We start from the raw sequence: 1,153,433 nt of genomic DNA, 5'->3' as shown, positions 1-1,153,433 counted from the left end.
TTAAACTAAGAATAGCAAGAGTTTGGTCACTTACAACTTGGAGCAAAATTTTCTCCCTTCACAAACTTCAATTTCTTGGCTTTTCTTGGCAGCCAATGACCTTTCCAAGTTGTATAGATAAATTTTGTTGAAGTGGACTTAGGGTTTCAAGTGAGATTTGGTGAGTTAGAAAGCTTTTATAAGCTTTAATGGTGGTTTTGGGCTGGGAGAGGAAACGGCTAAAAATGGGGAAGGAAAAGAATCTGATTGCTTTTGTTTATTTTTGTCTCAATTATCCCTTTTTAATAGGTTAGCTTAATTGTGATTGGTGGGGAAAGGGTTGATGACATCATGTGATGTCAAAATTGTTATTTAATCTCATTTTCTTTCATTTTCTTCTCTGCTCATTTTCAATTTAATTTTTAGCAATATTTATTCACATTTTGTGTCATAATAATTATTTACTTAACTAGAAAAGTCGGCCAAAAATCACCTTTGAAGGCAAAATGACCAAAATGCCCTTCGTTTGGCTTAACAGACCAAAATTATCTGTACCAATTGAAAATTTTTTCTAAGCATTTTCTTGGCATGCTAATACCATAGGAACCTCAATGACCCTTCTCTGGAGTTTCGAAAATTATTTTATGAAATTTTCCCCTAGTCTAGGGCTTCTAGTTGCGAGAATCGCAACTTCCCACTAGGTTACCCATTGCTAGGGCACTTGCTCATTTAACTTAGTTGTATTTTATTTCTAAAATTTTTCCTAAATTTTTCTTATTAATATTTGAGTTAATTATGGTTCCTTACTTTAGTTTAAATGTTTTTCCAGACGTTCTAGCTGTCCAAACTGACACCGGTCACCGGAATAGTAGAATGTATGGAATTGCTGCAGTGAGGGTGTTACAACTCTTCCCTTCTAATTTAAATTTTGTCCTCAAAATTTACCTGATGCAAACAGTTGAGGGAACTGTTGCCTCATCATCTCTTCACTTTCCCAAGTTGCCTCCTCGGTGTTGTGGTGCCTCAAAAGCACTTTCACTAGTGGAATCTACTTATTCCTCAACTCTTTCACTTCCCAAGCCAGGATCCGTATGGGGTCTTCTTCATATGTCAAATCCGGTTCTACTTCAATTTCTTCCATAGAGATGACATGTGAAGGATCTGAGCGATATCTTTTCAGCATAGATACGTGGAACACATTATGGATCTTGTCCAGCTCTAGTGGTAAAGCTAGACTTTAGGCCACTGGACCCACACGTTCTATAACTTCATATGGGCCAATGAACCTAGGGCTTAACTTACCTTTTCTTTCAAATCTCAGTACCTTCTTCCACGGTGACACCTTGAGGAACACTTTATCGTCAACCGCATATTCTATTTCTTTCCTCTTCAGGTCGGCATAGGATTTCTGTCTATCTGAGGCAACCTTCAGATTGGCTTTGATTAGTTTTACCTTCTCCTTAGTCTGTTTCACTAGGTCTAGGCCTACCATTTTGTCTTCGCCCAATTTAGTCCGGCACACTGGAGTTCAACATTTCCTCCCATATAGTGCTTCATACGGGGCCATTTGGATGCTAGCTTGGTAGCTATTGTTGTATGCAAATTTTGCTAGTGGGAGGTATCTATCCCAACTTCCCTCAAACTCATTAACACAACTCCTCAGCACATCTTCAAGGACCTGACATATATTTCATGTTATTATTATCATTTCAGTTCAATATTTGTATTAATTCAATTGGTTTCAATTGTTTACCTGGATTACTCTTTTTGATTGCCCATCCGTCTAAGGATGGAAAGCTATGCTGAAGTGGAGTTGTGTACCCAAGGATTCATGCAACTTCTTCCAGAATCTCGAAGTAAATCTTGGGTCTCGATCAGATATGATGGAAAGTGGAATTCCATGCAGTCTAACTATGTCACTGATATACAATTCTGCTAACTTCTCCAGTGAGTAGTCAGTCCTAACTGGCAGAAAGTGTGCTGACTTCGTCAATCTATCTACTATCACCCATACTGCATCATGCTTCTTTTGGGTGAGAGGTAGCCCACTTACAAAATCCATGATGACCCGATCCCACTTCCATTCAGGTATGTGTATAGGCTGTAGCAAACCCGATGGAACTTGAAGTTCTACCTTGACTTGTTGACATGTCAAGCATTTAGTCATATAATCAACTATGTCCTTCTTCATACTAAGCCACCAATATTGAAACTTTAGATCATGATACATTTTTGTACTTCCTGGGTGTATAGCATAAACACTGGTGTGTGCCTCTTTCAGAATACTGGCTTTCAATTCCCCATCATCTGGTACACATACTCTTCCTTTGTAATACAACACCCATCTATTTTCATCTCATAGTCAGTTGCTTTCCCTTCTAGGATTTTGCTCATAATAGCCTTTAGCTTCTCATCTACCTTTTGCCCATCTAAAATATGTTGTAGCAGGTTTGGCCTCACTTGCAACTCAGCCAAAATAGCTCCATCTCGAGCCAAAGATAGACGGGCATTCAATGATCTCAAAGCTGTGATAGATTTTCTGCTTAAAGCATCAGTAACTACATTTGCCTTCCCAAAATGGTAATCAATCACACAATCATAGTCCTTCAAGAACTCAATCCATCGCCTCTGTCTAAGGTTGAGCTCCTTCTGGGTTGGCAAATATTTCAGACTTTTATGGTCTATGTAAATATAACACTTTTCACCATACAAGTAGTGCCTCCATATCTTCAGTGCGAAGATAATTGCTACAAGTTCTAGATCATGGGTAGGGTAATTCTGTTAATGTGGCCTTAGCTGCTTGGAAGCATAAGCGACCACCTTCCCCTTTTGCATCAATACAAACCCTAACCCATTATGAGAGGCATCACTGTAGACCACAAAGTCTTTTCCTGACGCTGGCTGTGTTAACACTGGTGTCTCTGTCAACATAGCCTTTAACTTCTCAAAACTGGTCTGACACTTATCATTCTAGTCAAATCTGACATTCTTGTATAACAACTTGGTCATTGGAGTAGCTATTAAAGAAAATCCCTTCACAAATCTTCTGTAATACCCAGCTAGCCCCAAGAAACTTCTGACCTCAGTTATATTTCTGGGAGGCTTCCATTCCATCACTGCTTCTATTTTCTTGGGATCCACCCTAATCCCATCAGCTGACACTATATGTCCAAGGAATGCAATTTCATTCAATCAGAAGTCACACTTGGACAACTTAGCATGCAACTTCTTTTCTCTCAGGGTTTGCAGGATAATTCTCAAATGCTCATCATATTCTTTACTGGTCTTGGAATACACCAAAATATCATCAATAAAGACCACTATGAACCGATCTAGGAATGGATGGAAGATACGGTTCGTAAGGTCCATGAATGCTGCTGGTGCATTTGTTAGGCCAGAGGGCATCACTAGGAACTCATAATGCCCATACCAGGTCCTAAATGTAGCCTTTGGTACATCTGCATCCTTCACCCTCAACTGATGATATCCTGATCTGAGATCAATTTTGGAAAATACTCCTGCTCCCTTCAACTGATCAAACATATCATCAATTCTAGGCAACGGATATTTGTTCTTCACTGTCACTTTATTCAATTGCCGGTAATCGATGCACAACCTCAAAGTCCCATCCTTCTTTTTTCATAAACAGCACTGGACCTCCCCATGGTGACACACTGGGTCGTATGAACCCCTTATCTAGCAACTCCTGTAACTAGATTTTCAGTTTCTTTAATTCTGTGGGTGCCATCCTATAAGGAGCAATAGAGATTGGTGCTATACCTGGCAGTATTTCAATAGCAAATTCAACTTCCCTTTCTGGTGGCAAACCAGGCAATTCTTCAGGGAACACATCTAGGAAGTCTTTTACTGTGGGTATGTCACACAGATCTAGCTTAGCCTGCTTAGTATCCACCACATGTGCTAGGTAGGCTTCACAACCTTTTCTCATCAGTTTTCTTGCAACTGTGGCTAAGATGACATTGGACAAGAAATTTATCCTTTTCCCCACAATTGTGATCTCATTTCCCTCAGGAGTTTTCAAAGAAATCCTCTTCAGTTTACAATCAACCATTGCTTGATGACGTGACAACCAGTCCATTCCCAAAATCACTTCAAACTCATGGCAAGGCAACTCAATCTGGTCAGCCAAGAATTCATACCCCTGAATCCTTAACAGGCAACCCTTGTACACTTTGTTCACCACTACACTGTGGCCTAATGGATTAGTGACCAGAATGTCTTGGTCACTCTCCCCTACTAGTATCCCCCTTTCTACGGGTAGGTTGATGCAGATGTATGAATGAGTGGATCCTGGATCCACCAATGCATGCACAGATGTATTGTAAAGGGAGAATGTACCCCTGATGATTTCTTGGGCATCTTGCTCCTCTTGAGCTCTCATGGCATAGGCTCTGGCAGGTGCTCTGCCCTCAGGCCTCTCTGCTGGTTCAGATGTAGGCCTCTGTGATGGTCCCACTGCCTCAGATTTTCTAGATCTCCTACCCCTTTGTGGTGCAAGAGCAGGCCTGTCTACTTATGTTAGAGCAGCTGTAGCAGTTCTGTGTGGACAGTTCCTCAACTGATGCTCTATCGACCCACACCTTAAGTAGGCACCAGTCACTCTCCGACACTCCCCCTTATGCTATTTCAAGCAATGCAGACATGCAGAAGATGCTAGGGTTGGTCCCCTGAACCCCGCCCCTGGAGAGCTGCCCACTGATGGTGTGGACTGAACTCTCCTAGGGGTGAACTGTGGCCTGGGCCCCTAGGACTGACCCTGACCTTGTGGTTGACCTGAACTCTGTGCAGGTGGACGTTTAAACTTCTTCTCAGGTGCAGGAGATGAACTAGACTGACCCGAGCCCCTCTTCTGCTGTCTCTCTCTTCTGGTCTGCTCACTTATTCTAACCTTTTCAACTTTTATTACAGCTTCCACTAACTTGGTGAAGTCTGTGATTCCCAAGGCAGTGATCATGATCTTTATGTTATCATTTAATCCCTCTTTAAATCTTTTACACCTCTTAGCTTCATTAGGGACTATCTCCCTTCCATAGCGGCTCAGTCTGACAAATTCCTTTTCATACTCTGTCACTGTCAGCTGTCTCTATCTCAGATTAATGAACTCTCTTCTTCTCTCTTCCAGGTATACACTACCCACATATTTTTTCTTGAATTCTGAGAGGAAGAAGTCCCAAGTTATTAATTCTGACTACACTTCACTAGACACTGTATCCTACCATTGGTAGGCATCATCTTGCAATAGAGATACAGCAGCTTTTAGATTTTCCTCTAGAGTGTAGTGGAGTTGTTTTAAAACTTTGCATGTTCTGTTCAACCAGTTTTCGGCTGCAACAGAATCATCTTCTCTCTTACCAAAGAAATCCACTGCTCCAAATTTTCTTAATCTTTCCAGATGTGACTTATGCTGTGGAGGTGATGGTGGTGGTGGCATTACCCTAGCCATTTGTTTGAAAAAACTCGGCCATTTGCTGGAACATGGCCTCTGGAGGCTGAGCAGGCTCTGCTGGAACTGGTGGAGTAGGTTCTCCCCTACCCCCAGTCTCAGCTGCTGTAGGTGGAGTATGACTCTCCACTTCTTCCTCAACTGCCCTCTGAGATGTGGGGTCCATATCCTATTCAAAATGACAAAGACAAATAGATCTGCCTTAGTGTTACCTCGACTCTTACAAATGCAATGCATGGTATGGACTCAATCTAGGCCCAGAAACGCCTAAACCGTGCTCTAATACCATTAAATGTGACATCCCTTACCCGTCTACAGTATAGCTGAGTAAGATATGTCACACAGTGTATCAAAACACCCTATTTTATTTCAATCATTTTTATCCTTCCTTATTTATTTTTATCATAGTTATGAAGTACAATTTGGTGAAGCATAATTTATTTAAGTCATTTATGGAAAACATCAATTTATTTGAGGTTCCGCAAATTTTATCAAAAATCCGGTAGAGTACAGGCTAAAAATAGAGAAAACAGTTCTTTAGAACCTGTGAAAAACACTTCCAAAATTTTAAATCAATCCCAAACTCCATTTCATCATCAAAATCTCAATATTTTTCAATAACATTTCCATTTCTCAATCATTTATCTCATATGATATTCATGTAAAAGTCATAAATAAATATTCACTTTTTCATTCATAAACACAATTTTTACTATTTACATTAATACCAAAATACATTATATAAGTTTCAATTACATATGAGAAAATAAAAGTTAATTAAAAAATACCCAAAATGAAACCTAGTGTCCTACCAATGCACTGACGTCAGTGAGGTGACACAGACACTATGCAGAGCTGCAGATGATCTCACCTAGTCTGTGGTCTATTGGGCTCTCTATCGGTCTCTCCCGAACCTACGCGTGGCAAAAAACAACACGCTCAGCAATTGTAACACCCCTATGTTCGGTAGTGCATTCTACTGTTCCGATGACAGTGTCTGTTCGAACAGCTAGGATGCTTGGAATTATATTTAAATATTAGTGTGGAGATATAAGGTAGTGAAATACAATAGAGGAAAATACAAAAAAAAGGAAAAATAAAAGAGAGAAAATGGAACAAAGCTAAATGAATAAAACTGTACCAATGGGTGACCATACTGGGAAGTTGCGGCGTGGACCATGGACTAGCCTTGGACCGCGGGGAACCCTAGAAAATATTTTTAGGAATTAAATAAATATCTATTGAAAAATAAATGATATTAGAAATGTCAAAGAAAAATTAAATAATTAGTACAAAGAAAAACGAAAAATCGAGAAACCGACAAAAATCGGTGTTATCGAAAAAGCCAAAAAGCAACCCGAATAGGGACATTGTGGTCAATTGACACCCCGAGCTGCCTTTTGACCTAAATGTACATTAAAAAAATTGATATTGAACTTTGGAAATACCATGAAAATTAAAATGGTGGTCCATAATATAAATAAGAAAAATTATGGGTGTAATGTTGGATAAATTAAAGTTTAACATTTGATTATATTTTTTAATCACTTAGTGCTCCACTAAAATGAGATAAGTGACACATATCCAAGCTTTGGATAGCCACCTCCACTAAACAGCCATCTTCTTCCTCAAACTCTCTCCATTGCTGAAACCAAGCTCTCTCCAAGTCTTCCATGGCCGTCTACAATGCAAAGGATAATCCACTATCATCAAGCCATTAGTTCTTCTAGGTTTCTTCACTAAAGTTGTTCTATTTAGCTTGGGCAACATTTTGGGAGCAAGAAAGGAAAGTTTTGGTGGAGTTTTGAAGAAGTCCAAAAGAGGTAAATGTGTATTTTTCAACCTTGCTTCATTAAACTTTGAGTGGATGTTGTAGAGAGTTATTTTGTGGAAGAAATTTTGAAGTTTAATGGAGTAATGGTGGTACACCATTTCGGCAGCCATAGAAACTTACTATTTATTGTTTGTTTTCACTTGTAAATGATTGTTTAAGATGTTGGTATAGGTTTTTATGTGTATAGAAATAATTTAGACAATGTATACTACGTGTATGTGTGATAGTGCACTTGGTTTTGGAAGCTTGGAAGCTATTTGGAAGAGATGTGTAATTCGACAACTTTTAAAGTGTAGTTGCAATGTGTTGTTTCATGGTTTGGTTTATTGAATTATGTTGGTTATGGTGGCAGCATGTATATGTGTATAATAGTTTGGAATTGGATATGTAAATGGGGTATGTTCATGTGGTTAAATTGTGTAAATGGACTTTGGAAAAATTCTGTGTTATAGTGTGTCTATTGAGAATGGTTACAAGCTATCCAAAATGACCAAAATGTGTTATTAAGTATGTTAATGGTATGGTACAAACCAGAATTGGCATGAAAAGGTTAGCTTGGTAAGTATAGATTGTGTAGTTGGTATGTGATAAAGAATGTGTAGCAGGGCAGTGTATGTTTTAGCTTAGAACCTTAAGTGTGTGACTCCAATTGGTATGAGACCAATTGGAGGTGAAACTAAGCACAAAAGGTGTCAACTTTCATGAAGAAAGCTTACCTAAATTCTGTCCACAAAGTGACATGAGAATTGACCAAATCTGGAATAGGTAAGTGCAGGCCAGAATTTTTGACTATATGAACAGTAGTTATTAGCATGACCATAACTCACTCAAAACAGGTCCAAGTGACCTGAAATTTTTATCATGAATAGTTTAGACATAGATCTACAATTCCTATGAAGACACCAAAGCCCAGAAATGGCAAGAACCAAGCCAAATGGCTTGCACAAGTTCAGGTACCAAAACTAGCCGAATCAAAAGTGACCTAAAAATGACCTAAGCCTACCATTTTAGTGCATTCTATCCATCATTGGTAAATTGACCATATCTTGGTCTACACAACTCAGAATGACCTAAAATTGTCCCACGTGCAATAAGACATAGACCTACAAGTATGTAGTTTTGACCGGAACCCGAAAACCAAGGGAACTAGGTCGTCCGGCTAGGTCAAAATAGTATACTGAAATCCGGTAAATTGCAATAAAATGCAATACACTTGGAAATGAAATTGGTAACATATACCAATACTAAAGGGCTACAAAATGTGACATATTGGTAACATTAAAATTGACTCACTTAGAGTGCATCAAGGGTCAACATTATAAGTTGACTAATGAAATAAATTGAAGGAAATAGTACCAAGAAAATTTAGATATTGGATTTTATTATTAGAAATAATTTAACTGAGTACTGAAACACTTTAAATTGTGTGTTTCAGTTGAAAAGGATATTGGGAAGCATAAGGAACATTGAGTCAAGGCCTAGGAATGACTCAAATCAAGTTTGTGCACAACTAGTTTTTAACTAATTTTGTTCTGAATATTTCATATGATTAAATGACATATTTTTCTTATGTATTATCTTTAACAAGCATTGGATTTAATTCAATGATTATTGAAATTGTTATAGTATGTATGAATTTAGCTTTGTGAAATGGTATTTCCACAAGTATTAACTATTGTTGTGGATTGAATAAATTATGTTTTGGAAAATTGTGATAGAACATGTTTTGAATTGTGATGGGCAATTTGCATGGAAAAATGAAAATTTATGATTTGAATTGTGATGAGCATAAAAATTATTGGATAATGGAATTGACTTTGAATCGAATTGTATTGTGATTTATGCTCACAAAAAGGATTGTGATATTATTTTATATCTTACTATAGATGCTTGACTAGGTTATTACCCGTCTCTCTCATTTGTTGAGAAGACAATGAAGTTAGTTGTGTTTTGATTACCATGGTACGTGCACAGGCTTAAATTCTCCTCTTATTAGAGGTTAGATCTAAGTTCTTATTTATTATGGCCCTTTCGGAAGATTCATTATTGTGATGTGTACTGTGCATGATGATTTGACTTCCCTGACCATTGGGAGTTAGAATCCGATTCGACCTCCCGGACTATAAGGAGTTAGAATCACCCCGAAGATGGCCCTTTCGGATTAGTCTTGCATAGTTAGTGAGATAAAGAATGCTTATTGAATAATAAAGAATTGTGATTTCAATTATGATTTATGTATAATTGATTTTATTGGAATTAATCTTTATTTCCAATAAATTATTTGAATTACCTTAAATGGTTAGTTATGATTTGATAAATTGAATTTCGTGATCAAAGTCATTTTATACAAATGATTTATATTATTGGCAATGAATATTTTAAGTTTTGGAATTTGATGAGTATCCAGATTTTCAAATTATTTGCTATAATTTTTGTTAAGGTATATTATACTATGTTTTAAATTATAGTTTGCACTACTGAGCTCACCACTCAGCGATAGCTTTGTATGCTGTTGCAGGTGAAAAGAGCATAGAGCAATTGAGTAAGCTTCTTTGAAGAGACATTCAAATCAGCTCCAGGTATACCCATGTACACAGTTTTTGATGTATACATGTAATAATATGTGTATAAATTATTTGAGCAGTTGTATAAAAACTCTTGTAAAATATTTTGGTATGTAATTAAATGTAAATTATTGTGATATAAATGTTGAGTCTTGTAATTAATGAAATGTTCTTTATGATGAGATTGGTTTGAAAATGAATTGATTTGATTATTGAGATTTGAATTATGAGTTGAAATGAAATTATTGGAGTTGTATTTGAGAAAACATATTGGGATTGTTTCCCTTTTTAGGTTTGAAGAACTAATTTCTCAAAGCACAACCGGCACTTTGCCAAAATTTTGAAAAAAAAATTATAATGCCAGATTTTAATTGATTATTTAAATTTCACGAAAATTATTTTAAAATCCCTTGTAGTATATCTAATGGGTTATCGATAGGTGAAGTACGGTAATTCATTAGGTGTACTACGGGATCATGTTACATCTTACGGGGGAGTAGGGTGTGACAGCAATAATGCTTAGTGGTGCCAATAATACAATAAAAAGAAATAACAGAAAATAAATATACAGTGTATGTTCTGATGTCTTATGCAGACCATTTTTCAATCATTATTGGTAATCTTGTTTATTATATATTTGTTATATTCATAATTTCATTAAATTCATTTTTGGTTACCCAAGTAACCTATGCTAGATGACTGGACTGGATAAATGGGTAAACTGGCACTGGATATCAAGTACCTCGAGCCGTCACACCATCAGTCACATATGTATCTCCCGGTGTGCAACATAATAGCTAATAAGCTGTAATAACATTGGGCACAAGGCCAAGTCTCAACATAATGTCAGAATGGCTAAAAGCCATAAAATCATAGAATGGCATAGTGCCATGTGCAGTACTGCTAACTGAACCCTATTGGCATGCCAACCTATCCAAACCAATCTTGCTAGGTGTACTAGGGCATGTTACACTTTTAAACTTTACAATTCTTGAAATTTAGGTTCAGGTGTTACTATTTATTTTCATAGTCAACTAAAATATTGACTTTTGTATAGACAATAGGTACATTGGTTCTAATACTCCCAACATACCACATTTTGCATTCTAAAATTATTGGTATTAGTTGCCAACACCATTTCTAAGCTTAGTGCTAGTTGTTCAGAATTTTCAGATTTCATGCCTTGTGCTTACTGTTCCATTGGTCATTTTTATAATAGGAATTTGGCAAAGTTGTCAACATGAAAGTTGTTCCTTATTTTGTGTAGTTATATTTTCCTTTTTGAATCACTCCATTTGGAGTTTTGTAGCTTAAGTTATGGCCTAAAAACCATAATTGGCTGGATTGGACAGAATCCAAAATTCTGGGACAAACTGGTTCTACCAGATTTGGTAACCTAATTTTGGTTGGCAATTTGACTAAGTTATGATCAGAATTTGGATTTGCGTTACCAATAAAAGTTGTAGGTCTATGTCTCAGCTTTCTTCTGGTAAAATTCCAGGTCAATTGGACCTTTCTACACTGAGTTATGACGAAATGAATAGACACTGTTCATTTGGTCATTCTGCCCAGGCAGAATGCAAGTCACCCGGATTAGGGCAATTTTTAGGCCAACTTGGTTTGGTTTTCTGGGCAGGGTTTCTTCAACAAAGTGGTGCCATTATGTGTCTAGTTTCATGTTCAATTGGCCTTGTACCAATTAAACCTCTACAACTCCATTTATAGCTGCCCAAACCTACTGGACTCATGCTTAGTCCTATAGGTCAGCCAAGGCAGCTCACCAATACAAAAATGCCAAGGCTCAACTCACTTCATTTCCTCATCATACACATTCAAATGGTCACTAATTGACCATTACAAGGTTAATGAACTATCATATGAGCAAACCCTAATGTTGTTAAGTGTCCATATTTTTCCATGTTCATACATGCCTAATCTTTGCATTTCACCTACACAACTAAGTTCAATCATGGATTTAGCACTAAAGGTTGCTCATCAACACTTTGCTATTGAGAAAGATCACCAACCCTAACTAACCCTAGCTGCCTAAACTTGTAGGGTACACACACACACTTGTTGGTTTCATTTTCTTACATTTCCTACACATATCATGCCATTAAACATGAATTAAACTAAGAATAGCAAGAGTTTGGTCACTTACAACTGGGAGCAAAATTTTCTCCCTTCGCAAACTTCAATTTCTTGGCTTTTCTTAGCAGCCAATCACCTTGCCAAGTTGTATAGACAAATTTTGTTGAAGTGGACTTAGGGTTTCAAGTGAGATTTGGTGAGTTAGAAAGCTTATATAAGCTTTAATGGTGGTTTTGGGCTTGGAGAGGAAACGACTGGAAATAGGGAAGGAGAAGAATCTAATTGCTTTTGTTTATTTTTGTCTCAATTATCCCTTTTTAATAGGTTAGCTTAATTGTGGTTGGTGGGGAAAGGGTTGATGACATCATGTGATGTCAAAATTGTTATTTATTCTCATTTTCTTTCCTTTTCTTCTCTACTCATTTTCAATTTAATTTTTAGCAATATTTATTCACATTTTGTGTCATAATAATTATTTACTTAACTGGACAAGTCGGCCAAAAATCAACTCTGAAGGCGAAATGACCAAAATACCCTCCATTTGGCTTAATAGACCAAAATTGTCTGTACCGATTGAAAAAAAATTTTAAGCATTTTCATGGCATTCTAATGCCATAAGAATCTCAATGACCCTTCTCTGGAGTCCTAAAAATTATTTTATGAATTTTTCCCCTGGTTTAGGGCTCCTAGTTGCGAGAATTGCAACTTCCCACTGGGTTACCCATCGCTAGGGCACCGACTCATTTAACTTGGTTGTATTTTATTTCTAAGATTTTTCCTAAGTTTTTCTTATTAATATTTGAGTTAATTATGACTCCTCACTTTAGTTTAAATATTTTTCCGGATGTTCTAGTTGTCCGGACCGACACTGATCACCGGAATAGTAGAATGTACTGAATTGCTACAGTGAGGGTTTTATAGGAAATGGTATTATGGAAGGTAATTATATCATGGGCCCTCCATTGAGGCAATTATTTTAAGAAATTTTAAACACTTGAATATGATGCAATTAATTTAAGAGATTTTCTTAAGAATAATTATTAAGCATGAGATGTTATAAATATGTAAATGGTTTGGTGGCCAATAATGGATGTACCTGAGGACAATAAAATTATTTGCATGTTTACTGGTTCAATGGGATCAACTTAACTAATGCAAGATAGGTCAATAATGGATGTGCCTAAGATTTTGAGCATTAGGGGCTAGGTAAAGGATTGAACCTCACATGAGATGTGATGGGCAAGGAGTTGCTCACTTACAGTTTATTGTAAGTCTAATAATGGATGTGCCCGAGGATGATCAATAAAACTATAAGAATTTAATCACCCACTAGAAATCCATCCAACTAGGATTTCTATTTTCTACTTTGGAAGTGTAGGATTCGCTAAGTTAGTGGGAGGACCAATTTGATTAAAAGACCATAATCATTTTAGTTAAATACATGATATATTTACTAATTAATCAGGTTATTTTCTGTAGTTAATTTTCTGATAATAATGAGCACACCACAACCACCACCATCCAATATCCTTGCTAGCATACTTGATCACAATAGGTTGACAAGACCTAATCTTTCTGATTGGCTAAGAAATTTGAAACTTGTCCTGAATCTTAAACATATAGGATATGTTCTAGACTCACAGGTTCCTGGTCCCTTACCTCCAGAAACCACTCAAGAGGAACATGAAACTTTGGACAAGTGGAAGGAGCATGATATGAGAGCCAAGTGTTACATGCTTGCTTCTATGAGTAATGAGTTACAAAAGCAACATGAGAACATGCAATATGCAAGTGAGATCCTCCTTCACCTACAAGAGTTGTATTGTGAACATAGCAGGAATGCCAGGTATGAGATATCTAGGTAGCTATTTCACATGAGGATATCTGAGGGACAGAATGTTGGGGATCATGTCCATAAGATGATTCAGCTGATTGAGCAGCTGGAACATCTTTACTTTCACATGGACTTTCAATTACAGACGGATTTGATCCTTCAGTCCCTTCTTGAGTCATTTGGAAATTTTGTGACAAATTTTCATATGACTAAGCAGGAATACACCTTGGCTGGTTTACTTAACATGCTTGTTATTGCCCAAAAGAATATGTCGGGTAATAAAGGAAAAGAGGTAGCTCTGATTGCATTTTCTTCTGCTAGAAAGTCCAACAAGAAGAAGGGCAATAAGAAAAAGAAACCTCAAATTCCTAGTCCTTCCAAGAAGATAGCTAAACAGAAAGGGAAGGCCAAAGTTGATGGAGGCAAAGGAAAGTGTTTCCACTGTCAGCAGGATGGGCACTGGAAAAGGAACTGCCTAGGATATCTTGCTTCTCTGAAGGACAAGAAGGATACACCTTCGGAAGGTATGTCCATATCTTGTTCTTTAGATTCTGATGACACTCATAGTTCATCTATAGCTTGGGTTTCAGATACTGGTGCCAATTCTCACATTTCTTATGATATGCAGGAACTAGAAAACAGTAGCAGCTTGCGTTCTTGAGGTGTTAGACTCCGAATTGGTGATGGCACAACTGTTGATGCTTTAGCTATAGGATCTAAATCTTTTTACATGTTTGGACATTTTTGTGTTTGAATAATATCTTATATGTAGGTGATGCTTTTAAGAACATCATTTATATATTTAGTTTGACTAAAAATGGCTATGAATTTCAGTTCACAGATGATGTCTGCAATATTTATTTTGAAAATAAATATGTTGGCTCGGGTTATATGCATGACGGTCTTTATTATTTGGATAATAATGATAAACACAAAATGAATGCAAGCAATGTGACATCCCTTACTAGTCTACAGTGTAGTCGAGCAAGATATGCCACTTAGTGTGCCGGAGCACCAATTCATGTTTCAATTACAATTTATCCCTTTTAATTCATTTATTTAGAATTTTTGATAGATCTAATTTTTTTTGCAATTTTTATAGAAAATTTGGCAGAGTGCCGGCTATAAATTGAAAAAATAATTCTTCTGAACCTGTTTAAAAACACTTCCAATATAATTTCTAAATCCAAACTCCATTATACACATTTCAAATCAATCTCAAAATCTCAATACTATTTTCAGAAGTTTTCTGTTCACTTCATCACTTGAAGCTCATTCATAAATATTTCTCAACATTTCATTTATCAACATACATTATATAGAAAATTTCAATAACATGAAATTTCATATATTTACATTATTACATAATTACAAGAGTTTATAGTTACAATCCAAAACTAATACGAAATGCAAAATACAAAATGCTACCCCAAAGTCCTAATGTTCTACCATGTGCACTGCAGATATGAGGTGACTCTGGACTCCGGATGCAGATTTTAAGGCTTACCTGATCTGATGTCTGCGAGGCTCCCTAGCTAAGTCTCCAGTACTTGCACGTAGCAAAAGCAATGCGCTAAACAATTCTGCTTAGTGGTGAAAATATAAAATAAAATAAAATAAAATAAAAATAAGTATGCAGAATGTATGTTTACATTTTTGGGTAGACTTAATTTATGATATTATTTGCAGTATTATTCGATTAAAATTTTGTAAGGTTTATTATCATTGCCCGAGTAACCCATACTAGTTGACTGGACTGGATAAACGGGTAGACTGGAACTGGGTACTAAGTACCTCAGACCATCACACCATCGGTCACATTGTGTCTCCTGGTGTGCAACAGAACAGCTAATAAGCTGTTATAACATTAGGCATAAGGCCACATCTCAACACAATGTCAGAATGGCTAAAAGCCATGAAATCACAGTTCTGCTAACCGAACCCTGTTGGCATGCCAACCTATCAAAACTAATCTTGCTAGGTGTACTAGGGCATGTTACACTTTTAAACTTTACAATTCTTGAAATTTAAGTTTTGGTGTTATTATTCCATTCATTAGTAAAAAAAAATGTTGACTTTTGCATAGGCAATAGGTACATTGATTCTAGTATTCCCAACGTACCACATTTTGCATTCTAAATTTGTTAGTATTGGTTGCCAATACCATTTTCTAAGCTTAATGTTAATTATACAAAATTTTCAGTTTTTAAGCTTTGTGTTTACTATTCCATTAGTCATTTTTGCAGTAGGAATTTGGCAAAATAATCAACATGAACGTTGTTCCTTATTTTGTGTTGTTGCATTTCTTTTTTTGAATCACTCCATTTGGAGTTTTGTAGCTCAAGTTATGGCCCAAAAACCACAACTGGCCGGATTGAAAGTTTTCCAGAATTTCTGGACTGACCAAATCTATAGTATTAGGAGCAGTGAATTCAGGTCACTTTTTCAATATGTTATGGTCATAATTTGGGTTAGGTTTCTTCATGAAAGTTGTTGGTCTATATCTCAGCTTGTTACTGATAAAATTTCAGGTCAATTGGACCTTTCTACACTGAGTTATGACCGAATGACTAAACACTATTCATTTGGTCATTTTGACCAGGCAGAATGCAGGTCACCTGGATTAGGGAAATCTTTTGGTCAACTTGGTTTAGTTTTCTGGGCATAGTTTCTTCACCAAAGTTGTGCCATTATGTGTCTAGTTTCATGTAAAATTGGCCTTGCACCAATTGAACCCCTACAATTACAGTTATTTCTGCCCAAACCTGCTAGACTCATGCCCAGTCTTGCAGGTCACCAAGGGCAGCCACACCAAACTCCATTCCCACTACATAATTCACTTCATTTTTTATTTAAACAAAACCAAATGGTCACTAATTGACCATTAAAACCTACTTTCATCATCACATAATCAAAGTCTCATTTTTCACTCTAAACCCTAACTCAAACATTACAAATCATGCATTATCATTGCATTTCATCAATCCACTTAAGAAATACATATTGAGGGCAGCCACACTACCCTTTTAGCTCCACAAAATCATCACCATCTTACCCTAACCAAGGCTGCTGAAATTATGGGTTGGCATACAAATGGTATTTAACAAATTTTCTATGTAAATTGCACTCATTCTTAGTCCTTCATATGAATTTAAAGTGAAAACTATGGTTAGGTCACAAACCTCTAATGAAGTGAGATCTCCCACTTGCTAGAGTTCTTCTTTTTCCTTTCTTTTTGCTCCCAAAAGACTCTCCAAGGTGTAAGAACACTTTTTTGTGTTGGGAGTATAGGGTTTAGTGGGACAAAAGCTAGGGAAATCAAGCTTTGAAAAGCTTGCTCAAGGTTGGCAATGGTGGGTGGTTGACGGCAAGAAGAAGATGGGAGAGAAGGTTCTGATTTTTTTTTTAATTTTTCAGCCCATTTAGTCTCTTTTAAATAAGTTTATGCCATGTGTCAATATTGGATTGGTTGGGAGAATTTTAATGACATCATTATGATGCCATAATTCCATTTTCTTTCATTTTCTCTCCTTTTCTTGTCTATTTAATTTCAATTAAATTTTTAACAATATTTATTCATATTTTATTTCATATAAATTATTTATTTAACTAGACAAGTTGGCCAAAAATAATCTCTGAAGATGAAATGACCAAAATGCCCTCCGTTTAGCTTAATGAGCCAAAATTGTGTGTACCGATAGAAAAAATTTTCTAAGCATTTCCTTGGCATTCTAATGCCATAAGAACCTCAATGACCCTTCTCTGGAGTCCCAATAATTATTTTATAATTTTTTCCCTGGGTTTAGGGTCGCTAACGGCCTTCACCATCACTTCCCCTTTGGGTTACTCATCCCTGGGGTTTCGGTTGGTTTAACCTTAGCGTATTTGGTTTCTAAAATTTTTCCTTGATTTTTATGAGCATTGCTTAGTTTCTTTATAACTCCTCACTCTAGTCTATTTATAATTTCAAACATTCTAGCTGTCCGGACCAATATTGGACACTGGAACAGTAGACTTTATGGACTAGCTAAAGTGAGGATGTTACAAGTAATCTAAAAGAATGCAATGCCATGGTGAAAATCAACTCAAGTTCAAAATATATTTGGCACTTAAGATTAGGTCATGTTGCAGAAGATAGGATTATAAAACTGGACAAAATGGGGATTTTATCCTCATTGGGTTTTGAACTTCAACTTGTGAATCCTGCCTTCAGGGCAAAATGACTAGATCACCCTTTGTTGGACAAGGGCTAAGAGCTGAAAATATTTTGGAGCTAATATATAGTGATGTATGTGGTCCATTTAAAGAAATGGCTAGAGGCAGTTTTCATTACTTTATTATCTTTACTGATGATAAATCAAAGTTTGGGTATTTGTATTTGATGAAATACAAACATGAATTCTTTGAAAAGTTCAAAGAATTTAAATATGAAATATAAAATCAAACAGGAAAAAAAGCTCTTTGATCAGATTGTGGAGGTGAATACTTGAGTACTGAATTTGATAAATACTTGAAAGAGCATAGCATTGTTTCTCAGCTGACTCCTCCAAGGACACCACAGCTGAATGGTGTATCTGAAAGGAAAAATCGTACCCTATTGGATATGGTACGTAGTATGATGAGCTATACTGATATGCCAATCTCCTTTTGGGGATTTGCATTAGAATCAGCTTTGCATATTCTGAATAGGATTCCATCAAAATCAGTATCTTCCACACCTTATGAGATAGGGCATGGAAGAAAACCAAGTCTTAAGCATGTTAAGATTTGGGGTTCTCTAGCTTATATCAAATAGCTGAACACTGATAAATTGGAAACCAGATCAGAAAAGGGTCGATTTGTTGGATATCCAAAAGAGAGTTTTGGATATTATTTTTATTTACCTACATCACAAAAGGTTGTGGTAAATAGAGATGCCACATTTCTTGAACAACAATTTGTTCAGGAATGAGGCAAAGGAAGGCAAATAGAGTTAGAATTGGATAATTCTGACCAACCAACAGATCAGATGGACATAGATCCATCTAGTCAACCTACTCCTATTGATGAAAACATCTATAGCTATTCCTCGCAGATTAACCAGGATATCTCACCCACCAGTGAGATATGGTTTTCTTCATGAAGAAGAACAAGAGTTGTCTACTCATGAAGAAGTGGTCAAATACATTATCCATGAAAGACTTAGGGGAGGCAACCTATATTCTTAGGATTTGCATCTATAGAGATAGAGCGAAAAGAATAATTGGTTTATCCCAAAGGCTATACTTGGAAAAGGTGCTAAAGAGGTTTAACATGCTTGATTCCAAGAGAGGATTTTTACTAGTGAGACATGGTATCTACCTTTCTAAAGAGATGTCTCCAAAGACACTTGAAGAAAGAGATAAAATGGCCAGGATTCCATATGCTTCGGCTATTGGAAGTTTGATGTATGCAATGTTGTGTTCTAGGCCAGACATAGCATATGCTGTTAGTTTGACTAGCAGGTATCAAATGTAACACCCCGAACCTCCGAGTTATGAATTGTATCATTTTTGGTCCGTGGCTAGTACTATTTAAAGACACCTTGAGGACCAAAAATAAATAGAAAATTAATTGAGATAGACACAATAAAAATTCAAGTGACCCAAAAATATAAGGATCCACCGGGTATATTGAAAAAGAGGGATTATGAACCGATGAGGGGTATTTTGGTCAATTAACCTCAAGAGTTGACTTTTGACCAAAATGTTGATTAATTTAAGTGAAATTAATGAATTAAATTATGGAATAATTTTTTTTAGGAAAAGAATTCAAGTATAAAGTGAAAGGAAAATAAAAGAAATAAAAATCTAGAATTTTAGGTCCATTTTGAATCAATTAAAATTTTAGGACCAATGGGCTTTGGACAACTCAATAAAAAAAATTAATAAATAAATAATTGGGATAAGTATAAAAGGAAGCCATCTTCCTCCCTCCCTCTTTTAGTGGCCCCCCCCCCCCCCCCCCCCCCACACACACACACACCTCCTCTCCCTCTCTTTTCTTTCTTCTCTTTTCATTCTTCCACTTACAACCTCTCTCAACCCTTGATTTTCCCCATTTTTTCTCCATGGGTTTTGAAATACCCCTATTTGTATAGCCTGGTATATTTCACTATTCCGGTGACCGGTGTCAGTCTAGAAAATTAAGGGGATTAGGACCACACTTAAGACAACTAGATGAGCTATAAACATAAATAATTAGTAATTGCCAATTAGTTAAGTATAAATAAGAAAAACAGAAGATAAGAAGTTAAACGAGCTGAGAGTCACAGTGATGGGTGACCTTCTCGGGAACAACTGCGAAGTCGATTTATACTCAAATTTCGAACCATAAAATGTGACGCTGCATCCTTAGGACTATTACGAACACAATGGAAAATAGAAAATCACGAAAAAGAATTGTTAAGTCAGTCAAATAATTAGGTAAGGGAGCCGGAAGAAATATTGAATTATTTGCAAACCAGGTTGAACCAGTGAGGGGAAAATTGGTCAATTGACCCTGAGACCTGACTCCTGACCTAACTGTCAAATAAAATCGGAGAAAAGAAAATTTCAGAGTCGGGAATTAAATTAAAGAACTAACAAAAAAATAGAAAAAAAAAGAAGAAAATGAAAAAGTGAAGGGAGATGACATCATGCATGATGCCGTAAATATAATAATTAATAAATTTAAGTAAATGGATTTATGGTCTTCCTAAGACATAAAAAAAAAAAAGAAAAGAAAAAAAAAGTAAAAGTCTTCTTCCTCATCCAAAATGCTGCCTTCACTCTCCCTCACATCTCCATTTTTAAACTTCCATTAAAGCTTGAACTCAAGCTTAAATCCCCTCACTTAACCTTAAGATTTTCCATAAACACCTCATTAGAGCTTGTTATCTCAACCTAAGAAGAAGATTGAAAGAGGAAAGTAGAAAAAAAGATAGAGATTTGAAGGATTTGAAGTTCTAAGAAAGGTTAGTAAGCAAACTTGATAATCTTAGTTTGATTTCTACATTTTTAACTTAATTAACTTAGAAATAAACTTAAAATTAAATGAAATTAATTGTTGGAGGACCAAACCTAAATTTCGGTCAACTAGGGTTTGATGTGTGTATGTATGAGTTTGATAGATTTAAAAGTATATGTGATCTTGTTTAAGATGAAGAAACTTGTATATAGGCATTGAATCAATCAAATGCAAAGAATTAGTAAACTAGGGTTTGGACACTTAGGGTTTAGAGACAAAAATGTGAGAAATTGGTAAATAATATATTTGACCTAGTTTGAAGTGGGAAATGGTCAATGGTGACCAAATGAAGTGTGTTGGAAGTGTTGGAGTTGAGATCAAATTCGGATTGAGTGTGGTCATGCTGCTGGCAGCATGACCAAGGTCCCTTTGAGGGACCAAAAATGAAAATTTACAAGTCCAATTGGTATGAGACTAATTGGGAATGAAAATAGACACTAAATGACACAATTTTCATTTAGGAAGCATTCCTAAAAAGTGATCAAAACCTAGTGAACAAATTGACCAAACTTGGAAAATCTCAGTCTGCCCTGTACAAACTAGCCAAATGAACAGACTGTTCATTTGGCCATAACTTGAGCTAGGCAGGTCTAAATGACCTGAAATTTTACTAGTGGATAGACGAGATATAGACCAAGTCATTTGGCCACCCAAATTTGGTGACTTAAAACTGCCAGAACCAAAATTTGCCCAGAAATCTGGGTTGAGTCCAATCCAGCAGCCATGGTTCAAATGGCTATAACTTGAGCTACAAAACTCCAATTGGAGTGATTCAAAAATGAGAATAAACTTAAGACAATAAGGAACATTTTCTATGAAGAAAGTTTTGCCAAATTCTAAAAGTAAAGTGACCAATGGAACAGTGAAACTTAGGACACCAAAACTGAAAATTTGCAAATTTGCCTAAAAGACTTAGAATTTGAGAAAACAACCAAAACCAACAAATTTAGTGACCAAAATGTGGTATGTGGGTAAAGTTGGAATTCCCATACCTATTAAGCCTTAAAAAGTCAACAAATTGACTTGAATAGTATAGTGAATAGTAACCCCAAAACACAAATTTTGAAGAACGCCAAGTCTAGCATGTTAAAGCTAGGTATAAGAGAATTTGAATTTATTTTTGGATTTACAATGAGTTATGATACTGAAACACTATGAAACTGTAACACCCCTAAGTTCGGTAGTGCGTTCTACTGTTCCGGTGACCAGTGCTGTCCGGACAGCTAGGATGCCTAGAACTACACTTCAATATGAGTGAGGAGACATAAAATAATGAAATACAAGAAAAGAAAATACAAGAAAAACAAAGGAAAAATAATAGCAAAGAAGAGTAACCAAGTTAAGCGAGCCGAGAACCCTAGCGATGGTGACGCCTTAGGGAAGTCACGGCGTGGACCGTTGACTAGCCATACTGATCATGCAACCCCGAAAGTATTTTTAGGACTTAAATAGACCCTTATTGAAGAATAAATATCATTAGAAAGATCAAAGAAAAATTAAATAAGTAGTACAAAGAAAAGTGAGAAATCGAAAAATAGACAAAAACTGGTGTTACTGAAAAATCGGGAATGCAACATGAACAGGGGCATTATGGTCATTTGACATCCCGAATTGTCTTTTGACCTAAATGTCCATTAAAAATAAATAATATTACACTTAGAAAATAAAATGAAAAATTAAATTGAGGGTACCTAATACAAATAGCCAAAATGGAGTGAAAAATGTGTAAATAAAACATGTAAGCTTATTATATAGTTAAAATTGAGTGAGTGGGCCACTAAAGGAATATAATAGACACATAATGGGGCAGCTGTAACTCCATTATCCAAACAGAAAAGTTCATCTTCTCCAAAACACCAAAGTTGCCGAATTGAAGGATGAGAAGAAACCTCTATGGGCATTTTTGCATGAGCTTCATCCTCTCCCTCATTTCAACTTCATTCACTTAGGTTCCTTCATGAAAAATGGTCTACACATCACAAGGAAGAGTTTGATACCAAATTTGAGAAGTTTAATCAAGGTTTAACAAGTTCCAACTATAAGGTAAGTTAGCATTTTTGAAGATAGCTTTGTTAAACTTTGTGTATATGTGTTCATGAAGATATGGGCAGAATTGTGGCATTAAGGATAGATGGATATGTATATGAAATTGTTGTGTAAAGTGTATGTAAAAACTAGTAATGTTTATGTGTATGTGTAATTGTATTTGGACTTTGGAAATTAGAATTATATTTGGTGTGTTGAGGATAATTGTAATATGCCCAAAGTGATGTTAATGTAAAGTGAAATATGTTTTTGGTAATGTACCAAAACAGATTTGGCAGGGAAGTAAACATATCGCAAGGTAAGTGTGTGATTGATGTGTGTTTAAGCAAGGTAACTAAGGGCGGTGTACATTTTAGCCAATAAGTTTAAATGTGTAACCTCAATTGGTATGAGACCAATTGGAGGTGAAACTAGGCACAAAATGTGCCAACTTTCATTCAGAAAACATACCAAAATTCTGCTTGCAAGGTGACCTAAGAAAATGATCAATTCGGATTAGGTGCAATTAGGACCTGAAAAATGACCAACTGGGCAGCAGTGAGTGTTTTGGCCATAACTCACTCAAAACAGGTTCAATTGACCTGAAATTTTAACCATGAATAGTTAAGACCCATACGTATAAGTCTTATGAAGACACCAAAGCCCAGAAATGACCATAAGCAAGTCAAACAACTTGCACAAGTTCGGGTCCAAAAACTGGCCGAACCAGAGTTGACCAAATTGACCTAGAATTGACCTAATTTGATACGATTTAACCAGCAATAGTATAATGACCATAACTCGGTCTACTTAACTCGGAATGACCTGAAATTTTGCACCGCGGTCCATAAGACATAGATCTACAAGTTTGTAGTTTTGACAGAAACCTGAGAACCGAGGGAACTAGGCCGTCCGACTAGGTCAAACTAGTATCCCGGAATTCAGCAAGTTGCATAAAATGCAAGGAAACGCAGTATACATAGAAATGAGTTTGGTAAAACGTACCAACCCTAAAACCCTATCGAATATGATATATTAATGACACTAAAACATAATTTACCTAAAACGCATCGAGGGTCGGTATATTAGGTGATTAAGCAAATAAAGGTATTCAGTGAATAATAGCTTTCAGTGAATTAATTACCAAACATTATCGATAGAGACAATATAATTTAGTACTGAAACACTTCAAATTGTGTTTCTCAGTTACTAAAGACTCAGGGAAAGGGAAGGAAACACTGAGTCCAGACTAGGGAGACAGTCATCAGAGGTTTGTGCACAACAACTATTTCTCTTGAATTATTTTCAATTGAAATAAATATTGACTATTTGTATATTATTGTTTTAAATTGTGGAAATGTATTTGAATGGATATTTATTGCTTGAAAAGCATTGTAAATGATTTGAAACTGTGAGAAATTGTTTGAATGATATTGATGGATACTTATCGCTTAAAAAGCATTGTAAATGGTTTGAAATTGTGGAAAAATTGGTTTAGTGGGATTTGTGAAAATCGAAGTTAATTATGAATTGTGTTGCCATTTTGTGAATGAAATTATGACTTTAGAAATTTATTGGATTCTCACGAATCATTTGAATAAAATGTTTGGAATTGATTTTGTGTTCACACTTAGCATGACAGTATCGTATCATTCCTTCTCCATTTATGGAGTCGTGATCGTTTATTTTTCTCCCTCTCTGGTTTACCAGTTGAGGTGATCGGATGAGTACTCATTATATAGCTAGCTCCCTTCCTCATTGATTTCGATTAGTGGGGTTGTGATTGCTTTGTCGTGGTGTACAACGCGGCATTGATCGGAAATTTGTGTCATGGCTTAAGTTGTGAATGAATTGGCAACACTATATTCTTAACTTATTCGACTAAATTGTGTTGTTATGCGATTTGATAATTTGTGAAATGAAGTTAAATTCTTATTGACATTTACTGTCTTTCGAATTTAACTCTGTTCTGATTATTGAGATTTATTGTGAGATTGTGAAATGAATTTAAACTCTTATGGACATATACTGTCTTTTGAATTCAACCATGATCTGACTTACTGAAATTTATTTTGATATTGAGAAATGGAGTTTAATTCTGGTTGACAATTATTGTCTTGAAATTAACTATGGTTTTAAGTATCCACTATTTATTTGAATTATGAATTGTGATTTAAAATTCGTATTTGGTTAATGTTGTGCACCACTGAGACATTGTCTCAGCGATAGCTTTTTATTGCTGTCGCAGGTAGACAGATAGACAGGGCAGCAGACTAGGCTGCTAGTACCTCTAGCGAGAGACTACCGAGTATAATGAGTATACCAATATTTTGTATTTTGTAATGTAATGTATGTTCACCGTATGTACATATTGTTGTTGGTTTTGAGCAGTTGTAAATTAAAATTGTACATTGAAGTTGTAAAGAAAATTATGAGTTATTTTGACTTGTAAAAATTGTATTATATTTCTTTTATCTCAGCCTTTGAAAAATCACTGTGGATTTGAGTTGAGAAATGTGTTGTGTTGAGAAAAATGTTGGAGTTGAGATTTGGAAATCTATTGAAGTGTTTTTTTTTACAGGTTTTCTGAAGAACTATTTTATCCAAAATACAGATGGCACTCTGCCAAAATTTTTACAGAAACTCCAAATCATTCAAATGTGTTAGTTCTATCACTTCAGTTCACAAAAGTTTTTAACACCTGTAAATAGTGCTCACCACTGTAAAAGAAGTAAGAAAAGTTTTTAAAATCCCTTGTAGTGTATTTAATGGATTATCAGTAGACGGAGTTGGTAATTCATTAGGTATACTACGGGATCATGTTATGCCTTACAGAGGGGTAGGGTGTGACATGTTTTAGTGGTATCAGAGCAAAGTTTTTAAATTCTGTTTTCACATGTTACTTGAATATTCTTTCTTCATAGTACAACTGCTCAATATCATTGTTTGATACATACAGTACATTACATTATAAATATGCACTAACGGGAGGAAATCTCTTTGTGTTATTGGTTCAGGAGATCTAAAATCCTCGCATTGAATATGGAAGAGGGTGATCGTTCAGTCGATCAATCTATTGAGGCTGAGGTGCAAGGGGATGCCCCAGGCCTACAAAATGTTAGTAGTTCAGCAGCACCAGCCCCTACAGCACCGCAGTTTCCTGCTCAGTTCGCTCAGCAGATGGCTGCAATGTTTCAACAAATGGCTGGTAATGTGCCTACTCAAGTCCCAATACAGACACCAGTGGTACAACCACAATCTCCTACGAGGAAGTATGACAAATTGATGAAATATGGGGCTACAGAGTTCAAGGGGACAATAGATCCTCTAGAGGATGAATAGTGGTTAGAGAGGATGGATAGGGTATTCAAGAAACTTCATTGTACAGAGGAGCTCAGACTTGAATACTCAGTATCTTTGTTACAGGGGGATGCTTATGACTGGTGGAAAACCATTCCCCACAGTCTGGTAGAACCTGCAGTGCTAACATGGAATGACTTTCTCAGGGAATTCAGACAAAAATATGTCCCTGATGCTTATGTAGACCAGAAGCTGCAAGAGTTCCTAAGTCTGAAACAGGGGGACAGATCAGTGGCTGAGTATGAAAGAGAATTTTCCCGCCTGAGCCATTATGCAGTGAATCTACTCTCTACCAGCAGGGAGAGATGCAAGAGGTTTGAAACTGGCTTGAAGCCCAGTATCAGATTACAAGTAGTCGGCTTCAAACACACTAACTTCTCTGAACTTATTTCTCAAGCTTTAGAGTTAGAAAGAATTGAGTTTGAAGCTGCTCCTGAGGAAAATAGATCAGAGAAAACAGAGAAAGAGGGAAAATCAGTAGAACAGAGTTCTAGTGGTCCCACTGGAAAGAGGAAGAACTATGAGGGACACAGCAGAGGTGGCAAGAAGTCTGGTAGAGGAAAACATTTAGGACATAAACCTCCTCTATCTGGTCAGCAGAGTACCGGAGGTTCCTACCATTCCCGCCAATGTGAAAATTGTGGAAAATATCATGGTGGGATATGCTATAAGGCTATTGGAGCCTGTTATAACTGTGGAGGCAACGGACATTTTGCCAAGGACTGCACCAGTAGTCGTAGAGTTGGACCACCTCCTACTACTGCAGAAGGGTCAGTTCAGAGCCCTGTCACCAGAAGCTCACAACCACCTAACAGAGGTAGAGGCAGGGGTAGAGGTAACCCAGCAGGCAGCCAAGGCACGGTAAAACATTCAGAGCAAGACAGTGCTCCGGTCAGAATCTATGCAATGAGACAGAGGGAAGAGGCCGAGACATCTGATGTTGTGGCTGGTACCTTCTCAACTTTTAACCAAGATGTGTTTGTGTTATTTGATCCGGGTTCTACCCATTCTTATGTGTGTGCTAGCATCATTGATTGCATTGCTGTTCCATGTACAAAAATGGACTTTGAGGTGCTAGTAACAAGTCCGCTAGGACAGGAGGTCAGGGAAATAAATTTTGATGCATTAGTGATTAGTCCTTTAGGATAAGGATTGTGATAATAAGTGAAATTAGTTTTGGAAGAGTTTATTAGCGAAAAGTATTTCCTGACACACTATAAATTATAAAGCTAATTGGCGAGCCTATTTAATGTAAAGCAAGAGGACGTAAAAGTAAGTTACAGTAATAGAATTGCTCTAGATGAAGGCAGAGATATTACTGTTAGTAATTGTTAATGGATATTGTAATCAGAATAAGTTCGGATATCAGTGAATTCGAAAAGGATAAAGGATAGGATAGTTTGATCTATTGGGATGTATTGTAATAACTATGCAATATTCTTGATTGTTTATACTATAAACTGCGGATTGTGTAGAGCTACGTACTACCTGATAGTACACCTAGATGAAGATAGTTGCCAACGGCATCTGTTTTTGTATAGTTATGCCAGGACCGAATTTAATTGTTAGAAATAAGTTTGAAAATCCTACTTAGGGATCTAAAACTCAAAAGTTAGAATATCGAAAGGTTATAGTTCAGTACAAAAGGAAGTAAGTTATAGAATATTGACAGATAAAAAGAGTTATGGAAGTAGAGATTTGAACAGTTGATTCATATATAACAAAGAAATATTACGAATGTGAAGAAGACTATGGATTAGAATGGTCAGAGGACCAATGACTGATGAATGATTGTAACACGACCTCAAGGGTCATTCAAGAAGCAACGTGAACCGAAATATTAGACAACATAATAGTAAGAGGAGATTGGTGTTATCCAAACAAATTAAACATTGTATTAGATTATTAAAAGTCTTATTCAAATTTGAGAAAAAAAAATTTATACGATCATATAGAAAGGAGAAAATAAACGTATGACTATTGTAAGATGGCTACTGGGTAAAATTTCGTGGACGAAATTTATTTAAGGGGGGGAGAATTGTAACACCCCTAAGCTCGGTAGTGCGTTCTACTGTTCCGGTGACTAGTGCTGTCCGGACAGCTAGGATGCCTAGAACTACACTACAATATGAGTGAGGAGACATAAAATAATGAAATACAAGAAAAGAAAATACAAGAAAAACAAAGGAAAAATAATAGCAAAGAAGAGTAACCAAGTTAAGCGAGCCGAGAACCCTAGCGATGGGTGACCGCACCGGGAAGTCACGGCGTGGACCGTTGACTAGCCCTGGACTACGGGGAACCCTGGAAAATATTTTTAAGACTTAAATAGACCCTTATTGAAGAATAAATATCATTAGAAAGATCAAAGAAAAATTAAATAATTAATACAAAGAAAAGTGAGAAATCGAAAAACAGACAAAAACCGGTGTTACCGAAAAATTGGGAATGCAACCCGAACAGGGGCATTATGGTCATTTGACATCCCGAATTGTCTTTTGACCTAAATGTCCATTAAAAATAAATAATATTACACTTAGAAAATAAAATGAAAAATTAAATTGAGGGTACCTAATACAAATAGCCAAAATGGAGTGAAAAATGTGTAAATAAAACATGTAAGCTTATTATATAGTTAAAATTGAGTGAGTGCGCCACTAAAGGAATATAATAGACACATAATGGAGCAACTGTAACTCCATTATCCAAACAGAAAAGTTCATCTTCCCCAAAACACCAAAGTTGCCGAATTGAAGGATGAGAAGAAACCTCCATGGGCGTTTTTGCATGAGCTTCATCCTCTCCCTCATTTCAACTCCATTCACTTAGGTTCCTTCATGAAAAATGGTCTACACATCACAAGGAAGAGTTTGATACCAAATTTGAGAAGTTTAATCAAGGTTTAACAAGTTCCAACTATAAGGTAAGTTAGCATTTTTGAAGATAGCTTTGTTAAACTTTGTGTATATGTGTTCATGAAGATATGGGCAGAATTGTGGGATTAAGGATAGATGGATATGTATATGAAATTGTTGTGTAAAGTGTATGTAAAAACTAGTAATGTTTATGTGTATGTGTAATTGTATTTGGACTTTGGAAATTAGAATTATATTTGGTGTGTTGAGGATAATTGTAATCTGCCCAAAGTGATGTTAATGTAAAGTGAAATATGTTTTTGGTAATGTACCAAAATAGATTTGGTAGGGAAGTAAACATATTGCAAGGTAAGTGTGTGATTGATATGTGTTTAAGCAAGGTAACTAAGGGCAGTGTACATTTTAGCCAATAAGTTTAAATGTGTAACCTCAATTGGTATGAGACCAATTGGAGGTGAAACTAGGCACAAAATGTGCCAACTTTCATTGAGAAAACATACCAAAATTCTGCTTGCAAGGTGACCTAAGAAAATGATCAATTCGGATTAGGTGCAATTAGGACCTGAAAAATGACCAACTGGGCAGAAGTGAGTGTTTAGGCCATAACTCACTCAAAACAGGTCCAATTGACCAGAAATTTTAACCATGAATCGTTAAGACCCATACCTACAAGTCTTATGAACACCAAAGCACAGAAATGACCATAAGCAAGTCAAACAACTTGCACAAGTTCGGGTCCAAAAACTGGCCGAACCAGAGTTGACCAAATTGACCTAGAATTGACCTAATTTGATACCATTTGACCAGCAATAGTATAATGACCATAACTCGGTCTACTTAACTCGGAATGACCTGAAATTTTGCACCGCGGTCCATAAGACATAGATCTACAAGTTTTTAGTTTTGATCGAAACCTGAAAACTGAGGGAACTAGGCCGTCCGGCTAGGTCAAACTAGTATCCCGGAATTCAGCAAGTTGCATAAAATGCAAGGAAACGCAGTATACATAGAAATGAGTTTGGTAAAACATACCAACCCTAAAACCCTATCGAATGTGATATATTAATGACACTAAAACCTAATTTACCTAAAACGCATCGAGGGTCGGTATATTAGGTGATTAAGCAAATAAAGGTATTCAGTGAATAATAGCTTTCAGTGAATTAATTACCAAACATTATCGATAGAGACAATATAATTTAGTACTGAAACACTTCAAATTGTGTTTCTCAATTACTAAAGACTCAGGGAAAGGGAAGGAAATACTGAGTCCAGACCAGGGAGACAGTCATTTGAGGTTTGTGCACAACAACTATTTCTCTTAAATTATTTTCAATTGAAATAAATATTGACTATTTGTATATTATTGTTTTAAATTGTGGAAATGTATTTGAATGGATATTTATTGCTTGAAAAGCATTGTAAATGATTTGAAACTGTGAGAAATTGTTTGAATGATATTGATGGATACTTATCGCTTAAAAAGCATTGTAAATGGTTTGAAATTGTGGAAAAATTGGTTTAGTGGGATTTGTGAAAATCGAAGTTAATTATGAATTGTGTTGCCATTTTGTGAATGAAATTATGACTTTGGAAATTTATTTGATTCTCACGAATCATTTGAATAAAATGTTTGGAATTGATTTTGTGTTCACACTTAGCATGACAGTATCGTATCATTCCTTCTCCATTTATGGAGTCGTGATCGTTTATTTTTCTCCCTCTCTGGTTTACCAGTTGAGGTGATCGGATGAGTACTCATTATATAGCTAGCTCCCTTCCTCATTGATTTCGATTAGTGGGGTTGTGATTGCTTTGTCGTGGTGTACAACGCGGCATTGATCGGAAATTTGTGTTATGGCTTAAGTTGTGAATGAATTGGCAACACAGTATTCTTAACTTATTCGACTAAATTGTGTTGTTATGCGATTTGATAATTTGTGAAATGAAGTTAAATTCTTATTGACATTTACTGTCTTTCGAATTTAACTCTATTCTGATTATTGAGATTTATTGTGAGATTGTGAAATGAATTTAAACTCTTATGGACATATACTGTCTTTTGAATTCAACCATGATCTAACTTACTGAAATTTATTGTGATATTGAGAAATGAAGTTTAAATTCTGGTTGACAATTATTGTCTTGAAATTAACTATGGTTTTAAGTATCCACTATTTATTTGAATTATGAATTGTGATTTAAAATTTGTATTTGGTTAATGTTGTGCACCACTGAGACATTGTCTCAGCGATAGCTTTATTCTTTGTCGCAGTAGACAGATAAACAGGCGAGACTAGGCTGCTAGTACCTCCAGCGAGAGACTACCGGGTATAATGAGTATACCAATATTTTGTATTTTGTAATGTAATGTATGTTCACCGTATGTACATATTGTTGTTGGTTTTGAGCAGTTGTAAATTAAAATTGTACATTGGAGTTGTAAAGAAAATTATGAGTTATTTTGACTTGTAAAAATTGTATTATATTTCTTTTATCTCAGTCTTTGAAAAATCGCTGTGGATTTGAGTTGAAAAATGTGTTGTGTTGAGAAAAATGTTGGAGTTGAGATTTGGAAATCTATTGAAGTGTTTTTTTTTACAGGTTTTCTGAAGAACTGTTTTATCCAAAATACAGATGGCACTCTGCCAAAATTTTTACAGAAACTCCAAATCATTCAAATGTGTTAGTTCTATCACTTCAGTTCACAAAAGTTTTTAACACCTGTAAATAGTGCTCACCACTGTAAAAGAAGTAAGAAAAGTTTTTAAAATCCCTTGTAGTGTATTTAATAGATTATCAGTAGACGGAGTTGGTAATTCATTAGGTATACTACGGGATCATATTATGCCTTACAGAGGGGTAGGGTGTGACAGAAACTGTGTGTTTCAGCTGAAAAGAACACCTGGAAAGAACCCGAGACATCGAGTCAAGGCCGTGAGGCGACTCGTATAAGGCTTGTGCACAACTAACTATTTTGTTACTTTTCATTTCTAAATTGACTTGAACAAGTTATTTTATGATTTATAATTTTGTTGTATTGAGAATTTTAATGGTTGAATGAATTTGTACAAATTAAATGTAAATTTTCTTATGCATTTAAGGATTTATTGCATGGTTTTGAGTATTGTAAATTTTAAGTTTGATGTGTTGCCAACCTTGAGCATGAATTTATGATGATTAAATATGTGGATTTGTAAACACTTTTGTGATTAGAAATTGTTTTGAATATGATTTGAAACCACAGTTGACATGGCAAAATTTATTGTGAATTCTCATTAGCTTGTCTAGTGAGAAATCTCCTCTACTTGATGGGGCGAGTTCCTTCCTCTCTGGCTTGCCAGTTGGGGAAGAATTTGAATGAGTACTCATATATACTAGCTACTCTTTGTTTCTCCCTTTTAGCCTCGATTATTGGGAGACTATGAAATGTCGTGGTGTACAACACGGCATCTATTTGAATTTTGGGTCATGGGATCAACTGTGTGAATTATTGGCAACGCCCTTTAAATTATGCATAATTTGATAAATTGTGATTGAAATAAATAATTTGTTAGTGATTCAAAATATTTTTGTATAGTTTCGGAATTTAAAAGAAATATAAATAAATAGTTATTAATTGATCAAAATGTTATTCAAATGAATAATTTGCATGAATGAAAATAATGATTTTTATATGTCATGGATTTTGAAGAATTTAGAAATTTTAAATTTTTATTCATTATGAATTGTTAAGAATAATTTGTATTAAGTTTTAAATTATTAGTTTGTACACCACTGAGTTCACCACTCAGTGATAGCTTTGTATGCTATCACATATATAGAGACTAGAGGAGCAGCAGATTAAGCTGCTGAGGACAGGGGAGCTACCTGCTTAGAGTTATAGGATATAATTTATACCCTGACTGTAAATATTCATTTTGATATATGTATTGCACGTAATTGTATGGACATGTAAAATCGGTTTTGAGCAGCTTGTACAAAGTTTGTATAAAGTTGTAATAAATTTTAGTTTGGATTTTCTTAATGTAAATTTCTAGTATGATGTATATATAAATTATTTTGTTATTAATGAAATATGATTGGTAGTATTTTATTTTAAATTAAATGAAATTCATTAATGGTATTTTAATAATTGTTGGATATTGGAAATGGTGAATTTAAATTTTGGAAGTGGATAAATGTGTTAAAATTGATTGAGATGATTGTGACTTTTGAAGAAGTTATTGAGAAAAATTATTGGAAGTGCTTTTTACAGGAATTTGAAGAACTGTTTTCTCAAAATACAAATGGCACTCTGCCGAAATTTTTATAAAATTTGTGGAAAAATAAAATAGGTCAAAAATTTTAACTTGTTTCAACTTCGAATAAATGATTTTAATACCTATTACAAAATGCTCACCACTTATCAATAGTAAGAAAATTATTTCAAAATCCCTTGTAGTATAGTTAATGGATTACCGGTAGACGAAGTACAGTAATTCATTAGGTATACTACGGGAGCATGTTACATCTTACGAGGAGTAGGGTGCAACATGTTTTCTATCTAATTAGTAGAAAACATCAAATTCATCTTTCATTGAGAGATTAGAAGCTAAGAGAACAAAAAAGTTAAAAGAAATTGAAGATTATAAGTGGTCACTTGAGGTAAGTTTCTTTTCATGTTAGATTAGTTGTATAAGCTTTGAATGAAGTTAATTTATGATGAAATTTCATGAGAAATTGAAGAGAAACATGCATGGAACCTAAACTAGGGTTTTGGCTAATTTGGGAAAATTAGCTTTTTGATGTATTTTAGTTAAATCGATAATAAATATAAGTTAAATTGAGGTAGTATGCGTGATTGGGAGTAGTAAGATTTCATGGGATTGCATAAATTAAATTATGAAAGATTAGGGTTCATGAAAAAATTGGGTTTTGGTGCTAGAGAGTGAAATTGGCGTGTGTAGTGTTAAATTATAGTCATTTGAGGTTTATTTAGTTTGAATTGACATTGGGTTGATGAATGGAGATAATGAAATGGTAGGATTAGGGAAATTGCAAACTTTGATATTTGAAAATTGTAGGTTTTGTGCTAGGAAGTGCCATTAATGTGTTAATGCTAAATTATAGTCATTTTGGATGAATTAAATGTGAATTGAGATTGGTTAGTGGAAGTAATTGAAGAAATGAAAATTTTAACTTAGGGCAGAATTTTACACACTGAATTCAGTGTGTTTGGAAGCCCATAACTTTAGCTACACAACTCCAATTGGTGTGAAACTAATTGAAAACGAAACTTAAGACATAGGGCTAGAATTTTCATGAAGATACCCTGCCTCGAAAATGACCTTAAGCTATCCGAAATGAGCTTTGAACTTGGAGACAGAAATCTGAAACCTACAGAATTTGACCATATGAACAGTAAATTTTGCATGCCCATAACTCTCTCTAGAAAACTCCGATTTAGGCGATTCTTTAACTGATAGAAACCTAAGACATAGTAAAACATTTCATATGAAGAACTTGAGGCCAAATTATGTACTTAACCCAATTAAATTGCTGAGCAAAGTTGAATCACTGAATTTGCAGAACTGCAGATTTATCATATGAACAGTATATTTTGCATGGCCATAAATTTATCTAGAAAACTCCGATTTAGCCGATTCTTGAACCGATGGAAACCTAAGACATAGTAGAACATTTCTTATGAAGAACATTAGACCAAATTATGGACTTAAATTGACCAAATTGCTGAGCGAAATTGGATCAATAAATCTGCCAGAACTGAATCTGCAGCATGAACAGTGACATGAACAGTAACTATATTTTGGTCATAACTTGCGCTACACAGCTCCAAATTAGGCGATTAAAAATGGAAAATAAAGTTAAGACCTAAATGAACAATTTTTATGCAGAACACCTCACCAAATTATAATGGAAACTAGGTAAAAATTGGGTTCAAAGATTAGGGCACCTGTCCCAAAACCAAAATATTCTAAAATTTTTAAAGCTAACTTGGGATGCAATAGACATACATGTAATGAGTTCTTGGCAACAATTGAGATTGGTATTGAGGTATTCTATTTGTGTATTTTCATTAGAAAAAGAAGTTGGAACGGACAAGGAGAAATAGGTAACAAGGAAGAAGAATTATTGAAGGTTTATGCACAACTAACCTTTTCTTCGTTTTTAAACTTGTAAATTGCTTGGAATGTGTTAAATTGAATGAGTTTGCTTTGAACAAGTTTACTTTGACTGAAATATGGTTTTTCTCTTGCATTTAAGAAATTTGGGTGTTGCCACCTTTATATGGATATTATGATGAATTTAAATATTTTTATTAGTTTATAAATGTGATTGTTGAGTGGAAAATTTTTAGAAACTATTTTGAAACCACAGTTAGCATGACAGTCCCTTTCGGAACTCCCCAGTAGTAACGACTACTTGGGGCTGATAATTAATATTGATTATGTCTCCCATTAATAACGGTTAGTGGGGTAAGACTACATGAATACTCATTAGCTAGCTAGCCCTTCCCTCATTAATAAAGGTTAGTGAGGTTGAGATTGCTTTGTCGTGGTGTACAACACGGCACTGATCATGAAATTTTGTGTCATGGCCTAAACTGTGTGTTGATGTTGGCAACACTAATGCTTTGTGAATTGTGATTTATGAAGTGTGATTTCTTTCTTGAAATGTTATTCCAATAAATGGCTCTTATGGACTTAGAACTTTTTTGAAGTTTTCATGCTTAAGAAAAATGTGATTTATTATGCTTTGACAAATTATGTTTTACCTTAAGTTTTAAAGTTATTAGTTGTGCACCACTGAGTGATATACTCAGCGATAGCTTCTTTATGCTGTCGCAGGTAAGGGAAAGGAGAAGGCTGCTGAGTGAGAGACTTAGAAGTAGCATTTTGATATTGTTTGTGGGTATTTACGTTAGGTATACCCTTGTGATTCCTTTAGATGTATTTTGTACCTATATGTATGGATGTACGGACATTGAGCAGTTTGTATTTAAAAGCATTGCATTGCTATCACATTTTAAGTTTGTAACTATTTTGTATTTTACTTTGAGACTTATGAAAACGTAACTTTTGCAATATTTAGTCTATCATTATTTCCAATGAATGTTTATATGGAATTTTAACTATTCTCATGCAGTTTTCTGCAAAAAAATTGATAAGATAAAAAGCTATGGTTTGTTTTAAAATCCTTTGTAGCATAACTAATGGGTTATCGGTAGGTAGAGTTTGGTAATTCATTAGGTATGTTATGGGAACATGTCGTGCCTTACAAGGGATAAGGTGTGACATCAAACCAATCCAGGTTTGGAACACTAGATAACTGTAAAGAATATCCTTAAGTACTTAAGAAGAACTAAGGATTTATTCTTGATATATGGAGGTGGTGACTTGTAATTGGATGGTTATACTGATTCTGATTTCCAATCAGATATCGATGATAGAAAGTATACCTCTGAGTATGTGTTCATTTGTAATGGAGGTGCAGTCAGTTAGAAGAGTTCCAAACAGAGTAAGACTATAGATTTCACTATCGAGGCTGAGTATATTGCTGCATCAGATGCTGCAAAGGAAGCTGTTTGGATAAAGAAGTTCGTGATAGAACTTGCAGTAGTTCCTTCTATTGAGTCAACAGTTCCACTCCACTGTGACAACAATGGAGTAGTCATCTAGGCTAAGGAACCCCGGTCTCAACAGAAATCTAAATACATAGAAAGGCGCTACCACATTATCAGAGAGATAGTTGGGCGAGGCAATGTAACCATACAGAAAATAGCATCAGTTGAAAATCCAGCTGATCCATTCACTAAGCCTATGTCACAAGCTCAGTTAGACTGACATCTTGAGAAGATGGGTCTAAGATATTGTAATGAATGGCTCTAGTGCTAGTGGGAGATTGTTAGTAGTATGCCGTAGAGCATATCGTTTAGTATGTATCTTGTACATGTTTTATTAATAAAAAGGCATTTTCACTTTTTCGTTTACATAATATATTTATGTGTAATAGAAAAGGTCCATTGATATCTTGTTAGAAATTCTATTCTTAAGTTGTTAAGAATATGAGTGACAGTATTTCTAGCACAAAGTATCATAAATTGGTTCACAATCAAGGATACTTCACAATAAGGACATGATTTATCTAGAAAGATTATAATCGTGTTTGTTCCCAAGTTATTTATATGAGATGTAAATAAGATGGAATGGTGAGTCTCATGCCATATAACAAACATGATAGGCACTTATGCATGATAAGTAAGTCGAACCAGTGACACTTATGACAAACACGTGGAGTTTACTCTTGTCATTGCATTATCATAAATCATATTAGTGCATATAATCTTTAGACTTGAGATAACACAGTTATCTTGTATATAGGTGGTTTGAGTTTGATACTGCTTTCATACTTGTACTGTGTATGGGTATATAGGCATGTGTTGGCTCCTACCAGTTATATATGGAGATAGGTGTTGATCAAGATGAAATCTATTACTCTAAGTAAATAGGGATAAAATCTTATGTTCATTTAATTATTCTTGATGTCAAGTTCTTAGCTAGGACAGACAGATTTAATCAGAAAAGAGTTTCTAATGAGAAAATCTTTTTAATGAAGAATTGGAATTAAAAGAGAACATAATATTTATAGCAAATGGGGTTTGACATAAACCATGACTCCAGCTCAAATTGGGATTTTGTAACAGAGAGATTCTAGTGCATGGTAACATATGATTAAAGGTTCATTTGAGGTTTTCCTTATTACTGATTAGGTGGCCATGATATGCTATGCTAGGTGTTAACCATGGTCTATGAGATCCCTAAAATGACTTAGAGAAATGATTTATGGTAAGAAAGAGTTTTAATGATATTAAGAGTTAATTTCATATCTCATTGCCAATTAGTGATGAGCCTAGTGAGTCACGCACATACAGAAGTAATCACCAAGTTAAATGTGATTTAATTAATTAGTTAAAGAGTTTAATTGATTAATTAAATAGGTTTGGTTTGTAATTAGATTGCAAAGTCCCTAATATAGCTTGAAATCAAATCTAGGTTATTGGATGTATAGTATAAGTTAAATTTATATTTAAAGTGTTTAAATATGAATTTAATTATGAGAAATTAATTAATAGAGATTAATTAATTAATTTATATTTGATATAAATTGATTATAAGAGAAAAAATAATTATTTTGGGTTGAGAACTCAAAATTGAAACACAAGAGTATTTTGGTCATTTCACAGGGTGACATATGGCACCATGAGATGGTGACACATGGCACCATATAAGCTTGCCATTTGTCTTCCAATCATATAAGATGATCAAAGTCAAGATTAAATCTAGCTTTGACACTTGGCATAATGTGATTGGGTCAATTAAACTAAGATGAAATCAGAAGATGACATGTGGCAAGGGTTTTAAGTGGTGACCTAATTATAAAAGGGAAAGGATGAAAGAATAAAATATATTCTAATTTTTATCAAGGTGCTGCAAACTTTGAAGCCTTCTTCGTCTCTTTTTCTTCTTCTCTTATCAATTCAAAGAGAATTGCTCATATTCTCTTGAATTAAAATTGCTAGAAATTGTTTCTAGTGTCCTATATACATCTATAATCTCCCTAAAGGCAAATCCCTATTTTCTAATTAGTTGGCAAGGCTTGAGAAGCTATTCAAGGGGCTGCCATTGGTGATCTTGGTGTGGACAAGCTAGAGGGACAACATTTGGGGTCCTAAGTGCTTCATAAAAGTACTAAACACATCTACAGTGCATCAAAAGGTTAGTGCACATGTTCTTGAATTAATCTAAGGTTCTAATGAATTAATTTGTTAATTCTAAAATCTTAAATGGCAAATGTAGATCCAAATACATATTAAAAAGGTTTTAATATGCAATTGAACATTGAAATCAATTAGGTACATAATTAATCTTGCATGATGCATGAGACCCTAAAAGAAAATTGTTGAATTCAATGTTCTAATCTAACAATTTTCATGCTTCCACTTCTTCACTAACTTGGCGAATCCTACACTTCCGAAGTAGGAAACGAAAATCCTAGTTGGATGGATTTCTAGTGGGTGATTGAGTTCTTATAGTCTTATTGATCATCCTCAGGCACATCTATTATTGGAATTACAATAAACTATAAGTGAGCAAATCCTTGCCCATCACATCTCATGTGAGGTTTAATTATTTATCTAGCCCCTAATCCTCAAAATCTTAAGCATATCCATTATTGATTCATCTTGCATTAGTTAAGTTGATCTCATTAAGCCAGTAAACACGTAAATAATTTTAATGTCCTCTAGCACATCCATTATTGGCCATCAACTTATTTACATATTTACAACATCTCATGCTTAATAATTATTCTTAAGAAAATCTCTTAAATTAAATGCATGTAATGCAAGTATTTAAAATTTCTTAAAATAATTGCCTCAATGGAGGGCCTATGATATAATTACTTTAATTATACTATTTCCAACTTAATCATTTGTTTGGAAGATTTAGTGGTCGGCTTAATTACTATTATGGTCTCACTTTGCACATTATCCAATTAGCATGCATATATCATATACTTGCATACATTCTTATACGTCTCATGCATACATGGACAAACAATAAATATGGTATGATCATGGATTTTTTAAGGGATTCAATTTTGAGCCACCAAGAATTGAATCAGGGCATTCCTAGGTGCATTTCATTCATTTATTTTACAAGAGTTGCTGAAGGAGTTCATAATCAACACTTGATTTTGAATTTCTCCCACTAGTCCCACCAATGCTCTTGACCTCCTTGATCTTCTTGCAATCCAATTACATTATAATCCTTGGCATACCAAGGTGAATTTATAAGAATATGGACTTTAAATTCCTTAAATAAATGAAATTACAACCCAAAGTATTACAACACTTATAATACATGCCACCAAAAATAAAATTAATAATTTTACAACCCAAAGAAAAAATAAAATAAATAAATCCAATCACATTGGTCGTTTATTTTCCATGATCATCCATCATGCATATTACCATTTAACAATCAAATAAAACATACATACTAAAATTAAATTGAATATCTCATATTCAACTAAAAAATTCATATTTGAATCTCATTCAAATAAATTTAAAAATTCATATTTGAATCTTATTCAAACAATTGAATCAAAATTTAATTTTGTGATTAAAATTATTAATTAAACAATTTAATTAAGTATGGGCCTAATTATGGGCCTTAGATCATACAACAATTGCACAATGAAACCCATAACCATGCGCACACTTGGAAGGGCCCAAGCCATGCACACTCATGGAGCATACAAACATGCCACCACCTATGGTGATCCAAACAGCCTTGAATCAATCAAATTTTGATTAAATCACATAATTAAATCTCATATTAAATCTTTAATGGCAAATATAGTGGCTCTAATATCAATTGAAGGAGCAGAAGCATGTTGATTAGTTCATTAGAGCATTGAATTTCAAAAATTTTCTTCTAGGGTTACATGAATCATACCACATCTCTTGTGTGCCTAATTAATTTCAATGCTCAGTTGCATATTAAAACACTTTTAATATGTATTAGGATTTATGTTTGCCATTTAAGATTGTGAATTAACAAATTAATTCATTTAAACCCTAGTTTAAAAGAGGAGTTAGAGCACTAACCTCTTTGATGCACTATGGATGTGATTGGCACCCTTAAGAAGCACCTAGGACCCCAAGTGTTGTCCCTCTAGCTTGTCCACACCAAGATCACCAATGGCAGCCCCCAATTTGCTTCTTAAGCCTTTGCCAACCAATTATAAATTGGGTTTTTGCCTTTAGAGAGGTTGTATGTGTGTATAGGACACTAGAAACAATTTCTAGCAATTTTAATTCAAAGGGAATGGAGTGATTCTCTTTGAATTGATGAGAAAAGATGAAGAGAGGAGAGGGAGAAAGAGGTGCCACCACCTTGAGGATCATTAAGTCACTTAAACCCTATGCCACATGTCACCACCACATTGCATCTTATTTTTAATTGACCTAATCACATTAAGCCAAGTGTCAAAGCTAGACTTAATCTTGACTTTGATCACCTTGCATGATAGGAAGACGAATGGCAAACGTGTCACCATCTCATGGTGCCACATGTCACCATATAAAATGACCAACTTACCCTTATGTTGTAATTTTGAGTTCTCAATCCAAAATCATTATTTCTCCTGTTCAAATCAATTCATATCAAATATAAATTAATTAATTAATCTCTATTAATTAATTTCTCACAATTAAATTCATATTTAAACACTTTAAATATATATTTAACTTATACTATACATCCAATAACCTAGATTTGGTTTCAAGTTATGCTAGGGACTTTGCAATCTTATTCCAAACCAAACCTATTTAATTAATTAATTAAACTCTTTAATTAATCAATTAAATCACATTTTACTTGGTGATTATCTTGTGTATGTGTGTGACTTACTACGCTCATCACTAATTGATAATGAGATATGATATCAACTCTTAATATCATTAGAACTCTTTCTTACCATGAATGATTTCTCTAAATTATTTTAGGCATCTCATAGACCATGGTTGACACCTAGCATAGCGTGTCATGGCCACCCAATCAGTAACAAGGAATATCTTAAATGAACCTTTAATCATATATTAACATGCACTAGAATCTCTCTATTACAAAATCCCAATTTGAGCTGGAGTCATGGTTTATGTCAAACCCCATTTGCTATGATCCTTATGTTCTCTTTTAATTCTCGTTCTTGATTAATTAGATTTTCCTATCAGAAACTCTTTTTTGACTAAATCTGTCTGTCTTCGCTAGGAACTGGAAACATTAAGAATAATTAAATGAACATAGGATTTTATCCCTATTTACTTAGGGTAACAGATTCCATCTTGATCAACACCTATCTCCATATATAACTAGTAAAAGCTAACACATACCCATATACCCATACACAGTACAAATATGAAAGCAGCATCGAACTCAAACCACCTATATACAAGATAACTGTGTTATCTCAGGTCTAAAGATTATATGCACTGATAAGATATATGACAATACATTGATAAGGGTAAACTCCATATGTTTGTCATATGCGTCATTGGTTCGGCCTACTTATCATGTATAAGTGCCTATTATGTTTGTTATATGGCATGAGACTCACCATTCCATCTTATTTATATCTCATATAAATACCTTGGGAATAAACATGAATACAATCTTTCTGGATAAGTCATGTCCTGTGTGAAGTATCCTCGATTGTGAACCAATTTATGATATTTTGTGCCAGAAATACTGTCACTCATATTCTTAACAACTTAAGAATAGAATTTCTAACAAAATATCAATGGACATTTTCTATCACACATAAATACATTATATAAACAGAAAAGTGAAATTGCCTTTATTTATAAATACATACAAAATGATATGCTCTAGGGCATGCTACTAACACCCACAGCCTCATTAAAGCCGACCCCATGATTAACATAGGATTCTTACATAAAACAATATAATGAAAGCCGACATAACGGCTAGATATTCAATATAATCACATGCAGATAAGATAAGCTTTGTAATCAAAAGTTGGCTTTTTTGGTCACTTGCAACATATATAAATAAATGAAGCCAAAACATGGCTCATCATTCACAGTATAGCTATCCGTATCAATGATATCATAAAAATATATATAAATGTAAGATAGGTGAAATCAGTGCACTGGTTATAAAAACTAGGAATCAAATGTCAGAGTCTACAATAAAAATGAAAAAGAATCACAAAGAGCTACCTAGCAGTTTCGGCAAGAAGCTAAGAAATCTGAACAAGACTGGTGCTCTTGGATCATAGTCTCTGTAGGTGCAATCAGCTCTCTCAAGTCGTTACCCTCTGGCAAGATCACACCTCTATCAATCATGTGATCAAGCAGCAAGTCCTCCTCTGTTTTTAACTCTATAATCTGTGCATCCAACGAGTTATCTGCTCTTCTAGACTGGCTACCTTATCCCAAATGGCCTTTACCTTGTCTTCCCTCTCTCTAGCCTAGGCCACCTAAGATTGAGCTTTTTAAACAAGCTCCCTGAACTTAGCATGTTGAATGGTAAAGGCAGTAATAGAAGCAGAGAGTGATGTAGAAAACCAACTCTTCTCTACATAAGTAAGAAGGATCTCCGCAACCTATGCCTGAGTATCCTGGAGTTATGCACCTATTGCAATCAGAGTAGATAGTGCCACAAGCAGTGAAAACTTCTGCTCCTTTGTGTGAGAACCAACCTTTATGGATAGAAATTAGCATAGTTGGTTCTTAGCCACTGTGACTATAGTCTTAGAAGGCCTAGCTGTAAGATGTGACTTAGAGGAGCTACTAAAGAACTTAGCCAGAAAGAATAAGTCAAGATCCTGAAAAGGATCAACCACATCAGCCAAAGTGGCAACTCTCTATCTCATGATAATGGAGAAGCTAGTTGTAACACTCCTCACCCGTCTACAGAATAGCCGAGCAAGGCATGTTACACAGCGTGCCGGAACACCTAGTCTGTGATTATTTCATTTACTGAACTCAGTTTGATTTTAAGAAGTCTTTTATGTAATATTCATATCATGCTGATACTATTTTCATACTGATAAAATCAGTGTTTCAAGATTGATAATAATAATTTGGCAAGGTGTCGTCTGTATTTCGGACAAACTGTCCTTCCAAACCTATTGAAAACAGATCAATATGATAATATCAAAATCTCAAATATTTCACAGTCTCTATTTCTCAGTAAAGTCAATAGACTTTTACAGTCATTAAACAGTTCCATAATACAGTCCATAATAATTTAAATATATCTAGAAAATCTGTAACACCCCCGTTTGCATAGCCTGGTAGATTTCACTGTTCCGGTGACCGGTGTCGGTCTGGACAATTAAGGGGATTAGAACCATAGTTAAGACAACTAGAGAAACCATAAACACAAATAATTAGTGATTGCCAATTAGTTAAGTATAAATAAGAAAAACAGAACATAAAAAGTTAAACGAGCCGAGAGTCACAGCGATGGGTGACCTCTTCGGGAACGACTGCGAAGTCATTTTAAACTCAAATTTCGAACCGTAAAATGTGACGCTGCGGTCCTTAGGACCCTTATTAACACAGTGGAAAAGAGAAAATCACGAAAAAGAACTGTTAAACCAGTCAAATAATTAGGTTAGGGAGCCGGAAGAAATATTGGATTATTTGTAAATCGGGATGAACCAGTGAGGGGCAATTTGGTCAATTAACCCCGAGAGCTGACTCCTGACCTAACTGTCAAATAAAATCGGAGAAAAGAAAATTTTGGAATCGAGAATTAAATTAAAGAACTAATAGAAAAATAGAAAAAAAAAGAGAAAAATGAAAAAGTAAAAAGGTGATGACATCATGCATGACCTCATGCATGATGTCATAAAATAAATTAATTAAGTTAATTATTAATTTAGATTTTTGTGGTCTTCCATAAACCAAAATAAATAAAAGAAAAGAAAAAAAAATTTAATTACTTCTCCATTCCCGTCACCCATTTCTCTTTCATTTCTCTCATTTCATTTCCACCATTAACACCCATCTCAAGCTTTCAAAAGCTTGATTTTATTTTATAAACTCCCTAACTCCTTTAAGTAAATCTTGTTCTTGGACTTTAACAAGCATTTTAACAACAAAAAGAAGAGGAAAGAAAGAAGATTTGAAGAGGGAGAAATTCAACAAAAGAGGTTAGTGGTTAGTTTCTAATATTATGTTTAAATTCATAATTAAGTAGTTGAATTACACTAGAAATTGTGGAAAAATGAAATGAAATAAATTGTTGAAGGACCAAACCTAAATTTTAGCCAACTAGGGTTTGAGGATGTGTATGCATGGACTTGGTGAATTTAAAGGTGTATGTGAGCTTATTGGTGTTGAATGATCATGATTAAATGTTTTGAATTAGTTAAATGCAACAATTTAGTGTGATTAGGGTTTGGAGGCCTAGGGTTTTGAGGCAAAAATTTGGAGAAATGAGTAAATGATGTGTTTGACCTATTGTGAAGTGAAAAATGGTCAATTATGACCAAATGTGTTGTGTTTGAATTGTTGGAATGGAAGCCAAATTCGGAGGTTGTATGGTCATGCTGCTGGCAGCATGACCAAGTCAACTTTGAAGGACCAAAACTGAAATTTTACAAGTCCAATTGATATGGTACCAATTGGGAATGAAAATAGACATAAAATGACACAATTTTCATTTAGGAACTATGCCCAAAAAGTGACCAAAACCTAGTGAACAAATTGACCAAAGTTGAATAAGAGCAGTCTGCCACTGTCGAGTTATGGCCAAATGAACAGTATCTGTTCATTTGGTCATAACTCGAGCTAGGCAGGTCAAAATGACCTGAACTTTTACCAGTGATTAGATGAGATATAGACCTAAAACTTTCATGAAGAACACAAGTCCAAATTCTGCCAGCAACCAAGCCATTTGGCCACCCCAAGTTGGTGACCCAAAACTGCCAGCACCAAACTTTGCCCAGAAAATCTGGGTTATTTTTCATCCGGCAGCCCTGATTCAAAGGGCCATAACGTGAGCTACAAAACTCCAATTGGGGTGATTCAAAAAGGAGAATAAACTTAAGACATTAAGGAACATTTTCTATGAAGGAAGTTTTGCCAAATTCTAACAGTAGATTGACCAATGGAACAGTGCAACTTGGAGCACCAAAACTGAAAATTTGACAATTTAGCCAAAAGGATTTAAGCTTTGAGAAAATGACCAAAACCAATAAATTTAATGACCAAAATGTGGTATGTGGGTGAAGTTGGAGTTCCCATACCTATTAAGCCTTAAAAAGTCAACAATTTGACTTGAATAGTGTAGTGAATAGTAACCTGAAACACAAAAACTTCGAGAACGTCGAAATTAGTATATTAAAGCTAGGTAAAAATGAAGTGAAATTTATTTTTGGATTTATGCTATATTATGGTACTGAAACACTGTGAAATTGTGTGTTTCAGCTGAAAAAGACTTGGAAACTCGAAGAGACTGAGTCAAGGCCTAAAGGTGACTCATGTCAGGTTTGTGCACAATAATAATTGTTTAAATATTTTAATCTCAAAAATTTGACTTCTTTGATTAATTATGTACTGTGTTGCCATTTTATAATCGTAAATGTGACTTTGGAAATTGATCAGATTTCTCATAAATTGTTTGAATAAATTGTTTTGAATTGATTTTATGTTCACACTTAGCATGACAGTATCACATTATTCCTCCTCCATTTATGGGGTTGAGATCGTTTATTTTCCTCCCTCTCTGGCTTGCCAGTTGAGGTTGAGATCGGATGAGTACTCATTAGCTAGCTAGCCACCTCCCTCATTGATTTTCGATTAATGGGCTTGAGATTGCTTTGTCGTAGTGTACAACACGGCATTGATCGAAAATTTTGTATCATGGCTTAAGTTGTGTATGATTTTGGCAACACTGTGTTTAATGAATTATTTGACTAAATGGTGTTATTATGAGCTTTGATATTTGTGAAATGTGATTAAGAAGTATTCAAATTGTGTTTCATCAATGAATGATTTATGTATTGCATTTTAAATTTTTATTGTGCACCACTGAGTATTTTATACTCAGCGATAGCTTATTTTGCTGTCTCAGATAAGAGCAAGGAGAAAGCAGCAGAGTAAGCTACTATTAAATCGAGGACTACTCTGATCATTTTGTACATGTATTATTTTATACCCTTGTAGATAATTTTGATGTAAATATAGAAATGTTGTATGTACCAATGTAGTTGAGCAGTTGTAAAAAAATTGTAATAATATTATTTTGGATTTTCTTCTGTAAATTTAATATTGTACATGTGAATTTCATGCTTTATGCCTTGTGAATGAAATATTAAATATTTGAGATAATGAATTTTAATTTGGATTGTGGAATTACTTTGAAGTGTTTTGAATTGAATTGATTTGAGGTTTATTGGAGGTTGGGAGTTGTGAAAAATTTTTGGAAGTGTTTTTTTTCAGGTATTTGAAGAACTGTTTTCTCCAACTACAAACGGAACTCTGTCAAAATTTTTATAAAATTTGCGGCAAAATTTAAATGGACAAAAATTTTTACTAGTATTTAAACTTTGAATAAATGGTTTTTAATTTCTACGAAAATGCTCACCACTTCTAAAATGTAAGTAAATTGTTTTAAAATCCCTTGTAGGGTACTTAATGAGTTATCGGTAGGTGAAGTTTGGTAGTTCATTAAGTATTCTATGGGATCATGTTATGCCTTACAATGGGGTAAGGTGTGACATATTTTAGTGGTATCAGAGCATGGTTTTCCAATAAATTTTGACTATGTGTACGAATATTTTATTGATAACTACAACTGCTCAAGTGTTTTTAATTGATACATATGATATATTTACATCATGAATATGCACTAATGGAGGTCAACCTCCTTGTGTTTGATCTCAGGAAGTAGAAATTTTGGGAAAACGGAATGGAAGGAGGAGATCATTCCGAAGAACAATCTATTGAGGCTGAGGTTCAAGGGGAAGCCCCAGCACTCCAGAACGTGAGTGGGTCAGCCACTCCAGCTCCTGCTCCAGCACCGCAGTTTCCTACTCAATTTGTACAGCAAATGGCGGGTAATGTGCCACCCCAAGCTCAAATGCCAATACCTGTAGCACAACCACAGCCCTCAGCTCGACAATATGAAAAATTGATGAAATTTGGGGCCACTAAGTTTAAAGGCACTGTGGATCCACTGGAGGCAGAACAGTGGTTAGAAAGAATGGAACGAGTTTATAGAAAACTGCAATGTACGGAAGAGATGAAGTTCGAGTATTTTGTTTCCTTGTTATAAGGGGATGCATATGAATGGTGGAAGACCATCCCCCACAGCCTGGTTGAGCCACCTGTGCTGACATGGACAGACTTCCTGAGGGAATTCAGGCAGAAATGGGTTCCTGATGCATATGTAGATAAGAAATTGCAAGAATTCCTAAGTTTGAAATAAGGGGACCGAACCATAGAAGAGTATGAGAGAGACTTCTCAAGGCTAAGCCACTATGCTGGAAGCTTAGTCTCCAACCCCAGAGATAGACGCAAGAGGTTTGAGTCCGGGTTAAGGCCGAATCTAAGAATGCAAGTCGTGGGTTTTCGACATCAGAATTTTGCTGAATTGATCTCACAGGCCCTGGAACTGGAAAGAATAGAATCTGAAGGGGCAGTGAAGAAAGGTACACAAGAAAAAGATAAGACTGAAAAGATTACTGGACAAGCATCTGAAAGTGGTTCTGGCAAGAGGAAACAGTTTGGGGGATCCAGCTCTCGTAGATCTGACAGAGGCAGATTTTCTGGCCAAAGACCACCCCGGTCTGGTCAGCCGACCCAACAAGCTTCTCGAGGAGTTCTATCAGTCCGGCAGTGTGAAACTTGTGGGAAAACTCATGGCGGTGTTTGTTTCAAAGCTACTGGCGCATGTTTTAACTGTGGAGGGAGTGGACATTTCGCGAAGGATTGCACTAGTCCGCGCCGGCCTGGATCTTTTGCTACATCGGAAGGATCAGCCCAAGTCTCTGCACCTAGAGGATCACCATCAGCTACTAGAGGTAGAGGCAGAGGTAGGGGTCCTGGTAGCACTCTTGGAAGTCAAAGCATTGTTAATCAGCCAGTACCCAGTGGCGCACCAGTCTGAGTATATACCATGCATCAGAGGGAAGAAGCTGAAACATCAGATGTTGTAGCTGGTAATTTCTCCATCCTTGACCAAGATGTGCATATGTTATTTGATCCTGGCTCCACACATTCGTATGTTAGTGCTAGTGTGATGTCTTCTACTGCTATTCCGTGTGTATCAATGGACTATGATGTGCTAGTAACTAGTCTATTAGGCCAGGAGGTCAGGGCAAATAGGCTATATAGGGACTGTCCTTTGGTGATCCAAGGACATACTTTTCTATCTGATTTAATTGAAATGCCCTTCAGAGATTATGACATTATCTTGGGCATGGATTGGTTAGCCAGGCATCATGGGATGATTGACTGTAGACTGAAGACAGTCACTTTTGGTCTTCCTCAGTATGGTTATGTAGTAATACATGGGGAGAGACAGTTATTGCCTTCAAACATCATTTCAGCTGCACTTGCCAGAAAAATGATTAGGAAAGGGTGTGAGGCGTACTTGGCACATGTGATAGACACCCAAGTGGGGAGTCCAGCATTGAGGGACATTCCTACTGTATGTGACTTTCCGGATGTATTTCCTGAAGAATTGCCAGGATTACCTCTAGAAAGAGAAATGCAATTTGAAATTGATGTTATGCCTGGTGTGGACCCAATCTCCATAACACCATACAAAATGGCACCTGCAGAACTAAAAGAATTGAAAGTGCAGTTGCAAGAGCTGTTTGATAAGGGCTTTTATCTACCCTAGTGTGTCACCTTGGGGAGCGCCAGTTGTGACACCCCTTACCCAGCTACAGTGTATCCGAGTAAGCTATGTCACACGGTGTACCGGAACACCCTATCTTATTTCACTCATTTTTTATTCTTTTTAATTCATTTTCATCATAGTTTTGAATATAATTTGTGAAATATAGTTCATTTAAGGCATTTATTGAAATTATAAATTAGTTGAGGTTCCGAAAAATTTTAAAGAAAATCCGGCAGAGTACCGGCTAAAAATGGAGAAAACAGTTCTTCGGAACCTGTGAAAAACACTTCCAATAAACAAATTCATTCATTCTCAACTCCAATATCATCACAAAACTCAATATCAAGATCTCAACATTTCAATTTCAATTTCAGTCATCCATCACATGTGATGATCACATATATATCAAAAATAAACATTTACTTTTCCATTTACAAATACAATTTTCATAATTTACATGAACATCAATATACATTATACAAGTTTAATTACATATAAGAAAATCAAAATTAATTACAGAATGCCAAAATGACACCTAGTGTCCTACCAATGCACTGCAGAAGTTGAGGTGACACGGACACTGAGCAAAACTGCAGGATAGACTCACCCAGTCTGTGGTCTACTGGGCTCACGATCTATATCTCCAGTACCTACGCGTGGCAAAAGCAACGCGCTAAGCAATAATGCTTAGAGGTGCAATAATAAAATAAAAGAAAATAGCAAGAAAACAAATATGTAGGGAATGTGTATGATTCATTTGTTTAGTATGGGTATATATATTAATTCATTAACTTTGTTCACTTTCATTCATTTGGTTGCCCAAGTAACCTACACTAGACAATCGGATCGATAACGGTAACCGCATTGGGTACCTAGTACCTCGCCACACACCATCGGTCACATATGCATCTCCGGCAGGCAAATGTAACAGCTAATAAGCTGTGATAACATCAGGCACAAGGCCAAGTCTCAATACAAAGTCAGAATGGCTAAAAGCCATAAAATCACCGAATGGCATATTGCCATGTGCAGTACTGCTAACTGAACCCTATTGGTATGCCAAACTATCCAAATCAATCTTGTTAGGTATACTAGGGCATTCGATACTTTAAAATTCTTCAATCTTTGGATTTCAAGTTTCGGTGTTACTATTCACCTCTATGGTCAACTAAAATGTTGACTTTTAGGTAGAAATTAGGTACATTGGTTTTGGCACTCTCAACATACCACATTTTGCTTTTAAAACTTGTTGGAATTGGTCACCATTACCATTTCTAACTTAAAACCAAGAGGGCAGAAAATTTCAGTTTTTGAAGCATATGTTTACTGTTCCATTAAGCACTGTTGCGGTGAGAATTTGAAGAAATGACAAACATGAAAGTTGTTCCTTATTTTGTCTAGTTGAATTTCTTTTTTTGAATCACTCCATTTGGAGTTTTGTAGCTAAAGATATGGCCCAAAGACCACAGCTGGGCGGATTTCCATTCTGCAGAAATTACCACATCTACAGTAACATGAACAGTGACTGTGATTGCATTTTTGAATTGGTTCTGGTCAAAATATGGGGTAGGTTCCTCCATGAAAGTTGTTTTTCTATCTCTTACTTGTTGCTGTAAAAATTTCAGGTCAATTGACCAAATCTACAGTGAATTATGGCCAAATGAGCGATTCTTGTTCATTTGGTCATTCTACAAATCTTTGTGCGGGGTATCCGGATTGGGGCCAACTTTTGGTCCTCTTGCTTTGGTCTTTTGGGCATGGTTTCTTCAGAAAAAATGTGTCATTATAAGCCTAGTTTCATGTCCAATTGGCCAAACACCAATTGGACCAACACAGCCAAAGTTATGGCTGTGTAATTGGACTGAAATCTCAGTCACCATTTTGCTGTCTTTAGGCAGCCTACCATTCCACTTTGCCATGCCATTTTTCAGTCCAATTTATGGTCAACATACCTCAAATGGTCACTAATTGACCATTAGAGTGTTCTTTAATAGTTTCATAAGCCAAATCAATTTTTACTTCTTAAAACCCTAATGTCTAATTCAATTTACCCATAAACCTCAATTAGCACACTAGTTCAACATCCATGCATATTCATACCTTAAACATCATTTCTAGCCACTCTAAATTCATTAAAATAATCAAACTCATCCTTCCTTAGGGCTGCCGAAAATTGAAGATACTCTAACATATATGATTTACTTCAAATTCTTACAATTTCTTAACTTAAAATGATGCTCTAGCAAGGATTAAAGGAGTGAGAGTGAAAGTATAGCACTAACCTCACTTAGGAGCTTTTCAAAAGCTCAAATTCTTCACTTTCTTCTCTTCTTCTTGGCTGCCAAAAGGTTTTGCAAGGTGTAAGAACAAATTTTAGTGAAAGGTCTCTAGGGTTTTAGGGTGAAATGAAGGAGGAAAATGAGCTTTGGTTGAAGGATTAATGGAGGTTTAGGGAAATCAAAGGTTTCGGCTGCACTTGAGGAAAGAGGGATGGCTGCTGGTTTTTGGTCTTCCTTAGTCTTTATTTATCTCTTTAATTAGTTAGTCAAATGGTTGCTTAATTGTGATTGGTTGGTAATTTTAAATGACATCACAATGATGGCATAAATTGCATATATTGTATTTTTCTTTTCTTTCCTCCACTACTCATTTTCAATTTAATTTCTAGTAATGTTTATTCATATTTTATGTCATAATAATTATTTACTCGACTGGACAAGTCGGTCAAAAATCACCTCTGAAGGCGAAATGACCAAAATGCCCTCCGTTTGGCTTAACGGGTCAAAATTGTGCATCTGATTGAAAAATTTTTCTAGGTATTTTCTTGGCATTCTAATGCCATGGGAACCTCAATAACCCTTCTTTGGAGTCCCAAAATTATTTTATGAATTTTTTCCTGTCTAGGGCTCCTCGTTGCGAACCGCAACTTCCTCTGGTTACCCATCGCTAGGGCACCTACTGCTTAACTTGTTTGTATTTTATTTCTAAAATTTTTACTAAATTTTTCTTATCAATATTTGAGTTAATTATGGTTCCTCACTTTAGTTTAAATATTTTTTCGGACGTTCTAGCTGTCCGGACTGACACTGGTCACCGGAACAGTAGAATGTACGGAATTGCTATCGGGAGGGTGTTACACCAGTATTGTTTGTTAAGAAGAAGGATGGTACTCTCCGGTTATGTATTGACTATCGGAAGTTGAATAAGGTGACGATAAAGAACATATATCCATTACCCCGTATTGATGACTTGTTTGATCAGTTGAGGGGTGCAGCTGTGTTCTCCAAAATTGACCTGAGATCAGGTTATTATCAGCTTAAAGTACAAGAGCAGAGTATTCCTAAATCGCTTGTAACCCGCCATGGCCATTATGAGTTCTTGGTCATGCCATTCGGGTTAACTAATGCTCCGGCTACTTTTATGGATCTGATGAACACTATCTTCAGACCATACCTCGACCAGTTTGTTGTGGTATTTATCGATGATATATTGGTCTATTCGAGGAATGCAGAAGAGCATGATAGACATCTGCGGATTGTACTACAAACTTTGAGGGAGAAACAGCTATACGCCAAATTATCGAAATGTGAATTTTGGCTGAAGGAGATATCCTTTTTGGGGCACATAGTATCAGCAGAGGGTATTAAGGTAGATCCTAGCATGATTGAAGCTGTCCTTAATTGGAAGCCACTCAGAAATGTCATAGAGATTCGCAGTTTTCTGGGGTTAGCTGGATACTACCGTCGATTTGTGAAGGGATTCTCCATGTTGGCATCTCCATTGACCAAGCTACTTAGAAAGGATGTGAAATTTCAGTGGACGGACAAATGCCAGCAAAGTTTTGATAAATTGAAGAGATGTTTGACAGAGGCTCCAGTCTAGACTTTACCTACACCGGGTAAAGAATATACAGTTTACAGCGATGCTTCTCACAATGGGTTAGGCTGTGTATTGATGCAAGATCGAAATGTCATTGCCTATGCATCACGCCAGCTAAAACCGCATGAAAGGAATTATCCGACACATGACTTGGAACTTGCAGCTATTGTGTTTGCTCTTAAGATCTGGAGGCATTATTTGTTTGGGGAGAAGTGTTACATCTACACAAATCATAAGAGTCTGAAGTATTTGGGCACCCAAAAAGAGTTGAATTTGAGACAGAGGAGATGGTTAGAGTTGATAAAATACTATGATTGTCTGATAGACTATCAGCCAGGGAAAGCTAATGTTGTGGCTGACGCCCTAAGTCGCAAGACTATGGCAAGTCTACAGGTTACTCCTTTGTCTTTGGTACATGAGTTGAGATCATTACATGCCAGTTTAGAGATTAATGATGAGGGGCAGACAGCAGTTGCATGGCATGTACAGCCTGTGTTAATTGATTAGATCAGAATGGCTACTCAGAATGATGAAAAGTATCAGAAGTTGTTGGAGGAAGTTCAGCAGGGCAAGAAACCAGAGTTCTCAATCAGAAATGATGGTCTACTGCTACACCAGGGTAGAATATGTGTTTCTAATAATGTTGATTTGAGGCAGATCATTTTGAAGGAAGCACATGAGTCTCCTTTTGCAATGCACCCTGGTGGTATAAAAATGTATAGAGGGCTAAAGGAGCATTACTGGTGGATGAGTTTAAAAAGAGATGTGGCAGAGTTTGTATCCAAATGCCTAACTTATCAGCAAGTAAAGGCAGAGCATCAAGTACCAACTGGGTTGTTACATCCACTGTCAGTGCCAGAATGGAAATGGGAAAGAATAACTATGGATTTTGTAATGGGACTTCCGAGGACACAGAAGAGTCATGATGCAGTATGGGTCATTGTCGACAGACTAACTAAGTCTGCTCATTTTCTGCCAGTCCGAATGGACTACAGTCCGAATAGACAGATTGGCCAGGTTGTACATTGATGAGATTGTGAGGCTTCATGGAGTGCCAGTATCCATCATATCAGACAGAGATCCTAGGTTCACTTCTAGATTCTGGGGTAGTCTTCAGAGAGCCCTAGGAACTAGATTGAACTTTAGTACTGCATTCCACCCACAGACAGATGGCCAGTCTGAAAGAGTAATTCAGATCTTGGAGGACATGCTATGGGCTTGTGTGATTGAGTTTGAGGGTAGTTGGGATACACACTTGCCTTTGATTGAGTTTACTTACAATAACAGCTACCAATCAAGCATTGGGATGCCTCCATATGAAGCTTTGTATGGCAGAAAATGTAGAACCCCATTGTGTTGGGATGACGTGGGTGAAAGAAAAATGATTGGACCCAAAATAGTTCAACAGACTGAAGAGAAGATCAAGGTAATCAGAGATCGACTTAAAGCTGTATCAGACCGTCAGAAGTCCTATATTGATTTGAAAAGAAGGGATATTCAGTATGCAGTGGGTGAGAAAGTTTTCCTCAAAGTTTCTCTTTGGAAGAGGACTATGAGATTCGGCAGGAAGGGGAAACTAAGTCCTCGTTATATCGGGCCATATGAGGTATTGGAAAGAGTGGGTCCTTTGGCTTATCGTTTGGCACTACCTCCAGAGTTAGAGAAGATACATAACGTCTTCCATGTGTCGATGTTGAGGAGATATCGATCAGACCCATCTCATGTACTACCAGGAGAAGAAATTGAAGTAAATCCAGACCTCACATATGAAGAAGAACCCATAAAGATTCTGGCTTATGAGGTGAAGCAGCTACGGAACAAGCAGATACCATTAGTAAAAGTGCTGTGGAACCATCATTCAGGCCAAGAAGCTACTTGGGAATGAGAGGAGGACATGAGGAGACAACACCCACAGTTGTTCAGAGATTGATACTAGGTAAATTTCGAGACGAAATTTATATTAAGGGTGTAACACCCCTATGTTCGGTAATGCATTCTACTGTTTCGGTGACCAGTGTTGCCCGGACAGCTAGGATGCCTAAAACTATACTTCAATATGAGTGAGGAGGCATAAAATAATGAAATACAAGAAAAGAAAATACAAGAAAAAAAAATAAAAAATAATAGCAAAGAAATGTAACCAAGTTAAGAGAGCCGAAAACCCTAGCGATGGGTGACCGCATCAGGAAGTCACGGCGTGGACCGTTGACTAGCCCTGGACCGCGGGGAACCCTGGAAAATATTTTTAGGAATTAAATAGACCCCTATTGAAGTATAAATATCACTAGAAATATTAAATAAAAATTAAATAATTAGTACAAAGAAAAGTGGGAAATCGAAAAACGGACAAAACCCGGTGTTACCGAAAAATCAGGAATGCAACCCGAACAGGGGCATTGTGGTCATTTGACATCCCGAGTTATCTTTTGACCTAAATTTCCATTAAAAATAAATAATATTACACTTGGAAAATATAATGAAAAATTAATTTAGGGGTACCTAATGTAAATAGCAAAAATGGGAAGCTTAATGTGGGAAAATGAAATTTTAGATTAAACTAATAATTTATTTTGACATAGTGCTCCATTAATTCATGAAAGTGGACCACTACCACTTCATTTGGACAGCAGATCATCTTCTTCCTCACTTCTCCAAGAACCAGCCAAATTTCTCCCAAGAAAATCCACCATTGACGTCCATTTGAAAGCTTCATGCAAGCTTGATTTAAGCTTCCTTCTTTGCACCTTCCTTCATTAAAGTTAATCCTCACACCATGGGCAGTAGATAGGCAGCAAGAAGACCAAATTTTGGAGAGATTTTGAAGAATTTCCAAAGTGGTAAGTTTGTATTTTTGGGTTATTGCTTCATTAAAGTTAGTAGGAATGTTATGGGTGTTTGATTTATGAAGAAATTTTTGAGTTTTGATGTTGAATGGGAATGTGCACTTTTGGCAGCCATGGAAGCACCTTGAAGGCAGTTTATTTGTGCTTGTAAATGGTGAATTAAATGATTGATTAAATGTATATTGTGTAGGAAATTGTTTGGGTGATGTATACTTAGTATATGTAAATGTAAAATGAGATTTAAAGCTTGGAAAGTAATGGAATGTAAGTGTACCATTGTGGCAGTTTGTTAGCTCTTGAAGAAAGCTGAAATTCATGCTTGGTTTATGGAATAATGATGTTAAAATGTGTTGGTTGTTATGGCAGTTTGAGTGTGTGTAAGGTGGTGTGAAGTGGGACATGTAAATGAGCATAAAAAGGTGATTGAATTGTTGTAAATTGGATTGAAAAATTCTGCACATGTTGGTGTATGTTGAATGTAATTGTATGCTACCAAAATGACCTATAATGTGTTTTGAATTATGTTTAGGTTGTGGTACAACCAGAATTGGTTTGAATGTTAAGTTTGGTGAGTGTTAAAAGTGATGCTTGATGTGTATGAAAGAAATGCAATAAGGCAGTTTGAGTTTTAGGCCTATAACTTTAAGTGTGTGGCTCCAATTGGTATGAGACCAATTGGAGGTGAAACTAGGCACAAAATGTGCCAACTTTCATGAAGAAAGCTTGCCAAAATTCTGCTTGCAAGGTAGCTTGAAAAATAACCAAATCCGGATTAAGTTCAAATGAGGCTTGAAAATTGACCATTTGGGCAGCTGTTAGTATTTAGGCCATAACTCACTCAAAACAGGTCTAATTGACCTGAAATTTTAACCATGAATAGTTAAGACCCATATCTACAAGTCTTATGAAGACACAAAAGCCCATAAATGACCATAAGCAATTCAAACAGCTTGCACAAGTTCGGGTCCAAAAACTGGCTGAACCTAAAATGACCTAAAATGACCTAAAGTGATCAATTTTAGTGTAATTTAACCAGCAATAGTAAAATGACCATAACTTGGTTTACATAACTCAGAATGACCTGAAATTTTGCCCCGCATTCCATAAAACATAGATCTACAAGTTTGTAGTTTTGACCGAAACCCGAAAATCGAGGAAACTAGGTCGTCCGGCTAGGTCAAACTAGTATCCCAGAATCCAGCAAATTGCAAGAACATGCAGTATACACAGAAATGAACTTGGTAACATGTACCAACCCTAAAAGACTATTGAATGTGACATGTTGGTAACATTAAAACCTAATTTACCTAGAACGCATCGAGGATCAACATATTAGGTTGACTAAGGAAATAATAGAATTCGATAAATTAATTATTGAACCTTTTTCTTAGAGACAGTTTAAATGTGTACTGAAACACTTCAAATTGTGTTTCTCAGTTAGCAAAGACTCAGGGAAGGGGAAGGAAACACTGAGTCAGAGCCAAGAGACAGTTATCAGAGGTTTGTGCACAACTAGTTTTTAACTGATTTTGTTTTGAATATTTCATATGATTAAATGACATTTTTTTTTATGTATTATGTTCAGCAAGCATTGGATTTAATTCAATGATTATTGAAACTGTTATAATATGTATGAATTTAACTTTGTGAAATGGTATTTCCATAAGTATTAAGCATTGTTATGGATTGAATAAATTATGTTCTGGAAAATTGTGATAGAACATGTTTTGAATTGTGATGGTAATTTTCATGGAAAATGCAAATTTATGATTTAAATTGTGATGAGCATAAAAATTATTGGATATTGGAATTGAATTTGAATCGAATTATATTGTGATTTATGCTCACTAAAAGGATTGTGATATTGTTTTATATCTCACTATAGATGCTTGACTAGGTTATTACCCGTCTCTCTCATTTGTTGAGAAGACAATGGAGTTAGTTTTGTTTTGATTACCATGGTACATGCACAGGCTTAGATTTTCCTCTGATTTGATGTTAGATCTAAGTTTTTTATCGTTATGGCCCTTGCGGAAGATTCATTATTGTGACGGTCCTGTGCACGATGATTCGACCTCCCCGACCATAGGGAGTTATAATCTGATTCGACCTCCCCGACCATAGGGAGTTAGAATCTGATTCGACCTCCTCGACTATAGGGAGTTAGAATCTGATTCGACCTCCCCGACCATAGGGAGTTAGAGTCACATCGAATATGGCCCTTTCGGATTAGTCTTGCATAGTTAGTGAGATAAAGATTGATTTTTGAGATACAACATGGTTTTTGAGATACAACATGGCTTTTGAGACACAGAATGTTTTTGAACAGTAAAGAATTGTGATTTTAGTTATGATTTATGTATAATTGATTTTGTTGGAACTACCTTAAATGGTTAGTCATGATTTGATAAATTGAATTTCGTGATCAAAGTCATTTTATACAAATGATTTACATTAATGGCAATGAATATTTTGAGTTTTGGAATTTGATGAGTATTAAGATTTCCAAATTATTTACTGTAAATTTTGTCAATGTATATTGTACTATGTTTTAAATTATAGTTGTGCACCACTGAGTTCACCACTCATCGATAGCTTTGTATGCTGTCGCAGGTAAGAAGAGCATAGAGCAGTGAGTAAGTTTTTTGAAGACACTTTCAGATCAGCTCCAGGTAAATCATAGGTATACCCATGTCCATAGGTTTTGATGTATGCATGTAATAATATGTATGTAAATTATTTGAGCAGTTGTATAAAAACTCTTGTAAAACATTTTGGTATGTAATTAAATGTAAATTATTGTAAATATAAATTTGAGATTTCATTTACTTGAATAGTTTTGTAATATAAATTTTGAGTCTTATAATCAATGAAATATTTCTTCATGATGAGATTGGTTTGAAAATGAATTGATTGTTTATTGAGAATTGAATTGTGAATTGAAATAAAGTTTATTGGAGTTATATTTGAGAAAACATATTGAGAGCATTTTCTTTTGCAGGATTGAAGAACTGTTTTCTCAAAATACAGCCGGCACTTTGCCGAAATTTAAAAAAAAAAAATTTATAACACCAGATTTTAATCTATGACTTAAATTTCCCGAAAATTGTTTTAAAATCCCTTGTAGTATATTTAATGGATTATCGGTAGGAGAAGTACGGTAATTCATTAGGTATACTACGGGATCATGTTACATCTTATAGAGGAGTAGGGTGTGACATGTTTTGTGGTATCAGAGCAATGGTTTTAAAGTGAATTTCGAACTATGAATTTGAAATCTTTTTGTCGGTAACTACAACTGCTCAATTGTTTGATACATATAGTACATCTACATCATAAATATGAACTAATGGAGAGGAATCTCCTTATGTTGGTTGTACAGGAATAGAAAATCTTGTGAAAAGATATGGAAGAGAAGAATGAGACAATAGAACAGTCTGTGATGGCAGAAGAACAAGTTGAGGCCCCAACTCCACAAAATATCGAAGGCCTGACTGTACTAGTTTTACCGGTACAAATTACTGCACAAATGGCCCAGCAAATGGCCACTTTCTTTCAAAAAATGGCTGATAATCTATCAACCCAAGCCCAAGTATAGACCCAACCCCCACAAGGACAACATGAAATAGAGAAGAGGGAGAAACCTATGGGTCAGAGCTCAAGCAGTAATTTGAGAAAGAGAAAAGAAATTGAGGAGCCCCGAGCTCAGGGATATAACAGAGGTGGATCATCAAGGCAGAGACCACCAAGGTCCAGTCGTCGAACAACTAGAAGTTCCTACCCTTCTCGTCAATGTGAAGCTTGTGGAAGATATCATGGTGGGATATGCTATAAGGCTATTGGAGCCTGTTATAACTGTGGAGGCATAGGACAGTTTGCCAAGGACTGCACCAGTAGGCGCAGAGTTGGACCACCTCCTACTACTATAGAAGGGTCAGTTCAGAGCCCTGTCACCAGAAGTTCACAACCACCTAGCAGAAGTAGAGGCAGGGGTAGAGGTAGCCTAGCAGGCAGCCAAGGCACAGTGAAACATTCAGAGCAAGACAGTGCTCCAGTCAGAATCTATGCAATGAGACAGAGAGAAGAGGCCGAGACATTTGATGTTGTGGCTGGTACCTTCTCAACTTTTAATCAAGATGTGTTTGTGTTATTTGATCCGGGTTCTACCCATTCTTATGTGAGTGCTAGCATCATTGATTGCATTGCTGTTCCATGTACACAAATGGACTTTGAGGTGCTAGTAACAAGTCCGCTAGGACAGAAGGTCAGGGTTAATAAAATATATAGGGATTGTCCTTTGGTGATCCAAGGACACACTTTTCTGTCTGATTTCATTGAAATGCCCTTCAGAGATTATGATATCATCTTGGGCATGGATTGGTTAGCTAGGCATCATGCCAAGATTGATTGTAGGCTGAAGACAGTCACTTTTGTTCTCCCTTAGTACAGTGATGTGGTAATACATGGGGAGAGGCAATTATTGCCATCAAACATCATTTCGGCTGTACTAGTCACAAAAATGATCAGAAAGGGGTGTGAAGCCTACTTGGCACATGTGGTAGACACCCAAGTGGGGAGTCCAGCATTGAAGGACATCCCTACAGTATATGACTTTCCAGATGTGTTTCCTGATGAATTGCCAAGATTACCTCTGGAAAGAGAGGTGCAGTTTGAAATTAATGTTATGCTTGGTGTGGATCCAATGTCCATAACACCATATAGAATGGCACCAATAGAGTTGAAGGTACAGTTGCAAGAACTACTTGAAAAAGCCTTCATCCGCCCTAGTGTATCACCTTGGGGAGCGCCAGTATTGTTTGTTAAGAAGAAGAATGACACTCTTCGTTTATGTATTGTTTGACCTGGAGTCTGAATACTTTTATGTTAGTGTTAGAATTATATGTTCTGTTGTTATTCCTTTACAGGGGAATAAATTTTGATGCATTAGTGATTAGTCCTTAAGATAAGGATTGTGATAATAAGTGAAATTAGTTTTGGAAGAGTTTATCGGCGAAAAGTATTTTCTAACACACTATAAATTATAAAGCTAAATGGGAAGCCTACTTAATGTAAGGCAAGAGGATGTAAAAGTAAGATGTAGTAATAGAATTGTTCTAGATGAAGGCAGAGATGTTACAGTTGTTAATTGTTAATGGATATTGTAATCAGAATAAGTTTCAGGTATCGGTGAATTCGAAAAGGATAAAAGATAGAAAAGTTTGATCTATTGGGATGTATCGTAGTAACTATGCAATGTTCTTGATGTTTATACTGTAAGCTGTAGATTACAGTACTAATATGAGATTATTGTGTAGAGCTACGTACTACCCGATAGTATACCTAGATAAGAATAGTTACCAACGGCATCTGTTTTTTTATAATTATGCCAGGACATAATTTAATTGTTAGAAATAAGTTTGAAAATCCTACTTAGGGATCTAAAACTCAAAGGTTAGAATATCGAAAGGTTATAGTTCAGTACAAAAGGAAGTAAGTTATAGAATATTGACAGATAAATAGAGTTATGAAAGTAAAAAAAAAAAAATCGAACAATTGGTTCCAATATAACAAAGAAATGTTACGAATGAGAGGAAGACTATGGACTAGAATGGTCAGAGGACCAATGACTAGATAAATGATTCTAACATGATCTCAAGGGTTATTCAAGAACGAACATGAATCGAAATATTAGATAGGACAATAATAAGAGAAGATTGGTGATATACAAACAAATTAAATGTTATATTAGATTGTTAAAAGTCTTATACAAATTTGAGGAAAAGAAGATTATACGATAGTATAAAAAGGAAAAAAATAAACGTATGACTATTGTAAGATGACTATTGGATAAAATTTCATGGACGGAATTTATTTTAAGGGGGGGAGAATTGTAACACCCCTATGTTCGGTAATGCGTTCTACTGTTCCGGTGACCAGTGTTGCCCGGACAGCTAGGATGCCTAGAACTATACTTCAATATGAGTGAGAAGGCATAAAATAATGAAATACAAGAAAAGAAAATACAAGAAAAACAAATGAAAAATAATAGCAAAGAAATGTAACCAAGTTAAGAGAGCCGAAAACCCTAGCGATGGGTGACCGCATCGGGAAGTCACGGCGTGGACAGTTGACTAGCCCTGGACCGCGGGGAACCCTGGAAAATATTTTTAGGAATTAAATAGGCCCCTATTAAAGTATAAATATCATTAGAAATATTAAATAAAAATTAAATAATTAGTACAAAGAAAAGTGGGAAATCAAAAAACGGACAAAACCCGGTGTTACCGAAAAATCAGGAATGCAACCCGAACAGGGGCATTGTGGTCATTTGACATCCCGAGTTATCTTTTGACCTAAATGTCTATTAAAAATAAATAATATTACACTTGGAAAATATAATGAAAAATTAATTTAGGGGTACCTAATATAAATAGCAAAAATGGGAAGCTTAATGTGGGAAAATGAAATTTTAGATTAAACTAATAATTTATTTTGACATAGTGCTCCACTAATTCATGAAAGTGGACCACTACCACTTCATTTGGACAGCAGATCATCTTCTTCCTCACTTCTCCAAGAACCAGCCAAATTTCTCCCAAGAAAATCCACCATTGACGTCCATTTGAAAGCTTCATGCAAGCTTGATTTAAGCTTCCTTCTTTGCACCTTCCTTCATTAAAGTTAATCCTCACACCATGGGCAGTAGATAGGCAGCAAGAAGACTAAGTTTTGGAGAGATTTTGAAGAATTTCCAAAGTGGTAAGTTTGTATTTTTGGGTTATTGCTTCATTAAAGTTAGTAGGAATGTTATGGGTGTTTGATTTATGAAGAAATTTTTGAGTTTTGATGTTGAATGGGAATGTGCACTTTTGGTAGCCATGGAAGCACCTTGAAGGCAGTTTATTTGTGCTTGTAAATGGTGAATTAAATGATTGATTAAATGTATATTGTGTAGGAAATTGTTTGGGTGATGTATACTTAGTATATGTAAATGTAAAATGAGATTTAAAGCTTGGAAAGTAATGGAATGTAAGTGTACCATTGTGGCAGTTTGTTAGCTCTTGAAGAAAGCTGAAATTCATGCTTGGTTTATGGAATAATGATGTTAAAATGTGTTGGTTGTTATGGCAGTTTGAGTGTGTGTAAGGTGGTGTGAAGTGGGACATGTAAATGAGCATAAAAAGGTGATTGAATTGTTGTAAATTGGATTGAAAAATTCTGCACTTGTTGGTGTATGTTGAATGTAATTGTATGCTACCAAAATGACCTATAATGTGTTTTGAATTATGTTTAGGTTGTGGTACAACCAGAATTGGTTTGAATGTTAAGTTTGGTGAGTGTTAAAAGTGATGCTTGATGTGTATGCAAGAAATGCAATAAGGCAGTTTGAGTTTTAGGCCTATAACTTTAAGTGTGTGGCTCCAATTGGTATGAGACCAATTGGAGGTGAAACTAGGCACAAAATGTGCCAACTTTCATGAAGAAAGCTTGCCAAAATTCTGCTTGCAAGGTAGCTTGAAAAATGACCAAATCCGGATTAAGTGCAAATGAGGCTTGAAAATTGACCATTTGGGCAGCAGTTAGTGTTTAGGCCATAACTCACTCAAAACAGGTCCAATTGACCTGAAAGTTTAACTATGAATAGTTAAGACCCATATCTACAAGTCTTATGAAGACACCAAAGCCCATAAATGACCATAAGTAAGTCAAACAGCTTGCACAAGGCCGAACCTAAAATGACCTAAAGTGATCAATTTTAGTGTAATTTGACCAGCAATAGTAAAATGACCATAACTTGGTTTACATAACTCAGAATGACCTGAAATTTTGCCCCGCATTCCATAAAACATAGATCTACAAGTTTGTAGTTTTGACCGAAACTCGAAATTCGAGAAAAATAGGTCGTCCGGCTAGGTCAAACTAGTATCCCAGAATCCAGCAAATTGCAAGAACATGCAGTATACACAGAAATGAACTTGGTAACATGTACCAACCCTAAAAGACTATTGAATGTGACATGTTAGTAACATTAAAACCTAATTTACCCAGAACGCATCGAGGGTCAATATATTAGGTTGACTAAGGAAATAATAGAATTCGATAAATTAATTATTGAACCTTTTTCTTAGAGACAGTTTAAATGAGTACTGAAACACTTCAAATTGTGTTTCTCAGTTAGCAAAGACTTCGAGGAAGGGAAGGAAACACTGAGTCGAGCCAAGAGACGATTATCGAGAGGTTTGTGCACAACTAGTTTTTAACTGATTTTGTTTTGAATATTTCATATGATTAAATGACATATTTTTTTTATGTATTATGTTCAGCAAGCATTGGATTTAATTCAATGATTATTGAAATTGTTATAATATGTATGAATTTAGCTTTGTGAAATGGTATTTCCGTAAGTATTAAGCATTGTTATGGATTGAATAAATTATGTTCTGGAAAATTGTGATAGAACATGTTTTGAATTGTGATGGTAATTTTCATGGAAAATGCAAATTTATGATTTAAATTGTGATGAGCATAAAAATTATTGGAGATTGGAATTGAATTTGAATCGAATTATATTGTGATTTATGCTCACTAAAAGGATTGTGATATTGTTTTATATCTCACTATAGATGCTTGACTAGGTTATTACCCGTCTCTCTCATTTGTTGAGAAGACAATGGAGTTAGTTGTGTTTTGATTACCATGGTACATGCACAGGCTTAGATTTTCCTCTGATTTGAGGTTAGATCTAATTTTTTTATCGTTATGGCCCTTGCGGAAGATTCATTACTGTGATGGAACTGTGCACGATGATTTGACCTCCCCGACCATAGGGAGTTATAATCTGATTCGACCTCCCCGACCATAGGGAGTTAGAGTCACATCGAATATGGCCCTTTCGGATTAGTCTTGCATAGTTAGTGAGATAAAGATTGATTTTTGACATACAACATGGTTTTTGAGATACAACATGGCTTTTGAGACACAGAATGTTTTTGAACAGTAAAGAATTATGATTTCGGTTATGATTTATGTATAATTGATTTTGTTGGAACTACCTTAAATGGTTAGTCATGATTTGATAAATTGAATTTCGTGATCAAAGTCATTTTATACAAATGATTTACATTAATGGCAATGAATATTTTGAGTTTTGGAATTTGATGAGTATTCAGATTTCCAAATTATTTACTGTAAATTTTGTCAATGTATATTGTACTATGTTTTAAATTATAGTTTTACACCACTGAGTTCACCACTCAGCGATAGCTTTGTATGCTGTCGCACGTAAGAAGAGCATAGAGCAGTGAGTAAGTTTTTTGAAGGCACTTTCAGATCAGCTCCAGGTATATCATAGGTATACCCATGTACATAGATTTTGATGTATGCATGTAATAATATGTATGTAAATTATTTGAGCAGTTGTATAAAAACTCTTGTAAAACATTTTGGTATGTAATTAAATGTAAATTATTGTAAATATAAATTTGAGATTTCATTTACTTTAATAGTTTTGTAATATAAATTTTGAGTCTTATAATTAATGAAATATTTCTTCATGATGAGATTGGTTTGAAAATGAATTGATTGTTTATTGAGAATTGAATTGTGAATTGAAATAAAGTTTATTGGAATTGTATTTGAGAAAACATATTGAGAGCATTTTCTTTTGCAGGATTGAAGAACTGTTTTCTCAAAATACAGCCGGCACTTTGCCGAAATTTAAAAAAAAAAAAAATTTATAACACCAGATTTTAATCTATGACTTAAATTTCCCGAAAATTGTTTTAAAATCCCTTGTAGTATATTTAATGGATTATCGATAGGAGAAGTACGATAATTCATTAGGTATACTACGGGATCATGTTACATCTTATAGAGGAGTAGGGTGTGACAAAGGGGGGGAGAATTGTAACACCCCCGTTTGCATAGCCTGGTAGATTTCACTGTTCCGGTGACCGGTGTCGGTCCGGACAATTAAGGGGATTAGAACCATACTTAAGACACCTAGAGAAACCATAAATACAAATAATTAGTGATTGCCAATTAGTTAAGTATAAATAAGAAAAACAGAACATAAAAAGTTAAACGAGCCAAGAGTCACAGCGATGGGTGACCTCTTCGGGAACGACTGCGAAGTCATTTTAAACTCAAATTTCGAACCGTAAAATGTGACGCTGCGGTCCTTAGGAACCTTATGAACACAGTGAAAAAGACAAAATCACGAAAAAGAACTGTTAAGCCAGTCAAATAATTAGGTCAGGGAGCCGGAAGAAATATTGGATTATTTGTAAACCGGGATGAACCGCTGAGGGGCAATTTGGTCAATTGACCCCGAGACCTGACTCCTGACCTAACTGTCAAATAAAATCGGAGAAAAGAAAATTTTGGAAATGAGAATTAAATTAAAGAACTAATAGAAAAAGAGAAAAATGAAAAAGTAAAAAGGTGATGACATCATGCATGACCTCATGCATGATGTCATAAAATAAATTAATTAAGTTAATTATTAATTTAGATTTTTGTGGTCTTCCATAAACCAAAATAAATAAAAGAAAAGAAAAAAAAATTTAATTACTTCTCCATTCCCGTCACCCATTTCTCTCTCATTTCTCTCATTTCATTTCCACCATTAACACCCATCTCAAGCTTTCAAAAGCTTGATTTTATTTTATAAACTCCCTAACTCCTTTAAGTAAATCTTGTTCTTGGACTTTAACAAGCATCTTAACAACAAAAAGAAGAGGAAAGAAAGAAGATTTGAAGAGGGAGAAATTCAACAAAAGAGATTAGTGGTTAGTTTTTAATATTATGTTTAAATTCATAATTAAGTTGTTGAATTACACTCGAAATTGTGGAAAAATGAAATGAAATAAATTGTTGAAGGACCAAACCTAAATTTTAGCCAACTAGGGTTTGAGGATGTGTATGCATGAACTTGGTGAATTTAAAGGTGTGTGTGAGCTTATTGGTGTTGAATGATCATGATTAAATATTTTGAATTAGTTAAATGCAACAATTTAGTGTGATTAGGGTTTGGAGGCCTAGGGTTTTGAGGCAAAAATTTGGAGAAATGAGTAAATGATGTGTTTGACCTATTGTGAAGTGAAAAATGGTCAATTATGACCAAATGAGTTGTGTTTGAATTGTTGGAATGGAAGCCAAATTCGGAGGTTGTATGGTCATGCTGCTGGCAGCATGACCAAGTCAACTTTGAAGGACCAAAACTGAAATTTTGCAATTCCAATTGATATGGTACCAATTCGGGACAAAAATAGACATAAAATGACACAATTTTTATTAAGGAACCATGCCAAAAAAGTGACCAAAACCTAGTGAACAAATTGACCAAAGTTGAATAAGAGCAGTCTGCCACTGTCGAGTTATGGCCAAATGAACAGTGTTTGTTCATTTGGTCATAACTCGAGCTAGGCAGGTCAAAATGACCTGAAATTTTACCAGTAATTAGATGAGATATGGACCTAAAACTTTCATGAAGAACACAAGTCCAAATTCTGCCAGCAACCAAGCCATTTGGCCACCCCAAGTTGCTGACCCAAAACTGCCAGCACCAAACTTTGCCCAAAAAATCTGGGTTATTTTTCATCCGGCAGCCCTGATTCAAAGAGCCATAACTTGAGCTACAAAACTCCAATTGAGGTGATTCAAAAAGGAGAATAAACTTAAGACATTAAGGAAAATTTTCTATGAAGGAAGTTTTGCCAAATTCCAACAGTAGATTGACCAATGGAACAGTGCAACTTGGAGCACCAAAACTGAAAATTTGACAATTTAGCCAAAAGGATTTAAGCTTTGAGAAAATGACCAAAACCAACAAATTTAATGACCAAAATGTGGTATGTGGGTGAAGTTGGAGTTCCCATACCTATTAAGCCTTAAAAAGTCAACAATTTGACTTGAATAGTATAGTGAATAGTAACCCGAAACACAAAAACTTTGAGAACGTCGAAATTAGTACATTAAAGCTAGGTAAAAATGAAGTGAAATTTATTTTTAGATTTATGCTAAGTTATGGTACTGAAACACTGTGAAATTGTGTGTTTAAGCTGAAAAATACTTGGAAACTCGAAGAGACTGAGTCAAGGCCTAAAGGCGACTCATGTCAGGTTTGTGCACAATAATAATTGTTTAAATATTTTAATCTCAAAAATTTGACTTCTTTGATTAATTATGTACTGTGTTGCCATTTTATAATCGTAAATGTGACTTTGGAAATTGATCAGATTTCTCATAAATTGTTTGAATAAATTGTTTTGAATTGATTTTATGTTCACACTTAGCATGACAGTATCACATTATTCCTCCTCCATTTATGGGGTTGAGATCGTTTATTTTCCTCCCTCTCTGGCTTGCCAGTTGAGGTTGAGATCGGATGAGTACTCATTAGCTAGCTAGCCACCTCCCTCATTGATTTTCGATTAATGGGGTTGAGATTGCTTTGTCGTGGTGTACAACACGGCATTGATCGGAAATTTTGTGTCATGGCTTAAGTTGTGTATGATTTTGGCAACACTGTGTTTAATGAATTATTTGACTAAATGGTGTTATTATAAGCTTTGATATTTGTGAAATGTGATTAAGAAGTATTCAAATTGTGTTTCATCAATGAATGATTTATGTATTGCATTTTAAATTTTTATTGTGCACCACTGAGTATTTTATACTCAGCGATAGCTTATTTTGCTGTCGCAGATAAGAGCAAGGAGAAAGCAGCAGAGTAAGCTGCTATTAAATCGAGGACTACTCTGATCATTTTGTACGAGTATTATTTTATACCCTTGTAGATAATTTTGATGTAAATATAGAAATATTGTATGTATCAATGTAGTTGAGCAGTTGTAAATAAATTGTAATAATATTATTTTGGATTTTTTTCTGTAAATTTAATATTGTACATGTGAATTTCATGCTTTATACCTTGTGAATGAAATATTAAATATTTGAGATAATGAATTTTGATTTGGATTGTGGAATTACTTTGAAGTGTTTTGAATTAAATTGATTTGAGGTTTATTGGAGGTTGGAGTTGTGAAAAATTTTTGGAAGTGTTTTTTTTCAGGTATTTGAAGAACTGTTTTCTCCAATTAGAAATGGAACTCTGTCAAAATTTTTATAAAATTTACGGCAAAATTTAAATGGACAAAAATTTTTACTAGTATTTAAACTTTGAATAAATGGTTTTTAATTTCTACCAAAATGCTCACCACTTCCAAAATGTAAGTAAATTGTTTTAAAATCCCTTGTAGGGTACTTAATGAGTTATCGGTAGGTGAAGTTCGGTAGTTCATTAAGTATTCTACGGGATCATGTTATGCCTTACAGTGGGGTAAGGTGTGACAAAATCTCCATGTTATTTAATATATACAAGATATTACAAACTTTAGGGCTTTCATAATATTACAAAATACAAGGCCGAATTTCAAAAATACAATAAAAGATATCCTAAGTCCTACCATGTATACAATGCAGTGCAGATGACTCTGGACTCCTGTGCAAATCTGATGTCTCACCCTGTCAGAGGTCCGCTGGCTCCCACCGTGTCTCTAATACCTACGCGTTACAAAAGCAACGCGCTAAGCAATTTTTCTTAGTGGTGCCAAATATAAAGAAATATACACTAAAATAAAGTAAATAAAGTGTTTACGAATTTTTGGTGGTGCTGTATGTCAGTCGACTGGATTTAGCTATTTGAATTTAATAGTACTTGAATTACTGCCCATGTAGCCTATATACTGACCAAACTGGATAAACGAATATACTGGCACTAGGTACCTAGTACCTCGGACCGTCACACCATCGGTCACAAAGTATCTCCCGGTGTGCAAATGAAGCCATATAGTCAATCTGGCAATAAGCCAAGAATAAATACACAATATGTATAGCCGTAGCCTATTAAAGTCACAGTGCGGCTTAATAAGCCACAGAAACACAGTATGGCATAAAGCCATTTATAGAACAATTGTCAGAATTCTATTGGTATGCCAACCTGTCCATACTAGTCAACTAGGAAAATTAGGGCACATTATAAATTAATTGTTTAATTCTTCAATTTTTTTGAGTTTACTAACTATTATATAATTCACATGTCAATGCATATGTTGACCTTTTTAGGTAATATGGATAAGTTGTTTCTAACATCAATATGTCACAATTTATATCTCAATATGCTGCCAATATAGTGCAACTTACCATTTTTACAAGTTGGCATTCATTGCCAAAATGCTTCAAGCATCATTATATGTAAAATGTCAAATTCTTAATTTTTGTGTGCTAGATTGGTCTAGCTTAAAGTCCTATTTCTCTTGGTTTTTATGTCACACCTTACCCCTCTGTAAGGCATAACATGATCTCCTAGAATACTTAATGAACTACCGAACTTCACCTACCGATAACTCATTAAGTACCTTACAAGGGATTTTAAAACAATTTTCTTACATTTTGGAAGTGGTGAGTATTTTGGTAGGAATTAAAAACTATTTATTCAAAGTTTAAATACTAGTAAAAATTTTTGTCCATAAAAATTTTGACAGAGTTCCGTTTGTAATTGGAGAAAACAGTTCTTCAAATACCTGAGAAAAACACTTCCAAAAATTTTTCACAACTCCCAACCTCCAATAAATCTCAATCATCTCAATTCAAATCACTTCAAAGTAATTCCACAATACAAATCAAAATTCATTATCTCAAAATATTTAATACTTCATTCACAAGGCATAAAACATGAAATTCACATATACAAATATTAAATTTACAGAAGAAAATCCAAAAATAATATTATTACAATTTATTTACAGCTGCTCAACTTTCATTGATACATACGACATTTCTATATTTATAACAAAATTATCTACAAGGGTATAAAATAATACCCGTACAAAATGATCGATGTGGTCCACAATTCGATAGCAGCTCACTCTGCTGCTTTCTCCTTGCTCTTATCTGCGATGGCAAAATAAGCTATCGCTGAGTATAAAAATACTTAGTGGTGCACAATAAAAATTTACAATGCAATACATAAATCATTCATTGGTGAAACACAATTTAAATATTTCTCAAATTATCAAAGCTCATAATAACACAATTTAGTCAAACAATTTCATAAACACAGTGTTGCCAAAGTCATACACAACTTAAGCCATGACACAAAATTTCCGATCAATACCGTGTTGTACACCACGACAAAGCAATCTACAACCCCATTAATCGAAATCAATGAGGGAGGTGGCTAGCTAGCTAATGAGTACTCATCCGATCTCAACCTCAACTGGCAAATCAGAGAGGGAGGAAAATAAACGATCTCAACCCCATAAATGGAGGAGGAATAATGTGATACTGTCATGCTAAGTGTGAACACAAAATCAATTCAAAACAATTTATTCAAATAATTTATGAAAAATCTAATCAATTTCCAAAGTCATATTTGCGATTATAAAATGGCAACACAGTACATAATTAAACACAGAAGTCAAATTTTTGAGAATAAAATATTTAAACAAGAATTATTGTGCACAAACCTGACGTGAATCGCCTCTAGGCCTTGACTCAGCCTCTCCAAGTTTCCAAGTCTTGTTCAGCTGAAACACACAATTTCACAGTGTTTCAGTACCATAACTTAGCATAAATCCAAAAATAAATTTCACTTTATTTTTACCTAGCTTTAATGTGCTAATTTCGACATTCTCGAAGTTTTTGTGTCTCGGGTTATTATTCACTACACTATTCAAGTCAAATTGTTGACTTTTTAAGGCTTAATAGGTATGGGAACTCCAACTTCACCCACATACCACATTTTGGTCATTAAATTTGTTGGTTTTGGTCATTTTCTCAAAGCTTAAGTCATTTTGGCAAAATTGTCAAATTTTCAGTTTTGGTGTCCCTAATTGCACTGTTCCATTGGTCAATCTACTGTTGGAATCTGACAAAACTTCCTTCATAGAAAATGTTTCTTATTGTCTTAAGTTTATTCTCATTCTTGGATCACCCCAATTGGAGTTTTGTAGCTCATGTTATGGCCATTTGAACTAGGGCTGCCAGGTTAGACACAACCCAGATTTTCTGGGCAAAGTTTGGTGCTGGCAGTTTTGGGTCACCAACTTGGGGTGGCCAAATGGCTTGGTTGCTGGAAGAATTTGGACTTTTGTTCTTCATGAAAGTTTTATTTCTATATCTCATCTAAGCACTGGTAAAATTTCAGGTCATTTGGACCTGCCTAGCTCGAGTTATGACCAAATGAATAAACATTGTTTATTTGGTCAGTTTGTAAAGTGGCAGACTGCACTTATCCAACTTTGGTCAATTTGTTCACTAGGTTTTGGTCACTTTTTGGGCATGGTTCCTGAATAAAAATTGTGTCATTTTATGTCTATATTCATCCCCAATTGGTACCATATCAATTGGACTTGTAAAATTTCATTTTTGGTCCTTCAAAGTTGACTTGGTCATGCTGCCAGCAGCATGACCATACAACCTCCGAATTTAACTTGATTTCCAACCATTCCCACACAACTCATTTGGTCATAATTGACCATTTTTCACTTCACAATAGGTCAAAGATATCATTTACTCAGTTCTCACATTTTTGGTTCACAAACCCTAATATTCAAAACCCTAACTCATCCATCTCATGCATTTAATCACAATTAGTGCTCTTAATCCTAACCATTCAACTAAATAAGGATTTTAAACTCATTCAAATCCATCAAACCATACAAAATCATACTCCCCTTCAACAGGCCAAAATTTTAGCTTGGTCCTTCCCCCATATTTTTATTTCATTTTAAGTTTATTTACAAGCTCTTGATGCCATACAAACACTAATTAAAAAAAAAAAAATTGAAGTTTATATTACTAACCTTGAGCAGAATTTTCTTCCTCCTTTTCTTCAAATTTTTCTTCTTTCTTTTCCTTAAATCCTCTTTCCTAGTTGCCCAAACAAATTCTAGTTATGGTAGAAAAATTTTCTATGGTTGCATTTTGGGTTCTTCAAGCTCAAAAATGAGCTTTCATGGTGGTTTGTGAGAGAGCTTGGGAGAGGGAAGGGAGGCGGCAAAAGGGAAGAAGAAGAAGAAGAGGTTTTTATTTTATTTTTTTTCTTTTCTTTTCTTTTATCTCTTTTGGCTTATGGAAGACCATAAAAATCTAATTTAATAATTCAATTAATTAATTTTTTTATGGCATCATGCATGAGGTCATGCATGATGTCATCATCTTTTTACTTTTCATTTTCCTCTTTTTTTTTTCTTTTTTTTTCTATTAGTTCTTTAATTTAATTCTCGATTCTGAAATTTTCTTTTCTCCGATTTTATTTGACAGTTAGGTCAGGAGTCAGCTCTAGGGGTCAATTGACCAAATTGCCCCTCGTCGGTTCATCCCGGTTTGCAAATAATTCCATATTTCTTCTGGCTCCCTGACCTAATTATTTGACTGGCTTAACAGTTATTTTTCGTGATTTTCTCTTTTCCACTGTGTTCATAAGGGTCCTAAGGACCGCAGCGTCACATTTTACGGTTCGAAATTTGAGTTTAAAATGACTTCGCAGTCGTTCCCGAGGAGGTCACCCATCGCTGTGGCTCTCGGCTCGTTTAACTTCTTATGTTCTGTTTTTCTTATTTATACTTAACTAATTCAATATTACTAATTATTTGTTTTTATGGTTTCTCTAGTTGTCTTAAGTATGGTTATAATCCCCTTAATTGTCCGGATCGACACCGGTCATCGGAACAGTAAAATATACCAGGTTATACAAATAGGGGTGTTACAATTCTCCCCCCCTTAAATAAATTTCGTCTCGAAATTTTACCTGTTATCAATCTCTGAACAGCTGTGGGTGTTGTCTCCTCATGTCCTCCTCTCGTTCCCAAGTAGCCTCCTGGCCCGAATGATGGTTCCATAGCACTTTTACCAATGGTATCTGCTTGTTCCGTAGCTGCTTCACCTCATAAGCCAGAATCTTTATGGGTTCTTCTTCATATGTGAGGTTTGGATCCACTTCAATTTCTTCTACTGGTAATACATGAGATGGGTCTGATCGATACCTCCTCAACATAGACACATGGAAGACGTTATGTATCTTCTCCAACTCTGGAGGTAGTGCCAAACGATAAGCCAATGGACCCACTCTTTCCAATACCTCATATAGCCCGATAAAACGAGGACTTAGTTTCCCCTTCCTGCCGAATCTCATAATCCTCTTCCAAGGAGAAACCTTGAGGAAAACTTTTTCACCCACTGCATACTCAATATCCCTTCTCTTTAGATCAATGTAGGACTTCTGACGGTCTGATGCAGTCTTAAGTCGATCTCTGATCACTCTGATTTTCTCTTCAGTCTGCTGAATAATTTCGGGTCTAATCATCTTTCTTTCACCCACGTCATCCCAACACAACGGGGTTCTACATTTTCTACCATACTAAGCTTCATATGGAGGCATCCCAATGCTTGATTGGTAGCTGTTGTTGTAAGCAAACTCAATCAAAGGCAAGTGTGTATCCCAACTACCCTCAAACTCAATCACACAAGCCTGTAGCATGTCCTCCGAGATCTGAATTACCCTCTCAGACTAGCCATCTGTCTGTGGGTGGAATGCAGTACTGAAGTTCAATCTAGTTCCTAGGGCTCTCTGAAGACTACCCCAGAATCTAGAAGTGAACTTAGGATCTCTATCTGATATAATGGATACTGGAACTCCATGAAGTCTCACAATCTCATCAATGTACAACCTGGCCAATCTGTCTAAACTATAGTCCATTCGGACTGGTAGAAAATGAGCAGACTTAGTCAGTCTATCGACAATGACCCACACTGCATCATGACTCTTCTGTGTCTTTGGAAGTCCCATTACAAAATCCATCGTTATTCTTTCCCATTTCCATTCTGGCACTGGCACTGGATGTAACAACCCAGTTGGTACTTAATGCTTTGCCTTTACTTGCTGACAAGTCAGGCATTTGGATACAAATTCTGCCACATCTCTCTTCATACCCATCCACCAGTAATGTTCCTTTAGCCCTCTATACATTTTTGTACCACCAGGGTGCATAGCAAAAGGAGACTCATGTGCTTCCTTCAAAATGATCTGCCTCAAATCAACATCATTAAGAACACATATTCTACCCTGGTGTAGCAGTAGACCATCATTTCTGATTGAGAATTCTGGTTTCTTGCCCTTCCGGACTCCTTCCAACAGCTTATGATACCTTTCATCATTCTGAGCAGCCATTCTGATCTGATCAATCAACACTGGCTGTACATGCCATGCAACTGTTGTCTGCCCCTCATCATTAATCTCTAAACTGGCATGTAATGATCTCAACTCATGTACCAAAGACAAAGGAGTAACCTGTAGACTTACCACAATCTTGCGACTTAGGGCGTCAGCCACAACATTAGCTTTCCCTGGCTGATAGTCTATTAGACAATCATAGTTTTTTATCAACTCTAACCATCTCCTCTGTCTCAAATTCAACTCTTTATGGGTGCCCAAATACTTCAAACTCTTATGATCTGTGTAGATGTAGCACTTCTCCCCATACAAATAATGTCTCCAGATCTTAAGAGCAAACACAATAGCTGCAAGCTCCAAGTCATGTCTCGGATAATTCCTCTCATGCGGTTTTAGCTAGCGTGATGCATAGGCAATGACATTTCGATCTTGCATCAATACACAGCCTAACCCATTGTGAGAAGCATCACTATAAACTGTATATTCTTTACCCGATGTAGGTAAAGTCAGGACTGGAGCCTCAATCAAACATCTCTTCAATTCATCAAAACTTTACTGGCATTTGTCCGTCCACTGAAATTTCACATCCTTTCTAAGTAGCTTGGTCAATGGAGATGCAAACATGGAGAATCCCTTCACAAATCGACGGTAGTATCTAACTAACCCCAGAAAAACTGCGAATCTCTATGACATTTCTGGGTGGCTTCCAATTAAGGAAGGCTTCAATCTTGCTAGGATCTACCTTAATACCCTCTGCTGATACTATGTGCCCCAAAAAGGATATCTCCTTCAACCAAAATTCACATTTCGATAATTTGGCGTATAGCTGTTTCTCCCTCAAAGTCTGCAGTACAATCCGCAGATGTCTATCATGCTCTTATGCATTCCTCGAATAGACCAATATATCATCGATAAATACCACAACAAACTGGTCGAGGTATGGTCTGAAGATAGTGTTCATCAGATCCATAAAAGCAGCCAGAGCATTAGTTAACCCGAAAGGCATGACCAAGAACTCATAATGGCCATAGCGGGTTCTGAAGGTAGTTTTAGGTATACTCTGCTCTTGTACTTTCAACTGATAATAACCTGATCTCATGTCAATTTAGGAGAACACAGCTGCACCTCTCAACTGATCAAATAAGTTATCAATACGGGGTAATGGATATCTGTTCTTTGTTATCACCTTATTCAGCTGCCGATAGTCAATGCATAACCGGAGAGTGCCATCCTTCTTCTTTACAAATAACACCGGCGCTCCCCAAGGTGACACACTAGGGCGGATAAAGCCCTTGTCAAGCAACTCTTGCAACTGTACTTTCAATTCCTTTAGTTCTGCTGGTGCCATTCTGTATGGCATTATGGAACTTGGGTCCACACCAGGCATAACATCAATTTCAAACTGCACTTCTCTTTCTGGAGGTAATCCTGGCAATTCATCAAGAAACACATCCGGAAAGTCACATACAGTAGGAATGTCCCTCAGTGCTGGACTCCCCACTTGGGTGTCTATCACATGTGCCAAGTGTGCCTCACACCCTTTCCTAATCATTTTTCTGGCCAGTGCAGCTAAAATGATGTTTGAAGGCAATAACTGCCTCTCCCCGTGTATTACTACATCACCATACTGAGGAAGACCAAAAGTGATCTTGATTACTGACCAATCATCGCATGATGCCTGGCTAACCAATCCATGCCCAAGATAATGTCATAATCTCTGAAGGGCATTTCAATTAAATCAGATAGAAAAGTGTGTCCTTGGATCACCAAAGGACAATCCCTATATAGCCTATTTACCCTGACCTCCTAGCCTAATGAACTAGTTACTAGCACATCATAGTCCATTGGTACACATTGAATAGCAGTAGAACACATCACACTAGCACTAACATACGAATGTGTGGAGCCAGGATCAAATAACACATGTACATCTTGGTCAATGATGGAAAAATTACCAGCTACAACATCTGATGTTTCAGCCTCCTCCCTCTGACGCATGGTATACACTCTAACTGGTGCGCCACTGGGTACTGGCTGGTTAACAGTGCTTTGACTTTCAAGAGTGTTACCAGGACCCCTACCTCTGCCTCAACCTCTAGCAGCTGACTGTGACCCTCTAGGTACAGAGACTTGGGTTGATCCCTCAGATGTAGTAAAAGATACAGATCGGCGCAGACTAGTGTAATCTTTAGCGAAATGTCCGCTCCCTCTACAGTTAAAACATGCACCGGTGGCCTTGAAACAAACCCCACCATGAGTTCTACCACAAGTTTCACACTGCCGGACTTATAGAGCTCCTCGGAGTGTCTGCTGGGTCTGCTAACCATACCGGGGTTGTCGTTGGCCAGAAAATCTACGTCTGCCAGATCTACGGGAGCTGGATCCCCCAAACTGTTTTCTCTTTCTAGAACCACTCTCAGATGCTTGTCCCGTAGTCTTTTCAGTCTTCTCTTTTTCTTGTCTACCCTTCTTCACTACCCCTTCTAATTCTATCCTTTCCAGTTCCAGGGCCTGTGAGATCAATTTAGCAAAATTCTGATGTCGAAAACCCACGACTTGCATTCTCAAATTTGGCCTTAATCCGGACTCAAACCTCTTACATCTGTCTCTGGGGGTGGAGACTAAGCTTCCAGCCTTGAGAAGTCTCTCTCATTTTCTGCTATGGTTCTGTCCCCTTGTTTCAAACTCAAAAATTCTTGCAACTTCATATCCACATATGCATCGGGAACCCATTTCTGCCTGAATTCCCTCAGGAAGTCTGTCCATGTCAGCACAGGTGGCTCAACCAGGCTGTGGGGGATGGTCTTCCACCATTCATATGCATCCCCTTGCAATAAGGAAACATAATACTCGAACTTCATCTCTTCCGTGCACTGCAGTTTTCTGAAAACTCGTTCCATTCTTTCCAACCACTGTTCTGTGTCCAGTGGATCCACAGTGCCTTTAAACTCGGTGGCCCCAAATTTCATCAATTTTTCATATTGCCGAGCTGAGGGCTGTGGTTGTGCTATAGGTACTGGCATTTGAGCTTGGGGTGGCACATTACCCGCCATTTGCTGGAAAAATGTAGCCATCTACTATACAAATTGAGCAGGGAACTGCGGTGCTGGAGCAGGAGCTGGAGTGGCTGACCAACTCACGTTCTGGAGTGCTAGGGCTTCCCCTTGAACCTCAGCCTCAACAGATTGTTCTTCAGAATGATTTCCTCCTTCCATTCCGTTTTCCCAAATTTTCTACTTCCTGAGATCAAACACAAGGAGGTTGACCTCTGTTAGTGCATATTCATGATGTAAATATGTCATATGTATCAATTAAAGACACTTGAGCAGTTGTACTTATCAATAAAATGTTCATACACATAGTCAAAATTTATTGAAAAACCATGCTCTGATACCACTAAAACATGTCACACCTTACCTCTCTGTAAGGCATAACATGATCTCGTAGAATACTTAATGAACTACCGAACTTCACCTACCGATAACTCATTAAGTACCCTACAAGGGATTTTAAAACAATTTTCTTACATTTTGGAAGTGGTGAGTATTTTAGTAGGAATTAAAAACCATTTATTCAAAGTTTAAATGCTAGTAAAAATTTTTGTCCATTTTAATTTTGCCGCAAATTTTATAAAAATTTTGACAGAGTTCCGTTTGTAATTGGAGAAAACAGTTCTTCAAATACCTGAGAAAAACACTTCCAAAAATTTTTCACAACTCCCAATCTCCAATAAATCTCAATCATCTCAATTCAAATCACTTTAAAGTAATTCCACAATACAAATCAAAATTCATCATCTCAAAATATTTAATACTTCATTCACAAGGCATAAAACATGAAATTCACATGTACAAATATTAAATTTACAGAAGGAAATCCAAAAATAATATTATTACAATTTATTTACAACTGCTCAACTTTCATTGATACATACAACATTTCTATATTTACATCAAAATAATCTACAAGGGTATAAAATAATACCCGTACAAAATGATCGATGTGGTCTACAATTCGATAGACTCACTCTCGCTTTCTCCTTGCTCTTATCTGCGACAGCAAAATAAGCTATTGCTGAGTATAAAAATACTCAGTGGTGCACAATAAAAATTTAAAATGCAATACATAAATCATTCATTGGTGAAACACAATTTAAATATTTCTCAAATTATCAAAGCTCATAATAACACAATTTAGTCAAACAATTTCATAAACACAGTGTTGCCAAAGTCATACACAACTTAAGCCATGACACAAAATTTCTGATCAATGCTGTATTGTACACCACGACAAAGCAATCTACAACCCCATTAATTGAAATCAAGGAGGGAGGTGGCTAGCTAGCTAATGAGTACTCATCCGATCTCAACCTCAACTGGCAAATCAGAGAGGGAGGAAAATAAACGATCTCAACCCCATAAATGGAGGAGGAATAATGTGATACTGTTATGCTAAGTGTAAACACAAAATCAATTCAAAACAATTTAGTCAAATAATTTATGAAAAATCTAATCAATTTCCAAAGTCATATTTGCGATTATAAAATGGCAACACAGTACATAATTAATCACAGAAGTCAAATTTTTGAGAATAAAATATTTAAACAAGAATTATTGTGCACAGACCTGACGTGAGTCGCCACTAGGCCTTGACTCAGTCTCTCCGAGTTTCCAAGTCTTGTTCAACTGAAATACACAATTTCACAGTGTTTCAGTACCATAACTTAGCATAAATCCAAAAATAAATTTCACTTCATTTTTACCTAGCTTTAATGTGCTAATTTCGACGTTCTCGAAGTTTTTGTGTCTTGAGTTACTATTCATTACACTATTCAAGTCAAATTGTTGACTTTTTAAGGCTTAATAGGTATGGAAACTCCAACTTCACCCACATACCACATTTTGGTCATTAAATTTGTTGGTTTTGGTCATTTTCTCAAAGCTTAAATCCTTTTGGCAAAATTGTCAAATTTTCAGTTTTTGTGTCCCTAATTGCACTGTTCCATTGGTGAATCTACTGTTGGACTTTGACAAAAATTCCTTCATAGAAAATGTTCCTTATTGTCTTAAGTTTATTCTCATTTTTGGATCACCCCAATTAGAGTTTTGTAGTTCAAGTTATGGCCATTTGAACCAGGGCTGCCAGGTTAGACATAACCCAGATTTTCTGGGCAAAGTTTGGTGCTGGCAGTTTTGGGTCACCAACTTGGGATGGTCAAATGGCTTGGTTTCTGGCAGAATTTGGACTTGTGTTCTTCATGAAAGTTTTAGTTCTATATCTCATCTAACTACTTGTAAAATTTCAGGTCATTTGGACTTGCCTAGCTCGAGTTATGACCAAATGAACAAATACTGTTCATTTGGTCAGTTTGTACAGTGGCAGACTGCACTTATCCAACTTTGGTCAATTTGTTCACTAGGTTTTGGTCACTTTTTGGGCATGGTTCCTAAATGAAAATTGTGTCATTCTATGTCTATTTTCATCCCCACTTGGTACCATATCAATTGGACTTGTAAAATTTCAGTTTTGGTCCTTCAAATTTGACTTGGTCATGCTGTCATACAACCTCTGAATTTAACTTGATTTCCAACCATTCCCACACAACTCATTTGGTCATAATTGACCATTTTTCACTTCACAATAGGTCAAAGATATCATTTACTCATTTCTCACATTTTTGGTTCACAAACCCTAATATTCAAAACCCTAACTCATCCATCTCATATATTTAATCACAATTAGTGCTCTTGCTCCTAACCATTCAACTAAATAAGGTTTTTAAACTCATTCAAATCCATCAAACCATACAAAATCATACTCCCCTTCAACAGGCTGAAATTTTAGTTTGGTCCTTTCCCCATATTTTTATTTCATTTTAAGTTTATTTACAAGCTCTTGATGCCATACAAACACTAATTAAACAAAAAAAAAAAAAAATTGAAGTTTATATTACTAACCTTGAGCAGAATTTTCTTCCTCCTTTTCTTCAAATTTTTCTTCTTTCTTTTCCTTAAATCCTCTTTCCTAGTTGCCCAAACAAATTCTAGTTATGGTAGGAAAATTTTCTATGGTTGCATTTTGGGTTCTTCAAGCTCAAAAATGAGCTTTCATGGTGGTTTGTGAGAGAGCTTGGGAGAGGGAAGGGAGGCGGCATAAGGGAAGAAGAAGAAGAAGAGGTTTTTATTTTATTTTTTTTTCTTTTCTTTTCTTTTATCTCTTTTGGCTTATGGAAGACCATAAAAATCTAATTTAATAATTCAATTAATTAATTTTTTTATGGCATCATGCATGAGGTCATGCATATGTCATCAACTTTTTACTTTTTCATTTTCCTCTTTTTTTTTTCTATTAGTTCTTTAATTTATTTCTCGATTCCAAAATTTTCTTTTCTCCGATTTTATTTGACAGTTAGGTCAGGAGTCAGCTCTAGGGGTCAATTGACCAAAATTGCCCCTCGCCGGTTCATCTCGGTTTGCAAATAATTCCATATTTCTTCCGGTTCCCTAACGTAATTATTTGACTGGCTTAACAGTTCTTTTTCGTGATTTTTTCTTTTCCACTGTGTTCATAAGGGTCCTAAGGACCGCAGCATCACATTTTACGGTTCGAAATTTGAGTTTAAAACGACTTCGCAGTCGTTCCCGAGGAGGTCACCCATCGCTATGACTCTCGGCTCGTTTAACTTCTTATGTTTTGTTTTTCTTATTTATACTTAACTAATTCAACATTACTAATTATTTGTTTTTATGGTTTCTCTAGTTGTCTTAAGTATGGTTCTAATCCCCTTAATTATCCGAACCGACACCGGTCACCAGAACAGTGAAATATACCAGGCTATACAAATAAGGGTGTTACATTTTAGCTTCTGGTCAAAGAAGCAAAATTGTAGCTCTATGTCTTATTATACGTGGGGCAAAATTTCAAGTCATTCTGAGTTGTATAGACCAAGTTATGGTCAATTTACTAAAGTTGGACAGATTGCACCTTTAGTGCAAAATTTGGTCCATTTTAGGTCACTTTTGGTTCGGCAGTTTTTGTACCCGAACTTATTCAAGCCATTTGACTTGGTTCTGGCCATTTCTGGGCTTAGGTGTCTTCACAAGAATTGTAGATCTATGTCTAAGCTAACCATGGTAAAAATTTCAGGTCAATTGGACCTATTTTGAGTGAGTTATTGTCATCCCAAGGACTACTGTTCATATGGTAAAAAATCTGGGTTGCAAGGTTGCTAATCCGGATTTGGTCATTTTTAAGGTCAGTTTCTAGGCAGAATTTTGGCAACATTTCTGAATGAAAGTTGGCCTATTTGGTGTCTAGTTTCACCCCCCCATTGGCCTCATACCAATTGGGTTCATAGTTTGGCACTTATGGCCTAATTTAGGTACTGCCTTTAATACACAACCTGCACAAAGCACATACACTTCCATTTTGATATTCCTTCTCCTCCTCATTACTTCAATATTCAATCAATAACACTTCCATATATATATATATATATATATATATATATATATTGTACACAATTCCAGCAACAATTTTGGGCAGAATATTCAAGTGCTCAATGCACACAATTCACCATTAAGTTCAACATTCACTTCCACCAAAATTTAACATATCTCAATGTCAATATTACACATACACTTCAACATAATCATACTTAATATCACTTATACTTGCTACCTAGAATTTAACATTAGCATATTTCATTAATAACTACATGTTCACATACAAATTCATGGTTTAATAGGCTGCCAAACATGGCAGTTTGCCCAAAGCATTAAGGTTCCATTACACACCCTTAATTCAAGCACTACATGTACATACTTAGATTTTAACTTACTACTTCCTCCATTTAAGTTATTCAACCTTAGTTTCCATCCATTAAAGGTAAGAAAAATTCAACTATAACATATTTTCATGGCTGCAGAAAATGGACCATTTCATTTCTCAAGATTTTCTTCATTTCTCTTAACCAAAATACTCACCTCAACCTAAACACAAAGTTTACTAAAGTAAGGGAGAGGTTTTGGACCCCTACCATTTTTTATGCTTATCAAAACTTCACCAAATCTTGTTTTTCTTGTTGCCAATATCTTCCCCAAGGTAAGTAGGCAAGCTTTAATGAAGGAATCAAGAGGAAAAGATGGCTTGATCAATGGTGCATGGTGATGGAGGGAGTTATAGACTTCCATGGAGGTTTTGGGAGGATCAATTCGGCTGGTCATTTGTAAGGAAGAAGATGGACTGAATTTCTATCCAAAATGACTTAATTAAGTGTCCGAAGACTTGAGTTAGTGGAGCACTCACTTTAACTTAATGTTTAATTATTCCAATTTTCCTAATTTGCACATTTATCTCATTTCCTTCACTATTTACATAATGTACCACCATTTAATTTTTCATGACATTTCTAAAGTGTAATATCATTTATTTTTAATGGAAATTGAAGTCAAAAGACAACTCTAGGTGTCAAATAACCAAAATAGCCCACTTCGGGTTATATTCCCGATTTTTGTCTGTTTCTCGATTTTTTGTTTTTCTTTGTACTAATTTATTAATTTTTCTTTGATATTTCTAGTGTCAATTACATTTCAATAAACCTTTATTTATGCCTCAAAATTAAATTCTGAGGGTTCTCCACGATCCTGGGGTTAGCAACGGCCTTCCTAGTGCAGTCACCCATTGCTGCGGTGTTGGCTCATTTAACTTAGCTTTCATTTTTCTTTGATTTTTATTGTATTTTCTTTTTATTTATTTCATCATTATATGTCTGTTCACTATCACCGAAGTGTAGTTCCAGACATCCTGACTTACCTGGACTATTATTTGACCACTAGAGCAACAGAACGTACAGAACACGTATAGGGAGGATGTTACAACTCTTCCCTTCTTAATAAAAATTTCGTCCTTGAAATTTACTCGGTGTAAATAATCGAGGAACAACTATCTCTTTGTCTTTTCGCATTTTTTTGTATCATAATACTTTACTTCCTCTTTAATCTATCTCACTAGTCTTAGTTTTATAATTTTATCCTTATTTTGATTTACTATCGGAAATACGTAGCTCTATACAATAGTCCCAAGTCGGTACTATAATCTGCAGCTTACAGGACAAACATCGAGAATATTGCATAGTTACCACGGTATATCCCAATAGATCAAATTTTCTAACATCTTACCTTTCTTGACTTCACTTTTTAGAATTGAGTTGCCTTTTAAATTTTTACTATTCCACTCAACTTAATATTTGTAAGTGATTTTCATTCTACTATGGTTACTATCGTCTTAAAATCCACTATAATTTCATCTAATAATAGCAATACCTCCCATCTCGGGTCAATTTTTCAGAAATCAAATCCTATTTCCCATCATACTGTAGTTTAATGGTTAATAACTAGAATATCTTGTTCAAATTTATCCATTTAAATTTGAATTTCTTTCTTTATAGATAATATAGTATATTTACCTGATGTGTCTGTTATTTCCTTGCTTTTTCATTTCCTTATGTTGTTTTATCAATGTCTAGGTCTGGCTCCTCTGTAGCTTCTATGGCATACACTTTTGGTGTCACCCTGACTTTCGGTTTTTTGACCATCTCAGAAATAGCCTTTTATGAAATTTCAGCCATCTCTACTTTACTAGATCTTCTACCCTTTTGCATTGTGGGGGAAGGTCCATCAGCTTGTACTGGAGTTGTTATGTCACTCCTCTGGGGGCAATCTCTTATAAAATGATCCATAGCCCCATACTTGAAACACTCTCCCTTTAATAGTCGACATTCTCCTCTGTGTCTCTTACCACAGTGCATACATTCTAGCACTAGGGTCGATCCCTTGTTACTGTATTCGGGGAGCTAGCTACAGATATTCAAAACTGACTTCTCTGACTCTGTGTCTAGTCCTGTGAACCTTTAAACTTCTTATTATCAGTTGATCTACTGGACTGCCCTGGTCCAACTTCCCTCTTATGCTGCCTATCTTTCTTGCTCTGTTCACTTATTCTGACTCTCTCTACTTTCAGTGTAGCTTCAACTAACTTGGCAAAGTCAATAATCCCTAATGCTGTAATCATTATTTTAATATTGTCATTGAGTCCTTTCTCAAATCTCTTGCATTTCTCTGCCTCATTAGGAACTATTTCCTGCCCATAGCGGCTCATTCTGACAAATTCTCTTTCATATTCAACCACTGTCAGTTATCTCTAACGTAGGGTAATAAATTCCCTTCTCTTCTCCTCCAGGTATACACTACCCACATACTTCTTTCTGAACTCATTGAGAAAGAAATCCCAAGTTATTTGTTCTAGCGGCACTTCACTAGTCACTGTATCCCACCATTGGTATGCATCATCTTGCAATAGTGATACAGCAACTTCCAAATTCTGTTCTGGAGTACAATGAAGTTGTTTCAAGACTCTTCCAGTTCTGTCCAACTAGTTTTCAGCTGTGACAGAATCATCTTCCCTTTTGCCTAGAAAATCCACCGCTCCAAACTTCCTGAGTTTCTGCAAATGAGATATTTGATGTGAAGGTGGTGGTGGTGGCATAACTCCTACCATCTGTCTAAAGAATTCAGCCATTTGCTGAAATGTGGCTGGTGGAGGCTATACTGGGGCCTCAGGTATGGATGGAGCAGGTTCCCTCCTGTCTCCAGGCTCAATCATAGATAGAACATGACTTTCCACCTCCTCATCGACTGCTCTCTGTGATGTGGAGTCTATATTCTAATCAAAATAACAAATCAAAAGATCTACATTAGAGTCATCTTAACACTTACAATGCAATGCATGATATGCAAACTATCTACGTCCAGAAATGCCTAAACCGTGCTCTGATACCACTAAATGTAACACCCCTCACCTGTAACACCCCTATGTTCGGTAGTGCGTTCTACTGTTCCTGTGACCAGTGTTGTCCGGACAGCTAGGATGCCTAGAACTATACTTAGATATTGATGAGGAGACATAAAATAATGTAATACAAGAAAAGAAAATACAAGAAAAACTAAGGAAAAATAATAGCAACCAAATGTAACCAAGTTAAATGAGCCAAGAACCCTAGCGATGGGTGACCGCACCGGGAAGTCGCAGCGTGGACCATTGACTAGCCCTGGACCACAAGGAACCCTGAAAAATATTTTTAGGACTTAAATAAATGTCTATTGAAGTATAAATACTATTAGAAATATCAAAGAAAAATTAATTAATTAGTACAAAGAAAAGTGAGAAATCGAAAAATGGATAAAACCCGGTGTTACCGAAAAATCGAGAATGTAACCTGAACAGGGGCATTGTGGTCATTTGACACCCCGAGTTGTCTTTTGACCTAAATGTCCATTAAAAATATATGATACTACACTTGGAAAATGTCATGAAAAATTAAATTAGTAGTACCTATTGTAAATAGCAAAAATGGGAATCTTAATGTGGGAAAATGAAACCTTAGATTAAACTAATATTTAATTTTAACTTAGTGCTCCACTCACCCATCAAAGTGGACCACTAACTCATCATCTTGGGCAGAATACTCATCATCTTCTTCAACCTTAGAACCAGCCAAAATTGCTCCCAAGAAACTCCATTGCCACATGGTTTGAAGCTCCATGCAAGTGTGATCCAAGCTTGTTTCTTGGCACTTTCCTTCATTAAAAGTTGTCCATACACCTTGGGCAGTAGATAGGCAACAAGAAGACCAAGTTTTAGAGAGGTTTTGAAGAGTTTCCAAAGTGGTAAGTTTGTGTTTTTTATTATTGCTTCATTAAAGTTTTTGAGGATGTTATGGGCACTTGAATTGTGGAGAGATTTTTGAGGTTTGATGTTTAAAGGGAGATGTGTATTTTTGGCAGCCATGAAAACTCCTTAAGGGCAGTTTATTCTTGCTTGTAAATGGTAGATTAAAGGGTTGATTAAGTTTTTATGTGTGTAGGAATTAATTTGGGTGATGTATACTAAGTATATGTGAATGTGTACTTGAATTTGGAAGCTTGGAAATTAATGGTGTAACATCCCCGTTTGCATAGCCTGGTATATTTCACTGTTCCAGTGGCCGGTGTCGGTCCGGACAATTAAGGGGATTAGAACCACACTTGAGACAACTAGAGAAGCTATAAACAAAAATAATTAGTAATGTCCAATTAGTTAAGTATAAACAAGAAAAATAGAACATAAGAAGTTAAACGAGCCGAGAGTCACAGTGATGGGTGACCTTCTTGGGAACGACTGCGAAGTCATTTTAAACTCAAATTTCGAACCGTAAAAAGTGATGCTACGGTCCTTAGGACCCTTATAAACACAGTGGAAAAGAGAAAATCCCGAAAAAAAAAACTGTTAAGCAAGTCAAATAATTAGGTCAGGGAGCTAGAAGAAATATGGAATTAATTGCAAACCGAGATGAACCGACGAGGGGCAATTTGGTCAATTGACCCCGAGAGCTAACTCCTGACCTAACTGTCAAATAAAATCGGAGAAAAGAAAATTTCGTAATCGAGAATTAAATTAAAGAACTAATAAAAAAAAAAAAGAGAAAATAAAAACGGTGTAGGGAGATGACATCATGTATGAAATCATGCATGATGCCATAAAGAATATAATTAATAAATTTACTTAAATTGATTTTTGGTCTTCTTAAGACATAAAAGAAAAGAAAAAAAAAATAAAACACAAAAGTCTTCTTAAAAAACGTGTAACACCCCTATGTTCGATAGTGCGTTCTACTGTTCCGGTGACCAGTGTTGTCCGGACAGCTAGGATGCCTAGAACTACATTTTTATATGAGGGAGGAGACATAAAATAATGAAATACAAGAAAAGAAAATACAAGAAATACAAGAAAAGAAAATACAAGAAAAACAAAGGAAAAATAATAGCAAAGAAAGGTAACCAAGTTAAGCGAGCCGAGAACCCTAGCGATGGGTGATCGCACCGGGAAGTCACGGCGTGGACCGTTGACTGGCCCTGGACTGCGGGGAACCCTGAAAAATATTTTTAGGACATAAAGAGACCCCTATTGAAGTATAAATATCATTAGAAATATCAAAAAAAAAATTAAATAATTAGTACAAGGAAAAGTGAGAAATCGAAAAACTGACAAAACCCGGTGTTACCGAAAAATCGGAAATGCAACACGAACAGGGGCATTGTGGTTATTTGACATCCCTAATTGTCTTTTGACCTAAATTTCCATTAAAAATAAATAATATTACACTTAGAAAATATAATGAAAAATTAAATTGGTGGTATATAAAGTAAATAGCAAAAATTATGGGTTTAATGTGGAATAAATGAGAATTAAACATATAAAATGAATTAATTTGTGTGAGTGGACCACTATGGAATAAATTAAGAGCTAAATGGGCAGGTGTACACCCATTATACAATCTGCATCTTCATCTCCCTCACTTGGTTCATCCATGCCGAAATGAAGAATTGAAAACCTCCATTGCTGTTTTGCATAAAGCTTCATCAACCTCCTTCAATTCACCTCCAAACACCTAGGTTGTTTCATTAAAGATTACCTCCACATCACAAGGAAGAGTTTGATAGCAAAATCAAGGAAGTTTAGTGAAGGTTTAACAAGTCCTAACAATAGGTAAGTTTGTATTTTTGAATATTGCTTTGTTAAAGTTTGAAAACATGATATGGGTGTTTGCTTTGTGAAGAAATTTTAAAGTTTTGAGGAGTTCTTGATATATCCAATTTTGGACAGCCATGGAGTTCTATATTTAATGAAGTATTCTTACATATATTTGATGTGAATTTATGTTGAGTAGGGTGAATTAATGTCCTAGTAAGTTATTTCCATGTATATGTGGTGATTGTGCATTTGGAATTGAAGTGGAAGAAACTATGGGGAATTTTGGCAATGTGAAGCATTCGGTAGCCTTGGGACTTCTTGATGAATGTTTACATTCATGAAGATATTGGGTGAATTGTGACATTGAGGATTGATGAATATGTATATAAATTGTTTGTGGAAATTGTATGTAACAATTAGGAGTGTTTAAGTGTACGTATTGTTGTATTTGGACTTTGTGAATTAGTGTTTCATTTGGTGTATTGAGGATATTGTATTCTGCCCAAAGTGACTTTATTGTGAAGTGATAAATGGTTTTGGTAATGTACCAAATCAGAATTGGTAAGAGAGATGGACTTATAGCAAGGTAATGTGTAATTGCTAGATGTTTAAGTAATGTATTTAAGGACAGTGTACATTTCAGCCTATAACTTTAGGTGTGTGGCTCCAATTGTATGAGACCATTTGGAGGTGAAACTAGGCACAAAATGTGCCAACTTTTATGAAGGAAACATACCAAAATTCTGCTTGCAAGGTAGCTTGAAAAATGACAAAATCCGGATTAAATGCAAGTGAGGCATGAAATCTGACCATTTGGGCAGCAGTTAGTGTTTAGGCCATAACTCACTCAAAACAGATCCAATTGACCTCAAATTTTAACCATGAATAGTTAAGACCCATATCTACAAGTCTTATGAAGACACCAAAGCCCAGAAATGACCATAAGCAAGTCAAACAGCTTGCAAAAGTTCGGGTCCAAAAACTGGTCGAACCAAAGTTGACCAAAATTGACCTAAAATGACCAAATTTGATGCCATTTTACCAGCAATAGTAAAATGACCATAACTTGGTCTACAAAACTCAGAATGACCTAAAATTTTTCCTCGCGTTCCATAAGGCATAGATCTACAAGTTTGTAGTTTTGACCGAAACCCAAAAATCGACGAAACTAGGTCGTCCGGCTAGGTCAAACTAGTATCCCGGAATCCAACAAGTTGCAATAAAATGCACTAAAAATGGAAATGAAATTGGTAACGTGTACCAACCCTAAAACACTATCGAATGTGACATATTAGTAACACTAAAACCTAATTTACCTAGAACGCATCGAGGGTCGATATATTAGGTTGATTAAGCAAATAATAGCTTTTAGTGAATTATTTATCAAACATTATCGATAGAGACAGTTTAATTTAGTACTGAAACACTTCAAATTGTGTGTCTTAGTTAGTAAAGACTCAGGGAAAGGGAAGGAAACACTGAGTCCAGACCAGGAGACAATTATCAGAGGTTTGTGCACAACAACTATTTCTCTTGAATTTTTCAATTGAAATGAATTATGACTAATTGTACATTATTGTTTTAAATTGTGGAAATGTGTTTGAATGGATATTTATTGCTTGAAACTGTGTAAAATTGTTTGAATGATATTGATGGATACTTATTGATTGAAAAGCATTGGAAATGGTTTGAAACCATAGCTATCATGTATACTGATTGTATTCCTCACTAGCTTGTCTAGTGGGATGAATTGAATTCCCTCTCTGGCTGAAGTGTTGAGGTGTGTGCCTGTTGAGGACGGATTGGATGAGTACTCATATTTTTGCTAGCTAGCTATGTTATTCCTCATTAGTCATCGACTTTTGGGATGAATTGAATACCTCATTAGCCATCGGCTTTTGGGACGAATTGAACTTTGGAACATGATTAAGCTGTGTGTGATTTATTGATTTGTATTATGAGATTGTGAAATGGAGTTAAATCCTTATTGACATTTACTGTCTTTTGAAGTTAACTTTGTTTTGATCTCTGAGATTTATTGTGATATTGTGTTAAATTCCTTTTGACACTCACTGTCTTGAATTTAACTATGATTTTACATATCCATCATTTAAATGATTTATGAATTGTGATTTAAGTTGTATTTGGTTAATGTTGTGCACCACTGAGACATTGTCCCAGCGATAGCTTTTCATTGCTGTCGCAGGTAGACAGACAGACAGGGCAGCAGACTAGGCTGCTAGTACCTCCAGCGAGAGATTTTTGGGTATAACGAGTATACCACCTTTTGCATTTTGTACTGTAATGTATGTTCACTGTATGTACATATTGTTTTTGATTTTGAGCAGTTGTAAATTCAAATTGTACCTTGAAGTTGTAAAATAATTATGAGTTATTTTGGCTTGTAAAAATTGTATTATATTTCTTGTATCTCAGTCTTTGAAAAATCACTGTGGATTTGAGTTGAGAAATATGTTGTGTTGAGAAAAATATTGGAGTTGAGATTTGGAAATATATTGAAGTGCTTTTTACAGGTTTTCTGAAGAACTGTTTTATCCAAAATACAGATGGCACTCTGCCAAAATTTTTATAGAAATTCCAAATAATTCAAATGTGTTAGTTCTATCACTTCAATTCAAAAAGGTTTTTAACACCTGTAAATAGTGCTCACCACTGTAAAAGAACTAAGAAAAGTTTTTAAAATCCCTTGTAGTGTATTTAATGGGTTATCAGTAGACGGAGTTGGTAATTCATTAGGTATACTACGGGATCATGTTATGCCTTACAGAGGGGTAGGGTGTGACATGTTTTAGTGGTATCAGAGCAAAGTTTTTAAATTTTGTTTTCACATGTTACTTGAATATTCTTTCTTCATAGTACAACTGCTCAACAACATTGTTTGATACATATAGTACATTACATTATAAATATGCACTAACGGGAGGAAATCTCCTTGTGTTATTTGTTCAGGAGATCTAAAATCCTCGCATTGACTATGGAAGAGGGTGATCGTTCAGTCGATCAATCTATTGAGGCTGAGGTGCAAGGGAATGCCCTGTGCCTACATAATGTCGGTGGTTCAGAACACCACCTCAAGTACCGCAGCTCGCCTCGCCACTCAAGAGATGGCTGCAATGTTCCAACAAATGGCTGGTAATGTGCCTACTCAAGTCCCAATACAGGCACCAGTGGTACAACCACATTCTCCTACTAGGCAGTATGACAAATTGATAAAGTATGGGGCTACAGAGTTCAAGGGGACAGTAGATCCTCTAGAGGCTGAACAGTGGTTAGAGAGGATGGATAGGGTATTCAAGAAACTGCATTGCTGCAGGAGCTCGATTTGAATACTCGAGATCTTTGCTACAAGGGGATGCTTATGGTGGTGAAACCATTTCCCCACAGATGCAGTAGAACCTCTGATGCTAACATGGAATGACTTTCTCGAGAATTCAGACAAAAATATGTCCCGATGCTTATGTGGACCAGAAATTACAAGAGTTCCTAAGTGCAAGCAGGGAAGCGGTCGGTGGTGAGTATGAAAGAGAATTTTCCACTTTGAGCCATTACGCAAGAAGTTTACTTTCTACCAGCAGGGAGAGATGAAAGAGGTATGAAACCGGCTTGAAGCACAGAATCAGATTACAAGTAGTTGGCTTCAAACACACTAACATCTCTGAACTTATTTCTCAAGCTCTAGAGATAGAAAGAATTGAGTCCAAGTCGCTCTGAGAAAAAGAGATCGGAGAAGACAGAGAAAGAGGAAAATCAGAGAATAGAGTTCCAAGTGGTCCAACCGGAAGAGGAAGAACTATGGGGACATGGCGGAGGTGGCAAGAAATGCGGTAGGGAAGATATTCGGAGAAGCCTCCCCTATCTGGTCAGCAGAGTACCAGAGGTTCCTACCCTCCCCGCCAATGTGAGACATGTGGAAAAAATCATGGTGGGATCTGCTACAAGGCTATTGGAGCCTGTTATAACTGTGGAGGCACAGGACACTTTGCCAAGGACTGCACCAGTAGTCGCAGAGTTGGACCACCTCCTACTACTGCAGAAGGGTCAGTTAAGAGCCCTGTCACTAGAAGTTCACAACCACCCAGCAGAGGTAGAGGCAGGGGTAGAGGTAGCCAGTGACGGCCAAGGCACGATGAAACAATCGAGCAAGACAAGGCTCCGATCGTAATGTATGCAATGAGACAGAGGGAAGAGGCCGATACATCTGATGTTGTGGCTGGTACCTTCTCAACTTTTAATCAGAATGTGTTTGTGTTATTTGACCCGGGTTCTACCCATTCTTATGTGAGTGCTAGCATCATTGATTGCATTGCTGTTCCATGTACAAAAATGGACTTTGAGGTGCTAGTAACAAGTCCATTAGGACAGGAGGTCAGGGTTAATAGAATGTATAGAGATTGTCCTTTGGTCATCCAAGGACACACTTTTCTGCTTGATTTCATTGAAATGCCCTTCAGAGATTATGATATCATCTTGGGCATAGATTGGTTAGCTAGGCATCATGCCATGATTGACTGTAGGCTGAAGACAGTCACTTTTGGCCTTCCTCAGTACAGTGATGTGGTAATACATGGGGAAAGGCAGTTATTGCCATCAAACATCATTTCGGCTGCACTAGCTAGAAAAATGATCAAAAAAGGGTGTGAAGCTTACTTGGCACATGTGGTAGACACCTAAGTGGGGAGTCCAGCATTGAAGGACATCCCTACAGTATATGACTTTCCATATGTGTTTCCTGATGAATTGCCAGGATTACCTCCGGAAAGAGAAGTGCAGTTTGAAATTAATGTTATGCCTGGTGTGGAACCAATTTCCATAACGCCATACAGAATGGCACCAGTAGAGTTGAAGGAGTTGAAGATACAATTGCAAGAACTACTTGAAAAGGGCTTCATCCGCCCTAGTGTGTCACCTTGGGGAGCACCAGTGTTGTTTGTTAAGAAGAAGGATGGTACTCTCTGCTTATGCATTGACTACCGACAGTTGAATAAGGTGACAATAAAGAACAGATATCCATTGCCTCGCATTGATGATCTGTTTGATCAGTTGAAGGGTGCAGCTGTATTCTCCAAAATTGATCTGCGATCAAGTTATTATCAGTTGAAGGTACAAGAGCAGAGTATTCCAAAAACTGCTTTCAGAACTCGGTATGGCCACTATGAGTTTCTAGTAATGCCATTCGGGTTAACAAATGCTCCAGCTGCTTTTATGGATCTGATGAACACTATTTTCAGACCATATCTTGATCAATTTGTGGTGGTGTTTATTGATGACATTTTGATATATTCAAGGAATGCAGAGGAGCATGACAGACATCTGCGGATTGTACTGCAGACCTTAAGGGAGAAACGGCTATACGCCAAATTGTCAAAATGTGAATTTTGGCTGAAAGAAATTTCCTTTTTGGGACATGTTGTGTCAGCTGAAGGGATCAAGGTAGATTCCAGCAAGGTAGAAGTTATCCTTAATTGGAAGCCGCCTAGGAACATCACAGAAATTCGCAGTTTTCTGGGTCTAGCCGGATGTTACCGTCGGTTTGTAAAGGGGTTTTCTATGTTATCTTCTCCACTGACCAAACTGCTTCGGAAAGATGTAAAATTTTAGTGGACTGATAAATGCCAGCAAAGTTTTGATGAGTTGAAGAGGTATATGACTGAAGCTCCAGTTCTCACTTTACCTACTCCGGGTAAAGAATACACAGTTTATAGTAATGCTTCTCACAATGGGTTAGGCTGTGTACTGATGCAAGATCGGAATGTCATTGCTTATGCATCACGCCAGCTGAAACCGCATGAGAGGAACTAACCAACACATGATCTAGAGCTAGCAGCTATTGTTTTTGCTCTGAAGATCTGGAGACACTATTTGTATGGGGAGAAATGCTACATTTACACAGACCACAAGAGCTTGAAGTACTTAGGCACCCAGAAGGAATTGAATTTGAGGCAAAGGAGATGGTTAGAACTCATTAAAGACTATGATTGCTTAATAGACTATCAGCAAGGGAAAGCAAATGTGGTGGCTGACGCCTTAAGTCGCAAGACTATGGCAAGTCTCAGAGTTTCTCCTTTGTCCATGGTATATGAATTGAAAGCACAGCATGCCAGTTTAGAGATTGATGATGAGGGACAGACAGTAGTTGCATGGCATGTACAGCCAGTGTTGATTGTTCAGATCAGAATGGCTGCTCAGAGTGATGAAAAATATCAGAAGCTACTGAAAGAAGTCCAGCAGGGCAAGAAACCTGAATTCTCTGTGAGAGATGATGGTTTATTACTACATCAGGGCAGAATGTGCATTCGTAATGATGCTAAATTGAGACAGATCATTATGAAGGAAGCACGTGAGTCTCCATTTGCTATGCACCCTGGTGGAACTAAAATGTACAGAGGGCTGAAAGAGCATTATTGGTGGATGGGCATGAAGAGGGATATAGCTGAGTTAGTTTCCAAATGCCTAACTTGTCAGCAAGCAAAGGCAGAACATCAAGTTCCAGCTGGTTTATTACATCCTTTGTCAGTACTAGAGTGGAAATGGGAACGAATAACTATGGATTTTGTTACAGGACTTCCAAGGACACAGAGTAGTCATGATGCAGTATGGGTTATAATTGACAGATTGACCAAGTCTGCTCACTTTTTGCCAGTGCGGATAGACTATAGCCTGGAAAGATTGGCCAGATTGTACATATATGAGATTGTAAAATTGCATAGAGTGCCAGTATCAATTGTATCTGACAGAGATCCTAGGTTCACTTCTAGATTCCGGGGTAGTCTTCAGAGAGCCCTAGGAACTAGATTGAACTTCAGCACAGCATTCCACCCACAGACAGATGGCCAGTCTGAGAGGGTTATTCAGATATTGGAGGATATGCTACGGGCTTGTGTGATTGAATTTGAAGGTAGTTGGGATACACACTTGCCTTTGATTGAGTTTGCTTATAACAACAACTACCAATCAAGCATTGGGATGCCTCCATATGAAGCTTTGTAGGGCAGAAAGTGCAGAACCCCCTTATGTTGGGATGAAGTAGGTGAAACGAAGATGATTGGACCAGAAATTGTTCAGCAGACAGAGGAAAATATTAGATTGATCAGAGATAGACTCAAGGCTACATCAGACCATCAGAAGTCCTATGTTGATCTAAAGAGGAGACATTGAATATGCAGTGGGTGATAAGGTATTCCTCAAAGTTTCTCCTTGGAAGAGGATTATGAGATTTGGCAGAAAGGGGAAACTGAGTCCTCATTTCATCGGACCATATGAGGTTCTGGAAAGAGTGGGTCCTTTGGCATATCGGTTGGCATTACCTCCAGAGTTAGCAAGGATACACAGTGTCTTCCATGTGTCCATGTTAAGGAGGTACAGATCTGACCCATCTCATGTACTATCAGTTGAAGAGATTGAAGTAAATCCAGACCTCTCATATGAGGAAGAACCCATAAAAATTCTGGCATATGAGGTGAAGCGGTGAGAATAAGCAGATACACAGTTAAAGTCTTTGTGGAACCATCATTCAGGCCAGGAAGCTACTTGGGAACGTGAGGAGGATATGAGGAGATAGCACCCACAGCTGTTCAGAGACTAATGTCAGGTAAAAATTTCGAGACAAAACTTATTTTAAGGGGGGGAGAATTGTAACACCCCTATGTTCGGTAGTGCCTTCTACTGTTTCGGTGACCAGTGTTGTCTTGACAGCTAGGATGCCTAGAACTACATTTTTATATGAGGGAGGAGACATAAAATAATGAAATACAAGAAAAGAAAATACAAGAAATACAAGAAAAGAAAATACAAAAAAAACGAAGGAAAAATAATAGCAAAGAAAGGTAACCAAGTTAAGCGAGCCGAGAACCCTAGCGATGGGTGACCACACCGGGAAGTCACGGCGTGGACCGTTGACTGGCCCTGGACTGCAGGGAACCCTGGAAAATATTTTTAGGACTTAAAAAGACCCCTATTGAAGTATAAATATCATTAGAAATATCAAAAAAAAAATTAAATAATTAGTACAAGGAAAAGTGAGAAATCGAAAAACAGACAAAACCCAGTGTTACCGAAAAATCGGGAATGCAACTTGAACAGGGGCATTGTGGTCATTTGACATCCCTAATTGTCTTTTGACCTAAATTTCCATTAAAAATAAATAATATTACACTTAGAAAATATAATGAATAATTAAATTGGTGGTATATAAAGTAAATAGCAAAAATTATGGGTTTAATGTGGAATAAATGAGAATTAAACATATAAAATGAATTAATTTGTGTGAGTGGACCACTATGGAATAAATTAAGAGCTAAATGGGCAGGTGTACACCCATTATACAATCTGCATCTTCATCTCCCTCACTTGGTTCATCCATGCCGAAATGAAGAATTGAAAACCTCCATTGCCGTTTTGCATAAAGCTTCATCAACCTCCTTCAATTCACCTCCAAACACCTAGGTTGTTTCATTAAAGATTACCTCCACATCACAAGGAAGAGTTTAATAGCAAAATCAAGGAAGTTTAGTGAAGGTTTAACAAGTCCTAACAATAGGTAAGTTTGTATTTTTGAATATTGCTTTGTTAAAGTTTGAAAACATGATATGGCTGTTTGCTTTGTGAAGAAATTTTAAAGTTTTGAGGAGTTCTTGATATATCCAATTTTTGACAGCCATGGAGTTCTATATTTAATGAAGTATTCTTACATATATTTTGATGTGAATTTATGTTGAGTAGGGTGAATTAATGTCCTAGTAAGTTATTTCCATGTATATGTGGTGATTGTGCATTTGGAATTGAAGTGGAAGAAACTATGGGGAATTTTAGCAATGTGAAGCATTCGGCAGCCTTGGGACTTCTTGATGAATGTTTAAATTCATGAAGATATTGGGTGAATTGTGACATTGAGGATTGATGAATATGTATATAAATTGGTTGTGGAAATTGTATGTAATAATTAGGAGTGTTTAAGTGTACATATTGTTGTATTTGGACTTTGTGAATTAGTGTTTCATTTGGAGTATTGAGGATATTGTATTCTGCCCAAAGTGACTTTATTGCGAAGTGATAAATGGTTTTGGTAATGTACCAAATCAGAATTCGTAAGAGAGATGGACTTATAGCAAGGTAATGTGTAATTGCTAGATGTTTAAGTAATGTATTTAAGGACAGTGTGCATTTCATCCTATAACTTTAAGTGTGTGGCTCCAATTGGTATGAGAGCAATTGGAGGTGAAACTAGGCACAAAATGTGCCAACTTTCATGAAGGAAACATACCAAAATTTAGCTTGCAAGATAGCTTGAAGAATGACCAAATCCGGATTAAGTGCAAGTGAGGCCTGAAAACTGACCATTTGGGCAGCAGTTAGTGTTTAGGCCATAACTCACTCAAAACAGGTCCAATTGACCTGAAATTTTAACCATGAATATTTAAGACCCATATCTACAAGTATTATGAAGACACCAAAGCCCAGAAATGACCATAAGCAAGTCAAACAGCTTGCACAAGTTCGGGTCCAAAAACTGGCCGAACCAAAGTTGACCAAAATTGACTTAAAATGACCAAATTTGATACCATTTGACCAGCAATAGTAAAATGATCACAACTTGGTCTACATAACTCAGAATGACCTAAAATTTTGCCCCGTGTTCCATAAGACATAGATCTACAAGTTTGTAGTTTTGACCGAAACCCAAAAATCGAGGGAACTAGGTCGTCCGGCTAGGTCAAACTAGTATCCCGGAATCCAACAAGTTGCAATAAAATGCACTAAACAAGGAAATGAAATTGGTAATGTGTACCAACCCTAAAACACTATCGAATGTGACATATTAGTAACACTAAAACCTAATTTACCTAGAACGCATCGAGGGTCGATATATTAGGTTGATTAAGCAAATAATAGCTTTTAGTGAATTATTTATCAAACATTATCGATAGAGACAGTTTAATTTAGTACTGAAATACTTCAAATTGTGTTTCTCAGTTAGTAAAGACTCAGGGAAAGGGAAGGAAACACTGAGTCCAGACCAGGAGACAATTATCAGAGGTTTGTGCACAACAACTATTTCTCTTGAATTTTTCAATTGAAATGAATTATGACTAATTGTACATTATTGTTTTAAATTGTGGAAATGTTTTTGAATGGATATTTATTGCTTGAAACTGTTTAAAATTGTTTGAATGATATTGATGGATACTTATTAATTGAAAAGCATTGGAAATGGTTTGAAACAAAAGCTATCATGCATACTGATTGTATTCCTCACTAGCTTGTCTAGTGGGACGAATTGAATTCCCTCTCTGGCTGAAGTGTTGAGGTGTGTGCCTGTTGAGGACGGATTGGATGAGTACTCATATTTTTGCTAGCTAGCTATGTTATTCCTCATTAGTCATCGACTTTTGGGACGAATTGAATACCTCATTAGCCATCGGCTTTTGGGACGAATTGAACTTTGGAACATGATTAAGCTGTGTGTGATTTATTGATTTGTATTATGAGATTGTGAAATGGTGTTAAATCCTTATTGACATTTACTGTCTTTTGAAGTTAACTCTGTTTTGATCTCTGAGATTTATTGTGATATTGTGTTAAATTCCTTCTGACACTCACTGTCTTGAATTTAACTATGATTTTACATATCCATCATTTAAATGATTTATGAATTGTGATTTAAGTTGTATTTGGTTAATGTTGTGCACCACTGAGACATTGTCTCAGCGATAGCTTTCATTCTTTGTCGCAGTAGATGCAGACAGAGGCGATGACTAGGCTGCTAGTACCTCCAGCGAGAGATTTTTGGGTATAACGAGTATACCACCTTTTGCATTTTGTACTGTAATGTATGTTCACTGTATGTACATATTGTTTTTGATTTTGAGCAGTTGTAAATTCAAATTGTACCTTGAAGTTGTAAAATAATTATGAGTTATTTTGGCTTGTAAAAATTGTATTATATTTCTTGTATCTCAGTCTTTGAAAAATCACTGTGGATTTGAGTTGAGAAATATGTTGTGTTGAGAAAAATATTGGAGTTGAGATTTGGAAATATATTGAAGTGCTTTTTACAGGTTTTCTGAAAGAACTGTTTTATTCAAAATACAGATGGCACTCTGCCAAAATTTTTACAGAAATTCTAAATAATTCAAATGTGTTACTTCTATCACTTCAGTTCAAAAAGGTTTTTAACACCTGTAAATAGTGCTCACCACTGTAAAAAAAGTAAGAAAAGTTTTAAAAATCCCTTGTAGTGTATTTAGTGGGTTATTAGTAGACGGAGTTGGTAATTCATTAGGTATACTATGGGATCATGTTATGCCTTACAGAGGGGTAGGGTGTGACAAAACGTCACTCTCCCTCTCCCACACCAAAACCTCCATTAAAGCTCAATTTTGAGCTTGCATATTGTAAGATTTCACCATAGAAAAGTAAGCCACCATAGTTAAAGCTTGTCTAGGCAACTGGAGAAGAAGATTGGTCATCAAAGAAAGAAGAAAAGAAGAAAGAAAATTGGAGAAAAAGGGAGTTAGAAGTTGCTACACAAAGGTTAGTTATTTAAGTTGCAAATGAGTTTATTACTTGTGTTTATAACTTAGTTAACTTAGAAAAATGCTTAAAATGAAATAAAAATTTGTTGAGGGACCATGAATGATTTTTAGCCAGCATGTATATGGGAGTATATTTGCATGGTTTGATGGATTTAATTGGGTATATAAACCTTAGTTAGTTGATTGACTATGGTTAGAGGCATGGTATCAAGTAAATGCATGAGGTTAGTGAATTAGGGTTTGGACATTAGGGTTTAGAGACCAAAAATGTGAAAAACTTGTAAATGGTGTTTTTGACCTAATGTGAAGTGAAAAATGGTCATTTGTGGCCAAATGAGGTGTGTTAGAAGTGTTGGAATTAAAAGCCAATTCGGATTGGATAAGGTCATGTGCTGGCAGCATGACCAAAATTTCCTTTGAGAGACCAAAAATCAAATTTTACAAGGCCAATGGATATGAGACCAATTGAGGATGAAAATAGGCACTAAATGACACAATTTTCATTTAGGAAGCCTGCCCAAAAAGTGACTAAAACCTAGTTAACAAAGTGACCGAAGTTGAGAAATCGCAGGCTGCCCTATACAACTTGACTAAATGAACAGTGTTTATTCATTTGGTCATAACTCGAGCTAGGCAGGTCAAAATGACCTGAACGTTTACCAGTAGTTAGATGAGATATAGATCTAAAACTTTTATGAAGAACACCAACCCAAATTATGCCATTAACCCAATCAAATTACTGAGCCAAGTTGGGTCACTGAATCTGCAGACTGCAGATTTGCCATTTGAACAGTAAAGTTTCAATGGCTATATCTCTCTCTAGAAAACTCTGATTTAGGTGATTCTTGAACCGATGGAAACCTAAGGCATAGTAGAACATTTCATAAGAAGAAAGTTAGACCAAATTATGGACCTAACTTGATCAAATTGCTGAACGAAGTTGGAATTAATAATCTGCCAGAACAAAATTCTGCAGCATGAACAGTAAACGTAATTTGCTTATAACTTGAGCTACAAAACTCCAATTGGACTGATTCAAAGAGGAGAATAAACTTAAGACAATAAGTAACTTTTTCTATGTAGAAAGTTTTGCCAAATTCCAACAGTAAACTGACCAATGAAATAGTAAAATTAGAGACACTAAAATTGAAATTTTGGCAATTTTGCCTAAAAGACCTAAGTTTTGAGAAAATGACCAAAACCAACAAGTTTAGTGACCAAAATGTGGTATGTGGGCAAAGTTCGAATTCCTATACCTATTAAGCTTTAGAAAGTCAATAATTTGGCTTGAATAGTGCAGTGAATAGTAACCCGAAACACAAAATTTCAAGAACGTCGAATTTAGCACGTTAGAGCTAGGTAAAAGTGAAGTTAAATTTATTATTGGATTTATGCTAAGTTATGGTACTGAAACACTGTGAAATTGTGTGTTTCAGTGGAAAAGAATCTGACAGAGAACTTAGGAGTCGAGTCAGTCAAGGCCAACAGGCGACTCGTTTGAGGTTTGTGCACAACGTATACTTTTTATAATCATCTTTTGCATACTGTTTTGAATAACGTGAAATATTGAATTATGGCATTCTTATGATGTTTTGATTTAAATTGTTGAAAGTTATTATGTACATTGAAATGACAATGTTTAGCAAATTGTTAAGATAAGTTTTGAAACCACAGTGTCATAACCATATATTTGAACACCTCACTAGCATGACTAGTGGGGGTAATTAGTTTCGAATTTTGATTCCTTCTCTGGAGAAGTGTTGAGGTGTGCCAGTAGAAAAGGATGTGAATGGATATCCATATATTTGAGCTAGCTAGCCTTGTGATGTGATTTCTCTTTAGCCTCTGGCTATTGAGATTCTATTTGTTTCGAATGGCATGATCTAACTGTGGGTTTTATGAAATGTGATTTGATACTTGAAAATGAATTTGTTTGGGATTAAAATCTCATAATGCATGATTTGTACTTAATTCTCATGTTCAGCCAAATTTTTGAATAAATGTGATTTAAGTTTTGCATAAAGATTATTTTAGTATGTTGTGCACCACTGAGTCCTAGTACTCAGCGATAGCTTCTATTGCTATTGCAGATATAGAGACTAGAGGAGCTACAGAATGAGCTGCTAAGGATTAAAGATCATTCAGCTTGAAGTTATCGAGTATAATTTATACCCTAATTGTAAATATTTGTTTTGATGTATGTATTGCATATAAAAGTATGGACATGTAAATGGGTCTTGAGCAGCTTGTACAAAAATTTGTATGAAGTTTGTAATAAAGTTTAGTTTGTATTTCTTTTGATGTAAATTTTGTATGAATGTATATAAATTGTTTTGTCTCTAATGAAATATGAGTGGAACTATTTTATTTAATTTAAATCAAATGTATTGCTAGTATTTTGAGGATTATTAAATTTTGAACTTGAGAAATTGATTGAAATGATTGTGGAGTTGTTGAAATGGATTGAGTGTGATTGTCAAATTGAAGTAGTTGTTGGGGAAAAATTTTTAGAAGTGCTTTTTACAGGTATTTGAAGAACTATTTTCTCAAAATACAGAGGGAACTCTGTCAAAATTTTTATAAAATTTACGGAAAAATAAAATGGACCAAAAATATTAACTAGTTTTAATTTTAACTAAATGTTTTAAATACTTGTTAGAAAATGCTCACCACTTATCAAAAATAAGAAAATTGTTTTAAAATCCCTTTTAGGGTACTTAATGAGTTATCGGTAGGTGAAGTTTGGTAGTTCATTAGGTATTCTACGGGATCATGTTATGCCTTACAGAGGGGTAAGGTGTGACATGTTTTAGTGGTATCAGAGCAAAATTTTGAAGTATTTTTTAACTTGTGAATTTGTGTTTTTCTTTGTTAAGTACAACTGCTCAATGTCCATAATTGTTACATACAGTGCATTACATCATGAATATGAACTAACGGGGGGAAATCTCTATGTGTTACTTATTCAGGAGGTACCCTATCTTCAAACTGAAATGGAAGAAGGGGATCGCTCAGTCGAGCAATCTGTTGAAGCTGAGGCATAAGAGGAAGCCCGACTTTACGAATGTCGATCGATCGAGCACCGATCCATAAATGCATGATTCCTGCCGATGCACTTGAGATGGCGGCAATGTTTCAACAAATGGCTGGGGGTATGCCTATTCAAGCTCTACCCCAACCACCTGTGGCACAACCACTGCCTTCAGCCAGACAGTATGATAAATTATTGAAGTATGGGGCTGCAGAATTTAATGGTACAGTGGACCCTTTAGAGGCAGAGCAATGGCTTAAAAGAATGGACAGAGTATTTAAGAAGCTGTACTGCCAAGTTGAACTAAAGTTTGAGTATTCTGTGTCGCTACTGCAAGGGGATGCATATGATTGGTGGAAGACCATCCCCCACAGCTTGGCTGAACCACCAGTGCTGACCTGGGATGACTTTATCAGAGAGTTCAGACAGAAATACATCCCATACGCATATGTTGATCAGAAACTGCAAGAATTTTTGAGTTTGAAATAAGGAAATCGATTAGTGGTAGAGTATGAGAGGGAGTTCTCCCGCTTAAGTCATTATGCTAGAAGTCTCCTTACTACCAGCAAGGCAAGATGCAAGAGATTTGAGACGGGTTTGAAGCCCAGTATAAGGATGCAAGTTGTGGGATTTCGACACAGCAACTTCTCAGAGCTTATGTCTCAAGCACTTGAACTGGAGAGAATTGAATCAGAAGCAACCCCAGTGAAAGAAAAATCAGAAAAAGTTGAGAAATCAGAAAAAGACAAGGGGGAAAAATCAGTTGAACAGAGTTCTGGTGCTACCTCTGGAAAGAAAAAGAAATTTAGTGGACTCAGCAGGGGTCGAGGTGGAAGACTTGGTAGGGGCAGATTTTCTGGACAGAGACCCCCTAGGTCTTGTCAGCAGTTAAGTAGGGGTTCACATTCTGCCCGCCCCTGTGAGACTTATGGCAAGATTCATGGGGGGGAATGTTATTGGGCCATGGAGCCTACTTTAATTGCGGAGGCAAGGGTCATTTAGCAAGAGACTGCACTAGTGCTCCATCTCCGAGATATGGTCCAGCTCCTATTACTACCGAGGGATCTATTTAGCGTCCTGCTCCCAGAGGCTCACAATCTATTGGCAGAGGAAGAGGCAGAGGTAGAGGCACCTTTGCCGAGCGATCGAGTACAGATTGGTCGATCGGCACAAGGGAGTGCTTCAGTCAGGGTTTATTCAATGAGACAGCGATAAGAGGCTGAGACTTTTGATGTTGTAGCCACTACATTCTCTATTTCTGATCAAGAAGTATTTGTATTGTTTGATCCGGGTTCAACCCATTCATATGTTAGTGCTAGCATAGTCAGTTCACTTGCTGTTCCATGTGTGCAAATGGATTTTGAAGTGCTAGTAACTAGTCTGTTAGGACAAGAGGTCCGGGTCAACAGAATTTATAGAGACTGTCCTTTGGTGATCCAAGGACATGTCTTCCTGTCAGACTTGATTGAAATGCCCTTCAGAGAGTATGATATCATCTTGGGCATGGATTGGTTAGCCAGGCATCACGCCATAGACTGAAGACAGTCACTTTTGGTCTCCCTTTGTACGGTGATGTGGTAATACATGGGGAGAGGCATTTACTGCCATCAAACATCATTTCGGCTGCACTAGCCAGAAGGATGATCAGAAAGGGGTGTGAAGCATACTTAGCACATGTGATAGACACCCAAGTGGGGAGTCCAACACTAAGAGACATCCCTACTGTATGTGATTTTCTGGATGTATTTCCTGATGAATTACCAGGATTACCTCTAGAAAGAGAGGTGCAGTTTGAAATTGATGTTATGCCTGGTGTTGACCCAATCTCCATAACACCATATAGAATGGCACTAGCAGAATTGAAAGAGTTGAAAGTGCAATTGCAAGAATTGCTTGACAAGGGCTTTATCCGCCCTAGTGCGTCACCTTGGGGAGTGCCAGTGTTGTTTGTTAAGAAGAAGGATGACACTCTCCACTTGTGTATTGATTATCGACAGTTGAATAAGGTGACTATAAGGAACAGATATCCGATGCCCCGCTTTGATCACTTATTTGATCAGTTGAGGGGTGCAGCTGTGTTCTCCAAAATTGACCTGAGATCAGGTTATTATCAGCTGAAAGTACAAGAGCAGAGTATTCCTAAAACTGCCTTCAGAACCCGCTATGGCCATTATGAGTTCTTAGTCATTCCATTCGGTTTAACTAATGCTCCGGCTGCTTTTATGGATCTGATGAACACTATCTTCAGACCATACCTCGACCAATTTGTTGTGGTATTCATAGATGATATATTGGTCTATTCGAGGAATGCAGAAGAGCATGATAGACATCTGCAGATTATACTGCAGACTTTAAGAGAGAAACAGTTATATGCCAAATTATCGAAGTGTGAATTTTAGCCGAAGGAAATATCTTTCTTGGGGCATGTAGTATCAGAATTTGGCAATTTTGCCTAAAAGACCTAGGTTTTGAGAAAATGACCAAAACCAACAAGTTTGATGACCAAAATGTGGTTTGTGGGTAAATTTGGAATTCCCATACCTATTAAGCCTTAGAAAGTCAATAATTTGACTTGAATAGTGCAGTGAATAGTAATCCGAAACACAAAATTTCAAGAACGTCGAATTTAGCACGTTAGAGCTAGGTAAAAGTGAAGTTAAATTTATTATTGGATTTATGCTTGTCACACCTTACCCCTCTGTAAGGCATAACATGATCCCGTAGAATACCTAATGAACTATCGAACTTCACCTACCGATAACTCATTAAGTACCCTACAAGGGATTTTAAAACAATTTTCTTATCTTTGACAAGTGGTGAGCATTTCTAATAAGTATTTAAAACATTTAGTTGAAATTAAAACTAATTAGTATTTTTGGCCATTTTAGTTTTCCGCAAATCTTATAAAAATTTTGACAGAGTTTCCTCTGTATTTTGAGAAAACCGTTCTTCAAATACTTGAAACAAAAGCACTTCCAATAATTATCTAACCACTGCTTCAAATTCATACTCAATCTCAACCAATTTCTCAAAATTCACAAGTTAAAAAACTCTCAAAATACTGTCCATCAATATCATTTATTCATATTCCATTCAAGATAAACAATTTATATATTCATCATACTAAAATTTACATTCAAAAAGTCCAAATTAAAATTTATTACAACTTTTATACAAACTTTGTACAAGCTGCTCAAGACCCATGTACATGTCCATACATTTATGTGCAATATATGCATCAAAAGAAATATTTACAGTTAGGGTATAAATTATACCCGAAAACTTTAGGCTGGTAGCTTCTCACACCTCAACAGCTCAGTCTGCTGCTCCTCTAGTCTCTGTATCTGCGACAGCAATAAAAGCTATCGCTGAGTACTAGGACTCAGTGGTGCACAATATACTAAAATAATCTTTATGCAAAACTTAAAGCACATTCATTCAAAAATTTGGCTAAACATGGAAATTAAATACAATTATGCATTGTAAGATTTTACATGTAAACCAAGTTCATTTCAAAGTATCAAAACACATTTCATAAAACCCACAGTTAGATCACGCTATTCGAAACAAATAGAATCTCAATAGCCAGAGGCTAAAGAGAAATCACATGAATCTCAATAGCCAGAGGCTAAAGAGAAATCATATCACAAGGCTAGCTAGTTCAAATATATGGATATCCATTCACATCCTCTTCTACTGGCACACCTCAACACTTCTCTAGAGAAGGAATCAAAATTCGAAACTAATTACCCCCACTAGTCGTGCTAGTGAGGTGTTCAAATATATGGTCATGACACTGTGGTTTCAAAACTTATCTTAGCAATTTTCTAAACATTGTCATTTCAAATATACACAATAACTTTCACAATTTAAATCAAACATCATAAAAATACTATAATCCAATATTTCACATTATTCAAAACATTATGCAAAAGATGATTATAAAAGTATATGTTGTGCACAAACCTCAAACGAGTCGCCTGTTGGCCTTGACTCGACTCCTCGGGTTTTGTCCCGGTATTCTTTTTCACTGAAACACGAAATTTTCCAATGTTTCAGTACTAAAACTTAAAATAAATCCAAAATAAAATTAACTTCACATTTACCTAGCTCTAACGTGTTAAATTTGACGTTCTCGAAATTTTTGTGTTTCGGGTTACTATTCACTGCACTATTCAAGTCAAATTATTGACTTTCTAAGGCTTAATAGGTATGAGAACTCCAACTTCACCCACATACCACATTTTGGTCACCAAACTTGTTGGTTTTGGTCATTTGTTTAAAGCTTAGGTCATTTTGGCAAAATTGCCAATTTTTGATTTTGGTTCTCTGAAGTTGCACTGTTTCATTGGTCGGTCTACTGTTGGAATTTGACAAAACTTCCTTCATAGAAAATGTTTCTTATTGTCTTAAGTGTATTCTCATTTTTGGATCACCTCAATCGGAGTTTTGTAGCTCAAGTTATGGCCAAAATAAGTTTACTGTTCACGTGCACTGTTCATACTGAGATTTTGGTGCTGGCAGATTTTTGGTCCAACTTTGGTTAATAATTTGATCAAGTTAAGTTCATAATTTGGTCTCACTTTCTTCATATGAAATGTTGTACTATGTCTTAGGTTTCCATCGGTTCAAGAATCGTCTAAATCCGAGTTTTGTAGAGAGAGTAATAACCATCCAAACATTGCTGCTCAATGAAAATTCTGCAGAATCTCAGTACAGTAAATTTAACTTTGCTCAATGATTTGAATGAGTTAATGGCCTAATTTGGGTTGGTGTTCTTCATGAAAGTTTTAGGTCTATATCATATATAATTGCTGGTAAAATTTCAGGTCAATTTGACCTACCTAGCTCGAGTTATGACAAAATGAACAGTTACTGTTCATTTGGTCAGTTTAGTGCAGTGGCAGCCTGCTATCAACTCACTTTGGTCAATTGTTTCACCAAGTTTTGGTCAGTTTTTGGCTATGGTTCCTTAATGAAAATTGTGCTCTTTTATGTCTATTTTCATCTCCAATTGGTGGCATATCAATTGGACTTGTAAAATTTGACTTTTGGTCCTTCAAAGTGGGTTTGGTCATGCTGCCAGCAGCATGACCATTGACCTACGAATTTAACTTAGTTTCCTATCATTCCCACACAAGTTATTTGGTCATAATTGACCATTATTTCACTTCACAATAGGTTAAACATGCCATTTATGTATTTCTCCAAATTTTGGTTCATAAACCCTAGCATTGAAAACCCTAACTCATCATTTTCATGCCTTTAACTAGTTCTAATGGTTTAAATGTTAATCATTTAACTATGTAAAGTTTCTAAACTCATTCAATTGCATCATATTCATGCAAACCATACTCCTCCCAACCAGGCCAAATTTTAGCAATGGTCATTCTCCCATGTTTGTTTCATTTAATCAAGTTCTAAGCTCACTTTCAACCATCACATGTGCATTTGAATGGATAAATGAAGAGTTTAGCATACTAACCTTTGTGTAGCAATTTTCTTCCTCCTTTCCTTCAAATTTTCCTTCTTTCTTTCTTGCTCAATCCTCTTCTCAAGTTGCCTAGATAAGATTTAACTATGGTGGCTAATTTTTCTATGGTGAAATCTTATGATTTTCAAGCTCAAAATTGAGCTTTAATGGAGGTTTTGGGTGAGGGAGAGGGTGAGGGAGAGAGAGTCACGTTTTTGATGAAGAAGATGACTTTATTATATATTTTTTTTTTCTTTTCTTTTCTTTTATGTCTTAGGAAGACCAAAATTCCCAAATTAATAAAATAAATCAATTAAGCCTTTATGACATCATGCATGATGTCATCACTTTGACTTTTCCATCTTCTTTTTTTTTTTTTTTTCTATTAGTTCTTTAATTTAATTCTCGATTCCGAAATTTTCTTTTCTCCGATTTTATTTGTGATTAGGTCGAGTCACTCTCGGGTCAATTGACCAAATTGCCCTCGCCGTTCATCCGTTTGTAAATAATCCAATATTTCTTCCGCTCCCGACCTAATTATTTGGTAGCTTAACAGTTTTTTCGTGATTTTCTCTTTTCCAGTGTGTTCATAAGGGTCCTAAGGACCGCAGCGTCACTTTTTACGGTTCGAAATTTGAGTTTAAAATGACTTCACAGTCGTTCCCGAGGAGGTCACTCATCGCTGTGACTCTCAGCTCGTTTAACCTCTTATGTTCTGTTTTTCTTATTTGTAGTTAACTCATTAAACATTACTAATTATTTAAGTTTATGGCTTCTCAAATTGTCTTAAGTGTGGCCCTAATCCCATTAATTGTCCGGACCGACATCGGTCACCAATAAATGAAATATACCAGCTATACAACGGGGTGTTACAATTCTCCCTTAAATAAATTTCGTCTCAAATTTTTACAGTATCAATCTCTGAACAGCTGTGGGTGTTGTCTCCTCATGTCCTCCTCTCGTTCCCAAGTAGCTTCTTGGCCCGAATGATGGTTCCACAGCACTTTTACCAACGGTATCTGCTTATTCCGCAGCTGCTTCACCTCATAAGCCAGAATCTTTATGGGTTCTTCTTCATATGTGAGGTCTGGATTTACTTCTATTTCTTCTACTGGTAGTACATGAGATGGGTCTGATCGGTACCTCCTCAACATAGACACATGGAAGACATTATGTATCTTTTCTAACTCTGGAGGTAGTGCCAACCGATATGCCAAAGGACCCACTCTTTCCAGAACCTCATATGGCCCGATAAAACGAGGACTTAGTTTCCCCTTTCTGCCGAATCTCATAATCCTCTTCCAAGGAGAAACCTTGAGGAAAACTTTCTCACCCACTGCATGCTCAATATCCCTTCTCTTCAAATCAATGTAGGACTTCTGACGATCTGATGCAGCTTTAAGTCGATCTCTGATCACCCGGATTTTCTCTTCAGTCTGTTGAACAATTTCGGGTCTAATCATCTTTCTTTCACCTACGTCATCCCAACACAATGGGGTTCTACATTTTCTGCCATACAAAGCTTCATATGGAGGCATCCCAATGCTTGATTGATAGCTGTTGTTATAAGCAAACTCAATCAAAGGCAATTGTGTATCCCAACTACCCTCAAACTCAATCACACAAGCCCGTAGCATGTCCTCCAAGATCTGAATTACCCTCTCAGACTGGCCATCTGTCTGTGGGTGGAATGCAGTACTGAAGTTCAATCTAGTTCCTAGGGCTCTCTGAAGACTACCCCAGAATCTAGAAGTGAACCTAGGATCTCTGTCTAACACGATGGATACTGGCACTCCATGCAATCTCACAATCTCATCGATGTATAACTTGGCCAATCTTTCTAAACCGTAGTCCATCCGGACTGGCAGAAAATGAGCAAATTTAGTCAGTCTGTCAATAATGACCCAAACTGCATCATGACTCTTCTGTGTCCTTGGAAGTCCCATCACAAAATCCATCGTTATTCTCTCCCATTTCCACTCTGGTATTGGTAGTGGATGTAAGAACCCAGTGGGTACTTGATGCTCTGCCTTTACTTGCTGACAAGTTAGGCATTTGGATACAAACTCTGCCACATCTCTTTTCATACCCATCCACCAGTAATGCTCCTTTAGCCCTCTATACATTTTTGTGCCACTAGGGTGCATGGCAAAAGGAGACTCATGTGCTTCCTTCAAAATGATCTGCCTCAAATCAACATCATTAGGAACACATATTCTGCCCTGGTGTAGCAGTAGACCATCATCTCTGATTGAGAATTCTGGTTTCTTGCCCTGTCGGACTTCTTCCATCAACTTCTGATACTTCTGATCATTCTGAGCAGCTATTCTAATCTGATCAATCAACACTGGCTGTACATGCCATGCAACTGCTGTCTGCCCCTCATCATTAATCTCTAAGCTGGCATGTAATGACCTCAACTCATGTACCATAGACACAGGAGTAACCCGTAGACTTGCCATAGTCTTGCGACTTAAGGCGTCAGCCACAACATTAGCTTTCCCTGGCTGATAGTCTATCAGACAATCATAGTCTTTTCCATCTCCTCTGTCTCAAATTCAGCTCTTTCTGGGTGCCCAAATACTTCAAACTCTTATGATCTGTGTAGATGTAACACTTTTCCCCATACAAATAGTGTCTCCAGATCTTAAGAGCAAACACAATAGCTGCAAGCTCCAAATCATGTGTTGGATAATTCCTCTCATGCGGTTTCAGCTGGCGTGATGCATAGGCAATGACATTTCGATCTTGCATCAACACACAACCTAACTCGTTGTGAGAAGCATCGCTGTAAACTATATATTCTTTACCCGGTGTGGGTAAAGTTAGGACTGGAGCTTCAGTCAAACATCTCTTCAATTCATCAAAACTCTGCTGGCATTTATCCGTCCACTGAAATTTTACATCTTTTCTAAGCAGATTGGTCAATGGAGATGCCAACATGGAGAATCCCTTCACAAATCTACAGTAGTATCCAGCTAAACCCAGAAAACTGCGAATCTCTGTGACATTTCTCGGTGGCCTCCAATTAAGGACAGCTTCAATCTTACTTGGATCTACCTTGATGCCCTCTTCTGATACTACATGCCCCAAGAAAGGTATTTCCTTCAGCCAAAATTCACACTTCGACAATTTGGCATATAGTTGTTTCTCCCTCAAAGTCTGCAGTACAATTCGCAAATGTCTATCATGCTCTTCTGCATTCCTCGAGTAGACCAATATATCATCAATGAATACCACAACAAACTGGTCGAGGTATGGTCTGAAGATAGTGTTCATCAGATCCATAAAAGAAGCCGGAGCATTAGTTAACCCAAATGGCATAACTAGGATCTCATAATGGCCATAGCGGGTTCTGAAGGCAGTTTTAGGAATACTTTGCTCTTGTACCTTCAGCTGATAATAACCTGATCTCAGGTCAATTTTGGAGAACATACCGCACCTCAACCGATCAAACAAGTCATCAATGCGGGTAATGGATATCTATTCTTTATTGTCACCTTATTCAACCGCCGATAATCAATACACAAGCGAGAGTTCCATCTTTCTTCTTTACAAACAACACTCGCCTCCCCAAGGTGACACACTAGGCGGATGAAGCCCTTGTCAAGCGATTCTTGCAATCGCACTTTCAACTCTTTCAGTTCGCAGTGCCATTCTATATGGCGTTATGGAGATTGGGTCCACACTGCATTACATCAATCTCAAACTGCACCTCTCTTTCTGGAGGTAATCCTGGCAATTCATCAGGAAATACATCCGGAAAGTCACATACCGTAGGGATGTCCCTTAGTGCTGGACTCCCCACCTGGGTGTCTATCACATGTGCCAAGTATGCTTCACACCCCTTTCTGATCATTCTTCTGGCTAGTGCAGCCGAAATGATGTTTGATGGCAGTAAATGCCTCTCCCCGTGTATTACCACATCACCGTATAGAGGGAGACCAAAAGTGACTGTCTTCAGTCTACAGTCAATCATAGCATGATGCCTGGCTAACCAATCCATGCCCAAGATAATATCATACTCTCTGAAGGGCATTTCAATCAAGTCTGACAGGAAAACATGTCCTTGGATCACCAAAGGACAGTCTCTATAAATTCTGTTGACCCGGACTTCTTGTCCTAAAGGACTAGTTACTAGCACTTCAAAACCCATTTGCACACATGAAACAGCAAGTGAACTAACTATGCTAGCACTAACATATGAATGGGTTGAACCCGGATCAAACAATACAAATACTTCTTGATCAGAGATAGAGAATGTACCAGCTACCACATCAGAAGTATCAGCCTCTTCACGCTGTCTCATTGCGTAGATTCTGGTTGAAGCACTTCCTTGTTCTGACTGACCAATTGTGCCCTGACTGCCTAAAGCAGTGCCTCTACCTCTGCCTCTTCCTCTACCAACAGACTGTGAACCTCTGGGAGCAGGACTCTGAATGGATCCCTCGGCAGTAGTAGGAGTTGGACCATATCTCGGAGCACTAGTACAGTCTCTTGCTAAATGACCCTTGCTTCCGCAGTTAAAACAGGCTCCAGTGGCCCAATAACACTCCCCCCCATGAATCTTGCCACAAGTCTCACAGGCGGGCGTAATGTGAACCCTGCTGATCCGACTGCACCTAGGGGTCTCGACTGCAAAATCTACCTCTACCAAACCTTCCACCTCGACCCCTGCTGGGTCCACTAAACTTCTTTTTCTTTCCAAAGGTAGCACCAGAACTCTGTTCAACTGATTTTTCCCCCTTGTCTTTTTCTAATTTCTCGACTTTTTCCTTCACTGGGTTTGCTTCTGCTTCAACTCTCTCCAGTTCAAGTGCTTGAGACATAAGTTCTGAGAAGTTGCTGTGTCGAAATCCCACAACTTGCATCCTTATGCTGGGCTTCAAACCCGTCTCAAATCTCTTACATCTTGCTTTGCTGGTAGTAAGGAGACTCTCCGCATAGTGACTCAGGCGGGAGAACTCCCTCTCATGCTCTGCCACCGATCGATTTCCTTGTTTCAAACTCAAAAATTCTTGCAATTTCTGATCAACATATGCGTCTGGGATGTATTTTTGTCTGAACTCTCTGATGAAGTCATCCTAGGTTAGCATTGGTGGTTCTGCCAAGCTGTGGGGGATGGTCTTCCACCAATCATATGTATCCCCTTGCAGTAGCGACACAGAATATTCGAACTTCAACTCATCTGGGCTGTGCAATTTCTTAAACACTCTGTCCATTCTTTCAAGCCATTGCTCTGCCTCTAAAGGGTCCACTATACCCTTAAATTCTGCAGCCCCATACTTCAATAATTTATCATACTGTCTGGCTGGAGGCAGTGGTTGTGTCACAGGTGGTTGGGGTGGAGCTTGAGCAGGCATACCCCCAGCCATTTGCTGAAACATCGCAGCCATCTGGCCAGGCGACCATTGTGCAGAAATCGCGGCATTTATGGCCGGTGTCACGACCACTGACATTCTGCAAAGCTGGGGCTTCTCCTTGTGCCTCAGCTTCAACAGACTGCTCGACTGAGCGATCCCCTTCTTCCATTTCAAGCCGAAGTTAGGGTATCTCCTGAACAAGTAACACATGGAGATTTCCCCCCCGTTAGTTCATATTCATGATGTAATGCACTGTATGTAACAATTATGGACATTGAGCAGTTGTACTTAACAAAGAAAAGACACAAATTTTTATGTTAAAACATACTTCAAAAATTTGCTCTGATACCACTAAAACATGTCACACCTTACCCCTCTGTAAGGCATAACATGATCCCGTAGAATACCTAATGAACTACCGAACTTCACCTACCGATAACTCATTAAGTACCCTACAAGGGATTTTAAAACAATTTTCTTATCTTTGACAAGTGGTGAGCATTTCTAATAAATATTTAAAACATTTAGTTGAAATTAAAACTAATTAATATTTTTGGCCATTTTAGTTTTCCGCAAATCTTATAAAAATTTTGACAGAGTTTCCTCTGTATTTTGAGAAAACCGTTCTTCAAATACCTGAAACAAAAGCACTTCCAATAATTATCTAACCACTGCTTCAAATTCATACTCAATCTCAACCAATTTCTCAAAATTCACAAGTTCAAAAATTCTCAAAATATCATCCATCAATATCATTTATTCATATTCCATTCAAGATAAACAATTTATATATTCATCATACTAAAATTTACATTCAAAAAGTCCAAATTAAAATTTATTACAACTTTTATACAAACTTTGTACAAGCTGCTCAAGACCCATGTACATGTCCATACATTTATGTGCAATATATGCATCAAAAGAAATATTTACAGTTAGGGTATAAATTATACCCAAAACTTTAGGTCTGGTAGCTTCTCACACCTCAAGTGACTTCATCACGCTGCTCCTCTAGTCTCTATATCTGCAACAGCAATAAAAGCTATCGCTGAGTACTAGGACTCAGTGGTGCACAATATACTAAAATAATCTTTATGCAAAACTTAAAGCACATTCATTCAAAAATTTGGCTAAACATGGAAATTAAATACAATTATGCATTGTAAGATTTTACATGTAAACCAAGTTCATTTCAAAGTATCAAAACACATTTCATAAAACCCACAGTTAGATCACGCTATTCGAAACAAATAGAATCTCAATAGCCAGAGGCTAAAGAGAAATCACATGAATCTCAATAGCCAGAGGCTAAAGAGAAATCATATCACAAGGCTAGCTAGTTCAAATATATGGATATCCATTCACATCCTCTTCTACTGGCATACCTCAACACTTCTCTAGAGAAGGAATCAAAATTCGAAACTAATTACCCCCACTAGTCGTGTTAGTGAGGTGTTCAAATATATGGTCATGACACTGTGGTTTCAAAACTTATCTTAGCAATTTGCTAAACATTATCATTTCAAATATACACAATAACTTTCACAATTTAAATCAAACATCATAAAAATACTATAATCCAATATTTCACATTATTAAAAACATTATGCAAAAGATGATTATAAAAGTATATGTTGTGCACAAACCTCAAACGAGTCGCCTGTTGGCCTTGACTCGACTCCTCGGGTTCTGTCCCGGTATTCTTTTTCACTGAAACACGAAATTTTCCAATGTTTCAGTACTAAAACTTAAAATAAATCTAAAATAAACTAAACTTCACATTTACCTAGCTCTAACGTGTTAAATTCGACGTTCTCAAAATTTTTGTGTTTTGGGTTACTATTCACTGCACTATTCAAGTCAAATTATTGACTTTCTAAGGCTTAATAGGTATGGGAACTCCAACTTCACCCACATACCACATTTGGTCACCAAACTTGTTGGTTTTGGTCATTTGTTTAAAGCTTAGGTCATTTTGGCAAAATTGCCAATTTTCGGTTTTGATTCTCCGAAGTTGCACTGTTTCATTGGTCAGTCTACTGTTGGAATTTGACAAAACGTCCTTCATAGAAAATGTTTCTTATTGTCTTAAGTGTATTCTCATTTTTGGATCACCTCAATCGAAGTTTTGTAGCTCAAGTTATGGCCAAAATAAGTTTACTGTTCACGCAATCGCTCATACTGAGATTTTGGTGCTGGCAGATTTTTGGTCCAACTTTGGTTAATAATTTGATCAAGTTAAGTTCATAATTTGGTCTCAATTTCTTCATATGAAATGTTGTACTATGTCTTAGGTTTCCATCGGTTCAAGAATCGCCTAAATCCGAGTTTTGTAGAGAGAGTTATAACCATCCAAACATTGCTGCTCAATGAAAATTCTGCAGAATCTCAGTACAGTAAATTTAACTTTGCTCAATGATTTGAATGAGTTAATGGCCTAATTTGGGTTGGTGTTCTTCATGAAAGTTTTAGGTCTATATCATATCTAATTGCTGGTAAAATTTCAGGTCAATTTGACCTACCTAGCTCGAGTTATGACAAAATGAAAAGTTACTGTTCATTTGGTCAGTTTAGTGCAGTGGCAGCCTGCTATCAACTCACTTTGGTCAATTGTTTCACCAAGTTTTGGTCAGTTTTTGGCTATGGTTCCTTAATGAAAATTGTGCTCTTTTATGTCTATTTTCATCTCCAATTGGTGGCATATCAATTGGACTTGTAAAATTTGACTTTTGGTCCTTCAAAGTGGGTTTGGTCATGCCACAGAAGATGACCATTGACCTACGAATTTAACTTAGTTTCCTATCATTCCCACACAAGTTATTTGGTCATAATTGACCATTATTTCACTTCACAATAGGTTAAACATGCCATTTATGTATTTCTCCAAATTTTGGTTCATAAACCCTAGCATTGAAAACCCTAACTCATCATTTTCATGCCTTTAACTAGTTCTAATGGTTTAAATGTTAATCATTTAACTATGTAAAGTTTCTAAACTCATTCAATTGCATCATATTCATGCAAAACATACTCCTCCCAACCAGGCCAATTTTCAGCAATGGTCATTCTCCCATGTTTGTTTCATTTAATCAAGTTCTAAGCTCACTTTCAACCATCACATGTGCATTTGAATGGATAAATGAAGAGTTTAGCATACTAACCTTTGTGTAGCAATTTTCTTCCTCCTTTCCTTCAAATTTTCCTTCTTTCTTTCTTGCTCAATCCTCTTCTCAAGTTGCCTAGATAAGCTTTAACTATGGTGGCTAATTTTTCTATGGTGAAATCTTATGATTTTCAAGCTCAAAATTGAGCTTTAATAGAGGCTTTGGGTGAGGGAGAGGGTGAGGGAGAGGGAGTCACGTTTTTTATGAAGAAGATGACTTTATTATATTTTTTTTTCTTTTCGTTTCTTTTCTTTTATGTCTTAGGAAGACCCAAATTCCCAAATTAATAAAATAAATCAATTAAGCCTTTATGACATCATGCATGATGTCATCACTTTGACTTTTCCATCTTCTTTCTTTTTTTTTTTTCTATTAGTTCTTTAATTTAATTCTTGATTCTGAAATTTTCTTTTCTCCGATTTTATTTGTGATTAGGTCGAGTCACTCTGGGTCAATTGACCAAATTGCCCCTCGCCGGTTCATCCCGGTTTGTAAATAATCCAATATTTCTTCTGTCTCCCTGACCTAATTATTTAACTGGCTTAACAGTTCTTTTTCGTGATTTTCTCTTTTCCACTATGTTCATAAGGGTCCTAAGGACCGCAGCGTCACTTTTTACGGTTCGAAATTTGAGTTTAAAATGACTTCACAGTCGTTCCCGAGGAGGTCACTCATCGCTGTGACTCTCGGCTTGTTTAACCTCTTATGTTCTGTTTTTCTTATTTGTAGTTAACTAATTAAACATTACTAATTATTTATGTTAATGGCTTCTCAAATTGTCTTAAGTGTGGCCCTAATCCCATTAATTGTCCGGACCGACACCGATCACCGGAACAGTGAAATATACCAGGCTATACAACGGGGGTGTTACAATTCTAAGTTATGATACTGAAACACTGTGAAATTGTGTGTTTCAGTGGAAAAGAATACCGAGACAGACCCCGACGAGTCGAGTCAAGGCCAACAGGCGACTCGTTTGAGGTTTGTGCACAACGTATACTTTTTATAATAATCTTTTGCATACTGTTTTGAATAACGTGAAATATTGAATTATGACATTCTTATGATGTTTTGATTTAAATTGTTGAAAGTTATTATGTATATTGAAATGACAATGTTTAGCAAATTGTTAAGATAAGTTTTGAAACCACAGTGTCATGACCATATATTTGAACACCTCACTAGCATGACTAGTGGGGCTAATTAGTTTCGAATTTTGATTCCTTCTCTAGAGAAGTGTTGAGGTGTGCCAGTAGAAGAGGATGTGAATGGATATCCATATATTTGAGCTAGCTAGCCTTGTGATGTGATTTCTCTTTAGCCTCTGGCTATTGAGATTCTATTTATTTCGAATGGCATGATCTAACTGTGGGTTTTATGAAATGTGATTTGATACTTCAAAATGAAATTGTTTGGGATTAAAATCTCATAATGCATGATTTGTACTTAATTCTCATGTTCAGCCAAATTTTTGAATAAATGTGATTTAAGTTTTGCATAAAAATTATTTTAGTATGTTGTGCACCACTGAGTCCTAGTACTCAGCGATAGCTTCTATTGCTGTCGCAGATACAGAGACTAGAGGAGAAACAGACTGAGCTGCTAAGGATTAAAGATCATTCAGCTTGAAGTTATCGGGTATAATTTATACCCTAATTGTAAATATTTGTTTTGATGTATGTATTGCTTATAAAAGTATGGACATGTAAATGGGTCTTGAGCAGCTTGTACAAAAATTTGTATGAAGTTTGTAATAAAGTTTAGTTTGTATTTCTTTTGATGTAAATTTTGTATGAATGTATATAAATTGTTTTGTCTCTAATGAAATATGAGTGGAACTATTTAATTTAATTTAAATCAAATGTATTGCTAGTATTTTGAGGATTATTAAATTTTGAACTTGAGAAATTGATTGAAATGATTGTGGAGTTGTTGAAATGGATTGAGTGTGATTGTGAAATTGAAGTAGTTATTGGGGAAAAATTTTTAGAAGTGCTTTTTACAGGTATTTGAAGAACTGTTTTCTCAAAATACAGAGGGAACTCTGTCAAAATTTTTATAAAATTTGCGAAAAAATAAAATAGACCAAAAATATTAACTAGTTTTAATTTTAACTAAATGTTTTAAATACTTATTAGAAAATGCTCACCACTTATCACAAATAAGAAAATTGTTTTAAAATCCCTTGTAGGGTACTTAATGAGTTATCGGTAGGTGAAGTTCGGTAGTTCATTAGGTATTCTATGGGATCATGTTATGCCTTACGGAGGGGTAAGGTGTGACAAATGGAGAGTGATGTATGAATCAGCAGCTTGAATGCTGAACCATAAAAATGTTATTTCATGGTTTGGTTTATGGAATATTAATGTTGAATTGTGGTACTTGCTATGGCAGCTTGTGTATATGTATGATGGTGTGAGGTTGGACATATAAATGAGCTAGGTTAGGTGATTGAATTGTTTGTAATTTGAACTTGAAAAATTCTGTACTATAAGGTGCATATTGAGTGTGATTATAGGCTGCCAAAGTGACAAAAAATATGTTGTAAAATGTGTTTAGGTTATGGTACAAACCAGAATTGGCATGAATGTGTAGTTTGGTAAGTGTTAAATGTATCCTTTAATGAGTAATGAACAAAATGCAATAGGGCAGTTTATGTTTTGGGCCTAGAACCTTAAGTGCTTGGCTCTAATTGGTATGAGGTGAAACTAGGCACAAAAAGTTCCAACTTTCATGAAGGAAGCTTACCAAAATTCTTCTTGTAAGGTAACTTGAAAAATGACCAAATTCGGATTAGTTTATTTAAGGCCTGAAAATTGACCATTTGGGCAGCAGTTAGTGTTTTGGCCATAACTCACTCAAAACAGGTCCAATTGACCTGAAATTTTACCATGAATAGTTGAGACATATATCTACAAGTCTTATGAAGACACCAAAGCCCAGAAATGACCATAACCAAGTCAAATAGCTTGCACAAGTTCAGGTCCAAAAACTGGCCGAACCAAAAGTGACCTAAAATGACCTAAAGTGACCAATTTTGATGCATTTTGACCAGCAATAGTAAAATGACCATAACTTGGTCTACATAGGTCAGAATGACCTGAAACTTTGCCCCGCATGCAATAAGACATAGATCTACAAGTTTGTAGTTTTGACCGAAACCCAAAAATCGAGGGAACTAGGTCATCCGGCTAGGTCAAATTAGTATACCGGGATCCGGCAAATTGTAATAAAACGCAATATACAGGGAAATGAATTGGGTAACATGTACTAACCCTAAAAGGCTACAAATGTGGCATATTGGTAACATTAAAACCTAATTCACCTAGAATGCATCAAGGGTTGACATCTTAGGTTGAGTAAGGAAATAATATAACTCAATGAATTAATTATTAAGCCATATTGTTAGAGACGGTTTAAATGAGTACTGAAACACTTCAAATTGTGTTTTTCAGTTAGCAAAGACTCAGGGAAGGGGAAGAAAATACTAAGTCAAAGCCAAGAGGCATATATCAGAGGTTTGGGCACAATAGTTATTTCTTTTGAATTTTTCAATTGAAATAAATTATGAGTATTTGTATGTTATTGTTTTGAATTGTGTTTGTGCACAATAATTTTGATTTCTCATTTTCTACTTAAAATTTTAATTGAACATTATAGTTTTAAATTGTGTCTGTGCATAATACTTTTATATTCACTGCTTTTACTAGCAAATTTATTTGGAGAAATGAGTTATGAATAATTTTTTATTGCTTTGGTTTTGGGAATATTATTTGGAGATTATTGTGTTGCCAACTTTGCAAATGGAAATTTTGAGATAAAATGTGATTTATGGTTTGTATGAAATATTGTGATTTGGAATTATTTTGATTGACACTTGGCATGACACCGTTGCTATGTTCCTCTTTCATTTATGGGGTGAGTGTGTGATTATATTCCTCCCTCTTCGACTTATCAGTCTAGGGTGAGTGTGATTATTTTCCTCCCTCTCTGGTTTACCAGTTGAGGTTATAGATCGGATGAGTACTCATTAGCTAGCTTGCCTCCTCCCTCATTGATTTCGATTAGTGGGGTTGTAGATTGCTTTGTCGTGGTGTACAACACGACATTGATCGGAAATTTTGTGTCATGGCTTAAGTTGTGTATGAATTGGCAACACTGTGTTTATTAAATTATTTGACCCAAAATTTTTCTATAATGAGCTTTGATAATTTGTGAAATGTAATTGTGCAGCATTTAAATTGTGTTATTGATTTGCAAAACGGTATTATTCAGTTATTTGATCAAATTGTGTTATTGATTGGCAAAACTGTATTATTCAGTTATTTGATCAAATGGTATTACTGATTGGCAAAACTATGTTATTCAGTTATTTGATCAAATTTGTGTTATATGAACTTTATAAATTGTGAAATGGAATTGTGAACTATTTGATTTGTGAATTGTTAATAAAAGATTTATGTATCGCATTTCAAATTGTTATTGTGCACCACTGAGTAAATTTTACTCAGCCATAGCTTTTCATTGCTGTCGTAGATAGGCAGACTGACAGGGCAGTAGACTAGGCTGCTAGCGCTTCAGTGAGAGATCATTGGGTATATTGAGTACACCATATTTTGCATTTTGTATTGTAATGTATGTTCACTGTATGTATATAATGTTCTTGGTTTTGAGTAGTTGTACATTGAAGTTATAAAATAAATTGTAAATTATTTTGGTTTGTAAATATTGTGATATATTTCTTTTATTTCAGCCTTTGAAAATACTGAAAATTTTTTGTAGATTTGAGTTGAGAAACACATTGTGTTAATTAAATGTTGGAGTTTGAAATTAAGAAATATAATTAAAGTGCTTTTTTACAGGTTTTTGAAGAACTGCTTTATTCAAAATACAAATGGCACTCTGCCAAAATTTTTACAGAAATTATTATTTCTTCAAATGTGTTAGCTGTTTCAATTTAGTTCAAAAAATAATAAATAAAAATAAAAAAAATTTTAACACCTGTAAATAGCGTTCACCACTGTAAAAAGAAGTAAGAAAAGTTTTAAAATCCCTTGTAGTATATTTAATGTGTTATTAGTAGACGAAGTTGGTAATTCATTAGGTATACTATGGGATCATATTATGCCTTACAGAGGGGTAGAGTGTGACATGTTTTAGAGGTATCAGAGCTAGTTTTTAAATTCTATTTTCACCTATAATTTGAATATTCTTTCTTCATAGTACAACTGCTCAATGTCATTGTTTGATACATACAGTACATTACATTATAAATATGCACTAACGGGAGAAATCTCCTTGTGTTAATTGTTCAGGAGGTCTAAGATCCTCGAATTGACTATGGAATAGGGTGATCGTTCAGTCAATCAATCGATAGAGGCTGAGGTACAAGTTGAGGCCCCAGCTCCATAAAGTGTCAAAGGCCTGACTGTACCAGTTTTACCGGTACAAATTACTGCACAAATGGCCAATTTCTTTCAACAAATGGCTAATAATCTGTCAGCCCAAGCCCAAGTACAGACCCAATCCCCACAAGGGCAACATGAAATAGAGAAGAGGGAGAAACCTATGGGTCAGAGCTCAAGCAGTAATTTGAGAACGAGAAAAGAATTTGAGGAGCCCCGAGCTCAGGGATATAATAGAGGTGGATCATCAAGGCAGAGACCACCAAGGTCCAGTCATCAAACAACTAGAAGTTCCTACCCTCCCTGCCAATGTGAAACTTGTGGTAGAAATCATGGTGGGGTATGCTACAAGGCCATAGGAGCCTGTTATAACTGTGGAGGCATAGAACACTTTGCCAAGGACTACACCAGTGCCTGTAGAGTTAGACCACCTTCGACTACTGCTAAAGGGTTAGTTCAGAGCCCTGTCACCAGAGGTTCACAACCACCCAACAGAGGTAGAAGCAGGGGTAGAGGTAACCCAGCAGGCAGCCAAGGCACAGTGAAACAATCAGAGCAAGATAGTGCTCCGATCAGAGTCTACGCAATGAGACAGAGAGAAGAGGCCGAGACATCTAATGTTGTGGCTGGTACCTTCTCAACTTTTAATCAAGATATGTTTGTATTATTTGATCCGGGTTTTACCCATTCTTATGTGAGTGCTAGTATCATTGATTGCATTACTGTTCCATGTACAAAAATGGACTTTGAGGTACTAGTAACAAGTCCGTTAGGACAAGAGTTCAGGGTTAATAGAATGTATAGGGATTGTCCTTTGGTGATCCAAGGACACACTTTTCTGTTTGATCTCATTGAAATGCCCTTCAAAGATTATGATATCTTTTTGGGCATGGATTGATTAGCCAGGCATCACGCCATGATTGATCAGATCAAGATACCACTTTTGGTCTCCTCGATGCTGAAGTGGTAATATACGGGGAGAGGCAGCTATTACTATCAAACATCATTTCGACTGCACTAGCCAGAAAAATGATCAGAAAGGGGTGTGAAGCATACTTGGCACATGTGGTAGACACCCAAGTGGGGAGTCCAGCATTGAAGGACATCCCTACAGTATATGACTTTCCATATGTATTTCCTGGTGAATTGCCAAGATTACCTCCAGAAAGAGAGGTGCAGTTTAAAATTAATGTTATGCTTGGTGTGGATCCAATCTCCATAACACCATACAGAATGGCACTAGAAGAGTTGAAGGAGTTGAAGGTACAGTTGTAAGAACTACTTGAAAAGGGCTTCATCTGCCCTAGTATGTCACCATGGGGAGACCCAGTATTGTTTGTTAAGAAGAAGGATAGCACTCTTCGTTTATGCATTGTTTGACTGGGGGTCTTCATACTTTTATGTTAGTGTTAGAACTATATGTTCTGTTGTTATTCCTTTATAGGGAAATAAATTTTGATGCATTAGTGATTAGTCCTTTAAGATAAGGATTGTGATAATAAGTGAAATTAGTTTTGAAAGAGTTTATCGGCGAAAAGTATTTTCTAACACACCATAAATTATAAAGCTAAGCGGCAAGCTTACTTAATGTAAGGCAAAAGGACATAAAAGTAAGTTACAGTAATAGAATTGCTCTAGATGAGGGCAAGGATGTTACTGTTAGTAATTGTTAATGGATATCATAATCAGAATAAAATTCAAATATCAGTAAATTTGAAAAGGATAAAATATAGGAAAATTTGATCTATTGGGATGTATCGTAGTAACTATGCAATAGTCTTGATGTTTATACTGTAAGCTGCAGATTACAGTACTGACTTGAGATTATTGTGTAGAGCTACGTTGTAACACCCATAAGTTCGGTAGTGCGTTCTGCTGTTCCGGTGACCAGTGTTGTCCGGACAGCTAGGATGCCTAGAACTACACTTCAATAATGAGTGAGGAGACATAAAATAATGAAATACAAGAAAAGAAAATACAAGAAAAACAAAGGAAAAATAATAGCAAAGAAATGTAGCCAAGTTAAGCGAGCCGGGAATCCTAGCGATGGTGATCAGACCGGAAGTCACGGCGTGGACCGTTGACTAACCCTGGATCATGGAACCCTGGAAAACATTTTTAGGACTCAAATAGACCCTTATTGAAGAATAAATATCATTAGTAAGATCAAAGAAAAATTAAATAATTAGTACAAAGAAAAGTGAGAAATCGAAAAACAGACAAAACTCGGTGTTACCGAAAAATCGGGAATGCAACCCGAACAGGGGCATTATGGTCATTTGACATCCGAAATTGTCTTTTGACCTAATTTTCTACTAAAAATAAATAATATTACACTTAGAAAATAAAAATGAAAAATTAAATTGAGGGTACCTAATACAAATAGCCAAAATGGAGTGAAAAATGTGTAAATAACACATGTAAGCTTATTATATAGTTAAATTAGTGTGAGTGGGCCACTAATGATTTAATTAAACAATAAAATGTGCTGATGTAAGTCCACTATACCCAGCAGAAACTTCATCTTCCCCATTTTCCCAACCTAGCCGAATTGAAGAGAAAGAAAATCTCCATGGGCGTTTTGCATGAGCTCTCTTAACTCCTCCATTTCAACTCCAATCACTTAGGGTTCTTCATGAAAGTTTGTCTACACATCATAAGGAAGAGCTTGATACCAAATTTAAGAAGTTTAATCAAGGTTTGGCAAGTTCCAACCATAAGGTAAGTTAGCATGTTTGAAGATAGCTTTGTTAAACTTTGTGTTCATGTTATGGGTGTTGGTTTTGTGAAGAAAATTTTTAGGTTTGAAGAGTTATTGAGATGTTCATTTTGGACAGCCATGGAGTTATGTATTTGATGAAATATTTGTACATATATTTGATGAGAAATGATGTTGGTTAGGGTGATTTAATATCCTAGTAAGTTATTCCATATGTATATGGTGATTTTTGCACTTGGATGGAAATTGATAAATTGTAGGATATTTTGGTGTTGAGGAAGTTTTCGGCAGCCTTGAGATTCTTGGATAAATGTATATGTTCATGAAAGTATTGGCAGAATATTGACCTTGAGAATTGATGGATATGTGTATAGATTGATTGTGTAAGTGTATGTAAAAATTTGTAATGTTTAGGGTATATGTGATTGTACTTAGAACTTGTAAAGGTGAGTTTAATTGGTGTATTGAGGATAATTGCAATCTGCCCAAAGTGACATTTAAGTGAAGTGGAATATGGTTTTTGGTAATGTACCAAAACAGAAATTGTAAGGGGAGTGGACATATAGCAATTAAATGTGTAATGGATACATGTATAAGCAAAGTAATTAAAGGCAGTATGCAATTTAGTCAATAACTTTAAATGTGTAACCTCAATTGGTATGAGACCAATTGGAGGTGGAACTAGGCACAAAACGTGCCAACTTTCATTGAGAAAGCATACCAAAATTCTGCTTGCAAGGTGATATGAAAAATGACCAATTCGGATTGAGTACATTTGAGGGCCTGAAATTTGACCAATTGGGCAGCAGTTAGTGTTTAGGCCATAACTCACTCAAAACAGGTCCAATTGACCTGAAATTTTAACCATGAATAGTTAAGACCCATACCTACAAGTCTTATGAAGAGACCAAAGACCAGAAATCACCAGAAGTAAGTCAAAAAGCTTGCACAAGTTCGGGTCCAAAAACTGGCCGAACCAAAGTTGACCAAATTGACCTAAAATTGACCTAATTTGATGCCATTTGACCAGCAATAGTATAATGACTATAACTTGGTCTACTTAACTCGGATTGACCTAAAATTTTTCCCCGCGTTCCATAAGACATAGATCTACAAGTTTGTAGTTTTGACCGAAACCCGAAAACTGAGGGAACTAGGTTGTCCGGCTAGGTCAAACTAGTATCCCGAAATCCAGCAATTTGCAATGAAATGCAAGAAAACGCAATATACATAGAATTGAGTTTGGTAACACGTACCAATCCTAAAACATTATCAAATGTGACATATTAATGACACTACACCCTAATTTACCTAAAACGCATCGAGGGTTGGTATATTAGGTGATTAAGCAAATAAAGGTATTCAGTGAATAATTGAGTTCAGTGAATTACTTATCGAACATTATCATTAGAGACAGTTTAATTTAGTACTGAAACACTTCAAATTGTGTTTCTCAGTTACCAAAGACTCAGGAAAAGGGAAGGAAATACTGAGTCCAGAACCGGAGACAGTTATCAGAGGTTTGTGCACAACAACTATTTCTTTTGAATTTTTCAATTGAAATGAATTATGACTATTTGTACATTATTGTTTTAAATTGTGGAAATGTGTTTGAGTGGATATTTAATTCTTGAAAAGCATTGTAAATGATTTGAAATTGTGAGAAATTGTTTGAATGATATTGATGGATACTTATTGATTGAAAAGCACTGTAATTGGTTTGAAACCACAGCTATCATGTACATTGATTGTATTCCTCGCTAGCTTGTCTAGTGGGATGAATTGAATTCCCTCTCTGGTTGAAGTGTTGAGGTGTGTGCCTGTTGAGGACGAATATAATGAGTACTCATATTTTTGCTAGCTAGCTATGTTATTCCTCATTAGTCATCGACTTTTGGGACGAATTGAATACCTCATTAGCCATCGGCTTTTGGGATGAATTGAACTTGGGAACATAATTAAAGCTGTGTGTGATTTATTGATATGTATTGTGAGATTGTGAAATGAATTTAAACTCTTATTGACATATACTATCTTTTGAATTCAACCATGATCTGACTTATTGAAATTATTGTGATATTGAGAAATGGAGTTTAAATTCTGTTTGACAATTATTGTCTTGAAATTAACTATGGTTTTAAGTATCCACTATTTACATGACTTATGAATTGTGATTTAAATTGTAGTTGGTTATTGTTGTGCACCACTGAGACATTGTCTCAGCGATAGCTTTTTATTGCTGTCGAAGGTAGACAGACAGATAGGGCAGCAGACTAGGCTGCTAGAACCTCCAGCGAGAGACTACCGGGGTATAATGAGTATACCAGTATTTTGTATTTTGTAATGTAATATATGTTCACTGTATGTACATATTGTTTTTGGTTTTGAGCAGTTGTAAATAAAAATTGTACATTGAAGTTGTAAAGTAAATTATGAGATATTTTGACTTGTAAAAATTGTATTATATCTCTTTATCTCAGTCCTTGAAAAATTACTGTGAATTTGACTTGAGAACTGTGTTGGGTTGAGAAAAATGTTGAAGTTGAGATTTGGAAATTTATTGAAGTGTTTTTCACAGGTTTTCTGAAGAACTATTTTATCCAAAATATAGATGGCACTCTGCCAAAATTTTTACAAAAATTCCAAATAATTCAAATGTGTTAGTTCTATCACTACAAATTAAAAAGGTTTTTAATACCTGTAAATAGTGCTCACCACGGTAAAAGAAGTAAGAAAAGTTTTTAAAATCCCTTGTAGTGTACTTAATGGATTATCAGTAGACGGAGTTGGTAATTCATTAGGTATACTACGGGATCATGTTATGCCTTACAGAGGGGTAGGGTGTGACATGTTTTAGTGGTATCAGAGCAAAGTTTTTAAATTCTGTTTTCACATGTTATTTGATTATTCTTTCTTCATAGTACAAATGCTCAATATCATTGTTTGATACATACAGTACATTACATTATAAATATGCACTAACGGGAGGAAATCTCCTTGTGTTATTTATTCAGGAGATCTAAAATCCTCGCATTGAATATGGAAGAGGGTGATCGTTCAGTCGATCAATCTATTGAGGCTGAGGTTGTAACACCCTCTCGGTAGCAACTCCGTACATTCTACTGTTTCGGTGACCGGTGTCGGTCCGGACAGCTAGAACGTCCGGAAAAATATTTAAACTAAAGTCAGGAACCATAATTAACTCAAATATTAATAAGAAAAATTTAGTAAAAATTTTAGAAATAAAATACAACCAAGTTAAATGAGCCGGTGCCCAAGCGAAGGGTAATCAGAGGGAAGTTGCGGTTCTCGCAACGAGGAGCCTTAGACCCGGGGGAAAAGTTATAAAATAATTTTTGGGACTCCAGAAAAGGGTTATTGAGGTTCCCATGGCATTAGAATGCCAAGAAAATACCAAGAAAAATTTTTCAATCGGTATAGCCAATTTTGACCCGTTAAGCCAAACAGAGGGCATTTTGGTCATTTCGCCTTCGGAGGTGATTTTTGACCGACTTGTCCAGTTAAGTAAATAATTATTATGAACTAAAATATGAATTAATATTGATGAAAAATGAATTGAAAGTTAGTAGTGATGAAAAGAAAAGAAAAATACAATATATGCAAATTAAGACATCAATGTGATGTCATTTAAAATTGGCCACCAATCACATTTAAACTATCATTTATCTAACTAATAAAAGAGGTAAATAAAGACCAAAGGAAAAGAAAAAAATGTGGGCAGCCATCTCCTTCTCCATTTCAGCCACACCATAGCCAAGAAGCAAACCTCCATTTTTCTTCCTCACTCAAGCTTGGAGACCTCTCAAGCCTCACCCCAAAACCCTAAGTTATCTTCACAAAAATTAATCTACACACCCTAAGCAAGCTCTAGGCAGCCACAAAGAAGAGGAATTCTAGAGTTTTCACAAGCTCAATAAGTTGAGCCAAGAGGTTAGTGCTATACTTTCACTCTCACTCCTTTAATCCTTGTTAGAGCATCATTTTAAGTTAAGAAATTGTAAGAAAATGAAGTAAATTATATATGTTAGGGCATCTTCAAATTTTCGGCAGCCCTAAGGAAGGATGAGTTTGATTGTTTAAATAAATTTAGAGTGGATAGAAATGATGTTTAAGGTATGAATATGCATGGATGTTGAACTAGTGTGCTAATTGAGGTTTATGGGTAAATTGAATTGGACATTAGGGTTTTGAGAAGTAAAAATTGAATTGGCTTATCAAACTGTTAAAGAACACTCTAATGGTCAATAAGTGACCATTTGAGGTATGTTGACCATAAATTGGACTGAAAAATAGTATGGCAAAGTGAAGGTGTATTACGCCTAGGACAGCGAGAATGGACTAAAATTTCAGTCCAATTACACAGCCATAACTTTGGCTGTGTTAGTCCAATTGGTTTTTGGCCAATTGGACATGAAACTAGGCTTACAATGGCACATTTTTGCTGAAGAAACCATGCCCAAAAGACCAAAGAAAGAGGACCAAAACTTGGCCCCAATCCGGATACCCTGCAACTGATTCTGCAGAATTGACCAAATGAACAGTAACTGTTCATTTGGTCATAACTCACTGTAGATATGGTCAATTGACCTGCAATTTTTATAGCAATAAGTTAAGACATAGAAAAACAACTTTCATGAAGGAACCTCCCCCAAATTATGGCCAGAACCTAACCCAAATGGCAGTGGCAGTCACTGTTCATGTTACTGTAGATATGGTAATTTCTGCAGAACGGAAATCCGGCAAGCTGTGGTTTTTGGACCATATCTGGAGCTAAAAAACTCCAAATGGAGTGATTCAAAAAAGGAAATTCAACTAGACAAAATAAGGAACAACTTTCATGTTTTCCATTTCTTCAAATTTCCATTGTAACAGTGTTTAATGGAATAGTGAACTTAGACTCAAAAACTGAAATTTTCTGCCCTCTTGGTTTTAAGTTAGAAATGGTAATGGTGACCAATTCTAACAAGTTTTAAATGTAAAATGTGGTATGTTGAGAGTGCCAAAGTCAATGTACACATTTTCTATCTAAAAGTCAACATTTTTGTTGACCAATGAGGTGAATAGTGACACCAAAACTTGAAATGCACAAATTGAAGAATTTAAAAGTTTCAAATGCCCTAGTATACCTAACATGATTGGTTTGGATAGTTTGGCATGCCAATAGGGTTCGATTAGCAAGATCGCACATGGCAATATGCCATTCAGTGATTTCATGGCTTTTAGCCATTCGACTTTGCATTGAGAATTGGCCTTGTGCACGAGATTATTCTGACTTGGTAGCTATTCATTTGCACCGGGAGATGCATATGTGACCGATGGTGTGACGGCGAGGTACTAGATACCCGGTGCGGTTACCGTTATCGATCTAGTCGCCTAGTGTAGGTTACTTGGGGCAACCAAATGAATAAAAGTGAACAAAGTAAATGATATACAAATACCAAACAAATAAAACGTACACATTCACTACACATTTAATTTCTTACTATTTTCTTTTATTATATTATTGCACCACTAAGCATTATTGCTTAGCGCGTTGCTTTAGCCACGCGTAGGTAATGGAGATACAGATCGTGAGCCCAGTAGACCACAGGCTGGGTGAGTCCATCCTGACTCCGCACGATGTCCGTGTCACCTCAACCTGCGATTGCATTGGTAGGACACTAGGTGTCATTTTGACATTTTGTAACTTAATTTTGATTTTCTCATATGTAATTAAACTTGTGTAATGTATATTGAGGTTTATGTAAATTATGAAAATTGTATTTGTGAATGGAAAAGTAAATGGTTATTTATGAATTATATGTGATCATCACATGTGATGGATGGTTGAGAATTGAAATTGAAATGTGAGATCTTGATATTGAGTTTTGTGATGATATTGGAGTTGAGAATGAATGAATTTGTTTATTGGAAGTGTTTTTCACAGGTTCCGAAGAACTGTTTTCTCCATCTTTAGCCGGTACTCTGCAGGATTTTCTTTAAACTTTACGGAACCTCAAATAAATTATGATTTCAATAAATGACTTAAATTAGGATTTTCTCCATCTTTAGCCGGTACCCTTCATCTCAGAGAGCCGTTGAGGAGGGAGTGGAGAGTCATGCTCCAACTGCAGCAGCTGAGACTGGGGGCATGAGAGAATCTGCTCCGCCAGCTCAAGCAGAGCCTGCTCAGCCTCCACAGGCCATGTTTCAGCAAATGGCCGACTTCTTTAGACAAATGGCTGGGGTAATGCCAGCACCACCACCACCACCACCACCAGCTCCACAGCAGAAATCACACCTGGAAAGACTAAGAAAGTTTGGAGCTGTGGATTTCTATGGCAAGAGAGAAGATGACTGCATTGCGGTAGAATTGGTTGAGCAGCAGCAGAGTCCTAAAACAACTCCACCGCACTCGAGCAAAACTTGGAAGTGCCATATCTTTCTTGCAAGATGATGCTTATGAGTGGTGGGACACGGTGTCGATGAAGTGCAGCGGAAGTCAGAATTTGGGATTTCTTCCTCTCTGAATTCAAGAAGAAATATGTGGGTCTTGTATACGGAAGAGAGAAGAAGAGAGTTTATTAACTGAGGCAGACGACTTTCGGTGGCGAATATGAGAAGGAATTCGTAAGATTGAGCCGCTATGGAAGGGAGATAGTCCCTAATGAAGCTGAAAGGTGCAAGAGATTTGAAGAGGGACTAAATGACAACATCAAGATCCAGCTCACTGCCTTGGGAATCACAGAATTTACCAAGTTAGTGGAAGCTGCAATAAAGGTGGAAAAAGTAAGAATCAGTGAGCGGACTGTAAGGGATGAAGCGAGAAGAGGGGCCCGGGTCAGTCTAGTTCAACTCCTGCGTTTGGGAAGAAGTTCAAGGGTCCTCCTGCACAGAGTTTAGCTCAGCCACAGGGTCAGGGTCAGTCTTAGGGGCCCAGGCCATAGTTCACCCCTATGAGAGGTCAGTCCACACCATCAGTGGGCAGCTCTCCAGGGATGGGGTTCAGGGGACCAGCCCCAACATCTTCTGCATGTCCACACTATCTGAAATGGCATAAGGGGGAGTGTTGGAGAGTAACTGGTGCCTGCTTGAGGTGTGGGTCGACAGAACATCACCGAGGAACCGCCCAGCAGAACTACTACTGTTGCTCTAACACAAGCGCAGACACTGCTCCGCACCACGTAGAGGTAGAAAATCTGTAAGTCGACACGGTGGGACTATCACGAGGCTCTGCATCTGAGCCGAGAGAGGCGGATAATGTACCACCTGCGAAATTATGCTATTAGAGCTCGGGAGGAGCAAGATGCCGGGCGTCATCGAGTGCGTTCTTCCTCTACACTACACCTGTGCATGCATTGGTGGATCCAGGATCCACTCATTCCTATATTTGCATCAACTTACCCGTAGAAAGGGGGATACTAGTAAGGGAGAGTGACCAAGACATTCTGGTCACTAATCCATTTGGTCACAGTGTGGTAGTAAACAAAGTATATAAGGGTTGCCCGTTAAGGATTCAGGGGTATGAATTCTTGGCAGACTTGATTGAGTTGCCTTTCCACGAGTTTGACGTGATTTTGGGAATGGACTAGTTGTCACGTCATCAGGCAATAGTTGATTGCAAATTGAAGAGGATTTCTCTGAAAACTTCTGAGGGTAATGAGATCACTGTTGTGGGGGAAAGGACAGATTTTTGTCCAATGTTATCTCACGATTGCAAGAAGAATGATGAGAAAAGGCTCTGAAGCCTACCTAGCACATATGGTGGATACTAGGCAGGCTAAGCCAAACCTGAGTGACATACCCACGATGAGGACTTCCCAGGTATTTCTGAAGAATTGCAGTTTGCCACGAAGGGAAGTCAAATTTGCTATTGAGACACTACAAGTCTGACACCCATTTCCATTGCTCCTTATAGGATGGCACCCAGAATTAAGGAGTTGAAGACTCGATTGCAAGAGTTGCTTGATAAGGGGTTCATACGCCCAGATGTGTCACCATGGGGAGCTCCAAGGTCTGTTTGTGAAAAAGAAGGATGGGATTTTGAGGCTTTGCATTGATTACCGGATTGAATAAAGTGGCTGAAGAACAAATATCCGTTGCCTAGAATTGATGATCTGTTTGATCGGTTGAAGGGAGCAGGAGTATTTTCTAAGATTGATCTCGCATCGAGTATCATCGATTGAGGGTGAAGGATGCGAGATGTGCCAAAAGCGCATTCAGGACCCGGTATGGGCATTATGAGTTTCTGGTGATGCCCTTTGGCCTAACTAATGCACCAGCGGCATTCATGGACCTTATGAACCGTATCTTCCATCCATACCTAAATCGGTTCATAGTGGTCTTTATTGATGATATTTTGGTGTATTCCAAGACCAAGGAAGAACATGATGAGCATTTGAGGATTGTTCTACAAACCCTGAGAGAAAAGAAGCTGTATGCTAAGTTGTCCAAGTGTGACTTTTGGTTGAATGAGATTGCATTCCTTGGACACATAGTGTCAGTTGATGGGATTAGGGTGGATCCTAAGAAAATAGAAGCAGTGATGGAATGGAAGCCTCCCAGAAACACAACTGAGGTCAGAAGCTTCTTGGGGCTAGCTGGGTATTACAGAAGATTTGTGAAGGGATTTTCCTTAATAGCTGCTCCAATGACCAAGTTGTTACACAAGAATGTCCGATTTGACTGGAATGACAAGTGTCAGACCAGTTTGAGAAGTTAAAGGCTATGTTGTGAGGCACCGGTGTGCTCACGGCCGATGTCGAGAAAGGACTTCGTGGTCTACAGTGATGCCTCTCATAATGGGTTAGGGTGTGTATTGATGCAAGAGGGGAAGGTGGTCGCCTATGCTTCCAGGCAGCTAAGGCCACATGAATAGAATTACCCTACCCATGATTTAGAGCTTGCAGTAATTATCTTCACACTGAAGATATGGAGGCATTACTTGTATGGTGAAAAGTGTTATATTTACACAGACCACAAAAGCTTGAAATACTTGCCAACCCAGAAGGAGCTCAACCTTAAACAGAGGCGATGGATTGAGTTCTTGTAGGACTATGATTGTGTAATTGACTACCATCCTGGGAAGGCAAATGTAGTTGCTGATGCTTTGAGCAGAAAATCCATGACAGCCTTCAGATCATTGAATGCCCGTCTAACTTTGATTCGAGATGGAGCTATTTTGGCTGAGTTGCAAGTGAGGCCAAACCTGCTACAGCAGATTTTAGATGGGCAAAAGGCAGATGAGAAGCTAATGGCTATTATGAGCAAAATCTCGGAGGAAAAGCAAGCGATTATGAGGTGAAAGCGGATGGGTGTCTGTATTACAAAGGAAGGCGTGTGTACCGGATGATGGGGAATTGAAGGCCAGATTCTAAAAGAGGCACACACGGTGTATATGCTATGCACCGGGAAGTACAAAGATGTTTCATGATCCAAGCTTGATTGGTGGCCTGGTATGAAGAGGGACATAGCTGACTATGTGACTAAATGCTTGACATGTCAGCAAGTCAAGGCAGAACATCAAGTTCCATCAGGTTTGTTACAGCCTATACGCATACCTGAATCGAAATGGGATCGGGTCACCATGGATTTTGTAAGTGGTCTGCCTCTCACCCGGAAGAAACATGATGCAGTATGGGTGATAGTTGATAGATTGACAAAGTCAACACACTTTACGCCGATTAGGGTGACTACTCCTTTGGATAAGTTAGCGATTGTATATCGGTGAGATAGTTAGATCGCATGGAATTCCACTTTCCATCATATCTGATCGAGACCCAAGGTTTACATCAAGATTTTGGAAGAAGTTGCATGAGTCCTTGGGTACACAACTCCATTTCAGCACAGCTTTCCATCCTCAGACGAATGGGTAATCAGAAAGAGTAATCCAGGTAAACAATTGAAACCAATGAAATTGATACAAATATTGAATAGAAATGATAACAATAACATGAAATATATGTCGAGTCCTTGAGGATATCTTTGAGTAGTTGTGTCATTGAGTTTGAGGAAGTTGGGATAGATACCTCCCAGCGGCGAGTTTGCATACAACAATAGCTACCAAGCTAGCATTCAAATGGCCCCATATGAAGCCTTGTATGGGAGAAAATGTAGAACTCAGCAGTGTCTTTGGACTGAATTGGGCGAAGACAACTGGTGCGGCGGACACAGTGAAACAGATCGAGGAGAAAGTGAAACAAATCAAAGCAAATCTGAAGGTTGCCTCGAATGCATGTAAATCTTATGCCGACCTGAAGAGAAAAGAAATAGAATATGTGGTTGGCGACAAAGTGTTCCTCAAGGTGTCACCGTGGAAGAAGGTATTGAGGTTTGGAAGAAAAGGTAAGTTGAGCCCTAGGTTCATTGGCCCATATGAAGTCATTGAGCGTGTGGGTCCGAGTGGCCTATAGGCTAGCTTTGCCACGGTGGATAAGATCCATAATGTGTTCCACGTGTCCATGCTCAGAAGATACCGCTCAGATCCTTCACATGTCATCTCCAGGGAAGAGATTGAAATACAACCGGATTTGACATATGAAGAAGAACCTCTACGGATCCTAGCTCGGGAAGTAAAAGAATTGAGGAACAAGCAAATTCCACTGGTGAAAGTGCTTTGGAGGCACCACAACACCGAGGAGGCAACTTGGGAAAGTGAAGAGACGATGAGGCAACAGTTCCCTCAACTGTTTGCATCAGGTAAATTTCGAGGACGAAATTTAAATTAGAGGGGAAGAGTTGTAACACCCTCCCGGTAGCAACTCCGTACATTCTCTTATTCGGTGACCGGTGTCGGTCCGGACAGCTAGAACGTTCGGAAAAATATTTAAACTAAAGTCAGGAACCATAATTAACTCAAATATTAATAAGAAAAATTTAGTAAAAATTTTAGAAATAAAATACAACCAAGTTAAATGAGCCGGTGCCCAAGCGAAGGGTAATCAGAGGGAAGTTGCGGTTCTCGTAACAAGGAGCCTTAGACCCGGGGGGAAAATTATAAAATAATTTTTGGGACTCCAGAAACGGGTTATTGAGGTTCCCATGGCATTAGAATGCCAAGAAAATACATAGAAAAATTTTTCAATCGGTACAGCCAATTTTGACCCATTAAGCCAAACGGAGGGCATTTTGGTCATTTCGCCTTCGGAGGTGATTTTTGACCGACTTGTCCAGTTAAGTAAATAATTATTATGAACTAAAATATGAATTAATATTGATGAAAAATGAATTGAAAGTTAGTAGTGATGAAAAGAAAAGAAAAATACAATATATGCAAATTATGACATCAATGTGATGTCATTTAAAATTGGCCACCAATCACATTTAAACTATCATTTATCTAACTAATAAAAGAGGTAAATAAAGACCAAAGGAAAAGAAAAAAATGTGGGCAGCCATCTCCTTCTCCATTTCAGCCACACCATAGCCAAGAAGCAAACCTCCATTTTTCTTCCTCACTCAAGCTTGAAGATCTCTCAAGCCTCACCCCAAAACCCTAAGTTATCTTCACAAAAATTAATCTACACACCCTAAGCAAGCTCTAGGCAGCCACAAAGAAGAGGAATTCTAGAGTTTTCACAAGCTCAATAAGTTGAGCCAAGAGGTTAGTGCTATACTTTCACTCTCACTCCTTTAATCCTTGTTAGAGCATCATTTTAAGTTAAGAAATTGTAAGAAAATGAAGTAAATTATATATGTTAGGGCATCTTCAAATTTTCGGCAGCCCTAAGGAAGGATGAGTTTGATTGTTTAAATGAATTTAGAGTGGATAGAAATGATGTTTAAGGTATGAATATGCATGGATGTTGAACTAGTGTGCTAATTGAGGTTTATGGGTAAATTGAATTGGACATTAGGGTTTTGAGAAGTAAAAATTGAATTGGCTTATCAAACTGTTAAAGAACACTCTAATGGTCAATAAGTGACCATTTGAGGTATGTTGACCATAAATTGGACTGAAAAATAGTATGGCAAAGTAAAGGTGTAATCTGCCCTAGGACAGCAGCAATGGACTGAAATTTTAGTCCAATTACACAGCCATAACTTTGGCTGTGTTAGTCCAATTGGTGTTTGGCCAATTGGACATGAAACTAGGCTTACAATGGCACATTTTTGCTGAAGAAACCATGCCCAAAAGACCAAAGAAAGAGGACCAAAACTTGGCCCCAATCCGGATACCCTGCAACTGATTCTGCAGAATTAACCAAATGAATAGTAACTGTTCATTTGGCCATAACTCACTGTAGATATGGTCAATTGACCTGAAATTTTTACAGAAACAAGTTAAGACATAGAAAAACAACTTTCATGAAGGAACCTCCCCCAAATTATGGCCAGAACCTAGCCCAAATGGCAGTGGCAGTCACTGTTCATGTTACTGTAGATATGGTAATTTCTGCAGAACGGAAATCCGGCCAGCTGTGGTTTTTGGACCATATCTGGAGCTAAAAAACTCCAAATGGAGTGATTCAAAAAAGGAAATTCAACTAGACAAAATAAGGAACAACTTTCATGTTTTCCATTTCTTCAAATTTCCACTGTAACAGTGTTTAATGGAACAGTGAACTTAGACTCAAAAACTGAAATTTTCTGCCCTCTTGGTTTTAAGTTAGAAATGGTAATGGTGACCAATTCTAACAAGTTTTAAATGTAAAATGTGGTATGTTGGGAGTGCCAAAGTCAATGTACACATTTTCTATCCAAAAGTCAACATTTTTGTTGACCAATGAGGTAAATAGTGACACCAAAACTTAAAATGCACAAATTGAAGAATTTAAAAGTTTCAAATGCCCTAGTATACCTAACATGATTGGTTTGGATAGTTTGGCATGCCAATAGGGTTCAGTTAGCAGTACTGCACATGGCAATATGCCATTCTGTGATTTCATGGCTTTTAGCCATTCTGACTTTTCATTGAGAATTGGCCTTGTGCCTGAGATTATTCTGACTTGGTAGCCTGTTACATGCACCGGGAGATGCATATGTGACCGATGGTGTGACGGCCGAGGTACTAGATACCCAGTGCGGTTTACCCGTTATCGATCCGATGCGTCTAGTGTAGGTTACTTGGGGCAACCAAATGAATAAAAGTGAACAAAGTAAATGATATACAAATACCAAACAAATAAAACGTACACATTCACTACACATTTAATTTCTTGCTATTTTCTTTTATTATATTATTGCACCACTAAGCATTATTGCTTAGCGCGTTGCTTTTGCCACGCGTAGGTACTGGAGATACAGATCGTGAGCTCAGTAGACCATAGACTGGGTGAGTCCATCCTGCAGCTCTGCATAGTGTCCGTGTCACCTCAACTTCTGCAGTGCATTGGTAGGACACTAGGTGTCATTTTGACATTTTGTAACTTAATTTTGATTTTCTCATATGTAATTAAACTTGTGTAATGTATATTGAGGTTTATGTAAATTATGAAAATTGTATTTGTGAATGGAAAAGTAAATGGTTATTTATGAATTATATGTGATCATCACATGTGATGGATGGTTAAGAATTGAAATTGAAATGTGAGATCTTGATATTGAGTTTTGTGATGATATTGGAGTTGAGAATGAATGAATTTGTTTATTGGAAGTGTTTTTCACAGGTTCCGAAGAACTGTTTTCTCCATTTTTAGCCGGTACTCTGCCGGATTTTCTTTAAACTTTACGGAACCTCAAATAAATTATGATTTCAATAAATGACTTAAATGAGTTATATTTTACAAGTTATATTCAAAATTATAATGAAAATTAATTAGGTTATATTATAGTGTGCCGGTACACCGTGTGACATTACTTACTCGGGTATACTGTACACGGGTACGGGGTGTCACAGAGGTGCAAGGGGATGCCCCAGGCCTACAAAATATTAGTGGTTCAGCAGCACCAGCCCCTGTAGTACCGCAGTTTCCTGCTCAGTTCGCTCAGCAGATGGCTGCAATGTTCCAACAAATGGCTGGCAATGTACCTACTCAAGTCCCAATACAGACACCAGTGGTACAACCACAGTCTCCTACCAGGCAGTATGATAAATTGATGAAATATGGAGCTACAGAGTTTAAGGGGACAGTAGATCCTCTAGAAGCCGAACAGTGGTTAGAGAGGATGGATAGGGTATTCAAAAAACTGCATTGCACAGAGGAGCTCAGATTTGAATACTCGGTGTCGTTGTTCCAGGGGGATGCTTGTGATTGGTGGAAAACCATTCCCTACAGTCTGGTAGAACCTGCAGTGATGACCTGGAATGACTTTCTCAGGGAATTCAGACAGAAATATGTCCCTGATGCTTATGTAGACCAGAAGCTGCAAGAGTTCCTAAGTCTGAAATAGGGGGGCAGATCAGTGGCTGAGTATGAAAGGGAATTTTCCCGCCTTAGCCATTATGCAGTGAGTCTACTCTCTACCAGCAGGAAGAGATGCATGAGGTTTGAAACTGGCTTGAAGCCCAGTATCAGAGTACAAGTAATCGGCTTCAAACACACTAACTTCTCTGAACTTATTTCTCAAGCCTTAGAGTTGGAAAGAATTGAGATTGAGACTGCTCCTGAGAGAAAGAAATCAGAGAAGACAGAGAAAGAGGGAAAATCAGTAGAACAGAGTTCCAGTGGTCATACTGGGAAGAGGAAGAACTATGGGGGACATGGCAGAGGTGGCAAGAAATCTGGTAGGGGAAGATATTCAGGACAGAGACCTCCCCTATCTGGTCAGCAGAGTACCAAAAGTTCCTACCCTCCCCGCCAATGTGAAACTTGTGGAAAAAATCATGGTGGGATATGCTATAAGGCTATTGGAGCCTGTTATAACTGTGGAGGCACAGGACACTTTGCCAAGGACTGCACCAGTAGTCGCAGAGTTGGACCACCTCCTACTACTACAGAAGGGTCAGTTCAGAGCCCTGTCACCAGAAGCTCACAACCACCTAACAGAGGTAGAGGAAGGGGTAGAGGTAGCCCAGCAGGCAGCCAAGGCACGGTAAAACATTCAGAGCAAGACAGTGCTCCGGTCAGAGTCTATGCAATGAGACAAAGGGAAGAGGCCGAGACATCTGATGTTGTGCCTGGTACCTTCTCAACTTTTAACCAAAATGTGTTTGTGTTATTTGATCCGGGCTCTACCCATTATTATGTGAGTGCTAGCATCATTGATTGCATTGCTGTTCCATGTACAAAAATGGACTTTGAGGTGCTAGTAACAAGTCCACTAGGACAGGAAGTCAGGGTTAATAGGATGTATAGAGATTGTCCTTTGGTGATCCAAGGACACACTTTTCTATCCGATTTCATTGAAATGCCCTTCAGAGATTATGATATCATCTTGGGCATGGATTGGTTAGCTAGGCATCATGCCATGATTGACTGTAGGCTGAAGATAGTCACTTTTGGCCTTCCTCGATGCTGATGATGTGGTAATACATGGGGAAAGGTAGTTATTGCCATCAAACATCATTTCGGCTGCACTAGCCAGAAAAATGATCAGAAAGGGGTGTGAAGCATACTTAGCACATGTGGTAGACACCCAAGTGGGGAGTCCAGCATTGAAGGACATCCCTACAGTACATGACTTTCCAGATGTGTTTCCTGATGAATTGCCAGGATTACCTCCGGAAAGAGAAGTGCAGTTTGAAATTAATGTTATGCCTGGTGTGGATCCAATCTCCATAACGCCATACAGAATGGCACCAGCAGAGTTGAAGGAGTTAAAGATACAGTTGCAAGAACTACTCGAAAAGGGCTTCATCCGCCCTAGTGTGTCACCTTGGGGAGCACCAGTGTTGTTTGTTAAGAAGAAGGATGGTACTCTCCGCTTGTGCATTGACTACCGGCAGTTGAATAAGGTGACAATAAATAACAGATATCCATTGCCTCGCATTGATGATCTGTTTGATCAATTGAAGGGTGCAGCTGTATTCTCCAAAATTGATCTGCGATCTGGTTATTATCAGTTGAAGGTGCAAGAGCAGAGTATTCCAAAAACTGCTTTTAGAACTCGGTATGGCCACTATGAGTTTCTAGTAATGCCATTCGGGTTAACAAATGCTCCAGTTGCTTTTATGGATCTGATGAACACTATCTTCAGACCATATCTTGATCAATTTGTGGTGGTGTTTATTGATGACATTTTGATATATTCAAGGAATGCAGAAGAGCATGATAGACATCTGCGGATTGTACTACAGACTTTAAGGGAGAAACAGCTATACGCCAAATTGTCGAAGCGTGAATTTTGGCTGAAAGAAATCTCCTTTTTGGGACATGTTGTGTCAGCTGAAGGGATCAAGGTAGATTCCAGCAGGGTAGAAGTTATCCTTAATTGGAAGCCGCCCAGGAACATCACAGAAATTCACAGTTTTCTAGGTCTAGCTGGATATTACCGTCGGTTTGTGAAGGGATTTTCTATGTTATCTTCTCCCCTGACCAAACTGCTGCGGAAAGATGTAAAATTTCGATGGGTGATAAATGCCAGTAAAGTTTTGATGAGTTGAAGAGGTGTTTAACTGAAGCTCCAGTTCTCACTTTACCTACTCCGGGTAAAGAATACACAGTTTATAGTGATGCTTCTCACAATGGGTTAGGCTGTGTATTGATGCAAGATCGGAATGTCATTGCTTATGCATCACGCCAGCTGAAACCGCATGAGAGAAATTACCCAACACATGATCTGAAGCTAGCAGCTATTGTTTTTTGTCTGAAGATCTGGAGACACTATTTGTATGGGGAGAAATGCTACATTTACACAGATCACAAGAGCTTAAAGTACTTAGGCACCCAGAAAGAATTGAATTTGAGGCAGAGGAGATGGTTAGAACTCATTAAAGACAATGATTGCTTAATAGACTATCAGTCAGGGAAAGCAAATGTAGTGGCTGACTCCTTAAGTCGCAAGACTATGGCAAGTCTCAGAGTTTCTCCTTTGTCCATGGTATATGAATTGAAAGCACAACATGCCAGTGAAGAGATTGAAGTAAATCCAGACCTCTCATATGAGGAAGAACCCATAGAAATTCTGGCTTATGAGGTGAAGCAGCTGAGAAATAGACAGATACACCTGGTTAAAGTGCTGTGGAACCATCATTCAGGCTAGGAAGCTACTTGGGAACGTGAAGAGGATATGAGGAGACAGCACCCACAGCTGTTCAGAGACTAATGCCAGGTAAAATTTCGAGACGAAATTTATTTAAGGGGGGGAGAATTATAACACCCCTAAGTTCAGTAGTGCGTTCTGCTGTTCCGGTGACCAGTGTTGTCCGGACAGCTAGGATGCCTAGAACTACACTTCAATAATGAGTGAGGAGACATAAAATAATGAAATACAAGAAAAGAAAATACAAGAAAAACAAAGGAAAAATAATAGCAAAGAAACGTAGCCAAGTTAAGCGAGCCGGGAATCCTAGCGATGGGTGACCGCATTGGAAGTCACGGCGTGGACCGTTGACTAACCCTGGACTGCGGGGAACCCTGGAAAACATTTTTAGGACTTAAATAGACCCTTATTGAAGAATAAATATCATTAATAAGATCAAAGAAAAATTAAATAATTAGTACAAAGAAAAGTGAGAAATCGAAAAACAGACAAAACCTGTTTAGAAAAAATCGGGAATGCAACCCGAACAGGGGCATTATGGTCATTTGACATCCGGAATTGTCTTTTGACCTAAATGTCTACTAAAAATAAATAATATTACGCTTAGAAAATAAAATGAAAAATTAAATTGAGGGTACCTAATACAAATAGCCAAAATGGAGTGAAAAATGTGTAAATAACACATGTAAGCTTATTATATAGTTAAATTAGTGTGAGTGGGCCACTAATGATTTAATTAAACAATAAAATGTGCTGATGTAAGTCCACTATACCCAGCAGAAACTTCATCTTCCCCATTTTCCCAACCTAGCCGAATTGAAGAGAAAGAAAATCTCCATGGGCGTTTTGCATGAGCTCTCTTAACTCCTCCATTTCAACTCCAATCACTTAGGGTTCTTCATGAAAGTTTGTCTACACATCATAAGGAAGAGCTTGATACCAAATTTAAGAAGTTTAATCAAGGATTGGCAAGTTCCAACCATAAGGTAAGTTAGCATTTTTGAAGATAGCTTTGTTAAACTTTGTATTCATGTTATGGGTGTTGGTTTTGTGAAGAAAATTTTTAGGTTTGAAGAGTTATTGAGATGTTCATTTTGGACAGCCATGGAGTTATGTATTTGATGAAATATTTGTACATATATTTGATGAGAAATGATGTTGGTTAGGGTGATTTAATATCCTAGTAAGTTATTCCATATGTATATGGTGATTTTTGCACTTGGATGGAAATTGATAAATTGTAGGATATTTTGGTGTTGAGGAAGTTTTCGGCAGCCTTGAGATTCTTGGATAAATGTATATGTTCATGAAAGTATTGGCAGAATATTGACCTTGAGAATTGATGGATATGTGTATAGATTGATTGTGTAAGTGTATGTAAAAATTTGTAATGTTTAGGGTATATGTGATTGTACTTAGAACTTGTAAAGGTGAGTTTAATTGGTGTATTGAGGATAATTGCAATCTGCCCAAAGTGACATTTAAGTGAAGTGGAATATGGTTTTTGGTAATGTACCAAAACAGAAATTGTAAGGGGAGTGGACATATAGCAATTAAATGTGTAATGGATACATGTATAAGCAAAGTAATTAAAGGCAGTATGCAATTTAGTCAATAACCTTAAATGTGTAACCTCAATTGGTATGAGACCAATTGGAGGTGGAACCAGGCACAAAATGTGTCAACTTTCATTGAGAAAGCATACCAAAATTCTGCTTGCAAGGTGATATGAAAAATGACCAATTCGGATTGAGTACATTTGAGGCCTGAAATTTGACCAATTGGGCAGCAGTTAGTGTTTAGGCCATAACTCACTCAAAACAGGTCCAATTGACCTGAAATTTTAACCATGAATAGTTAAGACCCATACCTACAAGTCTTATGAAGACACCAAAGCCCAGAAATGACCAGAAGTAAGTAAAAAAGCTTGCACAAGTTCGGGTCCAAAAACTGGCCGAACCAAAGTTGACCAAACTGACCTAAAATTGACCTAATTTGATGCCATTTGACCAGCAATAGTATAATGACTATAACTTGGTCTACTTAACTCGGATTGACCTAAAATTTTTCCCCGCGTTCCATAAGACATAGATCTACAAGTTTGTAGTTTTGACCGAAACCCGAAAACCGAGAGAACTAGGTTTTCCGGCTAGGTCAAACTAGTATCCCGAAATCCAGCAATTTGCAATGAAATGCAAGAAAACGCAATATACATAGAATTGAGGTTGGTAACACGTACTAATCCTAAAACATTATCGAATGTGACATATTAATGACACTACACCCTAATTTACCTAAAACGCATCGAGGGTTGGTATATTAGGTGATTAAGCAAATAAAGGTATTCAGTGAATAATTGAGTTCAGTGAATTACTTATCGAACATTATCATTAGAGACAGTTTAATTTAGTACTGAAACACTTCAAATTGTGTTTCTCAGTTACCAAAGACTCAGGAAAAGGGAAGGAAATACTGAGTCCAGAACCGGAGACAGTTATCAAAGGTTTGTGCACAACAACTATTTCTTTTGAATTTTTCAATTGAAATGAATTATGACTATTTGTACATTATTGTTTTAAATTGTGGAAATGTGTTTGAGTGGATATTTAATTCTTGAAAAGCATTGTAAATGATTTGAAATTGTGAGAAATTATTTGAATGATATTGATGGATACTTATTGATTGAAAAGCACAATAATTGGTTTGAAACCACAGCTATCATGTACATTGATTGTATTCCTCGCTAGCTTGTCTAGTGGGATGAATTGAATTCCCTCTCTGGCTGAAGTGTTGAGGTGTGTGCCTATTGAGGACGAATAGAATGAGTACTCATATTTTTGCTAGCTAGCTATGTTATTCCTCATTAGTCATCGACTTTTGGGACGAATTGAATACCTCATTAGCCATCGGCTTTTGGGATGAATTGAACTTGGGAACATGATTAAAGCTGTGTGTGATTTATTGATATGTATTGTGAGATTGTGAAATGAATTTAAACTCTTATTGACATATACTGTCTTTTGAATTTAACCATGATCTGACTTATTGAAATTATTGTGATATTGAGAAATGGAGTTTAAATTCTGTTTGACAATTATTGTCTTGAAATTAACTATGGTTTTAAGTATCCACTATTTACATGACTTATGAATTATGATTTAAATTGTAGTTGGTTATTGTTGTGCACCACTGAGACTTTGTCTCAGCGATAGCTTTTTATTGCTGTCGCAGGTAGACAGACAGACAGGGCAGCAGACTAGGCTGCTAGTACCTCCAGCGAGAGACTACTAGGTATAATGAGTATACTAATATTTTATATTTTGTAATGTAATATATGTTCACTGTATGTACATATTGTTTTTGGTTTTGAGCAGCTGTAAATAAAAATTGTACATTGAAGTTATAAAGTAAATTATGAGATATTTTGACTTGTAAAAATTGTATTATATTTCTTTGTCTCAGTCCTTGAAAAATTACTGTGAATTTGACTTGAGAACTGTGTTGGGTTGAGAAAAATGTTGAAGTTGAGATTTGGAAATTTATTGAAGTGTTTTTCACAGGTTTTCTGAAGAACTGTTTTATCCAAAATATAGATGGCACTCTGCCAAAATTTTTACAGAAATTCCAAATAATTCAAATGTGTTAGTTCTATCACTACAAATTAAAAAGGTTTTTAATACCTGTAAATAGTGCTCACCATGGTAAAAGAAGTAAGAAAAGTTTTTAAAATCCCTTGTAGTGTACTTAATGGATTATCAGTAGACGGAGTTGGTAATTCATTAGGTATACTACGGGATCATGTTATGCCTTACAGAGGGGTAGGGTGTGACATACGTACTACTCGATAGTACACCAAGATGAGAATAGTTGCCAATGGCATCTGTTTTGGTATAGTTATGCCAAGACAGAATTTAATTGTTAGAAATAAGTTTGAAAATCCTACATAGGGATTTAAAACTCAAAAGTTAGAAAATCAAAAGGTTATAGTTTAGTGCAAAAGGAAGTAAGTTATAGAATATTAATAGATAAAAAGAGTTGTGGAAGTAGAAATTTGAATAGTTGGTTCAGATATAAAAAAGAAATGTTACGAATGTGAGGAAAACTATTGACTAGCATGGTCAGAGGACCAATGACTAGATAAATCATTCTAACATGACCTCAAGGGTCATTCAAGAAGGAACATGAACCGAAATATTAGACAGCACAATAGTAAGAGAAGATTGGTGTTATACAAACAAATTAAATGTTGTATTAGATTGTTAAAAGTCTTATACAAATTCGAGGGAAAGAAGATTATAAGATAATATAGAAAGGAGAAAATAAATGTATGACTGTTGTGAGATGGCTATTGGGTAAAATTTCACGGATGAAATTTATTTTAAGGGAGGGAGAATTGTAACACCTCTATGTTCGGTAGTGCGTTCTACTGTTCCTGTGACTAGTGTTGTCCGAATAGCTAGGATGCCTAGAACTACACTTAGATATTGATGAGGAGACATAAAATAATGTAATACAAGAAAAGAAAATACAAGAAAAACAAAGGAAAAATAATAGCAATGAAATGTAACCAAGTTAAACAAGCCGAGAACCCTAGCAATAGGTGACCACACTGGGAAGTCGCGGCGTGGACCATTGACTAGCCCTGGACCATAGGGAACCCTGGAAAATATTTTTAGGACTTAAATAAATGTCTATTGAAGTATAAATACCATTAGAAATATCAAAGAAAAATTAATTAATTAGTACAAAGAAAAGTGAGAAATAAAAAAATAGACAAAACCCGGTTTTGTCGAAAAATTGGGAATGTAACCCGAACAAGGGCATTGTGGTCATTTGACACCTCGAGTTGTCTTTTGACCTAAATGTCCATTAAAAATATATGATATTACACTTGGAAAATATCATGAAAAATTAAATTAGTGGTACCTAATGTAAATAGCAAAAAATGGGAGGCTTAATGTGGGAAAATGAAACCATAGATTAAACTAATATTTAATTTTAACTATGACACCCCTTACCCGACTACAGTGTAGCCGAGCAAGTTATGCCACTCAGTGTGCCGGAGCACTCTATTTTATCTGATTTCATTACAGTCCTTGATTTATTTATTCAAAAACTTTATTGAAGATTTAGGTTATTTTTACTTTTATCAAAATCTAACTAAGTTGGAAATTTCAAAAATTTTAACGATAATCCGACAAAGTGTCGGCTGTAATTTGGACTAACAGTTCTTCTGAACCTGCCAAAGACAATTTCAATATATACTCAATTTCTCAAACTTAATAGTCTCAAAAATTTTCAAATATAATGTATCTCAATACAGTATCCAGATTTCTCAGAAATCTCATTAGATTTTCAATATCTCAATATTCACAAGTATAATCTCATTATAACTCAAATTCAATTCACATACTAAAATACTTACTTTGAATAGCTTCCATAATTCATAGGTTAATTACATGAGTTTATTTTGTACAAGATATACAAATAATTTACAATGTGCTAGGAATGAACAATATACATAACATGTATAAAATGAGCCCTATCTACATGCATTGCTGAGGAGGTGACAATCTTGAACTCTTCTGACTCTTCTGCAGATCTGGACTCCAAAATCTCAATCGACAGTCTACTGGTTTTACCTTCAGTACCTGCGCGAGGAAGCAATTCCATCGCGCTAAGCATTTCTACTTGGTGGTGCAATAATATAACCAGAAATAATATATACAAGTAAAGAAAGAAAGAAATGATAATTCAGATACTCAAGAATCAATTTAATTTGGTATGGTATTTCTAGTATCAACGATCTTATATACTAGTTTGTTCCTCTTTGGAAGTGCTTAGTTCATAACTTTTCAGTAATACTAGCAGGTATATAATTTATTCTAACTGTATTGTATTACAAGTCCAGATGCAGTCCGCAATTTATATTTTTGTTATGTTTCTTTTGCTAATCTCTTTTGCTTATTCATTCAATACTTAATTTAATTGTAATCGATTTTCATTATATTTAACTTAACTTAGCGCTGAATTGAATAATACTTTAATTGATCGCCCAAGTAACCTATACTAGACGATCGATCGATAACGGGTCGTTGGCACTGGACACCGTGGTGCCTCGGGCCGTCATACCATGGGATGCAGAACGTCTACCATGTATGCAGTCAGTATGGCTAAAAAGCCATGATATCACATAATCGGGCATAAAAGCCATGAAATCGGGCATAAAAGCCATGAATACAGGCATAAAAGCCTTGAATATGGGCATAAAGCCATGAATACAGGCATAAAGCCTTTCGCAGTACTGCTAAAACAATACCCTATTGGCATGCCAAACTATCCAAACCAATCTTGTTAGGTATACTAGGGCATTTAATATTTTAAAATATTAATATATTGTGCTTTATGACTTCATTATTTCATGATAAATTTCAATCATAATTCATACATTCATTTGATCATTTATATGATCACAATTCACATCAATTATCCTTTTATACCATTGTAGTCAAAATACTTCTCCTCTTTACAATAATGAGAACTAATGTCTCATTCATACATTAATACGGTTTATTTGTCCATTCATTATGTTATTCATATTGATCACAATTCTAAACAATGGTTCACATGTACCATTGTATTCAAAACATTTTTCCTTTCTCATTTATACATTCAAGAATCTACTTATGTAATTACAAATTTTATATTTCAAGTTGAGTTTCTAATATTTTATGAATTCCATTTATGATGAGCATATGTGCCCTAACTATCTATTCACATCAATTAGGTGACTTATTTTTCATGTTTCAAGTAATCCATGAATATTTCATGGATTTCAAATTTATGGCCTAAATTTCTTTTTAACAATTTTGACTAGGATCATAGTCCATATTTGTCATACAATTCTAAGCATTTAAGCTTAGAATTGGTTCTAGGTCTTCATCTTAATTTACTAATCATTTTGATTACTATTCACCTTACTAGTCAACCAAAATGTTGACTTTTTCATACTTAGTGGATATATTAATTCTAATTACACCAAGATCCCACATTTTGAGTTTTACATTTACTAGTATTAATTGCCAATTGCAATTTAAAGTCCCCTAGATGCATTTCTAATTTCAAATTTTGAATTTCAAGTTTTGGTGTTACTATTCATTTCATTAGTCAACTAAAATATTGACTTTTGCATAAACAATAGGTACATTGGTTTTAATACTCCCAACATACCACATTTTGTATTCAAAACTTGTTGGTTTTGGTCACTTTCTCAAAGCTTAGGTCATTTTGGCAAAATTGCCAATTTTTGGTTTTGGTGACACTATTCACCTCATTGGTCAACAAAAATGTTGACTTTTGCATAGAATATATGTACATTGACTTTGGCACTTCAAACATACTACATTTTTCATTTAAAACTTGTTGGCATTAAGCATTAATACCATTTCTAAGCTTAAACCAAGAGAAGCAAAATTTTCAATTTTGCTAACTCAACTTTACTATTCCATTGGGCACTATTGCAGTAGGAATTTGAGGAAATGTTAAACATGAAAGTTGTTCCTTATTTTGTCTAGTTGAATTTCCTTTTTTGAATCACTCCATTTCGAGTTTTTGTAGCTCAAGTTATGGCCAAAATAAGTTTCCTGTTCACGTGCACTGTTCCTGCTGAGATTTTGGGTTTTGGCAGATTTTGGTCCAATTTTGGTCAGTAATTTGACCAAGTTAAGTTCATAATTTTGTCTAACTTTCTTCATATGAAATGTTCTACTATGCCTTAGGTTTTCATCGGTTCAAGAATCGCCTAAATCCGATTTTTCTAGAGAGAGTTATAGCCATCCAAACATTGCTGCTCAAATGAAAATCTGCAGAGTTGCAGGTTTGAACAGTAACTGTGACTGCCATTTGGGTTAGGTTCTGGTCATAATTTGGGGTAGGTTTCTTCATTAAAGTTGTTTGTCTATGTCTTAACTTATTGCTGTAAAAATTTCAGATCAATTGACCAAATCTACAGTGAGTTATGGCCAAATGAACAGTTACTGTTCATTTTGTCATTTCTGCAGGGGCTGTTGCAGGGTGTCCGGATTGGGGCCAAGTTTTGGTCCACTTGCTTTGGTCTTTTGGGCATGGTTTCTTCAGCAAAAATGTGTCATTATAAGCCTAGTTTCATGTCCAATTGGCCAAACACCAATTGGACCTACACAGCCAAAGTTATGGCAGTGCAAGTGGACTGAATTTTCAGTCCCTCTGCTGCACTAACAAGGCAGCCTACACATTCACTTGGCTATACTATTTTTCAGTCCAATTCATGGTCAACATACCTAAAATGGTCACTAATTGACCCTTATAATGTTATTTCACAATTCCATAAGCTAAATCCAAGTTTCACTTCTCAAAACCCTAATGTCCAATTTAAATTATCCACAAACCTCAATTAGCACACTAATTCAACATCCATGCATATTCATACCTTAAACATCATTTCTATCCATTCTAAATTCATTAAAACAATCAACCTCATCCTTCCTTAGGGCTGCCAAAAATTAAAGATGCCCTAACACATATAACTTACTTCAAACTCTTACAATTTCTTAACTTAAAATGATGCTTTAACAAGGATTAAAGGAGTGAGAGTGAAAGGATAGCACTAACCTCACTTTAACCTCTTGTAGGGCAGATTTCTTCAAGCTAAAACTTCACTTTCCTTCCTTTTCTAGGCTGCCAAAAGCTTTGTCTAGGTGTGGGATTAATTTTTGATGAAGAGACTTATGGGTTTTAGTGAGTGGATGAAGAGAAAATCAAGTTCAAAGCTTGATAAAATGGTGGAGGGAGAGGGAGAGATTCACGTCCAAATGAAGAAGAAGAACCAGAAATTTTGTGTCTTCATTTGTCATTTTTTTCTCTTTTTAATTTGGCTTATTAGGTTGTGATTGGTGGAAGCCCTCCAAATGACATCATGTGATGTCATATTTAGGTTTTTCTTTCATTTTCTTTTCTTCTTTTCTCTACTCATTTTCACATTAATTTTTAGTAATATTTATTCATATTTTATGTCATATTAATTATTTACTCAACTGGACAAGTCGGCCAAAAATCACCTCGGAAGGCGAAATGACCAAAATGCCCTCCGTTTGGCTTAACGGGTCAAAATTGTCTGTACCAATAGAAAAATTTTTCTAAATATTTTCTTGGCATTCTAATGCCATAGTAACCTCAATGACCCTTCTCTGGAGTCCCAAAAATTATTTTATAATTTTTCCCTCGGGTCTAGGGCTCCTCGTTGCGAGAACCGCAACTTCCCTCTGGGTTACCCATCGCTTGGGCACCGGCTCATTTGACTTAGTTGTATTTCATTTCTAAAATTTTTACTAAATTTTTCTTATTAGTATTTGAGTTAATTATGGTTCTTCACTTTAGTTTAAATATTTTTTCGGACGTTCTAGCTGTCCGGACCGACAGTCATCGAGCGATGGAAGCGCGAGTACTCTGATGAGGTTGTTACAATTCTTCCCCTCTCATTTAAATTTCGTCCTCGAAATTTACCCAATGTAAATAGCCAAGGAGCTACTACCTCTTTATTTCTTCACCTTTCCGTATTATCCTACTTCACTTTCTCCTTAGTCTCAATCCTATCCTCAAACAGTTATGTACTCATCCTTTTTCATCTTAAATACAGTCTCCTTCTTATTTCCATTTGCTATCTCATTGTCTCTTTACTCTCTTATTCCATACCCTAACCTAAAATAAACAGGAAATACAGATCTGCAATAGTGTCACCTCGACTCTTATGAATGCAATGCATGATATGCAATCTATCTAGGTCCAGAAACGCCTAAACCGTGCTCTGATACCACTAAATGTGACACCCCTTACCCGACTACAGTGTAGCCGAGCAAGTTATGCCACTCAGTGTGCCGGAGCACTCTATTTTATCTGATTTCATTACAGTCCTTGATTTATTTATTCAAAAACTTTATTGAAGATTTAGGTTATTTTTACTTTTATCAAAATCTAACTAAGTTGGAAATTTCAAAAATTTTAACGATAATCCGACAAAGTGTCATTTGTAATTTGGACTAATGATTCTTACGAACTGCCAAAGACAATTTCAATATATACTCAATTTCTCAAACTTAATAGTCTCAAAAATTTTCAAACATAATGTATCTCAATACAGTATCCAGATTTCTCAGAAATCTCATTAGATTTTCAATATCTCAATATTCACAAGTATAATCTCATTATAACTCAAATTCAATTCACATACTAAAATACTTACTTTGAATAGCTTCCATAATTCATAGGTTAATTACATGAGTTTATTTTGTACAAGATATACAAATAATTTACAATGTGCTAGGAATGAACAATATACATAACATGTATAAAATGAGCCCTATCTACATGCATTGCTGAGGAGTTGACAATCTTGAACTCTTCTGACTCTTCTGCAGATCTGGACTCCAAAAATCTCAGTCGACAGTCTACTGGTTTTACCTTCAGTACCTGCGTGAGGAAGCAATTCCATCGCGCTAAGCATTTCTACTTAGTGGTGCAATAATATAACCAGAAATAATATATACAAGTAAAGAAAGAAAGAAATGATAATTCAGATACTCAAGAATCAATTTAATTTGGTATGGTATTTCTAGTATCAACGATCTTATATACTAGTTTGTTCCTCTTTGGAAGTGCTTAGTTCATAACTTTTCAGTAATACTAGCAGGTATATAATTTATTCTATCTGTATTGTATTTCAAGTCTGTACGGTCCTGCAATTTATATTTTTGTTATGTTTCTTTTGCTAATCTCTTTTGCTTATTCATTCAATACTTAATTTAATTGTACTGGATTTTCATTATACTTAACTTAACTTAGCTGCCTGAATTGAATAATACTTTAATTGACTGCCCAAGTAACCTATGGATAACGGGTCGTTGGCACTGGACACCGCGGTGCCTCGGGCCGTCATACCATGGGACGCAGAACGTCTACCATGTATGCAGTCAGTATGGCTAAAAAGCCATGATATCACATAATCGGGCATAAAAGCCATGAAATCGGGCATAAAAGCCATGAATACAGGCATAAAAGCCTTGAATACGGGCATAAAGCCATGAATACAGGCATAAAGCCTTTCGCAGTACTGCTAAAACAATACTCTATTAACATGCCAAACTATCCAAACCAATCTTGTTAGGTATACTAGGGCATTTAATATTTTAAAATATTAATATATTGTGCTTTATGACTTCATTATTTCATGATAAATTTCAATCATAATTCATACATTCATTTGATCATTTATATGATTACAATTCACATCAATTATCCTTTTATACCATTGTAGTCAAAATACTTCTCCTCTTTACAATAATGAGAACTAATGTCTCATTCATACATTAATACGGTTTATTTGTCCATTCATTATGTTATTCATATTGATCACAATTCTAAACAATGGTTCACATGTACCATTGTATTCAAAACATTTTTCCTTTCTCATTTATACATTCAAGAATCTACTTATGTAATTACAAATTTTATATTTCAAGTTGAGTTTCTAATATTTTATGAATTCCATTTATGATGAGCATATGTGCCCTAACTATCTATTCACATCAATTAGGTGACTTATTTTTCATGTTTCAAGTAATCCATGAATATTTCATGGATTTCAAATTTATGGCCTAAATTTCTTTTTAACAATTTTGACTAGGATGCATAGTCCATATTTTTCATACAATTCTAAGCATTTAAGCTTAGAATTGGTTCTAGGTCTTCATCTTAATTTACTAATCATTTTGATTACTATTCACCTTACTAGTCAACCAAAATGTTGACTTTTTCATACTTAGTGGATATATTAATTCTAATTACACCAAGATCCCACATTTTGAGTTTTACATTTACTAGTATTAATTGCCAATTGCAATTTAAAGTCCCCTAGATGCATTTCTAAATTCAAATTTTGAATTTCAAGTTTTAGTGTTACTATTCATTTCATTAGTCAACTAAAATATTGACTTTTGCATAAACAATAGGTACATTGGTTTTAATACTCCCAACATACCACATTTTGTATTCAAAACTTGTTGGTTTTGGTCACTTTCTCAAAGCTTAGGTCATTTTGGCAAAATTGCCAATTTTTTGTTTTGGTGACACTATTCACCTCATTGGTCAACAAAAATGTTGACTTTTGCATAGAAAATATGTACATTGACTTTGGCACTTCAAACATACTACATTTTTCATTTAAAACTTGTTGGCATTAAGCATTAATACCATTTCTAAGCTTAAACCAAGAGAAGCAAAATTTTCAATTTTGCTAACTCAACTTTACTATTCCATTGGGCACTATTGCAGTAGGAATTTTAGGAAATGGTAAACATGAAAGTTGTTCCTTATTTTGTCTAGTTGAATTTCCTTTTTTGAATCACTCCATTTGGAGTTTTGTAGCTCAAGTTATGGCCAAAATAAGTTTACTGTTCACGTGCACTGTTCCTGCTGAGATTTTGGGTTTTGGCAGATTTTGGTCCAACTTTGGTCAGAAATTTGACCAAGTTAAGTTCATAATTTGGTCTAACTTTCTTCATATGAAATGTTCTACTATGCCTTAGGTTTTCATCGGTTCAAGAATCGCCTAAATCCGAGTTTTCTAGAGAGAGTTATAGCCATCCAAACATTGCTGCTCAAATGAAAATCTGCAGAGTTGCAGGTTTGAATAGTAATTGTGACTGCCATTTGGGTTAGGTTCTGGTCATAATTTGGGGTAGGTTTCTTCATTAAAGTTGTTTGTCTATGTCTTAACTTATTGCTGTAAAAATTTCAGATCAATTGACCAAATCTACAGTGAGTTATGGCCAAATGAACAGTTACTGTTCATTTTGTCATTTCTGCAGGGGCTGTTGCAGGGTGTCCGGATTGGGGCCAAGTTTTGGTCCACTTGCTTTGGTCTTTTGGGCATGGTTTCTTCAGAAAAAATGTGTCATTATAAGCCTAGTTTCATGTCCAATTGGCCAAACACCAATTGGACCTACACAGCCAAAGTTATGGCAGTGCAAGTGGACTGAATTTTCAGTCCCTCTGCTGCACTAACAAGGCAGCCTACACATTCACTTGGCTATGCTATTTTTCAGTCTAATTCATGGTCAACATACCTAAAATGGTCACTAATTGACCCTTATAATGTTCTTTCACAATTCCATAAGCTAAATCCAAGTTTCACTTCTCAAAACCCTAATGTCCAATTTAAATTATCCACAAACCTCAATTAGCACACTAATTCAACATCCATGCATATTCATACCTTAAACATCATTTCTATCCATTCTAAATTCATTAAAACAATCAACCTCATCCTTCCTTAGGGCTTCCAAAAATTAAAGATGCCCTAACACATATAACTTACTTCAAACTCTTACAATTTCTTAACTTAAAATGATGCTTTAACAAGGATTAAAGGAGTGAGAGTGAAAGGATAGCACTAACCTCACTTTAACCTCTTGTAGGGCAGATTTCTTCAAGCTAAAACTTCACTTTCCTTCCTTTTCTAGGCTGCCAAAAGCTTTGTCTAGGTGTGGGATTAATTTTTGATGAAGAGACTTATGGGTTTTAGTGAGTGGATGAAGAGAAAATCAAGTTCAAAGCTTGATAAAATGGTGGAGGGAGAGGGAGAGATTCACGTCCAAATGAAGAAGAAGAACCAGAAATTTTGTGTCTTCATTTGTCATTTTTTTCTCTTTTTAATTTGGCTTATTAGGTTGTGATTGGTGGAAGCCCTCCAAATGACATCATGTGATGTCATATTTAGGTTTTTCTTTCATTTTCTTTTCTTCTTTTCTCTACTCATTTTCACATTAATTTTTAGTAATATTTATTCATATTTTATTTCATATTAATTATTTACTCAACTGGACAAGTAGGCCAAAAATCACCTCGGAAGGCGAAATGACCAAAATGCCCTCCGTTTGGCTTAACGGGTCAAAATTGTCTGTACCGATTGAAAAATTTTTCTAAATATTTTCTTGGCATTCTAATGCCATAGTAACCTCAATGACCCTTCTCTGGAGTCCCAAAAATTATTTTATAATTTTTCCCCCTGGTCTAGGGCTCCTCGTTGCGAGAACCGCAACTTCCCTCTGGGTTACCCATCGCTTGGGCACCGGCTCATTTGACTTAATTGTATTTCATTTCTAAAATTTTTACTAAATTTTTCTTATTAGTATTTGAGTTAATTATGGTTCTTCACTTTAGTTTAAATATTTTTTTGGACGTTCTAGCTGTCCGGACCGACACTGGTCACTGGAACAGTAGACTGTGCGGAATTGCTACAGTGAGGGTGTTACATTAACTTAGTGCTCCACTCACCCATCAAAGTGGACTACTAACTCATCATCTTGGGCAGAATACTCATCATCTTCTTCAACCTTTGAACCAGCTAAAATTGCTCCCAAGAAACTCCATTGCCGCATGGTTTGAAGCTCCATGAAAGTGTGATCCAAGCTTGTTTCTTGGCACTTTCCTTCATTAAAAGTTGTCCATACACCTTGGGCAGTAGATAGGCAACAAGAAGACTAAGTTTTGGAGAGGTTTTGAAGAGTTTCCAAAGTAGTAAGTTTGTGTTTTTTATTATTGCTTCATTAAAGTTTGTGAGGATATTATGGGTACTTGAATTGTGGACAGATTTTTGAGGTTTGATGTTTAAAGGGAGATGTCTATTTTTGGCAGCCTTGGAAACTCCTTAAGGGCAGTTTATTCTTGCTTGTAAATGGTAGATTAAAGGGTTGATTAAGTTTTTATGCGTGTAGGAATTAATTTGGGTGATGTATACTAAGTATATGTGAATGTGTACTTGAATTTGGAAGCTTGGAAATTAATGGAGAGTGATGTATGAATCAGCAGCTTGAATGGTGAACCATAAAAATGTTATTTCATGGCTTGGTTTATGGAATATTAATGTTGAATTGTGGTACTTGCTATGACAGCTTGTGTATATGTATGATGGTGTCAGGTTAGACATGTAAATGAGCTAGGTTAGGTGATTAAATTATTTGTAATTTGAACTTGAAAAATTCTGCACTATAAGGTGCATATTGAGTGTGATTATAAGCTACCAAAGTGACCAAAAATATGTTGTAAAATGTGCTTAGGTTATGGTACAAACTAGAATTGGCATGAATATGTAGTTTGGTATGTGTTAAATGTATCCTTTAATAGTAATGAACAAAATACAATAGGGCAGTTTATGTTTTGGGCCTAGAACCTTAAGTGTGCGGCTCCAATTGGTATGAGACCAATTGGAGGTAAAACTAGGCACAAAAAGTGCCAACTTTTATGAAGGAAGCTTACCAAAATTCTGCTTGTAAGGTAACTTGAAAAAATGACCAAATCCGGATTAGTGCATTTAAGGCCTGAAAATTGACCATTTGAGCAGCAGTTAGTGTTTTGGCAATAACTCACTCAAAATCGGTCCAATTAACCTGAAATTTTTACCATGAAAAATTGAGACATATATCTACAAGTCTTATGAAGACACCAAATCCCAAAAATGACCATAAGCAAGCCAAATAGCTTGCACAAGTTCGGGTCAAAAACTGGCTGAACCAAAAGTGACCTAAAATGACCTAAAGTGACCAATTTTGATGCATTTTAACCAGCAATAGTAAAATGATCATAACTTGGTCTACAAAACTAAGAATGACCTGAAATTTTTCTCCGCATGCAACAAGACATAGATCTACAAGTTTTTAGTTTTCACCGAAACCCAAAAACCGAGGGAACTAGGTCATACGGCTCAGTCAAATTAGCATACCGAGATCCGGCAAATTGCAATAAAACGCAATATACATGGAAATGAATTGGGTAACATGTACCAACACTAAAAGGCTACAAATGTGATATATTGGTAACATTAAAACCTAATTCACCTATAATGCATCGAGGGTTGACATCTTAGGTTAACTAAGGAAATAATAGAACTCAATGAATTAATTATTAAGCCTTATTGTTAGAGACAGTTTAAATGAGTACTGAAACACTTCAAATTGTGTTTCTCAGTTAGGAAAGACTCAGGGAAGGGGAAGGAAATACTAAGTCAGAGCCAAGAGGCATATATCAGTGGTTTGTGCACAATAGTTATTTCTTTTGAATTTTTCAATTGAAATAAATTATGATTATTTGTATGTTATTGTTTTAAATTATATTTGTGCACAATAATTTTGATTTCTCATTTTCTACTTAAAATTTTAATTGAACATTATAGTTTTAAATTGTGTCCATGCACAATACTTTTATATTCACTGCTTTCACTAGCAAATTTATTTGGAGAAATGAGTTATGAATAATTTTTTATTGCTTTGGTTTTGGGAATATTATTTGGAAATTATTGTGTTGCCAACTTTGCAAATGGAAATTTTGAGATAAAATGTGATTTATGGTTTGTATGAAATATTGTGATTTGGAATTGTTTTAATTCACACTTGGCATGACACTGTTACTATGTTCCTCCTCCATTTATGGGGTGAGTGTGATTATATTCCTCCCTCTTTGACTTATCAGTCTGGGGTGAGTGTGATTATTTTCCTCCCTCTCTGGTTTACCAGTTGAGGTTGCAGATCGGATGAGTACTCATTAGCTAGCTAGCCACCTCCCTCATTGATTTCGATTAGTGGGGTTGTAGATTGCTTTGTCGTGGTGTACAACACGGCATTGATCAGAAATTTTATGTCATGGCTTAAGTTGTGTATGAATTGGCAACATTGTGTTTATTAAATTATTTGACCCAAAATTTTTCTATAATGAGCTTTGATAATTTGTGAAATGTAATTGTGCAGCATTTAAATTGTGTTATTGATTTACAAAATGGTATTATTTAGTTATTTGATCAAATTGTGTTATTGATTGGCAAAACTGTATTATTCAGTTATTTGATCAAATGGTATTATTGATTGGCAAAACTGTATTATTCAGTTATTTGATCAAATTTGTGTTATATGAACTTTGTAAATTGTGAAATGGAATTGTGAACTATTTGATTTGTGAATTATTAATAAAAGATATATGTATCGCATTTCAAATTGTTATTGTGTACCATTGAGTAAATTTTACTCAGCGATAGCTTTTCATTGCTGTCACAGGTAGGCAGACTGACAGGGCAGTAGACTAGGCTGCTAGTGCTTCAGTGAGAGATCATCGGGTATATTGAGTATACCATATTTTGCATTTTGTATTGTAATGTATGTTCACTGTATGTATATAATGTTCTTAGTTTTGAGCAGTTATAAATTAAAATTGTACATTGAAGTTATAAAATAAATTGTAAATTATTTTGGTTTGTAAATATTGTGATATATTTTTTTTATCTCAGCCTTTGAAAATACTAAAAATTTTTTGTGGATTTGTGTTGAGAAACACATTGTGTTAATTAAATGTTGGAGTTTGAGATTGAGAAATATAATTGAAGTGCTTTTTTACATGTTTTTGAAGAACTGCTTTATCCAAAATACAAATGGCACACTGCCAAAATTTTTACAGAAATTATTATTTCTTCAAATGCGTTAGCTGTTTCAATTCAGTTCAAAAAAAAAAAAAATTTAACACCTGTAAATAGGGCTCACCACTGTAAAAAGAAGTAAGAAAAGTTTTAAAATCCCTTATAGTATATTTAATGGGTTATTAGTAGACGAAGTTGGTAATTCATTAGGTATACTGTGGAATCATGTTATGCCTTAAAGAGGGGTAGGGTGTGACATCACCCGTCTACAGAATAGCCGAGAAAGGCGTGCTACACGGCGTGCTGAAACACCTAGTCTGTGATTATTTCATTTACTGAACTCAGTTTGATTTTAAGAAGTCTTTTTACATAATAATCATATCATGCTGATACTATTTTCATACTTTGATAAAATCAGTGTTTCAAGATTGATAATAAAAATTTGGCAAGGTGCCGTCTGTATTTCGGACAAACTGTCCTTCCAAACCTGTTGAAAACAGTTCAATATGATAATATCAAAATCTCAAATATTTCACAGTCTCTATTTCTCAGTAAAGTCAATAGACTTTTACAGTCATTAAAAAGTTCCATAATGCAGTCCATAATAATTTAAATATATCCAGAAAATCTCTTTGTTATTTAATATGTACAAGATATTACAAACATTGGGGCTTTCATAATATTACAAAATACAAGGCCAAATTTTAAAAATACAATAAAAGTACAAAATACAAGATATCTTAAGTCCTACCATGTATGCAATACAGTGCAGATGAATTTAGACTCTTGTGTAGATCTGATGTCTCACCCGGTCGTAGGTCTGCTAGGCTCCCCAGTTGTGTCTCCAATACCTACGCGTTACAAAATTAACGCGCTAAGCAATTTTGCTTAGTGGTGCCAAATATAAAGAAATATACACTAAAATAAAGTAAATAAAGTGTTTACGAATTTTTGGTGGTGCTGTATGTCAGTAGACTGGATTTAGCTATTTGAATTTAATAGTATTTGAATTATGACCCATGTAGCCTATATACTAACCAGACTGAATAAATGGATATACTGGCACTAGGTACCTAGTACCTTAGGCTGTCACACCATCAGTCACAAAGTGTCTCTCGGTGTGCAAATAGTGTGGCTAAGAAGCCATATAGTCAATCTGGCGATAAGCCAAGAATAAATACACAATATGTATAGCCGTAGGCTATTAAAGTCACAGTACAGCATAATAAGCCGTAAAAACACAGTATGGCATGAAGCCATTTACAGAATAGCTGTCAGAATCCTATTGCCATGCCAACCTATCCATACTAGTCAACTAGGCAAATTAGGGCACATTATATATTAATTATTTAATTCTTCAATTTTTTGGAGTTTACTAACTATTATATAATTCACAAGTCAATGCATATGTTGACCTTTTTAGGTAATATGGATAATTTGTTTCTAGCATCAATATGTCACAATTTATATCTCAATATGCTGTCAATATAGTGCAATTTACCATTTTTACAAGTTGGCATTCATTGCCAAAATGCTTCAAGCATCATTGTATATAAAATGTCAAATTCTAAATTTTTGTGTGCTAGATTGGTCTAGCTTAAAGTCCTATTTCTCTTGGTTTTTAGCTTCTTGTTAAAGAAGAAAAATTGTAGCTCTATGTCTTATTGCACGTGGGGCAAAATTTCAGGTCATTTCGAGTTGTATAGAACAAGTTATGGTCAATTTACTAAAGCTGGACAGATTGCACTTTTAGTGCAAAATTTGGTCAATTTTAGGTCACTTTTGGTTTGGCTGTTTTGGTACCCGAAATTTTGCAAGCCATTTGACTTGGTTTTGGCCATTTCTGGGCTTAGGTGTCTGCATAAGAATTATAGATCTATGTCTAAAATAACCATGGCAAAAATTTCAAGTCATTTGGACCTATTTTGAGTGAGTTATGGTCATCCCAATGACTACTGTTCATATGGTCAAAAATATGGGTTGCAAGGTTGCTAATTCGGATTTGGTCATTTTTAAGGTCAGTTTCTAGGCAGAATTTTGACAACATTTCTAAATGAAAGTTGGCCTATTTGGTGTCTACTTTCACCCTTCATTGGCCTCATACCAATTGGGTTCATAGTTTGGCACTTATGGCCTAATTTAGGTACTGCCTTCAATACACAACCTGCACAAAGCACATACACTTCCAATTTGATATTCCTTCTCCTCCTCTTGACTTCAATATTCAATCAATAACACTTCCATATATATATATATATATATATATATATATATATATATATATATATATATATATATATATATTGTACATAATTCCAGCAAAAATTTTGGGCAGAATATTCAAGTGCTCAATGCACACAATTCACCATTAAGTTCAATATTCACTTCCACCACAATTTAACATATCTCAATGTCAATATTACACATACACTTCAACATAATCATACTTCAATATCACTTATACTTACTGCCCATAATTTAACATTACCATATTTCATTAATAACTACATGTTCACACATAAATTCATGGTTTAATAGGCTGCCAAACATGGCAGTTTGCCCAAAGCATTAAGGTTCCATTACACACCCTTAATTCAAGCACTACATGCACATACCTTTAACTTACTACTTCCTACATTTAAGTTATTCAACCTTAGTTTCTATCCATTAGAGGTAAGAAAAATTCAACTACAACATATTTTCATGGCTGCCAAAAATGGACCATTTCATTTCTCAAGATTTTCTTCATTTCTCTTAACCAAAATACTCACCTCAACCTAAACACAAGGTTTATTAAAGCAAGGGAGAGGTTTTGGACACTTACCACTTTTGAAGCTTATCAAAACTTCACCAAATCTTGTTTTTCTTATTTCCAATATCTTCCCCAAGGTAAGTAGGCAAGCTTTAATGAAGGAATCAAGAGGAAAGGATGGCTTGATCAATGGTGCATGGTGATGGAGGGAGTTTGGCCATGGTGGACTTCCATGGAGGTTTTGGGAGGATCAATTCAGCTAGTCATTTAGGAGGAAGAAGATGGACTGAATTTCTATCCAAAATGACTTAATTAAGTGTCCCAAGACTTGAGTTAGTGGAGCACTCACTTTAACTTAATGTTTAATTATTCCAATTTTCCTAATTTGCACATTTATCTCAGTTCCTTCACTATTTACATAATGTACCGCCATTTAATTTTTCATGACATTTCTAAAGTTTAATATTATTTATTTTTAATGTACATTGAGGTCAAAAGACAACTCTAGATGTCAAATGACCAAAATACCCCACTTCGGGTTATATTCCTTATTTTTCGGTAACACCGATTTTTGTCTGTTTCTCGATTTTTCATTTTTCTTTATACTAATTTATTAATTTTTCTTTAATATTTTTAGTGTCAATTACATTTCAATAAACCTTTATTTATGCCTCAAAATTAAATTTTGAGGGTTCTCCGCAGTCCTGGGGTTGGCAACAGCCTTCCTAGTGTGGTCACTCATCGCTGCAGTGCCGGCTCGTTTAACTTAGCTTCATTTTCTCTCTTTCATTTTTCTTTGATTTTTATTGTATTTTCTTTTTATTTATTTCATCATTATATGTCTATTCACTATCGCCGAAGTGTAGTTTCAGACATCCTGACTTGCCTATACTGTTATTTGACCACTGGAGCAACAGAACGTACAGAACACGTACAGGGAGGATGTTACACTAGTGGTAGAGAAAGTCACTGGAGCTAGAGTAGAAGAAGTAGGAACCTATAAGAAATAAGGTAAGTACCAACTTAAGTCACATAAACATAATCCAACTAATAGAACAACATATACCTCAGGGGAAGTAAAAGAAAGGATATCCCTAAGAGGATCATCATCTCCAACATCAGCTATCTCTTGAGTAGCATGGCCATTCTGAGTGCCAGTTGTGCCATGTTTCTCTTCATAAGTCCTAAAACGCTACTCATAAGAATTATCTCTTATGGAAATGGTATCAGCATTAGAAGAAGTCTTTGGATCAAAACTACTAGTATCTGAGACCTCCATTGGTACAACAAGAGAGGCTTAAGGCCTTTTGACCTTAGGCACATGCTAGCTTGAACACCTAGTAGAAGGGAGAGAAGAACTCTTTTTATGCTTCTTCTGAGGTGGAGGAGACTTTGTACTTCTTAGCTAGCCACTTCATCTTCTTTATTGGAGGAGACTTTGGTTGAGATGGAGCAACCTTCTGCTTTTTGAAAAGAGGCAAGGGCCTAGGAAAGGTTGCCTTCTATGTTGTGGCAGGGAGAGATGTCATACCCTACTCCTCCGTAAGATGTAACATGATTCCGTAGTACACACTTCACCTACTGGTAACCCATTAAATATACTACAAGAGATTTTAAAACAATTTTCATGAAATTAAATAGTGGTGGGAACGTTGAATATTTCTTAAAAAGCCTTTAAGTGAAATTTTGGTCATGGATCAAATCATCGATTAAATTTTGGTGTTACAAAAATTTTTCAAAATTTCGATAGAGTGCAGGCTGCATTTTGAGAAAACAGTTCTTCAAACCTGAAAAGGAAAACACTCCCAATATGTTTTCTCAAATACAACTCCAATAAACTTCATTTCATCTCACAATTCAATCTTAATAATCAAATCAATTCATTTTCAAACCAATCTCATCATAAAAGAAATATTTCATTGATTACAATACTAAAAAATTAATATTACAAAACTATACAGGTAAATGAAATCTCAAATTTACATTACAATAATTTTCATTTAATTACATACCAAAATATTTTACAAGAGTTTTTATACAACTGCTCAAATAATTTACATACATATTATTACATGCATACATCAAAACCTATGTACATGGGTATACCTATGATATACCTGGAGCTGATCTGAATGTGTCTTCACAGTGTAGCTGTAGGAATTCTCACTCAATTGCTCTATCCTTACTTTCACCTGCGATAGCATACAAATCTATCACTGAGTGGTGAACTTGGTGGTGCACAACTATAACTTAAAATATAGTACAATATACCTTAACAAAATTACAGCAAATAATTTGGAAATCTGGATATTCATCAAATTCCAAAAATCAAAATATTCGTTGCCAATAATATAAATTATTTGTTAAAATGACTTTAAGCAAGAAATTTAATTTATCAAATCACAACTGGAAATTTAAAGTAATTCGAGCAATTATGGAAATAAAGATTAATTTCAATAAAATCAAGGATGCATAAATCCCATTTCAAATCAAAATTCTTTACTATTCAAAAATCATTCTTTATCTCACTAACTATGCAAGACTAATCCAAAAGGGCCATCTCCGAGGTGATTCTAACTCCCTATGGTTGAGGAGGTCGAATCGGGATTCTAACTCCCTATGATCGGGGAGGTCAAATCATCATACACAGTATACACCACAATAATGAAACTTCCAAAAGGGCCATGAAAAACTTAGATCTAACCTCTAATAAGAGGAGAATTTAAGCCTGTGCACGTACCATGGTAATCAAAACAAAGCTAACTCCATTATCTTCTTAACAAATGAGAGAGAAGGGTAATAACCTAGTCAAGCATCTATAGTGAGATACAAAACAATATCATAAATCTCTTTGTCTTTTTTGTGAGCATAAATCACAGCACAATTCAATTCAATGTCAATTCCAATATCCAATAATTTTTATACTCATCATAATTCACAACATATTTTATCACAATTTTTTCAAAACTAATTTATCACAATGCTCAATAATTGTTGAAAAACCATTTCACAAAGCTAAATTCATACATACTATAATAATTTCAATAATTACTGAATTAAATCCAATACTTGATAAACATAATACATAAGGAAAATAACGTCATTTAATCATATGAAATATTCGTACCAAAATCAATTAAAAACTAGTTGTGCACAAACTTATGATGAGTCGCCTCTTGGCCTTGACTCAGTGGGTCTTTTCTCTTCCCAATGTCTTTTCTAACTGAAACACACAATTTAAGGTGTTTCAGTACTCCGTTAAATTGTTTCTAATAATAAAATCCAATAATTAAATTTTATTGGTACCATTCAATTCAATTCATTTCATTAGTCAACCTATAATATTGACCTTTAATACACACTAGGTGAATTAATTTTAATGTTACCAATGTCACATTTTATAGCCCTCAAGTGTTGGTATATGTTACCAATTTCATTTTAAAGCTTATTGTATTTTATTGCAATTTTTTAGATTTGGTGCACTACTTTGACCTAGCTAATTGACTTATTTCCCTTTGTTTCTGGGTCCTAGTCAAAAGAGCAATATTATAAGTTTATGTCTTTTTGGCACTGATTTCATGTCATTTGGGGTTTTCTGGACCAAGTTATGGTCATTTTACTAATGCTGGTCATGTTGCACTTATTTGACAAATTCTGGGTCACTTTTAGGTAAATTTAAAGTCTAGCAGTTTTTGTAACCCAACTTTGGGAAATCAATTTGACTTAGTAAATGGCATTTCTGGGTTCTATGATCTTCAAAAAAGATGTAGCCCTATGTCTAAGGTTTCCATTGATATAAATTTCAGGTTATTTGGACCTATTTTGAGTGAGTTATGGCTAAAATACTGACTACTGTTCATATGGTCAAAATTATGGGTTTTCATGTCATGCAATTCCAGATTTAGGCAATCTTTTAGGTCACTTCTAGGCAGAATTTAAGCATGACTTACGCATGAAAATTGGTCTACTATAAGTCACATTTCACCTCCAATTGGCCTCATTCCAATTGGGGTCACACATTTCCATTTAAACCCTAAAATGCATACTGGCCTGCTTAACCTTGCTTGCATTGCCAATTTTTACATTTCTATTGAATACCATTCACATTGTGCATATTGTACTTTGGTCAATTGTCAATTATCAATCTAATATAACCAATATCTAGTCACAAAATATGTGATCCAGTATCCAATAATTCAATCAATGTCCAAATACAATTTAACTCAAGCAATTATCCATCAATTCAAGCAAATCAATTAATTGTCCCATAAACAATTCAATTGTTCAAACCTAATCAATATCAATATTATACAATCCATTGCTCTTAATTTACCATCAAATACACATGAAATCAAAGTCTTCCTAAGCACATTAAGACTGCCCAAATTGCTGACATACATCAAGCTTCCCAATTTCAATACATAATCTCACTTTACATTCACAATTCACACATATAAATAGAAATCAAGCTCTTATACATTTAATCACTCTAATTAACCTCATTACCCATCAAATTCAAGTGAAAACATATCAAGTTTCTTCAACAATCATGGCTACTAAAAATAATACCTTGTCCATGCTCATCAAATCCCTCAATTTCCTTTATTTTCCTACTCACCATAACCTCAATTACAACTTTAATGAAGCAAGGGATGAAAAACTAGTACTAACCTTTTTTTGGAGCTTGCTAAACCTTATGATTTTCTCTCCTTTTTACTTCCTATGTGTTGCCCATGGTGTATAGATCAACTTTAATGAAGACACTTGCAAAAATTTATGGCTGGATCTTAGAGAACTTGAGCTCCTTGCATGGTGCGATCGTGGAGAATTTTGGGGAAGCATCTTCAGCCATGGATGGTTTGTTGAAAAAATGGGATAATTTTAGTTGAAAAATCTATCCACATGCAACCTTAAATATCTCCACTAAATTAAGTTTAATTATTATTATAATCTAAGTCTCCATAACTGTAATAATGCCCTCACATTTCTTCAAATTACATTTCATATTTAATTTCTTATTTTCATGAAATTTCAATATTTAATACTACTCATTTTTAATGGACATTTAGGTCAAAAGTCAACTCTAGGTGTCAAATGACAAAAATGCCCCTCTTCGGGTTATATTTCCACTTTTGCGATACTATCGATTAATTCCTTGAGCTGCCCATTTCTTTAATTTTTGTTTTCGTTTGTACTGACTTTTTAATTTTTCTTTGACATTTCTAATGTCAATATACCTTTATAGGCCTTTAATTATTTCCCAAAAATTATTTCCGAGGGTTCCCCGTGGTCCTGGGGTCAGCAATTGCCTTAGCCGTAACTTCCCAATGCGGTCACCCATCGCTACAGTGCTGCCTCATTTAACCTAGTTTCATTTCCTCTCTTTTATTTTTTTCTTAATTTTTCTTATATTTTCTTATTATTTATTTCATCATTTTATGCCTTCTCACTATCACTGTAGTGTAGTCCCAGACATCCTGACTTATCCGAATAGACATTAGGTCACCAGAGCAGCATAATGTATGGACTACATAAAATGAGGATGTTACAAGAGAAGAGCATGCCAAAAAGCCAAAAAGGAAAAGCAAAAGTGGGGAAGAATACAAATATGACATGGTATGAAAGGTAAAAACAATAGGTACCTATAGCCACTAGTCTAATGATAGCTTTATGGAACCTAGAAGACCACCAACTTTGGAAGAAGGGACTGAGAGGATTAACAGATTCCAGAAAAGTCATTTAGCAGACATCCTGTAGATGCTCAAGCTTAAAATAGTAGCAAGCCACATTCGTTGGAGAACATAAAGTAATCCTCATACCAGTGATCAGGTTGGCACGAATGAAAATATTAGAAGGAATAATCTAGACAAAACAAAATTGACACTAGAGTGAAGGTATATACAGCTCGAGTCTAGGCTTAACTATGCTTAGACTTGTGCCAAAAGTGATACTAGTATGCAGGTGCCTGATAGCTATAATAAAAGTCTAATGGCTAATAGGATTATCAAAAAGAGAGGCCTTAGACCAGATGAGCTAGGGAGGGAGGCTAGGAAACTCAGGGGCCTCTACATCATCAAAGAGTGTGAAGCTAGTGAAGCCATAGGCAAGTAACTGAACTAGAAACTTAAACACCCAACCTCATCCCAAGTACACATAAAAGAAACAACTCTCCTGCCAAGAACACTATTGATAAAAAGTGTTAGAGTGTTTGACAATTATGAAAAATAGGAGAACAACCACAGTTGCACTATCAAGAAAGCACCATTCACCTTGTTCAATAGTGCATTAGATGCCATGATAGAAAAAGATCAAAAAATAAAATCCAGCAGCATGGTACCAAGAGCACAAAACTAGCCAGAAGCAATAGAATAAGCTGAAGGTAGGTACTCACTAAAAAAACATTTAAAGGAAGGGGAAAAGATATACTTGTGGATTAAGCACTAGATAGATAGGGTGTGGTCGAACTGGCTAGTACCTGTGCTGGAATCAATCAGAGAACTATAGGAGGAAAATTTTTCTAGCTTTTTGAATGTTAAAGGCAACTCTGTGAAGGACCTAGGCACCTTTTTGCTAACAATAGGAAGGTTTGTGAGAACATTAATATCCTTAAGAGTGACTGACAAAGTCCTATTGGCAGGATAGTGGAGTAGCAGGATCTGAACCAGAGCCTTAAAGAGCTAACCATTAACCTAGGACAAAAAGGTAGTGCACATCTGATAAAGTCATAAATGCATAGAAACTTTCAGGTAGTAGAGAAGTGAGGCTAAAGTCTATCAATTCGTGCCTCCTAACTAGAAAATTGTCTAGGTTAGGATTTTATGTCACTGAGGCAAGGGGGAGACTACAAATCACATTTGATTATTAGTTCCTAGTACTTTTTAGAGGAAAAAGAGGTAGTGGAATGGCACGAAGAAGGGCTAAGGGACTAATAGTGGCAACCTTTGCCGTTAGACCCTGCAAGAAAAGAAATCATGGGAGTTAGGTACATAGGTAAGTATCTGCAAGATTAGATAAAAGCAGTGATAGTGCATAATACATACTAAGAGTGGACTTAAAGGTGGAACAACCTTAGACCTCTTGGAGCTGCTACTTATAGGCTCCAAGGTACTAGTACTTTCAAAAGTAACGACAGGTACTTGGTGAGATGAAAATTGAATAGAGTTTCCTTTATAAATTGGACATCCAGAAAATTGGTTCCTCAATTATGAACTAATTTTCACAACCAATGATCAAACACAACCTACATAAGCTCACACATACAATAGTAATGTCCATAAAATTACCTCCAGTAGTGTGAGAAAACAAGTTGGTACTGGGCATAGGGAAAACTGGTAGGGTATAGATATGTAAGGCAATAGTGAAAGGAGTAGCACTCAGTCTAAGGACATCACTGCAGATAGGTGAGATGTGTGGTACTGTTAAAGATAACTGTGGAGCTACAGGTGCTTGTGAAGTGGTAGGTACATATGAGGTGGTAGGTTCCTGGGGACCAATAGGTTCCCAGGAACTGGCAGGTACCTGTAAACTAGAAAGAGAGATTGATGCCATCTCTATCAACACAAATAATAAGGGACATGTCAAATATGCATTCCTAACAATAATCAAGTAAGAAACTCAGGTACCAATATATAGTTCAATAAATAGATGCTTAATATTATACTATAATAAGTGCAAGTACCTGAGCATCAAACAGGTACTTGTGAGTTTCTCAAATCCAACAAAAATTAATAAGACCCATTCAAAGATTTTGTTATTCCATGGCAAGAATAGCATTAACAAGGAAATAGATGACGTTGCTATTACCTAAGATCAAGTTGAATGAAATGCATAAATGACAAAGGAGTGCCATGTGAAGGGAGAATGTCAGATCTTGGTTAAAGCTAATGATGAGACCAAAGCTAGTGTTGAAGCAATACCAACGATAAGAACTAAATAGGTGAAGTTGCAGTTGCTTGATTAGCTAGCAATGTGAAATGAGGAAAGAAAGTCGACAGGTGAATGGAGACCAAAGTATGAATTCATGCAATAAAAACTCGAGGGGAAAGATCAATATCCACGAATGGAGGCCGGGCAAGAGGTGCACTGTGGCCAGTCAAATGGCAAGGATGATCGCATGGTGATGGGGGGCACACTGAATGAGAAAGGAAAGAAAGAGAGAGGAAAGGCGAGAGTGAAATTGCTTTTAATTTAATAATTAAGGAAGAATAGAGAAAGTAAAGAGGTAAAGTAATGTGAGATTGGTTTTAAGAGTCATTAATGCCATGGGAAAAAATGATTTGATATGTGCAGAATTCTATTGAAATATGGAGACGTAGAGATAGAATTAACTTAAATTTCAAAATCCCAAAAAAAAGGATAGGAGATATTGTAGAATCTATTACAAATTTGGAGCAGCAGATAAGCCAAATCCAATATTTTAATTATCCACCTGAAATGACTTAGTCAACAAGTCTAGGCTTAGGGGACAATTGTTTACACCAAAATAATTAATATATTTATTAATTATTTTTAGGCTTAAGAATTAATTAAATTAATTTTTTGTAAAATTAATTTAATTAATTTTATTTTATTAATTTGATTAATTATTGGCCTGAGATAATTATTAGACAAATATCTGGGAGTTATTTAGTGGCTAGCTAAGATAAGGAGGTTATCAGCAGTTTCAAATGGTTACAAGAGAGTGGGTTGGTAACTGCAGAATATGAAGATGTGTCTTCTAGAATCTTCTAGGTACTTGCAAGAAGAATTACAAAATTCAGATGACCAGAAATGAGAAAGGGCCCCAACAACTAGAGTAACTCAAATCAAACAATAACTTAGACTCCAACAGTTTTTTATTTTTATCTATCTTTTATTTTACAAACTTTCGCATTTAATTTCAAGACCTTTTTTTTTTTAATCAATCAATCAAAGAATTCAAATCTAGCTCACTTAATTCGAATTACTTATGAAATTAACGAAGTTGCGTATAATAGAGCCAGTTCCCACAGTCATTTGGTTTAGAAGTCAAAGTGTAAATTAGGAGATATTCTCAGTATTTGGCACACCTGCGCAAACCGTAAGCTATGAGACAGCCAAGATTGTTTTCCACATGAAATTGGTTCTAGTTGCTTTCAATTTCTAATTAATTTTGGTCCTATTTTGATTTAGTTCAAATCTATTTGTGGAAACCATATTTTGGTTAATCTTCAAATTCATAGTTCGAATAATTGCAATTATGTCGATCCCCCTAATAGGTGTTTGACCGTTCTCAACTAGTTATCCGACCCCAGGTCATTTTCTTTGAGCTAGTAACCTCCCAGATAAATAATAAACTTCAAAGTGCACTCAAACCAAGTGTTTTCCGATCTCCCCAACCTGTTTTGATTAATTTTCAGACCATCTGATTTTGTATTTTGTTTTCCAATCTCCTCACGTTCAAGATTTCAAATTCGAGGACGTCTTGTGATCAGTTACCTCGCTCAAATTGTTCAAGTGTTTAACCAAGTTAATGTTTTAACCGTTCTTTAATAAGCAATCCTGAACTCATCAAATTCAGACAAAGACCTGTTCTCAAATCATTTTTATATATGCGTCCAAGTTTTAATCGGTTCTCGGCCACAAGGCTTTCCAACCTTGCACAAGCTTCTTTTCTAGCCGAGATGCCTTCTTTTCGTCACACTTCATTTGTTCTTCCAGCTTAACGATCTGGGCATTCGTGGTAGAGAGTTGGTTCTACATTGACACCATGTATTGAGACATCCTTGATATCTCCTTCTTCATAAGATAAACCTTCTCTCTGACTGCGTGCTGGGTTGCCATTGCTTCCAAGCTTATGCTCATTGAAAGGTTGAGAAGATCATCAATATTTTCAAGACCCATTCATGTCTGATCTTTAGGGAAACAGATCGTGGCGCTCACTACTTTTTCCAAATCAAGATTGCCCCACACCAATTTATTCTTCTCCAATGATTGGAGTAGTATTCTAGCGGTTTGTGAAAGTGGTCGTCCAGATGAAGCTCCCTGCCCTGAGGATCTGCCGTCTGAAGCTGAAGTGATCGAAGGCTGGGGAGGAGTTTTAGATTGAGCGGGAGGCTCCATGGTTAGGATGAACTTCTAAACTTGTCTCTTCAGTTCAAGCTCTCTTCTGAGCTTCAGATTGCTTCATTTCTAATACCTTCCTACTGAGCTCTTTATTTTGCATTCGAACTTCCTTCACTGCCTCATTTCCAGCCATACCTGCATAGAAAAATGAGATTAGTGAGATCACCAGGGACTAAGAGATTAAAGCTTTGGATTTTACCAGTCTCGGGACCTAGATCAGAGAGTTGAAGCTCGTAGTCCTCACGGGAGATTAATCGCATCATCCACCATTTCAGCTCGGCCATAACCACATATGAACATGAGTATTTATGAACGGTCGCCTGATTCCTCAATTCCTCCACCATGGCATCCTCTTCTTTGTTTAAATTGAGCTTTTTTGGCACTTTGGGGACCAGATAATTCCAGTTATGTGAAACGCCCTCGAAACCATTCGGATGCTTATTCCTAAGTGTGAAGAACTGATCTTTCCAGTTCTTCAGCAAGGAAGGGAGATTGATGAAGAGCCAGCAGTTCGGTTTGGCTCATGTAATTCAGTAAAAAACTAGTATTCGTCATTCTTTTATCTAGTAAGCTCATGTAATTCAGTAAAAACCTTCACCGTAGGATCAACTCCCTTAGCTCAACAAAGACCTCTGAAGGCCACCATAGTTCGCCAAGAGTTTGGATTCACTTGGGCTATATAGATATGGTGAAACTTTAGAACAGCTTTGTAAAATTCATCCAGGGAAAAGTGGAGCCTGGCTTTTAATTATTCTTCATACACCATGACCCGGTCAGTCTCATCAAAGAAGTGATTAGCTCGCAGACTTGCATGGCATTTTATCAACTTGTAAGAGTCGACACGAAGGTTGTATTCTTGGCTAATCGATTGGAGATCAGCTTCCTCCAAAATCGATGGTAGCTCGTCCACAAGTAAATTTTCTTTTCTTGGGGCCAAAGTCTAAGCCTATTTTGATTTAGCCGGTTGACCAGAGATCAGAATAATGGTTGTGGTGAGTATGGGCAGCCCACTTAGCCTGGCCGCATCGCCTTCATTTGATTTCCATGAAACGTGGAAGGAAGGAGGGCTTGCAACCCTCTGACCTTTGGCACTGCTCATTTTCAAACAATAAAGATAAATCTGATCAAAAAAAGATCAAAACCCTTACCAAAGTATAAGCTATCGCCAAAAAATATAAGAACTGAGAGAGAGCATTGATGTTGTTTAGAGAATCAAAAAATAATAAAAGTATGTAAATGGTTAACCCCCCCCCCCCCCCATCATATTTATACTCGTCCGATCATTAAATGCTCATGACGCCCTAGGTGATGCAACGGTTAGGGGAATCTAATCATTTCAATGATGTAACAAAGTAAAATTCTAGAAGCATGTGTTTTGCTATTTTATAACCCCGCAAGTGCACGGATCGCTAATAAGTAATAAAGTGATGAGTAGATTATTATTCCCACGAGGATTTTGTTTAGCAAGTACCAATCTACATAATAATTTTGACTGTTTAGGCTATCGAATGTTTAGGGAATTAAATTTGTTAACTTTAAACACTAGAATGGTAATCTTAAAATGAAATGATTTATTTTGAAATAATTCTAGAATTAAGATTTCACACTTGAATCATACTGGGGATATTATCTAGTTTATTTACTGAATTGAGGATTGTTTTCCTTGATGGAAATCAGTCTTAAGTTATCCTAAATCCTCTCTCAAGGCACCTAGTGTATATTCTAATTAACTCAAACCTTAATTTCTTGGTTATTAAATTAATTACAATCCTTTAAGATTTTTGACCAATTTTGAAGTTCCATAAAGTTATCAGCCTATGTCTAGGTCAGAATTCCTATGTTCAAGATCTTGATTTTCTAATGTTAATATTCACCTTTCAGTCCTTCAATTAACATCTACAATCATGGCTAAGTGCGTACCAGCACATAGCATGCATTAAAATCACAAGAAATTAAATCAAGAAATGAATCTCAAATTCAATAAATAAAACTTAGTGTTCATCCATAATAATAATTACAAGCGCTACTCTTCCAAATCCAGAATAAGAAAACTACTCACTCATAGTGAATTCAGCAAACATCATGATAAAAGGTAAAAACAATAAAAAGTAAATCATGTAGAAGAAATAAAAATAATAAAAAATTTGTCTAGAGAGATGAAACGAAGGAACTGAAGAGAGTTTGCAGCTTTGATCTTGTGGAACTTCAGCTGGAATACTTCTTTTGGTACTAATGTTTCTCTCCTTGAGACGGCTGTATTTCTCTCCTTCAAACTCCTCAAAAGTGCTGTCAAAAGATAAAAGAGAGAGCGAGCTGGCTGAACCCTTTTCTTCTCATGTTTTCTCTTCTATTTATAATGGTTGCTCTAGGGTTAGGTCATTTTTTAGTCCAAAAGGCTTTAGGAGTCTCATTTGAATTAGAAAACAGGAGGGTAATTCGAGTTATAAAACTGGCTACCGCATAGTACACAGCCTATGTGTCACTACACGGGTCCCGGTATGTAGGGCCATGTAACTTGCTGGAGGAGAATTACGGAGTTTGCATTGGCACAGAGAGTTACACAGGTCTGCACCAACTACATGGACCTGGTTACATGGGCCATATACTATTATTCCCATATGGTTTTTTAAGCTTGTGTCCGGCAGAGACTTACATGATTCCTTGCAGATTACACGGGTCTAATTGCACGACCCTTTTACTTGTGTTTTTCCATTTATTCTCTTGGCTTTCTCCTGGTAGAGAGTCACACAGGTCTGAGGCTTGGTTTACACGACCTGTGTACTTTGTATCAGCAGCAATTCTCTGTCTCTTGACTTCTCCAAGCTTTCCTTTGCACTGCTATACTCTGGGGCTTTACCCAAACACCTGAAATGATGCAGAAAACACGAAATTAAGGGCTTGACAATAGAAATTATAAAAACTAATGAAATAAACTACTATGCATGAAAATACTTGCCTAAATGCTATGAGATAGTATACAAAAGTGTTTAAAAACATCTATACAATTCAAGTGTATCAAATACCCCCAAACTCAAACTTTTACTTGTCCTCAAACAAAGCAAAACTTTGTTTTAAAACACATTTCAGGGGATACTTAGGAATATAACCAGCAATTTAATAAGCATAGAATTGAACTCCTCCAACCTTCATACCAATTTCCCTCTTTCAAGGAATAAGGGTTCTAATAGTTGCCTATTTAGAACTTCACCTCTTTTCATGGTGTTTCGACTAATTATTTCTCTTTGCACGGCCATTAATAAGTTACAAATAACCTATTTTATCGAGATAGATTTGAGAAACACTAACTCTCCCAAACTTACCTCTTTGTGAGTAATTGTGATGAAGTAATTCAATTCCAGCCCCATAGGCAAATCTTAATTTTCTATCTCCACTAATATAGCATGCACTCTTCAAAAGATTAAAAGGTTTTTAACAAAGGTTGTAATGGGGCTAAGGGAATAATGACTTGGTTGCCAATGAAAGGTTTTTAGGGAATGCAAATATGAGGATATCATGTATGCATAAAATACTAAGTAAACTAAGTTCGTTCTACTGATTTTGTATGAAGAGGAAGGGCTTTTGGCTTTTTACAGTGCCAAGCATGCTTCCATGATACTTATCTTGGGACTTCTTTTCTTTTCTCTTTTTTTTTTTTTTTGTCCCTTTTGTCCTCTCCCCCAAACCCATTGCTTTTGTTGGTTTGGAAAGGCAAGTTTTTCTTTGATTTCAATTGCACACTTGCACTCTTTCTTGAGTTTTACATCCTCTCTTCATTTTCCTTATGCATATTGCTTCCTTAAAAGGGTATGTTTGGTGTTTAGGCTAGGGGCTAGGTAAATAACATGGGTAATCAATAAATTCTAAGGGATAAACATAGGCTTCAAGTTGGCTACAAGGGATATACATTTTAATTAGGGATGGCTAAGGCTTAGTAAGGCTTTATCAAAGAACGCCTTAATCATTTCTTCATCAAGCATATGTTAGGATTTTGCCTTGATAGGTCCAAGAGGCATGTTCTAGAGCTAGTGAGGCATTTTTAGGTTTGCTTGTATTTAAAAAAATGTTCTCCTAATTTTACAAGTTCAATGTGATAAATTAATAGTTATGAAGAGGTTTAACTAGTCTAGTTCCATTAAAGAGATTAGTTTCTTCACAAACAGCATGTTAGAATCCCTTTTGCCTATCTAGATACATTCATTACTCTATCCTGTGGAGTCCAATTATTAGCTTACTAGAATTTGGTTAGAGTGCTAAGTTTCACAATTTAAAGTCCAAAATTTTTCAAAAATTTTCAAAAAAATTTTGATACATAAGAATAATGTAGCTGAATTTAAACAATGTGATGATATGCATGTAATGATATGCAATGCACTGGTATTCCCCCCCCCTCCCCCCCCCCCCCCCCTCCAAACTCAAACCAGACATTGTCCTCAATGTTAAAATAATATGCAAAATTAGAGAAAATGTACAAAGATTATATGGAAGCATATTATTTATTAAGCATGGAAAAGCTTGGACATAAAGCGAATAAAAGAGACTTATGATTGCAACTTAGGACTAAGGCATGTAAGATATTACAATAAAGATCCTATCCTATAGTCCTATCTCTAAAAGGTCTCTGATGATAATGATGGTGATACTGGCTCCTCCTCTTCTTCATCTAGCTTCTCCATTAGCATGTCCAACTTGTTGTGGGCTTCCTGGAGGCTATTCTCGATTGCTCGCATCCTGTTGTTTATTATGGTCTCCATGCACTATAGGTATGCGAGTACCGGGTCTGTAGGTGGTGGTGTGTATGGGGGCATTCGAGCGGGGGACTCTTGAAACATTGGCTCTTGGCCTTCTTCTTGAGGCTGCGAAGTCTCGCCAGGTCCATCTTATGCTTCGTCTCTTCGAGGGATGGCGTTTCCTTCGGTATCCAGTAGGTAGCATGCGTTGCCCACCTTCTTACATATCCCCATGGATATGCAAATAGTTTGATCTATTCTTGACATTCTAGTGACAAAGTGCAGTCTATGATGTTCTAGAATGAAGCTGAAGTGGAGGGCAATGGTTGTGACAAGGCCACCAAGCACGATGTGCCCGCTAAACTGATGACAGAGGCATCGGAGATGGTTACATAAAAGGAAGCTAGTGCTGTAGCACTATCCGGTTACCATACAGCATAAGAAAAATAGTTCGCTGGCGTTTACAATGCTAAGGCTGTCGCCATGGCCCATGATGGTGTGGGTGGCAAATCGTTGCATATAGCGCAGGGCTGGACTAGTGATGCCCATGGATTTAGATTTGCTGGAGTTATATGGCTTCGTGTTCGGGGCAATGGAACTCTAAAAGTTGATGTTGTTATAAAGCATGCGGTTCCTAGGGATCTCTTGGTGGCCGGCACTGTCAAAGCCAAAGATGGCATTGAACTCATCTATATTCATCACCCGGTCGACACTAAGGAGGTGAAATTCAATCCTGCCTCTATCCTCCCTATCGATAGGCTACAAGGTGGCCTTAAAGCTGCCCAAAAATTCTAGTGTGGTGTCCTCGTATGCTAAAAATTGGTGTTGGACGAACCTTATCCACCCGATGCTATCCAGTAGCTCATTGATTTCATCCTGTAGCCCGATTTGCTCCAACAGCTTAAAATCCATTTATTTGGTGGAGCTTATTTTCCGAGCATGAAGCTGGGTGCACATTGCCTTGTGGGCATCATCACGAAATCCACAAGGAGTGGAGATTTCGGATTGTGGAGTGGGTTGTGACTATGGTTACAGTAGAGGATGGGCTTGTTGAGATGGTTAGGGACTGGCTACCTTTGTTCTTAGGCATTGGGGTGGACGTTGAGGTGGAGAAGATGAAGATTCCCCTCTTTGCCTTAAGGAAGAGCCGATTCTTCTTGCAAATCTCTTTACAGGAGCCATGGATTAGTTTTTGGGAAGGAGAAGAGTAGGATTTAGTGAAGGGAGATGAGATTTGAGAGGTTTTTATAGGCTAGGAGGGGAGGAGATTAAGGGTTTTATATTTATGAATGGTTTTAATGCTAGGGGTGCATTTAAAGAGCCATTAGGACTCTTCGTTTAGCATGTTTCGTGCCCTAGGAGTTGCGTATGCGATAAAGTACATGGGTTGTGCATCACTACATGTGTCCCAACATGTAGGGCTATGTAAATTTCTGCCCGAAAATTTCAAATACTGTCATAGTACACAGCCCGTGTAAATGAGCTCGTGTAACTTTCTGTCTCTCAAGTTTCTTTACTGGATATGTTACACGGCCTGTGTAACTTTCTAGCTTTAAGTTATTCTACTAGAGATATTACATGGTCTGTGTAAATTGGGCTATGGACTCATGTAACTTTCTATCTTCCTTAGAGTTAAAAATGCAAGAAATTTATGAACTTCCAGAAAGTTACACGGGGCGTGTAAAACCAGTACACGACCCGTGTAATTTTTTGATTTTTCAAATTTTCATCAAATGAAAAATTATCATCACAACACTTGAAATGGATGTAAAGTTTAGAAATAGAGCTACTTCCTTGGTTTTCTCCAATTTTCCCTTATGTGGTTTTGACTTTGTGATTCCTTCCCTCTTTTGATCTTTACTCCCCTCTCCAAAAATCCTAAAAAATGAAATGCTAATAAGTATGAAACAAAAATCAATATGAAAAAGAAGAAAAAAGAAAAGTTCAGAAAAATAAATTTTTTTGAGTTGCCTCCCAAAAAGCGCTTGTTTATAGTTTTTAGCTGGACTTTGCTTGTTTATGGTCTATCAGTAGGATGGTCGAGGGTGCAATTGACTCCCATTTCTATGGATTCTCCCTGAAAGTAAGGCTTCAGCCTCTATCCATTGACCTTAAATGCACCTGAGGTTTGGCTCCACACTTCCACTGCTCCGTGTGGGAAGACTTGGGTGACCTTGAAAGGTCTGGACCATCTTGATTTAAGCTTCCCTGAAAAGAGTTTCAATCTAAAGTTGAATAAGAGGACGAGATCTCCTTATTTTATTTCTTTCCTTGCTATACGCCTGTCATGCCATCTTTTTGTTTTATCCTTGAAAAATTTTGGCGTTTTCGTACGCATCCTATCGGATTTCTTCCAACTCATTCAGTTGTAGGAGTCTTTTCTCACTAGTAGCTTTGAGATCAAAGTTTAGGATCTGAATTACCCAATAAGCTTTATGCTCAAGTTCAACAGGGAGATGGCATGATTTTCCATAAACTAGTCAGAAGGGTGTTGTGCCAATCGGGGTTTTATATGCAGTGCGGTATGCCCATAGTGCATCACATAACTTCATGCACCAGTCCTTCCTGGATCTGTTTACAGTTTTCTTAAGAATTTGCTTTAGTTCCCTGTTTGAGATTTTTACTTGACCGCTGGTTTGAGGATGATAAGGTGTGGCCACCTTGTGAGTCACTCCATACTTTTTCAGTAGTGTTTTGAATTGTTGTTTGCAGAAGTGACTTCCTCCATCACTGATTATCACTCGCAGTGTGCCAAATCTTGTGAAGATGCTCTTCTTAAGGAAACTTGTGACTACTCTCGCATCGTTGGTTGGTGTCGCAATTACTTCTACCCATTTTGACACATAATCAACTCCAAATAGAATATACTTGTTTCCACGGGAAGAGGAAAATGGGCCCATGAAGTCTATTCCCCATACATCAAACAATTCTATCTCAAGTATACCATGCAGTGGCATTTCATTCCTTCTTGAACTATTACCTGTTCTTTGGCATTGATCACAACCTAGCACAAAGGATGTTACATCCTTAAACAAATGTGGCCAGTAAAACCCTGCTTACAAAATCTTAGCTGTGGTTTTTGAGGTGCCAAAGTGATGAATGGCAATGATAAATGATACTTTCCATAACTTCCTCTGGTATGCATCTTCTTATCAGCCCATCATTACATCTCTTGTACAGTAGAGGTTCCTCCCATATGTAATTTCTCACATAATGTAGGAATTTCTTCCTTTGCTGATAACTCATGTTTGGAGGCAGTACCCTGCATACAAGAAAATTAACAAAGTCAGCATACCATGGAGCTTTGGAGAATATAAGTAATTGCTTATCAGGAAGTGAATCATTAATTGGCAAATCTTTGAAGTCCTCTGTATACTCCAATTTTAGTATGGAAAGATGGTTAGCTACTACATTTTTGGATCTTTTTTTGTCCTTGATTTCAAGGTCAAATTCTTATAGGAGTAGAATCCATCGATCAGCCATGGTTTTGCTTCCTTCTTGTTCATAAGGTACCAGATTGCAGCATGATCTGCGAATACAATGACTATGTCCCAATGAGGAAAGATCTGAACTTGTCCATTGCAAACACCACTGCTAGGAATTCCTTCTCTGTGGTGGCATAATTGATCTGTGCATCATCTAATGTCTTGCTAGCATAATAAATAGCATGGAGCTTTTTATCTTTTCTTTGCCCGAGCACCACTCCAACTGCAAAGTCACTAGCGTTGCACATCACCTCGAATGGTAGCTCCCAATTCGGTGGCTGCATTATTGGTGCTGATATCAGGGCTTCTTTGATTCTTTTAAAGGAGACAAGGCAATTTTCATCAAAATCAAAGGGAACATCTGGACTTAACAAATTGGTAAGTGGCTTAGCTATTTTGGAAAAGTCCTTGATAAATCTTCTGTAGAATCCTGCATGTCGTAAAAAGCTTCGCACTCCCTTGACTGATGTTGGGGTGGTATGTTTTTAATGATCTCAATTTTTGCCTTATCAACTTTAATTCATCTTTCTGATGTCAAATGTCCCAGAACTATGTCTTCCCTTACCATGAAGTGGCATTTTTCCCAATTTAGGACCAAGTTAATTCTTCACATCTTTGCAACACCTTAGATAAATTAGCTAGGCAATCATCAAAAGTAGTTCCATAGATAGAAAAATCATCCATAAAAACTTCCATGATATCTTCAATATAATTAGAAAAGATAGCCATCATGCATCTTTGAAAGGTAGTAGGGGCATTATAAAGAACAAAAGGCATTCTCGTATATGCAAATGTTTCATAGGGACAAGTGAATGTTGCCTTTTCTTGGTCTTCTAGGTGAATAGGAATTTGAAAGAATCCCGAATACCCATCTAGATAACAAAAATAAGAGTGTTTCGCTAACCTTTCTAACATTTGATCGATGAAGGGGAGAGGGAAATGGTCTTTTCTGGTAGCACTATTCAATTTCCTATAATCTATGCACATTCGCCAACGAGTGAATACTCTAGTAGGGATTAGTTCTGTGACACCCCTTACACGTCTACAATGTAGTCGAGCAAGATATGCCACCCAGTGTGTCGGAGCACCCTATCTTATTTCATAACAATTTACCCTCCTTAATTTATTTTTTTGTTATTCACTAAATGCAAAAATTTACCAATTATATCCTTTATTTACAATTTGATTAATCTGAATTTTTCATAAATTTTTATAGAAAATCCGACAGAGTGCCGGCTATAAATTGGAAAATAGTTATTCTCAACCTATTTAAAAGACACTTCCAATATAGTTTTCGAATCCAGAACTCCAATATACACACATATCAACTCAATCTCCAAATCTCAACACCATTTTCAAAATTTTTGTTCACAACACAATTCGAATCACATTCATGAATATTTCCCAACATTTTATTTTTCAACATAATATACAGAAAATTTCAATAACATGAAATTTCATATATTTACATTATCACATGATTTCAAGAGTTTGTAATTACAATCAAAACTATTACAAAATGCAAAATACAAATTACAACCCAAGGTCCTAATGTCCTATCAAGTGCATTGCAGATATGAGGTGACTCTGGACTATGTGCAGATCTCACAATTCACCCAGTCTGAGGTGTGCTGGACTCCCTAGCTATGTCTTCAGTTTTGCCATGCACTAAGCAATTCTTCTTAGTGGTGCCAATATAAAATAAAATAACTAAAATAAAATAGATATGCAGAATGTATGCTGGCATTTTTATAGACTTAATTTCTGGCACTTATTACAGTATTATTAGATTAAAATTTGGTAAGATTTATTTGATTGCCCAACTAACCTATACTAGTTGGCTAGACTGGATAAACTGGTAAACTGGCACAGGATACTAAGTACCTCGGGCCATCACACCATTGGTCACATTGTGTCTCCCAGTGTGAAACAAAACAGCTAATAAGCTGTAAAAAACATTGGGCACAAGGCTAAGTATCATACTGATATCAGAGTGGCTAAAAGCCATAAAATCACAGAATGGCATAATACCATGTGCAGTACTGCTAACTTAACCCTATTGGCATGCCAACCTATCCAAACCAATCTTACTAGGTGTACTAGGGCATGTTACACTTTTAAATTTCACAATTCTTGAAATTGAAGTTTCATTGTTACTATTCATTTCATTAGTCAACTAAGATGCTGACTTTTTCATTAACAATAGGTATATTGGTTCTAATATCCCCAACATACCACATTTTGCATTCTAAAGTTGTTGGTATTGGTTGCCAATACCATTTCAAAGCTTAGTGTTGGTTATTCACAATTTTCAGATTTCAAACACTAATTTTACTGTTCCATTGGCCATTTGTACAGTAGAAATTTGGCAAAATTGTCTGCATGAAAGTTGTTCCTTATTGTATTTAGTTACATTTCATTTTTTAAATCACTGCATTTAGAGTTTTATAGCTCAAGTTATGGCCTAAATTGTCACACCCTATCCCTTTGTAAGGCATAACATGATCTCGTAGTATACCTAATGAATTACCAAATTCGTCTATTAATAACCCATTAAATACACTACAAGGGATTTTAAACCTTTTCTTACTTCTTTTTACAGTGGTGAGCACTATCTACAGGTGTAAAAAAAGTTTTAACTAAAATGAAATCAGATAACACATTTGAAGTATTAATAATTTCTGTAAAAATTTTGGTAGAGTGCCATATGTATTTTGAATAAAATAGTTCTTCAAAAACCTATAAAAAGCACTTCCAATATTTTTCTCAATCCCAAACTCCAATATCCAATCAACACAATAAGTTTCTCAACATTTGCCAACTCAAATCCACAATAATTTTCTAGTGTTTTCAAAAGCTGAGATAAAAGAAATATAGCCCAATATTTACAATCCAAAATAATTTATAAATTTAGTTTACAACTTTAATGTACAATTTTAATTTACTACTGCTCAAAACCAAGAACAATATATACATACAGTGAACATACACTACAATACAAAATGTAAAATATGATATACTCAATATACCCAATGAACTCTCAATGTAGCACTAACAGCCTAGTCTGCTGCCCTATCAATCTGTCTACCTGTGACAGCAATGAAAAGCTATCGCTGAGCCAATGTCTCAGTGGTGCACAACATTAACAAAATGCAACTTTAAATCATAAATCATAAGTCGTATAAATAGTGGATACTTAAAATCATAGTTAAATTCAAAAGACAGTGAATGTCATAAAGAATTTAAACTCCATTTCACAATATCACAATAAATATCAATAAATCACACACACAGCTTAATCATGTTCCAAAGTCCAATTCGTCTCAAAAGCCGATGGCTAGTGAGGAATAACATAGCTAGCTAGCAATAATATGAGTTCTCATTCTATTCGTCCTCAACAGGCATACACCTCAACACTTCAGCCAGAGAGGGAATTCAAAGTCAATTCGTCCTACTAGACAAGCTAGCGAGGAATTCAATCAAATATACACGATAGCTGCGGTTTCAAACCAATTGCAATATTTTCAAATAATAAGTATCCATCAAATTTCCATTCAAATAATTTTTCACAATTCAAAACAATAACATACAAAATTCTCACAATTTATTTCAATTGAAAAGTCAAAAGAAATAACTGTTGTGCACAAACCTCTGATAAATGCCTCTTGGATCTGACTCAATGTTTTCTTCCCCTTCCTTAAGTCTTTGCTAACTGAAACAAACAATTTGAAGTGTTTCAGTACTCATTTAAACCGTCTCTAACACTAAGGCTTAATAATTAATTTATTGAATCCTATTATTTTTCTTAGTAAACCTAAAATGTTGACCCTCAATGCACTCTAGGTGAATTAGGTTTAATGTTACAAATATGTCACATTTTATAGCCCTTTAGTGTTGGTATAGGTTGCCAATTTCATTTCCAAGTGTATTGCATTTTATTGCAATTTGCTGGATTTCGGTATAGTTTCCTCGGTTTTCGAGTTTCAGTCCTAACTACAAACTTGTAGGTCTATGTCTTATTGCACGTGGGCCAAAATTTCAGGTCATTCTGAGTTGTGTAGACCAAGTTATGGTCAATTTACCAATGCTGGACAGAATGCACTAAAATGGTAGGCTTAGGTCATTTTTAGGTCACTTTTGTTTCGGCCAGTTTTGGTACCTAAACTTGGGGAAGCTATTTGACTTGGTTCTGGCCATTTCTGGGCTTTGGTGTCTTCATAAGAATTGTATATCTATGTCTAAACTATTCATGGTAAATATTTCAGGTCAATTGGACCTGTTTTGAGTGAGTTATAGCCAAAAAACTAACTACTGCCCAAATAGTCAATTTTCAAGCTTTCAAGTCTCTAATCCGGATTTGGTCATTTTTCAAGTCACCTTCTAGGTAGAATTTAGCTAAGCTTCCTCAATGAAAGTTGGCACTTTTTGTGCCTAGTTTCACTTCCAATTGGTCTCATACCAATTGGAGTCACACAATTAGGGTTCTAAGCCAAAACATACACTGTCCTACTACATACTCCTCATCACTTACCAATTACATATTCAACACTTATCAAATTACTTCCTTCATGCCAATTCTAGTTTGTATCATACCATTAACACATTTAACAACACATTTTGGTCATTTTGGACAGCTTGTAACCATTCTCAAAATGTACACTAGAACACAGAATTTTCCAAAGTCCATTTACACCATTTAACCACATGAACATACCCCATTTACATACCCAATTCCAAACCATTATACACATATACATGCTGCCATCAATAACCACATAATTCAATAAACCAAACCATGAAACAACACATTTTAAACTACACTTTAAAGTTGCCGATTTGCACATCTCCCTCAAATAGCTTCCAAGCTTCCAAAACCAAGTATACTATCACACATACACTTGGTATACATTGTCTAAATCATTCCTATACACATAAACATTTACATCAACATCTTAAACAACCATTTACAAGTGAAAACAAGCTAAATATACTGAATTTTCATGGCTGCCAAAATGGTGTATCACCATTCAATCATCAAACATAAAAAATTCTTCCATAAATCAACTACCCACAACCTTGGTTACACTTTTAATGAAACAAGAATTGAAAACACTCACTTACCACTTTTGAAGCTTGATCAAAATCTCACTAAACTTCTTAAAATTGCTATCAAACTCTTCCTTGCAAGGTGAGGAGCAAAGTTAATGAAGAAACCTAGTAGAAAAAGTGGCTAGAACATGCTTGCATGGAGCTCTCACCATGGACGGCTATGGAGGTTTTCTCCCAAGGTGTTTCGGCTGGATTTTCCCAAGGTTGAAGATGATAGAATCTTCTGCCATATGCTGATTAAAGGTCCACTTTAAAGATTTTAGTGGAGCACTAAAATCAATTATAAGGCTTGTTTTTCCAAAGTTTCCAATTTCTCACATTTTCCTCCTATCTTTTGCTATTTAGATTATGTACCACCATTTTAATTTTTTATGACCTTTCCAAAGTGTAATACCATGTATTTTTAATGGACATTTAGGTGTCAAATGACCATAATGCCCCTATTCGGGTTGCATTCCTGATTTTTCGGTAACATCAAGTTTTGTTGTTTTCTCGATTTCTCGTTTTTCTTTGTATTAATTAATTAATTTTTCTTTGATATTTCTAATGACATTTATACTTCAATAGATATTTATTTAAGTCTTAAAAATATTTTTCAGGGTTCTCCGTGGTCCAGGGCTAGTCAACGGTCCATGCCACAACTTCCTGGTGCGGTCACCCATCGTTATGTTCGGCTCGTTTAACTTGGTTACATTTCATTGCTATTATTTTTTCTTTGTTTTTCTTATATTTTCTTTTCTTGTATTTCATTATTTTATGTCTCCTCACCCATATCTAAGTGTAGTTCTAGTCATCCTAGCTATCCGGACAACACTGGTCACTGGAACAGTAGAACACACTACCGAACATAGGGGTGTTACATAAATACCATAACTGGCCGGATTGTAAATTTTCCAGATTTTCTGGATAGAACCAAATCTATAGTGTTTTGTACATTGATTGCAGGTCAATTTTTGAACTTGTTATGAGCAAAATTTAGATTTTGTTTCTTCATGAAAGTTGTAGGTCTATGTCTTAACTATCTACTGGTAAAATTTCAGATCGATTGGACCTTTCTACATTAAGGTATGACCAAATGAATAAACACTATTCATTTAGTCATTTTGCCCAGGCAGAATGCAAGTCATCCATATTAGGGCAATTTTTAGGTCAACTTGGTTTGGTTTTTTGGGCAGGATTTCTTCACTAAAGTTGTGCCATTATGTGTCTAGTTTCATGTCCAATTAGCCTTACACCAATTGAACCTACATATCTCCAGTTATAGCTGCCCAAACCTGCTAGACTCACACCCAGTCCTGCAGGACACCAAGGGAAGTATACCTAGCTTCTATTCTCATGACACAAACTACTTCATTTCTTAATCACACATAACCAAATGGTCACTAATTGACCATTAAAACTTACTTCCACTAGTACATGAACAAAGTCTCAAGTTTGTGTCCAAACCCTAACTTCTCCATTTCAAATTCAGCATTTGTTTACATTTCATTATCCTACTCAAGAGACTAATGCTAAGGGCAGCCATACTACCATTTTAGTTCCAAGAAATCTTCAAAACCCTATAAAATCTAAGGCTATCGAAATTTTAAGAAGGGCATACACATGACATTTATTCCATTTTCTTGTAAATTTGCATTTAATTCCACTCCTTCAACATGAATTGAAAGGAAAAGAGTAAGTTTGGTCACTAACCTCTAATGGAGTCACTTCCAAGCTTGTAAGAACTCTTCCTTTTTACTTCTTTTTGTAACATCCCTATTTGTATAGCCTGGTATATTTCACTGTTCCGATGACCAGAGTCGGTCCGGACAATTAAGAGAATTAGAACCACACTTAAGACAACTAGATAAGCCATAAACACAAATAATTAGTAATTGATAATTAGTTAAGTATAAATAAAAAAAAATAGAATATAAGAACTTAAACGAGCCGAGAGTCACAGCGATGGGTGACCTTCTCAGAAAGGAATGCGAAGTCGATTTAAACTTAAATTTCAAACCGTAAAATGTGACGTTGCAATCCTTAAGACTATTACAAACACAGTGAAAAAGAGAAAATCATGAAAAAAAAGGTTGTTAAGCCAATCAAATAATTATATCAGGGAGCCAGAAGACATATTGAATTATTTGCAAACTGGGTCAAACCGGCGAGGGGCAATTTGGTCAATTAACCCCTGGAGCTGACTCCTGACCTGGCTGTCAAATAAAATCGGAGAAAAGAAAATTTTGGGATCAAGAATTAAATCAAAAGAACCAAGGCAAAATAAATAGAAAAAAAAAAGAAAAAGGAAAAGTAAAAATTGGTGACATCATGCATGGTGTCATAAACACTAATTAAAAAAAAAAATTTGGATAATTTTGGTCTTCCAAGTGGATAAAACTTGATAAAAATTAAAAGAAAAGAAAAGAAAAGAAAAGAAAAAAAAAGAAGAGTGGCCTTCATTCTTACGTCTCCCATCTCTCTCTCTTTCCCTCACCCTCACTTTCCTCCATAAAAGCTCCCTTTGAGCTTTTATAATCTTAAAACACCCCACAAATCCCTTAAAAAAATAGTAAAAGTCCACAAATTAAACTTCAAGGAAGAGATTGGGAGAAGTGAAATCAAAGAAAAATTGGAGGATTGGAAGATTGAAATACAAAGAAAAGGTTAGTGCTCGTTCTTTTCAAATTCTATTTAAATTTTTATTTAGCTAGTAGAATATTAATTTAGAATTGATGAAAGAATGAAACAAACCAAGTGTGTGGATTATATGTAAAAATTCGGCCAACAAAGTATGGAATTGTTTTTGAATGAATTGAAATAGTGAACTAGCTTGATTGAAGTTGTTAAGGTGAATTGTATGTTTAGATTGCATGAATTGTGATGATTGGACAAGTTAGGGTTTTGGGCAACTAAGGTTTAGGAGGCAAAAATGTGAGAATTGGTCAAATTATGTGTTTGACCTTGTTTGAGATGAAAAATGGTCAATTGTGACCAATTGAGATGTGTTGGAAATGTTAGAAGTGAGTTTAAATTCGGATTGAAAGTGGTTAAGCTGCAGGCAGCAGGACCAAGGTCCCTTTGAGGGACCAAAATTGAAAATTTACAAGTCCAATTGGTATGAGACCAATTGGGAATAAAAATAGACACCAAATGACACAATTTTCATTCAAGAATCATGCCCAAAAAGTGACCAAAACCTAGTGAATAAATTGACCAAATTTGGAAATTCTCAGTCTGACCTGTACAAACTGACTAAATGAACAGCATTTGTTCATTTGGCCATAACTTGAGCTAGGCAGGTCTAAATGACCTAAAATTTTACCAATGGACAGATGAGATATAGACCTAAAACTTTCATGAAGAACACAAATCGAAATTATGCCATTAACCAAGTCATTTGGCCACCCAAAGTTGGTGACCTAAAACTGCTAGAACTAGAATTTGCCCAGAAATCTGGGTTAAGTCCAATCCGGCAGCCATGGTTCAAATGGCTATAACTTGAGCTACAAAACTCCAATTGGAGTGACTCAAAAAGGAGAATAAACTTAAGAAAATAGGGAACATTTTCTATGAAGAAAGTTTTGTCAAATTCTAACAGTAAAATGACCAATGGAACAGTGCAACTTAAGACACCAAAACTGAAAATTTGCAAATTTGCCTAAAAGACTTAGATTTTGAGTAAACAACCAAAGCCAACAAATTTAGTGACCAAAATGTGGTATGTGGGTGAAGTTGGAGTTCCCATACCTATTAAGCCTTAGAAAGTCAACAAATTGACTTGAATAGTATAGTGAATAGTAACTCCGAAACACAAAATTTAAAGAACGTCAAGTTTAGCATATTAGAGCTAGGTAAAAGTGAATTTAAATTTATTTTTGGAATTATGCTAAGTTATGATACTGAAACACTGTGAAACTGTGTATTTCAGTGGAAAAGAACACTGGGAAAGAACCTGAGGAATCGAGTCAAGGCCAAGAGGCGACTCGCTTAAGGTTTGTGCACAATAAGCTTAAAATTCTTTGTTTCTACTTGACAATTCTTGAAATAATGTTGTGAATAATTTTGATTGTTATGGCTTTGAAAATATTATTTGAAAAATAGTGTGTTGCCTACTTTGTAAATGTAAAGTTTAGAATGAAATATGATTTGTGAATTGTATAAAATATTTGAATAACTTGATTTAAATTTTTTTTTAATTCACACTTGGCATGACAATATTAATATGTTCCTCCTCCACTTCTGGGGTGAGTTTGATATTTGATCACTTTCCTCCCTCTCTGGCTTTTCAGTCTGAGGGGTGAGTTTAGATGAGTACTCATTAGCTAGCTAGCAACCTCCCTCATTGATTTCGATTAGTGGGGTGTGTGACACCCCTTACCCGTCTACAGTGTAGCCGAGCAAGTTATGCCACTCAGTGTGTCGGAATACCAATTCATGTTTTAATTTCAATTAATCCCTTTTAATTCATTTATTTATAATTTCTGATAAAACTAAATTTTATCGCAAATTTTATAAAAAATCCGACAGAGTGCCGGCTATAAATTGGAAAAACAGTTCTTCTGAACCTGTTAAAAAACTCCTAATAATATCATCACATTATTCTCAATCAACCTCCAATATATACTCAACAATTTCTCAATTCACTTCAGTATCTCAAAATTCAATTTAATTCAAAACACAGTCAACTCAATGAAAAATGCTAAATTTATTACTGAACATATTTCATAGATACTTACATCAAAAGCTTGATTACATGAATTTATAATATACATTACAGAAGGTTACAAAATACAAAATATCAAAATATCAAAAGTGGCCTAATGTCCTACCAAATGCAGTGCAATGTGAGGTGACTCTGAACTCTGAGTGCAGATATGAAGGCTCACCTCAGATGAGGCCTCTTTGGACTCCCCAGCTATGTCTCCAGTACCTGTGCGTGGCAAAAGCGACGCGCTAAGCAATTCTGCTTAGTGGTGACAATATAAAATAAAATAAAATAAAATAAAATAAAAACATGTGTACAGAATGTATGTTTACATTTTTGGGTGAACTAAGTCTCAAATGTTTATTGCAATATTATTCAATTGAAGTTTGGTAAGATTTATTAATACTGCCTGAGTAACCTATACTAGTTAACTGGACTAGATAAATGGGTAAACTGGTACTGGGTACTAAGTACCTCGGACCATCACACCATCGGTCACATTGTGTCTCCCGGTGTGCAACATAACAGCTAATAAGCTGAAATAATTATCGGGGATTAAACCCGCGTATAACAACTCGATATCACAGCCAAAGGCTATTATATCACAGAATGGCATGGGAAGTCATAAAATACAGAATGGCATGAAGCCATATTGTCACACCTTACCCCTCTGTAAGGCATAACATGATCCCGTAGAATACCTAATGAACTACCGAACTTCACCTACCGATAACTAATTAAGTACCCTACAAGGGATTTTAAAACAATTTTCTTATCTTTGACAAGTGGTGAGCATTTCTAATAAGTATTTAAAATATTTAGTTGAAATTAAAACTAATTAATATTTTTGGCCATTTTAGTTTTCCGCAAATCTTATAAAAATTTTGACAGAGTTTCCTCTGTATTTTGAGAAAACCGTTCTTCAAATACCTGAAATAAAAGCACTTCCAATAATTATCTAACCACTGCTTCAAATTCATACTCAATCTCAACCACTTTCTCAAAATTCACAAGTTCAAAAATTCTCAAAATACTGTCCATCAATATCATTTATTCATATTCCATTCAAGATAAACAATTTATATATTCATCATACTAAAATTTACATTCAAAAAGTCCAAATTAAAATTTATTACAACTTTTATACAAACTTTGTACAAGCTGCTCAAGACCCATATACATGTCCATACATTTATGTGCAATATATACATCAAAAGAAATATTTACAGTTAGGGTATAAATTATACCAGAAAACTTTAGGCTGGTAGCTTCTCACACCTCAGCAGCTCAGTCTGCTGCTCCTCTAGTCTCTGTATCTGCGACAGCAATAAAAGCTATCGCTGAGTACTAAGACTCAGTGGTGCACAATATACTAAAATAATCTTTATGCAAAACTTAAAGCACATTCATTCAAAAATTTGGCTAAACATGAAAATTGAATACAATTATGCATTGTAAGATTTTACATGTAAACCAAGTTCATTTCAAAGTATCAAAACACATTTCATAAAACCCACAGTTAGATCATGCCATTCAAAACAAATAGAATCTCAATAGCCAAAGGCTAAAGAGAAATCACATGAATCTCAATAGCCAGAGGCTAAAGAGAAATCAAATCACAAGGCTAGCTAGCTCAAATATATGGATATCCATTCACATCCTCTTCTACTGGCACACCTCAACACTTCTCTAGAGAAGGAATCAAAATTCGAAACTAATTACCCCCACTAGTCGTGCTAGTGAGGTGTTCAAATATGTGGTCATGACACTGTGGTTTCAAAACTTATCTTAACAATTTGCTAAACATTGTCTTTTCAAATATACATAATAACTTTCAACAATTTAGATCAAACATCATAAAAATGCCATAATCCAATATTTCATATTGTCCAAAACGATATGCAAAAGATGATTATAAAAGTATATGTTGTGCACAAACCTCAAACGAGTCGCCTGTTGGCCTTGACTCTACTCCTCGGGTTCTGTCCTGGTATTCTTTTCCACTGAAACACGCAATTTTACAATGTTTCAGTACTAGAACTTAAAAAAAATCCAAAATAAACTTAGCTCTAACGTTTTAAATTCGACGTTCTCGAAATTTTATGTTTCGGGTTACTATTCACTGCACTATTCTAGTCAAATAGTTGACTTTTTAAGGCTTACTAGGTATGGGAACTCTAACTTCACCCACATACTACATTTTGGTCATTAAACTTGTTAGTTTTGGTCATTTTCTCAAAGCTTAGGTCATTTTGGCAAAATTGCCAATTTTCGGTTTTGGTTCTCCGAAGTTGCACTGTTCCATTGGTCGATCTACTGTTGGAATTTGACAAAACTTCCTTCATAGAAAATGTTCCTTATTGTCTTAAGTGTATTCTCATTTTTGGATCACCTCAATCGGAGTTTTTTAGCTCAAGTTATGGCCAAAATAATTTTACTGTTCACGTGTACTGTTTATACTGAGATTTTGGTGCTGGCAGATTTTTGGTCCAACTTTGGTTAATAATTTGATCAAGTTAAGTTCATAACTTGGTCTCACTTTCTTCATATGAAATGTTGTACTATATCTTAGGTTTCCATCGGTTCAAGAATCGCCTAAATCCGAGTTTTCTAGAGAGAGTTATAACCATCCAAACATTGCTGCTCAATGAAAATTCTGCAGAATCTCAGTACAGTAAATTTAACTTTGCTCAATGATTTGAATGAGTTAATGGCCTAATTTGGGTTGGTTTTCTTCATGAAAGTTTTAGGTCTACATCATATCTAATTGCTGGTAAAATTTCAGGTCAATTTGACCTACCTAGCTCGAGTTATGACCAAATGAACAGTTACTGTTCATTTGGTCAGTTTAGTGCAGTGGCAGCCTGCTATCAACTCACTTTGGTCAATTGTTTCACCAGGTTTTGGTCAGTTTTTGGCTATGGTTCCTTAATGAAAATTGTGCTCTTCTATGTCTATTTTCATCTCCAATTGGTGGCATATCAATTGGACTTGTAAAATTTGAGTTTTGGTCCTTCAGTGGTTTGGTCATGCTGCCAAAGCAGATGACCATTGACCTACGAATTTAACTTAGTTTCCTATCATTCCCACACAAGTTATTTGGTCATAACTGACCATTATTTCACTTCACAATAGGTTAAACATGCCATTTATGTATTTCTCCAAATTTTGGTTCATAAACCCTAGCATTGAAAACCCTAACTCATCATTTTCATGCCTTTAACTAGTTCTAATGGTTTAAATGTTAATCATTTAACTATGTAAAGTTTCTAAACTCATTCAATTGCATCATATTCATGCAAACCATACTCCTCCCAACCAGGCCAAATTTCAGCAATGGTCATTCTCCCATGTTTGTTTCATTTAATCAAGTTCAAAGCTCACTTTCAACCATCACATGTGCATTTGAATGGATAAATGAAGAGTTTAGCATACTAACCTTTGTGTAGCAATTTTCTTCCTCCTTTCCTTCAAATTTTCCTTCTTTCTTTCTTGCTCAATCCTCTTCTCAAGTTGCCTAGATAAGCTTTAACTATGGTGGCTAATTTTTCTATGGTGAAATCTTATGATTTTCAAGCTCAAAATTGAGTTTTAATGGAGGTTTTGGGTGAGGGAGAGGGTGAGGGAGAGAGAGTCACGTTTTTGATGAAGAAGATGACTTTATTATATTTTTTTTTCTTTTCTTTTCTTTTCTTTTATGTCTTAGGAAGACCAAAATTCCCAATTTAATAAAATAAATCAATTAAGCCTTTATGACATCATGCATGATGTCATCACTTTGACTTTTCCATCTTCTTTCTTTTTTTTTTTTTTCCTATTAGTTCTTTAATTTAATTCTCGATTTTGAAATTTTCTTTTCTTCGATTTTATTCGACAGTTAGGTCAGGAGTCAGCTCTCGGGGTCAATTGACCAAATTGCCCCTCGCCGGTTCATCCCGGTTTGTAAATAATCCAATATTTCTTCCGGCTCCCTGACCTAATTATTTGACTGGCTTAACAGTTCTTTTTCGTGATTTTCTCTTTTCCACTGTGTTCATAAGGGTCCTAAGGACCGCAGCGTCACTTTTTACGGTTCGAAATTTGAGTTTAAAATGACTTCACAGTCGTTCCCGAGGAGGTCACTCATCGCTGTGACTCTCGTCTCGTTTAACCTCTTATGTTCTGTTTTTCTTATTTGTAGTTAACTAATTAAACATTACTAATTATTTATGTTTATGGCTTCTCAAATTGTCTTAAGTGTGGCCCTAATCCCATTAATTGTCCGGACCGACACCGGTCACTGGAACAGTGAAATATACCAGGCTATACAACTGGGGTGTTACACATATGCAGTACTGCTAACAGAGCCCTATTGGCATGCCGAGCTATCCAAACCAATCTTGTTAGGTATACTAGGGCATTTCACACTTTTAAGTTTCACAATTTTTGGAATTTAAGTTTTTTTGTTACTATTCCATTCATTGGTCAACAAAAATGTTGACTTTTGCATAGGCAATAGATACATTGGTTTCAATATCATCAGCATACCACATTTTGCATTCAAAATTTGTTGGTATTGGTTGCCAATACCATTTATAAGCTTAATGTTAGTTGGGCAGAATTTTCAATTTTTATACCTTGTGTTTACTGTTCCATTGGTCAATTTTGCAGTGGGAATTTGGCAAAATGGTCAATATGAAAGTTGTTCCTTATTTTGTCTAGTTGAATTTCCTTTTTTGAATCACTCCATTTTGAGTTTTGTAGCTCAAGTTATGGTCCAAAAACCACAACTGGCCGTATTGAAAATTTTCTGGACTGACCATATCTACAGTGCAGTGAACAATGACTACAACTCACTTGTTGGATAGGTTCTGGTCATAATTTGGGTTAGGTTTCTTCATGAAAGTTGTTGTTCTATATCTCAGCTTGTTGTGGGTAAAATTTCAGGTCAATTGGGCCATTCTAGACTGAGTTATGGCCAAATGACCAAATACTGTTCATTTGGTCATTCTAAAGAAATAGACTGCAGGTTACCCAGATTGGAGCAAGGTTTTGGTCTACTTGGTTTGGTCTTATGGGCATAGTTTCTTCACCAAAGTTGTGCCATTTTGTGTCTAGTTTCATAGCCAATTGGCCAAACACCAATTGAACCTCTACAATTCAAGTTATGGCTGTCCAAACAGGCTGGACTCACATCCAAACCTGCAGGTCACACAAGGCAGCCACTCCAACCTCAAATCCCACAACCCAATTCACTTCATTTTTTATTCAAACTAAACCAAATGGTCACTAATTGACCATTAAAACCTACTCCCACCATCACAAGATCAAAGTCTCATTCTTCAACCCAAACCCTAACTCAACATTTCAAAACCATGTATTATCATTGCATTTATCAATTCACTTATAAGATACACATTAAGGGCAGCCACAATAGCATGTTAACTCCCCAAAAATCATCACCATATTACCCTAACCATGGCTGCCAAAATTTAGGGTTAGCATACCAATGGTGTTTCATCAAATTTCTTTGTCATTTACACATATTCATAGTTCTTAAACATGAAATTAAAGTGAAATTCAAGGTTTAGGTCACTAACCTCTTATGGAGTGAATTTCCCACTTGATCAAATTTCTTGTTTTCCACTTTTTTTTTTTCTCCCAAAAGCTTCACTAGGATGTAAGAACAAATTCTTATGTTGCTAGGTTAGGGTTTTGTTGGGTAGAAGTTTGTAAAATCAAGCTTTGAAAAAGCTTGAAAATATTGGTTATGGAGAAGGTTCACGCAAGGAAGAAGAAGGGAGTGAAAGGTCTGATTTTTTTGTTTACTTTCAGCTCATTTTGTCTTTTTAAACACATTTATGCCATGTTTCAACACTTGAGTGGGTGAAGGCACACTAATGACATCATGTGATGTCATAAATTCCCATTTAATTCTTTTTTTTTTCTTTTCTTTTCTACTCATTTTCAATTCAATTTTTAGTAATATTTATTCACATTTTATTTCATAATAATTATTTACTTAACTGGACAAGTCGGCCAAAAATCACCTCTGAAGGCGAAATGACCAAAATGCCCTCCGTTTGGCTTAACGGGCCAAAATTGTCTGTATAGATTAAAAAAATTTTCTAAGTATTTTCTTGGCATTCTAATGCCATAAGAACCTCAATAACCCTTCTCTGGAGTCCCAAAAATTATTATATAATTTTTCCCCTGGGTCTAGGGCTCCTAGTTGCGAGAACCGCAACTTCTCACTAGGTTACCCATCGTTAGGGCACTGGCACATTTAACTTGGTTATATTTTATTTCTAAAATTTTTCCTAAATTTTTCTTATTAATATTTGAGTTAATTATAGTTCCTCACTTTAGTTTAAATATTTTTCCAGACATTCTAGCTATCCAGACCGACACCAATCACCGGAACAGTAGAATGTACAAAATTGTTACAGGGAGGGTGTTACAGGGTGAGTATGCCTTGTCGTGATGTACACACGACATGTTTGGAAATTTTGTGTCATGTCCTAAGTTGTGTTATTGTTTGGCAACACTATGTTAATTAAATTGTTTGATCAAGTTGTGCTATATTAAGCTTCGAAAATTATGATTTGTTATAAATGTGATTTGAGAAAAAAAAATTGTGAAATGCGATTATGAGATTTTTGAATGATGATTTGTTCATAAATATTTTTTTTTATGCATTTTATGCTTTATTGTGCACCACTGAGTATTTATATACTCAGTGATAGCTTTAACCTACTATCGCAGATAGAGAAAAGGACATAGCAGCAGAGCGAGCTGCTACAGTTAGATATTAATTCTTGATTTGAAATTTGGATTTTGAATTGAAGTGTTGCTATTGCTGTTGATTTGAAGTTTGGTGGTTGCAAATGGAGTTGTGATTGAGAAATATATTAGGAGGTTTCTATTTTCAGGTTTTGAAGAACTGTTTTCTCAAAATACATATGGCACTCTACCGAAATTTTTGTAAAAATTACGGAGATTTTAAATATCTAAGAATTTAATTTATGCTTGGACTTTAAATAAATGTTTTTAAAATTTGAAAAAATTTTACCCACCAATTCCAAAATGAACAAAAATTGTTTTAAAATCCCTTGCAGTATATTTAATGGGTTACCGGTAGGTAAAGTACAGTAATTCATTAGGTGTACTACGGGAACATGTTAAATCTTACAAGGAGTAGGGTGTGACATGTTTAGTGGTATCAGAGCAAGGTTTTAAAATAAATTTTGAACTGTGAATTTGAAATATTTTGTCGGTAAATACAAATGCTCAAATGTTTGATATATATGACATATTTACATCATGAATATGCACTAACGGAGGTCAACCTCCTTGTGTTTGTTATTAGAGAGTAGAAAATTTTTGGAAAATGGAATGGAAGAGGGAGATCATTCCATAGAGCAATCTGTCGAGGCTGAGGCCCAAGGAGAAGCCTCAGCACTCCAGAATGTGAGTGGATCAGCCACTCCAGCTCCTCCTCAAGCACCACAGTTCCCTGCTTAGTTTGCACAGTAGATGTCTGCGTTCTTTCATCAAATGGCGGGAAATGTGCCACTGCAAGTACAGACACAAGCACCTGTAGCACAACTACAGCCTCCAGCTCGGCAATATGAGAAATTAATGAAATTTGCGGCTACAAAATTCAAAGGAACAGTGGATCCACTGGAAGCAGAACAGTGGTTAGAGAGGATGGAACGGGTTTTCAGAAAACTATAGTGTGCTGAAGAGTTAAAGTTCAAATATTCAGTATCACTTTTGCAAGGGGATGCATATGAGTGGTGGAAGACCATCCCCTACAGTTTGGTGGAGCCACCAGTCCTCACATGGGCAGACTTTTTAAGGGAATTTCGACAAAAGTGGGTCCGTGATACTTATGTAGACATGAAGCTACAAGAGTTTTTAAGTTTGAAGTAAGGGTATAGAACTGTAGCAGAGTATGAGCGGGACTTTTCAAGGCTAAGCCATTATGCTAAAAGCTTAGTCTCCACCCCCAGAGACCGGTGTAAAAGGTTTGAGGCTGGGTTGAGGCCTAGCTTGAGAATGCAAGTGGTAGGGTTCCGACACCAGAATTTTTCTGAATTGATTTCACGAGCCCTGGAACTGGAAAGGATAGAATCAGAATGGGCAGTGAAAAGAGTACACAAGAGAAAGAGAAAACTGAAAAGGTTACTTGTCAAGCTATTGAGAGTGGCTCTGGGAAAAGAAAACATTTTAGAGGATCTAGCTCGCACGAATCGGGAGGAGGTATATCTTCTAGACAGAAAACATCCCAATCTAATCAGTAAACTCAACAGACATGTAGAAATACGCTCTAGGATAGACTTTGTGAGACTTGTGGTAAACCACATAGTGGAGTATGCTATAGAGCTATAGGAGCATGTTTAAATTGTGGAGGGACTGGTCATTTTGCTAAGGATTGCATAAGTGCACACCGTTATGGATCATTAACCACGGCAAAAGGATCAGCCCAAGTTTTTACCCCGAAGAGTTTACCAACAGTTAGTAGAGGTAGGGGTAGTACACCTGGAAGTCAGAGTACTATGAATCAACCAGGACAAGGTGATGCTCCAATGAGAGTATATACTATGCGACAGAGGGACGAGGATGAGACTTCTGGTATGGTTGCTGGTATTTTCTCAATTCTTAACTGAGATATGTATAGGTGTAAAACAAAAAAAAAATCAATTTTGATATGTTAGTGACTAATCTTTTTAAAATTAATTTTGGAAGAGTTTGTCAGTGAAAAGTATTTGCTAGCACACAAGAATTTGTAAAGTTAATTAGTAAGCCTAATTATGTAAGGAAAGAGAACCCAAAAGTAAGTTATAGTAATATAGCTACCTTAGATGCAGGTAAAGGTATTACTGCTGATAGATGTCAGTGGGTACCATAATCAAAATAAGTTCAAGATATTAGTGAATTAAAAAGAAATAAGATATAGGGAAGTTTGTTCTATTGGGATGTATCGTAGTAACTATGCAATATTCTTGATGTTTTTGCTGTAAGCTGCAGATTACAGTACTAACTTGGGATTTATTGTGTAGAGCTACGTACTACCCAATAGTACACAAGAATAAGAATAGTTGCAAACGACATCTGTTTTGGTACAGTTATGATAAGATAAAGTTTTCTTATTGGAAAGGAGTTTGAAAATCCTAACCTGGGATTTAAAACTCTAAAGTTAGAATATTGAAAGGTTATAGTTCAGTACAAAACAAAGTAATGACTACACATCAGTGCAAAATATGCTATCGAATATCGATAGATAAAAATAAATAGAACAGTAAGAAATGAGAAAAATACTAGATGAGGAATTGCCACCAAGGCAAGCAATTTACTTAAGATGTGTAACGATATTCCGAACTATTTTATCAAGAAAGAAATAAGTCAAACCAAAGCAAACAAGATAGTGCAAAATGGCACATAGGCCTTGGTCATAAATGGAGATAATAAGATAGTGGTTATAGACCTAAGGCCAAGAAAGAAAAGACTACAAAAGAAAATAATTGCTAAAACAACATGAATGACTATTTGAGGACAGATAGTGGACACAATTTCGAGGACGAAATTATATTAAAGGGGGGGAGAATTGTAACATCCCTATTTGCATAGCCTGATATATTTCACTATTCCGGTGACCGTAGTCGGTCCGAACAATTAAGAGAATTAGAACCACACTTAAGACAACTAGATAAGCCATAAACACAAATAATTAGTGATTGATAATTAGTTAAGTATAAATAAGAAAAGCAGAACATAAGAAGTTAAACGAGCCCAGAGTCACAGCGATAGGTGACCTTCTCGGGAAGGATTGCGAAGTCGATTTAAACATAAATTTCGAACCGTAAAATGTGACGTTGCAGTCCTTAAGACTATTACAAACACAGTGGAAAAGAGAAAATCACGAAAAAAGGTTGTTAAGCCAGTCAAATAATTAGGTCAGGGAGCCGAAAGAAATATTGAATTATTTGCAAACCGGGTCAAACCGGCTAGGGGCAATTTGGTCAATTAACCCCTGGAGCTGACTCCTGACCTAACTGTCAAATAAAATAGGAGAAAAGAAAATTTCAAGATCAAGAAATAAATTAAAAGAACCAAAGAAAAATAAATAGAAAAAAAAATAAAAAAAGGAAAAGTAGAAATTGGTGACATCATGCATGATGTCATAAACACTAATTAAAAAAAATAAATAAATTTGGATAATTTTGGTCTTCCAAGTGGATAAAACTTGATAAAAAGTAAAACAAAAGAAAAGAAAAAAAAAAAAGAAGAGTGGCCTTCATTCTTACGTCTCCCATCTCTCTCTCTTTCCCTCACCCTCACTTTCCTCCATAAAAGCTCCCTTTGAGCTTTTATAATCTTAACACACCCCATAAATCCCTTAGAAAAATAGTAAAAGTCCTCAAATTAAACTTCAAGGAAGAGTTTGGGAGAAGTGAAATCAAAGAAAAATTAGAGGATTGGAAGATTGAAATACAAAGAATAGGTTAGTGCTTGTTCTCTTCAAATTCTATTTAAATTTTGTTTAGCTAGTAGAATATAAATTTAGAATTGATGAAAGAATGAAACAAACCAAGTGTGTGGATTATATGTAAAAATTTGGCCAGCAAAGTATGGAATTGTTTTTGAATGAATTGAAATAGTGAACTTGTTAGTAGTATGCCCTAGAGCATATCATTTAGTATGTATCTTGTACATATTTTATTAATAAATGGCATTTCCACTTTTCTGTTTATATAATATATTTATGTGTAATAGAAAAGGTCCATTGATATTTTTTTAGAAATATTATTCTTAAGTTGTTAAGAATATGAGTGACAATATTTCTAGCATAAAGTATCATAAATAGGTTCACAATCGAGGATACTTCATAATAAGGACATGACTTATCCAGAAAGATTGTATTCATGTTTGTTCCCAAGTTATTTATATGAGATATAAATAAGATGGAATGGTGAGTCTCCTGCCATATAACAAACATGATAAGCACTTATAAATGATAAGTAGGCCGAACCAGTGACACTTATGACAAGCACATGGAGTTTACTCTTGTCAATGTTTTGTCATAAATCATATCAGTGCATATAATCTTTAGACCTGAGATAGCACAGCTATCTTGTATATAGGTAGTTTGAGTTTGATACTGCTTTCATACTTGTACTGTGTATGCGTATATGGGCATGTATTGGCTCCTACTAGTTATATATGGAGGTAGGTGTTGATCAAGATGGAATCTGTTCCTCTAAGTAAATAGAGATAAAATCCTATGTTCATTTAATTGTTCTTGATGTTTCAAGTTCCTGGCCAGGACAGATAGATTTATTCAGAAAAGAGTTTCTGATGAGAAAATCTTTTTAATCAAGAACTGGAATTAAAAGAGAACATAATATTCATAGCAAATGGAGTTTGACATAAACCATGACTCCAGCATGAGTTGGGATTTTGTAACAGAGAGATTCTAGTGCATGGTAACATATGATTATAGGTTCATTTAAGGTAAACCTTATTACTAATTGGGTGGCCATGGCATGCTATGCTAGGTGTTAACCATGGTCTATGAGGTGCATAAAATGATTTAGAGAAATCATTTATGGTAAGAAAGAGTTCTGATGATATTAAGAGTTGATATCATGTCTCATTGCCAATTAGTGATGAGCCTAGTAAGTCACACATATACACAAGTTATCACCTAATTAAATATGATTTAATTAATTAATTAAAGAGTTTAATTGATTAATTAAATAGGTTTAGTTTGCAATTAGATTGCAAAGTCCCTAGCATGACTTGAAACCAAATCTAGATTATTGGATGTATAATATAAGTTAAATTTATATTTAAAGTGTTTAAATATGAGTTTAATTAATGAGAAATTAATTAATAGAGATTAATTAATTAATTTATATTTGATATAAATTAATTAGAAGAAGAAAATAATTATTTTGGGTTAAGAACTCAAAATTAAGACACAGGGGCATTTTGGTCATTTTGCAGTGTGACACGTGGCACCATGAGATGGTGACACATGGCATAACACATAAGCTTGCCAAATGTTTTTTTTAATCATGTAAGATGATTAAAATCAAGATTAAATATAGGTTTGACACTTGGCACAATGTGATTGGGTCACTTAAACCTAGAGCTAATCAAAGGGTGACATGTGGCAAGGGTTTAATGTGTTAACCTAGCTATTTAAGTGTTGTTATGAGAAAATAAAATACAACCAGCAGCCACACTCCTTTGTCACGCCACTTTGAGGTTTTTTATCTCTTCTTCTTCATCTCTTATCAATTCAAAGAGATTAGCCATCAATCTCTTGAATTAAGAACACTAGAAATTGTTTCTAGTGTCCTGTTTACATCTTTAATCTCTTAAAAGGTAGAACTTGATTTTCTAATTAATAGAAAAAGCTTTAGAACCTATTCAAGGGCTGCCATAGGTGTTCGTGGTGTGGACAAGCTAGAGGGACAACATCTGGTATCCTGAAGACGAATCTCAAAGGCGCAGACACGCTGCAGTCCATCAAGAGGTTAGTGTAATCGTTCTTGATTTAATCTAGGGTTCTAAAATTAATCTGATTAATTTTAAAATCTTAAATGGCAAATACAGATCCAAAAACATATTAAAAGAGTTTTAATATGTTGTTTATCATTGAAATCAAATAGATAAAAATAAATCTTGTATGATGCATGTGACCCTAGGTGAAAATTTTTGAATTCAAAGGTATAAACTTGTGTTTTTCACGCTTCCGTTCCTTCAGAACTAGCTTGATTGAAGTTGTTAAGGTGATTTATATGTTTAGATTGCATGAATTGTGATGATTGGACAAGTTAGGGTTTTGGGCACCTAGGGTTTAGGAGGCAAAAATGTGAGAATCAGTCAAATATTGTGTTTGACCTTGTTTGAGATGAAAAATGATCAATTGTGACTAATTGAGATGTGTTGGAAATGTTAGAAGTGAGTTTAAATTCGAATTGAAAGTGGTCAAGCTGCAGGCAGCAGGACTAAGGTCCCTTTGAGGGACCAAAACTGAAAATTTACAAGTCCAATTGGTATGAGACTAATTGGGAATGAAAATAGACACCAAATGACACAATTTTCATTTAGGAATCATGCCCAAAAAGTGACCAAAACCTAGTGAATAAATTGACCAAATTCAGAAATTCTCAGTCTGACCTGTACAAACTGACCAAATAAACAGTATTTGTTCATTTGGCCATAACTTGAGCTAGACAAGTCTAAATGACCTGAAATTTTACCAGTGGATAGATGAGATATAAACCTAAAACTTTTATGAAGAACACAAACCCAAATTATGCAATTAACTAAGTCATTTGGCCATCCAAATTTGGTGACCTAAAACTATTAGAACCAGAATTTGCCCAGAAATCTGGGTTAAGTCTGATCTGGCAGCCATGGTTCAAATGGCTATAACTTGAGCTACAAAACTCCAATTGGAGTGATTCAAAAAGGAGAATAAACTTAAGACAATAGGGAACATTTTATATGAAGAAATTTTTGCCAAATTCTAACAGTAAAATGGCCAATGGAATAGTGCAACTTAAGATACCAAAACTGAAAATTTGCCTTAAAAAGTGACCAAAATATGGTATGTGGGTGAAGTTGGAGTTCCCATACCTATTAAGCCTTAAAAAGGTCAACAAATTGACTTGAATAGTGTAGTGAATAGTGACCCCGAAACACAAAATTTAAAGAACGTCGAGTTTAGCAAGGTAAAAGTGAATTTAAATTTATTTTTGGAGTTATGCTAAGTTATGATACTGAAACACTGTGAAACTATGTGTTTCAGTGGAAAAGAACACCGGGAAAGAACCCGAGGAATCGAGTTAAGGCCAAGAGGCGACTCACTCAAGGTTTGTGCACAATAAACTTAACATTCTTTGTTTCTACTTGACAATTCTTGAAATAATGTTGTGAATAATTTTGATTGTTATGGCTTTGAAAGTATTATTTGAAAAATAGTGTGCTGCTTACTTTGTAAATGAAAATTTTAGAATGAAATATGATTTGTGAATTGTATAAAATATTTGAATAACTTAATTTAAATTGTTTTTAATTCACACTTGGCATGATAATATTGATATGTTCCTCCTCCACTTGTGGGGTGAGTTTGATATTTGATCACTTTCCTCCCTCTTTGGCTTTCCAGTCTGAGGGGTGAGTTTAGATGAGTACTCATTAGCTAGCTAGCCACCTCCCTCATTGATTTTGATTAGTGGGGTGAGTATGCCTTATCATGATGTACACACGACATGTTCGAAAATTTTGTGTCATGTCCTAAGTTGTGTTATTGTTTGGCAACACTATGTTTATTAAATTATTTGATCAAGTTGTGCTATATTAAGCTTTGAAAATTAAGATTTGTTATAAATGTGATTTGAGAAAAAAAAATTGTGAAATGCATTATGAGATTTTTGAATGATGATTTGTTCATAAATGTTTTATATTATGCATTTTATGCTTTATTGTGCACCACTGAGTATTTATATACTCAGCGATAGCTTTAACCTACTGTCGTAGATAGAGAAAAGGACATAGCAGCAGAGCGAGCTGCTACAGTTAGAGAGGAGTATAATTGAAGAATTTTTGTATGGGTATTTGTCTATACCCTGGTAGTTTAGTTTGATGTAAATATGATAGTATGCATATGTATCTCTGTAATTTGAGCAGTTATACAAATAAAATTGTAATAATATTATTTTTGAGATTTTACATCTGTAAATTAACTTATGATTGCAAATTAATGATTTAAAATGCAATGTGCATGAGTTATGAAATGTTTTGAGATATTAATTTTTAATTTGAAATTTGGATTTTGAATTGAAGTGTTGCTATTACTGTTGATTTGAAGTTTGGTGGTTGCAAATGGATTTGTGATTGAGAAATATATTAGAGTGTTTATATTTTCAGGTTTTAAAGAACTATTTTCTCAAAATACAGACGGCACTGCCGAAATTTTTGTAAAAATTACGGAGATTTTAAATATCTAAGAATTTAATTTATGTTTGGACTTTAAATAAAGGTTTTTAAAATTTGAAAAAATTTTACCCACCAATTCCAAAATGAACGAAAATTGTTTTAAAATCCATTGTAGTATATTTCATGGGTTATCGGTAGGTAAAGTACGGTAATTCATTAGGTGTAATACGAGAACATGTTGCATCTTATAAGAAGTAGGGTGTGACACTTTTTGCTCCCAAAAGCTTCACTAAGATAAAAGTGTAAGATTTTGTGTTGGGAACTAAGGCTTTAATTGGTGAAAAACCAAGAAACTCAAGGTTTGGTAAGCTTAGCAATGGAGGAGCTATGGTGCGGCTTGGAGAAGAGAGGGATTATTGCTGGTTTATTCTAGATTTCTGACTTCTTTCTTTTCTTTTTAATGTATTTTGAATGTATTTATTAATTTTGATTGGCCAAAAATTGTTATTACCTCATGCTTACATAAGCATTATGTAATAAATCCAATTTACTTTTATTTTCTTTTCTTTCAATTTCTATTCATTTTTAATAAATTTTTCATCACTATTTGTTCATATTTTATGTCATATAATTCACTTACGTAAATGGACAAGTTGGTCAAAAATTATCTCTGAAGACGAATGACCAAAATGCCCTCCATTTGGCTTAACGAGCTAAAATTGGGTGTACCGATTGATTAAATTTTTCCTTGTGTTTTCTTAACATTTATTGTCATTGGAACCCCAATAATCCTTCCCTGAGGTCCCAAAAATTATTTCATGAAGTTTTCCCCGGGTCCAGGGTTACTGACAGCCTTCACCATTACTTCCCCTTTGGGTTGCTCATCACTGGGGTTACGGCTCATTTAACCTTAATGCATTTCATTCCTAAAAATTTTCCTTGATTTTTCTGATCATTATTTGGTTTATTTATAACTCCTCACTCTAGTCTAATTATAATTTCAAACATTCTAGCTGCCTGGACCGACATTGGTCACCAGAACAGTAGACTGTACGGACTAGCTAAAGTGAGGATGTTATAGTTCTTCCCCTCTAATAAAAATTTCGTCCTCGAAATTTACCTGATGCAACCAGTTGAGGGAACTATTGCCTCATCGTTTCTTCACTTTCCCAAGTTGCCTCCTTAGTATTATGGTGCCTCATAAGTACTTTCACCAGTGGAATTTGTTTATTTCTCAGTTCCTTCACTTCCCATGCCAAAATTCGTATGGGTTCTGCTGCATATGTCAAGTTCTATTGGATTTCAATTTCTTCCATAAAGATAACATGTGAAGGGTCTGTGGAATACATTATGGATCTTATCCAGTTCTGGTGGTAAAGCTAATCGATAGGCCACTGGTCCCACATGTTCAATGACTTCATATGGGCCAATGAACCTAGGGCTTAACTTACCCTTTCTTCTAAACCTCAATACTTTCTTCTACGGTGAGACTTTGAGAAACATTTTGTCGCCTACTGCATACTCTATCTCTTTTCTCTTCAAATCGACATAAGATTTCTATCTATCTAAGGCAACCTTCAAATTAGCTTTGATTATTTTTACTTTCTCCTCAGTCTATTTCACCAGGTCTGGTCCTACCAGCTTATCTTCGCCTAATTTAGTCCAACATACTGGGGTTCTACACTTCCTCCCATACAATGCTTTATACGGGGCTATTTGAATGCTAGCTTGATAGCTATTGTTATATGCAAATTCTGCCAGTGGGAGATATCTATCCCAACTCCCCTCAAACTCAATGACACAACTCCTCAGCATATCCTCAAGGATTTATCACATAATTCACATTGTTACTATCATTTCAATTTATTAGTTGTAAAAATTCAATTAGTTTTTAGGTTTACTTGGATTACTCGCTCCGACTATCCATCCATCTGAGGATGAAAAACCGTGCTAAAGTAGAGTTGTGTGCCCAAGGCTTCTTGTAACTTTTTTCAAAATCTCGATATAAACCTTGAGTCTTAATCAGATATGATGGAAAGTGGGATTCCATGCAGTCTAACTATCTCACTGATATATAATTCTGCTAGCTTCTCCAGTGAGTAGTCAGTCCTAACTGGCAAAAAATGTGTTGACTCTGTCAATCTATCCACTATCACCCACACTACATCATGCTTCTTCTGGGTGAAAGGTAGACCACTGACAAAATCCATTGTGGCCTGGTCTCATTTCCATTCATTTATGCTTATAAGCTGTAGTAATCCTGATGGAACTTGATGTTCTGCTTTAATTTGCTGACATGTTAAGCACTTAGTAACATAGTCAGCTATATCCTTCTTCATACCAGGCCACCAATAATGAGGCTTCAAATCATTATACATTTTTGTGCTTCCTGGGTGCATAGCATAAACACTAGTGTGTGCTTCTTTCAAAATACTAGTCTTCAATTCCCTATCATCTGGTACACACACTCTTCCTTTGTAGTACAGACACCCATCTGTTTTCACCTCATAATCAGTTTCCTTCCCCTTTGGAATTTTACCCACAATAGCCATTAATTTTTCATTTGCCTTCTGCCCATCTTGTATCTGCTGTAGTAGTTTTGGCCTCACTTGTAACTTAGCCAAAATAGCTCCATCTTAAGCTAAGGACAGACGAGCATTTAATGATCTTAAAGCTATGACAGACTTTCTGCTCAAGGCATTAGCAACTACATTTACCTTCCCAAGATGGTAATCTATCACACAATCATAGTCCTTTAGGAACTTAATCCTTCGCCTCTTTCTAAGATTGAGCTCCTTCTGGGTTGGCAAATATTTTAGACTTTAGTGGTCTGTATAGATGTAGCATTTTTCACCATACAAATAATGCCTCTATATCTTCAATGCGAGGATAATTGCTGCTAACTCCAGGTAATGAGTAGGGTAATTCTGTTCATGTGGCCTTAACTGCCTGGAAGCACAGGCAATCACTTTCCCCTCTTATATCAATACACACCCTAACCCATTATGCGAGGCATCACTGTAGACCACAAAGTCCTTTCCCGACACTGGCTGTGTTAACACTGGTGCTTCTGTCAACATAGCTTTCAGCCTCTCAAAACTGGCTTGGCACTTGTCGTTCCAACCAAATTTCACATTTTTGTGTAGCAACTTGGTTATTGGAGCAGCTATGAGAGAAAACCCCTTCACAAATCTTCTGTAATACCCAGCTAGCCTCAAGAAACTTCTAACCTCAGTTGTATTTCTGGGAGGCTTCCATTCCATCACTGCTTCTATCTTCTTAGGATCCATTCTAATCCCTTCAGTTGATACTATGTGTCCAAGGAAGAAGATCTCACTCATCCAGAAGTCACACTGAAGGAGCAGAAGCATGAAAAACACAAGTTTATACCATTGAATTCAAAAATTTTTCACCTAGGGTCACCTGCATCATGTAAGATTTATTTTTATCTATTTGATTTCAATGATAAACAACATATTAAAACTCTTTTAATATGTCTTTGGATGTGTATTTGCTATTTACGATTTTAGAATTAATCAGATTAATTTTAGAACCCTAGATTAGATCAAGAATAAATACACTAACCTCTTGATGCACTGCAGTGTATTTGTACCTTTGGTATGCATCTTTAGGACACCATATGTTGTCCCTCTAGCTTGTCCACACTAAGTTCACCTATGTCAACCCTTGAACAGCTTCTAAAGCTTTTTCTATTAATTAGAAAATCAAGTTTTTCCTTTTAAGAGATTAAAGATGTAAATAGGACACTAGAAACAATTTCTAGTATTTTTAATTCAAGAGATTGTTTGCTAATCTCTTGGAATTGATGAGAGATGAAGAAGAAGAGAGAATAGGAGCTTCAAAGGTGGTGGCACAAAGGAGGTAGCAACTGATTGTTATTTTTTCTTTTCATAACAACACTTATATAGCTAGGTCACCACTTAAAACCCTTGCCACATGTCACCTTTTGATTGGTTTTAGGTTTAATTGACCCAATCACATTGTGCCAAGTTTCAAACCTATATTTAATCTTAATTTTAATCATCTTACATGATTAAAAGACATTTGGCAAGCTTATGTGTAGTGCCATTTATCACCATCTCATGGTGCCACATGTCACCCTGTGAAATGACCAAAATGCCCCCGTGTCTTAATTATGAGTTTTCAATCCAAAATAATTATTTCTCTTCTTCTAATCAATTTATATCAAATATATATCAATTAATTAATTTCTCATTAATTAAATTTATATTTAAACACACTAAATATAAATTTAACTTATACTATACATCCAATAATCTAGATTTGGTTTCAAGTCATGCTAGGTACTTTGCAATCTAATTGCAAACCAAACCTATTTAATTAATCAATTAAACTCTTTAATTAATTAATTAAATCATATTTAATTTGGTGATTACTTGTGTATGTGTGTGACTTACTAGGCTCATCACTAATTGGCAATGAGACATGATATCAACTCTTAATATCATCAGAACTCTTTCTTACCATAAATGATTTCTCTAAATCATTTTATGCACCTCACAGACCATGGTTAACACCTAGCATAGCATGCTATGGCCACCCAATTAGTAATAAGGTTTACCTTAAATGAACCTATAATCATATGTTACCATGCACTAGAATCTCTCTGTTACAAAATCTCAATTCAAGCTGGAGTCATGGTTTATGCTAAACCCCATTTGCTATTAATATTATGTTCTCTTTTAATTCCAGTTCTTGATTAAAAAATTTTCTAAATAAATCTATCTGTCCTGGCCAGGAACATGAAACATCAAGAATAATTAAATGAACATAGGATTTTATCTCTATTTACTTAAAGGAACATATTCCATCTTGATCAACACCTACCTCCATATATAACTAGTATGAGCCAATACATGCCCATATACCCAAACATAGTATAAGTATGAAAGCAGTATCAAACTCAAACCACCTATATACAAGATAACTATGCTATCTTAGGTGTAACATCCTCATTTTCGTAGTCCGTACATTCTACTATTCCGACAGCTAATGTCTATCCCGGAAAGTCAGAATGTCTGGAACTACACTTCGGTGATAATGGACAGACATATAATGATGAAATAAATAAGAAGAAAATGAAAAAAAAATCAAAGACAAATGAAAGAGAAAATGAAGCTAAGTTAAACGAGCTGGCACCGCAGCGATGGGTGACCGCACTGGGAAGGCCGTTGCCGACCCCATGACTGTGGGGAACTCTCAAAATTTAATTTCGGGACGTAAGTAAAGGTCTATTGAAATATAATTTACACTAGAATTATTAAAGAAAAATTAATAAATTCGTACAAAGAAAAATGAAAAATTGAGAAACAGACAAAAATTGGTGTTACCGAAAAATCGGGAATATAACCCGAAGTTGGGTATTTTGGTCAATTGACACCTAGAGTTTACTTTTGACTTAAATTTCCATGAAAAATAAGTGGTATCATATTTTGAAAATTTAATGAAAAATGAAATTCAAGATAACATGTAATTTAAGGGAATTGGAGGGCATAATTGCAATTAAAGGAAATCTTGAATTAATCTAATTTTTAATTGTGATTAGTGGGGCATTAGTGGAGTATATAAGGACCACTAGGACAGATTTTTCCACTATTCATCTTCTTCTTCATTCTTCTTTGCCGAATTGAAATTTCTCCAAGCTTCATCCATGGCCGCCCCATATACAAGCCTTCATCTACCCATCTTCAAGCCTTGATTTTCATAAGTTCCTTCATTGAACTTAGTCTATACATCATGGGCAGTATAATGGAAGCAAAAAGAAGAGGATTTGATGAAATTTTGGTCAAGCTCAAAAGAGGTTAGTGCTAGTTTTTCATCCCTTGTTTCATTAAAGTTTGTATTAAGGTTGAGATGAGTTGGATGGTGAAGAAATTTGAAGGATTTGATGAGTTATTGATATATTCAATTTTGGACAACCATGAAAGTTTATTGTAGTTGAGATTTTCTTACCTCAAATGGATGGAAACTAAGGTTGAATAACTTAAATGGAGGAAGTAGCAAGTTAAAATCTAAGTATGTGCATGTAGTGCTTGAATTAAGGGTGTGTAATGGAACCTTAATGCTTTGGGCAAACTGCCATGTTTGGCAGCCTATTAAACCATGAATTTGTGTGTGAACATGTAGTTATTAATGAAATATGCTAATTTTAAATTGTGGGCAGCAAGTGTAAGTAATATTGAAGTATGATTATGTTGAAGTGTATGTGTAATATTGACATTGAGATATGTTGAATTTTGGTGGAAGTGAATGTTGAACTTAATGGTGAATTGTGTGCATTGAGCACTCGAATATTCTGCCCAAAAGTGTTGCTGGAATTGTGTACAATATATATATGGAAGTGTTATTGATTGAATATTGAAGTAATGAGGAGGAGAAGGAATATCAAATTGGAAGTGTATGTGCTTTGTGCAGGTTGTGTATTGAAGGCAGTATCTAAATTAGGCCATAAGTGCCAAACTATGAACCCAATTAATATGAGGCTAATGGGGGGTGAAACTAGACACCAAATAGGCGAACTTTCGTGTAGAAATATTGCCAAAATTCTGCCTAGAGACTGACCTTAAAAATGACCAAATCCGGATTAGCAACCTTGCAACCCAGATTTTTGACCATATGAACAGTAGTCCTTGGAATGACCATAACTCACTCAAAACCGGTCCAATTGACCTGAAATTTTTACCATGGTTAGTTTAGACATAGATCTAAAATTCTTATGAAGACACCAAAACCCAGAAATGGCGAGAACCAAGTCAAATGGCTTGCACAAGTTCAGGTACCAAAACTGCCAGAACTAAAACTGACCAAATTTTGCATTAAAGGTGCAATCTGTCCAGCTTTAGTGAATTGACCATATCTTGGTCTATACAACTTAGAATGACCTGAAATTTTGGCCCGAGTACAATAAGACATAGAGCTACAATTCTTATGAAGACACCAAAACCCAGAAATGGCCAGAACCAAGCCAAATAGCTTGCACAAGTTCAGGTACCAAAACTGCCAGAACTAAAACTGACCAAATTTTGCACTAAAGGTGCAATCTGTCCAGCTTTAGTAAATTGACCATATATTGGTCTATACAACTTAGAATGACCTGAAATTTTGCCCCGAGTGCAATAAGACATAGAGCTACAATTCTTATGAAGACACCAAAACCCAGAAATGGCCAGAACCAAGTCAAATGGCTTGCACAAGTTCAGGTGCCAAAACTGCCAGAACTAAAACTGACAAAATTTTGCACTAAAGGTGCAATCTGTCCAGCTTTAGTGAATTGACCATATCTTGGTCTATACAACTTAGAATGACCTGAAATTTTTCCCCGAGTGCAATAAGACATAGAGCTACAATTCTTATGAAGACACCAAAACTCATAAATGGCCAGAACCAAGTCAAATGGCTTGCATAAGTTCAGGTACCAAAACTGCCAAAACTAAAACTGACCAAATTTTGCACTAAAGGTGCAATCTGTCCAGCTTTAGTAAATTGTCCATATCTTGGTCTATACAACTTAGGGACCTGAAATTTTGCCCCAAGAGCAATAAGACATAGAGCTACAATTCTTATGAAGACACCAAAACCCAGAAATGGCCAGAACCAAGTCAAATGGCTTGCACAAATTCGAGTACAAAAACTGTCAAACCAAAAGTGACAAAAAATTGACCAAATTTTGAAGTAAAGGTGCAATCTGTCCAGCATTGGTAAATTGACCATATCTTGGTCTACACAACTCAGAATGACCTGAAATTTTGCCCCACGTGCAATAAGACATAGACCTACAAGTTTGCAGTTTGGACCGAAACCCAAAAATAGAGGGAACTAGGTCGTCCGGCTAGGTCAAAATAGTACACTGAAATCTGGTAAATTGCAATAAAATGCAATACACTTAGAAATGAATTTGGTAACATATGCCAACACTAAAGGGCTATAAAATGTGACATATTGGTAACATTAGAATTGACTCACGTAGAGTGCATCAAGGGTCAACATTATAGGTTGACTAAGGAAATGAATTGAAGGGAATAGTACCAAGAGAAATAGGACTTTAAGCCAGACAAATCTAGCACACGAAAATTGAGAAATTGACCGAATTTTGAAGTAAAGGTGCAATCTGTCCAGCTTTAGTAAATTGACCATAACTTGGTTTATACAACTCGAAATGACCTGAAATTTTGCCCCGCATGCAATAAGACATAGAGCTACAATTTTGCTTCTTTGACCAGAAGCTAAAAACCAAGGAAAATAGGACTTTAAGCTAGACCAATCTAGCATACTAAAATTGAAAATTGGTAATTACATAAAATGATGCTTGAAGTGATTTGGCAATGAATGCCAACTTGTGAAAAGGGTGAATTGCATTATATTGACAACATATTGAATTGTAAATTGTGACATGTTGATGCTAGAATCAACCTAGCCATGATGCATAAAAAGGTCAACAATTTTATTGACTAGTGAAAGGCATAAAGATGTATAAACCCTATGAATAAAGAATTAAATATGTAACATTGTAATATGCCCTAATTTTCCTAGTTGACTAGTTTGGATAGGTTGGCATGCCCATAGGATTCTGACAGCTGTTCTATAAATGACTTTACGTCATGCTGTGTTTTATGGCTTATTATGCCATAATATGATTTTAATAGCCTATGGCTATACAGATTGTGTTATTATACTCGGCTTAATGCCTGATTGATTATATGGCTTTTTAGCCACACTATTTACACACTGGGAGATACTTTGTGACCGATGGTGTGACGGCCCGAGGTACTAGGTACCCAGTGCTAGTGTATCCGTTTATCCAGTCTGGTCAGTGTATAGGCTATATGGGCAGTCATTTAAAACATTATTCAATTCAGGAAGCTAAGTTAAGTTAAGTATAATGAAATTTCAGTACAATTAAATTACGTATTGAATGAATGAGTAAAAGAGATTAGCAAAAGAAACATAACAAAAATATAAATTGCAGAACCGTAGAGACTTGAAATACAATATAGTTAGAATAATTTGTATACTTGGTAGTATTACTGAAAAGTTATAAACTAAGCACTTCCAAAGAGGAACAAACTAGTATATAAGATTGTTGATACTAGAAATACCATACCAAATTAAATTGATTCTTGAGTATCTGAACTATGATTTATTTCTTTCTTTAATTGTATATATTATTTCTTGTTATACTATTACACCACTAAGCAGAAATGCTTAGCGCGATGGAATTGCTTCCTCGTGCAGGTACTGAAGGTAAAACCAGTAGACTGTCGACTGAGATTTTTGGAGTCTAGATCTACAGAAGTGTCAGAAGAATTGAAGGTTGTCGCCTCCTCAGCAATGCATGTAGATAGGGCTCATATTTACACATGTTATGTATTTTGTTCATTCTAAGTATAATGTAAATTATTTGTACATCCTGTACTTGACAAATTTATGTAATTAGTTGGCAAATTATGCAAAATATTAAAATGTAAGAATTTTGATATATGAGTTAAGTATCTGATCATAATGATTCTGATTGAGATTGAGTATGAAAAATTTTGAGACTGATTTTGAGTTGTGAATTTGAGTATATATTGAAATTGTTTTTGGCAGGTTCAGAAGAACTGTTAGTCCAAATTACTGCCGGCACTCTGCTGGATTATCATTAAAATTTTTGAATTTTCCAAATTAGTTAGATTTTAATAAAAGTAAAAATAGCCTAAACCTTAAATAAAGTTTTTGAATAAATAAATCAAGAACTGTAATGAAATCAGATAAGATCAGGTGCTCCGGCACTCTGTGTAACACACTTTGCTTGGCTACACTGTAGACGGGTGAGGGGTGTTACATCGGGTCTAAAGATTATATGCACTGATATGATTTATAACAATACATTGACAAGAGTAAACTCCATGTGCTTGTCATAAGTGTCACTGGTTCGGCCTACTCATCATGTATAAGTACCTATCATGTTTGTCATATGGCATGACTCACCATTCCATCTTGTTTATATCTCATATAAATAACTTGGGAACAAACATGAATACAATCTTTCTGGATAAGTCATGTCCTTATTGTGAAGTATCCTCGATTGTGAACCTATTTATGATACTTTGTACTAGAAACACTATCACTCATATTCTTAACAACTTAAGAATAGAATTTCTAACAAAATATCAATGGACCTTTTCTATTACACATAAATATATTATTTAAATGGAAAAGTGAAAATGACTTTTATTAATAAAAACATGTACAAGATACATACTAAATGATATGCTCTAGGGCATGCTACTAACAATCTCCCACTAGCACTAGAGCCATTCATTACAGTATCTTAGACCCATCTTCTCAAGATATCGGTCCAGCTGAGTCTGTGACATAGGCTTAGTGAATGGATCAGCTAGATTTTCAACTGATGCTATTTTCTGCATGGCTATATCGCCTCGTCCAACTATTTCTTTCATAATGTGGTAGAGCCTTTCTATGTGTTTGGATTTCTGGTGAGACCTGGGTTCCTTAGCCTGTATGACTGCTCCATTGTTCTCACAGTGAAGTGAAACTGCTGACTCAATGGAAGGAACTACTGTAAGTTATGTCACGAACTTCTTTATCGAAACAACTTCCTTTGCAGCATCTGATGCAGCAATATACTCAGCCTCGGTAGTGGAATCTGCAGTCGTGCTCTGTTTGGAACTCTTCTAACTAACTGCATCTCTATCACAAATGAACACATATCCTAAGGCAGACTTTCTATGATCGATATCTGATTGAAAATCAGAATCAGTATAACCATCCAATTGCAAGTCTCCACCTCCATAGATCAAGAATAAATCCTTAGTTCTTCTCAAGTACTTAAGGATATTCTTGACAGCTATCCAGTGTTCCAAACCTGGATTGGATTGATACTTGCTAGTCAAACTAACAGCATATGCGATATACGGCCTAGTACACAACATTGAATACATTAAACTTCCAATAGCCGAAGCATATGGAATCTTGGCCATTTTATCTCTTTCTTCAGGTGTCTTTGGAGACATCTCTTTAGAAAGATGGATACCATGTCTCACTGGTAACAATCCTCTCTTGGAATCAAGCATGTTAAACCTCTTTACAACCTTTTCCAAGTATAGACTTTGGTATAAACCAATTATTCATTTTGCTCTATCTCTATATATGTGAGTCCCAAGAATATAGGTTGCCTCCCCTAAGTCTTTCATGGAGAATGTATTTGACAACCATACCTTTACAGTTGTCAACATACCTGTGTCATTACCCATCAACAGTATGTCATCCACATATAAAACAAGAAAATTGATAGCACTGTCACTAACCTTCTTATATACACATGGCTTATCCTCATTTTTGATAAAACCAAATGATTTAATGGCTTCATGAAAATAGATGTTCCAACTCCTCGAAGCTTGTTTCAACCCATAAATGAATCGCTTTAGCTTGCATACCTTGGAACCATCTTGGGATTCAAAACTCCTAGGTTGTTCCATGAAAATGTTTTCTTCAATGTATCCATTAAGAAAAGTGGTTTTGACATCCATCTACTAAATCTCATAATTATAGTATGCAGCTATTGCTAATAGAATCTTAATTGATTTAAGCATGGCAACAGGCGAGAAAGTCTCCTCATAGTCGATTCCTTGCCTTTGGCAAAACCCTTTCGCTACTAGCCTTGACTTAAAGGTCTCTTCCTTTCCATCAGAACCAATTTTCTTCTTGAAAACCCATTTGTTCCCTATAGGTACGATACCTTCAAGTGGGTCAACAAGATCCCAAACTTGATTCTTATACATGAAATCAATCTCAGATTTCATAGCATCAATCTATTTTGAAGAGTCTATATCTGATATAGCTTCTTCATAGGTAAGTGGATCATCTCCATGATCTACTTCTTCATGAGTAGACAACTCTTGTTCTTCTTCATGAAGGAAGCCATATCTCATTGGTGGGTGAGATACCCTAGTTGTTCTACGAGGAATAGTTGTAAATGTTTCATCAATGGGTGTAGGTTGACTAGATGGATCTATATCCATCTGATTTGTTGGTTGGTCAGAATTCTCTAATTCTAACTCTATTTTCCTTCCTTTGCTTTCTTCTTGAACAAACTGTTGTTCAAGAAATGTGGCATCTCTCTTTACCACAACCTTTTGTGAAATAGGCAAATAAAAATAATATCCAAAACTATCTTTTGGATATCTAACAAATCGACCCATTTCTAATCTGGTTTCCAATTTATCAGTGTTCAGCTTTTTGATATAAGCTGGACAACCCCAAATCTTAACATGCTTAAGACTTGGTTTTCTTCCATGCCATATCTCATAAGGTGTGGAAGAAACTGATTTTGATGAAATCCTATTCAGAATATACAAAGTTGATTCTAATGCAAATCCCCAAAAAGAGATTGGCATATCTGTATAGCTCATCATACTACATACCATATCCAATAGGGTACAATTTCTTCTTTCAGATACAACATTTAGCTGTGGTGTTCCTGGAGGAGTCAGATGGAAACAATGCCGTTCTCTCTCAAGTATTCATTAAATTCAGTACTCAAATATTCCCCTCCACGATCTGATCGAAGAGTTTTAATACTTTTTCTTGTTTGATTTTCTACTTTAGATTTAAATTCTTTGAACTTTTCAAAGGATTCATGTTTGTATTTCATCAAATACAAATATCCAAACCTTGATTTATCATCAGTAAAGGTAATAAAATAATGAAAACCGCCTCTAGCCATTTCCTTAAATGGACAACATACATCACTATGTATTAGCTCCAAAATATTTTCAGCCTTTAGCCCTTGTCCAACAAAGGGTAATCTAGTCATTTTGCCCTGAAGGCGAGATTCACAAGTTGGAGTAGGCTCAGAGCCTAATGAGGATAGAATCCCCATTTTCTCTAGTTTTGCAATCCTATCTTCTACAACATGACATAACCTTAAATGCCAAATATATTTTGAACTTGAGTTGGTTTTCACCATGGCATTACATTCATTTAGATCACTTGCATTCATTTTGTGTTTGTCATTATTATCTAAATAATAAAGACCATCATTCATATAACCCGAACCAACATATTTATTTCCAAAATAAATATTGCAAACATTATCTGTGAACTGAAATTCATAGCCATTTCTAGTCAAACTAGATATAGAAATGATGATCTTAAAAGCATCAGTGCATATAAAAATATTATCCAAACACAAAACATGTCCAAATATGTAAAAAGATTTAGATCGTATGGCTAAAGCTTTAACAGTTGAGCTATTGCCAATCTAGACTCTAACATCTTGAGAACGCAAGCTACTACGATTTGCTAGTTCCTGCATATCATGAGAAATGTGAGAACTGGCACCAGTATCTAAAACCCAAGCTGTAGATGAACTATGAGTATTATCAGAATCTAAATAACAAGATATGGGCATACCTTCTGAAGGTCTATCCTTCTTGTCCTTCAGAGAAGCAAGATACTCTGGGCAGTTCGTTTTCCAGTGCCCATCCTTCTGGCAGTGGAAACACTTTCCTTTGCCTCCATTAGCTTTAGTCTTCCCTTTTTGTTTATTTATTTTCTTGGAAGGACCAAGAATCTAAGATTTCTTTTTCTTATTGCCCTTCTTCTTGTTAGACTTTCCAGTAGAAGAAGATGCAATCAAAGCTACCTCTTTTCCTTTATTACCCAGCATATTCTTTTGAGCAATAACCAGCATGTTGAGTAAACCAACCAAGCTGCATTCCTGTTTAGTCATATAGAAATTTGTCACAGAATTCCCAAAAGACTCAGGAAGGGACTGAAGGATCAAATCCGTCTGCAGTTGGAAATCCATGTTGAAGTCAAGATGTTCCAGCTGCTCAATTAGCCGAATCATCTAGTGGACATGATTCCCAACATTCTGTCCCTCAGACATCCTCATGCGAAATAGCTGTCTAGATATCTCATACCTAGCATTCTTGTTGTGCTCACCATACAACTCTTGTAGGTGAAGGAGGATCTCACTCGCACTCTGCATGTTCTCATGCTGCTTCTGTAACTCATTACTCATGGAAGCAACTCATTACTCATGGAAGCAGGCATGTAACACTTAGCTCTTATATCATGCTCCTTCCACTTGTCCAAAGTTTCATGTTCCTCTTAGGTGGCCTCTGGAGGTAAGGGACTAGGAACATTTGAGTCTAGAACATATCCTATATGTTCAAGGTTCAGGAAAAGTTTCAAATTTCTTAGCCAATCAGATATATTAGGTCCTGTCAACCTATTGCGATCAAGTATGCTTGCAAGGATATTGGATGGTGGTGGTTGTTCTATGCTCATTATGATCAGAAAATTAACTTTATAAAATAACCAGATTGATTAGTAAATGTATCATGTAATTAACCAAAATGATTATGGTCTTTTAATCAAATTGGTCCTCCCGCTAACTTAGCGAATCCTGCACTTCCAATGTAGAAAACGGAAATCTTAGTTAGATGGATTTCTAGTGGGTGATTGAATTCTTATAATTCTATTGATCATCCTCAGGTACATCCATTATTGGAATTACAATAAACTATAAGTGAGCAACTCCTTGCCCATCACATCTCATGTGAGGTTCAATCCTTTACCTAGCTCTTAATGCTCAAAATCTCAGGTACATCCATTGTTGACTTATCTTACATTAGTTAAGTTGATCCCATTCAGCCAGTAATTATACAAATAATTTTAATGTCCTCAAGTACATCCAATATTGGCCACCAAACTATTTACATATTTACAACATCTCATGCTTAACAATTATTCTTAAGAAAATCTGTTAAATTAATTACATCTTATGCAAGTATTTAAAATTTCTTAAAATAATTACCTCAATGGAGGGCCCATGTTATAATTACTTTAATTATCGCATTTTCAACTTAATCATTTGTGTCACACCCTACTCCCCCTTAAGATGTAACATGATCCCGTAGTACACCTAATGAATTACCGTACTTCACCGACCGATAACCCATTAGATATACTATAAGGGATTTTAAAACAATTTTTGTGAAATTTAAATCATCGACTAAAATTTGGTGTTATAAATTTTTTTTCAAAATTTCAGCAAAGTGCCGGCTATGTTTTGAGAAAACATTTCTTCAAACCTAAAAAGGAAAACACTCCCAATATGTTTTCTCAAATACAACTCCAAGAAACTTCATTTCATCTCACAATTCAATCTCAATAATCAATCATTTCATTTTCAAACCAACCTCATCATAAAAGAAACATTTCATTGATTACAAGACTCAAAAATTAATATTACAAAACTATTCAGGTAAATGAAACCTCAAATTTATATTTATAATAATTTACATTTAATTACATACCAAAATATTTTACAAGAGTTTTTATACAACTGCTCAAATAATTTACATACATATTATTACATGCATACATCAAAACATGTGTACATGGGTATACCTGGAGCTGATCTGAATGTATTTTCAAAGAAGCTTACTCAATTGCTCTATGCTCTTTTCACCTGCGATAGCATACAAAACTATCATTGAGTGGTGAACTCAGTGGTGCACAACTATAATTTAAAATATAGTACAATATACCTTAACAAAAATTACAGTAATTAATTTGGAAATTTGGATACTTATCAAATTCTAAAACTCAAAATATTCATTGCCAATATTATAAATCATTTGTATAAAATGACTTTGATCACGAAATTCAATTTATCAAATCATAACTAACCATTTAAGGTAATTCCAACAAAATTAATTATACATAAATCATAATTGAAATCACAATTCTTTACTATTCAAAAACATTCTTTATCTCGAAAATCGTTCTTTATCTCAAAAACCATTCTTTATCTCACTAACTATGCAAGACTAATCCGAAAAGGGCCATCTTCGGGGTGATTCTAACTCCCTATGGTCGGGGAGGTCGAATCATCGTGCACAGTACACATCACACTAACGAAACTTCCGAAAGGGCCATAACATAAAAACTTATATCTAACCTCTAATAAGAGGAGAATCTAAGCCTGTGCACATACCATGGTAATCAAAACACAACTAACTCCATTATCTTCTCAACAAATGAGAGAGTCGGGTAATAAACTAGTTAAGCATTAATAGTCAGATATAAAACAATATCACAATCCTTTTAGTAAGCATAAATCATAATACAATTCGATTCAAAGTCAATTCCAATATCCAATAATTTTTATGCTCATCACAATTCAAATCATAAATTTGCATTTTTCCATGCAAATTGCCCATCACAACTCAAAACATGTTCTATCACAATTTTCCAAAACATAATTTATTCAATTCACAACAATGCTTAATGCTTGTGGAAATACCATTTCACAAAGCTAAATTCATACATACTATAACAATTTCAATAATCATTGAATTAAATCCAATGCTTGTTAAACATAATACATTAGAAAAATATGTCGTTTAATTATATGAAATATTCAAAACAAAATCAGTTAAAAAAAATAGTTGTGCACAAACCTGATTTGAGTCGCTCCTAGGCCTTGACTCAATGTTCTTTATGCTTCTCAATATCTTTATCAACTGAAACACACAATTTAAAGTGTTTAAGCACTCAATTAAATTTTTTCTAACTATAAAATCTAATATCTAAATTTTCTTAATACTATTCCCTTCAATTCATTTCATTAGTCAACCTATAATGTTGACTTTTAATGCACTCTAGGTGAATTAATTTTAATGTTCCCAATATGTCACATTTTAGAGCCCTTTAGTGTTGTTATATGTTACCAATTTCATTTTCAAGTGTATTGCATTTTATTGCAATTTACCGGATTTCGGTGCACTATTTTGACCTAGTCGGACAACCTGGTTCCCTCAGTTTTCGGGTTTTGGTCCAAACTACAAACTTGTAGGTCTATGTCTTATTGCATGCAGGGCAAAATTTCAGGTCATTCTAAGTTGTGTAGACCAAGTTATAGTCAATTTACCAATGCTGGACAGAATGCATCAAAATGGTAACTTTAGGTCATTTTTATGTCACTTTTGGTTCGGCCAGTTTTGGTACCTGAACTTGTGCAAGCTATTTGGCTTGGTTATGGCCCTTTCTAGGCTTTGGTGTCTTCATAAGAATTGTAGATCTATGTCTAAACTATTCAGGATAAAAATTTCAGGACATTTGGACCTGTTTTGAGTGAGTTATGGTAAAAATACTAACTACTGCCCAAATATTCAATTTTCAGGCTTTCAAGTCACTAATCCGGATTTGGTCATTTTTCAAATCACCTTCTAGGCAGAATTTAGGTAGGCTTCCTCCATGAAAGTTGGCACATTTTGTGCCTAGTTTTACCTTCAATTGGTCCCATACCAATTGGAGTCACACACTTAAGGTTCTATGCCAAAACATACACTGCCCTACTACACACTTCTCATCACTTCCCAATTACATATTCAACACTTACCAAATTACTTCCTTCATGCCAATTATGGTTTGTACCTTACCATTAACACCTTTAGCAACACATTTGTGGTCATTTTGGACAGCTTGTAACCATTCTCAATATGCACACTATAATACATAATTTTCCAAAGTCCATTTACATTATTTAACCACATGAACATACCCCATTTACATACCCAATTCCAAACCATTATACACATATCCATGTTGCCATCAATAACAACATCTTAAACAACCATAAAAAAGTAAATATAAGCTGCATATACTGAATTTCCATGGCTGCCAAAATGTACATCTCTATTAAAACATCAAACTTCAAAAATTCTTCCATAAATCAACTACCCACAATCTTGGTTACACTTTTAATGAAACAAGAATTGAAAACACTCACTTACCACTTTTGAAGTTCTTCAAAACCTCACCTAAACTTCTTCTTTTTGCTGCCAATGTTTTCCCCAAGCTGATTATGCAAGGTTTAATGAAGGATTTATGGTGAAAGGAAGCTTGAATCATGGATGCATGGGTGTGGATGTGAGTTTGGCCATGGAGTCTCCCATGGAGTTCATTTCGGCCACTCTTCCAAAGGTTGAAGATGACAGAATTTTTTGTCCAAAGGTTGATTTAAGGTCCACTTACATGATGTTAGTGGAGCACTAATTGATTAAAAATCTATTTTAATGTTAAACTTTCCAATTTTTGTATTTTGGCCACCACACTTTCACTATTTACATAATGTATCTCATTTTAATTTTTCATGGTATTTTCAAAGTTTAATATCATTTATTTTTAATGGACATTTAGGTCAAAAGACAAATCGGGTGTCAAATGACCACAATGCCCCTATTCGGGTTGCATTCCCGATTTTTCGGTAATACCTAGTTTTGTCGTTTTTTCGATTTCTCATTTTTTTTGTACTAATTAATTAATTTTTCTTTGATATTTCTAATGACATTTATACTTTAATAGATGTTTATTTAAGTCTTAAAAATATTTTCCAGCGTTTCCCGCGATCCAGGGCTAGTCAACGGTCCACGCCGTAACTTCCCAGTGCGGTCACCCATCGCTATGGTTTTTGGCTCATTTAACTTGGTTACATTTCATTGCTTTTATTTTTCCTTTGTTTTTCTTGTATTTTCTTTTCTTGTATTTCATTATTTTATGTCTCGTCACCCATATCTATGTGTAGTTCTGGGCATTCTAGCTGCCCGGACAGACACTAGTCACCGGAATAGTAGAATGCACTATCGAACATAGGGGTGTTACAATTTGTTTAGAAGATTTTATAGTCATCCTAATTATTATTAAGGTCTCACTTTGCACATTATCCATTTAGCATGCATATATCACATACTTGCATACATTCCCATACATCTCATGCATTCATGGATAAACAGTAAATATGGTATGATCATGGAATTTCTAAGGGATTCAATTCTGAGCCGCCAAGAATTGAATCAGGGCATTCCTAGGTGCATTTCATTCATTCATTTTATAAGAGTTGCTGAAGAAGTACATAATCAACACTTGATCTTGAATTCCTCCCACTAGTTCCACCAATGCTCTTGACCTCCTTGATGTTCTTGTAATCCAATTACATAGTAATCCTTGGCATACCAAGGCGAATTTACAAGAACTTAAATAAATGAAATTACAATCCAAAATTATTACAACCTTAATAATACATGCCCAAAATAAATTAAAATAAATTAATTAATTTACAATCCCAAAGAAACATAAAAGAAATAAATCCAATCACATTGGTCTTTTATAGTCCATGATCATCCATCATGCATATCTCTATTTAACAATTAAATAAAACATACATCCTTAAATTAAATTGAATATCTCATATTCAACATAAAAATCCAGATTTGAATATGATTCAAACAAATTTAAAAATTCAGATTTGAATCACATTCAAACAAATTTAAAAATTTAGATTTGAATCACATTCAAACAATTTTTAAAAATTCAGATTTGAATCACATTCAAACAATTTTTAAAAATAAGATTTGAATCACATTCAAATAATTTTTTAAAAATTCATATTTGAATATTATTCAAACAACTTTAGAAATTCAGATTTTAATATGATTCAAACAATTTTAAAAATTCATATTTGAAGCACATTCAAACAACTTTTAAAATTCAGATTTGAATCACATTCAAACAATTTTTAAAATTCTGATTTGAATCAAAATTTAATTGTGTGAGTAAAACTCCTAATTAAACATTTTAATTAGTTATATGATTAACCTTTGATCATGCAACAATTGCATAATTTAATAACAACCACGCGCACCATGATCTTCCCAAACCATGCGTACCATGTTGGAGTTCATCAAGCATGCCGCCACACATCCATTGCAACTAGCAATGGATAAATCATCTCATGATCAAAACACACAATTAAATCATATAAACAACAATCTAAATGGCAAATATAGTGGCTCTGATACTAATTGAAGGAAAGGAAGCATGAAAAACACAAGTTTATACCATTGAATTCAAAAATTTTTCACTTAGGGTCACATGCATCATGCAAGATTTATTTTTATCTATTTGATTTCAATAATAAAAAACATATTAAAACACTTTTAATATGTCTTTAGATCTTTATTTTCCATTTAAGATTTTAGAATTAATCAGATTAATTTTAGAACCCTAGATTAGATCAAGAACAAATACACTAATCTCTTGATGCACTGCAGCGTATTTGTACCTTTGGGATGCATCTTTAGGACACCAGATGTTGTCCCTCTAGCTTGTCCACACCAAGTTCACCTATGGCAGCCCTTGAATAGCTTTTAAAGCTTTTTCTATTAAATAGAAAAATCAAGTTTTGCCTTTTAAGAGATTAAAGATGTAAACAGGACACTAGAAACAATTTCTAGTATTTTTAATTCAAGAGATTGTTTGCTAATCTCTTGGAATTGATGAGAGATGAAGAAGAAGAGAGAATGGGAGCTTTAAAGGTGGTGGCACAAAGGAGGCAGCAGCTGATTGTTATTTTTTCTTTTCATAACAACACTTATATAGCTAGGTCACCACTTAAAACCCTTGCCACATGTCACCTTCTGATTGGTTCTAGGTTTAATTGACCCAATCATATTGTGCCAAGTGTCAAACCTATATTTAATCTTAATTTTAATCATCTTACATGATTAAAAGACATTTGGCAAGCTTATGTGTAGCACCATGTGTCACCATCTCATGATGCCACATGTCACCCTGTGAAATGACCAAAATGACCCTGTGTCTTAATTTTGAGTTCTCAACCCAAAATAATTATTTCTCTTCTTCTAATCAATTTATATGAAATATAAATCAATTAATTAATCTTTATCAATTAATTTCTCATTAATTAAATTCATATTTAAACACTTTAAATATAAATTTAACCTATACTATACATCCAATAATCTAGATTCGGTTTCAAGTCATGCTATAGACTTTGCAATCTAATTACAAACCAAACCTATTTAATTAATCAATTAAACTCTTTAATTAATTAATTAAATCATATTTAATTTGGTGATTACTTTTATATGTGTGTGACTTACTAGGCTCATCACTAATTGGCAATGAGACATAATATGAACTCTTAATATCATCAGAACTCTTTCTTACCATAAATGATTTCTCTAAATCATTTTATGCATCTTATAGACTATGGTTAACACCTAGCATAGCATGCCATGGCCACCCAATCAGTAATAAGGTTTACCTTCAAGCTGGAGTCATGGTTTATGTCAAACCCCATTTGCTATGAATATTATGTTCTCTTTTAATTCTATTTCTTGATTAGAAGATTTTCTCATCAGAAACTCTTTTCTGAATAAATCTATCTGTCCTGTCCAAGAACTTGAAACATCAAGAACAATTAAATGAATATAGGATTTTATCTCTACTTACTTAGAGGAACAGATTTCATCTTGATCAATACCTACCTCCATATATAACTAGTAGGAGCCAACACATGCCCATATACCCATACATAGTACATATATGAAAGCAGTATCAAACTCAAACCACCTATATACAAGATAACTGTGCTATTTCAGGTCTAAAGATTATATGCACTGATATGATTTATGACAATATATTGACAAGAGTAAACTCCATGTGCTTGTCGCAAGTGTTACTGGTTCGGCTTACTCATTATGTATAAGTTCCTATCATGTTTGTCATATGGCATGAGACTCACCATTCCATCTTATTTATATCTCATATAAATAACTTAGGAACAAAAATGAATACAATCTTTCTGGATAAGTCATGTTCTTATTGTGAAGTACCCTCAATTGTAAACCTATTTATGATACTTTATACTAGAAATACTGTCACTCATATTCTTAAGAACTTAAGAATAGAATTTCTAACAAAACATCAATGGACTTTTCTATTGCACACAATATATTATGTAAACGAAAAAGTGGAAATGCCTTTTATTAATAAAAATATGTACAAGATACATACTAAATGATATGCTCTAGGGCATACTACTAGGACACACTTGGACATCTTAGCATACAGCTTCTTTTCTCGCAGGGTTTATAGAACAATCCTCAAATGTTCATCATGTTCTACTCTGGTCATGGAATACACTAGAATATCATGATAAAGACCACTACAAATTGATCTAAATATGGATGGAAGATACGGTTCATAAGGTCCATAAATGCTGCTGGTGCATTTGTTAACCCAAACAGCATCACTAGAAATTCATAATGCCCATACCGGATTCTGAATGCAGTTTTTGATACATCTACATCCTTTAGCCTTAACTGATGATACCCTGATCTGAGATCAATTTTTGAAAATACACTGGCTCCCTTCAACTAATCAAACAGATCATCAATTCTGGGCAACGGATATTTATTCTTCACAGTTACTTTGTTCAACTGCCGGTAATCAATGCATAATCTTAAGGTTCCATCCTTTTTCTTCACAAACAGCCCCAGAGCTCCCCATGGTGACACATTGGGGCGTATGAACCCCTTATCGAGTAACTCCTATAACTAAATTTTCAACTCCCTCAATTTAGTGGGTGCCATCCTATAAGGAGCAATAGAAATTGATGTTGTATCTTGCATTACCTTAATAGTAAATTCGACTTCCCTTTCTGGTGGTAAACCAAGCAATTCTTCAGGAAACACATTTGGGAAGTCTCTTACTGTGGGTATGTCACACAAGTTTAGCTTAGCCTGGCTAGTATCAACAACGTGTGCTAGGCAGGCTTCACAGCCTTTTCTCATCAATCTTCTTGCAACTGTGACTGAGATGACATTGGATAAGAAATTTGTCCTTTCACCCAGAACTGAAATCTCAATACCCTTAGGAGTTTTCAGAGAAATCCTCTTCAGTTTACAATCAACTATTGCATGATGATGTGATAACCAGTCCATTCCCTAAATCACGTCAAATTCATGGAAGGGTAATTCAATTAGGTCTGCCGAGAATTCATACCCTTGAATCCTCAACAGGTAACCTTTATACACCTTATTCACTACCACATTGTGGCCTAGTGGATTTGTGACCAGAATGTCTTAATCACTCTCCTCTACTGAAACTCCCCTCTCTACTGGTAGCTTGATGCAGATATATGAATGGGTAGATCCTGGATCCACTAATGCATGCACAGGTAAGGTGTAGAGGAAGATGTACCCCTAATAACATCTAGGGGCATCTTGCTCCTCCTAGGCTCTCATGGCATAGGCTGTGGCAGGTACTCTGGCCTCTGGCCTCTCAGCTAACTCAGATGCAGGCCTCAGTGATGGATCAGCTGCCTCAGATTTACCGAACTTCCCACCCCTTTGAGGTGCAGGGGCAGGCCTATCTGCATGTGTTGGGTCAACCGTAGTAGTCCTCTTCGAGTAATTTTTGATCTGATGTTCTGTAGACCCGCACCGTAAGCATGCACCAGTCACTCGCTAATACTCCCCCTTATGCCACTTCTGGCAGTATGGATAGGCAGAAGATGCTGGGGCTGGTCCCCTGAACACCGTCCCTGGAGAGCTGGCCACTGATGGTGTGACACCCCTTACCCATCTACAGTGTAGCCGAGCAAGATATGCGACGCAGTGTACCAGAACACCCTATTTTAATTCAATCATTTTTTTATTCTTCCTAATTTATTTTTTTCATAGTTATGAAGTACAATTTATGAAATATAATTCATTTAAGTTATTATTTGAAATTATAATTTATTTGAGATTCCGCAAATTTTATAGAAAATTTGACAGAGTACCGGCTAAAAATGGAGAAAACAGTTCTTCGGAACCTGTGAAAAACACTTCCAATGATCATTTCCAATCATTCTCAAACTCCAATAACCATCAACATGGTCTCAACATTAGCAATCATTTCAAGTTCTCAACATTAATCCACATTTTCATTCAAATTCAAAATCAACTAAAATTCCATGAAGATATTCTCAAATTATATTAATTAACAAAATTATTCAAAATATGTACATCAACAAATGATTACATAAATTTACTATTTACATGAGTTCATAATTTACAAATCAAAAACTACTACCTATTACAAAATGCAAAAACATAATTTCAAAAGGGACCTAAAGGTCCTACCACTGATGCACTGTAGATGTGAGGTGACTCTGACGCTAGGCAGATCTGTGACCTCACCCAGTCTGTGGTCTGCTGGGCTCTCTGTCTGTCTCTTCAGAACCTACGCGTGGCAAAAAGTGATGCGCTAAGCAATAATGCTTAGTGGTGCCAATAATAAAATAAAAAAAACTAATAAAAAAAAATATGCAGTGAGTGTATTGATGTCTCATGCAGACAAATTTTTGATAATTATTGGTAATCTTATTTATTTGGTACTTGTTATATTCATTATTTCATTAAATTTATCAACTTTCGTTTTTGGTTGCCCAAGTAACCTATACTGGATGATTAGACTAGATAAACGGGTAAACTGGCACTGGGTATCAAGTACCTCGGGCCGTCACACCATCGGTCACATATGTGTCTCTCGGTGTGCAATAGAACAGCTAATAAGCTGTAATAACATTAGGCACAAGGCTACATCTCAACACAATGTCAGAATGGCTAAAAGCCATGAAAACATAGAATGGCATAATGCCATGTGAAGTACTGTCAACTGAACCCTATTGGCATGCCAACCTATCCAAACTAATCTTGCTAGGTGTACTAGGGCATGTTGCACTTTTAAACTTTACAATTCTTGAAATTTAAGTTTAGGATTTACTATTCATTTCATTGGTCAACTAAAATATTGACTTTTGCATAGACAATAGGTACAGTGGTTCTAATACTCCCAACATACCACATTTTGCATTCTAAAATTGTTGTTATTGGTTGCCAATACCATTTCTAAGCTTAGTGCTAGTTGTTCAAAATTTGCAGATTTTAAGCCTTGTGTTTACTATTCTATTGGTCATTTTTACAGTAGGAATTTGGCAAAATTGTCTTCATAAAAGTTGTTCCTTATTTTGTCTAGTTACATTTTGTTTTTTGAATCACTTCATTTGGAGTTTTGTAACTCAAGTTATGGCCTAAAAACCATAACTGGCCGGATTGGACAGAATCCAAAATTCTGGGCAAAACTGGTTCTACTAGATTTGGTAACCTAAGTTTGGTTGGCAATTTGACTAGGTTATGATCAGAATTTGGATTTGTGTTCTTAATGAAAGTTGTAGGCCTATGTCTCAGCTTTCTGCTGGTAAAATTTCAGGTCAATTGTACCTTTCTACACTGAGTTATGACCAAATGAATAAACACTATTCATTTAGTCATTTTGCTCAGGCAGAATACAGGTCACCCGAATTAGGTTAATTTTTAGGCCAACTTGGTTTGGTTTTCTGGGCAGGGTTTCTTCACCAAAGTTGTGACATTATGTGTCTAGTTTCATGTTCAATTGGTCTTGCACCAATTGAATCTCTACAACTCCATTTATAACTGTCCAAACCTACAGGACTCATACTCAGTCCTGCAGGTCAGCCAAGGCAGCTCACCCATACACAAATGCCAAGTCTCAACTCACTTCATTTCCTCATAATACACATTCAAATGGTCATTAATTGACCATTAAAACTTATTTTCAAACTTACATGAACAAAGTCTCAAGTTTGTGTCCAAACCCTAACCCCAACAACTAAAATTTTCATAAACATACAATCCATGGTTTACAACACAAAAATCATGTTCAATGGCAGCCATACACAAAATTTTTAAAAGAAATTGGCACTAACCTTGACTTAGGCACTTTCCAAAGCTTGAGAACTTCTCTTTTCCTCCTTCTTTTTGTTGCCCAATACTTGCTCTAAGTGTAAGGAAAATTTTTAATGAAAGGAGCAAGGGATTTTATGGTGTAAAATGGTGGGAAAGGAAGCTTGGTTGGGATGGCAATGGTGGATTGCTTGGAGCTGGTTCGTTGCAGCTGAAGAAGATGAAAGAAACTGATTTGTTTTTTTTCATTTTCTACCCATTTAGTCATTTTAAATGAGTTATTTCCATGTGTCATAATGTGATTGGGTGGAAGGATTGTAATTGCATAAGCATGATGTCAAAAGTCCCATTTTTCTTCATTTTTTTTCTTTCTATTCATTTTTAATTAAATTTTTAGGAATATTTATTCACATTTTGTGTCATGATAATTATTTACTTAACTGGAAAAGTTGGCCAAAAATCATCTCTGAAGACAAAATGACCAAAATGCCTCCATTTGGCTTATTAAGCCAAAATCGTCTGTATCGATTGAAATTTTTTTCTAAGCATTTTTTTGGCATTCTAATGCCATAGGAACCTCAATGACCCTTCTCTGGAGTCCCAAAATTTATTTTATGAATTTTTTCCTCTGGTCTAGGGCTCCTAGTTGCGAGAATCACAACTTCCCACTAGGTTACCCATCGCTAGGGCACTGGCTCATTTAACTTGATTGTATTTTATTTCTAAATTTTTTCCTAAATTTTTCTTATTAATATTTGAGTTAATTATGGTTCCTCACTTTAGTTTAAATATTTCTCCGGACATTCTAGCTATCCGGACCGACATCGGTCACCAGAATAGTAGAATGTACGAAATTGCTACAGGGAGGGTGTTACAGATGGTGTGGACTGGCCTCTCCTAGGTATGAACTATGGTCTAGGCCCCTGGGACTGACCCTGACCTTGTGGTTGTCCCGAACTTTGAGCAGGAGAACCCTTAGACTTCTTACTGGGAGCAGAGAATGAACTGGACTAACCTGGACCCCTCTTTTACTATCTTTCCCTTGTAGTTTGCTCATTTATTCAGACTATTTCTACTTTCAATGCAGCATCCACTAATTTAGCAAAATCCGTAATCTCTAATGCTGTTATCATGACTTTGATATTGTCATTTTGCCCTTCTTCGAACCTTCTGCACCTCTCTGCCTCTGTAAGGACTATCTCCCTCCCATACTGGCTCAGTTTGGCGAATTCATGCTCATACTCTACCACTGATAATTGCCTCTGTCTCAGACTGATAAATTCTCTTCTTCTCTCTTCTAAACGTACTTTACTCACATACTTCTTCCTGAACTCTGTGAGGAAGAAATCCCAGGTGATCTGATCCGGTTGCACCTCACTGGATACTGTGTCCCACCACTAGTATGCATCATCTTGAAGTAGGGACACATCACCCTCCAGGTTCTGGTTAGGGGTGCAATGAAGCTATTTCAATACTCTTACAATTCTATCCAACTAGTTTTCAGCTGTCATGGGGTCATCCTCCTTCTTCCTAAAGAAATCCACAGCCCCATGTTTTCATAAATTTTCCAGATGGGACTTCTGTGGTGCTAGTGAAGGTTGTGGCTGTGGTTGTGGTGGTGGAATTGCCCCCATCATTTATCGGTAAAATTTGGTCATTTGCTGAAATAACGCAAACTGAGGTTGGGTAGGTGCCTCAATTGCTAGTGGAGCAAATTCTCCCGTGCATCCTGATTCAGCCCTTGGTGGAGCACGACTCTCCACCTCTTCATCAATTGCTCTTTGAGAAGTAGGATCCATATCCTAATCAAATAAGAAAACAAACAGATCTACATCAGTGTCACCTCAACACTTACAAATGCAATGCAATGATATGCACTCTATGTAGGCCCAGAAACGCCTAAACCAATGCTCTGATACCACTGAATGTGACACCCCTTACTCGTCTACAGTGTAACCAAGCAAAATATACCACCCAGTGTGCTGGAGCACCCTATCTTATTTCATAACAATTTACCCCCCTTAATTTATTTATTTGTTATTCACTAAGTGCAAAAATTTACCAATTATATCCTTTATTTACAATTTGATTAATCTGAATTTTCCATAAATTTTTATAGAAAATTTGACAGAGTGTCGACTGTAAATTGGAAAATAATTCTTCCGAACCTGTTTAAAAGACACTTCTAATATAGTTTTCAAATCCAGAACTCCGATATATACACATATCAACTCAATCTCCAAATCTCAACACCATTTTCAAAATTTTTGTTCACAACACAATTCGAATCACATTCATGAATATTTCCTAATATTTTATTTTTCAAAATAATATACAGAAAATTTCAATAACAAGAAATTTCATATATTTACATTATCACATGATTTCAAGAGTTTGTAATTACAATAAAAACTATTACAAAATGCAAAATACAAATTACAACCTAAGGTCTTAATGTCCTACCAAGTGCACTACAGATATGAGGTGGCTCTGGACTCTGTGCAGATCTGACAATTCACCTGGTCTGAGGTATGTTGGACTCCCCAGCTATGTCTCTAGTACCTGCACATGGCAAAAGTGACGCACTAAGCAATTCTGCTTAGTGGTGCTAATATAAAATAAAATAACTAAAATAAAATAGATATGCAGAATGTATGCTGGCATTTTTGTAGACTTAATTTCTGCCACTTATTACAGTATTATTAGATTAAAATTTGGTAAGATTTATTTGATTGCCCAACTAACCTATACTAGTTGACTAGACTGGATAAACGGGTAAACTGTCACTGGATACCAAGTACCTTGGACCATCACAGCATTCGTCACATTGTGTCTCCTGATGTGCAACAGAATAGCTAATAAGCTGTAATAAACATTGGGCATAAGGCCAAGTATCATACTGATATCAGAATAGCTAAAAGCCATAAAATTATAAAATGGCATGAGAAGTCTCTCTCATACTCTTCTATGGTTCTGTCTCCTTGTTTCAAACTCAAGAATTCTTGTAATTTCATATCTACATACGCATCAGGAACCCATTTCTGCCTGAATTCCCTCAGGAAGTCTGTCCATGTCAGCACATGTAACACCCCTCACCCGTCTACAGTGTAGCCAAGCAAAGTGTGTTACACAGAGTGTCGGAGCACCTGATCTTATCTGATTTCATTACAGTTCTTGATTTATTTATTCAAAAACTTTATTTAAGGTTTAGGCTATTTTTACTTTTATCAAAATCTAACTAATTTGGAAAATTCAAAAATTTTAATGATAATCCAGCAGAGTGCCGGCAGTAATTTGGACTAACAGTTCTTCTGAACCTGCCAAAAACAATTTCAATATATACTCAAATTCACAACTCAGAATCAGTCTCAAAATTTTTCATACTCAATCTCAATCAGAATCATCATGATCAGATACTTAACTCATATATCAAAATTCTTACATTTTATTATTTTGCATAATTTGCCAACTAATTACATAAATTTGTCAAGTACAGGATGTACAAATAATTTACATTATACTTAGAATGAACAAAATACATAACATGTGTAAATATGAGCCCTATCTACATGCATTGCTGAGGAGGTGACAACCTTCAATTCTTCTGACACTTCTGCAGATCTGGACTCCAAAAATCTCAGTCGACAGTCTACTGGTTTTACCTTCAGTACCTGCGCGAGGAAGCAATTCCATCGCGCTAAGCATTTCTGCTTAGTGGTGCAATAGTATAACAAGAAATAATATATACAATTAAAGAAAGAAATAAATCATAATTCAGATACTTAAGAATCAATTTAATTTGGTATGGTATTTCTAGTATCAACAATCTTATATACTAGTTTGTTCCTATTTGGAAGTGCTTAGTTTATAACTTTCAGTAATACTACCCAGTATACAAATTATTCTAACTGTATTGTATTTCAAGTCTCTACGGTTCTGTAATTTATATTTTTGTTATGTTTCTTTTGCTAATCTCTTTTACTCATTCATTCAATACGTAATTTAATTGTACTAAAATTTCATTAAACTTAACTTAACTTAGCTTCCTGAATTGAATAATGTTTTAAATGACTGCCCATATAGCCTATACACTGACCAAACTGGATAAACGGATACACTAGCACTGGGTACCTAGTACCTCGGGCCGTCACACCATCGGTCATAAAGTATCTCCCGGTGTGCAAACAGTGTGGCTAAAAAGCCATATAATCAATCAGGTATTAAGCCGAGTATAATAACACAATCTATATAGCCATAGGCTATTAAAATCATAGTATGGCATAATAAGCCATAAAACACAGTATGACGTAAAGTCATTTACAGAACAGCTGTTAGAATCCTATTGGCATGCCAACCTATCCAAACTATTCAACTAGGCAAATTAGGGCATATTACAATGTTACATATTTAATTCTTTATTCATAGGGTTTATACATCTTTATGCCTTTCATTGGTCAATAAAAATATTGACCTTTTTATGCATCATGGATAGGTTGATTCTAGCATCAACATGTCACAATTTACAATTCAATATGTTATCAATATAATGCAATTTACCCTTTTCACAAGTTGGCATTCATTGCCAAATCACTTCAAGCATCATTTTATGTGATTACCAATTTTCAATTTTAGTGTGCTAGATTGGTCTAGCTTAAAGTCCTATTTCCCTTGGTTTTTAGCTTCTGGTCAAAGAAGCAAAATTGTAGCTTAATGTCTTATTGCACTCGGGGCAAAATTTCAGGTCATTATGAGTTGTATAGACCAAGATATGTTCAATTTACTAAAGCTGGACAGATTGCACCTTTGGTGCAAAATTTGGTCAATTTCTCAATTTTTGTGTGCTAGATTTGCCTAGATTAAAGTCCTATTTCTCTTGGTACTATTCCCTTCAATTCATTTTATTAGTCAACCTATAATGTTGACCCTTAATGCACTCTACGTGAGTCAATTCTAATGTTACCAATATGTCACATTTAATAGCCCTTTAGTGTTGGTATATGTTACCAATTTCATTTCCAAGTGTATTGCATTTTATTGCAATTTACCGGATTTCGGTATACTATTTTGACCTAGCCGGACGACCTAGTTCCCTCGGTTTTTGGGTTTCGGTCCAAACTACAAACTTGCAGGTCTATGTGTTATTGCACGCGGGGAAAAATTTTAGGTCATTCCAAGTTATATAGACCAAGTTATGGTCAATTTACAAAAGCTGGACAAATTGCACCTTTAGTGCAAAATTTGGTCAGTTTTAGTTCTGGCAACTTTGGTACCTGAACTTGTGCAAGCTATTTGACTTAGTTCTGGCCATTTCTGTGTCACACCCTACCCCCCTGTAAGGCATAACATGATCCCATAGTATACCTAATGAATTACCAACTTCGTCTACTGATAACCCATTAAATACACTACAAGGGATTTTAAAACTTTTCTTACTTCTTTTTATAGTGGTGAGCACTATTTACAGGTGTTAAAAAGATTTTTTTTTAACTGAAGTGAAATAGCTAACACATTTGGACTATTAATAATTTCTGTAAAAATTTTGGCAGAGTGTCATCTGTATTTTGGACAAAACAATTCTTCAAAAACCTGTAAAAAACAGTTCAATATGTTTCTCAATCTCAACTCCAAAATTTAATCAACACAATATATTTTTTCAACTCAAATCCACAATAAATTTTCATAGACTGAGATAAAAGAAATATAATACAATTTTTTTTACAAGTCAAAATACTCATAATTTACTTTACAACTTCAATGTACAATTTTAATTTACAACTGCTCAAGACCAAAAACAATATATACATACAGTGAACATACATTACAGTACAAAATGCAAAATGTGGTATACTCAATATACCCGACGATCTCTCGCTGAATCCACTAGCAACTAGTCTTTGCCTTGTCGATCTGTCTACTGCGGCAAGAATGAAAAGCTATCGCTGAGTAAAATTTACTCAGTGGTGCACAATAACAATTTGAAATGCGATACATAAATCTTTTATTGACAATTCACAAATCAAATAGTTCACAATTCCATTTCACAATTTACAAAGTTCATATAACATAAATTTGATCAAATAACTGAGTAACACAGTTTTGCCAATCAATAACACAATTTGATCAAATAACTGACTAACACGGTTTTGCCAATCCATAACACAATTTGATCAAATTACTGAATAACACGGTTTTGTCAATCCATAACACAATTTAATCAAATAACTGAATAATACAGTGTTGCCAATCAATAACACATTTTAGGCCATGACACAGTTTTTCCACACATGCCGTGTTGTACACCATGATAAGACACACTCACCCCAATAATCGAAATCAATGAGGGAGGAAGCTAGCTGAATAATGAGTACTCATCCACACTCACCTCAGACTGACAAGTCAAAGAGGGAGGAATATAGTGTACTTATCAAAGCACTTGCAGGCGTTATGTATCGCCATCCCTGCAAGCTCCTGGGTTCACTCGTGAGAGTTCTCAAGAATCGTAGGCGTTACGTATCGCCGTCCCTACTTTGCTCTGATAACACAAAACACATTTTATCTCAAAATTTTAACTTACAAAGTAGGCAACACAATAATATTCAAATAGAATTCCCAACACCAAAAAAATCAAATATTATTCATAACTCATTTCTCCAAATAAATTTTCTAGTAAAAGCAGTGAATATAAAAAGTATTGTGCACAGACACAATTTAAAACTATAATGTTCAAATAAATTTTTAAGTAGAAAATACGAAATCAAAATTATTGTGCACAAACACAATTTAAAACAAATAACATACAAATAATCATAATTTATTTCAATTGAAAAATTTAAAAGAAATAACTATTGTGCACAAACACAATTTAAAACAATAACACACAAATAATCATAATTTATTTCAATTGAAAATTTCAAAAGGAATAGCTATTGTGCACAAACACAATTTAAAACAATAACACACAAATAATCATAATTTATTTCAATTGAAAAATTAAAAAGAAATACCTATTGTGCACAAACACAATTTAAAACAATAACACACAAATGATCATAATTTATTTCAATTGAAAATTTCAAAAGGAATAGCTATTGTGCACAAACTCAATTTAAAACAATAACATACAAATAATCATAATTTATTTCAATTGAAAAATTTAAAAGAAATAACTATTGCGCACAAACCTCTGATAACTATCTCCTGGCCTTGACTCAGTGTTTCGTTCCCCTTCCCTGAGTCTTTGCTAACTGAGAAACATAATTTGAAGTGTTTAGTACTCATTTAAACTGTCTCTAACGATAATACTTGATAAGTAATTCACTGAATTCTATTATTTACTTAGTCAACCTAATATGTCGACCCTCGGTGCATTCTAGGTAATTTAGGTTTTAATGTTACTAATATGTCACATTCGATAGTCTTTTAGGGTTGGTACATGTTACCAAACTCATTTTCATATATATTGCATTTTCTTGCAATTTGCTGGATTCCGGGATACTAGTTTGACCTAGCCGGACGACCTAGTTCCCTCAGTTTTCGGGTTTCGGTCAAAACTACAAACTTATAGATCTATGTCTTATTGCATGCGGGGAAAATTTTTAGGTCATTCTGAATTATGTAGATCAAGTTATGGTCATTTTACTATTGCTGATCAAAATGCATCAAAATTGGTCACTTTTGGTCATTTTAGGTCAATTTTGGTTCGGCCAGTTTTTGGACCCGAACTTGTGCAAGCTGTTTGACTTGTTTATGGTCAATTCTGGGCTTTGTTGTCTTCATAAACTTGTGGATATGGGTCTTAACTATTCGTGGTCAAAATTTCAGGTCAATTGGACCTGTTTTGAGTGAGTTTTCAGGCCTTATTTGCACTTAATCCGGATTTGGTCATTTTTCAAGCTACCTTGCAAGCAGAATTTTGGTAAGCTTCCTTCATGAAAGTTGGCACATTTTGTGCCTAGCTTCACTTGAAATTGGTCTCATACCAATTCGAGTAACAAATTTACATTTATAACCTAATTTATACACTGCATTCATCAATCACACAACCTGCACACATTTTGCACTTCCAATGTTTAATCCTCGTTCTCCCAAACTGCAATACCATATTGATAACACTTCTAATCTCATTCATCAATTCTCAAGTTCGTAAATTCCCAACAGTTTACTCAAGTCATTAATCAATACAGAACCCTAATTTACAAAGTCAAGGTCAACAATATATACTTGCAAACAATTAGTTAATACTTGAAATTTTCACTAATAACTTACAATATACTCTCACTAATCTATCAATACCATAACTCGACAATAAAATTCATGAATTACCAATCCTTTAAGTACCTCAAGGCTGCTACATTTAAGCTCAATTGTCCAAAGTCTCTAACACTTATTCAAACCCCTAATTCAATTATCATTTCAAACATATACATGCCCATAAGCTCTAATTCATTTATTTACTTAAATCAACATGTCTAACCATCAATTACAAGTAGAATTAACCAACTTGCCATGGACTTCCTTGGCTACTAAATTTAAATCCCCACAAATACTCATCCAATTCTTTCAATTTCTCCACAATTTAACTCACCACAACATCAACTCAAAGTTTAATTAAGCAAGGGAGGAAAAATAAGCACTAACCTTTTTTTGAGCTTGACTAAAACCTCACCAAACTTCCTTCTTTTTGCTCCCAATATTCTGCCCAAGATGTGTACACCACTTTTAATGAAGACACTTGTAGGAATCATGGCTTGATCATGGAGGAGAGGAAGTTTGCATGTGGGATGGCCATGGAGGACAATGGGAGAATTTAGGAGAATTGGAATTCGGCTAAGATGAAAAAATGAAGAAGAAGATGTTAGTGCTGCCCTCTTTGTCCACTAATAGCCTTAAATCAGTCCACTAATTGTCCACTAATGCTCCACTTAACTTAAATAAATAATATTATAATTAAAATTTTAATTATTCCCATATTTTTCCACTTAATTTCTCTTAATTATTCTACACATGGAATTTCATTTTTCATGGCATTTTCAAAATTTAATACCACTTATTTTTAATGGACATTGAGTTCAAAAGTCAACTTGGGGTGTCAAATGACCACAATGCCCCTTTTCGGGTTGCATTGCCGACTTTTCGGTAATAACGAGTTTTGTCCGTTTTCCGATTTGTCATTTTTCTTTGTACTAATTAATTAATTTTTCTTTGATATTTCTAATGGCATTTATACTTCAATAGACATTTATTTAAGTCCTAAAAATATTTTCCAGGGTTCCCCGCAGTCCAGGGCTAGTCAACGGTCCACGCCGTGACTTCCCGGTGCGGTCACTCATCGCTAGGGTTCTCGGCTCGCTTAACCTGGTTACATTTCTTTGCTATTATTTTTCCTTTATTTTTCTTGTATTTTCTTTTCTTGTATTTCATTATTTTACGTCTCCCCACTCATATCGAAGTGTAGTTCTAGGCATCCTAGCTGTCCGGACAACACTGGTCACCGGAACAGTAAAACACACTACTGAACATAGGGGTGTTACAATTCTGGGCTTTGGTGTCTTCATAAGAATTGTAGCTCTATGTCTTATTGTACTCGGGGAAAAATTTCAGGTCATTCTAAGTTGTATAGACCAAGATATGGTCAATTTACTAAAGCTGGACAGATTGCACCTTTAGGGCAAAATTTGGTCAATTTTAGGTCACGTTTGGTTCGGCAGTTTTTGTATCCGACTTATGCAAGCCATTTGACTTGGTTCTGGCCATTTCTGGGTTTTGGTGCCTTCATAAGAATTGTATCTCTATGTCTTATTGCACTGGGGGCAAATTTTCAGGTCATTCTAAGTTGTATAGACTAAGATATGGTCAATTTACTAAAGCTGGACAGATTGCACCTTTATTGCAAAATTTGGTCAATCTTAGTTCTGGCAGTTTTGGTACCTGAACTTTTGCAAGTTATTTGACTTAGTTCTGGCCATTTCTGGGCTTTGGTGTCTTCATAAGAATTGTAGCTCTATGTCTTATTGTACTCGGGGCAAAATTTCAGGTCATTCTAAGTTGTATAGACCAAGATATGGTCAATTTACTAAAGCTGGACAGATTGCACCTTTAGTGCAAAATTTGGTCAATTTTAGGTCACGTTTGGATCGGCAGTTTTTGTACCCGACTTATGCAAGCCATTTGACTTGGTTCTGGCCATTTCTGGGTTTTGGTGCCTTCATAAGAATTGTATCTCTATGTCTTATTACACTGGGGGCAAATTTTCAGGTCATTCTAAGTTGTATAGACTAAGATATGGTTAATTTACTAAAGCTGGACAGATTGCACCTTTATTGCAAAATTTGGTCAATCTTAGTTCTGGCAGTTTTGGTACCTGAACTTTTGCAAGTTATTTGACTTAGTTCTGGCCATTTCTGGGTTTTGGTGTCTTCAAAAGAATTGTAGCTCTATGTCTTATTGTACTCGGGGTAAAATTTCAGGTCATTCTAAGTTGTATAGACCAAGATATGGTCAATTTACTAAAGCTGGACAGATTGCACCTTTAGTGCAAAATTTGGTCAATTTTAGGTCACGTTTGGTTCGGCAGTTTTTGTACCCGACTTGTGCAAGCCATTTGACTTGGTTCTGGCCATTTTTGGGTTTTGGTGTCTTCATAAGAATTGTAGCTCTATGTCTTATTGCACTCGGGGCAAAATTTCAGGTCATTCTAAGTTGTATAGACTAAGATATGGTCAATTTACTAAAGCTGGACAGATTGCACCTTTATTGCAAAATTTGGTCAATCTTAGTTCTGGCAGTTTTGGTACCTGAACTTGTGCAAGTTATTTGACTTAGTTCTGGCCATTTCTGGGCTTTTTTGTCTTCATAAGAATTGTAGATCTATGTCTAAACTAACCATGGTAAAAATTTCAGGTCAATTGGACCTGCTTTGAGTGATTTATGGTCATCCCAAGGACTACTGTTCATATGGTCAAAAATCTGGGTTGCAAGGTTGCTAATCCGGATTTGGTCATTTTTAAGGTCAGTTTCTAGGCAGAATTTTGGCAACATTTCTACATGAAAGTTGGCCTATTTGGTGTCTAGTTTCACCCCCCATTGGCCTCATATCAATTGGGTTCATAGTTTGGCACTTGTGGCCTAATTTAGTTACTGCCTTCAATACACAACCTGCACAAAGCACATACACTTCCAATTTGATATTCCTTCTGCTCCTCATTACTTCAATATTCAATCAATAACACTTCTGTATATATATTGTACACAATTCTAGCAACAATTTTGGGCAGAATATTCAAGTGCTCAATGAACACAATTCACCATTAAGTTCAACATTCACTTCCACCAAAATTCAACATATCTCAATGTCAATATTACACATACACTTCAACATAATCATACTTCAATATCACTTACACTTGCTGCCCACAATTTAACATTAGCATATTTCATTAATAACTACATGTTCACACACAAATTCATGGTTTAATAGGCTGCCAAACATGGCAGTTTGCCCAAAGCCTTAAGGTTCCATTACACACCCTTAATTCAAGCACTACATGCACATACTTAGATTTTAACTTACTGCTTCCTCCATTTAAGTTATTCAACCTTAATTTTCATCCATTATAGGTAAGAAAAACTCAACTACAATAAACTTTCATGGCTGTCCAAAATTGAATATATCAATAACTCATCGAATCCTTCAAATTTCTTCACCATCCAACTCATCTCAACCTTAATACAAGCTTTAATGAAGCAAGGGATGAAAAACTAGCACTAACCTTTTTTGAGCTTCACCAAAACTCCATCAAATCCTCTTCCTTTTGCTTCCAACATACTGTCCAAGGTGTGTGTGCAAGCTTTGATGAAGAAACTATGGTGAAATGAGGGCTTGAACATGGTTGCATGGTGATGGAGGGAGTTTGGCCATGGTGGATTTCCATGAAGGTTTTGGCTGGTTATTTCTCAAGGAGGAAGATGATGGTTCTACTGTCCCAAAGGAATATTTAAGTTTCCCAAATTAAGAGTTAGTGGAGCACTAACTTGGATTTTAATGTTTAATTAGTTAAAGTTTCCTTATTTGCTCATTTGGCTCCATTCTTTTACTATTTACATATTGTATCACAATTTAATTTTTCATGACATTTCTAAAGTGTAATATCATTTATTTTTAATGGACATTGAGGGCAAAAGGCAACTCTAGGTGTCAAATGACCAAAATACCCCACTTCGGGTTATATTCCCGATTTTTCGGTAACACCGATTTTTGTCTGTTTCTCGATTTTTCGTTTTTTTTTATACTAATTTATTAATTTTTCTTTGATATTTCTAGTGTTAATTATATTTCAATAAAACCTTTATCTATGTCTCAAAATTAAATTCCAAGGGTTCCTCGTGGTCCTGGGGTTGGCAACGGCCTTCCCTGTGCGGTCACCCATCGCTGTGGTGCCGGCTCGTTTAACTTAGCTTCATTTTCTCTCTTTCATTTATCTTTGATTTTTCTTGCATTTTCTTCTTATTTATTTCATCATTATATGTCTATTCATTATCACCGAAGTGTAGTTCCAGACATTCCGACTTTCAGGAGCAGACATTAGCTGTCGGAACAGTAGAATGTACGGACTACGAAAATGAGGATGTTACAACTCTTCCCCTCTAAAAAGGAATTTTGTCCTCGAAATTCATCTGATTCAAACAACCGAGCTTATCATTGCCGCATAATTTTATTTACTTTTCCATCATTATTTTCCTTTGCCTTTAGTATTCCTACTCATGAAATTCTATTATTCATTAGTTTCTTGACCTCTCATACTAGGATTCTTTACCAGTCCTTCTGTCTCTTTTACCAATTCCAACTCTATTAAATTACCCTTTGTCTAGGTATTCTGCATTTATCTCATACAAGACCTTATACCTTGGTATCTTCATGCTTATTTAATAAATATCACTATACACAAACTCCATCAATGGAAGGTATCTATTCTTGCTTTCGGAGAGAGCATCAATACGATTTCTAAATGTATTCTCAAATACCTACATTATTCCTTTCTGTCAAAAATATTAAATTACTGATACGACTCCATATCTATGTCTAAATATCCTCATCCTCAAGGTGTTCTTTCTAATTTATAGCCATACTGAATTCTCAAAGCTTATAGCAATTTTTGTGGTAATGGTCGTCCACATTAGTGTAACCGAGTCACTGACTCTAGCTACCTTAGAAGTGTAGTGTTTCGATAGGCTAGTTCTGAAGTTTTAAATTTCTAACTAGAATTTTCACATTTATTTCCCGTAATAGTACTCTATTCGAGCGTAACTGTATCAAATTATAGATTACTTACAAATATTCTTATTTTATTCAACCACGAGGAAGCACGTAGCTCTACACAATAATCTCATGTCGGTGCTGTAATCTGCAGCTTACAATACAAAAATCGAGAACATTATGTAGTTATTATGTTATAACCTCATGAACTAGGTTTTCTACTTCTTTTCTAATGCCCTCTGCAGTTCTAAGTCCACATCTTAACTTTGAATAATCAAAAGTAAACAGATCTGCATTAGTGTCACCTCGACTCTTATGAATGCAATGTATGTATGCACACTATCTTTCCGCTTATCTTTGCCTACGAACACCTAAACCGTGCTCTGATACCACTAAATGTAACACCTCTCACTCGTCTACAGTGTAGCCAAGCAAAGTGTGTTACACAGAGTGCCGGAGCACCTGATCTTATCTGATTTCATTACAGTTCTTGATTTATTTATTCAAAAACTTTATTTAAGGTTTAGGCTATTTTTACTTTTATCAAAATCTAACTAATTTGGAAAATTAAAAAATTTTAATGATAATCCAGCAGAGCGCAGACAGTAATTTGGACTAACAGTTCTTCTGAACCTGCCAAAAACAATTTCAATATATACTCAAATTCACAACTCAGAATCAGTCTCAAAATTTTTCATACTCAATCTCAATCAGAATCATCATGATCAGATACTTAACTCATATATCAAAATTCTTACATTTTATTATTTTGCATAATTTGCCAACTAATTACATAAATTTGTCAAGTACAGGATGTGCAAATAATTTAAATTATACTTAGAATGAATAAAATACATAACATGTGTAAATATGAGCCCTATCTACATGCATTGCTGAGGAGGTGACAACCTTCAATTCTTCGGACACTTCTGCAGATCTGGACTCCAAAATCTCAATCGATACCATCTGGTTTTACCTTCAGTACCTGCGCGAGGAAGCAATTCCATCGCGCTAAGGATTTCTGCTTAGTGGTGCAATAGTATAACAAGAAATAATATATACAATTAAAGAAAGAAATAAATCATAATTCAGATACTTAAGAATCAATTTAATTTGGTATGGTATTTCTAGTATCAACAATCTTCTATACTAGTTTGTTCCTATTTGGAAGTGCTTAGTTTATAACTTTTCAGTAAAACTACCCAGTAAACAAATTATTCTAACTGTATTGTATTTCAAGTCTCTACGGTTCTGCAATTTATATTTTTGTTATGTTTCTTTTGCTAATCTCTTTTACTCATTCATTCAATACGTAATTTAATTGTACTGAAATTTCATTATACTTAACTTAACTTAACTTCCTGAATTGAATAATGTTTTAAATGACTGCCCATATAGCCTATACATCGACTGCATCGATAAACGGATACACTAGGACTGGGTACCTAGTACCTCGGGCCGTCACACCATCGGCCACAAAGTATCTCCCGGTGTGCAAACAGTGTGGCTAAAAAGCCATATAATCAATCAAGCATTAAGCCGAGTATAATAACACAATCTATATAGCCATAGGCTATTAAAATCATAGTATGGCATAATAAGCCATAAAACACAGTATGACGTAAAGTCATTTACAGAACAGCTGTTAGAATCCTATTGGCATGCCAACCTATCCAAACTAGTCAACTAGGCAAATTAGGGCATATTACAATGTTACATATTTAATTCTTTATTCATAGGGTTTATACATCTTTATGCCTTTCACTGGTCAATAAAAATATTGACCTTTTTATGCATCATGGATAGGTTGATTCTAGCATCAACATGTCACAATTTACAATTCAATATGTTATCAATATAATGCAATTTACCCTTTTCACAAGTTGGCATTCATTGCCAAATCACTTCAAGCATCACTTTATTTGATTACCAATTTTCAATTTTAGTGTGCTAGATTGGTCTATTTTAAAGTCTTATTTTCCTTGGTTTTTAGCTTCTGGTCAAAGAAGCAAAATTGTAGATCAATGTCTTATTGTACTCGGGGCAAAATTTCAGGTCATTATGAGTTGTATAGACCAAGATATGGTCAATTTACTAAAGCTGGACAGATTGCACCTTTGGTGCAAAATTTGGTCAATTTCTCAATTTTTGTGTGCTAGATTTGTCTAGCTTAAAGTCCTATTTCTCTTGGTACTATTCCCTTCAATTCATTTTATTAGTCAACCTATAATGTTGACCCTTGATGCACTCTATGTGAGTCAATTCTAATGTTACCAATATGTCACTTTTAATAGCCCTTTAGTGTTGGTATATGTTACCAATTTCATTTCCAAGTGTATTGCATTTTATTGCAATTTACCGGATTTCGGTATACTATTTTGACCTAGCCGAACGACCTAGTTCCCTCAGTTTTTGGGTTTCAGTCCAAACTACAAACTTGTAGGTCTATGTCGTATTGCACGCAGGGAAACATTTTAGGTCATTCCAAGTTGTATAGACCAAGTTATAGTCAATTTACTAAAGCTGGACAGATTGCACCTTTTGTGCAAAATTTGGTCAGTTTTAGTTCTGGCAGTTTTGGTACCTGAACTTGTGCAAGCTATTTGACTTATTTCTGGCCATTTCTGGGCTTTGGTGTCTTCATAAGAATTGTAGCTCTATGTCTTATTGTACTCGGGGCAAAATTTCAGGTCATTCTAAGTTGTATAGACCAAGATATGGTCAATTTACTAAAGCTGGACAGATTGCACCTTTAGTGCAAAATTTGGTCAATTTTAGGTCACGTTTGGTTCGGCAGTTTTTGCACCCGACTTGTGCAAGCCATTTGACTTGGTTCTGGCCATTTCTAGGTTTTGGTGTCTTCATAAGAATTGTATCTCTATGTCTTATTGCACTCGGGGCAAAATTTCAGGTCATTCTAAGTTGTATAGACTAAGATATGGTCAATTTACTAAAGCTGGACAGATTGCACCTTTATTGCAAAATTTGGTCAATCTTAGTTCTGGCAATTTTGGTACCTGAACTTGTGCAAGTTATTTGACTTAGCTCTGGCCATTTCTGGGCTTTGGTGGCTTCATAAGAATTGTAGCTCTATGTCTTATTGTACTCGGGGCAAAATTTCAGGTCATTCTAAGTTGTATAGACAAAGATATGGTCAATTTACTAAAGCTGGACAGATTGCACCTTTAGTGAAAAATTTGGTCAATTTTAGGTCACGTTTGGTTCGGCAGTTTTTGTACCCGACTCATGCAAGCCATTTGACTTGGTTCTGGCCATTTATGGGTTTTGGTGTCTTCATAAGAATTGTAGCTCTATGTCTAAGCTAACCATGGTAAAAAGTTTAGGTCAATTGGACCTGTTTTGAGTGATTTATGGTCATCCCAAGGACTACTGTTCATATGGTCAAAAATCTGGGTTGCAAGGTTGCTAATCCGGATTTGGTCATTTTTAAGGTCAGTTTCTAGGCAGAATTTTGGCAACATTTCTGCATGAAAGTTGGCCTATTTGGTGTCTAGTTTCACCCCCCATTGGCCTCATATTAATTGGGTTCATAGTTTGCACTTGTGGCCTAATTTAGATACTGCCTTCAATACACAACCTGCACAAAGCACATACACTTCCAATTTGATATTCCTTCTCCTCCTCATTACTTCAATATTCAATCAATAACACTTCCATATATATATTGTACACAATTCCAGCAACAATTTTGGGTGGAATATTCAAGTGCTCAATGCACACAATTCACCATTAAGTTCAACATTCACTTCCACCAAAATTCAACATATCTCAATGTCAATATTACACATACACTTCAACATAATCATACTTCATTATCACTTACACTTTCTGCCCACAATTTAACATTAGCATATTTCATTAATAACTACATGTTCACACACAAATTCATGGTTTAATAGGCTGCCAAACATGGCAGTTTGCCCAAAGCCTTAAGGTTCCATTACACACCCTTAATTCAAGCACTACATGCACATACTTAGATTTTAACTTACTACTTCCTCCATTTAAGTTATTCAACCTTAATTTTCATCCATTATAGGTAAGAAAAACTCAACTACAATAAACTTTCATGGCTTTCCAAAATTGAATATATCAATAACTCATCGAATCCTTCAAATTTCTTCACCATCCAACTCATCTCAACCTTAATACAAGCTTTAATGAAACAAGGGATGAAAAACTAGCACTAACCTTTTTTGAGCTTCACCAAAACTTCATAAAATCTCTTCCTTTTGCTTCCAACATACTGCCCAAGGTGTGTGCAAGCTTTGATGAAGAAACTATGGTTAAATGAGGGCTTGAACATGGTTGCATGGTGATGGAGGGAGTTTGGCCATGGTGGATTTCCATGGAGGTTTTGGCTGGTTATTTCTCAAGGAGGAAGATGATGGTTCTGCTGTCCCAAAGGAATATTTAAGTTTCCCAAATTAAGAGTTAGTGGAGCACTAACTTGGATTTTATTGTTTAATTAGTTAAAGTTTCCTTATTTGCTCATTTGGCTCCATTCTTTTACTATTTACATATTGTATCACAATTTAATTTTTCATGACATTTCTAAAGTGTAATATCATTTACTTTTAATGAACATTGAGGTCAAAAGGCAACTCTAGGTGTCAAATGACCAAAATACCCCACTTCGGGTTATATTCTCGATTTTTCGGTAACACCAATTTTTTTTTGTTTCTCGATTTTTCGTTTTTTTTTGTACTAATTTATTAATTTTTCTTTGATATTTCTAGTGTTAATTACATTTCAATAAACCTTTATCTATGTCTCAAAATTAAATTCCGAGGTTCCTCGCGGTCCTGGGGTCGGCAACGGCCTTCCCTGTGCGGTCACCCATCGCTGTGGTGCCGGCTCGTTTAACTTAGCTTCATTTTCTCTCTTTCATTTGTCTTTGATTTTTCTTGCATTTTCTTCTTATTTATTTCATCATTATATGTCTATTCATTATCACCGAAGTGTAGTTCCAGACATTCCGACTTTCCAGGGCAGACATTAGCTGTCGAACAGTAGAATGTACAGACTACGAAAATGAGGATGTTAAAGCACAGGTGGCTTAACCAGGCTGTGGGGGATGGTCTTCCACCATTCATACGCATCCCCTTGGAGAAGAGATATTGAATACTCAAATTTTAATTCTTTAGTACACAGCAGCTTTCTGAAAACCCATTCCATTCTTTCCAACCACTGTTCTGCCTCTAGTGGATCCACAGTGCCTTTAAACTCGATGGCCCCAAATTTCATCAATTTTTCATACTGCTGAGCTGAGGGCTGTGGTTGTGTTACAGGTGCTTGCATCTGAGCTTGGGGTGGAACATTACCCGCCATTTGCTCGAAAAATGCAGCCATCTACTGTACAAACTGAGCAGGGAACTGCATTGCTAGAGTAGGACTGAAGTAGCTGACCCACTCACGTTCTGGAGTGCTGGGGCTTCCCCTTGAACCTCAGCCTCAACAGATTGTTCTTAAGAATGATCTCCTCCTTCCATTCCTTTTTCCCAAATTTTCTATTTCCTGAGATCAAACACAAGGAGGTTGACCTCCGTTAGTGCATATTCATGATGTAAATACGTCATATGTATCAATTAATGACACTTGAGCAGTTGTACTTATTAAAGAAATATTCATACACATAGTCAAAATTTATTGAAAAAAACCATGCTCTGATACCATTAAAACATGTCACACCTTACCCCTATGTAAGGCATAACATGATCCCATAGAATACTTAATGAACTACCAAACTTCACCTACCGATAACTCATTAAGTACCCTACAAGGGATTTTAAAACAATTTTCTTACATTTTGGAAGTGGTGAGCATTTTGGTAGGAATTAAAAACCATTTATTCAAAGTTTAAATACTAGTAAAATTTTTTTTCCATTATAAATTTTGCCGCAAATTTTATAAAAATTTTGACAGAGTTCTGTTTATATTTGGAGAAAATAGTTCTTCAAATACCTAAAAAAAAACACTTCTAATAATTTTCTCAACTCTCAACCTCTAATAAATCTCAAATCAACTCATTTCAATTCACTTCAAAATATTTCCACAATCCAAATCAAAATTTATCATCTCAAAATATTTAATAACATCATTCACAAGGCATAAAGTATGAAATTCACATGTACAAATATTAATTTACAGAAGGAAATCTAAAAATAATATTATTACAATTTATTTTACAACTGCTCAACTTTACATTGATACATACAACATTTCTATATTTACATCAAAATTAACTATGAGGGTATAAAATAATACCCGTACAAAAAGATCAGTGTAGGTCCTCAACTCAATAGCAGCTCACTCTGCTGCTTTTTCCTTGCTCTTATCTGCGACAGCAAAATAAGCTATCGCTGAGTATAAAAATACTCAGTGGTGCACAATAAAAATTTAAAATACAATACATAAATCATTCATTGCCAAAACACAATTTAAATATTTCTCAGTCACATTTCACAATTATCAAAACTCAGAATAACACAATTTAGTAAATAATTTAATAAACACAGTGTTGCAAAAATCATACACAACTTAAGCCATGACACAAAATTTTCGATCAATGCCGTGTTGTACACCACGACAAAGCAATCTACAACCTCACTAATCGAAATCAGTGAGGGAGGTGGCTAGCTAGCTAATGAATACTCATCCGATCTCAACCTCAATTGGCAAGCCAGAGAGGGAGGAAAATAAACGATCTCAACCCCATAAATGGAGGAGGAATAATGTGATATTGTCAGGCTAAGTGTGAACACAAAATCAATTCAAAACAATTTATTTAAATAATTTATGAGAAATCTAATCAATTTCCAAAGTCATATTTGCGATTATAAAATGGCAACACAGTACAAAATTAATCACAGAAGTCAAATTTTTGAGAATAAAATATTTAAACTAGAATTATTATGCACAGACCTAACGTGAGTCGCCTCTAGGCCTTGACTCAATCTCTTCGAGTTTCCAAGTCTTTTTCAGCTGAAACACACAGTTTCATAGTGTTTCAGTACCATAACTTAGCATAAATCCAAAAATAAATTTAACTTCACTTTTACCTAGGTTTAATGTGTTAAATTCGACGTTCTCAAAATTTTTGTGTTTTGGGTTACTATTCACTATACTATTCAAGTCAAATTGTTGACTTTCTAAGGCTTAATAGGTATGGGAACTCCAACTTCACCCACATAACACATTTTGGTCATTAAATTTGTTGGTTTTGGTCACTTTTTCGGCATGGTTCCTAAATGAAAATTGTGTCATTTTATGTCTATTTTCATCCCCAATTGGTCCCATATCATTTGGACTTGTAAAATTTCATTTTTGGTCCTTCAAAGCTGACTTGGTCATCTTTAAGAAGATGACCACACTCCCTCCGAATTTAGCTTTAATTCCAACCATTCTAACACAACTCATTTAGTCACAAATGACCATTTTTCACTTCAAAATAGGTCAAATACATCATTTACTCATTTCTCACATTTTTGGTTCACAAACCCTAATGTTCAAAACCCTAATTCACCATCCTCATACATTTAATCACATTTAGTGCTTTAATCCTAATCATTCAACTACATAAAGTTTCTAAACTCATTTAAATCCATCAAACCATGCAAATTATATCCCCTCTTCAAATTAGCCGAAGTTTCAATTTGGTCCTCACCACATTTTTTTTATTTATTTTAAGTTTATTTACAAGTTCTTGATGCCATACATACACTAATTAAACTAAAAATTTAAAGTTTGCATTACTAACCTTGCTTGGAGGGTTTTTAGGCTTCCCTTTCTTCAAGTCTTTCTTCTTCTTTTTACTCTCTATTGCTTCCTCAACATGTAAAGAGAACTTTTTATGTTGGGACTTTGTGAATCTATGGAAGAGAGTAGGGAAATTTAAGCTTTCTTTCCCTTAACAATGGTGGAATATGGTGAAGGAATGGTGAGAGAGAGATGGGGCGGCAATGGGATAAGGAAGATGACTAAATGATTTTTTTTTTCTTTTTATTTCTTTATTTATTTTGTCTTATGGAAGACCCCAAAATTTCATTTAATTTAATTTATTAATTATTACTTTTATGGCATCATGCATGATGTCATCTCCCTATACTTTTTCTTTTTCTCTTTTTTATTTATTTATTTTTCTATTAGTTCTTTAATTTAATTCCTGACTCTGAAATTTTCTTTTCTCCGATTTTATTTGACAGTTAGGTTAGGAGTCAACTCTCAGGGTCAATTGACTAAATTGGCCCTCGCCAGTTCATCCCAGTTTGTAAATAATTCAATATTTCTTAGGCTCACGCCTAATTATTTAATTATTTAACAGTCCTTTTTCGTGATTTTCTCTTTTCTACTGTGTTCATAAGGGTCCTAAGGACCGCAGCGTCACATTTTACGGTTCGAAATTTGAGTTTAAAATGACTTCGCAATCGTTCCCGAGAAGGTCACCCATCGCTGTGACTCTCGGCTCGTTTAACCTCTTATGTTCTGTTTTTCTCATTTATACTTAACTAATTGAACATTACTAATTATTTGTGTTTATGGCTTCTCTAATTGATTTAAGTGTGGTTCTAATCTCCTTAATTATCCGAACCGACTCTGATCACCGGAACAGTGAAATATACCAGGCTATACCAATAGGGGTGTTACATTTTTGCTCCCAAAAGCTTCACCAAGATGAAAGAGTAAGATTTTGTGTTGGGAACTTAGGCTTCAGTTGGTGAAAAACCAAGAAACTCAAGCTTTGGTAAGCTTAGCAATGGAGGGGCTATGGTGCGGCTTAGAGAAGAGAGGGATGGCTACTGGTTTATTCTAGATTTTTTACTTCTTTCTTTTCTTTTTAATGTATTTTGAATGGATTTATTAATTTTGATTGGCCAAAAATTGTTATTACCTCATGCTTATATAAGCATTATGTAATAAATCCAATTTACTTTCATTTTCTTTTCATTCCATTTCTATTCATTTTTAATAAATTTTTCATCTCTATTTGTTCATATTTTATGTCATATAATTCACTTACTTAAATGGACAAGTTGGTCAAAAATCATCTCTGAAGATGAAATGACCAAAATGCCCTCCGTTTGGCTTAACGAGTTAAAATTGGGTGTACTGATTATTAAATTTTTCCTTGTGTTTTCTTAACATTTTATTGTCATTGAAACCCCAATAATCCTTCCCTGAGGTCCCAAAAATTATTTCATAAAGTTTTCCCCGAGTCTAGGGTTTCTAATAGCCTTCACCGTTACTTCCCCTTCGGGTTACTCATCACTAGGGTTATGGCTCATTTAACCTTAGTGCATTTCATTCCTAAAAATTTTCCTTGATTTTTTTGATCATTATTTGGTTTATTTATAACTCCTCACTCTAGTCTAATTATAATTTCAAATATTCTAGCTGCCCGGCCCGACATTAGTCACTGGAATAGTAGACTGTACAGACTAGCCAAAGTGAGGATATTACAAGTTCATTGTTTGCATTTTGGATAACAGTTGCCTCACCTTTCTTAGGAACTACATGGACTGGACTAACCCATTTACTATTAGAAATTGGTTATATGATACCTATATCTAATAGTTTTAAAATTTCTTTCTTGACTACTTCTTTCATGTTTGGGTTAAGTCTTCTTTGGTGTTCGATCGTGGGTTTACTATTTTCTTCCATAGGTATCCTATGCATGCAAATTGAAGGGTTGATTCCCTTCAGGCCTTCTATTTTATACACTATGGCTTTGCTATGGATCCTAAGTTCTCTTAACAATTTTTCCTCTTCTAACTTAGACAGGCTAGCATTGATTATAATAGGATATTTAGAATTTGAGTCTAGAAATGCGTACCTTAGTGAGGAGGGAGAGGTTTAAGCTCTACCTATTTAGCGTTTTCCTGGAGCTTACCTTTGGTTTGTTTCTCCTTCAACTTCTCCATCTCAGATGCCTTAGCTAAGGGTAGGGGTGGATGAGCTGCTAACTGTTGTGCACAGGCTGCTATTTTTGTATTTTCATCATCCACTGTGTGGCTGTGCACAATACATGCTTTAAGAGGATCTTTAGGATATGTCTTATGAAATTCCTTCTCAACTTGTTTATCAATTATGTCAACCTTGAAGCATTCATCAGGTTCAAATTTGTGTTTCATTGTGTCGAACAAGTTGAACTCCACTTCTTCTTCTCCTACCTTGAGAGTTAATCACCCATTTTTTACGTCTATGATGGCTCCGGAAGTTGCCAAGAATGGTCTTCCCAAGATGATAGGAATTTGAACATCTTCTTCCATCTCAAGGACAATAAAGTTCACTGGAATGAAGAATTTGCCCACTTTGATAGGAATGTTCTCAAGTATTCCCATAGGATATTTAATAAATCGATCAGCTAATTGCAATGAGATTGTTGTGGGCTTCAATTCTCCGATCTTCAGCTTTTTGCATATTGATAGAGGCATTAAACTGACGCTTGCCCCAAGATTGCAAAGGGCCTTGTCTATTTTCTTGTTACCAATGAGGCCGAATATGGAGAAGCTTCCTAGATTCTTCAACTTTGGAGGTAGTTTGTTTTGTAGTATGGCACTGCATTCCTCTGTTAGAGCTACTGTTCCATAGTCTTCTAGCTTTCTTTTCTTTGACAGAATTTCCTTAAGAATTTTAGCATAGGATGGCATTTGAGAAAGTGCTTCAGTGAAGGGGATGTTTATGTAAATTTTCTGTAAAACCTCCAAAAACTTTCCAAACTGCATGTCCAATTTGGCTTTCTAAAATCTCTAAGGAAAAGGTAGGGGAGGCTGGTATGGCTCTTGTAATTTCTTTGTCTTCCTTACTTCCTCTTCCTGATCTTTCTTAGCTTCTTCCTCCCTTTTCTTTGCCTGGCATTCAGATTTTTCTATGGTTTCCTCTGTCGGTTCTACTTCTGATTGTACTAGAGTTCTCCCACTTCTCAGTGTAACTGCCTTACAATGCTCCCTTGACTTCATTTCTGGTTGGCTAGGCAGTTTGCCAGTAGCCTTACTTGAAGAACTTGCTTGTTGAGCAATTGATTCTCTAGCATCTTGTTATGAGTAGCATGTTGGTCCATTTTGAAAGTCAGCTATTTAATCAATTCATTTTGTTGTTGTTGAGCTGCTAAGAATCCTTCCATCATGGTTTCCATGGTTATTTTCGGTTTAGGTTGTTGAGGTTGGAGAGTTAGTGATGACTGTGCAAAGTTTTGACCTCTGTTCTGAAATTCAGGGGATGCTAGTAGTTTGTACCCTTGTTGCTTGTTTATTGGCTGGTTCTACTAATTGGACCATGAGAAATTTGGGTGGTTCCTCCATTCATGGTTGTAAGTATTTGAATATTGATTGTTGGGCTGCCTCTAGTTGAAGTTTCCTCCATTACTAACATAGTTTGTAACACCCTCCCTGTAGCAACTTCGTACATTCTACTGTTTCGGTGACCATTGTCGGTTCGGATAGCTAGAACTCCTAAAAAAATATTTAAACTAAAGTGAGTAACCATAATTAACTCAAATATTAACAAAAAAAATTTAGGAAAAATTTTAGAAATAAAATACAACTAAGTTAAATGAGTCGGTGCCCTAGCAATGGGTAACCTAGTGGGAAGTTGCAGTTCTCGCAACTAGGAGCCCTAGACCTAGAGTAAAATTCATAAAATAATTTTTGGGACTCCAGAGAAGGGTCATTGAGGTTCTTATAACATTAGAATGCCAAGAAAATGCTTAGAAAAATTTTTCAATCGGTACAAACAATTTTGGTCTGTTAAGCTAAATGGAGGGCATTTTGGTCATTTCGCCTTCAGAGGTGATTTTTGGCCGACTTGTCCAGTTAAGTAAATAATTATTATGACATAAAATGTGAATAAATATTACTAAAAATTGAATTAAAAATTAGTAGAAAAGAAAAAAGAAAGAAAATGGAATAAATGGGAATTTTGACATCATTATGATGTCATTAAAACCCCAATGACCAATCACATGGTAACACATGTCCTTAACCCACTTAAAATGAATAAAATGGGCAGAAAATGAAAGAAAAAAAAAATAGATTTCTTCTTCTTCCCTTTTCCACCCGAACCTATCTCTCTCTTTCCCTCCATGGATGCTTTTCTTCTCACTAGATTCTCCTTGTAAATACACCATAAACCTTCTACTATCCTTCATTAAAACTTGATATTACATCTTGAGCAAGTGTTTAGCGGCCAAGAAAGCTAAAGAAAGTGAAGGAATTTTGAGTGGAAAAATTCTGCTCACAAGGTTAGTGACCAATCTCTCTTCCTTTCTTTCAATATAAGTTTAAGGACTTGATTGAGCTTAGAAATTGCAAGGAATTGGAAAGAAAACTATAAGTATGCACTCTTTAAAATTTTGGCAGCCATAGAGTATGTTAGGATTTCATTGATTAGATTAATTTATAGTGGTCCATGGCTGCCACTGAATATGAATTAGATGTCTCAATTCATTGATTGCATGTATAAGAAGAATTGAAGTTGATGGAGTTAGGGTTTGGGAAAAACCTAGGGTTTTACTTATGTGTTAGTGAATGAAAGTTTAAATGGTCAAGTAGCGACCATTTGGCTGTGTATGATGAGAAAATGAAGTGAGTTGAGGCTTGGCAATTGAGTGTGGGTGAGCTACCTTGGCTGACCTGCAGGACTGAGCATGAGTCCAGTAGATTTGGGCAGCAATAACTGGAGTTCTAGAGGTTCAGTTGGTGCAAGGCCAATTGAACATAAAACTAGACACATAATGGCACAACTTTGGTGAAGAAACCATGCTTAGAAAACCAAACCAAGTTGACTTAAAGATTGCCCTAATCCGGGTGACCTGCATTCTGCCTGGGCAAAATGACCAAATGAGCAGTGTTTATTCATTTGGTCATAACTTAGTGTAGAAAGGTCAAATTGACCTGAAAGTTTACCAGCAAATAGCTGAGATATAGACTACAACTTTCATGAAGAAACCTAACCCAAAGTTTAACCATAACATGTTCAAAAGGTGACCTGCAATCACTGCACAAAACACTGTAGATTTGGTCAGTCCAGAAAATCTGGGAAGTTGGCAATCTTGCTAGTCATGGTGTTTAGGCTATAACTTGAGCTACAAAACTCCAAATGCAGTGATTCAAAAAAGGAAATGCAACTAGACACAATAAGGAACAACATTTATGTTGACAACTTTACCAAATTCCTACTTTAAAAATGACCAATGGAACAGTAAACACAAGGATTGAAATCTGAAAATTTTGAACAACTAACACTAAGCTTAGAAATGGTATTGGCAACCAATACCAACAATTTTAGAATGCAAAATGTGGTATGTTGAGAGTATTAAAACCAATGTACCCATTGTCTATGCAAAAGTCAATATTTTTGTTGACTAATGAAATAAATAGTAACACCTAAACTTAAATTTCAAGAATTGTACAATTTAAAAGTGTAACATGCCCTATTACACCTAGCAATATTGGTTTGGATAGGTTGGCAAGCTAATAGGGTTCTGTTAGCTGTACTGCATATGGCTTTATATCATTCTGTGTTTTATGGCCTCACGTGCCATTATGTGTTATAATAGCCTTTGGCTATATTGATTGAGTTGTTATACTTGGGTTTTATCCCTGATAATTATTACAGCTTATCAGCTATTCTGTTGCACATCGGGAGACACAATGTGACCAATGGTGTGATGGTCCAAGGTACTTGGTACCTAGTGCCAGTTTACCCATTTATCCAGTCCAGTCGACTAGTATGGGTTACTCGGGCAATGAAAATAAATCTTATCAAATTTTAATTGAATAATACTGCAATAAATGCCAGAAGTCTACCTAAAATGTAAACATACATTCTGCATATTTATGTTATTTTAGTTATTTTATTTTATATTGTCACCGCTAAGCAGAATTGCTTAGCGCGTCACTTTTGCCATGCGCAGGTACTGGAGATATAGCTAGGGAGTCCAACAGACCTCAGACCGGGTGAACTTTCAGATCTGCACACAGAGTCCAGAGTCACCTCACATTTGCAGTGCATTGGTGGGACATTAGGTTCCTTTTGGTATTTTGTATTTTGTAAACTTTTGTAATGTATATTATAAACTCATGTAATTATGCTTTTGATGTATTTATCTATGAACCATGTTCAGTAACAAATTTGAGCATTTCTTATTGAGTTGAGTATGACATGAAATGAATTGAATTTTGAAATATTGAAGTCATTTGAGAAATTGTGGAAATATGTTGGTGGTTGACTGAGATTGATAATATGATTATATTAAAAGTGTTTTTAACAGATTCAGAAGAACTGTTTTTCCAATTTATAGCCAGACCTCTGCCGAATTTTCTATAAAATTTGTGAAAAATTCATATTAATCAAAATTATAAATAAATGAATTAAAAAGGGTAAATTATAATGGAAATATGATTTGGTGCTCCGGCACACTGTGTGGCACATTCTGCTCGGCTACACTGTAGACGGGTAAGGGCTGTCACATTTAGTGGTATCAGAGCATCGGTTTAGGCATTTCTGGGCCTAGATAGAGGCATACCATTGCATTGCATTTGTAAGTGTTGAGGTGACACTGATGCATATCTATTTGTTTTATTATTTTGATTAGGATATGGATCCTGCTTCTCAAAGAGTAGTTGATGAGAAGGTGGAGAGTCGTGCTCCACCAATAGTTGAATCCAGAGGCAAGGGAGAATCTGCTTCATCAGTAGCTGAGGCACTTGCCCAACCTCAGTTTGCATTATTCCCGAAAATGACCAAATTTTATCGGCAAATGATGGGGGCAATCCCACCACCACAACCACAACCACAACCTCTGCCAGCACCACAAAGGTCCCATTTAGAGAAATTGTGAAAGTATGGGGCTGTGGATTTCTTTGGGAAGAAGGAGGATGACCTTATGACAGCAGAAAACTGGTTGGATAGAACAGTTAGAGTGTTGAAACAGCTTCATTGCACCCCCGAGCAGAACCTGGAGGGTGATGTGTCCCTACTTCAAGATGATGCATACCAGTGGTGGGACACAGTGACCAGTGAGGTGCAACTGGATCAAATCACCTGGGATTTCTTCCTCATAGAGTTCAGGAAGAAGTATGTCAGTAAGGTGTATTTAGAAGAGAGAAGAAGAGAATTTATCAGTCTGAGATAACTGTCAGTGGTAGAGTATGAGTGTGAATTCATCAGATTGAGCCGGTATGGGAGGGAGATAGTCCCTACAGAGGCAAAGAGGTGCAGAAGGTTTGAAGAAGGGCTCAATGATAATATCAAAGTCATGATAACAGCATTGGAGATCAGGTATTTTGCCAAATTAGTAGATGCTGCATCAAAAGTAGAAAGAGTCCGAATAAATGAGCAAAATAGAAGGGAAAGACAGTAGAAGAGGGTTCCAGGTCAGTCTAGTTCATTTTCTGCTCCCAGTAAGAAGAATAAGGGTCCTCCTGCTCAGGGTTTGGGACAACCACAAGGTCAGGGTCAGTCCCAAGGGCCCATACCACAGTTTACACCTAGGAGAGGCTAGTCCACACCATTAGTGGGTAGTTCTCCAGAGGCAATGTTCAGGGGACCAGCCCCAGCATCTTCTGCCTGTCTATACTACCAGAAGTGGCATAAGGGTGACTATTGGCGAGTGACTGGTGCATGCTTACAGTGTGGATCTGCATAACATTAGATCAAAAATTGTTCGAAGAGGACTACTACAGTTGCCACAACACAAGCTGATAGGCCTGTCCCTGCACCTCAAAGGGGTAGGAAGCCTGGTAAATATGAGGCAGCTGGTCCATCACTGAGGCCTGTATTTGAGTCAGCTGAGAGGCCAGAGGTCAGAGTACCTGCCAGAGCCTATGCTATAAGAGCTCAGGAGGAGCAAGATGCCCCGGACGTCATTAGGGGTACGTTCTCCCTTTACAACACATCTGTGCGTGCATTGGTGGATTCAGGATCCACTCATTCATATATCTGCATCAAACTACCCATAGTGATTTATTTTCAGTAAAGGAGAGTGATCAAGACATTTTGGTCACAAATCCACTAGGCCACAGTGTGGTAGTGAATAAGGTGTATAAAGGTTGCCCATTGAGGATTCAAGGGTATGAATTCTTGGTAGACCTAATTGAATTGCCCTTCGACAAGTTTGACGTGATTTTGGGAATGGACTAGTTGTCACATCATCAGGCAATAGTTGATTGCAAATTGAAGAGGATTTCTCTGAAAACTTCTGAGGGTAATGAGATTACTGTTGTGGGTGAAAAGGACAGATTTCCTGTCCAATGTTATTTCAGCCACAGTTGCAAGAAGATTGATAAAAAAAGACTGTGAAGCTTACCTAGCACACGTGGTTGATACAAGGCAGGCTAAGCCGAATCTGTGTGTTATACCCATAGTAAAAGACTTCCCAGATGTATTTCGTGAAGAATTGTCTGGTCTACCACCAGAAAGGGAAATCGAATTTTCTATTGAAGTAATGCCAGGTACAACACCAATTTCTATTACTCCTTATAGGATGGCACCCACTGAATTGAGGGAGTTGAAAATTTAGTTACAGGAGTTACTCGATAAGTGGTTCATACGCCCCAGTGTGTCACCATAAGGAGCTCCGGTGCTGTTTGTGAAGAAGAAGGATGTAACTTTAAGATTGTGTATTGATTACCGGCAGTTGAACAAAGTAACTGTGAAGAATAAATATCCATTGGCCAGAATTGATGATCTGTTTGATCAGTTAAAGGGAGTTAGTGTATTTTCAAAAATTAATCTCAGATCAGGGTATCATCAATTAAGGGTAAAGAATGCAGATGTGTCAAAAACTGCATTAAGAACCCTGTATGGACATTATGAATTCCTAGTAATGTCGTTTGGGTTAACTAATGCACCAGCAGCATTTATGGACCTTATGAACTGTATCTTCCATCCATATTTAGATCAGTTTGTAGTGGTCTTTATTGATGATATTCTGGTGTATTCCAAGACCAGGGAAGAACATGATAAACATTTGAGGATTGTTCTGCAAACCCTACGAGAAAAGAAGCTGTATGCTAAGCTATCTAACTGTGACTTCTGGATGAGTGAAATCTCTTTCCTTGGATGCATAGTATCAGCTGAGGGGATTAGAGTGGATCCAAAGGACTTAAATAGACCCCTATTGAAGTATAAATTCCATTAGAAATATCAAAGAAAAAATTAATTAATTAGTACAAAGAAAAATGAGAAATCGAAAAACGGACAAAACCCGGTGTTACCGAAAAATTGGGAATGCAACCCGAACAGGGGCATTGTGGTCATTTGACACCCCGAGTTATCTTTTGACCTAAATGTCCATTAAAAATAAATAATATTACACTTGGAAAATATAATGAAAAATTAAATTAGGAGTACCTAATGTAAATAACAAAAATGGGATTCAAATTGGGTAATTAACACATTTAAACATATAATATAATTGATTTTAGGTGAGTGGAGCACTATGGGATTGAATAACCATTAAGTGGGTAGGTTACTTCAACTCACACTTCATCTTCAACCTTTCAAAACCACCATTGCCGAAATGAAACCCACCCAAACCTCCATAGCCGAAACTTGAGTGAAGCTTCATCATCTCCTCCATTCCACCTCCAAACACCAAAGTTGCTTCATTAATTTTGATCCCCACCTCACAAGGAAGAAGTAGATACCAAAATCAAGAGAGTTTAGTGAAGATTTAACAAGTCCCAACAATAGGTAAGTTTGTGTTTTTGATTGTTGCTTTGTTAAAGTTTGTAAGGATGTTATGGGTGTTTGATTTATGGAGAAATTTTTGAGGTTTGATGTTGAATGGGGATGTGTACTTTTGGCAGCCATGGAAACACCTTGAAGACAGTTTATTTTTGCTTGTAAATGGTGGATTAAAGCATTGATTAAATGTTTATGTGTGTAGGAAATCATTTGGGTGATGTATACTTACTATATGTGAATGTGTATTGAAATTTGATGCTTGGAAATTATGGGAATGTAATGCATGAAATGGCAGCCTGGTTTGGTGAACCATAAGGATGTTATTTCATGTTTGGATTATGGAACATTAATGTTGAATTGTGTTGGTTGTTATGGCAGTTTGGGTATGTGTGTGATGGTGTGAAGTTGGACATGTAAAAGTGTTATGGTTAGGTGATTGAATTATTGTAATTGAGTTTGACAAATTCTGCACTTTATGGTGTATGTTGAATGTAATTGTAAGCTGCCAAAATGACCTATAATATGTTGTGAACTATGTTTAGGTTATGGTACAAACCAGAATTGGCTTGAATGTTGAGTTTGGTAAGTGTTAAAAGTGGTCTTTGATGTGTATAAAGGAAATGCAATAAGACAGTTTGAGTTTTAGGCCTAGAACTTTAAGTGTGTGGCTCCAATTGGTATGATACCAATTCGAGGTGAGACTAAACACAAAATGTGCCAACTTTTGTGACGAAAGCTTGCCAAAATTCTGCTTGCAAGATAGCTTGAAAAATGACCAAATTCGAATTAAGTGGAATAAAGGCCTGAAAATTTACCAATTGGGCAGCAGTTAGTGTTTAGGCCATAACTCACTCAAAACAGGTCCAATTGACCTGAAACTTTGATCATGAATAATTAAGACCCATATCTACAAGTCTTATGAAGATACCAAAACCCAGAAATGACCATAAGCAAGTCAAACAGCTTGCACAAGTTCGGGTCCAAAAACTGGTCGAACCTAAAATGACCTAAAGTGACCAATTTTGATGTAATTTGACTAGCAATAGTAAAATGACCATAACTTGGTATACATAACTCAGAATGACCTGAAATTTTGCCCCGCGTGCAATAAGACATAGGTCTACAAGTTTGTATGACCGAAACCTGAAAACCGAGGGAACTAGGTTGTCCGGCTAGGTCAAACTAGTATCCCGGAATCCAGCAAATTGCAAGAAAATGCAACATACATGGAAATGAATTTGGTAACATGTACCAACCCTAAAAGACTATTGAATGTGACATATTAGTAACAATAAAACCTAATTTACCTAGAATGCATCGAGGGTCGACATATTAGGTTGACTAAGGAAATAATAGAATTCAACAAATTAATTATTGAACCTTATTCTTAGAGACAGTTTAAATGAGTACTGAAACACTTCAAATTGTGTTTCTCAGTTAGCAAAGACTCAGGGAAGGGAAAGAAAACATTTAGTCAGAGTCAAGAGACAGTTATCAGAGGTTTGTGCAGAACTAGTTTTTAACTGATTTTGTTTTGAATATTTCATATGATTAAATGACATATTTTTCTTATGTATTATGTTTAACAAGCATTGGATTTAATTCAATGATTATTGAAAATTGTTATAGTATGTATGAATTTAGCTTTGTGAAATGGTATTTCCATAAGTATTAAGCATTATTATGGATTGAATAAATTATGTTTTGGAAAATTGTGATAGAACATGTTTTGAATTGTGATGGTAATTTTCATGGAAAAAAGCAAATTTATGATTTGAATTATGATGAGCATAAAAATTATTGGATATTGGAATTGAATTTGAATCGAATTATATTGTGATTTATGCTCACTAAAAGGATTGTGATATTGTTTTATATGTCACTATAGATGCTTGACTAGGTTATTACCCATCTCTCTCATTTATTGAGAAGACAATAGAGTTAGTTGTGTTTTGATTACCATGGTACGTGCACAGGCTTAGATTTTCCTCTGATTTGAGGTTAGATCTAAGTTTTTTTTTATCATTATGGCTCTTGCGGAAGATTCATTATTGTGATGGTACTGTGCACGATGATTCGACCTCCCCGACCATAGGGAGTTAGAATCTAATTCGACCTCCCCGACCATAGGGAGTTAGATTCACATCGAATATGGCCCTTTCGGATTAGTCTTGCATAGTTAGTGAGATACATCATGATTTTTGAGATACAGCATGATTTTTGAGATAAGAATGATTTTTGAGATACAACATGGATTTTGAGACACAGAATGTTTTTGAATGGTAAAGAATTGTGATTTCAATTATGATTTATATATAATTGATTTTGTTGGAATTACCTAAATGGTTAGTTATGATTTGATAAATTGAATTTCGTGATCAAAGTCATTTTATACAAATGATTCACATTATTGGCAATGAATATTTTGAGTTTTAGAATTTGATGAGTATTTAGATTTCCAAATTATTTACTGTAAATTTTGTCAATGTATATGTACTATGTTTTAAATTATAGTTGTGCACCACTGAGTTCACCACTCAGCGATAGCTTTGTATGCTATCGCAGGTAAGAAGAGCATAGAGCAGTGAGTAAATTTCTTTGAAGACACTTTCAGATCAGCTCCAGGTATATTATAGGTATACCCATGTACATAGGTTTTGATGTATGCATGTAATAATATGTATGTAAATTATTTGAGCAGTTGTATAAAAACTCTTGTAAAATATTTTGGTATGTAATTAAATGTAAATTATTGTAAATGTAAATTTGAGATTTCATTTACTTGAATAGTTTTGTAATATAAATTTTGAGTCTTATAATCAATGAAATATTTTTTCATGATGAGATTAGTTTGAAAATGAATTGATTGTTTATTGAGAATTGAATTGTGAATTGAAATAAATTTTATTGGAGTTGTATTTGAGAAAACATATTGGGAACATTTTATTTTGCAAGATTGAAGAACTGTTTTCTCAAAATACAGCCGGCACTTTGCCGAAATTTTGAAAAAAAAAATTTGTAACACCAAATTTTAATCTATGACTTAAATTTCCTGAAAATTGTTTTAAAATCCCTTGGAGTATATTTAATGGATTATCGGTAGGAAAAGTACGGTAATTCATTAGGTATACTACGGGATCATGTTACATCTTATAGGGGAGTAGGGTGTGACATGTTTTGTGGTATCAGAGCAATGGTTTTAAAGTAAATTTTGAACTGTGAATTTGAAATCTTTTTGTCGGTAACTACAATTGCTCAAATGTTTGATACATATAGTACATTTACATCATAAATATGAACTAATGGAGAGGAATCTCCTTGTGTTGGTTGTACAGGAATAGAAAATCCTGTGAAAAGATATGGAAGAGAAGAATGAGACAATAGAACAGTCCGTAATGGCAGAAGTACAAGTTGAGGCCCCAACTCCGCAAAGTGTCAAAGGCCCGATTGTACCAGTTTTACCAGTACAAATTACTGCACAAATGGCCCAGTAAATGGCCACTTTCTTCCAACAAATGGCTGATAATCTGTCAGCCCAAGCCCAAGTACAGACCCAACCCCCACAAGGGCAGTGTGAAATAGAGAAGAGGGAGAAATCTATGGGTCAGAGCTCGAGCAAAAATTTGAGGAAGAGAAAAGAATTTGAGGAATCCCGAGCTCAGAGATATGACAAAGGTGGATCATTAGGGCAGAGAACACCAAGATCTAGTTGTGGAACAACCAGAAGTTCCTATTCTGCCCGTTTCTGCCATGTTTGTTGTAAGCTACACGGAGGTATTTGTCGTAAGGCCTCTGGAGCTTACTACAATTGTGGAAAACTTGGACACTTTGCTAAAGATTGTACTAGAGCACCTCGATCTGCTCTCCAGAGTCCACAGACCGTCAGTCAGAGTCGAGATAGAAATAGGGTTGGTACTCCTCACCACTATAACACAGTGAATCAACCCGAATATAGTAGCGCACCAGTCAGAGCGTCCACTATGCACCAAGGAGAAAGAGCAGAAACTTCAGATGCAGCTGCTGGTAAGTTCATAATTTTTGAAAGAAACAATAAGTTATTATTTGATCCCAGCACTACTTATTTATATGTTAGTGTTAGAATTCTATGTTTTGTTGCTATTTCTTTACAGGAGAATAAATTTTGATTCGTCAGTGACTAGTCTTTTAGGATCAAAACTACAATAACAAGTATTATTGACATTAATTTTGGAAGAATTGTTAGCTAAAAGTATTTTCTAACATACCATAAATTATAAAGCTAATTGGCGAGCCTACTTAATGTAAGGTAAGAGGACCTAAAAGTAAGTTACAGTAATAGAATTGCTCTAGATGAGGGCAAAGATGTTACTGTTAGTAATTATTAATGGATATTGTAATCAGAATTGGGTTTGGATATTAGTGGATTCGGGAAAGATAAGATGTTAGAAAACCTAGTCCATGAGGTTATAACATAGTAACTATATAATGTTCTCGATGTTTGTATTATAAGCTGCAGATTATAGTACCGACACGGGATTATTGTGTAGAGCTACGTGCTTCCTCGTGGTATAATAAATTAAGAATATTTGTAAGTAATCTATAAATTGATACAGTTACACCCGAATAGAGTACTATTACTGGAAATAAATGTGAAAATTTTAGTCAGAAATTTAAAACTTCAGAACTAGCTTATCAAACGACTACACTTGTAAGGTAACTAGAGTCAGTGACTCAGTTATATTAATGTGAATTACTTGTACCACAGTAATTGCTATAAGCTTAGAGATATCAGTACGACTTATCATCCTCAGACGGATGGACAGTCGAAACAAGTGATTCAGGTAAATTTTGAAACTCGTTGAGTTCCTGTAAATAATGAAATGAAATGATAATAATAACCTGTAAAATGTAATAAACCCTCGAGAATATACTGAGAACTTCTGTCCTTGAATCCCAGGGGAGATGGGACTGATACATCCCACTAACAGAATTTGTATACATTAATAAGTGTCAAGCTAGCATACAAGTGGCACCCTATGAAACATTGTAAGGGAACAGATAACTATGGATTTTGTGATGAGATTTTCGAGGGCACAGAATAGTCATGATGCAATATGGGTTATAGTTGATAGACTAACCAAGTCTGCTCACTTTTTGCCAGTTCGGATGGACTATAGCCTGGAAAGATTGGCCAGATTGTACATAAATGAAATTGTAAAATTGCATGGAGTGCCAGTATCGATTGTATTTGACAGAGATCCTAGGTTCACTTCTAGATTCTAGGGTAGTCTTCAGAGAGCCCTAAGAACTAGATTGAACTTCAGCACAGCATTCCACCCACAGACAGATGGCCAACCTGAAAGGGTTATTCAGATATTGGAGGATATGCTACGGGCTTGTGTGATTAAGTTTGAAGGTAGTTGGGATACACACTTGCCTTTGATTGAGTTTGCTTATAACAACAGCTACCAATCAAGCATTGGGATGTCTCCATATGAAGCTTTCTATGGCAGAAAGTGCAGAACTCCCCTATGTTGGGATAAAGTTGGTGAAAGAAAGATGATTGGGCTAGAAATTATTCAGCAGACATAGGAAAAGATCAAATTGATCAGAGATAGACTCAAGGCTACGTCAGACCGTCAAAAGTCTTATGTTGATCTGAAGAGAAAAGATATTAAATATGCAGTGGGTGATAAAGTATTCCTCAAAGTTTCTCCTTAGAAGAGGATTATGAGATTTGGCATAAAGTGGAAATTGAGTCCTCGTTTCATCAGACCATATGAGGTTCTGGAAAGAGTGGGTCCTTTGGCATATCGGTTGGCATTACCTCCGGAGTTAGCAAGGATACACAGTGTCTTCCATGTGTCCAGGTTAAGGAGGTACAGATCAGACCCATCTCATGTACAATCAGTTGAATAGATTGAGGTAAAATCTAGACCTCTCATATGAGGAAGAACCCATAGAAATTCTGGCTTATGAGGTGAAGCAGCTGAGGAATAAACAAATACACCTGGTTAAAGTGCTGTGGAACCATCGTTCAGGCTACGAAGCTACTTGGGAACATGAAGAGGATATGAGGAGACAACACCCACAGCTGTTCAGAGACTAATGCCAGGTAAAATTTCAAGACGAAATTTATTTTAGGGGGGAGAATTATAACACCCCTATGTTCGGCAGTGCGTTCTACTGTTCCAGTGACCAGTGTTGTCCGGACAGCTAGGATGCCTAGAACTACACTTCGATATGAGTGAGAAGACATAAAATAATGAAATACAAGAAAAGAAAATACAAGAAAAACAAAGGAAAAATAATAGCAAAGAAATGTAACCAAGTTAAGCGAGTCGAGAACCCTAGCGATGGGTGACCGCACCGAGAAGTCGCGGCATGGACCGTTGATTAGCCCTGGACCGTGAGGAACCCTAAAAAATATTTTTAGGACTTAAATAGACCCCTATTGAAGTACAAATTCCATTAGAAATATCAAAGAAAAAATTAATTAATTAGTACAAAGAAAAGTGAGAAATCAAAAAACGGACAAAACCCGGTGTTATCGAAAAATCGGGAATGCAACCCGAACAGGGGCATTGTGGTCATTTGACACCCCGAGTTGTCTTTTGACCTAAATGTCCATTAAAAATAAATAATATTACACTTGGAAAATATAATGAAAAATTAAATTAGGGGTACCTAATGTAAATAACAAAAATGGGATTCAAATTGGGTAATTAACACATTTAAACATATAATATAATTGATTTTAGGTGAGTGGAGCACTATGGGATTGAATAACCATTAAGTGGGCAGGTTAGTTCCACTCACACTTCATCTTCAACCTTTCAAAACCACCATTGCCGAAATGAAACCCACCCAAACCTCCATAGCCGAAACTTGAGTGAAGCTTCATCATCTCCTCCATTCCACCTCCAAACACCAAAGTTGCTTCATTAATTTTGATCCCCACCTCACAAGGAAGAAGTAGATACCAAAATCAAGAGAGTTTAGTGAAGATTTAACAAGTCCCAATAATAGGTAAGTTTGTGTTTTTGATTGTTGCTTTGTTAAAGTTTGTAAGGATGTTATGGGTGTTTGATTTATGGAGAAATTTTTGAGGTTTGATGTTGAATGGGGATGTGTACTTTTGGCAGCCATGGAAACACCTTGAAGACAGTTTATTTTTTCTTGTAAATGGTGGATTAAAGCATTGATTAAATGTTTATGTGTGTAGGAAATCATTTGGGTGATGTATACTTACTATATGTGAATGTGTATTGAAATTTGATGCTTGGAAATTATGGGAATGTAATGCATGAAATGGCAGCCTGGTTTGGTGAACCATAAGGATGTTATTTCATGTTTGGATTATGGAATATTAATGTTGAATTGTGTTAGTTGTTATGGCAGTTTGGGTATGTGTGTGATGGTGTGAAGTTGGACATGTAAAAGTGTTATGGTTAGGTGATTGAATTGTTGTAAATGAGTTTGACAAATTCTGCACTTTATGGTGTATGTTGAATGTAATTGTAAGTTGCCAAAATGACCTATAATATGTTGTGAACTATGTTTAGGTTATGGTACAAACCAGAATTGGCTTGAATGTTGAGTTTGGTAAGTGTTAAAAGTGGTCTTTGATGTGTATAAAAGAAATGCAATAAGGCAGTTTGAGTTTTAGGCCTAGAACTTTTAGTGTGTGGCTCCAATTGGTATGAGACCAATTGGAGGTTAGACTAGACACAAAATGTGCCAACTTTTGTGAAGAAAGCTTGCCAAAATTCTGCTTGCAAGATAGCTTGAAAAATGACCAAATCCGGATTAAGTGGAATAAAGGCCTGAAAATTTACCAATTGGGCAACAGTTAGTGTTTAGGCCATACCTCACTCAAAACAGGTCCAATTGACCTGAAACTTTGATCATGAATAGTTAAGACCCATATCTACAAGTCTTATGAAGACACTAAAATCCAGAAATGACCATATGCAAGTCAAACAGCTTGCACAAGTTCGGGTCCAAAAACTGGCCGAACCTAAAATGACCTAAAGTAACCAATTTCGATGCAATTTGACCAGCAATAGTAAAATGACCATAACTTGGTATACATAACTCAGAATGACCTGAAATTTTGCCCTGCGTGTAATAAGACATAGATCTACAAGTTTGTATGACCAAAACCCGAAAACCGAGGGAACTAGGTCGTCCGGCTAGGTCAAACTAGTATCCCGGAATCCAGCAAATTGCAAGAAAATGCAAGATACATGGAAATGAATTTGGTAACATGTACCAACCCTAAAAGACTATTGAATGTGACATATTAGTAACATTAAAACCTAATTTACCTAGAATGCATCGAGGGTCGACATATTAGGTTGACTAAGGAAATAATAGAATTCGACAAATTAATTATTGAACCTTATTCTTAGAGACAGTTTAAATGAGTACTGAAACACTTCAAATTGTGTTTCTCAGTTAGCAAAGACTCAGGGAAGGGAAAGAAAACACTGAGTCAGAGTCAAGAGACAGTTATCAGAGGTTTGTGCACAACTAGTTTTTAACTGATTTTGTTTTGAATATTTCATATGATTAAATGACATATTTTTCGTATGTATTATGTTTAACAAGCATTGGATTTAATTCAATGATCATTGAGAATTGTTATAGTATGTATGAATTTAGCTTTGTGAAATAGTATTTCCATAGGTTTTAAGCATTGTTATGGATTGAATAAATTATGTTTTGGAAAATTGTGATAGAACATGTTTTGAATTGTGATGGTAATTTTCATGGAAAAAAGCAAATTTATGATTTGAATTATGATGAGCATAAAAATTATTAGATATTGGAATTGAATTTTAATCGAATTATATTGTGACTTATGCTCACTAAAAGGATTGTGATATTGTTTTATATCTCACTATAGATGCTTGACTAGGTTATTACCCGTCTCTCTCATTTGTTGAGAAGACAATGGAGTTAGTTGTGTTTTGATTACTATGGTACGTGCACAGGCTTAGATTTTCCTCTGACTTGAGGTTAGATCTAATTTTTTTTTTTTTTATCGTTATGGCCCTTGTAGAAGATTCATTATTGTGATGGTACTGTGCACGATGATTCGACCTCCCCGACCATAGGGAGTTAGAATCTGATTCGACCTCCCTGACCATAGGGAGTTAGAATCACATCGAATATGGCCCTTTCGGATTAGTCTTGCATAGTTAGTGAGATACAGCATGATTTTTGAGATACAGCATGATTTTTGAGATAAGAATGTGTAACACCCCCATTTGCATAGCCTGGTAGATTTCGCTGTTGCGATGACCGGTGTCGGTCCGGACAATTAAGGGGATTAGAACCACACTTACGACAACTAGAGAAACCATAAACACAAATAATTAGTAATGTTCAATTAGTTAAGTATAAATAAGAAAAAAAGAACATAAGAAGTTAAACGAGCCGAGAGTCACAGCGATGGGTAACCTTCTCGGGAATGACTGCGAAGTCATTTTAAACTCAAATTTCGAATCGTAAAATGTGACGATGCAGTCCTTAGGACCCTTATGAACACAATGGAAAAGAGAAAATCACGAAAAAGAACTGTTAAGCCAGTCAAATAATTAGGTCAGGGAGCCGGAAGAAATATTGAATTATTTGCAAACCGGGATGAACTGTCGAGGGGCAATTTGGTCAATTCCCCCCGAGAGCTGACTCTTGACCTAACTGTCAAATGAAATCAGAGAAAAGAAAATTTCAGAATCGAGAATTAAATTAAAGAACTAATAAAAAATAAATAGAAAAAAAAAGAGGAAAATGAAAAAGCAAAAAGGTGATGACATTATGCATGAACTCATGCATGATGTCATAAAAGAATTAATTAAATTTTTTATTAAATTAAATTTTTATGGTCTTCCATAGCAAAATAAATAAAAGAAAACAAAAGAAAAAAAAACTAAAATCACTTCTTCTTCCATAAACTTGCCGCCTCACTCCCTCTCTCAATTCTCCCTCTCCACAAACTCCCTCAATTTTGAGCTTGTATATCATAAGATTTCACCATAGAAAAGTAAGCCACCATAGTTAAAGCTTATCTAGGCAACTTGAGAAGAGGATTGAGCAAGAAAGAAAGGAGGAAAATTTGAAGAAAAGGAGGAAGAAAATTCTGCTCAAGGTTGGTAATACAAACCTCAATTTTTCTTTTGTTTAATTAGTGTTTATATGGCATTAAGAGCTTGTAAATAACCTTAAAATGAAATAAAAATATGTGAAGAGGACTAAACTGAAATTTCGTCCAGCTTGGAGGGAGTATGATTTTGTATGGTTTGAGGGTTTTGAATGAGTGTAGAAACCTTAATTAGTTGAATGATTAGCATTTAAACCATTAAATGTAGTTAAATACAATGATTTAGTGAGATTAGGGTTTGAATGTTAGGGTTTGTGAACCAAAATTTGGAGAAATGCATAAATGATGACTTTGACCTATTGTGAGCTGAAAAATGGTCAATAATAACCAAAAGAGATGTGTGGGAATTATTGGAATGGAGGTCAAATTCGTAGGGTAAATGGTCATGCTGCTAGCAGCATGACCAAGCCAACTTTGAAGGACCAAAATGGAAATTTTACAAGTCCAATTGATATGTCATCAATTGGAGATGAAAATAGACATAAAATGCCACAATTTTCATTCAGGAACCATGGCCAAAAATTGACTAAAACTTAGTGAACCAATTGACCAAAGTGAAATGAGAGCAGGCTGCCACTGTACAAACTGACCAAATGAATAGTGTATGTTCATTTGGTCATAACTCGAGCTAGGCAGGTCAAATTGACCTGAAATTTTACCAGTAGTTAGATCACATATAGAATAAAACTTTCATGAAGAACACAAGTCCAAATTCTGCCAGCAACCAAGCCATTTGGCCACCCCAAGTTGGTGACTCAAATCTGCTAGCACCCAACTTTGCCCAGAAAATCTGGGTTATGTTTCATTCGGCAACCCTGATTCAAAGAGCCATAACATGAGCTACAAAACTCCAATTGAGGTGATCCAAAAATGATAATAAACTTAAGACATTAAGGAACATTTTCTATGAAGGAAGTTTTGCCAAATTCCAACAGTAAAATTGCCAATGGAACAGTGCAACTTGGAGCACCAAAACTGAAAATTTGACAATTTGGCCAAAAGGACTTAAGCTTTGAGAAAATGACCAAAACCAACAAATTTAATGACCAAAATATGGTATGTGGGTGAAGTTGGAGTTTCCATACCTATTAAGCCTTAAAAAGTCAACAATTTGACTTGAATAGTATAGTGAATAGTAACCCGCAACACAGAAACTTCGAGAATGTCGAATTTAACGCAATAGAACTAGTAAAAATGAAGTTAAGTTTATTTTTGGATTTATGCTAAGTTATGGTACTGAAACACTGCGAAACTGTGTGTTTTAGCTAAAAAAGACTTGGAAATTCGAAGAGACTGAGTCAAGGCTTCAAGGCGACTAAAGTCAGGTTTGTGCACAATAAGAATTGTTTAAATATTTTAATCTCAAAAATTTGACTTCTTTGATTATTTATGTACTGTGTTGCCATTTTATAATCGTAAATGTGACTTTGAAAATTGATCAAATTTCTCATAAATTGTTCGTATAAATTGTTTTGAATTGATTTTATGTTCACACTTAGCATGACAGTATCACATTATTCCTCCTCCATTTATGGGGTTGAGATCGTTTATTTTCCTCCCTCTCTGGCTTGCCAGTTGAGGTTGTAGATCGGATGAGTACTCATTAGCTAGCTAGCCACCTCCCTCATTGATTTCGATTAATGGGGTTGAGATTGCTTTGTCGAGGTGTACAACGCGGCATTGATCGGAAATTTTGTGTCATGGCTTAAGTTGTGTATGACTTTGGCAACACTGTGTTTATGAAATTGTTCTACTAAACTGTGTTTAATAGATTATTTGACAAAATGATGTTATTATGAACTTTAATGTTTGTGAAATGTGATTGAGAAACATTTAAATTGTGTTTGGCAATGAATGATTTATTTATTGCATTTTAAATTTTTATTGTGCACCACAGAGTATTTTTATACTCAGCGATAGCTTATTTTGCTGTTGCAGAAAAGAGCAAAGAGAAAGCAGCAGAGTGAGCTGCTGTTAAATCGAGGACTACTCTAACCATTTTATACGGGTATTATTTTATACCCTTGTAGATAATCTTAATGTAAATATAAAAATGTTATATGTATCAATGTAGTTGAGCAGTTGTAAATAAATTATAATAATATTATTTTGGATTTTCTTCTCTAAATTTAATATTTGTACATATAAATTTCCTGCTTTATGCTTTGTGAATGGAAATATTAAATATTTTGAGATGAGAAATCTTTAATTGTATTGTGAAATTATTTTCAAGTGTGTTGAACTGAGTTGATTGAGTTATTGAAGGTTGTGAAATATTTTTGGAAGTGTTTTTTTTAGGTAATTGAAGAACTGTTTTCTCCAGTTTTCAAACGGAACTCTGTCAAAATTTTTATAAAATCTGCGGTAAAATTTAAAATGGACAAAATTTTTACAAGTATTTAAGCTTTGAATAAATGGTTTTTAATTCTCACTAAAATGCTCACCACTTCCAAAATGTAAGAAAATCATTTTAAAATCCCTTATAGGGTCTTAATGGGTTATCGGTAGGTGAAGTTCGGTAGTTCATTAAGTATTCTACGGGATCATGTTATGCCTTACGGAGGGGTAAGGTGTGACATGTTTTAGTGGTATTAGAGCATGGTTTTTCAATAAATTTTGACTATGTGTATGAATATTTTATTGATAAGTACAACTGCTCAAGTGTCTTTAATTGATACATATGATGTATTTACATTATGAATATGCACTAACGGAGGTCAACCTCCTTGTGTTTGATCTCAGGAAGTGGAAAAATTTGGAAAAACAGAATGGAAGGAGGAGATCATTCCGAAGAACAATCTATTGAGTCCGATGTTCAAGGGGAAGCCCCAGCACTCCAGAACGTGAGTGGATCAGCCATTCCAGCTCCTGCACCAGCACCGCAGTTTCCTACTCAATTTGTACAGCAGATGGCTGCGTTCTTCCAGCAAATGGCGGATAATGTGCCACCCTAAGCTCAGATGCCGCACTGATCAGAGCACAACCACAGCCTCAAATTTCAATATGAAAAGTTGATGAAATTTGGGGCCACCGAGTTCAAAGGCACTGTGGATCCACTGGAGGCAGAACAGTGGTTGGAAAGAATGGAACGGGTTTTTAGAAAGCTGTAGTGTACGGAAGAGCTGAAATTCAAGTATTCAGTATCTCTTGTCCAAGGGGATGCATATGAATGGTGGAAGACCATCCCTCACAGCCTGGTTGAGCCACCTGTGCTGACATGGACAGATTTCCTGAGGGAATTCAGGTAGAAATGGGTTCCTGATGCATATGTAGATAAGAAATTGCAAGAATTCCTGAGTTTGAAATAAGGGGACCGAACCATAGCAGACTATGAGAGAGATTTCTCAAGGCTAAGCCACTATGCTGGAAGCTTAGTCTCCACCCCCATAGACTGATGTAAGAGGTTTGAGTCCGGATTAAGGTCGAATTTGAGGATGCAAGTCGTGGGTTTCAGACATCAGAATTTTGCAGAATTGATTTCACAGGCCTTGGAACTAGAAAGGATAGAATCTGAAGGGGCAGTGAAGAAGGGTTCACAAGAGAAAGAGAAGACTGAAAAGACTACTGGACAAGTATCTGAAAGTGGTTCTGGCAAGAGGAAACAGTTTGGGGGATCCAGCTCCCGTAGATTCGGCAGAGGCAGATTTACTGGCCAAAGACCACCCTGATCTGGTCAGCCGACCCAACAAGCTTCTTGAGGATCTCTATCAGTACGACAGTGTGAAACTTGTGGGAAAACTCATGGCGGGGTTTGTTTTAAAGCTACTGGCACATGTTTTAACTGTGGAGGGAGTGGACATTTCGCGAAGGATTGCACTAGTCCGCGCCGGCCTGGATCTTTTGCTACATCCGAAGGATCAGCCCAAATCTTTGCACGAAGAGGGTCGCCATCAGCTGTTAGAGGTAGAGGCAGAGGTAGGGATCCTGGTAGTACTCCTGGAAGTCAGAGCACTGTTAACCAGCCAGTATCCAGTGGTGCACCAGTCAGAGTGTATACTATGCGTCAGAGGGAGGAAGCTGAAACATCAGATGTAGTAGCTGGTATTTTCTCCATCCTTGACCAAGATGTGTATGTGTTATTTGATCCTGGCTCCACACATTCGTATGTTAGTGATAGTGTGATGTGTTCTACTGCTATTCAGTGTGTACCAATGGACTATGATGTGCTAGTAACTAGTCCATTAGGCCAGGAGGTCAGGGTAAATAGGCTATATAGGGATTGTCCTTTGGTGATCCAAGGACACACTTTTCTGTCTGATTTAATTGAAATGCCCTTCAGAGATTATGACATTATCCTGGGCATGGATTGGTTAGCCAGGCATCACGCCATGATTGACTGTAGATTAAAGACAGTCACTTTTGGTCTTCCTCAGTATGGTGATGTAGTAATACATGGGGAGAGACAGTTATTGCCTTCAAACATCATTTCAGCTGCACTGGCTAGAAAAATGATTAGAAAAGGGTGTGAGGCGTACTTGGCACATGTGATAGACACCCAAGTGGGGAGTCCAGCACTAAAGGACATTCCTACTGTATGCGACTTTCCGAATGTATTTCCTGATGAATTGCCAGGATTACCTCTAGAAAGAGAAGTGCAGTTTGAAATTGATGTTATGCCTAGTGTGGACCCAATCTCCATAACACCATACAGAATGGCACCGGCAGAACTAAAAGAATTGAAAGTGCAGTTGCAAGAGCTGCTTGATAAGGGCTTCATTCGCCCTAGTGTGTCACCTTGGGGAGCGCCAGTATTGTTTGTTAAGAAGAAGGATGGCACTTTCCGGTTATGCATTGACTATCGGCAGTTGAATAAGGTAATAATAAAGAAAAGATACCAATTGCCCCGTATTGATGACTTCTTTGATCAGTTGAGGGGTGCAGCTGTGTTCTCCAAAATTGACTTGAGATCAGGTTATTATCAGCTGAAAGTACAAGAGTAGAGTATACCTAAAACTGCCTTTAGAACCCGCTATGGCCATTATGAGTTCTTGGTCATGCCATTTGGGTTAACTAATGCTCCGGCTGGTTTTATGGATCTGATGAACACTATCTTCAGACCATACCTCGACCAATTTGTTGTGGTATTTATTGATGATATATTGGTCTATTCGAGGAATCCAGAAGAGCATAATAGATGTCTGCGGATTGTACTACAAACTTTGAGGGAGAAACAACTATATGCCAAATTGTCGAAATGTGAATTTTGGCTGAAAGAGATATCCTTTTTGGGGCACATAGTATCAGCAGAGGGTATTAAGGTAGATCCTAGCAAGATTGAAGCTATCCTTAATTGGAAGCCACCCAGAAATGTCACAGAGATTCGCAGTTTTCTGGGGTTAGCTGGATACTACCGTCGATTTGTGAAGGGATTCTCCATGTTGGCATCTCCATTGACCAAGCTACTTAGAAAGGATGTGAAATTTCAGTGGATGGACAAATGCCAGCAAAGTTTTGATGAATTGAAGAAATGGTTGACTGAGGCTCCAGTCCTGACTTTACCTACACCGGGTAAAGAATATACAGTTTACAGCGATGCTTCTCACAACGGGTTAGGTTGTGTGTTGATGCAAGATTGAAATGTCATTGCCTATGCATCATGCCAGCTGAAACCGCATGAGAGGAATTATCCGACACATGACTTAGAGCTTGCAGCCATTGTGTTTGCTCTTAAGATCTGGATTCATTATTTGTATGGAGAGAAGTGTTACATCTACAAAGATCATAAGAGTTTGAAGTATTTGGGCACCCAGAAAGAGCTTAATTTGAGACAGAGGAGATGGTTAGAGTTGATAGAAGACTATGATTATCTGATAGACTATTAACCAGGGAAGGCTAATGTTGTGGCTGACGCCCTAAGTCACAAGACTATGGCAAGTCTACAGGTTACTCCTTTGTCTTTGGTATATAAGTTGAGATTATTACATGCCAGTTTAGAGATTAATGATGAAGGGCAGACAACAGTTGCATGGCATGTACAGCCAGTGTTAATTGATCAGATCAGAATGGCTGCTCAGAATGATGAAAAGTATCAGAAGCTGTTGGAAGAAGTCCGACAAGGCAAGAAACCAGAGTTCTCAATCAGAAATGATGATCTACAGCTACACCAGGGCAGAATGTGTGTTCCTAATGATGTTAATTTGAGGCAGATCATTTTGAAGGAAACACATGAGTCTCCTTTTGCTATGCACCCTGGTGGTACAAAAATGTATAGAGGGCTAAAGGAGCATTACTGGTGGATGGATTTAAAAAGAGATGTGGCAGAGTTTGTATCCAAATGCCTAACTTGTCAGCAAGTAAAGGCAGAGCATCAAGTACCAACTGGGTTATTACATCCACTGTCAGTGCCAGAATGGAAATGGGAAAGAATAACTCTGGATTTTGTGATGGGACTTCCGAGGACACAGAAGAGTCATGATGCAGTATGGGTCATTGTTGACAGACTAACTAAGTCTACTCATTTTCTGCCAGTCCGAATGGACTACAGTCTAGACAGATTGGCCAGGTTGTACATTGATGAGATTGTGAGACTTCATGGAGTGCTAGTATCCATTGTATCAGACAGAGATCCTAGGTTCACTTCTAGATTCTGAGGTAGTCTTCAGAAAGCCCTAGAAACTAGATTGAACTTGATCGCATTCCACCCACGCATGCATGGCCACCCGAGAGGGTAATTCAGATCTTGGAGGACATGCTACGGGCTTGTGTAATTGAGTTTGAGGGTAGTTGGGATACACACTTGCTTTTGATTGAGTTTGCTTACAATAACAGTTACCAATCAAGCATTGGGATGCCTTTATATGAAGCTTTGTATGGCAGGAAATGTAGAACCCCGTTGTGTTGGGATGACGTGGGTGAAAGAAAAATGATTGGACCCGAAATTGTTCAACAGACTGAAGAGAAAATCAGGGTGATCAGAGATCGATTTAAATCTGCATCAGACCGTCAAAAGTCCTATGTTGATTTGAAAAGAAGAGATATTGAGTATACAGTGGGTGAGAAAGTTTTCCTCAAGGTTTCTCCTTGGAAGAGGACTATGAGATTCGGCAGGAAGGGGAAACTAAGTCCTCGTTTTATTGGGCCATATGAGGTATTGGAAAGAGTGGGTCCTTTGGCTTATCGTTTGGCACTACCTCCAGAGTTAGAGAAGATACATAACGTCTTCCATGTGTCGATGTTAAGGAGGTATCGATCAGACCCATCTCATATACTACCAGTAGAGGAAATTGAAGTGAATCCAGACCTCACATATGAGGAAGAACCCATAAAGATTCTGGCTTATGAGGTGAAGCAGCTACGGAACAAGCAGATACCATTGGTAAAAGTGCTGTGGAACTATCATTCGAGCTAAGAAGCTACTTGGGAATGAGAGGAGGATATGAGGAGGCAACACCCACAGCTGTTCAGAGATTGATACCAGGTAAAATTTCGAGACGAAATTTATTTTAAGGGGGGGAGAATTGTAACACCCCAGTTTGCATAGCCTGGTAGATTTCACTGTTCCGATGACCGGTGTCGGTCCGGACAATTAAGGGTATTAAAACCACACTTAAGACAACTAGAGAAACCATAAACACAAATAATTAGTAATGTTCAATTAGTTAAGTATAAATAAGAAAAACAGAACATAAGAAGTTAAACGAGCCGAGAGTCACAGCGATGGGTGACCTTCTCGGGAATGACTGCGAAGTCATTTTAAACTCAAATTTCGAACCGTAAAATGTGACGCTGGGTCCTTAGGACCCTTATGAACACAGTGGAAAAGAGAAAATCACGAAAAAGAACTGTTAAGCCAGTCAAATAATTAGGTCAGGGAGCCGAAAGAAATATTTGATTATTTGCAAACCAGGATGAACCGGCGAGGGGCAATTTGGTCAATTGACCCCGAGAGCTGACTCCTGACCTAACTGTCAAATAAAATCGGAGAAAAGAAAATTTCAGAATTGAGAATTAAATTAAAGAACTAATAGAAAAATAAATAGAAAAAAAAAGAGGAAAATGAAAAAGCAAAAAGGTGATGACATCATGCATGACCTCATGCATGATGTCATAAAAGATTAATTAAATTATTTATTAAATTAAATTTTTATGGTCTTCCATAGAAAAATAAATAAAAGAAAACAAAAGAAAAAAAAAAAACTAAAATCACTTCTTCTTCCATAAACTTGCCGCCTCACTCCCTCTCTCAATTCTCCCTCTCCACAAACTCCATTAAAGCTCAATTTTGAGCTTGTATATCATAAGATTTCACCATAGAAAAGTAAGCCACCATAGTTAAAGCTTATCTAGGCAACTTGAGAAGAGGATTGAGCAAGAAAGAAAGGAGGAAAATTTGAAGAAAAGGAGGAAGAAAATTCTGCTCAAGGTTGGTAATACAAACCTCAATTTTTCTTTGTTTAATTAGTGTTTATATGGCATTAAGAGCTTGTAAATAACCTTAAAATGAAATAAAAATATGTGAAGAGGACTAAACTGAAATTTCATCCAGCTTGGAGGGAGTATGATTTTGTATGGTTTGAGGGTTTTGAATGAGTGTAGAAACCTTAATTAGTTGAATGATTAGCATTAAAACCATTAAATGTAGTTAAATACAATGATTTAGTGAGATTAGGGTTTGAATGTTAGGGTTTATGAACCAAAATTTGGAGAAATGCATAAATGATGACTTTGACCTATTGTGAGCTAAAAATTGGTCAATAATGACCAAAGGAGATGTGTGGGAATTATTGGAATGGAGGTCAAATTCGTAGGGTAAATGGTCATGCTGCTGGCAGCATGACCAAGCCAACTTTGAAGGACCAAAACGGAAATTTTACAAGTCCAATTGATATGCCATCAATTGGAGATCAAAATAAACATAAAATGCCACAATTTTCATTGAGGAACCATGGCCAAAAACTGACTAAAACTTAGTGAACCAATTGAAGTGAAATGAGAGCAGGCTGCCACTGTACAAACTGACCAAATGAATAGTGTTTGTTCATTTGGTCATAACTCGAGCTAGGTAGGTCAAATTGACCTGAAATTTTACCAGTAGTTAGATCACATATAGACCTAAAACTTTCATGAAGAACACAAGTCCAAATTCTACCAGTAACCAAGCCATTTGGCCACCCCAAGTTGGTGACTCAAATCTGCCAGCACCCAACTTTGCCCAGAAAATCTAGGTTATGTTCCATCCGGCAGCCCTGATTCAATGGGCCATAACTTGAGCTACAAAACTCCAATTGGGGTGATCCAAAAATGAGAATGAACTTAAGACATTAAGGAACATTTTTTATGAAGGAAGTTTTGCCAAATTCCAACAGTAAAATTGCCAATGGAATAGTGCAACTTGGAGCACCAAAACTGAAAATTTGACAATTTGGCCAAAAGGACTTAAGCTTTGAGAAAATGACCAAAACCAACAAATTTAATGACCAAAATATGGTATGTGGGTGAAGTTGGAGTTTCCATACCTATTAAGCCTTAAAAAGTCAACAATTTGACTTGAGTAGTGTAGTGAATAGTAACTCGAAACACAAAAACTTCGAGAACATCAAATTTAACGCAATAGAACTAGTAAAAATGAAGTTAAGTTTATTTTTGGATTTATGCTAAGTTATGATATCAAACATCATAAACCTGTGTGTTTCAGCTGAAAAAGACTTGGAAATTCAAAGAGACTGAGTCAAGGCTTCAAGGCGACTCAAGTCAGGTTTGTGCACAATAAGAATTGTTTAAATATTTTAATCTCAAAAATTTGACTTCTTTGATTATTTATGTACTGTGTTGCCATTTTATAATCGTAAATGTGACTTTGAAAATTGATCAAATTTCTCATAAATTGTCTGTATAAATTGTTTTGAATTGATTTTACGTTCACACTTAGCATGACAGTATCACATTATTCCTCCTCTATTTATGGGGTTGAGATCGTTTATTTTCCTCCCTCTCTGGCTTGCCAGTTGAGGTTGTAGATCGGATGAGTACTCATTAGCTAGCTAGCCACCTCCCTCATTGATTTCGATTAATGGGGTTGAGATTGCTTTGTCGTGGTGTACAACGCGGCATTAATCGAAAATTTTGAGTCATGGCTTAAGTTGTGTATGACTTTGGCAACACTGTGTTTATGAAATTGTTTGACTGAACTGTGTTTAATAGATTATTTGACAAAATGATGTTATTATGAACTTTAATGTTTGTGAAATGTGATTGAGAAACATTTAAATTGTGTTTGGCAATGAATGATTTATTTATTGCATTTTAAATTTTTATTGTGCACCACTGAGTATTTTTATACTCAGCGATAGCTTATTTTGCTATCGCAGATAAGAGCAAGGAGAAAGCAGCAGAGTGAGCTGCTGTTAAATCGAGGACTAATCTGACCATTTTGTACGGGTATTATTTTATACCCTTGTAGATAATCTTGATGTAAATATAAAAATGTTGTATGCATCAATGTAGTTGAGCAGTTGTAAATAAATTATAATAATATTGTTTTGGATTTTCTTCTGTAAATTTAATATTTGTACATATAAATTTCCTGCTTTATGCTTTGTGAATGGAAATATTAAATATTTTGAGATGAGAGATCTTGAATTGTATTGTGAAATTATTTTCAAGTGTGTTGAACTGAGTTGATTGAGTTATTGAAGGTTGGGAGTTGTGAAATATTTTTGGAAGTGTTTTTTTTAGGTAATTGAAGAACTGTTTTCTCCAGTTTTCAAACGGAACTCTGTCAAAATTTTTATAAAATCTGCGGCAAAATTTAAAATGGACAAAATTTTTACTAGTATTTAAGCTTTGAATAAATGGTTTTTAATTCTCACTAAAATGCTCACCACTTCAAAAATATAAGAAAATCGTTTTAAAATCCCTTGTAGGGTACTTAATGGATTATCGGTAGGTGAAGTTCGGTAGTTCATTAAGTATTCTACGGGATCATGTTATGCCTTACGGAGGGGTAAGGTGTGACAGAATGATTTTTGAGAGACAACATGGTTTTTGAGACACAGAATGTTTTTGAATGGTAAAGAATTGTGATTTCAATTATGATTTATGTATAATTGATTTTGTTGGAATTACCTAAATGGTTAGTTATGATTTGATAAATTGAATTTCGTGATCAAAGTCATTTTATACAAATGATTCACATTATTGGCAATGAATATTTTGAGTTTTAGAATTTGATGAGTATTTAGATTTCCAAATTATTTACTGTAAATTTTGTCAATGTATATTGTACTATGTTTTAAATTATAGTTGTGCACCACTGAGTTCACCACTCAGCGATAGCTTTGTATGCTGTCGCAGGTAAGAAGAGCATAGCGCAATGAGTAAATTTCTTTGAAGACACTTTCAGATCAGCTCCAGGTATATTATAGGTATACCCATGTACATAGGTCCATGTACATAGGTTTTGATGTATGCACGTAATAATATGTATGTAAATTATTTGAGCAGTTGTATAAAAACTCTTGTAAAATATTTTGATATGCAATTAAATGTAATTTATTATAAATGTAAATTTGAGATTTCATTTACTTGAATAGATTTGTAATATAAATTTTGAGTCTTATAATCAATGAAATATTTCTTCATGATGAGATTAGTTTGAAAATGAATTGATTGTTTATTGAGAATTGAATTGTGAATTGAAATAAAGTTTATTAGAGTTGTATTTGAGAAAACATTTTGGGAACATTTTCTTTTGCAGGATTAAAGAACTGTTTTCTCAAAATACAGCCGGCACTTTGCCGAAATTTTGAAAAAAAAAAATTTATAACACCAAATTTTTATCTATGACTTAAATTTCCCGAAAATTGTTTTAAAATTCCTTGTAGTATATTTAATGGATTATCGGTAGGAGAAGTACGGTAATTCATTAGGTATACTACAGGATCATGTTACATCTTATAGGGGAGTAGGGTGTGATAAGTGTTAACACAGCCAGTGTCGAGAAAGGACTTTGTGGTCTACAGTGATGCCTCACATAATCGGTTAGGGTGTGTATTGATGCAAGAGGGGAAAGTGGTCGCCTATGCTTCCAGGCAGTTAAGGCCACATGAACAGAACTACCCTACTCATGACCTGGAGTTAGCAGCAATTATCTTCGCATTGAAGATATGGAGGCATTATTTGTATGGTGAAAAATGTTAGATCTATACAGACCACAAAAGTCTAAAATACTTGCCAACCCAAAAGGAGCTCAACCTTAGACAGAAGCGATGGATTGAGTTTCTGAAGGACTATGATTGTGTGATTGATTACCATCCTGGGAAGGCAAATATAGTTGCTGATGCCTTGAGTAGAAAGTCCATCACAGTTTTAAGATCACTAAATGCCTGTCTTTCCTTAGCTCAAGAGGGAGCTATTTTGGCTGAGTTACAAGCGAGGCCATACCTGCTACAGCAGATATGAGATGGGCAGAAGGCAGATGAAAAATTAATGGCTATTGTAGGTAAAATTCTAGAGGGAAAGGAAACTAATTATGAGGTGAAAGTAGATGGGTGTCTGTACTACAGAGGAAGAGTGTGTATACCAGATGATGGGGAACTGAAGACTAGTATTCTGAAAGAAGCACACACTAGTGTTTATGCTATGCACCCGGGAAGTACAAAAATGTATCATGATCTGAAGCTTCAGTATTGGTGGCCTGGCATTAAGAAGGACATAGCTAATTATGTGACTAAATGCTTGACATGTCAACAAGTCAAGGCAGAACATCAAGTTCCATCAGGTTTGCTACAACCTATACGCATACCTGAATGGAAATGGGATTGGGTCACTATGGATTTTGTAAGTGGTCTACCTCTCACCCAGAAGAAACATGATGCAGTATGGGTAATAGTAGATAGATTGACGAAGTCAGCACATTTTCTGCCAGTTAGGACAGACTACTCACTGGAGAAGTTAGCAGAATTATATATTAGTGAGATAGTTAGGCTGCACAGAATTCCACTTTCCATCATATCTGATTGAGAACCAAGGTTTACATCGAGATTTTGGAAGAAGTTGTAGGAATCCTTGGGTACACAACTCCACTTCAGCACAGCTTTCCATCCTCAAACAGATGGACAATAAGAAAGAATAATCCAGGTAAACAATTGAAACCAATTGAACTAATACACATATTGAACTAAAATGGTAATAATAATGTGAAATATATGTTATGTCCTTGAGGATATGCTGAGGAGTTGTGTCATTGAGTTTGAGGGAAGTTGGGATAGATACCTCCCACTGGCAGAATTCGCATACAACAATAGCTACTAAGCTAGCATCCAAATGGCCCCGTATGAAGCACTGTATGGGAGAAAATTTAGAACTCTAGTGTGCTGGACTGAATTGGGCGAAGACAAACTGATAGGGCTAGACCTGGTGAAATAGACTGAGGAGAAGGTAAAGCTAATCAAAGCCAATCTGAAGGTTGCCTCAGACAGACAAAAATCCTATGCCGACCTGAAGAGAAAAGAAATAGAATATGCGGATGGCGACAAAGTGTTCCTCAAGGTGTCACCGTGGAAGAAGGTACTGAGGTTTGGAAGAAAAGGTAAGTTAAGCCCTACGTTCATTGGCCCATATGAACTCATTGAACGTGTGGGTCCAGTGGCCTACAGGCTAGCTTTACCACCAGAGCTGGGTAAGATCCACATTGTGTTCCACGTGTCTATGCTAAGAAGATACCGCTTAGATCCTTCACATGTCATCTCCATGGAAGAAATTGAAGTACAACTGGATTTGACATACGAAGAAGAACCCATACGAATCCTGGCTCGGGAAGTGAAAGAGTTGAGGAATAAGCAAATTCCACTAGTGAAAGTGCTTTGGAGGCACTACAACACCAAGGAGGCAACTTGGGAAAGTGAAGAGACGATGAGGCAATAGTTCCCTCAACTGTTTGCATCAGGTAAATTTTGAGGACGAAATTTAAATTAGAGGGGAAGAGTTGTAACACCCTCCCTGTAGCAACTTCGTACATTCTACTGTTTCGGTGAAAAGTGTCTGTCCGGACAGTTAGAACTCCCAGAAAAAATATTTAAAATAAAGTTAGGAACCATAATTAACTCAAATATTAACAAAAAAAATTTAGAAAAAATTTTAGAAATAAAAAACAACTAAGTTAAATGAGCCGGTGCCCTAGCGATAGGTAACCTAGTGGGAAGTTGCGGTTCTCGCAACTAGAAGCCCTAGGCCCAGGGGAAAATTCATAAAATAATTTTTTGGACTCCAGAGAAGTGTTATTGAGGTTCCTATGGCATTAGAATGCTAAGAAAATCCTTAGAAAAATTTTTCAATCGGTACAGACAATTTTGGTCTGTTAAGCCAAATAGAGGGCATTTTGGTCATTTTGCCTTCAGAGGTGATTTTTGGCCGACTTGTCCAGTTAAGTAAATAATTATTATGATATAAAATGTGAATAAATATTGCTAAAAATTGAATTGAAAATGAGTAGAAAAGAAAAAAGAAAGAAAATGGAATAAATGGGAATTTTGACATCATTATGATGTCATTAAAACCCCAATGACCAATCAAAATTGTGACACATGTCCTTAACCCATTTAAAATGAATAAAATGGGTAGAAAATGAAAGAAAAATAATAGATTTCTTCTTCTTTCCCATTTCCACCTGAACCTATCTCTCTCTTTCCCTCCATGGATGTTTTTCTTCTCACTAAATTCTCCTTGTAAGTACACCATAAACCTTCTACTATCCTTCATTAAAACTTGATATTACATATTGAGCAAGTGTTTGGCTGCTAAGAAAGCCAAAGAAAGTGAAGGAATTTTGAGTGGAAAAATTCTGCTCACAAGGTTAGTGACCAATCTCTCTTCCTTTCTTTCAATATATGTTTAAGGACTTGATTGAGCTTAGAAATTGCAAGAAATTGGAAAGAAAATGTAACACCCCTCACCCATCTATAGTGTAGCCGAGCAAGGTGTGTCACACGAAGTGCCGGAGCACCTAATCTTATCTGATTTCATTATAGTTCTTGATTTACTTGATCAAAAACTTTATCTGAGGTTTAGGCTATTTTTACTTTTTATCAAAATCTGACTAATTTAGAAAATTCAAAAATTTTAATGATAATCCGGCATAATGTCGGCTATAATTTGGAGTAACAGTTCTTTTGAACCTACCAAAAACAATTTCAATATATGCTCAAATTCATAACTCAGATTATCTCAAGGCATTCTCATTAGTTTCTCAAACTCAGATTCAGTCTCAAAATTTCTCAAACTCAATCTCATTCAGAATCATTATGATTAGATAATCAATTTAAATGTCAGAATTCTTATATTTCATTAACTTATACAAATTTGCGAATTAAGTACATAAATTTATCAAGTACAGGATAGATAAATGAAATTACAATTACTAATTCACATTACAATAATAGCAGTAATTATAATGTACAGATTATAAAACATGCTTAAAATGAGCCCTATCTACATGTATTGCTGAGGAGGTGACAATCTTGAACTCTTTTGACACTTCTGCAGATCTGGACTCCAAAAATCTCAGTCGACAGTCTACTGGTTTTACCTTCAGTACCTGCGCAAGGAAGCAATTCCATCGCGCTAAGCATTTCTGCTTAGTGGTGTAATAGTATAACAAGAAATAATATATACAAATAAAGAAAGAAATAAATCATAATTCGGATACTCAGAAATCAATTTAATTTGGTATGGTATTTCTAGTATCAACGATCTTATATACTAGTTTGTTCCTCTTTGGAAGTGCTTAGTTTATAACTTTTCAATAATACTACTCAGTATACAAATTATTCTAACTATATTGTATTTCAAGTCTCTACAGTTCTACAATTTATATTTTTGTTATGTTTCTTTTGCTAATCTCTTTAACTCATTCATTCAATACTTAATTTAATTGTACTGAAATTTCATTATACTTAACTTAACTTAGCTGCCTGAATTGAATAATGTTTTAATTGACTGCCCATGTAGCCTATACTCTGACCAAGTTGGATAAACGGATATACTAGCACTGGGTACTTAGTACCTCGGGCCGTCATACCATCAGTCACAAATTATCTCCCTGTGTGCAAACAGTGTGGCTAAAAATCCATATAATCAATCAGGCATTAAGCCGAGTATAATAACACAATCTGTATAGCCATAGGCTATTAAAATCATAGTATGGCATAATAAGCCATAAAACACAATATGACATAAAGTCATTTACAGAACAGCTATCAGAATGCTATTAACATGCCAACCTATCCAAACTAGTCAACTAGGCAAATTACGGCATAGTATAAGATTAAATATTTATTTTTACTGGTCATTATACAATTCACTGGTCAATGAAAATGTTGACCTTTTCATACATCATACATAAGTTGATTCTAGTATCAATATGTCACAATTTGTAATTCAATATGCTGCCAATATCGTGCAATTTACTATTTTTACAAGTTGGCATTCATTGCCAAATTGCTTCAAGCATCATTGTATGTAAATGTCAAATTCTCAATTTTTGTGTGCTAGATTAGTCTAGCTTAAAGTCCTATTTCTCTTGGTTTTTAGCTTCTGGTCAAAAAAGCAAAATTGTAGCTCTATGTCTTATTGCACTCTGGGCAAAATTTCAGGTCATTATGAGTTGTACAGACCAAGATATGGTCAATTTACTAAAGTTGGACAGATTGCACCTTTATTGCAAAATTTGGTCAATTTTAGGTCACTTTTAGTTCTGGTAATTTTGGTACCCAAACTTGTACAAGCTATTTGACTTGGTTCTGGCCATTTTTGGGCTTTGGTGTCTTCATAAGAATTGCAGCTCTATGTCTTATTGCACTCTGGGCAAAATTTCAGATCCTTCTGAGTTGTATAGGCCAAGATACATTCAATTTACTAAAGTTGGACAGATTGCACCTTTAGTGCAAAATTTGGTCAATTTTAGGTCACTTTTAGTTCTAGCACTTTTGGTACCCGAACTTGTGCAAGATATTTGACTTGGTTCTGGTCATTTCTGGGCTTTGGTGTCTTCATAAGAATTGTAGCTCTATGTATTATTGCACTTTGGGCAAAATTTTAGGTCATTCTGAGTTGTATACACCAAGGTATGGTCAATTTACTAAAGCTGGACATATTGTACCTTTAGTACAAAATTTGGTCAATTTTAGGTCACTTTTAGTTCTGGCAGTTTTGGTACCCGAACTTGTGCAAGCTCTTTGACTTGGTTCTGGTCATTTTTGGGCTTTAGTGTCTTCATAAGAATTATAGCTCTGTGTCTTATTGCACTCTGGGCAAAATTTCAGGTCATTCTGAGTTGTATAGACCAAGATATGGTCAATTTACTAAAGCTGGACAGATTGCACCTTTAGTGCAAAATTTGGTCAATTTTAGGTCACTTTTAGTTTTGGCAGTTTTGGTACCCGAACTTTTGCAAGCTATTTGACTTGGTTCTAGTCATTTATGGGCTTTGGTGTCTTCATAAGAATTATAGCTCTATGTCTTATTGCACTCTGGGAAAAATTTCAGGTCATTATGAGTTGTAGAGACTAAGATATGGTCAATTTACTAAAGCTGGACAGATTGCACCTTTAGTGCAAAATTTGGTCAATTTAAGGTCACTTTTAGTTTCGATAGTTTTGGTACCCGAACTTGTGGAAGCTATTTGACTTGGTTCTGGCCATTTCTCTGCTGTGGTATCTTCATAAGAATTGTAGCTCTATGTCTAAGCTAGCCATGGTAAAAATTTCAGTTCAATTGGACCTATTTTGAGTGAGTTATGGTTATCCTAATAACTACTATTGATATGGTAAAAAATTTGGGTTGCAAGGTTGCCATTTAGGATTTGGTCATTTTTAAGGTCAGTTTCTAGGCAGAATTTTGGCAACATTTGGACATGAAAGTCAGCCTATTTGGTGTTTAGTTTCACCCCCCATTGGCCTCATACCAATTGGGTTCACAGTTTTGCACTTATGACCTAATTTAGGTGCTGCCATCATATACAACCTGCATTTAAACCTTACACTTTTAATTTTGACAATCCTCCTCCTCCCAATACTTCAACATTTAATCATGGCACTTCTATATATATTGTACACAATTCCAGCAAGCATTTTGGGCAGAACACTCAAGTGCTCAATGCACGCAATACACCATTGAAGTTCAACATTTACATCAACCCAAATTCAATGTACATCAACACATATATTACACATACACTTCCATGGCAATTACACAAACTGCCCACCATTCAACACCATCATATGTCATTAATAAATTTCATAAACTCAGACACAAATTCATGATATTTAAGGCTACCCAACATGGCAGTTTACTAAAGTATCAAAGTCCACTTTTAAACCCTTATTTCAAGCACTAACTTACATATACTTGGACATCAACCTACTACAACTTCCATTTGAGTTAATCAACCTTAATTCCTATCCATTAGAGGTAAGAACAACTCAACCACAACAAACTTTCATGGCTGTCCAAAATTGAATATATCAATAACTCATCAAATCCTTCAAATTTTCTTAGCAATTCAACTTACCCAAAGCTCAACACAAGGATTAGTGAAGGAAATTGGAAAGATTAAGCACTAACCTCAACTTGAGCTTCACAAATCCATGGAATTTCCTCTCTTTTTTGCTGCCCACATACTGCCCATGGTGTGAAGACCACTTTTAATGAAGGGAGTTTGAAGAAATATGGCTTTAATCATGGTAGATTTGAGCTTATACATGAATGGCCATGGAGGAAGCTTAGAGGAAAATCACATTCGGCAAAGAAGAAGAATGAAGAAGAAGATGAATCTTTTAGTGGAAAAATCTCTCCTAGTGGTCCTTATATACTCCACTAATGCCCCACTAATCACAATTAAAAATTTGATTAATTCAAGATTTCCTTTAATTATAATTATGCCCTCCAATTCCCTTAAATTACATGTTATCTTGAATTTCATTTTTCATTAAATTTTCAAAATGTAATACCACTTATTTTTCATGGACATTTAGGTCAAAAGTCAACTCTAGGTATCAAATGACCAAAATGCCCTTCTTTGGGTCAAATTCAGACTTTTTCGGTAATACCGATTTAATCCTTATCCCGTCGATTTTCTTAAATTTTTATTTTTATTTGTACTGACTTACTAATTTTTCATTGACATTTCCAATGTCAATTATACCTCAGTAGACCTTTAATTAGGTCCCAAAAATATTTCTTGGGGTTCCCCACGGTCCAGGGCTAGTCAATGGTCCTCGCCGTAACTTCCCAGTGCGATCACCCATCGCGACGGGTTCGGCTCATTTAACTTAGCCACATTTTATCTCTTTTATTTTTCCTTAATTTTTCTTGTATTTTATTTTTATTTATTTCATCATTTTATGCATGTTTACTATCACCGAAGTATAGTTCTAGACATTCTGACTTTCCGAGACAGACATTAGCCGTCAGAATAGTAGGACGTACAGACTATGAAAATGAGGATGTTACAGAAAACTATAAGTATGCACTCTTCAAAATTTTGGCAGCCTTAAAGTATGTTAGGATTTCATTGACTAGATTAATTTATAGTGGTCCATGGCTACCATTGAACATGAATTAGATGTCTCAATTCTTTGATTGCATGTATAATAAGAATTGAAGTTGATGAAGTTAGGGTTTGGGAAAAACCTAGGGGTTTACTCATGTGTTGGTGAATGAAAGTTTAAATGGTCAATAAGTGACCATTTGGCTGTGTATGATGAGAAAATGAAGTGAGTTGAGGCTTGGCAATTGAGTGTGGGTGAGCTGCCTTGGCTGACCTATAGGACTGAGCATGAGTCCAGCAGGTTTGGGCAACAATAACTGGAGTTGTAGAGGTTCAATTGGTGCAAGGCCAATTGGACATGAAACTAGACACATAATGGCACAACTTTGGTGAAGAAACCATGCCCAGAAAACCAAACCAAGTTAACTTAAAGATTGCCCTAATTCGGGTGACCTGTATTCTGCATGGGCAAAATGACCAAATGAACAGTGTTTATTCATTTGGTCATAACTCAGTGTAGAAAGGTCCAATTGACCTGAAAGTTTACCAGCAAATAGCTGAGACATAGACTACAACTTTCATGAAGAAACCAAACCCAAAGTTTGACCATAACATGTTCAAAAGGTGACTTCCAGTCACTACACAAAACACTATATATTTGGTCAGTCCGAAAAATCTGGGAAGTTGGCAATCCGGCTAGTCATGCTGTTTAGGCCACAAATTGGGCTACAAAACTCCAAATGGAGTGATTCAAAAAAGGAAATGCAACTAGACACAATAAGGAACAATTTATGTTGACAACTTTGCCAAATTCCTACTTTAAAAATAACCAATGGAACAGTAAACACAGGGCTTGAAATTAGAAAATTTTGAACAACTAACACTAAGCTTAAAAATGGTATTGGCAACCAATACCAACAATTTTAGAATGTAAAATGTGGTATGTTGGGAGTATTAAAACCAATGTACCTATTGTCTATGCAAAAGTCAACATTTTTGTTGACTAATGAAATGAATAGTAACACTTAAACTTAAATTTCAAGAATTGTACAATTTAAGAGTGTAACATGCCCTAGTACACCTAGCAAGATTGGTTTGGATAGGTTGGCATGCCAATAGGGTTCTATTAGCAGTAATGCATATGGCTTTATGCCATTCTGTGTTTTATGGCCTCACGTGCCATTCTGTGTTATAATAGCCTTTGGCTATGTTGATTGAGTTGTTATACTTGGGTTTTATCCCTGATAATTATTACAGCTTATTAGCTGTTCTGCTACACACCGAGAGACACAATGTGACCGATAGTGTGATGGTCTGAGGTACTTAGTACCCAGTGCTAGTTTACCCATTTATCCAGTTTAATCGGCTAGTATGGGTTACTCGGGCAATGAAAATAAATCTTATCAAATTTAAATAAAATAATACTGCAATAAATTCCAGAAATTAAGTCTACCTAAAATGTAAACATACATTCTGCATATTTATGTTATTTCAGTTATTTTATTTTATATTGTTACCACTAAGTAGAATTGCTTAGAGCGTTGCTTTTGCCACGCGCAGGTACTAGAGACATAGCTAGGGAATCTAGCAGACCTCAGACCGGGTGAACTTTCAGATTTATACACAGAGTCCAGAGTCACCTCACATTTGCAGTGTATTGGTAAGACATTAGGTTCCTTTTGGTATTTTGTATTTTGTAAACTTTTGTAATGTATATTATAAACTCATGTAATTATGCTTTTGATGTAATTATCTATGAACCATGTTCAATAATAAATTTGAGCATTTCTTATTGAGTTAAGTATGACATGAAATGAATTGAATTTTGAAATATTGAAGTCATTTGAGAAATTGTGGAAATATGTTGGTGGTTGACTGAGATTGATAATATGATTATATTGGAAGTATTTTTAATAGATTTAGAAGAATTGTTTTTCCAATTTATAGCTGGCACTCTGCCAAATTTTTTACAAAATTTTAGAAAAATTCAGATTAATCAAAATTATAAATAAATAAATTAAAAAGGGTAAATTGTAATGGAAATATGATTTGGTGCTCTGGCACACTGTGTGGCACATCCTGCTCGACTACACTGTAGACGGGAAGGGGTGTCACATAGTTCATCTGTTCTGTGGAGAGTTTAATGAAATTGCTATATTCTGAACTCATGTATCCTCCTACATAGCTATCCTCATATTGACTGTTTGTACCAATTGGGTTGGCTTGCATTCTTTCGAGTCTCTTTGTGAGCTGATCAAATTGAGCATTTATCGTGCTTAGGGTGTCTACTTCCGGGACCGTTGCAGTTTTCCTTGCATTTTCTCTTTCATTTGACCACTCATAATTATGGTATGCAACCCTTTCTAGAAGTTCAAGTGTTTATGGCACTGTTTTCTCCTTTAGATCACCCTTTGCAGCTGAATCTACTGTGCTCCTTGTAGAGGGTAGTAATCTATTATAGAAATTTTACAATAATAGCCAATATTCTATGCCATAGTGTGGACATTCCCTCTACAGGTCTTTATATCTTTCCCATGCATTATACAGTGATTCTCCTTCCTTTTGTCTGAAGGTGTTTAGCTCAAGCCTTAGTTTTGCAGTTTTTGCAGGTGAAAAATACCTTTCTAGAAAAGCTTAAGAAAGGTTTTCCCAAGTGGTGAACGTTCTAGCCGGTTGAATGTATCACATAGGGCAAGAAAGCACTGGAGGTGATAGTGTGGGTCTTCTGTGGGTGAACCTGCAAACTAGGTTTGTTGAATCATTTGGAGCCATGTTGGTTTTAATTCAAAGTTATTGGCTTCCACTGTGGGTCTAGTGACACTGGGCTAAAATCTTTGGACAGATGGAGCTCCGTAGTCTCTCAAGAGTCTTGGTCTGTCATTATTATCGGCCATGGTTGGAATTTCAGGATCTCCTTGACTATGCTCTTGATGTTTCCTTTCCCTCCTGATGGCTTTTAGAGTTCTGTTTATGTCCGGATCACAGTCCAAAATTTCTTCTTCTGGCCTTATTCTGATCATATACCAGATCAAGCACTTGAGAGAAAAGAAAAGAAATACAAGCAGTAAAATAAAATTAAATAATAAATATAATAGCCTAAATCAGCTAAATTGCCTATCGCTTGATATTACTAAAATAAAAAATCCCCAACAACGGTGCCAAAAACTTGTTTCGCTATTTTGCAACCCCGCAAGTGCATGGATCGCTAACAAGTAATAAAATGACAAGTAGAGTATCGTTCTCACGAGGATTTTGTTTAGCAAGTACCAATCTACACAGTAATTTTGATTGTCTAGGCTATCGAATATTTAGGGAATGAAATTTGTTAACTTTAAACACTAGACTTGTAATCTTAAAACGAAATGATTTATTTTGAAACAATTCTGAAATTAAGATTTCACACTTGAATCTCACTAGAGATGTTATCTAGTTTATTTACTGAATTGAGGATTGTTTTCCTTGATGGAAATCAGTCCTAAGTTATCCTAAATCCTCTCTCAAGGAACCTAGGGTATATTCTAATTAACTCAAACCCTACTTTCGTGGTGATTAAATTAATTACAATCTTTAAGATTTTTTACCAATTTTGAAGTTCCACAAAGGTATCAGCCTATGTCTAGGTCAGAATTCCTAGGTTCAAGATCTTGATTTTCTAATGTTAATCTTCACCTTTCAGTCCTTCGATTGACATCTACAATCATGGCTAAGTGGGTACCAGCACATAACATGCATTAAGATCACAAGAAATTAAATCAAGAAATGAATTTCAAATTCAATAAATAAAACTTAGTGTTCATCTATAATAATAATTACAAGCGCTACTCTCCTAAATCCAGAATAAGAAAACTACTCACTCATGGTGAGTTTAGCAAACATCATGATAAAAGGTAAAAATAGTAAAAAGTAAATCATGTAGAAGAAATAAAAACAATAAAAAATTTTTCTAGAGAAATGAAATGAAGGAATCGAAGAGAGTTTGTAGCTTTAATCTTGTGGAAGTTCAACTGGAAAACTTCTTTTGGTACTGATGTTTCTCTCCTTGATATGGCTGGATTTCTCTCCTTCAAAACTCCTCAAAAGTGCTATCAAAAGATAAAAGAGAGAGCGAGCCAGCTAAAACCCCTTCTTCTCATGTTTTCTCTTCTATTTATAATGGTTGCTTTAGGGCTAGGTCATTTGTGAGTCCAAAAGGCTTTAGGAGTGTAACACCCCTCACCCGTCTACAGTGTAGCCGAGCAAGATGTGCTACACGGCATGCCGGAGTACCTAGTCTGTGATTATCTCATTTTCTGAACTCAATTTAATTTAAGAAGTCTTTATGTGATATTCATAATATACTGGTTCTATTTTCATATTTTAATAAAATTAGTGTTTCAAAATAGTAATAAAAATCCGACAAGCTGCCGTCTGTATTTCAGACAAACTATCCTTCTAAACCTGTTAAAAACAGTTCAATATGATAATATCAACCTCAACTATTTCACAGTCTCAATATTTCAACACAGTCTATTGATTTTTTTTTACAATATTTAAATAGTTTTAAAATACAATCCATTATAATTTAAATACATCTAGATATTCTCCATATAAAGTTATATGTACAAATTATTATAAACCTTAAAGTTTTAGAATACACAAAATTACATAACAAAAAGTCAAAATACAACCGATAGTCATTACACAAGATCCTAAGTCCTACCATGTATGCAGTGTAGTGTAGATGACTCTGGACTCCTGTGCAGATCTGATGTCTCACCCTATCGTAGGTTGCTGGGCTCTCCAGTTGTGTCTCCAATACCTACGCGTTACAAAAGCAACGCGCTAAGCAATCTTGCTTAGTGGTGCCAAATATAAAGAAATATACATTAAAATAAAGTAAATGAATTGTTGCTCTACGTCTAAGCTATCCATGGTAAAAATTTCAGGTCAATTGGACCTCTTATGAGTGAGTTATGGTCATCCTAATGACAACTGTTCATATAGTCAAAAATCTAGGTTTGCAAGGTTGCTATTTTGGATTTGGTCATTTTTAAGGTCAGCTTCTACGCAGAATTTTGGCAATATTTCCACATGAAAGTTGGCCTATTTGGTGTCTAATTTCACCCCCTATTGGCCTCATACCAATTGGGTTCATAGTTTTGTACTTATGACCTAATTTAGGTGCTGCCAACACACAGAACCTGTATTTGAACATTACACTTCCAATTTTGACAATCCTCCTCCTCCCAATACTTCAATATTCAATCATAGCACTTCTATGTATATTGTACACAATTCCAGCAAGCCTTTTAGGCAGAACACTCAAGTGCTCAATGCACACAATTCACCATTAATGTTTAACATTTACTTCAACCCAAATTTAATGTACATCAACACTTATATTATACATACACTTCCATGGCAATTACACAAACTGCCCACAATTCAACACCATCATATTTTATTAATAAATTTCATAAACTCACACATAAGTTCATGATATTATAGGCTACCAAACATGGCAGTTTACCAAAGCATCAAAGTCCCATTTTCAAACCCTTAATTCAAGCACTAACATGCGCATACTTGGACATTAACCTACTACAACTTCCATTTGAGTTAATCAACCTTGATTCCCATCCATTAGAGGTAAGAAAAACTCAAATACAATAAACCTTCATGGCTGCTGAAAATGGACAAGTTCATATCTCAATATTTCCTTCCTCTATCTTCACCAAATTACTCACCTCAACCTAAACACAAGGTTTACTAAAGCAAGGGAGAGGATTTGGACACTTACCACTTTTGGACCTTGTTAAAACTTCACCAAATCTCTTCCTTTTTGTTCCCTATAATCTGCCCAAGAGGTGTGGACCAAGTTTAATGAAGAAGCTTGCAAGAAATCATGGCTTGATCATGCACCAATGGAACTTTGCATGGGCGGTAATGGTGCTTTCATGGAGGTTCCATTCGACTGGTTGTTTGAGACGAAGAAGATGGACTGAATTTCTATCCAAAATGACTTACATAATGTATCTCATTTTAATTTTTCATGACGTTTCCAAAGTGTAATATCATTTATTTTTAATGGACATTGAGGTCAAAAGGAAACTCTTGGTGTCAAATGACCAAAATGCCCCTTTTCGGGTTGTATTTCTGATTTTTCAGTAACACCGATTTTTGTCTGTTTTTCGATTTTCCATTTTTCTTTGTACTAATTTATTAATTTTTCTTTGACATTTCTAGTGTCAATTATATTTCAATAAACCTTTACTTACGTCCTGAAATTTAATTCTGAGGGTTTCCCGTGGTCCTGGGGTCAGCAATTGCCTTCGCCGTAATTTCCCGGTGTGGTTACCCATCGCTACGGTGCCAGTTCATTTAACTTAGTTTCATTTCCTCTCTTTTATTTTTCTTGTATTTTCTTTTTAGTTATTTCATCAATATATGTCTGGTCATTATCATCGAAGTGCAGTTCCAGACATCCTGGCTTGCCCGGACTGACATTAGGCCATTGGAGCAACAGAACGTACAGAACACGTATAGTGGGGATGTTACAAGGAGTCTCATTTAAATCAGAAAACAAGAGGGGAATTCGAGTTATAAAACTGGTTACCGCATATTACACGGCCCGTGTGTCACTACTTGTCACACCCTACTCCTCCGTAAGATGTAACATGATACCGTAGAACACCTAATGAATTACCTTGCTTCACCTACCGGTAACCCATTAAATTAAATAGTGGTGGGAACATTGAATATTTCTTAAAAAGCCTTTAAGTGAAATTTTGGTCATGGATAAAATCTAGTATTACAAAAATTTTTCAAAATTTCTACAGAGTGCCAGTTGTATTTTGAGAAAATAGATCTTCAAACCTGAAAAGGAAAACACTCCCAATATATTTTCTCAAATACAAATCCATTAAACTTCATTTCATCTCGCAATTCAATCTCAATAATAAAATCAATTCATTTCCAAACCAACGTCATCATACAATAAACATTTCATTGATTACAAGACTAAAAAATTAATATTACAAAACTATACAGGTAAATGAAATCTCAAATTTATATTACAATAATTTATATTTAATTACATACCAAAATATTTTACAAGAGTTTTTATACAACTGCTCAAATAATTTACATACATATTATTACATACATACATCAAACTTATGTACATGGGTATACCTATGATATAGCTGGAGCTGATTTGAATGTGTCTTCAAGGCGCAACTACAGGAATTCTCACTCAGTTGCTCTACCCTTAATTTCACCTGCGACAACATACAAAGCTATCGCAGAGTGGTGAACTTAGTGGTGCACAACTACAATTTAAAATATAGTACAATATACATTGATAAAATTATAATAATTTATTTGAAAGTCTCGAAATTCAACATAATTCCAAAAGTGAAAATCTTCATTGCCAATAATATAAATCATTTGTTAAAATGACTTTGAGCAAGAAATTCAATTTATCAAATCACAACTGGACATTAAAAGTAATTCCAGCAATTATGGAAATAAAGATTAATTCTAATAAAATCAATTATGCATAAATTCTATTTGAAATCGAAATTCTTTACTATTCAAAAATCATTCTTTATCTCACTAACTATGTAAGACTAATCCGAAAGGGCCATCTCCGGGGTGATTCTAACTCCCTATGATCGGGGAGGTCGAATCGGGATTCTAACTCCCTATGGTCGGGGAGGTTAAATCATCGTGCACAGTAAACACCAAAATAATGAATCTTCCAAAAGGGCCATGAAAAACTTAGATCTAACCTCTAATAAGAGGAGAATTTAAGCCTGTACATGTACCATGGTAATCAAAACAAAGCTAACTCTATTGTCTCTTCAACAAATGAGAGAGATGGGTAATAACCTAGTCAAGCATCTATTGTGAGATATAAAACAATATCATAAATCTCTTTGTCTTTCTTGTGAGCGTAAATCACAATACAATTCAATTCAAAATCAATTCCAATATCCAATAATTTTTATGCTCATCACAATTTAAAACATATTTTATCACAATTTTTCCAAAACTAATTTATTCAATCCACAACAATGCTCAATAATTGTTGAAATACCATTTCACAAAGCTAAGTTCATGCATACTATAACAATTTCAATAATCATTGAATTAAATCCAATACTTGATAAACATAATACATAAGGAAAATAACGTCATTTAATCATATGAAATATTCAGAACAAAATCAGTTAAAAACTAGTTGTACACAAACCTCTTATTTACTTCAATTCTTGTTTTTCCTTCGAAGATCCCTTTCCAGTCTCCTTTTTCAACTAAAACACAAAATTTGCAATGTTTTAGTATCATATCTCATAATTAATCCAATAATTTATTTCATGCCCAATGTTAACTATTCTATTAGACTAAGGTACAGTGGGAATTTGGCAAAATTCTCTTCATCAAATTATTTCTTATTGTGTCTTCTTTAATTCCCTTTTTGAATCATTCCATTTGGAGTTATATAACTCAAGTTATGGTCAATTAACCATAACTAGGTCAAATCAGAACTTTGGTTTCCTTAATAGGCAGATTCGATACTGAATTTGACTAATTTATTGATAGCTTGTAGTAACATTTCGGCTTAGCATTCTTCATAGCATTTTTTGCCCTATGTTTTATAGTCATTTAGAATTTTATTGCAATTTTTCAAAATTTATAGAATTATTTATGGTCACACAATTAGCTTGAATTCAAATGTCCTATTTTAACATACTTCTATTTAGGTTAGTAGCTTTGACCTTAAATTCTAGTTTTATAAATTTACAATTTGAGGAAGTTGCCTAAAACAAAGTTTTAGGTCTCTTTCTTAGCTTTCCAAATTGGTATGGCTCATTTAAATTGGACACTTCTGGTGGGAGATATGCTTATTTGAATTTTCTTGATTTTATGGTCAAATGTGCTAATTCTAGATTTAGTGTGCCAAGTTAATCAAGTTAATTGACCTAGTTCCCTTGATTTCTGGGTTTTGGTCAAATTACCAATATTGTATATCTATGTCTCATTGAAATTTTAGCACTAATTTCATGTCATTTGGAGTTTTATGGACCAAGTTAGGGTCATTTTACTATTGCTGGTCAAGTTGTACTTATATTGCAAAGTTTAGGTCATTTTTAGGTCAAAGTCAATTTGGCCAGTTTTGTAACCCAACCTGGACAATCAATTTGACTTGCTTAATGCATTTCTGGGCTTAGTGGTCTTCACCAAAGTTGTAGTCCTATTTCTAAGTTTTCCAACGGTATAAATTTCAAGTCATTTGGACTAGTTTTGAGTGAGTTATGGTCATTTTAATAACTACTATTCATATGGTCAATTTCAGGGTTCTCAAAGTTTCAATTCTGGATTAGGTCATAATTTTAGGTCACTTCTAGGCAGAATTTGGGCAACACTTCTACATGAAAGTTGGCCTATTTTATGTCTAGGTTTGCTTCGAATTGGCCTCATACCAATTGGGTTCACGCAATTGGGGTTAGAAGCTCAATTATATACTGCCCTTAAACACATTGCTCAAACACCAACCAAATACACATTCACCTTACTATAAGTTCGTTTCTCAAACCCAATTCTGAATTGGTATCATACCATGACCATTCATCACATCACATTTTGGTCACTTTGGCCAAAATATAACAATTCTCAATACACACATTACAACTTTAATTCTCAAACTTACATTCAACACAATATATATTCATGTAATCACTTAATTTGTTACATACACTTCCACTATCACTTCATATACACTACCCTCAAACCATCACTAACAGAATTCATCAATTAATTTTATAAGATCAAACACTAATCCATGCTCTTAAAGGCTGCCAAAAATGGCAGCTTGCCAAGGCTTTCACAATTACTTCCAAAATCCTAAATTCAATTGTTCAATCACACATACAGGAGGATTAAATTTCTAGCACTTCAAATTAACTCAACCAACACTAATTCCCATCAATTCCCACCAATTTAATGTAAGAAAAAATCAAGCAAGCTCACCTTCCATGGCTGCCTAAAATGGGCAGATTGCAAACTCAATAATTTCTTTCAAAATTTTCAACCAAAATACTCCCCATAACCTCAACACAAACTTTAGTTAAGCAAGGGAAGAAAATAAGCATTTACCTCTTATTGGAGCTTGCTAAAACCTCACCAATCTTGCTTCAAATTACCATCAAATGCTTCCTTGTGATGTGAGGATTAAAGTTAATGAAGTGAGCCTTAGATTTTGAGTTGAAAATGGTGGAGTTATGGAAGCTCTTAACATTCGGCCATGGAGGTTTTATTGGAGGAGCAATTCGGCATAATGGAGTGAGGTTGAAGATGAAGTTGAATTCTTTCCACTTTCACTTATATATGTCCACTAATGTCCCACTTAGTGCTCCAGCAACTTAGTTTAATATAGTTTAATCATTAATTTTCAATTATCCCAATTTTCACCCCTTAATTTCCCATAATCACATTTTATCTTTAATCTCATTTTCATTCAATTTTCAAAATGTAATACCACTTATTTCTCATCGACATTTAGGTCAAAAGTCAACTCGAGATGTCAATTTACTAAAATGCCCCTCTTCGGGTTGTATTTCCAATTTTTTGATAACATCGATTTAATCCTTATCCCGCTGATTTCTATAATTTTCGTTTTCATTTATACTAACTTACTAAATTTTCTTTCACATTTTCAATGTAAATTGTACCTCAATAGACCTTTAATTAGGTCCCAAAAATTATTTTCGAGGGTTCCCTGTGGTCCTGGGGTCGGCAATTGCCTTCACCATAACTTTCTAGTGCAGTCACCCTGTCATACCTTACCCCTTTGTAAGGCATAACATGATCCCGTAGAATACCTAATAAACTATCGAACTTCACCTACCGATAACTCATTAAACACCCTACAAGGAATTTTAAAACAATTTTCTTACTTTTTATAAGTGGTGAGCATTTTCTAATAGGTATCAAAACAATTAATTAGAGTTTGAAAACTAGTTAAGATTTTTGTCCCATTTTATTTTTTCGCAAATACTATAAAAATTTCGGCAGAGTGCCATCTGTATTTTGAGAAAACAGTTCTTCAAATACCTGAAAAAAGCACTTCCAAAGATTTATCTCAACAAATTTCATCATTTTAACACCCATCCCAACCAATTTCAATATCATTTCTCAATTTCCAAAATTCAATATCATCAAAATACTATAATTCAATTTCATTCAAACTAAAACAAAATATTTCCATTCATGTTTCAATAAAGACAAAATAATTTATATACATCATTATAAAAATTTACATTAGGAAAAATCCAAACTAAAATTTATTACAAGCTTTATACAACTTTATACAACTGCTCATAACCAATTTTACATGTCCACACAGTTACATACATCAAAATAGTTTTTACAATCAGGGTATAAAATATACCCGATAGAACTTCAGGGTAGGTCGCTCCACAATCCTCAACAGCTCACTCTGCTGCTCCAATAGTCTCTATATCTGTAATAGCAATAACAGCTATTGTTGAGTACTAGGACTCAGTGGTGCACAACATACTAAAAATAATATTTATGCGGAATTTAAATCATATTTATTCAAAAATTAAACTGAACATGCGATATCAATACAAAACATGATTTACAAAATTTTAGTTCAAACAATTTTATTTCAAAAGTCTCAAAACCTTAACATAAAAATATACAGTTATATCATGCCATTCGAAGCAAATATAATCTCAATAGCCAGAGGCCAAGGAGAACTCACAACACAAGGCTAGCTAGCTCAAATATATGGGAACCCATTCTTTTTCTTCTTCTACTGGCACACACCTCAACACTTCAGCCAGAGAAGGAATCAGAATTTGAAACTGATTTCCCCCACTAGTCATGCTAGTGAGGTGTTCACATATATGGTCATGACACTGTGGTTTCAAAACTTATCTTAATAATTTACCAAACATTTATTGCCATTTCAAACATACACAAACAAACTTTCAACAATTCAAAGCAAAAGCATAATACACATTTCATGCACTTTGTAAACGAATTTTAAAGCGTATTGATGTTGTGCACAAACCTTAAGCGAGTCACCTCTTGGCCTTGACTCGATCTCTCGGGTTCTTTCCCGCTATTCTTTTCTACTGAAACACACAGTTTCACAGTGTTTCAGTATCATAACTCATTATAAATCCAAAAATAAATTCAAATTCACTTATAACTAGCTTTAATATGCTAAACTTAGCGTTCTTTCAAATTTGTGTTTTGGGGTTACTATTCACTACACTATTCAAGTTAATTTGTTAACTTTCTAATGCTTAATAGGTATGGGAATTCTAACTATACTCACATACCACATTTTGGTCACCAATTTTATTGGTTTTGGTTGTTTTCTCAAAACTTAAGTCTTTTAGGCAAATTTTTTAATTTTTATTTTTAGTGTCTTATGTTGCACTGTTCCATTGGTCATTTTGATGTTAGAATTTGGCTAAGTTTTCTTCATACAAATTGTTTCTTATTGTATTAAATTTATTCCCCTTTTTGAATCACTCCAATTAGAGTTTTTTAGCTCAAGTTATAGCCATTTGAATCATGGCTGCCGGATTGGACTCAACCCATATTTTCTGGGTAAATTCTGGTTCTGGCGGGTTTAAGTCACCAAATTTGGGTGGCTAAATGACTTGGTTAAGGGCAAAATTTGAGTTTGTATTCTTCATAAAAGTTTTAGGTCTATATCTCAGCTTTGTACTGGTAAAATTTCAAGTCATTTAGACCTGCCTAGCCCAAGTTATGGTTGGTCATTTTTGTACAGGTCAGATTGCCTAATCCGAATTTGGTCAATTTGTTCACTAGGTTTTAGTCACTTTTTGGGCATGATTCCTCAATAAAAAAATGTGTCATTTTGTGTCTAGTTTCATTCCCAATTGGCCTAACACCAATTGGGCTTATAAATTTTCAGTTTTTGTAACACCCCTCACCCGACTACAGTGTAGCCGAGCAAAGTGTGCTACATTCGGTGTCGGAGCACCCTATCTTATCTTACTTTATTCCTTTCATAATTTAATCTCATTATATTTTAATATTAATTATTTTTTTGATGGAGAAACCAGTGGAGTTTCCCCTATTTTATTACCAGTTGACGTGTTTTACTATTTACCTGTTTGAAAGTTTCAACAATATTTTCAGAATAAAGTCTTATCCATGCTAATCATAATTATCTCATCAATCATTCTCATAATTTTCTCATATTTCAAATCTCATTTATACATTTCAATTTCATAATCATTTCCATGCATACTCAATTCGTATGTAAACATTCTCAAATCACATAAGCAAAATTTTCAAATTTCCTTAATTTACATAATTTACAAAATAATTACAAAATTTCATAATTTACATGATATACAAATTAATTACAATTTGCTAATTTATATTACAATATAAGAAATAATTAACATACACAAAATACATGATATGCTTAATGTGAGCCCTATCTACATGCATTGCTGAGGAGGTGACAACCTTTGACACTCTGCAGATCTGAACTCTCAAAATTTCCAGTCAAACGTCCAGTGGGTTCTAGCTTCAGTACCTGCGCGAGGAAACAATTCTATCGCGCTAAGCATTGCTGCTTAGTGGTGCAATAATATAACAAGGAAATAATATACAAATAAAGATAGACATAAAACATAATTCAAATAATAAAGATTTATTTATACTTCACATGCGGTTTCTAAAATTTAATGTGTTATATCCTAATTTAGTCTTCTTTGAAAGTGTTTATTTGCCAATGTACAGTAATAATGTACAGAGAAAAATGATTTGAAAATAATAAATTTATGCTTATATCGTTATATAAGCACATTTGCAATATTTATTTATGTTATAATTTTCTTTGCTAATCTTTTAGCATTTTCTCTATACTTGCTAGGTTGTCTCAGATTATTTCATAATAAGTAAATTTTGATATCTGTCCAGTTCATTTTGATTCTTTCTAATAAATAACTATCCTAATTTATTTTAGGTCATCTTACTCATTTATTTTATTTAATTTCTAATATTTTTAATTGCTAATATTCTTAACTTATCTCAATAAATTACACTGCCCAAGTAACCTACGACAGGCTGACTAAACTGGATAACGGGTCGTTGGCACTGGACACCGCGGTGCCTCAGGCCGTCATACCATGGGACGCAAAACGTCAACCACGTATGCAGTCAGTATGGCTAAAAAGCCATGATAACACATAATTGGGCATAAAAGCCATGAATGTTGGCATAAAGCCATGAATACGGGCACAAAGCCATGGATACGGGCATAAAGCCATGAATACAGGCACAAAGCCTTTTCTTTCGCAGTACTGCTAAAACAATACCCTATTGGCATGCCAATCTATCCAATCTGACACACGTGTCTAGGCAATACAAGGGCACATAATATCATTAAATATTAATATATTGTGTTTTATGAATTCATTATTTCATGAGAAATTTCAATTATAATTCATACATTCATTTGATCATTTATATGATCACAATTCACATCAATTATCCTTTTATACCATTGTACTCAAAATACTTATCCTTTCTATAATAATGAGAACTAATGTCTCATTCATACATTAATATAGTTCATTTATTCATTCATTATGTTATTCATATTGATCACAATTCTAAACAATGGTTCACCTGTACCATTGTATTCAAAACATTTTCCTTTCTCATTTATACATTTAAGAATCTACTTATGTAATTACAAATTTTATATTTTAAGTTGAGTTACTAATATTTTATGAATTCCACTTGTGATGGGCATATAAGCCCTAATTATCTATTCACATCAATTAGGTGACTTATTTATCATGTTTCAAGTAATCCATGAAAATTTCATGGATTTCAAATTTATGCTCTTAATTTCCTTTTAACAGTTTTGACTAAGATGCATAGTCCACATTTGTCATACAATTCTAAGCATTTAAGCTTAGAATTGGTTCTAGGTCTTCATCTTAGTTTGTTACTCATTTTGATTACTATTCACCTTACTAGTCAACCAAAATGTTGACTTTTTCATACTTAAGGGATATGTTAATTCTAATTACACCAAGATCTCATATTTTGAGTTTTACATTTGCTAGTATTAATTGCCAATTGCAATTTAAAGTCCCCTAGATGCATTTCTAATTTCAAATTTTGAATTTCAAGTTTTGGTGTCACTATTCACCTCATTTGTCAACAAAAATGTTGACTTTTGGATAGAAAATAGGTGTATTGGTTTTAACACCCCAAACATACCACATTTTGTATTTAAAACTTGTTGGAATTGATTGCCATTACCATTTCTATGCTTAAAACCAAAAGGGCAGAATTTTCAGTTTTTGAAGCCTAATTTTTCTGTTCCATTAAGCCCTGTTGCAGTGGGAATTTGAGGAAATGGTAAACATGAAAGTTGTTCTTTATTTTGTCTAGTTGAATTTCCTTTTTTGAATCACTCCATTTGGAGTTTTGTAGCTCCAGATATGGTCCAAAAACCATAGCTGGCCGGATTGCCAAAACTGCAGAATTACCAAATCTACAGTAACATGAACAGTGATTGTGACTGCCATTTGGGTTAGGTTCTGGCCATAATTTGGGGTAGGTTTCTTCATGAAAGTTGTTTCTATATGCCTTAACTTGTTTCTGTAAAAATTTCAGGTCAATTGACCATTTCTACAGTGAGTTATGGCCAAATGAACAGTTACTGTTCATTTGGTCATTTCTGCAGGTGCTGTTGCAGGGTATCCGGATTGGGGCCAACTTTTGGTCCACTTGCTTTGGTCTTTTGGGCATGGTTTCTTCAGCAAAAATGTGCCATTATAAGCCTAGATTCATGTCCAATTGTCCAAACACCAATTGGACCAACACAGCCAAAGATATGGCAGTCCAAGTGGACTGAAATTTCAGTCACCCTGTTGCTGTCTTTAGGCAGCCTACACATTCACTTTGCCATGCATTAACTCACTTCAAATTATGATTAACTTGCCTTAAATGGTCACTAATTGACCACTAGAATTTCCATTAATCAATTCAAATGCCAAGTCCAATTTTCACCCTTAAAACCCTAATTCCCATTATGAATTTTCACAACTTACCTTAATTAACTACTAGTTCATTATCCTTATATTTATACACTTTAAACATGGTTTCTAGTTCACTTCAAGTCCATCACAAACACTCAATCCTATTCCTTCCTTAGGGCAGCCCAAATCCATGGCATACATACCCATAAGTTTCATTCATTTAATCCACAATTTCATACTCATTTTTAAGTCCTTAACATGGAACAAGAGATATACATGCATAATTAAGCACTAACCTCTTTGCTCAACTTATTGAGCTTGTAAAAACTCTATAATTTCTCCTCTTTGTGGCTGCCTAGAGTTGCCTTGTGATGTGGGGACAAGTTTTAGTGAAGGTGACTTAGGGTTTAGTAGTGGAATTTCATGGGAAATGGAAGAAATTAAAGGAAACTTTCATGGAGGGTTATGGAAAAGGGGAGGTCACGTTTTGGCTGAAGAAGAAGAAGAAGATGACCAGAATTTTTGGTCTCCTTTGGTCTCTTTTATTAGTGAATTAAAGGGTTGTTTAATTGTGATTGGAGGAAGCTTTTTAAATGACATCACAATATGTCATATTTGGCATTTTATTGCATTTTCTTTTCTTTTCTTTTCTACTAACTTTCAATTAATTTTTCATCAATATTAATTCATATTTTATGTCATAATAATTATTTACTCAACTGGACAAGTCGGCCAAAAATCGTCTCTGAAGGCGAAATGACCAAAATGCCCTCCGTTTGGCTTAACGGGTCAAAATTGTCTGTACCGATTGTAAAATTTTTCTAAATATTTTCTTGGCATTCTAATGCCATAGGAACCTCAATGACCCTTCTCTGGAGTCCCAAAAATTATTTTATGAATTTTTTTCCCGGGTCTAGGGCTCCTAGTTGCGAGAACCGCAACTTCCCTCTGGGTTACCCATCGCTTGGGCACCGGCTCATTTGACTTGGTTGTATTTTATTTCTAAAATTTTTCCTAAATTTTTCTTATTAATATTTGAGTTAATTTTTGTTTTTGACTTTAGTTTAAATATTTTTCCGGACGTTCTAGCTGTCCGGACCGACACTGGTCACCGGAACAGTAGAATGTACGGAGTTGCTACCAGGAGGGTGTTACAGTTTTGGTCCCTAAAAGGGACCTTGGTCATGCTGCCTGCATACTGCCCACATCCAATCCGAATCTAAAACTAATTCTAACACTTCCAACACACATCAATTGGTCACAAATGACCATTTTTCATCTCCAACAAAGTCAAACACATCATTTAACAAATGTTCACACTTTTGTCTTCCAAACCCTAGGTGGCAAAACCCTAACTACACTAGTTGTTATATTTAACCAAATCTAAGCATATCAACATCATCTCCACATTCATACAAGCCTGCCTACACTTTTAATCCAATCAAATTCATGCATTACCATAGCAAACTCTAGCTGGCCGAAATCCATGATTAGTCCTCCACACTTGTTTTTATGTCATTTTAAACATATTTCTAAGTTAATTAGACTAAACATAAACACTAGGCTATAAATTCCAAGTTTAAATGACTAACCTCAATCTTTGATGTTCAATTCTTCAATTCTCTTCTTTTTTTCTTTTTCTTTGCCTCTTCAATCTTCTTCTCAAAGCCCAAACACAAGGTTTTATAAAGTGGTTATGGGAGAAATTAGGGTTTAGCAGAGGTTTAAAAGCTTGAAGCAAGCTTTAATGGAGTTTTGTGGAGAGGGAGAGTTGAGAGAGGGGGGACAGCAAGTTAGGGAAGATAAAGATTTTTTTTTTTCTTTCTTTTCTTTTATGGTTTTAGTCTTATGGAAGACCATAAAATTAAATTAATTAAATTTGTTAATTATATATTTATTGCATCATGCATGATGTCATCACCTTTCACTTTTCCTTTTTTCCTTTTTTTTTATTTTTCCAATAGTTCTTTAATTTAATTCTTAATTCCAAAATTTTCTTTTCTCCGATTTTATTTGACAGTTAAGTCAGGAGTTAGCTCTAGGGGTCAATTGACCAAATTGCCCCTCGCTGGTTCGACCCGGTTTGTAAATAATTTAATATTTCTTCCTGATCCCTGGCCTAATTATTTGACTGTCTTAACAATTCTTTTTCATGATTTTCTCTTTTCCACTATGTTCGCAATAGTTCTAAGGACCGCAGCGTCACATTTTACGGTTCGAAATTTGAGTTTAAATCGACTTCGCAGTCCTTCCCGAAAAGGTCACCCATCACTGTGACTCTCGGCTTATTTAACTTATTATGTTCTGTTTTTTTTTATGTATACTTAACTAATTGACAATTACTAATTATTTGTGTTTAGGGCTTATCTAGTTGTCTTATATGCAGTTCTAATCCCCTTAATTGTCCGGACTGACACTGGTCAATGGAATAGTGAAATATACCAGGCTATGCAAATAGGGGTGCTACAATTCTCTCTCCCTTAAAATAAATTTCATGTAACACCCTCCCGATAACCACTCCGTACATCCTACTGTTCCGGTGACCGTTGTCGGCCCGGACAGCTAGAATGTCTGGAAAAGTATTTAAACTAAAGTCAGGAACCATAATTAACTCAAATATTAATAAGAAAAATTTAGTAAAAATTTTAGGAATAAAATACAACCGAGTTAAACGAGTCGGTGCCCAAGCGATGGGTAACCAGAGGGAAGTTGCGGTTCTCGCAATGAGGAGCCCTAGATCCGGGAGAAAAATTATAAAATAATTTTTGGGACTCCAGAGAAGGGTTATTGAGGTTCCCATGGCATTAGAATGCCAAGAAAATACCTAGAAAAATTTTTCAATCGGTACAGACAATTTTGACCCGTTAAGCCAAACGGAGGGCATTTTGGTCATTTCGCCTTCAGAGGTGATTTTTGGCCGACTTGTCCAATTGAGTAAATAATTAATATGACATAAAATATGAATAAACATTACTATAAATTAAATTGAAATTGAGTAGTGGAGGAAAGAAAAGAAATTGAGGAAAAAGGGCTATTTATGACATCATGGTGATGTCATTTATAATTGCCAACCAATCACAATTAAGCCCTTATTTGACTAACTAATAAAGAGACAAATTGAAGACTAAATTCATCAAAGATCCAGCAGCCATCTCCTTCCCCAAAACCAGCCAAAAACGTAAAGAGAGAAAAGAGAGGGTTTCCACCATAGTTCAAGCTTCCAAGCTTTGAAACCTTGCTTATCTTGCACCAAAAACCCTAGATCCCTTCAATAAAAATTACCCCCACACCTTGTTGGAGTGTTTGGCAGCCAAGAAAAGCCAAGAAAATGAAGGAATTGCTTGGGAAAAATCTGCCCTAATCAAGGTTAGTGCATTAGATACTTAAAACTCCTTTTTTTCATGATTTGCAACTTGAATTGAGTAAGAATTGTAACTAAAATGAACAAGAATTTTGTGTACACATACTATGAATTTTTGGCAGCCCTTGTGAAGGAATTATTTTGATTGTTTTGATGTACTTAAAGTGGGCTATAGATCAAGTTTAAACCATGTGTGTATGTGATTATTGAAGGAGCTAATAATTAAGGTGTTGTGAAAACATATAATGGAACTAGGGTTTTGAAGAGTGAAAAATTGGCTTGGCTTGGGAAATTGTTAGAGCACATTTTAATGGTCAATTAGTGACCATTTTAGGTAAGTTGACCATAATTAGAACTGAAAAATAGTATGGTAAAGTGAAGGTGAAATCTGCCCTAGGGCAGCAAGAATGGTGAGATTTCAGTCCAATTACACAGCCATAACTTTGGCTGTGTTGGTCCAATTGGTGTTTGGCCAATTGGACATGAAACTAGGCTTATAATGGCACATTTTTGCTGAAGAAACCATGCCCAAAAGACCAAAGCAAGAGGACCAAAACTTGGCCCCAATCCGGACACCCTGCAACTGATTCTGCAGAATTGACCAAATGAACAGTAACTGTTCATTTGGCCATAACTCACTGTAGATATGGTCGATTGACCTGAAAGTTTTTCATAAACAAGTTAAGACATAGAAAAACAACTTTCATGAAGAAACCTACCCCAAATTATGGCCAGAACCTAACCAAATGGCAGTGGCAGTCACTGTTCATGTTACTGTAGATATGGTAATTTCTGCAGATTGGCAATCCGGCTAGCTTGGGTTTGTGAGCCATATCTGGAGCTAAAAAACTCCAAATGGAGTGATTCAAAAAAGGAAATTCAACTATACAAAATAAGGAACAACTTTCATGTTTTAAATTTCTTCAAATTCCTACAGTAACAGTGTCCAATGGAACAGTGAATTTGACTCACCAAAACTGAAAATTCTGCTTGTGTGGGTTTACACTTTGAAATGGTATTAACACTTAATGCCAACAAGTTTTAAACACCAAATGTGGTATGTTGGGAGTGCCAAAGTCAATGTACATATTTTCTATCCAAAAGTCAACATTTTTTTTGACTAATGAGGTGAATAGTAACACCAAAACATGAAATTCACAAATTGAAGAATTTAAAAGTTTCAAATGCCCTAGTATACCTAACAAGATTGGTTTGGATAGTTTGGCATGCCAATAGGGTTCAGTTAGCAATACTGCATATGGCAATATGCCATTCTGTGATTTCATGGCTTTTAGCCATTCTGACTTTATATTGAGACTTGGCCTTGTGCCTGATATTATTCTGACTTGTTAGCTATTACATTTGCTGCCAGGAGATGCATATGTGACCGATGGTGTGACGGCCCGAGGTACTAGGTACCCAGTGCCAGTTTACCCGTTATCCAGTCTAGTCATCTAGTGTAGGTTACTTGGGGCAACCAAATGAATAAAAGTGAACAACATTAATGAAACAATGAATATATCTATACCAACAAAGAAAGCATACACATTCTATACACATTCATTTTCTTGCTATTTTCTTCTATTATATTATTGCACCACTAAGCATTATTGCTTAGCGCGTTGCTTTTGCCACGCGTAGGTACTGGAGATCCCGGTCGTGAGCCCAGTAGACCACAGACTGGGTGAGTCCATCTGGCAGTTCTGCTCAGTGTCCGTGTCACCTCAACTTCTGCTGTGCCTTGGTAGGACACTAGGTGTCATTTTGACATTTTGTAACTTAATTTTGATTTTTCTTCATATGTAATTAAACTTGTGTAATGTGTATTGATGTTTATGTAAATTATGAAAATTGTATTTATTAATGGAAAAGTAAATGCTTACTTGTGATTTATATGTGATCATCACATGTGAATGATGAATGAGAGTTGAAATTGAAATGTTGAGATTTTGATATTGGAATTGAGAATGATTGAATTTGTTTATTGGAAGTGTTTTTAACAGGTTCCGAAGAACTGTTTTCTCCATTTTTAGCATGTACTCCGCCGGATTTTTTTTTTAAATTTTCGGAACCTCAAATAAATTATAATTTCAATTAAGGAACTATATTTCACAAACTATATTCAAAACTTTGACAAAAATTAATTAAGGTAAAATAGAGTGTGCCGGTACAGCATGTGGCATAGCTTGCTCGCCTACACTGTAGACGGGTAAGGGGTGTCACATTTAGTGGTGTCAGAGCACGGTTTAGGCGTTTCTGGTCCTAGATCGAGTCCATACCATGCATTGCATTTGTAAGAGTCGAGGTGACACTAATGCAGATCTGTTTGTTTTTCTTATTTTGAATAGGATATAGACCCTTCATCTCAGAGGGCAGTTGAGGAGGAAGTGGAGAGTCATGCTCCACCGGTAGCAGCTGCGACTGGGGGTAGGGGAGAACCTACTCAGCCAGCGCAGCGAGCACCTTTCGGCCTCCACGAGCCATGTTCCAACAAATGGCCGACTTCTTTAGACAAATGGCGGGTAATGCCGGCACCACCACCACCACCACCACTCCACAGTAAATCACACTGGAAAGGCTAAGGAAGTTTGGGTGTGGACTTCTATGGCAAGAGAGAAGATGACTGCATTGCGGTAGAATCGGTTGAACAGAACAGGCAGAGTACTAAAACAACTCCACTGCACTCCAGAGCAAAACCTGGAAGCTGCCATCTCTTTGCTGCAAGATGATACATATGAGTGGTGGGACACTGTGTCTAGTGAAGTGCAGCCAGAAGCTGTAACTTGGGACTTCTTTCTTTCAGAATTTAAGAAGAAATATGTGGGTACTGTATATCTGGAAGAGAGAAGAAGAGAGTTTATTAACCTAAGGCAGAGACAGCTGTCAGTGGCCGAATATGAGAAGGAGTTTGTTCGATTAAGCCGTTATGGAAGGGAGATAGTCCCTAATGAAGCTGAAAGGTGCAAGAGATTTGAAGAGGGACTAAATGACAACACCAAGATCCAGCTCACTGCCTTGGGAATCACAGAATTTACCAAGTTAGTGGAAGCTGCAATAAAGGTGGAAAAAGTAAGAATCAGTGAGCAGACTAGAAGAGAGAGACAACAGAAGAGGGGACCGAGTCAGTCTAGTTCAGCCCCTGCATTTGGGAAGAAGTTCAAGGGTCCTCCTACACAAAGTTCGGGTCAACCACAGGGTCAGGGTCAGTCTCAGGGGCCCAGGCCACAGTTCACCCCTAGGAGAGGTCAGTCCACACCATCAGTGGGCAGCTCTCCAGGAATGGGGTTCAGGGGACTAGCCCCAACATCTTCTGCATGTCCACACTGCCTTAAATGGCACAAGGGGGAGTGTTGGAGAGTAACTGGTGCCTGCTTGAGATGTGGGTCAACAGAGCATCAGTTGAAGAAGCATCCCACGCAGAACTACTACAATTGCTCCAACACAAGCGAGCAGACTGCTCTGCACCACCAAGGGGTAGAAGGTCTGGTAAATCCGAAGCTGTGGGACCATCTCAGAGGCCTGCATCTGAGCCAGCAGAGAGGCCAGATAACAGACCACCTGCCAGAAATTATGCCTTGAGAGCTCAGGAGGAGCAAGATGCCCCGGACGTCATCAGGGGTACGTTCTCCCTCTACAATACTCCTATGCATGCATTGGTGGATCCAGGATCCACTCATTCCTACATTTGCATCAACCTACCCGTAGAAAGGGGGATACTAGTAGGGGAGAGTGACCAAGACATTCTGGTCACTAATCCATTGGGTCACAGTATGGTAGTGAACAAAGTATACAAGGGTTGCCCGTTAAGGATTCAGAGGTATGAATTCTTGGCAGACCTAATTGAGTTGCCCTTCCATGAGTTTGACGTGATATTGGGAATGGACTGGTTGTCACGTCATCAGGCAATAGTTGATTGCAAATTGAAGAGAATTTCTCTAAAAACTTCAGAGGGTAATGAGATCACAGTTGTGGGGGAAAGGACAGATTTCTTGTCCAATGTCATCTCAGCCACAGTTGCAAGAAGAATGATGAGAAAAGGCTGTAAAGCCTACCTAGCACATGTGGTGGATACTAGGCAGGCTAAGCCAAACTTGAGTGACATACCCACTGTAAGAGACTTCCCAGAGGTATTTCCTGAAGAGTTGCCTGGTTTGCCACCAGAAAGGGAAGTCGAATTTGCTATTGAGACACTGCCGGGTACAGCACCCATTTCCATTGCTCCTTATATGATGGCACCCACTGAATTGAGAGAGTTGAAAACTCAGTTGCAAGAGTTGTTAGATAAGGGGTTCATACGCCCCAGTGTGTCACCATGGGGAGCTCCAGTGTTGTTTGTTAAAAAGAAGGATGGGACTTTGAGGCTATGCATCGATTCTGCGATTGAATAAAGTGGTGTGAAGAATAAATATCCGTTGCCTAGAATTGATGATCTGTTTGATCAGTTGAAGGGAGCAGGAGTGTTTTCCAAGATTGATCTCAGATCAGGGTATCATCAGTTGAGGGTGAAGGATGTAGATGTGCCCAAGACTGCATTCAGGACCCGGTATGGGAATTATGAGTTCCTAGTGATGCCCTTTGGCCTAACAAATGCACCAGCGGCATTTATGGACCTTATGAACCGTATCTTCCATCCACACTTAGATCGGTTCGTAGTGGTCTTTATTGATGATATTTTGGTGTATTCCAAGACCAGTGAAGAACATGATGAGCATTTGAGGATTGTTCTGCAAACCCTGAGAGAAAAGAAACTGTATGCTAAGTTGTCCAAGTGTGACTTTTGGCTGAATGAGTTTGCATTCCTTGGCACATAGTGTTAGCTGATGGGATTAGGGTAGATCCCAAGAAGATAGAAGCAGTGATGGAATGGAAGCCTCCCAGAAACACAATTGAGGTCAGAAACTTCTTGGGGCTAGCTGGGTATTACAGAAGATTTGTGAAGGGATTTTCCCTAATAGCTGCTCCAATGACCAAGTTGTTACACAACAATGTCAGATTTGACTTGAATGACAAGTGTCAGACCAGTTTTGAGAAGTTGAAGGCTATGTTGACAGAGGCACTAGTGTTAACACAGCCAGTGTCAGGAAAGGACTTTGTGGTCTACAGTAATGCCTCTCATAATGGGTTAGGGTGTGTATTGATGCAAGAGGGGAAAGTGATCGCCTATGCTTTCAGACAGCTAAGGCCACATGAACAGAACTACCCTACCCATGATCTAGAGCTTGCAGCAATTATCTTCGCACTGAAGATATGGAGGCATTACTTGTATGGTGAAAAGTGCTACATTTACACAGACCACAAGAGTCTAAAATATTTGCCAACTCAGAAGGAGCTCAACCTTAGACAGAGGCGATGGATTGAGTTCCTGAAGGATTATGATTGTGTAATTGACTACCACCCTGGGAAGGCAAATGTAGTTGCTGATGCCTTGAGCAGAAAATCCATGATAGCCTTGAGATCATTGAATGCCCGTCTATCTTTGATTCGAGATGGAGCTATTTTGGCTGAGTTGCAAGTGAGGCCAAACCTGCTACAGCAGATTTTAGATGGGCAAAAGGCAGATGAAAAGTTAATGGCCATTATGAGAAAAATCCCAGAAGGAAAAGCAACTGACTTTGAGGTGAAAGCAAATGGGTGTCTGTATTACAAAGGAAGACTGTGTGTACCAGATGATGGGGAATTAAAGGCTAGCATTCTAAAAGAGGCACACACCAGTGTATATGCTATGCACCCAGGAAGTACAAAGATGTATCATGATCTGAAGCTTCAGTATTGGTGGCCTGGCATGAAGAGGGACATAGCTGACTATGTGACTAAATGCTTGACATGTCAGCAAGTCAAGGCAGAACATCAAGTTCCATCGGGTTTGCTACAGCCTATACGCATACCTGAATGGAAATGGGATCGGGTCACCATGGATTTTGTAAGTGGCCTACCTCTCACCCGGAAGAAGCATGATGTAGCATGGGTGATAGTTGATAGATTGACAAAGTCAGCACACTTTCTCGCCGATTAGGACCGACTACTCACTAGAGAGGTTAGCGATTGTATATCGCTGAGATAGTTAGACTGCATGGAATTCCACTTTCCATCATATCTGATCGAGACCCAAGATTTACATCGAGATTTTGGAAGAAGTTGCATGAATCCTTGGGTACACAACTCCATTTCAGCACAGCTTTCCATCCTCAGACGGATGGGCAATCCGAAAGAGTAATCCAGGTAAACAATTGAAACCAATGAAATTGATACAAATATTGAATTGAAATGATAACAATAACGTGAAATACTTGTCAGGTCCTTGAGGATATGCTGAGGAGTTGTGTCATTGAGTTTGAGGGAAGTTGGGATAGATACCTCCCACTGGCAGAATTTGCATACAACAATAGCTACCAAGCTAGTATCCAAATGGCCCCGTATGAAGCGCTGTATGGGAGAAAATGTAGAACTCCAGTGTGCTGGACTGAATTGGGCGAAGACAAACTGGTAGGGCCAGACCTGGTGAAACAGGCTGAGGAAAAGGTGAAATCAATCAAAGCTAACTTAAAGGTTGCCTCAGACAGACAGAAATCTTATGCCGACTTGAAGAGAAAAGAAATGGAATATGTGGTTGGCGACAAAGTGTTCCTCAAGGTGTCACCATGGAGGAAAGTATTGAGGTTTGGAAGGAAAGGTAAGTTAAGCCCTAGGTTCATTGGCCCATATGAAGTCATTGAACGTGTGGGTCCAGTGGCCTATAGGCTAGCTTTACCACCAGAGCTGGACAAGATCCACAATGTGTTCCACGTGTCTATGCTCAGAAGATACCGCTCAGATCCTTCACATGTCATCTCCAGAGAAGAAATTGAAATACAACCAGATTTGACATACGAAGAAGAACCTCTACGGATCTTGGCTCGGGAAGTGAAAGAGTTGAGAAACAAGCAAATTCCATTGGTGAAAGTGCTATGGAGGCACCACAACACCGAGGAGGCAACTTGGGAAAGTGAAGAGACGATGAGGCAACAGTTCCCTCAACTGTTTGCATCAGGTAAATTTCGAGGACGAAATTTAAATTAGAGGGGAAGAGTTGTAACACCCTCCCGATAACCACTCCGTACATCCTCATTCTGGTGATCGGTGTCGGTCCCATACCTAGAATGTCCGGAAAAATATTTAAACTAAAGTCAGGAAGCATAATTAACTCAAATATTAATAAGAAAAATTTAGTAAAAATTTTAGGAATAAAATACAACCGAGTTAAACGAGCCGGTGCCCAAGCGATGGGTAACCAGAGGGAAGTTACGGTTCTCGCAACGAGGAGCCCTAGACCAGGGAGAAAAATTGTAAAATAATTTTTGGGACTCCAGAGAAGGGTTATTGAGGTTCCCATGGCATTAGAATGCCAAGAAAATACCTAGAAAAATTTTTCAATCGGTATAGACAATTTTGACCCGTTAAGCCAAACGGAGGGCATTTTGGTCATTTCGCCTTCAGAGGTGATTTTTGGCCGACTTGTCCAGTTGAGTAAATAATTAATATGACATAAAATATGAATAAATATTACTAAAAATTAAATTGAAATTGAGTAGTGGAAGAAAGAAAAGAAATTGAGGAAAAAGGGCTATTTATGACATCATGGTGATGTCATTTATAATTACCAACCAATCACAATTAAGCCCTTATTTGACTAACTAATAAAGAGACGAATTGAAGACTAAATTCATCAAAGATCCAGCAGCCATCTCCTTCCCCAAAACCAGCCAAAAACGTAGAGAGAGAAAAGAGAGGGTTTCCACCATAGTTCAAGCTTCCAAGCTTTGAAACCTTGCTTATCTTGCACCAAAAACCCTAGATCCCTTCATAAAAATTACCCCCACACCTTGTTGGAGTGTTTGGCAGCCAAGAAAAGCCAAGAAAGTGAAGGAATTGCTTGGGAAAAATCTGCCCTAATCAAGGTTAGTGCATTAGATACTTAAAACTCCTTTTTTTCATGATTTGCAACTTGAATTGAGTAAGAATTGTAACTAAAATGAACAAGAATTTTGTGTACACATACTATGAATTTTTGGCAGCCCTTGTGAAGGAATTATTTTGATTGTTTTGATGTACTTAAAGTGGGCTATAGATCAAGTTTAAACCATGTGTGTATGTGATTATTGAAAGAGCTAATAATTAAAGTGTTGTGAAAACATATAATGGAACTAGGGTTTTGAAGAGTGAAAAATTGGCTTGGCTTGGGAAATTGTTAGAGAACATTTTAATGGTCAATTAGTGACCATTTTAGGTAAGTTGACCATAATTAGAACTGAAAAATAGTATGGTAAAGTGAAGGTGAAATCTGCCCTAGGACAGCAGCAATGGACTGAGATTTCAGTCCAATTACACAGCCATAACTTTGGCTGTGTTGGTCCAATTGGTGTTTGGCCAATTGGACATGAAACTAGGCTTATAATGGCACATTTTTGCTGAAGAAACCATGCCCAAAAGACCAAAGCAAGAGGACCAAAACTTGGCCCCAATCCGGACACCCTGCAACTGATTCTGCAGAATTGACTAAATGAACAGTAACTGTTTATTTGGCCATAACTCACTGTAGATATGGTCAATTGACCTGAAATTTTTACACAAACAAGTTAAGACATAGACAAACAACTTTTATGAAGAAACCTACCCCAAATTATGGCCATAACCTAACCCAAATGGCAGTGGCAGTCACTGTTCATGTTACTGTAGATATGGTAATTTCTGCAGATTGGCAATCCGGCCAGCTTGGGTTTTTGAGCCATATCTGGAGCTACAAAACTCCAAATGGAGTGATTCAAAAAAGGAAATTCAACTAGAAAAAATAAGGAACAACTTTCATATTTTACATTTCTTCAAATTCCTACAGTAACAGTGTCCAATGGAACAGTGAATTTGACTCACCAAAACTGAAAATTCTGCTTGTGTGGGTTTACACTTTGAAATGGTATTAACACTTAATGCCAACAAGTTTTAAACACCAAATGTGGTATGTTGGGAGTGCCAAAGTCAATGTACATATTTTCTATCCAAAAGTCAACATTTTTGTTGACCAATGAGGTGAATAGTAACACCAAAACATGAAATTCACAAATTGAAGAATTTAAAAGTTTCAAATGCCATAGTATACCTAACAAGATTGGGTTGGATAGTTTGGCATGCCAATAGGGTTCAGTTAGCATACTGCATATGGCAATATGCCATTCCGTGATTTCATGGCTTTTAGCCATTCTGACTTTATATTGAGACTTGGCCTTGTGCCTGATATTATTTACAGCTTGTTAGCTATTCTGTTGCACACCGGGAGATGCATATGTGACCGATGGTGTGACGGCCCGAGGTACTAGGTACCCAGTGCCAGTTTACCCGTTATCCAGTCCAGTCATCTAGTGTAGGTTACTTGGGGCAACCAAATGAATAAAAGTGAACAACGTTAATGAAACAATGAATATATCTATACCAACAAAGAAAGCATACACATTCTATACACATTCATTTTTTTGCTATTTTCTTCTATTATATTATTGCACCACTAAGCATTATTGCTTAGCGCGTTGCTTTTGCCACGCGTAGATGCAGAGATCCGTCGTGAGCCCAGAGACCACGGTGGGTGAGTCCATCCGATTACGCTCAGTGTCCGTGTCACCTCAACTTCTGCTGTGCCTTGGTAGGACACTAGGTGTCATTTTGACATTTTGTAACTTAATTTTGATTTTTCTTCATATGTAATTAAACTTGTGTAATGTATATTGATGTTTATGTAAATTATGAAAATTGTATTTGTTAATGGAAAAGTAAATGTTTACTTGTGATTTATATGTGATCATCACATGTGAATGATGAATGAGAGTTGAAATTGAAATGTTGAGATCTTGATATTGGAATTGAGAATGATTGAATTTGTTTATTGGAAGTGTTTTTAACAGGTTCCGAAGAACTGTTTTCTCCATTTTTAGCCGGTACTCCGCCGGATTTTCTTTAAAATTTTCGGAACCTCAAATAAATTATAATTTCAATAAAGGAACTATATTTCACAAACTATATTCAAAACTTTGACAAAAATTAATTAAGGTAAAATAGAGTGTGCCGGTACACCGTGTGGCATAGCTTGCTCGCCTACACTGTAGACGGGTAAGGGGTGTCACATTTCATCTCGAAATTTTACTTGGTATCAGTCTCTAAATAGCTGTGTGTGCTGTCTCCTCATGTCCTCCTCTAGTTCCCAAGTAGCTTATTGGCCCGAATGATGGTTCCATATCACTTTCATTAACGGTATCTGCTTGTTCCATAGCAGTTTCACCTTATAAGCTAGAATCTCTATGGGTTCTTCCTTATATGTGAGGTCTGGATTCACTTTAATTTCTTTCACTGGTAGTACATGAGATGGGTCTGATCGATACCTCCTCAACATAGACATATGGAAGACATTATGCATATTTTCTAACTCTAGAGGTAGTGCCAAACGATATGCCAAAGGACCCACTCTTTCCAGAACCTCATATGGCCCGATAAAACGAGGACTCAATTTCTCCTTTCTGCTGAATCTCATAATTCTCTTCCAAGGGGAAATCTTGAGGAATACTATCTCACCCACTATATACTCAATATCCCTTCTCTTTAAATCAATGTAAGGCTTCTGATGGTCTGATGCAGTCTTAAGTCAATCTCTGATCACCCTGATCTTCTCCTTGGTTTTGCTGAACAATTTTGAGGCCAATCATCTTTCTTTCACCTACTTCATCCTAACATAAGGGAGTTCTTCACTTTCTGCCATACAAAGTTTCATATAGAGGCATCCCAATGCTTGATTGGTAGCTTTTATTGTAAGCAAACTCAATCAAAGGCAAGTGTGTGTCCCAACTACCCTCAAATTCAATTACACAAGCCTGTAGCATGTCCTCTAAGATCTGAATTACCCTTTCAGACTGGCCATCTGTTTGTGGATGGAATGCCATACTGAAGTTCAATCTAGTTCCCAGGGCTCTCTGAAAACTCCCCTAGAATCTAGAAGTGAACCTAGGATCTCTGTTTGATACGATGGATACTGGCACTCCATGCAATCTCACAATCTCATCTATATACAACTTTGCCAATCTTTCTAAACTGTAGTCCATCTGGACAGGCAGAAAATGAGCAGACTTGGTCAATCTCTCAACAATGACCCAAACTGCATCACTCTTTTGTGTTCTCGAAAGTCCCATCACAAAATCCATCGTTATTCTCTCCCATTTCCATTCTGGTACTAGTAGTGGATGTAACAGACCAGATGGTACTTGATGCTCTGCCTTCACTTGCTGATAAGTTAGGCATTTGGAAACAAACTCTGCCACATCTTTTTTCATACCCATCCACCAGTAATGCTCCTTAAGCCCTCTATATATTTTTGTGCCACCAGGGTGCATGGCAAAAGGAGACTCATGTGCTTCTTTCAAAATGATCTTCCTAAAATCAACATCATTAGAAACACACATTCTGCCTTGGTGTAGCAGTAGATCGTCATCTCTTATTGAGAATTCTGGTTTCTTGCCCTGTTTGACTTCTTCCAATAGCTTCTGATACTTCTGATCATTTTAAGTAGCCATTCTGATCTGATCAATCAACACTGGATGTACATGCCATGCAACTGCTGTCTGCTCCTCATCATTAATCTTTAAGCTGGCACGTATGATCTCAACTCATGTACCATAGACAAAGGAGTAACCCATAGACTAGCCATAGTCTTGCGACTTAAGGCATCAGCCACAACATTAGCTTTCCCTGGCTGATATTCTATCAGACAATCATAGTCTTTTATCAACTCTAACCATCTTCTCTGTCTCAAATTCCACTCTTTCTAGTTGTCCAAATACTTCAAACTCTTATGATCTGTATAGATGTAGCACTTTTCCCCATACAAATAGTGTCTCTAGATCTTAAGAGTAAACACAATAGCTGCAAGCTCCAAATCATATGTCAGATAATTCCTCTCATGTGGTTTCAGCTGGCTTGATGCATAGGCAATGACATTTCAATCTTGCATCAATACACAGCCTAACCCATTATGAGAAGCATCACTATAAACTGTATATTCTTTACCCAGAGTAGGTAAAGTTAGGACTGGAGCCTCAATTAAACACCTCTTTAATTCATCAAAACTCTGTTGGCATTTATCTGTCCACTAAAATTTCACATCTTTTCAAAGTAGCTTAGTCAATGGAGATGCGAACATGGAGAATCCCTTCACAAATTGACAGTAGTATCCAGCTAAAGCCAAAAAACTGCGAATCTCTGTGATATTCCTAGGTGGCCTCCAATTAAAGACAGCTTCTATCTTATTGAGATCTACCTTGATGCCCTCTACCGATACTACATGCCCCAAGAAGGATATTTCCTTCAGCCAAAATTCACACTTCGATAATTTAGCGTATAGCTGTTTCTCCCTCAAAGTCTGCAGTACAATCCGCAGATGTCTATCATACTCTTCTGCACTTCTCGAATTGGCCAATATATCATCTATGAATACCACAACAAACTGGTCAAGGTATGGTCTGAAGATAGAGTTCATCAGATCCATAAAAGCAGTCGGAGCATTAGTTAACACGAATGGCATGACCAAGAACTCATAATGGCCATAGCGGGATATGAAGGCAGTTTTAGGAATACTCTGCTCTTGTACTTTCAACTGATAATAACCTGATCTCAGGTCAATTTTAGAGAACATAGCTGCACCCCTCAACTGATCAAACAAATCATCAATGCGGGGCAATGGATATCTATTCTTTATTGTCACCTTATTCAACTGCCGATAGTCAATACATAAGCGGAGAGTACCATCCTTCTTCTTAACAAACAACACTGGCGCTCCCCAAGGTGACACACTAGGGCGGATAAAGCCCTTATCAAGCAACTCTTGCAACTACACTTTCAACTCTTTCAATTTTGCAGGTGTTATTCTATATGGTGTTATGGAGATTGGGTCCACACCAGGCATAACATCAATCTCAAACTGCACTTCTCTTTCTGGAGGTAATCTTTGCAATTCATCAGGAAACACATCCAGAAAGTCACATATAGTAGGAATATCCCTTAGTGTTGGACTCCCCACTTGGGTGTCTATCACATGTGCTAAGTATGCTTCACACCCCTTTCTGATCATCCTTCTGGCTAGTGCAGCCAAAATGATGTTTGATGGCAGTAAATGACTCTTCCCTTGTATTACCACATCACTGTACAGAGGGAGACCAAAAGTGACTGTCTTCAGTCTACAGTCAATCATGGCGTGATGCCTGGCTAACCAATCCATGCCCAAGATAATATCATTATCTCTGAAGGGCATTTCAATCAAATCTAATAGAAAAACATATCCTTGGATCACTAAAGGACAGTCTCTATAGATTCTATTGACCTGAACCTCTTGTCCTAACGGACTAGTTACTAGCACTTCAAAATCCATTTTGACACACAGAACAGCAAATGAACTGACTATGCTAGCACTAACATATGAGTGGGTTGAACCTGGATCAAACAACACAAATACTTCTTGATCAGAGATAGAAAATGTACCGGCTACCACATCGGAAGTCTCAGCCTCTTCTCGCTGTCTCATTGTATAAACTCTGGCTGAAACACTTCCTTGTGCTGACTGACCAACAGTACCCTGACTGCCAGAAGCAGTGCCTCTACCTTTACCTCTTCCTCTGCTAACCAGTTGTGAACCTCTAGGAGCAGGACTCTGAATAGATCCTTCTGTAGTCGTAGGAGCTGGACCGAATCTAGGAGCACTAGTGTAGTTTTTAGCAATATGACCCTTGCCTCCACAGTTAAAATAGGCTCTTGTTGCCCAATAGCATTCTCCCCCATGAATCTTACCACAAATCTCACGAGGTGGAAGTTGTGAACCCTCGCTCGATCACGACTGCACTTAGGGTCTCGTCTGCAGAATCGCCTTCCAAACCTTCCACCTCGACTTCTGCTAAGTCCACCAAATTTCTTTCTCTTCCTAGAAGTACCACCAGAACTTGACTCTACTGACTTTTCCCCCTTATCTTTCTCTGATTTCTCAGTTTTTTCTGATTTTTCTTTTACCGGGGTCACTTCTGATTCAATTCTTTCTAACTCAAGTGCTTAAGAAATAAGTTTTGAAAAATTAATGTGCCTGAATCCCACTACTTGCATCCGTAGGCTGGGCTTCAAACCCGTTTCAAATCTCTTACACCTTTCCTTACTGGTAAAAAGGAGACTCCCAACATAGTGGCTTAAGCGAGAGAACTCTCTCTCATATTCTGCCACTGATCTATTGCCTTATTTCAGACTCAGAAATTCTTGTAGTTTCTTATCAACATATGCATCTGGGACATATCTCTGTCTGAATTCTCTGATGAAGTCATCCCAGGTCAATACTGGTGGTTCAGCCAAGTTGTGGGGGATGGTATTCCACCAGTCATACGCATCCCCTTGCATAGTGACACAGAGTATTCAAATTTCAACTGATCAGGACAGTGCAGCTTCTTGAACACTCGATCCATCCTCTCTAGACACTGTTCTGCCTCTAAAGGGTCTACTGTACCCTTGAATTCTATAGCTCCATTCTTCAATAACTTGTCATACTATCTGACTGGAGGCTGTGGTTGTATCACAGGTGTCTGGGGTGGAGCTTGAACAGGCATACCCCTAGCCATTTGTTGAAACACCGTAGCCATCTGCTGTGCGAACTATACAGAAAACTACGACATTTGCGGGGCTGATGCCACTAACCCACTAGCATTCTGTAGAGCTTGGGCTTCTCCTTGTGCCTCAGGTTCAACAGATTGCTCAACTGAGGGATCCCCTTCTTGCATTTCAATATGGAGTTAGGATATCTCCTGAACAAGTAACACATGGAGATTTCCCTCCGTTAGTTCATATTTATGATGTAATGCACAGTATGTAACAAATAAGGATATTGAGCAGTTGTACTTAGCAAAGAAAAGACACAAATTCACAAGTTAAAACATACTTCAAAAATTTCGCTCTGATACCACAAAAACATGTCACACCTTACCTCTCTATAACGCATAACATGATTCCGTAGACTACCTAATGCACTACTAAACTTCACCTACCAATAACTCATTAAGTACCTTACAAGGAACTTCACCTACCGATAATTCATTAAGTATCTTACAAGGGACTTTAAAATAATTTTCTTCCTTTTTATAAGTGGTGAGCATTTTCTAATAGGTATCAAAACATTTAATTAGAGTTTGAAAACTAGTTAAGATTTCTGTCCCATTTTATTTTTCTGCAAATTCTATAAAAATTTCAGCAGAATGCCGTCGGTATTTTGAGAAAACAGTTCTTCAAATACCTGAAAAAAACGCTTCCAAAGATTTATCTCAATAACTTCATCATTTCAACACCCATTCCAACCAATTTCAACATCATTTCTCAATTTCCAAAATTCAATATCATCAAAATACTATAATTCAATTTCATTCAAACTAAAACAAAATATTTCCATTCATATTTCAATAAAGATAAAATAATTTATATACATCATTACAAAAATTAAAATTAGGAAAAATCCAAACCAAAATTTATTACAAGCTTTATACAACTCCATACAACTTTATACAACTGCTCATAACCAATTTTACATGTTCATACAATTACATACATTAAAATAGTTTTTACAATCAAGGTATAAAATATACCCAATAGAACTTCGGGTAGGTCGCTCCATAATCCTCAGCAGCTCACTCTGCTGCTCCTCTAGTCTCTATATCTGTGATAGAAATAACAGCTATTGCTGAGTACTAAGACTCAGTGGTGCACAACATACTAAAAATAATCTTTATGCGGAATTTAAATCATATTTATCCAAAAATAAAACTGAACATGCGATATTAAAACAAAACATGATTTACAAAATTTTAGTTCAAATAATTTTATGTCAAAAGTCTCAAAACCATTTACATAAAAACACATAGTTATATCATGCCATTCGAAACAAATATAATCTCAATAGCCAGAGGCTAAGGTGAAGTCATAACACAAGGCTAGCTAGCTTAAATATATGGGAACCCATTCTTTTTCTTCTTTTACTGGCACACACCTCGACACTTCAGCTAGAGAAGGAATCAAAATTCGAAACTGATTTCCCCCATTAGTCATGCTAGTGAGGTGTTTAAATATATTGTCATGACACTGTGGTTTCAAAACTTATCTTAACAATTTACCAAACATTTATTGCCATTTCAAACATACACAAATAAACTTTCAACAATTCAAAGCAAAAGAATAATATACATTTCATGCACTTTGTAAACGAATTTTAAAGCATATTGATGTTGTGCACAAACCTTAAGCGAGTCGCCTCTTAGCATTGACTCGATCCCTCGTGTTCTTTTCCGGTATTCTTTTCCACTGAAACACACAGTTTCACAGTGTTTTAGTATCATAACTCATTATAAATCCAAAAATAAATTCAAATTCACTTATACCTAACTTTAATATGCTAAACTTGGTGTTCTTTAAAATTTGTGTTTCGGGGTTACTATTCACTATACTATTCAAGTCAATTTGTTGACTTTCTAATGCTTAATAGGTATCTGAATTCTAACTATACTCACATACTACATTTTGGTCACCAATTTTTGGTTTTGGCTGTTTTCTCAAAACATAAGTCTTCTAGGCAAATTTTTAAATTTTTAGTTTTGGTGTCTTATGTTGCACTATTCCATTGGTCATTTTGCTGTTAGAATTTGGCTAAGTTTTCTTCATAGAAATTGTTTCTTATTGTCTTAAATTTATTCTCCTTGTTGAATCACTCCAATTGGAGTTTTGTAGCTCAAGTTATAGCCATTTGAATTATGGCTGCCGGATTGGACTTAACCCAGATTTTCTGGGCAAATTCTGGTTCTGGCAGTTTTAAGTCACCAACTTTGGGTGGCTAAATGACTTGGTTAAGGGCATAATTTTATTTTTTGTTCTTCATCAAAGCTTTAGCTCTATATCTCAGCTTTCGACAGGTAAACTTTTAAGTCATTTAGACCTGCCTAGCCCAAGTTATGGCCAAACGAACAAATATTGTTCATTTGGTCATTTTTGTACAAGTCAGATTGCCTAATCCAGATTTGGTCAATTTGTTCACTAGGTTTTAGTCACTTTTTGGGCATGATTCCTCAATGAAAAATGTGTCATTTTGTGTCTAGTTTCATTATCAATTGGCCTCACACCAATTGGGCTTATAAATTTTCAATTTTCGTCCCTAAAAGGGACCATGGTCATGCTGCTTGCATACTGCCCACATGCAATCCAAATCTAAACCTAATTCTAACACTTCCAACACACATCAATTGGTCACAAATGACCATTTTTCATCTCCAATAAAGTCAAACACATCATTTAACAAATTTTCACACTTTTGTCTTCCAAACCCTAGGTGCTAAAACCCTAACTATACTAGTTGTCACATTTAACCAAATCTAAGCATATCGACATCATCTCCACATTCATACAAGCTTGCCTACACTTTTAATCCAATCAAATTCATGCATTATCATAGCAAACGCTAGCTGGCCGAAATCCATGATTAGTCCTCCGCACTTTTTTTTATTTCATTTTAAACATATTTCTAAGTTAATTAGACTAAACATAAACACTAGGCTATAAATTCCATGTTTAAATGACTAACCTCAATCTTTGATGTCCAATTCTTCAATTCTCTTCTTTTCTCTTTTTCTTTGCTTCTTCAATATTCTTCTCAAAGCCCAAACACAAGGTTTTATGAAGTGGTTATGGGAGAAATTGGGGTTTAGTAGTGGTTTAAAAGCTTGAAGCAAGCTTTAATGGAGTTTTGTGGAGAGGGAGAGTTGAGAGAGGGAGGACGACAAGTTGGGGAAGATAAAGATTTTTTTGCTTTTTTTTTTTCCCTTTCTTTTCTTTTATGTTTTTAGGCTTATGGAAGACCATAAAATTAAATTAACTAAATTTATTAATTATATATTTATTGCATCATGCATGATGTCATCACCTTTCACTTTTCCTTTCTCACTTTTTTTTATTTTTCCATTAGTTCTTTAATTTAATTCTCGATTTCGAAATTTTCTTTTCTATAATTTTATTTGACAGTCAGGTCAGGAGTCGGCTCCAGGGGTCAATTGACCAAATCTGGTTCGACCCGGTTTGTAAATAATTTAATATTTCTTCCAGATCTCTGACCTAATTATTTGACTTGCTTCACAAAACTTGTTCGTGATTTTCTCTTTTCCACTGTGCTCACAATAATCCTAAGGACTGCAGCATCACATTTTATGATTCGAAATTTGAGTTTAAATTGACTTCGCAGTCCTTTCCAAGAAAGTCACCCATCGCTGTGACTCTCGGCTCATTTAACTTCTTATGCTCTATTTTTCTTATGTATACTTAACGAATTGACAATTACTAATTATTTATGTTTAGGGCTTATCTAGTTGTCTTAGATGTGGTTCTAATCACCTTAATTGTCCAGACCGACACTGGTGTCACACTTTACCCCTCTGTAAGGCATAACATGATCCCATAAAAAGCCTAATGAACTACCGAACTTCACCAACCGATAACTCATTGAGCACTCTACAAGGGATTTTAAAACAATTTTCTTATTTTTGATAAGTGGTGAGCATTTTCTAATAGGTATTTAAAATATTTAATTAAAATTAAAACTAGTTAATATTTTTTGCCCATTTTGTTTTTCCACAAATTTTATAAAAATTTTGCTAGAGTTCCATATGTATTTTGAGAAAACAGTTCTTCAAATACCTGAAAAAAAGCACTTCCAATAATTTTTCTCAACCACTTCTTCAAATTCACAATTATTTCAATCAATTTCAACACATTTATAAACTTCCAAGAAATCAATTCCACTATTTCCAATATCCAACAATCATCAAATTTCATTAATGAATTTCATTCAATTCAAAATAAAAAACTACCATTCATATTTCATTAATGACAAAATAATTTATATACGTCATTGCAAAAATTTACATTGAGAGAAACTCAAATTAAAATTTATTACAAACTTAATATAAGCTTTGTACAAGCTGCTCAAGACTGAATTTACATGTCCATACAATTACATGCAATACATTCATCAAAATGGATATTTACAGTCAGGGTATAAATTATACCCGATAACTTCAAGCTGATAGATCCTCAATCCTCAGCAGCTCAGTCTGCTGCTCCTCTAGTCTCTAAATCTGCGACAGCAATAACAGCCATCGCTGAGTACTAGGACTCAGTGGAGCACTGTTAGTAGTATGCCCTAGAGCATATCATTTAGTATGTATCTCGTACATATTTTTATTAATAAAAGGCATTTCCACTTTTCCGTTTACATAATATATTTATGTGTAATAAAAAAGGTCCATTGATATTTTGTGAGAAATATTATTCTTAAGTTGTTAAGAATATGAGTGACAATATTTCTAGCACAAAGTATCATAAATAGGTTCACAATCGAGGATACTTCATAATAAGGATATGACTTATCCAGAAAGATTGTATTCATGTTTGTTCCCAAGTTATTTATATGAGATATAAATAAGATGGAATGGTGAGTCTCATGCCATATAACAAACATGATAGGCACTTATAAATGATAAGTAGGCCGAACCAGTGACACTTATGACAAGCACATGGAGTTTACTCTTGTCAATGTTTTGTCATAAATCATATCAGTGCATATAATCTTTAGACCTGAGATAGCACAGTTATCTTGTATATAGGTAGTTTGAGTTTGATACTGCTTTCATACTTGTACTGTGTATGGGTATATGGGCATGTGTTGGCTCCTACTAGTTATATATGGAGGTAGGTGTTGATCAAGATGGAATCTGTTCCTCTAAGTAAATAGAGATAAAATCCTATGTTCATTTAATTGTTCTTGATGTTTCAAGTTCCTGGCCAGGATAGATAGATTTATTCAGAAAAGAGTTTCTGATGAGAAAATCTTTTTAATCAAGAACTGGAATTAAAAGAGAACATAATATTCATAGCAAATGGAGTTTGACATAAACCATGACTCTAGCTTGAGTTGGGATTTTGTAACAGAGAGATTCTAGTGCATGGTAACATATGATTATAGGTTCATTTAAGGTAAACCTTATTACTAATTGGGTGGCCATGGCATGCTATGCTAGGTGTTAACCATGGTCTATGAGGTTCATAAAATGATTTAGAGAAATCATTTATGGTAAGAAAGAGTTCTGATGATATTAAGAGTTGATATCATGTCTCATTGCCAATTAGTGATGAGCCTAATAAGTCACACACATACACAAGTTATCACCTAATTAAATATGATTTAATTAATTAATTAAAGAGTTTAAATTGATTAATTAAATAGGTTTGGTTTGCAATTAGATTGCAAAGTCCCTAGCTTGACTTGAAACCAAATCTAGATTATTGGATGTATAATATAAGTTAAATTTATATTTAAAGTGTTTAAATATGAATTTAATTAATGAGAAATTAATTAATTAATTTATATTTGATATAAATTAATTAGAAGAAGAAAATAATTATTTTGGGTTAAGAACTCAAAATTAAGACACAGGGGCATTTTGGTCATTTTGCAGTGTGACACGTGGCACCATGAGATGGTGACACATGGCATAACACATAAGCTTGCCAAATGTTTTTTAATCATGTAAGATGATTAAAATCAAGATTAAATATAGGTTTGACACTTGGCACAATGTGATTGGGTCACTTAAACCTAGAGCTAATCAAAGGGTGACATGTGACAAGGGTTTAATGTGTCAACCTAGCTATTTAAGTGTTGTTATGAGAAAATAAAACACAACCAGCAGCCACACTCCTTTGTCACGCCACTTTGAGGGTTTTTATCTCTTCTTCTTCATCTCTTATCAATTCAAAGAGATTAGCCATCAATCTCTTGAATTAAGAACACTAGAAATTGTTTCTAGTGTCCTGTTTACATCTCTAATCTCTTAAAAGGCAGAACTTGAATTTCTAATTAATAGAAAAGGCTTTAGAAGCTGTTCAAGGGCTGCCATAGGTGTTCTTGGTGTGGACAAGCTAGAGGGACAACATCTGGTGTCCTGAAGACGAATCTCAAAGGCGCAGACACGCTGCAGTACATCAAGAGGTTAGTGTAATCGTTCTTGATTTAATCTAGGGTTCTAAAATTAATCTGATTAATTTTAAAATCTTAAATGGCGAATACAGATCCAAAAACATATTAAAAGAGTTTTAATATGTTGTTTATCATTGAAATCAAATAGATAAAAATAAATCTTGCATGATGCATGTGACCCTAGGTGAAAATTTTTGAATTCAATGGTATAAACTTGTATTTTTCACGCTTCCGTTCCTTCAATTGGTATCAGAGCCACTATATTTGCCATTTAGATTGTTGATTTTATGATTTAATTGTGTGTTTGATCATGAGATCAAAAGCTCATTGCTGGTTGCAAGGTGCGCATGGTTTGGCTTCCATGGGTGGTTTAAGGTTTGGCTTTTAATTATGCAATTAAGGCCTATTCTTTGACTAATTAAAGTGTTTAATTAGTAGTATTTATCACACAATTAAATTATGATTCAAATCAGAATTTTAAAAAATTGTTTGAATGTGATTCAAATCTGAATTTTAAAAGTTGTTTGAATGTGATTCAAATCTGAATTTTTAAAGTCGTTTGAATCATATTTAAATCTGATTTTTTAAAATTGATTGAATAAAATTCAGATCTGATTTTTTAAAAAATGTTTGAATGTGATTCAAATCTGATTTTTTAAAAAATGTTTGAATGTGATTCAAATCTGAATTTTTGAAGTTGTTTGAATGTGATTCAAATCTGAATTTTTAAATTTGTTTGAATGAGATTCAAATCTGAATTTTTAAATTTATTTGAATCATATTCAAATCTGGATTTTTAAGTTGAATATGAGATATTCAATTTAATTTAAGTATGCATGTTTTATTTAATTGTTAAATAGTGATATGCATGATGGATGATCATGGACTATAAAAGACCAATGTGATTGGATTTATTTCTTTTATGTTTCTTTTGGATTGTAAATTAATTAATTTATTTTAATTTATTTTGGGCATGTATTATTAAGTTTGTAATAATTTTTGGGTTGTAATTTCATTTATTTAAGTTCTTGTAAATTCGCCTTGGTATGCCAAGGATTACTATGTAATATTGGATTGCAAGAAGTTCAAGGAGGTCATGAGCATTGGTGGGACCAGTGGGAGGAATTCAAGATCAAGTATTGATTATGTACTCCTTCAGCAACTCTTGTAAAATGAATGAATGAAATGCACCTAGGAATGCCCTGATTCAATTCTTGGTGGCTCAGAATTGAATCCCTTAGAAAGTCCATGATCATACCATATTTATCGCTTATCCATGAATGCATGTGATGTATGGGAATGTATGCAATTATATGATATATGCATGCTAAATGGATAATGTGCAAAGTGAGACCTTAATAGTAAATAGAATGACCATAAAATCTTCCAAACAAATGATTAAGTTGGAAATGCTATAATTAAAGTAATTATAACATAGGCCCTCCATTGGGGCAATTATTTTAAGAAATTTTAAATAGTTGCATAAGATGTAATTTATTTAAGAGATTTTCTTAAGAATAATTGTTAAGCATGAGATGTTGTAAATATGTAAATGGTTTAGTGGCCAATATTGGATGTACCTGAGGACATTAAAATTATTTGCATAATTACTGGCTCAATGGGATCAACTTAACTAATGCAAGATAAGTCAATAATGGATGTACCTGAGATTTTGAGCATTAGGGGCTAGGTAAAGGATTGAACCTCACATGAGATGTGATGGGCAAAGAGTTGCTCACTTATAGTTTATTGTAATTCCAATAATGGATGTACCTGAGGATGATCAATAGAATTATAAGAATTCAATCACCCACTAGAAATCCATCCAACTAGGATTTCCGTTTTCTACTTTGGAAGTGTAGGATTCGCTAAGTTAGTGGGAGGACCAATTTGATTAAAAGACAATAATCATTTTAGTTAATTACATGATACATTTACTAATTAATCTGGTTATTTTCTGCAGTTAATTTTCTGATAAAAATGAGCACAAAACAACCACCACCATCCAATATCCTTGCAAGCATACTTGATCACAATAGGTTGACAGGACCTAATATGTCTGAATGGCTAAGAAATTTGAAACTTGTCCTGAACCTTGAACATATAGGATATGTTCTAGATTCAAATGTTCCTGGTCCCTTACCTCCAGAGGCCACACAAGAGGAACATAAAACTTTGGACAAGTGGAAGGAGCATGATATGAGAGCTAAGTGTTACATGCTTGCTTCCATGAGTAATGAGTTACAGAAGCAACATGAGAACATACAGAGTGCGAGTGAGATCCTCCTTCACCTACAAGAGTTGTATGGTGAGCACAGTAGGAATGCTAGGTATGAGATATCTAGACAGCTATTCCGTATGAGGATGTCTGAGGGACAAAATGTTGGAGATCATGTCCACAAGATGATTCGGATGATTGAGCAGTTGGAACATCTTGACTTCAACATGGATTTCCAACTACAGACGGATTTGATCCTTCAGTCCCTTCCTGAGTCTTTTGGAAAATTTGTGACAAATTTCCATATGACTAAACAGGAATGCACCTTAGCTGGTTTACTCAACATGCTGGTTATTGCCCAAAAGAATATGCCAGGCAATAAAGGAAAAGAGGTAGCTTTGGTTGCATCTTCTTCTGCTGGAAAGTCCAACAAGAAGAAGGGCAATAAGAAAAAGAAACTTCAGATTCCTGGTCCTTCCAAGAAAATAGCTAAACAGAAAGGGAAGACCAAAGCTGACAAAGGCAAAGGAAAGTGTTTCCACTGCCAATAGGAAAGTGTTTCCATTGCCAGTAAGAAAGTGTTTCCACTGGCTAGAGTATAGCAATCTAAAAGAATGCAATGCCATGGTGAAAACCAACTCAAGTTCAAAATATATTTGGCACTTAAGGTCATGCCATGTTGCAGAAGATAGGATTGCAAAACTGGAGAAAATGGGGATTCTATCCTCATTGGGCTCTGAGCCTACTCTAACTTGTGAATCTTGCCTTCAGGGCAAAATGACTAGATCACCCTTTGTTGGACAGGGGTTAAGAGCTGAAAATATTTTAGAGCTAATACATAGTGATGTATGTGGTCCATTTAAAGAAATGGCTAGAGGGGGTTTTCATTATTTTATTACCTTTACTGATGATAAATCAAGGTTTGGGTATTTGTATTTGATGAAATACAAACATGAATCTTTTGAAAAGTTCAAAGAATTTAAATCTGAAGTAGAAAATCAAACAGGAAAGAATATTAAAGCTCTTCGATCAGATCGTGGAGGTGAATATTTGAGTACTGAATTTAATGAATACTTGAGAGAGCATGGCATTGTTTCTCAGCTGACTCCTCCAGGAACGCCACAGCTGAATGGTGTATCTAAAAGGAGAAATCGTACCCTATTGGATATGGTACGTAGTATGATGAGCTATACTGATATGTCAATCTTCTTTTGGGGATTTGCATTAGAATCAGGTTTTGTATATTCTGAATAGGATTCCATCAAAATCAGTTTCTTCCACAGCTTATGAGATATGGCATGGAAGAAACCAAGTCTTAAGCATGTTAAGATTTGGGGTTGTCCAGCTTATATCAAAAAGTTGAACACTGATAAATTGGAGACCAGATCAGAAAAAGGTCGATTTGTTGGATATCCAAAAGATAGTTTTGGATATTATTTTATTTGCCTACTTCACAAAAGGTTGTTACAAGTAGAGATGCCACATTTCTTGAACAACAGTTTATCAAGAAGGAGGCAAAGGAAGGCAAATAGAGTTAGAATTGGAGAATTCTGACCAACCAACAGATCAGATGGATATAGATCCATCTAGTCAACCAATACCCGTTGATGAAACATCTACAACTGTTCCTCGTAGAACAACCAGGGTATCTCACCCACCAGTGAGATATGGTTTTCTTCATGAAGAAGAACAAGAGTTGTCTACTTATAAAGAAGTAGATCATGGAGATGATCCACTTACCTATGAAGAAGCTATATCAGATATAGACTCTTCAAAATGGATTGATGCTATGAAATCCGAGATTGATTCCATGTATAAGAATCAAGTTTGGGATCTTGTTGACCCACCTGAAGGTATTATACCTATAGGGAACAAATGGGTTTTCAAGTAGAAAATTGGTTCTGATGGAAAGGTAGAGACCTATAAGGCAAGGCTAGTAGCGAAAGGGTTTCGCCAAAGGCAAGGAATCGACTATGAGGAGACTTTCTCGCCTGTTGCCATGCTTAAATCAATTAGGATTTTATTAGCAATAGCTGCGTACTATGATTATGAGATTTGGCAGATGGATGTCAAAACAGCTTTTCTCAATGGATACATTGAAGAAAACTTTTTCATGGAACAACCTAAGGGATTTGAATCCCAAGATGGTTCCAAGGTATGCAAGCTAAAGCGATCCATTTATGGGTTGAAACAAGCTTTGAGGAGTTGGAACATCCATTTTGATGAAGCCATTAAGTCCTTTGGTTTTATAAAAAATGAGGATGAGCCATGTGTATATAAGAAGGTTAGTGACAGTGCTATCACTTTCCTTGTCTTATATATGGATGACATACTGTTGATGGGAAATGACATGTATGTTGACGACTATACAGGTATGGTTGTCATATACATTCTCGATGAAATACTTAGGGGAGTCAAGCTATATTCTTGGGATTCGCATCTATAGAGATAGAGCGAAAAGAATAATTGGTTTATCCCAAAGTCTATACTTTGAAAAGGTGTTAAAGAGGTTTAACATGCTTGATTCCAAGAGAGGATTGTTACCAGTGAGACATGATATCCATCTTTCTAAAGAGATGTCTCCAAAGACACCTGAAGAAAGAGATAAGATGGCCAGGATTCCATATGCTTCGGCTATTGGAAGTTTAATGTATGCAATGTTGTGTACTAGGCCGGATATCGCATATGTCGTTAGTTTGACTAGCGGTATCAATCCAATCCCGGTTTGGAACATCGATAGTCACAAGAATATCCTTAAGTACTTGAGAACAACTAAGGATTTATAATTGAATTATGGAGGTGGAGACTTGCAACTAGATTGTTATCTCGATTCGATTTCCAATCGATATCGATGATAGAAAGTCTACCTGGATATGTGTTCATTTGTAATGGAGGTGCGATCTTGGAAGAGTTCCAAACAGAGCACGCATTGCAGATTCCACTACGTAGCCGAGTATATTCTTTGCATCGGATGCTACAAAGGAAGTCGTTTGGATAAAGAAGTTCGTGATGTAACTTACAGTAGTTCCTTCCATTGAGTCAGCAGTTCCACTACACTGTGACAACAATGGAGCAGTCATACAGGCTAAGGAACTAAGGTCTCACCCAAAATCCAAACACATAGAAAGGCACTACCACATTATCAGAGATATAGTTGGGCAAGGCGATATAGCCATGCAGAAAAAATAACATCAGCTGAAAAAATCCAGCTGATCCATTCACTAAGCCTATGTCACAAACTCAGTTAGACCGACATCTTGAGAAGATAGGTCTAAGATATTGTAATGAATGCCTCTAGTGCTAGTGGGAGATTGTAAGTAGTATGCCCTAGAGCATATCATTTAGTATGTATCTTTTACATATTTTTATTAATAAAAGGCATTTCCACTTTTCTGTTTATATAATATATTTATGTGTAATAGAAAAGGTCCATTGATATTTTGTTAGAAATATTATTCTTAAGTTGTTAAGAATATGAGTGACAATATTTCTAGCACAAAGTATCATAAATAGGTTCACAATCGAGGATACTTCATAATAAGGACATGACTTATCCAGAAAGATTGTATTCATGTTTGTTCCCAAGTTATTTATATGAGATATAAATAAGATAGAATGGTGAGTCTCATGCCATATAACAAACATGATAGGCACTTATAAATGATAAGTAGGCCGAACCAGTGACACTTATGACAAGCACATGGAGTTTACTCTTGTCAATGTTTTGTCATAAATCATATCAAGGCATATAATCTTTAGACTGAGATAGCATAGTTATCTTGTATATAGGTAGTTTGAGTTTGATACTGCTTTCATACTTGTACTGTGTATGGGTATATGGGCATGTGTTGGCTCCTACTAGTTATATATGGAGGTAGGTGTTGATCAAGATGGAATCTGTTCCTCTAAGTAAATAGAGATAAAATCCTATGTTCATTTAATTGTTCTTGATGTTTCAAGTTCCTTGCCAGACAGATAGATTTATTCGTAAAAGAGTTTCGATGAGAAAATCTTTTAATCAAGAACTGGAATTAAAAGAGAATATAATATTCATAGCAAATGGTGTTTGACATAAACTATGACTCCACTTGAGTTGGGATTTTGTAATAGAGAGATTCTAGTGCATGGTAACATATGATTATAGGTTCATTTAAGGTAAACCTTATTACTAATTGGGTGGCCATGGCATGCTATGCTAGGTGTTAACCATGGTCTATGAGGTTCATAAAATGATTTAGAGAAATCATTTATGGTAAGAAAGAGTTCTGATGATATTAAGAGTTGATATCATTTCTCATTGCCAATTAGTGATGAGCCTAGTAAGTCACACACATACACAAGTTATCACCTAATTAAATATGATTTAATTAATTAATTAAAGAGTTTAAATTGATTAATTAAATAGGTTTGGTTTGCAATTAGATTGCAAAGTCCCTAGCATGACTTGAAACCAAATCTAGATTATTGGATGTATAATATAAGTTAAATTTATATTTAAAGTGTTTAAATATGAATTTAATTAATGAGAAATTAATTAATAGAGATTAATTAATTAATTTATATTTGATATAAATTAATTAGAAGAAGAAAATAATTATTTTGGGTTAAGAACTCAAAATTAAGACACAGAGGCATTTTGGTCATTTTGCAGTGTGACACGTGGCACCATGAGATGGTGACACATGGCATAACACATAAGCTTGCCAAATGTTTTTTAATCATGTAAGATGATTAAAATCAAGATTAAATATAGGTTTGACACTTGGCACAATGTGATTGGGTCACTTAAACCTAGAGCTAATCAAAGGGTGACATGTGGCAAGGGTTTAATGTGTTAACCTAGCTATTTAAGTGTTGTTATGAGAAAATAAAACACAACCAGCAGCCACACTCCTTTGTCACGCCACTTTGAGGGTTTTTATCTCTTCTTCTTCATCTCTTATCAATTCAAAGAGATTAGCCATCAATCTCTTGAATTAAGAACACTAGAAATTGTTTCTAGTGTCCTGTTTACATCTCTAATCTCTTAAAAGGCAGAACTTGAATTTCTAATTAATAGAAAAGGCTTTAGAAGCTGTTTAAGGGCTGCCATAGGTGTTCTTGGTGTGGACAAGCTAGAGGGACAACATCTGGTGTCCTGAAGACGAATCTCAAAGGCGCAGACACGTTGCAGTACATCAAGAGGTTAGTGTAATCGTTCTTGATTTAATCTAGGGTTCTAAAATTAATCTGATTAATTTTAAAATCTTAAATGGCGAATACAGATCCAAAAACATATTAAAAGAGTTTTAATATGTTGTTTATCATTGAAATCAAATAGATAAAAATAAATCTTGCATGATGCATGTGACCCTAGGTGAAAATTTTTGAATTCAATGGTATAAACTTGTGTTTTTCACGCTTCCGTTCCTTCAAGCACAACATACTAAAATAATGTTATGCAGAATTTAAATCACATTTATTCAAAAATCAAACTGAACATGAGAGTTAAACACAAAACATGAATTATGAGATTTTATTCTAAACAATTTCATTCGAAGTATCAAAACCAATTTCATAAAACCCACAGTTATATCATGCCATTCGAAACAAATATAATCTCAATATCCAGAGGCTAAGGAGAAATCACATCACAAGGCTAGCTAGCTCAAATATATGGATATCAATTCAAATCCTCTTCTACCAGCACACACCTCAACACTTCATCCAGAGAAGGAATCAAAATTCAAAACTGATTACCCCCACTAGTCATGCCAGTGAGGTGTTCAAATATATGATCATGACACTGTAGTTTCAAAACTTATCTTAACAATTTACGAAACATTGCCATTTCAAATGTACACAATAACTTTCAATAATTTAAATCAAAGCATTATAAATAATGTCACAATTCACTATTTCAAATCATTCAAAGCAATATGCAAAGATAATTTACAAAAATTATACGTTGTGCACAAACCTTAAACGAGTCGCCTCTTAGCCTTGACTCGATTCCTCGGGTTCTTTCCCGGTGTTCTTTCAACTGAAACACACAATTTCATAGTGTTTCAGTACCATTACTTAGCATAAATCAAAAAATAAATTTAACTTCACTTTTACCTAAGTCTAATGTGCTAATCTTGACGTTCTTTAAATTTTGTGTTTTGGGTTACTATTCACTACACTATTTAAGTAAATTTGTTGACTTTCTAAGGCTTAATAGGTATGGGAATCCCAACTTCACCCACATACCACATTTTGGTTGCTAAATTTGTTGGTTTTGGTTGTTTACTCAAATTCTAAGTCTTTTAGGCAAATTTAATAATTTTCAATTTTGGTGTCTAAGGTTGCACTGTTCCATTAGTCATTTTACTCTTGGAATTTGGCAAACCTTTCTTCACAGAAAATGTTCCCTATTGTCTTAAGTTTATTCTCCTTTTTTGAATCACTCCAATTAGAGTTTTGTAGCTCAAGTTATAGTCATTTGAACCATGGCTGCGGGATTGGACCTAACCCAGAATTCTAGGCAAATTTTGGTTCTGGCAGTTTTAGGTCACCAAATTTGGGTGGCCAAATGACTTGGTTAATGGCATAATTTGGGATTGTATTCTTCATGAAAGTTTTAGGTCTATACCTCAACTATCCACTGGTAAAATATTAGATCATTTAGACCTGCCTAGCTCAAGTTATGGCCAAATGAGCAAACACAGTTCATTTGGTCAGTTTGTACAGGGCAGACTGACATTTTCCAAGTTTGGTCAATTTGTTCACTAGGTTTTTGTCACTTTTTGGGCATGCTTCCTAAATGAAAATTGTGTCATTTAGTGTCTATTTTCAATCCCAATTGGTCTCATAACAATTGGACTTGTAAATTTTCATTTTTGGTCCCTCAAAGGGACCTTATAGCATGAGCACACTCAATCCGAATTTGATCTCAACTCCAACACTTTCAACATACTTCATTTGGTCACCATTGACCATTTCCCACTTCAAACTAGGTCAAATATATCATTTACCAATTTCTCATATTTTTATCTCTAAACCCTAAGTGTCCAAACCCTAGTTTACTAATTCTTTACATTTGATTGATTCAATGCCTATATACATGTTTTTTCATCTCAAATAAGATCACATATACTTTACATCTATCAAACCATGCAAATATACCTCCATACATATGCTGGCTGAAATTTCAGTTTAGTCCTTTAACAATTAATTTCATTTCATTTCTTTAATTTCTAAGTTACTTTAAGCATATTTACATGAAATTTGAAGAAATAATTTAGAGTTTATTACTAACCTTTGTGTAGCAACTTCTAACTCCCCTTTTCTCCAATTTTCTTTCTTTTTCTTGCTCCTCTATACTCTTCAAGATGCAAGGATGAGGTTTAAGTTGATAATTTAGGGAAATTAGGGTTTAATTGGTGGGTTCAAAAGCTTAGTGAGGCTTATCAATAGTGGAGAATGAAATAAGAGAGAGGGAAGATAGAGAGTGTATTTCGGCCTAATGAAGAAGACAACCCAACAAAATTTTTTTTATTTGTTTTTACATCTAATTATCTTAAATTTTGACTTAGTCAACTTTAATTAAATAAATTATATTTTTGACATCATGTATGATGTCATTTGGATGATGCAATAATTCATATTTCATTGTCTTTTCCTTTTCCTTTATTTTTCCATGCTTATTTAATTCAATTCTCGATTACAAAGTTTTCTTTTCTTCGATTTTATTTGACAGTAAGGTCAGGAGTCAGCTCTCGGGGTCAATTGACCAAATTGCCCCTCGCCGGTTCAACCCGGTTTGCAAATAATTCAATATTTCTTCCGGCTCCTTGACCTAATTATTTGACAGGCTTAACAGTTCTTTTTCATGATTTTCTCTTTTCCACTGTGTTCGTTATGGTCCTAAGGACAACATCGTCACATTTTACGGTTCGAAATTTGAGTTTAAAATGACTTCGTAGTCCTTCCCGAGAAGGTCACGCATCGTTGTGACTCTCGGCTCGTTTAACTTCTTATATTCTGTTTTTCTTATTTATACTTAACTAATTGGTAATTACTAATTATTTGTGTTTATGGCTTATCTAGTTGTCTTAAATGTGGTTCTACTTCCCTTAATTGTTCGGACCGACACCGATCACCGGAACAGTGAAATATACCATGCTATACAAATAGGGGTGTTACAATTCTCCCCCCCTTAAAATAAATTTCGTCTCGAAATTTTACCTGATATCAATCTCTGAGCAGTTGTGGGTGTTGCCTCCTCATGTCCTCCTCTCGTTCCCAAGTAGCCTTCTGGCCCGAATGATGCTTCCACAGCACTTTCACCAACAGTATTTGCTTGTTCCGTAGCTACTTCACCTCATAAGCAAGAATCATTATGGCTTCTTCCTCATATGTGAGGTCTGGATTTACTTCAATTTCTTCCACTGATAGTACAAGAGATGGGTTTGATCGATAACTCCTCAACACAGACACATAGAAGAATTCTCTATATGCCAAAGGATATGCCAAATGATAGTGCCAAATGATATGCCAAAGGACCCACTCTTTTCAAAACCTCATATGGCCCGATAAAACAAGGACTTAGTTTTCCCTTTCTGCCGAATCTCAGAATTCTCTTCCAAGGAGAAACCTTAAGGAATACCTTCTCACCCACTGCATACTCAATATCTCTTCTCTTTAGATCAATGTAGGACTTTTGACGGTCTGATGCAGTCTTGAGTCGATCTCTGATCACCCTGATCTTCTCCTCAGTTTGCTGAACAATTTTGGGTCAAATCATCTTTCTTTCACCCACGTCATCCCAACACAATGGAGTTCTACATTTTCTGCCATACAAAGCTTCATATGGAGGCATCCGAATGCTTGATTGATAGCTGTTGTTGTAAGTAAACTCAATCAAAGGCAAGTGTGTATCCCAACTGCCCTCAAACTCAATCACACAAGCCCGTAGCATGTCCTCCAAGATCTGAATTACCCTCTCAGACTGGCCATCTGTCTGTGGGTGGAATGCAGTACTGAAGTTCAATCTAGTTCCTAGGGCTCTCTGAAGACTACCCCAGAATCTAGAAGTGAACCTAGGATCTCTGTCTGATACGATGGATACTGGCACTCCGTGTAGTCTCACAATCTCATCAACGTACAACCTGGCCAATCTTTCTAAATTGTAGTCCATCCAGACTGGCAAAAAATGAGCAGACTTGGTCAGCCTGTCAATAATGACCCATACTGCATCATGACTCTTCTGTGTCCTCGGAAGTCCCATCACAAAATCCATCATTATTCTCTCCCATTTCCACTATGGTACTGGTAGTGGATGTAACAACCCAGCGGGTACTTAATGCTTTGCCTTTACTTGCTGACAAGTTAGGCATTTGGAAACAAACTCTGCCACATCTCTTTTCATACCCATCCACCAGTAATGCTCCTTTAGCCCTCTATACATTTTTGTGCCACCAAGGTGCATGGCAAAAGGAGACTCATGTGCTTCTTTCAAAATGATCTGCCTCAAATCAACATTATTAGGAACATACATTCTGCCCTGGTGTAGCAGTAGACCATCATCTCTGATTGAGAATTCTGGTTTCTTGCCCTGCTGGACTTCTTCTAATAACTTCTGATACTTCTGATCATTCCGATCAGCCATTCTGATCTGATCACTCAATACTGGCTGTACATGCCATGTAACTGTTGTCTGCCCCTCATCATTAATCTCTAAGCTGGCATGCAATGATCTTAACTCATGTACCAAAGATAAAGGAGTAACCCGTAGACTTGCCATAATCTTGCGACTTAAGGCGTCAGCCACAACATTAGCTTTCCCTGGCTGATAGTCTATCAGATAATCATAGTCTTTTATCAACTCTAACCATCTCCTCTGTCTCAAATTTAACTCCTTCTGAGTGCCCAAATACTTCAAACTCTTATGATCTGTGTAGATATAACACTTCTCTCCATACAAATAATGTCTCCAGATCTTAAGAGCAAACACAATAGCTGCAAGCTCCAAGTCATGTGCCGGATAATTCCTCTCATGCGGTTTTAGCTATCGTGATGCATAGGCAATGACATTTCGATCTTGCATCAATACACAGCCTAACCCATTGTGAGAAGCATCACTATAAACTGTGTATTTTTTACCCGGGGTAGGTAAAGTCAGGACTGGAGCTTCAGTCAAACATTTCTTCAATTCATCAAAACTCTGTTGGCATTTATCCGTCCACTGAAACTTTACATCTTTTCTAAGCAGCATGGTCAATAGAGATGCCAACATGGAGAATCCCTTTACAAATCTATGGTAGTATCCAACTAAACTTAGAAAACTACGAATCTCTGTGATATTTCTGGGTGGCCTCCAATTAAGGACAACTTCAATCTTACTTGGATCTACCTTAATGCCCTCTTCTGATACTACATGCCCCAAGAAAGATATTTCCTTCAGCCAAAATTTACACTTCGACAATTTGGCATATAGCTGTTTCTCCCTTAGAGTCTGCAGTACAATCCGCAATTGTCTATCATGCTCTTCTGCACTCCTCAAATACACCAATATATCATCTATGAATACCACAACAAATTGGTCGAGGTATGATTTGAAGATGGTGTTCATCAGATCTATAAAAGAAGCCGGAGCATTAGTTAACCCGAATGGCATGACCAAGAACTCATAATGGCCATAGCAGGTTCTGAAGGTAGTTTTAGGAATACTCTGCTCTTGTACTTTTAGCTGATAATAACCTGATCTCAGGTCAATTTTGGAGAACACAGTTGCACCCCTCAACTGATCAAATAAGTCATCAATGTGGGGCAATGGGTATCTATTCTTTATTGTCACCTTATTGAACTGCCAATGATCAATACATAAGCGGATAGTGCCATCCTTCTTCTTAACAAACAACACTGGTGCTCCCCAAGGTGACACACTAGGGCGGATAAAGCCCTTGTCAAGCAGCTCTTGCAACTGCACTTTCAACTCTTTCAATTCTACAGGTGCCATTTTATATGGTGTTATGGAGATTGGATCCACACCAGGCATAACATCAATCTCAAACTACACCTATCTTTCTGGAGGTAATCTTGGCATTTCATCATGAAATACATCCGGAAAGTCACATACCGTAAGGATGTCCCTCAGTGCTGGACTCCCCACATGGGTGTCGATCACATGTTCCAAGTATGTTTCACACCCCTTTCTGATCATCCTTTTGGCTAGTGCAGCCAAAATGATGTTTGATGGCAGTAAATGCCTCTCCCCATGTATTACCACATCACCGTACAGAGGGAGACCAAAAGTGACTGTCTTCAGTCTACAGTCAATCATGGCGTGATGCCTGGCTAACCAATCCATGCCCAAGATGATATCATAATCTCTGAAGGGCATTTCAATCAAATCTGACAGGAAAACATGTCTTTGGATCACTAAAGGATAGTCTCTATAGATTCTGTTGACCCGAACCTCTTGTCGTAACGGACCAGTTAATAGCACTTCAAAACCCATTTGCACAAATGGAACAGCAAGTGAACTGACTATGCTAGCACTAACATATGAATGGGTTGAACCCGGATCAAACAACACAAGTACTTCTTGATCAGAGATAGAGAATGTACCAGCTACCACATCGGAAGTTTCAGCCTCTTTTCCCTGTCTCATCGTGTAGACTCTGGCTGAAGCACTTCCTTGTGCTGACTGACCAACTGTGCTCTAACTGCCAGAAGTGGTGCCTCTTCCTCTGCCTCTTCCTCTGCCAACAAATTATGAACCTCTGGGAGCAGGACTCTGAATAGATCCATCAGTAGTAGTAGGAGCTAGACCATATTTAGGAGCACTAGTGCAATTTTTTGCTAAATGGCCCTTGCCTCCATAGTTAAAATAGGCTCTAATGGCCCAATAGCATTCCCCCCCATGAATCTTGCCATAAGTCTCACAAGGCTGGGTAGAATATAAACCCCTGCTCGACTGCTGACCAGACCTAGGGGGTCTCTGTCTAGAGAATCGGCCCCTACCAAATCTTCCACCTCGACCCCTACTGGGTCTACTAAATTTCTTCTTCTTGCCAGAAGTACCACCAAAACTCTATTCAATTGATTTTTCCCGTTTGTCTTTCTCTGATCTTTCAACTTTTTCTGATTTTTCTTTTATTGGGGTCGCTTCTGATTCAATCCTTTCTAGCTCAAGTGCTTGAGACATGAGCTCTAAAAAATTGCTATGCCTAAATCCCACAACTTGTATTCTCAAATTAGGCTTCAAACCAGTCTCAAATCTCTTGCATCTTGCCTTGCTGGTAGAAAGGAGACTCCATACATAATGACTTAAGTGGGAGAATTCCCTCTCATACTCTGCTACTGATCTGTTCCCTTGTTTCAAATTCAAAAATTCTTGCAATTTCTGATCAACATATGCATCTGGGATGTATTTCTGTCTGAATTCTCTGATGAAGTCATCCCAGGTCAGCACTGGTGGTTCAGCCAAGCTGTGGGGGATGGTCTTCCACTAATCATAAGCATCCCCTTACAGTAGAGACACAGAGTACTTAAACTTCAATTCATCTTGGCAGTGCAGCTTCTTAAACACTCTGTCCATTCCTTCAAGCCATTGCTCTGCCTCTAAAGGGTCCACTGTACCCTTAAATTCTGTAGCCCCATACTTCAATAACTTATCATACTGTCTAGCCGGAGGCAATGGTTGTACAACAGGTGTCTGTGGTGGAGCTTGAGTAGGCATACCCCCAGCCATTTGTTGAAACATCGCAGCCATCTACTGTGCAAACTGTGCAGGAAACTGCGGCATTTATAGGGCTAGTGCTACAGATCCACTAACATTATGTAAAGCTGGGGCTTTCCCTTGTGCCTCAGCTTCAATAGATTGCTCGACTGAGCGATCCCCTTCTTTCATTTCAATCTGAAGTGAGGGTATCTCCTGAACAAGTAACACATGGAGATTTCCCTCTGTTAGTTCATATTCATAATGTAATGCACTGTATGTAACAAATATGGACATTGAGCAGTTGCACTTAACAAGGAAAGACACAAATTCACAAGTTAAAACATACTTCAAAAATTTTGCTCTGATACCACTAAAACATGTCACACCTTACCCCTCTATAAGGCATAACATGATCTCGTAGAATACCTAATGAACTACCGAACATCACCTACCGATAACTCATTAAGTACTCTACAAGGGATTTTAAAACAATTTTCTTATTTTTGATAAGTGGTGAGCATTTTCTAATAGGTATTTAAAATATTTAATTAAAATTAAAACTAGTTAATATTTTTGGCTCATTTTATTTTTCCGCAAATTTTATAAAAATTTTGCTAGAGTTCCTTCTGTATTTTGAGAGAACAGATTTTCAAATACCTGAAAAAAAGCACTTCCAATAATTTTTCTCAACCACTTCTACAAATTCACAATTATTTCAATCAATTTTAACACATTTATCAACTTCCAAGAAATCAATTCCACCATTTCCACTATCCAACAATCATCAAATTCCATTAATGAATTTCATTCAATTTAAAATAAAATACTACCATTCATGTTTCATTAATGACAAAGTAATTTATATACATCATTGCAAAAATTTACGTTGAGAGAAACTCAAACTAAAATTTATTACAAACTTAATATAAGCTTTGTACAAGCTGCTCAAGACCGAATTTACATGTCCATACAATTACATGCAATGCATTCATCAAAATGGATATTTACAGTCAGGGTATAAATTATACCTGATAACTTTAAGCTGATAGATCCTCAATCCTCAGTAGCTCAGTTAGCTACTCCTTTAGTCTCTAAATCTGTGACAGCAATAACAGCCATCGCTGAGTACTACGACTCAGTGGTGCACAACATACTAAAATAATGTTATACAGAATTTAAATCACATTTATTAAAAAATTAAACTAAACATGAGAGTTAAACACAAAACATGAATTATGAGATTTTATTCCAAACAATTTCATTTTGAAGTATCAAAACCAATTTCATAAAACCCACAGTTATATCATGCCATTCAAAACAAATATAATCTCAATAGCCAAAGGCTAAGGAGAAATCACATCACAAGGCTAGCTAGCTCAAATATATGGATATCCATTCAAATCCTCTTCTACTGGCACACACCTCAACACTTCATCCAGATAAGGAATTAAAATTCGAAACTGATTACCCCCACTAGTCATGCTAGTGAGGTGTTCAAATATATGGTCATGACAGTGTGGTTTCAAAAAAGATCTTAATAATTTACTAAACATTGCCATTTCAAATGTACACAATAACTTTCAATAATTTAAATTAAAGCATTATAAATAATGTCACAATTCATTATTTCAAATCATTCAAAGCAATATGCAGAGATAATTTTCAAAAATTATGCGTTATGCACAAACCTTAAGCAAGTCGCCTCTTGGCCTTGACTCGATTCCTCAGGTTCTTTCTCGGTGTTCTTTTCAACTGAAACACATAATTTCATAGTGTTTCAGTACCATAACTTAGCATAAATCCAAAAATAAATTTAACTTCACTTTTACCTAGCTCTAATGTGCTAATCTTGATGTTCTTTAAATTTTGAGTTTCGGATTACTATTCACTACACTATTCAAGTCAATTTGTTGACTTTCTAAGGCTTAATAGGTATGGGAATCCCAACTTCACTCACATACCACATTTTGGTTGCTAAATTTGTTAGTTTTGGTTGTTTACTCAAATTCTAAGTCTTTTAGGCAAATTTGATAATTTTCAGTTTTGGTGTCTAAGGTTGCACTATTCCATTGGTCATTTTACTGTTGGAATTTGGCAAAACTTTCTTCACAGAAAATGTTCCCTATTGTCTTAAGTTTATTCTCCTTTTTGAATCACTATAATTGGAGTTTTGTAGCTCAATTATAGTCATTTGAACTATGGCTGCCGGATTGGACCTAACCCAGAATTCTGGGCAAATTTTGGTTCTGGCAGTTTTAGGTCACTAAATTTGGGTGGCCAAATGACTTGGTTAATGGCATAATTTGGGTTTATGTTCTTCATGAAAGTTTTAGGTATATACCTCAGCTGTCCACTGATAAAAGTTCAAGTCATTTAGACTTGCCTAGCTCAAGTTATGGCCAAATGAACAAACACTGTTCATTTGGTTAGTTTACACGGGGTAGGCTGAGATTTTTCAAGTTTGGTCAATCCGAATTTGATCTCAACTCCAACACTTTCAACATACTTCATTTGGTCACCATTGACCATTTCCCACTTCAAACTAGGTCAAATATGTCATTTACTAATTTCTCATTTTTTTATCTCTAAATCCTAAGTGTCCAAACCCTAGTTTACTAATTCTTTACATTTGATTGATTCAATGCCTATATACATGTTTCTTCATCTCAAATAAGATCACATATACTTTTAAATCTATCAAACCATGCAAATATACCCACATACACATGCTGGTTGAAATTTCAGTTTAGTCCTTCAACAATTAATTTCATTTCATTTCTTTAATTTCTAAGTTACTTTAAGCATGTTTACATGAAATTTGAAGAAATAATTTAGAGTTTATTACTAACCTTTGTGTAGCAACTTCTAACTCCCCTTTTCTCCAATTTTCTTTCTTTTTCTTGCTCCTCTATACTCTTCAAGATGCAAGGAAGTGGTTTAAGTTGATAATTTAGGGAAATTAGGGTTTAATTGGTGGGTTCAAAAGCTTAGTGAGGCTTATCAATGGTGGAGAATGAAAAAAGAGAGAGGGAAGAGAGAGACTGTATTTCGGCCAAATGAAGAAGACAACCCAACAAATTTTTTTTTTTTTGTTTTTACATCTAATTATCTTAAATTTTGACTTAGTCAACTTTAATTAAATAAATTATATTTTTGACATCATGTATGATGTCATTTGGATGATGTAATAATTCATATTTCACTTTCTTTTTCTTTTTCCTTTATTTTTCCATGCTTCTTTAATTTAATTCCCGATTCCAAAGTTTTCTTTTCTCCAATTTTATTTGACAGTTAGGTCAGGAGTCAGCTTCCAGGGTCAATTGACCAAATTGCCCCTCGTCGGTTCAACCCAGTTTGCAAATAATTCAATATTTTTTTGGCTCCCTGACCTGATTATTTAACTGGCTTAAAAGTTTTTTTACGTGATTTTCTCTTTTCCACTGTGTTCGTTATGGTCCTAAGGACCGCAGCGTCACATTTTACGGTTCGAAATTTGAGTTTAAAATGACTTTGCAATCCTTCTCGAGAAGGTCACCCATCGCTGTGACTCTCGGCTCGTTTAACTTCTTATGTTCTATTTTTCTTATTTATACTTAACTAATTGGCAATTACTAATTATTTGTGTTTATGGCTTATCTAGTTGTCTTAAGTGTGGTTCTAATCCCCTTAATTGTCCGGACCAACACTGGTCACCGGAATAGTGAAGTATACCAGGCTATACATATAGGGGTGTTACAACCGGTCACCAGAATAGTAAAATATATCAGGCTATGCAAATAGGGGTGTTACACACCCATTGCTACAGTGTCAGCTCGCTTAACCTAGTTTCATTTCCTCTCTTTTATTTTTCCTTGATAATTTTTTTTTGTATTTTTTTATTATTTACTTCATCATTTTATGCCTTCTCATTATCACTGAAGTGTAGTCTCAGACATCCTGACTTGTCCGAACAGATGTTAGTTCACCGGAGCAGCAGAATGTACAGACTACGTAAAGTGAGGGCGTTACAATTCTTCCCCTCTAAATGAAAATTTCATCCTTGAAATTTATCAGATTCATATAACTGATATCATTATCTCATAATTTTACTCACTCTCCCATCATTGTGTCCTTTGCCTTTTGTGTTTCCACTCATGAAATTCTCTTATTCATTAGTTCCTTGATTTCTCATGCTAGAATCCTTACTAGTCCTTCCATCTCCTTTACTTACTCCAATCCTGTTAACTTGTCCTCGTCTAGGTATTATACATTTATCTCGCACAAATGTCTCAAATGCCTAAATCATTTCTTTCTGACAAAATTATCAAAATAACTATAAGACTCCATATCGTGGTCTTGATATCTTCATCCTCAAGGTATTCTTTTTAATTTATAATCATACTAAAATCCCTAATTTTATAGTAATTCTTGTCGTATCGGTAGCTCACATTAGTGTAACTAAGTCACTGACTAATAATGACCTTTCGATATGTTAGTTTTAAAGTTTTCAATTTCTAACTAAAATTTTCACATTTATTTCCCGTAATAGTACTCTTTTGTGCCAAATCAAGGACTATTAACAAACATCCTTATCTTGGTGTACCACGAGGAAGCACATAGCTGTACATAATAATCTCATATCGATACTGTAATCTGCAGCCTACAATAGAACATTACATAGTCACTACATTCTAACCTCATGGATTAGGTTTTCTAACATCTTATCCTTCTTGAATCCACTAATATCCTAAACTTATTCTGATTACAATATCCATTGACAATTACTAACAGTAACATCTTTGCCCTCATCTAGAGCAATTCTATTACTGTAACTTACTTTTAGGTAACTAACAAATTTTTTTTTTTAAATTAATGTCAATCATACTTGTTATCATAGTTTTAATCCTAAAGGACTAGTCACTAATACATCAAAATTTATTCCCATGTAAAGGAATAGCAACAAAACATATAATTCTAACACTAACATACAAATAAGTAGTGCTGGGATCAAATAATAACTCATTGTTTCTTTCAAAAATTAATAACTTACCAGCAGCTACATCCAAAGTTTCTGCTCTTTCTCCTTGGCGCATAGTGGATGCTCTGATTGGTGCGCTACTATATTCGGGTTGATTCACTGTGTTATGGTTATGAGGAGTACCAATTCTATTTCTGTCTCGATCTCTACTAACTGTCTGTGAACTTTGGAGAGCAGATTGAGGTGCTCTAGTACAATCTGTAGCAAAATGTCCATGTTCACCACAATTGTAGCAAGCTACAGTTGCCTTATCACAATTACCTCTATGTAGCTTGCCACACACATGGCAGATAAGGGCAGAATAGGCACTTTTGTTTGTTCAACGAGTAGAACTTGGTGGTCTCTGCCTTGAAGATTCGCCTCTGTCATATCCTTGAGCTCGGGGCTCCTCAAATTCTTTTCTCTTCCCCAAATTACTGCTCGAGCTCTGACCCATAGGTTTCTCCCTTATCTCTATTTCATGCTGCCCTTGTGGGGTTTGGGTTGGTACTTGGGCTTCGGCTAATAAATTATCAGCCATTTGTTGAAAGTAAGTGGCCATTTGCTGGGCCATTTGGACAGTAATTTGTACAGGTGGGGCTGGTAAAGTCGGACTTCCGACTCTCTGAGGGGCTGGGGCTTCACCTTGTATTTCCACCATTACAGACTGTTCTATTGTCTCATTCTTCTCTTTCATATTTTTTTCACAGGATTTTCTATTTCTATACAGCCAACACAAGGAGATTTCTCTCTATTAGTTCATATTTATGATGTAAATGTACTATATGTATCAAACATTTGAGCATTTGTATTTACAGACAAAATTAATTCAATTTCATAATTCAAAATTTACTTTAAATCCATTACTCAGATACCACTAAACATGTCACACTCTACTCCTCCGTAAGATGTAACATGATCCCGCAGAAAACCTAATGAATTACTGTACTTCGCCTATCGGTAACCGATTTAATATACTACAACGGATTTTAAAACAATTTTCGTGAAATTAAATAGTGGTGGAAACGTTGAATATTTCTTAAAAAGCCTTTAAGTGAAATTTTGGTCATGGATAAAATCATCGATTAAAATCTAGTGTTACAAAAAATTTTCAAAATTTCTGCAGAGTGCCGGCTGTATTTTGAGAAAATAGTTCTTCAAACTTGAAAAGGAAACCACTCTCAATATATTTTCTCAAATACTACTCCAATAAACTTCATTTCATCTCACAATTCAATCTCAATAATCAAATCAATTCATTTCTAAACTAACATCATCATAAAAGAAACATTTCATTGATTACAAGACTCAAAAATTAATATTACAAAACTATACAGGTAAATGTAATCTCAAATTTACATTACAATAATTTGCATTTAATTACCTACCAAAATATTTTACAAGAGTTTTTATACAACTGCTCAAATAATTTACAAACATATTATTACATGCATACATCAAACCTATATACATGGGTATACCTATGATATACCTGGAGCTGATTTGAATGTGTCTTCAAGGTGCAGCTATAGGAATTCTCACTCAGTTGCTCTATCCTTAATTTCACCTGCGACAGCATACAAAGCTATCGCTGAGTGGTGAACTCAGTGGTACACAACTATAATTTAAAACATAGTACAATATACATTGATAAAATTATAACAATTAATTTTAAAGTCTGGAAATTCAACAAAATTCCAAAAGTGAAAATCTTCATTACCAATAATATAAATCATTTGTTAAAATGACTTTGAGCAAGAAATTCAATTTATCAAATCACAACTGGACATTTAAAGTAATTCCAACAATTATGGAAATAAAGATTAATTCAATAAAATCAATTATGCATAAATCCCATTTGAAATCGAAATTCATTACTATTCAAAAATTATTCTTTATCTCACTAACTATGCAAGACTAATCTAAAAGGGCCATCTCTGGGGTGATTCTAACTCCCCATGGAAATGTTAGATCTAACCTCTAATAAGAGGAGAATCTAAGCTGGTGCACGTACCGTGGTAATCAAAACAAAGCTAACTCCATTGTCTCTTCAACAAATGAGAGAGACGGGCAATAACCTAGTCAAGCATCTATAATGAGATATAAAACAATATCATAAATCTCTTTGTCCTTTTTGTGAGCATAAATCACAATACTATTCAATTCAAACTCAATTCTAATATCCAATAATTTTTATGCTCATCACAATTTAAAACATATTTTATCACAATTTTTCCAAAACTAATTTATTCAATTGACAATAATGCTCAATAATTGTTGAAATACCATTTCACAAAGCTAAATTCATACATACTATAACAATTTCAATAATCATTGAATGAAATCCAATGCTTGATAAACATAATACGTAAGGAAAATAATGTCATTTAATCATATGAAATATTCAGAACAAAATCAATTAAAAACTAGCTGTGCACAAACCTCTTATTTACTTTAATTCCTATTTTTCCTTCGAAGATCCCTTTCTAGTCTCCTTTTTCAACTAAAACACACAATTTACAGTGTTTCAGTATCATATCTCATAATTAATTCAATAATTTATTTCATGCCCAATGTTAACTATTCTATTGGACCAAGGTACACTGGGAATTTGGCAAAATTCTCTTCATCAAATTGTTTCTTATTGTGTCTTCTTTAATTTCCTTTTTGAATCACTCCATTTGGAGATATATAACTCAAGTTATGGTCAATTAACCATAACTAGGTCAAATCTGAACTTTTATTTCCTTAATAGGAATATTCGATACTGAATTTAACTAATTTATTTGGATAGTTTGTAATAACATTTAGGCTTAGCATTTTACATAGGATTTTTTGCCCTATGTTTTATAGTCATTTAGAATTTTAATGCAATTTTTCAAACTTTATAGAATTAGTTATGGTCACACAATTAGCTTGAATTCAAATGTCCTATTTTAACATACTTCTATTTAGGTTAGTAGTTTTAACCTTAATTCTGGTCTTATACATTTATAATTTGAGGAAGTTCCCAAAACAAAGTTTTAGGTCTCTTTCTTAGCTTTCCAAATTGGTATGGTTCATTTAAATTGAACACTTCTGGTGGGAGATATGCTTATTTGAATTTTCTGGATTTTATGGTCAAATGTACCAATTCCAAATTTAGTGTACCAAGTTAATCAAGTTAATTGACCTAGTTCTCTTGATTTCTGGGTTTTAGTCAAATTACCAATATTGTAGATCTATATTTTATTGAAATTTTGGCACTGATTTCATGCCATTTGGAATTCTATGGACCAAGGTATTGTCACTTTACTATTGCTGGTCAAGTTGCACTTACATTGCAAAGTTTAGGTCATTTTTAGGTCAAAGTCAATTCGGCCAGTTTTTGTAACCCAATTTGGGCAATCAATTTGACTTGCTTAATGGCATTTTTGGGCTTGGTGGTCTTAACCAAAGTTATAATCCTATGTCTAAGCTTTCCAACGGTATATATTTCAGGTCATTTGGACCAGTTTTGAGTGAGTTATGGTCATTTTAATAACTACTGTTCATATGGTCAATTTCAGGGTTCTCAAAGTTTCAATTCCGGATTAGGTCATTCTTTTAGGTCACTTCTAGGCAGAATTTGGGCAACACTTCTACATGAAAGTTAGCCTATTTTATGACTATTTTTGCTTCCAATTGGCCTCATACTAATTGGGTGACACAATTTGGGTTATAAGCTCAATTACATACTGCCCTTAAACAAATTGCTCAAACACCAACCAAATGCACATTCACCTTGCTATAAGTTCATTTCTCATACCCAATTCTGAATTGGTATCATACCATGACTATTCATCACATCACATTTTGGTCACTTTGGGCAGAATATAACAATTCTCAATACACACATTACAACTTTAATTCTCAAAGTTACATTCAACACAATATATATACATGTAATCACTTAATTTGTTACATACACTTTCACTATCACTTTATATACATTGCCCTCAAACCATCACTAACAGAATTCATCAATTAATTTCATGAGATCAAACACTAATCCATGCTCTTCAAGGCTGCCAAAAATGCAATTTGCCAAGGCTTTCACAATTACTTCCAAAACCCTAAATTTCATTGTTCAATCACACATACAAGAGGATTAAATTGCTAGCACTCCAAATTGACTCAACCAACACTAATTCCCATCAATTCCCACTAATTTAATGTAAGAAAAACTCAAGCAAGCTCACCTCCCATGGCTGCCTAAAATGGCTAGATTGCAAACTCAACAATTTCTTTAAAATTTTTCAACCAAAATAATCCCCATAACGTCAACACAAACCTTAGTTAAGCAAGGGAAGAAAATAAGCATTTACCTCTTATTGGAGCTTGCTAAAACCTCACCAATCTTGCTTCAAATTACCATCAAATTCTTCCTTGGGATGTGAGAATTAAAGTTAATGAAGTGAGCCTTAGGTTTTGAGTTGAAAATGGTGGAGTTATGGAAGCTCTTAACATTCGGCCATGGAAGTTTTATGGGAGGAGCAATTCCGCACAATGGAGTGAGGCTGAAGATGAAGTTGAGTTCTATATATGTCCACTAATGTCCCACCTAGTGCTCCAGTAACTTAGTTTAATATAGTTTAATCATTAATTTTTAATTATCCCAATTTTCACTCTTTAATTTCCCTTAATCATATTTTATCTTTAATCTCATTTTTCATTCAATTTTCAAAATGTAATACCACTTATTTCTCATCGACATTTAGGTCAAAAGTCAACTTGAGGTGTTAATTGACCAAAATTGCCCTCTTCAGGTTGTATTTCTGATTTTTCGGTAACACCAATTTAATCATTGTCCCGCCGATTTCTTTAATTTTCGTTTTCATTTATATTGACTTACTAAATTTTCTTTGACATTTTCAATGTAAATTATACCTCAATAGACCTTTAATTAGGTCCCAAAAATTATTTTTGAGGGTTCCCACTGTCCTAGGGTCGGCAATTGCCTTCGCCGTAACTTCCCGGTGTGGTCACCCATTGCTACGGTGTCAGCTCATTTAACCTAGTTTCATTTCCTCTCTTTTGTTTTTCCTTAATAATTTTTTTTTGTATTTTCTTATTATATATTTCATTATTTTATGCCTTCTCACTATCACTGAAGTGTAGTCTCAGACATCCTGACTTGTCCGAACAGACATTAGGTCATCGGAGTAGCAGAATGTATGGACTACGTAAAGTGAGGGCGTTACACTACACGGGTCCCGGTATGTAGGGCTGTGTAACTTGCTGGAGGAGAATTGCAAAGTGTTGGATTGGCACAGAGAGGTACACGGGTCTGTGCCAATTACACGGGCCTAGTTACATGGGCCGTGTACTATTGTTCCCATATGGTTCTTCAAGCTTGTGTCCGGCAGAGACGTACACGGGTCCCTGTAGATTACACGAGTCTAATTACATGACCCATGTACTTGTGTTTCTCCATTGATTCTCTTGGCTTTCTTCTGGCAGAGAATTACACGGGTCTGGGGCTTGGTTTACACGACCCGTGTGCTTTGTATCAGCAGCAATTCTCTATCTCTTGACTTCTCCAAGCTTTCCTTTGCACTCCTATACTCTGGGGCTTCACCCAAATACCTGAAATAATGCAGAAAACATGGAATTAAGGGCTTCATAATAGAAATTACAAAAACTAATGAAATCAACTACTATGCATAAAAATACTTGCCTAAATGCTATGAGATAGTATACAAAAGTGCTTAAAAACATCTAGACAATTCAAGTGTATTAGTATGGTAAGGAGATCGGACAAGTAAGATCGGATAATGGGGATTGACCATATATCAGATAGAATAAGGTTTTGAACCAAATGGATCGGTAGAATGGGGATTCGATGAGGGATCAGATCAAACAAAATTATCAAATATTGGGAAAAATAATCAATGCAATAATAAAAACATAATAAACTGAATTAGTTTTGAATAAATAAGACTTCATTTTATTTCCAAAGGATCAGATTACATCATTTGGACAATCTCTTAAGATCAGTATTTACAAATGTCCCTACACTACATTCTACGTATCTTGCTCTCATAGTTTGGATCACTCCCGATCTCAAGAAGCCATTTAAGAGATATGTGGAGATCGGCATCGTAGCTCTCATCAACTATGGTAAAGACCACGGGAAGCTCAGTGTCATCATCGATGTCATCAACCAGAATTGAGCCAATCTCGAGACTACTGACATGGTTAGGAGCCAAATGAACTTCAAGAGGTAGCCACCGACATCAAGATTGAAATTAACAGTCCCCTTGTCCGAGATCGATCTGCAGAGCATACCAGTAAACCAAATGGAGATCGGCGCGGCAGTCAATTTGGACTCTAATTAGTAAATTAGCCCCATTCTCTTGCCGTCATCAGATGACGCCCTCATAATTCTCTGGTTGCCAGCACCATCCATTTTCAAGCGATGGGCAAGGAAGATGATCGAGAAAAGATCAAAGTGGTTGTCATGATAAGAATTTTCACTAGAAAAGTAAGGAACAGAAAGGGAGAACATTAGAAATTCACCGGAGAAGGAAGTGTGAGTGTGAGAATAATGAAATTCTACCTCATATATATAGGTCCTTGGCATTTATTGCGTACCGAACTCGAAACAGCTCATTGATAATTAAAAAAATTTAATGCTTCATTATTAAGAGTTTATCGATACGGGTTTGATACAAAGAAGGGATGAAAAGAGATCAAAAGTGAGAGGGGATCGGACATAAAAGAGAGATCATAATAAGGGATCTCAGAAATATAATGAGAGATCAAGTGGACTGAAGAGTAAACCTATAAAGATCAGGAGGCTCAGGAATCAAATCACTAGTGATTGTGACCCTTACTCCATTCCGTACCGTCAGATATGAGTTAGTTAAAGCATTTATTGCGTACACTCCTTGCCATCGGATCTCAAATGGTTAAAGTAGCCCAGTACATCTCAGTTTGCACCATTAATCATACTTGTAAGGACGAATTTGAGACCCTCATATCAAAAGTAAATAACAGATTTGGCACTTTTCATTCCCAGCCCTTGAATCATTTCTGTAAGGCAAGACTCTTAACCGTTGGATGAAAGAATGAAAGGACAAAAATTCTGAACTAAATCATGACCTTCAATTTTGATTCTCTTTAATTCTAGGACGTCAGATCCTATCCTTTCAAATCTAGACCCTCCATCTCTTCCTGCTGAAATCCTGATCCTCTATTTTGAGTACCCATTCCCTATAAATACCTACACGCAATATTGTAGAGGGGGATCACAGTGCCGAGAGAAAACTCTAAATTTAAATATTACTGTTGCTTTCATTTTGGGGGGTGCCCTTAAGTTTTCTAGAGACTTTAGAAACAAGTTTTCTAAAGGATCTTATCACCAAAGCAACAAATATAACAATCCCATATATTCAGTACTCACACGTCAACTTGAAGTTCCAACCTCAGATCGTCTTCAAGACCCTTTCCTGCAATTCCTATTGTTTTATATTTTACAAAGTGTTCGACATCAAATCAAGGAATTGGGAGAGAATCCTTTCCTACAATTCCTATTGTTTTGTATTTCACAAAGTGTTTAAAATCGGGGAGATCGGGAGAGAGTCCTTTCCTTGTCAACCTTGACAATTTTTATTTATCACATGTCCTAATAAATGGTTCGCAGGGAGTCCTTGCAAGAACCCATAATCTTATATTGAGACCCGGTGGAGAGTCCTTCTCGAAGTCCTCATACTTATATTATTAAAAGGGAGCCCTCCCTTCAGTTCGGCTTAGTTAAACAAAATATCATTAATAAAAATATTAAACAATTTAATAGGAAACAATATAAGTAAAGATTTTATGGATAATTATTGCCAATGATGAGATCTCCCTCCATTAACTGAGAGTCCTCATTAAGGAAGGGAACTCTCTAGGTTGCAATTAACGCATCCCCTTTGAATTAGAGTCCTAATTAAGAGGGATGAAAATCTATACTCATATTGGTTCTTGTATATCCATTACACACACCGCACCCTCAGTTATTTGAACACTGATGATAAGGTAGATAATGTGTGAACCGAGAGTCCTCCTCACTCGTTATGAATCTTTAGGGATCAAATAACACTGCTTTAGAATTAGAGTCCTAATTTGAAGAGGGAGGAACTTAATAAATATTTAACAAATGAAATAAATAGAACATCAATTCACTTCGGGGTCATCCCACTTACTTATGTTCTTGGGTAAACCAAAATGCTAGAATATTGAATGTTCCTTTCATCAATAACAGGGACCGACATAATGATTCTAACCTGAAAATCATCAATGTTAAATTCTAAAGAGCACATCGTTAAATCTGCTTACTCTCATTGAGGGGCGAGATAGGGTGCCTAACACCTTTCCCATCCGTACATAGACCCTGAACCTAGAATCTCTGTTGTAGAAGTGGTTTTCATAAATTTTATTTCTACAAATAGTTTTCTTTAATTTCCCTCAAAATTAAAGTGGCAACTCCTTACAATTTCCACTTCGGTGAGAATAGTCCGGTAGTCGCAAAACCCTTGCGACAGCTTGGCGATTGCACTGGGGACATATCCCCGATTTAGAGGTCCAAAAACATATTTAATATTATGCTCTTGTAAATTAAAATCGATAATTGTGGGGTTTAACTTACGAATTCAATGGTCTTAATATTTTGATTATCACTTTTCTTTCTAACTTTTTATTTGTTTGCATTTGTTATGCATTGTAGCAAACATCGCTTAAATTCCCCTGAATAAGGAAGAGGTAAATATGTCTCTTCACACACTGGACACTTACACAATGTCCTCACACACTTTAGCCCTATACTCGGGCTTTCTTACCCTTTAGGAAGTAAGAGGGAGTTAGGTAGTGGTACTCGTGGGTTTTACCCCGTTAGTATCCGTGAAGGCTTCTGCTCATATTGGAAATTGTTCCACTTATTGTGATACTCGTGGATTTTTTCCGTTAGTATCGTGATAATGGGATAAGGCTCTACTGTTTACAATAAGGATAATTTGTGGACTTTTCAACTTTAGAACATTAGAACTCAAGCTAAACCATCACATTAGTTAAAGGCCATAATAAGCCATCTTTAAGGGTAGAACCTTCCAATTAGATAGTACATGCCTAGTGTTACTGCTCCCTGTTTTAGGGCAAAAAGGACATACTTACTTTCACTTTACTCTGTTTTTATCGTTTGATTTTCCCTTCACAAGGGTCATTCTGAATTATGCTGTTAAGATAATCTAAATGCCTTCCTATTATGATAGGTGTACAGATGTTATCACCCTAGCAGTATAATTCAAAATTACCTAAATCATGCATTTATTTTTCTGATCTATTTCCTTCCAGGTGTCGTAAATCGAGTGTCTGCAGAGGGTAAGGAAAACTTTAAAATGGCATCTTTGAGTTAATCAACCAAAGAAGTTTAAGAACAGAAACAGAATGCTTAACAATGGTCTAGATTAACCCATGACTCAAAATTTTTACAAAATAAGGAAATAGAAGAAGAGGCCCACCCATTGCCTCCATTTGATCCTAACAAAATTGAAATCAGAATAGTCGGTCTTGAAGGTCTGCTTAATAGTTGTAAATCATTTCCCAACCATGTCCAAGCAAAGTTTGAGGAAAAGTATGGGAAAATTGCCACCCTGACACAAGACAAAGTATAAACTCCTACGCTTAAGGCCATATTATCTACTTGCAACCCCAGTTATAGTCTTTTCTTTTAACAATATTGATACATCACCAATAATTGAGGAGTATCAAGCATTGCTAGAAATCCCTTATGTGGCTCAGATTCACATTTATCTTCATCTTAATCATAGGCAAACATGGAAATGGTTCGTGCACATAATAGGAATCTCAGCAGAAGAAGAAAAGGCAAAAGAAACTGTTAAGGGCAACTCATATGGATGGCCTTGGATTTACATTAACAAACATTTGGACTAACACATTCAAACAAGGAATGGGAGAAGACATTGTCAATGTTAGCTCTGGGCATTTCTGGACTGATCTTGTTCCTTGGACCTCCGAGAGTTGTAACCTAAAGCGTGGTGGAGTTGTTTTGGGCAATAAAAAAGCAAAATATCAATCCAATACTCATCGTCCTCGTTAAAACCTTTTTAAGGCTCATACATTGTCGACAATAGGTTAAAGGGATCATTAAATGTTGCCTTCAGTGATTGTATCTTTGGACCTTAAGTCACGTTTGCCCACTAGAGACTAAAGGTTTAACCTGGTATTCAGATCGACCAATTATTAAGAAGATGGTGAGATTAGCAATAAGAGAGAAAAATGAGCAATAATGGCAAGAGCAGATTTTAAGCTTTAAGAGCCACAACTATTGCTAGAAGAAATTATGGACTACTGGCCCATCCATCCTATTCAGCATGGGGGATTATCATTTCGTACCTTTGGTAGGGCTAACCGGATGCACAAGTTATCTCACAGCCATGGTAATGAGGCAATTTGGTTCGACTTAGTATATTCCCAATACCAAAGGGTTCTATCAAGTTCATTTCTATTATGAACCTGGTAAAGAGAGTGAACTGAAAGTCTTGCGCAAATCCTAGGAAAAGGTGATCTTGATGGAACAGTCACCTAAAGTGCAGAGCATAACCGAGGAATACCCTATATGGAGAAACAGAAGGGACAAGGGTTATCAAGTCCCCAAACTAATAAGACCAGAGGATAGTATGTCTCATAAAGGAGTTTGCATAGAAGAAGTTTGTGCTGAGTCAGTTATTCCTCTCCAGGGTTTAGCCACCGAGAATCAACAACTAAAGGAATGAATAAGGCAATTAAAAGGCCAGTAGCAATTTTTGAAAAAAGAAGTAAAAAGGCTCAGAGTGGGAATGACAGTAGTTAAGGTGGAGTATGAGGGACAGAAAGCCTAATGGGAAAAAGAGAGAGCCTTGCTCCAAAGCATGATAAAAGAGGCAGAGATACAAAATGGCAATCTGCAAGAGGAGCTAGAATACCACAAGATATTGGTGGCAAAATACAAATGAGAAACAATAAGAAGAAGCTTGAACTTAAATAGTAGACTCCACTAATCAATGACATTTTGAAGGAATGTGCCAAAGAAAGAAAAGAAAAGAAGAGACAAGCCACCCTCCATCAAGAGCTACGAGAAAATGTTGACCAGCTAAAAAGGATGATAGCATAAGGAAAACAAGAGCTGTTACCAGAATCTGAATACTCTTTGAAGACATTTGATCCTGCAAAATAAGAAGAAAGACTCTATGAATACCTTAGAAAATGTCATTGTATCTTAAAGAACCTCCCTGAGCCTAGGCAATAGCAAAATACTATGTATGCTTCACAAGTAAATGATTAATTGATTAGTTGAATTATGTTTCGTGCCTTATGAATGAATAGAGTAACTCCCATGGGATTTATCCTTGTTAGAGCTATGTGAAAAGAAGTACGCGCCATATGAACAAGTATCATGTACATGCATACGCCCCCATCATTTACGATTAGACTATTGGATGATGCCATTATAAAGTTAACACAATTTACCCTCAGCATACACCATTCTGGCAATTGTTTACCATTGTATCCTTTAATCAGTTATGACATTAGTTATAATAAGATTATTTTAAGTAAACTAAATTAATAATACATTTTCTCCCTAGGGAACCAATATTACTCCCAATAAGGCAAATCCGATTGAGCAAACAGTTGTACTGAAAAGAGTTTACTTGATGAGATCTTAAACGAAGAGGATGATGGAAGAGCAAGAACAAGTACAGAACTTACAAGGACAAGTCTCAGAATTAAAAGAGCAAGTCTCAAAGTTAATGAAAATGTTGAGAGACATGCTCCAAAATAAAGAAGCCACCAGACTTTCATAAGAACCAAGCTTGTCAGTTATCACCCCACTGACAACAATAACTGATTCCCATGCCTAAAGACTTCAATACCAAGCTTTAACCTCTTTTGCTTTCTAAGCTCCCATCTCTGACCCAGCCATTGCCATTAATCCAACCTTTTAAGTCAACAAACCACTTGTTTCTTGCCATCAAACTATCCAGGGTGCAGAATTTCACCCTTCAATACCAGTCCCTTCAATTTACCCCACTGCTAATTTTTTCAACTAGAGGAATAGTATGTACAACAGGGGGCAAAAAATAGAGAAAAAGAAAATGACAAATTGTCTGCCCTGGAGGAAGGACTAAGAGCCATCAAGGGATTAAATATGTACGGTTTAGTCAATTTATCTTCACTGAGACTTATACCAGATGTGGTAGTACCGCCAAAATTCAAGGTCTCAGAATTCGACAAATATAGCGGTAATTCAAACCCTCGTATTCACTTAACCACCTACATAGCCAGGATGTCAGCTCTTACAGAATATGATAGACTCTTGGTGCATTTCTTCCATGAAAGTCTCTCAGGAGCTGCCCTGCGCTGGTGTGTGCAGTTAGATAGGAGCAAGTTATGCTCCTGGAAAGATTTGGCAGATGCTTTCCTTAAGCAATATAAATTCAATTGTGATGTCCCCCCTACATGAAGAGACCTCAAAAATTTGGTGCAAAAGGAAGGGGAAAGCTTCAAAGAATATGCCCAAGATGCAGAGAAAAAGCAGCTGAGGTTTATCCTCCAGTAACAGATAGAGAACTCTGTTCTCGTTTATTTAGAGGTTAAAGGCCCCATATTTCAACCTGATGATCGGGAACACATCCAATAGCTTCTTTCATATCATTCAGATGGGGGAAAGGATTGAAGCAAACCTCAGGTTAAGGAGGTTGTAGGAAATGACAAGGGAAGGCTCCAAAAAGACCACTAATTTCAGAAAAATGAAGGAAGGGTATGTACACTCCATTTACAAACAACCTTAACCATCCCACCTTCCACAAAACAATTTTCGCCCACATTTTTCCTCCCAAAGTCTAGTAGTGGCGAACATCCCACTACCATTCCCAAATTATCCCCACTCTCATCCGTAATATCCAGCCCAAACTGCCTATCATCCAAGACCACCTGCCCAACCCACTCCATTCAGACCACCTACTTCTCAGTCCAGCCCAAGACCACCAAGGAATCCTGACTTGCCACTCCCTCTTTCCCTATGCCAAATCTACCGTTACTTGTTGGGAATCAACTAGATAGTGCCCATCCCATTAGATCCCGTGCAACCACCATATCTCAGGTGGTATGACGAGAATGCTAGATGTGAATATCATGGCGGGGCTATTGGACACTTAACAGATAACTGTGGGGCACTCAGAAGAAGGGTACAGTCTCTAATATGGAATGGGTGGTTGAAGATTAAAGGGAATGGTTCTGCACCTATTGTGACTACAAACCCATTACCCAACCACGATGGGAAGGGGAAATGGTGTAAACATGACGGAATCCTCAAATGAAGATTTAATTATGGAAATGAATCAGTTGGTCCGGTACTTTAATGAGATCTTCTTGATGGTAGTGCAAGAAGGGAATATAAGCCCACGAGAATCCAACTTGAAAAGTGGTCAGCATGGCTCAGGATGTCCTTACCATGGAGAAATAACCAATCATGAGCTAGAAAACTATAGTGAATTTAAAGAAGAAATTCTAAGAATTTTATCACTTAGAATCATGAGGTGTCAATGGAGGTCAAAACTAAAGAAGGAAGTAAATACAGCTAGATATGGCGAGGACGCCTCAAACTATACTCCAAAGATGGTTTTCTCTATGCCTACCACCCTAACACCACCAATACCATCAAGAACAGTTATCTGAACTCCACGCCAGCTCCCGGTCACCAATTCCCATGCTCTCCTTTGGAATTATAATTTCCAAGTTTTTACTCAAAATGCATCTAGCAGTATTTCTGCTCCTACTCTAAACCATACCTACACTCAACCTATCATAACCCCTAAATCATGTTTTACCCCACATGTTCATTTTAAAATGACCTTTATGGGACCCTCTCACCCCTTCAATGATACTGCTCCCCAGCCAGCACCAAAACCTGTTGCAATTAGTAACCTACCCCCACTTGATCAAGAGGTAGAATTTATCACCAGGAGTGGGAGATGCTATGGAAATGATGAAACATAAAAGAAAAAAAGGAAAAGTAAAGGTGGGAGAGTCGCCAAAGAATGTGGAGAAAGAGATTGGGAAAGGGGAGTCTAGTGAAAAGAAAGAAGAGGAGGAATTGCTATTGCAAATCATGAAGCAGATTGAATATGATGTAATTGAACAATTAAGAAAGACACCTGCTCAAATCTCTTTGCTGTCATTGATACTAAGCTCAGAAGTGCATCACCGTGCCTTATAGAGGGTTCTAGATCAGGCCTTTGTAACTCTCGACATCACACCGGGACAATTTGAGAAGATAGCGGGACAAATCCACTTATTTAATTTCATCACTTTTTCAGAAGATGAAATAGACCCAACAGGCTTGAAGCACACTAAAGCTCTTCATGCGATAGTCAAGTGTAAAGGATGTATGGTTGCTAAAGTTTTGATTGACAATGGATCGACCCTCAATGTTTTGCCTAATGCAACCTTGGCAAGACTCCCAGTTGACTCATCTACTGTACGCCAAAGTACAATGATAGTAATCACATTTAATGGTATGAAGAGAGATGTACTGGGAGACATAGAGTTATCACTTCAGATTGGGGCATGTACTTTTTATATTACATTCCATGTGATAGATATTGAACCAACAACTATGCTGTTATGAAGACCCTGGATCCATTTGGCTAATGCAGTGCCCTCAACTCTGCATTAGAGGATTAAGTATGTTAAGGATGGCAAAATTATCACAGTAAGAGGAGAGGAAGCCATGCTAGTTACCAAGTCCCAATCAATTCCTTACATGGAGACAACTGAATGATCCTTAGAAAGTTCCTTCCATGAATTGGAATTGCAAGGAACTGCTCTAAATGATAAGGGAGCTGTAGCCATGGTTGCAAAGGTGATGCTAAGAAATGGCTATAAAGAAAGCAAGGGATTAGGCACCACATTGCAAGAATTGTTGAACCTGTACCAACTACTCAAAGAAATGGCTATTTTGGGTGGAATATGAAGAAGATGCTTTAACTGATGGGAGGTTTTGGATGAGAAACATGCTCCGAGATCAGAGATTTGACGTATCATCTGGGAAGATGAGGAGCATCCCAAAAATCACAGATGTCTTCACCAGACTGATCATTGAAAATTTAAAAGAAAAAGATGGGGAATCTCCTTCAGAGCTGTCTATCAATGTCCTACAGCCAAATCCTATACCAGAGATGCTGATTCTGCCAATCGCAGAAGGCCAGGAGCCTGATAATTGGGAAGCCGAGCATGTCCCTATGCTTTATTTCGAGTAAAGTATATTTTGTTATCAATACTCAATAGCTCCGTCCATGGTGATAAGTGTGATCCTGTAAATGGACCTTTTTCTTATAATAAAATATTAATAAATTAATAGCGAATTTTTCCCAAATTCTGTGTCCAATCTTTTCATTTTAAAGTTCATCGTTAAAATCCATCCTTTAATGTAATCCGTTTTCATTTATTTAGGACCATTGACCAATCCCAACATAATAATTCAATTGACTATGAAATTCCCTATGTTAACTTTGAAAGTCCCATAATCACCATCGATACAAGTGATTTCGAAGAAGAGCCTGTGAAAGAGCAGAGGGAAGTAAATGAGCCCACTCTGGGGCCTTGTGAAGATGAGATAAGCACCTTAAATTTGGGAACTGAAGAGAATAAAAAGGAGCTTAAGGTCGTAAAAAATGAAGAATTAGAGGACATGACCTAACTGCTAAAGGAGTCCATTGATGTATTCTCATGGAGCTATGATGACATGCTACTCAAAGTTAGGGATGAAGTTAAAAAGCAGTACTATGCTAGATTCTTGGAGGTGGTAAAATATCCTGACTGGGTAGCCAACGTTGTCTTGGTAATGAAGAAGGATGGCAGAGTAAGAGTGTGCGTTGACTACAGGTGTAACGCTCCTTACCTGTCTACAGTGTAGCCAAGTAAAGTGTGCCACATTCGGTGTTGGAGTACCCTATCTTATCCTATTCTGTCCATTGTTCATTTAAAACTTCACAAAAAACATGTGGTAATTTTTTTTTCACAATTTATTTCTGTGGATACCCGGGCAGAGCCTCCTCTGTTTTATTAGCATCTGGCGGGTTCCACTATTCACCTGTTAAAACAATTTCATATCTATCCCATATTTCCATATATCATATCATTCACAACTTTTCATGTTATTTTAAGAAAAATAATGTGACTCATTCATATGAAAATTTATACATAAAAGCTTACAAGCTTTATTTACAATCCAAAATATAATCATAATTTATTTACAATACAAAATATAACTACATGATGTTTATATACAATAAACCAAAATACTAAGTCTAATACATGGGCCCTACCAATTAAATACAAAATATTGAGGTAACTCTGGACTGTGGCAGATATGACCAAAGCTCTGTCAGGACACTACTGCCGCGGCTGCTGCTGCGGTTGTGTCTAGTCTCCTGTACCTACGCAATGGAAAACTAACGTGCTAAGCGAGTTGCTTAATGGTGCATAATTTTTAAAGAAAAGTAACTAAATAATTAAAAATAATAATTTCAGGCGAATTTCATAATTTTTAAGTTATTTATGAATTCTCTGCACTTTGGGAACATTAGATTTAATAGTATCTTTTCTATTTATTTTTCTTATTTTCGATCTTAATTATTTTATAACAATGCCCAAGTAACCTATAACAGACTATAAAGGCTAGATACACAGGAGTATACTGGTTAGACAGCCATATGTCTATCCTATATACAACTGTTATGTCAGGCACAAGACCAGCGAGCAGGTTTTTAAAGCCTGAAAATGAAACTAGGCACAATGGCCAACAGGCAGGCATATAGCTTGTAGAATAATCATATCAGACATATTTTGTCGATCAATGATTATTCATATAGGCAGTACTGTAATCTATAGTCCCTAATTGGTATACCAATCGATCTAAACAATATACATAAGCCTATGTTTACTTTGGGCAATTAAGCGTTATTAACTATTTAACAGAATTTTCATGTTAATGTACAGTGAGAAAGTGGGTCCCACATAACCACATACCTATTTCATGTAATTTGGCATGTAGTGACTTATTAGGGATAAGTCCCTACCAAAGCATAATTTATTTCAAGAACCTTTCCTTAGGTTCAGTTTTAGTGTCTTGATTTTTCATGTCAACTTGAGCAATTTGTGGCCACTGTTTGGCCCCACTTCATGGAGGTTGTTCTTCTAGGTCTTGTCTTTATTTTCCATTTTGGATCATGTCATTTGGATTTGTATAACTCAAGTTATAGTCAATTAACCATAACTGGTTCAGTTGCAAATTCTGGTTCCTTAACTAGGCAGTTGTTGGTGTCATACTTTACCAATTTATTTGAATAGGATATAGCAACCTTTTATTCCTAGTGTTCTTCATAGGATTTGATGCCATATGTCTTATGGTCACTTAGAATTTTTAGTTGCAATTTTTAGTTGCAATTTTTCAAGTTATGTAGAATTAATCATAGCCACATTATTGGCCTAGACTTAAATATCGTATACTAACATGATTCCCACTTAGGTTAGTAACTTTGACCCAAACTTTAAGCTTCTTACATTCATAATTTGAGGAAGGTGTCTAAAACACAATTTAAGCTTTATTTCTTAGGTTTCCAAAACTATATGACACATCTCAATTGAAGTTTTCTAATGAGAGATATGACTAAAAGAATATTCTATAGTCAATAGTCACTTATGCAATTTCCAGATTTTGTGCACTAATTTGACCTAGCCAATTGACCTATTTCTCTTGATTTCTGGGTTCTAATTAGAATAGTAATATTGTAGGTCTATGTCTTCTTGAAATTTTTGTCCTAGTTTCAGGGCATTTGGATTTCTGTGGACCAAGTTATGGGCTTTTTTCCAAAACTGGTCAGTAAGCCTATGTCTAGCAAATTTCTGGGCAACATAGTTTTGGACAGTTTCGTGACCCAACTTGGGCCAGCAATTTAGTTTGGTTTAAGGCATTTCTGGGCCCTGTGGTCATCATGAAGGTTGTACTCTTATATCTAAGCTTTTCAATGGTATAAAATTTAGATCATTTAGACCTGTCTACAGGGAGTTATGGCCAAATGAATTGGTACTGTTCATTTGGTCATTTTTTTGGGTTCATCATTTGGTCATCCTGATTGGGACAGAATTTAGGTAAGGTTTTGTATAGAATTTGGACATGGTTTCTTCATGAGAAATGGGGCATTTGGGTTTTGTTTCACCTCTAATTGGCTTCATACCGATTGGAGCCACACAATTTTAGTTATAAGTGAAAAGCCAAACAAGACTCATTGAGTCCCATAACCTGCATAAGAAAGCACTCCCAATATTCAATTTCCTCCAACTCCCAAACTACACATGGCATTCATGGCACTTCTATAAGTAGCAACTCATCTCAATTTGGTCAATTTCAAGCATAAGACAAAATCCCCAATTCATAATCACAAACCCTAATTTCAAAATTCATTCTCATGCATTAATCCATGCAAATCAATTTCTACTACTTTAAACTTCATTAATCAACTTCATTAACAAAATCAAACTATCAAGACCATGAATTCCATTCATTTCCTAGGGCTGCCAAAAATTCAAGTTCCCATATACTCAAGTTTTTGTTTCGATTTCATGACATTTGCACTTATTTTTACATGCTTATACTAATTAAAGAAGAAAGGAACTTGTTTAGTGCACTTACCTTTAATGGTAGCTTATCAATCTTGTAAAAACTTCAAGACTTATCCTTTTCTTGGCTACCTATAAACTTCCGAAGATGTGGGGATGACTTTTAATGAAGGAACTTGTGTGGATTAGGGTGAGAATGGGAGAGATTTTAAGCTTAGAAGAGAAAATTCATGGAGGAAGATGGAATAGGGTTTTCGGCCATTTGAAGAAATGAGGAAGAAGATGGGTTAGTGGGTGGGTTTTTTCTCTTATGCCTATTTATACGCCACTAAAAAAAATTATTTTATTAATTTTTAATACTTAAAGTTTTAATTATTCTAATAATCCCCCCTTGTGTTCCTTTAATTACATTACATATATTTTCATGTTTTCATGGAATTTTCTAAATTTTAATATTACTCATTTTAATGGACATTTAGGTTATAAATTGACTCTAGGTGCCAAATGACCAAAATGCCCCTCTTCGGTTTACAGTCAAACTTTTTCAGTAATACTGACTAAATCCCCGATCCGACGGTTCCTTTAATTTTACATACTGTCTATTTCATTTTTATTTTCACCTATGCCTATTAACTAATTTTTCTTTGACATTTTCAATGTCATTTGTACCTCAGTAAACCTTTAATTAAGTCCCGAGAATTATTTCCTAGGGTTCCTCGTGGGTCTAAGGTAATCAACTATCTATGCAGTGACTTCCCGATACGATCACCCATTGCCATGGTTCCGGCTCCTTTACCCTAATTACATTTTATTTCTTTTATTTTTCCTTAATTTTTCCTAGTCTTTATTTCATAAATTTATGTCTCCTCACTCTAGTTTAAGTGCAATTTCAGACATTTTAGCTGTTTGAATAGACATTAGTTATCAGAATAGTAAAACATACGAACTACCTACGGTGAGGGCATTACAATTCATCCCCTCAAAATAAAATTTCATCTTCAAAATTTACATGATGTGAAGAGCTGAGGGAACTGTTGTCTCATCATCTCCTCGCTCTCCCATGTTGTCTCTTCTGTGTTGTGGTATCTCCATAGGACTTTCACCAAAGGAATTCTCTTGTTTTTGAGCTTTTTTACTTCCCCTGCCAAGATTCAGATTGGTTCGTCTTCATATGTCAAGTCAGGTTGCATAATTATCTCTTCTGTCGAAATGACATGTGATGGATCTTATTTGTATCTCCTGAGCATCGACACATGAAATACATTTTGAATCTTATGACACCCCTCACCGGTCAACAGTGTAGCAGAGCAAGAAGTGCACATTTAGTGCCGGAGCACCCTATCTTATCATGTCGTGTCCATTGTTAATTTTTAAAGTTTATAGAAAACATGTGGTAATATTTTTTTTATCACAATTTATCTCTGTGAAAACCTTGTTAGAGCCTCCTCTGTTTTATTGGCATCTGGCAGGTTTTAATAGTTACCTAATAAAAACAATTTCTTATCTTTATCATTTTTTCCATATACCATATTATATCATTTCAAGAAAGTGAAATTTAGTTCATTCATATGAAAATTTATATACAAAAATTACAATCTTTATTTACAATCCAAAATATAAATTCATTTAATTACAATGTTCAAAATTAATATACATCTCATTATACATGAACCAAAATGCAAAACCGAAGTACATTGGGCCCTACCAAAATAAACACTACTGAGGTGAGCTCTGGACTGTAGCAGATTTAGACAATTGTAATCAGAGTACTACTATGGCAACTGCTGCTATGGTGGTTGCTGTGTCTGGTCTCTAGTACCTATGCAATGGAAAATCCAACGCGCTAAGCAAATTGCTTAATGGTGCATATTTCTAAAGCAGAATAACTAAATGATTTAAAATGACAATAATATGTGAAATTTCATAATTCTAGGTCAATTGTATATTTCAATTGCACTTTGGGAATAAATTAATTAGCAGTATCTTTTCTGTGTATTTATTTCATTCTCTGTCTTTTTAAACTCATGTCAAAGTCTTTAAAATTTCTTCAGTGTCTTTCATGTTATATCAGTGTATTTCATGTCACATCAGTGTATTTTATGCCATATCAGTGTATTTGTGTCTAAGTAACCTATAAAAGACTATAATGCTAGATACACAGGAGTATACGAGTCAGACAGCCATATGTCTACCCTGTATACATCTGTCATGCCAGGCACAAGGCCAGTGGGCAAGCATATAGTATCCTGTATACAACTGTCATGTCAAGCACAAGGCCAGCGGGCAGGCATATAATATCCTGTATACAACTGTCTATCAGGTACAAGGCCAACGGGAAGGCTGTTAAGGCTAGAAATATAATTATGCACAATGGCATCTGTCATGTCAGGCATAAGGTCAGCGGGCAGGCATATAGCTTGTAGAACAATCATATCAAACATATATTGTCAGTCCATAACTTTCTATATAGGCAGTACTGCTATCTGTAATCCCTAATTGGTATACCAATTGATCCAACTATATACATAAGTCAAGGTATACTTTGGGCAAATTAGTACTATTAAGCACTTATATTTTTATTATTTCATGCTATGTGTTATTATGGGTTCATAACATATTGTTATTTTACTTCATGTACTATCTATGCTTTATACCCTTTTTATGTCATTATAATGAGAACATAAGTGCCAAGTACATATTCATGTAACTTATGTATTATCACTCTCATTGCTTTATGTCATGTGCTATATATATTTATAGTATTGTTATTTCATATATGATGGAAACATAGGTTCCAAGTGTATTTTCCTATGACTTATGTGTTTAGCAAATCATTTAGGTAATTTACATTTTATGTAATAACTGATGTCATGTCACCTTGTAGTGGAAAAGTGGGAAAAGTAGGACCTACATACCTTTTTCATGTAATTTAGCATGAAATGACTTATTAGGGATAAGTCAATAATTTATTCCAAGAACCTTTCTTTAGGTTCAGCTTTACTGTCTTGTCATTGCATATCAAATTGAGCAATTTATGGCTACTATTTGGCTATACTTCCTCAACGGAAGTTGTTCCTCTATGTCTTGTCTTTATTTTCCTTTTTGAATCATGTCATTTGGATTTATATAACTCAAGTTATGGTCCAATAACCATAACAGGTTCAGTTATAAATTTTGGTTCCTTTAGTTAGGCAGTTTTGGTATCATACTTTGTCAAATTATTTGGATAGGTTGTAGCAACATTTTGGCGTAGTGTTCTTCACAGGATTTGTGGTTCTATGTCTTATTGTCACTCAAAATTTCTAGTTGCAATTTTTCATGTCACACCCTACCCCTCTGTAAGGCATAACATGATCCCGTAGTATACCTAATGAATTAGCAACTTCGTCTATAGATAACCCATTAAATATGTTATAAGGGATTTTAAAACTTTTCTTACTTCCTTTTACAGTGGTGAGCACTATTTACAGGTGTTAAAAAAATTTTGAACTGAAGTGAAACAGCTAACACATTTGAATTATTAGTAATTTCTGTAAAAATTTTGGCAGAGTGCCCTCTGTATTTTGAATAAAACAGTTCTTCAGAAAACCTGTAAAAAGCACTTCAAATATATTTCTCAATCTCAACTCCAACAGTTAAACAACACAATATAGTTCTCAACTCAAATCCACAATAATTTTTCAAAGGCTGAGATAAAGAAATACAGTACAAATTTTACAAGCCAAAATAACTCATAATTTATTTTACAACTTCAATGTACATTTTAATTTACAACAGCTCAAAACCAAGAACATTATATACATACAGTGAACATACATTACAATACAAAATGCAAAAATGTGGTATACTCAATATACCCGATGATCTCTCACTGAATGCACTAGCAGCCTAATCTGCTGCCCTGTCCGTCTGTCTACCTGCGACAGCAATGAAAAGCTATCGCTGAGACAATGTCTCAGTGGTGCACAACATTAACCAAATACAACTTTAAATCACAAATCATAAGTTAAATAAATAGTGGATACTTAAAACCATAGCTAAATTCAAGACAGTAAGTGTCAACAAGAATTTAAACTCCATTTCTCAATATCACAATAAATTTCAATAAATCAAATCATGGTTAAATTCAAAAGACAGTGAATGTCAATAAGAATTTAAACTCCGTTTCACAATCTCATAATACATATCAACAAATCACACACAGCTTAATCATGTTCCAAAGTTCAATCAATAAGTATCCATCAAATATCATTCAAACAATTTTTCGTAGCTTCAAACCATTTACAATACTTTTCAATCAGTAAGTATCCATTCAAACACATTTTCACAATTTAAAACAATAATGTACAAATAGTCATAATTCATTTCAATTGAAAAATTCAAAAGAAATAGCTGTTGTGCACAAACCTCTAATAACTCTCCTGGCCTTGATTCAGTGTTTTCTTCCCTTTCCCTGAGTCTTTGTTAACTGAGAAACACAATTTGAAGTGTTTCAGTACTCATTTAAATTGTCTCTAACGACAATGCTTGATAATTAATTCACTGAATTTTATTATTTGCTTAGTCAACCTAATATGTCAACCCTCAATGCATTCTAGGTAAATTAGGTTTTAATGTTACTAATATGTCACATTCGATAGTCTTTTAGGGTTGGTACATGTTGCAAAATTCATTTCCATGTATCTTGCATTTTCTTGCAATTTGCTGGATTCCAGGATACTAGTTTGACCTAGACGGACGACCAAGTTCCCTTGATTTTCGGGTTTCAGTCAAAACTACAAACTTGTAGATCTATGTCTTGTAACACGCAGAGCAAAATTTCAGGTCATTCTGAGTTATGTAGACCAAGTTATGGTCATTTTATTATTACTGGTCAAAATGCATCAAAATTGGTCACTTTAGGTCATTTTAGGTTCGGCCAGTTTTTGGACCCGAACTTATGCAAGCTGTTTGACTTGTTTATGGTCATTTCTGGGCCTTGGTGTCTTCATAAGACTTGTAGATATATGTCTTAACTATTCATGGTTAAAATTTTAGGTCAATTGGACCTATTTTGAGTGAGTTATGGCCTAAGCACTAACTGCTGCCCAAATGGTCAATTTTCAGGCCTTAATTGCACTAATCCGGATTTGGTCACTTTTCAAGTTACCTTGCAAGCAGAATTTTGGCAAGCTTCCTTCATGAAAGTTGGCACATTTTGTGCCTAGTTTCACATCCAATTAGTCTCATGCCAATTCGAGCGACACACTTAAGGTTTTAAGGCCAAAACCTAACTGTCCTATTGCATTTCCTTCATTTCTCATCAAAGGTCACTTTTAGCAATACCAAACTCCACATTCATGTCAACTTTGGTTTGTACCATAATCTAAACATATTTTACCACATATTGTTGATCATTTTGGTAGCTTATAATCACACTCAACATACACCATAAAGTGCAGAATTTGTCAAACTCAATTACAACAATTTAATCACCTATTCATGCTCATTTACATGTCCAACCTCAGACCATCACACATATACCCAAGCTGCCATAACAACTATCACAATTCAACATTAATATTCCATAATCCAAACATGAAATAACATCCTTATGGTTCACCAAACTAGGCTGCCGATTCATGCATTACATTCCATTAATTTCCAAGCTTCAAATTTCAAATACACATTCACATATACTAAGTATACATCACTCAAATAATTTCCTACACACGTAAACATTTAATTAACCCTTTAATCTACCATTTACAAGAAAAAAAAAATTGTCTTCAAGGAGTTGCCATTGCTGCCAAAAGTACACATCCCTCTTTAAACATCAAACCTCAAAAATCTCTCCATAAATCAAATACCCATAACATCCTTACAAACTTTAATAAAACAATAATAAAAAACACAAACTTACTTATTGATGAGGCTTGTTAAATCTTCACAAAACTCCCTTGAATTTAGTATCTACTTCTTCCTTGTGAGGTGGGGATCAAAATTAGTGAAGTGACTTTGGTGTTTGGAGGTGGAAATGGAGGAGATTAGGAAGCTTCAAGCAATTCGGCAATGGTGGATTTGGAGCTCTTCATTTCGGCATGGAAGAATGAATGAAGAAGATGAAATGCTTAGTGGGTTTACACCTACCCACATAGTGATTGTTTAATCCCATAGTGCTCCACTCACCATAGTTTAATGATTTAATATGTTTTAAGTGTTAATTACTCTATTTATACCCCATTTTTGGCTATTTACATTAAGTACTACTAATTCAATTTTTCATTATATTTTCCAAGTGTAATATCATGTGTTTTTAATGGACATTTAGGTCAAAAGACAACTCGGAGTGTCAAAAGACCACAATGCCCCTGTTCGGGTTGCATTTCCGATTTTTCGGTAACACCGGGTTTTATCCGTTTTTCGATTTCTCACTTTTCTTTGTACTAATTAATTAATTTTTCTTTGATATTTCTAATGGTATTTATGCTTCAGTAGGTGTCTATTTAAGTCCTAAAAATATTTTCTAGGGTTCCCCGCGGTCCAGGGCTAGTCAACGATCCACGCCATGATTTCCCGGTGCGGTCACCCATCGCTAGGGTTATCGACTTGCTTAACTTGGTTACATTTATTTGCTATTATTTTTCCTTTGTTTTTCTTGTATTTTCTTTTCTTGTATTTCATTATTTTATGTCTCCTCACTCATATCGAAGTGTAGTTCTAGGCATCCTAGCTGTCCAGACAACACTGGTCACCGGAACAGTAGAACGCACTACCGAACTTAGGGTTGTTACATTTCAAGTCAGATAGAATTACTTATAGCCACATTATTGGACTAGACTCAAGTATCTTGTAAGAACAGGATATCAATTAGGTCAGTAGCTTTGACCCAATCTTTAAGCTTCTTACATTCATAAGTTGAGGAAGATGTCTAAAACAAATTTGAAGATCTATTTCTTAGGCTTCCAAAATGGTATGGCTCATTTCAATTGAAGATTTCTAGTGGAAGATATGCTTAAAAGACTATTCTGGATTCAATGGTCACTTATGCAATTTTCCAGAATTTATACACTAACTTAACCTAACCAATTGACCTATTTCTCTTGATTTTTGGATTTTGGTCAAAATACCAATCTTGTAGGTCTATGTCTTATTGAAGTTGTGGCACTGGTTTCATGTCATTTGGAGTTCTGTGGATCAAGTTATGGCCTCTTTGCCAAAAATGGTCAAGTTGCCTAAATAAAGGCAATTCTGGGCCATTTTGGTTTTGGACAGTTTTGGTGTCCCGATTTGTGCAACCAATTTCATTTGGTTAATGGCATTTCTGGGCTTTGTGTTCTTCACAAAAGTTGTAGTCTTCTATCTAAGCTTTCCAATGATATAAAATTCAGGTCATTTAGGGCTGACTATAGTGAGTTTTGGCCAATTTAATGAATACTGTTCATTTGGTCAAAATTCTGGGTTCACATTTTGGTAATCCAGATTAGCGCAAACTTTTGGTCACTTTTTAGGCAGAATTTGGACATAATTTCTTCATAGAAAATGGTCTACTTTAGGTCTAGTTTTACCTCTAATTGGCCTCATACCAATTGGGGCCACATAATTTCATTTATGGCCCAAAATACATAATGTTTTCAATAAATTTCCAAGCTGCACAAGACATTACACTACTCATTTCATTCTTCAACTCCCAAACTCCACATTGACAATCATGGCACTTCTAATTATTATCAATCAAACCTCAATACAATAAATTTCCAGCAGTTTATATAAGTCTGCAAATTGAAATCAAAACCCTAATTCAATTTGTCAACCTCAAACTTACAATGCAATTAATTTCTAAAACATATAATTACTTTAATCCACATCACAAATCTTCACTTACATACATGAATTAACCAAATTCTCATGGGAATCAAGGTTGCCCAAAATGAGGCAATTAAACAAGTCTTCAATAATTGTTTCAAAGCCCATTTCAAATTAGTCAACCTCAAACTTGCACATGCCATTAAATTCTAATACATGTAACTACTTAATCAACCTCACTAATCATCAGTTACATGTAAAAATCAAACAATTTCCCATAGTTTCCATGGCTGCCGAAATGAGGGTTCACCATTGCTCATCAATTTCTTCAAATTTCACCTAATAACAACTCATTTCAACCTTAAATAAAAAATTAAAGAAGAAAGGTGAAGAGATTAAGCACTAACCTTTTCTTGAGCTTGTTAAAACCTTAGAATTTCTTGTCCCTTTTGCTACCTATAGTCTTCCCAAGAAGCAAGGACAAAGTTTAATGAAGGCAACTTGTGGTTTTATGTTGAAGATGAGAGATTTCTAAGCTTTGCATGTGAGTACTTCCATAGAGGATTTTGGGAGAGTAAATTTGGCAATGAGAGAATGGGATGAGGAAGAAGATGACTTAGTGGAGAGCTTGGTCTTCTTATGGCTATTTATATGCCCACTAAATATAATTTAATTGTTATTACATTAAAGTTTTGATATTTCAATTAAATCCTCCCATATTTCCTTTAATTACTTTACACATGTAATTTCATTTTTCATGGGATTTTCAAAATTTTAATAGCAATCATTTTTAATGGACATTTAGGTCAAAAGTCAACTCTAGGTGCCAAATGACCAAAATGCCCCTCTTTGGGTTATAATCACCTTTTTCGATAATACCGATTAAATCCCAAATCCGACGATTTCTTTAATTTTCATTTTCATTTGTGCCAATTAACTAAATTTTCTTTGACATTTTTAATATCATTTGCATTTCAGTAAACATTTAATTAAGTCCCGAAAATTTTTTCTCAAGGTTCCCCGCGGTCCTGGGGTCATCAAATGTCTACACAGTGACTTCCCGGTGCGGTCACCCATCGCTACGGTTCCGGCTCGTTTAACCTGGTTGAATTTCCTTTCTTTTATTTTCTCTTAATTTTCCTTGTGTTGTCTTATCATTTATTTCATCATTTTATATCTCTTCACTATCATTTAAGTATAGTTCTAGATATTTTGGCTGTCTACACAGACATTAGTCATTGGAACAGTAGAACGTATAGACTGCTTATGGTGAGGGTGTTACAATTCTTCTGAAAGAACGGAAGTGTGAAAAACACAAGTTTATACCATTGAATTCAAAAATTTTCACCTAGGGTCACATGCATCATGCAAGATTTATTTTTATCTATTTGATTTCAATGATAAACAACATATTAAAACTCTTTTAATATGTTTTTGGATCTGTATTTGCCATTTAAGATTTTAAAATTAATCAGATTAATTTTAGAACCCTAGATTAAATCAAGAATGATTACACTAACCTCTTGATGCACTACAGTGTATTTGCGCCTATGAGATTCGTCTTCAGGACACCAAATGTTATCCCTCTAGCTTGTCCACACCAAGAACACCTATGGCAGCCCTTGAACAGCTTCTAAAGCTTTTTCTATTAATTAGAAAGTCAAGTTCTGCCTTTTAAGAGATTAGAGATGTAAACAGAACACTAGAAACAATTTCTAGTATTTTTAATTCAAGAGATTGATGGCTAATCTCTTTGAATTAGTGAGAGATGAAGAGGAAGAGAGGGAGAGCTTCAAAATGGCGTGATAAAGGAGTGTGGATGCTGGTTGTATTTTATTTTTCTCATAACAATACTTATATAGCTAGGTTAACACATTAAACCCTTGCCACATGTCACCCTTTGATTAGCTCTAGATTTAAGTGACCCAATCACATTGTGCCAAGTGTCAAACCTATATTTAATCTTAATTTTAATCATCTTACATGATTAAAAGACATTTGGCAAGCTTATGTGTAATGCCATGTGTCACCATCTCATGGTGCCACATGTCACACTGCGAAAATGACCAAAATGCCCCTGTGCCTTAATTTTGAGTTCTTAACACAAAATAATTATTTCTCTTCTTCTAATTAATTTATATCAAATATAAATTAATTAATTAATCTTTATTAATTAATTTCTCATTAATTAAATTCATATTTAAATACTTTAAATATAAATTTAACTTATACTATACATCCAATAATCTAGATTTGGTTTCAAGTCATGCTAGGGACTTTGCAATCTAATTGCAAACCAAACCTATTTAATTAATCAATTAAACTCTTTAATTAATTAATTAAATCATATTTAATTAGATGATAACTTGTGTATGTGTGTGACTTACTAGGCTCATCACTAATTGGCAATGAGATATGATATCAACTCTTAATATCATCAGAACTCTTTTTTACCATAAGTGATTTCTCTAAATCATTTTATGCACCTCATAGACCATGGTTAACACCTAGCATATCATGCCATGGCCACCCAATTAGTAATAAGGTTTACCTTAAATGAACCTATAATCATATATTACCATGCACTAGAATCTCTCTGTTACAAAATCCCAACTCATGCTGGAGTCATGGTTTATGTCAAACTCCATTTGCTATGAATATTATGTTCTCTTTTAATTCCAGTTATTGATTAAAAAGATTTTCTCATCAGAAACTCTTTTCTGATTAAATCTATCTGTCCTGGCCAGGAACTTGATATATCAAGAACAATTAAATGAACATAGGATTTTATCTCTATTTACTTAGAGGAACAGATTCCATATTGATCAACACCTACCTCCATATATAACTAGTAGGAGCCAACATTTGCCCATATACCCATACACAGTACAAGTATGAAAGCAGTATCAAACTCAAACTACCTATATACAAGATAACTGTCTTATCTCAGGTCTAAAGATTATATACACTGATATGATTTATGACAAAACATTGACAAGAGTAAACTCCATGTTCTTGTCATAAGTGTCACTGGTTCGGCCTACTTATCTTGTATAAGTGCCTATCATGTTTGTCATATGGCATGAGACTCACCATTTCATCTTATTTATATCTCATATAAATAACTTGGGAACAAACATGAATATAATCTTTCTGGATAAGTCATGTCCTTATTGTGAAGTATCCTCGATTGTGAACCTATTTATGATACTTTGTACTAGAAATACTGTCACTCATATTCTTAACAACTTAAGAATAGAATTTCTAACAAAATATCAATGGACCTTTTCTATTACATATAAATATCTTATGTAAATGGAAAAGTGGAAATGCCTTTTATTAATAAAATATGTACAAGATACATGCCAAATGATATGCTCTAGGGCATACTACTAACAATCTCCCACTAGTACTAGAGCCATTCATTACAATATCTTAGACCCATCTTCTCAAGATTTCAGTCTAGCTGAGTCTGTGACATAGGCTTTATGAATGGATCAGCTGGATTTTTCAGTTGATGCTATTTTCTGCATGGCTACATCGCCTCGTCCAACTATTTCTCTAATAATGTGGTAGCACCTTTCTATGTGTTTGGATTTTTGGTGAGACCTTGGTTCCTTAGCCTATATGACTGCTCCATTGTTGTCACAGTGTAGTGTAACTACTGACTCAATGGAAGGAACTACTGCAAGTTCTGTCACAAACTTCTTTATCCAAACAGCTTCCTTTGCAAAGATCTCGATGCAAAGAATATACTAAGCCTCTCAGAGTGGAATCAGAGTCGTGCTCGCTTTGAACTCTTCCAACCGATCGCACCTCTATTACAAATGAACACATATCCGGATGTAAACTTTCTATCATCGATATCCGATTGGAAATCGAATCGTGATAACCATCCAATTGCAAGTCTCCACCTCCATAAATCAAGAATAAATCCTTAGTTCTTCTCAAGTACTTAAGGATATTCTTGACAGCTATCCAGTGTTCCAAACCTGGATTGGATTGATACCTGCTAGTCAAACTAACAGCATATGCGATATCCGGCCTAGTACACAAAATTGCATACGTTAAACTCCAATAGTCAAAGCATATGGAATTCTGACCATCTTATCTCTTTCTTCTGGTGTCTTTGGAGACATCTCTTTAGAAATATGGATACCATGTCTCACTGGTAACAATTCCCTCTTGGAATCAAGCATGTTAAACCTCTTTAACACCTTTTCCAAGTATAGACTTTGTGATAAATCAATTATTCTTTTCTCTCTATCTCTATAGATGCGAATCCTAAAAATGTAGGTTGCCTCCCCTAAGTCTTTCATGGAGAATGTATTTGACAACCATATCTTTACAGTTGTCAACATACCTGTGTCATTACCCATCAACAGTGTATCATCCACATATAAGACAAGGAAAGTGATAGCACTGTCACTAACCTTCCTATATACACATGGCTCATCCTCATTTTTGATAAAACCAAAGGATTTAATTGTAACACCCCTAAGTTCGGTAGTGCGTTTTACTGTTTCGGTGACCAGTGCTGTCCGGACAGCTAGGATGCCTAGAACTACACTTCGTTATGATTGAGGAGACATAAAATAATGAAATACAAGAAAAGAAAATACAAGAAAAACAAAGGAAAAATAATAGCAAAGAAATGTAACCAAGTTAAGCGAGCCGAGAACCCTAGTGATGGGTGACCGCACCGGGAAGTCACGGCGTGGACCGTTGACTAGCCCTGGACCGCGGGGAACCCTGAAAAATATTTTTAGGACTTAAAGAGACATCAATTGAAGTATAAATATCATTATAAATATCAAAGAAAAATTAATTAATTAGCACAAAGAAAAGTGAGAAATCGAAAAACGGACAAAACCCGGTGTTACCGAAAAATCGGGAATGCAACCCGAACAGGGGCATTGTGGTCATTTGACACACCGAGTTGTCTTTTGACCTAAATGTCCATTAAAAATAAATAATATTACACTTGGAAAATATAATGAAAAATTAAATTAGTGGTACCTAATATAAATAGCAAAAATGGGGAGTTAAATGTGGGAAAATGAAATTTATGAATAAACTAATATTAAAGGCCCTTAGTGCTCCACTCACGCACCAAAGTGGACCACTTATTCATCAATTTGGACCAGCAGATTGTCATCTTCCTCACTTCTCAAAATTTCAGCCGTGAACCTCCATTGAAGATACTCCATGGCCAAAGCTTAACCAAGCCATGCAACCATGATTTAGCCACATTTTTCACTAGCTTCCTTCACAAAAACTATTCTACAACACTTGGGCAATAGATAGGCAGCAAGAAGACCAAGTTTTGGAGAGATTTTGAAGAGTTTCCAAAGTGGTAAGTTTGTGTTTTTGGTTAGTGCTTCATTAAAGTTAGTAAGAATGTTATGGGTACTTGAATTATAGAGAGATTTTTTAGGCTTGATGTTTAAAGGGGGATGTGTACTTTTGGCAGCCATGGAAACACTTTGAAGACAGTTTATTTTTGCTTGTAAATGGTGAATTAAATGATTGATTAAATGTATATTGTGTATGAAATTGTTTGGGTGATGTATGCTTAGTATATGTAAATGTGAATTGAAATTTGAAGCTTGGAAATTAATGGAATGTAAAGGTACCATTGCGGCAGTTTGTTAACTCTTGAGGAATGCTGGAATTCATGCTTAGTTTATGGAATAATGGTGTTGAATTGTGATAGTGGTTATGGCAGTTTGAGGGTATGTATGATGGTGTGAAGTTGAACATGTAAAACTGTTATGGTTAGGTAGTTGAATTGTTGTAATTGAGTTGAAAAATTCTGTACTTTATGGTGTATGTTGAATGTAATTGTAAGCTGCCAAAATGACCTATAATATGTTGTAAATTATGTTTAGGTTATGGTACAACTAGAATTGACTTGAATGTTGAGTTTGGTAAGTGTTAGGAGTGATCCTTGATGTATATGAAAGAAATGCAATAAGGCAGTTTGAGTTTTAGGACTAGAACTTTGAGTTTGTGGCTCCAATTGGTATGAGACCAATTGGAGGTGAAACTAGACACAAAATGTGCCAACTTTCATGAAGAAAACTTGCCAAAATTATGCTTGCAAGGTAGCTTGAAAAATGACCAAATTCGGATTAAGTGCAAATAAGGCCTGAAAATTGACCATTTGAGCAGCAGTTAGTGTTTAGGCTATAACTCACTCAAAACAGGTCCAATTGACCTGAACTTTTGACCATAAATAGTCAAGACCCATGTCTACAAGTCTTATGAAGACACCAAAGCCCAGAAATGACCATAAGCAAGCCAAATAGCTTGCACAAGTTCGGGTCCAAAAACTGGGCGAACCAAAATTGACCTAAAATGACCTAAAGTGACCAATTTTGATGCACTTTGACCAGAAATAGTAAAATGACCATTACTTGGTCTACATAACTCAGAATGACCTGAAATTTTGCCCCGCGTGCAATAAGACATAGATCTACAAGTTTTTAGTTTTGACCGAAAACCGAGGAAACTAGGTCGTCCGGCTAGGTCAAACTAGTATCCCGGAATCCAGCAAATTGCAAGAAAATGCAAAATACATGGAAATGAATTGGTAACATGTACCAACCCTAAAAGACTATCGAATGTGACATATTGGTAACCTTAAAACCTAATTTACCTAGAACGCTTCGAGGGTCGATATATTAGGTTGATTAAGCAAATAATAGCATTCAGTGAATTACTTATTAAGCATTATCATTAGAGACAGTTTAATTAAGTAGTGAAACACTTCAAATTGTGTTTCTTAGTTTGCAAACACTCAGGAAAAGGGAAGGAAACACTGAGTCAAGGCCAGGAGACAGTTATCAGAGGTTTATGTACAATAATTATTTCTTTTGAAATTTTCAATTGAAATAAATTATGATTATTTGTATGTTATCGTTTTAAATTGTGTTTGTGCACAATAAGTATTTTTTTAAATTTTTTAATTGAAATAAATTATGATTATTTATATGTTATTGTTTTAAATTGCGTTTGTGCACAATAAGTATTTCTTTTGAATTTTTCAATTGAAATAAATTATGACTATTTGTATATTATTATTTTCAATTATGGAAATGTGTTTAAATGGATACTTATTGCTTGAAAAGCATTGTAAATAGTTTGAAACTGTGGAAAAATTGATTTAGTGTGATTTGTGAAAATTTGAAGGTAATTATGAATTGTGTTGCCATTTTGTGAATGAATTTATGACTTTAGAAATTTATTGGATTCTCACAAATCATTTGAATAAAATGTTTGGAATTGATTTTGTGTTCACACTTAGCATGACAGTATCATATCATTCCTTCTCCATTTATGGGGTTGTGATCGTTTATTTTCCTTCTCCATTTATGGAGTCGTGATCGTTTATTTTTCTCCCTCTCTGGTTTACCAGTTGAGGTGATCAGATGAGTACTCATTATATAGCTAGCTCCCTTCCTCATTGATTTCGATTAGTGGGGTTGTGATTGCTTTGTCGTGGTGTACAACGCAGCATTGATCGAAAATTTTGTGTCATGGCTTAAGTTGTGTATGAATTGGCAACACTGTGTTCTTAATTTATTCGACTAAATTGTGTTATTATGAGCTTTGATAATTTGTGAAATAGAGTTTAAATTCTTGTTGACATTCACTGTCTTTTGAATTTAACTACGTTTTTATTACTGAGATTTATTGTGATATTGTGTTAAATTCCTTATGACATTCGTTGTCTTGAATTTAACTATGGTTTTACGTATCCATCATTTATATGATTTATGAATTGTGATTTAAAGTTATATTTGGTTAATGTTGTGCACCACTGAGACATTGTCTCAGCAATAGCTTTTCATTGCTGTCGCAGGTAGACAGATTGACAAGGCAGCAGACTAGGCTGCTAGTACATTCAGCTAGAAATCATCGGGTATATTGAGTATACCACATTTTGCATTTTGTACTATAATGTATGTTCACTGTATGTATATATTACTCTTGATTTTGAGCAGTTGTAAATTAAAATTGTACATTAAAGTTATAAAGTAAATTATGAGTATTTTGACTTGTAAAAATTATATTATATTTCTTTTATCTCAGTCTTTGAAAAATTATTGTGGATTAAGAATTATATTGAAGTGCTTTTACAGGTTTTCTGAAGAACTGATTTATTCAAAATACAGAAGGCACTCCTCCAAAATTTTTACAGAAATTCCTAATAATTCAAATGTGTTTTCTCTTACATTTAAGTTCAAAAAAAATTTTAACACCTGTAAATAGTGCTCACCACTGTAAAAAGAAGTAAGAAAAATTTTAAAATCCCTTGTAGTGTATTTAATGGGTTATCAGTAGACGAAGTTGGTAATTCATTAGGTATACTATGGGATCATGTTATGCCTTACAGAGGGGTAGGGTGTGACATGTTTTAGTGGTATCAGAGTTAGTTTTTAAATTCTGTTTTCACCTGTAATTTGAATATTCTTTCTTCATAGTACAACTGCTCAATATCATTGTTTGATACATACAGTATATTACATTATAAATATGCACTAACGGGAGAAAATCTCCTTGTGTTATTTGTTCAGAATATCTAAGATCCTCGCATTGACTATGGAAGAGGGTGATCGTTCAGTCGATCAATCTATTGAGGCTGAGGTGCAAGGGGATGCCCCAGCCCTACATTATGTCAGTGGTTTAGCAGCACTAGCCCCCGCAGTACCGCAGTTTCCTACTCAGTTCGCTCAGCAGATGGCTGCAATGTTCCAACAAATGGCTGATAATGTGCCTACTCAAGTCCCAATACAGACACCAGTGGTACAACCACAGTCTTCTGCAAGGCAGTATGAAAAATTGATGAAATATGAGGCTACAGAGTTCAAGGGGATAGTAGATCCTCTAGAGGCTGAACAATGGTTAGAAAGGATGGATAGGGTGTTCAAGAAACTACATTGCACAGAGGAGCTCATATTTGAATACTCAGTATCTCTGCTACAGGGGGATGCTTATGATTGGTGGAAAACAATTCCCCACAGTCTGGTAGAACCTACAGTGCTAACATGGAATGACTTTCTTAGGGAATTCAGACAAAAGTATGTCCCCGATGATTATGTAGACCATAAACTACAAGAGTTCCTAAGTTTGAAACAGGGAAGCAGATTAGTGGCCGAGTATGAAAGAGAATTTTTCCGCCTAAGCCATTATGCAGTAAATCTACTTTCTACCAGCAAGGAGAGATGCAAGAGGTTTGAAACTGGCTTGAAACCCAGTATCAGATTACAAGTGGTCAGATTCAAACACGCTAACTTCTCTGAACTTGTTTCTCAAGCCGTAGAGTTGGAAAGAATTGAGTCTGAAGCTGCTCCTGAGAAAAAGAAATCAGAGAAGACAAAGAAAGAGGGAAAATCAGTAGAACAGAGTTCCAGTGGTCCTACTGGAAAGAGGAAGAACTATGGGGGACACAGCGGAGGTGGCAAGAAGTCTGGTAAGGGAAGACATTAGGACAGAAACCTCCTCTATTTGGTCAGCAGAGTACCAGAGGTTCCTACCATTCTAGCCAATGTGAAAATTGTGGAAGATATCATGGTGGGATATGCTATAAGGGTATTGGAGCCTGTTATAACTGTGGAGGCACAGGACACTTTGCCAAGGACTGCACCAGTAGTCGCAGAGTTGGACCACCTCCTACTATTGTAGAAGGGTCAGTTCAGAGCCCTATCACCAGAAGTTCACAACCACCCAGCAGAGGTAGAGGCAGGGGTAGAGGTAGCCCAGCAGGCAGCCAAAGCACAGTGAAACATTCAGAGCAAGATAGTGCCCCAGTCAGAATATATGCAATGAGACAAAAAGAAGAGGCCGAGACATCTGATGTTGTGGCTAGTACCTTCTCAACTTTTAATCAAGATGTGTTTGTTTTATTTGATCCGGGTTCTACCCATTCTTATGTGAGTGCTAGCATCATTGATTGCATTGTTGTTCCATGTACAAAAATGGACTTTGAGGTGCTAGTAACGAGCCCATTAGGACAAGAGGTTAGGGTTAATAGAATGTATAGGGATTGTCCTTTGGTGATCCAAGGACACACTTTTCTATTTGATCTCATTGAAATGCCCTTTAGAGATTACGATATCATCTTGGGCATGGATTGGTTAGCCACGCCATGATTGACTGTAGGCTGAAGATAGTCACTTTTGGTCTCCCTCAGTACAGCGATGTGGTAATACATGGGGAGAGGCAATTATTGCCATCAAATATCATTTCGGCTGCACTAGCCAGAAAAAAATGATTAGAAAGGGGTGGAAGCATACTTGGCACATGTGGTAGACACCCAAGTGGGGAGTCCAACATTGAGGGACATCCCTATAGTATATGGCTTTCCAGACGTGTTTCCTAATGAATTGCCAGGATTACCTCCGGAAAGAGAGGTGTAGTTTGAAATTAATATTATGCCCGGTGTGGATCCAATCTCCATAACACCGTATAGAATGGCACTCTTTGTTTATGTATTGTTTGACCTGGAGTCTGAATACTTTTATGTTAGTGTTAAAACTATATGTTCTGTTGTTATTCCTTTACAGGGGAATAAATATTGATGCATTAGTGATTAGTCCTTTAAGATAAGGATTGTGATAATAAGTGAAATTAGTTTTGAAAGAGTTTATCGGTGAAAAGTATTTTCTGACACACCATAAATTATAAAGCTAATTGGCGAGCCTAGTTAATGTAAGGCAAGAGGACGTAAAAGTAAGATGCAGTAATGGAATTGCTCTAGATGAGGGCAAGGATGTTACTGTTAGTAATTGCTAATAGATATTGTAATCAGAATAAGTTTGGATATCAGTGAATTCGAAAAGGATAAAAGATAGGAAAGTCTGATCTATTGGAATGTATTGTAGTAACTATGCAATGTTCTTGATGTTTATACTGTAAGCTACAGATTACAGTACTAACTTGAGATTATTGTATAGAGCTACGTACTACCCGAGAGTACACCTAGATGAGAATAGTTGCCAACGGCATCTGTTTTGGTATAGTTATGCCAGGACAGAATTTAGTTGTTAGAAATAAGTTTGAAAATCCTACTTAGGAATCTAAAACTCAAAAGTTAGATTATCGAAGGGTTATAGTTCAGTACAAAAGGAAGTAAGTTATAGAATATTGAAAGATAAAAAGAGTTATGGACATAAAAATTCAAACAGTTGGTTCAGATATAACAAAGAAATGTTACGAATGTGAGGAAGACTATGACTAGAATGGTCAGAGGACCAATGACTAGATAAATGATTCTAACATGACCTCAAGGGTCATTCAAGAAGGAACATAAACCGAAATATTAGACAGCACAATAGTAAGAGAAGATTGGTGTTATACAAATAAAAAAAATGTTGTACTAGATTGTTAAAAATCTTATACAAATTGGAGGAAATGAAGATTAGACGATCGTATAGAAAGGAGAAAATAAAGGTATGACTATTGCAAGATGGCTATTGCGTAAAATTTCACGGACGAAATTTATTTTAAGGGGGGGGAGAATTGTAACACCCCTAAGTTCGGTAGTGCGTTCTATTGTTCCGGTGACCAGTGCTGTCCGGACAGCTAGGATGCCTAGAACTACACTTCGTTATAATTGAGGAGACATAAAATAATGAAATACAAGAAAAACAAAGGAAAAATAATAGCAAAGAAATGTAACCAAGTTAAGCGAGCCGAGAACCCTAGCGATGGATGACCGCACTGGGAAGTCAAGTCGTGGACCGTTGACTAGCCCTGGACCGCAGGGAACCCTAAAAAATATTTTTAGGACTTAAAGAGACATCAATTGAAGTATAAATATCATTAGAAATATCAAAGAAAAATTAATTAATTAATTAGTACAAAGAAGTGTGAGAAATCGAAAAACGGACAAAACCCAGTGTTACCGAAAAATCGGGAATGCAACCCGAACAGGGGCATTGTGGTCATTTGACACCCCGAGTTGTGTTTTGACCTAAATGTCCATTAAAAATAAATAATATTACACTTGGAAAATATAATGAAAAATTAAATTAGTGGTACCTAATATAAATAGCAAAAATGGGGAGTTAAATGTGGGAAAATGAAATTTATGAATAAACTAATATTGAAGGCTCTTAGTGCTCTACTCACCCACCAAAGTGGACCACTTATTCATCAATTTGGACCAGCAGATTTTCATCTTCCTCACTTCTCAAAATTTCAGCCGTGAACCTCCATTGAAGATACTCCATGGCCAAAGCTTAACCAAGCCATGCAACCATGATTTAGCCACATTTTTCACTAGCTTCCTTCACAAAAATTGTTCTACACCACTTTGGCAGTAGATAGGCAGCAAGAAGACCAAGTTTTGGAGAGATTTAAAGAGTTTCCAAAGTAGTAAGTTTGTGTTTTTGGTTAATGCTTCATTAAAGTTAGTAAGAATGTTATGGGTACTTGAATTATGGAGAGATTTTTGAGGTTTGATGTTTAAAGGGGGATGTGTACTTTTGGCAGCCATGGAAACACTTTGAAGGCAGTTTATTTTTTCTTGTAAATGGTGAATTAAATGATTGATTAAATGTATATTGTGTATAAAATTGTCTGGGTGATGTATACTTAGTATATGTAAATGTGAATTGAAATTTGAAGCTTGGAAATTAATGGAATGTAAAGGTAACATTGCAGCAGTTTGTTAACTCTTGAGGAATGCTAGAATTCATGCTTGGTTTATGGAATAATGGTGTTGAATTGTGATAGTGGTTATGGCAGTTTGAGGGTATGTATGATGGTGTGAAGTTGAACATGTAAAAGTGTTATGGTTAGGTACTTGAATTATTGTAATTGAGTTGAAAAATTCTGCACTTTACGGTGTATTTTGAATGTAATTGTAAGCTGAAAAATGACCTATAATATGTTGTAAATTATGTTTAGGTTATGGTACAACTAGAATTGACTTGAATGTTGAGTTTGGTAAGTGTTAGGAGTGATCCTTGATGTGTATGAAAGAAATGCAACAAGGCAGTTTGAGTTTTAGGCCTAGAACTTTGAGTGTGTGGCTCTAATTGGTATGAGACCAATTGGAGGTGAAACTAGACACAAAATGTGCCAACTTTCATGAAGAAAATTTTCTAAAATTCTGCTTGCAAGGTAGCTTGAAAAATGACCAAATCCGGATTAAGTGCAAATAAGGCCTGAAAATTGACCATTTGGGCAACAGTTAGTGTTTAGGCTATAACTCACTCAAAACAGGTCCAATTGACCTGAACTTTTGACCATGAATAGTTAAGGCCCATATCTACAAGTCTTATGAAGACACCATAGCCAGAAATGACCATAAGCAAGTCAAAGAGCTTGCATAAAGTTCGGGTCCAAAAACTGGGCAAACCAAAATTGACCTAAAATGACCTAAAGTGGCCAATTTTGATGCACTTTGACCAGCAATAGTAAAATGACCATAACTTGGTCTACATAACTCGGAATGACATGAAATTTTGCCCCGTGTGCAATAAGACATAGATCTACAAGTTTGTAGTTTTGACCGAAACCCGAAAACTGAGGGAACTAGGTCGTCCGGCTAGGTCAAACTAGTATCCCGGAATCTAGCAAATTGCAAGAAAATGCAAAATACATGGAAATGAATTGGTAACATGTACCAACCCTAAAAGACTATCGAATGTGACATATTGGTAACCTTAAAACCTAATTTACCTAGAACGCTTCGAGGGTCGATATATTAGGTTGATTAAGCAAATAATAGCATTCAGTGAATTACTTATCGAGCATTATCGTTAGAGACAGTTTAATTAAGCACTGAAACACTTGAAATTGTGTTTCTCAGTTTGCAAAGACTCAGGAAAAGGAAAGGAAACACTGAGTCAAGGCCAGGAGACAGTTCTCAGAGGTTTGTGCACAACAGTTTTTTCTTTTGAATTTTTCAATTGAAATAAATTATGATTATTTGTATGTTATTGTTTCAAATTGTGTTTGTGCACGATAAATATTTCTTTTGAATTTTTCAATTGAAATAAATTACGATTATTTATATGTTATTGTTTTAAATTGTGTTTGTGCACAATAATTATTTCTTTTGAATTTTTCAATTGAAATAAATTATGACTATTTGTATATTATTGTTTTCAATTATGGAAATGTGTTTGAATGGATACTTATTGCTTGAAAAGCATTGTAAATAGTTTGAAACTGTGGAAAAATTGATTTAGTGTTATTTGTGAAAATTTGAAGCTAATTATGAATTGTGTTGCCATTTTGTGAATGAATTTATGACTTTAGAAATTTATTGGATTCTCACGAATCATTTGAATAAAATGTTTGGAATTGATTTTGTGTTCACACTTAGCATGACAGTATCATATCATTCCTTCTCCATTTATGGGGTTGTAATCGTTTATTTTCCTTCTCCATTTATGGAGTTGTGATCGTTTATTTTTCTCCCTCTCTGGTTTACCAATTGAGGTGATCAGATGAGTACTCACTATATAGCTAGCTCCCTTCCTCATTGATTTCGATTAGTGGGGTTGTGATTGCTTTGTCGTGGTGTACAACGCGGCATTGATCGGAAATTTTGTGTCATGGCTTAAGTTGTGTATGAATTGGCAACACTGTGTTCTTAGATTATTCGACTAAATTGTGTTATTATGAGCTTTGATAATTTGTGAAATAGAGTTTAAATTCTTATTGACATTCACTGTCTTTTGAATTTAACTACGTTTTGATTACTGAGATTTATTGTCATATTGTGTTAAATTCCTTATGACATTCATTGTCTTGAATTTAACTATGGTTTTACGTATCCATCATTTATATGATTTATAAATTGTGATTTAAAGTTATATTTGGTTAATGTTGTGCACCACTGAGACATTGTCTCAGCGATAGCTTTTCATTGCTGTCGCAGGTAGACAGATTGGTAGGGCAGCAGACTAGGCTGCTAGTACTTTCAGCGAGAAATCATCAGGTATATTGAATATACCACATTTTGCATTTTGTACTGTAATGTATGTTCACTGTATTTATATATTGTTCTTGATTTTGTGCAGTTATAAATTAAAATTGTACATTGAAGTTGTAAAGTAAATTATGAGTATTTTGACTTGTAAAAATTGTATAATATTTTTTTTATCTCAGTCTTTGAAAAATTATTGTGGATTGAGAATTATATTGAAGTGCTTTTACAGGTTTTCTGAAGAACTGTTTTATTCAAAATACAGAAGGCACTCCGCCAAAATTTTTACAGAAATTCCTAATAATTCAAATGTGTTTTCACTTTCATTTAAGTTCAAAAAAATTTTTAACACCTGTAAATAGTGCTCACCACTGTAAAAAGAAGTAAGAAAAGTTTTAAAATCCCTTGTAGTGTATTTAATGGGTTATCAGTAGACGAAGTTGGTAATTCATTAGGTATACTAAGGGATCATGTTATGCCTTACAGAGGGGTAGGGTGTAACATTAATGGCTTCATCACTACGGATGTTCCAACTCCTCGAAGCTTGCTTCAACCCATAAATGGATCGCTTTAGCTTGCATACCTTGGAACCATCTTGGTATTCAAAACCCCTAGGTTCTTCCATAAAAATGTTTTCTTCAATGTATCCATTGAGAAAAGCTGTTTTGACATCCATCTGCCAAATCTCATAATCATAGAATGCAACTATTGCTAATAGAATCCTAATTGATTTAAGCATGGCAACAGGCGAGAAAGTCTCCTCATAGTTGATTTCTTGCCTTTGGCAAAACCCTTTCGCTATAGCTTTGCATTATAGGTCTCTACCTTTCCATCAGAACCAATTTTCTTCTTGAAAACCCATTTGTTCCCTATAGGTACAATACCTTCAGGTGGGTCAACAAGATCCCAAACTTGATTCTTATACATGGAATCAATCTTAGATTTCATAGCATCAATCCATTTTGAAGAGTCTATATCTGATATAGCTTCTTCATAGGTGAGTGGATTATCTCCATGATCTACTTCTTCATGAGTAGACAACTCTTGTTCTTCTTCATGAAGGAAACCATATCTCACTAGTGGGTGAGATACCCTGGTTGTTCTACGAGGAACAACTGTTTATGTTTCATCAATGGGTATAGGTTGACTAGATGGATCTATATCCATCTGATCTATTGATTGGTCAGAATTCTCCGATTCCAACTCGATTTGCCTTCCTTTGCCTCTTTCTTGAACAAACTGTTGTTCAAGAAATGTGGCATCTCTACTTATCACAACCTTTTGTGAAGTAGGCAAATAAAAATAATATCCAAAACTATCTTTTGGATATCCAACAAATCGACCTTTTTCTGATCTGGTTTCCAATTTATCATTGTTCAGCTTTTTAATATAAGCTGGACAATCCCAAATCTTAACATGCTTAAGACTTGGTTTGTCACACCTTACCCCTCTGTAAGGCATAACATGATCCCGTAGAATACCTAATAAACTACCGAATTTCACCTACCAATAACTCATTAAGTACCCTACAAGAGATTTTGAAACAATTTTCTTATTTTTGATAAGTGGTGAGCATTTTCTAATAGGTATTTAAAACATTTAATTAAACTTAAAACTAGTTAATATTTTTAATCTATTTTATTTTTTCTCAAATTTTATAAAAATTTTGCCAGAGTTCCATCTGTATTTTGAGAAAACAGTTCTTCAAATACCTGAAAAAGGCACTTCCAATAATTTTTCAACCACTGCTTCAAAATCATACTCAATCTCAACCAATTTCTCAACACATTTATCAACTTTCAAATTTCAGATCCACTATCCAATGATCATGAAAATACTAGCAATTCATTTCATTTAAATTAAATAAAATAGTTCCATTCATAATTCATTAAGGACAAAACAATTTATATACATCCTTACAAAATTTACATTAAGAGAAATTCGACTAAAATTTATTACAAACTTTACACAAGCTTTATACAAGCTGCTCAAGACCAAATTTTCATGTCCATGCATTTATGCGCAATACATACATCAAAAGAAATATTTACAGTCAAGGTATAAATTATACCCGATAACTTCAAGCTGATAGATCCTCAATCCTCAGCAGCTCACTCTGCTGCTCCTCTAGTCTCTATATCGGCGACAGCAATAAAAGCTATTGATGAGTACTAGGACTCAGTGATGCACAACATACTAAAATAATCTTTATGTAGAACTTAAATCACATTTATTCGAAAATTTGACTGAACATGAAAATTAAATACAAATCATGCATTATGAGATTTTAATCCCAAACAATTTCATTTTGAAGTATCAAATCACATTTCATAAAACCCACAGTTAGTTCATGCCATTCGAAACAAATAGAATTTCAATAGCCAGAGGCTAAAAGAGAAATCACATCACAGGGCTAGCTAGCTGAAATATATGGATATCCATTCACATCCTCTTCTACTGGCACACCTCAACACTTCTCCAGAGAAGGAATCAAAATTCAAAACTAATTACCCCCACTAGTCGTGCTAGTGAGGTGTTCAAATATATGGTCATGACACTGTGGTTTCAAAACTTATCTTAACAGTTTGCTAAACATTGTCATTTCAAATATACACAGTAACTTTCACAATTTAAATCAAAACATCATAAATAAGGTCACAATACTTTCAACAATTCAAAGCAAAAGTAAAATGCATATTTCATTCACTTAATCAAAGAATTTTAAAGCATAGTGATGTTGTGCACAAACCTTAAGCGAGTCGTCTCTTGGCCTTGACTCGGTTTCTCGAGTTCTTTCCCAGTATTCGTTTCAACTGAAACACACAATTTTACAGTGTTTCAGTACCATAACTCAGCATAAATCCAAAAATAAATTTAACTTCACTTTTACCTAGCTCTAATGTGCTAAACTTAGCGTTCTTCAAATTTTGGATTTTGGGTTACTATTCACTACACTATTCAAGTCAAATTGTTGACTTTCTAAGGCTTAATGGGTATGGGAATTCCAACTTCACCCATATGCCACATTTTGGTCACTAAATTTGTTGGTTTTGATTGTTTATTCAAATTCTAAGTTTTTTAAGCAAATTTGATAATTTTCAGTTTTAGTGTCTAAGGTTGCATTGTTCCATTGGTCACTTTTCTGTTGGAATTTGGCAAAACTTTATTCATAAAAAATGTTCCCTATTGTCTTAAGTTTATTCTCCTTTTTGAATCACTCTAATTGGAGTTTTGTAGCTCAAGTTATAGCCATTTGAACCATGGCTGCTGGATTGGACACAACCCAAAATTCTGGGCAATTTTTGGTTCTAGCAGTTTTAGGTCACCAAATTTGGGTGGCCGAATGACTTGGTTACTGGCATAATTTGGGTTTGTGTTCTTCATGAAAGTTTTAGGTCTATATCTTAAATGTCCACTGGTAAAATTTCAGGTCATTTTGACCTGCCTAGCTCAAGTTATGACCAAATGAACAAACACTGTTCATTTGGTCAGTTTGTACAGTGCAGACTGTGATTTTTCAAGTTTGGTCAATTTGTTCACTAGGTTTTGGTCACTTTTTAGGCATGCTTCCTAAATGAAAATTGTGTCATTTAGTGTCTATGTTCATTCCCAATTGGTCTCATACCAATTGGACTTTTAAAATTTCATTTTTGGTCCTTCAAAGGTAACTTAGTGATGCTGCCAGTAGCATGACCACACTCAATCCGAATTTGGTTTTGATTCAAAAACCTCTAACACTCTTCATTAGGTCACAAATGACCATTTCTCACTTCACATTAGGTCAAAGATATCATTTACCACTTCCTCACATTTTTGTCACTAAACCCTAAGTCTCCAAACCCTAACCACACTAAATTGTTACATTTAGCTAATTTCAAAGCTTTTAACTATAATCATTCTACTAATGGAGGTCCATAAACTCATTCAAATCCATCAAACCATACAATAACACTCCATACAAATGCTGGCCAAATTTCAGCTTGGTCCCTCAACAATTTGTTTCATTTCATTTTAAGTTTATTTACATGTTAATTAAGCTAAAAACAAAATTAATAAACTACTTTGCAACTTAAATCACTAACCTTACTTAGAGATTTTTTAAGCTTTCTTTTCTTCTTTCTTTGGTGATCAATCTCCTTCTCAAGGACTAGAACAAGTTTTTATGAAGCAATTATGGGAGAAGTTGAGGTTTAATAAGGATTTCAAAGCTTGAGTGCAAGCTTTAATGGAGGACCATTCATGGAGATGGGAGGGAGAAGTGGACGACAATGAAGATAAGAAAGAAGATCAACTTTTATTTTTCTTTTTCCTTTTTGTCTTTTTAATTGTCTTAGGAAGACTATAAATCAATTTAGTTAATTTGTTAATTATAGGATTTATGGCATCATGCATGATGTCATGCATGATGTCATCTCCCTACACCTTTTTTATTTCTTTTTTTTTTCTTTTATTTCTATTTATTTTTCTATTAGTTCTTTAATTTAATTCTCAATTCCGAAATTTTCTTTTCTCCGATTTTATTTGACAGTTAGGTCAAGAGTCAACTCTCGAGGTCAATTGACCAAATTGCCCCTCGCCGGTTCAACTCTGTTTGCAATTAATTCAACATTTCTTCCGGCTCTCTGACCTAATTATTTAACTAGATTAACAGTTCCTTTTCGTGATTTTCTCTTTTCCACTGTGTTTATAATAGTCCTAAGGACCACGACGTCACATTTTGCGGTTCAAACTTTGAGTTTAAAATGACTTCGTAGTCCTTCCCAAGAAGGTCACCCATCGCTATGACTCTCGGCTCGTTTAACTTCTTATGTTCTATTTTTCTTGTTTATACTTAACTAATTGGATATTACTAATTATTTGTGTTTATAGGTTATCTAGTTGTCTCAAGTATGGTTCTAATCCCCTTAATTGTCTGGAAAGACACCGGTCACCGGAACAGTGAAATATACTAGGCTATACAAATAGAGGTGTTACATGATTTTCTTCCATGCCATATCTCATAAGGTGTGGAAGAAACTGATTTTGATGGAATCCTATTCAGAATATACAAAGCTGATTCTAATGCAAATCCCCAAAAGGAGATTGACATATAAGTATAGCTCATCATACTATGTACCATATCCAATAGAGTACGATTTCTCCTTTCAGATACACCATTCAACTGTAGCGTTCCTGGAGGAGTCAGCTGGGAAACAATACCGTGCTCTCTCAAGTATTCATCAAATTCAGTACTCAAATATTCACCTCTACGATCTAATCGAAGAGCTTTAATACTTTTTCCTGTTTGATTTTCTACTTCAAATTTAAATTCTTTGAACTTTTTAAAGGGTTCATGTTTGTATTTCATCAAATACAAATACCCAAACCTTGATTTATCATCAGTAAAGGTAATAAAATAATGAAAACCGCCTCTAGCCATTTCCTTAAATGGACCACATACATCACTATGTAATAGCTCCAAAATATTTTAAGCTCTTAGCCCTTGTCCAACAAAGGGTGATCTAGTCATTTTGCCCTGAAGCCAAGATTCACAAGTAGGAGTAGGCTCAGAGCCCAATGAAAATAAAATCCCCATTTTCTCCAATTTTGCAACCCTATCTTCTGCAATATGACATAACTTTAAGTGCCAAATATATTTTGAACTTGAGTTGGTTTTCACCATGGCATTGCATTCTTTTAGATCACTTGCATTTAATTTGTGTTTGTCATTATTATCCAAATAATAAAGACCATCATTCATATAACCCGAACAAACATATTTATTTTCAAAATAAATATTGCAAACATCATCTGTGAACTGAAATTCAAAGCCATTTCTAGTCAAACTAGATATAGAAATGATGTTCTTAAAAGCATCAGGTACATATAAAATATTATCCAAAACACAAAACATGTCCATACATGGAAAAAGATTTAGATCCTATGGCTAAAGCTTCAACAGTTGAGCCATTGCCAATCCGGACTCTAACATCTTGAGAACGCAAGCTTCTGCTACTTGCTAGTTCCTGTATATCATTAGAAATGTGAGAACTGGCACCAGTATCTAAAACCCAAACTGTAGATGAACTATGAGTATCATCAAAATCTAAATAACAAGATATGGACATACCTTTCGAAGGTGTATCCTTCTTGTCCTTCAAAGAAGCAAGATACTCTGGGCAGTTCCTTTTCCAATGCCCATCTTTCTGGCAGTAGAAACACTTTCCTTTGCCTCCATCAGCTTTAGTCTTCCCTTTGTGTTTAGCTATTTTCTTGGAAGGACCAGGAATCTAAGGTTTCTTTTTCTTATTGCCCTTCTTCTTGTTCGACTTTCCAGTAGAAGAAGATGCAATCAAAGCTACCTCTTTTCCTTTATTGCCCGGTATACTCTTTTGGGCAATAACCAGCATGTTGAGTAAACTAGCTAAGGTGCATTCCTGTTTAGTCATATGGAAATTTGTCACAAAATTCCCAAAAGACTAAGGAAGGGATTGAAGGATCAAATCCGTCTGTAGTTGGAAATCCATGTTGAAGTCAAGATGTTCCAACTGGTCAATCAGTCGAATCATTTTTTGGACATGATCCCCAACATTCTGTCCCTCAGACATCCTCATGCGGAACAGCTGTCTAGATATCTCATACCTAGCATTCCTACTGTGCTCACCATACAACTCTTGTAGGTGAAGGAGGATCTCGCTTGCACTCAGCATGTTCACATGCTGCTTCTGTAACTAATTACTCATGGAAGCAAGCATGTAACACTTAGCTCTCATATCATGCTCCTTCCACTTGTCCAAAGTTTCATGTTCCTCTTAGGTGGCCTCTGGAGGTAAAGAACCAGGAACATTTGAATCTAGAACATATCCTATATGTTTAAGGTTCAGGACAAGTTTCAAATTTCTTAGCCAATCAGAGAGATTAGGTCCTGTCAACCTATTGCGATCAAGTATGCTTGCAAGGATATTGGATGGTGGTGGTTGTTCTGTGCTCATTACTATCAGAAAATTAATTACAGAAAATAACCAGATTAATTAGTAAATGTATCAAGTAATTAACCAAAATGATTATGGTCTTTTAATCAAATTGGCCCTCCCACTAACTTAGCGAATCCTACACTTCCAAAGTAGAAAAAGGAAATCCTAGTTGGATGCATTTCTAGTGGGTGATTGAATTCTTATAATTCTATTGATCATCCTTAGGTACATTCGTTATTGGAATTACAATAAACTATAAGTGAACAACTCCTTGCCCATCACATCTCATGTGAGGTTCAATCCTTTACCCAGCCCCTAATGCTCAAAATCTTTGGTACATCCATTATTGACTTATCTTGCATTAGTTAAGTTGATCCCATTGAGCCAGTAATTATGCAAATAATTTTAATGTCCTCAGGTACATCCAATATTGGCCACCAAACCATTTACATATTTACAACATCTCATGCTTAACAATTATTCTTAAGAAAATCTCTTAAATTAATTGCATCTTAAGCAACTATTTAAAATTTCTTAAAATAATTGCACCAATGGAGGGCCCATGTTATAATTACTATAATTATAGCATTTCCAACTTAATCATTTATTTGGAAGATTTTATAGTCATCCTAATTACTATTTAGGTCTCACTTTGCACATTATCCATTTAGCATGAATATATCATATAATTACATACATTCGCATTATCACGCCCTACCCCTCTGTAAGGCATAACATGATCCCGTAGTATACCTAATGAATTACCAACTTCGTCTACTGATAACCCATTAAATACACTACAAGGGATTTTAAATCTTTTCTTACTTCTTTTTACAGTGGTGAGCACAATTTACAGGTGTTAAAAACCTTTTTGAACTGAAGTGAAACAGCTAACATATTTGGACTATTAGTGACTTCTGTAAAAATTTTCGCAGTGCCATCTGTATTTTGGATAAAACAGTTCTTCAGAAAACTTGTAAAAACACTTCAATATACTTCTCAATCTCAACTCCAACAGTTAAACAACACAACATCTTTTTCAACTCAAATCCACAATAGTTTTTTTTTTTTTTTTTTAAAGACTGAGATAAAAGAAATACAGTACAAATTTTACAAGCCAAAATAACTCGTAATTTATTTTACAACTTCAATGTACAATTTTAATTTACAACTGCTCCAAACCAAGAACACTACATACATACAGTGAACATGCATTACAGTACAAAATGCAAAATGTGGTATACTCAATATACCCGATGATCTCTCAATATAGTACTAGCAGCCTGATACTGTCGATCTGTCTACCTGTGACAGCAATGAAAAGCTATCGCTGAGTAAAATTTACTCAGTGGTGCACAATAACAATTTGAAATACGATACATAAATCTTTTATTGACATTTCACAAATCAAATAGTTCACAATTCCATTTCACAATTTACAAAGTTCATATAATACAAATTTGATTAAATAACTGAGTAACACAGTTTTTCCAATCAATAACACAGTTTGATCAAATAACTGAACAACACAGTTTTGCCCATCAATAACACAATTTGATCAAATAACTGAATAATACAGTGTTGCCGATCAATATCATACTTGTAACACCCTAGGCAAATCCCACATCGACAAAACATGGGAGAGATGCTGGGTTTATAAGTTGGTGGTTCGTAACCCCTATTGACGCGTTTTAAAATCGTGAGGGCTTTAGCCCAGAGCGGACTATATCACTAGTGGGCCGGGCCGTTACATTTGTGGTATCAGAGCCACTCCGCGTGCAACCTTGAACGATGGTGGGGCAAACCTCAACGAGGACGCTGAGTCCCATAAGGGGGGTGGATTGTAACACCCTAGGCAAATCCCACATCGACAAAACACGGGAGAGATGCTGGGTTTATAAGTTGGTGGTTCGTAACCCCTATTGACGCGTTTTAAAACCGTGAGGGCTTCAGCCCAGAGCGGACAATATCACTAGTGGGCCGGGCCATTACAATAATTTAGGTCATGACACAATTTTTTCACACATGCCGTGTTGTACACCACGACAAGACACACTCACCCCAATAATCGAAATCAATGAGGGAGGAAGCTAGCTAAATAATGAGTACTCACCCACACTCACCTCAGACTGGGAAGTCAAAGAGGGAGGAACATAATCACACTCACCGTAGACTGATAAGTCAAAGAGGGAGGAATATATCACACTCACCCCATAAATGGAGGAGGAACATAGTAATAGTGTAATGTCAAGTGTGAATCAAAATAATTTCAAATCACAATATTTTATACAAACCATAAATCACATTTTATCTCAAAATTTCCATTTGCAAAGTTGGCAATACAATAAGTTCCAAATAATATTCCCAAAACCAAAGCAATAAAAAATTATTCATAACTCATTTCTCCAAATAAATTTGCTAGCAAAAGCAGTGAATATAAAAGTATTGTACACAAACACAATTTAAAACTATAATGTTCAATTAAATTTTTAAGTAGAAAATGAGAAGTCAAAATTATTGTGCACAAACATAATTTAAAACAATGACATACAAATAATCATAATTTATTTCAATTGAAAAATTCAAAAGAAATAACTATTGTGTACAAACACAATTTAAAACAATAACATATAAATAATCGTAATTTATTTCAATTGAAAAATTCAAAATAAATACTTATTGTGCACAAACACAATTTAAAACAATACAAATAATCATAATTTATTCCAATTGAAAAATTCAAAAGAATTAATTATTGTGCACAAACCTTTGATATATGCCTCTTGGCTCTGACTCGGTGTTTCCTTCCCTTTCCCTGAGTCGTTGCTAACTGAGAAACATAATTTGAAATGTTTCAGTACTCATTTAAATAGTCTCCAAGAATAAGGTTCCATAATTAATTTATCGAATTCTATTATTTCCTTAGTCAACCTAATATGTTGACCCTCGATGCAGTCTAGGTGGAGCAGGTTTTAATGTTACTAATATGTCACATTCGATAGTCTTTTAGGGTTGGTACATGTTACCAAATTCATTTCCATGTATCTTGCATTTTCTTGCAATTTGCTGGATTCCGGGATACTAGTTTGACCTAGCTGGACGACCTAGTTCCCTTAATTTTTGGGTTTTGGTCAAAACTACAAACTTGTATATCTATGTCTTATTGCACGTGGGGCAAAATTTCAGGTCATTCTGAGTTATGTAGACCAAGTTATGGTCATTTTACTATTGCTGGTCAAAGTGCATCAAAATTGGTCACTTTAGGTCATTTTAGGTCAATTTTGGTTCGGCCAGTTTTTGGACCTGAACTTGTGTAACCTGTTTGACTTGCTTATGGTCATTTCTGGGCTTTGGTGTCTTCATAAGACTTGTAGATATAGGTCTTAAATATTCATGGTTAAAATTTCAGGTCAATTGGACTTGTTTTGAGTGAGTTATAGCCTAAACACTAACTGTTGCCCAAATGGTCAATTTTCAGGCCTCAATTGCACTAATCCGAATTTGGTCATTTTTCAAGTTACCTTACAAGCAGAATTTTGGCAAGCTTCCTTCATGAAAGTTGGCACATTTTGTGCCTCGTTTCACCTCCAGTTGGTTTCATACCAATTGGAGCCACACACTTAAAGTTATAGGCCAAAATGCATACTGTCCTATTGCACTTCCTTTATTACTCATCCAAGGTCATTTTTAGCATTACCAAACTCCACATTCATGTCAACTTTGGTTTGTACCATAACCTAAACATATTTTACCACATTTTGTTGATCATTTTGGCAGCTTACAATCACATTCAACATACACCATAAGTGCAGAATTTGTCAAACTCAATTACAACAATTTAATTACCTATTCATGCTCATTTACATGTCCAACCTCATACCATCACACATATACCCAAGCTGCCATAACTACTACTACAAGTCAACATTAATATTCTATAAACCAAACATGAAATAATATCCTTTTGGTTCACCAAACCAAGCTGCCGATTCATGCATTACATTCCATTAATTTCCAAGCTTCAAATTTCAATACACATTCACATATACTAAGTATACATCACCCAATATTTCCTACATACATAAACATTTAATCAATCCTTTAATCTACCATATACAAGCAAAAATAAACTGCCCTTAAAGAGTTTCCATGGCTGCCAAAAATAAGGTTCACCAATACTCAATCATTTCCTCAAATTTTCTTAGCAATTCAACTTACCCAAAGCTCAACACAAGGATTAATGAAGGAAAATGGAAAGATTAAGCGCTAACCTCAACTTGGGCTTAATTAAACTTCACTAAAATTCCTCTTTTTTACTTCCTACATGCTGCTCATGATGTGTAGAAAACTTTTAATGAAGAACAATTGGAGAAATTGTGGCTTGATCATTAGGAGTGGAGCTTGCATGCAAGGTGTGGCCATGGTGGTTTTTAGGGAAGGAAATGGATTCGGCAAGGTAAAATGGGGTGATGAAGAAGATGATGCTGAGTGCTATCTGCTGTCCCAAGGCTGTGATAAGGGTCCTAATGTCCAAGTTAGTGGAGCACTAACTTGAATTTTAATATTAATTATTCAAAGTTTCATAAATTGGATTTTATCCCCCATTTCTTTCACTATTCTTATAATGTATCACAATTTAATTTTTCATTATATTTTTCAAGTGTAATATCATGTATTTTTAATGGACATTTAGGTCAAAAGACAACTCAGGATGTCAAATGAGCACAATGCCTCTGTTCGGGTTGCATTCCCGATTTTTCGGTAACACTGGGTTTTGTCCGTTTTTCGATTTCTCACTTTTCTTTGTACTAATTATTTAATTTTTCTTTGATATTTCTAATGACATTTATATTTCAATAAACATTTATCTAAGTCCTAAAATATTTTTCAGGGTTCCCCGCGGTCAAGAGCTAGTCAACGGTCCACGCCGCGACTTCCCGGTGCGGTCACCCATCGCTAGGGTTCTCGACTCGTTTAACTTGGTTACATTTCATTGCTATTATTTTTCCTTTGTTTTTCTTGTCTTTCCTTTTCTTGTATTTCATTATTCTATGTCTCCTCATCCATATCTAAGTGTAGTTCTAGGCATCCTAGTTGTCCGGACAACACTGGTCACTGGAACAGTAGAACGCACTACCGAACATAGGGGTGTTACAATTCTCCCCCCCTTAAAATAAATTTCGTCCGTGAAATTTTACCCAATAGCCATCTTGCAATAGTTATACATTTATTTTCTCCTTTCTATATGATTGTATAATCTTCTTTTCCTCAAATTTGTATAAGACTTTTAACAATTTAATGCAATGTTTAATTTGTTTGTATAACACCAATCTCCTCTTACTATTGTGCTATCTAATATTTCAGTTCATGTTCCTTCTTGAATGACCCTTGAGGTCATGTTAGAATGATTTATCTAGTCATGGGTCCTCTGACCATTCTAGTCAATAGTCTTCCTCACATTCGTTACATTTCTTTGTTATATCTGACCAACTGTTCAAATTTTTACTTGCCCAATTCTTTTTATCTATTAATATTCTATAACTTACTTCCTTTTGTATTAAATTATAATCTTTCGATATTCTAACTTTTGAGTTTTAACTCCCTAAGTAGGATTTTCAAACTTATTTCTAACAATTAAATTATGTCCTGGCATAACTATACCAAAACAGATGCCGTTGACAACTATTCTCATCTTGGTGTACTATCTAGTAGTATGTAGCTCTACACAATAATCTCAAGTCAGTACTGCAATCTACAGCTTACAGTATAAACATCAAGAACACTGCATAGTTACTACGATACATCTCAATAGATCAAATTTTTCCTATCTTTTATCCTTTTTCAAATTCACTAATATCCCAAACTTATTATGATTACAATATCCATTAACAATTACTAACAGTAACATCCTTGCCCTCATCTAGAGCAATTCTATTACTGTAACTTACTTTTACGTCCTCTTGCCTTACATTAAGTAGGCTTGCCGTTTAGCTTTATAATTTACGGTGTGTTAAAGCATACTTTTCGCCGATAAACTCTTTCAAAACTAATTTCACTTATTATCACAATCCTTATCTTAAAGGACTAATCACTAATGCATCAAAATTTATTCCCCCATAAAGGAATAACAATAGAACATATAGTTCTAACACTAACATAAAAGTATGTAGAACCCAGGTCAAACAATACATACACATATATATATATATATATATATATATATATATATATATATATATATATCTTAGTTACTATTTGAGAAAGTACCAGCAATAATATAAAAAGTCTAAGCCTCTTCTCTCTGTCGTATAGCGTATACTCTAGTTGGAGCATCACCCTGTTCTGGCTGATTCACAGTACTCTAATTTCTAGGTGTACTACCCCTACCTCTACCTCTGCCTCGACTAACTGATGGTGAACTCTTTGGGGTAAAAACTTGGGTTGATCCCTTTGGTGTAGTAAATGATCCAGAATGACATGGATTTACACAATCCCTAGCAAAATGACCAGTCTCTCCACAATTAAAACATGCTCGTACGGCTCTATAACATACTCCACTATGTGGTTTACCATAAGTTTCACAAAGTTGATCTGACAGCGTATTCCTGGGTTTTTGTTGAGTTTGCTGATCGGATCGGGGTAGTTTCTGTCCAAAAGATCTATCTCTAATGGACTTCTTACCTCCTCTGTTGTGTCCCCCAAAGTTTTTCCTCTTTCGGAGGGACCACTGGAACTGCATTCTCTTGACTTTCCCTCTTTTTCTGTCTTCTCCGATTTCTTTTTCTCGAAATTTGCTTGATTCAATTCTTTCTAACTCTACTGCTTGAGAAATAAGTTCAGAGAAGTTAGTATGTTTGAATCCGACCACTTGTAATCTGATACTGGGCTTCAAGTCGGTTTCAAATCTCTTACATCTCTCCTTGCTGGTAGCAAGTAGACTTACTGCATAATGGCTTAGGCGGGAAAACTCTCTTTCATACTCAGCCACTGATCTGCTCCCCTGTTTCAGACTTAGGAACTCTTACAGTTTCTGATCTACATAAGCATCAGGGACATATTTTTGTCTGAATTCCCTGAGAAAGTCACTCCATGTTAGCACTGCAGGTTCTACCAGACTGTGGAGAATGGTTTTCCACCAGTCATAAGCATCCCCCTATAGTAAAGATACTGAGTATTCAAATCTGAGCTCCTCTGTGCAGTGCAGTTTCTTGAATACCCTATCCATCCTCTCTAACCACTGTTCTGCCTCTAGAGGATCTACTGTCCCTTTGAACTCTATAGCCCCATATTTCATCAATTTGTCATACTGCCTTACAGAAGACTGTGGTTGTACCACTGGTGTCTGTGTTGGGACTTGAGTAGGCATGTTACCAGCCATCTGTTGGAACATTGCAGCCATCTGTGGCCGAACTAAGCGAGGCTACGATGCTTGAAGAAAGTGGTGCGGCTGATCCACTGACATTGTGTAGGGCTGGGGCATCCCCTTGTACCTTAGCCTCTATCGATTGATCGACTGAATGATCACCCTCTTTCATAGTTAATTCGAGGATCTTAGACCTCCTGAACAAATAACACAAGGAGATTTTCTCCCGTTAGTGCATATTTATAATGTAATGTACTGTATGTATCAAACAATGACATTGAGCAGTTGTACTATGAAGAAAGAATATTCAAATTACAGGTGAAAACAGAATTTAAAAACTAGCTCTGATACCACTAAATCAATTTTCCACATTTTCAAACCATTTACAATGCTTTTCAAGCAATAAGTATCCATTCAAATACATTTCCATAATTGAAAACAATAATATACAAATAGTCATAATTTTCAATTGAAAAATTCAAAAGAAATACTTATTGTGCACAAACACAATTTAAAATAATACAAATAATCGTAATTTATTCCAATTGAAAAATTCAAAAGAATTAATTATTGTGCACAAACCTTTGATATATGCCTCTTGGCTCTGACTCGGTGTTTCCTTCCCTTTCCCTGAGTCGTTGCTAACTGAGAAACACAATTTGAAGTGTTTCAGTACTCATTTAAACAGTATCTAAGAATAAGGTTCAACAATTAATTTATCGAATTCTATTATTTCCTTAGTCAGCCTAATATGTTGACCCTCGATGCAGTCTAGGTGGATTAGGTTTTAATGTTACTAATATGTCACATTCGATAGTCTTTTAGGTTGGTACATGTTACCAAATTCAATTCCATGTATCTTGCATTTTGTTGCAATTTGCTGGATTCCAGGATACTAGTTTGACCTAGCCGGACGACCTAGTTCCCTCGATTTTCGGGTTTTGGTCAAAACTAAAAACTTGTATATCTATGTCTTATTACACGTGGGGTAAAATTTTAGGTCATTCTGAGTTATGTAGACCAAGTTATGGTCATTTTACTATTGCTGGTCAAAGCGCATCAAAATTGGTCACTTTAGGTCATTTTAGGTCAATTTTGGTTCGGCCAGTTTTTGGACCCGAGCTTGTGCAAGCTGTTTGACTTGCTTATGGTCATTTCTGGGCTTTGGTGTCTTCATAAGACTTGTAGATACAGGTCTTAACTATTCATGGTTAAAATCTCAGGTCAATTGGACCTGTTTTGAGTGAGTTATCGCCTAAGCACTAACTGCTGCCCAAATGGTCAATTTTCAGGCCTCAATTACACTAATCCGAATTTGGTCATTTTTCAAGTTCCCTTACAAGCAGAATTTTGGCAAGCTTCCTTCATGAAAGTTGGCACATTTTGTGCCTAGTTTCACCTCCAGTTGGTTTCATACCAATTGGAGCCACACACTTAAAGTTCTAGGCCAAAATGCATACTGCCCTATTGCACTTCCTTTATTACTCATCAAAGGTCACTTTTAGCATTACCAAACTCCACATTCATGTCAACTTTGGTTTGTACCATAACCTAAACATATTTTACCACATATTGTTGATCATTTTGGCAGCTTACAATCACATTCAACATACACTATAAAGTGCAAAATTTGTCAAACTCAATTACAACAATTTAATCACGTATTCATGCTCAATTACATGTCCAACCTCACACCATCACACATATACCCAAGCTGCCATAACTACTACTACAATTCAACATTAATATTCCATAAACCAAACATGAAATAATATCCTTTTGGTTCACCAAACCAAGCTGCCTATTCATGCATTACATTCCATTAATTTCCAAGCTTCAAATTTCAATACACATTCACATATACTAAGTATACATCACCCAATATTTCCTACATACATAAACATTTAATCAATCCTTTAATCTACCATATACAAGCAAAAATAAACTGCCCTTAAAGAGTTTCCATGGCTGCCAAAAATAAGGTTCACCAATACTCAATCATTTCCTCAAATTTTCTTAGCAATTCAACTTACCCAAAGCTCAACACAAGGATTAATGAAGGAAAATGGAAAGATTAAGCGCTAACCTCAACTTGGGCTTAATTAAACTTCACTAAAATTCCTCTTTTTTACTTCCTAAATGCTGCTCATGATGTGTAGAACACTTTTAATGAAGAACAATTGGAGAAATTGTGGCTTGATCATTAGGAGTGGAGCTTGCATGCAAGGTGTGGCCATGGTGGTTTTTAGGGAAGGAAATGGATTCGGCAAGGTAAAATGGGGTGATGAAGAAGATGATGCTGAGTGCTATCTGCTGTCCCAAGGTTGTGATAAGGGTCCCAATATCCAATTTATTGGAGCACTAACTTCGATTTTAATGTTAATTATTCAAAGTTTCATAAATTGGATTTTATCCCCCATTTCTTTCACTATTCTTATAATGTATCACAATATAATTTTTCATTATATTTTCCAAGTGTAATATCATGTATTTTTAATGGAAATTTAGGCCAAAAGACAACTCGGGATGTCAAATGACCACAATGCCCCTATTCGAGTTGCATTCCCGATTTTTCGGTAACACCGAGTTTTATCCGTTTTTCGATTTCTTACTTTTCTTTGTACTAATTATTTAAATTTTATTTGATATTTCTAATGAAATTTATATTTAAATAAACATTTATCTATGTCCTAAAAATATTTTTCCAGGGTTCCCTGCGGTCCAGGAATAGTCAACGGTCCACGCCGCGACTTCCCGGTGCCGTCACCCATCGCTAGGGTTCTCGGCTCATTTAACATCGTTACATTTTATTGCTATTATTTTTCCTTTATTTTTCTTGTCTTTCCTTTTCTTGTATTTCATTATTCTACGTCTCCTCATCCATATCTAAGTGTAGTTCTAGGCACCCTAGCTGTCCGTGTAACACCCCTAAGTTCGGTAGTGCGTTCTACTGTTCCGGTGACCAGTGTTATCCGAATAGCTAGAATGCCTAGAACTACACTTCGATATGAGTGAGGAGACATAAAATAATAAAATACAAGAAAAGAAAATATAATAAAAATAAAGGAAAAATAATAGCAAAGAAATGTAACCAAGTTAAGCGAGTCGAGAACCCTAGCGATGGTGATCAGACTGAAGTCACGGCGTGGACCGTTGACTAGCCCTGGACCGCGGGGAACCTTGGAAAATATTTTTAGGACTTAAATAGACCCCTATTGAAGTATAAATACCATAAGAAATATTAAATGAAAATTAAATAATTAGTACAAAGAAAAGTGAGAAATCGAAAAACGGACAAAATCCGGTGTTACCGAAAAAACGGGAATGCAACCCGAACAGGGGCATTGTGGCCATTTGACACCCCGAGTTGTCTTTTGACCTAAATGTCTATTAAAAATAAATGATATTAAACTTTGAAAATGCAATGAAAAATAAAAATATGGTACATAATATAAAAGTGGAAATAATGAGGCAAATTTTGCAAATTTGGTAACTTTAATTAAATAAGTAATTTCCTAATGTTAGTGGTCCACTAACTCACATTGTGGGACACCTTTATAATGCATTTGGACACATTTAAACTTCATCTTCAACTTCATTTCAACACCAGCAGAAAATAACTCCCATTGAAGCTCCCATGGCCGCCCCATTTTTCCACCTTCATCTACCTATGATCCAACCATGGAAACCTCAAGCTTCCTTCACTAAAATTGCTCTACATCACTTGGGCAGTAGATAGGCAGCAAGAATACCAAGTTTTGGAGAGATTTTGAAGAGTTTCCAAAGTGGTAAGTTTATGTTTTTGGTTAGTGCTTCATTAAAGTTAGTAAGGAGGTTATGGATACTTGATTTTTGGAAAGAATTTTGAGGTTTGATGTTTAAAGGGAGAGCTGTATTTTTGGAAGCCATGGAAACTCCTTGAAGACAGTTTATTCTTGCTTGCAAATGGTAGATTAAAGGGTTGATTATGTGTTTATAGGTGTAGAAATAAATTGGGTGATGTATATTTAGAATATGTAAATGTGAAATGAAATTTAAAGCTTGGAAATTAATGGAATGTAAATGTACCATTGTGGCAGTTTGTTAGCTCTTGAAGAATGCTGGAATTCATGCTTGGTTTATGGAATAATGATGTTAAAATGTGTTGGTTGTTATGGTAGTTTGAGTGCATGAATGATGGTGTGAAGTTTGACATGTAAATGAGCATGAATTGGTGATTAAATTATTGTAAATTGAGTTGGACAAATTCTGCACTTGTTGGTGCACATTGAATGTAATTGTAAGCTACCAAAATGACCTATAAAATGTTGTAAATTGTGTTTAGCTTGTGGTACAATCAGAATTGGTTTAAATGTTAAGTTTGGTGAGTGTTAAAAGTGAAGCTTGATGTGTATGCAAGAATTTCAATAAGGCAGTTTGAGTTTTAGGCCTATAACTTTAAGTGTGTGGCTCCAATTGGTATGAGACCTATTGGAGGTGAAACTAGGCACAAAATGTGCTTATGAAGACACCAAAGCCCAGAAATGACCATAAGCAAGTCAAAGAGCTTGCACAAGTTTGAGTCCAAAAACTGGCCGAACCTAAAATGACCTAAAGCGACCTAAAATGACCAATTTTGGTGTAATTTGACCAGCAATAGTAAAATGACTATAACTTGGTCTAAATAACTCAGAATGACCTGAAATTTTGCCCTGCGTTCCATAAGACATAGATCTACAAGTTTGTAGTTTAGACTGAAACCCGAAAACCGAGGGAACTAGGTCGTCTGACTAGGTCAAACTAGTATCCCGAAATCCAACAAATTGCAAGAAAATGCAGTATACACGGAAATGAACTTGGTAACATGTACCAACCCTAAAAGACTATCGAATGTGACATATTAGTAACGTTAAAACCTAAATTACCTAAAACGCATCGAGGGTCAATATATTAAGTTGATTAAGCAAATAATAGCATTCAGTGAATTATTTATCAAACATTATCGTTAGAGACAATTTAATTAAGTACTGAAACACTTCAAATTGTGTTTCTCAGTTAGCAAAGACTCAGGGAGAGGGAAGGAAACACTGAGTCAAGACCACAAGACAGTTATCAGAGGTTTGTGCACAACTAGTTTTTAACTGATTTTGTTTGAATATTTCATATAATTAAATGACATACTTTTCTTATGTATTATGTTTAATAAGCATTGGATTTAATTCAATGATTATTGAAATTGTTATAATATGTATGAATTTAGCTTTGTGAAATGGTATTTCCACAAATATTAAGCATTGTCATGGATTGAATAAATTATTTTTTGAAAAATTGTGATAAAACATGTTTTGAATTGTGATGGTAATTTTCATGGAAAAATGCAAATTTATGATTTGAATTGTGATGAGCATAAAAATTATTGGATATTGGAATTGAATTTGAATCGAATTATATTGTGATTTATGCTCACTGAAAGGATTGTGATATTGTTTTATATCTCACTATAGATGCTTGACTAGGTTATTACCCTTCTCTCTCATTTGTTGAGAAGGCAATGGAGTTAGTTGTGTTTTGATTACCATGGTACGTGCACAGGCTTACATTTTCCTCTGATTTGAGGTTAGATCTAAGTTTATTTTATCGTTATGGCCCTTGCGGAAGATTCATTATTGTTATGGTACTGTGCACGATAATTCGACCTCCTCGACCATAGGGAGTTAGAATCTGATTCGACCTCCCCAACCATAGGGAGTTAGAATCACATCGAATATGGCCCTTTCGGATTAGTATTGCATAGTTAGTGAGATAAAGTTTGATTTTTGAGATATATAATGATTTTTGAGATGCAGAATGGCTTTTGAATGGTAAAGAATTGTGATTTCAATTGTGGTTTATGTATAATTGATTTTGTTGGAATTACTTAAATGGTTAGTCATGATTTGATAAATTGAATTTTGTGATCAAAGTCATTTATACAAATGATTTACATTATTGTCAATGAATATTTTGAGTATTGGAATTTGATGAGTATTCAGATTTCCAAATTATTTACTGTAAATTTTGTCAATGTATATTGTACTATGTTTTAAATTATAGTTGTGCACCACTGAGTTCACCACTCAGCGATAGCTTTGTATGTTGTCGCAGGTAAAAAGAGCATAGAGCAGTGAATAAGTTGTTTTGAAGACATATTCAGATCAGCTCCAGGTATATCATAGGTATACCCATGTACATAGGTTTTGATGTATGCATGTAATACAATGTATGTAAATTATTTGAGCAGTTGTATAAAAACTCTTGTAAAACATTTTGGTATGTAATTAAATGTAAATTGTCGTAAATATAAAGTTGAGATTTCATTTACTTGAATAGTTTTATATTATAAATTTTGAGTCTTGTAATCAATGAAATGTTTCTTTATGATGAAAGTAGTTTGAAAATGAATTGATTGTTTATTGAGAATTGAATTGTGAATTGAAATGAAGCTATTGAAGTTGTATTTGAGAAAACATATTGGGAGCATTTTCTTTTGCAGGATTGAAGAACTGTTTTCTCAAAATACATCCGGCACTTTGCCGAAATTTAAAAAAAAAAAAAATTATATAACACCAAATTTTAACCGATGATTTAAATTTCACGAAAATTGTTTTAAAATCCCTTATAGTATATCTAATGGGTTATCGGTAGGCGAAGTACGGTAATTCATTAGGTGTACTACGGGATCATGTTGCATCTTACAGGGGAGTAGGGTGTGACATGTTTTGTGGTATCAGAGCCTGGTTTTAAAGTGAATTTCGAACTGTGAATTTGAAATCTTTTTGTCGATAACTACAACAGCTCAAATGTTTGATACATATAGTATATTTACATCATAAATATGATCTAATGGAGAGGAATCTCCTTATGTTGGTTGTACAGGAATAGAAAATCTTGTGAAAAGATATGGAAGAGAAGAATGAGACAATAAAACAGTCTGTGATGGCAGAAGAATAAGTTGAGGCCCCAGCTCCACAAAATGTCAAAGGCCCGATCAGACGCTTTACTGCATACAAAATATCGCACAAATGGCCCAAAGAATGGCCACTTTCTTTTAACAAATGGCTGATAATCTGTCACCAAGCCCAAGTCTGCACTCCAACCCCCACAAGGGCAACGTGAAATAGAGAAGAGGGAGAAACCTATGGGTCAGAGCTCAAGCAGTAATTTGAGAAAGAGGAAAGAAATTGAGGAGCCCCGAGCTCAGGGATATAACAGAGGTGGATCATCAAGGCAGAGACCACCAAGGTCTAGTCGTCGAACAACTAGAAGTTCCTACCCTTCTCGTCAATGTGAAGCTTGTGGAAGATATCATGGTGGGATATGCTATAAGGCTATTGGAGCCTATTATAACTGTGGAGACACAGGACACTTTGCCAAGGACTGCACCAGTAGTCGCAGAGTTGGACCACCTCCTACTACTGCAGAAGGATCAGTTCAGAGCCTTGTCACTAGAAGTTCACAACCACCTAGCAGAGGTAGAAGCAGGGGTAGAGGTAGCCTAGCAGGCAGCCAAGGCAATGTGAAACAATCAGAGCAAGACAGTGCTCCGGTTAGAGTTTACGCAACGAGGCAGAGGGAAGAAGTCGAGATATCTGATGTTGTGGCTGGTACCTTCTCAACTTTTTACTAAGATGTGTTTTTGTTATTTGGTCTGGGTTCTACCCATTCTTATGTGAGTGCTAGCATCATTGATTGCATTGCTGTTCCATGTACAAAAATGGACTTTGAGGTGCTAGTAACAAGTCCGCTAGGACAGGAGGTTAGGGTTAATAGAATGTATAGAGATTGTCCTTTGGTGATCCAAGGACACACTTTTCTATCCGATTTCATTGAAATGCCCTTTAGAGATTATGATATCATCTTGGGCATGGATTGGTTAGCTAGGCATCATGCCATGATTGACTGTAGGCTGAAGACAGTCACTTTTGGTCTCCCCCAGTACAGTGATGTGGTAATACATGGGAAGAGGTAGCTATTGGCATCAAACATCATTTCGGCTGCACTAGCCAGAAAAATGATCAGAAAGGGGTGTGAAGCATACTTGACACATGTGGTAGACGCCCAAGTGGAGAGTCCAGCATTGAAAGATATCCCTACAGTACATGACTTTCCAGATGTGTTTCCAAATGAATTGCCAGGATTACCTCCGGAAAGAGAAGTGCAGTTTGAAATTAATGTTATACCTAGTGTTGATCCAATCTCCATAACACCATACAGAATGGCACCAGTAAAGTTGAAGGAGTCTGAATACTTTTATGTTAGTGATAGAATTATATGTTCTATTATTATTCCTTTACAGGGGAATAAATTTTGATGCATTAGTGATTAGTCCTTTAGGATAAGGATTGTGATAATAAGTGAAATTAGTTTTGGAAGAGTTTATCGGCGAAAAGTATTTTCTGACACACCATAAATTATAAAGCTAATTAGCGAGCCTACTTAATATAAGGCAAGAGGACGTAAAAGTAAGATGCAGTAATGGAATTGCTCTAGATGAGGGCAAGGATGTTACTGTTAGTAATTGCTAATGGATATTGTAATCAGAATAAGTTCGGATATCAGTGAATTTGAAAAGGATAAAAGATAGGAAAGTTTGATCTATTGGAATGTATCATAGTAACTATGCAATGTTCTTGATGTTTATACTGTAAGCTGCAGATTACAGTACTAACTTGAGATTATTGTATAGAGCTACGTACTACCCGATAGTACATCTAGATGAGAATAGTTGCCAACGGCATCTGTTTTGGTATAGTTATGCCAGGACAAAATTTAATTGTTAGAAATAAGTTTGAAAATCCTACTTAGGGATCTAAAACTCAAAAGTTAGAATATCGAAAGGTTATAGTTCTGTACAAAAGGAAGTAAGTTATAGAATATTGACAGATAAAAAGAGTTCTGGAAGTAAAAATTCGAACAGTTGGTTCAGATATAACAAAGAAGTGTTACGAATGTGAGGAAGACTATGGACTAGAATGGTCAGAGGACCAATGACTAGATAAATGATTCTAACATGACCTCAAGGGTCATTCAAGAAGGAACATGAATCGAAATATTAGACAGCACAATAGTAAGAGGAGATTGGTGTTATACAAACAAATTAAACGTTGTATTAGATTATTAAAAGTCTTATACAAATTTGAGGAAAAGAAGATTATACGATCATATAGAAAGGAGAAAACAAGCGTATGACTATTGTAAGATGGCTATTGGATAAAATTTCATGGACGAAATTTATTTTAAGGGGGGGAGAATTGTAACACCCTTAAGTTCGGTAGTGCGTTCTACTATTCCGGTGACCAGTGTTGTCCGAACAGCTAGAATGCCTAGAACTACACTTTGATATAAGTGAGGAGACATAAAATAATAAAATACAAGAAAAGAAAATACAAGAAAAATAAAGGAAAAATAATAGCAAAGAAATGTAACCAAGTTAAGCTAGCCGAGAACGCTAGCGATGGGTGACCACACCGGGAAGTCACGGCGTGGACCGTTGACTAGCCCTGGACCGCGGGGAACCCTGGAAAATATTTTTAGGACTTAAATAGACCCCTATTGAAGTATAAATACCATAAGAAATATTAAATGAAAATTAAATAATTAGTACAAAGAAAAGTGAGAAATCGAAAAACGGACAAAACCCGGTGTTACCGAAAAATCGGGAATGCAACCCGAACAGGGGCATTGTGGTCATTTGACACCCCGAGTTGTCTTTTGACCTAAATGTATATTAAAAATAAATGATATTAAACTTTGAAAATGCAATGAAAAATAAAAATATGGTACATAATATAAAAGTGGAAATAATGAGGCAAATTTTGCAAATTTGGTAACTTTAATTAAATAAGTAATTTCCTAAAGTTAGTGGTCCACTAACTCACATTGTGGGACACCTTTATAATGCATTTGGACAGATTTAAACTTCATCTTCAACCTCATTTCAACACCAGCAGAAAATAACTCCCATTGAAGCTCCCATGGCCGCCCCATTTTTCCACCTTCATCTACCCATGATCCAAACATGGAAACCTGAAGCTTCCTTCACTAAAATTGCTCTACATCACTTGGGCAGTAGATAGGCAGCAAGAAGACCAAGTTTTGGAGAGATTTTGAAGAGTTTCCAAAGTGGTAAGTTTATGTTTTTGGTTAGTGCTTCATTAAAGTTAGTAAGGAGGTTATGGGTACTTGACTTTTGGAAAGAATTTTGAGGTTTGATGCTTAAAGGGAGAGCTGTATTTTTGGCAGCCATGGAAACTCCTTGAAGACAATTTATTATTGCTTGTAAATGATAGATTAAAGGGTTGATTATGTGTTTATAGGTGTAGAAATAAATTGGGTGATGTATATTTAGAATATGTAAATGTGAAATGAAATTTAAAGCTTGGAAATTAATGGAATGTAAATGTACCATTGTGGCAGTTTGTTAGCTCTTGAAGAATGCTGGAATTCATGCTTGGATTATGGAATAATGATGTTAAAATGTGTTGGTTGTTATGGCAGTTTGAGCGCATGAATGATGGTGTGAAGTTTGACATGTAAATGAGCATGAATTGGTGATTGAATTGTTGTAAATTGAGTTGGACAAATTCTGCACTTATTGGTGCACATTAAATGTAATTGTAAGCTGCCAAAATGACCTATAAAATGTTTTAAATTATGTTTAGCTTGTGGTATAATCAGAATTGGTTTAAATGTTAAGTTTGGTGAGTGTTAAAAGTGATGCTTGATGTGTATGCAAGAATTTCAATAAGGCAGTTTGAGTTTTAGGCTTATAAATTTAAGTGTGTGGCTCCAATTAGTATGAGAGCAATTGGAGGTGAAACTAGGCACAAAATGTGCCAACTTTCATGAAGAAAGCTTGCGAAAATTCTGCTTGCAAGGTAGCTTGAAAAATGACCAAATCCGGATTAAGTGCAAATAAGGCCTGAAAACTGACCATTTGGCCAGCAGTTAATGTTTAGGCCATAACTCACTGAAAACAGGTCCAATTGACCTGAAATTTTAACCATGAATAGCTATGACCCATATCTACAGGTCTTATGAAGACACCAAAGCCCAGAAATGACCATAAGCAAGTCAAAGAGCTTGCACAAGTTTGGGTCCAAAAACTGGCCGAACCTAAAATGACCTAAAGTGACCTAAAATGACCAATTTTGGTGTAATTTGACCAGCAATAGTTAAATGACCATAACTTGGTCTAAATAACTCAGAATGATCTGAAATTTTGCCCCGCATTCCATAAGACATAGATCTACAAGTTTGTAGTTTAGACCGAAACCTGAAAACCGAGGAAACTAGGTCGTCCGACTAGGTCAAACTAGTAACCCGAAATCCAGCAAATTGCAAGAAAATGCAGTATACACGGAAATGAACTTGGTAACATGTACCAACCCTAAAAGACTATCGAATGTGACATATTAGTAACGTTAAAACCTAAATTACCTAAAATGCATCGAGGGTCAATATATTAAGTTGATTAAGCAAATAATAGCATTCAGTGAATTATTTATCAAACATTATCGTTAGAGACAGTTTAATTAAGTACTGAAACACTTCAAATTGTGTTTCTCAGTTAGCAAAGACTCAGGGAGAGGGAAGGAAACACTGAGTCAAGACCACAAGACAGTTATCAGAGGTTTGTGCACAACTAGTTGTTAACTGATTTTGTTTGAATATTTCATATGATTAAATGACATACTTTTCTTATGTATTATGTTTAATAAGCATTGGATTTAATTCAATGATTATTGAAATTGTTATAGTATGTATGAATTTAGCTTTGTGAAATGGTTTTTCCACAAATATTAAGCATTATCATGGATTGAATAAATTATTTTTTGGAAAATTGTGATAGAACATGTTTTGAATTGTGATGGTAATTTTCATGGAAAAATGCAAATTTATGATTTGAATTGTGATGAGCATAAAAATTATTGGATATTGGAATTGAATTTGAATCGAATTATATTGTGATTTATGCTCACTGAAAGGATTGTGATATTGTTTTATATCTCACTATAGATGCTTGACTAGGTTATTACCCGTCTCTCTCATTTGTTGAGAAGACAATAGAGTTAGTTGTGTTTTGATTACCATGGTACCTGCATAGGCTTAGATTTTCCTCTGATTTGAGGTTAGAACTAAGTTTATTTTATCGTTATAGCCCTTGCGGAAGATTCATTATTGTTATGGTACTGTGCACGATGATTCGACCTCCCTGACCATAGGCAGTTAGAATCTGATTCGACCTCCCCGACCATAGGCAATTAGAATCACATCGAATATGGACCTTTCAGATTAGTCTTGCTAGTTAGTGAGATAAAGATTGATTTTTGAGATACATAATGATTTTTGAGATACAGAATGGCTTTTGAATGGTAAAGAATTGTGATTTCAATTATGGTTTATGTATAATTGATTTTGTTGGAATTACTTAAATGGTTAGTTATGATTTGATAAATTGAATTTTGTGATCAAAGTCATTTATACAAATGATTTACATTATTGTCAATGAATATTTTGAGTTTTGGAATTTGATGAGTATTCAGATTTCCAAATTATTTATCAGAATTTTGTCAATGTATATTGTACTATGTTTTAAATTATAGTTGTGCACCATCGAGTTCACCAACAATGATAGCTTTGTATGTCGTCAGTAAAAGAGCATAGAGCAGTGAATAAGTTTTTTTGAAGACATATTCAGATCAGCTCCTGGTATATCATAGGTATACCCATGTACATAGGTTTTGATGTATGCATGTAATAGAATGTATGTAAATTATTTGAGCAGTTGTATAAAAAATCTTGTAAAACATTTTGGTATGTAATTAAATGTAAATTATCGTAAATATAAAGTTGAGATTTCATTTACTTGAATAGTTTTATATTATAAATTTTGAGTCTTGTAATCAATGAAATGTTTCTTTATGATGAAAGTAGTTTGAAAATGAATTGATTGTTTATTGAGAATTGAATTGTGAATTGAAATGAAGCTATTGAAGTTGTATTTGAGAAAACATATTGGGAGCATTTTCTTTTGCAGGATTGAAGAACTGTTTTCTCAAAATACATCCGGCACTTTGCCGAAATTAAAAAAAAAAATTATATAACACCAAATTTTAACCGATGATTTAAATTTCACGAAAATTGTTTTAAAATCCCTGGTAGTATATCTAATGGGTTATCGGTAGGCGAAGTACGGTAATTCATTAGGTGTACTACGGGATCATGTTGCATCTTACAGGGGAGTAGGGTGTGACAGTCCGGACAACACTGGTCACTGGAACAGTAGAACGCACTATCGAACATAGGGTTGTTACACGCATACATCTCATGCATTCATGGATAAGCAGTAAATATGGTATGATCATGGACTTTCTAAGGGATTCAATTCTGAGCCACCAAGAATTGAATTAGGGCATTCTTAGGTGCATTTCATTCATTCATTTTGCAAGAGTTACTGAAGGAATACATAATCAACACTTGATCTTGAATTCCTCCCACTGGACCCACCAATGCTCTTGACCTCCTTGAACTTCTTGCAATCCATTATTTCATAGTAATCGTTGGTATACAAAGGTGAATTTACAAGAACTTAAATAAATGAAATTACAACCCAAAAATTATTACAGACTTAATAATACATGCCCAAAATAAATTAAAATAAATTAATTAATTTACAATCCCAAAGAAACATAAAAGAAATAAATCTAATCACATTAGTCTTTTATAGTCCATGATCATCCATGATCCATATCACTATTTAACAATTAAATAAAACATATATACTTAAATTAAATTGAATATCTCATATTCAACTTAAAAATCCAGATTTGAATATGATTCAAATAAATTTAAAAATTCATATTTGAATCTCATTCAAACAAATTTAAAAATTCATATTTGAATCACATTCAAACATTTCTTAGAAAATCAGATTTGAATAACATTCAAACATTTTTTAAAAAATCAGATTTGAATATTATTCAATCAACTTTAAAAATTTAGATTTGAATATGATTCAAAAAACTTTTAAAATTCATATTTGAATCACATTCAAACAACTTTTAAAATTCATATTTGAATCACATTCAAATAATTTTTAAAATTTTGATTTGAATCATAATTTAATTATGTGTTTAAAATTCTAATTAAACAATTTAATTAGACATATGATGAGCTTTTAGATCATACAACAATTGTAAATTAAAAGGCAAACCTTGTGCCACCTTGAAGAACCTTTGTTGCCGCCACCAATGGTGGCTTCACCATGTGTGCCGCCACACATCCATTGCAACTAGTAATGGATCAATCATCTCATGATCAAATCACACAATTAAATCATATAATCAATAATCTAAATGGCAAATATAGTGGCTCTGATACTAATTGAAAGTACGAAAGTGTGAAAAACACAAGTTTATACCATTGAATTCAAAAACTTTCACCGAGGGTCACATGCATCATGCAAGATTTAATTTTATCTATTTGATTTCAATGATAAACAACATATTAAAACTCTTTTAATATGTTTTTGGATCTGCATTTGCCATTTAAGATTTTAAAATTAATCAGATTAATTTTAGAACCCTAGATTAAATCAAGAACGATTACACTAACCTTTTGATGCACTGCAGCGTATTTGCGCTTTTAAGATTCATCTTCAGGACACCAAATGTTGTCCCTCTAGCTTGTCCACACCAAGAACACCTATGGAAGCCCTTGAATAGCTTCTAAAGCTTTTTCTATTAATTATAAATTCAAGTTCTGCCTTTTAAGAGATTAGAGATGTAAACAGAACACTAGAAACAATTTCTAGTATTTTTAATTCAAGAGATTGATGGCTAATCTCTTTGAATTGATGAGAGATGAAGAGGAAGAGAGGGAGAGCTTTAAAATGGCATGACAAAGGAGTGTGGCTGCTGGTTGTGTTTTATTTTTCTCATAACAACACTTATATAGCTAGGATAACACATTAAACCCTTGCCACATGTCACCCTTTGATTAGCTCTAGATTTAAGTAACCCAATCACATTGTGCCAAGTGTCAAACCTATATTTAATCTTAATTTTAATCATCTTACATGATTAAAAGACATTTGGCAAGCTTATGTGTAATGCCATGTGTCATCATCTCATGGTACCACGTGTCACACTGCAAAATGACCAAAATGCCCCTGTGCCTTAATTTTGAGTTCTTAACCCAAAATAATTATTTCTCTTCTTCTAATTAATTTATATCAAATATAAATTAATTAATTAATCTTTATTAATTAATTTCTCATTAATTAAATTCATATTTAAACACTTTAAATATAAATTTAACTTATACTATACATCCAATAATCTAGATTTGGTTTCAAGTCATGCTAGGGACTTTGCAATCTAATTGTAAACCAAACCTATTTAATTAATCAATTAAACTCTTTAATTAATTAATTAAATCATATTTAATTAGGTGATAACTTGTGTATGTGTGTGACTTACTAGGCTCATCACTAATTGGCAATGAGATATGATATCAACTCTTAATATCATCAGAACTCTTTCTTACTATAAGTGATTTCTCTAAATCATTTTATGCACCTCATAGACCATGGTTAACACCTAGCATAGTATGCCATGGCCACCCAATTAGTAATAAGGTTTACCTTAAATGAACATATAATCATATGTTACCATGCACTATAATCTCTCTGTTACAAAATCCCAACTCAAGCTGGAGTCATGGTTTATGTCAAACTCCATTTGCTATCAATATTATGTTCTCTTTTAATTCCAGTTCTTGATTAAAAAGATTTTCTCATCAGAAACTCTTTTCTGATTAAATCTATCTGTCCTGACCAGGAACTTGAAACATCAAGAATAATTAAATGAATATACTATTTTATCTCTATTTACTTAGAGGAACATATTCCATCTTGATCAACACCTACCTCCATATATAACTAGTAGGAGCCAACACATGACCATATGCCCATACACAGTATAAGTATGAAAGCAGTATCAAACTCAAACTACATATATGCAAGATAACTATGCTATCTCTGGTCTAAAGATTATATGCACTGATATGATTTATGAAAAAACATTGACAAGAGTAAACTCCATATGCTTGTCATAAGTGTCACTGGTTCGGCCTACTTATCATGTATAAGTGACTATCATGTTTGTCATATGGCATGAGACTCACCATTCCATCTTATTTATATCTCATATAAATAACTTGGGAACAAACATGAATACAATCTTTCTGGATATGTCATGTCCTTATTATGAAGTATCCTCGATTGCGAACCTATTTATGATACTTTGTACTAGAAATACTGTCACTCATTTTCTTAACAACTTAAGAATAGAATTTCTAACAAAATATCAATGGACCTTTTCTATTACACATAAATATCTTATGTAAACGGAAAAGTGGAAATGCCTTTTATTAATAAAATATGTACAAAATAAATACTAAATGATATGCTCTAGGGCATACTACTAACATCTTCCCCTCTAAATAAAATTTTGTCCTGAAAATTTACCTAGTATAAATAATCGAGAGACCGCTATCTCCTTGTCTTTTCGCTTTTTCATGTTATAAAACTTTACTTTCTCTTTAGTCTGTCTTACTAGCCCTAGCTTTACAATCTTATCCTTATCTCGATTTACTAACGAAAATACGTAGCTCTACACAATAGTCCCAAGTCGGTACTGTAATCTGCAGCTTACAGCACAAACATTGAGAACATTGCATAGATACCATGGTATATCCCAATAGATCAGATTTTTCCTATACCTATCCTTTTCAAATCTATGACTTTCTGTGGGCCGAGATCGATACCTTAACCTAAAATAACCAGAGAAAATAAATCTGCATTAGTGTTACCTTGACTATATTTAAAGGCCCAAGCATGTAATGCAACTATTTCTTTCTATCTATTTAGGTCTAGAATCACCTAAACCTTTGCTCTGATACCACTAAATGTGACACCCCTCACCCGTCTACAGTGTAGCTAAGCAAGAAGTGCACATTCGGTGCTGGAGCACCCTATCTTATCCTATCGTGTCCATTGTTAATTTTTAAACTTTGTAGAAAACATGTGGTAATATTTTTTTTATCACAATTTATCTTTGTGAAAACCTGGGCAGAGCCTCCTCTATTTTATTAGCATCTGGCGGGTTCCAATAGTTATCTAATAAAAACAATTTCATATCTGTATCATTTTGCCATGTACCATATCATATCTTTTCAAGAAAATGAAATTCAGTTCATTCATATGAAAATTTGTATACAAAAATTACAAGCTTTATTTACAATCCAAACTATAAATTCATTTAATTACAATGTTCAAAATTAATATACCTCTCATTATACATGAACCAAAATGCAAAACCTAAGTACATTGGGCCCTACCAAAATAAACACTACTGAGGTGAGATATGGACTGTAGCAAATCTGGACAATCAGAATCGTAGTATCTTCAGGCGATGTATGGCCGCTATGGCGCCATCGTGTTTGGTCTCTAGTACCTACACAATGGAAAGTCCAATGCGGTAAGCAAATTGCTTAGTGGTGCATAATCTTAAAGCAGAATAACTAAATGATTTAAAATGACAATAATATGTGAAATTTCATAATTCTAGGTCAATTGTATATTTCAATTGCACTTTGAAAATAAATTAATTAGTAGTATCTTTTCTGTGTATTTATTTCACTCTCTGCCCTTTTAAACTCATGTCAGAGCCTTTAATATTACTTCAGTGTCTTTCATGTTATATTAGTGTATTTCATGTCATATCAGTCTATTTCATGCCAAATCAGTTGTTTTGTGCCCAAGTAACATATAACAGACGATAATGCTAGATACACGGGAGTATACAGGTTAGAGAGCTGAAGGAACGGAAGCGTGAAAAACACAAGATTATACCATTGAATTCAAAAATTTTCACCTAGGGTCACATGCACCATGCAAGATTTATTTTTATCTATTTAATTTCAATGATAAACAACATATTAAAACTCTTTTAATATATTTTTGGATCTGTATTTGCCATTTAAGATTTTAAAATTAATCAGATTAATTTTAGAACCCTAGATTAAATCAAGAACGATTACACTAACCTCTTGATGTCTTTGCGTGCGCCTTTGAGATTCGTCTTCAGGACACCAGATGTTGTCCCTCTAGCTTGTCCACACCAAGTACACCTATGGCAGCCCTTGAACAGCTTCTAAAGCCTTTTCTATTAATTAGAAATTCAAGTTCTGCCTTTTAAGAGATTAGAGATGCAAACAGGACACTAGAAACAATTTCTAGTGTTTTTAATTCAAGAGATTGATGGCTAATCTCTTTGAATTGATGAGAGATGAAGAGAAATAGCTGGAGAGGCTCAAAGTGGCGTGACAATTGAGAGGAGAGGCTGCTGGTTGTGTTTTCTTTTCATAACCCCACTTAAATAGCTAGGTTAACACATTAAACCCTAGCCACATGTCATCTTTTGATTAGCTCTAGGTTTAAGTGACTCAATCACATTGTGCCAAGTGTCAAACCTATATTTAATCTTGATTTTAATCATCTTACATGATTAAAAATATTTGGCAAGCTTATGTGTTATGCCATGTGTCACCATCTCATGGTGCCACGTGTCACACTGTGAAATGACCAAAATGCCCCTGTGTCTTAATTTTGAGTTCTTAACCCAAAATAATTATTTTCTTCTTCTAATTAATTTATATCAAATATAAATTAATTAATTAATCTCTATTAATTAATTTCTCATCAATTAAATTCATATTTAAACACTTTAAATATAAATTTAATTTATACTACACATCCAATAATCTAGATTTGGTTTCAAGTCATGCTAGGGACTTTGCAATTTTAATTGCAAACCAAATCTATTTAATTAATCAATTAAACTCTTTAATTAATTAATTAAATCATATTTAAATAGGTGATAACTTGTGTATGTGTGTGACTTACTAGGCTCATCACTAATTGGCAATGAGACATGATATCAACTCTTAATATCATCAGAACTCTTTCTTACCATAAACGATTTCTCTAAATCATTTTATGAACCTCATAGACCATGGTTAACACCTAGCATAGCATGCCATGGCCACCCAATTAGTAATAAGATTTACCTTAAATGAACCTATAATCATATGTTACCATGCACTAGAATCTCTGTTACAAAATCCCAACTCAAGCTGAGTCATGGTTTATGTCAAACTCCATTTGCTATGAATATTATGTTCTCTTTTAATTCCAGTTCTTGATTAAAAGATTTTCTCATCGAAACTCTTTTACGAATAAATCTATCTGTCTGGCCAGGAACTTGAAACATCAAGAACAATTAAATGAACATAGGATTTTAACTCTATTTACTTAGAGAACAGATTCCATCTTGATCAACACCTACCTCCATATATAACTAGCGAGAGCCAACACATGCCCATATACCCATACATAGTACAAGTATGAAAGCAGTATTAAAGTCAAACTACCTATATACAAGATAAGTATGCTATCTCAGGTCTAAAGATTATATGCACTGATATGATTTATAACAAAACATTGACAAGAGTAAACTCCATGTGCTTGTCATAAGTGTCACTAGTTGACCTACTTATCATTTATAAGTGCCTATCAAGTTTGTTATATGGCATGAGACTCACCATTCCATCTTATTTATATCTCATATAAATAACTTGGGAACAAACATGAATACAATCTTTCTGGATAAGTCATGTCCTTATTATGAAGTATCCTCGATTGTGAACCTATTTATGATATTTTGTGCTAGAAATATTGTCACTCATATTCTTAACAACTTAAGAATAATATTTCTAACAAAATATCAATGGACCTTTTCTATTACATATAAATATATTATGTAAACGGAAAAGTGGAAATGCCTTTTATTATTAAAAATATGTACAAGATACATACTAAATGATATGCTCTAGGGCATACTACTAACAAGAGCCATATGTCTACCCTGTATACATCTGTCATGCCAGGCACAAGGCCAGTGGGAAGGCATATAGTATCCCGTATACAACTGTCATGTTAGGCATAAGGCCAGCGGACAGGCATATAATATCCTGTATGTAACTGTCTGTCAGGCACAAGGCCAGCGGGAAGGCTGTTAAAGCCAGAAATATAATTATGCACAATAACATCTATCATGTCAGGCACAAGGCTAGTGGGCAGGCATATAGCTTGTATAACAATCATATCAAACATATATTGTTAGTCCATGACTTTCCATGTAGGCAGTACTGCTATATGTAATCCCTAATTGGTATACCAATCGATCCAACTATATACATAAGTCTAGATATACTTTGGGCAAATTAGTATTATTAAGCACTTATAGTCTTATTATTTCATGCTATGTACTATTATGGGTTCATAACATATTGTTATTTCACTTCATATACTATCTATGCTTTATACCATTTTCATGTCATTATAGTGGGAACATAGGTCTCAAGTACATATTCATATAACTTATGTATTTATCACTCTCATTATTTTATGTAATGTACTATACATATTTATAGTATTGTTATTTAATATATGATGGAAACATAGGTTCCATGTGTATTTTCCTATGACTTATGTGTTTAGCAAACCAATTAGGTAATTTACATTTTATGTAAAATTGATTTCATGTCACCTTGTAGTGGGAAAGTGGGAAAAGTTGGACGCACATACTTGTTTCATGTAATTTAGCATGTAATGACTTATTAGTGATAAGTCAATAATTTATTCCAAGAACCTTTCTTTAGGTTTACCTTTACTATCTTGTTTTTTCATATCAAATTGAGCAATTTACGGCTACTGTTTAGCTACACTTCCTCAATGGAAGTTGTTCCTCTATGTCTTATCTTTATTTTCCTTTTTGAATCAAGTCATTTGGATTTGTATAACTCAAGTTATGGTCTAATAACCATAACTGGTTCAGTTGCAAATTCGGGTTCCTTTAGTTAGGCAGTTTTGGTATCATATTTTGTCAAATTATTTGGACAGGTTGTAGCAACATTTAGGCCTAGTGTTCTTCATAGGATTTGTGGTCCTATGTCTTATGGTTACTCAGAATTTCTAATTGCAATTTTTTAAGTCATATAGAATTACTTATAGCTATATTATTGGACTGGACTCAAGTATCTTGTAACAACAGGATTTCAATTAGGTCAATAGCTTTGACCTAATATTTAAGCTTCTTACATTCATAAGTTGAGGAAAATGTCTGAAACAAAGTTGAAGATCTATTTCTCAGGTTTCTAGAATGGTATGGCTCATTTCAATTGAAGATTTCTAGTGGAAGATATGCTTAAAAGACTATTTTGGATTCAATGGTCACTTATGCAATTTTCCAGAATTTATACAATAACTTGACCTAACTAATTGACCTATTTCTCTTGATTTCTAGATTTTGGTAAAAATACCAATCTATGTCTTATTGAAATTTTAGCACTGGTTTCATGTCATTTGGAGTTTTACGCACCAAGTGATGGCTCTTTTCCAAAACTGGTCAAGTTGCCTAGACAAAGGCAATTCTGGGCTGTTTTGATTCTGGACAGTTTTGGTGTCCCAACTTTTGTAAGCAATTTCATTTGGTTAATGGCATTTCTAGGCTTTGTGTTCTTCACAAAAGTTGTAGGCTTATATCTAAGCTTTCCAATGGTACAAAATTCAGGTCATTTGGACATGACTACAATGAGTTTTAGCTAATTTAATGAACACTATTCATTTAGTCAAAATTCTAGGTTCACATTTTGGTAATCCGAATTAGGGCAAAGTTTTGGTCACTTTTTAGGCAGAATTTGGACATAGCTTCTTCATAGAAAATGATCCACTTTAGGTCTAGTTTTACCTTTAATTGGCCTCCTACCAATTGGGGCCACAAAATTTCACTTATGGCTTAAAATAAATACTATTTACAATAAATTCTCAACCTGTATAAGACATTACACTACTCATTTCATTCTCCAACTCTCAAACTCCACATTGACAATCATGGCACTTTTAATTATTATCAATCAAACCTCAATACAACAAATTTCCAGCAGTTTGTACAAGTCTCCAATTTGAAATCAAAACCCTAATTCAGTTTGTCAACCTCAAACTTACAATGCAATTAATTTCTAAAATATATAATTACTTTAATCCACATCACAAATCTTCACTTACATACATGAATTAACCAAATTCTCATGGGAATCAAGGCTGCCCAAAATGAGGCAATTAAACAAGTCTTCAATAATTGCTTCAAACCCCAATTCAAATTAGTCAACCTCAAACTTACACATACCATTAAATTCTAATACATGTAACTACTAAATCAAACTCACTAATCATCAATTACATGTAAAAATCAAAAAATTTCCCATATTTTCCATGGCTGCCGAAATGAGGGTTCACCATTCGTCATCAATTTCTTCAAATTTCACCTCATAACAACTCATTTCAACCTTAAATAAAAAATTAAAGAAGAAAGGTGAAGAGATTAAGCACTAACCTCTTCTTGAGCTTGTTAAAACCTTAGAATTTCTTCTCCCTTATACTGGTTGTAGTCTTCCCAAGAGGTAAGGACAGAGTTTAATGAAGGCAACTTGTGGTTTTAGGTTAAAGATGAGAGATTTCTAAGCTTTGCATGTGAGTACTTCCATGGAGGATTTTGGGAGAGTGAATTCGGCAATGAGAGAATGGAATGAGGAAGAAGATGACTTAGTGGAGAGCTTTGTAACACCCCTATGTTCGGTAGTGCGTTCTACTGTTCCGGTGATCAGTGTTGTCCGGACAGCTAGGATGCCTAGAACTACACTTTGATATGAGGGATGAGACATAAAATAATGAAATACAAGAAAAGAAAATACAAGAAAAACAAAGGAAAAATAATAGAAAAGAAAGGTAACCAAGTTAAGCGAGCCGAGAACCCTAGCGATGGGTGATCGCACCGGGAAGTCACGGCGTGGACCGTTGACTAGCTCTGGATTGTGGGGAACCCTGGAAAATATTTTTAGGACTTAAAGAGACATCAATTGAAGTATAAATATCATTAGAAATATCAAAGAAAAATTAAATAATTAGTACAAGGAAAAGTGAGAAATCGAAAAACAGACAAAACCCGGTGTTACCGAAAAATCGGGAATGCAACCTGAACAGGGGCATTATGGTCAATCGACATCCCGAATTATCTTTTGACCTAAATTTCCATTAAAAATAAATAATATTACACTTGGAAAATATAATGAAAAATTAAATTGGTGGTATATAAAGTAAATAGCAAAAATTATGGGTTTAATGTGGAATAAATGAGAATTTAACATATAATATGAATAATTTGTGTAAGTGGACCACTAAGGAATAAAATAGACACTAAATGGGTAGGTGTAAACCCATTACACAATCTGCAAATCTCATCTTCTCCAATTCTCTCATCCATGCCGAAATGGAAAGGTGACATCCTCCATTGCCGTTTTGCTCCAAGCTCCATTAACTCCTTCATTTCACCTCTAAACATCTAGGTTTCTTCATTAAAAATTATCCCCACTTCACAAGGAAGAAGTAGATACCAATATTAAGAAGTTTTAGTGAAGATTAAGCAAGTCCCAACAATAGGTAAGTTTGAGTTTTTGAATATTTCTTTGTTAAAGTTTGAAAACATGTTATGGGTGTTTGCTTTGTGAAGAAATTTTTAAGTTTTGAGGAGTTATTGATATATCCAGTTTGGACAGCCATGGAGTTGTATATTTGATGATTTATTCTTACATATATTTGATGGGAAATTATGTTGAGTAGGGTGATTAATGTCCTAGTAAGTTATTTCCTTGTATATGTGGTGATTGTGCAATTGGGATTGAAGTTGACGAAATTATGGACACTTTGGCAATGTGAAGCATTTCGGCAGCCTTGAGGCTTCTTGATGAGTGTTTAAATTCATGAAGATATTGGGTAAATTGTGACATTGAGGATTGATGAATATGTATGTAAATTGGTTGTGAAAATTGTATGTAACAATTAGGAGTGTTTATGTGTATTTATGGTTGTATTTGGACTTTGTGAATTAGAGTTTCATTTGGTGTATTGAAGATAATTGTATTCTGCCCAAAGTGACTTTGAAGTGAAGTGATATATGGTTTTGGTAATGTGCCAAATCAGAATTGGTAAGGGAAGTGGACTTATAGCAAGTGAATGTGCATTTGATCGATGTTAAGCAATGCATTTAAGGGCAGTATGCATTTTAGCCCATAACACTAAATGTGTAACTCCAATTGGTATGAGACCAATTGGAGGTAAAACTAGGCACAAAATGTGCCAACTTTCATGAAGGAAACATACCAAAATTCTGCTTGCAAGGTGACTTGAAAAATGACCAAATCCGGATTAAGTACAATTAAGACCTGGAAATTGACTAATTGGGCAGCAGTTAGTATTTAGGCCATAACTCACTCAAAACAGGTCCAATTGACCTGAAATTTTAACCATGAATAGCTAAGACCCATACCTACAAGTCTCATGAAGACACCAAAGCCCAGAAATGACCATAAGCAAGTCAAACAGCTTGCACAAATTCGGATCCAAAAACTGGCAGAACCAAAGTTGACCAAAATTGACCTAAAATGACCAAATTTGATGCCATTTGACCAGCAATAGTAAAATGACCATAACTTGGTCTACATAACTCAGAATGACCTGAAATTTTGCCCCGCGTTCCATAAGACATAGATCTACAAGTTTGTAGTTTTGACCAAAACCCAAAAACCGAGGGAACTAGGTCTTCCGGCTAGGTCAAACTAGTATCCCGGAATCCAGCAAGTTGCAATAAAATGCACTAAACAAGGAAATGAAATCGGTAACATGTACCAATCCTAAAATACTATCGAATGTGACATATTAGTAACGTTAAAATCTAATTTACCTAGAACGCATCAAGGATCGATATATTAGGTTGATTAAGCAAATAATAGCTTTCAGTGAATTACTTATCAAGCATTATCGATAGAGACAGTTTAATTTAGTACTGAAACACTTCAAATTGTGTTTCTCAATTAGTAAAGACTCAGGGAAAGGGAAGGAAACATTGAGTCCAGACCAGGAGACAGTTATCAGAGGTTTGTATACAACAACTATTTCATTTGAATTTTTCAATTGAAATGAATTATGACTATTTGTACATTATTGTTTTAAATTGTGGAAATGTGTTTGAATGGATATTTATTGCTTGAAAAGCATTGTAAATGATTTGAAAACTGTGAGAAATTATTTGAATGATATTGATGGATACTTATTGATTGAAAAGTATTGGAACTGGTTTGAAACCACAGCTATCATGTATATTGATTGTATTCCTCGCTAGCTTATCTAGTGGGACGAATTGAATTCCCTCTCTGGCTGAAGTGTTGAGGTGTGTGCCTGTTGAGGACGAATTGGATGAGTACTCATATTTTTGCTAGCTAGCTATGTTATTCCTCATTAGTCATCGACTTTTGGGACGAATTGAATACCTCATTAGCCATCTACTTTTCGGACGAATTGAACTTTGGAACATGATTAAGCTGTATGTGATTTATTGATATGTATTGTGAGATTGTGAAATGAATTTAAACTCTTATTGACATATACTGTCTTTTGAATTCAACCATGATCTGACTTATTGAAATTTATTGTGATATTGAGAAATGGAGTTTGAATTCTTGTTGACAATTACTGTCTTGAAATTAACTATGGTTTTAAATATCCACTATTTATATGATTTATGAATTGTGATTTAAATTGTATTTGGTTAATGTTGTGCACCACTGAGACATTATCTCAGCGATAGCTTTTTATTGCTGTCGCAGGTAGACAGACAGACAGGGCAGTAGACTAGGCTGCTAGTACCTCCAGCGAGAGATTACCGGGTATAATGAGCATACCTACATTTTGCATTTTGTACTGTAATGTATGACCACTATATGTACATATTGTTTTTGGTTTTGAGTAGTTGTAAATTAAAATTGTACATTGAAGTTGTAAAATAATTATGAGTTATTTTGGCTTGTAAAAATTGTATTATATTTCTTTTATCTCAGTCTTTGAAAATCACTGTGGATTTGAGTTGAGAAATATGTTGTGTTGAGAAATATGTTGGAGTTGAGATTTGGAAAAATATTGAAGTGCTTTTTACAGGTTTTCTGAAGAACTGTTTTATCCAAAATACAGATGGCACTCTGCCAAAATTTTTACAGAAATTCCAAATAATTCAAATGTGTTAGTTCTATCACTTCAGTTCAAAAAAGTTTTTAACACCTGTAAATAGTGCTCACCACTGTAAAAGAAGTAAGAAAAGTTTTTAAAATCCCTTGTAGTGTATTTAATGGGTTATCAGTAGACGGAGTTGGTAATTCATTAGATATACTACGGGATCATGTTATGCCTTACAGAGGGGTAGGGTGTGACAAGCTTTATCTTCTTATGGCTATTTATATGCCCACTAAATATAATTTAATTATTATATATTAAAGTTTTGATTTTTCATTTAAATCCCCCCATATTTCCTTTAATTACTTTACATATGTAATTTCATTTTTCATGGGATTTTTAAAATTTTAATACCACTCATTTTTAATGGACATTTAGGTTGAAAGTCAACTCTAGGTGCCAAATGACCAAAATGGCCATCTTCGGGTTATAATCACACTTTTTTGGTAATACTGATTAAATCCCTAATTCGATGATTTCTTTAATTTTCATTTTCATTTATGCCGATTAACTAAATTTTCTTTGACATTTTCAATGTCATTTGTGTTTTAGTGGACCTTTAATTAAGTCCTATAATTTATTTCTCTGGGTTCCCGGTGGTCCTAGGGCAATCAACTGTCTACACAGTGACTTCTCGGTGTGGTCACCCATCGCTACAGTTCTTACTCGTTTAACCTAGTTGCATTTCCTTTCTTTTATTTTCTCTTAATATTTCTCATATTTTTCTTATTATTTATTTCATCATTTTATATCTCCTCACTATCATTTAAGTGTAGTTCCAGATACTGTAGCTGTCCGCACAGACGTTAGTTGTCAGAACAGTAGATTGTATAGACTATCTACGGTGAGGGTGTTACAAATCTTGTCCAGCTCAGGTGGTAAAGCTAGCCTATAGGCTACTGGACCCACACGTTCAATGACATCGTATGGACCAATAAACCTAGGGCTTCACTTACCTTTCTTGCCAAATCTTAACACTTTCTTCCAAGGTGATACCTTGAGAAACACCTTATCACTAACCTCATACTCTATGTCTTTTCTCTTTAGGTCAGCATAGGACTTCTGTCTGTCTGAGGCAGCTTTCAAGTTATCTCTGATTAGCTTCACTTTTTCTTTTGTCTGTCTTACCAGGTCTGGGCCCACTACTATCTCCTCACCCATCTCTGTCTAGCACAAGGGAGTCCTGCATCTCCCCCCATACAATGCTTCATATGAAGCCATTTTTATGCTGGCTTGGTAGTTGTTGTTGTTGGCAAACTCTACCAAAGGAAGATACTTCTCCCAACTTCCTTCAAAGTCTATAATGCAACTCTGAAGCATATCTTCCAGCACCTATCACGTCATTCAAGTCATGTCATTATTATCAATCTTTTAACATTTATATAATTTACTAAGTTTTAAGGGTTACCTAAATCACCCTTTCGGACTATCCATCCATTTGGGGATGAAAAGCCTTACTGAGTGTAGTTGAGTGCCTAACGAATCATGTAGCTTCTTCCTAAACCTCGGGTCTTAGTCAAATATGATCGATGTTGGCACTCCATGTAACTGTACTATCTCAGCTATGTAGATTTCTGCTAATTTCTCCAGTGAGTAATCTATTCTGATAGGTAGGAAGTGTGCTGACTTTGTTAATCTGTTCATAATCCCCCAGATGGTATCATGCTTCTTCTATGTCAATGGCAGCCCAGTGATAAAATTCATGGTGATGCGGTCTCATTTCCATTCTGGTATAGATATAGGTTGATGGAACCTAATGCTCAGCCTTAACCTGCTGCCATGTCAGACATCTGGTCACAAAATCACCAATCTCTTTCTTCATTCCAGGCCACCAGTACTGTGCCTTTAGGTCATGATACGTCTTAGTACTTCTTGGGTGCATAGCATGGAAGCTACTGTGTGCCTCTTTCAGGACAATTTTCTTTAGTTCCTCATCTCCTGGTACACATATGCTGCCTTTATAATATAGGCACCCATCTCCTTTCAACTCATAATCAGTTTTCTTCCTCTCTTTAACTCTGCCCATAACAGTTAGCAACTTTTTATCCCTTAGCTGTACTTATTGTATTTGCTGTAACCAAATTGGCTTTACATGCAACTCAGCCAAAAGTACCCCATCCTGTGCTAAAGACAACCGAGCATTTAATGCTCTTAAAGCCATCATGGACTTCCTGCTCAGTGCGTCAGCCACTATATTTGCCTTCCCAGGATGGTAGTCGTGTAACACCCCTCACCCGACTACAGTGTAGCTGAGTAAGGCGTGCTACATTCGGTGTCGGAGCACCCTATCTTATCTATGCCTCTAATACTAATAAATGTGACAACCCCTCACCCGACTATAGTGTAGCCGAGCAAGGCATGCCACACTCGGTGTCGGAGCACCCTATCTTATCTTACTTTATTCCTTTAATCATTTTCAAGTTATTATCTTTTAATATCAATTATTTTTCGACGGAGAAACTAATGGAGTTTCCCCTATTTTATTAACGTTTGACGTGTTTCATTAGTCACCTATTTGACAATTTCAATAATATTTTAAAATAAAAATCTCATCATTTCATGCATCATCTATATATTTTAATTCCATATTCAAATCTATATAATTTCATTCATGCTCAACCCATATATGAAAATTTTCAATCTTCATTAGTTTACTTGATATACAATTTAATCACTTATGAACTAATCGATTTATTAATTTACATTACATACCTATTAGTTACATTTTCATAATCTACATTACAATACTATAACTAAGCATTTTATACAACATACAAATTATGACCTATATGGGCCCTATTTACATGCATTGCTGTGGAGGTGACAACCTTGAATACTTCAGACACTTCTACAGATCAGAACTCCAAAATCTCTATTTAATATTTTTTTTCTGGGCTTTACCTTCAGTACCTGCGCGAGGAAACAAATCAATCGCGCTAAGCATTGCTGCTTAGTGGTGCAATAATATAACAAAGAAATAATATACAAAATACAGATAGAAATAAAACATGGTTCAAATAATTTAGATCTAATTATGCTTTAATAAGGTTTCTAAAATTTAATATCCCCTTTTTATTTTTCTAATTTAGTCCTCTTCGGAGGTGCTTAGTTCATAAGGTTACAGTAAGAATATACAATTTAGTAATATTCTAATAGCATTATTCTTAACTTAATATTATTGTGAAAAGTACATTTGTAACATTTATTTAAATTATATTTGTATTATTAATCTTTTTGTATCATTTAATTCAATACCTTCTAGGTTATCTTAAATTATTTCATAATAATTAAAGTTCCTAGTGCATTCAATAATAGATAACTTTTTTTTTCATCAGTCCAGTTCATTTCAATTCTTTCTAGCATTTTATTAATCATTTTCTTTGATGACTTTGAGCCTCATTTTATTTTAATCATTCTTGTCCTTTATCTTGATATTTAATTTTCTTACTTCCTTTAATAATCAATTCACTTACATTTATACTTTTCCATGCCCAAGTAACCTATACAAATTGACCGGATTGGATAAACGACTAAACTAGCACTGAGTACCAAGTACCTCGGGCCGTCACACCATTGGTTACAATGTGTCTCCTGGTGTGCAAACATAATGGCTAATAGGCCATAAAAGCAATAAGGCATCAAGCCAAGTATACCATCATAATCAGTATAGCCATAGGCTATCATATAACATAATGGCATGGAGCCATACATCATCGCAATACTACTATCAGAACCCTATTGGCATGTCAACCTATCCAAACCAATCACATTAGGCCTACTAGGGCATATTACAAAGTTATTTCTTGAATATTTGAACTTAACATGTGAGGTTACTATTCATTTAGTCATTTAAGTCAAACTATTGACTTTCTCATATATAATAGTTACATGAGTTTTAATCACATAGATTTACCACATTTTGGTTCCCAAAAGTGTTGGCATTAGTTGCCTATCCATACTTCTAATCAATGGAAAATAAATCAAAAATTTCAGTTTTGGATGCTAGAGTTCACTGTTCCATTAGACCATTCTACAATGAGAATTTGGCTAAGTGTTCATAATCAAAGTTGTTCTTTATTGTGTCTAGTTATATTTCACTTTTTGAATCACCCCATTTTGAGTTTTCTAACTCAAGTTATGGCTATTGCACCGTAACTGGTTGGATTGCCTTTACCCAGAATTTCTGGGCAATTTTTGGTTCTACCAGATTTGGTAGTCCAACTTTGGCTAGCAATTTCATTTAGTTAAGTCCAGAATTTGAGTTTTTATTCTACATGAAAGTTGTTCTAAATTGCCTCAGATTTCCATTGGTATAAATTTCAGGTCAATTGGACCTTTCTACATTGAGTTATGACCAAATGAATGAATACTGCTCATTTGGTCATTTTGCCTAGGTAGAATGTGTGTTACCCGAATTTGGTCAATTTTTAGGGCATCCTAAGTTTGTTTTCTGGATAGGATTCCTTCATCAAAGTTGTGCCATTATGTGTCTAATTTCATGTCCAATGGGCCTTGCACCAATTGAACCTACACAACCCAAGTTATAGCTGCCCAAACATGCTGGACTCACATCCAGACCTACAGGGCACTCAAGGCATCACCTCTAACCTCAATTCCCATGGCATAATTCACTTCAATTCTTACTCAAACACAACCAAATGGTCCCTAATTGAACATTAGAATTTCCGTTCACCAATACATGAGCAAAATCATAAATTTGTTCCCTAAACCCTAACTCCGACAACTTAAATTCTCCATTTACATGCAATCAATGAATCAAAGCATTAAATTTATGTTCAATGGCAGCCATGTACAACTATAACTCAATCTAATCAATGAAACCCTAATGTATCCTAAGGCTGCCAAAATTGGTGGAATTTATTCATGCAAAACTTGTTTCAATTCTCTTAATTTCACCCTCATTTCATACTCCACATGATATATATACAAAGTTTTAAGGATGAATTAGCACTAACCTTTTTGAAACCAAACTTGAGCTTGTTATTCTTCAAGATTTCTTCTAGAACCATAATAATCATAATCAATTATAACTTCACTTTCCCAAATTAAATATCCAATAAAAATTCAACAGCATTTCCCCTTAAATTGGACTAAACTCCTGTCATAAATCTCAAATCCACAAACCATTAATACCTAATCTGGCAGCTTGTGCATTCAAAATTATATATAATGATCTAACCGTCAGATAAATCCCAAATTTTAACCATATATTTAAGACATCTCTATACAATATTAGTCATGAGATATCAAAATATTCATTCAACCCTTCAAAATCTAAATTTTTGTAGAAATTAGTCTTACTCAAACAGCTCATGCAAAACAATTTATATCTCATAAACCATATGTCTAAAATTCACCAAATTTTAACACAACAGCCTCAACATCCCAAATATCATTTGCAACAAATTTCATAATTTTATAAGCATCATAACTATTTATTTTTCTCAAATTTCAATAGCCAAAATTCAGAATTCAACTTGCAGACAACCTGTGTTCAACAATATATCTCTCCAAATCCAACCGTTTAACAATCACCAAATTTAACCATAACTTCTACACATACATACCTCAAACATATCCAAAAATCAACTGTATAAGTTGACCCAAACTCACCTGGATGGAAGAGAAACATGCTGCCCCTGTTAAACCCCTGTTTCTGCTACTATTCATCTCCTTCTCCTTCTTCCATTCTTTCTTTCTTTTCCTTTTCTCTCTCTCTTGATTCGGCTGATTGGGGAAGATGAAGCAGATTTCTTTTTTCATTTTTGTCTCATTTTTATTTAGTTTTTATCCCTTTTAAGTGACTTGTCCATTTCCCATTGGTTAGCAATTTTAATTACCTCATGCATGATGTAATTAATCTACTTATATTTCATTTTTCTTTTCTTTTCTTTTTTACTCAATTTCATTTTAATTTATAACAATATTTATTCATATTTTAGATCACAATAATTATTTACTTAATTGGACAAGTCGGCCAAAAATCATCTCTGTAGACGAAATGACCAAAATACCCTCTGTTTGGCTTATTGAGCCAAAATCGTCTGTACCGATCGAAAAAATTTTCTAAGCATTTTCTTGGTATTCTAATTCCATCAGGACATCAATGACTCTTCTCTGGAGTCCCAAAAATTATCTCATAAATTTTCTCACTGGTTTAGGGCTCCTAACTGCAAGTACCGCAACTTCCCTCTAGGTTACTCATCGCTAGGGCATCAACTCATTTAACTTAGTTGTATTTTATTTCAAAAATTTTTCCTAAATTTTTCTTATTAACATTTGAGTTAATTATGGCTCCTCACTTTAGTCTAAATATTTTTCCAGATGTTCTAGCTATCCGGACCAATACCGGTCACCGGAATAGTAGAATGTACAGAATTGCTACAGTAAGGGTGTTACAAGTCAATCACACAGTCATTATCTTTAAGAAATTCAATCCATCTCCTCTATTTCAGATTGAGTTCCTTTTGGGTTGGCAAGTACTTCAGACTCTTGTGATCAGTGTAGATATAACACTTCTCACCATACAGATAGTGCCTCCATATCTTTAGTGCAAATATTATTGCAGCCAATTCCAGATCATGTGTTAGGTAGTTCTTTTCATGTGGCCTTAGCTGTCTGGAAGCATAGGCAACTACTTTCCTTTCTTGCATCAGAACACACCCGAGCCTGTTATGAGAGGCATCACTGTATATCACATAGTTTTCCCCTAACTTTGGCTGTGTCAACATTGGAGCTTCTGTGAGCATAGCCTTTAGCTTTTCAAAGCTAGCTTGGCATTTGTTATTCCAGTCAAACTTGACATTCTTATGTAGTAATTTAGTCAGTGGGGCTGCTATAATGGAGAATCCCTTAACAAATCTCCTATAGTAACTAGCTAACCCCAAGAAGCTTCTGACCTCTGTTACATTCCTGGGAGGCTTCCATTCCACTATTGCCTCAATCATCTTTGAATCCACCCTGATCCCATCTGCTGATATAATGTGTCCAAGGAAGGATATCTCATCCAACTAGAAGTCACACTTGGACAGCTTGGCATATAACTTCTTTTCCCATAGTGTCTGTAGTACTACTATTAAGTGTTCATCATGCTCCTCCCGGTTCTTAGAATACACCAGAATATCATCTATAAAGACCACAACAAATCGATCCAAGTAAAGATGAAAGATGTGATTCATGAGGTCCATGAAAGCTGCTAGTGCATTTGTCAGCCCAAATGGCATTACTAGGAACTCATAGTGTCCATACCAGGACCTGAAAGCAGTTTTAGGTACATTTGTCTCCTTTACTATCAGCTGGTAATAGCCTGATCTGAGATCTATCTTAGAGAATACACCAGCTCCCTTCAGTTGATCAAACAGATCATCTATCCGTGGTAAAGGATATTTGTTTTTCATAGTCACCTTATTCAACTGTCGATAGTCTATACAAATCCGAAATGTACCATCTTTCTTCTTCACAAATAACATCGGTGCTCCCTATGGTGACACAATTGGGTGTATAAAGCCCTTATCCAGTAGCTCCTGTAACTGAACTTTCAACTCTCTCAGTTCAGTGGGTGCCATCCTATATGGAGCAATGAAGATTGGTGCAGTACCTGGCATAACCTCTATAGCAAACTTCACCTCTCTATTTGATGGCAAACCCGGCAACTCTTCCGGAAATACATCCGAAAAGTCACATACAGTGGGGATGTCTTGTGAACTCAGGCTAGTCTTATCGATGTTAACCACATGTGCTAAGAAAGCCTCACAGCCTTTCCTCATCATTCTTCTGGCTGCTGTGGCTGATATGATAGTAGAAAGACAAACCGTTCCTTCACCCACAACTGTAATCTCATCCTTATCTGTTGTCTATAATGAAATTCTCTTCAGCTGACAATCTACTATCGCCTGATGATGTGATAACCAATCCATTCCTAGTATCACATCTGTCACACCCTACGCCTCCGTAAGATTTAACATGATCCCGTAGTACACCTAATAAATTGTCAAACTTCGTCTACTGATAACCCATTAAATATACTGCAAGGGATTTTAAACCTTTTCTTATTTCTTTTTACAGTGGTGAGCACTTTTCACATGTGTTAAAAAAAATTTTTATCAAAGTTAAATCACATATTAGGTCTGAAATAGCCACAAATTTTATAAAAATTTCGGCAGAGCGCCGTTTGTATTTGGAGCAAAACAGTTCTTCAAAAACCTGTAGAAAACACTTCCAATATATTTGTTTCAGTCCCAAACTCCAATATGGCTCAACACAAATCAATTTTCTCAAACATAAGTCAAACTCAATTCAACATCACTTTCAGTAGTTTCAAAAATAGAATGCAAAATGACTAAGTATTTCGAAGCTGAGATAAGAAAATTATAGTACAACATTTTTACAGGCTAAAATAATTTATAACTTTAGTTTACAACTGCTCAAGACTAAGTAAAATATATACATACAGTGCATATGCATTACAATAATATTTACAAGGAAGTGGTATACTCAATATACCTGGTAAAATCCCAAAGTGTAGCACAAGCAGCTTACTCTGCTGCTCTGTCTGTCTGTCTACCTGCGATAGCAATGAAAAAGCTATCGCTGAGTAAAATTTACTCAGTGGTGCACAATAACCATTTAAAATGCGGTATATAAAACATTTATCGACAATTCATAATTCAAATGATTTACAATTTCATGTCACAATTTTCAAAGCTCATATAACACAAATTTAATCAAACAATTTAATAACATAGTGTTGCCAATCAATAATACATCTTAGGTCATGACACAGAATTTCTAAACATATCATGTTGTACACTACGACAAGGCAAACTCACCCCACTAATCGAAATCAATGAGGGAAGTGGCTAGCTAGCTAATGAGAACTTATCCATACTCACCTCAGATTGGCAAGTCAAAGAGGGAGGAATATAGTCATACTTACCCCATAAATGGAGGAGGAATATAGTGTACCTATCAGAGCACTTGCAGGCATTACGTATCGCCATCCCTGCAAGCTCCTGAGTTCACGCGTGAGAGTTCCCAGGAATCATAGGCATTACGTATCACCGTCCCTACTTTGCTCCGATACCACTAAACACAATTTATCTCAAAATTTCCATTTACAAAGTAGGCAACACAATAATTTCCAAATAAAATTCCCAAAGCCAAAACAATAAAAAATTATTCATAACTCATTTCTCCAAACAAATTTTCTGGTAAAAGCAGTGAATATAAAAAAACATTGTGCACAGACCTGGTTTGAGTCGCCTCTAGGCTTTGACTAAATGTTCCTTATACTTTTCAATATCTTTTTCAACTGAAATATATAATTTAAAGTGTTTCAATACTCAGTTAAATTATTTCTAACAATAAAATCCAAAATCTAAATTTTCATAGTACTATTCCCTTCAATTCATTTCATTAGTCAACCTATAATGTTGACCTTTGATGCACTCTAAGTGAATAAATTTTAATATTACTAATATTTCACATTTTGCATTTCAATATGCTACCAATATAGTACAATTTACCATTTTTACAAGTTGGCATTTATTGCCAAATTATTTCAAACCTCATTGTATGTAAATGTCAAGTTCTCAATTTTTGTGTGCTAGATTGATTTAGCTTAAAGTCCTATTTTTCTTGGTTTTTAGCTTCTAGTTAAAGAAGAAAAATTGTAGCTCTATATCTTATTACACTTGGGGCAAAATTTCAGGTATGTTTGAGTTCTATAGACCAAGATATAGTAAATTTACTAAAGCTGGACAAATTGCACTAAAATGGCAACTTTAGGTTATTTCTGGTTCTGGTAGTTTTTATACCGGAACTTATACAAGCTATTTGACTTGGTTCTGGCCATTTCTGGGCTTTGGTGTCTTCATAAGAATTGTAGCTCTAGGTCTAACTATCCATGGTAAAAATTTCATGTCAATTGGACCTGTTTTGAGTGAGTTATGGTCATCCTAATGACTACTGTTCATATGGTCAAAAATCTGGGTTGCAAGGTTGCCATTCCAGATTTAGTCATTTTTAAGGTCAGTTTTTAGGCAGAATTTTGACAACATTTCTGCATGAAAAGTTGGCCTATTTGGTGTCTAGTTTCACTGCCCATTAGCCTCATACCAATTGGGTTCACAGTTTTTCACTTATGACCTACTTTAGGTGCTGCCAACATACACAACTTACATTTGAACATTACACTTCCAATTTTGACAATCCTCCTCCCCCCAATACTTAAACATTTAATCATGGCACTTCTATATATATTGTACACAATTCTAGCAAGCATTTTGAGTAGAACACTCAAGTGCTCAATGCACACAATATACCATTCAAGTTCAACATTCACTTCCACCAAAATTTAACATACCTCAATATCAATATTACACATACACTTCCATATACTCATACCTCAATATCAACTACACATGCTGCTCACAATTTAACACTATCACATCTCATCAATATATTACATAAAATCACATACAATTTCATAACATTATAGGCTACCAATTTCAAGGTCAATTGTCCAAGTCTTCAAAAATTGTTCAAAACCCACTTTCACATTGTCAACCTCACATGTACTCTTACAAGTAAATTCTACTACTTATAATCACATAAATTGAGCATCATTAATCAACAATTATATGCATAAATTAACCATTTTCATGCTTCTCAAGGCTGCCCCAATTCAACAATTATCCAAGGTCTTCAACAATTCTTTAAAACTCCTAATTCAATTACTCAATCTCAACATACACATAAAGTTAATTTGCTAGGACCTCTAATTACCTTAATCAATATCATTTCCCATCAAATACATGTAAAGATAATTCAAATCTCTTTAGGTTCCATGGCTGCCAAATTCAATCACCATTAAATACTCATGCAATTCTTTCAATTTTTCAATAATTCAACTCATCTCAACCTTAGTACAAAGTTTAATTAAGTGAGGTAAGGAAAATTAGCACTAACCTTAATTTGAGCTTTAACAAGCTTCACTAAAACTCTTTCTTTTTGCTCCCAATACACTGCCCATGATGTGTAGACTAAGTTTAATGAAGGAACTTATTAAAATCAAGGCTTGAAGATGGGTAGATGAAGGCTTACATGAAACGGCCATGGGAGGAGAGCTTAGAAGAACATTTGGCCATAGAAGAACTTGAGAAAATAATTCGGCAAAGTGAAAAAAATGAGGAAGAAAGTGAATTTGCATGCTGTCCACTTGGTTTTATATGTCCACTAATCCCACATAGTGGAGCACTAACCATAAATTAATGATTTAATTACTTAAAGTTCCATAATTTGCATATTTGCCTCATTTCTTCTACAATTTATATAATGTACCTCATTTTTATTTTTCATGACATTTTCAAAGTATAATACCACTTATTTTTAATGGACATTGAGGTCAAAAGTCAACTCTAGGTGTTAATTGACCAAAATACTCCTCTTGGAGTCAAGTTCGGACCTTTTCAGTAACACCGATTTACTCCTTGTACCGCCGATTTCTTTAATTTTTGTTTTTCATTTATACTAACTTATTAATTTTTTCCTTTGACATTTTCAATATTAATTACACCTCATTAGACCTTTAATTATATCCCAAAAATATTTCACCGAGTTTCCCGTAGTCCAGGTCTAGTTAACAGTCCTCGCCGTAACTTCCCGGTGCGATCACCCATCGCTACGGGTTCGACTTGTTTAACTTAGTCACATTTTATCTCTTTTATTTCTCCTTAATTTTTCTCATCATATATTTCACTATTTTATATTTCCTCACTGTCAATTAAGTGTTGTTCCAGACATTCTGACTTTCTGGGGTAGGCATTAGCTATCAGAATAGTAGGACATACAGACTACGAAGATGGAATGTTACAACATTAAACTCATGGAATGGTAGTTCAATTAGGTCAATTGGAAACTCATAGCCTTGTATTTTCAGAGGACAGCCCTTATAGACCTTTTTCACTGCAGCACTATGGCCTAAAGGGTTAGTAACTTGTATGTCCTCCTCTAACTCCTCTATCTGTACCCCTCTATCAACTGGCGGCATGATACACAAATATGAATGTGTGGAACTAGGGTCAATTAATGCACAAATAGATAGATCATGGAAAAAGAAAGTACCCCTTATGACATCAGCTGGCTTTGGCTTCTCTCGAGCTCTGATAGTATAAACACGAGGTGTTACTCTGGTCTCTTGCCTCTGAACTATCTCTGCAGTAGGACTCTGTAATGTACCAGCTGTATCAGGCCTCGCAGGTCTTCTACCCCTCTGTGCTACTGAGGTAGGTCTCTCTGTTTGGGGTGGAGCAGTGGGAACACTAGCACTCCTCTGTGGACAATCTGTAGACCCACATCTAAAGCATCCCCCAGTCAATAGTCTGCAGTCTCCTCTGTGGTTCCTCCCACAATGTGAGCAAGCTGGTATAGGGGCTGATCCCCGTGTAGCTGCACCCAAAGAACTACCCACTGATGCACCAGACTATCCTGCTCTTACCTCGACCCTGAGTCTAACCTTGAGACTCCTTGGGCTTCTTACTAAAAGTGGCTACTGAACCGGACTAACCAGATCCATAACCCCTCTTACGTTGCCTATCCCTCCTGGACTGCTCTTCATTTCTGACTCTCTCCACATCCAGAGCTGATGCTATTAACAGGGAGAAGTCTGTGAAGTGGTGAGATGTGACTATCAGTCTAATGTTGTCATTCAGTCCGTCCTCAAACTTCCTGTATTTATCAACCTTTGTGGGCATGTGGGAGGGGGGCGTGAGGTGAAATATCATTCATTAGAATTATATAAAATACACCAGGTAATGCCTAGGAAAGATGGTGGAGTCGCCATGGTCTCACTTACGTACCACCTCCTTAGACAGCATTTCCTAAAGGAACAGAAGCGTGAAAAACACAAGTTTATACTACTGAATTCAAAAATTTTCACCTAGGGTCACATGCATCATGCAAGATTTATTTTTAACTATTTGATTTCAATAATAAACAACATATTTGTTAAGGAAAGTCAATCACTATGTTATGGAAAGTCAATCACTATATTATTTCTCTGTATATTCTGTATTCTGTATTCCTATTTAGGATTTCTTATTTAGGATTTCTTCCTAATTAGTAAAACACAATTATAGGAATCAATTGTATAGATATACCCATGTACAGATTAATTGAAATCAATGAGAATCATCTCTTTCTACATGGTATCAGAGCAGGTCATCAATCTAGGGTGACTATTTGTTCACACTGCTCAGCTCAGGAGAGACCTTGGCCATCGACCAGCCGTTTTAACCCCGATCAACATCGCCGGTGTTGCCTCAAACCCCTCATTCCACCACTGTGTGCTGTTGCTTGATCCAGTATACCATTAAAGGACTCCTGAGGTTTAGCTCTTAGATCCTATTTTGGTATTTGCTTGATTTGTGATTTTGGGTTATTTTGCTGCTATAAGCACTTTGGATTAGCGTTTTGGTTAGTTTTCTTTGTCTCAACAAATGGCAGACAATAAGAATGTTATTTCTGATGTGATTCCGGTGATGACTAAGATCACAGAACACAAACTTAATGGTTCAAATTACCTGGAGTGGAGTAAGACTGTTAGGGTCTATTTGCGTAGCATTGATAAGGATGATCACCTTACTAAAGATCCACCTACTGATGATACATGACAAACTTGGCTAAGGGAGGATGCTCGGTTGTTTTTGCAGCTTCAGAACTCGATTCATAGTGAGGTAATTAGTTTAATTAATCACTGTAAATTTGTTAAGGAATTGATGGATTACTTGGATTTTCTATATTCTGGTAAAGGGAATATCTCCCGTATTTATGATGTTTGTAAGGCATTCTACCGTGCTGAGAAAGAAGATAAGTCTCTCACATCTTATTTTATGGATTTTAAACGGGTATATGAGGAACTTAATGTATTATTGCCTTTTAGTCCTGATGTGAAAGTTCAGCAGGCCCAACGGGAGCAACTGGCTGTTATGAGTTTTCTTGCAGGCCTTCCTTCAGAGTATCAGACTGCTAAATCTCAGATTCTCTCCAGTTCTGAGATTTCCTCTTTGCATGAAACATTCACATGGGTCCTTTGTACAGAGAGTACTCAATCTTCACAACCTGCCAGTAGTGCTCTTATTAGCCTTAATCCAAATGGACAACAGGGTAATAGAAGAGGAAGTAGAGGAGAAATTACAGGCAACAGAAGTAATCAGTGTAATGGAGAGGCTAGTTCTAATCAGGACTCAAGAGGAGTCATTTGTTATTATTGCCATGAGCCTGGCCATACAAATATAATTGTCCGCAACTTCAGAAGAAAAATCAGCGATCACAGATGGCAAATATGATAGCAGAGAATTCTACAGTATCTTCCTCTGGGAAAACTATTTTGGTATCTGCAGAGGATTTTACACAATTTTCCCAGTATCAGGCATCTCTAAAGCCTACCAGTTCCCCTGTCACTGCGATCGCTGAGTCAGGTAAATCCACTATATGCCTTGTGTCTTCTTCATCCAAATGGGTTATTGATTCTGGCTCGACAGATCACATGACAGGTAATTCTAGTCTTCTATCTGCTTTTCAGTCTAATCACACTTCATCTATTGTTACTTTAACTGATGGTTCTACTTCTTGTGTCATTGGTTCTGGAACTGCGAACCCGACTTCGTCAAATTCTTTGTCTTCTGTTTTGTGTCTACTAAAATTCTCTTTTAATCTACTTTCTGTTAGTAACCTTACTCGTACCTTAAATTGTTCTGTTTCCTTTTTTCCTAACCAGTGTTTGTTTATGGATCTTACGACGAAGCAGATTATTGGTAGAGGACGCGAGTCAGGTGGTCTCTACATTCTGGAAAATCATGTATCGCGGTCGCTTGTTTGCTCCAGTACCTTAACACCTCTTGAAGCTCATTGTAGATTGGGTCATCCTTCTTTGTCTATCACGAAGAAGTTGTGTCCTCAATTTCAGTCTTTATCAGTACTAGAATGTGAGTCGTGTCAGTTTGCAAAACATCATCATTTGCCTTCTATGTTTAGAGTCAATAACGGGCTTCATCCCCTTTTGAGTTAGTTCATTCTGATGTTTGGGGTCCTTGTTCTGTTACATCTAAAACTGGATTTCGTTATTTTGTTACTTTTGTTGATGATTACTCTCGTGTTACCTGGTTATATTTAATGAAGAATCATTTTGAGTTGTTTTCTATCTTTTGTGCCTTTTGTAATGAAATCAAAACTCAATTTAATATTTCTGTGTGCATATTAAGAAGTGACAATGCCAAAGAATACTTTTCAGCACAATTTCAGCCTTATATGACATAAAATGGCATTCTTCATCAGACTTCCTGTGTGGATACCTCATCCCAAAATGGCGTGGCCGAAAGAAAAAATCATCATCTTCTTGAGGTAACTTTTGCTCTTCTTTTCAGATGAAAGTACCTAAACACTTTTGGGCGGATGCAGTTTCTACGGCATATTTTTTGATCAATCGTATGCCATCTTCTGTCCTTAATGGGGATATTCCTTATACTACTTTGTTTCCTACAAAATCTTTGTTCCCTATTGAACCCCGTATTTTTGGTTGTACCTGTTTTGTGCGTGATGTTCGTCCACAGGTTACTAAATTGGATCCAAAATCTCTCAAATGTGTCTTCATTGGGTACTCCCGGCTCCAAAAACGGTACCGTTGTTTCTCTCCTACTCTTAATCATTATCTTGTTTCTGCAGATGTCACATTTTTTGAGTCCACTCCATTTTTCCCTCCTTCATCTGTGTACGATAGTCAGGGGGAGGAGGATGATCTCTTATTATATACTATCCAACCAATGTCTAGTCCTCTCCCACAACCTGTTCCTTCTGTCTCTAGACCTACTCGACCTCCCGTTGTTCATGTTTATTCCAGGAGATTGGAGATTCCTGACTCAGATCCTCCACCAGCTACTTTGTTGGGAGATCCTGTACCTCATACTGATCATGATTCTGATCTAGACTTACCCATTACTCTTCGTAAAGGTAAACGTTCATGTACTTATCCTATCTCTTTTTTTGTTTCTTATAATCAATTATCTTCTTGTTCTCGGTGTTTTGTTACTTCTTTAGACTCTGTTCCTATCCCTAATACTGTTGATGAGGCACTGTCTCATCCTGGCTGGTGTGATGCTATAAAAGAGGAATTGGAGGCTTTAGATGTTAATGGTACATGAGAACTATTGCCTTTGCCCACCGCTAAGAAAGCTATTGGTTGCAAATGGGTATTTATAGTAAAGGTAAATCCTGATGGTTCTATGGCTAGGTTAAAAGCATGCCTTGTAGCAAAAGGATATGCTCAGACATATGGGGTTGATTACTCTGATACTTTTTCTTCTGTAGCTAAACTTACTTCTATTCGCTTGTTTATCTCTTTAGCAGCTACATATGATTGGGCCCTGCATCAATTAGATATCAAGAATGCTTTCCTTCACGGTAATCTTCAGGAGGAGGGGTATATGGAGCAACCACCTGGGTTTATTGCTCAGGGGGAGTTGGGTAAAGTTTGTAGGCTTCGGAAGTCTCTTTATGGCTTGAAACAAAGCCCTAGGGCATGGTTTGGGAGATTTAGTGAAGCAGTACAGGAATTTGGTATGCAAAGAGTAAGTGTGACCACTCAGTATTTTATAGGCAATCTGAGGCTGGTCTAATTCTCTTGGTAGTCTATGTGGATGACATTGTCATCACTGGGAGTGACTCTACAGGTATTTCATCTCTTAAAACCTTCCTCCAAACTCAGTTTCATACCAAAGACTTGGGATTGTTAAAGTATTTCTTGGTTATAGAAGTTATGAGAAGTAAGAAGGGTATTTTCTTATCTCAAAGAAAATATGTCCTCGATCTATTGACAAAGACAGGAAAATTAGGTGCTAAGCCTTGTAGCGCACCAATGACTCCAACTTTACAACTGTTAGCAGGGGATAGTGACTTGTTTGAAAATCCAGAGAGATACAGGAGATTGGTAGGAAAATTGAACTATCTTACAGTCACTAGTCCTGACATTGCTTATGCCGTTAGTGTGGTAAGTCAGTTTATGTCTTCCCCAACTATTGCTCATTGGGAAGCCTTAGAACAAATCTTGTGTTATCTAAAGGGCGCTCTAGGAAGAGGTTTGCTATATGGTAATCATGGGCATTTGAATGTTGAATGTTTTTCAGATGCCAACTGGGCTGGATCTAAGGTTGACAGGAGGTCAACTACTGGATATTGCGTTTTTATTGGAGGAAATTTAGTGTCTTGGAGAAGCAAGAAGCAGAGTGTAGTTTCTCGATCTAGTGCTGAATCCGAATACAGAGCCATGGCACAATCAGTATGTGAGGTAATGTGGATTCTTCAATTACTAGATGAGAAAGGTTTTAAGACCTCCCTGCCTGAGAAATTGTTGTGTGATAATCAAGCTGCTCTTCATATTGCTTCTAATCCGGGGTTTCATGAGCGGACCAAACATATTGAGATTGATTGTCACATTATTCATGAAAAGATTCAACAAAAGATCATCTCAAGAGGACACATTAAAACTGGAGAGCAGTTAGGAGATATTTTCACAAAAGCTCTGAATGGAGCTAGGATTGACTACATTTGTAACATGTTGGGCATAATTAACATCTATGCTCCAACTTGAGGGGGAGTGTTATGGAAAGTCAATCACTATATTATTTCTCTGTATATTCTGTATTCTGTATTCTTATTTAGGATTTCTTATTTAGGATTTCTTCTTAATTAGTAGAACACAATTATAGGAATCAATTGTATATATATACCCATGTACAGATTAATTGAAATCAATGAGAATCATCTCTTTCTACAATATTAAAACTCTTTTAATATGTTTTTTAGATCTGTATTTGCCATTTAAGATTTTAAAATTAATCAGATTAATTTTAGAACCCTAGATTAAATCTAGAATGATTACACTAACCTCTTGATGCACTGCAGCGTATTTGCGCCTTTGAGATTCGTCTTCAGGATACCAAATGTTGTCCCACTAGCTTGTCCACACTAAGAACACCTATGGCAGCCCTTGAACAGCTTCTAAAGTTTTTTCTATTAATTAGAAATTCAAGTTCTGCCTTTTAAGAGATTAGAGATGTAAACAGGACACTAGAAACAATTTCTAGTATTTTTAATTCAAGAGATTGATGGCTAATCTCTTTGAATTGATGAGAGATGAAGAGGAAGAGAGGGAAAGCTACAAAATGGCATGACAAAGGAGTGTGGCTGCTGGTTGTATTTTATTTTCTCATAATAACACTTATATAGCTAGATTAACACATTAAACCCTTGCCACATGTCACCCTTTGATTAGCTCTAGTTTTAAGTGACCCAATCACATTGTGCCAAGTGTCAAACCTATATTTAATCTTAATTTTAATTATCTTACATGATTAAAAAAAAATATTTGGCAAGCTTATGTGTAATGCCATGTGTCACCATCTCATGGTGCCATGTGTCACACTGCGAAATGACCAAAATGTCCCTGTGTCTTAATTTTGAGTTCTTAACTCAAAATAATTATTTTTATTCTTCTAATTAATTTATATCAAATATAAATTAATTAATTAATCTCTATTAATTAATTTCTCATTAATTAAATTCATATTTAAACACTTTAAATATAAATTTAACTTATACTATATATCCAATAATCTAGATTTGGTTTCAAGTCATGCTAAAAACTTTGCAATCTAATTGCAAACCAAACCTATTTAATTAATCAATTAAACTCTTTAATTAATTAATTAAAGAATATTTAATTAGGTGACTACTTGTGTATGTGTGTGACTTACTAGGCTTATCACTAATTGGCAATGAGACATTATATCAACTCTTAATATCATCAGAACTCTTTCTTACCATAAATGATTTCTCTAAATCATTTTATGCACCTCATAAACCATGGTTAACACCTAGCATAGCATGCCATGGACACCCAATTAGTAATAAGGTTTACCTTAAATGAACCTATAATCATATGTTACCATGCACTAGAATCTCTCTGTTACAAAATCCCAACTCAAGCTGGAGTCATGGTTTATGTCAAACTCCATTTGCTATGAATATTATGTTCTCTTTTAATTCCAGTTCTTGATTAAAATGATTTTCTCATCAGAAACTCTTTTCTGATTAAATCTACCTGTCCTGGCCAGGAACTTAAAACATCAAGAACAATTAAATGAACATAGGATTTTCTCTCTATTTACTTAGAGGAACAAATTCCATCTTGATCAACACCTACCTCCATATACAACTAGTAGGAGCCAACACATGCCCATATACCCATACACAGTACAAGTATGAAAGCAGTATTAAACTCAAACTACCTATATACATGGTAACTGTGCTATCTCAGGTCTAAAGATTATATGTACTGATATGATTTATGACAAAACATTGACAAGAGTAAACTCCATGGGCTTGTCATAAGTGTCACTGGTTCGGCCTACTTATCATTTATAAGCACTTATCATGTTTGTCATATGGCATGAGACTCACCATTCCATCTTATTTATATCTCATATAAATAACTTGGGAACAAACATGAATACAATCATTCTGGATAAGTCATGTCCTTATTATGAAGTATCCTCGATTGTGAACCTATTTATGATACTTTATGCTAGAAATAATGTCACTCATATTCTTAACAACTTAAGAATAATATTTCTAACAAAATATCAATGGACCTTTTCTATTACACATAAATATATTATGTAAATGGAAAAGTGGAAAAGCCTTTTATTAATAAAAATATGTACAAGATACATACTAAATGATATGCTCTAGACCATACTACTAACAATCTCCCACTAGCACTAGAGCCATTCATTACAATATCTTTGACCTATCTTCTCAAGATATCGGTCTAGCTGAGTCTGTGACATAGGCTTAGTGAATGGATCAGCTGGATTTTCAGCTGATGCTATTTTCTGCATGGCTACATCGCCTCACCCAACTATTTCTCTGATAATGTGGTAGCGCCTTTCTATGTGTTTGGATTTTTAGTGAGACCTTGGTTCCTTAGCCTGTATGACTGCTCCATTGTTGTCATAGTGTAGTGGAACTGCTAACTCAATGGAAGGAACTACTGTAAGTTCTGTCACGAACTTCTTTATCCAAACAACTTCCTTTGCGACATCGATGCGAGAATATACTCAGCCTCTGTAGTGGAATCTGCAGTCGTGCTCTGTTTGGAACTCTTCCAACTGACTGCACCTCCATTACAAATGAACACATATCCAGATGTAGACTTTCTATCATCGATATCTGATTGGAAATCAGAATCAGTATAACCATCCAATTGCAAGTCTCCACCTCCATAGATCAAGAATAAATCCTTAGTTCTCCTCAAGTACTTAAGGATATTCTTGACAGCTATCCAGTGTTCCAAACCTGAATTGGATTGATACCTGCTAGTCAAACTAACAACATATGCGATATCCGGCCTAGTACACAACATTGCATACATTAAACTTCCAATAGCCAAAGCATATGGAATCCTGGCTATTTTATCTCTTTCTTCAGGTGTCTTTGGAGACATCTCTTTAGAAAGATGGATACCATGTCTCATTGGTAACAATCCTCTCTTGGAATCAAGCATGTTAAACCTCTTTAACACCTTTTCCAAGTATAGACTTTAGGATAAACCAATTATTATTTTCGCTCTATCTCTATAGATGCGAATCCCAAGAATATAGGTTGCCTCCCCTAAGTCTTTCATAGAGAATGTATTTGACAACCATAACTTTACAGTTGTCAACATACCTGTGTCATTACCCATCAACAGTATGTCATCCACATATAAGACAAGGAAAGTGATAGCACTGTCACTAACCTTCTTATATACACATGGCTCATCCTCATTTTTGATAAAACTAAAGGATTTAATGGCTTCATCAAAATGGATGTTCCAACTCCTCAAAGCTTGTTTCAACCCATAAATGGATCGCTTTAGCTTGCATACCTTAGAACCATCTTGGGATTCAAAACGCCTAGGTTGTTCCATGAAAATGTTTTCTTCAATGTATCCATTGAGAAAAGCTATTTTGACATCCATTTTCCAAATCTCATAATCAGAGTATGCAGCTATTGCTAATAGAATCCTAATTGATTTAAGCATGGCAACAGGCGAGAAAGTCTCCTCATAGTCGATTCCTTGCCTTTGGCGAAACCATTTTGCTACTAGCCTTGCCTTATAGGTCTCTACCTTTCCATCAGAACCAATTTTCTTCTTGAAAATCCATTTGTTCCCTATAGGTACAATACCTTCAGGTGGGTCAACAAGATCTCAAACTTGATTCTTATACATGGAATCAATTTTAGATTTCATAGCATCAATCCATTTTGAAGAGTCTATATCTGATATAGCTTCTTCATAGGTAAGTGGACCATCTCTATGATCTAATTCTTCATGAGTAGACAACTCTTGTTCTTCTTCATGAAGGAAACCATATCTCACTGGTGGGTGAGATACCCTGGTTGTTCTACGAGGAACAGCTGTAGATGTTTCTCATAGAACAACCAGGGTATCATCAATGGATGTAGGTTGACTAGATGGATTTATATCCATCTGATCTGTTGGTTGGTCAGAATTCTCCAATTCCAACTCTATTTGCCTTCCTTTGCCACCTTCTTAAACAAACTGTTGTTCAAGAAATGTGGCATCTCTACTTATCACACCCTTTTGTGAAGTAGGCAAATAAAAATAATATCCAAAACTATCTTTTGGATATCCAACAAATTGACCTTTTTCTAATCTGGTTTCCAATTTATCAGTGTTCAGCTTTTTGACATAAGCTGGACAACCCCAAACTTAACATGCTTAAGACTTGGCTTTCTTCCATGCCATATCTCATAAGGTGTGGAAAAAACTGATTTTGATGGAATCCTATTCAGAATATACAAAGCTGATTCTAATGCAAATCCCCAAAAGGAGATTGGTATATCAATATAGTTCATCATACTACGTACCATATCCAATAAGGTATGATTTCTCCTTTCAGATACACTATTTAGTTGTGGCGTTCCTGGAGGAGTCAGCTGGGAAACAATGCCATGCTCTCTCAAGTATTCATCAAATTCAATACTCAAATATTCACCTCCACGATCTGATCGAAGAGCTTTAATACTCTTTCCTGTTTGATTTTCTACTTCAGATTTAAATTCTTTGAACTTTTCAAAGGATTCATGTTTGTATTCCATCAAATACAAATACCCAAACCTTGATTTATCATCAGTAAAGGTAATAAAATAATGAAAGCCCCCTCTAGCCATTTCTTTAAATGGACCATACATCACTATGTATTAGCTCTAAAATATTTTCAGCTCTTAGCCCTTGTCCATCAAAGGGTGATCTAGTCATTTTTCCCTGAAGGCAAGATTCACAGGTTGGAGTAGGCTCAGAGCCCTATGAGGATAAAAGCCCAATCTAATTGCAAACCAAACCTATTTAATTAATCAATTAAAGTCTTTAATTTATTAATTAAAGAGTATTTAATCAGGTGACTACTTGTGTATGTGTGTGACTTACTAGGCTCATCAATAATTGGCAATGAGACATGATATCAACTCTTAATATCGTCAGAACTCTTTCTTACCATAAATGATTTCTCTAAATCATTTTATGCACCTCATAGACCATGGTTAACACCTAGCATAGCATGCCATGGACACCCAATTAATAATAAGGTTTACCTTAAATGAACCTATAATCATATGTTACCATGCACTAGAATCTCTCTGTTACAAAATCCCAACTCAAGTTGGAGTAATTATTTATGTCAAACTCTATTTGCTATGAATATTATGTTCTCTTTTAATTCCAGTTCTTGATTAAAAAGATTTTCTCATCAGAAACTTTTTTCTGATTAAATCTATCTTTCCTGGCCAGGAACTTGAAACATCAAGAATAATTAAATAAACATAGGATTTTATCTCTATTTACTTAGAGGAACAGATTCCATCTTGATCAACACCTACCTCCATTTATAACTAGTAGGAGCCAACACATGCCCATATACCCATACACAGTACAAGTATAAAAGCAGTATCAAACTCAAACTACCTATATACAAGATAATTGTGCTATCTCAGGTCTAAAGGTTATATGCACTAATATGATTTATGACAAAACATTGACAAGAGTAAACTCCATGTGCTTGTCATAAGTGTCACTAGTTCGGCTACTTATCATTTATAAGTACCTATCATGTTTGTCATATAGCATAAGACTCACCATTCCATCTTATTTATATCTCATATAAATAACTTGGAAACAAACATGAATACAATCTTTCTGGATAAGTCATGTCCTTATTATGAAGTATCCTCGATTGTGAACCTATTTATGATACTTTGTGCTGAAAATAATGTCACTCATATTCTTAAAAACTTAAGAATAATATTTCTAACAAAATATCAATGGACCTTTTCTATTACACATAATTATATTATGTAAACGAAAAAGTGGAAAAGCCTTTTATTAATAAAAATATGTACAAGATACATACTAAATGATATGCTCTAGGGCATACTACTAACATTTCCTAGACATGTACTTTATACAATCCTAATAGAATCAAACCACTAGTAAATACCGTCTTCCCATAACACTACTACGGTACTAAAGATTTATGCCACGAAGGCATAGATTGACAGGAGTCACCACCCGATAATAACCGGGACATATTTAGTGTTTCTTCCGAGGGTCATGGATGGCAACTTACTCCTTGCAGAGTTTCCACAACCATCATTACCATAGCCCAATGTCTAGGTTCGGGATAATGGGTACATACGGGGAAGGTGTTAGGCACCACTTATGCTTGGTCTAACCTCGTTAATTCGAGTGCCAGTCCTCTATTAATGTTTCTAAAAGCCTTGTTTATTATTTTTTTATTAAACTTTATCCTAAAAAATGCTATTCTAATCCTACACATGCAAGTAATTCACAAAATGGTTGTTGTTTACAAATAATTTTTATGCACAAGTAATTCCTATATATGGGGTTACTAATTATTTTAATTATATTTACCAAATGATTAAAATTAATTTATTATTGAGAATTTAATTTATAAACAAATTCAATTTCAAATAACCCTATGTTTCTATTTGACCTAATTAATTAATTTTCACCAAGTTACCCTAAGGATAATTCAACTAAGTTAATTATGTACATGCGTAATTTATTCTAATATCACATAAAGCCTAAACAATGACAACCTAATAAAGATTTTTAACATGCAAATTTATTTTACAATTACCAAGTATTAAATTAAATTTATTTTACATGCCAATATTAGTTTAATTTACAAACAAGATTAATTTTAATTTACAAAGTATTTATTTAAATTAATTATATGCAAATGCCAATTAAATTAAAAACAAAGTTAATTTTAATTTACCAAATACAAATCCTACTATTACTACACTTTCATGCCAATGGTTATTTTAGGAATTTAATGTCACACCTTATCCATCTGTAAGATGTAACATGATCCCGTATTAAACCTAATGAATTACTGTACTTTGCCTACCGGTAACCATTGAATATGCTACAAGAGATTTTAAAACAATTCTCGTGAAATTTAAATCATTGATTAAAATCTGGTGTTATAAAAATTTTTCAAAATTTTGGCAGAGTGCCGGCTATATTTTGAGAAAACAGTTCTTCAAACCTGAAAAGAAAAGCACTCCCAATATGATTTGTCAAATACAACCCCAATAATTTCACGTCACAATTCAAATCTCAATAATCAAATCAATTCATTTTCAAATTAACCTCATCATAAAAGAAACATTTCATTCATTACAAGACTCAAAAATTAATATTACAAAACTATACAAGTAAATGAAATCTCAAATTTACATCACAATAATTTGCACTTAATTACATACCAAAATATTTTACAAGAGTTTTTATACAACTGCTCAAATAATTTACATACATATATTTACATGCATACATCAAAACCTATGTACATGGGTATACCTATGATATATCTAGAGCTGATCTGAATGTGTCTTCAAAGAAGCTTACTCAATTGCTCTATGCTCTTTTCACCTGCGACAGCATACAAAGCTATCACTTAGTGATGAACTCAGTAGTGCACAACTATAATTTAAAACATAGTACAATATACATTGACAAAATTATAACAATTAATTTGAAAGTCTCGAAATTTAATAAAATTCCAAAAGTCAAAATCTTCATTGCCAATAATATAAATCATTAGTTAAAATGACTTTGAGCAAGAAATTAAATTTATAAAATCATAACTGGACATTTAAAGTAATTCCAGCAATCATGGAAATAAAGATTAATTCTAACAAAATCAATTATGCATAATTCCCATTTGAAATCGAAATTCTTTACTATTTAAAAATCATTCCTTATTTCACTAACTATGCAAGACTAATCTGTAAGGGCCATCTTCAAGGTGATTCTAACTCCGTATGGTCAGGGAGGTCAAATCATTGTGCACAGTACACATCACAATAATGAAACTTCCAAAAGGGCCATAACATATAAACTTAGATCTAACCTCTAATAGGAGGAGAATATAAGCCTGCGCATGCACCATAGTAATCAAAACAAAGCTAACTCCATTGTCTTCTCAACAAATGAGAGAGACGGGTAATAACCCAGTAAAGCATCTATAGTGAGATATAAAACAATATCATGAATCTCTTTATCCTTTTTGTGAGCATGAATCACAACACAATTCAATTCAATATCAATTCCAATATCCAATAATTTTTATGCTCATCACAATTCAAAACATATTTTATCACAATTTTCCTAAACATAATTTATTCAATCCACAACAATGCTTAATACTTGTTGAAATACCATTTCACAAAGCTAAATTCATACATACTATAATAATTTCAATAATCATTGAATTAAATCCAATACTTGATAAACATAATACATAAGGAAAATAATTTCATTTAATCATATGAAATATTTAGAACAAAATCAATTAAAAACTAGTTGTGCACAAACCTCTGATGAGTCACCTATTGGCCTTGACTCAATGGGTCTTTTTCCTTCCCAGTGTCTTTTCTAACTGAAACACACAATTTAAAGTGTTTATGTACTCATTTAAATTGTTTCTAATAATAAGGTTTAATAATTAAATTTTGTTAAAACTATTCCTTTCATTAGTCAACCTATAATGTTGACCTTTAATGCACACTAGGTGAATTAGTTTTAATGTCACTAATAAGTTCCATTTTTCATTCCTCACATGTTGATATATGTGTTGCCAATTTCATTTCAAAGCTTATTGCATTATTGTAATTATTCAAATTTTATGGCCAATGTTTACTATCTATTGGACCAAGCTACAATGTAAATTTAGCAAATTTCTCTTCATTAAATTATTTCTCATTGTGTCTTCTTTAATTTCCTTTTTGAATCACTCCATTTAGAGTTGTATAGCTCAAGTTATGGTCAATTAACCATAACTAGGTCAAATCTAAATTTTAGTTTCCTTTTCAGGCATTTTTGGTTCTGAATTAACTAATTTATTTGGACTGTTTGTAATCACATTGAGGTTTAGCATTCTTCATAAGTATTGTTGCCTTACGTCTTAGGGACAACAAAAAATTTTGCTTACTATTTTTCAAGTCTTATAGAATTCTTTATAGATAAATTGTTAACTTAGACTCAAAGGTTCTATATTGGCATGGTCCTTAATTAGGTCAATGACTTGACCTTAAATTCTGACCTTATACATTTATAATTTGAGGAAGTTGTCTAAAACAATATTTTAAGTCTCTTTCTTACTTTCCAGATTGGTATGGGTCATTTAAATTGGACACTTTTGGTGGGAGATATGCTTATTTGAGTTTTCTATACTTAATGGTCAATTGTACCAATTCAAGATTTAGTGAGCCAACTTTATCAAGTTAATTGACCTAGTTCCCTTGATTTTTGGGTTTTAGTCAAATTATCAATATTGCATATTTATGTCTTATTGAAATTTTGGGACTGATTTTATGTCATTTGGAGTTCTATGGACCAAGTTATGGCCATTTTACTATTGCTGGTCAAGTTGCACTTATATTGCAAAGTTTAGGTCATTTTTAGGTCAAAGTCAATTCAGCCAGTTGTTGTAACCCAACTTATGCAAGCATTTTGACTTAGTTCTGGTCATTTCTGAGCTTTGGTGTCTTCATAAGAGTTATAGCTCTATGTCTAAGCTTTCCATGGTATAAATTTCAAATCATTTGGACCAATTTTGAGTGAGTTAAAGCCAAAAAACTGATTACTGTTCATATGGTCAAATTCTGGGTTCTTATGTTATGCTAATCCGGATTTGGTCATTCTTTTAGGTCACTTCTAGGCAGAATTTGGGCAACACTTCAACATAAAAGTTGGCCTATTTTATGTCTAGTTTCACCTCCAATTGACCTCATACTAATTGGTGTCACAACTTTACACTTATAACCTAATTTATACACTGCCAACAATCACAACCTACATAAGAGAATTTACACTCCCAATTTGGTAATCCTCTTCCTCCCAATACTTCAATATTCATTCTTGGTACTTCTATATTTATTCAACACAATTCCAGAAAAGTAAATTGGGCAGAATACTCAAATAATATAGGCTCCCATGGCTGCCTAAAATTGGGCAGTCCAATAACTTAATAATTCCATCAATTTTCATCACCAATCAACTCATCTTAAGCTAAACATAAACTTTACTTAAGAAAGGAAGTGAATTGGACCCTTACCTCTTTTTGGAGCTTGGTTAAACCTTAACAAAACTCCATCTTTTTACTCCCAATATGCTGCCCAAGGTTTGAGTATAAAGTTTAATGAAAGAACCTTGAAAATTTCATGGCTTGATCTTGGTGGATGAGAGCTTGAAGCTTTGGCCATCCATGGAGTTTTTGGGAGGATTGGATTCTGCATGAAGATAAAATGAAGAAGAAGAAGTGGCTGAAGTGGGATATGCTGTCCACTTAATCAATATACAAATCCATAGTGCTCCACTAAGGTGGATTATATGTTTAATAATCTAAATTTTCCCTTAATTGTAATTATGCCCCAAACTTCCATCATTTATTTTATGTACCATATTTTTAATTTTCATGGCATTTTCAAAATTTGCTATCACTCATTTTTAATGGACATTGAGGTTAAAAGGCAACTCTAGGTGTCAATTGACCAAAATGTCCCAATTCGGTTTGTATTCCCAATTTTTCGGTAACACCGATTGTTGTTTATTTCTGGATCTTTTGTTTTTCGTTGTACTAATTTATTAATATTTCTTTGACATTTCTAATGTCATTTATACCTCAATAGATGTTTAATTAGGTCCCAAAAATATTTTCTAGGGTTCCCCGTGGTCCAGGGCTAGTCAACGGTCCTCGCCGCAACTTCCCTGTGCGACCACCCATCGTTACGATTTTTGGCTCGTTTAACTTAATCACATTTCATTGCTCTTATTTTTCCTTTGTTTTTCTTGTATTTTCCTCTATTGTATTTCATTATTTTATATCTCCTCACTAACATTTAAGTATAATTCCAAGCATCCTAGCTGTCCGGACAGACACTGGTCACCGAAACAGTAGAACGCACTACTGAATATAGGGGTGTTACAATTCTCCCCCCCTTAAAATAAATTTTGTCTCAAAATTTTACCTGATTTTAGTCTCTGAACAACTGTGGATGTTGCCTCCTCATATCCTCCTCTCGTTCCTAAGTAACTTCTTGGCCTGAATGATGGTCCTTAACACCTTAACTAAATGTATACATTTATTTCTCAGCTGCTTCACCTCATGTACTAAGATCTTTATGAGTTTCCCCATCATACATTGAATTTAAATTCATTTCACCTTTTTAGAGATAAGCAATTTTGTGTGCTAGCGAATCCACTCTTTCTAGGACCTTGTGTGGTTCTATAGAGTGAGAACTTAGTTTTTCTCTTTTATATACAATCATATAATCTTCTTACCTTTAAGTTTGTGTGAGACTTTTAACAATCTAATATAACATTTAATTTGTTCGTATAGCACCAATGTTCTCTTACTATCATTCTGTCTAATATTTCAATTTATGTTTCCTTATCGAATGGCCATTGTGGTCATGTTAGAATTATTTATCTAATCATTGGTTCTCTGACCATTCTAGTCAATAATCTTACTCATATTCCTAACATTTCTTATTTCATTTAAATCAACTATTCAAATTTTCACTTCCACAACTCGTTTATCTACCAATATTCTATAAATTACTTCCTTTTGTACTGAACTATAACATTTTGATATTCCAACTTTTGAGTTTTAAATCTCTAAGTTGGATTTCCAAACTTATTTCCAACAATAAAAATCTGTCTTGGCATAACTATACCAAAACAGATGGTATTGATAACTATTCTCATCTTGGTGTACTATCGAGTAGTATATAGCTCTACACAATAATCTCAAGTCAGTACTGTAATCTTTAGCTTACAGTACAAACATCAAAAACATTGCATAGTTACTACGATACATTCCAATAGATTAAATTTTCTTATATCTTATCCTTCTTGAGTTCACTTATATCCTAAACTTATTCTGATTACAATATCCATTAATAATTACTAACTGTAACATCTTTACCCTCGTCTAGAGCAAGTTTATTATTGCAACTTACTTTTAGGTCCTCTTGCCTTACATTAAGTAGGCTTGCTAATTAGCTTTATAATTTATGGTGTGTTAGAAAATACTTTTAACTAAAAATTCTTTCAAAATTAATGTCAATCATACTTGTTATTGTAGTTTTGTTCCTAAAGGACTAGTCACTAATACATCAAAATTTATTCCCATGTAAAGGAATAGTAACAAAACATATAATTCTAATACTAACATACAGATAAGTAGTGCTGGGATCAAATAATAACTAATTGTTTCTTTCAAAAAATTAAGAACTTACCAGTAGCTGCATCCAAAGTTTCTGTGCTTTCCCCTTGGCACATAGTGGACGCTCTGACTGGTGCGCTACTATGTTCGGGTTGATTTGTTGTGCTATGATTACGAGGAGTACCAATTCTATTTCTATCTCAACCTCTACTGACTGTCTGTAAACTTTGGAGAGCAAATCAAAGTGCTCTAGTATAATTTCTAACAAAATGTCCATGCTTTTCACAATTGTAGCAGGCTCCAGCGGCCTTACGATAAATACCCCCGTGTAACTTGCCAAAAACATGGCAGATACGGGCAGAATAGGCACTTCTGGTTGTTCAACGACTAGGCCTTGGTGGTCTGTGCCCTGATGATCTGCCTCTGTCATATCCCTGTCTCGGAGCTCCTCAAATTCTTTTCTCTTCCCCAAATTATTGCTCGAGCTCTGACCCATAGGTTTCTCCCTCTTCTCTATTTCACACTGCCCTTATGGAGGTTGGGTTTGTGCTTGAGCTTGAGCTGACAGTGTATCAGCCATTTGTTGAAAGAAAGTGGCCATTTGCTAGGCCATTTGTGCAGTAATTTGTACAGGTGGGGTTGCTAAAGTCAAGCTTCTGACTCTCAGAGTGGCTGGGGCTTCACCCTGTACTTCCGCCAATACAAACTGTTCTATTGTCTCATTATGCTCTTTCATATCTTTTCACAGGATTTTCTATTTCCTGTATAACTAACACAAGGAGATTTCTCTCCATTAGTTCATATTTATGATGCAAATGTACTATATGTATCAAACATTTGAGCAGTTATATTTACCGATAAAAAGATTTCAAATTCACAGTTCAAAATTTACTTTAAAACCATTGCTCTGATACCACTAAGCATGTCACACCCTATCCCTCCGTTAGATGTAACATGATCCCATAGTACACCTAATGAATTACTGTACTTCGCCTACGGGTAACCCATTAAATATGCTACAAGGGATTTTAAAACAATTCTCTTGAAATTTAAATCATCAATTAAAATCTGGTGTTATAAAAATTTTTCAAAATTTCGGCAGAGTGCCGGCTGTATTTTGAGAAAACAGTTCTTCAAACCTGAAAAGAAAAGCACTCCCAATATGATTTCTCAAATACAACCCTAATAAACTTCATTTAACCTTACAATTCAAATCTTAATAATCAAATCAATTCATTTTCAAACCAACCTCATCATAAAAGAAACATATCATTAATTACAAGACTCAAAAATTAATATTACAAAACTATACAGGTAAATGAAATCTCAAATTTACATTATAATAATTTGCACTTAATTACATACCAAAATATTTTACAAGAGTTTTTATACAACTGCTCAAATAATTTACATACATATATTTATATGCATACATCAAAACCTACTTACATGGGTATACCTATGATATACCTGGAGCTGATCTGAATGTGTCTTCAAAGATGCTTACTCAACTGCTCTATGCTCTTTTCACTTGCGACAGCATACAAAGCTATCGCTGAGTGGTGAGCTCAGTGGTGCACAACTGTAATTTAAAACATAGTACAATATACATTGACAAAATTATGACAATTAATTTGAAAGTCTCGAAATTCAACAAAATTCTAAAAGTCAAAATCTTTATTGCCAATAATATAAATCATTAGTGAAAATGAATTTGAGCAATAAATTCAATTTATCAAATCACAACTGGATAGTTAAAGTAATTCTAGCAATCATGGAAATAAAGATTAATTCCAACAAAATCAATTATGCATAATTCCCATTTGAAATCGAAATTCTTTACTATTCAAAAATCATTCCTCATCCCACTAACTATGCAAGACTAATCCACAATGGCCATCTTCGGTGTTATTCTAACTCCCTATGGTTGGGAAGGTCGAATCGGATTCTAACTCCCTATGGTCGGGGAGCTCGAATCATTGTGCACAGTACACATCACAATAATGAAACTTCTGAAAGAGCTATAACATATAAACTTATATCTAACCTCTAATAAGAGGAGAATCTAAGCCTGTGCACGTACCATGGTAATCAAAACAAAGCTAACTCCATTGTCTTCTCAACAAATGAGAGAGATGGGTAATAACCTAGTCAAGCATCTATAGTGAGATATAAAATAATATCGTGAATCTCTTTATCCTTTTTGTGAGCATAAATCACAACACAATTCAATTCAATGTCAATTCCAATATCCAATAATTTTTATGCTCATCACAATTCAAAACATATTCTATCACAATTATACAAAACATAATTTATTCAATCCACAACAATGCTTAATACTTATTGAAATACCATTTCACAAAGCTAAATTCATACATACTATAATAATTTCAATAATCATTGAATTAAATCCAATACTTGATAAACATAATACATAAGGAAAATAACTTCATTTAATCATATGAAATATTTAGAACAAAATCAATTAAAAACTAGTTCTGCACAAACCTCTGATGAGTCACCTCTTGGCCTTGACTCAGTGGGTCTTTTCCCTTCCCAATGTCTTTTCTAACTGAAACACACAATTTAAAGTGTTTCCGTACCCATTTAAATTGTTTCTAATAATAAGGTTCAATAATTAAATTTTATTAAAACTATTCCTTTCATTAGTCAACCTATAATGTTGACCTTTAATGTACACTAGGTGAATTAGTTTTAATGTCACTAATATGTTCCATTTTTCATTCCTCACATGTTGATATATGTGTTGCCAATTTCATTTCAAAGCTTATTGCATTATTGTAATTATTCAGATTTCATGGCCAATGTTTACATTCTATTAGACCAAGCTACGGTGTAAATTTAATAGATTTCTCTTCATTAAATTGTTTCTCATTGTGTCTTCTTTAATTTCCTTTTTGAATCACTCCATTTGGAGTTGTACGGCTCAAGTGATGGTCAATTAACCATAACTAGGTCAAATCTAAATTTTAGTTTCCTTTTTAGGCATTTTCGGTTCTGAATTTAATTATTTATTTGGACTATTTGTAATCACATTGAGGTCTAGCATTCTTTGTAAGTGTTGCTGCCCTATGTCTTAGGGACAACAAAAAATTTTGATTACTATTTTTCAAGTCTTGTAGAATTCTTTATAGACAAGTTGTTAACTTGGACTCAAAAGTCTTATATTGGCATGGTCCTCAATTAGGTCAATGGTTTAACCTTAAATTCTGACCTTATATATTTATAATTTGAGGAAGTTGTCTAAAACAATGTTTTAGGTCTCTCTCTTAGCTTTCCAGATTGGTATGGCTCATTTAAATTGGACAATTTTGGTGGGATATATGCTTATTTGAATTTTCTAGACTTAATGGTCAATTGTACCAATTAAAGATTTAGTGTGCCAATTTAATCAAGTTAATCGACATAGTTCCCTTGATTTTTGGGCTTTGGTCAAATTACCAATGTTGTAGATTTATGTATTATTGAAATTTTGGGACTGATTTCATGTCATTTGGAGTTCTATGGACCAAGTTATGGTCATTTTACTATTGCTGGTCAAGTTGCACTTATATTGCAAAGTTTAGGTCATTTTTTGGTCAAAGTCAATTTAGCCAGTTTTTGTAACCCAATTTGTGCAAGTATTTTGTCTTGGTTCTGGTCATTTCTGGGCTTTCATGTCTTCATAAGAGTTGTAGCTATATGTCTAAGCTTACCATGGTATAAATTTTAGGTCATTGGGGCCAGTTTTGAGTGAGTTATGGCCAAAAAACTGATTACTGTTCATATGGTCAAATTCTGGGTTCTTATTTTATGCTAATTCGGATTTGGTCATTCTTTTAGGTCACTTCTAGGCAAAATTTGGCAACAGTACTCCATGAAAGTTTGCCTATTTTATGTCTAGTTTCACCTCTAATTTGCCTCATACCAATTGGAGTCACAACTTTATAGTTACAACCTAATTTATATACTGCCGACAATCACAACATGCATAAGAGAATTTACACTCCCAATTTGGCAATCCTCCTCCTCCCAATACTTCAATATTTATTCTTAGCACTTTTATATTTATTCAACACAATTCCAGCAAAGTAAATTGGGTAGAATACTCAAATAATATAGGCTTCCATGGCTGCCTAAAATTGGGCAGTCCAATAACTCAATAATTCCATCAATTTTCATCACCAATCAACTCATCTCAGGCTAAACATAAACTTTACTTAAGAAATGAAGTAAATTGGACCCTTACCTCTTTTTGGAGCTTGGTCAAACCTTAACAAAACTCCTTGTTTTTGCTCCCAATATGCTGCCCAAGGTATGAGGATAAAGTTTAATGAAGAACCTTGAAGATTTCATGGCTTGATCTTGGTGGATTAGAGATTGAAGTTTTGGCCATCCATGGAGTTTTTAGGAGGATTGAATTCTGCTTGAAGATGAAATGAAGAAGAAGAAGTGGCTGAAATGGGATATGTTGTCCACTTAATCAATATACAAATCCATAGTACTCAACTAAGGTGGATTAAATGTTTAATAATCCAAAATTTCCCTTAATTGTAATTGTGCCCCAAACTTCCATCATTTATTTTATGTAGCACATTTTTAATTTTGATGACATTTTCAAAATTTGCTATCACTCATTTTTAATGGAAATTGAGGTCAAAAGGCAACTCTAGGTGTCAATTGATAAAAATGCCCCTACTCGGTTTATATTCCCGATTTTTTAGTAACACCGATTTTTGTTTGTTTCTTGATTTTTTATTTTTCTTTGTACTAATTTATTATTATTTTTTTTAACATTTCTAATGTCATTTATACCTCAATATATGTTTAATTAGGTCCCAAAAATATTTTCCAGGGTTTCCCTCGGTCCAGGGCTAGTCAACGGTCCTCGCCGCAACTTCCCGATGCGATCACCAATAGTTACGGTTTTTAGCTCGTTTAACTTAATCACATTTCATTGCTCTTTTTTTTTTCTTTGTTTTTCTTGTATTTTTCTCTATTGTATTTCATTATTGTATGTCTCCTCACTAACATTTAAATATAATTCTAAGCATCCTAACTATCCGGACAGACACTGGTCACTGGAACAGTAGAATGCACTGCCGAATATAGGAGTGTTATATTTAAGATTACTTACTTGTTAGTAATTGCAGTTGCCATTGGGGCAAGCTACCCTTAAAAAAGGGTATTTTCTTCTAGTATGGCAATGATATCCCTGGCTTACTCCCTTTTAGCTCAATGTAAGCTCCACGCAAATGCCATCTTTGGTACTTACCTTAGGGCTACTTACCAATTTTGTTTGTAATAAAAATTAAAGAAACTAAAGAAAATAAAATAAATAAAGAAAATAAGAAAATATTAATAATATTTTATATTGGATTCTAACTCTAGGCTCCTAAAGAGTTAAGATTCCTAATTAGTTACAACTACCTAAGGGTTCACTTCTTCTAACATATTCTAAACACTTTATAACACTTCTTGAATTAAAAAAGCACAGAAAAATAGATCAAATATCAATCGAAACCCAAAAAAGTACAACAACATGCATAAACATATAATTTCCAAATTTTGGCAAATTGACAATAGCAAGATATTTGATTTTTGAAAAATAGTTAGACAAGCCTAAAAATCATGAAAAAAATTACAGAGGATAGCTAAACAACATCATAAAATTTATAAACCAAACAAAACCCTAGCCGAATGGTCTACACAAATCGTAACTTTTTCCAGTAATAGAATCGCACTACTTTTTAATAAAATTCATAACTCACCAACCATAACAGATATGAATGCGAAACTAATTGGAAAAGATTCATAAGATTACAAACTTAATTTTAGACACCAGATTTACACAAAAATATTAAGAAACAAGGGAGATATGGGCTCTAAAAGTAGGGTATCATACAAATCGGATTTTACAGCAATCCTAGCTTCAAACAACCATAACTTACAAAATATTAAAGCTTTTTTAGTGATTCTTGAGCCTAAATTTAATAAACTATCATTTAGAATATGAATATAATTTTTACAAATTTTTTACAGATTCAGAAAATAACAAAAAATAATAAAAATACGAGAGACAAAAAACTGAATATGTGCAGAGTTGTGTATCTCCTCAAATTAAACATGATTACATGATCTAGATGAACATATAAAATAAATTAAAAACAAGGAACATAGAATTAAACATTACATGGCATAGATCTTGAAAGGAAAATAAAAGAACTAACTTTTAAGAAATATCATTAGAAAGAAAGAAGAAATAAAAGAATTTTGGCTATTCCTCTCTTTAATTTTTTTTCCTTTTTTTTTTTTTGTTTGTCTTCTCCTATGGCTCCTTTTTTTTTTAGTGGGGGTATTTATAGGATTTTGGGAGAGAGGTGTGATAGGGTTTGGAGTCCTAGGATGATAAAGTTCAGATAACTTAAACAACTAGGATTGCAGAATTTGGGTGAGACTGAGATATGGAGGAGGTGCTTCAACCAATGGGAAGAGAGGGGAAGGGGAAGGCACCAATAGGGAGTGAGGAAGAGGTATGGTAGGGTTTGAAGTCCTAGTGTGATAAGGTTCAGATAACTTAAACAACTGGGATTGAGGAAATTGGATGAGACTGGGATACGGGTGAGGTGTTCCAACCAATAGGAAGAGAGGGAAAGGGGGTGGCACCAATAGAGAGTGAGGAAGAGAGTAGGGCCAAAGGAGGAGAGAGAGTTTTTATGGGAGAGCGATAGAGAAAAAGACTTTTTTTTAATTTAATTTTTTTAAAAAAATAAATTAAATGGATCATATTTAAAATTTCTAACTAGGCTTTCTTAGGCCCATGGGACCCAATTAAACTTAATTAGGTCTATTTAAGAACTACCCATATCAAATTTAAACAAAATAGGATTTTATTTAAATTAAATTAATTTTTCAAAAAACATATTATTATTTTTTTTCAAGATCATACCACGGAATTAATAATTCAGTTCCATGCCTTCAATTATATCTTACAATCATACAATTTTTTATCATCGGGTTTTCAAAGGCCTCAATGCACATACTCATCACAAAATAAGGGTCTACAGTTTGCCCCCACTTTGGCAAAAGTTGAAATTAATGTGAAAGCATTGCTCAAGTTTCGTCAAAGTGAAACTCAATCTTCTAATAACTATGAAACATTGGTTGTAAGGATCGAGTACATTTTGCTCGGTCGACATACTCTATGTTATGAGACTAGCTACAGTCTCATAACTGTGATAGCTGTGTCACATGAAAATTGAGTACATCTTACTCTGTCGATACACTCTGCGTTATGAGACTAGCTACGGTCTCATAACAGTGATAACTGTGTCATGTGAAAATCGAATGCATCTTGCTCTGCTGATACACTCTGCATCATGAGACTAGCTACGGTCTCATGATAATGGCAACTCTGTGATTGAAATGTTGTGGATTCATATTTAGGATCTTGATCATAAACTGCCGACATATCCCCCTCGCTATCCTAAGGAAGAATCAAACCCACTCGTAGTTCGACACTTGAAACTGTGGTGATGCATGTTTTTCTATGCCTTACACACCTATAAGTGACATGTTGATGCGTGTTCTTCTATGCCTTACACAACTATGCCATATGCCCTAAACAATGTCGAAGGACTTAGCAAAAAAATCTATCATGAAATGTTATGGGTTCATATTTAGGACTGCAGTCCTAAACTACCTACGTATCCCCCTCGCTATCCTGAGGAAGAATCAGACCTCCTCATAGTTTGACACTTGAAACTATGGTGATGCATGTTCTTCTATGCCTTACACACCTACAGGTGACATGTTGATGCGTGTTCTTCTACGCCTTACACAACTATGTCGTGCGCCCTAAACAATGTGTAAGGACTTACTGAAAAATATATATTTCATGATTTGAAAAAAAAAAAAATTGGGATGACTGGGTCTAAAAACTCTTTTTGTGATTTTTGTGCTTCTTGTATGCTACTTCCTATCATGGGCAAGCTGATTTTGCTAGAGACTCTAAAAACTTAGTCCTCTGAGGGACCTCTTTTTGCAAAACTTTCTTTTAGCCTCAAAATTTTTCAAAATAACTGTTCACCAAAAAAGACTTCCTTAAGTTCACAATATAATTTCCCTATGATTTTTCTTTTTCTTCTCTCCCCCATGCTTCATTATTCTACAGCTATTTCAAAATCTTGTTCTGCCTTAACTCCTTTCTCTTCCATGAACTCAATTCTTTGTGCCCTAACTGTAACACCCCTATTTGCATAGCCTAGTATATTTTACTGTTTCGGTGGCTGATATTGATCCAGATAATTAAAGGGATTAGAACCACGTCTAAGACACCTCGATAAGCCTTGAACGTAAATAATTAGTAATTGCCAAATAGTTAAGTACAAAGAAAAAAAAAAGCATAAAAAGTTAAATGAGCTGGGAGTCACAGCGATAGGTGACCTTCTCGGGAAATGACTGTGAGGTTAGTCTTAACTCAAATTTCGAACCAAAAAATATAACGTTGCGGTCTTAAGGACTATTGTGAACACAGTGGAAAAGAGAAAATCACGAAAAAGAATTTTTAAGCAAGTTAAATAATTAGGTCAGGGATCCAGAAGAAATATCGAATAACTTGCAAACTAGATTGAACCGAAGAGGGGTGATTTAGTCAATTCACTCCTAGAGCTAACTCCTGACCTAAATGTCCAATAAAATTAGAGAAAAGAAAATTATGGGATTTAGAATTAAATTAAAGAATTAATGAAAAAATAAATACAAAAGAAAAAGAAAAGAAAAGAGAATAAATGATTAATGACATCATCATGATGATGCCAAAATGAGGTCATAATTAATTATACTTTAATTAATTAAATTGACTAAGTCAATATTGGGATAAATATACATAAAAGTAACAAATTAAAAGAAAAAAATTTAAGTTGAAAAAAAAAAAGCTTTACCACATCATCATGCTTAGGTAAGCATGACACCATTAACTATTTTAATTTCTAATTATTTAGTTATAAGGATAATCACACAATAAATAAAACAAAATTTAAAAGAAAAGAAATTTGTGTCTTCTTCCCTTAGTCACCCCTCCACACTCTCTCTCTCATCTCTCTCTCGTTTTTTCTTCTTCCACCATTGAAGCTCACTTTCAAAGCTTCCTTACCCCTAAAATTTGCTGTTAATTTTATATTTCCCTTAGGTAAAACTTGCCCTTGAGTCTTGATTTGGAGATTGGAGCAAGAAAAAGAAAGGAAAATTGGAGAGTTTGAGAAGATTTTGAGGTAAGTAAATCCAAGTTTTCTTATTGAATAACAGGTGATTTGAGGTTGAAGTGAATGAAATTATATGAAGAACTAGAAAAAAATTCATTTATGTTGCGGAGCCATAAAATTCGATCAGCTATGATGGGTTAGGAATTGATGTGTTTTAAGATAATTAAAGATGTGTGCAAGCTTAAAGGATTAGGTAGCTGTGATTAGTATGTTTTAATTGTATGAACTATGAAGAATGTAGAAAATTAGGGTTCATGACTTAGGGTTTGGGAGAAAATTATAGAAAATTGTCAATTGATGTAGTTAACCTTACTTGAGTTGAGAAATGGTCAATTGTGACCATTTGTGGCATGTGTGAATTGTTAGAACCAAGTTTCAATTCGGATTGGTTAAGGCCAATATGCAGACGGCTTGACCTAGGTCTCTTTCAGGGACCCAAACTAAAAATTTACCAACCCAATTGGTGTGAGGTCATTTGAGAATGAAACTAGACACAAAATGGACCATTTTTCATTTGGGAATCAAGCCCAAAAAATGACCATAACTTAGTTAACAATTAGGCCAAATCCGGATTAGGGCACACTGCCCTGTACAAAAATGACTAAATGAACAGTAGTTACCTAAATGACCATAACTTGGCCTAGGAAGGTCCAAATAACCTGAATTTTATACCAATAGAAAGCTGAGACATAGCCCTACAACATTCTTGTAGAAAATGAACCCAAATTTTGACCATAACCTATCCAAAAAGTCACCTGTAATCAGTGTACAAAAACTACCAATATCCAGAAAATGCCCAGAATTCTGGATTTGGACCAAATCTAGCAAGCCTTAGAAAAATAGGCATAAATTGAGCTACAAAACTCCAAATGGAGTGATTCAGAAAGGGAAATAAAGTTAAAACAGTAAGAAACAACTTCTATGAAGAAAACTTAGCCAAATTACCACAGTAACTTGACCAATGGAATAGTAGAAAACAGGGGACCAAAACAAAAAAATTGTAATTTCTCTTAGGAGACTTAGAAATTGAATTGGCAATCAATGCCAACAAAATTGACACCCAAAATGTGGTATATAGGTGCAATTAGAACTAATAAACTTAGTAAGCAGAAGAAAGTCAACAAATTGACTTAAATAGTGTCGTGAATAGTAACCCTGAAATGAAAATTTCCAAGAACATTAGTTTAAGCATTTTCGGGCTAGAATTAAATATATATGAATTAATTATTGGAATTTAAGTATTAGAAATGGATACTGAAGCACTTTAAATTTATGTGTTTCAGTTGGAAAAGGAACTTTGAAGGAGAAACGAAGGTTTGAGTAAATTGAATCAACAAACGAGGTTTGTGCATAACTAGTTTTTGATTGAATTTGTTTTGAATATTTTACATAATTGAATGATTTTATTCTTCCTTATGAACTATGTTTACCAATTATGGGATTTATTTCAATGATTATTGAAATTGGTATAGCAAACATGGGTTTAGTTTTGTGAAATATTATTTTAACAATTATTGAATATTACTTTGGACTGGATAAATTATGTTTTGAATTGTGACGGGCAATTTGCATGAATAAAATACAAAATTTTGTTTTGGATTGTGATGAGCATAAAAAGTTATGGAATATTGGAATTGATCTTGAATTAACATTGTGTTGTGATTTATGCTCACAAAAGGACAAAGAAATGCATGATATTGTTTTATATCTCACTATAGATGCTTGACTAGGTTATTACCTATCTCCTTCATTTGTTGAGGAGACAATGGAGTTAGCTTTATTTTGTTTCGAATACCATGGTATGTGCACAGGCTTAGATCATCCTCTTATTAGAGGTTAGATCTAAGTATTTCTTATGGACCCGTCGGAAGTTGCATTATTGTGTTGTGTACTGTGCACGATGATTCGACCTCCCCGACTATAGGGAGTTAGAATATCGATTTGATCTCCCTAACCATAGGGAGTTAGAATCACCCCGAAGATGACCCTTTTTGGATTAGTCTTGCATAGTTAGTGAGATAAAGAATGAGTTTTGATTGATAAGAAATTATGATTTAAAATGAGATTGTGCACAAATGATTTTGTTAAAATAATTTGATTATTTCCATAATTGCAGGAATTATTTTTATTGTTCAGTTGTGATTTGACAAATTGAAATTTTGATCAAGGTTATTTTAACAAGTGATTATTATTATTGGCAATGAAAATTTTGACATTTGGAAGTTAGTTAAATTTTGAGATTTCAAAATTATGGTATAATTATTGTCAATGTATATTGTATTACATTTTAAATTATAGTTGTGCACCACTGAATTCACCACTCAGCGATAGCTTTGTATTCTGTTACAGGTGAGACTAGAGATAGAGCAGTTGAGTGAGATTCCTATAGCTGCACCTTGAAGACTGCTTGTGACTAGCCTTGGGTATATTATAGGTATACCCTTGTATGTTAGATTTTGAATATGCATGTAAATATATGTGTGTAAATTATTTGAGCAGATGTATAAAACTTTTAAAATGTTATTTTGGCTATGTAATGGAAATGCAAATTTAATTGTAACAATAATTTTAGTACCTTAATGAATGTATTATTTACTTTCTTATGGAAATTGAAAATTATGGACGGTTTCTTTTATGATGAGTTTGGCTTGATAAGTGAATTGAATTGATTGTGATGAATGAGGATATGAAAATGAGTGTATTGGAGTTGTGGTTGTTTTGAAAATATTGGAAGTGTTTTTTTCAGGTGTTTGAAGACTGTTTTTCCCAAATATAGACGGTACTCCGCCGAAAATTTTCTAAAATTTGCATAAAAATAAAAATGGACAAAAATTTTAACTAGTTTTTAAACTTTAATCAAATGTTTTTAATACCTGCTATAAAAGCTCAACACTTTCAAAAAGTAAGAAAAGTGTTTTAAAATCCCTTGTAGTATATTTAATTAGTTATCGGTAGGCGAAGTACCGTAATATATTACATGCACTGCGGGATCATGTTACACCTTACAAAGAAGTAGGGTGTGACATGTTTAGTGGTATAAGAGCAAAGGTTTTAAAGTAAATTTTGAACTGTGAATTTGAAATATTTTGTCGGTACATACAACTGCTCAAATATTTGATACATATAGTATAATTGCATCATAAATATGAATTAATGGAGAGAAATCTCCTTGTGTAGGTTATCTTGAGAAAAGAAAGTTTTCTGAATAGAAATGGAAGGGGGGAATAAACCAGTAGAACAATTAGATAAGGTTGAGGCACAAGAGGAGGTCTCAGCTCCTTTGAGTGTCGAAGGCTCGACTGTACCAATTCCACCGGTACAAATCACCGCACAAGTGGCACAACAAATGACTACCTTCTTCCAATAAATGGCTGATAGTTTGCCAGCCCAAGCTCAAACTCAAGCTCAAGCCCAAGTATAGACCCAACCACCACAAGGGCAGCATAAAATAGAGAAGAGTGAGAAACCTAGTGGTTAGAGCTCGAATAGTCAATTGGGGAAAAGAAAAGAATTTGAGGAACCCCGAACTCAGAGATATGGCAGAGGTGGATCATCAGAGCAGAGGCCACCAAGGTCCAGTCATCGAACAACTAGAAGTTCATATCCTCCTCGCATCTGTAACTTTTGTGGCAAATTGCATGGGGGCATTTACCGTAAAGCCACTGGAGCCTGCTATAATTGTGAAAAGCTTAGACACTTTGCTAGAGATTGTACTAAGGCACCACGATCTGCTGTCCGAAGTTCACAAATAGTTGGTTAAGGCCAAGCTAGAAATAGAATTGGTACTCCTCGCAATCCAAGCACAGTAAATCAACCCGAACCTAATAGCGCATCAGCTAGAGCGTCCACTATGTGCAAAGGGAAAAAAGCAGAAACTTTGGATATACCTGCTGGTGAGTTTTTAAATTTTTGGAAGAAACAATTGGTTATTATTTGATCCCAGCACTACTTGCTTGTATGTTCATGTTAGAATTATATGTTTTGCTGTTATTCCTTTGTATGGGAATAAATTTTGATATATTAGTGACTAGTCCTTTAGGATAAAAACTACGATAATAAGTGTGATTAAAATTCATTTTGGAAGAGTTGTTAGCAAAAAGTATTTGCTAGCATATAATAATTTATAAAGCGAAGTAGTTAGCCTATTTAATGTAAAGCAAGAGAACCTACAAGTAAATTATAGTAATATAGCTACCTTAGATGCGGGTAAGGGTATTACTGCTGATAGATGTTAGTGGGTACCATAATCAAAATAAGTTTAAGATATTAGTGGATTTGAAAGAAATAAGATATAGGGAAGTTTAATCTATTGGGATGTATCGTAGTAACTATGCAATATTCTTGATGTTTGTGCTATAAGCTGCAGATTACAGTACTGACTTGGGATTTATTGTGTAGAGCTACGTACTACCCAATAGTACACAAGGATACAAATAGTTGCAAACGGCATCTGTTTTGGTATAGTTATGATAAGATAAAGTTTTCTTATTGGAAAGGAGTTTGAAAATCCTAATTCGGGATTTAAAACTCTATAATTAGAATATCAAAAGATCATGGTTGCAAGGTAGTGAGAGTTAACGACTCCGTTACCCTAGCATGAATTACAGTACATCAGGAATTGTTATGGGACTAGAGATTTTAGTATGGTCAAAATTTAACAATAAAACCTATAGGGCTAGGTCATCCAGTTTCTAATATAGGGTTTACAGTTGTTCTGGAATTGCAATGGATCTTTTGCTCAAAGTTTAGTAAGGAACAATATTCTATTCGTGTAGCAGTAAGACACAAAATATGATTTTGTTCCCCTGGAAGAGACAGGGTGCTATGGATGATAATTATAACTTATAAAATAGTTAAGAAATGATGTTCTACTGACAACAGTAATTCGATAGAAACTAGTTGGTCAGGTATTCTTTAGGAAGAGCACAATTTTGTTGTGCAGATCATAAGGATTAGATTAGGATTAATGCAAAATTTTTGAATAGCATGGGAAAAAGGAGAGTCCGGTAGACTCCCTTCTTAAGGTTAAAGAATTGTTTATGGTTTAATAAAAAAAAAAGGTAATGATCGCAAAACCAGCGAAAAATAAGCTATAGGATATTGGTAGATAAAAGAAAATATAGAAGTAAAAATTAGAATAGTTGGTGCAAATGTAATAAAGAAATGTGGTGAATATTAGTTAAATTGTTGACTAGAAAGGTCAGAGGACCAAATCAAAGTAATATTAAAGTATAGTAGATTTATTAGGGATGATAAGAGGTGCTAAATCATGACTCGATTGTCAAGTTAAGGAAAAAGATAAGATTGAGGAATAAAATAAATAAATGTAACACCCCTAAGTTCGGTAGTGCGTTCTACTGTTCCGGTAACCAGTGTTGTCCGGACAGCTAGGATGCCTAGAACTACACTTTGATATGAGTGAGGAGACATAAAATAATGAAATACAAGAAAAACAAAGGAAAAATAATAGCAAAGAAATGTAACCAAGTTAAGGGAGCCGAAAACCCTAACGATGGGTGATCGTACCGGGAAGTCACGGCGTGGACTGTTGACTAGCCCTGGACTGCGGGTAACCTGGGAAACATTTTTAAGACTTATAGAGACATCAATTGAAGTATAAATGCCATTAGAAATATCAAAGAAAATTTAATTAATTAGTACAAAGAAAAGTGAGAAATCAAAAAATGGACAAAACCCGGTGTTACCGAAAAATTGGGAATACAACCCAAACAGAGGCATTGTGGTCATTTGACACCCCGAGTTGCCTTTTGACCTCAATGTACATTAAAAATAAATGATATAACACTTTAGAAATGACATGAAAAATTAAATTGAGATACATTATGTAAATAGTAAAAGATTAGTGGCAAATGAGCAAAATTAAGGAAATTAGGATTTATGACTTATTTAACCAAGTTAGTGCTCCACTAGTGACCTCTTAAGGGACCCATATTAAGCATTAGTGGACTGAAACTACCATCTTCAACCTCCCAAACCAGAACCAGCTGAATTCTTCTTTTTCTCTCAAGTTCCTCCATGGCCATCTATGGCCAAGCTCCATGCATGCATGAAGTAAGCCAATTTCTTCCTAAGTTCCTTCATCAAAGTTAGTCTACACCACTTGGGCAGTAGATTGGCAGCAAGAAGACCAAGTTTTGGAGAGATTTTGAAGAGTTTCCAAAGTTGTAAGTTTGTGTTTTTTGGTTAGTGCTTCATTAAAGTTAGTAAGGAGGTTATGAGTACTTGAATTATCGAATTTTGGAGTTTAATGTTCTAAGGGAGATGTTTATTTTTGGCAGCCATGGAAACTACTTGAGGGCAGTTTATTCTTGCTTGTAAATGGTAGAATAAAGGGTTGATTATGTGTTTATATGTGTAGGAATAAATTGGGTGATGTATACTAAGTATATTGTGAATATGTATTTGAATTTGGAAGCTTGGAAATTAATGGAGTGTGATGTATGAATTGGCAGCTTGCATTGTGAACCAAAAAAATGTTATTTCATGGGTTGGTTTATGAAATTACATGATTGAATTATGGTGCTTGCTATGGCAGATTGTATATGTGTACAAGGGTTTGAGTTTAGGCATGTAAATGAGCTTGTTATGTAGTTAAATTGTGTGTAAATTGAAGTTGGTAAATTCTGGACTATAATGTGCATATTGAATGTGATTGTAAGCTGCCAAAATGATCAACAATATGTGGTAAAATATGTTTAGGTTATGGTACAAACCAGATTGGGTAAGAATGTGTGAATTGGTAAATGCTAAAAGTGATGTTTGATGAGTAATAAAGGAAGTGCAATAGGGCAGTATGCATTTTGGCCTAGAACCTTAAGAGTATGGCTCCAATTGGTATGAGACCAATTGGATGTGAAACTAGGCACAAAATGTGCCAACTTTCATGAAGGAAGCTTGCCAAAATTCTGCTTGTAAGGTAACTTGAAAAATGACCAAATCTGGATTAAGTGCAAATAAGGCCTGAAAACTGACTATTTGGGAAGCAGTTAGTATTTAGGCCATAACTCACTCAAAACAGGTCCAATTGACCTGAAATTTTGACCATGAATAGTTAAGACCCATATCTACAAGTCTTATGAAGACACCAAAGCCCAGAAATGAACATAAGGAAGTCAAACATCTTGCACAAGTTCGGGTCCAAAAACTGGCCGAACCAAAATTGACCTAAAATGACCTAAAGTGACCAATTTTGATGCACTTTGACCAGCAATAGTAAAATAACCATAACTTGGTCTACATAACTCAGAATGACCTGAAATTTTGCCCCGCATGCAATAAGACATAGATCTACAAGTTTGTAGTTTTGACCAAAACCCGAAAACCAAGGGAACTAGGTCGTCTGCCTAGGTCAATCTAGTATCCCGGAATCCAGCAAATTGCTAGAAAATGCAATATACATGGAAATGAATTTGGTAACATGTACCAATCCTAAAAGGCTATCAAATATGACATGTTAGTAATATTAAAACCTAATTTACTTAGAATGCATCGAGGGTCGACATATTAGGTTGACTAAGCAAATAATAGAATTCAGTGAATTAATTATCAAGCATTATCGTTAGAGACAGTTTAAATGAGTACTAAAACACTTCAAATTGTGTTTCTCAGGTAGCAAAGACTCAGGGAAAGGAAAGGAAACACTGAGTCAAGGCCAGGAGACAGTTATCAGAGGTTTGTGCACAACAGTTATTTCTTTTGAATTTTTCAATTAAAATAAATTATGACTATTTGAATATTATTGTTTTCAATTATGGAAATTTGTTTGAATGGATACTTATTTCTTGAAAAGCATTGTAAATAGTTTGAAATTGTGAAAAATTGTTTGAATGATATTGATGGATACTTATTGCTTGAAAAGAATTGTAAATGGTTTGAAACTATGGAAAAATTGATTTAGTGTGATTTGTGAAAATTGAAGTTAATTATGAATTGTGTTGCCATTTTGTGAATGAAATTATGACTTTGAAAATTTATTGGATTCTCACGAACCATTTGAATAAAATGTTTGGAATTGATTTTGTGTTCACACTTAGCGTGACAGTATCATATCATTCATTCTCCATTTATGGGATTGTGATCGTTTATTTTCCTTCTCCATTTATGGAGTCGTGATCGTTTATTTTTCTCCTCTCTGGTTTACTAGTTGAGGCGATCGGATGAGTACTCATTATATAGCTAGCTCCCTTCCTCATTGATTAGTAGGGTTGTGATTGCTTTGTCGTGGTGTACAATGCGGCATTGATCTAGAATTTTGTGTCATGGCTTAAGTTGTGAATGAATTGGCAACACTGTATTCTTAAATTATTCGACTAAATTGTGTTATTATGAGCTTTGATAATTTGTGAAATGGAGTTTAAATTCTTATTGACATTCACTGTCTTTTGAATTTAACTATGTTTTGATCACTAAGATTTATTGTGATATTGTGTTGAATTCCTTATGACATTCATTGTCTCGAATTTAACTATGGTTTTATGTATCCATCATTTTTATGATTTATAAATTGTGATTTAAAGTTGTATTTGGTTAATGTTGTGCACCACTGAGACATTGTCTCAGCGATAGCTTTCCATTGCTGTCGCAGGTAGACAGATTAACAGGGCAGCAGACTAGGCTGCTAGTGCATTCAGTGAGAAAATCATCGGGTATATTGAGTATACCACATTTTGCATTTTGTACTGTAATGTATGTTCACTGTATGTATATATTGTTCTTGATTTTGAGCAGTTGTAAATGAAAATTATACATTGAAGTTGTAAAGTAAATTATGAGTATTTTGACTTGTAAAAATTGTATTATATTTCTTTTATCTCAGTCTTTGAAAAATTATTGTGGATTTGAGTTGAAAAAGATATTGTGTTGTTTAACTGTTGAAGTGGAGATTGAGAATTATATTGAAGTGCTTTTATAGGTTTTCTGAAGAACTGTTTTATTCAAAATACAGAAGGCACTCCGCCAAAATATTTACAGAAATTCCTAATAATTCAAATGTATTTTCTCTTTCATTTAAGTTCAAAAAATTTTTTTAACACCTGTAAATAGCGCTCACTACTGTAAAAAGAAGTAAGAAAAGTTTTAAATTCCCTTGTAGTGTATTTAATGGGTTATCAGTAGACGAAGTTGGTAATTCATTAGGTATACTACGGGATCATGTTATGCCTTACAGAGGGGTAGGGTGTGACAATAAAACAGTAAGAAATGAGAAAAACACTAGATGAGGAATTGCCACCAGGGCAAACAACTTACTTATGACTTGTAATGATATCCCGAACTATTTTATCAAGAAAGAAATAAGTTAAGCAAAAGCAAATAAGATAGTAAAAAATGGCACATACGCCTTAGTCATAAATGGAGATGGTAAGATAATGGATATGGAACTATGGCCATTAAAGAGATAAACAGTTCATAAATGACCAACAAGGTCTTTTAAAAAAAAAAAAAAGACTACAAAGGAAAATAATTGTTAAAACAACAGCAAGAAAAACTAAAATATTTCAAACTAAATTGAAGGTTGCATCAAATGATCAAGAGATTTGATAAGAAAATAGTAAAACTAAGTTCTCACCCATAAGATCATACGAGGTCCTAGAAAAAGTGGATGCAATAGCACACAGATTTGCTTACCTCTAAAATTGAAATGAATTTGAATCTAACTTATGATAGAAGCTCATAAGAAACTTGGCACACGAGGTGAGCAATCGATGAGTAAATAGTATTGGTTAAAGTGTTGTGGAACCATCATTCAGGCTAGGAAGCTACTTGGGAGCATGAAGAGAACATGAGGAGACAACACCCACAGCTATTCAGAGACTGATACCAGGTAAAATTTCGAGATGAAATTTATTTTAAGGGAGGGAGAATTGTAACACCCCTATTTGCATAGCCTGGTATAATTTACTGTTCGGGTGACCGGTATCGATCCAGATAATTAAGGGGATTAGAACCACGTCTAAGACACCTAGATAAGCCTTAAATGCAAATAATTAGTAATTGCCAAATAATTAAGTACAAAGAAGAAAAACAAAGCATAAAAAGTTAAATGAGCCGGGAGTCATATTAATGGGTGACTTTCTCGGGAAATGACTGCGAGGTCAGTCTTAACTCAAATTTCGAATTAGAAAATATGACACCGTGGTCTTAAGGATTATTGCGAACACAGTGGAAAAGAGAAAATCATAAAAATGAATTTTTAAGCAAGCCAAATAATTAGGTCAGGGATTCGGAAAAAAAAAATATCAAGCAAACCAGATTGAACAGAAGAGGGGCAATTTGGTCAATTCACCCCTAGAGCTGACTCCTAACCTAACTGTCCAATAAAATCAGAGAAAAGAAAATTACGGGATCTAGAATTAAATTAAAGAACTAATGAAAAAATAAATGCAAAAGAAAAAAAAGAGAATAAATGATTAATGACATCATCATGATGATGCCAAAATCAGGTCATAATTAATTATATTTTAATTAATTAAATTGACTAAGTCAATATTGGTATAAATATACATAAAAGTAACAAATTAAAAAAAAATTAAGTTGAAAAAAAAAACCTTTATGACATCATCATGCTTAGGTAAGCATGACACCATTAACTATTTTAATTTCTAATTATTTAATTATAAGGATAATCACACAATAAATAAAACAAAATTTAAAAGAAAGAAATTTGTGTCTTCTTCCCTTAGTCATCCGTCCACACTCTCTCTCTCATCTCTCTCTCATTTTTTCTTCTTCCACCATTGAAGTTCACTTTCAAAGCTTCCTTGCCCCTAAAATTAGCCATTAATTTTATATTTCCCTTAAGTAAAACTTGCCCTTGAGTCTTGATTTGGAGATTGGAGCATGAAAAAGAAAGGAAAATTGGAGACTTTGAGAAGATAGAAAAAGCTTCATTTGAGGTAAGTAAATCTAAGTTTCCTTATTGAATAATTGGGTGATTTGAGGTTGAAGTGAATGAAATTATATGAAGAACTTGAAAAAAATCATCTATGTTAGGGAGCCATAAAATTCGATCAGCTATGATGGGTTAGGAATTGATTTGTTTTGAGATAATTAAAGATGTGTACAAGCTTAAAGGATTACGTAGTTGTGATTAGTATGTTTTAATTGTATGAACTATGAAGAATGTAGAAAATTAGGGTTCTTGACTTAGGGTTTAGGAGAAAATTTGTAAAAAATGGTCAATTGATGTAGTTGATCTTACTTGAGTTGAAAAATGGCCAATTGTGACCATTTGTGGTGTATGTGAATGAAGGAACGGAAGCGTGAAAAACACAAGTTTATACCATTTAATTCAAAAATTTTCACCTAGGGTCACATGCATCATGCAAGATTTATTTTTATCTATTTGATTTCAATGATAAACAACATATTAAAACTCTTTTAATATGTTTTTGGATCTGTATTTGCCATTTAAGATTTTAAAATTAATCAGATTAATTTTAGAACCCTAGATTAAATCAAGAACGATTTCACTAACCTCTTGATGCACTGCAGCGTGTCTGCGCCTTTGAGATTCGTCTTCAGGACACCAGATGTTATCCCTCTAGCTTGTCCACACCAAGAACACCTATGGCAGCCCTTGAACAGCCTCTAAAGCTTTTTCTATTAATTAGAAATTCAAGTTCTGCCTTTTAAGAGATTAGAGATGTAAACAGGACACTAGAAACAATTTCTAGTGTTCTTAATTCAAGAGATTGATGGCTAATCTCTTTGAATTGATGAGAGATGAAGAGAAATAGCTGGAGAGGCTCAAAATGGCGTGGCAAATGAGAGGAGAGGCTGCTGGTTATTTTTTCTTTTCATAACCACACTTAAATAGCTAGGTTAACACATTAAACCCTAGCCACATGTCACCTTTTGATTAGCTCTAGGTTTAAGTGACCCAATCACATTGTGCCAAGTGTCAAACATATATTTAATCTTGATTTTAATCATCTTACATGATTAAAAAAACATTTGGAAAGCTTATGTGTAATCCCATGTGTCACCATCTCATGGTGCCACGTGTCACACTGTGAAATGACCAAAATGCCCCTGTGTCTTAATTTTGAGTTCTTAACCCAAAATAATTATTTTCTTCTTCTAATTAATTTATATCAAATATAAATTAATTAATTAATCTCTATTAATTAATTTCTCATCAATTAAATTCATATTTAAACACTTTAAATATAAATTTAATTTATACTACACATCCAATAATCTAGATTTGGTTTCAAGTCATGTTAGGGACTTTGCAATTTAATTGCAAACCAAACCTATTTAATTAATCAATTAAACTCTTTAATTAATTAATTAAATCATATTTAAATAGGTGATAACTTGTGTATGTGTGTGACTTACTAGGCTCATCACTAATTGGCAATGAGACATGATATCAACTCTTAATATCATCAGAACTCTTTCTGACCATAAATGATTTCTCTAAATCTTTTTATTAAACTCATAGACCATGGTTAACACCTAGAATAGCATTCAATGTCAACCCAAATAGTAATAAGATTTACATTAAATGAACATATAATCATATGTTAACATGCACTAGAATCTCTCTGTACAAAATCCCAACTCAAGCCGAGTCATGGTTTATGTCAAACTCCATTTGCTATGAATATTATGTTCTCTTTTAATTCCAGTTCTTGATTAAAAGATTTTCTCATCGTAAACTCTTTCGAATAAATCTATCTGTCTGCCAGAACTTGAAACATCAAGAACAATTAAATGAACATAGGATTTTATCTCTATTTACTTAGAGGAACAGATTCCATCTTGATCAACACCTACCTCCATATATAACTAGTAGGAGCCAACACATGCCCATATACCCATACACAGTACAAGTATGAAAGCAGTATCAAACTCAAACTACCTATATACAAGATAACCGTGCTATCTCGTGTCTAAAGATTATATGCATCGATATGATTTATGACAAAACATTGACAAGAGTAAACTCCATGTGCTTGTCATAAGTGTCACTGGTTCGGCCTACTTATCATTTATAAGTGCCTATCATGTTTGTTATATGGCATGAGACTCACCATTCCATCTTATTTATATCTCATATAAATAACTTGGGAACAAACACGAATACAATCTTTCTGGATAAGTCATGTCCTTATTATGAAGTATCCTCGATTGTGAACCTATTTATGATACTTTGTGCTAGAAATATTGTCACTCATATTCTTAACAACTTAAGAATAATATTTCTAACAAAATATCAATGGACCTTTTCTATTACACATAAATATATTATGTAAACGGAAAAGTGGAAATGCCTTTTATTAATAAAATATGTACAAGATACATACTAAATGATATGCTCTGGGGCATACTACTAACAATCTCCCACTAGCACTAGAGCCATTCATTACAATATCTTAGACCTATCTTCTCAAGATGTCGGTCTAACTGAGTCTGTGACATTGGCTTAGTGAATGGATCAGCTGGATTTTTCAGCTGATGTTATTTTTCTGCATGGCTATATCGCCTTGCCCAACTATATCTCTAATAATGTGGTAGCGCCTTTCTATGTGTTTGGATTTCTGGTGAGACCTTGGTTCCTTAGCCTGTATAACTGCTCCATTGTTGTCATAGTGTAATGGAACTGCTGACTCAATGGAAGGAACTACTGTAAGTTCTGTCACAAACTTCTTTATTCAAACAACTTCCTTTGCAGCATCTGATACAGCAATATACTCAGCCTCTGTAGTGGAATCTGCAGTCATGCTCTGTTTGGAACTCTTCCAACTGACTGCACCTCCATTACAAATGAACACATATCCAGAGGTAGACTTTCTATCATCGATATCTGATTGGAAATCAGAATCAGTATAACCATCCAATTGCAAGTCTCCACCTCCATAAATCAAGAATAAATCCTTAGTTCTTCTCAAGTACTTAAGAATATTCTTGACAGCTATCCTGTGTTCCAAACCTGGATTGGATTGATACCTGCTAGTCAAACTAACAGCATATGCGATATCCGGCCTAGTACACAACATTGCATACATTAAACTTCCAATAGCTGAAGCATATGGAATCCTGGCCATCTTATCTCTTTCTTCAGGTGTCCTTGGAGACATCTCTTTAGAAAGATGGATACCATGTCTTACTGGTAACAATCCTCTCTTGGAATCAAGCATGTTAAACCTCTTTAACACCTTTTCCAAGTATAGACTTTGGGATAAACTAATTATTCTTTTCGCTCTATCTCTATAGATGCGAATTCCAAGAATATAGGTTGCCTCCCCTAAGTCTTTCATGGAGAATGTATTTGACAACCATACCTTTATAGTCGTCAACATACCTGTGTCATTACCCATCAACAGTATGTCATCCACATATAAGACAAGGAAAGTGATAGCACTGTCACTAACCTTCTTATATACATATGGCTCATCCTCATTTTTGATAAAACCAAAAGATTTAATGGCTTCATCAAAATGGATGTTCCAACTCCTTGAAGCTTGTTTCAACCCATAAATGGATCGCTTGAGCTTGCATACCTTGGAACCATCTTGGGATTCAAATCCCTTAGGTTATTCCATGAAAATGTTTTCTTCAATGTATCCATTGAGAAAAGCTGTTTTGACATCCATCTGCCAAATCTCATAATCATAGTATGCAACTATTGCTAATAAAATCCTAATTGATTTAAGCATGGCAACAGGCGAGAAAGTCTCCTCATAGTCGATTCCTTGCCTTTGGCGAAACCCTTTCGCTACTAGCCTTGCCTTATAGGTCTCTACCTTTCCATCAGAACCAATTTTCTTCTTGAAAACCCATTTGTTCCCTATAGGTACAATACCTTCAGATGGGTCAACAAGATCCCAAACTTCATTCTTATACATGGAATCAATCTCGGATTTCATAGCATCAATCCATTTTGAAGAGTCTATATCTGATATAGCTTCTTCATAGGTAAGTGGATCATCTCCATGATCTACTTCTTCATGAGTAGACAACTCTTGTTCTTCTTCATGAAGAAAACCATATCTCACCGGTGGGTGAGATACCACAGTTGTTCTACGAGGAGCAGTGTAGATGTTTCATCAACGGGTATTGGTTGACTAGATGGATCTATATCCATCGATGCATTGGTTGGTCGAATTCTCCAATTCTAACTCTATTTGCCTTCCTTTGCCTCCTTCTTGAACAAACTGTTCAAGAAATGTGGCATCTCTACTTATCACAACCTTTTGTGAAGTAGGCAAATAAAAATAATATCCAAAACTATCTTTTGGATATCCAACAAATCGACCTTTTACGATCTGGTCTCCAATTTATCGGTGTTCACTTTTGATATAAGTGGACAACCCCAAATCTTAACATGCTTAAGACTTGGTTTTCTTCCATGCCATATCTCATAAGGTGTGGAAGAAACTGATTTTGATGGAATCCTATTCAGAATATACAAAGCTGATTCTAATGCAAATCCCCAAAAGGAGATTGGCATATCAGTATAGCTCATCATACTACGTACCATATCCAATAGGGTATGATTTCTCCTTTCAGATACACCATTCAGCTGTGGCGTTCCTGGAGGAGTCAGCTGAGAAACAATGCCATGCTCTCTCAAGTATTCATCAAATTCAGTACTCAAATATTCGCCTCCACGATCTGATCGAAGAGCTTTAATACTTTTTCCTGTTTGATTTTCTACTTCAGATTTAAATTCCTTAAACTTTTCAAAAGATTCATGTTTGTATTTCATCAAATACAAATACCCAAACCTTGATTTATCATCAGTAAAGGTAATAAAATAATGAAAACCCCCTCTAGCCATTTCTTTAAATGGACCACACACATCACTATGTATTAGCTCCAAAATATTTTCAGCTCTTAGCCCTTGTCCAACAAAGGGTGATCTAGTCATTTTTCCCTGAAGGCAAGATTCACAAGTTGGAGTAGGCTCAGAGCCCAATGAGGATAGAATCCCCATTTTCTCCAGTTTTGCAATCCTATCTTCTGCAACATGACATAACCTTAAGTGCCAAATATATTTTGAACTTGAGTTGGTTTTCACCATGGCATTGCATTCATTTAGATTGCTATACTCTGGCTAATGGAAACGCTTTCCTATTGGCAATGGAAACACTTTCCTGTTGGCAGTGGAAACACTTTCCTTTTGCCTTCATCAGCTTTAGTCTTCCTTTTACATTTAGCTATTTTCTTAGAAGGACCAGAATGAGGTTTCTTTTTCTTATTGCCCTTCTTCTTGTTGGACTTTCCAGCAGAAGAAGATGCAACCAAAGCTACCTCTTTTCCTTTATTGCCTGGCATATTCTTTTGGGCAATAACCAGCATGTTGAGTAAACCAGCTAAGGTGCATTCCTGTTGAGTCATATGGAAATTTGTCACAAAATTCCCAAAAGACTCAGGAAGGGACTGAAGGATCAAATCCGTCTGTAGTTAGAAATCCATGTTGAAGTCAAGATATTCCAACTGCTCAATCAGCCGAATCATCTTGTGGACATGATCCCCAACATTCTGTCCCTCAGACATCCTCATGAGGAACAGCTGCCTAGATATCTCATACCTAGCATTCCTACTGTGCTCACCATACAAATCTTGTAGGTGAAGGAGGATCTCACTTGCACTCTGCAAGTTTTCATGCTGCTTCTGTAACTCATTACTCGTGGAAGCAAACATGTAACACTTAGCTCTCATATCATGCTCCTTCCACTTGTCCAAAGTTTCATGTTCCTCTTGTGTGGCCTCTGGAGGTTAGGGACCAGGAACATTTGAATCTAGAACATATCCTATTTGTTCAAGGTTCAGGACAAGTTTCAAATTTCTTAGCCAATCAGATAAATTAGGTCCTGTCAACCTGTTGTGATCAAGTATGCTTGCAAGGATATTGGATGGTGGTGGTTGTTTTGTGCTCGTTATTATCAGAAAATTAATTGCAGAAATAACCAGATTAATTAGTAAATGTATTATGTAATTAACCAAATATGATTATGGTCTTTTAATCAAATTGGTCCTCCCACTAACTTAGCGAATCCTACACTTCCAAAGTAGAAAACGGAAATCCTAGTTGGATGGATTTCTAGTGGGTGATTGAATTCTTATAATTCTATTGATCATCCTCACGTACATCCATTATTGGAATTACAATAAACTATAAGTGAGCAACTCTTTGCCCATCACATCTCATGTGAGGTTCAATCCTTTACCTAGCCCCTAATGCTCAAAATCTCAGGTACATCCATTATTGACTTATCTTGCATTAGTTAAGTTGATCCCATTGAGTCAGTAATTATGCAAATAATTTTAATGTCCTCAGGTACATCCAATATTGGCCACCAAACCATTTACATATTTACAACATCTCATGCTTAACAATTATTCTTAAGAAAATCTCTTAAATTAATTTGCATCTCATGCAACTATTTAAAATTTCTTAAAATAATTGCCCCAATGGAGGGCTTATGTTATAATTACTTTAATTATAGCATTTCCAACTTAATCATTTGTTTAGAAGATTTTATAGCCATCCTTATTACTATTAAGGTCTCACTTTGCACATTATCCATTTAGCATGCATATATCATATAATTGCATACATTCCCATACATCTCATGCATTCATGGATAAGCAGTAAATATGGTATGATCATGGACTTTCTAAGGGATTCAATTCTGAGCCACCAAGAATTGAATCAGGGCATTCCTAGGTGCATTTCATTCATTTATTTTACAAGAGTTGCTGAAGGAGTACATAATCAACACTTGATATTGAATTCCTCCCACTGGTCCCACCAATGCTCTTGACCTCCTTGAACTTCTTGCAATCCAATATTACATAGTAATCCTTGGCATACCAAGGCGAATTTACAAGAACTTAAATAAATGAAATTACAACCCAAAAATATTACAAACTTAATAATACATGCCCAAAATAAATTAAAATAAATTAATTAATTTACAATCCCAAAGAAACATAAAAGAAATAAATCCAATCACATTGGTCTTTTATAGTCCATGATCATCCATCATGCATATCACTATTTAACAATTAAATAAAACATACATACTTAAATTAAATTGAATATCTCATATTCAACTTAAAAATCCAGATTTGAATATGATTCAAATAAATTTAAAAATTCAGATTTGAATCTCATTCAAACAAATTTAAAAATTCAGATTTGAATCACATTCAAACAACTTCAAAAATTCAGATTTGAATCACATTCAAACATTTTTTAAAAAATCAGATTTGAATTACATTCAAATATTTTTTAAAAAATCAGATCTGAATTTTATTGAATCGATTTTAAAAAATTAGATTTAAATATGATTCAAACAACTTTAAAAATTCAGATTTGAATCACATTCAAACAACTTTTAAAATTCAGATTTGAATCACATTCAAACAATTTTTAAAATTCTGATTTGAATCATAATTTAATTGTGTGATTAAAACTACTAATTAAACACTTTAATTAGTCAAAGAATAGGCCTTAGATCATACAACAATTGCAGAATTAAAAGCCAAACCTTAAACTACCCATGGAAGCCAAACCATGCGCACCATTGATGGTATTTTTTCAAGCATGCCGCCACACCTCCATTGCAACCAGCAATGGATAAATCATTTCATGATCAAAACACACAATTAAATATATAATCAACAATCTAAATGGCAATTATAGTGGCTCTGATACCAATTGAAGGAACGGAAGCGTGAAAAACACAAGTTTATACCATTGAATTCAAAAATTTTCATCTAGGGTCACATGCATCATGCAAGATTTATTTTTATCTATTTGATTTCAATGATAAACAACATATTAAAACTCTTTTAATATGTTTTTGGATCTGTATTTGCCATTTAAGATTTTAAAATTAATCAGATTAATTTTAGAACCCTAGATTAAATCAAGAACGATTTCACTAACCTCTTGATGCACTGCAGCGTGTCTGCGCCTTTGAGATTCGTCTTCAGGACACCAGATGTTATCCCTCTAGCTTGTCCACACCAAGAACACCTATGGCAGCCCTTGAACAGCCTCTAAAGCTTTTTCTATTAATTAGAAATTCAAGTTCTGCCTTTTAAGAGATTAGAGATGTAAACAGGACACTAGAAACAATTTCTAGTGTTCTTAATTCAAGAGATTGATGGCTAATCTCTTTGAATTGATGAGAGATGAAGAGAAATAGCTGGAGAGGCTCAAAATGGCGTGGCAAATGAGAGGAGAGGCTGCTGGTTATTTTTTCTTTTCATAACCACACTTAAATAGCTAGGTTAACACATTAAACCCTAGCCACATGTCACCTTTTGATTAGCTCTAGGTTTAAGTGACCCAATCACATTGTGCCAAGTGTCAAACATATATTTAATCTTGATTTTAATCATCTTACATGATTAAAAAAACATTTGGCAAGCTTATGTGTAATCCCATGTGTCACCATCTCATGGTGCCACGTGTCACACTGTGAAATGACCAAAATGCCCCTGTGTCTTAATTTTGAGTTCTTAACCCAAAATAATTATTTTCTTCTTCTAATTAATTTATATCAAATATAAATTAATTAATTAATCTCTATTAATTAATTTTTCATCAATTAAATTCATATTTAAACGCTTTAAATATAAATTTAATTTATACTACACATCCAATAATCTAGATTTGGTTTCAAGTCATGTTAGGGACTTTGCAATTTAATTGCAAACCAAACCTATTTAATTAATCAATTAAACTCTTTAATTAATTAATTAAATCATATTTAAATAGGTGATAACTTGTGTATGTGTGTGACTTACTAGGCTCATCACTAATTGGCAATGAGACATGATATCAACTCTTAATATCATCAGAACTCTTTCTGACCATAAATGATTTCTCTAAATCTTTTTATGAACCTCATAGACCATGGTTAACACCTAGCATAGCATGCCATGGCCACCCAATTAGTAATAAGATTTACCTTAAATGAACCTATAATCATATGTTACCATGCACTAGAATCTCTCTGTTACAAAATCCCAACTCAAGCTGGAGTCATGGTTTATGTCAAACTCCATTTGCTATGAATATTATGTTCTCTTTTAATTCCAGCTTGATTAAAAGATTTTCTCATCGAAACTCTTTTACGAATAAATCTATCTGTCCTGCCAGAACTTGAAACATCAAGAACAATTAAATGAACATAGGATTTTATCTCTATTTACTTAAAGGAACAGATTCCATCTTGATCAACACCTACCTCCATATATAACTAGTAGGAGCCAACACATGCCCATATACCCATACAAGACAAGTATGAAAGCAGTATCAAACTCAAACTACCTATATACAAGATAACCGTGCTATCTTAGGTCTAAAGATTATATGCACTGATATGATTTATGACAAAACATTGACAAGAGTAAACTCCATGTGCTTGTCATAAGTGTCACTGGTTCGGCCTACTTATCATTTATAAGTGCCTATCATGTTTGTTATATGGCATGAGACTCACCATTCCATCTTATTTATATCTCATATAAATAACTTGGGAACAAACACGAATACAATCTTTCTGGATAAGTCATGTCCTTATTATGAAGTATCCTCGATTGTGAACCTATTTATGATACTTTGTGCTAGAAATATTGTCACTCATATTCTTAACAACTTAAGAATAATATTTCTAACAAAATATCAATGGACCTTTTCTATTACACATAAATATATTATGTAAACGGAAAAGTGGAAATGCCTTTTATTAATAAAATATGTACAAGATACATACTAAATGATATGCTCTAGGGCATACTACTAACAGTGAATTGTTAGAACCAACTTTGAATTCGGATTGGTTAAGGACAATATGTAGATAGCTTGACTTAGGTCCCTTTCAGGGACCAAAACTAAAAATTTACTAACCCAATTAGTATGAGGTCAATTGGGAATGAAATTAGACACAAAATGGACCATTTTTCATTAAGGAATAATACCTAGAAAATGACCATAACTTAGTGAACAATTAGGCCAAATCCAGATTAGGGCACACTGCCCTGTAAAAAAATAACCAAATGAATAGTAGTTACGTAAATGACCATAACTCGGTCTAGGAAGGTCCAAATGACCTGAATTTTATACTGATAGAAAGCTGAGACATAGCCCTATAACTTTCATGCAGAAAACATGTAACACCCCTATTTGTATAGCCTGATATATTTCACTGTTCCGGTGACCGGTGTCGGTCCGGACAATTAAAAGGATTAGAACCATTTAGTAATGTTCAATTAGTTAAGTATAAATAAGAAAAACAGAACATAAGAAGTTAAACGAGCCGAGAGTCACAGCGATGGGTGACCTCTTCGGGAACGACTGCGAAGTCTTTTTAAACTCAAATTTCGAATCAGTAAATGTGACGTCGGTCCTTAGGACCCTTATGAACACAGTGGAAAAGAGAAAATCACGAAAAAAAACTGTTAAGCCAGTCCAATAATTAGGTCAGGGAGCCGGAAGAAATATGGAATTATTTGCAAACCGGGATGAACCGGCGAGGGGCAATTTGGTCAATTGACCCCGAGAGCTAACTACTGACCTAACTGTCAAATAAAATCGGAGAAAAGAAAATTTTGGAATCGAGAATTAAATTAAAGAACTAATAGAAAAATAGAAAAAAAAAAGAAAAAAATGAAAAAGTAAAAAGGTGATGACATCATGCATGACCTCATGCATGATGCCATAAATAAATTAATTAATTTAATTAATTAATTATGTTTTTGTGGTCTTCCATAAACCAAAATAGATAAAAGAAAATAAAAGAAAAAAAAAATCATTTTAGCTCTTCTTCTTCCTTTGTGCCGCCCCACCTCCTCCCAAGTTCCTCCATGAATTTTCTTCATTTGAGCTTACACTTAAGCTTAAATTCCTTCACTTAATCTTCATAACTCCCCTAAAAATCTTACTATAGCTTGCAATCTCAACTTAAGAACAAGAAAGAAAGAAGAAAGGAGGAGAAAAATTGAAGATTTGGTATTAAAGTTGAGGTAAGTGTATCAATTTAAAAGTTGAGATTTGATTGTTGTGTTTTGGTTTGAATTAGCTTGTAATATGTTTAAAATGAAAAGAAAAAGATTGTGAGGACCATTACTAAAATTTCGGCCTAGTTGAAGGGAGTATGATTTTGAATGGTTTGATGGATTTAAATGATTTAAATTAGTTGATTGATTATGGTTGATAGCTTTGAATTTAGTTAATTGCAACAATTAAGTGAGTTAGGGTTTTGGGACTTAGGGTTTGTGAACTAAAAATGTAAATGAGTAAATGGCATCTTTGACCTATTGTGAAGTGAAAAATGGTCAATTATGACCAAATGAGTTGTGTGGGAATGGTTGGAAATTAAGTTAAATTCGGAGGTTGTATAGTCAACTTTGAAGGACCAAAACTGAAATTTTACAAGTCCAATTGATATGGTACCAATTGGGGATGAAAATAGACATAAAATGACACAATTTTCATTCAGGAACCATGCCCAAAAAGTGACCAAAACCTAGTGAACAAATTGACCAAAGTTGAACAAGAGCAGTCTGCCACTGTACAAACTGACACAATGAACTCATTTGGTCATAACTCGAGCTAAGAAGGTCAAATTGACCTGAAATTTTACCAGTGGTTAGATGAAATATAGACCTAAAACTTTCATGCAGAACACAAGTCCAAATTCTGCCAGCAACCAAGCCATTTGGCCACACCAAGATGGTGACCCAAATCTGCCAGCACCAAAATTTGCCCAGAAAATTTAGGTTGTTTCCAATCCGGCAGCCCTAGTTCAAATGGCCATAACTTCAGCTACAAAAATCCAATTTGGGTGATTGAAAAATGAGAATAAACTTAAGACAATAAGGAACATTTTCTATGAAGGAAGTTTTGTCAAATTCCAACAGTAAAATTACCAATGGAACAGTGCAACTTGGAGCACCAAAACTGAAAATTTGACAATTTCGCGAAAAGGATTTAAGCTTTGAGAAAATGACCAAAACCAACAAATTTAATGACCAAAATGTGGTATGTGGGTGAAGTTGGAGTTCCCATACCTATTAAGCCTTAAAAAGTCAACAATTTGAGTTGAATAGTGTAGTGAATAGTAACCCAAAATACAAAAACTTCGAGAACATCGAATTTAACGCAATAGAGCTAGTAAAAATGAAGTGAAATTTATTTTTGGATTTATGCTAAGTTATGGTACTGAAAAACTGTGAAATTGTGTGTTTCAGCTGAACAAGACTTGGAAGCTCTGAGAGACTGAGTCAAGGCCTAGAGGTGACTCACGTCAGGCTTGTGCACAATAATTCTTGTTTAAATATTTTATTCTAAAAAATTTAACCTCTGTGATTAATTATGTACTGTGTTGCCATTTTATAATCGCAAATATGACTTTAGAAATTGATTAGATTTTTCATAAATTATTTGAATAAATTTTTTTGAATTGATTTTGTGTTCAAACTTAGCATGACAGTATCACATTATTCCTCCTCCATTTATGGGGTTGAGATTGTTTATTTTCCTCCCTCTCTGGCTTGCCAGTTGAGGTTGAGATCGGATGAGTACTCATTAGCTAGCTAGCCACCTCCCTCATTGATTTCGATTAATGGGGTTGTAGATTGCTTTGTCGTGGTGTATAACACGGCATTGATCGGAAATTTTGTGTCATGGCTTAAGTTGTGTATGATTTTGCCAGCACTGTGTTTAAGAAATTATTTGACTAAATTGTGTTATTATGAGCTCTGATAGTTTGCGAAATGTGATTGAGAAATATTTAAACTGTGTTTTGATAATGAATGATTTATGTATTGCATTTCAAAATTTTATTGTGCACCACTGAGTATTTTTATACTCAGCGATAGCTTATTTTGCTGTCGCAGATAAGAGCAAGGAGAAAGCAGAAGAGTGAGCTGCTATCGAATTGTGGACCACATCGATCATTTTGTACGGGTATTGTTTTATACCCTTGTAGATAATTTTGATGTAAATATAGAAATGTTGTATGTATTACTGTGAGTTGAGCAGTTGTAAATAAATTGTAATAATATTATTTTGGATTTCCTTCTGTAAATTTAATATTTGTACATGTGAATTTCATGTTTTATGCCTTGTGAATGAAGTATTAAATATTTTGAGATGATGAATTTTGATTTGTATTGTGGAATTACTTTGAAGTGATTTGAATTGAGTTGATTGAGATTTATTGGAGGTTGGGAGTTGTGAAAAATTTTTTAGAAGTGTTTTTTTCAGGTATTTGAAGAACTGTTTTCTCCAATTACAAACGGAACTCTGTCAAAATTTTTATAAAATTTGCGTCAAAAATTAAAATGAATAAAAATTTTTACTAGTATTTAAACTTTGAATAAATGGTTTTTAATTCCTACCAAAATGCTCACCACTTCCAAAATGTAAGAAAATCGTTTTAAAATCCCTTGTAGGGTACTTAATGAGTTATCGGTAGGTAAAGTTCGGTAGTTCATTAAGTGTTCTACGGGATCATGTTATGCCTTACAGAGGGGTAAGGTGTGACATGTTTTAGTAGTATCAGAGTATGGTTTTCCAATAAATTTTGACTATGTGTATGAATATTTTATTGATAAGTACAACTGCTCAAGTATCTTTAATTGATACATATGACATATTTACATCATGAATATGCACTAACGGAGGTCAACCTGCTTGTGTTTGATCTTAGGAAGTAGAAATTTTGAGAAAACGGAATGGAATGAGGAGATCATTCCGAAGAACAATCTATTGAGACTGAGGTTTAAGGGGAAACAAATGTAATAGCCCGGCCCACTAGTGATATTGTCCGCTCTGGGCCATAGCCCTCACGGTTTTGAAACTCGTCAATAGGGGTTACGAACCACCAACTTATAAACCCAGCATCTCTCCCGTGTTTTGTCGATGTGGGATTTGCCTAGGGTGTTACAATCCACCCCCCTTATGGGACTCAGCGTCCTCGCTGAGGTTTGCCCCACCATCGTTCAAGGTTGCACGCGGAGCCGCTCTGATACCACAAATGTAATGGCCCGGCCCACTAGTGATATTGTCCGCTCTGGGTGCGTCAATAGGGGTTACGAACCACCAACTTATGAACCCAGCATCTCTCCCGTGTTTTGTCGATGTGGGATTTGCCTAGGGTGTAACAGCCCGATCCTTCTCCAGTTAGTATTGTCCGCTTTGGCCCATGGGCCTCACGGATTTGTCCCTTGGAAGGTTTCATTCCCAAAAGCGCGCTGACCAGGTGAGGAAGGCTCCCACATATATGGCCCAAATCTTTCCTTCCCGTTTCCGATGTGGGACACGAAGTTTCCACCCCAGTGCGTAGCTGGTTGAACAAGCACATCCCAACCCCATCCTTGGGTCGTGACAAGCCCACCAGCTTCCGCCTGGTGCGTCCTCGCACCACACACCGTACTAGAGGGAGTCCAGCTCTGATACCACAAATGTAATGGCCCGACCCACTAGTGATATTGTCCGCTCTGAGCCGAAGCCCTCACGGTTTTAAAACGCGTCACTAGGAGTTACGAACCACCAACTTATAAACCCAGCATCTCTCCCGTGTTTTGTCGATGTGGGATTTGCCTAGGGTGTTACAAAGCCCCAGCACTCCAGATCGTGAGTGGGTCAGCCACTCCAGCTCCTGCTCCAGCACCGCAGTTCCCTGCTCAATTTGTACAGCAGATGGCTGCGTTCTTCTAGCAAATGGCAGGTAATGTGCCACCCCAAGCTCAAATTCCAGTACCTGTAGCACAACCACAGCCCTCAGCTCGGCAATATGAAAAGTTGATGAAATTTGGGGTCATCGAGTTTAAAGGCACTGTGGATCCACTGGAGGCAGAATAGTGGCTGGAAAGAATGGAACGAGTTTTCAGAAAACTGCAGTGTACGGAAGAGATGAAGTTCGAGTATTCTGTTTCCTTGTTATAAGGGGATGCATATGAATGGTGGAAGACCATCCCCCACAGCCTGGTTGAGCCACCTGTGCTGACATGGACAGACTTCCTGAGGGAATTCAGGCAGAAATAGGTTCTTGATGCGTATGTGGATATGAAGTTACAAGAATTCTTGAGTTTGAAACAAGGGGACAGAACCATAGCAGAATATGAGAGAGACTTCTCAAGGCTAAGCCACTATGCTGGAAGCTTAGTCTCCACCCCCAGAGACCGATGTAAGAGGTTTGAGTCCGGATTAAGGCCAAATTTGAGAATGCAAGTCGTGGGTTTTCGACATCAAAATTTTGCCGAAGTGATCTCACAAGCCCTGGAACTGGAAAGGATAGAATCAGAAGGGGCAGTGAAGAAGGGTATACAAGAAAAAGAGAAGGCTGAAAAGACTACGGGACAAGCATCTGAAAGTGGTTCTGGTAAGAGGAAACAGTTTGGGGGATCCAGCTACTGTAAATCTGGCAGAGGCAGATTTTCTGGCCAACGACCACCCCGGTTTAGTCAGCAAACCCAGCAGACACCCCGAGGAGCTCTATCAGTCCGGCAGTGTGAAACTTGTGGTAAAACTCATGGCAGGGTTTATTTCAAGGCCACCGATGCATGTTTTAACTGTGAAGGGAGCGGACATTTCGCTAAGGATTCCACTAGTCCGCGCCGGTCTGGATCTTTTTCTACATCTGAAGGATCAACCCAAGTCTCTGCACCTAGAGGGTCACAGTCAGCTGCTAGAGGTAGAGGCAGAGGTAGGGGTCCGGGTAACACCCCTGGAAGTCAAAGCACTATTAACCAGCCAGTACCCAGTGGCGCACCAGTCAGAGTATATACCATGCGTCAGAGGGAGGAGGCTGAAGCATCAGACGTTGTAGCTGGTAATTTTTCCATCCTTGACCAAGATGTGCATGTGTTATTTGATCCTGGCTCCACACATTCGTATGTTAGTGCTAGTGTGATGTGTTCTACTGCTATTCTGTGTGTACCAATGGACTATGATGTGCTAGTAACTAGTCCATTAGGCCAGGAGGTCAGGGTAAATAGGCTATATAGGGACTGTCCTTTGGTGATCCAAGGACACACTTTTTTGTCTGATTTAATTGAAATGCCCTTCAGAGATTATGACAATATCTTGGGCATGGATTGGTTAGCCAGGCATCATGCGATGATTGACTGTAGACTGAAGATAGTCACTTTTGGTCTTCCTCAGTATGGTGATGTAGTAATACATGGGGAGAGATAGTTATTACCTTTAAACATCATTTCAGTTGCACTGGCCAGGAAAATTATTAGAAAAGGGTGTGAGGCGTACTTGGCACATGTGATAGACACCCAAGTGGGGAGTCCAGCATTGGAGGACATTTCTACTGTATGTGACTTTCCGGATGTATTTCCTGATGAATTGCTAGGATTACCTCCAGAAAGAGAAGTGCAGTTTGAAATTGATGTTATGCCTGGTGTGGACCCAATCTCCATAACACCATACAGAATGGCACCTGCAGAACTAAAAGAATTGAAAGTACAGTTGCAAGAATTGCTTGACAAAGGCTTTATCCGCCCTAGTGTGTCACCTTGGAGAGCGCCAGTATTGTTTGTAAAGAAGAAAGATGGCACTCTCCGGTTATGCATTGACTATCGGCAGTTGAATAAGGTGACAATAAAGAACAGATACCCATTGCCTCGTATTGATGACTTGTTTGATCAGTTGAGGGGTGCAACTGTGTTCTCCAAAATTGATCTGAGATCAGGTTATTATCAGCTGAAAGTACAAGAGCCGAGTATTTCTAAAACTGCCTTCAAGACCCGCTATGGCCAATATGAGTTCATGGTCATGCCATTCGGGTTAACTAATGCTCCGGCTGCTTTTATGGATCTGATGAACACTATCTTCAGACCATACCTCGACCAATTTGTTGTGGTATTTATCAATGATATATTGGTCTATTCGAGGAATATAGAAGAGCATGATAGACAACTGCGGATTGTACTGCAGACCTTGAGAGAGAAACAAATATACGCCAAATTGTCGAAATGTGAATTTTGGCTGAAGGAGATATCCTTTTTGGGGCACATAGTATTAGCAGAGGGTATTAAGGTAGATACTAGCAAGATTGAAGCTGTCCTTAATTGGAAGCCACCCAGAAATGTCACGGAGATTCGCGGTTTTCTGGGGTTAGCTGGATACTATCGTTGATTTGTGAAGGGATTTTCCATGTTGGCATCTCGATTGACCAAGCTACTTAGAAAGGATGTGAAATTTCAGTGGACGCACAAATGCCAGCAAAGTTTTAATGAATTGAAGAGATGTTTGACAGAGGCTCCAGTCCTGACTTTACCTACACCGGGCAAAGAATATACAGTTTACAGCGATGCTTCTCACAATGGATTAGGTTGTGTGTTGATGCAAGATCGAAATGTCATTGCCTATGCATCACACCAGTTGAAACCGCATGAGAGGAATTATCCAACACATGACTTGGAGCTTGCAGCCATTGTGTTTGCTCTTAAGATCTGGAGACATTATTTATATGGGGAGAAGTGTTACATCTACACAGATCATAAGAGTTTGAAGTATTTGGGCACCCAGAAAGAGTTGAATTTGAGACAAAGGAGATGGTTAGAGTTGATAAAAGACTATGATTGCCTGATAGACTATCAGCCAGGGAAAGCTAATGTTGTAGCTGACGCCCTAAGTCGCAAGACTATGGAAAGTCTACAGGTTACTCCTTTGTCTTTGGTACATGAGTTGAGATTATTACATGTCAGTTTAGAGATTAATGATGAAGGGCAGACAACAGTTGCATGGCATGTATAACCAGTGTTGATTGATCAGATCAGAATGGCTGTTCAGAATGATGAAAGGTATCTGAAGCTGTTGGAAGAAGTCCGGCAGGGCAAGAAACCAAGTTCTCAATCAGAGATGATGGTTTACTGCTACACCAGGGTAGAATGTGTGTTCCTAATGATGTTGATTTGAGGCAGATTATTTTGAAGGAAGCACATGAGTCTCCTTTTGCTATGCACCCTGGTGATACAAAAATGTATAGAGGGCTAAAGGAGCATTACTGGTGGATGGGTATGAAGAGAGATGTGGCAAAGTTTGTATCCAAATACCTAACTTGTCAGCAAGTAAAGGCAGAGCATCAAGTACCAACTGGGTTGTTACATCCACTACCAATGCCAGAATGGAAATGGGAAAGAATAACTATGGACTTTGTGATGGGACTTCCGAGGACACAGAAGAGTCATGATGCAGTATGGGTCATTGTTGACAGACTAACTAAGTCTGCTTATTTTCTGCCAGTCCGAATGGACTACAGTTTGGACAGATTGGCCAGGTTGTACATTGATGAGATTGTGAGACTGCATGGAGTGCCAATATCCATCGTATCAGACAAAGATCCTAGGTTCACTTCTAGATTCTGGGGTAGTCTTCAGAGAGCCCTAGGAACTAGATTGAACTTCAGTACTACATTCCACCCACAGACAGATGGCCAGTCTGAGAGGGTAATTCAGATCTTGGAGGACATGCTATGGGCTTGTGTGATTGAGTTTGAGGGTAGTTGTGATACACACTTACCTTTGATTGAGTTTGCTTACAACAACAGCTACCAATCAAGCATTGGGATGCCTCCATATGAAGCTTTGTATGGCAGAAAATGTAGAACCCCGTTGTGTTGGGATGACGTGGGTGAAAGAAAAATGATTGGACCCGAAATTGTTCAACAGACTGAAGAGAAAATTAGGATGATCAAAGATCGACTTAAAGATGCATCAGACCGTTAGAAGTCCTATATTGATTTGAAAAGAAGGGATATTGAGTATGCAGTGGGTGAGAAAGTTTTCCTCAAGGTTTCTCCTTGGAAGAGGATTATGAGATTCGGCAGAAAGGGGAAACTAAGTCCTCGTTTTATCGGGCCATATAAGGTTCTGGAAAGAGCGGGTCCTTTGGCATATCGTTTGGCACTACCTCCAGAGTTAGAGAAGATACATAACGTCTTCCATGTGTCTATGTTGAGGAGGTATCGATCAGACCCATCTCATGTACTACCAGTAGAAGAAATTGAAGTGAATCCAAACCTCACATATGAAGAAGAACCCATAAAGATTCTGGCTTATGAGGTGAAACAGCTACGGAACAAACAAATACCATTGGTAAAAGTGTTGTGGAACCATCATTCGGGCTAAGAAGCTACTTGGGAACGAGAGGAGGACATGAGGAGACAACACCCACAGCTGTTCAGAGATTGATGCCAGGTAAAATTTCGAGACGAAATTTATTTCAGGGGGGAGAATTATAACACCCCTATTTGTATAGCCCGGTATATTTCACTGTTCCGGTGACCGGTGTCGGTCCGGACAATTAAAAGGATTAGAACCATACTTAAGACAACTAGAGAAACCATAAACACAAATAATTAGTAATGTTCAATTAGTTAAGTATAAATAAGAAAAACAAAACATAAGAAGTTAAACGAGCCGAGAGTCACAGCGATGGGTGACCTCCTCGGGAACGACTGCGAAGTCGTTTTAAACTCAAATTTCGAACTGTAAAATGTGACACTACGGTCCTTAGGACCCTTATGAACACAGTGGAAAAGAGAAAATCACGAAAAAGAACTGTTAAGCTAGTCAAATAATTAGGTCAGGGAGCCGAAATAAATATGAAATTGTTTGCAAACTGGGATGAACCGGCGAGGGGCAATTTGGTCAATTGACCCCGAGAGCTGACTCCTGACCTAACTGTCAAATAAAATCGGAGAAAAGAAAATTTTGGAATCGAGAATTAAATTAAAGAACTAATAGAAAAATAGAAAAAAAAAAGAGAAAAAATGAAAAAGTAAAAAGGTGATGACATTATGCATGACCTCATGCATGATGCCATAACTAAATTAATTAATTTAATTAATTAATTAGGTTTTTGTGGTCTTCCATAAACCAAAATAGATAAAAGAAAATAAAAGAAAAAAAAATTCATTTTAGCTCTTCTTCTTCCTTTGTGCCGCCCCACCTCCTCCCAAGTTCCTCCATGAATATTCTTCATTTGAGCTTACACTTAAGCTTAAATTCTTTCACTTAATCTTCATAACTCTCCAAAAAACCATACTAGAGCTTGCAATCTCAACTTAAGAACAAGAAAGAAAGAAGAAAGGAGGAGAAAAATTGAAGATTTGGTATTAAAGTTGAGGTAAGTGTATCAATTTAAAAGTTGAGATTTGATTGTTGTGTTTTGGTTTGAATTAGCTTGTAATATGTTTAAAATGAAAAGAAAAAGATTGTGAGGGCCATTACTGAAATTTCGGCCTGGTTGAAGGGAGTATGATTTTGTATGGTTTGATGGATTTAAATGAGTTTATGGACCTCCATTAGTTGATTGATTATGGTTGATAGCTTTGAATTTATTTAATTGCAACAATTAAGGGAGTTAGGGTTTTGGGACTTAGGGTTTGTGAACTAAAATTTTAAGAAATGAATAAATGGCATCTTTGACCTATTGTGAAGTGAAAAATGGTCAATTATGACCAAATGAGTTGTGTGGGAATGGATGGAAATTAAGTTAAATTCGGAGGTTGTATGGTCATGCTGCTGGCAGCATAACCAAGTCAACTTTGAAGGACCAAAACTGAAATTTTACAAGTCCAATTGATATGGTACCAATTGGGCATGAAAATAGACATAAAATGACACAATTTTCATTTAGGAACCATGCCCAAAAAGTGACCAAAACCTAGTGAACAAATTGACCAAAATTGAATAAGAGCAGTCTGCCACTGTACAAACTGACCAAATGAACAGTATTTGTTCATTTGGTCATAACTCGAGCTAAGCAGGTCAAATTGACCTGAAATTTTACCAGTGGTTAGATGAAATATAGACCTAAAACTTTCATGAAGAACACAAGTCTAAATTCTGCCAGCAACCAAGCCATTTGGCCACCCCAAGTTGGTGACCCAAATCTGCCAGCACCAAAATTTGCCCAGAAAATCTGGGTTGTTTCCAATCCGGCAGCCCTAGTTCAAATGGCCATAACTTGAGCTACAAAACTCCAATTTGGGTGATTGAAAAATGAGAATAAACTTAAGACAACAAGGAACATTTTCTATGAAGTAAGTTTTGTCAAATTCCAATAGTAAAATTACCAATGGAACAGTGCAACTTGGAGCACCAAAACTGAAAATTTGACAATTTGGCGAAAAGGATTTAAGCTTTGAGAAAATGACCAAAACCAACAAATTTATTGACCAAAATGTGGTATGTGGGTGAAGTTGGAGTTCCCATACCTATTAAGCCTAAAAAAGTCAACAATTTGACTTGAATAGTGTAGTAAATAGTAACCCGAAATACAAAAACTTCGAGAATATCGAATTTAACGCAATAGAGCTAGTAAAAATGAAGTGAAATTTATTTTTGGATTTATGCTAAGTTATGATAATGAAACACTGTGAAATTGTGTGTTTCGGCATAACAAGACTTAGAAGCTCTGAGAGACTGAGTCAAGGCCTAGAGGTGACTCACGTCAGGTTTATGCACAATAATTCTTGTTTAAATATTTTATTCTAAAAAATTTGACCTCTGTGATTAATTATGTACTGTGTTGCCATTTTATAATCGCAAATATGACTTTAGAAATTGATTAGATTTTTCATAAATTATTTGAATAAATTATTTTGAATTGATTTTGTGTTCACACTTAGCATGACAGTATCACATTATTCCTCCTCCATTTATGGTGTTAAGATCGTTTATTTTCCTCCCTCTCTGGCTTGCAAGTTGAGGTTGAGATCGGATGAGTACTCATTAGCTAGCTAGCCACCTCCCTCATTGATTTCGATTAATGGGGTTGTAGATTGCTTTGTCGTGGTGTACAACACGGCATTGATCGGAAATTTTGTGTCATCGCTTAAGTTGTGTATGATTTTGGCAACACTGTGTTTAAGAAATTATTTGACTAAATTGTGTTATTATGAGCTCTGATAGTTTGCGAACTGTGATTGAGAAATATTTAAACTGTGTTTTGATAATGAATGATTTATGTATTGCATTTCAAAATTTTATTGTGCACCACTGAGTATTTTTATACACAGCGATTGCTTATTTTGCTGTCACAGATAAGAGCAAGGAGAAAGCAGCAGAGTGAGCTGCTATCGAATTGTGGACCACATCGATCATTTTGTACGGGTATTGTTTTATACCCTTGTAGATAATTTTGATGTAAATATAGAAATGTTGTATGTATTACTGTGAGTTGAGCAGTTGTAAATAAATTGTAATAATATTATTTTGGATTTCCTTCTGTAAATTTAATATTTGTACATGTGAATTTCATGTTTTATGCCTTGTGAATGAAGTATTAAATATTTTGAGATGATGAATTTTGATTTGTATTGTGGAATTACTTTGAAGTGATTTGAATTGAGTTGATTGAAATTTATTGGAGGTTGGGAGTTGTGAAAAATTTTTTAGAAGTGTTTTTCTCAGGTATTTGAAGAACTGTTTTCTCCAATTACAAAAGGAACTCTGTCAAAATTTTTATAAAATTTGCGGCAAATATTAAAATGGACAAAAATTTTTACTAGTATTTAAACTTTAAATAAATGGTTTTTAATTCCTACCAAAATGCTCAGCACTTCCAAAATGTAAGAAAATCGTTTTAAGATCCCTTGTAGGGTACTTAATGAGTTATCGGTAGGTGAAGTTCGGTAGTTCATTAAGTGTTCTATGGGATCATATTATGCCTTACAGAGGGGTAAGGTGTGACAAAACAAACCCAAAATTTGACCATAACCTATCCAAAAAGTCACCTGCAATCAGCGTACAAAATTTGCCAATATCCATAAAATGCCTAGAATTTTGGGTTTGGACAAAATTTGGCTAGCCTTAGAAAAAAAGACATAACTTAGGCTACAAAACACCAAATGGAGTGATTCAAAAAGGGAAATGAAGCTAAGATAATAAGGAACAACTTCTATGAAGAAAACTTAGCCAAATTACCACAGCAACTTAACCAATGGAACAATACAAAATAGGAGACCAAAACTGAAAAATTATAATTTCTCTTAGGAGACTTGGAAATTGAATTGGCAATCAATGCCAACAAAATTGACACCCAAAATATGGTATATGGGTGCAATTAGAACTAATAAACTTATTAAGCATAAGAAAGTCAACAAATTGACTTGAATAGTATCGTGAATAGTAACCCCAAAATGAAAATTTCTAGGAATGTTAGTTTAAGCACATTCGAGCTAGAATTAAGTATATATGAATTAATTATTAGAATTTAAGAATTAGAAATGAATACTGAAGCACTTTAAATTTATGTGTTTCAGTTGGAAAGGGATCTTTAAAGGAGAAACGAAGGTTTGAGTAAATTGAGTCGACAAAAGAGATTTGTCACACCTTACCCCGCCGCAAGGCATAACATGATCCGTAGTATACCTAATGAATTATCAAACTTCGTCTATTGATAACCCATTAAATACACTACAAGAGATTTTAAACCCTTTGTTATTTCTTTTTACAGTGGTGAGCACTTTTGACAGGTGTTAAATTTTTTTTTTTAACTGAAGTGAAATCAAATAACAAATTTAAAGTATCAATAATTTTTGTAAAAATTTCGGCAAAGTGTCGTCTGTATTTGGAGCAAAATAGTTCTTCAAAAACATGTAAAAAATACTTCCAATATATTTGTTCAATACCAAAATTCAATATGGCTCAACTAAAATTAGCGTCCTCAACATAGTTCAAACTCAATTCAATATTATTTTCAGCAATTCCAAAGATAAAGTGCAAAATAAATAAGTATTTTAAAAGCTGAGATGAGAGAAGTATAATACAACATTTTTACAGGCCAAAATAATTTATAACTTTATTTTACAACTGCTCAAGACCAAGTACAATATATACATACAGTTCACATTCATTATAATAATATTTACAAGGAAGTGGTATACTCAATAGACCCGGTAAATCCAATGCGAAGTTACAAGAAGCCTACTCTGCTGCTTTATCCATCTGTCTACCTGCGACAGCAATGAAAAAGCTATCGCTAAGTAAAATTTACTCAGTGGTGCACAATAACAATTTAAAATGTGGTATATAAAACTTTTATTAACAAATTACAATTCAAATAATTCACAATTTCATGTCACAATTTTCAAAACCCATATAAAACAAATTTGATCAAACAATTGAATAACACAGTGTTGCCAATCAATAACACAACTTAGGTAATGACACAAATTTTTCCGAACATGCCGTGTTGTACACCACGACAAGGCATACTCACCCTACTAATCGAAATCAATGAGGGAGGTGGCTAGCTAGACAATGAGTACTCATCCGTACTCACCTCAGACTGGCAAGTCAAATAGGGAGGAATATAGTCACACTCACCCCATAAATGGTGGAGGAACATAGTAATATTGCTATAGCAAGTGTGAATCAAAATAATTCCAAATCACAATATTTAAATATTTCATACAAACCACAAATCACATTTTATCTCAAAATTTCCATTTGCAAGGTAGGCAACACAATAATTTCCAAATAAAATTCCCAAAGCCAAAACAATCAAAATTTATTCATAACTCATTTCTCCAAATAAATTTTCTAATAAAAGCAGTGAATATAAAAAGTATTATGCACAGACCTGATTTGAGTCGCCTCTAGCCTTGACTCAATGTTCCTTATGCTTTTCAATATCCTTTTCAACTAAAACACATAATTTAAAGTGTTTCAGTACTCCTTTAAAATATTTCTAATCATAAGGTTCAATAATTAAATTTTATTGATACTATTCCTTTCATTAGTCAACCTATAATGTTGACCTTTAATGCACACTAGGTGAATTAATTTTAATGTTACCAATATGTCACATTTTATATTCCTCAAGTGTTGGTATATGTTACCAATTTTATTTCCAAGTGTATTGCATTTTATTGCAATTTATCGGATTTTGGTATGTTGTTTTGACCTAGCCGGATGACCTAGTTCCCTCAGTTTCTGGGTTCTGGTCAGAATTACAAACTTGTAGGTCTATGTTTTATTGAACTTTTACCACAAATTTTAGGTCATTTGGAGTTTACTAGATCAAGTTATAGTTATTTGACCGATGCTGGACAAGTTGCACTAAAATGGCAAACTTAGGTCATTTTTAGGTCATTTCCAATTATGGCAGTTTTTATACTTGAAATTGTGCAAGCATTTTGTCTTGCTTATGGTCATTTAAGAGATTTGGTGTCTTCATAAGAGTTGTAGCTCTATGTGTAAGATTTTCATGGTATAAATTTCAGGTCATTTGGACCTGTTTTGAGTGAGTTATGGCCAAAATACTGACTGCTGTTCAAATGGTCAATTTTCAGGTTTGTAATGTCACCAATCCGGATTTGGTCAATTTTCATGTCACTTTCTGGACAGAATTTAGGTAGGCTTTCAACATAAAAGTTAGCACATTTTGTGCCTAATTTCACCTCCAATTGGCCTCATACCAATTGGGGTTACACATTCAGAGTTATAGGCTAAAATTGTATACTGCCCCAATTAACCACACTTTGCATTAAAATTTTACATTTCTAATGAATACCATACACATTGTATCTAGGTTAATTGTCTAACAATACTTCAATACAACCAATATCCAGCCACAATATACTTAATCAAGTGTCCAGAAATTTAATCAATGTCCAAATATCAATCCAACTTAAGTAAGTCTCCATCACATTCAATTAATCAAATCCATATCCAACAACAATTCAATTGCTCAAACCTAATCCAACTAACCAAGATCAATAACATACAGCCCATTGTTCTTAAATCAACATTAAATATACATGAAATTAAGGTCTTCCTAAGCATATCAAGGCTGTCCCAAGGCTCTCCAAATTTAGACATATACATCAAGCTTCCAGTTTCAATTCACAAACTCACAATTCACACTATACACATGGTAATCAACTTTTATACATTTAATCACTATAATTAACCTCCTTACCCATCAAATTCATGTGGAAACAATTCAAACTTCTTCAGTATCCATGGCTACCAAAAATGGAGCACCTCTATAACTCATCAAATCTCACAATTTCTTCCATAATCTAACACACCACAACCTCTACTACAACTTTAATGAAGCAACAATGGAAAAGAAGCACTTGCCTATTTTTAAAGCTTGTTAAATGTTCTTCAAATCCTTCCCTTTTTGCTCCCAATATGCTGCCCAAGTTGTATAGAACAACTTTAGTGAAGGAACTTTAACAAATGGAAGCTTGGATCATAGAGAGAGAAAGCTTGGTTGGGACGTCCATGGAGTTTTACTTTGAGAGAGAAATATAATTCGACAATTGTGGTGATTCAAGGTTGAAGATGAGTTTTTACTGTCCCAATTAGCTTAACTAGGTGTCCCAAATCTACCTTAGTGGAGCACTAAAGGATTTTAATATTTATTTATTCAAACTTTCTTAATTTACATTTTTATACCTCAATCTTCCATCACTTATATTATGTACCACATTTTTAATTTTCATGCCTTTTTCAAAGTTTAGTATCACATATTTTAATGGACATTTAGGTCAAAAGGAGAATCGGGGTGTCAATTGACCAAAATGCCTCTATTCGGTTTGTATTCCTGATTTTTCGGTAACACCGATTTTTGTCGGTTTCTCGATTTTTCATTCTTCTTTGTATTAATTAATTTTTTTTTTTTTTTACATTTTCAAATCAATTATACCTTAATAGATGTTTATTTAAGTCTTAAAAATATTTCTCATGGTTCCCCATGGTCCAGGGTTTATCAACGGTTCTCACCACAACTTCCCGATGCGGTTACCCATCGCTATGGTTTTTGGCTCGTTTAACTTAACCACATTTTATTGCTTTTATTTTTCTTTTGTTTTTCTTATGTTTTCCTGTATTTTATTTCATTATTTCATGTCTTCTCACTAACATTTAAGTATAATTCCAGGCATTCTAGCTGTTCAGACAGATATTGGTCACCAGAACCGTAGAACGCACTACTGAATATAGGGGTGTTACAATTCTACCCTCCTTAAAATAAATTTCGTCTTGAAATTTTACCCAATAGCCATCTTACAATAGTCATGCATTTATTTTCTACTTTTTATATGATCATATAATCTTCTTTCCTTTGAATTTGTGTAAGACTTTTAACAATCTAATACTATATTTAATTTGTTTGTATAACACTAATCTTTTCGTACTATCGTTCTGTCTAATATTTCGATTTATGTTTCCTTATTGAATGACCATTGAGGTAATATTAAAATTATTTATCTAATCATTGGTCTTCTGACCATTCTAATCAACAATCTTACTCATATTCGTAACATTTCTTTATTATATCTGAACCAACTATTTAAATTTTTATTTCCACAACTCTTGTATCTATCGATTTTCAATAATTTATCATATTCTAGGAAATGTCTTTCACTAGCAAACTCTTCTAAAACTAATTCTAAAAAGACTAGTCACTAACATATCAAAATTTATTTTTATACGAGGGACAACAGGAAGGAAAATAATGCAGGCATTAAAATAAAAGTATGTAGACCCCGGGTTAAACAATACATATATATATCTTAGTTAAAAATTGAGAAAGTACCAGCAACAATGTCAAAAGTCTTAGCCTCTTTCCACTACCACATGGTGTATACTCTAGCTGAAGCATCACCTTGTTCTGGCTGATTCATAGTACTCTGACTTCCAGGTGTACTACCCCTACCTCTACCTCTACCTCTATTAACTGATGGTGAACTCTTTGGGGTAGAAACTTGGGTTGATCCTTCTGGTGTAGTAAATGATCCAGAATGGCGTGGACTTATATAATCCTTAGCAAAATGACCAGTCTCTCCACAATTAAAACATGCTCCTATGGCTCTATAACATACCCCACTATGTGGTTTACCACAAGTTTCACAAAGTCGATCCGACAGTGCATTTCTGGGTTTTTGCTGAGTTTGCTAATCCAATCGGGGTGGTTTCTACCCAGAAGATCTATCTCTACCCGATTCGCGTGAGCTAGATCCTCCAAAGTGCTTTCTCTTTCCTGACCCACTATCAGGAACTTGATCAGTAGTCTTTCCAATTTTCTCTTTTTGTTCTGTACCCTTTTTAACTGTTTCTTTATTCTCAATTCTTTCCAGTTCTAGGGCTTACGATATTAGCTCTGAGAAATTCTGGTGTCAAAACCCCACAACTTGCATTCTTAGACTAGGCCTTAACCAGGCCTCAAAATGTTTACATCTGTCTCTAGGAGTGGTAAGTAGGCTTCCTACATAATGACTCAATCGAGAGAAGTTTCTCTCATATTCTGCCACTGTTCTGTCCCCTTGCTTTGGGCTTAAGAACTCCTATAGCTTCCGGTCCACATAGGCATCTGGGATATATTTTTGTCTGAACTCTCTGAGAAAGTCATCCCATGTCAGCACTGGGGGTTCCACCAAACTGTGGGGAATGGTTTTCCACCAATCATATGCATCCCCCTGTAAAAGTGAGACTAAGTATTCAAACTTCAGCTCATTGGTGCAATGTAGCTTCCTAAAAACTCTTTCCATCCTTTCCAACCATTGTTCTACCTCTAGCGGATCCACTGTCCCCTTAAACTCAGTAGCCCCATACTTAATCAGCTTATCGTACTGCCTAGCTGAAGGCTGTGGTAGTACCACTGGTGTCTGCAGTGAGGCTTAAGTAGGCATGTTACCAGCCATCTATTGGAACATCACACCCATCTGCTGAGCAAATTGAGCAGGGAACTGTGGTATTTAGGGGGTTGGTGTAGTTGATCCACTCACATTTTGAAGGGCTGGGGCTTCCCCTTGCACCTCAGCCTCTACTGATTGATCGACTAAACGGTCCTCTTCTTCCATAGTCAATTAGAGATATTATACCTCTTGAATAAATAACATAAGGAGATTTCCTCCTGTTAATGCATATTTATAATGTAATGTACTGTATGTATCAAACCATGACATTGAGCAGTTGTACTATGAAGGAAAAATATTCAAATTACAGGTCAAAATAGATTTTGAAAACTTGCTCTGATACCACTAAAACATGTCACACCTTACCCCTCCATAAGGTGTAACATGATCCCGTAGTATACCTAATGAATTACCAAACTTCGTCTACTGATAACCCATTAAATACACTGCAAGGGATTTTAAACCTTTTCTTATTTCTTTTTACAGTGGTGAGCACTTTTGACAGGTGTTAAATTTTTTTTTTTTTTAACTGAAGTGAAACTAAATAACAAATCTAAAGTATCAATAATTTCTGTAAAAATTTCGGCAGAGTGCCATCTGTATTTGAAGCAAAACAGTTATTTAAAAACCTATAAAAAGCACTTCCAATATATTTGTTCAATCCCAAACTTCAATATGGATCAACTCAAATCAGCGTCCTCAACACAGTTCAAACTCAATTTAATATCATTTTCAGCAATTCCAAAGATAAAGTGCAAAATAAATGAGTATTTCAAAAGCTGAGATGAGAGAAGTATAATACAATATTTTTACATGCCAAAATAATTTATGACTTTATTTTACAACTGCTTAAGACCAAGTACAATATATACATATAGTTCACATACATTATAATAATATTTACAAGAAAGTGGTATACTCAATATACTCGGCAAAATCCCAATGCAAAGTCACAAGCAGCCTACTCTGTTGTTTTATCTGTCGTCTACCTGTGACAGCAATGATAAAGCTATCGCTGTGTAAAATTTACTCAATGGTGCACAATAACAATTTAAAATGCGGTATATAAAACTTTTATTGACAATTTACAATTCAAATATTCACAATTTCATGTCACAATTTTCAAAGCTCATATAACACGAATTTGATCAAACAATTGAATAACACAGTATTGCCAATCAATAACACAACTTAGGTCGTGACACAAATTTTTCCGAACATACCATGTTGTACACCACAATAAGACATACTCACCCCACTAATCGAAATCAATGAGAGAGGTGGCTAGCTAGACAGTGAGTACTCATCCATACTCACCTCACACTGGCAAGTCAAAGAGGGAGAAATATAGTCATACTCACCCCATAAATGGAGGAGGAACATAGTAATATTGCAATGCCAAGTGTGAATCAAAACAATTCCAAATCACAATATTTAAATATTTCATACAAACCACAAATCACATTTTATCTCAAAATTTCCATTTGCAAGGTAGGCAACACAATAATTTCCAAATAAAATTCCCAAAGCCAAAACAATTGAAATTTATTCATAACTCATTTCTCCAAATAAATTTTCTAGTAAAAGCAGTGAATATAAAAAGTATTATGCACAGACCTGATTTGAGTCGCCTCTAGGCCTTGACTCAATGTTCCTTATGCTTCTCAATATCCTTTTCAACTGAAACACACAATTTTAAGTGTTTCAGTACTCATTTAAATTGTTTCTAATCATATGGTTCCATAATTAAATTTTATTGATACTATTCCTTTCATTAGTCAACCTCTAATATTGACCTTTAATGCACACTAGGTGAATTAATTTTAATGTTATCAATATGTCACATTTTATAGTCCTCAAGTGTTGGTATATGTTACCAATTTCATTTCCAAGTGTATTGCATTTTATTGCAATTTATCGGATTTTGGTATGCTATTTTGACCTAGCAGGATGACCTAGTTTCCTCAGTTTCTTGGTTCTGGTCAGAATTATAAACTTGTACTTGCCACAAATTTTAGGTCAATTGGAGTTTACTAGACCAAGTTATAGTCATTTTACTGATGCTAGACAGGTTGCACTAAAATGGTGAACTTAGGTCATTTTTAGGTCATTTCTAATTTTGGTAGTTTTTATACCCGAATTTGTGCAAGCATTTTGTCTTGCTTATGGTCATTTCTGGGCTTTGTTGTCTTCATAGGAGTTGTATCTCTATGTCTAAGCTTTCCAAGGTATAAATTTCAGGTCATTTGGACCTGTTTTGAGTGAGTTATGGCCAAAATACTGACTGCTGTTCAAATGGTCAATTTTCAGGTTTGCAATGTCACCAATCCGGATTTGGTCAATTTTCATGTCACTTTCTGGACAGAATTTAGGTAGGCTTTCAACATGAAAGTTGGCACATTTTGTGCCTAGTTTCACCTCCAATTGGCCTCATACCAATTGGGTACACACATTTAGAGTTATAGGCTAAAATTGTATACTGCCCCAATTAACCACACTTTGCATTAAAATTTTACATTTCTAATGAACACCATACACATTGTATCTAGGTCAATTGTCCAACAATATTTCAATACAACCAATAGCCAGTCACAATATACTTAATCAAGTGTCCAGCAATTTAATCAATATTCAAATACCAATTCAACTCAAGTAAGTCTCCATCACATTCAATTAATCAAATCCATATCTAACAACAATTCAATTGCCCAAACCTAATCCAACTAACCAAGATCAATAACATACAGCCCATTGTTCTTAAATCAACATTAAATATACATGAAATTAAGGTCTTCCTAAGCATATCAAGGCTATCCCAAGGCTATCCAAATTTACACATATACATCAAGCTTCCAATTTCAATTCACAAACTCACAATTCACACTATACACATGGTAATCAACTTTTATACATTTAATCACTATAATTAACCTCCTTACCCATCAAATTCATGTGGAAACAATTCAAACTTCTTTACTATCCATGGCTGCCAAAAATGGAGCACCTCCACAACTCATCAAATGTCATAATTTCTTCCATAATCTAACACACCACAACCTCTACTACAACTTTAATGAAGCAACAATGGAAAACAAGCACTTACCTATTTTTAAAGCTTGTTAAATGTTCTTCAAATCCTTCCCTTTTTGCTCCCAATATGCTGCCCAAGTTGTGTAGAACAACTTTAGTGAAGGAACTTTAACAAATGGAAGCTTAGATCATAGAGAGAGAAAGCTTGGTTGGGACGTCCATGGAGTTTTCCTTTGAGAGAGAAATATAATTCGCAATTGTGGTGATTCAAGGTTGAAGATGAGTTTTTGCTGTCCCATTTAGCTCAACTAGGTGTCCCAAATCTACCTTAGTGGAGCACTAAAGGAGTTTTAATATTTATTTATTCAAACTTTCTCAATTTACATTTTTATACCTCAATCTTCCATCACTTATATTATGTACCACATTTTTTTATTTTCATGTCATTTTCAAAGTTTAATATCACTTATTTTTAATGGACATTTAGGTCAAAAGGCAACTTGGGGTGTCAGTTGACCAAAAAGCCCCTATTCAGTTTGTGTTCCCGATTATTCGGTTTGTATTCCTGATTTTTGTCGGTTTCTCGATTTTTCATTTTTCTTTGACATTTTCTAAGTCAATTATACCTTAATAGATGTTTATTTAAGTCTTAGAAATATTTCTCAGGGTTCCTCACAGTCTAGGTCTAGTCAACGATCCTCGCCGTAACTTCCCGGTGTAGTCACCCATCGCTACAGTTTTTGGCTCGTTTAACTTAATCACATTTTATTGCTTTTATTTTTCTTTTATTTTTCTTGTATTTTCCTCTATTTTATTTCATTATTTCATGTCTCCTCACTAACATTTAAGTATAATTTCAGGCATTCTAGCTGTCCGGGCAGACACTAGTCACCGGAACAGTAGAACACACTACCGAATATAGGGGTGTTACAAGGTTTGTGCACAACTAGTTTTTGATTGAATTTGTTTTGAATATTTTACATAATTAAATGATTTTATTCTTCCTTATGTACTATGTTTATTAATCATGGGATTTATTTCAATGATTATTTAAATTAGTATAGCAAACATGGGTTTAGTTTTGTGAAATATTATTTCAACAATTATTGATAAAGAATGGGTTTTGATTGATAAGAAATTATGATTTTACATGAGATTGTGCACAAATGATTTAGTTAAAATAATTTGATTATTTTCATAATTGCAGGAATTATTTTTATTTTTCAGTTGTGATTCGACAAATTGAAATTTTGATCAAGGTTATTTTAACAAGTGATTATTATTATTGGCGATGAAAATTTTGACATTTGGAAGTTGGTTAAATTTTGAGATTTCAAAATTATGGTATAATTATTGTCAATATATATTGTATTACATTTTAAATTATAGTTGTGCACCACTGAGTTCACTACTCAGCGATAGCTTTGTATGCTGTTGCAGGTTAGGGTAGAGATAGAGCAGTTGAGTGAAACTCCTGTAGCTGCACCTTGAAAACTGCTTGTGACTAGCCTCGGGTATATTATAGGTATACCCTTGTATATTAAATTTGGAATATGCATGTAAATATATCAGTGTAAATTATTTGAGCAAATATATAAAACTTTTGAAATGTTATTTTGGCTGTGTAATGGAAATGCAAATTCAATTGTAACAATAATTTTACTACCTTAATGAATGCATTATTTACTTTCTTATGGAAATTGAAAATTATGGATGGTTTCTTTTATAATGAGTTTGACTTGATAAGTGAATTGAATTGATTGTGATGAATGAGGATATGAAAATGTGTATATTGGAGTTATGGTTGTTTTCAAAATGTTGGAAGTGTTTTTTTTTAAATGTTTGAAGAACTCTGTTTCCTAAATATAGATGGTACTCTGTCGAAAATTTTTCGAAATTTGCATAAAAATAAAAATGGATAAAAATTTTAACTAGTTTTTAAATTTCAATCAAATGTTTTAATACCTGCTATAAAAGCTCAACACTTTCAAAAAGTAAGAAAAATATTTTAAAATCCCTTGTAGTATATTTAATGGGTTACCGGCAGGTGAAGTGCGGTAATTCATTAGATGTACTACGGGATCATGTTACACCTTATGAAGGAGTAGGGTGTGACACTAACTTTTGCCTGAAATGCTCTTTCGAGTTTTTATTTCAACGAGCTTGCTCTAACTTTTGCCTAAGCGGCCCTTCTGGATTTTTCACTTAGCGAGCTCTCTTTTTTTCTTTTCTTTTTCTTGTTCTTTTTTCTCTTTTTTTTTTTTAAAAAAATTAGACAATCACCAGGATATTCATATCTAGCACCTATTCTTTCATGCTCACAAGACAATAGGTTCAATCAAAACAATGCAGTTCAATTACTTAATATTTTAATGTATCCCTCAAGACACAAACATTCACAATCACAATTAAATAAAACCTTGTAACACCCTAAACCTCTGAGTTATGAATAGTACCATTTTTGGTCTGTGACTAGTACTATTTAAAGACAACTTGAGGACCAAAAATAAATAGAAAATTAATTGAGATAGACACAATAAAAATTCATGTGACCCAAAAATATAAGGATTCACCGGGTATATTGAAAAAAAGGGATTATGACCCGATAAGGGGTATTTTGGTCAATTCACCTCAAGAGTTGACTTTTGACCAAAATATCAATTAGATTAAATGAAATTAATGAATTGAATTATGAGGTAAAAATTAGAGAAAAATTCAAGTAAAAATATGTAAGGGAAAATTTAGGAAATGAAAACTTAAACTTTCATTTCTATTATGACAACATTAAAATGAAGGGCTTATGGACTTTTGATAATTAAATTTAATTATTTAATTAAAAGGAAAAATTAAGTGTAAATGTAAAAAAGAAAAAGGGAATAAAAATTTAAGTTTAATTATCCTTATGACACAATTAAAATTTATAATTTTAATAAACTAATTTTGGGGTTATATATATATATATATATATATATATATATAAGAAGACAAATGTCTTCTTTATTTTTGTTTTTTCATAAGGTGCCACCACCCACTCCTCTCTCTTCCTCTCTCTCTCTTTTTCTCTTCTTCTTCCACTTCTTCCCCTCATTGATTTCCCCTCCCAATTTTTAATTCCCTTAAATTCCCTTTATAAATCCCATAATCCACTAAAAGAAAAGATCAAAGAGAACTTTGATTGAGGAATTAGAGTAAGTAGAGCAAAAGAAATTGGAAGAAAAATTGAAGTTGGAAAGAAATCACTTGAGGTAAGTTTCTTTTCATGTTAGATTAGTTGTATAAGCCTTGAATGAAGTTAACTTATGATGAAATTTCATGAGAAATTGAAAGGAAACATGCATGGAACCTAAACTAGGGTTCTAGCCAACTTAGGGAAAATTAGGGTTTTGATATATTTTAGTTAAATTGATAATAAATCTAAGTTAAATTGAGCTAGTATGCATGATTGGGAGTAGCAAGATTTCATAGGATTGCATAAATTGAATTATGGAAGATTAGGGTTAATGGGAAATTGGGTTTTAGTGCTAGAGAGTGAAAGTGGTGTGTGTAGTGTTAAATTATGATCATTTGAGGTTTATTTAGTTTGAATTGACGTTGGGTTGATGAATAGAAGTAACGAACTGGTAGGATTAGGGAAAATTGTAAACTTTGATATTTGAAAATTGTGGGTTTTATGTTAGGAAGTGCCATTAATGTGTCAATGCTAAATTATAGTCATTTTGGGTGAATTAAATGCGAATTTAGGTTGGTTAGAGGGAACAATTGAAGAAATGAAAAATTGAACTTAGGGCAGAATTTTGCACACTGAATTTAGTGTGTTTGGAAGCCCATAACTTAAGCTGCACAACTCTAATTGGTGTGAAACCAATTGGAAACGAAACTTAAGACAGAGGGCTAGAATTTTTGTGAAGATACCCTGCCCCGAAAATGACCTTAAGCTACCCGAAATGAGCCTTGAAATGGGAGATAAAATTCTGGAACCTGTAGAATTTGACCATATGAACAGTAAATTTTGCATGGCCATAACTCTCTCTAGAAAACTCCGATTTAGGTGATTCTTGAACTGATGGAAACCTAAGACATAGTAGAACATTTCATATGAAAAACTTAAGTCCAAATTTTGGACTTAACCCAATCAAATTACTGAGCAAAGTTGAATCACCGAATCTGCAGAAATCTGGAAATCTGCAAATTTACCATATAAATAGTAAATTTTGCATGGTCATAACTCTCTCTAGAAAACTCCGATTTAGGCGATTCTTGAACCGATGGAAGCTAAGACATAGTAGAACATTTTTAATGAAGAACATTAGACCAAATTATGAAGTTAACTTGATCAAATTGCTAAACGAAGTTGGATCGATGAACAGTGATGTGAACAGTAATCGTATTTTGGTCATAACTTGAGCTACACAGCTCTGAATTAGGCGATTCGAAAAGGAAAATAAAGTTAAGACCTAAATGAACAATTTTCATGGGGGAACACCTCACCAAATTATGATCGAAACTAGGTAAAAATTGGGTTCAAAGATTGGGGCACCAAATTGTCCCAAAACCAAAATATTCTAAAATTTTCAAAGCTAACTTGGGATGCATTAGACATGCATGTAAAGAGTTCTTGGAAGTAATTGAGATTGGCATTGAGGTATTCTATTTGTGTATTTTCAGAAGAAAAAGAAGTTGGAACGGACAAGGAGAAGTAGGTAAAAAGGAAGGAGAATTATTGAAGATTTGTGCACAACTAACCTTTTATTCGTTTTTAAACTTGTAAATTGCTTGGAATGTGTTAAATTGAATAAGTTTGCTTTGAACAAGTTTGCTTTGACTGAAATATGGTTTTTCTCTTGCATTTAAGAAATTTGGGTGTCGCCATCTTTACATGGATATTATGATGAATTTAAATGTGTTTATTGGTTTATAAATGTGATTGTCGAGTGAGAAATTTTTGGAAACTATTTTGAAACCACAGTTAGCATGACAGTCCCTTTCGAAATGCCCTAGTAGTAATGGCTACTTGGGGTTGATAATTGATATTGATTATGTCTCCCATTAATAATGCTTAATGGGGTAAGACTACATGAGTACTCATTAGCTAGCTAGCCCTTCCCTCATTAATAACAGTTAATGAGGTTGAGATTGCTTTATCGTGCTGTACAACACGGCACTGATCATGAAATTTTATGTCATGGCCAAACTGTGTGTTGATGTTGGCAACACTAATGCTTTGTGAATTGTGATTTATGAAGTGTGATTTCTCATTTGAAATATTATTCTAATAAATGGCCTTTATGGACTTAGAACTATTGTGAAGTTTTCATGCTTATGAAAAATGTGATTTATTATGCTTTGACAAATTGTGTTTTACCTTAAGTTTTAAAGTTATTAGTTGTACACCACTGAGTGATATACTCAGTGATATCTTCTTTATGCTGTCGCAGGTAAGGGAAAGGAGAAGGCTGCAGAGTGAGAGACTTGAAAGCAGCATTTTGGTATTGTTTGTGGGTATTTACGTTAGGTATACCCTTATGATTCTTTTGGATATATTTTATACCTATATGTATGGATGTACAGACATTGAGTAGTTTGTATTTAAAAGCATTGCATTACTATCACATTTTGAGTTTGTAACTATTTTGTATTTTACTTTGAGACTTATGAAAATGTAACTTTTGCAATATTTAGTCTATCATTTTTTTCAATGAATTTTTATATAGAATTTTAACTATTCTCATGCAATTTTTCGCAAAAGAATTGATAAGATAAAAAGCTATGGTTTGTTTTAAAATCCTTTGTAGCATAACTAATGGGTTATCGGTAGGTGGACTTCGGTAATTCATTAGGTATGCTACGGGAACATGTTGTGCGTTACAGGGGATAAGGTGTGACAAACCTATTCCTGGTTAATGCAATAAAAGCTTCTTTATTTATTCAGGTACACCATTATTTTCTCTTATATTTAGTTTTACCAAATTTTCAACCTTTCAAAGTTAAAAATAAGCTTTATAACCTGCTGAATGGCCTTTTTAGGTTTTCCATCAAGATCTTCTCTCATCATTCCTTTTACCTAAATCACCTTTTGCAGATTTTCAATCTAGCATTTTTTTTTCTTTTCTCTTCTTTTTTTCTTTTTACCCTTATTTTTGCCTAGACTGCCTTTTGCAGGTATTCAGCCTAGCGAGCCTATCTCACTTAAAGTACCATTTGAGCCTGTCTAAATTGACTGGTTCTTGAAATTCATTCCCATCTAGTTCTAATATTCTTACAACACCTCCTAGCGAGATCTTTTTGACTATGTATGGACTATCCCAGTTTGCCTTAAACTTTCCTCTTGGATCAAAAGAGATGGGCTGAGCTTATTTCAAAATCATGTCTCCCTCTTTGATCTTTCTTGGCTTCACCTCCTTATTAAAGGGCTTAGCTATCTTCCTCTGATAAGCCTATATATGATACAAGGCTCACATTCTCTTTTCATCAATCAAAGTTAGTTATTCATATCTCTTCTAAGCCCACTAATTTTTTTAAGATCTTAAGTTCTAGCATCAATCTTAAGGATCTGACCTCTTACTTAATGGATAGCACTGCTTTTAGTCCCATACACTAAAGAGAATGGGATTGCCCTCGTGGATGTCCTTGTAGTACTACGATAACCTTAAAGAACATAAGGGAGTTTTTCAAGCCAATCCTTATATGTTTTGAACATTTTTTTTTTTCAACTAGAACCTTTCCATTCATATGGGGACTACACATTCCTGCATGTATTTGTTTCATTATTTGCTTAGCCTATTTTTCTATCACACATAAGAGTTTGTAGAATTGCCCTCCAGCTAAAGTAAGTTGAGTGGCTAATATATGAATTGTTACTCTATCTCTTTTGTAGGCTTATTGTGAGTATTCTCTCACTTCCAAAGACCTCCTTATGTCTTTATATCATTTTCCTTCTCCCTCTAGGTCACATGTGCTACTATTAATCCTTCATAGCATGAAGTTTTACTCCTCATTAGGATAACTAGCTAGGTCAACTTTTGATCATTCTTTTCCTATGGGGACACTAGCTTGGCTTGGGAATTGGCCATCTAATTTTAAGCTCGAGGCATGTGCTTCTTGGTACTTTGTTAACAAGGCTATAAATTTATCTCTTTCTTCTTGGGTTAAATCTTCAGCTAACTTAATGTCTTTAGGATTATTTGGTGTACCCAAATTAATAGAGATCGATTTTGAAGCATTAATAGAAACTGATTCTAAATGATTATGAATGCCATGCATATGCCTATTAGAATAAACATCATATAAGTAAGCAAAAGGACTAGTCATATTAGTAATTTTTGCGTCGAAATCTTCATAAAGTACATCAAAAATGGAAACATTAGTATCACTACTATGAGCATTACAAAAGACAAACTCAAACTTAGGAGTGTAACTTTAGGTTCTTGGCTTCTATGCAGTCTTTAGATTAATGGTGTCGATTTTCTGCTCTAATTCTATCACATGTGGTAACCCCTAATCATATGTCATGGTAATTGCCCTCTCTTTCAAGAACTTAGGAGGCTTTGGCTCTTCTTCCTCTTCTGTTGGCCCATAGCCCAAACCATGACTCGTGATCTGCCCCTTCATCTCAAGAAAAGTCACCAGGCCATCTATACTTTTTTCTAGGCCCATGCCAGAAAAAATCTTCATCCCTTTCTTCACAATAGCCACTTTTGGATCCATCAAGTTTTCATAGATCCCAACAACTTGAAAATCAGACACTAGTGGAACTGAACCATCTAGTTGTAATGTAACCATCTCCTTATCAGAATCAGTCCAGACATCCGAAGAACCCTCATCATAGATAGAATTATCACAAATGTCAACAACCATTATAGACTGAGGTTAATTGGGCTTTTGGATGGTTTGGATAAGTTCATTGGGCTTTTGGATGGGTTCGATAAAGTCAATAATTCTATTAGGGTTATTTGGGGTGATGGAGATCATGTAGAGACCGGGAATAGATGGAAATTTTGGTTAGGCATAGGGCTAGTGTGGGTTTTTTTTGGTTGATTTTCTGGGTCAATTATCCTTTTGGCATCAGTTAGGTCTTAGATCATGCTTAAGTTGAAAGCATCAGTCGGTGTCATGACTGTGGGCTTGGTAGAACCGGTAACCTTGGTTAATATCATAGCTAGGTGGGAGTGGATTTGGTAGTGGTTTGGGAGCTAAGAGCTGTAGGAGGTATTGAGCTTTGAAACGCTCCAAAACTTCAGATAAGGGTTGGCTGAATTAAAAAAACTCATTGGGTTGAGAGACACAATTTGAAGCTCAATAACTTTAATGACACTTAATTGGCCTACCTCGGGGCCTCTTTCTAAAGTTAACCACAATTTTCTTTTTTAACTCAAACATCTTGGCATTTAATATTTTATCAAGCATGGCCATAGTTTCTTCCATCTTAAGTAGAACAAGTGAAATCCTTACTAGTCTCTTCCCTTCCCTAACCCAAGTGACCCGATTGGAAGTCTCTTTGGAGTGTTTTGAGGCTATGTTTGCTCAAAAAATTAGGACTCAAGGGTTAACCTATGTATGCTATGTATATGAATGCAATGCATGAATGGACCATTTTTTTTCTTTTTTTTTCGTTTACTTTTACAAGACCAAAACCGAACCATACTAATAGAACCAAAAATGAGCCAAAACTGGACTATATAAACCAAGCTAAAATCAGATCAAAGACTGAATAAAAAAAAAAATCTCCAGAACTGAATCTTTGCCCCCTTATACCTTCAACTCTCATGTTTAGGGTAAGAAAAAAATCCTATCCTAGGCTATGGTTGTAACACCTCTATTTACATAGCCTGGTATATTTCACTGTTTTGGTGACCGGTGTCGGTCCGGATAATTAAGAGAATTAGAACCACACTTAAGATAACTAGATAAGCCCTGAACACAAATAATTAGTAATTGTCAATTAGTTAAGTATAAATAAGAAAAACAGAACATAAGAAGTTAAATGAGCCGAGAGTCACAGCGATGGGTGACTTTCTTGGGAAGGATTAACTATAAGTAAGCATCCTCTTGCTTAATACGGGTTTTGAAATGGACTTGGACCTATACACACATTGGGTTTATGCATAGGCCTAGGTTCATCTCAACTACCACTAGAACTTATGGTTTAAATAATAAGGATACAAATCCAGCACAATAAAAATCTACAGGGTACCTAGGGTTGAAATCTATGACTCATGGGCTTCATTGCGTAGGAAAAGGGTCACCCATGCGAGAGCGTGTCCATTAAGCACAACGGCCATAGTTGTGGCTCTTTTATATACTCGAAGGTACAAGCATGGGGTGCTAGCATTCACCAATTCGTCATAGCTCGAGTAGAACCATGGTCTCCTTGGCTAGTACTAATGAGGCTAAAAGGGTAAGGGTGATCCTTGTGATAGTATAGTGCAATGCAAAAAGTTTAACAGATGAATAATATTAGACTAATAGAAACATATTAGAGTAACTATCCATTTAATCCCCAGTGGAGTTACCAAACTGTGGGAGGGGGGCGTGAGGCGAAATATCATCCATTAGAATTATATAAAATGCACCAGGTAATGCCCAGGGAAGATGGTAGAATCACAATGGTCTCACTTAAGTACCACCTCCTTAGACAGCATTTCCTAGACATGCACTTCATACAATCCTAATAGAATCAAACCACTAGTAAGTATCATCTTCCCATATCACTACCACGGTACTAAGGATTTATGCCACGAAGCCATAGATAGACAGGAGTCCCCACCCGGGTAATAACCGGGACATATTCAGTGTTTCTTCCAAAAGTCATGGATGGCAACTTACTCTTTGCAGAGTTTCAACAAGCATCATTACCATAGCCCAATGTCTAGGTTCGGGATAATGGGTACGTAAGGGGATGGTGTTAGGCACCCCTTATGCCTGGTCTAACCTCGTTAATTCGAGTGCTAGTCCTCTACTAATGTTTCTGAAAGTCTTGTTTATTATTCCTTTATTAAACTTTATCCAAAAAAATGCAGTTCTAATCCTACACACGCAAGTAATTCATAAAAGGGTTATTGTTTACAAATAATTTTTATGCACAAGTAATTCCTATCTATGGGGTTACTAATTATTTAAATGATATTTACTAAATGATAAAATTAATTTATTATTGAGAATTTAATTTCCAAACAAATTCAATTTCAAATAACCCTACGTTTCTATTTAACTTAATTAATTAATTTTGACCAAGTTACCTGAAGGATAATTGAACTAAGTTAATTATGTGCATGCGTAATTTATTCTAATATCACATAAGGCTTAAACAATCACAATCTAATAAAGATTTCTAACATGTAAATTTATTTTACAATTACCAAGTATTAAATTAAATTTATTTGACATGCTAATGTTAGTTTAATTTATAAACAAGATTAATTTTAATTTACAAAGTATTTATTTAAATTAATTATATGCAAACATCAGTTAAATTAAAAACAAAGTTAATTTTAATTTACTAAATAAAAATCCTATTATTACTACAATTTAATACCAATAGTTATTCTAGGAATTTAAGATTACTTACTTGTTAGTAATTGCAGTTGCCATTGGGGCAAGATACCCTTAAAAAGGGTCTTCTCTTCTAGTATGGCAATGATATCCATGGCTTACTCCCGTTTGGCTCCATGTAAGCTCCATGCAAATACCCTCTTTGGTACTTACCTTAAGGCTACTTACCAATTTTGTTTGTAATAAAAAATTAAAGAAAATAAAGAAAATAAAGGAATTAAAGAAAATAAAAAAATATTAATAACAATTTACATTGGATTCTAACTCTAGTCTCCTAAAGGGTTAAGATTCCTAATTAATTATAACTACCTAAGGGTCCACATCTTCTAACATATTCCAAATACTTCATAATACTTCTTGAATTAAAAAAGTATAGAAAAATAGATCAAATATCAATTGGAACCCAAGAAAATACAAGAACATGCATAAACATATAATTTCCAAATTCTGGCAGATTGATAGTGGCAAGAAATTTGATTTTTGAAAAATAGTTAAACAAGCCTAAAAATCATGAAAAAAATTAAGAAGATAGAAAAACATCATACAATATCATAAAATTTATAAACCAAATAAAACCCTAGCCGAATGGTCTACACAAATCGTAACTTTTTCCAATAACTGAATTGCACTACTTTTTTATAAAATTCATAACTCACCAACCATAATAGATATGAATGCGAAACTAATTGGAAAAGATTCACAAGATTCCAAACTTAATTTTAGACACTAGATTTACTATAAATATTAAGAAACAAGGGAGATATGGGCTCTACAATTCGGGTATCCTACAAATTAGATTTTACAGGAACCCTCACTTCAAACAGCCATAACTTACAAAATATTAAACCTTTTCTAGTGATTCTTGAGCCTAAATTTAATAAAATTCCGTGTATAATATGAATATAATTTTTACAAATTTTTTACAGATTCAAAAAATAACAAAAAATAATAAAAATATGAGAGACAAAAAACTAAACATGTGCAGAGTTGAGTATCCCCTCAAATTAAACATGATTATATGATCTAGATGAACATTTAAATTAAATTAAAAACAAGGAACATAGAATTAAACATTACATGGCATAGATCTTGAAAAGAAAATAAAAGAACTAACCTTTAAGAAATATCACTAGAAAGAAAGAAGAACTGAAAGAAAGAATAACTAAAAGAATTTTTTGCTATTCCTATTTTTAATATTTTTTTCCTTTTTTTTTTGTCTTCTCCTCTGCATCCTTTTTTTTTTTTCAATGGGTTATTTATAGGATTTTGGGAGAGAGGTGTGATAGGGTTTGTCGCAAGGGATTTTGCGGTCGCCTAGACGAACCCTCACCGAAGTGGGAAAGAGTGAGGAGTCGCCACCTTAGTTTTGAGGGAAACTAAAGAAAACCATTTGTGGAGATAAATTGAAATAAAACCACTTCAAAGCAGAGATTCTAGGTTCGGGGTCCGTAAACGGGTGGGGAAGGTGTTAGGCACCCCACCTCGTCCCTTAATAAGGGTAAGTAGATTTAATTTTGCCTTAGTTAGGAGGGCTTGAATGGATATGTTGATCCTTTTGACTAAAGGAGCATTTAATTTTTCACTAAATTTGGATCACCCAGATACATAAGTAAATGAGACAACCTTAGTGAGTTGCTGTTGTAGGTTAATCTTATCTAAAAAAAAAAACTATTTTATTAAAGTTTAATTTAAGAGTTGTATAAGAACTCTTCTCCGAACTCTTTAATATTTATTAAAATTTTGAGTTGAGATCGGATAAGAACTCTCCTCCGATCTCTATTTAATATTTATTTTAAATTTTGAGTTGAGACCGGATAAGAACTCTCCTCCGATCTCTATTAAGTATTTGTTTAAAATTCTGAGTTGAGACCGGATAAGAACTCTCCTCCGATCTCTATTTAATATTTATTAAAATTTTGAGTTGAGACCGGATAAGAACTCTCTTCCGATCTCTATCTAATATTTATTAAAATTTTGAGTTGAGACCGGATAAGAACTCTCTTCCGATACTCGTTAGATTAAAATTGAATTGAGACAGGATAAGAACTCTCCTCCGATCTCTATTAAGTATTTATTAAAATTTTAAATTGAGACCGGATAAGAACTCTCCTCCGATCTCTTCGAAATTTGACCACAGTTATATATCTTAAGAGCCTAAGTTTAAGAGTTCTAGTATTTAAAGATGCCAAGGGTCGTAATAAGGCTTCCTTTAACTTATTGGTATTTTGTGACTAAATAAGGGATGCCGGACTGACTTTTACCGACCTCCCATGTGGTCGCCTTACCAGTATTCCCTCTATTCCATTTTACTCATCTGAGATTTGATCTTTATTCCGCCTTATGGTGTTATGCCGGCCTATCTTCTACGTCAGCCTGGCGATTCAATTTAGCTATTTCCCCTGACGTGTTATTTAGACCCTCTTTTTTCAAAGAGACCCCTAAAATATAGTTACCTATTTTATCCTAACCATTTATATATTATTAGGACTAGATGACTTGCGTTCCAAAATAATAAAGATCAACAAAAATATGATTTGGCCGACGTAGAAGCCAACTGAAGCACGACCTACCTTTGCATTTTCAAGTGTGATATGACCTTAAAGAAAATAACATGCATGAAAAAGAAAAAAAGGAAATACGCAAAACAAGAACTAAATAAAATGGCAATATGAACACTGACCTGTAAGAAGTCGGATTTAGTGAGCTAACTACAGAATCACAGAACGTAATAAAATCGCAAGTTGGTATCCAGGAGTCTAAGGTCCGCCTTGGAACAAAGAGTACTTCACTAAATGCAATCGAGTCAGAATTATACCCGAGTTTAAATGAGATTGAACATGGACGACGGAAATAAAAATTCAGATAACCAGGAACTGAAAAATGGGAATGCTACTGGATAATGAACGAGCTGAAAATGAAAAGTTCCAGTGTTCAAAATCTTTTAAGAAAACACTTCAGGAAACTGGTTCCAAAAGCTCTTCTTATGAAAGCAGAGTAATAATCTGAATTAAATTTCAGAGTTCTTCCACTATAGTAACAACCTTCTTTCTTTTTTTTTGTCCGTCCCTTGAACAGTTTTTCATGCAGGTATTTATAGGAATCGGGTGCTCCCCATGAAGGGTCAGGATTTATTTTGAGGGAGATGGAGGGTCTGGATTTCAAAGGACATGATCGGATGTTCAGGAATTAAAGAGAATCAAAATGAATGGCTGAGATCACTCTTCAGAATATTTGTCCTTTTCTTCTTTTAATCTGACGGTCCCAAATCTTCTCGTCCGGAACGATCTGAAGGCTAAGAGCGAAAGACACTGGTATTGTCGTCTTCTCTCTTGATCCAAGGGTTCCGGGTTTGTCCTTACCAGTGAGATCAACGGTGGGGATTGGGATGTACAGATCGTCATGACATACCACCGCACTGTCAGCATTGCGGGCGATTCTTAGGCGTGCGGTGGAGATCTCGTCTGCCACGCTTTAACTACCTCGGCTCTGATTCAGACGACGGTTATTTGGGATTTGTCTTATTCTTTTTGCCTTCCGATCCCTCCCACGCTCTTATTCCGATCTCTCATGCTGATCTCCCATCTTTCGATCTCTTATTTCGATCTTTCCCTTTCTCTGGTCCGGTCTGGTCAAAGCATTAATTTCCCCTCGATTCCCGAGGCATTCCCTTCGTTTTCTGCTCAGCAATAAATGCCCGTTTTCCCCTATATATATCCCTGACGACAGAGACATTTCCTTCATCTGATTTTTCTCTCTTCCTTCTTTCTTTTCCAGTTCTAGCTGCTCTAGTGGTCGTTCCGGCCATGATTGTGGTTTTTGATCCCTCTCCGATGGACTTCCTTATTCCTCGACTGAAAATTTACGACCCCGGTGATGCTCCACTAACCCTTGGCGGTTGCTTCCTCAAGTTCATTCGGCTTCTCACCACATTGAGTGTTCCGACAGCGGTTTCCTCCCACATTGGGTGTTCCGACAGCGGATTAAGCTCCGATCGGCGACACCCTTGGGATCAGTTATAAACCTGGGACTCTTTAGATAGGATGTCCCACCGGTCTCTAGAGATCGCCCAAATGATGTAATCCTTCAATGTAATCAGATCTGCAGAGATCGCCCAAATGATGTAGTTAGGCCTTTATTGTAATCCGATCCCTAGAGATCGCCCAAATAATGTAATCTGATCTTTTGGAAATAAAAATCTTGTTTCTCCAATTACTATCTTATTGATTATTTTCCGATCTCTGATATATTTGTCCGATCTGGTTCCTAACAAAACGACTCTTAACTAATCCTTCAATCAAAATATTCAACTTATTATGCCGATCTCCATTTAACCGATCTCCTTGGAATGTTCGAGAGACGTGTCAGAACAGCTGGCGAATCTCATTAACCGATGCACTGCCTAGAACCTCGCGAGCATTAAATGCTCGGACAAGTATAAATAGGGGTGAGGGGTTAGCCATTTGCTCCTGTATGTCATTTTCAATCTCTCGCTCACGACCTCAAAGTTCTCTCGTTTGCTCAATTTCTTCCGACGTCGATCAGACTCCGGTAAGGGCTTTGATCTTCTTTTTAGTTTAAGTTCTTTGTTTTCTTTGAAAATGAGCGGTGCCGAGGGTCAAAGAGCTGCGAGTCCTCCTTCCATTCAGTTCTCGTGGTCGTTTGACGAAGAAGAAGCGGTCGGGCCAAACGCGCAAACAGAACCTCCTAGGGTCTCCGTTCCAGATCGGGGGCGGATCGTACCATCAAGGCACGTACCTTCTTCAGGGAGGGAGAATCTCCCTATGGACGAGCTGCCATCGATCTTACAAGAGTCCGATCTACAATCGTTTAGCCAGGAGTACAATATTCGCCCTGATTCGTACGAACTTATCCGGTGCCACGGCGATCACCGAGCTGATCACTTCTTTGAAGAGAATGACCTGGTTATGGTATACGAGGAACAGTTAAAGGCCGGTCTTCGGTTCCCTCTAGACGACTTCTTCGAGGAGGTCCTAAAACTTCACCGGGTGTGCATTGCTCAAATTCACCCTAACTCGTGGCGGATCTTAGTAGCTTTCCGAGGTCTATGCCGATCTAAGGGAATCAGACCTACGGCTAAGGTGTTCGCCGAACTGCACAGGCTAACTCGCTGAAAGGACGATGATCACTGGTTTTTTCAGGCAAAGCCTCATTGCGGGCTCTTCACCGAACTGCCCTCCTCCCTTAAAAATTGGAAGAACAGCTTCTTCATTCTGAGGAGTAAAAATTCGACCTGCTTTGAGGACTTCCCTCGTAGCTGGTGGCACCATGGGCCCTTGCTTCCGAAGCACGTTAACCTGAACCAGGAAGAAAGCATAATAGTGATGGATCTGAAAAATCAGGCTGCCACTCAAAAGTATTCCTGTTTAGACGCAGTGACCGCCGAGCTGCACCATTAGACCCTACAGCTGCTCATCGGCCAAGATCGTGAACTTTCGCTCTCTGACCTCGGCACTGGTATTTTCTAAATCTCAGATCTCAGGACCTTAGCGATCTCACTGACCTCTCCTTTGTGCAGGTATGGCGTGGTGATGAGGGTTCTAGGAAGCGGAAGAAAGAAAAAGAGATCTCCCGGAAAGTAAAGGAAATGAAGCATTCGGAAATGCTTCGAACTCCCGGCCATGAACCAGGGGAGACGCAGGGAGGCCCGTCCCGACCTTTGGGGCCGCCGATCACTGAAGCTGTCCGATCTCCTCCTCAACAGGAAGTGCCGGCTCCACCTCCTCCAGCTGCTCCAAGCACAGAAAGGGGGCCTTCTCAATCTTCTGTGAGAGCCTCTTCTCGTGGCGCTCAAACGTTGATCGAGTCCCTGAAGAATAACCGGACTGTTCGGGAGAACCCCGATTTTGCCAAAGTCTTGGGGTCTTCCATCTGCCTTCGGGAGGATCGGGACAGGCTATCCCCGGACAGTCTTGACGATATCCTGACTCGCGCCATGAGCCTGAACGTGGAGTGCCTGGTGAACCAGACCATAGTTCGGGAAAAGGCTCATCGCCTGGGCAAGGAGGTCGAGAAGAAGAATCAGGAAATGGCTTCCCTCCGATCCCAACTCGCATCCGCTCAGGATTACATATCTCAAGTTGAGGGGCGGGCAAAGTTCTATGAAGACAGAGTGGCCGAACAGAATCATGTTCTTGCTTAATGGGATCATGCTCTTAGGGAAGTCGAGGCGCTCCGGGCCAACGATGCTTCTCAGGTCGCCCAACTTATCGAGGAGCTTAAGGCGAAAGATGAAGAAATGGTGACGGGGATAGCTGGTGCCTATGTGAATGCTCACAAGGACCTCTTGGCCGAACTCCAGAAGCGTTACTCAGAAGAGGACTTCTCTTGGATGGCCGACCTGGCTCCCGGGGGCGAGGGTGAGGATAGTGAAGAGGAAGGAGAGGATGAGCAAAATGTAGATCAGGCTGGGGGTGATCCCCCAGCCGAGTAACTTGTACAAATTTGTGATGAAATGAAATGAAATGACTCTTTTGTTCAATGAATAGTTGTGATCAGAAAATTTCTAAACACTGGATTGTCTGAGTATATTGAAATAACTGAAAGCGATTATTATCCTAAGTGTGAGAGATCGGAAAACATGACATGCATGAAACTGGTAAGGAACCAACGCTAAACGGAACTTAATTGAAAATTTGAACATCTAAGATCGGGATCTTCATTAAACCGGATTAGAACCTTGGCTTAGTTATTTCTAAACTTTTAAAAGAGAGGTCGATTATAAATATTGGCAGCAAGTTTCTCGTGTTAATTCGATTTCGGCTGACAAGGGAGATCGAGAATATAGTTAACTGGTCAGGATATTTGACAATTGTCTTGAGAGATCGATAAATGGTTGAGAGACCGGTAAGGCTTAGCATTGACTCAATTCTCTGTGAAGAGAGATCGGGACTGTGGTTAAATAGCAAGGAGAGAGTTGGTGCTAGGGATCGGTTTCAAGGTTTATTGATTCTGGGGATCGGCCAAAATATGGTGTCGACAGCTGCCCCTCTATACATAATTTCTATTAAGGGAAAAATTTCCCGTGTAGGAATTATGTAAAGATTCAGACCCGTATTTTGGACGATTAGGTGTCCGAAACTAAAGCATAACTAAGTCAGTGACTTAGGGATCGGTATCAGAGGTTAAATTAAAATCAACTTGGATCAAGGAATCAGAGGTTGATAACAAGGAATCTAAATTGCAGGAAATTAAAATCAACTTAGATCAAGGAACCAGAGGTTGATGACAGGAAAATTTAAATTGCAGAAAATTAAAATCAACTTAGATCAAGGAACCAGAGGTTGATAACAGGAAAATTTACATGCGGGAAATTAAAATCAACTTAGATCAAGGAACCAGAGGTTGATAGCAGGAAATTTAAATGCAGGAAATTAAAATCAACTTAGATCAAGGAACCAGAGGTTGATAGCAAGAAATTTAAATGCAGGAAATTAAAATCAACTTAGATCAAGGAACCAGAGGTTGATAGCAAGAAATTTAAATTGCAGGAAATTAAAATCAACTTAGATCAAGGAACCAGAGGTTGATAACAGGAAATTCAAATGCGGGAAATTAAAATCAACTTAGATCAAGGAACCAGAGGTTGATAGCAAGAAATTTAAATGCAGGAAATTAAAATCAACTTAGATCAAGGAACCAGAGGTTGATAACAGGAAATTTAAATTGCAGGAAATTAAAATCAACTTAGATCAAGGAACCAGAGGTTGATAACAAGGAATCTAAATTGCAGGAAATTAAAATCAACTTAGATCAAGGAACCAGATGTTGATAACAGGAAATTTAAATTGCAGGAAATTAAAATCAACTTAGATCAAGGAACCAGAGGTTGATAACAGGAAATTTAAATTGCAGGAAATTAAAATTGGCAGGAAATTTAAATTGCACTCACAAAGCAAGTCTAATCCGGACGCAAGAAGTTCTTCCCCAATGAAGTGTACTTAACAGAATCTCGAAGACCAATGACGAATGGAGGACGAGTTGCAAGACTTGACCTATGGCCTTGTTCCTTCAAATGCCCCTTTTCTGTTTTTGAGACTTTCTCCCGAAAAGCACCCTCGCGGGTTTTCACTTCCCCTTCGTCTATATGACTAGAAGCGCCCTTTCAGGTTTTCACCTCTAGTTTTTTTTATTTATTTTTTTTTTTTTAGGTCATTCCCTGCAAATCTCATAGTAAAGTACGTGAGGTTATCAATTGTCAAATCTTAATCTTATGGCAAAAATTTTAACTGATTTAAATAGCGCATTAAATAACGAGATTGCAGAAAGATAAATATAGGGGAAAGAATACAAGGGAAAGATAGAAGCATAGGGAATGAAGTGCGATTTTATTACGGTTTAATATAAACAAAGAAGAAGTTTCAAAGAATAAGGGTACAAGGATAGATCTCACATATTCCCTGTGGCTGATTCTGAAATCCCTTAAATGCCATTATTTCAAGTTCTCTGAAGCCTCATGCCGTGACAGTTTCCTCTTCATCCTGGTTTCATGCCCCCCATTCCTCGTTTCTCCCTTTTGGTTCTTGGGATGCCCTTTCAGGTTTTCACCCCTAGATTTTTGTTTTTTTTTTTTTTTTTTTTTTTTTTTTAGGACGCCCTTTCGGGTTTTCATCCTTCACTTGTTTTACAGAAAGCGCCCCTTCGGGGTTTTCGCCTTCTTTCACACATTTTGCTAGGAGCGCCCTTTTGGGTTTTCACCCCTACTCTTTTTTTTTTTTTTTTTTTTTTTTTTTTTTTTAAGCATAGTATTTCTTGACGGTGTCAGCATTTACAGGTCTCGGACACTCTTCACCGTCCATGTGGGTCAAGATCAAGGCTCCTCCAGAAAATGCTTTCTTAACTACATAGGGCCCCTCGTAGGTTGGTGACCATTTGCCCCGGGGATCATTTTGATTCGGCAGTACTTTCTTCAGAACTAAGTCCCCGGGTTGGAATTCGCGCGGGCGAACGTTTTTGTCAAATGCTCTAGCCATCCTTTTCTGGTATAACTGCCCATGACATGCTGCTGCTAACCTTTTCTCATCAAGCAAGTTTAACTGATCCAATCTTGACCAGATCCATTCTGACTCATCAATTCCTGACTCCTTCAGAATCCTTAGGGAAGGAATTTCAACTTCTACAGGTAATACTGCTTCCATCCCATAAACCAGTGAGTACGGAGTTGCCCCGGTTGAGGTTCTCACGGAAGTTCGGTATGCGTGGAGAGCGTAAGGAAGCATATCATGCCAATCCCTATACGTGACCGTCATCTTCCGGATTATCCTCTTGAGATTTTTGTTTGCAGCTTCCACCGCTCCATTCATCTGGGGACGGTATGGGGAGGAATTGAGGTGTCGGATTTTGTATTGATCACACAATTTCTGGATCTTCGGGCCATTCAGATTCTTGGCATTGTCAGTGACGATTTCATTGGGGAGGCCATGCCGATAGATGATGTTGCTTCTGAGGAATCTGAAAAACGTATTCTGTGTGATGTGCGCATAGGATGTTGCTTCGACCCACTTGGAGAAATAGTCGATGGCCACAAGGATGAATCTGTGCCCATTGGATGCCTTGGGATTGATGGGACCAATCACATCGATGCCCCACATTGCGAAAGGCCATGGTGAGATGAGGTTGAACAACTTGTGAGGTGGCACATTGATTGGATCGGCATAGATTTGACACTTATGGCATTTTCGGAAATACTCGACGCAATCCTTTTCCATTGTGGTCCAAAAATACCCACGTCGCATGATTTGCTTAGCCATCATGTGCCCATTGGCATGGGTTGCACAATTTCCCTCATGAGTCTCAAAAAGGATTTTCTTCGCCTCCTTTGCGTCCACACATCTCAATAATTCGCCGTTGAAGCTCCTCTTGTATAGGGTTTCTCCACTGGGGAAGTATCCCAATGCTAATCTTCGAATCATCTTCTTTTCATTCTTGCTTGCTTCCAAAGGGAATTCTCTGGTTCTACAGTAGACCAGGATGTCGTGATACCAAGGCTTTCTATCGGGCTCTTCTTCAATCATGAAGCAATATGCTGGCTCACTTCCTGCTTTAATCTTCAATGTCTGAGCCATCCGACCCTCTTCGATCTGAGCCATAACTGCTAGAGTAGCTAAGGCATCAGCAAATTGATTCTTGTCCCTACTAAGGTGAGTGAAAGAGATTTCTTTGAATTTCTTGATCAGCTCCAATAGGTACTTCTGATACGGGATTAGCTTGGGATCCTTGGTTTGCCATTCTCCCTTGACTTGATAAATAATCAGGGCTGAGTCTCCATATACCTCCAGCTTCCTGATTTTCATTTCGATGGCAGCCTGTAGACCCATCACACAAGCTTCGTATTCCGCGACGTTGTTGGTGCAGTCAAATCTCAACTTAACGGCTATCGGGAAGTGCTTTCCATCCGGGGATATCAATACAGCTCCAATTCCATTCCCGGACAAATTGATAGCTCCGTCGAAATACATTTCCCATACATCGGCTGGCCCCTCTTCTTCGCAATCCACTTCATTAATATGCTCATCAGGGAACTCAAAATCCAGAGCTTCATAATCCTGGATAGGATTTTCTGCTAGGAGGTCAGCAATCACGCTACCTTTCACCGCTTTCCGGGTCATATAGACTATGTCATATTGGGAGAGTATAACCTGACATTTGGCTATCCTTCACAACGAATGGGCTTTCGAATACATATTTGATAGGATCCATCACGGAGATGAGCCATGTCTTGTGATTCAACATATAGTGCTTGAGGCGATTTCTTTGTCTGTGCTAACGCGACAAGTTTTTCTAAGAAAGAGTACCTTGACTCACAATCATTGAACTTCTTGCTCAGGTAATAAATAGCCCTCTCTTTTCGGCCGGTATCATCATGTTGTCCCAAGACACATCCCATCGAGTTCTATTTGAGCGCCATATCTGAGGATCAGAGGCCTGCCCGCCACAGGTGGGACCAATACTGGTGGTCTTGACAAGTATTGCTTGATCTTCTCAAAAGCCTTTTGGCAAACTGAATCCCATTGGGTGGAGTTGTTCTTCCGAAGTCGCCTGAAAATAGGCTCAGCTTTGGCAGTGAGATTAGAAATAAATCTCGAAATGTAGTTCAACTTTCTCAGGAAACTGCGCACCTCCCTTTCTGTTCTTGAGGATGGCATTTCTTGAATAGCTCGAACCTTGTTTGGATCAACCTCTATTCCCCTCTCGCTTACTATGAATCCCAACAACTTTCCCAATCTAGCTCCGAATATGCATTTGGCAGGGTTCAGTTTCAACTGGTATTTCCTGAGTCTCTCGAATACTTTCCTCAGTACTTGCACATGACTTTCTTCTCCCCGGGATTTGATGATCATATCATCCACATACACTTCCACCTCTTTATGCATCATATCGTGGAATAATGTGACCATTGCACGCTGGTAGGTAGCACCAGCATTCTTCAACCCAAAAGGCATGACTCGATAGCAAAATACTCCCCATTGAGTGATGAAAGCAGTTTTATCCTTGTCTTCCTCGTCCATCGGGATCTGATTTTACCCTGATGCCCCATCAATACACGAACACCTGCCCAATCCTGCAGCATTGTCAACTAACACATCAATGTGAGGGAGAGGGAAATCATCTTTTAGGCTTGCTTTATTAAGATCCCTGTAGTCAACGCACACCCTGACTCTCCCATCCTTCTTCATTACCGGGACGACGTTAGCCACCCATTGAGGATATTTGACCACTTCCAGGAACCCAGCGTCATACTGTTTCTTGACTTCATCCCGAATTTTGAGCAGTGTGTCGGGATTCATTCTCCTTAACTTCTGCTTTACCGGGACTGTCCCTGGAATTAGGGGAATTTTGTGCGTCACTATCTGGGGGTTCAAACCAACCATATCATCATAGCTCCAGGAAAATACGTCGAGAAATTCTTTAAGCAGACTGATCATATTCCCAATTCTTCACTCTCCACTACCTTAAGTTCCCTTTTTACTTCTTCTGTGCCTAAGTTTACGGTGCGCGTTTTGTCTCCACAAGTCACGAGGGAGGGCTCATCCTTTTCACTGTCTTCTTGTGTAGGGTCTTTCTCAGAATCATTTGAAGTAATGGCAGTTATGGGGATTTCAAAATTAACCAGAGGAATCTCTGAATCTATTGGATTATTAGGTGTTAATTGATGAATGGTCCTGAATGAATAAAAAAAATGTATTATAAGGATGGAATTCAAAAGAAAGAAAGAATTGGATTTAAAATGCGCTATTAATTCATTAACGTTTGTGCCATAAGAAAAGGTCCATTTACAGTATTACACTTGTCACCATGGACAAAATGATCAAGTGTAGATAACCAAAGGTACTTTACTCAAAATTGAGTACAGGGATGTCCTCCGCCGTCTAGTTGTCCAGTTCTTGCCCCTCAGCTATCGGTGAGACTAGAGCTTCATACAGGGAATCCATGGATGGTTCTTCAGGGGACTCCTTCCTTTCATTCCCAAATTCTATCATGTTCACACCATTGCCTGCATTATTGTTGGGCAATGGGTTTGAGGTAACATTGGGGAGGGAACCATTTCCCTCAATTTTCAGCCACCCGTTTCGGATTAAAGCGTGCACTCTCTCCCTGAGTGCACCGCAGTTGTCAGTTGAATGCCCTTGTGCCCCTCCATGGTACTCACAACGGGCAGTAGCATCATACCACCTAGGGTATAGTGGCTGGATCGGGTCTAGGGGAACTGGTACAATTTGGTTTATACCGACAAGGTATCGGTATATTTCACTGAGAGGGAGGGGAAGAGGTGGATCAGGGTTTCTTGGGGGTCTTGGGTTGTTTTGTGGTGGTCTTGGTTGAGCAGGAGGAGGAGGTGGTCTTGATTGGTAATTTGTAGGTGAAGGGTATTGTGGGCGCGGGTGTGGATAATTAGGGAAAGGAGGTGGAATATTGGCGACTGTTTGGCCATGAGGGGGAGGATATGGCCGATAATTGTTTTGAGGGAATGGGGAGTAATTGTTCTGCCGGGTGACTGAATGGACATCACCCTCCTTTTTCTTGCCAAAATTGGCAGTTTTCTTTGCAGGGTTCTCAGCCAACTCCTGCAATCGTCCCATTCTTAGGTTGGCCTCTATCCTTTCACCAGCCTGTATGATGCCAGAGAAGCTGTTGGAAGTGTTCCCAATCATCAAGTTGAAGTAAGGGGCCTTCAAAGTTTCGATGAATAGAGAGCATAGCTCATTGTCGGTCACGGGGGGATGCACTTCTGCCGCCTTTTCTCTCCATCTCTGGGCATATTCCTTGAAGCTTTCTCTGTCTTTCTGTACCAGGTTCTGGAGGTCCCTTCTTGTGGGGGCCACATCGCAGTTAAATTTGTACTGCTTTAAGAAGGCATCAGCTAAATCCTTCCAGGAGCGCAGTCTGCTCCTGTCTAACTGAACGCACCACCTCAAGGCTGCTCCAGAGAGGCTCTCGTGAAAGAAGTGGATTAACAGTCTGTCATCATCTGTCATAGAGGACATTTTGGCAATATAGATGGCCAAATGAATTCGAGGGTCCGAATTCCCAGTATACTTGTCAAAATCGGGGACCTTGAATTTGGGTGGCACCAGCACATCCGGTACTAATCTTAGTGATGCCACATCAACTGAGCCATACATATTCAGCCCTTCAATTGCTCTCAATCTCTCCTCTAGAGCAGATAGTTTCTCACTTTCTTTTGTCTTATTTTCCCCTCCCACTGCATGGAATACTCCCCCAGTTAGGGGATGAGGGGTGAAGTGAATAGGAGGGATTATATTTGAAGGGTATGGGTCAGTGTTTGGAACGGTTGGGTAATGAGAGTAAGGTAGGTCATTATTTGTGGTAACTGGATTGACAGTGATTGTCGGGTCCGGGATGGGAGACTGAAAGGTAAAAGAAGTTGAAGCTTGGTGAGGATCATTTGTTGTAGGAGGTGGAGGAGGTAGTGGTAGGCTAGGCTCTGCTGTGGGTTTATTCTGGGACATTTCCCTCATTAGTCTCATAAGTTCTGAGACCTGATCTTTCAATTCGGAAACTTGCCCCTGTAGGTTCTTTACTTGTTCCTGATCTTCCATTATCTTCTTTGTCCGAGATCTTGTTAAGTACACTCACTTGGGTTGAACCGTGTGCTTGATCAGACTTGCCTGTTTGAAGCAATATTGATTTCTTGTAAGAAGTCGAAAGAAAATTTTAAATAAACTTTGAATTTTGCAAAGGAATTAAAAGTCCTGGTCTGGACGAAGGATACAGTGGCATTTGAGAGCCAGGTTGAAATCTGTAAAAGGATAATCGCACCAATTTTATCATGGCATCGTTCGATAGTCTGACTGTGAATGACTGGATTGAATGCGCATTTATGATACCTGTCCATATAGCGCATTCAATTTTTCACATAACCCTAGCGAGGGAGTTCCTACGGGAGTCATATTATTCATTCACAAATTTACAAAACAATGGTCCAGAAATCATTTCATTAACTGAATAATTTGTACACCGTGTTCTTTACATCGGTCTAGGTTCTGGGAGGTTTTTTATAATGAGATGACATTTCCTGAGATACTCATATAACCTTTCTTCTTGTTTGGCAGGATCGAATGCTTTCAGAGCATACTCTGATTCAGGTAAGAGTTCTTGCTTTCCCTGTGCTATTGTTCTTTCCAGCTGGTCAACATTCTCTTTCAGTCCTTGATAGAGAGCAGCTTGTTTTTCTTTCTCTTTCCTTTCCTTAGCACTCTCTTTCAAGATATCGTTAATGAGTAGTGCCTGTTCTTTTAATTCGAGCTTCTTCTTTTTGTTTTCCTGTTTATACTCTTCAACGAGCATCTCTTGGTATTTCATCTTTTCCTGAAGCTTACTATTCTGCACTTTCACTTCTTTTACCTCAGCTTGGAGAGAGTCTTTTTCCTTTTCCCACTGTTCCTCTTGCTCTTCGAACCCCATCCTTTCGGCCCTTGTCTCTTCCTTGAGCCTTCTCACTTTTCTTTTAAGTTTCTGCTGTTGGTCCTCCAACTGTTTTATTTGTTCTTGCAGTTGTGAGTTCTCGGTGTTTGCTTTTTGTAGTGAGTCAAGCAGACGATTATCAGCTTCTTCTAAGAGGATGTTTTGGCGAGGGTTATTGTCCTCAAATTCTGTAATTGAGTGTTCTCGGTCCCTGTCAGCTCTCTATTTAAGATAATCGCCCGAGGCACTTAGGCCTTTAGGCGATCTCTCCATCAGAGTAATGTTTTCCCAAGACTTGCGAGCCAGTTTCAATCCTTCCTCTTCCTTGAGCTCATGGTAGAAATGACCTTGGTGATATTCTTCAATGTCGATTACGGGTATGTTGAGCCAAACTGCCTCATTACCAAGGCCGGAGTGTAACTTGTATATCCGGTCACTCCGATTAGGGATACTGACTGATTACCTCCCGTACCGATCAAAACGGGTTGGCCTGGCGTCCACAGCTTCCTCCAACAGTAATCATGGCTATTGAAACTCAAAATCCGTTCCCACCACTGCTGTTCATTCTTCGGACTGATTACTAACCGGGTCATCTTTTCGATGGGAGGCTGGTCAAGGTACCAAGTTAATCCCTTTGTCTCCACAGGACACATGTGACTGATAATCCAGAGGTATAGCAACTGAGAACAACACTTAATGGACCCTTTCCCCTGTTGTCTGCAGTAGGTTAGGGTTAACAAGGTTTCCGCAAGAATTGCCGGTATCGGATTGATCTCCTGCCTTTCTACCGTCCAGAATGCTTCCACCGTGCTGCAAGTTATGATTCCCAATGGTCCCGGGAACAAAATCAGACCGTAGATCCCCAAGGCGAGTGCCACTGAAGCTTGATTCCACTTTTTCTCTTGAAGGTACTGATCTAACCACTTTTGGAGATATGTCCAATACCAACCATGTGTGTTTCCTTTGACAGTTTCTTTTGACTTTGCCTCCTCCGAAGGGATGCCCAACAAATGTGTTAATCGTTTCCAGGTCTGCCTATGCTCAAGGTGTAGGTAGATCCGATTCTGTGTTGAATAAGGAATCCCTAATAATGCCTGATATTCTTCCATAGTGGGAACTGTATCAATATCATTGAAAGAGAATACCCCGTACTTAGGGTTCCAAACCGACAACATGGCTTTTAATGCCGGGACTTGGACCTTGACTCGCATTAAGGTTGCAATCCTCCCATACTTCTCTTCAAATCGTGCCTTGACCTGATCGGGAAGCAACCTCCATCCATTAGACAGGCTCTCGAGGCTGTTCATTCTGACTTCAATTCCATTCAGATCTAATGAAGGTAGTAGGCTAGCATGTGCCTTGGGAACATCATTTTGTGGGGGTACTGGAGTATGAGTCGATTTGGACCAAAGTTTAGCATTCTGAACTTCTTCTGCCGACTGACTTGAGGATACCATGATAAATATGATGCCTATCCTTTTACAGACTCTTGGTTTGGTAATGCCTACGGGAAAACTCGTTAGAAAGATAAATTAGGGTAATTTTGAATCATACTGTTGACAGGGTGACACATACACATTTATCAAAGTAGGAAAATGTGTAGATGTTTCAGTAAAATTCAAAATTACCCTCACAAAAATGAACAAAAGGAAATTAAAGTAGAAAAGGATGAGAGTAAGTATGCCCCTTTTGTCCTATAATAGGGAGACTCCTGATATCAGACGAGCGCTACCTAATTGGGTAGTTCTATCTTACAAGGTAGCTCACTACGGCTTTTAGCTATCGTGATAGTTTAGCTTAGGGTCTAATTTTCTAAAAGCCACAGGTTCCCAAATTGCCCCTACTGTAAACAGTAGAGCCCCATTCTACCCCCATGATATTATCGGGAAAATTCCACGGGTATCACAGTGAATAGAACGAGTTTCAATTTGAGCAGAAGCCTTCACGGATACTAACGGGGTGAAACCCACGGGTACCGTTACATGACCCCCTCCTATTTTCCTAAAAGGGTAAGAAAGCCCGGGTATAGGGCCAAAGTGTGTGAGGACATCGTGTGAGTGTTCAGTGTGTGAAGGGACACCTTTACCTCTTCCCAATTCAGGGGGATTTTATTTTTCCATTTTCTTTTCTTTTTTTTTGAAACGAAGATCACTGTAGGAAATAAAACTGTAAAACAAGCAAAATAGTTAGCAGCAATAATGTATAAAACATCGCTGAATAAGCCCATCTAACTATAATTTGATCGGACAAAATCAAATCTACTCTTGGACCACTAGACCGGGGTTAAGTCAGTCTTTGTACGTCCCCAGTGGAGTCACCAAGCTGTCGCAAGGGATTTTGCGGTCGCCTGGACGAACCCTCACCGAAGTGGGAAAGAGTGAGGAGTCGCCACCTTAGTTTTGAGGGAAACTAAAGAAAACCATTTATGGAGATAAATTGAAATAAAACCACTTCAAAGCAGAGATTCTAGGTTCGGGGTCCGTAAACGGGTGGGGAAGGTGTTAGGCACCCCACCTCGTCCCTTAATAAGGGTAAGTAGATTTAATTTTGCCTTAGTTAGGAGGGCTTGAATGGATATGTTGATCCTTTTGACTAAAGGAGCATTTGATTTTTCACTAAATTTGGATCACCCAGATACATAAGTAAATGAGACAACCTTAGTGAGTTGCTGTTGTAGGTTAATCTTATCTAAAAAAAAAACTATTTTATTAAAGTTTAATTTAAGAGTTGTATAAGAACTCTTCTCCGAACTCTTTAATATTTATTAAAATTTTGAGTTGAGATCGGATAAGAACTCTCCTCCGATCTCTATTTAATATTTATTTTAAATTTTGAGTTGAGACCGGATAAGAACTCTCCTCCGATCTCTATTAAGTATTTGTTTAAAATTCTGAGTTGAGACCGGATAAGAACTCTCCTCCGATCTCTATTTAATATTTATTAAAATTTTGAGTTGAGACCGGATAAGAACTCTCTTCCGATCTCTATCTAATATTTATTAAAATTTTGAGTTGAGACCGGATAAGAACTCTCTTCCGATACTCGTTAGATTAAAATTGAATTGAGACAGGATAAGAACTCTCCTCCGATCTCTATTAAGTATTTATTAAAATTTTAAATTGAGACCGGATAAGAACTCTCCTCCGATCTCTTCGAAATTTGATCACAGCTATATATCTTAAGAGCCTAAGTTTAAGAGTTCTAGTATTTAAAGATGCCAAGGGTCGTAATAAGGCTTCCTTTAACTTATTGGTATTTTGTGACTAAATAAGGGATGCCGGACTGACTTTTACCGACCTCCCATGTGGTCGCCTTACCAGTATTCCCTCTGTTCCATTTTACTCATCTGAGATTTGATCTTTATTCCGCCTTATGGTGTTATGCCAGCCTATCTTCTACGTCAGCCTGGCGATTCAATTTAGCTATTTCCCCTGACGTGTTATTTAGACCCTCTTTTTTCAAAGAGACCCCTAAAATATAGTTACCTATTTTATCCTAACCACTTATATATTATTCAGGACTAGATGACTTGCGTTCCAAAATAATAAAGATCAACAAAAATATGATTTGGCCGACGTAGAAGCCAACTGAAGCACGACCTACCTTTGCATTTTCAAGTGTGATATGACCTTAAAGAAAATAACATGCATGAAAAAGAAAAAAAGGAAATACGCAAAACAAGAACTAAATAAAATGGCAATATGAACACTGACCTGTAAGAAGTCAGATTTAGTGAGCTAACTACAGAATCACAGAACGTAATAAAATAGCAAGTTGGTATCCAGGAGTCTAAGGTCCGCCTTGGAACAAAGAGTACTTCACTAAATGCAATCGAGTCAGAATTATACCCGAGTTTAAATGAGATTGAACATGGACGACGGAAATAAAAATTCAGATAACCAGGAACTGAAAAATGGGAATGCTACTGGATAATGAACGAAATGAAAATGAAAAGTTCAGTGTTCAAAATCTTTTAAGAAAACACTTCAGAAATCGGTTCCAAAAGCTCTTCTTATGAAAGCAGAGTAATAATCTGAATTAAATTTCAGAGTTCTTCCACTATAGTAACAACCTTCTTTCTTTTTTTTTGTCCGTCCCTTGAACAGTTTTTCATGCAGGTATTTATAGGAATCGGGTGCTCCCCATGAAGGGTCAGGATTTATTTTGAGGGAGATGGAGGGTTTGGATTTCGAAGGACATGATCGGATGTTCAGGAATTAAAGTCAAAATGAATGGCTGAGATCACTCTTCAGAATATTTGTCCTTTTCTTCTTTTAATCTGACGGTCCCAAATCTTCTCGTCCGGAACGATCTGAGGGCTAAGAGCGAAAGACGCTGGTATTGTCGTCTTCTCTCTTGATCCAAGGGCTCCGGGTTTGTCCTTACCAGTGAGATCAACGGTGGGGATTGGGATGTACAGGACTGTCATGACATACCCTGGCACCTGTCAGCATTGCGGGCGATTCTTAGGCGTGCGGTGGAGATCTCGTCTGCCACGCTTTAACTACCTCGGCTCTAATTCAGACGACGATTATTTGGGATTTGTCTTATTCTTTTTGCCTTCCGATCCCTCCCACGCTCTTATTCCGATCTCTCATGCTGATCTCCCATCTTCCGATCTCTTATTCCGATCTTTCCCTTTCTCTGGTCCGGTCTGGTCAAAGCATTAATTTCCCCTCGATTCCCGAGGCGTTAAGCCGTTTTACGCTCGAGAATAAATGCCCGTTTTCCCCTATATATATCCCTGACGACAGAGACATTTCTTTCATCTGATTTTTCTCTCTTCCTTCTTTCTTTTCCAGTTCTAGCTGCTCCGGCAGTTGTTCCGGCCATGATTGTGGTTTTTGATCCCTCTCCGTTGGACTTCCTTATTCCTCGACTGAAAATTTACGACCCCGGTGATGCTCCACTAACCCTTGGCGGTTGCTTCCTCAAGTTCATTCGGCTTCTCACCATATTGAGTGTTCCGACAGCGGTTTCCTCCCACATTGGGTGTTCCGACAGTGGATTAAGCTCCGATCGGCGACACCCTTGGGATCAGTTATAAACCTGGGACTCTTTAGATAGGATGTGCTGCCAGTCTCTAGAGATCGCCCAAATGATGTAATCCTTCAATGTAATCAGATCTGCAGAGATCGCCCAAATGATGTAGTTAGGCCTTTATTGTAATCCGATCCCTAGAGATCGCCCAAATAATGTAATCCGATCTTTTGGAAATAAAAATCTTGTTTCTCAAATTACTATCTTATTGATTATTTTCTGATCTCTGATATATTTGTCCGATCTGGTTCCTAACAAAACAACTCTTAACTAATCCTTCATTCAAAATATTCAACTTATTATGCCGATCTCCATTTAACCGATCTCCTTGGAATGTTCGAGAGACGTGTCAGAACAGTTGGCGAATCTCGTTAACCGATGCACTGCCTAGAACCTCGCGAGCATTAAATGCTCGGACAAGTATAAATAGGGGTGAGGGGCTAGCCATTTGCTCCTGTATGTCATTTTCAATCTCTCGCTCACGACCTCAAAGTTCTCTCGTTTGCTCAATTTCTTCCGACGCCGATCAGACTCCGGTAAGGGCTTTGATCTTCTTTTTAGTTTAAGTTCTTTGTTTTCTTTGAAAATGAGCGGTGCCAAGGGTCAAAGAGTGGCGAGTCCTCCTTCCATTCAGTTCTCGTGGTCGTCTGACGAAGAAGAAGTTGTCAAGCCAAACGCGCAAACAGAACCTCCTAGGGTCTCCGTTCCAGGTCGGGGGCGGATCGTACCATCAAGGCATGTACCTTCTTTAGGGAGGGAGAATCTCCCTATGGACGAGCTGCCATCGATCTTACAAGAGTCCGATCTACAATCATTTAGCCAGGAGTACAATATTCGCCCTGATTCGTACGAACTTATCCGGTGCCACGGCGATCACCGAGCCGATCACTTCTTTGAAGAGAATGACCTGGTTATGGTATACGAGGAACAGTTAAAGGCCGATCTTCGGTTCCCTCTGGAAGACTTCTTCAAGGAGGTCCTAAAACTTCACCGGGTGTGCATTGCTCAAATTCACCCTAACTCGTGGCGGATCTTAGTAGCTTTCCGAGGTCTATGCCGATCTAAGGGAATTAGACCTACGGCTAAGGTGTTCGCCGAACTGCACAGGCTAACTCGCCGAAAGGACGATGATCACAGGTTCTTTCAGGCGAAGCCTCATTGCGGGCTCTTCACCGATCTGCCCTCCTCCCTTAAAAATTGGAAGAATCGCTTCTTCATTCTGAGGAGCAAAAATCTGAACTGCTTTGAGGGCTTCCCTCGTAGCTGGTGGCACCAGGGGCCCTTGCTTCCGAAGCACGTTAACCTGAACCAGGAAGAAAGCTTAATAGTGATGGATCTAAAAAATCAGGCTGCCACTCAAAAGTATTCCTGTTTAGACGCAGTGACCACCGAGCTGCACCATTGGACCCTACAGCTGCTCATCGGCCAAGATCGCGAACTTCCGCTCTCTGACCTCGACACTGGCATTTTCTAAATCTCAGATCTCAGGACTTTAGCGATCTCACTGACCTCTCCTTTGTGCAGGTATGGCGGGTGATGAGGGTTCTAGGAAGCGAAAGAAAGAAAAAGAGATCTCCCGGAAAGTAAAGGAGATGAAGCGTTCGGAAATGCTTCGAACTCCCCGCCATGAACCAGGGGAGACGCAGGGAGGCCTGTCCCGACCTTCGGGGCCGCCGATCACTGAAGCTGTCCGATCTCCTCCTCAACAGGAAGTGCCGGCTCCACCTCCTCCAGCTGCTCCAAGCACAGAAAGGGGGCCTTCTCAATCTTCTGTGAGAGCCTCTTCTCGTGGCGCTCAAACGTTGATCGAGTCCCTGAAGAATAACCGGACTGTTCGGGAGAACCCCAGTTTTGCCAAAGTCTTGGGGTCTTCCACCTGCCTTCGGGAGGATCGGGACAGGCTATCCCCAGACAGTCTTGGCGATATCCTAACTCGCGCCATGAGCCTGAACGTGGAGTGCCTGGTGAACCAGACCATAGTTTGGGAAAAGGCTCATCGCCTGGGCAAGGAGGTCGAGAAGAAGAATCAGGAAATGGCTTCCCTCCGATCCCAACTCGCATCCGCTCAGGATTACATATCTCAAGTTGAGGGGCGGGCGAAGTTCTATGAAGACAGAGTGGCCGAACAGAATCATGTTCTTGCTGAAAGGGATCATGCTCTTAGGGAAGTCGAGGCGCTCCGGGCCAACGATGCTTCTCAGGTCGCCCAACTTATTGAGGAGCTTAAGGCGAAAGATGAAGAAATGGTGACGGGGATAGCTGGTGCCTATGTGAATGCTCACAAGGACCTCTTGGCCGAACTCCAGAAGCGTTACTCAGAAGAGGACTTCTCTTGGATGGCTGACCTGGCTCCCGGGGGCGAGGGTGAGGATAGTGAAGAGGAAGGAGAGGATGAGCAAAATGTAGATCAGGTTGGGGGTGATCCCCCAGCCGAATAACTTGTACAAATTTGTGATGAAATGAAATGAAATGACTCTTTTGTTCAATGAATGGTTATGATCGGAAAATTTCTAAACACTGGATTGTCTGAGTATATTGAAATAACTGAAAGCGATTATTATCCTAAGTGTGAGAGATCGGAAAACATGACATGCATGAAACTGGTAAGGAACTAACACTAAACGGAACTTAATTGAAAATTTGAACATCTAAGATCAGGATCTTTATTAAACCGGATTAGAACCTTGGCTTGGTTATTTCTAAACTTTTAAAAGAGAGGTCGATTATAAATATTGGCAGCAAGTTTCTAGTGTTAATTCGATTTCGGCTGACAAGGGAGATTGGGAATAAGTTAACTGGTCAGGATATTTGACAATTGTCTTGAGAGATCGATAAATGGTTGAGAGACCGGTAAGGCTTAGCATTGACTCAATTCTCTGTGAAGAGAGATCGGAACTGTGGTTAAATAGCAAGGAGAGAGTTGGTGCTAGGGATCGGTTTCAAGGTTTATTGATTCTGGGGATCGGCCAAAATATGGTGTCGACAGGGTTTAGAGTCCTAGGGTGATAAAGTTCAGATAACTTAAACAACTTGGATTGCAAAATTTGGGTGAGACTGAGATATGGATGAGGTGTTTCAACCAATGGGAAGAGAGGGGAAGGGGAAGGCACCAATAGAAAGTGAGGAAGAGGTATGGTAGGGTTTGAAGTCCTAGTGTGATAAGGTTCAGATAACTTAAACAACTAGGATTGAGGAATTTGGGTGAGACTGGGATATGGGTGAGGTGTTCCAACCATTAGGAAGAAAGGGAAAGGGGGTGCCACCAATAGAGAGTGAGGAAGAGAATGGGGCCAAAGGGGGAGAGAGAGCTTGCATGAGAGAGGGATAGAGAAAAAGATATTTTTTTATTTTAATTTTTTTAAAAAATAAATTAAATGGATCATATTTAAAATTCCTAACTAGGCTTTCTTAGGCCCATGGGGCCCAATTAAACTTAATTAGGTCCATTTAAGAACTACCCATATTAAATTTAAAAAAAACAAGATTTTTTAAAAATTAAATTAAATTTTCGAAAAACATATATTTTTTTTTTCAAAATCATGCCACATTATTAATAATTCAGTTCCATGCCTTTAATTATATATTACAGTCATATAATTTTTCATCATTGGGTTTCCCACGACCTCAATGCACATACTCATCACAAAATAAGGGTCTACAGGGCATTAGCTCCAATGTGTATCCACAAAGTCTCATGAATTCTCGCTCATATTCGGAGACTGTAAGCTGCCTCTGTCTCAATGCCAGGAATTCTCTTCTTCTCTCCTCCAAGTATACATGACTGATATATTTCTTTTTGAATTCAACCAAAAAGAAATACCATGTGATCTATGTAGGCTGTACCACTCTCGATACTGTCACCCACCACTTATATGCATCCTCTTGAAGTAGTGACAGAGCACACTCCAACTGCTGCTCTGGGATGCAATGTAGCTACTGTAACACCCTCTTTATCCTCTGCAGCCAATACTCTGCTGCGGCTGGATCATCCTCCTTCTTACCCTTAAAGTCAACTACCCCATATTTTCACAGTCTCTCTAATGGGGATCTGTGTACAGGTTGCGGCTGTAAGGGTGGTGGTGGCGGTGGTTGTGGTTGTAGAGGTGGAGGTAGCTGTGGCTGAGGTGTGGCTCCGGTGGCCTGACGGAGCAGCTGAGTCATCTGTTCCAAGAAGGCCTGCTGTGCTCTACCCATAGCCCCACGTGATGACTTTGCTTTACTACTACTTTGCCCTCGACTAGGAGCAGGTGTGGGTGCGTGACGCTCTACCTCCTCCTCGATCGATCTAAAAGATCAGATGCCATCGATCCTATAAAATAGACAAAGAATAGATCTACATTAGTGTCACCTCAACTCTATTTTAAAGGCCCATGCATGTGATGCACTCTATCTATTTCTATCTAACTAGGTCTAGCACCACCTAAACCTATGCTCTGATACCACTAAATATGATACCCCTTACCTGTCTACAGTGTAGCCGAGTAAAGCGTGCCACATTCGCTGCTGGAGTATCCTATCTTATCCTGTACTATCCATTGTTCATTTAAAACTTCATAGAAAACATGTGGTAAATTTTTTTTTCACAATTTATTTTTATGGATACTCGGGCAGAGCCTTCTCTGTTTTATTAGTATCTGGCGGGTTCCACTATTCACCTGTTAAAACAATTTCATATCTATCTCATATTTCCATATGTCATATCATTCACAACTTTTCAAATAATTTCAAGAAAAATAATGCGACTCATTCATATGGAAATTTATACACAAAAGCTTATAATCTTTATATACAATCCAAAATATAATTACAATTTATTTATAATACAAAATATGACTACATGAAGTTTATATACAATAAACTAAAATATTAAGTCTAATACAGGGGCCCTACCAACAAAATATAAAATATTGAGGTGACTCTAGACTGTGGCAGATCTGACCGAAGCTCTGTCAGGGCACTACTGCTGCAACTGTGTCTAGTCTCCTGTACCTACACCATGGAAAACCAACGCGCTAAGTGAATTGCTTAGGGGTGCATAATTTTTAAAGAAAAGTAACTAAATAATTAAAAATAATAATTTTAGGCAAATTTCATAAATTCTAAGTTATTTATGAATTCTCTGCACTTTGTGAATAATTAGATTTAATAGTATCTTTTCTTTTCATTTTTCTTATTTTTTATCTTAATTATTTTATAACAGTGCCCAAGTAACCTATAACAGACTATAAAAGCTGGATACACTGCCGTATACTGGTTAGACATCCATATGTCTACCCTATATACAACTGTCATGTCCACAGCACAAGGCCAGCGGGTAGGCTTTTAAGGCCAGAAAATGAAACTGTAATACCCCCATTTGCATAGCCTGGTATATGTTACTGTTCCGGTGACCGGTGTCAATCTAGACAATTAAGAGAATTAGAACCACGTCTAAAACACCTAGATAAGCCCTAAATGCAAATAATTAGTAATTGTCAAATAGTTAAGTATAAATAAGAAAAACAGAATATAAGAAGTTAAATAAGCCGGGAGTCACAGCGATGGGTGAGCTTCTCGGGAATGACTGCAAGGTTTATCTAAACTTAAATTTTGAACCATAAAATGTGACGCTGCAGTCCTTAGGACTATTGTGAACACAGTGGAAAAGAGAAAATTACAAAAAAGAATTGTTAAGCAAGTCAAATAATTAGGTCAGGGATCCGGAAGAAATATCACATAACTTGCAAACCGGATCGAACCGGCGAAGGGCAATTTGGTCAGTTCACCTCTAGAGCTGACTCCTGACCTAACCGTCCAATAAAATTGGAGAAAAGAAAATTTTAGGACCAAGAATTAAATTAAAGAACTAATGAAAAAATAAATGAAAAAGAAAAAAAAAAGAAAAAGTGTTATTACATCACTTGGATGACATCATGCATGATGTCAAAATTAATTTAATTTTTGCCTACAAATTTGGACTAAGTCAAATGGGTAATTTAAAGAGATAAATGACATAAAAAAAAAAAAGAAAAACTCATTTCTTCTTCTTCATGCAGCCGCTCCACCTCTCTCTCATTCCTCTCTCTCAAAACTCCATTGAACCACAACACCAAGCTTGTGTGAACCCAAAAATCAGCCATAAAACTTGCAGATTTCTTAATTAAATCTTGTCTTTAGACCTTGCTAAGTAACGTAGGAGCAAAAAGAAGAAAGGAATCAAAGGTTTGAGAAGAGGAAAGTTTGTCTCAACAAGGTTAGTAATCTAAACTTGAAAATCTTTGTTTATTTATTTTGTATGTAGTTCACTTAACTTAGAAATTGTGTAAAATCAAACAAAAACAATTATTAAGGGACCAAACATGAAATTCATCCAGCTAGGGCTAGGGTTTGATATGAATGAGTTTGATAGTTTTGAATGGTTATTTGAGGTGAATTAGGTGTGAAGATCATGAATGTACACTTTGAAATGTATTAGATTAAACTTTATGTGTAGCTAGGGTTTTGAGCATGTGAAAAATTGAAGAAAAATTTGAGAATTAGCCAAATGATGTTATTGGCCTTATCTGAGTTGAGAAATGGTTAATTGTGACCATTTGTAGTGTGTATGAATTGTTGGAAACAAGTTCCAATTTAGATAGGTGAGGGTCAATCTGCAGGTAGCTTGACCTAGGTCCCTTTCAGGGAGCAAAACTAAAAATTTACCAGCCTAATTAGTATGAGGCTAATTAGGAATGAAACTAGACACAAAATGACACATTTTCCATTCAGGAATCATGCCCAAAAAGTGACCATAACTTAGTGAACAATTAGGCCAAATTTGGAATTGGGCAAACAGACCTATACAAAAATGACCAAATGAATAGTAGTTACGTAAATGACCATAACTTGGTCTAGGAAGATCCAAATGACCTGAATTTTGCACCGATAGAAAGCTAAGACATAGCCCTACAACTTTCATGAAGAAAATAAACCCAAAATTTGACCATAAGCTATCCAAAAACTTACCTGCAGTTAATGTAAAAAAACTGCCATAATCCAGGAATTTGTCCAGAATTCTAGGTAACACCAAATCCGGCCAGCCATGTTCAAATGGCCATAACTTAGGCTACAAAACTCCAAATAGAGTGATTCAAAAAGGGAATTAAAGTTAGGACAATAAGGAACAATTCTATGAAGAAAACTTTATCAAATTCTAACAGCAACATGACCAATGGTATAGTACAAAATAGGACATCAAATTTGAAAATTTTGAAATTGTACCTAAGAAACCTAAAATTTGAAGAAACAATCAAAACCAACAAATTATGTGATACCCCTTACCCGTCTACAGTATAGCCAAGCAAGATATGCCACACTGTGTACCGGAACACTATATTTTATCTTAATTATTTTTATCCTTCCTTAATTTATTTCTTTATAATGATGAAATGCAATTTGGGAGATTTGACTCATTTAAGTCATTTATTGAAATTATAATTTAATTTAGGGTTTCGAAAATTTTATAAAAAATTCGACAGAGTGTCGGCTAAAAATGGAGAAAATAGTTCTTTGAAACCTACGAAAAACACTCCCAAATATTCATCCGTATTCTCAAACTCCAATAACCATCAATATGGTCTCAACAATTTTCAACATTCACAACCATCTCAAGTTTTCAACATGAATCCACAATTTCATTCAGATCAAAATCAAATTTAATTTCATGAAGATATTCTCAAATTATATTAATTAACGAAATTTTACAAAATATGTACATTAACATATGATTACATAAATTTACTATTTACATTAGTTCATAATTTACAAATCACAAACTACTACCTATTACAAAATGCAAAAACCAAATTTCCAAAGGAACCTAAAGGTTCTACCACTGATGCATTGGAGATGAGAGGTGACTCTGACTCTATTCAAATTTGCGACCTCACCCAGTCTGTGGTCTGCTAGGCTCTCTATTACTCTCTCCATAACCTATGTGTGGCAAAAATTGACGCGCTAAGCAATAATGCTTAGTGGTGCCAATAATAAAATAAATAGAAATAAAAAGAAATAAATATGCAGTGTGTATATTGATGTCTCATGCAGACAAATTTTTTGTAACTGTTTGTAGTCTTATTTATTTGGTACTTGTTATATCCATTATTTCATTAAATTTATTAACTTTCATTTTTGGTTGCCCAAGTAAACTATACTAAATGACTGGACTGGACAAACAGGTAAATTGGCACTGGGTACCAAGTACCTCAGGCCGTCACACCATCGGTCACATAGTGTCTTCCGGTGTGCAACAGAACAGCTGATAAGATGTAATAACATTAGCCACAAGGCCAAGTATCATCATAATATTGGAATGGCTAAAAGCCATAAAATCACAAAATGGCATAATGCTATGTGCAGTACTACTAACTGAACCCTATTGGCATGCTAACCTATCCAAACCAATCTTACTAGGTATACTAGGGCACATTACCAAGTTATTGATTGAATTTTCATGCTTTACATGTAAGGTTACTATTCATTTTACTATTTAGGTCAAATTATTGATTTTCCAATGTGTAATAGCTATATAAGTCCTAATCACATAAATTTATCACATTTTGGTTCCCAAAAGTGCTGGCATTAGTTGCCAATCCATACTTCTAACCAATGATGAATAAATCAGAAATTTCAATTTTGGGTGCTAGAGTTCACTGTTCCATTAGGCCATTCTACAGTGAGAATTTGGCCAAATGTTCTTCATAAAAGTTGTTCCTTATTGTGTCTAGTTACATTTCTTTTTTTTTTTATCACTCCATTTGGAGTTTTGTGGCTCAATTTATGGCCTAAAAACCATAACTGGTTGGATTGCAATTTTTCTAGAATTTCTAGGTAGAATCAATTCTACAGTTTTTATATACTGACTGCAGGTCAGTTTTTGGACATGTTATGATCACAATTTGGGTTTCTTTTCTTCATGAAAGTTATAGGGCTATGTCTCAGCTTTCTATTGGTAAACATTCATGTCAATTGCACCATTCTAAACTGAGTTATGATCAAATGAATGAACACTATTCATTTGGTCATTTTCAAGGGACTGCATATTGGTCACCCGGATTAGGTCAATTTTTAGAGCCACTTGGGTTGGTTTTTTGGGTAGGAGGTGAATTGTGGCATTAGGTATCTAGTTTCACCTCAAATTGGCGTTGCACCAATTGGAGCTAAACAAGTTCAGTTAAGGCTCACCAAACACACTGGACTCCAAGAGTCCAGACTACAACACACAAGGCAGCCTACCCTTTCTAACACTCAATGACTCAATTCACTTCATATTTAGTTTAAAGCTTACCAAATGGTCACTATTTGATTATTAAAATGTTCCTACACCATTATAAGAGCAAAACCTCAGTTTGCTCAAAACCTTAAATTCTCAATTTCTCTATTCTTCCATTAACTTACAATTTAATGTACTAAATGTTAAGTTCATATCAAGGGTAGCTTATATACTCATTTAATCCAAAAAAATCATCAAGACCCTAATAAGTCCATGGCTGCTAAAATTTGTAAAAATTCAACCACTCAAAATTTATTAAATTAGTTAAATTTCACTCTTAATTCATGTTCTCCATGATGTATACACAAAATAATTAAGATTAATTGGCAATAACCTTGATTTAGCTAATTCCCAAAGCTTGAGAACTCCTCTTTTTCTCTTTCTTTTTGCTACCCAATACTTGCTCTAGGTGTAAGGATAAATATTTATGAAGGAAAGCTAGGGTTTTGAGGTGATTTGGGTGGTGAACTCAAGCTTAATCAAAGCTCCCATGGAGGTTTTCCTTCCTCTCTCACTTTTTCTCTCTCTTTGGTGTGGCTGTTTGAGATAAAGATGGGGCTGCTGACTTTTTATTTTTTTTTATCTCATTTTTTTTGTTTCATTTTTATCCCTTTAGTTAATTTATTAAGTTGTGATTGGGTGGAGATTTTAGTTACATCATGCTTATGTCATAAATATGACTTTTATTTCATTTTTATTTTCTTTTCTTTTCTACTCATTTTTAATTAAATTTTTAGTAATATTTATTCACATTTTATGTCATAATAATTATTTACTTAACTGGACAAGTCGACAAAAAATCATCCCTGAAGACGAAATGATCAAAATGCCCTCCGTTTGGCTTATTGAGCTAAAATCGTCTGTACCAATCGAAAAAATTTTCTAAGCTTTTTCTTAGCATTTTAATGCCACAAAAACCTCAATGACTCTTCTTTGGAGTCCTAAAAATTATTTCATGAATTTTCTCCTGGGTTTAGGGCTTTTAATTGTGAAGACTGCAACTTCCCACTAGGTTACCCATCGCTAGGGCACTGGCTCATTTAACTTGGTTGTATTTTATTTCTAAAATTTTTCCTAAATTGCTATTTAAATATTGTTTCAGACATTCTAGCTGTCCGGATCGACACCGGTCACCTGAACAGTAGAATGTACAAAATTGCTATAGTGAGGGAGTTACAACTCTCCCCCTCTAATTTAAATTTCGTCCTTGAAATTTACTTGATGCAAAAAGTTAAGGGAACTATTGCCTTATTGTCTCTTGACTTTCCCAAGTTGCCTCTTCGGTGTTGTGGTGCCTCCAAAGCACTTTCACTTGTGGAATCTGCTTATTTCTCAACTCTTTCACTTCTCGAGCCAGGATCCGTATGGGTTCTTCTTTATATGTCAAATCCGGTTGCACTTCAATTTCTTCCATGGAGATGATATGTGAACGATCTTAGCGGTATCTTCTTAGCATACATACATGGAACACATTGTGGATCTTGTCTAGCTCTAGTGGTAAAGCTAGCCTATAGGCCACTATACCCACACGTTCAATGACTTCATATGGGCTTAACTTACCTTTTCTTCCAAATCTTAGTACCTTCTTCTACAGTGACACCTTGAGGAACACTTTATCACCAACTGCATATTCTATTTCTTTTCTATTCAAGTCAACATAAGATTTCTATATGTCTGAGGCAACCTTCAGATTGGCTTTAATTAGCTTTACTTTATCCTCTGTCTGTTTCACCAAGTCTGGCCCTACCAGTTTGTCTTTACCTAATTCAGTCCAACACACTGTAGTTCTACATTTCCTTCCATACAGTGGTTCATACGGGGCCATTTGGATGCTAGTTTGATAGTTGCTGTTGTATGCAAATTATATCAATAGGAGGTATCTATCCCAACTTCCTTCAAACTCGATGACACAACTCTTTAGCATATCCTCAAGGACCTAACATATCTTTCATGTTATTATTATCTTTTCAGTTCACTATTTGTATTAATTCAATTGGTTTCAATGTTTACCTGAATTACTCTTTCTGATTGCCCATTCGTCTGAGGATGGAAAGCTGTGCTAAAATGGAGTTGTGTACCCAAGGATTCATGCAACTTCTTCCAAAATCTAGATGTAAACCTTGGGTCTCGATCAGATATGATGGAAAGTGAAATTCCATGCAGCCTAACTATCTCACTGATATACAATTCTGCTAACTTCTCCAGTGAGTAGTCAGTCCTAACAGGCAGAAAGTGTGCTGACTTCATCAATCTATCCACTATCACCCATACTACGTCATGCTTCTTCTAGGTGAGAGGTAGACCACTTACAAAATCCATGGTGACCCGATCCCATTTCCTTTCAGGTATGCATATAGGCTGTAGCAAACCCGATGGAACTTGATGTTCTGCCTTGACTTGCTGACATGTCAAGCATTTAGTCACATAGTTAGCTATGTCCTTCTTCATTCCAGGCCACCAATAATGAAGCTTCAGATCATGATACATTTTTGTACTTCCTAGGTGCATAGCATAAACACTGGTGTGTGCCTCTTTTAGAATACTGGCTTTCAATTCCCCATCATCTGGTACACACACTCTTCCTTTGTAGTACAGACACCTATCTGCTTTCACCTCACAGTAAGTTGCCTTCCCTTTTGAGATTTTGGTCATAGTAGTCATTAACTTCTCATCTACCTTCTGCCCATCTAAAATCTACTGTAGTAGGTTTAGCCTCACTTGCAACTCAGCCAAAATAACTCCATTTCGAGCCAAGAATAGACCGATATTCAATGATCTCAAAGCTGTGATGGATTTTCTGCTCAAAACATCAGCAACTACATTTGCCTTCATAGGATGGTAGTCAATCACATAATCATAGTCCTTCAGGAACTCAATCCATCGCCTCTGTCTAAGGTTGAGCTCCTTCTGGGTTAGTAAGTATTTCAGACTTTTTGTGGTCAGTGTAAATGTAGCACTTTTCACCATACAAGTAGTACCTCTATATCTTCAGTGTGAAGATAATTATTCTAAGTTCTAAATCATGGGTAGGATAATTCTGTTCATGTGGCCTCAACTGCCTGGAAGCGTAGGCGACCACTTTCCCCTCTTGCATCAATACACACCCTAACCCATTATGCGAGGCATCACTGTAGACCACAAAGTTCTATTCCGACACTGGTTGTGTTAACACTGGTGCCTCTATTAACATAGCCTTCAACTTCTCAAAACTGGCCTGACACTTATCATTCCAGTCAAATTTGACATTCTTGTGTAACATCTTTGTCGTTGGAGCAGCTATTAAAGAAAATCCCTTCACAAATCTTCTATAATACCCAGCTAGCCCCAAGAAACTTCTGACCTCAATTTTATTTATAGGAGGCTTCCATTCCATCACTGCTTCTATTTTCTTGGGATCCACTCTAATCCTATCAGCTGACACTATGTGTCCGAGGAATGCAATCTCATTCAACCAGAAGTCACACTTGGACAACTTAGCATACAGCTTCTTTTCTCTTAGGGTTTGCAGGACAATTATCAAATGTTTATCATGTTCTTCCCTGGTCTTGGAATACACCAAAATATCATCAATAAAGACCACTATGAACCGATCTAGGTATGGATGGAAGATACGGTTCATAAGGTCCATGAATGCTGTTAGTGCATTTGTTAGGCCAAAGGGCATCACCAGGAACTCATAATGCCCATACCGGGTCCTGAATGCAATCTTTGGTACACCCTTAACTGATGATACCCTGATCTGAGATCAATTTTAGAAAATACTTCTGCTCCCTTCAACTGATCAAACAAATCATCAATTCTAGGCAACGGATACTTATTCTTCATAGTCACTTTATTCAACTGCCAGTAATTGATGCATAACCTCAAAGTTCCATCCTTCTTCTTTACAAACAGCATTGGAGCTCCCCATAGTGACACACTGGGGCATATGAACCCCTTATCTAGTAACTCCTGCAACTAGATTTTCAGCTCCTTTAACTCAGTAGGTGCCATCCTATAAGGAGCAATAAAGATTGGTGCTGTACCTGACAATACTTCAATAGCAAATTCAACTTCCCTTTCTGGTGGTAAACCAGGCAATTTTTTAAGGAACACATCTAGGAAGTCTCTTACTGTGGGTATGTCATACAGATTTGGCTTAGCCTGCCTAGTATCCACCACATATGCTAGGTAGGCTACATAGCCTTTTCTCATCAGTTTTCTTACAACTGTGACTAAGATGACATTGGACAAGAAATCTGTCTTTTCCCCCACAACTGTAATCTCATTACCCTCAGGAGTTTTTAAGGAAATCCTCTTCAATTTACAATCAACCATTTCCTGATGACGTGACAACTAGTCCATTCCCAAAATCACATCAAACTCATGGAAATGCAATTCAATTAGGTATGCCAAGAATTCATACCCCTAAATCCTTAACGGGCAACCTTTGTACACCTTGTTCAACACTACACTGTGGCCCAATGGATTAGTGACCAGAATGTCTTGGTCACTCTCCCCTAATAGTATCCCCCTTTCTACCAGTAAGTTGACAAAGATGTATGAATGAGTGGATCCTAGATCCACTAATGCATGCACAGATGTGTTGTAGAGGGAGAACATACCCCTGATAACATCCGGGGTATCTTGTGTAGCACCCCTATATTCGGTAGTGCGTTCTACTATTCTGGTGACTAGTGTTGTTCGAACAGCTAGGATGCCTAGAACTACAATTAGATATGGATGAGGAGACATAAAATAATGAAATACAAGAAAAGAAAATACAAGAAAAACAAAGGAAAATAATAGCAATGAAATGTAACCAAGTTAAATGAGCCGAGAACCCTAGCAATGGGTGACCGCACCAGGAAGTCGCGATGTGGACCGTTGACTAGCCCTGGACAGCGGAGAACCCTGAAAAATATTTTTAAGACATAATTAAAGACCTATTGAAGTATAAATATCATTAGAAATATTAAAGAAAAATTAATTAATTAGTACAAAGAAAAGTGAGAAATCGAGAAAATGACAAAAATCGGTATTATCGAAAAATCGGGAATGCAACCAGAACAGGGCCATTGTGGTCATTTGACACCCTGAGTTGTCTTTTGACCTAAATGTCCATTAAAAATAAATGATATTGCACTTGGAAAATGTCATGAAAAATTAAATTGGGGGTACATAGTTTAAATAGCAAAAATTGGGAGTTAATGTGGGAAAAAAGAAAGTTATGAATAAACTAACATTAAATTTCAATAGTGCTCCACTAACTCACCAAAGTGGACCATGTAATCTTCATCTTGGACCACCAAATTGTCATCTTCCTCACCTCTCAAAATTCCAGCCGAAAACTTTCTTAAGAAAACCTCCATTGCCGTATGGTTTTGAAGCTCCATGCAAGCTTGATCCAAGCTTCTTTCCTTGCACTTCCCTTCATTAAAAGTTATCCATACACCTTGGGCAGTAGATAGGCAGCAAGAAGACCAAGTTTAGTCAAGGTTTTGAAGAGTTTCCAAAGTGGTAAGTAGGTATTTTTGATGCTTGCTTCATTAAAGTTTGTGGGGTTGTTATGGGTACTTGAATTGTGGGAAGATTTTTGGAGTTTGATGTTTGAAGGGAGATGTATATTTTTGCCAGCCATGGAAACTCCTTAAGGGCAGTTTATCCTTGTATGTAAATGGTAGATTAAAGTGTTGATGAAGTGTTTATGTGTGTAGAAATAAGTTGGGTGATGTATACTAAGTATACGTAAATGTATACTTGATTTTGGAAGCTTGGAAATTAATTCAAAGTGAGGTACAAATCGACAACTTGAATTGTGAACCAAAAAAATGGTATTTTATGGTTTGGTTTATGGAATTGTATGGTTGAATTATGGTACTTGTTGTGGCAGCTTGTGTATGTGTATAAGGGTGTGAGTTTGGATATGTGAATGAGCTAGGTTATGTGGCTAAATTGTGTGTAATTTGAACTTAGAAAATTCTGGACTATAATGTGCATATTGAGTGTGATTATAAGCTTCCAAAATAACCAAAAATGTGTTGTGAAATGTGTTTATGTTATGGTACAAAACATAAATGGCATGAATGTGTAAACTAGTAAGTGTTAAAAGTGTATTTGGTATGTGATGAAGAGTGTTGCAATAGGACAATATGTATTTTGGCCTAGAATCTTAAGTGTGTGACTCCAATTGCTATGAGACAAATTGGAAGTGAAACTAGGCAAAAAATATGCCAACTTTCATGAAGGAAGCTTACCAAAATTCTGCTTGGAAGGTAACTAGAAAAATGACCAAATCCAGATTAGTGCATTTAAGGCCTGAAAATTGACCATTTGGGCAGCAGTTAATTTTTTGCCATAACTCACTCAAAACAGGTCCAATTGACCTGAAATTTATACCATGAATAGTTAAGACATATATCTACAACTCTTATGAAGACACCAAATCCCAGAAATGACTATAAGCAAGTCAAATAGCTTGCACAAGTTTGCGTCCAAAAATTGGCCGAACCTAAAATGACCTAAAATGACCTAAAGTGACCAATTTTGATGCATTTTGACCAGCAATAGTAAAATGACCATAACTTGGCCTACATAACTCAGAATGACCTAAAATTTTGCCTCGCGTGCAATAAGACATAGACCTACAAGTTTGTAGTTCAGACCAAAACCCAAAAACCGAGGGAACTAGGTCGTCCGGTTAGGTCAGATTAGCATACCGGAATCCGACAAAATGCAATAAAATGCAATATACATGGAAATGAATTTTGTAACATGTACCAACCCTAAGAGGATACAAATGTGACATATTGGTGACATTAAAACCTAATTCACCTGGACTGCATCGAGGGTCAACATCTTAGGTTGATTAAGGAAATAATAGAATTTAACAAACTAAGTGTTAAGCCTTATTCTTAGACACAGTTTAAATGAGTACTGAAACACTTCAAATTGTGTTTCTCAGTTAGCAAAGATCAGAGAAGGGGAAGGAAACACTGAGCCAGAGCCAAGAGACAGTTATCTGAGGTTTGTGCGCAATAGTTATTTCTTTTGAATTTTTCAATTGAAATAAATTATGGTTATTTGTATGTTATTGTTTTAAATTGTGTTTGTGCACAATAATTTTAACTTCTCATTTTCTACTTAAAAATTTAATTGAACATTATAGTTTTAAATTGTGTCCGTGCACAATACTTTTATAGTCACTGCTTTTACTAGCAAATTTATTTGGAGAAATGAGTTATGAATAATTTTTTTATTGTTTTGGCTTTGAGAATCTTATTTGGAAATTATTGTGTTGCCTACTTTGCAAATGGAAATTTTGAGATAAAATGAGATTTGGGAATTGTATGAAATATTGTGATTTTGAATTATTTTGATTCACACTTGGCATGACACTGTTATTATATTTCTCCTCCATTTATGGGGTGAGTGTAATTATGTTCCTCCATCTTTGACTTGTCAGTCCGAGGTGAGTGTGGATGAGTACTCATTATTTAGCTAGCTTCCTCCCTCATTGATTTCAATTATTGGGGTGAGTGTGTTTTGTCGTGGTGTACAACATGGCATGTGCGGAAAAATTGTCATGGCCTAAATTGTGTTATTGATTGGCAACACTGTGTTATTCAGTTATTTGATCAAATGGTGTTATTGATTGGCAAAACTGTATTATTCAGTTATTTGATCAAATTGTGTTATTGATTGGTAAAACTGTATTATTCAGTTATTTGATCAAATTTGTGTTATATGAACTTTGTAAATTTGTGAAATGGAATTGTGAATTATTTAATTTGTGAATTGTCAATAAAAGATTTATATATCGCATTTCAAATTGTTATTGTGCACCACTGAGTAAATTTTACTCAGTGATAGATGTAGATGTGTCAAAAACTGCATTCAGAAGCCGGCATGGGCATTATGAATTTTTAGTGATGCTATTTGGGTTAACAAATGCACCAGTAGTATTTATGGACCTTATGAACCGTATCTTTCATCCATATTTAGATCGGTTTGTAGTGGTCTTTATTGATGATATTCTGGTGTATTCCAAGACTAGGGAAGAATATGATGAACATTTGAGGATTGTTCTGCAAACCCTGTGAGAAAAGAAGCTGTATGCTAAGCTGTCCAAGTGTGACTTCTGGATGAGTGAAATCTCTTTCCTTGGACACATAGTATCAGTAGAGGGGATTAGAGTGGATCCCAAAAAGACAGAAGCAGTGATGGAATGGAAGCGTCCCAGAAATACAACAGAGGTCAGAAGTTTCTTGGGGCTAGCTGGGTATTACAGAAGATTTGTGAAGGGGTTTTCTCTTATAGCTGCTCCAATGACCAAGTTGTTGCACAAGAATGTGAAATTTGGTTGGAATGACAAGTGCCAAGCATGTTTTGAGAGGCTGAAGGCTATGTTGACAGAAGCACCAGTGTTAACACAGTCAGTGTCCGAAAAAGACTTTGTGGTTTACAGTGATGCCTTGCATAATGGGCTAGCATGTATATTGATGCAAGAGGGGAAAGTGGTCGCTTATGCTTCCAAGCAGTTAAGGCCACATGAACAAAACTACCCTACTCATGACTTGGAGTTACCAGCAATTATCTTCGCACTGAAGATATGGAGGCATTATTTATATGATGAAAAATGTTACAACTATACAGACCATAAGAGTCTAAAATATTTGCCAACCCAAAAGGAGCTCAATCTTAGACAGAGGCAATGGATTGAGTTCTTAAAGGACTATGATTGTGTGATAGATTATCATCCTGGGAAGGCAAATGTAGTTGTTGATGCCTTGAGCAGAAAATCCATCACAGCTTTAAGATCACTAAATGCCTGTCTGTCCTTAGCTCAAGATGGAGCTATTTTTGCTGAGTTATAAGTGAGGGCAACCCTGCTACAGCAGATACAAGATGGGAAGAGGGCAGATGAAAAATTAATGGCCATTGTGGGTAAAATTCCTGAGGGAAAGGACACTGATTATGAGGTGAAAGCAGATGCATGTCTGTATTACAGAGGAAGAGTGTGTGTACCAGATGATGGGGAACTGAAGACTAGTATTCTGAAAGAAGCACACACTAGTGTTTATGCTATGCACCAGGGGAGCACAAAAATATATAACGATTTGAAGCCTCATTATTGGTGGCCTGGTATGAAAAAGATATAGCTGACTATGTGACTAAGTGTTTAACATATCAGCAAGTTAAAGCAGAACATCAAGTTTCATCAGGATTGCTACAGCCTATAAGCATACCTAAATGGAAATAGGACTGGGCCACTATGAATTTTGTTAGTGGTCTACCTCTCACCCAAAGGAAGCATGATGCAGTGTGGGTGATAGTGGATAGATTGATGAAGTCAACACATTTTCTGCCAGTTAGGACTGACTACTCACTGGAGAAGTTAGCAGAATTGTATATCAGTGAGATAGTTAGACCGCATGGAACCCCACTTTCCATCATATCTGACCGAGACCCAAGGTTTACATCGAGATTCTGGAAAAAGTTGGAAGAAGCCTTGGGCACACAACTCCGCTTTAGCACGGCTTTTCATCCTCAGACAGATAGACAGTCAGAATGAGTAATCCAGGTAAACTTAAGAACTAATTGAATTTTCATAGTTAATAAATTGAAATGATAGTAACAATGTGAATTATGTGATAGATCCTGGAGGATATGCTAAGGAGTTATGTCATTGAGTTTGAGGGGAGTTGGGATAGATATCTCCCACAGGCAGAATTCGCATATAACAATAGCTACCAAGCTAGCATTCAAATGGCTCCGTATGAAGCACTCAACTTAATTCAACTCAACTCAACTCAACTCAACTAAGCCTTTATCCCAAAAATTTGGGGTCGGCTATATGGATTCGCTTTTTTCACTCTGAACGATTTTGGTTAAATCCTCAGAAATGTGTAATACTTCTAAGTCATGTTGTACTACTCTCCCCCAAGTCAATTTAGGTCTACCTCTTTTTTTCTTTCTATCCTCTAACCTAATGTACTCTACTTGTCTAACTGGAGCCTCCGTATGTCTACGCTTCACATAACCAAACCACCTTAATCTCCCTTCTCTCAACTTATCTTTAATTGGCACCACTCCTACCTTTTCTCTAATACTTTCATTACGGACTTTATCTAGTCTAGTATGGCCACTCATCCACCTTAACATTCTCATCTCTGCAACTCTTAACTTAGATGCATACGACTTTTTCAGTGCCCAACACTCACTACCATATAACATAGCCGGTCGTATGGCTGTACGGTAAAATTTTCCTTTTAATTTATTGGGAATCTTACGATCACATAAAACTCCCGTGGCACGTCTCCACTTCAACCATCCGGCCTTAATCCTATGACTAACATCCTCCTCACATCCCCTATCTACTTGAAGGATTGAACCTAGATATTTAAAGTGATTACTTTGGAACAGTACCACTCCATTCAAACTAACTCCTTCCCTATCACCAGTTTGGCCTTCACTGAACTTGCAATGCATGTATTCTGTCTTCGTTCTACTTAACTTAAAACCCTTTGACTCTAGAGTACTTCTCCAAAGTTCTAGCTTCCTATTGACTCCTTCTCGTGTCTCATCTATCAGAACAATATCATCCGCAAACATCATGCACTAAGGAATACTCTCTTGTATATGTTTCGTCAGTTCATCTAAAACTAATGTAAAAAGGTAAGGGCTTATGGCTGATCCTTGGTGTAATCCAATTGAGATCGAAAAATCTCTTGTGTCCACTGTGCGCACAATAGTAGTTACTCCTTCATACATATCTTTTAATACTTGTATGTACCTAATAGATACCTTCTTTTGTTCTAACACATTCCATAAGACCTCTCTTGGAACACTATCATAAGCCTTCTCCAAATCAATAAAAACCATGTGTAGATCTTTCTTCACATCTCTATATTTCTACATCAAGCTTCTAATGAGAAAGATCGCTTCCATAGTTGAACGATCGAGCATGAAACCAAATTGATTGAGAGAGATAGAAGTATCATGACGTAGTCGATGCTCCATAACTCTCTCCCACAACTCTCTCCGTATGAAGCACTGTATGGAGGAAATGTAGAACCCCAGTGTGTTGGACTGAATTGGGCAAAAATAAGCTGGTAGGACCAGACCTGGTGAAACAGACTGAAGAGAAGTGAAGACAATCAAAGCTAACTTGAAGGTTGTCTCAGATAGACAGAAATCTTATGCCGACTTGAAGAGAAAAGAGATAGATTATGCAGTTGGCGATAAAGTGTTTCTCAAAGTCTCACCATGGAAGAAAATACTGAGGTTTGGAAGAAAGGGTAAGCTTAGCCCTAGGTTCATTGGCCCATATAAAGTCATTGAACGTGTGGGACTAGTGGCCTATCGGCTAGCTTTACCACCAGAACTGGATAAAATCCATAATGTATTCCATGTTTCTATGCTAAGAAGATATCGCTCAGACCCTTCACATGTCATTTCCATAGAAGAGATTGAAATCCAATCGGACTTGACATATACCGAAGAACCTATACGGATCCTAGCTCGGGAAGTGAAGGAACTGAGAAATAAACAAATTCCACTGGTGAAAGTGCTTTGGAGGCACCACAACACTGAAGAGGCAATTTGGGAAAGTGAAGAGATGATGAGGCAATAGTTCCCTCAACTGTTTGCATCAGGTAAATTTCGAGGACGCAATTTTTATTAAAGGGGAAGATTTGTAACATTCTCACTTTAGCTAGTCCATACAGTCTACTGTTCCGGTGACCAATGTCGCTCCCGACAGTTAGAACATAATATCCTCACTTTAGCTAGTCCGTACAGTGTACTGTTCCAGTGACCAATGTTGGTCCGGATAGCTAGAACGTCCGGAAAAATATTTAAACCAAAGTGAGGAACCATAATTAACTCAAATATTAATAAGAAAAATTTAGAAAAAATTTTAGAAATTAAATACAACTATGTTAAATAAGCCGGTGCCCTAGCGATGGGTAACCTAGTGAGAAGTTGCGGTTCTCACAATTAGGAGCCCTAGACCCGGGAGAAAAATTATAAAATAATTATTGGGACTCCAGAGAAGGGTTATTGAGGTTCTTATGGCATTAGAATGCCAAGAAAATGCTTAGAAAAATTTTTCAATCGGTACAGACAATTTTGGTTCATTAAGCCAAACGGAGGGCATTTTGGTCATTTCATCTTCAGAGATGATTTTTGGCCAACTTGTCCAGTTAAATAAATAATTTATATAATGTAAAATATGACTAAATGTTGTTAAAAAATTAATTGAAATTAATTAGATAAAAAATGGAGAGAAAATGAAAGAAAATGACATTATGACATCATAATGATGTAATTAAAGTTCTACCAACCTATCTAGTATGGACACATGGCATAACTTTATTTAAAAGAGATAAAATGGGCTGAAAAATGAAACAAGAATCAGACCTCTTTCCTTCATCCTCTTCTTGTCGTGACCTCTCTTTCCCTAACCACCATTTTCAAGCTTTCAAAGCTTGATTTTCCCTAGCTCTCACCCCACTAACCCTTATACTCCCAACATAAAAAAGTGTTCTTACACATTAGTGATTCTTTTGGGAGCAAAAAGAAGAGGAAAATAAGAACCTTAGCAAGTGGGGAAACTTCACTCCATAGAGGTTAGTGACCTAACCTTGAATTTCACTTTAAATTCATGTTAAGGACCTTAAATGAGTGTAAATTACAAAGAAAATTTATTGAATACCATTTGTATGCCATCCCTTGAATTTCGATAGCCTTGGTAGGGTATGATTGTGATGAGTTTTATGAAGTTAACATGCTTGTATGGCTGCCCATAATATGTAACTCCTAAGTAGATTGATGAAGTGAAATGAAAATGCATGGGTTGTTATGTTTGAGTTAGGGTTTGGGGTGGAAAAATGGGACTTTGACCATGTGATGATGAAAATAGGTTTCAATGGTCAATTAGTGACCATTTGGTTCTATTTAAATAAAAAATGAAGTGTGTTGAGTAGTGGGATTTGGGTTTGGTGTGGCTACCCTTGGCGACCTATAGAATTGGACATGAGTCCGGCAGGTTTGGACAGCAATAACTTGAATTATAGAAATCCAATTAGTGCAAGGTTAATTGGACATGAAACTAGACACATAATGGCACAACTTTGGTGAAGAAACCATGCCCAAAAAACCAAACTAAGTTGACCAAAAGTTTGCCCTAATCTAGGTGACCTACAGTCTGCCTGGGCAAAATGACCAAATGAACAGTGTTTGGTCATTTGGCCATAACACAGTGTAGAAAGGTCCAATTGACCTGAAATTTTACCAAAAATAAGCTGAGATATAGATCAACAACTTTTATGAAGAAACCTAACCCAAATTATGACCAGAACATATTCAAAAAGTTAGTTGCAATCACTGTTCCTAACACTGTAGATTTGGTCAGTCCAGAAATTCTGGAAAACTTTCAATCCGGCCAATTGTGGTTTTTAGGCCATTATATAAGCTACAAAACTCCAAATGGAGTGATTCAAAAAAGAAAATGCAACTAGACAAAATAAGGAACAACTTTCATGTTGATCATTTTGCCAAATTTCCACTGCAAAAATGACTAATGGAACAGTAAATACAAAGTATAAAAACTGAAAATTTTGTCCAATTAACATTAAGTTTAGAAATGGTATTGGCAATCAATACAGGAGACACAATGTGACTGATGGTGTGATAGTCCAAGGTACTTAGTACCTAGTGCCAGTTTACTCATTTATCTAGTCCAGTCAACTAGTATGGTTTACTCGGGCAATGATAATAAATTTTTACCAAATTTTAATCGAATAATACTGCAATAAATACCAGAAATTAAGTCTACCCAAAAATGAAATCATACATTCTGCATAATTATTTTATTTTATTTTATTTTATTTTATTTTATTTTATATTGTCACCACTAAGCCACTAAGCAGAATTGCTTAGCGCATCCCTTTTGCCAGGCGCAGGTACTGGAGACCTAGCTTGGGAGCCCAGCAGACATCAGACCGGGTGAGCCTTCAGATTTGCATCCGGAGTCCAGAGTCACCTCATATTTGCACTGCATATGGTAGGACATTAGGATTTTGGTTAGCATTTTATATTTTGCATTTTGTATTATGTATTAGTTTTGGGATTGTAACTATCAACTCTTGTAATTATGTAAAAATGTAAATATATAAAATTTCATGTTATCGAAATTTTCTATATAATGTATGTTGATAAATGAAATGTTGAGAAATATTTATGAATATGCTTCAAGTGATGAAGTGAACAGAAAAGTTTTGAAAACAGTATTGTGATTTGAGATTGAGATTTTGAGATTGACTTGAAATGTGTATAATGGAGTTTGGATTTGGAAATTATATTGGAAGTATTTTTAAACAGGTTCAGAAGAACTGTTTTTCCAATTTACAGCCGACACTCTGTCGGATTTTCTATAAAATTTGCCGAAAAATCCAGATTTATCAAAAATTGAAAATAAATGAATTAAAAGGGATAAATTGTAATAGAAACATGAATTGGTGCTCCGGCACACTGAGTGGCATAACTTGCTCGGCTACACTGTAGACGGGTAAGGGGTGTCACATTTAGCGGTATTAAAGCATCGGTTTAGGCATTTCTAGGCCTAGATAGAGCACATACCATTGCATTGCATTTGTAAGTGTTGAGGTGACACTGATGCAGATCTGTTTGTTTTCTTATTTTGAATAGGATATGGATCCTACTTCGCAAAAAGCAGTTGATGAAGAGGTGGAGAGTCGTGCTCCACCAAGGGCTGAATCTAGAGTCAAGGGAGAATCTGCTCCACCAGCAGCTGAGGCACCTGCCCAACCTCAGTTTGCTCTATTTTAGCAAATGACTGAATTCTATCAGCAAATGATGGGGGCAATTCTACCACCACAACCACAGCCACAATCTTCACCAGTACCACAAAAATCTCATCTAGAGAAACTGCGAAAGAATGGGGATGTAGACTTCTTTAGGAAGAGGGAGGATGATCCCATGGCCATAGAAAACTGGTTAGATTGAACCATCAGAGTGCTGAAACTGCTTAACTGCACCCCCGAGCAGAACCTGGTGGGTGCTGTGTCCCTACTTTAGGATGATGCATATCAGTGGTGGGACACAGTAACCAGTGAGGTGCAACCGGAACTGATCACCTGGGAATTCTTCTTCACAGAGTTCTGGAAGAAATATATTAGCAAAGTGTATTTAGAAGAGCGAAGAAGGGAATTTATCAGTCTGAGACAGAGGCAATTGTCAATGGTTGAGTATAAGCGTGAGTTTGTTAGACTGAGCCAATATGGGAGGGAGATAGTCCCTACAGAGGCAGAGAGGTGCAGACAGTTTGAAGAAGGGCTCAATGACAACATCAAAGTCATGATCACAGCATTGGAGATCACGGATTTTGCTAAACTAGTAGATTCTGCATCAAAAGTGGAAAGGGTCCGAATAAATGAACAAAATAGAAGGGAAAGACAGCAGAAGAGGGGTCCGGGTCAGTCAAGTGCATTTTCTGCTCCCAGTAAGAAGAGTAAAGGTCCTCCTGCTCAGAGTTCAGGACCACCATAGGGTCAGGGTCAGTGTCAGGGGCCTAAACCATAGTTCACACCTAGGAGAGGCTAGTCCACACCATCAGTGGGCAGCTCTCCAGGGACGGTGTTTAGGGGACCAGCCCCAGCATCCTTTTCTTATCAGTACTATCAGAAGTGGCACAAGGGGGAATGTTGGCGAGTGATCGGTGCATGCTTACGGTGTGGATCGACAGAACATCAAATCAAGAATTGTCTGAAGAGGACTACTACAGTTGCTCCAACACAAACTGACAGACCAGCTCCTGCACTACAAAGGGGTAGAAAGCCCAATAAATCTGAGGCAGATGGTCCATCACTGAGGCCTGCGTCCAAGTTAGCTGAGAGGCCAGATACTAGAATACCTGCCAGGGCCTATGCCATCAGAGCTCAGGAGGAGCAACATGGCCCGGATGTCATCAGGGGTACATTTTCCCTCTACAACACTTTTGTGCATGCATTGGTGGATCCAAGATCCACTCATTCCTACATTTGCATCAAACTACCCATAGAGAGGGGAGTTCCAGCAGAGGAGAGTGATAAAGAGATTTTGGTCACAAATCCACTAGGCCACAGTGTGGTAGTGAATAAGGTGTATAAAGGTTGCCCGTTGAGGATTCAGGGGTATGAATTCTCGGCAGACCTAATTGAATTTCCCTTCCACGAGTTTGACATGATTTTGGGTATGGACTGGTTGTCACGTCATCAGGCAATAGTTGATTGCAAATTGAAGAAAATTTCTCTGAAAACTTCTGAGGGTAATGAGATCACTGTTGTGGGTGAAAGGACAGATTACCTGTCCAATGTTATCTCAGCCACAGTTGCAAGAAGATTGATAAGAAAAGGATGTGAAGCTTACCTAGCATATGTGGTTGATACTAGGCAAGCTAAGCTAAACCTGTGTGATATAGCCACAGTAAGAGACCTCCTAGATGTATTTTCTGAAGAGTTGCCTGGTTTACCACCAGAAAGGGAAGTTGAGTTTGCTATTGAGGTAATGCCGAGTACAGCACCCATTTCAATTGCTCCTTATAGGATGGCACCTACTGAATTGAAGGAGTTGAAAACTCAGTTGCAGGAGTTACTCGATAAGAGGTTCATACACCCTAATGTGTCACCATGGGGAGCTCCGGTGCTGTTTGTGAAGAAGAAGGATGGAACTTGGAGATTGTGTATTGATTACCAGTAGTTGAACAAAGTAACTATGAAGAATAAATATCTGTTGCCCAGAATTGACTATCTATTTGATCAGTTGAAGGGAGCCGGTGTATTTTCCAAAATTGATCTCAGATCAGGTTATCATCAGTTGAGGGTAAAGGATGCAGATGTGTCAAAAAATGCATTCAGAACCCAGTATGGGCACTATGAATTTCTAGTGATACCGTTTGGGTTAAAAAATGCACCAGCAGCATTTATGGACCTTATGAACCCTATCTTCCAGCCATATCTAAATCACTTTGTAATGGTTTTTATTGATGATATTCTGGTGTATTCAAAGACCAGGGAAAAACATGATGAACATTTGAGGATTATTCTGCAAACCCTACAAGAAAAGAAGCTGTATGCTAAGCTGTCCAAGTGTGACTTCTGGATGAGTGAAATCTCCTTTTTTGGACACATAGTATCAGTTGAGGGGATTAGAGTGGATCCCAAAAAGATAGAAGCAGTGATGGAATGGAAGTCTCCAAAAAATACAACTGAGGTCAAAAGTTTCTTGGGGCTAGCTGGGTACTACAGAAGATTTGTGAAGGGGTTCTCTCTTATAGCTGCTCCAATCACTAAGCTGTTGCATAAGAATGTGAAATTTGGCTGGAACGACAAGTGCCAAGCCAGTTTTGAGAGGCTAAAGGCTATGTTAACAGAAGCACCAGTGTTAACATAGCCAGTGTTAGGAAAAGACTTCGTGGTCTGCAGTGATGCCTCACATAATGGGTTGGGGTGTGTATTGATGTGAGAGGGGAAAGTGGTCGCCTATGCTTCCAGGCAGTTAAGGCCACATGAATAGAACTACCCTACTCATGATTTGGAGTTAGCAGCAATTATCTTCACACTGAAAATATGGAAGCATTATTTGCATGGTGAAAAATGCTACATCTATATAGAACACAAAAGTCTAAAATATTTGCCAACCTAGAAGGAGCTCAATCTAAGACAGAGGCGATGGATTGAGTTCCTACAGGACTATGATTGTGTGACAGATTATCATCCTAGGAAGGCAAATGTAGTTGCTGATGCTTTAAGCAGGAAGTCCATCACAGCTTTAAGATCACTAAATGCCTGTCTGTCCTTTGTTCAAGATGGAGCTATTTTGGCTGAGTTGCAAGTGAGGCCAACCCTGCTACAGCAGATACAAGATGGGCAGAAGGAAGATGGAAAAATTAATAGCCATTGTGGGTAAAATTTCAGAGGGAAAGGAAACTGAATATGAGGTGAAAGCAGATGGGTGTCTATACTACAGAGGAAGAGTGTGTGTACCAGATACTGGGGAACTAAAGACTAGTATTCTAAAAGAAGCACACACTAGTGTTTATGCTATACACCCGAGAAGCACAAAAATGTATAATGATTTGAAGCCTCATTATTGGTGGCCTGGTATGAAGAGGGATATAGCTGACTACATGACTAAGTGTTTGACATGTCAGCAAGTTAAAATAGAACTTCAAGTTCCATCAGGATTGCTACAGCCTATAAGCATACCTGAATGGAAATGGGACCGGGTCACTATGGATTTTGTTAGTGGTCTACCTCTCACCCAAAAGAAGCATGATGCAGTGTGGGTGATAATGGATAGATTGACGAAGTCAGCACATTTTCTGCAAGTTAGGACTGATTACTCACTAGAGAAGCTAGCAGAATTATATATCAGTGAGATAGTTAGACTGCATGGAATCCCACTTTCCATCATATCTGATCGAGACCCAAGGTTTACATCGAGATTCTGGAAAAGGTTGCAAGAAGCCTTGGGCACACAACTCCGCTTTAGCATGGCTTTTTATCCTCAGAAGAATGGACAGTTAGAACGAGTAATCCAGGTAACCTAAGAACTAATTGAATTTTCATAGTTAATCCACTGAAATGATAGTAACACTGTGAATTATGTGATAGATCCTGGAGGATATGCTAAGGAGATGTGTCATTGAGTTTGAGGGGAGTTGGGATAGATATCTCCCACTGGCAGAATTCGCATATAACAATAGCTACCAAGCTAGCATTCAAATGGCTCCATATGAAGCATTGTATGGCAGGAAATGTAGAACCCTAGTGTGTTGGACTGAATTTGGTGAAGATAAGCTGGTAGGACCAGACTTGATGAAACAGACTGAGGAGAAAGTTAAGATAATCAAAGCTAACCTAAAGGTTGCCTCAGATAGACAAAAATCTTATGCCGACTTGAAGAGAAAAGAGATAGAGTATGCAGTTGGCGATAAAGTGTTTCTCAAAGTCTCACCGTGGAAGAAAGTACTGTGATTTGAAAGAAAGGGTAAGTTAAGCCCTAGGTTCATTGGCCCATATGAAGTCATTGATCGTGTGGGACCAGTGGCCTATCGCCTAGCTTTACCACCAGAACTGGATAAAATTCATAATGTATTCCATGTTTCTATGCTGAGAAGATTTCGCTCAGACCTTTCACATGTCATTTCCATGGAAGAGATTGAAATCTAACTGGTCATGACATGTACAGAAGAACCTATACAGATCCTAGCTCGGGAAGTGAAGGAACTGAGAAATAAACAAATTCCATTGGTGAAAGTGCTTTGGAGGCACCACAACACTGAAGAGGCAACTTGGGAAAGTGAAGAGACGATAAGGCAATAGTTCCCTCAACTGTTTGCATCAGGTAAATTTCGAGGACAAAATTTTTATTAGAGGGGAAGAGTTGTAACATCCTCACTTTAGCTAGTCTGTACAGTCTACTATTTCGGTGACCAATGTTGGTCTAGACTGCTAGAACGTCTGAAAAAATATTTAAACTAAAGTGAGAAACCATAATTAACTTAAATATTAATAAGAAAAATTTAGGAAAAATTTTAGAAATAAAATACAACTAAGTTAAATGAGCTAGTGCCCTAGCGATGGGTAACCTAGTAAGAAGTTGCGGTTCTCGCAACTAGGAGCCCTAGACCCGGGAGAAAAATTATAAAATAATTATTGGGACTTTAGAGAAGGGTTATTGAGGTTCTTATGGCATTAGAATGTCAAGGAAATGCTTAGAAAAATTTTTCAATTGGTACAGACACTTTTGGCTCGTTAAGCCAAACGGAGGGCATTTTGGTCATTTCGTCTCTAGAGATGATTTTTGGCCAACTTGTCCAGTTAAATAAATAATTTATATAACACAAAATATGACTAAATGTTGTTAAAAATTTAATTGAAATTAATGAGACAAGAAATGGAGAGAAAATAAAAGAAAATGGCATTATGACATCATAATGATGTCATTAAAGTTGCCCAACCTATCTAATATGGACACATGGCATAACTTTATTTAAAAGAGATAAAATGGGCCGGAAAATGAAAAAAAAATCAGACCTCTCTCCTTCATCCTCTTCTTGCCGTGACCTCTCCTTCCCTAACCACCATTTTCAAGCTTTCAAAGCTTGATTTTCCCTAGCTCTCACTCCACTAACCCTTATACTCCCAATACAAAAAAGTGTTCTTACACCTTGGTGATTCTTTTGGGAGCAAAAAAAAGAGGAAAACAAGAACCTTAGCAAGTGGGAAAACTTCACTCCATAGAGGTTAGTGACCTAACCTTGAATTTCACTTTAAATTCATGTTAAGGACATTGAATAAGTGTAAATTACAAAGAAAATTTGTTGACTACCATTTGTATGCCATCCCTTTCATTTCGGCATCCTTGGTAGGGTATGATTGTGATGAGTTTTATGAAGTTAACATGCTTGTATGGCTGCCCACAATATGTAACTCCTAAGTGGATTGATGAAATGAAATGAAAATGCGTGGGTTGTAATGTTTGAGTTAGGGTTTGGGGTGGAAAAATGGGACTTTGACATTGTGATGATGAAAATAGGTTTTAATGGTCAATTAGTGACCATTTGGTTCTGTTTAAATAAAAAATGAAGTGTGTTGAGTAGTGGGATTTGGGTTTGGTGTGGTTGGCCTTGGTGACCCGCAAAATTAGACATGAGTCTACCAGGTTTAGGCAGCAATAACTTGAATTCTAGAGGTCCAATTGGTGCAAGGCTAATTGTACATGAAACTAGACACATAATGGCACAACTTTGGTAGAGAAACCATGCCCAGAAAACCAAACTAAGTTGACCAAAAGTTTGCCCTAATCTGGGTGACCTGCAGTCTACCTTGGCAAAATGACCAAATGAATAGTGTTTGGTCATTTGGCCATAACTCAGTGTAGAAATGTCCAATTGACCTGAAATTTTATCAGCAATAAGATGAGATATAGATCAACAACTTTCATGAAGAAACCTAACCCAAATTATGACCAAAACATATTCAAAAAGTGAGTTGCAGTCACTGTTCCTAACACTGTAGATTTGGTCAGTCCATAAATTCTGGAAAACTTTGAATCCAGCCAGTTGTGGTTTTTGAGCCATAACTTGAGCTAAAAAACTCCAAATGGAGTGATTCCAAAAAGGAAATGCAACTAGACAAAATAAGGAACAACTTTCATGTTAATCATTTTGCCAAATTCCCACTGGCAAAATGATTAATGGAACAGTAAAAACAAAGCATGAAAATTGAAAATTTTGTCCAATTAACATTAAGTTTAGAAATGGTATTGGCAATCAATACCAACAAGTTTAAAACATAAAATGTGGTATGTTGGGAGTATTAGAACTAATGTACCTATTACCTATGTAAAAGTCAACATTTTTGTTAACCAATGAATGGAATAGTAACACTAAAACTTAAATTTCAAAAATTGTGAAACTTAAAAGTGTAAAATGCCCTAGTATACCTAGCAAGATTGGTTTGGATAGGTTGGCATGCCAATAGGGTTCTGTTAGCAGTACTGCATATGGCTTCATGCCATTTTGTATTTCATGGCTTCCCATGCCATTCTGTGGCATAAAAGCCTTTGGCTATGTTATTTGAGTTGATATACTTGGGTTTTAACCCTGATAATTATTACAGCTTATTAGCTGTTCTGTTGCACATCGGGAGACGCAATGTGACCGATGGTGTGATGGTCCGAGGTACTTTGTATCCAGTGCCAGTTTACTCGTTTATCTAGTCCAGTTAACTAGTATGGTTTACTCGGGTAATGATAATAAATTTTTACCAAATTTTAATTGAATAATACTGCAATAAATACCAGAAATTAAGTCTACCCAAAAATAAAATCATACATTCTGCGTAATTATTTTACTTTATTTTTATTTTATATTGTCACCACTAAACAAAATTGCTTAGCGCGTCGCTTTTGCCATGCGCAGGTACTGGAGACCTAGCTGGGGAGCCCAGCATACATCATACTGGGTGAGTCTTTAGATTTGCATCCAGAGTCCAGAGTCACCTCACATCTGCACTGCGTATGGTAGGACATTAGGATTTTGGGTAGCATTTTGTATTTTGCATTTTGTATTATGTATTAGTTTTGGGATTGTAACTATCAGCTCTTGTAATTATGTAATAATGTAAATATATGAAATTTCATGTTATCGAAATTTTCTATATAATGTATGTTGATAAATGAAATGTTGAGAAATATTTATAAATATGCTTCAAGTGATGAAGTGAAGAGAAAAGTTTTGAAAATAGTATTGTGATTTGAGATTGAGATTTTGAGATTGACTTGAAATGTGTATAATGGAGTTTGGATTTGGAAATTATATTGGAAGTGTTTTTAAACAGGCTCAGAAGAACTGTTTTTCCAATTTACAGCCGCGACTCTGCTGGATTTTCTATAAAAGTTATGGAAAAATCCAAATTTATCAAAAATTGAAAATAAATGAATTAAAAGGAATAAATTGTAAAAGAAACATGAATTGGTGCTCCGGCACTAAGTGGCATAACTAGCTCGGCTACACTGTAGACGGGTAAGAGGTGTCATATAGAATGTTTTAAATTATAAATAGACTAGAGTGAGGAGTTATAATGAAATTAAATAAAGCTCATAACAATCAAGGAAAATTTATAGGAACGAAATAAACTAAGGTTAAACGAGCCGAAACCCAAGTGATGAGTAACCCGAAAGGGAAGTAACGATATAGGCTGTTAGCAACCCTAGACCCGAGAGAAAAATTATAAAATAATTATTGAGACTCTAAAGAAGGGTCATTGAGGTTCTTATGGAATTAGAATGCCAAGGAAATGCTTAGAAAAATTTTTCTATCAGTACACACAATTTTGGCTCGTTAAGCCAAACGGAGGGCATTTTGATCATTTCGTCTTCAGAGATGATTTTGGGCCAACTTGTCCAGTTAAATAAATAATTTATATAACATAAAATATGAATAAATATTGTTAAAATTTTAATTGAAATTAAATAGACAAGAAAAGGATAGAAAATGAAAGAAATTGGAATTATGACATCATAATGATGTCATTAAAATTCTCCTAACCAATCCAATGTTGACACATGATGTGACACCCCTTACCCGTCTACAATGTAGCCGAGCAAGATATGTCATGCAGTGTATCGGAACACCCTATTTTAATTCAATTATTTTTTTTCATAGTTATGAAGTAAAATTTATGAAATATAATTCATTTAAGTCATTTATTGAAATTATAATTTATTGAGGTTCTGAAAATTTTATAGAAAATCTAGCAGAGTACCATCTAAAAATGAAGAAAACAGTTCTTCAGAACCTGTTAAAAACACTTCCAATAATCATTTCCAATCATTCTCAAACTCCAATAATTATCAAAATCTCAATATTTTCCACAACATTTCCATTTCTCAATCATTCATTTCTCATGGTATTCATATATAAGCAATAAATAAATACTCAATTTTTCCATTCATAAACACAATTTCCACTATTTACATTAATACCAAAATACATTACATAAGTTTCAATTACATATGAGAAAATAAAAGTTAATTACAAAATATCAAAATAAAACCAAGTGTCCTACCAATGCACTGATGACAGTGATGTGACACGGACACTATGCAGAGCTGCAGATGGTCTCACCCAGTCTGTGGTCTACTGGGCTCTCGATCAATCTCTCCAGAACCTACGCGTGGCAAAAGCAACGCGCTAAGTAATAATGCTTAGTGGTGCCAATAATAAAATAAAAAGAAGTAATAGAAAATAAATATGCAGTGAATGTATTGATGTCTCATTGCAAATAAATTTTCGTTGAGTATTTGTAGTCTTACTTATTTTGTACTTGTTATATTCATTATTTCATTAAATTTATCCACTTTCATTTTTTGGTTGCCCAAGTAACCTATACTGGACGACTGGACTGGATAAACGGGTAAACTAGCACTGGGTATCAAGTACCTCGGGCCGTCACACCATTGGTCATATATTTATCTCCCGGTGTGCAACAGAACAGCTAATAAGCTGTAATAACATTAGGCACAAGGCCAAGTCTCAACACAATGTCAGAATAGTTAAAAGCCATGAAATCACAGAATGGCATAATGCCATGTGCAGTACTACTAACTGACCCTATTAGCATGCCAAGCTATCCAAACCAATGTCACACCCTACCCCTCTGTAAGGCATAACATGATCCCGTAGTATACCTAATGAATTACCAACTTCGTCTACTGATAACCCATTAAATACACTACAAGGGATTTTAAAAACTTTTCTTACTTATTTTACAGTGGTGAGCACTATTTACAGGTGTTAAAGACTTTGGTGAACTGAAGTGAAACAATTAACTCATTTGGTTTATTTGGAATTTCTGTAAAAATTTTGGCAGAGTGCCATCTGTATTTTGGACAAAACAGTTCTTCAGAAAACCTATAAAAAGCACTTCAATAATTTTCCAAATCTCAACTCCAATACATTTCTCGACACAACCATTTATCAACTCAATTCCATAGAAATTTTTCAAAGTCTGAGATAAGGAAATATAATACAATTTTCACAAGTCAAATAACTCATAATTAATTTACAACTTCAAGGTACAATTTGAATTTACAACTGCTCAAAACCAAAAGCAAAATGTACATACAAAGGTCATACATTACAAGATAAAATGCAAAATATCGTATACTCATTATACTGTAATCCTCATTGGATGTATATGCAATCTAGTCTCACGCTGTCTGTCTCTCTACCTGCGACAACAATGAAAAGCTGTCGCTGAGACAATGTCTCAGTGGTGCACAACATTAACCAAATATAATTTTAAATCACAATTCATAAATCATATCAATAGTGGATACTTAAAACCATAGTTAAATTCAAGACAATGAATGTCATAAGGAATTTAAACTCCAATTCACAAATTATCAAAATTCATAATAACACAATTTAGTCAAATAGTTTAAGAATACCTTATTGCCAATTCATACACAATTTGCTCAAATTACTGAATAACACAGTTTTTTTCCAATCAATGACACAATTTGATCAAATAACCGAATAATACCATTTTGCAAATCAATAACACAATCCGATCAAATAACTGAATAATATCATTTTGCAAATCAATAACACAATTCGATCAAATAACTGAATAATATCGTTTTGCAAATCAATAACACAATTCGATCAAATAACTGAATAATATCGTTTTGCAAATCAATAACATAATTCAATCAAATAATTGAATAATACAATGTTGCCAATCAATAACACAATTTTGGTCATGACACAAATTTTTCCATATATGCCGTGTTGTATACCACGACAAGACATACTCACCCCAATAATCGAAATCAATGAGGGAGGAAGCTAGCTATATAATGAGAACTCATCCACACTCACCTCAAACTGGGAAGTCAAGAGGGAGGAACATAATCATACTCACCCCAGACTGATAAGTCAAAGAGGGAGGAATAATCACACTCACCCCATTAATGGAGGAGGAACATAGTATCAGTGTTATGCCAATTGTGAGTCAAAACAATTCTAAACATTTTATTCAAATGATCCGTAAGAATCCAATAAATTTCCAAAGTTATAATTTCATTCACAAAATGGCAACACAATTCGTAATTCACTTTAATTTCCACAAAAACCATTTACAGTGCTTTTCAATCAATAAGTATCCATCAATATCATTCAAACAATTTTCACAGTTTCAAACCATTCACCATGTTTTTCAATCAATAAGTGTTCATCAAACACATTTCCACAATTTAAAACAATAATATACAAATAGTCAATATTTATTTCAATTGAAAAATTCAAGAGAAATAGTTGTTGTGCACAAACCTCTGATATTTGTCTCCTGGTCTTGACTCAGTATTTCTTTCCCTTTTGCTGAGTCCTTGTTAACTGAGAAACACAATTTGAAGTGTTTCAGTGCTAAATCAATTTGCCTCTAATGATAGTGTTCGATAAATAATTCACTGAATACCTTTATTTGCTTAATCACCTAATATACCGACCCACGATGTTTTCTAGGTAAATTAGGTTTTAGTGTCCTTTATATGTCACATTCAATAGGGTTTTAGGGTTGGTACGTGTTACCAAACTCAATTCTATGTATATTGCGTTTTCTTGCATTTTATTGCAAATTGCTGGATTTCGGGATACTAGTTTGACCTAGCCGGACGGTCTAGTTCCCTCGGTTTTTGGGTTTCGGTCAAAACTAAAAACTTGTAGATCTATGTCTTATAGACCGCGGTGCAAAATTTTAGGTCAATCCGAGTTAAGTAGACCAAGTTATGGTCATTACACTATTGCTGGTCAAATGGTACCAATTTAGATCAATTTTAGGTCAATTTGGTCAACTTTGGTTCGGCCAGTTTTTGGACCCGAACTTGTGCAAGCTTTTTGTCTTGCTTCTGGTCATTTCTGGGTTTTGGTGTCTTCATAAGACTTGTAGGTATGGGTCTTAGCTATTCATGGTTAAAATTTCAGGTCAATTGGACCTGTTTTGAGTGAGTTATGGCCTAAACACTCACTGCTGCCCAATTGGTCATTTTTCAGGTCCTAATTGCACCTAATCCGAATTGGTCATTTTCTTAGGTCACTTTGCAAGCAGAATTTTGGTATGTTTTCTCAATGAAAGTTGGCACATTTTGTGCCTAGTTTCACCTCCAATTGGTCTCATACCAATTGAGGTTACACATTTAAAGTTATAGGTCTATTTGCACACTGCCCTCTATATGTCTTTCAAACCCCAATTCAAACACACATTTAACTTGCTCTACTTTAAATCCCCATACCTAATTCTGATTTTATACCATTCCATATTCATTTATCACTTCTTACTATGGTCAATTTGGACAGAATACAAACATTCTCAATACATCAAATACAACCCTAAACCACAAAGTCCAAATTTAGCAATATATGTACATAAATACACTTAATCATTACATATAATCTCCACTACTAATTTTCATATACATTCATCAATTCTTCTATGTCAACATTCTGCCAACACTTCCATCAATACATACAATTATTCAAGGGTTCCCAAGCTGCCGAAAACCTTCTTCAACACCACATTGCCCTACAATTCATCAATTCTCATCCAAGTGCCAAAATCACCATATAAACATGAAGTAATTCACTAGGTTATTAAATCATCATGATCAACACCATTTCTCATCAATTATATGCACAAATATCTCATCAAAAACGTGACTCCATGGCTGTCCAAAATGAAAACAACAATAACTCTTCAAACTCAAAAATTTTCTTCACAAATCCAACACCCATAACATGCACACAAAACTTAACAAAGCTATCTTCAAAAATACTAACTTACCTTATGGTTGAAACTTGCCAAACCTTGATTAAAATTCTTAAAATTGGTATCAAGTTCTTCCTTATGATGTGTAGACAATTTTTTATGAAGAAATCTAAGTGATTGGAGGTGGAATGGAGGGGTGGATCAAGCTTGAATGAAAATGGCCATGGTGGTTTCTTCACTACTTCAATTCGGCAATGTTGAGGAACCTTGGAGAAGATGAAGTTTGATGGAAGCAATCTGCCCACTTAGCATATATTTTAATCCCATAGTGCCCCACTTACTTAAGAAAAATGATTTAATAAGATTTAAGTGCTAATTACACAATTTTCACTCCACTTTTGGCTATTTACATTAGGTACCACTAAACTAATTTTTCATTTTATTTTCTAAGTGTAATGTTATTTATTTTTAATGGAAATTTAGGTCAAAAGACACTTCGGGATGTCAAATGACCATAATGCCCCTGTTCGGGTTGCATTCCTGATTTTTCGGTAATACCGGGTTTTGTCCGTTTTTCGATTTCTCACTTTTCTTTGTACTAATTATTTATTTTTTCTTTGATTTTTCTAATGATATTTATACTTCAATAAGGGTCTATTTAATTCCTAAAAATATTTTCCAGGGTTCCCCGCAGTCCAGGGCTAGTCAACGGTCCACGCCGTGACTTCCCGGTGCGGTCACCCATCGTTAGATTTCCCGGCTCGTTTAACTTGATCACATTTCTTTGCTATCATTTTTCCTTTGTTTTTCTTGTACTTTCTTTTCTTGTATTTCATTATTTTATGTCTCCTCACTCATATCAAAGTACGGTTCTAGGCATCCTAGCTGTCCGGACAACACTGGTCACCGGAGCAGCAGAACGCACTACCGAACATAGGGGTATTACAACCAATCTTGTTACGTATACTAGGGCATTTCACACCTTTAAATTTCACAATTTTTGGAATTTAAGTTTTAGTGTTACTATTCCATTCATTGGTCAACAAAAATGCTGAATTTTGAATAGGTAATAGGTACATTGGTTTTAATATCATCAACATACCACATTTTGCATTCAAAATTTGTTGGTATTGGTTGCCAATACCATTTCTAAGCTTAATGTTAGTTGGGCAGAATTTTCAGTTTTTATGCCTTGTGTTTACTGTTCCATTGGTCAATTTTACAGTGGGAATTTGGCAAAATGATCAACATGAAAGTTGTTCCTTATTTTGTCTAGTTGAATTTTCTTTTTTGAATCACTCCATTTGGAGTTTTGTAGCTCAATTTATGGTCCAAAAACCACAACTGGCCGGATTGAAATTTTTATGGACTAACCATATCTATAGTGCAGTGAACAGTGACTTCAACTCACTTGTTGGATAGGTTCTGGTCATAATTTGGGTTAGGTTTCTTCATGAAAGTTGTTGGTATATATCTCAGCTTGTTGTGGGTAAACTTTCAGGTCAATTGGACCATTCTATACTGAGTTATGGCCAAATGAACAATCATTGTTCATTTGGTCATTCTGCAGAAACAGACTGCAGGTCATCCGGATTGGGGCAAGCTTTTGGTCCACTTAGTTTGGTTTTATGGGCATGGTTTCTTCACCAAAGTTGTGACATTATGTTCTAGTTTCATGTCCAATTGTCCAAACACCAATTTAACCTCTACAATTCAAGTTATGGCTGCACAAATCTACTGGACTCATGTCCAATTCTGCAGGTCACCTAGGGCAGCCACACTAAACCTAAATCCCATCACTAAACACACTTCATTTCTTGTTTACCAATAACCAAATGGTCACTAATTGACCATTAAAACTCACTTTCATCATTACATGAGCAAACCCTATTGTTGTTAATTGTCCACATTTTCCATGTTCATACATGCCTAAACTTTGTATTTCACTTACACAATTTGGTTCAATTAATCATTTAATACCAAGGGCAGCCTATGACCAACTTTACTTCAAGCAAACTCATCAACCCTAATCAACCTTAAGCTGCCAAAATTCTAGGAAATAAATACACATATTTTTTATTTTGTTTTTCTTACATTTTCTACTTATCTCATGGCATTAAGCATGAATTAAGTAAAAGTAGTAAGAGTTTGGACACTAACCTTGTGAGCAGAATTTTTCCACTCAAAATTCCTTCACTTTCTTTGGCTTTCTTGGAAACCAAACACTTGCTTAAGATGTAGAGACAAATTTTATTGAAGTGGACTTAGGGTTTTAAGTGAGATTTGGGTGGGTTATAAAGCTTTGGTAAGCTTTCAATGGTGGAATGGGTATGGAGTTTGAGGGATACGGCTGAATTTTTGTGAAGGTGATGGCTTCTGGGTTTTATAAGTTTTTGCTGTATTCTTATCCACATTTTATTAGTTAATTTAAGTGTTGATTAAATATGATTAGTAGGTAAGTGTTTAATGACATCATATGATGTCATAATTGGTATTTTCTTCCATTTTTTTTTCTTCTCTTCTCTACTCATTTTCAATTTAATTTTTAGCATTATTTATTCACATTTTATATTATAATAATTATTTACTTAACTGGAAAAGTCGGCCAAAAATCACCTCTGAAGGCGAAATGACCAAAATGCCCTCCGTTTGGCTCAACGAGCCAAAATTGTCTGTACCGATTGAAAATTTTTCCTAAGTATTTTCTTGGCATTCTAATGCCATAGAAACCTCAATGACCCTTCTCTGGAGTCCCAAATATTATTTTATGAAATTTTCCCCCGGGTCTAGGGCTCCTAGTTGCGAGAATCGCAACTTCTCACTAGGTTACCCATCGCTAGGGCACCGGCTCATTTAACTTGGTTGTATTTTATTTCTAAAATTTTTCCTAAATTTTTCTTATTAATATTTGAGTTAATTATGGTTCCTCACTTTAGTTTAAATATTTTTCCAGACGTTCTAGCTATCCGGCCGACATCGTCACCGAATAAGAACTGCATTTTGACTAGCTAAAGTGAGGATGTTACAACTCTTTCCCTTTAGTTTAAATTTCGTCCTCGAAATTTACCTGATGCAAACAGTTGAGGGAACTGTTGCCTCATCGTCTCTTCACTTTCCCAAGTTTCCTCCTCAATGTTGTGGTGCCTCTAAAGCACTTTCACCCGTCGAATCTGCTTATTCCTCAACTCTTTCACTTCCCGAGCTAGGATCCGTATGGGTTCTTCTTCATATGTCAAGTCCGGTTGTACTTCAATTTCTTCCATGGAGATGATATGTGAAGGATCTGAGCGGTATCTTCTTAGCATAGATATGTGGAACACATTGTGGATCTTGTCCAGCTCTGGTGGTAAAGCTAGCCTATAGGCAACTGGACCCACACGTTCAATGACTTCATATGGGCTAATGAACCTAGGGTTTAACTTACCTTTTCTTCCAAACCTCAGTACCTTCTTCCACGGTGAGACTTTGAGGAACACTTTATCGCCAACCACATATTCTATTTCTTTTCTCTTTAAGTCAGCATAGGATTTCTGTCTGTCTGAGGCAACCTTCAGATTGGCTTTGATTAGTTTTACCTTCTCCTCAGTCTGTTTCACCATGTCTGGCCCTACTAGTTTATCTTCGCCCAATTCAGTCCAGCATACTGGAGTTCTACATTTTCTCCCATACAATGCTTCATACGGGGCCATTTGGATGCTAGCTTGGTAGCTATTGTTGTATGCAAATTCTGCCAGTGGGAGGTATCTATCCCAACTTCCCTGCAACTCAATGACACAACTCCTCAGCATATCCTCAAGGACCTGGATTACTCTTTCTGATTGCCCATCCGTCTGAAGGTGGAAAGCTGTGCTGAAGTGGAGTTGTGTACCCAAGGACTCATGCAACTTCTTCAAAAATCTCGATGTAAGCCTTAGGTCTCGATCAGATATGATGGAAAGTGGAATTCCATGCAATCTAACTATCTCACTGATATACAATTCTGCTAACTTCTCCAAAGGAGTAGTCACCCTAATCGCAGAAAGTGTGCTGACTTTGTCAATCTATCTACTATCACCCATACTGCATCATGTTTCTTCTGGGTGAGAGGTAGACCACTCACAAAATCCATGGTGACCCAATCCCATTTCCATTCAGGTATGCGTATAGGCTGTAGCAAACCTGATGGAACTTGATGTTCTGCCTTGACTTGCTAACATGTCAAGCATTTAGTCACATAGTCAGCTATGTTCTTCTTCATACAAGGCCACCAATACTGAAGCTTCAGATTATGATACATCTTTGTACTTCCTGGGTGCATAGCATAAACACTGGCATGTGCCTCTTTCAGAATACTGGCTTTTAATTCCCCATTATCTGGTACACATACTCTTCCTTTGTAGTACAGACACCCATCTACTTTTACCTCATAGTCAGTTACTTTTCCCCCTGAGATTTGGCTCATAATAGCCATTAACTTTTCATCTGCCTTTTGCTCATCTAAAATCTGTTGTAGCAGGTTTGGCCTCACTTGCAACTCAGCCAAAATAGCTCCATCTCGAACCAAAGATAGACGGGCATTCAATGATCTCAAAGCTGTGATGGATTTTCTGCTCAAAGCATCAGCAACTACATTTGCCTTCCCAGGATGGTAGTCAATTACATAATCATAGTCCTTCAGGAACTCAATCCATTGCCTCTGTCTAAGGTTGAGCTCTTTTTGGTTTGGCAAGTATTTCAAGCTTTTGTGATCTATGTAGATATAGCACTTTTCACCATACAAGTAGTGCCTCCATATCTTCAGTGCGAAGATAATTGCTGCAAGCTCTAGATCATGGGTAGGGTAATTATGTTCATATGGCCTATGCTGCTTGGAAGCATAAGCGACCACCTTCCCCTCTTGCATCAATACACACCCTAACCCATTATGAGAGGCATCACTGTAGACCACAAAGTCCTTTCCTGACACTGGCTGTGTTAACATTGGTGCCTCTGTCAACATAGCCTTCAACTTCTCAAAACTAGTCTGACACTTGTCATTCCAGTCAAATCTGACATTCTTGTGTAACAAATGGTCATTGGAGCAACTATTACGGAAAATCCCTTCACAAATCTTCTGTAATACCCAGCTAGCCCCAAGAAACTTCTGACCTCAGTTGTATTCCTAGGAGGCTTCCATTCCATCACTGCTTCTATTTTCTTGGGATCCACTCTAATCCCATCAGCTGACACTATGTGTCCAAGGAATGCAATCTCATTCAACCAGAAGTCACACTTGGACAACTTAGCATACAGCTTCTTTTCTCTCAGGGTTTGCAGAACAATCCTCAAATGCTCATCATGTTCTTCACTGGTCTTGGAATACACCAAAATATCATCAATAAAGACCACTACTAACTGATCAAGGTATGGATGGAAGATACGGTTCATAAGGTCCATGAATGCTGCTGGTGCATTTGTTAGGCCAAAGGGCATCACCAGAAACTCATAATGCCCATACCGAGTCCTGAATGCAGTCTTTGGCACATCTACATCCCTCACCCTTAACTGATGATACCTTGATCTGAGATAAATCTTAGAAAATACTCCTGCTCCCTTCAACTGATCAAATAGATCATCAATTCTAGGCAACGGATATTTATTCTTCACAGTTACTTTATTCAACTGCCGGTAATCGATGCATAGCCTCAAAGTCCCATCCTTCTTTTTCACAAACAGCACTGGAGCTCCCCATGGTGACACACTGGGGCGTATAAACCCCTTATTAAGCAACTCTTGCAACTGAGTTTTCAACTCCCTCAATTCAGTGGGTGCCATCCTATAAGGAGCAATGGAAATGGGTGTTGTACTTGGAATTACCTCAATAGCAAACTCGACTTCCCTTTCTGGTGGTAAACCAGGCAACTCTTCAGGAAATACATCTGGGAAGTCTCTTACTGTGGGTATATCACTCAGGTTTAGCTTAACTTGCCTAGTATCAACCACGTGTGCTAGGTAAGCTTCACAGTCTTTTCTCATCATTCTTCTTGCAATCGTGGTAGATAACATTGACAGAAATCATCCTTTCACCCACAACAGTGATCTCATTACCCTCAGAAGTTTTTAGAGAAATTCTCTTCAATTTACAATCAACTATTGCCTGATGACGTGACAACCAGTCCATTCCCAAAATCACGTCAAACTCGTGGAAGGGCAACTCTATTAGATCTGCCGAGAATTCATACCCCTGAATCCTTAACGGGAAACCCTTGTACACTTTGTTCACCACTACACTGTGGCCCAACGGATTAGTGACCAGAATGTCTTGGTCACTCTCCCCTACTAGTATCCCCCTTTCTACGGGTAGGTTGATGCAGACGTATGAATGAGTGGATCCTGGATCCACCAATGCATGCACAGATGTATTGTAGAGGGAGAATGTACCCCTGATGACGTCCGGAGCATCTTGCTCCTCCTGAGATCTCATGGCATAGGCTCTGGTAGGTGGTCTACCCTCAGGCCTCTCTGATGGCTCAGATGCAGGCCTCTGTGATGGTCCCACTGTCTCAGATTTGCCAAATTTCCTACCCCTTTGTGGTGCGTATGTGTCCGTCGCTTGTGTTGGAGCATTGTAGTAGTTCTCGTGGACAATTCCTCAACCGATGCTCTGTTGACCCACACTTAAGCGTGCACCCGTCACTCTCCAACACTCCCTTATGCCACTTCGTGCAATGTGGACATACGTAAGATGCCGGGCTGGTCCTCAACCCGCCCCCGAGAGCTGCCCACTAATGGTGTGGACTGACCTCTCTTAGGGGTGAACTATGGCCTGGGCCCCTGAGACTGACCCTGACCTTGTAGTTGACCTGAACTCTGTGTAGGTGGACCTTTGAACTTCTTCCCAGGTGCAGGAGATGAACTAGATTGACCCGAGCCCCTCTTCTGCTATCTCTCTCTTCTGGTCTGCTCACTTATTCTAACCTTTTCAACTTTTATTGTAGCTTCCACTAACTTGGTAAAGTCTGTGATTCCCATGGCAGTAATCATGATCTTTATGTTGTCATTTAATCCCTCTTCAAATCTCTTACACCTTTCGGCCTCATTAGGGACTATCTCCCTTCCGTAGCGGCTTAATCTGACAAATTACTTTTCATACTCGGCCACTGTCAGCTGTTTATGCCTCAGGTTAATGAACTCTCTTCTTCTCTCTTCCAGGTATACACTACCCACATATTTCTTCTTGAATTCTGAGAGGAAGAAGTCCCAAGTTATTACTTCTGGTTGCACTTCATTAGACACCGTATCCCACTATTCATATGCATCGTCTTGTAACAGAGATATACAGCTTCTAGGTTTTGCTTTGGAGTGCAGTGGAGTTGTTTTAAAACTCTTTCTGTTCTGTTCAACCAATTTTCAGCTACAACAGAATCATCTTCTCTCTTGCCAAAGAAGTCCACTGCTCCAAATTTTCTCAATCTTTCCAGGTGTGATTTCGGTTGTGGAGGTGGTGGTGGCGGTGGCATTACCCCAGCCATTTGTTTGAAGAATTTGGCCATTTGCTGGAACACGGCCTATGGAGGTTGAGCAGGCTCTGATGGAGCTGGTGGAGCAGGTTCTCCCTACCCCTGGCCTCGCCATCGCAGTGGAGCATGACTCTCCACTTCCTCCTCAACTGCCCTCTGAGATGAAGGGTCCATATCCCATTTAACAAAGACAACAGATCTGCATTAGCGTCACTTCGACTCTTACAAATGCAATGCATGGTATGGACTCAATCTAGGCCCAGAAATGCCTAAACCGTGCTTTGATACCACTAAATGTTACACCCCTTACCCGTCTACAGTGTAGCTGAGCAAGATATGCCACGCAGTTTATCGGAACACCCTATTTTAATTCAATTATTGTTTTTTTTTTCATAGTTATGAAGTAAAATTTATGAAATATAATTCATTTAAGTCATTTATTGAAATTATAATTTATTAAGGTTCCGAAAATTTTATAGAAAATCCGGCAGAGTACCGCATAAAAATGGAGAAACAGTTCTTCAGAACCTGTTAAAAACACTTCCAATAATCATTTCCAATCATTCTCAAACTCTAATAATTATCAAAATCTCAATATTTTCCACAACATTTCCATTTCTCAATCATTCATTTCTCATGGTATTCATATATAAGGAATAAATAAATACTCAATTTTTCCATTCATAAACACAATTTCCACTATTTACATTAATACCAAAATACATTACATAAGTTTCAATTACATATGAGAAAATAAAAGTTAATTACAAAATATCAAAATAAAACCTAGTGTCCTACCAATGCACTGATGACGGTGAGGTGACACAGATACTATGCAGAGCTGCAGATGGTCTCACCCAGTCTGTGGTCTACTGGGCTCTCGATCGGTCTCTCCAAAACCTACGCGTGGCAAAAGCAACACGCTAAGCAATAATGCTTAGTGGTGCCAATAATAAAATAAAAAGAAATAACAGAAAATAAATATGCAGTGAATGTATTGATGTCTCATTGCAAATAAATTTTCGTTGAGTATTTGTAGTCTTACTTATTTTGTACTTGTTATATTCATTTATTCATTAAATTTATCCACTTTCATTTTTTGGTTGCCCAAGTAACCTATACTGGACGATCGATCGATAAACGGGTAACCGCATCGTATCAAGTACCTCGCCACGGACCATCGGTCACATATGTATCTCCTACAGGCAAATGTAATGCCTAATAAGTCAGATAACATTAGGCACAAGGCCAAGTCTCAACACAATGTCAGAATGGCTAAAAGCCATGAAATCACATAATGGCATAATGCCATGTGCAGTACTGCTAGCTGAACCCTATTGGCATGCCAAGCTATCCAAACCAATCTTGTTAGGTATACTAGGGCATTTCACACCTTTAAATTTCACAAATTTTGAAATTTAAGTTTTAGTGTTACTATTCCATTCATTGGTCAACAAAAATGTTAACTTTTGCATAGGCAATAGGTACATTGGTTTTAATATCATCAACATGCCACATTTTGCATTCAAAATTTGTTGGTATTTGTTGCCAATACCATTTATAAGCTTAATGTTAGTTGGGCAGAATTTTCAGTTTTTATGCCTTATGTTTACTGTTCCATTGGTCAATTTTGTAGTGGGAATTTGGCAAAATGATCAACATGAAAGTTGTTCCTTATTTTGTCTAGTTGAATTTCCTTTTTTGAATCACTCCATTTGGAGTTTTGTAGCTCAATTTATGGTCTAAAAACCACAACTAGCCGGATTGAAATTTTTCTGGACTGACTATATCTATAGTACAGTGAACAGTGACTTCAACTCACTTGTTGGATAGGTTCTGGTCATAATTTGGGTTAGGTTTCTTCATGAAAGTTTTTGGTCTATATCTCAGCTTGTTGTGGGTAAAATTTCAGGTCAATTGGACCATTCTATACTGAGTTATGGCCAACTGAACAATCACTGTTCATTTGGTCATTCTGCAGAAATAGACTGCAGGTCACCTAGATTGGGGCAAGCTTTTGGTCCACTTGGTTTGGTTTTATGGGCATGGTTTCTTCACCAAAGTTGTGCCATTATGTGTCTAGTTTCATGTCCAATTGTCCAAACACCAATTGAACCTCTAATGCCATAGGAACCTCTAATGCCATAGAAACCTCAATGACCCTTCTCTAGAGTCCCAAAAATTATTTTATGAAATTTTCCCCCGGGTCTAGGGCTCCTAGTTGCGAGAACCGCAACTTCTCACTAGGTTACCCATTACTAGGGCACTGGCTCATTTAACTTGGTTGTATTTTATTTCTAAAATTTTTCCTAAATTTTTCTTATTAATATTTGAGTTAATTATGGTTCCTCACTTTAGTTTAAATATTTTTCCGGACGTTCTAGCTGTCCGGGCCGACACTGGTCACCGGAACAGTAAATTGTACGAACTAGCTAAAGTGAGGATGTTACGCATGACATAAGTTTACTTAAGAGAGACTTAATGGGCTGAAAAATGAAAAAAAAAAAATTCAGAACTCTCTCCATTCTTTTTCCTTGCCGTCCATAGCCAACCTTTGGAAGCTTTTGAAAGCTTGATTTCCATAGCTTTTAACCAATTAAACCTTATATTCCCAACACAAAAAAATGTTCTTACATCTTGGTGAGTCTTTTGGGAGCAAAAAGAAAGGGAAAAGAAGAACCCTAGCAAGTGGAAATTTCACTCCATTAGAGGTTTGTGACCTAACCTTGGTTTTCACTTTAAATTCAAAGAAATTTGTTAAATACCATTTGTATGCCATCCCATAATTTCGGCAGCCTTGGTTGGAGTAAGATTGTGATGATTTTTGTGGAGTTAAAATGGTAGTATGGCTGCCCTCAATATGCATTTCTTGAGTGGAGTGATGAAATGCAAATGATAATGCATGGTTGATGATGTTTGAGTTAGGGTTTGGGATGAAAATGAGACTTTAATCATGTGATGATGAAATTAGGTTTTAATGGTCAATTAGTGACCATTTGGTTTTGTTTGAATAAAAAATAAAGTGGATTATATAGTGGGATTTTAGTTTGGTGTGGCTGCCCTTGGTGACCTGCAGGACTGGGCATGAGTCTAGCAAGTTTGGGTAGCAATAATTGGAGTTGTAGAGGTTCAATTGGTGCAAGGCCAATTGGACTTGAAACTAGATACAAATGGCACAACTTTGGTGAAGAAACCATGCCCAGAAAACTAAATCAAGTTGACCAAAAGATTGCCCTAATCTGGGTGACCTGTATTCTGCCTGGGCAAAATGACCAAATGAACAGTGTTTAGTCATTTGGCCATAACTCAGTGTAGAAAGGTCCAATTGACCTGAAAGTTTACCAACAACAATCTGAGATATAGACCTACAACTTTCATGAAGAAATATAACCCAAATTATGACCATAACATTTTGAAAAAGTGACCTGAAGTCACTGCTCCTAATACTGTAGATTTGGTCAGTCTAGAAATTCTAGAAAAATTATAATCCGGCCAGTTGTGGTTTTTGCGCCATAACTTGAGCTACAAAACTCCAAATGGAGTGATTAAAAAAAATAAATGTAACTAGACAAAATAAGGAATAACTTTCATGTTGATCATTTTGCCAAATTCCCACTGCAAAAATAACTAATGGAGCAGTAAATACAAAGCTTGAAAACTGTAAATTTTGAACAATTAATATTAAACTTAGAAATGGTATTGGCAACCAATACCAACAATTTTAGAATGCAAAATGTGGTATGTTGGGAGTATTAGAACCAATGTACCTATTGTCTATGCAAATTTTAGTTGACTAATGAAATGAATAGTAACACCTAAATTTAAATTTCAAGAATTGTAAAATTTAAAAGTGTAACATGTCCTAGTACACCTAGCAAGATTGGTTTGGATAGGTTGGCATGCCAATAGGGTTCTGTTAGCAGTACTGCATATGGCTTCATGCCATTCTGTGTTTCATAGTTTCCCATGCCATTCTGTGACATAATAGCCTTTGGTTATGTTATTTGAGTTGCTATACTCGGGTTTTATCCCTGATAATTATTACAGCTTATTAGCTGTTCTGTTGCACACTAGGAGACAAAATGTGACCAATGGTGTGATGGTCCGAGGTACTTAGTACCCAGTGCCAGTTTACCCGTTTATCCAGTCCAGTCGACTAGTACGGATTAATCGGATAATGATAACAAATCTTAGCAAACTTTAATCGAATAATACTGCAATAAATATCAGGAATTAAGTCTACCAAAAATGTAAATGCACATTCTGCATATTTATTTTATTTTAGTTATTTTATTTTATTTTATTTTATATTGTCACCACTAAGCAGAATTGCTTAGCGCGTCGCTTTTGCCACGCGCTGGTACTGGAGACATAGCTGGGGAGCCCAGCAAGCATCAAACCGGGTAAACTATCAGAGCTACATACCGAGTCTAGAGTCACCTCACATCTGCAGTGCATTTGGTAGGACATTAGGATTATGGGTGGTATTTTGTATTTTGCATTTTGTATTAATTTTGGATTGTAACTATAAACTCTTGAAATTATTTGATAATGTAAATATATGAAATTTCATGTTATTGAAATTTTCTGTATATTATGTGGAAAAAATGAAATGTTGAGAAATATTTATAAATGTGCTTCAAGTGATGAAGTGAACAGAAAAATTCTGAAAATAGTGTTTTGATTTTGAGATTGAGTTGAGATGTGTGTATAATGGAGTTCTGGATTTAGAAATTATATTGGAAGTGTCTTTTAAATAGGTTCAGAAGAATTGTTTTTCCAATTTATAGCCGGCACTCTGCCAGATTTTCTATAAAAATTGTGAAAAAATTCAGATTTATCAAAAATTGTAAATAAATGAATTAAAAGGGATAAATTGTAATGGAATTATGAATTGGTGCTCCGGCACACTGAGTGGCATATCTTGCTCGGCTACACTGTAGACGGGTAGGGGGTGTCACAGTGTCCTCGGATCACCAAAGGACAATCCCTATATAGTCTATTTTCCCTGACCTCCTGGCCTAATGGACTAGTTACTAGCACATCATAGTCCATTGGTACACACTGAATAGCAGTAGAATACATCACACTAGCACTGACATATGAATGTGTGGAGCCAGGATCAAATAATACATATACATCTTGGTCAAGGATGGAGAAAATACTAGCTACTCTGTCTGATGTTTCAGCCTCCTCCCTTTGACGCATGGTATATACTCTGATTAGTGCGGCACTGGGTACTGGCTGGTTAACAGTGCTTTGACTTACAGGAGTGTTACCAGGATCCCTACCTCTGCCTCCACCTCTACCAGCTGGCTGTGACCCTATAGGTGCAGAGACTTGGGCTGATCCCTCAGATGTAGCAGAAGGTCCAGATCAGCATGGACTAGTACAATCTTTAGCAAAATGTCTGCTCCCTCCACAGTTATAACATGCACCTATGGCTTTAAAACACACCCCACTGTGTGTTCTACCACAGGTTTTACACTGCCGGACTGATAAAGATATACTCGAGAAGCTTGTTAGGTCTACTGACCAGACTAGGGTGGTCTTTGGCCAGAGAATCTGCCTCTGCCAGATCTGTGAGAGCTAGATCCCCCAAACTGTTTCCTCTTCCCTGAGCCACTTTTAAGTGCTTGACCAGTAGTCTTTTTAGTTTTCTCTTTCTCTCGTGTACCCTTCTTCACTGCCCTTTCTAATTCTATCCTTTCCAGTTCCAGGGCTTGTGAAATCAACTCAGAAAAATTCTGGTGTTTGAATCCCACAACTTACATCCTCAAATTCGGCCTTAACCCGGACTCAAACCTCTTACATCTATCTCTGGGGGTGGAGACTAAGCTTTCAGCATAGTGGCTTAGCCTTAAAAAGTCCCGTTCATATTCTGCTATTGTTCTATCCCCTTGTTTCAAACTCAGGAATTCTTGTAACTTCGTATCCATATAAGCATCAGGAACCCACTTCTGTCGAAACTCCCTCAAAAAGTCTGACCAGGTCAACATAGGTGGCTCAACCAGGCTGTGGGGGATGGTCTTCCACTATTCATATGCATCCCCTTACAATAAAGAAACAGAGTACTCGAACTTCAGCTCTTCTGCACACTGCAGCTTTTTGAAAACCCGTTCCATTTGCTCTAACCACTGTTCTCCCTCTAGTGGATCCACAGTGCCCTTAAACTCGGTGGCCCCAAATTTCATCAATTTTTCATATTGCCGAGTCGAGGGCTGTGGTTGTGCTATGGGTGCTTGCATCTGAACTTTAGGTGGCACATTTCCTACCATTTGTTGGAAAAATGCGGCCATTTGCTGTGCGAACTGAGCAGGAAACTGCAATGCTGAAGTAGGAGCTGGAGTGGCTGACCCACTCATGTTGTGGAGTGCTGGGGCTTCCCCTTAAATCTCAGCCTCAACAGATTGTTCCACGGAATGATCTCCTTCTTCCATTTCGTTTCCCCCAAATTTCTACTTCCTGAGATCAAACACAAGGAGGTTGAGCTCCGTTAGTGCATATTCATGATGTAAATATGTCATATGTATCAATTAAAGACACTTGAGCAGTTGTACTTATTAAAGAAATATTCACATAAATAGTCAAAATTTATTGCAAAACCATGCTCTGATACCATTAAAACATGTCACACCTTACCCCTCTGTAAGGCATAATATGATCCCGTGGAATACCTAATGAACTACCAAACTTCACCTACCGATAATTCATTAAGTACACTACAAGGGATTTTAAAACCATTTTCTTACATTTTGGAAGTGGTGAGCATTTTGGTAGGAATTAAAATCATTTAATTAAAGTTTCAAAACTAGTTAAAACTTTTGTCCATTTTATTTTTTCACAAATTTTATAAAAATTTCGACAGAGTGCCATCTGTATTTTGAAAAAACAATTCTTCAAAAACCTGTAAAAATACTTTCAATAATTGTTTCCACAACTCCCAACTACCAAAATTACTTAGTTTAACATAACTCAAATCAATTTTACAATTCAATCAAAGTTTGTCATCTCAAAATATTTCGCCATTTCATTCACATTGCATTTAAAATTTAATTTACATATACAGGTCTTAATTTACAAAAAGAAAATCTAAAATACCATTATTATAAGTTACTGTACAACTGCTCAACTTTACATTGATACATAAAACATTACAATGTTTACATAAAATAATTACAAGGGTATAAATAAATACCCGTACAAAAGTGATCAAAGAAGTTCTTCCCAATCCAGCAGCTCACTTTGCTGCTTTTTCCTTGCCCTTATTTGTGACAACAAAATAAGCTATCACTGAGTATAAAAATACTCAGTGGTGCACAATAAAAATTGAAATGTAGTACATAAAACATTCCTTGATAAATTCACAATTTGAATATTTCATAATCACATTTCTCAACATATCAAAACTCATTATAACACAATTTTGATCAAATAATTTAATAAACACAGTGTTGCCAATTCATACACAACTTAAGCCATGACACAAAATTTCTGATCAGTGTCGTGTTGTACACCATGATAAAGCAATCTACAATCCCACTAATCGAAATAAATGAGGGAGGTGGCTAGCTAGCTAATGAGTACTCATCTGATCTACAACCTTAACTGGTAAACCAAAGATAGAGGGAAATAATCGATCTCAACCCCATAAATGGAGGAATAAAATGGCACTGTCATGCTAAGTGTGAATCCAAAATCAATTTAAAACGATTTATTCAAATATTGCATATAAAAATCAAATCAATTTCCAAAGTTACATTTTCATTCAGAAAGTGGCAACACAAAAGTTCCTAAACTCGTAATGCGTACTAAATCAATTTTTCAAGGATAAAATACTTAAATAGGGTTTATTGTGCACAAACCTGACGTGAGTCGCCTCTAGGCCTTGACTCAGTCTCTCAAACTTTTCGAGCCTTTTTTAGCTGAAACACAAAATTTATAGTGTCTCAGTATCTTTACTTCATAATAGTTCCAATATGTTTATACTTACATTCTTGCAAATTTCATGATGAGGTTACTATTTATGGTACTATTTAAGTCAAAATATTGACTTTCTTATACTTAAAAGGTATGGGAACTCCAACTATACTCATATACCACATTTTGGTCACCAATTTTGTTGGTTTTGGTTGTTTACTCAAATTCTAAGTCTTTTAGGCAATTTTGCAAATTTTCAGTTTTAGGTGTCTTATGTTGCACTGTTCCATTGGTCATGTTACTGTTAGAATTTGGAAAAATTTTCTTCATAGAAAATGTTCCCTATTGTCTTAACTTTATTCTCCTTTTTGAATCACTCCATTTGGAGTTTTGTAACTCAAGTTATAGCCTTTTGAATCATGGCTGCCAAATTGGACTTAACCCAGATTTCCGGTCACCAAACTAGTTATGGCAGTTTTAAGTTACCAACTTTGGGTGGCCAAATGACTTGGTTAAGGGCATAATTTGGGTTTGTGTTCTTCATGAAGGTTTTATGTCTATATCTCAGCTTTCCACTGATAAAATGTCAGGTAATTTACACCTACCTAGCCCAAGTTATGGCCAAATGAATCATGGCTTTCCACTGTTCATTTGGTCATTTTTGTACAGGTCAGATTGCCTAAGTCTGGATTTGGTCAATTTGTTCACTAGGTTTTAGTCACTTTTTGGGCATGATTCCTAAATATAAAAATGTGTCATTTTGTGTCTAGTTTCATTCCCAATTGGCCTCACACCAATTGGGCTTGTAAATTTTTAGTTTTGGTCCCTGAAATGGACCTTGGTCCTGCTGCCTGCAGCATGACCCTAAGCAATCCGAATTTGAATTTGATTCCAATAATTCTAACATACTCCAATTGGTCACAAATGACCATTTCTCACCTCAAACCAAGTCCAACACATCATTTGACCATTTCTCCAAATTTTTTTCTTCCAAACCCTAGGTCCAAACCCTAGTTCATGCCATTGATTAATTCCTAATCAAAACATTACACTAATCACGTATTCAACATTATTTAAGCTCTAATTCATGTTTAGTTTAACTAAACACTATCAAATCCAACACTCTAACAAGCTAGCCGAAATTTAACTTTGTCCCCCAACACTTGTTTTCATTTCATTTAAACTTTATTTCCAAGTTCAATAAGTTAAAAATGTAAAAATCAAACTAAAAATGTCAAGTTTGCTTACTAACCTCAACCTTTGATTTTCATCTTCAATTCCCTTCTTCTTTTCTTCTTTCTTTCTTGCTCAAGCTTCTTTTCAAGGCTAAAAGACTAGGTTTAATTGAGAGAACTATGGGATTTATGGCTAGATCAAGTAGTTCTTCAAGCTCAAAATGAGCTTTAATGGAGGAAAGTGAGGGTGAGGAAAAGAGAGATATGGGACGGCAAGGAATGGAAGATGAAGACTTTTATTTTTTTTTTCTCTTTTCTTTTCTTTTTTTATGTCTTTATGAAGACCACAAATTTAAATTAAATATATTTTAATTATAATAATTATTGCATCATGCATGAGGTCATGCATGATGTCATCACTTTTTACTTTTCCTTTTTTTTTTATTTTTTTATTAGTTCTTTAATTTAATTCCCGATTCCGAAATTTTCTTTTCTCTGATTTTATTTGACAGTTAGGTCGGGAGTCAGCTCTCGGGGTCAATTGACCAAACTGCCCCTCGCCAGTTCGACCTGGTTTGCAAATAATTCAATATTTCTTCTGACTCTCTGACCTAATTATTTGATTGGCTTAACAATTCTTTTTTGTGATTTTTTATTTTCCACTGTGTTCACAATAGTCCTAAGGACCTCAGCGTCACATTTTACAGTTCGAAATTTGAGTTTAAGTCGACTTCGCAATCCTTCCCGAGAAGGTCACCCATCGTTGTGACTCTCGGCTCATTTAACTTCTTATGTTCTGTTTTTCTTATTTATACCATATAACATAGCTGGTCAGGAACTGTCTTCACAGTTGCTTCTCAGTACAGTCACCCATCGCTGTAACCCCAGCTCGTTTAACCGACTTGCACTTTGCTTGTTTTATTTTTTCCTTGATTTTTCTTAGTATTTATTCAGTTAATTTATGCCTTCTCACTCTAGTTTGAGTGTAGTTCCAGACATCCTAGCTATCCGAACAGACATTAATCGTCAGAATAGTACAATGTATAGACTACCTAAAATGAGTGCGTTGCAATTCTTCCCCTCTAATAAAAATTTCGTCCTCGAAATTTACCCAGTATAAATAGTTGAGGAACTGCTATCTCTTTAGTCTGCCTTACTAGTTCTAGTTTTACAATCTTATTCTCAACTAGTTCTACACCTATCTTTTCTCATCTCATTTGTAGGGTCTATCAATGCATATACTAAAGTATTTAAGAAAGAATATACCTCTGCTAACATCTGCTAGATCTGGCTCCTCCCAAACCATAGCATACACTCAAGCTGCCACTCGGGCCTCGGTTCGCTCAATAGTCTCAGAAGCTAGTCTCTATAAGGTACCCATCACTTCTAGCCTCGTGGGTCGTCTACCCCTCTAAGCTACGGGGGCAGATCTCTCAATTGGTGGTGGGGCAGTAGGAGCACTCCAATTGGCATAATCCCGTAGGAAGTGATCAGTAGCTTCGCATCTAAAGCATCCTCTGGTCAACAGTCGGCACTCCCTTCGGTGCCTCCTCTCACAGTGGGTACATAATGGTATGGAGGCTAATCCCCCTATTGCTTTGTCTGGAGAACTCCCCACTGATGCTCTAGACTGTCCTCCTCTCTAGCTAAATTGAAACCTCTGTCTCTGGCCCTGGCCCTAAAAACCCTTGGGCCTCTTACTCTCAGAAATTGTTATACTAGACTAACCCTGTCTAAAACCTCTCTTTTGTTGTCTATCCTTTCTAGACTGCTCATCATTTTGTACTCTTTCTACATTAAGAGCTGCAGCCACTAACTTAGAGAAGTCTGTATATCCATGTGCCGTCACTATAAGTCTGATATTATCATTCAGTCCATCCTCAAACCTATGACACCGATCTATCTCTGTAAGCATTATCTCCTGAGCATATCTACCTAACCTCGCAAACTCCCTCTCATACTCAGAGACCATGAGCTGCCTCTGCCTTAAGGTAAAAAACTCTCTCCTTCTAGCCTCCAGGTACACATGACTAATATATTTCTTTCTGAACACAATCAAAAAGAAATCCCAAATAAGTGTTGTCAGCTGCACTGCTCTAGACACTGTATCCCACCAGTGGTAAGCTTCCTCCTATAGTAACGACAGAGCACACTGTAGCTGTTGCTTTGGTGTGTAGTGTAACTTCTTCAACACTCTCTCAGTCCACTCTAGCCAATGCTCAGCAGCGGCTGGGTCATCCTCCTTTTTACCCATAAAGTCGATGGCCCCATATTTTCTCAACTTCTCTAGTGGGGACCGCTGTGTAGGCTATGGCTGTGGCTGTGGCTATGGCTGTGGCTATGGGGTAGCTCTGGTAAACTGGCAGAGCATCTGAGTCATTTGCTCCAAAAATGCCTGTTGCGCTCTACCTATAGCACCATGTGATGACTTCTCTCTCCTGTCTCGTCCCTGACTACAGACAGGTGTACAGTAACCAATCTCCTCCTCCTCAAGTCTATAGGACCCTTCCTCCGAAAGATCAGACTCCATCAATCCTATAAAACAGACAAAGAATAGATCTACATTAATTTCATCTCGACTCTTAAATAAAGGCTCATGCATGTTATGCACACTATATCTTTCTATCTACCTATGCCTAGGAATGCCTAAACCTTTGCTCTAATATCAATAAATGTAACACCCCTAACCCGTCTATAGTGTAGTCGAGCAAGGTGTGCTACATTCGATGCCAGAGCACCCTATCATGTCTTTTCGTGTACAATACTAATTTAATGTCTATTTAATTTCGTTATCATGCGTGCAGATTTTTTTTTATCACATTTCATTCTTATGAAGACTCAGACAAAATCTACTCTATTTTATTAGTGCATGGCAGGTTTCCTTATTTAATTGTTAAAATCAATTATATCCATTTCATCACATCATTTCTCATATCAATTATTCATGTACTATATCATACCATTACTCATAAAATTTTAAAGAAAATAAACTTTCATTTCATTCACATAACATTACATATAATAACGTACAATTATATACAATCCAAAATTTAATTACATGTCTCAAAATAATTTACAACTTTTACTTATGTACAATGATCCAAATGCAAAATCTAAATTTACATGAACCCTACCAAAACGGACTCCTGAGGTGACACTGACACTATAGCAGGTCTGATCAAAGTCATAACGCTTAGTGGTGCTAAGAAAGTCAAAATGGCTCATTTACCTACGCGATGAAAAAACCAACGCGCTAAGCGTAACGCTTAGTGGTGCATAAATTGAAATAAAAGTAACTAAATAATTGAAACATTTATCCCTCGTATAACTTAGTGAAGAAATATAGATTTCATGAGTTTATAGTCTTTTTCATGTTTATAGAACTTTGGAAGTAATAAAGTTAATTGGGATCCTCTTTGTTCATTTATTCCATGTTCAGTCTTATTATTCATATCTGTAATCTCTTCTTGTAATTATTTAAATTTAAGACTGATTACTCATATCTGTGCTCAAGCAACCTATAACAAACTATAAAGATTGGATACACGGGAATATATGTAACACCCTCACTGTAGCAATTCTGTACATTCTACTATTCTGGTGACCAGTGTCGGTCTAGACAGCTAGAACGTCTAGAAAAATATTTAGACTAGAGTGAGGAGCCATAAATAACTCAAATAAGTGTAAGAAAAATTAAGGAAAAATTTTAGAAATAAAATACAATCAAGTTAAATGAGCTGGTGCCCTAGCGATGGGTGACCGCACAGGAAAGTATTGGTAAAGTCAATTACCGACCCTAGACCCGTGAGAAAATTCATGAAATAATTTTTGGGACTCCGGAGAAGAGTCATTGAGGTTTCTATGGCATTAGAATGCCAAGAAAATGTTTAGAAAAGTTTTTCAATTGGTACAGATAATTTTAGTCTATTAAGCCAAACGGAGGGCATTTTGGTCATTTCGTCTTTAGAGATGATTTTTGGCCAATTTGTCCAGTTAAATAAATAATTATTATGATCTAAAATTTGAATAAATATTGCTACAAATTAAATTGAAATTGAGTAGAAAAGAAAAGAAAAGAAAATGAAATTTAATTAAGATTATGACATTATGCACATGTAAGCATGATGTAATAAAAATTTGTTAGCCAATCACTATTCAACAAGCATTCATAAAAAGGCTAAAATGAGATAAAAAAAAAACCCAAAATTCACTCATCTTCTTCCATTTTCTAGAGTTGGCCGAACCATTCCCTAAAGAAAGCTCCATAGCTTCTTCTTTTTTCAAGCTCTATTTCTCTTAATTTCCTCCATAAATCTTCATACTCCCTTCACAAAAATATTAAAGTTTTGGAGAGCTTAAATTGATCTCAAAGAGGTTAGTGCACTAATTTATTTCTATTTCTTTTCTAAGTATGACAAGCTTGCTAAATTAAGTTAGATTGATATAAAATTAAAAGAAATTTGTAGGGATAGGAAATTACTAAATTTCAGCAGCCATTATATGAGTTGTGGTTTGATGGTTTTGAGGAAATTATTTGCGTTTATTAGTGATATTGATGAGTAATTCTGATGAACAAATTGATTGGCATGTGATTACACGAATTGAAGAATTGTGAGTTAGGGTTTTTTACCTAACTTTGAGGAAATTGATGTGTGTCTTAAAATGGATGATATTGAGATGATTTAATGACCATTAGAAGTGCTATATATGTTAAATGAAGTTTGTGGAGTTGGGAGAATTGAGTTTGGGAGTGTTGATTCTTATGCAGGAAAATCGGACCTTTGAGTCCAGTGCATTGTTTGAGTTATAACTGGAGTTGTGTTGCTCCAATTGGTGTGAGGCCAATTGGAGATGAAACCTAGGGCAAAATGCCCCATTTTTCATGAAGAAATCATGCCCAAATTCTGTCCATAAGTTAACCAATTTTCTATCCCAATCCGGATGTCCAGACCTTAAACACAGAAAATTGACCAAATGAACAGTACATGTTCATTTGGCCATAACTCTCTCTAGATAAGTTTAAATGACCTGAATCTTAACCAGTGGAAAGGTTAGGCCTAGGACTACAACTTTCATTGAGAACACCAAGCCCAGAAATGCCTCTAACCAAATAAAATTGTTGACTCAAATTAAGACACCAAACTGACCTGCACCATTCTACCCAGAATTTTCTGGACTAAAGCTCACCCGACCAGTTTTGGAAAAATGGCTATAACTTGGTCTATAAAAAATACAAATGCAATGAAACCAATGGAAAAAGTTTTATAAGACATAGATATACAATATTGGTCTTTTAACCAAAACCCAGAAACCTAGGGAATCAGGTCAATTGACTAGATTAAGTTAACATATCAATTCTGGAAATTTTCAAAAGAACCATTTGACCTCAGAACACACATTTAGCTATATCTCCTACTAGAAAACTCCAATTAGGTTGGGCCATACAGATCTGGAACCCTAAGAAACAAGGCTCCAACTTTGTTTTAAACTTGGTCCTCAAATTATGAACGTAAGAATCCTAAAATTGGAGTCAGAATTTCTAATCTAAACATGAGTCCTAGTAGAACAGGGTACATGAGTCCAGGCCAGTGATTTGGCCATAATTAATTCTAAGAAACTTGAAAAATTGTAATAAAAATTTTTGAGTCACTATAAGACATAGAGAAACAAATTCTATGAAGGGAGTGTGGCCAAACAGTGGCCACATCCTAGTCAATCTGCTATGTAAAAACAGTGCACCAAATCTGGACCTAAAGAAAAGTCCATAAAATAATTAGGCATATGAGATTAAATGAATTAGAATAAATTATTAAGTATAAAAATAACATGAATTAATGAAATTATAAATACTTAATAATATTATTCTGCCCAAAGTACACCTAGACTCATTTATATAGCTTGGATAGATTGGTATACCAATTAGGGACTACATATTGCAGTACTGCCCACAGGGATAATCAATGATAGACAACGTATGTCTAAGATGATTATTCTACTGGCTTTATACCCGCCCGATGCCCATAGTGCTAATTTTTATTATTACTGGCTTATGCCTGCCCGCTGGCCTTGTGCCTGATATGACCGTTGTATACTTGATAGACATACGGCTGTCTAACTTGTATACTCCCGTGTATCCAGTCTTTATAGTCTGTCATAGGTTACTTGGGCACAGAAATGACTAGAAATCCTTAATTGAAATAAATACATGAGAAGATTGTTAAGGTGAACTTCATTGAATTAAACATAAGATACATGATAAAAAGACTCCGATTAATTTATTTTGTCCAAAGTTCTATAAACATGTAAAAGACCTAGAAATTCATAAAATTTTATATTTCTTTATAAGAATACACGTAGAATAATTATTTCAGTTATTTGTTTATTTTTATTTCAATATATGCACCACTAAGCATTATGCTTAGCGCGTTGGTTCTTACCACGCGTAGGTACAGGAGAGCCACAGCAGCAGCAGCAGTAGAGCCTAGACAGGACTTGAGCAGATCTGCTATAGTGTAGATTATCACCTCACCAGTTCTTTTTGGTAGGGCTCATGTATAGTTAGATTTTGTATTTTGGTTATCGTATGTAATAAATCAGATTGAGATATGTAACTAAATTTTGGATTGTATATAAAATTGTATATTATTGTGAGTAATGTTATATGAATTATTTTATTTTATTTGAAAATTTTATGAGTAATTTTATGATATGGTGCATGAACAATTAACATGAGAAATAATGAGACAGAATGGGATAAAAAAAAATTTCTACAAAAAATATAATATAATTGAATTAATATTGTACATGACAAGACAAAATAGGGTGCTCCGGCACCAAATGTAGCACACTTTGCTCGGCTACACTATAGACCGGGTAAGGAGTGTTACATTTATTGGTATCAGAGCAAAGGTTTAGGCGTTCCTAGGCATAGGTAGACAGAAAGATAGAGTGTGCATAACATGCATGAGCCCTTATTTAGGAGTCGAGGTGACACTAATGCGGATCTATTCTTTGTTTGTTTTATAGGATTGATGGAGTCCGATCCTTCAGAGGAAGGGTCTTACAGGCCAGTGGAGGAGGAGGAGATTGGTAGTCATGCAACTGTTCATAGTCAGGGGCGAGACAAGAAAGAGGAGTCATCTCGGGGTACAGCAGGTAGAACGCAGCAGGCGTTTTTGGAGCAAATAACTCAGATGCTCTGCCAGTTTATCGAAGCCACCCCACAGCCTACACAACGGTCCCCACTAGAGAAATTAAGAAAGTATGGGGCCGTTGACTTTATGGGTAAGAAGGAAGATGACCCATCCGTTGCTGAGCATTGGCTAGAGCGGACTGAGAGAGTGCTGAGGCAGTTACATTGCATGCCAGAGCAACAGTTAGAGTGCGCTCTGTCGTTACTATAGGGGGAAGCCTACCAGTGGTGGGATACTGTGTCTAGAACGGTACAGCCAACGGAGCTTACTTGGGATTTCTTTCTGACTGAGTTCAAAAAGAAGTATATTAGTCATATATACACAGAGGCTCAAAGGAGAGAGTTTCTGACCTTAAAGCAGAGACAGTTGACGGTCTCTGAGTATGAGAGAGAGTTTTGTGAGGCTGGGTAGATATGCACGAGAAGTGATGCCTACAGAGGCAGAGAGGTGTCATAGCTTTGAGGATGGACTGAATGATAATATCAGAATTATAGTGATGGCACATGGGTATACGGATTTCTCCCGGCTAGTGGCTGCATGGCTTAATGTAGAGAGAGTATGAAATGAGAAGCAGTCTAGAAGAGATAGATAGCGAAAGAGGAGTTCTGGAAAAGGTCAGTCCAGTACACCAGTTTCTGAGGGTAGGAGGCCCAAGGTTTCCCAGGGCCAGGGCCAGAGACCGGGGTCTCAGTTTACTCAGAGAGAAGGACAGTCCAGAGTGTCAGTGGGGAGTTCTCCTGGCACAGTGGTAGGGGGATCTGCCTCCATACCATTATGCACCTACTGTGAGAGGAGGCACCGAGGAGAATACCGATTGTTGACTGGGGGATGTTTCCGATGCGGAGCTACAGACCATTTTCTACGAGATTGTCCCCATAGGAGTGTTTCCACTGCCCCACCACCGACTGAGAGATCTGCCCCAGTAGTTCAGAGGGGTAGACAACCTGCGAGACCAGAGGTGATGGGTACCACACAGAGACCAGCTTCTAAGACGATTGAGCGACCCAAGGCTCGAGTAGCACCTTGTGTGTACTCTGTGAGGGCACAGGAGGAGCCAAAGCTGGCAGACATTGCTAAAGGTATATTTCTCATTATAAAATTTTAGTATATGTAATAATAGACCCTATGTATGAGATAAAAGTAAATAGGTACAGAACTAGTTAAGAAAAAGATCGTAAAGCCAGAACTAGTAAAGCAGACTAAGGAGGAGTAGTTCCTAGACTATTTACACAGAGTAAATTTCGAGGAAGAAATTTTTTTAGAGGGGAAGAATTGTAACACCCTCACTATAGCAATTCCGTACATTCTACTGTTTCGGTGACCAGTGTTAGTCTGGACAACTATAACGTCTGGAAAAATATTTAGACTAGAGTGAGTAGTCATAAATAACTCAAATAAGTGTAAGAAAACTTAAGGAAAAATTTTAAAAATAAAATAAAATCAAGTTAAATGAGCTGGTGCCCTAGCGATGGGTGACCGCACGGGGAAGTATCGGTAAAGACAATTACCGACCCCAGATCCATGAGAAAATTCATGAAATAATTTTTGGGACTCCAGAGAAGAGCCATTGAGGTTTCTATGGCATTAGAATGCCAAGAAAATGTTTAGAAAATTTTTTCAATTGGTACATATAATTTTAGTCTATTAAGCCAAATGAAGGGTATTTTGGTTTTTCTTCTTTAGAGATGATTTTTGGCCAATTTGTCCAATTAAATAAATAATTATTATGATCTAAAATATGAATAAATATTGCTACAAATTAAATTGAAATTGAGTAGAAAAGAAAATGAAATTTAATTAGGATTATGACATCATGAACATATAAGCATGATGTAATAAAAATTTGTTAGCCAATCACTATTCAACAAGCATTCATAAAAAGGCTAAAATGAGATAAAAAAAAAAAAAAAACCCAAAATTCACTCATCTTCTTCCATTTTCTAAAGTTGGCCAAACCATTCCCTAAAGAAAGCTCCATAGCTTCTTATTTTTTGAAGCTCTATTTCTCTTAATTTCCTCCATAAATCTTCATACTCCCTTCACAAAAAATTCATTTCTAGTCTTGGGAAAGCTATTGGTAGTAACAAAGAGAAGAAATATTGAAGTTTTGGAGAGCTTAAATTGATCTCAAAGAGGTTAGTGCACTAATTTATTTCTATTTCTTTTCTAAGTATGACAAGCTTGCTAAATTAAGTTAGATTGATATAAAATTAAAAGAAATTTGTAGGGATAGGAAATTACTAAATTTTAGCAGCCATTATATGAGTTGTAGTTTGATGGTTTTGAGGAAATTATTTGTGTTTATTAGTGATATTGATGAGTAATTGTGATGAACAAATTGATTGGCATGTGATTACATGAATTAAAAATTTGTCAGTTAGGGTTTTTTGACCTAACTTTGAGGAAATTGATGTGTGTCTTGAAATGGATGATGTTGAGATGATTTAATGACCATTAGAAGTGCTATATATGTCAAATGAAGTTTGTGGAGTTGGGAGAATTGAGTTTGGGAGTGTTGATTCTTATGCAGGAAAATCAGACCTTTGAGTCCAGTGCATTGTTTGAGTTATAACTGGAGTTTTGTTGCTCCAATTGGTGTGAGGCCAATTGTAGATGAAACCTAGGACAAAATGGCCCATTTTTCATGAAGAAATCATGCTCAAATTCTATCCATAAATTGACCAATTTACTGTGCCAATCAGGATGTCCAGACCTTAAACCCAGAAAATTGACCAAATGAATAGTACATGTTCATTTGGCCATAACTCCCTCTAGACAGGTTTAAATGACCTGAATTGTAACCAGTGGAAAGATTAGACCTAGGACTACAACTTTCATTGAGAACACCAAGCCCAGAAATGCCTCTAACTAAATGAAATTGTTGACTCAATTTAGGACACCAAACTGACCTGCACCTTTCTGCCCAGAATTTTCTGGACTAAAGCTCACCCGACTAGTTTTGGCAAAATGGCCATAACTTGGTCTATAAAAATCCAAATGTAATGAAACCAATGGCAAAAGTTTTATAAGACATAGATATACAATATTGATGTTTTAACCAAAACCCAGAAACCTAGGGAACTAGGTCAATTGACTAGGTAAATTTAACATATAAATTTTGGAAATTTTCAAAAGAACCATTTGACCTCAGAACACACATTTAGCTATATCTCCTACTAGAAAACTCCAATTAGGTTGGGCCATACAGATCTGGAACCCTAAGAAACAGGGCTCCAATTTTATTTTAAACTTGGTCCTCAAATTATGAACATAAGAACCCTAAAATGGGAGTCAAAATTTCTAATCTAAACATGAGTCCTGGTAGAACAGGGTACATGAGTCCAGGCCAATGATTTGGCCATAATTAATTCTACAAAACTTGAAAATTTGTAATAAAAATTTCTGAGTCACTACAAGATATAGAGAAACAAATTCTATGAAGGGAGTATGGCCAAACAGTGGCCACATCCTAGTTAATCTGCTATGTAAAGATAGTGCACCAAATCTGGACCTAAAGAAAAGTCCATAAAACAATTAGACATATGAGATGAAATGAATTAGAATAAATTGTTAAGTATAAAAATAACATGAATTAATGAAATTATAAGTACTTAATAATATTATTCTGCCCAAAGTACACCTAGACTCATTTATATAACTTGTGTAATACCCCTAAGTTCGGTAGTGTGTTCTATTGTTCCGGTGACCAGTGTTGTCCGGACAGCTAGGATGCCTAGAACTACACTTCAATATGAGTGAGGAGACATAAAATAATGAAATACAAGAAAAACAAAGAAAAAATAATAGTAAAGAAATGTAACCAAGTTAAGCGAGCCGAGAACCCTAGTGATGGGTGACCGCACCGGGAAGTCAAGGCATGGACCGTTGACTAGCCCTGGACCTCGGGGAACCCTGAAAAATATTTTTAGGACTTAAAGAGACATCAATTGAAGTATAAATATCATTAGAAATATCAAAGAAAAATTAATTAATTAGTACAAAGAAAAGTGAGAAATCAAAAAACGGACAAAACCCGGTGTTACCGAAAAATCGGGAATACAACTCAAACAGGGGCATTGTGGTCATTTGACACCCCAAGTTGCCTTTTGACCTCAATGTCCATTAAAAATAAATGATATAACACTTTAGAAATGACATGAAAAATTAAATTGAGATACATTATGTAAATAGTAAAAGATTAGTGGCAAATGAGCAAAATTAAGGAAATTAAGATTTATGACTTATTTAACCAAGTTAGTGCTCCACTAGTGACCTCTTAAGGGACCCATATTAAGCATTAGTGGATTGAAACTACCATCTTCAACCTCCCAAACCAGAACCAGCCGAATTCTTCTTTTTCTCTCAAGTTCCTTCATGGGCATCCATGGCCAAGCTCCATGCATGCATGAAGTAAGCCAATTTCTTCCTAAGTTCCTTCCTCAAAGTTAGTCTACACCACTTGGACAGTAGATTGGCAGCAAGAAGACCAAGTTTTGGAGAGATTTTGAAGAATTTCCAAAGTGGCAAGTTTGTGTTTTTTATTATTGTTTAATTAAAGTTTGTAAGGATGTTATGGGTGTTTGATTTATGGAGAGATTTTTGAAGTTTGATGTTGAATGGGGAAGTGTACTTTTGGCAGCCATGGAAACACCTTGATGGCAGTTTGTTTGTGCTTGTAAATGGTGAATTAAATGATTGATTAAATGTATATTGTGTAGAAAATTGTTTGGGTGATGTATACTTAGTATATGTAAATGTGAAATGAAATTTAAAGCTTGGAAATTAATGGAATGTAAATGTACCATTGTGGCAGTTTGTTAACTCTTGAGGAATGTTGGAATTCATCCTTGGTTTATGAAATAATGGTGTTGGATTGTGATAGTGGTTATGGCAGTTTAAGTGCATGTATGATGGTGTGAAGTTGGACATGTAAATGAGCATGAATTGGTGATTGAATTATTGTAAATTGAGTTGGACAAATTCTGCACTTATTGGTGCACATTAAATGTAATTGTAAGCTGCCAAAATGACCTATAATATGTTGTGAATTATGTTTAGGTTATGGTATAACCAGAATGGGCTTGAATGTTGAGTTTGGTAAGTGTTAGGAGTGATCCTTGATGTATATAAAAGAAATGCAATAAGGCAGTTTGTGTTTTAGGCCTATAACTTTAAGTGTGCGGCTCCAATTGGTATGAGACCAATTGGAGGTGAAACTAGGCACAAAATGTGCCAACTTTCATGAAGGAAGCTTGCCAAAATTCTACTAGCAAGATAGCTTGAAAAATGACCAAATCCGGATTAAGGGCAATTGAGGCCTGAAAATTGACCATTTGGGCAGCAGTTAGTGTTTAGGCCATAACTCACTCAAAACAGGTCCAATTGACCTGAAATTTTGACCATGAATATTTAAGACCCATATCTACAAGTCTTATGAAGAACCAAAGCCCAGAAATGACCATAAACAAGTCAAACAGCTTGCACAAGTTCAGGTCCAAAAACGACCTAAAATGACCTAAAGTGACCAATTTTGGTGCAAGTTGACCAGCAACAGTAAAATGACCATAACTTGGTCTACATAACTCAGAATGACCTGAAATTTTGCCCCGCGTTCCACAAGACATAGATCTACAAGTTTGTAATTTTAACCGAAACCGGAAAACCGAGGGAACTAGGTCGTCCGGCCAGGTCAAACTAGTATCCCGGAATCCAGCAAATTGCAATAAAATGCAGTGAATACGGAAATGAATTTGGTAACATGTACCAACCCTAGAAGACTATCGAATGTGACATATTGGTAATCTTAAAACCTAATTTACCTAGAATGCACCGAGGGTCGACATATCAGGTTGATTAAGTAAATACTAGCATTCAGTGAATTACTTATCAAACATTATCGTTAGAGACAGTTTAATTAAGTACTGAAACACTTCAAATTGTGTTTCTCAATTAGCAAAGACTCAGGGAAAGGGAAGGAAACACTGAGTTAAGACCAGGAGACAATTATCAGAGGTTTGTGCACAACAGTTATTTCTTTTGAATTTTTCAATTGAAATAAATTATGACTAATTGTATATTATTGTTTCAATTATGGAAATGTGTTTGAATGGATACTTATTGCTTGAAAAGCATTGTAAACGATTTGAAACTGTGAAAAAAATAGATTTAGTGTGATTTGTGAAAATTGAAGTTAATGTTTGGAAATGTATTGGATTCTCACGAATCATTTGAATAAAATGTTTGGAATTGATTTTGTGTTCACACTTAGCATGACAGTATCATATCATTCCTTCTCCATTTATGGGGTTGTGATCGTTTATTTTCCTTCTCCATTTATGGAGTCGTGATCGTTTATTTTTCTCCCTCTCTGGTTTACCAGTTGTGGTGATCGGATGAGTACTCATTATATAGCTAGCTCCCTTCCTCATTGATTTCGATTAGTGGGGTTGTGATTGTTTTGTCGTGGTGTACAATGCGGCATTGATCGGAAATTTTCTGTCATGCCCTAAGTTGTGTATGAATTGGCAACACTGTGTTCGTAAATTATTTGACTAAATTATGTTATTATGAGCTTTGATAATTTGTGAAATGGAGTTTAAATTCTTATTGACATTCACTATCTTTTGAATTTAACTACGTTTTGATTACTGAGATTTATTGTGATATTGTGTTAAATTCCTTATGACATTCATTGTCTCGAATTTAACTATGGTTTTACGTATCTATCATTTAAATGATTTATGAATTGTGATTTAAAGTTGTATTTGGTTAATGTTGTGCACCACTGAGACATTGTCTCAAATGATAGCTTTATTGTTATCGCAGTAGCAGACAGACAGGCGGTGACTAGGTTGCTAGTACATCCAGCGAGAGAATATCGGGTATAATGAGTACACAGCATTTTGTATTTTGTACTATAATGTATATACACTGTATGTATATATTGTTTTTGATTTTGAGCAGTTGTAAATTAAAATTGTACATTGAAGTTGTAAAGTAAATTATGAGATATTTTGGCTTGTAAAAATTGTACTGTATTTCTTTATTTCAGTCTTTGAAAAATCACTGTGGATTTGAGTTGAGATTTGGAAATATATTGAAGTGCTTTTTACAGGTTTTCTGAAGAACTGCTTTATCCAAAATACAGATGGCACTCTGGCAAAATTTTTACAGAAATTCTGAATAATTCAAATGTGTTAGTTCTATCACTTCAGTTCAAAAAGGGTTTTTAACACCTGTAAATAGTGCTCACCACTGTAAAAGAAGTAAGACAAGTTTTTAAAATCCCTTGTAGTGTATTTAATGGGTTATCAGTAGACGTAGACAGAGTTGGTAATTCATTAGGTATACTACGGGATCATGTTATGCCTTATAGAGGGGTAGGGTGCGACATGTTTTAGTGGTATCAGAGCTAGTTTATAAATTCTGTTTTCACCTGTTATTTGAATATTCTTTCTTCATAGTACAACTGCTCAATATTATTGTTTGATACATACAGTACATTACATTATAAATATGCACTAACAGGAGGAAATCTCCTTGTGTTAATTGTTCAGGAGGTCTAAGATCCTCGAATTGACTATGGAGGAGGGTGATCATTCAGTCGATCAATCTATTGAGGCTGAGGTGCAAGGGGATGCCCCAACCCTACATAATGTCAGTGGTTCAAAGAAGACCACCGCAGCATCTGCAGCTTTCCTACTCAGTTCTCAAATGGATTCAGAATGTTCCAACAAATGGCTAGTAATGTGCCTACTCAAGTCCCAATACAGACACCAGTGGTACAACCATAGTCTCCTGCTAGGCAGTATGAGAAATTGATGAAATATAGGGCTACAGAGTTCAAGGGGACAGTAGATCCTCTAGAGGCTGAACAGTGGTTAGAGAGGATGGATAGGGTATTCAAGAAACTGCACTGCACAGAGGAGCTCAGATTTGAATACTCAGTATCTTTGCTGCAGGGGGATGCTTATGACTGGTAGAAAACCATTCGCCACAGTCTGGTAGAACCTGCAGTGCTAACATGAAATGACTTTCTCAGGGAATTGAGACAGAAATATGTCCCCGAGGCTTATGTAGACCAGAAGCTACAAGAATTCCTAAGTCTGAAACAGGGGAGCAGATCAGTGGCTGAGTATGAAAGGGAATTTTCCTGCCTAAGCCACTATGCAGTAAGTCTACTCTCTACCAGCAGGGAGAGATGCAAGAGGTTTAAAACTGGCTTGAAGCCCAGTATCAGATTACAAGTAGTCGGGTTCAAACACACTAACTTCTCTGAACTTGTTTCTCAAGCCTTGGAGTTGGAAAGAATTGAGTCTGAAGCAGCTCCTGAGAAAAAGAAATAAGAGAAGATAGAGAAAGAGGGAAAATCAGTAGAACAGAGTTCCAGTGGTCCTACTGGAAAGAGGAAGAATCATGGGGAACACAGCAGAGGTGGCAAGAAGTCTGGTAGGGGAAGACATTCAGGACAGAAACCTCCTCTATCTGGTCAGCAGAGTACCAGAGGTTCCTACCCTTCCCGCCAATGTGAAACTTGTGGAAGATATCATGGTGGGATATGCTATAAGGCTACTGGAGCCTGTTATAATTGTGGAGGCACAGGACACTTTGCCAAGGATTGCACCAGTAGCCGCAGAGTTGGACAACCTCCTACTACTGCAGAGGGGTCAGTTCAGAGCCCTGTCACCAGAAGTTCACAACCACCCAACAGAGGTCGAGGCAGGGGTAGAGGTAGCCCAGCAGGCAGCCAAGGCACAGTGAAACATTCAGAGCAAGATAGTGCTCCAGTCAGAATCTATGCAATGAGACAGAGAGAAGAGGCGAGACATCTGATGTTGTGGCTGGTACCTTCTCAACTTTTAATCAAGATGTGTTTGTATTATTTGATCCGGGTTCTACCCATTCTTATGTGAGTGCTAGCATCATTGATTGCATTGCTGTTCCATGTACAAAAATGGACCTTGAGGTGCTAGTAACAAGTCCGCTAGGATAGGAGGTCAGGGTTAATAAAATGTATAGAGATTGTCCTTTGGTGATCCAAGGACACACTTTTCTATCTGATTTCATTGAAATGCCCTTTAGAGATTATGATATTATCTTGGGCATGGATTGGTTAGCCAGGCATCATGCCATGATTGACTGTAGGCTAAAGATAGTCACTTTTTGTCTCCCTCAGTACAGTGATGTGGTAATACATGGGAAGAGGCAGCTATTGCCATCAAACGTCATTTAATTTGCACTAGCGTAAAAATGATTAGAAAGGGGTGTCAAGCATACTTGGCACATGTGGTAGACACCCAAGTGGTGAGTCCAGCATTGAGGGACATCCCTACAGTATATGACTTTCCAGACGTGTTTCCTGATGAATTTCCAGGATTACCTTCGGAAAGAGAGGTGTAGTTTGAAATTAATGTTATGCTTGGTGTGGATCCAATCTCCATAACACCATATAGAATGGCACTCTTTGTTTATGTATTGTTTGACCTGGAGTCTGAATACTTTTATGTTAGTGTTAGAACTATATGTTATATTGCTATTCCTTTACAGGGGAATAAATTTTGATGCATTAGTGATTAGTTCTTTAAGATAAGGATTGTGATAATAAGTGAAATTAGTTTTGAAAGAGTTTATCAGCGAAAAGTATTTTCTGACACACCATAAATTATAAAGCTAATTGGCGAGCCTAGATAATGTAAGGCAAGAGGACGTAAAAGTAAGATGCAGTAATGGAATTACTCTAGATGAGGGCAAGGATGTTATTGTTAGTAATTACTAATGGATATTGTAATCAGAATAAGTTTGGATATCAGTTAATTCGAAAAAGATAAAAGATAGGAAAGTCTGATCTATTGGAATGTACTGTAGTAACTATGCAATATTCTTGATGTTTATACTGTAAGCTGCAGATTACAGTACTAACTTGAGATTATTGTGTAGAGCTATGTACTACCCGATAGTACACCTAGATGAGAATAGTTGCCAACGGCATCTGTTTTGGTATAGTTATGCCAGGACAAAATTTAATTGTTAGAAATAAGTTTAAAAATCCTACTTAGGGATCTAAAACTCAAAAGTTAGATTATCGAAAGATTATAGTTCAGTACAAAAGGAAGTAAGTTATAGAATATTGAAAGATAAAAAGAGTTATGGACGTAAAAATTCGAACAGTTGGTTCAGATATAACAAAGAAATGTTACGAATGTGAGGAAGACTATTACTAGAATGGTCAGAAGACCAATGACTAGATAAATGATTCTAACATGACCTCAAGGGTCATTCAAGAAGGAACATGAACTGAAATATTAGACAGCACAATAGTAAGAGAAGATTGGTGTTATACAAAAAAAAATGTTGTACTAGATTGTTAAAAATCTTATACAAATTTGAGGAAAAGAAGATTATACGATCATATAGAAAGGAGAAAATAAACGTATGACTATTGTAAGATGGCTATTGGGTAAAATTTCGTGGACGAAATTTATTTTAAGGGGGGGAGAATTGTAACACCCCTAAGTTCGGTAGTGCGTTCTACTGTTCCGGTGACCAGTATTGTCCGAATAGCTAGGATTCCTAAAACTACACTTCAATATGAATGAGGTGACATAAAATAATGAAATACAAGAAAAGAAAATACAAGAAAAACAAAGGAAAAATAATAGTAAAGAAATGTAACCAAGTTAAGCGAGCCGAGAACCATAGCGATGGGTGACCGCACCGGGAAGTCATGGCGTGGATCGTTGACTAGCCCTGGACTGCGGAGAACCCTGAAAAATATTTTTAGGACTTAAAGAGACATCAATTGAAGTATAAATATCATTAGAAATATCAAAGAAAAATTAATTAATTAGTACAAAGAAAAGTGAGAAATCGAAAAACAGACAAAACCCGGTGTTACCGAAAAATTGGGAATGCAACCCAAACAGGGGCATTGTGGTCATTTGACACCCCAAGTTGCCTTTTAACCTCAATGTCCATTAAAAATAAATGATATAACACTTTAGAAATGACATGAAAAATTAAATTGAGATACATTATGTAAATAGTAAAAGATTAGTGGCAAATGAGCAAAATTAAGGAAATTAAGATTTATGACTTATTTAACCAAGTTAGTGCTCCACTAGTGACCTCTTAAGGGACCCATATTAAGCATTAGTGAACTAAAACTACCATCTTCAACCTCCCAAACCAGAACCAGCCGAATTCTTCTTTTTCTCTCAAGTTCCTCCATGGCCATCCATAGCCAAGCTCCATGCATGCATGAAGTAAGCCAATTTCTTCCTAAATTCCTTCATCAAAGTTAGTCTACACCACTTGGGTAGTAGATTGGCAGCAAGAAGACCAAGTTTTTGAGAGATTTTGAAGAATTTCCAAAGTGGTAAGTTTGTGTTTTTTATTATTGTTTAATTAAAGTTTGTAAGGATGTTATGGGTGTTTCATTTATGGAGAGATTTTTTAAGTTTGATGTTGAATGGGCAAGTGTACTTTTGGTAGCCATGGAAACACCTTGACGGCAATTTGTTTGTGCTTGTAAATGGTGAATTAAATGATTGATTAAATATATATTGTGTAGGAAATTGTTTGGGTGATGTATACTGAGTATATGTAAATGTGAAATGAAATTTAAAGCTTGCAAATTAATGGAATGTAAATGTACCATTGTGGCAGTTTGTTAACTCTTGAGGAATGTTGGAATTCATGCTTGGTTTATGAAATAATGGTGTTGGATTGTGATAGTGGTTATGGCAGTTTGAGTGCATGTATGATGGTGTGAAGTTGGACATGTAAATGAGCATGAATTGGTGATTGAATTATTGTAAATTGAGTTACACAAATTTTGCACTTATTGGTGCACATTGAATATAATTGTAAGCTGCCAAAATGACCTATAATGTGTTGTCAATTATGTTTAGGTTATGGTATAACCAGAATGGGCTTGAATGTTGAGTTTGGTAAGTGTTAGGAGTGATCCATGATATATATGAAAGAAATGCAATAAGGTATTTTGTGTTTTAGGCCTATAACTTTAAGTGTGTGGCTCCAATTGGTATGAGACCAATTGGAGATGAAACTAGGCACAAAATGTGCCAACTTTCATGAAGAAAGTTTGCCAAAATTCTGCTTGCAAGATAGCTTGAAAAATGACCAAATCCGGATTAAGTGCAATTGAGGCCTGAAAATTGACCATTTGAGCAGCAGTTAGTATTTAGGCCATAACTCACTCAAAAGAGGTCCAATTGACCTGAAATTTTGACCATGAATAGTTGAGACCCATATCTACAAGTCTTATGAAGACACCAAAGCCCAGAAATGACCATAAGCAAGTCGAACAGCTTGCACAAGTTCGGGTCCAAAAACGACCTAAAATGACCTAAAGTGACCAATTTTGGTGCAAGTTGACCAGCAACAGTAAAATGACCATAACTTGGTCTACATAACTCAGAATGACCTGAAATTTTACCCCGCGTTCCAGAAGACATAGATCTACAAGTTTGTAATTTTGACCGAAACCCGAAAACTGAGGGAACTAGGTCGTCCGGCTAGGTCAAACTAGTATCCCGGAATCTAGCAAATTGCAAGAAAATGCAGTATATACGGAAATGAATTTGGTAACATGTACCAATCCTATAAGACTATCGAATGTGACATATTAGTAACCTTAAAACCTAATTTACCTAGAATGCACCGAGGGTTGACATATTAGGTTGATTAAGCAAATACTAGCATTCAGTGAATTTCTTATCAAACATTATCGTTAGAGAAAGTTTAATTAAGTACTGAAACACTTCAAATTGTGTTTCTCAGTTAGCAAAGACTCAGGGAAAGGGAAGGAAACACTGAGTCAAGACCAGGAGACAGTTATCAGAGGTTTGTGCACAACAGTTATTTCTTTTGAATTTTTCAATTGAAATAAATTATGACTAATTGTATATTATTGTTTCAATTATGGAAATGTGTTTGAATGTATACTTTTTCTTGAAAAGCATTGTAAACGGTTTGAAACTGTGGAAAAAATTGATTTAGTGTGATTTGTGAAAATTGAAGTTAATTATGAATTGTGTTGCCATTTTGTGAATGAAATTACGACTTTGGAAATGTATTGGATTCTCACGAATCATTTGAATAAAATGTTTGGAATTGATTTTGTGTTCACACTTAGCATGACAGTATCATATCATTCCTTCTCCATTTATGGGGTTGGGATCGTTTATTTTCCTTCTCCATTTATGGAGTCGTGATCGTTTATTTTTCTCCCTCTCTGGTTTACCAGTTGAGGTGATCAGATGAGTACTCATTATATAGCTAGCTCCCTTCCTCATTGATTTTGATTAGTGGGGTTGTGATTGCTTTGTTGTGGTGTACAACGCTACATTGATCGAAAATTTTGTGTCATGGCTTAAGTTGTGTATGAATTGGCAACACTGTGTTCGTAAATTATTTGACTAAATTGTGTTATTATGAGCTTTGATAATTTGTGAAATGGAGTTTAAATTCTTATTGACATTCACTGTCTTTTGAATTTAACTACGTTTTGATTACTGAGATTTATTGTGATATTGTGTTAAATTCCTTATGACATTCATTGCCTTGAATTTAACTATGGTTTTACGTATCTATCATTTAAATGATTTATGAATTTTGATTTAAAGTTATATTTGGTTAATGTTGTGCACCACTGAGACATTGTCTCAACGATAGCTTTTTATTGCTGTCGCAGGTAGACAGACGGACAGGGCAGCAGACTAGGCTGCTAGTACATCCAGCGAGAGAATATTGGGTATAATGAGTACACCACATTTTGCATTTTGTACTATAATGTATATACACTGTATGTATATATTGTTTTTTGTTTTGAGCAGTTGTAAATTAAAATTGTACATTGAAGTTGTAAAGTAAATTATGAGATATTTTAGCTTGTAAAAATTGTACTGTATTTCTTTATTTCAGTCTTTGAAAAATCACTGTGGATTTGAGTTGAGATTTGGAAATATATGGAAGTGCTTTTAACAGGTTTTTCTGAAGAACTGTTTTATCCAAAATACAGATGGCACTCTAGCAAAATTTTTACAGAAATTCCAAATAATTCAAATGTGTTTGTTCTATCTATGATTATCCCTGTGGGCTGTACTGCAATCTGCAATATTTGATAATCATTCAAATGAATTAAACATAAGATACATGATAAAAAGACTCCGATTAATTTATTTTGTCCAAAGTTCTATAAACATGTAAAAGACCTAGAAATTCATAAAATTTTATATTTCCTTATAAGAATACACGTAGAATAATTATTTCAGTTATTTGTTTATTTTTATTTCAATATATGCACCACTAAGCATTATGCTTAGCGCGTTGGTTCTTACCACGCGTAGGTACAGGAGAGCCACAGTGAAGAGAGCACAGGCGGGACTTGAGCAGATCTGCTATAGTGTAGATTGTCACCTCACCAGTTCTTTTTGGTAGGGCTCATGTATAGTTAAATTTTGTATTTTGGTTATTGTATGTAATAAATCAGATTGAGATATGCAACTAAATTTTGGATTGTATATAAAATTGTATATTATTGTGAGTAATGTTATATGAATAAAATGCAGGTTTATTTTATTTTATTTGAAAGTTTTATGGGTAATTTTATGATATGGTACGTGAACAATTAACATGAGAAATGATGTCACGGAATGGGATAAAAAAAAATTTCTACACACAATATAATATAATTGAATAATATTGTACATGACAAGACAAAATAGGGTGCTCCAGCACCGAATGTAGCACACTTTGCTCGGCTACACTATAGACCGGGTAAGGGGTGTTACAATATACTAGTTAAACATCTGTATGTCTAACATGTACACATCTATCATGTCAGGTATAAAGCCAGCGGGCAAGCATAAACCAGAAATAAAATCAAGCACAATGGCCAACGGGCAGGCATAAAGCCTACAGAACAATCATATCATACATATATTATCTATCAATGATTATTCTCGTGGGCAATACTTCAATCTATAGTCCCTAATTGGTATACCAATCGATCCATGCTATATAAATAAGTCTAGGTATACTTTGGGCAAATTAGTATTATTAATTACCTATGATCTTATCATTTCATGTCATGCACTATTTGTGCTTTATAGTAGTTTCATGTCAATTTATAGTGGGAAGATAGGTTTCCCCTTCATTTTCATGTAACTTATACATTAACAATTCATATAGGTAATTTACATGTCATGTATCAAATAATATCTTGAACTTTTCTTAAGGTCCAGATTTGGTGTCTTATCTTCTCCTAGGAAATTGGCTAAGATGTGGCCACTTCATGGAAGTTGGCTCTCTATGTCTTGTCTTTGTTTTCCTTCTTGAATCATGTCATTTGGAGTTTTAGAACTCAAGTTATGGTCATATAAGAAAAACTAGTTCCTTAACTCACTTAAGTTCCAGAACCAGGCAGATTCTGGAGTCAATGTTTTCCTAATTATTTAGACATGTTACAGCCACTTTTAGGCCTAATATTCTTCATATAAGTTGTTACCCTATGTCTTATGATTACTAACGAATTTGAATTACAATTGTTCAGGTCTTGTAGAATTAGTTATAGCAAATTAACTGGCCTGGACTCAGGTGCCCTATGTCAACAGGATTCCAGGTTCAGGTCAGTGGTTTTGACTCTCATTTTAGGAATCATACACTCAAATTTTGAGAAAAGTTTCTAAATCAAAGTTGAATACCTATCTCTTAGGTTTCCAGAATAGTTTGGTACTTCCTATTTGGGATTTCCTAGTGAAAGTTATGATATAAATTCTGTTCTTGGGTCTGGTGGTAATTAAGGCAAATTCCAAGATTTTGTGTACTACGTTATTCTAACAATTTGACTTAGTTCCCTTGGGTTATGGGTTCTGGTCAAAATATCAATATTTTAGATCTATGTCTTATAAAATGTTTGTCACTAGTTTCATTGCTTTTGCAATTTTTTAGACCAAGTTATGTCATTTTTTCCAAAACTAGTTGGGTGAGCCTAAGTCCAACAAATTCTAGGCAGATTGGTTTTAGATAGTTTTGTTGATCTAAATTATGCTAATAATTTGACTTGGTTAGAGGCAGATCCGGGTTCTATGTTCTTTAGAAAAAATGTACTCGTACGTCTAAACTTTCCAATGGTTCAAGAATCAGGTCATTCTAACCTTCCTAGTGTGAGTTATGGCCATTTGAAAATTTACTGTTTATTTAGTCATTTTTCGAGGTCGAAATTAGGGTTACCCATATTCATGTCAATTTTAGGCCAGGTTAGGGATAGTTTAAAATGGGGCATTATGACCCTAGTTTCTTCTTCAATTAGCCTCATGCCAATTGGATTGACACAACTCTATTTATGGTTCAAAAACCTCACTGGACTCATAGGTCTAAATTTCCTGCAAGAGAAATTACACTCCCAATTTCAAATCCTCCCAACTCCCAAACTTCATTTCACATTCATAGAACTTCAAACGATCAACAATTCATCTCAACATGCTCAATTTCAAGCCATAATGCAAAAGTACCAAAATTTGGTGAAAACCCTAACTCAATATTCCCAACACCATACAAACTTAATGCAATTTCACTTCCAATATATATAAACTCATCAATCAACATCACTAAGCTAATTTATATCAATTAAAAGCATCAATTCCCACTTTACATCATGGCTACCAAAAATCAAATTTCTACATGCTCTAAGTTTTCTTTTAATTTCATAAATTTACACTTAAGTTAACATGCCTAAGCTAGTTAAAGAAGAAAGAAACTTGTTTAGACACTAACCTCTTGTAAGCACTTCTTGGACTTGTTAGACTTCAAAATTTTCCACTTCTTGTTGCTACTAGTAAATTCCCCAAGGCTTAAAAGTGAGTTTTAATGAAGGCACTATGAGATTTTATGGAGAGAATTGATGGGGTTGGAAGCCTGAATGGAAGAGCTTCAATGGAATTTGGAAGGGAGTGGTTCGGCCATAACAAAGAGGAAGGAAGAAGATAAGCGCTTTTTAATTAATTTAACCCATTTTTATGTCTTATTTATCCCTTGTATATGCTTGTTAAATTCTCATTGGTTGATTAAATTAAATGATTTCATTATGACATCATGCCTATGCCATAAATCTTATTTCTTTTCGTTTCTTTTCTTTTCTTTTCCCATTTTTCGTTGTATTTTTTCATAATTTAGTTTATTTTATGTGTTTTAATCCCTCTCATTTTAATTGACATTTAGGTCAAAATTCAACTCTAGGGGTTAAAATGACCAAAATGCCCTTCACTAGGCTCATCGGTTATTTTTGGTCTGTCTCGATTAACTAATTTTTTTGAATTTTCTTTGACATTTTTAACATCATTTAGTCCTCAATAAACCTTTAATTAGGTCCTAAAAATTATTTTCCTAGGGTTTCTCTCGGATCTGGGGTCAATAACTGTCTTCGCAGTTACTTCCTAATACGGTCACCCATCGCTGTGACCCCAGCTTGTTTAACCGAGTTGCACTTTGCTTATTTTATTTTTTTTCTTGATTTTTCTTAGTATTTATTTAGTCAATTTATGCATCCTCACTCTAGTTTGAGTGTAGTCCAAACAGACATTAGTCATCTGAACAATAGAATGTACGGACTTACTAAAGTAAGGGTGTTACATCGAATGTAGCATGCCTTGCTCGGCTACACTGTAGACGGGTGAGGGGTGTTATATTTATTGGTATCAGAGCAAAGGTTTAGGCGTTCCTAGGCATAGGTAGATAGAAAGATATAATGTGCATAACATGCATGAGCCTTTATATAGGAGTTGAGATGACACTAATGCAGATCTATTTTCTGTGGTTAATTTTTGTTAAGGTATGGATCTCGATCCATAGAAAGTCATAAATTCGAAAAGGATAAGTACAGGAAAAAACTGATCTATTGGGATATACTGTGGTAACTATGCAATATTCTCGATGTTTGTGCTATAAGCTATAGATTACAGTACCAACATGGGACTATTGTGCAGAGCTACGTATTTCTGATAGTACATCGAGATGAGGATATTTGTATATGGTCTCTACTTTGGTATAGTTATGTTAGAACAAAGCTCTATTACTAGAAATGAGTTTGAAAATACGTTGAAAAAAAAAATTGTAGGACAGAGGGAGCAAAGGGAAAATATTAAATATAAGTGTAACACCCTCCCGATAACCACTCCGTACATCCTACTGTTCCGGTGACCGGTGTCGGTCCGGACAGCTAGAATGTCCGGAAAAATATTTAAACTAAAGTCAGGAACCCTAATTAACTCAAATATTAATAAGAAAAATTTAGTAAAAATTTTAGAAATAAAATACAACTGAGTCAAACGAGCCGGTGCCCAAGCGATGGGTCACCGGAGGGAAGTTGCGGTTCTCGCAACGAGGAGCCCTAGACCCGGGAGAAAAATTATAAAATAATTTTTGGGACTCCAGAAAAGGGTAATTGAGGTTCCCATGGCATTAGAATGCCAAGAAAATACCTAGAAAAATTTTTCAATCGGTACAGACGATTTTGACCCGTTAAGCCAAACGGAGGGCATTTTGGTCATTTCGCCTTCCGAGGTGATTTTTGGCCGACTTTTCCAGTTGAGTAAATAATTAATATAACATAAAATATGAAGAAACATTGCTAGAAATTAAATTGAAAATGAGTAGTGGAGGAAAGAAAAGAAAAATGCAATAAAATGCAATTTATGGCATCAATGTGATGTCATTTGTAATTTCCAACCAATCACACTTAAGCACCCATTTAACCAACAAATAAAAGAGATAAATAAGACTAAATAAAGACCAAAAGAAGACCAAAAACGTGAGCACCCATGCCTTCCCCATTTCAGCCGTTTCCCTCTTCCCTCTCCCTCCACCATTTTTATCAAGCTTTGAACTTGATTTTCTCTTCATCCACTCACTAAAACCCATAAGTCCCTTCATTAAAAATTAATCCTACATCTTAAACAAACTCTTGGCAGCCAACAAGAGGAAGGAAATTGAGGTTTAGAGGCTTGGAAAAATCTGCCACACAAGGTTAGTGCAACTATAACTTAAAAACTCATTATTTTCATGGTTTAGGACTTGAAACTTAGTGAGAATTGTGATTTAAATGAACAAAAACCTAAGTGTATGAGCTCTTGAATTTTGGCTGCCCTAGCTATGGAATAGGAGGGAGTGTTTTTATGAGCTTGAAGTGATCTAGAATTATATTAGAAGTTGATAAACACAAGAATAATGGATTAAAAGTTAACAAAGGTAAGTTGTGTAAAACATGAACTTGAATTAGGGTTTTGTGAGCAAAATGTAAACTTGGTTTAGGAAATTGTTAGGGCACATTTTAATGGTCAATTAGTGACCATTTTAGATATGTTGACCATAAATGGGACTGAAAAATGCTATGGCAAAGTGAGGTGAAATCTGCCCTATGGACAGCAGCATAGGGACTGAAATTTCAGTCCCTTTGCACTGCCATAACTTGGGCTGTGCTTGTCCAATTGATGTTTGGCCAATTGGACATGAAACTAGGCTTATAATGGCACATTTTTGCTGAAGAAACCATGCCCGAAAGACCAAAGCAAAGGGTCAAAACTCAGCCACAATCCGGAACCCTGAAACTGCCTCTGCAGAATTTGACCAAATGAACAGTAACTGTTCATTTGGCCATAAGTCACTGTAGATTTGGTCAATTGGTCTGAAATTTTTACAGCAACAAGTTAAGACATAGACAAACAACTTTCATGAAGGAACCTACCCCAAATTATGGCCAGAACCCATTCAACCAAGTGACTCAAGTCACTGTTCATGCACTGTAGATATGGTAAAATTCTGCAGACTGCATATCCGGACAGCCTGGGTTTTTGAGCCATATCTGGAGCTACAAAACTCCAAATGGAGTGATTCAAAAAAGGAAATTCAACTAGACAAAATAAGGAACAACTTTCATGTTTTACATTTCTTCAAATTCCAACAGTAACAGTGTCCAATGGAACAGTGAACTTGACTTCCCAAAACTAAAAATTCTGCTGGTTTTGAGTTTCACTTTGGAATGGTTTTAACACTTAATGCCAACAAGTTTTAAACACCAAATGTGGTATGTTGGGAGTGCCAAAGTCAATGTACACATTTTTATTCTAAAAGTCAACATTTTTGTTGACCAATGATGAATAGTAACACTAAAAAGTTGAAATTCACAAATTGACGAATTTAAGAGTTTCAAATGCCCTAGTATACTTAACAAGATTGGTTTGGATAGTTTGGCATGCCAATAGGGTTCAGTTAGCAGTACTGCACATGGCAAAAATGCCATTCTGTGATTTCATGGCTTTTAGCCATTCTGACTTTGCATTGAGACTTGGCCTTGTGCCTGATATTATTTACAGCTTGTTAGCCGCTCGCTGCACACCGGGAGATGCATATGTGACCGATGGTGTGACGGCCCGAGGTACTAGGTACCCAGTGCCAGTTTACCCGTTATCCAGTCCAGTTGTCTAGTGTAGGTTACTTGGGGCAACCAAATGAATAAAAGTGAACAGAGTTAATGAATTAATGAATATACCAAAATCAAACAAAGAAAGCATATACTTTGCATACACATTGATTTTCTTGCCAATTTCTTCTATTATATTATTGCACCACTAAGCATTATTGATTAGCGCGCTGTTTGCCACGCCGTAGGTAATCGGAGATTCGACCGTGAGCCCAGTAGACCACGATCGGGTGAGTCCATCCGACGCTTCGCTGTCCGTGTCACCTCACTACCTGCAGTGCATCGGTAGGGCACTAGGTGTCATTTTGTCATTTTGATATTTTGTAGCAGATTTGTATTTTCTCAGAAGTACTTGAACTCATGTAATATATTTTGATGTTTATGTAAATAATGAAAGTTATGACTATGAATGCAAGTTTTGAGCATGTATTTATTGCTTGTATATGAGAAATGGATGTTGAGAAATGAAAAGGTTGTTGAAACCTGAAACTGAAAAATTGTTCAAATCTTAATATTGAGTTTTGTGATGATATTGAAGTTGAGAATGAATGAATTTGTTTATTGGAAGTGTTTTTAACAGTTCAAGAACGGTTTTCTCCATTTTTAGCCTACTCATGGGATTTTCTTTAAAATTTTCGAACCTTAAATGAATAATACTTTTGATAAATGGCTTAAACAAATTGTATTTCATAAATTATATGCAAAAGTATGATATAAATTAATTGAGGAATATTAGAGTGTGCCAGACACCGTGTGGCATTACTTACTCGTATACCGTACACGGTAAGGGGTGTCACATTTAGTGGTATCGAGCACGGTTTAGGCGCTTCGGGCCTAGATTGAGTCCATACCATGCATTGCATTTGTAAGAGTCGAGGTGACACTAATGCAGATCTGTTTATCTTTCTTATTTTGAATAGGATATGGATCCTTCATCTCAGAGGGCAGTCGAGGAGGAAGTGGAGAGTCATGCTCCACCTGCAGCAGCTGAGACTGGGGGCATGAGAGAATCTGCTCCGCCAGCTCAAGCAGAGCTGCTCGGCCTCCACAGCCATGTTCCAACAAATGGCCGACTTCTTAGACAGATGGTCGGGTAATGCCAGCAGACCACCACCACCACCAGCTCCACAGTAAATCACACTGAAAGGTTAAGAAAATTTGGGGCGGTGGATTTCTATGGCAAGAGAGAAGATGACTCATGCATTGGTAGAATTGGTTGAACAGAACGGCAGAGTCTTGAAACAACTTCACCGCACTCCGAGCAAAACACGAAGTCGCCATCTCTTTACTGCAAGATGATGCTTATGAGTGGTGGGACACAGTGTCCAGTGAAGTGCAGCCAGAAGCTATAACTTGGGATTTCTTTCTCTCTGAGTTCAAGAAGAAGTATGTGGGTACTGTATATCTGGAAGAGAGAAGAAGAGAATTTATTAACCTGAGATAGAGACAATTGTCAGTGGCTAAGTATGAGAAAGAATTCGTCCGATTAAGCCGCTACGGAAGAGAGATAGTCCCAAATGAAGCTGAAAGATGCAAGAGATTTGAAGAGGGACTAAATGATAACATCAAGATCCAGCTCACTGCCTTGGGAATCACCGAATTTACCAAGTTAGTGGAAGCTGACATAAAGGTTGAAAAAGTGAGAATTAGTGAGTGGACTAGAAGAGAGAGACAGCAGAAGAGGGGACCGGGTCAGTCGAGTTCAGCTCCTGCATCAGGGAAGAAGTTCAAGGGTCCTCCGCATGCAGTTTGGGTCACCACGTGGTCGTGGTCACCCCAGAGGCCTGTGCCACGCTTTACCCCTAGGAGAGGTCAGTCCACACCATCAGTGGGCAGCTCTCCAGGGATGGGGTTCAGGGGACCAGCCCCAGCATCTTCTGCGTGTCCACACTGTCAGAAATGGCACAAGGGGGAATTTTGGAGAGTGACTGGTGCTTGCTTGAGATGTGGGTCGACAGAACATCAACTTAGGAACTGCCCACGCAGAACTACTACAGCTGCTCCGACACAAGTAGACAGACCTGCTCCTGCACCACCAAGGGGTAGAAGGTCTGGTAAATCCGAAGCGGTGGGACCATCACAGAGGCTCGCATCGAGCCAAAGAGAGGCGGATAATGTGCCACTGCGAAATTATGCCCTGAGAGCTCAGGAGGAGCAAGATGCCCCGGACGTCATCAGGGGTACGTTCTCCCTCTACAATACTCCTGTGCATGCATTGGTGGATCCAGGATCCACTCATTCATACATCTGCATCAACCTACCCGTAGAAAGGGGGATATTGGTAGGGGAGAGTGACCAAGATATTCTGGTCACTAATCCATTGGGCCATAGTGTGGTAGTGAACAAAGTGTACAAGGGTTGCCCTTTAAGGATTCAGGGGTATGAATTCTTGGCAGACCTGATTGAGTTGCCTTTCCATGAGTTTGACGTGATTTTGGGAATGGACTGGTTGTCACGTCATCAGGCAATAGTTGATTGCAAATTGAAGAGAATTTCTCTAAAAACTTCAGAGGGTAATGAGATCACAGTTGTGGGGGAAAGGACAGATTTCTTGTCCAATGTCATCTCAGCCACAGTTGCAAGAAGAATGATGAGAAAAGGCTGTGAAGCCTACCTAGCTCATGTGGTAGATACTAGGCAGGCTAAGCCAAACTTGAGTGACATACCCACAGTGAGAGACTTCCCAAAAGTATTTCCTGAAGAGTTGCCTGGTTTGCCACCAGAAAGGGAAGTCGAGTTTGCTATTGAGACACTGCCGGGTACAGCACCCATTTCTATTGCTCCTTATAGGATGGCACCCACTGAATTGAGGGAGTTGAAAACTCAATTGCAAGAGTTGCTGGATAAGGGGTTCATACGCCCCAGTGTGTCACCATGGGGAGCTCGGTCGTTTGTGAAAAAGAAGGATGGGACTTTGAGGCTATGCATTGATTACCTGGCGCTGAATAAAGTGACTGAAGAACAAGTATCCGTTGCCTAGAATTGATGATCTGTTTGATCACCAAGGGAGCAGGAGTATTTTCTAAGATTGATCTCAGATCAGGGTATCATCAGCTGAGGGTGAAAGATGTAGATGTGCCCAAGACTGCATTCAGGACCCGGTATGGGCATTATGAGTTTCTGGTGATGCCCTTTGGCTTAACAAATGCACCAGCGGCATTCATGGACCTTATGAACCGTATCTTTCATCCACACTTAGATCGGTTCGTAGTGGTCTTTATTGATGACATTTTGGTGTATTCCAAGACCAGGGAAGAACATGATGAGCATTTGAGGATTGTTCTGCAAACCCTGAAAGAAAAGAAGCTGTATGCTAAGTTGTCCAAGTGTGACTTCTGGTTGGATGAGATTGCTCCTTGGACACATAGTGTCAGCTGATGGGATTAGGGTGGATCCCAAGAAAATAGAAGCAGTGATGGAATGGAAGCCTCCCAGGAATACAACTGAGGTCAGAAGTTTCTTGGGGCTAGCTGGGTATTACAAGAGATTTGTGAAGGGATTTTCCCTAATAGCTGCTCCAATGACCAAGTTGTTACACAAGAATGTCAGATTTGACTGGAATGACAAGTGTCAGACCAGTTTTGAGAAGTTGAAGGCTATGTTGACAGAGGCACCGCAGCACACAAACAAAGGTCGTGAAAGGACTTTGTGGTCTACAGTGATGCCTCTCATAATGGGCTAGGGTGTGTATTGATGCAAGAGGGGAAGGTGGTCGCCTATGCTTCCAGACAGCTAAGGCCACATGAACAAAATTACCCTACCCATGATTTAGAGCTTGCAGCAATTATCTTCGCACTGAAGATATGGAGGCATTATTTGTATGGTGAAAAGTGTTACATCTACACGGACCACAAAAGCCTGAAATACTTGCCAACCCAGAAGGAGCTCAACCTTAGACAGAGGCGATGGATTGAGTTCCTGAAGGACTATGATTGTGTAATTGACTATCATCCTGGGAAGGCAAATGTAGTTGCTGATGCTTTGAGCAGAAAATCCATGATTGCTTTGAGATCATTGAATGCTCGTCTATCTTTGATTCGAGATGGAGCTATTTTGGCTGAGTTGCAAGTAAGGCCAAACCTGCTACAGCAAATACTAGATGGGCAGAAGGTAGATGAGAAGCTAATGGCTATTGTGAGCAAGATTTCAGAGGGAAAAGCAACTGATTATGAGGTGAAAGCAGATGGGTGTCTGTATTATAAAGGAAGACTGTGTGTACCAGATGATGGGGAATTGAAGGCCAGTATTCTAAAAGAGGCACACACCAAAGGTATATGCTATGCACCGTGAAGTACAAAGATGTACCATGATCCAAACTCCAGATTGGTGGCACAGTATGAAGAGGGATATAGGTGACTATGTGACTAAATGTTTGACATGTCAGCAAGTCAAGGCAGAACACCAAGTTCCATCAGGTTTGCTACAGCCTATATGCATACCTAAATGGAAATGGGATCGGGTCACCATGGATTTTGTAAGTGGGCTACCTCTCACCCGGAAGAAACATGATGCAGCATGGGTGATAGTTGATAGATTGACAAAGTCAGCACACTTTCTGCCAGTTAGGACTGACTACTCATTGGAGAAGTTAGCAGAATTGTATATCAGTGAGATAGTTAGACTGCATGGAATTCCACTTTCCATCATATCTAACCGAGACCCAAGGTTTACATCGAGATTCTGGAAGAAGTTGCATGAATCCTTGGGTACACAACTCCATTTCAAAGATGACTTTCCATCCTCGACGGATGGGCAATCGTAAAGAGTAATCCGTAAACAATTGAAACCCATGAAATTGATACAAATATTGAATTGAAATGATAACAATAACGTGAAATACTTGTCGTGTCCTTGAGGATATCTTTGAGGAGTTGTGTCATTGAGTTTGAGGGAAGTCGATAGATACCTCCCATCGCGTAATTTGCATACAACAATAGCTACCAAGCTAGTATTCAAATGGCCCCGTATGAAGCACTGTATGGGAGAAAATGTAGAACTCCGGTGTGCTGGACTGAATTGGGAGAAGACAAACTGGTAGGGCCAGACCTGGTGAAACAGGCTGAGGAAAAAGTGAAAATAATCAAAGCCAACTTGAAGGTTGCCTCGCATGCATGTAAATCTTATGCCGACCTGAAGAGAAAAGAAATAGAATATGTGGTTGGCGACAAAGTGTTCCTCAAGGTGTCACCATGGAAGAAAGTGTTGAGGTTTGGAAGAAAAGGTAAGTTGAGCCCTAGGTTCATTGGCCCCTATGAAGTCATTGAATGTGTGGGTCCAGTGGCCTATAGGCTAGCTTTACCACCAGAGCTGGACAAGATCCACAATGTGTTCCATGTATCCATGCTCAGAAGATACCGCTCAGACCCTTCACATGTCATCTCCAGAGAAGAAATTGAAATACAGCCGGATTTGACATATGAAGAAGAACCTCTACGGATCCTGGCTCGAGAAGTAAAAGAGTTGAGGAACAAACAGATTCCATTGGTGAAAGTGCTTTGGAGGCACCACAACACCGAGGAGGCAACTTGGGAAAGTGAAGAGTCGATGAGGCAACAGTTCCCTCAACTGTTTGCATCAGGTAAATTTCGAGGACGAAATTTAAATTAGAGGGGAAGAGTTGTAACACCCTCCCGATAACCACTCCGTACATCCTATTGTTCCGGTGACCGGTGTCGGTCCGGACAGCTAGAATGTCCGGAAAAATATTTAAACTAAAGTCAGGAACCCTAATTAACTCAAATATTAATAAGAAAAATTTAGTAAAAATTTTAGAAATAAAATACAACCGAATAAACGAGCCTGCCCAAGCGATGGGTCACTGGAGGGAAGTTGCGGTTCGCAACGAGGAGCCCTAGATTCGGAGAAAAATTATAAAATAATTTTTGGGACTCCAGAGAAGGGTAATTGAGGTTCCCATGGCATTAGAATGCCAAGAAAATACCTAGAAAAATTTTTCAATCCAGATGCACGATTTTGACCGTTAAGCCAAACGAGGGCATTTTGGTCATTTCGCCTTTCCGAGGTGATTTTTGGCCGACTTGTCCAGTTGAGTAAATAATTAATATAACATAAAATATGAAGAAACATTGCTAGAAATTAAATTGAAAATGAGTAGTGGAGGAAAGAAAAGAAAAATGCAATAAAATGCAATTTATGACATCAATGTGATGTCATTTGTAATTTCCAACCAATCACACTTAAGCACCCATTTAACCAACAAATAAAAGAGATAAATAAGACTAAATAAAGACCAAAAGAAGACCAAAAACGTGAGCAGCCATGCCTTCCCCATTTCAGCCGTTTCCTCTTCCCTCTCCCTCCACCATTTTTATCAAGCTTTGAACTTGATTTTCTCTTCATCCACTCACTAAAACCCATAAGTCCCTTCATTAAAAATTAATCCTACATCTTAAACAAACTCTTGGCAGCCAACAAGAGGAAGGAAATTGAGGTTTAGAGGCTTGGAAAAATCTGCCACACAAGGTTAGTGCAACTATAACTTAAAAACTCATTATTTTCATGGTTTAGGACTTGAAACTTAGTGAGAATTGTGATTTAAATGAACAAAAACCTAAGTGTATGAGCTCTTGAATTTTGGCTGCCCTAGCTATGGAATAGGAGGGAGTGTTTTTATGAGCTTGAAGTGATCTAGAATTATATTAGAAGTTGATAAACACAAGAATAATGGATTAAAAGTTAACAAAGGTAAGTTGTGTAAAACATGAACTTGAATTAGGGTTTTGTGAGCAAAATGTAAACTTGGTTTAGGAAATTGTTAGGGCACATTTTAATGGTCAATTAGTGACCATTTTAGATATGTTGACCATAAATGGGACTGAAAAATGCTATGGCAAAGTGAGGTGAAATCTGCCCTATGGACAGCAGCATAGGGACTGAAATTTCAGTCCCTTTGCACTGCCATAACTTGGGCTGTGCTTGTCCAATTGATGTTTGGCCAATTGGACATGAAACTAGGCTTATAATGGCACATTTTTGCTGAAGAAACCATGCCCGAAAGACCAAAGCAAATGGGTCAAAACTCAGCCACAATCCGGAACCCTGAAACTGCCTCTGCAGAATTTGACCAAATGAACAGTAACTGTTCATTTGGCCATAAGTCACTGTAGATTTGGTCAATTGGTCTGAAATTTTTACAGCAACAAGTTAAGACATAGACAAACAACTTTCATGAAGGAACCTACCCCAAATTATGGCCAGAACCCATTCAACCAAGTGACTCAAGTCACTGTTCATGCACTGTAGATATGGTAAAATTCTGCAGACTGCATATCCGGACAGCCTCGGTTTTGAGCCATATCTGAGCTACAAAACTCCAAATGGAGTGATTCAAAAAAGGAAATTCAACTAGACAAAATAAGGAACAACTTTCATGTTTTACATTTCTTCAAATTCCAACAGTAACAGTGTCCAATGGAACAGTGAACTTGACTTCCCAAAACTGAAAATTCTGCTGGTTTTGAGTTTCACTTTGGAATGGTTTTAACACTTAATGCCAACAAGTTTTAAACACCAAATGTGGTATGTTGGGAGTGCCAAAGTCAATGTACACATTTTTATTCTAAAAGTCAACATTTTTGTTGACCAATGATGAATAGTAACACCAAAAAAGTTGAAATTCACAAATTGACGAATTTAAGAGTTTCAAATGCCCTAGTATACCTAACAAGATTGGTTTGGATAGTTTGGCATGCCAATAGGGTTCAGTTAGCAGTACTGCACATGGCAAAAATGCCATTATGTGATTTCATGGCTTTTAGCCATTCTGACTTTGCATTGAGACTTGGCCTTGTGCCTGATATTATTCTGACTTGTTAGCCGCTCATTACACCGGAGATGCAAATGTGACCGATGGTGTGACGGCCAGGTACTAGGTACCCGGTGCGGTTACCCGTTATCCAGTCCAGTCGTCTAGTGTAAGTTACTTGGGGCAACCAAATGAATAAAAGTGAACAGAGTTAATGAATTAATGAATATACCAAAATCAAACAAAGAAAGCATACACTTTGCATACACATTGATTTTCTTGCCAATTTCTTCTATTATATTATTGCACCACTAAGCATTATTGCTTAGCGCGTTGCTTTTGCCACGCGTAGGTACTGGAGATTCCGACCGTGAGCCCAGTAGACCACAGACTGGGTGAGTCCATCTGACAGTTCTGCTCAGTGTCCGTGTCACCTCACTACCTGCAGTGCATCGGTAGGGCACTAGGTGTCATTTTGTCATTTTGATATTTTGTAGCAGATTTGTATTTTCTCATAAGTACTTGAACTCATGTAATATATTTTGATGTTTATGTAAATAATGAAAGTTATGACTATGAATGCAAGATTTGAGCATGTATTTATTGCTTGTATATGAGAAATGGATGTTGAGAAATGAAAAGGTTGTTGAAACCTGAAACTGAAAAATTGTTCAAATCTTAATATTGAGTTTTGTGATGATATTGAAGTTGAGAATGAATGAATTTGTTTATTGGAAGTGTTTTTAACAGGTTCCGAAGAACGGTTTTCTCCATTTTTAGCCGGTACTCCGCCGGATTTTCTTTAAAATTTTCAGAACCTTAAATGAATAATACTTTTGATAAATGGCTTAAACAAATTGTATTTCATAAATTATATGCAAAAGTATGATATAAATTAATTGAGGAATATTAGAGTGTGCCGGTACACCGTGTGGCATTACTTACTCGGGTATACTGTACACGGGTAAGGGGTGTCACAATAAGCATGTGGAGCTAGATTAAGTAAGATAGACTAAGGAGAAAGTGAAATATTATAACACGAAGAAGTAGAGAGACAAGGAGATAGCAATTCCTTGACTATTTACACGGAGTAAATTTCGAGGATGAAATTTTATTTAGATAGGAAGAATTATAATGCCCTCACTTTAGATAGTCCGTACATTCTACTGTTCCGATGACTAACGTCTGTTCGGACAGCCTAGAGTGAGGAAATACAAATTGACTGAATAAAGACTAAGTAAAATTAAAGAAAAGTAAAGAAGGGAAATAAAATTCGGTTAAACAAGTCGGGGTTACGGAGATGGGTGACCGTACGAGGAAGCGACTGTGAAAACAGTTGCTAACCCCAGACCTGTGAGGAACCATAGGAAATAGTTTTTGAGACTTAATTAAAGGTTTATTGAGGACTACATGAAGTTAAAAATATCAAAGAAAATTCAAGAAAATTAGTTAATTGGTACAGACCAAAAATAACCAATGAGCCTAGTGAAGGGCATTTTAGTCATTTCAACTCTAGAGTTGAATTTTCACCTAAATATCAATTAAAGTGAGAGGGATTAAAACACATAAAATAAATTAAATCATAAAAAATGCAATTGAATGGGAAAAGAAAGAAAAGGAAATTAAAATGGGATTTATGACATAAGCATGACTTCATGCTCATCTCATGTTAACTTAAGCATTATGCAAATATTACATATAAAACTTTAATAAATTAAGCATAGGATAAATATAGGAAGAAGAGACAAAATTTAATCAGTTAAAAGCTTTCTTCTTCCTTCCCCTTAGCCATAGCCGAACCACCTTAGTATGCCCTCCTCCATTTTTGGTTTTCAAGAGCTTAAATTCTCCCTTTTCTTCCCTAAAAACCCTAAATCATCTTCATAAAATTTCATCCCTACATCATAAGGAAGCTCTAGGCTACAACAAAAAGTAGAAAATTTGGAGTTTTAGGAAGCTTGAAGGTGGGTCATAAGAGATTAGTGCCTAAACAAGTTGCTTTCTTCTTTAACTAGCTTGTAAATTTTATGAAATTAAAAAAGAAAACTTGGTATATATATAAACTTGATTTTTGGCAAGCATGAGGATTGTATGAAATTGATGATTTTAATGGTTTTGAAATGGTTAGTGATGACATGTGATGAGGTTTTATGTGTTAGAAATCAAATTGGATGGGAATTACATGGGTTAAGAACTTTGAATTAGGGTTTGTGATCATGAATTAGGGCTTTTTGTGTAATTGTTTGAAATTAACCTAATTGAGATGAATTGTTAAGTATTAGAAGTGCTATGAATGTGAAAGGAAGTTTGGGACTTAGGAGGATTTGAAATTGAGAGTGCTGATTTTTCTGTGCAGGAAATTGAACCTTAAGTCCAGTGTGGTTTTTAAGCCATAATTTGAATTGTGTTTCTCCAATTGGTGTGAGGCCAATAGGAGATGAAACCTAGGACAATTTGCCACATTTTTCATGAAAAAACCATACCCAAAAACTGTCCCTAACCTGGCCTAAAATTGGCTTGAATCCGGATAACCCTAATCCGGACCTGGAAAAAAGACCAAATGAATAGTAAATATTCAAATGGCCATAACTCACACTAGGAAAGTCATAATGACCTGTAAAACCCCGAACCTCCGAGATATGAATAGTACCATTTTTGGTCTGTGACTAATACTATTCAAAGATACCTTGAGGACCAAAAATAAATAGAAAATTAATTGAGATAGACACAATAAAAATTCTAGTGAATAAAAAAGCTAAGGACTCATCGGGTATTATAAAAAGAAGGATTATGACCCAATGAGGGGCATTTTGGTCAATTCACCTCACGAGTTGACTTTTGACCTAAATTAAATGAAATTAATGAATTGAATTGTGGGGTAAAAATTGAAGAAAAATTCAAGTAAAAAAATATGTAAGGGAAAATTTAAGAAATGAAAACTTAAACTTTCATTTCCATTATGACAAAATTAAAATGAAAGACTTATGGGCTTTTGATAGTTAAATTTAATTATTTAATTAAAAGAAAAAAATTAAGTATAAATGTAAAAAAAAAAAGGAATAAAAATTTAAGTTTAATTATCCTGATGACACAATTAAAATTTATAATTTTAATAAGCTAAGTTTGGGGATAAATATATATATATATATATATATATATATATATATATATATAAGAAGACAAATGTCTTCTTCATTTCTTTTTTTCATAAGAGGCCACCACACTCTCCTCTCTCTTCCTCTCTCTCTCTCTCTCTCTTTTTCCCTTCTTCTTCCACTTCTTCTCCTCATTGATTTCCCCTCCCAAGTTTTAATTCCCTTAAATTTCCTTCATAAATTCCATAGCCCACTAAAAGAAAATATCAAAGAGATCTTTGATTGAGAGATTAAAAGCAAGGAGAACAAGAATTGGAAGAAAAGTGAAGTTGGAAAGAAATCAACATGAGGTAATTTTCTTTTCATGTTAGATTAGTTGTATAAGCTTTGAATGAAGTTATTTTATGATGAAATTTCATAAGAAAATGAAAGAAAACATATATGGAACCTAAACTAGGGTTTTGGCCAAATGGGAGAAAAATTAGGGTTTTGAACATTAGGGTTTAGAGACCAAAAATGTGAAGAAGTGCTAAATGATGTCTTTGACATAGTTTAAGGGAAGACATGGTCATTTGTGACCTAATTAAGTGTGTTAGAAGTGTTTAAATCAAAGCCAAATTAGGATTGGATATGAAGCATGACCAAAAGTCAACTTTGAGGGACCAAAAATGAAATTTTACAAGTCGAATTGGTATGGGACCAATTGGGACTGAAAATAGGCACTAAATGACACAATTTTCATTTAGGAAGCACGCCCAAAAAGTGACCAAAACCTAGTGAACAAACTAACCAAACTTGAGAAACTGCAGTATGAACAATACACATGAACAGTAATCGTGTTTGGGTCATAACTCGAGCTAGGCAGGTCAAAATGACTTGAAATGTTACCAGTAGTTAGATGAGATATAGGCCTAAAACTTTTATGAAGAACACAAACCCAAATTATTCCATTAACCCAATTAAATTATTGAGCAAAGTTGAGTTACTGAATCTGCAAAACTGCAGAATTGCCTTATGAGCAGTAAAGTTTCAATGGCTATAACTCTCTCTAGAAAACTCTAATTTAGGCGATTATTGAACAGATGGAAACCTAAGACATAGCAGAATATTTCATACGAAGAATGTTAGGCCAAATTATGAATTTAACTCAATCAAATTGCGAAATGAATTCGGGTCACCGAATCTGCCAGAATCTGGGCACCTAAAATTGACCAAATGAACAGTAAACTTTGCACGGCTATAACTCTCTCTAGAAAACTCTGATTTAGGCAATTCTTAAACCGATAGAAACCTAAGACATAGTAGAACATTTCATATGAAGAATATTAGACCAAATTATGGACTTAACTTAGTCAAATTGCTGAACGAAGTTGGATCGATAAATCTGCCAGAACAAAATCTATAGCATGAATAGTGACGTGAACAGTAATGGTGTTTTGGGCATAACTTGAGCTACACAGCTCTGAATTAGGCGATTGAAAAAGAAAAATAAAGTTAAGACCAAAATGAACAATTTTCATGAAGAACACCTCATCAAATTTTGATCGAAACTAGGTACAAATTAGGTTCAAAGATTGGAAAACCAAGCTGTCCCAAAACCAAAATATTCTAAAATTTTCAAAGCTAACTTGGGATGCATTAGACATGCATGTAATGAGTTCTTGGCAGCAATTGAGATTGGTATTGAGGTATTCTATTTGTTTATTTTCAGTTGAAAAAAAAAGTTGGAACGGACAAGGAGAAGTAGGTAACAAGGAAGGAGAATTATTGAAGGTTTGTGCACAACTAACATTTTCTTCTTTTTTAAATTTGTAAATTGCTTGGAATTTGTTAAATTGAATGAGTTTGCTTTGAACAAGTTTACTTTGACTGAAATATGGTTTTTCTCTTGCATTTAAGAAATTTAGGTGTTGCTACCTTTATTTGGATATTATGATAAATTTAAATGTGTTTATTGGTTTATAAATATGATTGTTGAATTGGAAAATTTTTGGAAACTGTTTTGAAGCCACAGTTAACATGACAGTCCCTTTCGAAACTTCCCAGCAGTAATGGCTACTTGGGGTTGGTAATTGATATTGATTATGTCTCCCATTAATAACGGTTAGTGGGGTAAGACTATATGAGTACTCATTAACTAGCTAACCCTTCCCTCATTAATAACGGTTAGTGAGGTTGAGATTGCTTTGTCGTGGTGTACAACATGGCACTAATCGTGAAATTTTATATCATGGCCTGAACTGTGTGTTGATGTTGGCAACACTAATGCTTTGTGAATTGTGATTTATGAAATGTGATTTCTCATTTGAAATGTTATTCCAATAAATGGTTCTTATGAACTTAGAACTATTGTGATGTTTTCATGCTTAAAAAGGATGTGATTTGTTATGCTTTGACAAATTGTGTTTTTACCTTAAGTTTTGAAATTTTAGTTGTGCACCACTGAGTGATATACTCAGCGATAGCTTCTTTATGCTGTTGCAGGAAAGGGAAAGGAGAAGGCTGCTGAGTGAGAAACTTGGAAGCAACATTTTGGTTTTGATTGTGGGTATATATAGTAGGCATACCACTGTAATTTCCTTTTGATGTATTTTGTACCTATATGTATGGATTTACGGACATTGAGCAGTTTGTATTTAAAAGCACTGCATTGCTATCACATTTTGAGTTTGTAACTATTTTGTATTTCACTTTGAGACTTATGAAAATGTAACTTTTGCAATATTTATTCTATTACTATTTCCATTAAATGTTTACATGGAATTTTAACTATTCTCATGCAATTTTCCGCAACAGAATTGATAAGACAAAAACCTATGATTTGTTTTAAAGTCCCTTGTTGCATAACTAATGGGTTATCGGTAGGTGTACAAAAAGCTATGATTTGTTTTAAAATCCCTTGTAGCATAACTAATGGGTTATCGGTAGGTGTAGTTCGGTAATTCATTAGGTATGCTACGGGAACATGTCATGCCTTACCAGGGATAAGGTGTGACATATTTTAGTGGTATCAGAGCTTTGGTTTTTATACAAGTTTTGAAATTGCATTTATGAAAATTTTTGATAACTACAACTGCTCAATTGTCATTATGAATACATATAGTGCATTACATCATAAATATGGACTAATGGAAGGAAATCTCCTTGTGTTGGTTGCTTAGGGAGTAGAATTCCTCGTGATTCAATATGTAAGAGGGGGATCACACAGTATAGCAATCAGTAGCAGCTGAGGTACAAGGGGAAGCCCCAACTCCTCAGAATGCCAGTGGATCGGCTGCACCCATCCCACCCATGCAGTTTCCTGCTTAGTTCGCTCAGTAGATGGCTGCACTATTTCAGGAAATGGTTGGCAATATACCAGTCCAAGCTCCTGTGCAAGCACCTCCAGTGCAACCACCATCCCCAGCCATACAATATGACAAGTTAATGAAGTATGGGGCAACAGAGTTCAAGGGTGCAGTGGACCCATTGGAAGCTGAGCAATGGTTAGAACGAATGGAGAGGGTCTTCAAGAAATTGCACTGCACAGATGAGTTAAAGTTTGAATATTCAATTTCCTTGCTGCATGGAGATGCATATGAGTGGTGGAAGACCATTCCCCACAGTTTGGCTGAGCCATCAGTGCTGACATGGGATGACTTTCTAAGGGAGTTTAGACAGAAGTATGTTCTTGATACCTATGTGGATATGAAGCTACAGGAGTTTCTTAGTTTGAAGCAAGGGAACAAGACTGTAGCCGAGTATGAGAGAGACATTTCTTGCCTCAGCCACTATGCTGGAAGCCTACTCACTACCAGTAGAGACAGATGCAAATGGTTTAAGGCCGGTTTGAAGCCTAGTTTGAGATTGCAAGTGGTTGGGTTTCGACATGATAACTTCTCTAGGTTGATATCACAGGCCCTTGAATTGGAAAGGATAGATCTGGAAGGGGCATCTGAGATGGTAACCACTAAAAAAGAGAAGAGCAGTAAGCCTATAGGTCAAAGTCCAAGTAACAATTCTGGTAAGAGAAAGAGCATTGGGGGACCAAGTAATAGAGGATCTAGTAGGGAAAGATTCTCAGGGCAGAGGCCACCTAGATCTGGACAGCAGACATCTAGGGGTTCCTTTCCTACCCGTGCTTGTGAGACTTGTGGCAGGACTCATGGAGGAGTATGTTATAAGGCCATAGGAGCCTGTTACAACTGTGGTGGAAGTGGGCATTTTGCTAGAGATTGCACTAGTGCCCGCAGATCTGAGCCTCCTGCTACCACTGAGAGATCTGTTCAAGGTTCTGCTTCCAGAGGACAACAGACAACTAATAGAGGCAGAGGCAGGGGTAGAGGTAACACTTCTGGCAGCCAGGGCACAGTGAGCCAACTAGAGCATAGTGGTGCACCAGCAGGGTGTACACCATGCGCTAGAGGGATGAAGCTGAGACATCAGATGTTATGGCTGGTACTTTCTCCATTTTTGATAGAGATGTATATGTGCTGTTTGACCCTAGTTCTACACATTCTTATGCTAGTGCCAGTATTGCATGCTCTATTGCTATTCCTTATGTGAAATTGGATTATGATGTGCTACTGACTAGTCCTTTAGGACAAGAGGTTAAGGTGAACAAATTGTATAAGGATTGTCCTTTGGTGATCCAAGGACATACATTCCTGTCAGACTTAATTGACATGCCCTTCTGAGATTATGATATCATCTTGGGCATGGATTGGTTAGCCAGGCATCACGCCATGATCGACTGTAGATTGAAGACAGTCACTTTTGGTCTTCCTGAGTATGCAGACATAGTGATACACGAGGAGAGGCAGTTATTGCTATCCAACATCATTTAAGCTGCACTTGCTAGAAAGATGATTAGAAAGGGATGTGAAGCTTATCTTGCTCATTTGATAGACACCCAGGTGGGGAGTACAGATCTTAAAGATATTCCTATAGTATGGGATTTTTCGGATGTTTTTCCGGAAGAACTACCGAGATTGCCTTCGGAAAGAGAGGTGCAGTTTGAAATTGAGACTATGCCTGGTGTGGAGCCAATCTCCATCACTCCTTATAGGATGGCACCTGCTGAGTTGAAAGAGTTGAAGGTACAATTGCAGGAATTGTTAGATAAGGGTTTCATCCACCCTAGCGTGTCACCTTGGGGAGCAACAGTATTATTTGTGAAGAAAAAGGATGATACTCTCTGCCTATGCATAGATTACAGACAGTTGAATAAGGTGACCGTAAAGAATAGATATCCTCTGCCACGGATCGATGATTTGTTTGATCAGTTGAAGGATGCAACTGTATTCTCCAAAGTTGACTTGAGATCGGGCTACTACCAATTAAGGGTGCAGGAGCAAAGTATTCCTAAAACTGCCTTTAGGACTCGGTATGGCCACTATGAGTTCTTGGTAATGCCATTCGGGTTGACTAATGCTCCAGCTGCTTTTATGGGCCTAATGAACACTATCTTCAAGCCATATTTAGACTAGTTTGTTGTGGTGTTCATTGATGATATTTTGGTGTACTCAAAGAATGCAGAGGAACAAGACCAAAACTTTAGGATAGTATTGCAAACTTTGAGGGAGAAGCAGTTGTATGCCAAACTGTCGAAATGTGAGTTTTGGCTAAAGGAGATTTCATTTTTTGGACATATTGTATCTGCAGAAGGTATCCAAGTGGATCCTAGCAAAGTATAAGCCATTCTTAATTGGAAGCCACCTAGAAATGTCACGGAAGTTCGGAGTTTCCTTGGTTTAGCTGGATATTATCGAAGGTTTATGAAGGGATTCTCCATACTAGCATCTCCACTGCCCAAGCTACTTAGGAAGGATGTAAAATTTCAGTGGATTGATCGATGCCAGGAAAGTTTTGATGAGTTAAAGAAGCATTTAACTGAAGCTCCAGTCTTAACCTTGCCCACTTTGGGTAAGGAGTATACCATATACAGTGATATTTCTCATAACGGATTAAGCTGTGTGTTGATGCAAGATAGAAACGTCATTGCCTATGCTTCACACCAGCTTAAACCACATGAGAGGAATTATCCTACACATGACTTGGAGCTAGCAGCCATTGTCTTTACCTTGAAGATCTGGAGACATTACTTGTATGGGGAGAGATGTTATATATACACAGATCATAAAAGTTTGAAGTACTTGGGCACACAAAAGGAGTTAAATTTGAGGCAAAAGAGATGGTTAGAGCTGATAAAAGATTATGATTGTTTGATAGACTATCAGCCTGGAAAAGCTAATGTTGTAGCTGATGCTTTAAGTCGCAAAACTATGGCTGGTTTGAGGGTTTCTCCTTTGTCCATGGTGCATGAATTAAGGGCATTGCATGCCAATTTGGAGATTAATGAAGATGGACAGATGGTAGCTACTTGGCAAGTGAAGCCAATGCTGGCAGAACAAATTAAAGCAGTTGCACAGAAGGATGATAAGTATGTGAAGTTGATGGAAGAGGCTCGGATGGCAAGAAAACAGAATTATCAATAAATGATGAGGGCTTGTTGTTATATAAGGGCAGAATGTGCATTCCTAAGAATGTTGAACTGAGGCAGACCATTTTAAAGGAAGCACATGATTCACCTTTTGTAATGCACCCTGGTAGAACCAAAATGTATAGAAGTGTGAAAGAGCACTATTGGTGGAGAGGAATGAAGAAAGACATTGCAGAATATGTTGCCAAATGCCTAACTTGTCAGCAAGTAAAGGCAGAACACCAAGTGCCTGCAGGGTTGCTACAGCCATTGCCAATTCCCGAGTGGAAATGGGAAAGAATCACTATGGATTTCGTGATAGGACTTCCACGTACACAAAAGAATCATGATGTAGTTTGGGCTATTGTTGATAGATTGACAAAGTCTACACACTTTTTGCCAGTGAGAATGGATTACAGCCTGGAAAGATTGGCCAAACTATAGACCCAAGGTCCACTTCTAGATTCTGGGGTAGTCTCCAAAAAGCCCTAGGAACTAGATTGAACTTCAGTACAGCATTCCATCCATAGACAGACGGCCAATCTGAAAGGATCATTCAGATTTTGGAGGATATGCTTCGGGCTTGTGTGATTGAGTTTGAAGGGAGTTGGGACACACACTCGCCTTTAATTGAATTTGCCTACAACAACAATTATCAGTCAAGCATCGGAATGCCTCCATACGAAGCACTTTATGGCAGAAAGTGTAGAACTCCCTTGTGTTGGGATGAAGTGGGCGAGAGGAAGTTGATTGGTCCAGAATTAGTGCAGCAGACAGAAGAAAAGGTTAAGCTCATTAGAGATAGACTCAAAGTTGCAACGAATAGACAAAAGTTCTACATTGACCTAAAGAGAAGAGATATTCGGTATAGTGTGGGTGACAAGGTGTTCCTAAAAGTTTCCCCATGGATGAGGATCATGAGGTTTAGTAGAAAGGGGAAACTAAGTCCTCGCTTCATTGGGCCATATGAGGTTCTGGAAAGAGTGGGTCCATTGGTATATAGACTTGCATTGCCTCCGGAGTAGGAAAAGATTCACAATGTCTTCCATGTCTCCATGTTGAGGAGGTACATATCAGACCCCTCTCACATTTTGCCAATAGAGGAGATTGAGGTGAATCCAGACCTAACATATGATGAAGAGCCCATAAAGATCTTGGCACATGAGGTGAAACAGCTGAGGAACAAATAGATACCTCTAGTCAAAGTGCTGTGGAACCATCATTCAGGTCAAGAGGCTACATGGGAGCGTGAGGAGGACATTAGGAGACAACACCCACAGCTATTCAGCGACTGAGACCAAGTAAATTTCGTGGATAAAATTTATTTTTAAGGAGGGGAGAATTGTAACACCCCGAACCTCCTAGTTATGAAAAGTACCATTTTTTGTCCGTGACTAATACTATTCAAAGACACCTTGAGGACCAAAAATAAATAGAAAATTAATTGAGATAGACAAAATAAAAATTCTAGTGAACAAAAAAGCTAAGGACTCATCGGGTATTATAAAAAGAAGGATTATGACCCGATGAGGGGCATTTTGGTCAATTCACCTCAAGAGTTGACTTTTGACCAAAATGTCAATTAAATTAAATGAAATTAATGAATTGAATTATGGGGTAAAAATTAAAGAAAAATTTAAGTAAAAAAATATGTAAGGGAAAATTTAAGAAATGAAAACTTAAACTTTCATTTCCATTTTGACAAAATTAAGATGAAAGACTTATGGGCTTTTGATAGTTAAATTTAATTATTTAATTAAAAGAAAAAAATTAAGTGTAAATGTAAAAAAAAAAAAGAATAAAAATTTAAGTTTAATTATCCTTATGACACAATTAAAATTTATAATTTTAATAAGCTAAGTTTGGGGATATATATATATATATATATATATATATAAGAAGACAAATGTCTTTTTCATTTCTTTTTTTCATAAGAGGCCACCACCCTCTCCTCTCTCTTCCTCTCTCTCTCTCTCTCTCTTTTTCTCTTCTTCTTCTACTTCTTCCCCTCATTGATTTCCCCCCCCCCCCCCAAGTTTTAATTCCCTTCATAAATTCCATAGCCCACTAAAAGAAAACATCAAAGAGATCTTTGATAGAGAGATTAAAAGCAAGGAGAACAAGAATTGGAAGAAAAGTGAAGTTGGAAAGAAATCAACAAGAGGTAATTTTCTTTTCATGTCAGATTAGTTGTATAAGCTTGGAATGAAGTTAATTTATGATGAAATTTCATAAGAAAATGAAAGAAAACATATATGGAACCTAAACTAGGGTTTTGGCCAAATGGGAGAAAAATTAGGGTTTTGAACATTAGGGTTTAGAGACCAAAAATGTGAAAAAGTGCTAAATGATGTCTTTGACATAGTTTAAGGGAAGAAATGGTCATTTGTGACCTAATTAAGTGTGTTAGAAGTGTTTAAATCAAAGCCAAATTCGGATTGGGTATGAAGCATGACCAAAAGTCAACTTTGAGGGACCAAAAATGAAATTTTACAAGTCCAATTGGTATGGGATCAATTGGGACTGAAAATAGGCACTAAATGACACAATTTTCATTGAGGAAGCATGCCTAAAAAGTGACCAAAACCTAGTGAACAAACTAACCAAACTTGAAAAACTACAGTATGAACAGTACACATGAACAGTAATCGTGTTTAGGTCATAACTCGAGCTAGTAAGGTCAAAATGACCTGAAATTTTACCAGACGTTAGATGAGATATAGACCTAAAATTTTCATGAAGAACACAAACCTAAATTATGCCATTGACCCAATCAAATTATTGAGCAAAATTGAGTTACTGAATATGCAAAACTGCAGAATTGCCATATGAGTAGTAAAATTTCAATGGCTATAACTCTCTCTAGAAAACTCCAATTTAGGTGATTCTTGAACCGATGGAAACCTAATACATAGTATAATATTTCATATGAAGAATGTTAGGCCAAATTATGAACTAAACTCAATTAAATTGCAAAACGAATTCGGGTCACCGAATCTGCCAGAATCTGGGCACCTAAAATTGACCAAATGAACAGTAAATTTGCAAGGCTATAACTCTCTCTAGAAAACTCCGATTTAGGCAATTCTTAAACCGATGGAAACCTAGGACATAGTAGAACATTTCATATGAAAAACATTAGACCAAATTATGGACTTAACTTGGTCAAATTGCTGAACGAAGTTGGATCGATAAATCTGCCAGAACAAAATCTGCAGCATGAACAGTGACGTGAACAGTAATGGTGTTTTGGGCATAACATGAGCTACACAGCTTTGAATTAGGCGATTCAAAAAGAAAAATAAAGTTAAGACCTAAATGAACAATTTTCATGAAGAACACCTCATCAAATTATGATCGAAACTAGGTACAAATTGGGTTCAAAGATTAGGGCACCAAGCTGTCCCAAAACCAAAATATTCTAAAATTTTCAAAGCTAACTTGGGATGCATTAGACATGCATGTAATGAGTTTTTGGTAGCAATTGAGATTGGTATTGAGGTATTCTATTTGTGTATTTTCAGTAAAAAAAGAAGTTGGAATGGACAAGGAGAAGTAGGTAACAAGGAAGGAGAATTATTGAAGGTTTGTGCACAACTAACATTTTCTTCGTTTTTAAATTTGTAAATTGCTTGGAATATGTTAAATTGAATGAGTTTGCTTTGAACAAGTTTACTTTGACTAAAATATGGTTTTTCTCTTGCATTTAAGAAATTTAGGTGTTGCTACCTTTGTTTGGATATTATGATGAATTTAAATGTGTTTATTGGTTTATAAATGTGATTGTTGAATGGAAAATTTTTGGAAACTGTTTTGAAACCACAGTTAGCATGACAGTCCCTTTCGGAACTCTCCAGTAGTAACGGCTACTTGGGGTTGGTAATTGATATTGATTATGTCTCCCATTAATAACGGTTAGTGGGGTAAGACTATATGAGTACTCATTAGCTAGCTAGCCCTTCCCTCATTAATAATGGTTAGTGAGGTTGAGATTGCTTTGTCGTGGTGTACAACACAGCACTGATCGTGAAATTTTGTGTCATGGCCTGAACTGTGTGTTGATGTTGGCAACACTAATGCTTTGTGAATTGTGATTTATGAAATGTGATTTCTCATTTGAAATGTTATTCCAATATATATATATATATATATATATATAAGAAGACAAATGTCTTTTTCATTTCTTTTTTTCATAAGAGGCCACCACCCTCTCCTCTCTCTTCCTCTCTCTCTCTCTCTCTCTTTTTCTCTTCTTCTTCCACTTCTTCCCCTCATTGATTTCCCCTCCCAAGTTTTAATTCCCTTTATAAATTCCATAGCCCACTAAAAGGAAACATCAAAGAGATCTTTGATTGAGAGATTAAAAGCAAGGAGGACAAGAATTGGAAGAAAAGTGAAGTTTGAAAGAAATCAACATGAGGTAATTTTCTTTTCATGTTAGATTAGTTGTATAAGCTTGGAATGAAGTTAATTTATGATGAAATTTCATAAGAAAATGAAAGAAAACATATATGGAACCTAAACTAGGGTTTTGGCCAAATGGGAGAAAAATCAGGGTTTTGAATATTAGGGTTTAGAGACCAAAAATGTGAAGAAGTGCTAAATGATGTATTTGACATAGTTTAAGGGAAGAAATGGTCATTTGTGACCTAATTAAGTGTGTTAGAAGTGTTTAAATCAAAGCCAAATTCGGATTGGGTATGAAGCATGACCAAAAGTCAACTTTGAGGGACCAAAAATGAAATTTTACAAGTCCAATTGGTATGGGACCAATTGGGACTCAAAATAGGCACTAAATGACACAATTTTCATTTAGGAAGCATGCCTAAAAAGTGACCAAAACCTAGTGAACAAACTGACCAAACTTGAAAAACCGTAGCATGAACAGTACACATGAACAGTAATCGTGTTTGGGTCATAACTCGAGCTAGTCAGGTCAAAATGACCTGAAATTTTACCAGAAGTTATATGAGATATAGACCTAAAATTTTCATAAAGAACACAAACCTAAATTATGCCATTGACCCAATCAAATTATTGAGCAAAGTTGAGTTACTGAATATGCAAAACTGTAGAATTGCCATATGAGTAGTAAAATTTCAATGGCTATAACTCTCTCTAGAAAACTCCAATTTAGGCGATTCTTGAACCGATGGAAACCTAATACATAGTATAATATTTCATATGAAGAATATTAGGCCAAATTATGAACTTAACTCAATCAAATTGCGAAATGAATTCGGGTCACCGAATCTGCCAGAATCTGGGCACCTAAAATTGACCAAATGAACAGTAAACTTTGCAAGGCTATAACTCTCTCTAGAAAACTCCGATTTAGGCAATTCTTAAACTGATGGAAACCTAAGACATAGTAGAACATTTCATATGAAGAACATTAGACCAAATTATGGACTTAACTTGGTCAAATTGCTGAACGAAGTTGGATCGATAAATCTGCCATAACAAAATCTGCAGCATGAATAGTGACGTGAACAGTAATGGTTTTTTGGGCATAACATGAACTACACAGCTTTGAATTAGGCGATTCAAAAAGAAAAATAAAGTTAAGACCTAAATGAACAATTTTCATGAAGAACACCTCATCAAATTATGATCGAAACTAGGTACAAATTGGGTTCAAAGATTAGGGCACCAAGCTGTCCCAAAACCAAAATATTCTAAAATTTTCAAAGCTAACTTGGGATGCATTGGACATGCATGTAATGAGTTCTTGGCAGCAATTGAGATTGGTATTGAGGTATTCTATTTGTGTATTTTTAGCAGAAAAAGAAGTTGGAACGGACAAGGAGAAATAGGTAACAAGGAAGGAGAATTATTGAAGGTTTGTGCACAACTAACATTTTCTTCGTTTTTAAATTTGTAAATTGCTTGGAATGTGTTAAATTGAATGAGTTTGCTTTGAACAAGTTTACTTTAACTAAAATATGGTTTTTCTCTTGCATTGAAGAAATTTAGGTGTTGCTACCTTTATTTGGATATTATGATGAATTTAAATGTATTTATTAGTTTATAAATGTGATTGTTGAATGGAAAATTTTTGGAAACTGTTTTGAAACCATAGTTAGCATGACAGTCCCTTTCAGAACTCTCCAGTAGTAAGGGCTACTTGGGGTTGATAATTGATATTGATTATGTCTCCCATTAATAACGGTTAGTGAGGTAAGACTATATGAGTACTCATTAGCTAGCTAGCCCTTCCCTCATTAATAACAGTTAGTGAGGTTGAGATTGCTTTGTCGTGGTGTATAACACGACACTGATCGTGAAATTTTGTGTCATGGCCTGAACTATGTGTTGATGTTGGCAACACTAATGCTTTGTGAATTGTGATTCATGAAATGTGATTTCTCATTTGAAATGTTATTCCAATAAATGATTCTTATGAACTTAGAACTATTGTGATGTTTTCATGCTTAAGAAGGATGTGATTTGTTATGCTTTGACAAATTGTCTTTTTACCTTAAGTTTTGAAATTTTAGTTGTGCACCACTGAGTGATATACTCAGCGATAGCTTCTTTATGCTGTCGCAGGAAAGGGAAAGGAGAAGGCTGCTGAGTGAGAGACTTGGAAGCAACATTTTGGTATTGATTGTGGGTATATATAGTAGGTATACCTCTGTAATTTCCTTTTGATGTATTTTGTACCTATATGTATGGATGTACGGACATTGAGCAGTTTGTATTTAAAAGCACTGCATTGCTATCACATTTTGAGTTTGCAACTATTTTGTATTTCACTTTGAGACTTATGAAAATGTAACTTTTGTAATATTTATTCTATTACTATTTCTAATGAATGTTTACATGGAATTTTAACTATTCTCATGCAATTTTTCGCAACAGAATTGATAAGACAAAAAGCTATGATTTGTTTTAAAATCCCTTGTAGCATAACTAATGGGTTATCGGTAGGTGTACAAAAAGCTATGATTTGTTTTAAAATCCCTTGTAGCATAACTAATGGGTTATCGGTAGGTATAGTTCAGTAATTCATTAGGTATGCTACGGGAACATGTCATGCCTTACTAGGGATAAGGTGTGACATGACCTGATTCTTGAACCATTGGAAAGGTAAAGATAGGAGCACATTTTTCATGCAGAACATAGAACCCAAATTTGCCTCTAACCAAACCAAATTGTTAGCACAAGTTAGGTCAATAAAATTATCTAGAACCAAATTGTCCAAAAATTCTGGACTTAGGCATACCTAACTAGTTTTGGCAAAATGGCCATAACTTAGTCTACAAAAATCCAAATGCAATTGGCTAGGTAAATTTAGCATACAAATCCTGGAAAGTGTTTAAGTGACCATTTGACCCCAGAACAGTTTTTAGACCATATCTCCCACTAGGAAATCCCAAATGGAATATGACAAACTTTTCTGGAAACATAAGAAACAGGGCTCCAACTTTGATTCAGAAACTCTCCTCAGATTAGAAGTGTAAGAGCCCTAAAATGGGAGTCAAAGCCATTGACCTAAACTTAGAATCCTGTAGATAGAGTACCTGAGTCTAGGCCAGTTAATTTACTATAATTAATTCTACAAGACCTGAAAAATTGTAATTCAAAATTCTAAGTAATCATAAGACATAGGGTAATAGCGTTTATGAAGAGCATTAAACTTAAAAGTGGCTGTAACATGTCCAATTAATTAGACAAGATGCACTTAAGAATCTGCTTGAATTTGGACCCAAAAAGAGACTAGGAACTAGTTATGGTTATTTGACCATAACTTGAGTTCTAAAACTACAAATGGCATGATTTAAACAGGAAAACAAAGATAAGACATAGAAGAAAAACTTCCATAGAGAAAGTGTAGCCAAACAGTGGCCACATCTTGGCTAATTTGATAGATAAAGTTAAGGCACCAGTTCTGAACCTATGTTTCCATCATATATGAAATAACAATACTATAAATACGTATAGTACATGACATAAAATAATGAGAGTGATAAATACATAAGTTATATGAATATGTACTTGGGACTCATGTTCCCATTATAAATGACATGGATAGGTATGTGGAACTTATGCTTCCCATCATAAGTAACATGAAAATGTTATTAAATACAACTAGCACATGATATGAAACTATAAATACTTAATAACATTAATTTGCCCAAAATATAACTAGACTTATGTATATAGCTTGGATCGATTGGTAGACCAATTAGGGACTACAGATTGCAGTACTGCCCACAGGAATGATCATTGATAGACAACATTTGTCTTATATGGTTGTTCTACAAGCTTCAAGCCTGCCCGTTGGCCATTGTGCCTATTGTGATTTTTGGTTGTATGCCTACCCGCTGGCCCTGTGCCTTACATGGCAGATGTATACATGTTAGACATACAGATATTTAACTAGTATACTCCCATATATCTAGTCTTTATTGTCTGTCATAGGTTACTTGGGCACAGATATCAGTTATAAACCTTAAATTTAAATAAGTACATGAAAAGATCACAGGTATAAGTATTAAGACTGAACATGAAATAAATGAACAGCAAAGATCCCGATTAACTTAATTACTTCCAAAGTTCTATAAACATGTAAAAGATTATAAACTCATGAAATCTATATTTCTTTATAAAGTTATACGTGGAATAATTATTTCAATTATTTAGCTATTTTTATTTCAATTTATGCACCACTAAGCAATATGCTTAGCGCGTTGGTTCTTACCACCCATAGGTACGGAAGACCAGTACCAACAATAGTAGTAGTAGTAGAGCTTAAACAAGATTTTGATTAGATCTGCTACAATGTAGATTGTCACCTCAGCAGTTCATGTTGGTAGGGCTCATGTATATTTAGATTTTGCATTTTTGGTTATTGTATATAAGTAAAAGATGTAATTCATTTTGTGATTGTAAATAATTTGTAATTATTGTATCTAAATTTTATATGAATGAATAAATTTTATATGAATGAAATGAAGTATTTTATTTACTTGAAATGATTATGAACAATGACGTGATGAGAATTATGATGACATGACATGGTTTATGGAAAATGATATGGATATGGGATTTTAACAGGTAAATAAGGAAACCCACCATGCACTAATAAAACAGAGGAGACTCTATCTGGGTCTGAATAAAAATAAAATGGAAAAAAAAAATTCTACACATAAGATAATATAATTAAATTAATGTTGTACACAATAAGACAGGATAGAGTGCTCCAGCACCGAATGTAGCATGCCCTACTCTGCTACACTGTAGACGGATGAGGGGTGTTACATTTATGAGCCCGACTTAAGCTGGACATGGAGTGAAGCTCCTTTGAAAGACAAGGAAACACGTCCCACATCGGAATGGTAGGACAAGGTAATGATATATAAAATGAGGGAACTAATCACTAGAAGCGCCTATAAGTGGAATGGTCTGGAAAGCTGGAAGAACTCTAGGGTTAAGCGTGTTCGCTTGAGAGAAATCCTAGGATGAGTGACCTCTTGGGAATTTCTCCATTCCACCTATGGGACAAAACCATGAGCCTTATGGCCAAAGCGGACAATTGCTCTAGTGGTTGGAGCCCGACCATTACAATTGGTATTAGAGCAGAACACTCCCTCAGTATGGTGTGAGAATGAGGACGCTCAAAGTTTAAGGGGGTAAGGAGCCTGGCTTAGGCTGGATGTGGCATAAAGCTCCTTTGAAAGACAAAGAAATATGTCCCACATCATAATGGGAGGACAAGGTAATAGTATATAAAATGGGAGAACTAATTACTAGAGGCGCCTTTTGGTAGAATGGCCTAGAGAGTTAGAAGAAATCTAGGGTTAAGCGTACTCGCTTGAGAGAAATCCTCGGATGGGTGACCTCTTGAAAAGTTCTCCATTCCACCTATGGGACAAAACCGTGAGGCTTATGGCTAAAGCGGATAATTTCTCTAGTGGTTGGAGCCCGACCGTTACATTTTCAAACAATAAAGATAAATCTGATCGAAAAAATATCAAAACCCTTACTAAAGTGTAAGTCATCACTGGAAAATACAAGAACTGAGAGAGAGCATTGACGTTGTTCAGAAAATCAGAAAACAACATAAGTATGTAAATGGCTAACCCCCCCCCCCCTTCTCTTATTGTTTGAATGTGATTCAAATATGAATTTTTTAAAGTTGTTTGAATGTGATTCAAATCTGAATTTTTTAATTTGTTTGAATGTGATTCAAATCTGAATCTTTAAATTTGTTTGAATCATATTCAAATCTGGATTTTTAAGTTGAATAAGAGATATTCAATTTAATTTAAGTATGTATGTTTTATTTAATTGTTAAATAGTGATATGCATGATGGATGATCATGGACTATAAAAGACCAATGTGATTGGATTTATTTGTTTTATGTTTCTTTGGGATTGTAAATTAATTAATTTATTTTAATTTATTTTGGGCATGTATTATTAAGGTTGTAATAATTTTTGGATTGTAATTTCATTTATTTAGTTCTTGTAAATTCACCTTGGTATGCCAAGGATTACTATGTAATTGGATTGCAAGAAGATCAAGGAGGTCAAGAACATTAGTGGGACCAGTGGGAGGAATTCAAGATCAAATGTTGATTATGTACTCCTTCAACAAATCTTGTAAAATGAATGAATGAAATGCACCTAGGAATGCCTTGATTCAGTTCTTGGTGGCTCAGAATTGAATCCCTTAGAAAGTCCATGATCATATCATATTTACTGTTTATCCATGAATGCATAAGATGCATGTGAATGTATGCAAGTATATGATAGATGCATGCTAAATGGATAATGTGCAAAATGAAACCTTAATAGTAATTAGGATGACCATAAAATCTTTCAAACAAATGATTAAGTTGAAAATGCTATAATTAAACTAATTATAACATGGGCCCTCCATTGAGGCAATTGTTTTAAGAAATTTTAAATACTTGCATAAGATGCAATTAATTTAAGAGATTTTCTTAAGAATAATTGTTAAACATGAGATGTTATAAATATGTAATGGTTTGGTGGCCAATATTGGATGTACCTAAGGACATTAAAATTATTTGCATAATTACTAGCTCAATGGGATCAACTTAACTAATGTAAGATAAGTCAATAATGGATGTACCTGAGGATGATCAATAGAATTATAAGAATTCAATCACCCACTAGAAATCCATCCAACTAGGATTTCCGTTTTCTACTCTGGAAGTGTAGGATTCGCTAAGTTAGTGGGAGGACCAATTTGATTAAAAGACCATAATCATTTTGGTTAATTACATGATACATTTACTAATTAATCTGGTTATTTTCTATAGTTAATTTTCTAATAATAATGAGCACAGAACAACAACCACCATTCAATTTCCTTGCAAGCATACTTGATCGTAATAGGTTGATAGGACCTAATCTATCTGATTAGTTAAGAAATTTGAAACTTGTCCTGAACCTTGAACATATAGGATATGTTCTAGACTCAAATGTTCTTGGTCCCTTACCTCCAGAGGCCACTCCAGAGGAACATGAAACTTTGGACAAGTGGAAGGAGTATGATATTAGAGCTAAGTGTTACAAGCTTGCTTCTATGAGTAATGAGTTACAGAAGCAGCGTGAAAACATACAGAGTGTGAGTGAGATCCTCCTTCACCTACAAGAGTTGTATGGTGAGCACAGCAAAAATGCTAGGTATGAGATATATAGACAGTTGTTCCGCATGAGGATGTCTGAGGGACAGAATGTTGGGGATCATGTCCACAAGATGATTCAGCTGATTGAACAGTTAGAACATCTTGACTTCAACATGGATTTCCAACTACAGACGGATTTGATCCTTCAGTCCCTTCCTGAGTCTTTTGGGAATTTTGTGACAAATTTCCATATGACTAAATAGGAATGCACCTTTGCTGGTTTACTCAACATGTTGGTTATTGCCCAAAACAATATGTCGAGCAATAAAGGAAAAGAGATAGCTTTAATTGCATCTTCTTCTACTGGAAAGTCCAATAAGAAGAAGGGCAATAAGAAAAAGAAACCTCATATTCCTGGTCCTTCCAAGAAAATAGCTAAGTAGAAAGGGAGCACTAAAGCTGATGGAGGTAAAGGAAAGTTTTTCCACTGCCAGAAGCATGGGTACTGGAAAAGGAACTGCCCAGAGTATCTTACTTATCTGAAGGACAAGAAGGATAGACCTTTGGAAGGTATGTCCATATCTTGTTATTTAGATTCTGATGATACTCATAGTTCATCTACAGCTTGGGTTTTAGATATTGGTGCCAGTTCTCACATTTCTTATGATATGCAGGAACTAGCAAATAGTAGCAGCTTGCGTTCTTGAGATGTTAGAGTCTGGATTGGCAATGGCTCAACTGTTGAAGCTTTAGCCATAGGATCTAAATCTTTTTACATGTCTGGACATGTTTTGTGTTTAGATAATATTTTATATGTACTGGATGCCTTTAAGAACATCATTTCTATATCTAGTTTGACTAGAAATGGCTATGAAATTCAGTTCACAGATGATGTTTGCAATATTTATTTTAGAAATAAATATGTTGATTCAGGTTATATGAATGATAATCTTTATTATTTGGATAATAATGACAAACACAAAATGAATGCAAGTGATCTAAATGAATGCAATGCCATGGTGAAAATCAACTCAAGTTCAAAATATATTTGGCACTTAAAGTTATGTCATGTTGCAGAAGATAGGATTGCAAAACTGGAGAAAATGGGGATTCTATCCTCATTGGGCTCTGAGCCTACTCCAACTTGTGAATCTTGCCTTCAGGGAAAAATGACTATATCACCCTTTATTGGACAAGGGCTTAGGGCTGAAAAAATTTTGGAGCTAATACATAGTGATGTATGTGGTCCATTTAAGGAAATAGATAGAGGCGGTTTTCATTACTTTATTACCTTTACTGATGATAAATCAAGATTTGGGTATTCGTATTTGATGAAATACAAACATGAATCCTTCGAAAAGTTCAAAGAATTTAAATCTGAAGTAGAAAATCAAACAGGAAAGAGTATTAAAGCTCTTCGATCAGATCGTGGAGGTGAATATTTGAGTACTGAATTTGATGAATACTTGAGAGAGCATGGCATTGTTTCTCAGCTGACTCCTTAAGGAACACCACAGCTGAATGGTGTATTTGAAAGGAGAAATCGTATCATATTGGATATGGTACGTAGTATGATGAGCTATACTGATATGCCAATCTCTTTTTGGGGATTTCCATTAGAATCAGCTTTGTATATTCTGAATAGGATTCCATCAAAATCAGTTTCTTCCACACCTTATGAGATGGCATGGAAGAAAACCAAGTCTTAAGCATGTTAAGATTTAGGGTTGTCCAGCTTATATCAAAAAGCTAAACGCTGATAAATTGGAATCCAGATCAGAAAAGGGTCATTTTGTTGGATATCCAAAAGATAGTTTTGGATACTATTTTTATTTGCCTATATCACAAAAGGTTGTGATAAGTAGAGGTGCCACATTTCTTGAACAACAGTTTGTTTAAGAAGGAGGCAAAGAAAGGCAAATAGAGTTAGAATTGGAGAATTCTGACCAACCAACAGATCAGATGGATATAGATCGATCTAGTCAACCTACACTCGTTGATGAAACATCTACAGCTATTCCTTGCAGAATAACCAGGGTATCTCACCCACCAGTGAGATATGGTTTCCTCCATGAAGAAGAACAAGAGTTGTCTACTCATAAAGAAGTAGATTATGGAGATGATCCACTTACCTATGAAGAAGCTATATCAGATATAGACTCTTCAAAATGGATTGATGCTATGAAATTCGAGATTGATTCCATGTATAAGAATCAAGTTTGGGATCTTGTTGACCCACCTGAAGGTATTGTACCTATAGGGAACAAATGGGTTTTCAAGAAGAAAATTAGTTCTGATGGAAAGGTAGAGACCTATAAGGCAAAGCTAGTAGCGAAAGGGTTTCGCCAAAGGCAAGGAATCGACTATGAGGAGACTTTCTCGGCTGTTGCCATGCCTAAATCAATTAGGATTCTATTAGCAATAGCTGTATACTATGATTATGAGATTTGGCAGATGGATGTCAAAATAGCTTTTCTCAATGGATACATTGAAGAAAACATTTTTATGGAACAACCTAAGGGTTTTGAATCCCAAGATGGATCTAAGGTTTGCAAGCTAAAGTGATCCATTTATGGGTTGAAACAAGCTTCGAGGAGTTGGAACATCCGTTTTGATGAAGCCATTAAATCATTTGGTTTGATCGAAAATGAGGATGAGCCATGTGTATATAAGAATGTTAGTGACAGTGCTATCACTTTCCTTGTCTTATATGTGGATGACATACTGTTGATGGGTAATGGCACAGGTATGTTAACAGCTGTAAAGGTATGGTTGTCAAATACATTTTCCATGAAAGACTTAGGGGAGGCAACCTACATTCTTGGGATTCACATTTATAGAGATAGAGCGAAAAGAATAATTGGTTTATCCCAAAGTGTATACTTGGAAAAGGTGTTAAAGAGGTTTAACATACTTGATTCCAAGAGAGGATTGTTACCAGTGAGACATGGTATCCAACTTTCTAAAGAGATGTCACTAAAGACACCTGAAGAAAGAGATAAAATGGCCAGGATTCCATATGCTTTGGCTATTGGAAGTTTGATGTATGCAATGTTGTGTACTAGGCTGAATATCGCATATGCTATTAGTTTAACTAACAGGTATCAATCCAATCCAGGTTTGGAACACTGGATAGCTGTCAAGAATATCCTTAAGTACTTGAGAAGAACTAAGGATTTATTCTTGATATATGGAGGTGGAGACTTGCAATTGGATGGTTATACTAATTCTGATTTCCAATCAGATATCAATGATAGAAAGTCTACCTCTGGGTACGTGTTCATTTGTAATGGAGGTGTAGTTAGTTAGAAGAGTTCCAAATAGAGAGTACGACTGCAGATTCCATTACTGAGGCTGAGTATATTGCTACATCAGATGCTACAAAATAAACTATTTGGATATAAAGAACCATGGTCTCACTAGAAATCCAAACACATAGAAAGGTGCTACCACATTCTCAGAGAGATAGTTGGGCAAGGCAATACAACCATACAAAAAATAGCATCAGCTGAAAATCCAGCTTTTTCGTTCACTAAGCCTTTATCACAAGCTCAGTTAGACCGACATCTTGAGAAGATGGGTCTAAGATATTGTAATGAATGGCTCTAGTGCTGGTGGGAGATTGTTAGTAGTATGCCCTAGAGCATATCATTTAGTATGTATCTTGTACATGTTTTTATTAATAAAAGGCATTTTCACTTTTCCATTTACATAATATATTTATGTGTAATAGAAAAGGTCCATTGATATTTTGTTAGAAATTCTATTCTTAAGTTGTTAAGAATATGAGTGACAGTATTTCTAGCACAAAGTATTATAAATAGGTTCACAATTGAAGATACTTCACAATAAGGACATGACTTATCCAGAAAGATTGTATTCATGTTTGTTCCCAAGTTATTTATATGAGATATAAATAAGATGAAATGATGAGTCTCATCCTATATAACAAACATGATAGGCACTTATACATGATAAGTAGGTCGAACCAGTGACCTTTATGACAAGCACATGGAGTTTACTTTTGTTGATGTATTGTCATACATCATATTAGTACATATAATCTTTAGACCTAAGATAGCACAGTTATCTTGTATATAGTTGGTTTGAGTTTGATACTGCTTTCATACTTGTACTGTGTATAGGTATATGGGCATGTGTTGGCTCCTACTAGTTATATATGAAGGTAGGTGTTGATCAATATAGAATATGTTCCTCTAAGTAAATAGGGATAAAATCCTATGTTCATTTAATTGTTCTTAATGTTTCAAATTCTTGGCCAGGATAGATAGATTTAATTAGAAAAGAGTTTCTGATGAGAAAATCTTTTAATCAAGAACTGAAATTAAAAGAGAACATTATATTCATAGCAAAAGGGGTTTGACATAAACCATGACTCCAGCTTGAGTTGGGATTTTGTAACAGAGAGATTCTAGTTGTAACACCCCTATTTACATAGCCTGATAAATTTCACTGTTCTGGTGATCGATGTTGGTCCGGACAAGTATGGGGATTAGAACCACACTTAAGACAACTAGATAAGCCATAAACACAAATAATTAGTAATTGTCAATTAGTTAAGTATAAAAAAGAAAAACAGAACATAAGAAGTTAAATGAGCCGAGAGTCACAGCGATGGGTGACATTCTCGGTAAGGGCTGCGAAGTCAATTTAAACTCAAATTTCGAACCATAAATGTGATGTTGCGGTCCTTAGGACCATTACGAACACAGTGAAAAAGAGAAAATCACAAAAAAGAATTGTTAAGTCAGTCAAATAATTAGGTCAGGGGGCCGAAAGAAATATTGAATTATTTGCAAACTAGGTTGAACCGGCAAGGGGCAATTTGGTCAATTGAACCGGCAAGGTGCAATTTGGTCAATTGACCCTGAGAGCTGACTCCTGACCTAACTGTCAAATAAAATCGGAGAAAAGAAAATTTTGGAGTCAAGAATTAAATTAAAGAACTAATGGAAAAATAAATAGAAAAAAAAAAAGAAAAAGAAAAAGTTGAAAAGTGATGACATCATCATGCATGACATAATGCATGACATAATAAATCTAATTTTAAATTTTGAAAAGTAGGATAATTACCTACTTTAGTGACCAATAAAAAAAAAAGAATTAAATTAAAACAAAAATCATTTTTTTTGTGGGTTTTCTTCTTCATTGCCATTCCACTTCTTTCTCTCATCTCTCTCATTTGTTTTATCTTCCTCCATTGAAGCTCATTAAAAAGCTTCTTAAACCCAAAAATTGAGCCATAAAATTTATAGATTTCTTAGTTAAACTTGTAGTTGAGTCTTGTTAAGAAGATTGAAAAGAGAAAATTTGAAGGAAAATTGAAGGAAGTGAAGATTGGAAAGCTACACCAAGGTTAGTAAGCTAAACTTGAATTTCCAGTTGAATTAATTGTATTTATAGTTGGATAAACTTAGAAATATACTTAAAATGAAATGAAAACATCTTTGGAGGACTATATGAATAAGAAAAATAGAACATAAGAAGTTAAACGAGCCGAGAGTCACAGCGATGGGTGACCTTCTCGGGAAGGATTGCGAAGTCAATTTAAACTCAAATTTCGAACCATAAAATATGATGCTGCGGTCCTTATGACCATTACGAACACAGTGAAAAAGAGAAAATCACGAAAAAGAATTGTTAAGTCGGTCAAATAATTAGGTCAGGGAGCCAGAAGAAATATTGAATTATTTGCAAATCGGGTGGAGCTGGCGAGGGGTAATTTGGTCAATTGACCCCGAGAGCTGACTCCTAACCTAACTGTCAAATAAAATCAGAGAAAAGAAAATTTCAGAGTTGGGAATTAAATTAAAGAACTGATGGAAAAATAAATAGAAAAAAAAAAGAAAAAGAAAAAGTGAAAAAGTGATGACATCATCATGCATGACATAATGCATGGCATAATAAATCTAATTTTAAATTTTGAAAAGTAGGATAATTATCTACTTTAGTGACTAATAAAAAAAAGGAATTAAATTAAAACAAAAATCTTTTTTTTTGTGGGTTTTCTTCTTCATTGTCGTTCCACTTCTTTCTCTCATCTCTCTCATTTGTTTTATCTTCCTCCATTTAAGCTCATTAAAAAGCTTCTTAAGCCCAAAAATTGAGCCATAAAATTTATAGATTTCTTAGTTAAAACTTATAGTTGAGTCTTGTTAAGAAGATTGAAAAGAGAAAATTTGAAGGAAAATTGAAGGAAGTGAAGATTGGAAAGCTACACCAAGGTTAGTAAGCTAAACTTGAATTTCTAGTTGAATTAATTGTATTTATAGTTGGATAAACTTAGAAATATAATTTAAATGAAATGAAAACATGAAATTTTGGCCAGCTAGGGTGTGATATGAATATACAGGTGTTATGATTGAATTAAAAGAGTAGTTAAGTTTGTATGAATGTGGAAGTGATGTTGGTATACTTAGAATTAATTAAGTGTAACAAATTAGTGAATTAGGGTTTGGCATCTAGGATTTTAGAGACAAAAATGTGAGAATGTGTTAAATGGTGTGTTGGACTTGGTTTGAGGTGAGAAATGGTCATTTGTGACCAATTGGAGTATGTTAGAAGTGTTGGAACTAGTTGCAAATTTGGATTATTTAGGGTCATGCTGCAGGCAGCAGAACCACGGTCCCTTTGAGAGACCAAAACTGAAAATTTACAAGTCCAATTAGTATGAGACCAATTGGGCATGAAAATAGACACAAAATGACACAATTTTCATTTAGGAATCATGCTCAAAAAGTGACCAAAACCTAGTGAAAAAATTGACCAAATCCGGATTTTTCAGTCTAACCTGTACAAAAATGACCAAATGAACAGTGTAGTCATAACTTGGGCTAGGCAGGTCTAAATGACCTGAAATTTTACCAGTGGACAGTTGAGATATAGACCTAAAACTTTCATCAAGAACATAAACCCAAATTATGTCCTTAACCAAGTCATTTGGCCACCCAAATTTGGTGACCTAAAACTACCAAAACCAAAATTTGCCGAGAAATCTAGGTTAAGTCTAATCCGGCAGCCATGATTCAAATGGCTATAACATGAGCTAAAAAACTCCAATTAGAGTGATTCAAAAAGGAGAATAAAGTTAAGACAATAGGGAACATTTTCTATGAAGAAAATTTTGCCAAATTCTAATACCAAAATGACCAATGGAGTAGTGTAACCTAAGATACCAAAACTGAAAATTTTGCAATTTTGCCTAAAAGACCTAAGTTTTGAGAAAACAACCAAAACCAACAAAATTGGTAACCAAAATGTGGTATGTGGGTGAAGTTGAAGTTTCCATGCCTATTAAGCCTTAGAAAGTCAACAAATTGACTTGAATAGTACCATGAATAGTAACCTCAACATAAAATTTGCAAAAATATAAGTTTAAACATATTGGAATTATTTATTGGAATTGTTATGAAGTAAAGATACTGAGACACTACAAATTTTGTGTTTCAGCTGAAAAAGACTTGGAAGGTCTGAGAGACTGAGTCAAGGCCTAAAGGTGAGTCACGTCAAGTTTGTGCATAATAAACCCTATTTAAGCAATTTATCATTGAAAAATGGATTTAGTATGCATTATGAGTTTAAGAACTCTTGTGTTGCCACTTTGTGAATGAAAATGTAAATTTGGAAATTGATTTGATTTTTGTGTGCAATATTTGAGTAAATTATTTTAAATTGATTTCAGATTCATACTTAGCATAACCGTGCCATATTATTCCCCCATTTATAGGGTTGAGATCGATTATTTTTCCTCCCTCTCTAGTTTACCAGTTGAGGTTGTAGATCGGATGAGTACTCATTAGCTAGCTAGCCACCTCCCTCATTGATTTCGATTAGTGGGTTGTAGATTGCTTTGTCGTGGTGTACAATGCGGCATTGATTGGAAATTTTGTATCATGGCTTAAGTTGTGTATGATTTGGCAATACTGTTTTTATTAAATTATTTGACCAAATTGTGCTATTATGAGTTTTGATAAATTGTGAAATGTGATTGAGAAATATTTAATTTGTGATTTGTCAATGAATGTTTTATGTACTGCATTTCAAATTCTTTATGGTGCACCACTGAGTATTTTTATACTCAGCGATAGCTTATTTTGCTGTCGCAGATAAGAGCAAGCAGAAAGTAGCAGAGTGAGCTGCTACTAATATTGAGGACTTCACTGATCCTTTTTGTATTGGTATTTATTTATACCCTTGTAATTAATTGATGTAAATATTGTAATATTTTATGTATCAATGTAAAGTTTAGCAGTTGTATAATAAATTATAATAATATTATTTTTTGTATTTAATATCTGTAAATTAAACTTGTGAATGTAAATTAGCTTTATTAAATGAAATGATGAAATATTTTGAGATGACAAACTTGGATTAAATTGTGGAATTATTTTGAAGTAGTTTGATTTGAGAATTGGGATTAATTGGAGGTTGGGAGTTGTGGAAAAATTTATTGGAAGTGTTTTTCTCAGATATTTGAAGACCTGTTTTCTCAAAATACAGACGGCACTCTGCTGAAATTTTTATAAAATTTGCGGAAGAATAAAATGGACAAAAATTTTTACTAGTTTTAAACTTTGAATAAATGATTTTAATTCCTACCAAAATGCTCACCACTTCCAAAATGTAAGAAAATGGTTTTAAAATCCCTTGTAGTGTACTTAATGAATTATCAGTAGGTGAAGTTTGGTAGTTCATTAGGTATTCTACGGGATCATGTTATGCCTTACCGAGGGGTAAGGTGTGACATGTTTTATTGGTATCAGAGCATGGTTTTGCAATAAATTTTGACTATGTATTTGAATATTTCTTTGATAAGTACAACTGCTCAAGTGTCTTTAATTGATACATATGACATATTTACATCATGAATATGCACTAACGGATGTCAACCTCCTTGTGTTTGATCTCAGGAAGTAGAAATTTTAGGAAAATGGAATGAAAGAAGGAGATCATTCCGTGAAACAATCTGTTGAGGCTGAGCTTCAAGGGGAAGCCTCAGTACTCCAGAATGTGAGTGGGTCAGCCACTCCAGCACCGCAGTTTCCTGCTCAGTTTGCACAGCAGATGGCTGCGTTTTTCCAACAAATGGCAAGAAATGTGCCACTCCAAGCTCAGATGCAAGCACCTGTAGCACAACCACAGTCCTCGGCTCGATAATATGAAAAATTGATGAAATTTGGAGCCACCGAGTTTAAGGGCACTGTGGATCCACTGGAGGCAAAACAGTGGTTAGAGCGAATGGAATGGGTTTTCAGGAAGCTGCAGTGTGCTAAAGAGCTGAAGTTTGAGTATTCTGTTTCTTTGTTATAAGGGGATGCCTATGAATGGTGGAAGACCATCCCCCAAAGCCTGGTAGAACCTCCAGTCCTTACTTGGTAAGACTTTTTGAGGGAGTTTCGACAGAAGTGGGTCCTTAATGCATATGTGGATATGAAGTTATAAGAATTCCTGAGTTTGAAACAAGGGGGCAGAACCATAGCAGAATATGAGAGAGACTTCTCTCGACTGAGCCACTACGCTGGAAGCTTAGTCTCCACCCCAAAGATAGATGTAAGAGGTTTGAGGCCGGGTTAAGGCTGAATCTGAGAATGCAAGTTGTGGGTTTCCGACATCAGAATTTTTCTGAGTTGATCTCACAGGCCCTGGAACTGGAAAGGATAGAATCAGAAGGGGCCGTGAAGAAGGGTACACAAGAGAAAGAGAAGACTGAAAACACTATTGGTCAAGCACCTGAAAGTGGTTTAGGGAAGAGGAAACAGTCTGGGGGATCTAGCTCTCACAAATCTGGCATAGGTAGATTCTCTGGCCAAAGACCACCCCGGTCTAGTCAGCAAGCCCAACAAGCTTCTCAAGGATCTTTATCAGTCTGACAGTGTGAAACCTATGGTAGAACACACGGTGGGGTATGTTTCAAGGCCATAGGTACATGCTATAACTGTGGAGGGAGCGGACATTTTGCTAAGGATTGTACTAGTCCGCGCCGGTCTGGACCTTCTGCTACATCTGAAGGGTCAGCTCAAGTCTCTGCACCTAGAGGGTCATAGCCAGCTGGTAGAGGTAAAGGTAGAGGTAGGGGTCCTAGTAACACTCCTGGAAGTCAAAGCACTGTTAACCGGCCAGTACCCAGTGGTGCACCAGTTAAAGTGTATACCATGCGTCAGAGGGAGGAGGCTGAAATATCAGACGTAGTAGCTGGTATTATCTCCATCCTTGACCAAGATGTATATGTGTTATTTGATCCTGGCTCCACACATTCGTATATTAGTGCTAGTGTGATGTGTTCTACTGCTTTTCAGTGTGTACCAATGGACTGTGATGTGCTAGTAACTAGTCCATTAGGCCAGGAGGTCAGGGTAAATAAATTATATAAGGATTGTCCTTTGGTGATCCAAGGACACACTTTTCTGTCTGATTTGATTGAAATGTCCTTAAGAGATTATGACATTATCTTGGGCATGGATTGGTTAGCCAGGCATCATGCAATGATTGACTGTAGACTGAAGACAATCACTTTCAGTCTCCCTCAATATGGTGATGTAGTAATACATGGGGAGAGGCAGTTATTGCCTTCAAACATCATTTCAGCTGCACTGCCCAGAAAAATGATTAGGAAGGGGTGTGAGGCGTACTTGGCACATGTGATAGACACCCAAGTGGGTAGTCCAGCATTGAGGGACATCCCCACAGTATGTGACTTTCCATATGTGTTTCCTGATGAATTGCCAGGATTACCTCCAGAAAGAGAAGTGCAGTTTGAGATTGATGTTATGCCTGGTGTGGACCAAATCTCCATAACGCCATATAGAATGGCACCTGTAGAACTAAAAGAATTGAAAGTGCAATTGCAAGAGCTGCTTGACAAGGGCTTTATCCACCCTATTGTGTCACCTTGGGGAGCACCAGTGTTGTTTGTAAAGAAAAAATATGGCACTCTCCGGTTATGCTTTGACTATCGGCAGTTGAATAAGGTGACAATAAAGAACAGATACCCATTGCCCCGCATTGATGACTTGTTTGATCAGTTGAGGGGTGTAGCTGTGTTATCCAAAATTGACCTGAGATCAGGTTATTATCAGCTGAAAGTACAAGAGCAGAGTATTCCTAAAACTACCTTTAGAACCCGCTATGGCCATTATGAGTTCTTGGTCATGCCATTCGGGTTAACTAATGCTCCGGCTGCTTTTATGGATCTGATGAACACTATCTTCATACCATACCTCGACCAGTTTGTTTGTGGTATTCATAGATGATATATTGGTCTATTCGAGGAATGCAGAAGAGCATGATAGACATCTGTGCATTGTACTGCAAACTTTGAGGGAGAAACAGCTATACGCTAAATTGTCAAAGTGTGAATTTTGGCTGAAAGAAATATCTTTTTTGGGGTACATGGTATCAGCAGAGGGTATTAAGGTAGATCCTAGCAAGATAGAAGCTGTCCTTAATTGGAAGCCAGCAAAAAATATCACAGAGATTCGTAGTTTTCTGGGGTTAGCTGGATACTACCGTCGATTTGTGAAGGGATTCTCCATGTTGGCATCTCCATTGACCAAGCTGCTTAGGAAAGATGTGAAATTTCAGTGGACGGACAAATGCCATCAGAGTTTTGATGAATTGAAGAAATATTTGACTGAGACTCCAGTCCTGACTTTACCTACACCGGGTAAAGAATATACAGTTTACAGCAATGCTTCTCACAATGGGTTAGGTTATGTGTTGATGCAAGATTGGAATGTCATTGCCTATGCATCACGCCAGCTAAAATCGCATGAGAGGAATTATCCAACACATGACTTGGAGCTTGCAGCCATTGTGTTCGCTCTTAAGATTTGGAGACATTATTTGTATGGGGAGAAGTGCTACATCTACACAGATCATAAGAGTTTAAAGTATTTAGGCACCCAGAAAGAGTTGAATTTGAGATAGAGGAGATGGTTATAGTTGATAAAAGACTATGATTATTTGATAGACTATCAGCCAGGGAAAGCTAATGTGGTGGCTGATGCCTTAAGTCGTAAGACTATGGCAAGTCTACAGGTTACTCCTTTGTTTATGGTACATGAGTTGAGATCATTACATGCCAGCTTAGAGATTAATGATGGGAGGCAGACAGTAGTTGCATGGCATGTACAACCACTATTGATTGATCAGATCAGAATAGCTACTCAGAATGATCAGAATTATCAGAGGCTGTTGGAAGAAGTCTAGCAGGGCAAGAAACCAGAATTCTCAATAAGAGATGATGGTCTATCGCTACGCCAGGGCAGAATGTGTGTTCCTAATGATGTTAATTTGAGGCAGATCATTTTGAAGGAAGCACATGAGTCTCTTTTTGCCATGCACCCTGGTAGTACAAAAATGTATAGAGGGCTGAAGGAGCATTACTGGTGGATGGGTATAAAAAGAGATGTGGCAGAATTTGTTTCCAAATGCCTAACTTGTCAGCAAGTGAAGGCAGAGCATCAAGTACCAACTGAGTTATTACATCCACTACCTGTGCCAAAATGGAAATAGGAGAGAATGACTATGGATTTTGTGATGGGACTTCCGAGGACACAGAAGAGTCATGATGCAGTTTGGGTCATTGTTGACAGACTGACCAAGTCTGCTCATTTTCTACCAGTCCGGATGGACTACAGTTTAGAAAGATTGGCCAAGTTGTACATTGATGAGATAGTAAGACTGCATGGAGTGCCAGTATCCATCGTATCTTACAGAGATCCTAGGTTCACTTCTAGATTTTGGGGTAGTCTGCAGAGAGCCCTAGGAACTAGATTGAACTTCAGTACTGCATTCCACCCACAGACAGATGGCCAATCTGAGAGGGTAATTCAGATCTTGGAGGACATGCTACGGGCTTGTGTGATTGAGTTTAAGGGCAGTTGGGACACACACTTGCCTTTGATTGAGTTTGCTTACAACAACAGCTACCAATCAAGCATTGGGATGCCTCCATATGAAGCTTTGTATGGTAGAAAATGTAGAACCCCATTGTGTTGGGTTGACGTGGGTGAAAGGAAGATGATTGGCCCCGAAATTGTTCAGTAGACTGAGGAGAAAATCAGGGTGATCAGAGATCGACTTAAGACTGCATCAGACCGTCGAAGTTCTATGTTGATATGAAGAGAAGGGATATTGAATATGCAGTGGGTGACAAAGTATTCCTTAAGGTTTCTCCTTGGAAGAAAATTATGAAATTTGGCAGAAAGGGGAAACTGAGTCCTCGTTTCATTGGGCCTTATGAGGTTCTGGAAAGAGTGGGCCCTTTGGCATATCGGCTGGCACTACCTCCAGAGTTGGAGAAGATACATAATGTCTTCCATGTGTCCATGTTGAGGAGGTACAGATCAGACCCATCTCATGTACTACCAATAGAAGAAATTGAAGTGAATCCAAACCTCACATATGAGGAAGAACCCAAGAGATTCTGGCTTATGAGGTGAAACAGCTGTTAGTAGTATGCCCTAGAGCATATCATTTAGTATGTATCTTGTATATATTTTTATTAATAAAAGGAATTTCCACTTTTCTGTTTACATAATATATTTATGTGTAATAGAAAAGGTCCATTGATATTTTGTTAGAAATATTATTATTAAGTTGTTAAGAATATGAGTGACAATATTTCTAGCACAAAGTATCATAAATAGGTTCACAATCGAGGATACTTCATAATAAGGACATGACTTATCCAGAAAGATTGTATTCATGTTTGTTCCCAAGTTATTTATATGAGATATAAATAAGATGGAATGGTGAGTCTCATGCCATATGACAAACATGATAGGCACTTATAAATGATAAGTAGGCCGAACCAGTGACACTTATGACAAGCACACGGAGTTTACTCTTGTCAATGTTTTGTCATAAATCATATCAGTGCATATAATCTTTAGACCTGAGATAGCACAGTTATCTTGTATATAGGTAGTTTGAGTTTGATACTGCTTTCATACTTGTATTGTGTATGGGTATATGGGCATGTGTTGGCTCCTACTAGTTATATATGGAGGTAGGTGTTGATCAAGATGGAATCTGTTCCTCTAAGTAAATAGAGATAAAATCCTATGTTCATTTAATTGTTCTTGATGTTTCAAGTTCCTGGCCAGGACATATAGATTTATTCAGAAAAGAGTTTCTGATGAGAAAATCTTTTTAATCAAGAACTGGAATTAAAAGAGAACATAATATTCATAGCAAATGGAGTTTGACATAAACCATAACTCCAGCTTGAGTTGGGATTTTGTAATACAGAGATTCTAGTGCATGGTAACATATGATTATAGGTTCATTTAAGGTAAACCTTATTACTAATTGGGTGGCCATGGCATGCTATGCTAGGTGTTAACCATGGTCTATGAGGTTCATAAAATGATTTAGAGAAATCATTTATGGTAAGAAAGAGTTCTGATGATATTAAGAGTTGATATCATGTCTCATTGCCAATTAGTGATGAGCCTAGTAAGTCACACACATACACAAGTTATCACTTAATTAAATATGATTTAATTAATTAATTAAAGAGTTTAAATTGATTAATTAAATAGGTTTGGTTTGCAATTAGATTGCAAAGTCCCTAGCATGACTTGAAACCAAATCTAGATTATTGGATGTGTAGTATAAATTAAATTTATATTTAAAGTGTTTAAATATGAATTTAATTAATGAGAAATTAATTAATGGAGATTAATTAATTAATTTATATTTGATATAAATTAATTAGAAGAAGAAAATAATTATTTTGGGTTAAGAACTCAAAATTAAGACACAGGGGCATTTTGGTCATTTTGCAGTGTGACACGTGGCACCATGAGATGGTGACACATGGGATTACACATAAGCTTGCCAAGTGTTTTTTAATCATGTAAGATGATTAAAATCAAGATTAAATATAGGTTTGACACTTGGCACAATGTGATTGGGTCACTTAAACCTAGAGCTAATCAAAGGGTGACATGTGGCAAGGGTTTAATGTGTTAACCTAGCTATTTAAGTGTTGTTATGAGAAAATAAAACACAACCAGCAGCCACACTCCTTTGTCACGCCACTTTGAGGGTTTTCATCTCTTCTTCTTCATCTCTTATCAATTCAAAGAGATTAGCCATCAATCTCTTGAATTAAGAACACTAGAAATTATTTCTAGTGTCCTGTTTACATCTCTAATCTCTTAAAAGGCAGAACTTGAATTTATAATTAATAAAAAAGGATTTAGAAGCTGTTCAAGGGCTGCCATAGGTGTTCTTGGTGTGGACAAGCTAAAGGGACAACATCTGGTGTCCTGAAGACGAATCTCAAAGGTGCAGACATGCTGCAGTGCATCAAGAGGTTAGTGTAATCGTTCTTGATTTAATCTAGGGTTCTAAAATTAATCTGATTAATTTTAAAATCTTAAATGGCAAATACAGATCGAAAAACATATTAAAAGAGTTTTAATATGTTGTTTATCATTGAAATCAAATAGATAAAAATAAATCTTGCATGATGCATGTGACCCTAGGTGAAAATTTTTGAATTCAATGGTATAAACTTGTGTTTTTCATGCTTCCGTTCCTTCAACAGCTACGGAACAAGCAAATACCATTGGTGAAAGTGTTGTGGAACCATCATTCAGGCCAAGAAGCTACTTGGGAATGAGAGGAGGACATGAGGAGATAGCACCCACAGTTGTTCAGAGATTGATACTAGGTAAAATTTCGAGATGAAATTTATTTTAAGGGGGGGAGAATTGTAGCACCCCTATTTACATAGCCTGGTAAATTTAACTGTTCTGGTGATCAATGTCGATTCGGACAAGTATGGGGATTAGAACCACACTTAAGACAACTAGATAAGCCATAAATATAAATAATTAGTAATTGTCAATTAGTTAAGTATAAATAAGAAAAATAGAACATAAGAAGTTAAACGAGCCGAGAGTCACAGCGATGGGTGACCTTCTCGGGAAGGATTACGAAGTCAACTTAAACTCAAATTTCAAACCATAAAATATGATGCTGCAGTCCTTAGGACCATTACGAACACAGTGAAAAAGAGAAAATCACGAAAAAGAATTGTTAAGTCAGTCAAATAATTAGGTCAGGGAGCCGGAAGAAATATTGAATTATTTGCAAATCGGGTAGAGCCGGCGAGGGGTAATTTGGTCAATTGACCCCGAGAGCTGACTCCTAACCTAATTGTCAAATAAAATCAGAGAAAAGAAAATTTCAGAGTTGGGAATTAAATTAAAGAACTAATGAAAAAATAAATAGAAAAAAAAAGAAAAAGAAAAAGTGAAAAAGTGATGACATCATCATGCATGACATAATGCATGGCATAATAAATCTAATTTTAAAATTTGAAAAGTAGGATAATTATCTACTTTAGTGACTAATAAAAAAAAGGAATTAAATTAAAACAAAAATCTTTTTTTTTTGTGGGTTTTCTTCTTCATTGTCGTTCCACTTCTTTCTCTCATCTCTCTCATTTGTTTTATCTTCCTCCATTGAAGCTCATTAAAAAGCTTCTTAAGCCCAAAAATTGAGCCATAAAATTTATAGATTTCTTCGTTAAAACTTATAGTTGAGTCTTGTTAAGAAGATTGAAAAGAGAAAATTTGAAGGAAAATTGAAGGAAGTGAAGATTGGAAAGCTACACCAAGGTTAGTAAGCTAAACTTGAATTTCTAGTTGAATTAATTGTATTTATAGTTGGATAAACTTATAAATATACTTAAAATGAAATGAAAACATGAAATTTTGGCCAACTAGGGTTTGATATGAATATACATGTGTTATGATTGAATTAAAAGAGTAGGTAAGTTTGTATGAATGCGAAAGTGATGTTGGTATGCTTAGAATTAATTAAGTGTAACAAATTGGTGAATTAGGGTTTGGTATCTAGGGTTTTGGAGACAAAAATGTGAGAATGTGTTAAATGGTGTGTTGGACTTGGTTTGAGGTGAGAAACGGTCATTTGTGACCAATTGGAGTATGTTAGAAGTGTTGGAACCAACTGCAAATTCGGATTGTTTAGGGTCGTGCTGCAGGCTGCAGGATCAAGGTCTCTTTAAGGGACCAAAACTAAAAATTTACAAGTCCAATTGGTGTGAGACCAATTGGGAATGAAAATAGACACAAAATGACACAATTTTCATTTAGGAATCATTCCCAAAAAGTGACCAAAATCCAGTGAACATTAACCAAATCCGGATTTTGCAGTCTAACCTGTATAAAAATGACCAAATGAACAGTGTGGCCATAACTTGGGCTAGGTAGGTCTAAATGACCTGAAATTTTACCAGTGGACAGTTAAGATATAGACCAAAAACTTTCATGAAGAATACAAACCCAAATTATGCCCTTAACCAAGTTATTTGGCCACCCAAAATTGGTGACCTAAAACTGCCAGAACTAGAATTTGCCCAGAAATCTGAGTTAAGTCCAATCCAGTAGCCATAATTCAAATGGCTATAACTTGAACTACAAAACTCCAATTGGAGTGATTCAAAAAGGAGAATAAAGTTAAGATAATAGGGAACATTTTCTATGAAGAAAACTTTGCCAAATTCTAACAGCAAAATGACCAATGGGACAGTGCAACCTAAGACACCAAAACTGAAAATTTGCAATTTTGCCTAAAAGACCTAAGTTTTGAGAAAACAACCAAAACCAACAAAATTGGTAACCAAAATGCGGTATGTGGGTGAAGTTGAAGTTCCCATGCCTATTAAGCCTTAGAAAGTCAACAAATTGACTTAAATAGTACTATGAATAGTAACCTCAACATGAAATTTGCAAAAATATAAGTTTAAACATATTAGAATTATTTATTGGAATTGTTATAAAGTAAAGATACTGAGACACTATAAATTTTGTGTTTCAGCTGAAAAAGACTTGGAAGGTCTGAGAGACTGAGTCAAGGCCTAAAGGTGAGTCACGTCAAGTTTGTGCACAATAAACACTATTTAAATAATTTATCATTGAAAAATGGATTTAGTATGCATTATGAGTTTAAGAACTCTTGTGTTGCCACTTTGTGAATGAAAATGTAACTTTGGAAATTGATTTGATTTTTGTATGTAATATTTGAATAAATTGTTTTAAATTGATTTCGGATTCACACTTAGCATGACAGTACCATATTATTCCCCCATTTATGGGGTTGAGATCGATTATTTTTCCTCCCTCTCTGGTTTACCAGTTGAGGTTGTAGATCAGATGAGTACTCATTAGCTAGTTAGCCACCTCCCTCATTGATTTTAATTAGTGGGGTTGTAGATTGCTTTGTCGTGGTGTACAACATAGTATTGATCGGAAATTTTGTGTCATGGCTTAAGTTGTGTATGATTTGGCAACACTGTGTTTATTAAATTATTTGACCAAATTGTGCTTTTATGAGTTTTGATAATTTCTGAAATGTGATTGAGAAATATTTAATTTGTGATTTGTCAATAAATGTTTTATGTACTGCATTTCAAATTCTTTATTGTGCACCACTGAGTATTTTTATACTTAGCGATAGCTTATTTTGCTGTCACAGATAAGAGCAAGGAGAAAGCAGCAGAGTGAACTGCTATTGATATTGAGGACTTCACTGATCCTTTTTGTACGAGTATTTATTTATACCCTTGTAATTAATTGATGTAAGTATTTTAATGTTTTATGTATCAATGTAAAGTTGAGCAGTTGTATAATAAATTGTAATAATATTATTTTTTGTATTTAATATCTGTAAATTAAACTTGTGAATGTAAATTAGCTTTATTGAATGAAATGACAAAATATTTTGAGATGACAAAATTGGATTAAATTGTGGAATTATTTTGAAGTGGTTTGATTTGAGAATTGGGATTAATTGGAGGTTGGGAGTTGTGGAAAAATTTATTGGAAGTGTTTTTCTCAGGTATTTGAAGAACTATTTTCTCAAAATACAGATAGCACTCTGCCGAAATTTTTATAAAATTTGCGAAAGAATAAGATGGTCAAAAATTTTTACTAGTTTTAAACTTTGAATAAATGATTTTAATTCCTACCAAAACGCTCACCACTTCCAAAATGTATGAAAATGGTTTTAAAATCCCTTGTAGTGTACTTAATAAATTATCGGTAGGTGAAGTTTGGTAGTTCATTAGGTATTCTACGGGATCATGTTATGCCTTACAGAGGGGTAAGGTGTGACACTAGTGCATTGTAACATACGATTATAGGTCCATTTAAGGTAAACCTTATTACTAATTGGGTGGCCATGGCATGCTATGCTAGGTGTGAACCATGGTCTTTGAAGTGCATAAAATGATTTAGAGAAACCATTTATGGTAAGAAAGAGTTTTGATGATAGTAAGTCACACATGTATACAAGTAATCACCAAATTAAATATGATTTAATTAATTAATTAAAGAGTTTAATTGATTAATTAAATAGGTTTGGTTTGCAATTAGATTGCAAAGTCCTTTGCATGGTTTGAAACCAAATCTAGGTTATTGGATGTATAGTATAAGTTAAATTTATATTTAAAGTGTTTAAATATGAATTTAATTAATAAGAAATTGATTAATAGAGATTAATTAATTAATTTGTATTTGATATAAATTGATTGGAAGAAGAGAAATAATTAGTTTGAGTTGAGAACTCAAAATTAAGACACAGGGGTATTTTGGTCATTTCACAGGGTGACATGTGGCACCATGAGATGGTGACACATGGCATTACACATAAGCTTGCCATATGTCTTTTAATCATGTAACATGATTAAAGTCAAGATTAAATATAGATTTAACACTTGGCACAATGTGATTGTGTCAATTAAACCTATAGCCAATTAGAAGGTGACATGTGGCAAGGGTTTTAAGTGGTGACCTAGCTATATAAGGGAAAGGATGAAAAGGAAAATTCCTAGCTGCTATTTGTTTTCATTGGTGCTGCCCAAAGCACCTCTCCCTTTCATCTTCTTCATCTCTCATCAATTCAAAGAGATTTCCCAACAATCTCTTGAATTAAAAAATACTAGAAATCGTTTCTAGTGTCCTGTTTACATCTGTAATCTCTTAAAAGGCAAAACCTAATTTTCTAATTGATTGGAAAAGCTTTAGAAGCTGTTCAAGGGGCTGCCATTGGTGATCTTGGTGTGGACAAGCTAGAGGGACAACATCTGGTATCCTAAGCGCATCCCAAAGGTGCCAAACACACTGCAGTGCATCAAACAGGTTAGCGCACTTGTTCTTGATCTAATCTAGTGTTTTAAAATTAATCTGATTAATTATAAAATCTTAAATGGAAAATATAGATCCAAAAACATATTAAAAGAGCTTTAATATGTTGTTTATCATTGAAATCAAATAGATAAAAATAAATCTTGCATGATGCATGTGACCCTAGGTGAAAAATTTTGAAATTCAATGATATAAACTTGTGTTTTCCATGCTTTTGCTCCTTCACATAGTTCACACCTAGGGGAGGCCAGTCCACACCATCAGTGGGCAGCTCTCCAGGGATGGTGTTTAGGGGACCAGCCCCAGCATCTTATGCCTGTCCACTCTGCCAGAAGTGGCATAAGGGGAAATGTTGGAGAGTGACGGGTGTTTGCCTAAGGTGTGGGTCTACAGAGCATCAGCTAAGAAGCTGTCCATGCAGAACTGCTATAGCTGCTCTAGCCCAAGCAGACAGGCCTGCCCCTACACCTCAAAGGGGTAGAAGGCTCGATAAATATAAGGCAAATGGTCCATCATAGAGACCTGCATCTGAGACAGTCGAGAGGCCAGAGGCCAGAGTTGTAACACCCCTATTTGCATAATTTAGTAAATTATACTGTTCCGGTGATCGGTGTCGATCCGGACTGTAACACCCCTATGTTCGGTAGTGCGTTCTACTGTTCCGGTGACTAGTGTCTGTCCGAACAGCTAGGATGCCTAGAACTACATTTAAATGTTAGTGAGGAGACATAGAATAATGAAATACAAGAAAGAAAAATACAAGAAAAACAAAGGAAAAAAAATGGTAATAAAATAAAACTAAGTTAAACGAGCCGACCATGTGATGGATGACTGCAGACGGAAGTTATCGCAGGCAATAGTCGACCAGAAATTTTGGAACCCTCGAAATTTAGTTTCGAGACATAATTAAAGTATCGAAGTATAAATGTCATTAGAAATATGAAAGAAAAATTAATTAATTAGTACAAAGAAAAATGAGAAATCGAGAAAATGATAAAACTCGGTGTTATTGAAAAATCAGGAATACAACCCAAATAGGGGTATTGTGGTCATTTGGCACCTAGAGTTGGCTTTTGACCTAAATGTCAATGAAATAAATGGTATTACATTTGGGAAAATCAAATGAAAAATGGAATTAAAGATAAAATGTAAATTAAGAGAAATTAAGGTTAAAATTGCAATTTTTGAAACCTTAGATTATAATATCAGTAATCTAGGTTTAGTGGAGCACTAAGTGGATACATAAATACTTAAAATGAGGGCAGAATCTTCCACTCACTACATCATCCTCACCAAGCTCTCCCATGGCAGAAAATGGTGTCCCAACTTTCCTCCATGGAAACCACCCATGCAAGCTTGAGATCACCTTCATTTCAAGCTAAATTCTTCAACTTTCTTCATTAATCTTTGCGTACACACCTTGCGCAGCAATAAGGGAGCAAGAAAGAGAAGTTTTGGTGGAGTTTTGAAGAAGTCCAAAAGAGGTAAGTGGTTATTTTCAATGCTTGTTTCATTAAAAGTGTAACTAAGGTTGTGGGTAGTTGAATTATGGAATAATTTTTGAGGTTTGATGAATTGTTGGCGATGGAGCATTTTGGCAGCCATGGAACTTCATCATTCATAGCTTGTCTTTGCATGTAAATGGTTGTTGAGATGTTAAATTAAGTGTTTAAATGTATTGGAGTTGGTTTTCATGTATATAGTTTGATTTGTAAGCTTGAAAAGTAAAAATGGAAGTTGATGTGTATGTGTAATTTTTGGGTACCCTCAAAATGGAAATTGGTAAGGTTCAAATTCATGAAACATTGTTGAAATATTGTACAAAAGAATGGCAGCATATATGTGTGTGGAATAGTAGTGATAGGTATGTAATTTGATGATGGAAGTTTGTGTGATGATTAGAAGTATTTATGTATATATATTATTGGGATTGAACTTGTGAATTGTGACTGCATTTGGTGTATTTTGGAAGTGGTTATATGATGTCCAAGTTGACCTATAATGTAGAGAATTGAATGGTTTTGGTTAGTGCCGAATGCAGAATGGTATGGAGAAGTGAGGAGGTAGTTAGTGAATGTAGTGTGCAAATGGACCTATAACCCTAAGTGTGTGACTCCAATTGGAGGTGAAACTAGGCACAAAATGTGCCAACTTTTATGAAGCAAGCCTACCTAAATTCTATCCATAAAGTAACTTGAAAAATGACTAAATTCGGATTAGTGACTTGAAAGCCTGAAAATTTACCATTTGGGCAGCAATTAGTGTTTTGACCATAACTTACTTAAAATAGGTCCAAATGACTTGAAATTTTTACCATGAATAGTTTAGACATAGATATATAATTCTTATGAAGACACCAAAGGCAAAACATGGCCAGAACCAGGCCAAATAGCTTGCACAATTTTAGGTACCAAAACTGACCGAACCAAAAGTGACCTAAAAATGACCTAAGCCTACCATTTTAGTGCATTCTATTTAGCATTGGTAAATTGACCATATTTTGGTCTATACAACTCAGAATGACCTGAAATTTTGCCCCGCGTGCAATAAGACATAGACCTACAAGTTTATAGTTTGGACCAGAACTCGAAAATCGAGGGAACTAGGTTGTTCGGCTAGGTCAAAATAGTACACCGAAATCTGGTATATTGCAATAAAATATAATACACTTGGAAATGAAATTGGTAACATATATCAACACTAAAGGGCTATAAAATGTGACATATTGGTAACATTAGAATTGACACACTTAGAGTGCATCAAGGGTCAACATTATAGGTTGACTAATGAAATGAATTGAAGGGAATAGTACCAAAAAATTTTAAATATTGGATTTTATTGTTAGAAACAAATTCATTGAGTGCTTAAACACTTTAAATTGTGTGTTTCAGTTGAAAAGGATTTTGAGAAGCATAAGGAACATTGAGTCAGGGCCAAGAGGCATATATCAGAGGTCTGTGCACAACACTTTATATATTCACTACTTTTATCAGAAAATTTATTTAGAGAATTGGGTTATGAATAATTTTTTATTGTTTTAACTTTGGGAATTTTATTTGGAAATTATTGTGTTGCCTACTTTACAAATGGAAATTTTGAGATAAAATATGATTTGTGGTTTGTATGAAATATTTAAAAATTGTGATTTGGAATTGTTTTGATTCACACTTGGCATGACAATATTACTATGTTCCTCCATTTATGGGGTGAGTGTGATTATATTCCTCCCTATTTGACTTGCCAGTCTGAGGTGAGTGTGGATGAGTACTCATTATCTAGCTAGCTACCTCACTCATTGATTTCGATTAGTGGGGTGAGTGTGCCTTATCATGATGTACACACGACATATTCAGAAAAATTTGTGTCATGACCTAAATTGTGTTATTGATTGGCAACACTGTGTTATTCAATTGTTTGATCAAATTTGTGTTATATGAGCTTTGAAAAATTGTGAATTGTTTGGATTGTAAATTCTCAATAAAAGTTTTACATACCGCATTTTAAATTGTTATTGTGCACCACTGAGTAAATTTTACTCAGCGATAGCTTTTTCATTGCTGTCATAGGTAGACAAACGGACAGAGCAGCAGAGTAGGCTGCTTGTACCATATTTTGAGATTTCACTAGGTATATCGAGTATACCATATTGTGTAGTTTTTGTTATAATGTATGTGCACTGTATGTATATATTGTACTTGGTCTTAAGCAGTTGTAAACTAAAATTATAAACTATTTTAGCCTGTAAAAGTATTGTGATAAATTTATCTTATCTCATCTTTTGGAAACACTGAAAAATTAATTGTTGAACTGAGTTGATAATGTTCAGAAAATTATTGTGTTGAATTGTTATTGGAGTTTGGGATTGAGAAAAATATTGGAAGTGCTTTTTTTTACAGGTTTTTGAAGAACTGTTTTATTCAAAATACAGATAGCACTCTGCCAAAATTTTTATAGAAATTATTAATACTTCAAATATGTTATTTAGTTTCACTTCAATTAAAAAAAAAATTATAACACCGATCAATAGTGCTCGCCACTATAAAAAGAAGTAAGAAAAGTTTTAAAATCCCCTGTAATGTATTTAATGAGTTATCAGTAGATGAAGTTGGTAATTCATTAGGTATACTACGGGATCATGTTATGTCTTACGGAGGGGTAGGGTGTGACACGGACAATTAAGAGAATTAGAACCATGCCTAAGACACCTAGAAAAGCTCTAATCGAAAATAAATAGTGATTACCAGATAGAAAAGTCAAAATAAGAAAAACAGAACATAAGAGGTTAAATAAGCCGAGAGTCACAGCGATGGGTGACCATCATGGGAATGACTGCGACGTCGATTTAAACTCAAATTTTGAATAATAAAATGTGACACCGTGGTCCTTAGGACTATTGCGAAAAAGAATTTTTAAGCATGTCAAATAATTAGGTCAGGGATCTGGAAGAAATATTGAATTATTTGCAAACCGGATAGAACTGGCGAGAGGCAATTTGGTCAATTGACCCTTGGAGCTGACTCCTGACCTGACTGTCAAATAAAATCGGAGAAAGAAAATTTTGAGATCAAGAATTAAATTAACGAACTAAAAGAAAATAAATAAAAAAAAAAAAGAAAAGTTGAAAAAGTGAAAAAGGTTTATTACATTATACATGACATCATGCATGATGCAATAAACTTAATAATTAAGAATTTAAAAATTATGGGATAATTATATATTAATTTAGCTAAAATTTATAAAAGAAAAGAAAAGAAAAAAGTTGTCTTCCTCACCCATTTTTTTCGTCTCTCATCTCTCACCCTCTCCCTCTCAAAATCCTTCATTAAAGCTTGTGTGTAAGCTTTTAAAACCCCAAATTTTCCCATAAATTCTCTAAAAATTATAGATTACACCTTGCTCTTGCAACTTGGGAAGGAGAATTACACCTTGCTCTTGCAACTTGGGAAGGAGAACTAAGGAAAGAAAAGTGAAGAAAATGAAAGATTTGAAGATTGAAAATTCAAAGAAAGGTTAGTAAGCTAAACTTGAATTTTCTTGTTGAATTAATTGTGTTTATAGATCAATTAACTTGGAAATATACTTAAAATGAAAAGAAAACATCTTTGGAGGACCAAAGGAAAATTCAGCCAGCCTATGTAGGGGTGTGATTTGCATGAGTTTGATTTAATAAAATATGTTAGAAAGGTTGAATAAGTTGAGAAATTGTGTTTGTATGTTTAGAATTAGTAAAATGTAATAAATTAAGTGAGTTAGGGTTTTGGAGGGCAAAAATTAGAGAATTGGTCAAATAGTGTGTTTGACATTGTTTGAGCTGAAAAATGGTCATTTGTGACTAATTCTGATATGTTGGAAGTGTTAGAATTAGGTTTGAATTCGGATTGGATATGGTAAGTTTGCAGGTAGTAGGACCAAGGTCCCTTTGAGAGACCAAAGTTGAAAATTTACTCACCCAATTGGTGTGAGGCCAATTTGGAATGAAACTAGACACAAAATGGCACATTTTTCATTTAGGAATCATGCCCAAAAACTGACTAAAACCTAGTGACAAATTGACCAAATCTGGAATTAGGTATGCTGTCTTGTAAAAAAATTACCAAATGAATAGTATTTGTTCATTTAGCTATAACTTAGGCTAGGCAAATCTAAATGACCTGAAATTTTACCAGTAGAAAGATGAGATATAAACCTAAAACTTTCATCAAGAACACAAACCCAAATTATGCCCTTAACCAAGCAATTTAGCCACCCAAAGTTGGTGACCTAAAACTGCCAGAACCAGTTTGTTGCCCAGAAATCTGGGTTACGTCCAATCCGGCCAGCCATGTTCAAATGGCTATAACTTGAGCTACAAAACTCTAAATGGAGTGATTCTGAAAGGAGAATAAATTTAAGACAATAAAGAACAATTTCTATGAAGAATACTTAGCCAAATTCTAACAGCAAAATGACCAATGGAATAGTGCAACATACGACACCAAAACTGAAAATTTGTAATTTTGCCTAAAAGACTTAAGTTTTGAGAAAATGACCAAAACCAACAAGTTAGGTGACCAAAATGTGGTATGTGGGCATAATTGGATTTCCCATACCTATTAAACATAAGAAAGTCAATACTTTGACTTGAATAGTATCGAGAATAGTAACTCCGAAATGAAAATTTCCAAAAACGTTAGTTTAAGCATATTTGGGTTAGAATTAAGTATTTATAAATTAATTATTGGATTTATTGTGAGATAAGATACTAAAACACTATAAATTGCTTGTTTCAGCTAAAAAAGACCTGGAAAAGGATAGGGCAAACTGAGTCAAGGCCTAGAGGCGACTCACATCAGGTTTGTGCACAAAAATTTATAAATTATAGTTTTCACAATGAAAATTAATTTGTTATACATTGTGAATGTGTTTTATTCATTATGAATTTCGAGAATGTTGTGTTGCCTATTTTACAATGGAAATTTGAAATGAAAATTATTTATTGATTTGTATGAAATATTTGAACAATATAGTTTTGAATTTTGTTATGGCCTTAGAAAGTTTATTTGAGAATTTGTGTATTGCCTACTTTGGAAATGGAGATTTGAAATGAAGTTTGTTTAATTGTTGTATCAATTATAATTGAACATCATAGTTTTAAATTTTTTTGATTCACACTTGACATGGCAGTCCCTTATTATGTTCCTCCTCCATTTATGGGGTGAGTTTGATTATATTCCTCCCTCTTTGGCTTCCTAGTCAGGAGGTGAGTTTGGATTAGTACTCATTAGCTAGCTAGCCACCTCCCTCATTAATTTTGATTAGTGGGGTGAGTTTGCCTTGTCATGGTGTACAACACGGCATGTTTGGAAATTTTGTGTCATGGCCTAAGCTGTGTTATTGATTGGCAACACCATGATTATTAAATTGTTTAATCAAATTTGTATTATATTAAGCTTAACAATTATGATTTGCTATAAATGTGATTTAAAAAATTGTGAAATATGATTGTGAGATTTTTGAATTATGAATTGTTCATAAATGTTTTATATTATGCATTTTGTATTTTATTGTGCCCCACTGAGTATTTTTATACTCAGCGATAGCTTTAACTTACTGTCGCAGATAGAGAAAAGGACATAGCAGCAAAGTGAGCTGCTACAGTTAGAGAAGAGCACAATTGAAGAATTTTTTTACGGGTATTTATCTATACCCTGGTAGTTTAGCTTTATGTAAATATGATAGTATGCATATGTATCTCTGCAATTTAAGCGGTTGTATAGATAAAATTATAATAATATTTTTTTGGATTTTCTTTTTGTATATTAAGATTGTGTATTAAAATTTATTTTAATGCCACATTTATGAATGAAATTATTTTAACAATATTTTGAAAAGTGAATTTTGATTTAAATTGTGGTTGACCATATTGTTGGGATATTATTGGAGATTTAGGCCGTGAAATGAAATTATTTGGAAGTATTTTTTTTTTTTAGGCCTTTGAAGAACTGTTTTATCCAAATACAGACGACACTCTGCCGAAATTTTTATAAAATTTGCGAAAAAATAAATATGGACAAAAATCTTAACTAGTTTTCAAACATCAATTAAATGTTTTTAATTTTTACCAAAATGCTCACCACTTCCAAAATGTAAGAAAATGATTTTAAAATCCCTTGTAGTATATTTAATGGGTTACCGATAGGCGAAATTCAATAAATCATTAGATGTACTATGGTATCATGTTACATCTTATTAAGGGGTTGGGTGTGACATGTTTAGTGGTATCAGAGCAAAGGTTTTAAAATAAATTTTGAACTGTGAATTTGAAATATTTTGTCGGTAAATACAACTACTCAAATGTTTGATACATATGACATATTTACATCATGAATATGCACTAACGGAGGTCAACCTCCTTGTGTTTGTTATCAGAGAGTAGAAAATTTTTAGAAAAATGGAATGAAAGAGGGAGATCATTCCGTAGATCAATTTGTCAAGGCTGAGGCTTAAGGAAAAGCCCTAGCACTCCAGAATGTGAGTGGGTCAGCCACTCTAGCTCCTCCTCAAGTACCGCATTTCCCTGCTCAGTTTGCACAGCATATGGCTGTGTTCTTTCAACAAATGGTGGGAAATGTGCCACCATAAGCTCAAATGCAAGCACCTATAACACAACCACAGCCTCTGGCTCGGCAATATGACAAGTTAATAAAATTTGGGGCCACATAATTCAAAGGAACAGTGGACCCACTAGAGGCAGAACAGTGGTTAGAAAGAATGGAATGGGTTTTTAGAAAGCTGCTGTGTGTAGAGGAGTTAAATTTTGAATATTCAGTATCACTTCTGCAAGGGGATGCATATGAGTAATGGAAGACCATCCCCCATAGCCTGGTAGAGCCACCAGTCCTCACATGGGCAGAATTTTTGAGAGAATTTTGGAAAAAGTGGGTCCCTGATATTTATGTAGACATGAAGTTGCAAGAGTTTTTAAGTTTGAAGCAAGGGGACAGAACTGTAGCAGAGTATGAGCAGGATTTCTCTCAACTAAGCCACTATGCTGAAAGCTTAGTCACCACCCCCAGAGACCGGTGTAAGAGGTTCGAGGCTAGGTTGAGGCCTAGCTTGGGAATGCAAGTGGTAGGGTTCCGACACTAGAACTTTTCTAAATTAATTTCACAAGCCCTGGAACTGGAAAGGATAGAATCAGAATGGGCAGTGAAAAAGAGTATAAAAGAGAAAGAAAAACTGAAAAGGTTACTAGCCAAGCTACTGAGAGTGGCTCTAGGAAAAGAAAACATTTTGGAGGATCTAGTTCGCGTGAATCGGGTAGAGGTAGATCTTCCAGACAGAAACCATCCCAATCCGATCAGCAAACTCAACAGACACGCAGCAATACGCTGTCTGATTGACTTTGTGAAACTTGTGGCAAACCAAATAGTGGAATATGTTATAGAGCCATAGGAGCATATTTTAATTATGGAGGGACTGGTCATTTTGTTAAGGATTGTGTAAGTCCATGCCGTTATGGATCATTTACCATATCAGAAGGATCAGCCCAAGTTTCTAGCCCAAAGAGTTCACCAGTAGTTGGTAGAGGCAGAGGTAGAGGTAGAGGTAGGGGTAGTACGCCTAAAAGTTAGAGTACTGTGAATCAACCAGGACAAGGTGATGCTCCAGTGATAGTATGCACTATGCGACAGAGGGACGAGGATGAGACTTCTAACATGGTTGCTGGTATTTTCTCGATTCTTAACTAAGATATGTATATGTGTAAAAAAAAAATAAATAAATTTTGATATGTTAGTGATTAGTCTTTTAAAAATTAATTTTGGAAGAGTTTGTCAGTGAAATGTATTTGCTAGCACACAATAATTTGTAAAGTTAATTAGTAAGCCTAATTAGGTAAGGAAAGAGAACCTAAAAGTAAGTTATAGTAATATAGTTACCTTAGATGCGGGTAAAGGTATTACTGTTGATAGATGTCAGTGCTTACCATAATCAAAATAAGTTTAAGTTATTAGTGGATTTGAAAGAAATAAGATAAGAGGAAGTTTGATCTATTGGGATGTATCGTATTAACTATGCAATATTCTTGATGTTGTGCTGTAAGCTGCAGATTACAGTACTGACTTGAGATTTATTATGTAGAGCTACATACTACCCAATAGTACACAAAAATAAGAATAGTTGCAAACGACATCTGTTTTGGTATAGTTATGATAAGATAAAGTTTTCTTATTGGAAAGGAGTTTGAAAGTCCTAACCTGGGGTTTAAAACTCTAAAGTTAGAATAATGAAAGGTTATAGTTCAGTACAAAAGAAAGTAATGACTACACATCAGTGAAAAATAAGCTATAGAATATCGATAGAAAAAAAAAATTTATGGAAGTAAAAATTAGAATAGTTGGTGCAAATGTAATAAAGAAACGTTATGAATATTAGTTAAACTGTGGACTAGAATGGTCAGAGGACCAAATCAAAGTAATATTGAAGTATAGCGGAGTTATTAAGGATGATAAAAAGTGCTAAATTAGGACTCGATAGTCAAGTTAAGGAAGAGGATAAGGTTGAAGAATAAAATAATTAAAGTTAAGTTGTGAAATGAAAAAGGGAGAAATAAATACAACAGTAAGAAATGAGAAAAACACTAGATGAGGATTTGCCACCAAGGCAAACAACCTACTTAAGACGCGTAACGATATCCCGAACTATTTTTTCAAGAAGGAAATAAGTTAAACAAAAGCAAACAAGATAGTGCAAAATAGCACATGGGCCTTGGTCATAAATGGAGATGGTAAGATAATGGTTATGGCTCTATGGCCAAGAAAGAGATAAGCAGTTTATATATGACCAGTAGGGTCATTTGAAAAAAAAAAAAAAAAGAGACTACAAAGGAAAATAATTGCTAAAGCAACAATAAGAAAAGATTATGATTGTACAAACAAATTAAACGTTACATGAGATTGTTAGACGTCTTACACAGACTCAAAGGAGTGAAGATTATAAGATTATGTGAAAAGAAGAAAGACTAAGTTTTCGTTATCTAGGATCACACGAGGTCCTAGAAAAAGTGGATCCACTGGCGCACAGATTTGCTTACCTTTAGAATTGAAATGAATTTGAATCTAACTTATGCCAGAAGCTCATAAGAAAGTTGGCACATGAGGTGAGCAATTGATGAGTAAATAGTATTAGTTAAAGTGCTACGGACCATTATTTCGATTATGAAACTATGCAGAAATGTGAGAAAAACATGAGAAAATAACACATATGACTAATTGAGGACAGATAGTGGACATAATTTCGAGGACGAAATTATTTTAAGGGGGGGGGGGGAATTGTAATACCCCTATTTGCATAGCTTAGTAAATTATACTATTCCATTGACCGGTGTCGGTCCGGACAATTAAGAGAATTAGAATCACGTCTAAGACACCTAGAAAAGCCTTGATAAAAAATAAATAGTGATTACTAAATAGAAAAGTAAAAATAAGAAAAACAGAACATAAGAGGTTAAATGACCCAAGAGTCACAACGATGGGTGACCTTCTTGGGAATGACTGCGAGGTCAATTTAAACTCAAATTTCGAACCATAAAATGTGACTCTGCGGCCCTTAGGACTATTGCGAACACAGTGAAAAATAGAAAATCACTAAAAAGAATTTTTAAGCAGGTCAAATAATTAGGTCAGGGATCAGGAAGAAATATTAAATTATTTGCAAATGGGATCGAACTAGCGAGGGGCAATTTGGTCAATTAACCGCTGGAGCTGACTCCTGACCTGACTATTAAATAAAACCGGAGAAAAGAAAATTTCGGGACTAAGAATTAAATTAAAGAACTAAAGAAAAAATAAATGAAAAAAAAAATACGAAAAAGTTGAAAAAGTGAAAAAGGTTTATTACATCATGCATGACATCATGCATGATGCAATAAACTTAATAATTAAGAATTTAAAAATTATGGGATGATTATGTATTAATTTAGTTAAAATTTATAAAAGAAAAAAAAAAAAAAACCTGTCTTCCTCACCCATTTTTGCCGTCTCTCATCTCTCACCCTCTCCCTCTCAAAATCCTCCATTAAAGCTTGCGTGTAAGCTTTTAAAACCCCAAATTTTCCCATAAATTCCCCAAAAATTATGGATTACACCTTGCTCTTGCAACTTGGGAAGGAGAACTAAGGAAAGAAAAGTGAAGAAAGTGAAAGATTTGAAGATTGAAAATTCAAAGAAATGTTAGTAAGATAAACTTGAAATTTCTAGTTGAATTAATTGTGTTTATAGTTCAATTAACCTAGAAATATACTTAAAATGAAAAGAAAACATCTTTGGAGGACCAAAGGAAAATTCGGCCAGCCTATTTAGGGGTGTGATTTGCATGAGTTTGATTGAATAAAATACGTTAGAAAGCTTCAATGAGTTGAGAAATTGTGTTTGTATGTTTGGAATTAGTAAAATGTAACAAATTAATTGAGTTAGGTTTTTGGAACCTAGGGTTCTGGAGGACCAAAATTGGAGAATTAGTCAAATGGTGTGTTTGACCTTGTTTGAGCTGAAAAATGGTCATTTGTGACCAATTATGATATGTTGGAAGTGTTAGAATTAGGTTTGAATTCGGATTGGATGTGATCAGTTTGCAGGCAGCAAGACCAAGGTCCCTTTGAGGGACCAAAACTGAAAATTTACCTACCCAATTGGTGTAAGGCCAATTGGGAATGAAACTAGACACAAAATGGCTCATTTTTCATCTAGGAATCATGCTCAAAAAGTAACTAAAACCTAGTGCACAAATTGACCAAATCCGAAATTAGGTAGGCTGCCCTGTACAAAAATGACCAAATGAATAGTGTTCGTTCATTTGGCTATAACTTGAGTTAGGCAGGTCTAAATGACCTAAAATTTTACTAGTAGAAAGCTAAGATATAGACCTTAAACTTTCATGCAGAACACAAATCCAAATTATGCCCTTAACCAAGTCATTTAGCCACCTAAATTTGGTGACCTAAAACTGCCAGAACCAGTTTGTTGCCCAGAAATCTGGGTTAAGTCCAATCCGGCCAGCCATGTTCAAATGGCTATAACTTGAGCTACATAACTCCAAATTGAGTGATTAAAAAATAAGAATAAAGTTAAGACAATAAGGAACAATTTCTATGAAGAAAACTTAGTCAAATTCTAACAGCAAAATGACCAATAGAATAGTGCAACATAAGACACCAAAACTGAAAATTTGCAATTTTGCCTAAAAGACTTAAGTTTTGAGAAAATGACTAAAACTAACAAGTTAGGTGACCAAAATGTGGTATGTGGGTATAATTAGATTTTCCATACCTATTCAGCATAAGAAAGTCAATATTTTGACTTTAATAGTATCCTGAATAGTAAATCCAAAATGAAAATTTTCAAAAACGTTAGTTTAAGCATATTTGGGTTAGAATTAAGTATTTATGAATTAATTATTAGATTTATTATGAGATAAGATACTGAAACACTATAAATTGCGTGTTTCAGCTGAAAGAGACCTGGAAAAGGATAGGGCAAACTAAGTCAAGGCCCAGAGGCGACTCACAACAGGTTTGTGCACAAAAATTTATAAATTATAGTTTTCACAATGAAAATTAATTTGTTATACATTGTGAATGTGTTTTATTCATTATGAATTTCGAGAATGTTGTGTTGCCTATTTTACAATGAAAATTTGAAATGAAAATTATTTATTGATTTGTATGAAATATTTGAACAATATAGTTTTGAATTTGGTTATGGCCTTGGAAATTTTATTTGAGAATTTGTGTGTTGCCTACTTTGGAAATGGAGATTTGAAATGAAGTTTGTTTAATTGTTGTATCAATTATAATTGAACATCATAGTTTTAAATTGTTTTGATTCACACTTGGCATAGCAGTCCCTTATTATGTTCCTCCTCCATTTCTGGGATGAGTTTGATTATATTCCTCCCTTTTTGGCTTCCTAGTCTGGAGGTGAGTTTGGATGAGTACTCATTAGCTAGCTGGCCACCTCACTCATTGATTTCGATTAGTGGGGTGAGTTTTCCTTGTCGTGGTGTACAACATGGCATGTTTGGAAATTTTGTTTCATGACCTAAGTTGTGTTATTGATTGGCAACACTATGATTATTAAATTATTTAATCAAATTTGTGCTATATTAAGCTTGAAAATTATGATTTGCTATAAATGTGATTTGAAAAATTGTGAAATATGATTGTGAGATTTTTGAATTATGAATTGTTCATAAATGTTTTATATTATGCATTTTGTATTTTATTATGCACCACTGAGTTTTTTTTATACTCAGCAATAGCTTTAACTTGCTGTCGCAGATAGAAAAAATGACATAGCAGCAGAGTGAGCTGCTACAGTTAGAGAGGAGCACAGTTGAAGAATTTTTGTATGGGTATTTGTCCATACCCTGGTAGTTTAGTTTGATGTAAATATGATAGTATGCATATGTATCTCTGCAATTTGAGCGGTTGTACAGATAAAATTATAATAATATTTTTTTGGATTTTCTTTCTGTATATTAAGATTGTGTATTAAAATTTATTTTAATGCCACGTTTATGAATGGAATTATTTTAACAATATTTTGAAAAGTGAATTTTGATTTAAATTGTGGTTGATAGTATTGTTGGGATATTATTGGGGATTGAGGCTGTGAAATGAAATTATTTGGAAGTGATTTTTTTTTTCAGTCCTTGAAGAACTGTTTTCTCCAAATACAGGCGGCACTCTGCTGAAATTTTTATAAAATTTGCAAAAAATAAATATGGACAAAAATCTTAACTAGTTTTCAAACTTCAATTAAATGTTTTTAATTTCTACCAAAATGCTCACCACTTCTAAAATGTAAGAAAATGGTTTTAAAATCCCCTGTAGTATATTTAATGGGCTACCGGTAGGTGAAGTACGGTAAATCATTAGATGTATTACCGGATCATGTTACATCTTACTAAGGGGTAGGGTGTGACATGTTTAGTGGTATCAGAGCAAAGGTTTTAAAATAAATTTTGAACTTTGAATTTGAAATATTTTATTGGTAAATATAACTGCTCAAATGTTTGATACATATGACATATTTACATCATGAATATGCACTAACGGAGGTCAACCTCCTTGTGTTTGTTATTAGAGAGTAGAAAATTTTTGAAAAATGGAATGGAAGAGGGAGATCATTCCGTAGAGCAATCTGTCAAGGTTGAGGCCCAAGGAAAAGCCCCAGCACTCCAGAATATGAGTGGGTCAGCCACTCTAGCTCCTCCTTAAGCACCGCAGTTCCCTGCTCAGTTTGCACAGCAGATGGCTGCGTTCTTTCAACAAATGGTGGGAAATGTGCCACCACAAGCTTAGATGCAAGCACCTGTAGCACAACCATAGCCTCTGGCTCGACAATATGAGAAGTTAATAAAATTTGGGGCTACAGAATTCAAAGGAACAGTGGATTCACTGGAGGCAGAACAATGTTTAGAAAGAATGGAATGGGTTTTCAGAAAGCTGCTGTGTGTAGAGGAGTTAAAGTTTGAATATTCAGAATCACTTCTGCAAGGGGATGCATATGAGTGGTAGAAGATCATCCCCCACAGCCTGGTTGAGCCTCCAGTCCTCACATGGGCAGACTTTTTGAGAGAATTTTGGCAAAAGTGGGTCCCCAATACTTATGTAGATATGAAGTTGTAAGAGTTTTTAAGTCTGAATAAAGGGGACAGAACTATAGCAGAGTATGAGCGGGATTTCTCTAGACTCAGCCCCTATGCCGGAAGCTTAGTCAACACCCCCAGAGATCGGTGTAAGGGGTTTGAGGCTGGGTTGAGGCCTAGTTTGAGAATACAAGTGGTAGGGTTCCGACACCATAACTTTTATGAATTAATTTCACAAGCCCTGGAACTAGAAGGATAGAATCAGAATGGCAAGTAAAAAAGAGTACAAAAGAGAAAGTGAAAACTAAAAAGGTTACTGGCCAAGCTACTGAGAGTGGCTCTAGGAAAAGAAAACATTTTAGAGGATCTAGCTCGCGCGAATCGGGTAGAGGTAGATCTTTTGGACAGAAACCACCCCAATCCGATCAGCAAACTTAACAAACACACAGAAATACGCTGTCAGATCGACTTTGTGAAACTTGTGGTAAACCACATAGTGGAGTATGTTATAGAGCTATAGGAGCATGTTTTAATTGTAACACCCTCCCTGTAGCAACTCCGTACATTCTACAGTTCCGGTGATCAATGTCGGTCCGGACAGTTAGAACATCCGAAAAAATATTTAAACTAAAGTGAGGAACCATAATTAACTCAAATATTAATAAGAAAAATTTAAAGAAAAAATTTTAGAAATAAAATACAATCAAGTTAAATGAGCCGGTGCCCTAACGATGGGTAACCTAGTGAGAAGTTACGGATCTCGCAACTAGGAGCCCTAGACCCGGGGGAAAAATTATAAAATAATTTTTGGGACTCCAGAGAAGGGTCATTGAGGTTCTTATGGCATTAGAATGCAAAGGAAATGCTTAGAAAAAATTTTCAATCGGTACAGACAATTTTGGCCCGTTAAGCCAAACGGAGGGCATTTTGGTCATTTCATCTTCAGAGATGATTTTTTGCCGACTTGTCCAGTTAAGCAAATAATTATTATGATCTAAAATATGAATAAATATTGCTAAAAATTAAATTGGAAATGAGTAGAGAAGAGAAGAAAAGAAAATGAAAGAAAATACTAATTATGACATCATATGATGTCATTTAAATTTCCTCCACCAATCACAATTTGTTAAACTCATTAAAAGAGATAAAAGAGACCAGAAAATTGAAAAACCAATCTGCATCTTCAACCTTTAGGCAGCCAAAAATGTAGAGAGAGAGAGAGAGAGAGAGAGAGAGAGAAGAGATTCCACCATTTTCAAGCTTAAAAGCTTGAATTTCCTCTCCATTTGTTCACCAAAATTGCCAAGTCCCTTCACAAAAATTTGATCTTTAACCTAGAAAAAGCTATTCGTAGCCAAAGAAGAAGAGATTAGGGAGGTTTAATCAAGGTTAAGTGAAGCTCAAAAAGGTTAGTGTACTAAACAATTTCTTTTCTTTCTTTAATCTTGTAAGCATGCTAAATCAAGTAGAAATTGTGTGAATTAAAAGAAAAACTTGAGTAAATGAAATCTCTAAATTTTTCAGCCATGAGAAAGTTTAAGGATTGTTGATTTTTGATGAAATTAAGTGGCTTAATTATGTTATTGATGAGTATAGATGATGGATAAAGTGATTTGATATGAGTTTGGTGTGTGTATGCCACGAATTAGAAATTGGAGTTAGGGTTTGAGCATGAAATGGAGACTTTGATCATGTAATGATGAAAGTGAGTTTTAATGGTCAATTAGTGACCATTTGGTTATGTTTAAACAAGAAATGAGATGGTTTGATTAGTGGGAATTGTAGTTGGTGTGGCTGCCCATGGTGACCTGTAGAATTGGACATGAGTCCAGCAGGTTTGGGCAGCCATAACTTGAATTTTACAGGTTTAATTGGTGCAAGGCCAATTGTACATGAAACTAGACACATAATGGCACAACTTTGGTGAAGAAATCATGCCCATAAAACCAAACCAAGTGGACCAAAAGCTTGCCCAAATCTGGGTGATCTGCAGTCTGTTTCTGCAAAATGACCAAATGAACAGTGTTTGGTCATTTGGCCATAACTCAGTGTAGAATGGTCCAATTGACCTAAAATTTTACCAGCAACCTGAGATATAGACCAACAACTTTCATGTGGAAAACTAACTCAAATTATGACTAGAACCTATCCAACAAGTGAGTTGCAGTCACTGTTCACTGCATTATAGATATGGTCAGTCCAGAAAAATTTCAATCCAGCCACTTATGGTTTTTGGACCATAATGTGAGTTACAAAACTCCAAATGGAGTGATTCAAAAAAGGAAATGCAACTAGACAAAATAAAGAACAACTTTCATGTTGATCAGTTTGCCAAATTCCCACTGCAAAATTGACCGATGGAACAGTAAATACAAGGCATAAAAAGTGAAAATTCTGCCCAACTAACATTAAGCTTAAAAATGGTATTGGCAACCAATACTAACAAATTTTGAATGCCAAATGTGGTATGTTGATAATATTAAAACCAATGTACCTATTGCCTATGCAAAAGTCAACATTTTTGTTGACCAACGAATGGGATAGTAACACTAAAACTTAAATTCCAAAAATTGTGAAACTTAAAAGTATGAAATGCCCTAGTATACCTAACAAGATTGGTTTGGATAGCTTGGCATGCCAATAGGGTTCAGTTAGCAGTGCAACACATGGCATTATGCAATTCTGTGATTTCATGGCTTTTAGCCATTTTGACATTGTGTTGATATTTGGCCTTATGCCTATTGTTATTACAGCTTATTAGCTGCTCTGTTGCACACCGGGAGATGCATATGTGACCGATGGTGTGACGGCCCGAGGTACTAGACACCCAGTACCAGTTTACCCATTTATCCAGTTTAGGTTACTTGGGCACCCAAAAATGAAAGTGAACAAATTTAATGAAATAATGAATAGAACAAGTACCTAATAAATAAGATTACCAATAATTATATAAAAAAAAAATTTCTGCATAAGACATCAAAACATGCACTGCCTTTTTTTTTTTGCATAAGACATCAAAACATGCACTACATATTTACTTCCTGTTATTTCTTTTTATTTTATTATTGGCACCACTAAGCATTATTGCTTATCGCGTTGCTTTTGCCATGCGTAGGTTCTGGAGATACTGACCGAGAGCCCAGTAGACCACAGACTGGGTGAGACCTCCTGCAGCTCTGCATAGTGTCCGTGTCACCTCACCATCTTCAGTGTATTGGTAGGTCACTAGGTTTCATTTTGGTATTTTGTAACTAACTTTTATTTTCTCTTGTGTAATTGGAACTTATGTAATGTATTTTGATGTTAATGTAAATAGTGGAAATTGTGTTTATGAATGGAAAATTGAGTATTTATTTATTGCTTATATATGAATACCATGAGAAATGAATGATTGAGAAATGGAAATATTATTGAAAAATGTTGAGATTTTGATGATTATTGGAAGTGTTTTTCATAGGTTCCGAAGAACTGTTTTCTCTATTTTTAGCCAGTACTCTGCCGGATTTTCTATAAAATTTTCGGAACCTCAAATAAATTATAATTTCAATTAATGACTTAAATGAATTATATTTCATAAATTATATTCAAAACTATATTAAAAATAAATTAAGGAAGAATAAAAATGATTGAGATAAAATAGAGTATCCCGATATACTGTGTGACATATCTTACTCCGATATACTGTAGACGGGTAAGGGGTGTCACATTTAGTGGTATTAGAGCACAGTTTAGGCATTTTTGGGCCTAGATCGAGTCCATACCATGCATTGCAATTGTAAGAGTCGAGGTGACACTAATGCAGATCTGTTTGTCTTTGTTATTTTGAATAGGATATGGACCACACATCTCAGAGGGCAGTTGAGGAGGAAGTGGAGAGTCATGCTCCACCTGCACCAGCTGAGACTAGGGGTAGGGGAGGGCCTGCTCTGCCAGCTCCATCAGAGCCTGCTCAACCTCCACAGGTTGTGTTCTAGCAAATGGCCGAATTCTTCAAATAAATGGCTGGGGTAATGCCACCACCACCACCACCTCCACAACCGAAATCACACTTGGAAATATTGAGAAAATTTGGAGCAGTGGACTTCTTTGGCAAGAGAGAATATGATTCTGTTGCAGCTGAAAATTGGTTGAATATAACAGGCAGAGTTTTAAAACAACTCCACTGCACTCCAGAGCAAAACCTAGAAGCTGCCATATCTCTGTTGCAAGATGATGCATATGAATGGTGGGATACAGTGTCTAGTGAAGTGCAACCAGAAGTAATAACTTGGGACTTGTTCCTCTCAGAATTCAAGAAGAAATATGTGGGTAGTGTATACCTGGAAGAGAGAAGAAGGGAATTCATTAACCTGAGGCAGAGACAGTTGACAGTGGCCAAGTATGAAAAGGAATTTGTCAGATTGAGCCGCTACGAAAGGGAGATAGTCCCTATTGAAGCTGAAAGGTGTAAGAGATTTGAAGAGCGATTAAATGACAATATAAAGATCTTGATCACTGCCTTGGGAATCATAGACTTCACCAAGTTAGTGGAAGCTGTAATAAAAGTTGAAAAAGTAAGAATAAGTGAGCAGATTAGAAGGGAGAGACAGCAGAAGAGGGGCTCGGGTCAGTCTAGTTCATCTCCTGCACCTGGGAAGAAGTTCAAAGGTCCACCTGCATAGAGTTCAGGTCAACCACAAGGTCGTGGTCTCGGGGCCTGTGCCACAGTTTACCCCTAGGAGAGATCAGTCCACACCATCAGTGGGCAGCTCTCCAGGAATGGGGTTCAGGGGACCAGCCCCAGCATCTTCTGCATGTCCACATTGCTTGAAGTGACATAAGGGGGAGTGTTGGAGAGTGACTGGTGCCTGCTTAAGGTGTGGGTCAACAGAGCTTCAGTTGAGGAGTTGTCCATGAAGAACTGCTACAACTGCTCCAACACAAGCAGATAAACTTGCTCCTGCACCACAAAGGGGTAGGAAATCTGGAAAATCTGAGGTAGTGGGACCATCATAGAGGCTTGCATCTGAGCCAGCAGAGAAGCCTGAGGGCAGACCACCTGCCAGAGCCTATGCCATGAGAGCTCAGGAGGAGCAAGATGCCCCAAACGTCATCAGGGGTACTTTCTCCCTCTACAATACATCTGTGCATGCATTGGTGGATCCAGGATCCACTCATTCATACAGCTGCATCAACCTACCCATAGAGAGGGGGATATTAGTAAGAGAGAGTGACCAAGACATTCTAGTCACTAATCCATTAGGCCACAGTGTAGTGGTGAACAAAGTCTACAAAGGTTGCCCGTTAAGGATTCAAGGGTATGAATTCTTGGCAGACCTGATTGAGTTGCCTTTCCATGAGTTTGACGTGATTTTGGGAATGGACTGGTTATCACGTCATCAAGCAATAATTGATTGTAAATTGAGGAGAATTTCTTTGAAAACTCCTGAGGGTAATGAGATTACAGTTGTGGGGGAAAGAACAGATTTCTTGTCCAATGTCATCTCAGCCACAGTTGCAAGAAAACTGATGAGAAAAGGCTGTGAAGCCTACCTAGCACATGTGGTGGATACTAGGCAAGCTAAGCCAGATTTGTGTGACATACCCACAGTAAAAGACTTCCCAGATGTGTTCCCTGAAGAATTGCCTGGTTTGCCACCAGAAAGGGAAGTTGAATTTGCTATTGAGATACTGCTAGGTATAACACTAATCTCTATTGCTCCTTATAGGATGGCACCCACAGATTGAAGGAACTGAAAATCCAGTTACAGGAATTGCTGGATAAGGGGTTCATACGCCTTAGTGTGTCACCATGGGGAGCTCCAGTGCTATTTGTGAAAAAGAAGGATGGGACTTTGAGGTTATGCATTGATTACCGACAGTTGAATAAAGTGACTGTGAAGAATAAGTATCCATTACCTAGAATTGATGATCTATTTGATCAGTTAAAGGAAGCAGGAGTATTTTCCAAAATTGATCTCAGATCAGGGTATCATCAGTTGAGGGTGAAAGATGCAGATGTGCCAAAGACTGCATTCAAGACTCGGTATGGGCATTATGAGTTTTTGGTGATGCCCTTTGGCCTAACAAATGCACCAGTAACATTCATGGACCTTATGAACCGTATCTTCCATCCATACCTAGATCAGTTCGTAGTGGTCTTTATTGATGATATTTTGGTGTATTCCAAGACCAGTGAAGAACATGATGAGCATTTGAGGATTGTTCTGCAAACCCTGAGAGAAAAGAAGTTGTATGCTAAGTTGTCCATGTGTGACTTCTGGTTGAATGAGATTGCATTCCTTGGACACATAGTGTCAGCTGATGGGATTAGGGTGGATCCCAAGAAAATAGAAGCAGTGATGGAATGGAAACCTCCCAGAAATACAACTGAGGTCAGAAGCTTCTTGGGGCTAGCTGGGTATTACAGAAGATTTGTGAAGGGATTTTCCTTAATAGCTGCTCCAATGACCAAGTTGTTACACAAGAATGTCAGATTTGATTGGAATGACAAGTGTCAGACCAATTTTGAGAAGTTGAAGGCTATGTTGACAGAGGCACCAGTGTTAACACAGCCAATGTCAGGAAAGGACTTTGTGGTCTACAGTGATGCCTCTCATAATGAGTTAGGGTGTGTATTGATGCAAGAGGGGAAGGTGGTCGCTTATGCTTCCAGGCAGCTAAGGCCACATGAACAGAATTACCCTACCCATGATCTAAAGCTTGTTGCAATTATCTTCGCACTGAAGATATGGAGGCACTACTTATATGGTGAAAAGTGCTACATTTACACAGACCACAAAAATCTAAAATATTTGCCAACTTAGAAGGAGCTCAACCTTAGACAAAGGCGATGGATTGAGTTCCTGAATGACTATGATTGTGTAATTGACTACCATCCTAGGAAGGCAAATGTAGTTGTTGATGCTTTGAGCAGAAAATCCATCGCAGCTTTGAGATCATTGAATGTCCGTCTATCTTTGGTTCGAGATGGAGCCATTTTGGCTGAGTTGCAAGTGAGGCCAAACTTGTTACAACAGATTTTAGATGGGCATAAGGTAGATGAGAAGCTAAAGGCTATTATAAGAAAAATCCTAGAAGGGAAAGAAACTGACTATGAAGTGAAAACAGATGGGTGTCTGTACTAAAAAGGAAGACTGTGTGTACCAGATGATAGGGAATTGAAGGCCAGTATTCTAAAAGAGGCACACACCAGTGTGTATGCTATGCACCCAGGAAGTACAAAAATGTATCATGATCTGAAGCTTTAGTATTAGTGGCCTGGTATGAAGAAGGACATAGCTGACTATGTGACTAAATGCTTGACATGTCAGCAAGTTAAGGCAGAACTTCAAGTTTCATCGGGTTTGCTACAGCCTATACGCATACCTGAATGGAAATGGGATCGAGTCACCATGGATTTTGTAAGTGGTCTACCTCTCACCCAGAAGAAACATGATGCAGTATGGGTGATAGTAGATAGATTGACGAAGTCAGCACACTTTCTTCCAGTTAGGACTGACTACTCACTGGAGAAGTTAGCAGAATTGTATATCAGTGAGATAGTTAGATTGCATGAAATTCCACTTTCCATCATATCTGATCGAGACCCAAGGTTTACATAGAGATTTTGAAAGAAGTTGCATGAATCCTTGGGTACATAACTTCACTTCAGCACAGCTTTCCATCCTCAGACAGATAGGCAATCAGAAAGAGTAATCCAAGTAAATAATTGAAACCAATTGAATTAATACAAATATTAAACTAATAATAATAACATGAAATATATGTTAGGTCCTTGAGAATATGCTGAGAAGTTATGTCATTGAATTTGAGGGAAGTTGAGATAGATACCTCCCACTGGCAGAATTTGCATACAACAATAGCTACCAAGCTAGCATCCAAATGGCCCTGTATGAAGCACTGTATGGGAGAAAATGTAGAACTCCAGTGTGTTGGATTGAATTGGGCAAAGACAAACTGGTAGGCCCAAAGTTAGTGAAGCAGATTGAAGAGAAGGTAAAACTAATCAAAGCCAATCTGAAGGTTGCCTCAGATAGATAGAAATCCTATGCCGACTTGAAGAGAAAAGAAATAGAATATGCGGTTGGCGACAAAGTGTTCCTCAAGGTGTCACCTTGGAAGAAGGTACTGAGGTTTGGAAGAAAAGGTAAGTTAAGCCATAGGTTCATTGGCCCATATGAAGTTATTGAACGTGTGGGTCCAGTGGCCTATAGGCTAGCTTTACCTCCAGAGCTGGACAAGATCCAGAATGTGTACCACGTATCTATGTTAAGAAGCTACCGCTCAGATCCTTCACATGTCATCTCCATGGAAGAAATTAAAGTGCAACCGGATTTGACATATGAAGAAGAACCCATATGAATCCTGGCTCGGGAAGTGAAAGAGTTAAGAAATAAGTAGATTCCACTTGTGAAAGTGCTTTGGAGGCACCACACCACTGAGGAGGCAACTTGGGAAAGTGAAGAGACGATGAGGCAACAGTTCCCTCAACTGTTTGCATCAGGTAAATTTCGAGGACGAAATTTAAATTAGAGGGGAAGAGTTGTAACACCCTCCCTGTAGCAACTCCGTACATTCTACTGTTCCGGTGATCAGTGTTGGTCCGGACAGTTAGAACATCTAGAAAAATATTTAAACTAAAGTGAGGAACCATAATTAACTCAAATATTAATAAGAAAAATTTAGGAAAAATTTTAGAAATAAAATACAATCAAGTTAAATGAGCCGGTGCCCTAACGATGGGTAACCTAGTGAGAAGTTACGGTTCTCGCAACTAGGAGCCCTAGACCTAGGGGAAAAATTATAAAATAATTTTTGGGACTCCAGAGAAGGGTCATTGAGGTTCTTATGGCATTAGAATGCCAAGGAAATGCTTAGAAAAATTTTTCAATTGGTACAGACAATTTTGGCCCGTTAAGCCAAACAAAGGGCATTTTAGTCATTTGGTCTTCAGAGATGATTTTTGGCCGACTTGTCCAGTTAAGAAAATAATTATTATGGTCTAAAATATGAATAAATATTGCTAAAAATTAAATTGGAAATGAGTAGAGAAGAGAAGAAAAGAAAATGAAAGAAAATACTAATTATGACATCATATGATGTCATTTAAATTTCCTCCACCAATCACAATTTGTTAAACTCATTAAAAGAGATAAAAGAGACCAAAAAATTGAAAAACCAATCTGCATCTTCAACCTTTGGGCAGCCAAAAACGTTGAGAGAGAGAGAGAGAGAGACAGAGAGAAGAGATTCCACCATTTTCAAGCTTAAAAGCTTGAATTTCCTCTCCATTTGTTCACCAAAATTGCCAAGTCCCTTCACAAAAATTTGATCTTTCACCTAGAAAAAGCTATTGGCAGCCAAAGAAGAAGAGATTAGGGAGGTTTAATCAAGGTTAAGTGAAGCTCAAAAAGGTTAGTGCACTAAACAATTTCTTTTCTTTCTTTAATCTTGTAAGCATGCTAAATCAAGTAGAAATTGTGTGAAATTAAAAGAAAAACTTGAGTAAATGAAATCTCTAAATTTTTCAGCCATGAGAAAGTTTAAGGATTGTTAGTTTTTGATGAAATTAAGTGGCTTAATTATGTTATTGATGAGTATAGATGATGGATAAAGTGATTTGGTATGAGTTTGGTGTGTGTATACCATGAATTGGAAATTGGAGTTAGGGTTTGAGCATAAAATGGAGACTTTGATCATGTAATGATGAAAGTGAGTTTTAATGGTCAATTAGTGACCATTTGGTTATGTGTAAACAAGAAATGAGGTGGTTTGATTAGTGAGAATTGCAGTTGGTGTGGCTGCCCATGGTGACCTGCAAAATTGGAAATGAGTCCAGCAGGTTTGGGCAGCCATAACTTGAATTTTACAGGTTAAATTGGTGCAATGCCAATTATACATGAAACTAGACACATAATGGCACAACTTTGGTGAAGAAATCATGCCCACAAAACCAAACCAAGTGGACCAAAAACTTGCCCTAATCCGGGTGATCTGCAATCTATTTCTGCAGAATGACCAAATGAATAGTGTTTGGTCATTTGGCCTTAACTCAGTGTAGAATGGTCCAATTGACCTGAAATTTTACCAGAAATAAGCTGAGATATAGACCAACAACTTTCATGAAGAAATCTAACCCAAATTATGACCAGAACCTATCCAACAAGTGAGTTGTAGTCACTGTTCACTGCACTGTAGATATGGTCAGTCCAAAAAAATTTCAATCCGGCCAGTTGTGGTTTTTGGACCATAACTTGAGCTACAAAACTCCAAATGGAGTGATTCAAAAAAGGAAATGAAACTAGACAAAATAAGGAACAACTTTCATGTTGATCAGTTTGCCAAATTCCTACTGGAAAATTGAGCAATGGAACAGAGAATACAAGGCATAAAAAGTGAAAATTTTGTCCAACTAACATAAAGCTTGGAAATGGTATTGGCAACCAACACCAACAAATTTTGAATGCAAATTGTGGTATGTTGATAATATTAAAATCAATATACCTATTTCCTATGCAAAAGTCAATATTTTTGTTGACCAATGAATGGAATAGTAACACTAAAACTTAAATTCCAAAAATTGTGAAACTTAAAAGTGTGAAATACCCTAGTATACCTAACAAGATTGGTTTGGATAGCTTGGCATGCCAATAGGGTTCAGTTAGCAGTACTGCACATGGCATTATGCCATTGTATGATTTCATGGCTTTTAGCCATTCTGACATTGTGTTGATATTTGGCCTTGTGCCTATTGTTATTACAGCTTATTAGCTGTTTTATTGCACACCGGGAGATGTATATGTGACCGATGGTGTGACGGCCCGAGGTACTAGATACCCAGTGCCAGTTTACCTATTTATCCAGTCCAGTCATCCAGTTTAGGTTACTTGGGCACCCAAAAATGAAAGTGAACAAATTTAATGAAATAATGAATAGAACAAGTACATAATAAATAAGATTACTAATAATGATAAAAAAAAAAATTGTCTGCATAAGACATCAAAACATGCACTGCATATTTACTTCCTGTTATTTCTTTTTATTTTATTATTGGCACCACTAAGCATTATTGCTTAGCGCGTTGCTTTTGCCACGCGTAGGTTCTGGAGATACTGACTGAGAGCCCAGTAGACCACAGACTGGGTGAGACCTCCTGCAGCTCTGCATAGTGTCCGTGTCACCTCACCATCTTCAGTGCATTGGTAGGACACTAGGTTTCATTTTGGTATTTTGTAACTAACTTTTATTTTCTCTTGTGTAATTGAGACTTATGTAATGTATTTTGATGTTAATGTAAATAGTGGAAATTGTGTTTATGAATGGAAAATTGAGTACTTATTTATTGCTTATATAAGAATACCATGAGAAATGAATGATTGAGAAATGGAAATGTTGTTGAAAAATATTGAGATTTTGATGATTATTGGAGTTTGATAATTATTGAAAATGATTATTGGAAGTGTTTTTCACAGGTTCCGAAGAACTGTTTTCTCCATTTTTAGCCGGTACTCTGTCGGATTTTCTATAAAATTTTCGGAACCTCAAATAAATTATAATTTCAATAAATGACTTAAATGAATTATATTTCACAAATTATATTCAAAACTATGATAAAAATAAATTAAGGAAGAATAAAAATGATCGAGATAAAATAGAGTGTCCTGGTACACTGTGTCACATATCTTACTCGGATATACTGTAGACGGTTAAGGGGTGTCACATTAATTGTGGAGGGACTGGTCATTTTGTTAAGGATTGTGTAAGTCCATGCCATTATGGATCATTTACCACATCATAAGGATCAGCCCAAGTTTCTACCCTGAAGAGTTCACCAGTAATTGGTAGAGTTAGAGGCAGAGGTAGGGGTAGTACACCTGGGAGTTAGAGTATTGTGAATCAACTAGGACAAGGTGATGCTCCAGTGAGAGTATACACTATGCGACAGAGGGATGAGGATGAGACTTCTGACATGGTTGCTGGTGTTTTCTCGATTCTTAACTAAGATATGTATATGTGCAAAAAAAAAAAAAAAATCAATTTTGATATGTTAGTGACTATTCTTTTAAAAATTAATTTTGGAAAAGTTTTTCAGTGAAAAGTATTTGCTAGCACACAGTTGTGGGAGAAAGGACAGATTTCTTATCCAATGTCATCTCAGCCAGAGTTGCAAGAAAATTGATGAGAAAGGGTTGTGAAGCCTACCTAGCACACATGGTTGATACTTGGCAGGCTAAGCCAAACCTGTGTGATATACCTATAGTAAGAGACTTCCCAGATGTGTTTCCTGAAGAATTGCCTAGTTTACCACCAGAAAGGGATGTCGAATTTGTCATTGAGGTACTGTCAGGTACAGTACCAATTTCCATTACTCCTTATAGGATGGCACCCACAGAATTAGAGCTGAAAATCCAGTTGTAGGAGTTACTGGACAAGGGGTTTATACGCCCCAGTGTGTCACCATGGGGAGCTCCAGCGCTATCTGTGAAGAAAAAAGATGGGACTTTAAAGCTATGCATTGATTACTATGCAGTTAAATAAAGTGACCGTGTGACTGTGAAGAACAAGTATCCATTGCCTAGAATTGATGATCTGTTTGATCAGTTGAAGGGAGCAGGAGTTTTTTCCAAAATTGATCTCAGATCAGGGTATCATCAGCTGAGGGTAAATGATGCAAATGTGCTAAAGACTGCATTCAGGACCCGGTATGGGCATTATGAGTTCTTAGTGATGCCGTTCGGGTTAACAAATGCACCAGTAACTTTCATGGACCTTATGAACCACATCTTTCATCCATACTTAGACCGGTTCGTAGTGGTGTTCATTGATGACATTCTGGTGTATTCCAAGACTAGGAAAGAATATGATTAACATTTGAGGATTATTCTGCAAACCCTGAGAGAAAAGAAGTTGTATGATAAGTTGTCCAAGTGTGACTTCTGGTTGGGTAAAATTGCATTCCTTGGACACATAGTGTCAGCTGATGGGATTAGAGTATATCCCAAGAAGATAGAAAGCAGTGATGGAATGGAAGCCTCCCAGAAATACAACTGAGGTCAGAAGTCTCTTGGGGCTAGCTGGGTATTATAGAAGATTTGTGAATGGATTCTCTTTAATAGCTGCTCCAATGACCAAGCTGTTACACAAGAATGTTAGATTTGACTGGAATGACAAATGTCAAGTCGGTTTTGAGAGGTTGAAGGCTATGTTGACAGAGGCACCAATGTTGACACAGCCAATATCTGGGAAAGACTTTGTGGTCTACAGTGATGCCTCACACAATGGGTTAGGATGTGTATTGATGCAAGAGGGAAAGGTGGTTGCCTATGCTTCCAGGTAGCTAAGGAGACATGAACAGAACTACCCTACCCATGATCTGGAGCTTGCAGCAATTATCTTCGCACTGAAGATATGGAGGCATTACTTGTATGGTGAAAATTGCTATATTTACACAGGCCACAAAAGTCGAAAATAATTGCCAACCCAGAAAGAGCTCAACCTTAGACAGAGGCGATGGATTGAGTTCCTAAAGGACTACAACTGTGTAATAGATTACCATAATGGAAAGGCAAATGTAGTTGTTATTAGTAGTATGCCTTAGAGCATATCATTTAGTATGTATCTTGCACATGTTTTATTCATAAAAAGACAATTTCACTTTTTCGTTTACATAATATATTTACGTGTAATAGAAAAGGTCCATTGATACTTTGTTAAAAATTCTATTCTTAAGTTGCTAAAAATATGAATGACAGTATTTCTAGCACAAAGTATCATAAATTGGTTCACAATCAAGGATACTTCACACAGGACATGACTTATCTAGAAAGATTGTATTCATGTTTGTTCCTAAGGTATTTATATGAGATATAAATATGATAAAATGGTGAGTCTCATGCCATATAACAAACATGATAGGCACTTTACATGATAAGTTGACCGAACCAGTGACAGTTATAACAAGCACGTGGAGTTTACTCTTGTCAATGCATTGTCATAAATCATATTAATGCATATAATCTTTAGACCTGAGATAACATAGTTTTCTGGTATATAGGTGGTTTGAGTTTGATACTGCTTTCATACTTGTACTGTGTATGGGTATATGGGCATGTGTTGGCTCTTACTAGTTATATATGGAGGTAGGTGTTGATCAAGATGGAATCTATTACCCTAAGTAAATAGGGATAAAATCCTATGTTCATTTAATTGTTCTTCATGTTTCAAGATCCTAGCCAGGACCAACAGATTTAATCAAAAAAGAGTTTTTAATGAGAAAATCTTTTTTATCAAGAATTAGAATTAAAAGAAAACATAATATTCATAGTATATAGGGTTTGACATAAACCATGACTCCAGCTCAAATTGGGATTTTGTAACAGAGAGATTCTAGTGCATGATGACATATGATACAAGGTTCATTTAAGATATTCCTTATTGCTGATTGGGTGGCCATGGCATGCTGTTCTAGGTGTTAACCATGGTCTATGAGATGCCTAAAATGACTTAGAGAAATCATTTATGGTAAGAAAGAGTTCTAATGATATTAAGAGTTAATATCATATCTCATTGCCAATTAGTGATGAGCCTAGTGAGCCACACACGCTCACAAGTAATCAACAAGTTAAATATGATTTAATTAATTAGTTAAAGAGTTTAATTGATTAATTGAATAGGTTTGGTTTGCAATTAGATTGCAAAGTCCCTAGCATGACTTGAAACTAAATCTAGGTTATTGGATGTATAGTATAAGTTAAATTTATATTTAAAGTGTTTAAATATAAATTTAATTATGAGAAATTAATTAATATAGATTAATTAATTAATTTATATTAGATATAAATTGATTAGAAGAGGAGAAATAATTATTTTGGGTTGAGAACTCAAAATTGAAACACAAGGGTAATTTGGTCATTTCACAGGGTGACATGTGGCACTATGAGATGTGACACATGGCACCATATAAGCTTGCCATTTGTCTTCCAATGATGTAAGATGATCAAAGTCAAGATTAAACCTAGCTTTGACACTTGGCTTAATGTGATTAGGTCAATTAAAATTAAGATGCAATCAGAAGATGGCATGTGACAAGGGTTTTAAGTGATGACCTAATTATGAAATGTGATGTTATGAAAGAATGAAAAAAAAAAATATGATTATTCTCTCATATGTGCCGCCACCTCTAAGCCTCTCTTCTCTTCTTCTTCTTCTCTCATTAATTCAAAGAGAATTACCTGTCACACCCTACCCCTCTGTAAGGCATAACATGATCCCGTAGTATACCTAATGAATTACCAACTCTGTCTACTGATAACCCATTAAATACACTACAAGGGATTTTAAAAACTTTTCTTACTTCTTTTATAGTGGTGAGCACTATTTACAGGTGTTAAAAACTTTTTTTAACTAAAGTGATAGATCTGACACATTTGGCTTATTTGGAATTTCTGTAAAAATTTTGGCTGAGTGCCATCTGTAATTTGGATAAAATAGTTCTTCAGAAAACCTGTAAAAAGCACTTCAATATATATTTTCCAAATCTCAAATCCAACATTTTTCTCAACACAACATATTTCTCAACTCAAATCTGCAGTGATTTTTCAAAGACTGAGATAAAGAAAATATAATACAATTTTTACAAGTCAAAATATCTCATAATTTATTTTATAACTTCAATGTACAATTTTAATTTACAACTGCTCAAAACCAAAAAAAAAATATATGTACATACAGTGGTCATACATTACAGTACAAAATGCAAAATGTGGTATACTCATTATACCCGAAAATCTCTCGTTGGAAGTAATAGCAACCTAGTCTGCTGCCCTGTCTGTCTGTCTACCTGCGACAGCAATAAAAAGCTATCGCTGAGACAATGTCTCAGTGGTGCACAACATTAACCAAATACAAATTTAAATCACAATTCATAATTCAAATAAATAGTGGATATTTAAAAACCATAGTTAAATTCAAGACAATAATGTCATAAGGAATTTAACACAATATCACAATAAATCTCAGTAATCAAAACATAGTTAAATTCAAAAGACAGTAAATGTCAATAAGAATTTAAACTTCATTTCACAAATTATCAAATCGCATAACAACACAATTTAGTCGAATAATTTAAGAATACAGTGTTGCCAATTCATTCACAACTTAAGCCATGACACAAATTTCCGATCAATGCCGCGTTGTACACCACGACAAAGCAATCACAACTCCACTAATCGAAATCAATGAGGAAGGGAGCTAGCTATATAATGAGTACTCATCCGATCACCTCAACTGGTAAACCAGAGAGGGAGAAAAATAAACGATCACGACTCCATAAATGGAGAAGGAAAATAAACGATCACAACCCCATAAATGGAGAAGGAATGATATGATACTGTCATGCTAAGTGTGAACACAAAATCAATTCCAAACATTTTATTCAAATGATTCGTGAGAATCTAATAAATTTCCAAAGTTATAATTTCATTCACAAAATGGCAACACAATTCATAATTATCTTTAATTTCCACAAAAACCATTTACAGTGTTTTTCAATCAATAGTATCCATCAAATCATTTACAATGCTTTTCAAGCAATAATTATCCATTTAAACACATTTCCACAATTTAAAACAATAATGTACAAATAGTCATAATTCTTTTTAATTGAAAAATTCAAAAGAAATACTGTTGTGCACAAACACAATTTAAATCAATAACATACAATTAATCATATGAAATCTTATTCAGAGTAAAATCAGTTGAAAACTAGTTGTGCACAAACACAATTTAAAACAATAACATACAATTAATCATATGAAATATTATTCAAAATAAAATCAGTTGAAAACTAGTTGTGCACAAACCTCTGATGACTGTCTCCTGGTCTGGACTCAGTGTTTCCTTCCCTTTTCCTGAGTCTTTGGTAACTGAGAAACACAATTTGAAGTGTTTCAGTACTAAATTAAATTGTCTCTAACGATAATGTTCGATAAGTAATTCACTGAAGGCTATTATTTGCTTAATCACCTAATATACTGACCTTCGATGCGTTTTAGGTAAATTAGGTTTTTGTGTCATTAATATGTCACATTCGATAGGGTTTTAGGGTTGGTACGTTTTACCAAACTCATTTCCTTGTTTAGTGCATTTTAATGCAACTTGCTGGATTCCGGGATACTAGTTTGACCTAGTCGGACGACCTAGTTCCCTCGGTTTTCGGGTTTCGGTCAAAACTACAAACTTGTAGATCTATGTCTTATTGCACGCGGGGCAAAATTTCAGGTCATTATGAGTTATGTAGACCAAGTTATGGTCATTTTACTATTGCTGGTCAAATGGCATCAAATTAGGTCATTTTAGGTCAATTTTGGTCAACTTTGGTTCGGCCAGTTTTTGGACCCGAACTTGTGCAAGCTGTTTGACTTGCTTATGGTCATTTCTGGGCTTTGGTGTCTTCATAAGACTTGTAGGTATGGGTCTTAACTATTCATGGTTAACATTTCAGGTCAATTGGACCTGTTTTGAGTGAGTTATGGCCTAAACACTAACTGCTGCCAAATTGGTCAGTTTTCAGGTTTCAATTGCACTTAATCCGAATTGGTCATTTTTCATGTCACCTTGCAAGCAGAATTTTGGTATGCTTTCTCAATGAAAGTTGGCACATTTTGTGCCTAGTTTCACCTCCAATTGGTCTCATACCAATTGAAGTTACACATTTAAAGTTATAGGTTAAAATGCATGCTGCCCTTAATTAGCTTGCTTAAATATACATCAATGACACATTCACCTTACTATATGTCCACTTCCCTTACCAATTCTGTTTTGGTACATTACCAAAACCATATACCATTTCACTTTAAAGTCACTTTGGGCAGATTACACACATCCTCAATACTCCAAATAAACTCAAATTTACAAAGTCTAAGTACAATCACATATACACCTAAACATTACTCATTCTTACATACACTTTACACAACCAACCTATATACATATCCATCAATCCTCAATGTCAATATTCTGCCAATACCTTCATGAACTCATACATTTATCAAAGTGTCCCAAGGCTGCCGAAATGTTCTACAATGCCAAAGTGTCCCACAATTCGTCAATCTCCAATTTAAGTGCACAATCACCACATTTTCATGGAAATAACTTACTAGGATATTAAATCCCTCTACTCAACATGAATTTACATCAAATATATGTAATAATAAATCATTAAATACATAACTCCATGACTGTCCAAAATGGACATATCAATAACTCCTCAAACTTGAAAATTTTCTTCACAAATCCAACACCCATAACATGTACACAAAGTTTAACAAAGCAATATTCAAAAATGTAAACTTACCTATGGTTGGAACTTGCTAAACCTTGATTAAACTTCTTGATTTTGGTATCAAGCTCTTCCTTATGATGTGTAGACAATCTTTAATGAAGAGCCCTAAATGATTGGAAGTGAAATGAGGAGGTTAGGTGAGCTTGAGAGAAAACGGCAATGGAGGTCTTTTAATTCTTCATTTCGGCAAGGTTTGGTGATTTGGAGAAGATGAAGTTTCTGATGGTGTAATGGAATTACAGCTGCCCCATTTTGCTTTTAGTATATTCATTAGTGGTCCACTCACACAATTTAATCATTTAATAAGTTAAATTCCCACTTATTCCACATTAAACCCTTAATTCTTGCTATTCACTTTAGGTACCACCAAATTAATTTTTCATTTTATTTTCTAAGTGTAATATTATTTATTTTTAATGGACATTTTGGTCAAAAGACAATTCGGGATGTCGATTGACCATAATGCCCCTGTTCGGGTTGCATTCCCGATTTTTCGGTAACACCGGGTTTTGTCTGTTTTTCGATTTCTCACTTTTCCTTGTACTAATAATTTAATTTTTCTTTGATATTTCTAATGATATTCCTACTTCAATTGATGTCTCTTTAAGTCCTAAAAATATTTTTCAGGGTTTCCCGCGGTCCAGGGCTAGTCAACGATCCACGCCGTGACTTCCCGGTGCGGTCACCCATCGCTAGGGTTCTCGGCTCGCTTAACTTGGTTACATTTTTTTGCTATTATTTTTCCTTCGTTTTTCTTGTATTTTCTTTTCTTGTATTTCATTATTTTATGTCTCCTCACTCATATTGAAGTGTAGTTCTAGGCATCCTAGCTGTCCGGACAACACTGGTCACCGGAACAGTAGAACGCACTACCGAACTTAGGGGTGTTACATTACCCATATTCTCTTGAATTAAAATTGCTAGAAATTGCTTTTAGTGTCCTATATACATCTACAATCTCCCTAAAGGCAAATTTCTTTTTTCTAATTGGTTGGCAAGGCTTGAGAAGCTGTTCAAGGGGCTGCCATTGGTGATCTTGGTGTGGACAAACTAGAGGGATAACATTTGGGGTCCTAGGTGCTTCCCAAAGATACCAAACACATCTAAAATGCATCAAAAGGTTAGTGCTCACGTTCTTGAATTAATCTAGGGTTCTAATGAATTAATTTGTTAATTCTAAAATCTTAAATGGCAAATGTAGATCCAAATACATATTAAAAGTGTTTTATTATGCAATTGAACATTGAAATCAATTAGGTACATAATGAATCTTGCATGATGCATGAGACCCTAGAAGAAAATTTTTTAATTTAATGTTCTAATCTGATAATTTTCATGCTTCCACTCCTTCAATTGGTATAAGAGCCACTATATTTGCCATTTAGATTGTTTAATATGAAATTTAATTATATGATTTGAACAAAAAATTGATTGATCATTGCTGGTTGGATGTCCATGTGTGGCGGCACACATGGTGGGGTCACAATAGGTGGCGGATTCAAGAGCTCCTCAATGGTGCGCATGGTATGGACTTCAATTGTGCAATTGTTGTATGTTTAATGCCCATAATTATGTCTATGTCTAATTAAATTGTTTAATTATAATTATAATCACACAATTAAATTTGTTTGAATGTGATTCAAATCTGAATTTTTAAATTTGTTTGAATGTGATTCAAATCTGAATTTTTAAATTTGTTTGAATGTGATTCAAATCTGAATTTTTAAATTTGTTTAAATGAGATTCAAATTTGGATTTTTAAGCTAAATATGAGATATTCAATTTAATTTTAGTATATATATTATATTTAATTGATAAATAGTGATATGCATGATGGATGATCATGGACAATAAAAGACCAATGTGATTGGATTTATTTCTTTTATATTTCTTTGGGTTGTAAATTAATTAATTTATTTTAGTGGCATGTATTATAAAGGTTGTAATATTTTTGGGTTGTAATTTCATTTATTTAGTTCTTGTAAATTCGCCTTGGTATGCGAATGATTACAATGTAATGGATTGCAAGAAGATCGAGGAGGTCAAGAGCATTGGTGGGACCAGTGGGAGGAATTCAAGATCAAGTATTGATTATGTACTCCTTCAGTAACTCTTGTAAAATGAATGAATGAAATGCACCTAGGAATGACCTGATTCAATTCTTGGTAGCTCATAATTGAATCCCTTAGAAAGTCCATGATCATACCATATTTATATGTTTATCCATGAATGTATGAGATGTATAGGAATATATGCAAGTATATGATATATGCATGCTAATTAGATAATATGCAAAGTGAGACCATAATAGTAATTAGGTCGACCACAAAATCTTCTAAACAAATGATTAAGCTAAAAATGGTATAATTAAAGGTAATTATATCATGGGCCCTCCATTAAGGTAATTATTTTAAGAAATTTTAAATACTTGCATATGATGCAATTAATTTAAGAGATTTTCTTAAGAATAATTGTTAAGCATGAGATGTTGTAAATATGTGAATGGTTTGGTGGCCAATAATAGATGTGCCTGAGGACATTAAAATTATTTGCATGTTTACTGGCTCAATGGGATCAACTTAACTAATGCAAGATAAGTCAATAATGGATGTGCCTGAGATTTTGAGCATTAGGGGCTAGGTAAAAGGATTGAACCTCAAATGAGATGTGATGGGCAAGGAGCTGCTCACTTACAGTTTATTGTAATTCCAATAATGGATGTGCCTGAGGATGATCAATAAGACTATAAGAATTCAATCACTCACTAGAAATCCATCCAACTAGGATTTTCGTTTTCTACTTTGGAAGTGTAGGATTCACTAAGTTAGTAAGAGGACCAATTTGATTAAAAGACCATAATCGTTTTGGTTAAATACATAATACATTTACTAATTAATTTGGTTATATTCTACAGTTAATTTTCTGATAATAATGAGCACACCATAACTACCGCCATCCAATATCCTTGCGAGCATACTTGATCACAATAGGTTGACAGGACCTAATCTTTTTGATTAGCTAAGAAATTTGAACATTTTCCTGAACCTTGAACATATAGGATATGTTCTAGACTCTCAGGCTCTTGGTCCCTTATCTCCAGAGGCCATTCAAGAGGAACATGAAACTTTGGATAAGTGGAAGGAGCATGATATGAGAGCCAAGTGTTACCTGCTTGCTTCTATGAGTAATGAGTTATGGAAGGAACATGAGAACATGCAATATGCAAGTGAGATCCTCCTTCACCTAAAAGAGTTGTATGGTGAACATAGCAGGAATGCCAGGTATGAGAGATCTAGGCAGCTATTTCGCATGAGGATGTCTGAGGGATAAAATGTCGGGGATCATGTCCACAAGATGATTCAACTTATTAAGCAGTTGGAACATCTTGATTTTAACATGCATTTCCAACTGTAGACGAATTTGATCCTTCAGTCCCTTCTTGAGTCATTTGGGAATTTTGTGAAAAATTTCCATATGACTAAGTAGGAGTACACCTTGGCTAGTCTACTTAACATGATGGTTATTGCCCAAAAGAATATGCCAAGCAATAAAGGAAAAGAGGTAGCTTTGATTGCATCTTCTTCTGCTAGGAAGTCCAACAAAAAGAAGGGTGATAAGAAAAAAAAATCTCAAATTCTTGGTCCTTCTAAGAAGATAGCTAAATAGAAAGGGAAGACTAAAGCTAATGGAGGCAAAGGAAAGTGTTTCCACTGCCAGTAGGATGGGCACTGGAAAAGGAACTGCCCAAGATATCTTGTTTCTCTAAAAGACAAGAAGGAGACACCTTTGGAAGGTATGTCCATATCTTATTATTTAGATTCTGATGATATTCATAGTTCATCTACAGCTTGGGTTTTAGATACTGGTGCCAGTTCTCACATTTCTTATGATATGCAGGAACTAGTAAATAGTAGCAGCTTGCATTCTCGAGATGTTAGACTTCGGATTGGTGATGGCTCAATTATTGAGGCTTTAGCCATAGGATCTAAATCTTTTTACATGTCTGGACATGTTTTGTGTTTGAATAATATCTTATATGTACCTGATGCTTTTAAAAACATAATTTCTATATCTAGTTTGACTAGAAATGGCTATGAATTTCATTTCACAGATGATGTTTGCAATATTTATTTGGAAATAAAAATGTTGGCTCGGGTTATATGCATGATGGTCTTTATTATTTGGATAATAATGATAAACACAAAATGAATGCATGCAATCTAAAAGAATGGAATGCCATGGTGAAAATCAACTTAAGTTCAAAATATATTTGGCATTTAAGATTAGGTCATTTTGCAGAAGATAGGATTACAAAACTAGAGAAAATGGGGATTCTATCCTCTTTGGTTTTTAAACCTACTCCAACTTGTGAATCCTGCCTTTAAGGCAAAATGACCAGATCACCCTTTGTTGGGCAAGGGCTAAGAGCTGAAAATGTTTTGGAGTTTATTCACAGAGATGTATGTGGTCCATTTAAAGAAATGGCTAGAGGTGGTTTTCAATATTTTATTACCTTTACTGATGATAAATCAAGGTTTGGGTATTTGTATTTGATAAAATACAAACATGAATCCTTTGAAATATTCAAAGAATTTAAATCTGAAGTAGAAAATCAAATAGGAAAAAGTATTAAAGCTCTTCGATCAGATCATGGAGGTAAATACTTAAGTACTGAATTTGATGAATACTTGAAAGAGCATGGCATTGTTTCCCAGCTGACTCCTCCAGGAACACCACAGCTGCATGGTGTATCTGAAAGGAGAAATCATACCCTATTAGATATGATACATAGTATGATGAGCTACACTGATATGCCAATCTCCTTTTGGGGATTTGCATTAGAATTAGCTTTCCATATTCTGAATAGGATTCCATCAAAATTAGTTTCTTCTACACCTTATAAGATATGGCATGGAAGAAAACCAAGTCTTAAGCATATTAAGATTTGGGGTTGTCCAGTTTATATCAAAAAGCTGAACATTAATAAATTGGAAACCAGATCAGAAAAAGGTAGATTTTTTGAATATCCAAAAGAGAGTTTTGGATATTATTTTATTTGCCTACATCACAAAAGGTTATGGTAAGTAGAGATGCCACATTTTTTTAGCAATAGTTTGTTCAAGAAGAAGGCAAAGGAAGGCAAATGTAGTCAGAATTAGAGAATTTTGACCAACCAACAGATCAGATGGATATAGATCCATCTAGTTAACCTACACTTGTTGATGAAACATCTCCTGTAATTCCTCGTAGATCAACCAGTATATCTCACCCACCAATGAGATATGATTTTCTTCATGAAGAAGAACAAGAGTTATTTACTCATAAAGTAGTAGATCATGGAGATGATCCGCTTACCTCTGAAGAAGCTATATCAGATATAGACTCTTCAAAATGGATTGATGCTACGAAATCCGAGATTGATTTCCATGTATACGAATTAAGTTTGGGATCTTGTTAACCCACCTGAAGGTATTGTACCTATAGGGAACAAATAGGTTTTTAAGAAGAAAATTAGTTTTGATGGAAAGGTAGAGACCTATAAAGCAAAGCTAGTAGCGAAAGGGTTTCGTCAAAGGCAAGGAATCGACTATGAGGAGACTTTCTCGCCTATTGCCATGCTTAAATCAATTAGGATTCTATTAGCAATAGCTGCATACTATGATTATGAGATTTGGCAAATGGATGTCAAAATAGCTTTTCTTAATGGATACATTGAAGAAAACATTTTCATGGAACAGCCTAGGGGTTTTGAATCCTAAGATGGTTTCAAAATATGTAAGCTAAAGTGATCCATTTATGGGTTGAAACAAGCTTTGAGGAGTTGGAACATCTGTTTTAATGGAGTTATTAAGTCATTTGATTTTATCAAAAATGAGGATGAGCCATGTGTATATAAGAAGGTTAATAATAGTGCTGTCACTTTCCTTGTCTTATATGTAGATGACATTTTATTCATGGGTAATGACACAGGTATGTTAACAGCTGTAAAGGTATGGTTGTTAAATACATTCTCTACGAAAGACTTAGGGGAGGTAACCTATATTATTGGGATTCGCATTTATAGAGATAGAGAGAAAAGAATAATTGGTTTATCCCAAAGTCTATACTTAGAAAAGGTGTTAAAGAGGTTTAACATGCTTTATTCCAAGAGAGGATTGTTACCAGTGAGACATGGTATCCACCTTTCTAAAGAGATGTATCCAAAGGCACCTGAAGAAAGAGATCAAATGGCCAGGATTCCATATGCTTTGTCTATTGGAAGTTTGATGTATGCAATATTGTGTACTAGCCGGATATAGCATATGCTGTTAGTTTGACTAGCAGGTATCAATCCAATCCAGGTTTGAAACACTAGATAGCTATCAAGAATATACTTAAGTACTTGAAAAGAACTAAGGATTTATTCTAGATCTATAGAGGTGGTGACTTACAATTGGATGGTTATACTGATTATGATTTCCAATCAAATATCGATGATAGAAAGTCTACCTCTAGGTATGTGTTCATTTGTAATGGAGGTGCAGTCAGTTGGAAAAAGTTCCAAACAGAGTACGACTGCGGATTCCACTACCGAGGCTGAGTATATTATTGCATCAGTGCTGCAAAGGAAGCTGTTTGGATAAAGAACTTTGTGACAAAACTTGTAGTAGTTCCTTCCACTGAGTCAGTAGTTCCACTCCACTGTGACAACAATGGAGCAATCATACAGGCTAAGGAACTCCGGTCTCACCAGAAATCCAAACACATAGAAAGGCACTATCACATTATCAGAGAGATAATTGGGCGAGGCGATGTAGCCATGCAGAAAATAGCATCAGTTGAAAATCCAGCTGATCCATTCACTAAGCCTTTGTCATAAGCTCAGTTAGACCAACATCTTGAGAAGATGGGTCTAAGATATTGTAATAAATGGCTCTAGTACTAGTAGAAGATTGTTAGTAGTATGTCCTAGAGCTTATCATTTAGTATGTATCTTGTACATGTTTTATTAATAAAAATGTAATTTCACTTTTCCTTTTACATAATATATTTATGTGTAATAGAAAAGGTCCATTGATATTTGGTTAGAAATTCTATTCTTAAGTTGTTAAGAATATGAGTAATAGTATTTCTAGCACAAAGTATCATAAATTGGTTCACAATTGAGGATACTTCACACAGAACATGACTTATCTTGAAAGATTGTATTCATGTTTATTCCCAAGGTATTTATATGAGATATAAATAAGATTGAATGGTGAGTTTCATGCCGTATAACAAACATGATAGGCACTTATACATGATAAGTAGGCCAAACCAGTGACACTTATGATAAGCACGTGGAGTTTACTCTTGTCAATGCATTGTCATAAATCATATTAGTACATATAATCTTTAGACCTGAGATAGCATAGTTTTTTTGTATACAGGTGGTTTGAGTTTGATACTACTTTCATATTTGTACTGTGTATGAGTATATGGGCATGTGTTGGCTCCTACTAGTTATATATGGAGGTAGGTGTTGATCAAGATGGAATTTGTTTGTGACACCCCTTACCTGTGTACAGTATACCCGAGTAAGCAATGTCACACGGTGTACTGGCACACTCTAATATGCCTTATTTAATTTTTATCATGCTTTTGAATATAATTTGTGAAATATAATTTATTTAAGCCATTTATCGAAATTTTCATTTATTTGAGGTTCCGAAAATTTTAAAGAAAATCCGGCAGAGTACCGGCTAAAAATGGAGAAAACAGTTCTTCGGAACCTGTTAAAAACACTTCCAATATTTGTATTCAATCATCTCAAACTCCAATATCCAAAATCTCAACAATTTTCAATTTCGGTTCTCAACAACCTTTTCATTTCTCAAACATCCATTTCTCATAATGCTCATATACAACAATAAATAAATGCTCAAATTTTGCATTCATAACCATAACTTTCATTTTTTATATGAACATCAAAATACATTACATAAGTTCAAATACATATGAGGAAGTAAAAATTAGCTACAAAATATCAAAATGACGCCTAGTGTCCTACCAATGCACTGCAGAAGTTGAGGTGACACGGACACTGTGCAGAACTGCAGGATGGACTCACCCAGTCTGCGGTCTACTGGGCTCACGATCTGTATCTCCAGAACCTACGCGTGGCAAAAGCAACGCGCTAAGCAATAATGCTTAGTGGTGCAATAATAAAATAAAGGAAATAGCAAGAAATAAATATGTAATGAATGTATATGTTATATTTGTTTGGTATTTGTATATCATTTACTTTATCCACTTTTATTCATTTGGTTGCCCCAAGTAACCTACACTAGACGACTGGACTGGATAATGGGTAAACTGGCACTGGGTATCAAGTACCTCGGGCCGTCACACCATCGGTCACATATGCATCTCCTGGTGTGCAACAGAACAGCTAACAAGCTGTAAACAATATCAGGCACAAGGCCAAGTCTCAATGCAAGGTCAGAATGGCTAAAAGCCATAAAATCACGGAATGGCATATTGCCATGTGCGATCGCTAATCGAACCCTATTGGCATGCCAAACTATCCAAACCAATCTTGTTAGGTATACTAGGGCATTTGAAACTTTTAAATTCTTCAATTTGTGAATTTCATGTTTTGGTGTTACTATTCACCTCATTGGTCAACAAAAATGTTGACTTTTGGATAGAAAATATGTACATTGACTTTGGCACTCCCAACATACCACATTTCATGTTTAAAACTTGTTAGAATTGGTCACCATTACTATTTCTAACTTAAAACCAAGAGGGCAGAAAATTTTAGTTTTTGTAGCATAAGTTTACTGTTCCATTAAGCACTGTTGCAGTGGGAATTTGAAGAAATGACAAACATGAAAGTTGTTCCTTATTTTGTCTAGTTGAATTTCCTTTTTTGAATTACTCCGTTTGGAGTTTTGTAGCTCCAGATATGGCTCAAAAACCACAGCTGGCCGGATTGCCAATCTGCAGAATTGACCATATCTACAATAACATGAACAGTGACTGTGATTGCATTTTTGAATTGGTTCTGGCCATAATTTGGGGTAGGTTTCTTCATGAAAGTTGTTTGTCTATGTCTTAACTTGTTTCTGTAAAAATTTCAGGTCAATTGACCATTTCTACAGTGAGTTATGGCCAAATGAATAGTTACTGTTCATTTGGTCATTTCTGCAGGTGCTGTTGCAGGGGATCCGGATTGGGGCCAACTTTTGGTCCTCTTGCTTTGGTCTTTTGGGCATGGTTTCTTCAGCAAAAATTTGCCATTATAAGCCTAGTTTCATTTCCAATTGGCCAAACACCAATTGGACCAACACAGCCAAAGTTATGGCTGTGTAATTGGACTGAAATCTCAGTCCATTGCTGCTGTCTCTAGGCAGCATAGTCATTCACTTTGCCATGCTATTTTTCAGTCCATATTATGGTCAAATCTCCTCAAATGGTCACTAATTGACCATTAGAATGTTCTTTAACAATTGCATAAGCCAAGTTCACATTTTACTCCCAAAACCCTAGTTCAAAGTCATGATTTATACAATTTACCTTAGTTAGCTACTAATTCACTATTCTTATGTTTATAAACTTCAAACATGGTTTCTAGTTCACTCCAAGCTCATCAAAAACACTCATTCCTATTCCTTCAATAGGGCAGCCGAAATTCATGTACACATACACATGAGTTTTGTTCATTTAAATTTCATTTTCTTACTATATTCAAGTCCCTATTCATGAAATTAAAGAGTTTTAGGTATATAGTGCACTAACCTTTAAGTGGCAGAATTTTCCCAAGTTAAATCTTCACTTTCCTTCACTTTCTAGGTTGCCAAAAGGTTATGCAAGGTGCTAGGATAAATTTTAGTGAATGGAGTATGAGGATTTAGGGTGAGACTTAGTGGAATGGAAAGCTTATGGAAGTGTTAATGGAGGATTAGGTCTAGGGCAAGGTTTCGGCTGCCTTTGGGGAGGATGATGGTTGCTGGATTTTTAATTGTTTTGGTCTTTGTTTTGTCTCTTTTAAGTATTTAAGAAATCTTATTAGCTTGTGATTGGTTGGTAATTTATAATTGACATCACTATGATGTCACAAATTGCTTTATTTGATTTTTCTTTTCTTTTCTCCACTACTCATTTCCAATTTAATTTCTAGTAATGTTTATTCATATTTTATGTCATATTAATTATTTACTTAACTGGACAAGTCGGCGAAAAATCACCTCTGAAGGCGAAATGACCAAAATGCCCTCCGTTTGGCTCAACGGGCCAAAATTGTCTGTACCGATTGAAAAATTTTTCTAGGTATTTTCTTGGCATTCTAATGCCATGGGAACCTCAATAACCCTTCTCTGGAGTCCCAAAAATTATTTTATAATTTTTTCCTCGGGTCTAGGGCTCCTCGTTGCGAGAGCCGCAACTTCCCTCTGGTTACCCATCGCTTGGGCACCGGCTCGCTTAACTCGGTTGTATTTTATTTCTAAAATTTTTACTAAATTTTTCTTATTAATATTTGAGTTAATTATGGTCCCTCACTTTGATTTAAATATTTTTCCGGACGTTCTAGCTGTCCGGACTGACACCGGTCACCGGAACAGTAGAATGTACGGAGTTGCTACAGGGAGGGTGTTACAACTCTTCCCCTCTAATTTAAATTTCGTCCTCGAAATTTACCTGATGCAAACAGTTGAGGGAACTGCTGCCTCATCGTCTCTTCACTTTCCCAAGTTGCCTCCTCGGTGTTGTGGTGCCTCCAAAGCACTTTCACCTGTGGAATCTGCTTATTTCTCAACTCTTTTACGTCCCGAGCCAAGATCCGTAGAGGTTCTTCTTCATATGTCAAATCCGGTTGTATTTCAATTTCTTCCCTGGAGATGACATGTGAAGGATCTGAGCGGTATCTTCTTAGCATGGACACGTGGAATACGTTGTGGATGTTGTCCAGTTCTGGTGGTAAAGCTAGCCTATAGGCCACTGGACCCACACGTTCAATGACTTCATATGGGCAAATGAACCTAGGGCTTAACTTACCTTTCCTTCCAAATCTCAATACTTTCTTCCACGGTGACACCTTGAGGAATACTTTGTCGCCAATCACATATTCTATTTCTTTTCTCTTCAGGTCGGCATAAGATTTCTGTCTGTCCGAGGCAACCTTCAAGTTGGCTTTGATTAGTTTCACTTTCTCCTCGGTCTGTTTTACCGGGTCTGGTCCTACCAGTTTGTCTTCGCCCAATTCAGTCCAGCACACTGGAGTTCTACATTTTTTCCCATACAGTGCTTCATATGGGGCCATTTGTGTGCTAGCTTGGTAGCTATTGTTGTATGCAAATTCTGCCAGTGGGAGGTATCTATCCCAACTTCCCTCAAACTCAATGACACAATGCCTCAGCATATCCTCAAGGACCTGACATATTTTTCATGTTATTGTTATCATTTCAGTTCAATATGTGTATTTATCTAATTGGTTTCAATTGTTTACCTGGATTACTCTTTCTGATTGCCCATCCGTCTGAGGATGGAAAGCTGTGCTGAAGTGGAGTTGTGTACCCAAGGACTCATGCAACTTCTTCCAAAATCTCGATATGAACCTTGGGTCTCGATCAGATATGATGGAAAGTGGAATTCCATGCAGTCTAATTATCTCACTGATATACAATTCTGCTAACTTATCCAGTGAGTAGTCAGTTCTAACTGGCAGAAAGTGTGCTGACTTGGTCAATCTATCCACTATTACCCATGCTGCATCATGTTTCTTTCGGGTGAGAGGTAGACCACTTACAAAATCCATGGTGACCCGATCCCATTTCCATTCAGGTATGCGTATAGGCTGTAGCAATCCTGATGGAACTTGATGTTCTGCCTTGACTTGCTGACATGTCAAGCATTTAGTCACATAGTCAGCTATGTCCTTTTTCATACCAGGCCACCAATACTGAAGCTTCAGATCATGATACATCTTTGTACTTCCTGGGTGCATTGCATATACACTGGTGTGTGCCTCTTTTAGAATACTGGCCTTCAATTCCCCATTATCTGGTGTACACAGTCTTCCTTTGTAATACAGACAGCCATCTGCTTTCACCTCATGGTCAGTTGCTTTTCCCTCTGGGATTTTGCTCATAATAGCCAGTAACTTTTCATCTACTTTTTGCCCATCTAAAATCTGCTGTAGCAGGTTTGGCCTCACTTGCAACTCAGCCAAAATAGCTCCATCTCGAATCAAAGATAGACGGGCATTCAATGATCTCAAGGCTGTCATGGATTTTCTGCTCAAAGCATCAGCAACTACATTTGCCTTCCCAAGATGGTAGTCAATTACACAGTCATAGTCCTTCAGGAACTCAATCCATCGCCTCTGTCTAAGGTTGAGCTCCTTCTGGGTTGGCAAGTATTTCAGGCTTTTGTGGTCAGTGTAAATGTAGCACTTTTCACCATACAAGTAATGCCTCCATATCTTCAGTGCGAAGATAATTTCTGCAACCTCTAGATCATGGGTAGGGTAGTTCTGTTCATGTGGCCTTAGTTGTCTGGAAGCATAAGCGACCACCTTCCCCTCTTGCATCAATACACACCCTAGCCCATTATGTGAGGCATCACTGTAGACCATAAAGTCTTTTCCTGACACTGGCTGTGTTAACACTGGTGCCTCTGTCAACATAGCCTTCAACTTCTCAAAACTGGTCTGACACTTGTCATTCTAGTCAAATCTAACATTCTTGTGTAACAACTTGGTCATTGGAGCAGCTATTAAAGAAAATCCCTTCACAAATCTCCTGTAATACCCAGCTAGCCCCAAGAAGCTTCTGACCTCAGTTGTATTCCTGGGAGGCTTCCATTCCATCACTGCTTCTATTTTCTTGGAATCCACCCTAATCCCATTAGCTGACACTATATGTCCAAGGAATGCAATCTCATTCAGCCAAAAGTCACACTTGGACAACTTAGCATACAGCTTCTTTTCTCTCAGGGTTTGTAGAACAATCCTCAAATGCTCATCATGTTCTTCCCTGGTCTTGGAATATACCAAAATATCATCAATAAAGACCACTACGAACCGATCTAAGTGTGGATGGAAGATACGGTTCATAAGGTCCATGAATGCCGCTGGTGCATTTGTTAGACCAAAGGGCATCACTAGAAACTCATAATGCCCATATCGGGTCCTGAATGCAGTCTTTGGCACATCTGCATCCTTTACCCTCAACTGATGATACCCTGATCTGAGATCAATCTTAGAAAGTACTCTTGCTCCCTTCAACTGATCAAACAGATCATCAATTCTAGGCAACGGATATTTGTTCTTCACAGTCACTTTATTCAACTGCCGGTAATCAATGCAAAGCCTCAAAGTCCCATACTTATTCTTTACAAACAGCACTGGAGCTGCCCATGGTGACACACTGGGGCGTATGAACCCCTTATCAAGCAACTCTTGCAACTGAGTTTTCAACTCCCTCAATTCCGTGGGTGCCATCCTATAAGGAGCAATGGAAATGGGTGCTGTACCCGGCAGTGTCTCAATAGCAAATTCAACTTCCCTTTCTGGTGGCAAACCAGGCAACTCTTCGGGAAATACCTCTGGGAAATCTCTTACTGTGGGTATGTCACTCAAGTTTGGCTTAGCCTGCCTAGTATCCACCACATGTGCTAGGTAGGCTTCACAGCCTTTTCTCATCATTCTTCTTGCAACTGTGGCTAAGATGACATTGGACAGAAAATCTGTCCATTCCCCCACAACTGTGATCTCATTACCCTCAGAAGTTTTCAGAGAAATTCTCTTCAATTTGCAATCAACTATTGCCTAATGACGTGACAACCAGTCCATTCCCAAAATCACGTCAAACTCATGGAAGGGCAACTCAATTAGGTCTGCCAAGAATTCATACCCCTGAATCCTTAACGGGCAACCCTTGTACACTTTGTTCACTACTGCACTGTGGCCCAATGGATTAGTGACCAGAATGTCTTGGTCACTCTCCCCTACTAGTATCCCCCTTTCTACGGGTAGGTTGATGCAGATGTATGAATGAGTGGATCCTGGATCCACCAATGCATGCACAGGTGTATTATAGAGGGAGAACGTATCCCTGATGACGTCCGGGGCATCTTGCTCCTCCTGAGCTCTCAGGGCATAATTTCTGGCAGGTGGTCTGTTATCTGGCCTCTCTGCTGGCTCAGATGCAGGCCTCTGCGATGGTCCTACAGCCTCAGACTTGCCAGATTTTCTACCCCTCTGTGGTGTAGGAGCAGGTCTATCTGCTTGTGTTGGAGCATCTGTAGTAGTTCTGCATGGGCAGTTCCTCAGCTGATGTTCTGTCGACCCACATCTCAAGCAGGCACCAGTTACTCTCCAACACTCCCCCTTGTGCCATTTCAGACAGTGTGGACATGCAGAAGATGTTGGGGCTGATCCCCTGAACCCCATCCCTAGAGAGCTGCCCACCGATGGTGTAGACTGACCTCTCCTAGGGGTGAACTGTGGCCTGGGCCCCTAAGACTGACCCTGACCTTGTGGCTGACCTGAACTCTGTGCAGGGGGACCCTTGAACTTCTTCCCAAATGCAAGAGCTGAACTAGACTGACCTGGGCCCCTCTTCTGCTGTCTCTCCCTTCTGGTTTGCTCACTGATTCTTACTTTTTCAACCTTTATTGCAGCTTCCACTAACTTGGTAAATTCTGTGATTCCCAGGGCAGTGAGCTGGATCTTTATGTTGTCATTCAATCCCTGTTCAAATGTCTTGCACCTTTCAGCTTCATTAGGGACTATTTCCCTTCCATAGCGGCTCAATCTTACGAATTCCTTCTCATACTCGGCCACTAACAGCTGTCTCTGCCTCAGATTAATAAACTCTCTTCTTCTCTCTTCCAGGTATACAGTACCCACATATTTCTTCTTGAATTCGAAGAGAAAGAAGTCCCAAGTTACAGCTTTTGGCTGCACTTCACTGGACACCGTGTCCCACCATTCGTAGGCATCATCTTGCAACAAAGATATGGCAGCTTCCAGGTTTTGCTCTGGAGTGCAGTGGAGTTGTTTTAAAACTCTGCCCGTTCTGTTCAACCAATTCTCGGCTGCAACAGAGTCATCTTCTCTCTTGCCATAGAAGTCCACAACTCCAAACTTTCTTAGCCTTTCCAGGTGTGATTTTTGCTGCGGAGCTGGTGGTGGTGGTGGTGCTGGCATTATCCCGGCCATTTGTCTAAAGAAATCGGCCATTTGCTAAAACATGGCCTGTGGAGGCTGAGCAGGCTCTGCTTGAGCTGGCGGAGCAGATTCTCTCATGCCCCAGCCTCACCGCCGCAGTGGAGCATGACTCTCCACTTCCTCCTCGACTGCCCTCTGAGATGAAGGGTCCATATCCTATTCAAAATAAGAAAAAAAACAAACAGATCTGCATTAGTGTCACCTCGACTCTTACAAATGCAATGCATGGTATGGACTCAATCTAGGCCCAGAAACGCCTAAACCGTACTCTGATACCACTAAATGTGAAACCCCTTACCCGTGTACAGTATACCCGAGTAAGCAATGTCACACGGTGTACTGGCACACTCTAATATGCCTTATTTAATTTTTATCATGCTTTTGAATATAATTTGTGAAATATAATTTATTTAAGCCATTTATCGAAATTTTCATTTATTTGAGGTTCCGAAAATTTTAAAGAAAATCCGGCAGAGTACCGGCTAAAAATGGAGAAAACAGTTCTTCGGAACCTGTTAAAAACACTTCCAATATTTGTATTCAATCATCTCAAACTCTAATATCCAAAATCTCAACAATTTTCAATTTCGGTTCTCAACAACCTTTTCATTTCTCAAACATCCATTTCTCATAATGCTCATATACAACAATAAATAAATGCTCAAATTTTGCATTCATAACCATAACTTTCATTATTTACATGAACATCAAAATACATTACATAAGTTCAAATACATATGAGGAAGTAAAAATTAGCTACAAAATATCAAAATGACGCCTAGTGTCCTACCAATGCACTGCAGAAGTTGAGGTGACACGGACACTGTGCAGAACTACAGGATGGACTCACCCAGTCTGCGGTCTACTGGGCTCACGATCTGTATCTCCATAACCTACGCGTGGCAAAAGCAACGCGCTAAGCAATAATGCTTAGTGGTGCAATAATAAAATAAAGGAAATAGCAAGAAATAAATATGTAATGAATGTATATGTTATATTTGTTTGGTATTTGTATATCATTTACTTTGTTCACTTTTATTCATTTGGTTGCCCCAAGTAACCTACACTAGACGACTGGACTGGATAATGGGTAAACTGGCACTGGGTATCAAGTACCTCGGGCCGTCACACCATCGGTCACATATGCATCTCCCGGTGTGCAACAGAATAGCTAACAAGCTGTAAACAATATCAGGCACAAGGCCAAGTCTCAATGCAAGGTCAGAATGGCTAAAAGCCATAAAATCACGGAATGGCATATTGCCATGTGCAGTACTGCTAACTGAACCCTATTGGCATGCCAAACTATCCAAACCAATCTTGGATTTTTAATTGTTTTGGTCTTTGTTTTGTCTCTTTTGAGTATTTAAGAAAGCTTATTAGCTTGTGATTGGTTAGTAATTTATAAATGACATCACTATGATGTCACAAATTGCTTTATTTGATTTTTCTTTTCTTTTCTCCACTACTCATTTCCAATTTAATTTCTAGTAATGTTTATTCATATTTTATGTCATATTAATTATTTACTTAACTGGACAAGTCGGCGAAAAATCACCTCTGAAGGCAAAATGACCAAAATGCCCTCCGTTTGGCTCAACGGGCCAAAATTATCAGTACCGATTGAAAAATTTTTCTAGGTTTTTTCTTGGTATTCTAATGCCATGGGAACCTCAATAACCCTTCTCTGGAGTCCCAAAATTATTTTATAATTTTTCCCCCGGGTCTAGGGCTCCTCATTGCGAGAACCGCAACTTCCCTCTGGTTACCCATCGCTTGGGCACTGGCTCGTTTAACTCGGTTGTATTTTATTTCTAAAATTTTTACTAAATTTTTCTTATTAATATTTGAGTTAATTATGGTCCCTCACTTTGATTTAAATATTTTTCCGGACGTTCTAGCTGTCCGGACCGACACCGGTCACCGGAACAGTAGAATGTACAGAGTTGCTACAGGGAGGGTGTTACATTGTTACCCTAAGTAAATAGGGATAAAATCCTATGTTCATTTAATTTTTCTTAATGTTTCAAGTTCTTGGCCAGGACAGACAGATTTAATCAGAAAAGAGTTTCTGATGAGAAAATCTTTTTAATCAAGAATTAGAATTAAAAGAGAATATAATATTCATAGCAAATGGAGTTTGACATAAACCATAACTCCAGCTCGAATTGGGATTTTGCAACAGAGAGATTCTAGTGCATGGTAACATATGATGCAAGGTTCATTTAAGATATTCCTTATTACTGATTGGGTGGCCATTGCATGATATGCTAGGTATTAACCATGGTCTATGAGATGCCTAAAATGACTTAGAGAAATCATTTATGGTAAGAAGGAGTTCTGATGATATTAAGAGTTAATATCATATCTCATTGCCAATTAGTGATGAGCCTAGTGAGTCACACACACACACAAGTAATCACCAAGTTAAATGTGATTTAATTAATTAGTTAAAGATTTTAATTGATTAATTAAATAGGTTTGGTTTGCAATTAGATTGCAAAGTCCCTAGCATGACTTGAAACTAAATCTAGGTTATTGGATGTATAGTATAAGTTAAATTTATAATTAAAGTGTTTAAATATGAATTTAATTATGAGAAATTAATTAATAGAGATTAATTAATTAATTTATATTTGATATAAATTGATTAGAAGAGGAGAAATAATTTTTTTGGGTTGAGAACTCAAAATTGAAACACAAGGGTAATTTGGTCATTTCACAGGGTGACATGTGGCACCATGAGATGGTAACAAATGGCACCATATAAGCTTGCCATTTGTCTTCCAATCATGTAAGATGATCAAAGTTAAGATTAAGCCTAGCTTTAACACTTGGCTTAATGTGATTAGGTCAATTAAATATAAGGTGCAGTCAGAAGATGACATGTGGTAAGGATTTTAAGTGATGACCTAATTATATAATGTAATATTATGAAAGAATGAAAAAAAAAAATATGATTATTCTCTCATATGTGCCACCACCTCTAAGCCTCTCTTCTCTTCTTCTTCTTCTCTCATCAATTCAAAGAGAATTGCCCATATTCTCTTGAATTAAAATTGCTAGAAATTGTTTTTAGTGTCCTATATACATCTACAACCTTCCTAAAGGCAAATCCCTATTTTCTAATTGGTTGGCAAGGCTTTAAAAGCTGTTCAAGGGGATGCCATTGGTGATCTTGGTGTAGACAAACTAGAGGGACAACATTTGGAGTCCTAGGTGCTTCCCAAAGGTACCAAACACATCTAAAGTGCATCAAAAGGTTAGTGCACATGTTCTTGAATTAATATAGGGTTCTAATGAATTAATTTGTTAATTCTAAAATCTTAAATGGCAAATGTAGATCCAAATACATATTAAAAGTGTTTTAATATGCAATTGAATATTGAAATCAATTAGGTACATAAAGAATCTTGTATGATGCATGAGACCTTATAAGAGAATTTTTGAATTTAATGTTCTAATCTGATAATTTTCATGCTTCCATTCCTTCAGTTGCCGATGCTTTGAGCAGAAAATCCATTACAGCTTTGAGATCATTGGATGCCCGTCTAGCCTTGGCTAGAGATGGAGCTATTTTAGCTGAGTTGCAAGTGAAGCCGAACCTACTACAGTAAATACAAGATGGGCAGAAGGCAGATGATAAGTTGATGACTATTATGGATAATTTCTCAGAAGGAGAAGAAATCGACTATGAGGTGAAAGCAAAAGGGTGTCTGTTCTTCAAAGGAAGAGTGTACCAGATGATGGGAAATTGAAGACTAGTATTCTAAAAGAGGCACACACTAGTGCTTATGCTATGCATTCGGGAAGCACAAAAATGTATCATGATCTGAAGCCTCACTATTGGCGGCCTGGTATGAAGAAGGATATAGATGACTATGTTACCAGGTACTTGACATGTTAGCAAGTTAAAGCCAAACATCAAGTTCCATCAGGATTGCTACAGCCTATAAGCATACTTGAAAGGAAATGGGACTGGGTCACTATTGATTTTATAAGTGGTCTACCTCTCACCCAGAAGAAGCATGATGCAGTATGGGTGATAGTGGATAGATTAATGAAGTCAGCACACTTTCTGCTAGTTAAGACTGACTACTCACTGGAGAAGCTAGCAGAATTGTATTTTAGTGAGATAGTTATACTGCATGGAATTCATCTTTCCATCATATCTGATTGAGACCCAAGGTTTACATCGAGATTTTGGAAGAAGTTGCAAGAATCCTTGGGCACACAACTCCACTTTAGAACAGCATTTCATCCTCAGACGGATGGACAATCAGAAAGAGTAATCTAGGTAAACATTGAAACCAATTGAATTAGTACAAATATTAAACTGAAATGATAATAATAACATGAAATATATGGTAGGTCCTTAAGGATATGCTAAGGAGTTGTGTCATCGAGTTTGAGGGAAGTTAGGATAGATACCTTCCACTGGCAGAATTCGCATACAACAATAGCTATCAAACTAGCATCCAAATGGCTTCGTATGAGACACTGTATGGGAGGAAGTGCAGAACCCCAGTGTGTTGGACTAAATTGGGTGAAGACAAGCTGGTAGGGCCAGACCTGGTGAAACAGACTGAGGAGAAGGTTAAACTGATAAAAGCTAATTTGAAGGTTGCCTTAGATAAATAGAAATCCTATGCCGACTTGAAGAGAAAAGAGATAGAATATGCAGTTAGTGAAAAAGTGTTCCTCAAAGTATCACCATGGAGGAAGGTACTGAGGTTTAGAAGAAAGGGTAAGTTAAGCCCTAGTTTCATTGGCCCATATGAAATCATAAACATGTGGGACCAGTGGCCTATAGGCTAGCTTTACCTCCAGAGTTGGATAAGATCCACAATGTGTTTCATGTATCCATGCTGAGAAGATATAGATCAAACCCTTCACATATCATCTCCATGGAAGAGATTGAAATTCAATCGGATTTGACATATGAAAAAGAACCCATATGGATCCTGGCTCGAGAAGTGAAAGAACTAACAAACAAGCAAATTCCACTAGTGAAAGTGCTTTAGAGGCACCACAACACCGAGGAAGCAATTTGAGAAAGCAAAGAGACGATGAGGTAACAGTTCCCTCAACTATTTGCATTAGGTAAATTTTGAGGACGAAATTTAAATTAGAGGGGAAGAGTTATAACACCCTCACTATAGCCATTCCGTACATTCTACTATTTCGCTGACCGGTGTCAGTCCGGAAAGTCAGAATGTCTGGAACTATATCTAGACTAGAGTGAGGAGTCATAAATAACTCAAATAGTGGTAAGAAAAATCTAAGAAAAATTTTAGAAATAAAACACAATTAAGTTAAATGAGCCAGTGCCCTAGCGGTGGGTGACCTAAAAGAAAATTACTGTTTTCATAGCTAGAAGCCCTAAACCCTGGGGAAAATTCATGAAGTAATTTTGGGGACTCCAAAGAAGGGTCATTGAGGTCTCGATGGCATTAGAATGCCAAGAAAATGCTTAGAAAAATTTTTAGATCGGTACAGACAATTTTGGCTCAATAAGCCAAACGAAGGGCATTTTGGTCATTTCGTCTTCAAAGATGATTTTTGGCTAACTTGTCCAGTTAAATAAATAATTTATATGACATAAAATATAATAAATATTACTAAAAAGTTAATTGAAAATAGGTAGAAAAGAAAAGGAAAGAAAACGAGTTAAAATTAGATTTTGACATCACCATGATGTCATTATTATGCCCTCCACCAATCAAAACTTAACAACCACTCTTAAAGTAATTAAAAAGGAAAAAAATGTGTTAAAATTAAGATACATTTTCTGCTCATCACCATCTTCAATTTTGGCAGCCTCCTCTCATAACCTCCATTAGAGTTTTTTTTTTTTTTTTTTTTTTTTTTTTCATTTCTCTCTCTTCCTAACCCAAATTTTACACCATAAAACTTCATTCAATCTTCACTAAAATTGGTCATCACCACTAGAGAAATACTTAGGCAGCAATTAGAAGAAGAAAAAGTGAACGTTTGCAAGCTCAAGTTGGAGCTCTAAAGAGGTTAGTGTCACTTTTGTTCCCTCTCTTCTTATATTACTTGTTAACACATCAAATTAAGTTAGAAATTATGAAATTAAGAGTGAATTAGGCATGTTTAAGCTTGTCCCCAAATTTCAGCAGCCTCGAAATGAGTTAGGGTTAGGTGAATTTCTTGATTTAAAGTGCTATATTAGCTGCCCCTAGTATTAATTATGTGATTAGTACAATAATTAGGAGTAAGATGCATGAATTGAAGGCTTGGTCAATCAGGGTTAGGGTTTTGAAATTCAATTTTGGGGGTGGATGAAATTGACATAAACTAATGTTGTAATGGTCAATTAGTGACCATTTGGCTACAATTAATGAGGAATTGAAGTGACTTGTGTCAATGGAATTGAGGTGAGATGTGCTGCCTTGGGTGACCTACAGGGCTGGATGTGAGTCCAGTAGGCTTGGGCAGCTGTAACTTGAGTTGTATAGGTTCAATTGGTTCAAGGCCAATTGGACATAAAATTAGATACATAATGGCACAACTTTGGTGAAGAGACCCTGCCTAGAAAATCACAATAGACTGACCTAAAAATTGACCAAATCCGGGTAACACACATTATGCCTAGGTAAAATAACCAAATGAGCAGTGTTCATTCATTTGGTCATAACTCAGCGTAAAAAGGTCCAATTAACCTAAAATTTATATCAATGAAAAGCTTAGACAATTTAGAACAACTTTCATTAGAACACAAACTCTAATTCTGGACTTAACAAAACGAAATTGCTAGCCAAATTTGAGCTACCAAATTTGGCAAAACTAGGACTGCCCATAAATTCTAGGTAAAAGGTAATCTAGCCAGTTATGGTAAAATGGCCATAACTTGAGCTACAAAAATGGAGTAATTCAAAAAGAGAATTAAACAAGACACATAAAGGAATAACTTTGATTTAGAACATTTGACAAAATTCTCACTATAGAATTACCTAATGGAACAGTGAACTCTAGCACCCAAAACTGAAATTTTTGATTTATTTCCTATTAGTTTTAAGTATTGATTGGCAACCAATGCAAACACTTTTTGAACCAAAATGTGGTAATTTCATGTGATTAGAACTCATGTAACTATTATGTATGAGAAAGTCAATATTTTGACTTGAATAGTAAAATGAATAGTAACCTTACATGTTAAACCAAGTATTCAATTAAGAGCTTTCTAATATGCCCTAGTAGACCTAGTAAGATTGGTTTGGATAGGTTAGCATGCCAATAGGGTTCTGATAGCAGTACCGCACATGGCATCATGCCATTCTATGATTCATCGCTTAAATGGCCATTCTGTGATTTTATGGCTTTTAGCCATTCTAATACTATTTTGATACTTGGCTTTGTGCCTAATATTTATTACTGCTCATTAGCTATTCTATTGCATACCGGGAGACACTATGTGACCGATGGTGTGACGGCCCTAGGTACTTGATACCCAATGCTAGTTTACTTGTTTATCCAGTCCAGTTAACTGTTATAGGTTACTTAGGCAACAAAAAAAATAAATATTTATGAATTTTAATCAATTATTGATATAGAAAGTACCAAAATAATAATACTATAAATTACCAGAAACTTGTCCATATGAAAAATCAACATAAATTCTACATGTTTATTTCCTTTTAGTTCTTTTTATTTCATTATTGGCACCACTAAGTAGTATTGCTTAGTGCATTACTTTTGCCACGCGTAGGTACTGGAGATATAGAGCGTGATCCTAGTATATCACAGTGTGGGTGAGGATCAGATCTGCGAGTGTCCTGTGTCACCTCTCAGCTATAGTGCATTTGGTAGGACACTAGGCTACATTTAGTATTTTGTAATTTTTGCAAACTTTGTCATTAATCTTTTATTTTATCATGTATATTTGAAACCTCTGTTATGTAATTTGTATTAATGTAATCATCTATAAATTTGTGTTTATAAATAACATATGAGTATATATTTACAAATGGAGTATGATTATGATATGAATTGAATGAATGACAAATTGAGAAATTGTTGAGAAATTGATGAGGATATGTTGGGAATTGATGATATATTTGGAGTTGTGGGTTTGAAAACTTATTGGGAGTGTTTTCTACAGGTTCCGAAGAACTATTTTCTCCATTTTTAGCTTACACTCTGCCGAATTTTCTATAAACTTTTCGAAACCTCAAATTAATTTAAAATTTCAATAAATGATATAAATGATACCAATTTCATAAATTTCAGTTAGTGACCATGAATAAATAAATTAAGAAATGAAAAATATTAATGAGATAAGATATGGTGTTCCGGCACACTGTGTGGCATATCTTGCTCGGCTACACTGTAGACGGGTAAGGGGTGTCACATATTTGGTGCCAAATTAGGGAAGATCGGGAGAGTGTCCTTGCTAAAATCCCTGTAGTTTTATATTTTACGAAGTGTTCGACGTTAAATCAGGGAATCAGGAGAGAGTCCTTTCTTGCAATTCTTATTATTTTATATTTTACGAAGTGTTCAACGTCAAATCAGGGAATCCAGAGAGAGTCCTTTCTTACAATTCCTATTGTTTTATATTTTACAAAGTGTTTGAAATAGGGGAGATCGAGAGAGAGTCCTTTCCTCGTCAACCCCGATAATTTTTATTTATCACATGTCCTAATAAATGGTTCACGAGGAGTCCCTCCAAGAACCCTGAATCTTGTATTGAAACTCAGTGGAGAGTCCTTCTCGAGGCCCTCATACTTATATTATTAAAAGGGAGCCCTCCCTTCAGTTTGGCTTAGTTAAATAAAATATCATTAATAAAAATATTAAATAATTTAGTAGGAAATGATATAAGTAAAGATTTTATGGATAATTATTGCCGATGATGAGATCTCCCTCCATTAACTGAGAGTCCTTATTAACGAAAGGAACTCTCTAGGTTGCAATTAACGCATCCCTTTTGAATTAGAGTCCTAATTAAGAGGGATGAAAATCTATACTCATATCAGTTCTTGTATATCCATTACACACACCGCACCCTCATTTATTTGAATGCCAATGATAAGGTATATAATGTGTGAGCCGAGAGTCCTCCTCACTCATTATAAATCTTTAGGGACCAAATAACACCACTTCGGAATTAGAGTCCTAATTCGAAGAGGGAGGAACTTAATAAATGTATAACAAATGAAATAAATACAACATCAATTCACTTCGGGGTCATCCCACTTACTCGTATTCTTGAGTAACCCAAAATGGTAGAATATCGAATGTTCCTTTCATCAATAACAGGGACCGACATCATGATTCTAACCCTAAAATCATCGATCTTAAATTATAAAGAGCACATCGTTAAATTTGCTTACCCTTGTTGAGGGGCGAGATGGGGTGATTAATACCTTCCCCATTCGTACATGGACTCCGAACCTAGAACCTCTGTTTTAGAAGTGGTTTTCATAAATTTTATTTCTACAAATAGTTTTCTTTAATTTTCCTCAAAAATAAAGTGGTAACTCCTCATAATTTCCACTTCTGTGAGAATCATCCGGCGACCGCAAAACCCTTGCGATACTAGTTTCAATTCATTTATTGATGTTGTAGTTTCAATTTGAAAAAATTGTTTGGTCCATGTGGCAGTCTCTAAAGCTTCCACCAATTTTTTTTTTAAATTAAAAATCTAATTTGAATTGAATCAAACCAATGCTTAAATCTTTAAAGTTACCATTTTTTTTTAATTTGATTTAAACTAAATCAAAATTTAAATTGTTGACTCAAATTAATTTTAATTTTTACCTGAATTAGTCCTAGTTCAATTCAAGACCTGAACCAATCCTCGGCGCAACAAAGTGGATTGTTGGGGACATATATTTTATGAAAAATAAAATATTTATTATTAACAATTAATTTTTTAGATAAAATTTTACTACTCATTATATATTATATTTCTGATAACTATTTTTTAAATGAAATTTTATTAATTTTTAAATATTAAATTATTTACTTCTAATTTATTGTATGCTATATAATTAAAATAAAATAAGTTTCATTGTTCTTTTTTAAATTTAATTGAGGAGGTAAATTTCCCTTAAAATAATTAGGGGAAATAATTATGACATTTTTTTTTTAAATTTAAAAGGTAAAAATCAACTAACTTTTAATTTATTAAGTTAAAATTTCAAAAGCTTTAGGCACATGAATATCTCTTGCATTATTTTTTAATTAGCTGTAATATTATGAAAAAAAAAACCATTTTCTTTTTATTAAAAAAAAGTTCTTCCTAGCTAAGATATATTATTAACTAATAAACTTCTCTCCCCAAAGTTTTGGAGAGAGAAATTTCTCTCAAATTTCCCATTGTTTGTCTTTTCGATCTATTCAAGCATCCATCTTTCATTTTCTTAGGGCAAAGGAAGATATTACTCTTTCTAGCCTAGAAAGTGAGCAACTCTCCGCACCCAGGTTGTAAGTAAATAGGGTTTTGGTTTGTTTTGGTTTTTATTGATCTGGAGGACAAAGTGTGGGCTTTTTTTGAAGTTTTGTGTAGTAGCTTGAGCCTTGCCACTTGCTGATGTTGGTGGCCACTGTTCTTTAGGAGAGTTCTTTGCATGAGTGGTGATAGGTACCTTAGGCATGTTGAGTTAGTCTCATTTGGTGCCTAATGCCATCTATTAGACTATAGGAGACATAGAAATCATGAGTTGTTACCCATTACCCCAACGGTGGCTATTATTGCTGATGGTGTTTCATTTGCTTTAAAGGTTCAATGAATGGCTAAGTTTGAGGTTAAGATGGTGGCTCTGGTAAGCAGGCAGATTTTATTGTTTGCTATAGAAGCTTTCTTTTTGTCCATTCCATTTTTTTTGTTATAGCTAAGAATAACTAGCGGCGCTAGAAGGTTTCGAGTGCTTGGTTATTCAGTCTTCTAGGGTTCTATTTTTTGGGTTTGGGGTTATTTTGTTTATGCTAGGCTTGGGCTTTTTAGCCTTTCTATTGTATTAGCTGACCTCTTGTATCTTTGCTATGTAGGCCTTGTAATGCAATTTGCTTGCAATTTAAAAAAAAAAATGATTTGTTAACTTTTTTAATTGGGAATAGTATAATTTAGTACCCTATACTTCATGCTTTTTCAATTCAAGGTTTGAAGAAAGTTTAATTGCAAATCAAGGATTATACTACCGCACTGTTAACAAATCAAGAGAAAAAGTGGCTAACACCGTCAACAGCATTAATGTGGTATATTGACATCAATGCCACATTTGACGTGGCATGTTGACATCAATGCCATGTTATCAAGACATGAGCCACATCTGTGCCACATAAGCAAATCCCATAATTGCAGAAATCTAAAAGTATCATTCCATGAATTTTAAATAAAACAAAGTTCTAGCCCTTAATGCTAAAAGCATAAAAATTTTAAAAGTACATGGAAAAAAATTAGGACAGAGAGGGAAGGAGGGAGAGTGAGAGAAATAAAAAAATTTAGAAAGAGAAGGTGGCATGATAGAGAAAGAGAGAGAGAGAGAGAAAGAGTGGAGAGATATGGAGCGAGAAAGACATAGTGAAATAGAGAGGAAGAAAAAGATATAGGGAGACAGGCAAGGGAGAGTCACTATTTCTCTCTCTCTCTCTCTCTCTCTCTCTCTCTCTCTCTCTCTCTCTGTATGTAATACCCCTCACCTGTCTACAGTGTAGCCGAGCAAGGCATGCTACACGGCGTGTCGGAGCACCTAGTCTGTGATTATCTCATTTTCAAAACTCAATTTGATTTAATAAGTCTTTATGTGATATTCATAACATACTGGCTCTATTTTCATACTTAAATAAAATTAGTGTTTCAAAAATGATAATAAAAATCTGACAAGGTGCCGTCCATATTTCAGACAAATTGTCCTTCTAAACCTGTTAAAAACAGTTCAATATGATAATCTCAACCTTCCAAATAAATTTTCAGTCTCAAAATTTCATAGTTTCAAAATACAATCCATCATAATTTACATTCATCCAAACACTCTCCATAGGAGTTTAATATGTACAAATTATTACAAACCTTCAAGTTTTATGATATACATATTACATAACAAAATGTCAAAATACAACTGATAGTCATTACACAAGATCCTAAGTCCTACCATATATGCACTGTAGTGCAGATAACTCTGGACTCCTGTGCAGATCTGATGTCTCACCCGGTCGTAGGCCTGCTGGGCTCCCCAACTGTGTCTCCAGTACCTATTTGTAGCAAAAGCAATGCGCTAAGTAATTCTGCTTAGTAGTGCCAAATATAAAGAAATATACACTAAAATAAAATAAATGAAATGTTTATGAATTTATGACATCGATATTCTTTGCAGTTGCTGTTTCTACTTTTATTTGCTAACATTTCATTTTTGCTAATTTTTGGTGGTGCTGTATGTCAATAAACTGAATTTAGCTATTTAAATTTAATGATGGTTAAATTAACTGCCCGTGTAGCCTATACACTGATTAGACTGGATAAATGGATATACTGGCATTGGGTATATAGTACCTCAGGCCGTCACACCATCGGTCACAAAGTGTCTCCCAGTGTGCAAACAGTGCGGCTAAAAAGCCATATAGTCAATCCGGCGATAAGCCAAGAATAATGTCACACCCTACTCCCCTGTAAGATGTAATATGATCCCATAGTACACCTAATGAATTACCGTGCTTCGCCTACCGATAACCCATTAGATATACTACATTTTAAAACAATTTTCATGAAATTTAAATCATCGATTAAAATCTGGTGTTATAAAATTTTTTCAAAATTTTGACAAAGTGCCGGCTATATTTTGAGAAAACAGTTCCTCAATCCTGTAAAAGAAAATGCTCCCAATACGTTTTCTCAAATACAACTCCAATAACTTCATTTCAATTCACAATTCAATTCTCAATGAACAATCAATTCATTTTCAAACTAATCTCATCATAAGAAACATTTCATTGATTACAAGACTCAAAATTTATATTACAAAACTATTTAAGTAAATGAAATCTCAATTTTACATTTATAATAATTTACATTTAATTAAATAACAAAATCTTTTACAAGAGTTTTTATATAACTGCTCAAATAATTTACATACATATTATCACGTGCATACATCAAAACCCGTGTACATGGTTATACCTGGAGTTGATCTGAATGTCTATTCAAAGAAGTTTACTCAATTGCTCTATGCTCTTTTCACCTGTGACAGCATAGAAAGCTATCGCTGAGTGATGAACTCAGTGGTGCACAACTATAATTTAAAACATAGTACAATATACCTTAACAAAAATCACAGCAAATAATTTAGAAATCTGGATATTCATCAAATTCCAAAACTCAAAATATTCATTGCCAATAATGTGAATCATTTGTATAAAATGACTTTGATCACGAAGTTCAATTTATCAAATCATAACTAACCAATTAGGTAATTCCAACAAAATCAATTATATATAAATCATAATTGAAATCACAATTCTCTACTGTTCAAAAACATTATGTATCTCAAAAATCATTATGTATCTCAAAAACCATTCTTTATCTCACTAACTATGCAAGAGTAATCCGAAAGGGCTATCTTCGGGGTGATTCTAACTCCCTATAGTTGGGGAGGTCGAATTGTATTCTAACTCCCTATGGTCGGGGAGGTCGAATCATCGTGCACAGTACACATCACAATAATGAATCTTCTGAAAGGGCCATAACAAATAAGAACTTAGATCTAACCTCTAATAAGAGGAGAATCTAAGCCTGTGCACGTACCATAGTAATCAAAACACAACTAACTCCATTGTCTTCTCAACAAATGAGAGAAACGAGTAATAACCTAGTCAAGCACTATAATGAGATATAAAACAATATCACAATCCTTTTAGTGAGCATAAATCACAATACAATTCGATTCAAAGTCAATTCCAATATCCAATAATTTTTATGCTCATCACAATTCAAATCATAAATTTGCATTTTTTTGCATGCAAATTGCCCATTACAATTCAAAACATGCTCATCACAATTTTCCGAAACATAATTTATTCAATTCACAACAATGCTTAATACTTGTGGAAATACCATTTCACAATGCTAAATTCATACATACTATAACAATTTTAATAATTATTGAATTAAATCCAAAGCTTATTAAACATAATACATAAGAAAAATATGTCATTTAATCATATGAAATATTCAGAACAAAATCAATTAAAAACTAGTTGTGCACAAACCTCTGATAACTGTCTCTTGGCTCTGACTCAGTGTTTCCTTCCTCTTTCCTGAGTCTTTGCTAACTGAAACACACAATTTAAAGTGTTTTAGTACTCATTTAAACTGTCTCTAACGATAATGCTTAATAATTAATTTATTGAATACTATTATTTCCTTAGTCAACTTAAGATGTTGACCCTCGATGCAGTCTAGGTGAATTAGGTTTTAATATTACCAATATGTCACATTTGTACCCTTTTGGCGTTGGTACATGTTACCAAATTCACTTTCAAGTATATTGCATTTTATTAAAATTTGCCGAATTTCGATGTACTATTTTGACCTAGCCAGACAATCTAGTTCCCTCGGTTTTTGAGTTTCGGTGCAAACTACAAACTTGTAGATCTATGTCTTATTGCATGCGAGGAAAACTTTCAGGTCATTTTGAGTTTACTAGACCAAGTTATGGTCATTTTACTATTGCTGATCATAATGTACCAAAATGGTCATTTTAGGTCATTTTTAGGTCACTTTTGGTTCGGTCAGTTTTTGGACCTGAACTTCTGCAAGCTATTTGACTTGCTTATGGTCATTTCTGGGTGTTGGTGTGTTCATAAGAGTTGTAGATATATGTCTTAACTATTCATGATAAAAATTTCAGGTCAATTGGACCTTTTGTGAGTGAGTTATGATCAAAACATCAACTGCTGCCCAAATGGTCAATTTTCAGGCCTTAAATGCACTAATCCAGATTTGGTCATTTTTCAAATTACCTTCCATGCAGAATTTTGGTAAGCTTCCTTCATGAAAGTTGGCACTTTTTGTGCCTAGTTTCACTTTCAATTGGTCTCATACTAATTGGAGCCACACACTTAAGGTTCTAAGCCAAAACACACACTACCCTATTGCACATTGTTCATCACTCATCAATTACACATTTAACACTTACCAAGTTACACATTCATGCCATTTCTGTTTTGTACCATAACATAAACACATTTCACAACACATTTTTGGTCATTTTGGAAGCTTATAACCACACTCAATATGCACATTATAGTCCAGAATTTTCCAAGTTCAAATTACAAACAATTTAACCACATAACCTAGCTCATTTACATGTCCAAACTCAAACCTTTATACACATATACAAGCTGCCATAATAAGCACCATAATTCAACCATATAATTCCATAAACCAAACCATGAAATAACATATTTTGGCTCACACTTCAAGTTGCCGATTCATACATCTCTCTCAATTAACTTCCAAGCTTCTAAAATCAAGTGTACATTCACATACATTTAGTATATATCACCCAATTTATTCCTACACACATAAACACTTTATCAACACTTTAATCTACCATTTACATGCAAGGGTAAACTATTCTTATGGAGTTTCCATGGTTGCCAATGTAACATCCTCATTTTAGCTAGTCTGTACAGTCTACTGTTCCGGTGACCAGTGTCGATCCGGACAGCTAGAACGTTCGGAAAAAAATTTAAACTAAAGTGAGGAACTAAAAATTAACTCAAATAATTAATAAGAAAAAAATTTAGGAAAAATTATAAAATAATTTTTGGGACTCCAGAGAAGGGTCATTGAGGTTCTTATGGCATTAGAATGCCAAAAAAATACTTAGAAAGATTTTTCAATCGGTAAAGACAATTTTGGCCCGTTAAGCCAAACGGAGGGCATTTTGGTCATTTCGTCTTCATAGATGATTTTTGGGCCAACTTATCCAGTTAAATAAATAATTTATATAACATAAAATATGATTAAATGTTGTTAAAAATTTAATTGAAATTAATTGGACAAGAAAATGATAGAAAAATGAAAGAATTTGAAATTATGACATCATAAGGATGTCATTAAAAGTCTCCAACCCAATCAAGTGTTGACACATGTCACCAAGGTATATAAAAGAGACTAAATGGGTAGAAAGTGAAGAAGAAAAATCAGACCTCCTCTCTCTTCTTCTCCTTAACATAAAACTCTCCCACCATAGCCCTCCATAGCCAAGCTTTACCCAAGCTTGATTTCTTGGGTTTTCATCCACTAAAACTTAAATTTCTCAACACAAAATGTGACACCCCTTACCCGTCTACAGTGTAGCCGAGCAAGCTATGCCACATGGTGTACCGGCACACTCTATTTTAACTTAATTAATTTTCATCATAATTTTGAATATAACTTGTGAAATATAATTTATTTAAGTCATTTATTGAAATTATAATTTATTTGAGGTTCCGAAAATTTTATAGAAAATCTGGCAGGGTACCGGCTAAAAATGGAGAAAACAGTTCTTCGGAACCTGTTAAAAACACTTCCAAATAATTTCCAAACAATCCCAACTTCAATTCATCAACAAAGTCTCAATATCAAAATCTCAACATTCCAATCTCATTTCTCAATCATCATTTCTCAGGGTATTCATATATAAGCAACAGATAAATACTCAATTTACTTCCATACATATCCAAGTCATAGATAGATATTTACTTTTCCATTCACAAATACAATTTTCATAATTTACATGAACTTCAAAATACATTACATAATTCTAAATACATATAAGAAAATAAAAATTTAGTTACAAAATGACAAAATGACACCTAGTGTCCTACCAATGCACTGCAGGTGGTGAGGTGACACAGACACTGTGCAGAACTGCAGGACGGACTCACCCAATCTGCGGTCTACTGGGCTCACGATCAGTATCTCCAGTACCTACGCGTGGCAAAAGCAACGCGTTAAGCAATAATGCTTAGTGGTGCAATAATAAAATAAAAGAAAATAGCAGAAAATGAATATGCAGTGAATGTATATGTTTTATTTGTTTGGTATTGGTATATCCATTATATTCATTAATTTTGTTCACTTTCATTCATTTGGTTGCCCAAGTAACCTATACTGAACGACTGGACTAGATAACGGGTAAACTGGCACTGGGTATCTAGCACCTCGGGCCGTCACACCATCGATCACATATGCATCTCCCGGCAGTAATGTAACGCTAACAAGTCAGAATACATCGCACAAGGCCAAATCTCAATACAAGGTCGAATGGCTAAAAGCCATAAAATCACGTAATGGCATATTGCCATGTGCGATCGCTAATCAACCCTATTGGTATGCCAAACTATCCAAACCAATCTTGTTAGGTATACTAGGGCATTTGATACTTTAAAATTCTTCAATCTTTGAATTTCAAGTTTCGGTGTCACTATTCACCTCTTTGGTCAACAAAAATGTTGACTTTTAGGTAGAATTAGGTACATTGGTTTTGGCACTCCCAACATACCACATTTTGTATTTAAAACTTGTTGGAATTGGTCACCATTACCATTTCTAACTTAAAACCAAGAGGGCAGAAATTTTAGTTTTTGAAGCCTAAGTTTACTGTTCCATTAAGCACTGTTGCAGTGGGAATTTGAAGAAATGGCAAACATGAAAGTTGTTCCTTATTTTGTCTTGTTGAATTTTTTTTTTTTTTGAATCACTCCATTTGGAGTTTTGTATCTCCAAATATGGTCCAAAAACCATAGCTGGCCGGATTGCCAAAACTGCAGAATTACCAAATCTACAGTACCATGAACAGTGACTGTGATTGCATTTTTGAATAGGTTCTGGCCATAATTTGGGGTAGGTTTCTTCATGAAAGTTGTTTGTCTATGTCTTAACTTGTTACTGTAAAAATTTCAGGTCAATTGACCATATCTACAGTGAGTTATGGCTAAATGAACAGTTACTATTCATTTGGTCATTTCTGCAGGTGCTGTTGCAGGGTATCCGGATTGGGGCCAACTTTTGGTCCTCTTGCTTTGGTCTTTTGGGCATGGTTTCTTCAGCAAAAATGTGCCATTATAAGCCTTGTTTCATGTCCAATTGCCCAAACACCAATTGGACCAACACAGCCAAAGATATGGTAGTACAAACAGGCTGGACTCACAGCCTCCCTGCTGCTGTCACTAGGCAGCCTACCAAAACACTTTGTAACACTCTAATGCACTTCAAATTATGGTCAATTTACCTCAAATGGTCACTAATTGACCATTAGAATGTTCTTTAACAATTTCATAAGCAAACCCTAATTTTGGTCAAGTCTCCAAGTTCTCAAAGTTTAAGTTATGCATTAAACTTACAATTTCAACTTAAATCATGTCCTTAAACATGAATTGAGTGAGAGAGAATAAATTGGGCACTAACCTTAGGAGGGCAGAATTTTCCCTTCAATTTCCTTCACTTTCTTTAATTTTCTTGGTAGCCAAACACTTTCCCAAGAGGTAAAATCAAGTTTTTGTGAAGAAGACTAAAGGTTTTATGGTGATTTTTCAAGAGAATTTCTAGTGAGAAGTTTGGAATAACAATGGTGAAGGGAGAGGGAAGAGAGAAACGGCTGAAGAAGATGTGGAATTGTAGAAATTGTTTTCATTTTTTGTCATTTTATCTCTTTTTAATTTAGATTGTTGAGTTGTAATTGGTGGAAGCCTTCCAAATGACATCATGTGATGTCATATTTAGGTTTTTCTTTCATTTTCTTTTCTTCTTTTCTCTACTCATTTTCAATTTAATTTTTAGCAATATTTATTCATATTTTAGATCATAATAATTATTTACTCAAATGGACAAGTCGGCCAAAAATCACCTCCGAAGGTGAAATGACCAAAATGCCCTCCGTTTGGCTCAACGGGACAAAATTGTCTGTACCGATTGAAAAATTTTTCTAAATATTTTCTTGGCATTCTAATGCCATAGGAACCTCAATGATCCTTCTCTGGAGTCCCAAAAATTATTTTATGAATTTTCTCTCGGGTCTAGGGCTCCTAGTTGCGAGAACCGCAACTTCCCACTGGGTTACCTATCGCTTGGGCATCGGCTCATTTAACTTGGTTGTATTTTATTTCTAAAATTTTTACTAAATTTTTCTTATTAATATTTGAGTTAATTATACTTCCTCACTTTAGTTTAAATATTTTTTCGGATGTTCTAGCTGTCCAGACCGACACTGGTCACCGGAACAGTAGAATGTACGGAATTGCTACCGGGAGGGTGTTACAACTCTTCCCCTCTAATTTAAATTTCGTCCTCGAAATTTACCTGATGCAAACAGTTGAGGGAACTGTTGCCTCATCGTCTCTTCATTTTCCCAAGTTACCTCTTCGGTGTTGTGGCGCCTCTAAAGCACTTTCACCAATGGAATCTGTTTGTTCCTCAACTCTTTCACTTCCCGAGCCAAGATCCGTAGAGGTTTTTCTTCATACGTCAAATCCGGTTGTATTTCAATTTCTTCCCTGGAGATGACATGTGAAGGATCTGAGCGATATCTTCTGAGCATGGACACGTGGAACACATTGTGGATCTTGTCCAGCTCTGGTGGTAAAGCTAGCCTATAGGACACTGGACCCACACGTTCAATGACTTCATATGGGCCAATGAACCTAGGGCTTAACTTACCTTTCCTTCCAAACCTCAATACTTTCTTCCACGGTGACACCTTGAGGAATACTTTGTCGCCAACCGCATATTCTATTTCTTTTCTCTTCAAGTCGGCATAGGATTTCTGTCTATCTGAGGCAACCTTCAGATTAGCTTTGATTAGTTTTACCTTCTCCTCAGTCTGTTTCACCAGGTCTGGCCCTACCAGTTTGTCTTCGCCCAATTCACCCAAAGACACCTGAGTTCGACATTTCCTCCCATACCGGGCTGCATCTGGGGCCATTTGGATGCTAGCTTGGGAGCTATTATTGTATGCAAATTCTGCCAGTGGGAGGTATCTATCCCAACTTCCCTCAAACTCAATGACACAACTCCTCAAAGATATCCTCCGTAACCCGACATATATTTCATGTTATTGTTATTATTTCAATTCAATATTTGTATCAATTCCATTGGTTTCAATTGTTTACCTGGATTACTCTTTCTGATTGCCCATCCGTCTGAGGATGGAAAGCTGTGCTGAAGTGGAGTTGTGTACCCAAGGACTCATGCAACTTCTTCCAAAATCTCGATGTAAATCTTGGGTCTCGATCGATATGATGGAAAGTGGGATTCCATGCGCCTAACTATCTCATCGATATACACTCGCTAACTTCTCCGGTGAGTAGTCACCCTAATCGGTAGAAAGTGTGCTGACTTTGTCAATCTATCAACTATCACCCATACTGCATCATGTTTCTTTCGGGTGAGAGGTAGACCACTTACAAAATCCATGGTGACCCGATCCCATTTCCATTCGGTATGCGTATAGTCGTAGCAAACCCGATGGAACTTAATGTTCTCGCCTTGACTTGGCCGACATGTCAAGCATTTAGTCACGTAGTCACTATGTCCTTCTTCATACTGTGCCACCAATATCAAGCTTCGGATCATGATACATCTTTGTACTTCCCAGGTGCATAGCATATACACCGTGTGTGCCTCTTTAGAATATCGCCTTCAATTCCCATCATCCGGTACACACGCCTTCCTTTGTAATACAGACACCCATCCGCTTTCACCTCATAGTCGCTGCTTTTCCTCCGAGATTGTGCTCATAATAGCCATTAACTTTTCATCCGCCTTTTGCCCATCTAAAATCTGTCAGAGCAGTTTGGCCTCACTTGCAACTCAGCCAAAATAGCTCCATCTCGAACTAAAGATAGACGGGCATTCAATGATCTCAAAGCTGTGTTGGACTTTCTGCTCAAAGCATCAGCAACTACATTTGCCTTCCCATGATGGTAGTCAATTATACAATCATAGTCTTTTAGGAACTCAATCTATCGCCTCTGTCTAAGGTTGAGCTCCTTCTAGGTTGGCAAGTATTTTAGGCTCTTGTGGTCCGTGTAAATGTAGCACTTTTCACCACACAAGTAATGCCTCCATATCTTCAGTGCGAAGATAATTGCTGCAAGCTCTAGATCATGGGTAGGATAGTTCTGTTCATGTGGCCTTAACTGCCTGGAAGCATAGGCTATCACTTTCCCCTCTTGCATCAATACACACCCTAGCCCATTATGTGAGGCATCACTGTATACCACAAAGTCCTTTCCTGACACTGGCTGTGTTAACACTGGTGCCTCTATCAACATAGCCTTCAACTTCTCAAAACTGGTCTGACACTTGTCATTCCAGTCAAATCTAATATTCTTGTGTAACAACTTGGTCATTGGAGCAGCTATTAAGGAAAATCCCTTCACAAATCTCTCAGAATACCCAGTAGCCCCAAGAAGCTTCTTACCTCGCTTGTATTCTGGGAGGCTTCCATTCCATCACTGCTTCTATTTTCTTGGGATCCACCCTAATCCCATCAGCTGACACTATGTGTCCAAGGAATGCAATCTCATTCAGCCAAAAGTCACACTTGGACAACTTAGCATACAGCTCCTTTTCTCTCAGGGTTTGCAGAACAATCCTGAAATGCTTATCATGTTCTTCACTAGTCTTGGAATACACCAGAATATCATCAATAATAACCACTACGAACTGATCTAAATATGGATGGAAGATACGGTTCATAAGGTCCATGAATGCCGCTGGTGCATTTGTTAGGCCAAAGGGCATCACCAGAAACTCATAATGCCCATATCGAGTCCTGAATGCAGTCTTGGGCACATCTACATCCTTCACCCTCAACTGATGATACCCTGATTTGAGATCAATCTTAGAAAATACTCCTGCTCCCTTCAACTGATCAAATAGATCATCAATTCTAGGCAACGGATATTTGTTCTTCACTGTCACTTTATTCAACTGCCGGTAATCAATGCAAAGCCTCAAAGTCCCATCCTTCTTCTTTACAAACAGCACTGGAGCTCCCCATGGTGACACACTGGGGCGTATGAACCCCTTATCAAGCAACTCTTGCAACTGAGTTTTCAACTCCCTCAATTCAGTGGGTGCCATCCTATAAGGAGCAATGGAAATGGGTGCTGTACCCGGCAGGGTCTCAATAGCAAATTCAACTTCCCTTTCTGGCGGCAAACTAGGCAATTCTTCAGGAAATACTTCTGAGAAGTCTCTTACTGTGGGTATATCACTCAGGTTTGGCTTAGCTTGCCTAGTATCCACCACATGTGCTAGGAAGGCTTAGCCTGCCTAGTATCCACCAAATGTGCTAGGTAGGCTTCACAGCCTTTTCTCATCATTCTTCTTGCAACTGTGGTTGAGATGACATTGGACAAGAAATCTGTCCTTTCCCCCACAATAATGATCTCATTACCCTCAGGGGTTTTCAAAGAAATTCTCTTCAATTTGCAATCAACTATTGCCTGATGAAGTGACAACTAGTCCATTCCCAAAATCACGTCAAACTCGTGGAAGGGCAACTCAATCAGGTCTGCCAAGAATTCATACCCCTGAATCCTTAACGGGCAACCCTTGTATACTTTATTCACCACTACACTGTGGCCCAATGGATTAGTGACCAGAATGTCTTGGTCACTCTCCCCTACTAGTATCCCCCTTTCTATGGGTAGGTTGACGCAGATATATGAATGAGTGGATCCTGGATCCACCAATGCATGTACAGGTGTATTGCAGAGGGAGAATGTACCCCTGATGACGTCCGGGGCATCTTGATCCTCCTGAGCTCTAATAGCATAAGCTCTTGCAGGTGGTCTGCTGTCAGGCCTCTCTGCTGGCTTAGATGCAGGCCTCTGTGATGGTCCTACAGCCTCAGACTTGCCAGATTTTCTACCCCTCTGTGGTGCAGGAGCAGGTCTGTAGTAGTTCTACGTGGGCAGCTGTAGTAGTTCTACGTGGGCAGTTCCTTAACTGATGCTCTGTCGACCCACATCTTAAGCAGGCACCAGTTACTCTCCAACATTCCCCCTTGTGCCAGTTCAGGCAATGCGGACATGCAGAAGATGTTGGGGCTGGTCCCTTGAACCCCATCCATGGAGAGCTGCCCACTGATGGTGTGGACTGACCTCTCATAGGGGTGAACTGTGGCCTGGGCCCCTGAGACTGACCCTGACCTTGTAGCTGACCCGAACTTTGTGCAGATGGACCTCTGAACTTTTTCCTGTGTGGGAGATGAGCTAGACCGACCGTCCCCTTCTCGCTCTCCCTTCTGGTCTGCTCACTTATTCTTATTTTTTCAACCCTTATTGCAGCTTCCACTAACTTACTAAATTTTGTGATTCCCAAGGCAGTGAGCTGAATCTTTATGTTGTCATTTAGTCCCTATTCAAATCTCTTACATCTTTCAGCTTCATTAGGGACTATCTCCCTTCCATAGCGGCTTAATCGGACGAATTCCTTCTCATACTCGGCCACTGATAGCTGTCTCTGCCTCAGATTAATGAACTCTCTTCTTCTCTCTTCCAGGTATACAGTACCCACATATTTCTTCTTGAATTCTGAGAGAAAGAAGTCCCAAGTTATAGCTTCTGGCTGCACTTCACTGGATACCGTGTCCCACCATTCGTAGGCATCATCTTGCAACAAGGATATAATAGCTTCCAGGTTTTGCTCTGGAGTGCAGTGGAGTTGTTTTAGAACTCTGCCTGTTCTGTTCAACCAATTCTCGGCTACAACAGAGTCATCTTCTCTCTTACCGAAAAAGTCCACTGCTCCAAACTTTCTTAGCCTTTCCAGGTGTGATTTCTGCTGTGGAGGTGGAGGTGGTGGTGGTGCTGGCATTACTCCGGCCATTTGTCTAAAGAAATCGGCCATTTGCTGGAACATGGCCTGTGGAGGCTGAGCAGGTTCTGCTTGAGCTGGCGGAGCAGGTTCTCCCATGCCCCCAGTCTCAACTGCTGCAGGTGGAGCATGACTCTCCACTTCCTCCTCGACTACTCTTTGAGATGAAGGGTCCATATCCTATTTAACAAAGACAAACAGATCTGCATTAGTGTCACCTCGACTCTTACAAATGCAATGCATGGTATGGACTCAATCTAGGCTTAGAAACGCCTAAACCGTGCTTTGATACCACTAAATGTGACACCCCTTACCCGTCTACAATGTAGCCGAGCAAGCTATGCCACACGGTGTACCAGCACACTATATTTTATCTTAATTAATTTTCATCATAATTTTGAATATAACTTGTGAAATATAATTTATTTAAGTCATTTATTGAAATTATAATTTATTTGAGGTTCCGAAAATTTTATAGAAAATCCGGCAGGGTACCGGCTAAAAATGGAGAAAACAGTTCTTTAGAACCTGTTAAAAACACTTCCAAATAATTTTCAAACAATCCCAACTTCAATTCATCAACAAAGTCTCAATATCAAAATCTCAACATTTTCCAATCTCATTTCTCAATCATCATTTCTCAGGGTATTCATATATAAGCAACAGATAAGTACTCAATTTACTTCCATACATATCCAAGTCATAGATAGATATTTACTTTTCCATTCACAAATACAATTTTCATAATTTACATGAACTTCAAAATACATTACATAATTCTAAATACATATGAGAAAATAAAAATTTAGTTACAAAATGACAAAATGACACCTAGTGTCCTACCAATGAACTGCAGGTGGTGAGGTAACACGGACACTGTGCAGAACTGCAGGATGGACTCACCCAGTCTGCGGTCTACTGGGCTCACGATCAGTATCTCCAGTACCTACGCGTGGCAAAAGCAACGCGCTAAGCAATAATGCTTAGTGTTGCAATAATAAAATAAAAGAAAATAGCAGAAAATGAATATGTAGTGAATGTATATGTTTTATTTGTTTGGTATTGGCATATCCATTATATTCATTAATTTTGTACACTTTCATTCATTTCGTTGCCCAAGTAACCTATACTGAACGACTGGACTAGATAATGGGTAAACTGGCAATGGGTATCTAGTACCTCGGGCCGTCACACCATCGGTCACATATGCATCTCCCGGTGCAATGTAACAGCCTAACAAGTCAGAATACATCAGGCACAAGGCCAAATCTCAATACAAGGTCATAATGGCTAAAAGCCATAAAATCACAGAATGGCATATTGCCATGTGCAGTACTGCTAACTGAACCCTATTGGCATGCCAAACTATCCAAACCAATCTTGTTAGGTATACTAGGGCATTTGATACTTTAAAATTCTTCAATCTTTGAATTTCAAGTTTCGGTGTCACTATTCACCTCTTTGGGCAACAAAAATGTTGACTTTTAGGTAGAAATTAGGTACATTGGTTTTGGCACTCCCAACATACCACATTTTGCATTTAAAACTTGTTGGAATTGGTCACCATTACCATTTCTAACTTAAAACCAAGAGGGCAGAAATTTCAGTTTTTGAAGCCTAAGTTTACTGTTCCATTAAGCTCTGTTGCAGTGGGAATTTGAAGAAATGGAAAGCATGAAAGTTGTTCCTTATTTTGTCTAGTTAAATTTCGTTTTTTGAATCACTCCATTTGGAGTTTTGTAGCTCCAGATATGGTCCAAAAACCATAGCTGGCCGGATTGCCAAAACTGCAGAATTACCAAATCTACAGTACCATGAACAGTGATCTGGCCATAATTTGGGGTAGGTTTCTTCATGAAAGTTGTTTGTCTATGTCTTAACTTGTTGCTGTAAAACTTTCAGGTCAATTGACCATATCTACAGTGAGCTATGGCTAAATGAACAGTTACTGTTCATTTGGTCATTTCTGCAGGTGCTGTTGCTGGGTATCCGGATTGGGGCCAACTTTTGGTCCTCTTGCTTTGGTCTTTTGGGCATGGTTTCCTCAGAAAAAAGTGCCATTATAAGCCTAGTTTCATGTCCAATTGGCCAAACACCAATTGGACCAACACAGCCAAAGATATGGCAATCCAAACAGGCTGGACTCACAGCCTCCCTGCTGCTGTCACTAGGCAGCCTACCAAAACACTTTGTAACACTCTAATGCACTTCAAATTATGGTCAATTTACCTCAAATGGTCACTAATTGACCATTAGAATGTTCTTTAACAATTTCATAAGCAAACCCTAATTTTGGTCAAGTCTCCAAGTTCTCAAAGTTTAAGTTATGCATTAAACTTACAATTTCAACTTAAATCATGTCCTTAAACATGAATTGAGTGAGAGAGAATAAATTGGGCACTAACCTTAGGAGGGCAGAATTTTCCCTTCAATTTCCTTCACTTTATTTAATTTTCTTGGCAGCCAAACACTTTCCCAAGAGGTAAAATCAAGTTTTTGTGAAGAAGACTAAAGGTTTTATGGTGATTTTTCAAGAGAATTTCTAGTGAGAAGTTTGGAATAACAATGGTGAAGGGAGAGGGAAGAGAGAAACGGCTGAAAAAGATGTGGAATTGCAGAAATTGTTTTCATTTTTTGTCATTTTATCTCTTTTTAATTTGGCTTGTTGAGTTGTGATTGGTGGAAGCCTTCCAAATGGCATCATGTGATGTCATATTTAGGTTTTTCTTTCATTTTCTTTTCTTCTTTTCTCTACTTATTTTCAATTTAATTTTTAGCAATATTTATTCATATTTTAGATCATAATAATTATTTACTCAACTGGACAAGTCGGCCAAAAATCACCTCCGAAGGTGAAATGACCAAAATGCCCTCCATTTGGCTCAACGGGCCAAAATTGTCTGTACCGATTGAAAAATTTTTCTAAATATTTTCTTGGCATTCTAATGCCATAGGAACCTCAATGACCCTTCTCTGGAGTCCCAAAAATTATTTTATGAATTTTCTCTCTGGTCTAGGGCTCCTAGTTGCGAGAACCACAACTTCCCACTGGGTTACCCCTCGCTTGGGCATCGGCTCATTTAACTTGGTTGTATTTTATTTCTAAAATTTTTTACTAAATTTTTCTTATTAATATTTGAGTTAATTATAGTTCCTCACTTTTGTTTAAATATTTTTCCGGACGTTCTAGCTGTCCGGACCGACACTGGTCACCGGAACAGTAGAATGTACAGAATTGCTACCGGGAGGGTGTTACACAAAAACTTGCTCCTACACCTTGGTGATCCTTTTGGGAGTAAAAAGAAGAGGAAAACAAGAATTTTTCTTTGAGGTTAGTGACCCAACCATGAATTTTTCTTTAAATTCATGTTAAGAACTTTGAATATGTGTAAATTGCAAAGAAAAATTATTGAATACCATTGGGATGGAAACCCTAGATTTTTGGTAGCCATCGTTAGGGTTTGATTGTGTTGAGTTTAATTAAATTAAAAGACTATCATGGCTGCCCATAATATGTATTTACTAAGTGGATTGAAGAAATGCAATGAAAATGCATGAAAGGTAATGTGTGAGTTAGGGTTTGGGGTGGAAAAATGGGATTTTGACCATGTGATAATGAAAATAGGTTTTAATAGTCAATTAATGACCATTTAGTTCTGTTTAAATTAAAAATGAAGTGTGTTGAGTGATGGGATTGGGTTTGGTGTGGCTGCCATGAAAGTGACCTACAGAATGGAGTGACCTACAGAATGGAGTGACCTACAAAATTGGACTTGAGTCCAGAAGGTTTGGGCAGCCATAACTTAAATTGTAGAGGTTAAATTGGTGCAAGGCTAATTGGACATGAAATTAGACACATAATAGGACAACTTTGGTGAAGAAACCATTCCCATAAAACCAAACCAAGTGGACCAAAAGCTTGCCTTAATCCGAGTGACCTGCAGTCTATTTCTGCAGAATGACCAAATGAACAGTGAATAGTGACTGTTCATTTGGCCATAACTCAATGTAGAAAGGTCCAATTGACCTGAAATTTTATCAGCAACAAGCTGAGATATAGACCAACAACTTTCATGAAGTAACCTAATCAAAATTATGAGCAGAACCTATCCAACAGGTGAGTTATAGTCACTGTTCACTGCACTGTAGATAAGGTCAGTTTAGAAAAATTTCAATCCAGCTAGTTGTGGTTTTTGGACCATTACTTGAGTTACAAAACTCCAAATGGAGTGATTCAAAAAATGAAATTCAACTAGACAAAATAAAGAACAACTTTCATGTTGATGATTTTGCCAAATTCCCACTACAAAATTGACCAATGGAACAGTAAAATAAGGTATGAAAACTGAAAATTCTGCTCAATTAATATTAAGCTTAAAAATGGTTTTGGCAACCAAAACCAACAAGTTTAAAATGCAAAATGTGATATGTTGGTAATATTAGAACCAATGTACCTATTGCCTATGCAAAAGTCAATATTTTGGTTCACTAATGAAGTGAATAGTAACACCAAAACTTGAAATTCAAAAATTGTGAAACTTAAAAGTGTAAAATGCCCTAGTATACCTAACAAGATTGGTTTGGATAGCTTGGCATGCCAATAGGGTTCTCATTAGCGATCGCATATGGCTTCATGCCATTCTATGTTTCATGGCTTTCCCATGCCATTCTGTGAAATAATAGCCTTTGGCTATGTTATTTGAGTTGATATACTTGGGTTTTAACCCTGATAATTATTACAGCTTATTAGTTGTTCTGTTGCACACAGAGAGACACAATGTGACCGATGGTGTGATGGTCTGAGGTACTTAGTATCCAGTGTTTATTTACCTGTTTATCCAGTCCAGTCAACTAGTATGGGTTACTCGGGCAATGATAATAAGCCTTATCAAATTTTAAGTGAATAATACTACAAATAATACCAGAAATTAAGTCTACCCAAAAAATAAAATCATACATTCTGCATAATTATTTTATTTTATTTTATTTTATATTGTCACCACTAAGCAGAATTACTTAGTGCGTCGCTTTTGCCACGCGCAGGTACTGGAGTCCTAGTTGGGGTGCCCAGCAGACATCAGAAGGGGTGAGTATTCAGAGCTGCATCAGGAGTCCAGAGTCACCTGACATCTGCACTGCATGTGGTAGGACATTAGGACTATTGGTGGCCCTTTTGTATTTTGCATTTTGTATTGGTTTGGATTGTAATTATAAACTCCTGTAATTATGTATTAATGTAAATATATGAAATTTCATATTATTGAGGTTTTCTGCATTATGTATGTTGAAAAAATGAAATGTTGAGAATTATTGTGAATATGCTTCAAATGATGAAGTGAACAGAAAAGTTTTAAAAATAGTATTGAGATTGAGATTTTGAGATTGAGTTGAATGTGTATAATGGAGTTTGGATTTGGAAATTATTTTGGAAGTGTTTTTAAATAGGTTCAAAAGAACTGTTTTTTCCAATTTACAACAGGCACTCTGCCGGATTTTCTATAAAATTTGCGGATAAATTCAGATTTATCAAAATTGAAAATAAATGAATTATAAAGGGATAAATTGTAATAGAAACATAAATTGGTGCTCTGGCACACTGAGTGGCATAACTTGCTCGACTATACTGTAGACGGGTAAGGAGTGTCACATTTAGTTGTATCAGAGCATCAGTTTAGGCTTTTCTGGGCTTAGATAGAGTACATACCATTGCATTGCATTTGTAAGTGTTGAAGTGACACTGATGCAGATCTGTTTGTTTTCTTATTTTGAATAGGATATGGATCCTGCTTCGCAAAGAGCAGTTGATGAAGAGGTGGAGAGTCATGATCCACTAAGGGCTGAGTCTGGGGGCAGGGGAGATTCTGCTCCACCAACAGCTGAGGCACATGCCCAACCTCAGTTTGCACTATTTCAACAAATGACCGAGTTTTACCGGCAAATGATGGGGGCAATTCCACCACTACAACCACAGCCACAACCTCCACTATCACCATAGAAATCTCATTTGGAGAAATTGAGGAAGCATGGGCTGTGGACTTCTTTAGGAAGAGGGAAGATGATCCCATGGCCGCAGAAAATTGGTTGGATAGAACCATCAGAGTGCTGAAACAGCTAAATTGCACCCCCGAGCAGAACCTAGTGGGTGTTGTGCCCCTACTTCAGGATGATGCATATCAGTGGTGGGACACAGTAACCAGTGAGGTGTAATGTGAACGGATCATCTGGGAATTCTTCCTCACAGAGTTCAGGAAGAAATATATTAGCAAAGTGTATTTAGAAGAGCGAAGAATAGAATTTATCAGTCTGAGACAAAGACAGTTGTCAGTGGCTGAGTATGAGCATGAGTTTGTCAGACTGAGTAGATATGGGAGGGAGATAGTCCCTACAGAGGCAGAGAGGTGCCAAAGGTTTGAAGAAGGACTCAATGACAACATCAAAGTCATGATCACAGCACTGGAGATTACAGATTTTGCTAAGCTAGTAGATGCTGCATCAAAAGAGGAAAGGGTCAAAATCAATGAAGAGGGGTCCGGGTCAGTCTAGTACATTTTCTACTCCCAGCAAGAAGAGTAATGTAACACCCTAGGCAAATCCCACATGGGCAAAACACGGGAGAGATGCTGGGTTTATAAGTTGGTGGTTCGTAACCCATAGTGACGCGTTTTAAAATCGGCCCAGAGCGGACAATATCACTAGTGGGCCGAGCCATTACTTTGTGGTATCAGAGCCGCTCTGCGTGCAACCTTGAAAGATGGTGGGGCAAACCTCTGCGAGGATGCTGAGTCCCATAAGGGGGGTGGATTGTAACACCCTAGGCAAATTCCACATCGACAAAACACGGGAGAGATGCTGGGTTCATAAGATGGAGGTTCCTAACCCCTATTGACGCGTTTTAAAACCGTGAGGGCTTCAGTCCAGAGCGGACAATATCACTAGTGGGCCGAGCCATTGCACTTTTGGTATCAGAGCCGCTCCGCGTGCAACCTTGAACGATGGTGGGGCAAACCTCAGCGAGGACGCTGAGTCCCAAAAGGGGGGTGGTTTGTAACACCCTAGGCAAATCCCACATCGACAAAACACGAGAGAGATGCTGGGTTCATAAGATGGAGGTTCCTAACCCCTATTGACGCGTTTTAAAACCGTGAGGGCTTCGGTCCAGAGCGGACAATATCACTAGTGGGCCAGGCCATTACATTTGTGGTATCAGAGCCGCTCCGCGTGCAACCTTGAAAACCTCAGCGAGGACGCTGAGTCCCAAAAGGGGGGTGGATTGTAACACCCTAGACAAATCCCACATCGGCAAAACACGAGAGAGATGCTGGGTTTATAAGTTGGTGGTTCGTAACCCATAGTGACGCGTTTTTAAACCGTGAGGGCTTCGGCCCAGAGCGGACAATATCACTAGTGGGCCGAGCCATTACATTTTACAAGTAAGGGTCCTCCTGCTCAGAGTTCAGGATGACCACAGGGTCAGGGCCAGTCTCAGGGGCCCAGACCACAGTTCACACCTAGGAGAGGCTAGTCCACACCATCAATGGGCAGCTCTCCAGGGATGGTGTTTAGGGGACCAGCCCCTGCATCTTCTGCTTGTTAGTACTGTCAGAAGTGGCATAAGGGGGAATGTTGGCGAGTGACCGGTGCATGCTTACGGTGTGGATCGACAGAACATCATATCAAGAATTGTTCGAAGAGGGCTACTACAGTTGCTCCAACACAAAGTGACAGACCTGCTCCTGCACCACAAAGGGGTAGGAAGCCTAGTAAACTTGAGGCAGCTGGTCCATCACTAAGGCCTGCATCCAAGTCAGCTGAGAGGCCAGACACTAGAATACCTGCCAGGGCCTATGCCATCAGAGCTTAGGAGGAGCAAGATGCCCCGGATGTCATCAGGGGTACGTTTTCCCTCTACAACACTTCTGTACATGCATTGGTGGATCCAAGATCCACTCATTCCTACATTTGCATTAAACTACCCATAGAGAGGGGAGTTCCAGTAGAGGAGAGTGATCAAGACATTCTGATCACAAATCCACTAGGCCACAGTGTGGTAGTGAATAAGATGTATAAAGGTTACTCGTTGAGGATTCATGGGTATGAATTCTTGGCAGACCTAATTGAGTTGCCCTTCCACGAGTTTGACGTGACTTTGGGAATGGACTGGTTGTCACTTCATCAGGCAATAGTTGATTGCAAATTGAAGAGGATTTCTCTGAAAACTTTGGAGGGTAATGAGATCACTATTGTGGGTGAAAGGATAGATTTCCTGTCCAATGTTATCTCAGCCACAGTTGTAAGAAGATTAATGAGAAAAGGCTGTGAAGCTTACCTAGCACACATAGTTGATACTAGGCAAGCTAAGCCAAACCTGGGTGATATACCCACAGTAAGAGACTTCCCAAATGTATTTCCTAAAGAATTGCCTGGTTTACCACCAAAAAGGGAAGTCGAGTTTGCTATTGAGGTAATGTCGGGTACAGCACCCATTTCTATTGCTCCTTATAGAATGGCACACACTGAATTGAGGGAGTTGAAAACTCATTTGCAAGAGTTGCTTGATAAGGGGTTCATACGCCCCAGTGTGTCACCATGGGGAGCTCCGGTGCTGTTTGTGAAGAAGAAGGATGGAACCTTAAGATTGTGTATTGATTACTGGCAGTTGAACAAAGTAACTGTGAAGAACAAATATCCATTGCCCATAATCGACAATCTATTTGATCAGTTGAAAGGAGCCGGTGTATTTTCGAAAATTGATCTCAGATCAGGGTATCATCAGTTGAGGGTAAAGGATGCAAATGTGTCAAAAACTGCATTTAGAACCCGATATGGGCACTATGATTTTCTAGTGATGCCGTTTGGGTTAACAAATGCACCAGCAGCATTTATGGACCTTATGAACCGTATCTTCCATCCATACTTAGATTGGTTTGTAGTGGTCTTTATTGATGATATTCTGGTATATTCCAAGACTAGGGAAGAACATGATGAATATTTGAGGATTGTTCTGCAAACCCTGCGAGAAAAGAAGCTGTATGCTAAGCTGTCCAAGTGTGACTTCTGGATGAGTGAAATCTCTTTTCTTGGACACATAGTATCAGTTGAGGGGATTAGAGTGGATCCCAAAAAGATAGAAGCAGTGATGGAATGGAAGCCTCCCAGAAATACAACGGAGGTCAGAAGTTTCTTGGGGCTAGCTGGGTATTACAGAAGATTTGTGAAGGGGTTCTCTCTCATAGCTACTCCAATGGCCAAGTTGTTGCACAAGAATGTGAAATTTGGCTGGAATGACAAGTGCTAAGCCAGTTTTGAGAGGCTGAAGGCTATGTTGACAGAAGCACCAGTGTTAACACAGCCAGTGTCAGCAAAAGACTTTGTGGTCTATAGTGATGCCTCACATAATGGTCTAGGGTGTGTATTGATGCAAGAGGAGAAAGTGGTCGCCTATGCTTCTAGGCAGTTAAGGCTACATGAACAGAATTACCCTACACATGACCTATAGTTAGCAACAATTATCTTCGCATTGAAGATATGGAGGCATTTTTTATATGGTGCAAAATGCTACATCTATACGGACCACAAGAGCCTAAAATACTTGCCAAGGCAGAGGCGATGGATTGAGTTCCTGAAGGACTATGATTGTGTGATTGATTATCTTCCTGGGAAGGCAAATGTAGTTGCTGATGCTTTAAGCAGGAAGTCCATCATAGCTTTGAGATCACTAAATGCCTATCTATACTTAGCTCAAGATGGAGCTATTTTGGCTGAGTTACAAGTGAGGCTAACCCTGTTATAGCTGATACAAGATGGGCAGAGGGTAGATGAAAAACTAATGGCCATTGTGGGAAAAATTCCTGAGGGGAAGGAAACTGAATATGAGGTGAAAGCAGGTGGGTATCTGTACTACAGAGGAAGAGTGTGTATACCAGATAATGGGGAACTGAAGACTAGTATTCTGAAGGAAGCACACACTAGTGTTTATGCTATGCACTCGGGAAGCACCAAAATGTATAATGATTTGAAGCTTCATTATTGGTGGCCTGGTATGAAGAGGGATATAGCTGACTATGTGACTAAGTGTTTGACATGTCAGCAAGTTAAAGTAGAACATCATGTTCCATCAGGATTGCTACAGCCTATAAACATACCTGAATGGAAATGGGACCGGGTCACTATGGATTTTGTTAGTGGTCTACCTCTCACCCAAAGGAAGCATGATGCAGTGTGGGTGATAGTGGATAGATTGACAAAGACAGCACATTTTCTGCAAGTTAGGACTGACTACTCATTGCAGAAGCTAGCAGAATTGTATATCAGTGAGATAGTTAGACTGCATGAAATCCCACTTTCCATCATATCTGACCGAGACCCAAGGTTTACATCAAGATTCTGGAAAAAGTTGCAAGAAGCCTTGGGCACACAACTCCGCTTTAGCATGGCTTTTCATCCCCAGACGGATGGCAGTCAGAACGAGTAATCCAGGTAAACCCAAGAACTAATTGAATTTTCGCAATTAATAAATTGAAATGATAGTAACAATGTGAATTATGTGATAGATCCTGGAGGATATGGTAAGGAGTTGTGTCATTGAGTTTGAGAGGAGTTGGGATAGATACCTCCCACTGGCAGAATTTGCATACAACAATAGCTACCAAGCTAGCATTCAAATGGCTCCGTATGAAGCATTTTATGGGGGGAAATGTAAAACCCTAGTGTGTTGGACTGAATTGGGCAAAGATAAGCTGGTAGGATCAGACCTAGTGAAACAGACTGAGGAGAAAGTGAAAATAATCAAAGCTAACCTAAAGGTTGCCTCAGATAGACAAAAATAATATGCCGACTTGAAGAGAAAAAAGATAGAGTATGCAGTTGGCGATAAAGTGTTTCTCAAAGTCTCACCGTGGAAGAAAGTACTGAGGTTTGGAAGGAAGGGTAATTTAAGCCCTAGGTTCATTGGCCCATATGAAGTCATTGAACGTGTAGGACCAGTAGCCTATCGGCTAGCTTTACCACCAGAACTGGATAAAATTCATAATGTATTCCATGTTTCCATGCTGAGAAGATATCGCTCAGACCCTTCACATGTCATTTCCATGGAAGAGATTGAAATCCAACCGGACTTGACATATACAGAAGAACCTATACAAATCCTAGCTCGAGAAGTGAAGGAACTGAGAAATAAATAAATTCCACTGGTGAAAGTGCTTTGGAGGCACCACAACACTGAAGAGGTAACTAGGGAAAGTGAAGAGATAATGAGGCAACAGTTTCCTCAACTGTTTGCATCAGGTAAATTTCGAGGACAAAATTTTCATTAGAGGGGAAGAGTTGTAACATCTCCATTTTAGCTAGTCCGTACAGTCTACTGTTTCGGTGACCAGTGTTGATCCGGACAACTAGAACGTTCGGAAAAATATTAAAACTAAAGTGAGGAACTAAAAATTAACTCAAATAATTAATAAGAAAAAAATTTAGGAAAAATTATAAAATAATTTTTGGGACTCCAGAGAAGGGTCATTGAGGTTCTTATGGCATTAGAATGCCAAGAAAATACTTAAAAAAATTTTTCAATCGGTAAAGATAATTTTGGCCCGTTAAGCTAAACGGAGGGTATTTTGGTCATTTCGTCTTCAGAGATGATTTTTGAGCCAACTTGTCCAGTTAAGTAAATAATTTATATAACATAAAATATGATTAATTTTTGTTAAAAATTTAATTGAAATTAATTGGACAATAAAAGGATAGAAAAATGAAAGAAATTGTAATTATGACATCATAAGGATGTCATTAAAAGTCTCCAACCCAATCAAGTGTTGACACATGTCACCAAGGTATATAAAAGAGACTAAATGGGTAGAAAGTGAAGAAGAAAAATCAGACCTCCTCTCTCTTCTTCTCCTTGACGTAAAACTCTCCCACCATAGCCCTCCATAGCCAAGCTTTACCCAAGCTTGATTTCTTAGGTTTTCATCCATTAAAACTTAAATTTCTCAACACAAAAACTTGCTCCTACACCTTAGTGATCCTTTTGGGAGCAAAAAGAAGAGGAAAACAAGAGTTTTAGCAAGTGGGAAAATCTCACTCCTTTGAGGTTAGTGACCCAACCATGAATTTTTCTTTAAATTCATGTTAAGAGCTTTGAATATGTGTAAATTGCAAACAAAAATTGTTGAATACCATTGGGATGGAAACACTAGATTTTTGGTAGCCATATTTAGGGTTTGATTGTGTTGAGTTTAATGAAATTAAAAGACTATCATGGCTGCCCATAATACGTATTTACTAAGTGGATTGAAGAAATGCAATGAAAATGCTTGAAGGGTAATGTGTGAGTTAGGGTTTGGGGTGGAAAAATGGGATTTTGACCATGTGATGATGAAAATAGGTTTTAATGGTCAATTAGTGACCATTTAGCTCTGTTTAAATTAAAAATGAAATGTGTTGATTGATGGGATTGGGTTTGGTGTGGCTGCCATGAAAGTGACCTGCATAATGGAGTGACCTGCAGAATTAGACTTGAGTCCAGCAGGTTTGGGCAGCCATAACTTAAATTGTAGAGGTTCAATTGGTGCAAGGCTAATTGTACGTGAAACTAGACACATAATGGCACAACTTTGGTGAAGAAACCATGCCCATAAAATCAAACCATGTGGACCAAAAGCTTGCCTTAATTCGAGTGGCCTGCAGTCTGTTTTTGCAGAATGACCAAATGAACAAGTGATTGTTCATTTGGCCATAACTCAATACAGAAAGGTCCAATTGACCTGAAATTTTATCAACAACAAGTTGAGATATATACCAACAACTTTCATGAAGGAACCTAACCCAAATTATGAGCAGAACCTATCTAACAAGTGAGTTGTAGTCACTATTCACTGCATTGTAGATAAGGTCAGTTCAGAAAAATTTCAATCCGGCCAGTTGTGGTTTTTAGACTATAACTTGATCTACAAAACTCCAAATGGATTGATTGAAAAAAAAAATTCAACTAGACAAAATAATGAACAACTTTCATGTTGATCATTTTGCCAAATTTCCATTACAAAATTGACTAATGGAACAGTAAAAATAAGGTATGAAAACTGAAAATTCTGGTCAATTAATATTAAGCTTAGAAATGGTTTTGGCAACCAAAACCAACAAGTTTAAAATGCAAAATGTGGTATGTTGGTGATATTAGAACCAATGTACCTATTGCCTATGCAAAATTCAACATTTTGGTTGACTAATAAAGTGAATAGTAACACCAAAACTTGAAATTCAAAAATTGTGAAACTTAAAAGTGTAAAATGCCCTAGTATACCTAACAAGATTGGTTTGGATAGCTTGGCATGCCAATAGGGTTCTGTTAGCAGTACTGCATATGGCTTCATGGCATTCTGTGTTTCATGGCTTTCCCATGCCATCCTGTGAAATAATAGCCTTTGGCTATGTTATTTGAGTTGATATACTTGGGTTTTAACCCTAATAATTATTAGAGCTTATTAGCTATTCTGTTGCACACCGGGAGGCACAATGTGACCGATGGTGTGATAGTCTGAGGTACTTAGTACCCAGTGCCAGTTTACCCATTTATCCAGTTCAGTCAACTAGTATGGGTTACTAGGGCAATGATAATAAACCTTATCAAATTTTAAGTGAATAATACTACAAATAATACCAGAAATTAAGTCTACCCAAAAAATAAAATCATACATTCTGCATAATTATTTTATTCTATTTTACTTTATTTTATATTGTCACCACTAAGCAGAATTGCTTAGCGCGTTGCTTTTGCCACGCGCAGGTACTGGAGACTTAGCTGGGGAGCCCAGCATACATCAGACGGGGTGAGTATTCAGAGCTGCATCAGGAGTCCAGAGTCACCTTATATCTGCACTACATATGGTAGGACATTAGGACTATAGGTGGCCCTTTTGTATTTTGCATTTTGTATTGGTTTGGATTGTAATTATAAACTCCTGTAATTATGTATTAATGTAAATATATGAAATTTCATATTATTGAGGTTTTCTGCATTATGTATGTTGAAAAAATGAAATGTTGAGAATTATTGTGAATATGCTTCAAATGATGAAGTGAACAGAAAAGTTTTGAAAATAGTATTGAGATTGAGATTTTGAGATTGAGTTGAATGTGTATAATGGAGTTTGGATTTGGAAATTATTCTGGAAGTGTTTTTAAACAAATTCAGAAGAAATGTTTTTTCCAATTTACAGCAGGCACTCTGCCGAATTTTCTATAAAATTTGCGGATAAATTTAGATTTACCAAAATTGAAAATAAATGAATTATAAAGGAATAAATTGTAATAGAAACATAAATTGGTGCTCCGGGACACTGAGTGACATAACTTGCTTCGCTACGCTATAGACGGGTAAGGGGCGTCATAGCAAAAAATATACATCTCTCTTAAAACATCAAACTCCAAAAATCCCTCCACAATTCAACTACCCATAACATCCCTTCAAGGTTTAATGAAACAATAATAAAAAACACATACTTACCACTTTTGAAACTCTTCAAAACCTCACCAAAACTTGATCTTCTTGCTGCCTATCTACTGCCCAAGTGGTGTAGAACAATTTTAGTGAAGGGAAGTGTAAGGAAATTAGCTTGGAGATGAAGGGATGAAGCTTGCATGAAGCTTGTAACAAGTGGCCATGGAGGTTTCCTTTCAAGAGCAATTTGGCTGGCTGTTCAAGGTTGAAGTAGATGAGTTATTTTTGCCCAAAAGATGTGTAGTGATCCACTTAGGTTAGGTGAGTGGAGCACTAAGTGAGAATTAATGTTTGTTTATTCTTAATTTTCCAATTTCTCACATTTAACTCCCAATTTTTGCTATTTAAACTATGTACCACCAATTTAATTTTTCATGACATTTTCCAAGTGTAATATCATGTATTTTTAATAGACATTTAGGTCAAAAGACAACTCGGGGTGTCAAATGACCACAATGCCCCTGTTTGGGTTGCATTCTCGATTTTTCAGTAATACCGAGTTTTATCGTTTTCTCGATTTCTCACTTTTCTTTGTACTAATTAATTAATTTTTCTTTGATATTTCTAATGGTATTTATACATCAATAGACATTTATTTAAGTCCTAAAAATATTTTCCAGGGTTTCCCGTGGTCTAGGGCTAGTCAACGGTCCACGCTTCAACTTCCCGGTGTGGTCACCCATCGCAAGGGTTCTCACCTCGTTTAACTTGGTTAAATTTCATTACTATTATTTTTTCTTTATTTTTCTTGTATTTCATTACTTTATGTCTCCTCACCCATATCTCTGTCAGATACAATCAATACTAGCACTCCATGCAATTTTACAATTTCATATATGTACAATCTGGCCAATCTCTCCATGCTATAGTCCATTCGAACTGGCAAAAAGTGAGCAGACTTGGTCAATCTGTCAACAATAACCCATATTACATCATGACTATTCTGTGTCCTTGGAAGTCCCATCATAAATTTAGATTTATCAAAATTGAAAATAAATGAATTATAAAGGGATAAATTGTAATAGAAATATAAATTGGTGCTCCGGCACACTGAGTGGCATAACTTGCTTGGCTACGCTATAGACAGGTAAGGGGTGTCATAGCAAAAAATATACATCTCCCTTAAAACATCAAACTCCAAAAATCCCTCCATAATTCAACTATCCATAACATCCCTTCAACGTTTAATGAAACAATAATAAAAAACACATACTTACCACTTTTGAAACTCTTCAAAACCTCACCAAAACTTGATCTTCTTGCTGCCTATCTACTGCCTAAGTGGTGTAGAACAATTTTAGTGAAGGGAAGTGTAAGGAAATTAGCTTGGAGATGAAGGGATGAAGCTTGCATGAAGCTTGTAACAAGCGGCCATGGAGGTTTCCTTTCAAGAGCAATTTGGCTGGCTGTCTAAGGTTGAAGTATATGAGTTATTTCTGTCCAAAAGATGTGTAGTGGTACACTTAGGTGAGGTGAGTGGAGCACTAAGTGAGAATTAATGTTTGTTTATTCTTAATTTTCCAATTTCTCACATTTAACTCCCAATTTTTGCTATTTAAACTATGTACCACCAATTTAATTTTTCATGACATTTTCCAAGTGTAATATCTTGTATTTTTAATAGAAATTTAGGTCAAAAGACAACTCGGGGTGTTAAATGACCACAATGCCCCTGTTCAGGTTGCATTCTCGATTTTTTAGTAATACCGAGTTTTGTCGTTTTCTCGATTTCTCACTTTTTCTTTATACTAATTAATTAGTTTTTCTTTGATATTTCTAATGGTATTTATACATCAATAGACATTTATTTAAGTCCTAAAAATATTTTCCAGGGTTCCCCATGGTCCAGGGCTAGTCAACGGTCCACGCCTCAACTTCCCAGTGTGGTCACCCATCGCTAGGGTTCTCAGCTCGTTTAACTTGGTTAAATTTCATTACTATTATTTTTTCTTTATTTTTCTTGTATTTCATTACTTTATGTCTCCTCACCCATATCTCAGTGTAGTTCTAGGCATCCTAGCTGTCTAGACAGACACTGTCATCGGAATAGTAGAACGCCTACCAAACATAGGGGTGTTACAATTCTCTCCCCCTCAAAATAAATTTCGTCTCGAAATTTTACCTGGCATCAATTTTTGAACAGCTATGAGTGCTGTCTCCTCATGACCTCTTCATGTTCCCCAAGTAGCTTCCTAGCCTGAATGATGGTTCCACAGCACTTTAACTAGGTGTATCTGTTTGTTCCTCAGCTGCTTCACCTCAAATGCTAGAATTTCTATGGGTTCTTCCTCATATGAAAGGTCCGGATTTACCTCAATCTCTTCAACTGATAGTACATGAGATGGGTCGGATCTGTACCTCCTTAACATGGACACATGGAAGACACTATGTATCCTTTCTAGCTCTGGAGGTAATGCCAATCGATGTGCCAAAGGACCCACTCTCTCCAGAACCTCATATGGTCCGATGAAATGAGGACTCAGTTTCCCCTTTCTACCAAAACTCATAATTCTCTTCCAAGGAGAAACTTTGAGGAATACCTTATCACCCACTATATATTCAATATCTCTTCTCTTCAGACCAGCATAGGACTTCTGACGGTCTAATGTGGCCTTGAGTCTATCTCTGTTCAATCTGATCTTTTCCTCTATTTGCTGAACAATTTCTAGCCCAATCATCCTCCTTTCACCTACTTCATCCCAACATAGGGGAGTTCTGCACTTCCTGCCATACAAAGCTTCATATGGAGGCATCCCAATGCTTGATTGGTAGCTATTGTTATAAGCAAACTCAATTAAAAGCAACTGTATATCTCAACTACCTTCAAACTCAATCACACAAGCCCGTAGCATATCCTCCAATATCTGAATTACCCTTTCAGACTGGCCATCTGTCTGTGGGTGGAATGCTGTGCTGAAGTTCAATCTAGTTCTTAGGGCTCTTTGAAGACTACCCCAGAATCTTGAAGTGAACTGAGAATCTCTGTTAGATACAATCAATACTAGCACTCCATGCAATTTTACAATTTCATATATGTATAATCTGGCCAATCTCTCCAGGCTATAGTCCATTCGAACTGGCAAAAAGTGAGCAGACTTGGTCAATCTGTCAACAAAAACCCATACTGCATCATGACTATTCTGTGTCCTTAGAAGTCCCATCACAAAATCCATAGTTATCCATTCCCTTATAATGTTTCATAGGGTGTCGTCTGTATGCTAGCTTGACACTTATTATTGTATACATATTCTGTTAATGGAAGGTATCTGTCCCATCCTCCCTCGGATTCAAGGACACAAGTTCTCAGTATATTCTCGAGGACTTATTACATTTTACAGGTTATTATTATCATTTCATTTCATTATTTATAGAAACTCAATGAGTTTCAAAATTTACCTGAATCACTTGTTTTCACTGTCCATCCGTCTGAGGATGATAAGTCGTACTGATATCTCTAAGCTTATAGCAATTACTATGGCACAGGTAGTTCACATTATTGTAACCGAGTTACTAACTCCAGCTACCTTACAAGTGTAGTCTTTCGACAGGCTAGTTCTAAAGTTTTAAATTTCTGACTAAAATTTTCACATTTATTTTCAGTAATAGCACTCTATTTGGGCGTAATTGTATCAATTTATAGATTACTTACAAATATTCTTATTTTATTGTACCATGAGGAAACACGTAGCTCTACACAATAATCCCGTGTCGATACTATAATCTATAGCTTACAATACAAAACATCGAGAACATTACATAGTCACTACGTTATAATCTCATGGACTAGGTTTTCTAACATCTTATCTTTCTCGAATCCACTAATATCCTAAATCGGTTCTGATTATAATATCCCTTGACAATTACTAACAGTAACATCTTTGCCCTCATCTAGAGTAATTCTATTACTGTAACTTACTTTTAGGTCCTCTTGCCTTACATTAAGTAGGCTCACCAATTAACTTTTTAATTTATGGTGTGTTAGAAAATACTTTTAGCTAACAATTCTTCCAAAATTAATGTCAATCATACTTGTCATTATAGTTTTTATCATAAAAGACTAGTCACTAATACATCAAAATTCATTCCAACGTAAAGGAATAGCAACAGAACATATAGTTCTAACACTAACATACAACTAAGTAGTACTAGGATCAAATAATAACTAATTGTTTCTTTCAAAAATTAAGAACATACCAGCAGCTACATCCGAAGTTTCTGTTCTTTCTCCTTGGTGCATAGTGGACGCTTTGACTGGTGCGCTACTATATTCGGGTTGATTCACTGTGTTATAGTGGTGAGGAGTACCAACTCTATTTCTATCTCGACTCTGACTAACGGTCTGTGAACTCCGGAGAGCAGATCGAGGTGCTCTAGTACAATCTCTAACAAAGTGTCCAAGCTGTCCACAATTGTAGCAGGCTCCAGAGGCCTTACGATAAATACCTCCATGTAGCTTACCACAAACATGGCATAAACGGGCAGAATAGGAACTTCTGGTTGTTCGACAATTAGATCTTGGTGTTCTCTGCCCTGATGATCCGCCTCTGTCATATCTCTGAGCTCGGGGTTTCTCAAATTCTTTTCTTTTCCCCAAATTATTGTTCGAGCTCTGACCCATATGTTTCTCCCTCTTTTCCATTTCACACTGCCTTTGTGGGGGTTGGGTTTGTGCTTCAGCTTGAGCTGACAGAGTATCAGCCATTTGTTGAAAGAAAGTGGCCATTTGCTGGGCCATTTGTGCAGTAATTTGTACCGGTAAAATTAGTACAGTCGGGCCTTCGACACTTTGTGGGGCTGGGGCCTCAACTTGTACTTCTGCCATCACGGACTGTTCTATTAACTCATTCTTCTCTTCCATAACTTTTCACAGGATTTTCTATTCCTGTACAACTAACACAAGGAGATTTCTCTCCATTAGTTCATATTTATGATGTAAATGCACTATATGTATCAAACATTTGAGCAGTTGTAGTTACCGATAAAAAGATTTCAAATTCACAGTTCAAAATTTACTTTAAAACCATTGCTCTTATACCACAAAACATGTCACACCCTACTCCCCTGTAAGATGTAACATGATCTCATAGTACACCTAATGAATTACCGTATTTTGCCTACCGATAACCCATTAGATATACTACAAGGAATTTTAAAATAATTTTCATGAAATTTAAATCATCGATTAAAATCTGGTGTTATAAATTTTTTTCAAAATTTCGGCAAAATGCCGGCTGTATTTTGAGAAAACAGTTCTTTAATCCTGCAAAAGAAAATGCTCCCAATATGTTTTCTCAAATACAACTCCAATAACTTCATTTCAATTCACAATTCAATTCTCAATAAACAATCAATTCATTTTCAAACTAATCTCATCATAAAGAACATTTTATTGATTACAAGACTCAAAATTTATATTACAAAACTATTCAAGTAAATGAAATCTCAATTTCACATTTACAATAATTTACATTTAATTACATACCAAAATGTTTTACAAGAGTTTTTATACAACTGCTCAAATAATTTACATACATATTATTACGTGCATACATCAAAACCCGTGTACATGGTTATACCTGGAGCTGATCTAAATGTCTCTTCAAAGAAGTTTACTCAATTGCTCTATGCTCTTTTCACCTGCGACAGTATACAAAGCTATCGCTGAGTGATGAACTCAGTGGTGCACAACTATAATTTAAAACATAGTACAATATACCTGAACAAAAATTACAGCAAATAATTTGGAAATCTGGATATTCATCAAATTCCAAAACTCAAAATCTTCATTGCCAATAATATGAATCATTTGTATAAAATGACTTTGATCACAAAGTTCAATTTATCAAATCATAACTAACCATTTAGGTAATTCCAACAAAATCAATTATAAATATATCATAATTGAAATCACAATTCTTTACTATTCAAAAACATTCTGTATCTCAAAAATCATTATGTATCTCAAAAACCATTCTTTATCTCACTAACTATGCAAGACTAATCCGAAAGGGCCATCTTCGGGGTGATTCTAACTCCCTATGGTCAGGGAGGTCGAATCGGATTCTAACTCCCTATGGTCGGGGAGGTCGAATCATCGTGCACAGTACACATCACAATAATGAATCTTTCAAAAGGGCCATAACAAATAAGAACTTAGATCTAACCTCTAATAAGAGGAGAATCTAAGCCTGTACACGTACCATGGTAATCAAAACACAACTAACTCCATTGTCTTCTCAACAAATGAGAGAGACGGGTAATAACCTAGTCAAACATCTATAGTGAGATATAAAACAATATCACAATCCTTTTAGTAAGCATAAATCACAATACAATTTGATTCAAAGTCAATTTCAATATCCAATAATTTTTATGCCCATCACAATTCAAATCATAAATTTGCATTTTTCCATGCAAATTGCCCATCACAATTCAAAACATGTTCTATCACAATTTTCCCAAACATAATTTATTCAATTCACAACAATGCTTAATACTTGTGGAAATACCATTTCACAAAGCTAAATTCATATCTACTATAACAATTTCAATAATCATTGAATTAAATCCAATGCTTGTTAAACATAATACATAAGAAAAATATGACCTTTAATCATATGAAATATTCAGAACAAAATCAGTTAAAAACTAGTTCTGCACAAACCTTTGATAACTGTCTCTTGACTCTGACTCAGTGTTTCCTTCCCCTTTCCTGAGTCTTTGCTAACTGAAACACACAATTTGAAGTGTTTTAGTACTCATTTAAACTGTCTCTAACTATAATGCTTAATAATTAATTTATTGAATACTATTATTTCCTTAGTCAACCTAAGATGTTGACTATAACACCCCTATGTTCGATAGTGTATTCTACTACTCTAGTGACCAGTGTTGTTCGGACAGCTAGAATGCCTAGAACTACACTTCGATATGAGTGAGGAGACATAAAATAATGAAATACAAGAAAAGAAAATACAAGAAAAACAAAGGAAAAATAATAGCAAAGAAATGTAACCAAGTTAAGCGAGCCGAGAACCCTAACGATGGGTGACCACACCGGGAAGTCGCAGCGTGGACCGTTGACTAGCCCTGGACCGCGAGGAATCCTGGAAAATATTTTTAAGACTTAAATATACATCTATTGAAGTATAAATATTATTAGAAATTTCAGAGAAAAATTAATTAATTAGTACAAAGAAAAGTGAGAAATCGAGAAAACGACAAAACTCGGTGTTACCGAAAAGTCGGGAATGCAACCCGAATAGGGGCATTGTGGTCATTTGACACCCCGAGTTGTCTTTTGACCTAAATTTCCATTAAAAATAAATGATGTTACACTTGGAAAATGTCATGAAAAATTAAATTGGTGGTACATAGTTTAAATAGCAAAAATTAGGAGTTAAATGTGGGACTATGAGAACTTTAGAATATTAAATGTTTAATCTAAGTTAGTGGTCCACTAACTCAATTAAGTGGCCATATAATCAGCATATTTTGGGCAGATTGCTTATCTTCTTCAACATTGTAAAAACCAGCCGTGAGCCTCCGCTGAAGAACCTCCATGGCCATCCATGGCCAAGCTCCATGCAACCATGATTTAGCCATATTTTTCACTAGCTTCCTTCATAAAAACTGTTCTACACCACTTGGGCAATAGATAGGCAGCAAGAAGATCAAGTTTAGTCAAGGTTTTGAAGAGTTTCCAAAGTGGTAAGTTTGTGTTTTTGGTTATTGCTTCATTAAAGTTTGTGAGGAGGTTATGGTTACTTGAATTGTGGAAAGAAGTTTGGAGTTTGATGTTCTAAGGGAGATGTTTATTTTTGGCAGCCAAGGAAACTCCTTGAGGACAGTTTATTCTTGCTTGTAAGTGGTCGATTAAAGGGTTAATTAAGTGTTTATGTGTGTAGGAATTTATTTGGGTGATGTATATTAAGTATATGTAAATGTATACTTAAATTTGGAAGCTTGGAAATTAATGGAGTGTGATGTATGAATCGGCAGCTTGATTTAGTGAACCATAAAAATGTTATTTCATGTTTAGTTTATGGAATATTAATGTTGAATTGTGGTAGTTGTTATGGCAGCTTGGGTATATGTATGATGGTGTGAGGTTGGACATGTAAATGAGCTAGGTTAGGTGATTAAATTGTTATAATTTGAGTTTGAAAATTTCTGTACTAAATGGTGCATATTGAGTGTGATTGTAAGCTGCCAAAATGACCAACAATATGTAGTGAAATGTGTTTAGGTTATGGTATAAACCAGAATTGGCATGAATGTGTCATTTGGTAAGTGTTAAATGTATCATTTCATGAGTGATGGACAATGAGCAATAGGGCAGTGTGTGTTTTGGCTTAGAACCATAAGTGTGTGGCTCCAATTGGTATGAAACCAATTGGAGATGAAACTAGGCGTAAAATGTGCCATTTCATGAAGGAAGCTTACCAAAATTCTGCTTGTAAGGTAACTTGAAAAATGACCAAATCTGGATTAGTGCAATTAAGGCCTGAAAATTGACCATTTGGGCAGAAGTTAGTGTTTAGGCCATAACCCACTTAAAACAGGTCCAATTGACCTGAAATTTTGACCATGAATAGTTATGACATATATCTACAAGTCTTATGAATACACCAAAGCCCAGAAATGACCATAAACAAGTCAAACAGCTTGCACAAGTTCGGGTCCAAAAATTGGCCGAACCAAAATTGACCTAAAATGATTTGAAGTGACCAATTTTGTTACATTCTGACCAGCAATAGTAAAATGACCATAACATGGTCTAGTAAACTCAGAATGACCTGAAATTTTGTCCCGCGAGCAATAAGACATAGATCTACAAGTTTTTAGTTTTGACCGAAACCCGAAAACTGAGGGAACTAGGTCGTCCGGCTAGGTCAAACTAGTATCCCGGAATCCAGTAAATTGCAAGAAAATGCAATATACATGGAAATGAATTGGGTAACATGTACCAACCCTAAAAGACTATTGAATGTGACATATTGGTAACATTAAAACCTAATTCACCTAGAATGCATCGAGGGTCGACATCTTAGGTTGACTAAGGAAATAATAGAATTCAGTGAATTAATTATCAAGCATTATCGTTAGAGATAGTTTAAATGAGTACTGAAACACTTCAAATTGTGTTTCTCAGTTAGCAAAGACTCAGGGAAAGGGAAGGAAACACTGAGTCAAGGCCAAGAGACAGTTATCAGAGGTTTGTGCACAACAGTTATTTCTTTTGAATTTTTCAATTGAAATAAATTATGACTATTTGTATATTATTGTTTTCAATTATGGAAATGTATTTGAATGGATACTTATTGCTTGAAAAATATTGTAAATGGTTTGAAACTGTGGAAAAAATTATTTAGTGCGATTTGTGAAAAGTGAAGTTAATTATGAATTGTGTTGCCATTTTGTGAATGAAATTATGACTTTAGAAATTTATTGGATTCTCACGAATCATTTGAATAAAATATTTAGAATTGATTTTGTGTTCACACTTAGCATGACAGTATCACATTATTCCTCCTCCATTTATGGGGTTGATATCATTTATTTCCTCCCTCTCTGGCTTGCCAGTTGAGGTTGAGATCGGATGAGTACTCATTATATAGCTAGCTTCCTGCCTCATTGATTTTGATTAGTGGCGTTGTAGATTGCTTTGTCGTGGTGTACAACGCGGCATTGATCGGAAATTTGTGTCATGGCTTAAGTTGTGTATGAATTGGCAACACTGTGTTCTTAAATTATTTGACTAAATTGTGTTATTATGAGCTTTGATAATTTGTAAAATGGATTTTAGATTCTTATTGACATTCACTGCCTTTTGAATTTAATCATGTTTTGACTTATTGAGATTTATTGTGATATTTGTGAAATGGAGTTCAAATTCTTTATGACATTCATTGTCTTGAATTTAACTATGGTTTAAGTATCCACTATTTATATGACTTATGATTTGTGATTTAAAGTTGTATTTGGTTAATGTTGTGCACCACTGAGACATTGTCTCAGCGATAGCTTTTCATTGCTGTCGCAGGTAGACAGACGGACAGGGCAGCAGATTAGGCTGCTAGTGCATTCAGCGAGAGATCATCGGGTATATTGAGAATACCACATTTTGCATTTTGTACTGTAATGTATGTTCACTGTATGTATATATTATTCTTGGTTTTGAGCAGCTGTAAATTAAAATTATACATTGAAGTTGTAAAATAATTATGAGTTATTTTGACTTGTAAAAATTTGTATTATATTTCTTTTATCTCATCCTTTGGAAATATTGAAAAGTTATTGTGGATTTGAGTTGATAAATATATTGTGTTGATTAAATTTTGGAGTTTGAGATTGAGAAATATATTTGAAGTGCTTTTTACAAGTTTTTGAAGAACTGTTTTATTCAAAATACAGAGGGCACTCCGCCAAAATTTTTACAGAAATTTCTAATAATTCAAATGTGTTAGCTCTTTCACTTAAGTTCAAAAAAATTTTTAACACCTGTAAATAGTGCTCACCACTAGAAAAAGAAGTAAGAAAAGTTTTAAAATCCCTTGTAGTGTATTTAATGGGTTATCAGTAGATGAAGCTGGTAATTTATTAGGTATGCTACGGGATCATGTTATGCCTTGCAGAGAGGTAGAGTGTGACATGTTTTAGTGGTATCAGAGCCAGGTTTTAAATTCTATTTTCACATGTTATTTGAATATTCTTTCTTCATAGTATAACTGCTCAATATCATTGTTTGATACATACAGTACATTACATTATAAATATGCACTAACGGGAGGAAATCTCCTTGTGTTATTTGTTCAGGAGGTCTAAGATCCTCGCATTGACTATGGAAGAGGGTGATCATTCAGTCGATCAATCGATAGAGGCTGAGGTGCAAGGGGATGCCCCAGCCCTACACAATGTCAGTGGTTCAGTAGCACCAGCCCCCGCAGTACCGTAATTTCCTGCTCATTTCGCTCAGCAGATGGCTATAATGTTCCAATAAATGGCTGATAATGTGCCTACTCAAGTCCCAATACAGACACCAATGGTACAACCACAGTCTTCTGTGAGGCATTATGACAAATTGATGAAATATGGGGCTATAGAGTTCAAGGGGACAGTAGATCCTCTAGAGGCAGAATAGTGGTTAGAGAGGATGGATAGGGTATTCAATAAGCTACATTGTACAGAGGAGCTCAGATTTGAATACTCAGTATCTGTGCTACAGGGAGATGCTTATGACTGGTGCAAACCCATTCCCCACAGTCTGGTAGAACCTGCAGTGCTAACATGGAATGACTATCTCAGGGAATTCAGACAAAAATATGTCCCTGATGCTTATGTAGACCAGAAGCTGCAAGAGTTCCTAAACCTGAAATAGGGGAGTAGATCAGTGGCTGAATATGAAAGGGAATTTTCCCGCCTAAGCCATTATGCAATAAGTCTATTTTCTACTAGCAGGGAGAGATGCAAGAGGTTTGAAACTGGCTTAAAGCCCAGTATCAGATTACAAGTAGTCGGATTCAAACACAGTAACTTCTCTGAACTTTTTTCTCAAGCCCTAGAGTTAGAAAGAATTGAATCTGAAGTAGCTCCTGAGAAAAAGAAATCAGAGAAGACAGAGAAAGAGGAAAAATCAGTAGAACAGAGTTCCAGTGGTCCTACTGGAAAGAGGAAGAACCATGGGGGACACAGCAGAGGTGGCAAGAATTCTAGTAGGGGAAGATATTCAGGACAAAAACCTCCTTTATCTGGTCAGCAAAGTACCAGAGTTTCCTACCCTCCCCGCCAATGTCAAACTTGTGGAAGATATCATAGTGGGATATACTACAAGGCCATAGGAGCCTGTTATAACTGTGGAGGCACTAGGACACTTTACCAAGGACTGTACTAGTACTCGCAGAGTTGGACCACCTCCTACTACTGTAAAGGGTCAATTCAGAGTCCTATCACCAGAAGTTCACAAACACCCAGCAGAGGTAGAGGCAGGGGTAAAGGTAGCCCAGCAGGCAGCCAAGGCACAGTGAAACAATCAGAACAAGACAGTGCTCCGGTTAGAGTCTACGCAATGAGACAAAGAGAAGAGGCCGAGACATCTGATGTTGTGGCTGGTACCTTCTCAACTTTTAATCAAGATGTGTTTGTGTTATTTGATCCGGGTTCTACCCATTCTTATGTGAGTGCTAGCATCATTGATTGCATTGCTGATCCATGTACAAAAATGGACTTTGAGGTGCTAGTAACAAGTCCGCTAGGACAGGAGGTCAGGGTTAATAGAATGTATAGGGATTGTCCTTTGGTGATCCAAGGACTCACTTTTTTGTCTGATTTCATTGAAATGCCCTTCAGAGATTATGATATCATTTTAGGCATGGATTGGTTAGCCAGGCATCATGCCATGATTGATCAGAGGTCAAAATCACTTTTGGTCTCCTCAAGATGCTGATGTGGTAATACATGGGGAGAGGCAGCTATTACAATCAAACATCATTTCGGCTGCACTAGCCAGAAAAATGATCAGAGAGGGGTGTGAAGCATACTTGGCACATGTGGTAGACACCCAAGTGGGGAGTCCAGCATTGAGGGACATCCCTACAGTATATGACTTTTCATATGTGTTTCCTGATGAATTGCCAAGATTACCTCCGAAAAGAGAAGTGCAGTTTGAAATTAATGTTATGCCTGGTGTGGATCCAATCTCCATAACACCATATAGAATGGCACCAGCAGAGTTGAAGGAGTTGAAGATATAGTTGCAAGAACTACTTGAAAAGGGCTTCATCCGCCCTAGTGTGTCACCTTGGGGAGCACCAGTATTGTTTGTTAAGAAGAAAGATGGCACTCTTCGCTTATGTATTGACTACCGGCAGTTGAATAAGGTAACAATAAAGAACAGATATCCATTGCCTCGCATTGATGATCTGTTTGATCAGTTGAAGGGTGCAGCTGTATTCTCCAAAATTGATTTGCAATTTAGTTATTATCAGTTGAAGGTGCAAGAGTAAAGTATTCCAAAAATTGCTTTCAGAACTCGGTGTGGCCACTATGAGTTTCTAGTAATGCCATTCGGGTTAACAAATGCTCCAGCTGCTTTTATGGATCTGATGAACACTATCTTCAGACCATATCTCGACCAATTTGTGGTGGTGTTTATTGATGACATTTTGATATATTCAAGGAATGCAGAGGAGCATGACAGACGTCTGCGGATTGTACTGCAGACTTTAAGGGAGAAACAGCTATACGCCAAATTGTCGAAATGTGAATTTTGGCTGAAAGAAATCTCCTTTTTGGGACATATTGTATCAGCTGAAGGGATCAAGGTAGATTCCAGCAAGGTAGAAGCTATCCTTAATTGGAAGCCACCCAGGAACATCACAGAAATTCGTAGTTTTCTGGGTTTAGCTGGATATTACCATCAGTTTGTGAAGCGGTTTTCTATGTTATCTTCTCCACTGACCAAGCTGCTTCAGAAAGATGTAAAATTTTAGTGGACAGATAAATACCAGCAAAGTTTTGATGAGGTGAAGAGATGTTTGACTGAAGCTCTAGTCCTTACTTTACCTACTCTAGGTAAAGAATACACAGTTTATAGTGATGCTTCTCACAATGGGTTAGGCTGTGCACTGATGCAAGATTAGAATGTCATTGCTTATGCATCACGCCAGCTGAAACCGCATGAGAGGAACTACCCAACACATGATTTGGAGCTACCAGCTATTGTTTTTGCTCTGAAGATCTGGAGACACTATTTATATGGGGAGAAATGCTACATTTACACATATCACAAGAGCTTGAAGTACTTAGGCACCCATAAGGAATTGAATTTGAGGTAGAGGAGATGGTTAGAACTCATTAAAGATTATAATTGCTTAATAGACTATCAGCCAGGGAAAGCAAATGTGGTGGCTGACGCCTTAAGTCGCAAGACTATGGCAAGTCTCAGAGTTTCTCCTTTGTCCATGGTATATGAATTGAAAGCACAGCATGCCAGTTTAGAGATTGATGATGAGGGACAGACAGTAATTGCATGGCATGTATAGCCAGTGTTGATTGATCAGATTAGAATGGCTGCTCAGAGTGATGATAAATATCAGAAGCTACTGAAAGAAGTCTAGCAAGGAAAGAAACCTGAATTTTCTGTGAAAGATGACGGTTTATTACTACATCAGGGCAGAATGTGCGTTCCTAATGATGTTGAATTGAGACAGATCATTATGAAGGAAGCACATGAGTCTCCTTTTGCTATGCACCCTGGTGGAAATAAAATGTACAGAGGGCTGAAAGAGCATTACTGGTGGATGGGTATTAAGAGAGATATAGCTGAATTTGTTTCCAAGTGCCTAACTTGTCAGCAAGTAAAGGCAGAACATCAAGTTCCAGCTACTTTGTTACATCCTTTGCCAGTACCAGAGTGGAAATGGGAATGGATAACTATGGATTTTGTTACGGGACTTCCAAGGACACAGAATAGTCACGATGCAGTATGGGTTATAGTTGACAGACTGACCAAGTCTGCTCACTTTTTGCCAGTTCGAATGGACTATAGCCTGAAAAGATTGGCCAGATTATACATATATGAGATTGTGAAATTGCATGGAGTGCTAGTATCAATTGTGTCTGATAGAGATCCTAGGTTCACTTCTAGATTCTAGGGTAGTCTTCAGAAAGCCCTAGGAACTAGATTAAACTTCAGCAGAACATTCCACCCACGCATGCATGGCCACCAAAGGGTAATTCAGATATTGGAGGATATGCTACGGGCTTGTGTGATTGAGTTTGAAGGTAGTTGGGATACACACTTGCCTTTGATTGAGTTTGCTTATAACAACAGCTACCAATCAAGCATTGGGATGCCTCCATATGAAGCTTTGTATGGCAGAAAATGCAGAACTCTCTTATGTTAGGATGAAGTAGGTGAAAGGAAGATGATTGGGCTAGAAATTGTTCAGTAGACAGAGGAAAAGATCAGATTGATCAGAGATAGACTCAAGGCTGCATTAGACCGTCAGAAGTCCTATGTTGATCTGAAGAGAAGAGATATTGAATATGTAGTGGGTGATAAGGTATTCCTCAAAGTTTCTCCTTGGAAGAGAATTATGAGATTTGGCAGAAAGGGGAAACTGAGTCTTCGTTTCATTGGACCATATGAGGTTCTGGAAAGAGTGGGTCCTTTGGCTTATCGGTTGGCATTACCTCCGGAGTTAGCAAGGATATACAGTGTCTTTCATGTGTCCATGTTAAGGAGGTACAGATCAGACCCATCTCATGTACTATCAATTGAAGAGATTGAGGTAAATCCAGACCTCTCATATGAGGAAGAACCCATAGAAATTCTGGCTTATGAGGTGAAGCAGCTGCGAACAAACAGATACACCTAGTTAAAGTGTTGTGGAACCATCATTCAGGCTAGGAAGCTACTTGGGAACGTGAAGAGGATATGAGGAGACAGCACCCACAGCTGTTCAGAGACTAATGCCAGGTAAAATTTCGAGATGAAATTTATATTAAGGGGGGGAGAATTGTAACGCCCCTAAGTTCGGTAGTGCATTCTACTGTTCCTGTGACCAGTGTTGTCCGGACAGCTAGGATGCCTAGAACTACACTTTGATATGAGTAAGGAGACATAAAATAATGAAATACAAGAAAAGAAAATACAAGAAAAACAAAGTAAAAATAATGGCAATGAAATGTAACCAAGTTAAACAAGCCGAGAACCCTAGTGATGGGTGACCTCACCAGGAAGTTGTGGCGTGGACTGTTGACTAGCCCTGAACCGTGGGAAACCCTAGAAAATATTTTTAAGACTCAAATAGACATCTATTGAAGCATAAATACCATTAGAAATATCAAAGAAAAATTAATTAATTAGTACAAAGAAAAGTGAGAAATCGAAAAACGGACAAAACCCGGTGTTACCGAAAAATCGGGAATGCAACCCGAACAGGGGCATTGTGCTCATTTGACATCCCGAGTAGCCTTTTGACCTAAATGTACATTAAAAATAAATGATATTAAACTTTGAAAATATCATGAAAATTAAAATGGTGGTCCATAGTTTAAATAGTGAAAGAAAAGGGGTTTAATGTTGAATAATTGAAAGTTGAATTAAAGTAATAATATTCTTACATTAGTGGACCACTAAACACTTGGAAAATCAATAAAAATTCTGTCACTCTCCACTAAATTCTGCAAACCTTCTTCTTCCTCAAATTCTTCCCATTGCCAAACCAAAAATCTCCCAAATTCTCCCATGGCCGTCCAAGCTCCAACCTCCATGCATCCATGATTTAAGCTCCCAATGGTTAAGGTTTCTTCATTAAACTTGACCACCACACCATGGGCAGTAGATAGGTAGCAAGAAGACCAAGTTTTGGAGAGGTTTTGAAGAGTTTCCAAAGTGGTAATTTTGTGTTTTTGGTTATTGCTTCATTAAAGTTTGTGAGGAGGTTATGGGTACTTGAATTGTGGAAAGAATTTTGAGGTTTGATGTTTAAAGGGAGAGGTGTATTTTTGGCAGCCATGAAAACTCTTTGAGGACAGTTTATTCTTGCTTGTAAATGGTAGATTAAAGGGTTGATTATGTGTTTATATGTGTAGGAATAAATTGGGTGATGTATACTAAGTATATTGTGAATGTATACTTGAATTTGTAAGCCTGGACATTAATGGAGAGAGGTGTATGAATCGACAGCTTGATTTAGTGAACCATAAAAATGTTATTTCATGTTTGGTTTATAGAATATTAATGTTGAATTATGGTACTTGTTATGGCAGCTAGTGTATATGTATGATGGTGTGAGGTTGGACATGTAAATGAGCTAGGTTAGGTGATTGAATTATTGTAATTGAGCTTGAAAAATTCTGCACTATATGGTGCATGTTGAGTGTGATTATAAGCTGCCAAAATGACCAATAATATATTGTGCAATGTATTTAGGTTAGGGTACAAACCAGAATTGGCATGAATGTGTAGTTTGGTAAGTGTTAAAAGTATCCTTTGATGAGTAATGAACAAATGCAATAGGGCAGTTTATGTTTTGGGCCTGGAAACATAAATGTCTGGCCCCAATTGGTATGAGACCAATTGGAGGTGAAACTAGGCACAAAATGTGCCAACTTTCATGAAGGAATGTGACACCCCTTACCTGTTTACAGTATATCCGAGTAAGATATGTCACACAGTGTACCGGAACACTCTATTTTATCTCAATCATTTTTATTCGTCCTTAATTTATTTTTATCATAGTTTTGAATATAATTTGTGAAATATAATTCATTTAAGTCATTTATTGAAATTATAATTTATTTGAGGTTCTGAAAATTTTATAAAAAATCCGACAGAGTACCGACTAAAAATGGAGAAAACAGTTCTTCGGAACCTGTGAAAAACACTTCCACTAATCATTTCCAATCTTTCTCAACTCCAATAATCATCAAAATCTCAATATTTTTCAACAACATTTCCATTTCTCAATCATTCATTTCTCATGGTATTCATATATAAGCAATAAATAAATACTCAATTTTCCATTCATAAACACAATTTCCATTATTTACATTAATATCAAAATACATTACATAAGTCTCAATTACATAAGAGAAAATAAAAGTTAGTTACAAAATACCAAAATGAAACCTAGTGTCCTACCAATGCACTGAAGATAGTGAAGTGACACGGACACTATGCAGAGCTGCAGGAGGTCTCACCCAGTCTGTGGTCTACTGGGCTCTCGGTCAGTATCTCCAGAACCTACGCATGGCAAAAGCAACGCGCTAAGAAATAATGCTTAGTGGTGCCAATAATAAAATAAAAAGAAATAACAGGAAGTAAATATGTAGTGCATGTTTTAATGTCCTATGCAGACAATTTTTTTTTTATCATTATTGGTAATCTTATTTATTATGTACTTGTTCTATTCATTATTTCATTAAATTTGTTCACTTTCATTTTTGGGTGCCCAAGTAACCTATACTAGATGACTGAACTGGATAAACGAGTAAACTGGCACTGGGTATCTAGTACCTCGGGCCGTCACACCATCGGTCACATAAGCATCTCCCGGTGTGCAATAGAACAACTAATAAGCTATAATAAAAATTAGGCACAAGGCCAAGTATCAACATATTGTCAGAATGGCTAAAAGCCATGAAATCACAGAATGGCATAATGCCATGTGTAGGACTGCTAACTGAATCCTATTGGCATGCCAAGCTATCCAAACTAATTTTGTTAGGTATACTAGGGCATTTCACACTTTTAAGTTTCACAATTTTTGGAATTTAAGTTTTAGTGTTACTATTCCATTCATTGGTTAACAAAAATGTTGACTTTTGCATAGGCAATAGGTACATTGGTTTTAATATCATCAACATACCACATTTTGCATTCAAAATTTGTTGGTATTGGTTGCCAATACCATTTTTAAGCTTAATGTTAGTTGGGCAGAATTTTCAGTTTTTATGCCTTGTATTTACTGTTCTATTAGTCAATTTTGAAGTGGAAATTTGGCAAAATGATCAACATGAAAGTTGTTCATTATTTTGTCTAGTTGAATTTCCTATTTTGAATCACTCCATTTGGAGTTTTGTAGCCAAGTTATGGTCCAAAAACCACAATTGGCCGGATTGAAATTTTCTGGACTGACCATATCTACAGTGCACTGAACAGTAACTTCAACTCACTTTTTGGATAGGTTCTGGTCATAATTTAGGTTAGGTTTCTTCATGAAAGTTGTTGATCTATATCTCAGCTTGTTGCTGGTAAAATTTCAGGTCAATTGGACCACTATACACTAATTTATGGCCAAATAACCAAATACTGTTCATTTAGTCATTCTGCAGAAACAGACTGCAGGTCACCCGGATTGGGGCAAGCTTTTAGTCCACTTGGTTTGGTCTTATGGGCATAGTTTCTTCACCAAAGTTGTGCCATTATGTGTCTAGTTTTATGTCCAATTGGCCAAACACCAATTAAACCTCTACAATTCAAGTTATGGCTGCCCAAACCTACTGGACTCATGTCCAATTCTGCAGGTCACCTAGGGCAGCCACACTAAACCTAAATCCCATCACTAAACACACTTCATTTATTGTTTACCAATACCCATATGGTCACTAATTGATCATTAAAATGTTCCTACACCATTATAGGATTAAAACCTCAATTTGGTCAAAACCCTAAATTCTCAATTCCTCTATTCTTCATTTAACTTACAATATAAGGAGCTAAGTGTTAATTTCATATCAAAGGACAGCTTATATAATCTTTTAATCTCAAAAAAATCATCAAAACTCTCATAAGTCCATGGCTGCCAAAAATGGTAAAAATTCATCATGCAACTTTTGTTTAATTTCACTTAATTTTCACACTTAACTCCTACTCCCCATATGATATACATAAAATTTCTAGAAGGAATTGGCACTAACCTCTTTTAGCTCAAATCCAAGCCAACCAAAACTTTAATTTTTCTTTACTTTCTTTCTCTTTCTTGGCTGCCAAACACTTCTCTTTGGTGTGGGTATAATTTTTAGTGAAGGGAGGATAAGGTTTTGAGGTGAATTGAAGTGGGAAATGAAGCTTAAGGGAGCTTTAATGGTGGTTTAGGTGGAAGGGAAAATGGGTTACGGCTGAAATGGGAAGAGCATTGCAGAAATTTGTTTGTTTTTTACTTCATTTTAGTTGTATTTATCTCATTTTAATTGACTTGTCAATTTCTAATTGGTGGGAAGCTTTTTAATGATGTCATCCTACATTGTAAATCTAATTTAATTCCGTTTTCTTTTTCTTTTCTTTTCTACTCAATTTTAATTTAATTTTTAGCAATATTTATTCACATTTTGTATCATAATAATTATTTAATTAAATGGACAAGTTGGCCAAAAATCATCTCTGATACGAAATGACCAAAATGCCCTCCATTTGGCTTATTGAGCCAAAATTATCTGTACCGATTAAAAAATTTTTCTAAATATTTTCTTGGCATTCTAATGCCATAGGAACCTCAATGACCCTTCTCTGGAGTCCCAAATATTATTTATGAATTTTTCCCCGGGTGTAGGGCTCCTTCTTGCGAGAACCGCAACTTCCCACTAGGTTACCCATCACTATGGCACCGGCTCATTTAACTTGGTTGTATTTTATTTCTAAAATTTTTTCTAAATTTTTCTTATTAATATTTGAGTTAATTATAGTTCCTCACTTTAGTTTAAATATTTTTCCGGATGTTCTAGTTGTCCGGACCAACACTGGTCACCGAAACAGTAGAATGTACGGAGTTGCTACAGGGAGGGTGTTACAACTCTTCCCCTCTAATTTAAATTTCGTCCTCAAAATTTACCTGATGCAAACAGTTGAGGGAACTGTTGCCTCATCGTCTCTTCACTTTCCCAAGTTGCCTCCTCGATATTGTGGTGCCTCCAAAGCACTTTCACCAGTGGAATCTGCTTATTCCTCAACTCTTTCACTTCCCAAGCCAGGATCCGTATGGGTTCTTCTTCATATGTCAAATCCGGTTGTACTTCAATTTCTTCCATGGAGATGACATGTGAAGGATCTGAGCGGTATCTTCTTAGCATAGACACGTGCAACACATTGTGGATCTTGTCCAGCTCTGGTGGTAAAGCTAGCCTGTAGGTCACTGGACCCACACGTTTAATGACTTCATATGGACCAATAAACCTAGGGCTTAACTTACCTTTTCTTCCAAACCTTAGTACCTTTTTCTACAGTGACACCTTGAGGAACACTTTGTCGCCAACTGCATATTCTATTTCTTTTCTCTTCAAGTCGGCGTAGGATTTCTGTCTGTCTGAGGCAACCTTCAGATTGGCTTTGATTAGTTTTACCTTTTCCTCAGTCTATTTCAGCAGGTCTGACCCTACTAGTTTATCTTTGCCCAATTCAGTCTAGCACACTGGAGTTCTACATTTCCTCCCATACAGTGCTTCATACGGGGCCATTTGGATACTAGCTTGGTAGCTATTGTTTTATGCAAACTTTGCCAGTGGGAGGTATGTATCCCAACTTCCCTCCAACTCAGTGACACAACTCCTCAGCATATCCTTAAGGACCTGGATTACTCTTTCTGATTGCCCATCCGTCTGAGGATGGAAAGCTGTGCTGAAGTGGAGTTGTGTACCCAAGGACTCATGCAACTTCATCCAGAATCTCGATGTAAACCTTGGGTCTCGATCAGATATGATGGAAAGTGGAATTCCATGCAATCTAACTATCTCACTGATATACAATTCTGCTAACTTCTCCAGTGAGTAATCAGTCCTAAATAGCAGAAAGTGTGCTGACTTCGTCAATCTTTCTACTATCACCCATACTGCATCATGTTTCTTCTGGGTGAGAGGTAGACCACTCACAAAATCTATGGTGACCCAATCCCATTTCCATTCAGGTATGCGTATAGGCTGTAGCAAACCTGATGGAACTTGATGTTCTGCCTTGACTTGCTGACATGTCAAGCATTTAGTCACATAGTCAGCTATGTCCTTCTTCATACCAGGCCACCAATACTGAAGCTTCAGATCATGATACATCTTTGTACTTCCTGGGTCCATAGCATAAACACTAGCATGTGCCTCTTCCAAAATACTGGCTTTTAATTCCCCATTATCTGGTACACATACTCTTCCTTTATAGTACAGACACCCTTCTGCTTTTACCTCATAGTCAGTTACTTTTCCCCCTGAGATTTGGCTCATAATAGCCATTAACTTTTCATCTGCCTTTTGCCCATCTAAAATCTGTTGTAGCAGGTTTGGCCTCACTTGCAACTCAGCCAAAATAGCTCCATCTCGAACCAAAGATAGACGGGCATTCAATGATCTCAAAGCTATGATGGATTTTCTGCTCAAAGCATCAGCAACTACATTTGCCTTCCCAGGATGGTAGTCAATTACACAATCATAGTCATTCAGGAACTCAATCCATCGCCTCTGTCTAAGGTTGAGCTCTTTTTGGGTTGGCAAGTATTTCAAGCTTTTGTGGTCTGTGTAAATGTAGCACTTTTCACCATACAAGTAGTGCCTCCATATCTTCAGTGCGAAGATAATTGTTGCAAGTTCTAAATCATGGGTAGGGTAATTCTATTCAAGTGGCCTTAGCTGCCTAGAAACATAAGCGACCACCTTCTCCTCTTGCATCAATACACACCCTAACCCATTATGAAAGGCATCACTGTAGACCACAAAGTCCTTTCCTGACACTGGCTGTGTTAACACTGGTGCCTCTATCAATATAGCCTTCAACTTCTCAAAACTAGTCTAACACTTGTCATTCCAGTCAAATCTGACATTCTTACGTAACAACTTGGTCATTGGAACAGCTATTAAGGAAAATCCCTTCACAAATCTCCTGTAATACCCAGTTAGCCCCAAGAAGCTTCTAACTTCAGTTGTATTTCTGGGAGGCTTCCATTCCATCACTGCTTCTATTTTCTTGGGATCCACTCTAATCCCATCAGCTGACACTATGTGTCCAAGGAATGCAATTTCATTTAACCAGAAATCACACTTTGACAGCTTAGCATACAGCTTCTTTTCTCTCAGGGTTTGCAGAACAATCCTCAAATATTCATCATGTTCTTCCCTGGTCTTGGAATGCACCAAAATATCATTAATAAAGACCACTACGAACCGATCTAAGTGTGGATGGAAGATATGATTCATAAAGTCCATGAATGCTGCTGGTGCATTTGTTAGGCCAAAGGGCATCACCAAAAACTAATAATGCCCATACCGAGTCCAAATGCAGTCTTTGGCACATCTGCATCTTTCACTGTAACACCCCAAAGTTCGGTAGTGCGTTCTGCTGTTCCGGTGACCAGTGCTGTCCGGACAGCTAGGATGCCTAGAACTACACTTTGACACAAGGGAGGAGACATAAAATAATGAAATACAAGAAAAGAAAATACAAGAAAAACAAAGGAAAAATAATAGCAAAGAAATGTGATCAAGTTAAGCGAGCCAGGAAACCTAGTGATGGGTGACCGCACCGGGAAGTCACGGCGTGGACCGTTGACTAGCCCTGGACTGCGGGGAACCCTGGAAAACATTTTTAGGACATAAATAAACCCTTATTGAAGTATAAATATCATTAGAAATATCAAAGAAAAATTAAATAATTAGTACAAAGAAAAGTGAGAAATTGAAAAACAGACAAAATACGGTGTTACCGAAAAATCGGGAACGTAACCCGAATAGGGGCATTATGGTCAATCGACATCCCAAATTGTCTTTTGACCTAAATGTCCACTAAAAATAAATAGTATTACACTTAGAAAATGAAATGAAAAATTAATTTGGTGGTACCTAAAATAAATAGTGGAAATCATGGGTTAAATGTGGATTATGGGAAAGTTAACTTAATATATGATTTAATTCTTCTTAGTGGACCACTATAGGATTAATTTAACATGAAATATGGCTGATGTAGGTCCACTAACCATCTGAAATCCCATCTTCCTCAAATCCTCTCAAATGGCCGAATTGAAGAACCCTTGAAAACCTCCATTGACGTTTTCTTTGAGCTTGATTTCCTCCCTCCATTTCAACTCCATTCACTTAGGTTCTTTCATGAAAAATGGTCTACACACCACAAGGAAGATATTAATACCAATTTTGGGAAGTTTGGTGAAGGTTTAGCAAGTTACAAATAAAGGTAAGTTTGCATTTTTGAGAAATCCTTTGTTAAAGTTTTTGTGCATGTTATGGGTATTAGTTTGGTGAAGGAAAATTTTGAGTTTGAAAGGTTATTGTTATTTTCATTTTGGACAGCCATGGGTCACGTTTATGATGAGGTATTTGTGCATATAATTGATGGGAAAGAATGTTAATAATGGTGATTTAGTAACTTAGTGAGTTATTGCATGTTTATATGGTGAATTATGCACTTTGATGGGAATTGGCATATGGTATGGCAATGTGATGTTGATGAATGATTTGTGGCAGCTTGTGGACACTTGAGAAATGGTGTATATTGAAGGAAGAGTGGGCAGAATATTGACCTAGAAGGATGGATGATATGTATGTGAATGAATGTTGTAAAGTGTATGTAAAGTTTGTAATGTTTAGGTGTGGTTGTAATGGTATTTAGAAATTGTAATTGTGAATGATATTTGGTGTGTTGAGGGTGATTGGAATCTGCCCAAAATAATGCTAATGTAATGTAGAAAATGTTTTTGGTAATGTGCCAAAACAGTTTGGTAGGGTATGGAAGTAAACCTTGCAAGGTGAGTATGTGTTTGAAGTTGGGGTGTGAAATGCATATTGAGGGCAGTGTATATTTTAGCCTATAACCTTGAATGTGTAACCTCAATTGGTATGAGACCAATTTGAGGTGAAACTAGGCACAAAATGTGCCAACTTTCATTGAGAAACCATGCCAAAATTCTGCTTGCAAGGTGACCTAAAAAAATGACCAATTCGGATTAGGTGCAATTAGGACCTGAAAAATGACCAATTGGGCAGCAGTGAGTGTTTAGGCCATAACTCACTCAAACCCGGTCCAATTGACCTGAAATTTTGACCAAGAATAGTTAAGACCCATACCTACAAGTCTTATGAAGACACCAAAGCCCAGAAATGACCATAACCAAGTCAAACAACTTGCACAAGTTCGGGTCCAAAAACTGGCCGAACCAAAATTGACCAATTTGACCTAAAATTGACCTAAAATGGTACCATTTGACCAGCAATAGTGTAATGACCATAACTTGGTCTACTTAACTCGGATTGACCTGAAATTTTGCACCGCGTGCAATAAGACCTAGATCTACAAGTTTGTAGTTTCGACCGAGACCCGAAAACCGAGGGAACTAGATCGTCCGGTTAGGTCAAACCAGTGTTCCGGAATCCAGCAATTTGCATTAAAATGCACTAAACAAGGAAATGACTTTGGTAAAACGTACCAAACCTAAAACCCTATCGAATGTGACATATTAACGACACTAAAACCTAATTTACCTAAAACGCAATGAGGGTCGGTATATTAGGTGATTAAGTGAATAATTGAGTTCAGTGCATTATTTACCAAACACCATCGATAGAGACAGTTTAATTTAGTACTGAAACACTTCAAATTGTGTTTCTCAGTTAACAAGGACTCAGGAAAAGGGAAGGAAACACTGAGTCCAGATCAGGGAGACAGTCATCAGAGGTTTGTGCACAACTAGTTTTTAACTGGTTTTGTTTGAATATTTCATATGATTAAATGACATATTTTTCTTATGAATTATGTTTACCAAGCATTGGATTTAATTCAATGATTATCGAGATTGTTATAGTATGTATGAATTTGGCTTTATGAAATGGTATTTCCACAATTATTAAGCATTGTTATGGATTAAATAAATTATGTTTTGGAAAATTTTGATAGAACGTGTTTTGAATTGTGCTGGTAATTTTCATGGAAAAATGCAAATTTATGATTTGAATTGTGATGAGCATAAAAATTATTGGATATTGGAATTGAATTTGAATCGAATTATATTGTGATTTATGCTCGCTAAAAGGATTGTGATATTGTTTTATATCTCACTATAGATGCTTGACTAGGTTATTACCCGTCTCTCTCATTTGTTGAGAAGACAATGGAGTGAGTTGTGTTTTGATTACCATGGTACGTGCACAGGCTTAGATTTTCCTCTGATTTGAGGTTAGATCTAAGTTTATTTTATCGTTATGGCCCTTGCGGAAGATTCATTATTGTGATGGTATCAGGCACGATGATTCGACCTCCCCGACCATAGGGAGTTAGAATCTGATTCGACCTCCCCGACCATAGGGAGTTAGAATCACATCGAATATGGCCCTTTCGGATTAGTCTTGCATAGTTAGTGAGATAAAGATTGGTTTTTGAGATAAAGATTGATTTTTGAGATACAACATGGTTTTTGAGATGCATAATGACTTTTGAGATACAGTATGATTTTTGAGATACAAAATGATTTTGAGATACAGAATGGCTTTTGAATGGTAAGGAATGGTGATTTCAATTATGGTTTGTGTGTAATTGATTTTGTTGGAATTACTTAAATGGATAGTCAAGATTTGATAAATTGAATTTTATGCTCCAAGTTATTTATACAAATGATTTACATTATTGGCAATGAATATTTTGAGTTGTGAAATTTGATCAGTATTTAGATTCTCAAATTATTTACTGTAAAATTTGTCAATGTATACTGTACTATGTTTTAAATTATAGTTGTGCACCACTGAGTTCACCACTCAGAGATAGCTTTGTATGCTGTCGCAGGTAAGAAGAGCATAGAGCAGTGATTAAGTTGCTTTGAGGATACATTCAGATCAGCCCTAGGTATATCATAGATATACCCATGTACATAGGTTTTGATGTAAGCATGTAATAATATGTATGTAAATTATTTGAGCAGTTGTATAAAAACTCTTGTAAAACATTTTGGTATGTAATTAAATGTAAATTATTGTAAATGTAAATTTGAGATTTCATTTACTTGAATAGTTTTGTATTATATTTCTTGTATCTCAGTCTTTGAAAAATCACTATGGATTTGAATTGAGAAATATGTTGTGTTGAGAAATATATTGGAGTTGAGATTTGCAAATACATATTGAAGTGCTTTTTACAGGTTTTCTGAAGAACTGTTTTATCCAAAATATAGATGGCACTCTGCCAAAATTTTTACAGAAACTCCAATTAAGTCAAATGTGTCAGTTTTATCACTTCAGTTCAAAAAGGTTTTTAACACCTGTAAATAGTGCTCACCACTGTAAAAGAAGTAAGAAAAGTTTTGAAAATCCCTTGTAGTGTATTTAATGGGTTATCAGTAGACGGAGTTGGTAATTCATTAGGTATACTACGGGATCATGTTATGCCTTACAGAGGGTAGGGTGTGACATTCACCCTCAGCTGATGATACCCTGATCTGAGATCAATTTTTGAAAATACTCCTGCTCCCTTCAACTGATCAAACAGATCATCAATTCTAGGCAACGGATACTTATTCTTCACTGTCACTTTATTCAACTGCCGGTAATCAATGCATAACCTCAAAGTCCCATCCTTCTTTTTCACAAACAGCACTAGAGCTCCCCATGGTGACACACTGGGGCGTATGAACCCCTTATCCAGCAATTCCTATAACTGGATTTTCATTTCCTTTAATTCTATGGGCGCCATCCTATAAGGAGCAATAGAGATTGGTGCTGTACCCGGCAGTACCTCAATAGCAAATTCAACTTCCCTTTCTTGTGGCAAACCAGGCAATTCTTCAGGGAATACATCTGGGAAGTCTTTTACTGTGGGTATGTCACACAGATCTGGCTTTGCCTGCCTAGTATCCACCACATGTTCTAGGTAGGCTTTACAGCCTTTTCTCATCAGTTTTCTTACAACTGTGGCTGAGATGACATTAGACAAGAAATCTGTCCTTTCCCCCACAACTATAATCTCATTACCCTCAGGAGTTTTCAAAGAAATTCTCTTCAATTTACAATCAACTATTGTGTGATGACGTGATAACCAGTCCATTCCCAAAATCACGTCAAACTCATGAAAAGGCAACTGAATCAGGTCTGCCAAGAATTCATACCCTTGAATCCTTAACGTGCAATCCTTGTATACTTTGTTCACCACTACACTGTGGCCCAATGGATTAGTGACTAGAATGTCTTGGTCACTCTCTCCTTCTAATATCCCCCTCTCTATGGGTAGGTTGATGCAGATGTATGGATGAGTGGATCCTGGATCCACCAATGCATGCACAGATGTATTGTAGAGGGAGAATGTACCCCTGATGATGTCCGGGGCATCTTGCTCCTCCTGAGCTCTCATGGCATAGGCTCTGGCAGGTGGTCTGCCCTCAGGCCTCTCTGTTGGCTTAGATGCAGGCCTCTGTGATGATCCCATTGCCTCAGATTTGCCAAATTTCCTACCTCTTTGTGGTGCAGGAGCAGGTCTGTCTGCTTGTGTTGGAGCAGCTGTAGTAGTTTTGCGTGGACAGTTCCTCAGCTGATGCTCTGTCGACCCACACCTTAAGTAGGCACTAGTCACTCTACAACACTCCCCCTTATGCCATTTCAGACAATGTGGACATGCAGAAGATGTTGGGGCTGGTCCCCTGAACCCCATCCCTAGAGAGCTGCCCATTGATGGTGTGGACTGACCTCTCCTAGGGGTAAGCTGTGGCCTGGGCCCCTGAGTCTGACCCTGACCTTGTGGTTGACCTGAACTCTTTGTAGGTGGACCTTTGAACTTCTTCCCAGATGTAGGAGATGAACTAGACTGACCCGGGCCCCTCTTCTGCTGTCTCTCTCTTCTGGTCTACTCACTTATTCTAACCTTTTCAACTTTTATTGCAGCTTCCACTAACTTGGTGAAGTCTGTGATTCCCAAGGCAGTGATCACGATCTTTATGTTGTCATTTAATCCTTCTTCAAATCTCTTACGCCTTTCAGCTTCATTAGGGACTATCTCCCCTTCCGTAGCGGCTCAATCTGACAAATTCCTTTTCATACTCGGCCACTGTCAGCTGTCTCTGTCTCAGGTTAATGAACTCTCTTCTTCTCTCTTCTAGGTATACACTACCCACATATTTCTTCTTGAATTCTGAGAGGAAGAAGTCCCAAGTTATTACTTCTGGTTGCACTTCACTAGACACCGTATCCCACCATTCATATGCATCATCTTGCAACAGAGATATGGCAGCCTCTAGGTTTTGCTCTGGAGTGCAGTGAAGTTGTTTTAAAACTCTGCTTGTTCTGTTCAACCAATTTTTTGCTGCAACAGAATCATCTTCTCTCTTGCTAAAGAAGTCCACTGCTCCAAATTTTCTCAATCTTTCCAAGTGTGATTTCGGTTGTGGAGGTAGTGGTGGTGGTGGCATTACCCCAGCCATCTGTTTAAAGAATTCAACCATTTGCTGGAACACAGCCTGTGGAGGTTGAGCAGGCTCTGATGGAGCTGGTGGAGTAGGTTCTCCCCTACCCCCAGTCTCAGCTACTACAGGTGGAGCATGACTCTCCACTTCCTCCTCAACTGCCCTCTGAGATGAAGGGTCCATATCCTATTTAACAAAGACAATAGATCTGCATTAGTGTCACCTCGACTCTTACAAATGCAATGCATGGTATGGACTCAATCTAAGCCCAGAAACGCCTAAACCGTGCTCTGATACCACTAAATGTGACACCCCTTACCTGTTTACAGTATATCCGAGTAAGATATGTCACACAGTGTACCGGAACACTCTATTTTATCTCAATCATTTTTATTCATTCTTAATTTATTTTTATCATAGTTTTGAATATAATTTGTGAAATATAATTCATTTAAGTCATTTATTGAAATTATAATTTATTTGAGGTTCCAAAAATTCTATAGAAAATCCAGCAGAGTATCGGCTAAAAATGGAGAAAACAGTTTTTCGGAACCTATGAAAAACACTTCCACTAATCATTTCCTATCTTTCTCAAATCCAATAATCATCAAAATCTCAATATTTTTCAACAACATTTCCATTTCTCAATCATTCATTTCTCATGGTATTCATATATAAGCAATAAATAAATACTCAATTTTCCATTCATAAACACAATTTCCATTATTTACATTAATATCAAAATACATACATAAGTCTCAATTACACAAGAGAAAATAAAAGTTAGTTATAAAATACCAAAATAAAACCTAGTGTCCTACCAATGCACTGAAGATGGTGAGGTGACACGGACACTATGCAGAGCTGCAAGAGGTCTCACCCAGTCTGTGGTCTACTGGGCTCGCGATCAGTATCTCCAGAACCTACGCGTGGCAAAAGCAACGCGCTAAGCAATAATGCTTAGTGGTGCCAATAATAAAATAAAAAGAAATAACAGGAAGTAAATATGTAGTGCATGTTTTGATGTCTTATGCAGATAATTTTTTTTTTATCATTATTGGTAATCTTATTTATTATATACTTGTTCTATTCATTATTTCATTAAATTTGTTCACTTTCATTTTTGGGTGCCCAAGTAACCTATACTAGATGACTGGACTGGATAAACGGGTAAACTGGCACTGGGTATCTAGTACCTCGGGTCGTCACACCATCGGTCACATAAGCATCTCCCGGTGTGCAACAGAACAGCTAATAAGCTGTAATAAAAATTAGGCACAAGACCAAGTATCAACATAATGTCAGAATGGTTAAAAGCCATGAAATCACAGAATGGCATAATGCCATGTGCAGGACTGCTAACTGAACCCTATTGGCATGCCAAGCTATCCAAACCAATCTTGTTAGGTATACTAGGGCATTTCACACTTTTAAGTTTCACAATTTTTGGAATTTAAGTTTTAGTATTACTATTCCATTCATTGGTCAACAAAAATGTTGACTTTTGCATAGGCAATAGGTACATTGGTTTTAATATCATCAACATACCACATTTTGCATTCAAAATTTGTTGGTATTGGTTGCCAATACCATTTTAAAGCTTAATGTTAGTTGGACAGAATTTTCAATTTTTATGCCTTGTCTTCATGAAAGTTGTTGGTCTATATCTTAGCTTGTTGCTGGTAAAATTTCAGGTCAATTGGACCACTCTAGACTGAGTTATGGCCAAATGACCAAACACTGGTCTTTTGGTCATTCTGCAGTAACAGACTGTAGGTCACCCGGATTAGGGCAAGCTTTTGGTCCACTTGGTTTGGTCTTATGGGCATGGTTTCTTCACCAAAGTTGTGCCATTATGTGTCTAGTTTTATTTCCAATTGGCCAAATACCAATTGAACCTCTACAATTCAAGTGATGGCTACCCAAACCTGCTGGACTCATGTCAAATTCTGCAGGTCACCTAGGGCAACCACACTAAACATAAATCCCATCACTAAACACACTTCATTTCTTATTTACCAATACCCAAATGGTCACTAATTGATCATTAAAATGTTCCTACACCATTATAGGATTAAAACCTCAATTTGGTCAAAACCCTAAATTCTCAATTCCTCTATTCTTCATTTAACTTACAATATAAGGTGCTAAGTGTTAATTTCATATCAAAGGACAGCTTATATACTCTTTTAATCTCAAAAAAAATCATCAAAACTCTCATAAGTCCATGGCTGCCAAAAATGGTAAAAATTCATCATGCAACTTTTGTTTAATTTCACTTAATTTTCACACTTAATTCCTACTCCACATATGATATACATAAAATTTCTAGAAGGAATTGGCACTAACCTCTTTTAGCTCAATTCCAAGCCAACCAAAACTTTAATTTTTCTTTACTTTCTTACTCTTTCTTGGCTGCCAAACACTTTTCCTTGGTGTGGGTATAATTTTTAGTGAAGGGAGGATAAGGTTTTGAGGTGAATTGAAGTGGGAAATGAAGCTTAAGGGAGCTTTAATGGTGGTTTGGGTGGAAGGGAAAATTGGTTACGGCTGAAATGGGAAGATAATTGCAGAAATTTGTTTGTTTTTTACTTCATTTTAGTTGTATTTATCTCATTTTAATTGGCTTGTCAATTTCTAATTGGTGGGAAGCTTTTTAATGATGTCATCCTATGTCGTAAATCTAATTTAATTCCATTTTCTTTTTCTTTTCTTTTCTACTCAATTTTAATTTAATTTTTAGCAATATTTATTCACATTTTGTATCATAATAATTATTTACTTAACTGGACAAGTTGTCCAAAAATCATCTCTGAAGACGAAATGACCAAAATGCCCTCCATTTGGCTTATTGAGCCAAAATTGTCTGTACCGATTAAAAAAAATTTTTAAATATTTTCTTGGCATTCTAATGCCATAGGAACCTCAATGACCCTTCTCTGGAGTCCCAAAAATTATTTTATGAATTTTTTGCCGGGTCTAGGGCTCCTAGTTGCGAGAACCGCAACTTCCCACTAGGCTACCTATCGCTAGGGCACCGGCTCATTTAACTTGGTTGTATTTTATTTCTAAAATTTTTTCTAAATTTTTCTTATTAATATTTAAGTTAATTATAGTTTCTCACTTTAGTTTAAATATTTTTCCGGACGTTCTAGTTGTCCGGACCGACACTGGTCACCGGAATAGTAGAACGTACGGAGTTGCTACAGGGAGGGTGTTACAAGGAAGCTTACCAAAATTCTGCTTGTAAGATAACTTGAAAAGTGACCAAATTCGGATTAGTGCAATTAAGGCTTGAAAATTGATCATTTGAGCAGCAGTTAGTATTTTGGTCATAACTCACTCAAAACAGGTCCAATTGACCTGAAATTTTGACCATGAATAGTTGAGACCTATATCTACAAGTCTTATGAAGACACCAAAGCCCAGAAATGACCATGAATAGTTAAGACCTATTCTTATTTTGAATAGGATATGGATCTTACTTCGCAAAGAGCAGTTGAGGAAGAGGTGGAGAGTAGTGCTCCACCAAGGGCTGAATCTGGGGGCAGGGTAGAATCTGCTCCACCAGCAGCTGAGGTACCTGCCCAACCTTAGTTTGCACTATTTCAACAAATGACCGAGTTTTACCGGCAAATGATGGGGGCAATTCCACCACCACAACAACAACCACAACCGCCACCAGCACCACAGAAATCTCATCTGGAGAAATTGAGAAAGCATGGGGCTGTGGACTTCTTTGGGAAGAGGGAAGATGATCCCATGGCCACAAAAAATTGGTTAGATAGAACCATTAGAGTGCTGAAACAGCTAAATTATACCCCCGAGTAGAACCTGGTGGGTGTTGTGTCCCTACTTCAGGATGATGCATATTAGTGGTGGGACACAGTAACCAGTGAGGTGCAACCTAAACGGATCACATGGGAATTCTTCCTCATAGAGTTCAGGAAGAAATATATTAGCAAAGTGTATTTAGAAGAGTGAAGAAGGGAATTTATCAGTCTGAGACAGAGACAGTTGTCAGTGGCTGAGTATGAGCATAAATTTGTTAGACTGAGCAGATATGGGAGGGAGATAGTCCCTAGAGAGGCAGAGAGGTGCCGAAGGTTTGAAGAAGAGCTCAATGACAACATCAAAGTCATGATCACAGCATTGGAAATCACAGATTTTGCTAAGCTAGTAGATGCTGAATCAAAAGTGGAAAGGGTCAGAATCAATGAACAAAATAGAAGGGAAAGACAGCAGAAGAGGGGTCTGGGCCAGTCCAGTACATTTTCTACTCCCAGTAAAAAGAGTAAGGGTCCTCCTGCTCAGAGTTTAGGATCACCACAGGGTCAAGGCCAGTCTCAGGGGCCCAGACCACAGTTCATACCTAGGAGAGGCCAGTCCACACCATCAATGGGAAGCTCTCCAGGGACAGTGTTTAGGGGACCAGCCCCTGTATCTTCTGCTTGTCAGTACTGTCAGAAGTGGCGTAAGGGGGAATGTTGGCGTGTGACCGGTGCATGCTTACGGTGTGGATCGACAGAACATCAGATCAAGAATTGTCCGAAGAGGACTACTACAGTTGCTCTAACACAAACTGACAGACCTGCTCCTACACCACAAAGGGGTAGGAAGCCTGGTAAACCTGAGATAGCTGGTCCATCACTGAGGACTGCATCCGAGTCAGCTGAGAGGCTAGACACTAGAATACCTGCCAGGGCCTATGCCATCAGAGCTCAGGAGGAGCAAGATGCCCCGAATGTCATCAGGGGTACGTTTTCCCTCTACAAAACTTCTGTACATGCATTGGTGGATCCAGGATCCACTCATTCCTACATTTGCATCAAACTACCCATAGAGAGGGGAGTTCCAGTAGAGGAGAGTGACCAAGACATTCTGGTCACAAATCCACTAGGCCACAGTGTGGTGGTGAATAATGTGAATAATCTGAGGATTCAGGGGTATGAATTCTCGATAGACCTAATTGAATTGCCCTTCCATGAGTTTGACGTGATTTTGGGAATGGACTGGTTGTCACGTCATCAGGCAATAGTTGATTGCAAATTGAAGAGGATTTCTCTGAAAACTTCTGAGGGTAATGGGATCACTGTTGTGCGTGAAAGGACAGATTTCCTATCCAATGTTATCTCTGCCACGGTTGCAAGAAGATTGATGAGAAAAGGCTGTGAAGCTTACCTAGCACACGTAGTTGATACTAGGCAGGCTAAGCCAAACTTGGGTGACATACCCACAGTAAGAGACTTCCCAGATGTATTTCTTGAAGAGTTGCCTGGTTTACCACCAGAAAGGGAAGTCGAGTTTGGTATAGAGGTAATACCGGGTACAGCACCCATTTCTATTGCTGCTTATAGGATGGCACCCACTGAATTGAGGGAGTTGAAAACTCAGTTGCAAGAGTTGCTTGATAAGGGTTTCATACGCCCTAGTGTGTCACCATGGGGAGCTCCGGTGTTATTTGTGAAGAAAAAGGATGGAACTTTGAGATTGTGCATTGATTACCAGCAGTTGAACAAAGTAACTGTGAAGAATAAATATCCGTTGCCCAGAATTGACGATCTGTTTGATCAGTTGAAGGGAGCCGGTGTATTTTCAAAAATTGATCTCATATCAAGGTATCATCAGTTGAGGGTAAAGGATGCAGATGCGTCAAAAACTGTATTCAGAACCCGGTATGGACACTATGAATTTTTAGTGATGCCAGTTGGGTTAACAAATGTACCAGCAGCATTTATGGACCTTATGAACCCTATCTTCCATCCATACTTAGATCGGTTTGTAGTGGTCTTTATTGATGATATTCTGGTGTATTCCAAGACCAGGGAAAAACATGATGAACATTTGAGGATTGTTCTGCAAACCCTGCGAGAAAAGAAGCTGTATGCTAAGTTGTCTAAGTGTGACTTCTGGATGAGTGAGATCTCTTTTCTTGGACACATAGTATCAGCCGAGGGGATTAGAGTGGATCCCAAAAAGATAGAAGCAGTGATGAAATGGAAGCCTCCCAGAAATACAACTGAGGTTAGAAGTTTTTTGGGGCTAGCTGGGTATTACAGAAGATTTGTGAAGGGGTTCTCTCTTATAGCTGCTCTAATGACCAAGTTGTTGTACAAGAATGTGAAATTTGGCTGGAACGACAAGTGCCAAGCCAGTTTTGAAAGGCTAAAGGCTATGTTGACAGAAGCATCAGTGTTAACACAGCCAGTATCGGGAAAAGACTTTATGGTCTACAGTGATGCCTCACATAATGGGCTAGGGTGTGTATTGATGCAAGAGGGGAAAGTGGTCGCCTATGCTTCCAGGCGGTTAAGGCCACATGAACATAACTACCCTACTTATGACCTGGAGTTAGCAGCAATTATCTTCGCACTGAAGATATGAAGGCATTATTTATATGGTGAAAAATGCTACATCTATACAGACCACAAGAGTCTAAAATATTAACCAACCCAGAAAGAGCTCAATCTTAGACAGAGGCGATGGATTGAGTTCCTAAAGGACTATGATTGTGTGATTGATTATCATCCTGGGAAGGCAAATGTAGTTGCAGATGCTTTAAGCAGGAAGTCCATCACAGCTTTAAGATCACTAAATGCCTGTCTGTCCTTAGCTCAAGATGGAGCTATTTTGGCTGAGTTACAAGTGAGGGCAACCCTGCTACAGCAGATACAAGATGGGCAGAGGGCAGATGAAAAACTAATGGCCATTGTGGGTAAAATTCCAGAGGGGAAAGAAACTGAATATGAGGTGAAAGCAGATGGGTGTTTGTACTACAGAGGAAGAGTGTGTGTACCAGATGATGGGGAACTGAAGACTAGTATTCTGAAAGAAGCACACACTAGTGTTTATGCTATGAACCCGGGAAGCACAAAAATGTATAATGATTTGAAGCCTTATTATTGGTGGCCTAGTATGAAGAGGGATATAGCTGACTATGTGACTAAGTATTTGACATGTCAGCAAGTCAAAGCAGAACATCAAGTTCCATCAGGATTGCTACAGCCTATAAGCATATCTGAATGGAAATGGGACCGGGTCACTATGGATTTTGTTAGTGGTCTACCTCTCACCCAAAGGAAGCATGATGCAATGTGGGTGACAATGGATAGATTGATGAAGTCAGCACATTTTCTGCTAGTTAGGACTGACTACTCACTGGAGAAGCTAGCAGAATTGTATATCAGTGAGATAGTTAGACTGCATGGAATCCCACTTTCCATCATATCTGACCGAGACCCAAGTTTTACATCGAGATTCTGGAAAAAGTTGCAAGAAGCCTTGGGCACACAACTCCGTTTTAGCACTGCTTTTCATCCCCAGACAGATGGACAGTCAGAATGAGTAATCCAGGTAAACCTAAGAACTAATTGAATTTTTGCCAGTAATAAATTAAAATGATAGTAACACTGTGAATTATGTGATAGATCCTGGAGGATATGCTAAAGAGTTGTGTCATTGAGTTTGAGGGGAGCTGGGATAGATACCTCCCACTGGCAGAATTCGCATATAACAATAGCTACCAAGCTAGCATCCAAATGGCTCCGTATGAAGCACTGTATGGGAGGAAATGTAGAACCCCAGTGTGTTGGACTGAATTGGGCGAAGATAAACTGGTAGGACCAGACCTGGTGAAACAGACTCAGGAGAAAGTGAAGATAATCAAAGGTAATCTGAAGGTTGCTTCAGATAGACAGAAATCATATGCCCACTTGAAGAGAAAAGAGATAGAGTATGCAGTTGGCGATAAAGTGTTTCTCAAAGTCTCACCGTGGAAGAAAGTACTGAGGTTTGGGAGGAAGGGTAAGTTAAGCCCTAGGTTCATTGGCCCATATGAAGTCATTGAACGTGTGGGACCAGTGGCCTATCGGCTAGCTTTACCACCAGAACTGGATAAAATTCATAATGTATTCCATGTTTCTATGCTGAGAAGATATCTCTCAGACCCTTCACATGTCATTTTCATGGAAGAGATTCAAATCCAACCGGACTTGACATACACAGAAGAACCTATACTAATCCTAGCTCGGGAAGTGAAGGAATTGAGAAATAAACAAATTCCACTGGTGAAAGTGCTTTGGAGGCACCATAACACTGAAGAGGCAACTTGGGAAAGTGAAGAGATAATGAGGCAACAGTTTCCTCAACTGTTTGCATCTGGTAAATTTCGAGGATGAAATTTTTTATTAGAGGGGAAGAGTTATAACATCCTCATTTTAGCTAATCCGTACAGTCTACTGTTCCGGTGATTAGTATCGGTCCGGACAGCTAGAACGTTCGGAAAAAAAATATTTAAACTAAAGTGAGGAACCAAAAATTAACTCAAAAAAAATTAATAAGAAAAAAATTTAGGAAAAATTATAAAATAATTATTGGGACTCCAGAGAAGGGTCATTGAGGTTTTTATGACATTAGAATGCCAAGAAAATACTTAGAAAAATTTTTCAATTGGTGCAGACAATTTTGGCCCGTTAAGCCAAATAGAGGGCATTTTGGTCATTTCGTCTTCAGAGATGAATTTTGGGCCAACTTGTCCAGTTAAATAAATAATTTATATAACATAAAATATGAATAAATATTTTTAAAAATTTAATTACAATTAAATAGACAAGAAATTGAGAGAAAATGAAAGAAAATGGACTTATGACATCATCATGATGTCATTAAAACTCACCCCACCAACCTAATGTTGACACATGGCATAACTTTGTTTAAAAGAGACAAATGGGTTGGAAAACAAAAGAAAAATCAGAACACCTTCTTTTCTTCTTCTTCTTGACGTAAAACACTCCCACCATGGCTACCATGAACAAGCTTTCAAAGCTTGATTTTCCCCCACTTTTACCCAACTAAACCCTAACCTAGCAACACAAAAACTTGCTCTTACATCTTGGTGATTCTTTTGGGAGCAAAAAGAAGAGGAAAACAAGAGTTTTAGCAAGTGGGAAAATCTCACTCCTTTGAGGTTAGTGACCCAACCATGAATTTTTCTTTAAATTCATGTTCAGAACTTTGAATATGTGTAAATTGCAAAGAAAAATTATTGAATACCATTTGGATGGAAACCCAAGATTTTTCGTAGCCATGGTTAGGGTTTGTTTGTGGTGAGTTTAATGAAGTTAAAAGAACATCATGGTAGCCCACAATATTTGCCCACTAAGTGGATTGATGAAATGCAAGTTAAATGCACGATTTGAGATGTTAGGGTTAGGGTTTGGGTATAAAATGGGGACTTTAATCATGTAATGATGAAAGTTTTAATGGTCAATTAGTGACCATTTAGTTATGTGCAAAACAAGAAATGAGGTGGTTCGATTAGTTGGAATTGCAGTTGGTGTGGCTGCCCAGGTGACCTGCAGAATTGGACATGAGTCCAGTAGGTTTGGGCAGCCAGAACTTGAATTGTAGAGGTTCAATTGGTGCAAGGCCAATTGGACATGAAACTAGACACATAATGGCACAACTTTGGTAAAGAAACCATGCCCATAAAGCCAAACCAAGTGGAACAAAAGCTTGCCTTAATCCCGGTGACTTGTAGTCTGTTTCTACAGAATGACCAAATGAACAGTGATTGTTCATTTGGCCATAACTCAATGAAGAAAGGTCCAATTGACCTGAAATTTTACCAAAAACAAGCTGAGATATAGACCAACAACTTTCATGAAGGAACCTAACCCAAATTATGACCAGAACCTATCCAACAAGTGAGTTTCAATCACTATTCACTGCACTGTAGATATGGTCAGTCCAGAAAAATTTCAATCTGGCCAGTTGTGGTTTTTGGACCATAACTTGAGCTACAAAACTCCAAATGGAGTGATTAAAAAAAGGAAATTCAACTAGACAAAATAAGGAACAACTTTCGTGCTGATCATTTTGCCAAATTCCCACTACAAAAAATGACTAATGGAACAGTAAAAATGAAGCATGAAAACTGAAAATTTTGCTTAATTAACATTAAACTTAGAAATGGTATTGGCAACCAACACCAACAAATTTTAAATGCAAAATGTGGTATGTTGGGAGTATTAAAACCAATGTACCTATTGTCTATGCAAAAGTCAACATTTTGGTTGACTAATGAAGTGAATAGCAACACCAAAACTTGAAATTCAAAAATTGTAAAACTCAAAAGTGTAAAATGCCCTAGTATACCTAACAAGATTGGTTTGGATAGCTTGGCATGCCAATAGGGTTCTGTTAGCAGTACTGCATATGACTTCATGCCATTCTGTGTTTCATGGCTTTGCCATGCCATTTTATGAAATAATAGCCTTTGGCTATGTTATTTGAGTTGATATACTTGGGTTTTAACCCTGATCATTATTACAGCATATTAGTTGTTCTGTTGCACACTGGAAGACACAATGTGACCAATGGTGTGATGGTCTGAGGTACTTAGTGAAGGAACGAAAGCGTGAAAAACACAAGTTTATACCATTGAATTCAAAAATTTTCACCTAGGGTCACATGCATCATGCAAGATTTATTTTTATCTATTTGATTTCAATGATAAATAACATATTAAAACTCTTTTAATATGTTTTTGGATCTGTATTTGCCATTTAAGATTTTAAAATTAATCAGATTAATTTTAGAACCCTAGATTAAATCAAGAACGATTACACTAACCTCTTGATGCACTGCAGCGTGTCTGCGCCTTTGAGATTCGTCTTCAGAACACCAGATGTTATCCCTCTAGCTTGTCCATACCAAGAACACCTATGGCAGCCCTTGAACAGCTTCTAAAGCCTTTTCTATTAATTAGAAATTCAAGTTCTGCCTTTTAAGAGATTAGAGATGTAAACAGGACACTAGAAACAATTTCTAGTGTTCTTAATTCAAGAGATTGATGGCTAATCTCTTTGAATTGATGAGAGATGAATAAGAATAGAGGGAGGGCTGCAAAATGGCGTGACCAAGGAGTGTGACTGCTGGTTGTATTTTATTTTCTCATAACAACACTTAAATAGCTAGGTTAACACATTAAACCCTTGCCACATGTCACCCTTTGATTAACTCTAGGTTTAAGTGACCCAATCACATTGTGCCAAGTGTCAAACCTATATGTAATCTTGATTTTAATCATCTTACATGATTAAAAAACATTTGGCAAGCTTATGTGTTATGCCATGTGTCACCATCTCATGGTGCCACGTGTCACACTGCAAAATGACCAAAATGCCCCTGTGTCTTAATTTTGAGTTCTTCAACCCAAAATAATTATTTTTCTTCTTCTAATTAATTTATATCAAATATAAATTAATTAATTAATCTCTATTAATTAATTTCTCATTAATTAAATTCATATTTAAACACTTTAAATATAAATTTAACTTATATTATACATCCAATAATCTAGATTTGGTTTCAAGTCATGCTAGGGACTTTGCAAACTAAATGCAAACCAAACCTATTTAATTAATCAATTAAACTCTTTAATTAATTAATTAAATCATATTTAATTAGGTGATAACTTGTGTATGTGTGTGACTTACTAGGCTCATCACTAATTGGCAATGAGACATGATATCAACTCTTAATATCATCAGAACTCTTTCTTACCATAAATGATTTCTCTAAATCATTTTATGAACCTCATAGACCATGGTTAACACCTAGCATAGCATGCCATGGCCACCCAATTAGTAATAAGGTTTACCTTAAATGAACCTATAATCATATGTTACCATGCACTGGAATCTCTCTGTTACAAAATCCCAACTCAAGCTGGAGTCATGGTTTATGTCAGACTTCATTTGCTATGAATATTATGTTCTCTTTTAATTCCAGTTCTTGATTAAAAAGATTTTCTCATCAGAAACTCTTTTCTGAATAAATCTATCTGTCCTGGTCAGGAACTTGAAACATCAAGAACAATTAAATGAACATAGGATTTTATCTCTATTTACTTAGAGGAACAGATTCCATCTTGATCAACACCTACCTCCATATATAACTAGTAGGAGCCAACACATGCCCATATACCCATACACAGTACAAGTATGAAAGCAGTATCAAACTCAAACTATCTATATACAAGATAACTGTGCTATATCTAGTCTAAAGATTATATGCACTGATATGATTTATGACAAAACATTGACAAGAGTAAACTGCATGTGCTTGTCATAAGTGTCACTGGTTCGGCCTACTTATCATTTATAAGTGCCTATCATGTTTGTTATATGGCATGAGACTCATCATTCCATCTTATTTATTTCTCATATAAATAACTTGGGAAAAAACATGAATACAATCTTTCTGGATAAGTCATGTCCTTATTATGAAGTATCCTTGATTGTGAACCTATTTATGATACTTCGTGCTAGAAATATTGTCACTCATATTCTTAACAACTTAAGAATAATATTTCTAACAAAATATCAATGGACCTTTTCTATTACACATAAATATATTATATAAACGAAAAAGTGGAAATGCCTTTTATTAATAAAAATATGTACAAGATACATACTAAATGATATGCTCTAGGGCATACTACTAACAATCTCCCACTAGCACTAGAGCCATTCATTACAATACCTTAGACCCATCTTCTCAAGATGTTGGTCTAACTGAACTTGTGACAAAAACTTAGTGAATGGATCAGCTGGATTTTTCAGCTGATGTTATTTTTCTGTATGGCTATATCGCCTTGCCCAACTATTTCTCTGATAATGTGGTAGCACTTTTCTATGTGTTTGGATTTTGGTGAGACCTTAGTTCCTTAGCCTGTATGACTGCTCCATTATTGTCACAGTGTAGTGGAACTGCTGACTCAATGGAAGGAACTACTGTAAGTTCTGTCACGAACTTCTTTATCCAAGCGACTTCCTTTGCGACATCGATGCGGAATATACTCGACCTCGTAGTGGAATCTACAGTCATGCTCTGTTTGGAACTCTTCCAACTGACTGCACCTCCATTACAAATGAACACATATCCAGAGGTAAACTTTCTATCATCGATATCTGATTGGAAATCAGAATCAGTATAACCATCCAATTGCAAGTCTCCACCTCTATAAATCAAGAATAAATCCTTAGTTCTTCTCAAGTACTTAAGAATATTCTTGTGACTATCCAGATGTTCCAAACTCGGATTGGATTGATACACCGCTAGTCAAACTAACGAGATATGCGATATCCGGCCTAGTACACAACATTGCATACATTAAACTTTCAATAGCCGAAGCATATGGAATCCTGGCCATCTTATCTCTTTCTTCAGGTGTCTTTGGAGACATCTCTTTAGAAAGATGGATACCATGTCTCACTGGTAACAATCCTCTCTTGGAATCAAGCATGTTAAACCTCTTTAACACCTTTTCCAAGTATAGACTTTGGGATAAACAAATTATTCTTTTCGCTCTATCTCTATAGATGCGAATCCCAAGAATATAGGTTGCCTCCCCTAAGTCTTTCATGGAGAATGTATTTGACAACCATACCTTTATAGTCGTCAACATACCTGTGTCATTACCCATCAACAATATGTCATCCACATATAAGACAAGGAAAGTGATAGCACTGTCACTAACCTTATAAACACATGGCTCATCCTCATTTTTGATAAAACCAAAGGATTTAATGGCTTCATCAAAATTGATGTTCCAACTCCTCGAAGCTTGTTTCAACCCATAAATGGATCGCTTTAGCTTGCATACCTTGGAACCATCTTAGAATTCAAATCCCCTAGGTTGTTCCATGAAAATGTTTTCTTCAATGTATCCATTGAGAAAAGCTATTTTGACATCCATCTGCCAAATCTCATAATCATAGTATGCTGCTATTGCTAATAAAATCCTAATTGATTTAAGCATGGCAACAGGCGAGAAAGTCTCCTCATAGTCGATTCCTTGCCTTTGGCGAAACCCTTTCGCTACTAGCCTTGCCTTATAGGTCTTTACCTTTCCATCAGAACCAATTTTCTTCTTGAAAACCCATTTGTTCCCTATAGGTATAATACCTTCAGGTGGGTTAACAAGATCCCAAACTTGATTCTTATACATGGAATCAATCTCGGATTTCATAGCATCAATCCATTTTGAAGAGTCTATATCTGATATAGCTTCTTCATAGGTAAGTGGATCATCTCCATGATCTACTTCTTCATGAGTAGACAACTCTTGTTCTTCTTCATGAAGAAAACCATATCTCACTGGTGGGTGAGATACCCTGGTTGTTCTACGAGGAACAGCTGTAGATGTTTCATCAACGGGTATTGGTTGACTTGATGGATCTATATCCATCTAATCTGTTGGTTGGTCAGAATTCTCCAATTCTAACTCTATTTGCCTTCCTTTGCCTCCTTCTTGAACAAATTGCTGTTCAAGAAATGTGGCAGCTCTACTTATCACAACCTTTTGTGAAGTAGGCAAATAAAAATAATATCCAAAACTATCTTTTGGATATCCAACAAATCGACCTTTTTCTGATCTGGTCTCCAATTTATCAATGTTCAGCTTTTTGATATAAGCTGGACAACCCCAAATCTTAACATGCTTAAGACTTGGTTTTCTTCCATGCAATATCTCATAAGGTGTGGAAGAAAATGATTTTGATGGAATCCTATTCAGAATATACAAAGCTGATTCTAATGCAAATCCCCAAAAGAAGATTGGCATATCAGTATAGCTCATCTTACTACGTACCATATCCAATAGGGTACGATTTCTCCTTTCAGATACACCATTCAGCTGTGGTGTTCCTGGAGGAGTCAGCTGAGAAACAATGCCATGCTCTCTCAAGTATTTATCAAATTCAGTACTCAAATATTCACCTCCACGATCTGATCGAAGAGCTTTAATATTCTTTCCTGTTTGATTTTCTACTTCAGATTTAAATTCTTTGAACTTTTCAAAAGATTCATGTCTGTATTTCATCAAATACAAATACCCAAACCTTGATTTATCATCAGTAAAGGTAATAAAATAATGAAAACCCCCTCTAGCAATTTCTTTAAATGGACCGCATACATCACTATGTATTAGCTCCAAAATATTTTTAGCTCTTAGCCCTTGTTCAACAAAGGGTGATCTAGTCATTTTATCCTGAAGGCAAGATTCACAAGTTGGAGTAGGCTCAGAGCCCAATGAGGATAGAATCCCCATTTTCTCCAATTTTGCAATCCTATCTTCTGCAATATGACATAATCTTAAGTGCCAAATATATTTTGAACTTGACTTGGTTTTCACCATGGCATTGCATTCTTTTAGATCACTTGCATTCAATTTGTGTTTGTCATTATTATCCAAATAATAAAAACCATCATTCATATAACCCGAACCAACATATTTATTTCCAAAATAAATATTGCAAACATCATCAGTGAACTGAAATTCATAGCCATTTCTAGTCAAACTAGATATAGAAATGATGTTCTTAAAAGCATCAGGTACATATAAAATATTATCCAAACACAAAACCTGTCCAAACATGTAAAAAGATTTAGATCCTATGGCTAAAGCTTCAACAGTTGAGCCATTGCCAATCCGGACTTTAATATCTTGAGAACGCAAGCTGCTACTGTTTGCTAGTTCCTGCATATCATTAGAAATGTGAGAAGCGCACCGATATCTAAAACCCAAGTGTAGATGAACTATGAGTATCATCGAATCTAAATAACAAGATATGGACATACCTTCCGAAGGTGTATCCTTCTTGTCCTTGAGAGAAGCAAGATACTCAGGCGGTTCCTTTTCTAGTGCCCATCCTTTTGGCAAGGAAACACTTTCCTTTGCCTCCATCGCTTTAGTCTTCCTTTTCTGCTTAGCTATTTTCTGGAAGGACCAGAATCTGAGGTTTCTTTTTCTTATTGCCCTTCTTCTTGTTGGACTTTCCAAGAAGAAGATGCAACAAAGCTACCTCTTTCCCTTTATTGCACGGCATATTCTTTTGGGCACTAACCAAAGATGTTGAGTAAACGGCTAAGGTGCATTCTGTTTAGTCATATGGAAATTTGTCACAAAATTCCCAAAAGACTCAAGAAGGGATGAAGGATCAAATTAAATGTAGTTGGAAATCCATGTTGAAATCAAGATGTTCCAACTGCTCAATCAGCCGAATCATCTTGTGGACATGATCACCAACATTCTGTCCCTCAGACATCCTCATACGGAATAGCTGTCTAGATATCTAATACCTAGCATTTCTGCTGTGCTCACCATACAACTCTTGTAGGGGAAGGAGGATCTCACTCGCACTCTGCATGTTCTCATGTTGCTTCTGTAACTCATTACTCATGGAAGCAAGCATGTAACACTTAGCTCTCATATCATGCTCCTTCCACTTGTCCAAAGTATCATGTTCCTCTTGTGTGGCCTCTGGAGGTAAGGGACCAGGAACATTTGAATCTAGAACATATCCTATATGTTCAAGGTTCAGGACAAGCTTCAAATTTCTTAGCCAATCAGACAGATTTGGTCCTGTCAACCTATTGTGATCAAGTATGCTCGCAAGGATATTGGATGGTGGTGGTTGTTTTGTGCTCATTTTTATCAGAAAATTAACTGCAGAAAATAACCAGATTAATTAGTAAATTTATCATGTAATTAACCAAAATGATTATGGTCTTTTAATCAAATTGGTCCTCCCACTAACTTAGCGAATCCTACACTTCCAAAGTAGGAAACGGAAATCCTAGTTGGATGGATTTCTAGTGGGTGATTGAATTCTTATAATTCTATTGATCATCCTCAGGTACATTCATTATTGGAATTACAATAAACTATAAGTGAGCAACTCCTTTCCCATCACATCTCATGTGAGGTTCAATCCTTTACCTAGCCCCTAATGCTCAAAATCTCAGGTATATCCATTATTGACTTATCTTGCATTAGTTAAGTTGATCCCATTGAGCCAGTAATTATGTAAATAATTTTAATGTCCTCAGGTACATCCAATATTGGCCACCAAACCATTTACATATTTACAACATCTCATGCTTAACAATTATTCTTAAGAAAATCTCTTAAATTAATTGCATCTCATGAAACTATTTAAAATTTCTTAAAATAATTGCCCCAATGGAGGGCCTATGTTATAATTACTTTAATTATAGCATATCCAACTTAATCATTTGTTTGGAAGATTTTATGGTCATTCTAATTACTATTAAGGTCTCACTTTGCACATTATCCATTTAGCATGCATATATCATATAATTGCATACATTTCCATACATCTCATGCATTCATGGATAAGCAGTAAATATGGTATGATCATGGACTTTCTAAGGGATTCAATTTTGAGTCACCAAGAATTGAATCAGGGGATTCCTAGGTGCATTTCATTCATTCATTCATTTTACAAGAGTTGCTGAAGGAGTACATAGTCAACACTTGATCTTGAATTCCTCCCATTGGTCCCACCAATGCTCTTGAGCTCCTTGAACTTCTTGCAATTCAATATTACATAGTAATCCTTGGCATACCAAGGCGAATTTACAAGAACTTAAATAAATGAAATTACAACCCAAAAATTATTACAAACTTAATAATACATGCCCAAAATAAATTAAAATAAATTAATTAATTTACAATCCCAAAGAAACATAAAAGAAATAAATCCAATCACATTGGTCTTTTATAGTCCATGATCATTCATCATGCATATCACTATTTAACAATTAAATAAAATATACATACTTAAATTAAATTGAATATCTCATATTCAACTTAAAAATCCAGATTTGAATATGATTCAAATAAATTTAAAAATTCAGATTTGAATCTCACTCAAACAAATTTAAAAATTCAGATTTGAATCACATTCAAACAACTTCAAAAATTCAGATTTCAATCACATTCAAACATTTCTTTAAAAAATCAGATTTGAATCACATTCAAACATTTTTTAAAAAATCAGATCTGAATTTTATTCAATCAATTTTAAAAAATCAGATTTAAATATGATTCAAACAACTTTAAAAATTCAGATTTGAATCACATTCAAACAACTTTTAAAATTCAGATTTGAATCACATTCAAACAATTTTTAAAATTTTTTATTTGAATCATAATTTAATTGTGTGATTAAAAATCCTAATTAAACATTTTAATTAGTCATATGATGAACCTTTCATCATGCAACAATTGCAGAATTTAATAACAACCATGCGCACCATGATCTTCCAAAGCCATGCGCACCATGTTGGAGTTCATCAAGCATGCCGCCACACCTCTTGATCCAACCAGTAATGGATCAATCATCTCATGATCAAATCACACAATTAAATCATATAATAAACAATCTAAATGGAAAATATAGTGGCTCTGATACCAATTGAAGGAACGAAAGCGTGAAAAACACAAGTTTATACCATTGAATTCAAAAATTTTCACCTAGGGTCACATGCATCATGCAAGATTTATTTTTATCTATTTGATTTCAATGATAAACAACATATTATAACTCTTTTAATATGTTTTTGGATCTGTATTTGCCATTTAAGATTTTAAAATTAATCAGATTAATTTTAGAACCCTAGATTAAATCAAGAACGATTACACTAACCTCTTGATGCACTGCAGCGTGTCTGCGCCTTTGAGATTCGTCTTCAGAACACCAGATGTTATCCCTCTAGCTTGTCCACACCAAGAACACCTATGGCAGCCCTTGAATAGCTTCTAAAGCCTTTTCTATTAATTAGAAATTCAAGTTCTGCCTTTTAAGAGATTAGAGATGTAAACAGGACACTAGAAACAATTTCTAGTGTTCTTAATTCAAGAGATTGATGGCTAATCTCTTTGAATTGATGAGAGATGAATAAGAATAGAGGGAGGGCTGCAAAATGGCGTGACCAAGGAGTGTGACTGCTGGTTGTATTTTATTTTCTCATAACAACACTTAAATAGCTAGGTTAACACATTAAACCCTTGCCACATGTCACCCTTTGATTAGCTCTAGGTTTAAGTGACCCAATCACATTGTGCCAAGTGTCAAACCTATATGTAATCTTGATTTTAATCATCTTACATGATTAAAAAACATTTGGCAAGCTTATGTGTTATGCCATGTGTCACCATCTCATGGTGCCACGTGTCACACTGCAAAATGACCAAAATGCCCCTGTGTCTTAATTTTGAGTTCTTCAACCCAAAATAATTATTTTTCTTCTTCTAATTAATTTATATCTAATATAAATTAATTAATTAATCTCTATTAATTAATTTCTCATTAATTAAATTCATATTTAAACACTTTAAATATAAATTTAACTTATATTATACATCCAATAATCTAGATTTGGTTTCAAGTCATGCTAGGGACTTTGCAAACTAATTGCAAACCAAACCTATTTAATTAATTAATTAAACTCTTTAATTAATTAATTAAATCATATTTAATTAGGTGATAACTTGTGTATGTGTGTGACTTACTAGGCTCATCACTAATTGGCAATGAGACATGATATCAACTCTTAATATCATCAGAACTCTTTCTTACCATAAATGATTTCTCTAAATCATTTTATGAACCTCATAGACCATGGTTAACACCTAGCATAGCATGCCATGGCCACCCAATTAGTAATAAGGTTTACCTTAAATGAACCTATAATCATATGTTACCATGCACTAGAATCTCTGCATTACAAAATCCCAACTCAAGTTGGAGTCATGGTTTATGTCAAACTCCATTTGCTATGAATATTATGTTCTCTTTTAATTCCAGTTCTTGATTAAAAGATTTTCTCATCAGAAACTCTTTTCTGAATAAATCTATCTGTCCTGGCCAGGAACTTGAAACATCAAGAACAATTAAATGAACATAGGATTTTATCTCTATTTGCTTAGAGGAACAGATTCCATCTTGATCAACACCTACCTCCATATATAACTAGTAGGAGCCAACACTTGCCCATATACCCATACACAGTACAAGTATGAAAGCAGTATCAAACTCAAACTACCTATATACAAGATAACTGTGCTATCTCAGGTCTAAAGATTATATGCACTGATATGATTTATGACAAAACATTGACAAGAGTAAACTCCATGTGCTTGTCATAAGTGTCACTGGTTCGGCCTACTTATCATTGATAAGTGCCTATCATGTTTATTATATGGCATGAGACTCACCATTCCATCTTATTTATATCTCATATAAATAACTTGGGAACAAACATGAATACAATCTTTCCGGATAAGTCATGTCCTTATTATGAAGTATCCTCGATTGTGAACCTATTTATGATACTTCGTGCTAGAAATATTATCACTCATATTCTTAACAACTTAAGAATAATATTTCTAACAAAATATCAATGGACCTTTTCTATTACACATAAATATATTATGTAAACGGAAAAGTGGAAATGCCTTTTATTAATAAAAATATGTACAAGATACATACTAAATGATATGCTCTAGGGCATACTACTAACACTTAGTACCCAGTGCCAATTTACCCATTTATCCAGTCCAGTCAACTAGTATGGATTACTCGGGCAATGATAATAAACCTTACCAAAGTTTAATCAAATAATAATGAAATTAATATCAGAAGTTAAGTCTACCAAAAATATAAACACACATTCTACATATTCGTTTCATTTTATGTTATTTTATATTATCACCACTAACTAAAATTGCTTAGCGCGTCACTTTTGTCACGCGCAGGTACTGAAGACCTAGCTGGGGAGCCTAGCAGACATCAGACGGGTTGAGCCTTCAGAGCTGCATCCGAGTTCTAGAGTCACCTCACATCTGCACTGCATATGGTAGGACATTAGGACTATAGGTGGCCCTTTTGTATTTTGCATTTTGTATTAGTTTGTATTGTAATTCTAAACTCCTGTAATTATGTATTAATGTAAATATATGAAATTTCATATTATTGAGATCTTTTGCATAATGTATGTTGATAAATGAAATGTTGAGAATTAATTGTGAATATGCTTCAAGTGATGAAGTGAACGGAAAAGTTTTAAAAATAATATTGTGATTTGAGATTGAGATTTTGGGATTGACTTTAATGTGTATAATGGAGTTTGGATTTGGAAATTATTTTAGAAGTGTTTTTTTGGATTTGGAAATTATTTTAGAAGTGTTTTTAAACACGTTCAGAAGAACTATTTTTCCAATTTACAGCCGGCACTCTGCCGAATTTTCTATAAAATTTGCGGATTAATTTAGATTTATCAAAATTAAAAAAAAAATGAATTATAAAGGGATATATTGTAATAGAAACATAAATTGGTGGTCCAGCACACTGAGTGGCATAACTTGCTCGGCTACACTGTAGACGGGTAAGGGATGTTACACCTCACCCATATCTAAGTGTAGTTCTAGGCATTCTAACTGTCCAGATAGACACTGTCACCAGAACAGTAGAACACACTACTAAACATAGGCGTGTTACAATTCTTTCCCTCTTAAAATAAATTTCGTCTCGAAATTTTACCTAGCATCAGTTTTTGAATAGTTGTGGGTGCTGTCTCCTCATGTCCTCTTCCAAGGAGAAACTTTAAGGAATACCTTATTACCCTCTACATATTCAATATCTTTTCTCTTCAGATCAACATAGGACTTCTGACGGTCTGATGCAGCCTTGAGCCGATCTCTTATCAATCTGATATTTTCCTCTGTCTATTGAACAATTTCTAGCCCAATCATCTTCCTTTCACCTACTTCATCCCAACATAGGGGAATTCTACACTTTCTGCCGTATAAAGCTTCATATGGAGGCATCCCAATGCTTAATTGGTAGCTGTTGTTATAAGCAAACTCAATCAAAGGTAAGTGTATATCCCAACTACCTTCAACCTCAATCGCACAAGCCCGTAGCATATCCTCCAATATCTGAATTACCCTCTCAGACTGGCCATCTGTCTATAGGTGGAATACTGTGCTGAAGTTCAATCTAGTTCCTAGGGCTTTCTGAAGACTATCCCAGAATCTAGAAGTGAACCTAGGATCACTGTCTGATAAAATCAATACTGGCACTCCATGCAGTTTTACAATATCATTTATGTGCAATCTGGCCAATCTCTCTAACTATAGTCCATCCGGACTAGCAAAAAGTGAGCAGACTTGGTTAGTCTATCAACTATGACCCATACTGTATCATGACTATTCTGTGTCCTCGAAAGACTCATCACAAAATCCATAGTTATCCATTCCCTTACAATGTTTCATAGGGTGCCATTTGTATGCTAGCTTGACTTATTATTGTATACAAATTCTGTTAGGGGGAGGTATATGTCCTATCTCCCCTCGGATTCAAGGATATAAGTTCTCAGTATATTCTCGAGGGCTTATTACATTTTACAGGTTATTATTATCATTTCATTTTATTATTTACAGAAACTCAATGAGTTTCAGAATTTACCTGAATTACTTGTTTCGACTGTCCATCCATCTGAGGATGATAAGTCCTACTGATATCTCTAAACTTATAGCAATTACTGTGGTACAGGTAGTTCACATTATTGTAACTGAGTTACTGACTCCAACTACCTTACAAGTGTAGTCTTTCGACAGGCTAGTTCTAAAGTTTTAAATTTCTGACTAAAATTTTCACATTTATTTCTAGTAATAGCACTCTATTCGGGCATAACTGTATCAATTTATAGATTACTTACAAATATTCTTATTTTATTGTACCACGAGGAAGCATGTAGCTCTACGCAATAATCCCGTGTCGGTACTATAATCTGTATCTTACAATACAAACATCGAGAACATTACATAGTCACTATGTTATAACCTCATGGACTAGGTTTTCTAACATCTTATCTTTCTCGAATCCACTAATATCCTAAACCAATTTTGATTACAATATCCCTTGACAATTACTAACAGTAACATCTTTGCCCTCATCTAGAGCAATTCTATTACTGTAACTTACTTTTAGGTCCTCTTGCCTTTCATTAAGTAGGCTCGCCAATTAGCTTTATAATTTATGGTTTGTTAGAAAATACTTTTAGTTAACAATTCTTCCAAAATTAATATCAATCATACTTGTTATTATAGTTTTTATCCTAAAGGACTAGTCACTAATACATCAAAATTCATTCCCATGTAAAGGAATAGCAACAGAACATATAGTTCTAACACTAGCACACAACTAAGTAGTGCTAGGATAAAATAATAACTAATTATTTCTTTCAAAAATTAAGAACTTACCAACAGCTACATCCGAAGTTTATGTTCTTTCCCCTTGGCGCATAGTGGACGCTCTAACTGGTGTGCTATTATATTTGGGTTGATTCACTGTGTTATGGTGGTAAGGAGTATCAACTCTATTTCTATCTCGACTCTGACTGACTGTCTGTGAACTCAGGAGAGCAGATCGAGGTGCTCTAGTACAATCTCTAACAAAGTGTCAAAGCTTTCCACAATTGTAGCAGGCTCCAAAGGCCTTACGATAAATACCTCCATGTAGCTTACCACAAACATGGCAGAAACGGGCATAATAGGAACTTCTGGTTATTCGATAACTAGATTTTGGTGTTCTCTGCCCTGATGATCCGTCTCTATTATATCCCTGAGCTTGGGGTTCCTCAAATTCTTTTCTCTTCCCCAAATTACTATTCGAGCTCTGACCCATAGGTTTCTCCCTTTTCTCTATTTCACACTACCCTTGTGGGGGTTGGGTTTGTGTTTGAGCTTGAGCTGACAGAGTATCAGCCATTTATTGAAAGAAAGTGGCCATTTGCTGGGCCATTTGTGTAGTAATTTGTATTGGTAAAACTAGTACAGTCGGGCCTTCGACACTTTGTGGGGCTGGGGCCTCAACTTGTACTTCTGCCATCACAGACTGTTCTATTGTCTCATTCTTCTCTTCCATATCTTTTCACAGGATTTTCTATTCCTGTACAACCAACACAAGGAGATTCCTCTCCATTAGTTCATATTTATGATGTAAATGTACTATATGTATCAAACATTTGAGCAGTTGTAGTTACCGACAAAAAGATTTCAAATTCATAGTTTGAAATTTACTTTAAAACCATTGCTATGATACCACAAAACATGTAACACCCTACTCCCCCGTAAGATGTAACATGATCCCATAGTACAACTAATGAATTACCGTACTTCGCCTACCGATAACCCATTAGATATACTACAAGGGATTTTAAAACAAATTTCGTGAAATTTAAATCATCGATTAAAATCTAGTGTTATAAAATTTTTTTCAAAATTTCGGCAAAGTGCCGGCTGTGTTTTGAGAAAACAGTTCTTCAAACCTGAAAAGGAAAAACACTCCCAATATGTTTTCTCAAATACAACTCCAAGAAACTTCATTTCATCTCACAATTCAATCTCAATAATCAATCATTTCATTTTCAAAACAACCTCATCATAAAAGAAACATTTCATTGATTACAAGACTCAAAAATTAATATTACAAAACTATTCATGTACATGAAATCTCAAATTTTCATTTACAGTAATTTACATTTAATTACATACCAAAATAATTTACAAGAGTTTTTATACAACTACTCAAATAATTTACATACATATTATTACATGCATACATCAAAACCTGTGTACATGGGTATACCTAGAGCTAATCTGAATGTCTCTTTAAATAAGCTTATTCAATTGCTCTATGTTCTTTTCACCTGCGACAGCATATGAAGCTATCGCTGAGTGGAGAACTCAGTGGTGCACAACTATAATTTAAAACATAGTACAATATACCTTAACAAAAATTACAGCAATTAATTTGGAAATCTGGATACTCATCAAATTCCAAAACTCAAAATATTCATTGCCAATAATATAAATCGTTTGTATAAAATGACTTTGATCACGAAATTCAATTTATCAAATCATAACTAACCATTTAAGGTAATTCCAACAAAATCAATTATACATAAATCATAATTGAAATCACAATTCTTTACTATTCAAAAACATTCTTTATCTCGAAAACCATTCTTTATCTCAAAAACCATTCTTTATCTCGAAAACCATTCTTTATTGCAAAAACCATTCTTTATCTCACTAACTATTTAAGACTAATCTGAAAGGGCCATCTTCGGGGTGATTTTAACTCCCTATGGTCGGGGAGGTCGAATCGGATTCTAACTCCCTATGGTCGAGGAGGTTGAATTATCGTGCACAGTACACATCACAATAATGAATCTTCCGAAAGGGCCATAGTATAAAACTTAGATCTAACCTATAATAAGAGGAGAATCTAAGCCTGTGCACGTACCATGGTAATCAAAGCACAACTAACTCCATTATCTTCTCAACAAATGAGAGAGACGGGTAATAACCTAGTCAAGCATCTATAGTGAGATATAAAACAATATCACAATCCTTTTAGTGAGTATAAATTACAATACAATTCGATTCAAAGTCAATTCCAATATTCAATAATTTTTATGCTCATCACAATTCAAATCATAAATTTGCATTTTTCCATGCAAATTTCCCATCACAATTCAAAACATGTTCTATCACAATTTTCTAAAACATAATTTATTCAATCCACAACAATGCTTAATACTTGTGAAAATACCATTTCACAAAGCTAAATTCATACATATTATAACAATTTAAATAATCATTTAATTAAATCCAATGCTTGCTAAACATAATACATAAGAAAAATATGTCATTTAATCATATGAAATATTCAGAACAAAAATCAGTTAAAAACTAGTTGTGCACAAACCTCTGATAAATGCCTCTTGGCTCTTACTCAGTGTTTCCTTCCCCTTCCCTGAGTCTTTGCTAACTGAAACACACAATTTAAAGTGTTTCAGTACTCATTTAAACCGTCTCTAACAATAAGGCTTAATAATTAATTTATTTAATTCTATTATTTCCTTAGTCAACCTAAGATGTTGACCCTCGATGCATTCTAGGTGAATTAGGTTTAATGTTATCAATATGTCACATTTTATAGCCCTTTAGTGTTGGTATATATTACCAATTTCGTTTTCATGTATATTGCATTTTATTGCAATTTGCCCAATTTCAGTATACATTGCCCAATTTCGGTATACTAATTTGACCTAGCCAGATGACCTAGTTTCCTCAGTTTTCGGGTTTCTATCTAAACTTCAAACTTGTAGGTCTATGTCTTATTGCACGCGAGGAAAACTTTCAGATCATTCTGAGTTGTGTATACCAAGTTATGGTCAATTTACCAATGCTGGACAGAATACATCAAAATGGTAACTTTAGGTCATTTTTAGGTCACTTTTGGTTCGGCCAGTTTTGGTACCTGAACTTGTGCAAGCTATTTGGCTTGGTTCTGGACAGTTCTGAGCTTTAGTGTCTTCATAAGAATTGTAGATATATGTCTAAACTATTCATTTAAAAAATTTCAGGTCATTTGGACCTGTTTTGAGTGAGTTATGGTCAATACACTAACTACTGCCTAAATGGTCATTTTTCAGGCTTTCAAGCCACTAATCCAGATTTGGTCATTTTTCAAGTCACCTTCTAGGCAGAATTTTGGTAAGCTTCCTTCATGAAAGTTGGCACATTTTGTGCCTAGTTTCACCTCCAATTGGTCTCATACCAATTGGAGTCACACACTTAAGGTTCTAAGCCAAAATATACACTGCCCTACTACACACTTCTCATCACTTACCAATTACATATTCAATACTTACCAAATTACTTACGTTATGCCAATTCTGGTTTGTACCTTGCCATTAACACCTTTAACAAAACATTTTTGGTCATTTTGGACAGCTTGTAACCATTCTCAATATGCACACTATAATACAGAATTTTTCAAAGTCCATTTACATCATTTAACCACATGAACATACCCCATTTACATACCCAATTCCAAACCATTATACACATATCCATGCTGCAATCAATAACAACATCTTAAACAACCATGAACAAGTAAAAAAAAGCTACATATACTGAATTTCCATGGCTGCCAAAATGTACATCTTTATTAAAACATCAAACTTCAAAAATTCTTTCATAAATCAACTACCCACAACCTTGGTTACACTTTTAATGAAACAAGAATTGAAAACACTCACTTACCACTTTTGAAGTTTTTCAAAACCTCACCCAAACTTCTTCTTTTTTCTGCCAATGTTTTCCCCAAGCTGATTATGCAAGGTTTAATGAAGGATTTATGGTGAAAGGAAGCTTGAATCATGGATGCATGGTTGTGGATGTGAGTTTGGCCATGGAGTCTCCCATGGAGTTCATTTCGGCCACTCTTCCAAAGGTTGAAGATGACAGAATTTTTTGTCCAAAGTTTGATTAAAGGTCCACTTAAGTGATGTTAGTGGAGCACTGATTAATTAAAAATCTATTTTAATGTTAAACTTTCTAATTTTTGCAATTTGGCCACCACACTTTCACTATTTACATAATGTATCTCATTTTAATTTTTATGGTATTTTCAAAGTTTAATATCATTTATTTTTAATGTACATTTAGGTCAAAAGACAACTCGGGGTGTCAAATGATCACAATGCCCCTATTCGGGTTGCATTCTCGATTTTTCGGTAACACTGAATTTTGTCATTTTCTCGATTTCTCGTTTTTCTTTGTACTAATTAATTAATTTTTATTTGATATTTATAATGACATTTATACTTCAATAGATGTTTATTTAAGTCTTAAAAATATTTTTCAGGGTTCCCCGGGATCCAGGGCTAATCAACGATCCACACTGTAACTTCCTAGTTCGGTCACCCATCGTTATGGTTTTCAACTCGTTTAACTTGGTTACATTTCATTGCTATTATTTTTTCTTTTTTTGTATTTTCTTTTCTTTTATTTCATTATTTTATGTCTCCTCACCCATATCTAAGTGTAGTTCTAGGCATCTTAGCTGTCCGGATAGACACTGTCACTGCAACAGTAGAACGCACTACCAAACATAGGGGTTTTACATGGTACTTTTTATGTTAATTATTTGATTAAAATTTGTTAAGATTTATTTTGATTGCCCAAGTAACCTATACTAGTAGACCGGACTGGATAAACAGGTTAACTGGCATTGGGTACCAAGTATCTCTGGCCATCACACCATCGGTCACAAAGTGTCTCTCGGTGTGCAACAGAACAACTAATAAGATGCAATAATTATAAGGCATGTGGCCAAGTATAGTAAACACAATCTAAATAGCCGAAGGCTATTATATCACAAAATGGCATGGAAGGCCATAAAGCATAGAATGGTGTGAAACCATATGCAGTACTACTAATAGAATCCTATTGGCATGTCAACCTATCCAACACAATCTTTCTAGGCATACTAGGGCATTTTATACAGTAAATTAAGTAATTACTTATTTTTGTAGTGTAGAGGTTACTATTCATTAGATTATTTCACAAAAATGTTGACTTTTTAATATTTAATAGATTTGTTAATTGTAAGTTCATCAAAATACCACATTTTGAATTTTATTTTTGTTGGCATTGATTGCTAAACTCAATTCCTAGCCCCCTAGGTTTTATTTCAAATTTCCAGAATTTGAGGTCCATGTTTACTGTTCCATTAGACCTTACTACAGTGAAAATTTCTCAAAACTTTCTTCATGAAAGTTGTTCCTTTGTGTGTCTAATTTAATTCCCTTTTCGCATCACTCCATTTTGAGTTTTGTAGCTCAAGTTATGGCTTAAATACCACAACTGGCTAGATTGAAATTTTTCCAAAATTTCTGGGCAGAAATCAATTCTGGCAGTTTTGGTGTCCTAACTTTAGTGGACAATTTCATTAAGTTCTGATAATAATTTGGAGTTATGTTCTTCATAAAAGTTATTCTAAATTGTCTATGCTTTCCATTGATATAAAATTCAGGTCAATTGGACATTTTTACACTAAGTTATGACCAAATGAACAAATACTATTCATTTAGTCATTTTCCAGGGACAACTTGTTAGTCACCCGGATTGGGGTAATTTTTAGGTCATTCTAAATTGGTTTCTGGGCAGGATCCCTTCATCAAAATTGTGCCATTATGTGTCGAGTTTCCTCTTCAATTAGCCTTGCACAAATTGGAGTAACCTAACTCAACATATAACCATCTAAGCACACTAGACTCACAGGGTACAGAATTCAGACAATAGGGCAGTATACTAAAGCTATCTCTAATACTATAAAGCTATCTCTAATGCTATAATTCACTTTAATTTATGGTTAACTTACCTTAAATGGTCACTAATTGACCATTATATCATTAATTTACCATCAATTTAACAAAACCCTAATTTGCCCTAAAACCCTAGTTCTCCAATTCTCTTAATCATACAATACATGCTACTCCATTAAAATTTATACATATTCATGTTAAGTAGCATTAGAAGATGAGATTAACATAAAGAAACACATTAATTCCCCTTCCTATCAAGCTGGCCGAATTGCCACTTCAGCCATTACCCATGATTCTTCAATTTTTTTTTTTTTTCATAATTATAACTTAATTCAACTAATTCACAAAATTTAAACACTATAGTTTGAAATTAAGTGCACTTACCTTTTGTAGTAGTTTCAAGAACTCCTAATCTCCACTTTTCCCTGTCCTTTTTGCTCCCATGCACCTTAGCTAAGTTAAATATGAAGGTTTAATGAAAGTGATTAGGGGAAATATGGTGAGAATCAAGATTTATCAATGTGGATGGAGGTATATCAATGGAGGTTTTCTCTCTCTCTCTCTCTCTCTTGGTTCGACTAGGAAGAAGAAGGAGATGGCAGATTTTATTTTTCATTTTATCTCATTTTATTTAGTTTTTTCCCTTTAAGTAGCTTGGTAATTTCCCATTGGTTGAAATTTTATTTGTTGGCAATTTTATTTATACATTATGACATCATGGCTTATGTAATAATTCAATTTACATTTCATTCTCTTTTCTCATTTCTTTTACTCATTTTTAATTATTTTCTCACCAACATTAATTCATATTTTATGTCATAAATTTCACTTACTCAACTGTACAAGTTGGTAAAAAATCATCTCTGAAAGTGAAATGACCAAAATGCCTTTCTTTTAGCTTAACAGACTAAAATTGTCTATATTGATTGATAAAATTCTAGAAACATTTTGTTGGCATTCTAGTGCAATCGAAAGCTCAATAACTCTTCACTGGAGTTCCAAAAATTAATTCACTAGGTTTCCCTACAGGTATAGGGTCGACAACTTCTTTACAGTTACTTCCAGTTAGGTCACCCATTACTAGGGCACCGGCTTATTTAACTTTGTTGTATTTTATTTCTAAAATTTTTCCAAAATTTTTCTTACCAATATTTGAGTTATTTATGACTTCTCACTTTAATCTAAATATAGTTTCAGACATTCTAGCTATCCGGACAAACATTGGCTACCGGAACAGTAGAATATACGGTTAAGCTAAAGTGAGGATGTTACAGTTTGCCTTGTAATTGGCTTTTCCAAGTAAGTTTACTATATATGTTTTGATAAATTATAAGTTTAATTTTTTTTTACTAAATCAATTTGCATATGTTTAATCTCATTTGCTTAATGAATTGATTTTTCTTTTTGTTTTGCTCTCTAAGTTTGATGTGTTTCTATTTTTTTTTTTTTTTTGGAGTTTCAATCATTCTTTTGATTTTTTCTTTCTTCTTTATTTGGTTTTTTAACTTAATTGTAGTTGATTCTCTATTACTTTTTTTATTACTTTAATCTTTGAGATTATTATTTCTAAAGTGTGTATGGGATGTATAAATTCTTAGGTATGGCATTTTGGACTAAAAAAATTATTTTTCTATCATTTCTTTTTCTAGATCCTCAGTTGCTTACATGATGATGTGCTTCATCACTTTGTTGTATATTATTATAGCTGCAACATAAAAATCTGACCAATAGGCAATTGATGAAGGGGCCTTAGGAAAATATTCAATTAATGACATGAGCAATCTAATTTAGTTGTTCTCACGATGTTCCTTTAGAGACAAATAAATCACTTTTTGAAATTTTTTTTTTGTTTGTATGCCATATTTTTATTGTAGTGAATCTATCAATTATGCCCTTAAAAAGTACTAATCTTGATTGATAAACCTTTATAATTAATTTCTGTTCATCTTAGATGAAATTGGAAAAGTTGTATAAAACTTATGCAAATTTCCTAACTTAAGGTGGTAGTATGTTTGAGTGATCATTTAACCATTAGAGATCATCATGTTCTTGAGATTGAAGAGAAACTTTCTATACACCACCTAGTATAAACTCAATGTCTCCAAAGCACAAAAGATTAAAAGAAAAGGAAGTTGTTTCACATTAAAATTATGATGTTAAAAAAAAGGTTTCAAATATGTGACTTGTTATAAAAATAAGCAATAACTTTTTTTTTTGTTCATTTAGAATTCAATACATCTCAATTAGATGACAACATAATATCACTGAGTTAAAGTAATAACTCTCTTTTTAAATTTTATGTAATTCTGCCTTCTCTAGCACTAAAAAAAAATCTAGTATAATTTATAAATAAAAATTTTTATTTTGCTCTTAAGCTTTGATTAATGAGCAACCTCTTACCAAATATAAAATCTTGCCATATGTGAAACAAATTTCCATATTAAATGAATCTCTAATAATTGAAGGAAGGTTAGATACATTGTGCATGACATGGCAACTGAAATAAGAACAAACCTTTTAAATTTCTTGCCATGAATATATGTATACGCATATAGAAAGGAAAACCACTCCTCACTCTTTTGCCACCTATTGTTAGCAAAGTGAATGCTTTTCAATTTTTATTTTCTTCCACAAATTGTACAAAACACCTTAAGGAGAGAGTTTTTTTTTATTATTTCAATTTCATTTTATAATTTTGTCTTCATCTCAAAAGTTGCATGGAAAATGAGACCCAATTCACTCCCCCTAACCACCTATATATACCCCTTTTATCTTGTCTTGCAAACCACTCCTCATTAAGATTCTCTCTTATCAATTAGCTTTCTAAGCCTTTCTCTCTCTTTATCGATGGCAACTCGAGCATCCTTGAATGAACAACTTCTGGAGATTATCAATTATATGGAACAAGAAGTATGTTATCTCTCTTTTTATGTCCATTAATATGTTTATGTTTAGATTATTGTTTGGTGTTGTTGCATGATTAATGATATGATAAATTTAAAGAATGAATGGGCTCAAAATACCAATTCTTTGTTAACTTGTAATTGATAAATAGTTTTCTTTTTTCTTTAAATATATATTTTTTTAAATTTGATCCATGATATTTTCATTTTGAAAGGAATTAATTATAATTGGCTTGATTTTAACTTATTGGCTAGAGATAAAAGTTAAAAGATGTTTAATAATTTATGAAACATAAATGCTAGATCTTCTAAGGAGAATGCATTATGTTCTAGAAAATCTGAGCATATATATCTATTTTTCTTTATAGGGTATAGTGGATCACCACTTTAAGTTGGCCCGCTCTTTAAAGGAGGAAATTAGTCCTTTCTTTTTTGCAGAGTTGATTCCCACCTACTGCTCTGATGCACGAATCACCATCAAAGAGTTGACTGATACATTGTATATTTTAATCTTTAATATATATAATGATGTTGCTTATATTTATCTAAGCTGTATTTATGTTATCACCATGAACTAATTCAATATTTCATTTTTTGTAGAGAACAACTTGAGGTTGATTATTATCAATTGGATGAACTATGCTTGAAACTTAAAGGGGGCACGTCATGGTAACTTAGTGGATTCCTTTTGCATCCATGCATCTTTAAAATATTGATCACATTAATTGATGAGAATATTAAGTGTTATGATGTGTATTTTAAAATCTTTTGGTTTAACATATACATGGGTTAAACGTGGCATTTTGGTAGGAACTAATCATTTAATGACTCATTTTAGTATTTGGTGCATTTCTTAAAATTTTATTGGAAGTTTGGAACTAGAAAAAATGTAATTTAAATAATTTATTCATATAAAAGTTAAATATTCATTTTATAACTTTTGTTCTCTTGAATATATGTTATGTAGAAAATAACTTCTAATATAGAAAGACATTTTGACATTTAATGTTTATTTTCTTAAACTAAATATTTATTTTCTTACTATTATATAGCAGCACAACAGTAACATAGCTCAATTTTTTTTATTAAAACATGATTGTTAACTTAGAGAAAAGTAATTTTAATAATTTCTTTTAATTCCAAATTATCTATCTTAATTTCTCATTTTCAATAAAAAAAAAATTTCTTTTAAGTTCCAACAACTTCAACTCACATATTTTTTTTTTATTTTTTTTATAATGTTAATTTTGAAAAAATTGCATGCTAGTTAGGTTTAAGAAATTATTTATTTGCGTTATTATTGGTTTTTCACTAACTTAGCATTTATTAAAATTGCCAGTAAGAGAACTACCTTGTTTATGCATGTTTGTTTGTTGTATAGTTCAAATTTAGTCAAACAATTATCATACTTGCCATGTATTTAAGCTCACTCATTTTGATTTATTTGATATTCTAAGCCTTGGTGCTTGTCGCATGGCACGTGCATGTGCCGAATTTCGTCGTGCTATTGATGAAAAATCTAAGGATGGGTATGAAATTTATTATTTAATATTAATTTTATTATGTAATATATATATATATATATATATATATATATATATATATATATATATATATATATATATATATATATACACTCACGTGTATATTTCAAATATTTTCTCATTATAGGATTTAATTTCTTTATTGCACAAAATTTTTGATTTTGTAATTAACAAACATTTTTAGGTACAATGTAAGTGTATCAAATCATCCGTTACAAACAAAAATGTTATGCATCATTAATATAATTGCGAGTTTTTGTGTTTTTTCATATACATCATTAATATAATGTGAGAAATTGATGTAGATAATGACTACATAGTTGAAATCTGAGTAGACTAAATATACCTAGAAGAGAAATGCGTACTTTTAGAAAATACATAAAAATAGGCAAGATAACAATAATTCTACCATCTATAATATTAAGCGTGAAAGAAAAATCATTCTCTCTCCAATTTAAACTAGGTGAAAAACAAGAATAAAGAAACTAAATAATTTCTTTAACCTACTTAGCATATATATATATAATTTATTAAGCATGAAAGAAAAGTCCTTATTGTTTTGTTTCAACTAGGTGAAATCTTGAAAAACATCGAGGAAATGTAACACAATTGATTTTATATAATAAATAAATAAATAAATTAGCTTTATAAAGCTCTACAAGGAGGAATAACAAGTACAAAACATTGATAGTCTTTTTTCCTCCCTTTTCATTTAAATAATCACACACCGTAGGTATAAGAAATCAAAACAATTGACAATTATTTGTAAAAAGACTAGTTTGATCAAATAATTTCAAATGATACTATATAATTAAACAACTCACTAAAGTGTTCCAAACTTTAGTTATGGGACTTTTGCCCTTTCAAAGTCGTACCAATAATTAATATGACATATGCCAAAGATGTGACCTCAAATTTCTTTTACAATAAATAAAACATTGAGTATAAGTTAACATAATACTTGTTTTCCTTTGAAAAAAAATGCATATTTCTTACAATGAAATATATATATATGTAATTTAAACAATGCATAAGCCTTTTTATTATCTTTTTTTTTTCTTTGATAATTTTGTGTCTTATTGCAACAAGTAATCAAGTTATGTACATAGTTTTACCTAAACTTTTCAATGAAAAATAAAAAAATATTTGAATTGCCATTTGAAAAATAGTATTGGGATAGTATAATATATATGTGACATAATTTTTTTTTTTTAATCAGTATACTAAGTTCCTTCTCTTATTTTACCTTTAAAATTGTTCTTTATTGTTCTATGTTTTCCTTTTAGGTGTGTCACAGCATTGAGTATGATCAAACAAGAGTTTTTAATCTTACAGGACAATTTGGATAATATTCTTGAGGTACATATGCACTATTTCTTATAAGTTTCTAGATTTTTTAGTATAACACTATTAGAGATAGAAAGTTATTAATAGATCGCTATCTCTTTCGCTCACATTTTTTATGAATTGTATACTTTCTTCATTGCTCACACATAATATCTTATAATTGTTAATTCAAATATGGTTTTGAATTTTTATTTGTACACTTTTTTTTCTCCTAATAAAAAAGTCATCAATTGCTTAAAATGAATTTTTTTGGGAAGCGTTATTATATAAAATTAGTTATATAATGGATTTTGAATTTTATTTGTTCACCCCTTCCCTTTCTTCCTTCCTCTTTTATGTGTTTTCTTTTTAATTGATTCCTGCATTTCTATTGCAATATGCAAGTTATACTCCTTTGAAAACTTGAACTATTTAATTTATTGATATTCTATTTCTTATCATTGTTATCCATCATTAATGTTTTTCATACCTCCTAAACAAGATTATACTAACTAGTCGATTTTCTTGATACTTTTAATTATTTTATAAATTTCATCACATTCCAAATATAGTTTCCTTAAGTAGCAAATGACTGTGTTTATTAAAACATTGATTCATAAATTACATTTGATTCGATATTTATTTGAAAGCTCACGTTCTTGATAAAGAGTGTAATCACTTTAAGATGAAATGTTATAATGAAAACAACTTAAAATATGTTCATAAAATATGTTTTTAGTAACATTTCCTTTCTTATAATAAAAGCATCATTTTAAATTCCTTTTTGAATTTTTAATGATGGTCAAGCACAAATCAATACTCTTAGGGGCATTTGGTAGGAGGTTAACAAAGGCTAATTATTATCTTTATAACTTTTAAGCCCTCATTAATATTGTTTAGATACTTAAAGAGACTAGGTTAAAATTTCACCTTATTAATATTTATACCTTCTTGCGGCGAGGCAGGGGAGGGGGGGGGGGGGGGGGTTGGTGGGCAGTTAAATGTTAACCTTGTGGGATTAGGTTAATAATTACCCTCTTTAAAGTTTAAAACTTATAAGATTAACATTTAACCCTTAAATTTTCAACTTTCTACCAAACACATCATTATAGTTATAGTTTTAATATAAGAGTGCTGCATATATTTTTGTAGTTCAGATTAAGTGTAGACTTCTAGGTTTATTTGGATATTATAGTGTAAATTGTTATTGACCATTTTTTAATATTCTAATGGCCTTTCATATCCCTCTTGATGTGCTATGTTAATAGATGTTATGCTAACAGTTGTTTAATATATATATATATATATATATATATATACACACACATGTTTTTTTTTAATTATCTTTTTTGATTGCTGGAGTTCATAAACAATCCTAAAAAAAAAATAATGCTTTTGCTTCTTTCTTTTAATTCCATTTTTAGCTTTGAAATTTCGATAGATTATTTAGTCAACTTTTTTCCCCTAACATGATCTTTATGGTGTAGTTGGAAAGGAGAATTGTCTGTCATGTTTCTAAAGATCAATAAATGGAGAATGGTGTTCAATTCATCTAAAGATTAATGAATAGAGATTGGTGTTCAATGCACCTTTATCATGTCATATAGTTTTAAGTGTGTAATAATAATTAGTATGGTCAATGTGTGAATACTTACTAATGTCTATTTATGCATCTTTTTATTGTTATCTAAGTAGATGATGTATCTTATATTTTTATCCGAGTGAATAATTTAAAGATGTAAATTTTGTTTGCTATTTCTAATTTTAATCAATCGATCATGATTAATTTCGTATTATAGTCAAGTATTGGCAATAATCGTTTCAACATTGGTGAGATGCAGTGCTGGTACTAAATGTGTCAAATTTATTTAGTCATTTAAAGCATAAAGAAGCCAGTAAATATTTAAAATATATTTAGAAAAATATATATGATTTTTGGCTCTTTATTTTATAATTTTTTGAAAGGTGTAGAGAATTTATTAGTTGTTCAATCTCCAATAGTTGGATCAATGTATTTATTAAACTAATGTGCTTCGTGACTGATCCTCACACTAGAATCTTAATGCAAACATTTAATGTTTGAACTATGAATATTTGATAATGATAACTAATGAAATTGGCTTAAAAGGAGTAGAAATAAGCATTTGAATTAAAAAATTTAACTTAATTAAAGCTTAGAACAATCAAAATATCATAAGGATGACTTGGAGTGTCAAAATCTAACTTAGTAGGCTTTAGGGGTCGAAGCCCTAAAAAGCATATTTCAAAATTGTACTTAATGGGGGGCTCCCTTTTACTTGATTGGGTATGCTTAATAAGCTTGGTCTTTCTTTCTTATTTCAGTCATATCTAGAGTTTTAGGCAAAATCTCAAAGTGAGGTTTTGAATTAAAAACTATACATCCAAAAAAGATTAATGACCATTTAATGTATGAGGACAAAGGGGGTTCTTAGCTTTAATAAACTCAAACTCTCTTCAGTGTATAAAAGATTTTGTTAATTTCTTTTTTTATTGATTAAATTTTATTTGTCAATCTAATCATTCTTTTTAATGTTTTTAGATGTTCTAACAATGTTGGAGGAGCCAAAGGTGGCTTGAAATAAATTTTGGAGTACAAAAATGGTTAAAAAAAAAAGAATAAATCAAGCTCCTAAACAACAATACCTGATCAAGTACCCTATTACTAGATGGGTACCTCTGTAACATACCTACATTTGTTTATTATTTGCAAAAAGCTTCTTTTGGCCCTTAAACTAATATCAAACAGTTAAATAAATCCTAAAACTTAATCAACTATTAAATAAAATCCTTTATTTTTTGAAATGTGTTAAATAAATGCTTTATAACTTAATTTTAATTCAATTAAGTCCAAATCATCATTTATTGTAAAATACTTATAAAAAATAATATAATTGCAGCATTATGGGTGGTGGGTTGTTTTTTATATTGATTTAGCTCCATCTTCCCATAACACTAGATAAAGTTTAGATTTAAATGCCTTGTGAGGCAGATGATTGATTAAAGTTATCACCTGAATGATAACTTGGTCAAATACTTCAGAAGGGACAAAGATGATGATTCTACCCCTTATAGAGGTCCACTTCCTATAACGCCCACCATTTCTTGATGTCAAAGTTTTTGTCATTAATGGAATATTTGGACAAATTCAAAGATTCAACAGATAAGGAGAGTCGTGGTAAGAAGTGCATGTGTTTGCATGCATGATGTTATGTTGAGTTTTGATTGAATCTTGAATTTAAGTTCAAATTGGCGTTGCATGTGAACTTAAAGTATGGATTTAAGTTTTTTTAGGCTTTGGGAATGTTTATATGTGTTTGAATTGTGTTTTGGAGCCTTGTGGTGCGTTTTGGAGCCTTGTGGTATGTTTTGGAGGTTTAAAAGAGAATTTCTGCTAGTTTTTGACTTGGGAATTATGGAAATTCCTAGGTTTAACTGCCAAAAACCATTATTTGGGTAGCCGAAATATGTAGTTTAATCTAGAGAAATTCTAGGTCCGACAGTTGAAATCCAAGACTTTGGTAACCATAGTGGCTACTGCTTAAAATGGGTACCCAATGTTTGAAGGTTTGACAGTCGAAGCCCAAGACTCGAGTAGCCAAACTTAGTTTTGCCAACTTTATTTCTCCTTCGATTCCAAGGTTCCAAAACATGATTTATGGTTCTTAAAGACCTAGAATAAGATGTTTGTTATGTGTATAGAGTTTTAGAGCTTCAAATAAGTCATTTGATTCCATTGGTTATAGGATTATAATTAAGGGATTCAAGAAGCTAATGATCCAAGGTTAGCTATCGTTTGTGTTAGGTGGTTGATAGGTTACAAGAGGTGAGTAATTCTAACCTTAATAAATGTAAACTTGTTAAATTTAATTTATGATCATCCTCATGCATTATATCATATTTATTTAGCATGTATGTATCTAGAAAAAAATATGTTTCATCATTGCATAATTATTGCTGGTGCATGATGGATTATATTCACATAATTATTGTTGTTGGCCTCTCTTGAAGGAGTTACATGGTTACAACTGGAGTTATCAGTTAAGGGTATTTAGATAGCTCAGATGAAGGTGACACCAGTGTACTTAAGATAAGTAGTAGAAAGGTAGCACGAAGACCCTGAGTTAGTGAAGATTGCTAAAGTAGTACAGAAGGGTAAGAACCCTGAGTTCCAATTTGAATGGAAAGGAGTGTTAAGATATGGCAGTAGGTTATGTGTATTAGATGACATCGGGCTAAAAGGAGACATTATGAGAGAAGCTCATAATGCTAGGTCTAGCATGCATCCTGATGCCAACAAAATGCATCAAGATCTAAAGATGTATTAGTGGACTTCCATGAAGAAAGAGATTGCACAATTTGTATCTGCTTATAAAGTCTATGAGAGAGTGAGGCTAGAACATTAAAAGCTGGCAGGATTGCTTAACCTACTACTTATTCTAGAATGAAATGGGAAAATGTGACAATGGACTTTATTATGGGGTTACCAGTAGCCTCCAATAAAAATGACTTAATATGGGTTATAATGGACAGGTTGACCAAGACTGCTCACTTCATTCCTATAAAAGTTAACTATTCTATGGATATGTTGGCTCAGGTGTACATGGTAGAGATAGTAAGGTTAATGGAGCTCTAGTGACGATAGTCTCTGACAGAGGACTGAAGTTTACATCAAAGTTTTGATATTTTCTTCAGAATGAGTTAGGCATCAGTTAGACTTCAGCATATCTTTCCATCCTCAGATAGATGGTCAGTCTAAAAGAACCATACAAACTCTGCAGGATATTCTAAAGATGTGTGTATTTTACATTAGAGGATTATAAAAAAAGTACCTTCCTCTAGTTGAGTTCACATACAATAATAGCTAGCACTCTAGTATCGAAATGGCACCATATGAAGCTTTGTATGGAAGGGAGTGCAGGCCTCCTATGTGTTGGGAAGAAGTAGGTGAAAGAGTTTTAGCAAGAATGGAGTTGATGGAAATCACCAATCAAGCCATGCCCTTAATTATGGCAAGGTTGAAGAAAGTAGCTAGTATATAGAAAAGTTATGTAGATCTCCATAGAAGAGAAGTGGTTTTCTAAGAGGGGGATATATGCTTTAAAAGGTATCTCTGTTGAAGGGTATCATGTGATTTGGGAGAAAAGAAAAACTAGCTCTAAGATATATTGGACCATATGATACGCTGGTCAGAAATGTATCTTATAAGCTAGCCTTGCCGTCAGAAATGGAGAGGATCCATCCAGTGTTTCATGTTTCTATATTGTGAAAGTATGTGGCAAATCCGAGCAATGTTATAACTAAACTCGACAAGGAAATTTTGAGGATGTTTCTTATGTTCAATAATCAGTATGAATTACATTCACAAAGATTAGGAAGCTAAGGAATAAGGAGATACCTATGGTCAAAATCCTTTGGAATCGCTATAACATGGAAGAATGCATATGGGAGACTTGTGACTCCATGCTCCACTAATATCTTCAACTGTTCTAGGTATGTATTCCTACGGTTACTAATGTAACGCTATATGTGTTTATGTTGGCTATGTTTGCCTTAAACATTTAAGGATGAATATTTTTAAGGGGGAAGAATGTAACACCTACCATTTCCCGATGTTGGAGTTTCTATCGTTGAAGGAATATTATAATAAATTCGAAGATTCCACAAATAAGGGAGTGGTAGTAAGAAGTACATGTGTTTGTATGTATGATGTTATGTTAACTTTTGATTGAATCTTGAATTCAAGTTCAAATTGGTGTTGCATGTGAACTTGGAGTATGGATTCAAGTTGTTTTAGGCTTTGGGAATGTGTATATGTGTTTGAATTGTGTTTTGGAGCCTAGTCATATGTTTTAGAGGTTTTGGGAGAGAATTTTTGCTAGTTTTCGATTTAGGAATTATGGAAATTCCTAGGTTTAGCTACTAAAAACCATTGTCTTGGTAGTTCAAGCATGTAGTTTCTTAGGAAAAAATCTGGAGAAATTCCAAGTTTGCTAGTCAAAGTCCAAGACTTCGATAGTTGTAGTGGCCATTGCCCAAAATAGGCTCTTGATCTTCAAAGATTTAGCAGTCAAAGTCTAAGACTTTAGCAGTCAAACTTGGTTTTGCCAACTTTATTTATCCTTTGATTTTAAGGTTCCAAAACATGATTCTATGAATAAGATGTTTGTTACATGTATAGAGTTCTAGAGCTTCGAATAACTCATTAGGTTCCAATGGTTATAGGACAAGACTTGAGGGATTCAGTAAGCTAAGGATTCAAGCTTAGCTACTGTTCATGTTAGGTGGTTCATAGGCTACAAAAGGTAAGTAATTCTAACCTTAATAAATGTAAACTTGGTAAATTTAATTTATGATCATCCTTATGCATAATGTCACATTTATTTGAGGTGTACGTATCTAGAACACGAATATGTTGCCTCATTTTGTAATTATTGTTGGTCCATGATGGATTATGGATGACCCACTAACTCCCCCTATGATTATGATTATGTTATGTTATATATGTTATGGATCCATAAAATTCAAGGGGGGATCTTTAGGATGCCTCTTGGTGCATGATGCATGTCATGTTTTAAGCAAAAGTCCTGAGAAGACTCTGTATAAGCTGAGCACATTAAAAATATTAAGTGAAAGTCCTGAGGAGCCTCTATATGAGTCAAGCATATTGGATTTGGGAAATCACTGATGACAAGTCCATCTTATGTGGAATGTTTATAATGTAAAAACTCATTTGGATGATGCATTGCATATGTATGAAATGAACGAAATAGATGATCTAATGTTGATTAGTTTACTCATTGAGCTTGTGTAGGCTCATCCCTTTCTCCTAACCCCAGGTGTAGGAGTGTAGGAATAGATGAATTTTTTGGACATTGAGCAGCAGGAGTAGTTATAGAGTATTTAGATGTTTGTTGTATGATTAGTGGAGATGTAATATATAAAGAAATAGTTACTGTGTTGGTATTCAATTTTGATAGATGTTTTATCTAAAACACAAATGATATAATTATGTATGTTTTACATCTAAGCTAACTCCTCATGTGAGAATGTATGCATGACCTGATTATTCTTTAGCGATTTTATATATGCAAAGGTTCATGTAAAGAATAAAAGGCTAAAAGCATTACACAGCCCTTGTAACATACCTCGTGTAACTTCCTGGACCCATAACTTCTTGGACCCTATGCAACCTTCTGGATAGAAGAAAACTCGAAAACCAAAGCAACAGAGAGTTACATGGGGCGTGTAACACTACACGGCCCATGTAAAGTCCCCTGATAGTAATTCTAATGTGGCTTTTCTTCCTTCTAACTCGACCTGGGTGGACTTCTAAGGCCTTTAGGACTCTGAAATAAGGGTTTTTACACTAGATATAAATATAATAAGTCAAGAATTGAGGGGAAGAATGAATTTACATTCAATAGGGCACACTAACTTCAAGAAAGTCAAAGGAGAAATAAGGTCTACAAGATTGCTAGAAGGGATTTTCAGCTGAAGCCCCAAAAGTCCAAGGCTACAATTCTCCATTTGGGTTCTTTCATTCTATTTCTTCTCATGTCTTTTTTTTATTTTATAAGCTTGATTGCAAAACTCACCATGCATGATTAGTTCTTTTATTTTAAGGTAAGGGATGTAGCACTCTCAATTTAATTATAGATCTTATTTGATTTTATTTAATAAATTGGGTATTTTGTTCTTTGATTCAATCTCTTACGATATTAATGCATGCTATGTGTTAGCACCCACTTAGTATTAATTCTGGATATTAATTGAAGGACTAAAAGGTAAAGATTATATTAGAAAATCAAGATTTTGAACTTAGGATTCTTGATCTAGAGATAGGCTAGAATTCTATGTGGATCTAACAATTAATTAAAGATCTTAAATTAATTTAATCACCATGAAAGTAGGATTTAAATTAATTAAAATACACCTTGAGTGCCTTGAGAAAGGACTTAAGAAAACTTAGGATTAATTTCCTTCAAAGTAATAATCTCCCATTTATTGAATGAATTAGATTGATTCTATAATTAATTGAAGTGTGAAACCCTAGCTCTAAAATATTTTTAGTAATTAATATTTAGGTTTAGTTAATTGTTTTAGATTTTATTTCTTTTAATTTAGATTTAATTATTATCTCTATATAATTTGATGGTCTAGATAATTAAAATACTATAGTTTGGTACTCAACACGGTCCTTTGGGAATAATACTCTACTCATCACTGTATTAATTGTTCACGATCTGTGCACTTGCGGGATTGTAAACTAGCAAATAAGTTTTTTAGTGCCGTTGCCAGGGATCGGTGCTTAATATCAAACAATTAGTGATTTGATTAATCTAGACATTCTTATTTCTTGTATAGTTTATTTTTGTTTTTACTTGTCTAATTTTATTTTTACTTATTTTTCTTGTGAGGATCATTGTGATGTTTCATTAGGAAGTCTTTATAAGTTTTATTCAACAACATAATGAACCTTTTTACAATGCTTGGAGAAGATTTAATGATTTGGCAAAGCAATTTGCCAATCATAATCTTTTAAATCATGAACTCACTCTCAATTTCTACAATGGTTTGGATGAAGTGACAAGGAATTAGATAGATAATGGAGCTTGGGCTACGGGTGATCATGTTCCTCAAAAAGACTATGAGGATGCCATTAACTTGTTAAATGACATGGAAGATTTTGATTACCATTGGTATTGGGATCCTTCACTACAGGGTTAGAGTCACCAATACCCCCCATACATCTATCGACCTAACATTTCACACTAACCATTCGAGCTGTAACTAGAGAAGAGAGTGGGACTTGATTACATCAAATTATATAGACATTTAAGGTTCACATTCATTGCATTTTATTAGCATCTAGTCTCCTTTTATGTTTATTTTTTTGTATCCTCATTATTATTTAAGAAAATATGTTAATCTAACTCAATTCATTGATTTTTATATTTTATCAAGTGTTTTTATGTGATTCTAGAATCAATGACGAGTTTGGAAGAGATTTGGAGGTCAAAACGTGAAGAACATAGGTCTAAAAGCAGTACACGGGCCGTGTAAATTGCTCCGTGAAACTTCCTGGACCCCGTGCAACCTTCTGGACAAAGAAAACTTGAAAAACAAAAGTGGCAGAAAGTTACACGGGGCGTGTATCACTACACGACCCGTGTAAAGTCCCATAACAGCAATTCTGATGCGACTTTTTTTGCTTCCAACTCGACCCGGATGGACTCCTAATGCTTCTAGGACTCTAAAATTAGGGTTTTTACACCAGATATAAATATAACAAGTCAAGAATTGAGGGAAGAGGAGAATTTACATTGAGCTAATTTTTACATTCAATGAGGCACATCAACCTCAAGGGAGGCAAGGGAGAAACAAGATCTGCAAAATTGCTAGAAGGGATTTTCAGCGGAAGTTCCAAAAGTCCAAGGCTGCAATTCTCCTTCTGGATTATTTCACTCTATTTTCTTCTCATGTCTTCTCTTTATCTTTCTATAATATTAATTGTAAAACTCATCATAGGTGAGTAGGCTCTTTATTCTAGGGTTAGGGTGTAGCACTCTTAATTTCATTATGGATATGGTTTGATTTTATTTAATACATTGGGTATTTTATTCTTTGATTCAATATCTTGTGATCTTAATGCATGCTATGTCTCATCTTGTTGCTGTAAAAATTTCAGGTCAATTGACCATATCTACAGTGAGTTTTGGCCAAATGAACAGTTACTGTTCATTTGGTCATTCTGCAGATTCTGGGTGCAGGGTATCCGGATTGGGGCCAACTTTTGGTCTACTTGCCTTGGTCTTTTGGACATGGTTTCTTCAGCAAAATTGTGCCATTATAAGTCTAGTTTCATGTCCAATTGGCCAAACACCAATTGAACATACACAGCCAAAGATATGGCAGTCCAAACAGGCTAGACTCACAGCCTCATTTCTGCTGTCTTTAGGCAGCCTACACATTTCACTTTGCCATGCATTAGTTCACTTCAAATTATGATTAACTTGCCTCAAATGGTCACTAATTGACCATTAGAATGTCCATTAATCATTTCATAAGCCAAGTCAAATTTTACTCCCCAAAACCCTAATTTCCATTTCAATTTACCCATACACCTTAGTTAGCACACTAATTCATTATCCATGTAGTTATATACCTTAAACATCATCTCTAGTCCACTCTAAGTCCATCAAAAAAATCAAAATCATTCCTTCCTTAGGGCTGCCAAAATTCATGGCATGCATACACATAGTTTTTATTCATTTTAGTTACAAATTCTTACTTATTTCAAGTCTCTAACATAGAAATAAAGAGCTTTAGGTGTATATGTGCACTAACCTCTTGTAGGGCAGATTTTTCCAAGCTTGAACTTCACTTCCTTTACTTTTCTTGGCTGCCAAACACTTCCCCAAGAGGTATGGACAAGTTTTAATGAAAGGTGTTTAGGGTTTAGTAGTGAAATAAAGAGGGAAATTGAGCTTTGATTGAAAAAATCAATGGAGGTTGGTCTGGGGCATGTTTCGGCTGGTATGGGAGGAAGAAGATGGCTGCTGTGTTTTTTAATTGTTTTGGTCTTCATTTATCTCTTTTATTAGTTAGTTAATTGGTTATTTAAATGTGATTGGTTATAGCTTTTAAATGACATCATCATATGTCATAATTTGCTTTATTTTGGTTTTTTCTTTTCTTTTCATCACTACTCATTTTCAATTTAATTTTTAGTAATGTTTATTCATATTTTATGTTATAATAATTATTTACTCAACTGGAAAAGTCGTCCAAAAATCACCTCTGAAGGCGAAATGACTAAAATGCCCTCCATTTGGCTTAACGGGTCAAAATTGTCTGTACCGATTGAAAAATTTTTCTAAATATTTTCTTGGCATTCTAATGCCATAGGAACCTCAATGACCCTTCTCTGGAGTCCCAAAAATTATTTTATAATTTTTCCCCCGGGTCTAGGGCTCCTAGTTGCGAGAACCGCAACTTCCCTCTGGGTTACCCATCGCTTGGGCACCGGCTCATTTAACTTGGTTGTATTTTATTTCTAAAATTTTTACTAAATTTTTCTTATTAATATTTGTGTTAATTATGGTTCCTCACTTTAGTTTAAATACTTTTTCGGACGTTCTAGCTGTCCGGACTGACACCGGTCACTGGAACAGTAGAATGTACGGAGTTGCTACCGGGAGGGTGTTACAGCATTCATATATTGCATCACCTTATTATGTTTATATTATATTTGTATATCAAAAATCTAGAAAATTTTTGCAAATTTTACAAATTTTGGACTTTTTCAAAAGGTTTTAAACTTAGAATTATAATTAAAACCTTAATGAGCTAATGATTGGACTCTCTGGGAAAGAGGAATGAATGTAACTGGATAGGCAAAAAGGCTTCAATATGTTGTTTATGAAAAGCTAAATCAACTAAGTGGAGTTAAACTAGTTAAACCCCTTCATAGCCATTAATTTGTCACATTGAACTTACAAAATTGGGAGAAAATTTTTGAGATACAAGCAAACCTAAAAATACCTCACCAACTCTAGAACATGTCTCTTGGACCTATGGAGGCAAAATCCTAGCATACGCTTGATGAAGAGATGATTAAGGCATTATTTGATATAACCTCACTAAGCTTTAGCCACCTTTAATTAAAATATACATGCCTTGTAGCCAATTTGAAACCTATATCTATCCCTTAGAATTTATTGGTTACCCATATTATTTACCTAGCCCCTAGCCTAAACACCTATCCTACCCTTTTGAAGAGGCTAAATGCATAACTAAAAAGTATATTAAGTGCAATAAAAAAAATGGAGAGAGGATGTAGAACTCAAGAAAGAGTGCAAGTGTGCAATTGAAATCAAAGAAAAATTTGCCTTTCCAACCCAGCAAAAGCAATGAGTTTGGGAGAGAGGACAAAAGGGACATAAATAAAGAAAAGGAAAGAAGAAAAAAAAAAAGAAGAAAAAGTCCCAAGATAAGTATCATGGAAGCATGCTTGGCACTATAAAAAACCCAAAGCCCTTCATCTCCATACAAAATCAGTAGAATAAACTTAGTATACTTGATATTTTATGTGTACACGTTATCCTCATATTTGCATTCCCTAAAAACCTTTAATTGGCAACCAAGTCATTATCCCTTTAGCCCCATTACAACCCTTTTAAAGACCTTTTGATTTTTTGAAAAGTGTATGCTACATTAGTGGAGATAGAAAATTGAGATATGCCTATGGAGTTGGAATTGAGTCACTTCATCACAATTATCCATAATAGAGGCAAATTTGGGGGAGTAAGTGTTTCTCAAGTCTATCCTGATAAAATAGGTTATTTGTGACTTATTAATGATCTTGCATAGAGGAATAATTAGTTGAAGCACCATGAAGGGGGTGAAGCTCTAAGCAGGAAGCTGTTGAGGCCTTTATGCCTTGAAAGTGGGAATTAGTATGAAGGTTGAAGAGTGTCTAATTATGTGCAAGTTAAGTTTTTTTTTTTTTTTTTTGTTATGTTTCTAAGTACCCTAATGAGTTTTCATAAAGTTTTAGTTTGCTTGAGGATAAGCAAAGGAACGAGTTTGGGGGTATTTGATTACATCAAATTATATAAACATTTAAGGTTAACATTCATTGCATTTTGTAAGCATCTAGTCTCCTTTTATGTTTATTTTTATCTGTCTTCATTATTATTTTAGAAAATATATTAATCCAACTCAATTCATTGATTTTTATATTTTATTAGGTATTTTTATGTGATTCTAGAATCAAGGAGGGGTTTGGAAGAGATTTGAAGGTCAAAATGTGAAGAATACAGGTCCAGAAGCAGTACACGGGCCGTGTAACTTGCCCTATGTAACTTCCTAGACCCTGTGCAACCTTTTAGATAAAGAAAACTTGAAAAACAAAAGTGGCAAAAAGTTACACGGGGGTTGTATCACTATACGGCTCGTGTAAAGTCCCCTGACAACAATTCTGATGTGACTTTTCTTGCTTCCAACTCGACCTGGATGGACTCTAATGCTTCTAGGACTCTGAAATTAGGGTTTTTACATTAGATATAAATATAACAAGTCAGGAATTGAGGGAAGAGGAGAATTTACATTGACCTAATTTTTACATTCAAGGAGGCACATCAACCTCAACGGAGGCAAGGGAGAAATAAGATCTGCAAGATTGCTAGAAGGGATTTTCAGTTGAAGCTCCAAAGTCCAAGGCTGCTATTCTCCTTCTAGGTTATTTAACTCTATTTTCTTCTCATGTTTTCTCTTTATCTTTTTATAATATTGATTGTGAAACTCACCATGGGTGAGTAGGCTCTTTATTCTAAGGTTAGGGTGTAGCACTCTCAATTTCATTATGGATCTAGTTTGATTTTATTTAATACATTGGATATTTTATTCTTTGCTTCAATCTCTTGTGATCTTAATGCATGCTATGTATTGGTACCCACTTAGTATTGATTACAGATATTAATTGAAGGACTAAAAGGTGAAGGTTAGTGTAACGATCAGGCTCCAACCACTAGAGAAATTGTCTGCTTTGGTCATAAGCCTCACGATTTTGTCCCATAGGTGGAATGGAGAACTTCCCAGGAGGTCACCCATCCTAGGATTTCTCTCAAGCGAGCACGCTTAACCCTGGAGTTCTTCAAACTCTCCAAGCCATTCCACCAAAAGGCGTCTCTAGTGATTAGTTCCCCCAGTTTCTATATCATTACTTTTTGAACCCAAGACCATCTTCATGCTTTATTGATGTGGGATTTGCCTAAGGGACCTTTCTCCCCCCCTTTCTGGACTCAGCGTCCTCACTGAGGTTTGCCCCACCATCGCCCAAGAGGACATGCGAGCGGCTCTGATACCAATTATAACAATTATGCTTTAACCACTAGAGGAATTGTCCGCTTTGGCTATAAACCTCACAGTTTTGTCCCATAGGTAGAATGGAGAACTTCCTAGGAGGTCACCCATCCTAGGATTTCTCTCAAGCGACCACGCTTAACCCTGGAGTTCTTCCAACTCTCTAGGCCATTCCACCAAAAGACGCCTTTAGTGATTAGTTCCCCCATTTTCTATATCATTACATTTTGAACCCAAGACCATCTTTGTGCTTTATCGATGTGGGATACTCAGCGATAGCTTCTTTATGCTATTGCAGGTAAGAGAAAGGAGAAGGCTGCCAAGTGAGAGACTTGAAAGCAGCATTTTGGTATTGTTTATGGGTATTTATGTTAGGTATACCCTTGTGATTCCTTTGGATGTATTTTGTACCTATATGTATGGATGTACGGACATTGAACAGTTTGTATTTAAAAGCATTGCATTGCTATCACATTTTGAGTTTGTAACTATTTTGTATTTTACTTTGAGATTTATGAAAATGTAACTTTTGTAATATTTAGTCTGTCATTATTTCCAATGAATATTTACATGGAATTTAATTATTCTCATGCAGTTTTCCGCAAAAGAATTGATAAGATAAAAAGCTATGGTTTATTTTAAAATCCTTTGTAGCATAACTAATGGGTTATTAGTAGGTGGAGTTTGGTAATTCATTAGATATGCTATAGGAACAGGTTGTGCCTTACAAGGGATAAGGTGTGATAGTTAGTATTAAAAAATCGAGATTTTGAACATAGGAAATCTGACCTAGAGATAGGCTTATGACCTTTGTTGAGTTCCAAAATTAATCAAGGATCATAAAGGGTTTTAATTAATTTAATCACCACGAAAGTAGGGTTTAGGTTACTTAAAATACACCTTGAGTGCCTTGAGAGAGGACTTAAGATAACTTAGGATTAATTTCTATCAAAGTAATAATCTCCCAATTATTGAATGAATTAGATTGATTTTATAATTGATTGAAGTGTGAACCCCTAGCTCTAGAATATTCTCATCCATTAGTAATTTTAGTTTATATAATTGTTTTAGACTTTATCTCTTTTAGCTTAGATTTAATTATTATTTCTCTATAATTCGATCATCTAGATAATTAAAATCATTATAGTTTGGTGCTCAACACGGTCCTCGTGGGAATGATACTCTACTCATCTCTTTATTACTTGTTAGCAATCTGTGCACTTGTAGTGGTTGTAAACCAGCAAAAAGGACTTAAAGAGGTGGTAGCTCCATTGGATAAATTTGACAACTTAATGGTGAACAGTGAGCTATCACTTTATGAGGAGGAATTGTCACACCCTACCCCTCTGTAAGGCATAACATGATCCCGTAGTATACCTAATGAATTACCAACTTCGTCTACTGATAACCCATTAAACACACTACAAGGGATTTTAAAACTTTTCTTACTTCTTTTTACAATGGTGAGCACTATTTACAGGTGTTAAAAAAATTTTTGAACTGAAGTGAAACAGCTAACACATTTGAATTATTAGTAATTTCTGTAAAAATTTTGGCAGAGTGCCATCTGTATTTTGAATAAAACAGTTCTTCAAAAACCTGTAAAAAGCACTTCCAATAAGTTTGATCAATTCCCAAACTCCGATAAACCAATTAACACAATAAGTTTCTCAACAATTTGCCAACTCAAATCCACAATAATTTTCTAGTGTTTTCAAAAGCTGAAATAAAAGATATATATCACAATATTTACAAGTTAAAATAATTTACAAATATAATTTACAACTTCAATGTACAATTTTAATTTACAACTACTCAAAACCAAGAACACTATATATATACAGTGAACATACATTACAATACAAAATGCAAAATATGGTATACTCAATATACCCGATGATCTCTCAGTGTAGTACTAGTAGCCTAGTTTGCTGTCCTGTCAGTTTGTCTATCTGCGACAGTAATGAAAAGCTATCGCTGAGATAATGTCTCAGTGGTGCACAACATTAACCAAATACAACTTTAAATCACAACTCATAAGTCATATAAATAATGGATACTTAAAACCATAATTAAATTCAAGACAGTAAATGTCAATAAGAATTTAAACTCCATTTCACAATATCACAATAAATATCAATAAATCACACACACACAGCTTAATCATGTTCCAAAGTCCAATTCATCCCAAAAGTCAATGGCTAGTGAGGAATTCAATTCATCCCAAAAGCCGATGGCTAGTGAGGAATAAAATAGCTAGCTAGCAATAATATGAGCACTCATTCTATTCGTCCTCAACAGGCACACACCTCAACACTTCAACCAGAAAGGGAATTCAGTTCATCCCACTAGACAAGCTAGTGAGGAATTCAATCAATATACATGATAGCTGTGGTTTCAAACCATTTACAATGTTTTTCAATCAATAAGTATCCATCAAATATCATTCAAACAAAATTTCACAATTTAAAATAATAATATACAAATAGTCATAATTTATTTCAATTGAAAATTCAAAAGAAATAACTGTTGTGCACAAACCTCTAATAGCTGTCTTTTGGCCCTGACTCAGTGTTTCCTTCCCCTTCCCTGAGTCTTTGCTAACTGAAACACACAATTTGAAGTATTTTAGTACTCATTTAAACTGTCTCTAAGAATAAAGCTTCATAATTAACTTATTGACTTCTATTATTTCCTTAGTCAACCTAAGATATTGGCCCTCAATGCACTCTAGGTGAATTAGGTTTAATGTTACCAATATGTCACATTTTATAGCCTTTTTGTATTGGTACATGTTACCAATTTTATTTCCAAGTATATTGCATTTTATTGCGATTTGCCAGATTTCGGTATACTAATTTGACCTAGCCGGATGACCTAGTTCCCTTGGTTTTCGGGTTTCAGTCAAAACTACAAACTTGTAGGTCTATGTCTTATTGCACGCGGGGCAAAATTTCAGGTCATTCTGAGTTGTGTAGAATAAGTTATGGTCAATCTACCAATGCTGGACAGAATGTATCAAAATGATCACTTTAGGTCATTTTTAGGTCACTTTTGGTTCGGCCAGTTTTTGGACCTATTTGGCTTGGTTCTGGCCATATTTGGGGTTTGGTGTCTTCATAAGAATTGTAGATATATGTCTAAACTATTCATGGTAAAAATTTTAGGTCAATTGGACCTGTTTTGGGCGAGTTATGGCCAAAACACTTACTGCTGCCCAAATAGTCAATTTTCAGGCTTTCAATGTACTAATCCGGATTTGGGAATTTTTCAAGTCACCTTACAAGTAGAATTTTGGTAAGCTTCCTTCATGAAAGTTGGCACTTTTTGTGCCTAGTTTCACCTCCAATTGGTCTCATACCAATTGGAGTCACACGCTTAAGGTTCTAAGCAAAAACATACACTGCCCTATTGTACATTGTTCATCACTCATCAATTACACATCCTATGCTTACCAAGTCACTCTTTCCATGTCATTTCTGGTTTGTACCATAACATAAAGACATTTCACAACATATTTTTGGTCATTTTGGCAGCTTATAACCATTCTCAATATGCACATTATCGTACAGAATTTTCCAAGTCCTATTACAAACAATTTAACCACATGACATAGCTTATTTACATGTCCAAATTCAAACCTTTATACACATATATATGCTGCCATAAGAAGCACCATAGTTCAACAATATAATTCCATAAATCAAACCATGAAACAACACATTTTGATCTACACTTCAAAGTTGCCGATTTGTACATCTCCTTCAATTAGCTTCCAAGCTTCCAAAATCACACCTTACACATGGAATTCAAGTACCATACAATCAAACCTATAAATCATCATTCAAACCACTATTTACACGCAAGTATAAACTGTTCTTATTAAAGTTCCATGGCTGCCAAAATGTACCTCTCCATTAACTCATCAAACTTCAAAAATTCTTCCACAAATCAACTACCCAAAACATCCATTCAAGGTTTAATGAAACAAGAATAAAAAATAAATACTTACCACTTTTGAAATTCTTCAAAACCTCACCAAAACTTGATTTTCTTGCTACCTATCTACTGCCCAAGTTGTGTAGAACAACTTTAGTGAAGGATAATGGAAGAAAATTGGCTTGGATCATGGAAGAATGAAGCTTGCATGAAGCTTGTAAAATGAGGCCATGGAGGTTTTCTTTCTTCTTGGTTTCGGCTGGTCTTGGCAAGCTTGAAGAAGGTGAGTAATCTGTTGTCATATGATGTGTAATGGTCCACTTAATGGAGTGAGTGGAGCACTAAGTAAAGATTTAATGTTTATTTATTCTAAAGTTTCCATATTCCCACATTTAACTCCTATCTTTTGCTATTTAATTTATGTACCACCAATTTGATTTTTCATGACATTTTCCAAGTGTAAGATCATTTATTTTTAATGGACATTTAGGTCAAAAGACAACTTGGGATGTCAAATGACTACAATGCCCCTGTTCGGGTTGCATTCCCAATTTTTCAATAACATCGAGTTTTGTCGTTTTCTCGATTTCCCGTTTTTCTTTTTACTAATTAATTAATTTTTATTTGACATTTCTAATGATATTTATACTTCAATAGATGTCCATTTAACTCTTAAAAATATTTTTCAGGTTTTCCTACGGTCCAGGGCTTGTCAATGGTCCATGCCGTAACTTCCCAGTGCGGTCACCCATCGCTTGGGTTCTCGACTCGTTTAACTTGGTTACATTTCATCGCTATTATTTTTCCTTTGTTTTTTTTTGTATTTTCTTTTCTTATATTTCATTATTTTATGTCTCCTCATCCATAACTAAGTGTAGTTCTAGGCATCCTAGCTATTCGGATAACACTGGTCATAGGAATAGTAGAATGCACTACCAAACATAGGGGTGTTACAATTCTCCCCCCCCCCCCCTTAAAATAAATTTCGTCTCGAAATTTTACCTGGCATTAGTCTCTGAACAGCTGTGGGTGCTGTCTCCTCATGTCCTCTTCACGTTCCCAAGTAGCTTCTTGGCCTGAATGATGGTTCCACAGCATTTTAACCAAGTGTATCTATTTATTCCTCAGCTACTTCACCTCATATGCTAGAATTTCTATGGGTTCTTCCTCATATAAGAGGTCTGGATTTACCTCAATCTCTTCAACTGATAGTACATGAGATGGGTCAGATCTGTACCTCCTTAACATGGACACATGGAAGACATCGTGTATCCTTTCTAACTTCGAAGGTAATGCCAACCGATATGCCAAAAGACCTACTCTCTCCAGAACCTCATATGGTCCGATGAAACGAGAACTTAGTTTCCCCTTTCTGCCAAATCTCATAATCCTCTTCTAAAGAGAAACTTTGAGGAATACCTTATCACCCACTGCATATTTAATATCTCTTCTCTTCAGATCAACATAGGACTTCTGACATTCTGATGCAGCCTTGAGTCGATCTCTAATCAATCTGATCTTTTCCTCTGTCTGCTAAACAATTTCTGGCCCAATCATTTTCCTTTCACCTACTTCATCCCAACATAGGGGAGTTTTGCACTTCCTGCCATACAAAGCTTCATATGGAGGCATCCCAATGCTTGATTGGTCGCTGTTGTTATAAGCAAACTCAATCAAAGGCAAGTGTGTATCCTAACTGCCTTCAAACTCAATCACACAAGCCCGTAGCATATCCTCCAGTATCTGAATTATCCTTTCAGACTAGCCATCTGTCTGTGGGTGGAATGCTGTGCTGAAGTTTAATCTAGTTCCTTGGGCTCTCTGAAGACTACCCCAGAATCTAGAAGTGAACCTAGGATATCTGTCAGATACAATCGATACTGGCACTCCATGTAGTTTTACTGTCACACCTTACCCCTTTGTAAGGCATAACATGATCCCGTAGAATACCTAATGAACTACTGAACTTCACATAAATCATTAATTACCCTACAAGGGATTTTAAAACAATTTTCTTATTTTTGGTAAGTGGTGAGCATTTTCTAGTAGGTATTTAAAACATTTAATTGAAATTAAAAACTAGTTAAAACTTTTGGCCCATTTTATTTTTTCGCAAATTTTATAAAAATTTTGCTAGAGTTCCATTTGTATTTTGAGAAAATAGTTCTTCAAATACTTGTAAAAAAGCACTTCCAAAAATTTTCTCAACCACTACTTTGAAGGAACGGAAGCATGAAAAACACAAGTTTATACCATTGAATTGAAAAATTTTAGCCTAGGGTCACATGCATCATGCAAGATTTATTTTTAACTATTTGATTTCAATGATAAACAATATATTAAAACCCTTTTAATATGTTTTTGGATTTATATTTGCCATTTAAGATTTTAAAATTAATTAGATTAATTTTAGAACCCTAGATTAAATCAAGAACGATTACACTAACCTCTTGATGCACTGCAGCGTATTTGCGCCTTTGAGATTCGTCTTCAAGACACCAAATGTTATCTCTCTAGCTTGTCCACACCAAGAACACCTATGGCAGCCCTTGAACAGCTTCTAAAGCTTTTTCCATTAATTAGAAATTCAAGTTCTGCCTTTTAAGAAATTAGAGATGTAAACAGGACACTAGAAACAATTTCTCGTATTTTTAATTTAAGAGATTGATGGTTAATCTCTTTGAATTGATGAGAGATGAAGAGGAAGAGAGGGAGAGCTTCAAAATGGCGTGACAAAGGAGTGTGGCTGCTGGTTGTCTTTTATTTTTCTCATAACAATACTTATATAGCTAGATTAACACATTAAACCCTTGCCACATGTCACCCTTTGATTAGCTCTAGGTTTAAGTGACCCAATCACATTGTGCCAAGTGTCAAACCTATATTTAATCTTAATTTTAATCATCTTACATGATTAAAAGACATTTGGCAAGCTTATGTGTAATGCCATGTGTCACCATCTCATGGTGCCACGTGTCACACTGCGAAATGATCAAAATGCCCCTATGTCTTAATTTTGAGTTCTTAACCCAAAATAATTATTTCTCTTCTTCTAATTAATTTATATCAAATATAAATTAATTAATTAATCTCTATTAATTAATTTCTCATTAATTAAATTCATATTTAAACACTTTAAATATAAATTTAACTTATACTCTACATCCAATAATCTAGATTTGGTTTCAAGTCATGCTAGGGACTTTACAATCTAATTGCAAACTAAACCTATTTAATTAATCAATTAAACTCTTTAATTAATTAATTAAATCATATTTAATTTAATTAGGTGATAACTTGTGTATATGTGTGACTTACTAAGCTCATCACTACTTGGCAATGAGATATGATATCAACTCTTAATATCATCAGAACTCTTTCTTACCATAAATGATTTCTCTAAATCATTTTATGCACCTCATAGACCATGGTTAATACCTAGCATAGCATGACATGGCTGCCAATTAGTAATAAGGTTTACCTTAAATGAACCTATAATCATATGTTACCATGCACTAGAATCTCTCTGTTACAAAATCCCAACTCAAGCTGGAGTCATGGTTTTGTCAAACTCCATCTGCTATGAATATTATGTTCTCTTTTAATTCCAGTTCTTGATTAAAAAGATTTTCTCATCAGAAACTCTTTTCTGATTAAATCTATCTGTCCTGGCCAGGAACTTGAAATATCAAGAACAATTAAATGAACATAGGATTTTATCCCTATTTACTTAGAGGAACAGATTCCATCATTATCAACACCTACCTCCATATATAACTAGTAGGAGCCAACACATGCCCATATACCCATACATAGTACAAGTATGAAAGCAGTATCAAACTCAAACTACCTATATACAAGATAATTGTGCTATCTCAGGTCTAAAGATTATATGCACTGATATGATTTATGACAAAACATTGACAAGAGTAAACTCCATGTGCTTGTCATAAGTGTCACTGGTTCGGCCTACTTATCATTTATAAGTACCTATCATGTTTGTCATATGGCATGAGACTCACCATTCCATCTTATTTATATCTCATATAAATAACTTGGGAACAAACATAAATACAATCTTTCTGGATAAGTTATGTCCTTATTATGAAGTATCCTCGATTGTGAACCTATTTACGATACTTTGTGCTAGAAATAATGTCACTCATATTCTTAACAACTTAAGAATAATATTTCTAATAAAATATCAATGGACCTTTTCTACTACACATAAATATATTATGTAAACGGAAAAGTGGAAAAGGCTTTTATTAATAAAAATATGTATAAGATACATACTAAATGATATGCTCTAGGGCATACTACTAACATACTTCAATTTCACAATCAATCTCAACAATTTCTCAAATCTCAAAATTCAACAGTCAACATTTCTCATTTTCCAAAATTCAATCATCAGTAAAATAATATCTATCAATCTCATTCAAATTAAAATAAAACATTTCCATTCATTAAAGACAACAAACTATATATATACATCATACTAAAATCTACAGTATGAAAATTCAAATTAAATTTTATTACAACTTTATACAAACTTTGTACAAACTGCTCAAGACCGATTTACATGTTCATACATTTATGTGCAATACATACATCAAAATAAATATTTACAGGCAAGGTATAAATTATACCCGATAACTTCAAGCTGATAAATCGTCAATCCTCAGTAGCTCAGTCTGCTGCTCTTCTAGTCTCTATATCTGTGACAGCAATAAAAGCTATCACTGAGTACTAGGACTCAGTGGTACACTACATACTAAAATAATCTTTATGCAAAACTTAAATCACATTTATTCAAAAATTTGACTGAACATGAGAATTAAATACAAATCATGCATTATGAGATTTTAATCCCAAACAATTTCATTTCGAAGTATCAAATCACATTTCATAAAACTCACAGTTAGATCATGCCATTCGAAACAAATAGAATCTCAATAGCCAGAGGCTAAAGAGAAATCACATCACAAGGCTAGCTAGCTCAAATATATGGATATCCATTCACATCCTCTTCTACTGGCACACCTCAATACTTCTCCAGAGAAGGAATCAAAATTCGAAACTAATTACCCCCACTAGTCGTGCTAGTGAGGTGTTCAAATATATGGTCGTGACATTGTGGTTTCAAAACTTATCTTAACAATTTGCTAAACATTGTCATTTTAAATATACACAATAACTTTCAAAATTTAAATCAAAACATCATAAATAAGGTCACAATAAACTTTCAACAATTCAAAGCAAAAGTAAAATGTATATTTCATTCACCTTATCAATGAATTTTAAAGCATAGTGATGTTCTGCACAAACCTCAAGCGAGTCGCCTCTTGGCCTTGACTCGGTTCCTCAGGTTCTTTTTCGGTATTTTTTTCAACTGAAACACATAATTTTACAGTGTTTCAGTACCATAACTTAGCATAAATCCAAAAATAAATTTAACTTCACTTTTACCTAGCTCTAACGTGCTAAACTCGATGTTCTTGAAATTTTGTGTTTTGGGGTTACTATTCACTACACTATTCAAGTCCAATTGTTGACTTTCTAAGGCTTAATAGGTATGGGAATTCCAACTTCACCCACATACCACATTTTGGTCACTAAATTTGTTGGTTTTGGTTCTTTATTCAAATTCTAAGTCTTTTAGGCAAATTTGATAAATTTTCAGTTTTGTAGTCTAAGGTTACACTGTTTCATTGGTCACTTTTCTGTTAGAATTTGGCAAAACTTCCTTCATAGAAAATGTTTCCTATTGTCTTAAGTTTATTCTACTTTTTGAATCACTCCAATTGGAGTTTTGTAGCTCAAGTTATAGCCATTTGAACCATGGCTGCCGGATTGGACTCAATCCAGAATTCTAGGCAATTTTTTGGTTCTGGCAGTTTTAGGTCACCAAATTGGGGTGGCTAAATGACTTGGTTAATGGCATAATTTGGGTTTGTGTTCTTCATGAAAGTTTTAGGTCTATATCTCATCTAACTACTGGTAAACTTTCAGGTCATTTTGACCAGCGTAGCTCAAGTTATGACTAAATGAACAAACACTGTTTATTTGGTCAGTTTGTACAGAGGCAGACTGTGATTTTTCAAGTTTGGTCAATTTGTTCACTAGGTTTTGGTCACTTTTTGGGCATGCTTCCTAAATGAAAATTGTGTCATTTAGTGTCTATTTTCATTCCCAATTGGTCTCATACCAAGTGGACTTGTAAATTTTCATTTTTGGTCCTTCAAAGTTGACTTGGTCATGCTACCAGTAGCATGACCACACTCAATTTGAATTTAGTTTTAATTCAAACACCTCTAACACTCTTCATTAGGTCACAAATGACCATTTCTCACTTCAAACTAGATCAAATACATCATATGGCTCATAATCAAAATTTCCTCCCCAAACCCTAGGTGCCAAGAACCCTAAATTTTCAACTTCTTAATTCTAAGCAATTCAAGGTAATCTCAACCTATACATCATATAAGTATCACTAATCAAGCTAGAAGGCATGTTTAATTAAATCAAAACACATCAATTCAATAAACTTCCATGGCTGCCAAAAATTCATTATTTCCATACAAGCATCAATTCTACCATTACATATGAAATTTCAACTCAACTTCACTTAATTAAACTAAAGAAAAAGATTAAATTAACTTACCTCTCTTGTGAGATTTCCAAGCTAACCCACACTTCACTTTCTTCCCTTCTTCTTGGTCCCAAACTCTTATTTGAGATCTATAATCAAATTTATGTGTTGGAAACTTGAGAGTTTATGGTAAGATTGTTTGAAAATTTAAGCTTAAAAACTCAAAAATGGAGGATGGCTTGGGTGGAGAATGGTTCGGTATATAAGTGGGGGAAGAAGAAGAATATTTTGAGTTTTTACTTTTCCTTTGTCATTAAGTTAATATTTATCCCCAAAACCAATAATTATAAATTAAAAGTTTAATTGTGTCATGCTTATGTCACTTGATGTCACTAATGCAATTTCTTTTCCTTTTTCTCTTTTTTTTTTTTCATTTATCTATTAGTTCTTTAATTTAATTCCCGATTTCGAAGTTTTCTTTTCTCCGATTTTATTTGACAATTAGGTCAGGAGTCAACTCTCGGGGTCAATTGACCAAATTGCCCCTCACCAGTTCATCTCGGTTTGTAATTAATTCAATATTTCTTCCGGCTCCCTAACCTAATTATTTGACCGACTTAACAATTCTTTTTCGTGATTTTCTCTTTTCCACTGTGTTTATAATAGTCCTAAGGACCGCAGCGTCACATTTTACGGTTTGAAATTTGAGTTTAAAATGACTTCGTAGTCCTTCTCGAGAAGGTCACCCATCTTTGTGACTCTCGGCTTGTTTAACTTCTTATGTTCTGTTTTTCTTATTTATACTTAACTAATTGACAATTACTAATTACTTGTGTTTATGGCTTATCTAGTTGTCTTAAGTGTGATTCTAATCCCCTTAATTATCGGGATCGACTCCGATCACCGAAACAGTGAAATATACCAGGCTATACAAATAGGGGTGTTACATTTACAATCTCATATATGTACAATCTGGCCAATCTCTCCAAACTATAGTCCATCCGGACTGGCAAAAAGTGAGCAGACTTGGTCAGTTTGTCAACTATAACCCATACTGCATCATGACTATTCTGTGTCCTCGGAAGTCCCGTAACAAAATCCATAGTTATCTATTCCCATTTCCACTATGGTACTAGCAATGGATGTAACAAACCAGCTTAAACTTGATGTTCTGCCTTTACTTGCTAACAAGTTAGGCATTTGGAAACAAATTCAGCTATATCGTTCTTCATACCCATCCACCAGTAATGCTCTTTCAGCCCTCTGTACATTTTAGTTCCACCAGAGTGCGCAGCAAAAGGAGACTCATGTGCTTCCTTCATAATTATCTATCTCAATTCCACATCACTAGGAATGCACATTCTGCCCTGATGTAGTAGTAAACCATCATCTCTCCCAGAGAATTCAGGTTTCTTGCCCTGTTGGACATCTTTCAATAGCTTCTGATATTTTTCATCACTCTGAGCAGCCATTCTGATCTGATCAATCAACACTGGCTGTACATGCCATGCAACTACTTCTGTCCCTCATCATCAATCTCCAAACTGGCATGCTGTGCTTTCAACTCATGTACCATGGATAAAGGAGAAACTTTGAGACTTGCTATAGTCTTGCGACTTAATGCGTCAACCACCACATTCGCTTTCCCTGGCTGATAGTCTATTAAGCAATCATAGTATTTAATCAGTTCTAACCATTTCCCTTGCCTCAAATTCAATTCCTTCTGGGTGCCTAAATACTTCAAGCTCTTGTGATCTGTGTAAATGTAGCATTTCTCTCCATACAAATAGTGTCTCTAGATCTTCAGAGCAAAAACAATAGCTGCAAGCTCCAAATCATGTGTTGGGTAGTTCCTCTCATGCGGTTTCAGCTGGCGTGATGCATAAGCAATGACATTTTGATCTTGTATTAATACATAGCCTAACCCATTGTGAGAAGCATCACTATAAACAGTATATTCTTTACCCAGTGTAGGTAAAGTAAGGACTGGAGCTTCAGTCAAACACCTCTTCAACTCATCAAAACTCTGCTGGCATTTATCTATCCACTGAAATTTTACATTTTTTCGAAGCAGCTTGGTCAGTGGAAAATATAACATAGAAAACCCTTTCACAAACCAGCGGTAATATCCAGCTAAACCCAGAAAACTACGAATTTCTGTAATATTCCTGGGTGGCTTCCAATTAAGGATAACTTCTACCTTGCTGGAATCTACCTTGATCCCTTCAGCTGACACAACGTGTCCCAAGAAAGAGATTTCTTTCAGCCAAAATTCACATTTCGATAATTTGGTGCATAGCTGTTTCTCCCTTAGAGTCTGTAGTACAATCCGCAGATGTCTTTCATGCTCCTCTGCATTCCTCGAATATATCAAAATATCATCAACAAACACCACCACAAATTGGTCGAGATATGGTCTGAAAATAGTGTTCATCAGATCCATAAAAGTAGCTGGAGCATTTGTTAACCCGAATGGCATTACCAGAAACTCATAGTGGTCATATCGAGTTCTGAAAGCAATTTTTGGAATACTCTGCTCTTGCACTTTCAATTGATAATAACCAGATCGCAAATCAATTTTGGAGAATACAGCTGCACCCTTCAACTGATCAAACAGATCATCAAAGCGAGGCAAATGATATTTGTTCTTTATTGTCACCTTATTCAATTGCCGATAGTCAATACATAAGTAGAGAGTACCGTCTTTCTTCTTAACAAACAATAATGGCACTCCCCAAGGTGACACACTAGGGCGGATGAAGCCCTTTTCAAGTAGTTCTTGCAATTGTACCTTCAACTCTTTCAACTTTGCTGGTGCCATTCTGTGTTATGGAGATTGGATCCACACCAGGCATAACATTAATTTCAAATTGCACCTCTCTTTCTGGAGGTAATCCTGGTAATTCATCAGGAAACACATCTGGAAAGTCATATACTGTAGGGATGCCCTCAATGCTAGACTCCCCACTTGGGTGTCTACCACATGTGCCAAGTATGCTTCACACCCCTTTCTAATCATTTTTCTGGCTAGTGCAGCCGAAATGACGTTTGATGGCAATAGCTGCCTCTCCCCGTATATTACCACTTCACTGTACTGAGAGAGACCAAAAGTGACTGTCTTCAGCCTACAGTCAATCATGGCGTGATGCCTGGCTAACCAATCCATGCCCAAGATGATATCATAATCTCTGAAGGGCATTTCAATGAGATCAGACAGAAAGGTATGTCCTTGGATCACCAAAGGACAATCCCTATACATTCTATTAACCCTGACCTCTTGTCCTAGCGGACTTGTTACTAGCACCTCAAAGTCCATTTTTGTGCATGGAACAGCAATGCAATCAATGATGCTAGCACTCACATAAGAATGGGTAGAACCCGGATCAAATAACACAAACACATCTTGATTAAAAGTTGAGAAAGTACCAGCCACGATATCAGATGTTTTAGCCTCTTCTTTCTGTCTCAATGCATAGACTCTAACTAGAGCACTGCCTTGCTCTGATTGATTCACAATGCCTTGGCTGCCTACTGGACTACCTCTACCCCTGCCTCTACCTCTGCTAGGTGGTTGTGAACCTCTGGTGATAGGGCTTTGAACTGACCCTTCAGCAGTAGTAGGAGGTGGTCCAACTTTGCGAGTACTGGTGCAGTCTTTGGCAAAGTGCCCTGTGCTTCCACAGTTATAACAGGCTCCTATGGCCTTGTAGCACACCCCACCATGATTTCTTCCATAAGTTTCACATTGGCGGGGAGGGTAGGAACTTCTGGTACTCTGCTGACCAGATAGAGGAGGTTTCTGTCCCAAATATCTTCCCCTACTAGACTTTTTACCACCCCTGCTGTGTCCCCCATTGTTCTTCCTCTTTCCAATAGGACCACTAGAACTTTGTTCTACTAACTTTTCCTCTTTTTCTATCTTCTCTGATTTCTTTTTCTCAGGGTCTACTTCTAACTCAATTCTTTCTAATTCCAGTGCTTGAGAAATAAGCTCAGAGAAGTTGTTGTGTTTGAATCCGACCACTTGTAATCTGATACTGGGCTTGTAATGATCGGGCTCCAACCACTAAAGGATTTGTCTGCTTTGGCCATAAGCCTCACGATTTTGTCCTATAGGTGGAATGGAGAACTTCCCAGGAGGTCACCCATCCTAGGATTTCTCTCAAGTGAGCACGCTTAACCCTGGAGTTCTTCCAACTCTCCAGGCCATTCCACCAAAAGGCACCTCTAGTGATTAATTCTCCATTTTATATATCATTATTTTGAGCCCAAGACCATCTCCGTGCTTTGCTGATGTGGGATTTGCCTAAGGGACCTTTCTCCCCCCCCTTTCGGGACTTAGCATCCTCGCTGAGGTTTGCCCCACCATTGCTCAAGAGGACACGCGAGTGGCTCTGATACCAATTGTAACGATCGGGCTCCAAACACTAGAGGAATTGTCTGCTTTGGCCATAAGCCTCACGGTTTTGTCCCATAGGTGGAATGGAGAACTTTCCAGAAGGTCACCCATCCTAGGATTTCTCTCAAGCGAGCACACTTAACCCTGGAGTTCTTCCAACTCTCCAGGCCATTCCACCAAAAGGCGCCTCTAGTGATTAATTCTCCCATTTTATATATCATTACTTTTTGAGCCCAAGACCATCTCCGTGCTTTGCCGAGTGGGATTTGCCTAAGGGACCTTTCTCCCCCCCCCCCCCCCCCCTTGGCCATAAGCCTCATTAATCATTATGACTGGGGAGCTTTCAAGAAATCAAGTTGCTCACAAGAAAGCTTAAAGCAAAAAGTGATGCATGGTTACTTTCAGTAAACTTCACGATTTCAAGAAAGTAAATTGTACTACTACCTTACTCTTTACAATTTAAATAAATTGTGCATGCTTTCTAACATCCAATTTCTCCCTAGAAAAACCATCCAGCTCTGAAATAGATGCAAGAATCTCAAAATTTCAATTTTGAACGTACTTGAAATTGCTACCAAGAGCTACTAATCCTATTAAATGACATTTAAAAGAACAACTAAACCTTAATCCAAACTAGCAGTAGTATGTTGTATGTATCCTTTTTCACCATTCAGCTTTTTATGAGACTAGTTTTGCATCAATATTTAAGAATTATAAATCTTTTGAAACTATTCCCTTCACATCATTTTAGATCTCCCTGAAAACTAGAAAATAGAATTTTATATTCACATGTGCCAATTTTCCAAATAAAAAAACTGAAAAACTAGTTTTTCAAAATTTAATTAAGATTTGGAAAACAGCAGTAAATTGTTTTCCACAATTTTCCTTTATAACAAAGTTATGCTTCCCAAATGGAAAACAATGACTTTTTTATAACCAAAATTATACTGTAACTTTTTTATAACTAAAATGAATAAATACTTAGAAAAAATATTTATCTACGATGATTAAAAGTAATCATATTATTATAAAATAAATGAATAACACATTAAAAAATTAAAATAAAATATATATATTTTTTCAATTATGAAAAATACAAATAAATTTTTTTCGAATCAGAAAATCAATTTCTATTATTTCCAGGTGAACAAGTTTACTGTGTTTTCCCTTGTTTTCTATAGAAAATAAAACCTGAAGTTTTCTTAGAAAATGGAAAATCGAAGACAGAAAATTACTACCCACAATAAACAGGACCTAAGAGTTTTCAAACACAATCACAAGGAACAAACCAGTACCTAGATTTCACATATAGAACAAAGTAAAAATTCCTCAGCTGCAATTGAATAAGCTGATCTCCTGAATTTTTATACCAATTGGGGGTTATCAGTGTGCAAAAAACCTAGAACAGCTGCTGTGACCAGCTACAAATAGACACTCATTCTCTAGCAATTAAACTCTGTATTGTTTTTTAGTAAAAGGATTTGCAACTGCATAATTTTTGTCCGAAGCTGCTAGCTAAAAATAGACAATAAATCCTCAATTGAAGTCAAAATATCTAAAAGTACTTATGTTGGAAAGGAGTGCCCATCCAATTAAATTCAAAAACATTAAAGCAGTATAATTCCCTAAAAATAACATAGTTTAATTGCCCCAAAGAAAGAAGGTGGACTCCTCTTACAATTTCATGCACCAAAGGTAGACCTTAAGCCCAGGAACAAAACACAAAATAACATGCAAAAAAAAGAGTATGGCAATTTCTTGCATCCAATAATTATCAATTTCATTAAGGTTGAGCAATTAATATAATAATTTCATTGAGAATACGAGAATATGTATTTAAATATAGCCTTTCCCCACAGGTGAAAAGGGATAGGCAGGTATGGATAAAGTATTAGGATTAAAGCTTTACAACTTCTACAGTTTGAACGCAAACAAAATGCGAATATGATAGAAATTAAACATGTAAAAGATCCTTCTCCATTAAATTAAACATGTAAAAGATCTTTTTCCATTTTGATGTGTTATTTTATTTTAAATAATTGAAAAAAAATATTTTTTATTTTAATTTTTTTAATGTGTTATTCATTTATTTTATAATAATATGATTAATTTCAATCATTGTAGATAAATATTTTTTCTAAGTATTTATTCATTTTAGTTATAAAAAAGTTATAGCATAATTTTGGATATAAAAAAGTCATTGTTTTCCATTTGGGAAGCATAACTTTGTTATAAAGGAAAATTGTGGAAAACAATTTACTGCTGTTTTCCAAATCTTAGTTAAATTTTGAAAAACTAGTTTTTCATTTTTTTATTTAGAAAATTGGCACAAGTGAATATAAAATTCTATTTTCTAGTTTTCAGGGAGATATAAAATGACGTGAAGGGAATAGTTTCAAAATATTTATAATTCTTAAATATTGATGCAAAACTGGTCTCATATAAAGCTGAATGGTGAAAAAGGATACATACAGCATACTACTGCTAGTTTGGATTAAGGTTTAGTTGTTCTTTTAAATGTCATTTAATAGGATTAGTAGCTCTTGGTAGCAATTTCAAGTACGTTCAAAATTGAAATTCTGAGATTCTTGAATCTATTTCAAAGCTGGATGGTTTTTTTTAGGGAGAAATTGGACGTTAGAAAGCATGCACAATTTATTTAAACTGTAAAGAGTAAGGTAGTAGTACAATTTACTTTCTTGAAATCGTGAAGTTTACTGAAAGTAACTGTGCATCACTTTTTGCTTGAAGCTTTCTGAGTCAGTTTACTTGTGAGCAACTTGATTTCTTGAAAGCTCCCTAGTCATAATGATTAATGAGGCTTATGGCCAAAGCAGACAATTCTTCTAGTGGTTGGAGCCTGATTGTTACAGGGCTTCAAGCCGATTTCAAACCTTTTACATCTCTCTCTACTGTAGAAAGTAGACTTACTGCATAATGGCTCAGGCGGGAAAATTCCCTTTCATATTCAGACACTGATCTACTCCCCTGTTTCAGACTTAGGAACTCTTGCAGCTTCTGGTCCACATAAGCATCAGGGACATATTTTTGTCTGAACTCCCGTAGAAAATCATTCCATGTTAGCACTGAAGGTTCTACCAGACTATAGAGAATGGTTTTCCACCAGTCATATGCATCCCCCTGTAGCAGAGATACTGAATATTCAAATCTGAGCTCTTCTGTACAATATAGCTTCTTGAACACCCTATCCATTCTCTCTAACCACTGTTCTGCCTCTAGAGGATCTACTGTCCCCTTGAACTCAGTAGCCCCATATTTCATCAATTTGTCATACTGCCTATCAGAAGACTGTGGTTGTACCACTAGTGTCTGTAGTGGGACTTGAGTAGGCACATTACCAGCCATCTGCTAAGCGAACTAAGTAGGAAACTGCGGTACTGAGGGGGCTAGTGCTGCTGATCCACTGACATTGTATAGGGCTGGGGCATCTCCTTGTACCTCAGCCTCTATTGATTGATTGACTGAATGATCACCCTCTTTCATAGTCAATTTGAGGATCTTAGACCTCCTGAACAAATAACACAAGGATATTTTCTCCTATTAGTGCATATTTATAATGTAATGTACTGTATGTATCAAACAATGACATTGAGCAGTTGTACTATGAAGAAAGAATATTCAAATTATAAGTGAAAACAGAATTAAATAACTAGCTCCGATACCACTTAAACATGTCACACCCTACCCCTCTATAAGGCATAACATGATCCCGTAGTATACCTAATGAATTACCAACTTCGTCTACTGATAACCCATTAAATACACTACAAGGGATTTTTAAAATTTTCTTACTTCTTTTTATAGTGGTGAGCACTATTTAGAGGTGTTAAAAAATTTTTTGAACTGAAGTGAAACAGCTAACACATTTGAATTATTAGTAATTTCTGTACAAATTTTGGCGAAGTGCCATCTATATTTTAAATAAAACAGTTCTTCAAAAACCTGTAAAAAGAATTTCCAATAAGTTTGATCAATTCCCAAACTCCGATAACCAATCAACACAATATGTTTCTCAACAATTTGCCAACTCAAATCCACAATAATTTTCCAGCGTGTTTAAAAGCTGAAATAAAGAAATATATCACAATATTTACAAGTCAAAATAATTTACAAATATAATTTACAACTTCAATGTACAATTTTAATTTACAACTGCTCAAAACCAAGAACACTATATACATACAGTGAACATACATTACAATACAAAATGCAAAATATGGTATACTCAATATACCCGATGATCTCTTAGTGTAGTACTAGCAGCCTAGTCTGCTGCCCTATCAGTCTGTCTATCTGCGACAACAATGAAAAGCTATAGCTGAGACAATGTCTCAGTGGTGCACAACATAAACCAAATACAACTTTAAATCACAAATCATAAGTCATATAAATAGTGGATACTTAAAACCATAATTAAATTCAAGACAGTAAATGTCAATAAGAATTTAAACTCCATTTCACAATATCACAATAAATATCAATAAATCACACACACAGCTTAATCATGTTCCAAAGTCCAATTCATCCCAAAAGCCGATGGTTAGTGAGGAATTCAATTCATCCCAAAAGCCGATGGCTAGTGAGGAATAACATAGCTTGCTAGCAATAATATGAGTACTCATTCTATTCGTCCTCAATAGGGGCACACCTCAACACTTCAGCCAGAGAGGGAATTCAATTCATCCCACTAGACAAGCTAGCGAGGAATTCAATCAATATACATGATAGTTGTGGTTTCAAACCATTTATAATGCTTTTCAATCAATAAGTATCCATCAAATATCATTCAAACAATTTTTCACAATTTAAAACAATAATATAAAAATAGTCATAATTTATTTCAATTGAAAATTCAAAAAAAAAATAACTGTTGTGCACAAACCTCTGATAACTGTCTCTTGGCCCTGACTCAGTGTTTCCTTCTCCTTCCCTGAGTCTTTTTTAACTGAAACACACAATTTGAAGTGTTTCAGTACTCATTTAAACTGTCTCTAAGAATAAAGCTTAATAATTAACTTACTGACTTCTATTATTTCCTTAGTCAACCTAAGATGTTGACCCTCGATGCACTCTAGGTGAATTAGGTTTAATATTACCAATATGTCATATTTTATAGCCTTTTTGTATTGGTAGATGTTACCAATTTCATTTCCAAGTATATTGCATTTTATTGCAATTTGCCAGATTTCGGTATACTAATTTGACCTAGCCGGATGACCTAGTTCCCTTAGTTTTTGGGTTTCGGTCAAAACTACAAACTTGTAGGTCTATGTCTTATTGCACATGGGGCAAAATGTTAGGTCATTCTGAGTTGTGTAGACCAAGTTATGGTCAATCTACCAATGCTGGATAGAATGTATCAAAATGGTCACTTTAGGTCATTTTTAGGTCACTTTTGGTTCGGCCAGTTTTTGGACCTGAACTTGTGCAAGCTATTTGGCTTGGTTATAGCAATTTATAGCTTTGGTGTCTTCATAAGAATTGTAGATATATGTCTAAACTATTCATGGTAAAAATTTCAGGTCAATTGGACCTGTTGTGAGTGAGTTATGGCAAAAAAACTAACTACTGCCCAAATGGTCAATTTTCAGGCTTTCAATGTACTAATCCGGATTTGGTCATTTATCAAGTCACCTTCCAAGCAGAATTTTGGTAAGCTTTCTTCATGAAAGTTGGCAATTTTTGTGCCAAGTTTTATCTCCAATTGGTCTCATACCAATTGGAGTGTCACACTTAAGATTCTAAGCAAAAATATACACTGCCCTATTGTACATTGTTCATCACTCATCAATTACATATCGTATGCTTACCAAGTCACTCTTTCCATGTCATTTCTGGTTTGTACCATAACATAAAGACATTTCACAACACATTTTTGGTCATTTTGGCAGCTTATAACCATTCTAAATATGCACATTATAGTACAGAATTTTCCAAGTCCAATTACAAACAATTTAACCACATGACATAGCTCATTTACATGTCCAAATTCAAACCTTTATACACATATTTATGCTGCCATAACAAGCACCATAATTCAACAATATAATTCCATAAACCAAACCATGAAACAACACATTTTGATCTACACTTCAAAGTTGCCAATTTGTACATCTCCTTCAATTAGCTTCCAAGCTTCCAAAATCATACCTTACACATGAAATTCAAGTACCATACAATCAAACCTATAAATCATCATTCAAACCACTATTTACATACAAGTATAAACTGTTCTTATTGAAGTTCCATGGCTGCTAAAATGTACCTCTCCATTAACTCATCAAAATTCAAAAATTCTTCCACAAATCAACTACCCATAACATCCATTTAAGGTTTAATGAAACAAGAATAAAAAATACATACCACTTTTGAAATTCTTCAAAACCTCATCAAAACTTGATTTTCTTGCTGCCTATCTACTGTCCAAGTTGTGTAGAACAACTTTAGTGAAGGATAATGGAAGAAAATTGGCTTAGATCATGGAAGAATGAAGCTTGTAAAATGCGGCCATGGAGGTTTTCTTTCTTCTTGGTTTCGGCTGGCCTTGGCAAGGTTGAAGAAGGTGAGTAATCTGTTGTCATATGATGTGTAATGGTCCACTTAATGGAGTGAGTGGAGCACTAAATAAAGATTTATTGTTTATTTATTCTAAAGTTTCCATATTCCCACATTTAACTCCTATCTTTTGCTATTTAATTTATGTACCACCAATTTAATTTTTCATGAAATGTTCAAAGTGTAACATCATTTATTTTCAATGGACATTTAGGTTAAAAGACAACTCGGGGTGTCAAATGACCACAATGCCCCTATTTGGGTTGCATTCCCGATTTTTCGGTAACACCGAGTTTTGTCATTTTCTTGATTTCCCATTTTTCATTGTACTAATTAATTAATTTTTCTTTGATATTTCTAATGATATTTATACTTCAATAGATGTCTATTTAAGTTTTAAAAATATTTTATAGGGTTCCCCATGGGCCAGGGCTAGTCAACGGTCCACGCCGCAACTTCCCAGTGCGGTCACCCATCGCTAGGGTTCTCGGCTCGTTTAACTTGGTTACATTTCATTGCTATTATTTTTCCTTCATTTTTCTTGTATTCTCTTTTCTTGTATTTCATTATTTTATGTCTCCTCATCCATAACTAAGTGTAGTTCTAGGCATCCTAGCTGTCTGGACAGCACTGGTCACAAGAATAGTAGAACGCACTACCAAACATAGGGGTGTTACAGGAATTAAATGAACTGAGTTGGAAGAATGAAGAAGTTTCATGGGAATTTGAACCTATAGAAGAAGTTGAGTCTGAAGAACAAAATTCCTTTAAAGATGACTTACTAGTAGAGTTTCTATAAGGACAGGAGTTACTTGGAGAAGAAGTGAAACCTAAACCTCAAGGAAATAACTCCTTATAGTTGGGGGGTCATTGGAAAGGTGCTTACACGAAAACAAATCAGGAATAAAGGTGGTAGGTGAAGAAATAGATAAAACTATCAATCTGACTTCACTAATGACTATTACACATACACCACCAGAAGACCCTTTTCTATCATGGACACCTCCTACATCTGAAGGAGCAGAAGCATGAAAATTATTAGTTTTGAGCATTGAATATAAAAATTTTCTTCTAGAGTCTCATGCATCAATCAAGATTCATTATTTACCTAATTGATTTCAATATTTAACAGCATATTAAAACACTTTTAATATGTTTTTGGATCTACATTTGCCATTTAAGATTTTAGAATTAACAGATTAATTCATTAGAACCCTAGATTAATACAAGAACATGTGCACTAACCTTTTGATGCACTGTTGATGTGTTTGTCACCTTTGGAAGCACCTAGGACACCAGATGTTGTCCCTCTAGCTTGTGCACACCAAGATCACCAATGGCAGCCCCTTGAACAGCTTTTCAAGCCTTTCCAATCAATTAGAAATTGAGGTTTTGCCTTTTAGAGAGGTTGTAGATGTATATTGGCCAATAGAAACGATTTCTAGCAATTTTAATTCAAGAGAATGTTGGCAATTCTCATTGAATTAATGAGAGATGAAAAAGAAGAGAGGAAGAAGACAATAAGGGTGGCAGTACCTCTTTGAGAAGATCAGATTGCATATTTTGTTCTTTCATTCTTTCCCTTATATAGCTAGGTCAAAACTTAAAATCCTTGCCACATGTCATCTTCTGATTGGCTCAGAATTTTAATTGACCTAATCACATTAAGCCAAGTGTTAATGCTAATTTAATCTTGACTTTGATCATCTTACATGATTGGAAGACAAATGGCAAGCTTATAAGTAGTGCCATGTGTCACCATCTCATGGTGCCACATGTCACCCTGTGAAATGACCAAATTACCCTTGCGTCTTAATTTTGAGTTCTCAATCCAAAATAATTACTTCTCTTCTTCTAATCAATTTATATCACATATAAATTAATTAATTAATCTCTATTAATTAATTTCTCAAAATTAAATTCATATTTAAATACTTTAAATATAAATTTAACTTATACTATACATTTAATAACCTAGATTTGGTTTAAAGCCATGCTAGGGATTTTGTAATCTTATTGCAAAAAAAACCCATTTAATTAATCAATTAAAATCTTTAACTAATTAATTAAATCACATTTAACTTGGTGATTACTTGTGTATGTGAGTGACTCACTAGGCTCATCACTAATTGGCAATGAGTTATGATATCAACTCTTAATATCATCAGAACTCTTTCTTACCATAAATGATTTCTCTAAATCATTTTAGGCAGCTCATAGACTATGGTTAACACCTAGTATAGCATGCCACAACCACCCAATCTGTAATAAGGTTTACCTTAAATGAACCTATAATCAGATGTTACCATGCACTAAAATCTCTCTGTTATAAAATACCAATTAAAGTTGGAGTCATGGTTTATGTCAAACCCCATTTGCTATGAATATTATGTTCTCTTTTAATTCCAGTTATTGATTAAAAAGATTTTCTCATCAGAGACTCTTTTCTGATTAAATCTATCTATCCTGGCCAGGAACATGAAACATCAATAACAATTAAATGAACATAGGATTTTATCCCTATTTACTTAGGGTAACAGATTCCATCTTGATCAACACCTATCTCCACATATAACTTGTAGGAGCCAACACATGCCCATATACCCATAGACAGTACAAGTATTAAAGCAGGATCAAACTCAAAGAACCTATATACAAGATATATGTGCTATCTCATGTCGAAAGATTATATGCACTGATATGATTTATGACAATGCATTGACAAGAGTAAACTCCATGTGCTTGTCATAAATATCACTGGTTCGGTCTACTTATCATGTATAAGTGCCTATCATGTTTGTTATATGGCATGAGAGTCACCATTCCATCTTATTTATATCTCATATAAATAACTTGGAAACAAACATGATTACAATCTTGCTAGATAAGTCATATCCTTATTGTGAAGTACCCTCGATTGTGATCCAATTTATGATACTTTGTGCTAGAAATATTGTCACTCATATTCTTAACAACTTAAGAATAGACTTTCTAACAAAATATCAATGGACCTTTTCTATTACACATAAATATATTATGTAAACGAAAAAGTGGAAAATACCTTTTATAAATAAAATATGTACAAGATACATACTAAATGATATACCCTAGGGCATACTATTAATAATCTCCCACTAGCACTAGAGCCATTCATTACAATATCTTAGACCCATTTTCTCAAGATGATGGTCTAACTAAGCTTATGACATAAGCTTAGTGAATGGATCAGTTGGATTTTCAGCTGATGCTATTTTCTGCTTGGCTACATCGCCTCGCCCAACTATCTCTCTGATCATGTGGTAGCACCTTTCTATGTGTTTAGATTTCTGGTGAGACTGGGGTTCCTTAGCTTGTATGACTGCTCCATTGTTGTAACAGTAGAGTGGAACTGCTGACTCAATGGAAGGAACTACTGCAAGTTCTACCATGAACTTTTTTATCCAAGCAGCTTCCTTTGCAACATCTGATGCAGTAATATACTCAGCCTCTGTAGTGGAATCTGCAGTCATACTCTGTTTGGAACTCTTTCAAGTAACTACACCTCCATTACAAATGAACACATACCCAGAGGTAGACTTTCTATCACCAATATCTGATTGGAAATCAGAATCAGTATATCCATCCAATTGCAAGTCACCACCTCCATATATCATGAATAAATCCTTAGTTCTTCTTAAGTACTTAAGGATATTCTTGACAGCTATCCAGTATTCCAAACCTGGATTAGATTGAAACCTGCTAGTCAAAGTAACAGCATATGCAATATCCGGCCCAGTACATAATATTGCATACATCAAACTTCCAATAGCCGAAGCATATGGAGTCTTGGCCATTTTATTTCTTTCTTCAGGTGTCTTTGGAGATATCTCTTTAGAAAGGTGAATACCATGTCTTATTGGAAACAATCCTCTCATGGAATTAAGCATGTTAAGCCTCTTTAACACCTTTTCCAAGTATAGACTTTGGGATAAACCAATTATTCATTTTGCTCTATCTCTTTAGATGCGAATCCTAAGAATATAGGCTACCTCCCCTAAGTCTTTCATGGAGAATGTATTTGACAACCATACCCTTACAGCTGTCAACATACCTGTGTAATTACCCATCAACAAAATGTCATCCACATATAAGGCAAGGAATGTGATAGCACTATCACTAACCTTCTTATATACACATGGCTCATCCTCATTTTTTATAAAACCAAATGTCTTAATGGCTTTATCAAAATGGATGTTCTAACTCCTCGAAGCTTGTTTCAACCCATAAATGGATCGCTTTAGCTTGCATACTTTGGAACCGTCTTGGGATTCAAAACCCCTAGGCTATTCCATGAAAATGTTTTCTTTAATGTATCCTTTGAGAAAAGCTGTTTTGACATCCATATGCCAAATCTCATAATCATAGTATGCAACTATTGCTAATAGAATCCTAATTGATTTAAGCATGGCAACAGGCGAGAAAGTCTGCTCATAGTCGATTCCTTGCCTTTGGCGAAACCCTTTTACTACTAGCCTTGCTTTATAGGTCTCTACCTTTCCATCAGAGCCAATTTTCTTCTTGAAAACCCATTTATTCCCTACAGGTACAATACATTTAGGTGGGTCAATAAGATCCCAAACTTGATTATTATACATGGAATCAATTTCGAATTTCATAGCATCAATCCATTTTAAAGAGTCTATATCTGATATAGCTTCTTCATAGGTAAGTGGATCATCTCCATGATCTACTTCTTCGTGAGTAGACAACTCTTATTCTTCTTCATGAAGAAAATCATATCTCACTGGTAGATGAGATATCCTGGTTGATCTGCGAGGAATAATTGTAGATGTTTCATCAATAGGTGCAGGTTAACTAGATGGATCTATATCCATCTGATCTGTTAGTTGGCCAGAATTCTCCAATTCTAACTCTATTTGCCTTCCTTTGCCTCCTTCTTAAACAAACTGTTGTTCAAGAAATATGGCATCTCTACTTACCACAACCTTTTGTGATGCAGGTAAATAAAAATAATATCCAAAACTATCTTTTGGATATGCAACAAATCGACCCTTTTCTGATCTGGTTTCCAATTTATCAGTGTTCAACTTTTTGATATAAGCTGGACAACCCCAAATCTTAACATGCTTAAGACTTGGTTTTCTTCCATTCCATATCTCACAAGGTGTGGAAGATACTGATTTTGATGGAATCCTATTCAGAATATGCAAAGCTGACTCTAATGCAAATCCCCAAAAGGAGATTGGCATATCAGTATTGCTCATCATACTACGTACCATATCCAATAGGGTACGATTTTTCCTTTCAGATACACCATTCAGTTGTGGTGTTCCTGGAGGAGTCAGCTGGGAAACAATGTCATGCTCTTTCAAGTATTCATCAAATTCAACATTAAAGTATTCACCTCCACGATCTAATCAAAGAGCTTTAATACTTTCTCCTGTTTGATTTTCTACTTCAGATTTAAATTCTTTGAACTTTTTAAAGGATTCATGTTTGTATTTCATCAAATCAAATACCCAAACCTTGATTTGTCATCAATAAAGGTAATAAAATAATGAAAAACTACCTCTAGCCATTTCTCTAAATAGACCACATACATCACTATGTATTAACTCCAAAATATCTTTATCTCTTAGCCCTTGTCCAACTAAGGTTGATCTGGTCATTTTGCCTTGAAGGCAAGATTTATAAGTTGGAGTAGGTTTAGAACCCAATGAGGATAGAATCCCTATTTTCTCCAGTTTTGTAATCCTATCTTCTGCAACATGACCTAATCTTAAATGCCAAATATATTTTGTACTTGAGTTGATTTTAACCATGGCATTGCATTCATTTAGATTACTTGCATTCAATTTGTGTTTGTCATTATTATCCAAATAATAAAGACCATTATGCATATAACTCAAGCCAATATATTTATTTCCAAAATAAATATTGCAAACATCATCTGTGAACTGAAATTCATAACCATCTCTAGTTAAACTAGATATAGAAATGATGTTCTTAAAAGCATTAGGTACATATAAAATATTATTCAAACACAAAACATGTCTAGACATGTAAAAAGATTTAGATCCTATGGCTAAAGCTTCAACAGTTGAGCCATCTTCAATATGGAGTCTAACATCTCTAGAACGCAAGCTACTACTATTTGCTAGTTCCTGTGTATCATAAGAAATGTGAGAACTGGCACCAGTATCTAAAACCTAAGCTATAGATGAACTATGAGCATCATCAACATCTAAATAATAAGACATAGACATACCTTCTGAAGGTGTATCCTTATTGTCCTTTAAAGAAGCAAGATACTTTGGGTAGTTCCTTTTCCAGTGCCCATCTTGCTGGCAGTGGAAACACTTTCCTTTGCCTCCATCAGCTTTAGTCTTCCCTTTCTATTTAGCTATCTTCTTGGAAGGACCAGGAATTTGAGATTTCTTTTTCTTATTGCCCTTCATCTTGTTGAACTTTCCAACAGAAGAAGATGCAATCAAAGCTAGCTCTTTTCCTTTATTGCCTGGCATATTCTTTTGGGCAATAACCAGGATATTGAGTAAACCAGCTAAGGTGCATTCCTACTTAGTCATATGGAAATTTGTCACAAAATTCCCAAATGACTCAGGTAGGGACTGAAGGATCAAATCCGTGTGTAGTTGGAAATCCATGTTAAAAGTTAAGATGTTCTAGCTGATCAATCAGTCGAATCATCTTGTGAACATGATCCCTAACATTTTGTCTCTCAGACATCCTCATGCAAAATAGCTGCTTAGATATCTCATTGATGGGTGTCGAATCCACCAGAAATTAAATTAACTGAAATCACCAAGTATGAAATATTTTCTGTAGTAAGTGGTGAATCCAGGTCGAAACCTAGAGACTGAATTATTAAATTTCGTGTGCTTGTATAATGGAAAAGAAACAAAGGTTGGGGGGGTTTTGTAACACAAAATCAGAAGAAATCAGAAATTCAAGAACTAAATACAAAAATCTCAATTTAAACAAACTTCTGTCCAAGGTAATTCTCATTCCAATGCATTGATTTGACCATAGATAAAAGAAATACCATTATCTATTATTGAATACTTAACGTAGATTTACCAAACAGCAAGGTAAACCCTTGACTTCTCTATACTGATCAATTCAAGCCCAGCACTCTTATTGACTCTAATTATTAACTAAATTGGTATTAAGTAATCCTCATCAAATTAATAATTGCTTTAAGAAAAGGAAGTAGTTAAGCTGAACAATAATTTATGAAGCATAAATCATTTAATCCACCCTATTATTTTCTTAGGTTATTATCGAAAACTGGGATCATAATCAATAAAACCTAATTGCTACTTATGTTCAATCTTACATAATAATTACGGATTATGAAGATGAACTAGCAATTGATCTCATCAAACAATCAACTAATAGGCCTTTTTAGCAAATCATTCAATAGATCAAAGACAAAGAAATCAGAAAATAATAGATATTAAAAAAAAAACATAAATTAATTAAGAACCTGGTCTCACAAATCAAACAAAAGAACTTGAATCCCTTGAATTGAATTAAAAACTTAGCCACTCATGTTCATGGCTTACAGAAAAATAAAGAAAAGAAATCTAAAGCGTGAATGGAAAATGAAAGTCTTTCTGATGTCGAGAACGGCTCTCTCTATTTTTCCCTCCTTTCTTGTGCGGCTGCTGTCTCTTCTATTTATAATAAAATGATCTAGGGTTAGGTTTTTTTAGAATTTCTATCAAAAACTGCAACTAGAGCAAAATTAGGAAACTGACTGTTGACTGATACATGGCCCGTTTATCGATACACATACACGGCCCAGGGCCGTGTAACTTACTGGGGCTGAATGGGCATGTTTCGCATGGGCACAGAAAGTTACATGGGTCTATAGGATTTACACAGGTTAAGTTACACAGTTTGTGTACTTTGTTTCTTCCTCGATTCTCTAGATTTCTTCTGGCAGAATGTTACACGGGTTTCCAAGATTTACACGGGTCAAGTTACACGGCCCGTGTACTTCGTATCAACCACGCTTCTTAATCTTTCGACCTTTCCAAACTTCCTTCCACACTATATTGCTCCGAAACTTTTTAAAAACCCTGAAAAATACAGCAAGAGTCAAATTTCTCTATTTAAAACAATTATTTCAATAACTCTTTAAACATATGCCTAATAGATAACTATACTTAACCAACTGAATTAAACATAGAAACACATTAAAAACACTAAATGTGATGGGAGTAAAATTAAAAAATTATGCACTTATCACTCATACCTGGCATTCCTGCTATATTCCCCATACAACTCTTGTAGGTGAAGGAGGATTTTACTCGCACTCTGCATGTTCTCATGCTGCTTCTATAACTCATTACTCATAGAAGCAAGCATGTAACACTTGGCTCTCATATCATGCTCCTTCCACTTGTCCAAAGTTTCATGTTCCTCTTGAGTGGCCTCTGGAGGTAAGGGACCAGGAACATTTGAGTCTAGAACATATCCTATATGTTCAAGGTTTAAGATAAGTGTCAAATTTCTTAGTTAATCAGAGAGATTAAGTCCTGTCAACCTATTGCGATTAAGTATGCTTACAAGGATATTGAATGGTGGTGGTTATGGTGTTCTCATTATTATCAGAAAATTAATTACAGAAAATAACTAGATTAATTAGTAAATGTATCATGTATTTAACCAAAATGATTATGGTCTTTTAATCAAATTGGTCCTCCCACTAACTTAGCGAATCCTACACTTCCAAAGTAGAAAACAAAAATCCTAGTTGGATGGATTTCTAGTGTGTGATTGAATTCTTATAGCCTTATTGATCATCCTCAGGTACATCCATTATTGGAATTATAATAAACTGTAAGTGAGCAAGTCCATGCCCATCACATCTTATGTGAGGTTCAATCCTTTACCTAGCCCCTAATGCACGAAATCTCAGGCACATCCATTATTGATTTATCTTACATTAGTTAAGTTGATCCCATTGAGCCAGTAAACATGCAAATAATTTGAATGTCCTCAGGCACATCCATTATTGGCCACCAAACCACTTACATATTTACAACATCTCATGCTTAACAAATATTCTTAAGAAAATCTCTTAAATTAATTGCATCATATGCAAGTATTTAAAATTTCTTAAAATAATTGCCCCAATGGAGGGCCCATGTTATAATTACTTTAATTATACCATTTCCAACTTAATCATTTGTTTGGAAGATTTTGTGGTCGGCCTAATTACTATTATGGTCTCACTTTGCACATTATCTATTTAGCATGCATATATCATATACTTGCATACAATCCCATACATCTCATGCATTCATGGATAAACAATAAATATGGTATGATCATGGACTTTCTAAGGGATTCAATTCTGAGCCACCAAGAATTGAATCAGGGCATTCCTAAGTGCATTTCATTCATTCATATTACAAGAGTTGTTGAAGGAGTACATAATCAACACTTGATCTTGAATTCCTCCCACTGGTCCCACCAATGCTCTTGACCTCCTTGATCTTCTTGCAATCTAATTACAAAGTAATCATTGGCATACCAAGGCGAATTTACAAGAGCCAAATAAATGAAATTACAGCCCAAAAAATATTACAACCTTTATAATACATGCCACCAAAATAAATTAAAATTAATTAATTAATTTACAACTCAAAGAAACATAAAAGAAATAAATCTAATCGCATTGGTCTTTTATTGTCCATGATCATCCATCATGCATATCACTATTTAACAATTAAATAAAACATACATACTTAAGTTAAATTGAATATCTCATATTTAACTTTAAAAATTCAGATTTGAATATGATTCAAACAAATTTAAAAATTCAAATTTGAATCACATTCAAACAAATTTAAAAATTTAGATTTGAATCACATTTAAATAAATTTAAAAATTCAGATTTGAATCAAAATTTAATTGTGTGATTAAAACTCCTAATTAAACATTTTAATTACTCATGGGCCTAATTATGGGCCTTGAAAGCAAGCTCACACTCAATTAAACCTTGCGCACCATGAAGTGCCATTGATGCTGCCACCTATGGTGGTTCCACCATATGTGCCACCACACATGAGCATCCAACCAGCCTTGATTCAATCAACTCTTGATCAAATCCCACAATTTAATCATATATTGAACAATCTAAATCGCAAATATAGTGGCTCTGATACCAATTGAAGGAGCGGAAGCATGAAAATTATTAGTTTAGAACATTAAACTCAAAATTTTTCTTCTAGGGTCTCATACATCATGCAAGATTCATTATTTACCTAATTGATTTCAATATTCAATAGCATATTAAAACACTTTTAATATATTTTTGGATTTACATTTGCCATTTTAGATTTTAGAATTAACAGATTAATTCATTAGAACCCTAGATTAATACAAGAACATGTGCACTAACCTTTTGATGCACTGTTGATGTGTTTGGTAACTTTGGAAGCACCTAGGACGCCATATATTATCTCTCTAGCTTGTCCACACAAAGATCACCAATGCTAGCCCCTTGAACAACTTCTCAAGCCTTTCCAATCAAATAGAAATTAAGGTTTTTCCTTTCAGAGAGGTTGCAGATGTATATTGGACACTAGAAACGATTTCTAGCAATTTTAATTCAAGAGAATCTTGGCAATTCTCGTTGAATTGATGAGAGATGAAGAAAAAGAAGAGAGGAAGAAGACATCAAGGGTGGCGACACCTCTTTGAGAAAATCAGATTGCATATTTTGTTCTTTCATCCTTTCCCTTATATAGCTAAGTCAACACTTAAAACCCTTGCCACATGTCATCTTTTGATTGGCTCAGAATTTTAATTGACCTAATCACATTAAGCCAAGTGTCAAAGTTAGATTTAATCATGACTTTTGTCATCTTACATGATTGGAAGACAAATGGCAAGCTTATGTGCAGTGCCATGTGTCACCATCTCATGGTGCCACATGTCACCCTGTGAAATGACCAAATTACCCTTGTGTCTTAATTTTGAGTTCTCAACCCAAAATAATTATTTCTTTTCTTCTAATCAATTTATATCAAATATAAATTAATTGATTAATCTCTATTAAATATAAATTTAACTTATACTGTACATCTAATAACCTAGATTTGGTTTCAAGCCATGTTAGGCTTTGCAATCTTATTGCAAACCAAACCTATTTAATTAATTAATTAAACTCTTTAACTAATTAATTAAATCACATTTAACTTGGCGATTACTTGTGTATATGTGTGACTCACTAGGCTCATCACTAATTGTCAATGAGATATGATATAAACTCTTAATATCATAAGAACTCTTTCTTACCATAAATGATTTGTGACACCCCTTACCTGTCTACAGTGTAGCCGAGCAAGATATGCCACGCAGTGTATCGAAACACCCTATTTTAATTCAATTATTTTTTTTCCTAATTTATTAATATATTTTTTTTTCATAGTTATGAAGTAAAATTTATGAAATATAATTCATTTAAGTCATTTATTGAAATTATAATTTATTTGAGGTTCCGAAAATTTTATAGAAAATCTGGCAGAATACCGGCTAAAAATGGAGAAAACAGTTCTTCGGAACCTGTGAAAAACACTTCCAAAATTTTCAACCAATCCCAAACTCCATTTCATCATCAAAATCTCAATATTTTTCAACAACATTTCCATTTCTCAATCATTCATTTCTTATGGTATTCATATACAAGCAATAAATAAATACTCAATTTTCCATTATAAACACAATTTCCACTATTTACATTAACATCAAAATACATTACATAAGTCTCAATTACACAAGAGAAAATAAAAGTTAGTTACAAAATACCAAAATGAAACCTAATGTCCTACCAATGCACTGAAGATGGTGAGGTGACACGAACACTATGCAGAGCTGCAAGAAGTCTCACCCAGTCTATGGTCTACTGGGCACTCGGTTAGTATCTCCAGAACCTACGCGTGGCAAAAGCAACGTGCTAAGCAATAATGTTTAGTGGTGCCAATAATAAAATAAAAAGAAATAACAGAAAATAAATATGTAGTGAATGTATTGATGTCTCATTGCAAATAAATTTTCGATGAGTATTTGTAGTCGTACTTATTTTGTACTGGTTATATTCATTATTTTATTAAATTTATCCACTTTCATTTTTGGTTGCCCAAGTAACCTATACTAGACGAATGGACTGGATAAACGGGTAAACTGACACTGGGTAATAAGTACCTCGGGCCGTCACACTATCGGTCACATATGTGTCTCCCGGTATCCAACAGAATAGCTAATAAGCTGTAATAACATTAGGCACATGACCAAGCATCAACATAATGTCAGAATGGCTAAAAGCCATGAAATCATAGAATGGCATAATGCCATGTGCAGTACTGCTAACTGAACCCTATTGGTATGCTAAGCTATCCAAACCAATCTTGTTAGGTATACTAGGGCATTTTACACTTTTGAGTTTTACAATTTTTGAATTTCAAGTTTTGGTGTTACTATTCACTTTATTAGTCAACCAAAATGTTGACTTTTGCATAGACAATAGGTACATTGGTTTTAATACTCCCAACATACCACATTTTGCATTCAAAATTTGTTAGTATTGATTGCCAATACCATTTCTAAGCTTAAAGTTAATTGAGCAGAATTTTCAGTTTTCATACCTTATCTTTATTGTTCCATTAGTCATTTTTGTAGTGAGAATTTGGAAAAATGATTAACACGAAAGTTATTCCTTATTTTGTCTAGTTGAATTTCTTTTTTTGAATCACTGCATTTGGAGTTTTGTAGCTCAAGATATGGTCCAAAAACCACAACTGGCTGGATTAGAATTTTTCTGGACTGACCATATCTATAGCAGTGAGGAATAAAGGATCGCAACTCACTTGTTGGATAGGTTCTGGTCATAATTTGGGTTAGGTTTCTTCATGAAAGTTGTTGGTCTATATCTCAACTTATTTCTGGTAAACTTTCAAATCAATTGGACTACTCTACACTGAGTTATGGCCAAATGAACAATCACTATTTATTTGGTCATTCTGCAGAAACAGACTGCAGGTCACCTGCATTGGGGCATGCTTTTGGTCCACTTGGTTTGGTTTTATGGGCATGGTTTCTTCACCAAAGTTGTGCCATTATGTGTCTAGTTTCATGTAAAATTGGCCTTTCACCAATTGAAATTCTACAGTTCAAGTTATGGCTGCCCAAACCTGCTGGACTCATGTCCAATTCTGCATGTCACCTAGGGCAGCCACACTAAACCTAAATCCCATCACTAAACACACTTCATTTCTTGTTTACCAATAACCAAATGGTCAATAATTGACCATTAAAATGTTCCTACACCAATATAGGAGCTAAACTCCAATTTGCTCAAAAACCCTAAATTCTCAATTTCTCTACTCTTCCATTAACCTACAATTCAATGTGCTAAATGTTAAGTTCATATCAAGGGCAGCTTATATACTCATTTAATCCAAAGAAATCATCAAAACTCTAATAAATCCACGGCTGCAAAAAATATAAAGGGAGTACATCAAAGGTTTTCATTTGAATTTCTTATAAATTTCAAGTTAAATCAACTTTCTAGTCATTAATTTAAAGAGAGAGGAAGATATTGGACATTAACCTTATTAAAGGTCCCACTTGAGCTTGTCAATCTTCAAGATTTCTCCCTCTAATGGCTGTCTAAATATGATTTAGGGTGTGAGGATAAATTTTAGTGAAGTGAGGATGAGGTTTTATAGTGTAAAGGGTGAGGTTTTAGCAAGAAAAAGAGAAAGCTTTAATGGAGATAGTGAGGGAAAGAGGGGCTGCCGGAAATTGAAGGAGATGAGCAGAATATTTTTTTCAATTTTTAACTCGTTTTTGTCCCTTTTAATTGATTTAAAGGTGCTTGTTAAAAGATGATTGGTGGAACTCTTTTTAAAGACATCATATGATGTCATAATTAAGTATTTTCTTTCATTTTCTTTTCTTCTTTTCTCAACTCATTTTCAATTCAATTTTTAGCAATATTTATTCACATTTTATATTATAATAATTATTTACTTAACTGGACAAGTAGGCCAAAAATCATCTCTGGAGACGAAATGACCAAAATGCCCTCTGTTTGGCTTAACGGGCTAAAATTGTTTGTACCGATTAAAAAATTTTTCTAAGTATTTTCTTGGCATTCTAATGTCATAGAAATCTCAATTACCCTTCTTTGGAGTTCCAAAAATTATTTTATGAATTTTCCCCCAGGTCTAGGGCTCCTAGTGGCTAGAACCGCAACTTCCTACTAGGTTACCCATCGCTTGGGCACCTACTCATTTAACTTGGTTGTATTGTATTTCTAAAATTTTTCCTAAATTTTAGAAATACAATATTTGAGTTAATTATGGTTTCTCACTTTAGTTTAAATATTTTTCTGGACGTTCTAGCTGTCCAGACCGACATTGGTCACCGAAACAGTAGAATGTACGGAGTTGCTACAGGGAGGGTGTTACAACTCTTCCCCTCTAATTTAAATTTCGTCCTCGAAATTTACCTGATGCAAACAGTTGAGGGAACTGTTGCCTCATCATCTCTTCACTTTCCCACGTTGCCTCCTCGATGTTGTGGTGTCTCCAAAGCACTTTCACCAGTGGAATCTGCTTATTCCTCAACTCTTTCACTTTCCGAGCCAGAATCCTTATGGTTTCTTCTTCATATGTCAAATCCGATTGTACTTCAATTTTTTCCGTGAAGATGACATGTGAAGGATCTGAGCGGTATCTTCTTAGCATAGACACGTGGAACACATTGTGAATCTTGTCCAGCTCTGGTGGTAAAGCTAGCTTGTAGGCTACTGGTCCCATACGTTCAATGACTTCATATGGGCCAATGAACCTAGGGCTCAACTTACCTTTTCTTCCAAACCTCAGTACCTTCTTCCACGGTGACACCTTGAGGAACACTTTGTTGCCAATTGCATATTCTATTTCTTTTCTCTTCAAGTCGGCATAGGATTTCTGTCTGTCTGAGGCAACCTTCAGATTGGCTTTGATTAGTTTTACCTTCTCTTCAGTCTGTTTCACCAAGTCTGGGCCTACCAGTTTGTCTTAGCCCAATTCAGTCCAGCACACTGGAGTTCTACATTTTCTCCCATACAGTGCTTCATACGGGGCCATTTGGATGCTAGCTTGGTAGCTATTGTTGTATGCAAATTCTGCCAGTGGGAGGTATCTATCCCAATTTCCCTCCAACTCAATGACATAGCTCCTCAGCATATCCTCAAGGACCTGACATATATTTCATATTATTATTATCATTTTAGTTCAATATTTGTATTAATTCAATTGGTTTCAATTGTTTACCTGGATTACTCTTTCTGATTGCCCATCCGTTTGAGGATGGAAAGCTGTGCTAAAGTGGAGTTGTGTACCTAAGGATTCATGCAACTTCTTCCAAAATCTCGATGTAAACCTTGGGTCTCAATCAGATATGATGGAAAGTGGAATTCCATGCAGTCTAACTATCTCACTGATATACAATTCTGCTAACTTCTCCAGTGAGTAGTCAGTCCTAACTAGCAGAAAGTGTGCTAACTTTGTCAATCTATCTACTATCACCCATACTGCATCATGTTTCTTCTGGGTGAGATGTAGACCACTTACAAAATCCATGGTGACCCGATCCCATTTCCATTCAGGTATGCGTATAGGCTGCAGCAAACCCGATGAAACTTGATGTTCTGCCTTAACTTGTTGACATATCAAGCATTTAGTCACATAGTCAGCTATGTCCTTCTTCATACCAGGCCACCAATACTGAAGCTTCGTTTGTACTTCCTGGGTGCATAGCATATACACTGGTGTGTGCCTCTTTTAGAATACTGGCCATCAATTCCCCATCATCTGGTACACACAGTCTTCCTTTGTAGTATAGACACCCATCTGTTTTCACTTCATTGTCAGTTTCTTTCCCTTCTAGGATTTTTCTCATAATAGCCTTTAGCTTCTCATCTACCTTCTACCCATCTAAAATCTGCTGTAACAGGTTTGGCCTCACTTGCAACTCAGCCAAAATAGCTCCATCTCGAACCAAAGATAGACGGGCATTCAATGATCTCAAAGCTGTGATGGATTTTCTGCTCAAAGCATCAGCAACTACATTTGGCTTCCCAGGATGGTAGTCAATTACATAATCATAGTCCTTCAGGAACTCAATCCATTGCCTCTGTCTAAAGTTGAGCTCCTTCTGGGTTAGCAAGTATTTCAGGCTTTTGTGGTCTGTGTAAATGTAGCACTTTTCACCATACAAGTAATGCCTCCATATCTTCAGTGCGAAGATAATTGCTGCAAGTTCTAAATCATGGGTAGGGTAATTATGTTCATGTGGCCTTAGCTGCCTGGAAACATAAGCGACCACCTTCCCCTCTTGCATCAAAACACACCCTAACCCATTATGAGAGGCATCACTGTAGACCACAAAGTCCTTTCCCGACACTGGCTGTGTTAAAACTGGTGCCTCTGTCAACATTGCCTTTAACTTCTCAAAACTAGTCTGACACTTGTCATTCCAGTCAAATCTGACATTCTTATGTAACAACTTGGTCATTGGAGTAGCTATTAAGGAAAATCCCTTCACAAATCTCCTATAATACCCAGCTAGCCCCAAGAAGCTTCTGACCTCAGTTGTATTTCTGGGAGGCTTCCATTCCATCATTGCTTCTATTTTATTGGGATCCACCCTATTCCCATCAGCTGACACTATGTGTCCAAGGAATGCAATCTCATTCAACCAAAAGTCACACTTGGACAACTTAGCATACAGCTTCTTTTCTCTCAGGGTTTGCAGAACAATCCTTAAATACTCATCATGTTCTTCACTGGTCTTGGAATACACCAAAATATCGTCAATAAAAACCACTACGAACTGATCTAAGTATGGATGGAAGATACGGTTCATAAGGTCCATGAATGCCGCTGGTGCATTTGTTAGGCCAAAGGGCATCACCAGAAACTCATAATGCCCATACCGGGTTCTGAATGCAGTCTTTGGCACATCTGCCTCCTTCACCCTCAACTGATGATACCCTGATCTGAGATCAATTTTTGAAAATACTCCTGCTCCTTTCAATTGATCAAACAGATCATCAATTCTAGGTAATGGATACTTATTCTTCACAGTCACTTTATTCAACTGTCGATAATCAATGCATAACCTCAAAGTCCCATCCTTCTTTTTCACAAACAACACTGGAGCTCCCCATGGTGACACACTGGGGTGTATGAACCCCTTATCCAGCAACTCCTGTAATTGGATTTTCAGTTCCTTCAATTCTGTGGGCCCCATCCTATAAGGAGCAATGGAGATTGGTGCTGTACCCGGCAATATATCACTAGCAAATTCAACTTCCCTTTCTGGTGGCAAACTAGGCAATTCTTCATGGAACACATCTGGGAAGTCTTTTACTGTGGGTATGTCACACAGATCTAGCTTAGCCTGCCTAGTATCCACCACATGTGCTAGGTAGGCTTAACAGCCTTTTCACATCAGCTTTCTTGCAACTGTGGCTGAGCTGACATTAGATAAGAAATTTGTCCTTTCCTCCATAACTGTAATCTCATTATTCTTACGAGTTTTCAAGGAAATCCTCTTCAGTTTACAATCAACCATTGCCTGATGACGTGACAACCAGTCCATTCCCAAAATTACATCAAACTCATGGAAAGGCAACTCAATCAGGTCTGCTAAGAATTCATACCCCTGAATCCTTAACGGGCAACCCTTATACACTTTGTTCACCACTACACTGTGGCTAAATGGATTAGTGACCAGAATGTCTTGGTCACTCTCCCTTACTAGTATCCCCCTTTCTATGGGTAGGTTTGTAACACCCCAAAGTTTGGTAGTGCGTTCTACTGCTCCGGTGACCAGTGTTGTCCGGACAGCTAGGATGCCTAGAACTACACTTTGACCTGAGGGAGGAGACATAAAATAATGAAATACAAGAAAAGAAAATACAAGAAAAACAAAGGAAAAATAATAGCAAAGAAATGTAATCAAGTTAAACGAGCCGGGAAACCCTAGCGATGGGTGACCGCACCGGGAAGTCACGGCGTGGACCGTTGACTGGCCCTGGACTGCGGGGAACCCTGGAAAACATTTTTAGGACTTAAATAGACCCTTATTGAAGAATAAATATCATTGGAAAGATCAAAGAAAAATTAAATAATTAACACAAAGAAAAGTGAGAAATCGAAAAATAGATAAAATACGGTGTTACCGAAAAATCGGGAATGCCACCCGAACAGGGGCATTATGGTCATTTGACATCCCGAAGTGTCTTTTAACCTAAATTTCCATTAAAAATAAATAATATTACACTTAGAAAATGAAATGAAAAATTAAATTGGTGGTACCTAAAGTAAATAGCTAAAATCATGGGTTAATGTGGGATTAAGTGAACAATTAGATTATTATATGATTTAAACCTAGTTAGTGGACCACTATAGGATTAATTAAACACTAAATGGGGCTGATGTAAGTCCACTATCTCCAGCAGCAACTTCATCTTCCCCATTTTCCCATCCAAGCCGAAATGAAGAGGTGAAGAATCCACCATTAACGTTTTCATGCAAGCTCTCATAACTCTCCATTTTCAACTCCAATCCCTTAAGTGGCTTCATGAAAGTTTGTCTACTCATCACAAGGAAGAGTTTGATACCAAATTTGAGAGGTTTAAGCAAGGTTTAACAAGCTGCAACCATAAGGTAAGTTAGTGTTTTTGAAGATAGCTTTGTTAAGTTTTGTGTGCATGTTATGGGTGTTGGTTTTGTGAAGGAAAATTTTGAGTTTGAAGAGTTATTGTTGTGTTCATTTTGGACAGCCATGGAGTCATGTATTTGATGAGATATTTGTGCATATATTTGATGAGAAATGGTGTTGATCATGATGATTTAATAACCTAGTGAATTACTTCATATTTATATGGTGATTTTTGGCACTTGGATGAGAATTGATGAATTGTAGGGCAATTTGGCGTTGAAGAAGATTTCGGCAGCTTGGGGACACTTGAATAAATGTATATATTCATGGAAGTGTTGGCAGAATGTTGACATAGAAGAATTGATGAATGTGTATGTAAATTAGTAGTGGAAATTATATGTAATAATTAGGTGTATTTATGTACATATATTGCTAAAGTTGGACTTTGTGGTTTAGGGTTGTATTTGATGTATTGAGAATATTTGTATTCTGTCCAAATTGACCATAGTAAGAAGTGATAAATGAATATGGAATGGTATAAAATCAGAATTAGGTATGGGGATTTAAAGTAGAGCAAGTTAAATGTGTGTTTGAATTGGGGTTTGAAAGGCATATAGAGGGCAGTGTACATTTTAGCCAATAAGTTTAAATGTGTAACCTCAATTGGTATGAGACCAACTGGAGGTGAAACTAGGCACAAAATGTGCCAACTTTCATTGAGAAAACATACCAAATTTCTGCTTGCAAGGTGACCTAAAAAAATGACCAATTCGGATTAGGTGCAATTAGGACCTGAAAAATGACCAATTGGGCAGCAGTGAGTGTTTAGGCCATAACTCACTCAAAACAGGTCCAATTGACCTAAAATATTAACCATGAATAGTTAAGACCCATACCTACAAGTCTTATGAAGACACCAAAACCCAGAAATGACCAGAAGCAAGTCAAAAAGCTTGCACAAATTCGGGTCCAAAAACTGGCCGAACCAAAGTTGACCAAATTGACCTAAAATTGACTTAATTTGATGCCATTTGACCAGCAATAGTATAATGACCATAACTTGGTCTACTTAACTCGGATTGACCTGAAAATTTTCCCCGTGTGCAATAAGACATAGAGCTACAAGTTTGTAGTTTTGACCGAAACCCGAAAACCGAGGGAACTAGGTCGTCCGGCTAGGTCAAACTAGTATCCCGGAATCCAGCAAATTGCAAGAAAATACACTAAACAAGGAAATGAGTTTGGTAAAACGTACCAACCCTAAAACCCTATCGAATGTGACATATTAATGAAACTGAAACCTAATTTACCTAGAACGCATCGAAGGTCGGTATATTAGGTGATTAAGCAAATAAAGGTATTCAGTGAATTGTTTATCGAACATTATCGTTAGAGGCAAATTAATTTAGCACTGAAACACTTCAAATTGTGTTTCTCAGTTAACAAGGACTCAGCAAAAGGGAAAGAAATACTGAGTCAAGACCAGGAGGCAATTATCAGAGGTTTGTGCACAACTAGTTTTTAACTGATTTTGTTTTGAATATTTCATATGATTAAATGACATATTTTTCTTATGTATTATGTTTAACAAGCATTGGATTTAATTCAATGATTATTGAAAATTTTTATAGTATGTATGAATTTAGCTTTGTGAAATGGTATTTCCACAAGTATTAAGCATTGTTATGGATTGAACAAATTATGTTTTGGAAAATTGTGATAGAACATATTTTGAATTGCGATGGTAATTTTCATGGAAAAATGCAAATTTATGATTTGAATTGTGATGAGCATAAAAATTATTGGATATTAGAATTGACTTTGAATCGAATTATATTGTGATTTATGTTCACTAAATGGATTGTAATATTGTTTTATATCTCACTATAGATGCTTGACTAGGTTATTACCCGTCTCTCTCATTTGTTGAGAAGACAATGGAGTTAGTTGTGTTTTGATTACCATGGTACGTGAACAGGCTTAGATTTTCCTTTGATTTGAGGTTAGATCTAAGTTTATTTTATCGTTATGGCCCTTGCGGAAGATTCATTATTGTGATTGTACTGTGCACGATGATTCGACCTCCCCGACCATAGGGAGTTAGAATCACATCGAATATGGCCCTTTCGGATTAGTCTTGCATATTAGTGAGATAAAGATTGATTTTTGAGATACAGAATGGCTTTTGAATGGTAAGAAATTGTGATTTCAATTATGGTTTATGTATAATTGATTTTGTTGGAATTACTTAAATGGTTAGTCATGATTTGATAAATTGAATTTTGTGATCAAAGTCATTTATTCAAATGATTTACATTATTGGCAACGAATATTTTGAGTTTTGAAATTTGATGAGTATTCAGATTCCCAATTTATTTACTGTAAATTTTGTCAATGTATATTGTACTATGTTTTAAATTATAGTTGTGCACCACTGAGTTCACCACTCAGCGATAGCTTTGTATGCTGTCGCAGGTAAGAAGAGTAAGTAAATTTCCTTGAAGATATATTCAGATCAGCTCCAGGTATATCATAGGTATACCCATGTACATAGGTTTTGATGTATGCATGTAATAATATGTATGTAAATTATTTGAGCAGTTGTATAGAAACTCTTGTAAAATATTTTGATATGTAATTAAATGTAAATTATTGTAAATGTAAATTTGAGATTTCATTTACTTGAATAGTTTTGTATTATATTTCTTGTATCTCAGTCTTTGAAAAATCACTGCGGATTTGAGTTGAGATTTGCAAATACATATTGAAGTGTTTTTTTACAGGTTTTCTGAAGAACTGTTTTATCCAAAATACAGAGGGCACTCTGCAAAAATTTTTACAGAAATTCCAAATAATTCAAATGTGTCAATTCTATCACTTCAGTTCAAAAAGGTTTTAACACCTGTAAATCACCACTGTAAAAGAAGTAAGAAAAGTTTTGAAAATCCCTTGTAGTGTATTTAATGGGTTATCAGTAGACGGAGTTGGTAATTCATTAGGTATACTACGGGATCATGTTATGCCTTACAGAGGGGTAGGGTGTGACATGTTTTAGTGGTATCAGAGCAATGGTTTTAAAGTGAATTTCGAACTGTGAATTTGAAATCTTTTTGTCGTAACTACAATCGCTCAAATGTTTGATACATATAGTACATTTACATCATAAATGTGAACTAATGGAGAGGAATCTCCTTGTGTTGGTTGTACAGAATAGAAAATTTGTGAAAAGAATGGAAGAGAAGAATGAGACAATAGAACAAATGTGTGATGGCGTATACAAGTTGAGGCCCCAACTCCACAAAGTGTCGAAGGCCCGACTGTACCAGTTTTACCGGTACAAATTACTGCACAAATGGCCCAACAAATGGCTGATAATCTGTCAGCCCAAGCCCAAGTACAGACCCAACCGCCACACGGGCAGTGTGAAATGGAAAAGAGGGAGAAACCTATGGGTCAGAGCTCGAACAGTAATTTGAGAAAGAGAAAAGAAATTGAGGATCCCCGAGCTCAGGGATACGATAGAGGTGGATCATTAAGACAGAGACCACCAAGGTCCAGTCATCGAACAACTAGAAGTTCCTACCCTTCCCGCCAATGTGAAACTTGTAGAAGGTATCATGGAGGTATTTGTCGTAAGGCCTCTGGAGCCTGTTACAATTGTGGAAAACTTGGACACTTTGCTAAAGATTGTGCTAAACCACCTCGATCTGCTCTCCGGAGTTCACAGATCACAATGAGTCAAGATAGAAATAGAGTTGGTACTCCTCACCACTATAACACAGTGAATCAACCCGAATATAGTAGCGCACCAGTCGGAGTGTCCACTATGCGCCAAGTAAAAGGAGCAGAAACTTCAGATGTAGCTGCTGGTAAGTTCTTAATTTTAGTTATTATTTGATCCCAGCACTACTTAGTTGTGTGTTAGTGTCAGAACTATATGTTCTGTTGTCATTCCTTTACATGGGAACGAATTTTGATGTATTAGTGACTAGTCCTTTAGGATAATAACTATAATAACAAGTATGATTGACATTACTTTTGGAAGAATTGTTAGCTAAAAGTATTTTCTAACATACCATAAATTATAAAGTTAAATGGCGAGCCTACTTAATGTAAGGCAAGAGGACCTAAAAGTAAGTTACAGTAATAGAATTGCTCTAGATGAGGGCAAAGATGTTACTGTTAGTAATTGTCAAAGGAAATTGTAATCAGAATCGGTTTGGGATATTAGTGGATTCGAGAAAGATAAGATGTTAGAAAACCTAGTCCATGAGGTTATAACGTAGTGACTATATAATGTTCTCGATGTTTGTATTGTAAGTCAGACATGCATCAACACTGGATTATTATGTAGAGCTACGTGTTTCCTCGTGGTACAATAAGTAAGAATATTTGTAAGTAATCTATAAATTGATACAGTTGCACCGGAATAGAATACTATTACTGGAAATAAATGTGAAAATTTTGGTCAGAAATTTAAGACTTCAGAACTAGCCTATCAAATGACTACACTTGTAAGGTAGCTAGAGTCAGTGACTCAGTTATATTAATGTGAATTACCTGCATACAAGAATTGCAATAAGCTTAAAGATATCAGTACGACTTATCATCCTCAAACGGATGGACAGTCGAAACAAGTAATTCAGGTAAATTCGGAAACTCATTGAGTTTCTATAAATAATGAAATGAAATGATAAAAATAACCTATAAAATGTGATAAGCCCTCAAGAATATATCGAGAACTTGTGTTATTGAATCCGAGAGGAGATGGGACAGATACATCCCACTAACAAAATTTGTATACATTAATAAGTGTCAAGCTAGCATACAAGTGGCACCCTATGAAACATTGTAAGGGAACAGATAACTATGGATTTTGTGATGAGATTTCTGAGGACACAGAATAGTCATGATGCATTATAGGTTATAATTGACAGACTAACCAAGTCTGCTCACTTTTTACCAGTTCGGATGGACTATAGCCTGAAAAGATTGGCCAGATTGTACATATATGAGATTGTAAAATTGCATGGAGTGCCAGTATCAATTGTGTCTGACAGAGATCCTAGGTTCACTTCTAGATTCTGGGGTAGTCTTCAGAGAGCCCTAGGAACTAGATTGAACTTCAGCACAGCATTCCACTCATAGACAGATGGCCAGTCTGAGAGGGTTATTCAGACATTGGAGGATATGCTACGGGCTTGTGTGATTGAATTTGAAGGTAGTTGGGATACACACTTGCCTTTGATTAAGTTTGCTTATAACAACAGCTACCAATCAAGCATTGGGATGCCTCCATATGAAGCTTTGTATGGTAGAAAGTGCAGAACTCCCCTATGTTGGGATGAGGTAGGTGAAAGGAAGATGATTGGGCCAGAAATTATTCAGCAGACAGAGGAAAAGATCAGATTGATTAGAGATAGACTCAAGGCTGCATCAGACCGTCAGAAGTCCTATGTTGGTTTGAAAAGAAGAGATATTGAGTATGCAGTGGGTGATAAGGTATTCCTCAAAGTTTCTCCTTGGAAGAGAATTATAAGATTTGGCAGAAACGGGAAACTGAGTCCTCGTTTCATTGGACCATATGAGGTTTTGGAAAGAGTGGGTCCTTTGGCATATCGGTTGGCATTACCTCCAGAGCTAGCAAAGATACACAGTGTCTTCCATGTGTCCATGTTAAAGAGGTACAGATCAGACCCATCTCATGTACTATCAGTTGAAGAGATTGAGGTAAATCCAGACCTCTCATATGAGGAAGAACCCATACAAATTATGGCATATGAGGTGAAGCAGCTGAGGAACAAACAGATATACCTAGTTAAAGTGCTGTGGAACCATCATTCAGGCCAGGAAGCTACTTGGGAACGTGAAGAGGATATGAGGAGACAGCACCCACAGTTGTTCAGAGACTAATGCCAGGTAAAATTTCGAGACGAAATTTATTTAAGGGGGGGAGAATTGTAACACCCCAAAGTTTGGTAGTGCGTTATACTGCTCCGGTGACCAGTGTTGTCCGGACAACTAGGATGCCTAGAACTACACTTTGACCTGAGGGAGGAGACATAAAATAATGAAATACAAGAAAAGAAAATACAAGAAAAACAAAGGAAAAATAATAGCAAAGAAATGTAATCAAGTTAAACGAGCCGGGAAACCCTAGCGATGGGTGACCGCACCGGGAAGTCACGGCGTGGACCGTTGACTAGCCCTGGACTGCGGGGAACCCTGGAAAACATTTTTAGGACTTAAATAGACCCTTATTGAAGAATAAATATCATTAGAAAGATCAAAGAAAAATTAAATAATTAATACAAAGAAAAGTGAGAAATCGAAAAACAGACAAAATACGGTGTTACCGAAAAATTGGGAATGCCACCCGAAAGGGGCATTATGGTCATTTGACATCCCAAAGTGTCTTTTGACCTAAATGTCCATTAAAAATAAATAATATTACACTTAGAAAATGAAATGAAAAATTAAATTGGTGGTACCTAAAGTAAATAGCTAAAATCATGGGTTAATGTGGGATTAAGTGAACAATTAGATTATTATATGATTTAAACCTAGTTAGTGGACCACTATAGGATTAATTAAACACTAAATGGGGCTGATGTAAGTCCACTATCTCCAGCAGCAACTTCATCTTCCCCATTTTCCCATCCAAGCCGAAATGAAGAGGTGAAGAATCCACCATTAACGTTTTCATGCAAGCTCTCATAACTCTCCATTTTCAGCTCCAATCCCTTAAGTGGCTTCATGAAAGTTTTTCTACTCATCACAAGGAAGAGTTTGATACCAAATTTGAGAGGTTTAAGCAAGGTTTAACAAGCTCCAACCATAAGGTAAGTTAGTGTTTTTGAAGATAGCTTTGTTAAGTTTTGTGTGCATGTTATGGGTGTTGGTTTTGTGAAGGAAAATTTTGAGTTTGAAGAGTTATTGTTGTGTTCATTTTGGACAGCCATGGAGTCATGTATTTGATGAGATATTTATGCATATATTTGATGAGAAATGGTGTTGATCATGATGATTTAATAACCTAGTGAATTACTTCATATTTATATGGTGATTTTTGGCACTTGGATGAGAATTGATGAATTGTAGGGCAATTTGGTGTTGAAGAAGATTTCGGCAGCTTGGGGACACTTGAATAAATGTATATATTCATGGAAGTGTTGGCAGAATGTTGACATAGAAGAATTGATGAATGTGTATGTAAATTAGTAGTGGAAATTATATGTAATGATTAGGTGTATTTATGTACTTATATTGCTAAAGTTGGACTTTGTGGTTTAGGGTTGTATTTGATGTATTGAGAATATTTGTATTCTGTCCAAATTGACCATAGTAAGAAGTGATAAATGAATATGGAATGGTATAAAATCAGAATTATGTATGGGGATTTAAAGTAGAGCAAGTTAAATGTGTGTTTGAATTGGGGTTTGAAAGGCATATAGAGGGCAGTGTACATTTTAGCCAATAAGTTTAAATGTGTAACCTCAATTGGTATGAGACCAACTGGAGGTGAAACTAGGCACAAAATGTGCCAACTTTCATTGAGAAAACATACCAAAATTCTGCTTGCAAGGTGACCTAAAAAAATGACCAATTCGGATTAGGTGCAATTAGGACCTGAAAAATGACCAATTGGGTAGCAGTGAGTGTTTAGGCCATAACTCACACAAAACAGGTCCAATTGACCTGAAATTTTAACCATGAATAGTTAAGACCCATACCTACAAGTATTATGAAGACACCATAACCCAGAAATGACCAGAAGCAAGTCAAAAAGCTTGCACAAGTTCGGGTCCAAAAACTGGCCGAACCAAAGTTGACCAAATTGACCTAAAATTGACTTAATTTGATGCCATTTGACCAGCAATAGTATAATGACCATAACTTGGTCTTCTTAACTCGGATTGACCTGAAATTTTGCCCCGCGTGCAATAAGACATAGATCTACAAGTTTGTAGTTTTGACCAAAACCTGAAAACCGAGGGAACTAGGTCGTCCGGCTAGGTCAAACTAGTATCCCGGAATCCAGCAAATTGCAAGAAAATGCACTAAACAAGGAAATGAGTTTGGTAAAACGTACCAACCCTAAAGCCCTATCGAATGTGACATATTAATGACACTGAAACCTAATTTACCTAGAACGCATCGAGGGTCGGTATATTAGGTGATTAAGCAAATAAAGGTATTCAGTGAATTGTTTATCGAACATTATCGTTGGAGGCAAATAAATTTAGCACTGAAACACTTCAAATTGTGTTTCTCAGTTAACAAGGACTCAGCAAAAGGGAAAGAAATACTGAGTCAAGACCAGGAGACAATTATCAGAGGTTTGTGCACAACTAGTTTTTAACTGATTTTGTTTTGAATATTTCATATGATTAAATGACATATTTTTCTTATGTATTATGTTTAACAAGCATTGGATTTAATTCAATCATTATTGAAAATTGTTGTAGTATGTATGAATTCAGCTTTGTGAAATGGTATTTCCACAAGTATTAAGCATTGTTATGGATTGAACAAATTATGTTTTGAAAAATTGTGATAGAACATATTTTGAATTGCGATGGTAATTTTCATGGAAAAATGCAAATTTATGATTTGAATTGTGATGAGCATAAAAATTATTGGATATTAGAATTGACTTTGAATCGAATTATATTATGATTTATGTTCACTAAATGGATTGTAATATTGTTTTATATCTCACTATAGATGCTTGACTAGGTTATTACCCGTCTCTCTCATTTGTTGAGAAGACAATGGAGTTAGTTGTGTTTTGATTACCATGGTACGTGCACAGGCTTAGATTTTCCTCTGATTTGAGGTTAGATCTAAGTTTATTTTATCGTTATGGCCCTTGCGGAAGATTCATTATTGTGATGGTACTGTGCACGATGATTCGACCTCCTCGACCATAGGGAGTTAGAATCTGATTCGACCTCCCCGACCATAGGGAGTTAGAATCACATCGAATATGGCCCTTTCGGATTAGTCTTGCATATTAGTGAGATAAAGATTGATTTTTGAGATACAGAATGGCTTTTGAATGGTAAGAAATTGTCATTTCAATTATGGTTTATGTATAATTGATTTTGTTGGAATTACTTAAATGGTTAGTCATGATTTGATAAATTGAATTTTGTGATCAAAGTCATTTATACAAATGATTTACATTATTGGCAACGAATATTTTGAGTTTTGAAATTTGATGAGTATTCAGATTCCCAATTTATTTATCAGAAATTTTGTCAATGTATATTGTACTATGTTTTAAATTATAGTTGTGCACCATCGAAGTTCACCACTCAATGATAGCTTTGTATGTCGTCACAGTAAGAAGAGCATAGTGCATAAGTAAATTTCCTTGAAGATATATTCAGATCACCTGTGTATATCATAGGTATACCCATGTACATAGGTTTTGATGTATGCATGTAATAATATGTATGTAAATTATTTGAGCAGTTGTATAGAAACTCTTGTAAAATATTTTGGTATGTAATTAAATGTAAATTATTGTAAATGTAAATTTGAGATTTCATTTACTTGAATAGTTTTGTATTATATTTCTTGTATCTCAGTCTTTGAAACATCACTGCGGATTTGAGTTGAGATTTGCAAATACATATTGAAGTGTTTTTTTATAGGTTTTCTGAAGAACTGTTTTATCCAAAATACAGAGGGCACTCTGCCAAAATTTTTACAGAAATTCCAAATAATTCAAATGTGTCAATTCTATCACTTCAGTTCAAAAAGGTTTTAACACCTGTAAATAGTGCTCACCACTGTAAAAGAAGTAAGAAAAGTTTTGAAAATCCCTTGTAGTGTATTTAATGGGTTATCAGTAGACGGAGTTGGTAATTCATTAGGTATACTATGGGATCATGTTATGCCTTACAGAGGGGTAGGGTGTGACAAGGTTGATGCAGATGTATGAATGAGTGGATCCTGGATCCACCAATGCATGCATAGATGTATTGTAGAGGGAGAAAGTACCCCTGATGACATCTGGGGCATCTTGCTCCTCCTGAGCTCTCATGGCATAGGCTCTGGCAGGTGGTCTGCCCTCAGTCCTCTCTGCTGGCTCAAATGCAGGCCTCTGTAATGGTCCCACTGCCTCAGATTTGCCAGATTTCCTACCCCTTTATGGTGCAGGAGCAAGTCTGTCTGCTTGTGTTGGAGCAGCTGTAGTAGTTCTGCGTGGACAGTTCCTCAGCTGATGCTCTGTCGACCCACACCTTAAGCAGGCACCAGTCACTCTCCAACACTCCCCCTTATGCCATTTCAGACAATGTGGACATGCAGAAGATGCTGGGGCTGGTCCCCTAAACCCCGTCCCCGAAGAGCTGCCCACTGATGGTGTGGACTGACCTCTCCTAGGGGTGAACTGTGGCCTGGGCCCCTGAGACAGACCTTGACCTTGTGGTTGACCTGAACTCTGTGTAGGTGGACCTTTGAACTTCTTTCCAGGTGCAGGAGATGAACTAGACTGACCCGAGCCCCTCTTCTGCTGTCTCTCTCTTCTGGTCTACTCACTTATTCTAACATTTTCAGCTTTTATTGCAGCTTCCACTAACTTGGTGAAGTCGGTGATTCCCAAGGCAGTAATCATGATTTTTATGTTGTCATTTAATCCCTCTTCAAATCTCTTACACCTTTCGGCCTCATTAGGGACTATCTCCCTTCCGTAGCGGCTCAATCTGACAAATTCCTTTTCATACTCGGCCACTGTTAGCTATCTCTGCCTCAGGTTAATGAACTCTCTTCTTCTCTCTTCCAGGTATACACTACCCACATATTTCTTCTTGAATTCTGAGAGGAAGAAGTCCCAAGTTATTACTTCTAGTTGCACTTCACTAGACATCGTATCCCACCATTCATATGCATCGTCTTGCAACAGAGATATGGCAGCTTCTAGGTTTTGCTCTGGAGTGCAGTGAAGTTGTTTTAAAACCCTTCCTATTCTGTTCAACCAATTTTCAGCTGCAACAGAATCATCTTCTCTCTTGCTAAAGAAATCCACTGCTCCAAATTTTCTTAGTATTTCCGGTGTGATTTCTGCTGTGGAGGTGGTGGTGGTGGTGGCATTACACCAGCCATTTGTTTGAAGAATTCGGCCATTTGCTGGAACACGAACTGTCGAGGCTGAGCAGGCTCTACTGGAGCTATTGGAGCAGGTTCTCCCCTACCCCCAGTCTCAGCTATTGCAGGTAGAGCATGACTCTCCACTTCCTCCTCAACTGCCCTCTGAGATGTGGGGTCCATATCCTAATCAAAATAACAAAGACAAACAGATCTGCATTAGTGTCACCTCGACTCTTACAAATGCAATGAATGGTATGGACACAATCTAGGCCCAGAAACGCCTAAACTGTGCTCTGATACCACTAAATGTGACACCCCTTACCCGTCTACAGTGTAGCCGAGCAAGATATGCCATGCAGTGTATCGGAACACCCTATTTTAATTCAAATTTTTTTTCTTAATTTATTAATATTATTATTATTTTCCATAGTTACGAAGTAAAATTTATGAAATATAATTCATTTAAGTCATTTATTGAAATTATAATTTATTTGAGGTTCTGAAAATTTTATAGAAAATCCGACAAAGTACCGGCTAAAAATGGAGAAAACAGTTCTTCAGAACCTGCAAAAAACACTTCCAAAATTTTCAACCAATCCCAAACTCCATTTCATCATCAAAATCTCAATATTTTTCAACAACATTTCTATTTATCAATCATTCATTTCTCACAGTATTCATATACAAGCAATAAATAAATGCTCAATTTTCCATTCATAAACACAATTTTCACTATTTACATTAACATCAAAATACCTTACATAAGTCTCAATTACATAAGAGAAAATAAAAGTTAGTTACAAAATACCAAAATGAAACCTAGTGTCCTACCAATGCACTGAAGATGGTGAGGTGACACGGACACTATGCAGAGCTGCAGGAAGTCTCACCCAATCTGTGGTCTACTGGGCTCTCGGTCAAGATTCTCGGAACCTACGCGTGGCAAAAGCAACGCGCTAAGCAATAATGCTTAGTGGTGCCAATAATAAAATAAAAAGAAATAACAGAAAATAAATATGCAATGAATGTATTGATGTCTCATTGCAAATAAATTTTCGATGAGTATTTGTAATCGTATTTATTTTGTACTGGTTATATTCATTATTTTATTAAATTTATCAACTTTCATTTTTGGTTGCCCAAGTAACCTATACTGGACGACTGGACTGGATAAACGGGTAAACTGACACTGCGTATCAAGTACCTCGGGCCGTCACACCATCGGTCACATATGTATCTCCCGGTGTGCAATAAAACAGCTGATAACCTGTAATAACATTAGGCACAAGGCCAAGTATCAACATAATGTCAGAATGGCTAAAAGCCATGAAATCACAGAATGACATAATGCCATGTGCAGTACTGCTAACTAAACCCTATTGGCATGCCAAGCTATCCAAACCAATCTTGTTAGGTATACTAGGGCATTTTACACTTTTGAGTTTTATAATTTTTGAATTTCAAGTTTTGGTATTACTATTCACTTCATTAGTCAACCAAAATGTTGACTTTTGCATAGACAATAGGTACATTGGTTTTAATACTCCTAACATACCACATTTTGCATTCAAAATTTGTTGCTATTGGTTGCCAATACCATTTCTAAGCTTAAAGTTAATTGAGCAGAATTTTCAGTTTTCATATCTTATCTTTTCTGTTCCATTATTTATTTTTTCATTGGGAATTTGGCAAAATGATCAACATGAAAGTTGTTCCTTATTTTCTGGACTGACCATATCTACAGTGCAGTGAATAGTGACTGTAACTCACTTGTTGGATAGGTTATGGTCTTAATTTGGGTTAGGTTTCTTCATGAAAGTTGTTGGCCTATATCTCAACTTACTGCTGGTAAAATTTCAGGTCAATTGGACTATTCTACACCGAGTTATGGCCAAATGAACAATCACTGTTCATTTGGTTATTTTTCAGAAACTGACTGCAGGTCACCCGGATTGGGGCAAGTTTTTGGTCCACTTGGTTTGGTTTTATGGGCATGGTTTCTTTACCAAAGTTGTGCCATTATGTGTCTAGTTTCATGTGCAATTGGCCTTTTACCAATTGAACCTCTACAGTTCAAGTTATGGCTGCCCAAACCTGCTGGACTCATGTCCAATTCTGCACGTCACCTAGGGCAGCCACACTAAACCTAAATCCCATCACTAAACACACTTCATTTCTTGTTTACCAATAACCAAATGGTCACTAATTGACCATTAAAATTTTCCTACAACATTATAGGAGCTAAACTCTAATTTGCTCACAACCCTAAATTCTCAATTTCTTTACTCTTCCATTAACCTACAATTCAAGGTGCTAAATGTTAAGTTCATATCAAGGGCAGCTTATATACTCATTTAATCCAAAGAAATCATCGAAACTCTAATAAATCCATGGCTGCCAAAAATATAAAGGGAGTACATCAAAGGTTTTCATATGAATTTCTTATAAATTTCAAGTTAAATCGACTTTCTAGTCATTAATTTAAAGAGAGAGGAAGATATTGGACACTAACCTTATTAAAGCTCCCACTTGAGCTTTTCAATCTTCAAGATTTCTCCCTCTAATGGCTGTCTAAATATGATTTAGGGTGTGAGGATAAATTTTAGTGAAGTGAGGATGAGGTTTTATGGTGTAAAGGGTGAGGTTTTAGCAAGAAAAAGAGAAAGCTTTAATGGAGATAGTGAGGGAAAGAGGGGCTGCAAAAAATTGAAGGAGATAAGCAGAAATTTTTTTTCAATTTTTAACTCCTTTTTGTCCTCTTTAATTGATTTAAAGGTGCTTGTTAAAAGATGATTGGTGAAGCTCTTTTTAAAGACATCTTATGATGTCATAACTAAGTATTTTCTTTCATTTTCTTTTATTCTTTTCTCAACTCATTTTCAATTCAATTTTTAGCAATATTTATTCACATTTTATATTATAATAATTATTTACTTAACTGGACAAGTTGGCCAAAAATCATCTCTGAAGACGAAATGACCAAAATGCCTTCCGTTTGGCTTAACGGGCCAAAATTGTCTGTACCGATTGAAAAATTTTTCTAAGTATTTTCTTGGCATTCTAATGCCATAAAAACCTCAATGACCCTTCTATAGAGTTCCAAAAATTATTTTATGAATTTTCCCTAGGTCTAGGGTGTGACACCCTTTACCTGTGTACAGTATACCCGAGTAAGTAATGCCACACGGTGTACTGGCACACTCTAATATACCTTACTTAATTTGTGTCATGCTTTTGAAGTTAATTTATGAAATATGATTTATTTTAACTATTTATCAAAAGTATTATTCATTTGAGGTTCCGAAGATTTTAAGGAAAATCCGGCGGAGTACCGGCTAAAAATGGAGAAAACAGTTCTTCAGAACCTGTTAAAAACACTTCCAATATACTATTTCATTCATTCTCAACTCCAATATCATCATTAAAACTCAATATCAATATCTCAATAATTTGTCAATTTCAGGTCTCAACAACCTTTTTCATTTCTCAAAACATCCCTTTCTCAGGGTTCTCATATATAAACAACCATTAAATGCTCAATTTAATACCATACATGACCATAAATCTTTATTATTTACATGAACCTCAAAATATATTACATAAATCCCAAATACATATGAGAAAATAAAAAGTTAATTATAAAATGACAAAATGACATCTAGTGTCCTACCAATGCACTGCAGGTGACGAGGTAACACGGACACTGAGCGTAATCGCGGATGGACTCACCCAGTCTGTGGTCTACTGGGCTCGCGATCGGGATCTCCAGTACCTACGCGTGGCAAAAGCAACGCGCTAAGCAATAATGCTTAGTGGTGCAATAATATAATAAAAGAAAATAGCAAGAAAATAAATGTGTATAGAATGTGTATGCTTTCTTTGTTTGGTATTGATATATTCATTGTTTCATTAACGTTGTTCACTTTTATTCATTTGGTTGCCCCAAGTAACCTACACTAGATGACTGGATCGATAACGGGTAAATCGCACCGGGTACCTAGTACTCGGGCCGTCACACCATCGGTCACATATGCATCTCCCAGGCAAATGTAATAACAATGTCAGAATAATATCAGGCACAAGGCCAAGTCTCAATACAAAGTCAGAATGGCTAAAAGCCATGAAATCTCGGAATGGCATATTGCCATGTGCAGTACTGCTAATTGAACCCTATTGGCATGCCAAACTATCCAAACCAATCTTGTTAGGTATACTAGGGCATTTGAAACTTTTAAATTCTTCAATTTGTGAATTTCAACTTAATTTGGTGTCACTATTCATCATTGGTCAACAAAAATGTTGAATTTTGGAATAAAAATGTGTACATTGACTTTGGCACTCCCAACATACCACATTTGGTGTTTAAAACTTGTTGGCATTAAGTGTTAATACCATTCCAAAGTGAAATTCAAAACAAGCAGAATTTTCAGTTTTGGTGAGTCAATTTCACTGTTCCATTAGACACTGTTACTGTTGGAATTTGAAGAAATGTAAAACATGAAAGTTGTTCCTTATTTTGTCTAGTTGAATTTCCTTTTTTGAATCATTCCATTTGGAGTTTTTTAGCTCCAGATATGGCCCAAAAACCCAAGCTGGCCGGATTACCAAATCTGCCGATTTACCATATCTACAGTGCATGAACAGTAACTAGAGTCACTTGGTTGGCTAGGTTCTGGCCATAATTTGGGGTAGGTTCCTTCATGAAAGTTGTTTGTCTATGTCTTAACTTGTTTCTGTAAATATTTCAGGCCAATTGACCAAATCTACAGTGAGTTATGGCCAAATGAACAGTTACTGTTCATTTGGTCAATTCTGCAGAGGCAGTTTCAGGGTTCCGGATTGGGGCTAAGTTTTGGTCCTCTTGCTTTGGTCTTTTGGGCATGGTTTCTTCAGCAAAAATGTGCCATTATAAGCCTAGTTTCATGTTCAATTGGCCAAACTTCAATTGGACTAACACAGCCCAAGTTACGGCAGTGCAAAGAGACTGAAATTTCAGTCCCTATGCTGCTGTCATAGGGCAGCCTGCAACCTCACTTTGCCATAGCATTTTTAAGTTCAATTTGTGGCCAACATACCTCAAATGGTCACTTATTGACCATTAGAGTGTTCTTTAATAGGTTGGTAAGCCAAATCAATTTTTCATGCTTCAAAACCCTAGTGTCCAAGGCAATTTACCCATAAACCTCCATTAGCACCCTAGTTAAACATCTATGTAAATATATAACTTAAATACAATCTTCAACTCATGCTAAGTCCATTAAAAACATTCAAAACCCTTCCTCTATTAGGGCTGCCGAAATTCAAGTGTTCATACCCATAGGTTTTTTATTCATTTAAACTATAAATCTTACTAAGTTCAAGTCCAAAATCATGGAAATAAAGAGTTTAATGGGTATAAGTGCACTAACCTTGAATGGCAGATTTTTCCAAGCCTCTAAACCTCAATTTCCTTCCTCTTGTTGGCTGCCAAGAGCTTGTTTAAGATGTGGGGTAAGGTTTTAATGAAGTGAAGTTAGGGTTTAGTGGTGAAAAGAAGAGAGAAAATAAGCTTGATGGAAGTTGGCAATGGGGGTTTAGGGCAAGGTTGATTTCGGCTGCAATTGGGGAGGATGGTGGCTGCTGGATTTTGTGGTTATTTAGTCTTCATTTTATCTCTTTATTAGTTAGTCAAATGGTAGATTAATTGTGATTGGTTGAACATTTTAAATGACATCACTTTGATGTCATAAATAGCCATTTTTCCTCAATTTCTTTTCTTTCCTCCACTACTCATTTTCAATTTAATTTCTAGCAATATTTCTTCATATTTTATGTCATATTAATTATTTACTCAATTGGACAAGTCGGCCAAAAATCACCTCGGAAGGCGAAATGACCAAAATGCCCTCCGTTTGGCTTAACGGGTCAAAATCGTCTGTACCGATTGAAAATTTTTTCTAGGTATTTTCTTGGCATTCTAATGCCATGGGAACCTCAATTACCCTTCTCTGGAGTCCCAAAAATTATTTTATAATTTTTCCCCCGGGTCTAGGGCTCTTCGTTGCGAGAACCGCAACTTCCCTCCGATTACCCATCGCTTGGGCACCGGCTCGTTTTGCTTGGTTGTATTTTATTTCTAAAATTTTTACTAAGTGTTTCTTATTAATATTTGAGTTAACCTGACTTTAATTTTAATATTTTTCCGGACGTTCTAGCTGTCCGGACCGACACCGGTCACCGGAACAGTAGAATGTACGGAGTGGTTACCGGGAGGGTGTTACATAGGGCTCCTAGTTATGAGAACCGCAACTTCATACTAGGTTACCCATCACTTGGTCACCGGCTCATTTAACTTGGTTGTATTTTATTTCTAAAATTTTTCCTAAATTTTTCTTATTAATATTTGAGTTAATTATGGTTCCTCACTTTAGTTTAAATATTTTTCCAGATGTTCTAGCTGTCCGGACCGACACTGGTCAGCGGAACAGTAGAATGTACGGAGTTACTACAGGGAGGGTGTTACATGATTTCTCTAAATCATTTTAGGCAGCTCATAGACTATGGTTAACACCTAGCATAGCATGCCACAGCCACCCAATCAGTAATAAGGTTTACATTAAATGAACCTATAATCATATGTTACCATTTACTAGAATCTCTCTGTTACAAAATCCCAATTCAAGTTAGAGTCATGGTTTATGTCAAACCCCATTTGCTATGAATATTTTGTTCTCTTTTAATTGCAGTTCTTGATTAAAAAGATAATCTCATAAAAAACTCTTTTATGATTAAATCTATCTGTCCTGGCTAGGAACTTGAAACATCAAGAATAATTAAATGAATATAGGATTTTATCCCTATTTACTTAGGGTAACAGATTCCATCTTGATCAACACCTATCTCCATATATAACTGGTAGTGGCTAACACATGCCCATATACCCATACATAGTACAAGTATGAAAGCAGTATCAAACTCAAACCACCTATATACAAGATAACTGTGCTATCTCAGGTCTAAAGATTATATGCACTGATATGATTTATGACAATGCATTGACGAGAGTAAACTCCATGTGCTTGTCATAAATGTCACTGGTTCGGCTTACTTATCATATATAAGTGCCTATCATGTTTGTTATATGGCATGAGACTCACCATTCCATCTTATTTATATCTCATATAAATAACTTAGGAACAAATATGATTACAATTTTTCTGGATAAGTAATGTCCTTATTGTGAAGTATCCTTGGTTGTGAACCAATTTATGATACTTTGTGCTAGAAATACTGTCACTCATATTCTTAACAACTTAAGAATAGACTTTCTAACAAAATATCAATGGACCTTTTCTATTACACATAAATATATTATGTAAATGGAAAAGTGAAAAAATATCTTTTATTAATAAAATATGTACAAGATACATACTAAATGATATGCTCTAGGGCATACTACTAATAACATCATCATATGTCCTCCATAACCTAAAGTAGTCCTTTTCCCAGCTAAGTGTTGTTTGTGCCACATGCAATCTTGTTTCAAATCTTGCTAATCTTGAGGGTAGCATAAATCACCCATATGTAGTGTTACATGACAACTACTATGGGTGGAAGCCACCTTTTAATTAGTACTTCTAAAAGGGGTCAAGCTAAAGACCTTATATTAGCGCTTCTTGGGAGGCAAACCAAGTTTTACTTTTAATATTTGCATTTATCTATTTCTTTTATTTTATCACCCTTCCCAACTTGTTTTCATATTTGTTCGCTTTGTAGGTTCAAGAAACACTTAAAAGGAATAATGGAGATCATGCTCACAAACAATCGAGGGAAGGCACACTTCAAGGGGGAGTATTTTATATCCATTAGCTTTTCGTTATTATTACATTTATGAATTTGCTCTTGATATGCTATCTTGATGAAATTGAAGACAATGTCAAATTTGAGTTTGGGGGTACAATAGGATTTGCATGTTAAGTTTTGCATTGCATTTTAGATAGAAAATTTTTGCATTTTAGTCATAAAATATATAAAAAATTTGCATTTTTTTTACTCTTTTGATATGATGAGGATTGTTTTGATGGACGATTGAAACACTTTAAGAAGTTTGATATGTTAATTGCTTAGAAAAGTATAAGAGGAAGAATGTTCATAATGGAATTGATATTTGGCTTTTTATAAATTGTTTTTCCTAGGCATGTATGCATCATTCCATTACAATGAAATTGTGAGTTCTTAGAGTAAGTATATGTGCATGGTTGTGATTTTCTAATTGTCTCACTAGTCCTAAAATAGGTCTTTTAAACTTATCGAGGCGAAATCCTAACATACACTTGATTGAGAGATGATTTAGTCATTCTTTGATATAGCCTCATTAAGCCTTAGCCACCCATACTTAAAATATATCTCTTGTACCTAACTTAAGTCTATGTTTTTACCTATATAATTTTCTTTGTTTACCCACATTATTTACCTAGCCTCTAGCCTAAATACTTAATTAAATTTTATGAGAGAGGTTGTTTGTTAAAGTAAGAGGTACACTATATGTAACAAAAAAAAAAAGAAAAAGAGAAAATACGGATAAGGGAATAAAATAGAGGTGCTAGTATATGGAAATAAATTACAAAAGAATTAATCCACTCAAGTATTCAAAGAATGAGTTTACGGGTGGAAACCAAACAGGGACAAGTACATCAAATTCAAAAATTATAAAAAAAAGTCCCTATTCAATTATCAAGAAGTATGCTAGCACTAGAGTCAAATTGTAAATTTCTCACTAGAGTCAATTTGTAAATTTCTTTTCTCTATATATATATAAAAAAAAATTCTAGTGTGCCTTGATCTTCAATAGATTAATATCTCACACACTTTGATTGCCATATATCCATTTTCTTTGATTATTGCATTATTACCCTTTAAGCCCATTACAACCTTATGAAAAAGACCTTTTGATTTTTTAATAGTGTATGCTACATTAGTGGAGATAAGGTTAGGAGATCTACCTATGGGACTTGGAAAATTAAATTCAATACATTCATATAGAGGCATTAGAGATTGCTAAGTGTACATGTGCTTATTTAAGTAAAGCAATTTCCTGTAGCTAGTGTGTTTGCATATGTTTTGGGTTAGTGATTTATTCTTTGCTAAATATTGATACATATAATGGATGTTTGACTTCTTAGCAATTTGATGAGTTATTGGCATGTTGATCTTTTTAAGGTTATCTTTAAAAGCCTAGATTTTCAATTCTTATTCTACCTAAAAGGAAAATACCTCTCATATGCATTTAAGTTTCTCTTTGCTTGAGGATAACCAAAGGTTTGAGTTTGAGGGTATTTGATGAGTTAAATTATATAGACATTTAGGGTTGATATTCATTGCATCTTGTTAGCATTTAGTGTCTTTGATGTTTATTTTTAAGTGTTTTTAGTAATATTTTAGAAAATATGTTAATCCAACCTAATTCTTTTATATATATATATATATATATATTATCAGGTGTTTTATGTGATTTTAAAGTCAATGATGAGTTTGGAAGAGATCTAGAGGTCGAAACATGAAGAATAAAAGGCTAGAAGCATTACACGGCTCGTGTAACCTATCCCGTGTAACTTCTTAGACCCATGCAACCTACCTCATGTAACTTCCTAGACCTCGTTGATACACTTGTATTAAATAGATGTTTTTGAGCATATTTGTATATTATACACTTGTATTATATAGATGTTTTTTAGCATATTTATATATTATTTCACAGCATTTAGATAAATAATCTCATGCATAATCCTTAATTTCGTTAACTTTTATATATTCCATTATCAAACTCTAAATTTCTTGTTTTCTGCATCATTTCAGGTGTTTGGATAAAGTTCTAAGGCATAGGAGTGCAGAAGAGAGCATAAAAAGACCAAAGGAAAGAGAAGTTGTCACACCCTACCCCTCTGTAAGGCATAACATGATCCCGTAGTATACCTAATGAATTACCAACTCCGTCTACTGATAACCCATTAAATACACTACAAGGGATTTTAAAAACTTTTCTTACTTCTTTTACAGTGGTGAGCACTATTTACAGGTGTTAAAAACCTTTGTGAACTGAAGTGAAATAGGTAACTCATTTGGACTATTAGTAATTTCTGTAAAAATTTTTGCAGAGTGCTATCTGTATTTTGGATAAAACAGTTCTTCTGAAAACCTGTAAAAAGCACTTCAAATATAATTTCCAATCTCAACTCCAACAGTTAAATTACACAATATGTTTTTCAACTCAAATCCACAATAATTTTTCAAAGACTGAGATAAAAGAAATATAATACAATTTTTTTCAAGTCAAAATACTCATAATTTACTTTACAACTTCAATGTAAAATTTTAATTTACAACTGCTCAAAACTAAAAACAATATATACATACAGTGAACATACATTACAGTACAAAATGCAAAATGTGGTATACTCAATATACCTGATGATCTCTCGCTGAATGCACTAGCAGCCTAGTCTGCTGCCCTGTCCGTCTGTCTACCTGCCACAGCAATAAAAAGCTATCGCTGAGACAATCTCTCAGTGGTGCACAACATGAACCAAATACAACTTTAAATCACAGTTCATAAATCATATAAATGATAGATACGTGAAACCATAGTTAAATTCAAGATAATGAATGCCATAAGGAATTTAACACAATATCACAATAAATCTCAGTAATCAAAACATAGTTAAATTCAAAAGACAGTGAATGTCAATAAGAATTTAAACTCCGTTTCACAAATTATCAAAGCTCATAATAACACAATTTAGTCAAATAATTTACGAACACAGTGTTGCCAATTCATACACAACTTAAGCCATGACACAAAATTTCCGATCAATGCTGCATTGTACACCATGACAAAGCAATCACAACCCCACTAATCGAAATCAATGAGGAAGGGAGCTAGCTATATAATGAGTACTCATCTGATCACCTCAATTGGTAAACCAGAGAGGGAGAAAAATAAACGATCACGACTCCATAAATGGAGAAGGAAAATAAACGATGACAACCCCATAAATGGAGAAGGAATGATATGATAATGTCATGCTAAGTGTGAACACAAAATCAATTCCAAACATTTTATTCAAATGATTCATGAGAATCCAATAAATTTCTAAAGTCATAAATTCATTCACAAAATGGCAACACAATTCATAATTAACTTCAAATTTTCACAAATCACACTAAATCAATTTTTCCACAGTTTCAAACTATTTACAATGTTTTTCAAGCAATAAGTATCCATTCAAACACATTTGCATAATTGAAAACAATAATATACAAATAGTCATAATTTATTTCAATTGAAAAATTCAAAAGAAATAACTGTTGTGCACAAGCCTCTGATAACTGTCTCTTGGCCTTGACTCAGTATTTCCTTCCCTTTCCCTGAGTCTTTTCTAACTGAGAAACACAATTTGAAGTGTTTCAGTACTCATTTAAACTGTCTCTAATGATAATGCTTGATAATTAATTCACTGAATTCTAATATTTGCTTAGTCAACCTAATATGTCGACCCTCGATGCATTCTAGGTAAATTAGGTTTTAATGTTATTAATATGTTACATTCGATAGTATTTTAGGGTTGGTACATGTAACCAAGTTCATTTCCATGTATACTGTATTTTCTTGCAATTTGCTGGATTCCGGGATACTAGTTTGACCTAGCCGGACGACCTAGTTCCCTCAGTTTTCGGGTTTCAGTCAAAACTAAAAACTTGTAGATCTATGTCTTATGGAATGTGGGGAAAAATATCAGGTCATTCTGAGTTATGTAGCCCAAGTTATGGTCATTTTACTATTGCTGGTCAAAATGCATCAAAATTGATCACTTTAGGTCACTTTAGGTCATTTTAGGTTCGGCCAGTTTTTGGACCCGAACTTGTGCAAGCTGTTTGACTTGCTTATGGCCATTTCTGGGCTTTGGTATCTTCATAAGACTTGTAGATATGGATCTTAACTATTCATGGTTAAAATTTCAGGTCAATTGGACCTGTTTTGAATCAGTTATGGCCTAAACACTAACTGCTGCCCAAATGGTCAATTTTCAGGCCTTATTTGCACGTAATCCGGATTTGGTCATTTTTCAAGCTACCTTGCAAGCAGAATTTTGGCAAGCTTCCTTCATGAAAGTTGGCACATTTTGTGCCTAGTTTCACCTCCAATTGGTCTCATACCAATTGGAGCCACACACTTAAAGTTATAGGCCTAAAACACAAACTGCCATATTGCATTTCTTTCATACACATCAAGCATCACTTTTAACACTTACCAAACTTAACATTCAAGCCAATTCTGGTTGTACCATGACCTAAACATAATTCACAACACATTATAGGTCATTTTGGCAGTTTACAATTACATTCAATGTGCACCATAAAGTGCAGAATTTATCAACTCATTTATAATAATTTAAGCATCTAACCATAACACTTTTACATGTCCAACTTCACACCATCATACATACACTCAAACTGCCATAACCACTATTACAATTCCACATTATTATTCCATAAACCAAGCATGAATTCCAGCATTCTTCAAGAATTAACAAACTGCCGCAATGGTACCTTTACATTCCATTAATTTCCAAGCTTTAAATTTCAATTTACATTTACATATACCAGGTATACATTACCCAAACAATTTGCTACACAATATACATTTAATCAATCATTTTAATTCACCATTTACAAGAAAAAATAAACTGCCTTCAAGGTGATTCCATGGCTGCCAAAAGTACACATTCCCATTCAAGATCAAACCTCAAAAATTTCTTCATAAATCAAACACCCATAACATCCTTACAAACTTTAACAAAGCAACAATCAAAAACACAAACTTACCTATTGTTGGGACTTGCTAAATCTTCACTAAAACTCCTCTTTCTTGCTTCCTACATGCTGCCTATGATGTGTAGAACAAGTTTAATGAAGGACTCTTGAAGAAATGATGGCTTGATCATGGTAGATTAGGGCTTGCATGTGGGACGGCCATGGAGAAAGCTTGGGAGCTCCAATTTGGCCATGGGTGTGTGAGGTTGAAGATGAAGTTTTTTTGTGATAAATTCTATCCATTTGGTGCTTTATATAATCCCATAGTGCTCCACTCATGCTAGGATAATAATTTAATAAGTTTTAAGTCATAATTACTCCATTTACACTCCATTTTTGCTATTTACATTAGGTACCACTAAATTAATTTTTCATTATATTTTCCAAGTGTAATATTATTTATTTTTAATGGAAATTTAGGTCAAAAGACAACTCGGAGTGTCAAATGACCATAATGCCCCTGTTCGGGTTGCATTCCCGATTTTTCGGTAACACCGGGTTTTGTCCGTTTTTCGATTTCTCACTTTTCTTTGTACTAATTAATTAATTTTTCTTTGATATATCTAATGGCATTTATACTTCAATAGACATTTATTTAAGTCCTAAAAATATTTTCCAGGGTTCCCCGCGGTCTAGGGCTAGTCAACAGTCCACGCCGTGACTTCCCGGTGCGGTCACCCATCGCTAGGGTTCTCAGCTCGCTTAACTTGATTGCATTTCTTTACTATTATTTTTCTTTTGTTTTTCTTGTATTTTCTTTTCTTGTATTTCATTATTTTATGTCTCCTCACTCATATTGAAGTGTAGTTCTAGGCATCCTAGCTGTCCGGACAACACTAGTCACTGGAACAGTAGAACGCACTACCGAACTTAGGGGTGTTACAATTCTCCCCCTCTTAAAATAAATTTCGTCCACGAAATTTTACCCAATAGCCATCTTACAATAGTCATACGTTTAATTTCTCCTTTCTATATGATCGTATAATCTTCTTTTTCTCAAATTTGTATAAGACTTTTAACAATCTAATACAACGTTTAATTTGTTTGTATAACACTAATCTCCTCTTACTATTGTGCTGTCTAATATTTCGGTTCATGTTCCTTCTTGAATGACCCTTGAGGTCATGTTAGAATCATTTATCTAGTCATTGGTCCTCTGACCATTCTAGTCATAGTCTTCCTCACATTCGTAACATTTCTTTGTTATATCTGAACCAACTGTTCAAATTTTTACATCCGTAACTCTTTTTATCTTTTAATATTTTATAACTTACTTCCTTTTGTGCTGAACTATAACCTTTCGATAATCTAACTTTTGAGTTTTAGATCCTTAAGTAGGATTTTCAAACTTATTTCTAACAATTAAATTATGTCCTGGCATAACTATACCAAAACAAATGCCGTTGGCAACTATTCTCATCTAGGTGTACTATCGGGTAGTACGTAGCTCTACATAATAATTTCAAGTTAGTACTGTAATCTGCAGCTTACAGTATAAACATCAAGAACATTGCATAGTTACTACAATACATCCCAATAGATCAATTTTCCTGATATTTTATCCTTTTCGAAGTTCACTGATATCTGAACTTATTCTGATTACAATATCCATTAGCAATTACTAACAGTAACATCCTTGCTCTCATCTAGAGCAATTTCATTACTGCATCTTACTTTTACGTCCTCTTGCCTTACATTAAGTAGGCTCGCCAATTAGCTTTATAATTTATGGTGTGTCAGAAAATACTTTTCGCCGATAAACTCTTCCAAACTAATTTCACTTATTATCACAATCCTTATCTTAAAAGACTATCTCTATACATTTTATTAACCCTGACCTCCTGTCCTAACGGACTTGTTACTAGCACCTCAAAGTCCATTTTTGTACATGGAACAGCAATGCAATCAATGATGCTAGCACTCATATAAGAATGGGTAGAACCCGTATCAAATAACACAAACACATCTTGGTTAAAAGTTGAGAAGGTACCAGCCACAACATCAGATGTCTCGGCCTCTTCCCTCTGTCTCATTGCATAGACTCTGACCGGATCAATGTCTTGCTCTGAATGTTTCACTGTGCCTTGGCTACCTGCTGGGCTACCTCTACCCCTGCCTCTACCTCTGCTAGGTGGTTGTGAGCTTCTAGTGATAGGGCTCTGCACTGACCCTTCTGCAGTAGTAGGAGGTGGTCCAACTTTGCGACTACTGGTGTGCAGTCCTTGGCAAAGTGTCCTGTGCCTCCACAGTTATAACAGGCTCCAATAGCTTTATAGCATATCCCACCATGATATCTTCCACAATTTTCATATTGGCAGGAAGGGTAGGAACCTCTGGTACTCTACTGACCAGATATAGGAGGTTTCTGTCCTGAATGCCTTCCCCTATCAGGCTTCTTGCCACCTCTGCCATATCCCCCATGGTTCTTCCTCTTTCCAGTAGGACCACTGGAACTCTGTTCTACTGACTTTCCCTCTTTCTCTGTCTTCTCTGATTTCTTTTTCTTAGGAGCAGCTTCAAACTCAATTCTTTCCAACTCTAGGGCTTGAGAAACAAGTTCAGAGAAGTTAGTGTGTTTGAATCCGACTACTTGTAATCTGATGCTGAGCTTCAAGCTAGTTTCAAACCTCTTGCATCTCTCCCTGCTGGTAGCAAGTAGACTCACTGCATAATGGCTCAGGTAGGACAATTCTCTTTCATACTCAGCCACTGATCTGCTCTCCTGTTTCAGACTTAGGAACTCTTGTAGCTTCTGGTCTACATAAGCATCGGGGACATATTTTTGTCTGAATTCCGTGAGAAAGTCATTCCATGTTAGCATTGCAGGTTCTACCAGACTGTGGGGAATGGTTTTCCACCAGTCATATGCATCCCCTTGTAGCAGAGATACTGAGTATTCAAATCTGAGCTCCTCTATGCAATGCAGTTTCTTGAATACCCTATCCATCCTCTCTAACCACTGTTCAGCCTCTAAAGGATCTACTGTCCCCTTGAACTCTGTAGCCCCATATTTCATCAATTTGTCATACTGCTTAGTAGGAAACTGTGGTTGTACCACTGGTGTCTATATTGGGACTTGAGTAGGCACATTACCAGCCATTTGTTGGAACATTGCAGCCATCTCACGAGCGAATCGAGCAGAAATCGCTATGATGCTGGGCTGGTCTTCTTGAACCATCGACATTGTGTAGGGTCAGCATCCCCTTGCACCTCAGCCTCTATAGATTGATAGACTGAACGATCACCCTCTTCCATAGTCAATGCGAGGATTTTAGATCTCCTAAACAAATAACACAAGGAGATTTCCTCCTGTTAGTGCATATTTATAATGTAATGTACTGTATGTATCAAAAAATGATATTGAGCAGTTGTACTATGAAGAAAGAATATTCAAATAACAGGTGAAAACAGAATTTAAAAACTAGCTCTGATACCACTAAATCACGTCACACCCTACCCCTCTGTAAGGCATAACATGATCCCGTAGTATACCTAAAGAATTACCAACTCCGTCTACTGATAACCCATTAAATACACTACAAGGGATTTTAAAAACTTTTTTTACTTCTTTTACAGTGGTGAGCACTATTTACAGGTGTTAAAAACCTTTGTGAACTGAAGTGAAACAGCTAACTCATTTGGACTATTAGTAATTTCTGTAAAAATTTTAGCAGAGTGCTATCTGTATTTTGGATAAAATAGTTGTTCTGAAAACCTGTAAAAAGCACTTCAAATATAATTTCCAATCTCAACTCCAACAGTTAAATTACACAATATGTTTTTCAACTCAAATCCACAATAATTTTTCAAAGACTGAGATAAAAGAAATATAATACAATTTTTTTCAAGTCAAAATACTCATAATTTACTTTACAACTTCAATGTAAAATTTTAATTTACAACTGCTCAAAACCAAAAACAATATATACATACAGTGAACATACATTACAGTATAAAATGCAAAATGTGGTATACTCAATATACCCGATGATCTCTCGCTGAATGCATTAGTAGCCTAGTCTGCTGCCCTGTTCGTCTGTCTACCTGCGACAGCAATAAAATGCTATCGCTGAGACAATGTCTCAGTGGTGCACAACATTAACCAAATACAACTTTAAATCACAGTTCATAAATCATATAAATGATAGATACGTGAAACCATAGTTAAATTTAAGATAATGAATGTCATAAGGAATTTAACACAATATCACAATAAATCTCAGTAATCAAAACATAATTAAATTCAAAAGACAGTGAATGTCAATAAGAATTTAAACTCCGTTTCACAAATTATCAAAGCTCATAATAACACAATTTAGTCAAATAATTTACGAACACAGTATTGCCAATTCATACACAACTTAAGCCATGACACAAAATTTCCGATCAATGCCGCGTTGTACGCCACGACAAAGCAATCACAACCCCACTAATTGAAATCAATGAGGAAGGGAGCTAGCTGTATAATGAGTACTCATCCGATCACCTCAACTGGTAAACCAGAGAGGGAAAAAAATAAACGATCACGACTCCATAAATGGAGAAGGAAAATAAACGATGACAACCCCATAAATGGAGAAGGAATGATATGATATTGTCATGCTAAGTGTGAACACAAAATCAATTCCAAACATTTTATTCAAATGATTCGTGAGAATCCAATAAATTTCTAAAGTCATAAATTCATTCACAAAATGGCAACATAATTCATAATTAACTTCAAATTTTCACAAATCACACTAAATCAATTTTTCCACATTTTCAAACTATTTACAATGCTTTTCAAGCAATAAGTATCCATTCAAACACATTTCCATAATTGAAAACAATAATATATAAATAGTCATAATTTATTTCAATTGAAAAATTCAAAAGAAATAACTGTTGTGCACAAACCTCTGATAACTGTCTCCTGGCCTTAACTCAGTGTTTCCTTCTCTTTCGCTGAGTCTTTGCTAACTGAGAAACACAATTTGAAGTGTTTCAGTACTCATTTAAACTGTCTCTAACGATAATGCTTGATAATTAATTCACTGAATTCTAATATTTGCTTAGTCAACCTAATATATCGACCCTCGATGCATTCTAAGTAAATTAGGTTTTAATGTTATTAATATGTCACATTCGATAGTATTTTAGGGTTGGTACTTGTTACCAAGTTCAGTTCCATGTATACTGCATTTTCTTGCAACTTGCTGGATTCCGAGATACTAGTTTAACCTAGCCGGACAACCTAGTTCCCTTGGTTTTCGGGTTTCGGTCAAAACTATAAACTTGTAGATCTATGTCTTATGGAACGTAGTGCAAAAGTTCAGGTCATTCTGAGTTATGTACCTCAAATTATGGTCATTTTACTATTGCTGGTCAAAATGCATCAAAATTGATCACTTTAGGTCACTTTAGGTCATTTTAGGTTCGGCCAGTTTTTGGACCCGAAATTGTGCAAGCTGTTTGACTTGCTTATGATCATTTCTGGGCTTTGGTGTCTTCATAAGACTTGTAGATATGGGTCTTAAATATTCATGGTGAAAATTACAGGTCAATTGGACCTGTGTTGAGTGAGTTATGGCCTAAATACTAACTGCTGCCCAAATGGTCAATTTTCAGGCCTTATTTGCACTTAATCCGGATTTGGTCATTTTTCAAGCTACCTTGCAAGCAGAATTTTGGCAAGCTTCCTTCATGAAAGTTGGCACATTTTGTGCCTAGTTTCACCTCCAATTGGTCTCATACCAATTGGAGCCACACACTTGAAGTTATAGGCCTAAAACACAAACTGCCTTATTGCATTTCTTTCATACACATCAAGCATCACTTTTAACACTTACCAAACTTAACATTCAGGCCAATTCTTGTTGTACCATGACCTAAACATAATTCACAACACATTATAGGTCATTTTGATAGTTTACAATTACATTCAATGTGCACCATAAAGTGCAGAATTTATCAACTCATTTATAACAATTTAAGCATCTAACCATAACACTTTTACATGTCCAACTTCACACCATCATACATACACTCAAACTGCCATAACCACTATTACAATTCCACATTATTATTCCATAAACCAAGCATGAATTCCAGCATTCTTCAAGAATTAACAAACTGCCGCAATGGTACCTTTACATTCCATTAATTTCCAAGCTTCAAATTTCAATTTACATTTACATATACTAAGTATACATCACCCAAACAATTTCCTACACAATATACATTTAATCATCATTTTAATTCACAATTTACAAGAAAAAATAAACTGCCTTCAAGGTGATTCCATGGCTGCCAAAAGTACACATTCCCATTCAATATCAAACCTCAAAAATTTCTTCATAAATCAAACACCCATAACATCCTTACAAACTTTAACAAAGCAACAATCAAAAACACAAACTTACCTATTGTTGGGACTTGCTAAATCTTCACTAAAACTCCTTTTTCTTGCTTCCTACATGCTGCCCATGATGTGTAGAACAAGTTTAATGAAGGACTCTTGAAGAAATGATGGCTTGATCATGGTAGATTAGGGCTTGCATGTGGGATGGCCATGGAGAAAGCTTGGGAGCTCCAATTCGGCCATGGGTGTGTGACGTTGAAGATGAAGTGTTTTGGTGATAAATTCTGTCCATTTGGTGCTTTATATAATCCCATAGTGCTCCACTCATGCTAGGATAATAATTTAATAAGTTTTAAGTCATAATTACTCCATTTACACTCCATTTTTGCTATTTACATTAGGTACCACTAAATTAATTTTTCATTATATTTTCCAAGTTTAATATTATTTATTTTTAATGGACATTTAGGTCAAAAGACAACTCAGGGTGTCAAATGACCATAATGCCCCTGTTCGGGTTGCATTCTCGATTTTTCGGTAACACCGGGCTTTGTCCGTTTTTCGATTTCTCACTTTTCTTTGTACTAATTAATTAATTTTTCTTTGATATATCTAATGGCATTTATACTTCAATAGACATTTATTTAAGTCCTAAAAATATTTTCCAGGGTTCCCCGCGGTCCAGGGCTAGTCAACGGTCCACGCCGTGACTTCCCGGTGCGGTCACCCATCGCTAGGGTTCTCTGCTCGCTTAACTTGATTGTATTTCTTTACTATTATTTTTTCTTTGTTTTTCTTGTATTTTCTTTTCTTGTATTTCATTATTTTATGTCTCCTCACTCATATTGAAGTTTAGTTGTAGGCATCCTAGCTGTCCAGACAACACTGGTCACTGGAACAGTAGAACGCACTACCGAACTTAGGGGTGTTATATAAGTGCCACTGATGCACTTTACATGGGTCTTGTAATCAAAGCCACAAACTCATGTAACCTACTGTTAGGGGAAAGCTAAAAGAGCTAAGGAAGAAATGCAGTACACGGGCTGTGTACACAGTGAAGGCATGGGAACCGTGGGTTTGGGCCATTAGTGGGTTAGAATTCAAAAATTCATCTAGGGTTTCATGCATCATACAAATTATTTATTCACCTAGATAACTTCTAATGCCCATGGGCATGCCAAAAACACCACTTTAGCATATTTAATTAGTTCATTTGCCATTAAAGATTGGTGTTTAGTATTTAATTACATTAAATGCTAATTAAAGGAGGGATTAAATTCAACTGACCTCCAAGGCGCTGAATCAATCTTTCTTATTCCCTTTGGGTGCTCTTAAGGCTCCAAATGTTGCCTCTCTAGGTTGTCCACCACAAGCAGCACCAAATCACCTTTGGTAACCCCAAACCTCCCTTTAACTTGCTTGCCAACCACTTGATTTTTTGGGTTTTTGCTTTAGGTGAGATTCTATGGATGTATCATGCACTAGAAACAATTCCTAGTGTTTTGATTTAAAGAGAAACAAAGCTTTCTTTCACTTGTTAATGAAAGAACAATGAATAGAAGAGAAAAAGAGAGAGTTTCCGTCTAAAAAGGGAAGAAGCGGAAGAAGATTTCTTCTTCTTCTTGTTTTGCATTTATATGTAAGAGACAAAATCTAACTAATTGGTGCCACATGTCAAGCCATGAACTAATCTTGCTTTACATTTGTCTCAATCTCATTAAGACAAGTGTCAAAGCTTGATTCAATCATGAAAAGGCTATCTTCCATCATGGGAAGACAAATGGCACACTCACATAGGTGCCACATGTCACCATCTCATGGTGCCACGTGTCACTATGTGTAATTACCATTTTGCCCTTGTTTACAATTTTGAGTTTTCAACCCAAAAGTTGTAATTTCTCCCTTAAATTAATTTATATCACATATAAATTAATTAATTAATTAATATTAATTAATTAATTTTACCATTTTGTTTATATTGTACATCCAATAACCTAGATTTGGTTTCAAGTTATGCTAGGGACTTTGCAATCTTATTGCAAACCAAACCTATTTTGTAACACCCCTCACCCGTCTACAGTATAGCCGAGCAAGGCGTGCTACACGGCGTGCCGGAACACCTAGTCTGTGATTATTTCATTTCTTGAACTAAATTTGATTTTAAGAAGTCTTTTATGTAATATTCATATCATGCTGATACTATTGTCATACTTTGATGAAATCAGTGTTTCAAGATTGGTAATAAAAATTTGGCAAGGTGCCATCTATATTTAGGACAAACTGTCCTTCCAAACCTGTTGAAAATAGTTTAATATGATGATATCAAAATCTCAAATATTTCACAGTCTCTATTTCTCAGTAAAGTCAATAGATTTTTACAGTCATTAAACAGTTCCATAATAATTTAAATATATATAGAAAATCTCCATGTCATTTAATATGTACAAAATATTACAAACTTTAGAGCTTTCATAACATTACAAAATACAGGGCTGAATTTCAAATATACAACAAAAGTACAAAATACAAGATATCCTAAGTCCTACCATGTATGCAATGCAGTGCAGATGACTCTGGACTCCTGTGCAGATCTGATGTCTCACCCGGTCGTAGGTCTGCTGGGCTCCCCAGCTGTGTCTCCAATACCTACCCATTACAAAAGCAACGCGCTAAGTAATTTTGCTTAGTGGTGCCAAATATAAAGAAATATACACTAAAATAAAGTAAATAAAGTGTTTACGAATTTTTGGTGGTGCTGTATGTCAGTAGACTGGATTTATGTATTTGAATTTAAGAGTACTTGAATTACTGCCCGTGTAGCCTATATACTGACCAGACTGGATAAACGGATATACTGGCACTGGGTACCTAGTACCTCGGGCCGTCACACCATCGGTCACAAAGTGTCTCCCGGTGTGCAAATAGTGTGGCTAAGAAGCCATATAGTCAATCTGGCGATAAGCCAAGAATAAATACACAATATGTATAGCCATAGGCTATTAAAGTCACAGTGCGGCATAATAAGCCGTAAAAACACAGTATGGCATGAAGCCATTTACAAAACAGCTATCAGAATCCTATTGGCATGCCAACCTATCCATACTAGTCAACTAGGCAAACTAGGGAACATTATAAATTAATTGTTTAATTCTTTAATTTTTGGAGTTTACTAACTATTATATAATTCACAAGTCAATGCATATGTTGACCTTTTTAAGTAATATGGATAAGTTGTTTCTAGCATCAATATGTCACAATTTATATCTCAATATGCTGCCAATATAGTGCAATTTACCATTTTTACAAGTTGGCATTCATTGCCAAAATGCTTCAAGCATCATTGTATGTAAAATATCAAATTCTTAATTTTTGTATGCTAGATTGGTCTAGCTTAAAGTCCTATTTCTCTTGGCTTTTAGCTTCTTGTCAAAGAAGAAAAATTGTAGCTCTATGTCTTATTGCACGTGGGGCAAAATTTCAGGTCATTCTGAGTTGGATAGACCAAGATATGGCCAATTTACTAAAGCTGGGCAGATTGCACCTTTAGTGCAAAATTTGGTCATTTTAGGTCACTTTTGGTTCGGCAGTTTTTGTACCCGAATTTGTGCAAGCTATTTGACTTGGTTATGGCCATTTCTGGGCTTTGATTTCTTCATAAGAATTGTAGATCTATGTCTAAAATAACCATGGTAAAAATTTCAGATCAATTGGACCTGTTTTGAGTGAGTTATGGTCATCCAAAGGACTACTGTTCATATGGTCAAAAATCTGGGTTGCAAGATTGCTAATCCGGATTTGGTCATTTTTAAGGTCAGTTTCTAGGCAGAATTTTGGCAACATTTCTACATGAAAGTTAGCCTATTTGGTGTCTAGTTTCACCCCCTATTGGCCTCATACCAATTGGGTTCATAGTTTGGCACTTATGGCCTAATTTATGTACTGCCTTCACATACAACCTGCACAAAGCACATACACTTCCAATTTGATATTCCTTCTCCTCCTCATGTCTTAAATATTCAATCAATAACACTTCCATATATATATTGTACAAAATTCCAGCAACAATTTTGGGCAGAATATTCAAGTGCTCAATGCACACAATTCACCATTAATTCAACATTCACTTCCACCAAAATTTAACACATCTCAATGTCAATATTACACATACACTTCAACATAATCATACTTCAATATCACTTACACTTGCTGCCCACAATTTAACATTAGCATATTTCATTAAGAACTACATGTTCACACATAAATTCATGCTATTAGGGGCCGCCAAATATGGCAGTTTGCTCAAGGCATCAAAGTTCCATTTCACACCCTTAATTCAAACACTGCATGCATATACTTAGATACAAACTTACTACAACTTTCATTTAAATTAATCAACCTTCATTTCCATTCATTAGAAGTAAAAATAACTCAAGCTCAACAAAGGTTCATGGCTGCCAAAAATGGACAAGTCCATTTCTCACTATTTCTTTCATTTCTCTTCACCAAAATACTCACCTCAACCTAAACACAAGGTTTACTAAAGCAAGGGAGAGGTTTTGGACACTTACCACTTGTGAGCTTCCTTCAAACTTCACCAAATCTTGTTTCTCTTGTTGCCAATATCTTCCCCAAGGTGAGTAGGCAAGCTTTAATGAAGGAACTAAGTAGAAAGGAGGGCTTGATCAATGGTGCATGGTGATGGAGGGAGTTTGGCCATGGTGGACTTCCATGGAAGTTCAATTCGTCCAAAACTTTAAAGGTTGAAGATGAAGATGATAATGAGTGCAATCTACTATCCCAAAGCATATTTTAGTGTCCCAATATTCAAATTAGTGGAGCACTAAGCTCATTTTAATATATACTTAGTTAAAGTTTCCTTATTTGCTCATTTTGCACCATTCTTTTACTATTTACATATTGTATCCCATTTTAATTTTTTTCATGGCATTTCCTAAGTGCAATATCATTTATTCTTAATGGACATTGAGGTCAAAAGGCAACACTAGGTGTCAAATGACCAAAAAACCCCACTTTGGGTTATATTCCTGATTTTTCGGTAACACCGATTTTTGTCTGTTTCTCGATTTTTCATTTTTATTTGTACTAATTTACTAATTTTTCTTTGATATTTCTAGTGTCAATTACATTTCAATAAACCTTTATTTATGTCTCAAAATTAGATTCAGAGGGTTCCCCGCGGTCCTGGGGTCGGCAACGGCCTTCCCAGTGCAGTCACCCATCGCTGCAGTGCCGGCTCGTTTAACTTAGCATCATTTTCTCTCTTTCATTTTTGTTTGATTTTTCTTGTATTTTCTTTTTATTTATTTCATCATTATATGTCTGTTCACTATCACCGAAGTGTAGTTCTAGACATCCTGACTTGCCTGGACTGTTATTTGACTACTGGAGCAATAGAACGTACAGAACACGTATAGGGAGGATGTTACAACTCTTCCCCTCTAAATAAAAATTTCATCCTCGAAATTTACCTGATGTGAAGAGCTGAGGGAACTGTTGTCTCATTGTCTCCTCGCTCTCCCATGTTGCCTCTTCCGTGTTGTGGTGTCTCCATAGGATTTTCACTAGTGGAATTGTCTTGTTTCTGAGCTCTTTTACCTCTCGTGCCAAGATTTTTATTGGTTCTTCTCCATATGTCAGGTCAGGTTGTACTACAATTTCTTCTGCTGAGATGACATGTCAAGGATCTGATTTGTATCTTCTGAGCATCGAGACATGGAACACATTATGTATCTTATCCAGCTTAGGTGGTAAGGCTAATCTGTAGGCTATTGGTCCCACATGTTCAATAACTTTATATGGGCCAATAAACCTAGGGCTTAATTTTCTCTTTTTCCCAAATCTCAACACTTTCTTCCACGATGATACTCTGAGAAATACTTTCTCGCCAACTTCATACTCAATGTCCTTTCTTTTCAAGTCAGCATAAGATTTCTGTCGGTCTGAGGCAACTTTCAAATTGGCCTTTATCAGTTTCACCTTTTCCTCTATCTGTTTTATCAGGTCTGGCCCCACTAGCTTATCTTCACCCAACTCAGTCCAACATACAGGTGTTCTGCATTTTCTCCCATACAGTGCTTCATAGGGTGCCATTTGTATGCTAGCTTGATAGCTATTATTGTATGCAAATTCTGCCAGTGGAAGGTATCTGTCCCAACTTCCGTCAAACTCAATAACACAACTTCTCAACATATCCTCGAGGACCTATCACATATGTTCGGTTATTATTATCATTACCAATTCAACTATTGTTTACAATAACTCAATGAGTTTCAAAATTTACCTGGATTATTCTTTTCGACTGTCCATCCGTCTGAGGATGAAAAGCCGTACTAAAATGGAGTTGTGTGCCCAAGGATTCTTGTAATTTCTTCCAAAATCTAGATGTAAACCTCGGGTCTCTATCAGATATAATGGAAAGTGGAATTCCATGTAGTCTAACTATCTCATTGATGTACAATTCTGCTAGCTTTTTCAATAAGTAGTCAGTTCTGACTGGCAAAAAATGTGCTGATTTGGTTAACCTATCCACAATCACCCATATTGCATCATGCTTCTTCTAAGTGAGAGGTAGACCACTGACAAAGTCCATAGTGACTCTGTCCCATTTCCATTCAAGTATGTTTATGGGTTGTAACAAACCTGATGGAACTTGATGTTCTGCTTTGACTTGCTGACATGTCAAGCATCTAGTTACATAGTCAACTATGTCCTTCTTCATACCTGGCCACCAGTATCGGAGTTTCAGGTCATGGTACATTTTTGTGCTTCCTGGGTGCATAGCATACACACTGTTATGTGCTTCTTTCAGAATACTGGTTTTCAATTCTTTATCATCTGGAACACACACTCTTTCTTTATAGTACAGGCACCCATTTTCTTTCACTTCATATTCAGTTTCCTTCCCCTCAGTGATTTTGCCCATAACAGCCATTAATTTCTCATCTGTCTTCTGCCCATCCTGTATCTGTTGTAACAGATTCGGCTTCACTTGCAACTCAGCCAAAATAACTCCATCATGAGTTAAGGATAGTTGGGCATTCAGAGATCTTAATGCTACAATAGATTTTCTGCTTAAAGCATCAGCGACTACATTTGCCTTCCCAGGGTGGTAGTCAATCACACAATCATAATCTTTCAGGAATTCAATGCATCGCCTCTGTCTCAAATTAAGTTCCTTCTGGGTTGGCAGATACTCCAGACTCTTATGGTTTGTGTATATGTAGCATTTTTCTCCATACAAGTAATGCCTCCATATCTTCAATGCGAAGCTAATTACTGCTAACTCCAAATCATGAGTAGGGTAATTCTTTTCATGTGGCCTTAACTGCCTGGAAGCATATGCGACCACTTTCCCTTCTTGCATGAGTACACAACTTAACCCATTGTGTGAGGCATCACTGTAGACTACAAAGTCTTTTCCAGACATTGGTTGTGTTAACACTGGTGCCTCTGTCAACATAGCCTTCAGCCTCTCAAAACTGGCTTGACACTTGTCATTCCAGTCAAATTTCATATTCTTGTGTAGTAATTTGGTAATTAGAGCAGCTATCAGGGAAAATCCCTTTACAAATCTTCTATAATATCCAGCTAACCCCAAGAAACTTCTGATCTCAGTTGTATTTCTGGGAGACTTCCATTCCATCACTGCTTCAATCTTCTTAGGATCCACTCTAATCCCTTCAGCTGATACTACATGTCGAAGGAATGCAATCTCATTCAACCAGAACTCACACTTGGACAATTTAGCATACAATTTCTTCTCTTTTAGAGTATGCAGAACAATTCTCAAATGCTCATCATGTTCTGCTTTATCCTTGAAATACACCAGGATGTCATTAATAAAGACCACTACGAACTGATCTAAGTATGGATGGAAGATACGGTTCATAAGGTCCATGAATTCTACTGGAGCGTTTGTTAACCCAAATGGCATCACTAGGAATTCATAATGCCCATATCGGGTTCTAAATGCAGTCTTAGGCACATCTGCATCCTTAACCCTTAGCTGATGATACCCTGATCTGAGATCAATCTTAGAAAACACACGGCTCCCTTCAACTGATCAAACAGATCGTCAAATCTAGGCAATGGATACTTGTTCTTCACTGTTACTCTGTTTAACTGCCGGTAGTCAACACATAACCTCAGTGTCCCATCTTTCTTCTTTACAAATAGTACCGGAGCTCCCCAAGGTGAGACACTGGGGCGTATGAACCCCTTGTCTAGTAATTATTGCAGCTGGATTTTTAACTCTTTCGATTCAGCAGGTGCCATCCTATACGGAGCAATTGAAATCGGAGCTATACCTGGCATAATCTCAATAGCAAATTCAACTTCCCTTTCTGGTGGCAAACTAGGCAATTCCTCAGGAAATACCTCAGAGAAATCCCTTACTGTTTGTATGTCAGACAAGTCAAGTTTACTCTGCCTAGTGTCAACCACGTGTGCCAGATAGGCTTCACACCCTTTTCTCAGCCATCTCCTTACAACTGTAGCTGAGATGACATTGGACAAGAAATCTATCCTTTCACCCACTATTATTATTTCTTCGTTCTCAGCAGTTTTCAGAGAGATTCTCTTCAATTTACAATCTACTATTGCCTGATGATGGGATAACCAGTCCATTCCCAAAATCACATCAAACTCATGGAAAGGCAATTCGATTAAGTCTGCTGAGAACTCTTTCCCTTGAATCTTCAATGGACAGCCCTTATACACCTTGTTTACTACCACACTGTGGCCTAGCGAATTTGTGACCAGGATGTCTTGGTCACTTTCCTCCACTGGTATTCCCTTTTCTACGGGTAGCTTGATACAAATATATGAATGAGTAGATCCAGGATCCACTAATGCATGCACAGAAGTATTATAAAGGAGGAACGTACCCTTGATAACATCTAGAGCATCCTATTCCTCTTGTGCCCTTATAGCATAGGCTTTGGCTGGTTTTCGCATACGCTCTCTCCACGCACTCGACACTTGGTGGAAGTACACCATGCCTCAGCCTTACCCGGCCTTCTACCCCTTGGAGCTGGAGGGGCAGGCCTATCAGTTGATACCGAAGTGGAAGTAACAGTTCTGCGTGGACAATCTCGGACTAGGTGGTCTGTAGATCCACACCGTAAACAAGCACCTATCATCCTCCAACATTCACCCTTATGCCATTTTTAGCAATGTGGGCAAGCAACAGATACTGTTGGGGCTAGTCCCTTATATCCTGTTCCTGGAGAGCTAGCAATTGAAGGGGTGGACTGGCCTCTCCTTGGTGCAAACTGAGATTTGGGCCTCTATGACTGACCCTGACTTGGTGCTCTACTAAAACTCTGAGTAGGCGAACCTCTAAATTTCTTACTAGGGGCAGAAGATGTATCGATCGACGACCTCTTCTGTCTCGTCATACCTTCTGCTCATTCATTCTAACTTTTTCAACCTTCAGTGTAGCTTCCACTAACTTGGCAAACTCTGTAATCCCCAAGGCTGTAATTATTACTTTAATGTTATCATTGAGTCCTTCCTCAAATCTCTTGCATCTCTCTGCCTCATTAGGGATTATTTCCCGCCCATAGCGGCTCAGTCTGACAAATTCTCTTTCATATTCAGCCACTGTCAGCTGTCTCTGGCGTAGGGTAATAAACTCCCTTCTCTTCTCTTCCAAGTATACAGTGCCCACATACTTCTTTCTGAACTCAGTGAGAAAGAAATCCCAAGTTATCCATTCTGGTGGCACCTCACTAGTTACTGTATCCCACCACTGGTATGCATCATCCTGCAGTAGTGATACAACAGCTTCCAAATTCTGCTCTGGAGTACAATGAAGTTGTTTCAAGACTCTTCCAGTTCTGTCCAACCAGTTTTTAGCTGTGACAGAATCATCTTCCCTTTTACCCAGAAAGTCCACTGCTCCAAACTTCCTGAGTCTCTCCATATGAGATTTTTGATGTGGAGGTGGTGATGGTGGCATAACTCCTGCCATCTGTCTAAAGAACTCAGCCATTTACTAAAATGTGGCTGGTGCATTTGGTACTGGTGGAGCAGGTTCTCTCCTGTCTCCTGGTTCAGTCATAGATGGAGCATGACTTTCCACTTCCTCATCGACCGTTCTCTGCGATGTGGAGTCCATATTCTGATCAAAATAACAAAACAAATCTAAACATCTGCATTAGAGTCATCTTAACACTTACAATGCAATGCATGATGTGCAATCTATCTAGATCCAGAAACACCTAAACCGTGCTCTGATACCACTAAATGTAACACCCCTCACCCGTCTACATTATAGCTGAGCAAGGCATGCTATACGGCGTGTCGGAACACCTAGTCTGTGATTATTTCATTTCTTGAACTAAATTTGATTTTAAGAAGTCTTTTATGTAATATTCATATCATGCTGATACTATTGTCATACTTTGACAAAATCAGTGTTTCAAGATTGGTAATAAAAATTTGGCAAGGTGCCGTCTATATTTAGGACAAACTGTCCTTCCAAACCTGTTGAAAACAGTTTATATGATGATATCAAAATCTCAAATATTTCACAGTCTCTATTTCTCGGTAAAATCAATAGACTTTTACAGTCATTAAACAGTTCCATAATACAGTCCATAATAATTTAAATATAAATAGAAAATCTCTATGTCATTTAATATGTACAAAATATTACAAACTTTAGAGCTTTCATAAGATTACAAAATACAGGGCTGAATTTCAAATATACAACAAAAGTACAAAATACAAGATATTCTAAGTCCTACCATATATGCAATGCAGTGCAGATGACTCTGGACTCCTGTGCAGATTTGGTGTCTCACCCGGTCGTAGGTCTGCTGGGCTCCCCAGCTGTGTCTCCAATACCTACGCGTTACAAAAGCAACGCGCTAAGTAATTTTGCTTAGTGATGCCAAATATAAAGAAATATATACTAAAATAAAGTAAATAAAATGTTTACGAATTTTTGGTGGTGTTGTATGTCAGTAGATTGGATTTATGTATTTGAATTTAAGAGTACTTGAATTACTGCCCGTGTAGCCTATATACTGACCAGACTAGATAAACGGATATACTGGCACTGGGTACCTAGTACCTCGGGCCGTCACACCATCGGTCACAAAGTGTCTCCCGGTGTGCAAATAGTGTGGCTAAGAAGCCATATAGTCAATCTGGCGATAAGCCAAGAATAAATACACAATATGTATAGACATAGGCTATTAAAGTCACAGTGCGACATCATAAGCCGTAAAAACACAGTATGGCATGAAGCCATTTACAGAACAGCTGTCAGAATCCTATTGGCATGCCAACCTATCCATACTAGTCAACTAGGCAAACTAAGGCACATTATAAATTAATTGTTTAATTCTTTAATTTTTGGAGTTTACTAACTATTATATACTTCACAAGTCAATGCATTGTTAGTAGTATGCCCTAGAGCATATCATATAGTATGTATCTTATACATATTTTTATTTATAAAAGGCATTTCCACTTTCCTGTTTACATAATATATTTATGTGTAATAGAAAAGGTCCATTGATATTTTGTTAGAAATATTATTCTTAAGTTGTTAAGAATATGAGTGACAATATTTCTAGCACAAAGTATCATAAATAGGTTCACAATCAAGGATACTTCATAATAAGGACATGACTTATCCAGAAAGATTGTATTCATGTTTGTTCCCAAGTTATTTATATGAGATATAAATAAGATGGAATGGTGAGTCTCATGCCATATAACAAACATGATAGGCACTTATAAATGGTAAGTAGGCCGAACCAGTGACACTTATGACAAACACATGGAGTTTACTCTTGTCAATGTTTTGTCATAAATCATATCAGTGCATATAATCTTTAAACCTGAGATAGCACAGTTATCTTGTATATAGGTAGTTTGAGTTTGATACTGCTTTCATACCTGTACTATGTATGGGTATATGGGCATGTGATGGCTCCTACTAGTTATATATGGAGGTAGGTGTTGATCAACATGGAATCTGTTCCTCTAAGTAAATAGAGATAAAATCCTATGTTCATTTAATTGTTCTTGATGTTTCAAGTTCCTGGCCAGGACAGATAGATTTATTCAGATAAGAGTTTCTGATGAGAAAATCTTTTTAATCAAGAAATGGAGTTAAAAGAGAACATAATATTCATAGCAAATAGAGTTTGACATAAACCATGACTCCAGCTTGAGTTGGGATTTTGTAACAGAGAGATTCTAGTGCATGGTGACATATGATTATAGGTTCATTTAAGGTAAACCTTATTACTAATTGGGTGGTCATGGCATGCTATGCTAGGTCTTAACCATGATCTATGAGGTGCATAAAATGATTTAGAGAAATCATTGATGGTAAGAAAGAGTTCTGATGATATTAAGAGTTGATATCTTGTCTCATTGCCAATTAGTGATGAGCCTAGTAAGTCACACACATACACAAGTTATCACCTATTTAAATATGATTTAATTAATTAATTAAAGAGTTTAATTAATTAATTAAATAGGTTTGGTTTGTAATTAAATTGCAAAGTCCCTAGCATGACTTGAAACCAAATCTAGATTATTGGATGTGTAGTATAAATTAAATTTATATTTAAAGTGTTTAAATATGAATTTAATTAATGAGAAATTAATTAATTTATATTTGATATAAATTAATTAGAAGAAGAAAAATAATTATTTTGGGTTAAGAATTCAAAATTAAGACACAGGGGCATTTTGGTCATTTCACAGTGTGACACATGGCACCATGAGATGGTGACACATGGGATTACACATAAGCTTGCCAAATGTTTTTTTAATCATGTAAGATGATTAAAATCAAAATTAAATATAGGTTTGACACTTGGCACAATGTGATTGGGTCACTTAAACCTAGAGCTAATCAAAGGGTGACATGTGGCAAGGGTTTAATGTGTTAACCTAGCTATTTAAGTGTGGTTATGAAAAGAAAAAAAAACCAGCAGCCACTCCTCTCCTTTTTCATGCCACTTTGAGGCTTTTCATCTATTCTTCTTCATCTCTCATCAATTCAAAGAGATTAGCCATCAATCTCTTGAATTAAGAACACTAGAAATTGTTTCTAGTGTCCTGTTTACATCTCTAATCTCTTAAAGGGCAGAACTTGAATTTCTAATTAATAGAAAAAGCTTTAGAAACTGTTCAAGGGCTGCCATAGGTGTTCTTGGTGTGGACAAGCTAGAGGGACAACATCTGGTGTCCTGAAGACGAATCTCAAAGGCGCAGACACGCTGCAGCGCATCAAGAGGTTAGTGTAATAGTTCTTGATTTAATCTAGGGTTCTAAAATTAATCTGATTAATTTTTAAATCTTAAATGGCAAATACAGATCCAAAAACATATTAAAAGAGTTTTAATATGTTGTTTATCATTGAAATCAAATAGATAAAAATAAATCTTGCACGATGCATGTGACCCTAGGTGAAAATTTTTGAATTCAATGGTATAAACTTGTGTTTTTCATGCTTCCGTTCCTTCAATTGGTATCAGAGCCACTATATTTGCCATTTAGATTGTTGATTATATGATTTAATTGTGATTTGATCATGAGATGATTGATCCACTGCTGGTTGCAATGGATGTGTGGCGGCACACATGGTGAAGCCACCATTGGTGGCGGCAACAATGGTTCTTTAAGGTGGCGCAAGGTTTGCTTTTTACTTTACAATTGTTGTATGATCTAAAAGCTCATCCTATGTCTAATTAAATTGTTTAATTAGAATTTTAATCACACAATTAAATTATGATTCAAATCAGAATTTTAAAAATTGTTTGAATGTGATTCAAATCTGAATTTTAAAAGTTGTTTGAATGTGATTCAAATCTGAATTTTTAAAGTTGTTTGAATCATATTTAAATATGATTTTTAAAAACTGATTGAATAAAATTCAGATCTGATTTTTTAAGAAATGTTTGAATGTGATTCAAATCTGATTTTTTAAAAAATGTTTGAATGTGATTCATATCTGAATTTTTAAAGTTGTTTGAATGTGAAGTAAATTTGTTTGAATGAGATTCAAATCTGAATTTTTAAATTTATTTGAATCATATTCAAATCTGGACTTTTAAGTTGAATATGAGATATTCAATTTTATTTAAGTATGTATGTTTTATTTAATTGTTAAATAGTGATATGCATGATGGATGATCATGGACTCTAAAAGACCAATGTGATTGGATTTATTTCTTTTATGTTTCTTTGGGATTGTAAATTAATTAATTTATTTTAATTTATTTTGGGCATGTATTATTAAGTTTGTAATAATTTTAGGATTGTAATTTCATTTATTTAAGTTCTTGTAAATTCGCCTTGGTATGCCAAGGATTACTATGTAATATTGGATTGCAAGAAGTTCAAGGAGGTTAAGAGCATTAGTGGGACCAGTGGGAGGAATTCAATATCAAGTGTTGATTATGTACTCCTTCAGCAACTCTTGTAAAATGAATGAATGAATGAAATGCAACTAGGAATTCCCTGATTCAATTCTTAGTGGCTCAGAATTGAAACCCTTAGAAAGTCCATGATCATACCATATTTATTGCTTATCCATGAATGCATGAGATGTATAGGAATGTATGCAATTATATGATATATGCATGCTAAATGGATAATGAGCCAAGTGAGACCTTAATAGTAATTAGAATGACCATAATATCTTCCAAACAAATGATTAAGTTGGAAATGCTATAATTAAAGTAATTATAACATAGGCCCTCCATTGGGGCAATTATTTTAAGAAATTTTAAATAGTTGCATAAGATGCAATTAATTTAAGAGATTTTCTTAAGAATAATTGTTAAGCATGAGATGTTGTAAATATGTAAATCGTTTAGTGGCCAATATTGGATGTACCTGAGGACATTAAAATTATTTGCATAATTACTGGCTCAATGGGATCAACTTAACTAATACAAGATAAGTCAATAGTGGATGTACCTGAGATTTTGAGCATTAGGGGCTAGGTAAAGGGTTGAACCTCACATGAGATGTGATGGGCAAGGAGTTGCTCACTTATAGTTTATTATAATTACAATAATGGATGTACTTGAGGATGATCAATAGAATTATAAGAATTTAATCACCCACTAGAAATCCATCCAGCTAGGATTTCCGTTTTCTACTTTGGAAGTGTAGGATTCGCTAAGTTAGTGGGAGGACCAATTTGATTAAAAGACCATAATCATTTTGGTTAATTTCATGATACATTTACTAATTAATCTGGTTATTTTATGCAGTTAATTTTTTGATGAAAATGAGCACAAAACAACCACCACTATCCAATATCCTTGCAAGCATACTTGATCACAATAGGTTGACAGGACCTAATCTGTCTGATTGGCTAAGAAATTTGAAACTTGTCCTGAACCTTGAACATATAGGATATGTTCTAGATTCAAATGTTCCTGGTCCCTTGCCTCCAGAGGCCACACAAGAGGAACATGAAACTTTGGACAAGTGGAAGGAGCATGATATGAGAGCTAAGTGTTACATGCTTGCTTCCATGAGTAATGAGTTACAGAAGCAACATGAGAACATGCAGAGTGCGAGTTAGATCCTCCTTCACCTACAAGAGTTGTATGGTGAGCAAAGCAGGAATGCTAGGTATGAGATATCTAGACAGCTATTCCGTATGAGGATGTCTGAGGGACAGATCATGTCCACAAGATGATTCGGCTGATTGAGCAGTTGGAACATCTTGACTTCAACATGGATTTCCAATTACAAACGGATTTGATCCTTCAGTCCCTTCCTGAGTCTTTTGGGAATTTTGTGACAAATTTCCATATGACTAAACAGGAATTCACCTTAGCTGGTTTACTCAACATGCTGGTTATTGCCCAAAAGAATATGCCAGGCAATAAAGGAAAAGAGGTAGCTTTGGTTGCATCTTCTTCTACTGGAAAGTCCAACAAGAAGAAGGGCAATAAGAAAAAGAAACCTCAGATTCCTGGTCCTTCCAAGAAAATAGCTAAATAGAAAAGGAAGACTAAAGCTGATGGAGGCAAAGGAAAGTGTTTCCACTGCCAAAAGGATGGGCACTGGAAAAGGAACTGCCCAGAGTATCTTGCTTCTCTGAAGGACAAGAAGGATACACCTTCGGAAGGTATGTCCATATCTTGTTATTTAGATTCTGATGATACTCATAGTTCATCTACAGCTTGGGTTTTAGATATTGGTGCCAGTTCTCACATTTCTAATGATATGCAGGAACTACCAAACAGTAGCAGCTTGCGTTCTCAAGATATTAGAGTCCAGATTGGCAATGGCTCAACTGTTGAAGCTTTAGCCATAGGATCTAAATCTTTTTACATGTTTGGACATGTTTTGTGTTTGGATAATATTTTATATGTACCTGATGCTTTTAAGAACATCATTTCTATATGGCCAAACTTAATCTTTTTCTTTTAATTCATGTTAAAGGAGTGAATTGAATGCAAAATTTACAAGAAAATGAAATAAATATCATGTGTATGCCCATCCCAAATTTTTGGCAGCCTTGGATGTGGTAAGGTTTTGAGGATTTCATGGAACTAAAATAGTAGCATGGCTACCCTTAGTACTAATTTCTTGAGTGGGATAATGAAATGCAAGTTAAATGCATGATTTGAGAAAGTTGAGTTAAGGTTTGGGTAAGAAATTGAGACTTTGATCATGCAACGGTGAAAGTAAGTTTTAATGGTCAATTAGTGACCATTTGGTTATGTGTGAATGAGAAATGAAGTGGTTTGTTTAGTGGGAATTGAAGTTAGTGTTGCTGCCCTTGGTGACCTGCAAGACTGGGCGTGAGTCCTATAGGTTTGGGCAGCAATAACTGGAGTTGTAGAGGTTCAATTGGTGTAAGGCTAATTTTAGATGAAACTAGACACATAATGGCAAAACTTTTGGTGAAGAAATCATGCCCAGAAAACCAAACCAAGTTGACTTAAAGATTGCCCTAATCCGGGTGACCTGCATTCTGCCTGGGCAAAATGACCAAATGAACAGTGTTTATTCATTTAGTCATAACTCAGTGTAGAAAAGTCTAATTGACTTGAAATTTTACCAGAAAATAGCTGAGACATAGGCCTAAAACTTACATGAAGAAACCTAACCCATATTTTGATCCTAACATGTTCAAAAGGTGACCTGCAGTCACTATACAAAACACAGTAGATTTGGTCAGTCCAGAAAATCTGGGAAGTTGGCAATCCGGCTAGTCATGGTTTTTAGGCCATAACTTGAGCTAAAAAAATCCAAATGAAGTGATTCAAAAAAAGAAATGCAATTAGATACAATAAGGAACAACTTTCATGTTGACAACTTTGCCAAATTCCCACTGTAAAAATGACCAATGGAATAGTAAACACAAGGCTTGAAATCTGAAAAATTTGAACAACTAACACTAAGCTTAGAAATGGTATTGGTAACCAATACCAACAACTTTAGAATGCGAAATGTGGTATGTTGGGAGTACTAGAACCAATGTACCTATTGCCTATGCAAAAGTCAACATTTTAGTTGACTAATGAAATGAATAGTAACACCTAAACTTAAATTTCAAGAATTGTACAATTTAAGAGTGTAACACGCCCTAATATATCTAGTAAGATTGGTTTGGATAGGTTGGCATGCCAATAGGGTTCTGTTAGCAGTACTTTATATGGCTTTATGCCATTCTGTGTTTTATGGCCTCACGTGCCATTCTGTGTTATAATAGCCTTTGGCTATGTTGATTGAGTTGTTATACTTGGGTTTTATCCCTGATAATTATTACAGCTTATTAGCTGTTCTGTTGCACATAGGGAGACAAAATGTGACCGATGGTGTGATGGTCTGAGGTACTTGGTACCTAGTGCCAGTTTACCCTTTTATCTAGTCCAGTTGACTAGTATAAGTTACTCGGGCAATGAAAATAAATCTTATCAAATTTTAATCGAATAATACTGCAATAAATGCCAGAAATTAAGTTTATCTAAAATGTAAATATACATTCTGCATATTTATGTTATTTTAGTTATTTTATTTTGTATTGTCACCACTAAGCAGAATTGTTTAGCGCGTCGCTTTTGCCACGCGCAGGTACTGGAGACATAGCTGGGTAGCCCAGCGGACCTCATACCGGGTGAACTTTCATATCTGCACACAGAGTCCAGAGTCACCTCACATTTGCTGTGCATTGGTAGGACATTAGGTTACTTTTGGTATTTTGTATTTTTTAAACTTTTGTAATGTATATTATAAACTCATGTAATTATGCTTTTGATGTAATTGTCTATGAACCATGTTCAGTAACAAATTTGAGCATTTCTTATTGAGTTGAGTATGACATGAAATGACTCGAATTTAGAAATATTGAAGTCATTTGAGAAATTGTGGAAATATGTTAATGGTTGACTGAGATTGATAATATGATTATATTGGAAGTGTTTTTAACAGATTCAGAAGAACTATTTTTCTAATTTATAGCCGGCATTCTGCCAAATTTTTTATAAATTTGCGAAAAATTCAGATTATTCAAAACTATAAATAAATGAATTAAAAAGGGTAAATTGTAATGGAAATATAATTTGGTGCTCCGGCACACTGTGTGGCATATCCTGCTTAGCTTGTCATTTGTAGACGGGTAAGTGGTGTCACATTTAGTGGTATCAGAGCATCAGTTTAAGTGTTTCTAGGCCTAGATAGAGTGCATACCATTGCATTGCATTTGTAAGTGTTAAGTGACACTAATGCAGGTCTATTTGTTTCGTTATTTTGATTAGGATATGGATCCTACTTCTTAAAGAGCAGTTGATGAAGAGGTGGAGAGTCGTGCTCCACTAAGAGCTGAATCTGGAGGCAGGGGAGAATCTGCTCCACCAGTAGCTGAGGCACCTACCCAACCTCAGTTTGCATTGTTCCAGCAAATGACATGTAACACCCTCGGAAAATCACACATCGGCAAAACACGGGAGAGATGCTGGGTTTATAAGTTGGTGGTTCGTAACCCTTAGTGACGCGTTTTAAAACCGTGAGGGCTTCGGCGCAGAGCGGACAATATCACTAGTGGGCCGGGCTATTACATTTGTGGTATCAGAGCCGCTCTGCGTGCAACCTTGAGCGATGGTGGGGCAAACCTCAGTGAGGACGCTGAGTCCCATAAGGGAGGTGGATTGTAACACCCTAGGCAAATCCCACATCGGTAAAACACGGGAGAGATGCTGGGTTTATAACTTGGTGGTTCATAACCCATAGTGATTCATTTTAAAATCGTGAGGGCTTCGGCCCAGAGCAGACAATATCACTAGTGGATCGGGCCATTGCCTGATCAAATTTTACTGACAAATGATGGGGGCAATCCCGCCACCACAACCATAACCATAACCTCCAACAACACCATAGAAGTCCCATTTAGAGAAATTGTGAGAACATGGGGCTATGGATTTCTTTGGGAAGAAGGAGGATGACCCTATGATAGCGAAAAACTAGTTGGATAGAGTAGTTAGAGTTTTGAAACAGCTTCATTGCACCCCCGAGCAGAACCTGTAGTGTGCTGTATCCCTACTTCAAGATGATGCATACTAGTGGTGGGACACAGTAACCAGTGAGGTGCAACCGGATCAAATCACTGGGATTACTTCCTTACAGAGTTTAGGAAAAAGTATGTCAGTAAAGTGTATTTAGAAGAGAGAAGAAGAGAATTTATCACTTTGAGACAGAGGCAATTATCAGTGGTAGAGTATGAGCGAGAATTCATCAGACTGAGCCAGTATGGGAGGGAGATAGTCCCTACAGAGGCAGAAAGATGCAGAAGGTTCGAAGAAGGGCTCAATGACAATATCAAACTCATGATAACAGTATTGGAGATCATGGATTTTGCCAAATTAGTAGATGCTGCATCGAAAGTAGAAAGAGTTTGAATAAATGAGCAAAATAAAAGGTAAAGATAGCAGAAGAGGGGTCCAGGTCAGTCCAGTTCATTCTCTGCTCCCAGTAAGAAGAGTAAGGGTCCTCCTGCTCAGGGTTCGGGACAACTACAAGGTTAGGGTCAGTCCCAGGGGCCCAGACCACAATTTACACCTAGGAAAGGCCAGTCCACACCATCAGTGGGCAGCTCTCCAGGGACGGTGTTCAGGGGACCAGCCCTAGTATCTTCTGCCTGTCCGTACTGCCAGAAGTGGCATAAGGGGGATTGTTAGCGAGCGACTGGTGCATGCTTACGGTGTGGATCTTTAGAACATCATATCAAAAATTGTCCGAAGAGGACTACTACAGTTGCCCCAACACAAGCTGATAGGCCTGCCCCTGCACCTCAAAGGGGTAGGAAGCCGGGTAAATCTGAGGTAGCTGGTCTATCACTGAGGCCTGCATATGAGTCAGCTAAAAGGCTAGAGGCTAGAGTACCTGTCAGAGCTTATGCCATAAGAGCTCAGGAGGAGCAAGATGCCCTAGACGTCATCAGGGGTACGTTCTTCCTCTACAACACATCTGTGCATGCATTGATGGATCCAGGATCCACTCATTCATACATCTGCATCAAACTACTCGTAGAGAAGGGAGTTTCAGTAGAGGAGAGTGATCAAGATATTCTGGTCATAAATCCACTAGGCCACAGTGTGGTAGTGAATAAGGTGTATAAAGGTTGCCCGTTGAGGATTCAAGGGTATGAATTCTCGGCAGACCTAATTGAATTTCCCTTCCATGAGTTTGACGTGATTTTGGGAATGGACTGGTTGTCACGTCATCAGGCAATAGTTGATTGCAAATTGAAGAGGACTTCTCTGAAAACTTCTGAGGGTAATAAGATTACTGTTGTGGGTGAAAGGATAGATTTCTTGTCCAATGTTATCTCAGCCACAGTTGCGAAAAGATTGATGAGAAAAGGCTATGAAGCTTACCTAGCACACGTGGTTGATACTAGGTAGGCTAAGCCAAATCTGTGTGATATACCCACAGTAAGAGACTTCCCAGATGTATTTCCTGAAGAATTGCCTGGTTTACCACTAGAAAGGGAAGTCGAATTTGCTATTGAAGTAATGTCGGGTATAGCACCAATTTCTATTACCCCTTATAGGATGGCACCCACTGAATTGAGGGAGTTGAAATTCAATTGCAGGAGTTACTCGATAAAGGGTTCATACGCCCCAGTGTGTCACCATGGGAAGCTCCGGTGCTGTTTGTGAAAAAGAAGGATGGAACCTTGAGATTGTGTATTGATTACCAGCAGTTGAACAAAGTAATTGTGAAGAATAAATATCTGTTGCCCAGAATTGACGATTTGTTTGATCAGTTAAAGGGAGCCGGTGTATTTTCAAAAATTGATGTCAGATCAGGGTATCATCAGTTGAGGGTAAAGGATGCAGATGTGTCAAAAACTGCATTCAGAACCCGGTATGGACATTATGAATTCCTAGTGATGCCTTTTGGGTTAACAAATGCACCAACAGCATTTATGGACCTTATGAATCGTATCTTCCAATCCATATTTAAATCAGTTTGTAGTGGTCTTTATTGATGATATTCTGGTGTATTCCAAGACCAGGGAAGAACATGATGAACATTTGAGGATTGTTCTGCAAACCCTACGAGAAAAGAAGCTGTATGCTAAGCTGTCCAAGTGTGACTTCTGGATGAGTGAAATCTCTTTCCTTGGACACATAGTATCAGCTGAGGGGATTAGAGTGGATCCCAAAAAGATAAAAGCAATGATGGAATGGAAGCCTCCCAGAAATACAACTTTGGCCAGAAGTTTCTTGGGGCTAGCTGGGTATTACAAAAGATTTGTGAAGGGGTTCTCTCTTATAGCTACTCCAATGACCAAGTTGTTACACAAAAATGTGAAATTTGGCTGGAACGATAAGTGCCAAGCCAGTTTTGAGAGGCTGAAGGCTATGTTGACAGAAGCACCAGTGTTAACATAGCTAATGTCGGGAAAGGACTTTGTGGTCTACAGTGATGCCTCGCATAATGGGTTAGGGTGTGTATTGATGCAAGAGGGGAAAGTTGTCACCTATGCTTCTAGGCAGTTAAGGCTAGATAAACAGAATTACCCTACTCATGACCTAGAGTTAGCAGTAATTATCTTCGCATTGAAGATATGGAGGCATTATTTGTATGGTGAAAAATGTTGCATCTGTACAAACCACAAAAGTCTAAAATATTTGCCAACCCAAAAGGAGCTCAATCTTGGTTAGAGGCGATGGATTAAGTTCCTGAAGGACTATGATTATGCGATAGATTATCATCCTAGGAAGGCAAATGTAGTTGCTGATGCCTTGAGTAGGAAGTCCATCACAGCTTTAAGATCACTAAATGCCTGTCTGTCCTTAGCTTAAGATGGAGCTATTTTGGCTGAGTTACAAGTCATGCCATAGCTGCTACAGCAGATACAAGATGGGCAGAAGGCAAATGAAAAATTAATGGCTATTGTGGGTAAAATTCCAGAGGGAAAGGAAACTGATTATGAGGTGAAAGCAGATGGGTGTCTGTACTACAGAGGAAGAGAGTGTGTACCAGATTATGGGAACTGAAGACTAGTATTCTGAAAGAAGCACACACTAGTGTTTATGCTATGCACTCGGGAAGCACAAAAATGTATAATGATTTGAAGTCTCATTATTAGTGGCCTGGTATGAAGAGGGATATAGCTGACTATGTGACTAAGTGTTTGACATGTCAGCAAGTTAAAGCAGAACATCAAGTTCCATCAAGATTGCTACAGCCTATAAGCATACCTAAATGGAAATGGGACCGCGTCACTATGGATTTTGTTAGTGGTCTACCTCTCACCTAGAAAAAGCATGATGCAGTATGGGTGATAGTGGATAGATTAACGAAGTCAGCACATTTTCTGCCATTTAGGATTGACTACTCACTAGAGAAGCTAGCAGAGTTGTATATTAGTGAGATAGTTAGATTGCATGGAATCCCACTTTCCATCATATCTGATCCAGACCCAAGGTTTACATCAAGATTTTGGAAGATGTTGCAAGAAGCCTTGGGCACACAACTTTGCTTTAGCATGGCTTTTCATCCTCAGACGGATCGACAGTCGGAACGAGTAATCCAGGTAAACATAAAAAGTAATTGAATTTTCGCAATTAATAAATTGAAATGATAGTAAAAATGTGAATTATGTGATAGATCCTGGAGGATATGCTAAGGAGTTATGTCGTTAAGTTTGAGGGGAGTTGGGATAGATATCTCCCACTGGCAGAATTTGCATATAACAATAGCTACCAAGCTAGCATTCAAATGGCTTCGTATGAAGCACTGCATGGGAGGAAGGGTAGAACCCTAGTATGTTGGAGTGAATTGGGCGAAGATAAGCTGGTAGGACCAGACCTGGTGAAATAGACTAAGGAGAAAGTGAAGATAATCAAAGCAAATTTGAAGGTTGCCCCAAATAGACAAAAATCTTATGCCAACTTGAAGAGAAATGAGATAGAGTATGCAGTTGGCGACAAAGTGTTTCTCAGAGTCTCACCATGGAAGAAAGTACTGAGGTTTGGAAGAAAGGGTAAGTTAAGCCCTAGGTTCATTGGCCCATATGAAGTCATTGAACGTGTGGGACCAGTGGCCTATCGACTAGCCTTACCACCAGAATTGGATAAGATTCATAATGTATTCCATGTGTCTATGCTAAGAAGATACCGCTTAGACCCTTCACATGTCATCTCCATGGAAGAGATTCAAATCCAATCGAATTTGACATATGAAGAAGAACCCATATGGATCCTGGCTCGAGAAGTGAAGGAACTGAGGAATAAGCAAATTCCACTGGTGAAAGTGAAGAGACGATGAGGCAACAGTTCCCTCAACTATTTGCGTCAGGTAAATTTCGAGGACGAAATTTAAATTAGAGGGGAAGAGTTGTAACACCCTCTGTAACACCCTCCCGGTAGCAACTCCGTACATTCTACTGCTCCAGTGACCGGTGTCGGTCCGGACAGCTAGAACTTCTGGAAAAATATTTAAACTAAAGTGAGGAACCATAATTAACTCAAATATTACTAAGAAAAATTTAGTAAAAAAATTTAGAAATAAAATACAACCAAGTCAAATGAGCCGGTGCCCAAGCGATGGGTAATCAGAGGTAAGTTGCGGTTCTCGCAACGAGGAGCCCTAGACCCGGAGAAAAATTCATAAAATAATTTTTGGGACACCAGAGAAAGGTCATTGAGGTTCCTATGGCATTAGAATGCCAAGAAAATATTTAGAAAAATTTTTCAATCGGTACAGACAATTTTGACCCGTTAAGCCAAACGGAGGGCATTTTGGTCATTTCGCCTTCAGAGACGATTTTTGGCCGACTTGTCCAGTTGAGTAAATAATTATTATGACATAAAATATGAATTAATGTTGATGAAAAATTAATTTGAAGTTAGTAGAAGAGAAAAGAAAAGAAAATACAATAAAATGCCAATTATGACATATTATGAGGTCAATTAAAATTGTCCACCAATCACAATTAAGTAACCATTTGACTAATTAATAAAAGAGATAAATAAAGACCAAGGAAGACCAAAAACAAGCAGCCATCTTCTTCTTTAAAACGTGATCCTCTCCTCCATAACCCTCCATGGAAGTTTTCTTTAATTACTTCCATTTTCCCATGAATTTGCATTATAAAACTCTAAGTCCCTTCACTAAAAACTTGTCTCTACCTCTTGAGAAGTGTTTGGCAGCCTAGAAAGAGAAAGAAAGTGAAGATTAACTTGGGAAAATTCTGCCCTACAAGAGGTTAGTGCACATATATACTTAAAACTCTTTAATCCCATGCTAGAGACTTGAAACAAGTATGAATTTGTAACTTAAATGAATAAAAGTTATTTGTATGTCCACCATGATTTTTGGCAGCCCTAAAGAAGGAACATGATTGAGTGTCTTGATGGACTTAGAGTGAACTAGAGAGTATGTTTAAAAAATATATATATATATGTAAAGAATAAAAGTGATTAATTAAGGTAGTTGTGAAAATTTATAATGGAAATTAGGGTTTTGAGGTGTGAAACTTGGATTTAGCTTATGAAATTGTGAAAGAACATTATAATGGTCAATTAGTGACCATTTTAGGTAAGTTGACCACAATTTGGACTGAAATATAGCATGGCAAAGTGAATGTGTAGGCTGCCTAAGGACAGCAGCAGAGTGACTGAAATTTCAGTCCACTTGGACTGCCATATCTTTGGCTGTGTTGGTCCAATTGGTGTTTGGCCAATTGGACATGAAACTAGGCTTATAATGGCACATTTTTTTTTGAAGAAACCATGCCCAAAAGACTAAATCAAGGGGACCAAAAGTTGGCCCCAATCCGGATACCATGCAACAGCACCTGCAGAAATGACCAAATGAACAGTAACTGTTCATTTGGCCATAACTCACTGTAGATATGGTCAATTGACCTGAAATTTTTACAGCAAAAAGATATGATATAGACAAACAACTTTCATGAAGAACATCACCCAAAATTATTCCATTAACCCATTCAAATTATTGGGCAAAGTTAAGTTATCAAACCTGCAACTCTGCAGATTTTCACTTGAGCAGTAATGTTTGGATGGCTATAACTCTCTCTAGAAAACTCGGATTTAGGCGATTCTTGAACCGATGGAAACCTAAGGTATGGTAGAACATTTCATAAGAAGAAAGTTAGACCAAATTATGAACTTAACTTGATCAAATTACTGACCAAAGTTGGACCAAAAATCTGCCAGACCCAAAATCTCAAAGCATGAACGATTACGTGAACAGTAAACTTATTTTGGCCATAACTTGAGTTACAAAACTCCAAATGGAGTGATTCAAAAAATGAAATTCAACTAGACAAAATAAGGAACAACTTTCATGTTTACCATTTCCTCAAATTCTTAATTCAACAGTGCCCAATGGAATAGTAAAGTTGAGTTACAAAAATTGAAAATTTTGCTTCTCTTGGTTTAAGCTTAGAAATGGTATTAATGCTTAATGCCAACAAGTTTTAAATGCAAAATGTGGTACATTGGAAGTGTTAAAACCAATGCAACTATTTTCTATGCAAAAGTCAACTTTTTGTTGACCAATGAAGTGAATAGTGACACCAAGACTTGAAATTCAAAAATTGTGAAACTTAAAAGTGCAAAATGCCCTAGTAGGCCTAATGTGATTGGTTTGGATAGATTGGCATGCCAATAGGGTATTGTGTTAGCAGTACTGCGAAAGGCTTTATGCCAGTATTCATGGCTTTTATGCCCGTATTCATGGCTTTTATGCCCGATTATGTGATATCATGGCTTTTTAGCCATACTGACTGCATACGTGGTTGACGTTCTGCGTCCCATGGTATGACGGCCCGAGGCACCGCGGTGTCCAGTGCCAACGACCCGTTATCCAGTCCAGTCGTCCAGTATAGGTTACTTGGGCATGGAAAAGTATAACTGTGATTGAACTGATTATTAAAGAAAATACGAAAATTAAGTATCAGGAATGATTACAAAAATACAAAGAAGCTCAAGATCATGAAGAAAATAATTAACGAAATGCATGAAGAAGTTAATATCATAAAACATGATTAGCCCTCGACTAAACAATAAGTTAGTAATTATTCATTTCTTATGAACACAGTAGCAAGGAAATTATTATTTTTATTTGCATATTATATTTTCTTGTATTATTGGCACCACTAAGCTTTATGCTTAGCGCGTCGCTTTTGCAACGCGTAGTATCAAGATTTGGACAGAGGGCCCAGTAGACCACAGATTGGGTAAGGCCGTTCACAGTTCTGCATAGTGTCCGTGTCACCTCGTCACCTGCAGTGCATTGGTAGGACACTAGGTGTCATTTTGATATTTTGTAACTAAATTTTTATCTTCTCATATGTATTTGGATCTATGTAACATATTTTGATGTTCATGTAAATAATGAAAATTGTATTTGTGAATGGAAGAGTGAATGTCTATTTATGACTTGTACATGATTAACAAATGAGATGAATGATTGAGAAATGAATGTGAACTGAAAAATATTGAGATTTTGATAAATGGAGTTGAGATGAATGAATAAGAATATAGGAAGTGTTTTTCACAGGTTCCGAAGAACGGTTTTCTCCATTTTTAGCCGGTACCTTGCCGGATTTTCTATAAATTTTCGGAACCTCAAATAAATTACAATTTCAATAAATGAATTATATTTCATAAGTTATTTTCAAAACTATGATAAAAATGAATTAAGATAAAATAGAGTGCTCGGCACACTGAGTGGCATAACTTGCTCGGCTACACTGTAGTCGGATAAGGGGTGTCACATTTAGTGGTAGCAGAGCACGGTTTAGGCGTTTCTGGGCCTAGATTGAGTCCATACCATGCATTGCATTTGTAAGAGTCGAGGTGACACTAATGCAGATCTGTATTTCCTGTTTATTTTAGGTTAAGATATGGAATAAGAGAGTGAAGAGACAATGAGATAGCGAATGGAGATGAGAAGGAGACTGTATTTAAGATGAAAAAGGATGAGTACATAACTGTTTGAGGATAGGATTGAGACTAAGGAGAAAGTGAAGTAGGATAACACGGAAAGGAGAAGAAATAAAGAGGTAGTAGCTCCTTGGCTATTTACATTGGATAAATTTCGAGGACGAAATTTAAATTAGAGGGGAAGAGTTGTAACACCCTCCCGGTAGCAACTCCGTACATTCTACTGTTCTGGTGACCGGTGTCGGTCCGGACAGCTAGAACTTCTGGAAAAATATTTAAACTAAAGTGAGGAACCGTAATTAACTCAAATATTACTAAGAAAAATTTAGTAAAAAAATTTAGAAATAAAATACAACCAAGTCAAATGAGCCGGTGCCCAAGCGATGGGTAATCAGAGGTAAGTTGCGTTTCTCGCAACGAGGAGCCCTAGACCGGAGAAAAATTCATAAAATAATTTTTGGGACACCAGAGAAAGGTCATTGAGGTTCCTATGGCATTAGAATGCCAAGAAAATATTTAGAAAAATTTTTCAATCGGTACAGACAATTTTGACCCGTTAAGCCAAACGGAGGGCATTTTGGTCATTTCGCCTTCAGAGACGATTTTTGGCCGACTTGCCCAGTTGAGTAAATAATTATTATGACATAAAATATGAATTAATGTTGATGAAAAATTAATTTGAAGTTAGTAGAAGAGAAAAGAAAAGAAAATACAATAAAATGCCAATTATGACATATTATGAGGTCATTTAAAATTGTCCACCAATCACAATTAAGTAACCATTTGACTAATTAATAAAAGAGATAAATAAAGACCAAGGAAGACCAAAAACAAGCAGCCATCTTCTTCTTCAAAACGTGATCCTCTCCTCCATAACCCTCCATGGAAGTTTTCTTTAATTACTTCCATTTTCCCATGAATTTGCACTATAAAACCCTAAGTCCCTTCACTAAAAACTTGTCTCTACCTCTTGGGAAGTGTTTGGCAGCCTAGAAAGGGAAAGAAAGTGAAGATTAACTTGGGAAAATTCTGCCCTACAAGAGGTTAGTGCACATATATACTTAAAACTCTTTAATCCCATGCTAGAGACTTGAAACAAGTATGAATTTGTAACTTAAATGAATAAAAGTTATGTGTATGTCAACATGATTTTTGGCAGCCCTAAAGAAGGAACATGATTGAGTTTCTTGATGGACTTAGAGTGAACTAGAGAGTATGTTTAAAAAATATATATATATATGTAAAGAATGAAAGTGATTAATTAAGGTAGTTGTGAAAATTTATAATGGAAATTAGGGTTTTGAGGTGTTAACTTGGATTTAGCTTATGAAATTGTGAAAGAACATTATAAGGGTCAATTAGTGACCATTTTAGGTAAGTTGACCACAATTTGGACTGAAATATAGCATGGCAAAGTGAATGTGTAGGCTGCCTAAGGATAGCAGCAGAGTGACTGAAATTTCAGTCCACTTGGACTGCCATATCTTTGGCTGTGTTGGTCCAATTGGTGTTTGGCCAATTGGACATGAAACTAGGCTTATAATGGCACATTTTTTCTGAAGAAACCATGCCCAAAAGACTAAAGCAAGAGGACCAAAAGTTGGCCCCAATCCGGATACCCTGCAACAGCACCTGCAGAAATGACCAAATAAACAGTAACTGTTCATTTGGCCATAACTCACTGTAGATATGGTCAATTGACCTGAAACCTTTACAGCAACAAGATATGATATAGACAAACAACTTTCATGAAGAACATCACCCCAAATTATTCCATTAACCCATTCAAATTATTGGGCAAAGTTAAGTTATCAAACCTGCAACTCTGCAGATTTTCACTTGAGTAGTAATGTTTGGATGGCTATAACTCTCTCTAGAAAACTCGGATTTAGGCGATTCTTGAACCGATGGAAACCTAAGGTATGGTAGAACATTTCATAAGAAGAAAGTTAGACCAAATTATGAACTTAACTTGATCAAATTACTGACCAAAATTGGACCAAAAATCTGCCAGACCCAAAATCTCAAAGATGAATGAGCAGACGTGAACAGTAAACTTATTTTGGCCATAACTTGAGCTACAAAACTCCAAATGGAGTGATTCAAAAAATGAAATTCAACTAGACAAAATAAGGAACAACTTTCATGTTTACCATTTCCTCAAATTCTTATTGCAACAGTGCCCAATGGAATAGTAAAGTTGAGTTACAAAAATTGAAAATTTTGCTTCTCTTGGTTTAAGCTTAGAAATGGTATTAATGCTTAATGCCAACAAGTTTTAAATGCAAAATGTGATACATTGGAAGTGTTAAAACCAATGCAACTATTTTCTATGCAAAAGTCAACTTTTTGTTGACCAATGAAGTGAATAGTGACACCAAGACTTGAAATTCAAAAATTGTGAAACTTAAAAGTGCAAAATGCCCTAGTAGGCCTAATGTGATTGGTTTGGATAGATTGGCATGCCAATAGGGTATTGTGTTAGCAGTACTGCGAAAGGCTTTATGCAGTATTCATGGCTTTTATGCCCGTATTCATGGCTTTTATGCCCGATTATGTGATATCATGGCTTTTTAGCCATACCGATCGCATACGTGGTTGACGCTCTGCGTCCCATGGTATGACGCCCGAGGCATCGCGGTGTCGGTGCCAACGACCGTTATCCATCTAGTCGCCCAAAGATAGGTTACTTGGGCATGGAAAAGTATAACTGTGATTGAACTGATTATTAAAGAAAATACGAAAATTAAGTATCAGGAATGATTATAAAAATACAAAGAAGCTCAAGATCATGAAGAAAATAATTAACGAAATGCATGAAGAAGTTAATATCATAAAACATGATTAGCCCTCGACTAAACAATAAGTTAGTAATTATTCATTTCTTATGAACACAGTAGCAAGGAAATTATTATTTTTATTTGCATATTATATTTTCTTGTATTATTGGCACCACTAAGCTTTATGCTTAGCGCGTCGCTTTTGCAACGCGTAGGTACTGAAGATTTGGACAGAGGGCCCAGTAGACCACAGATTGGGTAAGGCCGTTCACAGTTCTGCATAGTGTCCGTGTCACCTCGTCACCTGCAGTGCATTGGTAGGACACTAGGTGTCATTTTGATATTTTGTAACTAAATTTTTATCTTCTCATATGTATTTGGATCTATGTAACATATTTTGATGTTCATGTAAATAATGAAAATTGTATTTGTGAATGGAAGAGTGAATGTCTATTTATGACTTGTACATGATTAACAAATGAGATGAATGATTGAGAAATGAATGTGAACTGAAAAATATTGAGATTTTGATAAATGGAGTTGAGATGAATGAATAAGAATATAGGAAGTGTTTTTCACAGGTTCCGAAGAACGGTTTTCTCCATTTTTAACCGGTACCTTGCCGGATTTTCTATAAAATTTTCGGAACCTCAAATAAATTACAATTTCAATAAATGAATTATATTTCACAAGTTATTTTCAAAACTATGATAAAAATGAATTAAGATAAAATAGAGTGCTCGGCACACTGAGTGGCATAACTTGCTCCGCTACACTGTAGTCGGGTAAGGGGTGTCACACCCTCACTGTAACAATTCTATACATTCTACTATTCTGGTGACCAATGTCGATCCGGACAGCTAGAACGTCTGGAAAAATATTGAAACTAAAGTGAGAGACCATAATTGTAACACCCCTCACCCGTCTACAGCATAGCCGAGCAAGGCATACTACACGGCGTGCCGGAACACCTAGTCTGTGATTATCTCATTTCTTGAACTCAATTTGATTTTAAGAAGTCATTTACATAATATTTATATCATGTTGATACTATTGTCATACTTTGTTAAAATCAGTGTTTCAAGATTGGTAATAAAAAATTTGGCAAGGTGCCGTCTATAATTAGGACAAACTGTCCTTCCAACCTGTTGAAAATAGTTTAATATTATGATATCAAAATCTCAAATATTTCACAGTCTCTATTTCTTAGTAAAGTCAATAGACTTTTACAGTCATTAAACAGTTCCATAATACAGTCCATAATAATTTAAATATATACAGAAAATCTCCATGTTATTTAATATGTACAAAATATTACAAACTTTAAAGCTTTCATAATATTACAAAATACAAGGCCAAATTTTAAATATACAACAAAAGTACAAAATACAAGATATCCTAAGTCCTACCATGTACGCAATGCGGTGTATGACTCGACTCTGCAGATCTGATGTCTCACCCGGTAGTAGGTCTGCTGGGCTCCCCCACTGTGTCTCCAATACCTACGCGTTATAAAAGTAACGCGCTAAGCAATTTTGCTTAGTGGTGCCAAATGTAAAGAAATATATACTAAAATAAAGTAAATAAAGTGTTTACAAATTTTTGGTGGTGCTGTATGTTAGTAGATTGGATTTAGGTATTTGAATTTAATAATATTTGAATTACTGCCCGTGTAGCCTATATACTGACCAGACTGGATAAACGGATATACTGGCACTGGGTACCTAGTACCTCGGGCCGTCACACCATCGGTCACAAAGTGTCTCCCGGTGTGCAAATAGCGTGGCTAAAAAGCCATATAGTCAATCTGGCGATAAGCCAAAAATAAATACACAATATGTATAGCCGTAGGCTATTAAAGTCACAGTGCGGCATAATAGGCCGTAAAAACACAGTATGGCATAAAGCCATTTATAGAACGGCTGTCAGAATCCTATTGGCATGCCAACCTATCCATACTAGTCAACTAGGCAAACTAGGGCACATTATTAATTAATTGTTTAATTCTTCAATTTTTGGAGTTTACTAACTATTATATAATTCACAAGTCAATGCATATGTTGACCTTTTTAGGTAATATGGATAAGTTGTTTCTAGCATCAATATGTCACAATTTATATCTCAATATGCTGCCAATATAGTACAATTTACCATTTTTACAACTTGGCATTCATTGCCAAAATGCTTCAAGCATCATTGTATGCAAAATGTCAAATTCTCAATTTTTGTGTGCTAGATTGGTCTAGCTTAAAGTCCTATTTCCCTTGGTTTTTAGCTTCTTGTCAAAGAAGCAAAATTGTAGCTCTATGTCTTATTGCATGCGGGGCAAAATTTCAGGTCATTCCGAGTTGTGTAGGCCAACATATGGTCAATTTGCTAAAGCTGGACAGATTGCACTTTTAGTGCACAATTTGGTCAAATTTTAGGTCACTTTTGGTTCGGCAGTTTTTGTGCCCGAACTTGTGCAAGCCATTTGAGTTGGTTCTGGTCATTTCTGGGCTTTGTTGTCTTCATAAGACGTGTAGATATAGGTCTTAACTATTCATGGTCAAAATTTCAGGTCAATTGGACCTGTTTTGAGTGAGTTATGGCCTAAACACTAGCTTCTGCCCAAATGGTCAGTTTTCAGGCCTTAAATGCACTAATCCGGATTTGGTCACTTTTTAAGGTCAGTTTCTAGGCATAATTTTGGCAACATTTCTATATGAAAGTTGGCCTATTTGGTGTCTAGTTTCACCCCATATTAGCCTCATACCAATTGGGTTCACAGTTTGGCACTTATGGCCTAAATTAGGTGCTGCCTCCAATACATAACCTGCACAAAGCACATACACTCCCAATTTGATATTGCTTCTCCTCCTCATTACTACAATATTCAATCAACAACACTTCCATACATATATTGTACACAATTCCAGCAAAAATTCTGGGCAGAATGTTCAAGTGCTCAATGCACACAATCCATCATTAAGTTCAACATTCACTTCCACCAAAATTCAACATACTTCAATGTTAATATTACACATATACTTCAACATATTCATACTTCAACATCACTTACACTTGCTGCCCACAAATTGACATTAACATATATCATTAATAACCATATATTCACACACAAATTCATGCTATTAGGGGTTGCCAAACATGGCAGTTTGCTCAAGGCTTCAAGGTTCCATTTCACACCTTTAATCTAAACACTACATGTACGTACTTGTGCACAAACTTACTCTAACTTTCATTTGAATCAATCAACCTTCATTTTCATTCATTAGAAGTAAAAATAACTCAAGCTCAACAAGGGTTCATGGCTGCCAAAAATGGACAAATTCATTTCTCACTATTTCTTTCATTTCTCTTCACCAAAACACTCACCTCAACCTAAACACAAGCTTTACCAAAGCAAGGGAGGGATTTTGGACACTTACAACTTTTGATGCTTATAAAAACTTCACCAAATCTGGTTTTTCTTGTTTCCAATATCTTCCCCAAGGTGAATAGGCAAGCTTTAATGAAGGAAGCAAGTGAAAATGAGGGCTTGATCAATGGTGCATGTTGATGGAGGAAGTTTGGCCATGGTGGACTTCCATGGATGTTTTGTTTCGGCTGGTTTGTGTTTTGGTGAAGAAGAAGTGGTTTCTGCCCGCTAATGTCTTAGATAATGTCCCAAGGATTGAGTTAGTAGAGCACTAACTCTAAACTAATTGTTTAATTAGTTAAACTTTCATTATTTGCACCTTTAGCTCAATTATTTCACTATTTACATAATGTGTCACCATTTAATTTTTCATGACATTTATAAAGTGCAATATCATTTATTTTTAATGGACATTTAGGTCAAAAGCCAACTCTAGGTGTCAATTCACCAAAATACCCCACTTCGGGTTACATTCCCAATTTTTTGGTAACACCGATTTTTGTCTGTTTCTCGATTTTTCATTTTTCTTTATACTAATTTATTAATTTTTCTTTGATATTTTTAGTGTCAATTACATTTCAATAAACCTTTATTTATGTCTCAAAATTAGATTCATAGGGTTCCCTGTGGTCCTGAGGTCGGCAACGGCCTTCCCAGTGCGGTCACCCATCGTTATGGTGCCGGCTCGTTTAACTTAGCTTCATTTTCTCTCTTTCATTTTTGTTTGATTTTTCTTGTATTTTCTTTTTATTTATTTCATCATTATATATCTGTTCACTATCACCGAAGTGTAGTTCCAAACATACTGACTTGCCTGGACTGTTATTTGACTACTGGAGCAATAGAACGTACAAAATATGTACAGTGGGGATGTTACAACTCTTCCCCTCTAAATAAAAATTTCGTCCTCGAAATTTACCTGATGTGAAGAGCTGAGGGAACTGTTGTCTCATTGTCTCCTCGCTCTCCCATGTTGCCTCTTCCGTGTTGTGGTGTCTCCATAGGATTTTCACTAGTGGAATTGTCTTGTTTCTGAGCTCTTTTACCTCTCGTGCCAAGATTTTAATTGGTTCTTCTTCATATGTCAGGTTAGGTTGTACCACAATTTCTTCTGCTGAGATGACATGTGAAGGATCTGATCTGTATCTTCTGAGCATTAAGACATGGAACACATTATGTCACACCTTACCCCTCTGTAAGGTATAACATGATCCCGTAGAATACTTAATGAACTACCGAACTTCATCTACCGATAACTCATTAAGCACCCTACAAGGGATTTTAAAACAATTTCTTACTTTTGGTAAGTGGTGAGCATTTCTAATAAGTATTTAAAACATGTACTTAAGTAAAAAGCTAGTTGGAAATTTTGGCCCATTTTATTTTTCCGCAAATTTTATAAAAATTTTGACAGAGTTTCCTCTGTATTTTGAGAAAACCGTTCTTCAAATACCTGTAAAAAGCACTTCTAAAAATTTTTCTCAACCACAACTTCAATTTCACAATTAAACTCTATCAATTTCAACAATTCCACAATCATTTCATTTGAGACAAAACAATTTATATACATCCTTACAAAATTCACATCAAAAGAAATACAAACTAAATTTTATTACAAACTTCATACAAATTTTGTACAAGCTGCTCAAGACCCATTTACATGTCCATACCTTTATATGCAATACATACATCAAAATAAATATTTACTGATGTGGTATAAATTATACCCGAAGATTTCAAGATGATAGCTCCTCACACCTCAGCAGCTCAGTCTGCTGCTCTTCTAGTCTCTGTATCTGCGATAGCAATAGAAGCTATTGCTGAGTACTAGGACTCAGTGGTACACAACATACTAAAATAATCTTTATGCAAAAATAAAATCACATTTATTAAAAAATTTAACTAAACATGAGCATTAAACACAAAACATGAATTATGAGATTTTAATATAAACCAAGTTCATTTCAAAGTATCAAAACACATTTCATAAAACCCACAGTTAGATCATGCCATTCGAAACAAATAGAATCTCAATAGCCAGAGGCTAAAGAGAAATCATATCACAAGGCTAGCTAGCTCAAATATATGGATATCCATTCACATCCTCTTCTACTGGCACACCTCAACACTTCTCCAGAGAAGGAATCAAAATTCGAAACTAATTACCTCCACTAGTCGTGCTAGTGAGGTGTTCAAATATATGGTCATGACACTGTGGTTTCAAAACTTATCTTAACAATTTGCTAAACATTGTCATTTCAATATACATAATAACTTTCAACAATTTAAATCAAAACATCATAAGAATGCCATAATTCAATATTTCACATTATTCAAAATAGTATGCAAAAGATGATTATAAAAAGTATACGTTGTGCACAAACCTCAAATGAGTCGCCTTTTGGCCTTAACTCGACTCCTCGGGTTTTGTCTCGGTATTCTTTCCACTGAAACACACAATTTTATAGTGTTTCAGTACCATAATTTAACATAAATCCAAAAATAAATTTAACTTCACTTATACCTAGCTCTAACGTGCTAATTTCAACGTTCTTGAAATTTTGTGTTTCGGGTTACTATTCACTATACTATTCAAGTCAAATAGTTGACTTTCTAAGGCTTAATAGGTATGGGAACTCCAACTTCACCCACATACCACATTTTGGTCATTAAACTTGTTGGTTTTGGTCGTTTTCTCAAAGCTTAGGTCATTTTGACAAAATTGCCAATTTTTGGTTTTGGAGTTCTAAGTTGTACTATTCTATTGGTCAATCTACTGTTAGAATTTGACAAAACTTCCTTCATAGAAAATGTTTCTTATTGTCTTAAGTGTATTCTCATTTTTGGATCACCTCAATCGGAGTTTTGTAGCTCAAGTTATGGCTAAAATAAAATTACTGTTCATGTGCACTGTTCATGCTGAGATTTTGGGTTCTGGAAAATTTTGATCCAACTTTGGTCAGTAATTTGATTAAGTTAAGTTCGTAATTTGATCTAAATTTCTTCATATGAAATGTTCTACTATGTCTTAGGTTTCCATCAGTTCAAGAATCGCCTAAATCGGAGTTTTGTAGAGAGAGTTATAACCCTTCAAACATTACTGCTCAATAGAAATTCTGCAGAGTTGCAGGTTTGGTAACTCAACTTTGATCAATAATTTGAATGGGTTAATGGCATAATTTGGGGTGGTGTTCTTCATAACAATTTTAGATCTATAACTTATCTAATTTCTGGTAAAATTTCAGGTCAATTTGACCTTCCTAGCTCGAGTTATGACGAACAGTTACTGTTCATTTGGTCAGTTTGGTGCAGTGACAGCCTGCTCTCATTTCACTTTGGTCAATTTGTTCACCCAGTTTTGGTCAGTTTTTGGGCATGGTTCCTTAATGAAAATTGTGCTCTTTTATGTCTATTTTCATCCACAATTTGTGGCATATCAATTGGACTTGTAAAATTTGAGTTTTGGTCCTTCAAAGTGGGTTTGGTCATGCTGCCAGCAGCATGACCATTGGACCTACGAATTTGGTTTTCATTCCAACAATTCCCACACATCTCTTTTGGTCATTATTGACCATTTTTCAGTCCACAATTGGTCAAAGATATCATTTATGCATATCTCTAAAATTTGCCTCAAACCCTAGGCCTCCAACCCTAATTCACTTAATTATAGTAATTAATCACACTTAATGGTTTTAATGCTAATCATTCAACACCAATAAGCTCACATACACCTTTAAATTCACCAAGTTTATGCATACACATCCTCAAACCCTAGTTAACTAAAATTTAGGTTTGGTCCTTCAACAATTTATTTCATTTCATTTTTTCGCAATTTCTAGTGTAATTCAACTACTTAATTATGAATTTAAACATAATATTAAAAACTAACCACTAACCTCTTTTGTTGAATTTCTCCCTCTTCAAATCTTCTTTCTTTCCTCCTCTTTTTGTTGTCAAGATGCTTGTCAAAGTCCAAGAACAAGACTTACTTAAAGGAGTTAGGGAGTTTATAAAATAAAATCAAGCTTTTGAAAGCTTGAGATAGGTGTTAATGGTGAAAAGGGAAATCAGAGAAATGAGGGAGAAGGAGTGACGGGAATGAAGCAATCAAAAAATTTTTTTTTCTTTTCTTTTATCTATTTTGCTTATGGAAGACCACAAAAACTTAATTTAATAAATATTTAATTAATTCCTTTATGGCATCATGCATGATGTCATGCATGATGTCATTACCTTTTTGCTTTTTGATTTTCCTCTCTTTTTTTTTCTATTTTTCTATTAGTTCTTTAATTTAATTCTCGACTCCGAAATTTTCTTTTCTTCGATTTTATTTGACAGTTAGGTCAGGAGTCAGCTCTCGGGGTCAATTGACCAAATTGCCCCTCGCCGGTTCATCCCGGTTTGCAAATAATTCCATATTTCTTCGGCTCACGACCTAATTATTTGACTGGCTTATGATTCTTTTCATGATTTTCTCTTTTCCACTTTGTGTCCATAAGGGTCTTAAGGGCGCGGCGTCACTTTCTTGTTCGAAATTTGAGTTTAAAATGACTTCGTGATCGTTCGAGAGGTCACTCATCATTTGTGACTCTCGGCTCGTTTAACTTCTTATGTTCTGTTTTTCTTATTTATAGTTAACTAATTAAACATTACTAATTATTTGTGTTTATGGCTTCTCAAGTTGTCTTAAGTGTGGCTCTAATCTCCTTAATTGTCCGGACCGACACCGGTCACCGGAACAGTGAAATCTACCAGGCTATGCAAACAGGGGTGTTACACATTATGTATCTTGTCCAGCTCAGGTGGTAAGGCTAATCGGTAGGCTACTGGTCCCACACGTTCAATAACTTCATATGGGCCAATAAACCTAGGGCTTAGTTTTCCCTTTTTCCCGAATCTCAACACTTTTTTCCACGGTGATACTTTGAGAAATACCTTCTCACCAGCTCCATACTCAATGTCTTTTCTCCTCAAGTCAGCATAAGATTTCTGTCGGTCTGAGGCAACTTTCAAATTGGCCTTTATCAGTTTCACCTTTTCCTCTGTCTATTTTATCAAGTCTGGCCCCACTAGCTTATCTTCACCCAATTCAGTCCAACATACAGGTGTTCTGCATTTTCTCCCATACAGTGCTTCATAAGGTGCCATCTGTATGCTAGCTTGATAGCTATTGTTATATGCAAATTCTGCCAGTGGAAGGTATCTGTCCCAACTTCCCTCAAACTCAATAACACAACTTCTCAGCATATCCTCGAGGACCTATCACATATATTCGGTTATTATTATCATTATCAGTTCAATTATTGTTTATAATAACTCAATGAGTTTCAAAATTTACCTGGATTATTCTTTCCGACTGTCCATCCGTCTGAGGATGAAAAGCCGTACTAAAATAGAGTTGTGTGCCCAAGGATTCTTGTAATTTCTTCCAAAATCTAGATGTAAACCTCGGGTCTCTATCAGATATAATGGAAAGTGGAATTCCATGTAGTCTAACTATTTCACTGATGTACATTTCTGCTAGCTTTTCCAGTGAGTAGTCAGTTCTGACTGGCAGAAAATGTGCTGATTTGGTTAACCTATCCACAATCACCCATACTGCATCATGCTTCTTCTGAGTGAGAGGTAGACCACTGACAAAGTCCATAGTGGCTCGGTCCCATTTCCATTCAGGTATGTTTATGGGTCAGAACAAACTGATGGAACTTGATGTTCTGCTTTGACTTGTTGTGTGTCAAGCATCTAGTTACATGGTCAACTATGTCCTTCTTCATACCGCCACCAGTATTGGAGTTTGGGCATGGTACATTTTGTGCTTCCAGGTGCATAGCATACACACTGTTATGTGCTTCTTTCAGAATACTGGTTTTCAACTCTTTATCATCTGGTACACATACTCTACCTTTATAGTACAGGCACCCATTTTCTTTCACTTCATATTCAGTTTCCTTCCCCTTAGTGATTTTGCCCATAACAGCCATTAATTTCTCATCTGTCTTCTGCCCATCCTGTATCTGTTGTAATAAATTCGGCTTCACTTGCAACTCAGCCAAAATAACTCCATCATGAGTTAAGGATAATTGGGCATTCAGAGATCTTAATGCTACAATAGATTTTCTGCTTAAAGCATCAGCGACTACATTTGCCTTCCCAGGGTGGTAGTCAATCACACAATCATAATCTTTCAGTAATTCAATGCATCGCCTCTGTCTCAAATTAAGTTCCTTCAGGTTGCGGATACTTGGACTCTTATGGTCCGTGTATATGTAGCATTTTTCTCCATACAAGTAATGCCTCCATATCTTCAATGCGAAGATAATTCGCTAACTCTAAATCATGAGTAGGGTAATTCTTTTCATGTGGCCTTAATCACTGGAAGCATATGCGACCACTTTCCCTTCTTGCATGAGTACACACCTAACCCATTGTGTGAGGCATCACGTAGACTACAAAGTCTTTTCGGACATTGGCTGTGTGCTGCTGGTGCCTCTGTCAACATAGCCTTGACCTCTCAAAGCGGCTTGACACTTGTCATTCCAGTCAAATTTCATATTCTTGTGCAGTAATTTGGTCATTGGAGTAGCTATCAGGGAAAATCCCTTTACAAATCTTCTATAATATCCAGCTAACCCCAAGAAACTTCTGATCTCAGTTGTATTTCTGGGAGGCTTCCATTCCATCACTGCTTCAATCTTCTTGGGATCCACTCTGATCCCTTCAGCTGATACTACATGTCCAAGGAATGCAATCTCATTCAACCAGAACTCACACTTGGACAACTTAGTATACAATTTCTTCTCTTTTAGAGTCTGCAGAACAATTCTCAAATGCTCATCATGTTCTGCTTTATCCTTGGAATACACCAGGATGTCATCAATGAAGACCACTACGAACCGATCTAAGTATGGATGGAAGATACGGTTCATAAGGTCCATGAATGGTGCTGGAGCGTTTGTTAACCCAAATGGCATCACCAGGAATTCATAATGCCCATACCGGATTCTAAATGCAGTCTTAGGCACATCTGTATCCTTAACCCTTAGCTGATGATACCCTAATCTGAGATCAATCTTAGAAAACACACCGGCTCCCTTCAACTGATTAAACAGATCATCAATTCTAGGCAATGGATACTTGTTCTTCACTGTTACTCTATTTAACTGCCGGTAGTCAACACATAACCTCAGTGTCCCATCTTTCTTCTTTACAAACAGTACCAAAGCTCCCCACGATGAAACACTAGGGCGTATGAACCCCTTGTCTAGTAATTCTTGCGGCTGGATTTTTAACTCTTTCAATTCAGCAGGTGCCATCCTATACGGAGCAATTGAAATTGGAGCTGTACCCGGCATAATCTCAATAGCAAATTCAACTTCCCTTTCTAGTGGTAAACTAGGCAATTCCTCAGGAAATACCTCAGAGAAATCCCTTACTTTGAGTATGTCAGACAAGTTAAGTTTACCCTGCCTAGTGTTAACCATGTGTGCCAGATAGGCTTCACACCCTTTTCTCAGCCATCTCCTTGCAACTGTAGCTGAGATGACATTGGACAAGAAATCTGTCTTTCCACCCACTACTATTATTTCTTTGTTCTCAGCAGTTTTCAGAGAGATTCTCTTCATCCTCAAGGTGTTCTTTCTAATTTATAGCCATACTGAATTCTCAAAGCTTATAGCAATTTTTGTGGTAATGGTAGTCCACATTAGTGTAACCGAGTTACTGACTCTAGCTACCTTAGAAGTGTAGTCTTTCGATAGGCTAGTTCTGAAGTTTTAAATTTTTGACTAGAATTTTCACATTTATTTCCCGTAATAGTACTCTATTCGGGCGTAACTGTATCAAATTATAGATTACTTACAAATATTCTTATTTTATTCTACCACGAGGAAGCACGTAGCTCTACACAATAATCTCATGTCGGTACTGTAATCTGCAGCTTACAATACAAACATCGAGAACATTACGTAGTTATTACGTTATAACCTCATGAACAAGGTTTTCTACTTCTTTTTCTAATGCCCTCTGTGGCTCTAAGTCCATATCTTAACTTTGAATAATCAAAAGTAAACAGATCTGCATAGTGTCACCTCAACTCTTATGAATGCAATGCATGTATGCACACTATCTTTCCACTTATCTTTGCCTAGGAACGCCTAAACCGTGCTCTGATACCACTAAATGTAACACCCCTCACCCGTTTACAGTATAGCCGAGCAAGGCATGCTACACAGTGTGCCGGAACACCTAGTCTGTGATTATCTCATTTCTTGAACTCAATTTGATTTTAAGAAGTCATTTACATAATATTCATATCATGTTGATACTATTGTCATACTTTGTTAAAATCAGTGTTTCAAGATTGGTAATAAAAAATTTGGCAAGGTGCCGTCTATAATTAGGACAAACTGTCCTTCCAACCTGTTGAAAATAGTTTAATGTTATGATATCAAAATCTCAAATATTTCACAGTCTCTATTTCTCAGTAAAGTCAATAGACTTTTACAGTCATTAAACAGTTCCATAATACAGTCCATAATAGTTTAAATATATACAGAAAATCTCCATGTTATTTAATATGTACAAAATATTACAAACTTTAAAGCTTTCATAATATTACAAAATACAAGGCCAAATTTCAAATATACAACAAAAGCATAAAATACAACATATCCTAAGTCCTACCATGTATGCAATGCAGTGCAGATGACTCTGGACTTCTGTGCAGATCTGATGTCTCACCCGGTAGTAGGTCTGCTGGGCTCCCCAGCTGTGTCTCCAATACCTACGCGTTACAAAAGCAACGCGCTTAGCAATTTTGCTTAGTGATGCCAAATGTAAAGAAATATACACTAAAATAAAGTAAATAAAGTGTTTACAAATTTTTGGTGGTGCTGTATGTCAATAGATTGGATTTAGGTATTTGAATTTAATAGTACTTGAATTACTGCCCGTGTAGCCTATATACTGACCAGACTGGATAAACGGATATACTGGCACTAGGTACCTAGTACATTGGGCCGTCACACCATCATTCACAAAGTGTCTCCCGGTGTGCAAATAGCGTGGCTAAAAAGCCATATTGTCAATCTGGCGATAAGCCAAAAATAAATACACAATATGTATAGCCATAGGCTATTAAAGTCACAGTACAGCAAAATAGGCCGTAAAAAAAATAGTATGGCATAAAGCCATTTACAGAACAGCTATCAGAATCCTATTGGCATGCCAACCTATCCATACTAGTCAACTAGGCAAATTAGGGCACATTATTAATTAATTGTTTAATTCTTCAATTTTTGGAGTTTACTAACTATTATATAATTCACAAGTCAATGCATATGTTGACCTTTTTAGGTAATATGGATAAGTTGTTTCTAGCATCAATATGTCACAATTTATATCTCAATATGCTGCCAATATAGTGCAATTTACCATTTTTACAAGTTGGCATTCATTGCCAAAATGCTTCAAGCATCATTGTATGCAAAATGTCAAATTCTCAATTTTTGTGTGCTAGATTGGTCTAGCTTAAAGTCCTATTTCCCTTGGTTTTTAGGTTTTGGTCAAAGAAGCAAAATTGTAGCTCTATGTCTTATTGCAAGCGGGGCAAAATTTCAGGTCATTCTGAGTTGTGTAGACCAAGATATGGTCAATTTGCTAAAGCTGGACAGATTGCACTTTTAGTGCACAATTTGGTCAAATTTTAGGTCACTTTTGGTTTGGCAGTTTTTGTGCCCGAACTTGTGCAAGCCATTTGAGTTGGTTCTGGTCATTTCTGGGCTTTGGTGTCTTCATAAGACTTGTAGATATAGATCTTAACTATTCATGGTCAAAATTTCAGGTCAATTGGACCTGTTTTGAGTGAGTTATGGCCTAAACACTAACTGCTGCCCAAATGGTCAGTTTTCAGGCCTTAAATGCACTAATCCAGATTTGGTCACTTTTTAAGGTCAGTTTCTAGGCAGAATTTTGGCAACATTTCTATATGAAAGTTGGCCTATTTGGGTGTCTAGTTTCACCCCATATTGGCCTCATACCAATTGGGTTCATAGTTTGGCACTTATGGCCTAAATTAGGTGCTGCCTCCAATACACAACCTGCACAAAGCACATACACTCCCAATTTGATGTTCCTTCTCTTCCTCATTACTACAATATTCAATCAACAACACTTCCATACATATATTGTACACAATTCCAGCAAAAATTCTGGGCAGAATGTTCAAGTGCTCAATGCACACAATCCATCATTAAGTTCAACATTCACTTCCACAAAAATTCAACATACTTCAATGTTAATATTACACATATACTTCAACATATTCATACTTCAACATCACTTACACATGCTGCCCACAAATTGACATTAACATATATCATTAATAACCATGTATTCACACACAAATTCATGCTATTAGGGGCTGCCAGACATGGCAGTTTGCTCAAGGCTTCAAGGTTCCATTTCACACCTTTAATTTAAACACTACATGTACATACTTGTGCACAAACTTACTCTAACTTTCATTTGAATCAATCAACCTTCATTTTCATTCATTAGAAGTAAAAATAACTCAAGCTCAACAAGGGTTCATGGCTGCCAAAAATGGACAAATTCATTTTTCACTATTTCTTTCATTTCTCTTCACCAAAACACTCACCTCAACCTAAACACAAGCTTTACCAAAGCAAGGGAGGGATTTTGGACTTACAACTTTTGATGCTTATCAAAACTTCACCAAATCTGGTTTTTCTTGTTGCCAATATCTTCCCCAAGGTGAATAGGCAAGCTTTAATGAAGGAAGCAAGTGAAAATGAGGGCTTGATCAATGGTGCATGTTGATGGAGGAAGTTTGGCCATGGTGGACTTCCATGGAGGTTTTGTTTCGGCTGGTTTGTGTTTTGGTGAAGAAGAAGTGGTTTCTGCCCACTAATGTCTTAGATAATGTCCCAAGGATTGAGTTAGTGGAGCACTAACTCTAAACTAATTGTTTAATTAGTTAAACTTTCATTATTTGCACCTTTAGCTCAATTATTTCACTATTTACATAATGTGTCACCATTTAATTTTTCATGACATTTATAAAGTGCAATATCATTTATTTTTAATGGACATTTAGGTCAAAATCCAACTCTAGGTGTCAATTGACCAAAATACCCCACTTCGGGTTACATTCCCGATTTTTCGGTAACACCGATTTTTGTCTGTTTCTCGATTTTTTATTTTTCTTTATACTAATTTATTATTTTTTCTTTGATATTTCTAGTGTCAATTACATTTCAATAAACCTTTATTTATGTCTCAAAGTTAGATTCAGAGGGTTTCCCGTGGTCCTGAGGTCGGCAACGGCCTTCCCAGTGCGGTCACCCATCGCTGTGGTGCCAGCTCGTTTAACTTAGCTTCATTTTCTCTCTTTCATTTTTGTTTGATTTTTCTTGTATTTTCTTTTTATTTATTTCATCATTATATGTCTGTTCACTATCACCGAAGTGTAGTTCCAGACATACTGACTTGCCTGGACTGTTGTTTGACTACTGGAGCAATAGAACGTACAAAATATGTACAGTGGGGATGTTACAATAATTAACTCAAATAATAAAAAGAAAAATATAGGAAAAATTTTAGAAATAAAATACAACCAAGTTAAATAAGTCGGTGCCCTAATGATGGGTAACCTAGTGGGAAGTTGCGGTTCTCACAACTAGAAGCCCTAGACTAGGGAAAAAATTTATAAAATAATTTTTGGGACTTCAGATAAGTGTCATTGAGGGTTCTATGTCATTATAATGCTAGAAAAATACTTAGAAAAATTTTTCAATCGGTACAGACAATTTTGGCCTGTTAAGCTAAACGGAGGGCATTTTGGTCATTTCATCTTCAGAAATGATTTTTGGCTGACTTTTCTAGTTAAGTAAATAATTATTATGACATAAAATATGAATAAATATTGTTAAAAATTTAATTAAAATTAAGTAGACAAGAAAAGGAAAGAAAATAAAAATAAATGGGATTTATTACTTCATGCTTATGTAAGCATGAGGTAATTAAAATACTTTGGCCAATCAAAATAAAGAACCATCATATAATACATTGAGGAAAAGAAGTCAAATTCTAGAAAATTTTAGCAACCATTCTTCTTCATCACCAGCCGCACCATATTCCGTTCCCATCTCACCTCCATTTTTGGTTTACCAAAGCTTCATTTCCTTAGTCTTCTCCCAACAAAACCATAACTTAGCAATATAAAACCTTGATATTCCATCTTGGTGAAGCTCTTGGGAGTAAAAAGAACTGTAAAGGAAGAACTCTTCCAAGTTTGAGATTAACTCCATTAGAGGTATGTGACCAAACTTAATCTTTTTCTTTTAATTCATGTTAAAGGAGTGAATTGAATGCAAAATTTACAAGAAAATGAAATAAATATCATGTGTATGCCCATCCCAAATTTTTAGCAGCCTTGGATGTGGTGAGGTTTTGAGGATTTCATGGAACTAAAATGGTAGCATGGCTGCCCTTAGTACTAATCTCTTGAGTGGGATAATGAAATGCAAGTTAAATGCATGATTTGAGAAGGTTGAGTTAGGGTTTGGGTATGAAATTGAGACTTTGATCATGCAATGGTGAAAGTAAGTTTTAATGGTCAATTAGTGACCATTTGGTTATGTGTGAATGAGAAATGAAGTGGTTTGTTTAGTAGGAATTGAAGTTAGTGTTGCTACCCTTGGTGACCTGCAGGACTAAGAATGAGTCCAGTAGGTTTGGGCAGTAATAACTGGAGTTGTGGAGGTTCAATTGGTTCAAGGCCAATTGAACATGAAACTAGACACATAATAGCACAACTTTGGTGAAGAAACTATACCCAGAAAACTAAACCAAGTTGACTTAAAGATTGCCCTAATCCGGGTGACCTGCATTCTGCCTGGGCAAAATGACTAAATGAATAGTATTTATTCATTTGGTCATAACTCATTGTATAAAATTCAAATTGACCTGAAATTTTTCCATAAAATAGCTGAGATATAGACCTACAACTTTCATGAAGAACCTAACCCAAATTTTGACAATAACATGTTCAAAAAGTGACCTGCAGTCACTACACAAAACACTGTAGATTTGGTCAGTCCAGAAAATCTGGGAAGTTGGCAATCCGGCCAGTCATGGTGTTTAAGCCATAACATGAGCTATAAAACTCCAAATGGAGTGATTCAAAAAATGAAATACAACTAGACACAATAAGGAACAACTATCATTCTGACAACTTTGCCAAATTCCCACTGTAAAAATGACCAATGGAACAGTAAACACAAGGCTTGAAATCTGAAAATTTTGAACAACAAACACTAAGTTTAGAAATAGTATTGGCAACCAATATCAACAACTTTAGAATGCAAAATGTGGTGTGTTGGGAGTATTAGAACCAATGTACCTATTGCCTATGTAAAAGTCAGCATTTTAGTTAACTAATGAAATGAATAGTAACACCTAAACTTAAATTTCAAGAATTGTACAATTTAAGAGTGTAACATGCCCTAGTACACCTAGTAAGATTGGTTTGGATAGGTTGGCATGCCGATAGGGTTCTGTTAGCAGTACTTCATATGGCTTTATGCCATTCTGTGTTTTATGGCCTCACATGCCATTCTATGTTATAATAGCCTTTGGCTATGTTGATTGAGTTATTATACTTGGGTTTTATCCCTGATAATTATTACAGTTTATTTGCTATTCTGTTGCACACTGGGAGACACAATGTGACCGATGGTGTGATAGTCCGAGGTACTTAGTACCTAGTGCCAGTTTGCCCGTTTATCCAGTCCAGTCAACTAGTATAGGTTACTCGGGCAATGAAAATAAATCTTATCAAATTTTGCTCGAATAATACTGCAATAAGTGCCATAAATAAAGTCTACCTAAAATGTAAACATACATTCTGCATATTTATGTTTTTTTAGTTATTTTATTTTATATTGTCACTGTCACACCCTACCCCTCTGTAAGGTATAACATGATCCCGTAGTATACTTAATGAATTACCAACTCCGTCTACTGATAACCCATTAAATATACTACAAGGGATTTTAAAAACTTTTCTTACTTCTTTTACCGTGGTGAGCACTATTTACAGGTGTTAAAAACTTTGGTGAACTGAAGTGAAACAACTAACTCATTTGATTTATTTGGAATTTCTGTAAAAATTTTGGCAGAGTGCCATCTGTATTTTGGACAAAACAGTTCTTCAGAAAACCTGTAAAAAGCACTTCAATAATGTTCCAAATCTCAACTCCAATATATTTCTCAACACAACAATTTATCAACTCAATTCCATAGAAATTTTTCAAAGTCTGAGATAAGGAAATATAATCTGACTTTTACAAGTCAAAATGCTCATAATTATTTTACAACTTCAAGGTACAATTTGAATTTACAACTGCTCAAAACCAAAAACTAAATGTACATACAGTGTCAAACATTCTGATTACAAAATGCAAAATCTTTGGTATACTCATAATACTGTAATCCCTCGCTGGATGTATATGCAGCCTAGTCTGCTGCCCTGTCTCTCTACCTGCGACAGCAATAAAAAGCTATCGCTGAGACAATGTCTCAGTGGTGCACAACATTAACCAAATACAATTTAAATCACAATTCATAAATCATGTAAATAGTGGATACTTAAAACAATAGTCAAATTTAAGACAATAAAGGTCAATAAGAATTTAAACTCCATTTCTCGAGATCACAATAGATTTTCATAAGTCGGTCATGTTTGAATTCAAAGACAAGTATATGTCAATGAGAGTTTAAATCCATTTCACAATCTCACAATAAACATCAATAAATCACACACGCTTAATCATGATCCATAGTTCAATTCGTCCCAAAGGCGATGGCTAATGAGGTATTCAATTCATCCCAAAAGTCGATAACTAATGAGGAATAACATGGCTAGCTAGCAAAAATATGAGTACTCATCCAATTCGTCCTCAACAGCACACACCTCAACACTTCAGACGGAGTGAATTCAATTCGTCACACTAGACAAGCTAATGAGGAATACAATCAATATACATGATAGCTGTGGTTTCAAACCATTTCCAATGCTTTTCAATCAATAAGTATCCATCAATGTCATTCAAACAATTTTTCACAGTTTCAAACCATTCACAATATTTTTCAATCAATAAGTGTCCATCAAACACATTTTCACAATTTAAAACAATGATATACAAATAGTCAATATTTATTTCAATTGAAAATAATTCAAAAGAAGCAGCTTGTTGTGCACAAACCTCGATGATCGTCCCCACAGTGCGGACTCAGTGTTTCCTTCCCTTTTGCTGAGTCCTTGTTAACTGAGAAACACAATTTGAAGTGTTTCAGTGCTAAATTAAACTGTCTCTATTGATGGTGTTTGGTAAATAATGCACTGAACTCAATTATTCACTTAATCACCTAATATACCGACCCTCGTTGCGTTTTAGGTAAATTAAGTTTTAGTGTCGTTAATATGTCACATTCGATAGGGTTTTAGGTTTGGTACATTTTGCCAAACTCGTTTCCTTGTTTAGTGCATTTTAATGCAACTTGCTGGATTCCGGGACACTGGTTTGACCTAGCCGGACGATCTAGTTCCCTTGATTTTCGGGTCTCGGTCGAAACTACAAACTTGTAGATCTAGGTCTTATTGCACGCGGGGCAAAATTTCAGGTCAATCCGAGTTAAGTAGACCAAGTTATGGTCATTATACTATTGCTGGTCAAATGGTACCAATTTATGTCAATTTTAGGTCAATTTGGTCAACTCTGGTTCGGCCAGTTTTTGGACCCGAACTTGTGCAAGCTTTTTGACTTGCTTCTGGTCATTTCTGGGTTTTGGTGTCTTCATAAGACTTGTAGGTATGGGTCTTAACTATTCATGGTTAAAATTTCAGGTCAATTGGACCTGTTTTGAGTGAGTTATGGCCTAAACACTCACTGCTGCCCAATTGGTCATTTTTCAGGTCCTAATTGCACCTAATCCGAATTGGTCATTTTCTTAGGTCACCTTGCAAGCAGAATTTTGGTATGGTTTCTCAATGAAAGTTGGCACATTTTGTGCCTAGTTTCACCTCAAATTGGTCTCATACCATTTGAGGTTACACATTTAAGGTTATAGGCTAAAATGTACACTGCCCTCAATATGCCTTTCACACCCCACTTCAAACACACATTTACCTTTGCAATTTGTTTACTTACCTACCAATCTGTTTTGGTACATTACCAAAAGCATTTTCTACATTACATCAACATTACTTTGGACAGATTACCATTACCCTCAACACACCAATTATAATTCACATTTACAATTTCTAAGTACCATTACATACACACCTAACCATTACAAATTTTACATACACTTTACAATATCAATCTACATACATATCATCAATCCTTCTAGGTCAATATTCTGCATACACTTCCTTCAATATATACATTTACTCAAGTGTTCCCAAGCTGCCGCAACCTTCTTCAACATCAAAGTGCCGTCCAACTTACCAATTCCCATCCAAGTGCATAAATCACCATATAAACATGAAGTAATTCACTAGGTTACTAACTCAACATGATCAACATTATTTCTCATCAATTATATGCATAATAAATCACTAAATGCGTGACCCCATGGCTGTCCAAAAATGGCTATCTCAATAACTACTTAAACTTTAAAATTTCCTTCACAAAATTAACACCCATAACATGAACATAAAGTTTAACAAAGGAATTCTCAAAAGTGTAAACTTACCTTTGATTGTAACTTGCTAAACCTTCACCAAACTTCTCAAATTTGGTATCAATATCTTCCTTGTGATGTGTAGACAAAGTTTAATGAAGAACCCTAGGTGATTTGGGGTTGAAATGAGGGATTAGATGAGCTTGGAGAAAACGTTAATGGTGGATCCCTTTCTCCTTCAATTCGGCTAGGTTAAGCCAAGTGAGGAAGATGACTTTTGAGTGGGAATAATCTGCCCACTTATAAGTATATTTAACCATTTTAATGTTCTTAGTGGTCCACTAAAAAAAATTAAATCATATTTTAAGCTAAACTTTCACTTAATCCCACATTAAACCCATGATTTTAGCTATTTACTTTAGGTACCACCAAATTAATTTTTTATTTTATTTTCTAAGTGTAATACTATTTATTTTTAATGGACATTTAGGTCAAAAGACACTTCGGGATGTCAAATGACCATAATGCCCCTGTTCGGGTTACGTTCCCGATTTTTCGGTATTACCGGGTTTTGTCTGTTTTTCGATTTCTCACTTTTCTTTGTACTAATTATTTAATTTTTCTTTGATCTTTCTAATGATATTTATTCTTCAAAAAGGGTCTATTTAAGTCCTAAAAATATTTTCCAGGGTTCCCCGCAGTCCAGGGCTAGTCAACGGTCCACGCCGTGACTTCCCGGTGCGGTCACCCATCGTTAGGTTTCCCGGCTCGTTTAACTTGATCACATTTCTTTGCTATCATTTTTCCTTTGTTTTTCTTGTACTTTCTTTTCTTGTATTTTATTATTTTATGTCTCCCCACTCATATTGAAGTACGGTTCTAGCTGTCCGGACAGCACTGGTCACCGGAGCAGCAGAACGCACTACCGAACTTTGGGGTGTTACAGTCACTACTAAGCAGTATTGCTTAGCGCGTCGCTTTTGTCAAGCGCAGGTACTGGAGACATAGCTGAAGAGTCCAGCAGACCTCAGACCGGGTGAACTTTCAGATCTGCACACAGAGTCCAGAGTCACCTCACATTTGTAGTGCATTGGTAGGACATTAGGTTACTTTTGGTATTTTGTATTTTGTAAACTTTTGTAATGTATATTATAAACTCATGCAATTATGCTTTTGATGTAATTATCTATGAACCATGTTCAGTAATAAATTTGAGCATTTCTTATTGAGTTGAGTCTGACTTGAAATGAATTGAATTTTGAAATATTGAAGTCATTAGAGAAATTGTGGAAATATGTTGGTGGTTCACTGAGATTGATAATATGATTATATTGGAAGTATTTTTAACAAATTCAGAAGAACTGTTTTTCAATTTATGACCGGCACTCTGCCGAATTTTTTATAAAATTTGTGAAAAATTCATATTAATAAAAATTATAAATAAATGAATTAAAAAGGGTAAATTGTAATGGAAATATGATTTGGTGCTCCGGCACACTATGTGGCATATCCTGTTCAGCTACACTGTAGACGGGTAAGGGGTGTCACAATATCTGATTAAAAATCAGAATTAGTATAACCATCCAATTGTTACCTCCATAAATCAAGAATAAATCCTTAGTTCTTCTCAAGTACATAAGGATATTCTTGACAGCTATTCAGTGTTCCAAACCTGGATTGGACTAGTACACAACATTGCATATATTAAACTTCCAATAGCCGAAGCATATGGAATCCTAGCCAGTTTGTCTCTTTCTTCAGGTGTCTTAGGAGACATCTCTTTAGAAAGATGGATACCATGTCTTACTGATAACAATCCTCTCTTGGAATCAAGCATGTTAAACCTTTTTAACACCTTTTCCAAGTATAGACTTTGGGATAAAGCAATTATTCTTTTTGCTCTATCTCTATAATGAAGGAGCGAAAGCATGAAAAACATAAGTTTATATCATTGAATTCAAAATTTTTCTTCTTGGGTATCATGTATCATGCAAGATTCATTATTTATCTATTTAATTTCAATATTAAACAACATACTAAAACTCTTTTAATATGTTTATGGATCTACATTTGCTATTTAAGATTTTAGAATTAACAGATTAATTCATTAGAACCCTAGATTAGATTAAGAACAAGTGCACTAACCTTTTGATGCACTGCAGGGATGCGCCTAGGACACAAGATGTTGTCCCTCTATCTTGTCCACACCAAGATCACCAATGGCAGCCCCTTGAACAGCTTCTCAAGCCTTGCTAATCAATTAGAAATTTAGGTTTGGCCTTTAGAGAGATTACAGATGTATACAGGATACTAGAAATAATTTCTGGCAATTTTAATTCAATAGAATGTTGGCAATTCTCTTTGAATTGATGAGAGATGAAGAAGAAGAGAGGAAGAGCACTCCAAGGGTGGTGGCACATATGAAGAACAACAGCTTGTTATTTTAGTCTTTCATAACAACACATTATATAGCTAGGTCACCACTTAAAACCCTTGCCACATGTCACTTTCTGATTGGCTCTTAGTTTAATTGACCTAATGACATTGTGCCAAGTGTCAAACTTAGATTTAATCTTGACTTTGATCATCTTAGATGATTAAAAGACAATTGGCAAGCTTATGTGTAGTGCCATGTGTCACCATCTCATGGTGCCACATGTCACCTTGTGAAATAACCAAAATACCCCTATGTCTTAATTTTGAGTTATCAATCCAAAATAATTATTTCTCTTCTTCTAATCAATTTATATCAAATATAAATTAATTAATTAATCTCTATTAATTAATTTTTTATAATTAAATTCATATTTAAACACTTTAAATATAAATTTAACTTATACTATACATCCAATAACCTAGATTTGGTTTCAAGCCATGGTAGAGACTTTACAATCTAATTGCAAACCAAACCTATTTAATTAATCAATTAAACTCTTTAATTAATTAATTAAATCACATTTAACTTGGTGATTACTTGTGTATGTGTGTGACTCACTAGGCTCATCACTAATTGGCAATGAGATATGATATTACCTTTTAATATCATCAGAACTCTTTCTTACCATAAATGATTTCTCTAAATCATTTTATGCACCTCATAGACCATGGTTAACACCTATCATAGCATGTCATGGCCACCCAATTAGTAATAAGGAATATCTTAAATGAACTTTTAATCATATGTTACCATACACTAGAATCTCTCTATTACAAAATCCCAATTCGAGTTGGAGTCATAGTTTATGTCAAACCCCATTTGTAACACCCCTATATTTGGTAGTGCGTTCTACTATTTTGGTGACTAGTGTCTGTCCAGACAGCTATAATGCCTGAAACTACACTTAAATGTTTGTGAGGAGACATTAAATAAGGAAATACAATAGAGGAAAATACAAGAAAAACAAATGAAAAATAAGAGCAATGACATGTAACTAAGTTAAATGAGCCAAAAACCGTAGCAATGGGTGACCGCACCGGGAAGTTGCGGCGAGGATCGTTGACTAGGCCTGGACCATGGAGAACCCTGAGAAATATTTTTAAGACTTAAATAAACATCTGTTGATGTATAAATGACATTGAAAATATCAAAGAAAAATTAATTAATTAGTATAAAAAAATTGAATCTCCATGATCAAGCCATGCTTTCCACAACTTGTCTTCATTAAAGTTTATCCCCACCTTGCAAGCAAGAATTTGATAGTAATTTTAAGAGGAATAGGTGAAGTTTAGCCAAGCTCACAAGAGGTAAGTATCCATTTCTTCATCTTTTCTTAGTTAAGTTTGTGTTGGTGTTGTGGTGAGTTGATTTATGAAGAAATGTTGAGTTTTTTATGATTTAGGGTGGTGTTCTATTTTCGGCTGCCATGGAAGTTCAAAATTTTTAGCTTGTTTTTACATGTAAATGGTGATTTGAGGTGTTGATTTAAGTGCTTAAATGTATAGGAGTGATTTACCATGTATATAGTTTGAATCGTAAGTTTGAAAATTGAAAATGGAAGCTTGATGCATGTGTGTAACTTGGGCAGCCTTATGGTGAAGATTGGAAGTGTTTAATTTGATGAAAAGTTTATTAAATTATGGTACTAAAAGTGGCAGCATATGTATTTGATTTAGTAGTGAATATATATATAATTTGATGATGGAAGTTATATGTAATGTTTAGGAGTATTATGTGGATATATTGTTTAGAATTGGATATTGTGAAATGGAAGTGCAATTAGTACACTGTCAATTATTTATATTCTGTCCAAAATGACTATAATGTAAAGTGATGAATGGTTGTGGTATGATACAAATGCAGAATTTGGTTTGGGAAGTGAAGTATAGTTAGTTGAATGTGTGATTGGTTGAGGCTTCAAAAATGTGTTAAGGGCAGTATGTGTTTTAGGCTATACATGGAAAAGTGTGACTCCAATTAGTATGAAGCCAATTGGAGGTGAAATTAGGCACAAAATGTGCCAACTTTCATATTGGAAGCCTACCTAAATTCTTTCCAAAAAGTGACATGAAAATTGACCAAATTCGGATTGGTGACATTACAAATCTAAAAATTGACCATTTGAACAGCAGCCGGTATTTTGGCCATAACTCACTCAAAACAGGTCCAAATGACCTGAAATTTATACCGTTGGAAAGCTTAGATATAGGGCTACATCTTTTGTAGAGATCACAAAACCCAGAAATGACCATAAGCAAGTAAAAATTCATGCACAAGTTCAGTTATAAAAACTATTAGAATTGGAAATGAACTAAAAATGACCTAAGTTTGCTATTTTAGTTTAACCTGTCTAGCATCGGTAAAATGGCCATAACTTATTCTAGTAAACTCCAAATGATCTAAAATTTGTGGAAAAAGTTCAATAAGACATAGACCTACAAGTTTGTAATTCTAACCAGAACCTAGAAACTGAGGGAACTAGGTCATCCGGCTAGGTCAAAATAGTATACCAAAATCCGATAAATTGCAATAAAATATAATACACTTGAAAATGAAATTGGTAACATATACCAATACTAAAGGACTATAAAATGTGACGTATTGGTAACATTAAAATTAATTCACTTAGAGTGCATCAAAAGTCAACATTATAGGTTGACTAATGGAAGCAATAGTATTAAATAAATTTAATTATTGAACCTTATTATTAGAAACAATTTAACTGAGAGCTGAAACACTTTAAATTGTGTGTTTTAGTTAGCAAAGACTCAGAGAAGGGGAAAGAACCACTGAGTCAAGGCCAAGAGCCCATTCATCAGAGGTTTGTGCATAACAGTTATTCCTTTTGAATTTTCACTTGAAATAAATTATGACAAATTTTATATTATTGCTTAAATTGAGAAAATTTTGTTTGAATGAAATTTGATGGATACTTATTGTTTGAAAAATATTGCAAATCGTTTGAAACCATAGCTATCATGTATATTTGATTGAATTCCTCGCTAGCTTATCTAGTGGGATGAATTGGCTTTGAATTCCCTCTCTGGCTGAAGTGTTGAGGTGTGTGCCAGTTGAGGAAGAATAGGATGAATACTCATATAATTGCTAGCTAACTATGTTATTCCTCATTAGCCATTGGCTTTTGGGATGAATTAGACTTTGGAATTATAATTAAGCTGTGTGTGTGACTTATTAATATTCATTGAGACATTGTGAAATGGAGTTTAATTCTTTATGACATTCTCTGTCTTTTGAATTTAACTATGATTTTAAGTATCCATAGTTTATATGATCTATGGTTTATAGTTTTAAATTGCATTTTCTTAATGTTGTGCACCATTAAGACATTGGCTCAGCGATAGCTTTTTCATTGCTGTTGCAGATAGACAGATAGATAAAGCAGTAGAGTAGGCTGCTTGTGTTACACTTTTGGGATTATGCCAGGTATATTGAGTATACTACTTTTTTTTGTAATTTTTATTATAATGTATGTGACTGTATGCATATATGGTGTACTTGGTCTTGAGCAGTTGTAAACTAAAATTGTAAACTAAAGTTATAAATTATTTTAGCCTGTAAAAATGTTCTAATATATTTCTCTTATCTCAGCTTTTGGAACTACTGGAAATTGATGTAGAATTGAGTTTGATAAATGTTGAGAAAATTTATTTTTGTTGAACTATTATTGGAGTTTGGGATTGAACAAATATATTGAAAGTGTTTTTTTTTATAGGTTTTTGAAGAACTGTTTTATTCAAAATACAGACGGCACTCTACAGAAATTTTTACAGAAATTACTGATACTCAAATTTGTTATTTGGTTTCACTTCAGTTAAAAAAAAATAATAATAATTTTAACACCTCTCAAAAGTGCTCACCACTGTAAAAGGAAATAAGAAAAGGTTTAAAATCCCTTATAGTGTATTTAATGGATTATCAATAGATGAAGTTTGGTAATTCATTAGGTATACTACGGGATCATGTTATGCCTTACGGAGGGGTAAGGTGTGACATGTTTTAGTGGTATCAGAGCTAGTTTTTTTTTTTAAATTCTATTTTGACCTGTAATTTGAATATTCTTTCTTCATAGTACAACTGCTCAATGTTATGGTTTGACATACAGTACATTACATTATAAATATGCACTAACAGGAGGAAATCTCCTTATGTTATTTGTTCAGGACGTATAATATCCTCTAATTGACTGTGGAAGAAGGGGACCGTTCAGTCGATCAATCAATAGAGGCTGAGGTACAAGGGGAAGCCCCAGCCCTTCACAATGTGAGTGGATCAGCTGCACCAGCTGTTAGTAGTATGCCCTAGAGCATATCATTTAGTATGTATCTTGTACATGTTTTATTAATAAAAGGAATTTTCACTTTTCCATTTACATAATATATTTATGTGTAATAGAAAAGGTCCATTGATATTTTGTAGAAATATTATTCTTAAGTTGTTAAGAATATGAGTGACAGTATTTCTAGCACAAGGTATCATAAATTGGTTCACAATCGAGGATACTTCACAATAAGGACATGACTTATCCAGAAAGATTGTAATCATGTTTGTTCCCAAGTTATTTATATGAGATGTAAATAAGATAGAATGGTGAGTCTCATGCCATAAAATAAATATGATAGGCACTTATACATGATAAGTCAGCCGAACCAGCGACACTTATGACAAGCACATGGAGTTTACACATGTCAATGCATTGTCATGAATCATATTAGTGCATATAATCTTTAGACCTGAGATAGCACAGTTATCTTGTATATAGGTGGTTTGAGTTTGATACTACTTTCATACTTGTACTGTGTATGGGTATATGGGTATGTGTTGTGTCCTATTAGTTATATATGGAGGTAGGTGTTGATCAAGATGGAATCTGTTACCCTAAGTAAATAGGGATAAAATCCTATATTCATTTAATTGTTCTTGACGTTTCAAGTTCTGGCTAGGACAGATAGATTTAATCAGAAAAGAGTTTCTGATGAGAAAATCTTTTTAATCAAGAACTGGAATTAAAAGAGAACATAATATTCATAGCAAATGGGGTTTGACATAAACCATTACTCCAGCTTGAATTGGGATTTTGTAACAGAGAGATTCTAGTGCATGGTAACATATAATTATAGGTTCATTTAAGGTAAACCTTATTACTAATTGGGTAGCCATGGCATGCTATGCTAGGTGTTAATCATGGTCTATGAGGTGCATAAAATGATTTAGAGAAATCATTTATGATAAGAAAGAGTTCTGATGATATTAACAGTTGATATCATGTCTCATTGCCAATTACTGATGAGCATAGTAAGTCACACACATACACAAGTAATTACCAAATTAAATATGATTTAATTAATTAATTAAAGAGTTTAATTGATTAATTAAATAGGTTTGGTCTGCAATTAGATTGTGAAGTCCCTAGCATGGCTTGAAACCAAATCTAGGTTATTAGATGTATAATATAAGTTAAATTTATATTTAAAGTGTTTAAATATGAATTTAATTAATGGGAAATTAATTAACAGAGATTAATTAATTAATTTATATTCGATATAAATTGATTAGAAGAAGAGAAATAATTATTTTGGGTTGAGAACTCAAAATTAAGACACAGGGGTATTTTGGTCATTTCACAAGGTGACATGTGGAACCATGAGATGGTGACACATGGCACTACACATAAGCTTGCCATATGTTTTTTAATTATGTAAGATGATCAAAGTCAAGATTAAATATAGGTTTGACACTTAGCACAATGTGATTGGGTCAATTAAACCTAAAGCTAATCGAAGGTGACATGTGGCAAGGGTTTTAAGTGGTGACCTAGCTATATAAGTGTAAGGATGAAAGAACAAAGAAAAATACAAGCTGCTGTATTCTCTTGGTGCCGCCACCCTTGGAGTGTTCTTCTTCTCATCTTCTTCATCTCTCATCAATTCAATGAGATTAGCCAACAATCTCTTGAATTAAAAATACTTGAAATTGTTTCTAGTGTCTTGTTTACATCTGTAATCTCTCAAAAGGCAAAACTTGATTTTCTAATTAATTGAAAAAGTTTTAGAAGCTATTCAAGGGGCTGCCATTGGTGATCTTGGTGTGGACAAGCTAGAGGGACAATATCTGGTGTCCTAGGTGCACCTTAAAGGTGCCGAACACACTGCAGTGCATTAGAAGGTTAGTGCACTTATTCTTGATCTAATCTAGGGTTCTAATGAATTAATCTATTAATTCTAAAATCTTAAATGGCAAATATAGATTCAAAAACATATTAAAAGAGTTTTAATATGATGTTTATCATTGAAATCAAATAGATAAAAATGAATCTTGCATGATGCATATGACCCTAGATGAAAAATTTTTTAATTCAATGATCTAAACTTATGTTTTTCATGCTTTCGCTCCTTCAATTGGTGTCAAAGCCATTATATTTGCCATTTAGATTGTTGTTTATATGATTTAATTTTGTGATTTGATCATGAGATCAAAAGTTCATTGCTGGTTGCAAAGCAAGGTGGCGGCATGTTTGATAAACACCATGGTGCATATGGTTGATGCACCACAATGGTGTGCAAAGGTAAATGGATAGTGAATATGTAATTGTTGTATGATGTAAGGTCCATTTTATTTCTAATTAAATTGTTTAATTCGAAATATAACCATACAATTAAATTTGTTTGAATGTGATTCAAATCTGAATTTTTAAATTTGTTTGAATCATATTCAAATCTGAATTTTTAAGTTGAATGTGAGATATTCAATTTAATTTAAGTTTTTAAATTTGTTTGAATGTGATTCAAATCTGAATTTTTAAATTTTTTTGAATGTGATTCAAATCTGAATTTTTAAATTTGTTTGAATCATATTCAAATCTGGATTTTTAAGTTGAATATGAGATATTTCTTCTACAGTGCATATAGTACGAAATTCATAAATACAAATCTTAATTTACAGAAAGAAAATTCAAAAATAATATTATTACAATTTATTATATAACTGCTCAACTTTACATTGATACATAAAATATCACAATTTTTACATCAAAATAACTACAAGGGTATAAAACAATACCCGCACAAAAAGATCAGTATGGTCCTTATTTTCAATAGCAGCTCACTCTGCTGCTTTCTCTTTGCTCTTATTTGCGATAGCAAAACAAGCTATCGCTGAGTATAAAAATACTCAGTGGTGCACAATAAAAATTTAAAATACAATACATAAATCATTCATTGACAAAACACAATTTAAATATTTCTCAATCACATTTCACAAATTATCAAAATTCATAATAACACATTTTGGTCAAATAATTTAATAAACACAGTGTTGCCAAATCATACACAACTTAAGCCATGACACAAAATTTCTGATCAATGCCTTGTTGTACACCATTACAAAGCAATCTACAACCCCACTAATCGAAATCAATGAGGGAGGTGGCAAGCTAGCCAATGAGTACTCATCCGATCTACAACCTCAACTGGTAAACTAGAGAGGGAGGAAAAATAATCGATCTCACCCCATGAATGGAGGAGGAATAATAAGGCACTGCCATGCTAAGTGTGAAATAAAAATCTATTTCAAACATTTTATTCAAATAATTCATGAGAAATCTGATAGACTTCCAAAGTCATAGATTCATACACAAAGTGGCAACACAATTCATGATTAACACCAAATTTTCATAAATCATATCAAATCAATTTTTCAATGACAAAATACTCAAATAAGGTTTATTGTGTACAAACCTGACGTGAGTCGCCTCTAGGCCTTGACTCAGTCTCTCAGACCTTCTAAGTCTTTTTCAGCTGAAACACACAGTTTCATAGTGTTTCAGTACCATAACCTAGCATAAATCCAAAAATAAATTCAAATTCACTTTTATCTAGCTTATATCTGCTAAACTTGACGTTCTTTAAAATTTATGTTTTGGGGTTACTATTCGCTACACTATTGAAGTCAATTTGTTGACTTTCTAAGGCTTAATAAATATGGGAATTCCAATTTCACCCACATACTACATTTTGGTCACTAAATTTGTTGGTTTTGGTTGTTTTCTCAAAACTTAGGTCTTTTAGGAAAAATTACAAATTTTCAGTTTTGGTGTCTTAAGTTGCACTGTTCCATTGGTCATTTTTCTGCTAGAATTTGGCAAAATTTTCTTCATCGAAAACGTTCCCTATTGTATTTTTATTCTCCTTTTTGAATCACTCCAATTGGAGTTTTGTAGCTTAAGTTGTAGCCATTTGAACCATGGCTGCCGGATTGGACTTAGCCCAGATTTTCTGGGCAAATTTTAGTCCTGGCAGTTTTAGGTCACCAAATTTCGGTGGGCAAATGACTTGGTTAATGGCATAATTTAGGTTTGAATTCTTCATGAAAGTTTTAGATCTATATCTCAACTATCCACTGGTAAAATTTCAGGTCATTTAGACCTGCCTAGCTCAAGTTATGGCCAAATGAACAAACACTTTTCATTTGGTCAGTTTGTACAGGGCAGACTGAGATTTTTTGGATTTGGTCAATTTGTTCACTAGGTTTTGGTCACTTTTTGGGCATGGTTCCTCAATGAAAATTGTGTCATTTAGTGTCTATTTTCATTCCCAATTGGTCTCATACCAATTGGACTTGTAAATTTTCAATTTTGGTCCCTCAAAGGGACCTTGGTCCTGCTGCCAACAACATGACCACATTGAATCCGAATTTGCTTTTGGTTCAAACACTTCTAACACACTTCATTTGGTCACAAATGACCATTTCTCACTTCAAACTAGGTCAAAGACATCATTTACCAATTTCTCACATTTTTTTATCTAAACCCTAAATGTCCAAAACCCTAGTTCACACTAATTGTTGCATTTAACCAATTCAATGCCTTTAACCATAATCATTTAACTAATTGAGGTTCATATACCCATCCCAATCAATCAAACAATGCAAATCACACTCCCTACCATGCTGGCCGAAATTCAGTTTGGTCCTTCAAAAATTTATTTCATTTCATTTTAAATTTATTTCTAAGTTAATTAAGCTATAAACACAACTAATAAACTAATTTTGCAACTTAAATCACTAACCTCAATCTTTGATGTCCAATTCTTCAATTTTATTCTTTTTTCTTTTTCTTTGATCTTTCATTCTTCTTCTTAAGTTGAGGTAACAAGCATTCATGGGGTGTTTATGGAAAATAATTAGGTTAAGTGAGGAAATTCAAGCTTGAGTGGAAGCTTCAATGGAGGTTTAAAAATGGAGAGGGAGAGAGAGAGTGAGGGTAGCACTTAGGGAAGAAGAAGACCTTTGTTTATTTTTTTGTTCTTTTCTTTTCTTTTTTTATGTCTTAGGAAGACCATAAATCAATTTAATTAAATTTATTAATTATAACATTTATGGCATCATGCATGATGTCATGCATGATGTCATCTTCCTTAACTTTTTCATTTTCCTTTTTTTTTCATTTATTTTTCTATTAGTTCTTTAATTTAATTCCCAACTTCGAAATTTTCTTTTCTCCGATTTTATTTGATAGTTAGGTTAGGAGTCAGCTCTCGGGGTTGACTAAATTGCCCCTTGCCGGTTCAACCCGGTTTGCAAATAATTCCATATTTCTTCTGGCTCTCTGACCTAATTATGTGACTGGCTTAACAGTTCTTTTTCGTGATTTTCTCTTTTCCATTGTGTTCGTAATGGTCCTAAGGACCGCAACGTCACATTTTACGATTTCAAATTTGACTTTCAATCGACTTCACGATCATTGCTGAAAAGGTCACCCATCGCTGTGACTCTCGGCTCGTTTAACTTCTTATGTTCTATTTTTCTTATTTATACTTAACTAATTGACAATTACTAATTATTTGTGTTTATGGCTTATCTAGTTTTCTTAGATATGGTTGTAATCTCCTTAATTGTCCGGACTGGCACATGTCACCAGAATAGTGAAATGTACCAGGCTATACAAATAGGGGTGTTACAATTCTCCCCCCCTTAAAATAAATTTCATCTCGAAATTTTACCTGGTATCAATCTCTGAATAGCTGTGGGTGTTGTCTCCTCATGTCCTTCTCTCGTTCCCAAGTAGCCTCCTGGCCCAAATGATGGTTCCACAGCACTTTTACCAACGGTATCTGCTTGTTCCGCAGCTGCTTCACCTCATAAGCCAGAATCTCTATGGGTTCTTCTTCATATGTGAGGTATGGATTCACTTCAATTTCTTCCACTGGTAGTACATGAGATGGGTCTGATCGATACCTCCTCAACATGGACACATGGAAGACATTATGTATCTTCTCCAACTCTAGAGGTAGTGCCAACCGATATGCCAAAGGACCCACTCTTTCCAGAACCTCATATGGCCCAATGAAACGAGGACTTAATTTCCCCTTTCTGTCGAATCTCATAATCCTCTTCCAAGGGGAAACCTTGAGGAATACTTTGTCACCCACTGCATATTCAATATCCGTTCTCTTCAGATCAACATAGGACTTCTGACGGTCTAATGCAGTCTTAAGTCGATCTCTGATCACCTGATCTTCTCTTTAGTTTGCTGAATAATTTCGGGTCCAATTATCTTTCTTTCACCCACGTCATCCCAACACAATGGGGTTCTGCATTTTCTGCCATACAAAGCTTCATATGGAGGCATCCCAATGCTTGATTGGTAGTTATTGTTGTAAGCAAACTCAATCAAAGGCAAGTGTGTGTACCAACTTCCCTCAAATTCAATCACACAAGCCCGTAGCATGTCCTCCAAAATCTGAATTACCCTCTCAGATTGGCCATCTGTCTGTGGATTGAATTAGAAGCAACCCCAGTAAAAGAAAAATCTGAGAAGACTGAAAAATCAGAGAAAGATAAAGGGGAAAAGTCAGTAGAGCAAAGTCCCAGTGGTACATCTAGAAAAAAAAATTTGGGGGACCTAGCAAAGGTAGAGGAGGAAGGTTTGGAAGGGGCAGATTCTCTGGACAGAGACTCCCTAGGTCTGGTCAGCAGTCGACTAGGGGGTTCATATCCTCCCTGCCCCTATGAGACATGTGGCAAGATTCATGGGAGAAAATGCTATTGGGCAACAAGAGCTTGCTTTAACTGTGGAGGCAAGGGCCATCTTGCTAAGGACTGCACAAGTGCCCCTAGATTTGGCCCAGCTCCTACTACTGCAGAAGGATCAATTCAAAGTCCTGCTACCAGAGGTTCACAATCGGTTAGCATAGGAAGAGGCAGAGGTAGAGGTAATGCTTCTGGCAGTTAGGGTACTGTTAGTCAGTCAGCACAAGGAAGTGCTTCAGCCAGGGTTTACATGATGAGACAGTAGGAAGAGGCTGAGACTTTCGATGTTGTAGCTGGTACATTCTCTATCTCTGATCAAGATGTATCTGTATTATTTGATCTGGGTTCAATCCACTCATATGTTAATGCTAGCATAGTGAGTCTCCTTGTGGTTCTGTGTGCCAAAATGGATTTTAAAGTGCTAGTAACTAGTCTGTTAGGACAAGAGGTCCGGGTCAATAGAATATATAGATATTGTCCTTTAGTAATCCAAGGACACACTTTTCTGTCAGATTTGATTGAAATGCCCTTTAGAGATTATGATATCATCTTGGGCATGGATTGGTTAGCCAGGCATCTACAGTGTAGCCGAGCAAGATATGCCACATAGTGTACCGGAATACCATATTTTATCTTATTTATTTTTATCCTTCCTTTATTTATTTCTTTATGGTTGTGAAGTGCAATTTGTGAAATTTAACTCATTTAAGTCATTTATTAAAATTTTAAATTCATTTGAGGTTTCAAAAATTTTATGGAAAATCCAGCAGAGTACCGGCTAAAAATGAGAAAACAGTTCTTCCGAACCTATGAAAAACACTTCCAATAGTAATTCTATTCCACAACTCTCAATTATCACATCAATTTTCAACAATTTCTCAATAATTCTTTCATTTGTCATTCATTCATTTAACATCATAATCATGTAAATTTCATTTATAAACACAAATTTACAAATACTGACATTCATAACAAATTATATTCCATAAGTTTTAATTTATACATGAGAAAATAAAAGTTTGATTATAAACAGTACAAATAATATAAAATACAAAAATGGGACCTAGTGTCCTCCCAATGCACTGTAGCCTGTGAGGTGACACGGATACTATGCAGAACCGTGAATGGCCTCACCCAGTCTGTGGTCTATTGGGCTCTCTGTCCAAATCTTCAGTACCTATGCATTGCAAAAGCGACACGCTAAGCATAAAGCTTAGTGGTGCCAATAATACGAAAAAATATAATATGCAAATAAAAGTAAAAATTTCCTAGTTATTGTGTTTATAAGAAATAAATAATTACTAACTTATTGTTTAGTCGAAGGTAATTACGTTTTATGATATTAACTCGTTCTAGCATCTTATTAAAGGTTTTCTTGATGATTTTGAGCTTCTTTTTATTGTAACCATTCTTGTTCTTTATCTTGATATTTAATTTCCTTACTTCCTTTAAAAATCAATTCAATTACATTTATACTTTTCCATGTCCAAGTAACCTATACAAATTGATTGGACTGGATAAATAAGTAAACTAGCACTGGGTACCAAGTACCTCGGGCCGTCAGATCATTGGTCACAATGTGTCTCCCGGTGTGCAAACATAATGGCTAATAAGCCATAAAAGCAATAAGGCATAAAGCCAAGTATAACATCATAATCAGTATAGCCATAGGTTATCATATTACAGAATGGCATGAAGCCATACGCAGTACTACTATCAGAACCCTATTAGCATGCCAACCTATCCAAACCAATCACATTAGGCCTACTAGGGCATATTACAAAGTTATTTCTTTAATAATTGTACTTAACATGTAAGGTTACTATTCATTTAGTCATTTAAGTCAAAATATTGACTTTTTCATATATAATAGTTACATAAGTTTTAATCACATAGATTTACCACATTTAGGTTCTCAGAAGTGTTGGCATTAGTTGTCAATCCATACTTCTAACCACTAGAGAATAAATCAAAATTTCAGTTTTTGGGTGCTAGAGTTCACTATTCCATTAGGCTATTCTACAGTGAGAATTTGGCCAAGTGTTCCTAATCAAAGTTGTTCTTTATTCTGTCTAGTTACATTTCACTTTTTGAATCACTCCATTTGAAGTTTTGTAGCTCAAGTTATAGCCTGAATACCATAACTGGCTGGATTGCAATTTTTCTAGAATTTCTGGGCAGAATCAATTCTGGCAGTTTTTGTACACTGACTACAGGCGAGTTTTTGGACAGGTTATGGTCAAAATTTGGGTTTGTTTTCTTCATAAAAGTTGTAGGGCTATGTCTCAGCTTTCTATCAGTATAAAATTTAGGTCAATTTGACCTTTCTACACTGAGTTATGACCAAATGCATGAACACTGTTCATTTGGTCATTTTCCAAGGACAACATATTTGGTCACCCGAATTAGGTCAACTCGGATTAGGTCAGTTTTTAGGTCCACTTAGGCTGGTTTTCTAGGCAGGGTTCCTTCACTGAAATTGTGGCATTATGTATCTAGTTTCACCTCCAATTATCCTTGCACTAATTGGAGTTACACAACCTCAGTTAAGGCTCTCCAAACACACTGGACTCCAGGAGTCCATACTGCAGCAAACAAGGCAGCCTACCCTTTCCAACAGTCAATGACTCAATTCACTTCATATTCAATTTAAAACTTACCAAATTGTCACTAATTGACCATTCAAACATCATTTTGTGTTCAATTGCATCTACCCCCATATTTGAGTTTCATACCCTAGCCCTAAAATTCCAAAGTTTCAAATTCTTGCACTAAACTCATAAATTAATGTTTTAAGTGATACAATCATATCAAAGGCAGCCTATTCACTCATTTAACCCAAAGAAATCATCAAAATCATAACAAGTCCATGGCTGCCAAAAATGTGGTGACACTTTAACATGTTTATTTTTGATGGAATTTCACATATCCTAGCTCAAATTATCATTCTAACAAGAAATTTGAAGAAAAGAGAAAAGGAGTTGGACACTAACCTCAATTGATCACTCTTCCAAGTTTCCAAATCTTCCTTTTCTTCTCTTCTTTTTGCTTCTTAGAGGTTATTCAAGGTGCAAGGAAGAGTTTTAGTGAAGGGAGTCTAAGGTTTTATGGTGGAAAAATTGAAGTTTGGCAAGAGAGATATGAAAGAGCTCTAATGGAGGTAGAGAAGGAGTGGCTGGCCGGCTGGTTGAAGAAGGCTGAGTTCTTTTTAAGTTTTTTCCTCATTTTATCTTCTTTCTAATGGTTTAATAAGGGTTTGTCAAAATATAATTGGTGGGAGCTTTTTAATGACATCATGTGATGTCAAAAATTCAATTTTTCATCCATTTTCTTTTCTTTTATTTTCTACTCATTTTCAATTCAATTTTTAGCAATATTTATTCATATTTTATGTCATAATAATTATTTACTTAACTGGAAAAGTCGGTCAAAAATTATCTCTGAAGACGAAATGACCCAAATGTCCTTCATTTGGCTTATTGAGCCAAAATCATCTGTACCGATCGAAAAAATTTTCTAAGCATTTTCTTAGCATTCTAATGCCATCGAAACCTCAATGACTCTTCCCTGAAGTCCCAAATATTATTTCATGAATTTTCTCCCGGGTTTAGGGCTTCTAACTGCGAAGACTGCAACTTCCCACTGGGTTACCCATCGCCAGGGCACCGGCTCATTTAACTTGGTTGTATTTTATTTCTAAAATTTTTCTTAAATTTTTCTTATTATTATTTAAGTTATTTATGACTCCTCACTTTAGTTTAAATATTTTTCTAGACGTTCTAGCTGTCCGGATTGACACTTGTCACCTGAACAGTAGAATGTACGGAATGACTACAGTGAGGGTATTACAACTCTTCCTCTCTAATTTAAATTTCGTCCTTGAAATTTACCTAACTTAAGTAATTGTGGAGTTGCTACCTCCTTGCTTCTTCACTTCCTTATATCGCCTCATCAATGTTTGGGTTCGGCTCCTCCTAAGCTTTCATAGCATATACCCATGGTGCCACCCTGACTTCGGGCCTTTCGACTGTCTCAAAAATAATCTTCTATGAAATGTCAGTCATCTCTGCTCTACCCGATCTTTTACCCCTTTGAACTATAGGGGCAGGTCTATCAACTTGTACTGGAGCTATTGAACCGCTCCTCTGAGGGCAATCTCTTATGAAATGATCCATAGCTCCACACTTGAAACACCCAATTAAAAGTCAATACTCCCCTCTGTGTCTCCTACCACAGTGCATACATTCAGGCACTAGGGCTGATCCCCATGTTATTGTGCCCGGGGAGCTAGCTATAGATATCCTAATCTGGCCTCTCTAACCCTGTGTCTGATCTTGTGAACCAGAACCCTTAAGCTTCTTACTATCAGTCAGTATACTTGACTACCCTGGTCCAAATTCCATCTTACGCTGCCTATCTTTCCTATTCTATTCACTTACTCTGACCCTTTCCACTTTTAGTGTGGCTTCAACTAATTTCATGAAGTCCATAATCCCCAAGGCAGTGATCATTATTTTGATGTTGTCATTTAGCCCCTCTTCAAACCTTTTGCACCTCTCTACTTCTGTGGGGACTATCTCTCTTCCGTAGTAGCTTAGTCTGACAAACTCCTTCTCATACTCCGCTACTGATAGCTGTCTCTGCCTCAGGTTAATGAATTCTCTCCTCCTGTCTTCTAGGTACACATTTCCCACATACTTCCTCTTAAATTCAGTAAGGAAGAAATCCCAAGTTATCAACTCTGGCCAAACCTCGCTAGATACGATGTCCCACCACTGCTAGGCATCATCTTGAAGTAGGGATACAACACCCTCCAAGTTCTGCTCTGGGGTGCAATGCAGTTGCTTCAATACCCTTATGGTGCAGTCTAGCAAATTCTCAGCCACCACCGAGTTATCTTCTTTCTTACCCATGAAGTCCACAGCTCCAAATTTTCTCAGTTTTTCCAGATGGGATTTTTGCTATGGAGGTGGTGGTGGTGGCATAACTTGACCATCATGCTCAAGAATTCAGCCATTCTTGGAAACATAGCCGCGGAGGGTGCGAGCACCGTCTTTGGTAGAGCAGGTTCTCCCTGGCCCCCAGTCTTAGCTGCAGGTGGAGCACGACTCTCCACTTCCTCATCTACTACTCTCTGTGATGTGGGGCCCATATCCTAATCAAAATAAGAAAACCGAACAGATCTGCATTAGTGTCACCTTGACTATTGCAAATGCAATGCATGGTATGGACTCGATCTAGTCCCAGAAAAGCCTAAATCATGCTCTGATACTACTAAATGTGACACCCCTTACCCGTCTATAGTATAGCTGAGCAAGATATGTCACACAGTGTATCGGAACACCATATTTTATCTCAATTATTTTTATCCTTCCTTAATTTATTTCTTCATGGTTATGAAGTGCAATTTGTGAAATTTAACTCATTTAAGTCATTTATTAAAATTTTAAATTCATTTGAGGTTTCAAAAACTTTATAGAAAATCCAACAGAGTACTGACTAAAAATGAAGAAAACAGTTCTTCAAAACTTGTGAAAAACACTTCCAATAGTCATTCTATTCCACAACTCCCAATTATCACATCAATTTTCAATAATTTCTCAATAATTCTTCCATTTGTCATTCATTCATTTAACATCATAATCATGTACATTTCATTTATAAACACAAATTTACAAATACTGACATTCATACCAAATTATATTCCATAAGTTTCAATTTAGATATAAGAAAATAAAAGTTTGATTACAAATAGTACAAACAATATAAAATACAAAAATGGGACCTAGTATCCTACCAATGCACTATAGCCTGTGAGGTGACATGGATACTATGCAGAACTGTGAACAACCTCACCCAGTCTGTGGTTTACTGGGCTCTCTGTCCAAATCTTTAATACCTACGCGTTGCAAAAGCGACGCGCTAAGCATAAAGCTTAGTGGTGCCAATAATACAAGAAAATATAATATTCAAATAAAAGTAAAAATTTTTTAGTTATTATGTTTATAAGAAATAAATAATTACTAACTTATTGTTTAGTCGAAGGCTAATTACGTTTTATGATATTAACTCGTTCTAGCATCTTATTAATCGTTTTCTTGATGATTTTAAGCTTCTTTTTATTATAATCATTCTTGTTCTTTATCTTAATATTTAATTTTCTTACTTCCTTTAACAATTAATTCAATTACATTTATACTTTTCCATGCCCAAGTAACCTATACAAATTGACCGGACTGGATAAATGGATAAACTAGCACTGGGTACCATGTACCTAGAGCCGTCACACCATCAGTCACAATGTGTCTCCTAGTGTGCAAACATAATGGCTAATAAGCCATAAAAGCAATAAGGCATAAAGCCGAGTATAACATCATAATCAGTATAGCCATAGGCTATCATATTACAGAATGGCATAAAGCCATACGCAACCTATCCAAACCAATCACATTAGGCCTACTGGGGCATATTACAAAGTTATGTCTTGAATATTTGTACTTAACATGTAAGGTTACTATTCATTTGGTCATTTAAGTCAAAATATTGACTTTTTCATATATCATAGTTACATAAGTTTTAATCACATAGATTTACCACATTTTAGTTCCCAAAAGTGTTGGCATTAGTTGCCAATCCATACTTCTAACCAATGGAGAATAAATCAAAATTTCAGTTTTTGGGTGCTAGAATTTATTGTTCCATTAGGCCATTCTACAGTGAGAATTTGGCCAAGTGTTCTTAATCAAAGTTGTTCTTTATTAAGTCTAGTTACATTTCACTTTTTGAATCACTCTATTTGGAGTTTTGTAGCTCAAGTTATATCCTAAATACCATAACTGGCTGAATTATAATTTTTCCATAATTTCTAGGCAGAATCAATTCTGGCACTTTTTGTACACTGACTACAGGTGAGTTTTTGGACAAGTTATGGTCAAATTTTGGGTTTGTTTTCTTCATGAAAGTTGTAGGGCTATGTCTCAACTTTCTATCGTTATAAAATTCAGGTCAATTGGACCTTTCTACACTGAGTTATGACCAAATGAATGAACACTATTCATTTTGTCATTTTCCAGGGATAGCATATTGGTCACCGGGATTAGGTCAATTTTTAAGGCCACTTAGGTTGGTTTTCTGGGTAAGATTCCTCCACCAAAGTTGTGGCATTATGTATTTAGTTTCACCTTTAATTAGCCTTTCACTAATTGGAGTTACACAAGCTCAGTTAAGGCTCTCCAAACACACTGGACCCCAGGAGTCCAAACTGCAGCACACAAGGCAGCCTACCCTTTCCAACATTCAATGACTCAATTCACTTCATATTCAGTTCAAAACTTACCAAATAGTCACTAATTGACCATTAAAACATCATTTTGTGTTCAATTTCATCTACCCCCATATTTGAGTTTCAAACCCTAGCCCTAAAATTCCAAAGTTTCAAATTCTTGCACTAAACTCATAAATTAATGTTTTAAGTGATACAATCATATCAAGGGCAGCCTATTCACTCATTTAATCCAAAGAAATCATCAAAATCATAACAAGTCCATGGCTACCAAAAATGGGGTGACACTTTAACATGTTTATTTTTGATGAAATATCATATATCCTAGCTCAAATTATCATTCTAACAAGAAATTTGAAGAAAAGAGAAAAGGAATTGGACACTAACCTCAATTGATCACTCTTCCAAGTTTCCAAATCTTCCTTTTCTTCTCTTCTTTTTGCTACCTAGAGGTCATTCAAGGTGCAAGGAAGAGTTCTAGTGAAGGGAGTCTAAGGTTTTATGGTGGAAAAATTGAAGTTTGGTAAGAGAGAGATGAAAGAGCTCTAATGGAGGTAGAGAAGGAGTGGCTGGCCGACTGGTTGAAGAAGGCTGAGTTCTTTTTAAGTTTTTTCCTCATTTTATCTTCTTTTTAATGGTTTAGTAAGGGTTTGTCAAAATATAATTGGTGGGAGCTTTTTAATGATATCATGTGATGTCAAAATTCAATTTTTCATCCTTTTTTTTTTTCTTTTCTTTTCTACTCATTTTCAATTCAATTTTTAGTAATATTTATTCACATTTTATGTCATAATAATTATTTACTTAACTAGGCAAGTCGGCCAAAAATCATCTCTGAAGATGAAATGACCAAAATGCCCCCCGTTTGGCTTATTGACCCAAAATCGTCTGTACCAATCAAAAAGTTTTTCTAAGCCTTTTCTTGGAATTTTAATGCCATTGAATCCTCAACAACTCTTCCTTGGAGTCCCAAAAATTATTTCATGAATTTTCTCCTGGGTTTAGGGCTTCTAGCTGCGAAGACCGCAACTTCCCACTAGGTTACCTATCACTAGGGCACCGACTCATTTAACTTGGTTGTATTTTATTTCTAAAATTTTTCCTAAATTTTTCTTATTATTATTTGAGTTATTTATGACTCCTCACTTTAGTTTAAATATTTTTCTAGATGTTCTAGCTGTCCAGACCGACACCGGTCACCTAAACAGTAGAATGTACGAAATGGCTACAGTGAGGGTGTTACATAAATTGATTTGAAAAGGAGAAATAATGATTTTGGATTGAGAACTCAAAATTACAACATAAGGGTAATTTGGTCATTTTACATGATGACATATGACACCATGAGATGGTGACACATGGCATCATATAAGTTTGCCATTTGTCTTCCTATCATGCAAGGTGATCAAAGTCAAGATTAAATCTAGCTTTAACACTTGGCTTAATGTGATTAGGTCAATCAAAAATAAGATGCAATGTGGTGGTGACATGTGGTATAGGGTTTAAGTGACTTAATGACCTAATTATAAAAAAGGAAAGGAAAGAAGAACAAAAGACAACACTTCCTCTTCCTCAAGGTGGCGGCACCTCTTTCTCTCTCTCCTCTCTTTATCTTTTCTCATCAATTCAAAGAGAATCATTCCATTCCCTTTGAATTAAAATTGCTAGAAATTGTTTCTAGTATCCTATACACACATACAACCTCTCTAAAGGTAAAAACCCAATTTATAATTGGTTGGCAAAGGCTTGAAAAGTAAATTGGGGGCTGCCCATTGGTGATCTTGGTGTGGACAAGCTAGAGGGACAACACTTGGGGTCTTAGGTGCTTCCTAAAGTGCCAATCACATCCATAGTGCATCAAAGAGGTTAGTGCTCTAAGTCCTCTTTTAAACTAGGGTTTAAATGAATTAATATGTTAATTCACAATCTTAAATGGCAAACATAAATCCTAATACATATTAAAAGTGTTTTAATATGTAATTAAGCATTGAAATTAATTATGCACATAAGAGATGTGGTATGATGCATGTAACCCTAGAAGAAAATTTTTGAAATTCAATGCTCTAATGAACAATTTTCATGCTTCCGCTCCTTCAGTGGGTTGACCTTAACTGTTTTCTTCTATTTGCTTTTCTTTCATTTCCCACATTTTGGGAAAGTATTTCTTTAGGTACTTACCTTCAAATCTTTTTGTTGTATATCCTTGATACATTCTTTGTCACACCTTACCCCTCTGTAAGGCAGAATATGATCTCATAATATACTTAATGAATTACCGAACTTCGCCTACTGATAACTTATTAAATACACTACAAGGGATTTTAAAACAATTTTATCACTTTTTGAAGGTGGCGAGCATTTTTAACAGGTATTAAAAACGTTTAAGTGAAGTTTCAAAGTTAGGTAAAATTTTTGACCATTTTTATTTTTTTGCAAATTTTATAGAAATTTCGGCAGAGTGTCGTCTATAATTGAGAAAAACCAAAAATTTAACCTATAGAAAAACACTTCCAATAATTCACTTCATCAAATCCAACCTCCAACACACTCAAATTAATATAATTTACCCAACTTCCACAATTACATTCAAAATTTCACGGTTCACAATTCTCAGCTCAAATATTTTCAAAAATAACATTAAATAATTTTATACACATTGCATTAAGGAAAAATTTATTTACATTCACTAGTCTTAATTTACAAATAGAAAATCCAAACTAATATTATTATAAGTTGCTATATAAATGCTCAAGATAAATTACAAAATGTACATACAGTCATATACATTAAATTAAATATGCACAAAAAGGGTTATAAATTAATACCCAACAAAAATCCAAAGGTAGTACTGTGATCCTTAGCAGCTTACTTGGCTGCTTTACTAGTCTCTCTACTTGTGACAGCAATAAAAAGGCATCACTGAGTACAATTACTCAGTGGTGCACAACATAACAAAAATACTAATTTATGCATATATTAAATCACAATTATTCTAAATACAATACTGAAATCATTAAACAGATACAAAACACAATTTGTAATTTTAGTCAAAGAATTTTTCACTTCAGAAGTCACAAAATAATTTTTACTAAAAACACACAGTCTTATCTTGCCATCAATATATTTTTCATCTCAATAGCCAGAGGCTTATGAGGAATACCAAGGCTAGCTAGCTCAAATCTATGGGTACCCATTCAAATTTCTTCCTCCACTGGCATACACCTCAACACTTCAGCCAGAGAGAGAATACAAAACTATTTCCTCCCACTAGTCAAGCTAGTGAGGAATTCAAACATTTGGTCATGACACTGTGGTTTCAAAATATTTTAACAATTTTCTAAACATTCAAATGCCAACTATTCACATATACTTTATTTTCTCAATATTTTGGGTCAATAATACATTTTTCCTTTTAATCACATTTTTCAGTAAAAATAAAATCATAATTTAATTTTTATAATTCATTCAACACAAATTGCAAAGAAAAATTCAAGAAAAGTTTATATGTTGTGCACAAATCTCTTACGAGTCGCCTCTTGGCCTTGACTCGGTATCCCTTATTCTTTCCCAGTATCCTTCTCAACTGAAATACAAAATTCACAGTGTTTCAGTATTACAACTTATAATAATTCCAATAATAAATTTTATATCTACTTAATTGCACCCCTAATTTTGCTTAAAATAGCACTCCTTAAACTTATTTTAGGATTACTATTCATGGCACTATTTAAGTCAAAATATTGACTTTCTCATACTTAATAGGAATGTGAATTCCAATTATAGCCACATACCACATTTTGAGTGTCAAATTTGTTGGTCTTGGTTATCATTTCAATTTCTAGGTCTTCTAAGAGAATTTTCAATTTTTCATTTTTGGTCCCCTGTGTTGCACTGTTCCATTGCTCTGGTTACTGTGGAAATTTGGATAAGTGTCCTTCATCAAAGTTATTCCTTATTGTCTTATCTTTAATTCCCTTTTTAAATAACTCCATTTAGAGTTTTGTAGCCCAAGATATGGTTATATTTCTAAAGCTAGCATGATTAGTTCAAACCCAGAATTCTGGGCACTTTTTTGGTTCTAGCAGTTTTGGTATACTGACTCCAGCTCACTTTTTGGATGGGTTATGGTCAGAATTTGAGTCTGTATTCTTCATAAAAGTTGTAGTTCTATGTCTCATCTTTCCATCAGTGTAAAATTCAAGTCATTTGGACCTACCTACACCAGGTTATGGCCAAATGAACAAACACTATTCATTTGGTCATTTCTGTACAGTGGCAGTGCACATTACCCAAATTTGACCTAATTGTTCACTATCTAAATGTCATTTTCTGAGCATGGTTTCTAAGTGAAAATTGTGCTATTATGTGTCTATTTTCATTCTCAATTTGCCTCATACCAATTGGGTTGGTGAAATTTCAGTTTTGGTCCCTGAAAGGGACCTAGGTCAAACTGCTAGATTGGGACCCTTCACAAATCCGAATTGCATTTCATTTCTATTCATTCAAACACATCACAATTAGTCACAATTGACTATTTCTAACCTCAATTAAGTTCATTTGCATCAATTGACTATTTTCTCTAATTTTTCCTCCAATTTAAGAACTAAGAACCCTAATTTAAGCAATTCATGCAACTAATGAAATTAAAGTGCATAATCTTAATCTACATACTTAATTCAACTTCTCTACCACTTTAATTTCATCAAATTCAAGAAATTTCATTCCACCTATAAGCTGGCCAAAATTCCCAATTACTCCCTCCAATTTGTTTTGTTTGCATTTTCAATTTAATTCAAAGTTTATTTCACTAAATAAACTTAAATTTAACTACAATTTACACATTTCAATCACTAACCTTTACTTTGATTTCCAACTCTCAATTCCTCCACTTTTCTTTCTTCTTTTCTTTATCAAGCTTCTTTTCAAGTTGCCAAAATAAGGAAATTCAAGAAATTTGGGGAATTTATGGGGAGTTTTTAAGGTTTGTGAAGCTCAAAATCCAGCTTCAATGGAGGTTTTAAAAGAGAGAGAGGAGAGAGGGGAAAGGACGGCAATGAGGGAAAGAGGATGATCAAATTTTTTTTTCTTTTGTTTTTATGTGTAATTAAGTTAAATTTGACTTGGTCAAAATGTTAAATAATTTAATTCCTCTTTTATTGCATCATGCATATGTAATGTGATGATGTAAAAATTCAAGTTTTCTTTTCTTTTTCTATTTCCTCTATTTTTCCATTCTTTTTTAATTTAATTCTATTTTCTAAAATTTTCATTTCTCCGATTTTATTGGACAGTTTGGTCAGGAGTCACCTCTAGGGGTGAATTGACTAATTTGCCCCTTGCCGATCTGATCCGATTTGCATATAATTCGGTGTTTCTTATGGAGTCTTGACTTTATTAGTTGACCTAATTATCAACCATTTTCTGTGATTTTCTCTTTTCCACTAGTTTGTAATAGTCCTTAGGACTGCAGTGTCAATTTTTCTCGTTCAAAATTAGGATTACAGTTGACCTTGCAATCACTTCCCGGAAAGATCACCCATTGCTGTGACCCCCGGCTCATTTAACCTTTTATGCTTTGTTTTTCCTATTTATACTTTACAATCTAGTAATCACTATTTATTTTCATTCAGGGCTTGTCTAGGTGACTTAAGCATGGTTCTAATCCCCTTAATTGTCCAAACCGACATAGGTCACCGGAACAGTGAAATATACCAGGCTATGCATATAGGGGTGTGACATTCTTCTTCTCTGTAGCCATGTGATTGAATGTTTGAATCTGTACTTTGTCTAAGTCTTCCAACTCCATGGCCATAGCCTAAGTTTATTCATCTAAAGTAAGGCCATTTTGCAAAGAGACTCTGAGTTTATTCATCTAAAGTAAGGCCATTCTGTAGAGAGACTCTAAGTGAAGGAACTATTACATCCATTAGGAGTACTGCATCATGCCCATAAATTAAAGCAAAAGGGCTTGTTAGTGTTACTTCCCACTTAGAGGTTGTGTAAACCCACAAGGTCTCTGATAAAAGCAAGTGCTATTCTCTTGGGTTTTAGTCAATCACTTTCTCTGGTATGCAAGTCAAAACCTTGTTTGATGCTTCTACTTGCCCATTATCTTGGGCATAGTATGGAGTTGAGGTGAGCAGCTTTATCCCATAATCTTCTGCAAAGTCCCTCATATCCTGACCAGTAAGCATTATTCCTTGATCAATTGTAATGGTTTAAGGGATTCCAAATCTGTGGATGATGTGCTTTTTAATGAACTTAACCACATCACCTTGTTTTAACTTTTTTGTCAGTACTGCCTCCACCCACTTGGTGAAGTGATCTGTAGCAACAATAATGAAAGTATGGCCCATTGAAAAAGGTGGTTGAATTTTACCTATGAGGTCAATAGCCCAACCTTTGAATGGCCATGGCTACAGAATAAGTGCATCTCCTTTGGTGGTCTCCTCTTCATTACACCATATCTTTGACATTACTGGTAGCCTTTTAGCATAAGTTATGCAATCCTTAAGGATCTTCAGCCAGTAATAGCCATAAAGTAATGAGCCATCTCATCTTAATACCTACATGGTGTGCTCCACAGATCCCTTCATGCACCTACTACGTAACTCTTATGACCTCAGGAGAACTAAGGCACCTGAGAAATAAGCCATTAAAGCCCTTCCGAAGAGACTGACCTTCAAACAGCAATTAGTTTATCACTTAGAACTTGACGCGATGAGGTACTTTAATTAATGGAGACTCTAGATACCTCTTTAGCAAGTTTCCCCAGTCATCTATGACAATCAAGTCAGTATTAAATAAATCAATGGGTATACCTCTTTCTTCAATGGATGGATGCTTCCTTTCCCTTACTAGAATCATCCTATGTGTCAACTCCTAGGACATCCTCAAACTAGAAGCTAGTTAGGCCAACTCATCAGCTTCCCAGTTGGCTTCCCTTAGCACATGTGTGAAAAAGACTTCCTTGAAATAGTCTAGAATTTATACAACAGTAGCAAAGTAACGGGCAAGGGCGAGGCTGCTACATTTATATTCTCCAGCAAGCTGCTCAATGACCAGTTGTGAGTTACCCATGATCTGTTCTTCTTTTGCTCTCGATTCTTTAAGAATCTCCAAGCCAATGATCAATGCTTTATGCTTAACCTGGTTATTAGTACATTGAAACTTCGGACTAAAGGAAAGAATGGTCCTAGTACTAACAGGTGAAATGATAATAATCCTCACACCTGTTGAGTTCTCTATACCAGAACCATCAAACCATAGGGACCAGCATACCTTCTCAGTATTATAGACATTTAGCCCTTGCTCCACTAAGTTAGTTGTCTCTAGAAATGGGTGATCAATTAGGAAATCTGCAAATACTTGTCATTTTATAGCTTTTTTGAGGGAAATAAATAAAGATAAATTCTAATAAATCTAATAAACACTTCCCATTTCTCTCGATAATCAATGGTCTAAATGATATGTATTTCATTAAATCTATCTGAGAGACTATGTGTACTTTGGAACATATCATGTAATGTCTTAACTTCATACAAGAAAAATACAAAGTCAAGCAAAGTTTCTCAATTAGAGAATACCTAGTCTCTATATCTATCAGGTTCCAGCTTAGGTAGTATACTGCCTATTCATATCATATTTGGTTATCATGTACCAATAGACAGCTAACAGAATCAAAGGTGACAGATAGATAAAGCTTTAGTGGATTACCATACCTTAGAGGAATAAGTACTAATGGCCTGGTGAGACACTCCTTGATTCTGTTAAAGGTTCACCAGTGCTTATCTTCCTATTTGAACTCATTCTCCTGCCTAAGTCTCAGCAGGTTAGACAATTCGTTTTGCTTTTCGTGTAAGATTGGATATGGAATTTCATAAGTAATTTACCTACCCTAGGAACCTCTATAGCTGTTTCTTAGTTTGGGGCAGCTTTGCTTCTTGTATGGCTTTGGTTTTATTTTGATCCACTTATATTCCCCTTTGATGTACCAAGAAGCCTAAGAAGTTTCTAGCTTTGATACTAAAGGCACATTTGAGAGGATTAATCTTTAGTTGATATTGCTTCATTCTCTGGAAGCTCTTTCTCAAATGCTCCTCAGACTTTTTGGACTTCACCACTATATCATCAATGTAAACTTCATGAAATACTCCAGCATGTCATTAAATATTGCATTCATGGCCCTTTGGTAAGTTACACTTATAATCTTCAAGCCAAAAGGCATGACTAGCCACTCAAATGTCCCAACGAAACCTAGACACTTGAAGGAGGTCTTTGACACATCTTCTAATGTAATGAATATTTGATTGTAACCTGAGAAGTAGTCAAAAAAGGAGAATAATTTATCCTTAGTTGCAGCATCAACGAGTATATATGAATCATCATCACATACATGTCCTTTGGCATTACAACATTCAGGTCCCTAAAATCAATACAGACATGTAGTTTTCCATTTTTCTTAACTATAGGTATAATGCTTGACAGCCATTAACTCTACTTGGTGGGTCTGATGAATCCTGCTTTTAAGAGCTTTTCTATTTCTTCTTTCACCTTCAAAATTATCTCCCTTAACATTCTCCTAGGTGCTTGGCGGTAAGACTTATACTAAGGTTTGATTGGTAACCTATGCTCCACTAAGCTTCTCTGAAGACCTAGCATCTCATGGTAATCCCAAGCAAAAAAATATTTGTATTCATGAAGCAAAGAGATTATGCAATGACCCAAACCAGGGACTGTTGCTGGCGCTAGGGATCGAGTCAGCTTAAGGCTGCCAAAACCCATAGCATGCCTGAAACCTATGGAACATACATGCATTCCTACATCTCACCATCTCAACATACATCAAGTTATTACACTTCAGTCTTTCATTCATGCATAAACATTCATAACATAAAAAAGGTTCATAATTTGAACCTTAACATACATAAGATCCAAAGTGTAACGGTTCAACATGCATACCCTCAAAATGGTAACACAACATGCACATCATCATACTTAAACAATTATTACATATTTCCAATTTTCTTTAAATTCCAACACAGTACTAACCATGTAAAAATTACATATCCATCTACCCATACATCATAAATAAGGAAGGGCTAAGAAGACCCTAAAAGCTCTCTCTTGAAGAACTCTTCTAGTCTTGCAACCCTACACCTGGGGTTTAAGGGAATGGGATAAGCTTACACAAGCTCAATTAGTAAACTAACCATTATCAATTTCATCATTCATTCACACATGTGCAATGCATCATTCACGTGGATTTTCACAATACAAACATTTCACGTAAGATGTACATTATCACAAACAACTGCTTAAACTTTCCTTTTAAAAATGACCTATGTCATGTACCTAGGGGCAACTATCAGATCTCCTTTGAAGGGCAACATCAAGATCTCCCTTTGAGATTTACATATGGATCCATAACATTACATAACATAACATGGGGGGAGTAATGGGTCATCCAATATCCATTAATGCACCAACAGTAATTTATACAATTATGCAATATCTTTGTAACACCCTCCCGGTAACAACTCCGTACATTCTACTGTTCCGGTGACTGGTGTCGGTTCGGACAGCTAGAACATCCGAAAAAATATTTAAATTTAAGTGAGGGATCAAAATCAACTCAAATCTTAATAAGAAAAATTAGTAAAAATTTTAGAAATAAAATACAACCAAGTTAAACGAGCCGGTGCCCTAGCGATGGGTAACCAGAGAGAAGTTGCGGTTCTCGCAACGAGGAGCCCTAGACCCGGGGAAAAATTCATAAAATAATTTTTGGGACTCCAGAGAAGGGTCATTGAGGTTCCCATATCATTAGAATTCCAAGAAAATACCTAGAAAAATTTTTCAATCGGTACAGACAATTTTGACCCGTTAAGCCAAACGGAGGGCATTTTGGTCATTTCGCCTTCAGAGGTGATTTTTTGCTGACTTTTCCAGTTGAGTAAATAATTAATATGACATAAAATATGAATAAACATTACTAGAAATTAAATTGGAAATGAGTAGTGGAGGAAAGAAAAGAAAATGGGGAAAAAGACTTATTTATGACATCATTGTGATGTCATTTAAAATTGTCCACCAATCACAATTAACTAACCAATAAACTAACTAATAAAAGAGACAAATTGAGACCAAAATGAATCAAAAAGTCAGCAGCCATCCTCTCCCCTTTCACCAGCCGAAACTTCTTCCTCTTCTCCCTCCATTGATGTTCAACCAAAAGCTTCCTTTCTCCTTTGTTTCCACCACTAAACCCTAAACCCCTTTCATTAAAACTTAACCACATCTCTTGGGGAAGTGTTTTTCAGCCTAGAAAGTGAAGGAAAGTGAAGATTTAACTTGGGAAAAATCTACCTACAAGAGGTTAGTGCATAGTTATACATAAACCTCTTTTAATCCATGATAGTTACTTGAAATAGGTGAGATTTTGTAACTTAAATGAATAAAAGTTGAGAGTATGCACCCCATGGATTTCGGCTGCCCTAATGAAGGAATAGAATTGGGTGTTTTTGATTGACTTGGAATGAACTACAAATCAAGTTTAAAGTATATAAACATAAGGATATTGATTTAGTTAGTTAACTAGGGTAGTTTGTACAAAACTAAGAATTTGAGCTAGGGTTTAGGAGAGAAAATTTGACTTGGCTTATGCAATTGTTAAAGAACATTCTAATGGTCAATTAGTGACCATTTGAGGAGATTTGACCATAATATGGACTGAAAAATAGCAGGGCAAAGTGAATGACTATGCTGCCTAGGGACAGAAAGAATGGGTGAGATTTCAGTCCAATTACACAGCCATAACTTTGGCTGTGTTGGTCCAATTGGTGTTTGGACAATTGGACATGAAACTAGGCTTATAATGGCACATTTTTTCTGAAGAAACCATGCCCAAAAGACCAAAGCAAGAGGACCAAAAGTTGGCCCCAATCTGGATCCCCTGCAACAGCACCTGCAGAAATGACCAAATAAATAGTAACTGTTCATTTAGCCATAATTCACTGTAGATTTGGCCAATTGACCTGAAATTTTTACAGCAATAAGTTAAGACATAGAAAAAAAAACTTTCATGAAGAAACCTACCCCAAATTATGACCAGAACCAATTCAAAAATGCAATCACAATCACTATTCATGTTACTGTAGATATGGTCAATTCTACAGAATGGAAATCCGGCCAGCTGTGGTTTTTGGACCATATCTAGAGCTTCAAAACTCCAAATGGAGTGATTCAAAAAATGAAATTCAACTAGACAAAATAAGGAACAACTTTCATGTTTGCCATTTCTTCAAATTCCCGCTAAAACAGTGTCCAATGGAATAGTAAAGTTGAGTTCCAAAAACTGAAAATTCTGCTTCCCTTGGTTTAAACTTTGAAATGGTATAAATGCTTAATGCCAACAAGTTTTGAATGCCAAATGTGGTATGTTGGGAGTGCCAAAGTCAATGTACATATTTTCTATCTAAAAGTCAACATTTTTGTTGACCAATGAGGTGAATAGTAACACCAAAACTTGAAATTCACAAATTGAAGAATTTAAAAGTTTCAAATGCCCTAGTATACTTAACAAGATTGGTTTGGATAGTTTGGCATGCCAATAGGGTTCAGTTAGCAGTACTGCACATGGCAATATGCCATTCCGTGATTTTATGGCTTTTAGTCATTCTGACCTTGCATTGAGACTTGGCCTTGTGCTCGATGTATTCTGACTTGTTAGCATTGTTTGTTGTTGCCTGGGAGATGCATATGTGACCGATGGTGTGACGGCCGAGGTACTTGATACCCAGTGCGGTTTACGTTATCGATCCGATGCGTCTAGTGTAGGTTACTTGGGGCAACCAAATGAATAAAAGTGAACAAAGTAGATGATATACAAATACCAAACAAATATAACATATACATTCATTACATATTTATTTCTTGCTATTTCCTTTATTTTATTATTGCACCACTAAGCATTATTGCTTAGCGCGTTGCTTTTGCCACGCGTAGGTTCTGGAGATACAGATCGTGAGCCCAGTAGACCGCAGACTGGGTGAGTTCATCCTGCAGCTCTGCACAGTGTCCGTTTCACCTCACTACCTGCAGTGCATTGGTAGGGCACTAGGTGTCATTTTGTTATTTTGTAACTAAATTTTTATTTTCTCATATGTATTTGAATTTATGTAATGTATTTTGAGGTTTATGTAAATAATAAAGATTTATGGTTATGTATGGAAGTAATTTGAGTATTTAATTGTTGTTTATTTATGAGAACCCAGAGAAATGATGATTGAGAACTGAAACTGAAAAAAAAATGTTGAGATTTTGATATTGAGACTCTGTTGATGAATTGAAATTGGGATTGTTTGGAAATTATTTGGAAGTGTTTTTAACAGGTTCCGAAGAACTATTTTCTCCATTTTTAGCCGGTACTCCGCCGGATTTTCTTTAAAATTTTCGGAACCTCAAATAAATAATACTTTTGATAAATGGCTAAAATAAATTATATTTCATAAATTATATTCACAAGCATGATATAAATTAATTAAGGTATATTAGAGTGTGCTAGTACACCGTGTGGCATTACTTACTCGGGTATACTGTACACGGATAAGGGGTGTCACATTTAGTGGTATCAGAGCACGGTTTAGGCGTTTCTGGGCCTAGATTGAGTCCATACCATGCATTGCATTTGTAAGAGTCGAGGTGACACTAATGCAGATCTATTTGTCTTTGTTAAATAGGATATGGACCCTTCATCTCAAAGAGCAGTCGAGAAGGAAGTGGAGAGTCATGCTCCACCTCTGACGGTGAGGCTGGGGCATGGGAGAACTCTGCTCCGCCACTCAAGCGAGCACCTCGGCCTCCACAAGCCATGTTCCAGCAAATGGCCGATTTCTTTAGACAAATGGCTGGGGTAATGCCAGCACCACCACCACCAGCTCCACAGCAGAAATCACACCTGGAAAGGCTAAGAAAGTTTGGAGCAGTGGACTTTTTCGGTAAGAGAGAAGATGACTCTGTGGCAGCCGAGAATTGGTTGAATAGAATGGGTAGAGTTCTAAAACAACTCCACTGCACCCCAGAGCAAAACCTAGAGGCTGCCATATCTTTGTTGCAAGATGATGCCTACGAATGGTGGGACACGGTATCCAGTGAAGTGCAGCCAGAAGCTATAACTTGGGACTGCTTTCTCTCGAGTCGGGAAGAAATATGTAGTCTTGTATACCTGGAAGAGAGAAGAAGAGAGTTTATTAACCTGAGGAAGAGACAGCTGTCAGTGGCCGAGTATGAGAAGGAATTCGTCCGATTAAGCCGCTATGGAAGGGAGATAGTCCCTAATGAAGCTGAAAGATGTAAGAGATTTGAAAAGGGACTAAATGACAACATAAAGATCCAGCTCACTGCCTTGGGAATCACAGAATTTAGCAAGTTAGTGGAAGCTGCAATAAGGGTTGAAAAAGTGAGAATCAGTGAGCAGACCAGAAGGGATAGACAGCAGAAGAGGGGCCCGGGTCAGTCTAGCTCATCTCCTGCACCTGGGAAGAAGTTCAGAGGTCCACCTGCACAGAGTTCAGGTCAGCCACATGGTCAGGGTCAGTCTCAGGGGCCCAGGCCACAGTTTACCCCTAGGAGAGATCAGTCCACACCATCAGTGGGCAGCTCTCCAGGGATGGGGTTCAGGGGACCAGCCCCAACATCTTCTGCATGTCCACACTATCTGAAATGGCACAAGGGGGAATGTTGGAGAGTAACTGGTGCCTACTTAAGATGTGGGTCGACAGAGCATCAGCTGAGGAACTGCCCACGCAGAACTACTACAGCTGCTCCAACATAAGCAAACAGACCTGCTCCTGCACCTCAAAGAGGTAGAAAATCTGGCAAATCTGACGCAGTAGGACCATCACAGAGGCCTGCATCTGAGCCAGCAGAGAGGCCAGATAACAGACCACCTGCCAGAAATTATGCCCTGAGAGCTCAGGAGGAGCAAGATGCCCCGGACGTCATCAGGGGTACGTTCTCCCTCTACAATACTCCTGTGCATGCATTGGTGTATCCAGGATCCACTCACTCATACAACTGCATCAACCAACCCGTAGAAAGGGGGATACTGATAGGGGAGAGTGACCAAGACATTCTGGTCACTAATCCATTGGGCCACAGTGTAGTGGTGAACAAAGTATACAAGGGTTGCTCGTTAAGGATTCAGGGGTATGAATTCTTGGCCGACCTGATTGAGTTACCGTTCCACGAGTTTGACGTGATTTTGGGAATGGACTGGTTGTCACGTCATCAGGCAATAGTTGATTGCAAATTGAAGAGAATTTCTCTAAAAACTTCAAAGGGTAATGAGATCACAGTTGTGGGGGAAAGGACAGATTTCTTGTCCAATGTCATCTCAGCCACCGTTGCAAGAAGAATGATGAGAAAAGGCTGTGAAGCCTACCTAGCACATGTGGTGGATACTAGGCAGGCTAAGCCAAACTCAGGTGACATACCCACGATGAGAGACTTCCTGCAGGTATTTCCCGAAGAGTTGCCAGTTTGCCACGAGAAAGGGAAGTTGAATTTGCTATTGAGACAACTGCGCCGGCACACCCATTTCCATTGCTCCTTATAGGATGGCACCCAGAATTGAGGGAGTTGAAAACTCAGTTGCACGAGTTGCTTGATTAGGGGTTCATACGCGCCTGTGTGTCACCATGTGTAGCTCCAGTACGTTTTGTGAAAAAGAAGGATGGGACTTTGAGTCTATGCATCGATTACCGGCAGTTGAATAAAGTGACTATGAAGAACAAATATCCGTTGCCTAGAATTGATGATCTGTTTGATCAGTTGAAGGGAGCAGGAGTATTTTCTAAGATTGATCTCAGATCAGGGTATCATCAGCTGAGGGTGAAGGATGTAGATGTGCCCAAGACTGCATTCAGGACCCGGTATGGGCATTATGAGTTTCTGGTGATGCCCTTTGGCTTAACAAATGCACCAGCGGCATTCATGGACCTTATGAACCGTATCTTCCATCCATACCTAGATCGGTTCGTAGTGGTCTTTATTGATGATATTCTGGTGTATTCCAAGACCAGGGAAGAACATGATGAGCATTTGAGGATTGTTCTGCAAACCCTAAGAGAAAAGGAACTGTATGCTAAGTTGTCCAAGTGTGACTTTTGGCTGAATGAGATTGCATTCCTTGGACACATAGTGTCAGCTGATGGGATTAGGGTGGATCCCAAGAAAATAGAAGCGGTGATGGAATGGAAGCCTCCCAGAAACACAACTGAGGTCAGAAGTTTCTTGGGGCTAGCTGGGTATTACAAGAGATTTGTGAAGGGATTTTCCTTAATAGCTGCTCCAATGACCAAGTTGTTACACAAGAATGTCAGATTTGACTGGAATGACAAGTGTCAGACCAGTTTTGAGAAGTTGAAGGCTATGTTAACGGAGGCACCAATGTTAACACAGCCAGTGTCAGGAAAGGACTTCGTGGTCTACAGTGATGCCTCTCATAATGGGCTAGGGTGTGTATTGATGCAAGAAGGGAAAGTGATCGCCTATGCTTCCAGGCAGTTAAGGCCACATGAACATAATTACCCTACCCATGATCTAGAGCTTGCAGCAATTATCTTCGCACTGAAGATATGGAGGCATTACTTGTATGGTGAAAAGTGCTACATTTACACAGACCACAAAAGCCTGAAATATTTGCCAACTCAGAGGGAGCTCAACCTTAGACAGAGGCGATGGATTGAGTTCCTGAAGGATTATGATTGTGTGATTGACTACCATCCTGGGAAGGCAAATGTAGTTGCTGATGCTTTGAGCAGAAAGTCCATGACAGCTTTGAGATCATTGAATGCCAGTCTATCTTTGGTTCGAGATGGAGCTATTTTGGCTGAGTTGCAAGTGAGGCCAAACCTGCTACAGCAGATTTTTGAAGGGCAAAAGGCAGATGAAAAGTTACTGGCTATTATGAGCAAAATCCCAAAGGGAAAAGCAGCTGACTATGAGGTAAAAGCAGATGGGTGTCTGCACTACAAAGGAAGACTGTGTGTACCAGATAATGGGGAATTGAAAGCCAGTATTCTAAAAGAGGCACACACCAGTGTATATGCTATGCACCCAGGAAGTACAAAGATGTATCGTGATCTGAAGCTTCAGTATTGGTGGCCTGGTATGAAGAAGGACATAGCTGACTATGTGACTAAATGCTTGACATGTCAGCAAGTCAAGGCAGAACATCAAGTTCCATCAGGTTTGCTACAGCCTATACACATACCTGAATGGAAATGGAATAGGGTCACCATGGATTTTGTAAGTGGTCTACCTCTCACTCGGAAGAAACATGATGCAGCATGGGTGATAGTTGATAGATTGACGAAGTCAGCACACTTTCTGCCAGTTAGGACTGACTACTCACTAGAGAAGTTAGCAGAATTGTATATCAGTGAGATAGTTAGACTGCATGGAATTCCACTTTCCATCATATCTGATCGAGACCCAAGGTTCACATCGAGATTTTGGAAGAAGTTGCATGAGTCCTTGGGTACACAACTCCATTTCAGCACAGCTTTCCATCCTGAGACGGATGGGCAATCTGAAAGAGTAATCCAGGTAAACAATTGAAACCAATTAGATAAATACACATATTGAACTGAAATGATAACAATAACATGAAAAATATGTCAGGTCCTTGAGGATATGCTGAGGAGTTGTGTTATTGAGTTTGAGGGAAGTTGGGATAGATACCTCCCACTGGCAGAATTTGCATACAACAATAGTTACCAAGCTAGTATCCAAATGGCCCCATATGAAGCACTGTATGGAAGAAAATGTAGAACTCCAGTGTGCTGGACTGAATTGGGCGAAGACAAACTGGTAGGGCCAGACCTGGTGAAACAGACTGAGGAGAAAGTAAAACTAATCAAAGCCAATCTGAAGGTTGCCTCAGACAGACAGAAATCTTATGCTGACCTGAAGAGAAAAGAAATAGAATATGCAGTTGGCGACAAAGTGTTCCTCAAGGTGTCACCGTGGAAGAAAGTATTGAGGTTTGGAAGGAAAGGTAAGTTAAGCCCTAGGTTCATTGGCCCATATGAAGTCATTGAACGTGTGGGTCCAGTGGCCTATAGGCTAGCTTTACCACCAGAGCTGGACAAGATCCACAATGTATTCCACGTGTCCATGCTAAGAAGATATCGCTTAGATCCTTCACATGTCATCGCCAGGGAAGAAATTGAAATACAACCGGATTTGACGTATGAAGAAGAACCTCTACGGATCCTGGCTCGGGAAGTGAAAGAGTTGAGGAACAAGCAGATTCCACTGGTGAAAGTGCTATGGAGGCACCACAACACCGAAGAGGCAACTTGGGAAAGTGAAGAGACGATGAGGCAACAGTTCCCTCAACTGTTTGCATCAGGTAAATTTCGAGGACGAAATTTAAATTAGAGGGGAAGAGTTGTAACACCCTCTCGGTAACAACTCCGTACATTCTACTGTTCAGGTGACCGGTGTCGGTCCGGACAGCTAGAACGTCCGGAAAAATATTTAAATTTAAGTGAGGGACCAAAATCAACTCAAATCTTAATAAGAAAAATTTAGTAAAAATTTTAGAAATAAAATACAATCAAGTTAAATGAGTCGGTGCCCTAGCGATGGGTAACCAGAGGGAAGTTGCGGTTCTCGCAACGAGGAGCCCTAGACCCGGGGAAAAATTCATAAAATAATTTTTGGGACTCCAGAGAAGGGTCATTGAGGTTCCCATATCATTAGAATGCCAAGAAAATACCTAGAAAAATTTTTCAATTGGTACAGACAATTTTGACCCGTTAAGCCAAACGGAGGGCATTTTGGTCATTTCGCCTTCAGAGGTGATTTTTGGCCGACTTGTCCAGTTGAGTAAATAATTAATATGACATAAAATATGAATAAACATTACTAGAAATTAAATTGGAAATGAGTAGTGGAGGAAAGGAAAGAAAAGAAAATGGGGAAAAAGACTTATTTATGACATCATTGTGATGTCATTTAAAATTGTCCACCAATCACAATTAACTAACCAATAAACTAACTAATAAAAGAGACAAATTGAGACCAAAATGAATCAAAAAGTCAGCAGCCATCCTCTCCCCTTTCACCAGCCGAAACTTCTTCCTCTTCTCCCTCCATTGATGTTCAACCAAAAGCTTCCTTTCTCCTTTGTTTCCACCACTAAACCCTAAACCCCTTTCATTAAAACTTAACCACATCTCTTGGGGAAGTGTTTGCCATCCTAGAAAGTGAAGGAAAGTGAAGATTTAACTTGGGAAAAATCTGCCTACAAGAGGTTAGTGCATAGTTATACATAAACCTCTTTTAATCCATGATAGTTACTTGAAATAGGTGAGATTTTGTAACTTAAATGAATAAAAGTTGAGAGTATGCACCCCATGGATTTCGGCTGCCCTAATGAAGGAATAGAATTGGGTGTTTTTGATTGACTTGGAATGAACTACAAATCAAGTTTAAAGTATATAAACATAAGGATATTGATTTAGTTAGTTAACTAGGGTAGTTTGTACAAAACTAAGAATTTGAGCTAGGGTTTAGGAGAGAAAATTTGACTTGGCTTATGCAATTGTTAAAGAACATTCTAATGGTCAATTAGTGACCATTTGAGGAGATTTGACCATAATATGGACTGAAAAATAGCAGGGCAAAGTGAATGACTATGCTGCCTAGGGACAGCAGCAATGGACTGAGATTTCAGTCCAATTACATAGCCATAACTTTGGCTGTGTTGGTCCAATTGGTGTTTGGCCAATTGGACATGAAACTAGGCTTATAATGGCACATTTTTTCTGAAGAAACCATGCCCAAAAGACCACATCAAGAGGACCAAAAGTTGGCCCCAATCCGGATCCCCTGCAACAGCACCTGCAGAAATGACCAAATGAACAGTAACTGTTCATTTGGCCATAATTCACTGTAGATTTGGTCAATTGACCTGAACTTTTTACAGAAATAAGTTAAGACATAGAAAAACAACTTTCATGAAGAAACCTACCTCAAATTATGACCAGAACCAATTCAAAAATGCAATCACACTCACTGTTCATGTTACTGTAGATATGGTCAATTCTGCAGAATGGAAATCCGGCCAACTGTGGTTTTTGGACCATATCTGGAGCTTCAAAACTCCAAATGGAGTGATTCAAAAAAGGAAATTCAACTAGACAAAATAAGGAACAACTTTCATGTTTTCCATTTCTTCAAATTCCCACTGAAACAGTGTCCAATGGAACAGTAAAGTTGAGTTCCAAAAACTGAAAATTCTGCTTCCCTTGGTTTAAACTTTGAAATGGTATAAATGCTTAATGCCAACAAGTTTTGAATGCCAAATGTGGTATGTTGGGAGTGCCAAAGTCAATATACATATTTTCTATCTAAAAGTCAACATTTTTGTTGATCAATGAGGTGAATAGTAACACCAAAACTTGAAATTCACAAATTGAAGAATTTAAAAGTTTCAAATGCCCTAGTATACCTAACAAGATTGGTTTGGATAGTTTGGCATGCCAATAGGGTTCAGTTAGCAGTACTGCACATGGCAATATGCCATTCCGTGATTTTATGGCTTTTAGCCATTCTGACCTTGCATTGAGACTTGGCCTTGTGCCTGATATTGTTTACAGCTTGTTAGCTGTTCTGTTGCACACCGGGAGATGCATATGTGACCGATGGTGTGACGGCCCGAGGTACTTGATACCCAGTGCCAGTTTACCCGTTATCCAGTCCAGTCGTCTAGTGTAGGTTACTTGGGGCAACCAAATGAATAAAAGTGGACAAAGTAAATGATATACAAATACCAAACAAATATAACATATACATTCATTACATATTTATTTCTTGCTATTTCCTTTATTTTATTATTGCACCACTAAGCATTATTGCTTAGCGCGTTGCTTTTGCCACGCGTAGGTTCTGGAGATACAGATCGTGAGCCCAGTAGACCGCAGACTGGGTGAGTTCATCCTGCAGCTCTGCACAGTGTCCGTGTCACCTCACTACCTGCAGTGCATTGGTAGGGCACTAGGTGTCATTTTGTCATTTTGTAACTAAATTTTTATTTTCTCATATGTATTTGGATTTATGTAATGTATTTTGAGGTTCATGTAAATAATAAAGATTCATGGTTATGTATGGAAGTAATTTGAGTATTTAATTGTTGTTTATTTATGAGAACCCTGAGAAATGATGATTGAGAACTGAAACTGAAAAAAAAAATGTTGAGATTTTGATATTGAGACTCTATTGATGAATTGAAGTTGGGATTGTTTGGAAATTATTTGGAAGTGTTTTAAACAGGTTCCAGAGAACTGTTTTCTCCATTTTTAGCCGGTACTCCGCCGGATTTTCTTTAAAATTTTCGGAACCTCAAATAAATAATACTTTTGATAAATTGCTAAAATAAATTATATTTCATAAATTATATTCACAAGCATGATATAAATTAATTAAGGTATATTATAGTGTGCCGGTACACCGTGTGGCATTACTTACTCGGGTATACTGTACACGGGTAAGGGGTGTCACAATCTTCATGTTCTATATACATACATCCTAAATAAATATGACATGATGCACGAGGATGCTCATTAATTACCTATAAATAGTTTTCATTTTATTAAGGCTAGAGTTACTCACCTCTTGTAGCCCATTAACCTCCTTACTTGAACTGCAGTTATTCTCAGATTCTCACTCTTCGGAGTTCCTCAAGCCCGATCCTATAAAATCAGACGCTAGAGTGTTATACAAGGCTCTAAAACTTAATACATAACATAAAAATCCTATTTTAGGCCCTTAAGAATCATGAAATTAGGTTTTGGAACCTTAGAATCAAATGAGAAAATAAGTGAGCAAAACCAAGTTAGGCTGCTAAAGCCTTGGGTTTCAGTTGCCAAACTTGGAAAACATCTAAATTTTCTAAAAAAATGCAAGCTTCGGCTGCTGAACCTCTAGCTTTTGGCAGCTCAACCTGGGAATTTCCAAAATTCTCAAGTCAAAAACCTGTAGATCTCATCTCCCAAAAGCCTCAAAACTCATTTCAAAGTTTTAAAACACACTCTCATCATATATACACATCTCTAGGGTCTAGAACGATAAGAAAATATGCTTAATACCCACATACATTCATCAAAACTCAAATCCTATGTTTCCCTTCATCAAAAACTTAAATTAAAACAACTTTTCATGAAATTAAAGCTTTAGAAACCTAATTCCTCATCTACTCTCTTAGATTTATCTATTAGATCAAGAAGAAAAGAAGGTTACCTCTTTCTTGGAGCTAAGAAGTGGGAGAACCAAAACTTTGGAAGAATAAATCTCTAAATCTTCAAAGACCCAAGGAGATCTCTTCAAGAAGCTCCTTGTATGTCCCAAAGTCAAGAGAAAGAGGAAAGAAGAAAAATACAATTGTTTTGAGCTAAAAATGAGTTGTGGTCCCTTTTATACCCTTGATAGTCAAGGGACTTTCGGCTGCCTAAGTCGATTCTACCCAAATGGGCATCCAGACTAAAAAGGGACTTCGACTATCGAAAGTACATCTTTCGGCTGCTGAAGTTCCTTCTGTCCAAAAAACTTCTTTAAAACTTTTAAGTAATAAAACCCTTAAAACATTCTTTCATTCTTAAATACATTTTGAACACAGAAAAATGAATATATTTTCACATCTTACTACCACTCCTTTGTTAGTGAAGTCTCACTCTTTACTATAATATTCCATTAAGGATAGATATTCTGATATCAGAAAATGGTGAGTCTTTCCTTAATAAATAGCTAATAAAGTTACCCATGATTCCTCAGGTGAGCTGAGGTTTACTTCCTCTACTTGATCTTGCACACTAGTTAGTATGTCATCAAGCTTTATAAGTGCTAGTCCAGGTCCTGAAGTTGCAATTCTCTTAGTCCCTCCTCTTTTGGTTCTTCTTCATATATGACTTTTGCTTCTTCAACCTCCAGGGTCTCTTCCATCTTCATTCTGTCAAGGAGCTGCTGCATGTATACTCTGGATATGGTAGCTGCAGCTTCTGCTAACTCCTCTAAAGTATGTTTACTACTCATCATGAAGCTCTTCAGCTAAAGGTTTCATCATCGACCACTGGTGAGGCACGATTGCAAGTGACTTTTTATTTTTCTTTATTAACTCTTCTAAGTCCTCACCCAGCTTCTCTTCTTTAGGTGAGGAAGTTGTTGTGGCCTTGGCATACACCACATGACTTTCTCCAGGGTAGTTATGAGCTGATGCCCCTTGAGCTTTCTTTTTGAGAAATTGGATAGGAATCATGTCTACATCATACTACTAGGCCTTTATAGCTTCTGAATTAGCCGTAAATGGCTCTACATTGTTTCCTTTCCAAAATAACAAAAATTAGTGAAGAGAGAAAGGGATGCACCAGTTTGCATGTATCCAATCCCTTCCCAAGAGAGCCTGATAAGTTGCAATAGAGTGTATAATAAAAAATGCAATAGTAAAAGACTCACTCCCTATAGTTACCTCCACTAGTAAAACGCCAAGTGTTTTAGACACAACTCCAGTGAAAGATGATACTGAGACATTAGTTGTGATCAGGTCCTCTTCTATCTTCCCTAAGCCTAACAGCATCCTGAATGGCATAATGTTAACTGCTGACCCCATTGTCAATCAATATCCTGTAGGTAGGATGGCCACTAAGATGAGTCATGATATACAAAGGTCGTAGGTGCCTGGACATCCTTTCAGATGGTTTGTTAATTACGATCTTTTTTTACTCCCCTGGCTTGGTACACTATATTGTAACTCCACTACAAACTTCAGCTTCCAATGGGTGATCTGGTTTCTTAGGATCCTCCTCAGGTACCTTTACCACCGCTTTCTAAAATGCAGCAGGTAGTAGTAAACAAGTAACATCACAATCAACAGGTATTTTCTTACCTCTCTTTCCTTAGTTTGGTACCTGTTCTAAACTTCCTATTGATTTTGAGTCCTCTGTGGCCATTTTGTTGAATTTGCTTTTTGACAGAGGCTATTGTTTTTCAATTTCCTCTTATATTCTTTTTGCAGCCCTTCGTCTCTTAAGCCTTCTTCTTTGTGTATGGATTAGTGGCTATGGGAATTTGGGATTTCACACCACTTGTTATTTTTGCTTGGTTATATTAGAGGTGGTGCAATAACTTGGGTTGATTCTTCTGGAATTTTATAGCAGGTGTGGGATTTTTGACCTTCTGAGGAAAATGGTCTAGCTGGTGACTAACTCTCTTATTGACTCTCCTAGTACCTAGGTATCTATTAGAACTCCGGTATCTATTTCCTAATTACATGTCTTTCCAGTACTTATCACCTGGCCACTTCAACTGAAGACGTCTCCCAACCGTGCTCCTAGCAACCCTTGGAAGAGTTCCATATGCTAAGTATATCAGGAAGACCTTTGCTTATTCTGATTACCTCAGTTTTGACATGCAATCTTCTTAACTAATTGATAACACTCTTAAGGTCAATAGTGGTTGTATTATTGGAAGCCATGGGGGGGAAATGGATCCTCTTTAATTAGCATTACTTTTTTCTTCTCAGAGAACTTTAAGACACCCTTATTGATGCAGTCCTAGATCACTCCCCAAAGAGCCCAGTAGTTATTAGTGTTATGGTCCCAAGAATCATTATACTTATAATAATCTCTCCCCTTCATCTTCTCTTTGGTTGGAAGCTTGTGGTCAGGATAGAGGTTAATGAACTTCTCCTTCAATAAAAGTTGAATATTTCCTCCATCTTGCTAGTGTCAAAAGCATATTAAAATGGTATGTTTGAAGTAGGTTATGTTTTCCTCTATGGAGTTGGCTTTTTCTAGTACACCTAAAGTAGGACACACACAAGTACTAGTAATTTCCAGGTCAGTTACAGCAAGTTCATTGTTATTTACCTCTGGTAGTAGGTTCCCATAAATGTTCTCTTTCAGTATGACTCTTGCATCAGTGACTCCTCATAATCAACTACTTTGGTAGCAAGTTCGTAGAAGTCCTTGAATTTCATCCCCTAGAATTTCTTTCTCAACTTGATGTCTAGACCTTGTTAGGCCATTTTCACATACTCGGTCTCTGGTAAGAACACCTTACACCTATTCCTCATCTTCTTAAACAAAGCAATCAAAGCATCAACTAATTCTCCACCCTTCTATGTCATCCTTGGCAGTTCAGCAACACACACCGCTGACTTAACTCTAAAGAACTGAGTATGAAATAGCCTCTCCATTTTCTACCAAGAATACATAGAATTTCTGGGAAGGGTAGCATATCGAGTGATAGTAGTATGAGTAAGAGAGTTTAGAAATAGCCTCAGCTTGTAACTATCAAAATTCTCATAGTTTGCCAGTTCACCACACTAAATTGTGAACCTTGCTATGTGTTCCAAAGTTAACTATCCATCTTCTCCTAAAATGTCACTGAAGTTAGGAATGATCTACCCTCTCATATATGGGTTCTCACCATCAATAATGTTTGGATATGGTTTATGAAACTCTAGTCAGCCAGTTTGTCTTAGGCCAGGCCTATACAGCTCCTACACAACATCTTTAATAGCATCCATGGTCACCTAGGGTGTAGCTAGAATGATAGGTATTAGCAATGCCTGGACTATAAGTGCCGGTACCTATGGCAAAAGTGCTGGTACTGGTTGAGGGATCTACATAGTAGACACTATAGTTCCTTTGAAGTTGTTATCCCTCGAGCCAAAGGTCACCTGAGGCATATGCACCTGCTGAGGAACTAGTATCACCTGAGGTTCTACAATTACCTCTGCATTATAAACACTAAGGTGAGTGACTAGGTAAGTGTTATTAACAGTTTAGGTGGGAATAACAGTTTTACCACTAGTGTAATTGAGCTTAATTGGTGTTCTTGGTTGACTAGCCACCTATTCATCTCTCCTATAGGGTGGCTGGTCTCTTTCCTCATTACCGGCATAACTTCCCTCAGCACTGCCCTAAGGAATCCATGACAAATTCCTCTTGCCTAGAGAATTGGCCAGCAAAAGGTACAAGAAAAGGCAAATTAAAATTTTCAACTAACAGTTGAATCAATAAAATAATCTTCTCTGTATTTGCATCAATTTGTTGAAAGCTATATCCATCCACCTTCCTATATCTTTCTCCAAGACATCAGCGATGGTTGCTACAAGCTTTCTTTCATTAACAATAACAAAAATCGATCCACCTTGCTCTTGGTTTAGAGCATCAGTCAAGGTATGTACAGTTTCTAAAACATTTGGATTCTGCATTTCTTCTAATGAGTAGCTAGTCCCTCCTCAAATCGTTCCACCATGAGAGGAACTTAAAGGTTAGGGCCAACTTCTATAAGACTCCCCTTCATGTCCTGAAACTGAGCAGATTCTTTGACAAGCACACTTTTGGTTTTTGGAGGTATGATATTGCCTGCAAAATATAACAAGAACAGTGAGGTCGAATGAAATGAGAACTTGGTCTCACTGAGCGTGCCAAAAATTATTTCCTATGGTAAACAATCTCAGCTGTATCATAGCTTACGGTTTGCGTAAGCACGTCAGATACTGAGTATATCTCTTAATTTATGCTCAGACTTCTAAACCAAATTACTGTGGGAATTGACTCTACTATACGTAGCTTCGTCAGTGTCACAAGTAATCCAAAGTAAGTGAACTGGAATTGAATGCTTTGACTGATTGGAAAAAAAAAATTAACAAGGCTTAAAATTAAATGTGAAATCTTGGAGAATAAAAGATATATAAAGATAAAAATAAAAATAAAAGACTGTTAAAGTTTGAGTTGCTATTTAATTTGAGTTTTTCTGGGTATTGGGGCTCTTTCCCATTGCTGCTCATCTGACATTTATAATTCTTCTTGCAGGTACCTAAAAGATTTTGGAAGACACATCTTCACTTTCTCCAATTACCATCCCAGTCTATTGTAACCACTTGAAACTTCTGAAAACCTCCTTATCTTAGCTAACCACTAAATAACTCCCAAATATTTATCTAATAATTATCTTTGGCCAATAATTAATCAAATTAATAAAATAAAATTAATTAAATTAATTTATAAAAAAAGTAATTTAATTAATTCTTAGCTCTAAAAATAATTAATAAATAAATAAATTATTTTAGTGTAAACAGAACCTTAGCCAATTAGTTTGATTCAATTCATTTTCAATTCTAACCAAATCTTAAACTATTGGTTTTTATCTAGAGTTAACCAGACCAAACCAATGGCCAGAGCTAACTTGAGCGTATGTACATATATTATGTAATAACTTAATTTCAATAATAGAATGCGTATTTATTGTGGTTGTCAGAATTGGACAACACCAGTTGGTCAGACCAGTTTAACCAAAATCGAATTAGTGATTGGTTCGATTCAGACATAAACACCTTTGATTTATCGGAACTGGATATATAATCACATGACGTAAATTATAATGTAACTTTATTTGTTTTATGAATTTAAATTACATTAAATTAATAATTATTAATTATTAATCTATAATTATGAAAAAGAAAATTAAAAAATTTAACTTTATCCACTTTCAATTTAATAAATAATAGTGTCAACAATTTATTTTATTATGTTAACTTGTTTTTTTTATTTAGCATTTTTTAGACAAAAAAAAAGTATATAAATTTTTTTATTATGTTATATAATTTTAATATATTAACATTTATTTTTTATATAAATAAATTTATTATTATAAAAGTTTTAGTTTCAAATATTTATTTTATTATAAATGTTTAAATAATGCCATTTAAATTTTTAATTAATCATTTAAATTATTTTTTAAAATATATTTACAAATTAAAATTTAGCTAAATTTATTTTAATATTTATATGATATATAAAGTTATTAATTATAATAAGTCATTATTATTAATTTTATAATACTTATTTAAAAATAATTTTATAATACTTATTTAAAAATAATTTTATAATACTTATTTAAAAATATACCTGTTAAACAATGATTTGCTCACTCCCAATTGAATTTTAAACCTTTAACCCTTTGCCTCAATGACCAAGCTAGATTTGAAAACCTTGGTAATTACTTTTTTTTACAAGATATTTTTTATATAAATCAGAAATTATAAATTTAAAATGTTCTTTGAGCTAATAATTAACTGCTAAACTAAATTAATTAGCATTAAGCAAAAAAATTAATTAATTAAAATGTCCATGCTAAAAGATCTTTAAGGTTTACCTATAGATTTTTACATTGATAATCCTATAAAATCCGTTGGTAATTGAAATTATCAACGGATTAGATCAATTGCAATGAACCTCAATGGTAATTTTTTTTTTTTTTACCAATGAATTTCAAGTCCTTGGTTTTTACCAATGAATTTCAAAATCTATTGGTAAATTTATCAATGGATTTAAAATCTATTGGTAATTTAAAAAAATTAAAAAAAAATTATTTTCAAATAAAATAATAAATGTTTATTGTTATTTTTTAGCATAATTTTTAAGATTTAAAATTATTTTTTATTATAATTTTTTTTTATTTTATGACCAATAATTATTAGAATTACATTATAATAAGAGGAAAAATGGCATTTGAAACAAAAAAAAAAAGATTAGGAATTGAAGTGAGGGAAAATTATATTAATTAACATGGAAAATATATGGCAAAAACTAAAAGGGGGAAAAATGAAAGTGAAGCAAATGGTAGAAAAGAGAAGAAATAATAAAGAAAATGAAGAAAATGGGACAAAAAAAAGAAGAAGAAATAATGAGAGATAAAAAGAAAAAAGAAAGAAAATGGAAGAAAATGAGAGAAAAGAGAAGAAATAATCAGAGAAGAGAAAACACAATGAAAGAATAGTCAAGAAAATCAATGAGAAGAAGAAAACAATGAGAGCAGAGAAAAGAAAAGAGAAGAAAATGAGGGAAAAAATAAGAAAATGAGAAAAAAGAGAAGAAAATAAATGAATAAATGAAATGATGAAAGGAATTGTCATGTTTGTAGATATAAATACACAATTTACTGACGGATTTAGCAACTTAAAACACTACATGAATCTGTCAAAATAGAAACTAAATTTAGAAACAAATTAGTGTTGATTTGTAATTTGAAACAATTTTTAAAGAGAAAATTGAGTAGGAGGATCAAATATATTAGAAACCAATTAGAAACAGATTTGAAACTGAAATTAGAAATTGAAACTCATCCATTTCTAAAATATGCTCTAAGATATAGCGGCAAATTTAGCATTGATTTAGAAACCAATTACAAACTGAAGTCTGAAACAAAACAATTTGGTGTCAAAATCCTAAGCACTTTTTGTCACACCTTACCCCTCTGTAAGGCATAACATGATCCCGTAGAATACCTAATGAACTACCGAACTTTACCTATCAATTACTCATTAAGTATCCTACAAGGGATTTTATAACAATTTTCTTACTTTTATAAGTGGTAAGCATTTTCTAATAGGTATTAAAATCATTTATTCAAAGTTGAAAACTAGTTAAAATTTTTGGCCGATTTTATTTTTCCGTAAATTTTATAAAAATTTCGGTAGAGTACCTTCTGTATTTTAAGAAAACAGTTCTTCAAATACCTGTAAAAAACACTTCTAATAATTTATCTCAACAATTTCAACAACTCCACAACAATCCCAACCAATTTCTCAAGTTTCAAAATTCAACAATCATCATTTCTCAATTTCCAAAAATTCAATACTCATCAAAATACTATCAATCAATTTCATTCAAATTAAAATAAAATATTTTCATTCATAATTCATTAAAGATAAAACAATTTATATATATCATACTAAAAATTTACATTAGGAAAATCCAAACTAAAATTTATTACAAACTTTATACAAACTGCTCAAGACCAGTTTTACATGTCCATACCTTTACATACATTACATACATCAAAATAAATTTCTACAGTCAGGGTATAAAATATACTCGATATAACTTCAAAGTAAGTCGCTCCACAATCCTCAGCAGTTCACTCTGCTGCTCCTCTAGTTTCTAAATCTGCGATAGCAATAACAGTCATTACTGAGTACTATGACTCAATGGTGCACAACATACTAAAATAATCTTTATGCAGAATTTAAATCATATTTATTCAAAAAAAATTGGACTAAACCTGAGAGTTAAACAAAAAATATGAATTATGAGATTTTAATCCAAATAATTTCATTTTGAAGTGTCAAAACCAATTTCATAAAACCCACAGTTATCTCAATAGCCAGAGGCTAAGGAGAAGTCACATCACAAGGCTAGCTAGGTCAAATATATGGATATCCATTCAATTTCTTCTTCTACTGGCACACACCTCAACACTTCAGCCAGAGAAGGAATCAAAATTTGAAACTGATTACCCCCACTAGTCATGCTAGTGAGGTGTTCAAATATATGGTCATGACACTATGGTTTCAAAACTTATCTTAATAATTTACTAAACATTTATGCCATCTCAAATATACACAAACAACTTTCAACAATTTAAATCAAAAGCATAATAAATATTTCACCACAATGATGTCACAATTCAATATTTCAAATTATTCAAAACAATATGTAGAAGAAATTTACAGAAATTCTACGTTATGCAAAAACTTTATATGAGTCGCCTTTTGGCCTTGACTCAACACCTCGGGTTTCTTCTCGGTATTCTTTTCCACTAAAACACACAGTTTTACAGTATTTCAGTATCATAACTTAGCATAAATCCAAAAATAAATTTAATTTCACTTTTATCTAGCTCTAATGTGCTAAACTTGACGTTCTTTAAAATTTGTGTTTCGGGGTTACTATTCACTACACTATTCAAGTCAATTTGTTGACTTTCTAAGGCTTAAAAGGTATGGAAATTTCAACTTCACCCACATACCATATTTTGGTTACTAAATTTGTTGATTTTGGTTGCTTACTCAAATTCTAAGTCTTTTAGGTAAATTTGCAAATTTTCAGTTTTGGTGTCTTAAGTTGCACTATTTCATTGGTCATTTTTCTGTTAGAATTTAGCCAAACTTTCTTCATAGAAAATGTTCCCTATTATCTTAAATTTATTCTCCTTTTTGAATCACTCCATTTGGAGTTTTGTAGCTCAAGTTATAGCCATTTGAATCATTGCTGCCGGATTGGACTTAACCCAGATTTCTGAGCACCAAACTGGTTCTGGCAGTTTTAGGTCACCAAATTTGGGTGGCCAAATGACTTGGTTAAGGGCATAATTTTGGTTTATGTTCTTCATGAAAGTTTTAGTCTATATCTCAACTGTCCACTGGTAAAATTTCAGGTCAGTTAGACCTACCTAGCCCAAGTTATGGCCAAATGAACAAACACTGTTCATTTGGTCATTTTTGTATAGGTGAGACTGCAGAAATCTGGATTTGGTCAATTTGTTCACTAGGTTTTGGTCACTTTTTGGGCATGATTCCTAAATAAAAATTGTGTCATTTTGTGTCTATTTTCATTCCCAATTGGTCTCATACCAATTGGAGTTGTAAATTTTCAGTTTTGGTCCCTCAAAGGGACCTTAGTCCTGCTGCCTGCAGCATGACCCTAAGCAACACGAATTTGCATTTGGTTCCAATACTTCTAACATACTCCAATTGGCCTCAAATGACCATTTCTCACCTCAAAACAAGTCCAACACACCATTTAACACATTCTCACATTTTTCTTCAATTTTTCACATGTTCAAAACCCTAGCTACACCCAAAGTTCAACCTAATGCAATTTAAAGTGTGTATTTATGTTCTACACACCTAATTCCCCTCAAATAATCATTCAAAACCATCAAACTCATTCATATCAAACCCTAACCCTAGCTGGACGAATTTTTTTACTTGGTCCCTCAACAATTATTTTGTTTGATTTTAAGTTAAACTCTTAGTTACTTAAACTAGAACATAAACATTTAACTATAATTTCCAAGTTTAGATGACTAACCTCAACTTTGATGTTCAACCTTCAATTTTTTTTCTTCTTTTCTTATTTCTTTCTTGATCAATCTTCTTCTCAAGTTGGTCTAACAAGTTTTAATGGGGAATTTGGGGACAAAGTGGGGTTAGGTGGTTGGAAAAAGCTTGGTTTCAAGCTTTAATGGAGTTTTCTCCAATGGTGAAGTGAGGGAGAGAAGGGTGGCTGAATTTTGGAGAAGGAGATCTGATTTTTTTTTCTTTTTAATGTATTTTTAAGTCTTTAAAATTGCTTTTGACTTGGTCTAATTTTGTGGGAAAAATTTAATTTAATTTATGACATCATAATGGTGAGCTAAGGTGATGTAAATAAACTTGTTTTTTTCTTTTCTTTTTTTTTTATTTTTCCTTGTATCTTTAATTTAATTCTTGATTCTAAAATTTTCTTTTCTCCAATTTTATTAGACAATTAGGTCAGGAGTCCATTCTAGGGGTGAATTCACCAAATTGCCCCTCGCCAGTTCAACCCGGTTTGAAAATAATTCAATATTTCTTCTGGCTCCCTAACCTAATTATTTGACTGGCTTAACAATTCTTTTTCGTGATTTTCTCTTTTCTACTGTGTTCGCAATGGTCCTAAGGACCGCGGCGTCATATTTTATGGTTAGAAATTCGAGTTTAAATCGACTTTGCATTCCTTCCCAAGAAGGTCACCCATCGCTGTAACTCTCGGCTCATTTAACTTCTTATGTTCTATTTTTTTTTATTCATACTTAACTAATTGACAATTACTAATTATTTGTGTTCATGGCTTATCTAGTTGTCTTAAGTGTGGTTCTAATCCCCTAAATCATCCGGACCGACACCGGTCATCGAAATAGTGAAATATACCAGGCTATGCAAATAGGGGTGTTACACTTTTACTATATTTAGAAATCGATTGTTTTAATTTCGAAATGTAGGCAAGAATTTTCAAATTTTATGGTCATATTAGAAACCGATTGGTTGGTTTCTAATTCCTTTATTTAGAAATCAATTATTTCAATTTTAAAATATAGGGAAGCATCTCAAATTTTATGCTCATAATAGAAACCAATTTTGTCGATTTCTAATCTATATATTTAGAAACCGATTGTTTTGGTTTCAAAATGTATGAAAAGCTTTCTCAAATTTAGTTGTCATACTAGAAACCAATTGGGCTGGTTTCTGGTCCCTTTATTTTGAAACCGATTGTTTCTGTTTCAAAATATAGGAAATATTTTCAATTTTGTTGCCACATTAAAAGCCAATCGATTTCAAAATTTAGGAAAGCATATCAAATTTTTTGGTCACATTAGAAACCGATTGGGTTAGTTTCTAAGCCTTTTATTTAGAAACTAATTGTTTCAGTTTCAAAATGTAGGAAGCATTTTGAAATTTTGTGGTCACATTAGAAATCAATAGGGTCAGTTTCTAATTCCTTTATTTAGAAACTAATTGTTTTGGTTTCAAAATGTAGGGAAGCATTTCAAATTTTGTGGTCATAATAGAAATCAATTATGTCAATTTCTAATCTGTTTATTTAGAACTGATTGTTTTGATTTCAAAATAGGAAGCATTTTCAAATTTTGTGGTCACATTAGAAAATAATAGGGTCAGTTTCTAATTCCTTTATTTCAAAATTAATTATTTCAATTTCAAAATGTAGGGAAGCATTATCAAAATTTATGGTCATATTAGAAACCGATTATGTAATCCATTTATTTATAAACTGATTGTTTCGGTTTCAAAGAGTACGAACCATTTTCAAATTTTTTTGTCACACTTGAAACCAATAGGGTCAGTTTCTAATTCCTTTATTTAAAAAACTATTGTTTCGACTTTGAAATGTAGGGAAGGATTCTCAAATTTCGTGGTAATATCAGAAATCAGTTTCTAATCCATTTATTTAGAAACCGATTGTTTCGATTTCAAAATGTGGGGACATTCTCAAATTTTATGATTATTATTAGTAGTATGCCCTAGAGCATATTATTTTGTATGTATCTTATACATATTTCATTAATAAAAGGCAATTATATTTTTCTATTTACATAATCTATTTATGTATAATTGAAAAGGTCTATTGATATTTTATTAGAAATTCTATTCTTAAGTTGTTAAGAATATGAGTGACAGTATTTCTAGCACAAAGTATCATAAATTAGTTCATAATGAGGATACTTCACAAAGGGCATGACTTATCGAGATAGATTGTAGTAATATTTGTTCCCAAAGTATTAGTATGAGATATTAATAAGTTAAAGTGGTGAGTCACATGCCACATAACAAACATGATAGGCACTTATACATGATAAGTAGGCCGAATCAGTGACGCTTATGACAAGCACGTGGAGTTTATTCTTGTAAATGCATTGTCATATATCATATCAGTGCATATAATCTTTTGACCTGAGACAACACAGTTATCTTGTATATAGGTGGTTTGAGTTTGATACTACTTTCATACTCATACTATGTAGGGTATATGGGCATGTGTTGGCTCCTACTAGTCATATATAGAGATAGGTGTTAGTCAATATGGGATCCGTTACCCTAAGTAAATAGGGATAAAATCCTATGTTCATTTAATTGTTCTTGATAATTCAAGCTCCTGGCCAGAACAGATAGACCTAGTTGGAAAAGAGTTTCTGACAAGAAAGTCTGATTAATCAAGAATTAGAATTAAAAGAGACTCATAGCAAATGGAGTTTGACATTAACCATGACTCCAGCTAGAATTAGGATTTTGTAATGGAGAGATTTTAGTGCATGGTAACATATGATTAAAGGTTTATTTAAGGTATTCCTTATTATTGATTAGGTCACCATGACACGCTATGCCAGGTGTTAACCATGGTCTATGAGATGCCTAAAATGATTTAGAGAAATCATTTACGGTAAGAAAAAATTCTAATGATATTAAGAGTTGGTATTATTTCTCATTGCCAATTAGTAATGAGCCTAGTAAGTCACACATATATACAAGTTAATCACCAAGTAAAATGTGATTTAATTGATTAATTAAAGAGTTCAATTAATTAATTAAATAGTTCAATTAATTAATTAGGTTTGGTTTGCAATAAGACTGTAAAGTCCCTAGCATGATTTGAAACCAAATCTAGATTGTTGGATGTATAATATAAACAAAATGATGAAATTAATTAATGAAGATTAATTAATTAATTAATTTATATGTGATATTAATTAATTGAGGGAGAAATTATAATTTTGGATTGAGAACTCAAAATTGTAGAGAAGGGGCAAAATGGTAATTTTGCACATAGTGACACATGGCACTAACTAAGGAGTGCCATTTGTCTTCCATGTGATGGAAGATGAAATATGATGATTTATTCTTGGCATGACACTTATCTTAATGGGATTGAGACAAATATAAAGCAAGATTAGTTCATGGCTTGACATGTGGTACCAATTAGTTGGATTTTGTCTCTTGTATATAAATGTAAGACAAGAAGAAGAAGTAATCTTCTTCTTCCTCTGTTCTTGTTGGACGGTACAAGGGTCTCTCTCTCTTCCATTTTTCTTCCATTAACAAGTGAGAGAAAGCTTTGTTTCTCCTTGAATCAAAACACTAGGAATTGTTTCTAGTGCACAATACATCTATAGAACCTCACCTAAAGTAAATCCCCAAAAGGTCAAGTGGTTGGCAAGCAATCAAAGAGAGATTTGGGGTTGCCAAAGGGTGTCTTGGTGTGCTTGTGGTGGACAAGCTAAAAGGGCAACATTTGGAGCCCTAGAAGCACCCAAAGGGAGTAAGAAGTATTGATTCAGCGCCTTGGAGGTTAGTTGAAATTCATCCCTCTTTTAATTAGCATTTAATGTGATTAAATACTAAACACCAATCCTTAATAGCAAATGAACTAATAAAGCATGTTAAAAAGTGTTTTGGCATGCCCATGGGCATTGAAGGTTGGCTAGGTGCATAATTAATAGGGTATGCTAGTATATCCTAGATAAATTTTTGAATTCCAACCTACTAATGGCCCAAACCCACACTCCGACTGCCTTCAATTATCAAAGCCACTATATTTGCTATTAAGATTGATTTGGGACTCAATTGTATGGTTGGATAAGGTTTGGGTGCAATTTGAATTTGGTTTAGATTGAAAAACCCTAGAAAAACCTAATTACTATAAGAAACACAGCATAGGCATGTCCCAGGCCACTGGCCGTGTTTTTCTGCAATTGCTGGCAGGGCGAGGACGTGTAGTGTTACACAACCCATGCTTTTTCACACCTCAGCTCGTATTTCTCTCTTCCTGACAGAGACGCGAACACGGCCCATGTGAACTTCATGCCCCAGCCCGTGTGGTTTTACGTTAACACGGTCCAAGCTATGTCGCTTCATGCCTCAGGCCGTGTAAGGTGTTACATAGGCCGTGTGTTCATGCAGGGGCATGTTTTTCATAATGGGGCATGTTTTGGCTGAATTTTGGGCTTTTTATGCAATTATTGTATAATTAAGGACCCAAAATTAAGCCTAGACCTAATTAAATGGTTTAATTAGGATTTCCAATCATACAAATAATTTTTGAAAAATTATTTTCATGAAATTAAATTTGGGAAAAGTTCTTAAAATTTAAAATTGATTTGAATGAGATTCAAATTAACAATTGAGTATGTGATATTCAAATTAATTTAACATGTATATTTATATTTAATGGTTAAATGTCAATATGCATGATGGATGATCATGGACAATAAAAGACCAATGTGATTGGTTTATTTTTTTTATTTTTCTTTGGGATGTAAAATAATTAATTTTATTTTAGTGACATGTATCATAAATTTTGTGATAAGCTAGGATGTAATTTCATTTATTTAAGGACTTTAAAGTCCATATTCTTGTATATTCACCTTGGTATGCCAAGGGTTACAATGTAATTGGATAGCAAGAAGAACAAGGAGGTCAAGAACATTGGTGGGACCAATGAGAGGCGATCAAGATTAAGATGTTGATTATGTACTCCTTCAGCAATCCTTGTAAAATAAATGAATGAAATATACTTAGGAATGCCCTAATTCAATTCTTGGTGGCTCGAAATTGAATCCTTTAGAAAGTCCATGATCATGCCATATTGTTTGTTTATCCATGTATGCATGAGATATGTAAGAACGTATGCAAATATGTGATATATGCATGCTAACTAGATAATGTGCAAAGTGAGACCATAATAGTAATTAAGCCGACCACGAAATCTTCCAAACAAATGATTAGGTTGGTAATGGTATAATTATGGTAATTATATCATGGCTCTCCATTGAGGCAATTACTTTAAGGAATTTTAAGCATTTGTATTATTAGCTATGAAAGACATGGGAATGATGCATTTGTTTAAAAGATTTTCTTAAGAGTAATTGTTAAGCATGAGATGTTGTACGTATATAAATGCTTGATGGCCAATAATGGATGTGCCTGAGGTCTTGCTGGCTCAATGGGATCAACTTAACTAATGCAAGATAAACCAATAATGGATATGCCTGAGATTTTGAGCATTAGGGGCCAAATAAATGATTGAACCTCACATGAGATGTGATGGGCAAAGAGTTGCTCACTTATAGTTTATTGTGATTCCAATAATGGATGTGCCTGAGGATGATCAATAAGACTATAAGAATTCAATCACCCACTAGAAATCCATCTAACTAAGATTTCCATTTCCTACTATGGAAGTTTATTCGCCAAGTTAGTGGGAGGACCAATTTGATTAAAAGGCCATAATCATTTTGGTTAATTACTTGATACATTTACTAATTAATCTTGTTATTTTCTACAGTTTATATTCTGATAATAATGAGCACACAACAACCACCACCATCTAATATCCTTGCGGGCATACTTGATCATAATAGGTTAACAAAACCTAATTTTTCTGATTCGCTCAGAAATTTGAAACTTATCCTGAATTTAGAGCATATTAGATATGTTCTAGATTCAAAGATTCCTAGTCCCTTACCTCCAGGGGCCACTCCAGTGGAATTAGAGACTTTGGACAAGTGGAAGGAGCATGATATGTGAGCCAGATGTTATAGCCAAACAGAAAGACAAGACTAAAGCTGACAATGGCAAAGGAAAGTATTTCCACTAGCAGAAGGATGGGCACTGGAAGAGGAACTGCCCAGAGTGTCTTGCATCTCTGAAAGACAAGAAAGATAAACCTTCAGAAGGTATATCTATAACTTGTTATTTAAATTTTGATGATGCTCATAGTTCTTCTACAGCTTGGGTTTTAGATACTGGTGCCAATTCTCACATTTCTTTTGATATGCAGGAACTAGCAAGCAGTAGCAGCTTGCAAGCACGAGATGTTAGACTCTGGATTGGCAATGACTCAACTGTTGAAGCTGTCACACCCTACCCCCTTGTAAGGCATAACATGATCCCGTAGTATACCTAATGAATTACCAACTTTGTCTACTGATAACCCATTAAATACACTACAAGGGATTTTAAAACTTTTCTTACTTTTTTTTATAGTGGTGAGCATTATTTACAGGTGTTAAAAACCTTTTTGAACTGAAGTGAAACAGCTAACACATTTGGACTATTAATAATTTCTGTAAAAATTTTGGCAGAGTGCCATTTGTATTTTGGACAAAACAGTTCTTCAAAAACCTGTAAAAAGCACTTCAATGTTTTTCTCAATCTCGAACTCCAACATAATTCAACACAATATGTTTTTCAACTCAAATCCACAATAATTTTTCAAAGACTGAGATAAAAGAAATACAGTACAAATTTTACAAGCCAAAATAACTCATAATTTACTTTACAACTTCAATGTACAATTTTAATTTACAACTGCTCAAAACCAAGAATAATATATACATATAGTGAACATACATTACAGTACAAAATGCAAAATGCGGTATACTCAATATACCCGATGATCTCTCAATGTAGTACTAGCAGCCTAGTCTGCTGCCCTGTCAATCTGTCTACCTGCGACAGTAATGAAAAGCTATAGCTGAGTAAAATTTACTCAGTGGTGCACAATAACAATTTGAAATGCGATATATATAAATCTTTTATTTACAATTCACAAATCAAATAGTTCACAAAATTTACAAAGTTCATATAATACAAATTTGATCAAATAACTGAGTAACACAGTTTTGTCAATCAATAACACAATTTGATCAAATAACTGAATAACACAGTTTTGCCCATCAATAACATAATTTGATCAACTAATGAAATAATACAGTGTTGCTAATCAATAACACATTTTAGGCCATGACACAGTTTTTCCACACATGCCGTGTTGTACACCACGACAAAACACACTCACCCCAATAATCGAAATCAATGAGGGAGGAAGCTAGCTATATAATGAGTACTCATCCACACTCACCTCAGACTGGCAAGTCAAAGAGGGAGGAACATAATCACACTCACCCTAGACTGATAAGTTAAAGAGGGAGGAATAATCACACTCACCCCATAAATGGAGGAGGAACATAGTAACAGTGTCATGCCAATTGTGAATCAAAACAATTCCAAATCACAATATTTCATACAATTCCCAAATAACATTTTATCTCAAAATTTCCATTTCCAAAGTAGGCAACACAATAATTTTCAAATAATATTCCCAAATCCAAAATAATAAAAAACTATTCATAACTCATTTCTCTAAATAAATTTACTAGTAAAAGCAGTGAATATAAAAGTATTGTGCACGGACACAATTTAAAACTATAATGTTCAATTAAATTTTTAAGTAGAAAATGAGAAGTCAAAATTATTGTGCACAAACATAATTTAAAACAATGACATACAAATAATCATAATTTATTTCAATTGAAAAATTCAAAAGAAATAGCTATTGTGCACAAACATAATTTAAAACAATAACATACAAATAATCATAATTTATTTCAATTGAAAATTTCAAAAGAAATAAATATTGTGCACAAACCTCTGATATATGCCTCTTGGCTCTGACTCAGTGTTTCCTTCCCCTTCCCTGAGTCTTTGCTAACTGAGAAACACAATTTGAAGTGTTTTAGTACTCATTTAAACTGTCTCTAACGATAATGCTTAATAAGTAATTCACTAAATTCTATTATTTACTTAGTCAACCTAATATATCGACCCTCGGTGCATTCTAGGTAATTTAGGTTTTAATGTTACTAATATGTCACATTCGATAGTCTTTTAGGGTTGGTACATGTTACCAAACTCATTTCCATATATATTGCGCTTTTCTTGCAATTTGCTGGATTCTGGGATACTAGTTTGACCTAGCCGGACGACCTAGTTCCATCAGTTTTCGGGATTCGATCAAAACTAAAAACTTGTAGATCTATGTCTTATTGCACGCGGGGCAAAATTTCAGGTCATTCTGAATTATGTAGACCAAGTTATGGTCATTTTACTATTGCTGGTCAAAATGCATCAAAATTGGTCACTTTAGGTCACTTTAGGTCAATTTTGGTTCGGCTAGTTTTTAGACCCGAATTTGTGCAAGCTGTTTGACTTGCTTATGGTCATTTCTGGGCTTTGGTGTCTTCATAAGACTTGTAGATATGGGTCTTAACTATTCATGGTCAAAATTTCAGGTCAATTGGACCTGTTTTGAGTAAGTTATGGCCTAAACACTAACTGCTGCCCAAATAGTCAATTTTCAGGCCTTATTTGCACTTAATCTGGATTTGGTCATTTTTCAAGCTACCTTGCAAGCAGAATTTTGGCAAGCTTCCTTCACAAAAGTTGGCACATTTTGTGCCTAGTTTCACTTTCAATTGGTCTCATACCAATTGGAGCTACACACTTAAGGTTCTAGGCCCAAAACACAAACTGCCCTATTGCATTTTATTCATACTCATCAAAGATCACCTTTAACCCTTACCAAACTTCACCTTTATGCCATTTCTGGTTTGTACCCTAACCTAAACATATTTCACAAAATTTTATTGATCGTTTTGACAGCTTACAATCACATTCAACATACACCATTAAGTGCAGAATTTGTCAAATTCAATTACAATAATTTAACTACCTATTCATGCTCATTTACATGTCCAACTTCACACCATCACACATATACCCAAACTGCCATCACAACTAACATAATTCAACATTAATATTCCATCATCCAAACATGAAATAACATCCTTATGGTTCACCCAACCAAGCTGCCAATTCATGCATTACATTCCATTAATTTCCAAGCTTCAAATTTCAAATACACATCCACATATACTAAGTATACATCATCCAAATAATTTTCTACACACATATACATTTAATCAATCCTTTAATCTACCATTTAGAAGCAAGAATAAGCTGTCCTCAAAGTGTTTCCATGGCTGCCAAAAGTACACATCCCCTTTAAACGTCAAACCTCAAAAATTTCTCCATAAATAAAGTACCCATAACATCCTTACAAACTTTAATAAAACAATAATCAAAAACTCAAACTTACCACTTTGGAAATTCTTCAAAACTTCACCAAAACTTGATCTTCTTGCTGCCTATCTACTGCCCAAGCTATGTAGAGCAACTTTAATGAAGAACAAGTGAAGAAATTATGGCTTGAAATGGTGGATTGGAGTTCATGCATGGAGCTTGGAAGCTTTGGCCATGGAGTTCTTCATTGGGAGCATTTCAGCTGAATTTGAGAGGTTAAGAAGAGGATGAATCTGCTGTCCAAATGCATATTAAGTGGTCCATTAAGTGTCCACTTAGTGCTCCACTAATTAACATTAACATTATAATAATCCAAGTTTTCAATTTCCACATTTAACTCCTAATTTTTGCTATTTAATTTATGTACCACCAATTTAATTTTTCATAATATTTTTCAAATATAATATCATGTATTTTTAATGAACATTTAGGTCAAAAGACAACTCGGGGTGTCAAATGACCACAATGCCCCTGTTTGGGTTGCATTCCCGATTTTTCGGTAACACCGGGTTTTGTCCGTTTTTCGATTTCTCACTTTTCTTTGTACTAATTAATTAATTTTTCTTTGATATTTCTAATGATATTTATACTTCAATAGGTTTCTATTTAAATCCTAAAAATATTTTCCAGGGTTCCCCGTGGTCCAGGGCTAGTCAACAGTCCACGCCGTGACTTCCCGGTGCGGTCACCCATCGCTAGGATTCTCGGCTTGCTTAACTTGGTTACATTTCTTTGCTATTATTTTTCCTTTGTTTTTCTTGTATTTTCTTTTCTTGTATTTCATTATTTTATGTCTCCTCACTCATATCAAAGTGTAGTTCTAGGCATCCTAGCTATCTGGATAACACTGGTCACTGGAGCAGTAAAACGCACTACCGAACATAGGGGTGTTACAGAAGCTTTAGCCATAAGATCTAAATCTTTGTACATGTATGGACATGTATTGTATTTAAATAACATTTTTTATGTACTTGATGCGTTTAAAAACATCATTTCTGTATCTAGTTTGACTAGAAATAGTTATGAATTTCAGTTCACAAATGATGTTTGCAATATTTATTTTGGAAATAAATATGTTGGTTTGGGTTATATGCATGATAGACTTTATTATTTGGATAATAATAATAAATAAAAATCCAATGCAAGCAATCTAAATGAATGTAATGCCATAATAAAAATCAATTGCAGTCCAAAACATCTTTGGCACTTAAGATTCGATCACATTGCAGAAGATAGGATTACAAAGCTAGAGAAAATGGGGATTTTATCTTCATTGGGTTCTAAACCTACTCCAACTTGTGAATCCTGCCTTTAAGGCAAAATGACTAGATCACCTTTTGTTAGACAAGGATTAAGAGTTGAAAATATTTTGGAACTAATATATAGCGATGTATGTGGTCCATTTAAGGAAATGGCTAGAGGTGGTTTTCGTTACTTTATTACCTTTACTGATGACAAATTAAGGTTTGGGTATTTATATTTAATGAAATACAAACATGAATCCTTTGAAAAGTTCAAAGAATTTAAATCTGAAGTGGAAAATCAAACGGAAAAAAGTATTAAAACTCTTCGATCAGATCGTGGAGGTGAATACTTAAGTATTGAATTTGATGAATACTTGAAAGAGCATGTCATTATCTCCCAGCTAACTCCTCCAGGAACGCCACAATTAAATGGTATATCTAAAAGGAGAAATTGTACCCTATTAGATATGGTACGTAGCATGATGAGCTATACTGACATTCCAATCTCTTTTTGGGGATTTGCGTTAAAATCGGCTTTGCATATTTTGAATAGGATTCCATCTAAATTGGTCTCTTCCACACCTTATGGGATATGGCATGGAAGAAAACCAAGTCTTAAACATGTTAAGATTTGGGATTGTCCAGCTTACATTAAAAAGCTAGAGACTGACAAATTAGAAACCAAATCAAAAAAGCATCGATTTGTTGGATATCCAAAAGAAAGTTTTGAATATTATTTTTATTTTCCTACATCACAAAATGTTGTGATAAGCAAAGATGCCATATTTCTTGAACAACAATTTATTCAAGAGGGTGGCAAAGGAAGGCAAATAGAGTTAGAATTAGAGAATTCTGACCAACCAATAAATCAGATGGATATAGATCTATCTAGTCAACCTATGCCTGTTGATGAAACATCTACAATAATTCCTTCCAGATCAACTAGAATATCTCACTCACTAGAGTGATATGGTTATCTTCATGAAAATGAACAAGAGTTGTTTGCTCATGAAGAAACAGATCATGGAGATAATCCTTTAACCTATGAAGAAGCTATATCAGATATAGATTCTTCTAAATAGATTGAAGCTATGAAATTCGAAATGGATTCTATATATAAGAATCAAGTTTGGGATCTTGTTGACCCACCTGAAGGTATTGTACCTATAGGTAACAAATGAGTTTTCAAGAGAAAAATTAGTTCTAATGGAAAGGTAGAGACCTAAAAAGCAAGGCTGGTTGCAAAAGGGCTTCATCAAAGGCAAGGAATCGACTATGAGGAGACATTCTCACTTGTTGCCATGCTTAAATCCATTAGGATTTTGTTAGCAATAGCTGCATACTATGATTATGAAATTCGGCAGATGGATGTCAAAATAGCTTTTCTCAATGGAAACATTGAGGAAAACATTTTCATGGAACAACCTAAGGGTTTTGAATCCCAAGATCGTTCCAAAGTGTGCAAGCTAAAATGATCTATTTATGGGTTAAAACAAGCTTCGAGGAGTTGGAACATCCATTTTGATGAATCCATTAAATCATTTGGTTTTATCAAAAATGTGGATGAGCCATGTGTTTATAAGAAGGTTAGTGAGAGTGCTATCACTTTTCTTGTCTTATATGTAAATGACATTTTATTAATAAGCAATGACATAGGTATGTTAACAATTGTCAAGGTATGGTTGTCATATACATTCTCCATGAAAGACTTATGGGAAGCAACCTATATTCTTGGAATTCGCATCTATAGAGATAAAGCGAAAAGAATAATTGATTTATCCCAAAGCCTATATTTGGAAAAGGTGTTAAAAAGGTTTAACATGCTTGATTCCAAGAGAGGATTGTTACCAGTAAGACATGTAACATCCTCACTTTAGCTAGTCCGTACAGTCTACTGTTTCGGTGACTAGTGTCGGTCCAGACAGCTAGAACGCCCGAAAAAAATATATATATATTTACATTAAAGTGAGGAACAAAAATTAACTCAAATATTAATAAGAAAAATTTAAGGAAAAAAATTTTAGAAATAAAATACAACCATGTTAAATGAGCCGGTGCCCTAGCAATGGGTAACCTAGTGAGAAGTTGTGGTTCTAGCAACTAGGAGCCCTAGACCAGGGGGAAAAATTATAAAATAATTTTTGAGACTCCAAAGAAGGGTCATTGAGATTCTTATGGCATTAGAATGCCAAGAAAGTACTTAGAAAAATTTTTCAATCGGTAAAGACAATTTTGGCCCTTTAAGCCAAACGGAGGGCATTTTGGTCATTTCGTCTTCAGAGATATTTTTGGCCAACTTGTCTAGTTAAATAAATAATTTATATAACATAAAATATAAATAAATATTGTCAAAAATTTAATTGCAATTAAATAGACAAAAAATGGAGAGGAAATGAAAGAAAATGGATTTATGACATCATCATGATGTCATTAAAACTCACCCAACCAACCCAATCTTGACACATGGCATAAACATATATAAAAGAGGTAAAATGGGCTGGAAAAAGAAAGAAAAATCAGTTGCTTCTTCAACCTTTGGGGCAGCCAAAAATGTGGAGAGAGAGAGAGAGAGGAAGGAAAAACTCCATTAAAGCTCACCCAAGCTCCCAACCTCACCAAATCTCACTCCAAAACCCTAGCCTTCTTCATAAAAAATTAACCTAGCACCTTGAGAAAGCTTTGGGCAACAAAAAGAAAGAAAAATCAAGAAGTTTTCTAAGCTAGGGAAACTCTCCAACAAAGGTTAGTGACCTAACCATGAATTTTTCTTTAAATTCATATTAAGAACTTTGAATATGTGTAAATTGCAAAGAAAAAAAATTGTTGAATACCATTTGTATGTAAACCCTAGATTTTTGGTAGTCATGGTTAGAGTTTGATTGTGCTAAGTTTAATGAAATTAAAAGACTATCATGGCTGCCCATAATATGTATTTACTAAGTGGATTAAAGAAATGCAATGAAAATGCATGAAGAGTAATGTGTGAGTTAGGGTTTAAGGTGGAAAAATGGGATTTTGACCATGTGATGATGAAAATAGGTTTTAATGGTAAATTAGTGACCACTTAGTTCTATTTAAATAAAAAATGAAGTGTGTTGAGTGATGGGATTGGGTTTTTTGTGGCTGCCATGAAAGTGACCTGCAGAATGGAGTAACCTGCAGAATTGGACTTGAGTCCAGCAGGTTTGGGCAGCCATAACTTGAATTGTAGAGGTTCAATTGGTGCAAGGCCAATTGGACATGAAATTAGACACATAATGACACAACTTTGGTGAAGAAACCATGCCCATAAAACCAAACCAAGTGGACCAAAAGCTTGCCCTAATCCGGATAACCTACAATCTGTTTCTGCAGAATGACCAAATGAACAGTGTTTGTTCATTTGGCTATAACTCAATGTAGAAAGGTCCAATTGACCTAAAATTTTACCAGCAACAAGCTGAGATATAGACCAACAACTTTCATAGAGGAACCTAACCCAAATTATAACCAGAACCTATCCAACAAGTGAGTTGCAGTCACTGTTCACTACACTATAGATATGGTCAGTCCAGAAAAATTTCAATCCAATAAGTTGTGGTTTTTGGACCATAACTTGAGCTACAAAACTCCAAATGGAGTGAATCAAAAAAGGAAATTCAACTAGACAAAATAAGGAACAACTTTCATGTTGATCATTTTGCCAAATTCTCACTGCAAAAATGACAAATAGAACAGTAAAAATGAAGCATAAAAACTGAAAATTTTGCTCAATTAACATTAAGCTTAGAAATGGTATTGGCAACCAATACCAATAAATTTTGAATGCAAAATGTGGTATGTTGAGAGTATTAAAACCAATGTACCTATTATCTATGCAAAAGTCAACATTTTAGTTGACTAATGAAATGAATAGTAACTTTACACATAAAGTACAAATATTCAAGAAATGACTTTGTAAAATGCCCTAGTAGGCCTAATGTGATTGGTTTGGATAGGTTGGCATGCTAATAGGATTTTGATAGCAGTACTGCGTATGATGTATGGCTTCATTGCCATTTTGTAATGTGATAGCCTATGGCTATACTGATTATGATGTTTTACTTGGCTTTATGCCTTATTGCTTTTATGGCTTATTAGCCATTCTGTTTGCACACCGGGAGACACACTGTGACCGATGGTGTGACGGCCCGAGGTACCTGGCACTCAATGCTAGTTTACCCGTTTATCCAATCCGGTCAACTTGTATAGGTTACTTAGGCATGGAAAAGTATAACTATAATTAAACCGATTATTAAGGAAAATACAGAAATTAAATATCAAGAATGATTACAATAAAATACAAAGAAGCTCAAAATCATCAAGGAAACAATTAATAAAATGCATGAAGAAGTTAATATTATATTTTACTTTATTTTATTTTATATTGTCACCACTAAGCAGAATTGCATCAGACATCAGACCGGGTGAGTCTTCAGATTTGCATCCGGAGTCCCGAGTCACCTCACACCTGCAGTGCATATGGTAGGACATAGGATTTTGGGAGCATTTTGTATTTTGGCATTTTGTATTAGTTTGGATTGTAATTATAAACTCTTGTAATTATGTATTAATGTAAATATATGAAATTTCATATCATTGAAATTTTCTGCATAATGTATGTTGATAAATGAAATGTTGAGACATATTTATGAATATGCTTCAAGTGATGAAGTGAACAGAAATGTTTTGAAAATAGTATTGTGATTTGAGAATGAGATTTTTAGATTGACTTAAATGTGTATAATTGAGTTTGGATTTGAGAATTATTTTGGAAGTGTTTTTAAACAGGTTTAGAAGAACTGTTTTTCCAATTTACAGCCGGCACTCTGCCGGATTTTCTATAAAATTTGCGGATAAATTCAGATTTATCAAAATTGAAAATAAATGAATTTTAAAGGGATAAATTGTAATAGAAACATAAATTGGTGCTCCGGCACACTGAGTGGCATAACTTGCTCGGCTACACTGTAGACAGGTAAGGGTGTCACAAGACATGGTATCCATCTTTCTAAGGAGATGTCTCTAAAGACACCTGAAAAAAGAGACAAAATGGCCATAATTACATATGCTTCGGCTATTGGAAGCTTAATATATGCAATATTGTGTACTAAGCTGGATATCGCATGTGCTGTTAGTTTGACTAGCAGGTTTAGATCCAATCCAGGTTTAGAATACTGGATAGCTGTCAAGAATATCCTTAAGTACTTGAGAAGAACTAAGGATTTATTCTTGATCTATAGAGGTGGCGACCTACAATTGATTGGTTATACTGATTCTGATTTTCAATCAGATATTGATGATAGAAAGTCTATCTCTGGCTTTGTGTTCATTTGTAATGGAGGTGCAGTTAGTTGGAAGAGTTCCAAACAGAGTACAACTATCAACTCCACTATAGAGACCGAGTATATTGCTGCATCAAATGCTGTAAAAGAGGCTGTTTGGATAAAGAAGTTCGTGACAGAACTTGCAGTAGTTTCTTCCATTGAGTCAACAGTTCCCCTCTACTATGACAACAATGGAGCGGTCATTCAGGCTAAAAAACCCCGATCTCACTAGAAATCCAAACACATAGAAAGGCACTATCACATTATCAGAGAGATAGTTGGGCAAGGTGATCTAAGCATGCAAAAAATAGCATCAGTCGAAAATCCAGCTGATCTATTCACAAAGGCTATGTCACAAGCTCAGTTAGACCGATATCTTGAGAAGATGGGTCTAAGATACTGTAATGAATGGCTCTAGTACTAGTGGGAGATTGTTAGTAGTATGCCCTAGAGCATATCATTTTATATGTATCTTGTACATATTGTATTAATAAAAGGCAGTTACACTTTTCTGTTTACATAATCTATTTATGTGTAATTGAAAAGGTCCATTGATACTTTGTTAAAAATTCTATTCTTAAGTTGTTAAGAATATGAGTGACAGTATTTCTAGCACAAAGTATCATAAATTGGTTCACAATCGAGGATACTTCACAAAGGACATGACTTATCCAGATAGATTATAATCATATTTGTTTTCAAAGTATTAGTATGAGATATTAATAAGTTACAGTGGTGAGTCACATGCTACATAACAAACATGATAGGCACTTATACATGATAAGTAGGCCGAACCAGTGACGCTTATGACAAGCACATGGAGTTTATTCTTGTCAATGCATTATCATATATCATATCAGTGCATATAATCTTTTGACCTGAGATAACACAGTCATCTTATATATAGGTGGTTTGAGTTTGGTACTGCTTTCATACTCGTACTATGTATGGATATAGGGGCATGTGTTGGCTCCTACTAGTTACATATGGAGATAGGTGTTAGTCAAGATGGGATCCGTTACCCTAAGTAAAATCCTATATTTATTTAATTGTTCTTGATAATTTAAGTTCCTAGCCAGGACATATAGACTTAGTTGGAAAAGAGTTTTTGACAAGAAAGTCTGATTAATCAAGAATTAGAATTAAAAGAGAACATAAAATTCATAGCAAATAAAGTTTGACATTAACCATGACTCCAGCTAGAAATGGGATTTTGTAACGGAGAGATTTTAGTGCATGGTAACATATGATTAAAGGTTCATTTAAGGTATTCCTTATTATTGATTGGGTGGCCATGGCACGCTATGCTAGTTGTTAACCATGGTCTATGAGATGCCTAAAATGATTTAGAGAAATCATTTACGGTAAGAAAGAATTCTAATGATATTAAGAGTTGATATCATTTCTCATCGTCAATTAGTAATGAGCCTAGTAAGTCACACATATACACAAGTTAATCACCGAGTAAAATATGATTTAATTGATTAATTAAAGAGTTTAATTAATTAATTAAATAGGTTTGGTTTGCAATAAGATTGCAAAGTCTCTAGCATGACTTGAAACCAAATCTAGGTTGTTGAATATATATAGTATAAACAAAATGGTGAAATTAACTAATAGAGATTAATTAATTAATTAATTAATATGTGATATAAATTAATTTGAGGGAGAAATTACAATTTTGGATTGAGAACTCAAAATTGTAGACAAGGGGCAAAATGATAATTTTACACATAGTGACCCATAGCACCATGAGATAGTGACACGTGGCACAAATTAAGGAGTGCCATTTGTCTTCCATGTGATGGAAGATGAAGCATGATGATTTATTCTTGGCTTGACAATTGTCTTAATGAGATTGAGACAAATATAAAGCAAGATTAGTTCATGGCTTGTCATGTGGCACCAATTAGTTAGATTTTGTCTCTTGCATATAAATGCAAGACAAGAAGAAGAAGTAATCTTCTTCTTCTTGTCTTCTTGTTGGACGGCACAAGGATCTCTCTCTCTCTCTTCCATTTTTCTTCCATTAACAAGTGAGAGAAAGCTTTGTTTCTCATTGAATCAAAACACTAGGAATTGTTTATAGTGCACAATACATCCACAGAACCTCACCTAAAGCAAAACTCCCAAAGGTTAAGTGGTTGGCAAGCAATCAAAGAGAGATTTGGGGTTGCCAAAGGGTGTCTTGGTGTGCTTGTGGTGGATAAGCTAGAGGGGCAACACTTGGAGCCCTAGGAGCACCCAAAGATAGTAAGAAGTACTGATTCAGTGCCTTGGAGGTTAGTTGAACTTCATCCCTCTTTTAATTAGTATTTAATGTGATTAAATACTAAACACCAATCATTAATGGCAAATGAACTAATAAAGCATGTTAAAAGGTGTTTTAGCATGCCCATGGGCATTAGAGGTTGGCTAGGTGCATAATTAATATGGTATGCTAGCGTGTAACCCTAAATAAATTTTTGAATTCCAACCTACTAATGGCCTAAACCCACGCTCCCACTACCTTCAATTATGTTAGAAACCGATTGTGTCCATTTCTAATGTCTTTTATTTAGAAACTGATTTGTTCAGTTTCAAAATTTGGTGAAGCATTCTCAACTTTGTGGTCATATTAGAAACTGATCATGTCAGTTTCTAATGCCTTTATTTAGAAACTGATGGTTCGATTTCAAAACTTGGTGAATCATTATCAAATTTTTTGGTAATATTAGAAACCGTTTATTGGTTTCTAATCCCCATCCTTCATTTCTCTTAAATCTCAACTCTTTATTTTAATACAGAGTTCAAAAGGGAGGAGAACCTTTATAGAGTCCATTTTTTCATTGTTATTAAATGCAAACTGACCTGGTGGATCAACCTAGTGGATTGGTGACCTGAACATAAAATCAAGCTGATTCTCTCATTAAACTAAATAAGAAGTCGACCTAAAAAAAATGGATGACTCAATAGTTGAATTGGTGACCTATTAACCCAATGACCCATTACCCAGCCGATTTGAAATTTTCTAATTTGAAAATTTTTAAAATTGTCAATTATATTGATATTTTAATATTTAAAATTTTAAATTTATATTTAGTCAATGAATAATGCACCTTAACTAGCCTTAAGGTGGTAGGTTAGCAATTTTAAATTTTATAACCCTAGGTTTCATGCAAAATGCATAAACCCTTTATACTATTGCAAAACACTTAGATTAAGCCATAATCAATTGCTAACAAGCCTGATTTGCCAAAAGGAAGCAAAACCCCTAAATTTCTACAAGTTGGGGTTTTAGGGAAAACTCACCTAAATAGGCACAGAATCAAAATTTCACCTCCGATCTGAATAGTGAAGCCACCAAGTATTGACTCTCTAGCTTATCCACACAAGTTCCGTTGATCAAAGGAACCTTGATCAACAAAACTCCTTGAACCTTCCTTCTTGAATTCGGCCAAGAATAGAAAGATGGTTAGGAGTAGTTTTTCTAGGTTTCTGGCAAGGAAGAGAAGAGAAACACTTTCTCTAAGATTAATTCAAGAGAATTAACACTTAATATTCTTGAATTAAAGCAAAGGAAGAAGAAAGAACTTGACTTAGAGAGAGAGGAGGTGGACGACAATGAAAGAGAAAAGAAGAAGATTAATTTTCTTTTCTCTCCATTTGATATTTATGTTAATTTCTTTTAATTAAATGAGTTTTCTAATTTCCATTGATCCATTTGTCAAGCATTTAATTTTAATTAAGGAAATTAAACTTGATTAATTAGTATTCTAAATATTAATTAACTAATTAATTAACTATTAATTAATTAGCATTTTTTCTCCCATTTTTTATCAAGTTAATATGGTCAAAATTGTCAAAATTTGACAAGTCAAACTTTCTAAATTTTGACCAAGTCCATTTCTTCCTTATGCTTGATTATTAAAGTTTACATTTAAACACTTTAAATATTAACTTGAATACTTCCATTAGTAAATTTAGTTTCAAGTCATGCTAGGGACTTTGTAATCTAATTACAAACTAAATTTATTAATTCAATTAATTAATTAAACTATTTAATTAATTAATCAAATTAATTTTGCTTTGATCAAGATGCTTTTATGTGTGTAACTTATTAGGTTTATTACTAATTAACAATGAGAATAATATTAACTCCTTAATATTATTGGAACCATTCTAACTTAAAATGAAATTCTCTTTTCATTTTAATTCTCACAAATCATGGTTCACATCTAGTATAATGTATCATGACTATCCAATTAGTTATAAATTGTTAATTAATAAGGCTATAAACAGTGTCACTTCTACCACATAGTTAATTAATAATTTTTTTATAATAGAAAAAAAAAAATCAATTGACAGCAAGCCACATTCACTTTTTCAATGCCAAAACACAACTCTCCTGACCAAACCAACCAACCCATCCTATAGATTTTTGCTATCGGGTTGGATTGGATTGCTGTACAAAGTTATAGTAATTGATGTAAATTGGATTAGGTCAGATTGGAGTCAAATTTAATCATTTAATCCAAAACTGACCCACAAGCAACAGTACCAATTAGGAATGGAAATATATTCCAATTAACTGAAAATTGAAATATATCGATTTCTAACTTGACAAAGTTTTAAATTGAAGTTTGTCGATTCTATTATTTAAATTTAAAAATCAATATCAAATCGGTTTCAAAATTAGAAACGAATGACATGTTCATTTTAATTTATTTAGAAATATGCTAATTGTAAACAAAATATTTCAGTTTTAAATCTGTTTCTAATTGCAATTAGAAACAAATTTTCAATGTTTTGAAAATTTTTGGCTTCTAAACTCCTTTTTTGTTGTAGTGAATAGAATGCAAATTGGTTGCCATTTTTTTTTTTTTGTCAAAGGGCCTATTGAACCAAAAAGCCAAACCTTATTGCATTTTGTCAATTTTATCCAATCCTTTCAATCTTGGTAAAATTGACCAAAATTTCAAAATGCACAAAAATTTTATCCAAATTTTTCAAAATTTTAAAAACTTTTTACAATTTTATCCAAATTTTTTAGACATATTCCTTCACTTCATTTTCTAACAGATCCAACCTTACTAATATCATTAACTACTTTCAAAATTTTGACGTCTATGATACATCAAAATTCTTAGTTATTTGATCAAATTTGATGGTTTTAGTCACACTCTCTATTCTTAATACAACCAAATCTCATCACTATTTCATACTCAATGGTTTTCAAAATAAAATTATGAAGAGTTAGTGGATGTGGTAATGTTAGATTTACAATGATAACTATAAACAAGTCAAAAAATATCGAGTTCAAAATTCAATTGATGAAAATTAGATAAAATTTTTGAAAACTTTTAGAAATGTGGCTGATTTTGCCAAAATTGAAAGAATTAGATAAACTTGCAACACAATAAGATTTGACTTTTTTATCAATAGGCCTAAAAAAAAGTGAGCTTTTTCTTCTCTCCAAGAATTACCAATGAATTTCAAAATTCATTGATAATTTAAAAAAAAAATGGACTTTTAAAAAAGAAAGGTAGTATTTTTTTTCATTGGTAATTTATTAATAGGGTTTTGAAATTCATTGGTAATTTATTGACAGATTTTGAATCTGTTGATAATTTGAACACTCAATTTTGTTATGTCTTATAATTGATCAACGGATTTTAATTCTATTGATAATTTAGCAATGGATTTTAAAATCTGTTAGCAACTTAAAATCTGTAAGTAATTTGAACATCTAATTTTTTTTTATGCCCCAATTTATTAATAAATTTTAAATTTTATTAATAATTATCAATGAATTTTAAATTGTTGATAAAATTCGTTATTACATCGGCAGATTTTTGTAATAGCATGTGTAAGTATGACTTCACAAAAGAAAAAGGAAAAAAAATGGGAAATAGATAGGTTTAATTCTTTGTAAATAGATGGAGTAAATCAAGAAACATTGACTGTATTATTTTTTTAAAAAAATTGAAAAATAGCAAGGTCCAATGCAGCTCATTATGATTTAAAAAAAAAATCCGTGATGAGCATGCATGACAAAGTAATCATAAGAGTTAGGATAATGCATGCAACGCGAAAGATATCAGAATAAAATTTTACAAATATTTACGAACAAAAAATATTACCCAAATGTAAGATAAAATAAATATTACTAATTATATAGTAACAAATAAAACTAGAATAAAATAAATATAGAATAATTATTGCCTACATAACAAAAATTATCATAAAAAATATCAAACAATTACATAGTATAAAAGATTTCCTAATTATGAAATCAAATTCAGCTATTTCAAAAAACATTCACCGAATAATAATTTAAATATAACCCAAAACAAAAAAAAAAAATAATTAATTAAATGAAGGGATAAAAATGCTCTAAAAATAAGGAGACAAAGCACGTGGTATGATTTTTGTTTTGCATGAGCAAACAAGAAACTGAGTTTTAGCCCATAATTACATTCAAATATGGCCTTGCCATGCCAATACCCCACTCTTCACATGCATTGCATAGGTATTTGATAGTTTTAAACAACCAACCCATTATCGAATGTATATAATTCATATAAATATAATATAATAAAGAAAAATATATAAAACATAAGATTTTACATGATTGAATTGTAAAGTTTATATTGATCGGACATGCACGAGAGAAAATTCCACAACGTTCAAAACTCTTAGAACTCTAATTTCAATATATTTATTTAAAGTTTTTTAATTTATTAAAATAAATAAAATTTATAATATTTATATTAATTCGTTTTACTATAAATTCCACAAAATATTCAAATCGCACCACAATTTTTTCGAGTCAAGATATAGTTCAGACTCTTGGAAAAATATATGTAACATTCAAGCAATATCATAATAAATTTTTCTTCCAAAAGTAATTGATTTCAGGTAAACATTTTGAGAAAGAATTGTTTTTATGTGATACCTGAATTTTCTTCTTCACTGTACCTTTTTTCTTTTTTCCTCAAGAAAATAAAAAGGAAAAAAATATAAAGAATTTTTGTTTGGTTTCTCTATGACTAGTAATATTCTACTGAATTATTACTAGTATTTTCTGTGATAAAACTTGGTCGAGGTACTACTTGAGGAACATAAGGTGGTGTTCTACATCTTAATAATGCCCAATTAATTCCACTAAAAAATTGATGATGTTTAATTGCAGTTGCTCCCATTGTAGAACCCAATCTTCTTGTAGAGTCCTTCACTAGAAGTTGAGTGATCAAATCCTTGGCCGACGCCGGCAAGATTGGTTCCTTAGGAAATTCTAGAGCTCGAGCTACAATATTAGCTAGGGTTAGCTCATGATCAATCCCTTTAAAAGGAGTCACACCATAGAACAATTCATATATGAATATGCCTAATGTCCACCAATCTACCGCATTGCCATGCCCCTCGCCGGAGACAATCTCTGGCGCCAAGTACTCATGGGTCCCGACGAATGACATTGATCGGACATCTATTGGCTCCGCCACAATCTCAAGAGTCCCACGCTGATTGAATTTTCTTTTTCGACGACGCCTCGGATAGAAGCATGAGACAGCAGGCACAATGCAATTAGGTAGAATGCATGATGATGCGGCAGACTGAGGTGGATCAATGGGGTAATCACTCATTGAATTTGTGGTAGGTTGGTTTTGATCAGAAACAATTTGAGCTGTTGAAGTTGACATATCATCTTTTAAGGAGAGATCAAAATCTGTAAGCATGATATGACCATCAGATCTTACAAGAACATTTTCTGGTTTAAGGTCGCGGTATATAATTCCCATGATGTGTAAATATTCCAATGCAGCCACAACTTCCGATGCATAAAACCTAAAACCAATCAAAACATTAATTTAATATCAAGGTTTGGGCATACTATAATATACATTTAGCGTGTTAAAAAATAGTGCAATATATATTAAAAAAAATATATTTTTCGTAAATTATTCAAAATAAAATTCATATTATTATGAGTCAAAATGTACATACACTGAATGTAGTGAATAATTTTCATAGGATTTAATATTTCTACCATAAGCAACAACATATAATAATTCTTTTCCAAGTGAAGATGCTATTGGAAAAAGAAATGTCAGATAATCACTTGATTATTAAATTTAGATAAATTATTATTTATGATGTAAAAGTAATTATAATGCAAAAGCCTATCCGCTGGGGGCTTAGTGGCAATTTGCTAAATAAATGAACCATTTCAATTTTATTTTTTAAAAAAATTTTAATAAAAATATATGCATGAAATTAAAATTTCAACATTTTACATTGCAAATCAGGAAATCATTAATTTATAATTTTCAAAGACAAAACAAAAATTAAGATTGCCACAATTATGAAAATTAAGGGAAAAAAATATATATGGTTAAGAAAAGCAAAGTTATATAGAGCTCAACACGGATTAATTTTTAATTTAATGCCCTAATTAAATATTTGCCTAAGAATTTATGAGTCTTCAATCTGGGATTAAAGCTATTTTGAAGGAGACACATTAATGACAAATCAGACATTTTGAAGGAGACTACACCCAAAAAGTAAAAAAGAAAAAGCAAAAATTTGTGCCTAAAAAGAGGAGGAACTTGAAAAAAATTAAAAAAATCTTGATTCTTCAGATCCTATTATATTAGTCAATATATTCTTTATAATTTATAATATTAAAATATCAAAAAAAAATTAATTTTGATAATTTTAAAAAATAAATTACATGTGAAATCCTAACAAAATTTATGATATTTTATAATTAGCTTGAACATGCCATAAATTGAGGCATGTTAGGTTTTTTTTTTTTTTAAAAAAATATATGTTGTGAAAAAAGCTATTAATTATTATGATCCAGTGCACGAGAGTCACACCAAAAGTTCAATGGACCACACACACAATAATTATCAATGTCCACTGTACCTATGGACACGGAGATTAACCCCATGGACCCTACATGCTATCTAAAGTCCCAAACAAATCGTAAAGCCAACCCCACTTATCATTACACATCATTTCTCTTCACCTTATTACGCTCTTATTTAAAATTTTCTAATTAACCGCTTAATATCAATATGCTTATTTAAGTATTTCGTTTAATCAATGTGTTCAAATGTATACAAATTATTTATAAATTTAATATAGTATATAAAAATAAATGATTTTTTTAAAAGTGCAACATTCCACTTATTAAAATTTATTAATTAAAATATTTATTTATTATTAATATTGCATTAATAATATAAAAATTATATTTTTTTATTTGATATTACACTTTTTTATATTATATTATACACTTTATATAATATTAATAATTTTTTATGTAAAATTAATAATAAATATATTTAATAAATTTTATAAATGTTACATTCGTTAGCAAAATCAAAAGATAAATTCATTTAAATTTATTAAATTGCTATTGTAAGTAAATTACATTTGAAATTTTGAAAGTACGAATTATCAAAATTAATGTGAATTGATTTTAAAACAAAATTAAATGATAAAAAAGAATTCATATACCTAAGTTTGTGCTCAATGCTAATTTATTAATTCAATAATGATTATATATAAATAAATTTAATATAATATATAAAAATAAATTGAAATCAAAATATTAATTAAAATGGATGTGCATGATAAATGGATAAGCATATATACCGGACGGCAGCTTCATCGAAACGCTTGTCGGGTTTCTGTTGCCGGAGAACATGGAGGTCACCGCCAGGGCAAAACTCCGTTAACAAACAAGACCATCTAGGAGAATCCAAAGTTGCATATAATGTAGGCAAAAACGGATGATCCAGCATTTCCAATATTTCTCTCTCTATCTTTGCTCTACTTTCTTTGTTCCTGCTCTCCATTTCCTTCTTGTCCATCACCTTAGCAGCGAAAAGACACCCATTGCCTCCTTTAACCTCCACAAGGTACACACTCCCTATGTCACCGCTTCCCAGCCGGTGAACGAACCGGAGATCAGTTAGTGTTAGGATTGAGTTTTCGTAGTTGGAACGTAGGATTGCGCGCCAACAGTGATCGCATGGAGGTGGGCGGTGGGGCTTGGAGGAAGTTGACGAGATGTTGGAGCTAGTCCAAGTGGTTTCAGACCCAGAACTTGTACTGTGTTTAGTTTCATGAGCAGTGGTGTTGGTGGCGCTTGTGGTGGTGGTTGTGGCGCTAGTGGTGGTGGAGGTGATGCTAAGGTTGTCAAGATCATCGGCGAGATCTTCCAGAGATGGTTCCATGGCGGTGGAGGAAGGTGGAGAGGGGCTTGGTCGATTGGGGGACTTGAGTCAGGAGAGAGAGAGTGAGGTTTTTGAAGGGCATGGATGAGAAAGGAAGGAGAGTAGGGGCCGGCAAAATGGGATTGGGGCATGTGGCTTCTTTAGGGAGAGGAGGGACCCATGGAGGACCCCAATAGCTGGATTCCAATTTTGATTAAGGTAATTAATTTTTATACTTTACTAATTGTAATTAACTAATTAAAAATAAATTAATGGCATTAATTCAAGTGTAGCTATCATGGTATAAATCTAAGATATCATTGTTATTTGATTAAATAAAAAAGATTAAACATTCTTCCCTTTATATATATATATATATATATATATATATATATATATATATATATACCGTTTGGCAAGGGAATATCTTGGTAATTTGGTATAAAAGGGAATTGTGCGGCGTGTAAAGCTAATTTGCTGCCTTAATTGTACAATAATAGAGTAACAATACATTACGGTTAGCTATCTTAACTTGGTGATATAGTTCAATTAGTTAATTAGCATTGGGCTCTAAAAGTCTTTAAAGAAAATGATATCACATTAGATGAAATTATTAAATTCGTATAAAATTATTAGGCTGGATAATATTTTTCCATACTTTGGTATATATATATATATATATATATATATATATATATATATATATATATATATATATACACACCGTTTGGCAAGGGAATATCTTGGTAATTTGGTATAAAAGGGAATTGTGCGGCGTGTAAAGCTAATTTGCTGCCTTAATTGTACAATAATAGAGTAACAATACATTACGGTTAGCTATCTTAACTTGGTGATATAGTTCTATTAGTTAATTAGCATTGGGCTCTAAAAGTCTTTAAAGAAAATGATATCACATTAGAAGAAATTATTAAATTCGTATAAAATTATTAGGCTGGATAATATTTTTCCATACTTTGGTAAGATTATTTGTTAAGGTTGTATAACATTTTTTTCACTTGTAAATTGATTATGGATGTGCTATGAATGCTAAGAACTCAATGTTAAATAATGAATTGCGCATTTTTAGCTTTTAATTGAGCTAATTAGAGTAAAAAAAAAAAAAATAAAGAATCCAATTTCTTTATAGTTTCTTAATTTCACATATGTGTTTTTGTCAAAATTGGAACATAACTTCTCTAAGATGCATTTTGTTAAAACTTTTGAAAGTGATTATATTTTCTAAAAATTGTAAATTTTTTACAAGAATATAAATTAAATCTATCTACATATACAAAGTAAACATGTTTTCTTTTTGTCCTGCCACATAGCATTTTTAAATTGTTATATGTATGTCAAGTGGCAATATTTAAAGTAGGCAGATTTTTCTGGTGCTGCTACATAAGATTCTAAAATTATTATATTTATTCCAAGTGTCAATATTTAATTGAATTTATTAATGATAATTTTTTCTCCTGCCATATAGGATTTCAAATGAAATAAATTTATGCCAAATAACAATTTTATTGATAGTAATTTAAAAAAAAAAAAAGTCTTTGACAAATTGAATTTATTGATATTTGTTAAATTTTATATAGTATTTATTAAATTTATTGATGGCAATTTTTTCTCCCTATCACATAAAATTTCAAATGAATTATATTCATACTAAATGGCAATTTTATTGATATCAATTTTTAAAAAAAAGTCAGTCGAATTGAATTTATTGACATTTATTAAATTTTATATAATATTTATAAAATATTGATTTTCCATACTTTAATCAATTTTGACATTTCAAATGTATACAGTGATAAATTTTTCATAATATCCTATATGGATGTAATATATAATTGCTATTTAATTTAATTTAATTTTTAAATTATAATCCAAATTTAACTTTTCACCACCCAAACAAATATAAGAAAGATTCTCAAAATGTTTTTTAGTGACCTGCATATTTTCATTTTCATCAATATCAAAGTTCAATTCTGTAAGTGCAAGAAATAATGTAAAAAAATATATCATATTTGAAACATGTTTCTTAGCTAAAACAAAATAAATCAAAGCAGCATATTACCAAATGAATTAACATGAGCTAAAAAGAAGTGAAACCATTTAGACAAAGAGCTGCCGCATCTTGTAGAAAATAGTTTGAAACTATTGTCCAGAGTGATTTAAAGTCCCCCTATAATTGAGACCCCCCATTTTGATTCATTAATAATCCATCAAGCCATTCATACAATCTATTATTCATTCTTTCACTGAAAAGAACATCAATTACACTGGCCATTTTGTTAAAACTTTTGATAGTGATTATATTTTCTAAAAATTGTAAATTGTTTATAAGAATATAAATTGATTGTTACACTATTGTGTATTTGAAAAGTAAAGAATTGCTTTGAAAACTGTAAAGACTATGGTTGAAAAAGGAAATTAATTACTGGCTTGTAGGAATAGAATAAATGATCGCTTTAAAATTGTAAAGACAATGTTATGCAAAAGTAAATTTGTGTAATAAAAGTAAGGCCATTTAGCTAAAAAAAAAAAAATTCCAAACCATTACATTTGTTACTCATTTATTCAAATCTTTTAATTTTAGACAGTTAAACTAAATTTGTCAAAATTGAAGAAATTTTATCCAATATTTAAATTTTATCCCAAATTTTAATAGGTAAATTAACATTTAGTCCCTAATATTTGGCAAAATCTATAACTTATTCTTTGTATTTTCAAAATCAAGCAATTTAGTTCCTAAGATTTGACAAAACCTATAACTTAGTCTCTCTAACTAATTGACCATTAATTATAGTAAAAATGATCAAAATGCTTTTAACTCTATGGGACAGGAAAGCAGAAAGCAGCAAGCTTCCTTTCCCTAATCAATTTGTCATAACTATGATCAAGTCAAGACCCGCCTTCGTCCACTAGCCCATCACTAGACAAATACATAGCTGCTGGAAATGTGAAGATCAAAGCTTCACGAAGAGATTTAATGGGTTGAATCACGACTTGTAAACCCAATATGATAGGATCTTTGTTTTTCCAGTGCAATTTTTTTTTTTAAGAAATCAAAACTGTAACACCCCCTATTTGTATAGCCTGATATATTTCACTATTCCGGTGATCGGTGTCAGTCCGAATAATTAAGGGGATTAGAACCATACTTAAGACAACTAGATAAGCCTTAAATCCAAATAATTAGTAATATCCAATTAGTTAAGTATAAATAAGAAAAACAAAACATAAGAAGTTAAACAATCCGAGAGTCACAGCGATGGGTGACCTTCTCGGGAAGAACTGCGAAGTCGTTTAAAACTCAAATTTCAAACCGTAAAATGTGACGTTGCGGTCCTTAGGACCCTTAAGAACACAGTAGAAAAGAGAAAATCACGAAAAAGAACTGTTAAGCCAGTCAAATAATTAGGTCAAGGAGCTGGAAGAAATATTGAAATAATTGCAAACCGGGATGAACCAGCGAGGGGCAATTTGGTCAATTGACCCCGAGAGCCGACTCCTAACCTAACTGTCAAATAAAATTGGAGAAAAGAAAATTTCAGAATCAAAAATTAAATTAAAGAACTAATAGAAAAATAAATAGAAAAAAAAGAAAAAGAAAAGTAAAAAAGGTAGTGACATCATCAAGGTGACATCACATATGAAGTCATAAATAAATTTTTTATTTACTAGATAATTTGACCAAGTCAATTAGAGGATAAATATGCAATTAAATACACAAAAATTCATTTTTGCTTCTTCCTTTTCAAGCTAGCCGAAGTCTTTCTCTCTCTCTCCCTCACCATTGCAAACTCCATTAAAGCTTGTCTTCAAGCTTTGAAACCCTTGCCAAATCCCAACTTCTCCCATAATCACTCCATAAAACCTTATTTCCTTCCCTTGAGAAAGAAATTTAACAAGAAAGAAAGAAGAAAAGAGGAGAAAAATTGAAGATTGAATATTAAAGTTGAGGTAAGCACATCAATTTAAAAGTTTGAGATTTATTTGTTGTGTTTTTAGCTTGAATTACTTGTAAATAAACTTAAAATGGAAAGAAAAATTGTTGAGGGACCATTACTGGATTTCGGCCAGCATGAGGGGGAGGGTGATTTGCATGGTTTGATTTACTTGAATGGGTATATGAACCTTAAATTAGTGAGTGGTTATGATTAAAGACTTTGAAAGTAGCTAAATGCAAGAAATTGACAACTTAGGGTTTTGGATATTAGGGTTTAGAGACAAAAAATGTGAAAAACTTGTAAATGGTGTTTTTGACCTAATGTGAAGTGAGAATTGGTCATTTGTGACCTAATTAAATGTGATAGAAGTGTTGGAATTAAAGTCAAATTCGGAGGGAGTGTGGTCATGCTGCTGCAGCATGACCAACTCAACTTTGAGGGACAAAAAATGAAATTTTACAAGTCCAATTGATATGAAACCAATTGGGAATGAAAATAGGCACTAAATGACACAATTTTCATTTAGGAAGTATGCCCAAAAAGTGACTAAAACCTAGTGAACAAATTGACCAAAGTTAGAAAATTGCAGGCTGCCCTGTATAAACTGACCAAATGAATAGTGTTTGTTTATTTGGTCATAACTCGAGCTTGGTAGGTCAAAATGACCTGAAATTTTAGCAGTGGTTAGAAGAGATGTAGACCTAAAACTTTCATGAAGAACATAAACCCAAATTATGCCATTAACCCAATCAAATTACTGAACAAATTTGAACCACTGAATCTGCAAAACTGCAGATTTGCCATATGGACAGTAAAGTTTCAATGGATATAACTCTCTCTAGAAAACTCCGATTTAAGCGATTCTTGAACCAATGGAAACCTAAGACATAGTAGAACATTTCATATGAAGAAAATTATACCAAATTATAGACTTAACTTGATCAAATTACTGAACGAAATTGGATCAAAAAATATGCCAGAACTAAAATCTATAGCATGAACAGTAACCGTATTTTGGACATAACTTAAGCTACAAAACTCCAATTGGGGTGATTCAAAAAGAAGAATAAACTTAAGACATTAGGGAACATTTTCTATGAAGAAAGTTTTGCCAAATTCCAATAGTAAAGTGACCAATAGAACAGTGCAACTTAAGACTCCAAAACTGAAAATTGGCAATTTTGCCTAAAAGACCTAAGTTTTGAGAAAACAACCAAATCCAACAAATTTAGTGTTCAAAATGTGGTATGTGGGTGAATTTGGAATTTCCATACCTATTAAGCTTTAAAAAGTCAATAATTTGACTTGAATAGTGTAGTGAATAGTAACCCGAAACACAAAAATTTAAGGAACGTCGAGTTTAACACGTTAAAGCTGGGTAAAAGTGAAGTTAAATTTATTTTTGGATTTATGTTAAGTTATGATACTGAAACACTGTAAAATTGTGTATTTCAGTTGAAAAAAATACCGAGAAAGAACCCGAGGAACCAAGTCAAGGCCAAGAGGCGACTCGCTTGAGGTTTGTGCACAACGTATACTTTTTATAATTATCTTCTGCATACTGTTTTGAATAATGTGAAACATTGAATTATGGCATTCTTATGATGTTTGATTTAAATTGTGAAAGTTATTGTGTATATTTGAAATGACAATGTTTAGCAACTTATTAAGATAAGTTTTGAAACCACAGTGTCATGACCATATATTTGAACACCTCATTAGCATGACTAGTGGGGGTAATTAATTTCGAATTTTGATTCCTTCTCTGGAGAAGTATTGAGGTGTGCCAGTAGAAGAGAATGTGAATGGATATCCATATATTTGAGCTAGCTAGCCTTGTGATGTGATTTCTCTTTAGCCTCTAGCTATTGAGATTCTATTTGTTTTGAATGGCATGATCTAACTGTGGGTTTTATGAAATGTGATTTGATACTTCAAAATGAAATTGTTTGGGATTAAAATCTCAAAATACATGATTTGTATTTAATTCTCATGTTCAGTCAAATTTTTGAATAAATGTGATTTAAGTTCTACATAAAGATTATTTTAGTAAGTTGTGCACCACTGAGTCCTAGTACTCAGCGATAGCTTTATTCTTTGTCAGATTTAGAGAACTAGAGGAGCAGTGAAAGTCACTGAGGTGTGAGGATCTATCAGCTTGAAGTTATCGGGTATAATTTATACCCTGCCTGTAAATATTTATTTTGATGTATGCACATAAATGTATGGACATGTAAATTTGGTCTTGAGCAGTTTGTACAAAGCTGGTGTAAAGTTTGTAATAAATTTTAGTTGAATTTCTCTTAATGTAAATTTTGTAATGATGTATATAAATTGTTTTGTCCTCAATGAATTATGAATGGAACTATTTATTTTGAATTGAACGAAATTTATTATTAGCATTTGATGATTGTTGGATATTGAAAATGGTGGACTTGATTTTTTTTGAAAGTTGATAAATGTGTTGAGAATTTGGTTAAGATTGCGTATGAATTTGAAGCAGTGGTTGGAAAATTATTGGAAGTGCTTTTATTTCAGGTATTTGAAGAACTGTTTTCTCAAAATATAGACGGAACTCTGTCAAAATTTTTATAAAATTTGCGGAAAAATAAAATGGCAAAAAAATATTAACTAGTTTTAATTTTAATTAAATGTTTTAAATACCTATTAGTAAATGCTCACCACTTGTTAAAAATAAGAAAATTGTTTTAAAATCCCTTGTAGGGTACTTAATGAGTTATCGGTAAGTGAAGTTCGATAGTTCATTAGGTATTCTACGGGATCATGTTATGCCTTACAAAGGGGTAAAGTGTGACAAAAACATCACTGATTAAAATATGAAAAAACAGATAATGGAGATCTTGGTTTTATTGGTCCAAAATTTACTTGAGGATTTTTTTTAAAAAAAAGAAAAAGATTGTACAGAGCTCTATATAATTTAGAATGGCTTCTCCATTTTCTTAAGGCTTTTGTCTCACATCTTCCTTTATTTCATTCGAACCTTAGGCTACTAATAAATATTGGTCCAGTTCCTATCGGTGTAGTATGCTCTTGCTGGATTTGTTTTTCATATGCTTAGTTATTAGATGATAGATTTGATTGGTTTTTTCATCAAAACTAGGAGTCAAATGGTGATTTGTTATTGAATATTAGTTCCTTTTTCCATGCTGCAATGAATTTGCATACCAATGTTCATGGCAATATTGGTAAATGACAGTACATGTTGTGGAGGAGAATTTTGGGTGTTGAGAAGGTGCTATAGACTCATCCATATTCTTTTTACTTGCATAAGGTGAAGAACTTTTTAAAGGATTGAATGGATAGTTTACTATAAACAAATGGTTCCAAAAGTCTAGAGTAGAGTGGATAAATAATGGGGATAGAAATAAGTATTTCCATGCAATGACTATGGTTCATTAGCGTAGGAATAAGATTACGGCCTTTCGTGATAATTTCCATCAGAGATGCTATAAGGAAGTTGCTCCGCGCCAATGTGTGAAATCTTTTTTTATTGATCTTTATGCTTAGCCTATTTTGTCTATAGATTCCTATTATGTACAAGGATACTTTCTTGCTCTTTCTTTTACCTAGTATGCTACTCTTTCTTCAGTGCCTTGTATAGCTGACATTAAGCAAGCTTTATGTTTCTTATGGGCAGTGATAGAAGCAGAAATTCAATTAAGAGGGGTCCAATTAAAATATGCAACTTGTAAAAATAGTATGCATGAAACAAATATAAGTTGACAAGAGAATTGCTTACAAAAAAATTAATAAATTGTTGCAATTGAATTACATTAATCCTAGCCTATGTTTTAGTAACTGAAATCTATTCATAATAACTTTATTATCAATACTTATAAATACATCTCTTTCAATGTAGGTAACCAAACAATCATTTAGTAGCTCATCTCCCATTATATTACGAAGTAAACTTTTAATGATATTCATCATGGAAAAAGCTCTTTCCACTGTGGCTGTAGCAACTGGCAAAATTAATGATAAGATGACTAACAAATACACTAAAGCAAAAACGATGTGCTTTCTTATAGCAACCATCTTCTCAACAAGACCTCTAATTTTTCTCACATCGGAAATATTCTTATCCATATGCATATTAAAGACAAAGTTCTCAAGTTGATATTCAAGTTTAATTAAAGCAATTAGAGAAAATTCACATGGATAAAATTTTGCAAGTTGAATCAATTTGCCTTTACCAAATTTAGAAAATGAGTCTTTAGGATCAAGACTTGCCATAAATAAAAGAAAATTTGTATTCACTTCATCAAATCAATTATTAAGTTCTTGAAATTGCATGTCAATCACAGAATAAAACAACTGAATGAAATAGTGATGAAGATTTGTCATTTCTTCACTTCTACATCTCCCTCTAGTTACATAAACATCCTCCATATCTAATATAGCTATATCATATTTACCACAAAATTTCAATACCTCAAGTAATAAAGATTCCCAACCATTATCTCCTATCACTTTCAAATGACATTTTGAGACTTTAACCAAATTATAGCATTTACAATGTCTTGATCCCTCCTCTATAAAACTTATTATAACTCATATGTGATTCCCAAAATCTTTCTCATAAAATGCAACACGAAGACAAATTCAAATCGATCATAATATCTAGCAGATCAATTGCTTCAGCCCTTTGTGGATCATTACTACCAGTGTCTCCAATATACTTAGTAACATCAAAGATAAAAGGAAATAAATGCATTAAATTAATGAGCATTACTACCAGTGTCTCCAACGAATATCTCTTTGTCTCTTCAATGCCATTTCTTGATTTAGGCCTCATCTGGCATTTATTTCTCCTTTTGCAATCCCTTTAATTACTTTCTCTATTTGCTTTTTTTCGAAGCATATCCCTGCGTTTACAAGAACCTCCAATAACATTGCACAAACGAGTAATAGTATTGAAAAAAGAACCTATACTTGAATGCTTTTTAGCAACAGTAATAAGTGTGAGTTAGAGTTAATGAGCAAAACAATAGATATAATAAGCACTATAATTCTCTTTCAAAATCAAACTTTTGAGGCCATTAAATTAACCTTGCATATTACTAGCTCCATCATAGCCCTGACCTCTGAAACTATATATACTCGAGCCATAAGTAGAAAATAAAAACTGAATACCTTTTTTAAGAGATATTGCACTTATATTATGGACATGTACAAGACCAATAAATCTTTCCATGACACATCCCCATCCATTGACATATTGCATGACAACTTCCATGTAACACCCTCACATTAGCTAGTCCGTGCATTCGACTGTTCCGGTGATCAATGTCTGTCCGGACAGCTAGAATGACTGGAACTATATGTAAACTAGAGTGAGGAGTCATAAATAACCCAAATAATGATAAGGAAAAATTTATAAAAAATTTAAGAAATGAAATACAACAAAGTTAAATGAGCCGATGCCCCGATGATGGGTGACCCTAACTGTAACACTCCTATTTGCATAGCCTGGTATATTTCACTGTTCTGGTGACCGGAGTCGGTCCGGACAATTAAGGGGATTAGGACCACACTTAAGATAACTAGATAAGTCATAAACACAAATAATTAGTAATTGTCAATTAGTTAAGTATAAATAAGAAAAACAGAACATAAGAAGTTAAACGAGCCGAGAGTCACAGCGATGGGTGACTTTCTCGGGAATGACTACGAAGTCGATTTAAACTCAAATTTCGAACCGTAAAATGTGACGCCGCGGTCCTTAGGACCATTATGAACACAATGGATAAGAGAAAATCACAAAAATGAATTGTTAAGCCAGTCAAATAACTAGGTCAGGGATCCAGAAGAAATATTAAATTATTTGCAAACCGGGTTGAACCGGCGAGGGGCAATTTCATCAATTTACCCCGAGAGCTGACTCCTGACCTAACTGTCAAATAAAATAGGAGAAAAGAAAATTTCGAAGTCAAGAATTAAATTAAAGAACTAATAGAAAAAAAAAAGAGAAAATGAAAAAGGTGTAGAGAGATGACATCATGCATGACATGCCATAAAGATTATAATTAATAAATTTAATTAATTTGATTTTTGGGTCTTCCATAAGGATAAAAGTCATAAAAGAAAAGAAAAAAAAATAGCAAAAGTCTTCTTCTTCTTCCCATATTGCCGCCTCTGTCACACCCTACCCCTTTGTAAGGCATAACATGATCCCATAGTATACCTAATAAATTACTAACTTCATCTACTGATAACCCATTAAATACACTACAAGGGATTTTAAAACTTTTCTTACTTCTTTTTACAGTGGTGAGCATTATTTACAGGTGTTAAAAAAATTCTTTTGAACTAAAGGAAACAGCTAACACATTTGAATTATTAGGAATTTCTGTAAAAATTTTGGCGGAGTGCCCTCTGTATTTTGAACAAAACAGTTCTTCAGAAAACCTATAAAAAGCACTTCAAATATATTTCTCAATCTCAAACTCCAACATTTAATCAACATAGTATATTTCTCAATTTAAATCCATAATAATTTTTCAAAGGCTGAGATAAAAGAAATACAGTACAAATTTTACAAGCCAAAATAACTCACAATTTATTTTACACTTCAATGTACAATTTTAGTTTACAACTGCTCAAAACCAAGAACAATATATACATACAGTGAACATACATTATAGTACAAAATGCAAAATATGGTATACTCAATATACTCGATGATCTCTCGCTGAATACACTAGCAGCCTAGTCTGCTGCCATGTCCGTCTGTCTACTTGCAACAGCAATGAAAAGCTATTGCTGAGACAATGTCTCAGTGGTACACAATATTAACCAAATACAACTTTAAATCACAAATCATAAGTCATATAAATAGTGGATACTTAAACCATAGTTAAATTCAAGACAATGAATGTCATAAAGAATTTGAACTCCATTCTACAATATCACAATAAATCTCAATAGTCAAAACATGGTTAAATTCAAAAGATAGTGAATGTCAATAAGAATATAAACTCCATTTTACAAATTATCAAAGCTCATAATAACACAATTTAGTCAAATAATTTAAGAACACAGTGTTGCCAATTCATACACAACTTAAGCCATGACACAAATTTCTGATCAATGCCGTGTTGCACACCACGACAAAGTAATCTATAACCCCACTAATCGAAATCAATGAGGGAGGTGGCTAGCTAGCTAATGAGTACTCATCCGATCTACAATCTCAACTAGTAAACCAGAGAGGGAGGAAAATAAACGATCTCAACCCCATAAATAGAGGAGGAATAGTGTGATACTGTCATGCTAAGTGTGAACACAAAATTAATTCCAAACATTTTATTCAAATGATTTGTGAGAAATCTAATAAATTTTCAAAGTCATAATTTCATTCACAAGATGGCAACATAATTCATAATTAACTTCAAAATTCCATAAATCACACTAAATCAATTTTTCAATGACAAAAGGCTCAAATAAGGTTAATTGTGCACAAACCTCTGATAATTGTCTCCTGGCCTTGACTTAGTGTTTCCTTCCCTTTCCCTGAGTCCTTGCTCACTGAGAAACACAATTTGAAGTGTTTCAGTACTCATTTAAACTGTCTCTAATGATAATGCTTGATAATTAATTCACTGAATTCTATTATTTGCTTAGTCAACCTAATATGTCGACCTTCAATGCATTCTAGGTAAATTAGGTTTTAATGTTACTAATATGTCACATTTGTAGCCTTTTAGGGTTGGTACATGTTACCTAATTCATTTCCATGTATTTTGCGTTTTATTGCAATTTGCTGGATTCCGGGATACTAGTTTGACCTAGCCAGACAACCTAGTTCCCTCGGTTTTCGGGTTTCGGTCAAAACTACAAACTTGTAGATCTATGTCTTATTGCACGCGGGGCAAAATTTCAGGTCATTCTGAGTTTACTAGGCCAAGTTATGGTCATTTTACTATTACTGGTCAAAATGCATCAAAATTGGTCACTTTAGGTCATTTTAGGTCATTTTAGGTTCGGCCAGTTTTTGGACCTGAATTTGTACAAGCTTTTTGACTTGCTTATGGTCATTTCTGGGATTTGGTGTCTTCATAAGACTTGTAGACATATGTCTTAACTATTCATGGTTAAAATTTCAGGTCAATTGGACCTATTTTGAGTGAGTTATGGCCAAAACACTAACTACTGCCCAAATGATCAATTTTCAGGCCTTAATTGCACTAATCCGGATTTGGTCACTTTTCAAGTTACCTTACAAGCAGAATTTTGGTAAGCTTCCTTCATGAAAGTTGGCACATTTTGTGCCTAGTTTCACCTCCAATTGGTCTCATACCAATTGGAGCCACACACTTAAGGTTCTAGGCCCAAAATATAAACTGCCCTATTGCATTTTATTCATTACTCATCAAAGGATACTTTTAACACTTACCAAACTACACATTCATGCCAATTCTGGTTTGTACCATAACCTAAACACAATTCACAACATATTGTTGGTCATTTTGGAAGCTTACAATCACACTCAATATGCACCATATAGTACAGAATTTTTCAAACTCAAATCATAACAATTCAATCACCTAACCTAGCTCATTTACATGTTCAACCTCACACCATCATACATATACACAAGCTGCCATAACAAGTACCACAATTCAACATTAATATTCCATAAACCAAATATGAAATAACATTTTTATGGTTCACCATTCAAGCTGCCGATTCATACACTTCTCTCCATTAATGTCCAAGCTTCCAAATTCAAGTATACATTCATAATATACTTAGTATACATCACCCAATTTATTCCTACACATATAAACACATAATCAACCCTTTAATCTACCATTTACAAGCAAGAATAAACTGTCCTCAAGGAGTTTCCATGGCTGCCAAAAATACACCTCTCCCTTTAAACATCAAACCTCAAAAATCTCTCCATAATTCAAGTAACCCTAGCATTCTTACTAACTTTAATGAAGCCATAACCCAAAAACACAAACTTACCACTTTGGAAACTCTTCAAAATCTCTCCAAAACTTGGTCTTGTTGTTGCCTATCTACTTCCCAAGGTGTATGGACAATCTTTAATGAAGGAAAGTGCCAAGAAAGGAGCTTGAATCTCACATGCATGGAGCTCCAAGGTGGACGGCAATGGTGGTTTCCCTTGAGAGCATTTCGGCTGATTCTTTGGCAAGGTGAGGAAGAAGATGAAATCTGTTCAAATGGTGAGTTAGTGGTCCACTTTGATGGGTGAGTGGAGCACTAAGCTTAATTTAATATTAGTTTAACCTTAACTTTCCTTATTCCCACATTTAACTCACCATTTTTGCTATTTACATTAGGTACCACTAATTTAATTTTTCATTATATTTTCCAAGTGTAATATCATGTATTTTTAATGGACATTTAGGTCAAAAGACAACTCGGGGTGTCAAATGACCACAATGCCCCTATTCGGGTTGCATTCTTGATTTTTCGGTAACACCAGGTTTTATCCATTTTTCGATTTCTCACTTTTCTTTGTACTAATTAATTAATTTTTCTTTGATATTTCTAATGGCATTTATACTTCAATAGATATTTATTTAAGTCCTAAAAATATTTTCCAGGGTTCCCCGCGGTCCAGGGCTAGTCAACGGTCCACGCCGTGACTTCCTAGTGCGGTCACCTATCGCTAGGGTTCTCGGCTCGTTTAACTTGGTTATATTTATTTGCTATTATTTTTACTTTGTTTTTCTTATATTTTCTTTTCTTGTATTTCATTATTTTATGTCTCCTCATTCATATCGAAGTGTAGTTCTAGACATTCTAGCTGTCCGGACAACACTGGTCACTGGAACAGTAGAACGCACTACCGAACATAGGGGCGTTACAGCCTCACCCTCTCCCTCACTTCATCCTCCATGAAAGCTCATCTTTGAGCTTGAAAAACCAAAAATCTCACCATAGAAAATTATTTTACCATGGTTAAAGCTTGTTTTGGCAACTATAATAAGAGATTGAAGAACAAAGAAAAAGAAAAAGGAAGAGAATTGAAGAAATGGTCAATGGTGACCAAATGAAGTGTGTTAAAAGTATTGGAGTTGAAACCAAATTCGGATTCAGTGTGGTCATGCTGCTGGCAGCATGACCAAGGTCCCTTTTAAGGGACAAAAACTGAAAATTTACAAGTCCAATTGATATGAGACTAATTGGGAATGAAAATAGACACTAAATGACATAATTTTCATTTAGGAAGCATGTCCAAAAAGTGACCAAAACCTTGTGAACAAATTGACCAAACTTGAAAAATCTCAGTCTGCCCTGTACAAACTGACCAAATGAACAGTATTTGTTCATTTGGCCATAACTTGAGCTAGGCAGGTCTAAATGACCTGAAATTTTACCAGTAGACAGATGAGATATATACCTAAAACTTTCATGAAGAACACAAACCCAAATTATGCCATTAACGAAGTCATTTGGCCACCCAAATTTGGTGACCTAAAACTGCCAGAACCAAAATTTGCCCAGAAATCTGGGTTAAGTCCAATCCGGTAGCCATGGTTCAAATGGCTATAACTTGAGCTACAAAACTCCAATTGGAGTGATTCAAAAAGGAGAATAAACTTAAGACAATAGGAAACATTTTCTATGAAGGAAGTTTTGCAAAATTCTAACAGAAAAATAACCAATGGAACAGTGCAACTTAAGACACCAAAACTGAAAATTTGTAAATTTTCATAAAAGACTTAGAATTTGAGTAAACAACCAAAACCAACAAATTAGGAAACCAAAATGTGGCATGTGGGTGAAGTTAAAGTTCCCATACCTATTAAGCCTTAGAAAGTCAACAAATTGACTTGAATAGTACCATGAATAGTAACTCCAAAATGAAAATTTCCAAGAATATTAGTTTAAGCATATTTGGGCTAGAATTAAATATTTATGAATTAATTATTTGATTTATTGTGAAATAAGATACTGAAACACTATAAATTTTATGTTTCAGCTAAAAAAGACCCGAAAGGTATAAGGGACTGAGTCAAGGCCTAGAGACGACTCACGTCAGGTTTGTGCACAATAAACTTAAAATTCTTTGTTTCTACTTGGCAATTCTTGAAATAAATGTTGTTAATAATTTTGATTGTTATGACTTTGAAAATATTATTTGAAAAATAGTGTGTTGCCTACTTTGTAAATGAAAAGTTTAGAATGAAATATGATTTGTGAATTGTATAAAATATTTGAATAACTTGATTTAAATTGTTTTTAATTCACACTTGGCATGACAATATTAATATGTTCCTCCTCCACTTGTGGGGTGAGTTTGATATTTGATCACTTTCCTCCCTCTCTGGCTTTCCAGTCTGAGGGGCGAGTTTGGATGAGTACTCATTAGCTAGCTAGCCACCTCCCTCATTGATTTCGATTAGTGGGGTGAGTATGCCTTGTCGTGATGTACACACGACATGTTTGGAAATTTTGTGTCATGGCCTAAGTTGTGTTATTGTTTGGCAACACTATGTTTATTAAATTGCTTGATCAAGTTGTGCTATATTAAGCTTTGAAAATTATGATTTGTTATAAATGTGATTTGAGAAAAAAAATTGTGAAATGCGATTATGAGATTTTTGAATGATGATTGGTTCATAAATGTTTTATATTATGCATTTTATGCTTTATTGTGCACCACTGAGTATTTATATACTCAGCGATAGCTTTAACTTGCTGTCGCAGATAGAAAAAAGGATATAGCAGCAGAGCGAGCTGCTGCAGTTAGAGAGGAGCACAATTGAAGAATTTTTGTACGGGTATTTATCTATACCCTGGTAGTTTAGTTTGATGTAAATATGATAATATGCATATGTATCTCTGTAATTTGAGCAGTTGTACAGATAAAATTGTAATAATATTATTTTTGAGATTTTGCATCTGTAAATTAACTTATGATTGTAAATTAATGATTTAAAATGTAATGTGCATGAATTATGAAATGTTTTGAGATATTAATTCTTGATTTGAAATTTGGATTTTAAATTGAAGTGTTGCTATTGCTGTTGAGTTGAAGTTTGGTGGTTGCAAATGGAGTTGTGATTGAGAAATATATTGGGAGTGTTTCTATTTTCAGGTTTTGAAGAACTGTTTTCTCAAAATATAGACGGCACTCTGCCGAAATTTTTGTAAAAATTGTGGAGATTTTGAATATCTAAGAATTTAATTTATATTTGGACTTTAAATAAAGTATTTTTAAACAATTTGAAAAATTTTTACCCACCAATTCCAAAAGTAAGAAAATTATTTTAAAATCCCTTGTAGTATATTTAATGGGTTAAAGGTTGGTGAAGTACGGTAATTTATTAGGTGTACTACGGGAACATGTTACATCTTACGAGGAGTAGGGTGTGACATGTTTAGTGGTATCAGAGCGAGGTTTAAAATAAATTTTGAACTGTGAATTTGAAATATTTTATCGGTAAATACAATTGCTTAAATTTTTGATATATATGACATATTTACATCATGAATATGCACTAACGGAGCTCAACCTCCTTGTGTTTGTTATCAGAGAGTAGAAAATTTCTGGAAAACAAAATGGAAGAGGGAGATCATTCCGTAGAGCAATCTGTCGAGGCTGAGGCTCGAGGAGAAGCCCCAGCACTCCAGAATGTGAGTGGGTCAGCCACTCTGGCTCCTCCTCGAGCACCACTGTTCCCTGCTCAGTTTGCACAGCAGATGGCTGCGTTCTTTCAACAAATGGCAGGAAATGTGCCACCTCAAGCACAGACACAAGCACCTGTAGCACAACCACAGCCTCCGGCTCAGCAATATGAGAAATTAATGAAATTTGGGGCTACAGAATTCAAAGGAACAGTGGATCCACTAGAAGCAGAACAATGGTTAGAGAGGATGGAACGGATTTTCAGAAAACTGCACTGTGCTGAAGAGTTGAAGTTCGAATATTCAGTATCACTTCTGCAAGGGGATGCATATGAATGGTGAAAGACCATCCCTACAGTCTGGTAGAGCCAGCAGTCCTCACATGGGCAGACTTTTTAAGGGAATTTCGGCAAAAGTGGGTCCCTGATACTTATGTAGACATGAAGCTGCAAGAGTTTTTAAGTTTGAAGCAAGGGGATAGAACTCTAGCAGAGTATGAGCGGGACTTTTCAAGGCTAAGCCATTATGTTGGAAGCTTAGTCTCCACCCCTAGAGACCAGTGTAAAAAGTTTGAGGCTGGGTTGAGGCCTAGCTTGAGAATGCAAGTGGTAGGGTTCCGACACCAGAATTTTTCTGAATTGATTTCACAGGCCTTGGAATTGGAAAGGATAAAATCAGAATGGGCAGTGAAAAAGAGTACACAAGAGAAAGAGAAAACTGAAAAGGTTACTGGTCAAGCTACTGAGAGTGGCTCTGGGAAAAGAAAACATTTTGGAGGATTTAGCTCGCTCGAATTAGGTAGAGGTATACCTTATAGATAGAAACCATCCCAATCCGATCAGCAAACTCAACAGAGATGCAGAAATATGCTGTCGGATCGACTTTGTGAGACTTGTGGTAAACCACATAGTGGAGTCTGTTATAGAGCTATAGGAGCATGTTTCAATTGTGGAGGGACTGGTCATTTTGCTAAAGATTGTGTAAGTCCATGCCGTTATGGATCATTCACCACATCAGAAGGATCAGCCCAAGTTTCTACTCCGAAGAGTTTACTAACAGTTGGTAGAGGCAGAGGCAGAGGCAGAGGTAGGGGTAGTACACCTGGAAGTCAGAGTACTATGAATCAACCAGGACAAGGTGATGCTCTAGTGAGAGTATACACTATGCGACAGAAGGATGAGGATGAGACTTTTGGTATGGTTGCTGGTATTTTCTTAATTCTTAACTGAGATATATATATGTTGTCGACACCATATTTTGGTCGATCCCCGAAATCAATAAAATTTGAAATCGATCCCCATCACCAAGCCTCCATTCGCTTTCGATCTCTCTTCATAGGGATCTAAACTGACTCCTTTCCAGACGATCACATTTTCGATCTCTCTCCAAAGAAACTGAACCAATACCAAGTTTCCGTATCGCTCAAATGCCTACCGATCTCTTGAACCAATTATTAAGTCTCTTGGCCAGTTAATCACATTTCCGATCTCTCGTCAAATGAAATCAAACCAACATTAGGTCTTCGTGCCATCCAGTTTTATTTTCGATCTCCCTTTTAAAATTTTATGGATAATCGTTTAATAAAGTTAAGGTTTTAATCCGGTTTAATGATGCTTCCGATCTTAAGTGTTCAAATCAGGTTTCCAATTTTAATAATCTTAAGTCCTGTTCGGTGTTTGCTCTCAGCCGATCTCATGCTTATAATGTTTTTCCGACCTCTTATACTTGGATTAATAATCACTTTTAAGTTTGATGTTCTAATTGGTTCAGACAGTCAGGAGCTTGTATAATTTAGATTCTTTCCAATCTCATCAAGTCATTGAACAAAAGAAAGAACTTCATTTCATTTCAAAATAAAAAATACAAGTCATTTGGCTGGAGGATCACCCCCAGCTTGTTCTACATTTTGTTCACCCTCTCTATCACCCTCAGCCTCCTCCTCGCTATCCTCTTCGTCTTAGGGAGCTAGGTCCACCATCCAGGAAAAGTCCTCCTCGGGATAACGCTTCTTGAGCTCAGCCAAAAGGTCCCCATGGGCATTTACATAAGCACCGGCTTCCCTCATCACTGCCTCTTCTTCATTCGCTCTAAGTTTTGCAGTGAGGCGAGCGACATCAATAGCTCGGAGCACCCGAGCTTCTTTGAGAACATGAGTCTGCTCGGCCAATTTATCTTCATAGAATTTCATCTGCCCCTCAATTTCAGCTATATATTATTGGCCGGATGAATGTTGAACTCGGGCGGAAGCAGCTTCCTGACCCACCTTTTGGATCTCCTGCTTTAAATGATGAGCCTTTTCTCGGACGATATGTTGGTTCACCAAACTCTCCACGCTCAGGCTCATAGTCTGGGTCAGGATATTATCGAGACTGTTCAGGGTCAGCCTATTCCGATCCTCTTGAAGGCAGATGGAGGCCCTCAAAACCTTAGCCAAACTCGGATTCTCTCGAACAGTTCAGTTCTTCTCCAAGGAGTGAATCAAGACCTGAGCGCTGTGGGAGAGTGTCCTCGAAGTGGGTTGGGAAGGACCCCCTTCCGCACTGAAAGTAACTGGAGGAGGTGGTGGCAACTCTTTTTGTCGAGGAGGAGACCAAACCACTTCTACTTTAGGGATCGGCGGTCCCGAGGGTCGGGATGAACCTCCCTGCATCTCCCCTGGATCATGCCTTGGCGTTTGAGAGGCCTCGGCGTACTTCATCTCCCGCACTTTTCTGGAAACCTCTCTCTTCCGCTTTCGGATCTCCTTGGAAGCCTCGTCGCTCGCCATGCCTATACAAAGAAAAAGTCGTGAGTTTGCTAAGGCCCAAAGATCAGAGATATAGAAAGTACCGAGGCCGAGGTCAGAGAGCTGAAGCCCGCGTTCTTCGTCGGTAATCAGCTGCATTGTCCAATGATGCAGTTCGGCCGTCACCGCATCTAAACAGGAGAACTTCTGAGTGGCCGCCTGATCTTTCAGCTCCATCACCATTATGCCCTCTTCCCTATTCAGGGTGATGCGCTTCAGAAGTGAGGGGCCCAGATGCAGCCAGCTACATGGGAAACCCTCAAAACCATTTGGAATCTTGCTCCTCAGAATAAAGAAGCGATTTTTCCAATTCTTCAGTGAGGAAGGCAGATCGGTAAAAAGCCTGCAATGCTGCTTCGCCTGAAAGAACAAATACTCGTCGTCCTTTCGACGAGTTAGCCTATGTAGCTCGGCGAAAACCTTCGCTGTTGGACTGAGTCCCTTAGCTCGGTAGAGGCCTCTGAAGGCTACTAGGATCTGCCATGAGTTCGGATGTACTTGGGCTATACATACTTGGTGGAATTTCATAACTTCCTTGAAAAAGTCATCAAGGGGAAACCACAGCCCGGCTTTTAATTGCTCTTCGTATACCATGATCATATCATTTTCTTCGAAGAAGTGATCGGCTCGGAGGTCGCCATGACACTTGATATGTTCGTATGAATCGGGCCAAAGGTTATATTCTTGGCTAAACGTTTGCAGATCGGTTTCTTGAAGGATTGACGATAGCTCATCCACGGGAAGGTTTTCTCTCCCTGAGGGATGCGTTCGTCTTGAGGGTCCCGCTTAACCACGAGCTGAAACGGAGGTCATGGGAGGATCAGATTGCACGCTTGGCACAACCACCTCAACTTCATCTGACGACTATGAGACGTGAACGGAAGGGGGGCTCACCACTCTCTGACCCTCAGCACCGCTCATTTTCAAAGAAAAGAGAAAATTTAACTAAAAGAAAGATCAAAACCCTTACCGGAGTGTGATCAATGTCGGAAGCACTTAAAGAAACGAGCGAATTTTGGAATCGCTCACGAGATGCTGAAAATGACATAACGGAGCAACTGGCTGACCCATCCCTTATTTATACCCGTCTGAGCATTTAATGCTCATAGTGTCCCAAGCGGTACATCAGTTAGTGGGATTCGCCCGCTTTTCTGACATGTCGCAAGAACATTCCAGAAACTTCATAAATAAATAAGGGGAGATCGGCTAGTTAAAGATCGACAAATTAAGGTAGATGTTCAGAATTATAGATCGGCTAAGGGCTATTCAGTTAGGAATCGGATCGGATAAACATACTTAGAGATCGAAAAATAATCAATGCAATAATAATAAAATGATAATTGGCAAAATGAAATCTCATTTCCAAAAGGTCAGATTACATCATTTGGGCGATCTCAAGAGATCGGATTACATTAAAGGTCAGATTACATCATTTGGGCGATCTCTAGAGATCGGATTACATTAAAGGTCAGATTACATTATTTGGGCGATCTCTAGAGATCGACGGTACATCCTACCTAATAAAGACCTATGTCAAAGCTTAGTCTTGTGGCTGAATCAAAAGATATATTTGATCAGGAAACCAGCCATCAACATCGGATAGTTGTACAGCTCAGATGGGGTGATTATGACTCTCATGAAGATAAGAGAGGTCATCGTCAATGTTATCGCTCGAAACCGAGCCGCGGTCGGGACACCCAATGTGGTGAGGAGCCAAGTAAACTTTGAAGGGTAGTCACCAATGATAAGAGGGAAATTAGCAGTCTTCCCACCCGAAATCGGTTCACCGATTCGATAGGTCGACCGACTCGAGATCAACATGATCGACGTTCTCGATCTGGATCGGTAAATTAGTCTGGTTTTCTCACTGTCATCAGAGGTAGCCATCGTGATTTTCTGATCACCGGGGTCATAAATTTTCAGTCGATAAACAAAGAGAATAGTCGAAAAAAGATCAAAAACAGCTACCATGGCCGGATTGTGGCCGGAGCGGCTAGAACAGGAAAAGTGAGAAAGAAAGAGGAGAAAATGAAATGCGGAAGGATTTCCCGTTAAAGGTATATATAGAGAAGGTCTGAGCATTTATTGCTAGCAGAAAACGAAGCGGATGCCTCAGAAACCGAAGGAATAAATGCTTTGACTGAACCGGCCCGGATAAAGGAGAAGACTCAGGAATGGGATAGATCGGGAGAGGGGCCCAACATGAGAGATCAGAAAAAGATCGTATTAGGAAGATCGAAAGGGAAGGGAGATCGGAAAGCAAAGAGAGAATAAGACAACTTCCAATAACTGTTGTCATAATCAGAGCCGAGGTAGATAAAGCGTTGCAGACGAGATCAAATCTCCACCGCACGCCTCATTTGCATAATCGCCCACATTACTGACAGGCGCTATGACGTGTCATGGCAGTCCTGTACATCTCGATCTCCACCATTGATCTTACTTGTAAGGACAAGTCCAGAGCCCTTGGATCAAAGAAGAAGACGACAAGACTGGCGCTTTTTATTCCCAGCCCTCGGATCGCTCTTGACAAGAAAATTTTGAGCCGTCAGATTAGAAAAAAGAAAGGAAAAATATTCTAAAAAGGATCTCAGCCGTTCATTTTGATTCTCTTTAATTCCCAAGCATGAGATCATGTCCTTTAAAGTCCAAACCTTCCATCTCCCTCAAAGAAAATCCTGACCCTTCATTGGGAGCACCCGGTCTCTATAAATACCTGCATGAAAACTGTTGAGGGGACGGACGAAAAAAAGGTGGTGATTATAGTGGAAAGGCTCTGAAAATCGATTCAGTTTTGCTACTCTGCTATTTTTAATCTTTCAACATAGAAAAGAACTTCAGAAACCAGTTTTCTAAAGTATTTTCTCTGAAGGAGTATTGGACACTGGAACTCTTTATTTTCAGTTTTTTCATTGCTCTGCGATGCCCCCCCTCTTAGTTTCAGTTCCATTGTCATCACTTTTATATCCACTTTTTTTTTTCCAAGCTCAATCTCATTCGAACCTGGTTATTGTTATTCCAGCTCGACTACACTCTAACTTGGTATTCTCCATTTCAAAGCAAGCATTAGTCCCCAGATTATTAGCACGCAACTCTACAACATTCGCGACTCCATATTTAGTTCAATAGGTTCAACTCCCTACAGGTGAGTGTCCGAACCGTTGCCCTATCCAGTGTTTGTTTTTATTTTTTTTTATTTTCATGCTCGTAATTTTCGTCAAGTTTATCTTATGTTAAGAGGCCCCTACGTAGGTATTTATTCTCTTGTGTTTATCTTTTGATACATCAGTTCATGTTATTTATTTGTTCTTAGTCTTTATTATCTCCTAATATAGGCATTCTGGTTACGGGTAACGTGTAGGTAGTTTGATAAAACGTAGGTAGCTATATCTTAACATGAGAGTTTCCTTAAAATAATTAAAGTTTGGATAATAAATCGGAGGAAAAATTATGAAGTCGAACCACTAAACACATTCTGGAGATAGCCTGGTATAGTGGGGGACCGAGATAAGATCGGATCCAAGACAAGTAAGCGAAAGAGATCGAATGTTGCCTGTCAAAAGGTATTGGTAAGACGATCACATAGGAGATCGGTAAAAATTCAGTCCGTATCCCCTACCTAGTTATAATGTACCAACGAGTTAAGAGAAGCCTTATTCGGGTTCTCAGCATCTGCGGATGCCAGAACCTTTAGTCTAAGGTCTTTACGATATACGATCGCAATTAAATCTCAAGAGATCGGAGGAGAGTTCTTATCCGATTCTCAATCAAAATTCTAACAAATTATTTAAAGAGATCGGAGGAGAGTTCTTATCCGATTCTCAATCACAAATTTTAATAAACATTTAAAGAGATCGGAGGAGAGTTCTTATCTGATTCTCAATCAAAATTTTAATAAACATTTAAAGAGATCGGAGGAGAGTTCTTATCCGATTCTCAATCAAAAATTTTAATAAACATTTAAAGAGATCGGAGGAGAGTTCTTATCCGATCTTCAATCAAAATTTTTTATAATTATTTAAAGAAATCGAAGGAGAGTTATTATCCGATCTTCAATCAAAATTTTTAATAAATATTAAAAGAGATCGGAGGAGAGTTCATATCCGATTCTCAACCAAAATTTTAATAAATATTAAAAGAGATCGGAGGAGAGTTCTTATCCGATTCTCAATCAAAATTTTAAGGAATATTAAAAAGAGATCGGAGGAGAGTTCTTATCCAATTCTCAACCAAAATTTTAATAAATATGTGGAGATCGGAGGAGAGTTCTTATCCGAGATCCTTCATTCAAACTTTAAATAAATTATCCCCAGAGATTGGGAAAAGCCTTTACCCGGATTTTCTTAAATCCAAACTAAAGTAGCACAATACACAAAGTAACCCCCTAAACAAAAACTGATACGCAACACCAACTCACTAAGGGTAATCTCATTTATTTATGTATCTGGGTAACCCGAACCAGTGAAAAATGAAATATTCTCTTTTATCAAATGGATTAACATCTTCATTCTAACTCCCCTGACTACCGATTTTAATTTATAAAGGGCATAATGTCAAATCTGTTTGCCCTCATAGAGGGACAAGACGGGGTGCCTAACACCTTCCCCACCCGTATACGGACCCCGAACCTAAAATCTTTGTTTTCGAAGTGGTTTCATTTTAATTTATTTTCACAAATGGTTTTTTTAATTTCTCTCAAAATTAAAGAGGCGACTCCTCACTCTTTCCCACTTCGGTGAGTGTTCGTCCAGGCGACCGTAAAATACCTTGCGACAGCTTGGCGACTCCACTGGGGATTCCATTTCACCTTAACCCTGGATTAGAGGTCCAAAAGCAGATTTAATTTTATGCTCAAACTGTAGTTAGGTGGGTTTAATTTACAAAATTGGAAAATCTCAATCTATTGATTATTGTTATTTTTACTAACCATTTTGCTTATCTCGATTGTCTTATTCCCTACAGCACTCTTCGTCTTAAAAAAAAAAGGAAAGAAAAAAAAACTCCCCCGTACTGGGAAGAGGTAAAGGTGTCCCTTCACACACTGAACACTCACATAATGTCCTCACACACTCCAGCCCTATACCCGGGCTTTCTTACCCTTTTAGGAAAATAGGAGGGAGTCATGTAGCGGTACCCATGGGTTTTACCTCGTTAGTATCCGTGAAGGCTTTTGCTCAGATTAAAACTCGTTCTATTTACTGTGATACCCGTGAAACTCTCCCATTAGTATCATGGTGATAGAATGGGGCTCTACTGTTTACAGTGGGGACAATTTGGGAACCTATGGCCTTTAGAAATTTAGACCTTGAGCTAAACCATCACAATAGCTGGAAGCTGTAGCAAACTACCTCATAAGATAGAACTAGCCAATTAGGTAGCACCTACCTGGTACTAGGATTTTCCCGGTTATAGGACGAAAGGGACATACTTGCTCTTACCCTATTCTATTTGTGTTTTCTTATATTTTTATTTTGAGGGTAATCCTGGATCATACTGTTAGGAGGATCTGCACATTTTCCTACTTTCACAAATGTGTGGGTGTTACCCTGCCAACAATATAATTCAAAATTACCCGAATTTACCCTGCTAACAAGTTTTCTACTTTGGCCTTATAGAATTAAGGTCTGTAAAAGAATAAGCATCATTTTTAACATGGCATCCTCGAGTCAGTCGACAGAAGAAGTTCCTAGACAAGAACAAAATGCTAAACTGTGGTCCAGACCACCTCATAGTTCAGTACCCCCGCAAAGTGATGCCACCAAGGTAGATACTAGCCCGTTACCTCCATTGGATCTAAGTAAGGTTGAGGTCAGAATGACCGATCTTGAGGGTCTATCTAGTAGTTGGAGATCGCTTCCCGATCACATCAAGGCGAAGTTTGAGGAAAAATACGGAAGGATTGCTACCTTGATAGGAGTCAAAGTCCAAATTTCGGCATTAAAGGCCATGCTGTCAGTTTGGAACCCCAAGTATGGAGTGTTCTCCTTCAATGATATCGATACTACCCCCACTATGGAAGAATATCAGGCATTGCTAGAAATTCCTTATGCAGTACAGAATCGGATCTACTTACACCTTGAGCATAAGCAGACCTGGAAACGGTTCGCACATATGTTGGGAATCCCCCCTAAAGAAGCGAAGGCAAGAGAAACTGTTAAAGGAAACACGCATGGATGGTATTAGACTTACCTCAGGAAGTGGTTAGATCGATACATCCAGGATGAATAATGGGAGCAAGCTTCATTGGCACTTGCTTTGGGGATCTATGGCTTGATCTTGTTCCTTGGGCCTCCGGGAATTATAACCGGCAGCGTTGTGGAGATATTCTGGGTAGTAGAGAAATAGAAAGTCAATCTGATACCGATAATTCTTGCAGAGATTTTATTGACTCTCACTTACTGTCGTCAACAAAGCAAGGGGTCCATCAAGTGTTGTTCTCAATTGTTGCACCTCTGGATCATCAGTCACATATGTCCTGTAGAAACAAAGGGGTTAACTTGGTATCTTGACCATCCTCTTATTGAAAAGATGATAAGATTAGTAATCAGCCCAAAGGACGAGCTGCAGTGGCAAGAGCGGATTATGAGCTTCAACAGCCATAACTATTGTTGGAAGAAATTGTGGACGTCGGGTCAACCCATTTTATTCAGCACAGGGGGTAATCATTCAGTGTCCCTAATTGGAGTGACCGAACACACAAGTTACATGCCAGCATTAGTAATGAGGCAGTTCGGCTCAACCTAGTCCACAATCAGTATTGAGGAATACCACCAAGGTCATTTCTATCATAAGCTCAATAGTGAAGAAAAGTTGAAAGTAGCTCGCAAATCTTGGGAAAGCATCACTATGATGGAAAGGTCGCCTAAAGGTCCGAGTGTCACGGGTGATTATCTTAAATGGAGGGCTGGCAGGGATCAAGGACACCTAACTGCAAATCCAGCCAAATTCGAAGGTAGCGACCCTCGTCGAAACATCCTTTCAGAAGAAGCTAGTGCTCATTTGGCTGACTCTCTAGAAAAGGCGGATACCGAAAATCGGCAATTACAAGAACGAATAAGACAGTTGGAGGACCAATAGCAGATCCTCAAAAGAAAAGTAGAAGGGTTAAGGGAAGGAGCAAGGGCCAAAAAGACGGAGTTTGAGGAACAAGAAATGCAGTGGGAAGAGGAGAAGAGCTCTCTCCAAGCTACAATAAAAGAAGCAGAAATACAGAATGGCAAGCTTCAAGAGAAAATGAAATACCAGGAGATACTTATGGAGGAGTATAAACAAGAAAGCAAAAAGAAGAAGCTTGAACTGAAGGAGCAAGCACAGCTTATCAATGATATCCTGAGAGAATGTGCTAAAGAAAGGAAGGAAAAAGAAAGACAAGCTAGTCTCTATCAAGAGCTAAAAGAAAATGTTGACCAGCTGGAGAGAATGATGGCAGAAGGGAAAAAAGAACTCTTACCTGAATCTGAGTATGCCCTGAGAATATTCAACCTTGCCAGACAAGAAGAAAGGCTGTATGAATATCTTAGGAAATGTCATCACATTATTAAGAATCTCCCTGAGCCTAGGCCAATGTAAAGAATGCCATGTATGAATTATTCGATTAATGGAACAACTTTGGGCCATTGTTTAGCAAAATTGTGAATGAATAGTATGACTCCCGTAGGAACCGCCTCGCTAGGGTTATGCGAAAAATTGGATGTGCCATATGGACAGGTATCATAGATGCTCATTCAATCCAGTCATTCACCGTCAGACTATCAAATGATGCCATGATAAAATTGATGCCAATATTCTTCTGCAGAATTCATTTTTGGCTCTCAGATGCCACTGTATCCTTTGTCTAAACCAGGATCTTTAATTTTTTTTATACAAAATTTGAAATTTATTAAAAACTTTTTTACTCCCTACAGAAAATCAGGATTGCTTCAAACAAAGCAAGCCTGACCAGACACGCAGTTCAACCCAGACGAGTGTACTTAACGAGGTCACGAACAATAAGGCTAATGGAAGACCAGGAACAAGTCTAGAACCTACAAGGATAAGTGTCCGAATTGAAAGACCAGGTCTCAGAGCTCATGAGACTAATGAGAGAGATGTCCCATAATAAGCCTGCCTCTGAGCCTCACTTACCACTACCTCCCCCACCTCTTACAACGGTTGATTCTCATCATGCTTCAACCTCTTTCACCTTTCAACCACGTATCCCGGATCCGACAATCACCGTCAATCAGGCTCCCCTTAATAATGACCCACCTTTCTCCCATTACCTGACTGTCCCATATGCCAAGCCATACCCTTCAATCCTGATCCCTCCGGTTCATTCCACCCCTCATTTCCCAACTGGGGGAGTATTTCATGCAGTAGGAGGAGAAGATAAGACGAGAGAAAATGAGAAGCTGTCTGCTCTAGAAGAGAGATTAAGAGCAATATAGGGACTGAACATGTATGGTTCAGTTGATGTGGCGTCACTAAGATTGGTGCCTGATGTGGTGGTATCGCCTAAGTTCAAGGTCCCGAACTTCGACAAATACACCGGGAATTCAGACCCTCGCATTCACTTGGCCACTTATATTGCCAAAATGTTCGCCCTAACGGAAGGCGATAGACTCCTGATTCACTTCTTTCACGAGAGTCTCTCCGAGGCAGCCTTGAGGTGGTGTATTCAGTTGGACAGGAGCAAATTACGCTCCTAAAAAGATTTAGCTAACGCTTTCCTGAAACAATACAAGTTCAACTGCGACGTTGCCCCCATAAGGAGAGACCTCCAAAACTTGGTGTAGAGAGACAGGGAAAGTTTCAAAGAATATGCCCAGAGATGGAGAGAGAAAGCCACAGAAGTATATCCTCCAGTGATTGACAATGAACTATGCTCTTTGTTCATTGAGACGTTGAAGGCACCTTATTTCAATCTGATGATTGGGAACACCTCCAATAGCTTCTCGGACATCATCCAAGCTGGCGAGAGGATAGAAGCTAACTTAAGGAAGGGATGACTGCAGGAGTTGACTGAGAATCCTGCAAAGAAAACTGCCAGTTTTGGCAAGAAGAAAGAGGGTGATGTGCATTTCATCACCCGACAGAACACCCAATCTTCATTACCTCCAAATAACTACCAGCCATATCTTCCCCCTCATGGCCCAACCATTGCAAATATTCCACCCCCTCTCCCAAATTATCCTCACCCACGCCCACAGTATCCGCCACTGTCAACTTACCAGCCCAGGCCACTTCCACAACCCACTCAACTCAGACCACCTCAAAATAACCCAAGACCCCAAAGGAACCCTGATCTACCTCTTCCCCTCCCACTCAGCAAAATATATCGATACCTTGTCAGTATAAATCAAATATTACCGATTCCCCTTGACCCAATTCAGTCGCCATATCCCAGGTGGTATGATGCCGGTGCCCAGTGTGAGTATCATGGAGGGGCACAGGGGCACTCTACTGATAATTGTGGAGCACTCAGGGGAAGGGTGCACGCTCTAATTAGAAACGGGTGGCTGAAAATCGAAGGGAATAGCTCCCCCCCCAATGTCACCTCAAACCCATTGCCCAATCATAGTATGGGCAATAGCGCGAATATGATAGATTCAGAAGGAGAAGGGTCAACCTTGGAGATAGATCAACTGATTCCTCACTTTGAGGAAATTTTTACAACAGCAGTAAGGGATGGGTACCTCTACCCTTAAACGCCAGAACCTGAAGACAATACGGGATCCCCCTACCACGGAAGAGCAGCTAACCACGAGCTATAAAATTGTGAAGAGTTCAAACAAGAGGTCCAGAACTTACTATCCCTCAAAGTCTTAAGATGCCAAGCAAGGTCGAAAATGGAGGGCGGAGTAAATACGGCCTGATTCGGCCAGAATGCCTCCACTTCTAATCACCGAATGACCTTCTCCGCCCCAGCATCATCACCTCCAGTAATAATTATCCGAACCCTGCCCCAGCTCCCAGTCACGAACACCCATGCTGTATGTTGGAACTATAACTTCCAAGTTTTCACCCAAGGAGCATTGAGCAATACACCAGCTCCTAGCCTTGCTTCACCCTCAGCACCTCCTAAATCGTGCTTCACTCCTCATGAGCACTTCAAGATAACTTACGCTGGACCTTCTAGCAATGCTACTCCCCAATCAAACCCCTAGCCCTTCACTACCACAAAATCCTCCCCATTTGAGCAAGAAGTTGAGTTTATAACCTGAAGTGGGAGATGTTACGGGAGTGAAGAAAAGGAAAAGAAAAAAGGGAAAGTAAAAATGGGAGAGCCACGAGAGAATACGGAAGAGGAGGTTGAGAAAGCGGAGAAAGCAGAACCTATGGAACCAAAAGAACAGGAAGAGCTGTTGCTTCAAATAATGAAGCAAAGTGAGTACGACGTGGTCGAACAGTTAAGGAAGACACCTGCTCGAATTTCATTATTGTCACTAATTCTGAGCTCAGAGGTGCACTGTCAAGCCTTGCAGAAAATTCTGAATCAGGCCTTCGTAAACCCCGACATCACCCCGAGGTAATTTGAGAAGATAGTGGGACAAATTTAGGCATCCAGTTTTGTCACTTTCTCAGAAGAAGAGATAGACCCGGCAGGCTTAAAGCACACCAAAGCTCTGCATGTAACAGTAAAATGTAAAGGTTGCATAGTTGCCAAGGTACTCATTGACAATGGATCCGCACTCAACGTCTTACCTAACACCACCTTGGCCAGGTTGCCGGTTGACCAGTCAAACATGCATCAAAGTGCTATGGTGGTAAGAGCTTTTGACGGCACGAGGAGAGAGGTATTGGGAGACATTTACTTGCCACTCCAAATCGGTGCATGCACTTTCAATGTCACATTCCAAGTGATGAACATTGAACCTGCATACACTATGTTGCTAGGAAGACCTTGGATCCATTCAGCAAATGCCGTACCTTCAACCCTGCATCAGAAAATTAAGTACATCATGGATGGCAGGATCATCACTGTGAAGGGGGAGGAGGCCATGCTGGTCACCAAGCCGTAATCACTTCCTTATGTGGAAGCAGCTGAGGAATCATTGGAAAGCTCTTTCTAGGCTCTTGAATTACAAGAAACCACCTCCAGAAATGAAGGGGCTACGGCTATGGTAGCGAAGGTGATGCTGAAGAATGGGTATGAGATGGGCAAGGGGTTAGGCACTACATTATAGGGGATTGTCGAACCTATACATGCTATCCAAAAGGTTGGTCATTGTGATTTGGGTTATGAGGAAGATGCCCTCATGGATAGACGATTATGGATGAGAAGTATGCTTCGGGATCAGAGATTTGATCAGAAAATCGGGAAAATGAAGGTAGTCCTGAAAATCACAGAGGTCTTCACTAAGCCGGTTATTGAAAATCCGACGAAAACTGAAATATCACCCGATGAAACATCCATTGATGTCATCCATCTTGATTCCTTGTATGAAGCTCTAGTCTCGCCAATAGCTGAAGGGCAAAAACTGGACAATTGGACAGCAGAGGACATTCCTATACTCAATTTCGAGTAAAGTACTTTTGGTTATCAATACTTGATCATTTTGTCCATGGTGACAAGTGTAATACTGTAAATGGACCCTTTTCTTATGTTATAAATATTAATGGGTTAATAGCGCATTTTTACATCCAATTCTCTTTTCCTTGTTTCGCCATTTTCATAATATATTCCACTTTCATTTCTTCAGGACCATTCATCAATTAACACCTAATAATTCAATAGACTCAGAAATCCCTCTGGTTAATTTTGAAATCCCCATAACTGCCATTACTTCAAGCGATTCTGAGGAAGAACTCGCAGAAAAAAGGGATGAAAGAGATGAACCTTCCTTGGTGCCTTGCGGGGACAAAACGCACACCGTGAATTTAGGCACAGAAGAAATAAAAAGAGAAGTTAGGGTTGTGGAGAGTGCAGAATTAGAAGATATGGTCAGTTTACTCAAAGAATTCATAGACGTATTTTCATGGAGCTATGACGATATGATCGGTTTAGATCCTCAGATTGTGACACACAAGATTCTCCTAATTCCCGGAACGATCCTGGTAAAGCAGAAGCTAAGAAGAATGAACCCTGACACGCTGCTCAAAGTCAGGGATGAAGTCAAAAAGCAGTATGATGCTGGGTTTCTAGAAGTAGTTAAATATCCCCAATGGATCGCTAACATTGTCCCGGTAATGAATGCCATAACCCAACCTATTGGCTGGATCGGCACTAGGACCTGGGCCAGCCTAAAGCCCCTGAGGCCCGTAGTAAGCCTATCTATTCCTCAACCCAACTCAAAGGCCCATTGGGCCCAATTTCAAGAAATCAACCGGACAGAGTCCAGCCATAAAATGGACCTTTCAACGGGGAGTTTTTGACTCACCCGACTTGTAAACACAATATATAATCAATTGGGGAGCTCAGCTCACCCTCCACATACTCATACAACATAAAAATAAATGGGAGCTCAGCTCCCTCATCCAGTCCATCAACATGCATAAAATAATAAGTTTACAGGTCCAAAATAACAATTTATATTATAGACCCAATTCAAATAAATATTTCTAACACATGCGGAAATTCTAAGAGTTAACAGGTTTATACAAAAATTAATAAACGACCTGCGAGGGAGAAAAGCAGGTTAACCTCAAAAATATCCTCCTGTGGCCTGGAAAAATATTGAACAGGAGTGAGCGTTCAACTCAGAGAGTAAAATATCAATTTTAACCATAATCTCCATAACTATCTAAAGCTAATGCACCCTGTAGAGTGGAATGCAACATCAACAATAATTTCACATCATAACAGCAAAAAGGTAATTTGGAGCACTCACACACCCAGTAATATCAATCATAATATATGGGAGCTGATCCCCTATACAACTCTCTTAAATCCAACCTGTGCCAGTGAAGAACTTAGCTCGAACTTTCACTTAATAACCAAATTGGGGTCCCAGCGAAGAACTCAAGCCGTGTGTACCCCGAAGGACCAGGTCCCAACAAAGATCTCAAGCCGTTTCTACCCGTCCTATCCATAGTCAACACCACATCACACGCACACCAACGCACGCACACTACTCTAAATTACCACAACAACATCCATGGCACTTTAACAGTTAGAAATGCAACATAAAACATGCCTAGAGTTTAACTACATAGATACATACATATAAGTGATGCATGGGCATGCTTAAACATATAATAATATCGAAATTACAATTAAAATTAATATTTTACTCATAGACTTGACAACAATCACTGTGGCGGCTGGGCGAAGGAAGAAGGCTGTCCCGGCTCACCTGACAATTTTATTACAATCATTTAATAAATTTGACTCAATACAAGCTAAGAAAAACCTAAATACGTCCTAAGTCGTGCCGAAAATCCGGCAGAGTCTCTCCTATACCTAGGACCTACCCAACCTGCAAAAGGGCTCAAAACGCACTTCTATATTCACAAATCATACACTCACAACTCAATCACATCACACAGCCCCTCCTGGGCCCATCCAAACAGTCCTCAATCACAATATGTAAATTTACAGTTTAGTCCTTATAATTGATCATTTTTGCAAAAACTACCCAAATAAGCTCTAAAAATTCTAAAACTTTGCTCCGCGGTCCTTAGCAATATTACTAGGCTATTGCAAAAAGAATTATAATTTTCTGAGCTACCACGAATATTTTATGGATTTTTAATCCCATTTAAGCACTAGAAAATTACGATAAAGTAAGGTTCGGGTTTACCTATGCCTATTCCGACTTCGGGGAGGCGCTCGGGACGTCTGACAATGGTGGGGTAGCCAAAAACTCGACCCAATTTAGAGACTTTTCCGGTAGCCGGTCTGTCTGGCCGGAAATTCATAGACTGGGACAACTGTCGAATTTCCGTGAATTGAAGATACCTACACGAAGCCCAAAACACGGGGGTTAGTACATAAATTTTATGAAATTTTTTAAGCTCATTTAATGCTCGGAAAAACACTACGAAGTTCCGTGGGACCCATCGAAAAACGGTGTCGAAAAAATTTGAAATTTATATCGCCGCGAAGCTCTCGACGAGTGGAGCGCTCTGGTACTATCAGTTTTCTTATGGGGTTCACGGTTTCAGAGAAATCTAGCCCAAAAGTCAAAATGGGCTAAAACTTCCCGGGCAAAAATTGGACAAACCGCTAGATGGATTTCGGTGTTCTTGGTGTCTATGGAAAGCTCTCGACGAGTTGATGGGTTTAGACATAAGACCCGGCCTGATTGGTGGCCGGATCGTCCGGATTTTGATCGGGAAAAAGAAGCGGCGCGCTTGCCCATCGCGTCACTTCGTGAGACGATTGCCGGCGCTCCAGGCTGCGGCCGGCTGGGGTGGTGGGGGAGGCAGGCTAGGGTGGGAGGAGAGAGAAAATGGGAGAGAGAGAGAGAGGAAGGAGAACGCGTGCGGGAAGGAAGAAAAAGGAAGAAGAAAGGCTGGTCCGATTTGATCGGTCCGATCTAGTCCGGTTCGATACAGAATATAAAATTTTGAATTTTACTCTGCCTTGGGATTGAAAACGAGATCCAAAAATTTCGAAAAAATTCCAGAAAACTCAGAAAAATTCGTAGACTCCAAATATATTTTTAGGTTTGCCACGTGGTCTTTAAATTAATTTTTAAAAATCATCAAAGTTTATATTTTCAAAAAATCGAACCCGATTTCTAAAATTCGAAAAATTTCAAATAATTTCCTAAAATTCAAATGAAATAAAATATCAATATTTACCCAAAAATAATAAATTTAAAAATTAGGGGTGTTACAATGAAGAAAGACGGAAGAGTCAATGTGTGTGTTGATTACAGGGATCTTAATAAAGCAAGCCTGAAAGATGATTTCCCTCTCCCGCACATAGACGTGCTAGTAGACAATACTGCAGGATTGGGCAGATGTTCATGTATCGATGGAGCGTCCAGGTACAATCAAATTCCCATGGATGAACAGGATAAGGAGAAAACCGCTTTTGTCACTCAGTGAGGGGTATTCTGTTATCGGGTCATGCCATTTGGCTTAAAGAAAGCAGGCGCTACCTACCAACGTGCTATGGTCACATTATTCTACGATATGATGCACAAAGAAGTGGAGGTGTACGTGGATGATATGATCATCAAATCCAGGGAAGGAGAAAGCCATGTGCAGGTGTTAAGAAAAGTATTTGAGAGACTCAAGAAGTATCAGCTAAAATTGAACCCTGCCAAATGTGTGTTCGAAGCTAAATCTGGGAAGTTGTTGGGATTCATAGTGAGTGAGAAGGGAATAGAAGTAGATCCAGACAAAGTTTGAGCTATTCAAGAGATGTCATCCCCAAAAATAGAAAGGGAGGTACGCAATTTCCTGGGGAAGCTGAACTACATCTCGAGATTTATTTCCAACCTCACCGCTAAAGCTGAGCCTATCTTTAGACTACTCCGAAAGAACAACACCACTCAATGGGATTCAGTTTGTCAAGAGGCTTTCGAGAAAATTAAGTAGTACCTGTCAAATCCGTCGATATTGGTTCCTCTGGTAGCAGGAAGACCATTGATTCTATACATGGCTGTCGAACAGAATTCAATGGGATGTGTCTTGGGATAACATGATGATACCGGTCGAAGAGAGAGGGCTATTTATTACCTGAGCAAGAAGTTTAATGATTGCGAGTCAAGGTACTCCTTCCTAGAGAAAACTTGTTGCGCATTAGCCTGGGTAGCAAATCGACTTAAACACTACATGTTGAATCATAAGACATGGCTCATCTCTAGGATGGATCCTATTAAGTATGTATTCGAAAGCCCATTTGTGCCAGGAAGGATAGCCAAATGGCAAGTCATACTCTCTCAATATGACATTGTCTATATGACCCGAAAAGCTGTAAAAGGCAGCGTAATCGCTGATCTCCTAGCAGAAAACCCAATCCAGGATTATGAAGCCTTGGATTTTGAGCTCCCTGATGAGCATGTTAATGAAGTCAACATCGAAGAAAAAGAGCCAGTTGATGTGTGGGAAATGTATTTTGACGGAGCTGTTAATTTGTTTGGTAATGGAATTGGAGCAGTACTGGTATCACCCGATGGGAAACACTTCCCAATAGCCATCAAGTTAAGGTTTGAATGTACCAATAATGTCACAGAATACGAAGCTTGTGTGATGGGTTTACAGGCCGCCATCGAAATGAAAGTCAGGAAGTTGGAGGTATATGGAGATTCAGCCTTGATCATTTATCAAGTCAAGGAAGAATGGCAAACCAAGGATCCGAAGTTAATCCCATACCAGAAATACCTACTGGAAATGATCAAGAAATTTGAAGAAATTTCTTTCACTCACCTCAGTCGGGACAAAAATCAATTCGTGGATGCCTTAGCCACCCTGCCTATCATGGCTCAAATAGAAGAAGGGCAGGCAACTCAGGAATTGCAGATCAAAGCAAGGAGTAAGTCGCCGTACTGCTTCATGATCGAAGAAGAAACATATGTAAACCTTGGTATCATGACATCCAGGTCTACATCAAAACCAGAGAATTCCCTCCAGGAAAATGATCCGGAGATTAGCTTTGGGATACTTCCACAGTGGAGAAATTCTATACAAAAGGAGCTCCAACAGTGAATTGTTGAGATGCGTGGATGCAAAAGAAGGAAAGAGGATCCTTTTCGAAACTCATGAGGGGAACTGTGCTACCCATGCTAATGGACATATGATGGCTAAGCAAATCTTGCGACGAGGATACTTCTGGACTACTATGGAGAAGGATTGCATTGAATACTTTCGGAAGTGTCACAAATGTCAAATCTACGCAGATCCGATAAATGTTCCACCTCACCAATTGTTCAACCTCGTCTCACCATGGCCTTTCGCAATGTGGGGAATCGATGTGGTTGGTCCCATCAACCCCAAGGCATCCAATGGGCATAGATTTATCTTGGTAGCTATTGACTTTTTTTCTAAATGGGTCGAAGCGACATCATATGCCCACATCACACAGAGCACATTTCTCAAGTTCCTCAGAAATAATATTATCTGCCGACATGGCCTCCCCAGTGAGATCGTCACTGACAACGCTAAGAATTTGAATGGTCGAAAGATCCAAAGATTATGTGATCAATACAAGATCTGACATCTCAATTCCTCACCGTACCATCCCCAGATGAATGGAACAGTAGAAGCCGTAAATAAAAATCTCAAGAAAATAATTCGAAAAATGACAGTCACCTATAGAGATTGGCATGAAATGCTTCCCTACCCCATTCACGCATACCAGACTTCCGTAAGGACGTCAACTGGGGCAACCCCATACTCACTGGTTTACGAGATGGAAGCTGTATTACTTATTGAAGTGGAAATTCCTTCCCTAAGAATTCTGAAGGAATCAGGGATTGATGAGTCGGAGTGGATCCAGTCAAGGTTGGACCAATTAAATTTGCTAGATGAGAAAAGGCTAGCGGCAGCTTGTCATGGGCAGTTATACCAGAGAAGAATGGCTAGGGCATTTAATAAAGGCGTTCGCCCACGCGAATTTCAACTCGGGGACCTAGTCCTAAAAAAGGTACTTCCAAATCAAAATGATGCCCGGGGTAAATGGTCACCAACTTCTGAGGGATCCTATGTGGTTAAAAGGGCATTTTCGGGTGGGGCCCTAATCTTGTCCCATATGGATGGTGAAGAATTCCCAAGACCCGTGAGTGCCGACACTGTCAAGAGATATTATGCCTAAAAAAAAAAAAGGATAGGGGTAAAAACCCGAAAGGGCGTGCCTAGCAAAATGCGCGAAAAAGGCGAAAACCTGGAAGGGAACTTTCTGTAAAATGAGTGAAGGGTGAAAACCCGAAAGGGCACCCTGAAAGAGCAAGTAAAAATAAAAAATAAAAAAAAATAAAAAAAAATCTAAACCCGAAAGGGCGCCCTTAGAACCAAAAAATGGAGAAATAAGGAAGAAGATATGGGATCAAGGAAGGAAAAATAAACCATCACGGCATGAATCTTCGTTAATAGAGTACTTGGAATAATGGCAGTTAAGAGACTTCAAAGCTAACTACAAGGAATCTGTGAGATCTATCATTGTACCCTTTTTCTTTGAAACTGTACATTTGTTTCTCAAAGCCATAATAAAGTCATCCTTTCACTTCGATCTATCTTCTTCGCATTTTAATCTTTCTCATATACTCACACTCTAATACTGTTTTTCTATGCGCTATTAATTTATCAAAATTTTGTTATAAGATTAGGATTTGGATATTGATAACCTCGTATACTTTGCTAAGAAACTTGCAGGGGATGGTCGATAGCAAAAAAAAAAAAAAAAAAAAAAAAAAAAAAAAAGAAAAAAATAGGGGTGAAAACCCGGAAGGGTGCTTCTAGTTGAACGAACGGAAGGGAAAGTGAAAACCCGCAAGGGTGCTTTCCACAAAACAAGAAGAAAGTCAAGAACAGAAAAGGGGCATCCGGGGAAGTGAGTAAGGAAAGGGAAGTTGTAGGACAAGTCTTGAAACTCGTCCTCCATTAATCATTGACCTTCGGGATCCTATTAAGTACACTTTGTCGCGGAAGAACTTCTTGTGTCAGGTTAGGCTTACTTTGTGAGCATTTTAATTTTCCAGCATTTAAATTCCTGTTATCAACCTCTGGTTCCTTGATCTAAGTTGATTTTAATTTTCTAGCATTTAAATTCCTGTTATCAACCTCTAGTTCCTTGATCTAAGTTGATTTTAATTTTCCAGCATTTAAATTTCTGTTATCCACCTCTGGTTCCTTAATCTAAGTTGATTTTTAATTTCTCGCATTTTAATTTCTGTGATCAACCTCTGGTTCCTTGATCTAAGTTGATTTTAATTTTACAGCATTTAAATTCCTGTCATCAACCTCTGGTTCCTTGATCCAAGTTGATTTTAATTTTCTAGCACTTAAATTTCTGTTATCAACCTCTGGTTCCTTGATCTAAATTGATTTTAATTTTCCGGCATTTAAATTCCTGTCATCAACCTCTGGTTCCTTGATCCAAGTTGATTTTAATTTTCTAGCATTTAAATTTCTGTTATCAACCTCTGGTTCCTTGATCTAAGTTGATTTTAATTTTTCAGCATTTAAATTCCTGTCATCAACCTCTGGTTCCTTGATCTAAGTTGATTTTAATTTTCCAGCATTTAAATTCCTGTCATCAACCTCTGGTTCCTTGATCTAAGTTGATTTTAATTTTCCAACATTTAAATTTCTATTATTAACCTCCGGTTCCTTGATCTAAGTTGATTTTTAATTTCCCGCATTTAAATTTCTGTTATCAACCTCTGGTTCCTTGATCTAAGTTGATTTTAATTTTCCAGCATTTAAATTCCTGTTATCAACCTCTGGTTCATTGTTCTAAGTTGATTTTAATTTTCCAGCATTTAAATTCCTATCATCAACCTCTGGTTCCTTGATCTAAGTTGATTTTAATTTTTCAGCATTTAAATTCCTTTTAATTCTTTAGCATTTAAATTTCTATTATCAACCTCTGGTTCCTTGATCTAAGTTGATTTTAATTTTCCAGCATTTAAATTCCTGTCATCAACATCTGGTACCTTGATCTAAGTTGATTTTAATTTTCCAGCATTTAAATTCTTGTTATCAACCTCTGGTTTCTTGATTGAAGTTGCCTTGATCTAAGTTGATTTTAATTTTCCAGCATTTAAATTCCTGTTATCAACCACTGGTTCCTTGATCCAAGTTGATTTTAATTTTCCAGCATTTAAATTTCTGTTATCAACCTCTGGTTCCTTGATCCAAGTTGATTTTAATTTTTCAGCAGATTTTAATTTTTCAGCATTTAAATTCCTGTTATCAACCTCTGGTTCCTTGATCTAAGTTGATTTTAATTTTCCAGCATTTAAATTCCTGTCATCAACCTTTGGTTCCTTGATCTAAGTTGATTTCAATTTTCCAGCATTTAAATTCCTGTTATCAACCTCCGGTTCTTTGATCTAAGTTGATTTTAGTTTTTCAGCTTTTAAATCCCTGTTACCAACCTCTGGGTTGCCGACCTGAGTGGGTTTTAGTTTCCTAACTTTAAATTTGAGTTTCAAAATTTTAAATCGTCCAAAATATGGGTTTGAATCATTACATAATTCCTACACAGGAAATTTTTTTTTCCCTTCAATAGAAATTATGTAAAGAGGGGCAGCTGTCGACACCATATTTTGGTCGATCCCCGAAATCAATAAACTTTGAAATCGATCCCCATCACCAAGTCTCCATTTGCTTCCGATCTCTCTTCATAGGGATCTAAACTGATACCAAGTCTCCTTGCCAGACGATCACATTTCCGATCTCTCTCTAAAGAAACCGAACCAATACCAAGTTTCCATATCGCTCAAATCCCTAACGATCTCTTGAACCAATTATTAAGTCTCTTGGCCAGTTAATCACATTTCCGATCTCTCGTCAAATGAAATCAAACCAACATTAGGTCTTCATGCCATCCAATTTTATTTTTGATCTCCCTTTTAAAATTTTATGGATAATCATTTAATGAAGTTAAGGTTTTAATCCGGTTTAATGATGCTTCCGATCTTAAGTGTTTAAATCAGGTTTCCAATTTTAATAATCTTAAGTCCCGTTCAGTGTTTGTTCTCAGCCGATCTCATGCTTACAATGTTTTTCCGACCTCTTATACTTGGATTAATAATCACTTTTAAGTTTGATGTTCTAATTGGTTCAAACAATCAGGCGCTTGTACAATTTAGATTCTTTCCGATCTCATCAAGTCATTGAACAAAAGAAAGAACTTCATTTCATTTCAAAATAAAAACTACAAGTCATTCGGCTGGAGGATCACCCCCAGCCTGTTCTACATTTTGTTCACCCTCTCTATCACCCTCAGCCTCCTCCTCGCTATCCTCTTCGTCTTGGGGAGCCAGGTCCACCATCCAGGAAAAGTCCTCCTCGGGATAACGCTTCTTGAGCTCGGCCAAAAGGTCCCCATGGGCGTTCACATAAGCACCGGCCTCCCTCGTCACTGCCTCTTCTTCTTTCGCTCTAAGTTCTGCAGTAAGGCAAGCGACATTAGCAGCTCGGAGCTCCCGAGCTTCTTTGAGAACATGAGTCTGCTTGGCCAATTTATCTTCATAGAATTTCATTCGCTCCTCAATTTCAGCTATATATTCTCGGGCGGATGAAAGTTGAGCTCGGGTGAAAGCCGCTTCCTGACCCACCTTTTGGATCTCCTGCTTTAAATGATGAGCCTTTTCCCGGATGATATGTTGGTTCACCAAACTCTCCATGCTCAGGCTCATAGTCTGGGTCAGGATATCGTCGAGACTGTTCGGGGTCAGCCTATTCCGATCTTCCTGAAGGCAGATGGAAGCCCCCAAAACCTTAGCCAAACCCGAATTCTCTCGAACAGTTTGGCTCTTCTCCAAGGAGTGAATCAAGACCTGAGCGCCGCGGGAGAGTGTCCTCGAAGTGGGTTGGGAAGGACCCCCTTCCACACTCGAAGCAATTGGAGGAGGTGGTGGCGGCTCTTCTTATTGAGAAGGAGACTGAACCACTTCTACTTCAAGGATCGGCGGTCCCGAGGGTCAGGACGAACCTCCCTGCATCTCCCCTGGATCGTGCCTTAGCGTCTGAGAGGCCTCGGCGTACTTCATCTCCCGCACTTTTTTGGAAATCTCTCTCTTTCGCTTTCGGCTCTCCTTGGAAGCCTCGCTGCTCGCCATGCCTGCACAAAGAAAAAGTCAGTGAGTTCCCTAAGGCCCAAAGATCAGAGATATAGAAAGTACCGAGGCCAAGGTCAGAGAGCTGAAGCCCGCGTTCTTCGCCGGTAATCAGCTGCATTGTCCAATGATGCAGTTCGGCCGTCACCGCATCTAAACAGGAGAACTTCTGAGTGGCCACCTGATCTTTCAGCTCCATCACTATTATGCCCTCTTCCCTATTCAGGGTGATGCGCTTCGGAAGTGAGGGGCCCAGATGCAGCCAGCTACGTGGAAAACCCTCAAAACCGTTCAGAATCTTGCTCCTCAGAATAAAGAAGCAATTCTTCCAATTCTTCAGTGAGGAAGGCAGATCGGTAAAAAGCCCGCAATGCGGCTTCGCCTGAAAGAACCAATACTCGTCGTCCTTTTGACGAGTTAGCCTATGTAGCTCAGCGAATACCTTCTCTGTTGGACTGAGTCCCTTAGCTCAGCAGAGGCCTCTGAAGGCTACTAGGATCTGCCATGAGTTCGGATGTACTTGGGCTATACATACTTGGTGGAATTTCAGAACTTCCTTGAAAAAGTCAGCAAGGGGAAACTGCAACCCGGCTTTTAATTGCTCTTCGTATTCCATGATCATATCATTTTCTTCGAAGAAGTGATCGGCTCGGAGGTCGCCATGACACCTGATAAGTTCGTATGAATCGGGCCGAAGGTTATATTCTTGGCTAAACATTTGCAGATCGGTTTCTTGAAGGATTGACGGTAGCTCATCCACGGGAAGGTTTTCTCTCCCTGAGGGATGCGTTCGTCTTGAGGGTCCCGCTTGACCACGAGATGAAACGGAGGTCATGGGAGGATCAGATCGCCCACTTGGCCCGACCACCTCAACTTCATCTGATGACCATGAGACATGAACGGAAGGGGGGCTCGCAGCTCTCTGACCCTCGGCACCACTCATTTTCAAAGAAAAGAGAAAATTTAACTAAAAGAAAGATCAAAACCCTTACCGGAGTGTGATCGGTGTCGGAAGAACTTGAAGAAATGAGAGAATTTTGGAATCGCTCGCGAGATGCTGAAAATGACATAAGGGAGCAACTGGCTGACCCATCCCCTATTTATACTTGTTTGAGCATTTAATGCTCACAGTGTCCCAAAAGGCGCATCGGTTAGTGGGATTCGCCAGCTTTTCTGACACGTCGCAAGAACATTCCAGAAACTCCATAAATAAATAAGGGGAGATCGACTAGTTAAAGATCGGTGAATTAAGGTAGATGTTCAGAATTACAGATCGGCTAAGGGCTATTCAGTTAGGAATCGGATCGGATAAACACACTTAGAGATAAGAAAATAATCAATGCAATAATAATAAAATGATAATTGGCAAAATGAAATCTCATTTCCAAAAGGTCAGATTACATCATTTGGGTGATCTCTAGAGATCGGATTACATTAAAGGTCAGATTATATTATTTGGGCGATCTCTAGAGATCGACGGTACATCCTACCTAATAAAGACCTATGTCAAAGCCTAGTCTCGTAGCTGAATCAAAAGATATATTTGATCAGGAAACCAGCCATCGACATCGGATAGATGTACATCTCAGATGAAGTGACTATGACTCTCATGAAGATAAGAGAGGTCATCGTCAATGTTATCGCTCAGAACCGAGCTGCGGTCGGGACACCCAATGTGGTGAGGAGCCAAGTAAACTTTGAAGGGCAATCACCAATGATAAGAGGGAAATTAGCAATCTTCTCGCCCGAAATCGGTTTGCCGATTAGATCGGTCGACCGACTCGAGATCAACACGATCGACGTTCTCGATCTGGATCGGTATATTAGTCTGGTTCTCTCACTGTCATCAGAGGTAGCCATCATGATTTTCTGATCACCGGAGTCATAAATTTTCAGTCGATAAACAAAGGGAACAGTCGAAAAAAGATCAAAAACAGCTACCATGGCCGGATTGTGGCCGGAGCAGCTAGAACAGGAAAAGTGAGAAAGAAAGAGGAGAAAATGAAATGCGGAAGGATTTCCCGTTAAAGGTATATATAGAGAAGGTCTGAGCATTTATTGCTAGCAGAAAATGAAGTGGACGCCTCGGAAACCGAAGTAATAAATGCTTTGACTGAACTGGCCCGGATAAAGGAGAAGACTCAGGAATGGGATAGATCAGGAGAGGGGCCCGACATGAGAGATCGGAAAAAGATCATATTAGGAAGATCGGAAGGGATGGGAGATCGAAAAGCAAAGAGAGAATAAGACAACTTCCAATAACTACCATCACAATCAGAGCCGAGGTAGTTAAAGCATTGCAGATGAGATCAAATCTCCACCACACGCCTCATTTATAGAATTACCCACATTACTGACAAGCGCTAGGAAGTGTGTAACACCCTCCCGGTAACTACTCTGCACATCCTGCTGTTTCGGTGACCAGTGTCGGTCCGGACAGCTAGAATGTCCGGAAAAATATTTAAACTAAAGTGAAGAACCAAAATCAACTTAAATATTAATAAGAAAAATTTAGTAAAAATTTTAGAAATAAAATACAACCAAGTTAAACGAGCCGGTGCCCTAGCGATGGGTAACCAGAGGGAAGTTGCGGTTCTCGCAACGAGGAGCCCTAGACTCGGGGGAAAAATTATAAAATAATTTTTAGAACTCCAGAGAAGGGTTATTGAGGTTCCCATAGCATTAGAATACCAAGAAAATACCTAGAAAAATTTTTCAATCGGTACAGACAATTTTGGCCCGTTGAGCCAAACGGAGGGCATTTTGGTCATTTCGCCTTCAGAGGTGATTTTTGGCCGACTTGTCCAGTTAAGTAAATAATTATTATGACTCAAAATATGAATAAATATTGCTAAAAATTAAATTGAAATGTGGTAGAAAAGAAAAGAAAAGAAAAATGAAGGAAATTAGGGATAATGACATCACATGATGTCATTTACATACCCTCCACCAATCACCATTCAACAAGCCTTCTTATAACAATTAAAAGAGACAAATGGACCCAAAAATTCTGCTGTTTCCTTCTTCTTCTTCAGCCAGCCATGAGCTTCTTCTTCTTCCTCCATAATTCTTGTTCTTTCATACCTTAAATCCTTGATTTCTCACCCTAAAACCCTTAGGTCCCTTCACAAAAATTGGTCGCCCAACCTTGCTAGAGTGTTTGGCAGCCAAGAAAACAAAAGAAAGTGAAGTTTAAGCTTGGAAAATTCTGCTCTATTCAAGGTTAGTGCCTATTTGTACCTAAATCCCTCTTATTCCATGTTAAAGAATTAAAGTGAGTAAGGTTTTGTGAATTAAATGAAATGAATCTATGTGTATGTATACCATAAATTTTGGCAGCCCTAAGGAAGGAATGAGTTTGACTGTTTTAAATGGACTTAGAGTGAATTAGAGATTATGTCTAAAGTGTATATATATATATATATATATATATATATATATATATATATATATATATAAGAAATGGAAGAGTTAACTAAGGTGTGTGGTGTAAACCTTGAAAATAAGCTAGGGTTTGGGAGTGAAATTTTGATTTGGCTTAGGAAATTGTTAAAGGACATTCTAATGGTTAATTAGTGACCATTTTAGGTAAGTTGACCTTAATTGGGACTGAAATAAAGCATGGCAAAGGGAATGAGTGTGCTGCCTAGAGGGTGCAGAATGATGACTGAAATTTCAATCCACTTAGACAGCCATAACTTTGGCTGTGTAGGTCCAATTGGTGTTTGGCCAATTGGACATGAAACTAGGCTTACAATGGCACATTTTTGCTGAAGAAACCATGCCCAAAAGACCAAGGCAAGAGGACCAAAAGTTGGCCCCAATCCGGATCCCCTGCAACAGCACTTGCAGAAATGACCATTTGGCCATAACTCACTGTAGATTTGGTCAATTGATCTGAAATTTTTACAACAACAAGTTAAGACATAGAAAAACAACTTTCATGAAGAAACCTACCCCAAATTATGGCCAGAACCTATTCAAATATGCAGTCACAGTCACTGTTCATGTTACTGTAGATATGGTAATTTCTGCAGAATGGAAATCCGGCCAGTTGTGGTTTTTGGACCATATCTGGAGCTACAAAACTCCAAATGGAGTGATTCAAAAAATGAAATTCAACTAGACAAAATAAGGAACAACTTTTATGTTTACCAATTCCTCAAATTTCCAATGTAACAGTTCCTAATGGAACAGTAAAGTTATGGTACAAAATTTGAAAAATCTGCTCCTTTGGTTTAATGCTTAGAAATGGTATTAACGCTCAATGCCAACAAGTTTTAAATACAAAATGTGGTATGTTGGGAGTGCCAAAGTCAGTGTACATATTTTCTATCCAAAAGTCAACATTTTTGTTGACCAATGAGGTGAATAGTAACACCAAAACATGAAATTCACAAATTAAAGAATTTAAAAGTTTCAAATGCCCTAGTATACCTAACAAGATTGGTTTAGATAGTTTGGCATGCCAATAGGGTTTAGTTAGCAGTACTGCACATGGCAATATGCCATTCTGTGATTTTATGGCTTTTAGCTATTCTGACCTTGCATTGAGACTTGGCCTTGTGCCTGATATTATTCTGACTTGTTAGGCATTGCATTGAACACCGGAGATGCATATGTGACCGATAGTGTGACGGCCGAGGTACTCGATACCCGATGCGGTTACCCGTTTATCCAGTCCAGTCGTCTAGTGTAGGTTACTTGGGCAACCAAATGAATAAAAGTGGGCAAAGTTAATAAAATAATAGATATACCAATACCAAATAAATAAATCATACACATTCTATACATACTGACTTTCTGCTATTTTCTTTTATTATATTATTGCACCACTAAGCATTATTGCTTAGCGCGTTGCTTTTGCCACGCGTAGGTACTGGAGATACAGATCGTGAGCCCAGTAGACCACAGACTGGGTGAGTTCATCCTGCAGCTCTGCACAGTGTCCGTGTCACCTCACTACCTGCAGTGCATTGGTAGGGCACTAGGTGTCATTTTGTCATTTTGTAACTAAATTTTTATTTTCTCATATGTATTTGGATTTATGTAATGTATTTTGAGGTTCATGTAAATAATAAAGATTTATGGTTATGTATGGAAGTAATTTGAGTATTTAATTGTTGTTTATATATGAGAACCCTGAGAAATGATGATTGAGAACTGAAACTGAAAAAAATGTTGAGATTTTGATATTGAGATTCTGTTGATGAATTGAAGTTGGGATTGTTTGGAAATTATTTGGAAGTGTTTTTAACAGGTTCCGAAGAACTGTTTTCTCCATTTTTAGCCGGTACTCCGCCGAATTTTCTATAAAATTTTCGGAATCTCAAATAAATAATACTTTTGATAAATGGCTAAAATAAATTATATTTCATAAATTATATTCACAAGCATGATATAAATTAATTAAGGTATATTAGAATGTGCCGGTACACCGTGTGGCATTACTTACTTGGGTATACTGTACACGGGTAAGGGGTGTCACAAAGTGTCATGGCAGTCCTGTACATCTCGATCTCCACCGTTGATCTTACTTGTAAGGACAAGTCCGGAGCCCTTGGATCAAAGAAGAAGATGACAAGACCGGTGCTTTTTATTCCCAGCCCTCGGATCGCTCTTGACAAGAAAATTTTGAGCCGTTAGATTAGAAAAGAGAAAGGACAAATATTCTGAAAAGGATCTCAGTCGTTCATTTTGATTCTCTTTAATTCCCAAGCATCAGATCATGTCCTTTAAAATCCAAACCTTCCATCTCCCTCAAAGAAAATCCTGACCCTTCATTGGGAGCACCTGGTCCCTATAAATACCTGCATGAAAACTATTGAGGGGACGGACGAAAAAAGGGTGGTGATTATAGTGGAAAGGCTCTGAAAATTGATTCAGTTTTGCTACTCTGCTATTTTTAATCTTTCAACATAGAAAAGAACTTCAGAAACTAGTTTTCTAAAGTATTTTCTCTGAAGGAGTATTGGACACTGGAACTCTTTATTTTCAGTTTGTTCATTGCTCTGCGATACCCCCGCTCTTAGTTTCAGTTCCGTTGTCATCACTTTTATATCCACTTTTATTTTCCAAGCTCAATCTCATTCGAACCTGGTTATTGTTATTCCGGCTTGACTACACTCTAACTTGGTATTTTTCATTTCAAAGCAATCATTAGTCCCCAGACTATTAGCACGCAACTCTACAACATTCGTGACTCCATGGTTAGTTCAATAGGTTTAACTCCCTACAGGTGAGTGTCCGAACCGTTGCCCTATCCAGTGTTTGTTTTTATTTTCTTTATTTTTATGCTCGTAATTTTCGTCAAGTTTATCTTATGTTAAAAGGTCCCTACGTAGGTGTTTATTCTCTTGTGTTTATCTTTTGATACATCAGTTCATGTTATTTATTTGTTCTTAGTCTTTATTATCTCCTAATATAGGCGTTCTGGTTACGGGTAACGTGTAGGTAGTTTGATAAAACGTTGGTAGCTATATCTTAACATGAGAGTTTCCTTAAAATAATTAAAGTTTGGATAATAAATCGGAGGAAAAATTATGAAGTCGAACCACTAAACACGTTCTGGAGATAACCTAGTATAGTGGGGGACCGAGATAAGATCGGATCCCAGACTAGTAAGCGGAAGAGATCGAATGTGGCCTGTCAAAAGGTATTGGTAAGGCGATCATATAGGAGATCGGTAAAAATTTAGTCCGCATCTCCTACCTAGTTATAAGGTACCAACGGGTTAAGAGAAGCCTTATTCGGGTTCTCAGCATCTGCGGATGCCAGAACCTTTAGTCTAAGGTCTTTACGATATACGATCGCAATTAAATCTCAAAAGATCGGAGGAGAGTTCTTATCCGATTCTCAATCAAAATTCTAACAAATTATTTAAAGAGATCGGAGGAGAATTCTTATTCGATTCTCAATCAAAAATTTTAATAAACATTTAAAGAGATCGGAGGAGAGTTCTTATCCGATTCTCAATCAAAAATTTTAATAAACATTTAAAGAGATCGGAGGAGAGTTCTTATCCGATTCTCAATCAAAAATTTTAATAAACATTTAAAGAGATCGGAGGAGAGTTCTTATCCGATTCTCAATAAAAAATTTTAATAAACATTTAAAGAGATCGGAGGAGAGTTCTTATCCGATCTTCAATCAAAATTTTTAATAATTATTTAAAGAGATCGGAGGAGAGTTCTTATCCGATCTTCAATCAAAATTTTTAATAAATATTAAAAGAGATCGGAGGAGAGTTCTTATCCGATTCTCAATCAAAATTTTAAGGAATATTAAAAAGAGATCGGAGGAGAGTTCTTATCCGATTCTCAACCAAATTTTAATAAATATGTGGAGATCGGAGGAGAGTTCTTATCCGAGATCCTTCATTCAAACTTTAAATAAATTATCCCCAGAGATCGGGAAAAGCCTTTACCCGGATTTTCTCAAATCCAAACTAAAATAGCACAATACGCAAAGTAACCCCCTAAACAAAAACTGATACGCAACACCAACTCACTAAGGGTAATCTCATTTATTTATGTATCTGGGTAACCCGAACCAATGAAAAATTAAATATTCTCTTTTATCAAAGGGATTAACATCTTCATTCTAACTGCCCTAACTACTGATTTTAATTTATAAAGGGCATAATGTCAAATCTGTTTGCCCTCATAGAGGGACGAGGCGGGGTGCCTAACACCTTCCCCGCCCGTATACGGACCCCAAACCTAGAATCTTTGTTTTCGAAGTGGTTTCATTTTAATTTATTTTCACAGATGGCTTTCTTTAATTTCCCTCAAAATTAAAGTGGTGACTCCTCACTCTTTCCCACTTCAGTGAGTGTTCATCCAGGCGACTGCAAAATACCTTGCGACATATGTATAAAAAAAAAATTAGTAAGCCTAGTCTTTTTAAAATTAATTTTGGAAGAGTTTGTCAGTGAAAAGTATTTGCTAGCACACAAGAATTTGTAAAGTTAATTAGTAAGCCTAATTATGTAAGGAAAGAGAACCTAAAAGTAAGTTATAGTAGTATAGCTACCTTAGATGCGGGTAAGGGTATTACTGCTGATAGATGTGAGTGGGTACCATAATCAAAATAAGTTCAAGATATTAGTGAATTTAAAAGAAATAACATATAGGGAAGTTTGTTCTATTGGGATGTATCGTAGTAACTATGCAATATTCTTGATGTTTGTCTTTGTAAGTCATAGATTCTGATCTTGACTTGGGATTTATTATGTAGAGCTACATACTACCCAATAATACACAAGAATAAGAATAGTTGCAAACGGCATCTGTTTTGGTGCAGTTATGATAGGATAAAGTTTTCTTATTGGAAAGGAGTTTGAAAATTCTAACCTGGGATTTAAAACTCTAAAGTTAGAATATTGAAAGGTTATAGTTCAGTATAAAAGAAAATAATGACTACACATTAGTGCAAAATAAGCTATAGAATATTGATAGATAAAAATAAATAGAACAGTAAGAAATAAGAAAAATACTAGATGAGCAATTGCCACCAAGGCAAGCAATTTACTTAAGATGCGTAACGATATTCCGAACTATTTTATCAAGAAAGAAATAAGTTAAACCAAAGCAAACAAGATAGTGCAAAATGGCACATAGGCCTCGGTCATAAATAGAGATGGTAAGATAATGGTTATGGACCTATGGCCAAGAAAGAAAAGACTACAAAAAAAAAAAAATTGTTAAAACAACAGCAAGAAAAGACTAAAATATTCTAAACTAAACTGAAGGTTACATCAAATGATTAAGAGATTTGATAAGAAAATAGTAAAACTAAGTTCTCACCCATAGGATAACATGAGGTCCTAGAAAGAGTGGATACACTAGCACACAGATTTGCTTACCTTTAAAATTGAAATGAATTTGAATCTAACTTATGACAGAAGCTCATAAGAAACTTGGCACACGAGGCAAGCAATCGATGAGTAAATAATATTGGTTAAAGTACTAAGGAACCATCTTTCAGGCCAAGAAGCTACTTAGGAGCGTGAATAGGATATGAGGAGACAGCACCCACAACTGTTCAGAGACTGATACTAGGTAAAATTTCAAGGACAAAATTTTTTTTTTTTTGGGGGGGGGGGGGGGGAGAATTGTAAAACTCCTATTTGCATAGCCTGGTATATTTTATTGTTCCGGTGATCGGAGTAGGTCCGGACAATTAAGAGGATTAGGACCACACTTAAGACAACTAGATAAGCCATAAACATAAATAATTAGTAATTGTTAATTAGTTAAGTATAAATAAGAAAAACAGAACATAAGAAGTTAAACGAGCCGAGAGTCACAGCGATGGGTGACCTTCTCGAGAACGACTGTGAAGTCAATTTAAACTCAAATTTCAAACCGTAAAATGTGACGCCGCGGTCCTTAGGACCATTACGAACACAGTGGACAAGAGAAAATCACGAAAAAGAATTGTTAAGCCAGTCAAATAATTAGGTTAGGGATCCAGAAGAAATATTGAATTATTTGCAAACCGGGTTGAACCGGCGAGGGGCAATTTGGTCAATTGACCACTGAGTGACTCGACCTAATCACAAATAAAATCAGAGAAAAGAAAATTTCAGAGTCAGGAATTAAATTAAAGAACTAATAGAAAAATAAATAAAAAAAAAAGAGAAAATGAAAAAGGTGTAGGGAGATGACATCATGCATGACATGCCATAAATATTATAATTAATGAATTTAATTAATTTGATTTTTGGGTCTTCCATAAGGATAAAAGTCATAAAAGAAAAGGAAAAAAAAAAAGCAAAAGTCTTCTTCTTCTTCCCATATTGCCGCCTCACCCTCTCCCTCACTTCATCGTCCATGAAAGCTCATCTTTGAGCTTGAAAAACTAAAAATCTCACCATAGAAAATTATTTTACTATGGTTAAAGCTTTTTTGGTAACTAGAAGAAGAGATTGAAGAACAAAGAAAAAGAAAAAGGAAAATAATTGAAGAAATGGTCAATGGTGACCAAATGAAGTGTGTTAAAAGTGTTGGAGTTGAAACCAAATTCGGATTCAGTGTGGTCATGCTGCTAGTAGCATGACCAAGGTCCCTTTGAGGGACCAAAACTGAAAATTTACAAGTCCAATTGGTATGAGACCAATTGGGAATGAAAATAGACACTAAATGACACAATTTTCATTTAGGAAGCATGCCCAAAAAGTAACAAAAACCTAGTGAACAAATTGACCAAACTTGAAAAATCTCAGTCTGCCCTGTACAAACTGACCAAATGAACATTTGACCATAACTTGAGCTAGGCAGGTCTAAATGACCTGAAATTTTACTAGTGGACAGATGAGATATAGATCAAAAATTTTCATGAAGAACACAAATCCAAATTATGTCATTAACCAAGTGATTTGGCCACCCAAAGTTGGTAACCTAAAACTGCCAGAACCAAAATTTGCCCAGAAATATGGGTTAAGTCCAATCCGGCAGTGATGGTTCAAATGGCTATAACTTGAGCTACAAAACTCCAATTGGAGTGATTCAAAAAGGAGAATAAACTTAAGACAATAGGGAACATTTTCTATGAAGGAAGGTTTGCCAAATTCTAACAAAAAAGTAACCAATGGAACAGTGCAACTTAAGACACCAAAATTGAAAATTTGCAAATTTGCATAAAAGACTTAGAATTTGAGTAGACAACCAAAACCAACAAATTAGGGAACCAAAATGTGGTATGTGGGTGAAGTTGAAGTTCCCATACCTATTAAGCCTTAGAAAGTCAACAAATTGACTTGAATAGTATCATGAATAGTAACTCCAAAATGAAAATTTTCAAGAATATTAGTTTAAGCATATTTGGGCTAAAATTAAGTATTTATGAATTAATTATTGGATTTATTGTGAAATAAGATACTAAAACACTATAAATTTTGTATTTTAGCTGAAAAAGACCCAAAAGGTATAAGGGACTGAGTCAAGGCCTAGAGGCAACTCACGTCAGGTTTGTGCACAATAAACTTGAAATTCTTTGTTTCTACTTGACAATTCTTGAAATAAATGTTGTGAATAATTTTGATTTTTATGACTTTAAAAATATTATTTGAAAAATAGTGTGTTGCCTACTTTGTAAACGAAAAGTTTAGAATGTAATATGATTTGTGAATTGTATAAAAAATTTGAATAATTTGATTTAAATTGTTTTTAATTCACACTTGGCATGACAATATTAATATGTTCCTCCTCCACTTATGGGGTGAGTTTGATATTTGATCACTTTCCTCCCTTTCTGGCTTTCCAGTCTGAGGGGCGAGTTTGGATGAGTACTCATTAGCTAGCTAGCCACCTCCCTCATTGATTTCGATTAGTGGGGTGAGTATGCCTTGTCGTGATGTACACATGACATGTTCGGAAATTTTGTGTCATAGCCTAAGTTGTGTTATTGTTTGGCAACACTATGTTTATTAAATTGTTTGATCAAGTTGTGCTATATTAAGCTTTGAAAACTATGATTTGTTATAAATGTGATTTGAGAAAAAAAAATTGTGAAATGCGATTATGAGATTTTTGAATGATGATTTGTTCATAAATATTTTATATTATGCATTTTATGCTTTATTATGCACCACTGAGTATTTATATACTCAGCGATAGCTTTAACTTGCTGTCGCAGATAGAAAAAAAGTACATAGCAGCAGAGTGAGCTACTATAGTTAGAGAGGAGCACAATTGAAGAATTTTTGTACGAGTATTTATCTATACCCTGGTAGTTTAGTTTGATATAAATACGATAATATGCATATGTATCTCTGTAATTTGAGTAGTTGTACAGATAAAATTATAATAATATTATATTTGAGATTTTGCATCTGTAAATTAACTTATGATTGTAAATTAATGATTTAAAATGTAATGTGCATGAATTATGAAATGTTTTGAGATATTAGTTCTTGATTTGAAATTTGGATTTTAAATTGAAGTGTTGCTATTGCTGTTGAGTTGAAGTTTGGTGGTTGCAAATGGAGTTGTGATTGAGAAATATATTGGGAGTGTTTCTATTTTTAGGTTTTAAAGAACTGTTTTCTCAAAATATAGACGGCACTCTTCTGAAATTTTTGTAAAAATTGCGGAGATTTTGAATTTATGTTTGGACTTTAAATAAAGTTTTTTTTTTTTTAAATTTGAAAAATTTTTACCCACCAATTCCAAAAGTAAGAAAATTGTTTTAAAATCTCTTGTAGTATATTTAATGGGTTACCAGTAGATGAAGTACGGTAATTCATTAGGTGTACTACGGGAACATGTTACATCTTACGAGGAGTAGGGTGTGACACTAACGGGAAGTTACTGTCTTCACAGCTAGTAACCCTAAACCCGAGGGGAATCCCGTGAAATAATTTTTGGGACTCTAGAGAAGAGTTATTGAGGTTTCGACGGCATTAGAATGCCAAGAAAATACTTAGAAAATTTATTCAATCGGTACAGATAATTTTAGTCTTTTAAGCAAAGCGAAGGGTATTTTGGTCATTTCGCCTTTAGAGACGATTTTTGACCAACTTGTCTAGTTAAGTAAATAAATTATATGACATAAAATATGAATAAATATTGCTAAAAATTTAATTAAAAATGAGTAAAAAAGAAAAGAAAATGAAGTAAAATTTGAATTTTGACATAAGATGATGTCATTAAGAACACTCCAACCAATCACCATTCAACAAGCCTTTTTAAAACAATTAAAAGAGACAAAAATTAAAGAAAAAAAAATCAGAAAATGTGGTCTTCTTCCTGCAGCCAGCCGTCCATAATTCTCTCTCTCTCTCACTCATTTTCTTTCCTCTATTATTACACAATTCAAGCTCTAGAACCCTAGTCTCCCACCACTAAATCCTAGACTCCCTACATTAAAACTTGTTTACATTTCTTGGGAAAGTGTTTGGCTGCCAAGAATTAAAGAGAAAGTGAAGTTTAAGCTTGGAAAAATTCTACTCACACAAGGTTAGTGCATAAAATAAGTTCTCTTCCTTCTTTAATCTTTGTAAACATGCTAAATCAGGTAGAAATTGCATAAAATCAAAAGAAAACCATGAGTAAATGGAACCTCTAAATGTTGGCAGCCATGAGAAAGTTTGAGAATTGTTGGTTTTTACTGAAATTAAGTGGTTATTTATGTTATTGATGAGTATAGATGATGGATAAAGTGATAGGTATGAGTTTGGTGTGTGTATGCCATAAATTGGACTTTTGGAGTTAGGGTTTGGGGCAAAATTTGGGTTTTGCTCATGTGTTGGTGAATGGAAGTCCTAATGGTCAATTAGTGACCATTTGGCTATATTTGATGAGGAATTGAAGTGATTTAAGCCAATGGAATTAAGGTTAGGTATGCTGCCTTAGGTGACCTACAGGGCTAGATGTGAGTCCAACAAGTTTGGGAAGCTATAACTGGAGTGGTGTAGGTTCAATTGGTTCAAGGCTAATTGAAAATGAAACTAGACATATAATGGCACAACTTTGATGAAGAAACCTTGCCTAGAAAATAAACTTAGGATACCCTAAAAATTGGCCAAATCCGGGTAAGCAATTCTGGACCTGGTAAAAGTGATCAAATGAATAGTGTTTGTTCATTTGGCCATAACTCTGTGTAGAAATATCCAATTGACCTGAATTTTATATCAATGGAAAGATTAGAAAATTTAAAACAACTTTTCTGAAGGACACAAACTCAAATTTTGAACCTAACCAATTCAAATTGCTACTCCAAATTAGGACACCAAATATAGTAGAATCAAATTTGCCCAGAAAATCTAGGTAAGGACCAATCTGGCCAGTTATGGTAAATTGATCATAACCTGAGTTACAAAACTCCAAATGGAGTCATTCAAAAAGGAAATTAAAGAAGACACATAAAGGAACAACTTTGGTGAAGAGAATTTTATTAAAGTTCCACTGTAACAATGACCAATGGAACAGTAAACTTAAGGTACGAAATCTGAAAATTTTGAATAACATAAAATAAGCTTTGAAATGGTATTGGAAATCAATGACAACAAAAATAAAATGCAAAATGTAGTATCTTGGTGAACTTAGGTTCAACAAATCTATTATGTATTAAAAAGTCAACTTTTGTGTAGGCATAATTAAGTGAATCATTGTTAATAGTATGCCCTAGAGCATATCATTTAATACGTATCTTGTACTTGTTCTTATTAATAAAAGGCATTTTCACTTTTTCGTTTATATAATATATTTATGTGTAATAGAAAATGTCCATTGATATTTTATTAGAAATTATATTCTTAAGTTGTTAAAAATATGAGTGACAGTATTTCTAGCACAAAGTATCATAAATAAGTTCACAATCGAGGATACTTCACAATAAGGACATGACTTATCCAGAAAGATTGTAATCATGTTTGTTCCCAATTTATTTATATGATATGTAAATAAGATGGAATGGTGAGTCTCATGCTATATAACAAATATGATAGGCATTTATACATGATAAGTAGGCCGAACCAGTGACATTTATGACAAGCACGTGGAGTTTACTCTTATCAATGTATTGTCATAAATCATATCAGTGCATATAATTTTTAGACCTGAGATAACATAGTTATCTTGTCACACCCTACCCCTCTGTAAGGCATAACATGATCCCGTAGTATACCTAATGAATTACCAACTTCGTCTACTGGTAACCTGTAACACCCTCCCGGTAGCAACTCCATACATTCTACTGTTCCGGTGACCGGTGTCGGTCCGGACAGCTAGAACTTCTGGAAAAATATTTAAACTAAAGTGAGGAACCATAATTAACTCAAATATTACTAAGAAAAATTTAGTAAAAATTTTAGAAATAAAATACAACCAAGTCAAATGAGCCGGTGCCCAAGCGATGGGTAATCAGAGGTAAGTTGCGGTTCTCGCAACGAGGAGCCCTAGGCCTGGAGAAAAATTCATAAAATAATTTTTGGGATGCCAGAGAAGGGTCATTGAGGTTCCTATGGCATTAGAATGCCAAGAAAATATTTAGAAAAATTTTTCAATCGGTACAGACAATTTTGACCCGTTAAGCCAAACGGAGGGCATTTTGGTCATTTCGCCTTCAGAGACGATTTTTAGCCGACTTGTCCAGTTGAGTAAATAATTATTATGACATAAAATGTGAATAAATATTGTTGAAAATTGAATTGAAAATGATTAGAAAAGAAAAATCAATAAAATGCCAAATATGACATCATTATGATGTCATTTAAAAGCTCCACCAATCACATGCAAGCAATCCATTTAATTAACTAATAAAAGAGACAAATAAGGACCAAAGAAATTAAAAAGCAAATAGCAGCCCTTTCTTCTCCTTCAAAAACATTTTACATCCCCTCCCCTCTTCCTCCATTGAATCTCAACCAAAGCTCCATTTTCATCCTTATTTCACCACAAACTCTCCTAAGTCCCTTCACTAAAAACTTGTCTCTACCTCTGGGGAAGTGTTTGGCAGCCTAGAGAGTGAAGGAAAGTGAAGTTTTAGCTTGGAGAAATCTGCCCTACAAGAGGTTAAAGTGAGGTTAGTGCCTACTTATATATATACTTCTTTGATTCCATGTTAGAAGCTTGAAATAAGTGAGAAATTGTAAATTAAATGAATAAAAGTTAAGTGTATGCATCCCTTGAATTTTGGCAGCCCTAAGGAAGGAATGAGTTTGATTGTATTAATGGACTTAGAGTGAATTGGAGATTATGTTTAAAGTGTATACATATATATATACAAAGAATGAAAGAGTTAACTAAAGAAATTGTGAAAACCATGACTTTGAGCTAGGGTTTAGGAGTGAAAATTTGACTTGGCTTAGGAAATTGTTAGAGAACATTTTAATGGTCAATTAGTGACCATTTTAGGTAAGTTGAACACAATTTGGACTGAAATATAGCACGGCAAAGTGAATGTGTAGGCTGCCTAAGGAGTGCAGCAGGGTGACTGAAATTTCAGTCCACTTGGACTGCCATATCTTTGGCTGTGTTGGTCCAATTGGTGTTTGGCCAATTGGACATGAAACTAGGCTTATAATGGCACATTTTTGCTGAAGAAACCATACCCAAAAGACCAAAGCAAGAGGACCAAAAATTGGCCCCAATCCGGATACCCTGTAAACAGCCCCTGCAGAATGACCAAATGAATAGTAACTGTTCATTTGGCCATAACTCACTGTAGATATGGTCAATTTACCTGAAAGTTTTACAGCAACAAGATAGGATATAGACAAACAACTTTCATGAAGAACATCACCCCAAATTATGCCATTAACCCATTCAAACTATTGGGCAAAGTTAAGTTATCAAACCTGCAACTCTGCAGATTTTCATTTGAGTAGTAATGTTTGGATGGCGATAACTCTCTCTAGAAAACTCAGATTTAGGCGATTCTTGAACCGATGGAAACCTAAGGTATGGTAGAACATTTCATAAGAAGAAAGTTAGACCAAATTATGAACTTAACTTTATCAAATTACTGACTAAAGTTGGACCAAAAATCTGCCAGACCCAAAATCTCAGCATGAACAGTGCACGTGAACAGTAAACTTATTTTGGCCATAACTTGAGCTACAAAACTCCAAATGGAGTGATTCAAAAAAGGAAATTCAACTAGACAGAATAAGGAACAACTTTCATGTTTACCATTTCTTCAAATTCCCACTGTAAAAAAAACAAATGGAACAGTAAAGATGAAGCACCAAATCTGAAAATTTTGTTCAATTAGCATTAAGCTTAGAAATGGTATTGGCAACCAAAACCAACAAGTTTTAAATACAAAATGTGGTATGTTTGGGGTGTTAAAACCAATACACCTATTTTCTATCCAAAAGTCAATATTTTTGTTGACCAATGAGGTGAATAGTGACACCAAAACCAAAAATTGGCAATTTTGCCAAAATGACCTAAGTTTTGAGAAAGTGACCAAAACCAATAAGTTTTGATTACAAAATGTGGTATGTTGGGAGTACTAAAACCAATGTACCTATTGTTTATGCAAAAGTCAGCATTTTAGTTGACTAATGAAATGAATAGTAATATGAAAACTTGAAATTCAAAAATTGTGAAACTTAAAAGTGCAAAATGCCCTAGTAGACCTAATGTGATTGGTTTGGATAGATTGGCATGCCAATAGGGTATTGTTTTAGCAGTATTGCGAAAGGCTTTATGCCTGTATTCATGGCTTTTATGCCCGTATTCATGGCTTTTATGCCCGATTATGTAATATCATGGCTTTTTAGCCATACTGACTGCATACATGGTTGACGTTCTGCGTCCCATAGTATGACGGCCCGAGGCACCGCGGTGTCCAGTGCCAACGACCCGTTATCCAGTCCAGTCGTCCAGTATAGGTTACTTGGGCATGAAAAAGTATAACTGTGATTGAACTGATTATTAAAGAAAATACGAAAATTAAGAATCAGGAATGATTACAAAAATACAAAGAAGGTCAAGATCATGAAGAAAATAATTAATGAAATGCATGAAGAAGTTAATATCATAAAACATGATTAGCCCTCGACTAAACAATAAGTTAGTAATTATTCATTTCTTATGAACACAATAGCAAAGAAATTATTATTTTTATTTGCATATTATATTTTCTTGTATTATTTGCACCACTAAGCTTTATGCTTAGCGCGTCGCTTTTGCAACGCGTAGGTACTGAAGATTTGGACAGAGGGCCCGGTAGACCACATATTGGGTAAGGCCATTCACAGTTCTGCATAGCGTCCGTGTCACCTCACAGACTACAGTGCATTGGTAGGACACTAGGTCCCATTTTGTATTTTGAGATTTTTATAAATTTGGTAATTAAACTCTTATTTTATCATATGTATTTGAAACAAATGTAATATAATTTTGTATTAATATAAGTACTTGTAATTTGTGATTATAAATCACATGTGAGAATTTATTTATGATTTGAGTCTAATGATGATGTGAAATGACAAATAGATGAATCGTTAAGAAATTGCTGTAACTTGATGTGATACAAAATGTGAATTGTATATGAGTACCATGAGATGAATGATTGAGAAATAAATGAAATTGACGAAATTATTCTGAGACTTTGTTGATAATTGGAGTTGGGATTGATTGAATATGATCATAGGAAGTGTTTTTCACAGGTTCCGAAGAACTGTTTTCTCCATTTTTAGCCACTTGATTTTCTATAAATTTTCGGAACCTCAATGAAATTACAATTTAAATAAATGTATTATTTGTAACAAGTTATTTTCAAAACTATGATAAAAATGAATTAAGATAAAATAGAGTGCTCCAGCACACTGAGTGGCATAACTTGCTCGGCTACACTGTAGTCGGGTAAGGGGTGTCACATTTAGTGGTATCAGAGCACGGTTTAGGCGTTTCTGGACCTAGATAGGTTGCATATCATGCATTGCATTCATAAGAGTCGAGGTGACACTATTGCAGATCTGTATTTCCTGTTTATTTTAGGTTAAGGTATGGAATAAGAGAGTGAAGAGACAATGAGATAGCAAATGGAGATGAGAAGGAGACTGTATTTAAGATGAAAAAGGATGAGTACATAACTGTTTGAGGATAGGATTGAGACTAAGGAGAAAGTGAAGTAGGATAACATGAAAAGGTGAAGAAATAAAGAGGTAATAGCTCCTTGGCTATTTACACTGGGTAAATTTCGAGGACGAAATTTAAATTAGAGGGGAAGAGTTGTAACACCCTCCCGGTAGCAACTCCGTACATTCTACTGTTCCGGTGACCGGTGTCGGTCCGGACAGCTAGAACTTCTGAAAAATATTTAAACTAAAGTGAGGAACCATAATTAACTCAAATATTACTAAGAAAAATTTAGTAAAAATTTTAGAAATAAAATACAACCAAGTCAAATGAGCCGGTGCCCAAGCGATGGGTAATCAGAGGTAAGTTGCGGTTCTATAGCAGGAGCCCTAGACCCGGAGAAAAGTTCATAAAATAATTTTTGGGACACCAGAGAAGGGTCATTGAGGTTCCTATGGCATTAGAATGCCAAGAAAATATTTAGAAAAATTTTTCAATCGGTACAGACAATTTTAACCCGTTAAGCCAAACGGAGGGCATTTTGGTCATTTCGCCTTCAGAGAAGATTTTTGGCCGACTTGTCCAATTGAGTAAATAATTATTATGACATAAAATGTGAATAAATATTGTTGAAAATTGAATTGAAAATGATTAGAAAAGAAAAATCAATAAAATGCCAAATATGACATCATTATGATGTCATTTAAAAGCTCCACCAATCACATGCAAGCAATCCATTTAATTAACTAATAAAAGAGACAAATAAGGACCAAAGAAATTAAAAATCAAACAGCAGCCCTTTCTTCTCCTTCAAAAACGTTTTACATCCCCTCCCCTCTTCCTCCATTGAATCTCAACCAAAGCTCCATTTTCATCCTTATTTCACCACAAACTCTCCTAAGTCCCTTCACTAAAAACTTGTCTCTACCTCTGGGGAAGTGTTTGGCAGCCTAGAGAGTGAAGGAAAGTGAAGTTTTAGCTTGGAGAAATCTGCCCTACAAGAGGTTAAAGTGAGGTTAGTGCCTACTTATATATATACTTCTTTGATTCCATGTTAGAAGCTTGAAATAAGTGAGAAATTGTAAATTAAATGAATAAAAGTTAAGTGTATGCATCCCTTGAATTTTGGCAGCCCTAAGGAAAGAATGAGTTTGATTGTATTAATGGACTTAGAGTGAATTGGAGATTATGTTTAAAGTGTATACATATATATATACAAAGAATGAAAGAGTTAACTAAAGAAATTGTGAAAACCATGACTTTGAGCTAGGGTTTAGGAGTGAAAATTTGACTTGGCTTAGGAAATTGTTAGAGAACATTTTAATGGTCAATTAGTGACCATTTTAGGTAAGTTGAACACAATTTGGACTGAAATATAGCATGGCAAAGTGAATGTGTAGGCTGCCTAAGGAGTGCAGCAGGGTGACTGAAATTTCAGTCCACTTGGATTGCCATATCTTTGGCTGTGTTGGTCCAATTGGTGTTTGGCCAATTGGACATGAAACTAGGCTTATAATGACACATTTTTGCTGAAGAAACCATACCCAAAAGACCAAAGCAAGAGGACCAAAAATTGGCCCCAATCCGGATACCCTGTAAACAGCCCCTGCAGAATGACCAAATGAATAGTAACTGTTCATTTGGCCATAACTCACTGTAGATATGGTCAATTGACCTGAAAGTTTTACAGCAACAAGATAGGATATAGACAAACAACTTTCATGAAGAATATCACCCCAAATTATTCCATTAACCCATTCAAACTATTGGGCAAAGTTAAGTTATCAAACCTGCAACTCTGCAGATTTTTATTTGACCAGTAATGTTTGGATAGCGATAACTTTCTCTAGAAAACTCAGATTTAGGCGATTCTTGAACCGATGGAAACCTAAGGTATGGTGGAACATTTCATAAGAAGAAAGTTAGACCAAATTATGAACTTAACTTTATCAAATTACTGACCAAAGTTGGACCAAAAATCTGCGGACCAAAATCTCAAAGCATGAGCGATTGCGTGAACAGTAAACTTATTTTGGCCATAACTTGAGCTACAAAACTCCAAATAGAGTGATTCAAAAAAGGAAATTCAATTAGACAGAATAAGGAACAACTTTCATGTTTACCATTTCCTCAAATTCCCACTGTAAAAAAAACAAATGGAACAGTAAAGATGAAGCACCAAATCTAAAAATTTTGTTCAATTAGCATTAAGCTTAGAAATGGTATTGGCAACCAATACCAACAAGTTTTAAATACAAAATGTGGTATGTTTGGGGTGTTAAAACCAATACACCTATTTTCTATCCAAAAGTCAACATTTTTGTTGACCAATGAGGTGAATAGTGACACCAAAACCAAAAATTGGTAATTTTGCCAAAATGACCTAAGCTTTGAGAAAGTGACCAAAACCAACAAGTTTTGATTACAAAATGTGGTATGTTGGGAGTACTAAAACCAATGTACCTATTGTTTATGCAAAAGTCAACATTTTAGTTGACTAATGAAATGAATAGTGACATGAAAACTTGAAATTCAAAAATTGTGAAACTTAAAAGTGCAAAATGCCCTAGTAGGCCTAATGTGATTGGTTTGGATAGATTGGCATGCCAATAGGGTATTGTTTTAGCAGTACTGCGAAAGGCTTTATGCCTGTATTCATGGCTTTTATGCCCGTATTCATGGCTTTTATGCCCGTATGCATGGCTTTTATGCCCGATTATGTGATATCATGGCTTTTTAGCCATACTAACTGCATACATGGTTGACGTTCTACGTCCCATAGTATGACGGCCCGAGGCACCGCGGTGCCAGCGACCCGTTATCGATCCGATGCGTCGAAGATAGGTTACTTGGGCATGGAAAAGTATAACTGTGATTGAACTGATTATTAAAGAAAATACGAAAATTAAGAATCAGGAATGATTACAAAAATACAAAGAAGCTCAAGATCATGAAGAAAATAATTAACGAAATGCATGAAGAAGTTAATATCATAAAACATGATTAGCCCTCGACTAAACAATAAGTTAGTAATTATTCATTTCTTATGAACACAATAGTAAGGAAATTATTATTTTTATTTGCATATTATATTTTCTTGTATTATTTGCACCACTAAGCTTTATGCTTAGCGCGTCGCTTTTGCAACGCGTAGTGCGAAGATTTGGACAGAGGGCCCGGTAGACCACAGTTGGGTAAGGCCATTCACGATTCTGCATAGCGTCCGTGTCACCTCACAGACTACAGTGCATTGGTAGGACACTAGGTCCCATTTTGTATTTTGAGATTTTTGTAAATTTGGTAATTAAACTCTTATTTTATCATATGTATTTGAAACAAATGTAATATAATTTTGTATTAATATAAGTACTTGTAATTTGTGATTATAAATCACATGTGAGAATTTATTTATGATTTGAGTCTAATGATGATGTGAAATGACAAATAGAGGAATCGTTAAGAAATTGCTGTAACTTGATGTGATACAAAATGTGAATTGTATATGAGTACCATGAGATGAATGATTGAGAAATAAATGAAATTGACGAAATTATTCTGAGACTTTGTTGATAATTGGAGTTGGGATTGATTGAATATGATCATAGGAAGTGTTTTTCACAGGTTCCGAAGAACTGTTTTCTCCATTTTTAGCCGGTACTCCGCCGAATTTTCTATAAATTTTCGGAACCTCAAATAAATTACAATTTCAATAAATAAATTATATTTCACAAGTTATTTTCAAAACTATGATAAAAATGAATTAAGATAAAATAGAGTGCTCCAGCACACTGAGTGGCATAACTTGCTCGGCTACATTGTAGTCGGGTAAGGGGTGTCACATAACCCATTAAATACACTATAAGGGATTTTAAAACTTTTTTTACTTCTTTTTACAGTGGTTAGCACTATTTACAGGTGTTAAAAACTTTTTTGAACTGAAGTGAAACAACTAACACATTTAAATTATTAGTAATTTCTGTAAAAATTTTGGCGGAGTGCCATCTGTATTTTGAATAAAACAGTTCTTCAAAAACCTGTAAAAAACACTTCAAATATATTTCTCAATCTCAACTCCAATATTTGATCAACTCAATATGTTTCTCAACTCAAATCCACAGTAATTTTTTAGTATTTTCAAAGGCTGAGATAAAAGAAATATAGTACAAATTTTACACATCAAAATAATTCACAATTTATTTTACAACTTCAATGTACAATTTTAATTTACAACTGCTCAAAACCAAGAACACTATATACATACAGTGAACATACATTACAATACAAAATGCAAAATATGATATACTCAATATAGCCGATGAACTCTCAATATAGCATTAGCAGCTTAGTCTGCTGCCCTGTCAGTCTGTCTACCTGCGACAGCAATGAAAAACTATCGCTGAGTAAAATTTACTCAGTGGTGCACAATAACAATTTGAAATGCGATACATAAATCTTTTATTGACAATTCACAAATCAAATAGTTCACAATTCCATTTTACAATTTACAATGTTCATATAACACAAATTTGATCAAATAACTGAATAATACAATTTTGTCAATCAATAATACTATTTGATCAAATAACTGAATAATACAGTTTTACCAATCACTAACACAATTTGATCAAATAACTGAATAATACCGTTTTGTAAATCAATAACACAATTCGATCAAATAACTGAAGAATATAGTGTTGCCAATCTATAACACAATTTAGGTCATGACACAATTTTTCTGCACATGCCATGTTGTACGCCACGACAAGACACACTCACCCCAATAATCGAAATCAATGAGGGAGGAAGCTAGCTAAATAATGAGTACTCATCCGATCTACAACCTCAACTGGTAAACCAGAGAGGGAGGAAAATAATCACACTCACCCCAGACTGATAAGTCAAAGAGGGAGGAATATAATTACACTCAGCCCATAAATGGAGGAGGAGCATAGTAACAGTGTCATGCCAAGTGTGAATCAAAACAATTCCAAATCACAATCTTTAAATATTTTATACAAACCACAAATCATATTTATCTCAAAATTTCCATTTGCAAAGTAGGCAACACAATAATTTCCAAATAAGATTCTCAAAGCCAAAACAATAAAAAATTATTCATAACTCATTTCTCCAAACAAATTTTCTAGTAAAAGCAGTGAATATAAAAAGTATTGTGCACAGACACAATTTAAAACTATAATGTTCAAATAAATTCTTAAGTAGAAAATAAGAAATCAAAATTATTGTGCACAAACATAATTTAAAACAATAACAAACAATTAATCATAATTTATTTCAATTGAAAAATTCAAAAGAAATAACTATTGTGCACAAACCTCTGATATTTGCCTCTTGGCTCTGACTTAGTGGTTCCTTCCCCTTCCCTGAGTCTTTGCTAACTGAAACATATAATTTGAAGTGTTTCAGTACTCATTTAAATTGTCTCTAACGATAATGCTTAATAATTAATTTATTGAATACTATTATTTTCTTAGTCAACCAAAGATGTTGACCCTCGATGCAATCTAGGTGAATTAGGTTTTAATGTTACCAATATGTCACATTTGTAGCCTTTTAGTATTGGTACATGTTACCAAATTCATTTCCATGTATATTGCACTTTATTGCAATTTATCGGATTCCGGTATACTAATTTGACCTAACCGAATGACCTAGTTCCCTCAGTTTTCGGGTTTTGGTCAAAACAAAAAACTTGTAGATCTATGTCTTATTGTACGCGGGGCAAATCATTCTGAGTTATGTAGACCAAGTTATGGTCATTTTACTATTGCTGGTCAGAATGTACCAAAATTGGTCACTTTAAGTCATTTTAGGTCATTTTAGGTTCGGCCAGTTTTTGGACCCGAACTTGTGCAAGCTATTTGACTTGCTTATGGTCATTTATGGGCTTTGGTATCTTCATAAGACTTGTAGATATATGTATCAACTATTCATGGTAAAAATTGGACCTGTTTTGAGTGAGTTATGGCCAAAACACTAACTGCTGCCCAAATGGTCAATTTTCAGGCCTTAAATGCACTAATCCGGATTTGGTCATTTTTCAAGTTACCTTACAAGCAGAATTTTGGTAAGCTTCCTTCATGAAAGTTGGCACATTTTGTGCCTAGTTTCATCTCCAATTGGTCTCATACCAATTGGAGCAACACACTTAAGGTTCTAGGCCAAATTACACACTACCTTATTGCACATTATCCATCACTCAATCAAAGGACACATTTAACATTACCAAGTTACACATTCATGCAATTTTTGTTTTGTACCATAACACAAACACATTTCACAACACATTTTTGGTCACTTTGGTAGCTTATAACCACACTCAATATGCACATTATAGTCTAGAATTTACCAAGTTCAATTTACACACAATTTAAGTACACAACCAAGCTCATTTACATGTCCAAACTTAAACTCTCATACATATACACAAGCTGCCATAACAAGTACCACCATTTAACAATAATATTCCATAAACCAAACCATGAAATAACATTTTTATGGTTCACAATTCAAGCCGCCGATTTGTACCTCACTTTGAATAAAATTCCAAGCTTCCAAATTCAAGTATACATTCACATATACTTAGTATACATCACCCAATTTATTCCTACACATATAAACACATAATCAACCCTTTAATCTACCATTTACAAGCAAGGATAAACTGCCCTTAAGGAGTTTCCATGGCTGCCAAAAATAAACATCTCCCTTAGAACATCAAACTCCAAAATTCTTTCCACAATTCAAGTACCCATAACATCCTCACAAACTTTAATGAAGCAATAATAAAAAAACACATACTTACCACTTTAGAAACTCTTCAAAACTTCACCAAAACTTGATCTTCTTACTACCTATCTACTGCCCAAGCTATGTAGAGCAACTTTAATGATGAACAAGTGAAGAAATTATAGCTTGGAATGGTGGATTAGAGTTCATGCATGGTGGGCGGCCATGGTGATTTTAGGGAGGAGTTCAATTCGGAAAAGTGAAGGAAATGGGAAGAAGATGATGAGAAATGGCTGATCTCTTGTCTTTCATATGTCCACTACGTGTCCACTTAGTGCTCCACTGATTAACATTAACATTATAATAATCCAAGTTTTCAATTTCCACATTTAACTCCTAATTTTTGCTATTTAATTTATGTACCATCAATTTAATTTTTCATGACATTTTCCAAGTGTAATATCATGTATTTTTAATGAAAATTTAAGTCAAAAGACAACTTAGGGTGTTAAATGACCACAATACTCCTGTTCGGGTTGCATTCTCGATTTTTCGGTAACACCGAGTTTTGTCCGTTTTTCGATTTCTCACTTTTCTTTGTACTAATTAATTAATTTTTCTTTGATATTTCTCATGATATTTATGCTTCAATAAATGTTTATTTAAGTCTTAAAAATATTTTCCAGGGTTCCCCGCGGTCCAGGGCTAGTCAATGGTCCACGCCGCAACTTCCCGGTGCGGTCACCCATCGCTAGGGTTCTCGGCTCGTTTAACTTGGTTACACTTCATTGCTATTTTTTTTCCTTTATTTTTCTTGTCTTTCCTTTTCTTGTATTTCATTATTCTATGTCTCCTCACTAATATTTAAATATATTTCTAGGCATTCTAGCTGTCCGGACAGACACTGGTCACCGGAACAGTAGAACGCACTATCGAACATAGGGGTGTTAGATATCTTGTATATAAGTGGTTTGAGTTTGATACTGCTTTCATACTTGTACTGTGTATAGGTATATGGGCATGTGTTGGCTCCTACTAGTTATATATGGAGGTAGGTGTTGATCAAGATGGAATCCGTTACCCTAAGTAAATAGGGATAAAATCCTATGTTCATTTAATTGTTTTTGATGTTTCAAGTTCCTAGCTAGGACAGATAGATTTAATAAGAAAAGAGCTTCTGATGAGAAAATCTTTTCAATCAAGAACTGGAATTAAAAGAGAACATAATATTCATAGCAAATGGGGTTTGACATAAACCATGGCTCCAGCTCGAATTGGGATTTTGTAATAGAGAGATTCTAGTGCATAGTAGCATATGATTATAGGTTCATTTAAGATAAACCTTATTACTGATTGGGTGGCCATGGCCTGCTATGCTAGGTGTTAACCATGGTCTATGAGGTGCATCAAATGATTTAGAGAAATCATTTATTGTAAGAAAGAGTTCTGATGATATTAAAAGTTGATATCATGTCTCATTGCCAATTAGGGATGAGCCTAGTAAGTCACACACATATACAAGTAATAGCCAAATTAAATATGATTTAATTAATTAATTAAAAAGTTTAATTGATTAATTAAATAGGTTTGGTTTACAATTAGATTGTAAAGTCCCTAGCATGGCTTGAAACCAAATCTAGGTTATTGGATGTATAGTATAAGTTAAATTTATATTTAAAGTGTTTAAATATGATTTTAATTAATGAGAAATTAATTAATAGAGATTAATTAATTAATTTATATTTGATATAAATTGATTAGAAGAAGAGAAATAATTATTTTGGGTTGAGAACTCAAAATTAAGACACAGGGGTATTTTGGTCATTTCACAGGGTGACATGTAGCACTATGAGATGGTGACACATGACACTACACATAAGCTTGCCATATGTCTTTTAATCATGTAAGATGATCAAAGTCAAGATTAAATATAGGTTTGACACTTGGCACAATGTGATTGGGTCAATTAAACCTAGAGCCAATCAGAAGGTGACATGTGGCAAGGGTTTTAAGTGGTGACCTAGCTATATAAAGGAAAGGTTGAAATAACAAAATACAATATGCTCATTCTCTCTTTGGTGTCAACACCCTTGGTTACCTCTTCATCTGTGACACCCCTTACCCGACTACAGTTTAGCCGAGCAAGTTATGCCACTCAGTGTGCCGAGCACTCTATTTTATCTTAATTCATTTTTATTCTTCCTTTTTAATATAACTTGTGAAATATAATTTATTTAAGCCTTTTGTCGAAATTATAATTTATTTGAGGTTCCGAAAATTTTATAGAAAATCCGGCAGAGTACCGGCTAAAAATGGAGAAAACCGTTCTTCGGAACCTGTGAAAAACACTTCCTATATTCTTATTCATTCATCTTAACTCCATTTATCAAAATCTCAATATTTTTCAGTTCACATTCATTTCTCAATCATTCACCTCATTTGATAATCATGTACCAGTTACAGATCAATATTCACTTTTCCATTTACAAACACAAATTTGCATTATTTACATGAAAATCAAAATACATTACATAAGTTTCATTACATATGAGAAAATCAAAATTTATTACAGAATGCCAAAATGACACCTAGTGTCCTACCAATGCATTGCAGAAGTTGAGGTGACACGGACACTATGCAGAACTGTGAACTGCCTTACCGAATCCGTGGTCTACTGGGCCCTCTGTCCAAATCTTCAGTACCTACGCGTTGCAAAAGCGACGCGCTAAGCATAAAGCTTAGTGGTGCTTTATGCTTAGCGGTGCCAACAATACAAGAAAATATAATATGCAAATAAAAATAATAATTTCCTTGCTATTGTGTTCATAAGAAATGAATAATTACTAACTTATTGTTTAGTCGAGGGCTAATCATGTTTTATGATATTAACTTCATGCATTTCGTTAATTATTTTCTTCATGATCTTGAGCTTCTTTGTATTTTTGTAATTATTTCTGATACTTAATTTTCGTATTTTCTTTAATAATCAGTTCAATCACAGTTATACTTTTCCATGCCCAAGTAACCTATCTTTGGACGATCGGATCGATAACGGGTCGTTGGCACTGGACACCGCGGTGCCTTGGGCCGTCATACCATGGGACGCAGAACGTCAACCACGTATGCAGTCAGTATGGCTAAAAAGCCATGATATCACATAATTGGCATAAAAGCCATGAATACGGGCATAAAAGCCATGAATACAGGCATAAAGCCATGAATACGGCATAAAGCCTCTCGCAGTACTGCTAAAACAATACCCTATTGGCATGCCAATCTATCCAAACCAATCACATTAGGCCTACTAGGACATTTTGCATTTTTAAGTTTCACATTTTTGAATTTCAAGTTTTCATGTCACTATTCATTTCATTAGTCAACTAAAATGTTGACTTTTGCATAAACAATAGGTACATTGGTTTTGACACTCCCAACATACCACATTTTGTATTTAAAACTTGTTGGTTTTAATCACTTTCTCAAAGCTTAGGTCATTTTGGCAAAATTGCCAATTTTTTGTTTTGGTGTCACTATTCACCTCATTGGTCAACAAAAATGTTGACTTTTGGATAGAAAATAGGTGTATTGGTTTTAACACCCCAAACATACCACATTTTGTATTTAAAACTTGTTGGTATTGGTTGCCAATACCATTTCTAAGCTTAATGCTAATTGAACAAAATTTTCAGATTTGGTGCTTCATCTTTACTGTTCCATTTGTTATTTTTACAGTGGGAATTTGAGGAAATGGTAAACATAAAAGTTGTTCCTTATTCTGTCTAGTTGAATTTCCTTTTTTGAATCACTCCATTTGGAGTTTTGTAGCTCAAGTTATGGCCAAAATAAGTTTACTATTCACGTGCACTGTTCATGCTGCACTTTTGGATTTTTGCAGATTTTGGTCCAACTTTGGTCAGTAATTTGATCAAGTTAAGTTCATAATTTGGCCTAACTTTCTTCATATGAAATGTTCTACTATGCCTTAGGTTTTCATCGGTTCAAGAATCGCCTAAATCCGAGTTTTCTAGAGAGAGTTATAGTCATCCAAACATTACTGCTCAAATGAAAATTCTGAAATCTCAAGACTGATAAACTTCACTTTGCTCAATGATTTGATTAGGTTAATGGCATAATTTAGATTGGTTCCTTCATGAAAGTTGTTTCTCTATATCTTATCTTGTTGCTGTAAAAATTTCAGGTCAATTGACCATATCTACAGTGAGTTATGGCCAAATGAACATTTGGTCATTTCTGCAGGGGCTGTTTGCAGGGTATCCGGATTGGGGCCAAGTTTTGGTCATCTTGCTTTGGTCTTTTGGGCATGGTTTCTTCAGCAAAAATGTGCCATTATAAACCTAGTTTCATTTCCAATTGGCCAAACACCAATTGAACCAACACAGCCAAAGATATGGCAGTCCAAGTGGATCAAATCTCACCACCATGTCTTGTCCCTAGGCAGCCTACCATTCCACTTTGCCATGCCATATTTTAGTCCAATTTATGGTCAACTCACCTAAAATGGTCACTAATTGACCATTAAGATGTTCTCTAACAATTTCCTAAGCCAAGTCAATTTTTCACTTCTCAAAACCCTAGTTTTCCCTTATGATTCACACATACACCTAATTAAGCACTTCCATTCATTATTTATGTGTATATACACCTTAAACATAATCTCTAATCCATTCTAAGTCCATTAAAACCATCAAAAACACTCCACCTTTGTTCTTTCCTTAGGGTAGCTGAAATTCATAGGGTCCATATACATAGATTCCATTCATTTAATTTACAAAACCTTACTCACTTTAAGTCTTTAACATGAATTAAAAGAGATTTAAGTGTAAATAGGCACTAACCTTTAGGTGGCAGATTTTTCAAGCTACCCAAACTCCTTCTTTCTTCTTCTTTTGGCTGCCAAGAGGTTGCTTAGGATGTGGGGACAAGTTTTAGTGAAGATAACTTAGGGTTTTGAGGTGAGAAATGGTGTGGATTCAAGCTTTGTAAGCATGAAAATGGAGAAGGGAAAAGAGAAGCATGAAACGTTTTATTGGGGAAGAAGAGTAGCTGCAGAAAATTCTCTAAAATGGTCTTCTTTTTCTGCCCATTTATGTATTATAAATGTCTTCCTTTAATTTGATTGGCTAAGGGGTTCTAATTAGATCAAGCTTATGTCATTAATGCCTTTTTATTTGATTTTTCTTTCTTCTTTCTTTAACTCATTTCTAATTAAATCTTTACTAATATTTATTCATATTTTAGATCATAATAATTATTTACTTAACTGGACAAGTCGGCCAAAAATCACCTCTGAAGGCGAAATGACCAAAATGCCCTCCGTTTGGCTTAACGGGTCAAAATTGTCTGTACCGATTGAAAAATTTTTCTAAATATTTTCTTGGCATTCTAATGCCATAGGAACCTCAATGACCCTTCTCTGGAGTCCCAAAAATTATTTTATAATTTTCCCCCAGGTCTAGGCCTCCTCGTTGCGAGAACCGCAACTTCCCTCTAGTTACCCATCGCTTGGGTACCGGCTCATTTAACATGGTTGTATTTTATTTCTAAAATTTTTACTAAATTTTTCTTATTAATATTTGAGTTAATTATGGTTCCTGACTTTAGTTTAAATATTTTTCTAGACGTTCTAGCTGTCCAGACCGACACCGGTCACCGGAACAGTAGAATGTACGGAGTTGCTACCGGGAGGATGTTATATCATCTCTTCTTCTTCATCTCTTAACAATTCAAAGAGATTTGCCAACAATCTCTTGAATTAAAAATACCAGAAATCGTTTCTAGTGTCCTGTATACGTCTCTAATCTCTCAAACGGCAAAACTTGAATTTCTAATTGATTGGAAAGGCTTGAGAAGCTGTTCAAGGGGCTGCCATTGGTGATCTTGGTGTGGACAAGCTAAAGAGACAACATCTGGTGTCCTAAGCGCATCCCAAAGGTGCCAAACACACTCTAGTGCATCAAAAAGGTTAGTGCATTTATTCTTGATCTAATTTAGGGTTCTAATGAAACAATCTATTAATTATAAAATCTTAAATGGCAAATGTAGATCTAAAAATATATTAAAAGAGTTTTAATATGCTGTTTATCATTGAAATCAAATAGATAAAAATGAATCTTGCATGATGTATGTGACCCTAGATGAAAAATTTTTGAATTCAATGATCTAAACTTATGTTTTTCATGCTTCCACTCCTTCAATTGGTATCAGAGCCACTATATTTTCCATTTAGATTGTTGGTTATATGATTTAATTGTGTGATTTGATCATGAGATCAAAAGTTCATTGCTGGTTGCAAAGCAAGGTGGCGGCATGTATGTTGAACACCATGGTGTGCATGGCTGATGCACCACAATGGTGCGCAAAGGTAAATGGATGGTGAATGTGCAATTGTCGTATGATCTAAGGTCCATTTTATGTCTAATTAAATTGTTTAATTAGAAATATAATCACACAATTAAATTTGTTTGAATGTGATTCAAATCTGAATTTTTAAATTTGTTTGAATGTGATTCAAATCTAAATTTTTAAATTTGTTTGAATCATATTCAAATCTGGATTTTTAAGTTGAATATGAGATATTCAATTTAATTTAAGCATGTATGTTTTATTTAATTGTTAAATAGTGATATGCATGATGGATGATCATGGACTATAAAAGACCAATGTAATTGGATTTATTTCTTTTATGTTTCTTTGGGTTGTAAATTAATTAATTTATTTTAATTTATTTTGGGCATGTATTATAAAGGTTGTAATATTTTTTGGATTATAATTTCATTTATTTAGTTCTTGTAAATTCACCTTGGTATGCCAAGGATTACTATGTAATTGGATTGCATGAAGATCAAGGAGGTTAAGAGCATTGGTGGGACCAGTGGGAGGAATTCAAGATCAAGTGTTGATTATGTACTCCTTCAGCATCTCTTGTAATATGAATGAATGAAATGTACCTAGGAATGCCCAAATTCAATTCTTGGTAGCTCATAATTGAATCTCTTAGAAAGTCCATGATCATACCATATTTATTATCCATGAATGCATGAGATGTATGGGAATATATGCAAGTATATGATATATGCATGCTAATTAGATAATGTGCAAAGTGAGACCTTAATAGTAATTAGGACGACCACAAAATCTTCCAAACAAATGATTAAGTTGGAAATGGTATAATTAAAGTAATTATAACATGGGCCCTCCATTGAGGTAATTATTTTAAGAAATTTTAAATACTTGCATAAGATGCAATTAATTTAAGAGATTTTCTTAAAAATAATTGTTAAGCATGAGATGTTGTAAATATGTAAATGGTTTAGTGGCCAATATTAGATGTACCTGAGGACATTAAAATTATTTGCATAATTACTGGCTTAATGGGATCAACTTAATTAATGCAAGATAAGTCAATAATGGATATACCAGAGATTTTGAGCACTAGGGGCTTGGTAAAGGATTGAACCTCACATGAGATGTGATGGGCAAGGAGTTGCTCACTTATAGTTTATTGTAATTCCAATAATGGATGTACCTGAGGATGATCAATAGGATTATAAGCATTCAATCACCCACTAGAAATCCATTCTAACTAGGATTTCCGTTTTCTACTTTGGAAGTGTAGGATTTGCTAAGTTAGTGGGAGGACCAATTTGATTAAAAGACCATAATCATTTTGGTTAAATACATGATACATTTACTAATTAATCTGGTTATTTTCTACAATTAATTTTCTAATAATAATGAGCACAGCACAACCACCATCATCCAACATCCTTGCGAGCATACTTGATCACAACAGGTTGACAGGACCTAATCTTTCTGATTTGCTAAGAAATTTGAAACTTGTCCTGAATCTTGAACATATAGGATATGTTCTATACTCAAATGTTCCTGGTCCCTTACCTCCAGAGGCCACTCAAGAGGAACATGAAACTTTGGACAAGTGGAAGGAGCATGATATGAGAGCCAAGTGTTACATGCTTGCTTCTATGAGTAATGAGTTACAGAAGTAGCATGAGAACATGCAGAGTGCGAGTGAGATACTCCTTCAACTACAAGATTTGTATGGTGAGCATAGTAGGAATGCTAGGTATGAGATATCTAGACAACTATTCCATATGAGAATGTCTTAGGGATAGAATGTTAGGGATCATGTCCGCTAGATGATTCGATTGATTGAGCAGCTAGAACATTTTGACTTTAACATGGATTTCCAGCTGCAAACAGATTTGATCATTCAGTCCCTTTTTGAGTCATTTGGGAATTTTGTGACAAATTTTCATATGACTAAACAGGAATGCACCTTGGCTGGTTTACTCAATATGCTGGTTATTGCCCAAAAGAATATGCTAGGCAATAAAGGAAAAGAGATAGCTTTGATTGCATCTTCTTCTGCTAGAAAGTCCAAAAAGAAGAAGGGCAATTAGAAAAAGAAACCTCAAGTTCCAGGATCTTCCAAGAAGATAGCCAAGCAGAAAAACAAAGATCAAAGCTGACAAAGGCAAAGGAAAGTGTTTCCACTACCAGAAGGATGGGCACTGAAAAGGGAACTGCCCAGAGTATAGCAATCTAAAAGAAAGCAATGCCATTATGAAAATCAACTCAAGTTCAGAATATATTTGGCACTTAAGATTAGGTCATATTGCAGAAGATAGGATTGCAAAACTGGAGAAAATGGAGATTTTATTCTCATTGGGCTCTGAGCCTACTCCAACTTGTGAATCTTGCCTTCAAGGTAAAATGACTAGATCACCCTTTGTTGGACAAGGACTAAGAGCTGAAAATATTTTGGAACTAATACATAGTGATGTATGTAGCCCATTTAGAGAAATGGCTAGAGGCGGTTTTCATTATTTTATTACCTTTACTGATGATAAATCAAGGTTTGGGCATTTGTATTTGATGAAATACAAACATGAATCCTTTGAAAAGTTTAAAGAATTTAAATCTGAAGTAGAAAATCAAACAGGAAAAAGTATTAAAGCTCTTCGATTAGATCGTGGAGGTGAATACTTGAGTACTGAATTTGATGAATACTTGAAAGAGGATGGCATTATTTCCCAACTGACTCCTCCAGGAACACCACAGCAGAATGGTGTAATTGAAAGGGGAAATCGTACCCTATTAGATATGGTACGTAATATGATCAGCTATACTGATATGCCAATCTCTTTTTGGGGATTTGCATTAGAATCAGCTTTGCATATTTTGAATAGGATTCCATCAAAATCAGTATCTTCTACACCTTATGAGATATGGCATGGAAGAAAACCATGTCTTAAGCATGTTAAGATTTGGGGTTGTCCAGCTTATATCAAAAAGCTGAATACTAACAAATTGGATACTAGATCAGAAAAGGGTCGATTTGTTGGATATCCAAAAGATAGTTTTGGATATTATTTTTATTTGCCTACATCACAAAAGGTTGTGGTAAGTAGTTATGCCACATTTCTTGAACAACAGTTTGCTCAAGAAGGAGGTAAAGAAAGGCAAATAGAGTTAGAATTGGAGAATTCTGACCAACCAATAAATCAGATGGATATGGATCCATCTAGTCAACCTACACCTATTGATGAAACATCTACAGTTGTTCCTCGTAGATCAACCAGGGCATCTCACCCACCAGTGAGATATGGTTTCTTTTATGAAGAACAACAAGAGTTGTCTACTCATGAAGAAGTAGATCATGGTGATGATCCACTTACCTATGAAGAAGCTATATTAGATATAGACTCTTTAAAATGGATTGATGCTATGAAATCCGAGATTGATTCATGTATAAGAATCAAGTTTGGGATCTTGTTGACCCACCTGAAGGTATTGTACCTATAGGGAATAAATGAGTTTTTAAGAAGAAAATTGATTCTGATGGAAAGGTAGAGACCTATAAAGCAAGGCTAGTAGCGAAAGGGTTTCGCCAAAGGCAAGGAATCGACTATGAGGAGACTTTCTCGCCTGTTGCCATGCTTAAATCAATTAGGATTCTATTAGCAATAGCTGCATATTATGATTATGAGATTTGGTAGATGGATGTCAAAATAGTTCTTTCACAATGGATACATTAAAGAAAATATTTTCATGGAATAACCTAGGGGTTTTGAATCCCAAGATGGTTCCAAAGTGCCCAAGCTAAAGCCATCCATTTATGGGTTAAAACAAGCTTCGAGGAGTTGGAACATCCATTTTGATGAAGCCATTAAGTCATTTGGTTTTATCAAAAATGAGGATGAGCTATGTGTATATAAGAAGGTTAGTGATAGTGCTATCACTTTCCTTATCTTATATGTGGATAATATTCTGTTGATAGGTAATGACACAGGTATGTTGACAACTATAAAGGTATGGTTGTCAAATACATTCTCCATGAAAGACTTAGGGGAGGTGACTTATATTCTTGGGATTCGCATCTATAGAGATAGCGCAAAAAGAATAATTAGTTTATCCCAAAGTATATACTTAGAAAAGGTGTTAAAGAGTTTTAACATGCTTGATTCCAAGAGAGGATTGTTACCAGTGAGACATGGTATCCACCTTTCTAAAGAGATGTCTCCAAAGACACCTGAAGAAAGAGATAAAATGGCTAGGATTCCATATGCTTCGGCTATTAGAAGTTTGATATATGCAATATTGTGTACTAGGCTGGATATAGTATATGCTGTTAGTTTGACTAGCAGGTATCAATCCAATCCAGGTTTGGAATACTGGATAGCTGTTAAGAATATCCTTAAGTACGTGAGAAGAACTAAGGATTTATTCTTGATATATGGAGGTGGAGACTTGCAATTTGATGGTTATACTAATTCTGATTTCTAATCAGATATCGATGATAGAAAGTCTATCTCTGGGTTTGTGTTCATTTGTAATGGAAGTGCAATCAGATGAAAGTGTTCTAAACAGAGTACGACTGTAGATTCCACTACAGAGGCCAAGTATATTGCTACATCAGATGCTGCAAAAGAAGCTGTTTGGATATTAGGAACCCCGATCTCACTAGAAATCCAAACACTTAGAAAGGCGCCACCACATTATCAGAGAGATAATTGGGCAAGGTGATATATGAAGGAACGGAAGCGTGAAAAACACAAGATTATACCATTGAATTCAAAAATTTTCACCTAGGGTCACATGCACCATGCAAGATTTATTTTTATCTATTTAATTTCAATGATAAACAACATATTAAAACTCTTTTAATATGTTTTTGGATCTGTATTTGCCATTTAAGATTTTAAAATTAATCAGATTAATTTTAGAACCCTAGATTAAATCAAGAACGATTACACTAACCTCTTGATGTGCTGCAGCGTGTCTGCGCCTTTGAGATTCATCTTCAGGACACCAGATGTTGTCCCTCTAGCTTGTCCACACCAAGAACACCTATGGCAGCCCTTGAACAGCTTCTAAAGCCTTTTCTATTAATTAGAAATTCAAGTTCTGCCTTTTAAGAGATTAGAGATGTAAACAGGACACTAGAAACAATTTCTAGTGTTCTTAATTCAAGAGATTGATGGCTAATCTCTTTGAATTGATGAGAGATGAAGAGAAATAGCTGGAGAGGCTCAAAGTGGCGTGACATATGAGAGGAGAGGCTGCTGGTTATGTTTTCTTTTCATAACCACACTTAAATAGCTAGGTTAACACATTAAACCCTAGCCACATGTCACCTTTTGATTAGCTCTAGGTTTAAGTGACCCAATCACATTGTGCTAAGTGTCAAACCTATATTTAATCTTGATTTTAATCATCTTACATGATTAAAAAACATTTGGCAAGCTTATGTGTTATGCCATGTGTCACCATCTCATGGTGCCACGTGTCACACTGTGAAATGACCAAAATGCCCCCGTGTCTTAATTTTGAGTTCTTAACCCAAAATAATTATTTTCTTCTTCTAATTAATTTATATCAAATATAAATTAATTAATTAATCTCTATTAATTAATTTCTCATCAATTAAATTCATATTTAAACACTTTAAATATAAATTTAATTTATACTACACATCCAATAATCTAGATTTGGTTTCAAGTCATGCTAGGGACTTTGCAATTTAATTGCAAACCAAATCTATTTAATTAATCAATTAAACTCTTTAATTAATTAATTAAATCATATTTAAATAGGTGATAACTTGTGTATGTGTGTGACTTACTAGGCTCATCACTAATTGGCAATGAGACATGATATCAACTCTTAATATCATAAGAACTCTTTCTTACCATAAATGATTTCTCTAAATCATTTTATGAACCTCATAGACCATGGTTAACACCTAGCATAGCATGCCATGGCCACCCAATTAGTAATAAGATTTACCTTAAATGAACCTATAATCATATGTTACCATGCACTAGAATCTCTGTTACAAAATCCCAACTCAAGCCGAGTCATGGTTTATGTCAAACTCCATTTGCTATGAATATTATGTTCTCTTTTAATTCCAGTTCTTGATTAAAAGATTTTCTCATCGTAAACTCTTTCTCGAATAAATCTATCTGTCTGCCAGAACTTGAAACATCAAGAACAATTAAATGAACATAGGATTTTATCTCTATTTACTTAGAGGAACAGATTCCTTCTTGATCAACACCTACCTCCATATATAACTAGCGTGAGCCAACACATGCCCATATACCCATACATAGTACAAGTATGAAAGCAGATCAAACTCAAACTACCTATATACAAGATAACTGTGCTATCTCAGTCTAAAGATTATATGCATCGATATGATTTATGACAAAACATTGACAAGAGTAAACTCCATGTGCTTGTCATAAGTGTCCTTAGTTGACCTACTTATCATTTATAAGTGCCTATCAAGTTTGTTATATGGCATGAGACTCACCATTCCATCTTATTTATATCTCATATAAATAACTTGGGAACAAACATGAATACAATCTTTCTGGATAAGTCATGTCCTTATTATGAAGTATCCTCGATTGTGAACCTATTTATGATACTTTGTGCTAGAAATATTGTCACTCATATTCTTAACAACTTAAGAATAATATTTCTAACAAAATATCAATGGACCTTTTCTATTACACATAAATATATTATGTAAACGGAAAAGTGGAAATGCCTTTTATTATTAAAAATATGTACAAGATACATACTAAATGATATGCTCTAGGGCATACTACTAACAATATAGCCATGCAGAAAATAACATCAGGTGAAAATCCAGCTAATCCATTCACTAAGCCTATGTCACAAACTCAACTAGACCGACATCTTGAGAAGATGGTCTAAAATATTGTAATGAGCTAGTGGGAGATTGTTAGTAGTATGCCCTAGAGCATATCATTTAGTATGTATCTTGTACATATTTTTATTAATAAAAGGCATTTTCACTTTTTCGTTTACATAATATATTTATGTGTAATAGAAAAGGTCCATTGATATTTTGTTAGAAATTCTATTCTTAAGTTATTAAGAATATGAGTGACAGTATTTCTAGCACAAAGTATCATAAATAGGTTTACAATCAAGGATACTTCACAATAAGAACATGACTTGTCCAGAAAGATTGTAATCATGTTTGTTCCCAAGTTATTTATATGAGATATAAATAACATGGAATGGTGAGTCTCATGCTATATAACAAATATGATAGGCACTTATACATGATAAGTAGGCCGAACTAGTTATCACACCTTATCCCTCTGTAAGGCATAACATGATCCTGTGGAATACCTAATGAACTACCGAACTTCACCTACCGATAACTCATTAAGTACCCTACAAGGGATTTTTAAATCATTTTCTTACCTTTTTAGAAGTGGTGAGCATTTTCTAATAGGTATTAAAATATTTAATTAGAGTTTGAAAACTAGTTAAATTTTTTTTTTGTTCCTTTTTATTTTTTCACAAATTTTAGGAAAATTTCGGCAGAGTGCCGTCTGTATTTTGATAAAACAGTTCTTCAAATACCTGAGAAAAACACTTCCAATGATTTATCTCATCAACTCAACCTCCATCACAACAAATTCAACATCATTTCTTAACTTCCAAAATTCAAAGCCATAGTTTCCAATTCAAAAATCATCCAAAATAATACTAAGTAATTTCATTCAAATTAAAACAAAATACTTTTATTCACATTTCATTAAAGATAAAACAATTTACATACATCAATCCAAAATTTACATTAGAAAAATCCAACTAATATTATTACAAACATTATACAACTGCTCATGACCAGTTCTCCTTGTACATACATCAAAATAGTTATTACAATTAGGGTATAAAACATACCCGATAGAAATTCAGGGAAGGTGGCTTCACAATCATTAGCAGCTCACTCTGCTGCTCCTCTAGTCTCTATATCTGCGACAGCAATAACAGCCATCGCTGAGTACTATGACTCAGTGGTGCACAACATACTAAAATAACATTTATGTAGAATTTAAATCATACTTATTCAAAAACTAAACTGAATATGAGAGATAAATACAAAACATGATTTATAAGCTTTTAATCCAAACAATTTCATTTTGGAAGTCTCAAAACAAATTTCATCAAAACACATAGTTATATCATGCCATTCGAAACAATAATCATCTCAATAGCCAGAGGCTTATGAGAAGTCACATCACAAGGCTAGCTAGCTCAAATATATGGATATCCATTCAATTTCTTCTTTTACTGGCACACACCTCAACACTTCAGCCAGAAAAGGAATCAAAATTCAAAACTGATTTCCCCCACTAGTCATGCTAGTGAGACATTCAAATATATGGTCATGACACTGTGGTTTCAAAACTGTCTTAGCAATTTACTAAACATTTATTGCCATTTCAAACACAAACAAATAAACTTTCAACAATTTAAGTCAAAAGCATAATACACATTTTGCAATATAAGTAATTCATTACATGCATTTTGTAAATGAATTTTAAAGAATATTGATGTTGTGCACAAACCTTATATGAGTCACCTCTTGGCATTGACTCGATGCCTCGGGTTCTTTCCCGACATTCTTTTTCACGGAAACACACAGTTTCACAGTGTTTCAGTATCACAACTTATCATAAATCCAAAAATAAATTCAAATCTACTTATACCTAGCTTTAATATGTTAAACTTGACGTTCTTTAAAATTTATATTTTGGGATTACTATTCACGACACTATTCAAGTTAATTTATTGACTTTCTAATGCTTAATAGGTATGGGAATTCTAATTTCACCCATATACCACATTTTGGTTACCTAATTTGTTGCTTTTGATTGTTTTCTCAAATCTTAAATCTTTTAGGCACAAATTTCAAATTTTCAGTTTTGGTGTCCTATTTTGTACTATATTGGTCATGTTGCTGTTAGAATTTGGCTAAGTTTTCTTTATAGAAGTTGTTCCTTATTGTCTTAACTTTTTTTTCTCTTTTTGAATCACTCCATTTGGAGTTTTGTAGCTCAAGTTATAGCCATTTGAACATAGCTGGCCAGATTTGGTTTTACCCAGAATTCTGGGCAATTTCTGGGTTCTGGCAGTTTTGGGTCACTAAAGTTGGGTGGCTAAATGACTTGGTTAAGGGCATAATTTGGGTTTGTGTTCTTCATGAAAGTTGTAGGGATATGTCTCAGCTTTCTACTGGTAAAATTTCAGGTCATTTGGACCTGCCTAGCCCAAGTTATAGCCAAATCAACAAACACTGTTCATTTAATCATTTTTGTACAGGTCAGTTTGCCTAATCCGGATTTGGCTAATTTGTTCACTATGCTCTGGTCACTTTTTGGGCATGATTCCCGAATGAAAAATGTGACATTTTGTGTATAGTTTCATTCCCAATTAGCATCACACCAATTGGGTTTGTAAATTTTCAGTGTTGGTCCCTGAAAAGGACCTTGGTCATGCTGCCTGCAGAATGGCCATAACCAATCTGAATTCAAACTTAATTCCAACACTTCCTACACATCACAATTGGTCATACATGACCATTTCTCAACTCCAACAAGGTCAAACACATCATTTGGCTAATTCTTAAATTTTTCCTCCAAAAATCCTAGGTGCTGAAGCCCTAATTACAATTGATTAATTCATACCCAAGCACTACACTAATCACATATTCAACCTTAATCAAGTTCAAATTCATGTCTAATTTAAATTGAACATATCAAAACTCCAAGGTACCATGGCTGGCCAAAATTTATGTTTGGTCCCTCAACCATGTTTTCTTTTGATTTGTTTCAATTTTTTCATAATTTACAAGCTATTTCACTACCTAAACATGAATTAAATCTAGGAAATGAAGAGTTAAAACACTAACCTTCCTTTGATTTCCACCTCTTAAATTTCCTCTCTTTTCTTCCTTTCTTTTCTTCCTCAACCTCCTTGCCTAGTGTAGATTAGAAGTTTGTTAGGGTTTAGGGTTAGAATTTATGAGACAAAACAAGTTTTTTTCAAGCTTAAAAAGCTTGTTAATGGAGGAACCAAGGGAAGAGGGAATTCAGCCCTTTTGGGTGAGGGAAGAAGATGATAGCTTTTTTTTTTATGTTATTTTATGTCTTTAATTATGTTTTTACGTAGTCAAAATTGGTAGGAAAATTAAATTCAATTATGACATCATAATTGATGTCATCCATGATGTAATAACCTTTTTCTTTTCTCTCTCTTTTTTTATTTATTTTTCTTTGGTTCTTTAATTTAATTCTTGATCCCAAAATTTTCTTTTCTCTGATTTTATTAGACAATTAGGTCAGGAGTCAGCTCTAGAGGTGAATTGACCAAATTGCCCCTCGTCGGTTTGATCCGGTTTGCAAATAATCCAATATTTCTTCCAGATCCCTGACCTAATTATTTGACCTACTTAACAATTCTTTTTCGTGATTTTATCTTTTCCATTGTGTTCACAATAGTCCTAAGGACCACGACGTCACATTTTATGGCTCGAAATTTAAGTTTAAATCGACCTCGCAGTCCTTCCCGAGAAGGTCACCCATCGCTGTGACTCCCGGCTCATTTAACTTCTTGTATTCTGTTTTTCTTATTTATACTTAACTATTTGACAATTGCTAATTATTTATGTTCAGGGCTTATCTAGTTGTCTTAGATGTGGCTCTAATTCTCTTAATTGTCCGGATCGACACCGATCATCGGAATAGTGAAATATACCAAGCTATGCAAATAGGGGTGTTACACCAGTGACATTTATGACAAGCACATGTTGTCAATATATTGTCATAAATCATATCAATGCATATAATCTTTAGACTTGAGATAGCACAGTTATCTTGTATATAGGTGGTTTGAGTTTGATACTACTTTCATACTTGTACTGTGTAAGGGTATATAGGCATGTGTTGGCTCCTACTAGTTATAAATGGAGGTAGGTGTTGATTAAGATGGAATCTGTTACCTTAAGTAAATAGGGATAAAATCCTATGTTCATTTAATTGTTGTTGATGTTTCAAGTTCCTGGCTAGGACAGATAGATTTAATCAGAAAAGAGTTTCTGATGAGAAAATCTTTTTAATCAAGAACTGGAATTAAAAGAGAACATAATATTCATAGCAAATGAGGTTTGACATAAACTATGACTCCAGCTCGAATTTGGATTTTGTAACAGAGAGATTCTAGTGCATGGTAACATATGATTATAGGTTCATTTAAGGTAAACCTTATTACTGATTGGGTGGCCATGGCATGCTATGCTAGGTGTTAACTATGGTCTATGAGGTGCATAAAATGATTTAGAGAAATCATTTATAATAAGAAAGAGTTCTGATGATATTAAAAGTTGATATCATGTCTCATTACTAATTAGTGATGAGCCTAGTAAGTCACACACATACAAAAGTAATCACCAAATTAAATATGATTTAATTAATTAATTAAAGAGTTTAATTGATTAATTAAATAGGTTTGGTTTGCAATTAGATTGCAAAGTCCCTAGCATGGCTTGAAACCAAATCTAGGTTATTGAATGTATAGTATAAGCTAAATTTATATTTAAAGTATTTAAATATGAATTTAATTAATGAGAAATTAATTAATAGAGATTAATTAATTAATTTATATTTGATATAAATTGATTAGAAGAAGAGAAATAATTATTTTGCATTGAGAATTCAAAATTAAGACACAGAGGTATTTTGGTCATTTCACAGGGTGACATGTGGCACCATGAGATGGTGACACATGGCACTACACATAAACTTGCCATATGTCTTTTAATCATATAAGATGATCAAAGTCAAGATTAAATATAGGTTTGACAATTGGCACAATGTGATTGGGTCAATTAAACTTAGAGCCAATCAAAAGGTGACATGTGGCAAGGGTTTTAAGTGGTGACCTAGCTATATAAGGGAAATGATGAAATAACAAAATACAATATGCTCATTCTCTCTTTGGTGCTGCCACACTTGGTTACCTCTTCCTCTCTTCTTCTTCATCTCTCAATAATTCAAAGAGATTTGCCAATAATCTCTTGAATTAAAAATACTAGAAATCGTTTCTAGTGTCCTGTATACATCTCTAATCTCTCAAACGGCAAAACTTGAATTTCTAATTGATTGGAAAGGCTTGAGAAGCTGTTCAAGGGGCTGCCATTAGTGATCTTGGTGTGGACAAGCTAGAGGGACAACATCTGGTGTCCTAGGCGCATCCCAAATGTGCCAAACAAACTGCAGTGCATCAAAAAGGTTAGTGCACTTGTTCTTGATCTAATCTAGGGTTCTAATGAATTAATCTGTTAATTCTAAAATATTAAATGGCAAATGTAGATCCAAAAATATATTAAAAGAGTTTTAATATGCTGTTTATCATTGAAATCAAATAGATAAAAATGAATCTTGCATGATGCATGTGACCCTAGATGAAAAATTTTTGAATTCAATGATATAAACTTATGTTTTTCATGCTTCCGCTCCTTTAATCGTAACCTCAATGAAATGAATGCAAAGGGAAAAAACTTAAATTGCTAATGATACCTCACTTAAATAATTTAAGATTTGTTTAAATCATATGATTAGTTTGATGGGATCTGTAGGCTTATCACAAATAGAACTTAGGAGAAATAGTTGATATAATTTGAAATGTGAATTCTAAATTACTATAAATGAAATATTAAAGGTATAAATGATGTGTAAATAATATTTGGGGACTTTCTTTTTTTATTGAATAAAAATGAAAATTTGCTTGAACCTAGGTACATGTGAATTGGTGTGATAGATTAGAGATGAAATTGTAAATGAACTATACAAATGAAATTTATGAACATATGCATTAGATAAAAATGAATTTAGACATTGTATTCCCACTAGGAAATAAAATAAAACCTATTGACACTTAATGGTACATGAGTGAAATTAAGAGTAATCATAAATACTTAGTAAGCAAAAACATTTCTTGAATTTCAAATGATAAATTATATAAATAGTGTAATGAATAAATGAACCATATTAATGTATGAATGAGACATGAGTTCTCATTATTGTAGAAGGGAAAAATATTTTGAGTACAATGGTATATGAGAACCATTATTTTGAATTATGATCATTATGGATAACATAATAAATATATAAATTACGATGAATGCATAAATTATATAAATATTAGACTTAAAGATTTATGTTTCTATTATGAAAAAGATTAAAATGCTAGAAATTATAATTAGAACCTAAAATGAAATAATGAAACTTATGAACACTTAATGGTACTATGTGCCCATGTATTGCCTAGACATGTGTGTCAGATTGGATAGATTGGCATGCCAATAGGGTATTATTTTAGCAGTACTGAGTAAGGCTTTATGCCTGTATTCATGGCTTTATACCCGCATTCATGGCTTTATGCCCACACTCATGGCTTTTATGCCCAATTATGTGTTATCATGGCTTTTTAGCCATACTGACTGCATATGTGGTTGACGTTCCGCGTCCCATGGTATGACGGCTTGAGGCACCATGGTGTCCAGTGCCAACGACCCGTTATCCAGTTTAGTCAGCCTATCATAGGTTACCTGGGTAGTGTAAATTATTAAAATTATTTAAGCATATTAGCAATTAAAAACATTAGAAAGTATTAAATAAAATGTGAAAATGTGATACCCCTTACCCGTCTACAGTTTAGCCGAGCAAGTTATGCCACTCGGTATGCCGAAGCACCAATTTATGTTTCTATTACAATTTATCCCTTTATAATTCATTTATTTTCAATTTTGATAAATCTGAATTTATCCGCAAATTTTATAGGAAATCTGGCAGAGTGCCGGCTATAAATTGGTAAAACAGTTCTTCTGAACCTGTTTAAAAACACTTCCAAAATAATTTCCAAATCCAAACTCCATTATACACATTCAAGTCAATCTCAAATCACAATACTATTTTCAAAACTTTTTTGTTCACTTCATCACTTGAAGAATATTCACAATTAATTCTCAATATTTCATTTATCAACATACATTATGCAAAAGATCTCAATAATATGAAATTTCATATATTTACACTAATACATAATTACAGGAGTTTAGATTTACAATCCAAACTAATACAAAATGCAAAATACAAAAGTGCTACCTATAGTCCTAATGTCCTACCATATGCAGTGCAGATGTGAGGTGACTCTGGACCCCGGATGCAGCTCTAAAGGCTCACCCCGTCTGATGTCTGCTGGGCTCCATAGCTAGGTCTCCAGTACCTGCGCATGGCAAAAGCGACGCGCTAAGCAATTCTGCTTAGTGGCAACAATATAAAATAACATAAAATGAAACAAATATGCAGAATGTGTGTTTACATTTTTTTTTGGTAGACTTAATTTCTGGTATTATTTGCAGTATTATCCACTTAAAATTTATTAAGGTTTATTATCATTGCCCAAGTAACCCATACTAGTTGACTGGACTAAATAAGCGGGTAAACTGGAACTGGGTACTAAATACCTCAGACCATCACACCATCGGTCACATTGTATCTCCTGGTGTGCAACAGAACAGCTAATAAGTTGTAATAATGATCAGGGTTAAAACCCAAGTATATCAACTCAAATAACATAGCCAAAGGCTATTATTTCACCGAATGGCATGGGAAAGCCATGAAACACAGAATGGCATGAAGCCATATGTAGTACTGCTAACAAAACCCTATTGGCATGCCAAGTTATCCAAACCAATCTTGTTAGGTATACTAGGGCAATTTACACTTTTGAGTTTTACAATTTTTGAATTTCAAGTTTTGGTGTTACTATTCACTTCATTAGTCAACCAAAATGTTGACTTTTGCATAGACAATAGATACATTGGTTTTAATACTCCCAACATACCACATTTTGCATTCAAAATTTGTTGGTATTGGTTGCCAATACCATTTCTAAGCTTAATGTTAATTAAGCAAAATTTTTAGTTTTCATGCTTCCTCTTTACTGTTCCATTAGTAATTTTTGCAATGGGAATTTGGCAAAATGATCAACATGAAAGTTGTTTCTTATTTTGTCTAGTTGAATTTCATTTTTTGAATCACTCCATTTGGAGTTTTGTAACTTAAGTTATGGTCTAAAAACCATAACTGGCCGGATTGAAATTTTTATGAACTGACCATATCTATAGTGCAGTGAACAGTGACTGCAACTCACTTGTTGGATAGGTTCTGGTCATAATTTGGGTTAGGTTCCTTCATGAAAGTTGTTGGTCTATATCTAAGCTTGTTACTGGTAAAATTTCAGGTCAATTGGACCTTGCACCAATTGAATCTCTACAATTCAAGTTATGGCTGCCCAAACCTGCTGGACTCATGTCCAATTCTGCAGGTCACCAAGAGCAGCCACACTAATCTCAATTCCCATGACACAAACCACTTCATTTCTTATTTACACATATCCAAATGGTCATTAATTGACCATTAAAACTCACTTTAACCATTACATGATCAAAGTCTCCATTTTATACCCAAACCCTAACCCTAACATCTCAAATCATGCATTTAACTTGCATTTCATCAATCCACTTAGTGGGTACCTATTGTGGGCTGCCATGATGATCTTTTAACTTCATTAAACTCACCACAAACAAACCCTAACTATGGCTGCCAAAAATCTATGGTTTCCATCCAAATGGTATTCAACAATTTTTTCTTTGCAATTTACACATATTCAAAGTTAACTCCGCCTAAGTAGTTTGCGCTTAGCCGGTCCCAAGCCCGGATAAAGGAGGAGGGTTGCGGTAGGTGATAACCAGCATAAAAATTTCGTCACACCCTATGATATGGATTCAAATGATATAAACGTTGGGGCGTCCTCTACTAACGACGCACTACATTGGAGCCCGGGTGTAGTGATAAATATGCAAGGGTGTAGGGCGTTCACCGAAAGCGATGCGCCATGCCGGCGCCCAGGTGTGGTGTTAAGTGAGCAAGGGTTCCCACATCATGGACGGGTGTGGGTAAAGAAGTTAGTCCATAGGACAGATAGTAGAACAAATAGTGGAACAGAACATAAGATAGACATAGAAAACAATAGAAGATATCATAGAAGGAGACCAATTAGGAAGGAGCAGGATAGGAGGAGGATCAGGGTTGGTACTTGGAATGTTGGATCACTTACAGGAAAATTAATGGAGCTTGTGGATACCTTAGAAAGGAGAAGGGTGAATATTGCTTGCATTCAGGAGACTAAATGGGTAGGAGAGAAAAGTAAAGAAGTGGGTAATTCAGGGTACAAACTGTGGTTTATCGAAAAGGAGAGAAACAAGAACGGAGTGGGTATAATCATAGATAGAACATTGAAAGACACAGTAGTAGCTGTGAAAAGAGTAGGAGATAGAATTATACTAGTAAAGCTAGTACTAGAAGGAGAAACAATAAATATAGTTAGTGCTTACGCCCCACAAATAGGACTAGACAGTGAGAGTAAACAAAGGTTTTGGGAAGATATGGATGATTTAATGCAAAGCATACCGAATGAAGAGAATGATTTCATTGGTGGAGATTTGAATAGACATGTAGGAAGTGATAGACAAGGTTATGAGAATGTTCATGGAGGTTTTGGTTTTGGCAGTCGAAATGAGGAGGGAAAAAGTATCCTGGATTTTGCTATGGCATACGACCTAATACTAGCAAATACCTACTTTATAAAAAGAGAGTCACATTTAGTGACTTTCAAAAGTGGGCAACATAGAAGTCAAATCGATTTCCTCTTAACCAGAAAGACAAATAGAGCTCTATGCAAGGATTGCAAGGTCATTCTAGGAGAGGCTTTAACAAGTCAACATAGGTTGGTGGTCTTGGATGTCAAGTTTAGGAACAATTCAAATAAGGTCAGAAGAAATAGTGTAGCTCGAAAAAAGTGGTGGGAGTTCAAAGGAGTAAAGCAAGTGAAGTTCAAAAATGAGCTTCTCAAGTCTGAAGTATGGAAGCTAGATATGGAGGCCAATGATATGTGGATAAAGATGGCATCAAAGATTAGAGAAGTGGCTAGAAAAGTACTTGGAGAGTCTAAAGGACATGGACCACCCTCAAAAGAGAGATGGTGGTGGAATGAGGAAGTACAAAAGGTAGTGAAGAGAAAAAGGGAATGGTATAAGAAATTACCTAAATGTGATAATAATGAGGCATATGAACAGTATAAGATAGCAAAGAAAGAGGCAAAAAAGGCAGTTAGTCAAGCAAGAGCACAGGCCTTTGAAAAGTTATATGAGAAACTTAGAACTAAAGAAGGGGAGAAAGATATTTATAGATTAGCAAGGAGTAGAGAAAGGAAATGTCAAGATCTCAATCAAGTTAGGTGCATTAAGGATAAAGAAGGAAAAGTGTTGGTGAAAGATGAGGACATTAAAGAAAGATGGAGAAATTATTTTAATGATCTCTTTAATAATAGTCAAAATAGTAATAGCGTGAATATAGATTATAGAACAATATAAAAGAATGTAAATTATACTAGAAGGATTCGATCTTTAAAAGTAAAGGAAGCACTTAAGAGAATGAAAGTGGGTAAAGCCTGTGGACCCGATGAAATACCAATTGAAGTGTGGAAGTATTTGGGAGATATAGGAGTGGCATGGTTAACTAAATTATTTAATAAGATTCTAAACTCAAAGAAAATGCCTGATGAATGGAGGAAAAGTATTTTAGTACTTATTTTTAAAAATAAGGGATACATACAGAGTTGCTCAAACTATAGGGGAATTAAACTCATGAGCCATACTATGACGTTGTGGGAGAGAGTTGTGGAGCATCGACTACGTCATGATACTTTTATCTCTCTCAATCAATTTGGTTTCATGCCCGGTCGTTCAACTATGGAAGTGATCTTTCTCATTAGAAGCTTGATGGAGAAATATACAGATGTGAAGAAAGATCTACACATGGTTTTTATTGATTTGGAGAAGGCTTATGATAGTGTTCCAAAAGAGGTCTTATGGAATGTGTTAGAACAAAAGAGGGTATCTATTAGGTACATACAAGTATTGAAAGATATGTATGAAGGAGCAACTACTATTGTGCGCACAGTGGGAGGGGACACAAGAGATTTTCCGATCTCAATTGGATTACACCAAGGATCAGCCATAAGCCCTTACCTTTTTACATTAGTTTTAGATGAACTGACGAAACATATACCAGAGAGTATTCCTTGGTGCATGATGTTTGTGGATGATATTGTTCTGATAGATGAGACACGAGAAGGAGTAAATAGAAAGCTAGAACTTTGGAGAAGTACTCTAGAGTCAAAGGGTTTTAAGTTAAGTAGAACGAAGGCAGAATACATGCATTGCAAGTTCAGTGAAGGCCAAACTGGTGATAGGGAAGGAGTTAGTTTGAATGGAGTGGTAATGTTACAAAGTAATCACTTTAAATATCTAGGCTCAGTCCTTCAAGTAGATGGGGGATGTGAGGAGGATATTAGTCATAGGATTAAAGCCAGATGGTTGAAGTGGAGACGTGCCATGGGAGTTTTATGTGATCGTAAGATTCCCAATAAATTGAAAAGAAAATTTTACCGTACAGCCATACGACCGGTTATGTTATATGGTACTGAGTGTTGGGCACTGAAAGAGTCATATGCATCTAAGATAAGAGTTGTAGAGATGAGAATGTTAAGGTGGATGAGTGGCCATACTAGACTAGATAAAGTCCGTAATGAGAGTATTAGAGAAAAGGTAGGAGTGGTGCCAATTGAAGATAAGTTGAGAGAAGGGAGATTGAGGTGATTTGGTCATGTGAAGCGTAGACATACAGAGGCTCCAGTTAGACAAGTAGAGCACATTAGGTTAGAGGATAGAAAGAAAAAAAGGGGTAGACCTAAATTGACTTAGAGGAGAGTAATACAACATGACTTAGAAGCATTACACATTTCTGAGGATTTAACCCAAAATCGTTCAGAGTGGAAAAAGCGAATCCATATAGCCGACCCCAAATTTTTGGGATAAAGGCTTAGTTGAGTTGAGTTTACACATATTCAAAGTTCTTAACATGAATTTAAAGAAAAATTCATGGTTGGGTCACTAACCTCAAAGGAGTGAGATTTTTCCACTTGCTAAAACTCTTGTTTTCCTATTCTTTTTGCTCCCAAAAGGATCACCAAGGTGTAGAAGCAAGTTTTTATGTTGAGAAATTTAAGTTTTAATAGATGAAAACCCAAGAAATCAAGCTTGGGTAAAGCTTGACTATGGAGGGCTATGGTGGGAGAGGTGACGCCAAGAAGAAGAAGTAGAGTGTTTTGATTTTTCTTCTTCACTTTCTGCCCATTTAGTCTCTTTTATATACCTTGGCCACATGTGTCAACACTTGATTGGGTTGGAGACTTTTAATGACATCCTTATGATGTCATAATTTCAATTTCTTTCATTTTTCCATCCTTTTCTTGTCCAATTAATTTCAATTAAATTTTTAACAACATTTAATCATATTTTATGTTATATAAATTATTTATTTAACTAGACAAGTTGGCCCAAAAATCATCTCTGAAGACGAAATGACCAAAATGCCATCCGTTTAGCTTAACGGGTCAAAATTGTCTGTACCGATTGAAAAATTTTTCTAAGTATTTTCTTGGCATTCTAATGCCATAAGTACCTCAATAACCCTTCTCTGGAGTCCCAAGAATTATTTTGTAATATTTCCTAAATTTTTTTCTTATTAATATTTGAGTTTTTTTTTTGTTCCTTACTTTAGTTTAAATATTTTTCCTAACGTTCTAGCTGTCCGGACCGACACTGGTCACCAGAACAGTAGACTGTACGGACTAGCTAAAATGAGGATGTTACAGAAAAAGAGATTAGCAATAGAAACATAACAAAAATATAATTTGCAGAATCGTTGAGAGACCTCAAATACAATACTTCTAGAATAAAATGTATATTGAATATTATTACTGTAAGGCTATAAACTCAGTACTTCCAAAGAGAAACGAATTAGCATATAAGATAGTTAATACTAGAAATGTCATTTTAAATCAAATTGATACTTGAATATTTAGAATGCTTAATTCTTTCTTTATTTGTATACATTATTTCTTGTTATATTATTGCACCACTAAACAGAAATGCTTAACGCGATAGATTTGTTTCCTTCGCGCAGGTACTAAAGCTAAAACCCAGTGGACAGTTGATTGGGATTTTTGGAGTCTAGATCTGCAGAAGTGTCAGAAGTGTTCAAGTTGTGACATCATCAGCAATGCATGTAGATAGGGCCCATGAATTGTATGTTTTAATATAAATTATGGAATTGTAATTAATTTGTATATCATGTAAAGCATAAACTTTATGTAATTAGTTGTAAATCATATAAATTAATAGAAATATGAGAATTTTGATATGTGAATGGAGTATGAATGAAAGTGGATGGAAATGAATGTGAGAATTGAAATACACGGACGATATTGAAATATGAGATGATTATGAGATTTTATTTTGAAAATATTATTGAATTCCAAGCAAGTGAATAGTAAAATACGCCAATGTAAAATAAAATAGGGAAAACTCTGCTGTTTCTCCATTGAAAAATAATTGATATTAAAAGATAATAACTTGAAAATGATTAAAGGAATAAAGTAAGATAAGATAGAGTGCTCCGGCATCGAATGTAGCACACTTCGCTCGGCTACATTGTAGATGAGTAAGGGGTGTTACATTCTATTTGCGCTTTAACTAATACATCTCAACATTCATCAACTAAAATAGAGAATAATTCATCTCCCATATTTGTAATGATAGTCTTTGTGTCTCAACTATAGCAGCATTAATAATATCTTTTTAAACATTAGGAGATGTGAGTCTGAGATTGTCAGGAGCATTCTTCAACACAACATTGTTAATTTCTTCACTATATGAAGCCATAACTTTTAATAATTCAAGAAAATTTGCTTGATTTAATGAATTTTCAAACTCATCATTCCTCGAAAAGCCAATCTTTGCATCAAGAGATAACGAAGACATATGACTAGTGCCTTTAACCTACAACAATGCTCAAATATTTACTGTTTTGATTGTTTTGAAAATGTGTTGAGCTTAGTTCATCAAATCTTGACAAGCTAACCAACATTTATTATGATCACTATGATAGTCTCCTGCATGTTCTATCAATCTTTTCTTCATTCACCAAGTAGTATGACCTTCAGATATAAAAGCATCATGACCTATTTCACTATGTCCAAATGCAAAAAGATAACAATATAAACAATATGCAACATCTTTTTCAATACTATATTCTAACTAACTATTGAATTTATCAAACCAAGGTACAATAAATCTTCATTTTCAAGCTCCATCTACCTTTTGAGGAAATTTATGATGGCGTAGTTGACATGAACCTTTAAGTAAGTAAGCTCTACATACCTGATTGCTAATATCAAGTGGATAGCCCATTATGTTAGGTCATAGTCTTGGATCGAAAGGAATGTTGTCTATATCAACCTCAAGTTCCTCAATAATCACTTACTTAGTTGGTACTTGGTTGAACAAGTTGATTAATTGAAGCTGATGATTCTGCATTGGTTGATTTTCTTTTATAAAATCATTCCATATCTATAAAAATAAAAAGACAGTCAATATTTATATAAAAATGAGATAATAATATCAATGCAACTATTAAATAAATTTTATCAAATAAAAAATATATAAAATTTATATAGAATTGGGATAACAGTATCAATGAATACAATGAATAATTTTTATTATTAAACTAAAGAATAAGGACATTTCATGATCTTTATATTTCTTTTATAGCAAAGATTTCAATATTGAACAGATACTGCATAATAAATAATTAATGAAATATCTAATTAAGTCTTATTATTTCATTAATATATTCATTTTAATTGTACACTTTTTTTGTTAATTAAATTTTAATTACAATTAAAATTCATACTCGGTCTAATACTTTTGTAAAAAAAAAAAAAAAAGCAGATAATACCTATTTATCTATCTATGTCCACTTTATGTATAACCCAAAACAAAATATGAATGAAATGAGAAATTCTTTGATGCATTATGATCATTTTTTAATTGCAAATTGCTTGGAAAAAAGGGATTTGTTTGGCTAAATTAGTTAGTTGATGATAATGGGGACCCGATGGCAGGGTAGCTCATGTGAACTTTATGGTGTCTCGTCATAAGTGTAATTTCATTGAATATCTATATGTTTGCTTTTGAAGAAAAAATTTTAAAACCTTATCATCAAATATGATTGAATTGCTTTAGAAAAGGAAGATTTTACTATCCTGAACAAGTGAAACATCCCACCATTTTTGTACCTTTTTAGTTCATCAAATAGCTAAACAAGTTGTTGCGAAGTTCACATGAGGGATACAATTGCCCAACTGGAATTTCATTAGATGGATTTAATTGGTGATTTCACTTGGTTGTAACATTGGCTGAGGTTAACAACAATAACTAATCAATAGAAGAAAAAATTAATAATAATAACCCAATCCATTTTCAAATATGCTCCTATTTCTATGGCCTCCATTCCTTTGACTGATCACATAAAAAGAAATTTTATAAAGTAGGAAAAAAGAGCAAAATAGGCTTCATACCCAAAAAAGACAAATAAAAGTGCAATTGAACAAATAAATATAGAAATTATAAAATCAAAGTGGATTTAGGACTTACATGGAGCCAAAGATGAGCTAAACTGCTAAAGCAAAATCATAGAGAGAGAAAGGGTGAGGTGAAGGGAAAGATCCAAAGATCAAAGATGGTTATCGTGTAACACCCTAGGCAAATCCCACATCGACAAAACACGGGAGAGATGCTGGGTTTATAAGTTGGCGGTTCGTAACCCCTAGTGACGCGTTTTAAAATCGTGAGGGCTTTGGTCCAGAGCTGACAATATCACTAGTGGGCCGGGCCGTTACATTTGTGGTATCAGAGCCACTCCGCGTGCAACCTTGAACGATGGTGGGGCAAACCTCAGCAAGGACGCTGAGTCCCATAAGGGGGGTGGACTGTAACACCCTAGGCAAATCCCACATCGACAAAACACGGGAGAGATACTGGGTTTATAAGTTGATAGTTCGTAACTCCTTGTGATGCATTTTAAAATCGTGAGGGCTTCGGCCTAGAGTGGACAATATCACTAGTGGGCCAGGCCATTACATTTGTGGTATCAGAGCCGCTCCACGTGCAACCTTGGGCGATGGTGGGGCAAACCTCAGCAAGGATGTTGAGTCCCATAAGGGGGGTGGATTGTAACACCCTAAGAAAATCCCACATCAACAAAACACGAGAGTGATACTGGGTTTATCAGTTGGCGGTTCGTAACCCCTAGTGACGCGTTTTAAAATCGTGAGGGCTTTAGTCCAGAGCGGACAATATCACTAGTGGGCCGGGCCGTTACATTTGTGGTATCAGAGCCGCTCCGCGTGCAACCTTGAATGATGGTGGGGCAAACCTCAGCGAGGACGCTGAGTCCCATAAGGGGGGTGGACTGTAACACCCTAGGCAAATCCCACATCGGCAAAACACGGGAGAGATACTGGGTTTATAAGTTGATAGTTCGTAACTCCTTGTGACGCATTTTAAAATCGTGAGGGCTTTAGTCCAGAGCGGACAATATCACTAGTAGGCCGGGCCGTTACATTTGTGGTAGTAGAGCCGCTCCACGTGCAACCTTGAACAATGGTGGGGCAAACCTCAGTGAGGACGCTGAGTCCCATAGGGGGGGTGGACTGTAACACCCTAGGCAAATCCCACATCGGCAAAACACGGGAGAAATACTGGGTTTATAAGTTGATAGTTCGTAACTCCTTATGACGCATTTTAAAACCGTGAGGGCTTCAGCCCAGAGCGCATTTTAAAACCGTGAGGGCTTCGGCCCAGAGCGAACAATATCACTAGTGGGCCGGGCCATTACATTCTAGTGATATTGTCCGCTCTGGGCTGAAGCCCTCACGGTTTTAAAATGCATTACAAGGAGTTACGAACTATCAACTTATAAACCCAGCATCTCTCCCGTGTTTTGCCGATGTGGGATTTGCCTAGGGTGTTACAGTCCACCCCCCCTATGGGACTCAGCGTCCTCGCTGAGGTTTGCCCCACCATCGTTCAAGGTTGCACGTGGAGCGGCTCTAATACCACAAATGTAACGGCTCGGCCTACTAGTGATATTGTCCGCTCTGGACTAAAGCCCTCTCGGTTTTAAAACACGTCACTAGGGGTTATGAACCGCCAACTGATAAACCCAGTATCTCTCTCGTGTTTTGTCGATGTGGGATTTGCCTAGGGTGTTACAATCCACCCCCCTTATGGGACTCAGCGTCCTTGCTGAGGTTTGCCCCACCATCGCCCAAGGTTGCACGTGGAGCGGCTCTGATACCACAAATGTAATGGCCTGGCCCACTAGTGATATTGTCCGCTCTGGGCCGAAGCCCTCACGGTTTTAAAATGCGTCACTAGGGGTTATGAACCTTCAACTTATAAACCTAGCATCTCTTCCGTGTTTTGCCGATGTGGGATTTGCCTAGGGTGTTACAATCCACCCCCCTTATGGGACTCAGCGTCCTCGCTGAGGTTTGCCCCACCATCGTTCAAGGTTGCACACGGAGCGGCTCTGATACCACAAATGTAATGGCTCGGCCCACTAGTGATATTGTCCGCTCTGGGTCAAAGCCCTCACGATTTTTAAAACACGTTACTACAGGTTACGAACCACTAACTTATAAACCCAGCATCTCTCCCGTGTTTTGTCGATGTGGGATTTGCCTAGGGTGTTACATATCAGCTAGATTCAGGCAAATATGGATTTACTGTAACTTGGTTAAAACACTTTCATTTTTTAGGGATTTGCAAAATTACCAATATACCCTCAAAGTTTTTTAAAATTCCAGGGGGGCCTAGTGCCCCCCTTGGCCCTACATTGGCTCCGTCACTGCCTATGGGCTATAAAAGTTGCTAACCCAGATGAATTATCTCTTATCATCTTTTAGAAATTTTAGGGCACAGTTACGTTGCTGAACCTGCTAGGAAGTATTATGGAGATTTTTAGTACCAGTAACCTATCACATGATCCAAATCGAATGAATCTTGTCTCAATTCTAAAAGTAAATGTTCCAAAGTAAATGCTTCTATTCATGCTAAAAAGTCCATGAAATGTGGGGTACATAGCCAAAAAATTGAATTTTTGTAGGACCACTTTGATAGAGGATGAACAAAGTATTTTTGTGCCTAGGCATCGCATCATAGATAATATTATCCTATGTCATAGGGTAGTTCATGTATAGAGAGAATGACCAAAAAGACATGATATATAGCTATCAAAGTGGAACTAAAAAGGCATACAAAAAACCAAGTTGGTACTTCATTTGGGATAATTTAATTGATCCGAGCTACCCACCTATTTTGTAATACCCCTATATGCAGAGTCCTGTGCAAATCACTGTTCAGGTGACCGGTGTCTGTACGGACAGCTGAAATGTTTGGAACTACACTTAAATGATATTGAGAAGACATAAAATGATGAAATATAAGGTAAGAAAATACAAGAAAAATTAAGAGAAAATAAAAGAGATGAAGTGCAATTAGGTTAAACGAGCTAGAAACCGTAGCGATGGGTGATCGCATCGGAAAGTTACGGCGAGGACTGTTGACTAGCCCTAGACTACGGGGAAACTCGGGAAATATATTTGGGACCTAATTAAAGATTTATTGATGTATAATTGTCTTTGAAAATGTCAAAGAAAAATTAGTAAGTCGGTATAAACGAAAATGAAAATTTAAGAAATCGACGAGATAAGGACTAAATCGGTGTAATAAAAAAATCAGGAATACAACCTGAAGAGGGAAATTTTGGTCATTTGACACCTAGAGTTGACTTTTGACCTAAAATTTCATTAAAAATAAGTGATATTAAACATTGAAAATGTCATGAAAATTAGAAATGTGGTAGATAATATAAATAATGGAAGTTTGGTGGCATAATTGCAAATTATGGAACTTAGGATTAATTAACTCATTAATCCAAAGTTAGTGCTCCACTAACGATGAATTATGGGACCTATATAAGCCTTGTGGACAGAATTATTTCTTCATCTTCAACCTCCCAACACCAAGCCGAAGTGAGCCTCCATTGAAACACCATGGCCGAAGCTTTATCACCTTCTATGCATCTCAATTCTAACCACTTTTCACACTAGTTTCCTTCATTAAACCTTGCATACTCAACTTAGGGAATCTATTGGGAGCAAGAAAAGGAAGATTTGGTGAAGTTTTGGGAAAGCTCTCAAGAGGTAAGTGTCCAATTTTCTTCCCTTTCTTTAGTAAACTTCATGATTAGGTTAAGGTGAGTTGATTGGTGATGAAAATTGAAGGAATTGTTGAGTTATTGAATTGTACAATTTATGGAAGCCATGGAAGCTCATGTTTTTGGAGTTTTCTTACATTAAATTGATGGGAATTAGTATTGATTGAGTTAAATTGAAGTGCTAGCAAATTAATTCCCATGTATGTGTAATTAAGCACTTGAATTTAGGGGTTTTGGAAAGAAACTTGGAGACCTTAGAAAACTGCCATTTTCGGCAGCCTTGGAGACCATGGATTAGTGTTTGATTTCATGAATTCAATTAATGAATTATCATAGTGATGGTTTAAGGGCAGTGTATGTGAAATGAGAATGGAATTGTATGTAATAATTTAAGTGATTACATGTATATATATGATGTTGAATTTAACTTTGAGAATTAGGGTTGTAATATATGTATTGAGCACTTGTAAATTCTACCCAATTTGACATAATTGAGTTGTGATGAATGGTATAGAAGTGCCTTGAATGCATAATTGTAGTTTTGGGAGGAGGAGAATTGCCAATTGGAAGTGCATTTTTGTGTGCAGGTTATGTGTGTTGATGGCAGTAGCTAAATTGAGCCATAAGTGTAAAATTGTGACCCCAATTGGTATGAGGCCAATTGGAGGCAAAACTAGACATAAAATAGGCTAACTTTCATGTAGAAACATTACCAAAATTCTATCCAAAAAATGACCAATTTAGTGACCAAATCTGGAATTGGTAATGTGCAAACCCAGAATTTAACCATATAAACAGTAACCAATCAATTGGCCATAACTCCCTATAGACAGGTCCAAATGATTTGAAATTTATATCATTGGAAAGCTTAGACATAGGGCTACAACTCTTATGAAGACACTAAAGCCCAGAAATGTCGATAAGCAGGTCAATTTGCTTGCCCAATTTGGGGTACCAAAACTGTTCAGAACCAATGCAACCCAGAATTGCCAAATAAAGGCCACTTGACCAGTTTTGGTAAAGAGACCATATCTTGGTCTATAGAACTCCAAATGACATGAAATTAGTGCCAAAATTTTAATAAGACATAGACCTACAAAATTGGTAATTGGACCAAAACCCAGAAATCAAGGGAACTAGTTCAATTAATTAGGTCAATCCAGTATACCAATTTTGGAAAATGCATAAGTAACCAATGAATCCAGAACAGTCTTTTAAGCATATCTTCTACTAGAGAACTTCAATTGAAAGTTGCCATACCATTCTAGAAAGCTAAAAAATAGAACTAAAACATTGCTTTAGACACTCTCATCAAATTATGAATGCAAGAAGTCTAAATTATAGGTTAAAATTTCTAACCTAATTAAGGACCATGCCAATATAAGTCCTTTGAGTCAAGCCCAATCAGTTGATCATAAGTAATTCTACAAGACTTGAAAAATTGCAACTAAAATTTTTGAGTGACCTTAAGACATAGGACAACAAATCCTATGAAGAATGCTAGGCCTAAATGTTATTATAAGCTGTCCACATAAATTAGTTAAATTCCATACCAAAATTGCCTGGTAAGGAAACTAAAATTCATATTTGACCTAGTTATGGTTAATTGACCATAACTTGAGTTATATAACTCCAAATGGAGTGATTCAAAAAGAGAGTTAAAGAAGACACAAAAAGAAACAGTTTGATGAAGAGAATTTTTTTAAATTCTCACTATAACATTGGTCCAATGGATAGTAAAAATTGGCCATGAATATGAAAATTTAAAATAACATGCACTAAGCTTTGAAATATGATTTGCAATTGAGGCCAACATGAGTTAAACTCAAATTGAGGGATCATAGTACAACTAGAATTAATATATCTATTAAGTGTGGAAAGTCAACATTTATGTTTGACTAGTAACTCCATAACCCTAAATACAAGAATTCAACTTATAAGACCTAATAGGTAAATCTTGTATGCAAAAATAAAATTATTTGAATTAATTATTAGATATGGTTCGAATGCATACTGAAACACTTTAAAATTATTTGTTTCAGTTGGAAAGGGATCTTCGAAGAAAGAAAGAAATTTGGATTAAATCAAGTCAACAAAAGAGGTTTGTGCACAACATATAAACTTTCTTTGAATTTTCTTTTGCAATTTGTATTGAATGAATTGTGAAAATTAAATTGTGACTTTATTTGTATTGAAAATTTTGATTGAAAAGAAAAATGTGCTATTGACCCAAACTGTTGAGAAAGTAAAATTGTATGTGTATGGTTGGCATTTTAATGTTTATAAAATTGTTAAAATAGTTTGAAACCACAGTATCATGACCAAATGTTTGAATTTCTCACTAGCTCGACTAGTGGGAGGAAATAGTTTTATATTCCCTCTCTGGCTGAAGTGTTGAGGTGTGTGCCAGTAGGGGAAGAAATTTGAATGGGTACCCATAGATTTGTGCTAGCTAGCTTTGTATGCCTCATTAGCCTTTGGCTATTGGGAGGAATTAGCTTTGTCGTGGTGTACAACCCGACATTATTTTAGTGTCATGCTCTAAGCTGTGTGAATGTTTTTTACATTCTTTAACTTATGAAAATTTGATAAATTGTGATCGAAATAAATATTTGTCAGTGTTTGAACAATATTATATTGTTTTATGATTTAAGAGAACTGTGAATAAATTGTTACTATTTGATCAAAAGGCTATTCAAATGAATAATTTACATGATTGAAAATATTGGTTTTTGGGTGTTATGAATTTTGAAGAATTTAGAAATATTCAAATTTTATTTGTTATGGTTTGGCAAAGCATAACTTGTATTAAGTTTTAAATTATTAGTTGTGTACCACTGAGTCACCACTCAGCGATAGCTTTATATCCTGTCGCAGGTGAAAGAAAGGATAGAGCAGTCAAGTGAGATCACTTGAAGCTACAACTTGAAGACAGGCTAGGATAAATTTTGAGTATATTGTATGTATATCCGTATGTATTAGTTTGTGATGTAATCATGTAATTATATGTATGTAAGCACGTTTGAGCAGTGTATAAAAACTGTTGTAATATTATTTTAGTGTGTAATCAAATACAGATTATTGTAATATTATCTGAAAATTTTATTTACCTGTATATGTTTGTGAAATAAATTTTATTACCAAAATGAATGTAGTACTTAAATTTCTTTCTAAATTTTGTAACTAATGAATTATTTCCTTTATGATGAGTTTTGTTTGAAAATGAATTGAGTCGATTGCTGGAAATGATTTATCAATTGTTGAGATTGGATGGGAAGATTTTATAAATTGCTTTTGCAGGTAAATTGAAGAACTATTTTTATCCATTTTTAGCTGTAATCACACGAATTTTTCGTAAAATTTTTAAAATGCCTAATTTTTACTAAATAAGTTTTATGATATATCCTTGAGTTGAAAACACTTAAGATAAATTTTTATAACCATGCTAAATTTTAAAAATGGATTTGTTTTGTCAAAATCCCTTGTAGTGTATCGGTAGGCAAAGTTTGATAATTTATTAGGTATACTACAGGTACATGTCATACTTTTCAGAGGGGGTAGGGTGTGACATATTTGGTTCATGTTATTATAAAGTGTCTTATAACTACTGGTATGAAAATCCTTTGAAATGGCTCTCCAACAAATTCCTTAACTCCATCTAGTGGCATTTAGCATTGTACTCTTTTGCCTTGTATTTTTGCCTTAGGCCTATTAGATAGGAAATGCCTAACCTTTTCATTAATTGGCAATTACATCAACACATTCTAATTTTGGACCACGTATCCCAACCTTTAAGATTGGGAGCAGTTGTAGCCAAACCTCAAAATCAATTTTGGAAAATTTAAAGAAGCCAAAAAAAAAAAAAGTTTATTGTTCAATGAATTTTGTTATGGATAACAAAATGAATCTAAATAATAGTTTAACACTCTAAAATATGCATTTTGCTACTATAAATTATGAGGCTTGGCTATAATTTATCCCAATCTTAAAAGTTAGTTTGGATATGTGATCCAAAATTAGAATGTTTGAATATACATATATATATATATATATATATATAATTGTCAATTAACAAAAAAATTTGACATTTTTGTTCATTTAGGCTTTGCTTTATGCAATGAATGCTTAGCTCAACATATTGGTTGTAGGCTTGGTAGGGTATTCAATTTTCACACATTTGTTTTTTCATGGATGACCTTATTATTATTATTATTATTATTATTATTATTATTATTATTATTTTGCAAAGACTCCACTTTCATAGGCGGTTGTTAATAGAAACATCCTTCACTCTTTCTACATGCATCAGAGGAATTAGCAAAGCCAAGACAACCATCTTTTTTTTCAGCAATGTCTAGATGGAAATACAATGTTGAATCACTAAAAATTTCAACTTCTAGGTTATGAATAATTTGGGTATCTATCTTACGATTTCAATATTGCATTCTAAAATTTCATGACTTATCAACCTAAGGTGGGGAGAATTTCAAAAAAAACAAAAAAGAGCAACTGAGAGGGTAAGCTCTTGTCTTTTATTGGTAAAATTAATTTGGTTAAGGTTATTTTAAATGTTATTACAATTTATGCTACACAAAATGCTTGATTACCCAATTTAAATAATAAAATAATTTAACTAAGAAATTCTCTTTTTCTTTAAAAAAAAACAAAAGAAATTCTCCAACTTCTAGTTTTTCATTATTAGATTAATAATTCACTATCTTGATTTGAAAGTCCCTTTTATGGCTTTAGAATGGATTCGAAATCTCATGTACAATAGACCATTATAGGCACTAGATAGATGTTTCAATACACCTAAAATAATGGGAAAATTAATTCTTATTTGTATTAAGTGTTTCTCTCTCTCTCTTTTTTGATGCTAGAAGAAGCAGATATTATTAGTAAGAAGAAAAATGTACATTAGTAGAAATCAAATGTGAAATAGAGGAAGGAAATTCCTCTATCCAAATCAGTTCATCCATTACAAGATTACAAAACTTAGCTAAAAAGTGTGCTGGTTCATTACAATTTCTAAGGGCAGAAGACCAACTACATTGTTAAAGTTTATTTTGATAGTGACAGTAATCTTCCAAAACAAAGCCCCAACAGTTATGCAATTGTCTAAACAGAGTAAGTAAATCAAATACTTGCAATCAGACTCACAACAAGTGAATGAAATGACAATTCAAGAGCCAATTGCAAACTAAACACCACTACCATAGCTTAAAAAATGTAAGAATCCCATACACCTATTAATCTCTTGGTGGCATAAGTAAGAACAAAGCCAATTTAATCTTTAAAGATCACTTTAAGAGTAATACCTTCAATCCTAACAACACCTAGGTCTGAATTCAATTTAATTATACTCACTAGGGGAGGAGACCAAGAACAAGTAATAGTGGTTAGTCTTTAAGCAAAGGCACTAGCAGAACAAGAATGGAGAACCATAAGGTTAGAACCTTGGACATCATATTAGCCACCAAGAAAGGAATTTTGCGAGGATTTATTATTGTCTTGTGTTCTACAAACAATGATTATCAGGATATGTGATATGCTTCATCATGATGGAAGTTTGGTGGAACCAAAAGTGATTTCACATAAGCCAATTTCTTGCACACTATGAAATAGGCTAGGAATGGGCTGAGTTCATTATTGGGTGTATGAAAAAAAGGGAATTGGGTTGGTCTTATGAAAATAAGTTTAATCTAATCATTTGAAAAGAACGAGAACTAATAAAGGCCCAATATTGAAATCCTTATTTAAGTGGCTTAGTGGGCTTTGGAATAGCACATGGGGGTGTAATATGACTAAATTAGCATATGGAAGTTTGGTGGAACCAAAAGTGACATTTTAAAGAAGTCCTAATCATTTATGTTTCTAGTCTTTATTTTATTTAAGTTTTTTAGTTGATTTGTGATTCCTAGTTTAAATAGGTTCTTGTCTTTCTAATTCTTATTCAAGTTCATTTTGAAGAGACTATAAATAGTCCTTCTTTCTATAAGGTAAGTAATTTTGATTCAGATTAATGAGATTGAGCATTTAAGCTTGTTCTTTTATTCAGTTATCTCTGTTAAGAGTGGCATGGGATTTGAGTCTTATCATCCTTGTGGTGTGGCGACTTATTATTGATCTTTCTTTCTTTGTGGTGTTGTGCTTATCAAAGATTGAAGGTTCAAGATCCCATTAGTTCTTCATTGGTGGCGTTCAACTTATCCAAAGGAGATCAACAAGTTATTTTATGTGCTATTCTTATTTCTATATTTCTTTGGACATCAATTAAACCTTAGCTTAGAGATTCATTCAAAAATGTGCAAGATTGTTCAAGATCCATCTTGAATGTAATACCCTAAAATATTTTTATTTTAAAAAATTTAATTTTTACTATAATATTTTATTATCAATTTAATTTTAACAATTGAATTATAAAAGAAATTTGAAAATTTTCTTTATTGAGAGAATAATTAAATTTATTACTATTATTATTATTCTCTAATATTATTTATTAATTTAAAATAAAGATTTAAGTAGGGTTTTTATTTTAAGTAAGCTAACTACAAGTTAGGTGGATATATTTTGAATATTAACATTTGTTTATTCTTAAAATGTTATTATTATTATTATTATTAAAAAATTTGATTGCATAACATAGCCACCCCCCCCCCCCCCCTTCGTTCTTCTTTCCCCAAATGCCCTTTCCCCATTTCTTCCCCAACTCCAGCCATGGGTTGACAGTGGTGATCCCCTCTAGTGAGACAGCAGCCTTTGATGACTCCAAGGCAAGCATAATGAAGGATGCAGCATTAGGGTGATGTGAAATCGAGGAGAGAGAAAGACACAGAGAAATGCCACAACAACTTCCATGGTTTTCCAGTGAAACTTCACCTCCGATGAGCCTACTCTTGACTGTGTCAAAATCCTCACCTTCACAACTTTCTTTTCTGACTAATGGCAACTATTATGGTGGTCGGAGGAGAGAGAACTAAGGAGAGAGAAAATGGGTCTTCAAGACTTTCTAGCGAGATTCCTAATGATCTAGCCATCAAATCGATAATCTGAGACCACCGTTGAACTCAACGAGATAAAACCTTCGAAATGGGACTAACCCCACTCTGATCAGACACTATTTGGAAAAGGTGATCATTGGATGGCATAGATCAATTGGTGAGATTCTGAGCATTTTTTATTTTAGTAAATTAAATATAATTATGTGATAATAATTAACATTTTATGAGCTTCATTCAAATGCGATCAGATCAGCGATAGCTCATGGGCACCCAGGACTGAGTTTTCGGCTTGGTTCGAATGCCCGGCAGCCCATCGTGGAACATAGTTAATTTTATAGTCAATTCCAATGTTTTAGATGTTCTAGACATATTCTAGGTAGCAAAACTTGCAAAGGTAAACCAAATCTCAACTTGTATAGTTTTTACACAACTATAGGCTAGTTGATTGATCTGCAAAATATTCATGGGTTGGTGAAATTAAGTAAGATGATTTTAATTAATACAAGGACGATGTAGAGGACCTCCAAGAATATTTTCATAATTTTTGAAGTGTTAAAAATAATTATTTAGACGATAGAGGATTTAGGGTGTCACACCTTACCCCTCTGTAAGATATGGCATAATACCATAGTATACCTAATAAATTATCGAACTTCGCCTACAGATAATCTATTAAATATACTATAAGGGATTTTGACAAAACAAATTCCCTTTTTAAGTATTTTCAATTCAAGTGTGTGTCATAAAATTTATTTAGAAATGAATAGGCATCTTTAAAATTTTACGAAAAATCCACGTGGTTACAGCTGTATTTTTATTAAATCACAATTTTAAAACCTATTAAATTCATTTGTAGAAATTTATATAACATAATTAGATAAATCATCATTAAAAAATTTTCTTTCTTTCATCCACAAACCAAAAAGGATATAACTTTTACATTTACGATACAAGAAATATTTGATTACAAATTGACATCCATTGAAATTAAGGAAATTAGTATTACAAAACTTACAAACGATCAAACTCACAAGAATAATATTACAATAATTTACATTTGAATAAAGTCTCAAAAATAATATTACAAAGTTTTTATACAACTGCTCAAATGTAATTACATACATTTAGCTACATAATTACATCAAAACCTAATGCACAAGGGTATACCTATGATATACTCGAAGATAGTCCCTATAAAGCTCCGAGCCACAACTTTAAATAATGTCACTCAACTGCTTTATCCTTTCTTTCACTCGTAACAACATACAAAAGCTATCGCTGAGCAGTGAACTCAGTGGTATACAACTAATAATTTAAAAACTCAATATAAAACACAATTTACCAAGTCATAATAAAGCATTTAAAATGTTCACATTTTTCTTGAACCATGAAAACAATATCATGTTTTTCAACCATTAACAAACATTTATTTCAATCATCTTTTATCAAAGTATGCACAATTTAAGGGTGTTGCCAACAATTCACACAGTTGGACCCATGACACAAAATTTCTGATCGATGCCCTGCTGTACAACACGACAAAGCAATCTACAACCTCACTAATTGTAAGTAATGAGGGAGGTGGCTAGCTTGCAGTATGAGTACTCATTCGAACTCAACATCAACTGGTGAGCCAGAGAAGGAGGAACTCAACCCCAACAAGTGGAGGAGATCACATCAAATATCATCTCACTAGACAAGCTAATGAGGAATACAAATCACATTGCCATGTCAACTATGGTTTCAAAACATATTGAAAATAATTTCCATTCACAAAATGCATTTACAAATCAATAAATATATATAATTATTATAAATTTATGCACATGGTTGGCAACACATCAAGTTTCCAAAAACACTTCAAAACACATTCAAATACCGGCCCACCCCCTTACTACATTGAAATTAAGGGCCAACATCTGTCTTTCCATAATATAAAATCATTTCACAATTCACAATCTTCAAAACAATATAAATAATTCTTAGATGCATAAGAAAAATCATATTTGACTCATACAAATTCATTCAACAAATTAAAGTTCTCAATTATAAAGGAAAATCATAACTCATTCATATAAAAGTCATTCAAATCAATTACAATTTAAAAACATAGAAAAAGGCTAGTTGTGCACAAACCTTCAATGAATCTTCTTTTTCTTTACTTATTTCTCCTTGTCCTTCAAAGCCTCTTTTTCTACTGAAAACATATAAGTAGAATATCTCAATACTTATCCCAACTATTGCCAATAACTCATCACATAAATGTCTAATGAATCCCTAAATTAACTTTGCAATTTCAATGAAATTCTGGGTTCTAGATAGTTTTGGACCTTCACTGTAGAACCCAATTTCAACCTAATTCCAGTCCTTATTTGCTAAAGTGATCTTCATGAAAGTTGTTCCTCTATGTCTTAGGTTTATTTTTCTTTTTGAATCACTCAATTTGAAGTTCTGGATCTCAAGTTATGGCCAAATTACTAAACTCTATTCTAGGTATCATATCCTGAAATTCTAGATTTTTCAGATTTGTACTTTAAACTTATATCCTATATCCAGACATTTTAAGCTCATAATTTAGCCCTAGTCCCTAAAACAATGTTTTAGGTCTTTGTCTTAGGTTTTCAAATCAATTTGAATAACTTCAATTGGAGTTATGTAGAGGAAGTTATGGTCTATTAACCATTTGGAAGTCATAGGGCAACTTACTTAAGGTGCAGGAATTCTAGATTTGGCATTCCTGAATTACCCTAACAATTCCCCTACTTTTCCCTAAGAACTAGGTTTAGGTCCAAACATGACATTTATAGTTTTATGTCTTATGAGTATTTTAGCTTTAGAATCACCTAATTTGTATTTATATAACTCTAGTTATGGCCATTTTTCCAAAAATGGTCGGATGCCTAATCCTTCACATTTTCCAGGTTCAGTCCAGAATCAAGGCAAATTCGCTGGACTAAATTTGTCTAGTAATTTGATCAAGTTAGGGTCATAGTTTAACTTCATGGTCTTCATAAGAATTGTTTTCCTACGTCTCAGGTTTTCATTGGTTCAAAAATCATCTAATTTGGAGTTTCCTAGAGTGAGTTAATAAGTACTATTTATTTGGTCATTTTCTCCAAGTCCAGAATTAGTAACCTAGATTCAAGCCTAATTTGAGGTATCTTATGGTCATTTTCTGGGTAGACTCTCTTCATAAAAAATTTAGCATTATGTCTTAGGTTTCATCTCCCATTGGTTTCACACCAATTGGAGTTGTGTAGCTCAACTTATGAGTATCTAAGCACACTAGTACAAGCTGTCCACATTCCAGCACATTAGCACCCTACCATTCCATTAATTCCTTTCATCAAATCTACACCAAATCACATTAATTATACATCAATGACCTTAATTTAGTATCAAAAACCCTAATTTTACTTCATATCACCAAAACCCTAATTTTCACTAAACCCTAATTGCTCCACCTTCCAAATTCATACAAGTTCATGAAATTTCAACACACCAATCATGTTTACACTTTCATACAACTTGAATTCAAGTTCAATATCATCAAACACATAAAAACCCTACTTTTATCCAAGCTGGCTGAATTTTTAACTTATTGTTCATGCAAGATTTTCATCAATTTCTTAAGTAATTTCCCCATATTTCACTCAAATTAGATGACTACACCTCTAAATTAACTTGGAAGAAAACTTACCTCAATTTATAATTTTCCAAACATCAAAATCTTCAAAATTTCTTTCAATCCTTGCTTCCAGTCTTCTTTTCATAATCAAATATCAAGTTTTTACTTAAAGGGACTAGGTGATTTATGGAAGAAATGAGGAGGTTCAAAGCTTGGAGTCAAGTTAACAATGGAGGAAGATAAAATAATTGAAAGAGTGAGGGAAGAGCATGGGACGACACACTTAAAAGAAAGAAGAGGAAGAGGGCTAATTAATGAAATAAAAAGAAAAATGGAAGATGGTTGTTTAATTTTCATTGGTCTTCAATTTTAATTGTGTCAGATAGTGTCATGTTGATGTTATAATTATAAATAAAATGATTTGAATATTTCATTTCCTTTCCATTTTCTTTACATGTTTCTAATTAAATTTTCATTAAAATTTCTTCATATTTCAATACATTAATTTCACTTAATTTAATTGATATTTTAGTCAAAAGTCAACTCTTCAAGTGAAATGACCAAAATGCCCTCCATCGGGTTATAATCCATCTCTTTTCATAATACCCGATGAATCCTTAGGTTATAATTCACTTAATTGTACTTCTTCTCTTTTCATTTCTTTAATTTTCAAATTTCCAATAGTATCTAAATTAATCCTTGATTAAGAATTCTACAGAGTTGCACACGAATCTAGGATAGCAACTGATCTTACAGTCACTTCCCATGTAGGTCACCCATCTTCAGAACTTAAGCTCATTTAACCGATTATGCTTCATTTTTATTATTATCATCCAACCTCATTTAATCTTTATTAATTTAATTTATGACTTCTCTCTGTAATTTAATTATGGTTCTCGACATTTTAGCTGTTCAAACAGACATTAGTCATTGGAATAGTAGAATATATGAAACTGTCTAATATGAGGGTGTGACATAAGGACTGAAACTAGATTTTGGAGATTTGGACTTAGATTAGGTTCTTGTAAGCTCTAAATGAGCATGTGATGATTGTTGTTGTGGGCTTAAGGCCCTGTGTGCTATTGTTACATTTTGTTAAATTTTCCTTGTAGGGGGTTAAGTTTAGTTACAGAGGAGACTTTGCTGAAATTTCAGCAAGACCTTAGGATTTATTCTTGCTTTTGTAGTTTAAATTAATTAATAATTTTACTCAGCCAATTGATAATGGTTAGCATGTCTGTATAGGTGATCAGAGCTGGCCATCTTCTTCCTTCTAGTCAGACTAGCTGCAGTTTAGTCAACCAGTCTGTGAATTGAATATTGATTATTTTTATAATTTCAATATTAATTATATTTTTATATTTTATATTTTCTGGCAGGCTGATGCATTCATTTACGCATATTTAATTGGTTATATTATTAGGAGCATCCCCTATCTGTTGCATTATAATTTTATGTGTTATGTTGCCTTGGGAAGAAGTTAGAGCTTATATATATGTATTATGGATGTGTAATCCCAGAGTAGGTTCAGCATGAGAAATTCACCGACTCCCATGGATATGGTTATGAATGGGTGAGATAGGTATAACGACTATATGGATTGACTAACTCTCACCATTGTGGGGTAGGTACGATGCTATATTTCTCTGACTCTCACAAAAAAGGTTTAAGAGAATTCGACTTTAAAGAGCTAGTGGGATTGGCTCCAATATGTATTGTGGGTGCATATGTATCTCAAATTTATCCTCTCATGCGAGGATTGAGTAATTTTCTTGTTTGATGTATTTTCATTAATAAGACTGCATTAGAATTAAATAGTTATAAGAATTATAATTATAATTATAATCAATATCTAAACTCTCTAAGTCGAATACTCATTCTTGTTTAGTATTTTTCCCAGGTTGCAGAGGAGCATTCTTTTCTACAGAGTCGAATATGCTTTTTTCTTCACAAGTCATCATACTGCTTAATAGTAATTTTTATTTTGTTTAGTTAATTACTTACTCATGTATTTATTTTACTCATAGAACTCTGCTATAACACTAATTTGTATTAATATATTATTATTACTTATTTAATAATTAAATGGATTATGCATGTTAGGTATCAGGGTGAGCCAAACTCCCCTAAATGTGTATTTATGATGATTTTTAGGCTGAAGTAATCCAAATTTAATTATAATGTTTAATTTTATCTTGCATGTTAGGCCCTGAGTTTGGGTCTAGTTATGGGTTTTGGATTAGTGAGGCTTACTACGGGTTTCGAGGCTTTATGCTAACTCAGATCCTAGTGCCAATCCAGCCCATGAAATTGAGTTGTGACAGTGAATGTATTCTTTGAAGGAGAAATCCAAATCTAGAATTGTTCCCACATTGGCACAACATTCCAATCGAAACCTTAATTTGGTTTCAATCAACTGACACACATCCAGCCTTGGTGTGCACTTGCATTCTTTATTTCAATTACTTTGTCTTGTTTTTTTTTTTTTGGGATTATTTAGAGCTGCTGGAGCTTTTGGGAGCATATTGATCTTGGGTTATTGGTGTTTTAGAGTTATAATTGTGCAAGTTTGGCTATTTACTTAGTGGCTAAATTACTTTGAATTTTTTATTCTCTAATTTTGGTTTTTATTAGTTTAATTGTAACCCTCAAGGCACATTAATATATAGATCATGCAAAAAGAAAGAATGGGTGAGGATGGTTGCCTTTTTGCAACCACTCTAATGCCCAAGTCAATGATCATGTGTTCAAAGCTTATTTGAGACTAATGGAGTTTTGGTTATGAGAATGCATACCTCTTCGTGAGTCTCATCCTTTTATTTCTTTATTTTAGATTGTTGCATAATATCATTATTTGCAAGTTCTTACGTGTAGATTTTGCCCTTCTTCTTGTTAGCTTGTCTTTAGCTTAATTATCCTTAATTTAAGCTTAGTGAGTCGCTGAAATCATTGACTTGCCTTACTTGTAATATTTCCCTTTATTGGCTTACATCATTTCACCAGTCACAAGTGTCATTTCACTCGGTTCCCCTTCACTTGGCTTACTTTGCTTGGTTTCGTTGTTGGTCAGTTTATATGATGGCCAATCATATCATAAGTGCCCCCTCTAGTCATTATAAATCTTTAGGTTTGCATCTTAAGAGAACATTTTCCTCTAGTAGACAGATGCCATGCATTCACCCTTTTACTTTTATCAATAACCATTGT

The 1,153,433-nt window shown here is 35.7% G+C and overlaps 2 protein-coding genes across 2 annotated transcripts; one reads left to right on the top strand and one right to left on the bottom strand.

The window, feature by feature from the left end:
- The first annotated feature begins 824,900 nt into the window (after positions 1–824,900).
- LOC131182524 (histidine-containing phosphotransfer protein 2-like) lies at positions 824,901–827,996 on the top strand. Its single transcript, XM_058152066.1, has 5 exons — positions 824,901–825,008; positions 825,370–825,500; positions 825,602–825,670; positions 826,459–826,530; positions 827,832–827,996. The coding sequence occupies exons 1-5, from the start codon at positions 824,946–824,948 to the stop codon at positions 827,926–827,928; spliced, it is 432 nt and encodes a 143-aa protein (XP_058008049.1). The 5' UTR covers positions 824,901–824,945; the 3' UTR covers positions 827,929–827,996.
- A 209,261-nt stretch (positions 827,997–1,037,257) lies between these two features.
- On the bottom strand, positions 1,037,258–1,040,725 carry LOC110672322 (serine/threonine-protein kinase D6PKL2). The gene is made up of 2 exons (XM_021835063.2): positions 1,040,038–1,040,725; positions 1,037,258–1,038,219 (listed from the first exon to the last, which is right to left on the bottom strand). The coding sequence occupies exons 1-2, from the start codon at positions 1,040,619–1,040,621 to the stop codon at positions 1,037,424–1,037,426; spliced, it is 1,380 nt and encodes a 459-aa protein (XP_021690755.2). The 5' UTR covers positions 1,040,622–1,040,725; the 3' UTR covers positions 1,037,258–1,037,423.
- Between the last annotated feature and the right edge of the window lie 112,708 nt (positions 1,040,726–1,153,433).

Source organism: Hevea brasiliensis, chromosome 8 (genome assembly GCF_030052815.1).
Source record: "Hevea brasiliensis isolate MT/VB/25A 57/8 chromosome 8, ASM3005281v1, whole genome shotgun sequence".
Lineage (NCBI taxonomy): Eukaryota > Viridiplantae > Streptophyta > Magnoliopsida > Malpighiales > Euphorbiaceae > Hevea > Hevea brasiliensis.
The sequence above is the reverse complement of the archived record's forward strand: the minus strand, read 5'-3'. Positions and strand labels throughout refer to the sequence as shown.

Bases quoted from the DNA above. Each gene is read 5' to 3' on its own strand.
- LOC131182524 (XM_058152066.1), top strand. From the start codon at position 824,946: ATGGCAACTCGAGCATCCTTGAATGAACAACTTCTGGAGATTATCAAT. The intron at 825,671-826,458 runs GTAACTTAGTGG...TGATATTCTAAG, and splicing joins CTTAAAGGGGGCACGTCATG to CCTTGGTGCTTGTCGCATGG. The intron at 826,531-827,831 runs GTATGAAATTTA...TTTTCCTTTTAG, and splicing joins GATGAAAAATCTAAGGATGG to GTGTGTCACAGCATTGAGTA.
- LOC110672322 (XM_021835063.2), bottom strand. From the start codon at position 1,040,621: ATGGAACCATCTCTGGAAGATCTCGCCGATGATCTTGACAACCTTAGC. The intron at 1,038,220-1,040,037 runs GTATATATGCTT...GATTGGTTTTAG, and splicing joins TTCGATGAAGCTGCCGTCCG to GTTTTATGCATCGGAAGTTG.